The sequence below is a fragment of the Ambystoma mexicanum genome, chromosome 14 (assembly GCF_040938575.1).
Source record: "Ambystoma mexicanum isolate Mex_15411 chromosome 14, UKY_AmexF1_1, whole genome shotgun sequence".
Lineage (NCBI taxonomy): Eukaryota > Metazoa > Chordata > Amphibia > Caudata > Ambystomatidae > Ambystoma > Ambystoma mexicanum.
The window spans coordinates 355,596,845-356,704,923 of NC_090940.1; the positions used below are offsets into that span (position 1 = coordinate 355,596,845).

The 1,108,079-nt window shown below is 44.4% G+C and overlaps 1 protein-coding gene and 1 long non-coding RNA gene across 2 annotated transcripts; one reads left to right on the forward strand and one right to left on the reverse strand.

Annotated features, from left to right (window-relative positions):
- Nucleotides 1–84,929: 84,929 nt before the first annotated feature.
- On the reverse strand, nt 84,930–96,769 carry LOC138526788 (uncharacterized). The gene is made up of 2 exons (XM_069637477.1): nt 96,540–96,769; nt 84,930–86,947 (listed from the first exon to the last, which is right to left on the reverse strand). Exon 2 carries the CDS (start codon nt 86,893–86,895, stop codon nt 85,105–85,107), a length of 1,791 nt encoding a protein of 596 aa, XP_069493578.1. The 5' UTR covers nt 86,896–86,947; nt 96,540–96,769; the 3' UTR covers nt 84,930–85,104.
- A 379,835-nt stretch (nt 96,770–476,604) lies between these two features.
- On the forward strand, nt 476,605–974,820 carry LOC138526789 (uncharacterized). The gene is made up of 6 exons (XR_011283731.1): nt 476,605–477,067; nt 791,088–791,213; nt 855,623–855,720; nt 958,129–958,210; nt 971,418–971,597; nt 974,357–974,820. It is a non-coding gene; the product is annotated as an uncharacterized lncRNA (long non-coding RNA).
- Nucleotides 974,821–1,108,079: the final 133,259 nt, after the last annotated feature.

Sequence of the window (1,108,079 nt, forward strand, 5' to 3'; positions counted from 1 at the left end):
ATTTGATATGATTAATTAAATTTGGTTTTGTGAGTTTTACTAAACTGCCTTCACAGTTTGTCACTTTGTATTTACGGTTTTGTTTATCAGGTTTTATATTATTTTTGTATGTGTAGTTTTGGGCTATGTGGTATAGACATATGGTTTGTACTCCTGTTTGGGTAGTATGTTTCCAATAAATTGTTTTTTAAAATGTCTTGGCTGTTGGGCTCATGTTTGGCTATTGTTTCTATATCTTCGTATGATTTTAGAACTCTTTTTCTAGATTTAGCTGGACCAAGACTTAGCCATACTATATTTGCAGATTCACCATACAATGCAGTACCAGTTAATCGATCAGCTGCTTCATAGGATCCACATTCTCTATGGGACAGCATTTTTATGCCCAAGCTGTATAATTTCTGAGACACTGTTTTATCTGATGACAGGTCATTCCAGACAGCTTGGAGCTCTGTCTTTTCTGATTTGGTTAAGTATGCTGTGACATATCGTGCAACTGCAGTAGAATTGTCTGCAATGTACTGCACATCTATGTTTGCGTTCCTTAAGTGGGCAATGATTGCATTGTAATCATTGATATATTTTTCTTCTTCTTTTCTTTTTATGCAATATGTATTTTTAGGTGCCTTACCTTTAACACTATGTCTAACTGAAGACATGAGGTTGTTCACTTGACCTGTATTTGTAACTGGTCTAGGGAAACCAAATCGGCATTTGGTGTAGTATTTCCCTTTGTTTTTGTATCTGCGACGACAATATTTGCCACATCTGTGTCTTTGGAATTGTAACATTTTTGCATGAAGATCACTATTTGTGGATTCTGATGGAATTTCACAAGTGACATATTTTTCAATAAACTGTAAAACAGTGGCATCACTGTCTTGACCAAATTTAGGAGCATCTTTAATCCATAAAAGCATGTGGACATGTGGTGCTCCTCTGGCTTGGTATTCTTTCCTCCAAAAGAAGTGTTGCACTTCTCCAAGGGGAGGAACAGTTTTATTACAAATAAAATGTAGCATAGCAATGAAGCGATGGTGAAAATATCTTGAAACATTAACAGGATCCTGAGAACAAAGTTCTCCAGGTGTTAGTATATCTATGTTTGTTTTGTTTTCGTTTGATATGCGTAGGAAAGCATGTAAATCTTCCCATGCATATTCTGCACAACTTAATGTAACAAACCAAGTGGGTGGGCCAAGGTTTCTGATCATACAACGTACATCTCCATGACGTTGAAATCAGTACTCTTTAGTACCACGCATATTTGCTAATAGATTTGTAAGATTTGCTTGTAAAACCTCATCTTTTTGTTGAACTTTTTGTAATAATTGTGTAGCTGTCATATTTTGAAAGTGTGATCCTGATTTTAATATGTGTGCAACTCTGTAACATAAAGTTGCTAGTTCACTTTCAAAGAGTAGGTGGAATATGTATTCCACATTTTGTCGAAATCTGGGATCTTCAGAATACATTCGTAATGAGCGATATTCTGATGTTGATATTTGAATAGGTCTATCATCGTATCTTCCTCCTCTGCCAGTAGGAAAGAGTAGAGGAAAAACACGTGCTTCTATACTTTTTTCCCATATGCTGATTGGTGATCCTTTTGTTTGACGCATTTGGTACGTTTCCAGTGCATCTTCTATGGTGTCATTAGAGTGCAATGGATGGATTGTATAATGGTCTAAAGTGTTTGATATTGTAGCAGGATCTAGGAGCTCCAATTGACCAGCTTCTTGTGTCTGTTCAATTATTTCACTTGTATCTTGCAAGTTTTCTTCAATATTAACTTCTTTGTAATATTCATTATTCTCTTTAAGATATTGCAGGGCTTCTCTAACTTTATGTAAATCTACCAGTTGTTGCCAATTTTTTTTGTCTTTTGTAGGTACTCCATTTACCAAGATAATTAAAGATTGTTGCATTGGACGTTGCACTCCTAGAGTGTGCACATTTTCCTTTAGATCTAATGGTAAACACACTACTTTTCCATGAATGCCTTTTACCAATTCAGAGGGAGGTAACTTTGCAGTTTTTGGTTGAAGGCGTATTATTGCTTGAAATGGGTGCACTGTGTGAATTATGATGCTCTCATATAAATTAAGATGTTGAAGGGGTTTTGGTAGTGGATATAATTCCAAGTTATTTGTGATAGCATGTGAAGGAGTTTGGTTGTTGTCTAGTTTTGTAGTGCAGTAACTGCAAAGTATTATGGGGTCAGTTATTTCGTATGTGTTTTCTGCTATAAGGTAGAGAGCTAATTCAAACCATTTAGATTCTTCATTGTCTTCTATTTTGTATGATAGGTCTACAGCTTTTGTGTACTTTTATAAAAAAGTTCTGTGGCAACATACACACACGTGGTTTGGTACTTCAGCTGAAGTACTTTCAAATTTTAGTATTTCTTTTTTGTATGTGTGTAGTGAAAGGTTGCCATGTGCAGAATTGTTACGAAGTTGGTTTACAGCTAATTCATCTTGTGAGTGGGTTTCACTTCCAAAATATTTTGTCTGGTTATAGTCGATCTCTTTTAGTAGGTCTTTTGCTGTACCATGTAGAAGAATGTTATTTAAATTGGCCTGTGCTAAAGCAGGACTTTTAGCATAGTACAGTTTATAAACTAGATTTCTTATACTTGCATGATGTGTTGATATCCATTTGATATCATGGAAGGTTGTTTTGCAAGTAGGTCCTTTAATGCAGGCCAATGAATGTCCTTGTAGCCCTGTGTACTTGCGTACTGGACAAGCATCCATATTTTGCAGTAGTTTAATTTTGATTTTGTCTTTGCTTTTCACATATTGATTGAGGAATTGGCGTAAAGACTTGAACATTTTTTTGTGAATGTTACACATTGACGTGCATGGCCATTTGTACACTAGATGTTCTGATTCAGTTGAATGGAGGGGTAAATCTACGTTTTCAGGGCATATTTTTGTAAGAAGTACTTCTTGTTCCATTGTGGTATTATTAACTTGTTCATAACCTCGACCACTGCTATGTATGGCATTTGTATTTGTTTGCTTTTGTTTGTACGCTTCTTCATTAAATTATGGTTCTGTGCTTGTAGTGTGACTCCATTCACCTCCACAGATATTTAGGAAGTTATTTCTGTTGACATTTTGTTTATTGAGAAGTCTTTTTTGTAATTTAGTTATTAGTTTTGTTAGTGGTTTTATTCTATTTAATACTAAAATAGATAACTTTCTTTTGAGAGGAATTGCACTGTCTATCAACGCTTCTAAGATTACTTTTCTACGATAGGTTTGAAGTGTTGAACCTGGTTTCTCTCCTGTTTTCATAAGATTTTGAAGGACTTTGTGATGGAACATTTTGGCTAAAATACTTTTCTTGGTATTCTTACTTTGTACTACATCAAGATTTATAGAAGAGGTTTTATTTATAGTGATAGTTGATTTTCTGTTGTTTTTTGGTTTGTTTTACTTTTTGATAGAGGAGGCACAGTTTTTGTACTAGAAAGTTCTTCTGTTTCACTACATGACTGTATTAGCTGTTGTGTTTCAACTTTTTTTTACAAATTCTGCTATAGATGGATATTTATGTTGGAGAGTTTTCTTTTCATTTGCTCTACTTCTGCGTTCCTTTCTACGGAGTTGCTTTTTGGTAGGCATTCTTTAGGGTCTGTTGAAAAAAATACAGAAGGTATGGGTTGGGGTGTTCTGGAATGCATGTGTGTTGTGTGCATGAGTGTTTGAGTAAGATGATAAAGATGTATGTAATGGTGTGTGATGGTGCTTTGGGAAGTACAACTACTAGGGATGGGTATTCTTGAATTAATGTGTTACTAAACTGGGGTTCAGATGACAGAAAAAATTAAGCCAGTGGTTTGGAGAAGTATAGATAGTATATATAAAGCTATACAATTAAAACAGTTGTTTGTTCTACAACATCTAAATTCTAGCGGCTGAGTTGGGTAATTTGTGTGTCGAAAAATAGGAAGTTGTGGGCCATTCTGCCAGTAAATCACTGTTTAAGACGGGGGGATTTTTGATCAGAAGGGTAAAGAATCTCTATTTTTAGGCACAGAAATAGCATGAATTAACCTTACAATGTGTTTGAGTAATAATTCAAATATTATGGTAACATTTTACTTACTTTTTTTCTACAATGAGCAGTTTGCTTCTTAGTTGTTCTTTGTACTTCAAATTCAACTGCTGCTTTTCTGGAGAATGGTCTTCACTGCAATTGTAAAAGAAAGAAATTAGTAATTTGGTTTTTATATAGCACTGTTTTTAATTTAGACATAGATTTTTTAAATTGAAATGCTCAGCACCTTCCTCAAAACCATTAAAACTATCTTATGACTAACTGTAGGAAAGAAAATAAATATCTTTACTATGGCTTGTGAAATTCATAATGTAGCACTGTATACCACTTTTCCTGTAACTAAGCTTTTCCACGTAATAGTGAGTCAATGTCATTGCCTGCTTTTCCACGTAATAGTGAGTCAATGTCATAGCCTGCTTGTCCTATATAAATGTAAGTAATTATATAAATTGAAAAAATTAAAACCAATTATGTGTTTATACAAATATTATTGTTTGAGATTTGATCATAGAGTGTGCATGTAATTTTGTTTCATTATATGTAGTCTATATATTTTATTTCAAAAATGTTGGTTTAACATTATTTGTGTATGTGTGTGTGTGTATGAAGAAATTAAATGGTATAAAGGTTTGTAAGTCACAGTTCATTTTAGGACAATGAAAACATGATCGTAGATTCATTTTACAGATTATACAAGGTAAAAGTCGGTTAAAATACGTGTTCATGTACTGTATAGAAAATATTCATATCTGTAGTTTGTGTTCATGCATATGGATATGGACGAAGCTGCAAGTAGAAATCTTGGAGACTTGTATAGTATTTCTCGTAGATCGTGCTTGCCAATGGTGTGAGACTTGTACTCCGAGAGATTCACCGTACATTTGCAGTGCTGATCTATGATGATGCAGTTACATGTAGAGGTCTTGGAATTGATTGGTGGATGGTCATGTGATTTCTTAGCTACATCCAATGAGGGAATGGTACAGAGAGTGAAGTGGAAATGGTAGAAGGGCTGTCAATGTTACGATATGTTCGCGAACATGGCGGTAGTTCTAGGACACCGCGTATTACATCCGGGGAATTTGGGGTGGGGAGGCATGCAAATGAGATTGAATGTAGGAAGGGATTGGTCAGTAAAATTTAGTGAGTGTGTTGTGCTAGGAGAGGTTTTCTCAGATATTCTTTTTGCTGAAAGAAGAACAGATAGCTATGGCTGAGTGTTTCAAAAAACAGATTGCGTGGATTTTGGGAGACTCGTGGACACATTGGTTGAAGGTGCATGCCGAAAGCTTTGGAGTATCTATAGATCTTGGATTCCCACATGTGGAGTGCACTGGCATGGAGTGCGTGGAATGAAGTGGTTGGACTTGCTACCTCTCTGTGCAACTTTGAAGATAGAGGAACATCCAGACATAATTGTAATTCATTGTGGAGGGAACAGTTTAGGACATGTCTCTGGAATTTCTTTGCAATTTGCAATGAAAGAAGGACTTCAGAAGATCATGGACATGTTTCCAAACTCCAAAGTAATTTTTTCACGGATTGCGCAGAGACAAATGTGGCTTCGTTCTTTCTCATGTGGTCCACAAATGGCGAAAGCAAGGCGTAAAGTCAATAAGGCTGTTTGTGCCTTCCTAAGAGATTTTGGCATGTCCTCTTTTCACAATGAAAATATTATGTTTCGTAGTACATACATTTTTCGCAGAGATGGAGTCCATCTTACTTATGCTGGCAATCAGATTTTTCTGCGAAATGTACAAAATGCATTGCGACCGTTATTAGAAATACAGCATCCATTTTGAAGTAGGTGTTAAATATTTATAATTTTTGACATACAACCCCTCCCAAAGGCTCTTTTCAGAGCCACCACTTGCTCCCAGAGAAAAATGCAATGGTTACAATAGGGTAGCACCCCAATTTGTTTAATGTTCGCAAACTGTCCGCAGACTTTTAAGATATACAAACGGCCCTGCTTTATTTATCTTCACTTCTATTTTTTAACTGTGAAAGGCGGCTCTGAGAAGAGCCTTATTTTTTTTTTTTTGATTTTTGTTATTTTGTATTTATTTTGTTTTTTTATACATGACACACTAGGAGAGGAGGGCAAAGGAGGGTTAAGGGGGGTACACCAACCACAGGGATAAGAAAGGGCGAGCTGAGAGAGGAAGATGTAGAGTGGGTTTTATTTGGGTAGTGAGCAGGTCTTCTCGTGCTCTGAGACGATAGTCTCAAAAGCACTCCGAAGTCGCTCCCCCCTGCAGAGTACTGTGTCACAGTACATACATACAACTGTGACCCTCAAAATGTAAGGGTCATCAGAATTCTGTATGGCCTGTGAGGCAGCTTGAGGAAGACGCTGTCCCACAGACATGTTCCTTGTGGTGACAGGATCAGAAATGGAAGATGAAGTAGAGGCAATCAACCTACTACGCTCTTCGCAAGGTACAACCTGGCGAATGGCCCCAGTGTGGAATGAGTTCAGGTGTCGCTTCATGGTCGTGGTCCCAAAGCTGTACGCACCATGTCTCCCTTGACTAAGTACCATTTTGCACTCATTGCAGGTGAGACGGTTCGCACGAGCCTTAGGAACATTCCCATGAACGGTAACCAACCGCCACACCCAAGAATCACGCCGAGGGCGGGTAGTAGGGATCTCCTCTACCTTATTCTCGTCATCCTCTTCTTCCTCCTCTGTATCCTCACTCCTGTTCCCCTCTTCATGCCCTTGGGGAGATGGTGGTGGTGGAGGGGATGGGGGTGGTGCTGAGGCAGATGTAGCACCAGGTGACAATAGTGGAGCCATGCATGTCATCGTCTTGGAGATGGAAATCTCAAAATCTGCAAAGTATGCAGCAAAATGCAGTGTGCTTTGTGGAATAGCCAGAAACACAATGAGAATGAGCTCTAGGGTGTGGTCTTTTATAGGGGTGCTTGTACGCGGTTCGCGGACATGCACGCCGTCCGCAAGACAGATCGAACACCAGAAAAGGTTCAAAAAGTCACACAAACTATGTGGAAACTTAGTATTAGTATGTGGGATTTGTGGTATGGTGAGTTTTTAATGAGAAATATTGTGGATTACTTGGAAATGTACTTTTAAACTGTTCTGGGATACGAACAGTGTCCGCATTCAGAACACGAGATCAGCGTGGGTGCGGTCACATGATTGCTTTGTGAGCATGTTCGCTAAGGAAGTGGCCGTCTGCAGGACACGGAATGTACGGACATTGTTTTGCGCATGCGTGTTGATGTTCTACGAACAGTGTTCGGGTCCTGAACTAATTAAAAGTGCGTCACACGTAAAACGAACAGTTACGGACAGCCGTTTGTTCTAGCACAGTTTAACTTACTTGCAAACAATACGGACAAACATAGCGTCCCCAGCACACCTCCATTTTCATTTATTTACAAACAATTCAGGACACCAGGAGTGTTCTTAGAACAGTTTCTATTTGCTAGCGAACACTACAAACAGGCATAGTGTTCTTAAGGACACCTCCATTTTCGTTCATTTACGGACATTTCAGGACAGTATGAGTGTTCTTAGAACAGTTTCAACTTGTATGAGAACATTACGGACAGATAAAGTGTCCTCAGGACACTTACATTTTCGTTTATTTATGAACATTTCTGAACAACCGCGCTGTCCGTGGACACCTAAATTGGTTTTAACACAAAGGGCCTCATTACACGGTAGGCGGTAAGGGTTTACCGGTACCGGTATTTTACTGGTACCGGTAAATCCTTACCGCCTTACTGCGAGGTCCCTTTGCGGGTTGGGGAATTTAACGCCTGCTTTTTGCAGGCGTTAAAAACCAACCCGCAAAGGGACCAGTGGAGCTAATTACGGTACCGCAATTTGCGGTACCGTAATTAGCACCTTCCCCATTCCCATTGAGCCCTATGGGGCAAAAATGGGAATGGAGAAGGGTAATGGTGGAAGGGGGAATTACCGCCCCGCCAACCTTGGAATGGGGCGGTAATTCCACTTTCCACCAAGGCGGTGCCGGTATTTTACCAGCATGAACCATGGCGCTAACAGCGCCATGGTTCACCGCCTTCCGTGTAATGAGCCCCAAAGAACTGAAAGTAATTACAACACAATATAAAAAAGTAACTTTATTTGACATATATAAACAATTTATGACTGAGAAGGTGGGGCAGAAACGGAAACAAAAACAGGAGAATTAGGGATTTCAACATAATTGGGATCAGGTGAAGAAGGGATGGAAATGTCATCAAAACGTTTTGGTCCATGGAGAGGGTTTGGGGTTAAATGAGTGGGAAATGGTGAGGGTGGAAAGTACAGATGGGACAATGGTATGTTGTTGGTAGTTTTAGGTGATCTTCCACAAAGTTCTTTAAATCGTTAAAATTTGCCATAAATTGGTCCATTTTTTGGTTAATGTGTTCCATCGTGTTATCCACCACTTCTTTTTCTGTTGTAGTGGCAATTTTTGTATGGTCTGTAAAAAGAAAAAAATTATACGTTAAATGTATACAAAATAATATTTATTAATTGGTTTATATAGTAATGTGTGTACCATTAGGTGCACTATCTTCTGAAATTTCGTCTTGTGGGAAATGCTCCTCTAGCCACTCCAGAGTAGTACACATTTCTGTGAGAAAACAAAAAAGTAATATATATATATATATATATATTATTTTTTTGTTTATTTGTTTGGTTGATAAAATCAACCTTTCAAATTTACACCATACAAAACAGCAATACATTTTTTTTAAGAATTACATTTCATAATTGTTTACCAGCGGAAATATACAAAAACAACAATTACAGTAAATACATTCAACAGTCTAAATTACTCAATGGCAAATTTCAATAAAATTTGGCTGATGCTTATAGCATTGATCAGGAAATACAGCATCCAAAAATTGAATCGTGGCTAGCTTTATAAATAGCTTAGGTAGGTGATATATTGCCATAGATCCTTATGTGTATACATATTTTGGTCTTCCAGATGATTTTTGAAATACAATTTACGAGTGGATTCCAATTGAGAACAGTGCACCATAAAATGTTCCAAAGTCTCTTTCTGATCTAAGGCTTTACAAAATCGGCAATAATTGTCAACCTTCGGGATTACATTTCTACGAGAAAGAACATCTCGAGTTGGCCACAGATTCAGGCGGAAACGAAGTAGCTTTTGTCATATTTTTGGACATGGAAATTTGACCAAATAGTCAGCCATAACACTATAACGCTTATGACCAAATAAGTTCCGTTTGAAGTCTCTATAAATTAAACATTTATTTTGGTTGGTGCACCAGTCATACTGTTGAATTTTCTTTTTTGCACTGCCTTCATTTGATAAAAAAAGCTCTAGCGAGATTGATGCATCAGCTAGTGCATTTAGAGTTGACTTGCACCATTTTTGGGAGAACATTCGATCTCTACTTAGTAGATGGACAGCCACTTTGCCCAAAATATCTGGACGATCAAGAGAGAGAAGGCATTTTCGGAAAAATGCACAGTAATTACAAATAACAAAAGAAGACATAGAAAGAGAGCCCAATTCAAACCTGATCAATGGTAACGGGGTGCATGCCGGTAAATGTAGTACTTGCTTCCAGAAGGATGATTCCAATCTGTCCCACCAAAGATCATTTTTAGGGGATTGGGCTTCAGACCCATAGGTTAAGATTGGAAGGACTTTCTGCATATAGAAAGTTAACACGTGTTTTGTTGTGAATTTTCCGAATTTACCCATTAATACTTTAGCCTGAGCAACTAAAGACTGTAATTTGCCCTTAATTTCTATCTCTTGACAAGGGTTTGCGAGAGTATCAGTGATCAATATGCCCAGATATTTGTAGGTGGATACCTTTGTCGGGGGGAAATTCTGCCAGGGTCAGCCGAGCCGTCCGCAGACCTCCGGGCAGGGAGGCCCCAACTCCTCCCGTATATCCCAAACGAGATAGAGTATGCGACACACACAAGAAGCAAGGTGACTCTGCTGTTTATTAAACACAAACGGCAGGGATGGGTCAAGGAGCGTACGCGTCCGTCCTGACACACACACAATCGTGGGCTCGCAGGCCCTTTTTACTTTAGTGTGACGCGCTACTCGCGTCATCTCAAAAGTTTAGCAAAAAACCTATCTCCACTCAGGATTGGTTGCTCGAGTGGTAGGGTTAGTATAGCATACGTATAGAGAACAATATTAGTGGGTAAGGTGAGTCAGGTGATATATCTGGGTTGTCCCTACAATTAGATACATGAGAATTGTTACATGAAGACTACTAATGATTGGTCAATGTTAATGGCGTCAGTGATAAGAGCCCCATGTTCTGATTGGTGCGTTCGCGAGCCTCCCAGTCTGGGACCATCGCTGTTCCCAGCTCGCGGTGCACCTGTCATTTGCAACAATGTTTCACTATGAGTACGTGCAGACAATGTGAAGACTTATTCATGAGCTGGAAGGCCGACTACTCCCACTGTCGCAGATGCCCATTGAGTCTTTCAAGTGTATCTGCCTATGTCTCGTACTGAGGGACCCAGACGCCTTCTTTCTCCTGGACTTGGCATCCTGTCAGGTTCGGCTTGGTCACGTGAGGTGGGACCGTGTTTGAGGCAGACTTTACACCATTAATATTGTTTTTCTACTGTGCGCCTGGTTTGATTTTGCAGGTGTGACCTTAACGTTGGTGTGCGGCGTGCGAGGTTGCAACATCGTGCCCTTGATGGTCTGCTTTCGGAATGTGGGTTTGCAACATTACGACCTTGGCTGTCTGCTCTCACCGGGCTCATTTTGCAGGATCAGCAACCTGACTCTTGTTCTTTTCACGTCCATGGGAGCTCTTGCTTGTGGCCTACTTAGGCCTGGTGTATAGGTAGAACCATTTGGTGCACAGGCGTTTTAGGTTATAGTAACATATTGTCTTATGACCAGTATCATGTCTTCGTTATATTTCTCATTTTGGCACCTGGGTTTAGGAAAAGCGTAAGCAAGCTCTTTAGATGAGTTCATGATGCGTCTTGCGTTTCTGCATTTTAAGAGCCTATATGAAAAATAATAAAGATGCACGTCCGTGAGTATGTCTGTCGCCTACGTCATAGCACTGAGTATATTCTTCGTGTAGATTGGTGCGGGAGTGTCCAGCGTGTATATTTGCACAGGTACGCTGATCGTTGACTAGGTCGTCATGGCATCTCTAACGACGTGTTGGCTTTAGCCTAGTTGATCCATGCCGCAGGTGTCAGCATGGGCAGGTCGTGCTGTCGGGCAGGCAGATGGACACATCCGTATGTTCCTGTACCAGGGTATTTGGTCGTCTGGTAGATGGGCAAACTCTTCTCGTGGCGGGTGCCTGGGCTGTGATCCTTTAGGCCAGGCGCAAGAGGGCAGGGACGGGAGTCTGTTTTTCCATTCTCCCACTTCAGTCCCCCCTCTGGTCGACTTGTCGACCACAAACATATCTTTTTCGTTATCACCTCTCACTCTCCATATTTTAGTTATCCCTCCTAGATGTCCATAGTGGTTAACATGATCTTCAAATGACCAGTACATATATTCACAGGTTCCTCCAGGAGTACAGTATACCCATTTCCCTATGTAGCTCCTGGGGTTTCTTGGGTTTTCGATCTTCACTGAGGGTGGGTCCAGATGGTTAGTGATGATCTGGTTTCACAGCTTCTCCCTTTCTTGTATTATTATGCCTGCGTGTTGGCCGTCATCTGCTGGCATCAAGGGGTGCATACCAACCATTTCAAGCAACTCGTCAGTGGTGCGTGCCTTTCGAGCCTTCCAAAATCTTATGATCAGTGTAGCTCCAGCCAAAATAGTACAACCAACTATAATTTTCAGTCCATCTGACAGCCAAGATGGCATCCATGACCATAATAGTGAAAACCAGCTCTCATCCTTTTTTACACCGTTGCTCTCATCCATCATTTTGGGGTGCATCTGGGCCAATTGTGAAACTGCTTCTGTCAGTGTGCCGTTGTCAGCATCGTTGGCAGGAATGAACGTGCAGCATGATTGTCCTATCTTTGCGCATACTCCTCCTTCCATGGCTGTGAGGAGGTCCAATACATATCTGTTCTGGAGTGCTACCATTCTTACAGCTCGCAACTCCTCTTTTATTGTGTTGAATCCATTTACTGTAGAATTGATGGTCATCATTAATTCCCATCTAGTTATCTGGAGCCATTTTGCGTTTGCGTAAGCCTGCAGTCCTGGATGGATTATTGAGGAGAAGAACATTGCTGCTCTGCTGAATAGTCTGTGTTCTGGCGGAATTGAAGTGAGGGCTGTTTCCGACCTTCCCCATAGGTAATTTCCAGTCAGAGGTTCTCCTTGTCTTTTCCTTCTATTCAGGACGGTTTTGTTACCGTTGGTCCTGTTCCCTTGCTCCTCCTGAGGTGGTGCGGATCTCTTCTTTCTCCTGTCCCCTTCATCCATGTTGGGAAAGCTTGCCACATTCACATGCTTCTTGGGTACCACTAGTGACGGTACATTGACGTGTACCATCGTGCATACACCATTCCACAGGGGGGGGCAGTGTGTGGTATGCTTTTTCTCCGCAGGCCCAGTAATGGTCCATTATTACTGCTGTTCCTGCTCCCCCCTCAGGCAACTCCATCACGCTGGCACAATTGGTGTTGTATCCTACGTCCACTTCCCCTTTATGTTGGTAGCATACCTTAGGCGCAGTCAGCGGCAGAATTGTTATTGGGTCTTCATCCGTCTCTACCCATGTGAGCATTGGTACGTACTTGATCCAAGTCGTCCAACATCTGTGGTTGTGTGCCTCGATAGTTGAGATAGTTTCCTTTGTCACCATGTTGCTTCCAATCACTCCTATCTCCCAATTGTTATCCAAGTACACCTTCCCCGTTATCGTCACCAGTGGCCTCTCCCAGCATCCTAGTTTACCAGGAACTTCAGTTGCATACCAATCACATGGCAAATACTGCAATGTCACTTTCTTTGTTTCCCCTTTTGCAGGACCACTTGTTATGTATCTGAATGCTTCAGCATGTAAACTGCTCTTGTGGTAACTCAAATAGGTCTTGAGGAAGTTGTTTTCGTATGGGTATGAATCTCGTGTTTTCCACACCATGTGCACCACTGTCCCTTGAAACCTTCCTTACGTTTGGAACAGTGCCAAGTATATAATGCATCGTGCTGTCTTTTCATCTATTTCTGTGGCAACAAATGTTCGGGACGCGCTCATGGCGTATGGTATTAATGAGCAAACGTAGCAGCTGTCTTCTGTTGTCTGCTTACCAATGCGGGTCATGTGTTGATACCATATGTTGTTTGAGACATGTGCTGAATCTTGGATATAATTATCAATACCTTTATTATCTGAGTATGTGCTGCGTTTAACTCTATTTTGTTTGTGTATAGTTTTACTACTATCACCTGACGTAACACCTGTTGCAGCTGGGGATGGGGGTATATTAGGTTTGGGTACAGCAGTAATATTGATAGCACAGCTGTACTGCCATACAGAGGCAGCCAAGAACCCGGTGATCATCAAAATCCCTATTATTTTTATTACATATGCTAATTTCACCGGCATTTTGCTCTTACCTTTGCTGCGGTCCGGCAGCGTATTCTTGCGACGTTAAAGTTGCCCACCTGAAAATTCTCAATATGCTTATTATTAAATGTTAGTTGTTGTTAATTAAGCTCTCCCTATCAGGTAGTCATTCAGTGCCCAGGCGAAGAGCTGTTCCCACGCCAATCTAAGCGACCTATCTCTTAGGGCAGGCAGGTATGGGTGAAGGTGGGGCATTGAGTGTTCTATGGCCAAGAGGAATGCTGTGTAGTACACACGTACCCTTCTCTTTTTCAGGTACGTTGGCCTTTTTATTTCATATACAAATTGGTGCGACAATTCTTCTGGGTAGTAATCGTCTGGGGGTACCATCTACTCCTGGGCAATGAATTTGTTAGTTATCTATTTTCTTAACAGTACAATAATACGCAGTTCCTGCATGAGCGAGAGAAAAGAAGAGAAAGCATTCACGTGTTTACATGTGTACTTGTGCAATACAATGTCCTTTAGTACAGTTATTACTCGTAGTGGGGGTAGGGGCCAATGGGCAGGGGGTTTGGGTTCAATTGGCGGAAGTAGTTTTACTCTTTGAGCATGTGACCATGGGGTGGGCAGTATGGGGATCACCCCTTTCTTCTTCAGTTATTGGCCCTCATTACAACTGAGGTGCTAAGTGCACCAACTTTACCACCATGGTGTAAACTACGTTTACACCATGGTGGATGGCATTTACCGCCCCATTACAAGGTGAGTGGGGCGGTAAATCCCCATTTCCCATTTTCCCTTCCCCATTCCCATTTTTGCCCCATAGGGCATAATGGGAGTGGGGAAGGCGCTAATTACGGCACCGTAAATTATGGTGCCGTAATTAGCACCAAGGTGCCTTAGCACCATGGAACTTAACGCCTGCAAAAAGCAGGCATTAAGGTGGGAATCAGGCGTTAAGGGTTAACGGTGGCGTTAACCCTTAACGCCTGAGTTGTAATGAGGGCCATTGTCTCTGGGGAATCTGGGGAGTGACAGGGTATGGGAACACTTAGGCCGTTAGCTGTGGTAGAACTCTCTTCCTCCGTTGGTGATGTTGTTGTTGTTCTCCCAATGGACCTGTCGGTGGCGCTGGGGCGGGTCTGGAGTTTATAGATCTTTACATCGTGTAGGTGGTTCCAGGCACGCTTGTCCTGTAGCTTTACTGCTCTCGTTGATACCTCCTCTACCAGATGGGGGCCAGTGAATCGTGGACTGTTCCACATCCTGTTGAAATTACGAAGTAGTACGTGGTCACCTTTAGCAACTTTACAAAGTCTTTCCTTTTCCAATTCTTTATCCACGTCTTCTTGTTGATTGCTGTTAGACCCGCCCCGCGTGCGCTCGAGCTGTTGAGACACAAACACTACACTAGTAATCAAAGAAGACATATATTGGTACATTTCATCACCAAGAACACTCGCAGTACTCTCGTGGTCGGTAAATGCTCTTGATGTTGGCGTTAGGGGAAGGCGCATTTGACGTCCGGTAACCACCTCGTGAGGGGTGAGGTGGTGGTCGGACCCTGGTCTATTCCTTAGCTCAAATAGGGCTAATGGAAGGCAATATAACCAACTCTTCTTTGTTGTTTGCTGTATCTTTGCGATTGCCTCCTTTAATAAGCCATTCAGGCGTTCACATATACCGTTGGCCTGTGGGTGGTATGCACATGCAAATTTATGTTTTATGTTCAGCAAAGATGTAATGTGCTGGAACATTTCGTTTGCGAAATGTGGGCCATTGTCTGACCTTAATACCTCGCACACTCCCCATCTTGGGAAGACCTCCCTCACTAGGAATTTAGCTGCTCTAAATGCATCTGGGTGTGAACAGGGCCCTGCTTCAATCCACCTAGAGAATGGGCATACTACTACGATCATATACCTATTTCCTTGACATATATTGATCATATCAACATAATCAATATGGAGATGCCGGAAAGGTCCCTCTGGCCGGGGTATAGTACCTCTTACCACCTTTAGAGTATGGCCGGCCGTAAACTGTTGACATGTGAGACAATTACTGATAAAATTAGACACATGAGAATTTAGCTCGGGGCAGAACCAGTCTTCCCTAATTCGTGCTGCAATTACTTCCTTGCCTGTGTGGGCTGGATGATGTAGCTGGCTTAGGGCAGTGTCCAAAAGTGCCTATGGTATTACAACTTTTCCAGTGCCACCCTGGCGACATAGTGCGTCAGTTGGTGACATTATACATCCTCTTTTTACCCATATTTCTTTTTCGGCCATTCGTGCGGCCGCTTGTAGCTCCATAATCTGCGTGGCTGGGAGATGGGTGTACCCTTCTCTTATCAACATCTCCTTAGCTATTCCCCTCCCTCTCCCTCTCTGTGACTCTGGGGGGTTCCATATCTCACCAAAGTATGCAGAATACTTTGCATGTGCGTCTGCTGCTGCATTCCCCTTTGAGACGGGATCTTCACCATTGGTGTGTGCGGTGCATTTTACTAAAGCTAATTCTTGGGGGTTGTTTATTACTTCAATTAGTTCAGCCAATAAGAGAGCATGTTGCACTGGAGTGCCATCAGCTCTTCTAAACCCTCTTCTTCTCCCTTTTGACAGCCCTGAGTGGACAGTAGATGTAACATATGCGCTGTCGGAGTATATGGTTACTCGTTTGTGAAGGCTTTCCTTCAACGCCAAGATCAGTGCAACCAGCTCCGCTGCTTGGGCGGAGAAATGCTGTGGTAATTGTACACATTTTATTGCTACACACACCGGTACCTCCATCATTTTTACCACTGCTGCCCCAGTTCTCCTAATACCATCCCCTTGATCGATAGTTGATGACCCATCAATAAATAAGAGCTCACCACCCTCCAGTGCGTTTTCTTCCACCTTTCTAGTACATGAGTACATTTCAGTTATTTCCGTACAGTCATGGGCATAATCTCCCTCCTGAATTACTTCTGCTATGAACCTTGCAGGGTTGACCGTGCTACATCTAACAATTGATAGTTCAGTTCTTGATAAAATGATCTCATAACCTGATGCTCTCTGCGTGGTTAGGGTGGACTTAGGTTTATTCAATATCGCAAATAGTGCATGCTCCACAAACAAAGTAGTTGGGCATCCCATGGTGATTGCTGATGCCTTTTCCACTGCAAAAGCAGCTGCGGCGAGACCTTGTTCGCAAGGGAAGTGACCCAACATTACAGGATCTAAGTGACCGCTGTAAAATGCTACTGGTTTGCAGCCCATGCTTGTTTTTTGAGCCAACACTGCTTTCATTACTGCTGAGTCGCAGTGTGAGAATATAAAAAATCGTCTCTCATAATCTGGGGATGCCAGCACTGGAGCAGTAGATATCGCATCTTTCAATTCACCAAAAGCCTCTTTCATCTCCATTGTCCACCCCAGCTTTTTCTCCCCTTTATTAGCTTCCCTCAACGCCTCAAGCAGGGGTCCTATGTACGAGCTGTAATCAAACACCCATGCTCTACAATAGTTGTACAGCCCCAGAAACTGCTGCAGTTCCCTCACAGTTTGTGGCAGTGGAGTGTTTGAAATGGCTTGTGCTCTTTGTGGTGCAATCTTTCTTCCATATTGGGATATGAGTTGACCAATGTAAAGTACCTGTTCTTGACAGTACTGTATCTTTTCCATGTCTACCTTGTAACCTTTTTCAGCCAATATTGTCAGCATCTTTAAAGAGTCCTCTCTGCTCTGCATGTTCTTTCATTCGTGCTGCAGATTATTATGTCATCCACATACTGCAACACCGTGCTTTCCACTTCAATATTACCCAAATCCATCTGTATCACTCTATTGAAAATTGAGGGCGATTCGCAATACCCTTGTGGCAATCTAGTGTGTTTCCACTTTGTGTTTCTGTAAGTGAAGCTCGTCAGATCTTGTGAGTCGGGGTGCAATGGTATTGAGAAAAAAGCATTTTTAAGGTCGATCACTGTAAATCGTGACGCCTCTGCTGGAATGCCACACAATATCGTGGCCGGGTTTGCTGCTACGGGATATTCCGCTTCTACTATGTTGTTCAAGGGCCTGAGGTCCTGTATGAAGCGCCAAGACCCCCCTTTAGCCTTGCGCACTGGGTACACAGCCGTGTTGCAAGGTGATTCCGAGGGGACCAATATGCCATTATTTACAAGGGCCGTTATGGTTTCATATATACCCTCATCCGCCTCTTTTGATAGTGGGTACTGTTTCACTCTGGGAAGTATTGCACCTTTTTTCAATTTTATCATTACTCCCCCTATACTTTTTATACACCCCACGTCATAGGGGCCGGTAGTCCACAATGATTTGGGTACTTTTGACATATCCTCCTTAAATAAGGGGACTGGGGTGCATGCGGGTGCCTCAAGTGCCATTGCAATTTTCTGTGCTACTTGTTTGTACGCCACTCTTAGCCATATTTCCACACTCATCATAAACACCATTTCACCTTCTTCCTTTTCATCTGAGAACAGCTCCTCATCTGACACCTGGGTGAGCCTACATCCTTCTGCTAATGCTATCACGGCCCTCCATGCTCTTCCTTCTTTGTCTTGGGCATGTACAGCAATGTAGTCAGCTGTTGCAATAATACTCTCAATGTCCATTAAGAACACCTTCCCTTCTGGCTCATTAGCAGGTGTTTCTGGTCTGAACAGATAGGTTGCTGGCCTCCTCCATATTTTCCCTTCTATCCCTGGCATCCATGCAATTGCCATATCTGTTCCATACTGGAATAGTTCGCCATCTATTGGCTCCGCCCTAATCGCGGTCTGTCCGCAGTATGCTTGCATAATTTTCACGCTGTGAGCATGTTAATCCCTGGAGTAGAGCAAATTATGCCGTCCTCAGTAAAGGAGATCGTCATATTCAACCTGTTCATTATGTCTCTCCCCAATATATTTACTGGTGAGGCACTATAATATAAAAGTGGAACTGACAGATCATAATCTCCAATAGATAAGGGAATGTTATCAGTAAAGGGAACCAACCATCTAGCCCCAGAGAATCCTTGGGTGTTCATGGCTTCGCCTGACATCTTAAACTTACCTTCCCTTATGCAAGACCGGGTTGCCCCGGTGTCAACAAGGAATGATAATTTTTTGTCACCTATCGTTACCTCTATGCGTGGCTCCTCCGCACTATTAGGTGTTACTGACAGGATGGGACACACCAAGGCCGTCTGTGGGCTGTCCTATTGAGGGTACACTGATTGGCTATTTCCTGTGTAAGGGTTGTGTCCCTTCCTTCCCTAAGGGTTGTGTACCGTCACCCTACCCAGTTGTGTTTGTTGTGCTTGGGGCTGCTGTGTCATCGCTACCTGTTGTTGTGACAGCGAACACGTCTGTGGCTGTTGTTGTGTCAGTTGTGGTTGTTGTTCACTTCCCTGTTGCAATGTCTGCTGTTGCTGTATGCCCTGCTGTTCCTGTGAGGGCCTTTGTTGTCCCTGTTCACTCCATGATGGTATACCAGGTCTAACTCTACACGTGCGGGACATGTGTCCTAATAGTCCACAACTCCAACACACCGGCGGTTCCCTACTTTGCCATGGAAAGCTCCCTGTGTTGTCCTGGTATACTGGTTGCCCTGTGGGGTAGGGGTTTCTAAATCCCCCCACCTGTTGTTGGGTGTTATATCCGTATCCTCTCCCTCTCATAAATCCTCCTCTCCCCCTGTTATAATTATAATAACCAGCTCCTGCCATCGTATGTCCACCTCCCATGCTGGTCGTGTATGGTTGTATTTGCGGCGCCTGTTGTGTTACAGTCTGTGAAGGTGGTATTTGAGCACAATCTTGCGCAGCCACTACTTGTGTGGGGCTTTGGGTCATTGTTGTGGGCGTAGTTATTAGTGCCCCTTCCATCGTATACTTGGTAAGTTTTTTCTGTACTAGTTTAGCCTCTTCTGTTTTCCTGTCCTCTTCCTTTTGTTTCATTTTACCTTGCCATGTTCTGCAATGATGCACTATAGTAAGTTGTATTTCTGGCCATGGTTTTGCTTCCATTCCCACTACTTTCTTTAGTTGTTTCTGAAATCCTTCTGGGAGCCCTTGTACTAGTATATGATAGAATATTGCTGGTGTTTTATCCCATTGTTCCCTCGTTTCCATACGCCACTTCTCTTGGATCTCCTGGATATAATCAACAGGATCTTCATTTTCACGCATCTTACAAGAGGTAATTGCACCTATGTCTGATGTGTCTGGGTACTGTACCCTCAATGCCTGCCATAGTGCATGTCTGCAGTTTACGAATGGTGCCCCATCGTGCGATGTGTTTGTTATTGTTACCCCGTGGAATCCCGCTCTCTTCCAAATGTCATCCGCTCTATCCCCTAATATTGATATTAACAGGCCCTTTACGTCTCCTATTGCTAGTTTCTGTCCTGCGGTGTGTTTTTCCATTTCATATATCCACTTACCCGCACCTCCACTCAATGATGGGAGCCTGCATTTTATATTTTCTTTATCGGTATGCTTCCAAGGGACGTACTGTGGTCTAACCCCTCCTCTCTCTAAAAGTGGCATCAAGTTATGTCTTGTTTCACCCATTGTGTTCCATAATACCAAGTCCTCACACCCTTCCTCCTTCTCCCTTTCTTTTACATCTTCAATTTCGTCCGTATTTCCCCTGCTCGCAACTTTTTCTTCTACATTTTTTCCTGCGTTTAATGTGGGCATGTTTATTCGACTTTCTTGCCTGCGACTAGGGAGGTTTCTAAGCCGATATGCATAGGGTGTCAATTCTTCTGTGAATGGTGCGAGTTTTATTTTGCGTAACGAGCGTGAGGTGGTTGAGCATGTAGGGTGTAATGGGGGAGGGTGTGATGGTGATGGGGATGGTGCTGCTTCATGTTTTTGTCTTCTCACTATTCTTCGCTCTTTCTCCTCACTTCTTTCCAGTTCATCCATTCTCCTACTTATCCATGGTGAGTCTACGTTGGTTCGGGTGATGTATAGTTTATCTAGACTTTCCCTTCCACTGCTACTTCCTTCTTTCTCCACTCCTTCTTCTTCCCCACTGCAAAAGTCAGTCATAAACGGTAACCCCCACTCGGTCTTTTTCCCCTTGATCGTTACTGTTTCTAAATCTATTAGGTCCAGTTCTCTTGTTTCTCCTTTATCAACCACTCGCCTTTGTGCTGATGTTGTGGCTACTTCTGTGTTTCTATATACATTCCCCCATTCTCCACTCTCCCTACTCCTATCTACTCTTTCTCCTTCATCTCTCTCCTCCATTTCCCTACTATTTTCCTCCCTTTTCCTTTTTAACTCCTCCATTACTTCACTTCTCATCTTTTCTAATATTCTTTCAACCTCCTTCTTCCTTTCCCATTTCATCCTTTCTCTTTCTACTATTCTCTCTATCACCCTCCCTTCTTCGTATTTCTTAGTAGTTTCTGATAGTACTCTCCTCTTCCACATTGCCATTTCTTTTTCTTTTTCTTCCTCTTCCCTTTTCTTTTCTCGCAGTACTACTCTTGACACCCTTTCTGCTGCTGCTTTTACCCTTTCAGCTTCTCTCTTTTGCTCCTCCGTTCGTTCCCGTATTTTTTCCAATTCGTTCTTACCATCTTTTCTTTTCCTCGCTCTCTCTTTCTCCTCCCTTTCAAGCTGCTTAATCAATTAATTCTGCTCATCCCTTAATTTTGCTAGTCGTTCCTCCAAAATCTCTTCCTGTTGTCGTAACAGCTCTTCTCCCCTTATTTCACTATCTCTGGCATTATCCTCATCTGTTTTCTTTACTACCTCCTTCTCTTCTCCTGTTAATGAACCCCGTAGTTTTAATAATATCTGTGCAGCCACCCACTCATCGTTTCCTATTTCCACAGTCTGGTTTTCTCCAGTTCCCCCTTCCCCCGCTGGCATCTTCCTATGAGCCACATATGGTGGAGGGCTGTATTCCGGGTTCGAGTATCCCTCAGCCGCCCTTAACTGTCCTCTTTCTATTTCCCCTAGTTCTCTTAAAGGGTACAACCCCCCTTCCTCTGTTTTTTCCCCCTTTGCTATGGGTATCTCGTTGCTCTGTTCCTTTTTTATCTCATCTGTTTTATTATTCTCTTCTCCTCCCTCTCTTCGGTTCCCCGTGTTCTTTGGGTCCTCACTCCCCTTTTTCCCATCCTTTCCTTCCTCCTTAATCTCTTTTTCTTCCGGTATTTCCCCCATAGTGAACATTTCATTTGATCCTGGTCTGGACCCCTGGAACATCCTCCATAAGTTAAACACCTCCACATGGTTTGTCAACTTCTTCCCTTTATATGTATTGTGCAGATGGTTTAATAATGAATGTTGGACATATCGATCGAAGCTACCATTAGGTGGCCACGGTGTTAGCATCTTGTTATCCGTCCCCTGGGTCCATTCTATGCTATATTTAATCAGTTTCTCGCTATGGGGTAGCAGTGTTGCGCAGATGTGTTGTAGTGGGGTAGTGAGTGTGTTCCCCCACCCTCCCGATCCTGCCCCGTATGACATAGTAGCGCTCCACTTGTTACCCTTCCCCTATCTGGTAGCAGTTTATCTCACTAGCAGATTACAATATACAGCCTTATATCGCTTACCTGGCCCCGTAAGTTTGGGGACTTACGATAGTCCGCTAAGAAAAATTATAGAAAATATGGTACGTTACATTTATATATATTTCCTTCTGTCACCCTTACGGCCCCCTGCGGCCGAGGCGCACGTAGCCCCCTGCGGCTGCGTACCCCTTAAGACGTGCTTCCACGTGCTCCTCCCTCTTCTACACTGGCCGTGGCCGGCGTTCTTCGTGCGCGGCCACGTTCCCCCTGTTCACCTTTCCCCGATCAACTCATTGCCGTTTATCCCCGTTTCCACTTCCTTACCACAATCCTCTCCCCCACCAACCTCAGGATTGAATATGCCTTGTAGTCGGGATATCCTATGAAAACCCTACTGGTGACGTCACCGATTTCTTCGAGCTACTGATAAGTTCTTCATATACTCTTTAAGTTCAAAATACACTTCCAATCTACCCCCGTTACCCCTACAGCTGTCTTCCTGTCACTCCTGGAACAAGGTAATCAAATCAATCATATAATCGGACTGCGCACACTGCGTCGCCTCGCGTGTGATACGCCCCTCGACAGGAGGGCTTAACCAGCCAATTATCTTCCGTATTAGGCAACTACCTAGCTACCGCCTACAGGGAAACGTCATCTACCTATCGAGTTTCTTGCTCGAACAATAGGGATCCTCATCTACTCATTGATCAATAAATGCCAAATCGTAGGAAACCACGCACACCCATACCCTTACACGTAGTCGCGACCTAGGCCAATCAGTCTCTACGAGCGGCCGCACGTGATGTTTTCGTGCTCCGCCTCCTCCCTTCGCGTAACGTAGCCGTCTGCTCTCGCACTTGTTCGGCTACCATTCATTCCATTTTCAACACTAAATTCTCACACCTTTGCCGCACACCTGTGTAACACCTCCCGCCTCCCTTATTTAACTCCTCCCCCCTCCCTCACAATTTCACATTTCTTGTTGTGCGTGGCATGCTCACCAAGTTCTCTTGATGCGGGGCCGCTCGACTGCGTGCACCCCTCCAAGCGGCTCGCCACCTCCCCTCGTCTGGACCACGTCTGGACACTCACCAACCGTGGGCGGGATACTTCTCAACCGGCTCCCGAGGGCCAATATCCGGATTGCGCTGTCCGGTCTTCTCGCAGCTCCGCGATGGTCCTGTAGTCCTCAGAAGGGGGCGACGGCAGAGGGGGCCGCGCCGCCGGGCCTCCTCGCAATCAGAGTGCCTGGAAAAAGTAAAAAATAAAAAGGCGGATCTTAAACAGATCTCAGCAGTGCCTCCAACTTGTCGGGGGGGAAATTCTGCCGGGGTCGGCCGGGCCGTCCGCAGACCTCCAGGCAGGGAGGCACCAACTCCTCCCGTATATCCCAAACGAGATAGAGTATGCGACACACACAAGAAGCAAGGTGACTCTGCTGTTTATTAAACACAAACTGCAGGGATGGGTCAAGGAGCGTACACGTCCGTCCTGACACACACGCAATCGTGGGCTCGCAGGCCCTTTTTACTTTAGTGTGACGCGCTACTCGCGTCATCTCAAAAGTTTAGCAAAAAACCTATCTCCACTCAGGATTGGTTGCTCGAGTGGTAGGGTTAGTATAGCATACGTATAGAGAACAATATTAGTGGGTAAGGTGAGTCAGGTGATATATCTGGGTTGTCCCTACAATTAGATACATGAGAATTGTTACATGAAGACTACTAATGATTGGTCAATGTTAATGGCGTCAGTGATAAGAGCCCCATGTTCTGATTGGTGCGTTCGCGAGCCTCCCAGTCTGGGACCATCGCTGTTCCCAGCTCGCGGTGCACCTGTCATTTGCAACAATGTTTCACTATGAGTACGTGCAGACAATGTGAAGACTTATTCATGAGCTGGAAGGCCGACTACTCCCACTGTCGCAGATGCCCATTGAGTCTTTCAAGTGTATCTGCCTATGTCTCGTACTGAGGGACCCAGACGCCTTCTTTCTCCTGGACTTGGCATCCTGTCAGGTTCGGCTTGGTCACGTGAGGTGGGACCGTGTTTGAGGCAGACTTTACACCATTAATATTGTTTTTCTACTGTGCGCCTGGTTTGATTTTGCAGGTGTGACCTTAACGTTGGTGTGCGGCGTGCGAGGTTGCAACATCGTGCCCTTGATGGTCTGCTTTCGGAATGTGGGTTTGCAACATTACGACCTTGGCTGTCTGCTCTCGCCGGGCTCATTTTGTAGGATCAGCAAACTGACTCTTCTTCTTTTCACGTCCATGGGAGCTCTTGCTTGCGGCCTACTTAGGCCTGGTGTATAGGTAGAACCATTTGGTGCACAGGCGTTTTAGGTTATAGTAACATATTGTCTTATGACCAGTATCATGTCTTCGTTATATTTCTCATTATGGCACCTGGGTTTAGGAAAAGCGTAAGCAAGCTCTTTAGATGAGTTCATGATGCGTCTTGCGTTTCTGCATTTTAAGAGCCTATATGAAAAATAATAAAGATGCACGTCCGTGAGTATGTCTGTCGCCTACATCATAGCACTGAGTATATTCTTCGTGTAGATTGGTGCGGGAGTGTCCAGCGTGTATATTTGCACAGGTACGCTGATCGTTGACTAGGTCGTCATGGCATCTCTAACGACGTGTTGGCTTTAGTCTAGTTGATCCGTGCCGCAGGTGTCAGCATGGGCAGGTCGTGCTGTCGGGCAGGCAGATGGACACATCCGTATGTTCCTGTACCAGGGTATTTGGTCGTCTGGTAGATGGGCAAACTCTTCTCGTGGCGGGTGCCTGGGCCGTGATCCTTTAGGCCAGGCGCGAGAGGGCAGGGACGGGAGTCTGTTTTTCCATTCTCCCACTTCACCTTAACAAGGGCAGAGTTATGCAATCTCCATATAAAAGGTTTAACTTTAGCTCTTGAGTGCCATTTGCAGACCATTATTTGTGTTTTGTTTGTATTTATATTTAGATGATTTGTGTCTACATAAAATTCCAGACCATTTAGAAGATTTTGTAGACCACTTTGAGTTTTCGAAATAAGAATCAGATCGTCTGCATAAAGGAGATATTGGATTTTGGTCAAGCCCATAGTCGGAGAATCACTGCTTATCTGTTTTAGAGCAATACCCAAATCAAAAATAAAGAAATTAAATACGGAAGAGGCCAAGCTGCACCCTTGTTTCAGTTCTCTGTGTGTTTTAAATTTAGCTGTCAAGTCGCCCCCCAGAGCAAGTCTCACATGCAGGGTGGTATTTGTATGAAGGAGAACTATTAAAGATGTCAGAGAAGATGGACAATTATATTTGATTAGTTTCGAATGTAGAAGAGATCTGTCGACTGAATCGAAAGCGACTTTGAAGTCAACAAAGGCTAGAAACAAAGTCTGTCTCTTAGCAGCGTACTCAGAAAGGAGAGTATTTAAAGTGAACATATTAGGAATACTGCCTACTTGTGCCACAAAACCTACTTGAAAGGGCTCATTAAGTCCAGCCTGCATAGTCCATTTTTGAAACTCTCTTAGTATTATACGAGAGAACATTTTACCGGGAGCGTCCAGTAACGCTATGGGTCTATAACAGGTGGGATCTTTCCTGTTCCCTTTTTTGAATATGGGAACGATTATTGAGTGAGTCCAAGAAGGGGGGAGAGTTTACGTTCTGATAATGATGGAAAACATTTGAAATAATATTTTTGACCAGATCTCTGGATGCTCTTTCAACATTTTATTAGATAAACCATCAGGGCCACATGCACCAGATCGACTGGCCTTCTTGATAAACAGGCGAATATCATCCAAATCAAAATTTAGATGAAAATTTGTCGTGCACTTGGCAGATGTTAGAGCAGAACCCCCTTCTGGAATACTGTATAGGGCTGAAAAAATGGAGATCCAGTCAGCCTCAGAGACTTCTTTGGCCTGTACTATTGCCTGTGGCCCAGTAATGGCTTCATTAAGAAGTGACCAGGTATTAGCAATGTTCTGATTTTGAATAGTGGCCAATAACAGTTGACTGTCGATGTGAAATAATTTGGCACGTCTGGCTTTAGTCCAGTTTCTATAGCTGGTTTTAATTTTTGTTAACTGACTGTATTGAATACTAAGAGGTAGTTTCACAACTTCCCTCTTTTGGAGTCTAAATAATATCTTTCGATTTCTGACTTCGGGATCATAACTATGAAGAGAGGGAGGCCGGATCTTGAAATTAGATGAGACACTCGACAGTAAAGGCCGAAAAACGTGAATCATGTCAGAATAGCAAATGTTGGAATTAGCTAAGTTAAGTTGGGTTTTGTTAACTTCATGATTCAGTTTTGTGTGAAAGCTATCTAAAGCTCTCTCCGTCCATCTCAATTTATTACCTGCATTGTTAGAAATCAATTGGGAGTATCGATATTTATCTCTCTGCATATTTGGGTCACCATTAAACAACAGTTTAGCCGTCAATTGATTGTGATCACTCACATTAGAGCTTACAATTTCAAAGTCTATCATATCAGAAAAAAAACTAAGATTCATGTACATATAATCAATGATGGAGGAAGACTTCCCTCTATGCCACGTTGGGCCCGGGGGGATATCGGATTTGAATGCACCATTAAGTCTGTATGATATTTTACAAATTGTGTCCATTTCTTAATTCGAGTTTGAGTGTTTGAGATTTTACTAGCTATACAATCCAGATTTAAGTCACCAGCAATCAAAATTTTGTATACTGTGTTGTCTAGGAAAATGGTGCTAATCATATCGCTCAGCGTTTTGAGAAAGCATTCATCCGTTATCCCCGCCGGGTTCCAATATACATTTATAATGGCATACGATGTAGCAACCAATTTGAGACGTGACATTTGAATAAAGGGGTTGGGTGATGACCAGGGAGTGAGGCTAGTATTAATATTCGCTTGGATGGCTGTTAGTAGTCCACCAAATGGTCTACCACAAGATCTCTTGCTTGCTGCATTAATTAGAACCTCATGTGCGTCCCAGATTGGCGTACAAGTTAGCCAAGTTTCCTGTATCAAAATCAGATTATATTTACTTAGTGAACTAAGATCGTTGTTCAAAAGATGAGTGAAGCCCCTAGAGTTCCAACTTAAGAATATAAATTCACTTGGTGACAGAGCTTGGTCTAGTTACTGCTGGTGTTCAGATTCAATGGGGGCTCTAGGCTCAATAGACCCATACAACTGACTTTCATAGGTAACATATTTTGGCTGACTAAAAGGATGTTGCTGTTGGGAAATCTGTGAGTTAGAGTTGGGTTCAGAATGTACTTCAAAGCCAAGGTCAAACAGATCCTTTCTTGCTAACCATATTGTGTTTTGGATTACACGAGATTGCATCCAGAGTCTCACAATGTGTAGGTTGGGTTTATCAAAAAAATCTACCAATTTTAAGTCACCCGAACTAATATCCTCAAGTGCCGCTACATCTGAAAAGATGTTCAACACCTTAGTACTAGACAGAAATTGGCTAAACAGTTTTGAGTAAATGGAGTGATAATAGGTTTTTTGTTGGTACCCAGGGGGACCGAATGACTAGACGTAAGTTTATTATTACTAGTCAACGGTGTGGAAGGTGAAATTTTGAGATCCTTGGAAATGGCGGCTTTAAGTAGGACAAATAGTTTGGGGACCATTTCAGCCAAAGTGATTGCCTATTATTATCAGGTAAGTGCTTGGGAAAATTGATAGTTTCAGGACAGCACTTGATGGATGAAGCCTTAGGCTCACTTACCGCAGACAGTGGTTTACTCAAAGGTTGAGGATCTTGTTCAACCGCGGTCATTGCATGTTTATTCTGGGTTATTTGCGTTACAGGAAAAGGCTCATGATTGCGGAAACCCTGACCTGACATATAGGCATCAACAGCCCATCGAAGTTCCATTCGATGAAGCTCGGATGAAGGACTACTTATTTTAGCAGATGAGGGATTCGAGGTGATTACTTGTTTCTTTGACGTAAAGGATTTGAAGACTTAGAAGCATCAATTGCTACCACCAGATCATAAGGCGGCAAAACATTTTTGATGTCATCTTTGATGTCCTGGGTGTTAGTGTTAGCAGTGCACAGTGGCGCGAGTTATGGTTGCTTATCTTACCATAACTGCCAAATTTAACAGGGTTTTTTCGGTTTAACTTTGAACCATAACGGCCCTTTAACAAAGTTTTTTTTACTGAATTTGATAGGTTTTTAGTAGCACAATTTAACCATAACGTCCCTTTTAACAAAGTTTTTTTATTGAAAAAAAAAAAAAAAATATATATATATATATATATATATATATATATATATATATATGTTTTGCTTGAGGAAGCAGCAGATGGCTTACTTCAAACACAGAGGGCAACTTCATGTAAATTGATTATCTCACCTTGTGTCTATTTACAGTGTGCCTGCGATGCAGGTCTGGTAGTTTTGGGTCAGGTCAGACAGTGCCCAGGTAGGATTGGTGGCCTAAACCACTGGGGTACACCCATCTCATCACAGGCCCAGCGGCTCACTGGATGTGCAAAGCAGACAAGAATAAACACTGATGAGATTTGCGTTTATGCTGTGCTGTCACTGAGTATTGCAGGCTGCTCTTACCTATTCCCAGCTAGCTAGAGCTAGTCCCCATACCCTTCCTATTTCTACAGTATTAGGTATGAGCTGTTCAGACAGCCCGCCCTCAGAACCCAACCATTCAGGCATTCTTCGATAATGGACTGCCAACCTATTAGAAATGCCACACCATTGACGGCCTATCGAAAATATAAATGGACTGGTTGCAATGGAAATGCACTTGTACATGTAAAAGATAGCATTTCAATGCATTTTATTGTAACGTTAAAATGTTACGTGGAGCTGTCCAGTACTGAAATTTCAGCACTTGCCAGCTCCTTGTAATGCTTTAATTTTTTTTGTATATTGGGGGGGTCCTCCTCCCAGCCCCCCCAAACTCCACGCCCACTCCCTCCCGACCCTAACCGTAACCCCAACCCCTAACCCTATTCTAACCCTTAATCTAACCCCAGACCCAACACTAACCCTAACCCAAACCCTAATCCTAACCCTAACCCTAATCTAACCCTTAATCTAGCCCTAACCCTAAACCTAATCTAACCCTAAATCTAACCCTAGCCCCAAACCTAGCCCTAATCTAACACTTAATCTAACCCTAGCCCCAATCATAACCCTAATCCTAACCCTAATCTAACCCTTAATCTAACCCTAGCCCCAACCCTAACCCTCACCCCTAACTCTAACCCTAGTTTCGAAAATATACCATCAAATTATAGTCAATGGAAAGGCATTTAGATGGAAATGCTTTCCGATGCTTATAATTCGATGGTATAGCATTCAATGGAATGCTTGATTGACTAGATACCCTTTGTAGCCTCTACTGTTGTTTAGCTTTATCAAAAGGCCCACCATTGGCCTACAATTAGGGTCTTTTTCTGCGTGATGAAAGCATATAATAAACCCATCCAGGAGAGGGTGGGGGGGCCTGAGTCACATCTCCTGCAAGCAGATAATATGAAGGCTCAGCACATTTGGGACTGCCTCCCCAAATATATATGGGCAAAACCTCTTGTAGTCCAACAGCATAAATGCGTTGGAGCATCTGCTTGTGACCCCAGAACCCCTCCCTTATTCTACTGAGCTACGGCCTAGCATTTCCTGCTGCCAATGCCCCTGACAGCCATCCCCAGTCATCTTCATCCTGCTTGTGGCTTTTGGTGTCGGTCTTGATGATTCTTTTTGTTGTCTTGATGCTTGTAGTTATTTTTCCCTGCAGAGCCGGTTAGCTGAATAGTTGAAGGCAGGCTTTTTGTCATTGGGGGGACTCTTTCGTTTGACTTAAATCTTTGTTTAATAGGGGTTGATCTAGATGACTGTTTTCAGTGCATACTCTTGGTTGCCCCTCCCTATCGACTCCCTTGTTTCCTTCGAATTTGTCAGAGTTTTTGGTGTTGTAATCACTTAGCGCACAGCACAGGGCTAGCAGTTTCTCCCTGTACCTTAACAAAGTGGCTTTCTTTTTTAGCTAAGGATAAGTACATGATTATTTTGTCCAGTCAATCCTCCTCGGGAAACTCCACTAAGTGCAGGTTGTTGGATTGAATTTGTTTGAACACTGGTATGCTGTATAGGAGGCGCAGGACATTGGCTCTGATCAAAATCAGATTCTTTCTAAGGATAGTCTGAATGCCTCATTGTAAGAACATGTATTGGCATTAGAACCACATTTTCTCTCAGTATTTACGCTGGAGGGTTTGGGTTCTGTCTGTCAGAATTTATCTTTACAGGTTTCTTAGCGACTTCACCTTTAGAGCTCTTACCATCGTTAAAAGTTTTTTTTGCAGGTTTTTCTTCTGTCTTCCAGTGTCAGGAAGAGAGCGCCACGTTCTATCACAGTGAGTCCCTTTACCACTTCCTTAACACTTCCCACCATCAACTCCTCAGTGTCTGTAACCTCAATTACACTGTGATCGCTAAGCCCCTCTGGGCCAAGATGAGTTCTAATTATGCCTCTCCTCAGTTGACGTTTGGTGCGAAAGTGGAATGGGCCGCACTGCTGGTTTACTTCCTCCCGTTCATCCTCGCTAGAAATGGTTCCATTGTTTTGGATAGCCAGGCAAGGCAAACTACGAGGCGGAGGTGGCTCAGTGTGGAGCCTCATCTCTTCTTCGTTCAGAGACGTATACATAGATAGATGAATTAGATTCTTCATGTATTCGTCCTCTATCGAGACTTCCTATTGCCTTTTTGGTTTAACCCCTGTCTCATCCCTTTGGTTAGCCAGAGAATGTCTGCCCCCCCTGGGGGCCGGGTCCCATTTGTGTAATCTCTACTCTGTTGAATTTACAGGCAGTACATTTCTTATCATCTGTCTCATCATTTTAGATGGTATAAATAGGGGGTGCATTGAGTCGAAAGAGCCCTTGCCACTTTCCTTTTCAGGGTACCCTCTTGCTTTGTGGCGACATGTTATTAGTGGCAGTAGAGGGTTGAGGCAGCACACCGTCCTCGGCTGTGCCCTCTAGCTTGAGGATATTCCTGGAGGAAACGGTTGAAGAGCCAATGTGGACCTGAATGTCAAAGGGATAAAATTCAGGACTAGGGGTGGCCTGATCATTAACGTCTGAAGCTGGACCTTCAACAGTGGTGGTGGACCCCAGACCCCCTCTTCCAAGATCACATCGAGAGGAGGGATGGCCAGTGTTAAAAGCGTCTCTATGGGCAGGTGCCAGCCATAGACACACTCAAACCTAGACAAAGCACAGTGTACAACTACCCTCTGGGTCAGGTGCATTTTCTGTCAAAGCAAACAGTTTAGAGTCAGTCACAGGGTGATTGCGGCAAAGCCCCAGCGGCTGAAAAGGGTGACACAATAACAGTGTTAGGGAAGTTGTACTTACAGAACACAAGTTGCTTCAAAGGAGCTCTCACAGGTTGAAGCTTGAAGTGGTAATTGTGGCTGTGGCAGCACTATGGACTGCAGACTGCCACTTTCCGACCACTTCGCGTATGCTGCAATATTTTGAACTATAGGGGGGTGGAGCTCATCTGCTCACACAGCGTCCCTGGCCCGGCCACGGACTTAAAGGTTTATTGCCTTAATTCACTACGACTCACAGCAGAAGGAATTACTGAGTCCAAAAGCGACACGTTTTGCAGACTGAGTAGAGACACCACACACAAGCAATCAGACCAGCACAGCACAACTGCAGACTGCCACTTTCCGACCACATTGTGTCCACTTCGCGGATGCCGCAATGTTTTGAACTGTAAGGGGTGGAGCTCGTCCATTCACACAGCATCCCTGGCCTGGCCACAGCCTTAAATGTATATCGCATTAATTCACTACGACACGTAGCAAAAGGAGAGACTGAGTCCAAAAGATACTTGTTTTGCAGAATGAGTGGAGAAACCACACGCAAGCAGTCAGACCAGCACAGCACAACTGCAGACTGCCAGATGACAACCACTTCACCACCAATGCCTTCAAAATACTCAAAGGACAGCCAAGAAAGTTATTGGCATGAAGATAATGATTGGCATAGATGCTGGAACTGGTGAGCAGATGCAAAATGATGAAAGTACCCATTATGGTATCAAAAAAGCATGCTTGCACCTCCAGAAACGAAGTACTACTATCTCAAGCATCATAAAACATATGTAGGACACTGGATATCCTGGCCACCATCAGGTGAATACAGTCAAATTATCTAGAGTGTGGATGAGCATATAAAGAATACACATCATCTGATGGGGGCGACAAAGATCTGGGCCTCAAAGAAACAACAGAATGAAGAGAAGGGAAAGGTGATTGAAGGGGGGAATGTGGTCGAGGACCCGACCAGAGGAAGGGGGGGGTGTAGAGGAGCAGGAGCAGTTGGACGCATTTTCCCTAACTCCCACCCCATCACCGCTGTCATAGTGGAAAGGTATGAGAAGAGCCTTATATGTGACTCCATGTGTTATGCCTGTGCTACATCAAGTGTACGGTATGCATTCAAACAACCGTATCAAATATATCCTTGCACTGAGAGAGTGGAAGGAAATCAGCACATACCACTGGACATCATGTAGTGCTGAGTGAAATCTGATGAGAGCAGATTGATGTCATGAAGAAGATATCTGAGAACATACTGAAGCGATAAGACCATACTTAAGAGTGAAGATGTAACTGAAGTGACATGTATGAAAGATAAAGTAATCATATATGCAAAAGAAGATAAAGTAACTTGCTGACCAATAAGTGTAAATTTGTAGCAACGCAAGACAGATGAGACATGTAGGGGTTTGCCAGAGAGGAAAATATAACATGGCAAGGACGGCCATGATAGGGAAATGTACATCGGCTTGTGTAAAGATTCAATCCAGCTATCTCAGAAACAGACGAGGGATGCAGAGTCAGGAGACATTGGAGAATTAGATTTGTTTGCAAAGCGAAGAGGAGTCTGTGTTGGCCTGGGATAAAGGATGCTGCTTGAGGAATAGCTGCAAAGCAGAAATGGAGGAAGACAGATAAGCCATGGATGTGAGACAAATTTCTCTTATAGTGAAGAAGAATATATTTGCAAGAGCCAAGTATTGGTCAATTAACAATGGATAAGGCTCCTGCTAAATGGAGTGAGCAAGTCTCTAGAGGCCAAGAGGAGCAATGACACCCAGGCTAATTGAATCAAATAGCAGTGACTCAGTTCAGATTTGACAGTTTATTCGTATCAAAAGTCCATAAACCAAAACTCACATATGAATATGCACAGTCCAACCTAAAAGCACAATGCAATATACATAAATAAACTTGTGATGCACAAATTTAAAATACACAGTCCAAACTGATGCCACGCAATATCCGAAGATGTAAAACAAGCATCCATGTGACCTCTGTATTAGAAGGACATCATTAGCTTGGAGAGTTGGCAATTTCTTTTAGAGTGTTTACAATATGCTTCCTTCTATTCCATGCCTCCCTCAGATATTCTGACATGCCCCAGGCAACAGTTGATTGTTCTGCACGCAGCAGGAACAAAAGTGCAGTAGGGCACTTTGTAAAATTTGCTTCCCTCAGGAGTGGGGTAATGGTTTGTTTCCTGATGTCATGGTATCGAGCGTAACCCAGACAGGCTACATTCTGCTCCTGCACCTGCGATTTCTGTGTAATGTCCCTCAGCAGGAGCAGGTTTAGGCGCGCCCTAGTAAGTGCCCAACTGTCGGTCTGTGTATCGCTATACAAGTATGGTTGAATAATGACAAATTTTGAAATGGATGAATGGAGCCTGTTGGATTGCAGCGCAAGTCCAATGGATTTGCGTTTTGTTGTAATTATCGAGCGGAATGCCCTCTTCTACGCACTCCCCTCTGATAGGGTCACATTTTGGATCGGGCATTGTAGAGACACTGCATTGACCATAGACACACATTCAGATATCCGTTTCAACTAAGGTGTTTTTTCCAATGGGGGCCTTGCAACATAGATCTAATGTCATGTGTTAGAGTGGCTCTCGGATTTGACCAAATCCCCAGCCAATGCAAAAAGTGTGCTTCATACCAACCGTCACCTAAGTGGCTGATACCCATTTCAATGTGCACAGCATAGTTAGGGGCTGAACTGCGAGGCCCGACAGTTTTTTCAGAAAATAATTCTCTGTGACTTCAATGAACATTGCATTTTCAGCCCCCCACAAGGTAGTCCCATAGTTGGTCACAGCCTTTTTTTGTGCACGATACACTTCCATAATAAGACTTAATGGTTTATCCTGGCACATTTTCATAAATCTTGCAATACCCCCAATGCCTGTTTCATTGTTGTACCTTGTCTCTGAACATGGGCCATCACCTTCCAGTTGTCTGAAAAACAGATGCCTAGATAATCGACCTGTCTTACCCTGGGGATAACAGAACCATTGCTCAACATGTGGGGCATTTGAACTGTTTTCCCTCTCCCAGCACTGCTTGGGTTCACTGCAGATATGCTTGTATTTATGGTGAGTTTTTAATCTGTCATAAAATCAGTGCAAGCATTAATCAGCTTGCATAGGGCTATTGGCATCCCGGCAATAAGCATGGTATCAACAGCATATGCAATCAAGGGGAATGCTTTTTTGCCAACCCACAGGAAGTCTGCTTTTGTGTTCACTAGTGATATAAACAGGCCATTTATGTAGAGAGTGAACAGGACTGGTGCTAGCACACAGCCCCAACAAACTCCACTGGCCACCTCAAACTAGTTAGTGCATTCACCCTATTCCCTAAAGTGGATACAGGCCATGGTATCTTCATGGAGCAATTGAAGGATCTGCAACAGCTATGGTGGACCACCCATGGACCTGAGCACCCACCAGAGAGAAGCTCTGTCCACCTTATCAAATATGGTGCTAGGTCCATGAAGGCTGAATACATCGGCTCTCCCTACCATAGACAGAGGAAGCACCTACCAAACAGAGGTTCAAGGCCTGGTCCCAAGTGCCCAAGCCAGGTCTAAAGCCACATTGGACCTCAGAGAGAACCTGACTGGTTAGAATCCAGTCTTTGACGTGCTGCAGTATGACCCGGCCAAAAACTTTGAAGGAAGTATCCAGCAGTGAAATTAGCCTGTAAGCAAGAGAACTTCCATTATCACCCTTTTTAAAGATAGGTTGAATTAAAGACTGTGGAGAGGCACCTGATGCCAGATAAGAATTAAAGCAGGCTGTCAACAAAGGAACCCAAAGGTTCATCTCACCCTTATATAAATATGCATCCCGAACTGTATCCGGTCCATCCGGTCCAGAGGCTCAATTACGTGCCTGTTGGGTGACTGCCCTTTCCACCTCCTTCAGAGTTAGCCATAATGTTGAACAATGCTCCCTATCTCCATATCCACAGGGCTCTCCACTATATAGAGTAGAGCAATGATCAAGCCAAACTTTGGCTGCAACATTACTTTTTCTGTGGGTCTTGACTTGTTTGTATTGAGGGCCTCCTGCAACAAACTCACAACATTTCCTAGAGTCCATTGTGGAGACAGCCATCAGTAGGTCCTCTCATGCTTTATTTTCCAGTAGGACTTTTCTGTATGCTATGGACCCTTTAAAATCCATTATTTCCTTGACACTGTCCGCCCTAGAACTTTTCACATCTCTCAAAGTCCTTAATAGGTTCTTCTTTGCAGGCCTGCATTCCCCATCAAACCAGCTGACCAGCCTAAGGTGTCTTTGCTTGAGCTCATAATGAAACCAGTCTGATATGGCCTTCCAGAGATCCTTTGACCAGGTAATAATCTGATCAGAGGAAGCCTCTTCGCCAAGAACCCACAAAATTACACATAGGTTCAGTGATACAACTTTGCCTTGGACTACTATAGGATCACAACTTGCCCATTTTATTCATCATCTACAGTGTAGGTTTGTTGATGGGGAGAAGCTCCATGGACTGAAGACCCCTGTTTCAAGACCAATTCAAGCAGGAAGTGGTCACTGAAAATGTCATGCACAACTCTGAAATCCACTATGAGGTTCCAGTGTTGAACGTGCATGAGAAAATAGTCAATGGTCGTGGAGCCATTAGTATTAATGAATGTGAAATTGCCTGGTACATCTCAGTTGATGGGTCCATTTAGTGAACATATTCCACGTTCAGCTAAACATGAGCCTAGTTGCAGTCCCTTCGGGCAGACCCATTCATCCCTCATCTGTGGGGGCTTAATCCCATAAACATACTCCTCACAAGGATCAACAAGAACAGGTGGAATCCCATTTCCTAGTTTAACATTAAAGTCCCCTGCCAGTACCAACATGGATATTCACAAAATTGAGCCTTCCAACATGTTTTTAAGTGCCCCAAGACAGTTAGCATCCGAGGAAGGAGGACTGTTGTAAACGTTGACCAGTTCCAGAGTTTTTACTGGATCCGATATCACCGAAAGATGTTGTGTACAGTTATTGTGAGTGCCCCTTACCCTAAAGTGATGATTTAAAGATAACTTCAGAAGGATTGATAGGCAGCTATAGCAACAACCTCTATTATTTGTACGTGTTGGGATGGAGAAAGACACAAACCCATCCATCACAATGGGTTCCATTGCCCAGGTTTCCTGCAATAAAATAAAGTCATGTTGTTTCATGTGGGCCACAACGTCCAATCTTGAAAGTTTAGAAGTGGCCCTTGATATGTTCCAACTAAGCAGCGTGACTGCATTCCCTGCAGGTTTAATAATCCCTTCGCTAGTATGCAGGGTGGGTAAAACTAACCTTGCAAGGGTCGGGGAACCCTCATTTGGGGCTCCTAGTCATTGAAGTTCTTCTATTCCTGACAAGGACTCAAATTGATTTGATGTAATTATTGTATCACACTCCTTCCAGGCCACCCTCCCCCTTGTATTCACCCCAAGCTGGCGCACCCCCTTTGCCTGCCTCTCAACTGTCTCCCAGTTTACCCGTCGGATATCCAACTTGTGTTGGACCATATTTACGGGAGCACTATGTGGTGGGTAAAAAAAACTCAGAGGGACAAATGTACTGGCCTGCCGGAGTAGTGTCCATCATGTCTGCTGTGATCCAAAGACGTCACCAAGTAATTTAATATGGCCGGTGTTGCGGCTGTGACAATAACACAGTCTTCCTCCCCCACTTTGGCTGTTTTTCTGACCCAGAATGCTCTTCTGGCCATCAAAATATCACATGGGTTAATTTTTTTCACAGGGTAGATGGGTATTAATCCAATGATTTGTTTTATTCTTTAAGGAAGCAGTTGACTCCTCCCCTCCTGCTAGTAAAACTGGAACCCCAATGATGACCCCCATCAAAGAGGCTTATTTGAGCATCAAGTCAATGGTTGCCTGGTGTTATGCTTGAGCTAAAACATGGCGCTGGTGCGCAGTGCATTCTGGGAGCGCTCGGAGCCATGATGGATATTTACTTCATGCCGCAGTGAAAAGCTGCACTCATTTTGCTGAGAGTTAGATTCAAGATGTTGAAGAAAACATGCTTTTCAAATCTGGTATGCAGTCAAGGACATTTCTGCTGGGAAAGCTAACTTTGGTATGTCTTGTTATGAGCTATGGGACTGTTTTCCATGGTGCTTGTTTTTAGAGGAGGGAGGCACTTTGCTCCTTGAGGGTACTGTCGGTTGACCCAGCTGGCAACCAAAGGCTGCTCATCAATGCACAAGTGCGTTGCCAGAAGGTTCGAGAAATCGCCACCCCTTTTGAAGGGTGCATATATGCAGAACCCCTGAGCGGTCAGGTGAGACTTCAGCCGGAGGGGGGACGCTTCTGTCCGGCATACCTGTGGGCTGTTGTGCTCTCGGCCTGGCTGTTATCGGGGTCTTCCAGCCGCTTCTGGTGAGATGAGGAATCCAGTTACGACACGGTGATGTATTTTCTTCTGAATTCTCTGTTTCTTCTGTGATTTATTTCTATGTTATCACTGGTTGTTTCTAAGCTTTGTATAAATAGCCGTATAAGGGCTCATTATTTTCCAAGAGTGTGTGGTTGCAAGTTATTGCATCTTCCTGCATTCAAGGTATTGGCTCCGTAATTGTACTGGTGATTTATGACTGTCCGTGCATTTTGGGAGAGCAATACATTTTTGGCTTCACGAACAGGATGTTTGTGATGAATTGTTCCAAATATTCAAGAATCTGTTTGAACTTAGATATGCTTCGGTTACTTTGCAAGCGAAAGTGAGTTGGCAGTGAGTGTTGAACTGTGTTAAGCTGTTTTTTTTTTCCTTTGCCGGTGTGTGCGTGCTTGTGGGAGTGATTGCAGTGTGGAAAATAAATATAGATATAAAGAGGTTTTGTTTTGTTTGCAGTAATGCGTAGTTTGTTCAGGATAAAGAGTGCTACCGCTGGCGGTGAATGTTCTGATGTTATCATTCCAGGCTGGACTAAGAGTCCATATGATAAATTGGCCCAGGCGTGGGCTTGCGACGCAGGGCTAAGTGAAACATGGGATCAGGGATTGGGAGATGCTGATCCATCTGATGTAATGGTGTGATTGCAACAAGTTCCAGTGGAACGTAGCAGAGAATGCACTGCATTAGGTAGGCGAGGTTGGGTTCTTTTGCAAGCTTATAGGAAAATACATCAAAGGAATTTGGAAATGAAAAATGAGGTTTTGCGATTAGAAAGAGAGCTGGCTGCAGAAAGGCAGACTGCGTTAATGCAGCAGATTCAAATGAAATGTTTTAAAGATAAAGCTGACACATATCAGGCTGTGGTAGAGAGGGCAGCAGTCAGAGTAGCCTGGTATAAGTATAGGAAAAGACGAGGAGAGATCAACAAAAGAAAGGTGGCTGCGTAATCGCTACCGCCGGTGTGGACTGGGACCCGGATAAGTGGGATGGTGATGTTTTTGACTCCACCGGTCTAGAGAGTAGTTCCGCAAATGAGTCCGACCCCACGATGAAAGATAAGCAGAAAACAGTGGCGGCTAAGCCTGATAGAAGACGGCGAGCCAGACCCCAGCAGCAGAATCCAGCAAGCGGAGTGGTAGATTTAACCCCACTGGAGGATTACACCCAGCAGGAGGTTGGGGAAATTATATCCCGTTTGAGGCAAAAATCAGGGGAACCTTTATTGACATGGATGGTGAGATTGCTAGAAGGGGGTGCTGCAGGATTGTTGGTAGATTCCACAGACTCACCGCATTTCCTACCCTTGTCAACTGACACCAATGTACAGGAGGTCTTAAGGGCAGGACCGCCCTCTGATGACAATGGTCAAGATGCACAGGTGACTTTGTTGCACCTAGCAGCCCAAGCATGTAACCGTAAATACCCCATTACCACAGATTGGCCTAGTGAAGAAACAAAGTGGTATACTTTGAGAGAGGCAATTCTAAAAGTCAGAGAGCACGCTATGAAAGAGGCAATTCAAGTAGATGCTCCAGGACATATGGGGGCCATGCCGCTCTTAGTTTCAACTCGAAACATGGTGATTAGAACTGTGCCACCCGCATACAAAAGTATCATTATGACTTTTCTCGTAGGTAGACGGGCAAACTAATGGATGAGGTAGTGGATGCCATTCGGCAACTGGCAGATTTAGGGGAGTGGGACAAGAGTGATGACAAGCAACGGGAGAGAGAGGGGCATAGTGAGAGAAGAACTGAAGACAGGAGCAAGATAGTAGAGACTCCCGAGTGTCCCGAAAGGACATGTTTCTAGCATTGTTAAAAGATGGTGTGCCACACGAAGAAATCGATGGCATTGAAACCAGAGTAATGTATGAATTATACATAAAAAGAGGACTTGCAGCCAAAGAGCACTATAAACAGGTTGAGAAACAGGTAGTAACCAAGCCACAGGGGGACACCTCACCTTCCGCTCCTCCTGCGGAAGAACAAGAAGAAGGGTCTATGGGGACACCTTCCCCGTACCAGCCAACATACGCTGATTTAAGGAAGGTGGTGAGTGCAATGTTAGAGGCGGAGTCAAGTCACACTCATTCGAAATTTGACTAGGGCTACGGCCAAGCTTCGGCAGCATCTGCTTGCATAAAAGTTGATAGGCGGCCCCATGTTGATGTTAAGATTTTCTGGGGGCCAGGAAATATGCAAGGGGTGCGAGCATTGATAGACACCGGGGCGGAGGCTTCTCTGATTCATGGCAATCCAGCACGATTTAAAGGCAAACAATTTACTATTACAGGTCTTGGGGGAAAGGAGACCCCCGCAGTACAAACAAAAGTGGAGATGAAAATCGGCAATTTGAATAGGCAGAAATACCAAGTGTTGATGTCCCGATACCTGAATATATAATTGGCTTTGACATTCTGGAAGGTTTGACTTTGGGACTTGGAGGTAAAACGTACCAGTTTTGGGTGAGTGCATTGACCTGTACTCCCATTACCGTAGGCAAAGTGAAGATGCCCCCAGTGCAAGTGCCTGCGGCAACCAAGCAGGTAGCAATGAAGCAATACCGCATTCCAGGGGGGCACAAGGAAATTTCAGACACCATCAAAGAGTATGTGGAGGCGGGTGTGTTACGCCCTATTACCACCGCATGGAACAATCCTCTCTGGCCTATTAAAAAGGGGGATGGGTCGTGGAGGATGACGGTGGATTACCGTGAGTTGAATAAACACGCTCCTCCCTTAGTGCCCGCAGTCCCAGATGCCATTACCTTGATTGAGAATGTCGAAATGTTTGAGGGGACGTGGTATGCAGTGATCAATTTAGCCAATGCATTTTTCTCTGTGCCAATTGCTGAAGAGTGTCAAGAGCAGTTTGCATTTTCTTGGAGAGGCCGTCAGTACACCTTTACAAGGTTACCTATGGGGTACATACATAGCCCTACTATCTGTCACCGGCTGGTGGCAGAGCACTTAGACAAGATACCGTGTAAACCTGACATACATATCTCTCACTACATTGATGATATTTTGATTCAGGGCAAGGATAAGCACAGTGTGCAAAGTCAGTTAAATGTCATAATGGAAGGATTGAAGAAGGAAGGGTGGGAGATTAACCCGAATAAAATTCAAGGCCCAGCTGAAACAGTGATATTCCTTGGGATTCAGTGGCATCATGGGCATCGAGAAATGGTGCCAAAAGCCCGAAAGAAAATACTTGAATTCACCACTCCAATGAACAAGAAGCAAGCTCAGCAGTTTATAGGGCTGTTTGGGTTTTGGAGACAGCACATTACCCATTTAGGGCAGATATTGGCCCCCCTCTACAAAGTGACACGCAAGAAATATGAGTTTCAGGTGGGGGGAAGAGCAGCAGAAAGCATTTGAATTGGCAAAAGACACCGTGCAGCAGGTGCTTGATTTATGGCCATTGAAGGAAGGCGAAGTGGAATTGAATGTATCTGTACAATTAGGCTAACTGGTGTGTGTGGCAGAAACAGGACAGGAAACGTGTGCCATTGGGGTTTTGGAGTCGTAAGTTGCCCGATGCTGGTAACTCATACACTCCGTTTGAGAAGCAGTTGCTGGCATGTTATTGGGCCCCTGTTGATACCGAGCAAATGACGGTGGGCCATGATGTATTGATGGGGCCAGAAATACCAATCATGCAATGGGTACTGAGCTCTCCTGAAACGCATAGAATAGGACATGCTCAAGAAGCCAGCATAATTAAATGGAAATGGTACATTCAAGACAGAGCCAAATCAGGGAAGGGTGGAGTTGCGAAATTACATGAGCAAGTAGCCAACATACCACCCTCAGATTACATACCACCGGAAGTGCCTGAAAAATGTGAGTCTCCCGTGAAATGGGGAGTACCTTAAAGAGATTTGACCGTGGAGCAAACAGAGCATGCCTGGTTCACAGATTGCTCAGCCCGATATGTGGGAACTGAGCGATACTGGAAAGCAGTGTCGTACAATCCCAAAACAACAAAGATGTTGACAACGTCAGGGAAAGGGAAGAGCAGTCAGTTTGCAGAGCTTTACACAGTTTATCAAGCATTGAAACAAGAGACCCCTGGTCGATGTCATGTGTGCACGGATTCATGGTCAGTGGCGAATGGATTGGCGGTGTGGTTGCCAACCTGGCAAAAGAATGGGTGGAAGATTCATTCAAAAGAGTTGTGGGGAAAAGAACTGTGGCAAGATATTGCAGAAATGTTATCACAAAGTGAAGTCACTGTGTATCATGTGGACGCGCATTGTGCCACAGACTCATTAGAACGTTGGTTTAATTCTGTTGCAGACGAACACACCAAGATTTCATCTGTGGATGCGGAGGCTCAGGAAGACGATTTGGAGGGTTTGGCGAAGTGGGCTCACCAGAAATGTGGGCACCTTGGAGAAAAGGCTACTATCAGGTGGGCACAACCTCAAAGAATTAGTATTCCTTTAGAGGTAGTGAAAACAATCATTTTGCAGTGTCCAGTGTGCCAACACCAACAGCATAGACCTATCCCTCAGATTGTTCGGAGTACATTGCGAAGAGGAAAACTACCAGGTCAAATTTGGCAGATTGATTATATCGGTCCCCTGCCGATCAGTAAAGGTTGTCAGTATGCATGCACTATTGTGGATGCATATTCAGGATATCTGATGGTTTTGCCGTGCAAGCGTGCAACACAACTGAACACCATCAGGTTGTTAGATCAGATCATATTACATTACGGAGTGCCTTTGCATATTCAAAGTGACAATGGGTCACATTTCAAAGGCAAACTAATACAGGAGTATTGTCAGGAAAAGAGCATTGAGTGGCTTTACCATGTTCCATATTACCCTGCCGCTTCAGGGCTGATTGAACGAATGAATGGGTTGTTGAAAGAACAGCTGCGCAAATCTGGAGATGGCAGTTTGGCAGGCTGGCGTGATCGTGTGTTTGATGCGGTGCAAGTATTAAACAATAGGCCTGTGAATGAGCATGAAACTCCTTTGATGCGGCTAATGACTCCTACGTTACAGATTCAACCCAATTCAGTCAGAAAAACTCTATTGTACTGGGAAATTACCCCAGGTTTTTTAGCTCCTTATCGGGCAACTCCAGAGTCAGCAGGGGTAGACTTGCATTCCTATGAAGAAATCAGATTAGACCTAAGAGGGATTGTTGTAATTGAAACAGGGATTGGAGTACAAATTCCTCCAGAGCATATGGGATGGATTGCCCCTAGATCTAGCTTATCATTGAAGGGAGTTCAAGTGTTGGGAGGGGTAATTGATGCTGATTACGAAGGCAAGATCAAAGTCATCCTGATGAATAGTGGGGACCAATTGTTACCGATCCACAAGGGTGATCGGGTGGCCCAATTGATTATCATTCCCGTTAAGTTGTCCATGATTTAGAAGGGGGAGCCTCCTTCAGTATAACTACCTGTGGGGATCGTGGTTTTGGCTCTTCAGAAAGTATGGTACCGGGTGCGAAGGTGTGGGTGGAAAGGCCAAGTGGCCCACCAGTGCCCGCAGATGTCATTGCATCAGGCAAAGACCAAGTAGTTTTAGTAATGGAGCCCGGTAGAAAGAAATGGCAATATGTGCCCGCAGACAAATGTTACCTGAGAGAGTGATGTACAACACTGATATCTCTTTTCTGGGTTTGCCTTGTAGATCCTGTGTCTGGCTGGTGTAATTGTGGTACTAAATGGACTCCATTTGGGAGAGTTAAACGACATGCTGCTCCCCATGAAAAATGTCACATCTGTGCCAGTGATCAAGGGGATGCTGATAATGATGAGTAATACTGTCCAAAAGCAGCCTTATGCCGATGCCAAAAAGCCAGCCAGACCGAAGACTTGGATTCGTGAAATGCAGCAGACACGTCAGGAGCAAGTGAAAACAACCTTGATGCCAGTCATGCGAGAGGCATCTTCAGGACGATGAAAACATTCTCTCATGATTACACAAACGGAGAATATGTGGATATACCTGGCAAAACAGGTGCTCAACATTACGCACTTTTGCCTTAGTGATGTGCCCAATGCTGAAGCCTTATTTACTACGTGCTTAGTAGCAGTGCCGACGCCAGTTCCGGTGTTAAAGCATATTTTCGGCGTCACACACAATGAATCTTTGGTTCAAGATTTCGATATTAGACAATCTTTTTCCGTCTATGAGTACTGCAGATTTTGCCAGGAAACTGATCGCAAATGGAGAAATTTGACACGTGTTATAACCTATAGTATAACCCAAGGCGATGTGTGCTACCTTATGACATGCAATCCAAAAGAAATTGGCAAATGCCAACAGCTCGATTTAACCAAACAGCAAAAATCATACGATGTTTGAGCAACGATTATGTTTGCGAGTGCCACGCACATGTACCAGCATGAATAACACTATGTCTTGTAATCATACAGTGATAGCTGCCAGTCATTTAAATCATGTGAAACTTCCAACAGGATGACTCTTTTCATGTGGCAACATCACATACACTTATATTCCAGCTAACATTTCCGGAGGTCCATGTGCCTTAACTCGATTAGGACTAATGATGTTTCCTTTACACCCAGCGATAACTCGAGGCAAAAGGTCAACTTTCGAGTCTGTGGGTCTATCTCCCGATTGCGATTCATATGTGCATTTGTTATCAGAAGCTGAGGTTCCAGCATTAACCCTTTCATTAGTGGGAGTTTGGGGTTTAGCTGCTGGGGGTTACAAATCTTTGATTAAATTAGCATGTTTAGTAGTCAAGGGACTTAATCATACTTCTCAGGCATTAGAAGAATTACTCCTTGATAGTCAAGTTATTAGAAAAGCAACTTTGCAAAACAGTGCTGCTGTTGATTATCTATTGCTAAAGCATAATTTAGGCTGTAACACAGTTGAGGGTATGTGTTGTTTCAATCTAAGTGACCATTCACGATCCATTGAAAGTCATATTCGAGGTTTGAGGGATCTCATTTCTCAAGTGTCCCAAGATCATACTGGGAATTGGTGGGATTGGTTATTTTCATGGATTCCTGATGTTAGGGGTACACTACGTTATGCTTTTGCTTGCATTTGCATTATATTAGCTATTATAATAGCTTGTTGTTGTTGTATTCAATGTATTCCTAATTTAGTTTTAATATTTCGTCGGTTTCAGAGACCGGCTCCTCTGCCACTGGGCCATGGAAGATAAATATCCAAGGGTGGAATTGTTATGCTTGAGCTAAAACATGGCTCTGGTGCGCAGTGCATTCTGGGAGCGTTCGGAGCCATGATGGATATTGACTTCATGCCGCAGTGAAAAGCTGCACTCATTTTGCTGAGAGTTAGATTCACGATGCTGAAGAAAACATGCTTTCCAAACCTGGTATGCAGTCAAGGACATTTCTGCTTGGAAAGCTAACTTTGTTATGTCTTGTTATGAGCTATGGGACTGTTTTCCGTGGTGCTTGTTTTTAGAGGAGGGAGGCACTTTGCTCCTTGAGGGTACTGTCGGTTGACCCAGCTGGCAACTAACGGCTGCTCATCAATGCGCAAGTGCGTTGCCAGAAGGTTCGAGAAATCGCCACCCCTTTTGAAGGGTGCATATATGCAGAACCCCTGAGCGGTCAGTTGAGACTTCAGCCGGAGGGGGGACGCTTCTGTCCGGCATACCTGTGGACTGTTGTGCTCTCGGCCTGGCTGTTATCGGGATCTTCCAGCCGCTTCTGGCGAGATGAGGAATCGAGTTACGCTCACGGTGATGTATTTTCTTTTGAATTCTCTGTTTCTTCTGTGATTTATTTCTTTGTTATTACTGGTTGTTTCTAAGCTTTGAATAAATAGCCGTATAAGTGCTCATTATTTTCTAAGAGTGTGTGGTTGCAAGTTATTGCGTCTTCCTGCGTTCAAAGTATTGGCTCTGTAATTGCACTGGTGATTTATGACTGTCCGTTCATTCTGGGAGAGCAATACACCTGGTTTCCCTGCAATCTAACCTGCCCTGCGGCTGGTGGCGTGTACTAGGAATATTGGTTATATGAGGCTCTAGCGCTTTTCTCCGTGACCTTCCAGGGCTGGGTACTTGTTAGGCAGAATCCTGTGCATTTCCCTTAGGGAGCACTACAGAAGATTAAAACTACAAGCATGAGCAATAAATACCCTTTGGTATAATTCTGTACCACAAAGATTTAGTTGGTAGATGTGGCTAAGCAGTCAGACTTATCTCAAGAGGGAGATGAGCAGTATTCAGGGTTTACACCATAGGACTACAATACAGTGGTACAAGGAAACACTGACCAAAGCTATGTATTAAAAAGAATATATATATATATTTAATTTACACACTTCTAGTACAACACATAAATCACAGTTATTAAAGCAAGTTAAAATCAGTCAAGAAAAGTATACACAACTCCCTAGTTAAATTGTAGACAAGTTTGAGCAGGAGTGAAAACTGAGCAAAACGGCACAGTGAAAACCAAACACCAAATGGCACTCTAGCAATTTCTCACAAGGGAGGAAAAGAACAATTTATACAGGAATATACTCTTAGGCACCCTAGCAACACTTCCCAATCAGTTTGTGAACAAGTTTAGGCAAGGCAATACTTTAGAATGTATGATACTGAGGTGAAAACTGAGCAAAATGGCACTTCACAAGTTTAAAAAGGGGAAGGAAAAGGCGGTTATAAGAGTTAGGTGCACCAACACATTTCTAGGAGAGACGCAATCTAGAGAAAGCAGTTGTAACAAATTCAGCCAGAGTCTATAGGCCTGTGCCAGAGTCAGTGGTACAGGGCAAAGAGCCCAGGAGCAAAATGTTCTTGTAGCTGCAGTTAAGTCTTTGTTAAACGATTCGAAAAGGTGGTTGCAGAAGATGAAAGACAATGTTAGAGGATAAGGGTGGCCAACCCAACAGGTAGGTAAAGGATTTAAAACACTTGTAGCGCTACCAAAACGAAAAGGGCGGCCTGGCGGAATAAAGTACCTTAAAATGTAGAATAGGCTCCTGCGGTGGTGGTTGTTCTTGGCAGTTCCTGCAGTTCGGGGGATCCAGCAGAGGAAGAGATACTCTCGTCGTGGAGGAAGGTTCAAGTTACTGCACTGCCCAGGGATGAAACCTGCGCGGTGCTGCCAAACGAAATAAAGGTATGCTCCATTAAATCACGGTGACGGTGGACGGGTGCCTGGCTATCCGGTCTCCAGGTGCAGGGCACTGGTGATTCGACCAAGGCAGGTACGGGAAGGCGATTGGCAAACTGGTTGGCCCCACCACTTAAAGGGAAGAAGGCTCTTGCAGATGAAGATCTTCTCTCATCATGTGGAGAAAGTGGCGAGGCGCTGCAGCAGGGCTTCACCGGTGGTTCAGTTTATGCAGGTGTCTTTTGCTTCTCTCCTCGGCGTCTTAGTTCCAGTGGCAACGTCTTACTCTTCCAGTCCTCAGGACCCTGCTTTTATGCAAAAAGATTCCCATTCATACAGCCTTGCTGTCACTCACACAATGGAGTGGTCATCCTGATGGGAGACCCTCCAGACTATCAGGGCAGAGTGCGACATGGGTTGCTGAGGCACCCCTGTCCAGGGGTCCTAATCCTCCTCCCACACAATGGATCCACCCCAGACTCAGTGGCGCTGAAAGGAGGGCTTCTTGGCAGAAGCCCGCCAAAAAGACAATCAAATGATCCCCCACCTGGGTTAGGATTTTAGAGAAAGACACGAGAAAGAATGTATATAAAAGTTCTGGCAAATAAAACCTACCGGAGTAAAGTTAATTAAAAAATAAACCGGGGATGGGAGGAGGCCACCAGGGGGCGCGCAGGTGATGGCAGCCTGAGCGTTGCTCTCCCACCGACTTGGGCCGTTGAAGGGGATTGAGCTCCCACGGACCCCTCCGGCGGCAATGCAGTGTCCAATCGGTTGCCGGACCCCCCGAGCTGCATTTGCTTGAAAACTTCGGGGGCAACGGGAAGCCGGAGAACGGGCTTCACGTCCCAAGGAGACGGAGCGAAGGGAGGGCCTGGAAGGGTGATCCCCGCGGCTGCGGACCTGCGAGCGTGGACGTTGCCCGGCAGGGCGGGGCACTCTCATCGGAGTGGTGGGCCCACGCAGAGAGCCGTCCGCCCGCCACCGCGGGAAGACACAGAGACCTGGGACATCGGTCCCGAAGCAGGACGAAGACGTGCTTCCGGGCGGGCCCGTGACCGGACAGAAGCACAGCGGACGGAGCTCCCGTAGCGGTAGGGCCTGGGCGCATGTCCCACAAACCCCCCCCGGTGAGGAGAACTTGTGGTGGCGGGACGAGCCTGGGGTGGACCCCGCCACCCAGTGGAGGGGAATCCAGAGCAGCCCAGTGACAGCGACCCCCGTACCGTGGGAGGCCCGCCCTGGGCTGGTGCAGCGCGGCAAGGCCTGTGCAAGAGAAGGAGACAGACGACGGTGACAAAGGTCGAAGACCCGGAGGGCTTCCACCCCATGACCCCTCCTCCCGAGAAACCGGGGAGTAACGCCGCCAAGCTAACAGAATCAACTGGCGCTCACATCTTGCAGGTGGAGGCCCCTGCGTTAGTTCGCAGGGCGTGTGCACGCCTGCAGTCCCCCAGGATTTAACAGGACAAGAAGATAGACCCGGGTGTGAGGCAAGCAGATACGTGAAATGCCTGTATGAACTGGCGGGAGACCCTGCAAACCTTTCGCTACGAGGGGGCTGGTGACAACAACGAGGACCCTTTAAACCACGGAAGCATGGCCCATTCGGAAGCCCCGACGCATTCCTCAGCAGCCATGGAAAGGGGATTTGCAACCATACTCCAGGAGATCCGGGATATGTGATCAGAAATTGCACAGAAACTGGAAAAAATGGACAACATGGTGGACAAGGTGGAGGACAGACTCTTGCAGGTGGAGACCAATCAGTCGAACTCAGCTACGCAGGAAGTGCTAATGGATATGCGGCTGGCGGCCCTAGAAAAGAGGGATGAGGAAAAGGCCAGACAAATGGACGACTACGAAAATAGAGAAAGAAGGAACAATATTAGACTTTTTGGGGTCCCCGAGGTGGAGGGGGAAATGGAGAGAGACTTAATCCGTGTGGTGCGAGACATAATCACCCTCCTTTTCGCTGAAGAGATGACCACGGAGCTGACATTTGATCGTGTGCACAGAGCGGGCGGAAAGGCGGGGGGCCCCCACTCGATCCTTGCGCGATTTCACTATTATACAGATAAGGCAAAGGTTTTGGAGATGATTTCCTACAACAACGCAGAGATCTCAATATTTCAAGACCTCTCCGCCTACACCTTGGCGAAGCGGAGAATGCGCCGCCCCCTCACGCAACTGTTGAAGGATAAAAGGGTGCCCTACAGATGGGGGTACCCATTCTCCTTGACCTTTGAATACATGGGCCAACGGACGTCGTTAACTACAGAAGAGGACATAAAAGGGGCCATTCAGGATTATATGACGGAGCCTACCCCCAGAAGAGGGCCGGTGGGCCTGGCTGCGATCGGAGAGGGGCCTCGGACCGTCCTGGGTCCAGGAGGAGGAAAACCGGCTCGAGAAAATACAGGAAGCTAAATACCCCACAGTCTGTGAGGGAGGGGGAGCGCAAAGACTCAGAGGTGTGGATCGGGGTGACTCGTCCACTTGAGGGGCGGGATCCGAAGCAATGATGGTCCGGATGAATAAAGATTCCCCCAGAGCAGCAAGTAAGATGGGGGCGACGGCGGGGAAGAAACAGAGGGGGGCTCATAACAAAGATCTTGGACACGAGTGCCCGACCGGGAAGGGCAGTCTGATGGTCCGGCCTAATGCCAGGAATGGCGGAACTAATTGGCTGGATGCCAGGGAGGGAGGAGGGGGTTACGAAGTTAGTTGGGGGTTTATTGTTGGGGAAGGGGTTTGGGGAAGAGTTGGGGGAAGGTCCAAATAATGTCCAAACAGTGAGACTAAGGGAGCGAAAAGGGAACAGTGATGCTAAGCAGGTGCCCAAAAGATCTGGTGACCTAGATTGTGGCTGATTGCCAACCAGCCCTGGGAGTGGGCACCCTGAATGTGCGGGGCTTGAACACCCCTACCAAGAGGTCCCTGGTTTGCCGAGAATTCAGGAGGGCAAAGTTAGACCTGCTGTTTTTGCAAGAGACACACTGGGCACGGGGGAAGGAACCCAAAATGAGAGGGGGGCATAGGGGAGGTTTTCCATGCATCCCACAAGGGGAAGAAAAGAGGGGTGGCTATCCTGGTCGCCAGGGGTGTCCGCTTCACTAGTGAAGCCACCCTGCAGGACCCTGAGGGCCGTTTTCTATTGGTGAGGGGCACCTTGCAAGGATCCCCCCTGACCCTGGCAGTGGTGTATGGTCTAAATGATGGCCAGACCCAATTCTGGGAGGAGGTAAAGGAGAAGCTTAAGCTATTTGTACGGGGCATGTTGCTGGTAGGAGGGGATTTCAATATGGTGCTGGACCCATCTTTGGATAGGAAGTTGGTGGGCCCCCAGGCCCCCATTCCTGCGGATGAGTCCACGGCGCGAACCTTCCGGAGGGTGAATGAAGAGCTGGGCCTGGTAGACTCAATTCCATCCTCCAGAACAGGAATCCTCTCTTTTACATATTACTCGGCCATCCATGCCTCGTTTTCAAGGATAGATTATATTTTGGTGGACGAAGCCCTTCGCCCGTATGTTGCAGGCTACAGGGTCGATCCCTTACCCTGGTCGGACCATGACATGGTGGGGGTTACAATATCAGGGGGATGGCGTAAATAATGCAGAGGGTGTTGGAAATGCACAATACCTTATTAAAGGACGAGGTTCACGCCCAAGAGATTGCTGACGCCATAACAGAATTCTTTGAGCTAAACAACAATGGGGAAGTGGGCACACACACGCTTTGGGACGCCTTTAAGGCGACTCTACGGGGTGTTCTTATCCAAAAGGGTGCATCGGTAAAAAGGAGGAGAGAGGCACAGGAGAAGACCCTGTGGGATAAAATCGCCCGACTCCAGCCAGGGGGGCTCCCCGGACCGGGAGCCGGAGCGCGACCGTGTGGCCGCCCTGGAGGATTACAGGCTCCAGCTAAAGGGCTTACTTCTCCACAAAACGGAGAGAAGTCTTCAGATGGTCAAGCAAAAGTATTACGAAAAAGGGGACAAAGCGGACAGGATCCTGGCCTGGAAGCTGAGGGAGGTCCAGAGGAGCAGAATGGTGAGGGAAGTGAGAGACGCTCAGGGAACCCTGGGTTGCGAGTTTTCCCATATTGGAGAGGCCTTTCACCGATATTATGAGACCCTGTATTCACCCGAATACGACGGGGGAACTGCACTGATAGAAGAATTCTTGAACTCAATACAACTCCCTGCTTTGTCTAGGGAGATGTTCGAGGGTCTGGAGGGGCCAGTAACCGAGGAAGAGGTGGACAAGGCGATAGGTGGGATGAAAGTGGGAACCTCCACCGGGGATGACGGGTTTTCCGTTTACTTTTACAAAAGATTCCGGTCCTCCTTAATCCCCTACTTGGTGAGGGTTTTCAACTCCGTGCTAGTAGGGGGAAGCTCTCCCTGAATTCATGATGGGGGCTATCATTGCGGTGTTACCTAAGGCGGGGAGGGACCCCGCAGAGTGTGCATCTTACCGCCCCATATCATTGCTAAATATCAACGTTAAGATTCTGGCCAAGGTGGTGGGGACGCGGATGGAGGGAATACTGCCGAAGTTAGTCCATGTGGATCAGGTAGGCTTCATCAGGGGGAGGCAGGGTTCGGATAACATACGTAAGACCATAGATCTATTCCACTTCGCGCAACAGTCAGAGCTTAACGCAAGTGTCCTCTCCTTAGACTCGGGGAAAGCGTTCGACAGGGTCGAATGGCGGTATATGGATCTCCTCCTGAGGAGGATGGGTTTCGGGGCCCATATTATGAGCTGGGTATCGGCCCTTTACAGAGCTCCCACGGCAAGGGTCCAAGTGAATGGGGAGTTGTCCGATGCCTTCCCCCTCTCTCAAGGGACAAAACAGGGGTGTCCCCTCTCCCCTCTGATATACGTCCTCACGATAGACGCCTTGGCTATAGCTATCAGATCACATCCAGGAATTAAGGGGATCAACAGGGGGGAGGTGGAATTTAAATTCTCCCTATTTGCAGATGACATTCTGGTCTACCTGGTAGACCCTAGCTCCTCTCTCCCCCCTCTGCTGGGCCTGGTGACTGAGTTGGACGCTTCTCAGGCCTGAAAGTCAACGCCTCGAAATCGGTCCTTCTCCCTATGAGACCCCGGGACCCGGTGCTAGACCCCCTAGGCAGGCTTCACGGGATTGAAATAGGGAAGGCTGAAATACGATACCTGGGCGTTCTCTTCACACGGGATCTAACTAAACTGGCCACTGCGAACTACGACCCCATAATAACAGGGATCACATCAGATCTCAGGAGGTGGGGGAGGATGATCCTCTCTTGGTATGGCAGGATGAACGTACTGCCACGACTCTTATACCTTTTTACAGCCCTTCCGGCCAACGTCCCAGAGCAGGCTTTCAGGGATGTGCAGAACGCTACCCAGGACTTCATATGGCAGGGGAAAACCCTGAGGACCAGGAAGACCACGCTGTCGCTGCCAAGGGAGGAGGGAGGATTTGGGTTGCCGGACTTCCACCTGTACTTCCGTGCTGCCCAGCTGCAGGTACTCTTGGAACACATGAAGGAAGGAATGGGGACGTACTGGTCGTACCTGGAGGATATGGACACCCACCCCCTGAAGGTCCGTGACCTTTTGTGGGCTCCACGAAGAACAATCCCGAGTCATTTGAAAACCCACCCGACCTTGGGGGTTCTCTGGGACCTTTGGAAGGAAGGGCCTCAGACAGCGCACCTCACTACATGGCCGTCCCCGATGTCCTCCCTCTGGGGCCACCCCCTCAACCTGGGTAGTAAAGGCTTTAGGTCCTCCCAAGCCTGGTCGGATAAGGGATTGGAGTGGGTGGGGCAGATGTTCAGGGAGGGTGAATTCCTGCCTTATGAGGAACTAAGGGACGCGCTTGGCCAGGGATCCCTATCCATCTTTGAGTACCTCCGCCTAAAGGGCATTCTATGTGACCAGTCATGGGCTCCCAACCTGAGTAGACAGTTAACGCCTTTTGAGAAGCTCATAGATACGGCTACCTCGAGGAAGGGGGCGGTATCTTGCATGTATAAAATCCTCAACACGTATGACCTCCAGGGAAGGAGAAACTTTCGTAAGTTCTGGAATGATCTGGCGGGAGAGGAGATTTCAGAGGACTCCTGGTCCAGAATATTCAAAATTGCCTTCCACAGGAACCTATTCACCGCCGATATGGAGCACAATTTCAAGGTACTGCAAGGGTGGCATAGGGACCCAGTGAAATGATCTTAGATGTTCCCGGCGGTGTCCCCGTTGTGCCTGAGGGGATGTGGTCAAGTAGGCTCCAGGAGCCATATGCGGTGGCACTGTCCAAAGGCTCAAGTGTACTGGGGGTCAGTGAGGGACTGGATGGCGGAAGTGATAGAGGAACTCTTACCTCTAAATCCCCTGACGATGCTACTGGGCCTCCCCCTGGAGGAAACGGAAGTTCACTGATACCCAAGGATGTGGGAGACAATGTTGCGGGTGGGTAGAGTAGCCCTCGCACAAAAATGGAAAAGCCTGGAGCCCTCTTCCAAGGAATATTGGATGAAGAAGGTAAAAAACATGTTTGTGATGGACAAACTGACTGCCATGGTGAACAATGACACTGGCTCGTTCCTCACAAACTGGTTTGGAGTACAACAATCCTGGGGTTGGGAGGTCCATTGAATCCTGGATGGGGAACTCAGACTCAACGGGGCGAACCAGACCGAGAGTCGTGCTACAAAGGACAGGGATGCCCCGGCACCCGGGGCAAGGCGGCTTCAGGCCTAAAGGAGTTACGGGCACTAGCTGCATCACATTTGTAGTGAGGGAGAGGACGTTAAGAGTCTCCCGGATCAACAGACTTGGTTTGGACACAGGGTTGGGGGGGTTGGCACAAGTTGGGGTTGTGGGTTATGGGTATGGGGGGGTTTGGGAACGTTTAAATACTTTTTTGTAAACCTGAATAAAAATGGAAGTTTAAAAAAAATCAAATAAACCGGCGGTATGTTAGAGGCTGTCAGTAAACGTGGTAGCCTCGAACAATGGGAAAATCCCATAGGGAAATATTTACGGTTGAATATTTTTGCTTGTAACCACTGCCACCAGCCAGAAACTTTTGAGAGAGGGTCTGTACGGTACCCTCTCACAAATGAACATAAGGGAAAAGCTATTAACCCTTGCCAGTACCTCCATAGTAGGATGGGTTGTACTGGTTTTGTTCATAAAGATTGACTAGTAAAGTCAATGGGGACTTTACAAGCGCTGGGAGACAGTAGTCAGTCCCAGGGTATGGAGTATATGTTTGGGGGTTGCTACGACACCCCTGTGTCACTGCACGGAGGGTGCTGTGAAACACATGTGGATAAATATGGTTTCTATGGGGGGGGAGATAAACCCCATAGACATTAAACACAGAGAAATAGCCTAGAACACAAATAGCAAATATGCCTAAGAGTGGGAAAAGAGTCTCACTCTTAGCAGGAGAAAAAAAACAAACCCTTCAAATCCGGCAAAGCTGCTGGGGGACTCTATAGGTAAGGGAAATTAGCCATAGAATGAGAATTCTCCCTAACGGTACTTGGGTGGGCATAGGATCTGCTGCCCTTGGATGCAAAGGACTGCCCTGTGATCTTACCTGCACCTCAATGACTGTGTCTGTGCCCACTCCCCTACTGATGGCCGGTATACTACCTACGACCCCCTACTTGAGTTCCACAAGGTCATTCTTAATCCCTCTTATAAGGTCATTTTAAATGGAGAGTGAGGCATTTAGAGAGTGCTTAAACTGGTAGATACAATCCAGTACTGGAGCCAATTTCCTGCACAGGACCTCTTCCTGGGTTTGAAATCTCTTGATACTGAATCCAGACTTTCCTCCCCACATGAATGCAATAAACCACTGCTCTCAGGGTCCACTTGTGTAGGGACTGCACTGCTGGCTCTACCATGTGCCATAGAAGGCAAAGGCAGATCTGGCAGCAGTTTTTCATGCATCGGGCTGGTTAATACCATATTAATTGCACCTGGGGCCCCTTTGAGATTACCAGAATTGTGTCTCAAGGGGACTATCAGTTGGCCCTCCAAGTACCCTGTGTGATTGGATGCTTGTTTGGTGTGCCTTTCAGTATTGAGGATGCACTCATCAATTTTCCATGCCATCTGTTTTAAGTATTCATTTAGGGTAGGCTGTTGGGCGATATTAAGTCCCCAAACTTTGAAACCTTTCGAGCCATTTAGTCCCTGCTTGCCTTTTGTATTTATATTCTCTGCAGGCAGTTGGTCTCTGGCCTCACGTTAGGGACTGACAGTGAGGTAGTCAACCAATTAGTAATATTTTACAAAAACACCCAATTGTACCATATAATACAACCATGTGCAAAGGAGCAGTGCGTGGAATATATGCAATATGTGCAAAGTATGCTATAATGTACAGTACAACTAAAAATCAGATACAACAGGCACTAACAACAATGATTAGACAGCTATGGACTGTGAACTCAAAAATACACTTAAAATCAACAGAGGCAGTCCTGACGACCAAAGTGACGGTGGAAATGTGAGCTAAAATACAAGCTAAAAATGTTGGGAGCAAGCAAATAGCAGTAAACAAGAAGTTAAAAAGGACACATTTGTGGTCTCTTCACATGTGATTCAGAAGTCGAAAACAAGTGCTTTTCATTAAGCTGTGGGTGAAGCTAGTGCTGTGCTTACACCTTTGCTCATGGTCAGACTGATGAGAGATGATGGACTGATTAGTAAAGTGGGGAGTAATCTGATGTGACTCAAGCACCTGGGTTTCATTTTGCTTCTGTGCTGATAGCCATGCCAAAAGTCCAAGGTTGGGAGAGAACGCCAACCAATCTGTGGGACTATGGGGCAATCTGCTATGCAATGTTGCATAGACTAATCCACTGCTGTTTTTGTGTCCCCTATAATCTGTATTATATGTATTTAGAGGTAGTTCAAGGCGTGCCTTCCAGATAAGAGACAGCCAATTGAGTACTAACCCATATGTATTCTATAAGTAGATATGTTCCCCTAAACAATGCCTCCCATTTATAAGTTTTACAGTTTAACACATAGGATGAAGTCATAGATGACACATGTTGGGGTATAAAACCTCTGATAATTCTTTGTAATCAAGTTTGTGTGTGAGTGTGCAAGCATCAGTCTGATGTCTGTCAGTTTGCCCTGTTTTATTAAATTGAGAATAAAGCTGTACTTTGCCATATTCTTTGAATCTGTCCAGAGTTTTGGTCTGAGATATTTATTGATAATCCCATCTAGCACAAGAAACACATCAAGGTGCTAAAGCACACAGAGCTATTACTGCTCTCCATCCTCTTCTCTCATCATCTGTCCCATGGACAACCACCCTTTTCTTTCTTAACACTGCTGCTTTGAACTCTAAACAGATAACCTGCCCTTCTTTGTCATCCATAGGTATTTCTGGCCTAAACAAACATTCTTCAGGTATTCTCAACTCTTTACCTACCAGTCTAGGAAGCCATGTCAATATAATATGACTCCACATAAAAATAATTCTGGGTTTAAAGGAGCTCCTCATAATGTTTTTTTGGCCTGCACGTGCCATACCCTGGGGTGGGACACACTATCCCTTTGTCAGTAAATATATCGTCATGTTAAATTTTGTCATCAAATCACGTCCTAACATGTTAACTGGTGTCTGCTAAGAATACAATAGTGGCATAGATACATCATGTTCTGCTATAGAAATTGGTAGTTCGTCAGTGAAAGGAACTAAGTTCTAAGCCCCAGAAAATCCCAGCACATTCATGGCAATGACAAACGTCGGGTACTTTCCCTCTTGAACACAGGAGCGAGTTTTACCAGTGTCTACATCAAACAAAAATGTATTGCCTCCTATGGCTACTCAGACTCTTGGTTCCTCTTGGGGGTCTGGTGTCACAGATAGTACTGAATACATCAGGTCACTCTGTGGGCTTTCCGGTTGTGGATATAAATTCATCCTTGTACCCGTGAAAGGATTTCCTCCTACCACGGTCACACTCCCTATCCTTGGTGTGGATGCTTGTTGGACTCATGTATTTGCATTCCATTGTGGCACCATTGCTTGGTGTGTCTGTACCTGCTGGGTCTGTACCTGTTGCGCCTGCAAAGGCACTTGCTGTAGTTACCCTTGTGATGACTGTGCTTGCAATGGAACTTGCTGTGCAGGCTGTATTTGCGGCGCACATGTCTGATTATGGGTGTGATCTTGGGGATAATATTCTTGTGGTTCTGTATTGCACTATGGAGAATAGTCTATGCCCCCTCTTTGGGCTTGCCAGTTCTGCTGCATGTTCCCTCTGCTTCTACACATGTTTGTGATATGTCCTAGCCTTCCACAATTCCAGCATTGCTGCAGGTGTACCACATTAAATCTTCCTCCTCCTTCAGGATTTTGAAATCCACCTCGTCCTCCTCTAGGTCCGCTCCCCGTTCCTCATAGCCAAAAATGATACCCACTTTTATCTATAGGATACCCTATATTCCTTGGTAATACTGACTGTACGTCTTGGGTTGCCACACCATCACCACTCGTCAATACTGTTCTTTCTATGGCAAATTTTCACAACTGTTTCTGAACAAACTTTGCCCCCTCCTGCTTTCTTCTCTCTACCTTCTTCTTATTCTTTTCTTGTAGCAATTGACAATGATGTACAATAGTCAACTGTATTTCTGGCCTTGGCTTTGCTTCCATCTCTACCAGTTTCTTCATGTCCTGTTGAACTGGCTCAGGCAGTCCCTGACATAAAATATAATATAATAGTGCTTCTGTTTTATCGCACGACTCTCTCGTCTCAAGTCGCAAGCCTTCTTGAATCTCTTCAAAAAAGGCAGCAGGATCTTCATCCTCATCCATTTCCCTTGTCATAATCACACCCATGTCTATTGTATCAAGATATTGTACTCTAAGTGCCCTCCATACGTCTGCCCTGCAATTATTAAATGGCGCTCCATCATGTGCCGCGTTTTGTGCTGTTACACCCGCATACCGTGCTCGTCTCCAAATCTCTTCAGCTCTCTCCCCTAGACTGGCTGCTACCAGGTCTTTTATGTCGACCACTGCTAACGTCATTCCCGCTGTCATTCTTGCTAACTCATGAATCCATTTCCCGCACCTGCAGTCAAACTAGGTTAATTTACATTTAAAGTTGTCTTTATCCATTTGTGGCCAAAGTATATATTGAGGTTGTCCTCCCCCCTTTCTCTAAAAATGGCAATTGTGTAAATCCTGGTCCACAATCATACCCACCTACACTTTTTGTCTTCCAGGTACAGCTTGTTTTGCCCATTCATCTCCGTCCTGGCACTGACCTTAATCTGCTTGAACATGGGGCGATATCTTCCCTGCACTGTGCGACCATGCTTGTGGTTGTTCAGAATGTGGTGTTCATTCTGGTGTTTTTTCTTTGGGATCTTCTAAATCTGACCACTTTATCCCTCTTTCTATGCTTGGGTCTATAAAAAAAAACACATGCGCCTTCTCATCGCGCTCTTTCATTTTCCTCCCTTTCTTCATCTGGTATCATTATGCCCCAGATGACCCCCAGGAATGCACTAAACACACCACTAGACTTAAGTGGCAGGAAGCATAGGAACACGGACAAGGAATGGACAGTCAGTTTTACTGGCTGGTGCAGGCACGTTATGGCAATGGCAGAATATCAGGAAATCAGCCCCTACCTAGAAGACTACCAGGTTGGGACTCAACCTGTAACTCAAGATGGCCCCCAAGTAACCCATTGCCACAGTAGGCCTACTGGCCTAGTCTCACATGGTGCAGCCCAGGTCTATACAACTACACCCTGGGCCACACCCTGTGCTTACTGTTTCTTCTGCTGTCCTCAGCAGCAGTGTAAGATTTACACAGTCTCCTTATTTCCTTGCAGGAATACTTACCACACTTCCTCACAGCAAATACTTACTGGACTTGTGTACTTACCAGACTACTGCCTCCTGCTCCACCCATCACAACATCTGGCTTCTGCAAGAAAGGCAGTGAAGTATGGAGAATCTAATCCACCCTCATTTTGGTCCCAATGGAATCCGGCTTACCTGACATTGCTGCTCAGCATCCCTACAGCCCAGCAGTCCATCCGGTGCAGTTGCTCCGTCATTGGGGGGGCTTTCCACCGGATCCTCCCATCAGCCCCAACAGCCAGGGCATGACATATGTAGAAAAGACAAGAGACGAGAGAACCATTGCTTGCGCAATCTGCGTGCCATGTAGCACAGCCAGAAAGACACATTACACGCTGTTTCACGCTGCCCAGCGCAAACATAGACACTGAACAGACTTTTGCAGACTATTGCAAGAAGCATCATGTGTGTCGCAGCTGGACCGGACTACATCCTGCCAGTGACGGAACTGGACCTGGTGCCTTCCTTGCACACTTGGGTGCACAGCCATAATAGAGAGGTGAACCAGACTCCTTACCAGCCAGCAGATCCAGGGTGCAAAGGAGGAGGTGCGGGGGTGTGGGTGTTGGGACACCTAATAATCTTCAATGAGAAACGAGACCTTGGCCGTGAGGCCAGCAGTGTGGGCTGCACACCCGGAAACCACAATTGTGTGGTATTATTTCATAATATTTTGTTCAATAAATGAAACAGTACCAATGTTTTCATTTGAATGATGTAATCTTGATTTAATCTTTCAATAGGTATGTAGGTAAAGAATGTCTGGTATTAGCAGATGCATCAGAAGTGGGCCTATTCATTTTGGACTAATTTGTCCTTCCTCAGGGCCAGTAACTATTGTGCCAACATCATAATAATCAACATGTAAAGTATAAGTTCCAAAAAATGTTCAGCACCATAAGTTCAAAAGAAATAATCAGGCGTATATAGCCATTTTATACCATGATGTTCACCAACATATTATATGAAACACATTCATTGGTGTATAGTGTCCCATTGTGAGTATCCCAAGGTAATTGTGTTATCCATTATCAAATAATATGAGGGTAAATATTAATGAATCCAAGGTATCTGCAATATAGAATCATAAAGTCACATTTCACACATGTCTTGTTTCGTGCAAGCACAGCTGTAAAATATAATGCAAAACCAAAAACAAAAAGAAAGAAAAATGATAGAAACTTAGTCAATTAATTATTTTCATGTGAAATCTACTTTATATTGCTTCAAAAAATAATAAGTCCGCAACTGACCTGATGCTAATTTTCAGACTTCAGATCTGTTAAGGCAATACAAGTAAAAAAATATGTGGAATTTGATTCACTGTTAACTCATACAAAGACGGCAAAGAAAAACAGCAAGCAAATGCTATTCTCACCTACTTTGCACGTGGTGTATGCAATCGCATGGGGAGCTTGGCGCTCGGAGTGCCGAACTACACTTCATACATAGATTCATTATCTGTGGACAAGAGATTATCTATGTTGAGATTCATAAACTTAAAATCCATATTAACCGCGACGTGATCAAAAGTCTTCAAGCTGCAATTAACCTGATCAAATCTATGATACAGAGCAATGTAACGCCGCGTGAACGCGCATCTTGCTCTGACGATTATATTTGTTAGAATCATTGTCATGGATACCTTGGAGAGTGGATTGTTTAATGGGCGGCCATCTTGTGGGGGTCAGTCCTCACATAGGTAAATAATAGCAATCAAAGATTCTTAGTACCATAAGGCACCTATCTACAAACGCTCAATGTCAGAGTCACTCATAAGTAATACATCTCACATTTTAACCTAAAGTACACTGATATTCGCGTGTTAGGTGATATTCCCCCTGAATTTTGACCCGCATCCTCAATATAATAGATGTGAGAAACTCAATCCAAATGCCACCTTCTGTTGTCTGATACATTCCAGGTAGCAGTTCTATTGTTTTCTCAACTCAATAATGTAATTGTGAAGTGGACATTCAATCTAAGATTATTGTGTTGATGCTGATGTTATGAACCCTCCTACTCGATTCTATGGATGGTCTTACTCGAGATTTGTAAGCGTGTTTTACTGGTTCGCTCATATCCCTAGAGATAAATAGTGAAACTACCTCAGAGTTACATCCGAAGTGTAGTACTTAACTGGGCTCTATAATTGACTATATATTTGTAGTATACATACGTGATGAACACAGCCAATTACATAGTTTTCATAATTCATGATAATAATAGACTATGCAAGTTCTTCTATTGACAGTCATTTCATCCAGAGATGATACGTTATACACTAAACAAATTTAATAAACAGGAAAGATAGACACACAACACTATGCAGGGTAATTAATGATATCTCAATCATCAGTCATTCTACTGTGATGAGTTCATAAACAACAACTCAGATCCCACTCTTCATTAATTCCATCTGGGGACAACAAATCAAGTCTCCCTATTCAAAACGCTTCTTGCTGCACTGTGAATTTTTTAATATTCTTGCTGTAGCCTTTGGTTTGTACAGCTTCCAACAATGAAAAGCGTAATTATGTTATTGAATGTCCATGTTCTTTGAAATGCCTAGCTACTGCCGATGTCTGGTTATTTTTTCGAAAGCATGATTTATGTTCATTAATACACACTCAAACTTTTCTTGCTGTCTCACCCACATAGTATTTCCCGCATGGGCATTTAATTGCAAAGATTACATTTTACGATAGGCATGTTGCATGATGTTTGAGATTTATTTTTTCTCCTGTCCTGGCATGTGACACGGTATTCCCTTTGATGACATTGTTGCAATTGCCACAACCCATACATGGGTAGGTGCCAGGATGCTTGTCGCCAGGATACGTGTCTGGTGCCTTCTGTAAAGTTCTGTCTCTTGTATTCACTTACATGGTATGTAGGTTCTTAATTTTTTGATATGCAAATACTGGTGGATGCGGAAATAACTCTTTAATCCTGTTGTCACTTGTTAGAATGCTCCATTGGTTCAAAATACTTTCCTTGATTCTTCTACTTTGAATTGAATATCCCATCAGAACGACTAAATCTGGGCTAACTCGTGATGGCTTCTTCTGTAGTAATTGATTTCTCTCTTGTGTATTGGTTTTGGATCGAGCTGCTGTCAAGTCTGTTTCAGGATAACCTCTCACTTGTAGTTTTTCACGTAGTTTCTGTAATTGGACCTCACTTTCTTCGGGTCACTTAAGATCCACTTTATCCTCAATATTTTTCCATAGAGAAGGGTTATTAAGATGTTTGGAGGATGAAAACTCATTAGTTTCTCTGGTATGTAAAGTTGTGGTAACTCTGGAACCTTTAATGATCATCTGTACATCAAGATAGTGTATGTTGGGGTTTCCAATTTCCATCGTAACTTGAATTTGTGACTCTATGTTATTTAAATAGATCAAAAATGTGTTCAAGTCTTCCTTTCACATACCAAGGAAGTCATCTATGTAACAGATCATTTTTTAAAAATACTTTTGCCATCATTGGTTTTCAATCACATGTCTGGTTTCAAAGCAGTACATGAAGCTGTTTGCATAAAGAGGCGCCATAGAGGCACCCATTGCTGTTCCCGACGTTTGCAAATAATAGGTTTTATTGTACTAAAAACATGAATTCTTAGAGATGAAGTTCAGCAATATCATCAAGAACTCCTAGTTTGCCCCTACTGGTCCCGCGTGTAGAAGTAATCTTTCCACTGCTTTTTGTCCCAAGTCATAAGGGATGCTAGTGTAGAGACTATTCACGTCTATAGTGAACAGTATGTCTTCTTCTGATAATTCAGTTTCATTAAGAATTTGAAGGAAATGTGTTGTGTCTTTGACATAGGTGGAAGTTTGCTGCACTATTGGTTGTAGAAAATAGTCTTTATAGGTCCCTAGAGGCTTCAGGATACTCTCTGTGGTGGCTACAATGGGCCTTCCTGGTTGAATATTCAATCTGTTGTGTATCTTGGATAGGGTATATAGATGTGGCATTTGGGGATGCAGTGTGAGTAGATAGGATCTTGTGTTTGCTGTGATCCATTCATTATCCAAAGCTGCATCAATTATTACTTCCAGATCATTTTTATTTTCATAGTTGGATCATAGGTGGTAATAACGAATAAGTATCTTGGTCTGATAGTTGGCGTAGACATTCTTGATGATATTGTTCAGTGTCTTGTATTACTATCGTGTCACCTTTGTCTGCTGGTCGAATTGTTATTGAATTGTCTGTAAATAGATTTTTGATTTCTGAGAGTTCTCCTCTGTTGAGGTTGTGTTTCTTGGGTGACTTAAAATGTATTTTATCCAAATCACTCAAAACCATTTTATGAAAAATCTCAATTGTTGGTATATTGATTGGTGGACAGAAAGTACTTTTTGGCTTAAATTCAATATACTCTTCCGGTTCTTAATTTCTGTATTTGGTGTTCACTCTGCAAAACATGTCTTTAGCTTCAACTTACAAACCTTCTTGTATAATTCTACTTGAGTGTTGAACTTATTTGTACTATATGTAGGTACATATGTTAGGCCCTTTTCAAGTGTTTTAATTTCAAGCATGGATAATAACCTTTTTGACAAATTCACCACTAATTTGGATACGGGTCTGTAGGCGAGTCAACATCCTTTGATGTTTTCTTTTTCCCTCTCCTTGACATTTTCCTCTTTGTTGTACTTCTAAAAAAAGAACTGATGTTGAAGTGGACGATGGAATAATCTTCCGCACTTTCTTGCCAATAGGTCCTTATCCCGATTACACCTCAACATATCCAGTCATCGCTAGGGAATCTTTTCAAACCACTCCCTACTGCACCGAACACAGGGTTTTTCTTGCTATACTGTGATACTGTTGGGTAGGAGTGGTCTGGACCACGCACCCAACACCAGAAAGCCACACACCCGAAGGCCAGGTGCTCCTGCAGGGCATCAGGTAAGCGTTACACTTGTATGGCTGTCATCCCTTTCCTCATCAACAAGATCTAGTCTACTTAAGGACAGCGTTCTATGCTGGTCTCTTATTACGTCATCCAATTTTCCTTCTGTTTCTTTTGGTCGAGATTCTGTGATGCTCCCTTTGGTTTTATAACCATCTTTATCCCCCATTTGACTATATAAATCCCAAATCCTTTTCCCCATGTCTTCTGCCTCATGCTCATCAGCTCAAGTCTGTATTCTCTGTATACCTTGCAGCTCCCTGTGGGCCCGTTGTGACCATCTCTCTTCATCCCAACGTTCTCATGCTTCGAATGGCACTATACATCTATTAACCAAGTGATCTATTTCATCATCCCTGTGTTCCCTACTCCTTCTCATTTCTTCTTTCCTTCTTCTCATCTCCCTTTTCTATTCTTTCTCTCGCCTTCTTTGCAACCTACATTCTTTCAATCTGTGTTTCTATTTCATCATGTTTTGTCTCCTCTAATCTCTCTTTGATATGATAGGATATGATAGGTTATTATAACACGCTTAATAACGAGAGTTTTCTAAGCGTGGACCTGGGGATTGAACCTGTGGTGCTCCGTGTCTTCTTGCTTCCAAGGCGAGAACTTTGCAACTGAGCTATCCTGCCTCTCTTTCTTGTGTTCCTGGTAGCTTCTTCGTTCTTCCTTTTGCTTCCTCTCTCATTTCTTTTCCTCTTTGTATGCTCCCTCTCGTTCCCTTTCCTTCTTGCCCTGTTCCGCCTGTTCTTCTCTTTCTCTAAAGCCATTGATGCCCTTTCCATCTAACTTGCGTAATATCTGTCCTCCCATCCACTCGTTCTTCACTATTGTTACTTCCTTGGCTTTACCATTCCCTTCTTTATGTCTCTTAGCTTATTCGTCTATATCTATCTGTCTGTCCCTTCTTTCATAACGCACTTTATATTAATTAGTTGTTGACATATATTTGCTTTTTTAATCTAGCTTTTTTCCACGGTGTCCTCTCTTTTATAAGTGTGTGTGGGGGGGGGGAAATGTCGGATTAACCTTCCACCGCTGCTGCCTTTAACTCCTTTAAAGGATAGAATCCATGTTTCTTGGTGGATGTACTCTTGTTTTCAGAAAGAGGCAGAAGAGCTGAGGGAGTTTCGTCCTCCCCTCAGTAGTGTATCCCAGTAGTGTCTTACACAGGTGTAGCAGGGGTGTGTCCCCCATGATGACAAGTCATTTCTGACTGCCAATACTTACCAGATGTTTTATTCTTGTATTACGTTAATGAAATCCCTCACAATAATCGGGTAAGCACCATCATTCACCACCCATTTCCAAAACACAATTATTTAACCAATTTTAAAAACAATGATGTTCTCTTTATTCCTTCGTTTATAATTGTAATGATTCTTGTTGTCCTGCTGTTCTATTATTAGCACTCTAAAAATCTTCTTTTATGTATTATTTTTCTCAACTTTCATACTTCTCTGATTGATATCAATCACTTGATTGTAGAATCTGATAACCATCTAGGTTATTTCAATTGTTTTAGTCCTCCTAGTTTAAACACAATAAAAGTTTTAAGCTGACATATTTATAACCGCAAACAAATGCAATCGCCTTCATTTACTGTCTCTTGTAAATGTAGGTCCTCTCAATTTTGCCCCATTTTAGAGTTTCCCACACATTCTTCATCCCTGCCTTGCATCAGGAATCCCCCAAAAAATAACCCACTTTGGAGTTCAATGCTTGTCCTTCCGTCCCCTTGGAACCATTTGCCACTTTCGATGCTCTACTTACATCCATTGCTCGAGCCCCTCGGTATCGACTCTTCCTAAATCAACCAATTTGCCTCCTGTCGGCGGGGTGCCTGGGGGAACCGGACAGGTATTTCATCAAAGGTGCCCCTGCTTACCGGCACTTTTCCACAGGAAACTCTGCGATCTTCAGCCTATTGGTGGAAGACTTCAAAAATCTGAGAGTCTGGATCTGGGCCCAGGAAACTGGATCAGAACCATCCACACTCCTACATAAATGTGCTGTCACAAATGGAGCATTACAAGTGTCAGATGGAATTACCAATAAACTATCTCAGACCCAAATAACCAGACATAATCAAATAATATGGCAAAATACTACTTTATTATCAGCTCAAATAAAGTAAGGAAACCTGGGGAGCAAACAGATCGCAGCTCACTCACTCTCATCTACATTTCGATTACACAAAGGCTTTATACCTCGATGTACGTCAGCTATTACGTCATCCTACGTGGAAAACAGTAAAAACGTATCGAAAGGAGGTATAAAGGGAACATATATACCTACACTTCATTTAGGTATTAGTAACATAATTGACTGCTCTCTATCAGGTAGGCCAACCTTGAACAACCTCTTACTACCTATAATACAGATTAAGAGCAGAATAACAGCAACAGATTGGCCTCTGCAACAATGTATGGTACACTGCTATATAGGCCCACGTGATTGGTTGGAATTCTCTCCCAACCTTGGACATTCGGCTCGTTAACAGCTGATAAGCAAAACAAAACGCTGGTGCGGGGAACAATGTCAGACCACTGCCACTTGGTCAATTAGCCTACCATCCCACGTCAGTGAGGCCTTAAGCCAAGGCTTCTTCTCTGTAGTTGACCTTGCTGACTGTTGCCTTCCTTGGGACTTTTAAGGGAGTGTAAGTACATTGCTATCTTCAGTTGGAGCTTAATGAATAGGCCTTGATTTTGAGTCTTGCACCATGTGTGAGGAGGCCGTGATTTTGTACATTTCAACCTTTTATTTAATGCTTTTTAATTCAATTAAGCTGAGTGCTAATACTCCTCAAGGCCTCTGGAGACTTGGCTGCTCCATCTTGCATATGCTTTCTGGATTTTTAATTGTTCAACACTTGGCACTTGCAAATGTTTTCTCCTTCACTTAAAAGTAATATGTCATGCGTATGTAGCTTATCCTCTTTGACTCCCCTTGTGCCTTGCAGTTGCCTCTTGACATGGCATCCTTTATTTTTATTTACTTTGCATTTTTAAAGCACTCACACATCCCGCGGGCATTGAGGCACTGTTACAGTTTTTTTTTTCAGTTGCGTAGTTGATTTTTATTTTAGTTTCGTATTTATAACAATCTTCAATGCCTGAGGTTTCTAAGCATGGACCCGGAGATCGAACCCGCGCTGCTTCGTGTCATCTTGCTTCCAAGGCAAACACGTTGCCACTGAGCTATACTCCCGGGACAACCCAAGCAAAAAAGATATTCTTTGTTCTTCGCACAAAGCTGTTTTTCCAGTGCCTGTCAGCACTGCAATTCTGATCTTTCCCCTCAAGGCTTCTTGCTTATTGTTTACAAAGAGTCGACGTCCATCTTTCCATCATGGCCACTTTACTCGTGTTATATTTTCTCCTGCAGCACGATTCTTTATTTTTATGTTTTTTTTATTGTGCATTTAGTCTCACAAAATAACTTTTTACACATTGTATCAAATACATATTATAAAGAAGAAAGAAAATACAAAGTTTACCTTGAATTCATATTCTAAAATCATTTAAACCATACATAACTAAAATAAAGAAAAAAGGAGCATAATTAAAATTAATGCCTTACTACATCAATCAAAATAAACAATTGACATGCAAAATGGTGCGCATTAACAGATATATTTTCAATAGTGTGATCATTAAGTTTCAATTAAATTCTTTGCAAAACTTTGTATTAGTAAAATATAATGGCAATGTTACGAAGTTCAGTTTATTCAACAATTTTAACAAAGCAATTGATAATGGAATCACTTTTCCGGCCGATAATCTATGCCAAAAGTCTTGGGTCGAGATCCAAGCAAAGACATGCGCACATTTTGCAAAATGTTTATATCTGAGTGATAAAGTAGATGGACAAACAATTAGCACATGACGCATGTCTTGTATGAGTCCTTGTCCACAAAAATTACATTCCCCTTTGGAGGCGTCTAATTTATTCCAGATTCGGTTAGTCTCATTGGTCTTTGTCAGACCCAACCAAAACCGTAATCATTCTTTACGTCACAGAGGGTTGGGAAACCTTGTAATGTAAGGTAACAGATAGGAACTTGGTTTTTCACATAGTGGGAAGTTTTTGATATTTTTTAAATTGCTTTGTACCCTCGTTATTATCCAATCTGTTCACATGAGCACCTTTTTGACTTAATCAGGATTTTCAATGAGAGGCTGGAAGGAACATTCACACTGCATCAGAATCTTTAGAGCATCATCCTGAAAGTTAGTGTATTCATTTATATCTTCATATAGCGTTCGTTCAGGTGGATTAAGAATCTGCCTAAATAGAGTTAATACCTTCCACTGATAGTGAGATTGAATGTAAGCTGAGCTCATATCTTGATCTAGCAATTGGCAACGATTGGGGGAGTAATAATGTTTTCTTCCATATACAACCTTCCAATTGGTCTCAAATAATGTTGCACAATTATGGAGTAAATTCCATTCCAAATAATAGCGCTGGAACAATGTTACCTTTGTATAGTTTTATTACAGTTACCAGCGAGAATCGGCAATATGTGGCGAGAAGCTTTTTGAACTGGCACATATATTGCTGTACTTTCCTTTCTATCTCTTAAATTAAATCCTTTAAGGACGGACTGGCACTGAGATTGAATCCCAAGTACTTTACTTTCAAGACTATTGGAATGGTTTGCTGAGCCAAGTACCATTGTGATTTGTGAGACTTGTTACTTGGTTTTCCAAAAATATTGACATGACTTTATTGAATTAATTTTTAGATCATTGGTCGTGGCATATGCTTCTAAGGCTGAAAGTAAATGTTTTAATCCCAAAGGGGTGTAATTTTGCAAGAATAAGATCAAATCTGTGAGACTCAAGTTGAATAATAGTGCCGCTAAACGGCACCCTTGCCTTACACCATTATCGATTAAGATGTTTGAGGATAAGTCACCCTGTATGTTTAATCTGACTCTAAAGGTGGTTTGGTCATGCAAAGCAATGATTATTTGCAGTAACCCGTCTGGTATACTCCAAGCCTTAAGTTTCTGCCATAGTTTTGACCTATTCACCAAGTCAAAAGCCTTTGAAAGATCTATGTAGGCAATATACGTAGGGAGAGAATGTCTTTTTTGGTTTTGTGCTTGTAAGATGTTTGTTTAAAATAGTTCAGAGCCCTTTTCTGAATCCTATTTGGTAATTCGATAAAATATGATGACTTTTGGCCCATATTTGCAACTCTTGGAGAAAGATGCTAGAGAATATCTTGCTATCACAGTCCATTAGAGCGATCAGCCTATTCTTTACGTCTCCTCTTCCTTGCTTTTCTGCGTATATACATTTGCTGAATCTCCTCTTAATTATTTTCCTAGTGTATATGATTTCTTCACATTTGCACAAGTTTCTCTTGTTACTTCAGTTACATCTTCATTCTTTAAGTATTTGTATATCGTCTCAGTGCATCCTAGTGTCTTCTCTTCATGATGTCACTTTACTCTGGTCTGATTTTACTTGTAGCTCTTCTATGTGCAGTGGTGTATGCAGATATCCTTCCACCATGTCAGTGTGAGGGTACATTCGATACGGTTGTCTGCATAAAGTCTCTCACATCTTCAATGCAGTATTGGGACGATATCTGGTGTCACACACAGTGCTCTCATGCAGTTCTTCCAGTATGACGGAGGTGAGGGGGTGGGCACTAGAGATGATAAGTACATCTGCCTCTCTACATTCCTGCTTTCAGCAAGTGGAACCATCAGATGGATTAAATGTGACTTCATTGGCTTTGTGGCACTATTAAAATACCATGCAGGAAAACCAAGTTGTTCCTGAAGGAGAAGGGTAAGGAGTAGGAAACGGTACTTCAAATAGATGCCCCACTCTTCCTCCAAAAATGTTGAAGATAACCCCAGGGCATAGAAAAGTGCAAAGACAGACGGAAAGGTGTTAGCTCCCAGGACCCCATTGTTAATTAGCATAACTTAAGTAACCGTGGGTCTCACTCTAAGTTTCTAAGGGAATCCAGATGTGGACCCCTTGCTCACTATTCTTAGAGAGGCACAGCTCCAGCCTACTGATGAGGTCCAACCAGACTGAAACACGTATCTGGGGTTGCTGTTGGTACTCTTGCTCAGTGGAGAATTGCCTAGCATTTTGGTACTAGACTGCCCCAGGGCAGGACATAGACTGATATGTTTTGGATATTTTCTCTCCGTGAAAGATAGTGAGCTAAAGAATCTGGATAAGGTTCTTGTAACCAGGACTAACGTCTGGCAGAGGGGCTTCCAGGACCTCCCCCTTGTTAATTTGCATAATTCATGTAACTTTGGGTCTCACCCTTGGTTACTAGGGGAATCCATATGTGGACACCTTGCTCACTATTCTTAGAGAGGCACAGCTCCGCCATACTGATGAGGTCCAACAAAACTGAAATACGTGTCTGGGGTTGCTGTTGGTGCCCTTTTTCAAAGTAGAATTGCCTAGCATTTCAGTGCTGGACTGCCCCAGGGCAGGACAAAGACTGATATTTTTGGGATATTTCAACCTCTGTGAAAGATAGTGAGCTAAAGAGTCTGGGTAAGGCTAATCTCTGGCAGAGGGACTCCCAGGACTCCCCCTTGTTAATTGTCAGCCCTGTCCTAAGCACATTATTCTTTGCAGTAGGCAATCACATGCCATGCAATATCCCCTCCCTGCAGTTCACATAATGGCACACAGCATTTACAATGGATTCCTATGCAGTCAGCCTGTTTTAACAGTGTAAAATGTAGGAAATTCAATGGAAATCATTTGGTTTCCAGCACAATTTAAATATCATACTGGAGTAAAACCAAGTTGTGCCCGGAGGCAAAGGAGAAATGGGAGCCAGAAGTGGCAAACTTCCATTAGGTGACCGATCTTCCTCCAACAAAATGTAAAATACTCTAATGGTATCATGACAGACATAAAGGCATTAGCCCTGTCTTTAGCAACGTATTCTATGCTACAAGAACTTAGAAAATAACCACCAATCTGTTACACCATATATTGACAGCACTGAAACATTTCCAGGTGATGGCATTTGCCTTATTGAACTGTTTCAAAGTGTTGAATGGTGTCTTTTGTTGTTAATTAGTGTAAAATTCAAAAATTCTGCTATTTACACAGTTTTGCAATGCCGGTAAAACCCTTTGATGAACCATGATTCAGTAGACACCTTAAGTATATGGGCAAATAGAATGTTTGCCAAGCCAGCCACACACAATGTCACATTTAGTTTCAGTTTTGAGAAGTGTTCAGCTGGAAAACTCCACCAGAACAGCAACTACATGTGTTTGACTTTACTGATGTTTTTAAGCGATCAGGGAACAACTACCTCCCCCTTTACTGGGCAAACCACACCACAATCCAATCACACACAAGGCTTCCCCTCAAAGGTCAGGCCAAATGCCGTTATTGAGCATTGATTCTTCAAAAATATTCTGCTGGACAGACTAGAGGCAATTTTCACAACATTCCCCACCAAAGGGAATCATTCACCCTTCTGGATACATGTAGCAACTTTACCTATGGGCCTCTAAAATCTAGTCACACCAAAGTCAAAGCGTCAGCACCCTGGTACATGCCCAACCTCACCAAAGGTAAGCACTCTATAATATCCCTTAAAAATCAGAGGAACAAGGACTGCAAACTAGGATATATCATCCCTTAAATTCCTTGAATCCTTGCATACCCAACTCAGACATATGATTTCTTAGTCTAAGCTGGTTTACTGCACCTCCAGCATTGAGGCAGCCTCTAACAAGAACAAAGCCTTACTTGAAAGTAGCCAAGCACTGCTCCAAAACCACACATTTCCCAGATGTGCCAGCTTCACAAGAAAAATGCAACAGAATAAACACCTTCTTTACAAAACTGATAAAATCAGAAGTCACATCAATGCCTCAAAACAAGGCAGAGCCCTGTTATCCATCCAGCGCCCGTGGCACTGCCCTTCTTGGACCAACTTTACCCTCCTCTCTCCTATGGATTTCTCAGGCACACTTTATTCACCTAATCTCACTATGTACATGGATCACTTCCACCCACCCTCCCTCATTAGAAAAGCCCACTGGTCCAGCGCTTAACACACTCCTCAGTATTGTGATTGCCTCTCTCAGCGAAGGTGCATTTCCAGATATGTTGAAGACTGGTCTCATACGGCCCCTTCTCAAAATGACCTTGCTTGATGCAGAGGAGTTAGCCAACTAAAGGCCCATCACAAGACTTATCGAGAGAGCAGTTGCGACCAAACTACTTGCCAAAATCAATCAGGCTGTCCTCCTCCGCAATTACTAGTCTGGCGTGCACCCCAAATGCAGAACTGCGACAGCAACCATCTAAGTGGTGGACAATGTTTATTTATTTATGTATAAAGTGCACCTAATCCAAAGGTATCTGGGTGCATTCTTGCTAAAACAGTTAGTTGCAGTAAGGAAGGACATTACATTACATTCTTAAATACAGAAGCATGAGACATTACAATACAGTGAGGCACAAAGAGATACATAGTAAGCAGGGCGTTACATGGCAGTGCAGTTGTCATAGTAGGCAGGGAACATAAATGGGTTATTGCTCCTGTACGAAGAGCCAGGTTTTCAAGTTTTTTCTAAATGTCCAATGGGACGGTTCTGCTCTTAATGTCAGGGGCATGGAGTTCCAGAGTTTCACAGCTTGTACTTCGAAGCTGTTGCATCCTGCTTTTTGTTGTTTTAATCTAGGTATGTTTAATAGGTCAGCATGTGTGGACCAGATGGGTCTATTGGTGAGATTTTTTGTAAATGTGTTGGTTAGGTATTTTGGAGCTACGTTCGAGAGGCACATATTTGTTAGAGATAATTTTTTTAAAACAATCCTATACTGCACTGGGAGCCAGTGGGCATTGCGTCTTATGGCTGATATGTGGTATGACTTTGGGATGTTAACAGCCACTCTCAATGCATTATTTTGTAGTACCTGGAGTTTTTTAGGTTACGACTGTTAGTCCCAACATACAAGGCACTGCAGTAGTCAAGTCTGGATATCGTGAGGGCCATAGCCAGGGTAACACAGCTGTCTGAAGAAAGGAAGTGTCTGCAAGCATTGATAAGTTTAGCTGTGTAGGCGCCGCAGAAGCAGTAGCATTTTCTTGTCTTATTAGTGTGAGGGCCGAATCAAGGTAGATCCCTAGAGTTTTAACTTCTTTCGAGACATTGATGGTAATGTTGTCAATGTCACATGATTTAAATTGATCATTAATTTCTTTAGTTGGTTCTGTGAGCCAATAAGGAGTAACTCAGTGTTGTCATCAAGGCATAGGCCGTGGATATCCATGTGTTCAGAATCACAGACACTGGTGACTCGTGTCTCCTAGTTCTCTTTGACCTCTCAGCTGCCTTCATCACAGTTGATCACCAAATAATCATCTCCCTTCTCACAGACAGGATGGGCTCTCTGGAACAATTATAAAATGGTTTGCATCTTATTTGTCCGGTAAGCACAAGGTCATACGGTTACCAGACATTTGGTTGAAAAAAATTGGTCGACCAGACAAATGGTCGAACCAATTTGGTCGAAAACCAAATGGTCGAATTTTTAATTTTTTTATTTTCACCCTTTTTTTTTCTAAAAAACCCTTTTTTTAAAAAACGAAAACCCGAAAAATAAATATATAATTAAAAAAAAATGTGACCATTTGGTTTTTGACCAAATTGCGTCGACCAAATGTCATTCGACCAGTTTTCAGTCGACCAAATGTCTGGACACCAGGTCATACACATGGGCTCATTCAGATCCAACCAACTTCTAGTCACGTGTGGAGTCCTCCAAGGCTTCATTCTAGACCCGATCATCTTCAATCTACACAAGGAACCCTTGGGAATGCTCCTAAATGACTGCAGTATGGTCATCCATCAGTACTCTGATGACGCTCAAATGTACTTCAAGGTCAGTGGCCACCAGACATTGCTCACCTCTGCGAATACCTGATTACTATCAAAACATGGATGCCAAATGCTCCCCTCAAACTAAAACTGACCAAGACCAAATTTGCTCTCATTGGTCCCGTCACCAAACAACAACTTGTGCAACAATGGATGGGTGACAAGTGCCTGGAAGGATTCACCCCACAGCGGTCAAATTCTGAAAAATCCCTGGGCTTCATTGTTGACAGTAGTCTTTCCTTCCAAAAGCCCATAATCAAAAAGGCACAAACCACATGGCTACAGAGCAACACTCTGCAATATGAAACCCTTCATTCCCCCCAACAAACACCATACATTGTTCCAAGTTCTCATCATCTCACACATTGATGGGGGAAATGCCCTCCTCAATGGGCTTCCAGCCACACACCTGGCCTCGTCAAAGCATCCCACCATGCTGCAACCTGCCTCATATTACACTCTTAAACAATTGTGTATGAGCAAAATACAAATAAAATATCAAATTATGTCATTGCAGGTTTCTGCAATCTCTCCAACACTGCATACACTTAACTGACTCCCCCTCCACTCCAGAATCGTATTGAAAACTGCACTCAAATGGTACACTGTAAGGATATTTGGCGTGTTACAGCACAGAGTACAGCACTACTGCACAGGTAGCAATTTTTTTTTATGCAGCACCACCACAAGGGTGCGGTGCATTGCTATATGTGTTACCAGATTAACAAGGAAAGACAGGCTATTCACTCAAAAACGATTTTAACATATAAGATGCAAATCTATTTTTACAGTTAAAAGCACACGTGCACATTCAAAAATGCACACTATTTTTTCACCTGAAATGCCTATGGTGCGAGAGACACATTTGAAAATTAATAACTAACATTACTCATAACTAACCTGACTAATGAAACTGAAGTTAACATAATCCACTAATAAAAATGTGTCTCCACTGCAGAATTAGGCCTATTCTGAAAGTGAACTTTTAAACGCACATCCATTTTTTTTTTTTTCGTTTTCTCTGCTGCCCTGTCCACATAACTACAGGAAGCAAAAGGGCTCGAAAAAACAGAATCAGTTGGTTACAAAGTATTACTATAAAAATGAGCCATTGTGTAGAGAAGGAGGAGATGGCATGATTGATTCTGATTGGAGCAGCGCCATAGCAAGTATCATGCTAGAGGGAGTGATCAGAGTTTTGCTGGGGTGAGTTTGAGGAGGAAGGAGGACAGTGGAGATTTGGAGAGCTAGGAGGAGGACCTGTTTTTTTCCCGGTTGGAGCATTTCTGCTGAAAAAGCTGAGAGTTCCAGGCAATGACCCCGGTTTGAGAAGGAAAGGCGCTCCTTTTCACTGGGGTTAATCTTCAAGGGAGCCACATTCAGAAAGAGAACAGCTGAAGAAAACTCGGGCTGAACAGATAAGGTAATTACATAAGTGTGGGAGTTGGGTGTGTACGAGAATATTCAGTCAGAGTAGGAAAGGAGATTCCAGTGCCTTAATCACATGTTAATGTTGCAAATTGGGTTCTGTTCTCCGCCACTCTTTTTTCAGTGTATCACAGACAATGCTGTTACTGTGCTATTTTATTTATTTCTGTAAAGAGTGAGATCGTGTTTAAATGCAACTTTTATAATACAGAAAAATATTTGAAAGCAGACGGGTGGTGTGTCTTCTATTTACCAATACAGTGCTGATGATGAGGGGAGATTTTAAACAATGCAATTGTCATTTTAAGACAGATGTGTACATGATCATATTCAGTATGGACAGTTGAGAGTGATTGTTTGTAGCATAGCTCGTTGGAGGTACATGAGCCAACGGGAAGAGGGACTCTCTGAACATAGTTCCCTACCGTATATAAGGTAGTGGAAATTACCACAAAATTACCACATATAGCTCTCTGTCGTAAATAAGTCAGTGAGATCGCCCATGGTGGCACACTAACACTGAAAATGTGGTATTCCTAAAATGTAGGTCTGAGGTCTCTCTAGTGATTACACGAAAAGTATAAGCAAAGATAAGGGATTCTGGACATTGGGGCCACAAATAAAACAAGGGAATTATGCTCACCAAAATACCACCAACCACGCATACCAACCACGCATACCAAATATGCATGTCTGGGTGCTGAAATAATGCATGTCCACTGTATTATTGTTGCACATGGCCCAATCTGAATACAATGAGTGATTATTGCTAAGTTATTTTTCGGCGGTAATAAAATACCGTCAGGCCCCAAATCTCCACAAAATACCCTACATATTTATGGTGCGTTGCAGCCCGGGAAAGTGATCATAGAGTACCTACTGGGCGTGGCAAGCGTGTCTCACACTGCCATTTGCACATTAAAGGGAACCCATTTTATAATAGCAGTGTGCCACTAAAAACGAATTTCAGAATGTCACAAAGGGAAACCCCATTCTCAGATCTAGTGCAATATTTAGAGGCAAAGTTGTTTGCACATGGGAATTGGTCGTCGAATAGCACGTTAGAATGGAGTAACCGCATTCAGGGTGAGGTGCAGAAAGAAAAACTAGACAATATTTTTGCAGAAGGCAGCATAATTCAGGTCTGCCTTACAAGATTATTGAATGCAGCCGATAAAAGTGCAGAGAAAGACTGTTTAAAACGGCTATGCGGCAAAATATGGTTTATTTTAAACAAGTCCCTGCGAATGCAAGAGAATGATGCTCAGCTAATTAATAGGTTAAAGACTGAATTAGATGGGGCAAGTAAAAATCAGGAAATGTTGAGAGCAGAATTGGATGTATGCCAAAAAGACATGCAATTAAAATGCAGAGACTTTGATACTCAGTTATCCAAAAGCAAGAAACAATTTGAAGATAGTGAGCAAGAATTGGCACACTTAAAAGCCTTAGTGGATCACATTAGAGGGGATAAAGATGAGGTTGTTTCAGAGATGCAGATTTTACAAAAAAAACATTGTGAAAAAGAAGGTGATCTCCAGAGTGCAGAACAAGAAATGATTAAAATGATTCAAGAAAGAGACAAGAGAAATAAAGAGTTCAATGAATGCCAAATGCAAATGTGCGACATGCAGGAGGTGATTAATAAGATGAATGGTGAAAACAACTATTTGCAAGATGAAGCCAACAGACTCCTTAAAAAGTGTAAGGACTTAGAACAGCAAATGTGCATTCCCAGGTCCCAGGAGAGGCGGCAGGGTACCACATTCAATGGAGTGGAGGTGAATTCTAGCTCTGCCCAAAGAGCTAGTGATCCAGTGACTGGGCCGGTGACTGAACTTGGTTGCAGCGCCCTTGAGGGATTTGATACTCCCATTGGGGGCAGCCACCAATCTCATACACCTGAAAACAGGAGTGAATCCCAAAATAGCGCAATTCCATGCATTGCAACAAGTAGCCCCATAAAAATAATGAAATCCATTAAAGCCCTGATCAAACCATTTAAAAAGGGAGGTGAATGCTGCATTGAGGATCACTTAGAAGCGGTGCATGACATTTTTAAAGCACTCCAGATACCTAAGGAACAGTACAGACAATATTTTCATTTAACTTTAGATGCCCCGACGGCCAGCATCATAAGGGGATTAAATGAACAGCAGAATATGACATGGCTGGAGTTTGAAAAAGAAATTAGGCGTCATTTTTCTCCTTTTCAGTCATTGCAGGAGGCAAAGAAAGTCGCGTACACAATTACTGCTGGACCTAATACATCTCCTCGCCAATTTTTACAAGACTTAAAAAGAGCATTTTCTCGCTTTGATGTATCTTTTGACTCAAATTCCAATGAGTTTAAAACTGCATACTTCTATGGGCTACAGAAAGACTTCAAATCCCAGTTGGTCCGTGAATTTGACCGTGACAAGTCCCTTGAATGGATTGTACATCAAAGCACAAAACTATATGAGGTACTCTATTGTCAGGGTAGAGAAAGTGATAAAATGAAAGATACTAGACCTAAATCTAAAGAACCCTCAGCCACAGTAATGGAAATCAGGTCAGCCAAAATGTCCCTTGAGTCTGCTCAAAGCCAAGGTAAAAATAATGTGACACCTGAACAAAGGGGTAATCAACAAAGATCGCCATTTCCTGTACCAATGTTCCAATCACATGATCCTAGTAATAGAGAGAGCTACATCAGCCCTAGGTATTTAGGGGACAGACCCCCGGGTAGGATACCGGCCTGATATGGCAGGTATGAACAATAACCAGAGACAAAATCAAGATCAAAGAAATGATGGTCCCTACCAGTCATTGGGGACACAGAGTAGATTTGATCCCAACACCATGATATATGGTAATTAGGATAGGCCCCGATATGTGGATCGATTTACTGATAATGGAAATCAACATAGGGGCCAGCACCCACAATCTGAGAGACAGGACATGAGGCAAAACGTGAACTACAATCCACGCCAGTACAATGATTCCCCACCAGGGGACTATAATCAAAGGATGGGTGCAACCCGCTCCCCTCCACAAATGAATCAAGAGTTCAGAAACCATCCCAACCGACATCAATCACCTGAGAGGTATCAGAATAGATCCAATCAGGGGGAAAACAACCAATATCGACCTAGGCCACAGAAAGAGGATCCTAGAGAGATGGAAAGGTTCCAGTGCCTTGAGGCCCAAGTGAAAATGTTAGCTGAGCAAATAGGAAAGCTCTATACAGCGCAAAAACAACCTTCCAAAGAGGGGGCTGATGGCCATAGCAATGACCGGGGGGCTTCCGAAAAGTGAGTAAGTACTCATGATAACTGCAGTGCCAAAATGACAGATTGCTCTGATATAATTTTGCATAACGACTCTGAGATGCCTAATGGATTAAAAATGAAAGTACCAGTAAATGAAATTGTGACAGAAAGTGCAAATACTTCTAAAAAAGAGGTACGGTTTAACTTAGAGCTAAATAAAACAGTAAAGATTTGCACAAATGAAAAAGAAACATTAGGAATTCCAAAAGAACAAAGGGACAGATTTAAGAAAAATGACTCATGCATGGGGAATACCAGTGAACAGGGAGTAAGTGGGGATGCTATAGCTCCTTCCCTGGGCAAGCAAAACAATGACCAAACACAGACAGAAAAAGGAAATACTCACAAGGAGGGTACAAGTCAATCACCTGAAGAATTCTTTGAGCCACATATTTTTGAAGAGGCTGAAAGGGCTGGTATCACACTAAATGATCACAAATGCACAGAATTAAAAAATGACAAATTGCTGAATGATGTTGTTACACATGTTCAGTTGGAGGATTGTAATGTGGTCTCTGATGTTACCCAGATGGATGGGCGAACAGTGGCCACACTCCAAAAAACCTCTGATCATGGAGAAATGAATAAAATCTCTCGCGCAGAAATGGGTAAAAAGGAGGGAAAAATGTCTTTTCATTTACCAATGTGCTTAGCCAAAAGTGAAAAAGATCTGAGAAAGGTGAGCCCTGAACTCAGTAAGAATTCACACTTTTTATGTGTATTAGAGAAAGTTGAGGACAGATATTATGCACCCATCACTGTAAAAGAAAAATGCCACACCTTTGCTATGATTGACACTGGCGCACAGGCCACAATTATGTCCAAGGAGCTGGTAAAGAGTATCAATGAAGGGAGACCTTCACAGAGTCAGATCACAGTGAAGAAAAATCAAGGCCCAGTGCATAACTTTAATGGGGAGGAGGTGCCCATCATAGGTGTAACTGAGGTTGACATAAAAATAGGAAAGCACAGAATGAAACAAGAGGTATTGATCACATCTATTTTTGAAATTCCATTTCTGATGGGGACAGATTGCCTGAAAAGATTGTCTCCTCTCATAGATGGGGTGAATGGAGTGCTGTGGTCCTTAACCAAAAAACCATTGAGGCCTAAGAAACTAAAATCACAAAACAGCAATATAAATGAATGTCACACCGTTGCCAAAACAAATGATGCTGTGGAGGTATATCTCCAGAATAGCTGCATACCTAGTGTCACTGTTTTATTAATGTGTCAAGACAAAATGCAGAGCGACAATGAAAAACTACCTGTACAAATATACTTGGACCCAAGGAAAAATTGGCAGACTGCCATAGATGAGCACACATTACGTTTTTATTTAAAAGAGAAAACGTGCAAACAGAATATTGCTCCTAAAACAGATTCAGAAAAACACATTACCACTCTGGCAGAAATACACATGGAAGATGAGCAACCATGGGTTCATGTTGGTATAAATGACTATTTTAAAACAATAAAAGCCACTTTAGCGCTTGGACATGAAAGGAGTTTCATTAATGAGAAATTGTTGCAAAAAATAATGGAGAGGGAAGAAATCCTGAAATTTAGGATTAAAAACCAATATGTTTCTGGGTTGGACAGTCCAGACTTTGAAAACCGAATTGCAGGCAGATGCATGCTTAAAATTAGCATTGGGCAGAAAACAATTTACCATAATGTCTGGATAGTGAGTGGAGCACAAAATGAATTTTACATGGGCAATGACATCATGCACAGAATGTGTATGGTGTTAGATTTCCTTAATCAAAAAGTATGGTCACGCCTAGGTGGTCCGGCACCTGAATTTGAAGACAAAAGAAGGGCTTATCATTGTGCACAACTGGTTCCTTATGCAATCGAATTACAAATGAGGAAAGATACTATTATTCCTGAATTTACAAAACAGTTTGCAATAACACTGAAATGCAAAAATGGACAGCAGATGAAAGGCTCTGATGCATTTGTATGCCTGAATGAATCCATAAAACAGCAAGGCCTGTATTATGAATACATTCCATTGGTAGACATTGGTGAAGGATCTGTAAAAATCATGGTAAATAATAAAGGTTGTCAGGATATTCATTTAGAGCAAAACTCCCCATTAGGAATGGCCATACAAAAATCACATTATACGGCAGATTTAAATAACATGGTGATTGGGAATATTCCTGAAAAATATGTAGATGCCAAGGGCGAGTTGCCAGAACACCTGGACTCTCAGCCCAAAGGAATATTTAAAATTAATTCTGTGTATCCTTATGATTCAAATGAGACAGTGTGCTGCCATCAAGAGGATTGCATAATATTTAATTTAAATGAAAATGAAACAGAAAATCAGCCCATTGAAGTGGAAGCTGATATGCCAAAATATTTAAAAGTGGCAGCTTTACAAAAAGACACAGCCACACAGTTAGAGGAAAGCGCTGAGATTCCCTTACCAGAAGATTTTCCAGAATTTTCCAGAATGGTAGAAGAGCAGATCTCCTTAGCGGATGCATGTGAAAGCAATAAGGATAGGGACAATCTGAGGGAGATATTTATGGAGTTTAAGGATGTATTTGCAAAAGATGCTTATGATTGTGGTTTAACTGATTTACATGTGGCCACACTACCAGAAGGTTGTAGCAGAAATCCTGTGTTTGTACGCCAGTATAGACTACCACTGGCATGTTTAGAATCATTGGCAGAGATTATTAAAAATTTGGAATCGCGGGGAATCATCAGGACCATTCATAGCACATCCAATACACCTATTTTAGGTGTGTTAAAGCCAAATGGTCAATGGCGGCTGTGTGCAGACTTGAGAGAGTTAAATAAAAGAGTACCAATATCTAGATGGCCACTGCCATTCATTGATCAGGGCCTAGCTCAGGTACATGGTTCAAATGTATTTACCACATTAGATCTCACCTCTGGATATTGGTGCGTGCCATTGGCAGAGGAGATACAACATTTATTTTCCTTTACATTTGACAGGACTCAATATGCCTGGCTTAGAGCTCCGTTCGGGTACATCAATAGTGGGAGTGAATTTGGCATATTTTTGAGAAAGGCCATGCCGGATGCAGCGGAAAGAGGAACAATAGTTTATGTGGACGATGTCCTGATAAAAAATGAAAGCCTGAAAAGCCATTTTGATGAAATAAGACATGTACTTGGCCAATTGCAGAAAGCAGGCGCCAAAGTATCTTTGCAAAAAGCACAATGGTGCAAGAAAAAAGTGAACTTTCTAGGGCATGAAGTGACTGAACATGGGCTAAATCCACAAAAGAAGAAAATAGAGGCCATACAAAGATTAAAAGATCCTAAAAATGTGAAAGGAGTAAAAAGTGTATTAGGGATGACAGGCTATAACAGAAAGTTCATTGAAAATTATGCAGAAATTACTCAACCATTGACTAAACGCTTAAACTGAATACTCCCTGGAAATGGGAAAAAGGGCAGTCTGATGCAGTGGCTAAATTAAAGGAATGTCTTGTAAAGGCACCATGTTTAGCATACCCCATAAAGGACAGGGATTTCTTTATAGAAATAGGTTTTTCTGAACATTGTATGTCAGCCGTGTTATCACAAAAACACGATTTGAATCACAAAACCATTGCATATGCAAGTAAGGCATTTTCCCAAGTTGAAATGAAATTTAATGAATGTGAAAAGGCCCTATTAACCACTGTGTGGGCGCTACAACATTTCCGCCCCATTGTTCAGGGAGAAAAGGTAATTATTGAAACAAATCATCAACCTTTGCAATTTTTAGAGAGTAAAAGAATTAGATCAGGTAATCTAGCGCAATCCAGAATCACTTCATGGACGCTAGCATTACAAGGTTTTCCCGTAGAAGTGAGATATGGACAAAATAAAAAGAACCCAATTGCTCAAGGGTTAGCTGATTTACATGACTGTGCAGCTGAACAAATACCAAATGAAATGGAAGTAGAAATTAGTTTGCAGGAATTTGAACAATCACCACACAAAGCTTTTGATGAAAAAACATGCAAGGATTTGCCAACCGTATATGTGGATGGTTGTGCTTTTCACATTGAAAATGACAGTAATAAACAGTTAGTGGCAGGAATAGGAAATGTCTGGTTGAAATGTGAAGGTGTCCCCAGTATAGGGATGAGGATTGGAGATAGGAGCAGTCAGGTGGCGGAATTGGCAGCCATTTATAAAGCAATTGCTACTGCAGTTGATAAAAAGTTCAGTGAAATTGTCCTGGTGACTGATTCTGACTATGCATGGAATAGCTTTGTGGAATATTTGCCTGGTTGGAAAGCAAGAGGCATGGTTACATATAACAAAAAGCCACTTAAGCATGGAAAAATGATACAAGCCATAGACAAATTGGTGTCAGAGAATAAGTTAACAATATACTGGAGAAAAATTCGTGGGCATTTAAAAACACCAGGAGAGGATAAGGAGGGAAATGATAAGGCAGACCACTTGGCTAAAATTGGGGCTGTGATGGGAGAATTGCTACCTATTGATTATTTAATGGGTGAAATACAAATTGATGCAGTCACACGTTCTAAAGCACCAAAGGAGGTAGATCAACCGGTGGTGCAGTGGAGTCATGACACGCCAGACCAAGATTTGATTGAGGCACAAAAGAATGATCAAATTTTGGGAAACTATTATAATCATTTGATAGATCCCGAACCAAATCCTTTAACAGAAAATGATTGTATGGGAAAAGAAGAGTTGAGAGTGCTATTAAAGAACAAAACACGAATTAGATTTGTAGGGTATTTTGTGGAGATTTGGGGCCTGACGGTATTTTATTACCGCTGAGAAATAACTTAGCAATAATCACTCTTTGTATTCAGATTTGGCCATGTGCAACAATAATACAATGGACATGCATTATTTCAGCACCCAGACCTGCATATTTGGTATACGTGGTTGGTGGTATTTTGGTGAGCATAATTCCCTTGTTTTATTTGTGGCCCCAATGTCCAGAATCCCTTATCTTCGCTTAGATTTTTCGTGTGATCACTAGAGAGACCTCAGACCTGCATTCTAGGGAAACCACAATTTCCAGGGATAGTGTTGGTGCGCCACCATGGGCAAACTCACTGACTTATTTACGACAGAGAGCTATATGTGGTAGTCTTGTGGTAATTTCCACTACCTTATATACGGTAGGGAGCTATGTTCAGAGAGTCTCTCTTCCCGTTGGCTCATGTACCTCCAACAAGTTATACTACAGTCACTCACAATTATTCATACTGATTCTGACATACACACATCTGTCTTAAAATGACCATTGCACTGTTTAAAAATCTCCCCACATCATTGGCATTGTAATGGTAAATAGAAAATAAACCACCCGTCTGTTTTCAAATATTTTCTGTATTATAAAATTTGCATTTAGACATAATCTCATTCTTTACAGCAATAAAAGGGAACAATCAAAGCATTTTCAATGACACACTGCAATTATAGTGGCGGAGAACAGAACTTAAATTGCAACATTAGCACTTGATTAAGACACGCACGGGACTTTCATTTTTCTACACTGACTGCATACTTTCGTGCACACACACAGCTCCCCCAGTTAGGTAATTACCTTATCTGTTTAGAGGATTCTCTCTGTGAATGTGGCTCTCTTGGCTTAACTCCAACGAAAAGGGACGCTTGCCTTCTCAAGCCGGGGTCATTGCCTGGAATTCTCAGCTTTTTCAGATAGGACAGCCTCTGCCAGTGGAAATGTAATTCTTTCAGCTTTCCCCAGTCTCGACTGCAGCAGGACACCCCCACAGCCAGGTCTTCTCCCCAGTAGTGCAGAAAGATGTCTGCCTGTCTTTTTCCCTGCTACTGCCCACTAAAACTTTCCTCTCAGCCCTCTTTATGACGTGTTCCAATGAAATCCATCATCTCTCATCCTCCTACTTTTAAACAATAGCTTCGCTTATACATTTGCAATTGTTGCAAATCTGACTTCCTTCCTCCTGCAGTTACTGTGCACAACAACACGGATAATCATGCAGAGAAGAGAGGAAAAATCTGCACACTCATTTAACTGGTTTTCAAAATATGCCTAATTCTGCAGTAGAGAACACATTTTATTAGTGAGTTATAATAAAATAAGGTTTTATTAGTCAGGTTAATGGTTAATATGTTAGCTGTTAATTTTCAAATGTGTCTCTAGCAATATAGGCATTTCAGGTGAAAAATAGTGTGCATATTTTTAAATGAACACGTGTGCTTTTAACTGTAAAAATAGCTTTGCATCTTATATGTTAAAATCGTTTTTTGACTGAATAGTCTGTATTTCCTTGTTAATCTGTTAACCCATATAGCAATGCACCGCACCCTTGTGGTGGTGCTGCAAAAAAAAATGTTACTTGTGCAGTAGTGCTGTAATGCTACTTGTGCAGTAGCGCTGTAATGCTACTTGTGCAGTAACATGCCAAATATCCTTACATATACCCTCCTTTTGTTTTTAGAACTTGGCTATAATCCAAGCCAATCTCTAAAAACAACTTGTTTTTAGAACTTGGCTATAATCCAAGCCAATCTCCAAAAACAACTTGTTCTTTCTTTTTCTCTTAAAATGCATGTGTATTGGGATATCTTTCTCTTCCTGACGTAGTCAGTAAAATCAGTAACATTTTCATTTTTACTGATATCACAATCAACCATCCACCCATGATTAGCACCAGGATAGCCAAACCCACTATTGAGCGTTCCCCCCAGGTTCCCCAATTAAATCTTTCCACTTCTATTATGCCCAGATTACTAATTGTAATATTGTTTTTTCGCAAATTCATTTTCATAACATGTCTTTCTTTGTGATTCAATAAATATTCCACATCTGGATCTATTGGAAAAGTATCCCTTTGAAAAAAATCGATATTTTCCACTTGGCTTTCCCAAACATCATTTGTTACATGGAACAATGTTAATCCCCCAATTGACACAATTGCATCCTTTGGAACCTGTAAATAAAAAACATTATATTTTACCTGTTTAACCACGTATGTTCCATGGTTTAAATGTACTACCGTCATGTTCTTTAAACAGGTACTGACCAACCATTTACCTCTGACCATCTTAGCCTGTGCCATTTCTTCACTCCCCATATTACTAATAATCACTTCACATCCCTCTGATATACTTGGGTCAGATTTCAATCCACAAATAGCATCTGTGGCATCAGGAACAAACGGTTTACCTGGACACATATAATTTTGTTCTTTAAATGTTACACATGTTTCCAGGTTTGGTATTAAATAAACTTCAGGTTCCCATGACTGAAATGCCACCACTTCTGGAGTCTTAATCTTAATGAATTTGTCCTCTTGCCAAAATCCCACGTTGTGTACCCACTTCGTTTGATAAATAAGTTCAGGGGCTACAAATGGGATGCATAGCAAAAATCCGATCTCTAGTCTTTCCAAGTCCACATATAACGGCATTGCATTCCCCATTTCGAATGCAATTCTTATCTGTATAAGGTCAATTTCCCTCCTGGTCAATCTTTCTATCATTTGCCGAATGATATCCTGCGAAACAAAATACAAGGGAATATGTCCTTGAATCAATTGTGAAACTGCAGTTTGAACTTCTCTCATATAATTCGTTAATAGTCTATCAACAGGACTCATTATGTTCAATATTTCATTTAAAGTTCTGTCATGCTTAAGTATTATTTTAGTCGCCCGTTGCATCACATCCGCTTGTTCATTTAGAATGATTGCAGTTTCATTTATGAATCTTACTTGTTCATCCAGTCCCCCTCTAATTCCATCTAATGTCTTTTGTATTATTTCTAGGTCAATACTCAGTTGTTGTGCTTTAGTACTCAGTGTTCCTACCGAAATAGAATTGGCTGTTGATATTGTAGTACCTATTATTGCCCCAATTATAGACATTACCATTGATATCGCGAGCATCACCGCACCTCTCTTTCCTCTCTTCTTCTTAATGTCTGCTGAATTCACGAATGTTTTTTCCAATTGCATTAATATATCTCTTATTGACTGCTTAGCGTCCTCTTTTCTTATTTCCAGCCACTCTTTAGTCTGTTCAATCTTAATTCCGGTATTGTTCAAATGTTTTTCAATCAAAATCTCAGGATTCAATGGTATGTAGATATTTTGGAAAATCATCCTTCTATCACTCATGATGAATCCTGGTGCTTCTTCTACCGCGATACCAGATGCTGGTCCAGGTTCAATGACAACCTGTGCTTCTGAATTCTTGAAGATCCCTCCAAATATCACTATCGTTAAACATGTCATCGGTATCATCTTCAATGCTGATCGCTTTGTAGCCTTGGTCTTCACCCCTCTTTGGGGCTTTCCCGGAATCCGTCCTCGAGGTCTCCAGGACTCCATCGTCTCCCGTGGCCTCTGGTCCCGGAACCTCCGATCAAATAATGTTAATCGTCTAAATCAAAATAGAAAATAAACAGATTAAGTACATAGCACAATACTAACTTCATCCTTTTGCCAAAAATAAAACATGCTTGGTAAAAATACTTCGTTTTTTTTTCTTTTTTCTGAAATTAAACACAAGTTAAAAGAAAACAAACACATATAAAACAACATTCAATATTTAATACACTTTCTCTCTGCACACCAACCACGAGCTTCCGTTATATGTGCATTTATCTATTTATTTATTTATTTATTTATTTATATTATATATTTTCACATATATTACAGTGTTTATGTGCCATCATAACAATCAACTTTTTTTTTTTTTTTAACTTCTTTGTCACTGCCTCCTGAACACACCCATTTATATTCTCAAGGGACTCTATCCGTTTCCACATGCTCAAGCTGCCTGATCTCATGTCTGGGATGGCATGGTTTGATTTGATTTACATGGACAAACTGCTCTATTGCTGTTTCACCTTCATTTTTCAAAATTTTATACACTACAGGAGAGACTTTATCTATAATTCGGAATGGCCCCTGCCAGGCTGTCAGAAATTTAGAATTTTTCTGTTTACTTTTTCCAAAATGAAACTTGTACACCTGATCCCCTACATTGTATTCCTTTACTGATGTCTTTTTGTCATAATATGACTTAGCACTGTCAGCAGCTCTTTCCAGATTTCTCTGCACAAAAGCAAATGCATGTTGCAAATGCCTCCTCAGTTCATCAATATATTCATGAACTGTGGATGCACTCACTAGAGTTTGCTCATGTGTTCTGTATAGTAGGTGTTGTGGTAACACCATTTTCCTACCTGTTAAGACCTCATGGGGGCTAACACCTGTTGCTTTGGCAGGAGTCGCCCTGATTGCCATCAAAACCAATGGTAAACGCAAATCCCAGCTGGAACCTGCTTCTGCCACAAATTTCTTTAAAATGTCCACAACAGACCTATTGCTTCTTTCAACTGTACCTGAAGACGCCGCCCGATATGCGATATGTAGTTTCCTTTTCACACCTAGTATTTGCCATACCTTACTCATTAGATTACTTGTGAAATGACTTCCTCTGTCTGACTCAATTCTTTGTGGCAACCCAAACCTTGAGAACACATGGTTCACCAGCAATGTGGCTGCTGTTTGCGCACTACAATCTGGTGCGGGAATGCACTCAATCCATTTTGACATCAAACATACCACACTCAAAATATAGCGGTGTCCCCTGCTCGACCTTTTTAAAGGACCTACATAGTCTATTTGCAAATCTGACCATGGGAGAGTTAGGCCTCTTTTCATCAATGGTGCTCTATGCATTGGTGAAGCAGGTTTAAATTGGGCGCATACTAGACATCCTCTAGTATATAATTCCACATCTTGGGACATATGTGGCCAGTAAGCATAATCTTTTAGTATTTCTAATGTCTTTTGTGAACCTCTATGGCCTGCAGTTATGGCATCGTGTGCATGGTGTAGCATTAGTCCTCTGAATGAAAGGGGTACTACCCACTGTATTTGCCCTGTTATGGACTCTCTAATCATGAGCCCATCCTGTAATCTAATTCGTGTTTTGTTCTTTAATAACACCCTCAACTCTTCTTTTCCCATACAATCATTTTCTGTTAAAGGATTTTTTTCAGGATCTATCAAATGATTATAATAGATTCCCAAAATTTGATCATTCTTTTGTGCCTCAATCAAATCTTGGTCTGGCGTGTCATGACTCCACTGCACCACCGGTTGATCTACCTCCTTTGGTGCTTTAGAACGTGTGACTGCATCAATTTGTATTTCACCCATTAAATAATCAATAGGTAGCAATTCTCCCATCACAGCCCCAATCTTAGCCAGATGGTCTGCCTTATCATTTCCCTCCTTATCCTCTCCTGGTGTTTTTAAATGCCCACGAATTTTTCTCCAGTATATTGTTAAATTATTTTCTGACACCAATTTGTCTATGGCTTGTATCATTTTTCCATGTTTAAGTGGCTTTTTGTTGTATGTAACCATGCCTCTTGCTTTCCAACCAGGCAAATACTCCACAAAGCTATTCCGTGCATAGTCAGAATCAGTCACCAGGACAATTTCACTGAACTTTTTATCAACTGCAGTAGCAATTGCTTTATAGATGGCTGCCAATTCCGCTACCTGACTGCTCCTATCTCCAATCCTCATCCCTATACTAGGAACGCCTTCACATTTCAACCAGACATTTCCTATTCCTGCCACTAATTGTTTATTACTGTCATTTTCAATGTGAAAAGCACAACCATCCACATATACAGTTGGCAAATCCTTGCATGTTTTTTCATCAAAAGCTTTGTGTGGTGATTGTTCAAACTCCTGCAAACTAGCTTCCACATCCATTTCATTTGTTATTTGTTCAGCTGCACAGTCATGTAAGTCAGCTAACCCTTGAGCAATTGGGCTCTTTTTATTTTGTCCATATCTTACTTCTACGGGAAAACCTTGTAATGCCAGCGTCCATGAAGTGATTCTGGATTGCGCTAGATTGCCTGATCTAATTCTTTTACTCTCTAAAAATTGCAAAGGTTGATGATTTGTTTCAATAATCACCTTTTCTCCCTGAACAATGGGGCGGAAATGTTGTAGCGCCCACACAGTGGTTAATAGGGCCTTTTCGCATTCATTAAATTTCATTTCAACTTGGGAAAATGCCTTACTTGCATATGCAATGGTTTTGTGATTCAAATCGTGTTTTTGTGATAACACTGCTGACATACAATGTTCAGAAAAGCCTATTTCTATAAAGAAATCCCTGTCCTTTATGGGGTATGCTAAACATGGTGCCTTTACAAGACATTCCTTCAATCTAGCCACTGCATCAGACTGCTCTCTTCCCCATTTCCAGGGAGTATTTAGTTTAAGCAGTTTAGTCAATGGTTGAGTGATTTCTGCATAATTCTCAATGAACTTTCTGTTATAGCCTGTCATCCCTAATAAACTTTTTACTCCTTTCACATTTTTAGGATCTTTTAATCTTTGTATGGCCTCTATTTTCTTCCTTTGTGGATTTAGCCCATGTTCAGTCACTTCATGCCCTAGAAAGTTCACTTTTTTCTTGCACCATTGTGCTTTTTGCAAAGATACTTTGGCGCCTGCTTTCTGCAATTGGCCAAGCACATGTCTTATTTCATCAAAATGGCTTTTAAGGTTTTCATTTTTTATCAAGACATCATCCACATAAACTATTGTCCCTCTTTCCGCTGCATCCGGCATGGCCTTTCTCAAAAATATGCCAAATTCACTCCCACTATTGATGTACCCGAACGGAGCTCTAAGCCAGGCATATTGAGTCCTGTCAAATGTAAAGGAAAATAGGTGTTGTATCTCCTCTGCCAATGGCACACACCAATATCCAGATGTGAGATCTAACGTGGTAAATACATTTGAACCATGTATCTGAGCTAGGCCCTGATCAATGAATGGTAGTGGCCATCTAGATACTGGTACTCTTTTATTTAACTCTCTTAAGTCTGCACACAGCCGCCATTGACCATTTGGCTTTAACACACCTAAAATAGGCGTATTGGATGTGCTATGAATGGGCCTAATTATTCCCCGTGATTCCAAATTTTTAATAATCTCTGCCAATGATTCTAAACATGCCAGCGGTAGTCTATACTGGCGTACAAACACTGGATTTCTGCTATAACCTTCTGGTAGTGTGGCCACATGTAAATCAGTTAAACCACAATCATAAGCATCTTTTGCAAATACATCCTTAAACTCCATAAATATTTCCCTCAGATTGCGTCGATCCTCATCGCTGTTACATGCATCCGCTAAGGAGATCTGCTCTTCTACCATTCTGGAAAATTCTGGAAACTCTTCTGGTAAAGGAATCTCAGCGCTTTCCTCTAACTGTGTGGCTGTGTCTTTTTGTAGAGCTGCCACTTTCAAATATTTTGGCAGATCAGCTTCCACTTCAATGGGCTGATTTCCTGTTTCATTTTCATTTAAATTAAATATTATGCAATCCTCTTGATGGCAGCACACTGTCTCATTTGCATCATAAGGATACACAGAATGAATTTTAAATATTCCTTTGGGCTGAGAGTCCAGGTGTTCTGGTAACTCGCCCCTGGCATCTACATATTTTTCAGGAATATTCCCAATCACCATGTTATTTAAATCTGCCGTATAATGTGATTTTTGTATGGCCATTCCTAATGGGGAGTTTTCCTCTAAATGAACGTCCTGACAACCTTTATTATTTACCATGATTTTTACAGATCCCTCACCAATGTCTACCAATGGAATGTATTCATAATCCAGGCCTTGCTGTTTTATGGATTCATTCAGGCATACAAATGCATCAGAGCCTTTCATCTGCTGTCCATTTTTGCATTTCAGTGTTATTGCAAACTGTTTTGTAAATGCAGGAACAATAGTATTTTTCCTCATCTGTAATTCGACTGCATAAGGAACTAGTTGTGCACAATGATAAGCCCTTCTTTTGTCTTCAAATTCAGGCGCCGGCCCACCTAGGCGTGACCATATTTTTTGATTAAGGAAATCTAACACCATACACATTCTGTGCATGATGTCATTGCCCATGTAAAATTCATTTTGTGCTCCACTCACTATCCATACATTATGGTAAATTGCTTTCTGCCCAATGCTAATTTTAAGCATGCATCTGCCTGTAATTCGGTTTTCAAAGTCTGGACTGTCCAACCCAGAAACATATTGGTTTTTAATCCTAAATTTCGGGATTTCTTCCCTCTCCATAATTTTTTGCAACAATTTCTCATTAATGAAACTCCTTTCATGTTCAAGCGCTAAAGTGGCTTTTATTGTTTTAAGATAATCATTTATACCAGCGTGAACCCATGGTTGCTCATCTTCCATGTGTATCTCTGCCAGAGTGGTAATGTGTTTTTCTGAATCTGTTTTAGGAACAATATTCTGTTTGCATGTATTCTCTTTTAAATAGAAACGTAATGTGTGTTCGTCTATGGCAGTCTGCCAATCTTTCCTTGGGTCCAAGTATATTTGTACAGGTAGTTTTTCATTGTCGCTCTGATCTTTGTCTTGACACCTTAATATAACAGTGACACTAGGTATGCAGCTATTCTGGAGATATACCTCCACAGCATCATTTGTTTTGGCAACGGTGTGACATTCTTTTATATTGCTGTTTTGTGATTTTAGTTTCTTAGGCCTCAATGGTTTTTTGGTTAAGGACCACAGCACTCCATTCACCCCATCTATGAGAGGAGACAATCTTTTCAGGCAATCTGTCCCCATCAGAAATGGAATTTCACAAATAGATGTGATCAATACCTCTTGTTTCATTCTGTGCTTTCCTATTTTTATGTCAACCTCAGTTACACCTATGATGGGCACCTCCTCCCCATTAAAGTTATGCACTGGGCCTTGATTTGCCTTCACTGTGATCTGACTCTGTGGAGGCCTCCCTTCATTGATACTCTTTACCAGCTCCTTGGACATAATTGTGGCCTGTGCGCCAGTGTCAATCATAGCAAAGGTGTGGCATTTTTCTTCTACAGTGATGGGTGCATAATATCTGTCCTCAACTTCCTCTAATACACATAAGAAATGTGAATTCTTACTGATTTCAGGGCTCACCTTTCTCAGGTCTTTTTCACTTTTGGCTAAGCACATTGGTAAATGAAAAGACATTTTTCCCTCCTTTTTACCCATTTCTGTGCGAGATATTTTATTCATTTCTCCATGTTCAGAGGTTTTTTGGAGTGTGGCCACCGTTCGCCCATCCATCTGGGTAACATCAGAGACCACATTACAACCTTCCAACTGAACATGTGTCACAACATCATTCAGCAATTTGTCATTTTTTAATTCTGTGCATTTGTGATCATTTAGTGTAATACCAGCCCTTTCAGCCTCTTCAAAAATATGTGGCTCAAAGAATTTTTCAGGTGATTGACTTGTACCCTCCTTGTGAGTATTTCCTTTTTCTGTCTGTGTTTGGTAATTGTTTTGCTTGCCCAGGGAAGGAGCTATGGCATCCCCACTTACTCCCTGTTCACTGGTATTCCCCATGCATGAGTCATTTTTCTTAAATCTGTCCCTTTGTTCTTTTGGAATTCCTAATGTTTCTTTTTCATTTGTGCAAATCTTTACTGTTTTATTTAGCTCTAAGTTAAACCGTACCTCTTTTTTAGAAGTATTTGCACTTTCTGTCACAATTTCATTTACTGGTACTTTCATTTTTAATCCATTAGACATCTCAGAGTCGTTATGCAAAATTATATCAGAGCAATCTGTCATTTTGGCACTGCAGTTATCATGAGTACTTAGTCACTTTTCGGAAGCCCCCCGGTCATTGCTATGGCCATCAGCCCCCTCTTTGGAAGGTTGTTTTTGCGCTGTATAGAGCTTTCCTATTTGCTCAGCTAACATTTTCACTTGGGCCTCAAGGCATTGGAACCTTTCCACCTCTCTAGGATCCTCTTTCTGTGGCCTAGGTCGATATTGGTTGTTTTCCCCCTGATTGGATCTATTCTGATACCTCTCAGGTGATTGATACCGGTTGGGATGGTTTCTGAACTCTTGATTCATTTGTGGAGGGGAGCGGGTTGCACCCATCCTTTGATTATAGTCCCCTGGTGGGGAATCATTGTACTGGCGTGGACTGTAGTTCACGTTTTGCTTCATGTCCTGTCTCTCAGATTGTGGGTACTGGCCCCTATATTGATTTCCATTATCAGTAAATCGATCCACATATCGGGGCCTATCCTGATTACCATATATCATGGTGCTGGGATCAAATCTGCTCTGTGTCCCCAATGACTGGTAGGGACCATCATTTCTTTGATCTTGATTTTGTCTCTGGTTATTGTTCATACCTGCCATATCAGACCGGTATCTTACCCGGGGTCTATCTCCTAAATATCTAGGGCTGATGTAGCTCTCTCTATTACTAGGATCATGTGATTGGAATATTGGTGCAGTAAATGGCGATCTTTGTTGATTACCCCTTTGTTCAGGTGTCACATTATTTTTACCTTGGCTTTGAGCAGACTCAAGGGACATTTTGGCTGACCTGATTTCCATTACTGTGGCTGAGGGTTCTTTAGATTTAGGCCTAGTATCTTTCATTTTATCACTTTCTCTACCCTGACAATAGAGTACCTCATATAGCTTGGTGCTTTGATGTACAATCCATTCAAGGGACTTGTCACGGTCAAATTCACGGACCAATTGGGATATGATGTCTTTCTGTAGCCCATAGAAGTATGCGGTTTTAAACTCATTGGAATTTGAGTCAAAAGATACATCAAAGCGAGAGAATGCTCTTTTTAAGTCTTGTAAAAATTGGCGAGGTGATGTATTAGGTCCAGCAGTAATAGTGTACGCAACTTTCTTTGCCTCCTGCAATGACTGAAAAGGAGAAAAATGGCGCCTAATTTCTTTTTCAAACTCCAGCCATGTCATATTCTGCTGTTCATTTAATCCCCTTATGATGCTGGCCGTCGGGGCATCTAAAGTTAAATGAAAATATTGTCTGTACTGTTCCTTAGGTATCTGGAGCGCTTTAAAAATGTCATGCACCGCTTCTAAGTGATCCTCAATGCAGCATTCACCTCCCTTTTTAAATGGTTTGATCAGGGCTTTAATGGATTTCATTATTTTTATGGGGCTACTTGTTGCAATGCATGGAATTGCACTATTTTGTGATTCAATCCTGTTTTCAGGTGTATGAGATTGGTGGCTGCCCCCAATGGGAGTATCAAATCCCCCAAGGGCGCTGCAACCAAGTTCAGTCACCGGCCCTGTCACTGGGGCACTAGCTCTTTGGGCAGAGCTAGAATTCACCTCCACTCCATTGAATGTGGTACCCTGCCGCCTCTCCTGGGACCTGGGAATGCACATTTGCTGTTCTAAGTCCTTACACTTTTTAAGGAGTCTGTTGGCTTCATCATGCAAATAATTATTTTCATCACTCATTTTATTAATTGCCTCCTGCATATCGCACATTTGCATTTGGCACTCATTGAACTCTTTATTTCTCTTGTCTCTTTCTTGAATCATTTTAATCATTTCTTGTTCTACACTCTGGAGATCACCTTCTTTTTCGCAATGTTCTTTTTGTAAAATCTGCATTTCTGAAACAACCTCATCTTTATCCTGCCTAATGTGATCCACTAAGGCTTTTAAGTGTGTCAATTCTTGCTCACTATCTTCAAATTGTTTCTTGCTTTTGGATAACTGAGTATCAAAGTCTCTGCATTTTAATTGCATGTCTTTTTGGCATACATCCAATTCTGCTCTCAACATTTCCTGATTTTTACTTGCCCCATCTAATTCAGTCTTTAACCTGTTAATTAGCTGAGTATCATTCTCTTGCATTCGCAGTGACTTGTTTAAAATAAACCATATTTTGCCGCATAGCCGTATTAAACAGTCTTTCTCTGCACTTTTATCGGCTGCATTCAATAATCTTGTAAGGCAGACCTGAATTATGCTGCCTTCTGCAAAAATATTGTCTAGTTTTTCTTTCTGCACCTCACCCTGAATGCGGTTACTCCATTCTAAGGTACTGTTCGAAGACCAATTCCCATGTGCAAATAACTTTGCCTCTAAATATTGCACTAGATCTGAGAATGTGGTTTCCCTTTGTGACATTCTGAAATTCGTTTTTAGTGGCACACTGCTATTATAAAATGGGTTCCCTTTAATGTGCAAATGGCAGTGTGAGACACGCTTGCCACGCCCAGTAGGTACTCTATGATCACTTTCCCGGCCAACGCACCATAAATATGTAGGGTATTTTGTGGAGATTTGGGGCCTGACGGTATTTTATTACCGCTGAGAAATAACTTAGCAATAATCACTCTTTGTATTCAGATTTGGCCATGTGCAACAATAATACAATGGACATGCATTATTTCAGCACCCAGACCTGCATATTTGGTATACGTGGTTGGTGGTATTTTGGTGAGCATAATTCCCTTGTTTTATTTGTGGCCCCAATGTCCAGAATCCCTTATCTTCGCTTAGATTTTTCGTGTGATCACTAGAGAGACCTCAGACCTGCATTCTAGGGAAACCACAATTTCCAGGGATAGTGTTGGTGCGCCACCATGGGCAAACTCACTGACTTATTTACGACAGAGAGCTATATGTGGTAGTCTTGTGGTAATTTCCACTACCTTATATACGGTAGGGAGCTATGTTCAGAGAGTCTCTCTTCCCGTTGGCTCATGTACCTCCAACAAGTTATACTACAGTCACTCACAATTATTCATACTGATTCTGACATACACACATCTGTCTTAAAATGACCATTGCACTGTTTAAAAATCTCCCCACATCATTGGCATTGTAATGGTAAATAGAAAATAAACCACCCGTCTGTTTTCAAATATTTTCTGTATTATAAAATTTGCATTTAGACATAATCTCATTCTTTACAGCAATAAAAGGGAACAATCAAAGCATTTTCAATGACACACTGCAATTATAGTGGCGGAGAACAGAACTTAAATTGCAACATTAGCACTTGATTAAGACACGCACGGGACTTTCATTTTTCTACACTGACTGCATACTTTCGTGCACACACACAGCTCCCCCAGTTAGGTAATTACCTTATCTGTTTAGAGGATTCTCTCTGTGAATGTGGCTCTCTTGGCTTAACTCCAACGAAAAGGGACGCTTGCCTTCTCAAGCCGGGGTCATTGCCTGGAATTCTCAGCTTTTTCAGATAGGACAGCCTCTGCCAGTGGAAATGTAATTCTTTCAGCTTTCCCCAGTCTCGACTGCAGCAGGACACCCCCACAGCCAGGTCTTCTCCCCAGTAGTGCAGAAAGATGTCTGCCTGTCTTTTTCCCTGCTACTGCCCACTAAAACTTTCCTCTCAGCCCTCTTTATGACGTGTTCCAATGAAATCCATCATCTCTCATCCTCCTACTTTTAAACAATAGCTTCGCTTATACATTTGCAATTGTTGCAAATCTGACTTCCTTCCTCCTGCAGTTACTGTGCACAACAACACGGATAATCATGCAGAGAAGAGAGGAAAAATCTGCACACTCATTTAACTGGTTTTCAAAATATGCCTAATTCTGCAGTAGAGAACACATTTTATTAGTGAGTTATAATAAAATAAGGTTTTATTAGTCAGGTTAATGGTTAATATGTTAGCTGTTAATTTTCAAATGTGTCTCTAGCAATATAGGCATTTCAGGTGAAAAATAGTGTGCATATTTTTAAATGAACACGTGTGCTTTTAACTGTAAAAATAGCTTTGCATCTTATATGTTAAAATCGTTTTTTGACTGAATAGTCTGTATTTCCTTGTTAATCTGTTAACCCATATAGCAATGCACCGCACCCTTGTGGTGGTGCTGCAAAAAAAAATGTTACTTGTGCAGTAGTGCTGTAATGCTACTTGTGCAGTAGCGCTGTAATGCTACTTGTGCAGTAACATGCCAAATATCCTTACAGATTACAGGATGGACTCATGATTAGAGAGTCCATAACAGGACAAATACAGTGGGTAGTACCCCTTTCATTCAGAGGACTAATGCTACACCATGCACATGATGCCATAACTGCAGGCCATAGAGGTTCACAAAAAACATTAGAAATACTAAAAGATTATGCTTACTGGCCACATATGTCCCAAGATGTGGAATTATATACTAGAGGATGTCTAGTATGTACCCAATTTAAACCTGCTTCACCAATGCATAGAGCACCATTGATGAAAAGAGGCCTAACTCTCCCATGGTCAGAGTTGCAAATAGACTATGTAGGTCCTTTAAAAAGGTCGAGCAGGGGACACCGTTATATTTTGAGTGTGGTATGTTTGATGTCGAAGTGGATTGAATGCATTCCTGCACCAGATTGTAGTGCGCAAACAGCAGCCACATTGCTGGTGAACCATGTGTTCTCAAGGTTTGGGTTGCCACAAAGAATTGAGTCAGACAGAGGAAGTCATTTCACAAGTACTCTAATGAGTAAGGTATGGCAAATACTAGGTGTGAAAAGGAAACTACATATCGCATATCGGGCGGCGTCTTCAGGTACAGTTGAAAGAAGCAATAGGTCTGTTGTGGATATTTTAAAGAAATTTGTGGCAGAAGCAGGTTCCAGCTGGGATTTACGTTTACCATTGGTTTTGATGGCAATCAGGTCGACTCCTGCCAAAGCAACAGGTGTTAGCCTGCATGAGGTCTTGACAGGTAGGAAAATGGTGTTACCACAACACCTACTATACAGAACACATGAGCAAACCCTTGTGAGTGCATCCACAGTTCATGAATATATTGATGAACTGAGGAGGCATTTGCAACATGCATTTGCTTTTGTGCAGAGAAATCTGGAAAGAGCTGCTGACAGTGCAAAATCTTATTTTGATAAAAAGACATCAGTAAAGGAATACAGTGTAGGGGATCAGGTGTACAAGTTTCATTTTGGAAAAAGTAAACAGAAAAATACTAAATTTCTAGCAGCCTGGCAGGGGCCATTTCGAATTATAGATAAGGTCTCTCCTGTGGTTTATAAAATTTTGAAAAACGAAGGTGAGACGGCGATAGAGCAGTTTGTCCATGTAAATCAAATCAAACCATGCCATCCCAGACATGAGATCAGGCAGCTTGAGCATGTAGAAACAGAAAAAGTCCCTTGAACACAAAAAGAGAAAATAAATGGGTACAATCAGGAGGCAGTGACAAAGGAGTTAAAAAGTTGATTGTTATGATGGCACATAAACACTGTAGTATATGTAAAAATATATAATATAAAATAAATAAATAAATAAATAAATAAATAAATGCACATATAACGGAAGCTCATGGTTGGTGTGCAGAGAGAAAATGTGTTAAATATTGAATACTGTTTTATATCTGCTTGTTTGTTTTTAACTTGTTTTTAATTTCAAAAAAAAAAAAATAGAAAAAAAAAATGAAATATTTTTACCAAGCATGTTTTATTTTTGGCAAAAGGGTGAAGTTAACATTGTGCTATGTACTTAATTTGTTTATTTTTTATTTTGATTTAGAAAATTAACATTATTTGGTCGGAGGTTCCGGGATCAGAGCCCACGGGAGACGATGGAGTCCTGGAGCCCATGTGGACGGATTCCGAGAAAGCCCCAAAGAGGGGTGAAGACCAAGGCTGCAAAGCGATCAGCATTGAAGATGATACCGATGATATGGTTAATGATGATGATATTTGGAGGGATCTTCAAGAATTCAGAAGCACAGGTTGTCATTGAACCTGGACCAGCATCTGGTATTGCGGTGGAAGAGGCACCAGGATTCATCATGAGTGATAGAAGGATGATTTTCCAAAATATATACATACCATTAAATCCTGAGATTTTGATTGAAAAACACTTGAACAATACCGGAATTAAGATTGAACAGACTAAAGAGTGGCTGGAAATAAGAAAAGAGGACACTAAGCAGTCAATAAGAGATATATTAATGCAATTGGAAAAAACATTCGTGAATTCAGCAGACATTAAGAAGAAGAGAGGAAAGAGAGGTGCGGTGATGCTCGCGATATCAATGGTAATGTCTATAGTTGGAGCAATAATAGGTACCACAATATCAACAGCCAATTCTATTTCGGTAGGAACACTGAGTACTAAAGCACAACAACTGAGTATTGACCTAGAAATAATACAAAAAACATTAGATGGAATTAGAGGGGGACTGGATGAACAAGTAAGATTCATAAATGAAACTGCAATCATTCTAAATGAACAAGCGGATGTAATGCAACGGGCGACTAAAATAATACTTAAGCATGACAGAACTTTAAATGAAATATTGAACATAATGAGTCCTGTTGATAGACTATTGACGAATTATATGAGAGAAGTTCAAACTGCAGTTTCACAATTGATTCAAGGACATATTCCATTGTATTTTGTTTCGCAGGATATCATTCGTCAAATGATAGAAAGATTGACCAGGAGGGAAATTGACATAATACAGGTAAAAATTGCATTCGAAATGGGGAATGCAATGCCGTTATATGTGGACTTGGAAAGACTAGAGATCGGATTTTTGCTATGCATCCCATATGTAGCCCCTGAACTTATTTATCAAACGAAGTGGGTACACAACGTGGGATTTTGGCAAGAGGACAAATTCATTAAGATTACGACTCCAGAAGTGGTGGCATTTCAGTCATGGGAACCTGAAGTTTATTTAATACCAAACCTGGAAACATGTGTAACATTTAAAGAACAAAATTATATGTGTCCAGGTAAACCGTTTGTTCCTGATGCCACAGATGCTATTTGTGGTTTGAAATCTGACTCAAGTATATCAGAGGGATGTGAAGTGATTATTAGTAATATGGGGAGTGAAGAAATGGCACAGGCTAAGATGGTCAGAGGTAAATGGTTGGTCAGCACCTGCTTAAAGAACATGACGGTAGTACATTTAAACCATGGAACATACGTGGTTAAAAAGGTGAAATATAATGTTTTTTATTTACAGGTTCCAAAGGATGCAATTGTGTCAATTGGGGGATTAACATTGTTTCATGTAACAAATGATGTTTGGGAAAGCCAAGTGGAAAATATCGATTTTTTTCAAAGGGATACTTTTCCAATAGATCCGGATGTGGAATATTTATTGAATCACAAAGAAAGACATGTTATAAAAATGAATTTGAGAAAAAACAATATTACAATTAGTAATCTGGGCATAATAGAAGTGGAAAGATTTAATTGGGGAACCTGGGGGGAACGCTCAATAGTGGGTTTGGCTATCCTGGTGCTAATCATGGGTGGATGGTTGATTGTGCTATTAGTAAAAATGAAAATGTTACTGATTTTACTAGCTACATCAGGAAGAGAAAGATATCCCAATACATATGCATTTTAAAAGAAAAAAGAAAGAACAAGTTGTTTTTAGGAATTGGCTTGGATTGTAGCCAAGTTCTAAAAACAAAAGGAGGGTATGTAAGGATATTTGGCGTGTTACAGCACAGAGTACAGCACTACTGCACAGGTAGCAATTTTTTTTATGCAGCACCACCACAAGGGTGCGGTGCGTTGCTATATGTTTTACCAGATTAACAAGGAAAGACAGGCTATTCAGTCAAAAACGATTTTAACATATAAGATGCAAATCTATTTTTACAGTTAAAAGCACACGTGCACATTCAAAAATGCACACTATTTTTTCACCTGAAATGCCTATGGTGCGAGAGACACATTTGAAAATTAATAACTTAATAACTAACATTACTCATAACTAACCTGACTAATGAAACTGAAGTTAACATAATCCACTAATAAAAATGTGTCTCCACTGCAGAATTAGGCCTATTCTGAAAGTGAACTTTTAAACGCACATCCATTTTTTTTTTTTTTTCGTTTTCTCTGCTGCCCTGTCCACATAACTACAGGAAGCAAAAGGGCTCGAAAAAACAGGAAATCAGTTGGTTACAAAGTATTACTATAAAAATGAGCCATTGTGTAGAGAAGGATGAGATGGCATGATTGATTCTGATTGGAGCAGCGTCATAGCAAGTATCATGCTAGAGGGAGTGATCAGAGTTTTGCTGGGGGGAGTTTGAGGAGGAAGGAGGACAGTGGAGATTTGGAGAGCTAGGAGAAGGACCTGTTTTTTTCCCGGTTGGAGCATTTCTGCTGAAAAAGCTGAGAGTTCCAGGCAATGACCCCGGTTTGAGAAGGAAAGGTGCTCCTTTTCACTGGGGTTAATCTTCAAGGGAGCCACATTCAGAAAGAGAACAGCTGAAGAAAACTCGGGCTGAACAGATAAGGTAATTACATAAGTGTGGGAGCTGAGTGTGTACGAGAATATTCAGTCAGAGTAGGAAGGGAGATTCCGGTGCCTTAATCACATGTTAATGTTGCAAATTGGGTTCTGTTCTCCGCCACTCTTTTTTCAGTGTATCACAGACAATGCTGTTACTGTGCTATTTTATTTATTTCTGTAAAGAGTGAGATCGTGTTTAAATGCAACTTTTATAATACAGAAAAATATTTGAAAGCAGACGGGTGGTGTGTCCTATATTTACCAATACAGTGCTGATGATGAGGGGAGATTTTAAACAATGCAATTGTCATTTTAAGACAGATGTGTGCATGATCATATTCAGTATGGACAGTTGAGAGTGATTGTTTGTAGCATAGCTCGTTGGAGGTACATGAGCCAACGGGAAGAGGGACTCTCTGAACATAGTTCCCTACCATATATAAGGTAGTGGAAATTACCACAAAATTACCACATATAGCTCTCTGTCGTAAATAAGTCAGTGAGATCGCCCATGGTGGCACACTAACACTGAAAATGTGGTATTCCTAAAATGTAGGTCTGAGGTCTCTCTAGTGATTACACAAAAAATGTAAGCAAAGATAAGGGATTCTGGACATTGGGGCCACAAATAAAACAAGGGAATTATGCTCACCAAAATACCACCAACCACGCATACCAACCACGCATACCAAATATGCATGTCTGGGTGCTGAAATAATGCATGTCCATTGTATTATTGTTGCACATGGCCCAATCTGAATACAAGGAGTGATTATTGCTAAGTTATTTTTCGGCGGTAATAAAATACCGTCAGGCCCCAAATCTCCACAAAATACCCTACAACACCAAAATACTTGGCTCTAGCACCTCACATGGCAAAACCATCAAATGTTTGCAGTCAAAGCTAGCCTTCAAAGAGAAGACTCACAAGCAGTCCATCTCCTGCCATGACCCGACCATCTGGAGTTTAATCCTGGTAGAGATTCAAAATGCCCCCACCATCCTCCAGTTCTGCAAAACACTAAAAATGTGGCTCTTTCAATGATACCTGCTGGATAAGAAAAAAAGTCTTCTCTCCCTCCACCAACAGAACTGTGCTACTGCATAAAATGCCAAGGCCAATTCTGGGCTGCTGCGGTTGTAATGAAAAACACTGCTGTTGAGCTAGGTTTGCGCTATAAGCAATAAAATAAACACCAGGGCAGGACCTAATTTATATACAGTCCAATCCCCCTAATTCACTTACATTCCTTAAATTAGGGGGCATGCAGAGGAAGCCATGGACAAAATGTGGAATTATCACAGAAGCACATAAGCATCTGCAAAGGAGAGGAATGCTTCATTTTCATCGCTCTCTAATACTAATATTACCAGAAGGAGTTATGGCATTGAAAACCGCAACTTAAAGTGAATTGTAAAGAGACTCCTAATAGAAAAGAAGATACAGAACATACTGGTTATTAAAGCAGCCACTCAGGCAGGGTCACACTGGAACAAGAAACAGGCACGGACACACAAAAAAAGTGGCCCACCCATCGCCTCAAAAAGTGGCCTACCCCTCGCCTCACGACCCTATACCTCTGATGACATCACCGGAAGTGATGTCATTTGATCCCACCACAAACTAACATCCTGGAAAGTGATGAAACACGACCTTTCACCCCTTGACAAAACAGAAAGTAGCATTGTTCCTAAGTACACTACGAGAAATTTGGTTATGATTTCACTAATGTTTTATTCATTTCATACGAGAATGGATTACCACATGTGTCATTAATATCTGTGTGTATAGATCCATATTGTCAAATTACTGTGAATGCAAGCAGACGTCCAAGGCCAAATGATATTATGTTATTGTATAGCACTTACGCTTAAGCTCTTTTATAGAACAAATATGAATACAATGTCACCCAACCTGTGTTGGTACTCATTTATCGACCTAAGAAGGATGAAAGGCTGAGATGGCCTATCTGGGATTCGAACCTGCAGATCACACACACATCACAGCATTGAGCACTCAACCCAGTGAGCTATCATATCGGCTATAGTAAACTAAGCAATTATTCTGTAGTGGATACCATTAAACTGGTAACTGAGATTTAACAGCAGACCAGTTAAGTTAATCTGCAGGTCTGGTGCAAAATTGTCCGCATGTCAAGCCTGCATGCATCTACTTTCAGGCTTCAGAGGTTGGCAAAATCGGGAAAGCAGCGCACTCACCGGACATCCCATACTCTGAGCAATCGTTACCTCATACATGCAAACAAACATCCTGAACAGCATGCCAGAGAGATGGGAAAGATTGACACATTACCACAAAGCATTCATTGCGGCACAACAAAGTCAATGGCCACTTGATGTGCTATGGTCAAATATTTCTACACTGTAAAGAAGCTTTAAGGCACACCGACTTTGTCAAGTGACAGAGGACACCGAGATGGAATGTCTTGTGATGATAGTAACAGAGACAACGGCAAAAAAAAACAACAGCACAGCCACTCCTGTGCCCCCTGGAGTGGCAGCACAGGGACAGCCGCTGGCCCGGCAGTGGCCCCGGCCCCTCAATTGTGCAGCATGTGAATGATGAATGCATCATAATTTATGATGCACATATCATGCATGCAAATCAATCATCAACGCAAGGTAACACATGTTGCAATTTTTTTGTTATTATTATTATTATTATTTTTGCTGGCCTAGTAGTGCGCAGCAACCAGCCACCAGGGAAGATTTCCAGAAAAAGTGTGAAATTTATGTTCGAGAGATGACCATTAAAATAATTATAAGTTATTTATTCATTTATTTATTATGTTTTAGTTCAATTCAGAACTTTTCATAAAATACATTAACATTAATTTCCATGCACAATACGTATACATAATCACAGTATAATACATAGATATATAACACTGTTTAATTTTTCATCTTATTAATTTGTTCTTGCAGGCCTGTGCTGCTGAAAATCAATGGCCACCCACTGTCTCCATCTATGCAGGTTTTGTTATCTTATCTCTACTCTGTGCCCCCGACAGAAACATTTTCACCTGTATATAACACATCCAGCCTGGTTCTGCTATAGGATCGATCCTAAGCTGTTCTTTTGTGCATTTTGCCAGCGTCTGTGTTTGCCACATTGTGCACATGTTTTTACTGCAAACTACCATCATCATGTTTTGCCAGGCCCTGATTATGCCCATGCACCTGTAGTGCTTGAGCCAATTTCTATAGCAATTTTTGTTTTTTTTTTATTCTTTCAGGGTGATTTCCATCGGTGTGTCTATGATTTTAATTTGACACAATTGTTTTCTTAAATATGCTTTGGGTCTCCTAATTGCAGGGTCAAAGCTGTGGGCTTTTGAGTTACTGGAGCAGCCATTCAGCTGTCTCATGACCACTCCCACTGCGGAAGTCATCCCAAAGATCCAATCTTCTATATTATTGGCAGAAGCACAACACAATTAATACGAGGCTGCACTAACTTCCCCTCTCAGGGCCAGACAGAGACTTTGGATGTTTGGCTAGGACCAACTAATATGCTTGCCTCCACGTTTCACTTCCACCTCCCACAGGCTTTGTGTGTTTCTGTCATCGTGAGTCCCCCCAGCTCCAAACTCAACAGGTCATGCTCAATGCAGAGGCCATGGACTACTGTTAAATCAAGTGTAGCCTCTAGCAGGGTGTTGTTACCCTTGAGACCATTTGCCAGGTTGGTTTCCCCAGGCAATCGCCAGCTGTTCTTCCATTCAGGAATACTAGTTCCCATTCTGTAATAAATTCCAACCACTTTCATCCCTTTCGATTTTGTTTTGTCCTGCATATTATTAATAGAGGTAACACTGGTAAATAGGAGCTGGGGTGGGCTCCTCACAACAAGCATTTAGATCTTCTCCAAGCAGAATGATCTCACTCATAGACAAGAATCCTCAAGTGTCAATGATCATATCAATGTACTCAAAGATTGTGTCCTTTGTGCTACTGTCTGGGGGGTCAAATATGTTCAGGTCCAGCATTTGCTTGTATGCCCCACCCCTCTGGTATGCACAATTGTACTGCCAACACATTACCCTTTTCATCCGCCCAAACCCTGATCAGCAGACTGCCCCTGGGACATACCTATGCCCCTTATATGTTAGAGATTGAAAGATTTGGTACCCAGCTAAATAGAAGGGGTCACATAACCACGTTTCCTGTAACAAAAAACACTGAGAAGCTTGTTAATAATGGAGTGGAGGGGCCACGAGGGCAGAAGTGTGAGTAACCCCTAGTGTTCCAGAAACCCACTTTCCCACTTCATACTGGTGCTGGACCCATGCTTTGGAAGACACTTTTCAACCATCTGAGGCCGGCCTCATTGTTAAACCCCTCATTTTTATAGGGCTCTTGGGTGGGATCTGCCCCACCACCACACTAGGAGTTTGACCCCTGATTGTGCATTGCACTCTTGGTGCTAGTTCACAGATTTATCTGTCAAGTTCAAATCCTACAAAAAGCCAGTGATGTTTGTGGGGCCCTTATCATTGTGGTGCTTTAAGGGAGCATACAATGCAAACAGGTTGTCAAAGCTTTTATAGGACCTAAGGGTTGTAAAGTCAAAATCAGATGAGTTCATGATTCTTAAAGATGGTATCTTTGTGAACAGTTTCAGTAAAAACAGAGCAGTTCAGATTGGGGGCTTTTCCGTCCCTTGTTTTGGGAATTATAGTTAAATGTGAGAGTCATAGGAGGCTATAGCAGGGTACGCATGATTACTGGGCACTTCTTGTTCCTCCGCCTTCCTCATTGTATCTACTACTTTCAACAAATCCATTACCGAATTCTGTGACTGTGACATGTTTACTTCTTGACCCCCGACCTGAGGCCTTCGTCAGGAGTGTCCACAGCTGTCAAATACCTGCTACTTTTCTCTTTGAGTAGCCAGCTTGTGAGTGTGCCCACCGACTGTAGTTGGCATTTTGTCCTTCTGGCAATTTTCTTCCTAGCACGCTGCGATTGGACCATGGGGACAATCGTTGAATTCAGCAGTGGACTGGGTTGATCCAGAGGAACCATATGAGAATTAGTTGCGGCAGTCGCATGGTTGTGTTGCATTCTTTTCTTCCTGTGCCCTTCCTTCCTGGTTGGGTAAGACAGAGATGAGATGGGAACGGATCTAAGATTTCCAGTTCAGCCTGGGAGGCGATCTTATTAGATAAGGATTTCTGGGTGTCACTCTCATTATTGTTTGTCTGTGCCTGGTCTTTGGAAAAGTCTGAGCAAAGTAATATTGAACTGCAAAGATGACTGTACGCTGACTTTGCACTGACGTTGCACATCAAAACTACACTTTGCACGATTCCATGAACCAGGGTTTGTATCGGAAGGCAAGGTCACTTTTCAGAACTGCAAATTCACTTTGAACAGGGCAAATATTCCATGAATCAGGCCCTATGGGTCTATAGCAAATTCTCTTAGCTCTCTTGGTTGGTCTCACTGCCTTTTATCGTTCTGCCCTTTACACTGTCTCCTCAGACTTTAAGTACTCCTTCCCCTGGATCATCCTCTCTTCTTTCTTTTGCTTAATGTCTTATTTTCACTTTCTCTGTTTTGTATATAAATGCATTCATAGTTTGGTACCATCTTACCTCACGTATGTCATCTCCCTATAGTCCCTTTCTATCCCTCTTTGTTCCCAACATACCCACCTTCTTACTTTTCCAACACTGCGCAAGCCTGCGCATAGAATACAAAATGTATGCCCTGTGTATTCATGGAATTTTCTGCGCAAAGTAACTATATAGGCAAGTCATGGTCGGAACTCCCCCGGCAAGCCCCCATGCAAATCAAAAACAGCCAGTACAGCTATCTTTGCATGCTTCCCCGGGTGCAAATACACGCATCCTTCAAACAGTGCATGGGGTCTGCCGCAATCAGGCCTGTATGTCGAAAAACCAGTGCGCGGGTTCCCCGTTACTGTTACCGGCATCCCGAAAAATGCGTACAATGTATCTGCGTGCGAACCCCCATAAACCGTTCCTGCTCTACACTGCACTGTGTACGACGCACCCCTATATTTGACATGCAAACCCACCTTTACGCTGCAATTGCTATGCACAAGTGTACTTACGCCTGCCTTCGGGTGGCGGGGACATGGAGGGATTTGCATGGGCATTTCACAGTTACATGGACACCTCCATGAATCCGCTTTGTTCTGCGCATTTGTGCGTGTGCTATGGACTGTTGGGTATTTTGTGGAGATTTGGGGCCTGACGGTATTTTATTACCGCCGAAAAATAACTTAGCAATAATCACTCCTTGTATTCAGATTGGGCCATGTGCAACAATAATACAGTGGACATGCATTATTTCAGCACCCAGACATGCATATTTGGTATGCGTGGTTGGTATGCGTGGTTGGTGGTATATTGGTGAGCATAATTCCCTTGTTTTATTTGTGGCCCCAATGTCCAGAATCCCTTATCTTTGCTTATATTTTTCGTGTAATCACTAGAGAGACCTCAGACCTACATTTTAGGAATACCACATTTTCAGTGTTAGTGTTAGTGTGCCACCATGGGCGATCTCACTGACTTATTTACGACAGGAAAAATAGGTCCTTCTCCCAGCTCTCCAAATCTCCACTGTCCTCCCTCTCTCCTCAAACTCCCCCCAGCAAAACCCTAATCACTGCCTCTAGCATGATACTTGCTATGACGCTGCTCCAATCAGAATCAATCATGCCATCTCCTCCCTCTCTACACAATGGCTCATTTTTATAGTAATACTTTGTAACCAACTGATTTCCTGTTCTTTCGAGCCCTTTTGCTTCCTGTAGTTATGTGGACAGAGCAACAGAGAAAACAAAAAAAAAAATGAATGTGCGTTTAAAAGTTCACTTTCAGAGTAGGCCTATTTCTGCAGTGGAGACACATTTTTACTAGTGGGTTATGTTAAATTCAATTTTTATTAGTCAGGTTATTTATGAGTAATGTTAGTTATTAATTTTCAAATGTGTCTCTTGCACCATAGGCATTTCAGGTGAAAAATAGTGTGCATTTTTGAAGGTGCACGTGTGCTTTTAACTGTAAAAATAGATTTGCATCTTATATGTTAAAATCGTGTTTTGACTGAATAGCCTGTCTTTCCTTGTTAATCTGGTAACACATATAGCAATGCACCGCACCCTTGTGGTGGTGCTGCATAAAAAAAATTGCTACCTGTGCAGTAGTGCTGTACTCTGTGCTGTAACACGCCAAATATCCTTACATATGCTACCTGTGCAGTAGTGCTGTACTCTGTGCTGTAACACGCCAAATATCCTTACATACCCTCCTTTTGTTTTTAGAATTTGGCTACGATCCAAGCCAATTCCTAAAAACAAATTTGCTCTTTTTCTTCTTTTCACAATATAGCAATCCAACAAAATGAATATTCATGTGCATCAATGAAAAAGTTGCAATCAACACAGTATTCATGTGAGTTCATTAGTTTACAAAATGTTCTACATTTGCCTTCTCAGTGGAAGTGGCATTACTCTAAGTTTAGATTTTACAAGTCAATTAAAAACAATGAAATAAAACAACTAACCAAAACAAATAATTAATATAACAAATTAAAATAAATAATTAAAATAATAAATACGTGGAACTCCATATGTCAGGACTCTTGTCTGCCTCTGATATGTCCCGACCAGCAATGTTATTTGGTTCATTCGAGTACACTTTCATCTTGGCAATCTTAGATCCATAGGAGTCATCTTTTTTAGCATTCTGGTTATCTTGTCTTCACCTCCACCTGGAGGCAGGCATCTTTTGGTCTTCATCCAGGGGACTCCAGGACTCCATCGTCTCCCGTGGCCTCTGTTCCCGGAACCTCCGACCAAATAATGTTAATTTTCTAAATCAAATAGAAAATAAACAAATTAAGTACATACCACAATACTAACTTCACGCTTTTGCCAAAAATAAAACATGCTAGGTAAAAATATTTCGTTTTTTTTTTTTCTGAAATTAAACACAAGTTAAAAGAAAACAAGCACATATAAACAGCATTCAATATTTAATACATTTTCTCTCCGCACACCAACCATGAGCTTCCATTATATATTTTTATTTATTTATTTATTTATGTTATATTATATATTTTTACTTATATTACAGTGTTTATGTGCCATTATAACAATCAACTTTTTAACTTCTTTGTCACTGCCTCCTGATTGTACCTATTTATTTTCTCTTTTTGTGTTCAAGGGACTTTATCTGTTTCTACATGCTCAAGCTGCCTGATCTCATGTCTGGGATGGCATGGTTTGATTTGATTTACATGGACAAACTGCTCTATTGCTGTTTCACCTTTATTTTTCAAAATTTTATAAACTACAGGAGAGACCTTATCTATAATTCGAAATGGCCCCTGCCAGGCTGCTAGAAATTTAGAATTTTTCTGTTTACTTTTTCCAAAATGAAACTTGTACACCTGATCCCCTACACTGTATTCCTTTACTGATGTCTTTTTGTCATAATAAGATTTTTCACTGTCAGCAGCTCTTTCCAGATTTCTCTGCACAAAAGCAAATGCATGTTGCAAATGCCTCCTCAGTTCATCAATATATTCATGAACTGTGGATGCACTCACAAGTGTCTGCTCCTGTGTTCTATATAGTAGGTGTTGTGGTAACACCATTTTCCTACCTGTCAAGACCTCATGGGGGCTAACACCTGTTGCTTTGGCAGGGGTTGACCTGATTGCCATCAAAACCAACGGTAAACGTAAATCCCAGCTGGAACCTGCTTCTGCCACAAATTTCTTTAAAATATCCACAACAGACCTATTGCTTCTTTCAACTGTACCTGAAGACGCCGCCCGATATGCGATATGTAGTTTCCTTTTCACACCTAGTATTTGCCATACCTTACTCATTAGAGTACTTGTGAAATGACTTCCTCTGTCTGACTCAATTCTTTGTGGCAACCCAAACCTTGAGAACACATGGTTCACCAGCAATGTGGCTGCTGTTTGCGCACTACAATCTGGTGCAGGAATGCATTCAATCCACTTCGACATTAAACATACCACACTCAAAATATAACGGTGTCCCCTACTCGACCTTTTTAAAGGACCTACATAGTCTATTTGCAAATCTGACCATGGGAGAGTTAGGCCTCTTTTCATCAATGGTGCTCTATGCATTGGTGAAGCAGGTTTAAACTGGGCACATACTAGACATCCTCTAGTATATAATTCCACATCTTGGGACATATGTGGCCAGTAAGCATAATCTTTTAGTATTTCTAATGTTTTTTGTGAACCTCTATGGCCTGCAGTTATGGCATCATGTGCATGGTGTAGCATTAGTCCTCTGAATGAAAGGGGTACTACCCACTGTATTTGTCCTGTTATGGACTCTCTAATCATGAGTCCATCCTGTAATCTAATTCGTGTTTTGTTCTTTAATAGCACCCTCAACTCTTCTTTTCCCATACAATCATATTCTGTTAAAGGATTTTGTTCGGGATCTATCAAATGATTATAATAGTTTCCCAAAATTTGATCATTCTTTTGTGCCTCAATCAAATCTTGGTCTGGCCTGTCATGACTCCACTGCACCACCGGTTGATCTACCTCCTTTGGTGCTTTAGAACGTGTGACTGCATCAATTTGTATTTCACCCATTAAATAATCAATAGGTAGCAATTCTCCCATCACAGCCCCAATCTTAGCCAGGTGGTCTGCCTTATCATTTCCCTCCTTATCCTCTCCTGGTGTTTTTAAATGCCCACAAATTTTTCTCCAGTATATTGTTAACTTATTCTCTGACAACAATTTGTCTATGGCTTGTATCATTTTTCCATGCTTAAGTGGCTTTTTGTTATATGTAACCATGCCTCTTGCTTTCCAACCAGGCAAATACTCCACAAAGCTATTCCGTGCATAGTCAGAATCAGTCACCAGGACAATTTCACTGAACTTTTTATCAACTGCAGTAGCAATTGTTTTATAAATGGCTGCCAATTCCGCCACCTGACTGCTCCTATCTCCAATCCTCATCCCTATACTGGAGACACCTTCACATTTCAACCAGACATTTCCTATTCCTGCCACTAACTGTTTATTACTGTCATTTTCAATGTGAAAAGCACAACCATCCACATATACAGTTGGCAAATCCTTGCATGTTTTTTCATCAAAAGCTTTGTGTGGTGATTGTTCAAATTCCTGCAAACTAGTTTCTACTTCCATTTCATTTGGTATTTGTTCAGCTGCACAGTCATGTAAGTCAGCTAACCCTTGAGCAATTGGGTTCTTTTTATTTTGTCCATATCTCACTTCTACGGGAAAACCTTGTAATGCCAGCGTCCATGAAGTGATTCTGGATTGCGCTAGATTACCTGATCTAATTCTTTTACTCTCTAAAAATTGCAAAGGTTGATGATTTGTTTCAATAATTACCTTTTCTCCCTGAACAATGGGGCGGAAATGTTGTAGCGCCCACACAGTGGTTAATAGGGCCTTTTCACATTCATTAAATTTCATTTCAACTTGGGAAAATGCCTTACTTGCATATGCAATGGTTTTGTGATTCAAATCGTGTTTTTGTGATAACGCTGCTGACATACAATGTTCAGAAAAACCTATTTCTATAAAGAAATCCCTGTCCTTTATGGGGTATGCTAAACTTGGTGCCTTTACAAGACATTCCTTTAATCTAGCCACTGCATCAGACTGCCCTTTTTCCCATTTCCAGGGAGTATTCAGTTTAAGCAGTTTAGTTAATGGTTGAGTGATTTCTGCATAATTTTCAATGAACTTTCTGTTATAGCCTGTCATCCCTAATAAACTTTTTACTCCTTTCACATTTTTAGGATCTTTTAATCTTTGTATGGCCTCTATTTTCTTCTTTTGTGGATTTAGCCCATGTTCAGTCACTTCATGCCCTAGAAAGTTCACTTTTTTCTTGCACCATTGTGCTTTTTGCAAAGATACTTTGGCGCCTGCTTTCTGCAATTGGCCAAGTACATGTCTTATTTCATCAAAATGGCTTTTCAGGCTTTCATTTTTTATCAGGACATCGTCCACATAAACTATTGTTCCTCTTTCCGCTGCATCCGGCATGGCCTTTCTCAAAAATATGCCAAATTCACTCCCACTATTGATGTACCCGAACGGAGCTCTAAGCCAGGCATATTGAGTCCTGTCAAATGTAAAGGAAAATAAATGTTGTATCTCCTCTGCCAATGGCACGCACCAATATCCAGAGGTGAGATCTAATGTGGTAAATACATTTGAACCATGTACCTGAGATAGGCCATGATCAATGAATGGGAGTGGCCATCTAGATACTGGTAGTCTTTTATTTAACTCTCTCAAGTCTGCACACAGCCGCCATTGACCATTTGGCTTTAACACACCTAAAATAGGTGTATTGGATGTGCTATGAATGGGCCTGATGATTCCCCGTGATTCCAAATTTTTAATAATCTCTGCCAATGATTCTAAACATGCCAGCGGTAGTCTATACTGGCGTACAAACACTGCATTTCTGCTACACCCTTCTGGTAGTGTGGCCACATGTAAATCAGTTAAACCACAATCATAAGCATCTTTTGCAAATACATCCTTAAACTCCATAAATATCTCCCTCAGATTGTCCCTCTCTTCATTGCTTTCACATGCATCCGCTAAGGAGATCTGCTCTTCTACCATTTTGGAAAATTCTGGTAAGGGAATCTCAGCGCTTTCCTCTAACTGTGTGGCTGTGTCTTTTTGTAAAGCTGCCACTTTTAAATATTTTGGCATATCAGCTTCCACTTCAATGGGGTGATTTTCTGTTTCATTTTCATTTAAATTAAATATTATGCAATCCTCTTGATGGCAGCACACCGTCTCATTTGAATCATAAGGATACACAGAATGAATTTTAAATATTCCTTTGGGCTGAGAGTCCAGGTGTTCTGGTAACTCACCCTTGGCATCTACATACTTTTCAGGAATATTTCCAATCACCATGTTATTTAAATCTGCCGTATAATGTGATTTTTGTATGGCCATTCCTAATGGGGAGTTTTCCTCTAAATGAATATCCTGACAACCTTCATTATTTACCATAATTTTTACAGATCCTTCACCAATATCTAACAATGGAATGTATTCATAATCCAGGCCTTGCTGTTTTATGGATTCATTCAGGCATACAAATGCATCAGAGCCTTTCATCTGCTGTCCATTTTTGCATTTCAGTGTTATTGCAAACTGTTTTGTAAATGCAGGAATAATAGTATCTTTCCTCATTTGTAATTCGATTGCATAAGGAACCAGTTGTGCACAATGATAAGCCCTTCTTTTGTCTTCAAATTCAGGTGCCGGACCACCTAGGTGTGACCATATTTTTTGATTAAGGAAATCTAACACCATACACATTCTTGCATGATGTCATTTCCCATGTATAATTCATTTTGTGCTCCACTCACTATCCATACATTATGGTAAATTGTTGTCTGCCCAATGCTAATTTTAAGCATGCATCTGCCTGCAATTCGGTTTTCAAAGTCTGGACTGTCCAACCCAGAAACATATTGGTTTTTAATCCTAAATCTCGGGATTTCTTCCCTTTCCATTATTTTTTGCAACAATTTCTCATTAATGAAACTCCTTTCATGTTTAAGCGCTAAAGTGGCTTTTATTGTTTTAAAATAGTCATTTATACCAACATGAACCCATGGTTGCTCATCTTCCATGTGTATTTCTGCCAGAGTGGTAATGTGTTTTTCTGAATCTGTTTTAGGAGCAATATTCTGTTTGTATGTTTTCTCTTTTAAATAAAAACGTAATGTGTGCTCATCTATGGCAGTCTGCCAATTTTTCCTTGGGTCCAAGTATATTTGTACAGGTAGTTTTTTATTGTCGCTCTGCATTTTGTCTTGACACATTAATATAACAGTGACACTAGGTGTGCAGCTATTCTGGAGATATACCTCCACAGCATCATTTGTTTTGGCAACGGTGTGACATTCATTTATATTGCTGTTTTGTGATTTTAGTTTCTTAGGCCTCAATGGATTTTTGTTTAAGGACCACAGCACTCCATTCACCCCATCTATTAGAGGAGACAATCTTTTCAGACAATCTGTCCCCATCAGAAATGGAATTTCACAAATAGATGTGATCAATACCTCTTGTTTCATTCTGTGCTTTCCTATTTTTATGTCAACCTCAGTTACACCTATGATGGGCACCTCCTCCCCATTACAGTTATGCACTGGGCCTTGATTTTCCTTCACTGTGATCTGACTCTGTGGGGGTCTCCCTTCATTGATACTCTTTACCAGCTCCTTGGACATAATTGTGGCCTGTGCGCCAGTGTCAATCATAGCAAAGGTGTGGCATTTTTCTTCTACAGTAATGGGTGCATAATATCTGTCCTCAACTTCCTCTAATACACATAAGAAATGTGAATTCTTACTGATTTCAGGGCTCACCTTTCTCAGGTCTTTTTCACTTTTGGCTTAACACATTGGTAAATGGAAAGACATTTTTCCCTCCTTTTTACCCATTTCTGCGCGAGAGATTTTATTCATTTCTCCATGATCAGAGGTTTTTTTGAGTGTGGCCACTGTTCGCCCATCCATCTGGGTAACATCAGAGACCGCATTACAATCCTCCAACTGAACATGTGTAACAACATCATTCAGCAATTTGTCATTTTTTAATTCTGTGTATTTGTGATCATTTAGTGTGATACCAGCCCTTTCAGCCTCTTCAAAAATATGTGGCTCAAAGAATTCTTCAGGTGATTGACTTGTACCCTCCTTGTGAGTATTTCCTTTTTCTGTCTGTGTTTGGTCATTGTTTTGCTTGCCCAGGGAAGGAGCTATAGCATCCCCACTTACTCCCTGTTCACTGGTATTCCCCATGCATGAGTCATCTTTCTTAAATCTGTCCCTTTGTTCTTTTGAAATTCCTAATGTTTCTTTTTCATTTGTGCAAATCTTTACTGTTTTATTTAGCTCTAGGTTAAATCGTACCTCTTTTTTAGAAGTATTTGCACTTTCTGTCACAAGTTCATTTAATGGCACTTTCATTTTTAATCCATTAGGCATCTCAGAGTCGTTATGCAAAATTATATCAGAGCAATCTGTCATTTTGGCACTGCAGTTATCATGAGTACTTAGTCACTTTTCGGAAGCCCCCCGGTCAATGCTATGGCCATCAGCCCCCTCTTTGGAAGGTTGTTTTTGCGCTGTACAGAGCTTTCCTATTTGCTAGGCTAACATTTTCACTTGGGCCTCAAGGCATTGGAACCTTTCCATCTCTCTAGGATCGTCTTTCTGTGGCCTAGGTCGATATTGGTTGTTTTCCCCCTGATTGGATCTATTCTGATACCTCTCAGGTGATTGATGTCGGTTGGGATGGTTTCTGAACTCTTGATTCATTTGTGGAGGGCAGCGGGTTTGCACCCATCCTTTGATTATAGTCCCCTGGTGGGGAATCATTGTACTGGCGTGGACTGTAGTTCACGTTTTGCCTCATGTCCTGTCTCTCAGATTGTGAGTACTGGCCCCTAGGTTGATTTCCATTATCAGTAAATCGATCCACATATCGGGGCCTATCCTGATTACCATATATCATGGTGCTGGGATCAAATCTGCTCTGTGTCCCCAATGACTGGTAGGGACCATCATTTCTTTGATCTTGATTTTGTCTCTGGTTATTGTTCATACCTGCCATATCAGGCCGGTATCCTACCCGGGGTCTGTCCCCTAAATACCTAGGGCTGATGTAGTTCTCTCTATTACTAGGATCATGTGATTGGAACATTGGTCCAGGAAATGGCGATCTTTGTTGATTACCCCTTTGTTCAGGTGTCACATTATTTTTACCTTGGCTTTGTGCAGACTCAAGGGACATTTTGGCTGACCTTATTTCCATTACTGTGGCTGAGGGTTCTTTATATTTAGGTCTAGTATCTTTTATTTTATCACTTTCTCTACCCTGACAATAGAGTACCTCATATAGTTTTGTGCTTTGATGTACAATCCATTCAAGGGACTTGTCACGGTCAAATTCACGGACCAATTGGGATATGATGTCTTTCTGTAGCCCATAGAAGTATGCAGTTTTAAACTCATTGGAATTTGAGTCAAAAGATACATCAAAGCGAGAAAATGCTCTTTTTAAGTCTTGTAAACATTGGCGAGGGGATGTATCAGGTCCAGCAGTAATTGTGTAATCCACTTTCTTTGCCTCCTGCAATGACTGAAAAGGAGAAAAATGACGCCTAATTTCTTTTTCAAACTCCAACCGTGTCATATTCTGCTGTTCATTCAATCCCCTTATGATGCTGGCCGTCGGGGCATCTAAAGTTAAATGAAAATATTGTCTGTACTGTTCCTTAGGTATCTGGAGTGCTTTAAAAATGTCATGCACCGCTTCTAAGTGATCCTCAATGCAGCATTCACCTCCCTTTTTAAATGGTTTGATCAGGGCTTTAATGGATTTCATTATTTTTATGGGGCTACTTGTTGCAATGCATGGAATTGCACTAGTTTGTGATTCAATCCTGTTTTCAGGTGTATGAGATTGGTGGCTGCCCCCAATGGGAGTATCAAATCCCCCAAGGGCGCTGCAACCAAGTTCAGTCACCGGCCCAATCACTGGAGCACTAGCTCTTTGGGCAGAGCTAGAATTCACCTCCACTCCATTGAATGTGGTACCCTGCCGCCTCTCCTGGGACCTGGGAATGCACATTTGCTGTTCTAAGTCCTTACACTTTTTAAGGAGTCTGTTGGCTTCATCTTGCAAATAGTTGTTTTCACCATTCATCTTATTAATCACCTCCTGCATGTCGCACATTTGCATTTGGCATTCATTGAACTCTTTATTTCTCTTGTCTCTTTCTTGAATCATTTTAATCATTTCTTGTTCTGCACTCTGGAGATCACATTCTTTTTCACAATGTTCTTTTTGTAAAATCTGCATTTCTGAAACAACCTCATCTTTATTCTGTCTAATGTGATCCACTAATGCTTTTAAGTGTGCCAATTCTTGCTCACTATCTTCAAACTGTTTCTTGCTTTTGGATAACTGAGTATCAAAGTCTCTGCATTTTAATTGCATGTCTTTTTGGCATACATCCAATTCTGCTCTCAACATTTCCTGATTTTTACTTGCCCCCTCTAATTCAGTCTTTAACCTGTTAATTAGCTGAGTATCATTCTCTTGCATTCGCAGGGACTTGTTTAAAATAAACCATATTTTGCCGCATAGCCGTATTAAACAGTCTTTCTCTGCACTTTTATCGGCTGCATTCAATAATCTTATAAGGCAGACCTGAATTATGCTGCCTTCTGCAAAAATATTGTCTAGTTTTTCTTTCTGCACCTCACCCTGAATGCGGTTACTCCATTCTAACGTGCTATTCGACGACCAATTCCCATGTGCAAACAACTTTGCCTCTAAATATTGCACTAGATCTGAGAATGTGGTTTCCCTTTGTGACATTCTGAAATTCGTTTTTAGTGGCACACTGCTATTATAAAATGGGCTCCCTTTAATGTGCAAATGGCAGTGTGAGACACGCTTGCCACGCCCAGTAGGTACTCTATGATCACTTTCCTGGCCTGCAACGCACCATAAATATGTTGGGTATTTTGTGGAGATTTGGGGCCTGAGGGTATTTTATTACCGCCGAAAAATAACTTAACAATAATCACTCCTTGTATTCAGATTGGGCCATGTGCAACAATAATACAGTGGACATGCATTATTTCAGCACCTAGACATGCATATTTGGTATGCGTGGTTGGTATGCGTGGTTGGTGGTATTTTGGTGAGCATAATTCCCTTGTTTTATTTGTGGCCCCAATGTCCAGAATCCCTTATCTTTGCTTATATTTTTCGTGTAATCACTAGAGAGACCTCAGACCTACATTTTAGGAATACCACATTTTCAGTGTTAGTGTTAGTGTGCCACCATGGGCGATCTCACTGACTTATTTACGACAGAGAGCTATATGTGGTAATTTTGTGGTAATTTCCACTACCTTATATACGATAGGGAACTATGTTCAGAGAGTCCCTCTTCCCGTTGGCTCATGTACCTCCAACGAGCTATGCTACAAACAATCACTCTCAACTGTCCATACTGAATATGATCATGCACACAACTGTCTTAAAATGACAATTGCATTGTTTAAAAATCTCCCCTCATCATCAGCACTGTATTGGTAAATATAAGACACCACCCGTCTGCTTTCAAATATTTTTCTGTATTATAAAAGTTGCATTTAAACATGATCTCACTCTTTACAGAAATAAATAAAATAGCACAGTAACAGCATTGTCTGTGATACACTGAAAAGAGAGTGGCGGAGAAAAGAACTCGATTTGCAACATTAACATGTGATTAAGGCACCGGAATCTCCTTTCCTACTCTGACTGAATATTCTCGTACACACTCAGCTCCCACACTTATGTAATTACCTCATCTGTTCAGCCCGAGTTTTCTTCAGCTGTTCTCTTTCTGAATGTGGCTCCCTTGAAGATTAACCCCAGTGAAAAGGAGCGCCTTTCATTCTCAAACCGGGGTCATTGCCTGGAACTCTCAGCTTTTTCAGCAGAAATGCTCCAACCAGGAAAAATAGGTCCTTCTCCCAGCTCTCCAAATCTCCACTGTCCTCACTCTCTCCTCAAACTCCCCCCAGCAAAACCCTAATCACTGCCTCTAGCATGATACTTGCTATGACGCTGCTCCAATCAGAATCAATCATGCCATCTCCTCCCTCTCTACACAATGGCTCATTTTTATATTAATACTTTGTAACCAACTGATTACCTGTTCTTTCGAGCCCTTTTTCTTCCTGTAGTTATGTGGACAGAGCAACAGAGAAAACAAAAAAAAAAATGAATGTGCGTTTAAAAGTTCACTTTCAGAGTAGGCCTATTTCTGCAGTGGAGACACATTTATATTAGTGGGTTATGTTAAATTCAATTTTTATTAGTCAGGTTATTTATGAGTAATGTTAGTTATTAATTTTCAAATGTGTCTCTTGCACCATAGGCATTTCAGGTGAAAAATAGTGTGCATTTTTGAATGTGCACGTGTGCTTTTAACTGTAAAAATAGATTTGCATCTTATATGTTAAAATCGTTTTTTGACTGAATAGCCTGTCTTTCCTTATTAATCTGGTAACACATATAGCAATGCACCGCACCCTTGTGGTGGTGCTGCATAAAAAAAATTGCTACCTGTGCAGTAGTGCTGTACTCTGTGCTGTAACACGCCAAATATCCTTACAGGACTGCCTGGGGATGGTCCCTCGTAATGCCCACTTTTTCCCTTGTTCTTCCTCTTTTTCTGAGTTCTGCCTCCTACTCTGCCCTCTGCGTAGGCCTCACTCACAGTTTGTGTGGTGTCTCGTGCAAGGCACTCAACCGCTCTTAGAGCAGTGGCGAGCCTGCACGAGGTCCATTCAAGTCAGGAAAAAGTGCTGCTCAGTCGATTCCATGAATCGACAAACAGGGTTTCGCACACGCAGAATGGCGCGCAAATCCCTGACATTCCATGCAAACAATACCATGAATCAGCTTGTAAGAACACTGCCTCCTGATGTACAAAAAAAGACAAAACTCACACCTCCAGAATAGCACCACACTGGAACTCAAATGGTTAAGACTAGCATTCTATTCAATTGAATTCCAAGTTCCAAATCTGCTCCCCCACCCCAGCCAACTCACCCTTATATCTCTTACCACTTTACACTACACACAGACCCACCCCACCTTAGTAGACAATCATCTGCATATTGATATCACAATTAGCAGCAAACCAGTTTATTTTTATTTTTTATTTCAATTAATCTTGGGTTTTTCTACCCAGAAAATAACTCATACACAAGTGTCAACATCAAATTACATAGAAACAAACCAGCGTGCAAGACGCTGGTATTTCCACCCTGCACACATCAATACACCAGGGTTTTCATAGGCCTCACCCACTACACCCGAAACACCACAAGTAGTCTTAATGTGTTGCAGAGCCACTCACACTGAGGTCTCCTGTAATGCCAAACGTGTGCTATGCAAGAAAAAAAAAACACTTTACTTAATTTCTTTGCAGCATAATCATCATGGGTGATTTTGTATTTGGATAATTTTAGCTGTCCAGTTCCCAAACTCCCCCCTTTAAAAATGAAGCTGACAAAGTTGTTTAAGGATACTTTTATTGTGGATCCATCTCCAAAGCGTACTTAAAACTAGGCAATCTAGACCTGTGACAAAAAGAATAGCTATCTGGGAACAATCCCATGCAATATATATGAAGTACTACTTCTTGCTAGCTCCAGTAGTTGGTTGGTTCTATTAGTTCTTAGTGCCATAATGTGTGGGTCATTGCTCTTTTGTGCAAACGAGGGATGTAAAACCAAGATGGAAACAGTTCATGCCTCATTTGAACACTCCTGTGGATTTTCATTTATTTGCATGAAGTTTAGGCGTATGAAGCTGAAGTAACATGTCCGCTGTGAACTCCTCCTCCATCTCACAAGACCACATTACATTGCCATGCAGGCATAAAATAAATAGATGCATTCCTGTGAAACCCACCTGTTTTAGCAGCAGCTAAAAGCAGGTGGATTCAGTAGAGTGAATCTGCCAAGCGGTAATGTATCATGTTACTCTTTGCTTATGCACCTAAATCTTCTAATCCACAATGAATTCTCTTTGCAGATTCGACAGTGTGGGAGTGGAGGAGGGTATAAAGAGAGATGGCACACGCATACTCCTCTGTGCCAAACCCTCCAGGGGAAATCCATAAAACATAGAAGCTGAGATTGGCATCTGCTCTATGTCATGGGAAACCGTGCCCATTCCATCCTGATTCTCCTGGCATGGCTGTTCTCGGTAGTCTTTTAGTTTCCTAAGTATGTTGTGCTTCTCAATTTGGATTGCTTTCTTACATCCTTAGCATTTGTTTATATTTAAAGGATAGTTCCGGTACTTTTTTTTTATTGTCCCTACGGTTCGGCCATGTGTTTTTAAGCATAAATCGGTAGATCGTAGAAAACTTTCCTATGGACCTTACCCGACTTTTCGTCCATTAACGCACTCGAAATCAGCCGCCATTTTCTGATAATCCTATCATTTCCCCCCATCGCCCTGGCTCACCTGCGTTTGCGGCACTAAATCAAATCCCCCGCCCCTGAAACAGACTTTATCAAAACATTCATATTCCCCGCCTCTCTCTGTGAAGTTTCTGTGCTGCGTAGGCAAACGCGCCCAGGCGTCTTCTACGCGACTCCACACAGATCCCGGAAACCAACACAGATTAGCTCACAACACAGCGCGCCACAATTCGGAATATGAAAGTGTACTTTTAAATCAAACCGCAAGATTGTAAATTTGGTAAAGTACATTTATTTGACATCAAATGTTTAGAGAATATTCAGCGATTTGCATTTTTATTTGCTCACGTTCCAAAAAGTTAGTTTTGAGGCACGCGATGTTCCCTTGCTGTACACAGGGTCTTAGATCATCTCACAATACAGCGCCACAATTCGGAATTTGAAACTGTGGTTTAAAAGCAAACGGCAAGATTGTAAATTTGGCAAAGTACATTTGTTGGACATCAAATGTTTAGAGAATATTCAGCGATTTGCATTTTTATTTGCTCACGTTCCAAAAAGTTCGTTTTGAGGCACGCGATGTTCCTTTGCTGTACACAGGGTCTTAGATCATCTCACAATACAGCGCCACAATTCGGAATATGAAACTGTGGTTTAAAAGCAAACGGCAAGATTGTCCATTTGGCAAAGTACATTTATTGGACATCAAATGTTTAGAGAATATTCTGCGATTTGCATTTTTCTTTGTTCTCGATCCAAAATAGTTCGTCTTGAGGCAAGCGATGTTCGTGTGCAGTAAACAGGGTGTTGGTTTACGATAAAATAAGCTCTTCGGTCGCACTGATAATCGCATGGCTGTTCCAACAACGAGGCACTAGGCCACCACAACGGTCTGTATGTTGCATCTAGCCGTTAGTACCGCGTAAGGGCATACTTGTACATGGTGATCGTCCCATAAAATGGTCAGGGTGCTAACGTTGTTCACGCGGAGAAGCAACTGGCGGTTGTAGAAGTCATCCGCCGGTGTCTGGTACTCGTGACACAGACAATAATGAAGGATGTACCTGTTTTAAAAACATAAAAAATGAAATTAGTCTCACCATCAGATCTTTATTAAAATTATTCATTTTATACATTAGGTCGGGACATTATTTCATAGCTAGGACAGTGCAACTGGGTATTATACGTCAAGGGGGGGCTGTAGGATACTGAGACAGTCCCCCAGTGCAGGGGTTGACAGGGAGGCAGTGCAGGTGGAGAGTGGAAGGACCCAGGACCGAGGTCGCAGACAGCGGACCAGTTGTAGCAGGGGAGAGGGAGAGAGAAAGCAGAAGCAAAGAGGAAGGTTTTGAGGTGCTTCCGTAAAAGGAGATGGTTCTCCTCAAGATAGTGCGCGGTACAAAACAATATGCCACATAGAATGAACAAGTACAACTTAACCCGTCTTTAAAGCTACTGTATAGTAATTAAATTGCGGTATAAACTCATCTAAAGAGTTACTTACATTATATTTGCATTTTCCATTGTGTCTGTGCGTAGGGCAGCCCCGAAATACCACTCCTTCTATGCCGACGTTATTTCTTCTAATGAACGAACATTAAATGGCTATCGTTTCTGAAATTTTATTCATTATCGTTTCTTACGTTATTGCACCAGACCCCCAAAAAGAAGTCTTTCGGGATGGTCCCGGCCTGTCAAGGTCAAATAACAATAGAACCTTATACTGAGTCGTGGGCCATTCCGGCACCCGAGCAAAAAATCAAAGCAGCTGACCTTCACTTTGAACGAGCACACATTCCTAGTTAGCTACATTCAGTGTAAGGCCATCTCACAGCACTTGAAATTTACACTCCATCTTTGCATTTTGTCTGCGTGCTTTGCAGCCCCAGAGAACCATAAATATGGAGACATTCTATATTTTTTGAAAAATGATTTATATTACTGTTTGGTTTAATTTAATGCGCAAATGAACAAGGTTGGATAGACACATTGCATGTACACTGAGCAATCACTTTTATTTACACAATACATAGCTACACATATTCAATGGGCCTGCGACATGAGGAGACTCGAGAGCAAAGTCACAGGTGACACCCGGGTGGTTCGCACTACTGCACGGTGAAGGGAGGGGCAAGGGTGGAGAGACACATTGCATGTACACTGAGCAATCACTTTTATTTACACATTACATAGCTACACATATTCAATGGGCCTGCGACATGAGGAGACTCGAGAGAACAGACAATCAAATTACAATCATTTAAACCGTGATGTGTATTTCTCAATGAGCTCTTCTTTAGGTGGACATGGAACAGAGGCAATGTTGGGTGGCAATGCAGTTGTCCCCTGCACAGGTTCGTTCACAACTCCATGTATGTGCCTATCTAGGACATCAACAATAAGCCTCTCAATAAAGTCATGTTGCATATCCTCAAACACTGGTTTGATAACCTATTGTTTACTTCTTTTTGTGAAGGCCTTATTGTAGCGAAGCGTCCCTAAAGTTCCGGTCGTCCTACTTTGTTGACGGCCAACATTATGGTTATGTGCCAAGACCGCTAGAAGAGTCCGATTTATCATGCCCTCCATGCCAAAATGCAATCGTTTTGGCCTGTACTTTAGGCACATATTGTGGAACACCTCCAAATCTCCTGTGTGGCAGAATTTCGTGAGTCCCCTCAAATCTCTTGTTATAGTTTTATCAAATACAATCTTTTCAATCGCTTTGTGAGTGGGTGATGAAGGAATCAACCACTTCTTCTTCCGTGCCTCCTCTGTGGACAAATGGCCATGTTCACAATTGTGGAAATGTTGGTTTGTGGTCCAGCGGTGAACGTTGCTACAGTGTAACATTACTGACCGCCATTTTTCCAGTAGAATTTCCAACGACCCTCCACATGTTTTTGAGCTCCACCAAAGATGGTTGCTGATTGACTTGGACCACTGTGAAATACCTTGCATATCTTTTTTTTTACCTGCAGCCGACATTTTTTATTGATTGTTTTTGCAAGATGCCAAACGTCAAATTGGTGATTTATATTTTTGTACTCTTCTCTCATTGTCTTGGCAATTGAAACGTGTCTGTCCGTGGCTATCAGGTCGATCACCATTCCCCGCGATTGTAGTTCTTGCAATGATGCTACAAAGCCAACTTTCTCCATGGCCACTGAGGATGTACTTTATGACACCTGCACGACCACCGAACTCACAATTTTCTTACTTTCCATGTCCTGAAAGTGGTAGGTGCAGTACTTGGCGGAAAATCCTGGGCTGTTGCACTGTCCATCACCGGCTAGCCTGAACCGTTTGCCCGCGAATGTACTATCAATAGACATTTTTTCCATTCTCCAAGCTTCGCTAATGGCTGGAAATAGATAATCGGTTTGGTATTTGTAGAACTGAGTTTTCGCAATGAAATGGATTCCCACAAACTGAAAGAAAGACTCTAACTTTTTAAAACTTGAACCACTAAAAAGTGCAGCCACTGCACAAAGTAGATTGCCTGCTGGCAGTTGCCCCAGCATGGGTTGTGCAGACCATGAGAAAGGATGATATTTTGTACAGGTGGCATGTATTTTAAGGTTAGTGCCTCGAATTGCACGAGTCACATTAATCAATGGCTCCCCACATACTTCCCCACCAACCGAATGCCCACATTTCATCCGAATAATAATATCAATCAAACAACTATCGAATACAATGAATTTGGCCTCTTTCCTTATACTGTCACTCTGCATCCCAGCTGGTTCGGCCTGTAACGTTGAGGACATGTCACTCACATGAAAGGTAGAATCTCTGATATCGTCTTCCGCTATGTTCAGTGATATTGATGGTGTTTCATTGTCGTCCACTTCATTCTCTTCCATTGCAACATCTGTTCCTTCTCCGGCGATAGGTGAATAAAACAATTTCTTCAACTTTCTCGCGGTCTTAGTTTTTGCGGGTGTGGATTCTGTGAATTGATCTCCGACTGCATCCGAACTACCAGGAGGACATTCACTATCAATGGCTGGATGTGGTATAGCTCCGTTGTCAATCACTTCATATTCTTCCCATTGGCACGATGCATCTCCAGTCTCAAGTCCCTGCCAAAAGGTTTGACAAGCAACATCTCTGGTTCGCTTCACTGTCTGTGTAGATCTAGTTCGTACACCCACTCTCAACTAGAGGACAGATTGGAAAAGGGATGTTCAGTTTAAACACAACTTACAGTATTGAACTATTAACAGTGAAAAACAACATAATATAGTGACCAGGACACTAACCTTCTTTTGCTTTCTTTTCTTTGAAACTTTCTTGCCTCGAACTTCAACATCGGGACGCTGTTGCTCCGACTCGTGTGTGCATGTCTCCACTTCCTCTTGCGCTGCAACGACTATATTTTCATGATAAGCACATTCATCACGCACTGACGCTCCATCGACTCCCTGAAACATAGAACTTTCATTAGTATGTATAATAATATTGAAAACACAAAATGTACTTGGGGACCAATACCCACGTACATCTCAATAGCAAAACACGAATGAACACTTTGTGTAGAACATTCAAACGACAATTATTCACGCATTGTTAATCTAGTTAGATGGAACTGTCAAGATTCATACCTTGGGCTCCTCGTAGACTTCCATTGATGATATTATTGAAGATGATGCTTCAGTAACTCCCTGAAACACAGTAATTGCATTAGTATGGTTTTCTATTTTGTTAAAAAGAACATAAACTTTGTGCAGGCGTCAACGGCTCATCTAAATAGACCTGCACAAATGATCAGTTGTCTAAAATAAATAATGGATATCTAAATATGATTCGATTTGCTCGATCGTTGGAAGTGTCACCACCCAGAGATCTGCATCAACTACTAGGGGTGATGTTCTTGTAGAAGAAGCTCTGTCATCTCCCTGAAACATAGTACTTGCGTTAATAAAGAAGGAAATATAGCGGATGTAATCACGTCATATGATTTTGCTTGATCGAACTGTCAGTATCCATACCTCGAAATGCATAAGAACATCAAGGGACGATGTAACTGTGGTGCACACTTCTGCAAGCTGTTGCGCCGACCCGTAACTGCATGCTCCCCCTTCTTCTTGGACTAATGCTCCATCGACTCCCAGAAACATAGGACTTTCATTAGTAATGAACACAATATTGAAAAAAGAAGGCACATAGGAGGGCGACGACAGAAGGACATATCAATGGCTAAAAACGAAAGAAACATTGTGTGTAACAATCACGCTACAAGAATGCAAGATCTGATGATCTCCATCGATGGAACTGTCTGGAAACGTACCTCGAGCATCTGAGTGACATCAACGGTTGTCGTCAATGCGTTGGACTCCTCAGCATCTCCCTGAAAGACAGTACTTGCATTATTTTGGATAACAATAATTATAACTGAAAACAAAGACTAGAGGACGAGTACAAGGGTGTACCATTAGGTAAAATAATCACACGATAAATTAAAACTATTGATTTACATGCCTAAAACAAGTCAGTGGCAGAATAGCTAAGTAAGATTACCCGATAGGCGCTTGAAGTGGCTGATGACTGCAATAACGACACGGATGGAGAATCTTCCGGCTTCATATTGAGTGGATACATAAATGGGGAAATTATTGTTAGCTAATGCTACACACTACCGCAAGGCCGAGAGATAAATACGTAAACTTGACTCACCAGTGGAGGGATGTGGACGAATAGAGTGGGAATAGCGGTTGAGAGCAATTTTCGCTTTGCTCGCGGTGTGTTCTTCTTTATTAGCAATGATGTGGAGTACATGTCTGAGCTAAAGTGCCTGCTGCAGATGCGGTATCGATCACCCCTCTTGTCCGCAAAGACTTCTAGGACTCTACTTTCAAGCTCAGACGGTGGATATCCGCAATATCGGACCCATTCTCTTATCTGATCTATTGTTTTAGGGAAAACATGCTTTATAGTACCTTCAGATTTACTATGAGTCTTCGAAGGGCAACGCCAATGGAACAGGCAGGCATTGTGGAAAGTTCTGAAAAGTAAAGATCAACAATTCTCTATGAATACCAATGTGTTAAAAAATTAAATGACACATAAAAGGTCCAATGCAAGGTTCGTTTTGGTTCTTGGAACTATACACGTTATTCACATGCGGATAAGTATTTGAATAACTTTAAAAAAATAGAAAAATAATTTGGCTAAACTCAGAACATGTGACTAGTTCCTTGCATGTACTGTCTTGAACGAAAAGAAATTAGACGCAAAATGATTATGGTACATGGCCTTACCTTGACGAACAAACAGTTAGATGCAGGTATCAGAGTAGTTTCTTGTCGTAGAACAGGGAGCAGTTCACAGGTTGCAAACTGACGAGTTTCCTCGAAGTGGTCACGGAAGTTCACAGAGACGAAGAGCAGATAACCAGCACCTTCACGGGTTGACTAGCAAAGCGTAAAGAAGTTCTCATTAGAAATATGAAGTGGGTTATAAAGAATTCGAAACAGGGGTGTGTTTGTGAATGAATGACGTGTATATGTCGTGGCATTATGCGGTTTGCAGGGGGCGTCCAGCGTGAGGGGGGATGCTTGGCAGGAGACACGGGGTCTGGAGGTAGACATGGGAACAACAACCCATGCTCTATAGACCACTTTGAAGTGTACATGCTATTTGGCACCTCTTGGCCTTTATCGCTCCCTGACAGCTCCACTTGCCAGCACAAGTACCCCGGTGCGAAGTGCCTTTGATAGGGCGGGGGGTGGATTGGGGCGGTGGTCGTGCAGACAAGACACAGGAAGACTTGTGAATGGAGACACACTTATGTGGATTGCAGGGGGGCGTTCAGCGTGAGGGGGGATGCTTGGCAGGAGACACGGGGTCTGGAGGTAGACATGGGAACAACAACCAATGCTCTATTGACCACTTTGAAGTGTACATGCTATTTGGCACCTCTTGGCCTTTATCGCTCCCTGACAGCTCCACTTGCCAGCGCAAGTACCCCGGTGCGAACTGCCTTTGATAGGGCGGGGGGGTGGATTGGGGCGGTGGTCGTGCAGACAAGACTCGTTTGCCGCAGGGCCTCACCAAGGAGAGGCCATCTAACTGCATATAAGAGGCAGGCTGCAGGATCTAGTACATGGAAGGCAGGGGGGTGAGTTTATAAATACCTCAGCCTCCCAGGAGAATATATGGGTGCAGTTCACCCTGGAGACCCTGGATGCCTAGGCAGTTCGTCAGCAGCAGGCTGGCCTGTGGTGGCAAGGCGGCACGGGCCAGAGGGGGTCATCTCTGTACCCGGTGCCCAAAAGGATGATTTATTATGATCAACCATATTGATTATTTACCTATAACCATGTTTTGTATCAATAAAATCCAACGGCCTTTTATTGCCAACGCTTGAACAAAGTGGTGTGGTACGTATTTTTGGGGGAGGAGGCAAGGCCGGGAGGCTTGATGCCAACCCGCAAAATAACATATGTATGTCTGCTGCATATGGGTTCAACGGTTATGTGGATTGAAGGTGGGCGGCCAGCGTGAGGGAGGATGCTGGCCGGAGACATGTGGTGTGACAAGACAAGGCACAGGAAGACTATTCAATGGAGACACACTAGATTCATTTAAAAAATCAAAACAACCATTGTTAAAATACATGTTGGGTTTTATTTTAGATCTTATTTTCAATTGAACATAAATAATAAACATTACACATTGTAAAGTTCCGGTTGCAGCACATCCAGGGAAAATCCGCGGTATTGTCCACTGTCGCTGGGGAAATGTTGTCTAATGGCAAGTACCGCACAGGCAGGTATTACTCTCCGAACGCGGTGTCCGAGCCTCCCGTGAAGCCACCAAGTGAAGCAACGATAGGCCACCAGCCTGTACCACCTGTGAAAAAGAAAGATGCAATGGAACCAATTTACATGCGTTCGAATGATATGTAGATGTAATTTTATATGTGGGAGACGACCATGAAATAGTAGTGGCATCACTGACATCACAACCAGAGTATACTGACTCGTTACTCGGATTACGTGGACGAACAGTGCCGCGAAGTTCGTTCATAAGCACCATCATCATCCTCAACACGGTCCGTGAGAGGCAGGCTTCCCTGAACTCTGGCAGCTCGGTGATGCATTGCGGACTTGGCTCGCCTTCCGAAATGTAGGCCAAGCACCCGGAATTTTCACGGCAGCAGCAGTTCTCCTCCTCAGTTGGCATTAGCTAGCACCGATTGCACGTGCACCAGGTGGAGACGCCGTCCATGCGACATGGTCCAGGCTCTTCATCCGTTGACTGGTCCTCCGAACTGCCGTCCGAATCCCCATCGTTTTCGCCTGCTTGCCTTTCCAGTAGTTCCTCCTCGGTGTACTCGGGCTCGTACATATACGGCATTATTGTAGCCATTGTGTGGTAAAGAAAGTAAAATAATTTACAGAGATGGTACAGGTGTTCACAAGGCCTAGAAGCGGCGAAGGTAGCTGACCAGAGCACAGAAACGAGGATTATCAGAAAATGGCGGCTGATTTCGAGTGCGTTAATGGACGAAAAGTCGGGTAAGGTCCATAGGAAAGTTTTCTACGATCTACCGATTTATGCTTAAAAACACATGGCCGAACCGTAGGGACAATTAAAAAAAAGTCCCGGAACTATCCTTTAAGTAGTGATGCATTTCAGAAGCCACGATGATTTGAATGTTTAAGAAAGGAGAATAAATCCCATGTTTGAGAAATGGATAGTTATTTCTTTCTTGCAGTACCATGTTATTCTCCTGCTCCGTCCACAATAATTCTTGCCTCTTTGGAGAAACTGGTGGAAGAACTACCTTAAATGAATAGCAGGGTTGTCCCGATGCTATGCAGGGACGTCATTTCACCAAAATGCCAGGGGTAGCGGAAGTGACATCACACGACCCTTGACCTCTGATAACATCACAGGAAATGATGTCATTTGACCCCATCCCGAACTGACATCACGGGAAGCGATGAAACACAACCTTTCACCCCTCGACAAAACAGGAAGTGGCATCACATAGAATTGTTTCTAAGTACACTACGAACAATATGGTTACAAGATCACTGTAAAGTGATATACATTTCATGCAAGAATGGATCACCATATGTATCATTAATATCAGTGCGTGTAGGGCCATATTACCAAATCACTGTGAATCCAACAGACGTCCAAAGCCAAACTATAATGATGTGTTATATAGCACTTACGCTTAAGGGCTTCATATAGAACAACTATAAATACATTATCACCCAACCTGTGCTGGTACTCATTTATCATCCTCAGCAGGATGAAAGGCTGAGTTGAACTTGCTGGGAGTCAAACCTGCAACCTGCAGATCACACACACATTGCAGCAGCCAGCGCTCAACCCACTGAGCTATATTACCGGCTATAGCTATCAGAAAAGCAGCCATTCCAGATACAAAGAGCCACATGCTGCTAGCCACTACCCATGAGCCTCAATCTAATAAAATGTAGGGATAGCAAGGGAGACGACAGGAGTAGCAAGGGAGACAACAGGGGTTGCAGCCGCGACCCCTGGTGACCACTAAATGACGTCCATTATGCTCTGTTATCTATCTCTTCTGCCCCGAACAATTTCAGGTCAATAAAGGCCCCGTTTGCCCGAAAAAGTGGCCTGATTTTAAAGGGGAGGCCCAGGGCATTTGAGCAGGCAGGAAGACAATAGTGTCATTCTATGTAATAGGTCCGTGTAATATGTGTATGTTTTACACGGCTAGACTGAATCGCTGAACTGTACATATGTGCTATACTGCAATCATTGTATGTGGAATTCGCAAATTCTTATGTTTCACTATAATGTATAATTTTCTGTAAGCATTGGCAGTTTTCTCTGCGGCTGGTTCATTTATCTGCTTGTGGGCAGTAAGGTTCCTGCCCTGTGATTTGCGCTTGTTAATTACAATGGGATGTGCAAGTTGGAAATTGTTTGTGGCCGCCAATTTCCAAGTTTGTCAGCCTATATCAGGTCAAACATGTTTATAGTTATTATTTAGCAAATGTTTGTTAAGTGTGGCTTCATGTGCTCCCTGGGTCAGTTTTGCTGTTGTGTCTTATATGTTCGTGCATTGAGAAACTGTCATTTTACATTTCTCATTATTTCAGTGACCTTTTCCTTAATCAGCTTGTGCACATACAGATCGGTATTGTGTAGTGTATACATGCAACTGTTTGTCTTTTTTGCATTATCTGTGCATAAAATTGAATAATTTGCTCTGCTTTTTTTTGTAAACATTGCGTTCGTTAAATGCGGCTGTGGAAAGCATAAAGGTGCAAAAATGATCATAACATTTGTTGATTTTTCAAACTAGGGTGAGCATATATCAACATTAAGGAGCTCATTTAGGGTATGGAAGAAAGTTCATTTCAGCCACTCATCTGGCGTAAACTATCAGAATATTGGCAGTAGCGCAATTGCCACATTTCCACCAATCAAGAGTACAGTGAAACTGGTGTAATGTACGCCGATGCAACTAACGCCAATCCACCATTGGTGCTGCAACCACACTGGTGGAACAATGGTGGTCCGCCGTCGGAAAATTACTTGTTCGGCGTATCTGCAGTAAGCAATAACGAGCAGAAATTGCACTATTAAATCATCATAAATAACACCTGAAATGTACAATGGCCAGAGCGGAAATGGCGAAAAGCAATGAGGAAGTCCTGCCCATCCACGAATGGCAAGATGACGATTGCAAGGGTACACCTAGCTTTAGTGAAAACCGAGGCATATTGCATGCCACGATAGCGGAGCAGGTAGAACATGTAAGCAACAGTACACCCATCCATGTGCAGAGCCAAGGACAGCAGGGCCGACATTGCATTGAACCAGGGGAAATGGCAGAAATGGGGTGTGCATGACTAGCATGTAATTCACATAAACATGCACAGTGGTACATTGAAATTGACATCCAATATTGTGCATCTTATATGGCACATTGCACATGCACTGAAGGCCACATACTCATCTTTCAAGGGGAAGCCTCTGAGTGACGTCAGCAGAACACACATTCTGATTACAGACTTGACCAAAGGACCATCATGGACCTGACAGATAGTTTATCTGCTGACTTAGAGGCACATATCAAAATGATCAGATCCATTCCTCCTATTCTGAAGGAGAGGAGTGTACTGCATTTTTGTGCCAGTGAAGTAGTTTTCCAAACCTCTGTGGGAAGTATAGCTGCCATTTCACAGCCAAAATTCAGTGGCCTTCTCTCCCAGGTGCTGGACAGTATCATTGAAGTGTGGGGGAGAACATCAAATTACTATCAAATGTCCTCACCATCAACAACATGAAGACAGAATTGTACAGTGTTGCAGGCCTACACAACCTGGTAGGTGTAATAGATGGGACTCATGTAGCCTTCATATGCCCTAAGGCACATTAATGCATATATTGGGATAGAAAGGTTTCAATAGCATCAATGTCTAGGCTGTCTGTGATGGAAACATGACATTCACTCCCATAGGTGCAAAATTCCCAGGATACACACATGACTCCTGGCAATGCAGAACAGTAGTGTGCAACCTATAATGGGCCTCATTACGACCCAGGCGGTAAGTTACCGCCTGGGTCGTACCCTTACCACCATGGTGTAAACTACGTTTACACCATTGTGGATGGCGGATTTACCGCCCCATTCCAGGGTGAGTGGGGCGGTAAATCCCCATTTCCCATTTTACCCTTCCCCATTCCCATTTTTGCCCCATAGGGCAAAATGGGAGTGGGGAAGGCGCTAATTACGCCACCGGAAATTACGGTGGCGTAATTAGCACCATGGTCCCTTAGCGCCATGGATTTTAACGCCTGCAAAAAGCAGGCGTTAAACTCACTATGGCACAAAGGGACCTCGGAATCAGGCGTTAAGGGTCGGCGCCGTTTATGGCGCCGTTAACCCCTTAACGCCTGATTCGTAATGAGGCCCAATGTGTGTTATGGCCAACAGGAAGACATTGTTGATAAATAACTGTTGAAACACAAGCAGGGGTCAGATTATCAAAGCTTTGCACTGGTGCAAAAAAGTGGAGAAAATTAATTTACCACCAGTTTTACTGCTGAGATAATTGGGAATGGAGCAAACAGATTTAGGCCCAATTTGTATTATCTAATCATGTTTTTTACAAGGGCAAAAAGGAAACAGCCTTTTTTATTTGCTAGGCCTCATGAGTAACATGAAAAGAAATGTAGCAAACATATTTCTTTTTATGTTATGCAGCAAACATAGTACAAAAACAGTATGATTTATTTTTGCCCCTGTGCAAATGTTATTAGATAATACCGAATGTGACACAACCTGTTTTCTCCATTCTTTATTATCAAAGCATTTGCTCACTTGTTAGAAATCGAGCAAATGTTAGATAATCTGGCCCCAGGGCATACCTGTACTGAACCTTCAATGGGCATGCTACAAATCCAACATAACCATTCTAGTATGCCTCCCAATTAACCCACAGGTGATGCAGCCAATCCCTGGAGACCATGGCTACTGACACCTGTGTGCAATCTACAAAGTGCTGCAGACCTACGCTGCAATCGAGCACACACCAGGACACACAATGTCATAGAACATGCATGTTCAGTGCTGAAGAACTGATGGCGCTGCCTACATAGTAACTGATGCCCGCTCATGTATGTCCCTTTGAAAGGTGTGGAGTATCATACTGGTATGCTGCATCTTACACAACATTTCAGTGCAAATGTGTGCCATTGCCAGCGGATGCAAAAAGTGAGGAAGAAGCAGATGACAGTGGAGAGCCAGCAGAGAAGGGCTCACCAACACACTCTGGTGAATGCAGAGCCGTGCCACAGACCCTCATTCATGATTACCTCTAGAGGGTGTAGAGTGGCAGAGAAATCAGTTCAAACCTGTAACTTTTCCATCCCCCAAATTGACACATCAATCTATGACAGCATGGGGCGTTATGGCATAGCACACATTCATGCACTGGTGCACTGCCACTGATCATGTGTACATTGCAACATTGTCATCCCATCCCAAGGCACCCGTCAAGTAGGCAGTGAAGTGTGTACTGTTTTTATTTCATTTTAACACGCTTAGCTCAAATGAACCTTTCACATATGAAACATTTACAACAAGCTGTGGACAATTTCAGAATATAAAATGTATGCAAATGCACATCACAACATTTGCTTTCATATAAAACAACATTTAGTTAGTAAAATATAAATATACACAGAGTTAAAATGGCTATTTCTATAGATTTTCAAGATTCTCAGATTTCAGGAGACTAGCAACGGTTGTTCAAATCCAATGAAGTGTGACATGCAGCGACACTAAGCTTGAGTTTAGGCAGTACTTCTAGATCGGGCATTCCATTAAGTAGCATGGGGGGTGTGTATTTATGGGACAACCACAACACTGTCTGGTAGGATTTTAATTTCTTTAGATGGGCCTAACTGAGTTTTCAATACCACAACATGAATTTTTCACTGAAGATTTTCTTTAATTTAAAGTATTCCTCGCTGTGACCAGTATCATGGGACCATTGCCTGAGCTCAAATAGCCTTTTGTTTAGAACCTTGAAATTGACAGCCTTTACTCTGGGCTGCTTCTCGAAGTGCACTGCCAGTTTGCCTAGAAGGGGACATTTAGGGACATTAGTTGCTTTCAAGTATAACTTCCATCTCCGTCTCAGTACGAGAGCTCAGCTCTAGTCGCAAGAATTCCATTGGTACTGCCTGGGAGAGGTTGAGGATTGTCTCCCAGAATCTAGCTTGTAGAACATTGAGCCAGTGTAGCGCTACCATAGTTAACGCCTGCGGACCATAAGGAATTGATGGACAGAAGCTTTGCAGGTCCAACCTTCTCAAACCAGCCCAGCTATAGCCCGCCATTTGCTTAGAAACGTTGTAAAATAGCCCCATAATTTGACCTGCTTTTCGACTTTCGACTGAACTTAATTCAGAATACCTTGTGGGTTTTCCTATCTCCATACCCAGATATGTATAGCTTTCTACATATTTGATGGTGCTCTGGCCCAACACTAATGGGTGTGTTTTGACTGGTCTATTTGCGAATAATATGGACTTTGTTTTTTTCCAAATACCTCTCCAGGTCATTTCCCCTCGCATACATATCCTGTACCTTACTTGACCTCAGCGTACCAGTGAAAGAAGGTCCAAGTCGTCAGCGTACAGCAAAGATGCAACGTGCATCCTCCCCATTTTAGGGGGGCAATGCGAGGCACTCCTCCATCTTCCAGGCAGGTTGGCCATGAATAGATTAAATAACAAGGGGCAACCAGGCAACACTTCTTGACCCTTTTATTTATATCTATCCAGTCTGTGAAATGTCCGACTCCTTCACGCCGGATCTGCATCTTAGTAAATCTGCAAAAGGTATGGAGGGCAGCCCATCGCATCTAGTTTGCTCCATAGTCTCTTATAATTTACCATGGCGAAGCCAGCACAGATGACCAAAAAAAGTGGCAAATAGACCTGGGCTACCTTCGACATTGGCTCTGCCTATCAGGCTATTTACTAACCGCAGCTTATGTGTGGTAGAGCATCCAGGTCTGAAACGGGTCTGGAAGTAGTTTAATATGTGAGTTGCCACTACCCACTCCTTTAGCTTATGAAGAACAAAGGAAGCAAACATCTTACCTGCCACGTCTAACATAGATAACAATCTGTAATTCAAAGGTAGAATGCGTGGGCCCGTTTTAAAAACTGGAATCAAGAATGCATGTCTCCAGGAATCTGGAATGACATGAGACTCACAGATCTTGTTAAACAATATCTCCACGACTTGTGCCCGATGTCAGGATCTTTTTTTAACACCATACTAGCCAACCCATTAAGGTCCGGTTCTCTAGAGTATTTACATTTTCCGATGGCCGCTAGAATACTATCACGGTCCCTATCCAGATTCCACTCCATGCCGGAGGTGACCTCTTCAAAATTACAAGCTTCAGATGTAAACATGTTTAAATGAATACATTCAGACCAGCTCTTAGCACTGATAGGGTTGGTAACCAAATAGTGTTTCTGGCACTTCGCGTCTCCCAATGCCTGCCACGTGGTTCTAGTGAAGACGCTCTTCACAACCCTGAACATGCGCTGCCATGGCGCATTCCTTACAGAGCAGCTCCAGCATTTCACCCAGTTTCTGTTTTACATTTCATATTAATGATAGCTTTGGCCATCAAGTTCTGAGCCCTTCTACTTTCCCTGCGCCTCCATATTTTGGCATCCCTAATATTTTTTGACAAAGGTCTTACCCTTTGCATTTGCTTGGTAAGTAATGTAATGGCCTGGAATCGAGCCAACATTTGCTGTTAGACTTTGTATCCAGTTTTCGATTTCATTAACTGTTACATTTCTCATTCCCAGCAAATACTTAACATGTGCCTTTGACCAAAAGAGGGAAAAGTTTAGCTCAGACCAGGAGACGCGATTGCCTGCTTGATTTATGTCTACATCTACAATTTTAGGTACCACCCCACTCATGACTGGAAGGCTGAGATTGAGTGAGACCATAGCATGATCCCTCCATTCTATTCCATCTACATCCAAATTCTGAACTTCACACAGCAGTTTCCGATACAAAGATCTAAAGTGGCAGTAGATGTGGTGCCATTACTTCAGGTGCAGCCCCCGGTATGTCCTAGGATTTTTGTCCAGTCAGCAGAGTGAGCTCCCAGTCTGTACAGAAATCCAACCAATATTGCCCCTGTTTGTTGGACATTTTATGGCGCATTTTACTGCTTTCAAGCACATGTAGGTGTGCTGGAGCCCTACGTTTAATCATGCATCTAGCATCAATGTCTCCATCCAATGATATCATATCCGTGCAGTCACCCTCAGAGCAATTCATAAGCAATTTAGAGATCTGAGCAAATGTCTCTTTCCGTCTGGCATTTCCTTCCACAGTCGGGGGCACAATAGTGGGTCGTTTGGTGGTATGTAATTTTGCGGCTACCTCACATTGGAGGTAGTGGGAGGCAGGCTTTGTGCAATAGTTAGCATCTCAGTCAAAGCCCAATTTCTTGAGGTTATTCTTATGGGAGCGCATAAGGGCTGCTGTTTCAGCCATGTGTCAATGTATTCAAGATATACAGCCCTCACTGCCTTGTTCCAGTGGTTCCACAAATTCAAAGTCTCCCACGGTCAGCACTCTTAACTGCAGTATTTGCTGAATGAGGTGAAGGAGATCTGAGCGATTTATCCATTGCAGCGTCTTGTTTGATGACTTCTGTGCAATTGTAAAACGCGTATTGTCCAAATCTGCTAACTTCCTTGAGCTCGTACCCCCATGTGGGAATAAACCACTGCCTTTGGTTTCCCTTTCTGTCTGTTTGCCCTGGGGCATGCTTTCTATTGAGGTGTCTTCATTCTCTGCCTCAATGAGTGAATGATCTTCGCAGGCGTTGTTGACTGGCTTCACAGGTTCCCTGTCCTTGATCAGCCAGCTTGTAAGAGTCCCCGTCGATTTTGTGAGGAGTTTTTTTGTGATGGGCTTCTCTTTGATGCTTTTTCTTAGGGGCTTTGCACGGCTCAGAAATACCTGTGGAATTTAGCAGATCCACCTGTATCACTGGTTTTTAGGTTTTTTTTGTTGTTGTCTCAAGTATCCTTTTTCTCTTAGCCATCCTGTGGTGCTTCCTGGCTTGATTTAGTTCTCAAACGTTTATTGAATAAGAGTCACTGTTGCTCAGGATAGTAGCATCCTTACGTTCCAGAGGATGGTTCTCAGAAAGGGCATTTGCAATTGGTACTGCTAGGACTGTTTCTTTTCACCGGGCGACTTCTCAATTCATTGCATTATGTCGCCATGTTCTTTCTGCATCTCCTTTGTCCTACCACATAGTTGAACCGCAATGTTGCCAATTTTGAGGTGATATCAAAAGGTTCAATACATGTCGAGCTGGTCCCTTCTGTCATTGGTTATTTTGTGTAGTGTTCGTTTGTACTGGTTCTGTTGCCAGCTGCTCATTAGGATTGCTCTTGCTTGGAGCACTTTCTGCCCTAGTTGCTGCTGAATTCTACAGATAATGACACAGTTCAAGCAGTGAGTTGTTATTAATAGTTGGAGTGTTCTCTCTGCTTCTCATGCTGGTCGCATTACTATCAGGGTAGCTGCCTCTTCTGGTGCTGATGGGAAAGAATGCACTGCTGCAGCAACAGCTACAGAGTGCAAGAAAGAGGTAATTATCCCTTGCTGGTCGTTTATTACAGCCAGCTGTACAGGTTGCCCCTTGTCAAGACAATGTGTGAGATGTTCAAAGCGATTTGAGGGCAGGCATTTAATTTTAGAGGCTTTGTGGTGCCGCTTTAGGGTTTGTTTTGCCAAAGATTGTAAGATTTGGTTTTTGCTGTAACTTTACCTGGCATTTTTAGATCAAGGACAACTCCCCAAACCAGTGTCTCGCTATTTTAAAGTGAGAGTGAAAGTTCTGTCTGCTTACCAGTCTGATTTCCTCGGCTCCCCTGCAGGGTCTGAGACCTCACCCTCCAAACTGCCGAACTGCGTGTAAATTGACCATGATCTGCTCTGAGATATCCTCTCACAAGTATGATGCTGTAGGGTTTTATACAGTTCAATAGGAGCAGGTGTGTTCCAGTAGGCTTGGCTCTCCACAACATGAGAAAAGGAAATGCAGTCAGGCTCCTCCCGAACTGTGTGTGACTTGATCTTGACTTGCTCCGAGCGCACACGCACAAGTGCGATGCCTTAGGGTTTATACAGTTCACAAGGAGCAGGTGTGTTCCAGCCGGCTGGGCTCTCCACAACACGAGAAATGGAAAAGCAGTCAGGCTCCTGCTGAGCTGCATGTGACTTGACTGTGACCTGCTGCGAGCTTACATTTTCTGCACATTAGTGACCACATAGAATGACACAATGAATTACAGTGGACAAACAGTTATGAAGACTTACCACTTGTACTCTCAAGTTCCCCTCCATGAGTGTCATCTATGTACATCTCACAGGACATAGTAAGGTCAAATGCACCCCACACATGTTGCGTGCAAAATGTTTTCAGTACCTGGGCATCTATTGAAGTGCCTGGCAAATGCCTAATACCTATACACAAGCCAAAACTGTTGGCTTTGCCAATGCTTGTTTAAGGCGAATTTGGGCTTGTGTTACACATATGTTTGTTATAGGATTTGCATGAATTTAGGCAATTATGAGAACATGACATATTGCATATCTCGTGTAAATTAGTTCATTAAAAGTGTGATTATGTTACTCAACATGTGGTATATTGTTTGTGTACTTTACCTTTGGGGCGAAATTGATTTCAAAGAGGCAAGTTGAACTGTTTTACATTTTATTTATACATGTTTTGGAATGTTTGAATGTATATTTGCATATATTTATTTGGTGTTTTGCATTGATCGGTTGCAAGCACGATGATCCAGAGTGCTGAGTTGAACAGAAGTGTAGAATGGAAGAGAAAGAGGAAGGGTAAACCGTAGCGATCCAAGCCCTTGGGTTTGTTAACAACAGATAAATTAAAAATGCAGTCATGGATGGTCCATTCTAACCTCTGAAGGCACACATTATATATTGTGATGCTCATCATGTAAGCAATGCATGGCGATTAGAGAAGAGCCCTTCACTATCAGGACCAACTGCTGGTATATATCAAGAACTTGATGTAGTGTCCATGGGGAGACGACTGCTCCATGATGCGAACTCAGGATGTGGTACATAGAGGGTTCCCCCACCACCTTCTTCCTTTCACTAACCTGGTGTGTCCGTCGCTGCCTCACAACCATCCACCAAAAACATGGTATACAGGGAGTACACTGATCTCTCCTCTGGATCTGATGTACATAGCAGCAGTAGAAACACACAGAACACTGTGCAGCATGAGCGAGCGGATCATGAGCCTGCTGGCATGGGAGAACAATGGACTGTTGCAATGACAGATTGGAGGAATTACTGCAGAGCTTGCTAGCCATGCATAGACACTGATTGCATAAACATGTTACCAGTCCAAATGGAGATTGAGGGACAGAGCTGCAGAGGTGCCATCAGAGTTCTGTGTTACATTAAAATGGTGGTTACCTTATTTAAGCCCAGAGCCTATAACCCAGAGAACATTAAGAAATTAGGTTTTCAAGCGGAAGTGGGTATGAAACATCTGAAATGAACAAGAAAGAAACGAGAAACACATGGCAGAGAAGTGGTACAATCGGACACCAGCAAATTGTATGTGACACAAGGTCAGATTTCGGTCACGCCCCCGTCTCCTTCATCAGCTGCAGCTCCGGCCCGCCAGGGTGAAGCCTGCAGGACAAGGACAGGACAAGGGCAGCACGGGTTGTTGGCGTACTGCTCCTCACTCACTGCATTGGCCTGAGAGGGCCTCCATTCCAGTGCAGATTTTGGCCATGCCCCCTTCTCCTTCATCAGCTGGGGTGAAGCCTGCAGGACAAAGGTGCGGGGTGTCAGCTTCCTGGGGGGGTGTTAGCAGACTAGGAGGGGGTCTGGCGGGCTCACCCCACTCTATCCATCTCCACTCCAGTAAAGACCTTCACATCAAGTTGAGAACACGAAAGAGCCACACTAAGAGGTACAGGGGGGGACCTCCACAGCTCATTGTGCTACTGCAGAGGGGGCAGGGGTAAGCAATAAACTTTGGGTGACCCTTGGCTGAGCTGCTTGACACCCTGGATAAATGGGAGTTATCGGGAGACATTTGGAGAAAGGAGGGATATCTCCTTAGCATGAACAGAGGAGTCCAAGTTGTTTTAGGGAACCTGGATATTCTGCCCACGACTACCAATCACAGGATTGAAATAAAGGGGGCCTGTGATCCATCTGCTCCCAGTCTGATTTCCTCTGCGGTTGCTTTTCCCACTTGCAGCTCTCCCAGCTCATGTCTGGTCCCTGTCTCTTTGTTCTCAGCAGATCCCATCCCTGTCCAATCTCTGCCAGCCTCTGTACTGTCTGCTCCACCTCTATTGGCGTTGGTCGTAATAATCATGGAATCTGACATGGATATTGATGGAATAATCGTAGACAAATCCTCGCTTAGCCCCAGTGGGAGCACTTGGAGTGAGAGTATTCCTTCATCACTCTTGGGGGCCTGTTCTTTCCTTTGCTTAACCCCCCTCAGGGCTCCAAAGCCCTTAATTCACAACAGCCACCCCCATCCCGCTCCAATGCCCAAAGAGGCTGATTTACTTGGGGGTTGTCCTTCTTGTATGTGAGTGCTCTCCAAAATGGGAGTAATTACAAAACTGCTACTGGATCTAATCAAGGCCCAGCAGAGGGGTTTGGGGAGGAACAGAGGTGGAGGCCAGTTGGGGGAGAAAGCTGGCATTTCTTCTTCTGTTGATGAGGGGCCTCAACCCAAGATTCACCTTTTGCAATCCGCCTCTGGCGATACTGATGCCCCTATACCAACAAGGTACCCCGGGCTGAACAATTACCAAGTCTGCTAGGGAACTGTCCACCCTGGGTATCAAGCCCATCTTGCCTGTAACTTGTCCCCCAAATGTATTGATAATTAATTGTCCCAGGGAAAGAGGATCCAGACTGTATAACGCACAGAACCATTCTCCAAGGGTGTGTATGCCCAAGAGGTATGCGCATGAAGATCAAGAAAGCACCTCCATTTTCCTCCACGGGGTTCCAAAGTCCCCACCAAATCGCTGGGAGCCGAGGGATGCCCTTCTAAATAAGAGCCTGCATTGGCTCCATACTGTGGGGAATTGTGACTTTGTGAAGAGGGAGGACATGGTGGGGTGCTCTAGGACATATAACTAAGGTAATAACTCTGCTGACTCTGTTAGAGTTGTTTTTAGGGAAGACAATTTGGCTAGAGAGTTCCTGGGAAGATCTGGGACCAAAGCTGGGCTCATAACATCAGAAATGCAACCAGTATGCAACCCTACCTGGGTCTTGTAGGCCCCCCCTGGAACTGTCTGACACAAACCATCCCAACGGGGCCGAACCTTATACCCCTGGGAAAAAGGTACATTGAGTATTAATGTTGGTTTTGGTATGCCAGGTGGGGTATGGTGTCCGATGTTTTTTCTTAAATTCAACCTTCACATGGCGAAAATGATGCACTGTACATTTTAGAAAATGTTTTGTCAGGATGTACTTTGATGGCTCTACTCCGAATTAAGTTATTTGATGATGAAATTATTGTACCAAACCTAATCATTATTAGGCTATGTTACAGTGGCAGCAGAGTATAGAAAAGGGCCACAAAGGTCAGAGAGTGAGAGAGTTGCGATGGTGGTCCAGAAAATTGCAGCACTGGGTGGAGGAGGGGAGGTGCATGCCAGGCAGCAGAGCTTACAGTGGCCTATAACTCAGTTTATACAAATAAGAACCGGGCTGCATAAGGATTCGTGAGAACATTGTCACCAGCCTGCTGCGGCTATAGTCCAAACCCTGGTCAGACAGAGGGTGACGTTGTTGATAGCCACCTGGTTGTTATAATCCAGACCCTGGCAAAGGCCAGAGATTAAAAGAAGCAGTCTGCCAGAGCCTGTAATGCGATCCATCCCAGGAAGGTAACCCTTCAATGTTGGGTGAGAATAACTTCAGATAAATCAAGTCTGACATGTATCAAAGTGGGGGGTGGGAAATGTTCACTGATAATTGTCTTGGCTATACTCTAAAACAAGGCAGTATAATATGTTTTGATTATATAACTATATGTGGGATAAAGTACCTCCTAGTATTATTTAGAAGGATATTTCAAGTCACTAACCAGTCTATTGACCAGATAGAGGAACAAGGGTGACACCTCAGTTCCTTTATAAGGTCATGGAGCTCCGAGGCGACTTGCAATATACTTTTTACTCACAGTAGAGGGTATTTTATTATTTATAATAAATGGTCAGACACTGTAATCCCCTTATGCACATGGGATCTTATTTATTGTTATTTAAGAGACCTTCCACTTGCTGATACAAATATTTAAATTATAACCATGATAAAAAAAAGCTGATTTGCAGATTCAAATGTGTTGCACACAAATAGATTAATAAGTTTAATAAAATGCATCTAAACATCTTTCATTGTGTGCTTTAAAATGAATAATTCCATGCAGATGTTTGCTCTCATGTGTTATACTTCAGCAGTGCACACGAACATGTATAGCGAAGAAGAAGAAGAAGAAGAAGAAGAAGAAGAAGAAGAAGAAGAAGAAGAAGGAGGAGGAGGAGGAAAAGAAGAAGAAGAAGAAGAAGAAGAAGAAGAAGAAGAAGAAGAAGAAGAAGAAGAAGAAGAAGAAGAAGAAGAAGAAGGAGGAGGAGGAAAAGAAGAAGAAGAAGAAGACGCAGAAGAAGAAGAAGAAGAAGAAGAAGAAGAAGAAGAAGAAGAAGAAGGAGGAGGAGGAGGAAAAGAAGAAGAAGAAGAAGAAGAAGAAGAAGAAGAAGAAGAAGAAGAAGAAGAAGAAGAAGAAGAAGAAGGAGGAGGAAGAAAAGAAGAAGAAGAAGAAGAAGAAGAAGAAGAAGAAGAAGAAGAAGAAGAAGAAGAAGAAGAAGAAGAAGAAGAAGAAGAAGAAGAAGAAGAAGGAGAAGAAGGAGGAGGAAAAGAAGAAGAAGAAGAAGAAGAAGAAGAAGAAGAAGAAGAAGAAGAAGAAGAAGAAGAAGGAGGAGGAAAAGAAGAAGAAGAATCAATTTGACTGGCACTAGCCCATCCTCGAGTTCTAGCCATGGTGTTGTTTGTAGTGTTTTCATTAATGTACCACTATTGTAGTGGTACATTAATGAAAACAGAGACCAGCTGAATTCGATTGTGACGTGCTGAGGAATGGTGTGTTACTATGTGCACAAAATGGTACTTTTCTCCCAATTCCAAAAATGAAATGCAAAGTTGTGAAATGCAAACACACACTATGTTAAATAAAATAGGCTACTCTATAGAAATGGTGCAGATTCCACCAGGAACTTTCTAGGAAGACTTATTATTTAATTTGAGCATTTAAAACATGATGTGAAATCCAATCAAGAACGCATGCCTGTGTGTACATTCACTTGGATATTGTTGATAAGCACATGCAGAAAACCCAAAGTGTACCATTACAATGTCTATTTTAAAAAGACAAACATATACCTATCTATGCAAATTCACCTTCAATTCTCTAAACCAGCATTACATGTGTCTTGTTCACTTCCAATATGACATTATCGAATTGTTTGATGTATTTCACAAACTGGCATTGCACCTTAAACATACCATGGATACATGAACATATTACAGATTGTACGAGTTATGCATATATTCTGTTTCAGCTGTATTGCCAATAGCATGGTCCTAAATTTGGCATTGCTTTAATGGAATATAGTACAAGGTAACTTCAATATAAATTATATAGGAAGATTAACTACACAGGAGGCACAGAACTGATCACGAGGGGCTATCTGGAAAACCACCCATCCTTATCCACCCATCAAAGAAACACATTAGACCAACCCAATCAAGAGAATCAATTGTTCAGGGTTTTGACGACATCCTTAGAAATACATCTTTAGATTCCAAAGGGGCATGATTCATGGTTTCCTAGCATTTTATGATGTGCAGATTATCATGAGACTGAAGCCTGGCTTTATGCTTAACATATCTATACTTAATAATAATAATTTGATAATAATTTGGCATTTATATAGCGCAACGAACCCTCAGGTATCTTATTATTACCAACAGTGTGTGGTGCTCATTTATCGACCTCGGAAGGATGAAAGGCTGAGTTTGGCCCCGCTGGGATTAGAACCTGCGTTAGCAGGCTCTGCACGGATGTCAAAGCGCTGTGCCACTTGACTGGCTTAAGGATAAAAGGTTAATTGCTCCACATGCATTTCAACCTTTGACACTAGCCTGGCCATCAAGATCATCTATTCGGATCAAATGGGAATGTTCACAAAAATGCCCTTTGAGCTATTCAGATGAGTCATTATGGTAACACAAAACTCTCATGTGCAGAATACAAACAAACACGAAACTGGTCACTTTGTTTTACATTCACAATACAAAGCACATTTTTGACAGCATCTTTACAATGATTAGCTCGTTTTATAAAAGGGAAACATTTTCTCAGGCCATGAGAGTATGCCCCACAAACTGAGACCAAACATGACATTTTAACTTGTCTCCAATATTAATAAAGTTTTAGAATTCAATACGTTTGGAAAATTTAATCTCACAGACTCATTCCACATGTCCACTTAGGGATACATTCCTGTCAGGGCTCACGGTAGAGAACATGATCCAAATATTTGACACCTATCTAATTAAGGGGTATTTCATCTGGGAGTGTCAGCCAGTTAAGAAAACCTATGGTAAGCGTCACCCAATCAGAAACTGTCATGTTGTATGACACTTTTTGGGAGAAATAAGAGCCCACAGGAACTAGGGAAAGAGCCCTGGGAGACTGGGAGTCTGTAGGTTGGGAATTGTAAATGTTTGCCTGAATGCATGAGTGTTGTAGGGGGTAATATATTGAGAGAAGAAAATGACCGTGGGCCTCGTTCAATGGACAGTCTGAAGCATGTTTTACCTGATGTGGACCTGATGCCCTGAGACAGATAAACCAGAGAAAGGCTGGGCCTAGCTGATTGGACAGATTATCTGGAGGCTGTTAGGGGACATGCTGGCTATGTGTCTTAAAAGAATAATACAACAGTAAGTATGCTGGTTATGTGTCTTAAAAGAATAATATAACAGTGAGTAACAGTGAGTATAAAAAGCCCCAGAAATATATGTCCTGTGCCATAATGTTTTGCTAATTACCTGTAAGTGCAATTGGGAGGGGAATCACGAGGAGGACTATTTCCAAATAAATTGCTGTTGCATTTCATTGTGATATTCACCTTGATTTCTCACTAAGTTCGAAGCCAACTGAGATTTGATTTCAGTTATATGTGTGCCATGTTTTTGTTGCCAGTTTTCTAAACGTCTGCATTTTCAATGTGTAGTTTTCAGCACAATCGTTTCCGTCAAATGGTGTCTTTTAAAATTCAACTGTGTTGTATGTTTTGGTTAGGGGCTTGGGGGAGGAGGTGGTAGGTGGCAGGGTAAGGTTGTGAGGTAGGTTAGACGGGGAGTTGTAGGGAAAAACCTCCATTTAAAAAAGAAACAATGTAAACACCCATACAAAAACTGCACCTTGAAAGTACAGGCATGTAGATTATTGGCAGTGAAAACCCATGGCTCCAAATTAGAACAAATAGAATGTTTTCTGCATGGCAGACAGTATCTTAGAAACCATAGCAAAGTACATTCAGCCCATGTTTTTTCACAGGTATAGTCAAACATGAGGATATGCATTGGTGGGAAACATTTCATAGCTTGACCGAGGATTATTAAACCAACCCATGTGAAGACGATGCTCATTAAAGAAATACATGTTGGGAAATCTCACATCATTCTTAAGGGGTGAAAGAGAGTTTAGCTGGCCTGCTCCCATTCCCTAGAAAATTATGCAATTTTAAATGGGCAGCCAAACCCCACTCGTCACATTGTGAGAAAAGGGGTTGGCCCTGCACTAGATAGTTCCATTCTGCAAAGTGAGGTTGTGGATACTTAATATACTCTCAGAAAATCATGAAACGTTATCCCTGTGCTGGGTAGATAAGCCAATAGTCTATGTGTTCTAAAATGAAAACACAACTTCCTTAAAAACGAGCATGTTGATTGTGATGCAGCCTATCATACCTTATATTTTGCTTACATGCATATACTAGCAACCAGCAGCACCACATCTGCACAAAGGGATACAATATCAATGGTGGAATACACCCTAAATGTAAACCATGTTGATGTTTATGTGTGTTGTGCTGGTTAGAAATTGCATTGTGCTGTTAAGAAATAGATGCCTAGATGTAGTGTTTAATTGATTAAAATAAGTGCATGTGTGCCAAAGTAGCAATATATTTACTGGTAGGTGAAATTGTCCACTTTTTATGCACAAGCTGCCTATATTTGTATAAGACTGTAGGGGACTTACCAAGCGTAAATTCAGGGGACCTCTTCTGGCTTTCATTTTTCTGTAAATAAAATAGAGTTTGAACTTCAAATACAGCCTGCCTCTTGCCCCAAAATTGAGGGGTGGCCTGGGTACTAATGGGTGTTCAATCAGTGGTTATGTGTAATCCGAACTCAAAAAGAATTCATTAAATATCCAATGCTATGCTTTGCTCCATTGTTTCCCTGTACATTGTTTGATATTTATCAATGTGCTTTACTTTACTGTTATTTCTTTTAAAATTGCACACCTGAAATGAACATTGTCTGTCAACTCTTGGAGCAAGTGGAGGCTGGGCCTTTTTGGATAACTGGGTTTGGACGTTTCTAATGTAAAGAAATCTGCATCTTTTTAGTGTTGGGGGGTTCATTTACACTTTTCACTTTGTCTAATGTTTTGCAGGATTTGTTCTATATTTCTAAACATCCCCATAGCTTCTTGTCATATTTTCAGTTTCACTGTTGTGAATGGTTACATCCTTCACTTGCCCTCTGTGTGTGCTTTTTTAAAAGGCATGCCCACTTTTTCATTGCTCCGTGGTTAACATGTGCTCACATTGTTATCATGTTGCATAACCACCAGAGGTCTGATGGGGTTCGGTGATAATAGTCCTCTGGCCTAAACCTTTGCAGGCCTGAGCGAAAGTACGGCTCAGGGGTGCTTCCACCAAAGCCTGCCTGGGTCATAGGTGGTTAACACTATCATCACACTAAGATATCATCAGGTGCGCTATATCATTCTTTTAAAAGAAAATCGGGACCACGTTTACCATATGTGCCCAATTTGCTATAAAAGAAGAAGACATGATAGCCGCAGAGGAAATAGAAATGGGTTGTTGCTCATGTTCTATTTCCTGTGCAGTACAGCAGGCAGCGGAGATGCTGCTCGGGAGCGGGAAAATGTGGGTGGGGGGGCAGTAAGTAGGGAACAGGGATGGCCAGGAGGGAAAGAGCATGGCAAGGGGCATACAAGTGGCTTGGTGACTGGACTGACATGTGGGTTTGTACCGTTGTAGCAAGCCCACATATGATATATTGCATAAGTGCTGTTGAGTAACCAGAGTATATTGTAGCCCAAGATTGATCAGAGGCATAATTTATCAGTTCATATTTCATATTAAGATAACCCTTCATAGACATGTCACCCAATTAACACGCCCAGTTAATAGGCAGTTAGGAGGTGTCTGGTATCCTCAATCCTAATACTTCACGATCTGCATAAGCTTTGGGGATAAGGAATACCGCTCCAGGCTCCGATTCGTGAGTAGGTGGGGAGCAACTCCAATCTAAGCATCACTATACACCTTCTTACATTTGGTGAGATAAGTGCACAGAGATTCTGGCTGAAAACTTTTTTTTTTAACATGGAGGGCATATTTTTTCAACTTTCCCAGTTTGGTAATGTTGCCATCCCGATCCCACACACTGGCCAGATTTTTTCTTTTATGTTCCATTACTAACACAGGAATCGCTGCCTCAAACTTAAAACCAATCTCATAAAAAAGTAGAACATAATTTTTCCATTCTTTCTTTCATACTATTGTCCCTTAGTACACTAAATATAGATTCCTTATCATAGATCTTGGATAACATTCGGACATAGAATATTCCCATCCTTATTATTATTGTGTAGGAAGGGATAACAAACCATGTTCACAATCATTCCCCTCAACTGGTGTATTTTTTGGTAAGCCTAGATCTCTGAGACACAATTTTCCTTCCAATTTTCAAATCCGATCTCTTTCCTTTACAGTAAATATATTGCTATATGTATTATGATAGTGTTAATATTATTTATATTTGTTCTAGAAGTAGGAGAAGGAGCATTAGTGGTGATAGCATTAGCAACTGTAGTGTTCATTGTGATATTAGTAATGTATGTTTGATTCATTTTATTTATTGAGATTGTATTAAAAAGAACAAGAGCAACTAATGCATCACTAGTGATGGGGAAGAAACTGTGGCAAAATGGCAAAAGGAGAAGGGTTTTAAACATGTGATATGTTTGCACTTTCTCTACCGTGCCACGCTGGTGTCTGTCCCTTAGGTCTGTCCCTTAGCCACGCTGATTTCTCTGGATCGGTTAATTCTGAATGGGGGTTTAGTGGGAGGGCAGGGATTGCATCCATGTACTCCATCAGATGTAGTCAGACTACCCGATGCATTTGCCCCACATGGCAAGGAACAGATATTTTGGAGCCCGATTTACTGCACAAAAATTCCAGACTTGTTTAAAGTGGAAAAGGTTGCTTTAATGTGACAGGCCACAACGTATAAAAACATGCTAACCTGGCTCCCTTGCCTTACAGACTAACAGATCAATTAACATTTGCCAAAACAAATAAATAGATAAACAATTTAATTTCATCACTTCCTGTGCTTTGCTCCCTCCCCTTCAATTCCTCTCAACCTTCATTCACACTTTCTCCCATCTTCTCCCCGAGGCCACGCCCCTCCTTCATCAATACCTCTTACCCTTCTTTGTACCCCCGGGGTAGCCTGTTTCTGCAAATAGCACAATCCCCCACCTTTAATGGGCTAGTACCCCATTGTGCTTCACCCAACCCTCCTCCAAAGGGCCATGTCCCCGGCAACACCATCATCCCTATTACCTCCACCATGCTCCCCTCAACACCAATCTTCCTCCAACCTATTCCATGACCTGCAGCCAGGCCGACCTGCCACATCAGCAACAATATGAACCCTTTAATATAACATTGTCCCTTCCTCCGGACTCAGCCTGTCACACAAAACCACCATCACACTCTAATAGATCACCCCTCCCCCTCTCAGACCCGAAAACCTAAAATCGAGGGGACCAAAATGGAACCAGGCCCACCAAAATTTAAAAAGGCAGCGGGAGGGTGGCGACAAATGCTATGGGCTTCGACGACTTTGGCGGTAACCCTTAAATCCGGATTTAAGGGTCTGCCAAATCAGGACTTCGGCGGATTTCGCCCCAGCTCTTGGCTGGGGGGAAATCCGCCAAAAATTTGCGCTATTACCGCCGGCGGTAAATCTGACGGCGGTAAGAGCGCACATTTTCGCCATTGAGCCCAATGGGGAATGGGGCATTCCCGAATGGGCTCAATGGGGAATGGGGAATTACATTACCGCCGAATTTGTGATCTGGCGCTATAAGCGCCGGGGAGTTCGGTGGTAGGGCTAATACCGCCGGCGGTAATACTGCCGGCGTTACCGCTAAAGTCGTGATCAGGCCCTATGTCTCCAAACGTCGCTTGCTCCCGAACCTTTCCTGCCCCCATTTATATCCCTGCAAAATGGTGCTCTATGCAAAGACCAGTTCCCTGGCCTGTGCAGCTCCCAAAACATCCTGGGGTGAAACGCTTGCGCACCCCCCGGGTCCACCTTTGGGCTTACTGCACAAAAATTCCAGACACACTTAAAGTGAAAAAGGTCGCTTTAGTGCGACAGGCCACAACTTACAAAAAACATGTTAACCTGGCTCCCTGTACAGACTAACAGATCAATTAACAACAAATAAATAAATAAACAATTTAAATTCACCACTTCCTGTCACTTGCTCAACTCCCCTCCCCTTCAATTCCTCTCAACCTACATTCCTGCATCCTCCCATCTTCTCCCTGAGGCCACACCTGTCCTTCTTCAATATGTCTTACCCCTCTTTGTAGCCCTAGGGTAGCCTGTTTGTCCAAACAACACCACCACCTCCTTTAACACACTAGTACCCCATTGTTCATCCCCCAACCCTCCTACAAAGGGCCATGTCTCAGGCACCAGCAAAAATCCTTGTCATCGGTGTTCTCTCTGACCCGCACCCACTTCTTATCTATCTGTAACTCTTTATGACAGCCTCCACAACCATCCTAACATCACACAAGTAGTATATGTTTCCCATGAGTGACAAGTTCACCCCATCCTCCCAAAATAATTCAGAATCCTCATAAAATGATCTCCTGGTGCCCCATTGTTAGCATCCCCCAGGACCTGCAAAACTTCACCATCACCATCTTCCTGTTGATCTTTATCCTTGCTCATTCTACCACCCCTTCCTTCACAGCCCCCCTCCATACCCATCTCAGCATCAACCTGATCCAAAACAACTCCACCGTGGGCTATATCTCCCTCAACCAACTCAGATTCTTCTTCATCTTTTTTAACAGTGCCACCCTTGTATCCCTAAACAAATCGTCCTCCACTTCGAGTAAAATGAGAGCCACTGGAACCCCATGAATCTCCTCCAGCATGGGCAACAGTTAGTCCCACCTGAGCCCCCCACCCCAGACAATCTCAACAGTGCAATCTTATAACTACACCCCAACCCTTTTCACTGCATCTTTTCCCGCTCACTTCACTATGGAGTGTCCACATATCAAGATCTGAGGCAACTCACCACTCCTACATGCCACATCTGAAAAAGTAAAGATTTTGTGAGCCTTCTCTCCAACAACCCCATCGCCCCCGGCCCATATTCCTTTTTATTAACTAACAACCCCCATTTCCCAGCTCTCTAATGTATCCCTTGTACTTTGCCGATTGCCAGCGCCCCAAACTCTTAGCATTTTCCTCAGACAGACCCATCCTACTACATTCAGATGCTGCCCTCATCCTAGAAGAATGAGTCCCAAAATCCTCAGCTTTCTCATCCAAAGCCAACAAGGCTCTCCTCATTGCACTCAAAACCTGAGGTGCTGTCAGCTTGGACTGGCTTTCATGCAGGAAAACCAAACCCTCTCTTCCTTTACATCTCTCTCGCCACAATGTTCCCACCCTCACTGGACACAAATCCTTACTACCTCTATCAAGTGGCACCCAAAAACCCCTTCGCTTCTGATCTGTTTTTGATCTACAAATTTGTATATCCACGCTATTTGCTGACAGCTGGACAGCCCACCACAGAAGAACTCCTTCACCTCTCCTACCAGAGCTGACACCTGAAATGCCCCAAAAAACAACCAAATAAAACATGTCAAAAATATGTAACTTTCCCATGATGACCAGCATGCGCCCTCAAGAACCTTGGACAACTTCAATAACAGGGCAGCTGAAACTGGTCTCCTGCTGTCCTTACCCTTTCTTTTTTCCCTTATCCATCCTTCCAACATCCTACATGCCATTTCACCCGCACTGAGCAGAAGCTCCAAAACCATTTCCCATTAAAAGCAATGCCCGCCAATTTCCCTGCTATCGTTGCCCTAGTCTAATACTTGTCCAGACACCCCAATATAAATTCAATCACATCATTGAAAACGCCAAGGGGAAATGAGGGACCGACCGCTGAAGGAGCCCCGCTAGAAAACGAGGGCCAACTCACCCAGGTCAATGGTAAGATAGGGGAGGTGCTTTATCTACAACACTTCCCTAAATAATTTCCTTTGAACGTAAATATGTTTTATTTTGTTTTATTTTCCCTCACCCAACCTAGTCACAGTCCAACCCCCCCAATACCTCAGCCCACAAACCGCCACACCAATGAGGCCCAAGACAGCAAAGGCTCGGGAGCAGCTGCTTCACAAACGCTATGTACCCAACCGTCACTTGCTCCCAAACCTTCACTGTCCCCATTTATATAACGTCAAAACAGCACTCTATGTGCATGCCAGCTCGCTGCCCATTGCAGCGCCCAAAACCACCTGGGGGGAAATGCTTGCACTCAACTTGGCTTGAGTTAGTAACCCTCAAGCCAACGTTCATGAAATCTACACACACACATCTCGTCTGTTGTCACCACAGCTTGGGTTGTATTGTGTTTGTCATTAGTTTGTTAGTTCTGGGAACCATTATCACCTGATATGACAATGGTGCCTTTAGCTTCACCGACCCCTCAAAGTAACAAAAATGGGTTTACATCCCTGCAAATGCAATGCCAAACAACGAGTGCCTCCGGAACCACAAAAACAAATATAAACATAAACTGCTCACCTGCACATTGCTCGAACGATACTCCAAGTCAATCCAGCAAACACACACTTGCAGTCACATCGATAAGTAGTGAGGCTGCACAGTTATCAACTGTTCAGCCAGTAGATGTACCAGGCGTGAGAACGCAAGCGGCGAGGGGCGTGCTAACTACCTCACACACCAACGACAAGATTCAACGCCTTTCGACATTAGTGATTGCCCGTATAAACAACTGGGCACTTGCTAAAATAGCAATTGATTCAAATGACCAGAATGGCCATAGGCTTGTCCCAGACAAACTGACAACATATGATGGAAAAAACATGCCCTCACAGCAGAGGCCACCAAAATCGATGCAAACAGCTTTAGCATCAGCGCAAAATAAAAACATTTATTGCAGCGCTGCGTGTGTTGACATGTCAAGAAACCAAGACATGCCCGCCCTGCACCAAAGTGTACTTGTTGCGCGCCCCTCATTAGACGAATCTGATAGTGATTTGGCTGAAGTGTCAGCTGCCTTGTCTCCCACGAGACTTATAAATATGAACTTTCCGATGGTAGAGAAAACCGTTGAATTGGCGGCTGCAGAAAGTGAGGTTAATCAAACACAATATGCTTCCGATTCTAATATAGCCTATATGAAGAAACTCGACTTCTCTAATTTAGAAAATGGCGAAATGATTGCTTCCTTGAACACAACAACAACGACGTCGAAATCGGCATCTAGCATAAGCACGACGGAGCGGCTTGCCAAGATGTCCTTAGCAAAATTGAAATGGAAAAAAGACTATGAAAGCAAGTTCGCCTCTCCAGCAAATACAACATACGATAATGTGGTTGACCTTACCGACAAAATAGATCCGGTGCAAACTGCGCTGCTCGTGACAACTCCGAGCCCCTTACACGCAGTTGATTCTAGTCTTCACGTGTTAAAACCCGGACTTGCTCCCAGACAAGAATGCACGTATGATTTGTCTTACGCAGAAGCCGAACGAGAAACGCGTTTAATGAGCAAAATGAAAGAAGATTTCGAGTTAATGAAAGATAAACTATCGGAAGCATATCGGAAGTTAAATAAAAAGGAAAAACGCACCAGCCTAGGCGACTGGGCCTCAGACATTCCAGTAAGTCTAGAAAACAGTACTTCAACACTTTGTGATAGACGAAGTTCATCGTCCCTTTGCCAAAAAAGCAAGGGCCCGCCTCTGCACGCTACAAAGCCCATCACAAAAACAAAGCAAGGCACAAGTGCATTAGAGAAGTCCCTAAATGGTGACACACCTGTAAAAAAAATAGATCAATGTGGCACAGCCTCCCTTGATGGCAAACCAAAGGAATCCTCCAACCCAAACATATCGACAGCAGCAGCGATACAAATCCATAACAACGTCTTAGCTGCTACTTCCTTGGCTCTTATCCCATTTACAAAGTTATATGAAACACTTAGTGATGGTATAACGACACAAAGTTCCATTTTATCTAATCTAACTGAAAAAATAAACAAAATGGAAAGCGCTTATACTCAACTTGCAACACGCATGGAAAAGGAAGCAGAACACACAATTGCGTGGCAATCAAGGTTATGTGACCTTACAATGAGAGAGAACCACGAGAAAGTAGTATTGATGGAGGCAGTAATGGAATGTATGAAATGGTTGCGGCACAGAGAAAAGATTGAAATTTCAAGTCCTAAAGGAGCAAAACCACCCACTTCGCAATTCAATACTGTGCCGCCTTCACAAAACCGAGGCTCAAAAAAGGAAAAATTGGCAAACAAAACAACTGAAACACTGTCTAAAATTGACCTCCCAGCAGACTTGAACTGCGATGTGATAGGCAAAAGAGACAATGATCCAAAGCAAGCAACAGAGGACCAAAACGAGCCCATTTTGCCGAGTATGTCCGAGATCAACGCTCCATCTTTATCATCTCATCACACAACGAGCCAAATTCAACAAAGGCCAGCATCGGCGGCCCTAGCGACTCCACCAACTGGCGATTCTGCTGTGGAGGGAAACAGCCAAAAACTGCTCTCAACATTTGACATATTCAAAGGCCCAGCAAAAACGATTCAATTTCTATCTAGTAATGAAACAAAAGCAAATAAAGCTAAAACTGGAATGAAGAATTCAAACAACAAAAAGGCAGATGCTAAAAAGCAAACTACCAGCTCTAGAAAATTTATAAGAAACTTAACTACACCTACTAGACCTGGCTTATTTGATCGTGAGACTCAAAAATTAACATTTAAGGCAAAGAAAAAGCAACAACCATCAAACGATACGAACGATCGGCCTGTGCCTGAAAAAGGCAATCCAAAAAAACGAGCCCGGAGAGAATCAGGATGCAGCTCAACTCATGCTGCAGAAGCATCAATTGATCTTGAAGATCTATCTACGTATTCAGTCAGTTCAGTTGATGATCTAAATCAAACGTTGTCATTCAATAACGACCCAAACAAGAGTGAAAATACAGCTGAATCGTTTGAGCGTGTTATCCAACCATCAAAAATAAATTGGAAAAGAAAACAAGACGAGTCCTCAAGCACGGTTCAGGCTTCGAGATCACAAATAAAGGGCGATCAGAAGTATATCGAGTTGGCAAAGCCTATAAGATGTAAAAGTAATGATGGCATCGATCACCGAGCTAAGCAAAAACCATTGGCTAATACCGCCGTCATGTCAGTACATAATAGCGCGAATTTAAATCCAAAATATACAGCTGCGCAAAGAGCTAAAACTGACAAAATCAGGAGTACAGAAACAACAAAAGTGGAGCACGGTACCCTGGGCAAACTGCGAGTTGAAAATGTGCTTGCAGACAATGACTCAATAAATTTGAACCGGAAAAATATCTTGATGCTACTACAGAGTGTTCCAGCGCTGCGGACTATAACCACAGACGACATCAAAATAGTCGAATATGTCTCGGAGACTAGTACTGATATAGTACTATTACATATTAAATCTCACGCAGTACGACAGGCTGTACTTGCGGCTACTGAAGAACTGTTATTCTTCGGTTTTGAGGTAAAATCGGAAGAACTCGCATCAAAAAGTCCTACAAACGACATGTATAACTCGCATTCGAAGAAACGGGACAAAGACCTTGCAAGAAAAAAACTCAGAGCAACAATGAAATCTTTCACAAATATCAGCGACCAAATAGGCAAAGATGTTTCCACAAGAAGAGTGGGTACTCCCGAACGTCGATCAAATAGAATGTCAGCCTAGCAATGAATTGATACCAAGAAGGATTTGACAACAGTAATATCTTGGAACACTAGGGGGTTCGTTCACCTTTTTAACGAGTTTTCCCTCGATTTGGATGCAAATTTGATCATATGTTTACAAGAAACGTGGCTGCGAGAGGCACCTATGAGAGACGGCTATCTGATCCTAGTAAACAAGGCAGTTAAAAACAGCCTAGGGAGACCGTTCTCAGGGCTAATCACTATGATCAAACAAGGAAAGGGCTGGGAGTGGATTCAATCAACAAATCCAAACCCCTTTGTCCAAGGCACACTACTACTATTGAAGAACCACGCAGTAAGGAAACCAAAATACATGCTAATCATTAATGTATACTGGAATCCAGCTAAGATCTCCACAAAAAACTTTATTAAATCAGTAACAACCTTAATTGATCAAGGTCAGCTGGCACATACTGATTTTAAGTTTATAATCTGTGGTGACTTAAATCTCGCCGAATTAATTGATACAACAACGCAATCAAATGAAAGCTGGAAAACAAAGCAAACTGTTTCGACGAGATGCAAAAGCTGGACTCAAGCAATGGAAGAGCGCAACTGTGTCTTGACAAATGGTAATGTTATTAGTGACTTTCCACCTCGTTCTACCTGGCACAATACAGGTCTCCATAAAACCCTGGACTATATTTGGGTTTCCTCGAATCTGTGGGACCAAGTCAAAGACTTAGTTATAACCCCCATGACTAGAAGCGACCACGACGCACTAGTGTTTGACTGTTTAATGGAACAAAACAACGCAAAAAAGATGTCGGGGGAGATTCTGGCAATAAACAAAGCTGGAAATCGTTTAAGAATAAATAAAAAACAGATTACAAGTATTACAAACTTAATACGAATTAATGATGTCGACTCAGACTCACAGGTCAATTACACTCCTTTGCTGATGCAATTTCATTCTCCTCAGGGTGGCTTAAAAAACAATAATGTAGAACATAGACATACGTGGAGTGCCACGATTTGTAACGAAAAAAAGTTACTACAGAAAGACCTGAGAAAGTTGAAGAAAAACCCTGATGCATCAATGACTTCAAAAATAAAAAAAAGGAAACAAAGATTTCGAAACTGGAAAAAAACCTTTGCATCAATGAGAGACCAAGAACGAGGTGCCCTGATGCTAAAATTAATTTTGACCCAAAACTCAAGAAGAACTTGGGAAATTTTAAATAACGAAATTCCATCACAGAAGGCAATGCTATCAAATGGGATAGCTGAGGCTACTTGGAAAAAACACTTTGCCAAGCTTTTTTTCGTCAAAGAAGAAAGCAGCCGAATTGGCAATCTTGTTTCACAAGCGAAATGGGATACAACCGAAGAATTTGACGACATAGCCACAAAAATCGGAAAGTTGAAAAATTCAAGAGCAGCAGGCCCGGATGGCATTAGTAATATAATGTTAAAAAAGAATAGGCTAGAATGGTCATCTTTCATCGAGATTCTATTCAAGCAAATTACTAAAAGAAGAATCTTGCCACAATCGTGGACCACGGCAATTATAGTGCCGATCTACAAAAAAGGCCTTCGTGAAGATCCAAATAACTATCGGCCAATCGCGTTGATGGACACGATTGGCAAAATAATGGCTTCCTTTTTACAACAGAAGCTAGCAAACTGGGCGGTACAATCAAACTGTCTAGACCACCGACAAACTGGATTTACTAAAGGAGTCGGGACAGAAGTAAATCTCGTGATCCTGAATATACTAAAGCTCGATGCACTAAAACAAAAAAAGAATCTACATCTGGCATTTGTTGATATGCGTCAAGCATTTGATTCCATTAATCGAGACCTATTATGGAAGAAATTAAGGAGCTGGTCCTGTCCAGAAGAAATTCTACAACCCATAATTGCCCTTCACACAAATACCTCAATTAGAGTACGGTTGAATCAGCAAGGCGACTTAACAACTCCCATAGAGACAAATACAGGTGTGAAACAGGGTTGCCCACTTGCTGCGCTCTTATTCAAGTTGTTTATTGCTGATATCCCACTCACTCTAAATCAAGTAAACTGTTTTCCTCCGAAAATAAACGGCAATGAAATAAGAGGAGTCACCTATGCCGATGACATAGCCCTTGCCGACCAAACCCAGATCGGTCTTTTAAGGCTCCTAGCAGCGTTAAATAAGTACATGATCAAAAATAAATTGTGCATTAATGCTACAAAGACCAAAGTCATGTCTTTTGGCTCAATATCAGGACAAAGAAACAGAAACTTTACCTGGTCAATTGGAGCCGAAAAGCTGGAAATCACTAATGAAATACGATACCTGGGAATTCCATTTAACACTTCTATAAGAGAATGGGAGTGGTCTAAAGATTTAATTCATAGAACAATAACATTTGCTCATCAAGCAACAAAATTGCATAGACTATATGGCAAATTCACGATGCAACCAGTGTGGGAATTTTACCAACTGAAAGTCATACCAGCTTTAACTTACGGCGTTGAAGCAGCTTGGAACTTAAACCATAGAATATGGCCGTACGTGGAAGCCAAATTCTGGAGAAAGGTTTTAAGGCTACCCAAATATGTATCAATTATTAAGATCAGAAATGAACTTGCTCTAAATTCCCTGCAAGGAATTGTTATATGGAAATCTTTGTCTTTACTTAGGAAAATGAAGCTAAGTTCCCCGGAACCGGCGTACAACATCTTTCAAAATAATGACAAAAAATGTTCGAATTCCCTGATAAACGAATGGCAAGTAAAACTCGTTGAGATTATGTCTCACGCAAACACATCCTTGGAAATGCTAATACATCAGCCGCAAAATGCAAAAAAGAAGATAAAACAATGGCAATGGATTTTAAACCTAGAACAATATAACAACTTGGACTCTGCACTATACTTGGGCCCAGTTGCAAATTGTCTTGACTTACTATCCAGGTACCTAAAACAATTTCCATCAAGATATCATCGAGACTCATTCATGAGATTGCGGCTAAACATTTTGAGGACAAAAGAACTGCTATTCAGGATACACGACAACGAAACGACCGACAATCTATGCAGATTTTGTAAGGGCGAAGTTGAGTCCATTAAACATCTTATAATTGAATGCGTGAACATAAATCGACAAAGATCCACTCACTTAGGAAATTATGCCCCAAGAAATCTAAACATGGAAGACTGGTGGTTTCGTATGCTTGGTGGAAAAAATGTGATGTTGACTTGTCGAGTCATTGACTTTCTAGATGAACTTCTAAAGAATTGTAATGAAATTGCTGTTTGAAAATACAAAAAAAAAATAAGAAACTACAACGAGAAAGCTACTGTTTTAAAAAGTTTGTAAATCAAACTATAAAAAAAAAAAAAATAAAAAAAAAATAAAAAAAAAATTATCACATACACTTCTGTGTGGATCAAAGCTGTTACCCCCTACTTTACACATACTGGGCCTCATTACAACCCAGGCGTTAAGGGGTTAACGGCGCCGTAAAAGGTGTCGGCGCCGTTAAACCCTTAACAACTGATTACGAGGTCCCTTTGCGGGTTGCACTTTAACGCCTGCTTTTAGCAGCCGTTAAAAAACCAACCCGCAAAGGGACCTAGGAGCTAATTACGGCACTGTAATTTACGGTGCTGTAATTAGAGCCTTCCCCATTCCCATTGAGCCCTATGGGCCAGAAAATGGGAATGGGGAAGGGGCCATGGTGAATGGGGAATTACCGCCCCGCCAACCTTGGAATGGGGCGGTAATTCCGCCATTCACCATGGCGGATTCCGGCATGGACCATGGTGCTAATAGCACCATGGTCCACCGCCTGGGTTGTAATGAGGCCCACTGTAACACCTTTTTGGACAACATGTTTTTTTTTTCCCTTTAAGGCCCCACCTGCAATGCAGCATTATCTGTGAAGGATGATGATGCTGACTGCCCTGGATAGTGTAGCTATATTTGGCCCTGTGTCGAAGAGGTAATCATATCGATTTATTTTCACTGCAGTAGCAAATGCTCTGTGTCCAGCTGCTAACATTGTGGGCTGATAAATAAAGCCTCAACAGTGAGGGAGCGCTCAAAGAACAGATCCGGCATGCAGCCAAAACACAGGCACTGCGTTCCAGCTGGAGGCATGGCTGTCACGGGAGCAGCACCAAGCCTCAGCGCACTATCCCGGGGAAGACTCCCTTTCTGGGAAACTAAGCCATGATATCCGTGTGTTGCGTGGTGCATCGGTGGGACGACGTACGAACAGCGTCAAATGCTTCACCTCCAACGACGTATCAGATATTAGTAGCAAGAATGCTTTACTGATGTGCTGTTCTTTCCCGTTCAGGGGACTGATCAATGTCGTTGGTGTGCGTCTGTCTTAGTATAGAGGAAATGCAGTGCGCCATATTAGAGCAAACAATAACACGTGTGTCTGTGTGCTCGTGTGTGTGTGTGTGACTGTCGGATTTGAAGAGAGACAAAAGAGAGAGAGAGAAAGAGAGTGGAAGATAGCTAGCCCACTAAGTATTTCTTTAAAAAATAAAATGCTTAAATACTGTACAGGCAAAACAGCAGAAAGTGATTTTCACAGTCACTCTTCCGCCTGCATCGACAGTACACGTGGACATTGCGAATTAAATGCTGCAACCCTCCTGTGGTTAAAAACGCCCTCAAATGTCGACGTGAAACGGCTACTAATGAATACGAAAAGTAAACCCATCATAATGACATGTCATATCGAGGCACCAAGGCAGCAACACGCTCTGCAGTAGAAGTACTTTGAAGAGGATTGTTTGTGTGTAGTTTTTATCGCAAGGAAAACTCGGAATTGTGTGCATTTACAGAAAATGCATAATCGTCTTCCCTGCAGACAAAATAGATGTTCAGCAAAGTTACCATCGGCGATAAGAATCTTTAAGAGCTGTCATGATTCAGTTTGTCTGACAGATAAGGCTATGGAGGCAAATCAGTAGATGGCAGAGCTCGACTACACCTTTGTGCCTTTCACATATTTTAGAAACCACCTAACAATGGAAACTCACTGGTGCTTAAAGAAAACGTGTACAGCCTCTGTACTTAAATTGCATTAATTATGACTTATATTTGACATCTTCTGTATATGTTCCTCATTTAGAAAATGTTGCTGGTGGTGAAAAATGACAGCATCGCTAAACAAAAAACTCTACCAGCAGGAAGTAGGCAGTAATTCAGTATTCCTGTGCACCTCTGGTGGCCTGCCCCTGATGTCCGACATAGAACATTGAGTGCCGCCAGTAAGTATATGGCTGCAGAAAAAATCCAGTTGTAGTTCATGGGTAAATAACGTGTCTGCTGCACCAGAGACATTTTGAAAAAGAAAAAAAGGGCATCATTACAACTTTGCCGGTCCGGCAACAACGGTACCGGTAAACTTGCCGGTACTGTTGTTACCAGACCCGCAAACTACGAGTTCTGCTCCCGCGTGCCTTTCAGCCCGCCAGGTCTGACCTGGCGGGTGGACCGGCACCCGCGAGCAGACCATGTATCGGAACCAAAGGGTATGAAATGACTGCAGATAGTTCATTAGATGGACCAGCTATAGTGGAATAAGAGGTTACTGCGTCTTTATATGTTAAGATTAGCTCAGCGTCCATTTGTGTCGAGTCAGGAAGAAACTGATTTGTTACCATATTTGATGGGTTTGCTTTGCATGGGCGTACCCACTTATCAAGGAGCCCCTGCAACATCACCTAGGCCTAGGTCTAATTGTTGCATCTCCCTGGGCCTTGGTAACAACTGTTTGTCGAGGAGCAGGTGAAGACACCTTATGTTTGGAGTGATTCAAAATACTGCGTGTGGTGATCATATTCGAAAAAACCACAGGCTTATTAGTTTGCCGGGGTTTGTGAACTGATTGTCGTTTCTGACATTTTTTCTATACAATAGGAGGGCTGTCAACCATAGATTCAAATTAAACGGTTATTTTGATACAATAAATGGAGCATCTCAAGTATATAAATGAATCACCTTGGTAATAGGACACATTATCGCAGGAGACAACAAACATTGACAATTTCATAAGACCACACAGATATACTGTTTAAGCGTTCTAAGGTTTCACGGAATTAAACTAGAGACTATCTGTGATTTCCAATAATTAGTCTTCATTAATCTTCTTTTTCCAAAGACAAAGGCTTTTTCTCATAGGGGTAGCTTGTTTAAAAAGACTACTCTTACGTCAAAGTGTAAGAACACACGTGCAGGGGCTTTTGGGGGAAAAGCAGTTACCCACTTTTGGTAACAGAGCTATCCCCAAATCTTCCAAGCTCTGTAAACAAAAAGCCCGAAGCAGGCTCTGTTCTCTGTCATTCCTCCTTCACAAGGGCACATTATTGATAGCTGAGATGGCCGTTCCTAACTTCACACATTCTGAGACAAGCAAAGATGGCAATTTAGCAAGGCCTTGCCACTAGCCAGATCTTTTGCCATTTGTAAAGCCACAGTGCTCACATTGATGTCTCCAATTAAAATTCTATCACTGTGCTTGCAGATCTGGATGGGACTTTGGGCCTCATTACACGGATGGCGGTAAGGGTTTACCGGTACCGGTATTTTACCGGTACCGGTAAATCCTTACCGCCTTACTACGAGGTCCCTTTGCGGGTTGGGGAATTTAATGCCTGCTTTTTGCAGGCATTAAAAACCAACCCGCAAAGGGACCAGTGGAGCTAATTACGGTACCGCAATTTGCGGTACCGTAATTAACGCCTTCCCCATTCCCATAGAGCCCTATGGGGCAAAAATGGGAATGGGGAAGGGCAATGGTGGAAGGGGGAATTACCGCCCCGCCAACCTTGGAATGGGGCGGTAATTCCCCTTTCCACCAAGGCGGTGCCAGTATTTTACCGGCATGAACCATGGCGCTAATAGTGCCATGGTTCACCGCTATCCGTGTAATGAGGCCCATTGACTTCATCAACTCACATCACTATGTCAAGGACCAGCAGGGTGCCAGGGTCTAGGTAGGGCTCTGTACAAACCAGATACCGTTTTGTCATGTTCAGCTGCAAGCAAGTTTGTTTGTTTATTTGTTTATTCACTTTTTATGCACACCAGACCCGTAGGTAACAGGGCGCAGCAATACGAAAATGCAAGGCTTACATGGTTACACAATATACAAAATATATAATATAAAGGCTTGTGTGGTTACAACAATATACAATGTACAAATATACAAGTTACAAAGTGTTACACTGAGTATATCACTGAAACTCACAAATAGATTGGATTACACATGAGCTTCAAAACAGTGAGGCAAGGTTAGATGAGAATATTGGGTGAGTAGGAATAGGTTGATCCAGCTGCGGAAACAGCCTAAAGGGAAGGAGACTAGGGGTCAGTAGAGATAATGTTTTATAGCATTTTTTCAGAAGTGTAGGTAAGGTTGTTCAAATCTCAGGTCTTGTGGCAGTAGGTTCCCTAATTTAGCAGCCTTCACTGGGAAGTTATTACCACCTATAGTGGTAAGCCTGTATCTGGGTATAGCCAGGCAGTTGACATTGCCTGCTCTAGTTGTTCTGAGAGAGATTCTTCTATGGAGTTTATCTATAAGGTAGCTAGGGGCAGTGTTATTTAGAGCTTTGTGTGTCAGTGATAACGTCTTTAGCTGTATTTTACTGCCAGTATACAGCCATTTCTGTTGGCGTCTAAAGGAGGAGATAGGAGTTCTTTTGTTTATGTCAAGTGCTGCTCTCAGGGCGATATTTTGTAGTGTCTGAAGCCTCCGGATGGTAATTTTATTAGCACCACTATATAGGGCATTACAGTAGTCAATTCTAGAGAGTATTAAGGCTCTGGCCAGGATCAAGCAACTAAAGTTAGAAAGGAATGGCTTGCCAGCTCTTATCAGCTTGCAAGTGTAGGCCGTGGTGGAGGCCAGTGATTTTATCTGCTAATCAAAGGACAGTGTGGAATCCAGGTAGAAACCAAGGGTTTTTACTTCCTTGGGAACTTTGATGGTATTCCCGTTGATATTGAATGAAGAAAATTCCTGGCCTAGTTTTTTGATGTTGGCCTTGTACTCATGATTATCAACTCAGTCTTATCATCGTTCAAGCATAGGACATGAGTGGCCATCCATCCCTGGATAATAAGATACACCCTGTTCACCAACTCTGTGTCCTTACTGTGATCCCCAGAAAGCGGGAGGAGAATCTGTGTATCATCTGCGTAGTTAGTGTAGGTGATACCCAGATGGTCCAGATCATCAAACAGGGGTTTGGTGAAGATGTTTTATAGAGTTGGAGAGACACAAGAACCTTGAGGAACACTGCACAGGATGGGAGTGGGGTCTGCAGCTGCCGATGGAGAGAATACTCTCATGGTTCTCTCGCTCAGGAAAGATTCAATCCATCTGATAGCCTCAGGGGAGAAGTGAGCGGCAGAGTCAAGGTGTCTACAGAGGACCTTATGGTCCACTAGACCAAATGCGGCTGAGAGATCAAGTAGGAGCAGAAGTACTTTCTTCCCTTTGTCTTTCAGCTCATCAATTTGGGATTTTAAATCAATTAAGGCTGTTTCCGTTCCATGTAGTGGGCGGAAACCGGATTGTCTGTCTCCTAAGAGTTTATGCAGTTCGAGGTGTTTTTGAATTTGGTTATAGGCAGCTTTGTCCAATATTTTGAGTAAAAATGGTACCGTGGTGATGAGACGGTAGTTAGTAGGGATGAGATGATCTAAAGTCTGTTTCTTGAGGAGAGGGAGCACCCAAGACTGTTTAAGGTTAGCAGGGATGGTACCTGAAGCAAAGAAGGCATTAATGAATTTGGCGATGAACGGAGATAGTTCTCTGGCAGCATCTTTTATTAGTTGTGCTGGGATGATGTCGCCTTTGCAATTGGAAGGCTTCAGTGAGAGGATGATTTTTTCTACTTCCAGGGTAGTCATTTTAGTAAAGTGGAATATATTGTTGTGTGCCGCAGGTGGATCACTAGGCACAGGGTTTTTAGGCGAATGCTGTAGATTCAGCGTTTTTTTTTTTCCTGACTTTTATTTTGGAGCATATTCATTTTGTTTGCTAGTGCATGTTGGATGTCTGCGCACCAAGATTTATCCTTGGTACAGATATCAGGTATAGCTATTGGTGACTCTAGTTCTTTTAGTAAGGAGAAGAGTTCTTTCTTACTAGAATTGGATTTGGGAATGCGCTCGTCATAAGAGTTACATTTTGCCCGACAGACTTCATTCTTATAATGCGAGGAGTGTGAGGTTAATTTGGCTTTATTATCATTGGAAGGGCAAAGTTTCCAATTGGTTTCACTTTTTCTTTTCAAGAGGCGTAAGTCTCTGAGTTGTGGTGTAAACCAGTTATTTAAATGTGCTTTTGGTTTGCTAGATCTTAGTTTAAGAGGGGCAATTTTATCCAGTTTAGTGAGCATAATATTGTTGAATTCATGGACTAGAATACTGGGATCAAGATTTTCTGGCAATGCATTTAGAGTGGGAAGGATCGCAGGGATTACTTTATCTACTGTGATACTTTGTTTCTGGTTAGACAAGGTGGCGCTAATGGATGGGCCATGGGAGTAGGTCTGGTGGTGGATAAGTAAAAGGACACCAGTGAGTGGTCTGTCCAGGACAGGGCAAGATGGATGAGATAATAGCTGTGCAATTATAGTCCGCTATCCAATACAATGTTCTCCCCTTTAAGTGGGTAGGTTTATTAACTTTATGAGGCAGACCTAGTGAATTGATTGTGTTAGCTATATCTGTATCATTTTTATCCTTGGGGCATTAAAGACTATGTTAAAGTCCCCTAATAGGAGTAATTGAGAGGATGGTTTAAGGTTGTTGGTGAGTATGTTGTGCAGATCCTCCTCGAAGGTGCCAAAAGGACCAGCGGTCTATATATTAGATGAATGGTGAGTGATTGTGAATTGTTTATCTGAAATTTAGCAGATAGAATTTCACACGATTGTGACAGTTGGGTGGGGGCTAGTCTGAGGGAAAGACATATTTTAGAGATGATGGCGATACCACCTCCTTGGGCGCCATCTTGGTCTTGTCTGGCTATTGTGTAGCCATCTGGGATAGCTAACATGAGCAACGGTCCTGCCTCATTATGTAGCCATGTCTCAGTAATAGCAAGGAAGTCCAGATTGCCTTCTGTGATTAGGTCAGCAATGTCGGTGGCGTGGGTGACGAGCGATCTCACATTGAGAAGTGCTCCTTTGAGGGGGGAGGCCTCAATTACAGCTTTGACTTGGATAGGTTTGGCTGTAATATTATCAATTAGCTTGCGCCTGTGATTATTGGTCTCGGGGGCATTTGTATTGGAAATAGAATGTGGAGGTGACAAATTGATATTACTAGATTTCAAATGTTGCTGATAGTTTTCAGGTTGTTAGGCGGTAGGGATCTTCTCAGGGGTTCATGTAATTTTGTTAATCTGGCACGTAGTCTAAGGTTTCTGTTAGACGTGGCACAAGGTAGAGAAGCATAGGTTACTGTCCCTGAGGCACTGTTGTGTATAAGTTAGATGGGAGTGGCATTATTCATATCTGTATTTGTCAATTTAGGTTGGCTGGGAACTAGGATAGGTGCTAGAGGGAGCTGAGTGAGGTACACTTGGCTTCTAGTACCAACGTGTATGGTAGCAGCCATTGTGCAGAGCAAAATTGTTAGAATTAACATCTTTCCCAATTGAATAGCAGGAGTATGGCGCTGCATGTAGAGGCACCTAGACAGGGTAACAATTAAACATCATAAATATGGCAGTACCTGTGAGGCAACTAGCCACCTGGGCCTGATCACAGTTAAGCAGCAGGAAAAGGACAATGCCAATGAGGCATCTGGGCGATAGTGCAATTAGCAATTAACAAGTAAACAGCACAAATACGATAGCACATGTAATGCAACTGGGCGCCTGGGCAATAATAAACACAAATAGGGCAGTACAAGTGAGGCACCTGGGCCGAATCACAGTATGAGCAGCAGTAGTAATCAAAAGAGGGCAATACGAGTTTGGTACATAGGCCAGTTCACCACCAAGCAGAAGGAGTAGGGCAGTGCCAGTGAGGCATCTGGGCAAGATTACAATTAGCAATTAGCAACTAAGCAACACAAGTACACCAGTACAATTATCAGTTAGCAATTAGGCAGCACAAGTACGCCAGTGCAAGAGGGCAACTAGACGTTTGGGCCAGATCACAGTTGAGCAACAGTAGTAAACATGATATGTCAATACGAGAGAGGCACCTTGGCCAATTCACATTATGAGGAGCAGTAATAAACAAAGTAGGGCAGTATGCGTTAGGCACCTAGGCAAGTTAGCCACCAAGGAGCAAGAATAGGGCAATGCTAGTGAGGCATCTGGGCAAAATTACAACTAGGAGTTAGCAGTATAAGCAACACCAATATGGTAATGCATGTGAAGCAGCAGGGTGAGATAGCAATTAGACAGCTAGAGTAGGCAATGTATATATATAACGCTAGGTAATTTAAACAACAAGAGTGAGGCAGTACACGTGAAACAAATATGAAGGGTGTACCAAAGTAGCAAGTGTCCCATGTAATAGTGTATAGCCGGTAGGTGTGGGATGCTCAAGATTAAGAGTATGTGTGCAGGAATAAGTCATAGTTCAGTGCAGCAATAGTATGTACAGATCAAGGTATGTACTCGGCTACATATATCAAATTCTATGCATTTCCACTTGCGACTTCCCTTTGCATATTATCCATGAGTGCCAAATAATTGTCTCCACACTTGATTGTTCTTTCAAAAATCTTTTATACTTTATTTCTTTTTTACATTTTTTTCTTTTTTTCTTCAAATATAATTTTGCCTCTCTACACGTGTTTCACCTTTGTTTAAATCACAAAGGATCTTCAGGAGAGATGTGGTAATAGTTTTATCTTTTAAAAAAACAAAAACTCGGCTACAGGTTAGAGTAGATTAGATGAGTGTGCAGGTCACTGAGCACAAATGAGATGCAAGGCAAGTTTCAAGAAAGCAGTCACAGGTTCGGGAGCCACTAGGGCTATAGTGTTATCTTAGCGGTGCACAGTTGATGGACGAGTCAAGCAGGGGTTCTGGCAGAGGCAGATGGCTGGTGACAGGCTGAGGACAGGCACTAGCCTTGTCTCCTTGGGGCTTGCTGACATGGGCCGACTTCCGCCGGCCGGCTCATGGGATAGGCTCTTAAGGGTAGCCAGGGAGCCAATCGGTGGGATGCTGGGGAGCCTGACTCTGGAATAGGCAGAATAGGCAGGATGTGGCTGTGCCTCTCGGTGGGCGGCCATCTTGGAGGCACCTTCCTCCTCGTGTCGGGCAATGGAGTCACCTGGACACTGGATGATGTACCCAGCAAATGCAGGCCAACGGAGCCTCGATCAGGGTGACAAAGTGCTGTTAAGCACAGTGGGGCATTTGTAGGGCAAGATCGTCGGGAATACGGTGCGGATTGCAAAGTGCGCTGTTATTCAAAATTGCGGGTGCATTCTTCCAAGCGCTTACCACGGCTTTGGATGTCGTCACGGTTACCCACGGCCCCTGCAGCGGTCTGGGGATCTCCTGCTCCATAGAAGGCTGCTCACAGGATTCTGTGTGGAACGTGACTATTATGTGAAACATCCCGTAATCAGTCTATCAGGTGCCTAAATGGAAACCCGCTACAAACGAACGTGCATCTTGAAACTTCAATGTTAGCAGATATGCATCATCATCTTGGTGTTCTCAATGAGCACCTTTTCCCCACTGATACATTGTGAAAAGCAATGTTGAAAAGCAAATCTAGAAAATTGTAGACAACTGAAATAAGATTTCGGCCCTCCATTGTGTGCTTAATGTCACGTGTGGTGCATGTTATGCTATTGGACAAGTCGTCCCACCATTCCGGTTTAATCTCTATACTCGCAATTGTCATTTTTCTGGAAGGGCATACTGCTTATTTAATTTATTTTTATTTCATTGTTTTTTTTTTTATAACGTGCCTAATACCATACCTGAGCTCGATTTCTAAGTGCAGATTGCTTCCAAGACCAGCGTTTTGCCCCTGTGCTATCCTCCGTTATCTACTAACACTTGTAGGAGGAAGGTGTGAATAATGTATAAGTGAATGTTTTGCTGTTTGAATGTCTTCAACTATGTGAACATATTTCAATTTTGAACTTTCTCAAGAGCCAAGAGTTGCCATAGTGTCCTGCTTTCAACTGAACCTGTACAACTGACGTGTGAAAAAAATATGCTTCCTGTGCTGTGCATGGCATCACGATGCTCGCGTTTGTGATTACGCCAACGGAATTGCATATTATTTGTGTACTGACAGAATGGCAACCTCTGGGATTGATACATACATATGCATTCTCATCAGGAACACATATGCCTATGCTTGTGCAATCCATATGGCTATAGAATTAGACATGCCACACACACCAAAGAAGGCCTCTAGTGAGGCATTGTCCATGCCCCGTGTGGGGAGCTGTTAACTGTGCCCTCTGTCTGGAATGTATTGCCTGTGCAATTCCATGGGGTACCTTGCAGCGTGTTGGTTGTACGATGCCTGCACATTGTGCTGCTGTGCTCTGGAATGCCCCAGCGTCCAGGAAATTAATGTGGTTGTGTGTTACATATATAGTTCTACACAATAACCATTTGTTTTTGTCTGGTGATGTCCTCTTCTATTTCTCCTAGATGTAATGTATAACATTAGGGATAGATCTGAAGAATTAGTATGCCTGCTAGAGACCCATTCAGCTTATGATGACCCTCTGTCTAGGTATCCTGCTACACATTTGCCTTCTAGATCACAGTTCTGCAACATGTGGCTCCCCAGATGTTTTGTACTACAACCATCATGTTCTATCAGTATTGACTTTGCTGTCTAGGGTTCAAGGGAGGTTTAATCCCAAACAACTTGAGAGTCAAAGTTTGCATGTTCTGTTGGGAGGAACGTCCATCGTCCCACACGTGAGAGAAAATGTAAACTAAGAAAACCCATAAAACATGTGTCTGAAGACCCACTGAAGGCAAGGAGCCTAAACAGCATGCACAATATACCGGCATTCTCAAGTTCTCCCTTCAATGTGATATAGACAGTAGCCAACAAGACACATATACACACACATACATTTAGAATTTAGTTCAAGCAAGATGAAGGCAATGATAACTGAAGTGTTGGCAAACATCAGGCTTAACCAGACATGAAGACACAAGTAAGCAAGACAAAGACATGAGGAGTGATTCAAGTAGTTATATAAGTATTAATTAAGCAATATCCCCTGAGCAGCGGGGGCATTACCGAGTCAGGTAATGCCCCGGGGCCCATAGTTATAGGCTCGCTTCAAGCCTCCTTATTGGCTGAGGGGCTGCCACGCCCCCCTGCCGTGGACAAAGCGGCTGGAATTCCGGCCGAGAATCGAGGGATTCTTGGGCTGGTAACGGCCCGGCAAGAGCCAGGCAGAATGTGTGCTACATTCTGCTTGCCTCTTGCCAGGTACTAATTAGGAACACTAGAAGGTAGCAAATAGAAGACACGATAGACATATATTCAACATCCCTTAGGTGTGTAACACAGAGTAGGCCATAGAATAGAGATGAGTTCATAGGCCTCAGAATTCCACACAGGAAAATGTATCCAGCTCCAGCTCATCTTAGAGAGACACAAAGACAAGATCAACAGCCCGAACAGGTTGTAAAGCTGTGCTACGAGTGATCAGAACAGAGAGGCAACATTCATTCCCAAGCTCTGGATGAGTAGCATTGACTTAATTAGGTGTTCCAACTTTGTGAAAAGCATATGAGGAAGAGTTCAATAGATTCGCTGGGGATGGGCAAGAAGCAGAAGGGCAGCAGGTTCCCAGGCCCAGAGTAAATGCAACATGTAATATACCTATCCTGTGCTTTAGAAACTAGCAAGATGAACGTCACAGCTGCTGCAAATAATAAGAACTGAGCAGACAAGTTGATCAGTGAGAAGATACATTATTCACCCTGTAGAAAAACCTCCACCTACGAGATGAATTAGAAATACAGAACAACGTGAGCCCTAGCCCCGGAAGAGATCGACCAAGAGAAGCTAAGAGGTCCTTTTACATAATAGAGAATATATCAAAGATTATACATTGACTCCTGAAAGCCCTCAAATTATAGATATGTACAAATAATAGGGCCATACACTTGCATGCATTTAGACATGCATATAGTCCCAGAGCAAGAAGCCAAGAAGCACCCCCATGAAGTCATGCATATACATCATGAGAAAGGAAGAAGAAAGAGAAAAGCAACATGTTTCCAATGAGAAGTCGCAGTATAAACTGTTAGTTGAACAGTCACAAGGGTGAGAACAGTAAGTTGGTGCTAACCTTTGAGTCTCATGGGAAGCGATGTGAAGTGTACTTTTTTGTTGCAAAACTGTACATACTTCACAATTCTATTGGCTAATTATGATGCATGCGACCCTCCCCAGGACATCCAAAACCATCAATTTGTATGTGAAATATTTTAACCTGTCAATTGTCCAATCAAAACTGTGTGAAACTCGATGACCCCATAATGAGATAATTGTCAACAAGTAGTTATTAGACTGGTTACGAGGGATAGGCTATGCCAATAGGGGAAGGTATTGTATATAATTACCTATAGAGCAACCAAGACTGTCCAATCAGCAAATATGAATGTACATGTATCTTGAAACAATGTGTACAACTTCACTCCACTTCTCATTATGAAAGCTGCCACTTAATGATTTAAAGTTGAATTATGCATGGATCATTCCCAGATGCAGTTGCATGTAATAAACTTCAGTGCACTTTTATTGGCTCTTTCGATTACTTTTATAATAATTATTTTTGGCCTTTACCCTACATTTGGTGACCCTGACGTGATTCCATGATTTTCCAGAGGCCCGGAGCTCCTCTGCTGCATTCCCTCGGTAAGAAGCTGATACCTGCAGGGAGCAGGAAACTGTGCAGACCATGAGGAGGCCAGTAAGTGCCAGGATTTCTCAGAGGCTTGCCTGATCACTGAGACTGTGGCGCTGCCCCTAGGTGTGCAGGACTTCTTGAGGAGGAGAGTCGTCATTGGAGGACTTCGGAAGAACATAGAGAGTGAAGTCCACCTGATAAAGGAACAACAGAGGGAAGAGTGAGTATTAGGATGGGAGTGGAGTGTGTGAAGAGTGAACGATGTGGAATAAACTTTTAGTGTTAAGATTTTGATTTTAGTAGAAATAGAAGAGGGCTCCCAAAGGAAGGAGCGATAATGTCACAGTAGTAGCAGTTGTGGATATTGAAGTTTACTGTCCCTCGAAGAGGAGGGAGGGCAGCGCTGCTTAAATAAGAGTGTGAAAACCCACACTTGCAAGGACTGTATCCTTCCATTCCAAAAGTGATGGAACAAGCAGAGGAAAAATAAAACATTGTGTATAGAAGTGTTGATTATTTGACCATGTTGTATAAAGTGTAGATAAATAAAGGTGGTCATTGATCAGAGGTGAGAGTAGTTTGGTGTGAGTATGAAGAGTGGGCATTGAGTGTGAATAAAATAACATATTGGGGAAACAAGATGTTTTGTGGGTTGTTGTCATGCAGAGATGCACAGTGAGTTGTCTTTTTTGTGGCAACTCGGGTGTGTGCCATAGTGGGCGACTTCAGGAGATTGGTTTTGTTATATTTGTTGTTCTGTTTTATTGTGGTAGCTAGTTTGTCACTGTGACATTGTTATTGTTCAAAATGTCTACGCCGGTTGAAGATATATGTAAGGAGCTCACGACGTATAGGGAGAAAATCATAAATGATCATTATGAGTGGGCAACAGGGACCAAGGGGAGAATATTTACAGCATGGCCAACAGAGGTCACACACGATAAGGGGATTACAGAACACACGTACATGCACTTGTTATCAACTTACAAAGGTAAAATGCTGAAAAGAAGGCAGAGCATATTAGAACTATGGAAGCTGTATGACGAGGTAGAGGGGTAGTCAGAAGGAGGGGATGGAGCAGATGGCAAAACACTGGTTGTAGCCTCCGCCCCACAATTACCCAGAAACAGAACAAGCACAACACAGACTGTGATGTCTGCACAGTCACCAGTCCTGCCGCCACTCAGAGAAAGCACCAATTTGGCACAGGCTCCAGCATCTGCGCAGTTGACAGACCCACCCACAATTGGAACGTATCCTATAGAACCTACCACAGGATATACAAATCCCCAGTACAAACCCAGAACAGAATCAGAACCGACAGCATCATGGGGTGCTGTCGAGAATTATAAAGGTTGAGATCCAAGCATAACAAAGCTAGCAAACCAAGCACATTGGAATTTAGAAGCAGCAATTCAGAAAACTGAGGAAGAGGTTCAAAAAGTAATGAACGAATGAGATAGACCATGTCCCGTAATAAATGCTGATACATAGACAGCAGGGGAAGTAGTTTTGAAAATGAATAGAGCAATGATCAAGGATGTGAAGAAAGAAACAGATGAGGACACAAAGACAGAAGGGAAACATGAAGTGAGAAGTTCACCTAAAGGACAGAATAAACAAAACTTTCACTATGATTCAGAAGCAACAGAAAATGACAAAGATCAGTAGTGAGACGATGAAGACTGGGAAACAGAGGGAGAACACAGGGAAAGCACTCCATGGGTGGAGAGGCTTAGACCATGCCCCTTATCAATAGCAGTGGCAAGAGGGAAGAAAAGGGAAACCATGTGCAAAAAAAGGCAAGAAGGGGACCCAGTTCCCATTAATTCAGAAGGGAATAAGAAGATCACAATATGTGCCTTTGTCGCATATGGACAAATATGACCTGATATAGACACTTCTCACTCTTCCAGCGGGAGCAGGTGTCACAAGTCTCTCCCCGTCTCACCTGTTTTTGTTGAGTACTTGCAGCCTTCTGGGATTTCTTCTTTTTTACAGTCCGGGATTTGTATGGACCCGAACGCTGATCATCGGCGTCCAGCGTGAGGATAGCGGTTCAGTTTCCAGGAGCATTCAGAAAGTCCAGGGTAACACCAAGAAGCAAACAAGTTACGCTCGGAGGCACGGAGGACCGTGACTTGAGCGCAGAAGGTTTTCCAGGAGTTTGGAGAGGGTAGGAATAGGACGGGGAATCAAGGAGCTGGGAACAAGGAATCAAGCGAGAGCCCTGATCAAACTCCGACAAAGCACGTCCGACTACAGGTAGCGGTAGCGTTGAGACGCGCAGAGCCACGGGGGCGTGTCTCTCTTGTAGGATGAGCAGCGTGGAACGCATAGGCTGATCCGGAGCGTTCCGTTCCGAGCGGCCATGTTGGAAGGAATGCTGCATGCAATCCTCTGCGAGTCAGGGACCAGGAGGACCAGAAAGGACGTAGACGACGGTTCATGACAGCAGGAAAGTGGATCTATGCAGTTGAAAAACAGACAGCGAGTGTCACATTAGCAGTGGGAGACATGAATAGCTTACTTGCCACGAAATTAGAGGAACAGATGAACACCATTTGGGAAAAATCAGGTGCAGGCCTCCTACTTATATGTGGACAACCACCATCTCTTCGTACTGAGAGGCTACCACATGGTGGAATGTAATGGTATTTGAATCCCTAAATTCATATACAAATATTGTGCATTTGGCTATGGATTTGCACTGCCGATCGCCATTACACGTCCTTGCAGGACAAGTCTGTGGGCATTTAAAGTCCTGCAACATGGCCACCCTTTTCCTCGGCACCAGAGTGTCTCAGAGGGTTAGCCTGGCAATGTGGTCTCATTGTGTGTGATTGGCTGTACACAGCTATATCCTGCCCAATAGCTCGTCGGCAGGTGGGGACACCGGCTGGGCTGGGAGGGCTTGGAGGACCCCCACTCTTTCACCTCCACCACAAACTATGCTTCAGCCTGCAGTGTACATCCTGATCGCCCATGAACTCCGACCTCAGTACCCCTATGAACAGTTGAGCCTCTATTGAGTGATGGCTGAATCTATTCATCTGCTTCCTCCACTAACACCCTGATCTATCTCTTTGCCTATCCCACATTCCTTATCCTCATCATCTCCTCTACTCTTTCTCTGCTTGTGTCCATTGCACAAAACCGATTGTAGCTACATCCTGCACTCTAATTTCACTGCATGTGTGCCTTTTCATTGAACACCGAATTTAGCTGTGTGTTTTTTACATCCTGCACCCTAATTTCACTGCATCTGTGCCTTTTTATTGAAAACCGATTTTAGCTTTGTTTATTTTTATATCCTACACACTAATTTCACTCAATTTGTTCCTTTTCATTGAAAAATGAATTTAGCTTTGTGTATTCTACATCCTGCACCCTTATTTCACTGCATTTGTGCCTCTTCCATTATGCACACTAATTTGCATTGCTATTTGTTATGTCTTTTTTCCTTGAAACCTCTAATCCAGTTTTACTTAATGCAAGTAGAACCAACTATACTATATGGATTAGATATTACTCTAAATGACCTGGGAGTAAAGGTGAACATCACACAGGGTATGCTATGGAAAAAGACAATAGGCTTGGCAAACTCCGTTCCCAACTCAGTGGGAGGAATGAGTTCGGGCTTGTCTCATTGGCCACAAGAGCCAAATGGAGGAAATTGTGCGACTACGCCAATCTTCTATATCCACCCGCTCTAGCACTCTATGAAGGATAGGGAACTGAACAATCAAGTACCTCAGGCTACACAATTTCCAAATTTAAGGAAACGCTGAACATTCTCTTGGAGTTGATAGGGTCCTCCAAAGAAGAACTGATTATTAACCCAGCCAGTGCGAAAAAAGAAACTATTTCAGCAAGACTGACCTATAACCAATGAGGAGCTGGATATCTACAATCTTTACTAAGAGTATGCAAAGTTGAATTACAAAAGGGATTACTTGTCAAAATATCTGCTTATTTTTCCCTTCTCAAAAAAAAGAAATATGTATTTGTGTTTTCGCCTAAATCAGTTCCCAACCCTGGAGAGGGTGAGCGGTTGGACAAATATGTGAGGGAACATGAATTGTAGGTTTTGTGATAACAGTGACCTGAGAGAAACTATCAAACATCTGGTGATGGGGTTCACTGCTTTAAGGAAGGATATCAAACATCTTGGCATAGCTACAGGCAATGAAGCTCTGTGGGCTAGCCTGATTGGGGGTGATCTACAAAGCTTGATACTGGCTCCATGTGGGTTCCTCGGTACTGTATCGAAAAAGTTACAGTTGCTTAATTCAGAAGATGAAACGGAAAAAACACAACTGTAGTTCCAACCTCCCATTTTATCTCTCTTCTTCTTTCATCGCTACTAATGTGGATTAAGCTTGCAACTGTAGTTGATTCATATGTTTTTATCATGTATTCCATGTGCTACTCCACGGTAATTACTTTTCTTTCCTCTTAGCGTATTTTTTTATCTATGAAGAAATGTATCACTGTGCTCATTTATGAAAAAATGTATTGTTTTTTTAATGTTTTCTTAATTTTCTCTGTTTCTTTTGTGAAAGGTTTCCACTTGTTTGTTTGTGGGCACCAAAACACTTGTTTGCCTATCTTCTATAATTGCTACTCTATCTCCTATCCCCCCACTCTCACTAAGTCTGAAATGAAAAGGAAAAAAAAAATAATCTTGCATACAAATGCTTATCCTTCCCATTGCAGACATCCATGTCAGTGCAACCTCCAGAGAGGTCTTCACAGATATCCTCTTCTCTGCCCCCTCGCTAGATATTTGGACTCCTCATCTCATCTCTACTCTCCCTTTCGTTTCCTCTCCCATTAATGGTGGCACCAAGTGGGAAGCATTCTTGGCTGGCTTCTCATTCTCATGTTGAATCGTTGACATTTACCACACTGGCACTATCCTGGTTCAGGGCCTTCAACCCAACCGCTTTCTCTTTGACCCAATCCTGCCTTCCCTCATTAACTTCCTTCCTTGTGCTGCCTCTCCCCTCACCACTCTCACTGCCCCCCCCTGACCGGAGTACCACGCCCCTATACTCCTCCTCAGAAAACCTTCAAAGGCAGAAACCTCCTCCACCTGGTGACTCTTAACGCCCGCTCAGCCAATAAACACTCTGTTGACATCTGCCTCCTTCCTGAAGACACTGACCTGGACATTCTTGCTCTTACCGAGCTTTGGTTCAATACCAGCTCAGTCACTGCTTTTGACTCCCACCTCCCTGATGGCTTCAAGAGCATTTCCAAGTCTCGACCTCACTCGACCTCACTGTTGTGGCAGTGGGGTCACCTTAATCTATCCTGAGTGGGTTCCTTCTTCCGTCGTACCGACCCAACTCTATTCTTCCTTCGAGAGCCTGGTTTGCAAGTTGGTCATCTCTCCCTCCTCCACTCTGAACATTGCTACTACCTACTAGCCTCCAGGCCATACCACCCTGTTCCTCTCTGAATGGGCTGATTTCTGCTCCTCTTTACTTTCAACCACCTCCAACTTCCTCTTCATGGGTGACTTCAACATCCAGTTGGATGCCCTGCCTCATCATCCACTCTTTTCATTGACCTCTTCACCTCTCTTTTCCTCTCCATTCTCACCTCCGGTCCAACCCACTCGGCTGGACACATCATGGACGCCATCATCTACTCTGACCTGGTATGACTCTGAACTCGCAGCCCTGAAACGAAAGTGCAGAGCAGCGCAACGGAAGTGGCAAATCTCAGGTTCACACTATGACCAACAGGCATGCTGCCTGCTCCAAAGCAAATACAGACTCTCCATCCATGCCAAGAAAAGGGCCCACATTCAGGCACGGGTATCAGGTGCATCCAATAATACAGCTGAACTTTTAAAAATCTGCAGGGAGTTAGCCAACCCTCCCCTCTTCCTGCCCTGGCCCTCTGCAATGCATTGGCCACTCACTTTGCCACCAAAACTCAGGACATCCTCGACATCATTGTTATTCACCCACCAAACTCATCCCACACCCTTTGCCTCCCTTGTCCACTCACCCTCCTCCTTCACCCATGTCACAACTGAAGAAGTTACCAGAATATCTGCTTTATGAAGGCTTCTTCCAAACAGGTTCCGCCAAGCTCGTCCAGAACCGTCAAGGAAAACATTGGCTCTCTCGCCCCTGAACTCGTTGATTTCTGAAAAACCTCTTTTGCTGCTGGTTCCTTCCCCTTGTCTCTCAAGCACTCCCACCCCTGAAAAAACCTTCAGCATACCCTACCAGTCCATCCAGTTACTGCCCTATTCCCTATTCCTGGGGAAACTGCTGGAGAAGTTGGCCTTGCCCCAACTCAACTCGAACACTGAACATGTCGGTGCTCTCCATGGTCATCAATCTGGATTTCCAGCATCCAAAGGCATGGAAATTGCTCTTCTGAACACCCACGAAGAACTGCTTTCAACCCTGGACTCCAACTCACCAGCTGTCCTCAGCCCACTTGATCTCTATTCTGCCTTTGACACTGTCAACCATTCCATCCTCATGCATAGGCTCCACAATACCCTTGGCATCTCTGAACAGGCACTGGAATGGCTGACCTCTTTCCTAACGGAACCACTCTTCCTATGTCATCTTGGGCACCTTCACCTCTCCTACTTCCTTCTCCACCTGTGGTGTCTTCCAGGGATCTATCCTCTCCTCATGGCTCTTTAGTGTTTACCTTGCTCAGCTGGCACTCCTCCTTCTCCCCCAACTTCCAGTATTATGCAGGCATCATGCAACTCTTTTTCAGACTTCCTGCTGACTCACTCGCACCTTCCTTCATCCCTGAATGCCTATGTGCCTTCTAGGCCTGGTGCACTTTCAATAATCTCTGCCTCAATGCCAGCAAAACTAAGATCCTTTCTGATTGGGACCCCGGCTCCATCTTTCTTCCCTTCTCTCTGGCCCCCCACCTTGGTCTCTCACCCTTCTCATTCTTCTGAAGCCAGAAACCTAGGAGTCATCTTTGACACCTCTCTCTCCTTCCTCACACTCAGGACATTGCTAAGAAGGCCCACTTTCAACTCTTCCTTATCAAGGGATTTCTCCAATTTCTCACTTTCCCTCAGAAGCTCAATGTTTCCAGATCCCTGGTTCTTTCCAGGCTTTACTATTGCAAGAGCCTCCTTCCTCCTCAATCTACCTTCTTCCCCCTAACCCAGAATAGGGCAGCAAGACTTATCCATGGCCCAGGGACTGCATCTCTCCTGCCCTAAGAATTCTCCACTCGCTCCTGGTTGCTGCACGGATCAAAATCAAAACCCTCTGCATCATCCACAAGGCTGCCTGGGGCCACAGACCACCTTATCTGCAACTCTCTCTTATCAGATACTCTGCTTCTAGACCTCTATGTTTCTCTGGGACCAACTCCCTGTGTGTAAAGCGATTCACTAAACAGAGAGCAGGAGGTTGTTCGCTTTCCTCAGCTGGATCCCTCCTTTGGAAAAGCCTCCCCCTTTCTCTGCATCTTTAGCAGGACCTCCTTAAGTTCTGAAAGCACCTCAAGACCCTCCTCTTTTCCTCCACCTTCCCTTCTTCAGTCCTCTGCTGAATTTCACAGTTGCTGTGATTGGTGTCTCAGACCCCTATGCATCCTCGGAGCCCCTGACCATTCACACCCAATCCCCCAAGCTTCTGTCTTCCTTCAGCACTTGCCTCGGGACACCCCCGCACTGGAAAATCACACTTTTCCACCCAACGCAAAGCTCCTGGCCGCATAACTCTTCCCATACCTTGCACTTCATCTGTGGCTCACCCTTGAGCATGGACACCCCAGCACCTACTCCACTGCCCTCTCCCTTGCTACACTTGCACATTCTGAATACTCACAAAGCATAGCAGGTTCGTCTGTCTCTTTACACACTGTTTTTTCATATTTTTAATTGTACTGCAATCCCATGTTCCCTCCCTGTTGCCCTGTTGTCGAACGGGAAACCATATCATGCCAACTTTTGTTGTATATATTGGCCTAAGCCCAGTCGCTCTGCGAAGAAGTCCGCATTGCAATGTCCTGACCTTAGATCTGTATTAGCCGCCATTTTAGGTTCACCCGCCATTTTAGATTCTCTCTCTAAAGTCACCCTGTGTTCTAAGATGGTGGACAGTGTCGTTTTGAATGTTACATGGCCGTCTTGACCTCTGTGTACAAGTTAATGTGTAAACTGCCTGCAGGCCAAATGTTAGGGTCATGTACTGAGACCTTGTCCTTCGTTGACCTGTGTATAGAGGATTACCGTTGCCAACAAAGCTAATCCATGGACATATATCGTGCACAATACTGTTTGAACATCTTATGTGAACACTTGTTTTACTATATTGTATAAAGATATGTGCAAAGGCTCAACGTGAAATACAAAGACACACTGTTGCTATTGTAACTTGCTGGAGAATGTATTAAGGATAACCCCTAAATGTATAGATGCATAAATTAGGAACAAACTCGGCACGAACCCTAGATCCGAGATTCATTAATTTACAAGTGGATTGGACATCATGTTGTATTGTATAAAAGGTGCGATTATTTTACTGTACAGTCCCACTCACTGAGCACACCAAACAGGGCTGGTATTTGCTGTGTTGTACTGAGGGCCTGATAGCTATCTGTTGCTTTGTCCTTTGAAACTGTTCAGTTGTAGAATAAAGATCTGTGTATCTTTTGAACCCCCGTTTGTTGTATTTCCTTTTGGGGTACTCAGCCTCGATATCTTCTTTTTGCTTTCACAGATGGTGCCCAAATAGGGACCCTCAAGATTGATGCCTGTTCGTTGAAGGTTGACGCGGCTATCGGACCGAGATCAGACGGTGTAAAAGGGGCCCCTTTCCTGAATGAGAAGCGACACCTTAGCAGCGCTGCACGGCCCAATCCCTGGACGGTGAGCACGCGGTCTGAGTCGGCATCTTGACGAGGGTCCACTTATCGAGGCAGGCAGATTTGCCAAAATCACCAAACACGAGGTAAAATTTGTTAGAGAAAACTTTGAAATCCAATCGGACCTCTTTAGGCTTGATCAGGTGAGTCGTGACCCAATTCTTAAGTATCCTGATAATTTTTTTGGTGCATTGCACTCATGAGTTCAATTACTGACCAGGTAACAACAGTATTCTGATATGCCTGGGAAATTGTCTGCCTGCTTCAGGGCTTTATTCCGCAGCGATAGACAATCTTTGGAATTTAGCCGTCCGGCGCCACGGGAGGGGTCGCCGGCTTGTACTATGTACTGTAAGCATGGCATTGGTAGTATAGTGTTTAATGATATTTGGCACAGACAAACTAGAAATGCTTCCGAACCTCAGAGCCCAATCAATGGTAATTTTGAAATTCCTCGTATTGAGTATTTAGAATCTATATTATTAAAGAAAAAGGGTAGAACTGCAGCATTTGACGTGTTACAGAATTGGAAGAAAGAAGCTTTACAGCAGCTTAAGAGTAGAGAAAAACATGCGCGGTGTCATAAGACGAACGTCTGGTGCCACTGAGCCATCTCTGTATGTTCCTCTTCCTGCTGGGAAGCGTTCTCTAGAAACACTGCGGAGAAAGTACAAGAGCATGTTGAGAGGGTATTTCAGTGTAGAAAGGAGTTGGAAAGGTTACAGAATAAGGATGAAGATGGAGATAGTTTGGACATTATGTATGTGCAGAAACGGTTCCTTCCTTGTTGCAAATCGATATCTGAGGAAATGTGAATTTGCACGAAAGGTACGGTTAGATGCATCTCAGACATTTCGATAACTCCAGTTTAAGTATATGACACGTATACACTAGAAATGCAGATGAAAGTGATACAGGTAATGGTAGAATACCTACAGGATGAGTGCGTAAAAAGAAAGATTTGTTGTCCCGCAGAGTTATTGAGTATTTACAAGAGAGCTTTTTCACTTGACACTTCTTCGGCTGCTTTAGCGCTCGATTTGGCTCTGTTGCTTAGTAAGCATTCGGAGTTGCCTACTTCTCAGTTGCCTATGAGAGAGGTTCCTCCGACATTTGTCCCAAAAGTTGAGAATCCGGCTAATCGTGCAACAGGTGCAGCTGCTCAGGATATTCCTGCACATTAAGTGTCTTAGTTTGTTCACGTCCCGTTCTCAAGACAGGAAGTGAACACCATTAGGCAATCAATTCCTGACATTAGGAAAAATCCAACGGGGTACTATAAAGAAATAGAGTCTGTTTTGCAATCCTCAGTATTCACTTTAAGTGATATTGATCTGTTATTTCCCTTACTCCTGCACGTAGATTTGTGGAAACAGGTTAGAACAATAGACGATGTAGCAGGGTTAGGAGATACATGGGCTAACATAATTAGACTCGATGGAGAAAGGCCAGCTGGTAAAAGACCGCCTCAGGTGATGCTAACTTTGCCTGACAAAATAGTTGCGAAATTGAAAACTATAATTCCCGAAAAGAGAATTATTTGGGACAAGCTTACCGCCTGTGTCCAAAGGAAGTCTGAGGGTGCTACCGAGTTCTTTAATCGGTTCAAACAGGTAATCTCAGATTTCAGTGGACAAGACTTAGGCACAGAGTCTGGGAAAAGATTATTCATAGACAAATTTGTGCGTGGATTGCTGCCTGACAGCCAGTCACAAATCATGTCTTCCGAGAGCGCTTGGCAATCGAAATCTCAATCAGAAGTACTGCACATGGTTCAGTACTATGAGAATCGTGTCAATAATGAAAAAGAAAGAGTCGAAAAGAGAAAAGGTGATTTAAAGACAGAAGTATTGTTACAGCAAATTGTTAGTGGCCCTAGAGGGGGTAATTCACAAATTAGAGGTCAGTATGTTCCACAAGGAAATTTGCCCATGGGTCCTGTAAACATTAACCAGTGTGCCTATTGTAGGCAAGAGGGTCATTGGCGTGCACAATGCCTGATCCTCCGACAGAGGTCAAATAACACATTTGGGAATATGGATAGACGATCCAGAGGTTGCCTGGGTGTAGGGGGCCCTGGTAGAGGTACGTTTAGACAAGATTCACATCAACCTTTTGCACAGGATAATCAGGCACCAAGTGTGGATACTAGAAACATTTTTGACCATCCTTCTGCCGCTTACCTCTCTAAAGAACTTCCTTTTGAGGAAATTCTGTTTCGTTAGGATTGCCCGAAGCAGGGTTTGGAACCGACGCCTATTCCTGTTAATCAGAAAAGTCCCTACATTGAAATGATAGTGGGAAATAGGAAACATCTATTCTTGATAGATGCAGGGGCACAGAAGTGCTCCATTGATCATTCTCGGTTTCCAAACATTCCACTGTCAGAGCAAACTAACGTTTCTGTAGGGTTTTCTGGCACACCAGTTGTCTGTCCAGTTTCTTCGCCAGTACCTGTTTCTTTGGGTCCCTTTACGGACCATTGTCCATTCCTTTTGACTTCGAATTGTGGAGAGATTTTGCTGGGGTTGAATCTGTTGAAGGAATTAAATGCAGTAATTCATTGTTCTTCTGATGGACTGCATTTGACGATTTCACCACAGCAACTTTCTGTCTCTCAATTCTTGACTAGACCTTTGCCACCGGAATTTAGTGATGTCCCGGAGTGTTTGTGGGCAATTGATGACAATGATGTCGGTGTTATGCAAATTGAGCCTCTTAAAATGGTCTTGAAACATGGAGTAAAGCTGCCACATATTCCACAGAATAAGATCTCAATCGATGGTGAGCAAGCTTTGGAATGCATTGTCTCTGATTTTGTGCATCGAGGGGTGATTGAGGAAATTGCGGGTAGTTTATGCAATAGTCCGATTTTGCCCGTGTACAAGAAAGGCGATAATGCAATTCCCTTTCGTTTCATAATTGATTTACATGCCATCAATAAGATCGTCGCTCCACAATTTCCAATTGTTCCTGATGTGACGACGATATTAACTATGATCCCGGCTTCAGCTACTCACTTTAGTGTTGTAGATCCAAAGAAAGTTTTCTTTAGTATTCCTATACACAAGGATAGTAGATACTTGTTTGCGTTCACCTCAGGGGCACGCTCCTTCACATTTGCCTGTGCACAGCAAGGTTACACAGAAAGTCCGAGCATCTATAGTAGGGCTTTGAAAGAACAGCTTGATACCCTTGAGTTGCCCTCTACTTGTACAATGCTTCAATATGTTGATGACCTGCTTTTAGCTGCTGATTAAGAAAGCGCTTGTAAGGAGGGCACTGTGTTGTTACTTATTCACCTGGCTAAACATTGACATAACGATTTGCTTAAAAAATGTCAATATTGTTGCCAGGAGGTCGCCTACTTAGGCTATATCCTGTCAAAGGAGGGAAGAAGATTGACGCCTGAACCGATAAAACTCATGTCTAGCATTTCTGTCCCAAATACACAGAAAGAAGTTAGAGCCTTGATAGGAACAGCTTCTTACTGTAGGCAGTGGATCCCCAACTTTTCGTTAACGATTAAGCCGATGTTGGCTCTGACGAAGAAGGGCATTTCTTCGCCATTGCCGTGGAACATGGAGTACCAGCACGCATTTGATTTGCTCAAGACTGCATTGTGCTTGGCACCGGTTTTGGGCACAACAAATTATGAAAAGGCCTTTGTGTTGTCTGTGCATGAATGTGATGGATGTGCTTTGGCTCTATTAACGCAGGAACATGGAGGGAAGAATAGGCCATGCGGTTACTTTTCTTCCGCCCTTGATCCTGTAGCATGTGCTTTGTCAAGATGTTTGCGAGCTGTCGCTGCTGCTGCTGCGTCTGTAAAACAGAGTGAGGGAATGGTCCTAGGCCGTGCTTTAACCCTGATGGTACCTCACTCTGTGGATGTTCTACTGAAAAGAACTCAAACGCAAAACTTCACTTCCGCACGGTTGACGAGATATGAATTGATCTTGTTTGCACCACACATTCAAATTAAGAGGTGTTGTGTTCTTAATCCGGCTGAATTCTTACCTTTTCCGCAAGGTACTGCTTGCAGTGACGAAGAGTCACACGACTGCCTTTACACTACCGAACAAGAGACAAAGGGTAGAATTGATCTAAAAGATACTCCTTTCAACGGAACACAAGGGGAGATGTTTTGCGATGGTTCCTGCTTCAAACTTCCGGATGGTACATCCACAGCTGCTTATGCAATCACTACATTGAGCACGGTCGTGGAAACCAAGAGAATCACGCAAAACTCCACGCAGGCCGCAGAGATTATAGCATTGACCCAAGATTGCGAACTTTCCGAAGGGCTTACCGTGAATATATACACTGACAGTCAGTATGCCTTTGGGGTGGTTCACAACTTTGGGAGACTTTGGTCCGAAAGAGGGTTCTTAACTTCACATGGTACATAGATCCAACATGGCTCCCTGATAGTACGGCTACTCTCAGCGCTTGCACTCCCTACTCAGCTGGCTATCGTAAAATGCGCAGCGCATCAAACGATTGTAGATGATGTAGGAAAAGGGAACGCTTTTGCTGATCAGGTAGCTAAACAGACTGCCACTGATCTCTCTTCAGACATGTATACTTTGAGGGAAGCCACAAATGCCTGTACAATGGATGAGGGTGTTGATTCTGTAAGGGATATCCAAGCCAATGCCACATCAGAAGAGTCTAAGAATTGGGCTGAGGGCTTGGGGAAACTCAATGATGATGGGTGTTGGGTGGACAGAGTTGAAGGGAAATGGCTACTTCCTGACGCATACATTATGGTGATGGTTGTTATGGCTCATGGTCCCACACATATATGTGCCCGCAAGATCACAAAGATGTTGGTAAAAGTATGGGTAAACGATAAAATCTCCAAAGTAGATGAACGTTTTGTTCAAGAATGCATGATCTGTCTACAGCATAATGTGGGAAAGTGAACATCAACTCCTAGGGGAAGTTTTGGTCCACCTTCTGTCCCCTTCAAGGTCATACACTTTGATTTTATTGAGATGGAACAATGTAACAACCTGAAGTACGTGTTAGTTGTCATCTGTGATTTTAGCAAATGGGTTGAGGCTTTTCCTGTTAAAGACGCTACAGCCATGACTACTGCAAAAATTATGTTAAAAGTGTACTTCCCAAGGTTCGGGCTACCAAGAGTCATCTGGTCGTACAATGTTACACATTTAATCGCGGCTGTAATTCTGCAGATATGCGCTGGATACTTATTCACCTGGCTAAACATTGACATAACGATTTGCTTAAAAAATCGATAAACGGTTCCATTCGGCCAGACACGCTCAGAGTGCCGGACTAGTGGAAAGACCCAATGCATCATAAAAAACAAGTTTGATAAGACGTGTGCCGGCACAAAACTAAAATGGCCGGATGCCTTACCGATCATGTTGTTGTCAATGCGTACAACCCCTCAAACTAAGACTGGGCTCTCTCCCTTTGAGGTGATAATGGGGAGACCTGCTAATATCTGGAACATTCCAAAATGTCGTTCCTTGAGAAATGTTGAAAATGTACTTTGTTCAGATTACTGTAGCCAGTTGACTAAAAACTTGTATTTGATTTATCACCAGGTACGAGAGGCTTTACCTGTACGATACGAGGGGCACGGTCACAGCATACGACCTGGGGAGTGGGTGCTTGTAAAGTACTTCGAGCGTTCGTCTTGCCTTGCACCTTGTTGGTGGGGCCCCTTCCAGGTCCTACTGGTCACACAGACGGCGGTTCGAGTGTCAGGCTGGAAAAATTGGATCCACGCGACACACACCAAGAAAATTCCACACCCAGTGCCGTACGATACAGAAGAAACAGAACCCCCTCACCTGTACTGCAACCAATGAACTCGAAGCAGTAATTGGCATCGAAAGTGTGTCGAGGATTCTCCCTGATCCTGTGAGGTCTGGGGAAACAGTCATTTCACCCCCACACTCTCCAACCATTTTGTTTCCTGAGGCGATCCCCAATTGCGTCTCGAACCTTGCTTCCGCTCATTTGCCGCTTCCAGTGGGAAGTGACGACACGTTGTTCGCGGATCAATCATTACCAGGGATCGCAAGGTACGATCTGAGTCCAAGGAGACAGATTTACGGCACGGTTCGGCTGTGTGCTCAGAGAAGAAGAAAGTCATCAAGGGCTTGCTTTTTTGCATGATCAATTGTCTGAAAAAGGGGATTCTGTTGGCTAGGGTTTTTGGAAGGACTAAGAAAACACTCGGCCTGGAGGTCGCCAGCTAAAAACATAGGTGTTTTTTCATTTGAAGACTACAATGCCTGCAACCGCTCACGCTCGTATGGAAAAGGGAAAAGACTGTCTGACCAGCTACGGGAATTAACATTTAGCTGTGTGGGCCCCGAAAACGTACTGCTGCTTTGTAATAATGTTAATTGGTTTTATAATAGTCATTGTTCTAGGATTCTGGTATCTAGAAGAAGTACATCCGCTTGAGAATTTGTTGCCGACTGAAAATGTACCTACTGTTTCTACTCCTTTCGTGCATTTGCACAATCTATCTCCTAGGGATTCTCAGCATAGACAGAGATATCATAACAATACGCTATTACTCATCATGAATGCTGCACATGCCATTTTTAATAAGTCCAACTGTTGGGTCTGCTCACATTTACCGCAACACAGGGATAAGGGGCTAGGTTGATATATTCATCCTCTACCTTTGACAACTGCATGCTATGCTTCTCTTAGAGCACTATTCTTTGGTCGCTGGAATGATAGCATCTGAAGGAACTTTGATGGGACTAATTTGAATCAGTTTGAAAAACGTGTTCTAACTCCCTTAGGATGCTGGCTCTTCGCAAATAGGAGTAAGCCTAATGTTGCTTCTATTAGGCCTTCTGATAGACTGTCTCTTCCATTTCAATCCTTGATTTCTTGTTAAATTGCTCCTATAGGCAATAAGGATGCCACACCTCCTTACACTGTTCACCATAGCCCCGATTCAATTTCTTTCTGCATACAGAGGAATGGGTGATTTTAAAGGTTGCGCCAACGTTGCGAATTTGACTGGCGAGGACAGACCTTTGTATGTAGGCAAACCTGTCTACTTTGTTTGAGGTAATGTAGCATTTCCATGGTTACCCAGGGATTGGAAGGGAACTTGTTATTTATGGATCCTGTTACCCGAGGTATTCATAGCCAGTACTGTTGAGGTATCAAAAGCTCGCCCACGGTGGGACGAGGATGGTGACACTTCAGTGCAAATTCTGGGCAATGTAGCTAAGTCCTTTGTGCCATTTTGGGGACAAATAATGAACTCTGAAGATATCAGGAGTCTAGCAAGAGTACTGGAGAGAACCATCAACCGGACCACTGACATACTCTATAATATGACTCTAGAACAGAAAGCAATAAGGTTGGTAGGACTTCAGAACCGGATGGCATTAGATGTCATCCTGGCTGAACGTGGAGGGGTATGTAAATTAGTGGGGTCCGCTTGCTGTGTTTTCGTGCCAGATTCCTCCCCAACTATCTTCAAGGCAATACAGAATCTGCATGTCCTAAGTTCAGAAGTGCATGTTCCCGAGGGAAACTGGGATCTTAGCGCTTGGTTCTGGGACTTCTTGCGATCTTGTGGTTGGAAGGTACTTTCGGTCTTGCTGATCATTTTGGGAATTCTGTTGTTCCTTTGTTGCTGTATACAGTGTCTTCCTGGTATATAGTCGATGTTGGGAGGATGTTGCGCACAGGCAAGGGGTACATTAGGACACAAGATATATGCCCCAGACAAGAACTCCAATGAATATGTGCTGAAGGAAATCCTAGTAACTGATCTAATGGCAATTAATTTCTCCGATGGTGATTCAGGGTGTATGGACGTTGAGACGTGGAGTTGTTCGTAAAGTGACTAGACATAGTTTAGTGATTGGCTTAGGCCAAAAGGAGGGTTTGTCGAACGGGAAACCATATCATGCAACCTTTATTGTATATATTGGCCTAAGCCCAGTCGCTCTGCGAAGAAGTCCACGTTGCAAGGTCCTGACCTTAGATCAGTATTAGCCGCCATTTTTGGTTCACCCACCATTTCAGATTCTCTCTCTAAAGTCACCCTGTGTTCTAAGATGGTGGACAGTGTCGTTTTGAATGTAACATGGTCGTCTTGACCTCTGTGTACAAGTTAATGTGTAAACTGCCTGCAGGCCAAATGTTAGGATCATGTACTGAGACCTTGTCCTTCGTTGACCTGTGTATAGAGGATTACCGTTGCCAAAGAAGCTAATCCATGGACATATATCATGCACAATACTGTTTGAGCATTTTATGTGAAAACTTGTTTTACTATATTGTATAAAGATATGTGCAAAGGCTCAACGTGAAATCCGAAGACACACTGTTGCTATTGTAACTTGTTGGAGAATGTATTAAGGATAACCCCTAAATGTATAGATGCATAATTTAGGAACAAACTTGGCACGAACCCTAGATCCGAGATTCATTAACTTACAAGTGGGTTGGACATCATGTTTTGGATTGTATAAAAGGTGCGACTATTTTACTGTACAGTCACACTCACTGAGCACACCGAACAGTGCTGGTATTCGCTGTGTTGTACTGAGGGCCTGATTGCTATCTGTTGCTTTGTCCTTTGAAACGGTTCAGTTTTAGAATAAAGATCTGTATATCTTTTGAACCTGCATTTGGTGTATTTCCTTTTGGGGTACTCAGCCTCGACATCTTCTTTTTGCTTTCACACTGTGAGCATTTTGAAACAGAATGTATTTGCTGTATAAGCGCCTAACAAGAAAACACTAAAATAAAAAATAAGGCAAGAACTGTCATGTGCTAATATGCATAGGTTTCTCAACACTGATCTCACTCGCTGAACTAGAACGTAAACACTGCAAATGGAGCACAACTGCAATGCCACATCAAAGAGGCTTCACTCTTCCCAAATGAAGGCCTGACTCCAAAATGGAATGTATGATTACATTAGTTTATCTGATAACATTTTATTATACATCACATTTGATGTGAGATAATTTGCAATATGAACACTTTAGAAATGTCCAAAATAAAATAAAATATGAATGCTTTCGATATTCCTTCCTACCAGAAATCACTGATTAGCCAAACAATTCTGTAAACAATCCCTGACGACATGTATCACTCCTGTAGAAGTGGGAGCCTGACCAGGTGACTCTGATCAGTTATAACTTCTAGGTCATGAATTTGACAATAATCTGCTCCTGTACCATGCAAGCCGAGCCTGCAGCTGGCACTCTTAAAAACATCCATAGGGCACTGCTCTCAAGACTGGGATTTCAGAAATACTAGTCAGCTGGCCAAGTCTTGGCTTGAAGTATTCCTTTTGGGATCAATCAGACTGATTATCAGTCGGTCACGCCAGGTGCTAATGAACCTCTTATCCATTCATAATCTGTAAAAGCAATGCTTTAAAATGGCCTGCTTTAATATGTAGTAACTTTAGATGGCATGTGTTTCATGGCCTGGTGTACTCCATGTTAGTTCATGCATAACAAACATTAAGGGGCCAATTCATAGAATTCGGCGCACAAGTGGCGCACGCGGCTGGCGCACAGTGTGCGCGTGCGGTAGTCTGCGCCAGCCGCGTGCGCCGAAACACATTCAGGCGCACAGCGTATTCATGGATTCCAACATCCACAACCAGCCATGGCGCAGAGTGGCGCAGTGACCCTGCAGCAGCATCAGTTACGCCCCAAAGAACGCCCCTCGCGCAGGGAAAAGCCATCAAAATCCCCAATCCAGCGCAAAGGGCAGCAGCAAACGCAGAGCGGGGAGCGTGTATTTCAGGGGTGTGCGGGTGCCCCACACGCGATAGGCCTGGGTACGTGTATTACAGGGGTGCGAGAGAAAATCTACACGCGATTGGGCTGGGTACGTGGATTTCAGGGGTGCGCGAGAAATTCTACACGCGATTGGCCTGGGTACGTGGATTTCAGAGGTGCGCGAGAAAATCTACACGCGATTGGGCTGGGTACGTGGATTTCAGGGGTGCGCGAGAAATTCTACACGCGATTGGCCTGGGTACGTGGATTTCAGGGGTGCGCGAGAAATTCTACACGCGATTGGCCTGGGTATGTGGATTTCAGGGGTGCGCGAGAAAATCTACACGCGATTGGGCTGGGTACGTGGATTTCAGGGGTGCGCGAGAAATTCTACACGCGATTGGCCTGGGTACGTGGATTTCAGGGGTGCGCGAGAAAATCTACACGCGATTGGCCTGGGTACGTGTATTACAGGGGTGCGAGAGAAATCCTACACGCGATTGGGCCTGTGCGAGTGGGGCAGTGTATTACGTAGGTGTGCGGGAAGTTGAAGAGGTGAATTGCCAGTGTGGGTCCTCCCAGGTCTCCCCTCTACCCCCTCCACGACCTCTGCAGGCAGCCCACACCACAGGGGACTACCATGCACCCCTGGTCATGTCCCGCAGGCAGCCCATCCACCATGGGCATGCCCCCCAGCCAAGCCACATGTCCCCTTGCACCCCCACCCTCCAGCACCGTGGGGCACCTGACAGCAGGCCCCCAACCATGTCCCACTCATGTCCCCTTGCACCCCCACCCCCCAGCACTGTGGGGCACCTGCCAGCAGGCCCCCAACCATGTCCCACTCATGTCCCCTTGCACCCCCACCCCTCCAGTCACCAGGGGCAGCCTCCACCAGGCCCCCACCCATTTCTCCCACCACCCCCACCCCTCCAGTCACCAGGGGCAGCCTCCACAAGGCCCCCACCCATGTCTCCCACCACCCCCACCCCCAAGCACTGTGGGGCACCTGCCAGCAGGCCCCCAACCATGTCTCCCAGCACCCCCACCCCCAGTCACCAGGGGCAGCCTCCACCAGTCCCCCACCCATGTCTCCCACCACCCCCACTCCTCCAGTCACCAGGGGCAGCCTCCACAAGGCCCCCACCCATGTCTCCCACCACCCCCACCCCCCAGTCACCAGGGGCAGCCTCCACAAGGCCCCCACCCATGTCTCACACCACCCCCACCCCCCAGTCACCAGGGGCAGACTCCACAAGGCCCCCACCCATGTCTCCCACCACCCCACCCCCCAGACACCAGGGGCAGCCTCCACCAGGCCCCCACCCATGTCTCCCACAACCCCCACCCCTCCAGTCACCAGGGGCAGCCTCCACAAGGCCCCCACCCATGTCTCCCACCACCCCCACCCCTCCAGTCACCAGGGGCAGCCTCCACAAGGCCCCCACCCATGTCTCCCACCACCCCCACCCCCCAGTCACCAGGGGCAGCCTCCACAAGGCCCCCACCCATGTCTCCCACCACCCCCACCCCCCAGTCACCAGGGGCAGCCTCCACAAGGCCCCCACCCATGTCTCCCACCACCCCACCCCCCAGTCACCAGGGGCAGCCTCCACAAGGCCCCCACCCATGTCTCCCACCACCCCCACCCCCCAGTCACCAGGGGCAGCCTCCACAAGGCCCCCACCCATGTCTCCCACCACCCCCACCCCCCAGTCACCAGGGGCAGCCTCCACAAGGCCCCCACCCATGTCTCCCACCACCCCCACCCCTCCAGTCACCAGGGGCAGCCTCCACAAGGCCCCCACCCATGTCTCCCACCACCCCCACCCCCCAGTCACCAGGGGAAGCCTCCACAAGGCCCCCACCCATGTCTCCCACCACCCCCACCCCCCAGTCACCAGGGGCAGCCTCCACAAGGCCCCCACCCATGTCTCCCACCACCCCCACCTCCCAGTCACCAGGGGCAGCCTCCACAAGGCCCCCACCCATGTCTCCCACCACCCCCACCCCCCAGTCACCAGGGGCAGCCTCCACAAGGCCCCCACCCATGTCTCCCACCACCCCCACCCCTCCAGTCACCAGGGGCAGCCTCCACAAGGCCCCCAACCATGTCCCCTTGCACCCCCACCCCCCAGCAGGCCCCCACTCATGTCCCCCTGCACCCCCACCCCCCAGCACTGTGGGGCACCTGCCAGCAGGCCCCCAACCATGTCCCACTCATGTCCCCTTGCACCCCCACCCCCCAGCAGGCCCCCACTCATGTCCCCTTGCACCCCCACCCCCCAGCACTGTGGGGCTCCTGCCAGCAGGCCCCCAACCATGTCCCCTTGCACCCCCACCCCCCAGCAGGCCCCCACTCATGTCCCCCTGCACCCCCACCCCCCAGCACTGTGGGGCACCTGCCAGCAGGCCCCCAACCATGTCCCACTCATGTCCCCTTGCACCCCCACCCCCCAGCAGGCCCCCACCCATGTCCCCTTGCACCCCCACCCCCCAGCACTGTGGGGCTCCTGCCAGCAGGCCCCCAACCATGTCCGCTTGCACCCCCACCCCCCAGCAGGCCCCCACTCATGTCCCCCTGCACCCCCACCCCCCAGCACTGTGGGGCCCCTGCCAGCAGGCCCCCAACCATGTCCCCTTGCACCCCCACCCCCCAGCAGGCCCCCACTCATGTCCCCCTGCACCCCCACCCCCCAGCACTGTGGGGCACCTGCCAGCAGGCCCCCAACCATGTCCCACTCATGTCCCCTTGCACCCCCACCCCCCAGCAGGCCCCCACTCATGTCCCCTTGCACCCCCACCCCCCAGCACTGTGGGGCTCCTGCCAGCAGGCCCCCAACCATGTCCCCTTGCACCCCCACCCCCCAGCAGGCCCCCACTCATGTCCCCTTGCACCCCCACCCCCCAGCACTGTGGGGCTCCTGCCAGCAGGCCCCCAACCATGTCCCCTTGCACCCCCACCCCCCAGCAGGCCCCCACTCATGTCCCCCTGCACCCCCACCCCCCAGCACTGTGGGGCACCTGCCAGCAGGCCCCCAACCATGTCCCCTTGCACCCCCACCCCCCAGCAGGCCCCCACTCATGTCCCCCTGCACCCCCACCCCCCAGCACTGTGGGGCACCTGCCAGCAGGCCCCCAACCATGTCCCACTCATGTCCCCTTGCACCCCCACCCCCCAGCAGGCCCCCACTCATGTCCCCTTGCACCCCCACCCCCCAGCACTGTGGGGCTCCTGCCAGCAGGCCCCCAACCATGTCCCCTTGCACCCCCACCCCCCAGCAGGCCCCCACTCATGTCCCGCTGCACCCCCACCCCCCAGCACTGTGTGGCACCTGCCAGCAGGCCCCCAACCATGTCCCACTCATGTCCCCTTGCACCCCCACCCCCCAGCAGGCCCCCAACCATGTCCCCTTGCACCCCCACCCCCCAGCAGGCCCCCACTCATGTCCCCCTGCACCCCCACCCCCCAGCACTGTGGGGCACCTGCCAGCAGGCCCCCAACCATATCCCACTCATGTCCCCTTGCACCCCCACCCCCCAGCAGGCCCCCACTCATGTCCCCTTGCACCCCCACCCCCCTGCAGGCCCCCACTCATGTCCCCCTGCCCCCAGGTCCTGACGAAACGCAATCATGGCAGTAATGGGCAGCATACCCAGCACAAACACCCAGCCAAGGATTGCATCCACCCACATAGTAGATGCAATTACATGATACAACCCCAATGGCAAGTATGTAAATGAACACATGTCCGTCACACACACATACACAATGGGTGCAAGTGAATGTCAAAACCCATATCATGACATGCATGAAACCAATGAGAAAATACCACAAATGTAAGTAATAAATATATGTATTAAAGATGAAAATGAAGTAAAGAAATAAAACACACAACAATGGGGATGACAAAACAAATGGTCCATGTCCGAGAACTAATAGAAAAAATCAAAAAACAAAGGAATCCAAAAACTAATGTAGTCCAAAGCAAAATAATGGGGGAAAAAATAAGGAAAAACCATTGCCTCATGGTGAACACAAATATAAATCCAACAAATGTTTTCCAAACATCAAACTATGTACAAGAATATCCCAGGGTCCATGAGCCCAACACCATAAATGTAACCTACTACTACTAACTAATAATAAAAATATATACAGAAAAGTGGCCATTGTCTGAGCGGTCCAAAAAAAACTTAAAAATAAAGGAAACCTAACACTAACTAACTAAAGAACTATATACAATGGCAGCGGGCAAGTCCTGCGGCTCACTCTGTGATGTTGCCGGCCAGGGCATCCTCGAACTCCATGTCGATGTCCCGGAGGCGGGACTCTGTCCTGGCCCCGAGGTCTCGCAGGGACAACCCCGTGTCCACCTCAAACTCACTGCGAGCTTCCTCGAGGCACTCAGCCCGCCTCAACGCCCGACGCATGGAGAACTCCGCCCTGACCATGGTGAGCCGCTCCTCTTCCGCCCGCTGCCGCTCCGGACCTATCCGCTGGACCAACTGCTCCCACACGGAAGACACTGCCATCCCAGGGTTCTCCTGCCCTCCGGCCGATGCCTGCCCCTCTGATCTTGATGGCCCCGAGCCATGATGCCTCCCACGTCGAGCCTGCTGCTGCCTCCGACGCCACTGCCTCTGCCAGCACGACAGCATCCAGGCTGATGGAATCCACCGATGCCGTCGTGCACGTGCCCTGCCAGATGATGCCGGCACATCCTCCATCTGCAGGGGGACAGTTGCTGGTGTGTCCACCCCTGCTGGACCTTCGACTCCCGACTGTGGCAGGGATGGGGTCCCCACCGAGCTGGCTGCGTTGGTCGGGGCAGGTCCGCAGGGGGCCCTGGTGGCATCTGGGCCGGAAGACGGCATGGAGCACGACTGGCGCATAGCCTCCACAGAGGAGGAGAGGGTCGCCAGAAGGCCACACATATGTAGGAAACCCCCGACCATGACGGTTTCCAAATGGTTCACGTACGCACGGTGCTCTTCGTGATGATGTGCATGCTCCTCCCGGGAAGCATGCACCTCATCACGAATGCCAGCCGTGCGCAACGCGACACCAATCAGGACCCTCTCCACATGGCCAGGGGTCCCCTCGTCCGCAGGTAGAGGAGTGTCAGATGACATGGACATCTCCCCTACCTGCGGACGGGCCTGGGATGGGGCATCCCTGCTGGTGCATGGTGGTGCAGTCACAGTGTCAGGGACAGTGACATGCACAGGCACCTCCACGGCGTCCTGTGCTGCCTCCTGCCCCTGGACTGCACCACTTGCACCAGCGGGGATGCCCCCACCAGGCCCCATGTGTGGCTCAGTAGCAGCCTCCTCCCCCTCTGTGGAAACCACCAACCTGGATGTCTCCACGCCGTCTTCCGCCGGTGCAAGCCCCTGTGGGGGCTCACCCACCCCTTCCGCTGCAGCCGTGGTGGCATCCCCGCCGCTCTGCCCCACAGCGCCTTCTCTGCCCTCTTCTTCACTTGCCACTGTGTAGAGGGAGACATAGAGCACAAGCATCAGGGTACTGTACAATGGTCCCCTAGACAGGAAGCAACAGCAGATGAGTGGCACTGTCATACATCACTTCCATCATGTCCCTCCACAACACATGGGTCAGTGCAGGCAAAACACATACAGTAACAGGCATGGCGCATGCCATGGACATTGCCATACATGACCAAGGGACTCATGATTCATACAATGTTGGTTTTAAACTCACATGCATCATGGGTCTTGCCATCACATGCACACACCTCACCGTAGTTCCATCCATCTGGCCTCGTACACCACAGATGCAGTGGATACAAGGATGACTAGGCTGCATCAGTGAATCTGAACATTGTCACAGACATGTGTCATGCATCCATGGCAGTTACAAGTCACAGACACGCAGGTCAGACACACACACATGGACACCATACGTGTACATGGGACCAGCACCCATCCCTCACCCCCACCCATGTCCAGGAACAGAGACTGCCATGCTTCCATGTGTCCATTCCGCACAGAGCCCCCCATGTTGCAATAGAACACATGCACCAACCATGTGGTTCACACATCACTGTACTCACATGCCTGACCATGATGTCCCTGCACACACACATACGTACATGGCCTATGTCACACATACAGGCAGGTATCAGACAACCAGCACACTGCAACATGACCTGTCTCACACAGTAATGCTTGGCCACTTACCGGCCAACTCCAGATGGGTCTGCCTCCGAATGATCTGGGCGTGGAGCGCTGGGTCTACGCGTTCCAGGACCCTCATCTGGATGTCACTCAGGCGTGCCCGGCCCCCCTCCGTGAGGCGCCGGGCCTTATTGAGGGTCCTGCACCTCAAGTCCTCCCAGCGCTTCTTGATGTGCTTGCTGTCGCGGGTTGCCACCCCCTCCGCGTTGATGGCAACCACTACATCGTCCCAGATCCTCTCCCGTCCTTCCTTGTTGGCGCGTGGTCTTCCGAAGAGGGCATCATAATGCCCCAGGACATGCTCCACCAGGACACCAACTTCCTTCTCACTGAAGCTGGTGGCCCTCTGCCTCTCTGGCTGGGGGTCGCCACTGGTCTCAGATGGTGCTTGCCCCGACATGGCGACCCCCGAGGCAGGCGTGGGTGGGCAACTGGGTCCTGGGGCTGGGCTGTGGAGCGATGGTATCCCAGTCGGGAGTCTACTGTTCCAGCAGGGGTCGACACAGCAACTGGACCCCTGCAGATGGCTGATGTGCAGGCACCAAATGGCAGGGCACGGTGGCAGCAGGCAGGCAGGCAGGCAGGCAGCAGCAGATGGTACGTGGGAGGCTGCTCGGGGCACTGGGGGGCAGTGATTCGGCCTTCTGGGCAGGAGCGTGGTCTTCCGTGTGTATTCGCGTGGCCAGCTTGATACGGAGTGATTTGGCACGTGAAAAATCTGCACGTCAGCGTGTAATTCGAGGAAAGGCCCTTAGCGCGTAAGCGCGTCTGCACGCATACGCATTTTCATTGGACCAAAGGCCCTCAGCGCCTGAGCGCGTCTGTGACGTGTCGTGCGAGGGTGTATCCCTCATTGCACCTGATGACAGAACACACGTGGATTTCAACCAATCGCGTGTGAAAGTTCACGGCACCCCGGAACACACGTACCCAGGCTAATCGTGTGTGGAACTACCCGCGCACCCGGAAACACACGTACCCAGGCTTTGTGCAGCAGCTTCCCTTAGGTGAGTGTGCCCCCATTTGTGTCCGAATCTACTGAAATCAGGGTGCACCTGCACCAAAAAGCGCAATCCAACAGCCCCAGGCCCCGATTTCCTTCCCTACGAGCCTCGCTAGCTCCCGCTTCCTGGTGCTCAAAATCCCGCCTCCCGACCCGCCTCTGGGCCCTGATTGGTCCCACTGCCCCCGAGTGCTAACCTAGTCCCTCGCCACAACACCCGCGTCCCCTTTGTGCAGCAGCTTCCCTTAGGTGAGTGTGCCCCCATTTGTGTCCGAATCTACTGAAATCAGGGTGCACCTGCACCAAAAAGCGCAATCCAACAGCCCCAGGCCCCGATTTCCTTCCCTACGAGCCTCGCTAGCTCCCGCTTCCTGGTGCTCAAAATCCCGCCTCCCGACCCGCCTCTGGGCCCTGATTGGTCCCACTGCCCCCGAGTGCTAACCTAGTCCCTCGCCACAACACCCGCGTCCCCTTTGTGCAGCAGCTTCCCTTAGGTGAGTGTGCCCCCATTTGTGTCCGAATCTACTGAAATCAGGGTGCACCTGCACCAAAAAGCGCAATCCAACAGCCCCAGGCCCCGATTTCCTTCCCTACGAGCCTCGCTAGCTCCCTCTTCCTGGTGCTCAAAATCCCGCCTCCCGACCCGCCTCTGGGCCCTGATTGGTCCCACTGCCCCCGAGTGCTAACCTAGTCCCCCAGGCCCTTAGAGCGTCCCTCTCCCACCCCGCACCCTCTTCCTGTTCCCCGCTCCCCTCCCGCCCACCCCCGCTCTCATTGGGCCCTGAGCCCTTCAACACAGGTCCTCCCAGGGCAGCCCTCTGCCCGGCAGCCCATCGGCGAAGGACCTGAGGCAAAGGACGGCTCCTACAGAGACGACTCCAGGCTGTATCTGCAGGTATCAGCAGGAGAAGCAAGAAGCCAACATCAAGTAAGTGTGGAAAGGGCGGGGCCAGAAGCAATTACCTCAGGCCAAACTACCCTACCACTCAACTAACAAAGCATCGCCACTGTAAATCCACTAGACTTGCATTCTGAAACTCTGCCCTCTGTATGTGAAACTTGCATTTGGACGCTGTACCCAATAACCTATAAGTGTATTTAGAATTGTGCCCATTAGCCTCTTTGAAGAAAGTTGCATCTAGAAGTGTTCCCAATTGCATTTAGGTGTTGCGCCCAATAGCCTCTTTGAAGAAAGTTGCATCTAGAAGTGTTCCCAATTGCATTTAGGTGTTGCGCCCAATAACCTCTTTGAAGAAAGTTGCATCTAGAAGTGTTCCCAATTGCATTTAGGTGTTGCGCCTAATAGCCTCTTTGAAGAAAGTTGCATCTAGAAGTGTTCCCAATTGCATTTAGGTGTTGCGCCCAATAGCCTCTTTGAAGAAAGTTGCATCTAGAAGTGTTCCCAATTGCATTTAGGTGTTGCGCCCATTAGCCTCTTTGAAGAAAATTGCATCTAGAAGTGTTCCCAATTGCATCTAGGTGTTGCGCCCAATAGCCTCTTTGAAGAAAGTTGCATCTAGAAGTGTTCCCAATTGCATTTAGGTGTTGCGCCCATTAGCCTCTTTGAAGAAAGTTGCATCTAGAAGTGTTCCCAATTGCATTTAGGTGTTGCGCCCAATAGCCTCTTTGAAGAAAGTTGCATCTAGAAGTGTTCCCAATTGCATTTAGGTGTTGCGCCCATTAGCCTCTTTGAAGAAAATTGCATCTAGAAGTGTTCCCAATTGCATCTAGGTGTTGCGCCCAATAGCCTCTTTGAAGAAAGTTGCATCTAGAAGTGTTCCCAATTGCATTTAGGTGTTGCGCCTAATAGCCTCTTTGAAGAAAGTTGCATCTAGAAGTGTTCCCAATTGCATTTAGGTGTTGCGCCCATTAGCCTCTTTGAAGAAAGTTACATCTAGAAGTGTCCCCAATTGCATTTAGGTGTTGCGCCCAATAGCCTCTTTGAAGAAAGTTGCATCTAGAAGTGTTCCCAATTGCATTTAGGTGTTGCGCCTAATAGCCTCTTTGAAGAAAGTTGCATCTTGAAGTGTTCCCAATTGCATTTAGGTGTTGCGCCCAATAGCCTCTTTGAAGAAAGTTGCATCTAGAAGTGTTCCCAATTGCATTTAGGTGTTGCGCCCATCAGCCTCTTTGAAGAAAATTGCATCTAGAAGTGTTCCCAATTGCATTTAGGTGTTGCGCCCAATAGCCTCTTTGAAGAAAGTTGCATCTAGAAGTGTTCCCAATTGCATTTAGGTGTTGCGCCCATTAGCCTCTTTGAAGAAAATTGCATCTAGAAGTGTTCCCAATTGCATTTAGGTGTTGCGCCCAACAGCCTCTTTGAAGAAAGTTGCATCTAGAAGTGTTCCCAATTGCATTTAGGTGTTGCGCCCATCAGCCTCTTTGAAGAAAATTGCATCTAGAAGTGTTCCCAATTGCATCTAGGTGTTGCGCCCAATAGCCTCTTTGAAGAAAGTTGCATCTAGAAGTGTTCCCAATTACATTCAAGCGCTGCGCCCAATAGCCTCTCTGAGGAAATTACATTTAGAAATGTTCCCAATTGCATTTAGGTGTTGCGCCCAATAGCCTCTTTGAAGAAAGTTGCTTCTAGAAGTGTTCCCAATTACATTCAAGCGCTGCGCCCAATAGCCTCTCTGAGGAAATTACATTTAGAAATGTTCCCAATTGCATTTAGGTGTTGCGCCCAATAGCCTCTTTGAAGAAAGTTGCTTCTAGAAGTGTTCCCAATTGCATTTAGGTGTTGCGCCCAATAGCCTCTCTGAGGAAATTACATTTAGAAGTGTTCCCAATTGCTTTTAGGTGTTGCGCCCAATAGCCTCTTTGAAGAAAGTTGCATCCAGAAGTGTTCCCAATTACATCTAGGTGTTGCGCCCAATAGCCTCTTTGAAGAAAGTTGCATCTAGAAGTGCTGCTCCCAATTGCATTTAGGTGCTGTGCCCACTAGCCTCTCTGAGGAGAATTGCATTTAGAAGTGTTCACAATTGCATTCAGGAATCGCGCCCAATAGCCTCTCTGAGGCAAACTGCACTTAGAAGTGATCCCAATTGCATCTAATATTGTGCCCATCAGCATTTATATTGTACCCATTAGCCTCTCCAAGAAAATTGCATTTTGAACCGCTCCCAATTGCATTTAGGTGTCACGCCCAATAGCCTCTCTGAAGAAAGTTGCATCTAGAATTGTTCCCAATTGCATTTAGGTGTTACGCCCAATAGCCTCTCTGAAGAAAGGTGCATCTAGAAGGGCTCCCAATTGCATTCAGGAGTTCCACCCAATAGCCTCTCTGAAGCAAATTGCATTTAAAAGCATTCCCAATTACATTTTGATATTATACCCATTAGCATTTGATATTTATACCCATCAGCCTCTCTAAGGAAAATTGCATTTTGAACCGTTCCCAATTGCATTCAGGAGTGGCGCACAATAGCCTCTCTGTGGAAAATTACATTTAGAAGTGTTCCCAATTGCATTTAGGTGCTGTGCCCTTTAGCCTCTCCGAGGAAAGTCGCATGTAGAATTATTCACAATTGCATCTAGCTGTGTTCCCACATTTAGGTATTGTGCCCACTAGCCTGAGGAAAGTTGCATGCAGAAGTTACACCAATCATGAGCGCTCCCACTCAACCAGAATCAGTCAGAAACACCACCCATGGACCACCCCCACTCTCCGATCTGCCCCTCGTCCCCTCCCGCCGCACCCAAACCCTCCCACCCTATCTCGCACCCCCTGCTCTTCCCCTCTCCAAACACCAAGCAAGGGGGGCACGATGGCGAGCCACCCACCCCAAGTCCACTCATCCTCTGAACCCCACCCCTGACCCACCAGCATTACCCATACCCGCTCCCCCCTCTATCATACCTGTCACACCCCACCCTGCACCCACCCAACTCCCGCCCTCCCCTTATACCCCTGCCACCATCCCCACTCGACATCACCCCTTCCCCTCCCTAAAAACTGCACGGCTAGCCCTAGCAAGAACCGAAGCTACCTCTCACTCACCCTCCGACCCCCCCACTCTCTCCCACACACCAGCCACAGCAAGTAAACTGAAGAGGAAACGTTCCTGGTCCCCCTCAATCTCACAGCACTCCTCGCCCCCCCTATCTCGACCAACCACATCTATCCCGCAATCCCCCCTATCCCCCGCGGCCTCCCCCCACCTGAAACCCCTCTCCCTCGACTTCTCATCAGCTGCAACTGAAACCCCTTACCGTCCACACCCCTCTTTTAAATCCCCCTTCCAAAACCTGATCATCCTACCACACTCACCCTCCCAACCCCTCCCGAAGCCTGCCAATCTCTCTGCTCGCCCACTATTCCCATCCACCATCACCCAACCCACCCTCCCCCACCCAAACCCTCCACCTCTGCACCCTCACCCCCCACCACCAAGATCATCCCCGACTGCCGATGTGAACTGCATCCTATTTAACGCCCGATCAATAGCAAAAAACAGACACTCCATCTTTGACCTCCTCACCTCTGACAAACCAGACCTAGTTTTCATCACTGAAACCTGGCTCTCTGACGACTTCGGCCCAATCGCCCACGAAGCCTTTCCCCCCAACTACTCCCTCATCCCACTGAACCGTCCGTCCAGGGGAGGAGGGCTAGCATTCGTCTTCAAATCTCTCTTTCGCGCCTCAATCATCAATAACCAACCCTCCATTCCATCCTGCGAATCTCTCCTCATTAAACTATCCCTATCACCATCGCTCTCACACAGCTTCCTAATAATCTACAGGCCCCCAGGCTACGATAGACACTTCGCAAATAACCTGTGCGACTCTATCACCACCCTCCAAATAAACCATCCCAACCTCACCCTTCTTGGAGACTTCAACATATGGCTCGACATCCCCACCAACCCTATGACATACTCCCTGGTTGACGGATTAGACGCAATTAACCTCCAACCCCACATAAACGGACCGACCCACTATAAAGGACACACTCTCGATGCCATCTTTAGCTCCAACAACCTGATCCAGCTAATGCCGCCTACCCCTATCATCTGGTCAGATCACTACATTCTCTCTTTCACCATCCACTCACCCGAACCCCTCCCCCTACTCGTATCCGAACCTCCGAACATAGGCAAATGCTGGAAGAAACTAATAATCACCCCAGACCTAGCCGAGGCTCTCCTCCAGTCCCCACCACCATCCTGCCCTCTCAACAACCATCTCACCCCTGAAGCCCTTGATTCATGGCTTAGCGCATCTCTGACGCGCCTCACCCCCCCCTGCAAACCATCAATCCGCCGTGGCCCTTTCCCCAAATGGTTCACTCCTGAGCTGAAGACCACTAAACAACTATACAAACACCTAGAACGCAAATGGCATAAAGCGAAAACCCATGAGAGCAGGACCACCTTAGCCCGACACCTGTATCGGTACAAAGCCGAAATCCGGAAAGCAAAAAAGGCCCACTACAACTCCCGAATCCTAAACTGCAAAAACCCAAGCAAAGAACTCCACAAAATTATCTCCGAATTCACCGACCCAGCTTGTAACACAACCATCCCGACCGCATCGCAATCACTCTGTGACTCACTCTCCCTCCACTTCTACTCCACTGCTATAGAAAGGACAAATACTCTAACCTCCAAACTAGCACTCTTACAGCCACTAGACAATCCTCAGCCCTTACCACCCAACCCATCAGCTACACCCTCCACGCAACCAACGTTCGACTCCTTCAGTCCATTAACAACAGAACAGTTTCTCAAACTCCTATCTGCCTGCAAACCATCCGGATCACCATTGGACCCATGCCCTGCCACTACCCTTAAAGAAATCTTTGCCTCCACCTGTGCAGGAGAACACGCAAGATCCATCATAAATGCTTCCCTCTCCTCCGGTACTTTTCCAGACGCATTCAAACTGGCGCACGTCAAACCCCTGATTAAAAAACCCTCGCTGGACCCGCTTGAGCCCAAAAATTACCGCCCCATATCAAACACCAGGTTCCTCGCCAAACTCATTGACCGAACCGCCTACTCTCAACTTAATGCCTTTGTTGAAGCCAACAAACTCCTAGACCCCGCCCAATCAGGTTTCAGAACTTGTCACGGAACTGAAACCACCCTAACCTCTATCTGGGACGACCTTAAAATGACTGCTGACTCCGCGGGATGCGCCGCACTAATCCTTCTCGACCTATCAGCCGCCTTTGACACGATCAATCACTCAATACTCCTTGATCGCCTCCACTCCCTAGGAATACGTGGAACCGCCCTCAAATGGATAGCCTCATTCCTCAAGGACAGGCACCAAATAACGACACTCTCCAACTTTACCTCCCAAGCCCGACCAGTTGACACAGGAGTCCCACAAGGAGCGTGTCTATCCGCCCTCCTCTTCAATCTCTACATGACCACCCTCCCACCGATAATCCGTGCACACAACATCCTATGTTACAATTACGCCGATGACACACAACTGATTCTAAAATTCTTGAACACAAATCCCAACTCACAACCTGACCTGGCTTCCTGCCTCCTTAACATTGAACGCTGGATGACCCAAAACCACCTCCTGCTAAACCCCTCCAAAACAGAAATCATGGTGTGCGGCAACCCAGATCTTCTCCCGCATCCTCTACCCTGGCCAACCGCCATGGGCAACCCACCGATACCCTCCAACACAGTAAAAAATCTTGGATGCACCCTAGACTCTGACCTAACACTCTCGCGCCAAGTCAACAATGTCTCAAAGTCCTGCCACTACCACCTCAAAAACCTTAGGCGCATCTTTCCATATCTATCATTTCCTAACAGAGTCTCTGCGGTACAATCAATCATTATCTCACGGCTGGACTACGGCAACCCCCTATACCTCGGAATCCATGCCTACCAAATGAACAAACTTCAAAGAGCACAAAACGCGGCAGCCAAAGTGCTACTTGCGCTTGGTCCAAGAGACCACGTATCCCCAGCCCTCAAGACACTCCACTGGCTACCAGTAGCCCGTAGGGTAGCTTTCAAAACCTTATGCCTCACCCATCGAGCAGTACATAAAACAGGACCACAATATCTTCAAGAAAAACTAATAGCTTATCACCCCACTCGCACCCTCAGATCAAGCACAGCCGGCCTCCTAGTAATTCCTAAGACAAACTCAGTCAGGTTAGGCGGAGCATCATTCTCAGCCCTAGCCCCAACCCTGTGGAACTCTCTCCCACCCCACATCAGGCTAACCGAGGAGCTAACAGCTTTCCGCAAACTTCTGAAAACCTGGCTCTTTCCCTAAAACCTACCGGTTCCGTTCTAGCATCATCAAAATAACACCGACCCAGCGAAGCACCCAAAGCAAAACCAAATGCAAAAAAAAAAAAAAAAAAAAAAAAAAAAAAAAAAAAAAAAACGTATTGTATCTAATATTCAGAAAAGAAATTAAAGCGAGTAATAAAGATGCAAACAGTGAAGTCAATAACACAAATTGACCACTGATAAAAGAATAATAGAGCATGGACGAGCTTGGAAAGACGATGAGTGTGATGAACAGATGATTGAGAAGGACGAACGATTAAAGATGATTCTAGACAAATATAAATGAATGTGTAGGATGAAAACGGTTGACTTGTACGTCTGGCAGACGGTTGGGTCTGGAGACCCGATAAATAATACAAGCAAAATCGATGGGGGTGACGAATGAGTATGTAAACCAATTGACCGTAGAAAGCGGTCCAAGTATGAAGAGCGGCTATGTGTAGAAAGTGGAGGAAGGTGGAGAATTGGAAGAGCATACAGAGCGAAAGAGCTTGTTGATCGAAGAGAGCATACAGAGCAGAAGAACGTCTAGAGCAGATGCGCATAATGAATAGAGAAAAGTATCGGCGACTAAATGAGGGAGCGACAGGGTGTGGAAGAGCGGAAGAACGCCGAAGCACAGGATGACTGTGCAAGGCGGATGTCTGTGATGGGCGGTTGTCTGTGGTGGGCGGTTGTCTGTGGAGGGCGGATAACTGTGGAGGGCGGATACCTTTTGGAAGATGAGTCTGGATGGCGGCTGACCGTGAAAGGCGGACGACTATGGAGGGCGGACGACTATGGAGGGCGGACTACTGTAGAGGGCGGACGGCTGTGGAGGGCGGATGGCTGCAGAGGGCGGATGGCTGCGGAGGGCGGATGGCTGCGGAGGACGGATGGCTGCGGAGGGCGGATGGCTGCGGAGGGCGGATGGCTGCGGAGGGCGGATGGCTGCGGAGGGCGGATGGCTGCGGATTCGAGCCCAATACCCTCTCTAACGAAATGATTTTAGAACTGTTCCCAATAGACTCTGCATGGAAAATTGTACTTAGAAGTTCGCCCAGTCCCTCTCTGGGAAAGTTGCTTTTAGAAGTTTGCACTCTGAAAGAGCATATAACCCATCACACCACACCCCACGCTTACTCTCTCCTTACATCACCACTCAACTAGAACACAGAGATACTATGACACCATTCGGTATAACTGTTCTCGTACGAACATCCACCGCTTACTCCACATCACTCTATGTAAACACTGCTGGTCCCACACCCCCAGCCAGGCGTTTTCCTCAGGCCTAACGCAGCCACATCCGTTCCGGATAAATCCCGCCAGAACGAACACATTCTCCTGATCTCTCAACCACCACACCTACCGATAAGAAGCAGCTATCACACGTGTACCGCACAAGCTGCACACATATCCGGTGCTCACACGCACCTTTTGACTATCCCTACTCTCTCTACTGATCTGAACTTCGGTTCCCAAGGGCGTTCAACCTACCAGCGCCTTCAGACCATACCAATGGTATATAAGGCGCTATATAAGTGCAAAATAACAATAACAATAACAATAACTAATCGTGTGTGGAAAACTGCACGTCCGCGTGTAATGCGCGTAATCGCGCGTGAAAAACTGCACGTCCGCATGTAATGCGCGTAATCGCGCGTGAAAAACTGCACGTCCGCATGTGACGTGACGCGCGCGTGCGTTTCCCTCAGCACGGGTTAAAGGTGAGCGGGCCCAGCAGTTCGCTGTACGTGCCTTCCGTGGAGCCCGACGTGTGTTGCTGCTTCCAGTTGTTTCGCGCGCCATCTACTTCACAGCTCTCAAGGACGTATCTCTTCTTTTGGCGGGGGTATTGGCTACGCGTGTTTTTCTGCATCGCGCTAGTCAGACGGTGAGTCGCAAACGCTCCTTTTCCCACTGCGGGTGCCCCTGTGTATTGCACCCATTTTCGATGTCATCGTAGCCTGCGTGTCCCACGCGTACGCGTTATTCGTGTTACTGGGTGCCACCGCGTACTGCGGGAGGTCAAATCCACGCACGTAGGCTGCAGGGTTGCGTGCACGGTTTTACTGCAGTTTTGGGGTGCCTGAGCGTCACCGGGGTCACATACAGCCTTGCAGGTGCAGGGGGGCTGTTAACATCTTGCTTCCCACCCCCTTCACCCCAATTGCCCAGGTCAATTGTGCTGTACACCTCCCATTGGCACCACTCCATCTGTGCCAGCACTATTACATCTGTGCCATGGTTGGGAGGCCACCAAAGGTGAGGGGCGCCTCAGCTGGGTGTACTCCTCGTGGTGGGCGTGGTCGGGGACGTGGCCGTGGTGACCAGGGAGTAGGGGGACTCCAGGGTGTCCAGGGCAGCCACAGAGGGGGAAGAGGCAGGGGTGCGCCACTTGAGCACAATGTTGTGCCATGTGTTGGTGCAGCCATGCCACCACCCCCTGTGGTTCCGGGGGATGCAGCTCCTGCATCTGGCACTGGCACCCGTATGACCCAGCAGTCCGTTCCATCGACTGCCAAGGGCCCAAGGGTAGCGGTAGCTGCAGGTGCAGCTGTGGACACCGCCACCCAGGCTCAGGGTCTGCCAGCGCAGGCTGCGTTGGCACTTGAAGAGCCCTTGGTAGATCTCCAACAGGACAGGGGGGAAACCATAGGGGCACGCCGGGCTGCTCAGACCAAGACACGTGTCCCTGGGGCAGTCATGTCATCTGCTGCCCCGAACAGCCGGGTGTTGGCAAGTGCAGGGGCAGATGCACCCAACAGCACCCCGGTTGTGAGTCTGCCAACCAGGACCGTTGCGGTCAATGACCCTGCCACAGCTGATGTTGCTGCGCAGGGTCCATTAGTGGGCACCCAGCTGCCACTGACACAAGTCAGGCCTTTGGTCATCCCTCCACCTGCCACTCCCTCGGCTCAATCCACCAAACCCACTGGCCATACTGGTCAGGGCGGCATTAGCCAGCCAGGGTCTGCGCCACAGTCCAAGAGGAGGAAGGTTGCACCTGCAGCACAGGTTGGGACCCCACACACAGCCACGACCTCCTGCACGTCGAGGAAGAAGCCTTTCTGTAAGCAGGAACTGGACTTCCTCGTGGACTACGTGCGGGGACACAGCCGTGACATGCTAGTGGGTGCCAATAGTCAGACTACGGCTGCCCAACGTGACACCCACTGGAAGCATGTTGCGGAACATGTCAGTTCATTCGGCCATGAGGTGTGCACGGCGCAGGAGTGCAAAAAGCGCTGGAATGACATCAAGCGCAGCACTAAGGCTAAGCGTGCCTCAAATTACAACTTGACTCTGGTGACTGGCGGTGGGCCTGCACCAGAGGAGGAAGAACTCACTCCGCATGAGGCTCTCGTTGCGGAGTTCATACCACCAGAATTGGTCGAAGGTGTGGGAGAGATGCTGGACTTTGATGCCCAGTCCAGTGAGTGTTGATGCATAGTTGTTGAGGACGTGTGTGTTTCACTTGTGGGATGTGTTGTGCATGATTGCTGCTACATGTGACGTGTACATGGTTCTGATGTGTAAGTAATGCAATGCTACCGTCATGCATGTCTCCTCTGCCTGCATGCGGGACTCCATGTGGGCATGCTCCCTTGCCCCTCCTCCTCCACTCTGCACCCCAGTTCCACCTTTGCACTGGTCTGCTACATTCTTGCCAATGTGTAGTTTCTTGTTCATGTGTCCTGTGTAGATGCTAACTTCCAGCTTAGAAACTGCCAGACATATGCCGTGTGGTACAGCCTTAGTACTCGATGCAGGGTATCCCACTTGTACTGTGCATGGGTCAGATGTCCCGCAGGGACATGAGTGCCCATTCATGCTCCATGTGCATTGCACGCATGCCCCTATGTGTCCTTGACTGGATGATCACTGTAATATGAGTCCTTGGTTACATACATTGCCTGCCATATTATCGGCCTCCCCATGTCAACTGTGGCTCAGTCCTGCGTTGCACACATGTTTAGGCTCTGACAATCTGTGTGGCTCACAGGCCTCAGCCTGTTCAATGGCCAATGACTCTGTCCAACTCTTGTCGTGTCTTCTTCACACGTGGCTGGCCTCCGGATCTTCCATCATGTGTCCTGCCCACTGTCCCAGCATCATTTGCAGTGTTGTAATTTGAATCACATTAAGCTGTTGATGCCAGTCAACACTGCTTGTCAATACACAGGTGTATGGGCAGCCTTTTGATACCATGCTAGGCATCCCTCCTTTGGTACTGGGGTGGAGGGGTGCTTGGCTGCTAGACATGGTACACAATGAATACACAATGCACATGATGTCTGAATTTGACATTGCACTGCCTTCACATTTCCTGGCACACACCATGGAGTGCTTGTACATGTAGGTAGTGAGTGGCGTACACATTTTCAGCACTGCATAGACCCACTTCCATGCAAACTGCCACCTTTCAACAGGTCTGATCACAGTGGCTATTCAAAGTAGACCCAGCATGCATGCCACATGTTGTGTGTCACATGTCTGCCGGATGCCTTTGCTGTCGGTGTGTGTGTGTGTTGTGTGCTTCTGACATGTGTAGTGACCTTTTCCTCTCTATTTTTCAGGTGATGACGCAATGGATGCAGAGGATGGTGTTGTCATGCCAGACACAGGGTTGGTAAGACCACATCAACCCGGCACTAGTGGGGGTCGTGGGGTGGTAGGCCACGAAAACCCCCAAGTGCTGCAGTCCATCCTGTCTCTGGCTGCCTATGAGTCCAGCCTTGATGACGACTCTGACGTCCATGTTGAGTTGGATGAGCATCAAGTCCATGTGTCAGGGGTGAGTGATTCTGATGTGGACACTCCTCTGTCTGCGACACCTGCACTGAGGGATCAGACAGTCTTGGTTCCTCCGCCCGTGGTGGATCGGGACGCAGGGTCACCCTCCACACCAGTCACTGATGTGCCTGGGACATCACGTCGACGGGGGCATGTAGTCGTGCAGCCGCAGGCGGTGCCAACACAGCGAGGACCTCCGGTCCTTGGGTCCCGCAGGGGTCAAGCCCGGCAACGCGGTCGCCGCGCGCAACCGCTGTATACTGAGTGGGAGCAAGACATGACTGCCAATTCCGAACGGCAGGGGGCAGCAATGGAGAACATCGCTGACAGCATGGAGCGTGTGGCCCGATCTGTGCTCCCCCCTGCTAGGCAGGTGCTTCTCCAGCAGCAGGCGGCACGGTCCACGGCCCGCTCGCTCAGGCTGGGCATGGCGGCCTCAGACAGGGCACGCCAGGCTGAAATGTCGTCTCTGCGTCAAGCAATTGCTGCTCATGCAGAGGTGCACATGGATGCCCTGAGGGAGGAGTATGCCTCCCTCAGATCCACTCTGGGTGTCCTTATGATGTTCCAGAGGCAGCAGGCAGAGGAGAGGTTTGCACAGCTTGAGCGCACCATCTCGGCTGAGCTACAGGCTTGCCGGGAGGTGCAGCGGTTGTCCAGCCAGGCCTTGCAGGAGGAACTCCGTGTTACACGTGCTACCTTGCAAGAGGAAGCACGTGTATCACGTGAGGTTCTGCATGCAGACCTATGTAACATCGCCACACAGAACCAGGCTCACCTGTCCGGCAGACTTGCTGCCGGCGAGGGGCAAGCTGCGGCTAGGCGTGGCCAGGCTACTGTGCCACGTCCTCCTTTCCAGGATGAGCCAGACTCGGACGACCATCTATCTCCCACATAGGTCGTGCTGTGCAGGCGTTGAGCCCATGGAGGTATTTTTTTTTGGCTCAGATTCATCGCATGTGGATGTTGAGCAGCACCCTGTACCTCCCCCCTCCTGGGTGCCTCCCCTCCCCCCCGGGTCGTATGTGGCCATTTTTGATTTTTCTTTTAGTTTAGTTAGTTAAGTTTCTGTTTGATAGTTAGTTTAAATAGGTAATGTAGGTTTTCCATAGTTAGTGTAATTAGTTAATAGTTGAGTTAGTTTAAAATTTGTAGTCTATTGTGCTTTCATGTGACAGTGCGGTGCCTTGTGGTTTTTGAAGGCATCCACTGTCTGTTCCAGCTGGCCCCTTCATGGTTGTCTTGTGTATGTGTTTGCTGCTTGGGTTCCTTGACTCACATATGCCACTCCTGCCTCCCTTATCCATGGGCTCGCAAGGATGGTTCGGTGTTACAGAATTTTACACAAGGGCTTTGAACTGTCATATCTGTGGCATGTCTGGTGCTTTGTGACTTGTGTTGACACCCCTAGTGGGGATGATTTAGGTGTAATTGTCCACTGTTCAGCTTTTGCTAGATGGGGTGTGTCATGATTAATGTGGACATTGATTGCTATGCATTGTGTATTATGTCTCATATCTTTCCTGTACACGTGCCTGTTGCAATTCATGCTGTAGATAGTGTTCCACACTTTGGAAGTCAAAGACGGACTGATGGTGTGATTTGTGATGTGACTCTCTGACATGGTCAAGTAATGAGATGCCTGATGAGACACACACAGATCACTTTGATGCATTAATCATTTTTTTCATGCACTTTCTGCAGGGGGATGAGGCACCAGAGCACCTTTGCCAGCAGACATGGCCCAATGGACGACGGAATTCCTGACCCGTTTGTTGGTGCCCACATGCACATGTGTGCACGAGCAGAGCCACAGTGATTGCAGACCCACATCCTAGAACTGCTGACATGTTCCAAGGAACTCCAGGCAAGGTGAGCATCACAGGGGGGCCACGACACAGCAAAGCTTGCACCAGGCGAGTTGCACATGCAGGCTTAGTCACAGCACTGAGGGTGAGCTTAGACGAATATTGGTGTTGAAGCACACAATGCAGCTCAGATGTGTTTGTGGACTGATGGCTGTTGATAGTAGGGTTGTCTGGGACACATGCAGGGGCAGTGGCACATACCCTGCGGTACACCAAGGTTCATTGAGGCACTTGTATCAACCATGTAGCCTTCCGAGACATGGAAAGGGGCAGCTCACAGGGACATACAGCAAGGGACATACTTGGGTGCAGTGCATGTCTATTCCAAGTACTTCATGATAAATGCACTGCCAACTTTGTTTTGGTCATGGTGGTACGCAACTTGCTCTGTAGTCATGGCTTGCCATATGGGTCTGTCTGCTTACCCAGGGAACATTGCATGTTGTGTGAATTGTGACACATTGGTGTTCCATTTGCCACGCACCCACCAGCGCCTGACTTACTGCATTGACTGTGTATGACCTGTCACAGGGGTGATGTTATATATGGGTACGAAGCATCGAGCACTGATTGTCTGTTTGTAGAGTAGTTTGTTGCTATGGGGCATGTTTTGTGTTGTGTTTTCGTGTAATTGGCACATACAGGTTGTTGACTGTGTCTCTCTTTGCAGCATTGCAGTGCTCCTGTAACCGGCCCTGAGAGTGCGCAGGCAGGAGGCCAGCACTCAAAACCAGAGCTAAGTGTCTTGTTGTTTTCCTTACAAACTGCCCTGCATAGGCTTGCTGGGGAGTGTACTGATGCACGGATGTATGTGTGGTCCTATTTGGTATGTTTTTTTCCCTAATCACCCGTGATCCTATGCAATTATGAAACCTGTACCCTCTACCCGGTGTTCCTGCTTCCCGTGCCTATCCAAGCAACGTTCCCTGACCCTCTTTCCCCACTGGGGTTGCGGATGCCTGTGTAAGCCCCGAACTTGCAGGCGCCAAAACCCTAGAGGGGGTGGTTGGTTCGTACCACTCCTGAGACTGGACTACAGAAGGCCATGACAATGATGTCCAAGTTTGTTTGGATTGTGTATGTGTTCATGCAGGTTGTACATTTTCGTGCATTCCCTAGTTTCATGTGTCATTCCTCCTCCCCTCACCTGCCACTCATTCCAGTCATCCAGTGTGTCTACACCTGTCCCGACTGCATATCCCTGAACCTCATTCCCCACCATGATCTCAGGGGCCTGTGTGAGTTTGACCTTGCAGGCACCCGGGACATGGTGTGGGTGGTTGTTTCATGAGACTCCCGCGCCTGTACAGGGGACCTGTGACAGTACACATCCATTCATGGTGCATCATCCTATGTCATGTACCACACATGTCTCACATCCTGTCGTGACATTGTTCTGCTGTGCTACCTTGGTTGTTGCATCATTGTGGTAGTACTTGGCATTTGTGAGGTACTGCTACGTCAAGTCATCTACTGGAGGGTGTTTGGGTTCGTTTTCATGCCTTGGATTTTGTGATTTTGGAAATGAGTGTGGATTCTGAGGGTTCAGGCATCTTTTTACACACAAGGTGGGAGATGGACACGAAGGGTAAAGGTGATCCTGTGGCCAGGTGGAAATGAGGGTTGGAGGCTCCATGACCCAGGTGCAGTTGTTCAGTGGGTCATGGTCATTTGCGCGGGAGGGGGGGTTGTTGTTGATAGTTGCATTGCCCTGCAGTGTGATGGGAACTCTGACATTGTAATGTTGTTGTCCTATGTACATGTTGTGTTCTGCTGATCAATGCCTGTTCATGTGTTGTGTTTTCCTTTCAGGTGCGAGGGGATAGTTGTGGTTTGACATGCTGGGGTGTACACATGGTGGATGTTCACATGTGATGTGTAGGGAACACTGATGGTCACTTGAGTGCACATGCATATGTGGAGTGCATGTCCCTGCAGAACCACACACTTGCACTCGGATGCACTCCATGTACTCCCACCCTTGCATATCCATGTGTACACTGTTTGCCTTCTGGTGCCCACTGTGTCCCGGCAGCACATGTTCTGTGACCGATTATGGTTCCAGTACATGCCTAATTTGATGTTTGATGTAGTCTGTCACTTAGATGTGATGCTCAGGGTGTGCATCACACGCAATGGCTGTTCACTGTGCTGTGCGCTGAGCAGTGTGATGCAGGAGTGGGACACTGCACACATGAGCTGCAGTGTTGATTTTGCAATGCATAATGTGCATATAGACAGGCATTCATTGTGATGTTACGTCTACGACTGTTGCAATGCATTTGGAAACGACTTATTTTGTGTGGGACATTTTGTTGGTCTGTCATTTCATCTGATTCCGGGTCAGGCATCATTGTCCGATGCCACTGTACATTTAGGACATGGCAATGTGTACCTTATTGTTACTGCGTCAGTGTATGGGTATTGCTTGCCATGTCATGTTGATGTTTGGGAGGGTTTGACTGACATGACAGTGATGGCCATGGCCTGTTTTGCAGGTGTGTGTGATGCACACCTTGCATGTCCAGGTCATCCGCTTCTCAGAGCAACTAGCTGGGGGTAGGTTTCTCTCCGCAGCAGGGCCCTCCCCCTGGAACAGACTTCCTGCCTGACTTGAACTTGAGGGGAACCATCTCCAGTTCTGGAAGCACCTCAAGACCTTCCTCTTTGCTTCTGCTTACTCTCTGCCTCTCCCTTGCAGAATTCTTCACTGGAACTGCACAGGAGCTGCTACTGGGACACTCTCACCAACCTCGGTCCCTGGCCCAGCCACTGTCCACTTGCACTGCCACCCTGGCAACCCCTGCACTGCAGTACTGTCTCTCTATCCCTACAGCCCTCCCTTCCCAGCACTTGTCTGCACTTACCTTTGCAGTTGCCACCAGGCGACCTATGTATTATTTTTTTGGCCTACTTCCCCTGTACTGGACTCCCCCCCACCCTTCCCCTTGCACTTTTCCCTTCCCCCTACCCCTGCACTTGCACAATCTCAATGACACCTGGCCTAGTAGTACCGTTCTCTGTGTTCCCTTGTTCCCCCCCCCTGCCTCATTGCGCCTTGGAATATTTGTGTATGGCCCATGTCATGTCACATGTCATATGTGTGCATTTTGGTTGCACAGGATAGCTTGTGTTTAAGTAGCTAGGGATGCAGACGATGTGGCACTTCCATGGCAACTATCTCAGGGTGGTAGGGTTGTGACAGTTGACTGTCACTTTGTCATCATCGATTGTCACCTGGTATGTGCCAGGCCTGTGTGCACTCCGCAGGGGTGGGAGTTTAGGTGAAAAATGTGGCCACAAGCTGGGTCCGGGCTTCCTCGCCACGTGCCCTGTCCCCTCCCATGGGCAGCGCCTGTGCCTGTGGTTGGGGATGTGGGGGCACCACCATGTCCACCGGGATGCCCTGCCGTGTTGCAACATTGTGCAGGACACATGCTGCCACAATGATCCTGCACACTACTGGTGGTGTATAGAGTAGTTGCCCACCAGAGCGGTCAAGGGAGCGGAAACGTGACTTGAGCACTCCGAATGTGCGCTCCACTATGCCCCTGGTTGCAATATGGGCGGCGTTGTATTTTACCCGGGGTGGTGGGGTTCCGGATTGGCGTCATCATGTGGTTGCTCAGAGGGTAGGCACTGTCCCCTGGGGAGGTGATAATAATTGAGATTATTAGGGTTGGGATATTTGTCTGTGTGTGACTTGCATGCATGTGCAAGGGCATTTGTACTGACCTAGGAGCCATGTGTCGCCATGCTGCCCAGCTTCCAGGGCCCGGCTCAGGGCGGACATTCTGTATATGAAACTGTCATGGGTGGAGCCAGGGTAGTTTGCATAGACAGAGGTGATGATTCCCTTTGCATCGCATACCCCCTGTACATTGATGGAATGCCAGTGCTTGCGGTTTCGGTAGATGTGCTCAGTGGCCCTAGGTGGACGTAGGGCCACATGGGTGCAATCTATGGCACCGAGCACTTTGGGGAAGTGTGCCACCCTGAAAAAATCCAGGACAACGGCCTGCCTTTCTGCGGGTGTTCTGGGCATGTATATGTGCCTGCGGACTGAGGGGCGCGCTGTCATGATTGCCAGTACCTGATGTAGGCAGCGTGACTGCGTGGCCTGTGAGACCCCCCCCACTATGGCAGTGGTCCGCTGAAACGACCCAGTGGCCAAAAAATGCAAGACATTGAGCAGCTTCTCCAAGGGGCTTAATGCTTGGGAGCAAAGGGTGGGGGATGTGAGGTCATCTTCCCACTCCCTGACCAGGTCTAGGATGATATGGGGTGGAAACCTATACCTGCCGTAGACCTGGTTGTCAGGCATCCCAAAAAGGCTTGTCCGTGGTGCAAAAATGCGTGCCCTGGCTATTCTCCTCCTCCTGCGGTGTCCCACGATCAGTGCAGCAACAAATGGGGCATTCATCGTCGCTGTATATACACGTTTGTTGTTTGCGCGCACTTTTATGCTGTCCGCGGGACGCCTCCGTGTGGGCGGACTCGTTGACGCCTGTGCACGTCTTTTGCCGTGCACGTGTTTCCCGTATTCGGGTGTCATCGCGTGTGATCGGAGCGGAGCGAGCGTACACGCGATTGGCCTGGGTACGTGTGTTTCCGGGTGCGCGGGTAGTTCCACACGCGATTGGCCTGGGTACGTGTGTTTCCGGATGCGCGGGTAGTTCCACACGCGATTAGCCTGGGTACGTGTGTTTCCGGGTGTGCGGGTAGTTCCACACGCGATTAGCCTGGGTACGTGTGTTTCCGGGTGCGCGGGTAGTTCCACATGCGATTAGCCTGGGTACGTGTGTTCCGGGGTGCCGTGAACTTTCACACGCGATTGGTTGAAATCCACGTGTGTTCTGCCATCACGTGCAATGAGGGATACACCCTCGCACGACACGTCACAGACGCGCTCACGAGCTGAGGGCCTTTGGTCCAATGAAAATGCGTATGCGTGCAGACGCGCTTACGCGCTAAGGGCCTTTCCTCGAATTACACGCTGACGTGCAGATTTTTCACGTGCCAAATCACTCCGTATCAAGCTGGCCACGCGAATACACACGGAAGACCACGCTCCTGCCCAGAAGGCCGAATCACTGCCCCCCAGTGCCCCGAGCAGCCTCCCACGTGCCATCTGCTGCTGCCTGCCTGCCTGCCTGCTGCCACCGTGCCCTGCCATTTGGTGCCTGCACATCAGCCATCTGCAGGGGTCCAGTTGCTGTGTCGACCCATGCTGGAACAGTAGACTCCCGACTGGGATACCATCGCTCCACAGCCCAGCCCCAGGACCCAGTTGCCCACCCACGCCTGCCTCGGGGGTCGCCATGTCGGGGCAAGCACCATCTGAGACCAGTGGCGACCCCCAGCCAGAGAGGCAGAGGGCCACCAGCTTCAGTGAGAAGGAAGTTGGTGTCCTGGTGGAGCATGTCCTGGGGCATTATGATGCCCTCTTCGGAAGACCACGCGCCAACAAGGAAGGACGGGAGAGGATCTGGGACGATGTAGTGGTTGCCATCAACGCGGAGGGGGTGGCAACCCGCGACATCAAGCACATCAAGAAGCGCTGGGAGGACTTGAGGTCCAGGACCCTCAATAAGGCCCGGCGCCTCGCGGAGGGGGGCCGGGCACGCCTGAGTGACATCCAGAGGAGGGTCCTGGAACGCGTAGACCCAGCGCTCCACGCCCAGATCCTTCGGAGGCAGACCCATCTGGAGTTGGCCGGTAAGTGGCCAAGCATTACTGTGTGAGACATGGCATGTTGCAGTGTGCTGGTTGTCTGATACCTGCCTGTATGTGTGACATAGGCCATGTACGTATGTGTGTGTGCAGGGACATCATGGTCAGGCATGTGAGTACAGTGATGTGTGAACCACATGGTTGGTGCATGTGTTCTATTGCAACATGGGGGGCTCTGTGCGGAATAGACACATGGAAGCATGGCAGTCTCTGTTCCTTGACATGGGTGGGGGTGAGGGATGGGTGCTGGTCCCATGTACACGTATGGTGTCCATGTGTGTGTGTCTGACCTGCGTGTCTGTGACTTGTAACTGCCATGGATGAATGACACATGTCTGTGACAATGTTCAGATTCACTGATGCAGCCTAGTCATCCTTGTATCCACTGCGTCTGTGGTGTACGAGGCCAGATGGATGGAACTACGGTGAGGTGTGTGCATGTGATGGCAAGACCCATGATGCATGTGAGTTTAAAACCAACATTGTATGAATCATGAGTCCCTTGGTCATGTATGCCAATGTCCATGGCATGCGCCATGCCTGTTACTGTATGTGTTTTGCCTGCACTGACCCATGTGTTGTGGAGGGACATGATGGAAGTGATGTATGACAGTGCCACTCATCTGCTGTTGCTTCCTGTCTAGGGGACCATTGTACAGTACCCTGATGCTTGTGTTCTATGTCTCCCTCTACACAGTGGCAAGTGAAGAAGAGGGCGGAGAAGGCGCTGTGGGGCAGAGCGGCGGGGATGCCACCACGGCTGCAGCGGAAGGGGTGGGTGAGCCCCCACAGGGGCTTGCACCGGCGGAAGACGGCGTGGAGACATCCAGGTTGGTGGTTTCCACAGAGGGGGAGGAGGCCGCTACTGAGCCACACATGGGGCCTGGTGGGGGCATCCCCGCAGGTGCAAGTGGTGCAGTCCAGGGCCAGGGGCAGGAGGCAGCACAGGTCGCTGTGGAGGTGCCTGTGCATGTCACTGTCCCTGACACTGTGACTGCACCACCATGCACCAGCAGGGATGCCCCATCCCAGGCCCGTCCGCAGGTAGGGGAGATGTCCATGTCATCTGACACTCCTCTACCTGCGGACGAGGGGACCCCTGGCCGTGTGGAGAGGGTCCTGATTGGTGTTGCGTTGCACACGGCTGGCATTCGTGATGAGGTGCATGCTTCCCGGGAGGAGCATGCACATCATCACGAAGAGCACCGTGCGTACGTGAACCATTTGGGAGCCGCCATGGTCGGGGGTTTCCTACATGTGTGTGGCCTTCTGGCGACCCTCTCCTCCTCTGTGGAGGCTATGCGCCAGTCGTGCTCCATGCCGTCTTCCGGCCCAGATGCCACCAGGGCCCCCTGTGGACCTGCCCCGACCAACGCAGCCAGCTCGGTGGGGACCCCATCCCTGCCACAGTCGGGAGTCGAAGGTCCAGCAGGGGTGGACACACCAGCAACTGTCCCCCTGCAAATGGAGGATGTGCCGGCATCATCTGGCAGGGCACGTGCACGACGGCATCGGTGGATTCCATCAGCCTGGATGCCGTCATGCTGGCAGAGGCAGTGGCGTCGGAGGCAGCAGCAGGCTCGACGTGGGAGGCATCATGGCTCGGGGCCATCAAGATCAGAGGGGCAGGCATCGGCCGGAGGGCAGGAGAACCCTGGGATGGCAGTGTCTTCCGTGTGGGAGCAGTTGCTCCAGCGGATAGGTGCGGAGCGGCAGCGGGCGGAAGAGGAGCGGCGCACCATGGTCAGGGCAGAGTTCTCCATGCGTCGGGCGTTGAGGCGGGCTGAGTGCCTCGAGGAAGCTCGCAGGGAGTTTGAGGTGGACACGGGGTTGTCCCTGCGAGACCTCGGGGCCAGGACAGAGACCCGCCTCCGGGACATGGACATGGAGTTCGAGGATGCCCTGGCCGGCAACATCACAGAGTGAGCCGCAGGACTTGCCCGCTGCCATTGTATATAGTTCTTTAGTTAGTTAGTGTTAGGTTTCCTTTATTTTTTAAGTTTTTTTTGGACCGCTCGGACAATGGCCACTTTTCTGTATATATTTTTATTATTAGTTAGTAGTAGTAGGTTTCATTTATGGTGTTGGGCTCATGGACCCTGGGATATTCTTGTACATAGTTTGATGTTTGGAAAACATTTGTTGGATTTATATTTGTGTTCACCATGAGGCAATGGTTTTTCCTTATTTTTTCCCCCATTATTTTGCTTTGGACTACATTAGTTTTTGGATTCCTTTGTTTTTTGATTTTTTCTATTAGTTCTCGGACATGGACCATTTGTTTTGTCATCCCCATTGTTGTGTGTTTTATTTCTTTACTTCATTTTCATCTTTAATACATATCTTTATTACTTACATTTGTGGTATTTTCTCATTGGTTTCATGCATGTCATGATATGGGTTTTGACATTCACTTGCACCCATTGTGTATGTGTGTGTGACGGACATGTGTTCATTTACATACTTGCCATTGGGGTTGTATCATGTAATTGCATCTACTATGTGGGTGGATGCAATCCTTGGCTGGGTGTTTGTGCTGGGTATGCTGCCCATTACTGCCATGATTGCGTTTCGTCAGGACCTGGGGGCAGGGGGACATGAGTGGGGGCCTGCAGGGGGGTGCGGGTGCAAGGGGACATGAGTGGGGGCCTGCTGGGGGGTGGGGGTGCAAGGGGACATGAGTGGGACATGGTTTGGGGCCTGCTGGCAGGTGCCCCACAGTGCTGGGGGGTGGGGGTGCAGGGGGACATGAGTGGGGGCCTGCTGGGGGGTGGGGGTGCAAGGGGACATGGTTGGGGGCCTGCTGGCAGGAGCCCCACAGTGCTGGGGGGTGGGGGTGCAAGGGGACATGAGTGGGGGCCTGCTGGGGGGTGGGGGTGCAAGGGGACATGAGTGGGACATGGTTGGGGGCCTGCTGGCAGGTGCCCCACAGTGCTGGGGGGTGGGGGTGCAGCGGGACATGAGTGGGGGCTTGCTGGGGGGTGGGGGTGCAAGGGGACATGAGTGGGACATGGTTGGGGGCCTGCTGGCAGGTGCCCCACAGTGCTGGGGGGTGGGGGTGCAGGGGGACATGAGTGGGGGCCTGCTGGGGGGTGGGGGTGCAAGGGGACATGGTTGGGGGCCTGCTGGCAGGTGCCCCACAGTGCTGGGGGGTGGGGGTGCAGGGGGACATGAGTGGGGGCCTGTTGGGGGGTGGGGGTGCAAGGGGACATGGTTGGGGGCCTGCTGGCAAGAGCCCCACGGTGCTGGGGGGTGGGGGTGCAAGGGGACATGAGTGGGGGCCTGCTGGGGGGTGGGGGTGCAAGGGGACATGAGTGGGACATGGTTGGGGGCCTGCTGGCAGGTGCCCCACAGTGCTGGGGGGTGGGGGTGCAGGGGGACATGAGTGGGGGCCTGCTGGGGGGTGGGGGTGCAAGGGGACATGGTTGGGGGCCTGCTGGCAGGAGCCCCACAGTGCTGGGGGGTGGGGGTGCAAGGGGACATGAGTGGGGGCCTGTTGGGGGGTGGGGGTGCAAGGGGACATGAGTGGGACATGGTTGGGGGCCTGCTGGCAGGTGCCCCACAGTGCTGGGGGGTGGGGGTGCAGGGGGACATGAGTGGGGGCCTGCTGGGGGGTGGGGGTGCAAGGGGACATGGTTGGGGGCCTTGTGGAGGCTGCCCCTGGTGACTGGGGGGTGGTGGTGGTGGGAGACATGGGTGGGGGCCTTGTGGAGGCTGCCCCTGGTGACTGGGGGGTGGGGGTGGTGGGAGACATGGGTGGGGGCCTTGTGGAGGCTGCCCCTGGTGACTGGGGGGTGGGGGTGGTGGGAGACATGGGTGGGGGCCTTGTGGAGGCTGCCCCTGGTGACTGGGGGGTGGGGGTGCAGGGGGACATGAGTGGGGGCCTGCTGGGGGGTGGGGGTGCAAGGGGACATGGTTGGGGGCCTTGTGCAGGTGCCCCACAGTGCTGGGGGGTGGGGGTGAAAGGGGACATGAGTGGGGGCCTGCTGGGGGGTGGGGGTGGTGGGAGACATGGTTGGGGGCCTGGTGGAGGCTGCCCCTGGTGACTGGAGGGGTGGGGGTGGTGGGAGACATGGGTGGGGGGCTTGTGGAGGCTGCCCCTGGTGACTGGGGGGTGGGGGTGGTGGGAGACATGGGTGGGGGCCTTGTGGAGGCTGCCCCTGGTGACTGGGGGGTGGGGGTGGTGGGAGACATGGGTGGGGGCCTTGTGGAGGCTGCCCCTGGTGACTGGGGGGTGGGGGTGCAGGGGGACATGAGTGGGGGCCTGCTGGGGGGTGGGGGTGCGAGGGGACATGGTTGGGGGCCTGCTGGCAGGTGCCCCACAGTGCTGGGGGGTGGGGGTGCAGGGGGACAAGAGTGGGGGCCTGCTGGGGGGTGGGGGTGCAAGGGGACATGGTTGGGGGCCTGCTGGCAGGTGCCCCACAGTGCTGGGGGGTGGGGGTGCAGGGGGACATGAGTGGGACATGGTTGGGGGCCTGCTGGCAGGTGCCCCACAGTGCTGGGGGGTGGGGGTGCAGGGGGACATGAGTGGGGGCCTGCTGGGCGGTGGGGGTGCAAGGGGACATGGTTGGGGGCCTGCTGGCATGTGCCCCACAGTGCTGGGGGTGGGGGTGCAAGGGGACATGGTTGGGGGCCTGCTGGCAGGTGCCCCACAGTGCTGGGGGGTGGGGGTGCAAGGGGACATGAGTGGGGGCCTGCTGGGGGGTGGGGGTGGTGGGAGACATGGTTGGGGGCCTGGTGGAGGCTGCCCCTGGTGACTGGAGGGGTGGGGGTGGTGGGAGACATGGGTGGGGGCCTTGTGGAGGCTGCCCCTGGTGACTGGGGGGTGGGGGTGGTGGGAGACATGGGTGGGGGCCTTGTGGAGGCTGCCCCTGGTGACTGGGGGGTGGGGGTGGTGGGAGACATGGGTGGGGGCCTTGTTGAGGCTGCCCCTGGTGACTGGAGGGGTGGGGGTGGTGGGAGACATGGTTGGGGGCCTGCTGGCAGGTGCCCCACAGTGCTGGGGGATGGGGGTGCAGGGGGACATGAGTGGGGGCCTGCTGGGGGGTGGGGGTGCAAGGGGACATGGTTGAGGGCCTGCTGGCAGGTGCCCCACAGTGCTGGGGGGTGGGGGTGCAGGGGGACATGAGTGGGGGCCTGCTGGGGGTGGGGGTGCAAGGGGACATGGTTGGGGGCCTGCTGGCAGGTGCCCCACAGTGCTGGGGGGTGGGGGTGCAAGGGGACATGAGTGGGACATGGTTGGGGGCCTGCTGGCAGGTGCCCCATGGTGCTGGGGGGTGGGGGTGCAAGGGGACATGTGGCTTGGCTGGGGGCATGCCCATGGTGGATGGGCTGCCTGCGGGACATGACCAGGGGTGCAGGGTAGTCCCCTGTGGTGTGGGCTGCCTGCAGAGGTCGTGGACGGGGGTAGAGGGGAGACCTGGGAGGACCCACACTGGCAATTCACCTCTTCAACTTCCCGCACACCCACGTAATACACTGCCCCACTCGCACAGGCCCAATCGCGTGTAGGATTTCTCGCGCACCCCTGTAATACACGTACCCAGGCCAATCGCGTGTAGAATTTCTCGCGCACCCCCGGAATACACGTACCCAGGCCAATCGCGTGTAGCATTTCTCGCGCACCCCTGAAATCCACGTACCCAGCCACCCAGCCAATCGCGTGTAGATGTTCTCGCGCACCCCTGAAATCCACGTACCCAGGCCAATCGCGTGTAGATTTTCTCGCGCACCCCTGTAATACACGTACCCAGGCCAATCGCGTGTAGCATTTCTCGCGCACCCCTGAAATCCACGTACCCAGGCCAATCGCGTGTAGATTTTCTCGCGCACCCCTGTAATACACGTACCCAGGCCAATCGCGTGTAGAATTTCTCGCGCACCCCTGAAATCCACGTACCCCGCTCAATCGCGTATTTAACTTCCCGCGCGCCACTTTTTTGATGCTCTGGGACTCTACCGCCTGCCTTCGTGTGGCGGCCGTGTTTCAGCTTGTGCGTGTCTTTGGCTGTGCGTGGCTTTGCCCTATTCGATTCCATGAATACGTGTGGATCGAGTGCGTGTGGGCGTTCCGTCTGCTTCCCTGCAGTACATCCCCAGTTACGCCCTTATTTTCGCGTGTTGTTCCCCATTCCGCGCGTTACGCCCCATGTCCCGCCCACTTTCTGGTGTGTGCGCTGAGGTTGCGCGCTTTCACTGTGCGCGTCGCGCACGCCTTTCGCGATGTTGCAGTGACTTGTGCGCCATGCACGGGTTTGGCGCACATCCCGCGGTGAACACGCGCAGGGACTTCCATGAATCGCACGCGTGCGCGTGCGCCTGTTTTTTTCCGCTTGCGCATGCTTGCGCATGCTTGCTCGAAGATTTTCGGCGCACGTTTGTTCCATGAATCGGCCCCTAAATCTGTGAGCAGAAACAGCCAGAGTAACTCAAAAATAGTTTTAATTCTATTTAGAAAGCATTACTGATAATTTAGATAGGATTTATATTAAGGTTATGGTTACAGTAAGTCGCAACCTTAAGTCGCAATGTAACAGAATAGGGATATGTATGTTGGCATCATGTTAATCATGTTAAACACATTTCTTTTTCGATTCTGTCCCTGATGTTGCTTTACATTCCCTCTGAAGCCAATCTCATTCAAGCAATCAATAACAGCTTGTTTTACACCAAACCCACTTCAGCCGTATACTATAAACAATTGATCTTATCCAACAAGGCACAGGGCTCAGACTGCAAATTACGCCTCTCCGATCTTATAAAGCACAACAGACACGTGGTGGAAAAGTAACATGGAATTACACTCTGCATCTACTTCGTTTTAGTTAGAATGCAGTAATATCTGTATACAACGTTTCTTTCTTACAGTACAATTTGACATGCGCCATTAACTCACATTTAAAGAGGAAAGTAGGTTCGACGTAAATACCTTCCACCATTAAGCTAACATGTTATGTAAGCTGATCAGAAACAACATTTTAGTGATACTATTTGCTAACAACGGAAAACAAAGGCAATGTTCAGCTGAGCAGAAAATTTGCTTTTTGCTTTTTTTTCATGGGGTGCTTTTTGCTGGCAGGGAAGGAAGGAGGTAATTCCGGTGTCCGTAACCCTTCTTTTCAGATAATCTTCATTCATACAAGAATCACACACACACAAAATAACTGCAGACACAAGAAAAAGACCCGGGCAATAAAGAAATCACACAATAGTTTGGGCTTAAAAAGGCTGAAAACGTATACATGTTTATGGAGCGACAAATAATAGAGGCAAAGTCTTCTTATATGGCATGCTGCTTCACTTTAACACCAAAGTAATATCCTCTAGTCTCCGGAGCAGATGTGTTGCTGGGGGGGGGGGCTAAAGGGCTATAGCACTGCGTCTTTTGGTTGTAGACCCGGAGAGAAGCTCATGGGTCGCGACCAACATTGCAGAAATAAATAAATCAATCGGGTCCACAGACCCGACATACATTGTCCAAATACATCAATAATCCATGCCGGGACGTGGGCAGCACTGTTACTGCCTCAGGTGCTAGAGGCAGTTACAGGCCTCTGCCATGGCCCAGTTTATTTATTTATTTGTCCAATGTTTCTCGGGTCCACGGACCCGACAAACATTGGACAAATAAATAAATAAACAGGGCTGTGGCAGAGCAGCAGGACGTGGCGAGGACTGTTACTGCCTCCGCCACAGCCCTGTTTATTTATTTATTTGGCCAATGTTTGAATAGAATAGCGCGATGAATTAAACCCTGCTTTCAATGGGCATGCATTTCAGAGGCCTTTTCCAAATAAACCATCATGAGCATGCATATTTGAATGTATGCCTTTTCTGATGCATATTTGCATATTATGTACTGCCAAAATAGTTATACTGAATTCTCCATTTTCCCTTTATATCCCTGAAATTATTTAAACATAAATGTTACAACAGTGACCTGACATGGATCCCGAAAGATGTTCTGTTACTGACAATCTAGACCCGAAGAGACTTTAAAAAGGAGAGCGTGTGATGGACAATTACACCACATTTTCATGTATCATTGCTTGATACAGTAGGGATAAGGTTTCCTGGGCCCAGCTGGTCAAACAAAACATGATCTAAATAAATCTAACATGAAGTGGTTATAACATCTTGTGCTGAGAAAAACCCTACCTATACATGCAATTAAACAATAAAATAAAATCTGTGTTTACACTGGAAAAAAAGTTATCCACATTTTTTAAAGGGGTGACCGGGAAAACACTGACAAACACTGAATGTGAACATTTTTGAAAACACTGGAAAAACACCAACGAAATTAAAAAAATCTGTGCACTGAAGTGCTCCTGTGCTGGCTTAAACTGTGTTTCCCTTTGTATATTCTGTTCCCCAGTGTGCATGCCCAATGGCAGGGTGCTTTGCTTTTGCCCACTGGACACACAGGCTGGGGAACTGCACCTCTTAATGCGGGTTGTGGGTGCTCCTGCATCTACCAGCTCATTTAGACTGCCTCGGGTGCTGACCTTGGCGCATTCGGGCTCCTGTGTTCATGTGCAGGAACCAGGACACCCTTTGTGACAGCGCTCTTGCTATTGGGATTATATTCATGAGTTGCAGTGGTCATGTCATCACTGCCTGATATAGTTGCACTGTCATTGCGTGTACAGGAAAACTGTGCTGTGTCGTGCATAGTTATGTTTTCCTTGTGCATTGTGGTCCGAATTTCACTCTTAGTAAATTATTTTGCATATTTTGTATCATGAATTTCTGTCAATCTCTGACATCCTGCAGGGTGCGTACCCAGTCAGATGGTGCTTCTTATGTGCTCTGGCAGAGGACAGCTCCTTCATAAACACAGGGCTGTGACTGGGCATGCATTACATTGACATCAAATAGGTGCTGCACATCCCCATCCATGGCACCATGTTCACTAGAAAAGCCTGTATGTATTGTTTCATGGTAATTGTACGTACCCAGGTTCCAGGTCTTTGCCCTCTGTGGGTCTTCATATATGCTGGCAGTGTACTGTTTCACAGGACCATGGAATCATGGATGGAACCTGGTAAGCAGGCACAGTGATGTGCTGCAGTGAGGTTTGCATCACAAGTTACCTGTAGATTAAGGGAATGTTTTCATTTTCTGTTCCTGAACACCTCTTTGAATGACTGAAGGACCACCAATGGCACGTGTGCAGTCCAGAGCTGTGATGTTGTTAGGGAAGTGTGCAGCTGTCTTTATTGCATTTGATGTGCACAGGTGGTGGCAGGGAGGTTTTCTGTGGTGTATGTTGCATGGGCGCACCCAGCACCAGGGCAAGCACAATAGAAAATGTGTACTATGACATGCAATTCAGCATGCCCACAGGTGGAATGAATCTTTACCTCTGGCATTGCTCTGGGCAACCTTTCACACCATAATTCTTCGCCTGCCAAGCCATTTAGAGAAGGGGGAAGACTATATGTAAATTAGGCTTGGTCACACCCCAAAATGGGCAGTCAAGGCCGAATTGATAGGTCACATCCCTTCTGCACAAGACCACAAGCATCCTCAAACATGTTTCAGGCTTGCTGGGCCTCATCAATCAGGAGTAGCTAGAAGTATGCACTAGTGAAAGATACCAAAATAACTATTCCAGCATCAGAAAATCCAGAGAGACTAGTCATCAATTTAGAAAGACTACTGAGAAAGTAAATCTCACAGAACTTAAATGCATCCACTCTTGCAAAATATTCTAAGGCACAATGCATACCTAGAGGATTAAGAATTTATTTGCGACCTACTCTTTGTAAAGAAAACAATGATTTTGTAAAAAGATGGGAGCAAACATCAAACAAATGCTCCTTATGTCTAATCTTATTAAAAATTGAAGAATTGGCCAAATCCCTGTTGAAAATAGATTCTGAGATTACAGAACTGAAAGACCAACTAAGTGCATTTCTAACACAAGAAAATTAAAGAAGGTTATTAGAAAACACCAACAGTAAATTAGATTCCTACCAAAAGGATATTGAACAAAGGAAAATATATACATTCAGAAGGGATACCTTGGATTATTCAAAAGACATTGGGCCTAATTATGGGTTTGGAGCTAGCCATGCTGTTAATCAGGGCATGACTGCCTCCAAACTCGGGTCCGGGTTCCTTGAATGAGGAATTACCTGGTCATTCCAGCCTTGGAGGACCCAGTAATTCCTTATTCAAAAAACACATCCCCCATTCCCATTTGAGCCCCCACAGGGCTCAATGGGAATGGGGAGGGAGCTAATATCGGGACCGTTATTAGCTCCCTGGTCCCCTTGCGGTACCCACAAAGGACGTCTTGTCTGACCAGACGTTCAGAGCGGGTCCCGCAAGGGAACCTCATAATAGGGTGGAATGGGTTTACCGGCACCATTACTGGCGCCGTTAAACCCATTCCGCCCACCTCGTAATGAAGCCCATTGTCTATACTTGGCAAGAATATTATCAACAATATAGACCATATAGAGGACCCCAACCAGACAGGACCCCTGGATCTAACACAACAGGGAGGGATCCCTCGCAGTCGTAGGAAGATAACGACAACACTCACAACAACCACTACCCGCCTTACACCGCCAAATAGACGAGATCGTTTACAGAAAGATACACTCTGTACAGAAGCAGCAGCCACTTTATCTAATGACCGTCCTTTTTTAGGACAATGAAAAAAAGGCAAGGAATCAAGAAGACTGAGAGCAAAAAAGAAACCTGCAAATTAGTTGTTAATATTTTGAATCACTCCCTTACAAACCAGCAACTAGATCTGCTCAGCCTCGGACTCTCCTTTTTCCCCAGGAACAATACAACCCTTTTTTAATTTATTTTTTATTTATTTTATTGTTTGATTGTTAGGTGCTTCTACAGCAAGTAAAATACTGTTTCAAAGCACCCACAGGGCAAAGGGAGGGAACAAGGGAGTGGAACACATTAAAAAACACAATATTTAAAAGCAGTGGAGGGAAAAAGGAAACAAGTACAAACCCAGTATGCCTTGTGTGTATTCAGAAGGTGCTGTAATGCCCAAGCTAGAACCATGTGATTAGCCTGCCTGCTTAGAATGGCAGCAAACAGATGAATGTCTCACATTAGTTTGTGCTGTTCTCTCCTGTTCTGCAAATGAACAATGAGGCTAGTTTGAGTAAAAAGCACTATATTCTGTTACTCGAATTCCTCACTGCAAAACAACTTTATTCTGCATGTTTTATTCTTCTGTGTTCTCAGATACATTGCAGAGCCTGTTTTTGCTATCTCATTTAGTGCATCACAATTTGCAACAAAGAGCCATGGACTGAGTTGCCTTTAACATTCGTAATAGGATAGGTTAGTGTGTTCAAGGGTATTAATAAAATGAGTGTTGGTCTTTATGTTTCATTGAAATTCAGTCCATGACTAGGGTGGTGTGGTGCAAAATTATAACACCAGCTTTTATGGTAACAAATTCAACACTCCCTTTTTGCAGAAATGCGCTCTGTGCATTCACAACAATGACATACACTAGATTCAACCCAGAATCTCACAGGTGAGTCTCACAATCTTGCTCACTAATGGGATACATGTTCATTGCTGTTGAAATGTGGAGCCTTAGCTAAAATTCAGAGCCCTAGCTAAAATTCAGAGCCCCATCTCGCTACAACTACTACCAAATACATCTGATTTCACCAGCCTTGGAAAATACATTGGTTGGGAAAAATTACACAATGGTCCACTGGATAATGTTGTGTTTACTACTCCCCAAATAACAGCAATCTGAACCCATAGAAACTAGCATAGGCTATTGAATTTGTAGGCAAAGTAATGACAAGAATAGACATCTATATATGGAATTAAGGGAACTGATGTTTCTTCAAAGTTTACAGTACTTTTTCAAGTAAGATTATGGATACTTATGTTTCTATGGAAGCGTTTTCCAGGACGCAGTATAAAGAAGGACCAGTCAATTTCTCATGCCAGGAATAGCTTGATATTCAGGGAGCTAGCCTGGTAGACTGGCTTCACAAAATGCCAGCGACCAAGTATCTGGACAGTTTTAGTACAAATAACAACATATTAAGAACATCAGTCATTGAAAGCCTGTTGGAAAAGCCCTGGAGCGTCAATCCCTCTGACAGTGCTAGAAGGTTACAGCATGCAGGTGAGTGTAGGGGGCAAGGGCCCATGGGAAAGTTGAGATAGTTGTAGGTCGATTTCAGGGTCCACGCTATTAACCGGCCAAGGGGAAGAAGGTGAAGGGAATAATACCTAGAGATTAAAAGGCCAGCCCAACAGGCACACAGAGAGAGTTGCAAGAATCATTTAACTGAAAAAGAACTGTCAACCTTGAAAGGATGAAAGGCCGAGTCAGACCTGGACGGATTCACGTGTATGTTGTGCAGAGATCTCAGCAGTGAGTGGTGTGTTCACTGAGCTGTAAAGCCATCTGCTTAAAGCACACCGCAAATATATGTCAGGACAGATTCTGTTGTCATTTTTTAAAATATACATTCCCTAATCTGTGTTGCTAATGGAGCTATTTAGAATGTGTACTCCTCATTTGCCTCACAGTGTCAATATTTCACGTATTAGCTAAAACTTTAAAATGCCCAAACCTTTACCGAGAACAATTTAATAGTCGTTTTACCTTTTATGATTTATTTTAAAGAAACATAGTTCTAAAACAAACCAATACATTTGCTGCATGTGCCCTGTGATCGTTATAAATGATGAGCAGTATAACTAAATCATGCCTACTACCAATCATGTTAATGACAATTGCAGCCATGTATGATGCTGGGGATGCTCATGTCGTATGATTATGGGAGGGAATAACTGGGATCCGGACTATAGCAACTATCTCGTGGAGTACAATAGCTGCAGCTTTGAAGCATACGTTGCCGAGTGCTGAAGGGAATTCGCACAGTAGCAGTTATTGAGTAATCACCCCCTCACTGTTGTTAGCTCTTTCTATCGCACCTAAAGTCGAAAAAGCTCAAATAGAGTCAAAGAGTGAGCTTCGGGATTGTAGAAAGAAATGTGTTTCCACAATATATTTTACAGAGCTTATCGCCATGGAAACAGGCTGGTGAAACCGGCCTGGTTTCTGTGCTGCTGGATTCAGCCTTTAAAATGTGCGTGGATTTAGCTTGTCTAGAATGTGATTCAAAGTCCAGGCTGCGAGTTTACAAGTGATAACCGCAAGCACAGGCGGAATGCCAATGCAGTAAGTAAAACATTTCTGTTTAATGGGTAAAGATAATGCACGATGATAATCAGGTTTCAGACCAGGACCTGTACTCGGTACGGGTTCTGTAGACAGTCATGATAGCACTGTCATCAGTTTTTGAAAATCAATGATCCTGTAGGTTGCTGTTCCGAGTCACTTACCGCTTGATGTTCTTTGGACCCTCAAGTAAACTGCACTGAGAATGGACGCATGTGGCTGGCTGACATACGCTGGAGCAGATGTAAAGAGGAGTCGAGGGTTGGTGTGCTGCAGCATACCGGGACCTTCTGTGCGCTCTGCCCACCTGTCGCCTCACCCTGGCACAGTTCAGTGCATTGTGGTGCAAATATCTTGGAAACGGTGCGTCCTAGCGCCTTCGAACCTGGATTGTGAATGTTTTTCCTCCTGTTGAGATGCTTAAAATGAGCTTTGTCCTGTCCTTCTACGACCACATTGATGTTTAGCTGATTTCAGGCAACAGTCTCATGTGTGAATGGGCTGAAATCCGGGGAAAGGGGCGGGGTGTACCAATGTCATGTAGCCAGTAATGTAGGCTCCTTACAGGTAACTGTGTAAAATGTGATGCCGATTTGCGGAACAGTGTTGAATTGCATATGGAATGAACTAACAGAGTTTCTGCTTTATATATATATAAGAGATTACCTACAATAGTTTAAGAGGAATTATGTGTGTGTGTCAGATTGGATTCAATAGTGCCCACCTCATGGGTTATGGGATAAGCAAGAGCCTTTTTGTAGATAATTGGTAAATATATGTTGGCTGCCTAAAATTAGCTCTGTATGGCCACTTGATGGGTTGAGTTGTTTGAATGGCTCTTTGTGCCACAGTTCCCATCCAGTCTCTGACACCTCACACTTGCTGCAGCCATTTGAACTACCCTCTGCCACCAGTCTAGTTCGCTCACCCCCACTGACTCCTTTCTTCAGCCCTGGCACCTAGCTCCAGGTTAGTATAGGCTTTTAGGTGGAGCTAAGCCGAAATTATTGCATTAGAGTACAGCTAGAGAGAAATGGGATGTGAGGAGGGACACAGACCTTGTAGGTGTTGTTTGGTTGTTTACCTGCCCAATAAATGCCCATGGCCATGCTAATATCTACAGCCATTCCTCCCCACTTCCTGCCCCTCCCTGCCCAAAACTCAACCTCAAGGGATTTCTTTAACCTTGCATTTTCAAGACTCAGCATCAAATGTTGAGATGGAAGTGCCTGCCAGTGTTATTTTTTTTATTGTAAAGCAATCTTCTGAGAGTTAATGAGTTAATTGGAGCTGGAAACGTGTTACTGGTGTGATACAAATGTCTTAACTAGGTCTGCTTTCAAGCACTCGATTTATAAGGATCATGTGTGTCCTTCAATTAAGTCATGTTAAAAATAAACTCTGGCAAAGCCAACAGTTTGGCCGTGTTTATAAGTATTAGGCATTTGCTAGCCACTGCTAATATATGCCCAGGTATTTTCACCATGTTGCAGCTGCTACCATAGATAGGCAATTAACATTTCTATGGCCATGCCTGGCAAATGCCTTTCCCATGCCTACACAAAAGCCAAAACTGTTGTCGTTGCCAATACTTGTTTTGTTTTTGTTAGTCCCTCTGTTGCTCGGCTTAGCCACCATGCCTCTGCCATCCACAGACTGTTTTTTATGCACTATAGGGGAGGCGTCAAGGCCACCTTTCCCTTTCTTGCCTCTCTGTTCCAAAGGAAACCCACCCAGTATCCCTTTTTACCTTGAAGGGCCTTGATGTGACCCCTTTTATTTAGGGGCCTGATGCCAACACCTCTGTTTTCCACTCACTCTACCTCTTGCTGCCCTCACTGCAGTCTTGTGAGTGAAAAGGCCAAAGGGTTCTGCGGCAAAACAATTGCAATTACTTGACCCACTGTCGCTTGCTAGTGCAAGGATTTGGAGTTGTTTAGCCAGTCGGTGACTGCATCCATTGGGCTGCAGCCTCCAACTCAATATTTCCCTGGCCTATGTTAAGGGGTACTCACCTGCTGCATTGTGGCATTTTCGTGCTACATGTGCATTGCATCAAAATGCTATATGGCATCCCCAACATGCCACCTAATTTGATGAAACGTGGTATAATAAGTGGCCTCACACCAGGTGATCTAGCTGATAGATTGCTTATATTCACGACTTGAGTAAGTATTACAATTTGAGCCAGCTACTGATGATGAAACAGGTTCAAATACAAAACTAATGCCATGCAAATTCAGCTGCATGTTTCATATTTCACAAACCTAAGAAGTGGGTCCAGGCCCAGAGTTACCTGAAGTGCTCAAAATATTGATTTTGCTCTCAGCAAATTATTAGTCATTTTTGTTTGGTGAATTTTGACCCATGGGTATTGATTTAGCAAGCATTTTTCAACGGGGTTTCCTCATGCAAAAACACTTTTGGAAATCAGGCCTGTGGTATCGGTTCATGTTATAAAACTTAACGTGCCCCTACTGACTCAGAGACTAGGACAATAGGCAGGCATATTTGGGACCAGATACTGAAACATTGCACAGGTGTAATTTTGCATGGTATTACCACTAGGGCAAAGTTTGCCCTATTGCAAAAAAGCATTGGGGCTTCACCAGAAAAAACTTTGCAACATTAATAGTACATTTTTTTAATAGTATTAGCACTAGGGCAGAAACTACAAGAGTGAAAAAAACGTTTCCTTTCAATGCATTTTTTTGCACCAGGGCAAACAATACCCTTTTACTGATACCATTCGGTATTAACACTACGGGAAAGTTTGCCATTATTCTAAAATCTATTAAAATAAGAGGTTTGTGGACAAGGGCAAACTTTACCCTAGTGCTAATACCATGCATCATTGCACTTGCAACGGTGCAAAGAATTTCTAATGTGGCCCCACTGTTTTTTTTGCACTATGGCAAACTTTGTCCTAGTGCTTAGTGCTAAAACCTTGCATAATTGCACTGGCACTGATGCAACATTTCTGTAATCTGGCCCTTGATGTCCTACTTCTGCTTTCTGCAAATTGTTTTTTTTAGTCATAGCAAACATATATTTGCAGTTTCCGCACACCGATCAATCTATGATATTTGCAGAACATGTACATGTCTTGCAAATGATTAACTATGAATTGGCTTTTGATGGTCTTCTTCCAAGGCAATATGCAAAATGTTACATATGTGTCACAGTTCAGTTTCCACCTGCTGACATGATAAATGTTAAACATGTTAGTAATCATTTTTCAAAGTTATTTGAACTGTGTTTTGCTCAGTTTTAGCCTACTGCTTATGCTCACAAACTGCCCAGTTATGGAAAGGGATATTCGAACATGGCCAGTCGATGATCTGAAAGAGGCTGCTCCTCTCTGCGTTGAAGACAGCATGTTATGAGAAGGGTTTAAGAAAGTATCACTGAGTTCCCATTGACTTCAGTGTCAAGCTGAAAGCGGGAAATTGGTGTGGGCCCCTCAACTGTTATACTTACATGTTACCCATGTGCGTGATATTCTGGGATTGCTATCTTATTTATTCTGAAACAAAGGGCCTCATTACCACCCTGGCGGTACGGAGTGAACAGCGCCGTAAAAGGTGCCGGCGCCGTTCACTCCGTACCGCCGCTTTACGCGTTCCCCTCGCGGGACACGGTGAGCACGCCTGGGAAAACCAGGCGTGCTTACCGGGTCCCGCGAGGGGAAAAGGGAGCAAACAACGGGCCATCTCGTAATGGCCCGTTGTTTGCTCCCTCTCCCATTCCCATTCTGCCCTATGGGGGCTGAAATGGGGAAGGACCGTGTCCGGGTCCTTGGAGGGAGGAATTACCGGGCCTTCCGAACTTGTAATGGCCCGGTAAGTCCTCATTCCGAGGACCCGGACCCCGACGCGATTTCGGCGGCAGCCATGCCAATAGCGGCATGGTTACCGCCGAACTCGTAATGAGGCCCAAAGTCTCCTTGGGAGAATTCTTTCTGAAATTAAATCTCCCCCTGTGAAATACTTTCTCCCCCACGACAAGGAATGTATTTTAAACACACCACTATCTGGAATGTATTTAATACCAGTCTCCTCACTTCTAAGGAAGGTGTTGTAAACGACAATTCAGGAAAGCAAAGTCTCTGTTTGAAATATTGTTGAGATGCCCCAATGAAGGGAAAGACTGGGTAAAATAATAAACTCTCACCACTTTATTTAGGACTCTCTACAGTAGAATACACTCTCCCCCTACATGAGGAAGACGCTGTAGCATAATAAACATTCCCCCTTAAAGAGGAGATTCTGAAGCAGATTAAACTCTCCCCTTTGATGGTGGTGACTCTGTAGCAGAATAAACTCCCCCACTTGTTGGGGGTGACTGTATGACAGAATAAACTCTCCCCTTGAAGGAGGAGACTCTATCAGAATAAACTCTAACCTTTGATGGGGGAGAATCTGTATCAGAATAAACTCTCATCCATGATGATGGGGGAAACTCTGTAACAGTATACATAATCCCCCTTAATGGTGGAGACTCTGTCGCAGAATAAATGCTCCCCCCTCGAAGGGATGACTCTGTAGGTGAACAAACTCTACCTCTTGATGGGGAGACTCTGTAGAAGAATGAGCACTCCCACTTGAAGGGGAGATTCTGTAGCAGAATAAACTCTACCCCTTTGTGATGGAGACCCTGTAGCAGAATAAACTCTCCTCCTCGAAGGAGAGACTATGTAGCAGAAAAAAACTCTCGCCCTTTATGGGGGAGATTCTGTAGAATAAAATCTCCCCCTTGATTTTGAGAATGCTGCAGAATAAACTCTCCCCTTGAAGGGGGAGACTGTGTCAAAATGAACTCACCCCTTTGATGAGGGAGACTCTGAGGCAGAATAAGCTCTCCTCCTTGATGGGGGAATACACACTCTGATTGAAGGGGGGACTCTGTAGCACAATAAACGCCACCTTTGATGGAGGAATCTCTGTAGTAGAATAAACTCTATCCTTGAAGGGGGGAGACTTGTACCAGAATAAACTCTCCCTCTCGAAGGGGAGACTCTGTGGCAGAATAAAATCTCCCCTTGAAGGGGAGAATCTGTCAAAGAATTAACTCTCCTCCTTGATGGGGGAGACTCTGTGGCAGAATAAACTCTCCACCTTGATGGGGAGACTGTGTAGCAGAATACACTCTTTCTTCAAAGGGGAGACTCTGCAGGAGAGCACACTCTCCCCTTTGATGGGGTAGACTCTGTAGCATAATAAACTCTCCGACTATAGGGGTGACTCTTCATTAGAATAAACTCTACCCTTGAAGAGGGAGACTCTGTATCAGAATAAACTTCCCCCCTGCCTGGGGAGAGGCTATAGCAGAATACACTCTACGCTATAAGGGGAGGACTCACTATCAGATTAAACTCTCCCATTTAATGAAGAGACTCAGTAGCAGAATAAGGTCTCCCCCTTTAAGGGAAGAACGTGTATCAAAATAAACTCTGCCCCATTATGGGAGAGACTCTGTAGCAGACAATATTCTCCCCTCAAAGGGTAGACTCTGCAGTAGAATAATCTCTCCCCCTTCATGAGGAGGACTGGTTAGCAGAATAAACTCTCCCCTTGAAGAGGAGACTCTGCTGCAGAATACTCCCCGCTCAAAATGGAGGCTCGACAGCAGAATGCACTCTTCCATGGGTTAGAATGTGTAGCAGAATAATCTTTGCCCCCTAGAAGGGGGAGACTATGTATCAGAATACATACCTCACCCTTGATGGGTTAGATTCTGTAGCAGAATAGATTCTCCCCCTGAAAGGGGACACTCTGCAGCAGAATAAACTCTCCCCCTTCATGAAGGAGACTCTATAGCAGAATTAACTCTCCTCTCGAGGGGGATAATCTGTAACAGATTAAACTCTCTGTAACGCTCACCTGATTCCCACGGAGGCGCAGGTCTGGCTTCGGGACTCTGAAGATGGACAGGAAGGGCCCTCTACTCTGGCTTCTCCGGCTCGCAGGAATATTCCCCTGTGCGTGAAAAGGGAGTATTACCTACTGACTGAGTTATGCTCAAGCCTCACACTCTGTTCCAACCCTCCACGATACCCTTCCACGATTCCCCGTGAAGTCTCACCTTAGGGTCTGAAAGGACGAGCTCTCCATCCTGCTTCTGACGCAGGGGCGCGTTGAACCCAGTTACTTCACTGGATTGAGGTTGGATGGGAGTTCAGGTAAGCTTGATTATACTGGTAAGGCGCTGTAAAAGTTCTGTTGCAAGTTCAAAAGTTCAAGCTTTAAATAATAATGTTCATTGTCTTTTTTCAGGTGATGAATGAAGATTCCTTTGGAAACTTCTTGCAATAAAGCGCTGATGTTGATATCTTTTCCCCATAGGGGCCGGGGTTCGGAATGCCGGAGATATGGCGCCGACCCGAAGTGAAACGTGCAGTTCCAGTAAATATCTTGTAAGTCATAGATGAGCGCTCAGGTAATGTTTTTGCATTCGCTCATCTATTGTCTTTGTCTTTTTTCCCCATAGGGGCCGGGGTCCTGCTTGGAAGCAGCAAGACCCGAAATGAAATGGGAATGACCCAACAGGTAAGTCTTAGAAGGAAACTGAGCTTTTCCTATTCCCTTCCTTCTCTCACCTCTTATTCTTGTCTTTTTCTCTAGGCTCTGGGAAGTGGCTGTGTATCCGGATGGTCGCTGCTGAAGATGGAGGAACCCAGGAAAGGTGAGTGAAATGCAGCGCTGCAGCGATCGTAACGAAATGCTTTTAAAAATGATGTCTTCCCTTTCAGGATCGTCGGTGATGTCTCCGTGGTGCAGATTAGCTGGTAGGTCTCTTGTCTCCCTTTGCAGGTGACCCAGGACGCTGACAGGCGTGGCTGAAGTCCAGATGCAGGAGCTGACACAGTGAGCGCTCAGTTGCGAGGAGCAGAACAACGTGAAGCGTGAGTTGCTGATCGGGTGTGGTTTAAATAGCTTTGGAAGAAGTCCCAAGTATGTATCCTTCCTCCGATCAGGTATGTATCCTTCCCCGACCACACCCGGGTGGAAAGTAGTCCCACAGGTAAAGTAGTTCCATTCAGGCCTCAAGAGGGCCTGGATGTGGCAGCATGGTCTGCATCAGGTAAGTGCACATTAAAACATTTGAACACATGTCTAGCTTTATGAGCCTGGCGCCTAAGGCGCCAGGACAGAGGTCCAACATGATCCTGGCGCCTAAGGCGCCAGGATTGCGTCCAAAGGGCCCCAGCTTGGGCCCGCTGGCACTCCCCTGGGGGAAATGATGCCTGCCTCTGGGGTCGCTGGGTCGGACCTGGCTCCTTGGAGGTAGGCATAATGACACTCTCCTCCTTTATGGGGGAGACTATGTAGCAGAATAAACTTTGACCCTTGATGCGGAAGCTCTGTGGCATAATACAATCTCCCCCTCAAAGGGGAGACTATGTAGAATAATAAATATTCCCTTTGAAGGGGGAGACTATGTATCAGAATAAAATCTCTACTTTGATGGGGAGAATCTAAAGCAGAATAAACAGTCCCCCTTTAATGCGGAGACTCTGTATCAAAATAAACTCTCCCTTCGATGGGGGACACTCAGAAGCAGAATAAACTCTCCCCTTGAAGGGCGGACTCTGTAAACTCTCCCTGTTGATGGGGTAGACAACTTTGTAGTAGAATTAACTCTGCTCCTTGAAGCAGAGACTCTGTGGCATAATAAACCCCCCCCTGAAAGGGGAGACTATGTAGCATAATAAATACTTCCCTTGAAGGGGGAGCCTTCGTATCACAATAAAATCTCCACTTTGATGGGGAGAATCTGTAGCAGTATCAACACTCTCCCTTTAAGGGGGAGACACTGTGGCAAAATAAACTCTCTGCTGTGAATGGTAGACTGTGTAGCAGAATAAATTCTCCCCCTTGATGGAGGAGACTCTGTGGCAAAATAAACTCCCCATCTCGAAGGGGAGACTCTGTAGTACATAAACTCTCCCCTTGATTGGTAGACTGTGTAGAAGAATACACTCTCCCCGTTGATGGGGGAGACTCTGTAGAAAAGTAAACTCTCCCCCTTGAAGGGGACACTCTGTGGTACAATAAACTCTCCCCCTGGATGGGGGAGACTTTGTAGCCAAATAAACTCTCCGACTTGAAGTGGGGACTCAGTTGCAGAATAAACTCTCCCCCTTGATGGGGGAGACTTTGTAGCCGAATAAACTCTCCCCCTCAAAGTGGAGATTCTCTTGCAGAATGAACTCTGCCCCTTCATGAGGAGGACTGGGTAGCAGAATAAACTCTACCCTAAAAGGGATGAATCTGTAGCAGAATAAACTCTCCCCTTGATGAGGAGACTCTGTTGCAGAATACTCCCCACTCAAAATGGAGGCTCGACAGCAGAATGCACTCTTCTACGGGATAGAATGTGTAGCAGAATAATCTTTTCCCCCTTGAAGGGGGAGACTATGTATCAGAATACATAACTCACCCTTGATGGGTTAGAGTCTGTAGCAGAATATATTCTCCCTCTGAAAGGGGACACTCTGCAGCAGAATAAACTCTTCCCCTTCATGAAGCAGACTCTATAGCGGAATTAACTCTCCTCTCGAGGGGGATAATCTGTAACAGATTAAACTCTCCTCCTTTATGGGGTAGACTATGTAGCAGAATAAACTTTGGCCCTTGATGTGGAAACTCTGTGGCATAATATAATCTCCCCCTCAAAGGGGAGACTATGTAGTATAATAAATATTCCCTTTGAAGGGGGAGACTGTGTATCAGAATAAAATCTCTACTTTGATGGGGAGAATCTAAAGCAGAATAAACACTCCCCCTTTAATGGGGAGACTCTGTATCAAAATAAACTCTCCCTTCGATGGGGGACACTCTGAAACAGAATAAACTCTCCCCTTGAAGGGCGGACTCTGTAAACTCTCCCTGTTGATGGGGTAGACAACGTTGTAGTAGAATTAACTCTGCCCCTTGAAGCAGAGACTCTGTGGCATAATAAACCCCCCCCTGAAAGGGGAGACTATGTAGCATAATAAATACTTCCCTTGAAGGGGGAGCCTGTGTATCACAATAAAATCTCCACTTTGATGGGGAGAATCTGTAGCAGAATCAACACTCTCCCTTTAAGGGGGAGACACTGTGGCAAAATAAACTCTCTGCTGTGAATGGTAGACTGTGTAGCAGAATAAATTCTCCCCCTTGATGGAGGAGACTCTGTGGCAAAATAAACTCCCCCATCTCGAAGGGGAGACTCTGTAGTACATAAACTCTCCCCTTGATTTGTAGACTGTGTAGAAGAATACACTCTCCCCGTTGATGGGGGAGACTCTGTAGAAAAATAAACTCTCCCCCTTGAAGGGGACACTCTGTGGTACAATAAACTCTCCCCCTGGATGGGGGAACCTTATAGCCAAATAAACTCTCCGACTTGAAGTGGGGACTCTGTTGCAGAATAAACTCTCCCCCTTGATGGGGAAGTCTCTGCAGCAGAATAAAGCCTCCCCTCAAAGGGAGAATCTGTAGCAGTATAAACATTCTCCCTTGATGGGAGAGACTTTGTAGCCGAATAAACTCTCCCCCTCAAAGTGGAGATTCTGTTGCAGAATGAACTCTGCCCCTTCATGAGGAGGACTGGGTAGCAGAATAAACTCTCCCCTAAACGGGACGAATCTGTAGCAGAATAAACTCTCCCCTTGAAGAGGAGACTCTGTTGCAGAATACTCCCCGCTCAAAATGGAGGCTCAGCAGCAGAATGCACTCTTATATGGGTTAGAATATGTAGCAGAATAATCTTTGACCCATTGAAGGGGGAACTATGTATCAGAATACATACCTCACCCTTGATGGGTTACATTCTGTAGCAGAATAGATTCTCCCCCTGAAAGGGGACACTCTGAAGCAAAATAAACTCTCCCCCTTCATGAAGGAGACTCCATAGCAGAATTAACTCTCCTCTCGAAGGGGATAATCTGTAACAGATTAAACTCTCCTTCTTTCGGAGTGAGTATGTAGCAGAATAAACTTTGGCCCTTGATGCGAAAACTCTGTGGCATAATACAATCTCCCCCTCAAAGGGGAGACTATGTAGCATAATAAATACTCTCCTTGAAGGGGGAGACTGTGTATCAGTATAAAATCTCTACTTTGATGGGTAGAATCTAAAGCAGAATAAACACTCCCCCTTTAATGGGGAGACTCTGTATCAAAATAAACTCTCCCCTCGATGGGGGACACTCTGAAGCAGAATAAACTCTGACCTTGAAGGGCGGACTCTATAAACTCTCCCTGTTGACGATGTAGACAACTTTGCAGTAGAATTAACTCTGCCCCTTGAAGCGGAGACTCTGTGGCATAATAAAACCTTCCCCTGAAAGGGAGAGTATGTAGCATAATAAATACTCCCCTTGGAGGGGAGCCTGTGTATCAGAATAAAATCTCCACTTTGATGGGGAGAATCTGTAGCAGAATCAATACTCTCCCGTTAAGGGAGTGGCAAAATAAATACTCTCCCTTTAAGGGAGTGGCAAAATAAACTCTTTGCTGTGAATGGTAGACTGTGTAGCAGAATAAACTCTCCCCCTGATGGAGGAGACTCTGTAGCAAAATAAACTCCCCCATCTCGAAGTGGAGACTCTGTAGTACATAAACTCTCCCCCTTGATTGGTAGACTGTGTAGAAGAATACACTCTCCCTGTTGATGGGGGATACTCGGTAGAACAATAAACTCTCCCCCTCGAAGGGGACACTCTGTGGTACAATAAACTCTCCCCCTGGATGGGGGAGACTTTGTAGCCGAATTAACTCTCCAACTTGAAGTGGGGACTCAGTTGCAGAATAAACTCTCCCCCTTGATGGGGAAGACTCTGCAGCAGAATAAAGCCTCCCCTCAAAGGGAGAATCTGTAGCAGTATAAACTTTCCCTCTTGATGGTAGAGACTTTGTAGCCGAATACACTCTCCCCCTCAAAGTGGAGATTCTGTTGCAGAATGAACTCTCCCCCTTGATGGGGGGACTCTGTAGCAGAATAATGTATCCCTTCAAAGGGGAGAATCTGTAACAGAATAAACTTTACCCTTCATGGGGACACTCTATAGCAGAATAAACTCTCCCACTCAAGGGAAGAATCTATAGCAGAATAAACTCTCTCCTTGAAGAGGAGACTCTCTAGCAGAATAACCCCTCCCACCATAGGGGAGATTCTACAGCAGAATACACTCCTTGATGGAGTAGAATGTGTAGCAGAATCATCTCTCCCATTGAAGGGGGAGACTAAGTATCAGAAAACCCATTTCCCCCCTGATGGGTTAGACTCTTTAGCAGAATATATTCTCCCCCTCAAAGGGGAGACTCTGCAACATAATACAATCTCCCCCTTCATGGGTGAGACTATGTCGCAGAATACACTCTCTCTCCTTGATGCAGAGACTCTAAGGCATAATAAAGTTTCCCCCTCAAAGGGGAGACTCTGTAGCATACTACATATTGCCCTTGAAGGGGGAGACTATGTATCAGAATATAATCTCCCCTTTGATGGGGGGAAATCTATAGCAGAATAAACACTCACACTTTAAGGGGGAGACTCTGTATCAGAATAAACTATCCCGCCTTGATGGGGGAGAATTCATAGAAGAATTAACTCTCCCCCATGAATGGTAGACTGTGTAGGGGAATACACTCTCCCCCTTGGTGGGGGAGACTCTGTAGCTGAATAAATTATCCTCTTCGAAGGGGAGAATCTGTAACAGAATAAACGGTCCCACATCATGGGGGAGACTATGGGCCTCATTACACGGTAGGCGGTAAGGGTTAACGGTCAACGGTAATGGTACCGGTGACTGTTAACCCTTACCGCCTTACTACGAGGTCCCTTACAGGTAGGTACTTTAACGCCTGCTTTTAGCAGGCGTTAAAAACCAACCCGCTAAGGGACCTTGGTGCTAATTACGGTACCGCAAATTTGCGGTACCGTAATTAGCACCTTCCCCATTCCCATTATGCCCTATGGGACAAACATGGGAATGGGGAAGGGCAATGGCGGAAGGGGGAATTACCGCCCCGCCAACCTTGGAATAGGGCGGTAATTCCCTTTTCCACCAAGGCGGTGCCGGTATTTTACCGGCATGGACCAAGGTGCTATTAGCACCTTGGTCCACCACCTACCGTGTAATGAGGCCCTATGTAGCAGAATTAACTCTCCCCTTGATGGGTGGACTCTGTAGCAGGATAAAGTCTCCACTCAAAGGGGAGAATCTGTACCAGAATAAACATTACTGTTGATGGGGGATGCTGCATAGCAGAATAAACTCTTCCCATTAAAGGGGAGATGCTACAGCAGAATAAACTCTCTCTTGATATGGGAGACTCTGAAGCATAATAAACTCTCCCCTTGAAGGTGGAAACTCTGTATCAGAATAAACTCTTCCCCTTGATGTAGGAGACTCTTTAGCCAAATAACTGATCCTCCTCGAAGGGGAGAATCTGTAAAAGAATAAATGGTCCCGCTTCATGGGGGAGACTATGTAGCAGAATTAACTCTCCCCCCCTTGATGAGACTCTGTGGCATTTTAAAATCTCCCCCTCAAAGGAGAGACTATGCAGCATTATAAATACGCTCCTTGAAGGGGGATACTGTGTATCAGAATAAAATATCCCCTTTGATGGGGAGAATCTATAGCAGAATAAACACCCCCCCTTAAGAGGGAGACTCTGTATTAGAATAAACTCTCCCTGCAAAAGGTAGACTGTGAGGCAGAATAAACTTTCCTCTCGAAGGAGAGAATCTGTAACAGAATAAACCTTCACCCTTTTCCCTACTTAAGGAGCTCTCCAGCCTCTTTTCCTTTGCAGCTGGGAAGCAGGTGCAAGTGATTCTAGGTCACCTGGCCTAAACACCACCCACCTTCTTAGCCCTGACTCTTCCTGCGTGCTCTTAACCCTTACATCAAGGGTGTCTCTCGCCCGAGCGTTCGATGCGAAGGGCAAACAAAGAAAAGGGCAATTCCTGTTTGGACCTGTTCGGACCAGGAGGAACCAGGGGCCGACCCCCTGCTCAGACAGCAGGTTAGCATGCACCAACATGTGTTTACACCCTCTCTCCCCATAGACCATCCCCATCCCCTCTGGTCCCCCGTGATGTTCCCTTGTGCCCCCCCTTCTCACACACAGGTTTTGCCTGTTTTGCTTGATTCTTCTACCCGGCTCCCCCCCTGACTGCCTCCAGCCTACTTCTGCAGGAGTCTGTCCTGATACATTCTGGTTTCGCAATCACCGTCTTGTGGCTAATGTTGGATTTGACTTTTATGGACTTCATTGATTCATGGTGCGTCACCCAATCTCAACTCTCCTACTGGACTTCCTTTGCATCTTGTACTCATGGTAGGCCTGAATCATGCTGTTCCCGTCTTTATCTTGTATTCTGGCTTGCAACATGATGTGTTACTACTGACTTCTGCAATTGTATTCACTCTCCCCTCTTGCTTCTCCACTCTTTTGACTGCTTACTCTCTGTTCTCCCCTCCTCTCCCTTCTCCTATTTCCTTCCCTCTTCCCCTTACTTTCTTCTATGCACTTACTCCATCAGCATTGTCCCTGGACCTAGTATGATAGCAACCTCGTATGTCTCCTCCCACCTCTCCTTACTGTCCCCCCAGCACCGATCCAGCACTATCTGAAATATTGTGGCCTAGTACAATAGTCGCTTGTTTTGTTCCTCTCCTCCTTTTCTGTACCCCTCTCCTGTCTGTTTCCATTTCCTTCCCGCTCTCCCACTCCCTTTCATATCTATGTCTTAGCACTTGCACTATCTGAAATGTCAGGCCGAGTACGATAGTTAATTTCACATCCTTACTGTTCATGGCCTGTAAGAATGTCATTGTATTTTCCTTTGTTCCCTTCCCTTGCCTTGAAGCCCTTTGAAAGATATTGGGCCTCATTCCGAGTATGGCGGTAAGGGATAGCGGCCACCGCTAACGAGAGCGGTGGCGGTAATCCCTTACCGCCATACTCCGAGTTCCCTTAGCGCCATGGTGCTTTTAACACCTGCTTTTAGCAGGCGTTAAATACCATGGCGCTAAGGGACCTTGATGTTAATTACACCACCGTAATTTACGGTGGCGTAATTGACACCTTCCCCACTCCCATTATGCCCTATGGGGCAGGAATGGGAATGGGGAAGGGTAAATGGGGATTGGGGAATTACCGCCCCGCCAACCTTGGAATGGGGCGGTAATTCCGCCAACCACCAAGGCGCTGCCGGTCCGGGTACGGCGTCAACCAAGGCGTTAATAGCGCCATTGGTTAGCGCCGTACTCGGAATGAGGCCCATTGTGTATATGCGCTATACAAATAAACTATCATATCATATCACTATGTCGCAGTATGAACTCTCCCCATTGATGCAGAGACGTTGTGGCATAATAAAATCTCACACTCAAAGGGGAGACTATGCAGCAAAATAAATACTCCCCTTGAAGGAGGACTCTGTGTATCAGAATAAAATATCTCCTTTGATGGGGAGAATCTATAGCAGAATGAACACTCCCCTTCTAAGGGGGAGACTCTGTAGCAGAATAGACTCTCCCCTGCAAAAGGTAGACACTGTAGCCAAATACACTCTCCCATCTTGAAGGGCAGACTCTGTAGTAGAATAAACTCTCCCTGTTGACGGGGCGACTCTGTAGCAAAATAGACTCTCTCCCTCAAAGGGGGGACTCTGTAGCTGACAAAACTCTCCCCCTTGAAGTGGAGACTCGGTTGCAGAATAAACTCTCCTCCTTGATGGGGAAGACTCTGCAGCAGAATAAAGTCTCCCCTCAAAGGGGAGAATCTGTAGCAGTATAAACTCTCTCCTCGAAGTCGAGATTCAGTTGCAGAATGAACCCTCCCTCTTGATGGGGGAACTCTGTAGCAGAAAAAACTTTCCCATCAAAGGGAAGAATATGCAGCAGAATAAACTCTCCTTGAAGCAGAGACTCAGTAGCAGAATAAACTCACCCACTCAAATATGGGAAACTCTTCAGCAGAATGCACTCACTTGGGGTAGACTGTTTAGAGAATAATCTCTCCTCTTGAAGGGGTTGACTATGTATCAGAAAACACTTTCCCCTTTGATGAGTTAGACCCTGTAGCAGAACAGATTCTCCCCCTCAAAGGGAAGCCTCTGCAGCAGAATAAAATATCCCCCTCATGTGGAGACTCTAAAGCCCAATAAGCTCTCCTCTCAAAGTGGGAAATCTGTAGCAGAATAAAATGTCCCCTGTCATGGCAAAGATTCTGCAGAAGAATAAAGTCTATCCTCAAAGGGGAGAATCTGTAGCAGTGTAAACTCTCTCCTCGAAGTGGAAATTCAGTTGCAAAATGAACCTTCACTCTTGATTGGGGGAACTATGTAGCAGAATAAACTCTCCCATTGAAGGGAAGAATCTGTAGCAGAATAAACTCTCTCCTTGAAGAGGAGACTCTGCAGCAGAATAAACACCACCCCCCCAAAAGGGGAGACTCCACAGCAGAATACACTCCTTGATGGAGAAGCATGTGTAGCAGAATAATCTCTCCCCTTGAAGAGGGTGACTATGTATCAGAAAACACTTTCCCCCTTTATGGGTTAGATTCTGTGGCAGAATAGATTCTGCCCCTCAACGGGGAGACTGTACAACAGAATAAAATCTTCCTGTTAATTGGGGAGACTCTAAAGCAGAGTAGACTCTCCTCTCGAAGGGGAGAATCTGTAGCAGAATAACATCTCTCCTCGTCATCTGGGAGACTATGTAGCAGAATAAACTCTCACCCTTGATGCAGAGACTCTGTGGAATACTACAATCTCCCCCTCAAAGGGCATACTATATAGCATAATCCATAGACCCCTTGAAGGGAGACACTGCGTATCAGAATAAAATAAACCCTTTTGATGAGGAGAATCTATAGCAGAATAGATACTCCTCCTGTGAGGGGGAGACTCTTTATTAGAATAAACTCTCCCCATTGATGGGGAGACTTTGTAACAGAATAAAATCTGCCCCGTGAATGGTAGATTGTGAGGCAGAATAATCTCTACCCCTTGATGGAGGAGAGTCTGTAGCAAGATAAACTCTCCCATCTTGAAGGGGAGACTCTGTAGTACAATACACTCTCCCCCTTAATGGAGGCGACTCTGTAGCAGAATAAACCCTCTCTCTCAAATGGCAGACTGTGTAGCAAAGTGAACTCTCCCCGTTGATGGTGGAGACTCTGTGGAAAAAGAAATGCTCCCCCTCGAAGTAGGGACTCAGTTGAAGAATAAACTCTTTCCCTGGATGGAGAAGACTCTACAGCTAAATAAACCTCCCATCAAAGGGGAGAATCTGTAGCAGTATAAACTTCCCCCTTCATGGGGGAGACTCTAGCAGATTAACTCCACCCCCTAGAATGGCAAACTGTATAGCAGAATAAACTCTCCCCCTTGATGGTGGAGACTCTGTTGCAAAAATAAACTCTCCCCCCTCGATGGGGAGACTCTGTCGTACAATAAACTCTCCCCTTGATGGGGGAGACTCTAGCAGAATAAACTCTCCCCCTTGAATGGCAAACTGTTTAGCAGAATACACTCTCCCCCTTGATAGAGGACACTCAGTAGCAAAATAAACTCTCCCATCTCGAAGGCGAGATTCTGTAGTACTATAAACTCTGCCCCTTAATGGAGGAGACTGTGTAGCAGGATAAAGTATCCCCTCAAAGGGGAGAATCTGTACCAGAATAAACATTACCGTTGATGGGGGAGGCTCTGTAGCAGAATGTACTGAATAAACTCTCCCCCTCGAAGGGAAGATCCTGTCTCAGAATGAAGTCTCCCCCTTGATGGGGGAGACTCTATAGCAAAATAAACTCCCCCTTTAAATGGGAGAATATGTAGCAGAGTAAACTCTCCCCTTGATGGGGTAGACTCTGTAGCAGAATAAACTCTCCCAATTGAAGTGGGAGACTCTGTATCTAAATGCAGTCTGTGCTATGATGGGGTAGACAACTCTATAGCATAAAATGTCCCGTTCAAAGGAAATGTCCTGCATCAGAATACACTCTCCCTCTTTAAGCGGGAGATTCTGTGTCAGAATAAACTCTCCTCATTGATAGGGAAGACTCTTTAGCAGAATCAACTCCCTCCTTGAAGGTGGGACTGTGTATCACGATAAACTCTACCACTTGACGGGGAAGACTCTGTAGCATTAAACACCCTCATCCTTCATGGGGGTGTCGATGCAGCAGAATACTCTCTGCCTCTTGATGGGGGAGAATCTGTATCTGAATAAACTCTCCCCCTTGATGGGGTAGGCTCTTTAGCAGAATAAGCCCCCGTCCCCCTGAAGGGGAGACGCTTTAGCAGAATTAACTCTCCAAATTGAAGAGGAGAGTCTGTATCAGAATACATTCTCCCCCTTGATGGGGGAGACGCTGTATCAGAATAAACTCTCTGTTTGAAGGGGAGATTCTGTAGTAGAAAAAACAGTCCCATTCAAAGGAAAGATTCTGCAGCAGAATACTCTTTCCTCCTTGATGGGGAGGCTCTGTATCACAAAAAACTCCACCCTTGATGGGGGAAACTCAACAGAAGAATAATCTCCCTCTTGATGGCTGAGACTCTGTAGCAGAAAGAAATGTCTCCCTTGAATGGAGTGTCTCTGTACCAGAATAAACTCTCCCCTTGAACGGGGGGATTCTGCATCAGAATAAAGTCTCCCTTGAAGCAAAGAATCTGTAGCAGAATAAACATTCCCCCTTGATGGGGAGACTCTGTAGCAGAATAAACTCCCCCCCTCAAAAGGGAGACAATGCAGCAGACTAAACTCTCCCCTCAAAGGAGAGACTCTGTAGCAAAATACCCCCCCCCCGATGTGGAAGGTCTATGTAGAAGAATAAACTCTCCCCTTGAAGGTGGACAATCTGTACCAAAATAAACTCTCCCCCTTGATGGAGGAGACAATTTAGCCAAATAAAATATCAACCTTGAAGGGGAGATTCTCTTGCAGAATAAACTCTCCCCCTTGATAGGAGTTACTCTAAAGCAGAGATTACCAGCTAATCTTACAAACACGTATTTAATGTTCTTAAAACCAAAATTTGATTACTGAACTGTACTTAAACCTTAAGTACACTTGTAGTAAAAAAATATAAACTGTCACAATATTTCAAAACCTATCTAACTGCTCAAAGTTTCTACAACAACTAATCAGATAAATTAATACCACTCAAATAGAACAAAAAATTGACAGTTAGAATGGCCCAATTGGTATCTAACTGTACCTAAAATTTACAAATATGCAAACAGATAAATCAATACCACGAAATTATATCAAAACATAAACAGTTAGAATACGCCTACTGGTATCTAACTGGGCTAAAATTTTACAATATCCAAACAAATACCTAATATTTTACTGCTCACAAAAACTGAAACAATCCAATGCATAAAGCATTAGGAAGAAAAGAACAAGTAAACGCGGAAAACAAACAAATAAATAAACTGTAGCATAACGGAAAAAGGGGTATTTTTTTTAATCCAACATGGATTTTTTTTCTCCCACAGACCCAATGATTTAGGCAACAAACACAGAAACTTTGCAAATTGCACAGTACTCTAGTTTGTAATTTACTAAATATGAGGGTCAATAAAAAGAAGAAAATGTTGATTGTACAATGTAATAAGTCATTATAAAATACTAATACTAACATGCTATTTTCTTTTATTACAGAAGTGAACAAGAAAAACATGGACTCCCGTTACTAAACCAAATAGTATGTATAACAAGATAAATACAACCATTGCACCATATCACACCCATACAAGCTTATAACATTGTTCCTTATAAATTAGTTTTTGACCCAAAGTTAAAATCCACTATGAGTGTGATATGCTGCGGTGGTTGTGGCCAGGGCATACACTCTTGGGTGCATGGCCAAATGGCCATGCACCCAACATTCTATACCCTGGCCACAACCACCGCAGCATATCACACCCATAGATGCAAGCATTGCAACCATTTTTATGTCCGCGGACAGGGGGAAGGTCCTAGGACACATTCAACTTGCCAGAGGACAATACAAACAGCGTCCTCAGGAAACCCCCATTTTCTTCATGTACGAATATTTCAGGACACCGCGATTGTTCTTAAAACATTTTCACCTTGCCAACGAACAATACAGACAACGTCTCCAGGACACCCCATGCAAACATTCCAAGACCCCACGAGTGTTCTTAGAACACTTTCAAGTTGACACCGAATCCATTCTGTTTATTTACGAACATTCCAGAACAGCCGTGTTGTCCGCAGACAAATCGAACACAACAAAAGCGTCTAGCCCATAAATATAATACAACTTTGAACCTATCTCATACTCCCCCATCCTCCCCAAAGACTTCTACACACCAACACACTCTACTAAATACATGCAAGATGGCGGGCGCGACAGAAAATCTGACGTGCATCACGCACCACGCCACCCAATCAGCGAACACTTTGCATGTCCGCCGACATGACGCAAGCCGCTGGGCCAATCGGGGTGCTGTCCGCGGAGAGAACAGGGAAGTCCGTCCGCGAAGCGAACACAGATATCACTAATTTTTTTGCCTTACATTTTGGTCTTTTTTTTAAAAACTACTGGATGGATTTACACCAAATTTGCAAAAGCACGCTTTCGGGACCAGGCCGCCGCTCCTGCCGCACATTTGGTGTAAATCCGTCCAGCGGTTCGGGCTGTAGCCGTGCGCAAAGTTTTTTCCCATTCAGTCTACGGGAAAAAAAAAAGTTTTGGGACCCCCCTATAACTTTCCCCCCCCTCGATGAATCCTCACCAAACTTTGCAAAAAATTCAGAGTGGGCCATATACTTTTTTTGCAAAGTTTGGTGAGGATTCGTCCAGGGGGAGCGAAGTTATAAGCCACCCAAAAAGTGCTCTTCCTATGGAAACACCAACTTAACCATAACTACATGGCCACTACCATGGCCATGTAATAACACATCAACCATTCATTTAAATACAATATGTTCTAAAATGGAATATACCAAAAGAAGGATAGGCTTCCAACATTATTACCTCACAGAAACTCCACAACTAAGACCAACAGCAGATCTACAGAACAGTAAGAACACATCTTAAGCTAGTAAGTATACTTCATTTTACTCATATATTTCAAAAATTTCTGTATTAGATACAGAAAAAGTGATATTTTTTTTTTTCTCACAGAAATGTCTAGTACTGTGGAGTGGCTAGAGGAGCATTTCCCATGTGAGGAAATGTCTGAAGATAGTGAACCTAATGGTAGACACTTTTTTATATGAACCAATTAATAAATATTATTTTATATACATTTAACATATACATTCTTTTTGTACAGACCATACAAACATTGAAAATAGTAAACAAAAAGAAATAATGGATAAGACTCTCCAGCACATGGAAGAAAAAATGGACCTACTCATGGAAAATTTCAACAATTTAAAAACCTTTGTGGAGGATCACTTGAAACAAAAAACTAGATACCATTGTCCCACATGTACCTGCCCCCCTCACCATATCCCAGTCAATTATCCCCAAACCCTCTCCATGAACAAAAACGTTTTGATGAGACTTCCATCCCTTCTTCGCCTCATTTGAATCCTCTTGAAACCCCCAATTTACCTGTGTGTGTCTCAGTTTCTGCTTCACCTTCTCTGTCATAAATTTAACATCCATATATAATAAAGTAAAATTATTATATTGTGTCCTAATTCATTTCTTTTTTTTTTTTAAAAAGCAGTTGAGGTGTCCGCGGACAGCGTGGGTGTCCGGAATGTCCGTGAAGAAACGAAAATGGAGGTGTCCTAAGAACACTATACCTGTCCGTACTGTTCGCTAGCAAGTTGAAACTGTTCTAAGAACACACGAGATGTCCGGGATATCCGCAATTAACCAAAATGGAGATGTTCTAAGAACATTATGCCTGTCTGTAATGTTTGCAAACAAGTCCAAACTGTTCTAAGAAAACATTTGCTGTCCGGGATGTCCGTAATCAAACTACGGTGTCCTGAAAAGTTTGTAAATAAACAAAATGGGGGTGTCCAGAGGATGCTAGACCTGTCCGTGCTGTTCGTAGGCAGGTTGAAACTGTTCTAAGAACACATCAAGTGTTCCGGGATGTTCGTAAATAAACACAATGGGGGAGTCCTCAGGATACTATGTCTGTCCGTACTGTTCGCAGGCGAGTTGAAACTGTCAAGAACACAGGCAATATCCTGAAATATTCGTAAATAATCAAAATGGGGGTGTCCTGAGGACACTGTCCGTATTGTTCGCAGGCGAGTTGAAACTGTTCTAAGAACCCAGGAATATCCTGAAATGTTCGTAAATAATCAAAATGGGGGTGTCCTGAGGACGCTGTCCGTATTGTTCGCAAGCGAGCTGAAACTATTCTAAGAACACACACGGTGTCCTGACATGTTCGTAAATAAACAAAATGGGGGTGTCCTGAGGACGCTATGCCTGTCCGTATTGTTCGCAAGAGGATTGAAACTGTTCTAGGAACAAACGCCTGTTTGTAACTGTTCGTTTCGCTTGTGTCGCACTTTTAATTAGTTTCAGGACCCGAACAGTGTCCGTAGAACACCAACGCTAACGCACAAAACAGTTTCCGTGCATTTGGTGTCCTGCGGACACCCGTTCCCTTCACGGATATGTTCGCGAAGCTATCATGTGACCGCGTCCACGCTGAGCGTGTGTTCTGACTGCGGACACTGTTCTTGTCCCTGAACAATTTAAAACTACCTTTTTAGGCAATCCACAATATTTTTCAATAATAAATCACCATAGCATAAGTCCGCGACAGTAATCCTGACTTTCTACATACTTTTTGGGACTTTTTGATCCTTTTCTTAGTGTTCGATCTGTCCGCGGACAGCGCGGGTGACCCCGAACCGCGCACAAGCACCCCTATAAAAGGCCACACCCCAGAGCTCATCCTCATTGTGTTTCTGGCTATCTTACAGAACACAGTGCATTCCTGCTGCCAATTTTACAGATTTATTTTTGAAACCTGATGGCATCCATGCCTCCACTACTGCCACCTGGTGCTACACCTGCTCAGCACCACCCCCAGCCCCTCCACCACCACCACCTCCCCAAGGGCCTGAAGAGGGGAACAGGAGTGAGGATGCAGAGGAGGATGAAGAGGATGACGAGACTGAGGTAGTGGAAGTCCCTACTACCAGCACTCACCGTGAGTCTTGGGTGTGGCAGTAATTTACCATTCATGGTAACGGACCTAAGGCACGAGTGAATCAAGTCCCCTGCAAAGAGTGCAAAATGGTGCTCAGTCGGGGGTTGCTTGGTTCATTAAGCTTTGGTACGACTACTATGAAGCGACACCTAAGGTCGTTCCACACCGGGGCCATTCGCAAGTTTGTACCTTGCGAAGAGCGTAGTAGGTTGACTTCCTCTACTACATCCTCTGTTTCCAATCCTGTCACCACAAGGAACACTCCTGTGGGACAGCATATTCCTCCAGCTGCCTCACAGTCCATTCGCAAAGCTGATGACCCTTACCTTGCGAGGGTCACAGTTGTGTGTATGTACTGTGACACAGTTCTCTGCAGGGGGGACAGACTTTGAAGTGCTTTTGAGACTCTGGTCTCAGAGCACGAGAAGACCTGCTCACTACCTAAGTAAGGCCCACCCTACATCTTCCTCTCTCCACCCACCCTTTCTTATCCCCATGGTTGGTGTCCTACCCTTACCCTCCTTTTCCCTCCTCTCCTAGTGTGTCGTGTGTAAAAAAAAAAGAAAAAAAAGGCTCTTTTCAGAGCCGCCTTTCATAGTTTAAAAATAGAAGTGGAAAATAAATGGAGCAGGGCCTTGTGTATTTTTTAGAAGTCTGCGGACAGTTCACGAACATCTAAAATTTTGGGGAGCTGCCCTTTCATAACCATTGCAGTTTTGTCTGGGAGGAAGTGGTGGCTCTGAAAACAGCCTTTTGGTGGTTGTGTTTGAAAAACTTGAAATGGTCAACACCTACTACAAAATGGATGCTGTAATTCCAAAAAAGGTTGCAATGCATTTTGTGATTTCTCAAAAAAAACCTCATTGCCAGCATAAGTAAGATCGACTCCATCTAGGTGAAAAATGTATGTGCTACGAAACATAATATTTTCATTGTGAAAAGAGGACATGCCAACATCTCTTAGAAAGGCACAAACAGCCTTATTGACATTGCGCCTTGCTATCTCCATTTGTGGACCAAATGAAGAAGAATGCAGCCAAATTTGTCTCTGCGCAATCCGAGAAAAAATTACTTGAGAATTTGGAAACATGTCCATGACCTTCCCAAGTCCTTCTTTCATTAAAAATTGCAAAGAAATTCCAGACACATGTCCTAAACTGTTCCCTCCACAATGAATTACAATTATGTCTGGATGATGCTCTGTCTCCAAAGTAGCACAGAGAGGTAGCAAGTCCAACCACTTCATTTCATGTACTCCATGCCAGTGCACTTCCACATGTGGGAATCCAAGATCTACAGCTACTCCACAGCTTTCTCCATGCACCTTCAACCAATGTATCCACAAGTCTCCCAAAATCCAAACAATCTGTTTTCTGAAACACACAGCCATAGCTATCTGTTCTTCTCTCAGGAAAAAGAGTATCTGACAAACTCTCCTCTGGCACAACACACCCACTAAACTTTACTGATCAATCCCTTGCTCTGCTCATTCTCATTTGCATGCCTCCCCACCCCAAAATCCCTGGATGTAACAAGCGATGTCCGCGGACTACCGCCATGTCCGCGGACATATCGTTAACATGGACAGTCCTTGTACCATTTCCATTTCACTCTCTGTGCCATTCCCTCATTGGATGTAGCTAAGCAGTCACACGACCATCCACCAATCACATCCAAGATCTCTACATCTAACTCCATCATCTTAGATCAGCACTTCAAATGTACTGTTAATCACTCTGAGTACAACTGTCATATCAATGGAAAGCACCTTCTACAATAAATACTGTACAAGTCTCCAAGATTTCTTCTTGCAGCTGCATGCATATCCATATGCATGAACACAAACTACAGGTATGCATATTTTCTGTATAGTACATGTACAATTCTTATACATTCATATAAACAGATTAACTGACCTTTAGCTTGTGTAACCTATGAAATGAACTTACTGTCATTTTTCACATCTGCTATAATCAACTGTCACTTCCAAACCTATCTGCTATTTAATTTCTTTTTACACACACATTTGCAAAGCATGTTGAACTAACATATTTAAAGTAAAATATAAAGAGTGCACATAGTCAAACAAAATTGCATGCACACACTATGTTCAAATATCAAACAACAATACTTGTACAAAAACATAAAAATCAATGTCTAAATTAACATCAGTGCTATATACAAACAGAATTACTAATTTGTTTCCTTTACAATTGCAGTGAGGACCACTCTCCTGAAAAGCAGCAGCAGAATTTGAAGTACAAACAACAACTAAGAAGAAACCTGCTAATTCCACAAAAAAAGTAGGTTAAATACCACCATAATATTTGTACTATTACTCAAACACACTGTAGGGTTAATTCATGCTATTTCTGTGCCTAAAAACAGTGATTGTGCACCATTCTGTCCACAAATCCCCATTTGTTAAACAGAGATTTACAGGCAGAATGGCACACAAATTCCCATTTTTCGGCGCACAAATGACATAACTCAGCCCCTAGAATTTTAATATTATAGAACAAACAACCATTAGATTTACTATTTGTGCTTCGCCTCACCACTAGCTTACTTTCTACTGTCATCTGAACCCCAGTTTAGTAACACATACATTCAAGAATACCCATCCAAACTAGTTGTAGTTGCTCAATGCACAATCACACACCATCACATACATCTTTATCATCATACTCAGACACTCATGCACACAGCACATATACATTGCAGAACACCCCAACCCATACCTTCTTTATTTTTTTCAACAGATCCTAAAGAATGCCTACCAAAAATCATGTCCGTAGAAAGCAACGCAGAAGTAGAGCAAATGAAAATAGAAGTGTCTAAAATAAGCATCCATCTCTAGCAGAATTTGTAAAAAAAAAGTCCAAACAAAACAGCCAATACAGTCATCTAGCGAAAGAAAATAAGCTTCAAGTGCAGAAACTTTGCCTCCTCTATCAAAATGTAAAATGAAACAGAAAACAATTAACAAGAATTCAGCTACCACTACTGATAAAACTGCTCCTATAAATGTTGATATAGTGCCAAGTAAGCATACCAAAAAAAGTATTTTAGCAAAAATGTTCCGCCACAGAGTCCTTCAAAATCTTATAAAAACACGAGAGAAATCATGCACAACCCTTAAAACCTACTGTTGGAAATTAATCTTAGAAGCTTTGATAGACAGTGCAATCCTTCTCAAAAGAAAGTTATTTATTTTAGTGTTAAACAAAATGAAACCACTAACAAAACTAATGACTAAATTACAAAAAAGACTTCTCAATAAACGAAATGTCAACAAAAATAACTTCTTAAATATCTGTGAAGGTGTCATGATCTCTGCTTCCAAAAGGTCAGGGTTTTCCCAACTCCCTTGGAAGCAGATCCATAACCCAGGTTCCGAGTGCCAACCAGTCCCAATTGGGACCTTTTGGACCTAGTCCTGGCGCCAGTGGCACCAGGCTCATAAATATGCCCAGTCCCAGCGCTGGAAGCGCCGGGCTCATAATGCTTGGGTGGACTTACCTGCAGCTGCTTACTTGCCTGCCAGTTGAGCCTCTGATCCTCTTCTGTTTGGAACTACTTTTCCTGTTGGGTGGGGCAGGAGCCACTCCCTAGATTCAGAACACTGGAACTCTTCTGGAAAGCAGGAACTCTTTTCTTACCTAGGCGTGGCTGTGGAAGGAGACACCTAAGCACTACAGGAGGCTATTTAAACCACATCCGATGGATGAATCTTGCTTTGCGTTATTCTGCATCCTCTGCAGCAGAACGCTCATCGTGTCTTCTGCATCTGATCCTGGGCCTAAGGAAAAAGGCTTACCATCCTGAATCCAGTCTTCAGCAACACCTATAAAGACAAGAAAGAACAGGTTAGCATTACGGTCTTCAGTGACAGCTCTTCACTTACCTGGTCCATCGGCTGTCACCAACGCCTCGCGCTGCATTCCGGCATCTGAAAGACAAAAGCTTACCAACTCTTTGCACGCTCCGGAGGCCTTCGGCGCTGCATCCCGCATCTGAAAGACAAAACAAGGTGTGTTTAAAGACATTGGAGAACTTTAATACTCACGTGCCATTACTCCTTTCCACATCTAACCCAGTGGGTATTCCGGCACCCTGCAGCCGCTCCGAACTTGTACCTGCAAAATAAAAAGACAGTTAGAGCGCATTGTGAAGCAGGCAACAAGCGCTTACTTATGTGCTTCCAGGCGCTTCTATTCATCACACAGGCTCCATCTTCAACTCACTTCAGCCCGTCATCCGCCATCGCCGGAACCCTGCAAAACAAGAGACATCATTACTAAAGACTTTAAAGACATTAGAATTACTCGAAACTTACCGTTTGTGCAGTAAACGACGGACAGCAGTCCTCTGAAGTCAAGAGGCCTGCTCCCCTTATCCAGTGAAGAAACTGGTTACAGCACCCTGCCCCGAGGCAGATGGAGAGCACAGCGTTCACTTACCTAAGGTGAGAGCGTTAACCTTTGGGGTTCTACAGGAGAAGAGAAAGGGAAGAAGAGAGAGACATTCAATAACCCAGTTCCTTAATCCCATATTTTCTATCTGCAGACATCTTACCCTTCGAGTCAGACATACAGTGCACAGAGGTCCAGCCCAAAGAGCCAGCTGTGTGTTACATATCACCTTTGAAGATACGGTATACGCCCAGTCAAGACCGGCGCCTCTACGGGAATCAGGTGAGCGTTACAGAACGCAAAGCCTACCACAAAACTCCCGTCCAGGCGCTATGGAAACCTCGGATACCGACCAGCTAGCCCAGTTACTTGGGGAACTAAGGGCAGAAGTGCATGCAGCCCGTCAGGAAACAAACGTTCTAAGAAGGGAACTGATTATTTCCAAGGAGCGAACAGATGATCTCGCTAGACAATTGCTACAGTCACAAGCCGGACAGACCCCGTTACCCGCATCTGGGGGAAATCTTCCTTCTACATCCTCTATGAATCCAGTGCAGATCAACCTACCTGGGAATGTACCTCTGGCTCCGCCCGAACGATTTTCTGGTGACCCAAAGAGGTTTGCAGTATTTATCAATCAGTGCTGGTTGCATTTCTTATGCCGGCCAGCAGCCTTTCCAACTGATCAAGCTAAAGTAGCTTTCGTGCTTTCGTACCTTAGTGGCAATGCGGCAGACTGGTCGATCCCTCTAGTAAATCAAGATGATCCGGTCCTCCATGATTTTCAAGCTTTTCAGCTCAGTATGGAAAAACTGTTCGCAAGACATTCACAGGGGCAGGCCTTGGACAATGAGCTTCTTTCGTTGCGACAAGGTAATCAAGACCTTTTGGCTTATATTGTGTCTTTCAACAGACTGATAGTGGAAACTCAATGGCCTGAGGACAAAAGGATTACGCTGTTTTATAGAGGTCTACGTGGAGAGCTCAAAGATGTGTTAGCCCAAGTAGTGAATCCCCCACAAGATTGTTCGCACTATATAGACTTAGTCGTTCAAATAGATCACAGACTGCAGAACAGGAAGGCCGATCGTTCCAAGTTTGATGCTCGAGTATTTTCCAAACCGCCGACTCCTTCCAAAGGAGTAGACTCCGGGGAACCCATGCAAATAGGGGGTCTGAAAGGTCCTCTAACACAAAAGGAGCGGGAAAGGAGAAAACAGTTGCAATTATGCCTCTATTGCGGAAACTCAGGGCACTTTCTTCGAGACTGTCCGGTGAAACCTGCCAAGAAGGCAGTAGGAGCTGCAGTTACCAAAGTTACAAACTCTGAGCAGGGAAACGACCTCGCCCGACAAGAATAGAGGTCCTCTTGCCGAGCGTGAAAACCAGTTCCGTGACCTCGCATTTCGTGATACCTATGGTCCTCATTAGCCCTGATAATCCGGATCGATTACATGCAATTGAAGCTTACGTCGACAGCGGTGCCATTGGCAATTATGTGGATCATGAAATGGTTTTGAGGATGAATCTAACTCTTTGTCCCAAGGCTGTAAAGGACGTCATTACTACGGTGGATGGTACGGAGATAGCCTCCGGGCCAGTAACGCATACCACTCAAGAGGTGACGCTAGTAAGTCAAGATGGACACCATGAGAAGATCGTGTTCGATGTGATCAAGGCCCCTCAGTTTCAGATTATTCTAGGAATACCTGGGTTAGAGAAACACAATCCTCTGATCGATTGGCGAGCAAGAACGGTCCAGTTTCCAGAATGTGTCTCTACTTGTCACCCTCCACCTGGTGTTGCACTGGCAGCAATTTCTTCAGAGACTCCCCAGTTACCTCCCGAATACCTAGAATACCAAGATGTTTTCCGGAAGGATCAGGCTAACTCTCTACCTCCTCATAGGTCTTATGACTGCCAGATAGACCTGATACCTGGATCTACTCCTCCTTGTAGTAGAATTTATGCCCTCACCGAGCCTGAGAACCTTCACCTTCGACAATACCTGGATCAATACCTGGCAAATGGGTTTATTCGTCCTTCCAAGTCCCCTGCTTCTTCAGCTTTGTTCTTCGTTCCAAAAAAGGAAGGAGACCTTAGAACTTGTATAGATTATCGCTCCCTGAACCAGATCACCGTTAAGAATAGATATCCGTTACCTTTGATCCCTGAACTCCTGGACCAAGTCAGAAAAGCATGCATATATACAAAGCTGGATCTTAGAGGAGCTTATCACTTGGCACGAGTAAAAGAGGGCGATGAATGGAAGACGGCCTTCCGCACCAAGTATGGGCTATTTGAATATCAGGTCATGCCCTTCGGACTTTGCAATGCCCCGGCCTCCTTTCAATATTTTATGAACGATGTCCTCAGAGAGCTCATAGATGTGTGTGTTGTTGTTTACATTGACGACATCCTCGTTTATTTTTCATCGGAATCTGAACATCGGAAACACGTGAAAATGGTCCTCGAAAGATTGCGTCAACACAAACTTTTCGCTAAGTTGGAAAAATGTGTTTTCAACGTGACTGAAGTTGAATTCTTGGGATTCATAATATCACCTGGCGGAGTGCGTATGGATTCAAAGAAGGTCGATGCAGTTCTCAAATGGCCATCACCATCCTCCGTAAAAGGTGTGCAAAGCATGTTAGGCTTCGCTAACTTTTACCGCAGGTTTATCCCCGAATTCTCTCGAATAGTCCAGCCCATCACTGCCTTGTTAAAGAAAAACAAACGTTTTGAATGGTCTACCGAGGCGGAACAAGCTTTCCAGGATTTGAAGACTACATTTATCTCTGCACCAATCTTAAAACACCCTCGCCCCGAACTCCCCTACATCGTGGAAACTGATGCTTCAAGCCTTGCCATGGGGGCAGTTCTATCACAAAAGGACCCGGTAACCAATCAGTTGCATCCCGTGGCATTTTGGTCCCGCAAATTCTCGCCTCCTGAAATCAATTACACGATTACTGACAAGGAACTTCTGGCTATCAAGTCTGCCTTTAAGGCTTGGCGACATTATCTGCTGGGGGCCCGACACACCGTTACTGTGATTACGGATCACCGAAACCTGCAATATTTGAAAACCGCAAAAGCCCAATCCTCTAGACAACTCCGTTGGGCATTATTCTTTGCCGAATTTGACTTCATAATTACCTATCGACCTGGTACAAAGAACGGTAAAGCTGATGCCCTTTCTAGGATGGGAGTGGAAGAACACTTGATCAACCCTAAACCTGTACCAATCATTCCCAACAAAGAATTCTGGGTGTAATCGCCACAGAATCCATAGAGGAAGTTAAGGATAAAGCCAGGCAACTTGTAACTCCAGCAGACATACAGAATTGGCATCTGCAGGGAAAGGACTTTGCAGTAAAGGACAACTTATTGTATTTCCAAGAACGATTATACCTACCCAGCACAGATTTACAGAAAAAAGTAATCTCTTGTTATCACGATTCTTTAATGGAAGGACATCCCGGTATGGCCAAGACCTCAGAAAAGATCAAGCGCTACTTCTGGTGGCCGTCTTGGAAAAAAGATATCAGAGACTTTATAATGTCCTGTGGAGTATGCGCCCAAAACAAGAGTCAAAAGGAAAGACCAGCAGGCCTCTTACGCCCTATTGACATCCCACCTCGCCCTTGGCATACGCTTTCTATGGACTTCATCACCGATCTACCTCCATGCTCCGGATACAATACGATTCTAGTAATCGTGGACTTATTCTCCAAGATGGCGCATTTCATTCCGCTCAAAGGCTTGCCAACAGCAGCAACTCTGGCCCGAGAATTTCTCGAAAACATCGTCCGACTGCACGGTTTTCCTTCGGTTCTAATTTCGGATCGAGGTAGTCAATTTATTTCTCATTTTTGGCGAAGTTGCTGTCGGTCGGCTCAAATTGATGTGAGACTATCGACCAGTCACCACCCTCAGACCGACGGACAAACCGAGAGGACCAATCAAACTCTGGAACAGTATTTACGCTGCATGCTGCAACAAACTGAAAAAACTTGGAAAGACATCCTTTGGATAGCCGAATATGCCTACAATAACTCTGTCCATTCGGGAACTGGGAAAACCCCATTTTTTCTTTTGTACGGCAGTCACCCTCGAACCTCGGAGTTGGATCCCCTCCAAGATCTTGAAACACCAGCAGTAGACTACCTGCATTCTACAATCACCCAAGCCTTTAAGGAAGCTGTTTCTCACCTTCAAAGGGCTAAAGAACAATACAAGAAAGGAGCAGATCAACATCGGAAGGAAGCCCCTCAATATCAAGTAGGGGATCAAGTCTGGTTATCCACCAAATATCTACCTCTAAAAGGGCCACGCACATTCAACCCAAGATACCTTGGTCCCTATTCCATCACTACCATAGTAAACCCAGTAGCGGTCAAGTTGGACTTGCCCCCGCACATGAAGATACATCCGGTCTTCCACGTATCTCTATTAAAACCCGTGCAACCTCAAACCCGACTAACTAAATCTCCAAAACCTATCCTAGTTGATGGAGAACTCGAGTTTGAAGTCAAAAGCATTCTGGACTCCAAGATCTCCAAATCTAAACAATTTTACCTAATTGACTGGAAAGGCTACGGCCCCCAAGAGAGATCCTGGGAACCTGCTGAATATGTCCACGCTCCTCGCCTAATCAAAAGATTTCACCGAACATTTCCTGACAAGCCAAAACCCCTGGAGAAGCCCGGTTTGGGAGGGGCCTTGAGGGGGGGTACTGTCATGATCTCTGCTTCCAAAAGGTCAGGGTTTTCCCAACTCCCTTGGAAGCAGATCCATAACCCAGGTTCCGAGTGCCAACCAGTCCCAATTGGGACCTTTTGGACCCAGTCCTGGCGCCAGTGGCACCAGGCTCATAAATATGCCCAGTCCCAGCACTGGAAGCGCCGGGCTCATAATGCTTGGGCGGACTTACCTGCAGCAGACCATGCTGCTCACTTGCCTGCCAGTTGAGCCTCTGATCCTCTTCTGTTTGGAACTACTTTTCCTGTTGCGTGGGGCAGGAGCCACTCCCTAGATTCAGAACACTGGAACTCTTCTGGAAAGCAGGAACTCTTTTCTTACCTAGGCGTGGCTGTGGAAGGAGACACCTAAGCACTACAGGAGGCTATTTAAACCACACCCGATGGATGAATCTTGCTTTGCGTTATTCTGCATCCTCTGCAGCAGAACGCTCATCGTGTCTTCTGCATCTGATCCTGGGCCTAAGGAAAAAGGCTTACCATCCTGAATCCAGTCTTCAGCAACACCTGTAAAGACAAGAAAGAACAGGTTAGCATTACGGTCTTCAGTGACAGCTCTTCACTTACCTGGTCCATCGGCTGTCACCAACGCCTCGCGCTGCATTCCGGCATCTGAAAGACAAAGGCTTACCTACTCTTCGTGCGCTCCGGAGGTCTTCACACTGCATTCCGGCATCTGAAAGACAAAAGCTTACCAACTCTTCGCACGCTCCGGAGGCCTTCGGCGCTGCATCCCGCATCTGAAAGACAAAACAAGGTGTGTTTAAAGACATTGGGGAACTTTAATACTCACGTGCCATTACTCCTTTCCACATCTAACCCAGTGGGTATTCCGGCACCCTGCAGCCGCTCCGAACTTGTACCTGCAAAATAAAAAGACAGTTAGAGCGCATCGTGAAGCAGGCAACAAGCGCTTACTTACGTGCTTCCAGGCGCTTCTATTCATCACACGGGCTCCATCTTCAACTCACTTCAGCCCGTCATCCGCCATCGCCGGAACCCTGCAAAACAAGAGACATCATTACTAAAGACTTTAAAGACATTAGAATTACTCGAAACTTACCGTTTGTGCAGTAAACGACGGACAGCAGTCCTCTGAAGTCAAGAGGCCTGCTCCCCTTATCCAGTGAAGAAACTGGTTACAGCACCCTGCCTCGAGGCAGATGGAGAGCACAGCGTTCACTTACCTAAGGTGAGAGCGTTAACCTTTGGGGTTCTACAGGAGAAGAGAAAGGGAAGAAGAGAGAGACATTCAATAACCCAGTTCCTTAATCCCATATTTTCTATCTGCAGACATCTTACCCTTCGAGTCAGACATACAGTGCACAGAGGTCCAGCCCAAAGAGCCAGCTGTGTGTTACACATCACCTTTGAAGATACGGTATACGCCCAGTCAAGACCGGCGCCTCTACGGGAATCAGGTGAGCGTTACAGAAGGTGAGTGGAGTCACACTACAAGCACAGAACCATATTTTAATGAAGAAGCACACAAACAAAAGCAAACAAATACAATTGCCATACATAGCAGTGGACGAGGTTATGAAAAAGTTAATAATACCATAATGGAACAAGAAATACTGCTTGCAAAAATATCCCCAGAAAACATAGAATTACTTGACCATTCAACTGAATCAGAACGTCTAGTATATAAATGGCCATGCACGTCAATGTGTAACATTCCCAAAAAATCTTTCAAGTCTTTACGCCAATTCCTCAATCAGTATGTGAAAGGCAAAGACAAAAGCAAAATTAAACTACTGCAAAATATGGATACCTGTCCAGTGTGCAAGTACACGGGACTACAAGGACATTCATTGGCCTGCATTTCAGGACCTACTTGCAAAACCACCTTCCATCATATCAAAAAGACATCAACACATCATTCAACTATAAGAAATCTAGTCTATAAACTGTACTATGCTAAAAGTCCTGCTTTAGCACGAGCCAATTTAAATAACTTTCTTCTACATGGTACAGCAAAAGACCTACTTGAAGAAATCGACTATATCCAGAAAAAATATTTTGGAAGTGAAAGCCGCTTATAGAATGAAATAGCTTTAAAACAAATTAGCAAGAATTCTATGCATGTCTACCTTCTACTACACACATACAAAAAAGAAATATTGAAATTTAAAATTACATCTGCTGAAGTACCAAACCATGTGTGTGTAGAACTTTTTTATAAAAGTAACACAAAAACTGTAGACCTAACATACAAAATAGAAGACAATGCAGATTCTAAATCGTTTGAATTAGCTCTCTACCTTATAGCATAAAACAAATACAAAATAACTGACCCTTTAATACTTTGCAGTTACTGCACTACAAAACTTGACAACAACCAAACTCCTTCACGTGCTATCACAAATAATTTGGAATTATTCCCACTACCAAAATCCCTACAACAACTCAATTTATATGGGAACATCATAATTCACATAGTGCACCCATTTCAAGCAATAATACAACTTCAAACAAAAACAGCAAAATTACCTCCCTCTGAATTGATGAAAGGCATTCATGGAAAAGTAGTGTATTTACCCTTAGATCTAAACAAAATGTGCACACTCTGGGAGTGCAACGTCCAATGGAGCAATCTTTAATTATCTTAGAAAATGGTGTACCTACAAAAGACAAAAGAATTTGGCAACAACTGGAAGATTTACATAAAGTTAGACAAGCCTTGCAACATCTAAAAGACAATAATGAATACCACAAAGAAATTAATATTGAAGAAAACTTGAAGGAAACCACTGAAATAATTCAAGAGTCACCAGAAGCTGGTCAATTTGAGCTTCTAGATCCTGCTACAGTATCCAATACTTTAGACCATTATACAATTCATCCATTGCACTCTAATGACACCGTAGAAGATGCACTAGAAACGTACCAAATACGACAAACAAAAGGATCACCAATCAGCATATGGGAAAAAAGTATAGAAGCACGGTCATTTCCTCTACTCTTTTCACTGGCACAGGAGGAAGGTACGATGATAGACCTATTCAAATAACATCATCAGAATACTGCTTGTTACGGATGTATTCTGAAGATCCCAGATTTAGACAAAATGTGAAATACATATTCCACCTACTCTTTGAAAGTGAACTACCAATTCTATGTTACGGAGTTGCACACACATTAAAATCAGGAACCCACTTTCAAAATATGTCAGCTACACAATTATTACAAAAAGTGCAACAAAAAAGATGAGGTTTTACAATCAAGTATTACAAATCTATTAGCAAACATGCAGGGTACTAAAGAGTACTTGTTCCAACCTCATGGAGATGTACGTTGTATGATAAGAAACCTTGGCCCACCCACTTGGTTTGTTACATTAAGTTGTGCAGAATATGCACAGGAAGATTTAGATGATTTCCTAAGCATATCAAACAAAAACAAAACAAACATATATATACTAACACCTGGAGAACTTTGTTCTCTAGATCCTGTTAATGTTTCAAGATATTTTCACCATCGCTTCATTGCTATGCTACACTTTATTTGTAATAAAACTGTTCCTCCCCTCGGAGAAGTGCAATACTTCCTTTGGAGAAAAGAATACCAAGCAAGAGGAGCACCACATATCCACATGCTTTTATGGATTAAAGATGCTCCTAAATTTGGTCAAGACAATGATGCCACTGTGTTACAGTTTATCAAAAAATATGTCACTTGTGAAATTCCATCAGAAGCAACAAATTTTGATCTTCATGCACACATTTTACAATTTCAAAGACACAAATGTGGCAAATATTGTCATTGCAAATACAAAAACAAAGGGAAATAATACACAAAATGCTACTTTGGTTTCCCTAGACCAGTTACAAAAACAGGTCAAGTAAACAACTTCATGTCTTCAGTTAGACATAGTGTTAAAGGTAAATCACATAAAAATACATATTACATGAAAAGAACAGTAGAAAAAAAATATATCAATGATTACAATGCAATCAATGCCCACTTCTGGAATGCAAACATAGATGTGCGGTACATTGCAGACAATGCCACTGCAGTTGCACGATATGTTAAAGCATACTTAACCAAAGCAGAAAAAACAGAGCTCCAAGACCTCTGGAATGACCTGTCATCAGACAAAACACTGTCTCAGAAATTATACAGCTTGGGCATAAAAATGCTCTCCCATAGAGAATGTGGCTCTTATGAAGCAGCAGATCATTTAACCGGTACTGCTTTGTATGGAAAATCTGAAAATATAGTATGGCTAAGTCTTGATCCTGCTAAATCTAGAAAAAGAGTTCTGAAATCATACAACAACATAGAAACAATAGCCAAACATGATCCCAACAGCCAAGACATTTTAAAAAACAATTTGATGGACACATACTACCCAAACAGAAGTACCACTTTGGAAACCATGTGTCTATACCACATAGCCCAAAACTTCACATACAAAAATAATATAAAACCTGAAGAAAAAAAAGGTAGATACAGAGTGTCGAATTGTGAAGGCAGTTTAGCAAAACTCACCAAACCAAATTTAATTAATCATAACAAATTGTCATTAAAGACTCCTCAACATAAAGAACTATATTACATGTCCCTGCTACAACTCTTTAAACCATGGAGAAAAGAAGAAGAAATACTAGATAACTATGACTCCTACGAAGACGCTTTCAAAGCAAATGAAAGCACTATAACTGATGTAAACTTTACACACTACAAAACAATGTTGCACAATGAACAGCAACACGAAGATGAACTCCAAGCCAACTAGATAAGGACACTCCTGACAGTAGTCAACCTTCTGTAACAGGAAGCCAAGAACCACTGGGACAGCCACTAATAACAAATGAGGCAGAGTTAGCTATGACGGAAGTTGAAACACCGTGTGTCAGTATGACGATAAAGAACACTTAACTATACTACAATCAAAACTAAACAATACGCAACGTAGCATTTTTCAAGAAGTAACAAAAGAAATTGCACATGGTGTACAACATGAAACCAAAGAATGCACCTGCCAAAATGACAAAACTATACTACTGGTACGTCAGTGGTGAAGCTGGTTTTGGAAAAACATTCTTAATCAAAATCATCAGCAATTTCCTTCAACAATTGACAAACAACAAACTGTCAGATGTTGTCACTGCCCCCACAGGTTTAGCTGCCTACAACATAGGTGGTGTCACTTTACGCCGACTACTACTCCTGCCAGTAGAACACCAAAACAAATTAGTCTATTACAAACTTTCTACAGAAGCTGCAATGGAGCTACGCAGTGTATTAAAACAAATGAAAATGCTACTAATAGATGAAGTGAGCATGGTCTCCAACCTAATGTTGGCTTTGATTCACCTCAGATTACAAGAATTACTCAAAACAAACTACGAAGAGCTCTTTGGAGGAAAACACATTATTGTTTTCAGAGATCTTCTTCAATTGACACCAGTGAAAGGTGAGCCAATTTTTAAAACCTTAGGACACAAACTCTGCCGTAAAACTGTTGGCAGCATAGGAAATGTCAACCTTTGGCAACATTTCCAATACAGAGAATTAACAAAAAACATGTGGCAACCTGCAGATCTCACTTATGCCAACATCTTAAAAAGTATTAGAGTTGGTATACTATCTCAAGAAGCACAAGCAATATTGAAAACCCGGCACATTCATGCACTTTATGGCGATAATGCATGTGCTACGGATGTTATGGAACAATTAGCCCACAACAATGTCAATTGTATGGTCTTGATGCCAACTCTTGCAAGCTGTTTCAAATTCAATGAAACAATGTTAAAAAAAGAAATGCAACCAATAATTGAAATTAGCGCCACAGACAAACTAGACATACATGGTATGACATATACCACTAAATTATATAAAAAAATAGACAGTTAGAATATGCCAACTGGTATCTAACTGCCCCAAGATTTTCAATAACCAAACAGATAAATCAATACCACTACATTATAACAAAAAATAGACAGTAGGAATACGCCAACTAGTATCTACCTGCCCCAAGATTTTACAATATCCAAACAGAAAAATCAATACCACTTCATTATAACAAAACATAGACAGTTACAATATGTCAACAGGTATGTAACTGCTCCAGAAATCTGAAACAAGCCAACATATAGAACATTAGCCAGAAACAAGTGAACACTGAAAACAAACAAACATATAGACTGTAGCATAAAAAAAAGTTTTTTTTAATCCAACATGGATTTTTTTTTCCACAGACCCAATGATTTTAGCAACAAACACAGAAACTGAGCAAATTGCACAGTATACTGGTTTGTAATCTACTAAATATGAGGGTAAAAAATGTTGATTATTCAATGTTATAAGTCGTTACAAAATACCAATACTAACATGATCTCTTCTTTTATCACAGAAATGACCAAGGAAACATGTACTCCAGTTACTAAACCAAACAGTAGGTATATTATAATAAATATACACATCACAGCAAATCACACCCATAGTGACTTATAGCTTCAGTGTTTATAAATTTGGTCTTGACCATGCACCAAAGACTCTAGGCCCTGGCCACAACCACCGCAGCATACCACACCCATAATAGCTTATAACTTTGGTGCTTATAAATTTGGTCTTGTCCATGCACCCAAGACTGGATAAGCCACTATGGGTGTGATATGCTGCGGTGGTTGTGGCCAGGGCATAGAGTTTTGGGTGCATGGCCATACAGCCATGCTCCCAAGACTCTATGCCCTGGCCACAACCACCACAGCATATCACACCCATAGAGTAAAACATTTTAACTATGCCATATGGGCACTTTTAATGTCCGCGAACATGATGAGTGTTCTCAAAACAGTTTCAACTTGCCCACGAACAGTATGGACAGGTATAGCATCCTCAGGACACCCCCATTTGTTTTTTTACAAACATTTCAGAACACTGCACGTGTTCTTAGAACAGTTTCAACTTGCCTGCGAAGAATACGGACAGGCATAGCGTCCTCAGGACACACCTATTTCATTTATTTATGAACATTTCAGGATGCTTGATGTGTTCTTACAACAATTTCAACTTGCCTACGATCAATACGAACAGGCATAGCATCCTCAGGACACCCCCATTTTATTTATTGACGAACATCCCAGGACACTTGATGTGTTCTTAGAACAGTTTCAACTTGCCTACGAACAGTACGGACAGGTATAGCGTCCTCAGGACACCCCCATTTTGTTTATTTACGAACATCCCAGGGCACATAACGTGTTCTTAGAACAATTTCAACTTGCCTAGGACAATACGGACAGCGTCCTCAGGACAACCCCATTTCATTTATTTACAAACATTTCGGGGCACTGCGTGTGTTCTTAAAACAGTTTCAACTTGCCTGCGAACAAAACGGACAGGCATACCATCCTCAGGACACACCCATTTCGTTCATTTACGAACATTTCAGGACACCGCGTGTGTTCTTAGGACAGTTTCAGCTTGCTTGCGAACATTTCAGACAGGTCTAGCGTCCTCAGAACACCCCCATTTTGTTTATTTACAAACATCCCAGGACAATTGATGTGTTCTTAGACCAATTTCAACTTGCCTACGAACAGTACGGACAGCTATAGCGTACTTAGGACACCCCCATTTTGTTTATTTATAAACATCCTAGGACACATGTTCTTAGAACACTTTCAACTTGCCTACGAACAATACAGACAGCGTCCTCAGGACACCCCATTTCGTTTATTTACGAACATTTCAGGACATCGTCTGTATTCTTAGAACAGTTTCAACTTGAATGTGAACAATACGGACAGTCATAGCATCCTCAGGACACACCCATTTAGTTTATTTACGAACATTTCAGGACACCGCGTGTGTTCTTAGGACAGTTTCAGCTTGCTTGCAAACAATTCGGACAGGTCTAGCGTCCTCAGAACACCCCCATTTTGTTTATTTACAAACATCCCAGGACACTTGATGTGTTCTTAGAACAATTTCAACTTGCCTACGAACAGTACGGACAGCTATAGCGTACTCAGGACACCCCCATTTTGTTTATTTACAAACATCCCAGGACACATGTTCTTAGAACAATTTCAACTTGCCTACGAACAGTACGGACAGATAGAGCATCCTCAGGACACCCCCATTTCATTTATTTAGAACATCCTAGGACACTTGATGTGTTCTTAGAACAGTTTCAACTTGCCTACGAACCATACGGACAGGCGTAGTGTCCTCAGGACACCCCCATTTCGTTTATTTACGAACATTTCAGGACACCTGTATTGTCCGCGGTCAGAACGAACAAAACAGGGGTGCCTGCCACCTAAATAAATACAACATTTAACCCACCTCTTACTCCCCCACCCTCTCCAAACAGTCTTACACACCACAACACTTTACTAAGTAGTATTTTTCCACCAAGTTTCAGAGCGCTGTCCGCAGACGTCCGCGAATCCAAGATTTGAAAAAAAACTGACGCACTTCACACTCTTCACAGTCCAATCAGCGAACACGTTGCATGTCCGCGGACATGACGCAAGCTGATTGGCCAATCAGGACACTGTCCGCGGACCGAACATAGATATCACTATTTTTTTGTGACCTACTTTTTGGTAATTCTTTTAAAACTACTAGACGGATTTTCACCAAATTTGCAAAAGCATGCTTTCGGGACCAAACCGCTGCTCCTGGTCCAAATTTGGTGAAAATCCGTCCAGCGGTTTGGGCTGTAGGCGTGAGCAAAGTTTTTTCCCCATTCAGGCTATGGGAAAAAATAAGTTTTGGGACCCCCCCTATAACTTTGCCCCCCCTGGACCAAACCTCACCAAACTTTGCAAATTCAGAGTGACCCACATACTTTCTTTGCAAAGTTTGGTGAGAAATTCTTCCAGGGAGAGCGGAGTTATCAGCCGCCCAAAAAGGGCTCTTCCTATGGACACAGCAACTTAACCATAACTACACAGCCACTACTGTGGCTGTGTAATATATATGTATATATATATATATATATATATATTCAGTGAAAAAACTTTGTTAAAGGGACGTTATGCTTCCAAGTAAAACCGAAAAACCCTTGAAATTCGCCAGTTATGGTAAGCTAGGCAACCATAAATCGCGCCACCACCGTGCACTGCTAAGACTAACACCCACGACATCAAAGATGACATCACAAATGTCATTGATGACATCACTGATGACATCACATGTGCATGTACTTTTCATGAAATATGTGTACAAGGGATTCTTATTATAATGTTGCGAAAAATGTGTCAAGGATCATTGCAATAAATATCATACCCTAATTAGTGCATTGAACGATGCATTGATATAAATAACATTCTATTATGGGGTTCTATCTAGTATACTAAGCTACTAATGCCGAAACATAGCATTGTGTGCAGCGTACAAGATGAATGTATAATATTCGTAATGTTAATATGTTGAATAATGAAATGATAATTGTTTTCTTAATAGATTTTTGGGTACTATGAAATATGTAATAAGTAGCTAATAAAACCCATATATTACATAATTGCATTACTATAGACAAAACACAAAGAGACAAGAACACATGCAATATACATATACATAGGGTAAATAGCAGCTTTGAAACAGAGCAATCATTTATTTGCATGAAAATAATGCTGTCTTTAAATCTTGTGTCTTCCCCTATGTTTATGTTTCATATGATGTGACTGGACTCTAAGGTAATTACTATAAGAACCTACTTGTAGGATACGTCTACAAATAAAATACAATTTTTAGTTTCTGACTGTTAATGAAGAAAACCATGTGGCCTAGATATGTCAGCAAAAGAAAAAAGAGTGAGCCAGACATGTGATGTCATCAGTGATGTCATCAATGACATTTGTGATGTCATCTTTGTGTCGTGGGTGTTAGTCTTAGCAGTGCACGGTGGTGGCGCGAGTTATGGTTGCTTAGCTTACCATAACTGGCAAATTTCAAGGGTTTTTCGGTTTTACCTGGAACCATAACGTCCCTTTAACAAAGTTTTTTCACTGAATTTCATAGGTTTTTAGTAGTGCAACTTAACCATAATGTCCCTTTAACAAAGTTTTTTACTGAATTTTATAGGTTTTTAGTAGCGCAACTTAACCATAACGTCCCTTTAGCAAAGTTTTTTTTACTGAATTTCATAGGTTTTTAGTAGCACAACTTATCCATAATGTCCCTTTAACAAAGTTTTTTTACTGAATTTCATAGGTTTTTATTAGTGCTACTTAACCATAAAGTCACTTTAACACATTTTTTTTTACTGAATTTCATAGTTTTTTATTAGTGCAACGTAACCATAACATCCTTTTCAATGGAGGAAGAACACTAGCATCCTAGGTTCTCAAAGTTGGAACCTGGGGTGGTAAGAAAGAGATTTTTCTTCCCAAACCAGGATGCCGCAGGCAGGCGTCCCGGTGTAGGAAGGAAAATCTTTTACCAAGATGGACACCAGGGAAAGGGAAGGCAGGGTGTATAAAGAGAACACAACAGGGCATCGGCGGGGGGTCGGGAAGACCAGGAGAGAGACACGGGGCATGAGCAGGGGGTGGAAAGAAGGGAGACACGGGGCATGAGCGGGAACGAAGGGAGATACGGGGCATGAGCGAGGGCTGGGGGGGAGAAGGGAGACACGGGGCATGAGCGGGAAAGAAGGGAGACACGGGGCATGAGCGGGCGGTGGGGTGGGGAAGAAGGGAGACACGGGGCATGAGCGGGGGGTGGGGGTGAACAGGGGAGAAAGGAGCCATGAGCGGGGGGAAAGGGAGGGAGACAGACACGGAGCATGAGCGGGGATGGGGGTGAACAGGAGAGACACGGGGCATGAGCGGGGGGTGGAGGGGGAAGAAGGGAGACACGGGGCATGAGCAGGGAGTGGGGGGGAAGGAAGACACGGGGCATGAGTGGGGGGAAAGAAGGGAGACACGGGGCATGAGCGGGGGGTGCGGGGAACAAGAAGTCAACAAGGGGCATCATCAGAGGGGGGAGAAGAGGAAGACACGGGGCATGAGCAGGGGGTGGGAGGGAACAGGAGGAAGAAACAGGACATCAACGAGGAGTGGGGGAACAGGAGGAAGACACGGGGCATGAGCGGGGGGTGGGGGGAACAAGAGGTCAACAAGGGGCATCATAGGAGGGGGGGACAAGAGGAAGACACAGGGCATGAGCGGGGGGTGGGGGCAACAGGAGAGAGACACGGGGCATGAGCGGGGGGTGGGGGGAACAACAGAGAGACACGGGGCATGAGCGGGGGGGTGGGGACAACAGGAGACAGACCCGGGGCATGAGTGGAGGGAGGGGCCAACAGGAGAGAGACACGGGGCATGAGCGGGGGATGGGGAGAACAGGAGACAGACACAGGGCATGAGCGGGGGGGTGGGGAGAACAGGAGAAAGACACGGGGCATGAGCGGGGGTGGGGGGAACAGGAGACAGATACGGGGCATGAGCGGGGGGTGGGGAGAACAGGAGACAGACACGGGGCATGAGCGGGGGGGTGGGGGGCAACAGGAGAGAGACACGGGGCATGAGCGGGGGGTGGTGGGATACAGGAGACAGACACGGGGCATGAGCAGGGGGTGGGGGGCAACAGGAGAGAGACACAGGCATGAGTAGGGAGGTGTGGGGGGTACAGGAGACAGACACGGGGCATGAGCGGGGGGTGGGGGGCAACAGGAGAGAGACACGGGGCATGAGCGGGTGGGGGGAACAGCAGATAGACACAGGGCATGAGCGGGGGGCAACAGGAGAGAAACACGGGGCATGAGCAGGTGGGGGGAACAGGAGACAGACACGAGGCATGAGCGGGGAGTGGGGGCGTAGAGGAGACAGACACAGGGCATGTGCGGGGGGTGGGGGGACACAGGAGAGAGATACGGGGCATGAGCGGGGGGTGGGGGGAACAGGAGGCAGACACGGGGCATGAGCAGGGGGTGGGGGAACAACAGAGACAGACACGGGCATGAGCGGGGGGTGGGGAGCAACAGGAGACAGACACGGGGCATGAGTGGGGGGTGGAGAGCAACAGGAGACAGACACAGGGCATGAGCGGGGGTGGGGGGCAACAGGAGAAAGACACGGGGCATTAGCGGGGGTGGGGGGAACAGGAGACAGACACGGGGCATGAACGGGAGGTGGGGTGAACAGGAGACAGGCACGGGGCATGGACGGGAGGTGGGGTGAACAGGAGACAGACACGGGGCATGAGCGGGGGGTGGGGGGCAACAGGAGACAGACACGGGGCATGAGTGGGGGGTGGGGGGCAACAGGAGAGACACAGGGCATGAGTGGGGGGGTGGGGGGAACAGGAGACAGACACGGGGCATGAGCTGTGAGTGGGGGGAACAACAGACACGTGGCATGAGCGGGGGGTGGGGAGAACAGACACGGGGCATGAGAGTAGGGGGTGGGGGGCAACAGGAGACAGACACGGGGCATGAGCGGGGGGTGGGAGGAACAGGAGACAGACACGGGGCATGAGCGGGGGGTGGGGGGCATCAAGAGAGAGACACGGGGCATGAGTGGGGGGTGGGGGAACAGGAGACAGACACGGGGCATGAGCTGGGAGTGGGGGGAACAACAGACACGGGGCATGAGCGGGGTCTCCTCTGCCTTTCATTCTGCTTGTTGGCAGATGGAGTATTTTTAGTCCCCCCCTGTCACCAGATCCAATCGAGGGGTAGTTTCTACCTCTGCCCCCTTCTCAACGGCAGGTGTAGTAGATGGTTATGGGGTTTTTGGCTTGTTCTTACTCTCTGTGGGCTTCTGGACCTCGTAGATCCTGGCGGCCTATTTAATTACCCAATCCATGGTCCTGTGCTCATGAAAGTCCTGCACCAGCTGGGTCAAGATGTATTTGGGGAGTGCATTGAAGTAGGTGGTCAAAAACGCCCTACTATTGGTGTTCACACATCAGGAATTCTGCACAAATGCCTGTTTTAAATTTCGCATAAACTCCCTAGCCGCCTGGTCTTCCCCACATTGCAAGTTATATGCTGCCTTACCGGCCTCCTGTGGGTACCAGTGGGTGGAAAAATGTTTCAATAGGGCCCCCCTATAGGTGAACCATATGTAGTGATCCTGATCCTCATGCCCTGCAAATAAGCTGAATTATTTAGGAGAGAATGTTTACTTGACAAACATTTGGTCATACAGCTCTAAGTGCTCCCATACTGACTCATGAAGCTCTTTATGGCATTTATCTGTCTAATTGGATGGTCAACAAGACACTTCTTCTTCTATTTGGCAGCCTCCCTTTTGCACTCACCTCTGACTCAGAGCTGCTACTGTTTGTATTTCATTCCCTGCCTTATATGCGCTCCCGATCTCAGTGATATTGCAAATGCCTCCCAAAGTCCCAAGGTCTGGACTCCTCTCTCCTATGGCACCATGAACTCTCAGGGTTATTTACCCTGCAGTCTGCTTTTGGCACAGGAGTGCACCCATTTCTTCATCGCCCCTTTCCAGGTAAGCCATGAAAAACCCTTATCCCCTCGAATATGCAGAGGTTTTCAGAATGCTTTTCATAGGTGAAGCTTTGGATCTTCTCTTTCAGCCAAGCGGACTAAGTTTTCCCTTTGTAAATTAATTTTCTGCCATTCCAACTCCCAGATTTTCTCATCATAGGAGTCTTTATGGTCAGAAGTACTCTGAGTGGCGTTTTTGATGCCCCAGGATGGCCGGCCAACTTTCCTTCTGCTTGGTAAAGATGTATATTCATCAACATCTAATAAGGTTTGACCTTCTGGCTCAGTAGGGCTAGGCCTGGGTAAATCCAACTACCTCATGTTTCCCTGTTCTTGGTAAGTGGTGTGTAGGAGGTCAGTTGCTGTCAGGACATATGAAGTTGTGGTTAACTGACAATAGGTCCCTGGAAGAGAGGGTAACACCCCTTTATCAGTGGGTGCTTTTCCATAGCCTGACTCGTCAGGGTGCCTCAATGCATGTTTGTATTTTTGAATTTCACTGTCAAACTCTTATACCTGCTTCTTTGTCTTCATTTTCTGATGGTATTTAGAGAGCTGTCTTTTTAACTCTGAGATCAAGGTCTGTGTATTCTCGAGCACCCTCCTCTGATCCATGACTCAGCCTTTCATTTGCTGTAATTCCTCCTGAAATGCGTCATGTTCTTTCTCGGAGTCCAGTATGATGTGTGCATATTCCAGGCACATGTCTTTCAAGAGACAGATCTCTTTCTCCAATGTACCCCTATAATGTGCTGCCTGTGATAGGTCAGCCTCTACTTGCTTCACACGCACCACAAGTTCCCTGTTTTCCTCTCTAATTCTGGACAGCTCCTGAGAGTCTGAGGATTCCTTTCTGCATCAAGGTCTTTTACCAGCTGCAAATTCTGTTGCTTCAGAATATTTACATTCTGAAGCATTTAATCAAACTCCTGTTGAGAGGCCATATGTTTGATGATAAACTGGTTATTTTCCTTCTCTAACTGCCTGATTTTTTTATTTGAGGGACATAATGTCACCTAAAAGTCCTCTATTGTAAGTAATATTATATGTATGATATGATATCGTCATTTATAATGTGCCGATACACAAGTGTTTCAAGGTGCGATGAGGCAAGGGAGGGGGAACAGAGGGAGGACAGAGACAACAATCTTACTAGGCCAGGTGACATTGAGATCGCACAAGTGCAGGGGAAGGGGAGGGGAAAAGTGCCGCCAGGGGAAAGGGGCTGGGGCAGTGCAGTACATGGAATCAAAACAATAACAATAAGTGCAGCCAGCAGGTGGCAGGTGCAAGGGTAAGTGGAGACAGCAGGTGTCCAAAAGTGCAAGTAGAGGGACTGTAGGGTTACAGATACAGACCCAAGTGCAAGGGTTGCTGGGAGGCAGTGTAGTTTTGCAACTGGGAAGGCAGGGACCTGGACTCGAAATATGAGGCTAGCCAGGTGACCAGTCCAGTATCAGACATGAAATCAGCAAGGGAGAGGAAGAGAAAAGGCAGAAGCAAAGGGGAAGGTCTTGATGTGCTTCCAGAATCATAGATGGTTCTCCTCAGAGAGGCAGAGAGGCTGTTCCATAGGGAGGCCCCAGCTGAAGAAAGAGATCTACTACCAACTTGTTGCTTGGAGAAGAAACTGACCCTTAGGGAGTTGAAGGTGGAGGAAAGAAGAGCTCAAGTAGGAAGGTATTTACGAAGAGAGAGTTGGAGGTATTTAGGATCCAGGCCCCAGAAGGCCTTGTGGACAATGCAGGGGGGTGGGGAGAACAGACATGGGGCATGAGCGGAGGGGGTGGGGGGCAACAGGAGACAGACACGGGGCATGAGCGGAGGGTGGGAGGAACAGGAGACAGACACGGGGCATGAGCGGGGGGTGGGGAGAACAGGAGACAGACACGGGGCATGAGCGGGGGGTGGGGCATCAAGAGAGAGACACAGGGAATGAGCGGGTGGGGGGAACATGAGACAGACACGGGGCATGAGCGGGTGGGGGGAACAGGAGACAGACACGGGGCATGAGTGGGGGGCAACAGGAGATAGACACGGGGCATGAGCGGGGGGTGGGGGGAACAGGACACAGACACAGGGCATGAGCAGGGGGTGGGGAGAACAGGAGACAGACACGGAGCATGAGTGGGGAGGGTGGGGGGCAACAGGAGACAGACACGGGGCATGAGGGGAACAGGAGACAGATACGGGGCATGAGCAGGGGGAACAGAAGACAGACACGGAGCATGAGCGGGGGGTGGGGGAGACAGACACGGGCCATGAGCGGGGGTTGGGAGGCCACAGGAGACAGACAGGGGGCATGAGCAGAGGGTGGGGAGAACAGGAGACAGACACGGGGCATGAGCGGGGGTAGGAGGCAACAGGAGACAGACACGGGGCATGAGCGGGGGACAACAGGAGAGACACAGGGCATAAGCGGGGGGTGGGGGGAAGGGGAGAGACACACGGGGCATGAGCGGGGGTGGGGGGGAAGGGGAGAGACACACAGGACATGAGCGGGGGGTGGGAGGGAGGGGAGAGACACACAGGGCATGAGCCGGGGTGGGGGGAGGGGAGAGACACACGGGGCATGAGCGGGGGTGGGGGGGAGGGAGAGAGAGACACACGAGGCATGAGCGGGGGGTGGGCAGGAGGGGAAGACACATGGGGCATGAGTGGGGGGTGGGCAGGAGGGAGAGACACACGGGGCTTGAGCAGGGGGTGGGCGGGAGGGAGAGACACACGGGGCATAAGCGGGGGTGGGCGGGAGGGAGAGACACACAGGGCATGAGCGGGGGGTGGGCGGGAGGGAGAGACACACGGGGCATGAGCGGGGGGTGGGCGGGAGGGCGAGACACACGGGGCATGAGCGGGGGGTGGGCGGGAGGGAGAGACACACGGGACAGGAGCGGGGGTGGGGGGCAACAGGAGAGACACGGGGCATGAATGGGGGGTTGGGGGAACAGGAGACAGACACGGGGCATGAGCTGGGGTGGGGGAACAACAGACATGGGGCATGAGCGGGGGGTGGGGAGAACAGACACGGGGCATGAGCGGAGGGTGTGGGGGGCAACAGGAGACAGACACGGGGCATGAGCGGGGGTTGGGAGGAACAGGAGACATACACTGGGCATGAGCGGGGGGTGGGGAGAACACGAGACAGACACGGGGCATGAGCGGGGGGTGGCGGGCAACAAAAGAGAGACACGGGGCATGAGCGGGTGGGGGGAACAGGAGACAGACACAGGGCATGAGCGGGTGGGGGGAACAGGAGACAGACACGGGGCATGAGCGGGGGCGTGGGGGGCAACAGGAGATAGACACGGGGCATGAGCGGGGGGTGGGGGGAACAGGACACAGACACGGGGCATGAGCGGGGGGTGGGGAGAACAGGAGACAGACACGGACATGAGCGGGGGACAACAGGAGAGACACGGGGCATGAGCGGGGGGTGGGGGGAAGGGGAGAGACACACAGGGCATGATCAGGGGGTGGGGGGAAGGGGAGAGACACACGGGGCATGAGCGGGGGGTGGGAGGGAGGGGAGAGACACACAGGGCATGAGCCGGGATGGGGGGAGGGGAGAGACACATGGGGCATGAGCGGGGGTTAGGGGGAGGGAGAGAGAGACACACGAGGCATGAGCGGGGGGTGGGCGGGAGGGTGAGACACATGGGGCATGAGTGGGGGGTGGGCGGGAGGGAGAGACACACGGGGCTTGACCAGGGGGTGGGCGGGAGGGAGAGACACACGGGGCATAAGCGGGGGTGGGCAGGAGGGAGAGACACACAGGGCATGAGACGGGGTGGATGGGAGGGAGAGACACACGAGGCATGAGCGGGGGGTGGGCGGGAGGGGTAGACACACGGGGCATGAGTGGGGGGTGGGGGGGAGGGGGAGACACACGGGGCAAGAGCGGGGGGTTGGCGGGAGGGGTAGACACACGGGGCATGAGCGGGGGGTAGGCAGGAGGGGTAGACACACGGGGCATGAGTGGGGGGTGGGGGTGAGGGGGAGACACACGGGGCATGAGCGGGGGGTGGGCGGGAGGGAGAGACACACAGGGCATGAGCAGGGGATGGGCGGGAGGGAGAGACACACGGGGCATGAGCGTGGGGTGGGTGGGAGAGCGAGACACACAGGGCGCGAGCGGGGGGTGGGCGGGAGGGAGAGACACACGGGACAGGAGCGGGGGTGGGCAGGAGGGAGAGACACACGGGGCATGAGCGGGGGGGTGGGCGGGAGGGTTAGACACACAGGGCATGAGCGGGGGGTGGGCGGGAGGGGTGGGCATGAGCGGTGGGTGGGCAGGAGGGGTGGACACAAGGGGCATGATCGGGGGGTGGTCGGGAGGGGTAGACACACGGGGCATGAGTGGGGGTGGACAGGAGGGGCAGGCACACGGGGCATGAGCGGGGGGTGTACGGGAGGGGCTGTAGCAGGGGGTGGGCGGGAGGGGTAGACACATGGGGCATGAGCGGGGGGTGGGCAGGAGGGATAGACACACAGGGCATGAGCGGGGGGGTGGGCGGGAGGGGTAGACACATGGGGCATGAGCTGGTGGTCGGCGGGAGGGGTAGACACACGGGGCTTGAGTTGGGGGTGGGCGGTTCTCAGAGAGACAGACGGGGCATGAGCGGGGGTGAGGGGAGAGGCACATGGGGCATGAGAGGGGGGTGGGCGGGAGGGGTAGACACACGGGGCATGAGCGGGGGGTGGGCAGGAGGGAGAGAGACACACGGGGCATGAGCGGGGCGTGGGCGGGAGGGAGATAGACACACGGGGCATGAGCGGGGGGTGGGCGGGAGGGAGAGAGACACACGGGGCATGAGTGGGGGTGGGGGGAGGGGATAGATTCACGGGGCATGAGCGGGGTGTGAGCAGGAGGGAGAGACACACGGGGCATGAGCGGGGGTGGGCGGGAGGGCAAGACACACGGGGCATGAGTGGGGGGTGGGCGCGAGGGAGAGACACACGGGGCAAGAGCGGGGGGTGGGCAGGAGGGAGAGACACACAGGGCATGAGCGGGGGGTGGGCGGGAGGGAGAGACACATGGGGCATGAGCGGGGGGTGGGCAGAAGGGAGAGACACACGGGGTGGGTGGGAGGGAGAGACACGGGGCATGAGCGGGTGTGGGCAGGAATGAGAGACACATGGGGCATGAGCGGGGGGTGGGCGGGAGGAAGAGACACACAGGGCATGAGCGGGGGGTGGGCGGGAGGGAGAGACACACGGGGCATGAGTGGGGGGGTGGGCAGGAGGGAGAGACACACAGGGCATGAGCGGGGGGTGGGGGAGGGGAGACACACAGGGGTGAGTGGGAGGGAGAGACACACGGGGGTGGGCGGGAGGGAGAGACAAGGGGCATGAGCGGGGGGTGGGCAGGAGGGAGAGACACGCGGGGCATGAGCAGGGGGTGGGCGGGAGGGAGAGACACACGGGGCATGAGCGGGGGTGGGCGGGAGGGAGAGACACACGGGGCAGGAGCGGGCAGGAGGGAGAGACACACGGGACATGGGCAGGGGGGTGGGCGGGAGGGGTGGGCATGTGCGGGGGGTGGGCGGAAGGGATAGACGCACGGGGCATGAGCGGGTGGTGGGCATGAGCAGGTTTAAACACACGGGGCATGAGCGGGGGGTGGGCGGGAGGGATAGACACACGGGGCATGAACGGAGAGAGGCGGGAGGGATAGACACACGGGGCATGAGCGGGGGGTGGGCAGGAGGGATAGACACACAGGGCATGAGCGGAGGGTGGGCCGGAAGGGTAGCCACACGGGCATGAGCGGGGGTGGGAGGGAGGGATAGACACACAGGGCATGAGTGGGGGGTGGGCGGGAGGGATAGACACACGGGGCATGAGCGGGGGGTGGGCAGGAGGGATAGACACACGGGGCATGAGCGGGGGTGGGCGGGAGGGGAGAGACACATGGGGCATGAGAGGGAGGTGGGCAGGAGGGGAGAGACACATGATGGGGCATGAGCGGGGGTGGGCGGGAGGGGAGAGACACACAGGGCATGAGCGGAGGTGGGCGGGAGGGGAGAGACACACGGGGCATGAGCGGGGGGTGGGCGGGAGGGGAGAGACACAAGGGGCATGAGCGGGGGTAGGGAGAGGGAAGAGACACACAGGGCATGAGCGGGGGTGGGGGGGAGAGAGACATACGGGGCATGAGCGGACATGAGTTGTGTGCAAGCGGCAGATCCCGCTCCTCGGCCCTCCGCTGGCCACCGTGTGCCGATGGCTTGAGAGGGGGGCTGGAAGAACAGGGGAGACACGGAGCATGAGTGGGGGTGGGGGGACAAGAAGGACACACGGGGCATGAGCTTGGGGTGGGAGGAATAGGAGACAGACACAGGCATGAGCGGGGGTGGGGGACTTACTGTGCAGGCGGCAGATCCCGCTCCTGCTGACCTGACAAAGCCTCTCATGCGAGGAACAAAGATGGCGGGCATCTCTGAAGCCACAATGCACTGCACGCTTTCACCGCATCCAATGAGAGAGCACGTCAGATGTCCGCAGACATCACGCAAGCTGCTTGCCCAATCACCGTCCTGTCCGCGGACTGAACAGGGAAGTGTGTCCGCAAAGCGGACACAGATATCACTAATTGTTTTACCTACTTTTTGGTCATTTTTTTAAAAACTACTGGATGGATTTTCACCAAATTTGCAAAAGCACGTTTTGGGACCAAGCCGCTGCTCCTGGTACAAATTTGGTGAAAATCCGCCCAGCGGTTTGGGCTGTAGACGCGAGCACAATTCTTTTCCCATTCAGTCTATGGGAACAAAAAAAGTTTTGGGACCCCCCCTATAAATTTGCCCCTACTGAACGAAAAAATTCAGAGTGACCCAAATACTTTTTTTTGCAAAGTTTGGTGAGGGTTCGTCCAGGGAGAGCGAAGTTATAAGCCGCCCAAAACGTGCTCTTCCTATGAAAACACCAACTTAACCATAACTACATGGCCACGGTATGTATGTATATATATATATATATATATATATATATATATATATATATATATATTCAGTAAAAAACTTTGTTAAAGGGACGTTATGGTTAAGTTGCACTACTAAAAACCTATGAAATTCAGTGAAAAAACTTTGTTAAAGGGACGTTATGGTTCAAAGTAAAAATGAAAAACCCCTGAAATTCGGCAGTTATGGTAACATAAGCAACCATAACTCATGTCACCGTGCACTGCTAACACTAACACCCAGGACATCAAAGATGACATCACAAATGTCATTGATGACATCACTGATGACATCACATGTGCATTTACTTTTCATAAAAACTCTGTACAAGGGATTCTTATAATGCTGACCAAAAACTGTCAAGGATCATTGGGATAAATATCATGAGCTAATTAGTGCATTAAGCAATGCATTGATATAAATAGCATTCTATTATGAAGTTCTATCCAGTATACTAAGCTACTCATGCAGAAACATAGGCAGTGTGTGCAGCATACATGATGAAGGTGCCATATTCATAATCTTGCCATGTTGAATACTGAAATGATAACTGCTTTCTTATTAGAGTTTTGCGTACTGTGAAACATGTAATAAGTAGATAATAAAACCCACTTAATACATAATTATTACAGACAAAACACAAAGAGACAACAAACCATACAAATATGAGTATATACAGGGACAGTGAAGTAAACAAAAAAGCAGAAGTAGTAGCAGAAAGAGTTCATAACCTAACTGATTGTCTTTATGCAGAGAAACTATTGCTCTGTTTCAAAGCTGCTACTTACCATATGTATGTGTATCACATGATGTGACTGCACCCAAAGGAAAGGAGAGTGAGTATAATGCATACAAATATGAGCATATACAGGGAAGGTAGAGTAATAAAAATAAAACTATGAGAAAGTGCTGATAACCCTAATGATTATCTTCATGCACAGAAAGGATTGCTCTCTTTCAAGCCTGTGTCTTCCACTATGTATATGTTTCATATGATGTGACTTGACCCTAAGTCTACAAATATAGTACCTTTTCAATTTTTACTTCCCGACTGTTACTGAAGAAAACTATGTGGCTTTGATATGTCAGTAAAGGATAAAAAGGGAGAGCCAGCAATGTGATGTCATCAGTGATGTCATCAATGACATTTGTGATGTCATCTTTGATGTCCTGGGTGTTAGTGTTAGCAGTGCACCATGGCGCGAGTTATGGTTGCTTATGTTACCATAACTGCCGAATTTCAGGGGTTTTTCGGTTTTACTTTGAACCATAACGTCCCTTTAACAAAGTTTTTTCACTGAATTTCATAGGTTTTTAGTAGCGCAACTTAACCATAACGTCCCTTTAACAACGTTTTTTTACTGAATTTCATAGGTTTTTAGTAGCGCAACTTAACCATAACGTCCCTTTAACAAAGTTTTTTCACTGAATTTCATAGGTTTTTAGTAGCACAACTTAACCATAATATCCCTGACTTCATATACATGTAACATAGAACCTACTAACCCCCTTGTAGTGATTTTCATGTCCGCGGACTACCGCCATGTCCGCGGACATATCGAAAATCTGAGCGTGGTGAATGTAAATTTAAATAGTGTGCCCCATTTCCCCTTTGAAGTTGGCTCTGAAAAGAGACGTTTTTTTTTGTTTTTTTTACAGATGCTTGACAAACACCTGTTATTTTGTATTTTTTTTCTTGTTTTACTCCTAAAATCTTCACATAACCTTCTCCAAAGCAACCCTTACATTCCAAAATAGAAAGGCATTTCCCGTAAAAGATAAAGAAATGCCATCTTCTTTAAAATTAACAGTATTACTGGCATCAATATTCTCATTATTACAGAAGAACATACCAGCTCTAAGCATCTAAGCATGAAGGCACACATGCCTCGGTTGATGACACACCTAGCAATGTTTTGCTGAGGACAAAAAACTGAACTATTGTCCCATATTGCCCTAGGTAGTAATCCAGAAAAAAGTACTTTCGCATTTGGAAGGATCTTCATTATGGCTTGAACCAAGCGTTCCAAATCAGCCAACAAAGTAGGGGCACTGACGTTGCCCAAATAGAAAGCACCATAGTGCAAAACTACCACATGCGGACTGTTCATCGTGGCCATATCCTCACAAACTTGTACAATTCCCTGTACATTGCAATCAGGCACAGTGCTCCACACCACCTCCACTCCTTTCACATCAAAGTTCTTTGCAACATGCCTGCATTGAGCATACTGTTGTAAACCATACACAAAAATATCTCCAAGCACCAACACCCTGACTTTCTCTACTTCTTCCATCTTCACCACACACAGTCTCTTTCAAAACAAATCCACAACCTCGACATCTGATTGGCTGATCCGTACAGTCTTCTTTCCATGTTGGATTTCCTGGAAAAACCCGGATGTAGCACGCCCTGTCCACGAACAGCCGCGGTGTCCGCGGACGGCGTCCACTTTACTCTCTGTGCCATTCCCTCATTGCATACAGCTAAGCAATCACACAATACGAATAACGTCCTCAGAACACCCCCATTTTGTGAATTTTCGAACATTTCAGGACAATTATCATTTCATTATTCAACATATTAACATTACAAATATTATACTTTCATCTTGTACTCTGCACACAATGCTATGTTTCTCCATTAGTAGCTCAGTATACTAGATAGAATACCATAATACAATGCTATTTATATCAATGCATCGTTCAAAGCACTAATAACGGTATGATATTTATTGCAATATCCTTGACACTTTTTTCGCAACATTATAATAAAAATCCCTAGTACACAAATTCCATGAAAAGTACATACACATGTGATGTCATCAGTGATTTCATCAATGACATTTGCAATGTCATCTTTGATATCCTGGGTGTTAGTTTTAGCAGTGCACGGTGGTGGCGCGAGTTATTTTTCATAGCTTACCATAACTTGCGATTTTCAGGGGTCTTTCGGCTGTACTTAGAACCATAACGTCCCTTAAACAAACTTTTTTTAATATCACGCAAACAATATACAAACATGGCGTGCAAAAACCAACTTCTCACAGATGGCTTTACACAGAATGTTGCAAAGTAAGAATTTATGCTCGTTCACAGTGAAGGTCAGCTGGTTCCATTTTTTTCTCGGGCCCCGGAGAGGCTCACGAAGCGGACTATAAGGTTGTATTGTGTTTTGACCTTGACAGACAGGGATTGTGATGAAAGGCTTCTCTTGAAGGAGTGTTGCTAAAACGTAAGAGAAGATAAGGATGAAATTTCTGAAACAAAACCACTTTTATATATTATATCACTATGCGAAAGATCATTCGCACACGCAGAGTCGTATTTTGGGACTGCACTACTCGTAGACAATGGAAATTGCAATTGTACTGTAAGTAACCCTTTAGATTATTTTATACCAAATATAATTACAATAGCGTAGCATTAAAGACCGCTCAAGTTGAACTTGTTCGTTGAAAGTGGCATAATGTTTTCTACCGCGCACTCTCACCGCCAAATTGATCCCCTGTCGTTTAGAGGGCTCTGAAAAAGGCAGACGACACAGGGTGGGTTAATAGAAATAATTTAACCGGTCTATAGGCGGTCAAGTGCTCTACTCGCTGTGCCACTTCACTGTAGCCTGACAAGTGGCACAGCGAGTACAACGCTCGCTTTTACATCCGTGCACAGATTGCTAACGCAAGTTCGAATCCAGGCAAGGCCAAACTCAGCCTTTCATCCTTCCGTGGTCAATAAATGAGCACCACACACCGTGGTTAATAATAAGCACCGCTTAGATACCTCACGGTTCTTAGCGCTATATGAATGGGAAAATATTATTATTTTATTATTAACATACTCCGTTGCACTATCTTCGATGGCAAATAGTTTCACGCCCTAATAAATAAAATGATGATTTTTAATGAAGATCGGCTGGTGAGACTAATTTATGTTTTTTAAAACAGGTATGTGGCCCCATTTTGCCTATGTCACGATTTACAGACTCCAGCAGATGGGGTCTTCAACTGGCAGGTGCAGGTCCAAATATGCAACTTCATGACCCTCACCATTTTATGGGACAATCGCCAAGGACCAATATGCCCTTACGCAGTACTAGCGGCTACAAACAACATACCAACCAATAGGGTGGTTTAATGGCTCGTTGTTGGACAACCTTCCGATTATCAGAGCGACCATTTACTGCTTTTATCATAAACCAACAGCCTATCTACCGCAAAGGAACAACGCGTGGCTCAAAATAAACTTTTTCTGATCGACAGCAGAGACAATAGCAAATCGCTGAATATTCACTAAACATTTCATGTGAAATAAATGTACTTTACCAAATGTACAATCCTGCAGTTTACTTTTAAACCACAGTTTCATATTCTGGATTGTGGCGCACTGAGTTGTAAGCTGATCTAACACCCTCTGTACCGCAAAGGAACATCGCGTGCCTCAACATGAACTTTTGCGGATCAACAACAAAGGCAAATGCAAATTGCTGAATATTCCCTAAACATTTGATGTCAAATAAATGTACTTTATAAAATGTACAATCTTGCTGTTTGCTTTTAAATCACTGTTTCATATTCTGAATTGTGGCGCGCTGTGTTGTGACATAATATGTGTTGTCTTCCGGGTTCTGTGTAAAGTCACTTAGGACTGCAGAGGACTGGGCGCGTTTGATGACGCACCCTGTAACGTCACGGAGAGAGGTGGGGAATATGAATGCTTTGATAATATCAGGCTTAGAGGTGGGAGATATGATTACGTGTCGCAAAAGCAAGTCAGCCAGGTCAATAGCGCCAGTCATAGGATTATCACATAATGTCGGCGCACACCAGCCGGATTTATAGTTTCTTTAGTGGACAAAAAGTCGGCTGACGCCCATAGGAAATTGTACTATTAGCGGACAAAAGGAGTCGTCTTAAAACACTTTCACCCTGACAACGAACAATACAAACAACGTTCTCAGAACACCCCCATTTTGTGTAATTGCAACCATTTCGGGACACCGCAAGTGTTCTTTGAACACATTCAACTAGACAGATTACAATACAGAGAGCGTCCTGAGGACACCCCCAGTTTGTGTATTTACGAACAATTAAGTACACCGCAAGCTTTCATAGCTCATTTTTACCTTCCTTGCGAACAAAAATGACACATACTCCGTCCTCTAACCACCCCATTTAGTTTATTTACAAAATGTCAGAATAGCCGTGTTCTCCGCGGACAAATCGAACACACCAAAAACTTCTAGCACATAAAAAAACAAAACATTGAACCTATCTCATACTCCCCCACCCTCCCCAAACACTCTTACACACCAACACACGGCACTAAATACAATATTTTATCCACGTTTCACCGCGCTGTACGCGGTCAGCGGCGAATATAAGATGGCGGGCGCCACAGAAAATCTGACACGCTCCACGCCCCTCGCCGTCCAATCAGCGAAAACGTCGCATGTCCGCGGACATGACGCAAGGCCATGGGCCAATCGGGTTGCTGTCCGCGGAGCGAACACGGATATCACAAATTTGTTTGCCTTACGTTTTGGTCATTTTACAAAAAACTACTGGACGGATTTACACCAAATTTGCAAAAGCACGCTTCCGGGACCAAGCCCCCGCTCCTGCCGCAAATTTGGTGTAAATCCGTCCAGCGGTTTGGCCTCTGGCCATGCGCAAAGTTTTTTCCCATTATGTCTATAGGAAAAAACACAAGTTTTGGGACCCCCCTATAACTTTGCCCCCCTTGGACGAATCCTCACCAAACCTTGGATAAACATTCAGAGTGGGCCATATACTCTTTTAGCAAAGTTTGGTGAGGATTCGTCCAGGGGGAGTGAAGTTATAAGCCGCCCACACAGTGCTCTTCCTATGGAAACTGCAATTTAACCATAACTACCGTGGCCATGTAATATATATATATAGTGCATTGCTAATTAAGGTCCACAATGCTCAGATGTAATAAAATTAGGTTACATGGGATAGCGTGCATCCTCTTATAAACAATCGCACTCTCCTCAATAAATCATTATGACAATATAGATAGAGCGGGATGGACAAACGTTCTCCTTTCCTTGTGTCTAATACACATATTAATAACATTATAGTTAACACACATGACCATCATAATGTTAATATGCATGTGTTTTACAAAAAGCTGTGCGTCATTAAAGTGCTTGTTATACACACCATGAATTAGTGCACACGATCATATATGTGTACACATATTAATAACATTATAGTTAACACACATGACCATCATAATGTTAATATGCATGTGTTTTACAAAAAGCTGTGCGTCATTAAAGTGCTTGTTATACACACCATGAATTAGTGCACACGATCATATATGTGTAAAATTCCAAAGTGCATAACGCATAATTGGAATAAAGTGCATGATGGCTCGGCAAAGATTCCTAAATATAGCAGCATGGTTGTTATTCAGATCACTGGCTGCCCATTGAAGTGCATAGTGATGATCAAAGTGCATTTTCGTGCTTTACAAAAAATGACAGGGATTATTGTCCTATCATTCTGCATATAATCTTCCATATAAAAGATTATTTTTGTATATATATATATATATATATGGTCCTATGTGCATAAAATCCAAACTAATCATAACAACGACACGCTTAATGCATATCAAATGTTACGTAAAGTGCATAGTGCATAACCAGAAGAACAGATAGCAGCATAGCTGTCAACCAAATGATGATCAGAGTATTTAAGTGCATAGTGCTAGTTGCCAGCGTTCTCGTGCTTTACTAGAACTGACAGCCATTATCCTGTCATTCTACGTTGTTAGCTACTGTGTAAGAGGTACATTGGAAACTACCAGTGTCGCTCTGTGCCTTCCGTTCACCCTGAATATATTATCATATTGAGCTACAGTGCCCATTATACCCGTATTCTTTTTTTAAATAATAAAATGTAAGGTGGGGACTAGTTTCTAACATTAAGCTATCTATTAATCAAAATGTCTGCTATAAGGAACACAAAGCAAAATGCAATTGTTAAAAAGGAGGAGAAGTGGGAAAGTCCAACCCTCCGTAGGATGCATATTTCCTCCTCAGCCCAATTTTGCTAACACTGTAGTCTTGAAGATAATGTAGTGTTATTCTGATGGCTATACAGAGTGAGTATCCCAGGAACATAGTTATTTCTTCATCCACATGATGTCCTTTAGGGAGCTTTGCATCAAGGTCTATTACATATCCACCCACCTGCCTCGGGAGGATAGGTCAGGGGCAACGTGCTTACCTTAGAAGCAAGTTGACATAGAGCACCACGAGTTCAAGCCCCGGGATTAAGCGCGTTATAAATAACATATCCTATTGGGACTCATTCGGATGTACTATTTTTTTCTCTGTTCCCTGCTCTAGGATGTATGTGCATATTATCTATAACAAAGTACCTGCATGGTGTTAGTTCTCCATGATATGCATCATGAAACTATTTGGCCAATGTTTACGCCAGATCCTTATTGGTTATTGCGCGCATGTGTTGTAGAATGCACATGTTGGCCATATGTTTGGTTCACATTCCATTTACAGCAGCTACATTGAATTATATGGATTGCAAAGGTACTTTCACATGTTAGACATTTACTTATCGCTATTTTTCTCCGTGAGTGTGGGTGAGTGTACTTTTCAATATTCATACCATACTTGTAGGCCTTGCTTTTGCTGCAATACAAACCATTTATTGGTTCCGATAACCAGGTAGTAGATTTTACTTATTACCTGTTCTGAAAGAACGAAGGTACCAGTTGTGTTCTAATAGAAGCTGGTTTTCTGAATGTTATTTGGACCCTTTCCCCTATATGGGATTTAAAAACTGGGTCTGACCTGAACATTTTCCAATGTGAATCCAGATCATTCTAATTCTATAAGCCTGGCCATTATAGGTAGTAATACATCTGAGCTGATTCTTTTTGTGTTCTGGTGCTGTTTTTTCACCAGCTGCTCTTCCCTATTGCGGTTTTAGCCCTGTAATATGCTCGATTTATGATTGCTTTGGGATATCTATGTGCATTGAATCTCCATGCAATTGTTCGCACATGGTTAATACATTCTGATTCAATGGAACAATTTCTATTTATTCTGATAAACTCTGCATATGGGATGTTATATATTAGATTCTTGGTCTGATATGATATAATATGGAATTTGTAACACGCCTATACACTAGTGTTTCAAGGCGTGACGAGGCTAGGAAGGGGGAACAGAGGGAGGACAGAGACAACAATCTTACTAGGCCAAGTGACATTGAGATAGCACAAGTGCAGGGAAGGGGAGAGGGGAAAGTGCCAGGGGAAAAGGGAGGGTGCAGTGCTGTACTTGGGACAAAACAATAACAAGAAGTGCGACCAGCATGTGGCAGGTGCAAGGGTAGGTGCAGACAGCAGGTGTCCAAAAGTGCAGGTAAGGGGACTGTATGGTTACAGATACAGACCCAAGTTCAAGCGTTGCCAGGAGGCAGTGCGGGTGTGCAACTGGGCAGGCAGGGATCTGGGCCCGAAATCAGAGGGTAGCCAGATGACCAGTGCAATATCAAACAGGAAATCAGCAGGGGGGAGGAAGACAGATGGCAGAAGCAAAGATGAAGGTCTTGGGGTGCTTCCGGAACCGGAGATGGTTCTCATCAAGTTTCAGAGGGGCAGGGAGGCTGTTCCAGAGGGAGGCCCCAGCAGAAGAAAGAGATCTACTACCAACTCGTTGCTTGGAGAAGCGACTGACCCTGAGGGAGTTGGAGGTGGAGGAGCGAGTAGGAAGGTATTTACGAAGAGAGAGTTGGAGGTATTGAGGCCGCAGGCCCCAGAAGCCTTGTGGACAATGCAGAGGGTCTTCAACGTAATCCTTGCAGCCACTGGGAGCCACTGCAGAGATTTCAGTGCTGTAGAGATACAATCCCTATGCTTGAGGCCAGTCCTGTTCTGGATGAGTTGCAGAGGGCGGAGTGTAGAAGCAGGCAGATTAAGAAAGAGGCAGTTGCAGTAGTTAAGCCTAGAGAGAACCAGAGCTCTAGAGACAGTGAGATTCTGGGGGAAGGAGAGGAAAGGAAGAAAACTCTTATGAGGTGCAGCTGGTTGTTTGACTTCTTAGAGATGCCAGAGATGTGTGGAGAAAAGGAGCGTGTGGAGTCGAAGATGACCCGGAGGTTCTTAGCCTCACAGGTGGGAGCAGGAATAGGGCCAATGGAGGCTGACCAGAGAGTGACAGGAAATCCATCACTGACCAGCAAGGGCATAGCAGCCCCCTTTGTGCCATCTAGTTGACTCCCCAGTGCTCCAAATCACAGTGCCCACAACTACAAACCCAAGACGTGACTTCACCATATTCGTATGCTCTGACCAGGCAAGCCCACCGCCACACAACCAGACATGCCCCACACTCTAAGACCAAGAGATGCCTGTCTGCATATATCAACCTGGAAACTAGAACTCAACAACACCCACAACCAAGCATTCTCACCAGTTTCCCATAAGGAAGCATAGCGCAATCACTCCAGGAGATGCCAACCACTATCATACAAACCTATCCACAGACCCTACGCACACCCACATTTCCAGAGCGTAATGCGACTGGACCCCCTCTTGCCAAATTTTACCCGTCTGGGAACTAACACACAAAGACACTATCGCAGGCCCACACCAGCCAACTACATCTGGCCCTGTTCCCTGTTAACCCATGCAAGCCCTACCCATCTGGGTGTCAACTCACAGAGCCACCACTCCAGAGACACATGGCATTAATGCTTTAAACATTAAGGTTGGGTCATATCATGCCACCTGTCAGGCACACATGGTGGCATATGATCAAATGAGGCAACACTGATCTATCTAGACATAAGGCTAAGAACTCCTGCACTAGAGGCGCAATAGCGACAATGCTTGGTTGGACTCTCCGGAGAAGCATACGATAACCACAAACATGTCAGGAACTACCCAGCCTCTTGCCATAATCTATGACCAGGGACCTGGAATATGGGCCCTCTGACACTTACAACAGAGCCTCGGGAAAAGGATCATCCAACCGGACTAATATAACATACTCCGCACCAGCCAGAGTATCTCTCTTGGAAATTCACTACCGTGAACTACCAGGACAGACACAGCCTGCTCATCGAGCTCCGAAAGTAAACAGGAATGAGAGCCTCCTACAGATAATCACAGACACTAATTCTTACCAATATGCACTCTCCACTTTACACCAACAAACAATAGAATGCAGCTATACCCCTTGATCAATTTCAGCCTAACTGCACACATACCTACAGTACTCCTTGAACACCTCAACATTCTGTTAGAACGCTGATATATCCCATGAAATAAATTGGCCTAGCTGCACACATAATCTCTTACACAGGCCCCACGGCAGCCACAATGCAGACTCAGAGACCGCCAACTTTGCTGTACACATTACACTGATCTCTCAAATCCACTGCACCACACCTAGCGTTAGAATGCAGCCAACCCTGCACAAACTGCTCTGGGTGCACACATACCAAGTTCTTCCAAGCACTTTATGCTACCCTACTCTCCCCACTGACCTGCACTACGGTCCCCAAGGGTGTTCAGCCCATAGCGCTTTGAGATCATACCAATGGTATTTAGGGAAGTATAGAAATGCACCTTAACATAACATAACAATTGAATGGCATTAGCCTCAGGAATTTAGCTTTTGTTGCATATTCCATCTAGTGTGCACACGGGCCATATCTATAATCTAAGATATAACTTTTTGTACCATTTATTTTCAGGTGGAAGGTCTGCACACGTGAAGGATTCATGATTTACATCCTGCTACATTTATTGTTTATTTAAGGTATGTTCATTTGTCCTCATATATTGCTCTGTGAGATGCACCATTTCGCTCATGTGCCTTTCGTTCAGTTATATTACTATTTCAATTTAGTTTCCACTCCTTGGTTTTGGAAAATACATTCTTGCATGTACCAATTGTGTTTATCCTGTGGTGTTTGAGATCAGGGGCACCTGGGGAACACTATATTAATTATATTTTCCATTATGAATTTCTTTGGCCGCTGTCTATTGTGCGCATTTAAAGACATTTGGCATGAGCGGGGGGTGGGCGGGAGGGATAGACACACGGGGCATGAACGGAGAGAGGCGGGAGGGATAGACACACGGGGCATGAGCGGGGGGTGGGCAGGAGGGATAGACACACAGGGCATGAGCGGAGGGTGGGCCAGAAGGGTAGCCACACGGGCATGAGCGGGGGTGGGAGGGAGGGATAGACACACAGGGCATGAGTGGGGGGTGGGCGGGAGGGATAGACACACGGGGCATGAGCGGGGGGTGGGCAGGAGGGATAGACACACGGGGCATGAGCGGGGGTGGGCGGGAGGGGAGAGACACATGGGGCATGAGAGGGAGGTGGGCAGGAGGGGAGAGACACATGATGGGGCATGAGCGGGGGTGGGCGGGAGGGGAGAGACACACAGGGCATGAGCGGAGGTGGGCGGGAGGGGAGAGACACACGGGGCATGAGCGGGGGTGGGCGGGAGGGGAGAGACACAAGGGGCATGAGCGGGGGTAGGGAGAGGGAAGAGACACACAGGGCATGAGCGGGGGTGGGGGGGAGAGAGACATACGGGGCATGAGCGGACATGAGTTGTGTGCAAGCGGCAGATCCCGCTCCTCGGCCCTCCGCTGGCCACCGTGTGCCGATGGCTTGAGAGGGGGGCTGGAAGAACAGGGGAGACACGGAGCATGAGTGGGGGTGGGGGGACAAGAAGGACACACGGGGCATGAGCTTGGGGTGGGAGGAATAGGAGACAGACACAGGCATGAGCGGGGGTGGGGGACTTACTGTGCAGGCGGCAGATCCCGCTCCTGCTGACCTGACAAAGCCTCTCATGCGAGGAACAAAGATGGCGGGCATCTCTGAAGCCACGATGCACTGCACGCTTTCACCGCATCCAATGAGAGAGCACGTCAGATGTCCGCAGACATCACGCAAGCTGCTTGCCCAATCACCGTCCTGTCCGCGGACTGAACAGGGAAGTGTGTCCGCAAAGCGGACACAGATATCACTAATTGTTTTTACCTCCTTTTTTGTCATTTTTTTAAAAACTCCTGGATCGATTTTCACCAAATTTGCAAAAGCACGTTTTGGGACCAAGCCGCTGCTCCTGGTACAAATTTGGTGAAAATCCGCCCAGCGGTTTGGGCTGTAGACGCGAGCACAATTCTTTTCCCATTCAGTCTATGGGAACAAAAAAAGTTTTGGGACCCCCCCTATAAATTTGCCCCTACTGAACGAAAAAATTCAGAGTGACCCAAATACTTTTTTTTGCAAAGTTTGGTGAGGATTCGTCCAGGGAGAGCGAAGTTATAAGCCGCCCAAAAAGTGCTCTTCCTATGAAAACACCAACTTAACCATAACTACATGGCCACGGTATGTATGTATATATATATATATATATATATATATATATATATATTCAGTAAAAAACTTTGTTAAAGGGACGTTATGGTTAAGTTGCACTACTAAAAACCTATGAAATTCAGTGAAAAAACTTTGTTAAAGGGACGTTATGGTTCAAAGTAAAAATGAAAAACCCCTGAAATTCGGCAGTTATGGTAACATAAGCAACCATAACTCATGTCACCGTGCACTGCTAACACTAACACCCAGGACATCAAAGATGACATCACAAATGTCATTGATGACATCACTGATGACATCACATGTGCATTTACTTTTCATAAAAACTCTGTACAAGGGATTCTTATAATGCTGACCAAAAACTGTCAAGGATCATTGGGATAAATATCATGAGCTAATTAGTGCATTAAGCAATGCATTGATATAAATAGCATTCTATTATGAAGTTCTATCCAGTATACTAAGCTACTCATGCAGAAACATAGGCAGTGTGTGCAGCATACATGATGAAGGTGCCATATTCATAATCTTGCCATGTTGAATACTGAAATGATAACTGCTTTCTTATTAGAGTTTTGCGTACTGTGAAACATGTAATAAGTAGATAATAAAACCCACTTAATACATAATTATTACAGACAAAACACAAAGAGACAACAAACCATACAAATATGAGTATATACAGGGACAGTGAAGTAAACAAAAAAGCAGAAGTAGTAGCAGAAAGAGTTCATAACCTAACTGATTGTCTTTATGCAGAGAAACTATTGCTCTGTTTCAAAGCTGCTACTTACCATATGTATGTGTATCACATGATGTGACTGCACCCAAAGGAAAGGAGAGTGAGTATAATGCATACAAATATGAGCATATACAGGGAAGGTAGAGTAATAAAAATAAAACTATGAGAAAGTGCTGATAACCCTAATGATTATCTTCATGCACAGAAAGGATTGCTCTCTTTCAAGCCTGTGTCTTCCACTATGTATATGTTTCATATGATGTGACTTGACCCTAAGTCTACAAATATAGTACCTTTTCAATTTTTACTTCCCGACTGTTACTGAAGAAAACTATGTGGCTTTGATATGTCAGTAAAGGATAAAAAGGGAGAGCCAGCAATGTGATGTCATCAGTGATGTCATCAATGACATTTGTGATGTCATCTTTGATGTCCTGGGTGTTAGTGTTAGCAGTGCACCGTGGCGCGAGTTATGGTTGCTTATGTTACCATAACTGCCGAATTTCAGGGGTTTTTCGGTTTTACTTTGAACCATAACGTCCCTTTAACAAAGTTTTTTCACTGAATTTCATAGGTTTTTAGTAGCGCAACTTAACCATAACGTCCCTTTAACAACGTTTTTTTACTGAATTTCATAGGTTTTTAGTAGCGCAACTTAACCATAACGTCCCTTTAACAAAGTTTTTTCACTGAATTTCATAGGTTTTTAGTAGCACAACTTAACCATAATATCCCTGACTTCATATACATGTAACATAGAACCTACTAACCCCCTCGTAGTGATTTTCATGTCCGCGGACTACCGCCATGTCCGCGGACATATCGAAAATCTGAGCGTGGTGAATGTAAATTTAAATAGTGTGCCCCATTTCCCCTTTGAAGTTGGCTCTGAAAAGAGACGTTTTTTTTGTTTTTTTTACAGATGCTTGACAAACACCTGTTATTTTGTATTTTTTTTCTTGTTTTACTCCTAAAATCTTCACATAACCTTCTCCAAAGCAACCCTTACATTCCAAAATAGAAAGGCATTTCCCGTAAAAGATAAAGAAATGCCATCTTCTTTAAAATTAGCAGCATTACTGGCATCAATATTCTCATTATTACAGAAGAACATACCAGCTCTAAGCATCTAAGCATGAAGGCACACATGCCTCGGTTGATGACACACCTAGCAATGTTTTGCTGAGGACAAAAAACTGAACTATTGTCCCATATTGCCCTAGGTAGTAATCCAGAAAAAAGTACTTTCGCATTTGGAAGGATCTTCATTATGGCTTGAACCAAGCGTTCCAAATCAGCCAACAAAGTAGGGGCACTGACGTTGCCCAAATAGAAAGCACCATAGTGCAAAACTACCACATGCGGACTGTTCATCGTGGCCATATCCTCACAAACTTGTACAATTCCCTGTACATTGCAATCAGGCACAGTGCTCCACACCACCTCCACTCCTTTCACATCAAAGTTCTTTGCAACATGCCTGCATTGAGCGTACTGTTGTAAACCATACACAAAAATATCTCCAAGCACCAACACCCTGACTTTCTCTACTTCTTCCATCTTCACCACACACAGTCTCTTTCAAAACAAATCCACAACCTCGAAATCTGATTGGCTGATCCGTACAGTCTTCTTTCCATGTTGGATTTCCTGGAAAAACCCGGATGTAGCACGTCCTGTCCACGAACAGCCGCGGTGTCCGCGGACGGCGTCCACTTTACTCTCTGTGCCATTCCCTCATTGCATACAGCTAAGCAATCACACAATACGAATAACGTCCTCAGAACACCCCCATTTTGTGAATTTTCGAACATTTCAGGACAATTATCATTTCATTATTCAACATATTAACATTACAAATATTATACTTTCATCTTGTACTCTGCACACAATGCTATGTTTCTCCATTAGTAGCTCAGTATACTAGATAGAATACCATAATACAATGCTATTTATATCAATGCATCGTTCAAAGCACTAATAACGGTATGATATTTATTGCAATATCCTTGACACTTTTTTCGCAACATTATAATAAAAATCCCTAGTACACAAATTCCATGAAAAGTACATACACATGTGATGTCATCAATGATTTCATCAATGACATTTGCAATGTCATCTTTGATATCCTGGGTGTTAGTTTTAGCAGTGCACGGTGGTGGCGCGAGTTATTTTTCATAGCTTACCATAACTTGCGATTTTCAGGGGTCTTTCGGCTGTACTTAGAACCATAACGTCCCTTAAACAAACTTTTTTTAATATCACGCAAACAATATACAAACATGGCGTGCAAAAACCAACTTCTCACAGATGGCTTTACACAGAATGTTGCAAAGTAAGAATTTATGCTCGTTCACAGTGAAGGTCAGCTGGTTCCATTTTTTTCTCGGGCCCCGGAGAGGCTCACGAAGCGGACTATAAAGTTGTATTGTGTTTTGACCTTGACAGACAGGGATTGTGATGAAAGGCTTCTCTTGAAGGAGTGTTGCTAAAACGTAAGAGAAGATAAGGATGAAATTTCTGAAACAAAACCACTTTTATATATTATATCACTATGCGAAAGATCATTCGCACACGCAGAGTCGTATTTTGGGACTGCACTACTCGTAGACAATGGAAATTGCAATTGTACTGTAAGTAACCCTTTAGATTATTTTATACCAAATATAATTACAATAGCGTAGCATTAAAGACCGCTCAAGTTGAACTTGTTCGTTGAAAGTGGCATAATGTTTTCTACCGCGCACTCTCACCGCCGAATTGATCCCCTGTCGTTTAGAGGGCTCTGAAAAAGGCAGACGACACAGGGTGGGTTAATAGAAATAATTTAACCGGTCTATAGGCGGTCAAGTGCTCTACTCGCTGTGCCACTTCACTGTAGCCTGACAAGTGGCACAGCGAGTACAACGCTCGCTTTTACATCCGTGCACAGATTGCTAACGCAAGTTCGAATCCAGGCAAGGCCAAACTCAGCCTTTCATCCTTCCGTGGTCAATAAATGAGCACCACACACCGTGGTTAATAATAAGCACCGCTTAGATACCTCACGGTTCTTAGCGCTATATGAATGGGAAAATATTATTATTTTATTATTAACATACTCCGTTGCACTATCTTCGATGGCAAATAGTTTCACGTCCTAATAAATAAAATGATGATTTTTAATGAAGATCGGCTGGTGAGACTAATTTATGTTTTTTAAAACAGGTATGTGTCCCCATTTTGCCTATGTCACGATTTACAGACTCCAGCGGCTGGGGCCTTCAACTGGCAGGTGCAGGTCCAAATATGCAACTTCATGACCCTCACCATTTTATGGGACAATCGCCAAGGACCAATATGCCCTTACGCAGTACTAGCGGCTACAAACAACATACCAACCAATAGGGTGGTCTAATGGCTCGTTGTTGGACAACCTTCCGATTATCAGAGCGACCATTTACTGCTTTTATCATAAACCAACAGCCTATCTACCGCAAAGGAACAACGCGTGGCTCAAAATAAACTTTTTCTGATCGACAGCAGAGACAATAGCAAATCGCTGAATATTCACTAAACATTTCATGTGAAATAAATGTACTTTACCAAATGTACAATCCTGCAGTTTACTTTTAAACCACAGTTTCATATTCTGAATTGTGGCGCACTGAGTTGTAAGCTGATCTAACACCCTCTGTACCGCAAAGGAACATCGCGTGCCTCAACATGAACTTTTGCGGATCAACAACAAAGGCAAATGCAAATTGCTGAATATTCCCTAAACATTTGATGTCAAATAAATGTACTTTATAAAATGTACAATCTTGCTGTTTGCTTTTAAATCACTGTTTCATATTCCGAATTGTGGCGCGCTGTGTTGTGACATAATATGTGTTGTCTTCCGGGTTCTGTGTAAAGTCACTTAGGACTGCAGAGGACTGGGCGCGTTTGATGACGCACCCTGTAACGTCACGGAGAGAGGTGGGGAATATGAATGCTTTGATAATATCAGGCTTAGAGGTGGCAGATATGATTACGTGTCGCAAAAGCAAGTCAGCCAGGTCAATAGCGCCAGTCATAGGATTATCACATAATGTCGGCGCACACCAGCCGGATTTATAGTTTCTTTAGTGGACAAAAAGTCAGCTGACGCCCATAGGAAATTGTACTATTAGCGGACAAAAGGAGTCGTCTTAAAACACTTTCACCCTGACAACGAACAATACAAACAACGTTCTCAGAACACCCCCATTTTGTGTAATTGCAACCATTTCGGGACACCGCAAGTGTTCTTTGAACACATTCAACTAGACAGATTACAATACAGAGAGCGTCCTGAGGACACCCCCAGTTTGTGTATTTACGAACAATTAAGTACACCGCAAGCTTTCATAGCTCATTTTTACCTTCCTTGCGAACAAAAATGACACATACTCCGTCCTCTAAACACCCCACCATTTAGTTTATTTACAAAATGTCAGAATAGCCGTGTTCTCCGCGGACAAATCGAACACACCAAAAACTTCTAGCACATAAAAAAACAAAACATTGAACCTATCTCATACTCCCCCACCCTCCCCAAACACTCTTACACACGGCACTAAATACAATATTTTATCCACGTTTCACCGCGCTGTACGCGGTCAGCGGCGAATATAAGATGGCGGGCGCCACAGAAAATCTGACACGCTCCACGCCCCTCGCCGTCCAATCAGCGAAAACGTTGCATGTCCGCGGACATGACGCAAGGCCATGGGCCAATCGGGGTGCTGTCCGCGGAGCGAACATGGATATCACAAATTTGTTTGCCTTACGTTTTGGTCATTTTACAAAAAACTACTGGACGGATTTACACCAAATTTGCAAAAGCACGCTTCCGGGACCAAGCCCCCGCTCCTGCCGCAAATTTGGTGTAAATCCGTCCAGCGGTTTGGCCTCTGGCCATGCGCAAAGTTTTTTCCCATTATGTCTATAGGAAAAAACACAAGTTTTGGGACCCCCCTATAACTTTGCCCCCCTTGGACGAATCCTCACCAAACCTTGGATAAACATTCAGAGTGGGCCATATACTCTTTTAGCAAAGTTTGGTGAGGATTCGTCCAGGGGGAGTGAAGTTATAAGCCGCCCACACAGTGCTCTTCCTATGGAAACTGCAATTTAACCATAACTACATGGCCACTACCGTGGCCATGTAATATATATATATAGTGCATTGCTAATTAAGGTCCACAATGCTCAGATGTAATAAAATTAGGTTACATGGGATAGCGTGCATCCTCTTATAAACAATCGCACTCTCCTCAATAAATCATTATGACAATATAGATAGAGCGGGATGGACAAACGTTCTCCTTTCCTTGTGTCTAATACACATATTAATAACATTATAGTTAACACACATGACCATCATAATGTTAATATGCATGTGTTTTACAAAAAGCTGTGCGTCATTAAAGTGCTTGTTATACACACCATGAATTAGTGCACACGATCATATATGTGTACACATATTAATAACATTATAGTTAACACACATGACCATCATAATGTTAATATGCATGTGTTTTACAAAAAGCTGTGCGTCATTAAAGTGCTTGTTATACACACCATGAATTAGTGCACACGATCATATATGTGTAAAATTCCAAAGTGCATAACGCATAATGGGAATAAAGTGCATGATGGCTCGGCAAAGATTCCTAAATATAGCAGCATGGTTGTTATTCAGATCACTGGCTGCCCATTGAAGTGCATAGTGATGATCAAAGTGCATTTTCGTGCTTTACAAAAAATGACAGGGATTATTGTCCTATCATTCTGCATATAAAAGATTATTTTTGTATATATATATATATATATGGTCCTATGTGCATAAAATCCAAACTAATCATAACAACGACACGCTTAATGCATATCAAATGTTACGTAAAGTGCATAGTGCATAACCAGAAGAACAGATAGCAGCATAGCTGTCAACCAAATGATGATCAGAGTATTTAAGTGCATAGTGCTAGTTGCCAGCGTTCTCGTGCTTTACTAGAACTGACAGCCATTATCCTGTCATTCTACGTTGTTAGCTACTGTGTAAGAGGTACATTGGAAACTACCAGTGTCGCTCTGTGCCTTCCGTTTACCCTGAATATATTATCATATTGAGCTACAGTGCCCATTATACCCGTATTCTTTTTTTAAATAATAAAATGTAAGGTGGGGACTAGTTTCTAACATTAAGCTATCTATTAATCAAAATGTCTGCTATAAGGAACAAAAAGCAAAATGCAATTGTTAAAAAGGAGGAGAAGTGGGAAAGTCCAACCCTCCGTAGGATGCATATATCCTCCTCAGCCCAATTTTGCTAACACTGTAGTCTTGAAGATAATGTAGTGTTATTCTGATGGCTATACAGAGTGAGTATCCCAGGAACATAGTTATTTCTTCATCCACATGATGTCCTTTAGGGAGCTTTTCATCAAGGTCTATTACATATCCACCCACCTGCCTCGGGAGGATAGGTCAGGGGCAACGTGCTTACCTTAAAAGCAAGTTGACATAGAGCACCACGAGTTCAAGCCCCGGGATTAAGCGCGTTATAAATAACATATCCTATTGGGACTCATTCGGATGTACTATTTTTTTCTCTGTTCCCTGCTCTAGGATGTATGTGCATATTATCTATAACAAAGTACCTGCATGGTGTTAGTTCTCCATGATATGCATCATGAAACTATTTGGCCAATGTTTACGCCAGATCCTTATTGGTTATTGCGCGCATGTGTTGTAGAATGCACATGTTGGCCATATGTTTGGTTCACATTCCATTTACAGCAGCTACATTGAATTATATGGATTGCAAAGGTACTTTCACATGTTAGACATTTACTTATCGCTATTTTTCTCCGTGAGTGTGGGTGAGTGTACTTTTCAATATTCATACCATACTTGTAGGCCTTGCTTTTGCTGCAATACAAACCATTTATTGGTTCCGATAACCAGGTAGTAGATTTTACTTATTACCTGTTCTGAAAGAACGAAGGTACCAGTTGTGTTCTAATAGAAGCTGGTTTTCTGAATGTTATTTGGACCCTTTCCCCTATATGGGATTTAAAAACTGGGTCTGACCTGAACATTTTCCAATGTGAATCCAGATCATTCTAATTCTATAAGCCTGGCCATTATAGGTAGTAATACATCTGAGCTGATTCTTTTTGTGTTCTGGTGCTGTTTTTTCACCAGCTGCTCTTCCCTATTGCGGTTTTAGCCCTGTAATATGCTCGATTTATGATTGCTTTGGGATATCTATGTGCATTGAATCTCCATGCAATTGTTCGCACATGGTTAATACATTCTGATTCAATGAAACAATTTCTATTTATTCTGATAAACTCTGCATATGGGATGTTATATATTAGATTCTTGGTCTGATATGATATAATATGGAATTTGTAACACGCCTATACACTAGTGTTTCAAGGCGTGATGAGGCTAGGAAGGGGGAACAGACCAGTGCAATATCAAACAGGAAATCAGCAGGGGGGAGGAAGACAGATGGCAGAAGCAAAGATGAAGGTCTTGGGGTGCTTCCGGAACCGGAGATGGTTCTCATCAAGTTTCAGAGGGGCAGGGAGGCTGTTCCAGAGGGAGGCCCCAGCAGAAGAAAGAGATCTACTACCAACTCGTTGCTTGGAGAAGCGACTGACCCTGAGGGAGTTGGAGGTGGAGGAGCGAGTAGGAAGGTATTTACGAAGAGAGAGTTGGAGGTATTGAGGCCGCAGGCCCCAGAAGCCTTGTGGACAATGCAGAGGGTCTTCAACGTAATCCTTGCAGCCACTGGGAGCCACTGCAGAGATTTCAGTGCTGTAGAGATACAATCCCTATGCTTGAGGCCAGTCCTGTTCTGGATGAGTTGCAGAGGGCGGAGTGTAGAAGCAGGCAGATTAAGAAAGAGGCAGTTGCAGTAGTTAAGCCTAGAGAGAACCAGAGCTCTAGAGACAGTGAGATTCTGGGGGAAGGAGAGGAAAGGAAGAAAACTCTTATGAGGTGCAGCTGGTTGTTTGACTTCTTAGAGATGCCAGAGATGTGTGGAGAAAAGGAGCGTGTGGAGTCGAAGATGACCCGGAGGTTCTTAGCCTCACAGGTGGGAGCAGGAATAGGGCCAATGGAGGCTGACCAGAGAGTGACAGGAAATCCATCACTGACCAGCAAGGGCATAGCAGCCCCCTTTGTGCCATCTAGTTGACTCCCCAGTGCTCCAAATCACAGTGCCCACAACTACAAACCCAAGACGTGACTTCACCATATTCGTATGCTCTGACCAGGCAAGCCCACCGCCACACAACCAGACATGCCCCACACTCTAAGACCAAGAGATGCCTGTCTGCATATATCAACCTGGAAACTAGAACTCAACAACACCCACAACCAAGCATTCTCACCAGTTTCCCATAAGGAAGCATAGCGCAATCACTCCAGGAGATGCCAACCACTATCATACAAACCTATCCACAGACCCTACGCACACCCACATTTCCAGAGCGTAATGCGACTGGACCCCCTCTTGCCAAATTTTACCCGTCTGGGAACTAACACACAAAGACACTATCGCAGGCCCACACCAGCCAACTACATCTGGCCCTGTTCCCTGTTAACCCATGCAAGCCCTACCCATCTGGGTGTCAACTCACAGAGCCACCACTCCAGAGACACATGGCATTAATGCTTTAAACATTAAGGTTGGGTCATATCATGCCACCTGTCAGGCACACATGGTGGCATATGATCAAATGAGGCAACACTGATCTATCTAGACATAAGGCTAAGAACTCCTGCACTAGAGGCGCAATAGCGACAATGCTTGGTTGGACTCTCCGGAGAAGCATACGATAACCACAAACATGTCAGGAACTACCCAGCCTCTTGCCATAATATATGACCAGGGACCTGGAATATGGGCCCTCTGACACTTACAACAGAGCCTCGGGAAAAGGATCATCCAACCGGACTAATATAACATACTCCGCACCAGCCAGAGTATCTCTCTTGGAAATTCACTACCGTGAACTACCAGGACAGACACAGCCTGCTCATCGAGCTCCGAAAGTAAACAGGAATGAGAGCCTCCTACAGATAATCACAGACACTAATTCTTACCAATATGCACTCTCCACTTTACACCAACAAACAATAGAATGCAGCTATACCCCTTGATCAATTTCAGCCTAACTGCACACATACCTACAGTACTCCTTGAACACCTCAACATTCTGTTAGAACGCTGATATATCCCATGAAATAAATTGGCCTAGCTGCACACATAATCTCTTACACAGGCCCCACGGCAGCCACAATGCAGACTCAGAGACCGCCAACTTTGCTGTACACATTACACTGATCTCTCAAATCCACTGCACCACACCTAGCGTTAGAATGCAGCCAACCCTGCACAAACTGCTCTGGGTGCACACATACCAAGTTCTTCCAAGCACTTTATGCTACCCTACTCTCCCCACTGACCTGCACTATGGTCCCCAAGCGTGTTCAGCCCATAGCGCTTTGAGATCATACCAATGGTATATAGGGAAGTATATAAATGCACCTTAACATAACATAACAATTGAATGGCATTAGCCTCAGGAATTTAGCTTTTGTTGCATATTCCATCTAGTGTGCACACGGGCCATATCTATAATCTAAGATACAACTTTTTGTATCATTTATTTTCAGGTGGAAGGTCTGCACACGTGAAGGATTCATGATTTACATCCTGCTACATTTATTGTTTATTTAAGGTATGTTCATTTGTCCTCATATATTGCTCTGTGAGATGCACCATTTCGCTCATGTGCCTTTCGTTCAGTTATATTACTATTTCAATTTAGTTTCCACTCCTTGGTTTTGGAAAAGACATTCTTGCATGTACCAATTGTGTTTATCCTGTGGTGGTTGCGATCAGGGGCACCTGGGGAACACTATATTAATTATATTTTCCATTATGAATTTCTTTGGCCGCTGTCTATTGTGCGCATTTAAAGACATTTGGCCTCATTACATGTGTGCCAGTCTGGGAAAAAACTATGCTGGTAAGCCTATCGGCACTGCTGTTTCCGGACCTGCACACTTATGACTGTATCGCCACATTACGAGTTAGAGCAGGCGTGCAGAGTGGAACCTGCGAGCAGAACAGGATGGTAGCAACGGTACCATTATGAAAAGTACCGCTGCTACCATCCTCCCCACTCCCTACTTGGGCTCAAATGGGAATGGGGACCTACCGGCTCCGGGTCCCGTGCAAGGGGAATTACCGGGTCCGCCAAAGTCAGAATGGCCTGGTAATTCCCCTTTCGCGGGACCCGGAGCCGGAACCTAGTTTGTGGTTAAGGGCATGGCTACCTCCAAACTAGTAATGAGGCCCATAGGGTGGGAAGTGGTGTCTTCCATGCACCTCCTTGTCTGGCATCACATAATGTAGGTCATGGATGGAATATTCTGGCCCTCCTCCTCCTTATCCCCCTCCTCCTTCCATGTAATAATATCAGTGCTAGCAATGCAGCATCCACCATGTTCATTGGGGCTGCATTGTGCTTTTATGCATGAGCCTTCATTGTGGCTTGTGCTTTGCGACAGGTAATGGGTGACGGTAAGATCACAAGATGAGCCTTCTCCTTTGGACTCCAGGCGATTGCTCAATAACTTCTGTGAATGGGGTTTCCTTGGGGCTTGATGGGGCATGTTTGTTGTTTGTGTTGTTCTTCCCTCCCCACGCCCATGTTCTTCCTCATTTTCTTCCCTGAATGGGGATTTTGCATGTTCCATCCCCTATTAAATTGTTTGTGCTGGCCCTTCCCATGCGTTGCGCTCTTTCTCACACAAGGGGCTCCTGCACAGCGCAAAGTAAGAATGCCCAGCGCAAAATCAGAACTGCGACCCCTGGCGGCCACATTTGTAAATCCTGAGGACACCCTTGCAATCCCAACTTTAAAATTGTTTTAAAAAAACATTTCACCCCCAAAAAACTGGTGCTTCTGGTGTGGTGGGCCCTCCCGTGGCATGGGGGGCCCTTGCTATACCAGGTCTGGTGGGTTCCAGTCCTCACCCAAAAATGTGTGTTTTGCAAGTGTGAAGTGCGTGTCAAACGTATGTATGTGAATGGTGGGTGAAAGATAAGTGATGTGATGTGAGATTTTACAATGGTCTGGGTGGGTGGCTGTGTGAATGTGCGCAGAGAATGTAATGAGTGGATGTAAGAGAAAGTGTGAGTGACTGGTTGGTGAATGAGAAGTGATGTGATGTGTGTTTTTGAATGTTCTGGGTGGGTGGGTCTGTGTCTGTTTAGAGAATACAATGAGTGCACGTAAGAGAAGGTGTGAGTGAGTGACTAGTGGGTGAATGAGCAAACATGTGTTAGTATGTGTTTTAATGTTCTGGGAGGGGTTTGGTGTGCGCTTGTGTGGTGAATCCAGTGTGAGTGAGTGTGAGAGGAGATATATGGGTGAGTGACCTGTGGGTGGAAGGGGATGCATGTGTGTGTAAGGCCCTGGGAGAATTTGGGATCACTGGAGCATTTTTGCCACATCCTTTATTGACTTTACATGTTTTACTGGTTCATGAGTGCCATTCCCTGGCTAGTCCGCCATTGTGGTGCAGTCAGTATAGCCATTGCTTCCTGTGGCATGACATGTATTACTCGACATCTTTAAAAAAGCAAGCATGATAAGCAGTGTTACCTCGCTAGACTGATGTTTTGGTGTAGCGGGCTGTATATTCTTTACTGTAGCATGAATTTTTATTAACTGGGCATCTATGATGAATCAAGCAAGGGAAACATTCTTATGGGTTTAGACTGGCTTACATTTGCACCGGTTTGGACCGGTTTTCCTATTGTGACATGTCACTTTTAATAGCCAAACCAACACATAGGAGTAAAGGCATATATTGTCAGAGCCAGTTTTGTGCCCAGCGCCAGTAATGGTACAATAGAAAAACATCTTAAAGCAAACATAAGTATGGTTTTATATGGGAATAGTAGCATATGTTGGTAGAGCCAGCATGGAAATGTATGGGCAACGCCAGCATACAAATGTTTTGTTATATTGGCATATATTGCAGGGACAGGAATGACATTGCATTGGGAAATGCCCTATGCACTTTTGGTGACTTGCATCTATTGTATTTTTTTTCATGATTTACCCTACACCCTACAAAACCGATTGTTGGACTTTTACCCACACTGTTAAACTTTTACCTAAATGTTCCCGGAAAGTCTGCTATGTAATGCACCATTTTAACCCATTATTCAAAACATTTACTCTGGGGAGGGAGAAGAATTCCCTCACATCTCCCCCCCAAACTCGTTGTTAGTTCGGTCTCCCTCACTATGCTTAGTTACAATCACATACTTGTGACAAATATTTACACCCTCCAAAAGAACAACTCACCAGCCACCACTGATGGCTGGTATATTTGTGGACCAGGCCTCACCCCGTCTCTCTAGTTACGTTAAAGATTTTAGGTTTGATTGAAAAACATATTTACTTCACTTGCAATAGTGCATAATCATCATGGACGTTGTACACATGGGGTGGTCCGGACCAGCCCGGGGTTTGGCGTGACCTATGCTTTGTTAAGGAGCTTGGGGGGGTGGTGGCTCACGGGTGAGCTGCCAAATTGTATGCTGCGCAGTTGGGCACCACTGGGTCTGACAAAGGGGTAGAGTGCAGTGCACGCCTTGAAGTCTGCCAGTGAGTACCCGGGTGAGAAGCAACTCGTGGGTGTTTTCAATTTTAAATAACTATCTGATGCAAGGAATGTATGTGTGCAGCAATGATATTACATTGAATGGTGTTTTTTTCTTAGATAATAAAAACATTATCATATGCACTCCCCTCTGTGCACATAGACCAGTCTAATAGTTTCTTCTATCGTAGTGGTAGCTGAACCATATATACATTTATAACCAGGGAATTTTGTTGATACTAAATCCTGGTCAATGATTTAATTTTCAGGCCTTGCTCATGCAGCATGTTTCTCCTGGTTAAACAGCAGCCCACGCCTCCCCAGTTCAGTGCTTTTTTTGGCATGTTTAACACAGCAACGCCACAGATAACACATACTTCTGAGTCCATTGATCTATAGATGTTTCATTCACTAGCTGCAGTCTGCGTTACAGATTTCGGTGACCCTGTTTGAAATACTGCATTATATAGGTTTTACATATAGACCCCATGTCGAATCTGAAAAGTGGCATTCCCCAAATGTGTAATCGTGGACCAATCATGCCTATGTGCCTCTGTTCTTATATCTGGATGAAATGAGAGCACCTGGAAACACGGGTGCTAGATACATCTAAACAATCTAAATGTTGTTTGCCATCAGTTCATGTGATGTCACTTTGGGGTGGGGTCAAGTTACATCACTTCCTATGATGTCATCAGGGGGTCAAGGGTCGTGTGATGTCACTTCTGCTATCCCTGGCATCTTGGTGAAATGACATCCGTGTTTCTAGTAAACGGCCATTGTAGGAAGAGAGCTCCATTCAAATGTAGCACTCTTGCTTCAGGCTCACACAACTGGCAATGCATGTGGGATAAAGACATTTGGCGGAGGCAACAGTGTCTTGTATCTTTAGGAATGTATTCCACAAAAATATGTGTACATTATGACAGACTCAACGATACAAAAAAAAAAAAAAACGAGTAGTTTCATGAAATGAGCAATTCGTATTTTCAAAATACTATTTATTGTACCAGGAAGCCTCTTAGTTTGTGATTGAAGACTGCAACTCTCTTGGAGTGGGCCTAATTCCTGAGACCAGAACATTCTCTGTGTCATACCATTTTCTTTCTCAGCATGAAACATTATTTAAAAAAAAGATAGTAAAGACTTCTTAGCTCTCATTTCAAGCATGCAATCTGGTTTAACAAAAGACAGTTCACAGGTTTCTGAACTCACTTTCCAAATCCTACAGCATTGTTTGACAAACTGCACTTCTTAAACTTTGCGACTCTTTTTTCCGGCCTGCAACATTATTTGGCGAATGGCAGATCCTAGACTTTGGATCGCTCTTTCCAAAAGCAGCATTGTGGTTGGCATGCACCAAATAGGAAAACAACATTTCAGTGTGGGGTGCTTCTTAAAGCTGCCAGTTCTGAAAGCCAATGCTCTGCATATATAGCTTGCTATCATCGAACTTGTGTTTTGTAGGTTCAATGTGCTTAGCTGCTCCTCAAACCATCGCCCAAAAGTATTTATTTGGCACCAGGGGGTCCTTCCTCCTTCCCTCCCTCCCTCCGTCTCCTTCCTTCCTTCCTTTCTTCCTTCCTTCCCTCCCTCCCTCCCTCCTTCCTTCCTTCCTTCCTTCCTTCCTTTTTCTCCGACTTTCCTTCCTACTTCCCACACTCCACCCAATTTCCCTAACCTCCCTCCCTCCCTCAATCCCTCCCTCTATCCCTCCCTTCCATTCCCATCCCTCCATCCTTCTCTCCCGCCCTCCTTCCCTCCCTTTCGCTCTCCCTTCCTTCCTTCCTTCCTTCCTTCCTTCCTTCCTTCCTTCCTTCCTTCCTTCCTTCCTTCCTTCCTTCCTTCCTTCCTTCCTTCCTTTTTCTTCGACTTTCCTTCCTACTTCCCACACTCCACCCAATTTCCCTAACGTCCCTCACTTCCTCAATCCCTCACTCCCTCCCTCTATCCCTCCCTTCCCATCCCTCCCTCCTTCTCTCCCTCCCTCCCTTCTGCCCTCCCTCCCTCCCCCTCCCCCCTCCCTCCCTCCCTCCCTCCCTCCCTCCCTTCCTTCCTTCCTTCCTTCCTTCCTTCCTTCCTTCCTTCCTTCCTTCCTTCCTTCCTTCCTTCCTTCCTTCCTTCCTTCCTTCCTTCTTTCTTTCTTTCTCCCCCTCTCTCTTGCTGTTTCAACTTTTTACAACTCACATTTCCAGCAGCCTGCGCTCCATGCACACAGTTTAGTCAATGCCATTGAGGGATCATCCAAGGACAAAAGACAGTTCTGAGATTGTGAGGCTCTCTTTCCCAGCATACAGCAGTGGTTGGCATGCACCAAATAGGAAAACAATATTTCAATGTGGGATGTTTCTTAAAGCTGCCAGTTCTGAAAGCCAATGCTCTGCATATATAGCTTGCTATCATCGAACTTGTGTTTTGTAGGTTCAATGTGCTTAGCTGCTCCTCAAACCATCGCCCAAAAGTATTTATTTGGCACCAGGGGGTCCTTCCTCCTTCCCTCCCTCCCTCCGTCTCCTTCCTTCCTTCCTTTCTTCCTTCCTTCCCTCCCTCCCTCCCTCCTTCCTTCCTTCCTTCCTTCCTTCCTTCCTTCCTTCCTTCCTTCCTTCCTTCCTTCCTTCCTTCCTTCCTTCCTTCCTTTTTCTTCGACTTTCCTTCCTACTTCCCACACTCCACCCAATTTCCCTAACCTCCCTCCCTCCCTCAATCCCTCCCTCTATCCCTCCCTGCCATTCCCATCCCTCCATCCTTCTCTCCCGCCCTCCTTCCCTCCCTCCCTTCCTTCCTTCCTTCCTTCCTTCCTTCCTTCCTTCCTTCCTTCCTTCCTTCCTTTTTCTTCGACTTTCCTTCCTACTTCCCACACTCCACCCAATTTCCCTAACCTCCCTCACTTCCTCAATCCCTCACTCCCTCCCTCTATCCCTCCCTTCCCATCCCTCCCTCCTTCTCTCCCTCCCTCCCTCCCTCCCTCCCTCCCTCCCTCCCTCCCTTCCTTCCTTCCTTCCTTCCTTCCTTCCTTCCTTCCTTCCTTCCTTCCTTCCTTCCTTCCTTCCTTCCTTCCTTCCTTCCTTCCTTCCTTCCTTCCTTCCTTCCTTCTTTCTTTCTTTCTCCCCCTCTCTCTTGCTGTTTCAACTTTTTACAACTCACATTTCCAGCAGCCTGCGCTCCATGCACACAGTTTAGTCAATGCCATTGCGGGATCATCCAAGGTTCTTTTAGTCTCCACAAACCCACTGATCACCTGTATCTCCTTGCCATTGATCGCTTGTACCTCACTATCCCCTTTCTGGCATTCTTTGGGACTCCCTTTCTCAACATTCATGATTCCATGAAGACATAACTCTACCGAAACTTCACTGGATCATAGTGCTTCAGGATCCCCGCTATCCTTCGTCTTCTTTACTTAATTGAACCTGGAGATATTCCCTCACTCCCCATTTCCTCTGAGCTTTCCAACGTTCACTGTGTGTTCATGTGTGTACTTTTCAGTCTCAGCAGTGGTGGTCTGGACTACAGGGCCATTTCCCGGTGCTCCTTTGTACCATGGGTTTCTTTTGTGAGGGTGCCCAGGTGTGCTTCTCCTCTTACCCTCTCTTCCACTGTCCCAGCCACTTCCTCCCATCTCTCCTCATCCCTCGCATCCCGTTGAAGCACATATTTGTTATACATCTTCCAGTATGTTATTCATCACTTTAAAAAAACTTTTTGTCAACATTTTGTTATATATAAATGCATTTTAATTACTAAATAGTTGCAAATGTGTTCTAAAATTCCTTATTCGGAACCAACACTATTCCGAGTTGTTGGGCTTTCTCGCTCCATTTACCAAGGTGTAATATGGGTCTACTTTGAAAAACATTCCCATGGCAACCTTTGTTTCCCAGTCCACCCCTGAGTCTCAGTCCTGGGTGATTCTGTTGGCTCCACATTACAGTGGGGTGGCCTAAATTCTCGTTGAGGTTTGACTCCCCTTCTGGAGTCAGCAAAGTGGTTCCTCAGTAGACCAACACACAAGGCTGAATCCTGTGGTCTCTGCTACTCTCAGACACGTTGCACACAATGCTACACATGCTGTGCACAACGCTGTCTGACTGCCCTCCATGCCACATGGTAAGCTAACCCATCATCATAACCTTGTCCACCAGAGTATCTCTGCCACCCTCCTACACTCCAACATATGGGTCCTTCACTTATAGTGCGCGTCGCACATCTGTGCCCCAAACCTTTTCTCATGCCGGCAGGACTTAAATCCATACAAAACCCCAGCCGGACGCTCTCCGGCACAAGAAATTTGCACATCAATCCAGCTCACCCTCCATACAAGCCCACCACTTATATAGAGCCACCTGATCGCCTGCCCTTGTCTTTATGGCTGCTACCGGTACTGAAATCTGGCTGTTCTGAGTCTCTACGCCTCCGAGCATCAGACTGCGTTAATCACCACCCACGTATAGCAGCCCGATCCAAGTTTGTGTCACACGCAACCACTGCAGACAGAGCCGCGCAGTAAATGGCTGCATTTTCGCTGTGGCCGCACCTCTGCCTCCAAGGTTCAGAGGCTAAACCACATCTACTTCACCCCATGCTTCACGACACAAAGAGACCTACATCTCTGGCACAAAACTATCAGTGAACTATGCCACTCCCGCTCACCACCGCTCTCATCTCAGAATGCGCACCTCATGTTCCCCAAACGACTGCCTTGCAAATGTGCTCCACACACTGACTACCACCAAAAACGCCACGCTCTACTTGGACCACACACTTCTTCCTACCACAAGGGTAAGCCGCATACCCTAGCAACTGCTGCTACAAACACTTCTTTGCCTACTTACTACCCATCACCAGAAGCAAGCTGCCTTGTTAAGGACGCATCTCGTCCTACATTTCTGGCAGCCAGCCTGCTGAGAGCAGCACCCCATTCCACTAACACTGTATCTGCCACTCCTGCATATGACACTGTTATGCTGCCAAATATCCCCAATGTACATTCAGTATGTCCCCTAGATGGTACTGCCTGTGCCCCTAATTCTGCTAGCCATGATTTTCCTCTGTGTGACACTGTTATGCTGCCAAATAGCCTTTATGTTAATTCAGTATGTCCTGCATGTTACTACCTGCACCACTTCAATGACAGACAGCTCTTTATCAAATACAAACAACTTTGCTAGGCAGTTTTCACACCTTGTATTGCTATTATACCATGTCCAAGGAAAGATATCCAACACTAAAAACAACCTGTTCTGCCCACTAGAAAATTACTAGCACCTGACACCATCAGCCCCATTGACGTCCATAACAACTTGAATTTAAAGGCACCTGCATTTGACTGCTCACTAGTTAATGGATGCACCCTAACTGTCAACGCCCTAGACATCCATAACCTTCTAACGTCTCATGACTTACACGCCTTGGCCATCACAGAAACCTGACTTCATGAAGTCTTGGGCCCAGCACTATCTGTGGCCAACCCCCACCCCGGCTATACTATGTATCGAAATGACAGACTCAATGTTAGAGGAGGAGGGGTTGTTTTACTAGACAACGATTCCCTCTCCATAAGGGCCTTCGATACCTTCTTAGAGGAGAATGGGGACATCCTCTCACTCAAAATGACCAGCTCACCCATCAGCACTATCTCTATCCACATTATCTACCACCCACTGGGCATAAATTTAACCTTCTAAGAAAATGTTCTCCACTTCACAGGAAACAATATCAAGACTGCATTGCAAATCATCATCCTCGGCAACCTTATCATAGACTTCAATAATCTTTCAGACCTCCAGGCTGCCTCAATCTCAAACTCCCTGAAGATTCTAAGCTTCAAATCACCACATCTGTGACCCCACCCACACTAAAGCTGGACTACATTGTAGACCTCAATTGCCAAATCACCACTGACTTGAATGCCTCATGCCCATGGACAGACTACCACATCATTGCCTTTATCATTCAACACCCCAAGAAGACCAAAGTCACTACCCTAACGCTACCTCCTTACTTAACCTGCAGTTACGCAAGCTCACCAAAGACCACATCCTGCCCCTGTTGGCTGTGCCAAAACTAGAACCGCTACACATATGTTACCTGAACCTTTTCGCAGAACTCTACACCACTATCACTAGACACTGTCGCCCCAGACACATCGAAAAATGCCAAACCTGTCAGACGCCTGAACTCCTGGTCCTCTGACCTACAAGAGCTGAAACACAAATAAAGATTATCAAAATCATATTTGAAAAAAAAAACTCAGACTCCTCCAAACTGGAGTTATCCAAGGCATCTAAAATTTACAAACAATCCATTATCTCTGATAAATCTAGGACTTTTAAATCCAGAATAACCAACTTGAATCCCCCACTACTTTGCTCTCCTCCATTAAGAAGGACGAAGCTTGGTGCATCAATAGCCAAAGTGCCACGCTAAAACAACTAGACAGATTATAAAACCAATCCATGCCAAACTAGCCACTCTACAACCACAATGATGTGCCACTGCCCCTTTCGTCAATCCAACCGTCCCACAGTATCGTTTCCAGCCAATCACAAATGTATTTATTTATTTATTTATTTAAATTTGTATAGCGCGCAAGCAGCCCAGGGGCATTGAGGCGCTGTTACTTGCATGAGCTTATTTACAGGTATGGTATCAGTAAGAGGCATATTACAGATAGGAACAAGCAAGGTTATCATTACAGCGTATGCGGTTGGTCAATACAACTTAAGCAGTGGGTCCTATGGTTGGTATTATGCTGCTGCGAGGGACCTTATGAGAAGAGGGTGGTTTTCAGTGCTTTGCGGAAGGCTAGGAGGGAGGGCTCACTGCGGATGGTGGGAGGTAGGGCATTCCAGTGAGTGGGTGCGAGATAGGGGAAGCTGGATCCACCTGCTCTGGATCTTTTTACTAGTGGCACAGAGAGCATGTTGGTGTAGGGTGATCTTGTTGGTCTTGTAGAGGCGACGGAGTGGATTCTTTGTGAGAGGTAATCGGGGGCAGTGAGATGGATGCATTTTTGTGTCAGTGTGAGCGCTTTGAAAATTATTCTCTCCTTTATTGGGAGCCAGTGGGCTAGTTTTCTGGCTTCCGAGATGTGGTCCCTTTTGGCAATACCTTGGGCTGCTCGGAGAGCACTATTCTGGATGACTTGTAGCCTCTCCAAGTTTCTTTTTGAGGTTCCTAGGAAGAGTATGTTGCAGTAGTCTAGCCTGGAGCCGGTGATGGCTCTGGCTATGTTTGTGCAGTTCTCTTTGGAGAGGAAAGGCCTGATTGCGTTGATCAGTTTAGCATGATATGCGGCTGAGGAGGCAATGGCGTTGACTTGTCTGTCCATGGAGAGGTTAGAGTCTAGATAGACTCCAAGAGTTTTGACTGAGTCAGAAACAGGTATTTTGATGGTGTCGATGGTGAAGTGACTGAATTGGGAGTCAAGTTTTTTTAGCGTTTCGGGGGAACCTACCAGTAGGAGTTCTGTCTTGTCAGAGTTGAGGCATAGTCCATTGTCTGCCATCCAGGCTTGGATGGTGTTGTAGAGTTTGTTAACGGTCATGGAGTCAGTGTCGTAGTTGCCTGTGAGGGTAAGGAGGATCTGGGTATCGTCCGCGTAGTTAGTGTAGGATATGCCCATAGCGTCGAGGATGAGGAAGAGGGGTCGTGTGAAGATGTTGTAGAGTGTGGGGGAGAGGCATGAGCCTTGGGACACGCCAAAGAGGATGGTAGTGGGTGAGGCAGAGGCTAGGTCGGAGAATACTTGCATGGTTCTGTCTTGTAGGAAGGATTTGATCCATGCTGTGGCGTCAGGGGAGAACTTGGCAGTGGAGGAGAGATGATGGCAAAGGACGCCATGATCTACGAGATCGAACGCTGCAGATAAGTCAAGGAGTAGGAGAAGAGCTGATTTGCCCATGTCTCTGGCATCGTCCATTTGGTTTTTCAGGTCAAGTAGGGTGGTTTCAGTCCCATGTCTAGGGCGGAAGCCAGATTGGCGGAGTCCCAGGAGTTTGTTTTCTTCGATGTAGTGCTGAACCTGCAGATAGGCTGCTTTGTCGAGTATTTTGAGGAGGAAAGGGACAGTGGTGATGGGTCTATAGTTGTTGGGGGAGGTGGGATCGAGAGTTGGTTTTTTTAAGAGGGGGCGGACCCATGCTTCCTTGAGGGAGGTGGGGAATTTCCCTGTTGCGAAGGAGGCATTAACAAATGCTGTCAGGAAGGGAGCAAGTGCTTCAGTGCAGTCCTTGATGAGAGTGGCTGGGCAGGCATCACCTTTACAGTTGGATGCTTTGATGTTTTTCATTATGTTAATGATGTCCTTTTCCTGTATGGATTTGAAGGAGAAGGGTTGGGGAGGGTCTTGGGCTGGTGGTGGGACAGGGATATGAGTATGGGCAGGGCTTGTTTGGTAGCTAGTATTTTGCTTTGGAGGCGGCTCAGTTTTGTTAGCATTGCCGTTTGAATTTCGTCGCACCAGGCTTTGTCTTTGGTGAAGTTCTGGGGGATGGGAGTAGGAGTCTCTAGCTCCCTAAAAATTGCAAAGATTTCTTTTGTGCTGGATTGGGCTTCCGAAATTCTGGATTCAAAAGATTTGGATTTTGCCCGGGTGATAGCTTTTTTGTACTCCGTGGAGCAGGCTTTAAAGATCAGCTTGTCTTTGTCAGTGTGGGACGTTTGCCACTGAGTAAGTGATGCCTTTTTCTCGTTTCGGAGTGCGAGCAAGTCTGGGGTGAACCAGGAGTTAGAGTGGGTGGTGGGTTTGTATTTACGGGGTTTTAGTGGGGCAATGGAGTTGATAGCTGCTTTAATGGCAGCATCTTAGGTTGATGCAAGAGTTTCTGGGTCTGTGGAAAAAGGTGGTCTGAAGGCTGGGCCTTGGAGGAAGGGCAGTAGTCTTTCCTTAGTGAGCTGGAGGGAGCTTCTTGTGAGGCAAGGTGGTAGGGGTTGGGGTGGCGGGGTAGAGGAGCTGGTGGTGAGGATGCTAAATGTGATGATATGGTGGTCAGACCATGGGGTAGGAGTGTTTCCAGTGATGATGAGTGGGCAGTTGTGCTGAGCAATCCAGTCGAGTGTTCTGCCCTGAGTGTGCGTTGGGCTAAAGATGGTGTTCTTATAGCCTAGTGTTGTTAGGGCTGAGTCAAAGGATTTGGCTGCTGGGTCCTTTTTATCCTGGAGGCCTAGGTTGACGTCCCCAAGGAGAATGGCTTTCGAATGTTTTTTGAGGTTGTCAGATAGGAGATGGATGAGGGCGGCTTGGAAGTCTTCTAATGGGCCAGGAGGGCGATAGACAATATGAGCGGTAATGGTACAGTTGGGGGAGAGGATAATTTTGACTTGGAGGTAGTCATTGTTGCTGTGTAGGGATTTTTCTACCTTTCTAATACTATAGCAGTCCTTAGCGATGATTGGGACACCTCCACCTTTAGAGGGGCGATCTTGTCTGGTGATGGAGTAGCCAGAAGGGAGTGCCAGGGAGAGCGCAGGGCCAGAGGCATCGTGTAGCCATGTTTCTGATATCATGAGCAGGTCAAGGTCATGGGTGGTTATGAGGTCGTGAATGTCTAGAGCGTGGGTGCTCATGGATCTAGCATTGATCATGGCGCATTTGAGGTGGGGTTCTGTGACGACTAGGGAGGGGTCTGTGGGAGGAGAGGGTGTGGTGATGGGCATGGTCGGTGTGGAGCTGGGGGCTCCAGTGGTGTTGTGGTGGACGGCAGTAGAGGAATTGGATATCATATATTTAGCACTGGGGGCGCAGTTTTAGAAGTGGTGGGCACAGGTGAGATCACATTTGGCACAATAGCATTCACAATGGGGGTAGAAGAATTGCATATCACACATTTTGCACTGGGGGGCGCAGTTTCAGTGGTGGTGGGCACAGGTGAGATCACATTTGGCACAATAGCATTCACAATGGGGGTAGAAGAATTGCATATCACACATTTTGCACTGGGGGGCGCAGTTTCAGTGGTGGTGGGCACAGGTGAGATCACATTTGGCACAATAGCATTCACAATGGGGGTAGAAGAATTGCATATCACACATTTTGCACTGGGGGGCGCAGTTTCAGTGGTGGTGGGCACAGGTGAGATCACATTAGGCACAATAGCATTCACAATGGGGGTAGAAGAATTGCATATCACACATTTTGCACTGGGGGGCGCAGTTTCAGTGGTGGTGGGTACAGGTGAGATCACATTTGGCACAATAGCATTCACAATGGGGGTAGAAGAATTGCATATCACACATTTTGCCCTGGGGGGCGCAGTTTCAGTGGTGGAGGGCACAGGTGAGATCACATTTGGCACAATAGCATTCACAATGGGGGTAGAAGAATTGCATATCACACATTTTGCACTGGGGGCGCAGTTTCAGTGGTGGTGGGCACAGGTGAGATCACATTTGGCACAATAGCATTCACAATGGGGGTAGAAGAATTGCATATCACACATTTTGCCCTGGGGGGCGCAGTTTCAGTGGTGGAGGGCACAGGTGAGATCACATTTGGCACAATAGCATTCACAATGGGGGTAGAAGAATTGCATATCACACATTTTGCACTGGGGGGCGCAGTTTCAGTGGTGGTGGGCACGGATGGGGAGAAATTGCGGGTAGAGGTGGTACAATTAGGGGTGGGGTGGAGTGTATCCTTTGCTACTGTATAGGGGGTAATTGAGAAGGCTTTAGGCTTTGTGGTTAACCGCCTGAGTGTGGCCATGTAAGTGGGTGGGTTGGGTTGCGAGATACGGGAGCATAGCCGCGCATTGCGGATGTTAGTGGGAAGGGGATTGGAGCTGATGGTGGGCTCTATAGTGCGAGCACGTAGTCTGGAGCTCCTGGTGGCCAAGTCTTGGTGTAGGAGGAGGCAGTGGACAAGCTCCTTACCTCTGTGATGTTGCATAGTATCGTGGCAAATGGCAGACGAGCAGCGACGAGCTGCAAAGAGGAGTGCAGGCCTTGTCCTCTGGCCTTCTCCTCGCGGCTTCGCCTGGCGGTGAGCCCCGTCTCCCTTTATGGTGCGGGATGTGGAGCCGGCAGGGCGGGAAGCCGTATCAGGCTGCGGGCTGCGGGCGGGAAGCGGCGTCGATTCGGCGGGAGATTTGAAAGATGCTTTTTTAAAAGCATTGTCGCCGGTGATCATGCCTTCCATGGTGGAGGCCTTTGCAATGTGCGCGAGACGCGCTGGATCAGCTGGAGCTCCGTAAAGAAGATGAAATTCAGCAGACAGCTGATCGAGCACAGCTGATGCAGGCACTCGCAGCGGAGCTGCAAAGAGGAGTGCAGGCCTTGTCCTCTGGCCTTCTCCTCGCGGCTTCGCCTGGCGGTGAGCCCCGTCTCCCTTTATGGTGGGGGGGGTGGAGCCGGCAGGGCGGGAAGCCGTATCAGGCTGCGGTCTGCGGGCGGGAAGCGGCGTCGATTCGGCGGGAGATTTGAAAGATGCTTTTTTAAAAGCATTGTCGGCGGTGATCATGCCTTCCATGGTGGAGGCCTTTGCAATGTGCGCGAGACGCGCTGGATCAGCTGGAGCTCCGTAAAGAAGATGAAATTCAGCAGACAGCTGATCGAGCACAGCTGATGCAGGCACTCGCAGCGGAGCTGCAAAGAGGAGTGCAGGCCTTGTCCTCTGGCCTTCTCCTCGTGGCTTCGCCTGGCGGTGAGCCCCGTCTCCCTTTATGGTGGGGGGGGTGGAGCCGGCAGGGCGGGAAGCCGTATCAGGCTGCGGGCTGCGGGCAGGAAGCGGCGTCGATTCGGCGGGAGATTTGAAAGATGCTTTTTTAAAAGCATTGTCGACGGTGATCATGCCTTCCATGGTGGAGGCCTTTGCTTTGTGCGCGAGACGCGCTGGATCAGCTGGAGCTCCGTAAAGAACATGAAACTCAGCAGACAGCTGATCAAGCACAGCTGAGGCAGGCACTCGCAGCGGAGCTGCAAAGAAGAGTGCAGGCCTTGTCCTCTGGCCTTCTCCTCGCGGCTTCGGCTTTGGACTTGGCTTTGTCCTATCCATCCCTCGCGGCTAGGATGGATAGGAAAAAGCCAAGTCCTATCCATCCTAAAAAGTCTGAAACCATCCAGGTGCAAAGGTGATGTATACCCAGCTGTCATCATCAAGGACTGTTCTGAAGCCATAGTGCCCCTCATCACCACCTTCATCAATGCCTCCATTTCCAAAGGTATAATGCCCTCCAGCCTCAATAATTACCTGTCTATCACAACGGTCCTGTTGGGTATTTTGTGGATATTTGGGGCTTTGCATTATTTTCTTTCCGCCAAAATACCTTTAGCAATAATCACTCTCTGTATTCATATTGGGTCACACATAACAATAATACATTGCATTATTTCAGAATTCAGACCTATTTAGATGATGTGCGCGGTACTTTGCGTGGTTGGTTGGTATAGTGGTTGGTTTATTTGTGGCCCCAATATCCAACATCCCTTGTTTTTTATCTAGATTGTTCTTGATCACTAGAGAGACCTCAGGCCTACATTTTAGAGATACCACATTTTCAGTGTTAGTGTTGTGTGCCACCATGGGATATTGTGGTATTTTTGTGGTAATTTCCACTACCTTATATACGGTATGGAACTATGTCCAGAGAGTCTCTCTTCCCGTTGGCTCATGTACCTCCAATAAGCTATGCTACAAACAGTCACTCACAACTGTCCATACTGAATAGAATCATGCACACATCTGTTTTAAAATGACAATTGCACTGTGTAAAAATCTACCCACGTTTAAACCTTTTCCCATGCAAAATGAAAGAGAGAAATAATACACACTAGCTATCTGTTTTCTTTTAAACACAGTTTAACTTTTTTTTACAGAAATAAATGAAATGGTACAACATTATTTGTGATAAAATGAACAGAGAGCTGCGAGAATATATTCAATTGGTAACATTAAATATGCTAATAAGAGACTGGGACTCCCTCGAATACACTGACTGAACAGTTTCGCACACTTTTGCACAGCTCCCACACACTTCTGTAATTACCTTATCTGTTCAGCATGAGTTTTCTCCGGCTATTCTCTTTCTGAATTTGGCTCCCTTGAAGATTAACCCCAGTGAAAACAAGCGTCTGCCGTTCTCAAACCGGGGTTATTGCCTGGAACTCTCAGCTTTTGCAGCAGGAATGCCTCAGCCAGGAAACAGGTCCTTCTCCCAGCTCTGCAAGATCTCAATTGATCTACCCCTCTCCTCAAGCTTCTCCAGCAAAACTCTAATCACAGCCTCTAGCATGACACTTGCTATGACGCTGCTCCAATCAGAATCAATCATGTCATCTCCTCCCTCACTACACAATGGCTCGCTTATACAGTGGCAATTGTAACAAACTGATTTCCTGTTCCTTCGAGCTCTTTGCTTCCTGTAGTTATGTGGACAGAGCAGCAGAGAAAAAAAAAATGAATGTGCGTTTAAAAGTTCACTTTCAGCGTAAGCCTAATTCTGCAGTGGAGACACATTTTTATTAGTGGGTTATGTTTAATGAAGTTTTATTAGTCAGGTTAGTTATTAATAAGGTTAGTTATTAATTTTCAAATGTGTCTCTTGCAACATAGGCATTTCAGGTGAAAAATAGTGTGCATTTTGTTGTGCACATGTGTGCTTTTAACTGTAAAAATAGCTTTGCATCTTATATGTAAAAATCGTTTTTGACTGAATATCCTGTTTTTACTTATATGTCCATGTTACTCTGGCAACACATATAGCAATGCACCACACCCATGTGGTGGTGCTGCATCAAAAAAAAAAGCTACCTGTGCAGTAGTTCTGTACTCTGTGCTGTAACACGCCAAATATCCTTACAGTCCCATTCCTTCTTGAAATCTCAGACGGGGCAGTATACCTGCAAATCCCACATTACCTGGAAACCAACCATATCCTAGGAATGCCCCAATCCGGTTTCCGCCCACGCCATGCTACAGAGTCAGCACTGTTGGACTGTGTGGGAGTGAGGGGCCAGTAGGCCCCCCGTCCCTCCTTTCCTTAGTACAAACTTGGTCCATGTGTCTACAATTGTGGGTGGTGCCCCTGTTGCCCTTATGCAATGTCAGCATTGGTTGGTAACTAGGTCTCACTGCGATAATACGAAAAGGCTTCTCTCCCCTTTGCAGCGCCACACACACAGCACACATGGCCCCCACCTTTTTCTCTCACCATGACTGGAAAACTCTACAGCCCCATTCTCAGGCTGAATCCGGAGGTAATTGCAACAAAGAACAAATGTAACAACTCACTCTTCCTCTGAGATCACTGCCCTGCGTTTGAACCGGCTTGAGTCAAGAATCCATCTCCACAAATCTTTCCATGCCCCCTCACCCTCGCCATTGGAAAATTACTGCCAGTGTAACCCTGTGTCCCTGCGAGATATTCTCTTGATGTACCAAATATGTGAACCCACCATGATGCCTGCCAAGCAGACCCCCGACTAACATTAGACCCCTGTCGCAATATATCGTCTCCCAATTCTAACAAATGCCAATGTGCTTCGGATTCTTTACAAGTTCAGACCCTCGTTTCAACCAATGCTATCATGATGGTCAAAGCCCTTTAACCTGATGCTCTATATAAACCACTGTTATTGACGATGTAAATACATGTAAGGCGTTTTTAGGTTAACAATGATTCGTTCAAACGAATTGCAAAGTAATTATTTAGTGCATGCTTCACAAAGGTGTATTATGTTAGCTTATTTAGTGATTACCCCAGCTCACAGAAACCTGACCTTCACCCCTCCTTGACACTGACAACGGGATCACATGAAGTCCACCCTGCCGGCAAAGGAGCGACCAATCCAGATGGAACCGTGACGTTGTCGCTATATGGCCCTATACTGACTGACCAATCCTGCACCACCTCGACACCCTATAATAATTGCGTCATTTATGATGAGTTGTGCCTTTATAATGAGATGTAAATGTGATATTTGTCAGAGTGCTCTCAGGCAGCAGAGTTCTTTGGATGCCAATTATATGAACTATTTTTTGAACTCTCGCAACCTGTCCTCTTAACTTTATTCCCCGTCTGGGGAGTGTCACATTTATTCTTTTTGCACATCTAAAGAAGGGGAGGGTGCCTACATTTTGGTGACCACCGTAATGTGATTTGGGAGAGGTGCCTCGAGGCCCATGCAGTGCGGCAAGATCCGGGACGCCCCCCAGCAAAACCATTGCCTCCGCGGCCAACCAGCCTGTGCGCACAACAAGAAGGGGTCAAGGGTTCCCGGTTAACAAATACCCAACTGTAAAAGCTGCTCGCAGAGGCGGGCCACGGCTTGGTTGGGGTGCAGACCAGATTGTGGATAAACCGTGAGCGGTGACACTCGGACCACCCGACTGAACACGTGAGTACCGGTTGCGAAAGTTCCCAAGAGGTAAGGGAAGGGTTAAGGAAGAAGGGAAACAGGTGACAGTGAGCAAAAAGAAAGTTAGGGTCTGTGTATATGATATTGAGGCTTTTCTGATCTATCCTCTATATGGCCATTAGGTTTTGTGGAGATAAAGAAGTAAGAGAAGAGTGAGGAAACCTAGCCCGAACGGGGTAGAAAGCAGTGCTGCGTAGCATTGTCTGGTCCAGTGCAGATAAATAAGTGAAGATAAAGAGAAAATAGGAGACTCATATATTTAGTAAATTCAGAGTAGTAATTTATAATTTTCTTTTTCCATGTGAGCAAGATTCTTGGTAAGGTAGTAAGAGGGAGTAAGAGGTGGGGAGTGCTTGAGAAAGCTAGAACAGGGGGGTAACAAACTAAAATAATCAAAAAATGGGAGTAAATGCACGCAGGTAGTACATGTTACATGTTATATGTCTTCATGTTATATGTTCTCGCGTATGTCAAGGTGTTACATGTTGATATGTTAATAACTGTCTATGTGCATACAAGGTGAAAAAAGATAATTAAGGTTGATCAAGGGAATTGAAAATGCAATACATGTGAAAATGTTTTAAGTAATGGTGAATAATGGATATTGATAGCAAAATAATTTATGGTATCAGTAAGCAGTGAAGGGGGAAAGGTTGTTAAAAAGGTGTTAGTAAAACAAGGTAAGAAGAAGGCGGCATAAGAAATCGAGGTGAAAAAAGTGTTAACCAAGTGTCTGGGTCTCTACACGCAGGAAATTGTATAACTATGGGGGGAGTACCACCATTAGCGCACATCTGTCAACATCTCCCGTTGTATAGTGAAAAGATACAGAAATACCATAACCAATGGCTGACAGAGATAAAAGGAGACAGCATAACCCCCATATGGCCAGAGGGAGGATCCATTGATATGAGGGTATTGGATCTAGTATCGACGCATTTGTTGGCAAGATATAAGGGAAAACAGTGCAGAACAGAAGAGAAGTGTTAGATTTGTGGCGGATGTTTAAGGAAATAACGCCCAGGGTGAGGTATGTACAGACAAAGAGGCCAGAGAAAGAGAAAGCGCCAAAAGAAGTAGGTGGGTCAGCGAGAGGAGAGTGTACAACAACCACAACTGAGAGTGATACCACCAAAATATACCCGTTGTTGACAAGGCCCGCGGTAGGATACAGCGAACCCTGATATGTGCCCACATGCCCTACCCCGACCACCTCAGCGGAGGCAGTAGCCACCGCACCAGCCCCTGTATGACAAAGGGGGGCTGTACGGCCCAACTAGTATCCCAACAGTAAACCTAGCACGGTTAACTGGGTATTTAAACAGACAGCTTGCACACCCACAGATGGAAATAACACAATTAAGAGTGTTATGCGATAGGGGCCAGATGTTACCAGGGGGAGGGGAAGTTCCACCATTAGCAGCAGCAGATCTCACGCCCCCACCAAGTGTCACAGGAGAATTGGCACCAGCAACGCCAGCACCATCACAATCAGTACCATCAGAATCAGTACCCATACCAAGAGGGCAAGAACAAGAGTGATAATCGGGAGAGTTCCTGTTCCACTTAAATGGTAAGCCAGTAAGAATAATACACCCAGCAACCCCAGATAGTCAGCATGGGGAAAGACAAGAAGGAGACAGGGAGCAAGCAGAGGAAGTAGAAGAGGTGTGGAGTGATCTCGATGAATATGAAGAAGGGGTAGTGGCGGTGGGATTCCCACTGCCATTCCACTTCGATGATGTAGATAAAAGGTTGCCACCAAAATGCCAGGGCAGGGTAAGACAGCGAGTAGGGAACATGCTAGTGAGTAAGACAAAGAAGGGGATGGTAAGTAAGACAGGAAGAAAGCAGAAACTACAAATGCCACTGATCCACAAAGGGACAGGAAGGCTGCACTACATTCCGTGGGCCCAAATGGATAAGAACAATTTGCTGAAACCTCTCCCCCCACTTTTGGGCGGGGCAGGGAAATGGCTACATGCATTCGAAAAAAGCACGGCAGGAGTCCCATTATCAATAGGGGACGTGAACATTTTTTTGGTGTCCGCTGTTGGTGATCAAGCAGACGCTGTATCGGTGAAGGCGGGGTTCCCAGGAGTAACAATGAGTTGTGACCGCCATGATGGATCACCAACAACGTTAGAGCACAAGTATGGGATGCATTGCGGCGCACATTTCCAGACATTACAGATTTACACTTAGTGATGCAGTGCACAATGGGAGAGGAGGAGGAGCCTACACAATTCATCCTCCGGGTGCAAGACCTGTGGATAAGTGAAACGGGTACGGCGTGGGATCAATCCACCACCCTGTTTTATTTCATAATCAAAAAGAGGCTTCCGAAGGAGGTACAGAAGGCCTTGGATAAAATAGCTGGGATAGAAGCCAAGGGTTGGCCTGAGATCCAAAGTATAATTTTACACCATTGTAGGAGGATCAAAGAAAGAGAGAAGGATATAGCTCAGAAAAGACTGGCAGGCGAAATAAAATGTGTACAGAATAAGCTACTGAAGGTTGCAGCGCTGAATGCAACCACATCAACTGATAAAAACAGCAAAGGGGATGACGGAGCAGGAAATGCACCAGTGAGAATGGCTGCAGCATGGGCTGCAGGAGGACAAGAACAGTGGGATGGAGAAGAACAATATGGAGGGCACCAGTGGCAAGGGAGACCAATAAGAGGATGAGGTGGATACGGGGGGCCACAAGTGGGATTCGGAGGAATGGGAAATAGAGTTTTTGGCTGGCCGGGGATGAGAGGAGGACGATGGGACGCTATTCAAGAGATTGTAGAATGCGACCTATGGGGTACTTTCAAGGACAGCCCCCTATGGCAGTGGTCTTCAACCTTTTTTGGCCTGGGCCCACCCTGTGCAAAGTTTGGGCAGGCCGGGCCCCCCCCAAAAAATGTCAAATGGACAGTATGTACAAATCGCTATGAAATATTGCGTGCCGTCACCGAACCCTACTCCCAGTATAGTCCCTGGGCTGCCCCAAATGCTCCCATCGCGGTCGCTGGGCTCCCTCATCCCACTCCTACCAAGTCCCTGGGCTCTTCCCACCCTGCTACCACCACTATCCCAGTGCTCATGCCCACCCTGCTCCCACCACAGTCCCTGAGCTACCCCCCCAACATTCCCAACACAGTCTGGGGGCCAGTGGGATCTGTTTTTTTTTTTAAGTGGAGAGCCATAAATATTTCCCATACAAATGCCATAGGTGCCGAGCGCAGTGAGGGAGTCCGAACCAATCAAGGGAGGTTCGGGGGGTTTCCCCCCGTGAATTTCTTATAAATAATGGGTTAAAATGTTGCATTTTAGAGCATAGTTTAAAAGAAATGGGTAAAAAGCCAAACGGTTTGCAATTGGTGCTGGGGGGCCAAGGGGGAAAGCATGGTATTTTTGACTGGACATCTGTGATATATATCCAGTAAAATAAATACCATCCCTGTCCCCTGGGCTCCACAGCGCCTCAGAAGGAGAGCTGATTTTGGCAGGTGTGTAGGGGGATTGTGCATCAAAGGCATTTTTAAAATGCCTTTGTTGTACAACCCTCCTTCCCCACTCTACCCCCAATCCCCAAAATCAGCACTTCGGACCAAAACAAACTCACACAGTTTAGCCAGCCCAGGAGCACTCCCTCAGCTGGAAAAAGCAGCTGAGGGAGTGCTCAGTGTTTCAATGGGCTGGCTCCTCGGATCCTCCATAATGGGTGAGGGGGGCACTGGGTGGATACCCCTTCTGCCATTATGGATAAGCTGCTAGGCTCAGACTGGCCTATAGGGCAATAGGACAATGCCCGTAATAAAAATGCAAAATGCTAGTGTAGGCCAATCAAAATGGCCCACTTTTTTGGCCAATGTGGGCCAGTTTGATGAGTTACTTCACTATGCAGCTAGTAGTTTTGACCATCGTTGCTGAATAAATATTCTTTAAATATCACAATTTTCTTACATGTTGACACAAAACACCCCCTTGGGTACTATTCAAATGGTCTGTGACAAAAGGAAAGAATATCCATTTGCAATTGCGGGCCACTTTTTCATTGGTGTCTGAGTCAGTTTTATAGTCCAGTCCGACCATGTGAGCCGCCCCTGGACATTTCCTCCAACCTAAAAAAAATAAAATATATATATATTTTTTTTTACATTTCATGCTGCTGGGCTCTCGCGTCCCCCCCTGGGATGCGGCCACACCCCCCTGTTTAAAGACCTCTGCCCTATGGGAAATCAGCAGCAATACGGAGATCCACACCCAGGAAGCCCCTATGGGTCACCTATGGGAGGTGGCAGGCAAGGTGATCAATATTATTGTGAGCCCCAAATGCAACAAAGACAACAGCCACAGCAGAGGGGAGCACAACACCTCATGGCCAGAGAGAATACAGTAGGAAACGCGAACAACAACATTTTCAAAACATCAGCTAATGGTGCGCCTGTGCCTTTTCGCGGCACAGCAGTGGTAGGAGATAATGATTTCTCGGTGCCAGGAACTGAGACGTATGCAGATTAAGACAGTCCACAGAGAGAGCGTGCGTGTCCAGTCCTATCCACTACCCTACGTGCAGAAGACGAAAAACTAGTGGGAGCAGAGATAGGAAACAAGCAGTTTATCTTTATGGTAGACTCAGGAGCAGAAAAATCATGTCTCATGGAAGGGCGGTTTCCACTCTCGGGAAGAAATTTAGAAACGCAGGGGTTCTCTGGGGCTATTTTAAAAGTTCCTTACACAAAAGATCTTGATATAACAGTGGGGGGAAAAACAGTGTGCTCACCCTTACTTTATCATGAAGATGCGCCAATCAATTTACTGGGAAGAGATTTGTTGAGTAAATTAAATGTGACCATCTCCTTTACTGAGCGGGGAATAGTGTGTTCAACTCCAGGAGTCTGCCCCGTACGAGCAATGCTAATGATCAGTACTATGACAAATGAAGTTGCAGTAAGAAGGGTGCCCATTGACATGGAAATGTTCATTTACAGCATCAGAGAGTTGGCCGACCTGGTGCCAGAAATAACAAGAAAGGAGTGGAGGGTGCCCGCAGATTTAATTTTCCGCCCAATTGTGAATACAGATGTTGTAACAGGAACCATCTTGTCCATTGATTTAGAGGGGGTTCAGGTCTCAAGCAAACGTATCGCAGTGATAGGACTGGACACACATGGCTGCGAATGGAGAACAGTACTATGCATAGACCCAAATATAATGTGCGCGATTTAACTGAAGAAGAACTGTTTACAGGTAATGAGAGTGATGGGGAGATAATAATGGAAATAAGCATACCATGCGACATCTTGATTCAATACAGGGAAATACACAACCGACTCATGGCCAGTTTAACATACTCCCTACAATTTTTGAGGAAGATATGGAAAGAGTACTGTCAGAGATCTGGACCACAGGTCCCCATGATGTAGGTTTATTGCATGATATAACACCCAGGAAGATAACATTGAAGCCAGGTGCCAACCCCCAAGAGTCAAGCAGTACCCACTATCGAAAGAAGCAGAGGAATAATAAAAGAAACAATAAGTGCTCTGTTGAAACAAGGGATTATAATACCATCCAACTCCCCATGTAATACAGCAATTGTTCCGATCAAAAAAGCAAAAGGAGGGGCATGGAGAATGATACAAGATTTACGCCCACTCAACGACGTCATTCAGAAAGAGTTCCCATTGGTCCCCAACCCGGCATCAATACTGTGCAGCATTCCCAAGGAAGCAACATGTTTCACCGTGGTGGTTTTGTAAAATGCTTTCTTCTCTATACCACTCGATCCAAGCTCCCGTTACCTCATGACGTTCACGCTAGGAGGAAACAGGTACGAATACTGCAGATTACCATTGGGATATTGTGAAAGCCCAAGCATTTTCAATAGGATCTTGCACGAAGATCTTGGATATATTGATGTAGAGAGCACGATAATACAATATGTGGATGATCTACTCATCTGCAGAAAAACTGAAGAAAAGTGCAGAGAATACTCTGTAACATTGTTGAATCTACTACTACGAAAGGATATAAAGTAGAAAAAGGAAAATTGCAATACTGCCTAGCCGAGGTCCTATACCTAGGACAACTGATATTCAAAGACGGCAAGAGAATACTTCCCGCCAGGGCAGCAGCCATACGCCACATGAGAATACCAAAAACTGTAAAAGATATGCAGAAATTTCTCAGCATCTGCAATTATTGCCTAGCCTGGATACTTGATTATGCAGCCTATACACGCCCATTGCTACAGGCATTGAAAGAGTCCCAAAAGAATAATGTCCCAATAAAATGGACAAATGAAATGATGACACAATACTTCAAGCTACATGACCTGATTGCACATGCACATGTTCTCACAAACCCAGATTATGACAGGGAGTTTTACCTATTCTCACACTGTAATGGCACACTGATGACTGCAGTACTAACACAGAAAACGTCCATAGGCCACAAGCCATTGGCCTATAATAGCGGAACGCTGGACGCGGTAATGCAAGGTCACTTTGCGTGCGAACAAGATCTCACTGAAGCGGCCTTCACCATTGAAAAGAGCGCCACAATTGTAATGGGCTGCGCAGTAACGTTGTACGCAGAGCATTCACTCTTTGCAATTTTAGAGCAATCTACATTGACACTGACAACACAGAGAGCAACAGTTTATGAGATAATAATCTCCAGCCCAAATGTGCATGTAGTGAGATGCAAAACAGTAAATCCCGCCACATTCATTACAGAGTCATGTACTGTAGAAGACATGCAGCAGCATGACTGTGCAACATATGAGAGACAGGAAGATTATATCTCCAAAACAACTGAGAACGCATTACAGGAAGGAGAAATATACTTCATAGATGGGTCAGCATCCATAGACACTGAAACAGGGGAAAACATGTAGGGATGGCTGTGATAAGAATGGAAGAAGACAATTATGAAACGATTGTCCGAAAATGCCTCCCTGCTAATTTTTCCGAACAAGGTGCTGAACTCATGGCATTAATTGAAGCACTGCACACAGCAAAAGAATGTGCAGTAGCCATATACTGAGATTCAGCCTATGCCACAACAACAGTAATTCAGGATTATCAAGATGGCGACGGAGAGGGTTCCGACGGGCAGATGGGTCGCCAGTTCAACATGCTACATTATTAAATTAACTATTAGACGCATTAGCAGAACCATCAGTAGTGGCAGTGGTGAAATGCCAGGCCCATACTAACAACACAGATGCAATCTCATTGGGGAACGCGGTGGCAAACACAGCAGCGAAAGACGCCTTGTATTTCAATGTACCCCCAACAATTGAATGCATTGCCAAGAAACCTACTACACAACCATTAGAGGAGGGGTATAGCAATAGACCAGTAACACAGATAATAGAGTTACAGAGGAGAGCACCAATAGAAGGGCAATAATTATGGGCTAAACAAGGATGTAAGCAATCACCTACAGATCTGATCTGGAGACAGGAGGTGACTGGGAAGGTAGTGATGCCAGTGGAATTATTGGAGGTAGCATTCCAGCAGTTGCATTTCCCGGCCCATGTGACAAAACAACATATCGCAGCAGACATACAGGAGCACTGGTTTGTTCCCAACCTACAGGAGCACTTGTCAAAATTCATCATAGAATGCACCACATGTCAGACATACAGTTCAGGAATAACTCTAAGAACATTGCGAGGGACTTTACCGCATCCTGTGGGGCCCTTTAGCGAGCTCCACATCGATTATGCGTACATGGAGGAAAGGTGTAATGGGGCAAGATACTTGATTGTGATTGTATGCCCCTTTTCAAAATGGGTGAAGGCAGGACCATGCCCCGACCCAGACGCAAAGTGTGCTGCTAGGTTTTTGGTGCGGGAGGTGTTCTCCAGGTGGGGAATTTGTGATGTTATAAAATCAGACAACGCACACTTTTTGTGAATGACCTCTTCAAGGAAGTGACATCGCTTCTAGGAGTCAAGCACAAACTGTGTTCTATTTATCATTCACTGGCTAATGGAGTGGTGGAGAAGACCAACGGTTTGCTAAAAAGTAAATTGTCAAAATTGTGCAAAGAATTGGGTGTATTGCCTGCCCCTAGCACTGTTCCAACTCAGAAACGCAATCAAGCAAAGACCACCACTTAAGCCCCCATGAAATTGTAACTGGAAGGCATGTTCATACGCCACTCTCCCCGATAAGGAAGCATCGGATACGCACGGGGCTGCCACAGTGTTGGGGGAAGAATTGAAAGAATACCGTACCCAGTTGTCGCGCACAATGCGTAGTATAGCGCGACAAATTGCACCACCTTTTACTGAGAATGCTACGACAGACATTGTAACTCCAGCCCCAAATAGCCCAAGTGGCCCATTAATGCCAGGAGATAATGTATACGTGAGGAGTTTTGTTCGGAGGTGGAACTCGCCAAGGTTTCATGGACCCTATGAGGTCGTCTACTGCACACCCACTGCAGTCAAGGTGAAGGGACTGAAGTATTGGGTGCATCTCTCAGATGTGAGGAAGCCACACGATACAGCACTCCCTCAGTGTAAACAACCGAGCACCACTGAAATGGTGAATAAAGATGAAACGTAATTACAAGGAATATAAAAGAAACAATGCATAGGAATATGCTTGCATGACTCTTTCTCTATCTTTCTCTCATTCTTTATCTCTATCTCTTGCTTGCATGTCCTGTACTCTCTATCAAAGTGGATGACAAGAAATGTAAGGTGTATATATGCAGAAATTATGTTAGTAGCTCAATAAAAGTAAAGTGCACAATCAGTAGAAAAAGTTAGTATAAAAGATTTATAGCAATATGTGAGTAACTAATAAGAAGAATATCACAAACGGTAATAAACTGTGCAATGTGAACAATGAATATATGCTTGTCACTTAACCATTTTATATCGCCCTTCCAGGTAACACAATGGCCGAAAGGGGCGAGCTCCCAGAAAATTACTTAATATTAGATAGCGATAGGAATGCCAATAGAGACAATAAGTATAGTACTGTTGAGTGTTCATTAAAGTATTCTGCAGTTTTGCTATCTGTGATGCTATTCTTCATGGCGTGGTACTATACGCTCTTATGTCCTGTCCATGATATGAATAGAGGGGGGAGTGGGGCACAACTAATACGAGAAGGGTCAGTACTAATTTGGAAGGGGGTAAAAACAATGTGGAAAGAAAACTATTCTGCTGATGATAATGATGCTAATGTTACCTACACTACGATGCACATTAATGACATAACAACTGTCCCTCTCCTACCAATTGCTGCTTTTAGCATATATGATAACAATGAAACAAACGAATATGATGGCGATTATTTTTAGTCAAATGAATTAACCGAAAAGAACATTAATGTACAGACAACCAGAGACCCTACCTCATTTTATGTTGCTGCTGCTCACGAACCTCCAGGACCGCCAACTGAACACATAGTAAATAATGCTAACGATACAGCATGGTCTGGGGTGTTCCCAATACATTACAGAAAAGTTAGAAGTTACTGCAAGGGGAGGGGAAAAAGGGGGGGCGGATGGGAAAACATATGACGTCTATCATGGCCTGGGATTAGATTAAATAGAAGACCCCCGCCACCCGACCAGTCAAATAAATGGTATTCAGACATGAGCACTACAGCAAAGCAAGCCACAAATGAGAGCTGTTATGTTTTCTCTCTCAAACCACACGCATCAGGGACACCCAAAATACTGGTGCCACAAGAGGTGCCCTTGCCAGACGCCCAATGTTTAATTCATCTCGTATTGTGTAGGATTTGGAGCACCTTCAAGGCACACACAGTTACAATAGAGATGCTTCAGAACGAGAGGACATGCACAAGCAGACACCAAGGAGTGATTTGCATCAAGGAACCATTCTTCATCATAAAAGGAATGAGATTCACAGAAAACAAATGGCATGACAAAATGATTGAGTGCAAAGCTGAGGCACTCAGAGGACTGACTGAAGAGAACTTTCAATGGGTAAAAGAAACATGCACCCCATCTGGTCCCAGCACATTGCCAAACTCACGTGGGTCACAGCACTAGAAAAGCTGATCAAAACGCAGAAAGAAATACCACATGAAGTATGCTTCCACGGAGAAGTAAATGTGCCCATGGGTGCCAACAAGCAATGCAATAAGACAATCATAATTCTCGACATGAAGAAAGGCACAGCAGCCTTCATGGACATGTATTGGGTCTGTGGCAAACAAGCATACCTGCATCTCCCGGTGTCGTGGAAGGGCACTTGCTCCCTAGCCACCCTACATTTGGCTCTGATGGTAATCCCAGAAAGTCACATTAAAGGTTGAAAAGGAGAATCGGCTGGCATATGGGAGAAGGAGAACCGGCTGGCATATCGGCAGCAGGGCAATCGGCTGACACATCGGCAGCGCCCCGACTAGAAGTAATAGAGCATCCAGCATATGAACTGTTGTCAGAAAACAACTTAAAAGACAAACTCTCTCGCAAGAGGAGATCATCCAATTACATCTCCTCTGAATCATCTGCTCTTCTTGCTGCAATGCTGCCGAAGTATAAACTCTCTAACTCCGCAGAGACATTCTTTGCTTCGCTCCTAACACCAGGTCTCCAGGCCCGAACTAACGCCAAGTGGTTGCAGATAGTGCGCTGGGAGCTGATCCAACTCGCCAACAACACTAAAGAAGGATACAACATGATAAAAGTAGAGCTCTATGCGTAGCGCCTAATGACAATGCAGAATGGGTACGTCTTAGATCTCCTCACTGTGATGGATGGCGGTGTTTGCTGAAAAATCGGGAGCGCATGTTGCACATTCGTGCCATCTGAAGATGCAGATAATGGAACACTTTCCCATGTCATATCAGCGGTACACAGCCTGGGAGAGAGAATGTCGAAATAAGGGGGGGTAGAACCAACTACCTGGTTTGACAACATGTTCAGCTGGATACCGTCCCGGTTCAACACCATGATGAAAATTTTCGTTCCTATCATTTTCATAATGCTATTTTTCTGTGTGTGCCAATTAGTTGTCACGACCCTCGCCCAAAGCCCCCTCTGTCAAACCCATTGGCCAGGTGGCGTCAGGACTTGGGCCTCTAGAGCCTGGCATCCTCTTCAAAAGCCCTCATGGGGCCAGTCCTGGCGCCAGGCTCATACACCATGAAAAACAATGTGCTTTGTAAATACTTTATTTTATTGTCAGCCAACATGGAGGCATCCACATAGCTTGGTTCATAAGAACCAAGCTATGTGGTCTAGTGTTTTCGGTGTGGTAGGGACTACTTTACCTGGACTATTTTGTTGGGGCTATTGAAACCACACCCGAGCAAGACAACAAGCTTTGCGTTAATTTGAATCTTGCAACATGCCACTCACCGTGTCCAGCTATTCCCTCGAACCACGGAGAAACAGAACATGCAAGGAGACAAAAGGAACATCATTAGCAGCAGCATCTTACCTGCAGTCTTCATCTTTAAACACTCACAGCTATTGAGAACAGCTTCTTCGAATCTGCACGCCTCCTGGACAGAACGACCTGAAAGAGGAAGACAGAGGAAACATTAAAGAAAGCAGTAGAGACATTTACAAATTACGAACTGCTCAAAAGGCTTACCTGGCTGGTTGCCTCTCGGCTGGCACCACTCCGGACATTCCACTCGTGCTGATGAACATCGCAACCTACAAGGAAGGAAAACACAGGTTAGCAAAGGCAAGACTTTGCAGCACTGCGCATTAGGCTTACTTACCGCATCATAGCGCTCTTAATGTGCCATCATTTACCGGCAGGGCTCAACCAAGCCAGTTCGCCGTGCTGAAGCTCCGCATACCTAAAGGAGAAAAAAGAGACATTTTAAAGAAAGAAAGGCATGCAGGATAGCAACAAAACTAAAGAACAGCAATAAGACCTATTTGAACAATATCAAACGGGCCGGCGTCAGTGAAGTAACTGGACTGCATTCGCCCATGAAAGAAAACGCGCCCCTGCAAAGAAGGCAGGACGGAGAGCAGGCTTAATTCTACCACAAGGTGAGGAGAGGGTGCCAGAGGGACTGAAATCATATGGGGGTGGAGGGAGGATACTTACCTCAGTCGGTCAGTCTTGAACACAGTCCTCCTGTATTTTCAAGCAGAACCTTTCCCGCAGACCACATCAGGGCAAAGGTGAGAAGCATACCAGCGAGTAACCCGGCTGGGTGGCGTCCCTGTGGATACCAGGTGAGCGTAACAGAACACAAAGCCTACCATAACAAATCCACCTAGGCGCCATGGAGACATCAGAAATGGACCAATTGGCCCAATTACTAGGAGAGCTTCATACTGAGGTTCATTCTGCCTGACAAGAGACTAATGCCCTCCGGAGAGACCTAATAGTGACCAAAGAACGCACTGAAGAGATTAGCAGGCAATACTTGCAATCACAGGCAGGACAGACGCTTCTACCTGGAAGCAATCCAACGATGCAAAACCCTGCCATACCACCCACTCCGGTACAGATCACGTTACCTGGAACTGTGCCCCTGGCACCACCAGAAAGTTTCTCAGGTGACCCACGGAAGTATGCGGCATTCATCAATCAGTGCCGCCTTCATTTGTTTTGTAGGCCTGGAGCATTAACAAATGACCAAGCTCGGTAGCTTTTGTTTTATCATACCTGAGTGGTAGTGCAGCAGATTGGTTGGTGCCGTTGGTAACCCATGACGATCCTCTATTACATGACATTGGGGGGTTCCAGAGAGAAATGGAAAAACTTTTTGCTCGCCATACCCAGGAACAAGCAGTAGACATTGAACTCTTGTCCCTTCGACAGGGGAATCAGGACTTGTTAACGTACATTGCTACCTTCAACAGACTGGTTGCCGAAGCTAGGTGACCAGAAAACAAAAGAACCACGTTATTCCATCAATGCTTACGAGGCGGATTAAAGGACGTCTTAGCCTAGGTAGTTGATCCACCCAGGGACTGTGCAGAATTCATAAATCTGGTTGTGCAGCTAGACCACCGTTTGCAGGACCGAAAGGCAGACCGTTCTAAAATGGACCCTCGGACGGTGAATGTTTGGCCAAGGGAAAACACACCCCGTGTACCTGAAAATGCTGTAGAACCCATGCAGATTGGAGGGATACAGCCTCCATTAACAAAACAAGAATGGGACAAAAAAAGACAACAACAGCTTTGTTTGTATTGTAGGAAACCAGGACATTTCCTGAAGGACTGTCCAGTAAAACCCCCAAGAAGAACAGTCGGGGCCACAGAGAAGGATGAAGCTAAGGAATTGGAAAATTACCAAGCTCGACAAACGTAGAGGTCAGTTTTTCGAGTAAGAAGAAAGAGTTGCTGACCTCACACTTTGCAATACCAGTGATCTTAATTAACCACCAACAGTCGTCAAGAATGCATGCCACTTAAGCATACATCGATAGCGGAGCAGTTGGAAATTATACTGATCAAGAACTGGCAGCAGAGATGGGGCTTCCTTTGTGTCCTAAGCCAACTATGGACAAGGTAACCACCGTGGATGGGACAGAAATCGCTTCCGGACCAGTAACCCAGTGCACAGACAGGGCAACCTTGCTGTGCCAGGACGGACATCGGGAGTCTATTTCATTCGATCTCATCAAGGCACCTTAGTTCAGGCTAATATTAGGAATGCCATGGTTGGTTACTCACAACCCTTTGATAGACTGGCGGGCACGAAAATTAACCTTCCCCGGTGACTGCTCCCCTGCCTGCTGTTACCAAGAGGAGAAACCCGACATCTTATCCCCATGACTCCCGGAGCGAAAGTATCAACCCTGGGAGCAAGTAATACCTTGCAAAGTGAATACTATGATTTCCAGGATGTTTTCCGAAAAGGACCAAGCCAATACATTGCCACCGCACAGGCCCTATGACTGTCAGATCGACCTTGTTCCTGGTGCACAAATCCCTTGCGGCAGGATCTACGCTCTCACAGAACCAGAAAACCTTCATTTGAAATCCTATTAAGACCAGTACCTTGCAAACGGATTTATCTGTCCTTCGAAGTCCCCCACAGCCAGTCCTTTGTTCTTCGTACCAAAAAAGGAAGGAGACTTGAGAACCTGTATTGACTACCGCGCATTGAACCAGATCACTGTGAAGAACCGCTACCCCTTGCCACTTGTCCCTGAGATGCTAGACCAAGTTAAAGATGCCCAGATTTATACCAAATTGGACCTTTGAGGAGCGTACCACCTGGTTCGAGTCAGAAAAGGAGATGAATGAAAAACCACCTTCCGAACTAAGTACAGCTTGTTTGAAAATCAAGTCATGCCCTTCGGGTTATGCAACGCTCCAGTGGCATTCCAGTATTTCATGAATGAGGTCTTAAGGGAGTTAATTGATGTGTGCGCCTTAGTGTACATAGACAACCTCTTAGTTTACTCATCCTCGGAACAAGATCATGTCAGTCACGTTCGTTCAGTCCTCACCAAGCTCTGTCAACATCGCTTGTTTGCAAAGCTTGAAAAATGCTTTTTTCACATCACCGAAGTAGAATTTCTTGATTTTATCCTTACTCCAGGAGGCATCAGAATGGACGTGCACAAGGTAGATGCCATTCTGAAATGGCCTTCACCGACGTCTCTGAAAGGGGTACAAAGCATGCTGGCCTTTGCGAACTTCTACCGCCGGTTCATCCCAGACTTCTCTTAGGCTGTGCACCCAATCACAGTACTATTACGAAAAAACAATAAAAAGTTTGCTTGAACCGAAGAATCAGAAGAAGCCTTTAAGGAACTTAAACAAAGGTTTACCTCTGCTCCAATCCTGCGACATCCTTGTCCAGACCTCCCTTATGCCGTTGAAACTGATGCGTCCAGTCTCGCAATGGGAGCTTTCCTTTCACAGAGAGACCCGGAAACCGGCCAGCTACATCCTGTGGCCTTCTGGTCAAAAAAGTTTTCACCTCCAGAGATTAATTATGCCATCACGGACAAGGAACTCCTGGCTATCAAATCCACCTTTAAAGCCTGGAGGCACTACCTTCTGGGGGCCAGACACACCATTACAGTTATCACAGACCACTGAAACCTGCAGTATCTCAAAACAGCCAAGGCCCAGTCCTCGCTCCAATTACGGTGGGCCCTTTTCTTCGTCAAATATGATTATGTAATCACATTTCGACCAGGAGTCAGAAACGGAAAGGCGGATGCCTTATCTCGCATGGGCATAGATGAAATAGTATATACAACTCCAGACCCAGTACCTATTATACCTGAAGACAAACTCTTGGATATCACGACAGCCTTAACACAAGCAGAACTACGAAAGGAAATCCAATGGACAATGAATCCTGATGCCTATGTCGCATGGCAAACTCAAGGAGAACAATATACCATCAAGGACCATCTACCCTTTTTTAGGGATCTCCTATATGGAACCAAGAAGGAATTACAACAGCATATTATTTCAAACTATCATGAATCACTGATCGAAAGGCATCCTGAGATCGCCAAAACCCTAGCTAAGGTGAAAGAGAACTTTTGGTGGCCTACCGGGTGTAAGGACATCATTCAGTATATTCAGTCCTGTGGTGTCTGCGCACAAAATAAATCACAGAAACAAAAACCATCTGGTCTCCTACAACCATTGGACATTCCTCCAGTTCCATGGCACACTCTTTCCCTTGACTTCATCACTGATCTACCTCCAAGCCAAGGGTTCAACACCATCCTTGTAGTTGTGGACTTATTCTCAAAGATGGCCCATTTTATTCCTCTCAAAGGCCTCCCAGAAATAGCCACTTTAGCAAAAGTGTTCCTGGAGGGCATGGTTAAGCTACATGGCTTCCCTTCAGTTCTGTTCTCTGATCGAGACAGCCAGTTTGTTTCAAACTTCTGGAAAAAATGTTGTGCAATGGGGCAGATCGACGTTCGGCTATCTACCAGTCACCATCCCCAAACGGACGGCCAAACCGAGAGAACCAATCAGACACTCGAGCAATATTTACAGTGCATGCTGCACCACGAACAAAGAAATTGGAACGACCTACCATGGATAGCCAAATAAGCATATAACAATTCTTTGCATTCAAGCACGGACAAACGCCCTTCTATACCCTTTATGACAGACATCCACGTACCTCTGAACTAGACCTTCCAGCCAGCTTGGAAATGCCAGCGGTAAAGACTCTACACACAACCATTACTCAGGCTTTCAAAAGGGCAAAGGAACACCTTATTAATGCCAAAGAAAATCAAAAGAGATTCGCCGACCAACACTGGAAAAAAATCCCTGATTCTCAAGTAGGAGACAAAGTTTGGTTAGCCGCTAAATTCGTACCCATCAAGGAACCCGGACCTTTCATCCCAGATTCTTAGGACCCTATACCATTAAGGCAATTATCAACCCAGCAGCCTTGAAACTGGAAATACCACCTAATCTACACATCCACCCGGTATTCCATGTGTCCCACCTGAAACCAATGCAACCCAGCACACGGATTGGGACACCACCTAAGCTCATACTTGTTGAAGGAGAACCAGAATTCGAAGTCAAAGATATTTTGGACTCTAAATACTCTAGGACCAAGCTATATTATCTCATCGATTGGAAAGGATTTGGACCACAAGATAGATCCCGGGAGCCCAGTGAGAATATCCATGCACCACGTCTAATCAGGAAATTCCATCAGAACTTCCCAACCAAAGCTGGGCCAGATAGAAGGAACACCATGGGAGGGGCCTTAGGGGGCAGTGCTGCCACGACCCTCGCCCAAAACCCCCTCTGGCAAACCCATTGGTCAGGTTGAGTCAGGATTCGGGCCTCTAGAGCCTGGCATCCTCTTCAAAAGCACTCATGGGGCCAGTCCTGGCCACTATGGCGCCAGGCTCATACACCATGAAACATAATGTGCTTGGGAACTACTTTATTGTATTGTCAGCCAACATGGAGGCATCCACATAGCTTGGTTCCTAAGAACCAAGCTATGCGGTCTAGTGTTTTGGGTGTGGTAGCATAGGGACTACTTTACCTGGACTATTTTGTTTGGGATATTTAAACCACACCCAAGCAAGACAACACGATTTGTGTTACTTTGCAGCTTTCAACGTGACGCTCACCGTGTCCAGCTATTCCCTCGAACCTAGGAGAAGCAGAACCTGCAAGGAGACAAAAGGAACATCATTAGCAGCAGCATCTTACCTGCAGTCTTCATCTTTAAACACCTGCAGCTACTGAGAACAGCTTCCTTGAATCTGCACGCCTCCCGGACAGAACGACCTGAAAGAGGAAGAAAGAGGCAACATTAAAGAGAGCAGTAGAGACATTTACAAATTACGAACTGCTCAAAAGGCTTACCTGGCTGGTCGCCTCTCGGCTGGCACCACTCCGGACATTCCACTCGCGCTGAAGAACATCGCAACCTACAAGGAAGGAAAACACAGGTTAGCAAAGGCAAGACTTTGTAGCGCTGCCCATGGTGCTTACTTACCGCATCATAGCGCTCTTAATGCGTCATCATTTACCAGAGGGGCTCAGCCAAGCCAGTTTGCCGCGCTGAAGCTCCGCATACCTAAGGGAGAAAAAAGAGACATTTTAAACAAAGAAAGGCATGCAGGATAGCAACAAAACTAAAGAACAGCAATAAGACCGACCTGAACAATATCAAACGGGCCGGCGTCAGTGAAGTAACTGGACCGCACTCGCCCATGAAAGACAACGTGCCCCCGCAAAGAAGGCAGGACGGTGAGCACGCCTAATTCTACCACAAGGTGAGAAGAGGGCGCCAGAGGGACTGAAATCATACGGGGGTGGAGGGAGGATACTTACCCCAGTCAGTCATTCTTGAACACAGTCCTCCTGTATTTTCAGGCAGAACCTTCCCCGCAGACCACATCAGGGCAAAGCTGAGAATCATACCAGCGAGTAACCCAGCTGGGTGGCGTCCCTGTGGATACCAGGTGAGCGTAACATTAGGAATCCGATGTTGTGCAAAATCTATGCCTAATTCAGATATGATGATGGTAACGATGGGCCGACAGGCAACGGTAACAACCATGATAGATGCCCAAATGCAAACTGGGGAACTTAACCCACCAAAATATGGCATGACAGCAGTATACCACCAGAATGGGGACAGGGTTGACAATCGATATCATACCACAATAAAAGAACCCAGAGAGCTGCAGTGGTACAATGAAGTATGGGTGGACCTGGATGGGGATGCAGGATATATATGACATGTACCCCTGATGAATATGCAAGGAAAGGGCACAGCCTGAAATGCATATGTAGAGCATGGATGCCCATAAAAGGTACACCAGCCTGGGATGAAGCAATAGCTGAAGCTGAGTATTATCGGAGGGAGAAAAATAGTAACTAATAGTTTGTTAGCTTAGATGTAACAAAAGGGGTGAATGTGTGGGAGTGAGGGCCAGTAGCCCCCCGTCCCTCCTTTCCTTAGTACAAACTTGGACCATGTGCCTCCAATGGTGGGGGGTGCCCCCATTGCCCTTATGCAATGTCACCATCCGTTTGCACTTGCGTAGATGGGCCATCGCGCAGGACACAAGGCATACATTTTTGTGCCCTTTGACTCCATCTTGGTAACTAGGCCTCACTGCGATAATACGAAAAGGCTTCTCTCCCCTTTGCAGCACCACGCACACAGCAGACATGGCCACCATCTTTTTCTCTCACCGTGTCTGGAAAAATCTGAAGCCCCATTCTCACACTGAAGCTGGAGGTAATTGCAAGAAAGAACAAATGTAACAACTCACTCTTCCTCTGATATCACTGCCCTGCGTGTGAACTGGCTTGAGCCAAGCATCCATCTCCACAAATCTGTCCATGCCCCCTCACCCTCGTCATTGGAAAATTACTGCCATTGTAACCCTGTGCCCCTGTGAGATATTCTCTTGATGTACCAAATATGTGACCCCACCATGGTGCCCGCCAAGCAGACCCCCGACTAACATTAGACCCTTGTCGCAATATATTGTCTCCCAATACTGACAAATGCCAATGTGCCTCAGATTCTTTACGAGTTCAGACCCTCGCTTCAACCAATGCTTCCATGATGGTCAAAGTCCTGTAACCTGATGCTCTATATAAGTCACTGTTATTGAAGATGTAAATACATGTAAGGTGTTTTTAGGTTTACAGTGATTTGTTCAAACAAATTGCAAAGTAATTTTTTAGTTGCATGCTTCACAAATATGTATTATGTTAGCTTAGTTAGTGATCACCCCACCTCACAGCAACCTGACCTTCACCCCTCCTGGAAACTGACAACGGGATCACGTGAAGTCCACCCTCCCGGCAAAGGAGAGACCAAGCCAGCTGGAACCGTGACGTTGTTGCTATATGGCCCTATACTGACTGGCCCATCCTGCACCACCTCGACACCCTATACTAATTGCGTCATCTATGAAGAGTTCTGCCTTTATAATGTGATGTGAATGTGATATTTGTCAGAGTGCTCTCAGGCAGCAGAGTTCTTTGATGCCAGTTATATAAACTATTTTTTGAACTCTCGCAACCTGTCCTCTTAGCCTTATTTCCCATCTGGGGAGTGTCACATTTATTCCTTTTGCACATCTAAAGATGGGGAGGGCGCCTACAGGACCGAAGAAAAACTGATGGACACAGTTATAGACAAGGGGAAGCCTGCTCTCCTCCTCCTTCTTGATCTTTCAGCAGCTTTCGACATGGTAGACCACACAATCCTCTGCCATCACCTCACCCAACTTCTCTACCGAAGCCACAGCCTGGATTACCTCCTTTCTAGAGAGGAGAGTCATGAGAGTGTTTGCCGAAAATTCTATCTCCCCACCAGCACCTATCCCTTGCGGGGTACCACAAGGCTCCGATATATCCCCCACACTCTACATTTTCACCAGACCCCTCTTTGATGTTCTTGACTACCTCAGCACAGCATTTACCAACTATGCCGATGACACACAAATTCTCCTCCCTCTCTCTGGTCTACACAGATTCACAGATGACTCGAATACCCTTGATTCCGCCTACACAACCATCCAGGCCTGGGTGACAGCCAGCCACCTCTGCCTTAATGGGGATGAGACAGAGATCTTGCTGACAGGACCTCCAGTGGTGCTCCATAAGCTCAATACCAAATAAGCAGCCTTCAAAATTGACGGTATCATGATCCCTATCTCCTCATCAGTGAAGACGTTAGGTGTCCTTCTAGATGGCACCCTCTCAATGACCCACCAGTGAAATCAATCGCTTCATCTGCAGCCTACACGACTACAATGATAAATGTTTCTAGACACTATCTACACCTTGAGAGTTGCTTAACCGAAGAACGGGCAGTCATTGACACCAGGCTTCATTAATGCAATGTCCTATTTGATGGGACCTCTTCTCAAAAATAAAGGACGAAAGCTACAAATCAATCTGAATAACGTGCTCCGAGCAGCACCAAACATCCCAAATAAGAACACATGTCTGCTGCCAGGAAAGCAGTATACTGGCTGTTAATCAGCAAACAGATAATTTTCAAAACCATGTCCATTACTCACAAATGCCTTTTCAACACAATGCCCCCCTACATATATCAGAAAATCAATAAAGTTCAGTTTTCAAGACCAACAGGACCCCTTATGCACACCGCCTCCTCCAGCTGAAAGCCAGACGCATGAAAGTTGGAGGCTGAAGCTTCCCATCCATTGCAGCCAAACAGTGCAACTCTCTTCCTTCCACCCTGAGGGCTGAACCACCATACTGGGTAGTCTGAAGATGCCTCAAAACGTGGTTGTTCACCTAATACAGTCATCCCACCCAGTGCTTTTCGACAAATTGTTCTGCTTGAACTTTCACCTGAATCACCTCTATGTTTTTGATCTCCTCTGCAAGTTACTTGATCACTGTAAAGCGTATTGATGCCTACAGCTAGCTGTGCGCTTTATAAATTAATAAATAACATATTGGGCTTCACTGTAGTGCAGAGTTCATTATCCATTGACACCTGTGATCAGCGGGTAGTCTTGGATTCCTTCTCCAATTAATATGGTCTACTCTTGTCCTCACTGGAGGGCAGCCCATATGCACCTGTTGGGTAGTGTGCACTCCTGGAGTGGGCGCTTGCAGACTAACTTTACTTGCCTCGTTCAACTATGTTGTTGGTGCCACTGCTCCCTCCACCTCGAAGAGCTTCAGTACAGCAGGTAAACATCTAAAAATCCTTTCCACTCTGCAGCTGACTGTGTTGTATCACATTTTATTATAAAATACAAAGGGCCTCATTACGGGTCTGGTGATAGCCATGCCTGTAAAGAAGGCACTGCTGCTGCCTGACCCGTGATTTTACTGGCACCCGTGAATGGCCAATTACCGGGTCATGCCGAGGTCGGCGGCCTCGATAATGAAGATTCCCCCTGCTAATAGCGCAGGGAGCTCTTGGTTTTATTAAAGACAAGGAGGCGAGCATTAAGCTTTCTCTTCTCTTTAATTCACTCTCCAGCACTTTCAACAAATACATCATATTTTGTGAAAACATTTTTTTTTTCAAAAAACAAGTCCCATCATTCTCTGTAGTTCTAGTCTCTAGTCTATGTGCCTTAGCCCTTCCTGTTCCTGTGTTCCTCCTCTTCTTTGACTGCTTTAAACTGAAATCCTCTGTAACATTAACTTGCCAACAGGCCCAACAACTTCGCCTTTCCTGCTTTCAGCGGATTTGATCTCTTGCTTCGGAACTTGCAATCTGATCGGAACAATCCAACCTCTTCGAATAGAATTCACCCGTTCTTTTGGTCATCTCCTAGTGTCAGAAAGTAAACAATAGAGATATGTTAGGGCTGGGAATACACACCCTATTCTGGGAAGAAACGGTCATCATGGTTACTCACAATTCATATTTCCTTGATTACAATACTTTTCCCATTTTCGGTGTATCTGGGTCAGGAATTTAATGCTCGCCTCCTTGTCTTTAATCGAATCAAGAGCTCCCTGCGCTATTAGCAGGGAGAATCTTCATTCTGCGTCAAGACTGAGGCGAGCATTAGGCTTGTTCAAAGCTTCTTGTTACTGCTCCTGCTATCGTGTTGATTGGTCTAAAATAAAATGTCCTAAACGTTTTATCACTAGCCCAATCTGCTGCTTTCATGATATCTTGTAAGGCTGCGCCTTGCCTCAATGCCTTTGACGCCATCGCTCCTCTAACTGAGTGTGCTCCAAATGTAGATACATCAATGCACGCTAGGCCCATGATATCTCTGACCCATCTCGCTATCGTAGCTGATGCTACGCCTTTGCATGGTTTTCTCCGCGCTATAAGAAGTTGGGTTGTTCCTACTGGTCTCATTTCCGCTGTCCTACTCTCATACTCTTTAATACATGAGGCCACGCACCATTTCATATAGTCCTGCATTTATGGGTATGTGATTGTAGATGAGTCTGTTTTAGTTCTCTTTGCCAGATAAAAGTTACTCCTTTCGGTCCATATGTCTTTCTATCTATCTCCAGTGCCTTCACGTCTGCCACTCTCCTGCATGATACCATACACCGTAACATGGCTAGTTTCCCTGATAGCTGTTCTAGCGATAGGTATCTGTTACTAGGCCAGTCTGTTAGCAGTTTCAGCACCACCGATACGTCCCATAATACTTTGTACTTAGATTGAGGTGGCTTCATAAATCTTATTCCTTTCAGGAGTCTAATCACTGCTATGTTCTCTCCCACTGGTGTACCATCAAGTGGTATATGACCTGCTGAAATCGCAGATCTGTAGACTCCTATGGTTCTATATGCTTTGCCATCCTGCAGAAGTTCTGCCAGAAAATTCAGTATTTCGACTAAAGGTGCAGAAACGGGATGAAAATCTCTCCTTCTGCACCATGATGACCACTTATTCCAAGCTGCGTCGTAGCTCCTTCTGGTTGAGGGTGCCCATGACTCGGCGATGAGACTTGCAGCCTGCGCCGAAATGCCTGGGAGGTTCCAGTGTCTCCTGCTATCCTGCACGCCATCAATGGCAGCGTCCCCCTCACTCTCAGAGGGTGAAATGACCCAACTGGGTCTGTGAGCAGGTTCACTCCTTGTGGTAACATTCTCGGATAATCTACTAACATTTCTATGAGTGCTGGGAACCAAACTTGTGATTTCCATATTGGAGCTATTAGTATCAGACTTGCTGCCTCTCTGCGAGCTTTCGCTAGAACTCTGCTCAGCATTAGGAAAGGTGGGAAGGCGTATAGAATCTGTTCTCTCCAGTCCTGCAGGAAGGCATCCACTCCAGCTGCTGCTGGGTCTAATCTCCAACTGAAGAACCTCTTCTTCTGTGCGTTCAGTCTGGACGCAAACAGATCTGTACGGACCGGCCCCCAACGTTCTTCCAGCTGTCGGAAAACTTCCCGGTCCAGCTTCCAGTCGCTGGAGTCCGAGAGGTACCTGGAGTTCCAGTCTGCTATCACATTCTGTGATCCTGGCAGGTATTCTGCTACTACCGAAATCCCTGATTCTAGGCAGGAGTGCCAGAAATCCTTGGCTATCTCCGCCAGAAGTTTGGATCTCGTTCCTCCTAGATGATTGATATATTTCACTGCTGAAATGTTGTCCATTTTCAACAGAATACAGGTTTCACTTTACCTTTCGTAAATGCCTTGATCGCAAATGATCCAGCTAGTAATTCTATACAGTTGATGTGAAGTTTGAGTTCTTCCGAACTCCACTTCCCTTCTGTCTGAAGGTCACCGCAACGGGCTCCCCAGCCTGGTCTGCTGGCGTCCGACTCCATAATCAGGTCTGGACGATCGCCAAAAATGGCTCTCCCGTTCCATGCTTCCATGTTTGCTAGCCACCACTCCAGTTCTGTTCTGGCTTCCTGGTCGATGTGGACTAGCTGCTGATATTGCAGACCCTGCAGAAGGTGTCTTATCTTTAGTCTCTGTAGGGCTCGATAGTGTAGGGGCCCTGGGAATATTGCTTGTATGGAGGCTGCTAGGAGGTCCACCACTCGAGCTATTGTGCATAGAGATATGACTGCTCTGCTGAGACATGTTCTTATCTCCCTTTTTATGTCTCTTATTTTTCTGTTTGGAAGTTCTAGTGTCGCTGATCTGGTGTCTATAACGAAACCTAGAAATTCTATTCTCTTGGCTGGTTTCATTTCTGATTTTTCTCGGTTCACTAGGAAACCCAGCGACGTCAAGAGATTCACTACCCAGCTGGCCTGGTAGCGGAGCGTCTCCCTGCAGCTGGCCATCAGAAGGATATCGTCCAGGTATATAATCATACGAATCCCCTTCTCCCTGATCGCTGCTGCTACTGGTTTAATCATTTTTGTGAAAGCCCATGGCGCTGATGCCAGGCCAAATGGCATGGTAGCAAACTGCCATAATTGCTCGCCCCAGTAGAATGCTAGGAATGGACGGAAATCTTTTCGAACTGGTATTGTTAAATAAGCATCTTTGAGGTCTGTCCTCACTAACCAATCGTCTTGTCTGAGTGTGTCTCTGAGATGGTGAGTTCCTTCCATTTTGAAATGGTTGTACGTTACCCATCTGTTCATGTCTTTTAGGTTTATTACGGGTCTCACTTTGTCCTTTCGATGGACTAAGAACATGTTGCTCACAAATAAGGGAGGGGTCACGCAAGGCTCTATCGCCTGTTTTTCCGCTAACTGCTGTAGTTCTGTGTGCAAAAGATCTATCTCTTTTCGTGTTTTTGTTAGAGGACGTGGCGCCTGACTTTGAGTGGGAATCTCTATAAAATCTATGTGCATGCCTTTTGCTGTCTGCAACACCCAGGCATCGCTGGAAAGCGCATGCCAGTTCTCCCAGAATATTGCTGTTCTCCCCCCAACTGGTGGATAATTTGGGACTCTCACCTGTGGGGAAATTGTGTCCTCTCCCTTGTCCTCTGCTACGTCTTCCTCTCGGGAAGCGACCCCTGGGTGGGAAGAATGCGTCTGGCTGTCTGTTTTCCCAGTAATTACCTCTGTTTCCTTGAGGCCTCCTGAATGCTTGGTAGCGACTGGCCGCTCGGCCTCTAGACCGACCGGTCCCTCCAAAAATTTGTGCCGGGAAAATCTTTTTCATGGATGCTTGGGCCTTTTCTAGGGAGGTGTATGTTCCAACAAACCTCCCCATTTCTTTGCCGAAGGTTTCACCGAATAGAAGGCCCTGCGCAGCTTCGCCCGCTTTATAGGATGACAAGTCTCCTAACTTCTGATCAATTTTAAGCAGAAGCCCTTTCCTGCGCTCAGAAGAAATTGTGCAGTTCGCATTGCCTAAAAGGGCATACTGCTCTCTGGGCCCAGTTTGCCAGGACTCCTGGGTCCACTTCTACCCCCGTGTCCTTCGCACGTTCGGCCAGAACCATGATCTTCGCTAATGGTCCCGCAATGTCAAGAAGCTTCTCCTGACAGCTTTTCCAAGAGCTATCAATGCCTTTTCTTGGGTCCTTGTTCCCTTTTGAGACAAATGGCAACATTTTCGGATCAAGCTCTGGAGCCTCTGCTACCTTCCCTGGTAACTCCGGTTTCGGGCACTCTGCCCTCATCCTCTGCCTGACTTCTTTTTCTAAAGCCTTTCGCAATCTCTGTGTCATGTATTTCGCCACTCTTGGCGATGGTACCCATTCTGATAATCTTGGGTTTCTGATATCCTCGGGGTTAAACATATCGGAGGTCTCATCCTCCTCTAAATTGTTGAGCTTTCTGAGCCTCTTCCTCGGTGGAGGTTGGCTTCTCTCGTCCCCTTCGTTGTCTGCCTCTTCTTGTGAAGAGGTAGGGGATTCTGGGATTTCCTCTTCGGGGAAACCTCCCTCTATGTTGCCCATATTATCATCCCCTGTGTAGGGGGTCTCGAGGCTCCGCACCAGTATTTTCTTTATGAACGCTTCTCTTAGCTTACTAAAAGCGTCTAAAGCCTCCGGGCCTCAGTATTTGCCCCCTCAGTTTGGTCCGGTGGGTCAGAAGAGTCCTTGCTCTTCCGGGCCTTGTTACACCCCTTGGGGTCCTTTGCAGCGACCCTGGTGGACGTGCTGTCTTCGGTGCATTTACCTTGAGTACTCAGGTATAATTCTATGGTATGTAGCCTGTCTTGCAGGGGTCTCACACCCTGCGCTACTGCCTCTGTGAGCGAGTCTCCCAGCACTTCTTTAAAGCTGTAGGCTAAATCCTCTGGATAGGTTGCCTCTTGCTCCTCATCACTCCACTCAATGTTAGACATTATTGTGCTGTTTAGGTGCCTGTCAACTACCTTTCCAGGTGTAGGGGCACGTCCACTGCTCCACTCTATGAGGCTGCACCTGTCTGACCTCTTTCCTGCTGAGCAGGCTTCTTCAGAGCTACGCTCTATGTGTTATGCGTGAAAGTATATGCTTTGAAGCTATATTCGAGTGAAATCTCTTCACGTTAAATCACTGAGCTTATTAACGCTCCGAAGCACGCAACGCGGTGAAATCCCTTCAAACCAGAATCTCTCTGTGTCGTGTGCTTTGCTCCTCCTCCCCAAGGGTGGGGGGCTCTCTGAGCCGAGCGCTCGCGCTCTTATTGGCTCACGCGCTTGTAAGCAGTGCTCCACCCTCTCTGGGAGCGCGAGCTTCCGTGTGTGCTCGCGCTCCGCTCCGCCCCCACAAGGGTGGGGGCTAACTAACTCCTTAGCGCAAGCGGAAAGGGAAGGCTTCCCGCTCGCGTCGCTTGCTCCGCCCCCCCAAGGGTGGGGGCCCCTCGCCCTCGGTCGCGCTAGGGAGCGCTGCGGGCTTAAATGAGGAGATCGGCAGGCCCCTGATGTGTCGGGTAATGCGGCACCGGGCCGCGGATTTTCCTCAGTAAATACCAAAACTGTTACACCGCACGCGGCGCTGCGCTCCCGCTGGGTCCCACTATGAATCCCATAACCTTATCTCGTTATAAGCATTAAACACTACACGATCCCACTTCATATAAATATACAATTCCCGCAGCTCTGAAATAACGTGTTACTTATCTGGAGAGCAGGAAAAGAAGAGGAGGAACACAGGAACAGGAAGGGCTAAGGCACAGAGACTAGAGACTAGAACTACAGAGAATGATGGGACTTGAAGTTTTTTGAAAAATAAAAATATATATATGTTTTCGCGAAATATGATGTATTTGTTGAAACTGCTGGAGAGTGAATTAAAGAGAAGAGAAAGCTTAATGCTCGCCTCCGTCTTGACATAGAATTGCCCATTGGCGGGTGCTGGCAATAAGGGACTCCCCATCCCCATTTGGCCCCATAGGGCTGAATGGGAATAGGGAGCTCGGATGCACCAGCACCATTCATAACGGTGCCGGTGCATCCACGAGTTGTGTTTGCGGGTGCCACACTGCCCCCCAGGTCGGATCTGGCAGGCAGAGCGAGACCCACGGGCACAACTCGTAGTATGACGGTACGGTAGCAATGGTGCCAGTAGCGATACTGCCACCGTTGTTGCTTTACCGCCATAAATGTAATGAGGCCCAATGATTGTTTATGTTTAGTGAGTCAAACTCAGGGCTTAATTGGTAAATGATATTTGATTAATGTGCATGAGAAATCCGGGTAATGCTTTTCACCTTTGACATCTGGAATCATCTATGCATATAAACACAGGTGATTAAATCTCAATCCACAATATTTAAAACGAATGTGGCTTTTGTTGCTATTTGAATATGATGTCTCAAAGTGAGCTACTGTGGCACTGTATCATGCACCATTTCTGGCGATACAAAAACATTTCACTATTGTGCATCTAGAGGATCTATCAGACACACACTTTTCTGATGGGCACACACATTGTTTGGTCTGCAGAAATGCGTAAACATGGCATTACATGTATTGAAATATGGCATGTGTTCTACTTCAGAACTGTATGCACAGCAGATGGCTTAGGTTAAAAAATAAAAAATTAACTATTTTGACACATTACTGAGAAAAAACACTCTTTGGGGTAGATTCAGGTCCTCTCCCATCTCTGGTCTGTTTCTCATTCTGCTGGGTATTTATGCTTCTCTTTACCATTGTGTCCGACATTTAATACAGCTGTAAACATCAGCCTCAACCTCACTCTTCGGTGCTGCTGTTCTCCCTGTTCTTGTCTTCCATCGCTAAGTGCATCATTGTCTTATGGGATGACTAATTGGCAGAAGTCTGAATGATTACATACAGACAAGTCTGTCAAGGACTTTACATTACGCGATTGTAATTGCATTATAGGATTCTGTAACTTTGTAATAAACCACAGGAGTAAAACAAAACTCCAGGATTTTAATTGCACTGTTTATTTTGTCTCCTTCATCAACAAATCGATATGGACCACAAACAAACGAAGGTGTCAATTCTTGGAATTGCGTCCTCCCTCATTGCACTTTAGCAGTTAAAACACAATCACTGACAAATCCAATAGTATGGGCTTTATGTAGGCACAGGATATTCATTTTTTTGGACCTGTCAAAAAGGCACCGCCTGGCCAAACAGTGGCAACATTCGGAAAATGGTATCAACATCTGTCCATATTATGATACTATCTGAAAAAGGCTAATCTGATGACTGTACAACAGCCAAAATGGCTGACTTTGCCAATGCTTGTTTCTAAACAGGAAATATGTGCAAGGTACAGATACAAAGACATATATATTGCTTATAAATCATGTGGAAAAAGGCACAACATTCATTTTGTTACATCAGGTGCCAGATTAGCTACCTTTTGCACTAGTGGTAAAAAATGAGCAAATGTTTAGATTATGTGGAATGGAGCAAAGAGGTTTTTTCCACAATCTGCATTATCTATAAACGTTTGCCCTAGGGAAATATAGAATCACTCCTTTTGGAAATACATTTGCTGCACACATTTTAAAAAAAAATGTGTTTCCAATATTCATTTCTTGTTATGTTGCAACAAGTAAATACTGATTTCTGCTTATTTTTCGAACTTTCTTTTTATAGATAATCTGGATTGGGGAAAACCCTGTTTATTCTGTATTATCTAAGCGGCAAAATAGGTGACACTTTAATTTGCTACATTTTCATGTACACTGGCAAAGATTTAGTAATCAGATCGTAGCAGCTTATCGAATGCTGCAATTAAAGCATTACCTTTCAGAAGACTACTTAGAAATAACGACACATCCCTTCTAAGGCATAGTGCTAGATACAGTATATTCCTAGGTGTCTGCAGTGGGCGGTGGGGGGTGGTGGATGTTGCCAGATAGGGACAGGTAGTGGTTGGTGATGGCCTAAAGCAGTAGAATGGGCCTAGGTAGTTAATGGGTGGGAAAAAAGCAGAACACCAGCAACAGGTTGGTTGCTCTTCACCTTTCGTCTCTCTCCAATAGCTAAATTAAGATGATTTACAAACTCCACCTACCCAATATGGTGAGTAGATATTGCCCTCAAAGCTGGCACCTTTTTTTCAGAGGAAATCGGTCCATCTTATGGAAAATTGCCTCTACCAAATCATTGAATCCTGAAAACCCCACTTAATCGGTTCAACAGAGCATACTGTTTTTCATCTCCTCTTTGATGAGGAGCACAGCCTCCCCCATAGGATGCTTTACAGGTCTATGTTTGAGGGCCGAGGGTTGACAGTTATAAGAAAAAATTGCCTGTGTCTTCGACATGTTCTATAACAGTATGAGTATTGTATCAGGTCCTGTCCACAGTTGGAGGCACAGGTCACCATAATTAGATTGCTAAGTAGAGGTCATGATCATCTTTTCACACTTGACATTCTTTCATTCGAATTAGCACCTGTCAGTGGGGGGAGGGGCAGGGGGAATGTGTCCTCCAAGTCAATCAAGAAGCTTGGAAGGTGGACTGCACTTGATGGTTTGCCCACGCACCCTAAGATCAAGCTCAGCCGGCCTCCTAGTCATACCGAAGACAAACGCAGTCAGGTTAGGCGGATCATCATTCTCCGACTTGGCCGCCACGCTATGGAACTCACTCCCACCCCACATCCGCCTAACTGAGGACTTATCGTCTTTCCGCAAACTGCTGAAAACCTGGCTCTTCCCCTAAAACCTACCCGTCCCAAACTAACCCAAAGAGACTAACAGCAACTCAACGACACCAATCCAACAAACTACCTGATGCAAGAAATTGGCAGCTAATAACCCCTAATATAAACTAGAAGGACAAACAGAATTAAACGAACAAACTAGATCAAAGCAATAAAAATGGTTAAACGGAAGTATACCATACGGAAACAGTAAGAAGATTTAAACTCCTGAAATGGACATAACGCATGAGGAATGAACGAAGTGAATGGCGTGGACCAAATAGTTAGAATGAATGAAGCAGATGGAACAGATAATTGCGCTTTGTGGAAGAAGAGATAACTATATAGTTCGAATGAGTGTGGAAATCGAAAGAATATCTAAATCGGATGAGTGCATAGAATGGACGAACATGTCAAGCGGATGAGTGTGTAGAGCGGCCGGTATATAGAGCGGACGAGCGTGTAGCACGAATGAGTGCATAAATACGGAGAAGCGAGTAGTACACAGGACTGCGTAAACCAGATGATAGTGCAGAACGGATGAGCGTAAACCAGATGAGTGTGTAGAACAGACTAGTATGTGCAGCGGATGAGTATGTGGAGCGCATGAGTGTGGCTAGCGAATGAATACGGAAGTGCGGTGAATGTGTAGATTGCCAGAGCAGATGAATGTACAGACCTGGTGAATGTATAGAGCGGATGTGTGTATAGAGCGGATGTGTGTATAGAGCAGATGAGTGTATGGAGCGGGTGAGTGTATGGAGCGGGTGAGTGTATGGAGCAGGTGAATGTATGGAGCGGGTGAGTGTATGGAGCGGGGTGAGTGTATGGAGCGGGGTGAGTGTATGGAGGGGGTGAGCGCGCAGAGGGGGTGAGCGCGCAGAGGGGGTGAGCGCGGAGAGGGGGAAAGGCGTGGACCAAATAGTCAGAATGAATGAAGCAGATGGAACAGATGAATGCGCTGGGTGGAAGAATGAATGAGTGGAAGAACAGATAACTATATAGTTCGAATGAGTGTGGAAATCAAATCAATATCTAGATCGGACGAGTGTATAGAATGGACGAACATGTTAAGCGGATGAGTGTGTAGAGCGGCTGGTGTATAGAGCGGATGAGCATGTAGCGCGAATGAGTGTATAAATACGGAGAAACGAGTAGAACACAGGACTGCATAAACCAGATGAATGTGCAGAAAGGATGAGCGTAAACCGGATGAGTGTGTAGAACAGACTAGTATGTGGAGCGGATGAGTATGTAGAGCGTATGAGCATGGCTAGCGAATAAATACGGAAGTCTTGTGAATGTGTAGATCGCCGAAGCAGATGATTGTACAGACCTGGTGAATGTATGGAGCGGATGAGTGTATGGAGCGGCTGAGTGGGTGGAGCGGCTGAGTGTGTGCAGGGGGTGACTGCACGGAGGGGGTGACTGCATAGAGGAGGTGAGTGCGCAAAACAGATGAATGCATAGTACGCGTGTGGGCATAAAGCAGAAGAGTACCTGGAGCAAACGAGTGCCTGGAGCGCATAGAATTGCATGACATATATAGTCCAGTTTGGAATGCAGAGAATGTTTGAAAGAGCATATAACCCATCATATCACACCACCACGCTTACTCTCTCCTTTACATCACCACTCAACTAGAACGCAGAGATACGATGACACCATTCGGTATAACTGTTCTCATACCGACATCCGCCGCTTACTCCACATCATTAACACTGCTGGTTTTACACCTCCAGTCAGGCGTTCTCCTCAGGTCTAATGCAGCCACATCCGTTCCGGATAAATCCTGCCAGAAGGAACACATTCTCATGATCTCTCCACCACCACACCTACCGCTAAGAAGCAGCTATTACACGAATACCGCACGAGCTGCACACATACCCGGTGCTCACATGCACCTTTTGACTCTCCCTACTCTCTCTACTGATCTGAACTTTGGTTCCCAAGGGCGTTCAACCTACCAGTGCCTTCAGACCATACCAATGGTATATAAGGCGCTATATAAGTGCAAAATAACATAACATAACATCATGTGATGCGATGAAATTGTAAGGAAAGTAGTGCAAGAACATGTGAGAATAGCAATATCTATAAATGTAATATCTTTTGAAGGTTAAGTTTCTGACTGTCAGTAAATAAATCCACCTGGCCTAGATATGGCAGTGAACAAAAAGAAGGGGCTAGACATGCGATGTCATCAGTGACATCATCAATGATATTTGTCATGTCATCATTGATGTCCTGGTTGTTAGTATTAGCAGGGCACGGTGGTGGCGCAAGTTATGGTTGCATAGTTTACCATAACTGGCGAATTTCAGGGGTTTTTAGATTTTACTTGGAACCATAACATCCTTTTAACAACGTTTTTTGACTGAATGTCATAGGTTTTTATTAGTGCAACTTAACCATAACGTCCCTTTAACAAAGTTTGTTTTATTGAATATTGTCTAAACATAGCTGCATTAGCTCTTGCACTTGTTTAGAATTAGCGAACTACTACAGTAATGGAACATCATACAGTTTTATTAATCACAGCAAAACCAATTGCAATGGCCCAAATGAGGAGGAGCAGGAGTTTCAAAGTTAGAAGGGAATTTATGCTGTGTTTTCAAAGAGGACAACGGGATGGTATTCAACACAATAGAAGAATGGGACTGGTTTAGCCTAGTGCACTACTCCACTAACTTCTTGCATTGTCGAGCTAATGAGTGAGATAGTCGTCATTTGCGCTTCATTACGGGCATCCCTCCCAAAAGCTAATGCAAACTTTGAAAATATCTGTATCAATATCTGAATGGGTAAAGGTTTAGCGGGGACACATATTAGGGGGTTAAGATAAAGAATAGCTAACTCATCATAGTGAATCATAAGCCAGTGTCTCATCCTACACTTCAATGATATCTAAGACTAATAGCAGAAAGCTCTTTTTCATCTTGCTGCGCAGGTCAATTTCCTTTATGGATGGCAATTGTGCACAAACAGGAACTCCAGATCAAATATAAAAAATGAATACACAGCCGACTGAGATATACTTGTATAAAGCTATTTCGAGCTGCTCTTGCAGATTTCTTAGTTACCCGCTAGCCACACAGCCTGCACCGACAGAAAAGACTGAAGTGACCCTAGGCTGAACAATTTCTCCTGCTGTTGGGCTATTGTTATAGCTGCCCCTTTGTTCACCCTCTCAGGATCGCGTCACTCCAGTGGAAACAGAGAGAGGGCTATATCATACCACTAGTTCACCACTTTCTCTGCTCCTAAAAGCACGCTTCCGGGATGAGACACTATCTGGACACTTCACATAGGTGCTGTATGTCACCGTTCCCTTGTTATAGCAGTCCCCTGGTTTCCATCAGCGTTCTCAGGATCACATCACTGTGAGGGAAAGCGAGAGAAGGCAATCGCTCTCCCCCAGTTCACCGCTGTCTCTGTTCCTCTGAACACTGTGCATACACTTCAGAGACACTCAGCTGGATACTTTACGCTGGAACTTTTTGCCAGCACATAGTTGTTATAGCAGTCCCCATGTTTAAATATGCCCTCTCAAGATTATCTCACTCCAATGTAAACAGACAGAGGGCTGTCTCTCATTACTAGTTCACGCTGTCTTCTTTTCCCAACACATTCTGTGCAGACTGCAGAGACACAGGACTGGACACTTCACGGATTTTGGTGCATTGTAGATAGAGTTGTATGTTACATGCAAGAGAAAAAATAACAACCAACGGAAAACGTCTTAGTTGTGTCTGGGTGATTCCAAGTTTTTAGACTCCCTTCTTCTTTCTACGATTTACTGATTGCTTTCAGGGCGGCAGTTCCTGTGGAAAAACATGGATTTAGGATGACTGACATGCTATTACTTTCCAGAGCCTGATTATTTAACTTGTATGGCTAGAAGTCCCCCCTGTTGTTACAAATTCACCCGGAACTTATTTATCAAATTTTAAACGCATATTACAGTCTTTTTAACAATAACCATGTTTTTTTCTTTCTTGAATTTGGGATGATTCCAGATTGATTTTGAGTGCTGAAATTACAAAAATGTTTGGGGAATGAACTAGTGGGCCTCATTACCATGGCGGTAGCCGTGTCTATATGGCAGACAGGGCTACCGCCATGCTCGCATCCGGCACCGCCTCCCACGATTGGGCAATAACCGTCCCAACACGAGATGAGTGAGCCGGGAATTGCCCATTCAGGGAGGCGGTAATGCCGGGCTCCCGATCCCCATGATGCGCCAGCACCGTTAATAACAGTGCCGGCGGCATTACGAGTTCTGCTCACGGGTGCCGCACAGCCCGCCAGGTAAGACCTGGTGGTCTGTCAGGAACCCACGAGCAGAACTCGTAATGCGGTGGCCCGGTATGAACGGTGTCGGGGCCTTACCTTCACCGTTCATACCGTGGCCTCGAGCCTCATAATGAGGCCTGATGTCTTTCAAAAAATCCTTTTGGTACGTTATATGAGTTTGGTATGATGCTATTGTCCCCAAATATCAGTGCCTTATCGCAGAATCATAGCATAAGCTTTGAGAAGTGGGTTGACATTACTTCCATGTGGCAGTTGTTGGCTGGTCAAGGCCTTAGATGCAAAGGCAGCATCTTCCTGGTTCTTAAACAATGAGTCAAGCCTCAATCAAGTAAGCTCTGCCGCACTAAACAAGAAGTACGCACTGCAACCATTGTGAAGTAATCTCGTGTATACCCACAAGAAGTAGAAGAATCACACGCTTGCTCTTCACAATAAGCACATACAGCAAAATGGCACCCTTTGCGGCACTTTAACCCGTGCGGAAAGCAACGCCTACACGCGTCACGTCACTTATGTGCTTACACGGTAAGGGCCTTTCCTCGAATTACACGCTCACATGCTGTTTTCTCACGTGCTGACTCACTCTGCATCAAGCTGGCCATGGGACAACACATGGAAGACCATGCTCCTGCCCAGAATGCCATTTACCTGCCACCCAGAGCCCCAAGCAGCCTCCTACAAGCCATATGCAACTGCCAGTCTGACTACTGCAACATGCCCTGCTATTTGGTGCCTGCGCAGAAGCCATTACCAGGGATCCTGTACTTGAAACCACCTCTGCAGACACAGAGGACTCCCGACAGGTGTACTATTGCTCCACAGCCCAGCCTCAGGACCCAGTTTCCTACCCACACCTGCCTCGGGGTTGCCATGTCGGACCAAACACCATGCAGGGCCAGTGGCAACCCCCCAACAGACAGGCAGAGTGCTGTCAGCTTCACAACAAATGAACTTGGCATCCTGGTGAAGGAAGTCCTGGGGCATTACGATTCCCTCTTCTCACCAAAATCGTGCCTCAACAAGGATGGACGGAGGAGGATCTGGTTGGACATCGTGGATGCCATCAACACAGAGAGGGTGACATCCCGCGACTACCAACGCCTCCTGAAGCGCTGGGAGGACTTCAGGTCCAGGACCCAGAGCAAGACCCGGCACCTCATAGCAGTTCGTGGAGATGTGAGGCACTGGGACCAGTTGTCCAACATTTAAATGCGGGTCCTGCAGCGCACACGCCCAGTGCTTCACCACCAGGTCCTCGAGCTGCAGACCTGTCTGGAGTCGAGTGGAAAGTGTCCATGTGTTCTTGTCCAGCGTAATGCATGTTGAGGTTTGGCAGGAGTGCGCACCTTGGCCTCATGCCTAGCATGCCCCATGTATGTATGTCTGGGTGCAGGGCCATGACAGTGCTGCATGTGAGTCCACTGAAGCCTGTTCCACGTCAATGGTGTCTGTGCTGTAATGCATGATGTGCACCAGTATGTGATGATGCAGAAATGTTTGCATGCCTGTGTCTGGACTTGGCCATGTTTGGGGTGTGAGACATGGATGCTGATGTCACTGTCATGGTCATGCATGGTGCACATGCGTGTGTCTGAGTAGTGTGTGTGACTGGGAAATGCCATGGATGCAACACACATGACCATCGCGATGTGTGAATTCACTGATGCCGCCTAGTTGTCCATGAATCCACTGTGTCGGGAGGTAGACATGGCCAGATGCAAGACTGTCCGGTGGTGTGTGTGTATATGATCAGCATGTCCCATGATGCCTGTGACGTTCAGCCTGCCATTGAATGTTCCAATGGTGCCTTGGACATGGATGCACATGTCTGTTGCATGTGCCATGCCTGTTTTTGCATGTGGGTTGATTGCACTGACCCATGTGTTGTGGAGCGTGATGATGGAAGTGACGTTTCACATTGCCACTCATGTGCAATTGCTTTGTGTCTAGCAGTTTATTGTTCAGTACCCTGATGCTTGTGTTCAATCTCTCCCTATCTACAGCGGTGACTGAGGAAGAGCGAGGAGAGGGCGCAGTGGAGCAGAGCGGCGGGCATGCCTCCACCAGGCGGGGACGCAAGGCCCGGTCACCCTCCCAGGACATGTCATCTTCCGGGAGTGAGGGGACTGGTGCCGCGTCCAAGGCTGGGCCTGCCGAGGAGATGCCCAAGAGGCAGAGGTCGGAATTGGGCTCCTCGGTAGCAGTACGGGCAGGTGGGCCCCCACAGGGGCTGTCCAGAGCGGAAGACGGTGTGGAGCCATCCAGGTTGGTGAGGGGTGAGGAGGAGGCCGCATTAGACCCACACATGGGGGCTGGTGGGGGTCATTCCACTGGTGCAAGTGGTGCAGTCCACGGGCAGGAGTCAGCACAGGTCACATCGGAGGGGCCTGTGCTTAATCCTGTCCCTGATACTGAGACTGCATCACCCAGCAGGGATGCCCGGTCCCAGGCCCGTTCTCAGGTAGGTGGGAGGTCCACGTCATCTGACTCTCCTCTACCTGTGGATGTGGTGATCCGTTTCAGGGTTGAGCCCGTCCTAATCGGTATCCTGTTGCACACATGCTTGATTCGTGATGATGTGCATGCTTCCTGGGGGGACCATGCACGTCATCACAAACAGGTGTGTGCCAGCATGAACTGGTTAGGAGGGTTCATTGTCGGGGGTTTCCACCATGTGCTGGGCGCTATTGGGACCCTCTCCTCCTCTTTACACACTATGCGCCAGTTGTACTCCATGCCTTCTTCTGGCCCACATGTCACCAGGGCCCCCTGTGGACCTGCCCAAGCCACCACATCCAGGCTGGTGGATATACCATCCCTGCCACAGTCAGGAGTCGGAGGTCCTGCAGAGGTGGTCACCCAAGCAACTGGACCCCTGGCAATGGAGGTTGTGCAGGCACCATCAAGCAGGGCACATGCATGACGGCCCCAGGTGTTGCCATCTTCCCAGAGGCAGTACAGGTGTCGGCAGTGACGGGCGCGACGGTTGGGGAGTGGAACCCTCCTCCACAAGCCCCTCGTCTGCACCCCTGTCGCTTTCTTCGTCCACCTCGTCGGGATCCCTCCCGTGGGACCGGACCTCCTCGAACTCTGTTCAGGATCTTCGTGACTCCAGCCAGCTCCTCAGAGGTTGTGTCTGTGATGGCAACCGCCCCCCCCCCCCGCCCTTTTTCTCCACCAGAGGGTTCATGGGGGTCTTATCAATGGGCTGAAAAGAGGATTCCCTCTGCGGTGGCAGGGACAATCTGGGCCCTGGGGTAGCCTCCACAGGCTTTGCCAGGGCCGCCACGACTCCCTGAATAGAAGCCTTTGCCGGGTGAATCAAGGCCTTCACAACTTTGGACGTGCTTGAGGTCTTTACCTCGCTCCCCCTCGGCTGTCTGTCGGGCTCGACTGGGACTTCTCCCAAAGCTTAACCGGGTTATCTGATTTCCTCTTCCCCGAGCCAGAGCGTTGGCTCGTGGTTGATTGCGTCGGTGAAAGTGCGCCCAGCCTGGCAGCCGAGGAGCTCAACCGATCGGCACTCATGGTGCCCGCAGACTCGGTGCTTTGCCTTTTGTTGGGCCTCCGTCTCCGGAGCGCCCTCAAAGGACTTAGAATCTGACCGCTCTGGCTTCTCCTCACCTACCGCTGGGCCCCTTCCAGCCAGTTGGTGAGGTGGATACACCCATCCTTCATAGTCCAGTCTGACATGTTCTTGCAAAACGCGCAGTCCTTCTCCATGTGCTTTTTGTCTTCGCGAAGACAGTAGAGGCATCTAGAATGCTCGTTCTCCTTGAAGACATTCTGCAATCCGCATCTAGGGAAGCTCCTGAACAGCTTGGATCCGGATGTCACGTTTCCTTTGTCCTGGGCCATGTCCACGCGGGGTAGGCCTCAAAGATCTTCTGGAATCCCCCAAGAAGCGAAACTCGACCAAAACTTTGCCCTTGAGTGTAGAAAATTACCTGACATGGTAACTGTTGCCTGGGGCATACAGTACCTGCACTGCTTTGAGGTGCCTGCAGACCCACCACTTCCTGCGGGTGTGCTGGTGCCTGGGTAGGCACAGTGAACACCTCATCTGACGTTGATGGGACTCACACCTCGGGCAGGGACATTAGCTCCACCAGAAAGGGTGTCTGTCGGTGGAGGGACTTGTGCACATGGGCCCATGCTGGAATGTGTCCTGTAAGGCACCCTGGAGGATGACTGGTGCACAAAGGAGAAAGTGGAGGAGGGGGGTGCAACAGAGAACAGCCCACAGATCCCACATGAAAAGACTGCTGTTACCATGGGCCAGCACAGCTCATTGTGATAATGCACAATCATACCATGTGTAGCCCGTGCATCATCACAGATGACTGTGGCCTGCCTCATGAGACCAGCCAGCAGGGGCAACACATGATCTCGGATGGACACCTCAGATGGTATGGGGATGCTGGGCTGGGTGGTGGCATTCATGACGGTGGATACTGCTGCATTCGATGACCCAGGGACAGGATTTGGAGCAGGCACCTCCACGGTGGCCTGCACAGCCTCATGCTCCTTGGACAGGGTTGCAGCATGACCCCATGGCGTGAGGCTAAAATGGCCACCTCCTCCACCCCCATCAACCTGGATGACTCCAGGGTGTCTTCCACCTGGATGCCCCCTGTGTAGCATCATCCTGTCCCACTGCTGCTGAGGAGTTCCCTGCCTAATTCACCTCCTGGGACTTACCCCTAGCAGCCACGCCCAATCATCCAGGTGCTCCCTCAGCCACATCACTCCCTGAAGATGAGCTGTCATATGGGAGTTGCTGAGGTCAGCGTCTTGGTCTGGAGGCTTGGTCCCTGGGTCCATGCTTCACAACATCGCTTCCACCCTCTTCTCCAGCTGCAAGAACTGTGGGAAAGGAGATATGGAACATTGACATCAGTCTACAGTGTCAAAGCATCTGTGGCATACACAACATTCACAGTAAGATAAAGTCACCATGGGTCAACCATCAATAGCCACACACACAGAACTGCCTGTTCAATTCCCATGACACACAAATCCAGGGCCAATGATGACCACAATCATGACACATTCACGTGCAAATATAGCACAATGATGGCGGTCCACAGACACATACCAAGAAATATGTCATGGCACAATGGCAAAGTCAAGGTGACCCAACTGTAACCTACTACATTGCTACGGAAGTCATGGCACAGAGGTGGACAGGGAGTCAAGTGGTAGGTTGTCCAAACACAGGATGCATGGAAGCACAGATGGACCAGGGAACTACTGGGTATGCAATGGTGGCAAGACATGCAGTGGAATGTGGAATGTTGGCTCTCAGTGGACACTCATGAATGCACTATGGACAGCATGGTCATGTAAACACCTGCTTGAGCATCTGCCCACACAATTACATCAGACAACATTTCTCCATGACAGCCTGGCCTGTGAGCATTAAACACATACATGCACAAGTTGCAGAAACACACGTGAGTATTCTGTAGCCCCAAACACATATACATGGCATGACCACACATCAACTCAGAATATCTAAGTACATCAAACCATCAAGTGACATTGCATGTGCATGATTGGCACAATGGTACAACTACACACACTGCAAATATTAGCGCATGTCAAATCAACAGATGTCAGACTTCACACATGGTGAGCATTGTCGGGGGCTGTATGCTGGTGTGGATAACTGAAACACACATGCCGCACACATAAGGTAGTTACTACAAACATGCAGGCCTGTGCACAACAAACATACAATGTAGAGCAGTGCACCACATGGCTCCTCACCAGTGGAATCCAAACACTGTTTCTACTCACAGATCTGGGGATAAAGCTCCAGGTAAAACCTTGACAGGACCCACATGTTAGTGCTGGAAAACTTGCACCTGCCCACACAGTGCACCTCCACAGTGGCATCAACCTTCAGGGCATGCAATGCCTTGGTATGGGTCCTGCACACTCTTGGGGCAGCGGACTGCCACCCCCTCTGCATTAATGGCAGCCGTGATGTTCATCTAGATCTGCTTGTGTGTTCAGTCCCCCGATTCTTGGCTAGGTCGAAGAGGGTATCATAGTTATCCAGGACCTGATCCACCAGGATGCCAACTTCCCTGGGGGTGAAGTTGGCAGACCTATGTCTCGCTGCCATGGGGGTGCTGAGTGGTGAAGATGCAGATGGCACAGACTTAGCAACCCCAGAGGCAGTTGTGGGTGGCTAAACTGGTCCTGGAAATGGGCTGTGGAGCAGTGGTGGGGGAATGGAGGGGTGTGAGTCCAACACAGCAGATGAGGTGGTCGCAGGGCCAGACACAAAAGCACAGTCAACGGCGGGTCAACAGGCACTCCCAACGCAATCCCCCTTCAGCCTTCTTGATTTCAAAATAGGAGAAGAGGCTTTGTCTCTATGCAGTGCTCACTGCTGCGTATCTTTATTGTGATGAGCAAGGCTGCTTGATGGGTATACACTCATTGGTAGCATAGGAGAACATACATATTTGAGACATCAGCAAACCATGCTTCCCTTACATGCCATAAATTGCAGCTGTGTGTTTGCCCTTATTAAAAGATTCATGCATTGCTTTCTCATCCTGTATGGTGGCTTACCTGAGAACTTGCAGCAGGAGTTTACCCAAGATCGGGGATCAAAGAACAGTGTGCAGGGCTCCCCCATATGGTCCCCTAACAAACTAAAAATCAGTTCTCAGATACATGCTGCTTCTACTTCTCATATTAAACTTCTCAACATTTTGAAAATGTGCCAATGTCTTAGTAACCACTCAAGGAAAACTCTCATCTCCACCCTTGTACTCGGCAATCTTGACCACTGCTAAAATCTACTCCTTGACCTTCCTCTCTCCTTCTTCTAGACAACGTTCTCAACTTTGCTACACACACTATCTACAAGATACCCGGATATTCACCATTTCTTTTGCCTGGCAACATGCTGATTTTCTCTCCATGCACAACCACCCCCTTTTTCAAGTTCCTTCATGTCTGCAAAGCTATCAATGGTCTTGTTTCTCAGCACCTGTCTGATTGCAGTTCTGTACTACTCACTATCTTGTTCCTTCCTCTCTTACTCTGCAGTTAACTTTATTGTCCCATGGACTGCCTGTGGCTCATCTCCCCTCTTCACTTTCTGCATACACAACCCACTCCACTGCAAGCCACTGCCCCTCACAATCAAAACCAGCCCTACTGTGGAACGGTCCAATGCTTAGCTTTAACTTCATTAACTTGTTCAAGAGGGAGCTTCACCTGCCCTCTCCCACGCCCTCCCTAAATGACCACATGACTCTCCATTGAAATATTTTTCTGTTTGTTTTGTTTTGTCTCTGGTCTATGCCTCAATCCTTTTTACACTGTCATAAACTGACTAATCATTTTGTCTGGTCCATGCGCAAGTGTACAGGGATCCTTTGAGGTGGTATGGGGGTTTCTTCCACAATGTCAAAATGTTTTATTGTAATACATTTCAGACCAAAATTGATATCCCTGCTCTTCAAATAAATATAAAAATTACAGATGAAAATATAATCCAGACCACTCTTAACCACCTTCCACATCCTACAGCGATTCAAAGGGGGTACTGGGCGAATTGGCAGGAAGAGGCCAAGATAACAGAAGTCAACTGGATTCTAACTACCACACGTGTAAAATACCTTGCATGACATTTCGATGTCTCTACTGCAACGTTCAAAAACACTTTTCACATAAGAAAATACATTCAGGAAGCATGTGGAGAATGCAAATGAAAACAAATTCCAAAAGATGAAAATGCATTTTTTAAACATAAAACGATTTCATGTAGATGTGTTCAGGAACTGGACCTTCCTGGATCTCCTATTAGAAAATATTTACATTACATGGACGCGGTAGCGTCCATGTAGTTATGGTTAAGTTGGTGTTTCCATAGGAAGAGCATTTTTTGGGTGGCTTATAACTTCGCTCCCTTTGGACGAATCCTCACCAAACTTTGCAAAAAAAAGTATATGGCCCAGTCTGAATTCTTTTGCAAAGTTTGGAGAGGTTTGGTCCAGGGGGGTGCAAAGTTATAGGGGGGTCCCAAAACCTTTGTTTTTTCCCATAGACATAATGGGAAAAAACTTTGCGCACGCCTACAGCCCAAACCGCTGGACGGATTTACACCAAATTTGCGGCAGGAGCGGGGCCTGATTGGGGGAATTGTACAAGTTTGTGAAGATATGGGTAGGATCAACAGTCCCCATGTGGTAGTTTTGCACTATGGTGCTTTCCGTTTGGGTTATGTCAGTGCCCTTACTTTGTTGGCAGATCTGGAACACTTGGTTCAAGCAGTAATGAACATCCTTCCAAATGTCAAAGTATTTTTTCTGGATTACTACCTAGGGCAATATGGGACAATAGTTCAGTTTTTTGTCCTCAGCAAAACAATGCTAGGTGTGTAATCAACCGAGGCATGTGTGCCTTCATGCTTAGAGCTGGTATGTTCTTCTGTAATAATAAGAATATTGATTCCAGTAATGCTATTTATTTTAAAGAAGATGGCAGTTCCTTATCTTTTTATGGGAAATGCCATGCTGTTTTGCAATGTAAGGGTTGCTTTGGAGAAGGTTATGTGAAGATTTTAGGAGTAAAGTAAGAAAAAAAGAAGAAAAAAAATACAAAATAACAGGTGTCTGCCAAGCATCTGCAAAAAACCCCAAAAAATAACGGCTCTTTTCAGAGCCAACCTCAAAGGGTAAATGGGGCACACTATTTAAATTTACATTCACCACGCTCAGATTTTCGATATATCCACGGACATGGTGGTAGTCCGCGGACATCGAAATCACTAGCTAGGGGTTCAGTATGTTCTATGTTACATGTATTTAAAGTCAGGGACATTATGGTTAAGTTGTGCTACTAAAAACCTATGAAATTCAGTAAAAAAAACTTTGTTAAAGGGACGTTATGGTTAAGTTTCGCTACTAAAAACCTATGAAATTCAGTAAAAACACTTTGTTAAAGGGACGTTATGGTTAAGTTGCGCTACTAAAAACCTTTGAAATTCAGTGAAAAAACTTTGTTAAAGGGATGTTATGGTTCAAAGTAAAACCGAAAACCCACTGAAATTCGGCAGTTATGGTAAAATAAGCAACCATAACTCGTACCACCGTGCACTGCTAACACTAACACCCAGGACATCAAAGATGACATCACAAATGTCATTGATGACATCACTGATGACATCACATGTCTGGCTCTCCCTTTTTTCCCTTTGCTGACATATCCAGGCCACATAGATTTCTTCAGTAACAGTCAGGAAGTAAAAATTGAAAAGGTACTATATTTGTAGAGTTAGGGTCAAGTCACATCATATGAAACATATACATAGCGGAAGACACAGCCTTGAAAGAGAGCAATCCTTTCTGTGCAAGACGATAATCATTAGATAATCATTAGGGTTATCAGCACTTTCTCATAGTTTTATTACTCTACCTTCCCTGTATATGCTCATATTTGTATACATTATACTCCCTCTCCTTTCCTTTGGGTGCAGTCACATCATGTGATACACATACATATGGTAAGTAGCAGCTTTGAAACAGAGCAATAGTTTGGCTGCATAAAGACAATCAGTTAGGTTATGAACTCTTTCTTCTACTACTTCTGCTTTTTTGGTTACTTCACTGTCCCTGTATATACTCATATTTGTAAGTGTTGTTGTCTCTTTGTGTTTTGTCTGTAATAATCATGTATTAAGTGGGTTTTATTATCTACTTATTACATGTTTCACAGTACGCAAAACTCTAATAAGAAAGCAGTTATCATTTCACTATTCAACATGGCAAGATTATGAATATGGCACTTTCATCATGTATGCTGCACACACTGCCTATGTTTCTGCATGAGTAGCTTAGTATACTGGATAGAACTTCATAATAGAATGCTATTTATATCAATGCATTGCTTAATGCACTAATTAGGTCATGATATTTATCCGAATGATCCTTGACAGTTTTTGGTCAGCATTATAAGAATCCCTTGTACAGAGTTTTCATGAAAAGTAAATGCACATGTGATGTCATCAGTGATGTCATCAATGACATTTGTGATGTCATATTTGATGTCCTGGGTGTTAGTGTTAGCGGTGCACGGTGGCACGAGTTATGGTTGCTTATCTTACCATAACTGCCAAATTTCAGGGGTTTTTCAGTTTTACTTTGAACCATAATGTCCCTTTAACAAAGTATTTTTCACTGAATTTCATAGGTTTTTAGTAGCGCAACTTAACCATAACGTCCCTTTAACAAAGTTTTTTTACTGAATATATATAATAATAATTATAATTATCACTATTATTTTTATTGTTATTATTGTCATAATTACTATTAGTAGGATGATGATTAATACTAATAATAACAATATTGGGTTTGTATTTTTCAAACCAAGCCATGAGGCAATGGAAGCTATGAAAAAAGGGGTTATGTTAATATGAAGAGAAGGAATGAATATGAATGGGACAGTAAATAGACATGTGGAGAGAATATACACTGGAATGTAGGCATGGAATGAAGGTCAGAGGCTGCAAACAGAACACGTCTGAGTTCATGGTGTCGCACAGATTATCTTCATACTGCCAGTCACCTCAGGAAGAAACTCTTCCAACAACATTAAGGAATTAAACATGTTATGTCAGGCAGGGAGGCTGTTACACTCATGCCATGATTCATTAGAGTTGAACATGTCAAACAAATCACTGTATGTCAAGAGCACACATGCAGTTTAATGACTTCCCAAGGGTTGTTTATTGCTGAAACCTATGGATTAACATTCTGCATATGGTACACAAATGGATATAGGCATATAAGGAGTTGCATTACAATTAATGCTAGTGTGTCTTGTGTCCTTACCATAATACCATTGTAATGTTGGAAACAATTGTGTACCAATACGATTTTAACGAATGTGTACAATTATATATGCATTTTAACAGCTCGTATTGAGGTTCAGTGTAGAATAGACCATGTGTGGCCGTGTAGTCCACCGATGGTCAGTCCATGGCATGGCTTTGAAGAGATGTGCCCTTGGCTCTATTCTGAATCTTAGGAGAGAGTGGGTGAATATGATGTTAGAAGGAATGCTGTTCTACATTCTTATTGGGTGTTGGAGGAGGCTTGCTTCATGGCTATGCGTGTTTGCAGTTCTGTGTTTGCAATGTGGCCATTTCCAATCTTCTTTTTGTGCTTGGCCTTCAGAGATGATCATTGTGTCGGCAAAGTAAGTGAGCGTTGATTCTTAGTTGCTTGTAGGTGACGCAGGATGTATTGAAAGTGATGCAGGCTTGTAGACACACCCAGTGTAAAGTCCTCATAAACATGTTGATATGGGAGTTATTTATTATTATTATTATTATTATTATTACTAGAATCGGAGTTACCTAGCTCGTTGGAAATTTTGATATAATTCAGATGTTCCCTGAATAAACTAAAGAAAAATGTATTATTATTATTATCATCTTCATGGTGCAGCTGCTATGCGCACTCCTCAACCTGCAGTTTTCCAAATGTTTCCAATTAGTGACTGATGTTTCTGAACGTTACAGACTTTTATTTCTGAATTTTACAGACTTTAGAAACGCCTTAAACTTGTCAGATCAAATAGTTAAACCTTGCTTACAGACCATAAATGCTTACGGTTTAAAAGCCCTGCTTTAATTGGGTTGAGCAAAATTAAACACTCCCAAATCCACTTAACTTCGACCATGTAGATATCTAAACATATGTGCAATTGAGATTAAATGAGTTTCGAGAACTGTAACCTCTTACTTTATACAGGACACATGCTTTGAGGTCAGCAGCCTTTGGGGGTAACACATAGGAAGTCTCAGGTTAGTGCTTGGGGCTCGTATAGGAAGGGCGAGTATTTTAAAATAGGGGTAGATTAACATTAGAATGCAAGTGGATTATGTAAGAATTAATAATTAGATTAGGGCTCTAGATTTCGGATTTCTCTTATAAGAGACATGTTGTTTTCTCTGAGGGAGTTTAAAATCCAAGGATAATCAATTACCAGACCTGCAGAGTAATAAGGGATTCTTTGCAGGTGAGGACACACATACATCTAGAGAACAGGAGGCGATAACTTGCAGAGGGGCAACACAACATGACAATGGTTCCCGCTATGGGTCTCCTTTGAGCTGAACTTGCTCCTAAAAAGCTGGACAACAGCACAGGGAGTTCGTATTTTCAAAAAGGGAGACAGATCATTACCAGGCAACTACAGACCTACTTCCCTTAACAACAGTCTAGCAAAGGTTTTTGGAAACATTTTGCTATCCAAACTCGAAGACTGGGTGGAAAAAAATAATGTAATCTCGTTCTCATGGGTGGGTTTGGGAAAGATAGGGCATGTGTTGATCAATGTTTCTTAGAATGTGGTCTCATGCAGGAAATAGTTGTACAAAGTAACGCCTACTTAATTTTGTTTTTTTATTGACTTCAGAATGGCATCCATAAAAGTAAACTGACCGAAATGGTGGGACATTTTAACTGATAAGGGCATCTTGCCGACCCTCTGATCGTGATTCAATTACTTTATAATAACAATTCAGCTTGTATCCAGATTGGTGAAGGAAGTGAATTCCCTGGACATTTTCAGGGGAAACAGGGTGTGCGGGAGGGTTGCGTCCTCGGCTTTGCCTCTTATATATTAGCAACTCGGCCTTATTCATCAAATAATTACTCTGAAGCCCCTGTGATAGGGAACAAGATAGGAATTTTTCACGCGTTTGGCGTTGTTTTAATCTCTAAATTGATCTGTGCTATCATGGAGCAGTTAGACATTTTAGGGGGACATTTCAAGGGTTGTTAACGAAATGTAACAGGTCCTCCACCGAGGAATCACGAGGAACTAGAAAATGAGCCCCAATATCATCACCCATGACCTCATAATGTGGGAGCATGGCATTCCATAGACTGAATTCCCCTTAACTCTGAGGGAAGCCATGATGGGAGATCTCCATGTGATCGCCTGTGCTGTTAAATGGCTTTCGATGGCATGCTGGCCCATTTCAGAACAATAATGCAAATGCATGAACAGTCTGTGAAAGGCATGCATTTACATGGTGGTGTATTATACATTTATTTCAACATACTGACCTGCAGTATGGTTTTTCCATGCATACTAACCACCTGCTACAATGAAAAAGACTACACGTTCTGCTAAGAGATTGTTTTCCAATTGCACGTCCTGCCTCACTATCCAAAAGGACACATTCGGCTGCCATATGGTTTTCAGAGGATTAAGCGATTTAAACACAGTGAAAGCCACTTGCAGTAATGCATTACCAAGTACTCTTGCATGAGCTTGCCACTTGTAAACATCCGCCATGCTTTTAAATCTAGTTTAATTGTACGCTCTAATCTACACTGGCATTAGCCACTGCGATCTCAGCCTCTCGAACGCAGGTGCCAAGCAGCTTGAGACCAGTTTAACCTCTGCAGGGAAGTCATTATTCCCACGGCGGACATAATCATCCTCATCAAGACAGGCATCCAAAACCACTGAAAAACGCACGCCATTTTACTGTCACGCTCTTTAAAAACTGTAACAGATTTCCAGCATCACTTAAATATATAAAACGTAACGTAAGTCCCCAACAGTTGAACACAACAACGAAGAAATTAATAGATGGAAACAGTTATGAAGTGATATTCTATACAAACGTAAGACCAGGAACATATAACCAATAACATCTGCTGAAACCTAAAAAATTATACGAAATACCAGAAGGTCTCCCTTGCTTACAGCCTGCTCTTGCATAAGAGGCTCTCACGTTCACCGAGTGCATTTTTCCACTTTAATTGATGAATGGATCTTTAACGTGATGCCAAAAAGACATGGTTTAATATGGGTTTTTTATTATTAGTGCATGGAAAGGGGGTTGTGGCGGCCTCCCAGCCAATGGGAAAGCTCAGGATGCAGGCATTACCACATGGGCTCCTCAGGGCTGGCGACTACCATCTCCTCTGGCCGGGGAATCAGGTAAGTCTTTCCCGCCACCCTGCCCTCATCCAAAGAATTTCATCCCCGTCCTCCCACTTCCATTTACCTTCTTTACTGTCCATTTTGAGAGCGGGCGCACTGGGAACACTTCTGTTCCCAGTGTGTCCGCTCCCGATCTGTAACAGGCCGTCCTGGAAAGGAAGAAGGGACTACACGTAGTCCCTTCTCCCCTTTCCATGGCAGCCATTTTTTGAAAAAACATTTTTTTCATATATTTTGAATGCCCTTTATTGAAAATGAAGAAGGGACTACAAGGAGTCCCTTCTCCCTTTCCATGGTGACCATTTTATTTGTTTACTTTTTTCACATATTGTCAATGACTGCAATGGAAAGGGAAAAGAGACTTGTCCTCAGAGTGTTACGACTGTGCTTTCAATTCAAACACTAAAGAAACTGTATGATAAGGGTAAAGAATATGTCACTTATTGTGTGTGCTGTGATAACACATTTTAAGTGCTACAAAAAAGAAAGCATGATATTTTGTGATTCATTTGTTGTTTAAGAATATTAAATTGCTTTATTATTATTATTAGTGTTATTATTATTATTATTATTATTGTATTTATTGAGCAACCTACCTTCTAGAAGCAATGGAGCGCTTTACAGAGGTATATATCAATACAGATACATAATGGTGCGCTTTTCAGTTGTAACAACAGAACTGATAAACTGTGGGTTGTGTGAAGGCTCTGAAATCAGTTGCTCCTATTGCAGTATGAATGATTAAGACATTCAGACTAAGCTGATGGAATTGTGACAGGCAAAGGAGTGATGGTCACTGCAACACAGTGACTACTGGAAGCTTTATAACATTATACATATTATTAATCTAATAAACAGTAGTCATTAAATTGACTGTGTAAATATAAAATAAATATTTGGCTCTGGTAGAATTCAAGGATATGTATGTTTCATCTTCTGATGCAAAACAGCATAATGAATGTGAAGTAAATGCTGAATATGAACAATCATAAACCTGCTAAAGTTAAAATTGCAGAAAAAGCATAATTTCTCACTTAACATAGTTCCTTCAAGCACACTTCTCGTTCTTAAAAATATGTTGAAACAAAGCTCTCAAACATGTTCAAATTCTGGCATTTGTATCACATGCAATTTTATATTCCTATACATATTATAACTGCAGAACTAAATGTGCCAAAAGGTAAAAGGAATGTCACCTAAAAGCTAGAACTGGTTGATTATTTCACACTTGACATTGGCTGCACTATCTGTGTGACACTATCTGTGTGATATCCACCTGTTGTAGTCATTGTTTGACACATGCAAGCATTTTGGAATTATGCATAACATGCAAGCCATTTGTAAATCAGCAGTTACATGTGTTAAGTCCCTTCAAACGGATGGACAGTCAAAGCCTCCTGCTTTAGTCAAAGGTAGGAGTGGCATTAATATTATATATGACACAAAACTTTAAACTGTGAGCATGGGCATTTTGAAGAGTGTACCCTGAGAACTGAACTACTTTTAGAGGCTGACAATTTTGAAATATTAGGGAATGGCAAAATTGAATGGTCAGGCTGCGGAGCATGACAAGAAATGCCCACTACCCGATTAAGGCCTACCCAACATCTTCCTCTCTCTACCTGACCTTTCTTATCCCCGTGGTTGGTGCCCCTTCCTTACCCTCCTTTCCCTTCCTTTCCTTGTGTGTCATGTTTAAAAAACAAAAAAAATATAAAACAACAAAACCAACAAAAAGAAAAAAGGCTCTTTTCAGAGCTGCCTTTCACAGTTCAAACTTAGAACTGCCAATGAAATGCTGCAGGGCCCTGTGCATTTTTAAAAGTCAGCGGACAGTCCGTGGTGCTCTAACATGTTTGGGGTGCTGCCCTGTCAGAACCATTGCACTTTTCTCAGGGAGGAAGTGGTTGCTCTAAAAAGAGCCTTTTTGTGATTTTTGTGTGTTTCGAAAACTTCAAATGGTCAACGCCTACTGCAAAATGGATTGCTGTAATTCCAAAATAGGTCACAATGCATTTTGTATATTTCACAGAAAAATCTGATTTGAGAAAGTAAGATGTACTCCATCTCTGCGATAGATGTGTGTACTCCGAAACATAATATTTTCATTGTGAAAAGAGGACATGCCAACATCTCTCAAAAAGGCACAAACAGCCTTGTTGACATTGTGCCTCGCTTTCTCCATTTGTGGACCAAATGAAGAAGAACGCATCCACATTTATCTCTGCGCAATACGAGAAAAAATTACTCGGGACTTTGGAAACATGTCCATGACTTTCCCAAGTCCTTCTTTCATTGCAAATTGCAAAGAGATTACAGAGACATGTAAACTGTTCCCTCCACAATGAATAATAATAATGTCTGGATGACACTGTGTCACCAAAGTAGCACAAGGAGGTACCAAATCCAGCCACTTCATTCCACGCACTCCATGCCAGTGCACTTCCACATGAGGGAATCCAAGATGGGCAGCCACTCCACAGCGATCTGCATGTACCTCCACCCAATTTATCCACAAATCTCCCAAAATCCCAAAGTAAACAACATTACCGGAATCAATGTTGTCATCGTTGCAAAAGAACAAAAGTAAACATGCCTCGGTATATTAAAAACCTAGCAACATTTTGCTGAGGACAAAAAACAGAACTATTGTCCCATATTGCCCTAGGTACCAAACTAGAAAGAATACCCTTGGCATTTGGAAGTACTTTAATTACTGCCTGAACCAAGTTTTCCAGATCTTCCAACAAAATAGGGGCACTGACATAGCCCAAATGCAAAGCACCACAGTGCAGGACAACCACATGTGGACTGTTAACCCTAGCCATATCTTGACAAACTTCTAGCATTTCCTGCAAATTGAAACCAAGCACAGTGCTCCACACCACCTCCACTCCTTTTACATCAAAATTGTTAGCCACATTCCAACATTTAGCATACTGCTAAAAACCCTTCACAAGATTGGCTAATCCCTACAGTCCCCTTTCCATGCTGGATTTGCTGAGAAACCCAGGATGTGGCACGCCTGCCCGCGAACAGCCGTGGTGTCCACAGAGCGCGTAACACTGGGGCATCCCTTCTACTCTTTCCACTTCCCTCATTGGCTACTGTTAAGCAGTCACACAACCATCCACCAATCACATCCAAAAACTCTACATCTAACTCCATCATCACAGTTCAGCACTTTAGATGTGCTGTTGATCACTCTGAGTACAATTGGGCTGTGATTGCAAAGCACCTACAGCAACTACTACAAAACTCTCCAACTTTATACTTGCAGATTCATGCACATCCACATGCATGAAGACAAACTACAAGTATGATTATATTCTGCACAACACATGTACAGCTCTTGTATAAATGCATATACACAGAGTAACTGCCACTTACCCTGTATAACCTGTAAAAAAAAGTTTACTGTCATTTCTCCCATCTGCTATGATCAAGTGTAACTTGCAAACCTGTCTGCTCTCCACATTTTTATTTACCCATTTTACTAAATGTGATGTGCAAACTATTATTGTGTTAATTCATTCCATCATTTCTGTTACTGCTGCCACCTATTTATCCACATTTCAACCATAATAGCATTTAATGCATTATAGTGCATAGGATGTGCATACAATTTCCTTTCCATACATTCTGCATATTTAACATACATTCTATCATTTGTACTTCCTTTAGAAATGATTATAATAGTAATCAAACACAAAACACACAGCTATCTAACAAAGTGTAATTTCACGTTAAAAGATGGGACAAATAACAGTATAATTATAGGAGAAGGCTTTCTAGTGTGTTAAAAAATGACACGCAGCCAGGATGAGTACATGCATCTTTGTTCATGCACACATATAGCCAATATCATTTTAAAGGCTTCCAGCTGAAACAACACCACTGCCTCTACAACTATTCTTCCAATCTAGACAGCTCTCTCATTCCAGCTGGTTGCCCATTCCATTCCAGAATTTACAACAGCATTCAACTATTCACGGGTGCAGTCATGTCTATTACATCATGTAAAACTATGTATATTTACTAACTTCTTTCTTTCATAATTGCATTAAAGACCACTCTCCTGAAAAGCAGCAGTGTCTGAAGTACAAACCAGAACTCTCCTCTTTACAGCCAAAAAAGTAAGTGCAACACTGACATAATGTTCTAACTGTTACTCAAACACTGTAGAATTCTAGCATTGTAGAACAAACAATTGTATTAACCCTGCAACATTAGATTCAGTATTAATGCTTCCCCTCACCAGCTGCACACTTTGTATTGTCATCTGAACACTAGTATAGTAACAGAAAAACACAAGAATAGCCTTCCCAACATGAAGTAGCAGCACATTGCACAATCACACACCTCTACATACATCCTTACAATCAGACTCAGACACTCATGCTCAAAGCACACATACACTGCACTAGATCCCAACCCACACTTTCTTTTTTTTCTCCAATAGACCCCAAAGAATGGCTATCAAAAATTAACTCCGTAGAAAGCAATGCAAAAGTAAACAAAAATGAAATTCTCCAAAATAAGCATCCACCTCTAGCAGAATGTGTGCAAAAAGTTAAAACAAAACAGCTAATACAGTCATTAAGCGAAACAAAACAAGCTTCCAGTACAGAAACTTTGCCTCCTCTTTCAAAATGTAAAATGAAACAGAAAGTGATTAACAAGACTGCAGCTACCACTAGTGCTAACACTGCAGCTATAAATCTTGATGTAGCCACAAGTAAGCATACCAAAAAAAATATTTTACAAAAAATATTCCGCCAAAGAATCCTTCAGAACCTTATAAAAACAGGAGAGAAATCATACACAACCCATAAAACCTACTGTAGAAAATTAATCCTAGAAGCTCTCATACAAAGTGCAATCCTTCTCAAAAGGAAATTATTTATTTTAGTTTTAAACAGAATGGAACCACTAACAAAACTAAGTACTAAACTACAGAAAAGACTTCTAAATAAATGGAATATTAACAAAGATAGCTTCACAAACATCTGTGCAGGTGAATAGAGTCACACCACAAGCACAGAACCATATTTCAATGAAGAAGCATAGAAACAAAAGCAAATAAACCCAATTGCCATACATAACAGTGGACAAGGGTATGAAAAATGTAATAATACCATTATGGAACAAGAAACGCTGCTCACAAAAATATCCCCAGAAAACTCTATTCCACTGAACCAATACGTCCAGTCTACAAATGGCCGTGCACATCAATGTGTAACATAGTAAAACAATTGTTCAAGTCTTTACGCCAGTTCCTCAATCAGTATGTGAAAGGCAAAGACAAATTCAAAATGAAACTACTACAAAATATGGACTCCTGTCCAGTGCGCAATACAATACTACAAGGACATTCATTAGCCTGCATTTCTGGACCTATTTGCAAAAGCACCTTCCACCATATCAAAATGATATCAACACCCCATTCAACTATAAGAAATCTGGTTCATAAACTGTACTATGCCAAAAGTCCTGCTTTAGCACTAGCCAATTTAAATAACAATCTTCTACATGGTACAGTCAAAGAACTACTCAAAGAAATAGAGAATATCGAGAGAAAATATTTTGGAAGTGAAAGCCACTTACAAAATGCAATAGCTTTACAAACGACTAGCAACAACTTTACAGATAGCAACCTTCTACTACACACTTTTAAAAAAGAAATACTAAAGTTTAAAAGTACATCTGCTGAAGTACCAAACCAAGTGTGTGTGTGTTGTCACAGGACTTTTTTTGATAAAAATAGCACAAAAACTGTAGACATTATGTACAAAATAGAAGTCAATGAAGTTTCCAAGTGGTTCCAATGAGCTCTCTATCTTATAGCAGAAAACAAATACGAAATTACTGACCCCTTAATACTTTGCAGTTACTGCACTGCAAAACTTAACAACAACCAAAGTCCTTAACGTGCCATCACAAATAACTTGGAATTATTCCAACTACCAAAACCCTTGCAACAACTTAACTTATATGAAAGCATCATAATTCAAACAGTGCACCCATTCCAAGCAATAATACGCCTTCAACCAAAAACAGCAAAATTACCTCCCTCTGAACTAGTAAAAGGCATTAATTGCAAAGTAGTTTATTTGCCGTTGAATCTCAAAGAAAATGTACACACTCTGGGAGTGCAACGTCCAATAGATCAATCTTTAATTATCTTAGTAAATTGCGTATCTACAAAAGACAAAAAAAAATGGTAACAATTCGTGGACTAACATAAAGTTAGACAAGCCCTGCAATATCTAAAAGGCAACAATGAATACTACAAATAAATTGATATTGAAGAAAACCTGAGGGAAACACTGAAATAAATCAAGACTCATCAGAAACTGGTCAATTTCAACTTGCTACAGAATCCAATATTTTAGACCATTATACGATTCACCCATTACACTCTAAAGACACCATACAAGATGCACTGGAAACGTACCAAATGTGACAAGCCAAAGGATCTCCAATCAGCATAAGAGGAAAAAGTATAGAAGCATGTGCCTTTCCTCTACTCTTTGCAACTGGAAAATGAGGAAGGTATGATGATAGACCAACACAAATAACAGAATCAGAAGACCGCTCTTTACGAATGTATTCGGAAGACCCCAGATTCAGACAAAACATGGAATACATATTCCACCTTCTCTTTGAAAGTGAACTAGCAACTCTATGCTATGGAGTTGCATATACATTGAAATCAGGTACCCATTTTTAAAATATGTCAGCTACACAATTACTACAAAAAGTGCAAGAAAAATATGAGGTTTTACAGTCAAGCATTACAAATCCTTTAGCAAATATGCGTGGTACAAAGGAATACTGGTTCCATTGTCACACAGATGTACGCTGTATGATAAGAAACTTGGCCCACCTACTTGGTTTGTGACATTAAGTTGTGCAGAATATACATGGGAAGATTTACACAAATTCCTACGCATAGCAAACGAAAACAAAACAAACATAGATATAAAAACACAAGGAGAACTCTAGATCCTGTAAATGTATCAAGATATTTCCATCATCGCTTCATTGCTATGCTACATTTCATCTGTAATAAAACTGTTCCTCCCCTCGAAGAAGTGAAACACATCCACATGCTTTTGTGGATTAAAGATGCTCCTAAATCTGGTCAAGACAGTGATGCCACTGTTTTACAGTTCATCCACAAATATGGCACTTGTGAAATCCCTTCACAAACAAGACATAGTGACCTTTATGCACACATTTCACAATTTCAAAGACACAAATGTGGGAAGTATTGTTGTCGTAAATATAAAAACAAAGTGAAATACTGCACCAAATGCCGCTTTGATTTCCCTAGACCAGTTTCAACAACAGTCAAGTAAACAACCTGATGTCTTCAGTTAGACATAGTGTCAAAGATAAATCACGTAAGACCAAATATTACATAAAAAGAAGAGAAGAATCAAAATACATCAATGATTACAATGCAATCATTGCCCTCCTATGGAATGCAAATATAGAAGTGCAGTACATTGCAGAGAATTCCACTGCAGATGCATGATATGTCACAGCCTACTTAACCAAAGCAGAAAAAACAGAGCTTCAAGACCTCTGGGATGACATATCATCTGACAAAACACTATCTCAGAAATTGTACAGCGTAGGCATAAGAATGCTCTCCCATAGATAATGTGGCTGCTATGAAGCTGCAGACCGTTTAACCGCTACTGCCTTGTAAGAAAATCTGAAAATATAGTATGGCTAAGTCTTGGTCCAGCTTAATCTAGAAAAAGAGTTCTCAAATCACTTTGAAAAACAATTTACTAGACACATACCACCCAAACAGAAGAACCACTTTGGAAACCATAACCATGTGTCTATATCATGTAGCCCAAAACTTAAAATACAAAAATAATATTAAACCAGATGAAAAAAAAAAAGGTAGATACAGAGTGGACAAAGGAAGCTTAGTGAAACTTACACAATGAAGCTTACTTAATCATATCAAATTGTCATTAAAAATTCCTCAACATAAAGAACTGTATTACATGTCCCTGATACAACTTTTTAAACCATGGAGAAAAGAAGAAGATTTACTAGATACCTATGACTCCTATGATGACGCTTTCAAAGCAAATGAAAGTACTATAACAGACGTAAACTTTACACAGTACAAACAATGTTGCACAATGAACAGCAACACGAGGAAGAACTCCAGGCCCAACTATATGTGAACACTAATGATAGTAGTCAACCTTCTGTAACAGGAAGCCAATAACCACTTGGGGAGCCACTAATAGCAAATGAGGCAGAATTAGCCATGACAGAAGTAGAAAACACCATGTGTCAGTATGAGCAATCTACAGAAGACTTTGCTATACTAAAATCACAACTAAACAATGAGCAGTGTAGCATTTTCCAAGAAGTAACAAAACAAACTGATCATGGTGTGCAACATGAAATTAAACATTTTATCTGCCAAGACTATAAACGGATACTGCTATATGTGAGTGGTCAAGCTAGTTCAGGCAACACATTCTTAATCAAAATCAGCAAGTTCCTCAAACAATTGACAAACAACAAACTGTCGGCTGTTGTAACTGCCCCCACAGGTTTAGCTGCCTACAACATAGGCAGTGTCACTTTACACCGATTAATACTCCTTCCAGTATAACACCAAAACAAACTTTCTCCAGAAGCTGCAATGGAACTACGCAGAGTTTTCTAACAAATGAAAATGCTTCTTATAGATGAGGCAAGCATGGTTTCCAATCTAATGTTAGCCTTCATTTCATTCGCCTCAGATTACAAGCGGTACTGAAAACAGACTATGAACTCTTTGGAGGAAAACATATTATAGTTTTCGGAGATCTTCTTCAATTAACACCAGTTAAAGGTGAACCTATTTTTAAAACCTTAGGGAACAAACTATGCCGTAAAACTCTTGGCAGCATAGGAAATGTCAACCTTTGGCAACATTTCCAATACAGAGAATTACATGAAAATATGTGTCAGTCTGCAGACCTCACATACACCAACATTTAAAAAAAGTATTAGAGTTGGTGTACTATCTAAAGAAGCACAATTTATATTAAAGACCAGGCACATCCATGCAGTCTATGGCCATAGCTTATGTGCTACTGATGTAATGAAACAATTAGAACACAAAAATGTCATTTGTATGTCCTTGATACAAACTCTTGCAAGCTGTTCAAAATGTAATGAAACAATGTTAAAAAAAGAAAAGCAACCAATAGTTAAAATTTGCTCCACAGACAAACTGGACATACATGGTATGCCACTACACATGTGTCAACAAGCCACAACAAGGCTAAATGCCTTGGAAAACTCTATCTCTAACACAGCTGGTTGGGGAAAATATTAAAATTATCTTTAAACTGTAATGCTTAAATGTAACCTTGACGTGGACCAAGGACTAGTTAATGGAGCACTTGGTACGGTAGTTGGCTTTCAAACATACCCACCTGACAACAACGTTCAGTTTGTCCATATTCTCTTTGACAAACTATCAGGAGTTGAAAGAATAGGACGCTCAACAGCCTGCTTCCTTCTTTTCAAAGACATGTATGTATGCAGAGAACAATTTTCTCTAACTCTAGCATACGCAGTCACCATTCACAAATCACAAGGTCTTACCCTAAATAAAACATTGATAGATATTGGTAGCACAGTCTTTAAAGAAGGCATGAGCTATGTAGCACTATCACGCTTAAGTACACTTGACAGACTATTTCTAATGAACTTTGATGCAAGTAAAGTAAATGCTGATATTCCTTGCATTCCAGAATACAATAGACTGCGTTCACTCTACACCCCATCTAAAAACCTATCCTGTTCTGTAAAAAGCAAAACATTGTAAAAGAAAACTACTTCAGACTCAAACTATGCAGGATCTCACAGCAATTCCCCCAAAGAAAGTACAAGAAGCTAATACTTCATCAAGGACCACAACGGAAGAAAAATCTACTGCTCAAATTAACTCAACTACCTCTTTAAAGAAACAGCGCACACTCTGAACAAATGACTTGGACACAGAACTGTCAGGTCCATTCAAATTTTCAAATACAACTGGTGTACATTGCTATGCAAATGTAGCAATCAATATTATATATAATGCTTTTCTGTTACAATGCAGATGTACCAAAAACAACTGCAAGCTGACTGGATTCACACATGGTCAAATATCACTTGGTAAGAAAACCTTCACAACAATAGGTATAATCTACCACGCATGAGCCACAACCAATGCAGGTCACCACACTGCATATATAAAAAAGAATTGTGGATGGTTCAAATGTAATGTTACTACCATTAATCTAAAACAAAGATTACCAGCAAATCTTGTAAACGCTTACTTAATATTCTTAAAACCAAAATTCAATAACGAATTTGTGTATGAACATGAATAAAACTTCAACTTCAAAACTATGAACAGTTAGAATACGCCAAAAGGTATCTAACTGCCCCAAGATTCTGCAACAAGCAAACAGATAAATGGATACCACTAATATGAAACAAGAAATAAACAGTTAGAATACCCCAACAGGTATCTAACTGCCCCAAAAATCTGCAACAAGCCAACAGATAAATGAATACCGCTAAAATGGAAAAAGAAATAAGCAAATAGAATACACCAACTGCTATCTAATTGCAACAATACTACCACCAAATCAAAAACCATACACCTATTTAATTCCTCCTATTTAATTCAATGAAAGAAATATATTGTACCACAACGTAGAACGTTTTTTTTAAATCCAGCATGGATTTTTTTCCCACAGACCCAATGATTTAATGAACAAACACAGGAACTGAACAAATTGCACAGTATACTGGTTTGAATAATAGTACTTCTGAAGTACTAACTATGAGGGTCGACAAAATACAGAAATGTCTACTATGCAATGCAATACTGAATATAAACTACCTACACTAACATGTCATTTTTTCTTTTATCACAGTGATTGAAAACAAAATGTCTGCTCCAACTACCCATGTCATGAAAAAACTGCATACAACCACAAAAAGTCAAACAGTAAGTATACAATGATTGGACTCACAAACACCACAGCATAACACACCCATTCAAGCAAACAGCTGACCATAGACCACAATCCAAAATGTTTGCTTCCATGGGTATCTTATGCTGCAGTGCTTGTTGCCAAATACTACAATCTTGACTGCAACATAACACAGCCATGCAAACAAACACCTCAACAATAAATACAACCCAAAATGCCTAGCGTTGTTAATACCAACATTCTGAACACAATCCAACAAACAAACACACATCATCTCACTATCCTATAAACACTATTACACTACTGCCAATCAGTACACACATTTTTTAAAACATATCCCCTAAGCAGCCCACATACCACAGTCAAAATATTTGGTAGCATGGGTGTGTTATGCTGTGGTGGTTATAGTCAGGGCCTAGAGTCTTGGGTGCATGGCCGAAGGCAGCCCTTCAGCCATGCACCCAAGACTCTAGGCCCAGGCCACAACCACCGCAGCATAACACACGCATAGAAGCAAGCACCTACCAAATGACCACAACCCAAAAACATAATAAATCCACTTCAAAACCTATCCACTTCAATTAACATTCTAAAAAATAATTACAACCAACGTACAAACTTTTCAATACATACCCTCTTCACCCAATGCTCTACTAACTTCCCAAAACCAACATCATACTAAAGTAAAAAAACCAACATCATACTAAAGTAAAAAAAGCCAGTAGTGCGCCCAGTGTTTAGTATGTCTGCAGACAACCGCGTTGACCGCAAACACATCAAGGCCTTCTCCCACCTAAACAAATACAGCATTTTACCCATTTCATAATCCCCACCCTCTCCAAGCACGTTTACACACCAAAGCACTCCCCAAAATTGGATTTATGCTCACTTCCACGCCGCGCTGCCAACGCCAATATGGTGGGCTCATCGAAACAATGTGACGCACCTCACGCTTTACCCCAACCAAGCCTGCGAACACATCATGTGTCTGTGGACATGACACAAGCCGATTAGCCAATCAATGTCCTGTCCACGGAGCGAACATGAAAGTGTGTCCGCGGAGTGGACATAGATATCACTAAATTGTTTAGACCCACTTTTTGGTCATTTATAAGAAAAAAGTACTGGATGGATTTTCACCAAATTTACAAAAACTCGCTTTCAGGACCAAGCCACTGCTCCTGCTGCAAATTTGGTAAAAATCTGTCCAGCGGTTTGGGCTGTAGGCATGATGGAAATGTTTTCTCCATTCAGTCTATGGGAAAAAAATAAATGTTGGGACCCTCCCTATAACTTTGCCCCCCCGGACCAAACCTCACCAACCTTTGCAAAAGAATTCAGAGTGGGCCATATACTTTTTTGCAAAGTTTTCATGAGGATTCATCCAGGGAGAGCAAAGTTATAAGACGCCAAAAAAGTGCTTGTCCTATGGGTTTAGCAACTTAACCATAACTACATGTCCGCTACTGCAGGCCGTGTAATATATACATATATGTAGTTATGGCTAAGTTGCTGTTTCCAAAGGAAGATCACTTTTTGGGCGGCCTATAACTCTGCTCCCCCTGGACGAATCCTCACCAAACTTTGCAATACAAGTATAGGGGGCACTCTGAATGTATTATTGAAGTTTGGTGAGAAATCGTCCAGTGGGAGAGGAGTTATAGGGGTGGTCCCAAAACATCTTTTTTTCCCATAGACTGAATGAGGGAAAAACTTTGCGCACGGCTACAGGTGAAACCGCTGAACGGATTTTTGACGAAATCTGCGGCAGGTACAGGGGCTTGGTCCAGAAAGCGTGCTTTTGTAAATTTTGTCACCATACATGCAGTACGTTCATTTATAATTATGAAAAAATAGGTCTGAAAAAAATAGTGATATCTATCTCCGCGGTCACACTTCCCTTTTCGTCCACGAACAAGAAACCGATTGGCTAAGGGGCTGCCATCATGACCGCGTACACGTGACGTCTCTTTCCATTGGCAGCTGCCAGACGTCTTTTGCGTCAGATGGTTTGGATGTGCCCAACATCTTGGATCCACAGAAAGCATAGTAACAAACAGCGTACACATGCTTTTTTCATTACCCTATTTTGCTGTGGCACAGAGCATTGGGAAAGGTTCACACAGTAAGAAATGGGTGATCTATGCATTTGTTCCTCGGGCGTCATGATGTAATTTCTATGGACACCTTGTACGTACAGTAAACGTGGGGGATAATAACGATAGCACTTCAGTCCATATAGTGGGCAGGCAATTTGTAACACTTGACTGCATGTAGTGGATAGGAAATTTGTAACTCTTGAAAGCACACGGGTATATGTAGGCAACATTGAAATTGACAACATGCCATGACCGTATTATTTTTCGTAATGCCTATTATTACAATCATTAGTACGCTGCGATGGGTGGCACGTGCTACGGTGGTAGTGGCCAGGGGCTACAGTCTTCACATATGGGTGATTAATGCACTTGTTCTGGGGGTCGGTCGTCATGATCTAATGTGTATGGACTTCTTGCACGCACAGTACACTTATACCTACTTACTGACGTATGTTCTACGGCCTCCTTGTACGCACAGAAAAGGAGGGGTCCAATAAGGGCAGTATTTCAGGCCGTGTATTTCACAGGGGAGTTGTTACATTTGTAGGACACGTCTGGTTTAGGGAACATTGAAATTGCCTACATGGTGTGAATACATTACTGTTTCCAATGGCTATTATTATATTCATTAGTACGCTGCCATGGTTGGCACATGCTACGGTGGTTGTGGCCAGGGCCTAGAGTCTTAGATGCATCGCCGTCGGCCGAAGGACCAAGGCCTTACTTCCAAGACTCTAGGCCCTGGCCACAACCACTGTAGCATGTGCCAACCATGCATACACCCCTTGTGTTGCATTTTCATTGGCAAGTTGTGGCGAGTGTGTGCAGTGTTGGGTGCCTGGCCGAAGGCCATGTACCCAAAAACAAAGAGGTGGTTGTGGGGACATCCTGCTCTCTTGGGTGCAAGGCCGAAGGCCATGCACCCAATAATACACTTATACATACTTTATGATGTATGTTCTGTGGCCTCCTTGTACGCACAGAAAATGAGGGGTCCAATAGGGTCAGTATTTCAGCCCGTGCAGTGCACGGGGGAGTTGTTAGATTTGTAGGGACACATGCATTAGTGTTTCCAAAGGCTATTATTATCTTCATTAGTATGCTGCCTTGGTTGGCACATGCTACGGTGGTTGTGGCCAGGGCCTAGAGTCTTGGATGCATGGCCATCGGCCGAAGGCCTTACTTCCAAGACTCTAAGCCCTGGTCACAACCACCGCCGCATGTGGCAACCATGCATAAACCCCTTGTGTTGCATTTTCATTGGCAAGTTCTGAGGAGTGCGTGCAGTGTTGGGTCCATGGCCGAAGCCCATGCCCCCAACAAGAAAGTGGTAAGTAGGACACTTGGAAGACACAGAGGTGGTTGTGGGGAGACCCTGCAGTCTTGGGTGCATGGCTAAAGTCCATGCATGCAATGCTGAAGTCATAAGCAGTGGAGTTCCAAGTTAATATGAGTGTGGTGGATTCTGGTCGTTGTTTTGATGCCCTAGTTTCTTCACTTCATGGCTGCAGACCATGGTCCAAAAAGTAAATTTATAAGCAGCTACTTTACAAGGACCATGTTTCACATATGCAGTGATGGTTGTGGATAGGACCTGTACTCCTTGCAACTTGATTGTAAGGCGTAGGTGGCAGGTTACTCACCGCAGACGAAAGGCCAGCCTACAGGCACTGCAGCATATTAATACCACACATTAGGCGAGTACATTCCCATGTGTAGAAAATGCCTGCCAATATACTTACTCCTTACTTTGTTTAGAATCCAGAAACATTTTTTTGTGTTTGGTTTTCGTACTTGGCGGAAGTATCACTTTTTCCATTTCTGTGATGAAAGAAAAAGGTGTGTTAATGTTTGCAGATTTTCCACATTTACCACATTGCCTAATAGCCAGTTAATAATTTTTTTTTAGACCATCATTTTTACTTTACAAACCAGTGTACTGTGCATTGCGCCCCGTTTCTGTGTTTTCTTTTGTAATAATTGGGTCTGGGGAAAAAAATCCTTCATTTCTTATGCAACTAAGTACTTCATTTTATCCTTTCAGTGCGTTCTTCATTTTTCTGATCAATGTTATGTTTGTTGCCTTCCTGCCCATTTTTATCAACAGTTAGATACCTGTAGGCGTATTCAAACTGTGCATTTGTTCCTGCAGATTATCGATACTCATTCATTTGTGTCGTTGACATATCCTGTTTCCTGTATATTTCCCATTAATGTTTTCTTTGTTGCATTCCTGCCCATTTTCAACTACAGTTGGATACGTAAAGGCGTATTCTGCCTGTACATTGGTTTCCAACAATCTCTGATAATCATTTATTTGTGTCATTCTTCCATCCTCTTGGGTAGTGAGATGGGCGTATTCTAACTGTCTGTAGTCTTTCACTTACTTTGTTCACAATTTATTTTGAAGTGCACATTATTTCGTAAATTTTGGCTTCAAGAACATTAAATACGCATTTGTTAGGTTAGCTGGCAACCTCTGCTTTAGAGTAATGGTTCTATCATTACTTTCAAACCATCCACAATTCTTTTTAATGTATGCAGTGTAGTGATTTGCATTGGTTGTAGCTCCTGCATGGTAGATTATTCCTACTGTTGTAGAGGTTTTCTTTCCTAGTGACACTTGACCGTGTGTAAATCCAGTTAGTTTGCAGTTGTTTTTGGTGCCATCTGCATTATAAAGTAGAAGCATAAGTATTATGTAGGCACTATTTGATTGTATCAGTAAGGTAGAGCGATTGTCTGAATTGCAAATACTACATACATGCCATGGTTTGCATTTTGTACAAGTTGCTGAAAAGGAATGCTCTCACAATTTGGTATGGGAATATGCACAAATCGCTCATTTGGGATTTCTTCCTGTATCACTTTGTTACAGAGAGTGCATGTATGTTTCCACATGTATGAAATTTGGAAGATTTCATTTACAGGTATAGTTTTGTTTTCCAATACTAATAGTATATACATTAGAAATTCTTGTGGATCTTCTTGTGAGTTCATAGTGAATCTCACCATTCCAGCACAGTCGTCCAATTGTTGCCTTACTCCGTAAACACTGTATGTGTTGTCAGGATTGCTTGTTGCATTTCTATGCAGTACTAACATTTGCAAGCACAATTGGTCTGTGCTGTGCAGGTAAATATTGTTAACAATTGGTGGCAATTGAAATAGAATATTCATTGCAACATTTACATAGCAACTTACCCTACTTTCATTTGTAAATTTGAATGGGCCAGCAAGTTCTGTACCCGAGTGCATTTTTCAGTTTTTCTGTTGCTTCTTTGCCGACGTGCCTGGTTCACATTCCCTAATAGGTTCTTGTATGTTTGCGGCAATTGATCAAACTTACGCTTCTTTTCATTTTTTTGCAGAATTTCCTGTTGCATTCTCTTGCATTTCTGTTTCATTTACTTTTTTTTTACCACGTTTTACTTCATCTGGAACAGGGTATTGTTTCAGATGTGGGGTGTACAGTGAACACAATCTATTGTATTCTAGAATGCAAGGAATATCAGCTTTGACTTTACTTGAAGCAAAGTGAATTAACAAAAGACCGTCAAGTGCACGTAAGCGTGATAATGCTATGTAGCTCATGCCTTGCTTAAACACTGTCTTTCCTATATCTAACAATGCTTTATCTAGGGTAAGACCTTGGGATTTATGAATGGTAACTGCATAATCAAGAGTTGGAGAAAATTGCTCTCTACCTACATACATGTCTTTGAAGAGAAGGAATCGAGCATTTGAGCGCCCAATCCGTTTTACTTCTGAAACTTTATCAAAGCCAATATTTACAAACTGAATGCTGTTATCATGTGGGTATGATTGAAAACCAACAACTGTGCCCATTGCTCCATTAACTAGCCCTTGCTCTATGTCAAGGTTATGTTTAAGCATTACTCTACAATTTAATGATAATTCCAATGCTTTTTCCAACCCAGCTGTGTTGGAGATTGATGGTCTAAACTATTTAGTCTTGTTGTGGCTTGCTCACACATGGGTACTGTCAAACCATGTACGTCTAGTTTGTCTGTGGTGCTAATTTCTATTATTGCATGCATTTCTTTCTTTAGCATTGTTTCATTGAATTTGAAACAGCTTGCAAGAGTTGGCATTAAGACCTTACAATTCACATTTTTGTGTGCTGTTTGTTCCATAACATCAGTTGCGCATGCATTCTCGCCATAAAGTGCATGTATATGCCGCTTTTTCAATACAGCTTGTGCTTCTTGCGATACTACAATACACCAACTCTAATACTTTTTAAGATGTTGGCATAAGTGAGATCTGCAGATTGCCGCATGTTCTCAGTTAATTCTCTGTATTGGAAATGTTACCAAAGGTTAACATTACCTATGCTACCAACAGTTTTCCGGCAGAGTTTGTGGCCTAAGGTTTTAAAAATCGGTTGACCTTTTATTGGTGTCAATTGTAGAGGATCTCCGAAAACGATAGTGTGTTTCCCAACAAAGAGTTCTTCCTTATTACTTTTAAGTACTTCTTGCAATCTGAGATGAATCAAAGCCAACATTAGATTGGAGACCATGCACACTTCATCTATTAGTAGCATTTTCATTTGCTTCAATACTCTCCGTAATTCCATTGCGGCTTCTTCAGAAAGTTTGTAGTAGTCTAACTTATTTTGATGCTCTACTGGAAGCAGTAGTAATCGGTGTAAAGTCACACTGCCTATGTTGTAGGCCGCTAAACCTGTGGGGGCTGTTACAACAGCTGACAGTTTGTTGTTTGTCAATTGTTGCAGGAACTTGCTAATAATTTTGATTAAGAATATTTTCCCTGATCCAGCTTCCCCACTGACGTACAGCAGTATAGGTTTGTAATTTTGGCGGGTACATTCTTTATTTTCGTGCTGTTCGCCATGCACAATTTGTTGTGTTACCCCTTCAAAAATGGTGCGCTGATCGGTGTTAAGTTTTCCTTGTTGTACAGTTAAGTCCTCTGTATCTTCTTGATACTGATACATGGTGTTCTCCACTTCTGCCATAGCAACTTCAGCCTCATGTGCTATCAGTGGTTATCCTAATGGCTCTTGACTTCCTGTTACAGATGGTTGACTACTGTCGGAAGAATCTTTATCTAGTTGGGCCTGAATTTCTTCTTCTTGTTGCTGCTCATTGTGTAACATTGTTTTGTACTGCGTAAAGTTAACATCGGTGATAGTGCTTTCATTTGGTTTGAAAGCATCTTCATAGCACTCATAATTATCTAGTAAGTCTTCCACTTTTCTCCATGGTTTGAAAAGTTGTAAAAGAGACGTAATCTGTTGAGGAGTTTTTAATGACAACTTCACGTGATTAATTAAGCTTCGTTTGTCCCTTCACAATAGGTCACTCTATATCTACGTTTACTTTCATCAGGTTTTACATTATTTTTGTATACAAAGTTTTGAGCTATGTGGTACAGACACATGCTTTCCAGAGTGGTACTCCTGTTCGGATAGTATGTGTCCAGTAAATTGTTTTTCAGAATGTCTTGGCTGTTGGGATCATTTATGGCAATAGTTTCTATGTCCTCATATGATTTTAGCACTCTTTTTCTAGATTTGGCAGGACCAAGACTGAGCCATACTATGTTGTCTGATTTTCCATACAAAGCAATGCCGGTTAAACGATTTGCTGCTTCATAGGCCCCACATTCTCTATGAGAGAGCATTTGTATGCATAGGCTGTACAATTTCTGTGATAATGTTTTGTCTAATGCTAGGTCATCTCAGAGGTCTTGAAGCTCTGTTTTTTCTGCTTTTGTAAAGTAGGCTGTAACATATCGTGCAACGGCAGTTGAATTGTCTGCAATGTACTGCACATCTATGTTTGCATTCCATAATAGGGCAATGATTGCATTATAATCATTGATATATTTTGATTCTTTGCTTCTTTTTATGTAACACATGTTTTTAGGTGATTTACCTTTAACACTATGTCGAACTGAAGACATGAAGTTGTTTACTTCACCCGTTTCTGTAACTGGTCTGGGGAAACCAAAGCGGCATTTGGTGTAGTATTTATCTTTGTTTTTGTATTTACGGCGACAATATTTGCCACATTTGAAATTGTAAAATCTGCCCATGCAGCTCACTATGTGTCTGTTGTGAAGGGATTTCACATGTGACATATTTTTGGATAAACTGCAAAACAGTGCTATCTCTGTCGTGGCCAAATTTCGGTGCACCTTTGATCCATAACAGCATGTGAATATGTGGTGCTCCTCTCGCTTGATATTCTTTTCTCCAAAAGAAGTGTTGCACTTCTCCAAGGGGAGGAACATCTTTATTGCAAATAAAGTGTAGCATTGCAATGAAACGATGATGGAAATATCTTGAGACATTAACTGGATCTAGAGAGCAAATTTCTCCAGGTGTTAATATATGTATGTTGTTTTTGTTGCTGTTTGCTATGCCAAGAAACTCATGCAAATCTTCCCATGCGTATTCTGCACAACTTACCGTAACAAACCAAGTTTGTGGTCCAGGGTTTCTGATCATGCAACGCACGTCTCTGTGCCGTCTAAACCAGTATTCCTTTGTACCGCACATGTTTGCAAACAAATTTGTTATACTTGATTGTAAAACCTCATCTTTTTCTTGTACTTTTTGTATTAACTGCGTAGCTGACATATTTTGAAAGTGTGTTCCAGATTTAAGAATGTGTGCAACTCCATAACATAGTGTTGCTAATTCACTTTCGTACAGTAGGAGGAATATGTATTCCACATTTTGTCTAAATCTGGGATCTTGGGAATACATTAGTAATGAGCAGAATTCTAATGCCACAATCTGAGTGGGTCTATCATCATACCTCCCACCTTTGCCAGTAGGAAATAGCAGTGTAAAAGCACGTGCTTTTATACTTTTTTCCCAAATACTCATTGGTGACCCTTTGGTTTGTTACATTTGGTAAGTTTCTAGTGCATCATCTATACTTTCATTGGAATACAATGGATAAATTGTGTAATGGTCTAACAGAGTGGATAGTGTAGCTGGATCCAGAAGTTCGAATTGTCCAGTTTCTGATGGCTCTTGAATTATTTCAGTTGTTTGCCTTAAGCTTTCATCAATGTTTATTTCCTTGTAGTACTTATTGTTGTCTTTTAGATATTGCAAAGCTTGTGTAACTTTGTGTAAGTCTACTAATTGTTGCCACATTTTTTTGTCCTTTGTTGGTACTCCATTTACCAAGACTATTAAAGAATGCTCTATTGAACGTTCCACTCCTAGAGTGTGTACATTTTCCGTTAGATCTAATGGCAATTACACTACTTTGCCACAAATGCCTTTCACCGATTCAGAGGGAGGTAAATTTGATGTTTTTGGATGAAGGCGTATAATTGCTTGAAATTGGGTCAACTGTTTGAATTATTATGATCTCATACAAATCGAGCTGTTGCAGGATTTTTGGTAATGGAAACAATTACAAATTATTTGTAATTGCACGTGAAGGAGTGTGGTTGTTGTCTAATGTTGCAGTACAGTAACTGCAACATATTAGATGTTCATTTACTTCATATTTGCTTTCAGCTAAAAGGTACAAAGCTAATTCAAACCATTTAGAGTCTTCATTGTTTTCTATTTTGTATGCTATGTCCACATTTTGTGTGTTCCTTTTGTAAAACGTTCTGCGGCAACATATACACACATGGTTTGGTACTTTAGCCGATGACCTTTTAAATGTTAGTATTTCTTTTCTGTATGTGTGTAATAGAAGGTTGCTATGTGCAGAATTGTCGCTACTATGCTCTAAAACTGTTGCATTTTCTATGTGGCTCTCACTTCCAAAATACTTTTTCTGAATACGGTCCATTTCTTCTTGTAAGTATTTGGGTGTACCATGCAGAAGAGTGGTATTTAAATTGCCTAATTCTGAAGCTGGACTTTTTGCACAATATATTTTATACACTAAATTTCTTACTTTAGAATGATGTACTGATATTCTTTTGATATCATGGAAGGTACTTTTGCAAATAGGCCCAGAAATGCAGGCTAGTGAATGTCCTTTTAGTCCTGTGTGTTTTCGCACTACACAAATATCCATATTTTGCAGCACTTTGATTTTACTTTTGTCTTTACCTTTTACATATTGATTGAGGAACACATGTAAAGATTTGAAAGCTTTATTTGGACTGGCACACATTGATGTGCATGACCATTTGTATACTGGATGGTGTGGTTCTGTTGAATCGAGAGATAATTCTGAGTTTTCAGAAGACAGTATTGTAAGCAGTGTTTCTTGTTCCATGATGGTAGTATTGATTTTCTCACACCCACGTCCACTGCTATGGATGGCAATTGTGTTTGTTTGATTTTGTTTGTATGCTTCTTCATTGAAGTATGGCTCTGTGGTTGTTGTGTGACTCCATTCACCACCACAAACATGCAAACAATTTTTTTTTTTTCACATTCCGTTTATTGCTGAGTTTCATTTGTAGTTTGGTACTTATTTTTGTTAGTGTTTTCATTCTTTTTAACAGCAATATGAACAACTTCCTTTTGAGAAGGATAGCACTGTCCACGAGTACTTGCAGAATTAACTTTCTATGGTAGGTTTTAAGGGGTGAGGATGACTTTGGTCCTCTTCTTAGCTAGGGGGGGCTAAGGGGGCTATAGCCCCTGATCTTTTGGTTGTAGCCCCGGATAGAATCTCAGGAGCAACAGCCAAAAAACTAGCTAGCCCCCAGTCCCAACAGTTCCAACATCAACGTAGCCCCGGGTCTTTTCCAGACCTAGCAAATCCCCTGATCAGGATTTTTAGGAACATTGTTAGCTGTACTGGCAGCCATTTCTTTGACATCATTTCTGTGTTTTTTGATACTTTTTGATGGAGGACGTACAGTTTCGGTAGTTGAGACTTCTTTTATTATGTTACCCAATTGCATTAGGTGGTTTGTAGCAAGATTCTCCCCTAACTCTACAACAGGTGGATGCTTGCATTGGGTACCTTTATTTTTATTTGCTCTAATTCTGCGTTCCTTTCTACAGAGATGCTTTTTGGTAGGCATTCTTTGGTGTCTGCTGAGAAAAAAAATATTCTTTGGTCTCTTGTCCAATGTATGTGTGCTGTGTGCATGTGTGCCTAAGTGTGATGGGGAAACTCTTTGGCACGGTGGGTCAAAGCACAGTGACCTCTAACTATCATTTGGTAAGGCTACTTTACTGTTTGCATAGTAGTAAAATGTGCTTTAGATGAGAGTACACAGTGCCCTGCTTGTGCCGAGAACCATTATTAATAACCAAAATGGCAAAAACTTGCTACCGCCACCTATTTTGACAATCTAACCTTCTACGGATTTCCTATGTCATTTCAGTACCAAGCACACAGCCATTTGTCAGCCATTCCACCTGTTAATCTTTGTTCTATAATTGGATATTTGTAGGCAGAATGGTTTACAAATGAATGCTTCCTTTGGTGCCCAAAGTAAACAAATAACCCATGCAGCCTCTTTAAGGTTAAGTTATAATATGAAGGTTGTACTGTACTTACTTTTTTGTGGAAGATGCCAAGGTTTCTTCGGATATGTCGTCTGCAGTGTAGATGTTGTTGATTCTCAGGAGAGTAGGCTTCACTCTGAATTAAAAAAATGATATCAATTACTTTGTGTGTTTGCAGCCGTCATGATACTGCAGCCTTTACTTGTACTTCTTTCGTCATACGATTCAACTTTCATGTTTCAACCCAATCCACGTGCACATTTCACTTCTCTCTGCGCACTCTTCGTATACTACTTTCAATATAGTACTTCAAAGTCCTTCAAAATATCTATCTTTTTTTTAGGGGTTTGGAAATGCCTTGTTCTTTAGAAAGTGTACTAAGCATGGGAGAGAGGTTTGTAAGTGATAGGGCAACGTAGTAGATGGCCAAACTTTTTGTACTTCTTACTGCAAAGCACTATGTCCAAAAATCGGGACACCCTCCGAAGGACATGCCAGCACCACAATCGGGAGCGATTACTATTGTCATACGGTCACATTGCAAGTAGCATTACTGTTGCCAGTACACAGGACAGAACTGCGCCATTTTTACATACAAAATTAAGGTCTGCCCTAAATTATACTTCTCAACTCAAACGCTTTTGGCGGGTGTCACCCGCCTTGTAAAGGGCAGACTCACCCGCCAAGCCTCCTGCACGGCCATTTATTCCAATGGGCGTGTCACCCGCCAAAAACAAAATCAGCGCATTTTACCCGAACCTAAAAAAAAATGGTTGAGAGCTATGCCTAAATAGGCATGCTTGCAACGTATGTACAGGTTATGCAGAAGAAAGTAAGCAGTCATGCAAATTGTTAATGGCAAATCGGCATTCTAGCACTTTACAAGGGGGAGTGTTGTTGTGTGCTTCCTATGGAAATTTACCGGCATTATTTTGTGTATTTTAAATGATAAGGCTTCCACATGTACTCTGATTAGAATGAACATACCTGCACTCTATACTGATGCATGTGGTCATGCAATGAGCTGTACGTAGAAATTTGCAATCCTTGCACAATAGCTTGTGAAGTAGGTGCTTGCAATGCAATGGTATGCGATTTCCATTAAGAATCAACAACAGTAATTTCGAAGTGCGCAATGATGATGACGGAGTTAAAATTAGCGAGGGTCTATGTGATTGGTGGCTGATTGTGCGCCCGCTTAGTTGTGTCCAATGATGGACTCGCTTTGGTACAGCTGTAGAAAGGGTGGAAGGACTGGGTAAGAGTTACGTGCCGCACGTAGGCAACGCTTGTCCGCTGGTAGGGCGTGTCACATATGGGTTTCTACAGCTAATCCTGCATGGAAAGACGGCTGAAGCCATCAGCCAATCAGATGTTTACATTACTCTTTTGTGTCGAAAGACGGTGCACACACTGAAAATGGCAGAGGTGCAGAGGGTCCGTGTTTTGCTGCTTGGAGACATTTTTGTGCAAGGTTTACAACACTATGCCGAGAGTAGGCATGTGGCACACCATTTCGATGTGCGAGGAGTGGAGGTGGTCTGGAGCGCTGACAGATGCTGCGGCAATTCTGCAAGTTTGCAGAGACATGCGTAGAATGACCACTCCTCATGTGGTAATTTTGCACTACGGTGCTTGCCACTTGGGATACCTGACTTTCCGTACTTTGTTGGCAGATTTGGCACAGTTGGTTGAAGCAATCATGACCATCTTCCCAACATCCAAAGTTATTTTTTCTGGTTTACTCCCCAGACTACAATGGCCCAACACTTCTGTTTTCTGTCCAGATCAAAGCATCGGGAGGTGCATCATCAATCGCGGCATGCGTGCAATCATGCTGCAAGTTGGTACGTTTTTTTGTACCCACTTTAATATTGCTCCCAGCAATGCGCATTACTTTGAAGGAGATGGCGTTGCACTATCCTCTTTAGGAAATGCGATGTTCTTTTGGAACATAAGGCTTGCTTTATAGAAGGTACTGTAATGTTTGCAAGAGTAAAGCAAGGACAAAAACTACAAATAAATGCATAAAATACCACATGTCTGTACGATATGTGGCCAAAAATAAAGAAAACGGCTCTTCACAGAGCCTACCTTTAAGGGGAAAAAAGGGATTAGTACTTTAATGTACCATCGTCACATCTGCTCCTCTACATGGCCGCGAACATGGCGGTAGTTAACTGCCAGCACATATCACCACTGGGGACTGAAGGGTGAAGCCGCCTGTAAATGAGAATGAGCAGCGCTAGGGATTGGTCCATAAAGTTCAATAGGTGTGTTCTGACCAACGTACTTTAGTAAGACTGTCTTCTCCCTCACAGGACACCACACAGCCATGGCTTTCCATGCTCGAAAACAGATTGTCTGGATTGTGGGAGACTCATGGATACATTGGTTGAAGGTGCATGCCGAAAGCTGCAGTTTATCTACAAATCTCGGATTTCCACATTCGGAAGTGCACTGGCATGGCATGCGCGGCATGAGGTGGCTGGACGTGGTGCCTCTTTGTGTTACTTTACAGAGAGAGCGTCCTCCAGATATACTCATCATTCATTGTGGCAGAAACAGTTTAGGCCATGTATCTGGAATTTCTTTACAATTTGCCATGAAGGAAGGACTCGCGAAGCTCATGGACATGTTTCCAAATTGTCAAATACTTTTTTCCAGTATTGCCCATAGACAAATATGGTTGTGTTCTTCTGCATTTGGTCCACAAATGGATAAAGCGAGACGCAATGTGAGTAAGGCTTTGTGTGCCTTTTTAAGAGATGTTGGTATGTCCTTTTTCCATAATGAAAACATTTTGTTTCGTAGCAGTTTCATTTTCCACAGAGATGGATTCCACCTCACATATCAGATGTTTCTTCACAATATACAAAATGCATTGCGCCCTATTTTGCAATCACACTAACCTATCTGACAATCCGTTTCATCCAAACCACTCCTTTTCAACCCACACAACACACCACCAAAAGGCTCTTTTCAGAGCCGCCACTTACTCCCAACGTACACTTTATTGCATTTGCTCTGCTTGCACCCTCCCTTTTTGCCCTATACGACTGTCTGTGAACTTTTGCTGAACTCTGCAGGGCTCTACAGCCTTCACTTTATAGTTCTATTGTTACACTGAGAAAGGCGGCTCTGAAAAGAGCCTTTTCTGTCATTTTTGTTGTTTTTACGTTCATTGATTAACAGCACTCCACACACTAGGAGAAGAGGTGAGAGGAGGGTAAGGAAGGAACACCAGCCACGGGGATAAGAAAGGGCATATTAAGGGTGATTTTTATTTAGGTAAGGAGCAAATCTTCTTGTGCTCGCTGACTGCAGCCTCAAAAGCACTTTGAAGACTCTCCCCCCTGCAGAGTACTGAGTCACAATATGTGCACACTACTGTCACCTTCGAAAGGTAAGGGTCCACAGCATTGCGAATGGCTTGTGAAGCAGCTGGAGGGAGGCGCTCCCCCACAGGAGTATCTCTTGTGGTGGGAGGATCGGGTTCCGAGGATGCTGTGGAGGAACTCAAACGACTACGCTCTTCACATGGCACCACCTTGTGAATGTCCGCAGTGTGGAACGAAGTGAGGTAGAGCTTCATGGTGGTCTTACCAAAACTGTACGCTCCAAATCTCCTGCGACTCAAAACCACATCGCACTGATTACACTTCACCAGGTTCGCACATGCTTTTGGTACGTTCTCATAAATGGAAAACAACCGCCACACCCACGACTCCCGGCGAGTGCTCCTAGTGCGGAGTTCCTCCACTTCAATCTCTTCCTCCTCTTCTTCCTCAATCTCTACATCCTCACCCAAATATCTCTCTGCAGGCCCTTGGTGAGGTGGTGATGGTGGCGGGTTTGGGGGAGGTACAGAGGCTAATAACCCAACAGCAGCCATGGAAGCCATAGTCATTTGTTTCCTTTTCGTCACTACAGCAGTAAAGGCAATGCATCTATCTGCTATAGCTAGAAGGACAATGAAGATGCGCTCTGGGGGTGTGGCCTTTTGAAGGGGCGCAGGGGTTGCCTCATGACCATCTTCATCCTTACAAAGCGGTACACTCAATTTTACACAGCAACTCCTGAGGTGGCCTATTGTTTGAGATGTGTGAAATTAAATTTTTCCACTCCACAATACTTTGCCTTGTGTCTACAAGTTCATTTTTAGTGTTGCGGAAGCACACAAACCGCGGAAACTAATCCCCACACTCAGTGTAGGTGCAGTCACAAGATGACGTCCTGAACAGATCTGCCCCCTTCATGAAAGTCCCCTGGACAGCAAATGCAAAGAATCACACATGCGCATGCGCACAAGTGTCCTACGGACAGTGTTCGGGTTTTCAAAGTACTTCAAAGTGAATGCGACAGAAGTGAGATGGACAGTTAGGAACTGGTGCAATGTTGCCAATCCTTTCGTTTATACAGCGCATGTGCTTGCATGCTATGTTCACTGTATGGACAGTTCCAGTGTCCCTAGGACAACTCCATTTTGTTTGCCTACGACCTTACCGCCCACCGTGCCTGTTCTATGGACAGCACCCTTTTGACTGCGCCCAATACGAACCGCTATACTGTCCTTCACACACTCCCTTTCTTCTCATTTACACCCATTCCAGACATGTGTGTGTTCTACCATCATGTATTATCTCGTTCCCAAGCGGTATGTCGAGTTAGTTTATCCTTTGGAGACTCCTTTCTGTTTATTTACGCACATTGTGAAAAGATGGTGCTGTCACACATCACATCCATCTTACTTGGCATTGGACAGCACCCACATTCCATTGCTTGCAGACAGGTCGAACAGGCGTGCTGTTCGCAAACATTTTACGTCTTTTTAAAACAAAAATTTTAAACACATACTATCTCTACAACTATTGTACAAAACCATTTACTATGTACACAAAAACACACATCAATCTAAAGAAACAGCAGGGGAAGCGGACACTGAAACAAATATGGGGGAATTTGGATTTAACATGGGCTGGTTATGAGGGGAAGATTTGTGAGGGGAAGAAGGGATGGATACTTTGTTGAAACGTCTATTTTCCTGTTGCAGGTTTGGGGATGGGTCACTAGGGAATGGAGAAGCAAGGCAGGTGCAGGTGGGGCATTGGTACTGAACTTTCCCTTTCACAACGTCCTCCACAAACTCCCGAAAACCTTGAAAATTGTGGTTCAAAACATCAATTTTCGACTCTATCCTTTCAATTCTGTCTTCTTCTATCTTGTCTGTTGCCCTTTCCTCTTTTTTTTCCCGGTCTGTTGAAAAAAAAAAATACCACACGTTAAATGCCTATACAATACTGCTCACTATTCTCCATATGCAGACCAATGTGTACCATTGTTGTCATTGTCTTCAGACATTTCCTCATTAGGGAAATACTCCTCCAGCCACTCCAAAGTACTAGCCATTTCTGAGTCAAAACAACAGAAAGAAATTATTATTTCTGCACCACATACCAAAAAAAAACACACCCACTTCAAAAACATGACCTGCACTCACTCTTTTGCTGTAATCTCCCTTCTTCCAAATGCGTCCGTCCACTATCGTTCCAGGCTGACGAGTTTCTGTGAAGTGACTACAGTGGTGGAATCCTTTCTTTTTTTTTTTGGTACCATCCACTTCATTCTACATGATTATTAAATGTGTCGTTTCCATTTCCTACCTTCAAGTTTCCATATTTACTTACTACTACTTACAATATCTTTATGCCCTTCTTCACCATTTGACACTTTTTGTGTAAGACAATAGTACATTTTCAGATACCCCCTGCCTCTTTGGGTAATGTTGATCCTGTCCACCCCCATCCTCAAACAGGCGCTCAGTCCGTCCCTTTCAAAAGTCAATAGGGAGGGGGTTCTCAATGTTCTATGTTAAATGTATGGCAAGTACATAGATTATACTACATATCTCTCAAAATCACATGATTACAGTGCATATTCTGCTCACTAACTTCATTGCTACAATTTCATGCTTAAGTTCCACCTTCCAAAAACCTGTACATTTCCCTACAAAACACACTTTGATAAGGGGACGTTAGGGTTCAGTTGCCCTCCCAAAAACCAATGCAATTCACTACAAAAAAAACTTTGTTGAGGGGACGTTATGGTTAAGTTGCCCCAACAAAAACCTGTACACTTCACTAAAAAAACTTTCCACCTCCCCTTTATGCTTCAAATTAAAACCAAAAACAACCTGAAATTCGACAGTTATGGTAAATTAAGCCCCAACCCTGCCACCACCCCTGTGCAAAGCTAACACTAACGCCAAGACAAAAGATGTCATCTCAAATGTCAATGATGAACATCACTTGTTTAGCCCCTTTCTTTACCTTCTCTGCCATTCATATATATGTACGTTCAGTAAAAAAAAATCACTAAAGGCATGTTATACTTCACAGTGCAACCAAACACCACTGCACATTCCCCCATTATAGTAAGCTGAGCAACTATAACTCGCACCATCTGGTTGTGGCCTTTCCCTAGATTCTTGGGTGCAAGGCCGGAGGCACAAGCGTTGCACTAATATGTGTACAGAAATGCAATATGGCCATTGAAAAGAAGCATGCCAATCATATGTGTATACTCATTATACATACTTTCTACGCACTGCATAGATTTTGGAACACAGTGACACAATAACATTGAAGTGGAAATAGTACTTTTCATTGATGTCCCATTGTGGGCACACATTCAGTTTCTTGCACATGGTAATGCAGGATACATCTTTGCTTCTTTCTCTGTGACAAAAACAGCATAATATGTTAGGTAAGGTACCTCACAATGTCACATTGTACACAATGTCACATATTCATGTACTTTGTAGACCCTCATAATTAGTACATTACAAGTTCTATGCTTCAAACAACATTACTATGCAATGTGCACAGTTGCTGTGTTCAGTTGCATAATCATTGGGTGTGTGGGAAAAAAACATATATGCAAGATAAAAAAACAAGCACATTTATTTGACTTTATGTTTGATTGAAGTGTGCAGTACTTACAGGAATGTTTAAGGTGCACAAATACATGCTTATGCTGTTACAAGCACTGTTGCAGTAGGAGGAATTGAAATGGTGCATGTGTTTTGCTTTTCAGAAGTGGTGGTGGTATGGTTGTTGTTAGATACCAGTTAGCATATTCTGTTTATCATTTTTCACTTTTTAAGACTATCCTTCGATGCAGTTTGATTCGTGTTGGTACATTCAAGTACTTTACTATTGAAAACTAATATTGTAGTACTGTGGGGCAGTTGATACCAGTTGGCGTATTCTAACTGTTGCTAGTTTTACAGTTCTCAAGGGTATGTTTTGAAGCACTTTCATTTCTGAAGGTGGATTTTAGCAGTTTCACTACTGGAAGTAATATTGCAGCACAATGGGTGTACTCAGATACCAGTTGGCATATTCAATCTGTTCAGTTTCACAGTTTTGCAGGGTATGTTTTGAAGCACTTTCATTCCTGTTTGGTAGACTTCAAGTCTTTCACTATTGGCAAGTGATATTGCAGTACTATGGGTGCAGTTAGATGCCAGTTGGTGTATTAATTGCAATGGTATGGGCACAGTTAGACAGCAGTTGACATATTCTAAAAGTTTATTGCTTTACAGGTTACTGACTACCATTTGTGGACCCTCATAATCAGTGTATTTTAAGTACAATGGGTGAAACAATATCACTGCCTGTTTTGCACAATTGTTGTTTCTGTGTGTATAATCATTGGGAAAAAACTCTACAGCTTTATCAAAAATGTACAACATGCACATCTGTTTCTATATTGAAACTGTTTGCCATTTCTGAAACAGTATTGTAGCGCTATGTATGCACTCACGTACGAGTTGGTTTATGCTAAATTGTTATACTTTTACAGGTCCAAAGGGTATTTTTGTTTTGCACTTACATACCTGTTGGTGTCTATCGGGCAGTAGCTTATGCTACATTTACAGGTCAGTAAGTAAATTTAGGTTTCAGGTATATTAAGTAGGCATTTGTTAGATTTGCTGGTAATCTCTGTTTCAAAGTAACGGAAGTATCATTGCATTCAAACCACCCACAATTATTTTTGATGTAAGCAGTATAATGACCTGCACTGGTTGTAGCACCCGTGTGGTAGATTATTACTACTGTTGTGAAGGTTTTCTTGGCAAGCAATACTTGCCCTTGTCTGAAGCTAGTTACCTTGCAGTTGTTTTTGGTACCATCTGCTTTGTATCTTAAAAGCATTACAATTACATATTGGCTATGTGAGTTTATGTGTAAGGTGGAACGATTGTCTGAATTGCAAACAGTACATAATATGCCATGATTTGAATTTTGCACCAGCTGCTGAAACGGAATGGATTCACAATTAGGTATAGATACATACACAAAGCGCTCATTAGGGACTTGCTCCTGCACAACATGGATGCAGAGAGTGTATGTATGTTTCCACATATATGAAAGATTTCATTTAAAGTTATATTTTTCCTTTCTAGCACTTGCAGTAAGTACATTAGAAATTCTTGTGGATCTTCTTGTGTGTTTATGGTGAATCCTACCATTCGTGCACAGCAGTAACATTCCTGCCTTATCCCTGAGACACTGTAAGTGTTGCCAGGATTGTTTGTTGCATTTCTATGAAGGAGGAACATTTGCAAACACAACTGGCCTGCACTGTTCAAGTAAATGTTTTGAACAATTGGTGGCAATTGGAACAGAACATTGATTGATACATGTATATAGCAATTCAAACCAGTTGTTTTGGAAAATTTAAATGGACATGAGAGTTCTGTGTGTGTATCATTTGCTGGAGGTCAACTTGCTTTTTTAGTAGACATATTTCTCTTTGTACTGTTGGATGTGCACTACATAATTTTGTGGTTGTGCTACTTGATGGAGTAGCAGCTGCTTTCACTTTCTTTGGTGGTACGGTTGGGAGATCACTTATAAGTTCTGTTTGCATTACCTTTCTTTTAAAAAGTTTTCCTTTTTGAGGAACAGGGTACATATCGAGATGGGTTGTGTAGAGTGTATATAGTCTGTTGTACTCCACGATGCAAGAAATGTCAGCCAAGACTTTGTTTGCATCCAAATTGACTAGAAATAGTCCTTCGCGTGTACGTAGATGTGACAGTGCTACGTAACTCATATCTTCCATAAAGACTGTGCTGCCAATGTCAGTTAATGCCTGATCAGGGATAGGCTTTGCGAATTATGAAAAGTCACTGAATATGCAAGAGACAGACAGAACTGTTCTCTGCGTACATACATGTCTTTGAAAAGAAGGAATTGTGCTGTTGAGCATCCTATCCTTTTAACTTCTGAAAGTTTGTCAAAGTGGATGTTGACAAACTGAATGTTGTCATGTGGATATGTCTGGAAGCCAACAACTGTACCAAATGCTCCATTAACTAAATCTTGCTCCACGTCAAGGTTACGTTTCAGAATTACTCTACAGTTTAAACACAATGTTAACATTTTCTCCAAACAAGCTATGTTGGAGATACAGTTTTCTAAGCTATCGAGTCATGCTGTTACTTGTTGACACATAGGGAGTGTCATGCCATGCACTTCATGTTTGTCTGTGGAGTTAAGTTGCATTATAGGTTGCATTTATTTTTTTAACATTGTCTCATTGAATTGTGTAAGCTTGCTAGGGTTGGCATTTAGGACATACATTTCACATTTCTGTGTGCTAATTGTTCTATGGCATCAGGAGCAGATGTGTTATGTCCATATAGATCATGGATGAGTCTACTATTTAAGAGAGATTGTGCATCCTTAGAAAGAAGACCAATCTGAATGCTTTTTAAAATGTTAGCATAGGCGAGGTCTGCAGACTGATGCCTGTTTTGAGTTAGTTCTCTGTATTGGAAATGTTGCCAGAGATTTACATTTCCTATGCTGCCAAGTGTGTTACGGGACAGTTTGTGTCCTAATGTTTTAAAAATAGGTTAAAAATAGGTTCACCTTTCACTGGTGTTAATTGTAGGAGATCTCTGAAAACAATAACGTGTAGTGCTTTGTAGTTGGTTTTAAGGACCTCTTGCAATCCGAGGTGAATCAAAGCCAACATTAGGTTGGAGACCATGCTCACCTCATCTATTAGGAGCATTTTCCTTAGTTTCAGAATTCTGCGTAGCTCCATAGCAGCTTCTGCTGAAAGGGTGTTGTACTCTAATTTGTTTTGGTGGACTACTGGAAGGAGCAGCAGTCGGTGTAAAGTAACACCTCCTATGTTGTAGGCAGCTAAACCTATTGCGGATGTTACAACAGCTGAAAGCTTGTTGTTTGTAAATATTTGGAGGAACTTGCTGATGATTTTTTTTAGAATGTTTTGCCTGACCCACCTTCACCACTTACATACAGGAGTACAGGTTTATGTGACCGCTACAAGTTTTACTTTCGTGCTGCAAACTATGTTCAATTTCTTTAGAACCTTCTAGGAAAATGCTCTGTTGATCATCATTGAGTTGTGATTTCAGCTGATCAAAGTTTCCTTCAGATTCCTCATATTGGCATGTAGTTTTCAACCTCAATCATGGCTAATTCTGCTTCATTTACTATGATTGGCTCTCCAAGTGGTTCTTGGCTTCGTGTAAGAGGACGTTGACTGTCCTCTTGTTGGTGTTCATTGTCCAACATGTTTTTGTACTGCTTGAAATTGATATTTGTTATGCTGCTTTCGTTTGCATTGAAAGCATCTTTATAGGAGTCATCAATGCCTAATACATCTTTTTCTTTTTTCCATGGTGTAAAAAGTTCGGGTAGCGACATGTAGTAAAGTTCTCTATGTTGAGAAGTTTTAAATGATAGCTTTATATGATTAATTAGGCTGAGTTTGGTAAGTTTAACGAGGCTGCCATCACAAGTTTTGACTATGGGCCTCATCACGACTTCGGCGGTAACCCTTAAATCTGGCGGTAGCGCTATTACCGCCGGATTTAAGGGTCCGCCAAAGCAGGACTTCGGCGGATTTCTCCCCAGCTCTGAGCTGGGGGGAAATGCGCCGGAAATTCACGCTATTACCGCTGGCGGGAAATCCGCCGGCGGTATTAGCGCGAAATTTCCCCATTGAGCCCAATGGGGAATGGGGCATTACGAATGGGCTCAATGGGGAATGGGGATTGACATTACCGCCGAACTGGTGATCCGGCGCTATTAGCGCCGGGGAGTTCGGCGGTAGGGCTAATACCGCCCACGCTAATAGCGTTACCGTTACCGCCCAAGTCGTGATGAGGCCCTATGTATTTACCTTTTTTCATATATTTTAATATTATTCTTGCATGAGAAATGTTGGGCTATGTGGTATAGGCGCATGTTTTACAAGGCATTTCTTCTGTTTGGGTAGTATGTGTCCAATACATTGTTTTTAAAAAAATGTCCTGGCTGTTGGGATAGTTTTTGGCAATTGTTTCCATGTCTTGGTACAATTTGAGCACTCTTTTTCAGGATGCGGCAGGAACAAGGCTTAGCCAGACTATGTCTTCAGATTTGCCATATAAGGTTGTGCCTGTTAAACGGTCTGCAGCTTTGTAGTATCCACATTCTCTATGGGAGAGCATTTTTTTGCCAAAGCTGTACAATTTTTGTGACAGTATTTTGTCAGATGATATGTCAACCCAGAGGTCTTTCAGCTCTCTTTTCTCTGCTTTTGTTAGGCTATGGCATATTGTGCGACAGCAGTGGATTTGTCTACAATGTACTGTATATCTATGTTTGCATTCCACAAGAGGGCAATGATTGTTTTGTAATCATTGATGCACTTTGAAGCTTTGCTTCTTTTAATGCAGTATGTGTTTTAGGCAATCTGCCTTTTACACTGTGTCTAACAGAAGGCATGAAGGTGCTTACTTGTCCTTTTGCTGAAACTGGTCTAGGGAACCCAAAGCAGCATTTGGTGCAGTATTTGCCATTGTTTTTATATCTGTGTCGACAATATTTGCCACATTTATGTCTTTGGAACCATAATATGTGTGTAAGTAGCTCACTATGTGTGCTTTCTGAAGGGATGTTGCAAGTTACATATTTGTGAATGAACTGCATCACTGTCCTGACCAAATTTAGGAGCATATTCTAACCAAAAAAGCATCTTGGATATGTGGTGCTCCTCTGGATTGATAATCTTTTCTCCAAAAGAAGTGTTGCTCTTCTCAGAGGGGAGACATTCTTTTATTACAGATGAAGTTTAGCATAGCAATAAAGTGACAGTGGAGCAGAGGTCTCCTGGTGATTTTATGTCTATCCCTTCTTTGTTTTGGTTTGCTATGCGTAGGAAGTCGTGCTTGTCTTCCCATGCATACTCTGTAAAATGCAAAGTGACAAACCATGTGAGTGGGTCAAGGTTCCGTAGCATACACCGTGCATCTGCGTGACATCAGAACCAGTATTCCCTTGTATCATGCATGTTTGCCAAGGGATTTGTGATACTTGAATGCAAAACTTCATCTTTGTATTGCATCTTTTGAAGTTGCTAGTTCACTTTCAAACGGGAGTTGGAATATGTATTCAATGTTTTTTCTGAATCTGGGGTCTGCAGAATACATTCGTAAAGAGCGGTATTCAGATGCTGTTATTTGTGTGAATTTTTCATCATACCTTCCCCCTTTTCCAGTAGGAAAGAGCAGAGGAAAGGCTTGTGCGTCTACACATTTTTCGTATATCCTGATTGGAGAACCTTTGGCTTGCCGCATTTGATATGGTTCTAGTGCATTGTCTATGCTGTCTTTGGAGTGCAGTGGGTGAATAGTATACTGGTCTAAAATATTGGATACAGTAATATGATCTATAAGTTCAAATTGGCCAGTTGATGAGGACTCCTGAATTATTTTGGTGGTTTCCCTTAAGGTTTTCTTCAATGTTTATTTCTTTGTAGTATTCATTGTTTTCTTTAAGATATTGTAGGGCTTCTCTAACTTTGTTTAAGTCTACTAGTTGCTGCCACATTTGTTTGTCTTTTGTAGGTACACCATTCACTCGGATAATCAAAGATTGATCTATTGGCCGTTGCACTCCCAGAGTGTCTACATTTTCTTTAAGATCTAATGGCATATAAACTACTTTGCCACAAATACCTTTCAGGAATTCAGAAGGAGACAACTTGGCTGTTTTAGGTTGACGGCGTATTATAGCTTGAAATGGGTGTACTGTTTTGATTATAATGCTCTCATACAAATTAAGCAGTTGGAGATGTTTTGAAAGTGGGACTATTTCCAGGTTATTAGTGGTATCCTGTGAAGGCATTTGGTTATTATCAAGCTTTGTAGTGCAGTATATACAAAGTATTGAGGGGTTAATAATTTCGTATTTGTTTTCTGCTATAAGATAGAGAGCTAATTGGCGCCGTTGGGATTTCTCATTGTCTTCTATTTCGTATGCTATATCGACAGTTTTGGTACTCTTTGTATAAAAGCTTGATTTGGTACTTCAGCAGATGTGCTTTTAAACTTTGCTATTTCTTTTTTGTACGTGTGTATTAGAAGTTTGACATCTGTAAGGTTTTCACTACTCTTCTCTAAAGTTACTGGATTTTCTAAGTGATCTTTCAATTCCAAAATATTTGCTTTGGATGTGGTCTATTTTTTCAATGAGTTTTTTTCGCTGTGCCATGTAGGAGAATGTGATTCAAATGTTCTAGTTCTAAAGCAGGACTTTTTGCATAGTACAGTCTCTGGGCAAGATTACATATAGTGGAACGGTGTGTTGCTAACATTTTGATGTGGTGGAAGGTGCTTTTGCAAGCAGGTCCGAAAATGCAGGTTAATCAATGTCCTCACAGTCCTGTGTATTTATGCACTGGACAGGAGTCCATGGTTTGCAAAGTTTGTATTCTTGTTTTCTCTTTCACTTTCACATAGTGATTGAGGAATTGCCATGAAGATTTGAAGGATTGCTTTTGTACATTACACATTGTAGTGCAGGGCCATTTGTAGACGGGCCGGATTGGTTTGGGCGAATGGAGAGTTGATTGTAAGTTTGTTGGGGACATTCTTTCAATGAGGGCTTCTTCTGCCATAATGGTGTTGTCTACCATTTCATACCCTCGGCTAATGCTATGTAGGGCAATTGGGCTTCTCTGTTCTTGTTTGTATGCCTCTTCATTGAAATATGGTTCTGTGCTGGTTGAGTAGATCCACTCACCTGCACAGTGTGTTGGAAATGTATCTATGTGGACATTGCGCATGTTGCAAAGTACTTTTTTTAGTTTGCTGATTAATTTTGTTAGTGGCTTCATTCTGGTTAAAATCCATAAATATTTTTTTTAATTCAATTTTATTAATTTTTATGAGTACACGTCACAAAACAGTTACAAGCAAGGAAGTACAGAACAGAGTTGAAGAATCTATGAATTAACATTTGAATTAAGGTAACCTGAAATCGAGCACCTTCGCACTGTAAGTTTTTCAAAGTGACTTTTCCCACGTCCCACCCGCCACAGCCCTTGAGTCAGAAAGTTTGTATAAGAGACATGTGCAAATGAGTCTTTAGGCGGTCACGGTGCAGACTTCGGGAAAGTCCCTTGGCGGGGGGATCTCTTTTCACATTACTCCTTATCCCTTCAGGCCAAATGTAATACATCACCATAGAGTATACAGTATACAGGTTGGTTCAGGTCAGGTCATAAGGGGGGGCAGACTCCTGTCGGTACTTCCACCCATCAGCTTAATACACCTGACATATGTTTTTTTATGAAATCCATCCACGTCGCCTCACAACCCACAGCTCTCCCATGTAGGGATGCCATTATTTTTTCCATAATGCATATATTTGAGGCTACATTCATCCATTCACTCATACTCGGGATAATGGTGGATTTCCATTTCATCACAAATAGGGCACGGGCTGCCAGTAGTAGCTGAGGGGCCACACCTTTGATCCTTATCTATTCATCATACCTCTCAAATCCAAACAAGGTTACAATTAATATAAACAATTTTCTTTTGAGGAGCATTACACTGTCAATGAGAGATTCCAGGATTAGTCTTAGTAAGTTTTAAGGGTTGAGAGTGATTTCTCTGCTGTTTATATAAGATTCTGAAGTACTCTATGGTGGATTCTTTTTTGTAAAATTCATTTTTTGTAATGCGTGACTGTGGCTACGTTAACATTGGTAGATGCAGTGCTAGCGCTATTGGTACTTTTATTCTTCTTAATACATTTTTTTTATCTTTACTTTTTGATAGAGGGTCCATACTTTGTTTCCTGCTAGCTGCTTCTGTTCTGTTGAGCGACTGTATTAGTTGTTTTGTTTGAACATTTGCTCCAAACTCTGCTAGAGGTGGATGACTATTTTGCATGCTTTTAATTGTATCTGCTCTATTTCTTCATTGTTTCCTACAAAGTTGCTTTTTGGTAGGCATTCTCTTCTGTCTGTTGGAGAAAAAAGGAAAGTGTGGGTTTGACAGTTGTGCAATGTATTTGCGTGCACTGTGCATGAGTGCCTGAATATCAGGGCAGGCATAAATAGAGGGCTCTGTGATTGTGCAATGGTCTGTAAATTGTGGTTGGAAAGGTTGTAATAGTAGCTGTGTGTGTTGATTTGTGAAGGGTTTGCTGCAGTGTGTATTATGGTGTACTGGGCATGAATAAGTAAGGACATTAAGATGTTTTCACAATACTAGTGGGTGTTATGATACTGGTGTTCAGATAAGAATGCAAAGAGTGTGCCTGCTGAGGTGCAATGAGTAAGAATGAAGCAAATACTGTTCAAATGGATAGAATCTTGTAGTCTACTATGTGGCTACCCTGCACTGTATAAGTAACAGAAATAATGCAAGTACACTACTGCACTTAATTTGTTTGATGTGAAGGGTAGTTTTCTTCCGCCTTTTATCTTTTAGTAGAGATGTTTCTGTCTTTCAGGAGGCTCTTTTTCACTGCAGTTGGGAAAGAAGAAAATGAGTGGGTATGTGTGGTAATGGGAAAATAATTGTACTGGAAGAACACATTATTTTACACTGCAGGAGGATTTGTTGGGAAGAAGAAGAGTTAGTAACAATGCACATGATTATGAGTATGGTTTAACACTGCTGTTGGTGCCGACGGGTTTGCACTAGATTCCTAATACTTGTTTGGCAGGTAGCTTCCCAGTGTCACTAGGATATTAAAGGTCCTGTTGGCCTGGAAAGTCAGGTGTTGGAAAATGTCACTCTCCATGTGTGCAATTGTACAGCACTGTATGGGAATGGGGACTTGAAAGCACCAGCATTGTTGGTATTGGGGCCGGTGGTCCTCCTATACGTGTGCTGTATGGGGATGAAGTTTTCAAAGTGTGTGAATTGTTGTCCTATTTGTATTGGCAATGGAGTACTGCAAGTCCTAGTAGGCTGAGAGAAATGGAGAAGCCAAGACAGATGTACAGATTACAAAGGAAAATGTTAATGTGTGCAATTGCATTAACTGTCCCACACATGGATGGTTGGTACATGTGTGCTATTGCAGTATGTTGGAGAAATACTTCACGTTTCCTTTCATTTATTTACTAAAAATTGCAGATATCATTGCTGTAAATATGCACATGCATTCATTTGGTTTCCTTCAAATGATGGTAAAATGACTAGTAACAAATGCAGTGTGTTCTGTTATTTTGCAATCTATGTACATGGCAAGCTTTGGTAACATGATAAGAAGAACAATTTCCCAAAAAAACAAGCTACCTATTGGTATCACACATTTAGACTCAGGGTCTAGACGAAGATTTGGCACATTTCAAACATAATCTTGTGTTGGAACAAATATCACAAGATATACACAAAAGCTAGTATTTGGCCCATAATATATATGGTTTTATTTAACTTCATAAAACATTGAGCCCAATGGGTCCAATTCTTAAAAGAACACACGGAACAGCAAAGATAAATCACAGTCCTGTTGGACAAAAAGACAAATCTGTGTAAAGATGATTGTGTGAGTCAACTTGCTTCATTCTAATCGTATATCGAACCTCTATTATTTTTAAAGGTGATGTTAGTAATTCTATAGGTGACTTTACGACACAGATATTTACATAATGAAACTATTGCAAAGGCCCCAGTTGGTACAGTGTGTGGGCATGAGCCCATCTATAAACCGTGTCAAAAAGCCGGGGTGACAGGATATTTGTTCACCAAAAAAAGTTTTTCATCGTCATTTATCCACCCTTGGTCAGCCGCATGTGTCATGAGGTTGACAATTTCTTCCATAATTTTGGTGGTAGGGTCTGATGGAATAGATTTATAAACCATTGGGTCGGATAGTTGTCTGTTAACCTCTGAATCATAAAGATCAGATCCCCATAATACAATACCTCCGCCTTTGTCAGCCGGTTTTATTATAAATGAAGGATTAGATTCCAAATTTTTCAAAGCCAGTTGTTCTGCTTTTGAGAGATTGTGTATGTGTCTATTTTTATTAGTACACAGAAATTTCATGTCTCTTAGTATTCTGTTTTCAAAGGCCAAGATTTCAGGAGATACCATGGATTGTAGGGGGGTAAAGTTAGAAGGTGGTTTTTTTCCCGATTTATTGTCACTGTCTGGAACTGGATCGTTTTTGTCATGAAAGAAAAAGCGCAATCTGACGGCACGAAAGAAATTTCTCATTTCAATTTCTGTTTGGAAGGGGTCTGCGCGTGATACCGGGACAAAAGATAGGCCTTTGGACAAAAGTTTTATTTCATCGGGCAGTAGTGTATGTTTACTTAAATTGAAAATCGGTGTTACCAAGTTGGTGGGGGGATCCATTGGCGGGTCCGCATACCATGGTTGCCCCATTGTCTGTTTCTTCCCCGATTTCCCCGCCGTTGAAAAAACGGCTGTTGTTGTCCTCTTTGAGGTTGAGAGATGCCACTTGGATTCGGGGCATTTGTGGAGCTGTCTGAATCACTACTGTTTGAGGAGTTAGAGAAGGTTACCCACTTTGTGTTTCTTTGGGATCTTGTTTGTGGCTGTCCATTCCAATTGGACTGATTTAGGTTGTGTTGTTGGAAAAAACCGGGAACTAGGTATGGATATGTAATTTCCTCTTTGTAAATAGCAATGTCCTTTTTCAATTTCCAGATTTTTTTGTCTAATGTCAGTGTTTGGAATTTAGACATTTCTATATTCATTTTTTCCAGAGCAGATTTTGCCTCAGGGATGCCTAAGTCAGCTATGATCTTTTTTTCTAAGGTATCAATCTCAACTTGTTTTTTTTTGCTCTCTTCTTCTGCTGTTTCTATAATCAGAATTATCCAGTCACGGGAACATTTGTTGCCTACACCACTGAATCCTTTCATGAATTTGGGATTATCTAGGAAAACTCTAGGAATGTTTTTAACCTGTAGGCCCTCAGGTATCACTCCGGCTTTTAGGTACTCTATCGTTAGTTGTCCATGGGATTGGGTACGTATCTGTTTTTTTGTTTTTTGCGCAAAAAGATCCAAATCATTTGTATTATTTGGTGAGGCAACAGAGGGTCCCGCGACAGGAGTATCTAAAATAGAGGGCAATCCAATGCATTTTCTGATCATATCTTCTGTAAATGAAAGAATATGTACATTTTCCATTTTTGCTAACGCAAAATACTCAACCAACCACACGGGTTGTCCTAAAACTGGGTATATATGTTGAGCTACGGGGGACCACTTTTTTGATAGGGGCTTGTGGGATGTGGTCAGAACATGATAAGAAGAACAATTTCCCAAAAAAACAAGCTACCTATTGGTATCACACATTTAGACTCAGGGTCTAGACGAAGATTTGGCACATTTCAAACATAATCTTGTGTTGGAACAAATATCACAAGATATACACAAAAGCTAGTATTTGGCCCATAATATATATGGTTTTATTTAACTTCATAAAACATTGAGCCCAATGGGTCCAATTCTTAAAAGAACACACGGAACAGCAAAGATAAATCACAGTCCTGTTGGACAAAAAGACAAATCTGTGTAAAGATGATTGTGTGAGTCAACTTGCTTCATTCTAATCGTATATCGAACCTCTATTATTTTTAAAGGTGATGTTAGTAATTCTATAGGTGACTTTACGACACAGATATTTACATAATGAAACTATTGCAAAGGCCCCAGTTGGTACAGTGTGTGGGCATGAGCCCATCTATAAACCGTGTCAAAAAGCCGGGGTGACAGGATATTTGTTCACCAAAAAAAGTTTTTCATCGTCATTTATCCACCCTTGGTCAGCCGCATGTGTCATGAGGTTGACAATTTCTTCCATAATTTTGGTGGTAGGGTCTGATGGAATAGATTTATAAACCATTGGGTCGGATAGTTGTCTGTTAACCTCTGAATCATAAAGATCAGATCCCCATAATACAATACCTCCGCCTTTGTCAGCCGGTTTTATTATAAATGAAGGATTAGATTCCAAATTTTTCAAAGCCAGTTGTTCTGCTTTTGAGAGATTGTGTATGTGTCTATTTTTATTAGTACACAGACATTTCATGTCTCTTAGTATTCTGTTTTCAAAGGCCAAGATTTCAGGAGATACCATGGATTGTAGGGGGGTAAAGTTAGAAGGTGGTTTTTTTCCCGATTTATTGTCACTGTCTGGAACTGGATCGTTTTTGTCATGAAAGAAAAAGCGCAATCTGACGGCACGAAAGAAATTTCTCATTTCAATTTCTGTTTGGAAGGGGTCTGCGCGTGATACCGGGACAAAAGATAGGCCTTTGGACAAAAGTTTTATTTCATCGGGCAGTAGTGTATGTTTACTTAAATTGAAAATCGGTGTTACCAAGTTGGTGGGGGGATCCATTGGCGGGTCCGCATACCATGGTTGCCCCATTGTCTGTTTCTTCCCCGATTTCCCCGCCGTTGAAAAAACGGCTGTTGTTGTCCTCTTTGAGGTTGAGAGATGCCACTTGGATTCGGGGCATTTGTGGAGCTGTCTGAATCACTACTGTTTGAGGAGTTAGAGAAGGTTACCCACTTTGTGTTTCTTTGGGATCTTGTTTGTGGCTGTCCATTCCAATTGGACTGATTTAGGTTGTGTTGTTGGAAAAAACCGGGAACTAGGTATGGATATGTAATGTCCTCTTTGTAAATAGCAATGTCCTTTTTCAATTTCCAGATTTTTTTGTCTAATGTCAGTGTTTGGAATTTAGACATTTCTATATTCATTTTTTCCAGAGCAGATTTTGCCTCAGGGATGCCTAAGTCAGCTATGATCTTTTTTTCTAAGGTATCAATCTCAACTTGTTGTTTTTTGCTCTCTTCTTCTGCTGTTTCTATAATCAGAATTATCCAGTCACGGGAACATTTGTTGCCTACACCACTGAATCCTTTCATGAATTTGGGATTATCTAGGAAAACTCTAGGAATGTTTTTAACCTGTAGGCCCTCAGGTATCACTCCGGCTTTTAGGTACTCTATCATTAGTTGTCCATGGGATTGGGTACGTATCTGTTTTTTTGTTTTTTGCGCAAAAAGATCCAAATCATTTGTATTATTTGGTGAGGCAACAGAGGGTCCCGCGACAGGAGTATCTAAAATAGAGGGCAATCCAATGCATTTTCTGAACATATCTTCTGTAAATGAAAGAATATGTACATTTTCCATTTTTGCTAACGCAAAATACTCAACCAACCACACGGGTTGTCCTAAAACTGGGTATATATGTTGAGCTACGGGGGACCACTTTTTTGATAGGGGCTTGTGGGATGTGGTCAGAACATGATAAGAAGAACAATTTCCCAAAAAAACAAGCTACCTATTGGTATCACACATTTAGACTCAGGGTCTAGACGAAGATTTGGCACATTTCAAACATAATCTTGTGTTGGAACAAATATCACAAGATATACACAAAAGCTAGTATTTGGCCCATAATATATATGGTTTTATTTAACTTCATAAAACATTGAGCCCAATGGGTCCAATTCTTAAAAGAACACACGGAACAGCAAAGATAAATCACAGTCCTGTTGGACAAAAAGACAAATCTGTGTAAAGATGATTGTGTGAGTCAACTTGCTTCATTCTAATCGTATATCGAACCTCTATTATTTTTAAAGGTGATGTTAGTAATTCTATAGGTGACTTTACGACACAGATATTTACATAATGAAACTATTGCAAAGGCCCCAGTTGGTACAGTGTGTGGGCATGAGCCCATCTATAAACCGTGTCAAAAAGCCGGGGTGACAGGATATTTGTTCACCAAAAAAAGTTTTTCATCGTCATTTATCCACCCTTGGTCAGCCGCATGTGTCATGAGGTTGACAATTTCTTCCATAATTTTGGTGGTAGGGTCTGATGGAATAGATTTATAAACCATTGGGTCGGATAGTTGTCTGTTAACCTCTGAATCATAAAGATCAGATCCCCATAATACAATACCTCCGCCTTTGTCAGCCGGTTTTATTATAAATGAAGGATTAGATTCCAAATTTTTCAAAGCCAGTTGTTCTGCTTTTGAGAGATTGTGTATGTGTCTATTTTTATTAGTACACAGAAATTTCATGTCTCTTAGTATTCTGTTTTCAAAGGCCAAGATTTCAGGAGATACCATGGATTGTAGGGGGGTAAAGTTAGAAGGTGGTTTTTTTCCCGATTTATTGTCACTGTCTGGAACTGGATCGTTTTTGTCATGAAAGAAAAAGCGCAATCTGACGGCACGAAAGAAATTTCTCATTTCAATTTCTGTTTGGAAGGGGTCTGCGCGTGATACCGGGACAAAAGATAGGCCTTTGGACAAAAGTTTTATTTCATCGGGCAGTAGTGTATGTTTACTTAAATTGAAAATCGGTGTTACCAAGTTGGTGGGGGGATCCATTGGCGGGTCCGCATACCATGGTTGCCCCATTGTCTGTTTCTTCCCCGATTTCCCCGCCGTTGAAAAAACGGCTGTTGTTGTCTTCTTTGAGGTTGAGAGATGCCACTTGGATTCGGGGCATTTGTGGAGCTGTCTGAATCACTACTGTTTGAGGAGTTAGAGAAGGTTACCCACTTTGTGTTTCTTTGGGATCTTGTTTGTGGCTGTCCATTCCAATTGGACTGATTTAGGTTGTGTTGTTGGAAAAAACCGGGAACTAGGTATGGATATGTAATATCCTCTTTGTAAATAGCAATGTCCTTTTTCAATTTCCAGATTTTTTTGTCTAATGTCAGTGTTTGGAATTTAGACATTTCTATATTCATTTTTTCCAGAGCAGATTTTGCCTCAGGGATGCCTAAGTCAGCTATGATCTTTTTTTCTAAGGTATCAATCTCAACTTGTTGTTTTTTGCTCTCTTCTTCTGCTGTTTCTATAATCAGAATTATCCAGTCACGGGAACATTTGTTGCCTACACCACTGAATCCTTTCATGAATTTGGGATTATCTAGGAAAACTCTAGGAATGTTTTTAACCTGTAGGCCCTCAGGTATCACTCCGGCTTTTAGGTACTCTATCATTAGTTGTCCATGGGATTGGGTACGTATCTGTTTTTTTGTTTTTTGCGCAAAAAGATCCAAATCATTTGTATTATTTGGTGAGGCAACAGAGGGTCCCGCGACAGGAGTATCTAAAATAGAGGGAAATCCAATGCATTTTCTGAACATATCTTCTGTAAATGAAAGAATATGTACATTTTCCATTTTTGCTAACGCAAAATACTCAACCAACCACACGGGTTGTCCTAAAACTGGGTATATGTGTTGAGCTACGGGGGACCACTTTTTTGATAGGGGCTTGTGGGATGTGGTCAGAACATGATAAGAAGAACAATTTCCCAAAAAAACAAGCTACCTATTGGTATCACACATTTAGACTCAGGGTCTAGATGAAGATTTGGCACATTTCAAACATAATCTTGTGTTGGAACAAATATCACAAGATATACACAAAAGCTAGTATTTGGCCCATAATATATATGGTTTTATTTAACTTCATAAAACATTGAGCCCAATGGGTCCAATTCTTAAAAGAACACACGGAACAGCAAAGATAAATCACAGTCCTGTTGGACAAAAAGACAAATCTGTGTAAAGATGATTGTGTGAGTCAACTTGCTTCATTCTAATCGTATATCGAACCTCTATTATTTTTAAAGGTGATGTTAGTAATTCTATAGGTGACTTTACGACACAGATATTTACATAATGAAACTATTGCAAAGGCCCCAGTTGGTACAGTGTGTGGGCATGAGCCCATCTATAAACCGTGTCAAAAAGCCGGGGTGACAGGATATTTGTTCACCAAAAAAAGTTTTTCATCGTCATTTATCCACCCTTGGTCAGCCGCATGTGTCATGAGGTTGACAATTTCTTCCATAATTTTGGTGGTAGGGTCTGATGGAATAGATTTATAAACCATTGGGTCGGATAGTTGTCTGTTAACTTCTGAATCATAAAGATCAGATCCCCATAATACAATACCTCCGCCTTTGTCAGCCGGTTTTATTATAAATGAAGGATTAGATTCCAAATTTTTCAAAGCCAGTTGTTCTGCTTTTGAGAGATTGTGTATGTGTCTATTTTTATTAGTACACAGAAATTTCATGTCTCTTAGTATTCTGTTTTCAAAGGCCAAGATTTCAGGAGATACCATGGATTGTAGGGGGGTAAAGTTAGAAGGTGGTTTTTTTCCCGATTTATTGTCACTGTCTGGAACTGGATCGTTTTTGTCATGAAAGAAAAAGCGCAATCTGACGGCACAAAAGAAATTTCTCATTTCAATTTCTGTTTGGAAGGGGTCTGCGCGTGATACCGGGACAAAAGATAGGCCTTTGGACAAAAGTTTTATTTCATCGGGCAGTAGTGTATGTTTACTTAAATTGAAAATCGGTGTTACCAAGTTGGTGGGGGGATCCATTGGCGGGTCCGCATACCATGGTTGCCCCATTGTCTGTTTCTTCCCCGATTTCCCCGCCGTTGAAAAAACGGCTGTTGTTGTCCTCTTTGAGGTTGAGAGATGCCACTTGGATTCGGGGCATTTGTGGAGCTGTCTGAATCACTACTGTTTGAGGAGTTAGAGAAGGTTACCCACTTTGTGTTTCTTTGGGATCTTGTTTGTGGCTGTCCATTCCAATTGGACTGATTTAGGTTGTGTTGTTGGAAAAAACCGGGAACTAGGTATGGATATGTAATTTCCTCTTTGTAAATAGCAATGTCCTTTTTCAATTTCCAGATTTTTTTGTCTAATGTCAGTGTTTGGAATTTAGACATTTCTATATTCATTTTTTCCAGAGCAGATTTTGCCTCAGGGATGCCTAAGTCAGCTATGATCTTTTTTTCTAAGGTATCAATCTCAACTTGTTGTTTTTTGCTCTCTTCTTCTGCTGTTTCTATAATCAGAATTATCCAGTCACGGGAACATTTGTTGCCTACACCACTGAATCCTTTCATGAATTTGGGATTATCTAGGAAAACTCTAGGAATGTTTTTAACCTGTAGGCCCTCGGGGAAGAAACAGACAATGGGGCAACCATGGTATGTGGACCCGCCAATGGATCCCCCCACCAACTTGGTAACACCGATTTTCAATTTAAGTAAACATACACTACTGCCCGATGAAATAAAACTTTTGTCCAAAGGCCTATCTTTTGTCCCGGTATCACGCGCAGACCCCTTCCAAACAGAAATTGAAATGAGAAATTTCTTTCGTGCCGTCAGATTGCGCTTTTTCTTTCATGACAAAAACGATCCAGTTCCAGACAGTGACAATAAATCGGGAAAAAAACCACCTTCTAACTTTACCCCCCTAAAATCCATGGTATCTCCTGAAATCTTGGCCTTTGAAAACAGAATACTAAGAGACATGAAATTTCTGTGTACTAATAAAAATAGACACATACACAATCTCTCAAAAGCAGAACAACTGGCTTTGAAAAATGTGGAATCTAATCCTTCATTTATAATAAAACCGGCTGACAAAGGCGGAGGTATAGTATTATGGGGATCTGATCTTTATGATTCAGAGGTTAACAGACAACTATCCGACCCAATGGTTTATAAATCTATTCCATCAGACCCTACCACCAAAATTATGGAAGAAATTGTCAACCTCATGACACATGCGGCTGACCAAGGGTGGATAAATGACGATGAAAAACTTTTTTTGGGGAACAAATATCCTGTCACCCCGGCTTTTTGACACGGTTTATAGATGGGCTCATGCCCACACACTGTACCAACTGGGGCCTTTGCAATAGTTTCATTATGTAAATATCTGTATCGTAAAGTCACCTATAGAATTACTAACATCACCTTTAAAAATAATAGAGGTTCGATATACGATTAGAATGAAGCAAGTTGACTCACACAATCATCTTTACACAGATTTGTCTTTTTGTCCAACAGGACTGTGATTTATCTTTGCTGTTCCATGTGTTCTTTTAAGAATTGGACCCATTGGGCTCAATGTTTTATGAAGTTAAATAAAACCATATATATTATGGGCCAAATACTAGCTTTTGTGTATATCTTGTGATATTTGTTCCAACACAAGATTATGTTTGAAATGTGCCAAATCTTCGTCTAGACCCTGAGTCTAAATGTGTGATACCAATAGGTAGCTTGTTTTTTTGGGAAATTGTTCTTCTTATCATGTTCTGACCACATCCCACAAGCCCCTATCAAAAAAGTGGTCCCCCGTAGCTCAACATATATACCCAGTTCTAGGACAACCCGTGTGTTTGGTTGAGTATTTTGTGTTAGCAAAAATGGAAAATGTACATATTCTTTCATTTACAGAAGATATGTTCAGAAAATGCATTGGATTGCCCTCTATTTTAGATACTCCTGTCGCGGGACCCTCTGTTGCCTCACCAAATAATACAAATGATTTGGATCTTTTTGCGCAAAAAACAAAAAAACAGATACGTACCCAATCCCATGGACAACTAATGATAGAGTACCTAAAAGCCGGAGTGATACCTGAGGGCCTACAGGTTAAAAACATTCCTAGAGTTTTCCTAGATAATCCCAAATTCATGAAAGGATTCAGTGGTGTAGGCAACAAATGTTCCCGTGACTGGATAATTCTGATTATAGAAACAGCAGAAGAAGAGAGCAAAAAACAACAAGTTGAGATTGATACCTTAGAAAAAAAGATCATAGCTGACTTAGGCATCCCTGAGGCAAAATCTGCTCTGGAAAAAATGAATATAGAAATGTCTAAATTCCAAACACTGACATTAGACAAAAAAATCTGGAAATTGAAAAAGGACATTGCTATTTACAAAGAGGAAATTACATATCCATACCTAGTTCCCGGTTTTTTCCAACAACACAACCTAAATCAGTCCAATTGGAATGGACAGCCACAAACAAGATCCCAAAGAAACACAAAGTGGGTAACCTTCTCTAACTCCTCAAACAGTAGTGATTCAGACAGCTCCACAAATGCCCCGAATCCAAGTGGCATCTCTCAACCTCAAAGAGGACAACAACAGCCGTTTTTTCAACGGCGGGGAAATCGGGGAAGAAACAGACAATGGGGCAACCATGGTATGCGGACCCGCCAATGGATCCCCCCACCAACTTGGTAACACCGATTTTCAATTTAACTAAACATACACTACTGCCCGATGAAATAAAACTTTTGTCCAAAGGCCTATCTTTTGTCCCGGTATCACGCGCAGACCCCTTCCAAACAGAAATTGAAATGAGAAATTTCTTTCGTGCCGTCAGATTGCGCTTTTTCTTTCATGACAAAAACGATCCAGTTCCAGACAGTGACAATAAATCGGGAAAAAAACCACCTTCTAACTTTACCCCCCCACAATCCATGGTATCTCCTGAAATCTTGGCCTTTGAAAACAGAATACTAAGAGACATGAAATTTCTGTGTACTAATAAAAATAGACACATACACAATCTCTCAAAAGCAGAACAACTGGCTTTGAAAAATTTGGAATCTAATCCTTCATTTATAATAAAACCGGCTGACAAAGGCGGAGGTATTGTATTATGGGGATCTGATCTTTATGATTCAGAGGTTAACAGACAACTATCCGACCCAATGGTTTATAAATCTATTCCATCAGACCCTACCACCAAAATTATGGAAGAAATTGTCAACCTCATGACACATGCGGCTGACCAAGGGTGGATAAATGACGATGAAAAACTTTTTTTGGTGAACAAATATCCTGTCACCCCGGCTTTTTGACACGGTTTATAGATGGGCTCATGCCCACACACTGTACCAACTGGGGCCTTTGCAATAGTTTCATTATGTAAATATCTGTGTCGTAAAGTCACCTATAGAATTACTAACATCACCTTTAAAAATAATAGAGGTTCGATATACGATTAGAATGAAGCAAGTTGACTCACACAATCATCTTTACACAGATTTGTCTTTTTGTCCAACAGGACTGTGATTTATCTTTGCTGTTCCGTGTGTTCTTTTAAGAATTGGACCCATTGGGCTCAATGTTTTATGAAGTTAAATAAAACCATATATATTATGGGCCAAATACTAGCTTTTGTGTATATCTTGTGATATTTGTTCCAACACAAGATTATGTTTGAAATGTGCCAAATCTTCGTCTAGACCCTGAGTCTAAATGTGTGATACCAATAGGTAGCTTGTTTTTTTGGGAAATTGTTCTTCTTATCATGTTCTGACCACATCCCACAAGCCCCTATCAAAAAAGTGGTCCCCCGTAGCTCAACATATATACCCAGTTTTAGGACAACCCGTGTGGTTGGTTGAGTATTTTGCGTTAGCAAAAATGGAAAATGTACATATTCTTTCATTTACAGAAGATATGTTCAGAAAATGCATTGGATTGCCCTCTATTTTAGATACTCCTGTCGCGGGACCCTCTGTTGCCTCACCAAATAATACAAATGATTTGGATCTTTTTGCGCAAAAAACAAAAAAACAGATACGTACCCAATCCCATGGACAACTAATGATAGAGTACCTAAAAGCCGGAGTGATACCTGAGGGCCTACAGGTTAAAAACATTCCTAGAGTTTTCCTAGATAATCCCAAATTCATGAAAGGATTCAGTGGTGTAGGCAACAAATGTTCCCGTGACTGGATAATTCTGATTATAGAAACAGCAGAAGAAGAGAGCAAAAAACAACAAGTTGAGATTGATACCTTAGAAAAAAAGATCATAGCTGACTTAGGCATCCCTGAGGCAAAATCTGCTCTGGAAAAAATGAATATAGAAATGTCTAAATTCCAAACACTGACATTAGACAAAAAAATCTGGAAATTGAAAAAGGACATTGCTATTTACAAAGAGGACATTACATATCCATACCTAGTTCCCGGTTTTTTCCAACAACACAACCTAAATCAGTCCAATTGGAATGGACAGCCACAAACAAGATCCCAAAGAAACACAAAGTGGGTAACCTTCTCTAACTCCTCAAACAGTAGTGATTCAGACAGCTCCACAAATGCCCCGAATCCAAGTGGCATCTCTCAACCTCAAAGAGGACAACAACAGCCGTTTTTTCAACGGCGGGGAAATCGGGGAAGAAACAGACAATGGGGCAACCATGGTATGCGGACCCGCCAATGGATCCCCCCACCAACTTGGTAACACCGATTTTCAATTTAAGTAAACATACACTACTGCCCGATGAAATAAAACTTTTGTCCAAAGGCCTATCTTTTGTCCCGGTATCACGCGCAGACCCCTTCCAAACAGAAATTGAAATGAGAAATTTCTTTCGTGCCGTCAGATTGCGCTTTTTCTTTCATGACAAAAACGATCCAGTTCCAGACAGTGACAATAAATCGGGAAAAAAACCACCTTCTAACTTTACCCCCCTACAATCCATGGTATCTCCTGAAATCTTGGCCTTTGAAAACAGAATACTAAGAGACATGAAATTTCTGTGTACTAATAAAAATAGACACATACACAATCTCTCAAAAGCAGAACAACTGGCTTTGAAAAATTTGGAATCTAATCCTTCATTTATAATAAAACCGGCTGACAAAGGCGGAGGTATTGTATTATGGGGATCTGATCTTTATGATTCAGAGGTTAACAGACAACTATCCGACCCAATGGTTTATAAATCTATTCCATCAGACCCTACCACCAAAATTATGGAAGAAATTGTCAACCACATGACACATGCGGCTGACCAAGGGTGGATAAATGACGATGAAAAACTTTTTTTGGTGAACAAATATCCTGTCACCCCGGCTTTTTGACACGGTTTATAGATGGGCTCATGCCCACACACTGTACCAACTGGGGCCTTTGCAATAGTTTCATTATGTAAATATCTGTGTCGTAAAGTCACCTATAGAATTACTAACATCACCTTTAAAAATAATAGAGGTTCGATATACGATTAGAATGAAGCAAGTTGACTCACACAATCATCTTTACACAGATTTGTCTTTTTGTCCAACAGGACTGTGATTTATCTTTGCTGTTCCGTGTGTTCTTTTAAGAATTGGACCCATTGGGCTCAATGTTTTATGAAGTTAAATAAAACCATATATATTATGGGCCAAATACTAGCTTTTGTGTATATCTTGTGATATTTGTTCCAACACAAGATTATGTTTGAAATGTGCCAAATCTTCGTCTAGACCCTGAGTCTAAATGTGTGATACCAATAGGTAGCTTGTTTTTTTGGGAAATTGTTCTTCTTATCATGTTCTGACCACATCCCACAAGCCCCTATCAAAAAAGTGGTCCCCCGTAGCTCAACATATATACCCAGTTTTAGGACAACCCGTGTGGTTGGTTGAGTATTTTGCGTTAGCAAAAATGGAAAATGTACATATTCTTTCATTTACAGAAGATATGTTCAGAAAATGCATTGGATTGCCCTCTATTTTAGATACTCCTGTCGCGGGACCCTCTGTTGCCTCACCAAATAATACAAATGATTTGGATCTTTTTGCGCAAAAAACAAAAAAACAGATACGTACCCAATCCCATGGACAACTAATGATAGAGTAAATAAAAGCCGGAGTGATACCTGAGGGCCTACAGGTTAAAAACATTCCTAGAGTTTTCCTAGATAATCCCAAATTCATGAAAGGATTCAGTGGTGTAGGCAACAAATGTTCCCGTGACTGGATAATTCTGATTATAGAAACAGCAGAAGAAGAGAGCAAAAAACAACAAGTTGAGATTGATACCTTAGAAAAAAAGATCATAGCTGACTTAGGCATCCCTGAGGCAAAATCTGCTCTGGAAAAAATGAATATAGAAATGTCTAAATTCCAAACACTGACATTAGACAAAAAAATCTGGAAATTGAAAAAGGACATTGCTATTTACAAAGAGGAAATTACATATCCATACCTAGTTCCCGGTTTTTTCCAACAACACAACCTAAATCAGTCCAATTGGAATGGACAGCCACAAACAAGATCCCAAAGAAACACAAAGTGGGTAACCTTCTCTAACTCCTCAAACAGTAGTGATTCAGACAGCTCCACAAATGCCCCGAATCCAAGTGGCATCTCTCAACCTCAAAGAGGACAACAACAGCCGTTTTTTCAACGGCGGGGAAATCGGGGAAGAAACAGACAATGGGGCAACCATGGTATGCGGACCCGCCAATGGATCCCCCCACCAACTTGGTAACACCGATTTTCAATTTAAGTAAACATACACTACTGCCCGATGAAATAAAACTTTTGTCCAAAGGCCTATCTTTTGTCCCGGTATCACGCGCAGACCCCTTCCAAACAGAAATTGAAATGAGAAATTTCTTTCGTGCCGTCAGATTGCGCTTTTTCTTTCATGACAAAAACGATCCAGTTCCAGACAGTGACAATAAATCGGGAAAAAAACCACCTTCTAACTTTACCCCCCTACAATCCATGGTATCTCCTGAAATCTTGGCCTTTGAAAACAGAATACTAAGAGACATGAAATTTCTGTGTACTAATAAAAATAGACACATACACAATCTCTCAAAAGCAGAACAACTGGCTTTGAAAAATTTGGAATCTAATCCTTCATTTATAATAAAACCGGCTGACAAAGGCGGAGGTATTGTATTATGGGGAACTGATCTTTATGATTCAGAGGTTAACAGACAACTATCCGACCCAATGGTTTATAAATCTATTCCATCAGACCCTACCACCAAAATTATGGAAGAAATTGTCAACCTCATGACACATGCGGCTGACCAAGGGTGGATAAATGACGATGAAAAACTTTTTTTGGTGAACAAATATCCTGTCACCCCGGCTTTTTGACACGGTTTATAGATGGGCTCATGCCCACACACTGTACCAACTGGGGCCTTTGCAATAGTTTCATTATGTAAATATCTGTGTCGTAAAGTCACCTATAGAATTACTAACATCACCTTTAAAAATAATAGAGGTTCGATATACGATTAGAATGAAGCAAGTTGACTCACACAATCATCTTTACACAGATTTGTCTTTTTGTCCAACAGGACTGTGATTTATCTTTGCTGTTCCGTGTGTTCTTTTAAGAATTGGACCCATTGGGCTCAATGTTTTATGAAGTTAAATAAAACCATATATATTATGGGCCAAATACTAGCTTTTGTGTATATCTTGTGATATTTGTTCCAACACAAGATTATGTTTGAAATGTGCCAAATCTTCGTCTAGACCCTGAGTCTAAATGTGTGATACCAATAGGTAGCTTGTTTTTTTGGGAAATTGTTCTTCTTATCATGTTCTGACCACATCCCACAAGCCCCTATCAAAAAAGTGGTCCCCCGTAGCTCAACATATATACCCAAGCTTTGGTAACATACATTAATTTCTGCTTTTCAGTGTGCATTGTGGAAGTTGTACTGCAGGTGTGTTAGTGGGAGAAGTGGTTTTAAAAGTGTCAGAAGGAAAGAAGAAAATAACAGTTTTCACATTAGAATGGGTGTTTTGGGCAAGCGTGCATGGTATGGTAATTTATTGCACTTCTGCATAGAATGTGCCACTTTAACATGCTGTGGAAATGTTTGAAATGTGCATTTCCTTTCTGCTACAAAAAAGTCACACAAGGTGATGCTGAAATTGAAATATCTGTTTTGAAACTGTTAGATGTGCTCATTAAAAGAAACCTTTCCAAGCAGCCAACATTGCAAGTAACTGCCACTTGATGTCAGGAGATGGGACACATGAGAGTATGATTATTGAGTAGGTTATGTAGTCTAAGTGACAGGAACCCTGTTTACATGCATTTTTGATTGAGTTGGCAATTTACATTTTAAAATATATGCATACCTGCACTTTGTGTTGCTAGATGCAGATGTGGCTGAATCTGGAAGTAGAAATCTTGGAGGGTTTTACAGTACTTGTTGATGCAGGTGCTTGGGAATCACAGGAGACCTGTACTCTAAGTGTTGAACAGTACATCTGCAGTATTGAACTGAAATGAGTTAGATGTAGAGTTATTGGCTGTGATTGGTGGATGGGTGTGTGACTGCTTGACAGTAACCAATGAGGGAGTGCTGCAAAAAGGGAAAAGGAAAGGGAAGAAGGGCTGCCCTGTGTTATGGAGTCCGCAGACACTGCAGTAGTCCACGGACAGGGCATGCCACATTCGGGTCTTCTCAGCCTGCCTGGCATGTAAATGGGTCTGTGGGGATTAGCCAATCAGATGTTCAGGTTATGCTTTATAGGAAGAGAGGGTAATACTTTTTTCATTGCTGTGTGTGCTTAAGATGGCTGTTGTTGGATAGATGGAGAGAGTTAGTGTGTGGATGGTGGGATATTCCTTTGTGAGTGATCTGCAGAGTTATGCAGAGGGAAGGGGCATTTCTGCCAATCTTGGATTTCAGGGAGTGGAGGCTATGTGGTGCAGTGTGCTTGGCTGCAATTTGCAAGGAGTGTTTGCACTTTGCAGAGATATGGCCACTTTCAGTACTCCTCATGTTCGTGCGGTGCACTGTGTGGGAGTACATTTGGGTTACATCAGTGCTGCAAGTTTTCTCAGTGCACTGAAGGACTTGGTGAAGGCACTGATGCTGCTGTTTCCCACTTAAAAGGTGGTTTTCTCACACATACCACCTAGAGCAGTATGGAACAATCCCAATGTCTTAAGTCCTCAGCAAGATGCAGGAAGGTGTCTTGTGAACAGAGGCATGTCTTTATTTTTGTGTAGTGCTGGAATGTTCTCTTTTCAGAATGAGAACATTAATTCTGTGAGTGTGAACTTTTTCACTGCAGATGGCATTTCTTTGGAAATGCCATTTTCCTTTACAATATAAGGGATGCTTTGAAGAGGTTCATGTAAGCCTGTAAGGAAGAGAAGAAGAGAAAAGGCCCAAAAAACATTGAAAAAAGGTGTTGGTTTACAAGCACCTAAAAATAATAATAATACAAAAGCTCTTTTCAGAGCCACCACAAAAGAGGAAATTGACTACGCTCGGTTACATTTCTCTCCCGACCTCCTTGCATTGGGTGATTTTTCTGCAGACACCCTGGTAGTCCACGGACAGCACGTGCCACATCCAGCCTTTTCAGGATGACAGACATGGAAATGGGACTGTAGAGCCCAGGGCATTGGTCCATGCGGTTTCCTGGGAGTGGTATGCAAGGAGAGAGTGTGGCAGAAGGGCTGTTTGCTGACAGGAGTGCAGATGTCTATGGCTATGGCTGTGTCTTCCAGGAGGCAGTGTGTGTGGATTTTGGGAGACTTGTGGATCCACTGGTTGCAGGTGTATGCAGAGCACTGTTGAGTGGCTGCACATCTTGGATTTGATCATGTTGATGTGCAGTGGTATGGGGTGCATGGCATGAATGGGGGAACTTGCTGCCCCTTTGTTCCACTTTGGTGACATGCCATCACCCCGTCATTATTATCAATCATTTTGCAGGGAACAGTTTAGGCCATGTTACAGGAATTTCACTGCAGTTTGCAATGAAGGAGACATTTGTGAAAATTATGGAATTGTTGCCAAATTCCCAAGTAATTTTTTCTCGCACTGCCCAGAGACAGATGTGACTACGCTCCAGTTCATTTGGCCCACAAATGGAGAAAGCGAGGCGCAATATCAACAAGGCTGTTTGTGCATTTTTGAGAGATGTTGGTATGACCACTTTCCATAATGGAAACATAAAATTTCACAGCTCCTACATTTTTCGCAGAGATGGAGTAAATCTTCCTGGTGCTGGTAATCAGCCTTTTTGTGAAATATCCTACATGCTTTGCAGCCCTTTTTGCAAATATATCAAGCACTTGAAAAAAACCTTCCAAAACAACAAAAAAGGCTCTTTTCAAAGCCACCACTTTCTCCCGCAAAAGAGTGCAATGGTTCACATGCTGCACCAACTACATTTTTTAGATATCCACGGAATACCACGCTGTGCGCTGACTTCGGAGTCTGCACGGAGGCCTGCACCATTTTTTTGGTACTTCTATTTTTCAACTGTGAAAGGTGGCTCTGAAAAGAGTCCTTTTTTTTCATTTTTGTTGTTTTATAAATTTTGGGGTATTTCTATACAGAACACACAAGGAAGGGAAGGGAGGGTAGAGAAGGGGCACCAACCACAGGGATGAAGTGGCAGGTGAAGCGAGGAAGATGTTGGGTGGGCCTCAGTAAGGTAGGGGGCAATATTTCTCATGCTCCAAGACTGTAGCCTTGAAAGCACTTTGAGACTGTTGCCCCCTGCAGAGTACTGTGTCACAGTAAATAAAAAGTACAGTGACCCTCGAAAGTCAAGGGTCCACTGAGTTGTATATGGCCTGTGAGGCATGTTCGGGGATCCGCTGCCCCACAGGAGTGTCTCTTGTAGTGACAGGAGTAGATGTCGAGGATGCGACAGAGGAACTCAACCTTCTTCCGCCTTCGAAGGGGAAGACCCTCCAAACTGCTGCTTTGTGGTTCAACCTTAGGTGTCGCTGCACGGAGGTGGTCCCGTAGCTGTACAGCCCAGGTTTTCCGTGACTGCATACCATATTGAACTCAGTGGATCATACCTTGGCCGGAGATGCCTTGGGTATCCCAGTAAACAGTGGTACAAATGGCCTCCACATCCAAGACTCACAATGGCAGCTGGTAGTAGGGACTTCCACTACCTCATCCTCTTCTTGATCCCCCTCTGCATCACCACACCTGTTCCCCTCTCCAGGCCCTCCAAAGGTTGGTGATGGTGGTAGTGGGGGAATGGTGCTGATGAGGCAGCAGCAGCCATGGATGCCATAATGAGGATCAGCAGGAATCCAGCAACACCAATCCCAATCTCGGCCAACTATTCTTTCCAGGGTAGCTAAAAACAGAATGAGGAGCAGCAGTGGGGTGTGGCCTTTTAAAGGGGTGCGCTTCGTAGACAGTGGTGCAATCCGTGGAAGGGCTCAGAACGTTGCAAAAAGTCTCTAGATCAACCAGGGCATTATCTGGGACCTCTGCAGGGGTGAAGTTTCAGCTTAAAACACCCTGGATTGGCCAAAAATGCACTTTCAAATTGTCCGGGGGTAAGGACAGAGTCCGTGGTTAGGCCTGATGCTCAGCGCGGGTGCGGTCACATGGTGACATGCCCGGACATCAGCGGATAGAACAGCTGTCCATAGAACACTTATTGTGCAGAATGGACAGGGTCAGGATCCCTGAACTAATTAAAAGTGCAACACGTGCAGTGGACAGTTCTGGACAGGCGCAGTGTTCGGAGGGCACAGGGGATCAGATGCGCATGCGCTCACGTGTCCATAGGGCATGGATGGGACCCTCCAATTAAATGAAATTAGTCCACAGCTTTATGGACTTCTGTGGACAGGCTCAGTGTTCAGAGGGCACAGGGGATCGGATGTGCATGTGCCCAGGTGTCAGCAGGACAGGGCCTGAGTCCCTGACCCAAATAAAGGTGCGTCATGCTTTTTCAGACATATCTGTTCAGGTGCACTGTTCAGGGGTACCTCCATTTTGATTACGGACAGGCTGGACAGTCACGCTGTACACGGAATCCAAACAGGGCTTTAAAAAAATACCCACACACACAGCAACAGTAAACACATAGAAATGTATTAACACATACAAATACACTCAATTAGGAAAGGGAAGGGGGTAGCAAAGTGGAAACATATATAGATAATATGGAGGAATTGGGGTGTTGCACAGGCTGTTCATCAGGGGAGGAAAGGACTGTGGTCTCATCATAGCATCTTTGACTAAAGGGATTTGGTGGGGATTATTGGCTGGGACAGGGGGAAGGGACACAGGTACAAGTGGGGCAGTGGCATTTAATATTGTCCATCATATGACTTTCTACAAATGTCTTTAACTGTAAACATTGGTGTTAAGCTGATCCATTTTTGCACATTCTTATCAGTTAATTTCCTACATTTGCATTTTGGATCTGTCTGTGCCCATCTTCTATCACATTTGCTGGTACTTCCGGCCCATTTACTTCATTTGCAGTATGCGCTGTTATTTAAGCATGTTTCAATGACATGTGAAGCAATGTGTATTACTTTTCCGACTTTAACAATTGTACTGTCTACCATTAGAGTTACTTTTGTCACTCATTTCATCATGGGGGATATTTTCCTCTAGCCACTCCAGGGTGCTTGCCATTTCTGTGTAAAAAAAATGCAACAAGATCCACTGTTACAGGAAGAAATATACACTCTGATTCATGGAAGTGTTTAATAATGGCGCAATCCCATAGGAAATTGTTCCATGAATCAGGCCCAATATGTACTTGCTATTTGTTGCATGGCTCTCTTCTTAGTAGGTTGGAGTTGCTTGTGACAGTTGCTTCTGACTGTGTAAGCAAAGCAGCTCTGAGGTAATATTGTTAGATGCACAGGTTACGTTTATGCTTGGTGCATTCCACTATGTTGCACAACCTATGTAATTGCACTTCTGTTTTCATAAGTAAAGAGTTTGTAGACTTACTTAATTTTTAATTGTATTATATATATGTGTTGCCCTTTAAACATCTTCTGTTTGTTCGCTGCACGGTACAACAATGTAAGAAAACCCCTGTGCTTTTGGGCAGTGTGAATGCTGCCTGAGGTCCGTGGACAGTCGGACAGTCCGTGAACTCTATGGCTGTGATGTTGGGCCACGGGAGTCAGTATGCTGTAAGGGACATGTACACAAATTAAGGGCATCCTGGTAAAACCTATGAAATTCAGTGAAAAAACTGGTAAAACCTATGAAATTCAGTGAAAAAACTTTGTTAAAGTGACGGTATGGTTAAGTCAAGCTAATAAAAACCTGTGAAATTCAGTGAAAAACTTTGTTAAAGGGACCTTATGGTTAAGTTGCGCTAATAAAAACCTATCAAATTTAGTGAAAAAACATTGTTAAAGGAGCGCTATGGTTACATTGCACTAATAAAAACCTATCAAACACAGTGGAAAAACTGTGTTAAAGGGATATTATGGTTTCGAGTAAAATAAAATAAAACCAGAAATGTGCCAGTTATGATAAGCTAAACAATCATAACTCGTGCCACAACTGTGCACTGCTAAGACTAACACTCATGACATCAAAGATTACATCACAAATGTCATTGTTCTTGAGGCAGGGATGTGCACTAGTGGCATGTAAAACAGCGTTTGTGCTTGTACTTTTCCTGAATAGTTCTGTGGTGATGATGTAATTCACTATTTTGATTTTAATATCTAAATAGACTACTTCGGAGCTAGGTTGATGTTCAGTGAACTTGAGGTTTGGATGTTTTTGGTTTAGCATATGGAAAAAAGTTATCCATTCCACCTCGTTATCGTTCCATATAATGAACAGGTCGTTGATGTACATTGGCCACAATATGACCTTATCGGAATGCCTCTTTTTTTCTTCATTGTAGAATATGTTTTTTTCCCATGCCTCCATGAACAAGTTGGCAAAAGTGGGGGCTACTACTGTACCCATCACGGTTCCACAAATTTGATTGTAGAAAGTCTGGTTGAACATGAATGTATTGTGGGTCAAGATGAAAAGTAACATTTTGAGAAGCATCTGCAAGTGAATGCTGTAGCTAAGGAATCTTGTTGACAGGTATCTTTTCACCACTGCAAGGCCTTGAGGGTGTGAAATGCACATGTACAATGATACTACATCTAGGGTTACTAGGAGAAAGTCATGCTGCCAGGGAATGTGAGCAATTTGGTTGAGGAAGGCCATTGTATCCTTCATATAAGATGGGAGTGTCTCAACGAAAGGGAACAAGAACAAGTCCACAAACTTGGATGTGTTTTCCAGAAGTGAATCGAATGAGGTGACTATTGGCCGTCCTGGTGGTTTGGAAATGGATGTATTGATTTTGGGGATAAAATGAATAATCTGAGTAATTGGATGGTCTTTAGTCAGGTATGTTTTCTCTTTGAAAGGGATAAGGCCTTGTTCATACCACAACGATAATTTGTCACTGTATTCTGCCTTGTATTGAGGGTATGGGTCATTTGGTAGTTTAGCCTAGCTGTTAATATCTCTCAGTTGTCTCATGACTTCCCTTTGGTAGTCTACAGTGTTTAAAATACCACCATTATCAGATGATTTTAACACACTGGACTTATCAGTCCATACATTTTCGATGGCCGCCTGTTGTGCCATGGTTAAATTGAACCTTGGTTTGGTGGTGTTGGGTTTCATTGCTAAAGTCTTCAAGTCATCTACAATTAGATCCTCGAATAAGATGGATTGACCTTGGACTTCTTTCTCACATTGCTACATGCTTCCAAGTTTGTATTAATGCTGGCAGATAACATTATTGACCATTCATCTTGTTCTCCTGGAGTTGTATTGGATATTGGCTTGTCTCTAGCCAATGCATTCAAGTCATTGACTGCCGGCATATCTTGAATACTAAGTTCAGATGGAATTAGAACTCGAGCAGGTTTACCTGCATAATCGTTATTGGCATAACATTTTGCTAGTCTCAGTTTTCTAAAGAAACAATAGAGATCGATTCTTGATTGAGGATAGTCAAATTCTGCAGTTGGGCATAAAGATAGCCCTTTATCCAAAGCTCCACATTCCATTTTTGGTAAAACTCTATTTGATAAGTTTATCACTTACATGGCATTATCGATTATTGGCTCTTCTTGTTCTTGCCAGAGCGAGTTAGACGGCCTGCTGACTGTTCCCAACACTTTTTTCCTTTATCCCCTGCTGCCCCTTGTGGCCTTCCTCTTGCTGGGGTTTGGTTTGAAGTTAGTTTGTTTTTGTTTCGGTTTCTTCCTTGTATCATTTTTGCCCGCCTGTTGCAGGAGTCTCATCTCTTCTAAAAAATTAAATGTAATGGGGTGTCTTCATTACTGGTGATGGAAATATCTGTGGAACTGCTCGCAGTTTCATCTGTATCCGATTCTATTTTGGGATGCTCAGTGCTTTTTGCTCAGTAGTTGTCTGCATGCCCTTGCGGATGCTGTCGTATTTCCTTGCAAAAGTGTAAATACAGCCGGTGGCATAATCTTCTTTATCCCTTAGGAATTTGCATTGTTTCCGGTCCTTGATTTCATCTTCGTATTTGCTTAGATTTTTCTGCATTTGCGGTTACATATCGTTTGCTTTTTCTGCATCAGACCCTGCAAACACTTCCTTTTCCAATTCATCAATATCTTTAAGTTCTTTAGCTCTATCATTTTTGGCGTATTTGACTAGAATGGTCAACATCTTGAATGAACACTCGTTTGTTGCTTCACCCCATTCATTTAACATTGGTAGATCTGGGTCTTCATATGTATGTATGGTAAAAATCCTTAGATCCGTTGGTATTCTTTGGTTATCCAGGTAATTTTGCAGAGATTTGATTTCCCACCATTTGTTTGTCTCTTTTCTGTGTAGTTTTTCAAGTTTGAACATCTTCTGTTGTATAGACTTAGTTGGTTGTTTGTTTTCCATGGGTTTAGGATTGTAATTAAGAGTCTCACAAAATAAAATCGATGCCTCTGCATCTCGCTGCCCTCTTTGCCCGTCATTTCGTGTGCTGGGACTTAGTATCTAATGCAGCATGGGTCCAAAAAATATATATATGTCCATATATGTCTTAAGTGAGGTACCCACTGTATAATTTCCAGATTCAATGTGGATAACTTGGCAAGTTATCACATAACGTAGTTGGATATCTGATATTGGAACCCACTGAAATGCCTTGTGTCTTAATATGCCTTGGCGTTCGGACATATGCAGTTATAATACAGCTATTACCTTTGAATGGGAAATCTTATACAGCCATCAGAGGGAGTCATGTGTCTTGTACGGATCCTCTGACTCGTGCCGCGCGGTTGACAACAGGCTCTGTATCCTTGGTTCAGGCTGTTTGCACGACGTCCTCCAAGACTAGTTGGAATTAATTTGCTTGGTTAAGCTTACAGGGCTGCTTGCGCTGAAAGTTCTCCTTTCTATTTGTCGGAACTGGTTGGTTCGTGTCACGCTCCCGCTGCGTTAGTGAAAGTTTAAAAATGAAACTGACATGGGAGTCTGCTGCTGCCTGCGGCGGGAGAGCGTCATAAACATTGAGGAACAGGAACGGACTGTCTCACAGTGCAGGGTGCAACTGCACTCAGGCAGGAGTGTAGAATAGTAAACAAATTAAATCCCACGTGGTCTTGCTGTCTTAAAAAAAATGTCCTTTATTTGGGCATTAAGAAGAGGACATGAGGGCAGCAGCATATACAGACAGAAACAACGCGTTTCACCCTAAGTGTAAAGGAGAGAGGACTAGTGTTTTGTAGCAGACATGCAGTCTTTCTTTACTGTTGATAGCTATATTTACTGATAGGTGATAAATTATGTCAAAAAGTGCAACCATCTTGGAACACCTTGGAGTGGTACATGCATATGCATATTGTTTAGCATTACAAGCCGGTAGTGCATACAATTTATGTGACATAAATACATTAATATATAGTGCACGATTCAAGTAAGAATACAAATAAAGTACCAAAATAAGAGCAAGTAAAACGATAACAGCATTAAACCATATGAAGCTGTCAGCCCAAGTGGGCTTATACCTGGTATGTTATGTTTGGGAAAAATGCCCATGGTGCATAATGTTGCACTGTCTTAATAAGTATGGCAGTCTGATGGCATTGTATGCTATGATACACAGTATGCTATCAACCATGTAGCCCAATGACATGGATTGCCAGACTAATAGCATCCATCACTTGTATATCACCTAATGGTTTCTCTGGATGGAAGTGCACAAGGGTCTGGTAGGAGATGTATAATAGAGCAGGTGCTAATGCGGGTACCTACTAGCAGCATGGTCAATCCAATATGGGACGATTAACAAGATGTTGTGCAAATAACAAATATAGAAGCCTGACTTAGCATCATGGTCATTCCAATATGGGACGATTAACAAGATGTTGTGCAAATAGAAAATCTAGAAGACTGACTTAGCATCATTGTCAATCCAACAAAGGATGATTAACAAGATGTTGTGCAAATAGCACGTCTAAAAACTTAACTCATGGATTGTGACACCATGTAGGTTTATAAAGTGCAAAGTGCTGGCATAGAGATGAGATAAAGATAATAGATAAAGAGATGCGGGTAAGCACTGGCTGCAGGAACAGTCCTGAGTAGGATCATTTACAGGACATTGTGCAAATAGCAAAACTAGAAACCTGACGTGTAGATTCTAGCACCATGTGGATTAGTAAAGTGCAACGTGCTAGCACAGCTACGAGGGGGTATCACAAACATAGAGCCTCAGCTCTCTGGCAGTTGACCGTTGCTGGCGCCAGTGCCCTGCTTCTGCTGAAGAAGTACTCCCTAGTGGGTTCCTCGGTTTGCTGGCAGTTAACCCTTGCGGGTGCAAGTGCCCTGCTACTACTGGACAGGTATATAAATATATATATATTCAGTAAAAAAATGTTGTTAAAGGGACGTTATGGTTAAGTTGCGCTACTAAAAACCTATGAAATTCAGTAAAAAAACGTTGTTAAAAGGACGTTATGGTTCCAAGTAAAACCGAAAACCCCCTGAAATTTGCCAGTTATGGTAAGCTAAGCAACCATAACTCACGCCACCACCATGCACTGCTAAGACTAACACCCAGGACATCAAAGATGACATCAGAAATCAGTATGAAGATGATTAGTAAGGTTATCAACACTGTCTTATAGTTCTGTTGTTTTTTTATTACTGTACTTTCCCTGGATATGCTCATATTTGTACACATTGCACTTACACTACTTTCCTTAGGGCCTAGTCACAATATGTGATAGTTATACATAGGGAAGTAGTAGCTTTGAAGCAGAGCAATCATTTCTGTGCATGAAAATAATCAGTAAGGTTACTTCACTTTCCCTGTATATGCTCATATTTGTATGTGTTGTTGTCTGTGTTTTGTGTGCAGTAATGCAACAATGTAGTAAGTGGGTTTTATTAGGTACTTATTAAATGTTTCACAGTATGCAAAACTCTAATAAGAAAACATTTATAATTTTAGTATTTAACATGGCAAGATTATTAATATTGCATCTCCATCATGTCTGCTGCACACTATGCCTATGTTACTACATGTGTACCTTAGTATATTGGAAAAAACTTTAATGCTATTTGGATTAATGCGTTGCTTAATGCACTACGTACCTCATGATATTTATTCCAATGATCCTTGACACTTTTTTTATTAACATTACAATAAGAATCCCTTACACAGACTTTTCATGAAAGGTAAGTGCACATGTGATGTCATCAGTGATGTCATCAATGACATTTGTGATATCATCTTTGATGTCCTGGGTGTTAGTCTTAGCAGTGCACGGTGGTGGTGTGAGTTATGGTTGCTTAGCTTACCATAAATGGCAAAGTTCAGGGGTTTTTCAGTTTGACTTGGAACAATAACGTCCTTTTAACAACGTGTTTTTACTGAATTTCATAGTAGTGCAACTTAACCATAACGTCCCTTTATCACATTTTATTTTACTGAATATACATATTCCTAGTGTGAATTTGATAGATGTTTACTACGATTCCCTTACTTTATATACATGTAACATATAACATACCGAACACCCCGCTAATGATTTTTATATCTGTGGACGGTCACGGACAACATCAAAACTACCCAAACACTCAGGGGGTATCTAAAATTGTTCTATCATACCATATAAACACTGCAAAAGTTCAAAAAGCAGCACATAAACACATTATATATAAAATAAATAAGCAGTGGAACCTACATATTTAACACATCAACCATCCATTTAAATACCATATGTAATAAAATAGATTATACCATAACTAGTAAGTAAACTTCATGTTTCTTATATATTTCTAATTTTTTTTTATGATGTACACTACAATTAATATATTTTTGATTTTCACACAGAAATATGCAGTACTTTGGAGTGGCTTGAGGACAATTTTCCACGTGAGGAAATGTCTGAAGACAGTGATAATAATGTTAGACACTTCTCTATATAAGCAAATTAATAATCATTACTTTATGTGTACTTAACATATATATATTTTTAACAGAACAAACAAACATTGAAAATATTACACCAAAAGACACATTGGAAAAGACTCTGCAACGCATGGAACAGAAAATAGACATGCTCAAGGAAAATAAACAGTTAGTGGATGACCACATAAAAGAAAAAAATAAGTACCATTGTCCCACCTGTACCTGTGCCCGTCTCCATGTCCCAGTGAACTATCCCCAAACCCTCAACACCAAGATATACGTTTTGATGAGACTTCCATCCCTTCATCCCTTACCATCCATCCTCTCCAAACCCCTAATTCCCCTGTATTTGTATCAGTTTCTGATTCCCCCTCTCTTTCATAAGTTGTGTATATGTATATAATAGAGAAATGTTATGTTTGTTTTAATAAAATTCTCTGTGTCTTATTTTTCTTTTAAAAAGCAGTCAAAATGTCTGTGTACAACGTGCCTGTCTGGCCTGTCCATAATTAACAAAATAGGGGTGTCCTAAGGACACTATACCTCTCCGTATCGTTCGCAACCAAGATGGAACTGTTCTTAGAACACACCAGGTGTCCGGATGTCCACAGTCAAACAAAATTGAGGTGTCCTAAGGACACTATACCTGGCCGTACAGTCTGCAGAACATCTACGCACATGCGCACCACACCCGTAAGTCCTGCGAACATCGCGCCTGTCTGTAACTGTCCCTCAACCTTGTGTCACACTTTTAATTAGTTTCAGGACCTGAACACTGTCCGTAGAACACCTGCGCACATGACCGTTTCTGTGCATTTGGTGTCCTGCGGACACCCGTTCCCTTCGCGGACGTGTTCCTGACGTCATCATGTGACCACACCCACACTGAGCATGTGTACTAATTTGCGGACTCTGTCCGGTTCCCCAATATTTTAACTTATTCAGACAATCAAAATTATTTTACAGCAAAAATTCACCATTTCACATGTCCCAGACAATGGCCCTGGATTTCCACATACTTTTTGTAACTTTTTGAACGCTTTTGAGTGTTCGATATGTACTCGAGGCACGCCCCAGAGCTGATCTTCATTGTACTTCTGGCTATTGCAGATTGACTTTTGCTGCCTTTCCTGCTCTGACTGTGATTACCTCATCAAACCTAATGGCATCCATGGCTGCTGTTGCTACATCTGCCTCAGCACCACTCCCAAACCCTCCACCACCACAATCTCTCCAAGGGCCTGCAGAGGGGACACGCGTGAGGATGTAGAGAACGAGGATGAAGAGGATGAAGAGAATGAGGTCGAGGAACTCCCTACTACCCGCACTCGCCGGCACTCTTGGGTGTCGTGGTTGTTTACCATTTATGGTAACGTACCAAAAACACGTGCAGACAAAGTCACCTGTAACCAGTGCAAATTAGTGCTGAGTCGTGGGAGATGTGGTGCGTACAGCTTTGGTACGACATCCATGAAGTGACACCTAACTTCGTTCCACGGTGCGGACATTCGCAAGTTTGTACCTTGTGATGAACGTAGTAGGTTGAGTTCCTCTACATCATCCTTTGTTTCTTCTCCTCTCACCACAAGAGACACTCCTGTGGGAGAGCGCATCCCTGCAGCTGCTTCACAGGCCATTTGCGATGCTGTTGACCCTTACCTTTCGAGGGTCACAATATTGTGTATGTACTGCGATGTAGAGCTCTGCAGGGGGGAGAGTCTTTGAAGTGCTTTCGAGACAGCGGTCAAGGAGCATGAGAAGGTCTGTGACCTACCTGAATATGGCCCACCCTGCATCTTCCTCTCTCCATCTGCCCTTTCTTATCCCCGTGGTTGATGTCCCTTCCTTAACCTCCTTTCCGCTCCTCTCCTAGTGTGTCGTGTATAAAAAAGGAAAAAAAATATAAAACAACAAAAATGAAAAAAAAGGCTCTTTTCAGAGCCACCTTCCACAGTTTAAAAATAGAAGTATCAAATAAAAAGTGCAGGGCCCCGTGCATTTTTTAAAATTCTACAGACAGTCCTAGGACAGATACAATTTTGGGGTGCTGCCCTAGCAAAACCAATGCACTTTTATCTGGGAGTAAGTGGTGGCTCTGAAAAGAGCCTTTTGGTGGTGTGTTTGTGTGTTTGAAAAACTTGGATTCGTCAACATCAAATGCAAAATAGATGACTGTAATTCCAAAAAAGGTTGCAATGCATTTTGTACATTTTTCAGAAAAGATCTGATTGCCAGCATGTGTAAGATGGACTCCACCTCTGCGAAACATGTATGTGCTATGAAACATAATATTTTCATTGTGAAAAGAGGACATGCCAACATCTCTTAGAAAGGCACAAACAGCCTTATTGACATTGTGCCTCGGTATCTCCATTTGTGGACCAAATGAAGAAGAACGCAGCCACATTTGTCTTTGCACAATTCGAGAAAAAATTACTTGGGAATTTGGAAACATGTCCATGACCTTCTCAAGTCCTTCTTTCATTGCAAATAGCAAAGAAATTCCAGATACATGTCCTAAACTGTTCCCTCCACAATGGATTATAATCATATATGGATGATGCTCTGTCTGTAAAGTAGCACAGAGAGGTACCAAGTCTAGCCACTTCATTCCACGCACTCCATGCGAGTACACTTCCACATGAGTGAATCCAAGATCTGCAGATACACCACAACGTTCTGCATGCACCTCCAACCAATGTATCCATGAGTCTCCCAAAATCCAGATAATCTGTTTTCGAAAACACACAGTCATAGCTATCTGTATTTCTCTCAGGAAAAAGACGTTCTCACAAAATCTCTCCTTACACAACACACCCACTAAACTTTACTGACCAATCCCTAGCTCCGCTCATTCTCACTTGCATGCCTCTCCACCCCAGAATCCCTGTATCTAATACATACTGTCCACAGACTACCGCCATGTCCGCGCACATATAGAAGATCTGAGAGTGATGAATGTACATATAAATAGTGTGCCCCATTTCCCCTTTGAGGTGGGCTCTGAAAAGAGCAATTTTTTTTGTTTTTTTTGCAGACGCCTGACAGACACCTGTTATTTTGTATTTTTTTGGGGGGGGTTCTCTTCTTATTTTACAACTAAAATCTTTACATAACCTGTTCCAAAGCAACCGTTACATTTCAAAACAGCATGGCATTTCCCAAAAAAGATAAAGAAACACCATTTGCTTCAAAATAAGGAGCATTACTCGAAACAATATTCTTGTTGTTACAGAAAAACATACCAGCTCTAAGCATGAAAGGACGCATGCCTCGATTGATTGCACACCTAGCAATGTTTTGCTGAGGACTAAAAGCAGAACTATTGTCCCATATTGCCCTAGTTAGTAATTCACAAAAAAATACTTTCGCATTTGGAAGGATGTTGATTACTGCTTGAACTAACTGTTCCAAATCTGCCAACTAAGTAGGGGCACTTACGTAGCCCAAATGGAAAGCACCATAGTGCAAAACTACCAGATGGGGACTGTTCATCCTACGCATATCTTCACAAACTTGGAGAATTGCCTCTACATTGCAATCAGGTACAGTGCTCCACACCACCTCCATTCCTCCAATATCGAAATTGTTTGCCACATGCCTGCATTGAGAATACTGCTGTAAACCATGGACAAACATATCTACGAGCACCAACACCCTGACTTTCTCCACCTCTGCCGTCTTCACTACACACTCTCTCTTTCTACACAAATCCACAACGTCAACATCTGATTGGCTGATCCCTACAGTCCCCTTTGCTAGAAAACCCTGTATGTGGCATGCCCTACTCGCGGACAGCCGCAGTGTCCGTGTGTTACGTAACTTTTAGCCAGCCCTTCTACCCTTTCCACATCATTCTCAGTGCCATTCCCTCATTGGATACAGCTAAGCAGTCACACAACCATCCAGCAATCACATCCAAGACCTCTACATCTAACTCCATCATCAGAGTTCCGCACTTCAAATGTGCTGTTGATCACTCTGAATACAAGTCTCATATCATTGGAAAGCACCTACTACAAAACTACTGTACAAGTCTCCAACATTTCTACTTACAGCTCCATGAATATCCACATGCATGATTACAAAGTAAAGGTATGCATATTTTATTCAGAGTACATGTACAACTCTTATACATCTATATAAACAGAGTAATGCCACTAAATCTGCATAGCCCATACATACATTGCAATGCTCCCGATTTAAGCGGCAGACTCCCGATATTTCATTGAAAAATCAAACTATTTTTTACGGTCTCCCGCATAACCTATACATACATGCCAACCCTCCCGATTAACGCGCGAGACTCTCGATTTTTCATTGAAAAATTGCACCATATTTTACTGTCTCCCGCCTAAATTAATGCTAATCCTGATGCAATCCTATGAGAAAAATAAATGTTCCCGATTGCTGTGGTGAAATCTCCCTCTGATGTGCTCCTGATGGTTGGCATGTCTAGCTATAAGATGAAAATATTAATAATGTTCCCATCTACTATAATGAACTATCATTTCCAAACCTGTCTGCTATCTACAACACAGCTGTAAAAAAACACGTGATATACATAGTCAAATGAAATGCATGCATACACTATGTTCAGATAGCAAATAAGAATAGTACCACAAAAACATAAAAATCAACATGTAAATTAACATCAGTGCTATAAACACACAAAATTACTAACTTCTTTCTTTTACAATTGCAGTGAAGACCACTCTCCTGAAAATCAGCAGCATCTAAACTACAAACAACATATCCGAATAAACCTGCTCATTCCACAAAAAAATAGTAAGTACAATACTACCTGTATATTCTTACTGTTCCTCAAAGACACTGTGTGGTTCATTCATGTAATTTGCGCACCAAAAAAACATCGATTTCTGAACCATTCTGCCCACAAATCCCCATTTATTAAACAGAGATTAGCAGGCAGAATGCACACAAATCCCCGTTTTTTTTTTAACACAAATAACATACTCAACCCTTTGAATGTTAGTACTACAAAACACAGAACTGTATTAATTTTTTACCATTATGTTTACTATTAATGCTTCTCCTCACCACTAGCTCACTTTCTACTCTCATCTGAACCGCAGTGTAGTAACAGACAAACAGAAGAATAGCCTTCCCAACTCATTCTAACTGCCCATTGCACAATCGCACACCACCACATACATCTTTCCCATCAAACTCATACACTCATGCACACAGCACACATACATTGCAAAACAGACCAACCCATACCTTCTTTTTTTCAACAGACCCCAAAGAATGCTTACCAAAAAGCAAGTCTGTAGAAAGCAACGCAGAAATAGAGCAAATGAAAATAAAAGTATCCAAAATAAGTATCCATCTCTACCAGATGTTGTACAAAACGTTCAAACAAAAAAACAAATGCAGTCATTTAGCGAAAAAAAAACAAGCTTCTAGTACGGAAACTTTGCCTCAAAATGTAAAATGAAACAAAAAATACTTAACAAGAATTTGGCTACCACTACTGCTAAAACTGCACCTATAAATCTTCATATACTAGTAAGTAACCATAGCAAAAAAAGTATTTTAGCAAAAATGTTCCGCCACAGAGTCCTTCAGAATCTTATAAAAACAGCAGCGAAATCATGCACAACCCTTAAAACCTACCGTAGAAAATTAATCCTAGAAGCTCTCCTGGACAGTGCAATCCTTCTCAAAAGGAAGTTATTTATTTTAGTTTTAAACAGGATGAAACCACTAACAGAACTAAGTAGTAAACTACAAAAAAACTTCTCAATAAACAGAATGCCAACAAAAATAATTTCTTAAATATCTGTGGTGGTGAATGGAGCCACACCACGACCACAGAACCATATTTTAATGAGGATGCATACAAACAAAACCAAACAAACACAATTGCCATCCATAGCAGTGGACGAGGTAATGAAAACAAGAAAAACTGCTTACAAAAATATGCCCAGAAAACTCAGAATTACCTCCCCATTTGACTGAACCAGAACATTCAGTATACAAATTGCCATGCACGTCAATGTGTAACATTCCCAACAAATCTTTCAAATCTTTACGCCAGTTCCTCAATCAGTATGTGAAACGTAAAGACAAAATCAAAATGAAAGTGCTGCAAAATATGGATACCTGTCCAGTGCGCAAATACACAGGACTACAAGGACATTCATTAGCCTGCATTTCAGGACCTATTTGCAAAAGCACCTTCCATGATATCAAACTGATATCAACACATCATTCAACTATAAGAAATCTAGTCTATAAACTGTACTATGCTAAAAGTCCTGCTTTAGAACTAGACAATTTAAATAACACTATTCTACACGGTACACCCAAAGACCTATAAGAAGAAATCAACCGTATGCAGGGAAAATATTTTGGAAGTGAAAGCGACTTACAAAATGCAATACCTTTACAACAGACTAGCAACAATTCTGCACATGGCAACCTTCTACTACACACATACAAAAAAGAAATACTAAAATTTAAAAGTACATCCGCTGAAGTACCAAACCATGTGTGTGTGTGTTGCTGCAGATCTTTTTACAAAAGTAACACAAAAACTATAGACATAACATACAAAATAGAAGACAATGAAGATTCCAAATGGTTTGAATTAGCTCTCTACCTTTTAGCAGAAAACAAATACGAAATAAGTGACCCCTTAATACTTTGAAGTTACTGCACTACAAAACTTGACAACAACCAAACTCCTTCACGTGCTATCACAAATAACTTGGAATTATTCCCACTACCAAAACCCCTGCAACAACTCAATTTATATGAGAGCATCATAATTCAAACAGTACACCCATTTCAAGCAATAATACGCCTTCAACCAAAAACAGCAAAATGACCTCCCTCTGAATTTGTGAAAGGCATTTGTGGCAAAGTAGTTTATTTACCATTAGATCTGACAGAAAATGTGCACACTCGAGGAGTGCAAAGTCCAATAGAGCAATCTTTAATTGTCTTAGTAAATGGTGTACCAACAAAAGACAGAAAATTGTGGCAACAACTTTGTTGTTAGCTATTGTTAGACAAGCCTTGCAATAGCTAAAAGACAATAATGAATACTACAAATAAATAAATATTGAAGAAAACTTAAGGGAAACAACCGAAATAATTCAAGAGTCACCAGAAACTGTTCAATTTGAACTTGTAGATCCCACTGCAGTATCCAATATTTTAGACCATTATACAATTCATCCACTAGACTATAATGACAGCATATACGATACACTAGTAACGTACCAAAAGTGACAAACCAAAGGATCACCAATGAGCATATGGGAAAAAAGTATAGACGCACGTGCTTTTCCTCTACTGTTTCCTACTGGCAAAGGAGGAAGGTACGATGATAGACCCACTCAGATAACAGCATCAGAATACCGCTCATTACGAATGTATTCTGAAGATCCCAGATTTAGACAAAGGGCCTCATCACGAGTTGAGCGGTAATGCAGGCACTATTAGTGCCGGCGCTAATACCCTTACCGCCAAACCCCCTGCCGCTATTAGTGCCGGATCACGGGTTTGGCGTAAGGGGTATTGCCCATTCCCCATTGGGTCCATTCGGGAATTCCTCATTCCCCATTGGGCCCAATGGGGAAAATTTGCACTATTACCGCTGGCGGATTTCCCACCGGCGGTAATCGCGCCGAAAATCGCAATTTTGCCGCTCACAGCTGGGGGAAATACGCCAAAGCCATGATCTGGCAGAACCTTAAATGTGGCAGTAATAGCACTCCCGCCGCATTTAAGGGTTACCGCCAGACTCGTGATGAGGCCCAAAATGTGGAATACATATTCCACCTACTCTGTGAAAATGAACTAGCAACTCTATGTTACGGAGTTGCACACATATTAAAATCAGAAACCCACTTTCAAAATATGTCAGCTACACAATTTATACAAAAAGTGCAAGAATAAGATGAGGTTTTACAATCAAGCATTACAAATATGCTTGCAAACATGCGTGGTACGAAAGAATACTGGTTCAGACGTCACGGAGATGTGCATTGCATGATCAGAAACCTTGGACCACCCACTTGGTTTGTTACATTAAGTTGTGCAGAATATGCATGGGAAGATTTACATGATTTCCTACGCATATCAAACAAAAACAAAACAAACATAGATATACTAACACCTGGAGAACTTTGCTCTCTAGATCCTTTTAATGTTTCAAGATATTTCCACCATCGTTTCATTGCAATGCTACACGTTATTTGTAATAAAACTGTTCCTCCCCTCGGAGAAGTACAACACTTTTTTGGGAGAAAAGAATACCAAGCCAGAGGAGCACCACATATCCACATGCTTTTATGGATTAAAGATGCTCCTAAATTTGGTCAGGACAGTGATGCCACTGTTTTGCAGTTCATCCAAAAATGTGTCACTTGTGAAATCCCTTCACAAACAAGACATAGTGACTTTCATGCCCAAATTGTACAATTTCAAAGACACAAATGTGGCAAATATTGTCGTAGCAAATACAAAAACAAAGGGAAATACTACACCAAATGCCGCTTTTGTTTCACTAGACCAGTTAGAGAAACAGGTGAAGTGAACAACTTCATGTCTTCAGTTAGACATAGTGTTAAAGGTAAATCACCTAAGAACATGTATTACATAAAAAGAACAGAAGAATCAAAATATATCAATGATTACAATGCAATCATTGCCCTCTTATGGAATGCAAACAGATCTGCAGTACATTGCAGACAATTCCACTGCAGTTGCACAATATGTTACAGCCTACTTAACAAAAGCAGAAAAAACAGAGCTTCAAGACCTCTGGAATGACCTATCATCAGACAAAACACTATCTCAGAAAGTGTTTGTTTGTTTGTTTGTTTGTTTTATTATTTATAATGCGTGACATACCCTCAGGTAACAAGGCGCAGCAGTTACAAGTATAAGCAAAGCTTAGTTACAACAACATAAAGTTTGCAGACAGTTATTAAGTACAGTACAGTACAAGGTATATACAGATGAAGCTTATTTACAGGTGGCTAGTGCAGGAGCGAGAATGCAAATGAAACATACAACTTGCTTGCAACCGTAGTATATACAGGTAAAGGTAATGGTGGGTATAGGTAAGCAGGTATAGATCTGGGTGAGGGGTAGTATAGGTTCCTGGCAGAGGATACTAGCTACTTGCTGTTATTGTATCGCTTAGGCATAAAAATGCTCTCTCATAGAGAATTTGGCTCCGATGAAGCTGCAGATCGTTTAACCGGTACTGCGTTGTATGGAAAATCTGAAAATATAGTATGGCTAAGTCTTGCTCCTGCTAAATCTAGAAAAAGAGTTCTCAAATCATGTGAAGACATAGAAACAATAGCCAAAAATGATCCCAACAGCCAAGACATTTTGAAAAACAATTTACAAGACACATACTACCCAAACAGGACTACCACTTCGGAGACCATGGGCCTCATTACGAGTAGCCCGGTAAAAACGGGTTCATTACCTGCATGCCGGTAAGAGCGGGTCTGTGCTCGTATGAACACTCTAATAGCGGGTGATCACGAGTGCGCGAGCACGCGCAAACCCCCATGCCGGTAATGGTAATACCGGCATGCCGCTAAAGGCCCTCCAACACCCCCGATGGCGGCATCACAGGACCCGCCGATACTTGCACCGCCTCAGAGCAACCCCTAAATGCCGGCCTGGCAGTACCACCATGCTAATACCGGGTTCGCAAAACCGGACCCGGAAATTGCGTCATCGCGCAGGAACGGGAAATGGGCCGGCGGCCATCTTTAAAAACACAATCCATTGCCATCCTCCCTAACCACCAGTCTTTTTGTATCATGCTGTGCTGGAAAACCCTGAGGATGTCCAAGGCCACCCGGAAGACGACCACCCGGCAGCGGAAGAAGCGTTTTTCAGACGCAGAGCTCAATATGCTTGCTGAAATTCTGGCTGCACATGCAGCCATAATGAAAAGCAATGATATGAAGCGAGAAGCCAAGATGAGGAGAAAGGAAATATGGCAGGAGGTTGCCCGGAAGGTGTCGGCGTGACTGCCGCACCGTGCGTGACTGCCGCAAGAGGTGGGACGACATCCGCTTGAGGGTGCGAAACATCCTATCAAGCAAAAGGGGGCGACAATGGAGACAGGTGGGGGTCCACATTCACGTGCTAAGCTGATGCCCTGGGAGGAGACTGCCAGCCTTTTATTGACCCTGAGTCAATAGAGGGATTCAGAGAGATGGAGATGGGTGCAGCATCATCCACAAAAAGAGGTGAGTGACCCTGCACATCCCTGTAGGGGCAAACATGACATAGCACTAGTGACGTGGATGTGAGTTTAGGCAAGGCAATGCATGTCCCTACACCCACATCAACATATCCAAGTCAAGATTGCGCCCCAAACCCTGCCACACAGAAATGCATGCTGAGTGCCAATCCCATAACCTACACATGAGCAACATACCAGGACCGTGCCCATGTAACCCAACACACAAACCCCATATCAATGGCATGCCACCTGCCATGCAGTGAATGCTAATATGCCCCCTCTGAATACCCTGCGTGACACACCTGTAAGACATGAATGCATGATCAAATTAATAATGAACAGCACCATCGTATGCCTCTGCCATGTCACACCATCACTGATGCCCTGCATCTCTTCTACCCCACAGGCACTGATGAGGAAGAAGCAACCCAGGAGACCACTGCGAGGGCATCCACCTCACACCCATAAGAAGAGGGCTACCACCACCACCACCACCTCCGCTGGAGGCAAGCTGACCACAGCCACTGCCAGTGTGCCTGTGCAAGCTGGGACACAACCAGCAACACCTGCTGTCAGTGTGCCTGACACACTACTGACCCAGCAGGCCACACCCACACATGTCAAAGGGGCATCCCTGGAAGCACCTGCCTCCACTGGGGAAGAACTTGATGCCAGTGTGGAGCCTGAGGGAGACACTGAGGTGACATGCCCGGCCACCCCGAGCCCCATGCCCACCCCCTTGCCCCAACATCTGCAGTCACCAACCTGCAGTGAAGCTGATCCCTGCCTCCGTGACTGTGACCTACCCACCTCTGATGAGTACAGTCCAGAAAATGCCGTCCACGTGACTGCACAACTCACCACTCCAGCCCCCTCCAAAACCCTGGAGACACGATTGTCGACGGTGAAGGCCCGACAGGAGGCCATGTTAGACCTACTCCATCAGTACATAGCAGACGGGGAGGAAACCAGGCGAGGTATTGCCATAGCAATTGTGGGGACCACAGCGGCCATCGCAGCCAACACAGCCGCTGTTAATGCATCGGCTCGGCTAATGAGGGACTGCCTGGGGGCTGTGACACAGGTGCTGACTTCAATGCTGCTCCATATGCAGTGGCCACGGCTTGCAGGAGGAGTGGAACCAGCCAGCGACTCACCTACTACCTCCACACCAGCTTCATCTGTCCCCACCAGCCCAGTGCGCCAGAAACGTAGGAGTGCAAGGCACACTGAAATGCCGCCTCCGGACAGGAAGAAGTCCCAGAAGTAGTGTGGGCAGACAATGGGAGTGGGACACAAGGTTGGGGGTGAAGGGGTGCATCTTGTGGAGTCTATTGGGGGTATTGGTGTTGGTTGGGGGGGGGTTGGAGTTTGTCGGGGGGGTTTGGGAGTTTGTTGGGGGGGTCTGGGAGTTTGTTGGGGCGGTTAGGGAGGGGGGAGTGGGCACATTTTTGCTGTTGTAAATAATACACACGTTGTGATCAGAAAAATCCATGACTGGACATTGTTATTTTCATGTGCATCCATTTAATGTGTTACGGTGTTCAGTGCCCAACTCCCAACATTCCCTGTGTGCATGTCCACATTGGCCCAGTTGCCATCCTGTACAGTCATGCATTGCTTGCCATCACCATGGTGGCCTGGTTGTGCCTCTTACTTGTTGACATCGATATGCATTATTTGTTTAATTTGTGCCAGTGATGTGTCATGTTCCGTTTGTGAGGTTCAGGTCTGGAGTGTTTAGCTCTGCATGCATTCTCCAATCACCGACAATTGCCACCCAGGTGGGGTATGCATCCCTTCACCCCTTTCCCAACAAGGTGGAATATGCATCCCTGCACATCAGTACCCCAGAGCACTGCCATGGCCCAGTTGTGCAACTCACCAAGCAGCCAGGCACGTGGTCCAGCATGTAGCTCCATGTGACGGGGTAGGGTGGAGTTGCGCAGTACCATGGCATCATGTGTTGATCCGGGATATCAGGCGCAGCAAAGAGTGATGATCTTGCTGGAGTCACATGCCATCTGCACATTGATGGAGTGGTATTGCTTGTGATTGTGGTACACCGCCTCTATGGCATGGGGGATTACCAATTCAACATGGGTGCAGTCCAGGGCACCAACACAATTGGGCATGCCTGCCAGTGCATGGAAGGCTATCTCCTGCCCAGTCCGTGTTAGAGATATGTGGGTGCTTGCGTGCTTCAGGAGGGCATCCAGCACTTGGTTCAACATGCGTGAAAAAAGTGGTTGGGAAATGCCATGCAGCTGCCCCACTGTGTGTTGATAAGTGCCTGTGGCCAGGAAGTGGAGCACGGACACCACCTTTAGTAGAGGGGGGATGGCAGTGCGTATTTCTATGAGGCTGCGTATGTCATTGTGTATCATGTCCACTATGGTGGTGATGGTGTCCCGGTCCAACCGGTACAGGGTGTGGATCTGCTCAGGGTTTAGGTTGAATGGGCTGGGTCTGGTGCGAGGGATTGGAGGCTTCCTATGAGGCACTGCTGGCTGCGCTGGTGGTATTTGCTGGGCCTGTCTCACCCTCCTTCTCCTCCTGCATCTCCTCTGTGCTGCCTGTTGTTGCTGCTGTAGTTGTTGTAGTTGGTGTTGTTGCTGTAGTTGTAGCAGTATTGGCATGTCCTCCAGCGCCATGATTGCAACAGCTAGTAGTGGCATTTTGGTGTTGGAAGGGGTGTGGTGTGTGGGTGTGCTCATTTTATACTGGCCCAGCCTCCATTGCCTCCACCTGTGGGGATTGTGTGCACCTGTGGCAGTTGGCTTGTTTCCTGATTGCTGTTTGCGGGTGGTCCGTGATGCCTGTATGGCCGGCATCGTGCAGCCCGTAACTACCGGCTTTGCGATGCCGGTATTTGCATGTCTGCGTGGGTTGGGATGTCCCCCTATTACTGGCATGCCGGTATTTGCTCCTTGAAGGGGCGCGTGTATGCGCCCATGTCGCTATTGTTGGCACCGTTATTTAGGGTGCTGCTAATATCGGGTTGTCGGGTCAGAGTACACCGGAATGGTAAACGATGCCGGTATTACCATACCAGCATCGTTTTTGCCTTACCGCCAACCTTGTAATGAGGCCCCATGTGTCTATATCACATAGCCCAAAACCTTGCATACAAAAATTATATAAAACCCGATGCAAAAAAAGGTAGATATAGAGTGACAGATTGTGAAGGCAGCTTAGTGAAACTTACCAAACAAAGATGAAATAATCATATCAAATTGTCATTAAAAACTCCTCAACAGAAAGAACTATATTACATGTCCCTAATACAACTTTTTAAACCATGATATGTTATTTACAACACGCTTAATACCCATAGGTTTTTAAGCACGGACCCCGGGATCGAACCGTTGTTGCTTCATGTCGTCTTGCTTCCGAGCACGTTGCCGCTGAGCTATCCTCCGGGGACAGAACACATGGAGAAAAGAAGAAGAGATACTAGATAACTATGACTCCTATGAAGATGCTTTCAAAGCAAATGAAAGCACTATCACCGATGTAAACTTTACGCAGTACAAAACAATGTTCGACAATGAACAGCAACACGAAGAAGAACTCCAGGCCCACTAAGTTAAGGACACTCTGAACAGTAGTCAACCGTCTTTAACAGGAAGCCAAGAACCACTGGGACAGCCACTAGTAGCAAATGAGGCAGAATTATCTAGGACAGAAGTAGAAAACACCACGTTTCACTATGACAAAGATACAGAAGACTAAACTGTACTACAATCAAAACTTAACATAGACCAGCGCACCATTTTTGAAGAAGTTACAAATTGCACATGGTGTACAACACGAAAATAAAGAATGTACTTGCCAAAATTACAAACCTATACTGCTATAGACAGTGGTGAAGCTGGTTCAGCAAAACATTCTTAATCAAAATCATCAGCAAGTTCCTTCAACAATTGACAAACAACAAACTGTCAGCTGTTGTAACTGCCCCCACAGGTTTAGCTGCCTACAATATTGGTGGTGTCACTTTACACCGATTACAACTCCTTCCAGTAGAACACCAAAACAAATTAGACTATTACAAACTTTCTACAGAAGCTGCAATGGAACTATGCAGAGTATTAAAATAAATGAAAATGCTACTAATAGATGAAGTGAGCATGGTCTCCAACCTAATGTTGGCTTTGATTCACCTCAGATTGCAACAAAACTACAGATAAAACAAACTATGAAGAGCTCTTTGGAGGAAAACACATTATTGTTTTCGGAGATCTTCTTCAATTGACACCAGTGAAAGGTGAACCTATTTTTAAAACCTTAGGACACAACCTCTGCTGTAAAACTCTGGGCAGCATGGGAAATGTCAACCTTTGGCAACATTTCCAATACAGAGAATTAACAGAAAACATGCGCCAAACTGCAGACCTCACTTACGCCAACATTTTAAAAAGTATTAGAGCTGATGTTATGGAACAATTAGCGCACAAAAATGTCAATTGTATGTCCTCAATGCCAACCTTAGAAAATTCTATCTCCAACACAGCTGGTTTGGAGAAAGTATTTAAATTATCCTTCAACTGTAGAGTAATGCTTAAACGTAACCTTGACATGGAGCAAGGACTAGTTAATGGAGCACTGGGTACAGTTGTTGGCTTTCAAACATACCCACGTGACAAAAATATTCAGTTTGTCAATATTCTCTTTGACAAACTTTCAGAAGTAAAAAGGATAGGGCGCTCAACGGCCCGATTCCTTCTCTTCAAAGACATGTATGTACGCAGAGAACAATTTTCTCTAACTGTAACATATGCAGTCACCATTCATAAATCCCAAGGTCTTACCCTAGACAAAGCATTGATAGATATTGGTAACACCGTCTTTAAAGAAGGCATGAGCTACGTAGCACTATCACGCTTACGTACACTTGAGGGTCTTTTTCTAATCAACTTTGATGCAAGTAAAGTAAACGCTGATATTCCTTGCATTTTAGAATACAATAGACTACGTTCACTATACACCCCCGCCTAAAAACATATCCTTTTCCACAAAAAGGAAAACGTTGTAAATGAAAACTAATTCAAACAGAAATGCAACAGGATCTGACTGCAAATCCTCCAAAGAGAGTAAAAGAAGCTAATACATCATCAATTACCACAACCAAAGAAGAACCTATTACTCAAAGTAACTCAGGTACTTCTTCAAAGAAGCAACACACACTCCAAGAAATTGACTTGGACACAGAACTATCTGGTCCATTCAAATTTTCAAATGAATATTCTATTTCAATAGCCACCAACTGTTGACAAAATTTACTTACACAATGCAGACCAATTGTGCTTGCAAATGTTAGTCCTTCATAGAAATGCAACAAACAAGCCTGACAACACGTATAGTGTTCACGGAATAAGACAAGAATTGGACTACTGTGCTGGAATGGTGAAATTCACTATACACTCACAAGAAGATCCACAATAATGTCTAATGTACTTCGTACAAGTACTGGAAAACAAAAACATACCTATAAATGACATTTTCCAGATTTCATACATGTGGAAACATACATGCACTCTCTGCAACAATGTGACACAGGAACAAATCCCTAATGAGTGCTTCTTGTATGTGGCCATACCTAATTTTGAATCTGTTCCATTTCAGCAACTTGTACAAAATGCAAACCATGGTAGATTATGTACTACCTGCAATTCAGATAATCGCTCCACCTTACTAATACAAACACATAGTAACTACATAATACTAATGCTTCTACGTTACAATGCAGATGGTACCAAAAACAACTGCAAGCTGACTGGATTCTCACACGGTCAGAAAACCTTCACAACAAAAGGTATAATCTACCACGCAGGAGCCACAACCAATGCAGGTCACTACACTGCATATATAAAAAAAGAAATGTTGATGGTTCGAATGTAATGATAGTACCATTACTCTAAAGCAGAGATTACCAGCAAATCTTACAAACTCTTATTTATTCAACATTAACAAAAATTTGATTAAAAAACTATAAACAGTTAGAATACGCCAACAGGTATCTAAGTGCTTCAAAAATCTGAAACAAGCCAACAGATAGAACATTAGCCAGAAACAACAAGTGAACACTGAAAACAAACAACAGATAGACTGTAGCATACAAAAAAGTTTTTTTTTAATCCGTCATGGATTTTTTTTTCACAGACCTAATGATTTGAAAAACAAACACAGAAACTGAGCAAAATGCACAGTACACTGGTTTGTAAACTAAATATGAGGTTAAAAAAAGCTGAAATGTCTATTATGCAATGTAATAAGTCTTTATAAAATAAATACACTCACATGCTCTTTTCTTTTATCACAGAAATTGAAAAAGAATATTTCCTCCAGTTACCAAACTCATGTAAAAAATATATCAAATCTCAACAAATCAAACAGTAAGTATAATTTCAAACATTTGATAGATATTCGATTTTATGGGTGTGATCTATGGCTGTGATATGCTGCACTGGTTGAGGCCACAACCTAGTCTTGGGTGTATGGTTGTGTGGGAGCGAGGGTCCAGCAGGCCCCTCTAATCCTTCACTTCTCAGTACAAGACTCGGACCAAGTGCCTCCAGTAGTGGGCTTGCCCCTTGCCCTTATGCGATTTTAACTTTGGGTTACATTCGTGTAGATGGGACCACTGGGCATCCATTTTTGTACCCCCTTTTGACTCCATCTTGGTGACCTGGCCTCACTGCTATAGTACGAAACGCTTCTCTCCCTTTCCTCGCGGCGCCCAGGCGAAGGGCACATGGCCCCCACCCTTGTTCCCACTCTGACTGGAAAACGCCACGGCTCCATTCTCACGCTGAAGCCGGAGGTATTTGCAACAACTAATAAATGTAACACATCACTCTTCCTCTGAGATCACTGTCCTGCATGTGAACCGGCATGAGCTAAACCCATAGATCGTTCATCTCCATAAATGTGTCCTCACCCCCACACCCTCGCCAGTGGAAACTTACTGCCATTCTGACCCTGTGTCCCTGCAAGGTATTCCTTTCATGTACCAGGCCACTGACCACGCCATGATGCCCACCCAGCAGACCCCCAACTAACATTAGACCCCTGCTGCAGTATATCATGCCCAGTACTAACAAACGCCACATACCTAAGATTCTTGTAAGCATAAACATTCACTCTGGTTATTGTATTATAGTGATAAAGATGCTTAACCTATGACTTGTATAATCCAAAGGTTACAGATGATATAAATACCTGTGTGACTTTTATAGAGACATGACAAATTATTGAGAGTCTTTGAATCACTATTATTTAGTGCATTCATTATAGAGAATGTATTATGTTAGCTTAGATAGTGACCACCCTGCTTCACAGCGACCTGACCTTCACCCATCCGGAGCACAGATGTCTGACATCCATCCTCCCGCCAACCGAGCAACCAACCAAGAGGACGAGATGATGCCCACACCTAAGACACCACCCTGGCTGACCAATCCGGGTCCAACGTAGTATCATATGTTAGACGCATCATTGTACCTATAAAATATACCGTAACATTAATTTTGCCAGAGCGCTCTCAGAGATCTAGATAAACTTTTCCTTGAACTCTCGCAGCCTGCTCTCTTTTACCTTATTCCCTCTCTGGGGAGTGTCTGTTTTATTTTTTTGCACGTGTAAGACAGGGAGGGCACAAACATTTGGTGACCCCTGCGACGTGATTTGGAGAGGTGCCTCGAGGCCGCGCCGTGCGGAGAGATTCCGGGACGCCCCCCAGCAAAACCATCGCCTCCGCGGCCGACCAGCCTGTGCGCAACACAAGAAAGGGTCAAGGGTTCCCAGTTGACGAATACCCGACTAAAAAGCTGCTCGCCGTGGCGGACCACGGCTTGGTTGAGGTGCAGACCTAACTGGAATTACTGTGAGAACATACTTGAAGGATAAGTCTACAAATATAATACCTTTTGAATTTTTAGTTCCTGACTATTCCTGAAGAAAACCATGTGGCCTAGATATGTCGGTAAAGGAAAAAAAGGGGGAGCCAGACATGTGATGTCATCAGTGATGTCATCAATGACATTTGTGATGTCATCTTTGATGTCCTGGGTGTTAGTCTTAGCAGTGCACAGTGGTGGCCCGAGTAATGGTTGCTTAGCTTACCATAACTTGCGAATTTCTGGGGGGTTTCGGTTTTACTTCGAACCATAACATCCCTTTAACACAGTTTTTTTCACAGAATTTCATAGGTTTTTAGTAGCGCAACTTAACCATAACGTCCATTTAACAAAGTTTTGTTCACTGAATATAAATATAGATAATGGAAATGTGACAAATGTTTACTAAGACTCCATTACCTTACATTTATATAACATAGAAAATACTAAACCCCTTGCCCCGCTAGTGATGTTGATGTCTGCGGACCGTGCGCATGTCGGCAGGCGCACGTGGTCACCATCAGCACTATCCAAAAACTTAGAGGCTATCTTCCATTATTGTATCATACAATAAAAACACACAAACATATTCAAAAAGCACCACATAAATACATTACATTTATAAATAAATAAGAAGTGGAAACTGTATATGTAAGACACCAACCATCCACTGAAGTTGCTTTTCCAATATAATGGAATATACCAAACAAAATAAATATGCCTCCAACTGAATTACCTCACAGAAACTGCACAGCAAGAAGCAAGAACATACTTACACACCAGTAACAGCAACAGGTTGTAAAAATGTAGTAAGAACACTACATTTATTTCATATACTTATACATTTTCTGTATTATGTACACTAAAACTAAGATTTATTTTTTTAACACAGAAATGTCCAGTACTTTGGATTGGCTGGAAGAGAATTTCCCACGAGATGAAATAAGTGAAGAGAGTGATAATAATGGTATACACAACATTTCTCTATATAAGCCAATTAATAACCATTACTTTAAATGTACTTAACACATTTATTTTTTTAACACACCAGACAATCAATAAAACTAATATAGCAAAAGAGATAACAGAAGATCCTCACAAATGAATGGAACTGAAAATGGATTTATTACTACAACACATCAATCAACTAAAAGAGGTTATTGTGGACCACATTTAAGAAAACATTAAATACCAATGTCCCACATGTACCTGCTCCCCCTCTCCATGTCCCAGCCAACTATCCCCAAACCCTCCCCACCAAGAAAAACGGTACAATGAAACTTCCTTCCCTTCCTCCCCTCCCATACATCATGTTCAAACCCCTAATTCCCCTGTATTTGTATCAGTTTCTGCTTCCCGCCCTCTTTCCTAATTCTTCTACTGTTAAACAATAACAACATTTTAAATGTGTTCTTAGTATATGCCTGTGTCTTATTATTTTTTTTTAAAGGCAATCAGGGTGTTCGCGGACAGTGTGGCAGTCCGGGTTGTTCTCAATTAACCAACATGAGAGTGTCCTAAGGACATAGTACCTGTTCGTACTGTCCGTAATTGAAATGGAGGTGTCCTTAGAACACACAAGATGTACGCCTGTCCATAATTAACCAAAATGGGGGTGTCCTAAGGACAATATACCTGTTCGTACTGTTCGTAATTGAAATGCTGATGTCCTCAGCACACACAAGAGGTCTGAATGTCCACAATTAACCCAAATGAGGGTGTCCTAAGGACAACATACCTGTTCGTACTGTTCTTAATTAAAATGGAGATGTCCTTAGAACACACAAGATGTCCGCCTGTCCAGAATCACCCGAAAAAGGGGTGTCCTAATAACAACCCCGATGTCCGTAATGTCCGCAACCAGAATGAATATATCCGTAGAACACATATCCCGTCCGCCTGTCCGGCAAGTTTTGAAACACATTTATTTTATTCGGGGAGTTCAACATAGTTCGTAGAACACCTGCGCACATGTGCATCACACACTTGGGTCCTACGAACATCACGCCTCTCTGCAAACTGTCTGCCGCACATGTGTCACACTTTTAATTAGTATGGGGACCCGAACACTGTCTGTAGAACACCCGCGTGCATGCGCACAACCTGCACTGCGCATTTTGTGTCCTGCGGACAGCCGTCCCATTTGCGAACATGTCCGCAACGTCATCATGTGACCGCACCCACGCTGAGCGTCTGTCCTTATTTCCGAACACTGTCCGGGTCCCCGGACATTTAAAAAAGTGCTTTTTGAGCAATCCAAGGTATTTTACAGTAAAAGTTCACCATTGCACATGACCCAGACAATGTCCCAACCGATCTATATACTTTTTGGAACTTTTTGAGCCCGTTCTTAGTGTCCGAAGTGTTCAGGGACGGCACAGGTTTAGCTGCCTACAACATAGGTGGTGTCCCTTTACATCGATTACTACTCCTTCCAGAAGAACACCAAAACAAATTAGACTATTACAAATTTTCCACAGAAGCCACAATGGAACTGTGCAGAGTTTAAAAAAAATGAAAATGCTGCTAATAGATGGGGTGAGCATGGTCTCCAACGTAATGTTGGCTTTGATTCATCTCAGATTACAAGAGGTTCTCAAAACAGACTACGACCAGCTCTTTGGAGGAAAACACATTATTGTTTTCGGAGATCTTCTTCAATTGACACCACTGAAAGCTGAACCTATTTTTAAAAGCTTAGGGCACAAACTGTGCCGTAAAACCCTTGGCAGCATAGGAAATGTCAATGTTGAAAAAAGAAATGCAACCAATAATTAAAATGTGCTCCGCAGATAAACTGGACGTACATGGTTTGATACTACCCATGTGTCAACAAACCACAACAAGACTAAACACCCTGGAAAACTCTATCTCTAACACAGCTGGTTTGGAGAAAATATTAAAATTATCTTTAAACTGTAGAGTAATGCTTAAATTTAACCTTGACATGGAGCAAGGACTAGTTAATGGAGCACTTGGTACATTTGTTGGCTTTCAAACATACCCATGTGACAACAACATTCAATTTGTCAATATTCTCTTTGACAAACTATCAGAAGTTAAAAGAATTGCACGCTCAACAGCCCGCTTCCTTCTTTTCAAAGACATGTATCTATGCAGAGAACAATTTTCACTAACTCTAGCATACGCAGTGACCATTCACAAATCACAAGGTCTTACCCTAGATAAAGCATTAATAGATATTGGTAGCACAGTCTTTAAAAAGGCATGAGCTATGTAGCACTATCACGTTTACGTACACTTAACGGGCTATTTCTAATCAACTTTGTTGCAAGTAAAGTACATGCTGATATTCCTTGCATTCTAGAATACAATATGCTGCATCCACTCTACACCCCCATCTGAAAACCTATCCTGTTCCACAACAAGCAAAACGTTGTAAAAGAAAACTACTTCAAACTGAAACGATACAGGATATCACTGCAATTCCTCCAAAGAAAATAAAGAAACTAATACTTCATCAAGAACCACAATTGAACACGAATCTAGTTGTCAAAGTAACTCAACTACTTCTTCAAAGAAGCAACAGACACTCCAAACAAATGACTTCCACACAGAACTATCAGGTCCATTCAAATTTTCAAATATAACTGCTGTAAATTGCTACCCAAATGTAGAATTAAATATTCTATTCCAATTGCCACCAATTATTGAGAACATTGACTTACACAATACAGACCAATTGTGTTTGCAAATGTTAGACCTTCATAGAAATGCAACCAACAATTCTGACAACACCTACAGTGTTCATGGAATAAGACAAAAATTGGACTACTGTGCTGGAATGGTCAAATTCGCTATAAACTCACAAGAAGATCCACAATAATTTCTAATGTACTTACTACAAGTACTGGAAAACAAAAAACATACCTATAAATGAAATCTTTCATATTTCATACATGTGGAAACATACATGCACTCTCTGCAACCATGTGGCACAGGAAGAAGTCTCTAATGAACGCTTTGTGTATGTATCCATACCTAACTGTGAATCCATTCCATTTCAGCAACTTGTACAAAATGCAAACCTTTGCAGATTATGTACTACCTGCAATTCAGATAATCGCTCCACCTTACAAATACAGACACATAGTAAATACGTAATAGTAATGCTTTTACGTTACAATGCAGATGGTACCAAAAATAACTGTCAGCTGACTGGACTATCACTTGGTAAGAAAACCTTCACAACAATAGGTATAATCTACCATGCAGGAGCCACAACCAATACAGGTCACTATACTGCATATATAAAAAAGAATTGTGGATGGTTCTAATGTAATGATAGTACCATTACCCTAAAGCAGAGAATGCCATCAAATCTTGTAAACTCTTACTTAATATTCTTAAAACCAAAATGTAATATGTAATCTGTGTATGAACATAAGCAAAACTTCAACTTCAAAACTGTGCACAGTAACAGTACACCATCATGTATCTAACTGCCCCAAGATTCTGCAACAAGCAAACACATAAATAAATACCACTAAAATCAAACAAGGAATATACAGTTAGAATACGCCAACAGGTATCTAATTGCCCCACACATCTACTACAAGCCAAAGACAGAGGATTAGCAAGAAACAAGAAATGAACATTAAAACAATGAAAGAAATGTATTGTACCACACCATAGAAGTTTTTTTTTTTAATCCAGCATGGATTTTTTTTTCCCACAGACCCAATGATTAACAAAACAAACACAGAAACTGAGCAAATTGTGCAGTACCCTGGTTTGAACTATAGTACTTGTAAAGTACTAAATGTGAGGGTAAAAAAATACAGAAATGTCTATTATGCAATGCAATAACTCATTATGAACTACTTGCTCTAACATATGATCTTTTATTTTATCACAGAGATCGAAAAAGTATGTCTGGTCCACAAAAAACACAACCAGTAAGTATACAATAAATAAACTCAGAAACACTGCACTCCTTGTTACAAACTCTACAATCTTAACTGCATAACTTAGCCAAAACATCACATACAAACTCTACAAATGAAAAAGTACACACACTTTTGGGTTGTGGATATTTGATGGCTGTTTGATTCTATGGGTGTGTTATGCTGTGGTGGTTGTGGCCAGGGCCTAGAGTCTTGGGTGCATGGCCGGCCTTCGGCCATGCACCCAAGACTCTAGGCCCTGGCCACAACCACCGCAGCATAACACACCTATAATACCAAACATTTTGACTGTGGTATGTGGGATGCTTATAGATCATAATAATTATAATCAATGCTATACTAACAACCCAAAACCAACATCATACTAAAGTAAAATTGCTAGTAGTGCATTCATTATGTCTGCGGACAGCCGCGGACAGCCGCTACGACCGCAGGCATGGCAAACACATCAAGAACACCTGCCACCTAAACAAATACAGTATTTGACCATTTGACCCATCTCTTACTGCTCAACCCTCCCCAAGCACTCCTGAACACCAACACACTCCCCAAAATTGTATTATGCCTCTGTTCGCTGCCGCACTGTCGGCGGATCCAAGATGGCGGGTGCAATGAAACAATGTGATGCCCCTCACGCATCACCCCAGCCAATCGGCAAACACGTTGCATGTCCGCAGACATGACGCAAGCCGACTAGCAAGTTGGTGTCCTATCCGCGAAGTGAACAGGGATATGTGTCCGGTGAGCGGACATAGATATCACTCATTTTTTTGCCCTACGTTTTGGCAATTCAAAAAAAAAATACTGGATTTACATCAAATTAACAAAAGCACGCTTTAGGGATTAAGCCGCCGCTCCTGCCGCAAATTTGGTGGAAATCCGTCCAGTGGTTTGAGCTGCAGGCGTGCCCAAAGTTTTTTTCCATTATGTCTATGGGAAAAAAAGAAAGTTGCCCCCCCTCCCTGACAACTTTGCCCCCCTGGACGAAACCTCACTAAAATTTGCAAAAGAATTCAGAGTGGGCCATATACTCACACTCCACTATACCACACTATACCACACTCACTCCAAGTTGCTGTGCAAGTTTCTAGTTAGAGAGACCACCACCCGAAAGAATTAAGTAAATTCAGCAGCATTGGGGTTGGTTCCCCAAATAGTTTAAGTGCGCAACAGCACATACACAACTTGGAAGACTGCAGGTTTCTCTCTGCACTCTCACTCGCGAATAAACTTTGATGATAATGTCAGTGTTAGAAAGAGCAGTCATCCATGTTCTTGATATTAATATATTCCACACAGTTTAATCCTGGCACTTCTGAAGTGAGAATGTCTTGGGACCCCTGCCATAATGTAAGGATTGGTGTGTTAACGTGTCTGGTTCTAGTATGAGTTTCCCTTAAAGAAGTAGTGATATATTTGTTGTAACTGTGATGAGCACCTGCCACAAAACTAGGGCACAATGGGCAGTAGTTTCCGGTTCCCTTTGCATCCGCAGCATGTACCCAGGAGTCAGACAGGCACGGTCCTTCCTCACAGAATGGTACCCTAGTTCATGGGTCATTTATGAAGGGCAGTTGTAAGGTAGGGATGCCAGACACAGAAGGTGATGTATTCTGTCCTCACACCTTTTGGGTAACCGTGCAAGAACAGAGAAGCTGCAGTGGGGCCTACTACAACAACTTTGCTTAGAGTGAAGCACTGCAAAGGACAGCAACAGCCAGTTGTAAGGCATAAACGCCGGAACACTGGCTATAATGTGCGCTTTGCACTGTACCTTTTAGGAACATTTTAGCATGGAGGAGCAGGAGGCAGCCTCTACTTAAAAACCCCTAGTGCAAATTGCAAGAAAGTACAGCTAAGGGCGGTAAAAGGCAGTTGTAAGGCAATATGAGAGACGTTTTAAGAGGTCGTGTGCTTTGACAGACTGGATATAATCTGGAAAATAGAAGAAACAGATTGCAAGAACAGTCATTCTCCATGAGTACAATGTGCTAATTCTCCATTTGCACGATCCCATATGCATGCTGAGACAGACACACTTGCACAGGCATTTCTTAGCTGTTTGTAACTCCTCGAGTGTTACAGACATCTGATGTATCATGTTGCTTATTTGATAGCTGTTGATAGTATAATAACAAACTGGAAATTCTGTAATCCTTCAGACATTAAATGTACTTAAATGGCATTGTTCAGATTAGTTATATTTTGCATTGGCAGAATAAGTCTGTAAAGGTTGCAAGGCTGCTAACTGGGCTAATTGGGCATTAGGGAATTGACTTTGGCTTCCCATCAATTATTTTGTTCCACTGTGTAAGGATTTTCATTTGCACACAGCATTGTGTTGAGTATTATTTCTCAGCTTGTGCACGTTAGTTCCTGAAATATTACCAATGATTTAAAGAGGATTACTGTGATCCCACATGCGGCAAGACTCATATCCCTGCATCATCCGATTTAAATACTTTGATCATTCTGACGATCTGATCATTGAGTCACGTTGAGACATTGCAGTATTTAGTACTGTTGGAAAGGGCTGCATTGTTGAACATTCATGATCTTAAGTTCCTACTTGTATTTTACCCAGTTGTAATGATCTGAGGTCCACGTGGATTATAATGCCTCTGTCCCCAAGTACCAGTCAGAGAAGAGCTGTCTACACGCTGACCGGTTATTGTGGCCTCAGGAGATAGGCAGGAACAGGAGGCACCGGGTGCCGGATGGCTGTAAAGAAAGGCACGGTAAGAATATAGGTATAGGTAACTACAAAAATCAGGGTGAACAGGACAGAAGGAAACACCTACCCAGGAGAACTGGTGCCAGCTTGGAACCTAACTGTTCCTACCTGAAGGAGAGGAGAGCAGGATTCTGGCAGGCAAGGGGTTCCCACCTAAAGGAGAGGAGAGCAGGATTCTGGCAGGCAAGGGTTTTTGCAGTAAGGCTGAGTACTTGAGTCTGAGGGGCAGAAGAAAGCAAGGCAGTCCGGGAGGCGTTCCAGGAGTTTTGAGCAGGTCAAACAATTTGTCCAAAAGGCAAACAAATCCAGGGGCAAATCCAGGTAGCAGTCCAGTAAGACAATCCAAGGGTCAATTCAGTTCCAGAGGACAAGATTCAATGGGCTAGTCCAAAAGACAATCCAGTATAGCAAAAGCAGGGTAAAAAATCCAAGAAGTCCAGTAGCAAGACACGAGGAGCACCAGAAATGCTACTCGCCGAAGAAAACAGCTGAGAAGCACTGAGGAAGAGGACCGGAGCTCTTTTCAAGCTTTCTTCTGGGTCACATGACTGCCCACCTGGTCACGTGACCGACTCTTGAGTTGTTTCCGGGTCACGTGACCGCTAGTTGGTTCATGTGACCCTTTGTTGTGGAGCGCCGTGATCCCCAAGTGTCTGCAAAGGTGGAGCACACTCCTGTGTGCCTGCAAGCGCCAGGGCAAGCCCCAAGGCAGTTGGGGGCACAGGCGCCAAGGACACCACGATGCGCAACGCACCGCTGAGGACCGGGTGAGAGGAACCTGCGGTCTGTGCGGGTGCCGAGGCCTCAGCAGGGCAGGTAAGGAGGCGGAGGCTTGCGGTGGCAGGGAGGAATGCATGACAGTGCCCCCCCAAGGGCACACGTCCTCATGGGCTAAGAGGGTTATCCTTGTGAAAACGAGCAACCAACAATGGGGCGTGAACTTGACTAGTGGGCTCCCAGGACCTTTCCTCTGGACCATACCCCAACCAATCTACCAGGTAGTAGAGACGATCCCGAATGATACGAGACCCAAGGATAGCGCTGACCTCGTATTCTACAGAGGTGCCTCTCACGACAGGGGAAGGAGGCAGGACAACCCGCATAGTATCCGGACATGGTTTAAGGAGGGAAGTGTGAAATACTGGGTGGATACGTCAGGAGGCAGGTAGCGAAAGCCGGTAGGCTACAGGATTGATGGCTTGGGTCACTCGGTACAGACCGACAAAATGGGGCAGGAGCTTGCGGCCGCCTGGTAATGGAAGGTGTCTAGTGGAGAGCCACACTTTGTCCCCTAGGGCGTAGACAGGAGCAATGGCACGTCTCTTGTCAGCCGCTTTACACATTTGGACCTGTGATTCCCGAAGGTGTAGCAGGGTCTGTGTGTGAATTTTCCTTAAATTGTTGACACAGGAAGAAACAGAGGGTTGTAGTGTGGGTGGAAGATCAGGAATAGAAAGGATGCGAGGGTGTTGGCCGTAAAGGGAATAGAAGGGCGAGTAGCCTGTGGATGAATGAGGTGCATTGTTATATGCAAATTCGGCCACATGGAGTACCTGGTACCAAGATTGCTGATGTTGTAAGGAAAGGCAACGCAGGTACTGCTCCATGGATTGGTTAACGCGTTCGGTCTGCCCGTCTGTCTCAGGGTGATAAGTGGATGAGAAGCGCATGTCGACTCCTAGTAGCTTGGTGAGGGATTGCCAAATTTGGGATGTGAACTGAGACCCCCGGTCAGAAATCAGAATGGAAGGTAACCCAAAGTAACAAAAGATGTGTCAAAAGAAGAGGTCAGCCAGGGCGGGAGCAGTAGGCATTCCGTCGCAGGGAATGAAATGTGCCATTTTCGTGAAGGAATCGATTACCACCCATATAGTGTCATATCCTTTTACTCTGTGCATGTCAGTTACAAAGTCCATGGTGACAGTGTGCCAAGGTCTCAATGGAAGGGGAAATGGTTGCAATAGTCCTAGGGGGCAACCCTTTCTATTCTTGCACTTGGCGCAGACCGAACAAGAGGCCATGTAAGACACTGCATCTCTGCGCATAGAGGGCCATCAGCACCAACGCTGGAGCAAGACCAGAGTATGTTTTTGGCCTGGATGTCCATTGACGGCTGCATCATGGGATCACTCTAATGCTAATATGCATGTGTCAGTTGTAGGCAAATATAGCAGATTTCCCTGTATGAATGGCAACCCGTATTGTATTTCGATCGCCGTGATCTAGGTGTGCAGTAACCCTTCGGCGGATTAGAGTTAATAAATCCGCTGGTGGTGTGCATACACAGATAACGTGTTTTCTTTCCAAGAGAGTTCAGGAAAGATGGGGAGTGACATGCCCCCGGGAATGAGTGAAAGGGCATCCGCTTTCCTGTGTGCAGTGCCCAGATGGTTCTTTATGACAAAGTCGTAAGCGGAAAAAAACAAATGTCGATGGACTTGCCAGCTGTTGGTGCATTTAAATGTGGCCAAGTCTTGGAGGTTGCAGTGATCAGTGTAAACTGTAACCTGGTGTTTAGCCCCCAGTAAATGGTGTCACCACACGTGAAAAGCATCCTTAACAGCCAAGATCTCTTTTTCTGTGACGGTATAATGGCTTTCGAGTGAATTTTCGTGAATGGAAGGCGACGGGGTGTAATAAACCAGTGGTAAGGCATGTTTGAGATAAGACGGCATCCCAAGGCATAAGAGGAGGCATCGGCTTCCAGGACATAGGGAAGTCCGGATTGGGGTGTTGTAGGACGGGGGCAGTGGTGAAGGCCGTCTTGAGTGTCGTGAATGCGTTCTGATGCAAGGAGGTCCATATAAATGTAGTGTGTGGGCTTGTAAATTGGGTCAGTGGTGCAACAATAGACGGAAATCCCACAATAAAGCGTCTGTAGAAGTTGGCGAAACCAAGAAATGACTGTAGTTCTTTCACAGTTTTTGGAACGAGCCAATCAACAACTGCTTGGACCTTGGTAGTGTTCATGGCTAGGCCACCGGGCCTGATATGGAATCCCAAAAACTCTACTTCGTGGACATGGAACTGGCATTTTTCTGGTTTGGCGTAGAGGTGGTGAGTACGGAGTCAGTTTAGGACCTCCCAGACGTGCAATATGTGTTCCTGTTGGGACTGTGAAAAAACCAGAATGTCATCCAGGTAAACTACCATAAAGGTATCAATGTCGTGGAAGATGGCATTCATGTATCTTTGGAAGGTTGCTGGTGCATTGCAGAGCCCCAAGAGCATAACGGTATATTCGAAAAGACCGTACCTAGTGCAAAAAGCCATCTTCCATTCATCACCCTTCCGGACACGTACAAGGTTGTACGCCCCACGTAGGTCGAGTTTGGTAAAGACTGTGGCGTTTGCTAGGCGGTCCAGTAAAGGGGTGATGAGGGGAATAGGATAGCGATCCTTAACTGTGACATGGTTGAGACGACGATAATCAATACATGGGTGGAGATCGCCTTCTTTCTTAGGGACGAAGAAGATCGGGCTTGAAGCGGTGGACTGAGATGGTTGAATATGCCCTAATTGAAGAGAATGGTGTATGTACTCTCTCAGAATGCCATCCTCTGATGGAGAGAGAGAGTATATCCGTCCGCGAGGTACAGCAGCTCCGGGAACCAAATCTGTGGGGCAGTCGTATGACCGGTGAGGGACCGGTGAGGGGCCAAGTATTCTGAGGCCTTTTTTTCAAAAACCTCCAGGTAATCATGGTACTCGGGGGTATGTGGGTAGTAACGAGGCCGACTACATGTTCCGAGATGTCCACCTCCATTCGTTGTGGTTCATGAACGGACAACTGGGCCATGGCCCCAGTACTTGGGCGGGTGTAGTTGCTGGTTCCGAAGGGGTAAGGCAATGCTCCTGGTTGCATTGAATGCATTGATTCGAAAAACATTAAACCTTGGGACCAATTGATGACAGGATTGTGAGTGCGTAGCCAGGGAATGGCAAGGATCAAACTGCATTGTGGGTTGGTAATCACATCAAAAGTAAGGACTTGTTGATGTGTGTCCTGCATGAGGAGGTTCACTGGTGCTGTTTGTTGTCTAATGGGACTCGAAAGCAAAGGGGACCCGTCCACAGCTTGTATCGGTTCAGGATTTCTTTTATTCTGTAAGGGCAGATTTAGTGAAGCGGCCAGTGAAATGTCAACATAGTTACTCGTGGCTCCGGAGTCTATGACCAAGTGTACCTGATGTTTGATGTTATCAGCAGAAAACAGAAGAGCCGAGTGTTAAGACGGATTTCTGAACTCTGTCCTGGTGGCGCAGAAGTTCAGAAGGCCAACCTAATTACTTGGAACAGGGTAACCTCTGGACAAGCCAGACCAATCAAGGTAGCGATCGCGGCGGTCAAGACTAGGTCTCAAGAGGGGTGAGGGTGACTGAAAGCCCGCAATGAGCACACAAAGCAAGAGCGCTTACAAACTACTCCAAACAGTTGTTATATCAAAAATATATACACATTTATTTTAAGGCCTTTAAAACAATGACTGTAGCGAGAAAATCACAATATCACAATATTAAACCAACACATACCATATCAACACAATATATATACAAATACAACAGTCGCTAGCGTTATAAGCACGAAATGTGTAGTCCACCTGAAAGGGAAGGAAAACAGGCAGTGCGATAACGCTTTAGACTCAGTTCGCCTTCAGAGGCACCTAACTAGATGGAAGTCCGAGCCCTGCGAAGAGTGGAGCCTTGTGCTCAAAGTACCTGCCACGCCGGTGCCAACGGGCAAAAGGAGAAGCTCTTCGGAGGAAGTCAGGCAGTTCGGGTTAGTGCACAGCAGAAGGAGAACAGGTTCCGCAACTCAAGCGCAGCCTCCACAGCGAGCAGAAGCAGAGCGCGAGTACGGACAAAAGGGTGCTGTTTTTACACAGCGGGGAAAAGCAATGGGCTACTGCAGGAGGGCGACCAGATCCTAGCTAAACTACTCACCGGTCCCCGAAGCAAGCAGACCCAGGCTTCTCCACGTTAGTTTCAGCAGCTGGCAGGTTCAGAAGAGCAGGGAACGCCTCGTAGTCGTGTAGAGCAAAAAGACGTCCCAATCGACGAAACCAGCACAGTTTGTTGCCGCAGCAGGACAACGGAGCGGCCGTGTGTATTCGAGCCAAATGTACACTCCTCCCTTCAGACTTGGGAACGCAAAGTGTACGAAGCGTGGGAGAGTGACAAGGACTCGGAATACAACACAACCTGGCGGCGGTTACAGAGCAGGACTCCCTTGTAAGCTGGTCAGTCAACTGGATGGCCCAGAGACACTTCCGAAGGCTTACTTGGCAGGAGTTGATGAAGTCGCCAGGAATAGCTGTTCCTGCTATTCCAAAGGTCGAAGCACCAGTACAGGCCTTCTGGTTCGATCCAAGGAGGAAAGGGTTTCACAGGACGACAGCAGTGCAAAGGAGGATTCCTTCAGCGGGTCACCAGCGATTCCTCGGTCCAGCCTCGTGGTTGCAGGATACTTGGCTCCTGTATTCCTTTGTTCGTGAGAACTCAGGAGATCGACATGGTAGTGGTGTTTCCAACCCCCTCTTATCCACGGTTCCCTTCGCGCCAAAACGGAGGGGAGCCAATGGGAGATCCGCTCATCAACACACATACCATACGTGGACCAATCACGGACCACGGTGGTCCCAGGTATTCACACCACCCTAGACTCTCTGGCACCCAGGATGTGTATTGGGACCAGACATCCCAGCCCACACCCTGGAGGCACACAAACGACATGTAGAAGCCCGCGAAAGCAACCACGTTTCGCGGGAAAGTACATGCCCAAATAAGGAAGGCCCCGGGTCGCTCGACCTGGGGAAGGTGAAGGGAGCAAGACGGTCAGTGGACAGGACAAAGGAGCCTCGTGGTCTGGCCATTTTGGGAGCCAGGCCACCATTTTGGGTTCAGTGCGAAAAACGTGCTCAGAACGCCAAAAGGAGCTCAAAATAAACAAAACGATCGCTGCCACCATTCCAGTCCCTGAATGACTTGCACCGATCAAAATACCATCCTAAACGAGTATCTAGGGCCTGTAGAAGGCTAGAGACCCAAGAGAGCTGTAACTTAGCTTACAGTGCCCTCTTGTGTCATGTTGCACTAAAGCCGCAACACGATAAAAGAAACTACGGGAAACAGCGTTCCCCGGTACTGACTGTCTTAAGGGCATGTCAGTTTCCCCGTAAGAAAGGAGCGAAAGCCCAGAGGAGTGCGGCAGAAGGCTGCACTTCTCTGGCAAAGTCAAGAACAAGGTGAAAAACAGCAGCAAAAAGTTTAGGGGTTGCCACATGGAAGGAAAATTACCTACAATTACGAAATCTTTCCTAACACCGAGAGAGACAAAGGCTGTGTGGCTTCTGACAATTTGTCCAAAAGGCAAACAAATCCAGGGGCAAATCCAGGTAGCAGTCCAGTAAGACAATCCAAGGGTCAATTCAGTTCCAGAGGACAAGATTCAATGGGCTAGTCCAAAAGGCAATCCAGTATAGCAAAAGCAGGGTAAAAAATCCAAGAAGTCCAGTAGCAAGACACGAGGAGCACCAGAAATGCTACTCGCCAAAGAAAACAGCTGAGAAGCACTGAGGAAGAGGTCCGGAGCTCTTTTCAAGCATTCTTCCGGGTCACGTGACTGCCCACCTGGTCACGTGACCGACTCTTGAGTTGTTTCCGGGTCATGTGACTGCTAGTCGGTTCATGTGACCCTTTGTTGTGGAGCGACGTGATCCCCAAGTGTCAGCAAAGGCAGATGGCACTCCTGTGTGCCTGCAAGACCCAGGGCAAGCCCCAACGCAGTCGGGGGCACAGGCACCAAGGACACCATGATGCGCAACACGCCGCCGAGGACTGGGTGAGAGGAACAGCGGTCCATGCGGGCGCCGAGGCCTCACCAGGGCAGGTAAGGAGGTGGAGGCTTGCGGTGGCGGGGAGGAATGCATGACACCAGTGAACGAGGCGACCAAGGTTCTTTAGGCTTGGAGCATGCACATTGGTTTATTTATTAATTCCAGTTGGTGTGGCTGTTTCCTTTTTGTGGGGAGTGGGGAGTTGGATATTTAGCAAATTGCTAGCAGTAAGCCCTATTCACTCTGATTATCTGCAATTACCTGCCATTGATATTAGGCAGCTGGCCTTATGGTTTGCAGCCTGATCCCTCTTAAATTGTTACTATATATAAAACCTCTTATTTCTGCAACTGATATCATGTGACCAGGGGACCTGGGACTTGCACCCTGGTATTATTGCATTATGTTTATTTTGACAAGTGGGGCTGTGACACTGACCTCAACTGAGGGCCCTCAGTTTAGCTTGCTTTTAGTAAGCATAATTGAGAGTTTATATACATGTTATATTTATAGTCTGATCTTAAGAAGTCATTCTAATTGGTGTATTGTATTTCAGCTTATAGTTTCTTTTTGCAGTTTTTTTTACATCTGCCAAAGGGGAAATGTAAGGCTTTAACAGTCCACACAACAAAAGGTGTGGAACAAATGCATGAAACCACAAAGGTATAATAAAATGCTCCAAATGCTTTGGCAAACAAAATAACTTGAGTGACCTCACCATATTGAACAGTGGGGCAACAGTAGCTAGAAATATACACCACACACCACTCGTCATAATAACATCACCACATATTAGACTTGTGTGGCCGTTTATAACTCACAGGATGATTTCCAGATCATTGAGCACACTAGAGATAATACCATTCGGGAATATAAGGCCAATATACCTAAGGAGAAGTGTTCAGCAAGCACTTCATTTATTGAGGATAGGGTTGACAGAACCGGATCTAACACAGTTGGTTAATGAAGAAGTGGAAGGAAGTTGGAGAATTGAGGTTGACATCACAAAATAGTAAGGAAAAAGGAAAAATGTTGTCTAAGCAGACAACTACATAATCTTTACGAAAGGATTCCACATAATCGTCTGAGTTAGTGGAATTTTAAATCAAATTTATTGTAGGAAACAGACCCAATAGTTGGGGAGTACATCCAACGCCCCAAACGTGCACAAAAATACAAGCTTGGAAAGTCTCTGTTGCAAAGCACCAGCATAAAGAAAGCTTGAGACCAGTTCTTAATTTCTACACAGCAAAAGCAGTGCCTGCTATTTCCCATGGGGCAGAGGCGATGCCTATGATACCCGAGAGAATCTGGATAAAACTGGAAGGCCTATTCTGGAGGAAACTTCTGATGCTCCCACAATCAACGCCAATGGCGTCGATTCGCAGAGAAATCAATGTCCTTTCTCTAAAGGGAAGAGTCAATTTAAACACTCTGATGCTACATCGGAAAATCAGATTATCCTCTGAGAAGATCTTTAAGCTATTAAACAAAGAGCTAAACAAAGGCTCAAACACCATCCTCTCCACTTGGGTGCAAAGAAACACGGAAACACTTGCCGAAATAGGAAGCTCATGGGAAGAATTGGAATGTAATCCAAACAAAACTGTCAAAAAATTCAAAGAAATGGACTGGATCAAAACACTAGAAGACGCCGCGAAATACAAATCGGCCTGGGACCTACCGGTCAACCTTCAAAAACAAAACGAGCCTATGAGCTACTTGCTAAAAGGTCCCAGCAAGCAAATTAGAAAGACATACCTAAGGGCCAGGCTGAACCTTCTACACACCAAAGAAATTCTATTCATCAGAGGCTCTGCCTCCAACAACCTTTGCAGATTCTGTAATAAAACAGACACAGTGGAAACCCTGAGGCATCTTTTGCTGTCATGCCCTAAACTGGCCTCAAAAAGAATGACCCATATGGGACACTTGTTCAAAAACAGATGGTGTATGGAAGAAGATTACTGGTGGAACATTCTGATGTCGGGTGAAAACACCAAAACAGTAACTGCGGTCGGACAGTTCTTTCAGAACATAAACTTGACGAGAGAAGAAACAACCTGACAACAACCTGAAAAACAAACCGCACCAATGGAAACAAAGGATCAAATGAAGAAGCATTTGTTTAGGATAAAATGAAGAATCATTTTGTAAAAACTGTGATAAACAGTTCAATCAAAAAAAAAAAAAAAAATAAAGAAAGCTACCCCACACATATGCAATTCCCAGCGTAGGCCTGCAAATGCAGTAGTGGATATACTGCAACAAGCGGTAACTCTGGGATGCAAATACATCATAATCTGAATGCCTTATATATGAGTATAACCACATATCCTTAACAAGTGTAATAGAATTCAACATTAGTCAGGGAACCCAGTAGGACACTCATAGTGATAGCAGATAACCATTAATTCATACACTAATTGAATGGGCAAACCAAGTAGGCCTCGAGACACATTGAGCCATCTCTAAAGCATACAAATCCCCAGTTCCTTAACAGATAAAGTCAGCTAGACCCTTGCAAGGAAGTACACATACTCCAGCCTCTTTTCCTTTGCAGATGGGGAGCAGGTGCAAGTGGATCTAGATCACCTGGCCTAAGCCCCGCCCACCTGGTTCTTTCCAGCCTGCCGCTCTTTTTCACCACTTAGCAAGCCATGCCCACCTTCTTAGCCCTGCCTCTTCCTTCCTGCTCTTAACTATTAGATCAAGGGCGTCTCTCACCCAGTAGTCCTAAGGGAAGGGCAGACGAAGAAAAGGGCAAATTCCTGTTTGGACCTGTTGGGACCAGGAGGACCCAGGGCCCAAACCCCTGCTCAGACAGCAGGTAAGCATGCACCACCATGTGTTACTCCCTCTGGTCCCCCTGTGATGTTCCCTTGTGTCCCCCCATTCTCGCACACAGGTGTTGCCTGTTTTGCTTGATTCTTCTACCCTGCTTCTCCCTCACCCCACTCAAGCCTGCTTCTGTAGGAATCTGTCCTGATACATTCTGGTTTCACAATCACCGTCTTGTGCCCAATGCTGGATTTGACTTTTATGGACTTCATTCATTCACGGTGCGTCACCCTTTCTCAACTCTCATGCTGGACTTCATTTGCATCTTGTGTTCATGATGGCCCTGAATCATGCTGTTCCCATCTTCATCTTGTATACTGGCTTGCAAGATTATGTGTTACTACTGACTTCTGCAATTGTATTCACTCTCTCCTCTTGCTTCCCCACTCTATTTGACTGCTAAATCTCTATTCTCCCCTCCTTTCCCTTCTCCCTTTTCCTATACCCTCCCCTTACTTTCTTCTATGCACTTACTCTATCAGAATTGTCCCTGGACCTGGTATGATAGCAACCTCTTCTGTCTCCTCCTCCCTCTCCTTACTGTGTTTTTCCTCCCCACCCCACCTCCAGCACTATCTGAAATGTTGTCAGGCCTAGTATGATAGTCACTTGTTTTGTTCCTCCCCTACCTTTCTGCTCCCCTCTCCCTCACATCTTGTTTTTTTCCAGCTCTTCCAGAAATGTCATCAGGCCTAGTACGGTAGTCGCCTGTCTGTTTCCATTTCCTTCCCACTCTCCCCCTCCCTTCCTTATCTATGTCTTAGCTCGTGCACTATCTGAAATGTTGTCAGGCCGAGTACGATAGTTAATTTCACATCCTTACTGTTCATGGCCTGTAAGAATGTCTTTGCCTCCCTTGCCTTGAAGCGCTTTGAAACACATTGTGGATAGGCGCTATATAAATAAACTATCATATCATATCATATTATATCATATCCACTAATTAAGAGGGAATATCGTGCCTAACTGTGGTGTGCGGCACAATTGAAGCCGTGTCTATGCAGAAGAATCAAGTTGCAGTCTTACAAAATTGTTGCATAGCTTTCTCATTAGCAAAGCCCTTTCCTGACTTCTTGATTGTGTACGTGGCTGCTGGGATTGGCTACAAGTGGTTCAAAAGAAACCAATCAGGAGCTGGCAGGTGGACGCAGGCACACAACCTAAGGCCCGCACTGAGGCACAACTACCATCATCCCTCATCTGCTTCCTGCGCCTGCTTCAGCCAAGTGTGTACTGGACCTGCTGCAGGTCCAAGGAGCTCCTCGGAAGGACCTATGAACCTGCCGCACATGAGTTAAGCCCATCGGGGCTATACACACGGTAAAGTGTGTGGGATGCTCGAACATCTTGTTTTCATCTTGTGCATCCGAAATTGTCTTGAAGGCTTCCCATTGATTGTGCCTTCCTATGCATCTACTAATTAATAGGAAATATCCTGCATAACTGAGGTTTGCGGCACAATTTTGTCTGCGTCTATGCTGCAGAACCAAGTTGCCGTTTTACAAAATGGTTGAATAGCTTCCTTGTGAGCAAAGCCCATGCCTGACTTCCTGATTGTGTATGTGGCTACTGGGATTGGCTACACATGGTTCAAAAGGAACTAATTGGGAGCCGGCAGGCGGATGCAGGCACTCCACCTAAGGCCCACACTGAGGCCCGACTACCATCATCCCTCATCTGCTTCCTGCTCCTGCTTTAACCAAGTGTGCACCGCACTGGCTCAGGGCCCAAGGAGCACCTCGAAAGGACCTATGAACTTGCCGCACACGAGTTAAGCCCATCAGGGCTTTTGCACAAGGTAAAGTGTGTGGGATGCTCAAAAATCTTTTTTTCATCTTGTACATCCGAAATTGTCTTGAAGGCTTCCCACTTATTGTGCCTTCCTATGCATATACTAATTAAGAGGAAATATCGTGCCTAACTGTGGTTTGCGGCACAATTTCAGCCATGTTTGTGCTGCAGAATCAAGTTGCAGTCTTAAAAAATGGTCGCATAGCTTCCTCGTTAGTAAAGCCCCTGCCTGACTTCCTAATTGTGTATGTGGCTGCTGGGAGTGTCTACATGTGGTTCAAAAGGAACCAATCTGGAGCTGGCAGGTGGACGCCGGTACCCCAGCTAAGGCCCGCACCGAGGCCCGACCATCATTATCCCTCATCTGCTTCCTGCTCCTGATTTAACCAAGTATGCACCGCACCGGCTCCAAGCCCAAGGAGCTCCTCGGAAGGACCTATGAACCTGCCGCACATGAGGTAAGCCCATCGGGACTTTACACACTGTTAAGTGTGTGGGAGGCTCGAAAATCTTTTTTTCATGTTGTACATCTGAAATTGTCTTGAAGGCTTCCCACTGATTGTGCCTTCCTATGAATGTACCAATTAAGAGGAAATATTGTGCCTAACTGCGATTTGCGGCACAATTTCAGCTGTGTCTATGCTGCAGAATCAAGTGGCAGTCTTACAAAATGGTCGCATAGATTCCTCGTTAGCAAAGACCCTGCCTGACTTCCTGATTGTGTATGTGGTTGCTGGGATTGGCTACATGTGGTTCAAAAGGAACCAGTCTGGAGCTGACAGGTGAACGCCGGCACCCCAGCTAAGTCCCGCACCGAGGCCCGACACCATCATCTGCTTCCTGCTCCTGCTTTAACCAAGTGTGCACCGCACCGGCTCCGGGCCCAAGGAGCTCCTCGGAAGGACCTATGAACCTGCCGCACACGAGATAAGCCCATCAGGGCTTTACACATGGTAAAGTGTGTGGGGTGCTCGAAAATCTTTTTTTCATCTTGTACATCTGAAATTGTCTTGAAGTCTTCCCACTGATTGTGCCTTCCTACACATCTACTAATTAATAGGAAATATCCTGCATAACTGAGGTTTGCAGCAGAATTTCGTCTGTCTATTGTGCAGAACCAAGTTGCCGTCTTACAAAATGGTCGCATAGCTTCCTAATTAGCAAAGCCCATGCCTGACTTCCTGATTGTGTCAATGGGTACTGTGATTGTCTACACGTGGTTCCAAAGGAACCAATCAGGAGCCGGCAGGTGGACACCGGCACCCGACCTAAGGCCCACACTGAGACCCGACCACCATCATCCCTCATCTGCTTCCTGCTCCTGCTTCAACCAAGTGTGCACTGCACCGGCTCCGGGCCCAAGGAGCTCCTCGGAAGGACCTATGAACCTGCCGCACACGAGGTAAGCACATTGGGGCTTTTGCACAAGGGAAAGTGTGTGGGATGCTCGAAAATCTTTTTTCATCTTGTACATCCGAAATTGTCTTGAAGGCTTCCCACTGATTGTGCCTTCCTATGCATATACTAATTAAGAGGAAATATTGTGCCTAACTGCAGTTTGCGGCACAATTTTAGTCATGTCTATGCTGCAGAATCAAGTTGGAGTGTTACAAAATGGTTGCATAGCTTCCTCGCAAGCAAAGCCCCTGCCTGACTTCCTGATTGTGTACGTGGCTGCTGGGATTGGCTACACGTGGTTCAAAAGGAACCAATCTGTAGCCGGCAGGTGGACTCCGGCACCCCAGCTAAGACCCGCACTCAAGGCCCTGTTTGCCCCTGTTTGCATTTTGTGCGCATCGCCAGAGCCGCTAAACGCTGCAGGGTGAGTGCCCATATTGGCACACTTCACTCCCAATCCTCAAATGCCCCTGATATCGACGTTCCAATGCTCTGCTGCTTTACTCACCTGAACTTACCCTAATTGGCCCTTTGCTTCATGTGTACCTTATTTACTGTCACCCACAGTCCTTATTACCACACAGATGTGCAGTTCCTATGTTACGATATGATCCGATCTTCACCGCCTACAATCAGACAGTGTACACGCAGCATTTTATTGTCTATGCATGCCCTCTGCACTTCTGCCTACAGTGAATCAATTTCTGTTTTACCTATGTAAGCGGCAGTGCCAGACCATTGTGGTTTTTATATTTCCACAGCTAGCCCATTATGATTTTTATATTACCACTGCTTGCCCATTGAAATGTTTATATTACCACTGCTAGCCCATTGTGATTTTTATATTGCCACTGTTAGCCCATTTTGATAATAATATTGCCATTACCTTTCCAAGTGCACTACTTTTCATTGCCTACTGCGAAACGTGCATTGCTTTTTTATCCCGCACCTCACTGAGGCCTCCTTATTTGTATCCACATGGGCACCCTACATAGACTAACGTTCACCATGGCTACCATCTTACTGTTGGTCCACACAATTGCACCTACTAACTTCCTACTCCCCCTTCACCCATGATCACAGCTTACGGATTTCAACTCAAACCCTGAGAACATTAACCTTTGTTCCTTCAGCCCTGAAGAATGTATACAGCACTTAGACTCCTCACCTACACCACTGATACCATACCCTGTAAGCTCAAGGAATGAGAGATTAGGTTCTTGCTTCCTCAGCTTAACGCCGGTAGCAGTAAGCCTAAGGAACGAGAGATTGGACTCCCGCTTCCTGAGCATTAATTCTATAATCTGGCCCTATGATCCACATTCCCTAAATAATCAGACTTCCTTCCAGCCTTCTGCCCGACCCTTAGTGCCACCTGCACCCAGCAAAAATGCTAGCCTTTTTGTATCTACAACTCCCTTCAACTTGGAGCTCCAGACTTAAACACTCCAGCAATCAAAGGAACTCTCATCAACGCACGCTCTGTGCTTGCACATGTACTTGACATTTCCAATCTCATCTCCACCAACAACTTGATTTCCTTGCCATTACCGAAACGTGGATTCACCATGCAGCTGGTCCCACCCTTTCCCTAGCCCTCCCAGATGATTATTTTATCATCCAAGCTGATAGAGACACTGGCAAAGGTGGGGAGTGGCTTTCATAGCTAGAACTCACCTTGACCTCAGAGCAGTTCCCAATCCCGGCCTCCCATCCGCTGAACTATTGTCAGTTAAACTTCCTCTCTCAACCACCCATACCATTTTACTTCAATTAATATACAGGCCTCCCTGCTCTAGCTCCTCCTTCGAGGAAGACATTACTTTCCACCTGACCCAAAACACCAAATCTGGTTCCAAAATAATTTTGCTGGGAGATCTCATTCTAGGACATCATGACCCAAAGGACACTAATGCTATCTCTAATGAAAATTCTATCTCCCAGCTATGCTTCAAACACTGCATCAATGAGCCTACCCACAACCAGGGTAGAACTCTGGATTGGTTGCCTCACCTTAATTGTACCAGCACGATCCTCAATAATCAGACTTGTGCCTGGTCAGACCACCACTGCCTCTCCTTCACTGTACAGGAGAGCGCTCACTCTAATACAAGCACTGCCTTTGCCCCATAAACCCTATCTAGAAATAACCACAACAAAACATCAGATAACTTACAACCCCTTCTCCACCCTGTCATGAACCTACCAAACAACCTCACTCTTGCCCCAACTAAATCGGTTGACTTGTACAACGGTACTCTAGAACAAGCCCTAAACAACATTGCCCCCCCAATTAAGAAAGGCTAAACCTATAGCTCACTTAAATAAATGGTTCACTGCTAACCTAAAAACTCTCCACAATGCCAAAAGAGCCGCTCAAGTCACCCTCAACTTCCAATAATTATATGTTTTTATTTGCTGCCTCTACATATAAATCAGCCATCCTCAACTCAAAAAAAGAGACTTACAACGACAGAATTCTAAACACAAAATCTGTCACGAAAGAACTTTTTAATATACTAAGGGAACTAGAGTCACCAGCGCCACCAACAGAATCCTGCACTAAAGACACAGCTTGGTTTGACAATATACAAAAGACCTTATCTGAAAAAAATAGCCTTGCCACAAACCAAAATAGAGACTAAAAAGTCCAGCCTTGTCTCAAGCTCCAGTCTTGGTAACTCTTCCTACCTCCAATCTCCATCGTGCCACCCTTTTCCCTTCTCGCCGGTCACTCCCAAAGAAGTGGAAAACAACATCCTCAGCCTTAAACCGTCAAGGTGCCAGGGTGATAGCTGTCCCGCTTCAGTCATCAAGGAAAGTTCAAAAGACCTAGCACCATTATTTATCACTCTGATTAATTCCTCATTCAACAGCAGTTGGGTCCCTAACAATTTGAAGGAGGCCTGAGTCATGCCCCTCCTTAAAAAACCTAATCTAGATCCTAACATACCTACCAATTACAGACCTATTACAAGATTCCCATTCCTCCTAAAAATTCTAGATAGAGCACCCTATCTCCATATTCAAAAACACTTGGAGGATAACAACCTTCTAGGTCTGTGCAAATCTGGCTTCAGACCTAGGCACGGTACTGAAATGGCCCTATTGGACCTTAAAATCCAAATGGATAAAGTGAAAGATAAAAGCAATCTGGCCATCATTCTTTTATTGGACCTCTCCACAGCGTTCGATCTTGTTGACCACCAGATCCTCACCAAACACTTGACCGCTGCGGCGGCTTTGTCTACGAATGCTGCTAGCTGGAGTCAATCCTTTCTCTCAAACCGAACAGCAAGGGTCTTCGTATCTTCAGCCTCTGCAGATCCAATCCCCATCTACTGTGGAGTACCACAGCGTTCTTGCGTCTCACCATCGCTTTATAATATTTTCACAAAGCTCCTCTTTGATGGTCTTGATAACATGGCTGTCACCTACACTAATTATGCCGATGACACCCAGGTCCTCATCACGCTCACTGGCTGCTACGACAAAGATTCCATATTGTTAAATGAAATCTACCTTGAAATACAGGCATGGATGGCAGCCCATGGACTTTGCCAAAACGACGATAAGACTGAGCTTCTGATCATTGGATCCCAAGTACGTCTAAACAAACTAGACTCTCACTACAAGACTTTCAACATGGATGGGAACATCATTAAAGTCACCAACAAGGTCAAAACCTTAGGGGTCTATTAGATTCTACGCCCTCCCTCAAGAAACAAGTTAATGCCACTGCCTCATCTACAGAATATACCAATAAAGTGATTAACGCCTGCAAATCTTATCTTTCCACCAACAGCTGAATCATGCTATCCAGGGCTCTGATACTATACAAACTGCACTATTGTAATACTCTATTCCTAGGCTCTACTGAACATAACATTAACCGATTACAATTGCTTCAGAATAATGCCCTTAAATCAGCATTAAATATTCCCCGGTCTAACCACATTTCGGCCATCAGACATGATACTCAGTGGCTATCAGTGCGAGACAGAATCTTGCTTCCTACTCTAGTTATCACTCACAAATGCCTGTCTAATGCAGCCGCTACATACCTGGCTGATAAATTCTTCAGGAACCAACCTTCCAGAGCCACTAGATCGACCTACTCTCACTGTCTCAACATCCCAAACTACAAATTAAAGACTGTGGTAGCTGCCATACGCTGGAATTCTCTACCACTAACCATTCGAGCCGAACCATCCTCCTGGTCCTTTAGAGCTAAAGTGAAAGACTGGGTCTTCACCAAGCAACAGTAATAGGCCTCAGGAAAACTGTGAGCTGCCCTCAGCACTCATGTACTATGTATTCTGTATTTTGCATCCTCTGTCTTTTTCTCCTTCTCTATCCTGGCTTTTTGACTAACTTGTAACCCTTGTCAACAAGCATCGCCTCTATTGTTATATATGGATGTACCTGTAACAAACACTTACATCAAGCCATCAGCTACCTCAGGGTTAGGTGTGCTCTACAAATAATAATAAACTAAACTAGTACCAAAGGCAGGAACTAAGGAGCTTAGATTCTATGTGCACTGCAGGGCTTTGAATGCATTAACCAAGACTGATGCACATCTATTGCCCAGAACATATGAGCTGGTGGATAAGCTGAGTTCAGCAAAATTCCTCAGCACATTTGATCTAACTTCAGGCAATTGGCAAATAGCCCTTACAAACCATGCTAAGCGAATCATGTCCTGAGTGGGCTAGAGAACGTCTGCATGGCATATACTTGGATGCCATTGAAGCGTTCAGCCCTACGTGGGAAGAACACCTTTTCCCACCTTGGACAAGTGTTGCATGCTCTTCAGCAAGCTAATCTGGCCAACAAAACAAGCAAGTGTCAAGTTGGTCAGAGCTCTGTGGTTTACCTTGAGCATGCAGTAGAATGAGGGGGTGAGATAAAGCCCTTACCTAGTAAAGTACAGCAGTACAAGACTGGGAGACCCCCACTATTCAAACTCAGGTGAGAGCCTACCTATGCCTCACTGTCTTCTATAGGAATTTCAGAGCTGACTATGGAACTATAGCAGCACCAATGAATACAATCACCTCTCTAAAGTACCCTAAGAAGGTGAAATGGAATGAGGTGTGCCAGAAAGCTTTCCAGCGTCTGAAAGATGCCATGTGCCAAGCTCCAGTGCTGAGAGCTCCAGATTATGGACAACCCTTCCTTATACAGAGAGATGCATCTAATAGAGGTATTGGGGCAGTCTTGAGTAAAATGGCTGACAAAGGGAGGCAGCACCCAATCGGCTTCATCAGCAAGACATAGGTAAAAGATAGGTACACGAGGTGAGCAACAAAAGAACGTGAATGTTTTTCCCTTGTGTGGTCAAAGACATTTTTTAGGCCAAACTGACCACCAACCTTTGTGATGGATGATGCAGATGTGAGGAGAAAATCCTAAACTGCTTAGGTGGTTAATAGGCGTAGACATGTTTGACTGCCCCATAGAACATAGGTCAGGAACCCAACATAAGAATGATGATGGACTCTCCAGGAATTATGAATGACTGGAACAATAGATCTATCCAGGAGTAGATCAAATCCTCCAGTCCCCCAGTCTGGTGGGGGGAGGGGGGATTGTTAGAATACATTTCCTTTTTGACTGAAATTCTCGCCACCTTTGAGTCCCCAAGCACTTTTTGCTAGACTCTTGTTTTTTATCTGATTACAGAGCATTGATTGTAAATTGGATATATGCTTACAACATACAAGGGTATGCAGTGATTATATGGAATCACAAAATAATGTGAGAAACCTGAGGGTATTCTCCCAAGTAAACCTCGGGAAACCTTTATTCAGGTGGCCAGGGGAGGGCTGGCACTCTCAGATCCCAACCCTGGGGGTGAACGAGACAGGGAGAATCATCTGAGTAAAGGAGTCTGGGGTTGTGCTCGGTGGAATGCCCCCGGTAAGATGCTGTACTATACCGGAGTAAGGGACGAGGAAGACGAGGGCTGGATCAACTCGACCTCCCTTCCATCTGATAAACTTCCTTTTCACAAATCCACCATCCCCTCATCTTCTGGGGAATCCATTACACACCCCGTTGTATTCAGAAACCATCTTTCTTAGAATCCTTGTTTTCCCGTTCACTATACGGATACTCCCAATCATTCTTCTTCCTATCCCTCTGATTATTATTTCCTGCACTCCCAACCGGCTGAGGTAAAATATTACAGTTCTCATAGACCATCCTACTAATTTCGAACACCCTCCAAAAGCCACCCTTCCGCGATCACCAACACAAGGGTTATAATTCCATGTAACACCGCTTTCCCTTCATATCCTGCTAAATACACTGAAACTCTACTCCTCCCCTTTTCAGACACAAACACTTTCTCCCACCATAACCGGCAAAGGACGTGTAATAAAACTGTTTACCTGACCAGTCCCGACATCAGGGTCAGGCAAAGTCATGCAATTGACCTATATCACACACACCTGACAACCCTTCCTTTTTCCCACAGGGATATAAGGTGGAGCAAGAAAGCACAGTAGGAACAAGGCTGACCACACGATGAGACAGCTATCCAGACCCAACAGTTCATGAGGAGGAGAAGTTGGCAAATATCGAGAGGCTGATGAGGAGAGACACAACCTTGCCCTTTTTGACAAAACAATGTCACCCTCTACTGAAAGTAATGTAAGACCGAGGACAATAGCCCAAGGGTGCTGCAACAGATGTCAACGGTACACGGAGTGTATTGACACCAATAAACCGGAGCGAGGGAGATTCCTGCTTCTATGGCCCCGGCCTTGACTCCAACGAAGAGGAAAGCCAAGCAATTCATCACAGCCGTTGACTCGAGGGGAGAGCTGATTTGAACCGGGCTGTGGTGAATGAAAGTGGCAAAGTGAGAAAAGCTCTAATAACTGTAAAATTGTAAAGGGAACACCAGCTCCAGAAGGGGACCGGCACTATGTGGGTGCTGCTTCGGAGAAACTCTGGTCGATACCGATCTGAGTAAAACTATAGATACCAGAAAGCTGTAGGAGAGCCGCCAAGATAGGTCAAAGTGGTCATACAGGAGGTCAATAAGAATCCTTGTACAGTCAAAAGCCTTTGATCTACAAACTATAAAGAAAGCAATGGAAGTGAATCCCATAAACATTGAAAGTTAATGTGAAGGTGAAGTGGGCAAGTGTGAACTCGGAAGTGGGATGCTGACGAGAAGGGGACAAAGTCTAAAGTCCCAAAAAACAGTGTGTTGACAAGAATGTACCCCGGCCAAGGGATGTCCACTAGGACTGTTTAAAAAGACATTGAGAGTTGTGAAAGAAGGAAAAGTCATAGTGAACCCGGTGGAGGGAAGCTAACAGTCGAGAGGGGTCAGAGCCCGAATGAGGGAGACCCAGGGCTGAAGCCATCACCCAAAGTCCATTAAGAGAAGGAAGAGTTAATTTGTGAAGGGTCAGCGCCTGGAAGAGGGGAACCCAGGGGTGGATCCATCACCCGAGACATATGTAGAACAGAACTTTGTGTTTGTTTGCTGTTTTCTTGGTAAACCATTCAGGACTGCGGGACCAGGAAACCATAACCCCAGAGACTTTGATATCGATAAGAACTGTTTTAGGATCCAAACCCAGAAGAGGGAGATATGAGAGGTGAAAATGATCACCCAAGACAACGAGGAACAAGGGTCAGCGCCCAGAAGAGGGGGACACAAGGGTGAAGAATCTTCACCCTAAGTAAAACCAGGAACCAAACTTTAATTTTGCTGAAGGAACTTTTGTTTTCTTGTTGAATACGTCAGGCCCTCGAAGGGAAGAGACTTTTAAGAGAAATAAAACTTGGCCATCAACAGTCCTGATAGCTGCATGTGGAACTGTCAACTTCTGCTTGGAATTCCATCTTGGCCCGTGCTCAAAACGTGGGGAAGTGAGACCTAAGCCACTTCCTCCTGACATAATATTCGTGAACACTTCTTTCATTTCTTGAAAACCATACCAAACCGTTTTTGTATTAGTTGTAAGATTTGGCAATAGGTTTCTTAGTATAGGCCCTTTTTATTTGACACAACGCCACAAGGACTGCCTTATTTTAATTTGATGGTCGACGCTTGCTCCCATCTTAGATTTAGATTAGGCATTTTCCCAACCTGCAAACAGTTTAATAAACACCCTTGATCTGTGATCACTTGCGTCTGTCTTTACTGTTGCCAACATGTGCTCCTTACATATGGTGTTAGAGTGGGATTTGATCCAACTGATGAGGTTACCCATAGAGAATCCAAATAGTGAGCTCCATACCCCTTCGTAATCCTTAGAAATCTTAGAAACCCTATCAAAAACCTCTTGCCTTCAATGGTGAGAAATCAATGGAAAGCATGACACCTTGCATCCCGTCCTTAGAACAGAGAATAGGAGTCCAATTCTTCCCCTTAATATCTCAAACCATTTTTCATAACCAGAATATGATAGAAGAAATAGCTATTGCCTCCGATGTCCCTACACCTATCACATCCCAGCGAGAGATAACATTGTGATTTCTCTGGGCTTACAGATGAGCTATTCTACCACCTCTGCCATGTATGTTATACCCCATAAAAGGCATAGTATAGAGATCTTTCCCATAATATTTTATGGAAATGTGCCATGATTTGCTGTGCTCAACTTTTCTCTTCTTCCCAGCCAGAACTATTCAGCGGGGTGAAACACTAGGAACGCTCATATATGAGAACCTATGGAGCCCCCCACCTGAGAACCCCACTAAAACCCAGATGGGGCTATTAAGCATCCAGTAAGACCCCCTTCCTCTTCCCAGAAAATCTCCATCTTTCAAAACACAAGAGATGTAAAGCCCCATCGTACGAACATTTCCTCTCAAACTCATTTCAGTGGAAAGACAAATTACACAAGAGACATCAAACTCCCAAAAGTTGAGGGCAGGAGAAGATGGACATTTGGGCGATGAAACGACTAGGGAACCCGATCTGAGGAAAACACCCAAATAAAACCTAATGCATGAAATCCTGGGAAAACTACCATCACGTGAAACAACAGGAGGACATTTAAAAAAATCCTTCTATCAAGAATGACATTCAGGAACCCCATTATTACTACTCAGAGGGAAAAATAAAGGTAGAACAAATAAGAGTAGAGCAAACTCCAAAGAACCCTAAGACCTGCAAATTTTCTTTATTTTTTTAGTCCAAGAATAAGAACAAAGGAGGATCAACATCCACCATATCCCTAAATGAGTCTGAAACCTCTCATTTTGAACTGTGCCTGTTCTGTGGATAGTGGGGCCACACTATGGAGATTTTCCTGGAAAATCTAGAGTAGGAGCTAATGGAAGCTCAAGAGAGAGAAAGAGAGATGAAGGAACCCTTAAACCCATCTTCCGAACAATCCCTGATAGATCAAGACAGGGTTAAAAGTTGTGGTGGTGACGATACCAGTTACATGCTGAAAAGCTTGGACCAAGTCTGGGTGTTACATGGTGGAGTGTCCACATACAACACTGCAGTCCAACCAGCATGGTAGAAGGGCATGTGAGAAACCTGAGGGTATTCTCCCAAGTAAACCTCGGGAAACACTTATTCAGGTGGCTTGGGGAGGGCTTGCGCTCTAAGATCCCAATCTTGGGGGTGGACGAGCAAGGGAGGATCCCCTGGGTAAGGGAGCCTGATGTTGTGCTCAGGGAATGCCCCAGTTGAGACGTGGTACTATACCAGAGAAAGGGACGAGGAATACGAGGTCCTTGTCACTTTTATGTTCTGTATCAACTCGCCCTCCCTTCCATCCGATAAACTTCCTTTTCTGAGAATCCACCATCCCCTCCCCTTCTGGTGAATCCATTACATACCCTGTTGCATTCAGAAACCATCTTTCTCAGAATCCTTGCTTTCACCTTCACTATATGAATACTCCCAAACATTCTTCTTCCTGTCCCTCTGATTATTATTTCCTGCACTCCCAACCTGCTCAGGTAAAATATTACAGTTCCCAGAAGCCCTCCTACTTATTTCAAAAACCCTCCAAAATCCACCCTTCTGAGATCACCAATAAGAGGGTTCTAATTCCATGTAACACCTCTTTCCCTTCCTATCCCGCAGAACACCATGAAATGCTAATCCTCCCCTTTAAAGACACAAACACTTTCTCCCACCACAACCAACAATGGACTTGTAATAAAACAGTTAACTTGACCTGTCCCCGACATCAGGGTCATGCAAAGTCAGGCAATTGATTTAAATCACACACACCTGAAGGCCCTTCCTTTTCCCCCACAGCTATAAAAGGTGGAGCAAGAGAGCACAGTACGAGCAAGGCGTACTACACAACGAGACAGCTATCCCGACCTGGCAGTTCAAGGTGGCAAATATTGAGAGGCTGACGTGGAGAGAGACAACCTTGCCTTTTTCAACAAAACCCCATGAACACTCGGCTGAAACAAATGTAAGACCAGGGACAATAGCCCAAGTGTTCTGCAACAGATATCAATGGTACATGGAGTGTAACAATGCTGATAAGCCGGAGTGAGGGAAACTTGTTCTTCCGTGGTACCGGCCTTGACTCCAGTAAAGGGGAAAGGCAAGTGGTTCATCACAGCCGGTGTGTCGAGGGGAGAGCCGATAAGAACCGGGCTGTGGTAAATTAAATTTGTAAAGTGGCAAAGTGAGAAAAGTTCAATGAACCGTAAAATTGTAAAGAAAAGACCAGCTGCAGAAGGGGACCAGCACCATACGGGTGCTGCTCCGGAGAAACTCTGGTCGATACCCATCTGAGTAAAACTATTGATACCAGAAGGCTGTAGGAGAGCCACCAAGATAGGTCAAAGTGGTCATACAGGAGGTCAATCAAAATCCCTGTACAGTCAAAGCCTTTGATCTATGAACTATAAAGAAAGCAAGGGAAGTAAATCCTGTAAGCATTGAAAGTGAATGTGAAGTTGGCAATTGTGAACCTGGAAGAGGGATGCTGACGAGAAGGGGGCAACGTCTAAAGTCCCAAGAAACAGTGTGTTGACAAGAGTGAACCCGGCTGAGGGATGCCCACTAAAACTGTTTAAATAGACATTAAGATTTGTGAAGGAAAGAAAAGCCATACTGAACCCAGTGGAGGGAGGCTAACAGTCGAGAGCGGTCCAAGTCTGAATGAGGGAGATCCAGGGGTGAAGCCACCACCCAAAGTCCATTAAGAGAAGGAACTGTTATTTTATTTGTGGAGTACAATTTGTGAAGAGTCAGCGCCCGGAAGAGGGGGACCCAGGTGTGAAACCATCATTGAGGAATACATAGAACAGAACTTTGTGGTTGTTTGCTTTTTTCTTGGTAAACCTATCAGGCACGTGGTACCAGAAAACCGTAACCCCCTAGGCCTTGATATCGATAAGAACTGTTTTAGGATCCAAACCCGGAAGAGGGAAATCTAAGGGGTGAAAACCAATCACCCTAGACCATGAGGAACAATGGTCAGCACCCAGAAGAGGGGAACCCAGGGGTGAAGAATCTTCACCCTAAGTAAAACCAGGAACCAAACTTTCATTTTGTTGAAGGTAGTTTTCTTTTGTTGTTGAATATGTCAGGCCCTCGAAGGCAAGAGACTTTTAAGAGAAACAAGACTTGGCCATCGACAGTCCTGATAGCTGCAAATGGAACTGTCGACTTGTGCTCGGAAAGCTCGAGTGTATGCTGTGCTCCAAGATTCCAACTTGCCCCATGCTTAAAATGTGGGGAAGGGAGATCCAAGCCACCGCCTCCTGCCATCCTTTTTGTGAACACTTCTTTATTTTCTTGAAAACCATGCCACACCCTCTTACTATAGGTCCTTTTTATTTGACACAATTCCACAAGACTGTCTTATTTTCATTTGATGGTCAACACTTGCTCCCATCTTAGATTAAGGTTTAGATTAGGCATTTTTCTAACCTGCATACAGTTTAATAAACACCCTTGAACTGTGATCACTTCTGTCTGTTTTTACTGTTGCCATCATGAGTTCCTTACAATAACTAATCCAATTACAACAAATCCAAAATAACTAATTCCAAAATAACTTAAAAAAGGGATTGGGTGTGGGGATAGTGTTTTTGGGAATGGGAAAAGCATTAGGAAAACCAAAAATGGCAGGTTTGGGGGGGAAACCCCAAAAAACAATGCAAAAGGAATTTGCTATGTTGGAATTCATTATTGTGGTATTAGTTGCAATTGGTTTGTCATTTTGGATTAGATGAAATCACATGTAGTGCATACAAGGGAATGTAAATGTAACTGTTAGAGTAGATTTCCTTTTTGAGTGACTCTTGGTTTTTATCTGATTCTCCTGAGTAAGTGGGAATCTTTCTCCACACTAATTGATTCTTTTACTCTGAACTTGGAAACTTTTATCTCTTTTTGAAACTCTTTAACAGTTATGCTTTCCTCAATTTTTTTGGGCATCTACATTTGACTATTTCAGCACACAGCACTTTCTGTGAGGTGTTGCTGAAAGCTCCTTCAGCTTTCCTTTTTATTTCACCTGGGTTAACTGCTTTTGCCAGGGTGCGGGGACACCCTTCTGTCCCTTCTGTGTTTTATTTTGTGAGTTCAGCACACCCCACTTTATGTGGAGTGCTGAGGGGAACAATTGGCCGTCATTACGGGTCTGGCGGTAACCGTGGCGGTAAAACCGCCAGGCAGTCACCGGACCCGTTAACAGTTACTGGTGCCAGACTTGCCAGTAACACCCGGGTATTACAACTCTGGCGGCCGGTAAGTCAGGCGCCAGTAACATGTGGTTGTCCATTCCCATTTGAGTCCCACAGACTTGTACTTTGCCGTTCCAGAAACAACAGTGCCGGTAAGCTTTCGGTCACCGTTGTTTCCAGACGGGCAAAGTTGTAAAGAGGGCCATTGTCTCCCTTATCTCACTGTTATAGTAATTTTTAGTTACTGTTACAAGTACATCTGACAGGTTGGTTGCAGTGTACCTTTTTGCACAACTATTTGTGGACTTCTACTGCAGGCTGTCTTTGCAGCTGCAGTAGGGGACACAAGGGTCACCATGTGCCTAAAATGGTGGCTGTACTTTTTTAAATTCTGTCCATGATGACTTATTCTTACTTGAGCTTTCTTCTACCTTCCTGGGTGGGGGAGGTCTTGATGGGCCTTTTGTCTTTGATGGGCTTCCATTGTAAAGCCTGCCAGGGTTCTCTGAGTGCCTGAGAGGACAGGACGTAGGGGAGGTAGCCGAAACTCCCCTGTTCATTGTCCTGCAGTGTGCCTGCCTGGAACCAGTTTTAACTGGGAGGTTGTGTGTACCTCTGGCACAGCCACCCCCCAGATTTACATGAAAAGCTTGAATGATGATTAGTGGGCTCAGCCAGTTTTCATGCATAAAAGGAGAGGGTAGTGGAGCTGAATCTCAGAGTCGACCACTGGACTGAAGATCCAAATAAGAATTCAAAGAAGGATGTCCCAGCAACTTCCAAGTGACCGAAAGAGCCATTCAGTGACAGTTGAAGACTTGACCTAGAATTCTGAGCAACAAGGAAGATCTATTAAATATGGCTTCCTCCTCTGGACTGTTGGGCGAGAATTTGCACCATCCCACGAAGATTTGTGACACTACCGCGTTGAAAACTCCCAATAACCTGGAATCTTACCATTTTGCAATGCAATGCCAAGTGAAGTGCAGTTCCAGCTGAAGCCTTGTGGACATCCTTCTGTACCTGCAGTGACACTTTTCCACTCCTAGACGTCCGTTCAGCTGAGTCATGCACTGAGAACCAAATAGAAATCTACCGGACGACAACCGTACCTGACCTGAAGTCTGTGAAGGTCTCCAACACACCAGTCACATGAGGATCCACTGCTGGGCAACCCACTGCTCAAGTGCATCCATCAGTTTCCTCCAACATTCCTTCTTCAGCCGGCCAGGCCAAGAAACCTGAAAATGGGATAACTGCTGGTTCACCTTGGGGACCAACCTGCTGCACCAAGTTCTTCATTGAAAATGTAATGTCTGAAGCCTAGGTATTTACCTTGTTTTTGCTGCATTGTTTTTTGGTTCTTGGAGGGCTGCAGTTAAGCTATTACCTGCACCCCCTGCCAGGGCACCCTGAGACCCATTGGGGTGAATGACTCATTGGGCTTTAAATGACCAAACTAACTGTTACTTACCTGCAAACATAAAGAAAACCTTCATAGACTCTACTCTGTCTGCTGCTTATCTGCCTCTTTCCTCATCTGCCCTTGGTCACTGGACCCACTGTGCCCCTTTCCTCTGTGAGACTCACTTAGTATAAGGATGGACTTTTTAAAATTGGTCATCCAGGCATTAATTGAAGTTACAGGAGTTGTTCCAAAGTTTGCTTATTTGTTTCAATAGATGTTCTCACTTTTGTGCATCTCTGAGCCACTAGCAACATGGCCTCCCGTTTCTCATCTAAAACTCAGGACATCCAGTCCTCACTCTGCTGTACCCCATCCTCATTCCTGCTCCCCTGCCTCCCTTGGCAATACTCCTTCCACCTCTGCACTCTCCTCCCTTCTGCCATAGGACCGGATCTATGAAGATCTCCTCCAAACAGGTGCTCCCATGCTCTTCTAGGACTATTAAGGACAATATCTCCACCGTCGCCCCGACTCTTGCCGACTTCTGTAACCAGTCCTTCGCCACTGGCTCTTTCCCTCTATCCCCCAACCATTCTATCCTCATAAAATGTCCCTGTGATACCCTAAGCATCACAGAACGGGCACTGGAATGCCTGACCTCTTTCCTCACCAATCGCCCTCCCCAGTTGCAACTGGGCCCTTTTTCTTCCACCACCACACTTTCAACCTGCGTTGTCCCCCAGAGATCTATCCTATCACTGTGGCTCTTCAATATCTATCTTGCCCCTCTTGCTCACCTGATCTCCTCATTCTCTCCTCATATCGAGTGCTATGCAGATGACACACAGCTTACCTTAAAACGTCCCTCTACTACCTCTTCTTCCAGCTCTCTCATCCCTGACTGTCTGACCGCCATCGAGGCATGGTGTGCATCTACCGAGCTCTGTCTTAATTCCAGTAAGATGGAGATCCTTCTCATTGGGACACATGCACCCTATTTCCCCCCTACGCTCTAGCCGCCCTCCTTGGGCCCTCTACGCTCACCATCCTGTGAGGCCAAAAACCTTGCGATCATCTTCAACTCTGATCTCCTTCGCCCCTCACATCTTGGACTTTGCAAAGAAGGCCCAATTCCAGCTCCACCTCCACAGAGACATTCTCCATTTCCTCACCTTTCCTCACCTTCCCCCATAAGCTTAATGTCGCCAGAGCTCTGGTCCACTCTAGTCTGGACTACTGCAACAGCCACTTCCTAAATCTCCCCCTCTCCTCCCTATGCCTCATTCAGCTAATCGAGAATATGTCTTCAAGACTTAACCTTGGCCTCAAGCCCATGGACCTTATATCTCCAGCCCTAAACTCTCTCCACTGGCTCCCTGTGGCTGAGAGGATCAAATACAAGACCCTCAGCATCATCCACAAGGCTTTCTGTGGTTCTCCAACTTTCCCTCCCTAAGTACTAAAATTCACTGTCTAATCCCCAGCGCCTGCCCCCTCCTGCCTGTGGTCTGTCAGCATGTAGTGCCCGGGTCTTGATCGGGGGTCCTCCGTACCATTTTAATCTTTCTGCAAGGGTTGCACAGATGACAGATCTCCTCCTCTCCTGTCTTCCATCAAGTTGCAGACCAGGCCAGCCTTTTTCCTCACTGGGCTTTAGTCGAGGGGGCTGCCAGCATCGCTCCACTATCTCTTAGCAGGGGTCTTCTCTCTTAGACAACTTCTTCGGTTCACCCTCCGATGAGCAACGCCTTCCTGTCATGGCGCCACATTGTGCTTTGTCCAGTCTGATGTAGGCTCACTGTTCGCCGGGACCCCCCGTTTCGAGCCTCTGCTTCTTTCAAAACCGCTGAGGACATGCTTGGCATTCTTCTGCTCGCCGTTTTCCTTGTCACCAGAATTCTGTTTGTGGTCTTCCGTAACACTTTGCTTCTTTATTGTCCTCCTTTTTAGGGCCCATCCGGGAGCAGACTGGAGTGCACCTTAACTCCTCGGTGGCCATCTTGGAATCCCAAATGTGTTTGTTTTAAAAAGATTTTTCTTCTTTTGCTGGTGTGGTGTGATATTTAGTGTTCCCATAGTTAAAGGTTCTGACTACTGGGAGGGCTTCAATAAAGACATTGGGGGCAGTATCACACGCAGGAATCCTCCCTTGGCTTTGGGCCTATTGCTATGTAAACTCCTATTATGTAAAACGCAGTATGTGTTAGGAAGTGCTATTTTAGTACAGAAATTAGAGGTTGTACAATGTTGACATGGTTTATTTGACGTTTACATGTGAAACAGTTTTACATAGGAAACACTAGTTTTGTTTTAATGTTCTTGTACTGTTATTTGCTGCAGCCTCTCTTGTCCCTCTTCCTGCTCCCATCTGCGAAGCTAACAACCTCAGGGTCATCTTCGACTCCACACTCTCCTCTCATCACATCTCTGGCATCTCTAAGAAGTCGCATTACCAGCTGCACCTCCCCAGAGATATTATTCCTTTCCTCTCCTCTCCTTCCCCCAGAAGCTCACTGTCTCCAGAGCTCTGGTTCTATCTAGGCTGGACTATTGCAACAGCCTCTTTCTAAATCTGCCTGCTTGAACTCTCCGCCTTCTGCAACTCATCCAGAACAAGACTGCGAGACTTGTCCTTGGCCTCAAGCCCAGGGATCGTTTCTCTAAAGGACTCAAAACCTGGCACTAGCTCCCAGTGGCTGTGAGGATTAAGTTAAAAACCGTCTATATTGTCCACAAGGCCTTCTGACGTTTGGGACTGCAATACCTTCAACTCTCTCTTCCTAAATATCTTCCTTCTCAAGCTCTTTGCTCATCCGCCTCCAACTCCCTCAGGGTCAGTCGCTTCTCCAAGCAACGAGTTGGTGGTAGATCTCTTTCTTCGGCTGGGGCCTCCCTCTGGAACAGCCTCCCTGCCTCCCTAAAACTTGAGGAGAATCATTTCCAGTTCCGGAAGCACCTCAAAACCTTCCTCTTTGCTTCTGCTTTCTCTCCTCTTCTCCCCTGCTGAACTCCTAGCTGAAACTGCACTGATTACCTGGCCACCCTCTGATCTCAGGCCCAGGTCCCTTCCTCTGCCAGTTGCACACCTGCACTGCCTCCCTGGCAACCACTGCACTTGGTGGCTGTATTCTGTATCCCTACAGTCCCTTACCAGCACTTGACTCCTGTTGTCTGCACTTACCCTTGCACTTACCACCAGCTGGCCGCACTTATCGCTTTATGTATTTATTCTATTTATCCCATGTACGGCACTGTCCCCTCTCCCTTCAACCCCCGCACTTTTTCCCTTCCCCTTTCTCCTGGACTTGCACGATCTGAATGACACCTGGCCTAGTAAGATCGTTGTCTCTGTCTTCCCTCCGTGCCCCTCCCTTGCTTCGTCGTGCGTTGAACCACTTGTGAATAGGCGCATTATAAATGCCATATCATATCATACCATACAGACATACTGGCAGCTGTCAATGACAGTTTACTGGGGACACAGTCCTGGACAGTCCTGTGATGTCCACGAACATCTTAGATGTTCAGGGGCATGTATATTTATTTGTGTATTACAGGGTTGGTGAAAAGCAGTTTTTGGATGGCTTACAACTTTGGTGCCACTCAATGAAACTTCAAAATTCAGGAATTTCATTCTAGACCTGGTTCTGAATGGTTTTGCATAGTGTGGTGCCATTTTATCAAGAAGAAACACAATTAGAGGGGCTGCCAAAATATTGTAAAGGCTAATAGATCTAGATATAAATGTTTGGTGGGATTCTGTGAAGAGTGGGCAAAATTAGTGGAGGTTCTCAACATTTTTAGATGGCTTATAAAATGTTTGCCACTAGACAAACGTGGACAAAAGTTTTCAGAATGATTTTAGACACAACCTTGAATGTTTGTACAAAGTCTGAATTCATTTTGTGAAGTGGGGGCTAGGTTATATGACTATTGTATGTATGTAAATTTTGACAGTTTTGAAAAAATAATTTCTTGCAAAGTGTAAGGAGAATTGACAAGGACCTGAAAGCATGATTATTCTTTGACTAGTGTCATAATGTAGGTACCAAAAATAGTGATATATCGGTGGTGATTGAGATATAACCTGTGGCCATGGGCAGTGGCCAGATTGTCCGGGTCATGGCATAAGGTCATGACCTGGACAATCTGGATAATGGACATGACCACGAGGGACAACCAATGGGGTTAAAGTGGCCATGCGCATCAGGTAAGGTTTTTTTAAAATTGCGATAGGTTTGAAAGGGAAAAACATATGCTTGTGGGTACAGGTTGAAGTGCTGGATGGTATTGCAAAACATGTGCTCGTGGGTACAGGTTGAAGTGCTAGATGAGATTGCAGCAAATATGTATGAGGAGGGTCAGCAAGAATTGGAAAGCATGGTTTTGCAAATATGTCCAGTGTTTTTTTCTTTTTTAAGTATACATATTAACTATAATTTGCTTATTGTGGCATGCGGCTTGGCCAAAGCGGTAAATTTTGAATGGGAACCAATATTTAGCTTGGGGTTACAGCCTGAATTGGTGGACTAGATTACAACAAACGTTTGAGGCATGTTTTTGGAAATATGTGTTGTGTTTTATTTATCCAAAATGTAAGAATGTGAGTAGAAAAACTTGTGATATACATTTGGTGTCTGGGTAGTGGGCCTGACCCCTCAGCAAATGCAAATGTTTACTCTGATTTGCTTATTGGGGAATGTGGCATGGCTGATGCCTATGCTCCATGGATTTGGAGACTTACCATGGTTGCAAGGCATGAGCAGTGGCCATTGGTTACTTTATTATGGTATAGTGGACAGTGAACTAGGATGCATGGTGGAGCATTATTGCATAGGCAATTGATTTCCATCCCCGGCATGCACTGCTGATAACAACAGACATACGTATGTGTTGCAAATAATATGTTTTTTAAAGGAACTTGCCATGTTCTGTTTTAAAGCGGGGCATCATTAATTATGATCAATAATGTGGTGCAAGTTTCCTGCAATGATGTGAATGATGCGGATTGGGAATTGCATGGGCACTACACAAAATAAAATGCTTGGGGCTTATGTGTTATGTGTATTGAAATTCACGTAGGTGATTCCCCCAGTGCGATGCAACTGATAGTTAATGATTGGTTGATTTTGACAAGAGTGTCAACTTTACATGTTCCAGTACAGTTTTCACTGTCTGGTAATGTCTAATAATTTTGAACAATAAAAATCCTCTCTTTCAAAAATGGCCTGCATGTTTGCAATATCTAATGCAAGAATACATGTATCCTAAAAATAGCACATTCTCCTAAAACTGCATGTAACTCTTATGTATATGTAAAATACTAGTCACCAAACACATATAGATTCTCTGTCTACTATAAATTGTTTATACAATCAACACAATTATTTTTAAGGTGTATTATATCTTCAAGTGTTTCAAAATATTTGAAATATTTTCAAACAGGTGTAGAAGTTATTGTAGTATGACGAAGAATCAAAGAAGATGCACGACAACAACTATTCACAAAATGAATCCTGGATTAATTAAAACAATTTAAATGACAATTAATGTTGGAAAAGAAGTAAACTCAATTAAAAAGGATATTGAATATGTGAGAGAAATTATGGACAGTTAAAATCACACTGAGGTAGAAAACATGAAGAGGTGGCTTTTTTAATGTTCCGTCTCAAAAATTGGAAACATGAATTATGATGAATTGTCTGGTGCAAGTGTGCTGCGATGATGTGGATGATGTTTATTGGAAATTGGACGAGATGGTGTGGTCCATATTGGCCTGCAGTCTTTTTTGACTTTTAAGTGGTCTTATTTTTTTATTGTAGTTATGAGCTGTGGTTGTGTATAATCAACCTCCACCTATTAAAGGTGCTGCCAGCAACAGGCAGGGTCTTCAAACACTGGCAACACTGGAACACTATATTTGAAGAGTTATTAGACATGCTAGAGAGGTTTAGAGAGGAGGCTTCTCATTAAGTGTTTACAGATGTGGTGCTCCTATCTGCAGTGGTAGCATTTGGATGCGTGAGAGGCCTTCCTAGGACCTTTTCTTTTTGAAGCCATGCATCTGTCGGATCTTTTCATGCACTTCATCCCCGAGTACTAATAGTGTATTTATTCGGTTGAGGATACCCCAGCATTTCAGAACTGAGAAAAGAAAAAAAAAGATGTTGGATGAAGCTTGGGAATGGTAGATGTTAATTGCTGATTATCTGATTACCTGTAATTTTTATTTCTTGTTTTAAGTGGCAGTGCCCCCTTTGTTCTAAAAATAAAATACAGCAATATATATGTTTTGTTTTATTTTAATTCCCTGTGTTAGATGTTTTATTCTTATGTGTTTTCCTCCCCTATTCCATCGCCCTCTTTCTGTCTCCCGAAATGGCCCTTTTAAGGGTCGCCTTTTAGTTACAAAAATAGATAAAATTGTACACAGACTGCAAAAATAGATTACAATATCTATTCCAATTTATTTTATGCAGTTTCAGTAATTCAAATCTCCCAATTGTTTGTTTGTTTCCATGGTTACACTGTTAACAAGGGCAGTAGTTTGGCTGCAAATAAAAGCACTCCAGTCATTGCTCGTGTTAGCTTTGCTCGTAAAATCCTGCAATTCATTGGTTGATGCTGTAGCTGCAGCTACAAATAATAATCTTTAAAAATATGAAACTTTGAGTATGGAATGACAAAAGTCTTGACATTCAAGGAATACACTTAGCTGCAGGGACATTAAGGTGAGAATGTAGTGCTACAAAACCCCTTAAAGCCACCTTAACGTCATGCACCCTGCTGCACAGCCTATGACCACAATGATTACATCACAGATCATATCACTGGTGACATCACTAATTATATGTTGTATGAGAACACTAATGACATTATAAATCACATCACTGGGTGAATTTACTATAATTTTGTAAGTCTATGACTCACTTTCAATGTCCAGATATTATTGTTGTGCATTGTGGAAGAAATCGTTTGGGCTACGTTACTCCACTATCTTTGCAGGTTGCATTAAAGAATATGTTGCAAGGGTTAATGGAACTATTTCTATGTGGAAATATTATTTTTTGACAAATGCATCCAAGAGAAGTATGGAGATGCCCAAATGTGTTTTGTGCACAACTAGTAGCAGGCAGGCACCATGTAAATACAGGTTTATGAGCTTTTTTGAATGGTGCAGGCATGGCATCTTTTGAAAATGAAAATATCAAGTTGGATGGCGCAATTTTTGGAGTGATGGAGTGAATTTGACTGATTTTGGGAATCAGATGTTTCACGCAAATATTCAAAATTCATTGATAAATTTGATGTGAAAAAGAAGATGTACAGTGCATATGAAAATGTGTGTAAGTAGTTCTAGGAACTAAAAATCAGAAAAGCAAAAAAAAAAAGAAACTGAAATAAACAGCTCTTTTAAGAGCCATCATTGTACAATAAAATGTTTAAACTAAGTGCAAACCTCCCCACCCCCTTCAATTGCACATGCTGTCCATGGACACTGCAGTAGTCCACAGATGGCACGTGCATCTTCCAGGTCCATTGAGAAAGAGAGGGTAGCAGGAGTTTGGTTTGGTCAGAGCACTGAAGATGGCTATTGCTAGGTCTTTGACGAGGCAGAGCATATGGATTGTGGAGGACTTGTGGATCAATTGGCTGAAGGTCTATTCTAAGCACTGTGGACTGACTGAAAATCTTGGACTCCATGAATTTGAAGTTTCATTGTAGGGAGTGTGAGAAATGAAGTGGGTGGACTTCCTGCCATTTTGTAAAAATATGGTTCGCTTGAAACATCTGGATATAATTGTTGTTCATTATGGAGGGAACCGTTTGGGCTACATCACATGAATGTCATTGCAGTTTGCAATAAAGGATACATTTGGAAAGTTGATAGACATGTTTACAAATTAGAAAATAATGTTTTCTCGGATTGCTCAGTGACAAAAATGGATGTGTTTGCATTTATTTTGTCCACAAATGGAAAATGCAAGGCGCAATGTGAATAAAGCTGTATTTGCTTTTTTCGAGATGTTGGCATGACATATTTTCATAATGAAAACATTATATTTGATATTGATAAGTTGGTGCTGGCAATTTGCACTTAGCCTTAAAGTAATCAATTTGTGTGTGTCATAAAGTTGATTACAAAGTCCATATGTTAAAATTGTGGTTTATTTTGCTTGTAACTCTGAGCCGACATGTGTCTTGACACTTGCCCTGCACCATAAAGCCCACAACCAAGCCACTCGCCGCCATTGTAACCCACGAGGCTCTCTGCCACTGCAAAATGGCTGCCCCCTGAATCCAGCATCTGCATCTGCCGAATCCAGGCCTCCAGCAGCCAGCTGATTAGCTGCCGGGCCTACTCTTGGCCCATTGGCCGCCGGCAGGCGAAGCCGGCCCCCTCCCACGAGAGTCAAGGCCAGCACCTGTTTTGTGCCTGTTCGGTGCCGTGACTGCCATTTGCAAGACCCCCTGGCCCTCTTCATATAAGGTGCTCTTGTATCCCTCGACAGCCACCAAACTGCCACAGTGGTCCAAATCTGCCTCAATGTACTTATGTGTGATCACGTTTTTTCCACATGAACTATTGGTCCTGCCTATGCCTATGCATCCTGACCGCTATGACCATGCCCCTACACTGAACCACCTGCACTGCCAGAATTGCATTTAGCCTATCTATGATTGCATTGACTAGCCTAGAGGTGCCTTTCACCCAGAATTGCATTTAGCCTATCTATGATTGCATTGACTAGCCTAGAGATGCCTTGCGCCCAGAATTGCATTTAGCCTATCTATGATTGCATTGACCAGACTAGAGGTGCCCTATGCCCAGAATTGCATTTAGCCTATCTATGATTGCATTGACTAGCCTAGAGGTGCCTTGCACCCAGAATTGCATTTAGCCTATCTATGATTGCATTTAGCCTATCTATGACTGCATTGACTAGCCTAGAGGTGCCTTGCGTCCAGAATTGCATTTAGCCTATCTATGATTACATTGACTAGTCTAGAGGTGCCTTGCGCCCAGAATTGCATTTAGCCTATCTATGATTGCATTGACTAGCCTAGAGGTGCCTTGAGCCCAGAATTGCATTTAGCCTATCTATGATTGCATTGACTAGCCTAGAGGTGCCCTACGCCCAGAATTGCATTTAGCCTATCTATGATTGCATTGACTAGCCTAGAGGTGCCTTGCACCCAGAATTGCATTTAGCCTATCTATGATTGCATTGACTAGCCTAGAGGTGCCCTATGCCCAGAATTGCATTTAGCCTATCTATGATTGCATTTAGCCTATCAATGACTGCATTTACTAGCCTAGAGGTGCCTTGCGCCAAGAATTGCATTTAGCCTATCTATGATTGCATTGACTAGCCTAGAGGTGCCTTGCGCCCAGAATTGCATTTAGCCTATCTATGATTGCATTGACTAGCCTAGAGGTGCCTGCGCCCAGAATTGCATTTAGCCTATCTATGATTGCATTGACTAGCCTAGAGGTACCCTACGCCCAGAATTGCATTTAGCCTATCTATGATTGCATTGACTAGCCTAAAGGTGCCTTGCGCCCAGAATTGCATTTAGCCTATCTATGATTGCATTGACTAGCCTAGAGGTGCCATGCGCGCAGAATTGCATTTAGCCTATCTATGATTGCATTGACTAGCCTAGAGGTGCCCTATGCCCAGAAATGCATTTAGCCTATCTATGATTGCATTCACTAGCCTAGAGGTGCCTACGCCCAGAATTGCATTTAGCCTATCTATGACTGCATTGACTACCCTAGAGGTGCCTTGCGCCCAGAATTGCATTTAGCCTATCTATGATTGCATTGACTAGCCTAGAGGTGCCTTGCGCCAAGAATTGCATTTAGCCTATCTATGATTGCATTGACTAGCCTAGAGGTGCCCTACGCCCAGAATTGCATTTAGCCTATCTATGATTGCATTGACTAGCCTAAAGGTGCCTTGCGCCCAGAATTGCATTTAGCCTATCTATGATTGCATTGACTAGCCTAGAGGTGCCATGCGCGCAGAATTGCATTTAGCCTATCTATGATTGCATTGACTAGCCTAGAGGTGCCCTATGCCCAGAATTGCATTTAGCCTATCTATGATTGCATTCACTAGCCTAGAGGTGCCTACGCCCAGAATTGCATTTAGCCTATCTATGACTGCATTGACTAGCCTAGAGGTGCCTTGCGCCCAGAATTGCATTTAGCCTATCTATGATTGCATCGACTAGCCTAGAGGTGCCTTGCGCCCAGAATTGCATTTAGCCTATCTATGATTGCATTTAGCCTATCTACGACTGCATTGACTAGCCTAGAGGTGGCTTGCGCCCCGAATTGCATTTAGCCTATCTATGATTGCATTGACTAGCCTAGAGGTGCCTTGCGCCCAGAATTGCATCTAGCCTATCTATGATTGCATTGACTAGCCTAGAGGTGCCTACGCCCAGAATTGCATTTAGCCTGTCTATGATTGCATTGACTAGCCTAGAGGTGCCTTGCGCCCAGAATTGCATTTAGCCTATCCATGATTGCATTTAGCCTAACTATGACTGCATTGACTAGCCTAGAGGTGCCTTGCACCCAGAATTGCCTTTAGCCTACCTATGATTGCATTGACTAGCCTAGAGGTGCCTAGGCACAGAATTGCATTTAGCCTATCTATGATTGCATTGACTAGCCTAGAGGTGCCTTGCGCCCAGAATTGCATTTAGCCTATCTATGATTGCATTGACTAGCCTAGATGTGCCTACGCCCAGAATTGCATTTAGCCTATCTATGATTGCATTGACTAGCCTAGAGGTGCCTTGCGCCCAGAATTGCATTTAGCCTATCAATGATTGCATTTAGCCTATCTATGACTGCATTGACTAGCCTAGAGGTGCCTTGCGCCCAGAATTGCATTTAGCCTATCTATGATTGCATTGACTAGCCTAGAGGTGCCTACGCCCAGAATTGCATTTAGCCTATCTATGACTGCATTGACTAGCCTAGAGGTGCCTTGCGCCCAGAATTGCATTTAGCCTATCTATGATTGCATTGACTAGCCTAGAGGTGCCTTGCGCCCAGAATTGCATTTAGCCTATCTATGATTGTATTGACTAGCCTAGAGGTGCCCTACGCCCAGAATTGCATTTAGCCTATCTATGATTGCATTGACTAGCCTAGAGGTGCCTTGCGCCCAGAATTGCATTTAGCCTATCTATGATTGCATTGACTAGCCTAGAGGTGCCTTGCACCCAGAATTGCATTTAGCCTATCTATGATTGCATTTAGCCTATCTATGACTGCATTGACCTGCCTAGAGGTGCCTTGCACCCCGAATTGCATTTAGCCTATCTATGATTGCATTGACTAGCCTAGAGGTGCCTTGCGCCCAGAATTGCATTTAGCCTATCTATGATTGCATTGACTAGCCTAGAGGTGCCTACGCCCAGAATTGCATTTAGCCTGTCTATGATTGCATTGACTAGCCTAGAGGTGCCTTGCGCCCAGAATTGCATTTAGCCTATCCATGATTGCATTTAGCCTAACTATGACTGCTTTGACTAGCCTAGAGGTGCCTTGCGCCCAGAATTGCCTTTAGCCTACCTATGATTGCATTGACTAGCCTAGAGGTGCCTAGGCCCAGAATTGCATTTAGCCTATCTATGATTGCATTGACTAGCCTAGAGTTGCCTTGCGCCCAGAATTGCATTTAGCCTATCTATGATTGCATTGACTAGCCTAGATGTGCCTACGCCCAGAATTGCATTTAGCCTATCTATGATTGCATTGACTAGCCTAGAGGTGCCTTGCGCCCAGAATTGCATTTAGCCTATCAATGATTGCATTTAGCCTATCTATGACTGCATTTACTAGCCTAGAGGTGCCTTGCGCCCAGAATTGCATTTAGCCTATCTATGATTGCATTGACTAGCCTAGAGGTGCCTTGCGCCCAGAATTGCATTTAGCCTATCTATGATTGCATTGACTAGCCTAGAGGTGCCATGCGCGCAGAATTGCATTTAGCCTATCTATGATTGCATTGACTAGCCTAGAGGTGCCCTATGCCCAGAATTGCATTTAGCCTATCTATGACTGCATTGACTAGCCTAGAGGTGCCTTGCGCCCAGAATTGCATTTAGCCTATCTATGATTGCATTGACTAGCCTAGAGGTGCATTGCGCCCAGAATTGCATTTAGCCTATCTATGATTGCATTGACTAGCCTAGAGGTGCCTTGCGCCCAGAATTGCATTTAGCCTATCTATGATTGCATTTAGTCTATCTATGACTGCATTGACTAGCCTAGAGGTGCCTTGCACCCAGAATTGCATTTAACCCATCTGTGGTGTGCTACTGCCCATGTACTCATACTACTGTTCTCTCATACTCAGGTGCTTCACGATTGCATGCTAACTGCCAACAACCACCTTGAAACTTTCCTATCCAGCCTACGCACACAATGTATCTCCATACGCTCTATACTGTGCTACTTAGATCACTTCTTTATATTATGAATACCCAATACCCGACCATGATACCTAACTCACTTTCACACGAGTCCCTACCGAATTCTCAAAAACCAACTGATATGATCTCTGTACCCTGCACTGTCCTCCAGAGAAACCTCAAACTACGTGCCAGGCTCCCAAGGCTTTATGATCCTTTAACCAAATCAGCCCATAGCAAGGCTACTACCAGCCTTCACAGCCCCTCCCAGCACCCTCTTCAACTAAACAGTAGACTCTATCGTGAACCAATCCACGCCCAGAAAGACACGAATAAACCCTCACTAACACTTCTAAAACCAATGCAATCTGAGACCAAGGGAGCACTGATAAACGCCCGCTCCATGGTAGCCCACGCTACAGACATTGCCGACCTACTCCACAATGAAGACTTGGACTTCTTAGCCGTCACTGAATCCTGGCTACATCCAACAGTAGGCCCCGCAATTATGTTAGCCTTACCAGATGACTAGACGCTACTAAGACTCAATCGTACCACCTCTCGAGGCGGAGGTCTTGCCATTATAGCAAAAACTAAATTCCCTCTGACCATTGAGTCACCAGCCACCATAGGATCTTGTGAATCCTTAACTGCAAAGCTATCCTTATCTAATACACAATCCATCTCCAGTCACCTCATTTACCGACCACCTTGCCCCTTAGGATCTTTTGAAGAAGACCTCACAAACATCCTATCAAATAAACTTAAGACCTCCTCACAAATTTTCGTATTAGGTGACTTTAACCTTGGTTTTAGCGACCCCACAGATGCTAACGCCACAATAATTAATAATACTTTAGAGGAACTAGGCTTTACCGAAAAAATCACAGAGCCCACTCATACCAAAGGTAGAATCCTGGACTGGCTAGCTGTGCCCAATTGCCCAGTCTTGATCTCTTCTATACTCCCACAGCCCTGGACAGACCACTACTTCATCTCGTTCACCCTAGAGGCGACACCAGCGCAAATTGACAGTATAGCTCCAGCTGTTCAGACTAGAAATAAAAAGAACATCACCCCTGAAAATGTGATCCCTTTAATCGCACCGACCTTGAATGCCATTCCGGACCACACAGACCCCTCAATGATGGTAGACATATATAATAGAGTCATGCTCTCTTCTCTTGATGCCATAGCCCCACTGAAGCTAAAAAAAAGCAAACCCAGAAAACATATCAGCGCCTGGTTTTCTCCTCATCTTAAAGCCCTCAGAGAAGAAAAGCGACGCTGTGAAAAAATTTGGAGATCACTTCCCTCAGAAAAAATAAGAAAAATTTGAGTAAACTAGCCTCTCACTACAAACATCCTGGCCAAACAAACGTCCTACAGTACTCGAATCTCACAATCCTAATCCAACACTAGAGAGCTCTTTACAATACTAAAAGAGGTTGAATCTCCCATCCAAGCTCCTGACTTGTGCCTCAAGGACAAAAGTTGGTGCTCGGGTATACAAAATGCCTTAGCCAACAAAATCTCCTCTCTCAAGACTAAGATAAACATTAAAAAAAGATTCCATTCTCTCTTCTACCAAACCCAGTATCCCCACCCCTAAAAAGAGACACCGGACTCAGACACACCCCCCTGTGCATATTCCCCACTTTAACTTCCACAGAGTATCTACTAAAGAGGTAGAAAAGGTCATCCTCACCCTCAAACCTTCGAATTGCCATGGGGACCTAAGTTAACAGTAGATATAAATTGAGCATGCAACCATAATCCCTGTCTGTTTCTAAAATTCTAATTAGTAGACTCCATTTTCATTCAAGATGAATCACTTACCCCTGTTATTTGCAAAGTCTTATTGTCAATGTGCCAGACGGGCGCAGACGTCCATCTGGTATTGTCAAAAAAGTATCTTGTTCCTTGGAAGTGCTGTAATAAAATACATTAGGTAATGTACCTGATCCCCGAGCTTCACTTCACAATATTATGTTGGATAGGCCAAATCAATTATTGCATGAAGTATAGCACTTACCTACAGGCGTCTCAAAGTTACAGCACAAGTACGTTGGGTAGAGTCTGATCTCTAAGTAGTCTCTTAGGCCTGTAACGTATAATGTCCTATTTAGGATCTTTCTCAATTTGATGTAGTCACACGTGTAGTATTGTATTGCTCTGTGTCCAGTATCCTAAAAGATTATTTGTCTCATTCTACTCTTCTTAACATTATTATATATTATCTTAATCCTACTCTCTTCTCTTAATCCTCTTACCTTATTACCATTCACCGGGTTTGTTCCCGGGCCCCACCGGAATAGTAGCGTGAACCGGCACCATTTTGATTAATTGTTTTTATTCTGTGTGCTGCATGTGATGTCACGCGCATGAGTGCGTGACTTCACTGAGCTCTGCCACACTTTATTTATATTGTGGCGTTTTCATCTTTACCATGTGGTTACATTAAATCAATGTGGTTCGGTGCATATCAATTGACCCTCATTGGGGATAATATCAATATGCCTCATTGTTTGGTTCAATCTATCCTGCTGATCAGGCCTTATCGGGGATAGTGTGACATTTTGTTTATTTGTTTTTATTCCATGTGCTGCATGTACCGTCACACATGTGAAGATTGGGGATAATGTGTTTCACTGCATATCATTTGACCCTCATTGGGGATAATATTAATATGCCTCATTGTTTGGATCAATCTATCCTGCTGAGCGGACCTTGTCACACAGCATATTATTGTAATATGAATGCGCATTCAAAAAAATATATAACTTAGAAACTAGCTGTTTTAACAGATGTGTGGTGATGCCTCTTATTATCCCTTACCAGTTAGTCATATCCTATTTTGCGTAGTATAAATATAGATATAACGTCCAGGTCTGTTGGGTGGGGTGTATTAACTTGTCTGCTATTGATTCCATGGTACACAATTTGGTTATACCACCTGAAGCATGCCTGGTAAAACTAATGGGGCCCCTTTGCCCGCAAACCTCAGAACAATAATCAGCCATTAGCATCCAAATACATACCATGTTTCACAGGGATGAGTTGATTTCATGGTCGGATTTGAGTCTGAACTTCACACATCGCAAATAGCATATGCATTTTGATTCCATTTGTCACAGTTTTAGTTTGCAATCTCGTCCTCTTTTGTTAAGCTTGGCCTGCATAAGGCCTATGAATCTTAGATCTTTTTAATCTGCCAACTGGTGGCATTCCTGCCAATGGTTAGCCAGCGGCAGTTGATGATCCTGACTGCTTTAACCGGTCATCTGTTCCCTGATTCTTATCCACAACTGTCCAATAGTGCTGCCTATATATAACTTCTTGCATACACAGATGATAGCATAAACTACAAAATTTGTTCTGCAATTAATTATTATGTTGTGTAGAATCTTTGTTAGTTTAGTATAAAAAAAAATAATCAAAATATATTAAATATTGAAAAAGACAAAAAAGTTATTTTAAGAGCCACCATTTTTGCATGAAAAATAACTAAAAGGATTTCCATTTCACCAGTCCATGCTTGGAATTTTTAGGATGATATCAGACTACTGCGCTGTCCGTGGACTATGCACACTGCAAAGGGGCCTGTGAGTTTTTTTTGTTCTATCTTTTAACTGTAAAAGGTGTCTCCTAAAAGGTTTTTCTTTGTATTTTTTAGATTTTGTATTTTTTGGTATTTTTTTGTTTTTTTAGGAAAGGAAAGGTATGGTGAGGGAGGGCAGGGGCAACAACCACAGAGATGGAAGAGCATGTGGACAGAGGAAGATGTAGATTTAAGATAGGTGGCAGTGTTTCTCATGCTCCTTGACCGCACCTTCAAAATTACTACGAAACTGCTCCCACCTACATATCGGTTTTTCGCAGTACAAACATAGCACTGTGACCCTCGAAAGGCAAGGGTCAGCAGCATTCTGTATGGCCTGCAAGGCAGCCACTGGGATCCTCTGTCTGAAAGGAGTATCCTATATGGTAACAGGAGCTGTTGAGGAAGATAGGGTAGAGGGTAAAAACATACTACTCCCTGAGAAAGTTACTGCCTTTCTCAGAACAACTGGGTGGTTGGATTTGGTGTGGCGCTGCTTGGAGGTGGTCCTGTAGGAGTACAGTCCAGGTGTTCCACGACTGAGTACGATGTGGCATTCAGTGCATCTTACCTTGGCTGCCTCAGCCTTTGGTACATCCCCAACGGTGGTGAAAAACTGCCACACCCAGGACTCACTCTGGGTGTTGGAGAAAGAGACTTCTTCTACCTCATCTTCCTCTTCCTCTTGGTCCTCATCTGTATATCTGCATCTGTTCCCCTCTCCAGGCCCTCCAAGTTGTTGTGGTGGTGGGGATGGCTGGGGAGGAGGAATGGCCACAACAGATGTCATTAGAGCAAATAAGAAGCTTAATGAAAGAGTTATCTCCTGGATAGCCAGATTGAGAATGAGAAAAAGTAATGGGTAGGTCCCATCAAAGGAGCTGTTCGTGGGCAGTTGCACAGACTGCGCATTACTAAGTCACAAATAGACTTTGAAAAGTTGTAAAAAGTTGCCAGATCAGCCAAGAATGGGTCTAGGAGCACTGGAAGGGTACAGTTTCAACTTGAAACATCCTAGATAGCCAGAAAATTAAGTTTGAAACTGTCCGCGGTTGGGCAGGAGACACAGGGTGCATGTGAGTAAGTGTCCATAGAACAGGTGCGCTGTCTGTGGACTAATTAAAAGTGTGTTATGCGAAACTAGACATGTAAGGACACCTTCATTTTGTGTGCGGACAGTCATAGTATCCACAGACTATCATTGGGCATTTAAAAAAAATAAAGACAGAACAATATACAAAGACATTTATGGTATAATAGATACATTTATTCAGGAAAGGGATGGGGTATCAGAATGGGAAACACAAAATGGAGAATTAGAAATGTCTGTACAATAATGATCAGGGGAGGCAGGGGGTGAGGTTTCATCAAAGCGTCTTTCGTTTCAGTTTTGGGAATTTGATGTGGATGGTTGTTGTGGACAAGGGGGCAGGTGCAAGAAGGACAGTGAAAATCACATGATTTTTGACATCATTTAAAAGTTTCTTAAAGTCATTTTTGAAAAGACATAGGGGGTCATTATAAGGTGAGTGGTAAGGGATACCGGGCACTAGTAAGGAGACTGGTGCCGGTAATCCCTTACCACCCTACTGCAAGGTCCCTTAGCGGGTCCTGCCAGTAACGGCAAGTCTGACCTGCCGTTATGGACGGTACCCGCTAAGGGACCAGGGCGCAAATAACAGGCTTGACATGTGCGAGCACGTTATTTGCTCCCTCCCCATTCCCATTGAGTCCTATGGGGGCTCAAATGGGAATGGGGAATGACATTTTCAATGGGGACATACCGGTCCCGCAAAGGTCGGACTACACTGGTAAGTCCCCATTGAACTAGACCGGTGCCGGACACATTATTGGTGGCAGTCATGGCGCAAATAGCGCCATGACTACCACCAATCTCGGAATGAGGCCCATAGCATTTATGGAATTATTGTTCTCCTTACAATCTACTTTTTTTCCACAAGCCAACATGTGTTTGTCTTTTTGCAAAATCCAAAACTTCCTCCCAACTCGGATTAGCCCTTGACCAGATATCCTCACTTATTTTTGCCTTCACTCACTTTGAACATAAATTGGGTTTTTTTGAGGCATTTATCATAGGATGATCCGAAATTACATTTATTGGCAAGTTCCCTTAGAACAGTAATGAGGTTCTCAATAGATTCATCCTTGGCATGCTCACTAATACTAAAATGATATTGTTGCAGAATAATGCTTAACTTGTTCTCATAATAGTTGTCCAGTATTCTTATAATTTTGGCATAAGCATTTGGTACATCCACACCTTTCTCTTAGCCTTGCATGGTGCTGACCAGGTCAGGCAGACTTTTAAGTATTCACCTGACATCATACCCTAAGCAGTGCATGAGGAGTGCTCTGCACCGTTTCATGTTAAAATTCAGGCCATGGATGGCTGTAACTTAATCCAAGAAGTCATCGCTCCATGTGTTCCAAAGAATAATGGGCTCTCCAGGGGGAGGCAAGACACTGGGGAGGCAGATGACTCATGTTCTGCAAAGTGGTACCAGGGGAAACACAGGTGAGAACAATGAGCAAGTGAAGTTGTGCACAGTAAATACAACAGAAGAAATACCAAATCAATAAAGATGAACGTTCTAGAAGAATTTCAGTCAGAGTCATGCAGTAATCAGGGCAAATCTTACTACAAATAAAGTAGTGCAGGCATCACCAGACCAAGTTAGGTAGGCTATTTTATCACCTCCAAACTAAGTGTGCAAGTTGCAGCTCAGAGAAAAAATCATAAGAACAGAGCAGAAGAGTCAACGCAAGTTAGTGTGCTATGAGTGCCTTAGGCAATGCAGGTATGCCTATAGTGTTATTACAAGAGTTATGTTATGAACTCCAGTGTAGGTGCTAGAGGAACGAGGGTTGTGTAAGTGCCTAATACACTATGGTTATGTTAGCAACTCCAGAACAGGTGCTAGCTTAAGCTAGCGCCCAGGCTCCTAGCACAGCAGCAATGCAGCTATGCCAATGCCATAGTAGTCTGAAAAACAATAGCAATGGTAGCCAACATCCAAGAATGAATAAAGACTTGCAGGGTAGGAGATGGCATATTGCAACTTTGCTTAAGGCACGATCAGGTGATTGCAAGCCAGTAGACAGTTCCTTACTCTCCACTAGCCCCGGAGCAGCACACAAAGCAGTCAGCGACTTGAACTTAGGAAATAAACCATGGTCGCAAGTGAAGCAGTAATCCGAGCGTCCGAGGTGCAGGCCAGAGAGAGGCGCCACAGCTGGATATGCAGAGCAACAACAACACTAGAAAATGCAGGAAAATAGGTACAGTGGGGTAAAACAACCAGGAGGCACTCCCAGGGGTTCAGATTGTAGGCATTATGAAGTCATGAAAACCATCTTGAGTCCAGGTAAGCTTGAAGTATTAAGTGTTTATTTACTTAAAGACACCCTCATGTCGAGACTGCAACTGCTGACCTGAAGGAACAATCACTAAGCCTTATATGCAGATTGACTTGAAAACCTAGATGATTCACTGTTTTCCAGCTAACACCATAACTTGTTGTTCTGATATTAGCCACATAGGTAGCAACAACGTAGCCAAATAAACACATGAAAAGTACCTCCTTGCAATATCTACACACCCTAGACAACATTCAAACACTCTCGACAGAGGACCTGGTAAAACCCTGGCTGCCGTCAAAGTCACATCGTATACCAATGACATCCTCCTAGCATCCATCCCCAAGACCCTCCCAAAACCCTCACTATAGAAGCTCTCCTTCCCTACCTGGAGATCATGAATAGCTCCCTAACTCAAGGAACCTTCCCATTGACCCTAAAACACCTTCCTCTACTAAAAAGAAACCCACTCTAGATCCTGATAAGCTGGGTATCTATCACCCGATCACCCATATTCTCTCTTAGGGAAGATCATCAAGAAAGCATTAGCCACACGACTGCACCCACACATCGACACCAACAATCTCCTCCAAACCTACCAATCTGGATTCAGTCCCAGATGCAGCACGGAGACATCAACCATACAGGTGGTCGACAATGCCCTCAACATCCTTGATGACGGCCACCCCTGCCTCTGGTTCTACTCAACCTCCTTCCCGCTTTTGACACAGTAGACCAGAGAGGTGCTTATGTACACCCTACATCAGTGTATGGGTATCAGCAACCCATGTCTTACCCTAGTTCAAGTCCTAACTCACCAACTGCAAGCTGTTTGTTCAGATGGATTCCTCTAGATTGCCAATGCAGGGTTCCATCTTCTCCCCAGTGATCTTCAATCTATACATGGAGTTGTAGGTAGCCCTCCTAGCCACACACAAAATCCACATCCACCAATACAATAACGACACACAGATATACCTCAATGTCAACTCCATCGAGGACATCCATAGGCTCAAAACCCGCCTCTCGCTGATTCAGTCTTGGATGTCCAGTTTATACTTGAAGCTCAACCCCTTCAAGACTGAATTCCTACTCCTCACCAACAACACTGAACACTCAGGCATTCAGACATGATTATCAACCATGAACACTGAGGGTTTCACACCCGAGCTCCACTCCTGTGCCAGGTCCATCAGGTTCCAAACTCTCCTTCAAGACACACATAGCTAAGAAAACTCAGACAGCTTAGTATAAGCTCTCCTTCCTGTGAGAAGTCAAGCTCTTCCAACCACATCATGCCGTCCCTCATTGACCATGATTGACTCCCACTGCACACACAAATCACCTTCAAGTCTTGTAGCATCATCTATAAGGCAGTCGCCCTCAAGTAACCCAGCTACCTTGTAGAGAAACTCTCTATCTCCGGCGGACAGTGCAACACCAGAAGCAAGGCCTGTGCAGACTTGAAATATGCCGCTGCAAAAGGAAAGGACCAGAAAACAAGCCTTCTCTGCCTAGCCCCCAAGACTATGGAACTTCCTACCCATTGGCATCAGACTTGCCCCCACATTCCTACAACTGAGAAAAGAAATCAAGATCAACCTCTTCAAGGAGTCTCTCTTCCTCAACACCTAGGCCATTATGTTACCCCCTCTCCCCCTGCCATCCGGTACAGCTGTACCCCTCCTTTGTCCCCCTCTGTATCCTAGCCCAACTGTAGATCTGTTCTGTTGTTACCACTGAAAAGTGCTCCGTTATGCATCTGTAATTTTGTACACCTCTGTAAAGTTCTCTGTTTTATATCTGCATTGATGTATACCTCTAAAAAGTGCTCTGTTGCTTCTCAAAGTTAGGTCCGCGCTCAATAAATACAATAATAATAATAATAATAATAATAATAATAATAATAATAATAATAATAATAATAATAGAAAAGCTGTACCTGCAAAACATGTGCATCCTTACAGTTAACTGCAAACTAAACATGCTTATCACACCAGTTAACTGTAACCTATTTGACAGCACACTGTGACCCACTGTTATTTATAACCGTATTCGATTTCCAAATGGTATCAATAAATACACATATAAATAAAACACTAGCTGCATTTGATTTGCAAGTAGTATATCAATTAATACATATGCATATACAACACACCATATTTGAAAACTGACTTTACTCTCACACTACACACTGTTAGCATCTCACTGGGCTGGGCTTTAAAGCTCTTGGCAAATCTTTTGGTATGACCTAGTGCCTGTTTCATGTTCAATGATTGTTTTCTAATGTGACAGTCACCATTTAACTTAGAGGAGACTCGTACGCCTGGATAATCAAACTCAGTAACCACCGTTATGTGTCTGTCATTGTAATAAAACAGGGTAATATACTCCTTTTATTCCCCAATTTACAAAGCATCATGGCTGATTTGTCAGCATTCACCATAGGATCCATATCAGTAATAAAGGCAGTGTAGGCATTCATTTGAAATGCGCAGGGAGTAAGCGCTATGAGCACTGTATCATTTGCATATACCATGCCCCGAAGAGTCATGGCACCAGTTTTTGGATCTTCCACGCAGATCTTAACTAGAGCATTGTATAGGCCATTAATTTATAATGAAAGAAAATGGCACCAAAACACATGGATGGCAAAATCACGTTTTTACTTTTTTTTAAAGCTGCACAATACCCATCCCTTCCACTTGTTACACTGCCAATTTTTCTGTGAATTTGCATCAGAACACTTAATATTTCCACAGGGCATTTCAGACTGTATACATTCTGCCATAGTTTAAGCATGCTGTGAAGGTATGGATGCATGTGATCAACACAAAGTTGGCAAGAGGGTTGCTACAACATTTTATTATAACATAATTGAAAAAGAAAAATCCTATCTTGCCCTATATAAATGAGGGGTTTCCCTGCCTCAAATAATACACTCAGGAGCATGTCAGAATGTCCCAAATAACAAATGTCCATCATTTTAACAAATCCTACTACTTTCCCTAACACTTATAGATAACTAATGATAAAGTCTCTGTTGGGTCCAGAAGAATACCTCCTTTCTTCTTAACAGAAGGTTTGAACGTTTTGTAAATATGTTCCAGGCAGGCTACTTCCCTTCACCTGTTTTCTCTTAAGGTTTCAGTTTCCCAGAGTCCCAGAGGGAATTACTCCCTTAACTTGGTTTCTCTGCTGCACAATACCAGAAGGAAATGCCTCTCTTTCCACTGGCCTTGTTCTTAGAGTCCAACAACACCAGAGGGGATGACATCCTCCCCTCTTTCCTATGTTTTACAATGCCTCCCTTTCCCCTAGCTTTCTTCTCAGGTAGGCATCGGTCCCAGACAATGGGTGGCGAAACCAGGATCTCTTCTTCACCAGGTACTGCGATAAAGAAGAGAGATGGATCTTCTCTTACTTCTTGAGCCACCTGGTTCACTATTCTGCCAGGTATTTCCATGGTTTCTTTTCTCTTCCTGCTGCTTGTAGGATACACCTGGTTCACTATCCTACCAGGTACTATCTAACACCTCAGTCAATGATTTGTGATTTCTATGGGTCTCTGGATCCCAGATCCTCCTTTCTTGGTTTTCTTTAAAGAATTCTGCTTGTGACCATCTTCCTGGCTCCCCTCCACCTGTATGGTCACCCACCCGTGTACCTTTTGGCCTGTTCCAGATGGGTCTTGACCTCTCCAGGGCTTTTGCGGTTGAGCAGGAGTACCTTACAACCTTCTCAGATGGTTTGTTGTATGCAGCGGTAATGCACTTTCCCAGTTTCTCTGGGTGGCACAGTTCTTGCTCCACACCCTTTTCCTACTTCAAGGACCCTGGATGCTGTCCTGAGCCTGATTGCTAAGTGATCTTTTCTCCAAACGACTTTATCTACCGAGTGTCATGCTAACAGTTCAATGTCCCGGTCTCTGCTTCTTCTTTGTGTCTCATTAGGTCTCTTGTGGTTCATCCTCAGAGGACTCAATGGCATGTTTAGTCTAGCTTATCTTTTTTGTAGCGCCCATAATTGCAGATTGTCCATATTCACTAGTCTGCACTTGTTGGTTCCATGGGGGGCTCTTCAGTAATATGTGCTTCTTCATCGTCTCAGTCAATCATGTTTGTTCTCTACTGGGTAACTGATGATCATCCTCGTCCCAGTTTTAAGATAGGATTCACCTGGGTAGTCCTTACTCTTCCTTGTCTCAGTATAACGTAGTGAGATGGAATGATCTACCTTACACATGCAGATGCAAACTTGTGGGACTGAGCTAATCTGTCTGGGGTAAGAGGGTGAGGGAGGATGTAAGCGGGTAGATGGATACCGCATTCTCCCTGAAATGTTGTCCCTCATCTCATAAGGGGTTCCCCTCCCCATGTGTTCCTCCACTTTGTACTGCCCCAAGGGGGATTATTGGACTGTGGCCACAATGCCCTGGCCCCTTGAGTAGGGCCTCCCCCATGGGAGAAGGGATGACATCCATGGATTTGTCACAATGCTCACCTCGCCAAATGCTGTACTCTGATCCATGAAGGCCAGGTAGACATGCTCATGCTTAATGTACACAGAATGTGCAATAAACAGGTAAAGAGTAGGCGTCTGATCATTCATCCCCTGATTGTCTCAAAATTCCAATTGAATGGGGGATAATATATTATTCTCCCTAGCCCAATATTCCAATTTAGCCAAATAGGGTCTAACAAGCATTTTAAACTGTGAATCTAAAAGATAAATATGCATATAAACTACAAGGTTACAGTTAAGGCCTTTTGTAAATATTGGAAAAATAACTGCTTGTTTCCACATCAAGGAATACTTATTTGTAGCCATCATGGCAGTAGTGGATTTTTAGTAATGGCACCCAAAGGGTAGCTAGATACGTAATAAGATAAATATGTAAAAAAAAAATGAGTAGGAATAGCATCAGGACCCAGAGAGGGAGTAGGTGCATGAGCTGCTAAAGCACAGTTAGTTACTTCTGCTGAGAATATGGGAGTCTGCAAGTCTTTACTACAAGTACCACTGATTCTGACTGATTAGTTCCTTGAGAAAAAGTAAATGTTTTACCATCCTCCAAAATACCTGGGTCATAGAGTGTTCAACAATGCTCAACCCAAGCCCGGTCCTCAAAATGTGATACTACGTTTAACGCTAAGCTCATGTACCCTGGGCCTTAGTACCCATTTTCAAAATGTCCTTGAATTGGTCTCTTTTGACTACAGCTAAATCATACCAGTCTTTGCTGGCTAGCTCTGTTTGTGTGTTTCTACTCTCTGCTTATAATTGAACCTAGCCTTGGGTTATCTGCTTATTAGGTGTAGTTAGGTTGTTTAAAGAATGTAAAAGCCCTTGTTTCACCTTAGTATAGTTATTAATAAACCAACCCAGCTCTTTGCTTGGCCCTGAATGAGAACATTTAATAATTAATGATTCCGAGATCTTGGCCACCATCTTTTCGTACATTAACAGGGCTCCATTAGAGTCACCCAAACAATCAATTCAATTCATAAAATGTTCAGCATTCGGTTATACAAAGTTTTCTTGAATAAAAATGTCATTTGTACCCAGCGTACTCACTTTCATGTGTAGTTGGTGGATGGCAGTACTAAGGTGGAAAACATTACTGTTTAATTCCTTATCTTGCTAGCTGGACCTTAAGGCAATATGGTGATTATCACTGCATAACTGAACAAACACATAGGGCCTCATTACACGGATGGCGGTGGATCAAGGTGCTATTAGCACCTTGGTCCATGCCAGTAAAATACTGGCACCGCCTTGGTGGAAAGGGGAATTACCGCCCTATTCCAAGGTTGGTGGGGCGGTAATTCCCCCTTCCCCCATTGCCCGTCCCCATTCCCATTTTTGCCCCATAGGGCATAATGGGAATGGGGAAGGTGCTAATTACGGCACCGCAAATTGCGGTACCGTAATTAGCTCCCTGGTCCCTTTGCGGGTTGGTTTTTAACGCCTGCAAAAAGCAGGCGTTAAATTCCCCAACCCGCAAAGGGACCTCGTAGTAAGGCGGTAAGAGTTTACCGGTACCGGTAAAATACCGGTACCGGTAAACCCTTACCGCCTACCGTGTAATGAGGCCCATAGTCAATGGTTATATTGCCCCAAGAAACCGACAAGTTAAGTTACCAGGAATTCGATAAGTTACAAAATGGTTCACACTTGAAGACACCATTCGATTAACAATGCATATAACACAAGACCTTTCACACAGTATGAAAATCTAGCATTGAAAAGGTCACACTCCCCATAACGGAGCCTTCACATGGGTCAAGGAGATATGCTGATGTCCCACTAACAATTTCTGTTTTCTTGTTTTTTTCTTTTATTGTGCATTGTAGGATTGTTTAGCCCTATCCACCCTCTGCACACAATGGCTTGGCTTATACAGTTGCAACTGTAACCAAACTGATTTCCTGCTTATTCGAGTCTTTGCTTCCTGCAAATACTGTGGACAGAGCGCAGATAGAAGCAAAGAAAAAAAATCTGAATATAGTCTGAAATTAGTTTCAGCCTGCCTCATTTTGCAGTGTAGAAAACATTATATTATTAATGAGTTAGCGTGTTAGTTTTTTGTTAATGAGGTTAGTTCATTAATCCTCAAATGTGTCTCCTGCAACAGAGGAATTTCAGGTAAAAAGAAAAACAAATAGTGTGCATTTTGAATATGAAAAATAAAATGAGCTTTTAAATGAGAAAATGGTTTGTTTTTAACCTGTGTAGCCTGTCTTCATTTACATCTCCATATGTTGCACTGGCAACACATAGCTTGAAACAATTGCATTAAACCCATGCAGTGGTGCTGCATAAAAAAAAATGCTCAATAACACATGTCTTGCTGTACCACATTATATCAATGCATCAAACCCATGCAGTGGCGCTGCACTTCAAAAAACATGCTATAGATTGATCCTGTGCAGTGGTGCTGCGCTCTCTGCTTCCAAAACACGCTAAACAATCCTACATATACCCTCCTTTTTTTTTAGAACTTGGCTACAATCCAAGCCAATTAAAAAAAAAAAAACCTGCTTCTTTTCTTCGTTTCAAAATGTAACAATCCAATACAATTAACATTCTTGTTGTGAAGATGAAAATTGAAAAATCACTGTCCAATCAACATAATATCAAAATTCATCTGACTTCATCAATTCTTATAAAATGTTCTACATTTGCCTTCCCAATGGAAGTGTCCATAGTCCAGTGTTTCAATTTTATACTTGAAGTCAATTGAAAATAATAAAATAAAACAACTAACTAAAACAAATAATTAACATAACAGATTAAAACAATTAATTAAAATAATAAATACGTGGAACTCCATATGCCAGTGCCAGGACACTTGTCTGCCTCTTTTGGTTCATTCGGGTACTCTTTCATCTTGGTACTCTTGGATCCTTTTCTATAGAAGTCATCTTTTCTTTGGCATTCCGGTTATTTTGTCTTCACCTCCACCCGGAGGCAGGCATCTTTTGGTCTTCATCCAGGGGACTCCAGGACTCCATCGTCTCCCGTGACCTCCGGTACAAATATGTTAATATTCTAAATCAAATAGAAAAGAAACAGATTAAGTATATAGCACAATACTAATTTCACCCTTTTGCCAAAATAAAACACGTCTTCTAAAATATTTCGCCCTTTTTCTTTCGCCTTCTGAAATTAAACACAGGTTATAGAGAACAAGCATACATAAAACAACATTCAATGTTTAATGCATTTTCATTCTGCACACCGACTCCATGAGCTTCCATTATTATTTTTTTATTTATTTACTTTTTATATTATTTATGTTTTATATATAATATATTACAGTGTTTATGTACCATTTCAACCATCTTTTTTTTAACTTCTCTGTCACTGCCTCCTGACCAGACATAGTCACTCCACCTTTTTATGTTCAAGGGACTTTATCTGTTTCTACATGCTCAAGCTGCCTGATCTCGTGTCTGGGATGGCATGGCTTAATCTGATTTACATGCACAAACTGCTCTATTGTTGTTTCACCTTCAGTCTTTAAAACTTTATAAACTACAGGAGAAACCTTATCTATAATTCGAAATGGCCCCTGCCAGGCTGCTAGAAATTTAGAATTTTTCTGTTTACTTTTTCCAAAATGAAACTTATACACCTGATCCCCTACACTGTATTCTCTCACTGATGTTCCTTTATCATAGTATGACTTTGCACTGTCAGCAGCTCTTTCTAGATTTCTATGCACAAAAGCAAATGCATGTTGCAAATGCTTCCTCAATTCATCAATGTACTCATGAACTGTGGATGCACTCACAAGGGTCTGCTCATGCGTTATGTATAGGTGTTGTGGTAACACCATTTTCCTACCTGTTAAGACTTCATGTGGACTAATACCTGTTGCTTTGGCAGGAGTTGATCTAATTGCCATCAAAACCAACGGTAAACGTAAATCCCAGCTGGAACCTGCTTCTGCCACAAATTTCTTTAATATGTCCACAACAGACCTATTGCTCCATTCAACTCCACCTGAAGAGGCTGCCCGATATGCGATATGTAGTTTCCTTTTCACACCCAGTATTTGCCATACCTTACTCATTAGAGTACTTGTGAAATGACTTCCTCTGTCTGACTCAATTCTTTGTGGCAACCCAAACCTTGAGAACACATGGTTCACCAGCAATGTGGCTGCTGTTTGCGCACTACAATCTGGTGCAGGAATACATTCAATCCACTTCGACATCAAACATATCACACTTAAAATGTAACGGTTTCCTTTGCTCGACCTTTTTAAAGGGCCTACATAGTCTATTTGCAAATCTGACCATGGAAGAGTTAGGCCTCTTTTCATCAATGGTGCTCTATGCATTGGTGAAGCAGGTTTAAATTGGGCACATACTAGACATCCTCTAGTATATAATTCCACATCTTGGGACATATCTGGCCATTAAGCATAATCTTTTAGTATTTCCAATGTTTTTGTGAACCTCTGTGGCCTGCAGTTATTGCATCATGTGCATGTTGTAGCATTAGCCCTCTGAATGAAAGGGGTACCACCCACTGTATTTGTCCTGTTATGGACTCTCTAATCATGGGTCCATCCTGCAGTCTAACTCGTTTTTTATTCTTTAATAGCACCCTCAACTCTTCTTTTCCCATATAATCATTTTCTGTTAAAGGGTTTTGTTCAGGATCCATCAAATGATTATAATAGATTCCCGAAATTTGATCATTCTTTTGTGCCTCAATCAAATCTTGGTCTGGGGTATTGTAACTCCATTGTACCACTGGTTGCTCTGTCTACTTTGGTGTTTTAGAACGTGTTACTGCATCAATCTGTATTTCACACAGTAAATTTTCAATAGGTAGGAATTCTCCCATCACAGCCCCAATTTTAGCCAGGTGGTCTGCCTTATCATTTCCCTCCTTATCCTCTCCGGGTGAATGCCCACGAAATTTTTCTCCAGTATATTGTCAAATCATTTTCTGACACCAATTTGTCTATGGCTTGTATCATTTTTCCATGTTTAAGTGGCTTTTTGTTGTGTGTGACCATGCCTCTCGCTTTCCAGTCAGGTAAATACTCCACAAAGCTATTTCGTGCATAGTCAGAATCAGTCACCAGGACAATTTCACTGAATTTATTATCAACTGCAGTAGCAATTGCTTTATAAATGGCCGCCAATTCCGCCACTTGACTGCTTCTAGCTCCAATCCTCATCCCTACACTAGGGACGCCTTCACATTTCAACCAGACATTCCCTATTCCTGACACTAATTGTTTATTACTGTCATTTTCAATGTGAAAAGCACAACCATCCACGTATACAGTTGGCAGATCCTTGCATGTTTTTTCATCAAAAGCTTTGTGTGGTGATTGTTCAAATTCCTGCAAACTAGGTTCCACTTCCATTTCGTTTGATACTTGTTCAGCTGCACAGTCATGTAAGTCAGCTAACCCTTGAGCAATTGGGCTCTTTTTATTTTGTCCATATCTCACTTCTACAGGAAAACCTTGTAATGCCAGCATCCATGAAGTGATTCTGGACTGCGCTAGATTACCTGACCTAATTCTTTTACTCTCTAAAAACTGCAAAGGTTGATGATTTGTTTCAATAATCACCTTTTCTCCCTGAACAATAGGGCGGAAATGTTGTAGCGCCCACACAGTGGTTAATAGGGCCTTTTCGCATTCATTGAATTTCATTTCAACTTGGGAAAATGCTCTACTTGCATATGCAATAGTTTTGTGATTCACATCATGTTTTTGTGATAACACTGCTGACATACAATGTTCAGAGAACCCTAATTCTACAAAGAAATCCCTACCCTTTATGGGATATGCTAAACATGGTGCCTTTACAAGACATTCCTTCAATTTAGCTACTGCCTCAGACTGCTCTTTTTCCCATATCCAGGGTGTATTCAGTTTAAGCAGTTTAGTCAATGGTTGAGTGATTTCAGCATAATTTTCAATGACATATCTGTTATAGCCTGTCATCCCTAATAAACTTTTTACCCCTTTCACATTTTTAGGGTCCTTTAGTTTTTGTATGGCCTCTATTTTCTTCTTTTGTTGATTTAGCCATGTTCAGTCACTTCATGGCCTAGAAAGTTCACTTTTTTCTTGCACCATTGTGCTTTTTGTAAAGACACTTTGGCGCTTGCTTTCTGCAATTGGCCAAGCACATGTCTTATTTCATCAAAATGGCTTTTCAGGCTTTCATTTTTTATCAGGACATCATCCACATAAACTATGGTTCCTCTTTCCGCTGCATCTGGCATGGCCTTTCTCAAAAATATGCCAAATTCTCTCCCACTATTGATGTACCCGAACGGCGTTCTAAGCCAGGCGTATTGAGTCCTGTCAAATGTAAAGGAAAATAAATTCTGTATCTCCTCTGCCAATGGCACGCACCAATATCCAGAGGTGAGATCTAATGTGGTAAACACTTTTGAACCATGTACCTGAGCTAGGCCCTGATCAATGAATGGCAGTGGCCATCTGGATACTGGCACTCTTTTATTTAACTCCCTCAAGTCTGCACATAGCCGCCACTGACCATTTGGCATTAACACACCTAAAATAGGTGTATTGGATGTGCTATGAATGTTCCTGATGATTCCCTGAGCTTCCAAACTCTTTATAATCTCTGCTAATGATTCTAAACATGCCAGTGGTAATCTATACTGGCGTACAAATACTGGACTTCTGATACACCCTTCTGGTAGTGTGGCCAGATGTAAATCAGTTAAACCGCAATCATAAGCATCTTTTGCAAATACATCCTTAAACTCCATAAATATCTCCCTCAGATTGTTTCTATCCTCATCGCTGTCACATGCATCCGCTAAGGAGATCTGCCCTTCTACCGTTTTGGAAAATTCTGGAAAATCTTCTGGTAAGGGAATCTCGGCGCTTTCCTCTAACTGTGTGGCTGTGTCTTTTTGTAAAGCTGCCACTTTTAAATATTTTGGCATATCAGCTTCCACTTCAATGGGCTGATTTTCTGTTTCATTTTCATTTAAATTAAATGTTATGCAATCCTCTTAAATGTTATGCAATGTGATTTTTGTATGGCCATTCCTAATGGGGAGTTTTCCTCTAAAAGAATATCTTGACAACCTTTATTATTCAACATAATTTTTACAGACCCTTCACCAATATCTACCAATGGAATGCATTCATAATCCAGACCTTGCTGTTTTATGGATTCATTCAGACACACAAATGCATAAGAATCTTTCATCTGCTGTCCATTTTTACACCTCAGTGCTATTGCAACCTGTTTAGTGAGTGCAGGAATAATAGTATCCTTCCTCATCTGTAATTCAACTGCATATGGGACCAGCTGCGCGCAATGAAAAGCTCTCCTTTTGTCTTCAAATTCAGGTGCAGGCCCACCTAGGCGTGACCATATTTTTTGATTAAGGAAATCTAACACCATGCACATCCTATGCATGATGTCGTTGCCCATGTAAAAATGATTTTGTGCTCCACTCACTATCCACACATTATGGTGAATTGTTTTTTGTCCAATGTTAATTTTCAGCATGCATCTGCCTGCAATTCGATTTTGAAAATCTGGACTGTCCAAACCAGAGACATATTAGTACTTAATTCTAAATTTCGGGATCTCCTCCCTATCCATTATTTTTTGCAGTAATGTCTCATTAATGAAACTTCTTTCCTGTTCAAGTGCTAAAGTGGCTTTTATTGTTTTAAAACAGTCATTTATACCAACATGAACCCATGGTTGCTCATCTTCCATGTGTATTTCAGCCAGAGTGGTAATGTGTTTTTCTGAATCTGTTTTAGGAGCAATATTCTGTTTGCATGTTTTCTCTTTTAAATAAAAACGTAATGTGTTCTCATTTGTGGCAGTCTGCCAATTTTTCCTTGGGTCCAAGTATATTTGTACAGGTAGTCTTTCATTGTCGCTCTGCATTTTGTCTTGACACATTAATATAACAGTGACAATAGGTATGCAACTATTCTGGAGATATACCTCCACAGCATCATTTGTTTTGGCAACGGCGTGACATTCATTTATGTTGCTGTTTTGTGATTTTAGTTTCTTAGGTATCAATGTTTTTTTGGTTAAGGACTACAGCACTCCATTCACCCCATCTATGAGAGGAGACAATCTTTTCAGGCAATCTGTCCCCATCAGAAATGGAATTTCACAGATAGATGTGATCAATACCTCTTGTTTCATTCTGTGCTTTCCTATTTTTATGTCAACCTCAGTTACACCTATGATGGGCACCTCCTCCCCATTAAAGGTATGCACTGGACCTTGATTTTCCTTCACTGTGATCTGATTCTGTGGGGGTCTCCCTTCATTGATACTCTTTACCAGCTCCTTGGACATAATTGTGGCCTGTGCGCCAGTGTCAATCATAGCAAATGTTTGGCATTTTTCTTCTACAGTGATGGGTGCATAATATCTGTCCTCAACTTCCTCTAATACACATAAGAAGTGTGAATTCTTACTGATTTCAGGGCTCACCTTTCTCAGGCCTTTTTCACTTTTGGCTAAGCACATTGGTAAATGGAAAGACATTTTTCCCTCCTTTTTACCCATTTCTGCGCGAGAGACTTTATTAATTTCTCCATGTTCAGAGGTTTTTTGGAGTGTGGCCACTTATCGCCCACTCATCTGGGTATCATCAGGGACCACATTACAACCTTCCAACTGAACATGTGTAACAACATCATTTAGTAATTTGTAATTGTTTAATTCCGTGCCTTTGTGATCATTTAGTGTGTTACCAGCCCTTTCAGCCTCTTCAAAAATACGTGGCTTAAAGAATTCTTCAGGTGAGTGATTTGTACCCTCCTTTTGAGTATTCCCTTTTTCTGTCTGTGTTTGTTCACCATTTTGACTGTCCAGGGAAGGAGCTATAGCATCCCCACTTACTCCCTGTTCACTGGTATTCCCCATGCATGAGTTATTTTTCTTAAATCTGTCCCTTTGTTCTTTTGGAATTTCAGGTGTTTCTTCTTCATTTGCACAAATCTTCAATGTTTGATTTAGCTCTAGGTTAAACCCTACCTCTTTTTTAGAAGTGTTTGCACTTTCTGTTACATGTTCATTTACTGGCGTTTCCACTTTTGAATCATTAGGCATCTCAGAGTCATTATGCGAAATTACATCAGGGCAATCTGTCTTTTTGGCACCGCAGGTATCATGAGTACTTAGTCACTTTTCAGACGCCCTCCGGTCCTCGCTATGGCCATCAGCTCCCTCTTTGGATGGGTGTTTTTGCACTGTACAGAGCTTTCCTATTTGCTCAGCTAACATTTTCACTTGGGCCTCAAGGCACTGGAATCTTTCCATCTCTCTAGAATCCTCTCTGTGTGGCCTAGATCGATATTGATTGCTTTCCCCCTGATTGGACCTATTCTGATACCTCTCAGGTGAGTGATTTCTATTGGGATGGTTCCTGAACTCTTGATTCATTTGTGGAGGGGAGCGGGGTGCGCCCATCCTTTGATTATAGTCCCCTGATGGGGAATCAGTGTACTGACGTGGAGTGTAGTTCATATTCTGCCTCATGTCCTGTCTCTCAGGTTGTGAGTACTGGCCCCTATGTTGATTCCCATTATCAGCAAATCGATCCACATATCGGAACCTATCCTGATTACCATATATCATGGTATTGGGGTCAAATCTGCTCTGTGTCCCCAATGTCTGGTAGGGACCATCATTTCTTTGATCCTGGCTTTGTCTCTGATTATTATTCATACCTGACATATCAGGCCGATATCCTGTCCGGGGTCTGTCTCCATAGTACCTAGGGCTAATGTAACTCTCCCTATTACTAGGATCATGTGATTGAAACATTGGTGCAGGGTGTGGTGACCTTTGTTGATTACCCCTTTGTTCAGGTGCCAAATTATTTTTACCTGGACTTTGGGCAGACTCAAGGGACATCTTGGCTGACCTGATTTCCATCACTGTTGCTGAGGGTTCTTTAGATTTAGGTCTAGTATCTTTCATTTTATCACTTTCTCTACCCTGACAATAGAGTACCTCATATAGTTTTGTGCTTTGATGTACAATCCATTCAAGGGACTTGTCACGATCAAATACACAGACCAATTGTGATATGATTTCTTTTGTAGCCCATAGAAGTAGGCAGTTTTAAACTCATTGGAATTGGGGTCAAAAGATACATCAAAGCGAGAAAATGCCCTTTTTAAGTCCTGTAAAAATTGGCGAGGGGATGTGTTAGGCCCAGCAGTGATTGTGTAAGCGACTTGCTTTGCCTCCTGCAATGACTGAAAAGGAGAAAAATGACGCCTAATTTCTTTTTCAAACTCCACCCATGTCATATTCTGCTGTTTATTTAATCCCCTTATGATGCTGGCTGTCGGAGCATCTAAAGTTAAATGAAAATATTGTCTGTACTGTTCCTTAGGTATCTGGAGTGCTTTAAAAATGTCATGAACCGCTTCTAAGTGATCCTCAATGCAGCATTCACCTCCCTTTTTAAATGGTTTGATCAGGGCTTTAATGGATTTCATTATTTTTATGGGGCTACTTGTTGCAATACATGGAATTTCACCATTTTGTCATTCAATCCTGGTTTCAGTTGTATGGGATTGGTGGCTGCCCCAATGGGAGTATCAAATCCCCCAAGGGCGCTGCAACTAAGTTCAGTCACCGGCCCAGTCACTGGAGCACTAGCTCTTTGGGTAGAACTAGAATTCACCTCCACTCCATTGAATGTAGTACCCTGCCGCCTCTCCTGGGACCTGGGAATGCACATTTGTTGTTCTAAGTCTTTGCACTTTTTAAGGAGCCTGTTTGCTTCATTTTGCAGATAGTTGTTTTCATCACTCATTTTATTTATTACCTCCTGCATGTCGCACATTTGCATTTGGCATTCATTGAATTCTTTGTTTCTCTTGTCTTTTTATTGAATCATTTTAACCATTTCTTGCTCTGCACCTTGGGGAACATTTTCTTTTTCAAAATGTTCTTTTTGTAAAATCTGCATTTCTGAAACAATCTCATCTTTATCCTGTCTAATGTGGTCCACTAAGGCTTTTAAGTGTACCAATTCTTGCTCACTATCCTCAAATTGTTTCTTCCTTTTGGACAACTGAGCATCAAAATCTCTGCATTTTAATTGCATGTCTTTTTGGCATACATCCAATTCTGTTCTTAACATTTCCTGATTTTTACTTACCCCATCTAATTCAGTCTTTAACCTGTTAATTAGCTGGGTATCATTTTCCTGCATTCGCAGGGACCTATTCAAAATAAACCATATTTTGGCGCATAGCCGTATTAAACAGTCTTTCTCTGCACTTTTATCAGCTGCATTCAATAATCTTGTAAGGCAGACCTGAATTATGCTGTCTTCTGCAAAAATATTGTCTAGTTTTTCTTTCTGCACCTCACCCTGAACGCGGTCATGCCATTCTAAGGTACTGTTCGACGACCACGTCCCATGTGCAAACAACTTTGCCTCTAAATATTGCACTAGGTCTGAGAATGTGGTTTCCCTTTGTGACATTCTGAAATTCGTTTTAGTAACACACTGCTATTATGAAATGGGTTCCTTTTAATGTACAGATGGCAGTGCGAGACACACTTGGCACGCCCAGTAGGTGCTCTGTGATCACTTTCCCGGCCTGCAACGCACCATAAAAATGCTCAATAACACATGTCTTGCTGTACCACATTATATCAATGCATCAAACCCATGCAGTGGCGCTGCACTTCAAAAAACATGCTATACATTGATCCTGTGCAGTGGTGCTGCGCTCTGTGCTCCCAAAACACGCTAAACAATCCTACAGCATTTGGTTAACTAGAACCTTAAGTATGATTACACCAAATACAATTTTTCATATTTTAAAAACAAGACAGAATAAAAAACAATAGTACCATGCTATTGTCACTTGTTTAAGTGAATTTGAAAAGAAAAAGCATTTGAGTTCAATTAAGTCTATCTAAAAGTATTCCAGATTACACTGCAGATACGATTTGAGACTTTTCACACGTCAAAATGTGCTCTACTTCTAAAATAATCTATAAATAAAATCAGGTAGGTTTGAGAATATTAAAAAAACGTGTTCCATAGATTATGTGCAGCTGTAGTAATAACTATATATTCCACTCGATAAAGGTTGTTCCAAATTTGGTCTGTTTCGATTACGTGAATATGCTCTACGAAATTGCCATAACCCCTTACATAAAAGGGTCACAATTGTGGGCAGCCGATGAGGATATGCCAATCAGACTCTATCTCCAAATTAATTTTTGTTGTTAAAATCTCCATTCAGATTTACCCAATCATTTAGAAATATAGTAGATAGCATAGGTGTATTAATTATTTATTTTGTCATGTGTATAGCACACTAAACCCGTGGGCATCAAGGCAGTGGTTACAGTCACAGAAGTTACAGTAAGACAGCAAACAAAGCTGTGCTTGGAGACTGCCTTTTATTTACAGATCCTTCCTGAGAGAATAGCCATGTTTTAAGGTGCTTGCAGAAAGCCCAGTAAGAGTGCTCTGATCTTAATGTTACTGGGAGAGCATTCCAATTCTTAGCAGCAATAACTGGGAAACTGAGACCTCCCAATCTTTGAAGTCTGAATCAAGGGGTGGTGAAGCAGTCTCTGTGAATAGATTGGGTAGGTCTCACAGACGGACCTTTGTTAAACTTTAGAGATAGGTATCTAGAGTCATTGTTTGAGAGACATGCAATGTGGTGGCTAGCATTTTAAACAGTATGCGCTCATGAATCGGCAACCAGTGCGCATTTCTTCTAGCTGAGGAAATATGATCTTGTTTGGGATGTTCGGGGTGGATCTTGTTTGGTATGATCTGCAACTTATTCATGTTGCTGGTGGAAGTGCCAGTGAATAAGGAGTTGCAATAATCAAGCATGGACCCAAAGAGCACTCTTGCAATTGTAATGCAACTGTTATGCAACTGTCAGAGCAGAAGAATGGCCTGCAGGCATTAAATAACTTAGTGGTGTAGGGTTTCGCATTTACTTACCTCATTAATGACAGGTTGGAGTCAAGGTAGACCCTTAGGGTTTAGACTTCATTTGAGACTGGCATGGTGGTGCCCTCAATAATGAAAGATGTGTAGGCTGTGTAAAGTTCATTTTGTAGGGGTTGCGATACGACCAGGAGCAGCTCAGTCTTGTGGTCGTTAAGTCATAATGAATGAAGTGGCATCCAAGCCTGGATAGTTTGGTAGACTGCACCCAGTGTATTAGAGTTAGTGGTGTAGTCTCCTGTGATGGGTAGGAGGATCTGGGTATCATCTGCAGAGTTGGTGTAGGATATACCCTGGGTGTTGAGGAGGTTGAAGGGAGGTTTTGTGAGGATATTGTACAGGATAGGTGAGACTCAAGAACCCTGAGGGATGCCTAATTTGGCAGGGGCTGGTGGGGCCAAAGCAGATGAGGAGAAAACTATGATAGTTCTGTTAGAAAGGAAGGATGAAATCCAAGCAGTTGCAACCATAGAGAAGTGAACTGTCATAAAAAGGTGTTGGCAGAGAATTTGGTGATCAATCCACTCGAAGGCAGTTGAGAGTTCGAGCAGGAGTTTAGTTTAGTTTAGTTTTATTATTTATAGAGAGCACCTAACCCTTGGGTAGCTGGGCACTAGAGCTTGTGACAGAGTTACAGAAGTATACATGACAAAGTTACAAAGTATATATATAAGGTACATAGAAGAACCGTGCTTGTTGACAATGGGTTACAGGATAGTTGATTTGCATAAATATACATATAAGAGCATATCATTGTTGCTGGCAGTTACATTATGGTCAACAATACAATAAATACATTCAAACAATGTGAAATGTGTTGGGGTGTATAGGTTACAGCAGAGGTGGAACAGGATTTCCCTGCAGCCTGGGCATGCCAGCTTCTTTGAACGTGTCCATTTGGTTCTTTATATCAAGTAGCACCGATTCAGTGCCACTTCCAGGCTGTAAAACTGTTTGGTGCAAGTCCAAAAGGTTGTTAGATTCCAGGTGCATCTGGTTCTGTAGGTACGCTGCTCTGGCCAAGATTTTTATGATGAATGGGACAGTCGTGATAGGGCGATAGTTAGTAGGGATGTTGGGATCTAGTGTCATTTTTCTTATTAGGGTAAGTCCCATGCGTCTTTTAATTTGGATGGTACTAAACTGAAGGATAATGAGAAATTGATGAGTGAAGAAATTAATGGTGCGAGTGTTTCCGCAGAAACCTTGATGGATGTAGCAGGACAGATGTCCCCTTGGCATGTAGAGGGCTTGAGAGCTTTCATGATTTTGATTACATAAATTTCTGGGACAGGTTTGAAATCAAAAAAGGTGAATGTTGTGTTTGGGGTAAAGATTTCTGGTCAGATAAGGTATCTGGTGTGATCGGTTTGCTTTTCTTTAGCAGGATCTTTTTTTTAAGGGATATTATGTCAAGTAAAGCATTTTGTATGGTTGTGCACCAAAAGTCATCTTTGGTACTGTTAGTAGAGGGAGAACTTTGAATTCTAGTTCCCGTAGTATGACAAAGAGCTCTCGGGTGCAGGAGTTGCCTTTGGCGATTCAAGCATCATTGGTGAAGCTTTTAGCTTGTAGTATAGCCTGTTTGTAGTCTTTTGATAAGGTGGGGAGGTGTGCTTTGTTTGACGCAGTCAGGTCATTCCTCCAGGAGGTTTCTGCCACCCGTTTATTTGTGCAGAATACGTTGAGGTCAGCAATTAACCATGTTTTGAGTTGGGCAACAGGTTTGGCTTTGCGTTTCCCGCACAAGTGCCACAATATCACTGGCGCGCAATAGAGATAGATTGTATGTATCTGGCCATGACTTTATAGGCAGTGAGTGCATTTATCAGGTGCAAGTGATTTTCCAAGGGTTTCTAGTAAGGGTGACAGACAAAGGCATTGGAAAGACAGGTGATTGGTTGCAGGTAGGAATATTAAAAGATATGATTTTGTGATCTGACCAAGGGCACGGCACGTTGGATACAATCAAGATGTTACAGTTGAAGTCTGCCAGCCAGTCTAGGATGTAGCCTTTATCATGGCTAGCACTTGTGATACGTTGTTTGAAGCCTATAGCATCGATGGGATTTGCTAAGGCAACTGTGTTGGTGTCAGTGCTGCCATAATAGCCTAGGTTTACGTGGCCCAGGAGGACGGTTCTAAAGGACAGGTTATCCTCCAATGAGAGATGCCTGATGTTGTTTTTAAATTATATAGTCGAGGCCTGATAGCTGATAGATCAAATGCAGGGTTATAATGGCAGTGTACGATAGGGTCCTTTTAATAGTCAGTAGCTGCCCTGATCGGATGGCCAGGTTATTGATTTCTCTGATATCCAGGGAGTCTTTGCTGATAATGGCCATCCCGCCCCTTGTATCCAATCAGTCTTTTTGAAAGATTAAGTCATTGTTAGGGACAGCAAGGGATAGGGTAGGGCCTGAGGCAGCATACAGCCATGTTTCTGTTATGGCTAATAAGTCAAGGTTGTTGGTTGTGACCAGGTCAATGATGTCAAGTGCATGAGCCATGAGAGATCTAGAATTGATCAATGCTCCTTTGATAGTAGTAACTGAGTTCTGGCTAGGTTTGGTCAATTGGCTACAGTGCAGTATCAGATGTGGGTCTCCAATTAGTGTGGAAAGGGCTAACACTAGGATAGATGTAATAGGCTTGTGGACGGTACTGGGTGTTTTTTTTTTTATTATTTTTTATTGATTTAGTTGAATCTCAACTTTTCAATAAACAACAACATTTTAAGTAATAAAAGAATTTTTACAATATTAAAAGTAATTGTCCTCTTTTCTTAATTACATGAGAAAAATAAAATATAAAAGTAAAAATATAAAAAATAATTTTTGTCTTAGTAGTATGTACCAAAATTGAAAGAGAAAGTATACTTCTTTCTAGTTCATATACAAAGATTAAGAAGACAATGGATTATCATATAAGCGTATATAATAATTCAAATTGTCACTAATAACTGATAGCTATCAGCTGCTATTAAAAGAACTAGATGAAGAAGAAAAAAAATTGTGAAAACATTCACCACATTTATGTTATGTCTCAATTCCAATATGGTTAATAAATTTCACAGTCGCTATCTGAACCTTAATGAGGCGAGTATGATAAAGCTTTGTCCATAGTTCATTAGATGTCAATGATCTATAATGTTCAAAGTACGGTTTGAAATACAATATCCGTTTCAACGTTAAAGCAGAGCATTCCGTACATAAATGTTCCATAGTCTCTTTCTGGTTTTGAACGCAGCAGAATCGACAATAGTTCTCAACATTTGATATGAGCCTTCTTCGGGCCTGTATTTGTTTGGTGTTAGATAAATTTAGACGAAAGCGTAAATATGTTCGTCTTAGTTTGACATCAGGGAATTTTAGTAAGTAAGACTCGGTCCTACCCATCTTTTTATATTCAAATGGGATTTCCTTAAATGATGTGTACCGCTTGCGCTGTTCTATCCTATTAATCCAATCAGTTTCCCATATCTTAGTCTTTGCTTTAGTAGGGTTAGATACAAGGAGCTCAATTGTGATGCTTGCTGCGTCCATTACATGTTGAACAAATTCTCTCCATGTACTTGGAAAAGAGTGATTCGATAATAGCATATACATGGCTATTTTCTTTATTAGCAACTCTGTATGTGAAGCCATGACCAGCTTTCTGTAAAGGTTTATTACACGCCAAGTATACATTCCAAATAGTGACAGCCGACCTAATTCATGTCGTAATATCGACATAGGCAAGCTATTCGGCAGACCAAGGATACTTTTCCAGTAAAAGCCTTCAATTTTAGACCAAAATTTCTCAGATCTGGGTGCTTTAGTATCAGATCCATAGAGTGTAATTGCCGTAGCCTTTTGTAAGTAAAATGTAATAGCAGCAGATAAAGTAAACTTTCCCATTTTCGCTTGTATAATCTTAGCTTGGGCAGCTGCTGTTTTCATCTTTGTTTCTACAGATCTAACATATGGTAGATCTGTGACATTATTGTTAACATTTATGCCCAAATATGTATACTGGTCAACAACCTCAAGTGATTTACCATTTAGGTGCCATTTAAATTTTTGTATTTTAGTCCGAGATTTAGGAAGGCAGCATAAGATCTTAGTTTTTTCAATGTTAATTTCTAAATGATTTTTGGTGGCGTATTCTTGCAGAGTGGTTAGTAGTCTCTGTAATCCAACCGGAGTTTTAGACAATAATAACAAATCATCTGCATAGAAAAGCCACGGAAGTGGGGCAGCACCAAGTTTCGGAGGGTTTGACTGTACAAATGCAAATTCTACTCCCAAATCAGCAATAAAAAAATTGAAGATGGTAGAGGCAAGGACACATCCTTGTTTCAGTCCACGATATGTCGGGACAGGTAGTGACAACTTGCCATCTGTTGTAAGTCTGATCTGTATGGTCGTATCTGTATGTAACTGTGTTATGAAGGAAAGTAAGACATCTGGACATCCGGCAGCTGTTAACTTTTGCAACATTAGAGATCGGCTAATAGAGTCAAAAGCAGACTTGAAGTCGACAAACGCCAAGTATATTGGTTGTTTTGATTTAATTATTTGTTGTTGAATTGCTGTTATGGATATGAGATTAATGGAAGTGCCCATTCCTGGGACAAAACCCGTCTGATGTGGGTCAAACAAAGTATGATTGTTAATCCACAGGGTGAGTTGTCTCAATATAATTCGCGAGAATATTTTTGCTGGAATGTCCAATAAAGCAATCGGTCTATAACTAGAGGGTAACTGTCTATTGCCTTTTTTGAAAATAGGCACAATTATAGACTTCCTCCAGTTCGATGGAATTCGATTTGTGTCACAAACTTCGCGATATATTAAGAACAATATTTGTGCCCATATATCAGGGTATGTCTTCAGGGTAACATTGGAAAGACCATCAGGGCCCGGGGCCCTCGAAGAACTCAACTTTGCTATAAAGAATTTTATATCATCTATATCAAAAACCAACAAATCTTTGGGCAAACTGCCATAAGATGGTATGTATGGACTTTCATCTTTGGCAGCATATAATTCTAAGAAATGATTCATCCATACCAGCTCCGGGACAGCATTTATCTGTAAGGATGATTGAGATGTTAAAGATGTTCTATGCAGCAAGTGCCAGATTGCTTGAGAGTTCTTGGAAGCCACCGCACAAAGAAGCATTTCGCTGTCCTGTTGTAGCAAAAGAGCTTTGTGAGCCCTAATCCAATGTTGGTACTTACTTTTAAGAGTTTTTATTAATGTTAAATGATTATGTGATTTATTAATTGTAAGATTCCTTATTTCTTTTCTTAAAAGAGTTTTTCTTATTCTGACCTCAGGATCATATTGATGTTTGTGACAAAAAACAGGTTTATTGCTTTGTGTTTTCACCTCGACAAATAGATGTAGTATAGATGTATAATCACAGTTTCTCGGTCCGCACCTGTTTTTACCAGACCAGTGTGTTGATAGGTTGTCATAGAAACTTTGTAATTTATCGTGATTCCAAATCAAACGATTTCGTCCACTATTAATATGGATTTGGCCACTCATATTATCTGATGTTGATAAGGTGTGAGGTAGGTTCCAACACCAAGACATAATAAGCTGCTCATGGTCACTTTGATTTTGCTTCCGAATGTTGAAGCTCTTTACGCATGTAAACATGTTATGATCCACATATATATAGTCCAAAATTGCATGTTGGGTTTGCCTTCGCCAAGTTGGCTGAGCGGGTACATCACCCTCTACTGAACCATTGAGCAGTAACATTTGCCTATCTTCCATGAATTCAACCCATCTACGTTCTGTCTTATTATACAAAGACTTTGTGTTAGACAGATCATCTAAGTTGAGATCACCCACAATAATAACAGATGTAATAGACATATCAGCCACAATCATGTCCATAGTTGCATACATTAGTTCAAAAAAAGTATCCTCATTCTTTGCCATATGATTCCAATATATATTCACCAGTGCCATGGTATAAAATGACACCACGATTTTGACCACTTGAATATATGGACTTGGAGTTACCCAATTCGTCAAAGTTAAACCACTAGAATTTTTGACAGCCACAAGTAGGCCCGCCATTGGTCGACCTTTGGCAGGACTTATGGCTGGATTAATAACAATCGAGTGGTTATTCCATACGGGAGGCATGCCTAACCATGTTTCCTGTAATGCAATTATATCAAAATCATCCAAACCACTCGAAGTGTCATTAAACAGATGGCTGTGACCTCGGGTATTCCAAGATAAAAGAGATAAGGGTGTGATGGAATCAGTTCTTAATGGCTATGAGTTCTCAATACATCATTGATGTTGTAGATTCACACGGCTTTGGTAAGCTCTACTTGATGTCTGTAAGTTATCTCTGTTGTTGGAATTTCTGGTCGAAAGTTGCAGGTTCGGTGTCAAAGTTCCTGCGAACTTATCCACTAAGCTGCTATAGTTTGCATAGGATTCATAGGTCAATGTGAAGCCCAAGTTATAGATGTCATCCTTTGCCTGCCATATAAGATTCAGAATGGCTCCTGATCGTATCCATAATCTAGCACTCGTAAGATCATTTTCATGGAGAAAGTCAACCCTGTCTATGTCTGTGGTTGATACAGCCTCCAAAGATATGACATCAGTTAGAATGTTCAAGACAGAGGTCCTGTTGAGATCGTATCTCTGGTTTATATCGGATCTGCACTGTATTATTATGTGTGGGAAGGAGGAGGTTTTGAAAATTGCCAGCTATTTTGAATTGTTTTGATGTTATACTCAGAATGACTTTTAGCGTTCTCACTTATGATGGGTGTAAGTAAATTTCTCTCCGACCCCTTAACATCTTGAGGATGTGTACCAGATTGCTTTTGTGAACCAGATGTGATTGCATTGTCTTTTGTTTGATTAGCAGTTCCTGGACCAGAGAAAAAGTGCAGCATTAACCTTTCCATGTCAGCAAGCCTTTTTTCCTGCATATTAGACATGTCAATGGCACACTGGTTGAGTGGCACTAGTGATTGATTTGGAGCAAAAGTAGCCCCTTTTTCAATAAGATATTTGCTTGTCGGGATCTCATTTGTTTTTATTGCCTCTAGAATTTCATCCAAAGGCTCTCGGGGTGCCAAGTCAGTGACTGGAGGCAAGGTATCATTTTTGGTTGTATTTACTTTTTTCCTACTAATGTTCACATATTTCTTGCTGATGGCAGCACTTACATCTAGAATTTGTTTATTAGGTCGAGTTAAACTTTTAATAAATGATTTGGATGCGGTGCTAGTGGGCAATGAAGGATTCTTGTGATTCTTCGTCTTTTTGACGGGTATTACGTCCTTAATTTGTTTCCGTGATGCGCTAGCAGTTTTAGAAAAAATACCAAAATCCACAACTGTACCTGCTCGATTTAAAGGCGTAAAGGTTGATTCTTTGCTAGTAGACATACTAACACTTGCATTATCATCCGAAGTCAGATTGTCATTTACAGTTTGAGTACAGACACAAATCATTGAAGAGTCCGAGATCTCAACATGGGAGACTCGGGGGCTCTCAGATTTCAGTGAATTCAGCTCTTTTCCTTTCAATTTAGGGCTTACCAAAGTTGCGGGTGTCGATATCAATTTTTGGCTGTCTTCAAAGGTTTTTTGCAATGTCTGACGTTGTGTAAAGAGCTTATGTAGGGTTATGTTAGTCTCTAATTGTTCTTTAGCTATAGTGTGGAGTGTGGCTGTCTGTGAGTGTAACTTCGCATCAATGTGCTCATACAATTTGAACATCGTAGTAAGGGCCAGATTCATGGCCACTAATGTGGGCTGTAATGTAGCTTCCATTACTGACTTTATCACAGGGGATTTTTTTTTATCAGAGCCTCTCAGCGGTGAATGTTCGGAAAATGAGATTGACAATGGTGAAGTGATAGGAGCTGTGGCAGAGAATAAAGTAGGAGATTGTGAGAGAGAGGAATAGTGAGATACGTTAATATCCCCAGTCCCTTCTTTAGGGATTCTCGCATTCACTGGGGTGTGATTAGGGATGGCTTCATTTTGTGATGCTGAAATGTTTTTTATAGGACTGCTAGCCTCACTGTCAAGTAACATAATGGAACTTTTGTTGTGCTGAGGAATTATTCTCAGCTGAACAGTTCGTAACCAAATCAATGAGATTTGTAACCGAACTAGTGTTAGCGGTTTTTAGCGGCAGTGCACTAGAACCTAGGCTTGCAGCCATCACCAATTGATCCGGTCGGGTATGAATGAGACTGGGGCTAAGTCTTTCCAACAAAGGGATGGAAGTCACTAATGCCTCCATTGTGGGTGCAGGAGTAACTCCCTTCATTGGACTACTTACATCTGTAGCAGCCACAGTTTCAATATTTGCATCGGCTGTAAGGACTGTTCCTGCGCTCACTGGGTAGAAGGAGCGGATATCTGAGGACACTGCGGTCAAAGCTCCTCCCGCCAAACTTTTCAGTCTGGCACTATTTTGTTTCTCCTTAGGTGGCGTGTACTTTAGCCGCTGTACCAGTCTAAGGGTTTCCAATTTTGACGGCATATTAGACTTTAAAGTATATAGGTGATGCAACATAGAATATTTATTGCGTTAGACACAAGACAATAAGTTAACCCTCCAGTCCCCTCTGCACTTACTTCAAAGAATAAGTCAGTGTTGGAGATATATTACCATGCACACTTTTAGCACTCACGCTAATCGATCTAGGAAGCACTGTTAGTTTTAATACTTTGAATTCAACCCTATGTAAGCATAAGCATAAACTGCGCTACACCACCCAAGCAAGCTTTATCTCAAAAACCTCTTTAAGATGCACTATCTAATTGAAACTAGAATACATGCTCACCGTTCTCCGTTCTCAGTTAACAGCGAACAGCGTACTTTAAAGTACTTAAAGGTGCGCGCGCAGGTGCGCTGCACCCTGGGTATTTGTAGTTGCTGGGAGGGACTGTCAGGGGGCGGGTTCAATAACTCCACACCAATCACTGACTCTCTAGGAATCAAAGAGAAAGGAAGTCCGTGTTAGCACGGCAGCGCACGTTACCAATAAAGTGTGCTAATTCAAGCTAATTAACACAGCGTGATGGCGTGATGGCATTTTACATTTAAGGCAGCTTGAACAGAGCCAAAAGCAATCACCTAAGTCAGGCAACTTGTGTGTCCCAGAAAAGTACGTCCTCCACCAGACAGCAGTCCTCTGCAGCAAGCAATGTCCGTGGAACTTCAAAAAGTCTTCCCAGGAAACAAAACGATTTTCGATTTTCAAACGTGTGCCACAGCGAACAGCGTACTTTAAAGTACTTAAGTACTGGGGTTAAATTCAACCATGTTAAGGTGTAGTCTGTATGCTCTGAGGCCAAAGAAGGTGAGGCTGGCTTGATGCAAGTGGGTGGAGACCTAAAGGGCAATGGTGACCCTGGGTGGCCAGGAGTGCTTCCACTATTCAGCGTGGCAAGTGCCTTGGCATTAACTGACACTTCTGGTTTCTATGCAATACGGTTGTGCGAAGTGTACTTTTTGGTCTGCTGGGCACAGACTAAGATACATAGTCATTCTGGTGGCATTTCCTGTGGAGCCCTATAATAGTGGGAGGTAGGCGTACTTGCTTGAAGCCGGTTATTACACGTTTTGGTGGGAATTGGGTTGCAATGGAGGTAGGGGTGTTGTCCATTATGTCTTTAAAGATAGCTAAGCTAGTCAAATCCATTGACATCTGAGGACTATAATAAAAATGTATTAAATCCAATATTCTCTATCTACAAAGACCAAGTGGAAGATTTGGATAACACAGATGTGAAGGGTTTCTATCATGGGCCTGGTTGTGCTAAAGCATATGTACATTTATGTGGGCTTCATAGTGACAGAACTGGTAGTTAAGTGGGATTCCGGCTTGTATCGAAAAAATGAGCTGGCATGAGAGATAGGTTTGAATTGCATGACAAAAATTTGGTTTGAAGATATGTTGAGCAGTGTAACTACCCATTTCAAAACGATGCTAACGGTGGGCATCAAAAAGAATGTGATGTGTGCATTTGTATATGTTGTATACATTTGATCATGTTTTTGGGCCTTCAAAGTTTATCCAATAATCCAATTGTTTGAAACTGCAGCTGAGCAATACATTCACATATATTGGATCCATGTTGGTTTGAAGGGGAAGATTCAGGGTGGGCGTGGTGTAGAGGCCACACGGGATCTTTTGGTCACGCAATGTGTTCCTCGGCTGTCATGGTGGCAAGTGGATGGAAAGGAGTAGGTCAAGTCTACAAGTTGCAAAAGTTGAGTTCTCCCTGAAATATGTAAGTGCTAAAAAAACATAAACAGAGAACCAGTCTCAGTTACAAAACGTTCATTGCTTCTTAGACAATGCAGATGATGCTTCTGGCTATACAGTCCATTGAAAATGATCCTGGTGCATGGAAGCAGTGGAGACCCGTCAGGTTCCAGTCTCTTTTTCCAGCGCTTTATGGTTCTTGTCACCAGTGTCTTGATGCTAGAGAAAGCAAACGTACAGCATGCTAATTCCATCAAACAATGCAAATGGGGTTTCACAGGAACACAATGTAACACTCAGAAATGTAACCCCATTTCAAAGTTGTCCAATATCAATGGAAAAAATATGACAGGCAAATGGAAAGAACCCAATACACCACCTCTCATAAAAACCCTTGCATTAATTATATTATAGAAAAGGCGATGGACATTCCTCTTGGTCTTCGCCTTTGTGCAGGGAGTATTCTCCTCTTTGGGTAATTGATAGGCATTCAGAGATTGGATTGGGCCATGTGCCAAAGGAAAGTCATATGTGTATAATTTAATTCCTGCAACAATCATAACATAAAATAAAAATGTGTGCTGGTATCTGAATGGTAAATGTCGTCCTCATCTTGGAGTTGTTTTATGGGGAAGCCTCTGTGGGTAGATGTTAGGGCAGTGTGTAGCGGGACCTTCAGCCATGCAACCATTTCCTCAGCCATGAGTATGGCATGAGCTATTGTATGGATCGAACAGGAAAGTTCACTCTAAAATAAGTCTTGGTAAAAATATGAAAAACAGTCTCAGCTAAAACGTGCCTATTGTTTCTTAAAAAGCACAGATGTTACTTTTGGCAGCACCATTTACTGAATGCATCCCATAGAATGTGGTCTGGGGGCAGCACAACAGCACAACACACCCATGAAATATGCTCTAAATATAGCTCTCACAATCAGCCTGGTGAGTACTATTAGGACAGGGGGTTAAAGGAGCATAAGGTGGGCTTTCAGATGTGGGTAGAGAGGTTCTCTGAGATAGGCAATTTTTTAACAAAAGTGTGTTTCAAATAGCAAATAAGATAAATAGATAAATTGAACAGTCAACAGTACAAACAGTGCATGACATTTATGTGAAATTGTTTTACTTCCTTTGTTGTCAAATACACTATATACTGAAGTAATCCACTGGAAGTGAGGGGCATGCTAATATATAGCGATTGTTTCCTTAAGAAGGGTAACGTCCCTGCAGATTATGAGTGATATGGACAAGATTTGTCTTTGAGTCTTTGACGCAGAGCCCATAATTTTGTTTTACAGTGACACTGGAGATACATGGAAAACATGACTTTACACCATCTCCCTGAGAACAGCCTTTAGACCTGGTCTGCAGTACTGATATGGTTGCATTTCGTTATGCTGGCACACTGTCCTGCTGCCGTCTATGTATGCATCAGCATACATATATCATCGCATTAACATTGTTAGGGTTATTACATTAATGCGTGAGCTTTTAGTGGACCTACCACTCACAATGTCTCACCCCTGCTGATTTCTCCTGCCAAGGAGGGTGCCCTTCCAGCTTCACTCATCTACTATACCATGCAAACCAACTACACCCAGGACATCCCCTTGTTACCCTCCCATTAATGCAGACCTTCCATGACTCCCACAGACACACTTACCCCAAATTGCCTGCATGCTGTTGGGTGTCTCTGTCTCCTCACCCCTGGTTTGTCTTGCTGCCTGCCAGACAGAAAAACAGAAGGACAGGGATCACCAGTTGGAACTTGCCAAGCTTCAAGTTTCCAATGGATCTAAGGGTCCTGGACATGGGGTCTGGGTCCTCCTCTCATCCTCGGTTTCCTAAAGATCTGCTCAGTGTGTATGGCTTTTGTGTCTTCCATTTATGTTTCGTCTCATTGGACATGAGCTTGAATATGTCTAGTAGTGAACACTATACCATGACAAAATACTGTTGATGGAGTTGATCAAACACTGATTCAAGCTCATTGTAGAATTCCCCCCATTTAATGATTGCCAGTACAACAACTGAATGCTCAACCTCATGTCTAGAAAAGTTAGGTGATGACATGCTTTGTCCAACTCATTATAGATATAGATATTGATCCAGGAACATCACTATCACATTATATCAGTTGATTTCAGAAGACTAATGTGTCATTTACAGCTTGTACACACCAATGCTATATCTAACTATACAAGGACTGGGTAAAATGCTTTCAAATGTGAGTTTAAGGAGTGGGTGACTGAAGAAGGCAAGGTAGACAACTTAACAGACTAGTCAGTCTATGCTGTGACATACAGTGATCCATAGGCATGACTCCTTAGATAATCATAGATATCACCCACTAATTCTCAAATCCATTCATGGTTAACACATCTGTTCCAAACACTGTCACGAGAAGAATGAATATCTACTCGACATTTCTAATGATGGGCCTCACAATGAAGTCAATGTAAAGGGATAAGATGTAAACCTTAACCCTTTTCTACCCGATCAACACTGAGGGATGTACATCATTTTTCAAAAGCTGCTTCAGAGGCCCATAAGTCATGTCTTCCTAGGTTTTCTGTGGAAGGTTTCTGTGTTGTGGTGAATCTAAAGACTCTGACATGACCGACTATGTTCCACTATACTAACTTAGCTGATACTGCAAATGCTTTTCAGGGGTATAGATATGCCCTTTACCCTCATGGCCATTAGAATACTAAACACTATGAGTGTGGCCAAGACCCGACTTCAGGTTATCACATGGCTCCTGCTGACACAATCTGCCAAGTGAGCAGGCCAATTCTAAATGGGTACACACACTGTCCCGACTGCACAACAACACATCTGGAGTAAACCCACTTTCATATAACACGTGTTTCCAAAGAACCAGTTTCATTGCAGCAAAGCCAACACTTGTGAATTGTTTTTGATAATTTCGCTTTCATTTATAGGCGTCAATAATGATTGGTACAGAAATAGAACATTGACTGCTTTAGGGCCACTGATTGGTAGTTGATAGCCATCCATCCCAGAGTTTTCAAATGTTGGGGCTCTCTTGAGTTCTCTTATTCTGCCTCCACAACGCCTCTGCCCTTAATCGGGGTGCAGGCAGGTAGGTTCCCAGGGTATGGTGTCAATGAGAGGAGCGCAGTTTGACCAAATATTCTTCTGGAGTTAGATTGAATGTTGTCAGTATAAACATTTTAGGGAAACCCCCTTTGCACAATACCTCCTCCAAAAATGTTCACAACTGTGGACCATCATTGTGGACAGAAGCTCTCCTCAAGACCACACGCTCTTAATGTTTGCATCTGAAGCATATACGTGCATGGAGACAGCATCTGTTCATTCAGGTGTGTCATTTTAATTGTCTACCAGAAACCACTATATTTATATGTTCATGGATGGACTACAGAGGTGCGGCAGGACCCCTTTCATCCATGACCTGACATGCATGGACGCCTTCACAGAGATACCACGTGCTCACAGAGCTACTGCCATCACCTCACTGTACCAATCCATACACTGTGGCTCCTGCTGTCTTCATAGCTGTACGCTTCACTTTTGGATCCTCCTACTGGCCAATCAGCCACACGCCATAGACCCCCAAATGTAACCTGCATAGCAAGTCTTCATGAGGGCCAGCATGAAAGTGTTTTAGGGTAATGCTGGAAAATGTTGGACAAACAGGCACCATAAACATGTATATACTTTACACGTGCGGTTCTGGAAAATATTGCCAATAATCACTCTGGGCAAGACATGTTTAAAACAAGCATTGGCAAAGCTATGTTCTGTGGCCTTTCGTGTTTACATTAATTACAAAGGAAAAGGTAGACTATTGACTTTGCCAATGCTTGTAGAGGTTAGGGCTCACTTTTCATGTCAAATACGCTAGTCGGTAGGTTATCATGTTTATGGGTGTATTTAGATGTGAGTCGGAGTCATTTCACTGATGCCTGTTTGTATTATATATCGCCCAGGAAGGGTGACGTAAACAATGTTCACAGGGCGAGATAATTGAGGACACTATCATTTGCCGGTCAAGTGGCACAGCGAGTAGCACGCTCGCTTTGATATCCGTGCAGAGCCTGCTAATGCAGGCGCAGGTTCGAATCCCGGCGGGGCCCAACTCAGCCTTTCATCCTTATTATTATTGTGTACGTTTTGCTAGTGTAAATGACGAAGAACCACACTAACATGTCTGCTATTGTGACAATGGTGATGAAGGGCGGAGGCTACCCACGCAGACTTTTTCTTCCGCGGTTTATTTTCTGTGAGTCCAGTTTCAGGCTCCTTGCTTTTGGGTTTCTGTAGCATGCAATGGTGCTGTTCCCTTCACTGTTGCCGCGTGTGGTCCGTGTTATGTGGAGCACATGGCGCAACACTGCTAGCTCAGCACAGCGCATGTGGCACGTGGATGCAGTGATCGAGGTGGACGGGAGCGGTTGGGCCAGGTGCTCCTATACTTAAAAAAAAATTAAACATGTTGTTCTGTTCCTTTACTGTTATTAAAAAAAAACAATTCAAAACGGTTTAGTTTTAAAATGAAAGTGTAGGAAGAAGTTGAAACTTGCACTGCAATGCACTGTGCTGAACATTCCCTTAAATTGCGGGTGTGTTTGGGGATTTAGATTGCACATGGGAGGGGGCGTGGTGATGGGGTCTGTGGGCCACTACTGCACTGCCCATAGATAAGTGTGCAGCTTTGTCGGATACATACATAGACACATACTATGTGTAACACCTTTTGGGCCTCATATACCATAACGTTTTCAATGGTGCAATCCCATTGAAAAAACCTGTTGTAAATCAGACCCTCTACGTCATCTCCCTATTGGCGCTGCCATTAAAATGGCGCCATATTACCCAACCGTATGATTCACTATGATTTACAATAGGAGTACTGGCCACTGCTCAAGCGAATTTTCAAGGCAAGACTTATTTTTGAACTTGTCATGAAGTAGTTGGTAAATATTCGCTTCTCACATTTTCTTAAAGGACTTCATAACACAGGAGTATTTATTAATAATGAGGCACTGCCTCTATAAAGTGCGCATCGTACTTTCCAAATCCCATCGTCGCTGTGATCTTCTGGGAAACAGGACAAGAGATTAATCGTTCTGCAAAAAATAATAGGCGAAAGGATTAAAGTCAGCCCTGTAAATGTACAGCTGTAATCCGCATTCACAAACTAATTGCCAAGAGGCAATTCACTTTGCAGTGCAGCCTGTATAAATGATCCCACTCACTCATAATGAAAGGCTTAATAAAAGGGTTTATAATCCTGATTTTAATTTAACACACCGAGGGAGATGGCGATAGAGAAAGAGGCACATTCTGAAGTTCAGTTCAGATTTGCTTAGAAATATAAAGACAGGCTCTCTGGTTCGTTTCATCATATGAAGCACAGCCGATTAAGATACTAGTTTTTTGTCCACAATCTCCTAATTTTTGTTTTAATGAAAACATCATCAACGTTAGCAGAAGACAATTTAACATTGCATGTAGCAAAAAGATGCAAGTTAAAGAAAACAAAATATCTACTAACATTGATGCTAAAATGTGAACAGCTATTTACTGCAGAATATAGTGTACTTCGTGTCGATGAGATGTTCAGTGTAGCTGGTGCTTTTCTCTAAAACTAACTTCATACAGGGAATACATTTCAATATTAGTTAACCCAGGCTGCATTGACACAACATGCGTTCCCTCTGTGATGTCATCGTGTGTGTTGACTCTCCAAAATGTTTTCCATCTTTTGCTATAGCAATGAACTCAATTACTTGTTCTTTCCAATAGAATGCATAAATGGAGCGTATAGTCTGTTTAATTGTTCTTAGACACCAGATGAGCAAACTGGCCCAATGCAGTTATCAAAGCTGAAACAAGCAACACAATGATCAAGTAATCAAAGCAGAGAGGCACTTGTTGACCATGCTGTCATTTTTCACCACCTTTCAGCCATATCATTGACGATCAGAAACATGACAAACCCTTCCTTGAGAATACTCACCAGTGCTACACAGCCTGTAGACTAACAACTCTTCCTTTACAAGGGAAGCACCTACATGAAGCAGAAAATAATGTACAATGATCTCCACACCAAGAAAAAGAACAACCAGCATACAACTAGTACAAATGAGTTTTCAATGTTTGACAGAATAGAAGATGGGAAGAAATAGCACATATAGAACATGGAAGAGAATTCCATAAAGTGGCAGCTGGGACTGAAAAGGAACGTGCACCAACCCGGCTAAGATTAAACCCAGGACTGGAAACCAAAAAAGCATTATCTGAGCGGAGAATACATCTAGGGACATTGGGGCGGAATCTTTCCTGAAGATATTCGGCCCCTTGCCCATAGAAGGCCCGATGGACAAGGAAAAAAGTCTTGAAATGGATATGCTATGCTACAGGGAGCCAATGAAGCTTCCGTAGCACAGGTGTAATGTGGGCGCAACGAGGAGTACACGTAGCCACACGGGCAGCCGAATTTTGAAGAACTTACAGCCAGTAAAGAAGGTAAGCTGACTTTGACAGATACAAAGAATTGCAATAGTCTCGGGAGGATAGCTCAGGGGCAAAGTGCTCGCCTTGGAAGCAAGACGACACAGAGCAACACAGGTTCGATCCCCAGATCCACGCTTAGAAACCTCTGGGTATTAAGTGTGTTATAAATAACCTATCATATCAAGAGACAACCATTGCTAAAACCAGCGGGGCCCAGAAATGGTGTGGTTCGATATCATATGTCTCTGTGGTCTAGAGAATTTTGGAAAAACCATTAGAAAGATAAAACAATTGGTGCCAGAATAGGACAGCGTGTAAGAAACAACAACTCACTGCTATGCTTGCAACTCATTGCCTTGGCAAAGACATTCCTGAAACTGGCACACTTGTATTAACATGTGCATTCTACAGTCAATGGTTCTTATGAAATAAGAAGACTTAAAACAGCACTTATATGAATTCACAAGAACAATGATTAATATTCTCTACAAAAAAGGAGGAAAGAAACCACACCACCAAAAAATTACCGTGGCATTAGACTTTATAATGAAGTACAAAAATTAATTGTGTGTTTGAGGTTTGGTTATTTTCCCATGTATGTGCACCATGAACGGAGACCAAATGCTTAGGAAGGTGGCGGGAGTTATGGTTGCGTAGCATACCATAACTGGCAAATTTTAAGGATTTTTCAGTTTTACTTGCAATCATAGCGTCTCTTTAACCATGTTTTTTACATTGAATTTCATGGGTTTTTGTTAGCGCGACTTAACCACCATAACGTCCCTTTAACAACATCTTGTCAGTGAATTTCATGGGTTTTTGTTAGTGCAACTTAACCATACCGTCCATTTAACAACGTTTTTTCTGTAAATGTAATAGGTTTTTATGAGTGAAAATGTCTCGTATATAAGTTCCTAATAATTCCTCTTTTAACATATATTAAAGAACTGTAAACCTTTAAAAAACATGAGCAATGACTATTGCTCATGGCTTACAGCTATGGCCAGTTTCCACAATCCATGGGGCATGGGATTCAGCCTTGTCGCATTCCCCAATAGGCAAATTAGAGTAGACATTTGTCCTTACCGAGAGACAGGCCCACTGTACAGGCAGAAAAGTTATATCACAATTTTCTGTACTTACTTTTTGAAAAAAGTAAAATACAGGTCAGGCTTACAAAAGCAAGCTTTCAGATCCTTGCCGATGCTCCTCGCGAATGTTTGCTGCAATCCCGTCCAGCACTTCGGGCTGGAGCCGCAAGCAGAATCTTTTTTCCCATTCAAACCTAGGGCTTTGGCCATGCCGCATGCCCCAATAAACAAATCAGAGTACACATTTGTCCATGCTCAGGGCCAGGCCCATTGCCCATGCCCCAAAGTTATATCACCATTTTTAGTACTTACATTTTGACTCTTTAGAAAAAATAAAATACAGGACAGATTTGCAAAACCATACTTTGAGGTCCTTGCTGATGAGCATCGCGAATGTTTGCTGCAATCCTGTCCAGAATTTCAGGCTGTATCCACAAGCAGAATTTATTTTCCCATTCAAAAATTTTACCACATAGCCGGTCCCTGGTGGCCATGCCCCCTTTAGCCCCAATGCTGGTGCATTGTGGTCATGCCCAGTCCAGTAGCGAGATTCTCCAGGTCATGACCATGACACAGACAATCTGGCCACTGCCCGTGGTCACAAGCTATACCTCAGTCATGAAAGGTATATCACTATTTTTTGTACCTACATAGACTTTTCAAAAAATAAAACACGGACACATTTGCAAAATCATGCTTTCAGGTCCTTGTCAATGCTCCTTGCACACGTTTGCTGCAAATCCTTCCATGTTTTATTTTTTGAAAAGTGTCAAAATGTACGTACATAAAATAGTCATATAACTTAGCCCCCATTTGACAACATCCATTCAGACTTTGCACGTACATTCAAGGTTCGGTCTACAATCTTTCTGCAAACTTGTGTGCACATTCGTCAAATGGCAACAAAGTTATGCACCGTCTAAAAATGTTAAAACGCCCCTCTAATTTTGACCCCTCTTGACAAAATCCCACCCAATTTAAATTCTGGGTCTAAAATCGTTTTGCAAACTTTTGTGTAGATTTGTCAAATGGCACCACATTTATAAGCCTTTCAAATATTTTGGGACCCCCCGTACTGTTGCTCTCTCTTGGCAAAGATTTGCAGGACCATTCAGGGTCAGGTCTAGAGTGATATTGCAAAATTTCATGCAGTTTCATTGAATGGCGCTAAAGGTATAAGCCATCCAAAAACTGCTTTTCACCAACCTTGTAATTGAAAGATAGGCATGGATGTCCTTGATCATCTGATATGTTTGCGAACATCACAGGACGTCAAAGTGCTCACTCCCCACATTACCAATGTAAACTCAGAATAAAAGACATGTCCAAGTAGGGAATGAGACCAGGAGAACAGATTGTGAGGTTGCCAAAGATTTATATAAGATTCAGCATCCAGAGAACTCTGCTGCCCTGTGAACCTGTGAACGCTCTGGCAAAATGTATACTTACAATGGATTATAAGGCAAAAAGGCGTCATCTATAAGGGTTACAAAGTACAATTTTATTGGTTGCGAGGCAACAATGCATAAGTGCCTGTAGGTGCTGCTTCGTCAGGATTGGTTGCTCCTTTGGCGGGAGGGTGAGCCTCACGTGGTTCAGCAGGACTTGTCCGGGCGGGGTGAGTGTTGGGTCAAGCTGGAGATGCGGTTGAAACTAGCTAAACTGGCATGAACACTTATTCTAGACATGTAATAAACAACAAGCATCAATATTCTTTTGACTAAATCTTAGAGGCTCATAAATTGTACATACATAGCTACATCATTTCACATTGGGTCATTCATAACGTGAAGGGTGCGGGGGTCTTGCTTTCTGAGATAACCTGGGGACTGGGCTGGTCTGGCACATCAGTGTGAGATGGGGGTGGAGTGACACAGGTTAGTTTAGGACAGGATATACTGTGACAGATGTCGGGTTTATTGGGGGCACTCTGGGGTGATCAGCACAGTGGGGGCACACTTATGTTACATCAAGAGAATACCATAGGAGGGCACAGGGTTACACAAGCAGTAATTTTCCAACAGTGAGAGTGAGGGGTGCAGGAGCAGGTTTGTGGAGATGGATGAGCTACAAGTCATGGTTCGGGCCGGTTCACACACAAGACAGTGATCTCAGAGGAAGAATGATACGATACATAGTGTTCATTGTTGCAGTTAGCTTCAGCACATCCATGAGAAAGGGACTTGGGCCGCTCAGATAAGGTGGGGGCGGTTGGTGCTTGCTGTGTGCAGCTCTGCAGAGGGGAGAGGAGACTTCGTAGTGCCAAATTGCGGCCTAGTCCAAAGATGGAGTCGAGGGCTCACAAAATGGAGTCCAAGTGTGTCTTGCAGTAGCCCCACCTCTACCCCAGCTGAGGCCTTGTTCCTCATGGCAGCAGAAGGGCGGTGGAGGCGCCCCCACTAGTGCAAGAGCAAGAGGTCCATTTTGCGTAGAATGCGTGGGGGCTAATTCGCCCCTTCCTTCCTTACAAAATGTAACTGATTTCATTGCCGGTGGAGAAACAGGGGGAGAAATGCGCTGCTGTAAAACATACATCAATTGTATATAACATATTGGATGTCTCTGCCAATATCCTAATGCATTATGTATTCATTTTGCATTGGGCATTCATTAATGTCTTTTTCTTTTAATTGTGCATAGGGTTCCTTGTACCTTCTCTATAGGGGCACCACATAGGGTATATGTGTTTGTCCACTACTAATATAAATACCTATTCTTTTAAGATGGAATATAACTTTGAAATTACAGTATTGTTTGTACTCTTAACTGTTTAAAGGATGGTCATTTAAGGGCAGTGCCATACTGTTTTGGAATTTGTAGTATGTAAGAACCTTATCAGAACGTTACCCATTCAAGTGAACGCTGTTCTTAATTAACCCTTAGAAGAGTATACCAGACTGATGAATTACATCTTAAACTTTATTTGACCATTTATTTGATCATTCAGTAGCAGATGGGATCCTAAAATACTTGTACGGAAATGGGGGCTTCACAGGCTCCTCAGCTACAGAGTGGCATGAGTTAAACTTTGTATCGAAACATATGTATTGTGAACCGATCGTGCATTCTGATGGACATACACTGCAGTGCATGCATGATATCAGTGGGACGGAAGAACTGCCAACCCAAACATACACTAAATGGCAGGAGTTTGCTAAATTCACCAATAGTGATATGAGATAATTACAAAGGCTAGACACTACTTGGAAATATGGGGACACGGAAAGGTCAGACAGATCTCTGGCTTGATTTGGGCAGGAGCATGGGCAAAACATTGATTTGAAAGTGCTAGATGATGCTGGTGACAGGGTAAGTAACTGACTCCCAATTAATAATGTTATTTACTTAATGATTTGTATACATGCCTATGGAGAAATCGATTATATAGTGGCAAGTAGGAGCTGATGTGAAATTTCAGTGATGTCCCTATACCACACATAAGTGACACAGTGTGTGTGACCGTCGATAAACTCGTGAATAGGGTATGATTGAAAAAGGCCATCAAGGGTGTTGAAGTGGTACATTCTCTGAGCCATGGTTTGGAGTCCAAGCTAAACATTATTGGTGACAAATATAATAAGACCTTGGGCTGAGAGCTTCTGCCGCCATTAATGACGGTCAATGCTGAACATAGATAATACAATACTTTGATTCCTGGCCTTGATACACAGTAGGATATCAAGACATCGTTTGATGTTATGCTCTGTTGAATCCTGAGCAGAATTTGGAAGTTGTCTTTTTTTATATGGACAAAGGGATTCAAATCTCTGAAGTAAGTTATCTTTTGTATGTGTATTCCGTGTTTGTATCAATTGGACCAGGGTGTGGCTGCTTTGATGAGACATTGTGTACAATAGGACAACAGAAATCAGAGAAATCCATTCCAGGGTGTTTTGCAAAAAGTGAACTAAAAGATGATACCCTTGGTGATGTGAAAGAGAAAAGGGGGAAGAGGGGTGTCATACAAGTGAGAACATTGAATTGATTGCGGAAACCACAAAGTCTTGATGTATGGATAATTTATTAAATGAGTAACAGTATATGCATTTAGGTACAATGCAGGAATACAATGTAGGCAGAAACTGTAATATAAATCCGTTGAGGGATCTGGATGCTCCTTTCTTGGATCACATAATTGTTTTGAGTTTGGTTTTAAAGTTGGAGAGTGAAGCCATGTTATTTTTTTTTTTATTTTTTTTATATGGTTTATAATAAACCTTTAAAAACAGAAAAGGAAAGTAGAAACCATCAGACAAACACAAGCCATGTTATTGATTTCTGTGGGGAGGAGTTCCAGCAGTGGGATACAAGGGTGAAGTCGTGGAAGCAAGAGGAAGTACAGGTTGTGGGACAATGAGAGATTGATTAGTGTTTAATATTGCATGATACAGAGTAAAGGGAGATATAATTGACCAGGTAATGTCACCTATAGAAAATAAACTTGAAATCCAGGAAGAGGAATGTGAAGAGGGATCTGTATTGTATAAAGAGCCACCCTGTGTGGAGTTGGCGGGACGGAGTAGGAGCCACTCATTGGAGGTTGTAAAAACACAAGAATGGAGAAGAAGGAAGACCATGAGAGGCTAGATCAGCATGTAAGGTGGCTGAGCTTCTGGATGGAGATCACGGTTTTAGTACTGCAATACACAAGGTGAGGGCAACATTTGTGAATATTGAGATGGTATAATTTGCCTGCCGAATCACTTGAGGTAATGAGTAGCTGGGCATTTGATTTGCTGTTAGAGAGGCCCGAAGGGTGCAACCCTTGGGAGCTCAAGAGGGAATTTCAGAGTGAAAGGATTGCCGGAAGATAAGGTGGAAACTGGTATGGGATGACAAGGGTAGAGAAGAAATTAAGTAAAATTGAATGATATCAGAAGTCAGCATGGTGAGAGTGGTGGCCAACAAGAGTGAATGTCAAAAATGAAAGGGGATAATAGTGAGATACCTAAATATTTTTCAGTCTTATACTTTTGAAGTGCCTGTTTTTTTTTTTCTTCAGCATCTCACATAGAGCTATGGTTGTTATGACTTTTATCTTCTCTCAGATGGACCTTGGAAAGTGACATATTTGTAGGAATTTCGTTACCAAACTCCAAAGGGTACATATCTTACTTGTTAGGACTTTGATTACACTCTGCAAATTCCACTACATTTCATCTGGTCTGACAGTTATTCAGCTATGGTCAAACATCAAGTGACTTTTAAGATTCTGTACCTGACTGACAAGGCCTGGATCTTAATCATTTCTCAATACTTTCACATAACTATAGAGGTAAATTCCCTCTAGAACATTTAGCTACTCATTATTGAAAGCCCTCATCATTCCTACATTTAGGAAAACTAATGTTGGTGGCAAAGCCATTTCTGTGATGTCTATCAAAATTTTCTAATCCCTGCCTTAATTTCTTTGTGATGAAGACCAACCCTTACTTTAGAAAGAAACCTTACTTTAGTCTCAACTCTTAGTTATACACTCTACCAATAGTTTTATTTCGACTCAAGTTTACTGGAAACCTCTGATACGTCAGTCAATTCTCGAAAGTGCAATGACGCTCTTCTGGGTGACTACTATTGCTTTATGACATTCCTAATCTAGACTTGTGTCTGGAGCAGGACAGAAGTGGTTCTGAGGACTTGAGGGATGGTAATTCTTTGGTGGTGAAAGATGTTTATCTGGAGTTGGAAGGGGAATATCAGTTGATGGAATATTAACATTAGGAACTGATGGAATATCAGGAGGAAGACACAGGTGGTTTTGAGGATATGAAAGAGTATGAATATCTGGAGGCATAAGGTGCTATCAAGAGTTGGAAGGGGAGTATCAGGAGGTAGAAGGTGAAAATCAGAGTGTGATAGGAAAATATCAGGGGGGAGACTAATGTGATTTTTAGGACTTGAGAGTGCATGATTCTCTGGAGGCAGAAGGTGTTTTTCAAGTGGGACTAGGTGATTATCAGGAGGAGAAAAGGAGAGTATCAGGAGAGAGATGGCCACTATCAATAGTTTGAAGACATTGGGCCTCATTACGAGGTTGCCAGTAACCAGCCCGGTGCTCCCGGCATGTTGCCGCCAACGCTGTACTACCGTTTTCACCACCTGATATACCAGTGGTACCGGGATATCATGAGCAGTGGCAGAACAGTAAATTCCCATTCCTGTGGAGTCCCATAGTAATCCATGGGAATGGGAACACTGAAACACCGGCACCTTTGTTAACAGTGGCAGAGCTTCAATGAAGACACTGCCCATAGGGGCCTGAAATTCTAGAAGGTCAGGCCTGCCGGGAGTTCTGTGCCCGTTTCGGCAAACTTACAGTTTGGCTGTCTGGAAAGGGTGCTGGTATGTTGATACCGGCACCTTTATTTCCGTGTTGACAAACTTGTAATGGTTGACTGTCATCAGAGGGTACTGAGGAAGACATATACCGTAAACCCCAAAAACGAGGAGATTGGGTTATAGGAGGTGCCCCAACGGAGAAAGAGGATGGCCCTCAGAGGTAATGAAGGAGGAATTGACCCAATAGCATTGGGGCTCTGTTCTGAAAAGGGATGGGTTCCCATAGTGATGAAACAAGAGAGGTCAAAAAAGCATCAAAGGAGATATAAACCCAAGAAAAATCAGGGGCCTTATTCTGGCCAAAGGTAGGTACCCTCAGAGGTGAAACAGGAAGGGCCTAAAGATGCAAAGAAGGAAATGTTGACATGAGAATGTTGAGGGGCATTATCTAGCTGGAGATAGGTGTTCACAGATGTTAAAATGGAGGGGCTCAAACAGGCAGAGAAGAAGGGATCCATTTATGAAATGTTGAGAAGATGTAGGAGAGCCAGACGAGGGGTTCCCCCAGAGCATGACCATAGAGGTTTCAAAGTCCAGGAGGAGAGGAGAGATGACAGTCGGATATGGGAAGCCAAAGGCCTGGTCTCTGGGCATGGTTGAGCGTAGTCAACTGCAGCTTGAGTTCATCTGGCTCGTCACTTACCCTGCCATGCTTTTCATGCCCATGTCAGAGGCAATAAAGGTCTCACCATGCATCATTGTGCGATTTGCCTGGAAACTGGTGCACTTCAGTGATTGACTACCTCTGAGTCAAAAGGCAAAAGAATAATTAAGCTACTTGACCATATCTCACCATGTTAGAGACATTCCTAAAATAGAGAGTTTGGCAGTACAGCAAAAAAGTTGTGGTAATTCCATTACCACCACTTGCTCTGGCATTAAAGGAATTACCTCAATTTTTACTGCAACTCTGAGTTTCGAGTTTGACCTTGAAGTACAGGATTTACCCACAGCATGACGCTAGAAATAAATCCTCTACTTCAAGACCAAACATTGGCAGACTTACCGTGTAGAATTGCCGCTCACGCTAAATCTGCCAGAAAACCAGATAGAGTACTATGGAGTCCAAAAATGTGGATTTACAGTGCCTTGCCCCCACTCATAATCCTATGGAAAGCTCATGTGACAGGTGATTGTAAAGGTACATCTTTTTGGAGGTAAATCAGTCGATGTCCTGTTAATTTATCATCAAACCCATAATGAAGACGTTTGAATTTAAGTTGCTGTGTGAGTCTAGTTTGTCAATCCCATGGCCGCCATGTGACAATACCCACTGGCAGAGAGGAGGATGCAGAGATCTCAGTATTCCCAGTAATGAAAAAGGCCTATCAGACAGGCAGGATGTAATTTATTCTGTGGACAAATCATGATTGATTGCCAATGTTAAAGAGTGTAAGGAGAATATAGGAATGGTCAACATCGCCAAACACAGCAGAGATATCCAGAAGTAATAGCAGAGATTGGTGGGCAGAGGAAAGCCTGTTGGAGACATGAGTGAGTGCTAGTTCATGGTGATCCCACTTTGGAATCCTGATTAGAGGCTACAGGAAGCTATATGTTTGAACACTATGTGCTGAAGTTTTTGGAGCAGTGCGGAAGGAGAAAGACAGGCACATATTTATCAGTTTTCTCTTGACTGGGGCAGGGTTTTTTGAAGAAGGGAAGCACTTTACAAAACAGTGTTTTGAATACAAGGACGATCCCTGATTCAAGAGAAAAGCTGAAGAGAGGGGAGAAGTAAGATCAAGTCAGGGTTGCTAGTTCCTTGATGATCTGTGTGATCTGTGGGCCACACAATGATAGGATGGCTTGGAAACCAGGAAACATGGTGGCAGATTGCTGTGGATAGTGGGACAGGATGGCAAATGAGGGGAAGTAGTAAAAATAAGTGTTAGTGTGGAGAAAGAGAGAGAAAAGATACAAGGTGTGATGTAAGCAGCAGCCTTTCACCAAATAGTTCAAATAGGATGCATGACAGAAAAGATGTAAACAGGTTTATTTCCATACAGCTGTGTAGAACCAGGTTGGAAACCAGCTTAGTATGCCTGGCCCAAAACTGTGGTCACATGAGCAGAGAAATCTCAGGGTTTTTATAAGGTTTTCATAATTAACCTAGTACAGAAAAATCAGTTAAGACACATTTAATTGGTTTAATTAACAATGAACTTCAAAAAGTAACACCCTCTGGCCTTGAAGGGCAACTTTTTACAGCACTTCTCAAGTCCCGTACAATTCCACTTGCATACCAACATTCTACACATTACATTCTTTCTTCATAACTTAATGATAGCTGACTCAGCAAATCCCTGACCACTTGCTTCCCCATTCCAGATCTCAGGCTGTCTGTCCAACCTACACCGGTAATGTGTACACCCGTAACAGGGTGGTGCATATGTGGGTGGTACTCCCTAATCATGCTTCTGGCTTATCCAAGGCTCCAAATTATGGTTGCTGCTTAGCTTTGTCCATGGCTCATGTACTACAGGAACCTATAAAGTAAAATACTGTCAGTTTCGACAGTTCCTTTTTTTTTTTATATTTAGCGCAATTTCCTCATGTATTTTATTTCCTGTACCCGGTTTCTGTGACACTTAATTGCCAACACGTGTGTATTGTTGATACTTTCCACCTGGGTCTCACACATACCCCTACACTATCAATCCAATGTCATTTAGTGCATCGTTTATTGTAAGAGGAGAAAGCAGCAAAAATATACAAGCACTTTGTAATAGTAAAACAACACCAACATTCAATTATGATCTATCCCCGCCAACCTGTGTATTTCTTCTCTCGTGACGTCATCTCCTTAATCTTTGCCTTCTGAATCCACACACATTAGCTTTGCACCATGTACAATGAGGGGCATCATTTGAGCATGACAGACCTGATTAGGTCTGTCTCGAGAACTTATATGGCAGTCCCGGAAACAGACTCAAAAAACAATGATGGTGACCATAAAGAAGACGGGCGGAATTGCCCATTTGTACATGGCAATTCATTTTTGTGTTACAAAAAACATCTATAGTTGAACATGATGTGAATGTGCAGTGGGCACATTTACATATTTTCTTTTCTTGCTCATATTACATTTCGATTAGGTGAAGTTTCTCATTGCAGTCAATGCTCGTACCTGCAGCATCAGTTGATTTAAAATGTCTAATTGGTAATGGATTATGACAGTTCATGCATCGTCAGTTTTACAATGAATTTGCATATTATCGTTTTCAGCTGCATGCTAATCAATATAATGTAGTTCATTTTTGGTATGAGTCCTTTAGTAAGTCCTTCTCAACATCCACTAAAAGCGACAGTCAAAATATGTCAAAATCTACCCCATACACTGGATTTCCTGAGGTTCTCGGCCTTTAGAGTCCAATAGGTGCTCATGGCGATTCGCACGTCCTATATCATGCCAGACACCAGGCAGACATGACCAGAATCTCCTGGTACCTATATTTCCCAAACATCACTGTGGAAAATCCAGTTCCACAAACAGTAGGCCCAGATTCCACACATCAGTCAGTAGGTAGAGGCTCATGTTCCTTGCACAGTCCCATTGGTATTGAATTAAGATCCTGCCTCCTCAACATTGCAGTGCGTCTTTGTTAATTCCACATCTGTCTCCTTAGCCACTGTGATTTTGGTACTCCAGCATCTTCCTTTGGTGGACGATGCCATCGCAGATTTGTCTCAGCTGGTCATTCAGGTAGTCTTGCACTTCTTCAAATGTGACAATCCACTAGATTGCCTTTCCCAAATCTGTAAAGTAGTAAATTACTGTAGATCAATACATTTTGCATTATACCATTCACATCTTCAATGACCCTCATCTCAATCATGTAACTTCATTTTTGAGCTGTGATCGTGTAATCAACCCTAGAATCTGTGTTAGCTTAATAAGGTGCACTTCATTCTTGGTTCCCTTATGTACTGCCCCTGCTGAGGCTGTATAATAAAGATTGCCCATGCGACTAGCGCAGGAAGTCTTGATTCTATTAAAGACACTGAGGCGAGCATTATGCTTAACTTCTTTAATTACTGCTAACCACGGCTTTTTAAATCTTTCTTTTGTTTCAATGTATTTTTATTTTTATTTTTATAACTCGTATAAACAACAGAAAAAATGAAACATCTTAGCCTTAACTCGGTTAGTCCAATAGCCTCTCTCTCACTGTCCAATCAGGCAATCCCTTCTACTATAAGTCACTGCCTCTCTGGGTCCCTTCCTCTTCTTTTGTAGCTCGCTTTTACTGAACAAATGTCTAAAATCCAACTGCCTCTCGTATAATCCAACTGAGTCTGTCCTTTCTATTCTTGGTAGGAACTCCGTACTCTAACTCCGCAGCTCTGCTGCTTTCGTACATTCTAATCTCGGTGATTCATTTGCTCCTCTCCTATGTAAAAAGAGAAATGTGCATGTTAGGGAGGGGAATACGATTTATCACATGTTATAATCAAGCATTTGCATAGATTTGCTGCGATATGTCTTACAGTTCATACCATGCCCCTTACAGCTGTATTCCCTTAGGGTGGGATAATGCTCGCCTGCATGTCTTTAATAGAATCAAGACTTCCTGCGCTGGTCGCATGGGCAATCTTTATTCTATGACAAGACCGGAGGCGAGCATTATGCTTGTTCAAAGCTTTCAACAACAGCAGCTGCTATATTAGATACTGGTTTGAAGTAAAATGTCTTAAATACTGAACGCTCGACCAGTCTGCTGCTTTCATGATCTCCTGCAGTGGACTCCGACTGCAAAAGCCCGTGAAGCCATGGCACCCCTGGTAGAGTGCGCTCCAAATTTAGACGTGTCTATATATGCCAAATCCATCACTTCCTTCACCCATCTAGCAAAAGTAGCTGACGTAACTGCTTTGTATGGTTTAATACGCGCTAAAAGCAATTGGGTAACCCCTTTCGGTCTAACCGCTGCTGTCGCTGCTTCATAACACTTTATACAATTCGCCACACACAATTTCTTGTTTTTCGGCCAGTATGGGTATGAGATCACTTTAGAATTGGTTTTTGTACGCTGCGCTATAGTAAAGGCTATCCATTCCGGGTAGTACATCTTCCTGTCTATCTCTAGGGCTTTAACGTCTGAAACTCTTCTACAGGACACTAAGCACAGGAGTGTAGCTAGCTTGCCTGAAAGCTGTTTATCTGATAGAAAGTTGTTACTCGGCCACTGCTCAAATAGATGTAGGACTTTTTGGACATCCCATAATGATGAGTACTTGGGCGTAGGAGGTTTGCTCATCTTTACACCCTTTAGCAATCGGGACACTGCTGGGTGTTCCCCTACCGGTGCTGCGTCCACCAGCTCATGTCCAGCAGAGATCGCTGACCTATATACTCCTACAGTTCTGAATGCCCTCCCTGTAGACGGGAGGCTGGCTAGAAAATTCACCACTTGGACTACAGGTGCTGAAATGGGAGATATACTCCTCCCCCTGCACCATAAGTCCCAGGCTTGCTACGCGGAATTATAGCTCCTGATTGTAGATGGAGCCCATGATAGATTGATAAGTCTTGTAGCGTCTTCTGAAAGGCCTGGCAAGCGCCATCTATGCCTGAAATTCTGCACGCTATCAGTGTTAAGGATTGATCCACTATCAGAGGGTGAGGGGCTCCTGCTGGATCGGTCAGCAGGTCTTGTCTGTATGCAATCTTCTGTGGAAAATCCGTAGAAAGTTCCATCAGAACTGGAAACAAGGCTTGCGACTTCCACTCTGGCGTCACTATCACTATCTGAGCTTCGTCTCTGCGCACTTTTGCTAGTCGCCTCGCCAGCATCGCAAAGGGGGGAAAGGCATAGTGTCTCTGCGACCCCCAATGATGCATGAATGCATCCGTCCCCTGGGCTTCCGGGTCCAGATTCCAGCTGAGGTAATCCGGCAGCTGTGTGTTTAGCCTCGAGGCGAACAGGTCCATGTGTAATGGCCCCCATCTTGCTTCTAACTTCTTGAATATGTCTCTGTGTAGTTTCCAGTCGCTGTAATCTACTAGGTGTCGGGAGTTCCAGTCTGCCACTGAGTTCAGGGCCCCTGGTAGATACTCTGCTTCGACTGTAATCTTCTTCTGTAGGCAGTCGTGCCAGAAATCCTTTGCCAATTCCGCTAACATCCTGGACCTGGTACCTCCCAGCTTGTTTATATACCTTACTGCGGATATATTGTCCATCTTGAGAAGGATGCTGCAGTGCGCTTTGTCTCTGGTAAACGCTTTTACTGCGAAAGACCCCGCTAGTAATTCTAGGTAATTGATATGTAGTTCCAATTCTTCTTTTGACCATTTCCCGCCTGTTTCTATGTCGCCGCATCGCGCTCCCCAGCCGGACCTGCTGGCGTCTGACTCTATAACCAACCCTGGTATGTCTCCGAAGATGGCGCGACCGTTCCAGGCTTCCATATTGTGGAGCCACCAGGTGAGTTCTGATCTGCTTTCTTCGTCTAGGGGAACTAGTCGATGGTATCTCCAGCCTTTCCTTAGGTACTTCATCTTCAGCCTCTGAAGAGCTCGATAATGTAACGGGCCAGGAAATATTGCTTGTATGGATGCTGCTAAAAGACCCACTATCCTGGCTAGATAACGAAGAGAGATCAGCGGTTTCTTGAGTGCTGTTCTCAGATCTTTCTTGATAGCCCTCATTTTGTGAGTTGGTAACTCCAAGGTAGCTTTCTTTGTATCTATAGTGAAACCCAAGAACTCTAGCCACTTGGTCGGCGTAAGCTCTGACTTGTCTTTGTTCACTAGGAATCCTAGGCTGGAAATTAGTTCTATAGCCCATTGAATCTGCTTCTGTAAGCGATCTTTGTTTCCGGCCATAAATAGGATGTCGTCCAGGTAGACAATCATCCGACACCCTTGTTCCCGAAGTGCTGTCGCGATGGGCCTCATAAACTTGGTGAACGCCCATGGTGCTGACGCTAGACCGAACGGCAGGCATCTGAACTGCCAGAGTTTGTCTCTCCACCTGAATCTTAGAAAGGGTCAACAGTGGGGAGCTATCGAAACTGTGAGGTAAGCGTCTTTCAGGTCAAGGCGCGCAAGCCAGTCCCCCTTTCTGAGAAAGTGCTTGTACACTAACCAGCTGTTTAGTCCTTTCAGATTGATTACTGGACGAACTTTGTCCTTGCGACGGACTAGGAACATATTGCTCAGGAAAGATTGGCCGCTCCCTGTAGCCCTCTCTATCGCGTTTTTCCACGCAAGATCCTGGATCTCTGCGTCTAGTAAATCTTCTTCAGCCTGTGTCATTTGAATTCTGTGAGGGGGGCGATCTTGCACCGGATGGCCTAGGAACTCTAGAATGAAGCCTTGTACGGTCTGAATAACCCATGCATCTGATGATAGATCGCGCCAGTTGTGCAAAAAAAGCAATGTCCTGCCCCCCACAGGGGGATAGGTCGCTGCGCGTTCTCTCACCTGAGTTATTGTTCTGGTGTCGGTAATATCCGCGTCCCCAACGTCCCCGAGAACCTCGTCCTCTGTTCGGGAAAAAGGTGTCTTGTTGTCGGGTCTCCCAATACTGGGCTCTGGGGCCTTGTACTCTTCTGTTATTGAATCGGCCGGTCGAGCGGCCTCTATATCGACCGGCCCCTGAAAAAACTCTCCCTGGGAATACCTTCCTAATGGAAGCCTGCGCTTTCTCCAGCGCTGTGTATGTCCCAACGAATCTGTTCATTTCTTTCACAAAAGTGTCACCGAACAGGAGCCCTTGGGCGCCTTCCCCGGCTTCGTAAGACGGCAGGTCTCCTAGTTTGTTATCGATCTTCAGTAAAGCCGATCTGCGTCGCTCTGAAGATATTGTGCAGTTTGCGTTGGCCAGCATGCAGACTGCTCTTTGCGCCCATCCTGCTAATGTAAGAGGGTCGACTGGCCCCCCAGTGTCTCTAGCTCTCTCGGCTAAATCCATTATCTTCGCTATGGGACCGGCTAGGTCTAACAGTTCATCCTGGCATGTCTTCCATGCCCTATCCATGCCTTTTCTGCCTTCCTTTCCTGCCTTCGTTATGAAGGTTAGCATTTTTGTGTCGAGTTCGGGAGTCTCTGCTACTTACCCTGTCAGCTCTGGTCTCGGACACTCGGCTTTAAGTCTGAATCTAATGTCTTTTTCCATAGGTTTTCTCATTTTCTGGGACATATACAGGGCTACTCTTGGTGATGGGGTCCAGTCCGTTGATCTGGGGTGCCTTATTGTGTCAGGTTCAAACATGTCTGACATGTCTTCTTCATCCAGAGGGGCCTCCACACTGCTGGCTTTAGACTTGCTTGTATTTTTCTGCGAGACTACGCTCACTTTGCTTATGCTCTGATCGTCATTCTCTCCCCTTTCCTGGTCCGAATGCTCTGAGGATGATGCGGTATCCCCTATATTTGTCGCCCCTGGGGTAGGGGGTACGAGGTTGGGCACGGCTGTCTTAGTAAGAAAGGCGCTTTTCAGCCTATTGAAAGCATCAGCCACCTCTAGGGACTTATCCATCCCTGTATCTGTGCCCGGGGGAGTAGAAGAGTGTTTCCTCTTCCGGGCCACTTTCTTCCCCTTCTCAACTAGTCTCAGGGGCTCTTATGTGGAGGTTCCCTCACCGGGGTCATCGAGCGTGCCAGCTTTCTTGCCCAGTATTTCTTCCAGGAATAATAACCTGTCTTGTAGAGGCTTGACTCCTAGTGCCACGGCTTGAACCAATGAGTCGCCTAGCACTTTCTTGAAGCTGTAGGAGAGGTCTACATCTTCTCCTATGTATTCCACCTCTTGCTCTGGTTCTCTGTCGCTCCCTTCACTCCAAGCCTTGTTATCCATGCTGTACGCCATGGTAGTGTGTGTGCCTCACAGAGGATGGCTATCAGGTTGAGAACTGTAGCTCCTTTTTTTTTTTTTTTTTTTTTGTTGTTGCTGGCAACAAAAATATATTTTCATTTTCTTTTTTTATTTATTTTTTTAAAATATTCTCTTTGCCTTGAATGCCTCTGATGTGCGCAGCCGACCTGCTAGCAAAATAACGAGTTTCGCGCGTTCGGGAGCGAAGAACAGGAGCGTAGAATTGCCGTTGGCTTTCTCCGTGCGAGAACAAAACTCTGTGAGAGGAATACAGTAATGCGCATGCGCACGCTTCCCTTATTTCTAAAGGGAGTGGGGTTTGCTGCGTACTACGCATTGCCCACGATACTCTTTACTTCCGTCTGTGTTCGTTTGCGGCTGACTGGCTGAGCCCTAGAGCGAGTGAGACCACTCGCGGGCTCAGCAGTCAGCCATCCTGAAAGTCTAACTTTTCCGCGAAATGAACGCGTGCGTTTCGAACTCGAATGCTAATACGTTCACGCAAATGGTATGCACGCGCTTTACAAATATATAAACTTAATGTTTCGACGATTAAGTATCATAAAAACACAGCATAGCAAGGTGCTGCTAGAATAGATGTCACTTATCTGTGGTGCAGCAAAAAAGAAGAGGAAGGGACCCAGAGAGGCAGTGACTTATAGTAGAAGGGATTGCCTGATTGGACAGTGAAAGAGAGGCTATTGGACTACCATATTGAAGAGCCTGATGGGGGATGTAGTTTAGCCGAGTTAAGGCTAAGATGTTTCATTTTTTCTGTTGTTTATACGAGTTATAAAAAATAAAAAAAAATACATTGAAACAAAAGAAAGATTTAAAAAGCTGTGGTTAGCAGTAATTAAAGAAGTTAAGCATAATGCTCGCCTCCGGTCTTGTCATAGAATTGGCTGCATCCTAAATACTGTCCTCCAGGTTTCTTAAAATAAATCTTTCCTTAGTCAGCATGTCTTTTTTCTGAGCAGGAACATTAGCTGCTCCCATTGAGGGACTGGGAACTTGAGATGTTACTTCAGCGTTAAGCATTGGCAGAACAAACTGCTAAGAATCAAAGTTCCACTTTTGAGGACTAGTGCCATTTTTTCAAATGTTTGTACCAAAGTATCTGTGGCTGCAAAGTTAGTTCTTTAAGTTTCTGGATCTGGGGGCATAGTTTAACATTTGCTGAACTAATGTGCAAAATACATTTTTCTTAAACAGCACACTGCTCTAGCACTGTAGTCTGGTATTTTCGATACAATGTCGTTGCAGAAACAGTTCAGCATACACTCAATTTCAAAATTATAACTGTGTCTCTGTGAAGTTTCTCCCTCATGCAAATGACTGGTGTGCTAGGCTCTCAAGCTTTTCAGGTAGTCATGATAAAATGCAACTCACCCCCAAAGTGTTAAATGGATCATACTGGCTATCTGCCAATCCTTCTTTCTACAACTGTCAACCACTTCAAAATTCTGCTTTGCAACCGTCCTGCTGTAGCCACAACATACATGTACTTAAAGCAGTATTCAGTCAGGTTAGTTATCGATGTTGGTCTTCGTACTGTGCCCTCCTGTTTATGTTTTTGTTAATTACTGGGTGTTTTTTCTAATTTTGGTATAGATTGTCCCTTATTGACCCATTCGGAACCAGATGGTTTCTTATCAAGTAATTATCAAATTCAATATTCTGTGACTCATTGTGACTGCCACAGCATATTGCTCTGAAGCGATCATCCTGTTTGGCTCCATTTTTTTTTCTGAACATGGTGCTTGCTCATGTAACTGAGCCAGCTCTTCCTTTGTTTCCCAAGGTGGTTTATCTGACTGCACTTGCCTCTGTGAAAAATATTTGTATGGCAGTATGTAAAGGGAAAGTGCAGTCTATGGGCCTCATTATGAGATGGGCGGTAGCCATGGTGCTATTAGCACCATGGCTGCCTCCCATACCGTGACCGAGTCCGGTCTTGTTCAATGGGGACTTACCGGTGTAGTCCGGTGTAGTTCGACCCTGGCGGGACCAGTAAGTTCCCATTGAACAAACCATTCCCCATTCCCATTTGAGCCCCCATAGGGCTCAATGGGAATGGGAGGGCGCTAATAACGGGCTCATGACTTGCAAGGCCGTTATTAGCACCCTGGTCCCTTAGCAGTCAGACCACACGTTCCTTATGGTCCCCGCCAAGGGACCTGGGAATAGGGCGGTAAGGGATTACCTGCACCGGTCTCCTTACCGGTGCCCGCTATCCCTTACCGGCCACCTCGTAATGAGGCCCTATCTCTCCCCTTGGTCTGTGAGGGAACTCCCTCGATTGACATTATTTAGAGGGGCGAGGCCTGCAGTAAAATGCACAACTGATATTTCTCAAATGGACAAAAATGGATTCTAAGAGTTCATTCACATATCCATCATTTTTAGAAAGAGTTTAAAATGCTGTTAAATAACCTCTCTCTTTCAACAAGCTGCGTAATCCTGTACTATTCCAAAGGCATATCGAGAATGCATATAAACATTGACCTGCCTACCCTTTACAAAATGACATGCTTGTGCCATAGCTATTATGTTTGCTACCTGTGTAGAGCAGACCCTTGGGAACTGTTTGCTTTTCAGTACTCTGAAGACAGCCCATACTGCACAGCAGCCTTCAAATAACATTTTTCATTTCTCTCACAAGACCCATCTGTAAAAACATTGTGTAACAACATTTCTTACGTACCATTTCTTGGCTTAGTGAGTAAGTTTGCGATTAAAATACAATCGCGTAGCTCCCGCTCTGTGGTGTATTGAAATGGAGATGTAAGTTTTAACACTGAACATTGTGTATGGGTTATGGTTGCTGAATGTGTTATTATTATTATTATTATTATTATTATTATCACCATTATTACACGGCCTGCAGTAGCAGCCGTGTAGTTATGGTTAAGTTTCTCAACTCATAGGAAGAGCACTTTTTCAGCAGCCTATAACTTTGCCCCCGATGGAAAAATCCTTACCAAACATTGAAAATAAAGTATATGGCCTGCTCTGAGTTTTTTTTTGGTAAGATTTGTGAGGTTTTGTCAAGGGGGGACAAAGTTAAAGGGGGGGTCCCCAAAAAATGTTTTTTTTTTCCATAGACTCAATGGAAAAATGTTTTGCTCACGCCTGCAGCCGAAACCGCTGGATGGATTTTCACCAGATTTGCGGCAGGAGCAGCGACTTGGTCCCGAAAGCATGCTTTTGTAAATTCAGTGTAAATCCTTCCATTCAGTTTTTTAAAAACAGGCAAATTGTAGGTGCCAAATAATTTGTGCTATCTGGGGCCGCCTTGCGGATCCATTTCCCTGTTCACTCTGCGAACAGAATGCTGATTGGGCCACGTGATGTCTGTGGACATACAACGCGCCCGCTGATTGGCTGGATGGAAGCGTGATGTGCGTCACATTTTTCCAAAACACACGCCATGTTGTATCCGCGGATATCCTTGGCTAGCGCGGTGGCGAACAGGGCTGGTAAACATGTTTTGGGGCATTCAGTGTTGGGCAGAGAGGCTAGGAAGGGTGGAGGAGTAAAAGATGGTGCATATGATGTATTTAGTTAGGTGGAAGAAGACTGTGTTGTGTCCGCAGCAATTTTGCAGACACCGCAGCAGTTTGCGGACAGGTCCTCGGGCGAGCACCTTGTGTGTTGACTGCAGGCAGGCTTCATTAGGGTAATGGAGTGGAATGTAGTTGATATGAGGATGTTTGTATAGGCTGTGTTATGCTGTGTTGGTTGTGGCAAGCCCCTAGAGTCTTGGGTGCATGAGTCGGACCATTGGTTGCAAAGTATGTGTACCCAAGGGGACAGGGTCTCAGGCGGCTGGTTTATGTGTATGGGTTGTGGCCACTGGCCATATTCTTGGGTGCATGGCTTTATTATGCCGTGGCGATTGTGGCCAGCCAGTACACTCTTGGGTGCATGGCAGGAGGGCATGCACCCAAGAGTCTTCCCATTGGCTTCAAGTACTGTATTAGTATGTGTACAGAAGTGCATACGGCCTCGGGCGGCTGTTTTATGTGTGTGGGTTGTGGTCACTGGCCAAATCGTGGGTGCATGGCTGTATTTTGCTGTGGTGGTTGTGGCCAGGTGCTACATTCTTGAGTGCAAGAGTCCGCCCACTGGTTGCAAGTACTGCAATAGTATGTGTACAGAAGTGGACAGGGCATCTGGCAGAGGCCTTAATGGACTGCCTCAAGATTCTTGGGTGTGTGTGAGTCTGCCCACTGGGTGCAAGAATTGTAATATTATGTGTACAAAATTGGACAGGGCCTTGGGCGCCTGGCTTATTTGTATGAGTTCTGGCCACTGGCCAGATTCTTGGGTGCATGACTGTATTATGCTGTGGTGGTTGTGGCCTGCCCCTAGATTCGTGGGTGCATTAGAGTCTGCCCATTGGGTGCAAGCACTGTAATCGTATGTGTAGAGAAGTGGACTGGGCCTCGGGTGCCTGGATTATGTGTGTGGGTTGTGGTGACTGGCCAGATTCTTGGATGCATGGCTGCATTATGCTGTGGTGGTTGTGGCCTGCCCCTAGACTTTGGGTTCATTAGAGTCTGCCTACTGGGTGCAAGCACTGTAATCGTATGTGTACAGAAGTTGACAGGACCTCGGGCGACTGGATTATGTGTGTCAGTTGTGGTGACTGGCCAGATTCTTGGATGCATGGCAGTATTATGCTGTGATAGTTGTGGCTTGCCCCTAGAGTGTTGGGTGTGGAGGCTATGGGCTCAAGAGTCTGCCCACTGGTTGCAAGTACTGTAATAGTACGGGTACAGAAGTGGATAGGGCCTTGGGTGTCTGTTTTATGTGTGTGGGATGTGGGCACTGGGTGCAGGTACTGCAAAAGTATGTTCCCAGAAGTGGAAAAGGGCTTTGGCACCAGTGTTACACTCACCTGGTCTTTGTGGAGGCGTTGGGGCACGGTTGCACCCCTCCCTGAACTTGAATCACCCCCTCCAGTCCTCCCCCTTAGTAGAAAAGCTGTGAGCGGTGGTACGTGGTGATACTGCTCCTGTGAATTATGGAAGATAGGCTCTCTGTCCTGCTACTTCTGGCAGGGGAGCATCGAATGGGATCTAGTTCCTTCACTGATACCTGATAAGGATTAGTCCAGTCCAGCTGTGACTATGCTTCTCCTTATGATTGGTAAGTCTTTCTTGAGCTCTTGCGATGCTGTTCGTTCTGTTTAATGTCTTTATATGCTGCTCCTATTTATGTCCGCAATAATGTCTCTCTTCTGTTTTCTTCTCTTAGATGAAAATGCAGCCTCAATGCAGCTGTGAGACGCGAGACCCGGCCGGATGGAAGATGGATGCTACTGCAATGTTCGACAGCAGGTAAGTGATGGTTTAAGGAAAGCACGAAGTATGGCGAAGCGCAACCTAAAACTGTTTTTTCAATGTCTAACCTTGTCTTCTGTTTTTCCTTGCAGGCGCTGCTGTCGACAATGGAGCATGTTGTGCTGCGGTGCTAAGATGAATATTTCGACATTCCGGAAAGCGTAAAGTTGAATACTTGGTTCGCCGAAGAGATGTACAGGTAAGAACAGCTTCCCCCAGTTGATAAGTATGCTGTCAGGAAGCAGGATGTCCAGGAAGCAGGATCTTCAAAGGTATGTCTGACCTCAGGCGACGGTGAGCATTACGCTGCTTGCAAGTGCAGAATAACACAAAGCGTATGTTTTGAGGATCGGGGCAGTTTATATGGCTGAGATCGTGGGCACGCCCATTAGGGCCGGCTTACCAGCCACACCCTGCCACTCCTAGAGAGTGAGCATGTGCAAAGGCAATCCATTTGCAGCCACACCGAAGAATACACTTGGGGCTGCTTAATGGATGGAATGTTCAAGGTTAATGCATCCTGCTTAATGGATGGAATGTTCAAGGGTAATGCATCTGAAGTGCTATGTCCATAATAAAAGCTTTTTGGTTTTAAATGGGTGTGCTTGTTTACTTTTGTTCTTGAGCCTGGTGCCAAAGGCACCAGGACAGTGTCCACCCAGGTCTCCTGTGCATGCAACCCCTGCATGCCTGTGCCCCTGACTTCATGACCATAACAACCTGGCTTATGTGTGTGGGTTGTGGCTAGCCGCCAGATTCTTGGGTGGATGGCTATGTTATGCTGTGGTGTTTGAGGTGAGCAAGTAGGCTTTTGGGTGCATGGCCAGTGGCCATTCACCCCGTAGTCTGGCCACTGGCTGCAAGGACTGTAATGGTTTGTATACGGAAGTGGACAGGCCCTTGGGCAGCTGGATTATGTTTGTGGGTTGTGGGCATTGGCCAGATTCTTGGGTGCTTGGCTGCTTTATGCTGTGATGGTTGTGGCATGCCCCTACCTAGAGTATTGGATGTGGAGGCCATGCACCCAGGAGTCTGCCAACTGGTTGCAAGTACTGCAATAGTATTTGTACAGAAGTGGATGGGGCCTCGGGTGGCTGCCTTATGTGTGAGGGGTGTGGGCACTGGTTGCAAATACTGCAACAGTATGTGTACAGAAATGGATAGGGCCTTTGGCGTTTGGCTTATGTTTGTGGGTTGTGGACAGTGGCCAGATTCTTGGGTTCATGGCTGTATTATGCTGTGGTGTTTGTGGCCAGCCACTACATTCTTGGGAGGCCTTGCACCCAAGAGTCTGCGCACTGGCTGCAAGTAGTGCAATAGTATGTGTACAGAAGTGGACAGGGCCTCGGGTGGCGGTTTTATGTGTGTGGGGTGTGGCCACTTGCCATGGTCTTGGGTGCATGGCTGTGTTATGCTGAGATTGTTGTGGCTTGCCCCTCGATTGTTGGGTGTATGACAGTGTGCCCACTTGGTGCAAGCACTGTAATAGTATGTGTACAGAAGTGGACAGGTCCTCAGGCAGCTGGCCTTTGTGTGTGGGTTGTAGACACTGGCCAGATTGTTTGGTGCATGGCTGTATTATGCTACAATGGTGGTGGGCTGCTCCTAGACTTTTGGGTGCATGAGAGTCTGCCCACTGGTTGCACGAAGAGTAATAGTATGTGTGCAGAAGTAGAAAGGGGATCGGGTGTCTGGATTATGTGTGTGAGTTGTGGCCACTGGTCGGATTCTTGGGTGCATGGTCGTATTATGTTGTGGTGGTTGTGGCCAGGCCCTAGACTGTTGGGTGCATGGCCGCAAGCCATAGGCCATATTTATGTCTTTGAAACCGCAAAATGTGTGCATGTCGCACACTATATGCGCTTTCAGAAGGGATTTCTCAAGTGACATATTTGTAAATGAATCTGCAAAACAGTTTCATCACTGTCCTGACCAAATTTAGGAGCACCTAGCCACAAAAGCATATTGATATCTGGTGCTCCTCTGGATTGACATTTTTTTCTCCAAAAGAAGTGTTTCATTTCTCCGAGGGGAGGAATTGTTTTATTAAAGATTGAAGGACAGCATGGTGATACCGCGATGATGGAAGTATCTTGACACATTTACAGGGTCAAGAGAGTAGAGTTCTCCTGGTGTTTTCATGTCTATCCCTGCTTTCTTTTCGTTTGCTATGTGCAGGGAGTCATGCAAATCTTCCCATGCATACTCTTCACAACGATAAGTGACAAACCAGGCGGTTGGGCCAAGGTTGCGTAGTATACACCATACATCTGCATTCCGTCAGAACCTGTATTCTTTCGTACCACGCATGTTTGCCAAGAGATTTGTGATACTTGACTGCAAAACGTCAGCTTTGTCGTGCAACTTTTGAAGTAGTTGCATAGCAGACATTGGAACCTGTTTTCAATGTGTGTGTAACTCCGTAACATAGAGTTGCTAGTTCACTTTCAAACAAGAGGTGGAATCTGTATTCAACATTTTGTCTGAATCTGGGATCTTCAGAATACATTTGTAATGAGTGGCATTCTGATGCTGTTATTTGTGTTCATCTTTCATCATACTTTAACCCTTTTCCGGTAGGAAAGAGGAGAGGAAAGGCTTGTGCTTCTACACATTTTTCCAATATGCTGATTGGAGATCCTTTGGCTTGCCACATTTGATATGTTTCTAGTGCATCGTCTATACTGTGTTTGGAGTGTAGTGGGTGAAGTTTTTACTGTTCTACAATATTGGAAGTTGCAGTAGGATCTAAAAGTTCAAATTGTCCAGTTGATTAGGAATCCTGAATTATTTCGCTGTTTTCTCTCAGGTTTTCTTCAATTTTTATTTCTTTGTAGTATTGATTGTTCTATTTAAGATATTGTAGGTCCTCTCTAACTTTGTTTAAGTCTACTAGTTGCTACCAAATTGTTTTGTCTTTTGTAGGTACACCATTCACTAGGCTAATCAAACATTGATCTATTAGCCGTTGCACTCCCAGAGTATGCACATTTTCTTTAAGATCCAAAGGAAATAAACTACTTTGCCACAAATGCCTTTTAGTAAATCAGAAGGAGGAGGTAACTTGGCTTTTTTAGGTTGAAGGAGTATTATAGCTTGAAATGGGTGTACTGTTTGGATTATAATGCTCTCATACAAATGTAGCTGTTGAAGTGGTATTGGAAGTGGAAATATTTCCAAGTTAGTACTGGTAGATCCGTGAAGGCATTTGGTTATTATCAAGCTTTGTAGTGCAGTATGTGCAAAGTATTGAGGGGTTAGTAATGTCATATTTGTTTTCTGCTGTAAGGTAGAGAGCTAATTGGAACCATTGGGATTCCTCATTTTCTTCTATTTTGTATGCTATATCTACCGTTTTGGTGCTCTTTGTATCAAAAGTTCTGCGAAAACACACGCGTACCTGGTTTGGTTCTTCAGCGGATGTGCTTTTAAACTTAGCTATTTCTTTTTTGAACGTGTGTAAAAGAAGGTTGGCATCTGCAAGTTTGTCGCTACTCTTTTCTAAAGTTACTGGATTTTGTAAGTGCTCTTCATATGATTTAAATGTTCCAGTTATAATGCAGGACTTTTTACATAGTACAGTCTCTGGGTGAGATTTCGTACAGTGGAATGGTGTGTTGCTAACATTTTGATGTGGTGGAAGGTGCTTCTGAAAGCAGGCCCAGAAACACAGGCTAATGAATGCCCTTGCAGTCCTGTGTATTTGCGCACTGGACAGCAGTCCATGGTTTGCAACATTTTCATTTTCACTTTTGCTTTCACATACTGTTTGAGGAATTGCCGTAAAGATTTGAAGGATTGTTTTCGTAAGTTACACATTGAGGTGTACGGCCAATTGTAGACGGGACGGATTGGTTTGGTGCAATGGAGAGCTGATTGTAAGTTTGTTGGGGATATTCTTTCAATTATTGTTTCCTCTGCCATAATGGTGTTGTCTACCATTTCATACCATTGGCCACTGCTATGTATGGCAATTGTGTGTATGCTTCTTCTTTGAAATATGGCTCTGTGCTGGTTGTGTAAATCCACTCACCTGCACAGAATTTTGCAAAGTTATCTATGTTGATATTGCATATGTTGCGTACTTGAGACACACTTTTTGTAGTTTACTGATGAGTGTTAGTGGTTTCATTCTGTTTAATATAAACAACTTCCTTTTGAGGAGCATTCCACTGTCTATGAGAGCTTCAACGATCAGTTTTCTATGGTAAGTTTTATGGGTTGAGCGTGATTTCTCCCATTTTTATAAGGTTCTGAAGGACTCTATGGTGTAAAAAATGTTGTAAAAGTAATTTTTTGGAATGCTTACCTGTGGGGCGACATTAACATTGGCAGATGCTGGTAGTTGCATTCTTCTTAATACATTTCTTTTTAGTTTTTAGTTTTACATTTTGGAAGAGAGGTCACACTTTTTTCCTACTACCTGATTCAGTTTTGCTCTGTGACTTTATTAGCTGTTTTGTTTGACTTTTTCATACAAACTCTGATAGAGGCAGATGGTGATTTTGCATGCTTTTAGTTTTATCTGCTCTATTCCTGCGTTATTTTCTATGGAGTTGCTTTTTGATAGGCATTCTCTTGTATCCTTTGCAGAAAAAAAGGATGGAGTTGCTTTTTGATAGGCATTCTCTTGTATCCTTTGCAGAAAAAAAGGAAAGTCTGGGTTTGGAAGTTGTGCAATGTATTTGTGTGCACTGTGCATGAGTGTCTGAATATAAGAGTAGAGCTACATAGAGGGGTGTGCGATTGCGGAAAGGGCTGTTACTTTTGGTTAGGAAGGTTGTACTGGTACGTATGTGTGTGTTGCTGTGTGAAAGGTTTGTTTCAGTGTGTATGACAGTGTACTGTACCTGAATAAGCAAAGACATTACAATGTTTTCACAAAACTAGTGGGTGTTATCATACTGATGTTCAGATGACAAGAGTGCTAAGGTGCAGTGAGTAATATTGAAGCAAGTTCTATTGGGTAGGATAGAATTTTCTAGGCTACAATACAACAACAATGCACTGTATGAGTAACAGGCAGAACACTACTACAGTACTGCACTTACTTTGTTGGATGTGAAGAGTAGGTTTCTTCTGGGTGTTATCTTTCAGGAGAGATGTCACTGGTTTTCAGGAGGCTGTTCTTCACTGCAATTGAGAAAAATGGAAGTTAGTGGGTGTGTGTGTTAATGTCCCAGTAATTGCACAAGGAGATCACATTATTTAAAATTGTATGAGGATTTGTTGGCAGAAAGAGTTAGGGCCTCATTACACGGACGGCGGTAAGGGTTAACGGTCACCGTTAATGGCAACGGTGACCGTTAACCCTTACTGCCGTACTACGAGGTCCCTTTGCGGGTTGGAGGATTTAACGCCTGCTTCTTGCAGGCGTTAAAATCCAACCCTCTAAGGGACTTCGGAGCTAATTACGGCAACCGTAATTTACGGTGCCGTAATTAGTGCCTTCCCCATCCCCATTATGCCCTATAGGGCAAAAATGGGAATGGGGAAGGGCAATGGCGGAAAGGGGATTTACCGCCCCTCCAACCTTGGAATGGGGCGGTAAATCCCCTTTCCGCCAAGGCGGTGCCGGTATTTTACCGGCATGAGCCATGGCGCTAATAGCGCCATGGCTCACCGCCTACCGTGTAATGAGGCCCTTAGTGTGGGTGTCGAATTGTACAGCACTGCATAGGAGTGGTGACTTGGGAATATCAGCATTGTTGCGACGGGGGCCAGTGGTGTAGTGATAAGTGTGTCCTATGGGGCTGCACTGTTGCAAGTGTGTGAGATGCGGTTGCACTACTTGCTTTGGAAATAGATTAGTGCAAGTCCTAGTAGTGTGAGAAAACGGGCCAGAAAGAAGTACAGATTAGAAATGATAATCTTAACGTGTGTGGAATTTTATTAACTTTTCCACACATAGATGCTTGCTAAATGCACACAGAAATCCTTTCCTGTTCTTGCATTTATTTATTCAAATGTACAGATAGCACTGTTCCTAATGTACACATGGATTTCTTTGCTTTCCTTCCAATGGTGCATTTTGGTAATTTTGCAATGTATGTACTTGCCATGCTTTGCTAAAATACATGCAGTTTCCCTTTTCTGTGTGCATTCTGGGCATTTAACATAGGATCTGCAACTTGAATTTGCTGTGCAAATGTTCCCAATGTGGTGTTTTTGTGTGTTTTACAACAACAACAGAGAGAGTGCTGATCACATTGAAATATGTGGTTTGCAGCTGTTATCCAAGTGTGCATGAAAACAAAACTTTGAAAGCACACAGCATTGTAAGTAACTGCCCCTTGATGTCAGGACATGGGACAAGTGAGAGTAGAATGATTCAGTAGGTTATCCGGGGTAAGTGGCATGCAGCCTGTTCATATGCATTTATGACAGAGTTGCAAATATACTCTGCAAAATATATGCATACCTGTAGTTTGTGTTGATGGATACAGAGGTGGATGAATCTGGAAGCAGAAATCTTGGAGAGTGTTGCAGTACTTTTCCGTGGAGGTGCTTTCGAATTACAGGAGATCTGTTCTCTGAGTGTTCAACAGTACATCTAAAGTGTTGAACTGTGATGACAGAGTTAGATGTAGAATTATTGCCTGTGATTGGTGGATAGTTGTGTGACTGCTTAGTAGTAGCCAATGAGGGAGTGCTGCAAAGAGTGAAGTGGAAAGGGAAGAAGGGCTGCCCCTGTGTTACAGGCTTCGCGGACACCACTGTAGTTTGTGGACAGGGCGTGCCACATCCAGGGCTGCTCAGCATGCCTCGCATAGAAATGGGACTGTGGGGATAGCCAATCAGGTGTTCAGGTTGTGCTTTAAAGGAAGGGATGGTAATACTTTTTCTCATTGCTGTGTTGGTTGTGTAGTGAAGATGGCTGGTGTTGGAGAGAGGGAGTGACTTAGTTTATTGATAGTTGGAGATTCATTTGTGTATTATCTGGGGAGGTATGCTGAGACAAGAGGTGTTTATGGTGATCTTGGGTTTCCAGGCCTGTAGGCTTTGTGGTACAGTGTGCCTGACCGCAATTTGCAGGCATTGCTTGCTCTTTGCAGAGACATGGGTACTTTTGGTAGTCCTGATGTTTTGGTGGTGCACTGTGGAGGAGAGCATTTTGGCTACATCAGTGCTCCAAGTTTGGTTTCTGCACTGAAGTTGTTGGTTGAAGAACTGATCTTGCTTTTCCCTACTGCAAAGGTGTTATTTTCCGAAATACCACCTAGTGTCATGAATCAATGCTACTGCCCCCTCTGGATGTCCTGGTGGTTCGACAATGAACCAGGATAACCTCTCCTACCTCCAAATATGGCGGAAAGGGGATCCGCGATCTAGTTCCTGGGAAACACAACAATGCTAGATAAGTGCCCCGCCCCTGCAGTATGGCGCGTGTCAACACTTTCAGTTCCGAAGTTCCGGTTGCTGTTCCTAGCATTCACTCTCCTGCAATTCCTGTCTGGCGATTCCCTCTGTGTTCCTCCCTGGATTGTTTTCCTATGTGACCGCTCTGTGTGCTAAAGCGGATCCTCTTTCCTGGACTTCTTTTTCGCGGTCCTCGCGGATCGTACCACCTTTCCTTCCTGGGTATTCTGCTTCCGCGGTTCTTCCGGACCGCTTCCATTCCTTCCTGGGCTCACTGTTACGCACTCCTGTGCTGACTACTACCTTCTCCTCTACTCCCTGGGAAAAGACTGTCGACACTGTGAACTCAAAAGAATACGCCGACAAAGTGGCGTTGGAAGAAGATCGTCCTTACCTTCACGATTCCCACACTTCCAGGAAACGCGGGCAGAAGGAGCTGACAAAAAAGAAACTACCCAAGCACTCACAGGTGAGCCCATCAACAGATCAAGACAGCCTAAACAAGAAAAGTAGTGATAATTGTGACAGTTTGACACGCCAACCAATTAATAAAGGGCCAAGGCCAGAGATGGATCCAACCATGCAGGATCTTACAAAACCCGAAGACTGAAAATTCTGCCCTGAAACAATTAGTCTTATCCAGGGATTCTCGATATCCGGACAGCGCCTCAACTGGTGGTGTAGTGGACAAATATGATGACTCTCCTAAGTTGCTACGTTCCTTTATGCATTCAGGTTTGGTTAATTTCACCTTCAAACCCTGTTATTTTTCCACCCCCAGAGCCAAGGTGGGGTTTGTTATAGCCCATTTTACTGGCAATGCTCTCGCTTGGGCCACACAACTAGTTTCCTCAGGGGATCCCTTACTGGACGATTGTGATGGGTTCATTAAGGCATTTAAGGAAATGTTTGACCGTCCAGACCAGGTTTACACTGCTCAAGAAAGACTGCTGGAATTCCAAAAAGGTTCACAGGATATGTTGTCTTACGTAACCAGATTCAAACAACTTGCAAAGGAAGCAGATTGGTCAGCGGAAGCTTGCTTTACTTTGTTCCGTCGTGGTCTGAATGAGGAAGTAAAGGATGATCTGGCCCGGATAGCACGTCCCGGATCCTTCCAGGCTCTCATGGACCTATCCTTGCAAATCGACTTCCGAATACAGGAGAGAAAGGCTGAAAAGAAAAGAACCCGAGGCTCTCCTCCTAAAACTTCATTTTTTGCTCCTATTTCCAGGGAAAACCCCCCACCGGCTGAGCCAGAACCAATGCAATTGGGAACTCTGAGAGGACCCTTGCCCGCCCATGAGAGAAACCGAAGATTTGACAATGGTCTATGTATGCACTGTGCCTCGGACAAACATTTAGTCCGGAATTGTCCCATATCTCCTCCTAGGTGTTCGGGAAATGCCAGCTTCCGATCCTGGATGGAGCCCAGTTTCGGGAGACCAGAGGCCGCTCCACCCCTCAAATTCTTGATCCAACATCAAGGTGTAACTTGGCAGTCCTACAAGTAACCCTGACCCCTTCAATCGGAGCAACACACTCAGTTTTAGCCTTGGTGGACTGTGGAGCCATGGGCATGCTCATGGATGATGAATGGGCAGCAAAACACGAAATTCCCAGAGAATCCAAGAGGGTTATAGAGACAGTTGAAGGGATAGATGGTTCTCCCTTGTCTTCTGGACCCATCACACAACAAACCCTGGACATTGTGCTTTCCATTCACAACCATCAAGAAACCATTTTATTCGACATCATAAAGGCTGCTCACTATCCAGTGGTCCTGGGCATGCCGTGGTTAAAAACACACAATCCATACATTAACTCGACCACCAGTTCCTTGTTTCTGGGCTCAGAATTCTATGCAGAGCATTGCCTTACAAAGGAAACCAGAACCACTGTATCCTCGGAAAACCAAAACAGTGCTTGTCCCCTTACCGTCTCCAATGTCAATCAAGTGCCAGATGTCTATCAACCATTTTCAGATGTCTTTTCATCAGCTATTGTTCAGTCTCTACCTCCACATAGACCAGAAGACTGCACCATTGACACTGAGGAGAATGCTATAATACTCTTTGGTAGGATGTTTATCCTATCTGAACCTGAAAAAAGGGCCCTTCGAGAATACTTGGACATCAACTTAGCTAATGGAACTATCTGCCCATCCAGATCCCCTGCAGGGGCTTCCCTGTTTTTTGTGCCCAAAAAGGACACCAAGGAATTATGGCCATGCTTGGATTATAGGGGCCTGAATCAATGTACCCAGAAAGAGAGATATCATTTACCTTTGATATCAGACATCCTGGAAGCTCTTCGAGGTGCTGTTATATTCACCAAATTGGACCTAAGAGAAGCATACCATTTAGTCTGAATGAAAGAAGACGGCAAATGGAAGACAGCCTTCCGAACACCCTTTGGGCACTTCGAGTTTTTAGTCATGCCCTTTGGTCTTGCCAATGCCCCAGCTGTTTTTCAAGGTTTTATGGATCGGGTTTTCTCAGACATGCTATTCATCTTTGTAATTGTATATCTAGCTGACATATTGATATATTGCAGTGACCCAGAATTGCACCAGGAACACGTCTCTGCAGTGTTGCAAAGACTAAGGGAATACCACTTACTAGCTAAACCCAAAAAGTGTATATTCAATGTCTCTACGGTGCGTTACCTGGGCTTTGTCTTAAGCCCTCAAGGATTGGCTATGGATCCAAACAAGGTTGAAGCCATCACCTCTTGGCCCACTCCTGGTTCTGTTAAACAGATACAATCCTTCCTGGGCCTTGCAGACTTCTACAGAAAATTCATTCCATCCTTCTCTGCAATAGTTCGGCCGATTGTGTCATTGCTCAAAAAGGATGTTCCATTTGTTTGGACTTCATCTCAAGAGGCCGCCTTTCAGAAACTGAAAGAATTGTTCACTCAAGGACCCATCTTGATCCAACCTGATGTTTCAAGGCCCCTCTTTGTGGAAACAGACGCATCTCAATATGCCAATTAGTGTGGTCTTAAAACAAGAAGCTGAAGATGGACAAGAACATCCGATAGCTTATCTGTCCCGAACCCTGCTCCCTTGTGAGAGTAACTATTCAGTCCTGGAAAAATAACTACTAGCAATTCGTCAAGCCTTCAAGAAATGGCGTCATCTCCTCCTGGGTTCCACTCACCCTGTTCAAGTGCGGACAGACCACAGAAACCTTTTCAAGTTCTCCAGTCCATGGAATGCAGAAATAGTCAACAAGCACGATGGGCCTTCTTTTTTGCCCAATACCAATTTCACATCTTACACATCCCAGGGAATTCAAACATTATTGCAGATGCCTTATCCAGATGCCCTGACTATTCAACACAAGAATTTCACGAACTGCCCAATATAATCCCAAACATCGTGTTCATCGCACAGGCCACTGACATCCTGGAGACTATTAAAAGAGAAACCATAGACTCAGACCTGTGGACGGATTATCGGGAACGTAATTCCTGGGCCCTGAATTATAAAGATGGGTTTCTTTTTCGAGGCTCCCAGCTAGTGATTCCCACCATGACCTTGAAGGAATGAATAATTCATCTGTGTCATGATACCTTCCACTTTGGTCATCGTGGAGTCAATAGCACCCTGAATTCCATTCAAAGAAACTTTTGGTGGCCTAAGATGGCTAAGGACGTTCAAGTGTATATTCGGACATGTGCCGTATGCAATCAGATCAAGACGGATAGCAGGAAACCAGCAGGACTACTCTTCCAACCAGATTCGCCTTCTCGACCCTGGGAAGCCATAGCTACAGATTTCATAGTTGATTTACCCCCCTCCAGGGGACACACAGTATGGTAACCATAGATCTGTTCTCACACATGTCCCATTTCACACTGTTACAAAAGTTACCCTCTGCCCCTGAGATGGCAGGGGTTTTTGTGAAACACATTTTTTGTCTGCATGGACTCCCGTCCAAGATCATCTCTGACCGTGGACCTCATATTTTGGAAACATCTTTGTAAGGCTCTAGGCATCCAATGTGCCTTGTCATCAGGATATCATCCCCACACCAATGGCATTACTGAAAGAGTCAATCAAGCCCTTTAACATTATCTATGGTTTTTCACCACCAAGGTACAGGACGACTGGTCTATTTTGATTCCAGTTGCTGAATTTGCCTAAAACAATTCTGAACATTCAGCTATAGGGACTAGTCCCTTTTTCTGTAACCAAGGTTTCCACCTTTCAGTGCTTCCTTCGGTGTTGCCTTCACCTAGTCCGGTCCTCTCTGTTGATTCCTAGACTGCACAGTTAGTTTCAATCCATCAGGAAACAAAGAATCAATTATTCAAGGCCAGGGATGACGTGAAGAGGTATGCAGATGCCAAAAGACGTTCAGCCCCGTCTTACGTCATGGGTGATAAAGTCTGGTTGTCCTCCCGCTACTTGCCAGGACATTTGAGACCTAACAAATTGGCGCCTCAATATTACGGACCCTTCCAGGTTTCCAAGATTATCAACCCAGTGGCTTCCAACTACGACTTCCTACAACATGTAAAAGGATACACCCCGTTTTCCATACTTCATTGCTAAAACCCTATCACCACTCCACCAAGGATGCACCTCATCCTCCTCCTCTGCTGATTCAAGGACAAGTTGAATATGAAGTCTCCCGGATCTGCGATTCCAGATACAAAAGAGGACGTTTGCAATACTTGGTGGAATGTGAAAGGATACCCACCAAGTGATCGTACCTGGGAACCAGTCTCTAATCTAAATGCTCCGAGACTGGTTCAGCAATTTCATTGGTTACATCCTGGCAAACCAGGTGGTTCAAGGTTTCGAAGGGGGTATACTGTCATGAATTAACGCTACTGCCCACTCTGGACGCCCTGGTCGGTGCGACGACGAACCAGGATAACCTCTCCTACCTCCAAATATGGCGAAAAGCAGATCCGCAGTCTAGTTCCTGGGAAACACAACAATGCTAGATAAGCGCCCAGCCCCTGCGGTACGGCGCTTGTCAATGCTTTCACTTCCAAACTTCTGGTTGCTGTTCCTAGCGTTCGCTCTCCCGGAATCCCTGTCTGGCGATCCCTTTGTGTTCCTGCCTGGATTGTTTTCCTACTCAACTGCTCTGCGTGCTACAGCGGATCCTCTTTCCTGGACTTCTTGCTTCGGGGTCCTCGTGGATTGCACCACCTTTCCTTCCTGGGTATTCTGCTTCCGGACTGCTTTCATTCCTTCCTGGGCTCACTGTTACGCGCTCCTATGCTGACTACTACCTTCTCCTCTCCTCCCTGGGAAAAGACTGTCGACAGTGTGAACTCAAAAGAAATACGCTGGCGAAGTGGCGTCAGAAGAAGATCGTCCTTACCTTCACGATTCCCGCACTTCCAGGAAACACGGGCAGAAGGAGCTGACGAAAAATAAACTACCCAAGCACTCACAGGTGAGCCCATCAACAGATCGAGACAGCCTAAACAAGAAAAGTAGTGATAATTGTGACACCTAGAGCACAATGGAACAACCCCAATGTCCTTAATCCCCAGCAAAATGCTCATTAATAGAGACATGAGTGTTGTTTTGCGACGTGCGGAGATGTCTGTTTTCTCTAATGACAGCATTGACTCCCTTAGTGTGCACTATTTTACCCCAGGCAGCATTTCTTTGTCTATTCTTGGAAATGCTTGGTTTTTTCGCAATCTAAGGGATGCTTTCAAGAGGTTGATGTGAGGCAGTAAGGAGGAAAAGAAGAGAACGCCCCCATAAAAAATAGAAAAAAAAATGTGTTTGTTTACTAGCACCTGAAAAAAGGCTCCTTTCAGAGCCACCACAATAGAGGAAAAATCTCCTACACTGGGTTAAATTTCTCCCCCCACGGCCTTGATTTGGCCAATTTATCTGTGAACACTACAGTAGTTTGCAGATCGCACGTGCCACATCCGGGATTTTTAAGGATGGTATGCATGGAAATGGGACTGTGGAGGCCAGGGGATTGGCCAATAATGTTCCATGAGTATGGTGTGCAAGGGGAGAGGGTGGCAGAGGCTCTGTTTGCTGAGATGAGTGCAGATGGTTATGGCTGTGTGTTTTAGGAGGCAGAGTGTCTGGATTTTGGGGGACTCATGGATACATTGGTTGCAGTTGTATGCAGAGCACTGTGGAGTGGCTGCACATTTTGGATTCCCTCATGTGGATGTGCACTTTGGTGACACATCCATTATTATTGTTCATTGTGGAGGGAACAGTTTAGGCCACATTATTGGAATCTCTCTGCTGTTTGCGATGAAGGAGGCATTTGGGAAAGTCATGGATGTGTTTCCAAACTCCCGAGTAATTTTTTCACGCATTTCCGAGAGACAGATGTGACTGCGCTCTTCTTCATTTGGTCCGCAAATGGAGAAAGCCAGGCGCAATGTCAACAAGGCTGTTTGCACATTTTTGTAGTTCATGATCTGTTTCCTCACCACCCCTGACAGTTTTCTGCCAACATTATAAACACAAACCCTTGTAGGGACTTTTCATGAAAAGTAAATGCATATGTGATGTCATCACTGATGTCATCAATGACATTTGTGATCTCATCATAGATGTCATAGGTGTTAGGCTTAGCAGTGCACTGTGGTGGTGTGAGTTATGTTTGCTTAGCTTACCATAACTGGCAAATTTCTGTTTTTTATCTGATTTTACTTGTAACCATAATATCCTTTTTAACACACTTTTTCCACTGGTTGTGATAGGTTTGTATTAGTGCAATGTAACCATAATGTCCCTCTAAGAATTTTTTTTACTGAATTCGATAGGTTTGTATTAGCGCAACTTAACCATAATGTCCCTTTAACAATGTTTGTTCACTGAATTATTATGCATTTTTGTATCATGAACCCAGCTCAGGTGCAAGAGAGTACCATAAGGGTCATAGAGCTGAACATTGGTAGCAAGAATGTAGTCTCTCAAGTGTACATTTGTACTAGTTATTACAGTACTATTTATGGGTCAGTGGTTATAAGATAGCCAGAATCCATGTTATACCAAATTATTTTAGGAAAAGCAAGTTCCTCAGTTCTTTCCAAAACTGAAGGAGGCTTGGAGCAGTCAAAATTAACACCACGATGGAGTGCCAGAGAATGAAGATTTGCATGAGAAGGACAGTTTTCTACTTTTCTCCTTGCAAGATGGTCTAGTTTTCATTCTTCTGATGGTTTTACTGCAAGATGACTGTGTGCTGCTCAATATTTTAGCTTGTCTGTCATGTAGGCCAGTTTACCAAGTGGGTTCCTTGTAGGTATGGCATGCAGGTTTGAACAAGACCCTATCCAGAATGTTGTGTTAGTCTAATTCATGCAATATGGGTGTAATATTGCCACATATCCTAGAACCGGTGATGAGTCGGGTCAAGGTATGGTTGGCTGCATTGAAGGGGGCCAGATGAGCAGCCAGGAGCCTGGAGAGGAAAGCGTTACCCCATAAATATGCAAGATCACTAAGGCCTACACCACCATTCAAAAGTCATGGAGTGAGAGCAGGGGCTTGATCTTGCATAGTAGATCGATCGGTTAAGCAATTTGAGCCTTTTCCTCAATGTATTGTTGGAAGGATTGGCTGGATACAATACACACTAGGTATGCAATACATAAATCCCTAGAAAGCAAATGGCGAAAAGACAAAACCCCCCTGAGCAGATCGACTTTGGCCCGGCACCTTCATCAGTACAAGGCAGAAATCTCTAATCCTAAACTGTAAAAACCCCAGCAAAGAACTTCACAAAATCATCACCGAATTCACCAAACCATCATGCATCACCATCCTTCCGACCCCCTCATAATCGCTGTGCGACTCACTCTCTCTCCACTTTTACACCACAGCCCTCGAAAGAACAAACGCTCTAACCAACAAACTAGCTCTCTTACACCCACCAGGCAATCTACCCTCCATACCAGCCAACCCACCACCTGTGACCACTACCCAACCAACGTTTGACTCATTCAATCCAATATCACCCGACCAATTTCTAAAACTTATCTCTGCCCGCAAACCATCCGGCTCTCTGCTGGACCCTTGCCCAGCCACAACCCTCAAACAAATCTTTGCATCTACCTGCGCAGGAGATCATGCAAGAAACATCATATATGGTTCCCTTTCCTTGGGAATTTTTCCCGACGCATTCAAGACAGTTCATGTCAAACCTCTTATAAAAAAAGCTTCCCTTGACCCTCTCGAGTCCAAAAACTACCGCCCCATTTCAAACACCAGATTCCTTGCCAAACTTATTGACCGAACCGCCTACTCCCAACTAAATACCTTTGTCGAAGCCAACAATCTCCTAGACCCCGCTCAATCATGTATCAGAGCCCGACACAGAACCAAAACCACCCTAACCTCAATCTGGGATGACCTTAAAAACACGGCAGATTCTGCGGGATGTGCTGCATTAATCCTTCTTGACCTATCCGCCGCCTTCAACACAATCAACCACTCAATCCTCCTTGACCGCCTCCACTCCCTGGGAATTCGTGGAACCGCCTTCAAATGGAAAGCATCCTTCCTCAATAATAAGGACCAAATTACCCTACTCTCCACCTATTCTCCCAAGCCCGACCATTCGACACTGGAGTTCCACAAGAAGCATGCCTATCAGTCCTCCTGTTTAACCTCTACATGGCCACCCTCCCATGAATAATTAGTTCGCACAACATCCTACACCGATGACACTCAACTAATTCTAAAACTCCTGAAATCAAAACCCAACTGCCGACCTGACCTCGCTTCCTGCCTCCTCGACATAGATCTCTGGATGACCACAAACCACCTCTTGCTAAACCCCTCCAAAACCGAAATCATGATATGTGGCAACACCAAACTTCTTCCACACCCACTACCCTGGGCAACTCACCGGCACCCTCTAATTCAGTAAAAAAACTTGGATGCACCCTAGACTCAGACCTAACCCTCTCGGGCCAAGTCAACAACATCTCAAAGTCCTGTCACTACCACCTTAAAACTCTTAGGCACATTTTTCCATACCTCTCCTTTCCCAACAGTCTCTCCGCGGTCCAATCAATTGTTATATCAAGACTCACTATGCTGACCCCCTCTAATTCGGAGTGCACGCATACCAACTGATTAAACTAGAAAGAGCACAAAACGCTGCTGCCAACATGCTACTAGCGCTTGTCCTAAGAGACCACATCTCCCCAGTCCTCAAAACTCTACACTGGCTTCGGGTTGCCCGAAGGGTGACCTTCAAAACCTTATGCGTTTCTCACCGAGCACTGCTTAAAACCGGACCTCAATATCTTCAAGACAAACTAAAACCCTATCACCCTGCTCATACTCTAAGCTCAAGCTCAGCCGGCCTCCTAGTCATACCAAAAACATACTCAGTCAAGTTAGGTGGATCATCATTCTCAGCCTTGGCCCCCACTCTGTGTATAGACTCCCACCCCACACTCGACTCACCGAGGACCTCATGTCTTTCCGCAAATTACTGAAAACATGGCTCTTCCCCTAAAACCGACCCCTAACTCAAACTAGATAACAGCAACTCAATGACATTAGCCCAAAATGCTAGATCATAAATAACAATCCAGCATCAAGATCTGAGCAAGGAATTAAAAACTAATAACCTCTACGGTAAACTAAAATGGACAAACAAAATAGAATGAGTAAAAAGGATAAAAGCAGTGAAGTGGATAAAATGAATAAGTTATATGAGAGCAATAAAGTGGTTGAAATTAATGAAATCGATGAAATAAATGTAATGGACACGAGGATCAAAGTGGACGAGAGAAATAAAGTGGATAACAGCAATTCAACTAGCCCAAACTACCAGATCATAAATAACAATAACATAAATGACAATCCAACATCAAGATCCAAGCGAGAATTTGAAACTAATAACTACTAATGTAAACTAAAAAGGACAAAAAGAATAGAATGAGTAAAGTGGATCAAAGCAGTGAAGTGGATAAAAAGAATACATTGTATGAATGCAGTAAAGTGGATGAAATTAATGTAATGGATGAAATAGATGTAATGGACGAGGCGAAAAAAATAGAGGAAAGGAATAAAGTGGAGAGGATGGAAAGATGATTACATGATACGGATGAGTGCACCGAGTACAAGGAACTGGTAGAGTGCATAAAACAGATAGATGGCATGGAATGTAAGGGTGCATGACATAAATGGAACTAATAGAATAGACGATTCATGTGCATGAGACAGGCGTAGTGCATAGGACAGATGGAGAACATGGGACGGATTGAGTGCTTGCAACAAATGACATGAGTTGAACCGATAATGCATGATGAATGGATGAAGTCAGTGGAGCAAATTATGTTGGTGGAGCGGTTGAAGTCGGTGGAGTGGATGAAAGTAGGTGGAGAGGATGAAGAACGTGGAGCGGGTGCGAGGGTAGAGTGGATGAGAGCATAGAGCGGATGAGAGCGTAAAGCGGATGAGAGTGCAGAATGATTGAGAGCGTGGAGCGGATGAGAGCGTGGAGGAGATGAGAGCATAGAGCAGATGTAGGGTGTAATGCAGATGTAGGGTGTGGAGTGGATGATAGCATGGAGCGGATGTAGGGTGTTAAGCAGATGTAGGGTTTTGAGCAGTTGTAGGGTGCAGAGCGGATGTAGAGTGTGGAATGGGTGATGTTGGTAGAAGGAACAGGTGATGTAGGTAGACGGAACCGCTCAAGTACGTTGAATGGAATGGATGTAGAGTGTGGAGTGAACATGTGATATATGTGGATGGAACGGGTGAAGTATGTGGACGGAACGGGTCAAGTATGTTGAATTGAACGGGTGAAGTATGTGGACGGAACGGGTCAAGTATGTTGAATTGAACGGGTGAAATATGTGGATGGAACGGGTGAAGTGGATGGAACAAGTGAAGTATGTGCTTGGAATGGACAAAGTATGGGGTTGGAACGGGTGAAGTATGTGTCCGATTTGGCCGATTCCGCTAACTCCCGTTCCTCCCCACTCTCCTCACCTGATTCAAAGTCCTCCGGTTGCAGTTGCCTGTGAGAGAGATAGTCCTTCTCCTTTTTGTGTTGAAAGTATCTGTCTCGAGAGGAAGCCACAGTGAGTGCACAAGTATAGCAAACCTGGGGCCCCCTTCCCGAGGCGAGACAGTACGAAGGGAAAAAGCCTGTTCAGGCGGAAAAAACCCTCCGAGGAGTGCAGCGGTTTGAGAGGATCTGGAGCAAGCAGTTGTAGTGGAGTTCTTGAGGCAGTTAGCTGATGGGAGCAGGCAAAGCCGGACATCCGAAGCAAAGAAGGTTCCGGAGAGAAAGATAGCCGCCGGAAAGGGGACCAGCAGAGAAAACAACTCCGGAGCAACAGGCACCAGGGCGGCTGAATGACAGTGCAGCCGAAAGGTAAGGCAGAGGAGGCGGGCGTGGAGAACAGCGCACCGTAGAGCTGAGGGAAGGAAGAGAGAGAGAGATAGTCCGGAGAGGGCGGACCGAAAGTACAAAAAGTGACCAAGGAGGTCAAGGCTGGAAAACTAGCGTGTAAACCCAAAGCAGCGAGCTAGCGCAGTGAAGGGGGTTGCAACGCCGCGATCGCTGGGAGAGGAGGAAAGAAATACTACCAGCGACGCCATGTTGGAAAACCACTAGAGCGTAGGGTGAGTAACAGGGAAATCACGTAGTGGAACCTCCGCACGCCCTTCCAGCGCGTAACCGCCAACGCGGATACAAACGCCAAACAGGACGGCGAATGACAGTATGCCCCCTCCTAGAGCGTAGGACCCCCGGCTTAAAGGGGAAGCGGGCATGAAACTGAGCCAACAACCGAGGGGCATGAATGTTGGAAACCGGTTCCCACGAGTCCTCCGACCTAGGGTAACCCTTCCAAGACACCAAATACTCCAACCTACCACGGTAGTGGCGGGAGTCACGTAAAGCAGAGACCTCATATTCCCTAGAGGAATCCACCTGAGGAAAAGGCTGGTCGGGAACAGCTCTCTGGTGGACGTCCGGGATGAAAGGTTTGAGAAGAGAGGCATGGAAGACAGGATGAATGCGGCGGAGGTAAGGAGGCAGTTTCAGTCGAAAGGCAACAGGATTTATTTTGGAAAGAATGGGAAAAGGACCCAAAAAGCGAGGAGAGAGTTTAGAAGGGTGAACCCATCGCGGCAAGAACCTGGTGGACAACCAGACCTTGTCCCCTTCCTTCCATTCAGGGCAAGGCCTACGATGTTTGTCCGCTTGGGTTTTGTTGTATTGACGACTCTTCTCCAAACACCTTCTGGCAGTGACGTGTGTATCAGAAATAGACTGCAGTACTTCTTCAGCCGTCGGGGAATTGGTGGGTGACGGAATGTAGGGAAGAAGAGATCTTGGGTGTACCCCATAGGTGCAAAAGAAAGGAGAGAGTCCAATGGCTGTATGAATTGAGTTATTATAAGTAAACTCTGCCGTAGGAAGCAAAGAAACCCAATTGTCCTGAAGACGATTGCTGTAGCATCTAAGGTACTGTTCCAATGTGGCGTTAAGGCGCTCAGTTTGACCGTTGGTCTGAGGGTGGAAGCCAGACGACAGAGCACGTTCCATACCAAGGCGAGAACAAAGAGCCTTCCAAAACTTCGAAACGAATTGGCTGCCACGATCCGAGATGATCTTGTCAGGGAGACCATGAAGACGGAAGATATCCTGGGCGAAAACCTCAGCCATCTCGGTAGCAGTAGGAAGACCATGCAATGGGGAAAAATGAGCCAGTTTGGTCAAGGTGTCAACTGTAACCATAATACAGGAGCAGGAGTTAGAAACAGGAAGTTCTACAATGAAATCCGTAGAAAGCAAACACCAAGGGCGAGAGGGTACCTCAGGTTGGGTGAGAAGACTCAAGGGTTTGCCGGTAATGGACTTAGTCATGGCACAAACCGGGCAACTGAGTATGTATTCCTCCACATCCTTTTTGAGTTCCGGCCAAAAAAAAGAACGAGTGATAGTTTCTGTGGTACTTAGCTTCCCACGATGACCTGCAGTGAGTGAATCATGACACCAATGTATGATCTCCAGACGTAGTGGACCGGAAGGTATGTATAGACGATGGTTGAGGAATAGCAAACCCTCTTTGTTGGTGTAGGAAGTCTCTCCTCTGAGTAGCGGAACAGTACCTTCCGAAGCAACACCGCTCGAACCTCTTCCAAAAAGGTATTAGCAACCGTCAAGATCCTATTCCTGTGGAACATCGGCTCTGGGGTATGTCTTTTCTCCTCACATTTGGGACCCTTCCGAGAGAGAGCATCCGCAAGAGTATTGCTGGTACCAGGCAAGTAGGTAATTCGCAAATCATATTGGGCAAAGAAATATGCCCAGCGAGCCTGCCTGGAGTTGACACACTCCATATTCTGAAGGACCTTGAGATTCTTATGGTCCGTTCTGATGATAACGGTCTGCCTTGCTCCCATCAATAGATGTCGCCAGGTCTCACATGCGTGTTTTATAGCCAGCAATTCTTTTTCAAGTACGGAGTAGTTGAGTTGGCTGGGAGACAACGTCTTGGAAAGGTAACAAATGGGGTGTTCTCGTTCCTCGAACACTTGTAGCAGAACAGCTCCAATGGCCAAGGCCGAGGCGTCCGTTTCGACGATGAACTGTCTATTCTGGTCAGGATGGCGCAAAATGGGAGCAGTACAAAAAAGATTCTTGAGATTGTGAAAACTCTGTTCTGCTTCGGAAGTCCAGCTAAAGGGATTGTTGACCTTCTTGAGTAAAGAAGTAATAGGGAGAACTGCTTTAGAGAAGTTTGGGATGAATGAGCGATAGAAATTAGAGAGCCCAAGAAACCTTTGGACCTCTTTGATCGAAGCCGGAGAAGGCCAGTCCAGAATAGCAGAAACTTTGCTGGGATCCATGGCGATGCCTCTTTCAGAAAGATGATACCCTAGATAGGGCACTGAAGTAGCAGCAAAAACACACTTCTCTGGTTTGACAAGAAGTTGGTTGTTTTTAAGTCTTTCCAAAACTTTTTGGACATGGGTTTCGTGGTCCTCTAGGGTGCTGGAATATATAAGGATGTCGTCCAGGTATATGATCATGGAGACAGACAATAAGTCTGAAAACATCCGATCCATAAACCGTTGAAATACAGCAGGAGCATTCACCAAACCAAAGGGCATTACTCGGTACTCAAATAGACCGAAAGGAGTGCGAAAAGCGGTCTTCCATTCATCTCCTTTGGCGATGCGTAACAAATGGTAGGCATTTCTGAGGTCTAATTTGGTGAACCAACGTGCACCTTGAACAGCTTCAATGATCTCATGTATTAATGGCATAGGATACCGATCCCGGATAGTCACCTTGTTGAGGCCTCGGTAATCAATACATGGGCGCAATTCAGTTGAGTCTCTCTTCTTGATAAAGAACAAAGAAGCTCCGGGAGGAGACTTGGAAGGTTGAATGAGCCCATTCTGAACATTGGCATCAAGATAATCTTTAAGAACCTTTCTTTCCGCTTGAGTTAAAGAGAACATCCTACAGAATGGAACCAAAGCATTGGGTTCTAAGTCAATGTTACAATCTTCTGGCCTATGGGGAGGTAAGGTCGCTGGCTTTCTTTCGATGAAAACCTCTGAGTAAGGGGAACAGTACAGAGGTAGAGCATGAACCCCAGCCAGTTGTGTGGTGGACCCTGTAACAATCTGAGGAATACCGTCGTCAGAAAAACAGTTGAGCTTGCAGTAGGAGGAACTAAATTGTAGTTGATTGTCCGCCCAATTGACATGAGGGTTATGTTTTCTGAGCCATGTGATGCCAAGAATAACCGGAAAATGGGCAGCTCGAATAATGTCAAACCGGATTGTCTCAGAATGTTGAAATATGGTAACTGATAGATCCTCGGTGGTATGAGTAATAGGCCCTGAAGAGAGAGGAGAACCGTCGACCCCTTCTACCTTTTGATCTTCTTTGCGAGGCAAGGTACGGAGACCGATCCTTTTGGTCCAGATGACATCGACAAAGTTTCCGGCGGCTCCGCAGTCCAGGAGTGCGAGACACTCAACTGTTCTGCCGTTGACCTTTATTATAACAGGTAGAACCATAAGCCTGGAATCCTCAGGAATGTATGGAGCCGAAATAGAGAGAGAGACATAGGGACTGGTGGATGAATCAGAAGCCCCTCGGAACCAGGTCCCTACTGGCGCCGAGGGAAACCGTTTCCCTGACGTTTCTGAGGAAGTTCAGTACATTCCTTGAGGAGATGTTGATCTGATCCACAATAGGCACATAGACCTTTCTCTTTCCTTCTTCTTCTTTCAGCCGCGGTAAGAGGTCCTCTAGTTGCTCCAATCTGCATGGGTTCGTCTGTAGTATGGGAAGGAGAGGAGGAGACGGTGGAATCGGAAAAATGAACGGTTGTTCGTTGTTTTCGGCGTTCTGACCTTCGTTCCTGCAGTCTGTATTCAATTTGTAAAGCTGCGGAAAGCAGGTCCGAAAAAGATGGTGGCCTGGAAGCCCTGGCGAGTTCGTCCTTAATTTCCTCCTTAAGGCCTCGCCGAAATATGGCAAATTGTGCCTGTTCAGACCACCCAGCACCCGAAGCCAATCTCTTGAATTCTGATATGTACGATAGAACATCCGATGACCCTTGTCGGATATCCAACAGGTCCTCGCAGGCGGTGAAAGTCAGTTCGGGTCTCTCAAAGGTCTGCTTCAACAGGGTCTGAAAACCAGCAAAATCGTGTAAGATGGGATTAGCCCCGGTAACCAGCGGAGTGACCCATGCCAGGGCATTGCCGGTCATGTTCGAAACCATGAACCCGATCTTTGTCTGGTCGGTGGCAAACAGCCGGGGCCTGAAAGTAAAATATACTAAGCAGGCCTCCAAAAACTCTTTGACCTTTTTAGGAGTTCCATCGAACTTCCCTGCCGAAAGAGTCATGACAGGAAGTTCTGGGGATTGTGGTTCGCGGGCAGTAATCATTTGTTTCAAGACCACATTCTCTGCCTTAACAGTTTGTAACTCTTGGGGGAGATTCCCTGAATGGCCTTCCATAATTCTTGTATCTGCTCTTCTGCCGACATCTTTTGGCGTTGCAATCTGTCCGATTTGGCCGATTCCGCTAACTCCCGTTCCTCCCCACTCTCCTCACCTGATTCAAAGTCCTCCGGTTGCAGTTGCCTGTGAGAGAGATAGTCCTTCTCCTTTTTGTGTTGAAAGTATCTGTCTCGAGAGGAAGCCACAGTGAGTGCTAAAGTATAGCAAACCTGGGGCCCCCTTCCCGAGGCGAGACAGTACGAAGGGAAAAAGCCTGTTCAGGCGGAAAAAACCCTCCGAGGAGTGCAGCGGTTTGAGAGGATCTGGAGCAAGCAGTTGTAGTGGAGTTCCTGAGGCAGTTAGCTGATGGGAGCAGGCAAAGCCGGACATCCGAAGCAAAGAAGGTTCCGGAGAGAAAGATAGCCGCCGGAAAGGGGACCAGCAGAGAAAACAACTCCGGAGCAACAGGCACCAGGGCGGCTGAATGACAGTGCAGCCGAAAGGTAAGGCAGAGGAGGCGGGCGTGGAGAACAGCGCACCGTAGAGCTGAGGGAAGGAAGAGAGAGAGAGATAGTCCGGAGATGGCGGACCGAAAGTACAGAAAGTGACCAAGGAGGTCAAGGCTGGAAAACTAGCGTGTAAACCCAAAGCAGCGAGCTAGCGCAGTGAAGGGGGTTGCAACGCCGCGATCGCTGGGAGAGGAGGAAAGAAATACTACCAGCGACGCCATGTTGGAAAACCACTAGAGCGTAGGGTGAGTAACAGGGAAATCACGTAGTGGAACCTCCGCACGCCCTTCCAGCGCGTAACCGCCAACGCGGATACAAACGCCAAACAGGACGGCGAATGACAGTATGTGAGTAGAATGGATGAACAGGGTGGAACAAATGAACTGGGTGGAACGGATAAACTGGGTGGAACGGATGAAGTATGTGGATGGAATGGATGAAGTATGTGGATGGAACGGGTCAAGTATGTGGATGGAACAGGACAAGTATGTGGATGGAACGGATGAAGTGGTTGGATATAACGGGTGAAGTATGTGGATGGAACGGGTGAAGTGTGTGGCCGGAACGGGTGAAGTATGTGGTTGGAACGGGTGAAGTATGTGGATGGAACAGACGAAGTATGGGGTTGGAACCGGGAAGTATGGGGTTGGAACCTTGAAGTATGTGGGTGGAATGGGTGGAGTGGGTGGAACGGGTGGAGTGGGTAGAATGGGTGGAGTGGGTGGAACAAGTGAAGTGGATGAAACAAATGAAGTGTGTGGACGAAACAGGTGAAGTGGGTATAAAGGTCGGAATGAATGGAACGGTCAGAGTACATTGAACAGTTGGAATGCATGGAACTATTGGAGTGTGCTCGATCTCAAGCACCTAAGGTAAAACACCATATGTTATCTCCACGCTTACTCTCTTCCTTACACCACCACTCAACTAGAACACAGCTGTACTGTTAGGGAGAATTCTCTGTTTAGGCTGAAATTCCTAACCTAGTGAGTCCCCCAGCAGCTTTGCTGGATTTTTGGGGTTTATTTTTTTTCTCCTGCCAAGAGTGAGACTCTTTTACCCTCACTCTTGGGCATGATTTGAGTGTGTTTCTTTGAATCTAGATGTGTTTAATGGGCTATGGGGTCTTTTACTCCATTGGGCTTCATGTGTTTTTGTGATGTGTGTTACACAGCACCATCAGTGCAGTAACACTGGGGTGTCATAGTGACCCCCCCCAGTATAGACTCCATACCCTGGGACTGACTACTGTCTCCCAGGGCATGTAAAGTCACCATTGACTTTACTAGTCTTAAATACTGAACAGAACCAGTACAAACCATCATATTGTGGACATACTGGCTGGGGCAATTCGATTGCCCCAGGGTCTGTTAGTCGAGGGGGCACGTCTCCGTCCCCCCTGATCGAGTTTTGGCTGGTGGAAGTGGATACTACTTTTTATATTCAACCGCAAATATTTTCCTATGGGATGCCACTTTGTCTGGGGTACTTAGGAGGGGTGGAGGGAAATTTAGGCACTCTGGACTGAGTTGCCTAGGCAACTCAAGTCGCACTCCATCCTGATTGGCCCAAGTGGTGAGCCGGCCGGCTCACCACTTAGCATGTTTGAGTGACAGCTAGGCTGAGTGAATGGGGGTTTGCTGCATAAAAGCAGGGCTTTGGGGACTGGAACTTCAGAAGTCGCCACAGGACCTAAGAATCTGACGAGTGAGTAGCTGAGCCGACCTGCCATGACACAACCACCTGTGGAGCCCTGCTTGACTGCCTCACCACTTTTCCCAACGACAGAGGAGATCTCCCGCCGGAGAGTCTTCTTCCTTTGACTGGTGGGGATAATCAGTTTCACCGTCTTTTCGCTTTCCCGACGTACCTCGTGGCCGCCTTGCCTGTGCCAAGCACCCCAGCAACCGGGATACCACGTTTTACCACAACCCCGAAACAAAGGTACCACCTTTAACCGGAAGACTCCGCGGCTGGTTTCTTCCCTGGTAGTGCAACGACCTTCATCTTTCCTCCAAGTCGAGATCTTCTCTTCCCCTGGACAAAGACGCAACTTGCACCCACTACCAGGAACAACTGCCACCGCTGGAGGATCCTTCCCACTTAAGGTACCGGGTCCCGCCTGGCTTCCCTTGCTACCGACTGTACGGGGTAGATTTAGCCCCCGGCTTTCGAACCTGGGTTAGCCTGGGACACCCTGGCTAAACTCTCTTAAGCCTCTCTAAACTCTTTTTGAACCCTCTGCAAGACTTTCTAAGCCTAGTGTAACTGTGTGATCTTGGGCGCATTTGTGCTCTGCTCCCTCTAAGAGTGGGCCCAGCCTTTGGACTTTGGCTCACCAGTGACTTTTTGCTCTCTGCCTTGCTAACAGTGTTCCTGAATCATAGAGTGGTGTACCTCTTCATATTCTGTCTTTTTCCCTCCCTTTCTCACAAACTTATTAGAGTGCAATCTAGTTAAGCGCTCACCTCTGTATGAAAATAAGTGGTGTTTTACTGTGATTTATCTGATAGGGAAAAAGGGGTGTATATATCACAATAGTAACTGTGTTTAGAATATTTTACAATAAGATTGCTGGAGTGTTTCAACTGTGTGTTTTTAAATAAATAATTATATACTTTGATACCAAAGCTCTGGTCAGCGTTTGCTTGTAGTATTGTATCTGAGTGCCTATTGAGTATACTTTGCATACTGCCTAACTCTTCTTGAGGGAAGTCTGACTGCTCAGCCACAGCTACCAGGTAAATCTGGGTGGTGCAGACTGCTACCAAGTGGGTTTACTGCCAACACCTGTAGTCTTAAATCTTTTGCAGTGGTCCCTAAGGGAACTGCACAGGTTTCTGCCTAACAGGTACCATGACACCAATCGGTATGGCTGTTCTCATACCATGACTTGTCTCATACTCCCCATCATCCTACCTAAACACAGCTGGTTACACACCCTCCAGCCTAGGTGTTCTCCTCAGGCCTAACACAGCCAGAATCGGTCTGGATAACAACCTGCTAGAATGAACATATACTCCTGATCTCCCAACCACCACGCCTACCACTAAGAAGCAGCTATCATACACATGCCACACCTGCTGCACGCATATCCGGTGCTCACACGCACCTTATAACTCTCTCTCTACTGACTTGAACTTCGGTTCCCGAGGATGTTCAACCTACCAGCGCCTTGAGATTATACCAGTGGTACATAAGGTGCTATATAAATGCAAAATAACATAACATAACATGTTGAAGGGGTGAGATGATTGATTAACCTGTACATACAGATGTCATCCATCCACCTTTTAGCGGGTTCCTGCTTAGAGGGGTGGCCCAGGAGTATGAATCTGTTCTTGGTGGGGTAAAACTACAAATAGGCACTTATCATCCATGGCAGAAGGTTGGTGGGCATGAGGGAAGGAGCAATATATTGTGGGGTCTTTACATGTATGTACAATTGTATATAAACTGTATACTAGTGTATTGCAATGTTTGGGGAATCCAGGAGTGATCCAAGAATTTCCATTCCATTAAAAATGGCAAGCAAGAGAATAAAACCCTGAGGGACTCCACATTGAGGTGATGGGGCAGCGTTTGGGCATGAGGGATTCCATTTGGCCATCCTGTATGCCAGATAGGGAGCATGTGAACCATTTCAGGGGTGGGGCAGCAGAGAAGCCAACCCTGTGTGGAAGGAGGACAAGTAATTTGTGATGATGGACCATGTATAACACAGCCGAGAAGTTAAGGAGGTCTTGCAGGCACTATTTCCCCTGGATAATCTGAAAGGTGTCATCAACCACATGGATGGTGCTGTTGCAGTCCTACATTTGGGGCAGAACCCAGATTGGTAATCCTGGAGTAGACTGAGTGTGTCAATTTGTGTAAGTAGTTGGTAAACAGCTGCCTTCTTGATCACTTTGCGAGTAAACAAGAGGCTCATGGTCAACCAGTAGTTAGGTACTTCTTCCGGGTCCCGGATTACTTTTTTTCAGGAGTGAGCATATAAGTTCAGTTTTTAGGATGTTTAGGAATGTACCCTCAATGACTGAGGAATTGGCTATGCTAAGAATAGTGGTTAGAGCAGGACCAGTAGGTCTTTTTCAGAATGGTGGCTCAGAGGATGGTGTCAGTGTAAAAGGTCAGTTTTAAAGATGCAAGCATGTACAAGATGTCTGCTGGAAGAGGGGATATAAGTCAATTCAAAATGTAGCAGTCCATGCGGAGGTACAGGGTATGGGGTCAGGGAATTAGCATCCCTCAATGTGGAGGCTGATGATAATTATCTTGTTGGTAAAGAACATATTTATAGCCTCAGACTCCTCATAGGTTTCTTGTAATGATGTGTCCCATGTGGGACTCAAGCACTGTTTAACTGCTAATAAAAGATATTTGCTCCTGTTAGAGGTGGATTTAAGGGTGGTGGCATGATAAGTAGACTTGGTTTTGAATATCAGGATCCTCCATTTGAAATGTAAGGCCTTGAGGGATAGAAGGTCCTCTGGCTTGTGAACCTCCTACCAACATTTCTCAAGTGCTCCTATGGACGTTTGTTGATAGAGAGATACTTGATTATCATAGGAATGGATGGCTTGGTTCTGGCATGGCCCTTCATTTTTAATAGGGAAGGTATCTAGCACATCCTTTGAAGTTCATATAAATATTTCTAACCATGACATGATGTTGACAGTGGTGGGAAAGTTGGAGAAACTATTAACCACACCCTCTACTGAAACATTTTTTTAAGAACTGACGTGCCATCATTTGTCATATATCCTGTCCTTGTGGGTGGTTGTCAGGAAAGATGTTCTATTTGCTCCTTTCCCTCCACAGATTTTCTCTTTGCTTGTTTTTCAATCCTGTCCTGACTTTTTGGAGATCAGTTAAGACGTCTGATTTACTCCCATCACCTGCTTTGCTAATTCTTGTGGGGAAACAGACTATTCCCTGATTGTAATAGTTTTTCTATAATGTGTTAATATAGAGCACTCGTTTCTAAGTACGAGCCCGGGATTCAAACCTGTGTTGCTATGCATTGTCTTTCTTCTAAGACAAATGCTTTGCCCCTGAGATATCCTCCCGGCCCTTACACTGATAGTACAGAGAGACTAAGGGCCTCATCACAAATCTGGCTGTAATCCAATGCAATTACCGCAAGGCAGTAATATTGTTCCCGCTTGGTCATGCAGCGGAATTAGCACCACATCACAGCCTGGCATGAATGCGCCCCTAACTCCAGCGGTAATGCTAAAAGCACTGGAGGAAATTGCATCACTACTGGAATAGGAAGCATGTCAGAGTCCATTTTGAAAAACACAACCCATTAAATATCTCTGCTTCCTGCAGCCATCCGATCCTCGTACGCAGCAAAAATGTCTCAGCAGAGGATAAGAGACAAGGTGGCCGAAAAATCACAACTGAAGACTCAAATTCAGTGAGGGGGAGTTTGTTGTCCTCGCAGATAAGGTAATCTCACACTGTGATGAACTCTATGGCAGTCGCCAATGCAAAACCACAGGACAGCCACCGGGACTTCCATCTTCCAGAAGGAAACAGCAGCATCCAGCGTGCCCCGTGATGGAGAGGACTGCTGCAAGTGGTGGAACGACTTGAGAATCATGGTTCAGGGACTGCTTTCCAAACACTGCCAGTGACTGGAGGGGGCACTGTAGAGCCACTGGTCTCACCGCCTGGGAGGAGAAATGTAGCATGGTGCTGGACCTTGAAAGGATAGAGCGATACAGCAGTGCGTAGTGTGAGAAACCTGGAAGTGTCTCACTCACTATTCCCAAGGGATCTGTCATCCAGGGGGCCAGGACACGGCCATCACTATTTGATCCAGTTCCTGTAGGTGGACCAGTGCAGGTGGATCACCTGGGTGAGGGGTCGTCAGGGAGTGGAAGTGGGACACTGAAGGGCGAGAAGCGGTGCTTCCTTCCTTATGACACATCTTCCCCATCCTACCCAGTAGGATATTTAAAATCTCCCCCACCCCTTTCTCGGCACAATCACTTTCCTACCTTACTGTGAAAGACAACAGACTTACACCAGAGCTGTATACCTGACATGTCCCAACACAAGGGTCAGGCAGAGTCAGGCAATTGCCGATAACTACACACAACTGACTTCCCTTTCGCTTCCCCATAGGGATAAAAGGCGGAGCATGAAAACACACTCCGAGCAAGGCCAAATGCATGAGGAAGCAGCTATTCCAGGATGGCAGTTAAAACAGAGGAGAAAGGCAGCAAGACCTGAAAGGACGGCAAGGAGGGAATTGCTCTTACCCTTTTCAACCTAGACCTGCAGAGACTCTGAGAAGGGAAACATAAGACCATGAATCGCAACAGGGGAATGGTTCGAAGGATGTCAGCGGTACAAGAGACCCTCCCTCACTGATAGCCAGGGCAGGGAGACGTGGTTGCCAACATGGTACCATCCTTGACTCGAGAGACAACAGACACCAACAGAGTTTGGCACAGCCAGTGAGTTGCAAAGAGCTGATAATAGACAGGACTGTGTTGGTCTCAAGGTTGCAAAGAGCAATATGGTATGAAGAAAGAAGACTAAGGTACAAAGGTCTTTTGTGAACCAAACTGGTATCAGATCTAGAGTGGTCTGGTACCACGTGGGTGCTCATTCGAAGGACTCTGACTGATACCGTGCTCCTGAACAAGGAGACTATGTTGAACTGGGATATGTTGAATCCTGTGCATAGTCGAAAGTCTGTTATTGTTGTAGAAACTATAAGTACCAAGAGGCCTTAGGGAAGGCCAGTGTGAGGTGTCAAAGTGGTCATACGAGGGTCAAGCCAAACCCCTTGTACAGCCAAAAGTCTTTGGAAAATGTGGAACCAACTGAGGTATGCAAAGAACAAGCTAAGCCAAGTGACTGTGTATGTGGGTGAATGTGTCCCAGGCTGAGGGATGCCTGCAAACTTGGTTGAGCAGTAATACACCTGTGAACATTGTGACGACAATTGTGAACCCAACTAAGGGATGTCCACAGCGAGTGGTTGGTCTGAGCCTGACTGAGGGATGCTAACGTTGAGAGAAGGATCGGAGGCCTGCTGAGGCGGATCCAAGGGTGAAGAGTAATTGCCTGATGTGAAAAGAAATAGAAGGAACTTTAGTTTTGTTGTTAAGAACACATCAGGTCCTCTGTAGCAAGAGACTTTGCATGAAAGAGACTTGGGCACAGAAGCCCTGATATTGGGAAAAGGAACTGTAATCTTGTGTACCAGAAGCCCAGGAATGTGCTGTTCTCAAGAATCCCACATTGTCCCGTGCTAGAAACATGAAGAAGGAAGACCAGGGCCATACCATCCTGACTTATCATTTTGTGAACACTTCTTTTTTTTCTTGTGAACATTATCCCACACTATTTTGTAGCATAGCAGTAATGATTGCCAATAGTTTTTATTTTTAGTATAGGCCCTTTTTATTTGACTAGACTCCACTAGGACTATATTATTATTATTTCATGGAAGTAGCTTGCTCCCATCTTAGATTTAGGTTTAGATTAAGTATTTATCTCACCCATTGCGTAACCCTAAAATTTAAAAAAACGTAGTCATAGAGCTTCTAGCACCTCTGTTGCCATGAAAGAATTGATAGATTTTGATATCTGTAGCAGCAGGGAAGATGTTATCCCAACTGGGAAAAGAGGAATGATTCCTACAGACTTGGGGCCTCATTACGAGTAGGGCGGTAGGGATACCGGGCACCGTTAAGGAGACCAGTGCCAGTAATCCCTTACCACCATACTACGAGTTCCCTAAGCGGGTCCTTCCTTCAACGCCTGGTTTTACCAGGCGTTATGGACAGGACCCGCTAAGGGACTTCAGAGCTAATAACTGTACTGCAAATTGCAGTACCGTTATTAGCTACTTCCCCATTCCATTGAGGCCTATTGGGGCTCAAATGGGAGTGGAGAATGTTTTTTTCAATGGGGATTTACCGGTCTCGCAAAGGTCGGACTACACCGGTAAGTCCCCATTGAACGAAACCGGTGCCTGTATGGTTATTGGAGGCAGTCATGGCGCAAATTGCGCCATGACTACCTCCAATCTCGGAATGAGGCCCTTTGTTTTGATACACCCTCTGGGCTGTTACATAAGCTTGGCCCCAAAATCTGGCCTAGCATGGAAGCTTGGTATAGACATTTTAGCAGGCATCATCAATCATACTTCCAGGGAGACGTAAAGGTTCTCTTACAGAATCCTGGTGAAATCCCATTTGAAGTACATTGTGGGGATCAAATTGCTCAAGGTATTCTAGAAACGGCTCTATTGACTCATTTTAAAGAAAGTGAACCAGACGAAACAGAAAGAGGTACGTTAGGCTTTGGGAAAGCTGATAAACCTTTTAACATCAAAGAATGGAAGGGAGAAGAGCCTACCATCTATCCCGAATTAGCCTTCACCCAGCAAAATTATCCATCTGTCTCTGAAGCTTTTCTACAAGCTATTCCGGAAGGAGAATGTATAGAGAAAGGGAGCCCCTTTTTCTTCTTAAATCAGGGGTTGCTATATAGAAGATAAACATCTACAGAATGCTTAGTAAAGATGCAATTAGTAATCCCCAAGACCCCCCGAAAGGTTGTACTGGAGATTGTGCATTTCCATCTTATCGGGTGACACTTAGGACAACCCAAAACCCAGGAACATATCAGTGGCAAGTTTTACTGGGCAGGTATCCACGCTGATATAAAGACCTTTATTCATACGTGTGAAATATGTCATAAAACCAGCATGCATATCCCATTACCTGCCCCTCTGAATCCTTTACCAATTATAGAGGTCCCTTTTTCAAGAATCGGGATGGACATCATTGGACCTCTAGAAACATCTAGACTAGGCAACAAATATGCCCTTGTGATTGCTGACTCTGCAACTAGATACCCCGAAAAGTTCCCAATGCGAAATAATTTTTTTTTAGTTTTTTTTTAATTTGTTTTAATCTATACGATTTTTACAGAAAGAAGACATTTGATTTTCAGTCTATGCTGTTGCAGTGTGAAGAAAAAAGCCAAAAAGAAGACTGCAAAAAGAGGGAGGTAGAAGACGCAGCCGATGATGAAGGATGGATGTGAGAGGCCAGGGAGCGTCGAGGGTCATTTTGGGCAATATTAGACAGGCGTTGGCCTGCTGAGAAGTTCAGTATTTATATAGTCCAACATTTTATAGGCGGCCAATTGCCACGAGGGTCTATCACCGGCGATCAATCTAGACCAACATACGTCTTGGTCACTTAATATGTGATCCGAAAAGATCCTTGTCAGATAAACTGTTCTGATTCTAGCAGTACTGGAACATGTCAGAAGCAGGTACTGGATTGACTCTGTTAATGCAGGTGCTTTGCAGAATCGGCACTTGTTCGATGGAGAGAGCCCTCTGATTGCCAAGATTTCATTAGTTCGAAGCAGGTTCAGTCGTGCTCTCATAATTAGGTCTCGGGCGTGTCTCGAAGGAAACTTTTTGGTATATGGTTGTAGCTCATTAAATCTTCTAGTGTTGGGCGGTAGGTGCTGTGTTAGTTTGTTCTTTGAAGCTGCTTCACTGGTTTGAATCCAGTCAATTTATTTCAGTTTTTTTTGGATTTTTGTTGGTTTTATGTAGAGTGTCTCTTCGTCGCATTCTGTGGTCGCCAGTAGAGCCAAATTTGCTTTTGTCCAGCGGTTTAGTATTTTACTTTGGCCGTTGTCCCATTCTTTCTTGATTAAGTTGAAAATGGAAACGTCCGACGCCATTCTGGACTTGCGATAGAGCATAAGCATGCTAGATTTCACTGATCCCCCAAGAGATAGGAGGCTGAGTTCTTTCTTTATTATGGTGATCGAGGTGGAATTGGGCAGTCCCAATGTCCCTCTCCAAAACAACGCTTCCAAGCTCGGTCACAGGGTGATGGGTAGGTTCGGGAGTGCGTCAGCACCGTAAGTCAAGGTGGGAATTACCTTTTTTTTGTAGAAATCTACCACAGGAATTAGCAAAAAACGTCCAAATTTCCTGATGATTGGTTTGGCTTGAGCAATCAGCTTTTTTGTTGTAACTTTAAGATGAGCTTGCATTGCCAGGTCGTTTCTAGAACAGTCAAGAATCACTCCAAGGTATCTGAATTCGGAGACTTTTTCGACCCGCTGCTTTCCCAAAAACAAAGCGTTTTTTTCTAGCTTCTTTGGTTTTATGGACAAGATCATGAATTTAGTCTTTTTTTTATTTTCTCTAGTTTGTTATCAATCATGTATTCCGAAAGTTTCTGCACTTGACGTTGCAGACCCATAAGGGTGTGGTCCAGGAGAACCAGGTCATCCGCATATAGGATTCTGTTGACATGAGTGTTTCCCAACTTCGGTGGGAAACAGTGGACGTCTTGGAACGAGGTTTGCAAGTCCCCCATGAAAGAGATGAATAGGGCCGGGGCAAGTGGACACCCCTGTTTCAGCCCTCTATCCATTGGAATTGCTGGGGATAAGAGGCCTTGTTGGTTGAGTCTCACTCGCATGGTAGTGCCAGTGTACAGGGCTTTAATCGGCTCCAAAATCGGGGTGGGACATCCCCAGGCTTCGAGTTTCTGCCAGAGCCGTGGGCGCTCTACTTTATCGAACGCCTGGGTTAAATCGATGAAGATGAGGTAGAGTCGAGGTCCACCCTCCAACACACTCCCTTTGAGCGCGCTAAGCAACAGTATGTTGGCTGCGGTACCCAATCCTTTTTTGAAGCCTGTTTGTAGGTAGTCGTGACAGCCTGCCGTTTTGACCCAGTTGTTAAATTCTCTCAACACGAGAGATCCGAACACTTTTCCAATACAATCGAGGAGGGCGATGGGCCTGTAGTTTTTTGGGTCTTCGTTATCGCCCTTCTTGTAGATTGGCACTACTGTGGCCGTTTTCCAAGATGGTGGAATGGTTTGCAAATGGGCACATCTTTGGAAGATGTTACTGAGGAGAGGTGCCCACTCTTACTTGCAGGACTTCGGGTCGACGTTCGTAATGCCATCTGGCCCTGGAGCTTGGGAGTTTTTGAGTCTCTCAATTTGTTTTATAATGTCCTTGATGTCATCAACTCTGACCCATGGTACCGGTGCTTCTACCACCTTCTCTGTTTGCTCTTTTTCTGACTTTTGGAATAGGGAGCTGAAGAAGTTCACCTAGGTGGATTCGCCGATGTTTGAGATGAATGCAGGTTTGCCCAGAGAATTTGTTGAATTCAGGAGGCTCCAGAACTCTCTACTGTTATTGGTTGTTATTGTTTTCAGGATTGCCTCTGAGTCCTGCTGATATAAGGTCAAGCGGTAGTTTTTGAGCCAGTTTTTATATTGTCGGCACCCCTCGACTGCATCCGCTATTGCTGCTTGGGTTCCTCTGACTTTCGCTTGCCGTTTTAGTCTTCTCATCTCCTTTCGTTTGGACGTCACAACCTTGTCGTATCTATGGAGCGAGCTGTTGTAGCTGACTCTGTTTTTGACCTTTACTTTGTATGTTGCCAGCAAGGGTAAGTAGTCAATCTCCTGACTTGGTCCCAGCAGTGTTTGGGCTTGGTATTTGGCTCCTAGTTCCTTTATGGAATTTGCCGATATTTTCAGACTTGTTCGCTGGTTGTTCGGACTAAGCTGGGGCACGGCGTATTCTCTTTCCACCTGTATTGTCGACCAAACTGTCTCCAACAAGTTATGGTCACTCGCTGGCGCGTTGATCACTTTGAAGGAACTTATCACGGACAGCAACGGTGTGGACACAAATATATAGTCTATAGTGGCGCTCGCTTCTCTCCTTGTCCATGTCGGCAGCCGTTTAGGGTCTACAAAGGCTGCGTCCAGGTTATGAAGTTCGCGAGAGTTCATTAATTTCAGCCACTCGGCACCTCTCTTTGCGCCTGGGGCATTCTTGGCCACTCTGGTGGTGAATTTTTTCTGGTGACTGGCATGTGGCATTGATGTCTCCACAAATCAATAGGAAAGGAGTTGACTGGACCACCAAAGCCTCGTCGATCGCTCTTTCCATTTGCTCCAGGTAAGATGTGTCGCTGATGCCTGCTGGGTTCCAGTACGTATTTATGATTATCAGTGACTCTGATGGTTGATTGGCTGGATGATATTCGCTCTTTGTCTGGACTACTTTAGTCATCAGGATTGATGGGCTGCTCACTAGCGTGGAATCTAGTGAGAATCCGCAGCCTTGGCGACATGCTGTCAATATTCCTGAGGACGGCCGCCCTGTCTGACATTTTGTTGCCGGGGCGAGGATGATTTTGTATCCCTCTAATGTCGGGGCCTCTGTGAGCCAGGTTTCCTGGAGGCAGAGAAAGTCATAGGGCCTCATTACAAGTACTCCGGTCCGGAATTAACACTGCCAGTAAAACCATACCGGCACCGTTTCCATGTCCGCCCAATCATGACCCGCGGCCCCGGTAATAGCACCACCCTCAACCACGGAAATAGGGGTCCCGTTAAGTCCATCTGCACGGAAACACCTCCGTTACCGTCAACGAAACACTGTGAGCATCACAACTAGCGCGGACACGGAAATACCGGGAAAAAAATGGCGTAAATACCGTGATCACGGTGGCAGAACCGCAGCCACCGCGAACATGGCGTTATACACTGCCTGCTGAACTGAATCAGGGCACAGGTGCACCAAATCAGCCCAGCAGGACCTAGCAGGCCACTGGGAGCCCACAAAAGGGCCACACCCAGCCCAACACAACATAGAACCATGCAGGCAGCAGGTCTAGTAGCACTGGGACTGGGCCTACTCAACCAACAGGCAGCACTGCACATGGTGGCAGTAATGGCGCAGAGGAGGAGGCGTAGGCGGAGGAGGCGCAGGCGGCAACCAGCCAACTCTGCAGCTATGGCAAACCCCATTGCCCAGCCAGCCCGACCCCGCCGCCAGCCACCAAAACCACGCATCAGGGCCTCACCCTGGAACCTCACCCCAGGACAGATCCACACACTATACCGGCTGGACCGTGCAACAATCCTGCACATCACCGCCATGAATGAGGACAACATCAGCAGCCAAATTGATACCCCCACCGCCACCCCCCATCCTGAAGGTTGTCTCAGTACTGCATTTCCTTGGCACTGGCACCTATCAACACACGGTTGGTGAGATGCACGGCATATCACAACCATGTTTCTCAAAAATCCTGGTACAGGTTCTGGATGCCCTGTTGCGACATGTGTCGGAACACATAGCCCTACCCCGCACCCTCCCCGAGGTCATTGCCACCAAGTTGGCCTTCCATGCCATAGCAGGCATGCCAAATTGCATAGGCGCAGTTGACTGCACCCACGTTGAGCTGACAGTACCACGTGCAATTGAGGCGGTGTTCCGCAATAGGAAACAGTATCACTCTTTGAATGTCCAGATGGTTTGTGATGCCATGCAACTGATTACACACTGCTGCGCACGTTTCCCAGGAACATCACATGACTCAATGGTACTGCGGAATTCCACGTTGCCACGGTACATGGAACGATATGCCGGACAAAGCACATGGCTATTGGGTGAGTACAGCTGACGATGCTACAACCCTGTCGAAGTGGTGTGTGTGTGTCCAGCCCAATGAGCATTGTGAGTGTGCCGCTGTGACCACACATGCATCACCCCCCTTCCATCTACCAAATACACAGCGGATGCCAAACATCATGAAGGAAGACATGACAGGGCACCACAATGTGCCCATGCACACGCTGGCACAGCCAATCCCGTCACTGTCCCATGAACCTTGTGCCACTGCAGACACCCACCCTCAATTGAAACACTGCCTCAAAAGGCACGAGAGGCGTGTAAATGAGACAACATGTATTTACTACTTCCGTACAGTGAAGTCACTCTGCCATGTGTGAACAGCACTGCACCGTGACATGCACACAAACAAATGTCAGCCGCAGGGCACAGTAAACATGCAAGTTAATGTGTAGGCCCATATCCAGTTAGCGACATACATCATGATGCCCAAAACATACCTCCATACACTGCATGGTACATATGCATGAATGAATGATGACACAAGAATGCACAGCAGCAGATGAGGACATGATGCCACAAACACTGACATGTTCCCCCATCTACATCCCATGTAGGTGATGCGGGATATGCACTCACGCCATGGATGATGACACCTGTACGGAGAACAAGGAACAGGCATGAAGAGGCATACAATAGGGCACATATCCGCACACGTGGAATGATTGAGAGGACATTTGGACTGCTGAAGGCCCGTTTTGGCTGTCTGAGCAGATCTGGCGGATCACTGCTGTACAGCCCAGTGAAGACGGGTAAAATGACGCTCGTATGTGCCATGCTGCACAATATATGCCTGCGCAGGAACATCCCAATGCCACCAGACGCAGATGAGGAAGATGGGGATGGGGATGGGGATGGAGATGGGGATGGAGATGGGGATGGGGATGGGGATGGGATGGCACCACCTCCCCCTGGGGGTCCACATGTTGGCCAGAGAGCACGGGATGCCCTGATTCGCATTTACTTTTGAGTCACAGCACATTCACAGAAATGCACGAACATGGTGAAATAATGAATCAATAGTTGCACTGCAAAATAAATGATCAATGTCCACACATGTATGTCTTGATTGGAAATGGTGATGTATTGATGTAATAACAACAGGGAAGGAGGTGCATTGGTTAGGGAAGCTGTACACCCGGGGCCACCCACCACCCAAACGTGCCCACCCCCACCCAGGACCCATTGTTCAAACCCCCAAAACTACCTACCCCACCACCCAAACGTGCCCAGCCCTCTCACACCCTTGTAGTCCACATGTGTCCTGCACTGCCCCACACACATGCCATCACTTCCGTGTGCGCTTCTGTGCCTGGGCAACCTTGCCCGAGGGACCCGTTAGCCTACTCGAGCGCCTCCTTGGACTGGCAGTAGTGGAGCTGGATGGGGTGGTTGTGTTTGATTGCGCATAATCTGGGATTGAGGGCATCTGTGCCAGATTTGCCTGTTGGCCAACCAACATGGCCTCTACAAGCCTGGAGGTGTGGCCGTTGCCCTCCCGCACATGGCGTGCAAGGGTTACTATAGTGCTCGCAAAGCATCCGATGGACCTCGACAGGCGACGCACTGAGGCGCTGTAGCTCTCCCTCTGCAGCCTCGATTCCTCTAGCTGCCTCTCCACCAGCTTGGTGAGGGTAGCCTGCTGGTCCTCCATCTGCTGCATGCGGGCATTCAGTTCGGCCATGCATGGGGTGGGCGACCTCATGGGACTCCCCAGTGATGTGGGGCTGAACCCCAGCTCATGGAAGGAGCCCAGGTCTTCAAATGTGGGCATCTCCCCCTGTGGCCCCGTTTCCGAGTGCTCTTGCGGGGCACTGTTATCACTGCAGGCCACCCCCTCTGCAGTGCTGCTGCCTTCGGTGTTGTGTTGGGTGGCCAGGATAGGTCCCCGTGGCACCTGTCTAGACTCAGGCAGTGTGGAGACGGTGGGGACGTCGGTGGTGGTGGTGGGCGGCACATCTGTAGTGGCTGGTAATGTGGCCAGAGGTGCAGAACTGCCGGCAGCATCCTCCTGTGTGGTGGCGGTGGCTTGTGTACTTAACGGTGCAGATTGGCTGGCCTGTTGTGCAGTATCACTGTCACTTGAAACGGCTGTGGGGACACAAAGGGCATGAATTAGTGTTGTTGTGTTGGCAGATGGGTGCATCACATGCGTCATTAAGATTGTACATTGAATAGTGTAAGTCACATGCATCTGATTGCTGGTGTATGCATTCTGTGATATTGGTTGCCATGCGGATCATGATGGGTCCTTTGGCCCACACATGCACTGCTTGGGGGGGGTTGTTAATGGGTCCTTTGGCCCACACATGCACTGCCTGGGGGTGGTGGTGTTAATGGGTCCTTTGGCCCACACATGCACTGCCTGGGGGGGGTGTTAATGGGTCATTTGGCCCACACATGCACTGCCTGGGGGGGTGTTAATGGGTCCTTTGGCCCAGTACTCACAACTGCATATTTACATGTGGCATTCAGGTTTGGGCACTTACCGGCATCTGCAGGTGGGCTCACTCCTGCCTCAGCCTCCCCGATCCCATGGATTCCCTCTAGGTGGAGGACGCTGCTGAAACGCTCCTCCCATGCTTGCAGCCTCAGTGGGGAAGGGGGTCCTCCGCCTGTCCCACTGCTGCATTGGCAGTGCGTGGAAATGAGGTTGCGCACCCTCAGCCTCAGGTCGTCCCACCGTTTGTGGCAGTCCTTCACGCTCCTCACTGCCACGCCCACAGCGGTGCACTTGCGTGCAGCTTCGGCCCACACCTCCTTCCTCCGCTGCTGTGTGGCACGCCGTTGGTCGGCGCTGAACAGCATCTCTACATTGTCCATAATGTGCTCCACCAAGACGGTTAGCTCCGCCTCGCTGAAGCGCTGTTTGGCTGCCTCTGAGCAGGAATCCTGGCAGACATGCTGGTGGTCCCTTTTGGCTTCTCAGAGTTAAGATTGTGCTGGCTCTGGATGGCAATGGATTGTGCTTTTATATGATGGCCGCCTCTCTGTTTCCTGTTTTGGCGATCATGGTATTTCCTTTCCGTGTACGTGGCGGCGGAGGCGGAAACGGGTTTTGCGCCACTTGCGGCTGCGTTATTTCCATTTCCGTGGGGTTTTCCATGACGGCGGTAACAACGTTTCCGAGTCCGTGTGGTGCGCGCCACCGACAGCGTGTAGTCGGACGGTTTTTTCGCAACCTTGCGGACACGGAAACGTTTTTACCGCCGTCACGGATTTTGCACGGTCCCGGACTGGCAGGTTGTAATGAGGCCCATAGTCTCTTAATACAATTTTCCCAATGCAAAATAATACCACACAGAAAATCCTCAAACACGTCCTATCTATCGTATTTTTCCAGGGTTAGTTTTCCCAAGGAAATACTAACTGATCAAGGTTCACATGTTATGAGCGAACTTATGGCAGAAGGCAAAGAGCTAATCCATATTGCCATCTTACAAACTTCTGTGTACCATCCCCAAATGTATGGCTTGGTGGAAAGATTCAATAAATCTCTGAAATGAATCCTACGAAAACTGGTAGATAAGGACAGGAAAGACTGGGGCCAAATGATCCCTTGGGCACTATTTGCTGTAAGCAAAACCCTTCAGGCCTCTAAAGGATTCTCTAATTTTGAACTGTTTTATGGCAGAGAGCCTAGAGATGTCCTGGGCATGCTTTGGTAAACCTGGGAAGAATGGGAAGAGTCACCTATTCTCATCTCGCAAACCGCTACTAGAATGCAAGACCATATGAGACTTATTTGAGATCTGGTCAGGGCCCATATGTAAAAACCCAGAGCCAACAAAAATCCACTCATGACAGAAAGGTGAGCGTAAGATCATTCTCCATAGGACAGAAAGTACTGGTCTTCTTAGCCTCCTCAGAAAACAAACTTGTCTCTAAGTGGAATGGGCCCTATGAAATATTAGAACAAACGTGACCCTGTACTTATAAAGAAGCCCAACCGGACAAGAAACAAAAGTTCCATTTGTATCATGTAAACCTCTTAAAGGAGTGGAAAGAGAACCTGTCAGGCACTCTTGCCAAAGTATTATCCTGTCTGGTTCTAGAAGAAATAAACAGCTTTGAATTAATTCCGCCAGAGATATCTATTCAACAACAAGAAGATCTAAAAGTTGTAGTTACATCGTTTCCCGATGTATTTTCAGAAAAACAATGAAGAATAAAATGCACATACCACTATATTAGAAGACCTAAGGGGAAAGTGGTTCATCTAAAACTGTATAGAATCCCAGAAGTCAGTGTACATATACTAGTTGAGAAGTAAATAAAATGTTGAAAACAAATATCAACAAGTTTTCTTCAAGGCCAATATTCCAATTTCCTCCCAGATCGTATTGGTCACTAAACCCTTCCTCGAGTTGTTCCATAGATTTCCGTCAAGTTAATGCAATTTCCAACTTCGATATCTATCCCATGCCATGCACCGGTGACCTATTTGATAAACTCGGAACTGACACCTTTCTATCAACCCTAGACCAAACAAAAGAGTACTGGCAATTCCCAGTACATGAGCCTGATAAGAAAAAGAAAGCTTTTTCAACACCCCTAAAATTGTTTCAATACAAAATCTTCCATTTTGGCTTACACAGCATGCCAGCCACTTTTCAAACACCTCATGGATAACATATTGCAACCCTATTCTGATTTCTGTGGCGCTTATATTGACAATATCGTCATTAAAAGTAAAAACTGTGAGGATCCTCTTTTCCATCGCTATACTATAATGAAAGTCATCAGAGAGGCCGGCCTAACTGCTAATCCATCCAAATGCAGACTGGCCCACTCAACCATGAAATATCTTGGCTTCTTTGTAGGCAATGGGAATGTACAGCCCCAATATGAGAAAGTGAAAGCTGTCCTAGATACACCTACACCTAAAACTAAAAGAGATCTCAGAGCCTTTCTAGGGTTAATAGAATAGTACCATAGGTCTATCCCAAACCTTTTGTACAAAACAGCAAGGCTGAACCCCAGAAACTCCATTGGACTGACGAGGTTGATATATGTTATAACACCTTAAAGCAACCCTATCCTAAAAGTAGTTGATTTCTCTAAAGATTTCATATTGAAAATGGATGCCTCCTTTAAAGGGTTAGGAGCAGTCCTATCACATGTTTGCGATGCACTAGAACATTCCATCTTATTTATAAGTCACAAACTTTTCCATGTGAAAACAATTACTCTGTGCTGGAATTAGAGGCCCTGACCATCAAGTGGGCCATTAACCACCTCAGATAATAACTCTTAGGAAGGAAATTCACACTTGTCACAGTCCATTTGCCCCTAGTTTGGATTATCCAAAGGAAGGACTCCAACCCTTGTGTCATGCAATGGTTCCTAGACCTGCAACCCTACTGTTTCACTGTAGAGCACTGAAGCGGTAAAGACCAGGGCCATATAGATTTCCTTTGCCGGTTCCCCTGTGAAACAGATGCATCTAGATCGCATGGAGGAAGGGTATGTGAGAAACCTGAAGGTGTCTCACTCGCTAATCCCCAAGGATCTGTCATCCAGGTGGTCAGGATATGGCCATCGCTATTGTATCCAGTTCCGGGTGGTGGACCACTGCGGGATGATCACCTGGGTGAGGGGTGGTCGGGGAGTGGAAGTGGTAGTGGACGTGGAACACCGAAGGGTGAGATGTGGTACCCCTTCCTTATGACAACTTTTCCCCATCCTATCAACTACGATATCTAGAAACCCCACTCTTTCTTGGCATAAACTCTTCTCACAGACAGATTTCCATGCAAGACAACAGACTAACACCAGAGTTGTATACCTGACATGTCCCAATAGAAGGGTCAGGCAGAGTCAGGCCATTGCAGATAACTGCACACACCTGACTTCCCTTTCGCTTCCCCATAGGGATAAAAGGCAGAGCACGAAAGCACACTCTGAGCACGGTCACACTCATGAGGAAGCAGCTATTCCAGGAAAGCAGTTCAAACGCAGGAGAAAGGCTGCAAGACCTGAAAGGATGACCAGGAGGGAGTTGCCCTTGCCCTATCCGACCCAGACCCGGTGAGCTTTTGAGAAGGAAACGTAAGACCGGGAATCGCAGCTGGCAATTGTTGCAATGGATGTCAGCGGTATATGGGACCGTCCTGCACTGATAGCCAGGGTGGGGAGAAGCGGTTACCAATGTGTTACCGTCCTTGACTCAAGAGGTAAGAGACCCAACAGAGTTCGGCACAGCCGGTGAGTTAGAAAGAGCAAATAATAGACTGAACTGTGTTGGGCTCAAGGTTGTGAAGTGGTCCTGCAGCGGGTTATGTTGAATGCTCTGCTTGGTCGAAAGTCTTCTATTGTTCTAGAAACTACAAGTACCAAGAGGCCTTAGGTGAGGTCGGTGCGAGGTTTCAAAGTGGTCATATGAGGGTCAAGCCAAACCCCTTGTACAGTTGAAAGTCTTTGGCAAAGCTAAGTGAACTGTGTATGTGGGCAAATGTGAAAACAGCTGAGGGATGCCTGTATACTCGGGTAATAGTAATAATACACATTAATACACAATAATACACCTGTGAACATTGTAATGACAAGTGTGAACCCGACTGATGAGTGGGTGGTCTGAGCCTGACTAAGGGAGGATTGAAATTGAATTGAAAGAAGGATCGGAGCTTGGCTGAGGGCTATCCAAGGGTGAAGAGTAATCACCTGACATGAAGAAAAATAGAAAGAACTTTCATTTTCTTGTTTAGAACACATCAGGCCCTCTGAAGCACGAGACCTTTGGCCTCATCACGAGTTGGGCGGACCCAATGGGGAATACCCATTACTGGCCAACCCTTGATCTGCTGCTAATAGCGCCAGACGGTTGGCAGTAACGTTATTATCCCGGGCGGTATCTCACCCATTTTGCAGTTTAATAAACACCTGTGAACTGTGATCAGTTGTGTCTGTTTTACTTTGATCCCATGCCTTCCTTCGAGGAGGCAGGTGCCAGCAGCCAGGAGGCAGGAGGTGAGTCAACCCCCCCAAATGCATGCACAAATGGCATCTCAGCATAAGAAGCTGGGCAAGCCAACAGGGCAGAGTGAGAGGGTGGCACATCAGCCACCCTCCACATCAGACATGGGGCAGGTCTTTAAGGGCACCCCTGAGCCTCACAGCAGCAGGAAGGTCAGGCAAGTGAACCAAACTAATGCCATGGGCACCACACCCCTACTGGTGCACCCTGTGCCAGCGGGCTCGAGGTGCGTGAGCGAGCACAACACTGTGTAACAGTCACACTAGCATGTTGTGACCCCAATAGGCCTGCCCTGTCGACATGGCAGACAAGACACAGGGAAGTAGACATCCAACAAACTGACATGTGCGCAGCCTGCCAATCACTGTGCACCACAGTGCATCTCTGCTGACTACACAGCAGTGCCCCATAGAGCCATGACAGTGCCATGGACTAAGCCATCCCTGATATGTGAGTGCCACTAGGTGAGGCCATGAAGGAAGACAAGCATGCATGCCAGACGTAAGCTTCCCCAGCATGGACACCCTGGCATACCCACACATACCCATACCCTGACACTGGCCCCACATGCATCCTCCCATGGTCAAGCCAGCTCATTTACCCATATGTGTGGGGTCACACGCTATACCATAGCAATGGGGCTTTGCATGCCAACAAACTTGGGTGAACATTATCTGACAACATTGCCTATGTCCCCTACATGCACTCACACATCGCCAGAGGCATCAGAGGAGGAGGAGCATCCAGGCACATCAGGGAGTGCTGCTACCAGGCCCTCAAGGTCTGCCCCCAATACCCTGCGAAGGCCCACACAGGCCAAACAAAGGCAGATGTCCCGGTGTGTAACACTGCACTTGAGCAAGGCCAAGGCAACAACCACACCACAGGCCACCAGGATCAGTGCAGGGCACACTGCACCCACACCCGCAGCCATGGCCCTGACACTGAGGCTACAACTGCTGCTCGAGCGACTGATGAGCTACAGGGGGACACCAGTCCCATGCCATCACCTGCCCGAGGGCCACATTCCCCAGAGAGCCCTCCACACAGAGAGCACCAGCACTCCCCTGAGAGCCCTCAGTGCTGCCAGTGGCTTTCACTCCCCAGAGAGCCTTCCATGCTGCGAGCACACACGGACACCATAGGCCGACATGGATACTCCCACTTATGTCTCTACTGCATACAGCCCTGTGTCAGTACAGAACCCGTCACTCAAACATCACACTTCAACATGCAGCGTACTGTTGTGGAGGCTGGAGGACATGGTGCGCAGACAGCGGGAGATGGAGGAGATTGGCCACACCCACACCACACACCTGAAGGCCATCAAGGACACCATACAGGTGGCTACCCGCAGGGTTGTGCATGCCATGCACGGAACAAGGCCGAGATGACAGCCAACACGTCTGCCCTTACACTCTACGCCCAACATGTCAGGGAAATGACAGAAGGTGTCTCTGCACTGGCAGAAGCCATACACTAGAGCACAGAGGTGCAACAGCAGCAACACCTGGGGACCGGCTCCTTTGCAACCACATCTTCCACACCCACAGAGGGGTGACAGCAGGGTACCCTGTGGTGAAGGTCAGAGCACCTTCTGCACCCAAGATCACCAGGGTCCGGCAGGGGGGGTGAAGGGGCCACAGCTGTGAAAGTCTCTGGGTCACTGATTTCCTTAAGTGGCCATGTTGGGTAGTTGGTGGTGGGAGGGGGGAGAGGGGATAGTGTGATGGGGAGTTGGTGGTGGGAGGAGGATAGTGTGATGGGGAGTTGGTGGTCGGAGTGGGGAAGTGTGATGGGGAGTTGGTGTTGGGAGGGGCTCCTCATTCAATAAAAACTGTTAAATATCATCAATGCAAGAATATTCCTGATTGTGTCATTGTCGTGTTTATTGATTGGGGTGGTGTCACACAGTGGCGCATGGCTTGTGCCATGAGAACGTGTCAAAATACATTGTCTATCAGTCCCTGGCATGCCATTCTCCCATCCCTCAAGTCATCTCTGGCAATGCATGCTTTTGCCTCTGCCACAGGCGCTGCACCCTCATCCTCTGGGGGGGCATGTCCATGTCAGCGGGTATTGGAACATTTCTCGTCAGGCAGCTATTGTGCAACATTGCACACACTAGCACAATTTTTCCAGCTTTCTCTGGCGTGTAAAGCAGTGCTCCACCGATACCATCAAGGCAGCGTAAATGTGCCCTCAGGAGGCCAAAGGTATGCTTGATGCACACACGGGTCCTGCTTTGAGCATGGTTGCAGGTGTTCTCTTGCAATGTTTGTGAATCACACACAGGGGTCATTAACCAGGGCAGCTGTGCATATCTGGAGTCACCTGCATGGGGGAGGCACAGGTATTAGTCACGGTGTAGGGTGTCGGTTTGGACTTATACAATATCAGGTCAATGGACTACTTGTGCATGCAGATGGGTCATCATTTCATAGCATCTGTCTATTATATGTCTGTGCATGCAGTGTCACTCGTGCGATATATTGTTTGGGCTTCACATGCACCCTGTTCCCATGCAGCATATGCTACATAAGGTGTCTGTCAGTGACATGTCCAGCGGACATGGTGGCTGTCATGTGACTGTGTATTCACACCGCGCATGGGGCATGATGCTGGGTTCCCCAGGGAGTGGTAGTGCTTGCAGTTTTGGTGCACTTCTTTGTGGGCGTGGGGGCCACCAGGGCAACATGGATACAGTCCATGGCAACAATGACATTAAGCATTTTGGCAATGCCATAAAAATATGCATTCATGCTGTTAACCTGGGCTGGGGTGGTAGGCAATATGATGTGGCATTGCACTTGCTGCAGGAGGGCTTCAAGAACCTGGACCAGCACTGCACAGAATATGAGGTTTGCTATGTTATGCATCATGAACATGGAGTGCAAGAAGGTGCCAGTTCCGAGGAATTGTAGGACGAACACTAGCTTCAGCAGTGGGGGCAGAGCTGTCTGGATGTTAATGATTCTCCCTATGCCATCCTATATTGTGGTGAGTGGCTCAGTTATGGTTTAGTTTGGTATCGTCTTGAGGCAATACAGGGTCACCCATTGGCTGTCAGTGAGGGTCCAAGGTGAGGGCAAGATGCTGGGGATCGAGGCATGCTTTGTATGGGCTTTTCTCCTCCTTCTCCTCCTGCCCAACCACCCCCCCCCCTTCACTCCCTGTGTCCTGGTTTGGTTGTCCAGCCTCTCAACTTCCAAGTGCAGCATAAGCAGCTGCCTGTCCCAGTTAAAAGTGGTTAGTGGCAGCATGGTGTAGGAAAAAGTGTTTGGGGAGGGGTGTGCCATATGTATTCCACAGAGGTGGATTGGGATCACATGTGGCTAAATGTAATGCACCTGAGTTCATGTAACTGTACCCTATTTTCGGCAGTGTTAGTGCCGGCTTTCTGCGCTAATACCACCATACATGGACTTGTGATGGTGCTGTGTTTGTACCTCATGTGGCCTGCTGTAAAAGTGCTGGCTGGAATTGCGCTGGATGGAATTGCGCCTGCTGAATTAGTGCAGGCTTCTTTTACAGTCAGCAGTATTTAAGCTGACTCATGATCCGGCGGAGCGGCATTGGCGGCGCTAATTCCATTACCGCCACTTTTAAGGGTTACCGCCAGACTTGTGATGAGACCCTAAATCGCTCTTTATGTATGTTTACAAATGGACACATCACCTCACAGTGAAGTGCAGTAAGGATAATTTGTATCCTTATAACATTTCATCTAGTGGCTTTTTGGTTACTCTGACAATGTACCTACTACAAGCTGGTGGCAGCTTTGTAATTTTTACTGATTTTATGTGATTTCATATGTATACATTTGCATTAAACACACTTGGCTACTAAAGGTTGCTTGCACTGTAGGATGGCCGCACCACGAGATGTATTTCTTCTTCTTTGGCCATATTGTTCTTTGGTCTTCTTCCTGCCTTCTCAGATCAGGAAATACCTTATTTGAAAATTCCCTCCCAAGGTAAAGCTGTGGCTTTTTCAGGCAATGGGACTTTGTGTGTGTGAGGCAGGGCATGGGACTGTTTGTACCCGGTCACCATCCTCTGGTGCCCAAAAGTCTGTTGCTGGATGGATGTGATGACCAGTGGTTGTCCGGGATTGGACAACCCTAGGCTGTTTGAATGGTTCAGATCCTTATCATTGGTTGGCTTAGGCTTGCTCCCAGCATGAATCTTGGATAAAAGGGGGACTCCTGAAACTGTTCATCCAATCATCTTTGGAACCAAGATTCAACAAAGAAGAGCAACCCATTGATAACCCACTGATGACCCAAGGATTGCCCCTGCAGTTAACCAGCATCAACTCCAGTGATTGACACTGTGAAGCCCTGCTCCTCTGCTTGATCCCAGAAGACCTTCATTGGTGCTTTGACTCTTGGACCAGTGGCAACTGTCTCAACCCCTGCTTGAAGATCAGACCTTCTGAGCTTTGTAGGTGTCCCTGGACCACTCACTGGACTGACCAGCTCTCTCCTGGGCACCTTGCTGTGTCGTCATTCAGAGCAGAGTCTTGTAACTTGGTGAGCCCTGCTTATGTTACAAGTCACCTGCTTCTGCATTTACAACCATCTAACAAGTGAAGTTGTGCTGCAACTGTTCAATGTTCACCGCTGTACGATCGCCTGTCCCTGCCTTACCATGGAAGACCTGCAATTTGATCTGGAAGATTCAGAGTAAGGGGGTAAGTTAACATAGCTTTTTAGGTCCACCCTGTCCTCCATAGAGTAAAATTGTGTGCTTTCTGGTAATTTAGGTGTCCGGCCAACTACTGCCCTATCTCTACTATGCCCTTTCTTGGGAAACACCTGGAGACATTGTTTATCCCCCAGCTGGCCCAACACACTGAGGTCATTGGTTGATTACATGACCATCAATCTGGATTCTGAGCATCCAGAGGCATGGAAACTGTTCTCCTGAACACCTGTAAAGAACTGCTTGAAAATCCTGACTCTAAATCTCCTGCTGTTCTCATTCTCCCTGACCTCTCTTCCACCTTTGACATGGTCAACCATTCTATCCTCATAAATCTGCTCCAATATACTCTTGGCATCTAAGGCCGGACACTGGATTAGTTGATCTCCATCCTCACTGACCACCCTTCCCAGGTGCTCCTGGGATCATTCTCCTCCTCCACCACTCTCTCTACAAGCGGTGTTTCCCAGGGCTCTATCCTCTCGCCTTGGCTTTTCAACATCTACCTTGGACCTTTTGCTCACCTGATCTCTGCCTTCACTCCTCATTTCCAGAGTTATGCAGATGATACATAACTCATCTTTAATCTTCCCTCTTCCTCTTCCTCCTCTGTCACCCCAGACTTTGTCTCTGCTATTCAGTCTTGGTGCACCTCCAATAATGCCAGTAAAGCTGAGATATTTCCTATCAGGACACCTGCTCTCTGTTTCTCTCCTGCACTCTGACTGTCCTCCATGGGCTCACCTCCTTCTCCTTCCACTCAGGCCAGAAAACCTGGGGTCATCTACGACTTCTTCCTCTCCTTTGCTCCTCAAATCTTGGACCTTGACAAGAAAGCCCACTTTCAAATGAACCTCCTTAGGGGCATTCTCCCTTTCCCCACCTTCCCCCAGAAGCTCAATGTCTCTAGAGCTCTGGTCCTCTCCAGGCTAGACTACTGTAACAGCCACTTCCTCATTCTGCCCCTTTCTTCACTCCGTCCTCTTCCACTAATCCAGAATAGGGCTGCAAGACTTATCCTTGGCCTCAAGCCCTGGACCTGTATCTCTCCAGCTCTAAAATCGATCCACTTGCTCCCGGTTGCTGCAAGGATCACATTCAAGACCCTTTGCCTCATCCACAAGGCTGTCTGGGGCCTGGGACCATGCTACCTGCAACTCTCTCTCACTAAATAATTTCCTTCCAGATCCCTTTGATCTTCTGGCTCCAACTCTCTGCTGATGACACACTTCTCTAAGCAGAGAGCTGGGGGCAGATGTCTCTCCTCAGCTGGCTCCCTCACAACTTGTATAACATGGTCAGGACTCCCTAGCAGATGCCCCAATTATTAGCAGGAAACCCTCGGGCCCATGAACGACTCTCAGCCACAAGAACGGGAGACTCAGCCATGGAGCAACGTTTACTGTCTTTTATTAGCCAAAGAACATTGATAGGGATCACACCATGAAAACAGATACTCTCCATAGCTCTCATCTTCTAAGCATGTGTCACCGTTTTTTCCCCAGTGTTACGTCACAATTTCAAGTTCCAACTCAAAAAACCTATGAGCTGATTACATTGGTCAGTTTGAACAGGTTACATATAGAGAATATATATGTAAATCATACGGTTAGATAGCCATGTCTAGGATCCCCGCCAAAGACCACTCCTACTAGTATCAAGCTATAATGTTGCAAGGCGCAGAGAAACCATTGGCCCTTGCAACAAAATATTCCACGTGAAAGATGAATCTGGATTGGTCAGAGTGTGTCCTCCCATCCCTGGGACGCTGGACGGTTACCAGACTGAGTTTACCGTTTCAAGGCAATGGGAATGAACATAGAGGTGCAAACTGTTCTCTTATGTTGCCATTCTCTAATCACCTAAGCCTGTGAGAGTGCATTCAGCTAAACACCCAGATACAACACGTGTAGCTTCTTCTCCCTTAGTTCGATGGGAATGGGCTTCCTCGTCTACCTTGGTTGAATGGGCATTGTCCTGCTCAGCTAGCTCACGTGTGTTGAGACCATGAAATGAAGCCCACTTCCCTGTACTTATGAGTATTTTAGCCTGATTTTATGCAGGTGACTTGTTGTCTCGGTAAATGGAACTTTTCCTTCTTCACTTGTCCTTGGATGAGTGCCTTGTTTCTGTTTGCCTCCAGCAGCATTGATTGTGTCAGCCTTCAAATGTGCTTGAAGCATTTCCCCCTTTGCCATCCATTCTCAGAGACCTATAGCTTCTATATCACTCCCTATAGCTTCTCCATGTTAATAGCAGCCAAGCATGTGCAAGCTAAATATATGAACTCTTTGGATCTTGGGGTTCAGCTGTGGTGAAAGATATGAACGCAAAGATATGTACGTGTATCTGTCCTCTTCCCTACATGGATCATAAGCATGTGCTTCGTGCCTATATGCAATAAACTAGCACATGTTCGGATAACTTCATTAATGGATGAATATATACTTCATGTATAATGCTGCTACGTTGTGATGTCAGTGATGATGTCATTGATTTCTGGCTTTGCAGTCAGTCAACCTGCTTGATCAATGTCATTTCCATATCATCCAAGTCATTGAATGGGTATGGTCTGAATGGTTGTCTGAGCGAATTGCACTTCTCACACCTGTGATACATTGAGGTTTGTAGTGATGGGCCTAGAAGTGAGGCACATCTGTCGTTTCTCTGCCTTCGTGCTGAGGATTGTGTGACTGTCATGAGAGTTAGATTTGGCCCCCCGTCTACAAACTCAAGACCTTTTGGTTCTCCTCCTTCCCTCTCCCCATCCTGTGCTAACCATCCCCTTTATCACTGAGATTGGCGGCCTGGTCCCTCACGAGTGCAATAGTGTCCTGGCCTTCTTCCCAATTGCCCCAGCACCCTCCTGCATTGCCCTCTGGGCCCACACCGGCCTGTTGGGGGTTTTGCCCCCACTCTGTACTTACATGTTGGGTGGTAGACCTCCCTCTCTGCCTGGGATATTTCTGTGCATGCACTTACCTGTTGCCTCCCTAACGGGCACCTCTGACACTTACTCCCCCTTGAGCACCCTAATAGCACTTACCCTCACCCCATCTCCCCTTTTTTTCCTTTTTCTTTCACTACACTTGCATGCTATGAATGTCACAAGGCCTAGTAGGATGACTGTCCGTTTCTATGTATTCATTACCAATGTCATTGTTTATTTGCTCCCTTGTTCCCTACATTTGTGCCTTGTGGCGATTTGAAACACTGGGCTTTGTTATGAGTCCGCTGGTCTGGAAACAAGGCTACCACTAGCAACGTACCAGCACCCTTTCTTGACCGGCAGACTACAACTCTGCCTGCCGGTTCAGATGTGCCCGGCAGGACTGGCTTGTCGGGCTCATTGCCCCCGGTAGACACAGTCATCACAGATGCACCAGCACTGTTACTAACGGTGCTGGTGCTTCTGAGTGTCCATTCCTAGTGGACTCCACAGGAATGGGGACTAACATTTTCAGTCCATGATATCCCGGGCCGCCGGGACTTGTAATGTCCCAGTGGCACCGGGATCTCAGGCGGCGGAAACATTGTTAAAGTTCGGTGGCAACGCACTGAATGAGGCCCACTATCTTGTTGTATAGGTGCCTTATAAATATCCAATAAAAAAACAAATAAATGTAAATTTACAATACAGCGATTGTTGAATCTAGGTGAACTATTAGAGTATATCCACAGTTGAATCCATGTAAACTCTACAATATAGCCAATGATTAACCTAAGCTAACTATTAGAGTATAGCCACTTTTGAAGATATTTACATTTTACAAGACAGACACTGTTGAACCTAGGTACACTGTTAGAGTGTAGTCACTGTTGAATCCATGTGAATTCCAGTAAATAGCCACTTTTGAATCTAGGTGAATGGCCAGAGCATTACTACTTTGGTAATATATGGGCTAGAACACTGAAGTTGGACACTTGTTGACCCAACTGTTGCTGTCCTCTAAAGTTAGCAATTGTGCCTGTCACTGCTTCATAAGTCACTACAGTCTGAAGTTAGCCTACTGCTGAATAAAGGCGGCAGTGAAATTTCCCACTTCTCCAAAGGTTGCTGAGCTCTCAAATTAGCCACTGTGTCTGCTACGGCCCAATGTCACTGCACTCTGAAATTAGTCTTTGTTGAACCAGGTGCATTGTGACACTGGCCACTGCTTTAGAAGTTGCAGTGTGCTGAGAATAATGTTTGGGTTGGATCCAGGTGCCTAAAGAGCTACAGCCTGTACCTTTTGGCACTCTGAAGTTTGCCATTATATCTACAAATGTCTGAAAGTTGATGGGCTGTGAGGTTGGCCATCTTATCAGAGATCAACTGTGCTCAGAAAACTGCTACTTCTTTAAAATTAACCATTATCAATGGTGTACACCACTGCTTTGAACCTTGCTGTGCTTAGACCTTGGACGCTGTCTGATTCTGTCTGAATCTGGGTACTCTCTGAAATGTGCCACCGTCTTAAATTCTGCCATGCCCTGAACCTGGGGCAATCACAAAAGGCACCTCACTGCACCAGGGCACATCCATCACCTGTACACTGGTTCGCCATGGAGTCCCCCCTACACAAGGGATAATTGTTGCATTGTTCAAAATCAAACAGGTAAGGGACTTCGGTACAATGTTATAATTCCATTATGAAACTAAATAATATTGGGTGCCACCACAGCACACTCTGCATCCACAATAACTCCCTAAAAAAGGCTTGAGTACCACTGACTCTAGTAGTGGTGGGCTACACCACCATGCATTGCTATTCCTCCCACTACATTTCCTCCCACTTCACAGCGCAGATGTAAGATTGGTTACATCTTGCAACTACTAAACATCTGGCCACCACAGGGAGACTTCCCCCTCTGTGAACCTGATACAACTAAACAACTGCAGGGCCCCACAAAGAGAGACAGCTACTCTGGATCCCCCAATTGAAGATCTAACCACAGGTCAGCACAGGGAGGCTATTGCCGCCATCAAACCTGATACAACTTCACCCACAAAACTAAAAGAACCCACACAGTGAGACAAATATAAAGGATGCCACGAGGAAAGATCAAACCACCAGTCACCACAGGTAGGCTTCGGCCTTTGTGAACCCCATGCAACTAAAAAGCTGTGGACCTAACAAAGAGAGGCATCTATTCAGAACCCCATAAGGGAAGATCAAATCACAGATCACCACAGGTCATCAAAGGGATGCTTTCACCACTTTGAACCTGATACAAGTACAAAAATACAGGGCCCCACAATGGCAGATCAAATCAAAGGGCATCTCAGGGAGACATTCACAACTGTGAACCCAGCACAACTATGAAACTGCAGGTACCCACAAGCAGAGACAGCCACACATGACCTCAAATGGGAAGATAAAACCACAGGTTGCCATGGGGAAACTCTCACTGCTGTGAAACTGACACAACAACAAAAACAACCACAAAACTGCTAGAGCCCACAAAAGGGGACAACTATACAGGATCCCAAATGGAAAGGTCAAAGGTTGCCACAGGCCACCACAGGAAGGCTTTTTCCATGGTCAACCATTACAACGCCAAATACAAAACTACAAGAGCCCACAAAGAGGGACAACTATACATGACCCCACAAGGGGAACATCAAAATGGGTCAGCACTGGCAGGCTGTCGCTACTGTGAACCCGATACAATTATCAATACAAAAATTGCAGGATCCCAAAAGGAGAGACAGCCACACAGGAATATTCAAGTGAAGACCTAACCACAGACCACAACAGGTCACTTCAGGGAGGCTCTCACCATTGTAAACCAGACACAACTAACCTCTTAAATGTAGTCGCCGACTGCCAGGGTTAGTCCCTAATGGATCTATGTGATTACTGTGAGAAAAAAAACATGCAGAATACAAAAATGTAAAATTTTATTTTTGTTGTTGTTGACCTTTTCAATGTATTTATATGTTAGGGCACACTCCCTGGGTCCTCCCCATACTCCTCCTACATTAATTATTACACTAACCCACCACCACATATAATTATGTTGAAATGCATAGTTACAAATTCAGTATTTTTCTCTTTGGTATTTTATAATGCACAGTACTGGGCTGATACCACCCCCAAATGCCAGGGTTAGTCCCAAATAGTCAGGGTACATCTTAGTGATGGGTAATCCCTGACTGATAGGGTTAGTCACCGACTGCTAGGGCTAGCTCACAGACCCTGCGATACCCTCAACTTCTGGGACAACCTCCTCTCATGGATCAGCCCGACCCGTCATAGGCCTCCCCCAGGGATAGAGCCACTACTGGAACAGACCCCATCATAAAATGCCCCACACCAGGACGATTGAAGCACAAGGAACAACCAAAACAAAACAAAGTGGAACAATCTCAAAACAACAAACCCAGGAACAGACACACACCAAGGGAAAACACACCTAAACGTTCAATGGAAACATTACATCCACCAGAATAAGCCCAAAATCGCTCTACCTAACACCCTACCTGTCAACCTACTACCCACTTGGACAACCATCTGTCCCCAAGAACCATAAGCACAATAGCAGGATAACTGGAAACCCAGGTGAAAGATGGGAAACACACAGAATAAAACTACAAATGACAACAAACACGCAATTTATCACATAGAATTGGTGTGATAAATTGTACCATGAACGTCATTTGGGAGATGACCACGAAGAAGACATGTATCCTGTTGGAAATCTGTCTGAACTACTCAATGAAGAAACAACAGCAACAGACCCGAACACACAATTGGCTGGAAAAATTGTCAATGTCAACATAACCACCAGAATACACAGCCAAATACCAAACAAACCACAATAAATGCACTGCAACCTTGCCAATGACAGATCAATGTACAAGCACAGAACAGACATGTACAAACTGCTGTACAATGGAGGGATAAACATCCTATTCCTCACAGAAACCTGGCAAACTGAAAACTACAAGGTAATAGTGCACAACTGCCTACCCAACAACTTCAAACGTAAGCAAGTCAACAGAGAAGGAAAACGAGGGGGAGTACACGCCATAGCATACAAGGAACAGCTAAAAATAACATCATCATCATGTTTTATTTGGTTTTGACCATTAAAGCCGCAATACATAGTTACAATTCAAACAACAATGACACATGTATTACATAAAACCAATAAGAACTTCATAAATCCATTAAAATACATAAAAATAAATATTGCATCACATGCGCCAAACACAATATAATTACAGCCATAAACCAATTTGTAAGCATTTCATCAGTCTCGAAAGTGGTGGCACATCAATGCTGCAGCTTAAGTAGTCTCAGTCTCCTTGGCCAAAACCTATGAATGTATTTGGACACAATGTATAACATATTTAGTCCTGAGTTTACTTGGCTTGGGCATCTACCAAACATTGAATGCCAGAATCTCTTAATAGGGTTTAATATGGATATTAATTAGGATGCCCTAAATGGTTTATAGCCTTCATTCATGAACATAAAATGCTTATTGGTTTCTTCACCCTTGCCACACACTGGGCAAGTGTCAGGGTTAGATCCCTGCCATTTCATAACAAACTTTGCCATCTTTAACATATTCATCCTATATTGGCTGTATAGAGCCCTAGCAAATGGGGGCGGGGTGATCCTATCAAGGTAGATCTTGAAGCCAACATCCTGCTTGGTGCTCAGATATGACATACCTGAACACAAAAAAGTTCATGTGCTCTCCATATTTTTCTTTGCTTGGATGATGGCACCTTTTTTTATTAGTCCCTTTCCCTCATTAACAATTTCTAGGGGACTTTGCCACAGGGGTTCTAGATTTAATATCTCTAGCCCGTGTTTCAACACAGGTAATACACTTGATCCATTCAATGACATTATATGTCTGAGTGTGTCTCTATACTTAGTTAGCCCCGAAGTTGACCAGATTCTGGCACAAAATGTCATGAGTATTAGGTTCACACTATCAGCAATGGGTCTAAGATTGCATTCCATACGCAACAGAGCATTCATTTGGCATTCACGAGGGGAGATGAAGTAGTGCTTTCAAGAACATTTTTTCTACTATAGTCATATCCCATGTGCAGTTGATCCCCCGTAACTCTGCACTCTATAGAGTGGATGCTACTGCTTGCAATTTATATACCTCAAGAGCTGGTGAGATGGATCCTCCTACATGACGGGCAGCAAAATTCCTAATTCGCCACACAAGCTCTTATGTAGTGGTCGGACCAGGACCCATTTTCCGTGATGCTAAAGCCCAAATAATTGTAAAACAGGACCTTCTCTAAACAATAAGCATCTATTTCTACTATGATGCTAACTGCTTTATCGAACCTCTGTTTGAATGCCATCATCTTGGTCTTTTCTTTGTTCATCTCTAGACTCAACTGGTTGCATTTAGTGGAAAAACAATTGAATATGCGCCTTAACCCCATGTGTGACGTTGCTAAAAGGCAGCAGCGTCTTTTGCAAAGAAGATTGAAGGTATTCTGTCTCCACCCATATTTGGGGGATCCTGGCAATAAATTGCTAGTTCTTCAATATTCTCATATAGATATATATATATATATATATATATATATATATATATATATATATATATATATATATATATATATATATATATATATATATTCAGTGAAAAAAACTTTGTTAAAGGGACATTATGGTTAAGTTGTGCTACTAAAAACCTATGAAATTCAGTGAAAAAAAGTTTGTTAAAGGGACATTATGGTTCCAAGTAAAACCGAAAAGCCATTGAAATTCGCTTGTTATGGTAAGCTAAGACTAACACCCAGGACATCAAAGATGACATCACAAATGTCATTGTTGACATCACTGATGCCATCACATGTCTGGCTCCTTCTTTTTTCCTTTACTGACATATGTAGGTCAGTAACAGTCATGAACAAAAAATTCAAAAAGTACTACATTTGTAGACTTATACTTCAAATAAGTTCTTACAGTAAGTCACTTGGGGTTCACTCACAGAATATGAAACATATACATAGGTTAAAGCATAGACTTGGAAGACAGCAATGCTTTCTATGTATGAGGATGATCAGTAAGGATATCAACAGTCTTTTATAGTTCTGCTGTTTTTTTTTATTACTGTACTTTCCCTGGATATGGCTCATACTTGTATACATTGTACTCACACTACTTTCCTTAGAGTCTACTCACATTATGTGTTAGTTATACATAGTGAAGTAGTAGTTTTGAAGAGAGCAATCATTTCTATGCATGAAGATAATCAGTTAAGTTATGAAGATTGTCTGATAATACTGCTGTTTTTTTTGTTTACTTCATTCCCCCTGTATATGCTCGTATTTGTATGTGTTGTTGTCTGTTTGTGTTTTGTTTGCAATAATGCAATTCTGTAGTAAATGGGTTTTATAAGGTACTTATTGAATGTTTCTCAGTACGCTAAACTCTAATAAGAAAGCTTTTATCATTTCACTATTCCACATGCCAAGATTATTAATATTACACCTCCATCATGTATGCTGCACACAATGCCTATGGTTCTACATGAGTAGCTTAGTATACTGTAAAGAACTTCATAATAAAATGCTATTTATATCAATGCATTGCTTAATGCACTATGTACCTCATGACATTTATTCTAATGATACTTGACAATTTTTTATCAACATTACAATAAGAATCCCTTGAACAGACTTTTCATGAAAAGTAAATGCACATGTGATGTCATCAGTGATGTAATCAATGACTTGTGTGATGTCATCTTTAATGTCCTGGGTGTTAGTTTTAGCAGTGCATGGTGGTAGCGCGAGTTATGGTTGCTTAGCTTACCATAACTGGCGAATTTCAAGGGTTTTTCAGTTTTACTTGGAACCATAACGTCCCTTTAACAAAGTTTTTTTCACAGAATTTCATAGGTTTTTAGTAGCACAACTTGACCATAACGTTGTTTTAACAAAAGTTTTTTTCGCTGAATTTCATAGGTTTTTAGTAGCACAACTTAACCATAACATCCCTTTAACTAAGTTTTTGTTCACTGAATATAAATATAGATCATGCAAATGTGATACATGTTTACTAAGACTCCATTACCTTGCATTTATATAACATAGAATATACTAAACCCCCTGTCCCAGCTAGTGATTTTGATTTCCGCGGACCATGCGCATGTCCGTGGGCAGACGCTGTCACCATCAGCACTATCCAAAAACTCAGGGGGTATCATTACATTATTGTATCATACAATGAAAACACCAAACATATTAAAACAGCATCACATAAATACATTACATTTAATAATAAATAAGAAGTGGAAACTGTATATGTAAAACACCAACCATCCACTGAAGTAGCATTTCTAATATAATGGAATATACCAAAACAAATAAAATATGCCTCCAACTGAATTACCTCACAGAAACTGCACAGCAAGAAGCAAGAGCATACTTACACAGCAGTAACAGCAAAAGTTTGTAAAAAAAAGTATTAAGTACACTACATGTATTTAATATACTTAGACATTTTCTGTATTATGTACACTAAAACTAATATATATTTTTTTAAATGTCCAGTATTTTGGTATGCCCAGACGTGGGTCCCGTGCCTGCTAGGCCTAGAGACCCAAGCTACTCCTCATTGATGAGCCCCAACAAGGGTGAAACATGTTTGGGGATGCTTGTGGTCTCGTGCAGAAGGGATGTGACCTAGCAGTTCGGGCTGGACTTCCCCTTTTGGGGTGGGGCCAAGCCTGATTTGCATATGGTCTTTCCCCTTCTGTAATGGCTTGGCAGGCAAAGAACGATGGTCTGGAGGGTTGCCCCGAGCAATGCCAGTGGTTAAGATTCAGTCTAAACCTTCCAGCCATCACCTCTTTGTTTTTGCTTAGTCACCCTGAGTGGGACGGGTATGCCCAGACGTGGGTCCCGTGCCTGCTAGGCCTAGAGACCCAAGCTACTCCTCATTGATGAGCCCCAACAAGGGTGAAACATGTTTGGGGATGCTTGTGGTCTCGTGCAGAAGGGATGTGACCTAGCAGTTCGGGCTGGACTTCCCCTTTTGGGGTGGGGCCAAGCCTGATTTGCATATGGTCTTTCCCCTTCTGTAATGGCTTGGCAGGCAAAGAACGATGGTCTGGAGGGTTGCCCCGAGCAATGCCAGTGGTTAAGATTCAGTCTAAACCTTCCAGCCATCACCTCTTTGTTTTTGCTTAGTCACCCTGAGTGGGACGGGTATGCCCAGACGTGGGTCCCGTGCCTGCTAGGCCTAGAGACCCAAGCTACTCCTCATTGATGAGCCCCAACAAGGGTGAAACATGTTTGGGGATGCTTGTGGTCTCGTGCAGAAGGGATGTGACCTAGCAGTTCGGGCTGGACTTCCCCTTTTGGGGTGGGGCCAAGCCTGATTTGCATATGGTCTTTCCCCTTCTGTAATGGCTTGGCAGGCAAAGAACGATGGTCTGGAGGGTTGCCCCGAGCAATGCCAGTGGTTAAGATTCAGTCTAAACCTTCCAGCCATCACCTCTTTGTTTTTGCTTAGTCACCCTGAGTGGGACGGGTATGCCCAGACGTGGGTCCCGTGCCTGCTAGGCCTAGAGACCCAAGCTACTCCTCATTGATGAGCCCCAACAAGGGTGAAACATGTTTGGGGATGCTTGTGGTCTCGTGCAGAAGGGATGTGACCTAGCAGTTCGGGCTGGACTTCCCCTTTTGGGGTGGGGCCAAGCCTGATTTGCATATGGTCTTTCCCCTTCTGTAATGGCTTGGCAGGCAAAGAACGATGGTCTGGAGGGTTGCCCCGAGCAATGCAAGTGGTTAAGATTCAGTCTAAACCTTCCAGCCATCACCTCTTTGTTTTTGCTTAGTCACCCTGAGTGGGACGGGTATGCCCAGACGTGGGTCCCGTGCCTGCTAGGCCTAGAGACCCAAGCTACTCCTCATTGATGAGCCCCAACAAGGGTGAAACATGTTTGGGGATGCTTGTGGTCTCGTGCAGAAGGGATGTGACCTAGCAGTTCGGGCTGGACTTCCCCTTTTGGGGTGGGGCCAAGCCTGATTTGCATATGGTCTTTCCCCTTCTGTAATGGCTTGGCAGGCAAAGAACGATGGTCTGGAGGGTTGCCCCGAGCAATGCCAGTGGTTAAGATTCAGTCTAAACCTTCCAGCCATCACCTCTTTGTTTTTGCTTAGTCACCCTGAGTGGGACGGGTATGCCCAGACGTGGGTCCCGTGCCTGCTAGGCCTAGAGACCCAAGCTACTCCTCATTGATGAGCCCCAACAAGGGTGAAACATGTTTGGGGATTCTTGTGGTCTCGTGCAGAAGGGATGTGACCTAGCAGTTCGGGCTGGACTTCCCCTTTTGGGGTGGGGCCAAGCCTGATTTGCATATGGTCTTTCCCCTTCTGTAATGGCTTGGCAGGCAAAGAACGATGGTCTGGAGGGTTGCCCCGAGCAATGCCAGTGGTTAAGATTCAGTCTAAACCTTCCAGCCATCACCTCTTTGTTTTTGCTTAGTCACCCTGAGTGGGACGGGTATGCCCAGACGTGGGTCCCGTGCCTGCTAGGCCTAGAGACCCAAGCTACTCCTCATTGATGAGCCCCAACAAGGGTGAAACATGTTTGGGGATGCTTGTGGTCTCGTGCAGAAGGGATGTGACCTAGCAGTTCGGGCTGGACTTCCCCTTTTGGGGTGGGGCCAAGCCTGATTTGCATATGGTCTTTCCCCTTCTGTAATGGCTTGGCAGGCAAAGAACGATGGTCTGGAGGGTTGCCCCGAGCAATGCCAGTGGTTAAGATTCAGTCTAAACCTTCCAGCCATCACCTCTTTGTTTTTGCTTAGTCACCCTGAGTGGGACGGGTATGCCCAGACATGGGTCCCGTGCCTGCTAGGCCTAGAGACCCAAGCTACTCCTCATTGATGAGCCCCAACAAGGGTGAAACATGTTTGGGGATGCTTGTGGTCTCGTGCAGAAGGGATGTGACCTAGCAGTTCGGGCTGGACTTCCCCTTTTGGGGTGGGGCCAAGCCTGATTTGCATATGGTCTTTCCCCTTCTGTAATGGCTTGGCAGGCAAAGAACGATGGTCTGGAGGGTTGCCCCGAGCAATGCCAGTGGTTAAGATTCAGTCTAAACCTTCCTATGAGAGGAAATGAGTGAAGACAGTGATAATACTGGTAGACAAAACATTTCTCGATATAAGCGAATTAAAAACCATTGCTTTATGTGTACTTAACACATTTTTTTAACATACCAAACAACCAATAAAAATAATGTACCAAAAGAGATATTAGAAGATCCTCTGAAACAAATGGAACTAAAATTTGATTTGTTAATGCAACACTTCAATCAACTAAAAGAGTGTATTGTGGACCACATTAAAGAAACATTAAATACCACTGTCCCACATGTACCTGTTCCCCCTCTCCATGTCCCAGCCAACTATCCCCAAATCCTCCCCACCAAGATAAACGGCACAATGAGACTTCCATCCCTTCCTCCCCTCCCATACATCATATCCAAACCCCTAATTCCCCTGTATATGTTTCCGTTTCTGCTTCCCCCTCTCTTTCCTAATGTTTCTACAGTTAAACAATAATAACATTTTAAGTGTGTTCTTAGTATATGCTTGTGTCTTCTTTTTCTTTTTTAAAAAGCAGTCAGGGTGTCCGCGGACAGTGTGGTCGTCCGGGGTGTCCTCAATTAACCAACATGGGGGTGTCCTAAGGACAATATATCTGTTCGTACTGTCCGTAATTAAAATGGATGTGTTTAGAACACACAAGATGTCTGCCTCTCACAATCACCCAAAATGGGGGTGTCCTAATAACAACCCCACTGTTCGTAATGTTAGCAACCAGAATTAATATATCCGTAGAACACAAATCTCGTCCGCCTGTCCGTAAAGTTCTGACGCACATTTATTTTATTCGGGGACTCCAACATTGTTCGTAGAACACCCGCTCACATGCGCATCACACACTTAGGTCCTACGAACATTGTGCCTCTCCGCAACTGTCCGTCGCACGTGTGTCACACTTTTAATTGGTTCAGGGACCCGAACAATGTCCGTAGAACACCCGCGTGCATGTGCACAACTGTCACTGCGCATTTGGTGTCTTGAGGACAGCCGTCCCATTTGCGAACATGTCCGCAATGTCATCATGTGACCCCTCCCAGCTGAGCGTGTGTCTTTATTTGCAGACACTGTCAAGGCCCCTGAACATTTAAAAACTGCTTTTTTGAGAAATCCAAGGTATTTTACAGTAAAGGTTCACCATTGCACATGTCCCAGACAATGTCCCTGCCTATCTATATACTTTTTGAACTTTTTGAGCCTGTGCTTGGTGTTTGAAGTGTTTGTGGATGGAGCAGGTGTCCGCGAAGCACGCCCCAGCACCCCTATAAAAGGCCACACCCCAGAGCTGATCCTCTTTCTGCTTTTGGATTTCCAAGATTTACAACTGGACAATCGTGCAGGTTGCTGTTCTTGGTTCCTCGTTCCTGGTTATTAACCTTCCAGATGGCATACCAAATTGCTTCTGCTGCTACTGCCTCAGCATCAACACCCCCACCCCCTACACCTCCACCACGTACCCAAGGGCCTGTAGAGGGGAACAGGCGTGCAGATGCAGAGGAGACGGATGAAGAGGATGAGGTAGTGGAAGTCCCTCCTACTAGCACTCATCTTGGGTGTGGCAGGAATTTAACACCGTTGAGTCAAAAGCTTCAAGCGAACAAGGAGATCTGCACTCAGTGCCACATGGTGCTGAGTCGTGGCAAGGCTAGTTTGAATAGCCTTGGTACTACATCAATGAAGCAACACCTAAAGTAATTCCACGGTGGGGATATTCGTAAGGCTGTACCTTGCGATAAACGTAGTAGGCTGAGTTCCTCTGCAGCATCCTCCATTTTCACTCCTGTCACCACAAAAGACACTCCCTCCAGCTGCCTCACAGGCCATTCATGATGCTGTTGACCCTTACCTTTTGAGGGTCACAATATTGTGCATGTACTGCGATGCAGTTCTCTGCATGCAGGAGAACCTTCCGACTGGTTTCAAGACTGCGGTCAAGGGGCATCAGAAGGTCTGTGACCTACCTAAATAAGGCCCATCCTACATCTTCCTCTCTCGATCTGGCCTTTCTTATCCCCATGGTTGGTGTCCCTTCCTTACCCTCCTTTCCCCTCCTCTCCGTGTGTGTCGTGTTTAAAAAAAACAAACAAATATAAAACAACAAAAACCAAAAAAAACAAAGGCTCTTTTCAAAGCCGCCTTTCACAGTTTAAAAACAGAAGTGACAAATAAATAGTGTAGGGCCATGTGTATTTTTCAGAAGTCCACGGACATCTACAAACTGTGCAGCGCTGCCCTGTCACAACCATTGCACTTTTCTCTGGGAGGAAGTGGTGGCTCTGAAAAGAACCTTTTTGTGGGTTTTTTTGTGTTTCAAAAACTTTAAATGGTCAACACCTACTGCAAAATGGATTGCTGTATTTCCAAAAAAGATTGCAATGCATTTTGTATATTTCGCAGAAAAATATGATTGCCGTTGTAAGTAAGATGTACTCCATCTCTGCGAAAAATGTGTGCGCTACAAAAAATTATATTTTCATTCTGAAAAGAGGACATACCAACATCTCTCAAAAAGGCACAAACAGCCTTGTTAACATTGCGCCTTGCTATCTCCATTTGTGGACCAAATGAAAAAGAACGCGGCCACATTTGTCTCTGTGCAATATGGGAAAAAATTACTCTGGAGTTTGGATACATGTCCATGACTTTCCCAAGTCCTTCTTTCATTGCAAATTGAAAAGAGATTCCAGACACATGTCCTAAACTGTTCCCTCCACAATGAATGTCTGGATGACGTTGTGTCACCACAGAAGCACAGAGAGGTACCAAATCCACCCACTTCATTTCACGCACTCCATGCCAGTGCACTTCCACACGAGAGAATCCAAGATGTGCAGCCACTCCACAGCGATCTGCATGCACCTCCAACCGATTTATCCACGAATACTCCAAAATCCAAACAATCTGCTTTCTGAAACACACAGCCATAGCTATCTGCTCTTCTCTGCGGAAAAACACCTACTGACAAACTCTCTCCATACACAACACAGCCAGTAAACCTTATTGACCAATCCCTTCTCTGCTCAGTCTCATTTGCATACCTCGCAACCCCAAATCCCTGTATGTAATACACGCTGCCTGCGAACAACTTCGCTGTCTGCGGACAAATCGAAAAATCTGACCGTGGGGAATGAAAATGTAAATAGAGTGTCCCAGTTCCCATTGAGGTTGGCTCTGAAAAGAGCCTTTCTTTTGGGTTTTTTTGCAGATGCTTCAGAAACACCTTTTATTTTGTATTTTTTTTTCTTATTATTCTCAAAGAAACTTCACATTAGCTTCTCCAAAGCAACCCTTATGTTCTAAAACAGCATGGCATTTCCCATAAAGATAAAGAAATGTCATCTTCTTTAAAATAAACAACATTACCAGAATCAATGTTCTCATTATTACAAAAGAACATACCAGCTCTAAGCATGAAAGCAAACATGCCTCGATTGATTGCACGCCTAGCAATATTTTGCTGAGTACAAAAAAAAACAACTATTGTCCCATACTGCTCTAAGTAACAAAGTAGAAAAAATAACCTTGGCATTTGGAAGGACTTTTGTGATTGCCTGAACCAAGTTTTGCAGATCTTGCAACAAAGTAGGGGCACTGACATAGCCCAAAAGCACACAAATGAGGCACAGTGCTCCACACCACATCCACTCCTTTTGTGTCAAAATGGTTCGCCACATTCCTAGATTCAGCATACTGCTCCAAACCATTCACAAACATATCTCCAACCAACCAACACTCTGACTTTGTGCATCTCCACCATCTTCACTACACACTGCCCCTCTCAATATGAAACAGAACCTCAACACCTGATTGGCTAATCCTCAAAATACACTCTCACTTCATGCTTGGAAACCCTGGATGTGGCATGTCCTGTCTGCGAACAACCGTGCTGTCCACGGAGCGTGTAAGTAACACTGCGGCAGCCCTTCTACCCTTTCCACTACACTCCCTGCACCACTTCCTTATTGGCTACTGTTAAGCAGGCACACAATCATCCACCAATCACATCCAAGAACTCTACATCTAGCTCTTTCATCACAGATCAGCACTTTAGATGTACTATTGATCACTCTCAGTACAATTAAGCTGTGACTGCAAATGATCTACAGCAGCAACTACTATAAAACTCCCCAAGATTTCTACTTGCAGATTCATGCACATCCACATGCATGAACACAGACTACAAGGATGAATATTTCCTACACAGTACATGTACTCCTCTTCTAGTAATACAATACATCCAGAGAGCATAGCTCAGTGGCAACATTTGTCCATTGAAAGCAAAATGACATGAAGCAACACAGATTCGATCCCCGGGTCCGTGCTTAGAAACCTCTGGGTGTTTAAGTTTGTTATAAATATGCAACTAAGAGACAATAATTACGCAACTAAAAAGCAAACAATTCCTGTATCAACGTCTCGATGCCTGCAGGCTGCGTAAGCACTTTAAAAATGTAAAATTAAATAAATAAAAATATGAAAAGAGTAACTGCCACTTACCCTGTATAAACTGTAAAATGACCTTATTGTCATTTCTCCCATCTGCTATGATGAAGTGTAAATTGCAAACCTTTCAGCTCTCCAAATTTATGTTTACACTCACACCTATCTAAAAAAATATTGTTTCATATTATAAGATGGGAAAAATAACAGTATAATTATGAAAAAGTCTGTCCAGTGTATTATAAAATTACATGCAGCCAGGATGAGTACATACATCTTTATTCAAGCACACACGCAGACAATATCATTAGAAAGGCTCCCAGATCAAACAACACCAATGCCTCTATATGAAATCCTTCGGCTTTATTTCCCACACCTTCACAAAGCCATACATTGAATGCTTTTATGTACAATCTCTGCCATTTACCCTGTAAAAATAGCAAAAAATGCATATGATTATTTCTTCTATCTCTTAACATCCATTAACATAACTTTAAAAAAACAAGTGTGTGCTATACGTTTACTATTATACTCATTTGAAAAACATATTCAACTAACAGATTCTAAATAAAATACACAGGATGCACATAGACAAAGGAAAGTGCAAAACAATGTGTACATTAACCAAAGTGCTATAAACACACATATTCACTAACTTGTTTCTTTTACAATTTCAGTGAAGACCACTCTCCTGAAAAGCAGCAGCATCTGAAGTACGAACAAGTACTTAGAAGAACCCCACTCTTTCCATATAAAAAGTAAGTACAAAATTAACATAATGTTTTAACTGTTACTCAAATACACTAGCATTTTAGTATTGTAGAAGAAACAAATATATTAACCCTTTACGATTAGATGTAGTATTAGTGCTTCCCCTTACCAGTAGCATACTTTATATTTTCAACTGAAGCCCAGTACAGCAACACACAAATTCAAGAATAGCCTTCCCAACTGGATGTAGCTGCCCATTGCACAATCACACACCTCCACAATCATACTTACCATCATAATCAGACACTCATGCACAAAGCATGCATACACTGCGCAGCAGCCCAACCCACAATTTCTTTTTTTTCTCCAACAGACCCCAAAGAATGCCTACCAAAAAGCAACTCCGTAGAAAGCAACGCTGAAGTAGAGCAAATCAAAATAAAAGTGTCCAAAATAAGCACCCATCTCTCGCAGATTTTGTACAAATATTTCAAACAAAACAGCTAATACAGTCATTAAGCGAAACAAAACAAGCTTCCAGTACAGAAACTTTCCCTCCTCTATCAAAATCGAAAACCAAACTGGAAGTGATTAACAAGAGTTCAGCTACCACTACTGCTAACGCTGCACCTATAAATCTTGATGTAGTGGCAAGTAAGCATACCAAAAAAAAAGGTTTACAAAAACCACAGAGTCCTTCAGAACCTTATAAAAAAAGGAGAGAAATCATGCACAACCCTTAAAACCTACTGTAGAAAATGAATCCTAGAAGCTCTCGAAGACAGTGCAATCCTTCTCAAAAGGAAGTTATTTATTTTAGTTTTAAACAGGATGAAACCACTAACAAAACAACTACTAAACTACAAAAAATATTTCTCAATAAACGGAATATCAACAAAAATTGCTTCTTAAAGATCTGTGGAGGTGAATGGAGTCACACCATGACCACAGAACCATATTTTAATGAAGAAGCATATAAACAAAATCAAACAAACACAATTGTTATACATAGCAGTGGACGAGGGTATGAAAAAACTAATAACACTATTATGAAACAAGAAACGCTGCTCACAAAAATATCCCCAGAAAACTCAGTATCACCTCCCCATTCTACTCAACCAAAATGTCCAGTCTACAAATGGCCGTGCACATCAATGTGTAACATTGCCAAAAAATCTTTCAAATCTTTATGCCAGTTCCTCAATCAGTAGTAAAAAGCAAAGACAAAATCAAAATGAAACTACTACAAAATATGGATGCCTGTCCAGTGCGCAAATGCACAGGACTACAAGGACATTCATTAGCCTGCATTTGAAGACCTATCTGCAAAAGCACCTTCCATCATATCAAAATTATATCAACACATCATTCAACTACAAGCAATCTAGTCCAAAAACTCTACTTTGCTAAAAGTCCTGCTTTAGCACTAGCCAATTTAATTAACAATCTTCTACATGGTACAGCCAAGAACCTACTCAAAGAAATAGAGCATATCCAGAGAAAATATTTTGGAATTGAAAGCCGCTTACAATATGAAACTAGCAACTAATGTACAAATAGCAACCTTCTATTAAACACATACAAAAAAGAAATACTAAAGTTTAAAAGTACCTCCGCTGAAGTAGCAAACCATGTGTGTGTGTGTTGCTGCAGGACTTCTTGTAAAAGTACCACAAAAACTATAGACATAACGTACAAAATAGAAGGCAATGAAGATTCAAAATAGTTCCAATTAGCTTTCTACCTTATAGCAGAAAACAAATTAAAAATTACTGACCCCTTAATACTTTGCAATTACTGCACTGCAAAACTTGACAACAACCAAACACCTTCACTTGCTATTAAAAATAACTTGGAATTATTCCCACTGCCAAAACCCGGCAACAACTAAATTTATATGAGAGCATCATAATTCAAACAGTTCACCCATTTCAAGCAATAATACGTCTCCAACCAAAACAGCAAAATTACCTCCCTCTGATTAGTCAAAGGCATTCGTGACAACATAGTTTATTTACCATTAGATCTCAAAGAAAATGTACACACTCTAGGAGTGCAACGGCCAATAGATCAATCTTTAATTGTCTTAGTAAATGGCGTACCTACAAAAGTCACAAAAATTTGCCAACAGCTCATGGACTTATATAAAGTTAGACAAGCCCTGCAATATCTAAAAAACAACAATGAATACTACAAAGAAGTTAATATTGAAGAAAACCTGAGAGAAACCATTGAAATAATTAAAGAGTCACCAGAAACTGGTCAATTTGAACTTCTAAATCCTGCTACAGAATCCAATATTTTCGACCATTATACAATTCATTATTTAAACTCTAAAGACACTATAGATGATGCACTGGAAACGTACCAAATGCGACAAGCCAATGGATCTCCAATAAGCATATGGGAAAAAAGTATAGAAGCACGGGCCTTTCCTCTATTCTTTCCTACTGGAAAAGGAGGAAGGTATGATGATAGACCCACACAGATAACAGCATCAGAATATCGCTCTCTACGAATGTATTCTGACGACCCCAGATTCAGACAAAACGTGGAATACATATTCCACCTTCTTTTGAATGTAAACCAGCAACTCTATGTTACAGAGTTGCACACACATTAAAATCAGGAACCCATTTTCAAAATATGTCTGCTACGCAATTATTACAAAAAGTGCAAGAAAAAGATAAGGTTTTACTGTCAAATATTACAAATCTTTTAGCAAACATGCGTGGTACAAAAGAATAATGGTTATGCTGTCACGGAGATGTACGCTGTATGATAAGAAACCTTGGCCCACCCACTTGGTTTGTTACATTAAGTTCTGCAGAATATGCATGGGAAGATTTACACAATTTCCTACACATAGCAAACAAAAATAAAACAAAAATAGATATAAAACACCAGGAGAACTCTGCTCTCTAGATGCTGTTAATGTATAAAGATATTGCCATCTTTACTTCATTGCTATGCTACACTTTATTTGTAATAAGACTGTTCCTCCCCTCAGAGAAGTTCAACACTTCTTTTGGAGAAAAGAATACCAAGCCAGAGGAGCACCACACATCCACATGCTTTTATAGATTAAAGATGCTCCTAAATCTGGTCAGGACAGTGATGCCACTGTTTTGCAGTTCATCAAAAAATATGTCACTTGTGAAATCCATTCACAAACAAAACATAGTGACCCTCATGCACAAATTTTATTATTTCAAAGACACAAATGTGGGAAATATTGCCTGCAAAAATTTAAAAAAAGAGAAATACTACACCGAATGGCACTTTGGTTTCCCTAGACCAGTTTCAGCAATAGGTCAAGTGAACAACTTCATGTCTTCAGTCAGACATAGTGTCAAAGGTAAATCACTTAAGAACACATATTACATAAAAAGAACAGAAGAATCTAAACACATCAATGATTACAATGCAATCATTGCCCTCCTATGAATGCAAACATAGATGTGCAGTACATTGCAGACAATTCCACTGCAGTTACACAATATTTCACAGCCTACTTAACCAAAGCAGAGAAAACAGAGCTTCAGGACCACTGGGATGACATATCATAAGACAAAACACTATCACAGAAATTGTACAGTTTAGGCATAAAAATGCTCTATCCTGGAGAATGTGGCTGCTATGAAGCTGCAGACCGTTTAACTGCAACTGCCTTGTATAGAAAATCTGACAATATAGTATGGCTAAGTCAAGGTCCTGCTAAATCTAGAAAAAGAGTTCTCAAATCATATGATGACAAAGAAACAATATCCAAAAATGATCCCAACAGCCAAAACATTTTGAAAAATCATTTACTAGACACTTATTAACCAAACAGGAGTACCACTTTGGAAACCATGTGTCTCTACCACATAGCCAAAAACTTCACATACAAAAATAATGTTAAACCAGATGAAAAGAAAGGTAGATACAGAGTGGTAAATTGTGAAGGCAGCTTAGTGAAACCTACCAAATGAAGTGTAATTAATCATATAAAATTGTCATTAAAAACTCCTCAACATAAAGAACTGTATTACATGTCCCTGCTACAACCTTTTAAGCCATGGAGAAAAGAAGAAGAGTTACTGGATACATATGATTGCTATGAAGACGCTTTCAAAGCAAATGAAAGCACCATAACAGACGTAAACTTTACACAGTACCAACAATGTTGCACAATGACAGCAACATGAAGAAAAACTCCAGGTCCAACTACAAGTGGACACGCCCAACAGTAGTCAACCTTCTGTAACAGGAAGCCAAATACCATTTAGACAGCCACTAATAGCAAATGAGGCAGAATTAGCCATGTTAGAAGTAGAAAACACCATGTGTCAGTATCAACAAGCTACAGAAGACATCACTTTACTAAAATCACAACAGTACAATGAGCAGCGTAGCATTTTCCAAGAAATAACATAACAAATTGAACATGGTGTGGAACATGAAAATAAAAACTGTATCTGCTAAGACTACAAACCTATACTGCTATATGTCAGTGGTGAAGCTCGTTCAGGTAAAACATTCTTAATCCAAATAATCAGCAAGTTCCTTCAACAATGGACAAACAACAAACTGTCAGCTGTTGTAACTGCCCCACAGGTTTAGCTGCCTACAACATAGGCGGTGGCACTTTACACCGATTACTAATCCTTCCAGTAGAACACCAAAACAAATTAGACTATTACAAACTTTCCACAGAATCAGCAATGGAACTACGCAGAGTTTTCAAACAAATGAAAATGCTGCTAATAGATGAGGTGAGCATGGTCTCCAACCTAATGTTGGCTTTGATTCTCCTCAGATTACAAGAGGTCCTCAAAACAGACTACAAACACCTCTTTGGAGGAAAACACATTATTGTTTTCGGAGATCTTCTTCAATTGACACAAGTGAAAGCTGAGCCTATTTTTAAAACCTTAGGGCAGGAACTGTGCCGTAAAACTCTTGGCAGCATAGGAAATGTCAACCTTTAGCAACATTTCCAATACAGAGAAATAACAGAAAACATGCGCCAGTCTGCAGACCTCACATACTCCAACATTTTAAAAAGTATTAAAGTTGGTGTACTATCTCAAGAAGCACAAGCAATATTAAAAACCAGGCACATCCATGCACTCTAATGCCAATACTCATGTGCTACTGATGTCATGGAACAATTAGCACACAAAAATGTCAAGTGTATGTCCTTGATGTCAACACTTGCAAGCTGTTCAAAATTCAATTAAATAATGTTGAAAAAAGAAATGCAACCAATAATTGAAATTTGCTCCACAGATAAACTGGACGTATATGGTATGACACTACCCATGTGTCAACAAGCCACAACAAGACTAAATACCTGAGAAAACTCTATCTCCAACACGGCTAGTTTGGAAAAAATATTAAAATTATCTTTAAACTGTAGAGTAATGCTTAAATGTAACCTTGACATGGAGCAAGGACAAGTTAATGGAGCACTTGGTACAGTTGTTGGCTTTCAAACATACCCACGTGAAAACAACATTCAATTTGTCAATATTCTCTTTGACAAACTATCAGAAGTTAAAAGAATAGGACGCTCAACAGCCAGCTTCTTTTCAAAGGCATGTATGTACGCAGAGAACAATTTTCACTAACTCTAGCATACGCAGTTATCATTCACATATCACAAGGTATTACCCTAGTTAAAGCATTAATAGATATTGTAGCACAGGCTTTAAAGAAGGCATGAGCAATGTAGCACTATACAGCTTACGTACACTTGACAGGCTATTTCTAATCAACTTTGATGCAAGTAAAGTAAATGCAGATATTCCTTGCATTCTAGAATAAAATAGGCTGTGTTCACTCCACACCCCATCTAAAAATCTATCCTGTTCCAAGAAAGAAAAAAACGTTGTAAAAGAAATCTACTTCAAACTGAAATGATACAGGATATCACTACATTTTGCTCCAAAGAAAAAAAAAAAGAAACTAATACTTCATCAAGTACCACAATGAAAGAAGAATCTACTGGTCAAAGTAACTCAACTACTTCTTCAAAGAAGCAGCACACACTCCAAACAAATGACTTTGACACAAAACTGTCAGGTCCATTCAAATTTTCAAATATAACTGCTGTAAATTGCTACGCAAATGTAGCAATACATATTCTATTCCAATTGCCACCAATTATTGAGAACATTTACTTACACAGTACAGACCAATTGTGTTTACAAATGTTAGTCCTTCATAGAAATGCAACCAACAATCCTGACAACACTTACAGTGTTCATGGAATAAGACAAGAATTGGACTACTGTGCTGGAATTGTAAAATTCACTATAACAAGAAGATCCACAATAATTTCTAATGTACTTAATACAAGCACTGGAAAACAAAAACATACCTATAAATGAAATCTTTCAGTGAACACATACATAAATACCACTAAAATCAAACAAGGAATATACAGTTAGAATATGCCAACAGGTACCTAACTGCCCCAAAAAATCTGCAAAGACCCAACAGATAGATGCATAGCATAAAAGTAGAAATAAACAATTAGAATACGCATACAGGTATCTAATTTCCCCAAAAATGTACAACAAGCCAAAGATAGAAGATAAGCAAGAAACATGAAATAAACAGTAAAACAATGAAATAAATATATTCTACCTCGACATAGATTTTGTTTTTTAATCCAGCATGGATTTTTTTTCCCACAGACCCAATGATTTAGAAAACAAACACAGAAACTGAGCAAAATGCGCGGTACACTGGTTTGAACTATAGTACTTGTAAAGTACTAAATATGAGGGTCAAAAAAATACAGACATGTCTATTATGCAATGCAATAACTCATTATGAACTACCTGCTCTAACATATGATCTTTTCTTTTATCATAGAGATCAAAAAATTATGTCTGGTCCAGTTACCCATGCAATGAAAAAACTACAGCCACAAAAACTCAATCAGTAAGTATACAAAAAATAAACTCACAAACACTGCAATCTTAACTGCATAGCCTAGCAAAAACTTGACATACAAACTCTACAAATGAAACAGTACACAAACTTTTGGGTTCTGGATATTTGATGGGTGTTTGATTCTATGGGTGTGTTATGCTGCGGTGGTTGTGGCCTTTGGCCATGCACCCAAGACTCTAGGCCCTGGCACAACCACCACAGCATAACACCCTATAATACCAAACATTTTGACTGTGGTATGTAAGCTACTAATATGGGATATTAATTACAATCAATCCTCTAATAACAACCCAAAACCAACATCATACTAAAGTAAAATAGGCAGTAGTGCATTTATTATGTCCGCGGACAACCGCGATTGACCACGGACATGGCGATCACATCAGGGCCACTTGCCACCTAAACAAATACAGTATTTGGCCCATCTCTTAATCCCCAACCCTCCCCAAGCACTTCTGCACACCAACACACTCCCAAAAATTGCACTTTGCCTCTTGTTTCATATTATAAGATGGGAAAAATAACAGTATAATTATGAAAAAGTCTGTCCAGTGTATTATAAAATTACATGCAGCCAGGATGAGTACATACATCTTCATTCAAGCACACACTAAGACAATGTCATTAGAAAGGCTCCCAGATCAAACAACACCAATGCCTCTATATGAAATCCTTCGGCTTTATTTCCCACACCTTCACAAAGCCATACATTGAATGCTTTTATGTACAATCTCTGCCGTTTACCCTGTAAAAATAGCAAAAAATGCATATGATTATTTCTTCTATCTCTTAACATCCATTAACATAACTTTAAAAAAACAAGTGTGTGCTATACGTTTACTATTATACTCATTTGAAAAACATATTCAACTAACAGATTCTAAATAAAATACACAGGATGCACATAGACAAAGGAAAGTGCAAAACAATGTGTACATTAACCAAAGTGCTATAAACACACATATTCACTAACTTGTTTCTTTTACAATTTCAGTGAAGACCACTCTCCTGAAAAGCAGCAGCATCTGAAGTACGAACAAGTACTTAGAAGAACCCCACTCTTTCCATATAAAAAGTAAGTACAAAATTAACATAATGTTTTAACTGTTACTCAAATACACTAGCATTTTAGTATTGTAGAAGAAACAAATATATTAACCCTTTACGATTAGATGTAGTATTAGTGCTTCCCCTTACCAGTAGCATACTTTATATTTTCAACTGAAGCCCAGTACAGCAACACACAAATTCAAGAATAGCCTTCCCAACTTGATGTAGCTGCCCATTGCACAATCACACACCTCCACAATCATACTTACCATCATATTCAGACACTCATGCACAAAGCATGCATACACTGCGCAGCAGCCCAACCCACAATTTCTTTTTTTTCTCCAACAGACCCCAAAGAATGCCTACCAAAAAGCAACTCCGTAGAAAGCAACGCTGAAGTAGAGCAAATCAAAATAAAAGTGTCCAAAATAAGCACCCATCTCTCGCAGATTTTGTACAAATATTTCAAACAAAACAGCTAATACAGTCATTAAGCGAAACAAAACAAGCTTCCAGTACAGAAACTTTCCCTCCTCTATCAAAATCGAAAACCAAACAGGAAGTGATTAACAAGAGTTCAGCTACCACTACTGCTAACGCTGCACCTATAAATCTTGATGTAGTGGCAAGTAAGCATACCAAAAAAAAAGCTTTACAAAAACCACAGAGTCCTTCAGAACCTTATAAAAAAAAGAGAGAAATCATGCACAACCCTTAAAACCTACTGTAGAAAATGAATCCTAGAAGCTCTCGAAGACAGTGCAATCCTTCTTAAAAGGAAGTTATTTATTTTAGTTTTAAAAAGGATGAAACCACTAACAAAACAACTACTAAACTACAAAAAATATTTCTCAATAAACGGAATATCAACAAAAATTGCTTCTTAAAGATCTGTGGAGGTGAATGGAGTCACACCATGACCACAGAACCATATTTTAATGAAGAAGCATATAAACAAAATCAAACAAACACAATTGTTATACATAGCAGTGGACGAGGGTATGAAAAAACTAATAACACTATTATGAAACAAGAAACTCTGCTCACAAAAATATCCCCAGAAAACTCAGTATCACCTCCCCATTCTACTCAACCAAAATGTCCAGTCTACAAATGGCCGTACACATCAATGTGTAACATTGCCAAAAAATCTTTCAAATCTTTATGCCAGTTCCTCAATCAGTAGTAAAAAGCAAAGACAAAATCAAAATGAAACTACTACAAAATATGGATGCCTGTCCAGTGCGCAAATGCACAGGACTACAAGGACATTCATTAGCCTGCATTTCAAGACCTATCTGCAAAAGCACCTTCCATCATATCAAAATTATATCAACACATCATTCAACTACAAGCAATCTAGTCCAAAAACTCTACTTTGCTAAAAGTCCTGCTTTAGCACTAGCCAATTTAATTAACAATCTTCTACATGGTGCAGCCAAGCACCTACTCAAAGAAATAGAGCATATCCAGAGAAAATATTTTGGAATTGAAAGCCGCTTACAATATGAAACTAGCAACTAATGTACAAATAGCAACCTTCTATTAAACACATACAAAAAAGAAATACTAAAGTTTAAAAGTACCTCCGCTGAAGTAGCAAACCATGTGTGTGTGTGTTGCTGCAGGACTTCTTGTAAAAGTACCACAAAAACTATAGAAATAACGTACAAAATAGAAGGCAATGAAGATTCAAAATAGTTCCAATTAGCTTTCTACCTTATAGCAGAAAACAAATTCAAAATTACTGACCCCTTAATACTTTGCAATTACTGCACTGCAAAACTTGACAACAACCAAACACCTTCACTTGCTATTAAAAATAACTTGGAATTATTCCCACTGCCAAAACCCGGCAACAACTAAATTTATATGAGAGCATCATAATTCAAACAGTTCACCCATTTCAAGCAATAATACGTCTCCAACCAAAACAGCAAAATTACCTCCCTCTGATTAGTCAAAGGCATTCGTGACAACATAGTTTATTTACCATTAGAGCTCAAAGAAAATGTACACACTCTAGGAGTGCAACGGCCAATAGATCAATCTTTAATTGTCTTAGTAAATGGCGTACCTACAAAAGTCACAAAAATTTGCCAACAACTCATGGACTTATATAAAGTTAGACAAGCCCTGCAATATCTAAAAAACAACAATGAATACTACAAAGAAGTTAATATTGAAGAAAACCTGAGAGAAACCATTGAAATAATTAAAGAGTCACCAGAAACTGGTCAATTTGAACTTCTAAATCCTGCTACAGAATCCAATATTTTCGACCATTATACAATTCATTATTTAAACTCTAAAGACACTATAGATGATGCACTGGAAACGTACCAAATGCGACAAGCCAATGGATCTCCAATAAGCATATGGGAAAAAAGTATAGAAGCACGGGCCTTTCCTCTATTCTTTCCTACTGGAAAAGGAGGAAGGTATGATGATAGACCCACACAGATAACAGCATCAGAATATCGCTCTCTACGAATGTATTCTGACGACCCCAGATTCAGACAAAACGTGGAATACATATTCCACCTTCTCTTTGAATGTGAACCAGCAACTCTATGTTACAGAGTTGAACACACATTAAAATCAAGAACCCATTTTCAAAATATGTCTGCTACACAATTATTACAAAAAGTGCAAGAAAAAGATAAGGTTTTACTGTCAAATATTACAAATCTTTTAGCAAACATGCGTGGTACAAAAGAATAATGGTTATGCTGTCACGGAGATGTACGCTGTATGATAAGAAACCTTGGCCCACCCACTTAGTTTGTTACATTAAGTTCTGCAGAATATGCATGGGAAGATTTACACAATTTCCTACACATAGCAAACAAAAATAAAACAAAAATAGATATAAAACACCAGGAGAACTCTGCTCTCTAGATGCTGTTAATGTATAAAGATATTGGGCCTCATTCCGAGGCTGGAGGTAAGGGTTAACGGTCACCGTTAATGGCAACGGTGACCGTTAACACTTAACTCCGTATTCCGAGTTCCCTTTGCGGGTCCCTCTTTACCTCCTGCTTTTAGCAGGAGTAAATAACGGGACCCGCAAAGTGACCTTGGAGTAAATTACAGCACCGTAATTTACGGTGCCGTAATTTACTCCTTCCCCATTCCCATTGAGCCCTATGGGGGCAGGAATGGGGATGGGGAACCGGTATGGTGAATGGGGACTTACCGGTCCCTCCAACCTTGGAATGGACCGGTAATTACTCCATTCACCATGCCGGATATCCATGGAGTAAATAGCTCCATGGTTGCTTAACATGGTGCTCTTTACTCCATGGATAGCTCCAGCCTCGGAATGAGGCCCATTGCCATCTTTACTTCATTGCTATGCTACACTTTATTTGTAATAAGACTGTTCCTCCCCTCAGAGAAGTTCAACACTTCTTTTGGAGAAAAGAATACCAAGCGAGAGGAGCACCACACATCCACATGCTTTTATAGATTAAAGATGCTCCTAAATCTGGTCAGGACAGTGATGCCACTGTTTTGCAGTTCATCAAAAAATATGTCACTTGTGAAATCCATTCACAAACAAAACATAGTGACCCTCATGCACAAATTTTATTATTTCAAAGACACAAATGTGGGAAATATTGCCTGCAAAAATTTTAAAAAAAGAGAAATACTACACCAAATAGCACTTTGGTTTCCCTAGACCAGTTTCAGCAATAGGTCAAGTGAACAACTTCATGTCTTCAGTCAGACATAGTGTCAAAGGTAAATCACTTAAGAACACATATTACATAAAAAGAACAGAAGAATCTAAACACATCAATGATTACAATGCAATCATTACCCTCCTATGAATGCAAACATAGATGTGCAGTACATTGCAGACAATTCCACTGCAGTTACACAATATTTCACAGCCTACTTAACCAAAGCAGAGAAAACAGAGCTTCAGGACCGCTGGGATGACATATCATAAGACAAAACACTATCACAGAAATTGTACAGTTTAGGCATAAAAATGCTCTATCATGGAGAATGTGGCTGCTATGAAGCTGCAGACCGTTTAACTGCAACTGCCTTGTATAGAAAATCTGACAATATAGTATGGCTAAGTCAAGGTCCTGCTAAATCTAGAAAAAGAGTTCTCAAATCATATGATGACAAAGAAACAATATCCAAAAATGATCCCAACAGCCAAAACATTTTGAAAAATCATTTACTAGACACTTATTAACCAAACAGGAGTACCACTTTGGAAACCATGTGTCTCTACCACATAGCCAAAAACTTCACATACAAAAATAATGTTAAACCAGATGAAAAGAAAGGTAGATACAGAGTGGTAAATTGTGAAGGCAGCTTAGTGAAACCTACCAAATGAAGCGTAATTAATCATATAAAATTGTCATTAAAAACTCCTCAACATAAAGAACTGTATTACATGTCCCTGCTACAACCTTTTAAGCCATGGAGAAAAGAAGAAGAGTTACTGGATACATATGATTGCTATGAAGACGCTTTCAAAGCAAATGAAAGCACCATAACAGACGTAAACTTTACACAGTACCAACAATGTTGCACAATGACAGCAACATTAAGAAAAACTCCAGGCCGAACTACAAGTGGACACGCCCAACAGTAGTCAACCTTCTGTAACAGGAAGCCAAATACCATTTAGACAGCCACTAATAGCAAATGAGGCAGAATTAGCCATGTTAGAAGTAGAAAACACTATGTGTCAGTATCAACAAGCTACAGAAGACATCACTTTACTAAAATCACAACAGAACAATGAGCAGCGTAGCATTTTCCAAGAAATAACATAACAAATTGAACATGGTGTGGAACATGAAAATAAAAACTGTATCTGCTAAGACTACAAACCTATACTGCTATATGTCAGTGGTGAAGCTGGTTCAGGCAAAACATTCTTAATCCAAATAATCAGCAAGTTTCTTCAACAATGGACAAACAACAAACTGTCAGCTGTTGTAACTGCCCCACAGGTTTAGCTGCCTACAACATAGGCGGTGGCACTTTACACCGATTACTAATCCTTCCAGTAGAACACCAAAAACAAATTAGACTAGTACAAACTTTCCACAGAATCAGCAATGGAACTATGCAGAGTTTTCAAACAAATGAAAATGCTGCTAATAGATGAGGTGAGCATGGTCTCCAACCTAATGTTGGCTTTGATTCTCCTCAGATTACAAGAGGTCCTCAAAACAGACTACAAACACCTCTTTGGAGGAAAACACATTATTGTTTTCGGAGATCTTCTTCAATTGACACAAGTGAAAGCTGAGCCTATTTTTAAAACCTTAGGGCAGGAACTGTGCCGTAAAACTCTTGGCAGCATAGGAAATGTCAACCTTTAGCAACATTTCCAATACAGAGAAATAACAGAAAACATGCGCCAGTCTGCAGACCTCACATACTCCAACATTTTAAAAAGTATTAAAGTTGGTGTACTATCTCAAGAAGCACAAGCAATATTAAAAACCAGGCACATCCTTGCACTCTAATGCCAATACTCATGTGCTACTGATGTCATGGAACAATTAGCACACAAAAATGTCAAGTGTATGTCCTTGATGCCAACACTTGCAAGCTGTTCAAAATTCAATTAAATAATGTTGAAAAAAGAAATGCAACCAATAATTGAAATTTGCTCCACAGATAAACTGGACGTATATGGTATAACACTACCTAAGTGTCAACAAGCCACAACAAGACTAAATACCTGAGAAAACTCTATCTCCAACACGGCTAGTTTGGAAAAAATATTAAAATTATCTTTAAACTGTAGAGTAATGCTTAAATGTAACCTTGACATGGAGCAAGGACAGGTTAATGGAGCACTTGGTACAGTTGTTGGCTTTCAAACATACCCACGTGAAAACAACATTCAATTTGTCAATATTCTCTTTGACAAACTATCAGAAGTTAAAAGAATAGGACGCTCAACAGCCAGCTTCTTTTCAAAGGCATGTATGTACGCAGAGAACAATTTTCACTAACTCTAGCATACGCAGTTATCATTCACATATCACAAGGTATTACTCTAGTTAAAGCATTAATAGATATTGTAGCACATGTTTTAAAGAAGGCATGAGCAATGTAGCACTATACAGCTTACCTACACTTGACAGGCTATTTCTAATCAACTTTGATGCAAGTAAAGTAAATGCAGATATTCCTTGCATTCTAGAATAAAATAGGCTGTGTTCACTCCACACCCCATCTAAAAATCTATCCTGTTCCAAGAAAGAAAAAAACGTTGTAAAAGAAATCTACTTCAAACTGAAATGATACAGGATATCACTACATTTTGCTCCAAAGAAAAAAAAAAGAAACTAATACTTCATCAAGTACCACAATGAAAGAAGAATCTACTGGTCAAAGTAACTCAACTACTTCTTCAAAGAAGCAGCACACACTCCAAACAAATGACTTTGACACAAAACTGTCAGGTCCATTCAAATTTTCAAATATAACTGCTGTAAATTGCTACGCAAATGTAGCAATACATATTCTATTCCAATTGCCACCAATTATTGAGAACATTTACTTACACAGTACAGACCAATTGTGTTTACAAATGTTAGTCCTTCATAGAAATGCAACCAACAATCCTGACAACACTTACAGTGTTCATGGAATAAGACAAGAATTGGACTACTGTGCTGGAATTGTAAAATTCACTATAACAGGAAGATCCACAAGAATTTCTAATGTACTTAATACAAGCACTGGAAAACAAAAACATACCTATAAATGAAATCTTTCAGTGAACACATACATAAATACCACTAAAATCAAACAAGGAATATACAGTTAGAATATGCCAACAGGTACCTAACTGCCCCAAAAAATCTGCAAAGACCCAACAGATAGATGCATAGCATAAAAGTAGAAATAAACAATTAGAATACGCATACAGGTATCTAATTTCCCCAAAAATGTACAACAAGCCAAAGATAGAAGATAAGCAAGAAACATGAAATAAACAGTAAAACAATGAAATAAATATATTCTACCTCGACATAGATTTTGTTTTTTAATCCAGCATGGATTTGTTTTCCCACAGACCCAATGATTTAGAAAACAAACACAGAAACTGAGCAAAATGCGCGGTACACTGGTTTGAACTATAGTACTTGTAAAGTACTAAATATGAGGGTCAAAAAAATACAGACATGTCTATTATGCAATGCAATAACTCATTATGAACTACCTGCTCTAACATATGATGTTTTCTTTTATCATAGAGATCAAAAAATTATGTCTGGTCCAGTTACCCATGCAATGAAAAAACTACATACAGCCACAAAAACTCAATCAGTAAGTATACAAAAAATAAACTCACAAACACTGCAATCTTAACTGCATAGCCTAGCAGAAACTTGACATACAAACTCTACAAATGAAACAGTACACAAACTTTTGGGTTCTGGATATTTGATGGGTGTTTGATTCTATGGGTGTGTTATGCTGCGGTGGTTGTGGCCTTTGGCCATGCACCCAAGACTCTAGGCCCTGGCACAACCACCACAGCATAACACCCTATAATACCAAACATTTTGACTGTGGTATGTAAGCTACTAATATGGGATATTAATTACAATCAATCCTCTAATAACAACCCAAAACCAACATCATACTAAAGTAAAATAGGCAGTAGTGCATTTATTATGTCCGCGGACAACCGCGATTGACCACGGACATGGCGATCACATCAGGGCCACTTGCCACCTAAACAAATACAGTATTTGGCCCATCTCTTAATCCCCAACCCTCCCCAAGCACTTCTGCACACCAACACACTCCCAAAAATTGCACTTTGCCTCTTGTTTCATATTATAAGATGGGAAAAATAACAGTATAATTATGAAAAAGTCTGTCCAGTGTATTATAAAATTACATGCAGCCAGGATGAGTACATACATCTTCATTCAAGCACACACTAAGACAATGTCATTAGAAAGGCTCCCAGATCAAACAACACCAATGCCTCTATATGAAATCCTTCGGCTTTATTTCCCACACCTTCACAAAGCCATACATTGAATGCTTTTATGTACAATCTCTGCCGTTTACCCTGTAAAAATAGCAAAAAATGCATATGATTATTTCTTCTATCTCTTAACATCCATTAACATAACTTTAAAAAAACAAGTGTGTGGTATACGTTTACTATTATACTCATTTGAAAAACATATTCAACTAACAGATTCTAAATAAAATACACAGGATGCACATAGACAAAGGAAAGTGCAAAACAATGTGTACATTAACCAAAGTGCTATAAACACACATATTCAGTAACTTGTTTCTTTTACAATTTCAGTGAAGCCCACTCTCCTGAAAAGCAGCAGCATCTGAAGTACGAACAAGTACTTAGAAGAACCCCACTCTTTCCATATAAAAAGTAAGTACAAAATTAACATAATGTTTTAACTGTTACTCAAATACACTAGCATTTTAGTATTGTAGAAGAAACAAATATATTAACCCTTTACGATTAGATGTAGTATTAGTGCTTCCCCTTACCAGTAGCATACTTTATATTTTCAACTGAAGCCCAGTACAGCAACACACAAATTCAAGAATAGCCTTCCCAACTTGATGTAGCTGCCCATTGCACAATCACACACCTCCACAATCATACTTACCATCATACTCAGACACTCATGCACAAAGCATGCATACACTGCGCAGCAGCCCAACCCACAATTTCTTTTTTTTCTCCAACAGACCCCAAAGAATGCCTACCAAAAAGCAACTCCGTAGAAAGCAACGCTGAAGTAGAGCAAATCAAAATAAAAGTGTCCAAAATAAGCACCCATCTCTCGCAGATTTTGTACAAATATTTCAAACAAAACAGCTAATACAGTCATTAAGGGAAACAAAACAAGCTTCCAGTACAGAAACTTTCCCTCCTCTATCAAAATCGAAAACCAAACAGGAAGTGATTAACAAGAGTTCAGCTACCACTACTGCTAACGCTGCACCTATAAATCTTGATGTAGTGGCAAGTAAGCATACCAAAAAAAAAGCTTTACAAAAACCACAGAGTCCTTCAGAACCTTATAAAAAAAAGAGAGAAATCATGCACAACCCTTAAAACCTACTGTAGAAAATGAATCCTAGAAGCTCTCGAAGACAGTGCAATCCTTCTTAAAAGGAAGTTATTTATTTTAGTTTTAAACAGGATGAAACCACTAACAAAACAACTACTAAACTACAAAAAATATTTCTCAATAAACGGAATATCAACAAAAATTGCTTCTTAAAGATCTGTGGAGGTGAATGGAGTCACACCATGACCACAGAACCATATTTTAATGAAGAAGCATATAAACAAAATCAAACAAACACAATTGTTATACATAGCAGTGGACGAGGGTATGAAAAAACTAATAACACTATTATGAAACAAGAAACTCTGCTCACAAAAATATCCCCAGAAAACTCAGTATCACCTCCCCATTCTACTCAACCAAAATGTCCAGTCTACAAATGGCCGTACACATCAATGTGTAACATTGCCAAAAAATCTTTCAAATCTTTATGCCAGTTCCTCAATCAGTAGTAAAAAGCAAAGACAAAATCAAAATGAAACTACTACAAAATATGGATGCCTGTCCAGTGCGCAAATGCACAGGACTACAAGGACATTCATTAGCCTGCATTTCAAGACCTATCTGCAAAAGCACCTTCCATCATATCAAAATTATATCAACACATCATTCAACTACAAGCAATCTAGTCCAAAAACTCTACTTTGCTAAAAGTCCTGCTTTAGCACTAGCCAATTTAATTAACAATCTTCTACATGGTACAGCCAAGCACCTACTCAAAGAAATAGAGCATATCCAGAGAAAATATTTTGGAATTGAAAGCCGCTTACAATATGAAACTAGCAACTAATGTACAAATAGCAACCTTCTATTAAACACATACAAAAAAGAAATACTAAAGTTTAAAAGTACCTCCGCTGAAGTAGCAAACCATGTGTGTGTGTGTTGCTGCAGGACTTCTTGTAAAAGTACCACAAAAACTATAGAAATAACGTACAAAATAGAAGGCAACGAAGATTCAAAATAGTTCCAATTAGCTTTCTACCTTATAGCAGAAAACAAATTCAAAATTACTGACCCCTTAATACTTTGCAATTACTGCACTGCAAAACTTGACAACAACCAAACACCTTCACTTGCTATTAAAAATAACTTGGAATTATTCCCACTGCCAAAACCCGGCAACAACTAAATTTATATGAGAGCATCATAATTCAAACAGTTCACCCATTTCAAGCAATAATACGTCTCCAACCAAAACAGCAAAATTACCTCCCTCTGATTAGTCAAAGGCATTCGTGACAACATAGTTTATTTACCATTAGAGCTCAAAGAAAATGTACACACTCTAGGAGTGCAACGGCCAATAGATCAATCTTTAATTGTCTTAGTAAATGGCGTACCTACAAAAGTCACAAAAATTTGCCAACAACTCATGGACTTATATAAAGTTAGACAAGCCCTGCAATATCTAAAAAACAACAATGAATACTACAAAGAAGTTAATATTGAAGAAAACCTGAGAGAAACCATTGAAATAATTAAAGAGTCACCAGAAACTGGTCAATTTGAACTTCTAAATCCTGCTACAGAATCCAATATTTTCGACCATTATACAATTCATTATTTAAACTCTAAAGACACTATAGATGATGCACTGGAAACGTACCAAATGCGACAAGCCAATGGATCTCCAATAAGCATATGGGAAAAAAGTATAGAAGCACAGGCCTTTCCTCTATTCTTTCCTACTGGAAAAGGAGGAAGGTATGATGATAGACCCACACAGATAACAGCATCAGAATATCGCTCTCTACGAATGTATTCTGACGACCCCAGATTCAGAAAAAACTTGGAATACATATTCCACCTTCTCTTTGAATGTGAACCAGCAACTCTATGTTACAGAGTTGAACACACATTAAAATCAAGAACCCATTTTCAAAATATGTCTGCTACACAATTATTACAAAAAGTGCAAGAAAAAGATAAGGTTTTACTATCAAATATTACAAATCTTTTAGCAAACATGCGTGGTACAAAAGAATAATGGTTATGCTGTCACGGAGATGTACGCTGTATGATAAGAAACCTTGGCCCACCCACTTAGTTTGTTACATTAAGTTCTGCAGAATATGCATGGGAAGATTTACACAATTTCCTACACATAGCAAACAAAAATAAAACAAAAATAGATATAAAACACCAGGAGAACTCTGCTCTCTAGATGCTGTTAATGTATAAAGATATTGGGCCTCATTCCGAGGCTGGAGGTAAGGGTTAACGGTCACCGTTAATGGCAACGGTGACCGTTAACACTTACCTCCGTATTACGAGTTCCCTTTGCGGGTCCCTCTTTACCTCCTGCTTTTAGCAGGAGTAAATAACGGGACCCGCAAAGTGACCTTGGAGTAAATTACAGCACCGTAATTTACGGTGCCGTAATTTACTCCTTCCCCATTCCCATTGAGCCCTATGGGGGCAGGAATGGGGATGGGGAACCGGTATGGTGAATGGGGACTTACCGGTCCCTCCAACCTTGGAATGGACCGGTAATTACTCCATTCACCATGCCGGATATCCATGGAGTAAATAGCTCCATGGTTGCTTACCATGGTGCTCTTTACTCCATGGATAGCTCCAGCCTCGGAATGAGGCCCATTGCCATCTTTACTTCATTGCTATGCTACACTTTATTTGTAATAAGACTGTTCCTCCCCTCAGAGAAGTTCAACACTTCTTTTGGAGAAAAGAATACCAAGCCAGAGGAGCACCACACATCCACATGCTTTTATAGATTAAAGATGCTCCTAAATCTGGTCAGGACAGTGATGCCACTGTTTTGCAGTTCATCAAAAAATATGTCACTTGTGAAATCCATTCACAAACAAAACATAGTGACCCTCATGCACAAATTTTATTATTTCAAAGACACAAATGTGGGAAATATTGCCTGCAAAAATTTAAAAAAAAGAGAAATACTACACCAAATAGCACTTTGGTTTCCCTAGACCAGTTTCAGCAATAGGTCAAGTGAACAACTTCATGTCTTCAGTCAGACATAGTGTCAAAGGTAAATCACTTAAGAACACATATTACATAAAAAGAACAGAAGAATCTAAACACATCAATGATTACAATGCAATCATTACCCTCCTATGAATGCACACATAGATGTGCAGTACATTGCAGACAATTCCACTGCAGTTACACAATATTTCACAGCCTACTTAACCAAAGCAGAGAAAACAGAGCTTCAGGACCGCTGGGATGACATATCATAAGACAAAACACTATCACAGAAATTGTACAGTTTAGGCATAAAAATGCTCTATCATGGAGAATGTGGCTGCTATGAAGCTGCAGACCGTTTAACTGCAACTGCCTTGTATAGAAAATCTGACAATATAGTATGGCTAAGTCAAGGTCCTGCTAAATCTAGAAAAAGAGTTCTCAAATCATATGATGACAAAGAAACAATATCCAAAAATGATCCCAACAGCCAAAACATTTTGAAAAATCATTTACTAGACACTTATTAACCAAACAGGAGTACCACTTTGGAAACCATGTGTCTCTACCACATAGCCAAAAACTTCACATACAAAAATAATGTTAAACCAGATGAAAAGAAAGGTAGATACAGAGTGGTAAATTGTGAAGGCAGCTTAGTGAAACCTACCAAATGAAGCGTAATTAATCATATAAAATTGTCATTAAAAACTCCTCAACATAAAGAACTGTATAACATGTCCCTGCTACAACCTTTTAAGCCATGGAGAAAAGAAGAAGAGTTACTGGATACATATGATTGCTATGAAGACGCTTTCAAAGCAAATGAAAGCACCATAACAGACATAAACTTTACACAGTACCAACAATGTTGCACAATGACAGCAACATTAAGAAAAACTCCAGGCCCAACTACAAGTGGACACGCCCAACAGTAGTCAACCTTCTGTAACAGGAAGCCAAATACCATTTAGACAGCCACTAATAGCAAATGAGGCAGAATTAGCCATGTTAGAAGTAGAAAACACCATGTGTCAGTATCAACAAGCTACAGAAGACATCACTTTACTAAAATCACAACAGAACAATGAGCAGCATAGCATTTTCCAAGAAATAACATAACAAATTGAACATGGTGTGGAACATGAAAATAAAAACTTTATCTGCTAAGACTACAAACCTATACTGCTATATGTCAGTGGTGAAGCTGGTTCAGGCAAAACATTCTTAATCAAAATAATCAGCAAGTTCCTTCAACAATGGACAAACAACAAACTGTCAGCTGTTGTAACTGCCCCACAGGTTTAGCTGCCTACAACATAGGCGGTGGCACTTTACACCGATTACTAATCCTTCCAGTAGAACACCAAAAACAAATTAGACTAGTACAAACTTTCCACAGAATCAGCAATGGAACTATGCAGAGTTTTCAAACAAATGAAAATGCTGCTAATAGATGAGGTGAGCATGGTCTCCAACCTAATGTTGGCTTTGATTCTCCTCAGATTACAAGAGGTCCTCAAAACAGACTACAAACACCTCTTTGGAGGAAAACACATTATTGTTTTCGGAGATCTTCTTCAATTGACACAAGTGAAAGCTGAGCCTATTTTTAAAACCTTAGGGCAGGAACTGTGCCGTAAAACTCTTGGCAGCATAGGAAATGTCAACCTTTAGCAACATTTCCAATACAGAGAAATAACAGAAAACATGCGCCAGTCTGCAGACCTCACATACTCCAACATTTTAAAAAGTATTAAAGTTGGTGTACTATCTCAAGAAGCACAAGCAATATTAAAAACCAGGCACATCCATGCACTCTAATGCCAATACTCATGTGCTACTGATGTCATGGAACAATTAGCACACAAAAATGTCAATTGTATGTCCTTGATGCCAACACTTGCAAGCTGTTCAAAATTCAATTAAATAATGTTGAAAAAAGAAATGCAACCAATAATTGAAATTTGCTCCACAGATAAACTGGACGTATATGGTATAACACTACCTAAGTGTCAACAAGCCACAACAAGACTAAATACCTGAGAAAACTCTATCTCCAACACGGCTAGTTTGGAAAATATATTAAAATTATCTTTAAACTGTAGAGTAATGCTTAAATGTAACCTTGACATGGAGCAAGGACAAGTTAATGGAGCACTTGGTACAGTTGTTGGCTTTCAAACATACCCACGTGAAAACAACATTCAATTTGTCAATATTCTCTTTGACAAACTATCAGAAGTTAAAAGAATAGGACGCTCAACAGCCAGCTTCTTTTCAAAGGCATGTATGTACGCAGAGAACAATTTTCACTAACTCTAGCATACGCAGTTATCATTCACATATCACAAGGTATTACTCTAGTTAAAGCATTAATAGATATTGTAGCACATGTTTTAAAGAAGGCATGAGCAATGTAGCACTATACAGCTTACCTACACTTGACAGGCTATTTCTAATCAACTTTGATGCAAGTAAAGTAAATGCAGATATTCCTTGCATTCTAGAATAAAATAGGCTGTGTTCACTCCACACCCCATCTAAAAATCTATCCTGTTCCAAGAAAGAAAAAAACGTTGTAAAAGAAATCTACTTCAAACTGAAATGATACAGGATATCACTACATTTTGCTCCAAAGAAAAAAAAAAGAAACTAATACTTCATCAAGTACCACAATGAAAGAAGAATCTACTGGTCAAAGTAACTCAACTACTTCTTCAAAGAAGCAGCACACACTCCAAACAAATGACTTTGACACAAAACTGTCAGGTCCATTCAAATTTTCAAATATAACTGCTGTAAATTGCTACGCAAATGTAGCAATATATATTCTATTCCAATTGCCACCAATTATTGAGAACATTTACTTACACAGTACAGACCAATTGTGTTTACAAATGTTAGTCCTTCATAGAAATGCAACCAACAATCCTGACAACACTTACAGTGTTCATGGAATAAGACAAGAATTGGACTACTGTGCTGGAATTGTAAAATTCACTATAACAAGAAGATCCACAAGAATTTCTAATGTACTTAATACAAGCACTGGAAAACAAAAACATACCTATAAATGAAATCTTTCAGTGAACACATACATAAATACCACTAAAATCAAACAAGGAATATACAGTTAGAATATGCCAACAGGTACCTAACTGCCCCAAAAAATCTGCAAAGACCCAACAGATAGATGCATAGCATAAAAGTAGAAATAAACAATTAGAATACGCATACAGGTATCTAATTTCCCCAAAAATGTACAACAAGCCAAAGATAGAAGATAAGCAAGAAACATGAAATAAACAGTAAAACAATGAAATAAATATATTCTACCTCGACATAGATTTTGTTTTTTAATCCAGCATGGATTTGTTTTCCCACAGACCCAATGATTTAGAAAACAAACACAGAAACTGAGCAAAATGCGCGGTACACTGGTTTGAACTATAGTACTTGTAAAGTACTAAATATGAGGGTAAAAAAAATACAGACATGTCTATTATGCAATGCAATAACTCATTATGAACTACCTGCTCTAACATATGATCTTTTCTTTTATCATAGAGATCAAAAAATTATGTTTGGTCCAGTTACCCATGCAATGAAAAAACTACATACAGCCACAAAAACTCAATCAGTAAGTATACAAAAAATAAACTCACAAACACTGCAATCTTAACTGCATAGCCTAGCAAAAACATGACATACAAACTCTACAAATGAAACAGTACACAAACTTTTGGGTTCTGGATATTTGATGGGTGTTTGATTCTATGGGTGTGTTATGCTGCGGTGGTTGTGGCCTTTGGCCATGCACCCAAGACTCTAGGCCCTGGCACAACCACCACAGCATAACACCCTATAATACCAAACATTTTGACTGTGGTATGTAAGCTACTAATATGGGATATCAATTACAATCAATCCTCTAATAACAACCCAAAACCAACATCATACTAAAGTAAAATAGGCAGTAGTGCATTTATTATGTCCGCGGACAACCGCGATTGACCACGGACATGGCGATCACATCAGGGCCACTTGCCACCTAAACAAATACAGTATTTGGCCCATCTCTTAATCCCCAACCCTCCCCAAGCACTTCTGCACACCAACACACTCCCAAAAATTGCACTTTGCCTCTTGTTTCATATTATAAGATGGGAAAAATAACAGTATAATTATGAAAAAGTCTGTCCAGTGTATTATAAAATTACATGCAGCCAGGATGAGTACATACATCTTCATTCAAGCACACACTAAGACAATGTCATTAGAGAGGCTCCCAGATCAAACAACACCAATGCCTCTATATGAAATCCTTCGGCTTTATTTCCCACACCTTCACAAAGCCATACATTGAATGCTTTTATGTACAATCTCTGCCGTTTACCCTGTAAAAATAGCAAAAAATGCATATGATTATTTCTTCTATCTCTTAACATCCATTAACATAACTTTAAAAAAACAAGTGTGTGCTATACGTTTACTATTATACTCATTTGAAAAACATATTCAACTAACAGATTCTAAATAAAATACACAGGATGCACATAGACAAAGGAAAGTGCAAAACAATGTGTACATTAACCAAAGTGCTATAAACACACATATTCACTAACTTGTTTCTTTTACAATTTCAGTGAAGACCACTCTCCTGAAAAGCAGCAGCATCTGAAGTACGAACAAGTACTTAGAAGAACCCCACTCTTTCCATATAAAAAGTAAGTACAAAATTAACATAATGTTTTAACTGTTACTCAAATACACTAGCATTTTAGTATTGTAGAAGAAACAAATATATTAACCCTTTACGATTAGATGGAGTATTAGTGCTTCCCCTTACCAGTAGCATACTTTATATTTTCAACTGAAGCCCAGTACAGCAACACACAAATTCAAGAATAGCCTTCCCAACTTGATGTAGCTGCCCATTGCACAATCACACACCTCCACAATCATACTTACCATCATACTCAGACACTCATGCACAAAGCATGCATACACTGCGCAGCAGCCCAACCCACAATTTCTTTTTTTTCTCCAACAGACCCCAAAGAATGCCTACCAAAAAGCAACTCCGTAGAAAGCAACGCTGAAGTAGAGCAAATCAAAATAAAAGTGTCCAAAATAAGCACCCATCTCTCGCAGATTTTGTACAAATATTTCAATCAAAACAGCTAATACAGTCATTAAGCGAAACAAAACAAGCTTCCAGTACAGAAACTTTCCCTCCTCTATCAAAATCGAAAACCAAACAGGAAGTGATTAACAAGAGTTCAGCTACCACTACTGCTAACGCTGCACCTATAAATCTTGATGTAGTGGCAAGTAAGCATACCAAAAAAAAAGCTTTACAAAAACCACAGAGTCCTTCAGAACCTTATAAAAAAAAGAGAGAAATCATGCACAACCCTTAAAACCTACTGTAGAAAATGAATCCTAGAAGCTCTCGAAGACAGTGCAATCCTTCTCAAAAGGAAGTTATTTATTTTAGTTTTAAACAGGATGAAACCACTAACAAAACAACTACTAAACTACAAAAAATATTTCTCAATAAACGGAATATCAACAAAAATTGCTTCTTAAAGATCTGTGGAGGTGAATGGAGTCACACCATGACCACAGAACCATATTTTAATGAAGAAGCATATAAACAAAGTCAAACAAACACAATTGTTATACATAGCAGTGGACGAGGGTATGAAAAAACTAATAACACTATTATGAAACAAGAAACTCTGCTCGCAAAAATATCCCCAGAAAACTCAGTATCACCTCCCCATTCTACTCAACCAAAATGTCCAGTCTACAAATGGCCGTACACATCAATGTGTAACATTGCCAAAAAATCTTTCAAATCTTTATGCCAGTTCCTCAATCAGTAGTAAAAAGCAAAGACAAAATCAAAATGAAACTACTACAAAATATGGATGCCTGTCCAGTGCGCAAATGCACAGGACTACAAGGACATTCATTAGCCTGCATTTCAAGACCTATCTGCAAAAGCACCTTCCATCATATCAAAATTATATCAACACATCATTCAACTACAAGCAATCTAGTCCAAAAACTCTACTTTGCTAAAAGTCCTGCTTTAGCACTAGCCAATTTAATTAACAATCTTCTACATGGTACAGCCAAGCACCTACTCAAAGGAATAGAGCATATCCAGAGAAAATATTTTGGAATTGAAAGCCGCTTACAATATGAAACTAGCAACTAATGTACAAATAGCAACCTTCTATTAAACACATACAAAAAAGAAATACTAAAGTTTAAAAGTACCTCCGCTGAAGTAGCAAAACATGTGTGTGTGTGTTGCTGCAGGACTTCTTGTAAAAGTACCACAAAAACTATAGAAATAACGTACAAAATAGAAGGCAATGAAGATTCAAAATAGTTCCTATTAGCTTTCTACCTTATAGCAGAAAACAAATTCAAAATTACTGACCCCTTAATACTTTGCAATTACTGCACTGCAAAACTTGACAACAACCAAACACCTTCACTTGCTATTAAAAATAACTTGGAATTATTCCCACTGCCAAAACCTGGCAACAACTAAATTTATATGAGAGCATCATAATTCAAACAGTTCACCCATTTCAAGCAATAATACGTCTCCAACCAAAACAGCAAAATTACCTCCCTCTGATTAGTCAAAGGCATTCGTGACAACATAGTTTATTTACCATTAGATCTCAAAGAAAATGTACACACTCTAGGAGTGCAACGGCCAATAGATCAATCTTTAATTGTCTTAGTAAATGGCGTACCTACAAAAGTCACAAAAATTTGCCAACAACTCATGGACTTATATAAAGTTAGACAAGCCCTGCAATATCTAAAAAACAACAATGAATACTACAAAGAAGTTAATATTGAAGAAAACCTGAGAGAAACCATTGAAATAATTAAAGAGTCACCAGAAACTGGTCAATTTGAACTTCTAAATCCTGCTACAGAATCCAATATTTTCGACCTTTATACAATTCATTATTTAAACTCTAAAGACACTATAGATGATGCACTGGAAACGTACCAAATGCGACAAGCCAATGGATCTCCAATAAGCATATGGGAAAAAAGTATAGAAGCACGGGGCTTTCCTCTATTCTTTCCTACTGGAAAAGGAGGAAGGTATGATGATAGACCCACACAGATAACAGCATCAGAATATCGCTCTCTACGAATGTATTCTGACGACCCCAGATTCAGACAAAACGTGGAATACATATTCCACCTTCTCTTTGAATGTGAACCAGCAACTCTATGTTACAGAGTTGAACACACATTACAATCAAGAACCCATTTTCAAAATATGTCTGCTACACAATTATTACAAAAAGTGCAAGAAAAAGATAAGGTTTTACTGTCAAATATTACAAATCTTTTAGCAAACATGCGTGGTACAAAAGAATAATGGTTATGCTGTCACGGAGATGTACGCTGTATGATAAGAAACCTTGGCCCACCCACTTGGTTTGTTACATTAAGTTCTGCAGAATATGCATGGGAAGATTTACACAATTTCCTACACATAGCAAACAAAAATAAAACAAAAATAGATATAAAACACCAGGAGAACTCTGCTCTCTAGATGCTGTTAATGTATAAAGATATTGCCATCTTTACTTCATTGCTATGCTACACTTTATTTGTAATAAGACTGTTCCTCCCATCAGAGAAGTTCAACACTTCTTTTGGAGAAAAGAATACCAAGCCAGAGGAGCACCACACATCCACATGCTTTTATAGATTAAAGATGCTCCTAAATCTGGTCAGGACAGTGATGCCACTGTTTTGCAGTTCATCAAAAAATATGTCACTTGTGAAATCCATTCACAAACAAAACATAGTGACCCTCATGCACACATTTTATTATTTCAAAGACACAAATGTGGGAAATATTGCCTGCAAAAATTAAAAAAAAGAGAAATACTACACCAAATAGCACTTTGGTTTCCCTAGACCAGTTTCAGCAATAGGTCAAGTGAACAACTTCATGTCTTCAGTCAGACATAGTGTCAAAGGTAAATCACTTAAGAACACATATTACATAAAAAGAACAGAAGAATCTAAACACATCAATGATTACAATGCAATCATTACCCTCCTATGAATGCAAACATAGATGTGCAGTACATTGCAGACAATTCCACTGCAGTTACACAATATTTCACAGCCTACTTAACCAAAGCAGAGAAAACAGAGCTTCAGGACCGCTGGGATGACATATCATAAGACAAAACACTATCACAGAAATTGTACAGTTTAGGCATAAAAATGCTCTATCATGGAGAATGTGGCTGCTATGAAGCTGCAGACCGTTTAACTGCAACTGCCTTGTATAGAAAATCTGACAATATAGTATGGCTAAGTCAAGGTCCTGCTAAATCTAGAAAAAGAGTTCTCAAATCATATGATGACAAAGAAACAATATACAAAAATGATCCCAACAGCCAAAACATTTTGAAAAATCATTTACTGGACACTTATTAACCAAACAGGAGTACCACTTTGGAAACCATGTGTCTCTACCACATAGCCAAAAACTTCACATACAAAAATAATGTTAAACCAGATGAAAAGAAAGGTAGATACAGAGTGGTAAATTGTGAAGGCAGCTTAGTGAAACCTACCAAATGAAGCGTAATTAATCATATAAAATTGTCATTAAAAACTCCTCAACATAAAGAACTGTATTACATGTCCCTGCTACAACCTTTTAAGCAATGGAGAAAAGAAGAAGAGTTACTGGATACATATGATTGCTATGAAGACGCTTTCAAAGCAAATGAAAGCACCATAACAGACGTAAACTTTACACAGTACCAACAATGTTGCACAATGACAGCAACATGAAGAAAAACTCCTGGCCCAACTACAAGTGGACACGCCCAACAGTAGTCAACCTTCTGTAACAGGAAGCCAAATACCATTTAGACAGCCACTAATAGCAAATGAGGCAGAATTAGCCATGTTAGAAGTAGAAAACACCATGTGTCAGTATCAACAAGCTACAGAAGACATCACTTTACTAAAATCACAACAGAACAATGAGCAGCGTAGCATTTTCCAAGAAATAACATAACAAATTGAACATGGTGTGGAACATGAAAATAAAAACTGTATCTGCTAAGACTACAAACCTATACTGCTATATGTCAGTGGTGAAGCTGGTTCAGGCAAAACATTCTTAATCCAAATAATCAGCAAGTTCCTTCAACAATGGGCAAACAACAAACTGTCAGCTGTTGTAACTGCCCCACAGGTTTAGCTGCCTACAACATAGGCGGTGGCACTTTACACCGATTACTAATCCTTCCAGTAGAACACCAAAAACAAATTAGACTAGTACAAACTTTCCACAGAATCAGCAATGGAACTATGCAGAGTTTTCAAACAAATGAAAATGCTGCTAATAGATGAGGTGAGCATGGTCTCCAACCTAATGTTGGCTTTGATTCTCCTCAGATTACAAGAGGTCGTCAAAACAGACTGCAAACACCTCTTTGGAGGAAAACACATTATTGTTTTCGGAGATCTTCTTCAATTGACACAAGTGAAAGCTGAGCCTATTTTTAAAACCTTAGGGCAGGAACTGTGCCGTAAAACTCTTGGCAGCATAGGAAATGTCAACCTTTAGCAACATTTCCAATACAGAGAAATAACAGAAAACATGCGCCAGTCTGCAGACCTCACATACTCCAACATTTTAAAAAGTATTAAAGTTGGTGTACTATCTCAAGAAGCACAAGCAATATTAAAAACCAGGCACATCCATGCACTCTAATGCCAATACTCATGTGCTACTGATGTCATGGAACAATTAGCACACAAAAATGTCAAGTGTATGTCCTTGATGCCAACACTTGCAAGCTGTTCAAAATTCAATTAAATAATGTTGAAAAAAGAAATGCAACCAATAATTGAAATTTGCTCCACAGATAAACTGGACGTATATGGTATGACACTACCCATGTGTCAACAAGCCACAACAAGACTAAATACCTGAGAAAACTCTATCTCCAACACGGCTAGTTTGGAAAAAATATTAAAATTATCTTTAAACTGTAGAGTAATGCTTAAATGTAACCTTGACATGGAGCAAGGACAAGTTAATGGAGCACTTGGTACAGTTGTTGGCTTTCAAACATACCCACGTGAAAACAACATTCAATTTGTCAATATTCTCTTTGACAAACTATCAGAAGTTAAAAGAATAGGACGCTCAACAGCCAGCTTCTTTTCAAAGGCATGTATGTACGCAGAGAACAATTTTCACTAACTCTAGCATACGCAGTTATCATTCACATATCACAAGGTATTACCCTAGTTAAAGCATTAATAGATATTGTAGCACAGGCTTTAAAGAAGGCATGAGCAATGTAGCACTATACAGCTTACGTACACTTGACAGGCTTTTTCTAATCAACTTTGATGCAAGTAAAGTAAATGCAGATACTCCTTGCATTCTAGAATAAAATAGGCTGTGTTCACTCCACACCCCATCTAAAAATCTATCCTGTTCCAAGAAAGAAAAAAACGTTGTAAAAGAAATCTACTTCAAACTGAAATGATACAGGATATCACTACATTTTGCTCCAAAGAAAAAAAAAAAGAAACTAATACTTCATCAAGAACCACAATGAAAGAAGAATCTACTGGTCAAAGTAACTCAACTACTTCTTCAAAGAAGCAGCACACACTCCAAACAAATGACTTTGACACAAAACTGTCAGGTCCATTCAAATTTTCAAATATAACTGCTGTAAATTGCTACGCAAATGTAGCAATACATATTCTATTCCAATTGCCACCAATTATTGAGAACATTTACTTACACAGTACAGACCAATTGTGTTTACAAATGTTAGTCCTTCATAGAAATGCAACCAACAATCCTGACAACACTTACAGTGTTCATGGAATAAGACAAGAATTGGACTACTGTGCTGGAATTGTAAAATTCACTATAACAAGAAGATCCACAAGAATTTCTAATGTACTTAATACAAGCACTGGAAAACAAAAACATACCTATAAATGAAATCTTTCAGTGAACACATACATAAATACCACTAAAATCAAACAAGGAATATACAGTTAGAATATGCCAACAGGTACCTAACTGCCCCAAAAAATCTGCAAAGACCCAACAGATAGATGCATAGCATAAAAGTAGAAATAAACAATTAGAATACGCATACAGGTATCTAATTTTCCCAAAAATGTACAACAAGCCAAAGATAGAAGATAAGCAAGAAACATGAAATAAACAGTAAAACAATGAAATAAATATATTCTACCTCGACATAGATTTTGTTTTTTAATCCAGCATGGATTTGTTTTCCCACAGACCCAATGATTTAGAAAACAAACACAGAAACTGAGCAAAATGCGCGGTACACTGGTTTGAACTATAGTACTTCTAAAGTACTAAATATGAGGGTAAAAAAAATACAGACATGTCTATTATGCAATGCAATAACTCATTATGAACTACCTGCTCTAACATATGATCTTTTCTTTTATCATAGAGATCGAAAAATTATGTCTGGTCCAGTTACCCATGCAATGAAAAAACTACATACAGCCACAAAAACTCAATCAGTAAGTATACAAAAAATAAACTCACAAACACTGCAATCTTAACTGCATAGCCTAGCAAAAACGTGACATACAAACTCTACAAATGAAACAGTACACAAACTTTTGGTCTGGATATTTGATGGGTGTTTGATTCTATGGGTGTGTTATGCTGTGGTGGTTGTGGCCTTTGGCCATGCACCCAAGACTCTAGGCCCTGGCACAACCACCACAGCATAACATCCTATAATACCAAACATTTTGACTGTAGTATGTAAGCTACTAATATGGGATATTAATTACAATCAATCCTCTAATAACAACCCAAAACCAACATCATACTAAAGTAAAATAGGCAGTAGTGCATTTATTATGTCCGCGGACAACCGCGATTGACCACGGACATGGCGATCACATCAGGGCCACTTGCCACCTAAACAAATACAGTATTTGGCCCATCTCTTAATCACCAACCCTCCCCAAGCACTTCTGCACACCAACACACTCCCAAAAATTGCATTTTGCCTCTTGTTTCATATTATAAGATGGGAAAAATAACAGTATAATTATGAAAAAGTCTGTCCAGTGTATTATAAAATTACATGCAGCCAGGATGAGTACATACATCTTCATTCAAGCACACACTAAGACAATGTCATTAGAAAGGCTCCCAGATCAAACAACACCAATGCCTCTATGTGAAATCCTTCGGCTTTATTTCCCACACCTTCACAAAGCCATACATTGAATGCTTTTATGTACAATCTCTGCCATTTACCCTGTAAAAATAGCAAAAAATGCATATGATTATTTCTTCTATCTCTTAACATCCATTAACATAACTTTAAAAAAACAAGTGTGTGCTATACGTTTACTATTATACTCATTTGAAAAACATATTCAACTAACAGATTCTAAATAAAATACACAGGATGCACATAGACAAAGGAAAGTGCAAAACAATGTGTACATTAACCAAAGTGCTATAAACACACATATTCACTAACTTGTTTCTTTTACAATTTCAGTGAAGACCACTCTCCTGAAAAGCAGCAGCATCTGAAGTACGAACAAGTACTTAGAAGAAACCCACTCTTTCCATATAAAAAGTAAGTACAAAATTAACATAATGTTTTAACTGTTACTCAAATACACTAGCATTTTAGTATTGTAGAAGAAACAAATATATTAACCCTTTACGATTAGATGTAGTATTAGTGCTTCCCCTTACCAGTAGCATACTTTATATTTTCAACTGAAGCCCAGTACAGCAACACACAAATTCAAGAATAGCCTTCCCAACTTGATGTAGCTGCCCATTGCACAATCACACACCTCCACAATCATACTTACCATCATACTCAGACACTCATGCACAAAGCATGCATACACTGCGCAGCAGCCCAACCCACAATTTCTTTTTTTTCTCCAACAGACCCCAAAGAATGCCTACCAAAAAGCAACTCCGTAGAAAGCAACGCTGAAGTAGAGCAAATCAAAATAAAAGTGTCCAAAATAAGCACCCATCTCTCGCAGATTTTGTACAAAAATTTCAAACAAAACAGCTAATACAGTCATTAAGCGAAACAAAACAAGCTTCCAGTACAGAAACTTTCCCTCTATCAAAATCAAAAACCAAACAGGAAGTGATTAACAAGAGTTCAGCTACCACTACTGCTAACGCTGCACCTATAAATCTTGATGTAGTGGCAAGTAAGCATACCAAAAAAAAAGCTTTACAAAAACCACAGAGTCCTTCAGAACCTTATAAAAAAAGGAGAGAAATCATGCACAACCCTTAAAACCTACTGTAGAAAATGAATCCTAGAAGCTCTCGAAGACAGTGCAATCCTTCTCAAAAGGAAGTTATTTATTTTAGTTTTAAACAGGATGTAACCACTAACAAAACAACTACTAAACTACAAAAAATATTTCTCAATAAACGGAATATCAACAAAAATTGCTTCTTAAACATCTGTGGAGGTGAATGGAGTCACACCATGACCACAGAACCATATTTTAATGAAGAAGCATATAAACAAAATCAAACAAACACAATTGTTATACATAGCAGTGGACGAGGGTATGAAAAAACTAATAACACTATTATGAAACAAGAAACTCTGCTCACAAAAATATCCCCAGAAAACTCAGTATCACCTCCCCATTCTACTCAACCAAAATGTCCAGTCTACAAATGGCCGTGCACATCAATGTGTAACATTGCCAAAAAATCTTTCAAATCTTTATGCCAGTTCCTCAATCAGTAGTAAAAAGCAAAGACAAAATCAAAATGAAACTACTACAAAATATGGATGCCTGTCCAGTGCGCAAATACACAGGACTACATGGACATTCATTAGCCTGCATTTCAAGACCTATCTGCAAAAGCACCTTCCATCATATCAAAATTATATCAACACATCATTCAACTACAAGCAATCTAGTCCAAATACTCTACTTTGCTAAAAGTCCTGCTTTAGCACTAGCCAATTTAATTAACAATCTTCTACATGGTACAGCCAAGCACCTACTCAAAGAAATAGAGCATATCCAGAGAAAATATTTTGGAATTGAAAGCCGCTTACAATATGAAACTAGCAACTAATGTACAAATAGCAACCTTCTATTAAACACATACAAAAAAGAAATACTAAAGTTTAAAAGTACCTCCGCTGAAGTAGCAAACCATGTGTGTGTGTGTGTTGCTGCAGGACGTCTTGTAAAAGTACCACAAAAACTATAGACATAACGTACAAAATAGAAAGCAATGAAGATTCAAAATAGTTCCAATTACCTTTCTACCTTATAGCAGAAAACAAATTCAAAATTACTGACCCCTTAATACTTTGCAATTACTGCACTGCAAAACTTGACAACAACCAAACACCTTCACTTGCTATTAAAAATAACTTGGAATTATTCCCACTGCCAAAACCCGGCAACAACTAAATTTATATGAGAGCATCATAATTCAAACAGTTCACCCATTTCAAGCAATAATACGCCTCCAACCAAAACAGCAAAATTGCCTCCCTCTGATTAGTCAAAGGCATTCGTGACAACATAGTTTATTTACCATTAGATCTCAAAGAAAATGTACACACTCTAGGAGTGCAACGGCCAATAGATCAATCTTTAATTGTCTTAGTAAATGGCGTACCTACAAAAGTCACAAAAATTTGCCAACAACTCATGGACTTATATAAAGTTAGACAAGCCCTGCAATATCTAAAAAACAACAATGAATACTACAAAGAAGTTAATATTGAAGAAAACCTGAGAGAAACCATTGAAATAATTAAAGAGTCACCAGAAACTGGTCAATTTGCACTTCTAAATCCTGCTACAGAATCCAATATTTTCGACCATTATACAATTCATTATTTAAACTCTAAAGACACTATAGATGATGCACTGGAAACGTACCAAATGCGACAAGCCAATGGATCTCCAATAAGCATATGGGAAAAAAGTATGGAAGCACGGGCCTTTCCTCTATTCTTTCCTAGTGGAAAAGGAGGAAGGTATGATGATAGACCCACACAGATAACAGCATCAGAATATCGCTCTCTACGAATGTATTCTGACGACCCCAGATTCAGACAAAACGTGGAATACATATTCCACCTTCTCTTTGAATGTGAACCAGCAACTCTATGTTACAGAGTTGAGCACACATTAAAATCAAGAACCCATTTTCAAAATATGTCTGCTACACAATTATTACAAAAAGTGCAAGAAAAAGATAAGGTTTTACTGTCAAATATTACAAATCATTTAGCAAACATGCGTGGTACAAAAGAATAATGGTTATGCTGTCACGGAGATGTACGCTGTATGATAAGAAACCTTGGCCCACCCACTTGGTTTGTTACATTAAGTTCTGCAGAATATGCATGGGAAGATTTACACAATTTCCTACACATAGCAAACAAAAATAAAACAAAAATAGATATAAAACACCAGGAGAACTCTGCTCTCTAGATGCTGTTAATGTATAAAGATATTGCCATCTTTACTTCATTGCTACGCTACACTTTATTTGTAATAAGACTGTTCCTCCCCTCAGAGAAGTTCAACACTTCTTTTGGAGAAAAGAATACCAAGCCAGAAGAGCACCACACATCCACATGCTTTTATAGATTAAAGATGCTCCTAAATCTGGTCAGGACAGTGATGCCACTGTTTTGCAGTTCATCAAAAAATATGTCACTTGTGAAATCCATTCACAAACAAAACATAGTGACCCTCATGCACAAAGTTTATTATTTCAAAGACACAAATGTGGGAAATATTGCCTGCGAAAATTTTAAAAAAAGAGAAATACTACACCAAATGGCACTTTGGTTTCCCTAGACCAGTTTCAGCAATAGGTCAAGTGAACAACTTCATGTCTTCAGTCAGACATAGTGTCAAAGGTAAATCACTTAAGAACACATATTACATAAAAAGAACAGAAGAATCTAAACACATCAATGATTACAATGCAATCATTGCCCTCCTATGAATGCAAACATAGATGTGCAGTACATTGCAGACAATTCCACTGTAGTTACACAATATTTCACAGCCTACTTAACCAAAGCAGAGAAAACAGAGCTTCAGGACCACTGGGATGACATATCATAAGACAAAACACTATCACAGAAATTGTACAGTTTAGGCATAAAAATGCTCTATCATGGAGAATATGGCTGCTATGAAGCTGCAGACCGTTTAACTGCAACTGCCTTGTATAGAAAATCTGACAATATAGTATGGCTAAGTCAAGGTCCTGCTAAATCTAGAAAAAGAGTTCTCAAATCATATGATGACAAACAATATCCAAAAATGATCCCAACAGCCAAAACATTTTGAAAAATCATTTACTAGACACTTATTAACCAAACAGGAGTACCACTTTGGAAACCATGTGTCTCTACCACATAGCCAAAAACTTCACATACAAAAATAATGTTAAACCAGATGAAAAGAAAGGTAGATACAGAGTGGTAAATTGTGAAGGCAGCTTAGTGAAACCTACCAAATGAAGCGTAATTAATCATATACAATTGTCATTAAAAACTCCTCAACATAAAGAACTGTATTACATGTCCCTGCTACAACCTTTTAAGCCATGGAGAAAAGAAGAAGAGTTACTGGATACGTATGATTGCTATGAAGACGCTTTCAAAGCAAATGAAAGCACCATAACAGACATAAACTTTACACAGTACCAACAATGTTGCACAATGACAGCAACATGAAGAAAAACTCCAGGCCCAACTACAAGTGGACACGCCCAACAGTAGTCAACCTTCTGTAACGGGAAGCCAAATACCATTTAGACAGCCACTAATAGCAAATGAGGCAGAATTAGCCATGTTAGAAGTAGAAAACACCATGTGTCAGTATCAACAAGCTACAGAAGACATCACTTTACTAAAATCACAACAGAACAATGAGCAGCGTAGCATTTTCCAAGTAATAACATAACAAATTGAACATGGTGTGGAACATGAAAATAAAAACTGTATCTGCTAAGACTACAAACCTATACTGCTATACGTCAGTGGTGAAGCTGGTTCAGGCAAAACATTCTTAATCCAAATAATCAGCAAGTTCCTTCAACAATGGACAAACAACAAACTGTCAGCTGTTGTAACTGCCCCACAGGTTTAGCTGCCTACAACATAGGCGGTGGCACTTTACACCGATTACTAATCCTTCCAGTAGAACACCAAAACAAATTAGACTAGTACAAACTCTCCACAGAATCAGCAATGGAACTACGCAGAGTTTTCAAACAAATGAAAATGCTGCTAATAGATGAGGTGAGCATGGTCTCCAACCTAATGTTGGCTTTGATTCTCCTCAGATTACAAGAGGTCCTCAAAACAGACTACAAACACCTCTTTGGAGGAAAACACATTATTGTTTTCGGAGATCTTCTTCAATTGACACAAGTGAAAGCTGAGCCTATTTTTAAAACCTTAGGGCAGGAACTGTGCCGTAAAACTCTTGGCAGCATAGGAAATGTCAACCTTTAGCAACATTTCCAATACAGAGAAATAACAGAAAACATGCGCCAGTCTGCAGACCTCACATACTCCAACATTTTAAAAAGTATTAAAGTTGGTGTACTATCTCAAGAAGCACAAGCAATATTAAAAACCAGGCACATCCATGCACTCTAATGCCAATACTCATGTGCTACTGATGTCATGGAACAATTAGCACACAAAAATGTCAATTGTATGTCCTTGATGCCAACACTTGCAAGCTGTTCAAAATTCAATTAAATAATGTTGAAAAAAGAAATGCAACCAATAATTGAAATTTGCTCCACAGATAAACTGGACGTATATGGTATGACACTACCTAAGTGTCAACAAGCCACAACAAGACTAAATACCTGAGAAAACTCTATCTCCAACACGGCTAGTTTGGAAAAAATATTAAAATTATCTTTAAACTGTAGAGTAATGCTTAAATGTAACCTTGACATGGAGCAAGGACAAGTTAATGGAGAACTTGGTACAGTTGTTGGCTTTCAAACATACCCACGTGAAAACAACATTCAATTTGTCAATATTCTCTTTGACAAACTATCAGAAGTTAAAAGAATAGGACGCTCAACAGCCAGCTTCTTTTCAAAGGCATGTATGTACGCAGAGAACAATTTTCACTAACTCTAGCATACGCAGTTATCATTCACATATCACAAGGTATTACTCTAGTTAAAGCATTAATAGATATTGTAGCACATGTTTTAAAGAAGGCATGAGCAATGTAGCACTATACAGCTTACCTACACTTGACAGGCTATTTCTAATCAACTTTGATGCAAGTAAAGTAAATGCAGATATTCCTTGCATTCTAGAATAAAATAGGCTGTGTTCACTCCACACCCCATCTAAAAATCTATCCTGTTCCAAGAAAGAAAAAAACGTTGTAAAAGAAATCTACTTCAAACTGAAATGATACAGGATATCACTACATTTTGCTCCAAAGAAAAAAAAAAGAAACTAATACTTCATCAAGTACCACAATGAAAGAAGAATCTACTTGTCAAAGTAACTCGACTACTTCTTCAAAGAAGCAGCACACACTCCAAACAAATGACTTTGACACAAAACTGTCAGGTCCATTCAAATTTTCAAATATAACTGCTGTAAATTGCTACGCAAATGTAGCAATACATATTCTATTCCAATTGCCACCAATTATTGAGAACATTTACTTACACAGTACAGACCAATTGTGTTTACAAATGTTAGTCCTTCATAGAAATGCAACCAACAATCCTGACAACACTTACAGTGTTCATGGAATAAGACAAGAATTGGACTACTGTGCTGGAATTGTAAAATTCACTATAACAAGAAGATCCACAAGAATTTCTAATGTACTTAATACAAGCACTGGAAAACAAAAGCATACCTATAAATGAAATCTTTCAGTGAACACATACATAAATACCACTAAAATCAAACAAGGAATATACAGTTAGAATATGCCAACAGGTACCTAACTGCCCCAAAAAATCTGCAAAGACCCAACAGATAGATGAATAGCATAAAAGTAGAAATAAACAATTAGAATACGCATACAGGTATCTAATTTCCCCAAAAATGTACAACAAGCCAAAGATAGAAGATAAGCAAGAAACATGAAATAAACAGTAAAACAATGAAATAAATATATTCTACCACGACATAGATTTTGTTTTTTAATCCAGCATGGATTTGTTTTCCCACAGACCCAATGATTTAGAAAACAAACACAGAAACTGAGCAAAATGCGCAGTACACTGGTTTGAACTATAGTACTTGTAAAGTACTAAATATGAGGGTCAAAAAAATACAGACATGTCTATTATGCAATGCAATAACTCATTATGAACTACCTGCTCTAACATATGATCTTTTCTTTTATCATAGAGATCAAAAAATTATGTCTGGTCCAGTTACCCATGCAATGAAAAAGCTACATACAGCCACAAAAACTCAATCAGTAAGTATACAAAAAATAAACTCACAAACACTGCAATCTTAACTGCATAGCCTAGAAAAAACTTGACATACAAACTCTACAAATGAAACAGTACACAAACTTTTGGGTTCTGGATATTTGATGGGTGTTTGATTCTATGGGTGTGTTATGCTGCGGTGGTTGTGGCCTTTGGCCATGCACCCAAGACTCTAGGCCCTGGCACAACCACCGCAGCATAACACCCTATAATACCAAACATTTTGACTGTGGTATGTAAGCTACTAATATGGGATATTAATTACAATCAATCCTCTAATAACAACCCAAAACCAACATCATACTAAAGTAAAATAGGCAGTAGTGCATTTATTATGTCCGCGGACAACCGCGATTGACCACGGACATGGCGATCACATCAGGGCCACTTGTCACCTAAACAAATACAGTATTTGGCCCATCTCTTAATCCCCAACCCTCGCCAAGCACTTCTGCACACCAACACACTCCCAAAAATTGCATTTTGCCTCGGTTCGCCACCGCGCTGTTGGCGGATCCAAGATGGCGGGCGCATCGAAACAATGTGACATACCTCACCTCACGCCTCATCCCAGCCAATCAGAGAACACGTTGCATGTTTGCGGACATGACGCAAGCTGGTTAGCCAATCAGTGTCCTGTCCGCAGAATGAACAGGGAAGTGTGTCCTCGGAGCGGAAATAGATATCACACATTGTTTTGCCTTATGTTTTGGCCATTTAAAAAAAAAAACTAATGGAATGATTTACACCAAATTAAGCACACTTTTGGGATTAAGCCGCCGCTACTGCCACAAATTTGGTGGAAATCAGTCCATCGGTTTGACCTGTAGGCGTGCAAAAAATGTTTTCCCATTATGTCTATAGGAAAAAAAGAAATTTTGGCACCCCCTATAACGTTGCCCCCCCCCTGGACCAAACCTCACAAAAATGTGCACAGAAATTCAGAGTGGGCCATATACTTTTGTTCCAAAGTTTGGTGAAAATTCATCCAGGGGGAGCAAAGTTATAAGCCACCCAAAAAGTGCTCTTCCTTTGGGATTAGCAACTTAATCATAACTACAAAGCCACTACCATGGGCTGTGTAATACCAAAGAGGAGCAGGGCAAAGATGCAACTTTGTCTTACACCTTTACCCATTTTTGTGGTTTTGCCAATTCCCCATTTGTCTCCAGCGAACTACTACCCTATTATTTGCATAAAGATTGTGTACTATTTCCAACAAGTGTGCCGAATTCCCCGCTGAGTTATTACTTTCCACAGCAAATAACTTGGTATGCTGTCAAATGCAGTCTCTAAATCTAAAAAGATTGCTTAAATGTAGGGACAAATATTTTTGTAAAATTAAATATAGAAAGAAGCGCCTGAAAATGACTGATGATGTTACACAACTCTACCCCGTCCTGTAGATGTCTTAAAATCACTTTCGCAAAACTTTCCCTGATGCATCAAGAAGGAAAATTGGTTGGTAATTCTGCAGTCACCCCCTATCACCCTTCTTGAAAATAGATACAATTTCAGCCCCTTGACAGAAATCAGGTATTAACGTAGTTTTCATTATTGCATTGAGCAGACAGCATTACGGTGGTGACCAAATAGCTATTCCGTCCTTGTATAGATCAATCAGTAATTAGTCGGGCCCAGGCCTTATGACAATTTAGGAAATCTATTGCTCATCTGACTCCTTTAGTGCAATACAGAGGTTATCCCCTCCGTCTACCCCTAAATTAGTGGAGAGAGTGTCCTTAGCTCTATCTTCTCGGTCGGCTGACAGTAAGGGTTTGTATAATTCAGATAAATGCTTCCTCCATATAATGGGTGCAATATTACAGAATATCTCTTTTATTTATGTATTTATTTTACATTTTTAAACTGCTCACACAGCCTGCAGGCATCAAGGCGCTGTTACAGGAATTATATTTGCTTCCAAGAATGACACCAGCACCACTGTTAAACACCCCAAACTGTGAATTGTAAAATTAAATATAGAAAGAAGCGCCTGAAAATGACTGATGATGTTACACAACTCTACCCCGTCCTGTAGATGTCTTAAAATCACTTTCGCAAAACTTTCCCTGATGCATCAAGAAGGAAAATTGGTTGGTAATTCTGCAGTCACCCCCTATCACCCTTCTTGAAAATAGATACAATTTCAGCCCCTTGACAGAAATCAGGTATTAACGTAGTTTTCATTATTGCATTGAGCAGACAGCATTACGGTGGTGACCAAATAGCTATTCCGTCCTTGTATAGATCAATCAGTAATTAGTCGGGCCCAGGCCTTATGACAATTTAGGAAATCTATTGCTCATCTGACTCCTTTAGTGCAATACAGAGGTTATCCCCTCCGTCTACCCCTAAATTAGCGGAGAGAGTGTCCTTAGCTCTATCTTCTCGGTCGGCTGACAGTAAGGGTTTGTATAATTCAGATAAATGCTTCCTCCATATAATGGGTGCAATATTACAGAATATCTCTTTTATTTATGTATTTATTTTACATTTTTAAACTGCTCACACAGCCTGCAGGCATCAAGGCGCTGTTACAGGAATTATATTTGCTTCCAAGAATGACACCAGCACCACTGTTAAACACCCCAAACTGTGAATCACTCATCCTAAACCTAACCTTCGACTTTCAAACTAACTTAACGATTCTACTTGTCTACAGGCCACCAAACTATGACCCGACTTCATAGACAACTTTCTGTATGCCATTGGCAGCATCGCCATTAAACATGATCACCTGATCATACTTGGGGACTTCAACATCTGGATCGAAGAAGAGAACATCAACTCACCCAAAACAAGAAACATTTTGAAAAACGTTATAGTTATATTTATACTTTATTGTTTATTTTTTCTCGATCAGCAGTGTCTTTTCCATGAAAAGCGAATGATCTTTGACTTGGTGGGGTTGCAAATAAGGTCATTAGTTTTAAAATCCAGTCCAAATGCATCTATATATTTTTGCAACCCCCTGGCAGTCTGGTCGAATAGTAGGATATCATCTGCATATGAAACACAGAATAAACGCTGGTGGTTTAACATCAGTGAGGCAAAATTACTATCCTTCAAAGCCTCTCTGAAATCTGGGTTATACAAATTAAACAAACAAGCTGCCAGGATGCATGCTTGCCTAACTCCACTAAATGTTTAAATAGCACATGATGCATCTCTTTGTCGATTTAGTCTAACTTTAATATTGGGGTTATCATGCAGAGCAATTATAAGTTTCAATAGTCCCCCTGGTGTATTCCAATAAGCAAGCTTCTGCCAAAACCTATTCCTTTTAACAGTGTCAAATGCACCTGTAAGTTCAATGCTAGTAAAATACATGTCAGGATATCTACCCACAATTGCTTGCACTTGCACATGTCTCAACAATAGACCATTCAAATTGGTGCTCAAATTCTTGCGAAGGCCTTTCTGCCACTTTTGGATGTGGCCATTTTTCAATGAGCACGGATCCAGGTTTTTCAAAGATTAGATTTGCTAAAACCTTACTGTCCTCATCCAAAATTGAGATTGGCCTATTATTCATAGGGCCTGTCCGATCTTGTCTCTTAAGGATTGGTATTACATAAGCAGTTGTCCCACTATCAGGCAGAACCTGTATTTCAAGAATGTGTTGAAAATAAATCATCAGGATAGATGCCCACAATGAAGGGCCATCGTTAAACAGGACATTATCCAATCCATTTGGACCTGGGGCTCTGGAATTACTAATGACATTGGAGGCAGAAAAAACCTTCTCAAATTTTATTACAAGGGGCCCTTCATCAGCAGTATTTTCAGGCCTAAACTGTACACTTTCCTGAGCCAAGCAAAACCTTCCCTTATAATAGTCCACCCACTGTTTTTCCCCAATGGGGTGTAATTGGAGGTCAGCTTGATTCCTCCCCATGTTATTTATAAGTTGCCAGAATGAGGAGCTGTTGGTCTTAAAGAGTGCACCCATCATCAGCTCTGCATCGTTTTGGAGAAGCTATTGTTTATAAATCGCATACAATTGTGGTACTTTTGCTTAGCACTCCAGATTTCACTTCACAACAATGAGATATCCTCCCAATGTTTACATCTAATGTTTTTAATGGACTTTCTCAAATCTCTTTTTCTCTTTGTGACCCAGGGATTGAATTGATGGGAATGATTTGCTTGCCATACATTTAATTTCACTCTCGCTATCGGTGTAGTCTTACTCAAAAAGCCATAAAAATGGTTCAAATTGATGCAGTTCAATTTCCACTCCATAGAAGTGGATTCCGCAATCTGAGCAATGTTTTTATTTGTGAAAGCTATTTTGTGTGGATTCCAAATCACGCTATACCCTCCCTGATTTACAAGGCCAGAGGGAAGGAGCTGCCTAGTCGCTCTATACACTTTAGTCTGAAACTCGGCTACGATCATGTCATGATAACTCATTTCTGTCGTAAGCACATTTAAGCCGATACACAACTTGAATAGAGATTCATCGACAAATAAATAATCTAGAATTAATCTCTTGTTGGATCTTCTCCAAGTAGTTTGACTCAGTATATCTCCCATTACACACCCATTTAGTCTATGTAAAACCAAGGACTCCAGGGTCTCAAGCCACCTCTTCCCTTGTTTCCTTTTAATCAAAGAGTAATATTGGCCTCCCAAGACACACTTAATCGGATCTGCAAATACATTATTCTTGATGCTATTGACCATAATTGATGATTGAATAGCTACAATGTTCTTAGACCTTAAGTCTATCGAAAATGAGCAGGCCTCCGAAGGAACGACCTGTATCACCCTTATTTGCAGCCTGAAAGGCTATCTTATAACCATCCACCACAGGGGCATTGGTCAACCATGTTTCCTGTATGAGTATGATTGGGTATGACTGTAGAAGCACTCCTAGACTAGAATTTGAAAAAAATAGAAGGCAGTTGCAAAGACTGGCATGTGAACCTGGGACCTGTGAGGCTCTGAGTGTGAGCCAGGTGACCAGTCAGCAAAAGCTGAGCAGAGTTAGGTGAGAGATGGAGAGGTGAGGCAGGAGAGAAAGTGAAAGGAGGTTATCAGGGTATATGGTGAGAGAAAAAGGAAGAGAAGATGAAGGTCTGGAGGAGTTTCCAGAGATTAAGGAGCTCTGGCTCAAGGCAGAGAGAGGCAGGAAGGCTGTTCCAGAGGGAGGCACCAGCAGAGGATAAAAATCTACCCCCAAATCTCTGCTTGGAAAAACGACTCACACACAGAGTTGGAGGAGGCCTAGCGGAGGTCTCTAGAAGGAGAGTATTTAGGCAGAGTGTGTTATAGATAGTGGAGACCATGGCCCCAGAATGCTTTGTGGACTATGCAGAGGGTCATGAACTTGATCCTAGCAGCCACAGGGAGCTAGTGGAGGAATTACAGCGCCACGGAAATGCGGTCCCTGGGCTTGTGGCAAAGGACAAGTCTTGCGGTTCTGTTCTGGATGAGATGTAGCGGACAGAGACTTGAAGTAGAAAGATTGTGAAAGAGGTTGTTGTAGATGTTCAGCCTAGAGAGTACCACATCTCTGGAGGTCCTGGTTCCATCTACCAGAGATAGATAAAGATTTCTCAACTTCAATCTGATTTTCTAAATCCAATGCAGCTTGTGCCGAGAAATCTTTGGGTACTTGCTTTTGCACACTGCTGCCAACTATTATCTCTGTCATCAGTCTCTGGTGCTCAATCACCATGTGTTTACCCTCCCCCTTCCCTATTTGTGACTCAGGAGCAATTAGGTTATTCCTGATTGGGATGGTAAAAGATTTTAAGAAAGACTTTGCAATGGCATTTGATATCTTTGGCTGTTTTTTTTCTGAATTCCTATAGACTTTTCCTTACATTTGAAGGGGAGAGGACGATTAGAGGGACCACTTTTTCCCTCTTGAGTATGTTCTTCAAAAAGAACTACATCAGGAAGAATGGCTTTCACATTCAAATCTTGATTAATTGATTCAACTCTAGGGCAACCGCCCCCCAAATCCATAATACTGTTGTCAGCCATTCTTTGATCCATAATTGGAACCCCCATCGTGGTTTCTTGCCCCATATCAGATTCAATAAGGAACTATGTGATTACGACATTTGATTTAAATTCTCCGCCGAATCTCATCTTTTGAGGTTTTAAGGGCTGAGGCGAGTGATCACAATATTTTGCAAATCGAATGGCCCAAGGGAGGAGAAGACAAAACGATAATGCCAGAAAGCATTGAATCAAACATTCAAGGAAATCGCTTAAGACTCACTGCTAACCGAATAGAGGAACTGTCCAGAAGCTACAAAAGCCATTGTCTAAGGGGTAATAACGAGTCATTAAAATATACTGACTACCAGCCCTAATAGAAATAAACAATTAGAATACGCATACAGGTATCTAATTTCCCCAAAAATGTACAACAAGCCAAAGATAGAAGATAAGCAAGAAACATGAAATAAACAGTAAAACAATGAAATAAATATATTCTACCTCGACATAGATTTTGTTTTTTAATCCAGCATGGATTTGTTTTCCCACAGACCCAATGATTTAGAAAACAAACACAGAAACTGAGCAAAATGCGCGGTACACTGGTTTGAACTATAGTACTTGTAAAGTACTAAATATGAGGGTAAAAAAAATACAGACATGTCTATTATGCAATGCAATAACTCATTATGAACTACCTGCTCTAACATATGATCTTTTCTTTTATCATAGAGATCGAAAAATTATGTCTGGTCCAGTTACCCATGCAATGAAAAAACTACATACAGCCACAAAAACTCAATCAGTAAGTATACAAAAAATAAACTCACAAACACTGCAATCTTAACTGCATAGCCTAGCAAAAACGTGACATACAAACTCTACAAATGAAACAGTACACAAACTTTTGGGTTCTGGATATTTGATGGGTGTTTGATTCTATGGGTGTGTTATGCTGTGGTGGTTGTGGCCTTTGGCCATGCACCCAAGACTCTAGGCCCTGGCACAACCACCACAGCATAACATCCTATAATACCAAACATTTTGACTGTAGTATGTAAGCTACTAATATGGGATATTAATTACAATCAATCCTCTAATAACAACCCAAAACCAACATCATACTAAAGTAAAATAGGCAGTAGTGCATTTATTATGTCCGCGGACAACCGCAATTGACCACGGTCATGGCGATCACATCAGGGCCACTTGCCACCTAAACAAATACAGTATTTGGCCCATCTCTTAATCACCAACCCTCCCCAAGCACTTCTGCACACCAACACACTCCCAAAAATTGCATTTTGCCTCTTGTTTCATATTATAAGATGGGAAAAATAACAGTATAATTATGAAAAAGTCTGTCCAGTGTATTATAAAATTACATGCAGCCAGGATGAGTACATACATCTTCATTCAAGCACACACTAAGACAATGTCATTAGAAAGGCTCCCAGATCAAACAACACCAATGCCTCTATGTGAAATCCTTCGGCTTTATTTCCCACACCTTCACAAAGCCATACATTGAATGCTTTTATGTACAATCTCTGCCATTTACCCTGTAAAAATAGCAAAAAATGCATATGATTATTTCTTCTATCTCTTAACATCCATTAACATAACTTTAAAAAAACAAGTGTGTGCTATACGTTTACTATTATACTCATTTGAAAAACATATTCAACTAACAGATTCTAAATAAAATACACAGGATGCACATAGACAAAGGAAAGTGCAAAACAATGTGTACATTAACCAAAGTGCTATAAACACACATATTCACTAACTTGTTTCTTTTACAATTTCAGTGAAGACCACTCTCCTGAAAAGCAGCAGCATCTGAAGTACGAACAAGTACTTAGAAGAAACCCACTCTTTCCATATAAAAAGTAAGTACAAAATTAACATAATGTTTTAACTGTTACTCAAATACACTAGCATTTTAGTATTGTAGAAGAAACAAATATATTAACCCTTTACGATTAGATGTAGTATTAGTGCTTCCCCTTACCAGTAGCATACTTTATATTTTCAACTGAAGCCCAGTACAGCAACACACAAATTCAAGAATAGCCTTCCCAACTTGATGTAGCTGCCCATTGCACAATCACACACCTCCACAATCATACTTACCATCATACTCAGACACTCATGCACAAAGCATGCATACACTGCGCAGCAGCCCAACCCACAATTTCTTTTTTTTCTCCAACAGACCCCAAAGAATGCCTACCAAAAAGCAACTCCGTAGAAAGCAACGCTGAAGTAGAGCAAATCAAAATAAAAGTGTCCAAAATAAGCACCCCTCTCTCGCAGATTTTGTACAAAAATTTCAAACAAAACAGCTAATACAGTCATTAAGCGAAACAAAACAAGCTTCCAGTACAGAAACTTTCCCTCTATCAAAATCAAAAACCAAACAGGAAGTGATTAACAAGAGTTCAGCTACCACTACTGCTAACGCTGCACCTATAAATCTTGATGTAGTGGCAAGTAAGCATACCAAAAAAAAAGCTTTACAAAAACCACAGAGTCCTTCAGAACCTTATAAAAAAAGGAGAGAAATCATGCAAAACCCTTAAAACCTACTGTAGAAAATGAATCCTAGAAGCTCTCGAAGACAGTGCAATCCTTCTCAAAAGGAAGTTATTTATTTTAGTTTTAAACAGGATGTAACCACTAACAAAACAACTACTAAACTACAAAAAATATTTCTCAATAAACGGAATATCAACAAAAATTGCTTCTTAAACATCTGTGGAGGTGAATGGAGTCACACCATGACCACAGAACCATATTTTAATGAAGAAGCATATAAACAAAATCAAACAAACACAATTGTTATACATAGCAGTGGACGAGGGTATGAAAAAACTAATAACACTATTATGAAACAAGAAACTCTGCTCACAAAAATATCCCCAGAAAACTCAGTATCACCTCCCCATTCTACTCAACCAAAATGTCCAGTCTACAAATGGCCGTGCACATCAATGTGTAACATTGCCAAAAAATCTTTCAAATCTTTATGCCAGTTCCTCAATCAGTAGTAAAAAGCAAAGACAAAATCAAAATGAAACTACTACAAAATATGGATGCCTGTCCAGTGCGCAAATACACAGGACTACAAGGACATTCATTAGCCTGCATTTCAAGACCTATCTGCAAAAGCACCTTCCATCATATCAAAATTATATCAACACATCATTCAACTACAAGCAATCTAGTCCAAAAACTCTACTTTGTTAAAAGTCCTGCTTTAGCACTAGCCAATTTAATTAACAATCTTCTACATGGTACAGCCAAGCACCTACTCAAAGAAATAGAGCATATCCAGAGAAAATATTTTGGAATTGAAAGCCGCTTACAATATGAAACTAGCAACTAATGTACAAATAGCAACCTTCTATTAAACAGATACAAAAAAGAAATACTAAAGTTTAAAAGTACCTCCGCTGAAGTAGCAAACCATGTGTGTGTGTGTGTTGCTGCAGGACGTCTTGTAAAAGTACCACAAAAACTATAGACATAACGTACAAAATAGAAGGCAATGAAGATTCAAAATAGTTCCAATTACCTTTCTACCTTATAGCAGAAAACAAATTCAAAATTACTGACCCCTTAATACTTTGCAATTACTGCACTGCAAAACTTGACAACAACCAAACACCTTCACTTGCTATTAAAAATAACTTGGAATTATTCCCACTGCCAAAACCCGGCAACAACTAAATTTATATGAGAGCATCATAATTCAAACAGTTCACCCATTTCAAGCAATAATACGCCTCCAACCAAAACAGCAAAATTGCCTCCCTCTGATTAGTCAAAGGCATTCGTGACAACATAGTTTATTTACCATTAGATCTCAAAGAAAATGTACACACTCTAGGAGTGCAACGGCCAATAGATCAATCTTTAATTGTCTTAGTAAATGGCGTACCTACAAAAGTCACAAAAATTTGCCAACAACTCATGGACTTATATAAAGTTAGACAAGCCCTGCAATATCTAAAAAACAACAATGAATACTACAAAGAAGTTAATATTGAAGAAAACCTGAGAGAAACCATTGAAATAATTAAAGAGTCACCAGAAACTGGTCAATTTGAACTTCTAAATCCTGCTACAGAATCCAATATTTTCGACCATTATACAATTCATTATTTAAACTCTAAAGACACTATAGATGATGCACTGGAAACGTACCAAATGCGACAAGCCAATGGATCTCCAATAAGCATATGGGAAAAAAGTATAGAAGCACGGGCCTTTCCTCTATTCTTTCCTAGTGGAAAAGGAGGAAGGTATGATGATAGACCCACACAGATAACAGCATCAGAATATCGCTCTCTACGAATGTATTCTGACGACCCCAGATTCAGACAAAACGTGGAATACATATTCCACCTTCTCTTTGAATGTGAACCAGCAACTCTATGTTACAGAGTTGAACACACATTAAAATCAAGAACCCATTTTCAAAATATGTCTGCTACACAATTATTACAAAAAGTGCAAGAAAAAGATAAGGTTTTACTGTCAAATATTACAAATCTTTTAGCAAACATGCGTGGTACAAAAGAATAATGGTTATGCTGTCACGGAGATGTACGCTGTATGATAAGAAACCTTGGCCCACCCACTTGGTTTGTTACATTACGTTCTGCAGAATATGCATGGGAAGATTTACACAATTTCCTACACATAGCAAACAAAAATAAAACAAAAATAGATATAAAACACCAGGAGAACTCTGCTCTCTAGATGCTGTTAATGTATAAAGATATTGCCATCTTTACTTCATTGCTACGCTACACTTTATTTGTAATAAGACTGTTCCTCCCCTCAGAGAAGTTCAACACTTCTTTTGGAGAAAAGAATACCAAGCCAGAAGAGCACCACACATCCACATGCTTTTATAGATTAAAGATGCTCCTAAATCTGGTCAGGACAGTGATGCCACTGTTTTGCAGTTCATCAAAAAATATGTCACTTGTGAAATCCATTCACAAACAAAACATAGTGACCCTCATGCACAAAGTTTATTATTTCAAAGACACAAATGTGGGAAATATTGCCTGCAAAAATTTTAAAAAAAGAGAAATACTACACCAAATGGCACTTTGGTTTCCCTAGACCAGTTTCAGCAATAGGTCAAGTGAACAACTTCATGTCTTCAGTCAGACATAGTGTCAAAGGTAAATCACTTAAGAACACATATTACATAAAAAGAACAGAAGAATCTAAACACATCAATGATTACAATGCAATCATTGCCCTCCTATGAATGCAAACATAGATGTGCAGTACATTGCAGACAATTCCACTGTAGTTACACAATATTTCACAGCCTACTTAACCAAAGCAGAGAAAACAGAGCTTCAGGACCACTGGGATGACATATCATAAGACAAAACACTATCACAGAAATTGTACAGTTTAGGCATAAAAATGCTCTATCATGGAGAATGTGGCTGCTATGAAGCTGCAGACCGTTTAACTGCAACTGCCTTGTATAGAAAATCTGACAATATAGTATGGCTAAGTCAAGGTCCTGCTAAATCTAGAAAAAGAGTTCTCAAATCATATGATGACAAACAATATCCAAAAATGATCCCAACAGCCAAAACATTTTGAAAAATCATTTACTAGACACTTATTAACCAAACAGGAGTACCACTTTGGAAACCATGTGTCTCTACCACATAGCCAAAAACTTCACATACAAAAATAATGTTAAACCAGATGAAAAGAAAGGTAGATACAGAGTGGTAAATTGTGAAGGCAGCTTAGTGAAACCTACCAAATGAAGCATAATTAATCATATACAATTGTCATTAAAAACTCCTCAACATAAAGAATTGTATTACATGTCCCTGCTACAACCTTTTAAGCCATGGAGAAAAGAAGAAGAGTTACTGGATACGTATGATTGCTATGAAGACGCTTTCAAAGCAAATGAAAGCACCATAACAGACATAAACTTTACACAGTACCAACAATGTTGCACAATGACAGCAACATGAAGAAAAACTCCAGGCCCAACTACAAGTGGACACGCCCAACAGTAGTCAACCTTCTGTAACGGGAAGCCAAATACCATTTAGACAGCCACTAATAGCAAATGAGGCAGAATTAGCCATGTTAGAAGTAGAAAACACCATGTGTCAGTATCAACAAGCTACAGAAGACATCACTTTACTAAAATCACAACAGAACAATGAGCAGCGTAGCATTTTCCAAGAAATAACATAACAAATTGAACATGGTGTGGAACATGAAAATAAAAACTGTATCTGCTAAGACTACAAACCTATACTGCTATATGTCAGTGGTGAAGCTGGTTCAGGCAAAACATTCTTAATCCAAATAATCAGCAAGTTCCTTCAACAATGGACAAACAACAAACTGTCAGCTGTTGTAACTGCCCCACAGGTTTAGCTGCCTACAACATAGGCGGTGGCACTTTACACCGATTACTAATCCTTCCAGTAGAACACCAAAACAAATTAGACTAGTACAAACTCTCCACAGAATCAGCAATGGAACTACGCAGAGTTTTCAAACAAATGAAAATGCTGCTAATAGATGAGGTGAGCATGGTCTCCAACCTAATGTTGGCTTTGATTCTCCTCAGATTACAAGAGGTCCTCAAAACAGACTACAAACACCTCTTTGGAGGAAAACACATTATTGTTTTCGGAGATCTTCTTCAATTGACACAAGTCAAAGCTGAGCCTATTTTTAAAACCTTAGGGCAGGAACTGTGCCGTAAAACTCTTGGCAGCATAGGAAATGTCAACCTTTAGCAACATTTCCAATAGAGAGAAATAACAGAAAACATGCGCCAGTCTGCAGACCTCACATACTCCAACATTTTAAAAAGTATTAAAGTTGGTGTACTATCTCAAGAAGCACAAGCAATATTAAAAACCAGGCACATCCATGCACTCTAATGCCAATACTCATGTGCTACTGATGTCATGGAACAATTAGCACACAAAAATGTCAATTGTATGTCCTTGATGCCAACACTTGCAAGCTGTTCAAAATTCAATTAAATAATGTTGAAAAAAGAAATGCAACCAATAATTGAAATTTGCTCCACAGATAAACTGGACGTATATGGTATGACACTACCTAAGTGTCAACAAGCCACAACAAGACTAAATACCTGAGAAAACTCTATCTCCAACACGGCTAGTTTGGAAAAAATATTAAAATTATCTTTAAACTGTAGAGTAATGCTTAAATGTAACCTTGACATGGAGCAAGGACAAGTTAATGGAGCACTTGGTACAGTTGTTGGCTTTCAAACATACCCACGTGAAAACAACATTCAATTTGTCAATATTCTCTTTGACAAACTATCAGAAGTTAAAAGAATAGGACGCTCAACAGCCAGCTTCTTTTCAAAGGCATGTATGTACGCAGAGAACAATTTTCACTAACTCTAGCATACGCAGTTATCATTCACATATCACAAGGTATTACTCTAGTTAAAGCATTAATAGATATTGTAGCACATGTTTTAAAGAAGGCATGAGCAATGTAGCACTATACAGCTTACCTACACTTGACAGGCTATTTCTAATCAACTTTGATGCAAGTAAAGTAAATGCAGATATTCCTTGCATTCTAGAATAAAATAGGCTGTGTTCACTCCACACCCCATCTAAAAATCTATCCTGTTCCAAGAAAGAAAAAAACGTTGTAAAAGAAATCTACTTCAAACTGAAATGATACAGGATATCACTACATTTTGCTCCAAAGAAAAAAAAAAGAAACTAATACTTCATCAAGTACCACAATGAAAGAAGAATCTACTGGTCAAAGTAACTCAACTACTTCTTCAAAGAAGCAGCACACACTCCAAACAAATGACTTTGACACAAAACTGTCAGGTCCATTCAAATTTTCAAATATAACTGCTGTAAATTGCTACGCAAATGTAGCAATACATATTCTATTCCAATTGCCACCAATTATTGAGAACATTTACTTACACAGTACAGACCAATTGTGTTTACAAATGTTAGTCCTTCATAGAAATGCAACCAACAATCCTGACAACACTTACAGTGTTCATGGAATAAGACAAGAATTGGACTACTGTGCTGGAATTGTAAAATTCACTATAACAAGAAGATCCACAAGAATTTCTAATGTACTTAATACAAGCACTGGAAAACAAAAGCATACCTATAAATGAAATCTTTCAGTGAACACATACATAAATACCACTAAAATCAAACAAGGAATATACAGTTAGAATATGCCAACAGGTACCTAACTGCCCCAAAAAATCTGCAAAGACCCAACAGATAGATGAATAGCATAAAAGTAGAAATAAACAATTAGAATACGCATACAGGTATCTAATTTCCCCAAAAATGTACAACAAGCCAAAGATAGAAGATAAGCAAGAAACATGAAATAAACAGTAAAACAATGAAATAAATATATTCTACCACGACATAGATTTTGTTTTTTAATCCAGCATGGATTTGTTTTCCCACAGACCCAATGATTTAGAAAACAAACACAGAAACTGAGCAAAATGCGCAGTACACTGGTTTGAACTATAGTACTTGTAAAGTACTAAATATGAGGGTCAAAAAAATACAGACATGTCTATTATGCAATGCAATAACTCATTATGAACTACCTGCTCTAACATATGATCTTTTCTTTTATCATAGAGATCAAAAAATTATGTCTGGTCCAGTTACCCATGCAATGAAAAAGCTACATACAGCCACAAAAACTCAATCAGTAAGTATACAAAAAATAAACTCACAAACACTGCAATCTTAACTGCATAGCCTAGAAAAAACTTGACATACAAACTCTACAAATGAAACAGTACACAAACTTTTGGGTTCTGGATATTTGATGGGTGTTTGATTCTATGGGTGTGTTATGCTGCGGTGGTTGTGGCCTTTGGCCATGCACCCAAGACTCTAGGCCCTGGCACAACCACCGCAGCATAACACCCTATAATACCAAACATTTTGACTGTGGTATGTAAGCTACTAATATGGGATATTAATTACAATCAATCCTCTAATAACAACCCAAAACCAACATCATACTAAAGTAAAATAGGCAGTAGTGCATTTATTATGTCCGCGGACAACCGCGATTGACCACGGACATGGCGATCACATCAGGGCCACTTGCCACCTAAACAAATACAGTATTTGGCCCATCTCTTAATCCCCAACCCTCGCCAAGCACTTCTGCACACCAACACACTCCCAAAAATTGCATTTTGCCTCGGTTCGCCACCGCGCTGTTGGCGGATCCAAGATGGCGGGCGCATCGAAACAATGTGACATACCTCACCTCACGCCTCATCCCAGCCAATCAGAGAACACGTTGCATGTTTGCGGACATGACGCAAGCTGGTTAGCCAATCAGTGTCCTGTCCGCAGAATGAACAGGGAAGTGTGTCCTCGGAGCGGAAATAGATATCACACATTGTTTTGCCTTATGTTTTGGCCATTTAAAAAAAAAAACTAATGGAATGATTTACACCAAATTAACAAAAGCACACTTTTGGGATTAAGCCGCCGCTACTGCCACAAATTTGGTGGAAATCAGTCCATCGGTTTGACCTGTAGGCGTGCAAAAAATGTTTTCCCATTATGTCTATAGGAAAAAAAGAAATTTTGGCACCCCCTATAACGTTGCCCCCCCCCTGGACCAAACCTCACAAAAATGTGCACAGAAATTCAGAGTGGGCCATATACTTTTGTTCCAAAGTTTGGTGAAAATTCATCCAGGGGGAGCAAAGTTATAAGCCACCCAAAAAGTGCTCTTCCTTTGGGATTAGCAACTTAATCATAACTACAAAGCCACTACCATGGGCTGTGTAATACCAAAGAGGAGCAGGGCAAAGATGCAACTTTGTCTTACACCTTTACCCATTTTTGTGGTTTTGCCAATTCCCCATTTGTCTCCAGCGAACTACTACCCTATTATTTGCATAAAGATTGTGTACTATTTCCAACAAGTGTGCCGAATTCCCCGCTGAGTTATTACTTTCCACAGCAAATAACTTGGTATGCTGTCAAATGCAGTCTCTAAATCTAAAAAGATTGCTTAAATGTAGGGACAAATATTTTTGTAAAATTAAATATAGAAAGAAGCGCCTGAAAATGACTGATGATGTTACACAACTCTACCCCATCCTGTAGATGTCTTAAAATCACTTTCGCAAAACTTTCCCTGATGCATCAAGAAGGAAAATTGGTTGGTAATTCTGCAGTCACCCCCTATCACCCTTCTTGAAAATAGATACAATTTCAGCCCCTTGACAGAAATCAGGTATTAACGTAGTTTTCATTATTGCATTGAGCAGACAGCATTACGGTGGTGACCAAATAGCTATTCCGTCCTTGTATAGATCAATCAGTAATTAGTCGGGCCCAGGCCTTATGACAATTTAGGAAATCTATTGCTCATCTGACTCCTTTAGTGCAATACAGAGGTTATCCCCTCCGTCTACCCCTAAATTAGCGGAGAGAGTGTCCTTAGCTCTATCTTCTCGGTCGGCTGACAGTAAGGGTTTGTATAATTCAGATAAATGCTTCCTCCATATAATGGGTGCAATATTACAGAATATCTCTTTTATTTATGTATTTATTTTACATTTTTAAACTGCTCACACAGCCTGCAGGCATCAAGGCGCTGTTACAGGAATTATATTTGCTTCCAAGAATGACACCAGCACCACTGTTAAACACCCCAAACTGTGAATTGTAAAATTAAATATAGAAAGAAGCGCCTGAAAATGACTGATGATGTTACACAACTCTACCCCGTCCTGTAGATGTCTTAAAATCACTTTCGCAAAACTTTCCCTGATGCATCAAGAAGGAAAATTGGTTGGTAATTCTGCAGTCACCCCCTATCACCCTTCTTGAAAATAGATACAATTTCAGCCCCTTGACAGAAATCAGGTATTAACGTAGTTTTCATTATTGCATTGAGCAGACAGCATTACGGTGGTGACCAAATAGCTATTCCGTCCTTGTATAGATCAATCAGTAATTAGTCGGGCCCAGGCCTTATGACAATTTAGGAAATCTATTGCTCATCTGACTCCTTTAGTGCAATACAGAGGTTATCCCCTCCGTCTACCCCTAAATTAGCGGAGAGAGTGTCCTTAGCTCTATCTTCTCGGTCGGCTGACAGTAAGGGTTTGTATAATTCAGATAAATGCTTCCTCCATATAATGGGTGCAATATTACAGAATATCTCTTTTATTTATGTATTTATTTTACATTTTTAAACTGCTCACACAGCCTGCAGGCATCAAGGCGCTGTTACAGGAATTATATTTGCTTCCAAGAATGACACCAGCACCACTGTTAAACACCCCAAACTGTGAATCACTCATCCTAAACCTAACCTTCGACTTTCAAACTAACTTAACGATTCTACTTGTCTACAGGCCACCAAACTATGACCCGACTTCATAGACAACTTTCTGTATGCCATCGGCAGCATCGCCATTAAACATGATCACCTGATCATACTTGGGGACTTCAACATCTGGATCGAAGAAGAGAACATCAACTCACCCAAAACAAGAAACATTTTGAAAAACGTTATAGTTATATTTATACTTTATTGTTTATTTTTTCTCGATCAGCAGTGTCTTTTCCATGAAAAGCGAATGATCTTTGACTTGGTGGGGTTGCAAATAAGGTCATTAGTTTTAAAATCCAGTCCAAATGCATCTATATATTTTTGCAACCCCCTGGCAGTCTGGTCGAATAGTAGGATATCATCTGCATATGAAACACAGAATAAACGCTGGTGGTTTAACATCAGTGAGGCAAAATTACTATCCTTCAAAGCCTCTCTGAAATCTGGGGTATACAAATTAAACAAACAAGCTGCCAGGATGCATGCTTGCCTAACTCCACTAAATGTTTAAATAGCACATGATGCATCTCTTTGTCGATTTAGTCTAACTTTAATATTGGGGTTATCATGCAGAGCAATTATAAGTTTCAATAGTCCCCCTGGTGTATTCCAATAAGCAAGCTTCTGCCAAAACCTATTCCTTTTAACAGTGTCAAATGCACCTGTAAGTTCAATGCTAGTAAAATACATGTCAGGATATCTACCCACAATTGCTTGCACTTGCACATGTCTCAACAATAGACCATTCAAATTGGTGCTCAAATTCTTGCGAAGGCCTTTCTGCCACTTTTGGATGTGGCCATTTTTCAATGAGCACGGATCCAGGTTTTTCAAAGATTAGATTTGCTAAAACCTTACTGTCCTCATCCAAAATTGAGATTGGCCTATTATTCATAGGGCCTGTCCGATCTTGTCTCTTAAGGATTGGTATTACATAAGCAGTTGTCCCACTATCAGGCAGAACCTGTATTTCAAGAATGTGTTGAAAATAAATCATCAGGATAGATGCCCACAATGAAGGGCCATCGTTAAACAGGACATTATCCAATCCATTTGGACCTGGGGCTCTGGAATTACTAATGACATTGGAGGCAGAAAAAACCTTCTCAAATTTTATTACAAGGGGCCCTTCATCAGCAGTATTTTCAGGCCTAAACTGTACACTTTCCTGAGCCAAGCAAAACCTTCCCTTATAATAGTCCACCCACTGTTTTTCCCCAATGGGGTGTAATTGGAGGTCAGCTTGATTCCTCCCCATGTTATTTATAAGTTGCCAGAATGAGGAGCTGTTGGTCTTAAAGAGTGCACCCATCATCAGCTCTGCATCGTTTTGGAGAAGCTATTGTTTATAAATCGCATACAATTGTGGTACTTTTGCTTAGCACTCCAGATTTCACTTCACAACAATGAGATATCCTCCCAATGTTTACATCTAATGTTTTTAATGGACTTTCTCAAATCTCTTTTTCTCTTTGTGACCCAGGGATTGAATTGATGGGAATGATTTGCTTGCCATACATTTAATTTCACTCTCGCTATCGGTGTAGTCTTACTCAAAAAGCCATAAAAATGGTTCAAATTGATGCAGTTCAATTTCCACTCCATAGAAGTGGATTCCGCAATCTGAGCAATGTTTTTATTTGTGAAAGCTATTTTGTGTGGATTCCAAATCACGCTATACCCTCCCTGATTTACAAGGCCAGAGGGAAGGAGCTGCCTAGTCGCTCTATACACTTTAGTCTGAAACTCGGCTACGATCATGTCATGATAACTCATTTCTGTCGTAAGCACATTTAAGCCGATACACAACTTGAATAGAGATTCATCGACAAATAAATAATCTAGAATTAATCTCTTGTTGGATCTTCTCCAAGTAGTTTGACTCAGTATATCTCCCATTACACACCCATTTAGTCTATGTAAAACCAAGGACTCCAGGGTCTCAAGCCACCTCTTCCCTTGTTTCCTTTTAATCAAAGAGTAATATTGGCCTCCCAAGACACACTTAATCGGATCTGCAAATACATTATTCTTGATGCTATTGACCATAATTGATGATTGAATAGCTACAATGTTCTTAGACCTTAAGTCTATCGAAAATGAGCAGGCCTCCGAAGGAACGACCTGTATCACCCTTATTTGCAGCCTGAAAGGCTATCTTATAACCATCCACCACAGGGGCATTGGTCAACCATGTTTCCTGTATGAGTATGATTGGGTATGACTGTAGAAGCACTCCTAGACTAGAATTTGAAAAAATAGAAGGCAGTTGCAAAGACTGGCATGTGAACCTGGGACCTGTGAGGCTCTGAGTGTGAGCCAGGTGACCAGTCAGCAAAAGCTGAGCAGAGTTAGGTGAGAGATGGAGAGGTGAGGCAGGAGAGAAAGTGAAAGGAGGTTATCAGGGTATATGGTGAGAGAAAAAGGAAGAGAAGATGAAGGTCTGGAGGAGTTTCCAGAGATTAAGGAGCTCTGGCTCAAGGCAGAGAGAGGCAGGAAGGCTGTTCCAGAGGGAGGCACCAGCAGAGGATAAAAATCTACCCCCAAATCTCTGCTTGGAAAAACGACTCACACACAGAGTTGGAGGAGGCCTAGCGGAGGTCTCTAGAAGGAGAGTATTTAGGCAGAGTGTGTTATAGATAGTGGAGACCATGGCCCCAGAATGCTTTGTGGACTATGCAGAGGGTCATGAACTTGATCCTAGCAGCCACAGGGAGCTAGTGGAGGAATTACAGCGCCACGGAAATGCGGTCCCTGGGCTTGTGGCAAAGGACAAGTCTTGCGGTTCTGTTCTGGATGAGATGTAGCGGACAGAGACTTGAAGTAGAAAGATTGTGAAAGAGGTTGTTGTAGATGTTCAGCCTAGAGAGTACCACATCTCTGGAGGTCCTGGTTCCATCTACCAGAGATAGATAAAGATTTCTCAACTTCAATCTGATTTTCTAAATCCAATGCAGCTTGTGCCGAGAAATCTTTGGGTACTTGCTTTTGCACACTGCTGCCAACTATTATCTCTGTCATCAGTCTCTGGTGCTCAATCACCATGTGTTTACCCTCCCCCTTCCCTATTTGTGACTCAGGAGCAATTAGGTTATTCCTGATTGGGATGGTAAAAGATTTTAAGAAAGACTTTGCAATGGCATTTGATATCTTTGGCTGTTTTTTTTCTGAATTCCTATAGACTTTTCCTTACATTTGAAGGGGAGAGGACGATTAGAGGGACCACTTTTTCCCTCTTGAGTATGTTCTTCAAAAAGAACTACATCAGGAAGAATGGCTTTCACATTCAAATCTTGATTAATTGATTCAACTCTAGGGCAACCGCCCCCCAAATCCATAATACTGTTGTCAGCCATTCTTTGATCCATAATTGGAACCCCCATCGTGGTTTCTTGCCCCATATCAGATTCAATAAGGAACTATGTGATTACGACATTTGATTTAAATTCTCCGCCGAATCTCATCTTTTGAGGTTTTAAGGGCTGAGGCGAGTGATCACAATATTTTGCAAATCGAATGGCCCACGGGAGGAGAAGACAAAACGATAATGCCAGAACGCATTGAATCAAACATTCAAGGAAATCGCTTAAGACTCACTGCTAACCGAATAGAGGAACTGTCCAGAAGCTACAAAAGCCATTGTCTAAGGGGTAATAACGAGTCATTAAAATATACTGACTACCAGCCCTAATAGAAATAAACAATTAGAATACGCATACAGGTATCTAATTTCCCCAAAAATGTACAACAAGCCAAAGATAGAAGATAAGCAAGAAACATGAAATAAACAGTAAAACAATGAAATAAATATATTCTACCTCGACATAGATTTTGTTTTTTAATCCAGCATGGATTTGTTTTCCCACAGACCCAATGATTTAGAAAACAAACACAGAAACTGAGCAAAATGCGCGGTACACTGGTTTGAACTATAGTACTTGTAAAGTACTAAATATGAGGGTAAAAAAAATACAGACATGTCTATTATGCAATGCAATAACTCATTATGAACTACCTGCTCTAACATATGATCTTTTCTTTTATCATAGAGATCGAAAAATTATGTCTGGTCCAGTTACCCATGCAATGAAAAAACTACATACAGCCACAAAAACTCAATCAGTAAGTATACAAAAAATAAACTCACAAACACTGCAATCTTAACTGCATAGCCTAGCAAAAACGTGACATACAAACTCTACAAATGAAACAGTACACAAACTTTTGGGTTCTGGATATTTGATGGGTGTTTGATTCTATGGGTGTGTTATGCTGTGGTGGTTGTGGCCTTTGGCCATGCACCCAAGACTCTAGGCCCTGGCACAACCACCACAGCATAACATCCTATAATACCAAACATTTTGACTGTAGTATGTAAGCTACTAATATGGGATATTAATTACAATCAATCCTCTAATAACAACCCAAAACCAACATCATACTAAAGTAAAATAGGCAGTAGTGCATTTATTATGTCCGCGGACAACCGCGATTGACCATGGTCATGGCGATCACATCAGGGCCACTTGCCACCTAAACAAATACAGTATTTGGCCCATCTCTTAATCACCAACCCTCCCCAAGCACTTCTGCACACCAACACACTCCCAAAAATTGCATTTTGCCTCTTGTTTCATATTATAAGATGGGAAAAATAACAGTATAATTATGAAAAAGTCTGTCCAGTGTATTATAAAATTACATGCAGCCAGGATGAGTACATACATCTTCATTCAAGCACACACTAAGACAATGTCATTAGAAAGGCTCCCAGATCAAACAACACCAATGCCTCTATGTGAAATCCTTCGGCTTTATTTCCCACACCTTCACAAAGCCATACATTGAATGCTTTTATGTACAATCTCTGCCATTTACCCTGTAAAAATAGCAAAAAATGCATATGATTATTTCTTCTATCTCTTAACATCCATTAACATAACTTTAAAAAAACAAGTGTGTGCTATACGTTTACTATTATACTCATTTGAAAAACATATTCAACTAACAGATTCTAAATAAAATACACAGGATGCACATAGACAAAGGAAAGTGCAAAACAATGTGTACATTAACCAAAGTGCTATAAACACACATATTCACTAACTTGTTTCTTTTACAATTTCAGTGAAGACCACTCTCCTGAAAAGCAGCAGCATCTGAAGTACGAACAAGTACTTAGAAGAAACCCACTCTTTCCATATAAAAAGTAAGTACAAAATTAACATAATGTTTTAACTGTTACTCAAATACACTAGCATTTTAGTATTGTAGAAGAAACAAATATATTAACCCTTTACGATTAGATGTAGTATTAGTGCTTCCCCTTACCAGTAGCATACTTTATATTTTCAACTGAAGCCCAGTACAGCAACACACAAATTCAAGAATAGCCTTCCCAACTTGATGTAGCTGCCCATTGCACAATCACACACCTCCACAATCATACTTACCATCATACTCAGACACTCATGCACAAAGCATGCATACACTGCGCAGCAGCCCAACCCACAATTTCTTTTTTTTCTCCAACAGACCCCAAAGAATGCCTACCAAAAAGCAACTCTGTAGAAAGCAACGCTGAAGTAGAGCAAATCAAAATAAATGTGTCCAAAATAAGCACCCATCTCTCGCAGATTTTGTACAAAAATTTCAAACAAAACAGCTAATACAGTCATTAAGCGAAACAAAACAAGCTTCCAGTACAGAAACTTTCCCTCTATCAAAATCAAAAACCAAACAGGAAGTGATTAACAAGAGTTCAGCTACCACTACTGCTAACGCTGCACCTATAAATCTTGATGTAGTGGCAAGTAAGCATACCAAAAAAAAAGCTTTACAAAAACCACAGAGTCCTTCAGAACCTTATAAAAAAAGGAGAGAAATCATGCACAACCCTTAAAACCTACTGTAGAAAATGAATCCTAGAAGCTCTCGAAGACAGTGCAATCCTTCTCAAAAGGAAGTTATTTATTTTAGTTTTAAACAGGATGTAACCACTAACAAAACAACTACTAAACTACAAAAAATATTTCTCAATAAACGGAATATCAACAAAAATTGCTTCTTAAACATCTGTGGAGGTGAATGGAGTCACACCATGACCACAGAACCATATTTTAATGAAGAAGCATATAAACAAAATCAAACAAACACAATTGTTATACATAGCAGTGGACGAGGGTATGAAAAAACTAATAACACTATTATGAAACAAGAATCTCTGCTCACAAAAATATCCCCAGAAAACTCAGTATCACCTCCCCATTCTACTCAACCAAAATGTCCAGTCTACAAATGGCCGTGCACATCAATGTGTAACATTGCCAAAAAATCTTTCAAATCTTTATGCCAGTTCCTCAATCAGTAGTAAAAAGCAAAGACAAAATCAAAATGAAACTACTACAAAATATGGATGCCTGTCCAGTGCGCAAATACACAGGACTACAAGGACATTCATTAGCCTGCATTTCAAGACCTATCTGCAAAAGCACCTTCCATCATATCAAAATTATATCAACACATCATTCAACTACAAGCAATCTAGTCCAAAAACTCTACTTTGCTAAAAGTCCTGCTTTAGCACTAGCCAATTTAATTAACAATCTTCTACATGGTACAGCCAAGCACCTACTCAAAGAAATAGAGCATATCCAGAGAAAATATTTTGGAATTGAAAGCCGCTTACAATATGAAACTAGCAACTAATGTACAAATAGCAACCTTCTATTAAACACATACAAAAAAGAAATACTAAAGTTTAAAAGTACCTCCGCTGAAGTAGCAAACCATGTGTGTGTGTGTGTTGCTGCAGGACGTCTTGTAAAAGTACTACAAAAACTATAGACATAACGTACAAAATAGAAGGCAATGAAGATTCAAAATAGTTCCAATTACCTTTCTACCTTATAGCAGAAAACAAATTCAAAATTACTGACCCCTTAATACTTTGCAATTACTGCACTGCAAAACTTGACAACAACCAAACACCTTCACTTGCTATTAAAAATAACTTGGAATTATTCCCACTGCCAAAACCCGGCAACAACTAAATTTATATGAGAGCATCATAATTCAAACAGTTCACCCATTTCAAGCAATAATACGCCTCCAACCAAAACAGCAAAATTGCCTCCCTCTGATTAGTCAAAGGCATTCGTGACAACATAGTTTATTTACCATTAGATCTCAAAGAAAATGTACACACTCTAGGAGTGCAACGGCCAATAGATCAATCTTTAATTGTCTTAGTAAATGGCGTACCTACAAAAGTCACAAAAATTTGCCAACAACTCATGGACTTATATAAAGTTAGACAAGCCCTGCAATATCTAAAAAACAACAATGAATACTACAAAGAAGTTAATATTGAAGAAAACCTGAGAGAAACCATTGAAATAATTAAAGAGTCACCAGAAACTGGTCAATTTGAACTTCTAAATCCTGCTACAGAATCCAATATTTTCGACCATTATACAATTCATTATTTAAACTCTAAAGACACTATAGATGATGCACTGGAAACGTACCAAATGCGACAAGCCAATGGATCTCCAATAAGCATATGGGAAAAAAGTATAGAAGCACGGGCCTTTCCTCTATTCTTTCCTAGTGGAAAAGGAGGAAGGTATGATGATAGACCCACACAGATAACAGCATCAGAATATCGCTCTCTACGAATGTATTCTGACGACCCCAGATTCAGACAAAACGTGGAATACATATTCCACCTTCTCTTTGAATGTGAACCAGCAACTCTATGTTACAGAGTTGAACACACATTAAAATCAAGAACCCATTTTCAAAATATGTCTGCTACACAATTATTACAAAAAGTGCAAGAAAAAGATAAGGTTTTACTGTCAAATATTACAAATCTTTTAGCAAACATGCGTGGTACAAAAGAATAATGGTTATGCTGTCACGGAGATGTACGCTGTATGATAAGAAACCTTGGCCCACCCACTTGGTTTGTTACATTACGTTCTGCAGAATATGCATGGGAAGATTTACACAATTTCCTACACATAGCAAACAAAAATAAAACAAAAATAGATATAAAACACCAGGAGAACTCTGCTCTCTAGATGCTGTTAATGTATAAAGATATTGCCATCTTTACTTCATTGCTACGCTACACTTTATTTGTAATAAGACTGTTCCTCCCCTCAGAGAAGTTCAACACTTCTTTTGGAGAAAAGAATACCAAGCCAGAAGAGCACCACACATCCACATGCTTTTATAGATTAAAGATGCTCCTAAATCTGGTCAGGACAGTGATGCCACTGTTTTGCAGTTCATCAAAAAATATGTCACTTGTGAAATCCATTCACAAACAAAACATAGTGACCCTCATGCACAAAGTTTATTATTTCAAAGACACAAATGTGGGAAATATTGCCTGCAAAAATTTTAAAAAAAGAGAAATACTACACCAAATGGCACTTTGGTTTCCCTAGACCAGTTTCAGCAATAGGTCAAGTGAACAACTTCATGTCTTCAGTCAGACATAGTGTCAAAGGTAAATCACTTAAGAACACATATTACATAAAAAGAACAGAAGAATCTAAACACATCAATGATTACAATGCAATCATTGCCCTCCTATGAATGCAAACATAGATGTGCAGTACATTGCAGACAATTCCACTGTAGTTACACAATATTTCACAGCCTACTTAACCAAAGCAGAGAAAACAGAGCTTCAGGACCACTGGGATGACATATCATAAGACAAAACACTATCACAGAAATTGTACAGTTTAGGCATAAAAATGCTCTATCATGGAGAATGTGGCTGCTATGAAGCTGCAGACCGTTTAACTGCAACTGCCTTGTATAGAAAATCTGACAATATAGTATGGCTAAGTCAAGGTCCTGCTAAATCTAGAAAAAGAGTTCTCAAATCATATGATGACAAACAATATCCAAAAATGATCCCAACAGCCAAAACATTTTGAAAAATCATTTACTAGACACTTATTAACCAAAAAGGAGTACCACTTTGGAAACCATGTGTCTCTACCACATAGCCAAAAACTTCACATACAAAAATAATGTTAAACCAGATGAAAAGAAAGGTAGATACAGAGTGGTAAATTGTGAAGGCAGCTTAGTGAAACCTACCAAATGAAGCGTAATTAATCATATACAATTGTCATTAAAAACTCCTCAACATAAAGAATTGTATTACATGTCCCTGCTACAACCTTTTAAGCCATGGAGAAAAGAAGAAGAGTTACTGGATACGTATGATTGCTATGAAGACGCTTTCAAAGCAAATGAAAGCACCATAACAGACATAAACTTTACACAGTACCAACAATGTTGCACAATGACAGCAACATGAAGAAAAACTCCAGGCCCAACTACAAGTGGACACGCCCAACAGTAGTCAACCTTCTGTAACGGGAAGCCAAATACCATTTAGACAGCCACTAATAGCAAATGAGGCAGAATTAGCCATGTTAGAAGTAGAAAACACCATGTGTCAGTATCAACAAGCTACAGAAGACATCACTTTACTAAAATCACAACAGAACAATGAGCAGCGTAGCATTTTCCAAGAAATAACATAACAAATTGAACATGGTGTGGAACATGAAAATAAAAACTGTATCTGCTAAGACTACAAACCTATACTGCTATATGTCAGTGGTGAAGCTGGTTCAGGCAAAACATTCTTAATCCAAATAATCAGCAAGTTCCTTCAACAATGGACAAACAACAAACTGTCAGCTGTTGTAACTGACCCACAGGTTTAGCTGCCTACAACATAGGCGGTGGCACTTTACACCGATTACTAATCCTTCCAGTAGAACACCAAAACAAATTAGAATAGTACAAACTCTCCACAGAATCAGCAATGGAACTACGCAGAGTTTTCAAACAAATGAAAATGCTGCTAATAGATGAGGTGAGCATGGTCTCCAACCTAATGTTGGCTTTGATTCTCCTCAGATTACAAGAGGTCCTCAAAACAGACTACAAACACCTCTTTGGAGGAAAACACATTATTGTTTTCGGAGATCTTCTTCAATTGACACAAGTGAAAGCTGAGCCTATTTTTAAAACCTTAGGGCAGGAACTGTGCCGTAAAACTCTTGGCAGCATAGGAAATGTCAACCTTTAGCAACATTTCCAATACAGAGAAATAACAGAAAACATGCGCCAGTCTGCAGACCTCACATACTCCAACATTTTAAAAAGTATTAAAGTTGGTGTACTATCTCAAGAAGCACAAGCAATATTAAAAACCAGGCACATCCATGCACTCTAATGCCAATACTCATGTGCTACTGATGTCATGGAACAATTAGCACACAAAAATGTCAATTGTATGTCCTTGATGCCAACACTTGCAAGCTGTTCAAAATTCAATTAAATAATGTTGAAAAAAGAAATGCAACCAATAATTGAAATTTGCTCCACAGATAAACTGGACGTATATGGTATGACACTACCTAAGTGTCAACAAGCCACAACAAGACTAAATACCTGAGAAAACTCTATCTCCAACACGGCTAGTTTGGAAAAAATATTAAAATTATCTTTAAACTGTAGAGTAATGCTTAAATGTAACCTTGACATGGAGCAAGGACAAGTTAATGGAGCACTTGGTACAGTTGTTGGCTTTCAAACATACCCACGTGAAAACAACATTCAATTTGTCAATATTCTCTTTGACAAACTATCAGAAGTTAAAAGAATAGGACGCTCAACAGCCAGCTTCTTTTCAAAGGCATGTATGTACGCAGAGAACAATTTTCACTAACTCTAGCATACGCAGTTATCATTCACATATCACAAGGTATTACTCTAGTTAAAGCATTAATAGATATTGTAGCACATGTTTTAAAGAAGGCATGAGCAATGTAGCACTATACAGCTTACCTACACTTGACAGGCTATTTCTAATCAACTTTGATGCAAGTAAAGTAAATGCAGATATTCCTTGCATTCTAGAATAAAATAGGCTGTGTTCACTCCACACCCCATCTAAAAATCTATCCTGTTCCAAGAAAGAAAAAAACGTTGTAAAAGAAATCTACTTCAAACTGAAATGATACAGGATATCACTACATTTTGCTCCAAAGAAAAAAAAAGAAACTAATACTTCATCAAGTACCACAATGAAAGAAGAATCTACTGGTCAAAGTAACTCAACTACTTCTTCAAAGAAGCAGCACACACTCCAAACAAATGACTTTGACACAAAACTGTCAGGTCCATTCAAATTTTCAAATATAACTGCTGTAAATTGCTACGCAAATGTAGCAATACATATTCTATTCCAATTGCCACCAATTATTGAGAACATTTACTTACACAGTACAGACCAATTGTGTTTACAAATGTTAGTCCTTCATAGAAATGCAACCAACAATCCTGACAACACTTACAGTGTTCATGGAATAAGACAAGAATTGGACTACTGTGCTGGAATTGTAAAATTCACTATAACAAGAAGATCCACAAGAATTTCTAATGTACTTAATACAAGCACTGGAAAACAAAAACATACCTATAAATGAAATCTTTCAGTGAACACATACATAAATACCACTAAAATCAAACAAGGAATATACAGTTAGAATATGCCAACAGGTACCTAACTGCCCCAAAAAATCTGCAAAGACCCAACAGATAGATGAATAGCATAAAAGTAGAAATAAACAATTAGAATACGCATACAGGTATCTAATTTCCCCAAAAATGTACAACAAGCCAAAGATAGAAGATAAGCAAGAAACATGAAATAAACAGTAAAACAATGAAATAAATATATTCTACCACGACATAGATTTTGTTTTTTAATCCAGCATGGATTTGTTTTCCCACAGACCCAATGATTTAGAAAACAAACACAGAAACTGAGCAAAATGCGCAGTACACTGGTTTGAACTATAGTACTTGTAAAGTACTAAATATGAGGGTCAAAAAAATACAGACATGTCTATTATGCAATGCAATAACTCATTATGAACTACCTGCTCTAACATATGATCTTTTCTTTTATCATAGAGATCAAAAAATTATGTCTGGTCCAGTTACCCATGCAATGAAAAAGCTACATACAGCCACAAAAACTCAATCAGTAAGTATACAAAAAATAAACTCACAAACACTGCAATCTTAACTGCATAGCCTAGAAAAAACTTGACATACAAACTCTACAAATGAAACAGTACACAAACTTTTGGGTTCTGGATATTTGATGGGTGTTTGATTCTATGGGTGTGTTATGCTGCGGTGGTTGTGGCCTTTGGCCATGCACCCAAGACTCTAGGCCCTGGCACAACCACCACAGCATAACACCCTATAATACCAAACATTTTGACTGTGGTATGTAAGCTACTAATATGGGATATTAATTACAATCAATCCTCTAATAACAACCCAAAACCAACATCATACTAAAGTAAAATAGGCAGTAGTGCATTTATTATGTCCGCGGACAACCGCGATTGACCACGGACATGGCGATCACATCAGGGCCACTTGCCACCTAAACAAATACAGTATTTGGCCCATCTCTTAATCCCCAACCCTCGCCAAGCACTTCTGCACACCAACACACTCCCAAAAATTGCATTTTGCCTCGGTTCGCCACCGCGCTGTTGGCGGATCCAAGATGGCGGGCGCATCGAAACAATGTGACATACCTCACCTCACGCCTCATCCCAGCCAATCAGAGAACACGTTGCATGTTTGCGGACATGACGCAAGCTGGTTAGCCAATCAGTGTCCTGTCCGCAGAATGAACAGGGAAGTGTGTCCTCGGAGCGGAAATAGATATCACACATTGTTTTGCCTTATGTTTTGGCCATTTAAAAAAAAAAACTAATGGAATGATTTACACCAAATTAACAAAAGCACACTTTTGGGATTAAGCCGCCGCTACTGCCACAAATTTGGTGGAAATCAGTCCAGCGGTTTGACCTGTAGGCGTGCAAAAAATGTTTTCCCATTATGTCTATAGGAAAAAAAGAAATTTTGGCACCCCCTATAACGTTGCCCCCCCCCCCTGGACCAAACCTCACAAAAATGTGCACAGAAATTCAGAGTGGGCCATATACTTTTGTTCCAAAGTTTGGTGAAAATTCATCCAGGGGGAGCAAAGTTATAAGCCACCCAAAAAGTGCTCTTCCTTTGGGATTAGCAACTTAATCATAACTACAAAGCCACTACCATGGGCTGTGTAATACCAAAGAGGAGCAGGGCAAAGATGCAACTTTGTCTTACACCTTTACCCATTTTTGTGGTTTTGCCAATTCCCCATTTGTCTCCAGCGAACTACTACCCTATTATTTGCATAAAGATTGTGTACTATTTCCAACAAGTGTGCCGAATTCCCCGCTGAGTTATTACTTTCCACAGCAAATAACTTGGTATGCTGTCAAATGCAGTCTCTAAATCTAAAAAGATTGCTTAAATGTAGGGACAAATATTTTTGTAAAATTAAATATAGAAAGAAGCGCCTGAAAATGACTGATGATGTTACACAACTCTACCCCGTCCTGTAGATGTCTTAAAATCACTTTCGCAAAACTTTCCCTGATGCATCAAGAAGGAAAATTGGTTGGTAATTCTGCAGTCACCCCCTATCACCCTTCTTGAAAATAGATACAATTTCAGCCCCTTGACAGAAATCAGGTATTAACGTAGTTTTCATTATTGCATTGAGCAGACAGCATTACGGTGGTGACCAAATAGCTATTCCGTCCTTGTATAGATCAATCAGTAATTAGTCGGGCCCAGGCCTTATGACAATTTAGGAAATCTATTGCTCATCTGACTCCTTTAGTGCAATACAGAGGTTATCCCCTCCGTCTACCCCTAAATTAGCGGAGAGAGTGTCCTTAGCTCTATCTTCTCGGTCGGCTGACAGTAAGGGTTTGTATAATTCAGATAAATGCTTCCTCCATATAATGGGTGCAATATTACAGAATATCTCTTTTATTTATGTATTTATTTTACATTTTTAAACTGCTCACACAGCCTGCAGGCATCAAGGCGCTGTTACAGGAATTATATTTGCTTCCAAGAATGACACCAGCACCACTGTTAAACACCCCAAACTGTGAATCACTCATCCTAAACCTAACCTTCGACTTTCAAACTAACTTAACGATTCTACTTGTCTACAGGCCACCAAACTATGACCCGACTTCATAGACAACTTTCTGTATGCCATCGGCAGCATCGCCATTAAACATGATCACCTGATCATACTTGGGGACTTCAACATCTGGATCGAAGAAGAGAACATCAACTCACCCAAAACAAGAAACATTTTGAAAAACGTTATAGTTATATTTATACTTTATTGTTTATTTTTTCTCGATCAGCAGTGTCTTTTCCATGAAAAGCGAATGATCTTTGACTTGGTGGGGTTGCAAATAAGGTCATTAGTTTTAAAATCCAGTCCAAATGCATCTATATATTTTTGCAACCCCCTGGCAGTCTGGTCGAATAGTAGGATATCATCTGCATATGAAACACAGAATAAACGCTGGTGGTTTAACATCAGTGAGGCAAAATTACTATCCTTCAAAGCCTCTCTGAAATCTGGGTTATACAAATTAAACAAACAAGCTGCCAGGATGCATGCTTGCCTAACTCCACTAAATGTTTAAATAGCACATGATGCATCTCTTTGTCGATTTAGTCTAACTTTAATATTGGGGTTATCATGCAGAGCAATTATAAGTTTCAATAGTCCCCCTGGTGTATTCCAATAAGCAAGCTTCTGCCAAAACCTATTCCTTTTAACAGTGTCAAATGCACCTGTAAGTTCAATGCTAGTAAAATACATGTCAGGATATCTACCCACAATTGCTTGCACTTGCACATGTCTCAACAATAGACCATTCAAATTGGTGCTCAAATTCTTGCGAAGGCCTTTCTGCCACTTTTGGATGTGGCCATTTTTCAATGAGCACGGATCCAGGTTTTTCAAAGATTAGATTTGCTAAAACCTTACTGTCCTCATCCAAAATTGAGATTGGCCTATTATTCATAGGGCCTGTCCGATCTTGTCTCTTAAGGATTGGTATTACATAAGCAGTTGTCCCACTATCAGGCAGAACCTGTATTTCAAGAATGTGTTGAAAATAAATCATCAGGATAGATGCCCACAATGAAGGGCCATCGTTAAACAGGACATTATCCAATCCATTTGGACCTGGGGCTCTGGAATTACTAATGACATTGGAGGCAGAAAAAACCTTCTCAAATTTTATTACAAGGGGCCCTTCATCAGCAGTATTTTCAGGCCTAATCTGTACACTTTCCTGAGCCAAGCAAAACCTTCCCTTATAATAGTCCACCCACTGTTTTTCCCCAATGGGGTGTAATTGGAGGTCAGCTTGATTCCTCCCCATGTTATTTATAAGTTGCCAGAATGAGGAGCTGTTGGTCTTAAAGAGTGCACCCATCATCAGCTCTGCATCGTTTTGGAGAAGCTATTGTTTATAAATCGCATACAATTGTGGTACTTTTGCTTAGCACTCCAGATTTCACTTCACAACAATGAGATATCCTCCCAATGTTTACATCTAATGTTTTTAATGGACTTTCTCAAATCTCTTTTTCTCTTTGTGACCCAGGGATTGAATTGATGGGAATGATTTGCTTGCCATACATTTAATTTCACTCTCGCTATCGGTGTAGTCTTACTCAAAAAGCCATAAAAATGGTTCAAATTGATGCAGTTCAATTTCCACTCCATAGAAGTGGATTCCGCAATCTGAGCAATGTTTTTATTTGTGAAAGCTATTTTGTGTGGATTCCAAATCACGCTATACCCTCCCTGATTTACAAGGCCAGAGGGAAGGAGCTGCCTAGTCGCTCTATACACTTTAGTCTGAAACTCGGCTACGATCATGTCATGATCACTCATTTCTGTCGTAAGCACATTTAAGCCGATACACAACTTGAATAGAGATTCATCGACAAATAAATAATCTAGAATTAATCTCTTGTTGGATCTTCTCCAAGTAGTTTGACTCAGTATATCTCCCATTACACACCCATTTAGTCTATGTAAAACCAAGGACTCCAGGGTCTCAAGCCACCTCTTCCCTTGTTTCCTTTTAATCAAAGAGTAATATTGGCCTCCCAAGACACACTTAATCGGATCTGCAAATACATTATTCTTGATGCTATTGACCATAATTGATGATTGAATAGCTACAATGTTCTTAGACCTTAAGTCTATCGAAAATGAGCAGGCCTCCGAAGGAACGACCTGTATCACCCTTATTTGCAGCCTGAAAGGCTATCTTATAACCATCCACCACAGGGGCATTGGTCAACCATGTTTCCTGTATGAGTATGATTGGGTATGACTGTAGAAGCACTCCTAGACTAGAATTTGAAAAAATAGAAGGCAGTTGCAAAGACTGGCATGTGAACCTGGGACCTGTGAGGCTCTGAGTGTGAGCCAGGTGACCAGTCAGCAAAAGCTGAGCAGAGTTAGGTGAGAGATGGAGAGGTGAGGCAGGAGAGAAAGTGAAAGGAGGTTATCAGGGTATATGGTGAGAGAAAAAGGAAGAGAAGATGAAGGTCTGGAGGAGTTTCCAGAGATTAAGGAGCTCTGGCTCAAGGCAGAGAGAGGCAGGAAGGCTGTTCCAGAGGGAGGCACCAGCAGAGGATAAAAATCTACCCCCAAATCTCTGCTTGGAAAAACGACTCACACACAGAGTTGGAGGAGGCCTAGCGGAGGTCTCTAGAAGGAGAGTATTTAGGCAGAGTGTGTTATAGATAGTGGAGACCATGGCCCCAGAATGCTTTGTGGACTATGCAGAGGGTCATGAACTTGATCCTAGCAGCCACAGGGAGCTAGTGGAGGAATTACAGCGCCACGGAAATGCGGTCCCTGGGCTTGTGGCAAAGGACAAGTCTTGCGGTTCTGTTCTGGATGAGATGTAGCGGACAGAGACTTGAAGTAGAAAGATTGTGAAAGAGGTTGTTGTAGATGTTCAGCCTAGAGAGTACCACATCTCTGGAGGTCCTGGTTCCATCTACCAGAGATAGATAAAGATTTCTCAACTTCAATCTGATTTTCTAAATCCAATGCAGCTTGTGCCGAGAAATCTTTGGGTACTTGCTTTTGCACACTGCTGCCAACTATTATCTCTGTCATCAGTCTCTGGTGCTCAATCACCATGTGTTTACCCTCCCCCTTCCCTATTTGTGACTCAGGAGCAATTAGGTTATTCCTGATTGGGATGGTAAAAGATTTTAAGAAAGACTTTGCAATGGCATTTGATATCTTTGGCTGTTTTTTTCTGAATTCCTATAGACTTTTCCTTACATTTGAAGGGGAGAGGACGATTAGAGGGACCACTTTTTCCCTCTTGAGTATGTTCTTCAAAAAGAACTACATCAGGAAGAATGGCTTTCACATTCAAATCTTGATTAATTGATTCAACTCTAGGGCAACCGCCCCCCAAATCCATAATACTGTTGTCAGCCATTCTTTGATCCATAATTGGAACCCCCATCGTGGTTTCTTGCCCCATATCAGATTCAATAAGGAACTATGTGATTACGACATTTGATTTAAATTCTCCGCCGAATCTCATCTTTTGAGGTTTTAAGGGCTGAGGCGAGTGATCACAATATTTTGCAAATCGAATGGCCCACGGGAGGAGAAGACAAAACGATAATGCCAGAACGCATTGAATCAAACATTCAAGGAAATCGCCTAAGACTCACTGCTAACCGAATAGAGGAACTGTCCAGAAGCTACAAAAGCCATTGTCTAAGGGGTAATAACGAGTCATTAAAATATACTGACTACCAGCCCTTATTGATTCCCTTCATGATTCCCAGAAGGCCAACCCAAAAGTCTACTCAGAATCCTTTTCACACCTATGACAAGGAATTAGTATCAAGACGTTCTACCTTGAGAAAGGTAAAGAAACTGGCAGCACAATCAATCTCAGAAGATTCTAGACACCTCTACTTGAAGGAACAAAAAAAGTACAAATCTTGGTTACGCTTCCGTAGAATTTTCCTATACCAACAGGACTCTGAAGACATGCCTAGAAAACTGGCTAACAAAAATTCGGGAGCCTTCTGGCAGTTAATAAGAAACTCTAATGTAGGAAAAACTGCAAAAGGTTTAAATAATGTCCCAGAAGAACAATGGAAAGCACATTTTGCCAACATTTTCCAAATTCCTAGCCAAGTCACAGAAGATCCGATGACGGAGACTGACCATACCGCGTGGGAAGATTTTTCGGATAAAGATGACATCATACTGGCAATTAAGTGTCTGAAATCGTCCAGAGCTCCAGGGCCAGACGGAATAACCAACATCGACCTAAAAAATCATCCAGAGAAATGGGCAAACTTTGTAGAGCAGTTATTCAAAAACTGCAGTGCTACCAGATCGATTCCTAATTCTTGGCGCACTGCAGTGATCGCACCAATCTATAAAAAAGGAGACAGAACCTTCCCGAGAAATGATCGTCCAATAGCACTCCTGGACACAATCGGGAAACTTTATGGGTCATTTCTTCTAAGGAGCTTCCAATCATGGGCAAAAACAGCACCGTGCAGAGACCCATTTCAAACAGGGTTCTTGAAGAATTCGGGGACCACAGCGAACATCATGGCCCTGAGCATTATAAAAGAAAGATCTACGCAAAGACTAGGAAAGGTATATGTTGCCTTTATAGATCTAAACCAAGCGTTTGATCAAATTGACAGAAATCTGCTTTGGTCAAAATTAGGCAAATGGAAGTGCCCACTTAACATCCTTGACCCAATAAAGGCTTTCCACGATAAGACATCGATCAGGGTAAAGCTGGATCAAGCAGGAAGGCTTTCTGACGAAATCTCGACCCTTACAGGCGTGAAACAGGGCTGCCCACTGGCCCCAGTTCTATTCATTTTCTTTTTGGACGACCTTAAAGACAATTCGGATGCGATAAAATCTTTTCCTCCGAAAATTGGAACTACATCTGTGACTCGCCTATTATATGCCGACGACATCATCCTTTTAGATCAAACCGAAATTGGGCTTCAAAGGCAACTTGACAACTTGGGCAACTACATATCGAACAACAACTTAGAAATTAACAAGGAAAAAACAAAAATTCTGATTTTAGGCCAACCATCAAAGAAGAACATAAAATCCTTCAAATGGCACATCGAAAATTCGCCTGTTGAAGAGGTAAAACTCTTTAAATACTTGGGGGTGTGGCTGGACAACTCGAAAACAGAAGCCTCAATGCAACAACACCTATGGGACAAGACCCGAAAACTAACCACAGGCCAGAATAATTGATCGAAAATACGGGCGGTTTTCACTTCTCCCTGTTATTAAATTCAACAAGGGTAAAGTAATACCAAGTTTGACGTATGGTTGCGAAGCAATGCTAGCGATTCCTCCGACAATTTGGCCTAAACTGGAAGCATATTTTTGGCGCAAAGTCCTTCAACTCCCAAATTCCACAGGAATCTCGATCATCAGAAGATAATTGGGAACTCTCTCCTTAAAAGCAACAATCGAAGCTGGAGAAATGGTGCTTTTCAGAAAAATAATAATGCTAGAATCTCCGCCGCTATACAAAATAATAAACTCTGAAATCACTGAAGGACGAAGCAAGGCCATTTCCTGCTGGGCAGAAAAACAGTGAGTATCTCTGGCCAATAATGGTTGCAGCGAAGAAGACCTACTTCAAAATCCTACGAGAATAAAAGGCAAGATGGACCAACTTGATTGGCTAGAGACTTTAACACTCGCTGTAAAAAACAAACTCCTCTGTCACGTGAACTTTGAACCAAAAAAATTACATACACCGAACGAAGTTCTGAAGAGATTTCCAGACAAGTCGTTAAGATCCGTCTTCTTGCGTTCTCGCCTCAATTTACTGCTGACAAATGAAATAAGGGCTATTAGAGGCCAATCTCAAACAAACCTCTGTCGATTGTGTGGAACGACACGTGAGCCAGAAACCATAAAACATCTTCTTCTGCATTGCCCCGAAACAATAAAGTGGAGAAGAGCCTACTTGAGACCACTAATAGACAGTGACTCCTTGTATGAAGAAAAAACCTGGTGGAATCAACTGATGAGTGGATCGAGGACAACTTGGGCTTTGGCAACTTCCAAAATATTAAAGAATGCTTTAGAGTCTTGTCTACGCAAATCAGAGGGGCCAGAAGGAGCAAATTCCAGTTCACCGAAAGGTACAAGCTGAGCGAGAAATTCAATCAGACTTTTAAGTTCAAAAGGGTAACTGCAAAGCCCAAACTCTAACTTCAAGTCGAAATTAAGCTTGCGAAGAAAGAACAGAAAATAAATTTTGATTGACTTGTTCGTCCTGTTTTTGCAAAATCATTGAATTGATAGAAGCAATAAAAAAAAAAAGATAATTCTCATATAAACCTAGTGTGGAGCTGAACACCTGATTCATTTCCAAAAGAATCGGGTCTTTAGGTACTTTCACAGTTTAGTCAAGTCTATCTATTATCATTGTTAACCTACAATGTTGTACTGATGCCAGAGTGGAGGCATAAGAAGTTCTTGATGAATCAGTTTATGTTTTTTCTGAAAAAATATGCAGGGTGTTTTAAAAAAAAAGTCTACTTCATCTTCCGACCCTGATTCTTCCTTAGATTGCACAAGTTGAATAGTTTGAGCCATTTTCAGTCCAACGTCCACATCCTTACTTTGCGCAGGACAAATTTGAACTGGAGGAATAGCCACACCTGACGTTGATGGCATCTGATGTTCCATCTTATCACTTTTGTTTGGAAACTGTATTGCTGAAATAATGCTGCTGTCGATTTCAATGCCCCCTTGAAGCCCCTATTCCGCAAGTCCTTATTAGCCATTTTTGTTCTAATTATTCTGGCTGGACTAGGTGAAGGTGGCAGAGGTAGCTGCATTGCCAATTGAATGAACTCTGTTACATCCGTTATTTACACCCCAGGCCACTCTCCCCTCGCAGACACTTCACCTGCAAATGCTAGTGCCACAGATGTGTCCAATTCCACATGATGTGACTTTGGCCTGCTTTTTGAACCACTCCTAAAATTATATTTCTTTTTATCCTCCTGTTCACCCGTAACAGTAGTTTATATCAAACCTTCCTTCTGATGAACACAGGCTAGAAATTGTTCGGAATTTCTCAGACAAGCCCCCGAGCCATCAAAGTTGTCCGGACTACTGGTTAGATAATGGGTTACTCACCCCCGCTAAAAGGTTACACAGTGAAAATGCAGGAAACTAAATGAACAGTCTTTGAGAGTCTCTCTGTTTTGGAAAGCCGACTCAAAGGCCGTTGCTCGCAGTCAACGGCTTGAATTAGACGTTTACGTTTAAAGGGTGGTTGTAACTATTATCTCAGCCTCGCCTCCGTGTCTAGTAGTACTGGGTTGTGAACAGGATTACAGCTGGTACTAAACCGCGGGACCCAGCAGGATAACGCAATAATTCTAAAGACACAGCGCCATCACCATCATCTTTGTAACAACTCTCTCCAAACAAAAACACTTTGCTTCCTCACTACAAAAGATACTACAGCTGCTCTCCGAGTCAGCTGATAGTCAAGAGCTTCAGAAGGAGGGAGGGCAGGGTGTGTATTTCCCATCACAGATTTTGTCTTGAAGAACACAAAGAGCAATGTTTTGAGGAGCCCAGTTTAAGGCTTAGAAGAGCCCAGCCAGACCTCTACTCCTCGCATGAACTGCAGGAACTGCCAATATCACAGTAAGCGCTACGCTAGCACTTAGGATCCAGTTTATTACATCCTCACTTCCTTCACAGACAAACAGCAAGAACAAACTGCAGGAACTGCAAACGGCACACAAGAACTAATCAACTGCCAACAATACATCTACAAAAACTGGCAAAAGGAGCAACACACACAGCTGGCCACACACTAGATGCAATCTTCTGCAACAAAGACCTTGTCACAACTGCACCTCCAATTCAGATCTTCTGGAGTAACCACCTCATTATACCCTTTGTGATACAACAGCCAACAAGGATACCTGACACCCTCCCTAGAAATCTGAAAAGAAACCGGAGAGCCATTAACAGTATGGACCTAAACATGAGACTGGAATTTAAAAAAACACCCATCACCATCCTAGACCCAGCCAACATTGAAGAAAGAACAGACACTATCCAAAAATGGATCCTAAAAACACTAGATGACATTGCACCAGAAAACCCATTCACCCCCTTACTAAAGAATACAATGGCAAGATGGTTCATGCACCAAGCACTGAAAAAAAGCTATAAAAAACTAGAACACAAATGGAGGAAAAACTACGACCAACAAACAAATCATCAAACCAAAGACAGATTCAAAATTCACAAAGCAAAAAATACATACTATAACAAATTGATCACAAAATCAAGCAGAAAAAGATATTCTACATCATAAACGAAATAAGAAACCCATAAATGTGCAACAACGCACTAACCCACATGCACAAATTATTCGACAGCCTTGCTGACGACTTCAAGAATATCACTAGCATCCAGCAAATCATAGAAAGCAAGCAAAAAGCATCATCGACCAACTCAACCAGCCAACACCAGAACCACACACTAGACTAAACCACTTTCAGCTGATCAGACAGATAAATTCAACTGCCTGGTGAGCAAAAGCAACAAAGCGGACTCTCTAGCAGACCCAAGGCCACCTAACATCTACAAGATCATCTGTACCCAGAGAACACTGGTAGAATATTACCTCAACCTCTTGCTATCAAATTTTAAAGTATCATTTTCAGTGGGTCCAGGAGACTGCATGTCAGTGTTTCCATGCGAGGTCCGGAGATGGAACATTTGATAGTAGAATAATAGAAAATATGTTTGCGTATTTGTTAACAAAATACAAGGGCTCAAAGTTAAATAGTAGGACAAATATACTGGGGCTCTGGAAACTGTATGAGGAAACAAAAGGGGAGCAGACAAAGAAGGAGGGAGAGGGAACAAAGGCGGGGGATTGGCTAAGTTCACCGATCACGCCCTATGGTATCGATCTGACATTATGGCCCGCGGTGGTGTATCCAAACCAGCAGAGGGAAAACCCAGAGGGGCAAAAAGAGATGACAAAGAAAGCGAAGCATAAAGTCTCCCGAAGGGATGAGACACACAAAAGGGGGGAGAGGAAATACTAGCAGAGCTTGAGAAGAACACACCACAACAGTGGATGCATTATTCAACAAAGCAGAAAGGGTGATAGAAAAGGAGGTGCAGAGGAAAAATAGAGGGAACAAGGAGGAATGGTCATTGAGGAGAATAAAATACAGATTGGATGACGAGGAACAGGAAGAGGGAGAGAAATAGACAGAATGAGGGGTGAGAATAGTGCAGTCTTCCGATGAGAAATGAATAGAGAGAGACTGTAGTGATGGAAAAGTGGACAAGTGGACCCCCGACAAAGATAAGAGAATGGGAAGAAAGCAAAGAAGATGACAGGACAGCAGTGAATCCTAGAGGGACTGGTCAACCTCCCTTCATAGTAGGAAGGGGAGATACAAGTATGGGAGGCTCTGGACATAAAATGGGGAGAGGGGACAGGGCCCAGGGTGAAGCAGATGCCGCTGCTACAAAAATGGAAAAGGGAAGCTCATTACGTACCATGGAAGTCAATGGACTGGGACAATATAATATGCAGCCTGCCCTCCCTTGTGGCACTTGCAAGCAAATGGAAATAGGTGCTCTAGAAAAAGACAGCTGGGGTTACATTGGCAATAGGTGATATATAACGTGTATTTGTATCCATAATAGGACAGCAAGGGGAGAAAATATGGGAGCAGGCGGAGTACAAGGGGGTGAAACTAAGCTCTAACGCACATGATGGGGCTCCGTTCAACAACTGTTGAGCACACGCGTGGGAGGTTCTGAGAAGCATACCCATATAGCTATGACTTAGGAATAGTAATGGCACACAAGATGAAGCTGGACGAGTACCCTGCATGATATATAAAACAGGTCCAGGATCCCTAGACGCAGGAAACCCGACAGTGCTGGGACAAGTGCATAGCCTTGTTTTATCACATACTGGTCAAGGGATAGCCGGCGGATTGTCAGGCATCGTTAGACAGGATTGTGGGAATCGAAGCAAAGGGATGGCCAGTTATACAGTCAACAATAGTACATTAGTGTAAAAGGAAGCCGGAGAGCGAGAGGCAGCAGAAAACACTGCAAAGGCAGAAAATACATGAGTACAAAAGAAACTGGAAACTGGCACGATACACAAAGGAAGGGGCAATGCTTGTACCTGACACTACCACTTTGGCACCCACCCAACAGGGAGTGTTTCCTGTTGGGAACGCACTGCAGCAGGCGGGTTATGTGCAGCTGCAGTATATGCCACAGTGGGGAGCACCACAGCAGGGGAATTACATGTAGGGAGTTTCTTTCCAATGGGGAGAGGATACTTGCAATGAGGAAGAGAAGGAGGATACAGGGGGCACGGTACAGAGTCTTTGGACCATGCTTTATATATGGGGGACATGGGGTATTTTGCTTGTACATGCCCTTTTGGGTAACAAACTCAGGCACAAGCAATACAAAAAGTTCAAAATTGAGGGTGTGTCATAGCACAGCCACAGTGGCAGCTGGTGCAGCACCTCCCAGCCCAGCTGCAGCAGGTACAGGTGCCCTTGACACAGGGAGAGCAGCAGGTCCAAGGGAGACCAACGGATGGTGGAATGGCACCTCCAAATGTGACGCAACCACCAGCACTAGCTGCGGGAAGTACAGATCGTGGTACCTGCCCCTCCTTAACATAGAGTTCCTAGTTCACTTTCAAACAGGAGGTGGAAAATTAATTCTACATTTTGTCTGAATCTGGGGTCTTCAGAATACATTTGTAAAGAGCATTATTCTGATGCACTAAATTGTGTGGACCTTTGATCAAATCTTCCTCCTTTTCCTGTAGGAAAGAGTAGAGGAAAAGAATGTGCTTCTACACTTTTTTCCCGTATGCTTATTGGGGATCCTTTGGCTTGACACATTTGATATATTTCTAAAGCATCTCCAATGGTTTCTTTGGTGTTTAGTGGGTGAATTGTATACTGGTCCAAAAAGTTTTCTGCAGTAACAGGATCTACACATTCAAAATGGCCAGTTGCTGATGAATCGTGAATTATTTGGGTTGTTTATTTGATGTTATCCTCTATGTTTATATCTTTGTAGTATTTATTGTTTTTTTATAGATATTGTAGAGCTTGTCTAACTTTGTTCAAGAAACTAGTTGCTGCCAAAAGTTTTTGTCTTTTGTTGGTACACCATTAACTAGTACAATGTGTACCACAGAACCAAGTCAGTGGGCTATATAACTGTGCAGGGCACAGAACAAGCTAGGGATGCCTGCAGCAATAGGGAGGCATTGGAGTAGGTGGACAGGATGTGAAGTTTTCCTATATGATATGCCTAAACATTGGGAGGATAACTACGAAGAGCAATCAGCGCTGGTCATTAAATGTATTCATTGGTTGCGCATTGTAAATCTGTGATTCGTGAAGATATTATGCATGCTGTATTGGGTAGAATGCTGGAAACAGCTAGAAATTTTATCCAAATTACACTTACGGACTCTGAATTGGTGGAGGGCTTACTGTCAATAGAGATGAGAACATACTCACCTGTTAACAGTAATGTTTCAATTAGCCCTGTGGACCGACACAGAGCTAATTGTTAAGGGAGCACATATAACAGGGGTAGGGCGCCCTTCCGATCAGCCAGGTTGAATGGGGGTGGATGAGGTTGAATGACACAGTGGCTGCTTGAGGGATTCCTTAGCTCCTTCGGATGGTGATGCCACTCAGACTAAGGGCAGAAGGAGACATACCAATCTAAAAATCCTTTCCTGGAATGTTGCCAGAACTGGGTATGTTTTCTCCTTTGTTATCCATTATGCCTCCAAGAAGCATGGGCAACAGAACCATTTGAGGTGTAGGTTTTTTTTTCCCATAGCATTAACGCAACTAAAGGCCTGAAAGGTAGGCCCAAATGAGGATTGGCCATTCTAGTTGTGCCTGATCTCGATGTTCGATCTGAGAGGATTCCCACTGGGAAGGGGATCTTATGTACCTAAATTTGTCCAGCAGTAGAGGGCAATGCTTGATGGTATTTAACAACTATAATAGAGTAAGCAGTAAAGATCATCTTGCAGGCCTGAAGGCTATGAGCCAGTTGGGAAAGGGATCTGAGATATCAACCATAGTGGGATTTTAATGTTCAATATGAGCCTGTGGAGGCTCTCAATGGCGTTTGGGACAATCAAGATGTATCGTATGGGATCCCATTATTGGAGACTGCTAGACTGGATAGATTCCACCCAGCTGCTGTTGAAGTAGCTAGGATAATGTTTGCGCTTAGGATATTTACCTTTGTAAGTCACCACGGAAGCTCTTGTTTTGATTACATTGCAATTAGTATGCTAGTTTCGTCCAGGGTGGTAAGAATGAAGGTGATAGTTCACAGTGAAAGCGATCATTACCCGCTATGCTGTACTCTTTGGATAAACCCGGGAGTAATAATCAGCAGGGTTTGAGGGTTGGGAGTCCCAATATGGTTTCAGGCTTGACTAGGAGGGCAACAAAGTGGGCCTCTCTTGATCTCTACCTGACTAAACCTAGAATATATGAATGTATAGATGAGCATATTGCAGGAATATGCTTGAGACATGAAACACTTAGCGAAGTAGCAGAGCTGTATAGGAATATGACAAAGGTCCTGAATCTTTTTTTTTTATCAAACAAACTGGGAATGAACTCTTAAAATATCTAAAAAAGGGAGCAAATATTGACAGACATTTAATGTCCCTGTGAGCTGCCTATATGGCAGTGCTGGAAAAGAAAAAGGCTGCATTCAATCAGAGTAAATGGGATGATCTCTTAACCTGCTGTGGAAATGGAGAAGTGTCTAGAGTTGTCTATGTCACTTAATCTCGAGAAGACCAAGGTACGCAAACTAACCATCTCTGTAGGTGACTATGTGCTGGAGCAGGTGCAGCACTGTGACAATTTGGGAGTCAGATTTGCTGAGGATCTCACATGGACAGCTCATCTTGTTAAAGCTGCAATTACACTGGAAAAATATAGTGAGGGTAAATGCTGCCTTTATAATAAAAGGGGGAAGGAGTGCAGTGACCCTACTATTAAATTGTGTCAGGAACAGGGGAGGGCAGTGGCTTTGTATGGAGCAGAAATCTGGGGTCACTTCCCCTCACTGGAGCTGAGGCGGGTGGACAATGTCTTCCTAGAGAGTCTTCACATGCATCACAAGGGAGCCCTGGTGGCAAGTATAAGGTGGGAGTGTGCCCTAAAACGCACTGGGGAAGTTATAGCCATGAAGCCACTGATATGCTCGGCAAAGCTCTGGAGCTCCCTGGGACTTGCCAAATACTGTGAAGCAATGCTTAATTATTTGACAGGCACCGTTGGCACGACCCCCATGCCTTGGCCGCAATTTATTAAATGTGGCTTAGAAAAGTTGGGTATGGGTCTTTTTTAGACTAGTACGGAGAGCTTAACCCTGAGGGCTAAGGCTGGTTAAAGGATTAAGTGTAATGATGCCATAATTAATCAGATGAGAACCTCATGTGAGGTCTTACGCATTGGAACACTGTATATGTTATTGAAACAGGTCTTTGCTTTTGAACCTTATCTGAATTTGGTAACTCCTGTTTATGCCCGGTGCTTATATATCCAACTACATACCAACACTCTCAAACTGGCAAGCTACACGGCAAGGTGTTCTCTGACCCCTGAGTTGAGCTGTAAGGTCTGTGGCAATTCTGAGGAGTCCATTATGCATTTGTTGTTATTTTGCCCCGGATACTTATGGCTGAGAAAGTGCTATCTGCTCCCAGTATTTCGCATAAAGGGTGTAAGATCATCTACTGAGGCTGTGACCTGTAGGGTATTTTGTGGAGATTTGGGGCCTGACGGTATTTTATTACCGCCGAAAAATAACTTAGCAATAATCACTCTTTGTATTCAGATTTGGCCATGTGCAACATAATACAATGGACATGCATTATTTCAGCACCCAGACCTGCATATTTGGTATACGTGGTTGGTGGTATTTTGGTGAGCATAATTCCCTTGTTTTATTTGTGGCCCCAATGTCCAGAATCCCTTATCTTTGCTTAGATTTTTCGTGTGATCACTAGAGAGACCTCAGACCTGCATTCTAGGAATACCACATTTTCCTGTGATAGTGTTGGTGTGCCACCATGGGCGAACTCACTGACTTATTTACGACAGAGAGCTATATGTGGTAGTCTTGTGGTAATTTCCACTACCTTATATACGGTAGGGAGCTATGTTCAGAGAGTCTCTCTTCCCGTTGGCTCATGTACCTCCAACAAGCTATGCTACAGTCACTCACAATTATTCATACTGATTTTGACATGCACACATCTGTCTTAAAATGACCATTGCACTGTTTAAAAATCTCCCCACATCATCAGCATTGTAATGGTAAACAATAAACATCACCCGTCTGTTTTCAAATATTTTTCTGTATTATAAAAGTTGTATTTAAAAACGATCTCATTCTTTACAGAAATAAAATGGTACAGTCAAAGCATTGTCTGTGACACTCTGCAAAGAGAGTGGCGGAGAACAGAACTCAAATTGCAACATTAGCACTTGATTAAGACACGCACAGGAATCCTACACTGACTGCATATTACCATACACACTCAGCTCCCACACTTCTCATTACCTTATCTTTTTAGTTGTTCTCTTTGTGAATGTGGCTCTCTTGGATTAACTCCAGCAAAAAGGAACGCTTGCCTTCTCAAACCGGAGTCATTGCCTGGAATTCTCAGCTTTTGCAGATAGGAATGCCTCAGCCAGTGGAAAGGTCCTTCTTTCAGCTCTCCCCAATCTCGACTGCAGCAGGACACAGGAATCTGCATTCAGTCAGGAGCCCCACAGCCAGGTCTTCTCCCCAATAATGCAGAAAGATGTCTGCCTGTCTTTTTTCCTGATACTGCCCACTAAAACTTTCCTCTCAGCCCTCTGTATGACGTGTCCCAATGAAATCCATCATCTCTCATCCTCCTACTCTTCAACAATAGCTTCGCTTATACATTTGCAATTGTTGCAAATCTGACTTCCTTCTTCCTGCAGTTACTGTGCACAAAAACACGGAGAATCAGGCAGAGAAGAGAAGAAAAAAATCTGCACACGCATTTAAATGGTTTTCAGAGTATGCCTAATTCTGCAGTGGAGAACACATTTTATTAGTGGGTTATGTTAAATAAGGTTTTATTAGTCAGGTTAATTGTTAATAGGTTAGCTGTTAATTTTCAAATGTGTCTCTAGCAATATAGGCATTTCAGGTGAAAAATAGTGTGCATTTTTAAATGAGCACGTGTGCTTTTAACTGTAAAAATAGATTTGCATCTTATATGTTAAAATCGTTTTTGACTGAATAGCCTGTCTTTCCTTGTTAATCTTGTAACCCATATAGCAATGCACCGCACCCTTGTGGTGGTGCTGCAAAAAAAATGTGCTACTTGTGCAGTATTACTGTACTCTGTACTGTAACACGCCAAATATCCTTACATATACCCTCCTTTTGTTTTTAGAACTTGGCTATAATCCAAGCCAATTCTTAAAAACAACTTGTTCTATTTTTTTTACAATATAGCAATCCAACAAAATGAATATTCATGTGCATCAATGAAAATTTGCAATCAACATTTCATCTGAGTCCATCAGTTCATAAAATGTTCCACATTTGCCTTCTCAGTGGAAGTGGCATTACTTTAAGTTTAAATTTTCCAAGTCAATTAAAAACAATGAAATAAAACAACTAACTAAAACAAATAAGTAATATAACAAGTTAAAATAAATAATTAAAATAATAAATACGTGGAACTTCATATGCCGGAACTTTTGTTTTGTCTCTTTTGGTATGTCCCGACCAACGATGTTATTCGGTTCATTCGAGTACTCTTTCATCTTGGCAATCTTGAATCCACAGTAGTCATCTCTTTTGGCATTCCGGTTATTTTGTCTTCACCTCCACCTGGAGGCAGGCATCTTTTGGTCTTCATCCAGGGGACTCCAGGACTCCATCGTCTCCCGTGGCCTCTGATCCCGGAACCTCCGACCAAATAATGTTAATTGTCTAAATCAAAATAGAAAATAAACAGATTAAGTACATAGCACAATACTAACTTCATCCTTTTGCCAAAAATAAAACATGCTTGGTAAAAATATTTCGTTTTTTTTTTTTTCTTCTGAAATTAAACACAAGTTAAAAGAAAACAAACACATATAAAACAGCATTCAATATTTAATACACTTTCTCTCTGCACACCAACCATGAGCTTCCATTATATGTGCATTTATTTATTTATTTATTTATTTATATTTATTTTATATTATATTTTACATATACTACAGTGTTTATGTGCCATCATAACAATCAACTTTTTAACTTCTTTGTCACTGCCTCCTGATTGTACCCATTTCTGTGCGAGATATTTTATTCATTTCTCCATGTTCAGAGGTTTTTTGGAGTGTGGCCACTGTTCGCCCATCCATCTGGGTAACATCAGAGACCCCATTACAACCTTCCAACTGAACATGTGTAACAACATCATTCAGCAATTTGTCATTTTTTAATTCTGTGCATTCGTGATCATTTAGTGTAATACCAGCCCTTGCAGCCTCGTCAAGAATATGTGGCTCAAAGAATTCTTCAGGTGATTGACTTGTACCCTCCTTGTGAGTATTTCCTTTTTCTGTCTGTGTTTGGTCATTGTTTTGCTTGCCCAGGGAAGGAGCTATGGCATCCCCACTTACTCCCTGTTCACTGGTATTCCCCATGCATGAGTCATTTTTCTTAAATCTGTTCCTTTGTTCTTTTGGAATTCCTAATGTTTCTTTTTCATTTGTGCAAATCTTTACTGTTTTATTTAGCTCTAAGCTAAACCGTACCTCTTTTTTAGAAATATTTGCACTTTCTGTCACAATTTCATTTACTGGTACTTTCATTTTTAATCCATTAGGCATCTCAGAGTCGTTATGCAAAATTATATCAGAGTAATCTGTCATTTTGGCACTGCAATTATCATGAGTACTTAGTCACTTTTCGGAAGCCCCCCGGTCATTGCTATGGCCATCAGCCCCCTCTTTGGAAGGTTGTTTTTGCGCTGTATAGAGCTTTCCTATTTGCTCAGCTAACATTTTCACTTGGGCCTCAAGGCACTGGAACCTTTCCATCTCTCTAGGATCCTCTTTCTGTGGCCTAGGTCGATATTGGTTGTTTTCCCCCTGATTGGATCTATTCTGATACCTCTCAGGTGATTGATGTCGGTTGGGATGGTTTCTGAACTCTTGATTCATTTGTGGAGGGGAGCGGGTTGCACCCATCCTTTGATTATAGTCCCCTGGTGGGGAATCATTGTACTGGCGTGGACTGTAGTTCACGTTTTGCCTCATGTCCTGTCTCTCAGATTGTGGGTACTGGCCCCTATGTTGATTTCCATTATCAGTAAATCGATCCACATATCGGGGCCTATCCTGATTACCATATATCATGGTGTTGGGATCAAATCTGCTCTGTGTCCCCAATGACTGGTAGGGACCATCATTTCTTTGATCTTGATTTTGTCTCTGGTTATTGTTCATACCTGCCATATCAGACCGGTATCTTACCCGGGGTCTATCCCCTAAATATCTAGGGCTGATGTAGCTCTCTCTATTACTAGGATCATGTGATTGGAACATTGGTACAGGAAATGGCGATCTTTGTTGATTACCCCTTTGTTCAGGTGTCACATTTTTACCTTGACTTTGAGCAGACTCAAGGGACATTTTGGCTGACCTGATTTCCATTACTGTGGCTGAGGGTTCTTTAGATTTAGGCCTAGTATCTTTCATTTTATCACTTTCTCTACCCTGACAATAGAGTACCTCATATAGCTTTGTGCTTTGATGTACAATCCATTCAAGGGACTTGTCACGGTCAAATTCACGGAGCAATTGGGATATGATGTCTTTCTGTAGCCCATAGAAGTATGCAGTTTTAAACTCATTGGAATTTGAGTCAAAAGATACATCAAAACGAGAGAATGCTCTTCTTAAGTCTTGTAAAAATTGGCGAGGGGATGTATTAGGTCCAGCAGTAATTGTGTACGCGACTTTCTTTGCCTCCTGCAATGACTGAAAAGGAGAAAAATGACGCCTAATTTCTTTTTCAAACTCCAGCCATGTCATATTCTGCTGTTCATTTAATCCCCTTATGATGCTGGCCGTCGGGGCATCTAAAGTTAAATGAAAATATTGTCTGTACTGTTCCTTAGGTATCTGGAGTGCTTTAAAAATGTCATGCACCGCTTCTAAGTGATCCTCAATGCAGCATTCACCTCCCTTTTTAAATGGTTTGATCAGGGCTTTAATGGATTTCATTATTTTTATGGGGCTACTTGTTGCAATACATGGAATTGCACTATTTTGTGAGTCAATCCTGTTTTCAGGTGTATGAGATTGGTGACTGCCCCCAATGGGAGTATCAAATCCCCCAAGGGCGCTGCAACCAAGTTCAGTCACCGGCCCAGTCACTGGGGCACTAGCTCTTTGGGCAGAGCTAGAATTCACCTCCACTCCATTGAATGTGGTACCCTGCCGCCTCTCTTGGGACCTGGGAATGCACATTTGCTGTTCTAAGTCCTTACACTTTTTAAGGAGTCTGGTTGCTTCATTCTGCAAATAATTATTTTCATCGCTCATTTTATTAATCGCCTCCTGCATGTCGCACATTTGCATTTGGCATTCATTGAACTCTTTATTTCTTTTGTCTCTTTCTTGAATCATTTTAATCATTTCTTGTTCTGCACTCTGGAGATCACCTTCTTTTTCACAATGTTCTTTTTGTAAAATCTGCATTTCTGAAACAACCTCATCTTTATCCTGCCTAATGTGATCCACTAAGGCTTTTAAGTGTGTCAATTCTTGCTCACTATCTTCAAATTGTTTCTTGCTTTTGGATAACTGAGTATCAAAGTCTCTGCATTTTAATTGCATGTCTTTTTGGCATACATCCAATTCTGCTCTCAACATTTCCTGATTTTTACTTGCCCCCTCTAATTCAGTCTTTAACCTGTTAATTAGCTGAGTATCATTCTCTTGCATTCGCAGGGATTTGTTTAAAATAAACCATATTTTGCCGCATAGCCGTATTAAACAGTCTTTCTCTGCACTTTTATCGGCTGCATTCAATAATCTTGTAAGGCAGACCTGGATTATGCTGCCTTCTGCAAAAATATTGTCTAGTTTTTCTTTCTGCACCTCACCCTGAATGCGGTTACTCCATTCTAACGTGCTATTCGAAGACCAATTCCCATGTGCAAATAACTTTGCCTCTAAATATTGTACTAGATCTGAGAATGTGGTTTCCCTTTGTGACATTCTGAAATTCGTTTTTAGTGGCACACTGCTATTATAAAATGGGTTCCCTTTAATGTGCAAATGGCAGTGTGAGACACACTTGCCACGCCCAGTAGGTACTCTATGATCACTTTCCCGGCCTGCAACGCACCATAAATATGTAGGGTATTTTGTGGAGATTTGGGGCCTGACGGTATTTTATTACCGCCGAAAAATAACTTAGCAATAATCACTCTTTGTATTCAGATTTGGCCATGTGCAACAATAATACAATGGACATGCATTATTTCAGCACCCAGACCTGCATATTTGGTATACGTGGTTGGTGGTATTTTGGTGAGCATAATTCCCTTGTTTTATTTGTGGCCCCAATGTCCAGAATCCCTTATCTTTGCTTAGATTTTTCGTGTGATCACTAGAGAGACCTCAGACCTGCATTCTAGGAATACCACATTTTCCTGTGATAGTGTTGGTGTGCCACCATGGGCGAACTCACTGACTTATTTACGACAGAGAGCTATATGTGGTAGTCTTGTGGTAATTTCCACTACCTTATATACGGTAGGGAGCTATGTTCAGAGAGTCTCTCTTCCCGTTGGCTCATGTACCTCCAACAAGCTATGCTACAGTCACTCACAATTATTCATACTGATTTTGACATGCACACATCTGTCTTAAAATGACCATTGCACTGTTTAAAAATCTCCCCACATCATCAGCATTGTAATGGTAAACAATAAACATCACCCGTCTGTTTTCAAATATTTTTCTGTATTATAAAAGTTGTATTTAAAAAACGATCTCATTCTTTACAGAAATAAAATGGTACAGTCAAAGCATTGTCTGTGACACTCTGCAAAGAGAGTGGCGGAGAACAGAACTCAAATTGCAACATTAGCACTTGATTAAGACACGCACAGGAATCCTACACTGACTGCATATTACCGTACACACTCAGCTCCCACACTTCTCATTACCTTATCTTTTTAGTTGTTCTCTTTGTGAATGTGGCTCTCTTGGATTAACTCCAGCAAAAAGGAACGCTTGCCTTCTCAAACCGGAGTCATTGCCTGGAATTCTCAGCTTTTGCAGATAGGAATGCCTCAGCCAGTGGAAAGGTCCTTCTTTCAGCTCTCCCCAATCTCGACTGCAGCAGGACACAGGAATCTGCATTCAGTCAGGAGCCCCACAGCCAGGTCTTCTCCCCAATAATGCAGAAAGATGTCTGCCTGTCTTTTTTCCTGATACTGCCCACTAAAACTTTCCTCTCAGCCCTCTGTATGACGTGTCCCAATGAAATCCATCATCTCTCATCCTCCTACTCTTCAACAATAGCTTTGCTTATACATTTGCAATTGTTGCAAATCTGACTTCCTTCTTCCTGCAGTTACTGTGCACAAAAACACGGAGAATCAGGCAGAGAAGAGAAGAAAAAAATCTGCACACGCATTTAAATGGTTTTCAGAGTATGCCTAATTCTGCAGTGGAGAACACATTTTATTAGTGGGTTATGTTAAATAAGGTTTTATTAGTCAGGTTAATTGTTAATAGGTTAGCTGTTAATTTTCAAATGTGTCTCTAGCAATATAGGCATTTCAGGTGAAAAATAGTGTGCATTTTTAAATGAGCACGTGTGCTTTTAACTGTAAAAATAGATTTGCATCTTATATGTTAAAATCGTTTTTGACTGAATAGCCTGTCTTTCCTTGTTAATCTGGTAACCCATATAGCAATGCACCGCACCCTTGTGGTGGTGCTGCAAAAAAAATGTGCTACTTGTGCAGTATTACTGTACTCTGTACTGTAACACGCCAAATATCCTTACATATGACCTTGTGTAAATACTCTACAGACCTGAATTGTGTGTATTATATTGAGAAATGCATACACAGATGTTATGTTATGTTATTTTGCACTTATATAGCGCCTTATATACCATTGGTATGGTCTGAAGGCGCTGGTAGGTTGAACGCCCTTGGGAACCGAAGTTCAGATCAGTAGAGAGAGTAGAGAGAGTCAAAAGGTGTGTGAGCACCGGATATGTGTGCAGCTCGTGCGGTATTCGTGTGATAGCTGCTTCTTAGCGATATGTGTGGTGGTTCAGAGATCAGGAGAATGTGTTAGTTCTGGCAGGATTTATCCAGAACGGATGTGGCTGCGTTAGGCCTGAGGAGAACGCCTGGCTGGGGGGGGGGTGAAACCAGCAGTGTTTACTTAGAGTGATGTGGAGTAAGCGACGGATGTTGGTATGAGAACAGTTATACCGAATGGTGTCATAGTATCTCTGCGTTCTAGTTGAGTGGTGATGTAAAGGAGAGAGTAAGCGTGGTGGTGTGATATGATGGGTTATATGCTCTTTCAAACGTTCTCTGCATTCCAGACTGTACTATATATGTCATGCAATTCTATGCGCTCCAGTCCATTCCGTGCGCTCCTATCTGCTCCATGCACCCCCGTCTGGTCTATACACTCTGGCCTGCTCCACGCACTCATGCATTCCGACCCGCCCCGTGCACTCTAGTCCACCCCACACGTTCCGGTTCGCCCTGCGCGTTCCAGTCTGCCCCACGCATGCACTCTTTTCCGCCCCATGCTTGCACACTTGTCCGCTTCATGCATGCAATCTTGTCTGCCCCACGCATGCACTCTTGTCTGCCCCACGCATGCATGCTCGTTCGTTCTACGTACTCGTTCACTCTACGCAACACGTCCGTTCACTCTGGGCACTCGTTCTCTCCAGGCACTCGTTCACTCCAGGTACTCGTCTGCTTTATGCCCCCTCTACGCACTCATCCCCGTCTATGCACTCATCCCCGTCTACGCACTCATCCCCCTCTACGCACTCATGCGCTCTACGCACTCATGCGCTCCATACACTCATGCGCTCCACACACTCATGAGCTCCACACACTCATCCACTCCATACACTCATCCGCTATTACATCAAGACACTACCCACGATAAACAACTACTGGCAGCTCATTGAAGAACTGGGAGCTCGTCCAATTATGTGATGTCAGCCGGCAGTGTGTTACAAAGCTGGATTGCAAGCCAGCCCCGGGGGAGACAGAGCCTGAATTTTCGCTGTGCAACACGCTCTCTGTGTGTTTGTTTTTGCTGCCCAGAAATAAATGCAGATCATGGATATATAGGGCTAATTACTGAACATTGGCTATGCAAAGGGACTGGCTGGAGACAATCTTTGTCTCTGCAATTGATGAATTTTATACTACCTTTGGTGCATGGTTTTAATTATCTGTAAGTTTATCGATTTTTGACTTTATGAATTTGTGCAGAATGCAATGGGCTGGGTTGGTGATAACCTCTGTCCCCTTAATTGATGAATTTTTAATCCCCTGGACCGCGGCTTTTACCAATTGTAATTGTAACTACTTTTAAGAAACACGACTCAATGAATAAGCCCATGATGTTATGTATGTGTTCATTCTTCTGCTTTTATGTCTTTCAGCCGAATAAAGTTGCCACGGATGCCCATTAGTAACTCAGATGGCTGTAATTTGGCAGTTTTCGGCAGAAGACGTATTATAGCTTGAAATTGGAGTACTGTTTGGATTATAATGCTCTCATACAAGCTTAGCTGTTGGAGAGCCTTTGGAAGTAGGAATATTTATTAGTGATAGCACGTGATAGCATTTGGTTATTGTCAAGCTTTGTGTTGCAGTATGTGCAAAGTATTGAGGGGTGAGTTATTTTGTATTTATTTTCTGCTGTTTGATATAAAGCTAATTGGAACCATTGTGATTCTTCTTTGTCCTCTGTTTCATAGGACATATCTACTGTTTTTATGCTCTTTTTATAAAAGGTTCTCTGACAACAGACACATACTTGGTCTGGTATTTCTGCAGATGTGTTTTACAACTTAACTATTTCTTTTTGTATGTGTTTGTTAGGAGGTTGGTGTGTGTGAGGTTTTCAGTATTTTTTTCTGATGTTAATGAATTGTCTAAGTCAACTTAAGGTCCAAAATACTTATTTGGAATGTGCTCTATGTTTTTAAGGAGTTCTTTGGCTGTTCAATGTAGGAGAATGTTATTTAAATGTTATGGTGCTGGAGCCGGGGTTTTTGCATAGTATAGTCTATGCACAAGATTCTGTATAGCGGAAAGGTGTGTTGCTAACATTTTGATATGGTGGAAGGTGCGTTTGCAAACAGTTCCCGAAATGCAGGCTGATGAATGTCAACAGAGACCAGGGTGGCTGCGCACTGGACAAGAGTCCATGGTTTGTAAAGTTTTTATTCTACTTATGTCTTTTAGTTTGATGTACTGATTGAGGAATTGTCGTAAACATTAATTCGAAGAGTTGATGCTTTATGTTGCACATTGGGCTGCATGTCCATTTGTACACTGGACTTTTTGTTTGAACAAAAGGAATATTTGGTTGAAAGTTTGTTGGGGATGTTTTTTCTAAAAGGGTGTCTTTTGCCATTATAGTGTCTCCTTATATTTCAGACCCTCACCATCACTGTCTATGGCAATTATTTGTTTTTGTTCTTGTTTATAAGTTTCTTCATGAACATATGGTTCTGTGCTGCTTGTGTGAATCCATTCACCTTTACAGAAGTTTGAAAAGGTACCTATATTGACATTGTGCATGTCTCGACATACTTTTTGAAATGTATTAATACATTATGTTAGTGGTTTCATTGTGTTGAAAATCAATATAACAATGTTCTCTTTAGTAGAGATGCGCTGTCAATTAGAGCTTGAAGGATTAGTCTCCTGCTGCAATTTTTAACGGTAGACCAGGAATTTTCAGCTTTTGTGATAAAACTCTGAAGATTTCTACAGTGGAAAAAGTTTAATGACATTTATTTTTTGGATTGCTTTATAGTGGTTATGTTAAGACTGGCACACATAGCATTAGGTTCATTACTAGGTTTGCATTCCTTTCTAGATTTTTTTTTACTTTACATTTTTGCAAGAGGGGCTTCACCTTTTTTAGTCGTTGCTGGTTTCGTTTTTTGAGTGAGGTTACTAGTTCTTTTGTTATAATGTTTTCTATAAATTGTTTTAGAGGTGGACGAGTATATGGCTTGCATTTATTTATATCTGCTCTATTTATTGTTCTTTTATACAGAGTTTCTTTTAGTAGGCAATGTCTGTTGGAAAAAATAAAATTTGGGTTTGAAAGTTGTGGAATGTATATGGATGTATTGTTTATGGTTGTGTTAGTGTGATTGTAGAGATGCATAGCGTTTTGTGTGATTGTGTATTGGGATGATAGTTGTGCTTGGCAAGGCTGTAAGAGTAACAGTGTTTACAGGTGTGATGGTTTGGGTTAGTAAGTAAGAGAGTGATGGTGTGAATGAATAAGTAGGGACAATTTGATGTTTTGAGGAAAACAGTGCATGTTATACCGGTGGTGTTGAGATGGGAATAGAATAAGTGTGCATGTTACAATATAATGAGTAAGAGTGAAATAAAGGTTGTTGATTTGAAAAGAATACTTTAGGCTAATATATAGTGACACTACATTGTTACAATAGTAGAGCGATGAATCCAGTATTAATGTACTTACTTTATAGGATGTAAAGAGTTTTCTGTTTTGGTAGCTGTGTTATGTAATGTTCTTCTTTCCTGTAATTGTAAAAGACAGTTAATAGGTATATATGGTAATGGTCAAGTACTTTTAGTAAGAGAGGTCATTGTTTATGAAGGTAGGAGGAGTTTTGGGCAAAAATAGTTAATACAGTTGTGTTGTGGATGGTGTACTAAAGTATGTTAAGTATGTTCTTAGAACAATTAGAATATGAGTAGTGGTGTTTGGGGTATTAGAGAGAACGGGTCCGAAATTGGTGTAAGAAAAAAGTGCATGTTTAGGTTACTTTAGTTCTGCTGATTTTTATGAAAAAAGTGCTGTGTTTGTGGAGCAATATATTTGTAATGTGTTGCTCTGTTTTTTAAGACTAGGAAAGTGTTGCCTAGTGGTAATGCAATGGTGGATTCTTGTCGTAGCACTGTTTGGTGTATTATAGTAGAGTTTCCAAAAGAAGAGTACTTTATATGTAAGGTTAAGTGTTGGCTGTATACACATATGTGTGAGCAGGTGGGCAATGGTGGCAGTGTAAGGGGTGTAATGAGTGAGGTGGGAAAGTGTGACATGTTTATGGAATGGAAATGAAAAATGCTGAGCATTTATACATGTTTCTTTTTAGGAGAATTTCCATGAAAGTAAAAAAAAATGCATATGTGCATTTGTAGCAGCACTGTGTGCAACTGTTTTGTAAAAGAAAAGAAAAAGCAGAAGGAAAATATTTGTAGCATTTTGTGGGTGTAAGTTTAATATGTAGCAGTACATGCATACTTTCCCACATAATCCATTCCATTCTGTAGGTGGTTATGTAGTCCGATTTCATTTGTATGCTTTGTGGAACTTGTATTTCCACTTTTTATGTTGTACAACTTGGACTACAAGTTCCAGACTGCACAGAAAAAAACAAGACTGGATGAGCACCTGCAGATTGGAATGGGGTATTTTACCAAGTATGCATGCACTGCCAACATATTATACTTCCAAATACCAAGTGACACTTAAAAATGTTGTAGGCATGTTTTGCATCTGCTTTTTCTTTCTTTCAGGAAAATGTTACAGGTAGTGCTGCTATAAATGCACATGTGCCTTTTTTTTATCTTCATGAAAATTCTCCTAAAAAGAACATTTTTTAAACACAACATTTTCTATTTTCCATTCGAGCTAAATGTCACACTTTCGAATATTCCATTCCCGTCCTGGTTTTTTTGGCATTGGGTGACTTGTAGTCTGAGTTGTATAATGGGAGGAGTGGAATTACCAGCCATAGAATGCAAAGAAAACAATGAAGACTTGATAAGCACCTACAGAATGGAATGGCTCATGTCGGCAGGTATGTATGTACTGCCAACATATTAACCTTGCACCCACCTAGTGGGACTTAAACATTTTTTACAAATGATTTGCATCTGCTGTTTCTTTCTGTTAGAAAAAGTTACAGACAGTGCTGCTATACATGGACATACATTTGTTTAAATAGTTATCAAATTGCGCTTTAAAAGAATGTTTTTTAAATGGCAGCATAGTAAGCATTTGCAACTTGATGTGAGCAGATGCTGAATGCTGCAATGCATTTATTTCGCTGGAGTGGTTAAAGAAGAGAATATGCTTACTGAGAAGCTTTTTACAGGGTAAGTAGCTGAAACCCTATATATATATATATATATATATATATATATATATATATATATATATATCAAGGAGAGTGCTCCTCCACCAACTGTGGAAACGACAGCTGAAATATATATATATATATATATATATATATTTCAGCTGTCATTTCCACAGTTGGTGGAGGAGCACTCTCCTTGGTCCCAAAAGAATTTACAGAATCAGGAAACCAAAATGCAAAATTGTTCCACTTTATTTAGGTATCACAAAAAGGAAAATCCATAAAATCATTGCACATCCTCATGGCAAGAAAAAGTTTTCACAAGCCACTCACATTGTGGCCCTCCCAACGTAGCTGGTGCATAGTAGATGGAGGCTACGCGTTTCACGGTCCACTGACCGCTTGTTCTCACAACTAATGACCCAAACATTGTAAAGGGTTAAAATACCCCATGTGACATGTGGACAGACATAGAGAGAGGACTACCTAATCGCTCTGTCGAAAAAACCATGTCGGCCATTTTGGAACGGGTCTGTTCTATCATATGGGTTTGCCAAACCCAGGCTGCTAGTCCGTATTATATATATCTTTACCCTCCTTTGGGTAGCATATCGTAAAGCTCATTTGGTGAAGGTACCAGTAATTTACATAAGGTCTGTGTGTCCCAGCATAGTGCTTGTCGTTGCCTCTTCATTATGTGATGGAGATCAAATGACCTGCTGCATAACCCTGTACAGATGATACTCTTCAGTAATTCCAATGGTGGTAGGAATACAATGCTGTTATAAATAATGAAATACATTTCATATTACTCGCAACATAGCTAAAATGTGCATAGTGCTATCAGCGTAGCCGTAAGGTGCATAGTGCACATATTGCTTAGTCCAAAAAAGTATTGCAGGTTACTCGCAGCATAGCTGCAAAGTGCATAATGTCAGCAACATAGCCATAAAGTGCATAGTGCACCTATTTGCTAAGTCCAAATGGTCCTTCACAAAGCCTGCCATACTTAATATTAAAAGTTGGCGGTTATTTAGCTACACCGTCACCGAATGGCCTTCGGTTTATATATATGCATGGTACTTGTACCTTGGTCCAAAGTGCAATGTGCTAGCAGCAATTTTGAAAAAAGTGCTATTTGTCTCTCCCTACAGAAAGTGCAAGTGCCTATAGTTCTACCAAGGACAGGTACCAATCTCTATATATAGATTAAAATCATAAAAAGGTTTAAAATCTCAATATGAACGGCCACATGTCACATCCAATCAAAACCCTACAAATATCATTGTGAATTGCATCACCCAAACCCATCAAACCCCAAAAGTGAATTAAAATTACACAGTCTCTACTGTTCCCCCGATATTGGAAAAGAGAGAAGGTGGTAAACAAAAGACCAACACGACAGACACAATCTCCAAAAGGGCAAAAGGACTTATTACAACACAGGAAATCCTTTCTTCTCATACTGGATATAATCTACTCGGGAGAGCAAGTTCGCTTGCACATCATGGTCCGCATCAGTACTCCGGCTAAAATTATATCGGTCTCATTGCATCGTAACAATTCAAATATTAACTCAGGAACGTGTATAGTTCTTCATCTGTATTGTGCTCACTGGGTGTTTTGCTTTCAAAATCTAGGATGCAACAAGTTTCTTTTTGTCGAAGTTTCTTCTCCCTATTACCTCCTCTGGGATCAATCTCTATCTTGTGTATCCCAAAGAAGTAAAAACTGTCCATCTTAGCCTCATGATAATCACTAAAGTGTTTGGCCATGGGGTAATTCAGATCTTGGTGTTGAATGGCCCTCACATGCTGTTGAATCCGAATTTTTAATTTACACTTAGTACTCTCGATGTACCATTTCTTACATGCACATGCCAGTACATAAACTACAAAATCTGTTTCGCATGTGATCTTCTCCTGAATGGTGATGGAATTGCCTAGCACCTGATGTTCATAGGACACACAGTTTCTTGCAAATTTACAAATGTTGCATCGAGTGCACTTTCGGAAGCCTGGCTTCTGTGTTTTTAGCCATGTTTCTTTTGTGGATGGACCATCCATGAAACTTTGTACCAAACTGTCTTTCAGGGATCGATTCCGTCTGTAGCTTATTTGGGGATTCATTTTCAGATTTGCAGCCAAATCCTTAGTAAGATCCTCCAATGTCTACGGAATATTTGTTTTACTTCTGTTACCTCATTATCGAAGGTTAGAATCATTCTCGTAGTTTTTTTTTCATTTATTGGTTCAGCTGGCTTGTGTGATCCCATGAGGAGTTCCGATCTTTCTTGTTTTCTTGCTTTTATGTATGCCTTCTCTATGACTTTTTGGGGGTAGCATTGTTCAAGGAAGCCGAATGCTGCACTTTTACTGTCCTGATCATATGCTGCAAGGGTGGAGCTGTTACGCCTAATTCTTATAAACTCCCCAAACGGGATGCTCCACAACAAGTTCTTGGAATGTCCACTTGTTGCATGCAGAGGAGTATTGGTTCCAGTAGGTTTCCTGGGCAGATCAGTTGTTAGGGTCTGGTTCACAATCCTTAAATTCACATCTAGGAAGGTTAGAAAGGTACGAATATGTGTCTCTATGAACCTTAAATTATGTTCATTCTTGTTGAGAGTTTTCACAAAGTCTACCCAGGCTTTTTATGACCCTTTCAAAATGATAAAAAGGTAATCAATGTATCTTAGCCATAATACAACATCTTCCGTGGATATTTGGTTCTTGTCCGACCATACATCTTTTGCTTCCCAAGCCCCCATTGTCAGGTTTGCATACGATGGGGCAAATGTTGTGCCCATTGTGGTGCCTTACACCTGTCTGAAATATTCGTTGTTGAATAAGAAAACATTATTTGTGATTCACATAGTGATCATTTCAAGAATCATTTCTGTGTGTTCCAGGTAATTTAATGATCTGGTGTTTAAAAAGCTTTCACAAATGCGGTGATGCCATAGTCGTGTCCTATGCATGTGTATAAAGAAACGACATCCATTGTAGCCAGTATATAGTTTGTGTCCCAAGGTATATTATCAATGCGTGTGAGAAAGTCTGTTGTGTCTTTTAAGTAGGATGGAATAGATGACACGAAGGGAAAGAGGGTCTCGTCTATGTATCTTGACATATTTTCAAACGTTGAACCTATAGATGAGACTATGGGCCTCCCTGGAGGTTTTTTCATATCCTTATATATCTTCAGGAGAAAATATATTGTAGGAATAGTTGCATTCGGGGTTGAAAGGAATTTACAATTTTCATCTGTTAAGATGCCCTTCTCTTTCCATTTCTTAAGGAAATTATTTAGTGTGTTTTCCAATTCATGACTCAGGTTATTTGGCACTCTCTCATAACACTTTTTATCGTTAAATTGCTTATATGCCCCCTTAATGTAATCTTCTTTGTCCATGAGGACAATATTACGTCCTTTTATCTGAGGGCTTTATAATGCAGGTCTCGAAGTTCTGTAGTTCTTTCAGAGCCACCCTGTTCGCAACTTATAAATTGTCTTTATATCTCGATCTTTTCTGTATATATATATATGTATATATATGTATTACATGGACGCGGTAGCGTGCATGTAGTTATGGTTAAGTTGGTGTTTCCATAGGAAGAGCATTTTTTGGGTGGCTTATAACTTCGCTCCCTCTGGACGAATCCTTACCAAACTTTGCAAAAAAAGTATATGGCCCACTCTGAGTTTGGAGAGGTTTGGTCCAGGGGGGGCAAAGTTATAGGGGGGGTCCCAAAACTTTTGTTTTATCCCATAGACATAATGGGAAAATACTTTGCGCACGCCTACAACCCAAACCGCTGGACGGATTTACACCTAATTTGCGGCAGGAGCGGGGGCTTGGTCCCGAAAGCGTGCTTTTGCAAATTTGGTGTAAATCCATCCAGTAGTTTTTTTAAAATGACCAAAATGTAAGGCAAAAAATGTAGTGATATCTCGGTTCGCTTTGCGGACGGACTTCCCGGTTCGCTCCGTGGACAGTGCCCTGATTGGCCGAGCGGCTTGTGCGATGTCCGCGGACATCTGACGTGTTCGCTGATTGGACAGCGTGGGGCATAGAGAGCGTCAGATTTTTGGTGGCGCCCGCCATCTTGCATTCGCGGACGACCGCAGACAGCGAGGTGAAATTGTATTTAGTGGGGTGTGTTGGTGTGTAAGAGTGTTTGGGGAGGGTGGGGGAGTATGAGATAGGTGCAATGTTGCATTTTATTTATGTGCTAGATGCTTTTGTTGTGTTCGATTTGTCTGTGGACAACACGGCTGTTCTGAAATGTTCGTAAATAAACAGAATGGATTCGGTGTCAAGTATAAAGTGTTCTAAGAAGACGCGTGGGGTCCTGGAATGTTCGCAGGGGGTGTCCTGAAGACATTGCCTGTATTGTTCGTTGTCAAGCTGAAAGTGTTCTAAGAACACTCGCGGTGTCCTGAAATGTTCGTACATAAAGAAAATGGGGGTGTCCTGATGACGCTGTCCGTACCATCCTCTGGCAAGTTGAATGTATTCTAGGAACTTCCTTGTGTCCGCGGACATTGAAATGGTTGAAATGCTTGAATCTATGGGTGTGATATGCTGCGGTGGTTGTGGCCAGGGTATAGAATGTTGGGTGCATGGCCATTTGGCCATGCACCCAAGACTCTATGCCCTGGCCACAACCACCGCAGCATATCACACTCATAGTGGCTTATAACTTTGGGTCAAAAACAAATTCATAAGGAACAATGTTATAAGCCAGTATGGGTGTGATATGCTGCGATGGTTGTATTTATAATGTTATACTTACTATTTGGTTTAGTAACGGGAGTCCATGTTTTTCTTGTTCATTTCTGTGATAAAAGAAAATAGCATGTTAGTATTAGTATTTTATAAAGACTTATTACATTGTACAATCACATTTTTTTCTTTTTTTTTGACCCTCATATTTAGTAGATGACAAACCAGAGTACTGTGCAATTTGCTCAGTTTCTGTGTTTGTTGCTAAAATCATTGGGTCTGTGGGAGAAAAAAAATACATGTTGGATTAAAAAAAAACATTTTTCTCTTATGCTACAGTTTATTTGTTTGTTTGTTTTCAGTGTTTACTTGTTGTTTCTGGCTAATGCTTTATACATTGGATTGTTCCAGTTTTTGGGAGCAGTGAGATATTAGGTATTTGTTTGGATATTGTAAAATGTTGGAGCAGTTAGATACCAGTAGGCGTATTCTAACTGTTTATTGTTTTATATAATTTCGTGGTATTGCTTTATCTATTTGGATATTTCTAAATTTTGGGACAGTTAGATAACAATTGGCGTATTCTAACTGTCTATTTCTTGCTCTTATTTGGATATTTCTAAATTTTGGGACAGTTAGATACCAATTGGCGTATTCTAACTGTCTATTTTTTGCTCTATTTGAGTGGTATTAATTTATCTGATTAGTTGTAGCATCTTTGGGCAGTTAGATAGCTTTTGGAATATTGTGACAGTTTATATTTTATTACTACAAGTGTACTTAAGGTTTAAGTACAGTTTAGTTATCAAATTTTGGTTTTAAGAACATTAAATAAGCATTTGAAAGATGTGCTGGTAATCTCTGCTTTAGAGTAACGGTACTATTATTACATTCAAACCATCCACATTTCTTTTTTATATATGCAGTGTAGTGCCCTGAGTTGGTTGTGGCTCCTGCGTGGTAGATTATACCTATTGTTGTGAAGGTTTTCCTACCAAGTGACATTTGACCATGTGTGAATCCAGTCAGCTTGCAGTTCTTTTTGGTACCATCTGCATTGTAACGTAGAAGCATTAGTATTACGTATTTACTATGTGTTTGCATTACTAACGTGGAGCGATTATCTGAATTGCAGGTCGGACATAATCTACTGTGGTTTGCATTTTGTACAAGTTGCTGAAATGGAACGGATTCACAATTAGGTATTGATATATACACAAAGCGCTCATTGGGGATTTGTTCTTGTGTCACATTGTGCAGAGAGTGCATGTATGTTTCCACATGTATGAAATCTGAAAGATTTCATTTATAGGTATGTTTTTGTTTTCCAGTACTTGTAGTAAGTACATTAGAAATGCTTGTGTATCTTCCTGTGAGTTTATAGTAAATTTCACCATTCCAGCACAGTAGTCCAATTGTTGTCTTATCCCATAAACACTATACGTGTTGTCAGGATTGTTTGCTGCATTTCTGTGAAGTACTAACATTTGAAAACACAATGGGTCTCTACTGTGTAAGTAAATGTTCTCAACAATTGGTGGTAAATGAAACAGAATATTAATTGCTACATTTGCGTACCAACTTACACCAACTATATTTGAGAGTTTAAATGGACCAGGTAGTTCTGTATCTGACTGCTTTTTTTTGGAGTTTGTCTTCCTTCTTTGAAGAAGTTTACTTTCCCTAATTGATTCTTTTTTGCTTGTGGCACTTGATGAAGTATTACTTTCTTTTACTCTCTTTGGAGGATTTGCAGTGACATCCTGTTGCTTTTCTGTTTGATTTATTTTTCTTTTATAATGTTTTACTTTTTGTGGAACAGAATATGTGTTTAGATGGGGAGTGTATAGTGAACGAAGTCTATTGTATTCTAAAATGCAAGGAATATCAGTGTTTATTTTACTTGCATCAAAGTTGATTAGAAATAGATCGTCAAGTGTACGTAAGCGTGATAGTGCTATGTAGTTCATGCCTTTTTTAAAGACTGTGTTACCAATGTCTATCATTGCTTTGTCTAGGGTAAGACCTTGTGATTTATGAATAGTGACTGCATATGCAAGAGTTAGAGAAAATTGTTCTCTGCGTACATACATGTCTTTGACGAGAAGGATCGAGCTGTTGTGCGTCCTATTCTTTTTACTTCTGAAAGTTTGTCAAAGAGAATATTGACAATCTGAATTTTGTTGTCACGTGGGTATGTTTGAAAGCCAACAACTGTACCCAGTGCTCCATTAACTATTCCTTGGTCCACCTCAAGGTTACGTTTCAGCATTACTCTGCAATTTAAGGATAATTTTAATATCTTTTCCAAGCCTGCTGTGTTTGAGATTGATTTTTCTAAATTATTTAGTCTTGTTGTGGCTTGGTCACACATGGGTAGTGTCATTCCATGTACATCTAGTTTGTCTGTGGCGCTAATTTCCATTATTGGTTGCATTTCTTTATTTAACATTATTTCACTGAATTTGAAACAGCTTGCAAGAGTTGGCATTAAGGCCATACAATTGACATTTTTGTGGGCTAATTGTTCCATAACATCTGTAGCACATGCATTATCACCATAAAGTGCATGAATGTGCCGGGTTTTCAATATTTCTTCTGCTGCTTCAGAAAGTATACCAACTCTGATACTTTTAAAGATGTTGGCATAAGTGAGATCTGCAGATTGGCACATTTTTTCTGTTAATTCTCTGCATTGAAATGTTGCCAAAGGTTGACATTTCCAATGCTGCCAACAGTTTTACGGCAGAGTTTGTGTCCTAATGTTTTAAAAATAGGCTCACCTTTTACTGGTGTCAATTGAAGAAGATCTCCAAAAACAATAATGTGTTTTCGTGCAAAGAGCTCTTCATACTTTGTTTTGAGTACTTCTTGTAATCTGATGTGAATCAAAGCCAACATTAGGTTGGACACCATGCTCACTTCGTCTATTCGTAACATTTTCATTTGTTTCAATACTCTGCGTAGTTCCATTGCAGCTTCTGCAGAAAGTTTGTAATAATCTAATTTGTTTTGGTGTTCTACTGGCAGGAGTAGTAATCAGTATAAAGTGACACAACCTATGTTATAGGCAGCTAAACCTGTGGGGGCAGTGACAACAGCGGACAGTTTGTTGTTTGTCAATTGTTGAAGGAACTTACTGATGATTTTGATTAGGAATGTTTTGCCAGAACCAGCTTCACCACTGACATACAATAGTATAGGTTTGTAATTTTTTCAGGTGCATTCTTCGTTTTCATGTTGTACACCATGTGCAATTTTTTTTGTTACTTCTTGAAAAATGCTACGTTGCTCATTGTTTAGCTTTGATTGTGGTATAGTTAAGTCTTCTTTTTCTTCATACTTCTATCATAGCTAATTCTGCCTCATTTGTTATAAGTGGGTCTCCCAGTGGTTTTTGGCTTCCTGTGACAGAAGGTTGACTACTGTCAGGAGTGTCCTTATCTAGTTGGGCCTGGAGTTCTTCTTCGTGTTGCTATTCATTGTGCAACATTGTTTTGTACTGTACAAAGTTTACATCAGTTATAGTGCTTTCATTTGCTTTGAAAGAGTCTTCATGTGAGTCATAGTTATCTAGTATTGCTTCTTCTTTTCTCCATGGTTTAAAGAGTTGTAGCAGGGACATGTAATATACTTCTTTATGTTGAGGAGTCTTTAATGACAATTTGACATGATTAATTAAATTTGGTTTAGTGAGTTTTACTAAGCTGCCTTCACAGTTTGTCACTTTGTATTTACGGTTTTGTTCATCAGGTTTTATATTAGTTTTGTATGTGTAGTTTTGGGCTATGTGGTATAGACACATGGTTACCAAAGTGGTACTCCTGTTTGGGTAGTATGTGTCCAATACATTGTTTTTTAAAATGTCTTGGCTGTTGGGATCATGTTTGGCTATTGTTTCTATATCTTGGTATGATTTTAGAACTCTTTTTCTAGATTTAGCTGGACCAAGATTTAGCCATACTATATTTGCAGATTTACCATACAATGCAGTACCAGTTAATCGATCAGCCGCTTCATAGGATCCCCATTCTCTATGGGACAGCATTTTTATGCCCAAGCTGTATAATTTCTGAGACACTGTTTTATCTGATGACAGGTCATTCCAGAGGTCTTGGAGCTCTGTCTTTTCGGATTTGGTTAAGTATGCTGTGGTGACATATCGTGCAACTGCAGTAGAATTGTCTGCAATGTACTGCACGTCTATGTTTGCATTCCATAAGTGGGCAATGATTGCATTGTAATCATTGATATATTTTTCTTCTTCTTTTCTTTTTATGCAATATGTATTTTTAGGTGACTTACCTTTAACACTATGTCTAACTGAAGACATGAGGTTGTTCACTTGACCTGTATTTGTAACTGGTCTAGGGAAACCAAATTGGCATTACGTGTAGTATTTCCCTTTGTTTTTGTATTTGCGACGACAATATTTGCCACATTTGTGTCTTTGGAATTGTAAAATATTTGCATGAAGATCACTATTTGCAGATTCTGATGGAATTTCACAAGTGACATATTTTTCAATAAACTGTAAAACAGTGGCATCACTGTCTTGACCAAATTTAGGAGCATCTTTAATCCATAAAAGCATGTGGACATGCGGTTCTCCTCTGGCTTGGTATTTTCTTCTCCAAAAGAAGTGTTGCACTTCTTCAAGGGGAGGAACAGTTTTGTTACAAATAAAATGTAGCATAGCAATGAAGCGATGGTGAAAATATCTTGAAACCTTAACAGGATCCTGTGAACCAAGTTCTTCAGGTGTTAGTATATCTATGTTTGTTTTGTTTTCGTTTGATATGCGTAGGAAAGCATGTAAATCTTCCCATGCATATTCTGCACAACTTAATGTAACAAACCAAGTGGGTGGGCCAAGGTTTCTGATCATACAACATACATCTCCATGACGTCGAAACCAGTACTTTTTAGTACCACGCATATTTGCTAATAGATTTGTAAGATTTGCTTGTAAAACCTCATCTTTTTGTTGAACTTTTTGTAATAATTGTGTAGCTGTCATATTTTGAAAGTGTGATCCTGATTTTAATATGTGTGCAACTCCGTAACATAAAGTTGCTAGTTCACTTTCAAAGAGTAGGTGGAATATGTATTCCACATTTTGCCGAAATCTGGTATCTTCAGAATACATTCGTAATGAGCGATATTCTGATGCTGATATTTGAATAGGTCTATCATCGTATCTTCCTCCTTTGGCAGTAGGAAAGAGTAGAGGAAAAGCATGTGCTTCTATACTTTTTTCCCTTATGCTGATTGGTGATCCTTTTGTTTGACGCATTTGGTACGTTTCCAGTGCATCTTCTATGGTGTCATTAGAGTGCAATGGTTGAATTGTAGAAAGGTCTAAAGTGTTTGATATTGTTGAAGGATCTAGGAGCTCAAATTGACCAGCTTCTTGTGCCTCTTGAATTATTTCAGTTGTATCTTTCAAGTTTTCTTCAATATTAATTTCTTTGTAATATTCATTATTCTCTTTAAGATATTGCAGGGCTTCTCTAACTTTATGTAAATCTACCAGTTGTTGGCAATTTTTTTTGTCTTTTGTAGGTGCTCCATTTACCAAGATGATTAAAGATTGCTGCATTGGACGGTGCACTCCTAGAGTGTGCACATTTTCTTTTAGATCTAATGGTAAATACACTACTTTTCCACAAATACCTTTCACTAATTCAGAGGGAGGTAATTTCGCAGTTTTTGGTTGAAGGCGTATTATTGCTTGAAATGGGTGCACTGTTTGAATTATGATGCTCTAATATAGGGGTTTTGGTAGTGGATATAATTCCAAGTTATTTGTGATAGCACGTGAAGGAGTTTGGTTGTTGTCAAGTTTTGTAGAGCAGTAACTGCAAAGTGTTATAGGGTCAGTTATTTCGTATTTGTTTTCTGCTATAAGGTAGAGAGCCAATTCAAACCATTTAGAATCTTCATTGTCTTCTATTTTGTATGATAGGTCTACAGTTTTTGTGTTATTTTTATAAAAAGGTCTGTGGCAACATACACACACGTGGTTTGTTACTTCAGCTGAAGTACTTTTAAATTTTAGTATTTCTTTTTTGTATGTGTGTAGTGAAAGGTTGCCATGTGCAGATTTGTTTCAAAGTTGGTTTACAGCTAATTCATCTTGTAAATGGGTTTCACTTCCAAAATATTTTGAATGGATATAGTCGATTTCTTCTAGTAGGTCTTTTGCTGTACCATGTAGAAGAATGTTATTTAAATTGGCTAGTGCTAAAGCAGGACTTTTAGCATAGTACAGTTTATAAACTAGATTTCTTATACTTGCATGATGTGTTGATGTCCTTTTGATATCATGGAAGGGTGTTTTGCAAGTAGGTCCTGTAATGCAGGCCAATGAATGTCCTTGTAGTCCTGTGTACTTGCGTACTGGACAAGCATCCATATTTTGCAGTAGTTTAATTTTGATTTTGTCTTTGCTTTTCACATATTGATTGAGGAATTGGCGTAAAGACTTGAACATTTTTTTGGGAATGTTACACATTTACGTGCATGGCCATTTGTCCACTAGATGTTCTGATTCAGTTGAATGGAGGGGTACATCTATGTTTTCAGGGCATATTTTTGTAAGGAGTGCTTCTTGTTCCATTATGGTATTATTAACTTTTTCATAACCTCGACCACTGCTATGTATGGCAATTGTATTTGTTTGCTTTTGTTTGTAGGCTTCTTCATTAAAGTATGGTTCTGTGCTTGTAGTGTGACTCCATTCACCTCCACAGATATTTAAGAAGTTATTTCTGTTGACATTTCATTTATTGAGAAGTCTTTTTTGTAATTTAGTTATTAGTTTTGTTAGTGGTTTCATTCTGTTTAACACTAAAATAAATAACTTTCTTATGAGAAGAAGTACACTGTCTATCAACGCTTCTAAGATTACTTTCCTACGATAGGTTTGAAGTGTTGAACCTGGTTTCTCTCCTGTTTTTATAAGATTTTGAAGGATTTTGTGACTGAACATTTTGGCTAAAATACTTTTCTTGGTATGCTTACTTTGTACTATATCAAGATTTATAGAAGAAGTTTTTTTGTAGTGATAGTTGATTTTCTGTTCATTGTTTTTTGGGTTGTTTTACTTTTTGATAGAGGAGGCAAAGTTTTTGTACTAGAAACTTCTTCTGTTTCACTACATGACTGTATTAGCTGTTGTGTTTCAACTTTTTTTTTACAAATTCTGCTATAGATGGATGTTTATGTTGGAGAATTTTCTTTTCATTTGCTCTACTTCTGCGTTCCTTTCTACGGAGTTGCTTTGTGGTAGGCATGCTTTAGGGTCTGTTGAAAAAAATACAGAAGGTATGGGTTGGCGTGTTCTGCAATGCATGTGTGTTGTGTGCATGAGTGTTTGAGTGAGATGATAAAGATGTATGTAATGGTGTGTGACAATGCATTGGGAAGTACAACTACTAGGGATGGGTATTCTTGAATTAATGTGTTAATAAACTGGGGTTCAGATGACAGAAAAAAGTAAGCCGGTGGTGTGGAGAAGTATAAATAGTATATATAAAGCTATACAATTAAAACAGTTGTTTCTTCTACAACATCTAAATTCTAGCGGCTGAGTTGGGTAATTTGTGTGGCGAAAAATAGGAATTTGTGGGCCATTCTGCCAGTAAATCACTGTTTAAGACGGGAGGATTTTTGGTCAGAATGGTGCAGAATCTCTATTTTTAGGCACAGAAGTAGCATGAATTAACCTTAGAGTGTGTTTGAGTAATAATTCAAATATTATGGTAACAATCTACTTACTTTTTTTCTAAAATGAGCAGTTTGCTTCTTAGTTGTTCTTTGTAATTCAAATTTGGCTCCTTATTTTCAGGAGAATGGTTTTCACTGCAATTGTAAAAGAAAGACATTAGTAATCCAGTTTGTATATAGCACTGTTTTTCATTTAGACATAGATTTTTCAAATTGAAATGCTCAGCGCCTTCCTCAAAACCATTAAAACTATCTTATGACTAACTGTAGGAAAGAAAATATCTTTACTACGGCTTGTCAAAATCATAATGTACCACTGTATACCACTATTCCTGTAACTAAGCTTTTCCACGTAATAGTGAGTCCATGTGATAGCCTGCTTTTCCACGTAAGATGGAGTCAATGTCATAACCTGCTTGTCCTATGTAAATGTAAGTAATTATATAAACTAAAAAAATTAAAACCAAGTATGTTTTTGTACAAATATTATTCTTTGAGAATTTATGATAGAGTGTGCATGTAATTTTGTTTGATCATATGTAGTTTGATCATATGTTAGTTTAACATTATTTGTGTGTGTGTGTGTACGAAGAAATTAAACGGTATAAATGTTTGTAAGTCACAGTTCATTTTAGGAGAATGAAAAAATTATCGTAGATTCTTTTTACAGATTATACAAGGTAAAAGTCGGTTAGAAAATGTGTTCATGTACTGTATAGAAGATATGCATACCTGTAGTTTGTGTTCATGCATATGGATATGGACAAAGCTGCAAGTAGAAATCTTGGAGACTTGTCTAGTATTTCTCGTAGATCGTGCTTGCCAATGGTATGAGACTTGTAGTCTGAGAGATTCACCGTACATTTGCAGTGCTGATTGATGATGATGCAGTTACATGTAGAGGTCTTGGATTTGATTGGTGGATGGTCATGTGATTTCTTAGCTACATCCAATGAGGGAATGGCACAGAGAGTGAAGTGGAAATGGTAGAAGGGCTGTCCATGTTACGATATGTTCGCGAACATGGCGGTAGTTCTAGGACACCGCGTATTACATCCGGGGAATTTGGGGTGGGGAGGCATGTAAATGAGATTGAATGTAGCAAGGGATTGGTCAATAAAGTTTAGTGAGTGTGTTGTGCTAGGAGAGGTTTTCTCAGATATTCTTTTTGCTGAGAGAAGAACAGATAGCTATGGCTGAGTGTTTTAAAAAACAGATTGTGTGGATTTTGGGAGACTCGTGGATACATTGGTTGAAGGTGCATGCAGAATGCTGTGGAGTATCTATAGATCTTGGATTCCCACATGTGGAAGTGCACTGGCATGGAGTCAGTGGAATGAAGTGGCTGGACCTGCTACCTCTCTGTGCAACTTTGAAGATAGAGGAACATCCAGACATAATTGTCATTCATTGTGGAGGGAACAGTTTAGGACATGTGTCTGGAATTTCTTTGCAATTTGCAATGAAAGAAGGACTTCAGAAGATCATGGACATGTTTCCAAACTCCAAAGTAATTTTTTCACGGATTGCGCAGAGACAAATGTGGCTTCGTTCTTTCTCACGTGTCCACAAATGGAAAAAGCAAGCCGTAATGTCAATAAGGCTGTTTGTGCCTTCCTAAGAGATTTTGGCATGTCCTCTTTTCACAATGAAAATATTATGTTTCGTAGTACATACATTTTTCGCAGAGATGGTGTCCATCTTACCTATGCTGGCAATCAGATTTTTCTGAGAAATGTACAACATGCATTGTGACCTTTTTTAGAAATGCAGCATGCATTTCGAAGTAGGCGTTAAATATTTATCATTTTTGACATACAAACACCTCCCAAAGGCTCTTTTCAGAGCCACCACTTCCTCCCAGAGAAAAATGCAATGGTTAAAATAGGGTAGCATCCCAATTTTTTTTATGTTCGCGAACTGTCCACGGACTTTCAAGAAATAGAAAGGGCCCTGCCTTATTTATCTTTACTTCTGTTTTTTAACCGTGAAAGGCGGCTCTGAAAAGAGCCTTATTTTTTATTTTATTTTTGTTATTTTGTATTTTTTTGGTTTTTTACACACGACACACTAGGCGAGGAGGGGAAAGGAAGGTAAAGGGGGGGACACCAACCACAGGGATAAGAAAGGGCGAGCTGAGAGAGGAAGATGAAGAGTGGGTTTTATTTGGGTAGTGAGCAGGTCTTCTCGTGCTCTGAGACGATAGTCTCAAAAGCACTGCAAAGTCGCTCCCCACTCCAGAAAACTGTGTCACAGTACATACATACAACTGTGACCCTCGAAAGGTAAGGGTCATCAGAATTCTGTATGGCCTGTGAGGCAGTATGAGGAAGACGCTGTGCCAGAGAGGTGTTCCTTGTGGTGACAGGATCAGAAACGGAGGATGAAGTAAATGCAATCAACCTACTACGCTCTTCGCAAGGTACTACCTTGCGAATGGCCCCAGTGTGGAATGAGTTCAGGTGTCGCTTCAAGGTCGTGGTCCCAAAGCTATACAAACCATGCCTCCCACGACTGAGTACCATTTTGCACTCATTGCAGGTGACACGGTTCGCACAAGCCTTAGGACCATTCCCATGAACGTAAACAACCGACACACCCAAGAATCACGCCGAGGGCAGGTAATAGGGTTTTCATCTACCTCATTCTCGTCATCCTCTTCTTCCTCCTCTGTATCCTCACTCCTGTTCCCCTCTTCAGGCCCTTGGGAAGGTGGTGGTGGTGGAGGGGGTGGGTGAGGTGCTGAGGCAGATACAGCACCAGGTGGCAGCAGTGGAGCCACAGATGCCATCAGGTTGAAGATGGAAATCTGCAGGTTGCAGCAAAAATCTCTGTGCTCTGTAGAATAGCCAGAAACACAATGAGAATGAGCTCTAGGGCGTGGTCTTTTATAGGGGTGCTTGTGCGCGGTTCGCGGACATGCACGCCGTCCGCAAGACAGATCGAACACCAAAAAAGGTTCAAAAAGTCACAAAACTATGTGGAAACTTAGGATTAGTATGTGGGATTTGTGATATGTTGAGTTTTTAATGAGAAATATTGTGGATTACTTGGAAATGTACTTTTAAAGTGTTCGGGGACACGAACAGTGTCCGCATTCAGAACACTTGATCAGCGTGGGCGCGGTCAAATGATTGTTTCATGAGCATTTTCGCTAAGGTAGCAGCCGTCCGCAGGACACCCAATGTAAGGACATTGTTTTGCGCATGCGTGTTGATGTTCTACGGACAGTTTAGGGTCCTGAACTAATTCAAAGTGCGTCACACGTAAAACGAACAGTTACGGACAGCCGTTTGTTCTTAGCACAGTTTAATTTACTTGTGCACAATACGGACAGACATAGCGTCTCAAGCACACCTCCATTTTCGTTTATTTACGAACAATTCAGGACACCACCAGTGTTCTTAGAACATTTTCAACTTGCTAGCGAACACTACGAACAGGCATAGTGTTCTTAAGGACACCTCCATTTTCATTTATTTACAAACATTTCAGGACACTACGAGTGTTCTTAGAACATTTTCAACTTGCATGAGAACATTACGGACATATATAGTGTCCTCAGGACACTTATATTTTCGTTTATTTATGAACATTTCCGAACAACCGCGCTGTCCGTGGACACCTAAATTGGTTTTACCACAAAGAACTGAAAGTAATTACAACACAATATAAAAAAAGTAACTTTATTTAACATATATAAACAATTTATGACTGAGAAGGTGGGGCAGAAACGGAAACAAAAAAAGGAGAATTAGGGTTTTCAATATAAGTGGGATCAGGTGAAGAAGCAATGGAAATCTCAAACAAATGTTGTGGTCCATGGAGAGAGTTTGTGTTTAAATTAATGGGATATGGTGAGGGGGGACAAGTACAGGTGGGACAATGGTATGTTGTTGGTGGTTTTAGTTGATCGTCCACAAAGTTCTTTAAATCCGTATAATTTGCCATAAATTGGTCCATTTTGTGGGTAATGTGTTCAAGAGTGTTATCCAACACTTCTTTTTCTTTGGAAGTTGCAATTTGTGTAGGGTCTGTAAAAAGAAATATGTATATGTTGAATGTATACAAAATAATATTTATTAATTGGTTTACATAGTTAAGTGTGTACCATTAGGTGGACTATCTTCTAACATTTCTTCTTGTGGGAAATGCTCCTCTAGCCAGTCCAGAGTACTACACATTTCTGTGAGAAAACAAAAAAGTAATATGTTTTTTTTTTCTAGTATAGAAAGTTTATAAATATATGGGTAAAATGAAGTGCACTTACTATTTCTGGTAAGATATGTAACCAGTAGTCTATACGTCTGGTCTTGCTGTTAGTTGTGGAGTGTCTGTGAGGTAATTATGTTGGAAGCCACTTTATCTTCTTTTGGTATATTCCATTTTAGAACATATTGTATTTAAATGAATGGTTAGTGTGTTACATATATGGGTTACATTTCTTAAGTATTACTACATATACTTTGTATGTGTGCTGCTTTGTGAATTTGTTAAATGTTCCTATGTTATGATATAACAATTACACATACCCCTCCAGAGTTTTTAGGTGGTGGTACTGTTGTCCAAACATGTCCGCGGACCATCAAATTCAGTAGAAAGGGTTCAGTATGTTCCATATTACATGTACATAAAGTCAAAGTTATTATTGTTAAGTTGTGCTAATAAAAAATGATGAAATTCAGTAAAAAAACTTTGTTAAAGGGACGTTATGGTTAAGTTGCACTACTGAAAACCTATGAAATTCAGTGAAAAAACGTTGTTAAAAGGACGTTATGGTTCAAAGTAAAACCGAAAAACCCCTGAAATTCAGCAGTTATGGTAAGATAAGCAACCATAACTCGCGCCACCGTGCACTGCTAACACTAACACCCAGGACATCAAAGTTTTTTCACTGAATTTCATAGGTTTTTAGCAGCGCAACTTAACCCTAACGTCCCTTTAACAAAGTTTTTTTACTGAATATATATATATATATATATATATATATATATATATATAATTTTTTTGGGAAATAAGTTGCAGAAAATACTTAAAAGAATATAAGCATACCTGTACTATGTATTGTTAGATGCAGATGTTGAATCTGGAAATAGAAATGTTGGGGAGTTTCACAGTATTTCTTGATTAAGATGGCTGTGATTAACATCAGATATCTACTCTCAGAGTTCAAGTGTACCCCTGAAGTGTTGAACTGAGATGACAGGGTTAGTTGTTGAGTTTTTGGATGTGATTGGTTGATGGATGTATGACTCCTTGAAATCAGCCAATGAGGCGGTGTTGCGTTCATGAAAGTGGAAATGGTAGAAGCTCTGTCTCTGTGTTACGGGGTCTGTAGACAGTGCTTTTTTCGTGGATGGGATGTGCAACATCTGGGTCTTTCAAGGATGCCTGACATGGTAAGGGGACTGTGGGGATTAGTCACTGAGGTATTATAGTTGTGGTTTATAGAAATCGAGGGTAGTAGGTGTTTTGATTGTTGTGTGTAGGGGAGATTGATAAGGCTATTGCTAGGAAAAAATCACTGTGTGGATATTGGGAGATTGTTGGATGAATAATTTGAAATGGTACACTGAGTTCTGTGGCATCTCTGGTACTATTTATTTGGAGGGAGTGGGGATTTGGTGATATACAGAGTCTGGTCTAAACTGGGTAAGTTTACTATAATTTTGTAAGACTATGGCACAATTTCAATACCCAGATATTATTGTTGTTCATTGTAGAGGAAATATTTTAGGCCACGGTATTCCTCTATATTTGCAGGTTGAATTAAAGGATATGTTCTGAGGCTTAAGGAACTATTTCCATGTGGTTATGAAAAGATCATTTTTGTAAAAATACATTAGAGGTAAGTATGGATATGCCCAAATGTGTTTTGTGCACAACTAGAATAAAGGTAGGCAACTTGAAAATAAAGGTGTATGTGTTTTTTTGAATGGTGTAAGCATGGCATCTTTTGAACATGAACACATCAAGTTGGATGGTGCAAACAATTTTTGGAGTTATGGAGTACATTTTATTGATTTACGAATCAGATGTTTCTCATAAATATTCAAAATACATTGAGAAAGTGTATGTGAAAAAGATGTACAGTGCAGATGAAAACATTTGTAAGTAGTTCTAGGAAATAAATATCAGAAAAGCAAAAAAAAAACAAAAAACTGTAAAAGCATCTCTTTTAAGAGCCACCACTGTACAAAATATTATTTAAATTAAGTGTACACCTCCCCAACCTCTTAGATTGGACATTCTGTCCGTGGACACTGTGGTGTTCCGTGGATGGCATGTGCCACATTCAGCTCTTTTCAGGGGTTCTTCTGAGGATGTCTGTCACAGAAAAGGGGACTGTGGAGACCGCAGACAGTCATGGATGCCTGCGAACATTGGGGGATCAGCCAATCAGGTTTCTTGGGTATGGTGCACAGGACGAGAGGGTACCAGGAGTTTTGTCTGAATGAGTTTTGAGAGCACTGACAGTGGTTATGGCTATGTCTTTGAGGAGGCAGAATAAATGGATTTTGGGGGACTCTGGGATTCATTGGCTGCAGGTCTGTGTTGAGCACTGTGGATTGGGTGAAAATCTTGGATTCCATGAATTTGAAGTGTCATATCATGGAGTGCAACAGATGAAGTGGGCAGACCTGCTCCCATTTTGTGAGAATATGGGCCACTTAAAACATTTGGACATCATTGTTCTTCATTGTTGAGGGAACAGTTTGGGTTACGTAACTGGAATCGCATTGCAGTTTGCAATTAAGGATACATTTGGAAAGTTGATGGAAATGTTTCAAATTTCCAAAATGATTTTTTCTCGGATTGCTCAGAAACAAATGTGGATGCATTCAAATGTATTTTGTCGCACATGGAAGATGCAAGTTGGGAGATGTTGGCATGACATCTTTTCTTAATGAGAACATTAACAGGCCGATTCATGGAAATAATGTGCAAGCGTGCGAAAGCATGCGAATCGCAGTGCCAGTGCGGAAATCGCAGCGAAACCCGCGCACAGCGATTCATGGAAGTCCGTGCGCGTGGAAATCCCAGGATGTGCGGCAAATGTCTGCGTGGCGCACAGTGGCGCACACGTGTCCAAACAGCGTGCGCTAAGCGCACAGCAAAATCACACATAGCGCGGCGCACACAACAAAAGTAGGAGGAACAGGGGGCGTGACACACGGGATGGGGAACAACTCGTGAAAATGTGGGCATCACGGGGGAAGTACAGGAGGCAAGTGCGCGGAACGCCCACACGCACGTTCAAAACACGTATTCATGGAATCGAACAGGGCTAAGGTGTGTGCCAAAAAAGACGCGCTAATCAGGAAACACGTACGCCAGCAGGAAGCAGGCATACGTGGACCCGTGCAGCATAAAAGTGCGCGCAAACAACAAACAAGCACAGATGCCAGGATGAATATACCGTTCCTAGCAGCAGTGGTCGTGGGATACCGCAGGAGGAGGAGGATAGTCAGGCCCAGAATTTTTACACCCAGAGCCAGCCTTTTTGGGATGCCTGATGACCAGGTGTATGGGAGGTACAGGTTTCCACCTCACATAATACTCGACCTGGTCAGTGAGTGGGAGGATGACCTCACATCACCCACCCTGTGCTCCCAAGCACTCAGCCCCCTGCATAAGGTCCTCAATGTACTGCATTTCTTGGCCACTGGATCATTTCAACGGACAACTGCTATAGTGTGGGGTGTCAGAGGTCACGCAGTCACGCTGCCTACACCAGGTCTTGGCCATCATGACTGCACGCCCATCAGTCCGCAGGCACATATACCTGCCCAGAACACCTGCAGAAAGGCAGGCTGTCGTCCAGGATTTTTACGGGGTGGCACACTTCCCCAAAGTGCTAGGTGCCATTGATTGCACCCATGTGGCTCTACGTCCCCCCAGGGCATCAGAGCACATCTTTAGGAACCGCAAGCACTGGCATTCCATCAACGTCCAGGTAGTATGTGATGCCAAGGGAATCATCACCTCAGTATATGCCAACTATCCAGGGTCCACCCATGACAGTTTAATTTACAGAATGTCAACCCTAAACCGGGACCTAGAAGCTGGGCGGCATGGCAATACATGGCTGCTCGGTGAGTATAAATGCCACAGCACATGCATGCATGTCAGATACTGAGCAATGTCACAACCCCACTAATGATACCCATCACCACCTCCCCAGGGGACAGTGCCTACCCTCTGAGCACCCACATGATGACGCAAATTCAGAACCCCACCACGCCACCCGAGGTAAGATACAACACAGCCCACATTGCAACCCGGGGCATAGTGGAGCGCACATTCAGAGTGCTCAAGTCACGCTTTCACTCCCTTGACCTTTCTGGCGGGCAGCTGTTATACGTTCCCCCAGTAGTGTGCAGGATCATAGTGGCAGCATGTGTCCTCCACAATGTTGCAACATGCCAGGGCCTGCCCGTGGACATGGTGGTGCCCCCACATCCCCAACCACATGCACGCCCGCTGCGCATGGGAGGGGAAAGGGCACGGGGTGAGGCAGCCGGTACACAGATGGTGGCTAATTACTTCACCTAAAATCACACCCCTGTGGAGTGCACACAGCCCTGGCACATACAAGCTGACAATCAATGATGATGACATAAGAGACAGTCAACTGTCACAACCATACCAGCCTGAGATTGGTCACCTGGAAGTGTTACATTGTGTGCATCCCTACCAACACAAACACCACCAATGCTGTGTCATCAAAAGACACACTTCTATGCTGCAATAATCATTACCCCCTTGCAAAATACAACATGACAACAGTGCCATGTAACCCAACCCCTCCCCAGCACCGCCACCCAACACACCATGGCATGTCATGCTATGTGAGAACAAACAAAGCAATCCCCAAAACATGACACAAGTGTCAAAGTACAGTGTCCTTAATGGAAACTGCCCACACACAATATGCTCCCAGTAATGTAGAACTAACAACACACATGACCAAATACTTAACAACAATACAATGCAGCTACACAACCTCAAACATAGCATAAACATGACAGTACTAAGTTAAAGTAGTGGTAGTCTTACAACCTGATCATGCCAACACATCGGCCACTTCCAACTGTACAGTGCTGCTGCCACACAAATGTCCAAGTGCACTGCTTACAACATGAACTCCATCTCCAAAGTAGACGGCCTTGTGAAGACATGAGGAATTAACCTGCAAATTAGGCAAAAGACATGGATGCACAAGCACATAGCAATACACCATGCAGTGTACAATTCAACAACAATATCCACTAGGAATGTATACACAGTATTGACTACACACTGCCTACACAGCCCATGGGAGTCCTTCATCATCATGTAAGTCAATGTCACTTGGGCACACCCTTTGCAAGACCATGGAAACGGGAAGCAGGAGGGGTGTGTGTCTCACGAACCCAAGCATCTAACCCAAACTCAGAACAAGCCTGCATGTGCCCAGCCGGAATACAGTGGATGCCCACGGGAGCCACACAAGGCAACACACTGCAAAAAAAAAAATCAAAAATCAAAAATCAAAAATGGCCATGTGGGGGCCAGGGGGAAGGCGGGAGGCCACCCAGGAGGTCCGAGGACAGGGTGCACACCAACACCCACCTGTGTGGATGTTGGGAAAAAAAACACCTCCATGGGCTCATGGCCTGCACGGCTATGCCAATGTGAGAGAACTGCTGCTGTCGCTATCATCACCCTCTGCTGCTGCCACAGGAGGTGGTGCTGCCACAGGAGGTGGTGGTGCTATGGGAGGCCGCCCACGCAAAGCCCTGGTATGGTCCTCCCTGGCAGCAAGCATGCGGGTGTGGAAGGTCTCGTTTTGGAGGATTATAGTGTGGAGATCCCCATGCAGCACCTGACGTGATGCACGGATCTCCTCCCGAGTTGCCTGCATCTCAGCTGAGAGTGAATGTGTGAGCCGCTCCAGCTGCTGTTCTGTCCTCAAGTTAGTGGAAGCCTCAAGGTCAACAAGAGTCTCCCTGAGGTGATGGAGTTCTACCCTCAGGGCTTCCCTCTGGCCCTGGGACTCTATTGATATCGATTGGCGTAGAGTCTCCAGTGCTGCCCATCTGTCCCTGTTGGACGCCAACATGTCCTCCCTGTGTGATTGGCAAATGGAGTCTGTTGCCTGCTGTAGTAGCTCCATCTGCCTTTCATGGGGGACAATGGAAGTGGCCACCCTCTCCATTGCTTGAGCCATCATCTCAACTGATGCTGCCTGTTGGGTTGCCATACCGTAAATGGATTGTTCCCATGCGGTATTGCCAGGTGGCGTACGGCCACCGCGTCGGCGGGCACCACACCTGTTTGGGGCAAGGCGATCTGCGCCTTGCTGTGCCGGCACTGCCTGAGGCTGCAGGACTGCATTCCCCCTCTGATCTGCTGGCCCAGGATCAGGATCAGATGTTGTGGGGTGTGATCCTGCATCCGTAACCGCCAAAGGCGGACTTACCAACACTGACATCCCCAAAGAGGGTTCTACCCCTGGTGCAGGTGGGTTGGACAGAACAGAATCCCTGCCAAAACACTTACCTGCAACGACACATAGGTCTCATCATCCGAAATCAGCACCTGAATAGAGGTCTGGGGAGGTGCACCCAGAGGCACCCCTCAGCAGAATGTTCTGCAGCAAGATTGAGTTCTCACCCACCACCACACCACGTCCCCCACTGGTGCCCGGTCGTGCCTGTGATTCCTCCGGGGGCTGCACCATCTCCTCAACCTCAACAGCATGAAGTGGCCTGACAAGCTACATAACCAGTACATTATTTACACATGTCCCACATGACTATAACCCTCCCATGCATGTACTGTCACTGAGTTTGAAGGGGAGCCAAAAGGCAGACACTGATGACACCTACATGGAAGAGCAACACATTTGCTGCATGCTGGGTAGCACTGCCATCACACATTGAGCTGTGAGTGGCATGTCCAATACACATACATGACAAATGCCATCACACAGAGGGCATGTACCATATCCATGGTATATTCCACAAGTACATCCATATGTCAGTGAATGAATACTGTCAGCCATCCATGTGAGATGGACATGATGAGATGAAAAATGCTACATAGTGTGACGAAATAGGCATGTGCCACACACTGCAACACATCCAGTGTACGAAAATACAGTGATTGCAGGCGGATGTACACATCAATGGTTTGTCACTTCAACATGACAGGAAACAACTATCATGTTCCAGATTCAAACAGGCCCCAAAAATTCCTGTGATCAGGCCAATACTCAATTAGCCTGAATGGTCAAATCATTCATCTAACAATGTAACACTTGTGGTCCAATGTGGGGTTCATCAATGACAGAAACATGTCACAAATGTGACAATAGGGCTGAGGAATGCGTAGTAAAAGTGGGAGAATTGAAACAATCAGCCTGAACGAACACTGAAAAATACAAACAATGTTGTTGCAAGATGCCACTTCAAGGGCAACTGCCGTAATGTTGAGCCAAATTACTAATGTGGGCAGAAGGGATACTGTCACACCCAAATCCAAGGCCACTGAATGTTTTGGATGAAGCACATGGGTGACCCATACTACTCAGGCACACACACCCTCACCTGGCATTCAATCAGAACCTGTCACCCAAACAACATACACATGCATTACACACACATGCATGGGCACTCACCGGACAATGCATCATAATCAGGTAGTCCTTCCACACCTTGGATCTGTTCCTCTGTGATGAAGGCCCCAGCAACAGACTCATGTTCAGTGACTTTGTTGTCCTCTTGTGGAGACCCACCGCCAGTCACCAGAGTAGTGGCATGATTTGAGGCCAGCTTGTTCTTTGCTCTGCGTTTCAGGTCATTCCACCGCTTGTAGCAATCATCAGCTGAGCGCCTCACAAATCCAAGGGCACTTATGCGGTCGGCGATGGTCTGCCAGTGTGCCTTATGTTGACCAGGTGTGGTCTTGCACCCTGCAGTCACCACCATTTCGTGGCTATGTGCTGACACATAGGCCACAAGTGAATCATTGAAGCAAGGCTTCCTTGAGGTACCGGAGTGTGTAGCCGTGTCTGGGGTCTCAGCCTGTCATGCCAGAGCACCCTTCTTACTCTTCCTTAAAGGTGGAGCAGAGCCAGAGTGGCTTACGCCGCTCTGGTCAGTAGGGGCAGAATCACCGGTGGACTGGGTAGTAGGAGTGTGGTAATGCACCATGACCATATGTCTTGATGCAGCATTTGTTGCAGGGTAATGTTGGCAGGGGGAACGTCAGTTTGATGGACTGGGACTGACACTGTCCTGGCTGAGAGAGTCAGAGCTGGGGCAGATGGAGCTGCAGCTGCCCCTGCAGCCTCCCCATCCTGCATACTTGGGGCAGGAGATGACATAGCTGCCCCAGATCCATGTGGATTGGTGACAACTTGCACTGCCACACGTGGCCTAGACTTGCTGACCTGGAAGTCAGCCAGGGAGTCATCCTGTGCCAGGTCATGTGCCACAATGGGCTGGTCCAACAGGGATTGAGCTTGGATGGTGTCAGCCATGTTTCCCTCAACCATGGGGGGGGGCATGGGTGTCCCTGATTGTTCCTCCACACATGGGGGCATAGGGGCACCCTGCAAATCCCAGCCATGTCCCCTACCGCGCCCACCACCCACCTTTTGAGGGTCGGCCACCTTTGCCTCCCTTACCGCTTGGTCGCCTCCCAGCCATGGCACTGATGTTGTTGTGCGTATGGGAGTTGCAGTAAACTATTGTCCTGGGCAATTGGGGGTCAAAGGGGTAACATACCAGATGGAATTTGTACCCTAGTGCTAGGCTGTCTGTGACCCCTGGGGGAAGATGACGGGTCACGCACGGCACAGGCAGCCCAAAATCAAAAATAAACGTGCACGCAACCCCTCGCAGACCATGTGCATGAAAAAATGAACCCGCACTATGCTGTGGCACCCAGAAACAAAAAAATAAGCGTCCGCGTAATACACGCAGCCTTCAATGACCTCTGAAGGGGAACGCGACACACGGGGCAAGCACAGTTGCTAAGTACGTGCGGAACTCACCGTCTGCCTGGAAAAACAACGTGAAAAATATGCGCGTGTGTGCGTTGGCAACACCCCCGCCAAAAGAAGACTTGTACGCTGTCTGAGGAGACAGGACAAAAGGAGAAGTGAACTCTGTTGGAGGAAACAGGCCCAACAAAAAATCAGAAAAGAGCTGTCAGAGGTAACAGGGAGTACGAACTAGAAACGCTGTGAAGTAATCGCGTGTGAACTGACAATAAGTACAGATTTCACCCACTCTCTCTCCACGAAAAGCACGTACAAGGAAATGGCGTGCTACACGGAGCTTTTAAACCGGCCCACATGTACATGTCAGAGACGCGTGTACACGGGCGCTTTCATCCAATTACACGCGATGACACTCGTACGTGCAGTTTTTCCACGTGTGCTCTGTCATCACTTGCTATGAGGGACATGCCCGCGCGCGTAATGTAACTTACGCGCCTACGCGCTAAGGGCCTTCGGTCCAATGGAATTGCGTGCGTGTGCTGACGCACTTACGCGCTAAGGCTCTTTCCTCGAATTACACGCTGACGTGCAAGATTTTCATGTGCCAAATCACTCCGTATCAAGCTGGCCACGCAAAAACACTTGGAAGACCACGCTCCTGCCCTGAAAGCCATTTTCCTGCCCCCCAGAGCCCCGAGCACGCTCCCACCTGCCATCTGCTGCTGCCTGACTGACTGCCTGACTGCCTGCTGCCCACGTGCCCTGCTATTTGGTGCCTGCACCTGAGCCATCTGCATGGGTCCAGTTGCTGTGTGGAACAGAAGACTCCCGACTGGGATACCATCGCTCCACAGCCCAGCCCCAGGACACAGTTGCATACCCACGCCTGCCTCGGGGGTCGCCATGTCGGGGAAAACACCATCTGAGACCACTGGAGACACCCAGCCAGAGGGGCAGAGGGCCACCAGCTTCAGTCAGAAGGAAGTTGGTGTCCTGGTGGAGCATGTCTTGGGGCATTATGATGCCCTCTTCGGAACAACACGCGCCAACAAGGAAGGACGGGATAGGATCTGGGACGACTTTGTGGTTGCCATCAACGCAGAGGGGGTGGCAACCCGCAACATCAATCAAGTCAAGAAGTGCTGGGAGGACTTGAGGTCCAGGACCCTCATAAAGGCCCGGCGCCTCGTGGAGGGGGGCCGGGGCAGCATGAATACCATCCAGATGAGGGTCCTGGAACGTGTAGGCCCAGTGCTCCACGGCCAGATCCTTCGGAGGCAGACCCGTCTGGAGTTGAGCGGTAAGTGGCCAAGCATTGCTGTGTGGCCATGTTGCAGGGTGCTGGTTGTCTGATACTTGCCTGTATGTGTGACATAGGCCATGTATGGATGTGTGTGAGCAGGGACATCATGGTCATGCATGTGAGACCAGTAATGTGTGAACCACATGGTTGGTGCATGTGTTTTAATGCAACATGGGGAGCTCTATGCGGAATGCACACATGAAAGCATGGCTGTCTCTGTTCCTGGACATGAAGGGGGGTGAGGAATGGGTGCTGATATCATGTACCTGTATGGTGCACATGTGCGTGTGTGCCAGAGAAGTGTGTGTGTGACTTTGTAACGCCATGGCTGCATGTGACTTCGAAGGCAACATCTTGGTTTACAGGGGCCCTTCTACATGGATGTTGATGTTGATTGCAGGCGCCGGGACTGTTTCTGCATGTGTGTTGTGTGCATTGACCCATGGGTTGTGGAATGACAGGGTGGAAGTGACATTTGACAGTGCCACTCATGTGTTATTATTTTATGTCTAGGGTATTTTGACCTGTACCCTGATGCTTGTGTTCTATGTCTCCCTCTATGCAGCGTCAAGTGAAGAAGAGGGCGGAGACGACGCTGTGGAGCCAAGCGGCGGGGATGCCTCCACTGGGCGGCGACGCAAGGCCCAGCCACCCTCCCAGGAATTACCATCATCCGGGACCGAGGGGCTGGTGCTGCGTCTGCCACCACGTCTGTGGCGGAAGGGCCGGGTGAGCCCCCACAGGGGCTTCCAATGACGGAAGACGGTGTGGAGACATCCAGGTTGCTGATCTCCACAGAGGAGGAGGAGCCTGCTACTGAGCTGCACATGGGGCCTGGTGGGGGTAGTACCACTGGTGCAAGTGGTGCAGTCCTGGGCCAGGGGCAGGAGGCAGCACAGGTCACCACAGAGGGGCCTGTGCATGTCGCTGTCCCTGACCCTGTGACTGCACCACCATGCACCAGCAGGGAGGCCCCATCCCAGGCCCGTCTGCAGGTAGGGGAGAGTGCCATGTCATCTGCCTCTCCACTACCTGCAGATGAGGGGTCCCACGAACCTATGGTCTCCGACCTGTTTGGTGGGTCCCTACATGTGTTGCGCACTCTGGCGGACCTCTCCTCCTCTGTGGAGACTATGCGCCAGGCGTTCTCCACACCGTCTTCCGGCCCAGATTCCACCAGGGCCCCCTGTGGACCTGGCCCGACAAACACAGCCAGCTTGCTGGAGGCCACATCCCTGCCACAGTGGGGAGTCGTTGGCCCAGCAGGGGTGGACACAACATCTGGAGACCAGCTGATGGAGGATGTGCAGGCACCATCAGACACGGCACATGGACAGCAGCAGCAGGAGCAGGCTCTAAGTGGGAGCAGTGATGGCTCGGGGCCTTAAACATCGGAGGGGCAGGCATTGGCCAGAGGGCAGGAGGACCCAGGACTGGAAGTGTCTTCCGTGTGGCAGCTGTTAGGCCATGCTATAGATGCGGAGCGGCAGCGGGCAGAAGAGGCACGGCTCACGATGGTTAAGGCGGAGAACTCCATGCGGAGGGCCCTGAGGCGGGCCGAGTGCCTCAAGGCAATTCGCAGGGAGTTGGAGGAGAACATACCGTCGTCCCTGCGAACCCTCGGGCCATGGAAGAGGACCGCCTCCAGGACATTGAGCAGGAGTTCGATGATGCCCTGGCCCGGGACATCCAAAAGTGAGCTGTCAGACTAGCCCCCTGCCTTTTAAATAGTTTTTAGAGTTAGGTTTCCTTCATGTTTTCCTTTTATTTGTGGTCAATGGACAATGCCACCCAAATTTGTATATAGTCATATTTTTAGGGAGGTAGTTAGGTAGGTTTCATTTGTTTGGTTGGGATCATGGACCCTTTACATCCTTGGACAATGGATTGTATATAGTTTCATCATATATCCTTTTTTTTTGTTTTGCATTATGGACATGGAGCAATGGATTGTAAATAGTTTGACAATGGATTGATTTTTCTCTTTTTTTTGGTTATGAATATGAAGCAATGGATTTCTTTTTTTTTACATTTCCTTTGGATTTGTGTTGTTGGAGGCTGACTTTGGACTGCTTTTCATTCAAATGCATATGGATTGGTTGTCATTTTCATTCAATCATCATTTTCACATGCTTTTCATTTCATGTTTCATATTTTGGTATGCTTTCATTTCATTTTTGATTTCATGTACATAATACATTTTCATTTTTTAGTTCCATGTGTGGTATTCGCTCATTGGCTTGCTGCATGTGAAAATGTGGGTTTATACAAGCAATGCCAACCAGTGTATGTGTGTGACGGACATGCGTTGATGTACATAGTTTTGACTTTCGGTTTGTGTCATGAGATCAGCATTTCACTGCTGGGGGGTGGGGGTGCAAGGGGACATCAGTGGGACAAGAGTGGGGGCCTGCTGGCAGGTACCCTGCACTGCTGGGGGGTGGGGGTGCAAGGGGACATGAGTGGAGGCCTGCTGGCAGGTGCCTCCGACTGCTGGGGGGTGGGGGTCCAAGGGGACATGAGTGGGACATGAGTGGGGGCCTGCTGGCAGGTGCCCTGCACTGCTGGGGAGTGGGGGTGCAAGGGGACATGATTGGGGGCCTGCTGGCAGGTGCCCTACACTGCTGGGGGTGGGGGTGCAAAGGGACATGAATGGGGGCCTGCTGGCAGGTGCCCCTAACTGCTGTTGGTGGGGGTGCAAGGGGACATGAGTAGGACATGAGTGGGGGCCTGCTGGCAGGTGCCCCTGGCTGCTGGGGGTGGGGGTGCAAGGGGACATGAGTGGGACATGAGTGGGGGCCTGCTGGCAGGTGCCCTGCACTGCTGGGGGGTGGGGGTACAAGGGGACATGTGTCGGGCCCAGATTCCACCAGGGCCCCCTGTAGACCTGGCCCGACAAACACAGCCAGCTTGCTGGAGGCCACATCCCTGCCACAGTCGGGAGTCGTTGGCCCAGCAGGGGTGGACACAACATCTGGAGACCAGCTGATGGAGGATGTGCAGGCACCATCAGACACGGCACATGGACAGCAGCAGCAGGAGCAGGCTCTAAGTGGGAGCAGTGATGGCTCGGGGCCTTAAACATCGGAGGGGCAGGCATTGGCCAGAGGGCAGGAGGACCCAGGACTGGAAGTGTCTTCCGTGTGGCAGCTGTTAGGCCATGCTATAGATGCGGAGCGGCAGCGGGCAGAAGAGGCACGGCTCACGATGGTTAAGGCGGAGAACTCCATGCGGAGGGCCCTGAGGCGGGCCGAGTGCCTCAAGGCAATTCGCAGGGAGTTGGAGGAGAACATACCGTCGTCCCTGCGAACCCTCGGGCCATGGAAGAGGACCGCCTTCAGGACATTGAGCAGGAGTTCGATGATGCCCTGGCCCGGGACATCCAAAAGTGAGCTGTCAGACTAGCCCGCTGCCTTTTAAATAGTTTTTAGAGTTAGGTTTCCTTTATGTTTTCCTTTTATTTGTGGTCAATGGACAATGCCACCCAAATTTGTATATAGTCATATTTTTAGGGAGGTAGTTAGGTAGGTTTCATTTGTTTGGTTGGGATCATGGACCCTTTACATCCTTGGACAATGGATTGTATATAGTTTCATCATATATCCTTTTTTTTTGTTTTGCATTATGGACATGGAGCAATGGATTGTAAATAGTTTGACAATGGATTGATTTTTCTCTTTTTTTTGGTTATGAATATGAAGCAATGGATTTCTTTTTTTTACATTTCCTTTGGATTTGTGTTGTTGGAGGCTGACTTTGGACTGTTTTTCTTTCAAATGCATATGGATTGGTTGTCATTTTCATTCAATCATCATTTTCACATGCTTTTCATTTCATGTTTCATATTTTGGTATGCTTTCATTTCATTTTTGATTTCATGTACATAATACATTTTCATTTTTTAGTTCCATGTGTGGTATTCGCTCATTGGCTTGCTGCATGTGAAAATGGGGGTTTATACAAGCAATGCCAACCAGTGTATGTGTGTGACGGACATGCGTTGATGTACATAGTTTTGACTTTCGGTTTGTGTCATGAGATCAGCATTTCACTGCTGGGGGGTGGGGGTGCAAGGGGACATCAGTGGGACAAGAGTGGGGGCCTGCTGGCAGGTACCCTGCACTGCTGGGGGGTGGGGGTGCAAGGGGACATGAGTGGAGGCCTGCTGGCAGGTGCCTCCGACTGCTGGGGGGTGGGGGTGCAAGGGGACATGAGTGGGACATGAGTGGGGGCCTGCTGGCAGGTGCCCTGCACTGCTGGGGAGTGGGGGTGCAAGGGGACATGAGTGGGACATGATTGGGGGCCTGCTGGCAGGTGCCCTGCACTGCTGGGGGTGGGGGTGCAAGGGGACATGAGTGGGGGCCTGCTGGCAGGTGCCCCTAACTGCTGTGGGTGGGGGTTCAAGGGGACATGAGTAGGACATGAGTGGGGGCCTGCTGGCAGGTGCCCCTGGCTGCTGGGGGTGGGGGTGCAAGGGGACATGAGTGGGACATGAGTGGGGGCCTGCTGGCAGGTGCCCTGCACTACTGGGGGGTGGGGGTGCAAGGGGACATGAGTGGGACATGAGTGGGGGCCTGCTGGCAGGTGCCCTGCACTGCTGGGGGGTGGGGGTACAAGGGGACATGTGTCAGGCCTGCTGGCAGGTGCCTGTCAATGAGGGGGGGCTGGGGAGCTGGGGGGCTGGGGGACATGAGTGGGGGCCTGCTGGAAGGTGCCCCTGACTGCTGGGGGGTGGGGGTGCAAGGGGACATGAGTGGCACATAAGTGGGGCCTGCTGGCAGGTGCCCTGCACTGCTGGGGGGTGGGGGTGCAAGAGGACATGAGTGGGGGCCTGCTGGCAGGTGCCCCTGACGGCTGGGGGGTGGGGGTGCAAGGGGACATGAGTGGGACATGAGTGGGGGCCTGCTGGCAGGTACCCCTGATTGCGGGGGGGTGCACGGGGACATGAGTGGGACATGAGTGGGGGCCTGCTGCCAGGTACCCTGCACTGCTGGGGGGTGGGGGTGCAAGGGGACATGAGTGGGGGCCTGCTGGCAGGTGCCCTGCACTGCTGGGGGGTGGGGGTGCAAGGGGACATGAGTGGGACATGAGTGGGGGCCTGCTGGCAGGTGCCCTGCACTGCTGGGGGTGGGGGTGCAAGGGGACATGATTGGGGGCCTGCTGGCAGGTGCCTCTGACTGATGTGGGTGGGGTTGCAAGGGGACATGAGTGGGACATGAGTGGGGGCCTGCTGGCAGGTGCCCCTGACTGCTGGGGTTTGGCAGTTGCAAGGGGACATGAGTGGGACATGAGTGGGGGCCTGCTGGCAGGTGCCCTGTACTACTGAGGGGTGGGGGTGCAAGGGGACATAAATGGGACATGAGTGGGGGCCTGCTGGCAGGTGCCCTGCACTGCTGGGGGGTGGGGGTGCAAGGGGACATGTGTCGGGGCCTGCTGGCAGGTGCCTGTCAATGATGGGGGGCTGGGGGACATGAGTGGGGGCCTGCATGGCAGGTGCACCTGACTGCTGGGGGTGGGGGTGCAAGGGGACATTCCCCCAGCCAACATGTCATCACAATCCAGATCCCTGGCTCTTATGGCCACCCAAATCCCACCCCACGCCACCCCAGTCGAAACACCCACCAAGCTTTACATCCACTCCAAATTGAAATCCCCATTACATGATAGATCACAAATAAGCAGTATGCGCATGAGTACAATTATGTCAGACCCACACAATGGCAACACATGACTGAGAAAACCCACATTGTGACATGTATGAAACCAATGAGAGAAGACCACACATTGAAGTAAGAAACAAAAATGTATTCAAGTCAAAATGAAGGGAATGAAATCAAAACACACAATAATCCCAATAATAATCAAAATGCAGCATGTCCCAAAAAATGATAAATACATAAAATGAGAATCCAAATTTATCCAAATGAAAATGTGTCCAAAGTCACCATCCAACAAAGCAAATCCAAATGGAAAGAAAAGCGTAATATCCATTGCTCCATGGTGAAAAAAAAAAAAAAGATGAAGGAGAAAAATCCACTGTAAAACTTTCTGGAGCGATGGAAGCCATCTTACTGATCTGGGCAACCAGATTTTTCTGGAAAACTTAAAAAATGCATTGAAGCAATTTTTGGGAACACCTAATTACATTGTGTAGAATCTTTGTTAGTTTAGTATATAAAACAAAATAATAAAACAAATATTTTAAAGTCAAAAAGACAAAAACATTTTAAGAACCACGATTTTTGCATGAAAAACTATTCAAATGATTTCCATGGCCTCACTCCACTCCTGTTTTTTTTTAGGTGTCCACGGACTACCGCCCCGTGTGCGGTCTACGCAGGCTGCAAATGGCCTGTGACTTTTCTTCTCACTTCTATTTTTTTGCTGGGAAAGTAGGCTCCTTAAAATAACTGCTTAATTGTGGTTTGTTTTGTTTTGTATTTTTGTATGTTTTTTTGTGTTTTTTTCTAGGAGGGAAAAGGTAAAGTGGGGAAAGGAAGGGAGGTAAGGGGCTCCAACCACAGAAACGAAGCGGCAGGTGGACAAAGGAAGATATTGATCAGGCATAACCATGGTATGTGGCAGTGTTTCTCGTGTTCCTTGACAGGGCCTCGAAAGCACCACAAAACTGCTCTCCCTACAGATCGGTCTTCACAGTAGAAACATAGTACTGTAACCCTCAAAACGTATGGGTCAACAGTGTTCTGTATCCTCTGACCCAAAGGAGTTTCCTTTATGGTAACAGGAGCACTTGAAGAAGATGGGGTAGAGGATGTCAACCTACTTGTTCCTGAGAAAGGTACCTCCTTCCTGAGAGCACCCGAATGCTTGGACTTGGTGTGGTGGTACATGGAGGCGGTGCTGTAGGAATACAGCCCTGTTTTTCTGTGACTCAGTACAACTTTGCACTTGGTGCATTGGACCTTGGATGCACAAGCCTTCAGCACATTTCCAACAGTGGTTAAAAATCAAAACACCCAGGACTCACTTGGGGTACTGGAGATAGGGACTTCCTCCACCTCATCTTCATTTTCCTCTTGATACTCATTATCTGTATTACCGCACCTGTTCCCCTGTCCAGGCTCTCTAGATGGTGATGGTGGTGGTTGTGGAGGAGGAATGGCCATAGTAGATGCCTTTGATGCAGTATTGAAAGTATTCTACAAAGCAGGGGCTGCAAGATGCTTTCTCCTGAATAGCCATGTTGTGAATGACTGAAAGTAATGGGTAGGTCCCTCCAGCGGAACCGTCCATGGACAGTTGTGATGTCTGTGGACAACCAGTTCTCAAATAGTCCTTGAAAAGTTATAAAAAGTTGCCAGATGAACCAAAAATGTGTCTGGGAGTTGTGGAAGGGTAGAGTTTCAGCTTGAAACACCTTAGATTGGTGGAAAATGCATTTTTAAACTGTCAGCGGCTGCACACACCGTTCACGAACATGCTGTCATGCTGCACGGGTGCAGTCACATGATTATATCCTGCGACATCCATCGCCCCGACGGCCGTCTATGGGCACCCATTGGGCAGAAATCACAGTGTGCATGCATGTGGGTGTCCACAGAACAGGAGCGGTGTGCGTAGACTATTTGAAAGCGTGTTATGTGAAACCAGACCGAACATCGGGCATGTCTGGGGTACCTCCATTTTGAGTTCAGACACCCCAGACCGTCAAAGTGTCCACTGACTCATAATAGGGCTTTAAAACAATGTGACAAATAAATAGGAGGGTTAGGAATTGCTGTGCAATAATGATCAGGGGAGGAAAGGAGTGAGGTTTCATCAAAGCGTCTTTGATTGAAATTTTGGGAATTTGATGGGGTGATTGCTTTACACAAGGGAGACAAGTGCAAGAAGGACAGTGATAGGAAACATTTTTAATGACATGATTTTTGAAATATTATAAAAGTTCCTTAAAATCTTTACTTCAATTTTGTAGACAAGTTCATGATTTGATTATGTACATTTGCGGCTAGTGCTTCTCTGAATCTTATGATTGTGTACAATTACATTGGGGCATGGTTTCTTTGTGAAAACTATGTACTCTAAGACAAAAATAAAATATTATTTTAGTGAGGTCTGTATACATTTCATTGTTTATATTAAAAGATGTGTTGTATGACATTAGAGATGGTGTTGTCACTAATTTCTGGGAAGGTCTCCTCTAACTTCTCAAGTGTGTTTGCTATTTCTGTCAAAAAGAAAAAATAGTGCATTTCCGTATAATACATGTTTACATAATGAATGCTAATAATAAAGAAATAAATACAGCATACTTACTGTTTGGTGAGAGATTGTTTTAAATCAAGTGCTTGGTGTATTCTGATGAAAGGTCAGTAGAAGGGGTTGTGTCTTCATTGTTGGTAACAACATATTAGGGATGATCTGTGAACCTCTTATGTACTATTTAATGTATTAAAAATGTACTCATTTAAATACAATGTTATATTGGAGTGTTCTAATAATACAATTGAATAATACACATAGGAAATGGGTGCAGCATACACCACAGAAGTACAATATTTTTCATCTGGTCATATTGGTCAGTAAAATAATGATTGCAAGGCTATCATAATTTTGTCTACTGTTAAACTTGAAATGAATAGCTAACTATACAAGACCTACCTCATACTTAAGTAAGTACAAAGAATACATATAAAGCGACCCAATGCATTGGAATTTGAGGCACATACAGTGAAACTCCAGTAAGAATGAGAGAAAGAGTATCACTAGAAAATGGGAATAATTGTACAGTTTTTTTAACATGTATACAAATTAATTGTTTGTTTGAGGTGTGCTTATATATATGAAAAAACATTGTTAAAGGGACATTATGGTTCAGTTGCACTAATAAAAAGCCATGAAATTCACTGAAAAAATGTTGTTAAGGGGACGTTATGGTTACAAGTGATGCCGAAAACCCCCAGTAATTCACCAGTATGATAAGGTAAGTAACCATAACTTGCACCACCACCATGCACTGATAAGACAAACACCCAGTACATGAAAGATGACATCACAAATGTCAGTGATGACATCACAGATAACATCACATATCTGGGTCACTTGCTTTTGTTCTAGGCTAGTATTTATTTTTATGTCAATGAAAATTTAAAAAATTTAAAGGTACTATATATACATTAACCTTCTTATATCTTCTTGAAGTACTTTCCATACAATTTAATTTGACCTCATAGTGCACATACATGGGCAATAAGCATGCAATGCACGTTTGCACATGATAATCAACTGTAATGTTATTGTCATTTTTAGTGCTGTTTTTTTTCTTCCTTACTTTAGTTTGCCTGTTTGTGGCTCTAATTTGTATGCATTCTGTGTTTTTATGTCTACTCTTTGTACTAACACAAGTATGTCATAAGTTTGAAATTGTTAGCTATTTATTCTATGTTTAACATTACTCAAAACCTTGATAAGGTAGCGTTTATTGTTTTACTATCAAATGTTACCAGATGAAAAAATATTGTACTTTTTTGGTATTCTACAGCCATTGTCTATGTTTATGTATTATTAGGTACCTGTATTAACAGCAACACTCAAATGTAATGTTTTCTTTAGATGAGAACTTTCTTTAATACATTAAGTAGTTTACGATAGATCTCCTGATCCCCCCGGACATCTTGTTACCAACATTATAAACACTAACAAAGCAGGGGCTGTTCGTGAAATTATTTTAATATATGATATTATCAGTGATGTCATCAATGATATTTGTGGGGACATCTTTCATAAACTGGGTGTTTGTCTGAGCAGTGCATGGTGATTGGTTGCTTAGCTTACCATTATTGGCAAATTTCTGGGGTTTTCTGGTTTTACCATAACATCCCTTAAACATGTTTTTTTATTGAATTTGAAAGCTTTTTATTAGTGCAAAGCAACCATAATGCCCCTTCAACAAAGTATTTTTCAGTGAATTTCACAAGTTTTTACCAGTGCACCCTAATTTGCTACAACTTACTAATATCATACTTACCCCAATAAAGCAACATTGTTCTCCAATTTAGAAACCTTTTCTGCTGTTTTGGTGTTCGCTGATGTTCGCGAATGTCTGACATTATTGCAGACTTTTCAGACAGTGTCACATGACCATGTCCATGCCCACGCCATGATGATGTGTTTGCGAACTCAACCAAATTTCACAAATGGATCCTTGATTCACAAACAGTTTTGGAACTGAATTTTCAGCTCAGCTAGGAACTTTGAAGCTCAAATGGACCATTGCCCAGTTCCTACTCCTATTCTTACACATTATCCATTAATAATCAGGCACACAGTACATACTTGGAAGAATATTAGGAAAACTGTTATTTATCTTAAATATGCCATTAGATATTGACATCCCACCTCCCCAAGAGCCACCAACACCAGCAGGAGAACCTACACAACAAAAGAAGCACAATACTTAAAAAGACAATCAGTAAGATGTGATAGAAGAAGTGCCTACCTCTAGCACCTAGAGAGAATCACTTTTGGAAATGTACCAAAGGCTAAAGCTACCAAAGTGAAATGTACTGATTGAACTCACTCAAAATTAACTGGCCAGTACTCTTACCATGCACCACCACACCAAATCCAACCATCGCAACACTCTCAGAGAGGTTGTTCCTTTCTAGTAGTATTTTGTCTTCCTCTATGTCATCTTCCTCAACCAATTCTGTATCCACACAGCCTAATTCTGTGGGACACAAAATCCCACCAGCTACCTTGCAGCAATAAAAGAGGCTGTTGATCCATATCTTTCTAAAACAACAGTACACTGTATATACTTCAACACTCTACTCTGCAGAAGGGGAGTAATTTTGAAGTTCATTTGAAGCTGTAATCAAAGAGCATGAAAAACACTGCCCTCTACCTTAGATTTAACACATGTGCAACATCTTCCGCTGTCCACCTGCCCCTCCATATGTGTGGTTGGGGTCCTTTCCTCATTTCCTTCCCTACCTTGCTTTCTGGCCTCTCCTAAAAAAAAAAATAAAGAAACATAAAACTGGTTCCTTTAGGAACCACTGTTCACAATTTAAAAACTGAACTAACAAAATGAGCTCATAGACTCCATCTACTTTACATTTTTCAGTAAAGTAGTTAGATTCACTAAGATTCTCCAAGATTGCCATTAGAATTTTCGACTATGCAAATGGACATAATGCATAATGTATAATTGTATGCTAGAGAAAAAGAAAAAAAAACAACACATTTCTGTCTGAAATTCCTCTCTCTGGTATACAATAAACACCATAAACCATTGCCATTTATAACTATCCATAGTCTCCACATTCCCCTGCCCACCTCATGCGTTATTAGAAAACCCGGATTGCACATGCAAGTCATCACACAAAACAGCCCTTCTACTGTTTTTACTGTTATGTTTGTAACACTCCCTCATTGCCTGTTTTAAACCATCCACACGTATATCCACCATAACTTAAAAAAACCTCTAAATACAGCCTATCAACATAGTAAACATCCACCCACTAATTGCCACTTAACAATGTTCTGCAAATTGTTTTCATCTACATTTACCATACTTATACCAAACAATGTTACAAAGTGCTCCTTTAAACGGACATATACATTTTCTAGTGATAGTAGTGCATAAATGCATAAATAAAAGGGGCAGTACAGATGGGCAGGTGCTCATGGGAGCCCAGGAGGGAAGTGCCAAAGGATCCTAATATGGGGGGCCACTAGCTAACTGCTGGGGGCAGAGGAGTTCCAAGGGTGGGGTACTTCTTAACAGCAATGTCTGTTTAACAAAGTTTTTTCTCTCAATTGAATATATTTGTAAAAGGGAAAATGTTTCATAATGTTACATCACTTTATATAAATTATTAATAATTGCTCTTTTAACATATATGAAACAAATATAAACCTCATTTAAGAAACATATTTTTTGCAACAGATATTTATGTGAGTAGTTATCAACAGCACATGCCCCAATAGGCAAGTCAGAGTAGACATTTGACCTTGCTCAAGGCCAGTCCCTCTGCCCATGGTAGAAAGGTTATATCACTACTTATGTTTCAACAATTTCAAAACAGTACAACACAGGACATATTTCCCAAAGCTTCCTTTCAGGTCCTTGCTGATGTTCCTTGCACATCTTTGCTGCAATCTTGTCCAGCATTCTGGGATACAGCAGCAAGCAGATTTTTGTTTCCAATTTAAAGCTACAGCTTCAGCCATGCTGCATGCCCCAATAAGTAAATCAAAGTAGGCATTCATCCTTGCCGAGGGCCAGGCAGATTGTCCATGCACCAAACATATATCACTATTTGGTGTGCCAGTGCCCACAGCACAAAAGTTATATTACTATTTGTTGTCCTTATGTAAAATAAAGCACAAGACAGATTTGCAAAAGAATCCTTTCACGGCTTTGCTGATGCTCCTCGTTCAAGTTTGCTGCAATCCTGTCGAGCACTCCGGACTCGAGCTACAAGCAGACATTTTTTCTCCATTTCAACCTAGAGCTTCAGCCGTGCTGCGTGCCTCAATAAGTAACTCAGAGTAGACATTTGTCCTTGCTGAGGGCCAGGACCTTTGCCCATGCACCAAACATATATCACTATTTTGTGTGCTTACATTTGGACACTTTGGAAGCAGTCTTCAAAAAATATTCTTGATGCTATATTTATTGTTAGAACTCAGCCAACACGTAATTCAACTCACTAGAATCTTTCTCAAAACATGTAGATTGTGGGCCAGTCATTGCTGCAAGGTTGTGGCAATTAGTCCAGCATTCAATCCCAATATCTTGTCCTTCCATGGTCGCAAATAGAGGTGGGTAATGATGTCAAGGGGTGTCTTGGTGACCACGTGGGTACCTGGTTCGACATGCTTTGTAATTATCTGCTCATTAGCACTGTCTTGGAGTGTATGCAGCGATTATCACACAATTTGTGCAGCACTTTGGGCTGTAGCCATGGGCAGAATTTATTTTTCCATTCAAACCTATCCTGATTTTGAAAATTATCCGAGTCATGGCCTTTGGCCGTGACTCAGACAATATGGCCACTGCGCAGTGTCCCCGGCTATACCTCAGTTACCAATGGTATATCAGTATTTTTTGTAACTATATTATGACACTTTCCAAAAAATTGAAACACAGACACATTTTGCAATGCTCCTTTAACAACTTTCCTGCAAATCCAGCCATGTTTTATTTTTGAAAAATTTAGAAATCTACGTACGTAAAATAGTCATATAACTTTGCTCCCAGTTGACAAAATCCATTCAGACTTTGCAGAAAGATTCATGGTTTGGTCTATATCTTTTTAAAGTCTTTTGTACACATTGGTCAAACAGCAAAAAAGTTGTAACTCATCTAAAAATGTCAAACCCCCCATCTAATTTTGCCCCCCTTCACAAAATCCCACCACACTTTGTAAAAATAAATCTTAAATCCTTTGCAAACTTTTCTGCAGATTCATGAAACAGCACTGCATTTATAAGCCTTTCAAATATTTTGAGACCCCCCCTCTAATTTGGTTCCCTCTTGGCAAAACAGCAGCAACATTTGGAGAACCATTGAAGGTCACATCTAGAATAATATCACATAATTTCATACAGTATCATTGAGTGTCCCCAAAGTTATACGCCATCCAAAAACTTATTTTCAGCAACCCTGTGTTGCAAAAACATGTATGGATGCCCCTGAACATACAAGATGTTTGTAAATGTTACAGGTAAGTCCCAAACTGTTCACAAACTTGGAAGGTGGAAAACCACAAGTTTTTTGGCTTTTTATGGCCATATCTCATCCCATCTTCATCTCCCCTCACCTCACCAGAGATTGTTTCATTAGTTTGAGAAGTTCAATATTGTGTTTTTATTATGTTCTACCGCAATGTTTGTGGAAAACCGGCGCTGTCTGTGAATCGAATAAGGCGGGCAATTCCCAAAAATATGACACACCTCGCGCTTTTCATCAGCGTGCGCGTCCGATATCGGCAGACATCACGCTCGCCCCTGTACCAATTGTATGAAAATCCACATAGGCGCAATGGAAAAGAAATGTTGCTTATGCTTATACCCCAAACCCCTGGACAGATTTTCACCAAATTAGCGCCAGGAGCAATGGCTTGGTCCCAAACGTGTGCTTTTGTAAATTTTAAAAACCACCAAAAGTAAGTAAAAGAAAATTAGTAATATCTGGGTCCGGCCTGATTCAGGGTATGCTGACTCACAACCTGATTCAGGGTACGCTGACACATCTGGACCAATCAGGGAGCTGCGTGATGTCCACAGACATTATACATGCCTGCTGGTTGGATGGTGAAAAATTTGAGGTGCGTCATATTTTCTGAAACGGTCACCATTTTAGATCCACGGACAGTTACTGGTGACCGAGAATAGCGCAGTGGAGGAAAAGTCTAGAAAACACATTTGTGGTCATTTGATGGCCAAAAGAGGGCCTGAAAAGGGTAGGGAAATGAAACAAAGATGATAATGAGCTGTTTTTATAGATGAAAAAGGGGTGTGCAGGTGCCGCTGAGTCAGCAGTCAATTTTGGTGTCCACAAGTTTTGTTATTTGAAGGTGTATTGTATGTACTTGTTACATGGTTTAATTATATTTTGTTGGCCAGCTGTCAGATTCTTGAGGGCATGTCCTTGGGCCATGCCCCAAGAATCGAGACACTGGGTAAACATACAATAATAATATGTGTATAGTAATTATAGGTAGTGTAGAGTGAGTATACAGTATTTGCAATATGGTGGAATGATATCATTGAAGTGTATATGGTATTTATGATTGTAGTTCAATTGAGGAAAGTGCTCATTGATGCATCCTCCACCTTTCACACGGTCAGCCATTGTATCCTCATTAAACGGTTACATGGTACCTTTAGCATAATGGACCGGGCACTGGAATGGCTGACTTGTTTTCCTCACTCACCACCCTTCCCAGCTGCAACTGGGCTGTTTGTGCTCCACCACCTCACTGTCTACCTATAGAGTACTCTAGGGTTCTATCATATGGTTGTGGCTTTTAAATATGTATTTCGTCCCTCTGGCTCATCTGATGTCCTTTTCATTTTCTCATTTCCAGTGTTTTGTTAATGACACAAACCTTTCCTTACAGTTCCCTCAACTAATTTCTCCTCCTCATTTTTGATCACTGATTGTTTGACTACCATTGAGGCACTGTGTGCGGCTAACAATCTGTGTCTCAATGCCATAAAATGAAGATCTTTCTTATTGTGACACTTGTGCTCTGTTTTTCTCCTACCCTCTGGTCGCCCTTTTTGGACCCATTACTCTCACCATCTTGTGAGACTAAAAATCTTGGGGTTATCTTTACGTTCTATCCTTCCTTTAGTCATTACATTTTGGAGCTTATAAAGAAATCCCACTTTCAAGTTAAACTCCTTATATGCATTCTACCGTTCATCACTTTCCCCTAGAAGCTTAATGTCCTGGTACTATGCTGGACTACTGCAGCAGCCTCTTCCTTAACCTCCCCCTTTGTTATCTTAGTCCCCTTCAGTTAAAGTAAAATAGGGCTACAAAATGTATCCTTGGCCTGAAGCCCAGGGATCATATTGCTGCAATCCTGAAATGTGTACATTGGATCCTGGTGGTTGCAAGGATGAAATGTAAGATCTTCTGTGTCATTGACAAAGCATTCTGTGTCCAGGGATGGTGTCCAGTCATAATATCGAATACAAAATTTCAAATGTCAAAAAAGTCGAATCAAAAATGTCGAAAAAAAAATGTCGAATTATTTTTTTTTCGATATTTTTTTTTTGGCTCTAGTTTATATAAAAAAATAGGTAAAAAAAAAGGGGGGGTTTGGGGCGACCCCCCCATTTCGAAAAAAACATCATAAAAAATAAATTCGACATTATTTTTTCCGACATTTTTTTTTCGACTTTTTGACTTTCGAAATTTGTTTTTTTAAAAATTATGTCTATAAACCTCCAGGGACTACAATATTGCCAACTTTTTCTCCTTAAATACTCCCCTTCTACAGTCCTGCGCTCCTATAACTCCATTCTCTGATTGTCAAATGCTTTTTGAAACACAGAGCGGCAGGCATTGGTCTGTATTTGGCCGGTGCCTCTGTTTGGAACAGCATTCCTGCTTCTCTTATCCTTTAGCTGGACTACCTTAAGTTCTGGATACTTTAAAGAACTCTGCTTACTTTTCCCTGTTTTACTTTGTCCTTTCCCTGATAACTTATACCAGTGTCACTGATACTGGTGGACTGGTCCCTCATGAACATGACAGGTTCCAGGCCTTATTTCTAGTCGGCACTATTACACCCCCCTTTAGCACTGCCCTTCTGGGTGTACAACCTGGCGGCTGTGTATTTTACCTTTGGGACTACTCTGCCCCAGCCATTAGGCAGTGGCCTCCCACTTTGGTATCTTTTGGCACTTTCAGTCTGGGCTCCTATCAGCATTTGGCAATCCCTACTCCTTTTTCCATGCACTTTTTTGAATAAGCAAGGCAAATGCAGATGGAAAAGATTTCTAGAACATAATTAAGTGGCAGTTGGTGTGTGGAAGTTTAATGTGTTGATAGTGTTATATGTGTCGTTTTCTGAACTAATTGGTGGATAGATGTGTGACTCTTTAAAAGCATGCAATGAGGAAGTGTTAAAAGCATAACAGTAAAAAGTGTAGAAAGGTTGTCTTGTGCAATGGTGTAATGCAGGTTTTTTAATGAGTCATGGCCTGGAAAAGGGACTGTGGAGGGAGACCTCAGATAGTTATGAAGGTCCACGGCTTATGTTTGTTATTGCATACTAAAGAAAAGTATTTGGGAAAATTGTTTCTGTGTTTCTTTTCTGTAGTATACAATTGTCCATTATTTGCATTAGCATAGTAGAACATGCTAATGGGAATGTTGGAGAATCTTATTGATCCTAACTACTTTACTGAAAAATGTAAAGTAGATGGAGTCTACAAGCTTATTTTTTTGTACTTCTATTTTTTTACTGTGAAAGGTGGCTCCAAAAGGAACCTGTTTATGTTTTTTTTAATTTTTAATTCTGTTTTGTTTTGCAGGCGAGGCCAGGAATTATGGTGGGGAGGGAAATGAGGAAATGGGAATCAACCACAGGTATGGAGGTGCAGGTGGACAGGTGAAGATGTTCAATGTGTGTTAACTCTAAGGTAGGGGGCAGTGTTTCTCATGCTCCTTGATTACAGCCTCGAAAGCACTTCAAAACTGCTCACCTCTGCAGAGTGGTGTGTTGTAGTATATACAGATTACTGTTGTCTTGCAAAGATATGGATCAACTGCTTCTTGTATTGCTTGCAAGGTAGCTGGTGAGATTTTGTGCCCCACAGGAGTAGCCTGTGTGGTGGCTGTATTGGTGGAGGAAGGTGAGGTAGACAAAGACAGCCTACTACTTCCTGAGAAAGGAACGGCCTTTCTCAGAGCAAACCGATGGTTGGATTTGATGTGGCTGTGAAAGGAGGTGGTCTAGGAGGAGTACTGCCCTGGTTGTCCACGACTGAGTACAATGTTGCACTTGGTAGCCTTAACCTTTGGTACACCCTTGACAGTGGTACAAAACCACCACACCCATGATTCTCTCTGGGTGATGGAGGCAAGCATTTCTTCTATGTCATTTTCCTGTTCCTCTTGATTCTTTTCTGCTTCATTGCACGTTTTCCATTGTCTAGGTTCTCCAGCTGGTGGCAATGGTGGTGTTGGTGGTGGTGGCTCCTGGGGAGGAGTAATGGCCATGGCTGATGCCATTTTGGAGTTAAATAGCAGTTATGGTAATATTCTTCCAAGTATATATTCTCTCCTGAATAGTAGATGGAAAATCAGTAAGAATAGGTCTAGGAGTTGCGCTCGCTAGGGTGCATTTTCAGCTTGAGACTTCCTAGAACAACTGAAAATATAGTTTTGAACTGTTTGTGAAGCACAGACTCATTCGTGAAGCATGGCCCCGTTGCAAACACGTCATGTGGCATCATCCGGAAAGTCTGCGATGACGTCAGAGGTTCACGAACATCGGTGAACAAAAAACTGTGTAAAAATTACAGAAAGCTCATAAAAGTGTCAAAAGTGTTGCTAGAAGGTGGGGAATGGCACAACTTTAAGGTGAAACTTTCTAGATTGGCCAAAAATGCTGCTATATTGGGGTAAGTATAATAGGAATGTGTAGAAAATTAGGGTGCACTGGTAAAAACAAATGCAATTTAGTGTAAGAACTTAGTTAAAGGGACAATATGGTTAAGTTGCACTAATAAAAACTGAAGAAATTCAGTGAAAAAGCTTGTTAAAGGGACATTATTATTACACGTAAAAACGAAAACACCCAGTTATGGTAACCTTAGCAACAATTACTCACAACACCACTGTACACTGCTAAGACATCAAAGATGACATCACAAATATCATTGATGACATTACTGATGACATCACATATGAAATCAATTTACTGATGACATCACATGTGAAATAAATTCTGATGAAAAGTCCCTACAAGGGGTTGTGAGTATAATGTTGGCAACAAGATGTCAGGGGTGATCGGTAGACCTATCATGAACTACTTAATGTATTAAAGAATGTAATCATCTAAACAAAACATTATATTGGAGTGTTATTGTTAGTGTTATTGTTAATACAGGTAAAAACACATATAGACAGCCAAGTAATGAAAAGTAAAAAATATCCCTTTTATTAGGGTTAAAAGCATATGCTAGAAAACTTGAGAATACTACACACTTGAAATCATGCATTTCTACACACACGAACACACACATAAACACACACACACACACACACACACACTGTAATAAATCCCAAAATGAGACGTCACAGCACGTTTCCCTCCAACAGTTAAAAGCAATTCAACAACACACCGCACAAACTAGAAAAGTAAAATTTCTAGAGAACACAGTAAAATACAATATATCGGAGAGGCCATCAGGGGGCGCACAGGCAATGGCTGCCTGATCGCATCGCTCCCGTCGAGGCCAGGTGTCCAGAGGGGATTGAGCCCCCCCATGAGACTCCCCGGAGGCCCAACTGGGTGTATCGGCTGAGCGACCCCCCGGGTGCCCCCGGATCGAAAGAACGGAGTCCGGCGATCCCGGGGACCCCGAGATCGAGACCCACGCGGGAAGCGGGAAGTGGAGTGACGCGGCCTGGGCGGCCATAGAGCCAGGAAAGAGGCGAGGCCTTCCTGCACTCTATCTGGCTGCTGACCCCCCCCCCCGAGTTCGGCCCCCGTCTCCGGCGGGGAGGGGCGGTTCGGCTGTTAACCGGGCCCGAAGTGACTAGGAGGCCCGTTGCGGAGCGGGGGACGGGCTTCTTTCCTCCTTCTCCCCCGCCACCCGGTCCAAGGAGCAGCATGCCAGGAACAGAGGCTACGCTCACCACCCGGGGGAGCGCCCCTGGGCCCACGCAGACCAAGCTGCGCGTGTGGAGCGGGCCCAGGCCACGGAGAGGAACAGAGGTGAGAGGTTTTTCCATGCACTGGCCTTGGGCGGTGGGGGGGCCCTGCAGCAAATCGGTCCCCCCCGGACACAAACAGTGCCACCGGATTCGGGGGCTACCCGGGTGTGAGGCCCCCACTGGTGGATAGTGGGGCGAGTGCCTGCCCGGAAGGGATCCCCCCTCCCCCTCTTGGGGATCAGGACGCAGAGGTGTTCCTAGAGGACGGGGGCAAGGACCACAGCGCCCCTCCCCCCCTGTGCATCGTGAGAGATCCACAGACTTGGCCCCACGAAGACTGCCCTTCCCACGGCCCCCCCTGGGGGGAAGCCATGAAGGGACCCGGCCCGCCGCGAGGACTTTGGAATAGGGTGTGTGGCCTCCGCCAGGCGACGGTGGGGCATGTGCCCGCCCTCCGCAAGATACATCTACCCCTCCGAGGCAATAGGGGTCATATCATCCCACTAGGAGGAACCTTCGCTTCAGCTCCCCCTCCCCGCATGTGCCCCCTCTGGGCACCCCGGGGGGTTAACTACAGACCGAGCCGAGGGGGTCTCCCCTCCCTCTGATCGTCCGTCCACAGGAGAACACCAGATGAGCTGGCGGGAGTCCCTGCAGGGATATCGCTTCCAAGAGGTTGAAAGGGGCTACAACGGTTCGAGCCTCAAAAGAACCATGGCTCAGTCAGAAGACGCGGCCCCCTCCTCATCGGCCATGAAAAGGGGCTTTGCCTCGATCTTACAGGAAATCAGGGACATGCACTCTGACATAGCGCAGAAATTTGAAAAAATGGACCAGAGGGTGGACAAGGTCGAGGACAGACTGCTTCAGGTCGAGACTAACCAATCTACATCAGTGTCCCAAGACATACAATTAAGCATGAGGCTGGAGGCCCTGGAGAAGAGAGACAAGGAGAGGGCTCGGCAGATGGACGATTTTGAAAACAGGGAGAGGAAGAACAACCTCAGAATCTTTGAGGTTCCTGAAATGGAAGGAGAAACGGAGAGGGACGTCATCAGAGCAGTGTGAGACATCATTACTCTCCTGTTTGCTGAAGAAATGACAACAGAACTCACGTTCAACAGGGTACTTAGAGTGGTGGGCAGAGCGGAGGGCCCCCGGTCGATCTTGGTCCGGTTCCAATACTACTCGGAAAAGACGAAGGTGCTGGAGGAGGCCAGAAAGGCCTGAGAAAAGACCCTGGTGGTGATATACGGTCCAAATGAGGGCCAGGCCCAGTTCAAGCTCTTTGTCCGGGGAGGGCTGGTGGTGGGAGGGGATTTTAACATGGTCATGGATCCAACCCTGGACAGGAAACGCGTTGGCCCTCAGTTACTCAGGTCAACGGATGAGACTATGGCCCGGACCTTCCAGAGGGTTAACGTAGAGCTGGGCCTGGTGCCCCCTCCTTCACATATTACTCATCCACCCACTTTTCTTTCTCCAGAATTGATTACATCCTGGTGGACGAGACCCTGCACCCATTTGTCACTTGCCACGACCTGGTCCGAACCACCATTGCAAGGGGCTGGCTAAGCGACCGTAGAGGTAGATGGAGATGTAATGACTCCCTGTTGAAGGATGAGGTCCGTGCCCAAGAGGTGCTAGAGGCCATTACGGAATTCTTTGAGTTCAATGACAATGGGGAGGTGGGTCCGCACACCTGTGAGACGCCTTCAAGACTACTCTAAGGGGCCTCCTCATCAAAATGAGTGCTCAGTCTAAAAGAGTGAGGGATACCCAGGAGAAATCCCTGAGGGAGATAATAGCACGACTCCAGCCGGGGGGGTCCCCAGCAGATCCCTTGGATCAGGGTCAGCTCGCGACTCTGGCCGACTGTCAGCTCCAGTTAAGAGATCTTCTCTTGCACAAAACGGAACAAAGTCTCCAACTGGTCAAGCAGAAATATTATGAAAAGGGGGATAAAGCGGACAGGATCCTGGCCTGGAAACTAAGGGAGGTACAGAGAGGGAGAATGGTAAAGGCAGTGAGGAGTGAGGAGGGGACCCTGGGCCATGACACTCCCCATATAGGAGAGGTCTTCCGCAGATATTATGAAAAAATGTATTCGTCAGAATACAATGGGCGGGACGAGGAGATAGAGGGGTTCCTGAACTCGATACAAATACCGGCCCTGACTGGGGAGATGGCTGAGGGGTTGGAGGGCCCGGTGACCGAGGACGAGGTGGAACATGCAATTAGCGGAATGAAGGTGGGCACTTCCCCGGGAGAGGATGGCTTCACAGTCTACTTCTATAAAAGGTTTCGCTCCACCCTAGCCCCACACCTAGTGAAGGTCTTTAATGCGGTACTAGAGCGGGGGACCTTCCCGGACTCCATGATGGAGGCCATAATTGTTGTGTTGCCCAAAGATGGTAAGGACCCCACTGAGTGTTCCTCCTACCGCCCAATATCCCTGCTAAACATTGATGTTAAGGTCCTTGCCAAGGTAATTTGGAGACGGATGGAGAAGATTTTACCGAAAATGATCCACGGGGACCAGGTAGGGTTTGTAAGGGGAAGGCAGGGTTCGGATAACATCCGCAAAACCATAAAATTGATCCACCACGCCCAGGAATCGGACCTCAACGCGAATGTCCTCTCCCTGGACTCGGAGAAAGCGTTCGATAGGGTGCAATGGAGATACATGGAACTCCTCCTCCAGAAAATGGGCTTTGGCGCACATATCAGGGGTTGGGTGGCTGCATTATATAGAGCCCCGAAAGCCAGGGTACAAGTGAATGGCAAGTTGTCGGACCCCTTTCCCCTCTCACGGGGCATGAGACAGGGTTGCCCTCTGTCCCCCCTGATATATGTCCTTACAATGGAACCCTTGGCCATAGCAGTTAGGTCGCACCTGGATATCAGAGGGATTAAGAGGGGCGAGGTGGAATTTAAGCTCTCCCTGTTCGCCAATGGCATCCTGGCGTACCTGGTGGACCCCGGCTCCTCCCTCCCCACCTTTCTGTCCCTGGTGGGCACATTCTGGCACTTCTCGGGGCTGAAGATTAACGCTTCCAAATCTGTTCTACTCCCCATGCGAGTAAGGGACCCGGGTCTGGACCCTTTGGGTACACTTCATGGGATAGCAGTGGGAAAGGTTTCCATCCGCTATCTGGGCATCCTCCTCACTAGGGATCTATCCAAACTGGCCCCAGCCAATTATGACCCTGTCCTGGCTGGTATCACCGCAGACATCAGGAGGTGGGGCTCAATGATTTTATCTTGGTATGGCCGCATGACGGCAGTGAAGATGAACGTGCTGCCGCGTCTGCTGTATCTCTTCACCTCCGTCCCAACCAACATTTCCGATCACTTTTTTAGGACTCTACAGAATGCGGTTTGTGAGTTTATCTGGCAGGGCAGGACCCCGAGGACTGCGAAGGCGGTCTTGACCCTGCCGAGAGATGAGGGGGGGTTCGGCCTGCCTGACTTTCAACCTTATTTCCGCGCTGCCCAATTGCGGGCCCTCCTGGAACACATGAGGGAGGGGATGGGCACTTACTGGTCTTACCTGGAGGATATGGACGCTCCCCCTCTCAAGGTCCGGGACCTCCTCTGGGCCCCACGCAGGTTTATCCTGAATAGACTTAAATCCCACCCCACTCTGGGAGTTCTCTGGGCAGTCTGGAGGGAGGGCTCCCAAAAAGCGCACCTAACGTTGTGGCCATCTCCGATGTCCTCTCTCTGGGGACACCCCCTTAGATTAGGCAACAGAGGGTTTAGTAAGGCACAGACCTGGTCCGACTCGGGTCTGGAATGGGCGGGGCAGCTGTTCCGGGAGGGGGAATTCCTACCATATGAGGATCTGAGGGATGCGATTGGGCAGGGGTCTCTCTCCATATTCGAATATCTCCGCTTAAAGGGCATCCTCTGTGACCAGTCATGGGGGGAGAACCTGAAGAGGCAGCTGACTCCCTTTGAGAAATTCCTCGACACAGCGACATCTAGGAAGGGAGCTGTCTCTGGGATGTACAGAATCTTTAACTCCGCAAACTTAGTGGAACGGCGGGGTTTCCGCACATTTTGGAATGACCTGGATCTCGGAGGACACTTGGTCGCGGATATTCAGAATAGCTTTTCACGGGAACTTATTTACAGCAGATATGGAACACAACTTTAAGATTTTGCAGGGATAGCACAGAGACCCTGTGAAACTGTCTAAAATGTTTGCGGGAGTGTCACCTGAATGTCCGAGGGGTTGCGGCCAGAGGGGTTCAAGAGGTCACATGTGGTGGCATTGCCCAAAGGTGCAGGTGTACTGGGAGAAGGTAAGGGGTTGGATGGCCGAGGTCACCGAGGAACTGCTCCCCCAAGACCCTTTGATGGTGTTGTTGGGCCTCCCGCCAGAGGCCTCGGAAATCTACAGGTACCCCAGAATGTGGGAAACGATGCTGAGGGCAGGAAGGGTGGCATTGGCACAGAAATGGAAGAGCCGGGAGACCCCCTCAAAGGAGGACTGGCTAAAGAAGTTAAAAAACATGTTCTTAATGGACAAATTAACGGCTATGGTGAACTATGACTCTGGTTCATTCCTTTCAAACTGGTATGGGGTACAGCAGACCTGGGGATGGGACGTGCACTCATGCCAGGTGAAGGCCTAAGCGGGGCTCAGGGGGACAATACAGAAAGGTTCCAAGGACTTAACTGCCACCCACATCCCGGGTGTAGGTGGTCGACTCATAGCCATTAAAGATGGTCGACGTTCACACTCATTACCAAGCACTGGACGCAAAAGAAAAATCCAAGTCTCCCTATATCACGGATCAAGTTTGACTAATGCGGGGAGGGGGGTGGGGGTGCTCCGGGGGTGGGGGGAGGCAGGGAGGGAGGGATAGGGTTTGTTGGGCCAGTTTTATGTACAGCCTGGGAACACACATGTAGCCCATTTGTTATATTTCCAAAAAATGCCAATAAAACCAAAGTTTTAAAAATAAATACAATATATCACAGCCTGCCCTCTATTTATAAAGCAGAAACCTCACTTCTGCAGTGATTCTCTAGCAGGTAAGCACATATTCCATGTCTCAAAAAAGTCAGTATTTAGTGTGGACGGGTTGGAAGTCCAAGTTCCCCTGCACAGGTTTGGCCAAAGTCAAAGTAATTGAAATGTCTTTTAAACGCCTCTATTGTAGAAAACAGATAGTCAAAAGAAATTAGGAGTGCCTTGCTATCCCACCTATTTAGGGTTTACACGGTGGGGGTGATTAGCTATAAGTCAACCAATTACTGCCAGAAAAGCAAAGTGCTAGGGAGTGGACTTTTTATCTCAAAAATCCCTAAGGGGGGAGCAGGTCTCTTATAAAGGTAGGGTTTTTACACCTATCACATTCTTTCACTGTATGTATTGCGGGGGCTGCAGTCTTCGATTTGGTTTTGCAAATACATACATCAAACAGTGTTTATTTAATTGGCAAGACCAACTTGCAGATAGAGGTGTACAGGTTCACCCATACTCGAATTTTAAAGTATGTTTCCTGCAGGACTCTTTGGCTTGAATCCAAAGCTGCTCTGCCTGTGCCCCTTTGCCAGGCCAGTCTTGACACTCATAAAGGTGTCACATTTAGCACTGGTGGGTATAACTTGGAGGAAACGCATGGCATAGGCAATACGAGTGGGTGCAGCCACCGACTTATTTCTAGGCAAGCAAAAGAAAGTGCTTTTCAATATGTCTCTTGTGTACCCCCATAGTGTGTTTAGTGTATGGGAAGTGGGAAATTGCTTTCAGCTCACTTCTGCGGCCCCTGTACAAGCATTATAAAAATCATAAACTAGAATATTGCCAGCATAAAAAATATTTATTTTTTCAAAACACACCTAATACCATACCTGAGTTTGGTTTCTAAGCACCGATCTGGGATTCAAACCTATGTTGCTCTGCGTGGTCTTCGTGCAAGACCAGTGCGTTGCCCCTGTGCTATCCTCTGCTCACTGTACAATGTTGATTTGATATAGTGGCTGATCAAGTGTGCCCTGATATGTCTACAGGTGACACGATTTGCTCATGCTTTGTGCCTGGAAAAATATTTTCTCAATTTTAACATGTATCCTGTAAAACCAGTAAAATCAAAAATTGGGAGATTGCCTAGGGGCCTGGCAACAATGGAGAAGACGTCTTATAACTCATCACTAGTTATCTGTGTTACTGAAAAGCCTCTTTTGCTTGTAGTATCCATCGAAGAGAATAAAGATCCCAAGGTTCAGAATCTAACAGTGATAAATGTTTTATGTAGCTCTGAAATATAAACAGATTAGCAATCTTAAGGAATCATGTTTTCTCCATTTTCATCGACAGGGCACTGCATGGGAAAATGTTTTGCTGAGACAGAATAGAGAACCAATGCAAGATAAGCCAAGATAAGCACAGTGGAGGGCGGATCAAATCTGCAGAATCACAAGGAGATATATAAGTGGACTCTGCTTGGCCATGGGTCAGCTAATGGACTTATCTATGGACAAATATTTGTTTGCATAATTGCATGGCAGATGGGTGGGTGATATACCACCTAAGCCACAGTATAAAACGAGCTGAAGAAAAATCATTATTGATTATTGCATGGTTGACTGTTTCTCCTTTTGTAAAGTTAAAGGATTCAAAATATTTGATAGGGTAGAGAGTGACCATAACCGATTGGTTGTTGAATGGCAGTTAGGCATGACCCCCGATCCAAGGATTGTCCTAGTGAGAAGCTGATTCAGGTATTCCCAATGTGGAGAACTGGGAGACTGGATTTGTCATATCTTCTTCAAGATAGCGATATTAGTACAATCCGAGAGGGATTATTAGGAGCTCAGGACCAGCATCAACTGATCTGGCACTTTTTACAGGCCCGAATCCTTCATAGCGTACCCCATAGCTTGTTTTATGAAATGACTAGTAGGTCATCAAGAGCTGGTAACCTCTGGTTTGATAGTGAATGTAGACAAGCTAAATGGGCAATCCATCAAACACTGCAGCAGTCTTTAATATCTTCAGGTCACCTTAACTTCCTCATGAAATCCTATAAGAACCTCTTAAAATGTAAGAGGTGCCAATTCATTGAGGCCCAATATGATGTCCTTGATAGAACGGTCAGGGGAGGCAGCTGAAAATGTTTTGGAGGTTAGGGGTGAATGGGGTCAAGGATGTTAACAAGGCACATGCAGGACTAGTCTCCCCAGAATGTTGGATCTCCCATTTTAATAATTGTTTTCTGACTCAGATCATTGCATCTTTAAGTTCTACCATACAATTAAGGCTGGAGAAGTAATGATATTGCGACAGGCAGAAATCAGGACACAATCGACAACTCTAAAAAAGGGCATGGCTGCAGGCCCAGATAGGCTAGTCCCCAAAATATATGGTGACTCAAGTTAATTGTGGATGCCTGTGTTTTGTCAGGTTTTTAATTCATTAGCCGACACTAGTATACATCCATCATCCTGGAAAAAAGTCTCATAGTCCCTTCATTCAAAAAAGGAGACTTGACTGAGCTACTTTGTTACCAGCCAATCACCCCAATTGATGCCTCGAATTAGATTTTTGCAGGCTGTCTCGTGGTTCGACTAGAGCAATGAGAGTCAGAGTGTACAGTTCTCCCGGAGACACAGGCTGGATTCTGCAAAGGCGTCTCCACTATTGATCAGTGTTTTATTTTATCCTGAATTTTCTAATGGGGAAATACATAAAAAGCAGGAAGAACTGCCTGGTCACGGCCTTTTTGGATCTCTCTAAGGCATTTGATTCCCTATGGTGCATGCTCGTATGGGATAAGCTTAAACGAATTGGAGGCCCATCTGGGCTGTTGCAATTAATTATAGTTCTTTATGCAGATACTTCAGCAGTGGTCAGGTGTGTCAGGAACCTCCACTAATTAATGTATAAAGCAAAGCTGCCCCCTTTGCCCCACTCCTGTTTTTGTTATGTGTATGTCATTTTAACCCCACAAGGCCACATGAGGTTTGATCCCCCCTTTTTTAGATGCAGTTAAATTCAGCACACTTTTTGTACGCCGATGACACAGTCCTTATGGATCTGCCAGCTAGGGGATTAGAGCAATATCTAGAGTATGCAATTAACTACTTTCGGGTGCATGCCTTTAGGTTGAATTTGTCTAAAACAACAATTCTGGTATTTGGTAGTGGTAAGAAGAATTTCAAATGGGCTCTCACCAACTCGACAACAGAAATCGTAAACAAATGTAGGTATTTAGGCCTGCTTTTTTCAAATAGAGGTAAATGAAGACGAAGAACCAGGCAACTGAGGGTTTCAGAGGGCTGAATCATTTATTGAGCAGTAGTCTGGGGTGTGCAATCAGGCCAGCACCTGGAACGTCATTATAATTCAGGTTTATGCAGGCTTCTGGGGCTGATGCCCAGTGCCCCTGGAGATGCCTTTTGACATTAACTGGGGCTTGTTATTATCTGCCTGTTGGCCGAGCAGCACTTTTTAGAGTTCTTTCTGAAGCTCCAACTTACTAGTCCCACAAATACAAACCTTGTTGCTGTATTTAGGGACATAGTAAAGTAAAGATGGCAAAAGCTGAAATAATTGAGGGATTCATTTAATGAAATGCTGGAAGCTGGGAGATGTGGCAGCAAAGAACACTTTTTGGGCAGCATATAACTTTGGTGCCATTTGACGAAACCGCACCAAAGTTTGCTAATAAATTATATGCCCACGTTACAATGAAGTTGCAAGGTTTGGTGCAGTTTCGTCAAGGGGAGGGGGCACAGTTATAGGAGTGGTTCCAAAACTTTTGAAAACCTAATACACATAATGGAAAAAAGAATTTGCCCCCAAACCGCCGGACGGATTTGTACCAAACTTGCACGAGGAGCTGAAAGATTGGTCCTGAAAGAGTGCTTTTACAAATTTGGTTTAAATCTGTCCAGTTGGTTTTTTTAAAATTTTTTAAATGGGCAAAAGGTAGGTAATACAAAAGAATGATATCTGCGCCCGGTCTGTGGACTCATTTGCTGACACCCCTGGATCAATAAGAGAGATGCGGAAATCAAATGCGCCCTCTTAAATATGAGGCACATCAAAACTTTTGAAATGGACGCCATGTTGGATTTGCGGACTGCGCTCATAGTCGGCGAACATCGCAGTAAAAACATATTAAAAAACCACAACATTGCACTTGTCAAACTAATGAAACAATCTCTGGTGAGGTGAGGGGTGATGAGGATGGGATATTGCCATAAAAAGCCAGAAATTGGGTGTTTATCTTCACTGATGTCTGTAGGGACATTGCTGGGATGTTTGAGAACTTGACAAAAGATTGAGGACAACCATACATATTCCTGCTTAATGGGGTAGTTTGGCTTATAACTTTGGCGCCACTTAATGAAAAGCATGATTTTACAAATCTGTCTTGTGTTTTATTTTTTCCAAAGTATTAAAATGTAAGTACAACATATAGTGATATACCTTTGGTGTCTGGGCAGTGGGCCTGGTCCCCTGGCAAGGAGAAATGTGTACTCTGCTTATTGGGGCATATGACATGACTGAAGCCTAAGTTTTGAATGGGGAAAACAATCTGCTTGCGGCTAGAGACTGAAGTGCTGAACGGGATTTCAGCAAACTTGCGCAAAGGGCACCAGCAAGGATCTGAAAGCATGCCTTTTCAAACGCGTCCTGTGTTTTATTTTTTCCAAAATGTCAAGATGTAAGTACACCAAATAGTGATAGAACTTTGGTGCCTGGACACTGGGCCTGGCCCTGAGCAAGGACGAATGCCTATGCTGATTTACTTATTGGGGCATGTATTATGGCCAAAGCCCATGCCCCATGGATTCTGGAGACTGGCCATGGCTGCAAGACATGAGCACTGGCCATTGGTCCCATATTGAGGGTATAGCGAACACTGAATTAGGATGCAGGTTAGGTGCAGTGGGTAACAGAGGTGGTTTGGTGGGGCTGGGGTCATGGGTGAGCCTCATGCCCTAGGCAATTCAACCATGAGGTGCATCCCTAGCATGCCCTGATGATAAAGACACACATGAGTATGCATTGCAAAAAATATGTTGGTTAAATGAGGGTTACAGTTATTTCATATATGTTAAATGAGGAATTATTAATAACTCATACATAATGATGCAACATGAAAACTATGAAATTCACTGAAAAATCTTTGTCAAAGGTATGTTATGGTTAAGATACACTAATAAAAAACTATCAAATTCAGCGGAAAAAACTTGGTTAAAGGGATGTTATGGTTACAAGTAAAATCAACAAAAAAGGCCAGTTATGGTAAGCTATGCAACCATCTTTGTATGTGCATTATGACCTACGGGTAAACTGTAGGAAAAAGAACCAAAGATATACTGCAAGATTAAGCTGTACATGCACAGTACCTTTATAGTATGTGTATCATGTTTCCAATATAGTATAACCACATGAAGACCTCCGCTCAAAATGAATTCTTTCAATGTACAAAAACTACCACCACAGATCTGATGTCATCAGTGATGTCATTGATTATGTCATGTGTGATGTAATTTTTGATGTCCTAGGTGTTAGTGTTAGCGGTGCGTGGCCGTGGCATGAGTAATGGTTTCTTGTTTTACTTGTAACCATAACGTCCCTTTAAAAAAATGATTTCCCTGAATTTGGATGGTTTTACATTTACATTACTGACATTTACATTCTTTTTGTATACTTCTTTTATGTCTGGTCACAAGTTTAGCTCTAAATTCTGTTACATTTATGATATCAGTCTCATACTATTACGATATACATTTGTTTTTGTTACTCAAATCGCTAAAGTCTGAGTCGACCTCTCAGGCCCTAGCTTGCCCAAATGGTCGTACTCTCCTGAAGTAGGATCTCATAGTCTATTTCTTCTCAACTTTGGTTATTGGTACTGGTTCTAGCATCAGCCTCTCAATTTAGCTCTGTTGCAGTGCTGGTATCTTTTCTGCCGTCATAAAGGTGGACGCACGCCTTGCGATTGTTCAGGTTTAATGCAGTGGAAGTTGACTGGATATTATAAATGGTCTGGTAAACATGGGTTAGTGCAATTTGCAATTGTGCTGTTGCATGTAGACCTGCTCTTATGGACAAAGCTGTTTTGACTGTGCTGCTTCTGTTTTGCTTGATTTTACTGGGTGGCCGTGGATGTCTCTTTAAGGTTAGCTGATTAGACAAAGCATTTGTGCATGTTGACAGATTCCTAAAATATACATTAAATTCTGGACCAAGAACATCCCTACTGTGAGAGTTTTGTTTGCATTGGGGCAGCTAGCGTGTGCATCCATCTGCCTGTTACCACCTAATGCAGTGACACATGGTGGTCCTTGCTTGGCTGGTTGCACAAACTGAACAGTGCCAATGGTAGGCAATAAAGCCAGCTCTTTTTTAATGTGGCACAGATCTTGGCAAAATTATTTTTCAATAAACCATTCAGTCTGTCAATGATAGTGTTGACTTGGAGGTGGTACGCTGAGGATATCTTGTGCTTGTTACCCAGTAATTTGCTTTTCTGATTAAAGAACTCACTTGCAAAATTAGGGCTATTGTTGGACCTCTGGACACTGCATATTCTCCACCTTGGAAATACCTCTCTGACCATGAATGTGGCTGCAGATTATGCATCAGCATTCACACAAGGACCAACCTAAATCCATTGGGAAAGTGGGCATACACCAATGATTATGTACCTATAAGTACTGCACCTGTTCACCAGGTTGATAAAGTCAACATGCATTTCTTTGAAGGGTCCTGATGGGTGGGACAATGTTGCCCATAAAATCTTCCTGGTGTAAGCTGGGTGGTACATGTGGCAAATAGTGCAGTTGGCCACAGACCTATCCACTTGTTCTGAAAGGTCTGGTATGAACCAATCCACACTGATGTCAGCAACAATGTGCTGCTTAGATGCATGTTGAGGGTGACATTTCGCAATTTCAGGGGAATCACTACGATCCCGGTTTTGTTTTGTCTCAATGCCATGTCTGTGGTGATAATGTGCATCCTCTTTTCACCCATAGTGTGTTCTACTCTGCTGGTGCTTTCCCCTGTATCTCTACCATCTGAACCATGGTTACTGAACTGTATCACTCTGGTAACTGAAGAGAAACATTCTAAATAAAACTCCAGCCCCCCTCAACCCAGGCACACTAACCCAAAGAACAGCAGGAAGAATAATGAGTGCACTCATAATTTAGCACCAGGCCCCAGTGCACCCATGGGTGACAAATATGCTGAAAGACACCCATTTAACCAACACTGCAACATAAAAGTAACACAAACCTTGCCCGGAGTGGATGAAGAGTTTCTGGGTGCTATCAGAGACACTTTAAATGACATTATTGGCTAAAAGCGCTAAGAAGACATGCTACATTAGCCTCAATGCAGCAATACCGCCATGCAGAATGCACAAAAGACAACAATTCCTGTTTAAAGGCTTGCAGATGCTCACATGAATTAATCTAACAGCACTGTAACTCATCAATTCATGCATTATCAAATGGCACAGTGTGAAGCCATGCCCGGCATCAGGAAAATTACGGCCAAATACCCTTGTCTCACTGGCGATGGGACGGCACAGAGACTCAGCTCACCCAAGGTCGTCTCTAACCAGATAAACTCTGTTTTGTAACAAGATTAAATTACTTTGTTCTGAACAACAGTGAACAGAGCGCAGACAGCTCCAATAATTCTCATTAAATACAGCTAATTCAACCCAGAGTGTGGAGGCAATACACTTGATTCAGTGGCTTTTCTATGAGAACAAAAAGGCAAGATCAGGCAGTGGTGATTATGACGCACAACAGATAGTTACTTTTTTGAGCCGGGAGCAGAGTTGTCTTAGTCTTGGAGACCTCAGCTCTGGCCAATCACCACTCGAGAGCCCATATGCGAAAAGCCTTGCTCAGCTAAAACTGATGGGAACACATTCACAATGCAACAGGTTTAGAATTAGCTCACTGGGAGAACAGCCAAGCCAGTCCTCTGACAACGGAGGACCAATCATCCGCATTTCTATAAGGGAACTATATGGTACCAACCACTCACCAGCCAATCTCAGGATGAGTTATGTTTCTGTGAGCTGGCCCAATTTTGTGATGTCATCCTGCAGCGTGTTACAAAGCTGGCTTGCAAGCCAGTCCCTCTGAGATGGTGCCTGGATTTTCTCTTTGAACGGATCTGTGTGTTTTTTTTTGCTGCCCAGAAATAAACCACCATTTTTGGAACATGCTGCTTGCTTTGACTCTGCTACCTTCCTTTGGGCAAAATGGGAGGGGTTGGGGACTCCCATACCCTCGGGCCCCCAAAAGCCCTGGTGGGGAGGGGTCCAATTTCTCCCCAACATAACTGTTCCTGTTGTACTGCTATGACAGGCATGCTACTTTCAATTTGAAATGGCATACAGGCATCCTCTTTGGTTGCTGCATCTGCAGCTGTGTTTCCATATAAAGCAGTGCCTTTTCTTTGGTGTTTGCTGCACACTTCACAATGGCTACATGAAGAGGACATTTGAATGCATCTTTTAATCTAGCTAATATTCCTGCATGCTGAACTGGTGATGCATCTGATCTTCTGTAACCTCTTTTTATCCACCATGATAGAGCCTATTGGACTGTGGATGTTATATAAACTGAGTCTGGATATACGGTAATGGAATCATCACATGACGCTTCAAAACACTTCTATGAGTGCAATGAGTTCATCTGCATGTGCAGATATGTATGAAGGTAATCTTTTTTGTATCTTTTTTGCATCACTGTGTGGTGTTTTTCTTTCTGATTTCTTTCATATCTCATCTCTGAACATTATCCTAGTTTATCGTGGATAACCACTCTGCATAAAGCACTTCTCCTGTTTTGAGTGCATACTCACTCACCCTGTTCTTCTCTTCTGGCTCTCCGTCATACACTGCACAATTATTTACCTGATCTTGTGATTCAACAGATTTTGCTTCAAATTATGCTGGGTTTACAATGTAGCATCTTACTATGTTGATGGCTGAGTTAACCAATATGGTCCAATATGGTCTTGTCTCCAGATGTTCCCCTGTGTGGTAAGGATAGACTGGTTACTTTCTAATATGGTGAAAACTGCATGTTCAACCTACAATGTTATTGCGCATCCCAATGTGGTAGTGGCAGATTTCTGAATTGAACATGCATGACTGAATCCAAGAGCCCTAGGAGTCTGTGTTTCTGAGATAAGTTCTCTGTGAGGACTGCTGCCATTACTTGTCCATTTGAGAGTTAAGAAAATGGGTCTGTTTGTTGTAATCTGGTGTTGCTAACACTGGGCCATTGCAAATGGCTGCTTCTAGGTCCTGGAAACATTATCTCATTTTGTCTGTCCATTGAAGGAGTTCTTTCTTTTTCTGGCCATTATTGAGTGCAGTAAGAGCCTGATGTATGTGGAATTATCAAAAATCCATGTTGTGCAATAATTACATGGCCCTAATGATTGCTGCATTATTTTTACTGTTTTGGGCTGTGTTGTGTTTCTGACTGTGGTTGTTCTGTCTGTGTCATGCTTCTCCCTACCAAGGATAGTAACTGCCCTAAGTGCACTATTTCATTTTATCAGTACTGTCATTTCTCTTTGTCCACTTTGTCTGCAAGGAGTTGTAGGGGTTTGATAGTTTCCTTTCTACACTGCTCTTCTACATACTAGTAGATCATCACCATATTACAGTACTGTGCTTGGTATATTTTAGGTGTCGCTTCGTTGATGTAGTACCATAGCTATACGAACCAGGCTTGCCACGACTCAGCACCATGCGTCACTGAGTGCAGATCAGCTTGTTGGTATGAGCTTTTGCCTTTCCATCAACGGTGGTAAATAACCACCACACCCAAGACTCACGATGAGTGCTAGTAGTAGGGACTTCCACTACCTCAGCCTCTTCATCCTCTTCATCGCTCTCCTCTGCATCCTCATGCCTGTTCCCCTCTCCAGGCCCTTGGGGACGTGGTGGTGGTGGAGGGGGTGGGGGTGCTGATGCCAAGGCAGTAGCAGCAGAAGCAATTTGGGATGCCATCTGGAAGGTTAATTACCAGGAACCAGGAACCAAGAACAGCAACCTGCACAATTGTCCTGTTGTAAATCTTGGACGTCCAAAGCAGAATGAGGATCAGCTCAGGTGTGTGGCCTTTTATAGGGGTGCTGGGGTGTGCTTCACGGACACCCGCGCCCTCCCTGAATACTTCGAACACCAAGAAAGGGCTCAAAAAGTTCCAAAAAGTATGTAGATCAGCAGGGACATTGTCTGGGACATGTGCAATGGTGAACATTTACTGTAAAATACCTTGGATTGCTAAAAAAAAAAAACACTTTTTAAATGTTCTGGGCCCGGACAGTGTCCGCAAATAAGGACACACGCTCAGCATGGGTGAGGTCACATGATGACATCGCGGACACGTTCGCGAATGGGACGGCTGTCCGCAGGACATCAAATGTGCGGGGACAGTTGTGCGCATGCACGCGGGTGTTCTACGGACAGTGTTTGGGTCCCCAAACTAATTAAAAGTGTGATACAAATGCGATTAACAGTTGCAGACAGGCGCGATGTTCATAGGACCCAAGCGTGTGATGCGCAAGTGCGCGGGTTGTCTACGAACAGTGTTGAAGTCCCCGAATAAAATAAACGTCTGTCAAAACTTTGTGGACAGGTGGACGGGATGTCATGACCCATAGAACTTGCCCCTTCTGGACCTCCTGGTCCTTATCGCGCCGGGGCTTGTATTCTTTGTTACTCCCAACATGGCCGCAACAAGCGACTTGCCTCACGCCAGCTTTCACGTCGCACACGGCACGTCCTATAAATTGGCCACGCCCCCGCGGCCCCGCGCGTCTCAACACTATCATTAGGTAGTGACTTGACGTGTTTGTGCTGTTCGGCGAATCTTCTATCCAAGATCCTGGTTTCCTTCCTCCTTCCTTCTCCCTTTCCCTCTATTCGACTCCTGGAATCCCCATTCTTAGCGACCGCTACCTACTTTCCTGAACATCCTGGAACAGCGGCCTTCCCGGAACTCTGAACGCGCTCTGCAGCCGGACGAGACTCGAGCGAGTCTATACAAGACCCGATCCGTCCACAAGAGGAATCCTCCCGCGGAATAATGCAAGAAGCGGTCCCAGGTGCGACGGGGGAAGATTTACGACACTGGATATGTGTTCTATGGATATATTAATTCTGGTTGCGGACATTACGGACAGGCGGGTGTTCTTAGGACACCCCCATTTTGGGTGATTGCGGAAAGGCGGACATCTTGTGTGTTCTAAGGACACCTCCAGTTTAATTACGAACAGTACGAACAGGTATATTGTCCTTAGGAAACCCCCATTTGGGTTAATTGCAGACAAGCAGACATCTTGTGTGTTCTAAGGACACTGCCATTTTAATTACGAACAGTACGAACAGGAATATTGTCCTTAGGACACCCCCATTTTGGTTAATTACAGACAGGCGGACATCTTGTGTGTTCTAAGGACACCTCCATTTGAATTACGGACAGTATGGACAGGTATAGTGTCCTTAGGACACCCCCATTTTGATTAATTGCAGACATAACGGAAACCCGCGATGTCTGCGGATACCGTAACTGCCTTTTAAAAAAAAAAAGAAGACACAGGCATATATTAAGAACATACTTAAAATGTTATTATTGTACAACACTATAAAAATTATGAAAAAAAGGGGAAAGGAGAAACTGAAACAAATACAGGGGAATCAGGGGTTTGGACATGATGTATGGGAGGGGAGGAAGGGATGGAAGTCTCATCGTAACATTTGTCTTGCTATGGAGGGTTTGGGAATAGTTGACTGGGACATGGAGAGGGGAACAGCTACATGTGGGACAGTGATATTTATTTTTTTCTTTTATGTGGCCCGCTACAAAGTGTCTTAAAATAATGTCATTTTTCATTAACATATCCATTTGTTGTTCCATTCATTTCAGAGGATCTTCTAATGTCTCTCTTGGTATATAATACTTATTGTCTGTTAAGAAAATATGTTAACTACACATAAAGTAATGGTTATTAATTGGCTTATATAGAGAAATGTGTCTACCATTAGTATCACTGTCTTGACTCATTTCATCTCGTGGGAAATTTTTGTCCAGCCATTCCAAAGTACTGGACATTTCTGTGTAAAAAAAAATAATATATATATTAGTTTTAGTATACCTAATGCAGAAGATTTATAAATATATTAAATAAATATAGTGTACATACTAGTTTCTTACACACGTTTGGTGTTACTGCTGTGTAGGAATGCTCTTGCCTTTTGCTGCACAGTTTCTGTGAGGTCATATATATATATATATATATATATATATTTTTTTTGGTATATTCCATTATATTTGAAATGCTATTTCATGGGATGGTTGGTGTCTTACATATACAGTTTCATTTCTTATTTATTATTAAATGTAATGTATTTATCTGGTGCTTTTTGAACATGTTTGGTGTTTTTATTGTATGATACAATAATGTAAGATAACCCCTGAGTTTTTGGATAGTGTTTATGGTGATAGCGTCCGGTCCGCGGACATCAAAATCACTAGCGGGGGCAGGGGTTTCAGTATTTTCTATGTTGTATGTGTGTAAGATAAGAGAGTCTTAGTAAACATTTATCACATTTACATTATCTATATCTATATTCAGTGAGAAAACTTTGTTAATGGGGTATTATGGTTAGGTTGAGCTACCAAAAGCCTATGAAATTCAGTGAAAAAAACTTTGTTAAAGGGACGTTATGGTTTCAAGTAAAACCGAAAACCCCCTGAAATTCACCACTTGCACCACCACCATGCACTGCTAAGACTAACACCCAGGACATCAGAGATGACATCACAAATGACATGATGACATCACTGATGACATCACATGTCTGGCTCCCTCTTTTTTCCTTTACTGAAATATCTAGGCCAGTAACAGTCAGGAACTAAAAATTCATATACTCATAATTTATATACAAGTACTATATGTTTAGAGTTATACTTCAAATATCTTCTTACAGTAATTCACGTGGAGTTCACTCACAGCATATGAAACATATACATAGGGGAAAACATACATTTGGAAAACAGCAATGCTTTGTGTGTATAAAGATAATCAGTAAGGTTATCAACACTTTCTCATGGTTCTGTCTTTTTTATTACTTTACTTTCCTGGATATGCTCATATTTGTACACATTGAATACACAGTACTCTCCTTGGGGTCTAGTCACATATATGATAGTTACACATAGCGAAGTAGTAGCTTTGAAGCAGAGCGATCATTTCTGTGTATAAAGTTAATCAGTTGGGGTATGAAGATTGGCTGGTAATACTGTTGTTTACTTAATTTTCCCTGTGCATGCTCATATTTGTATGTGTTGTTGTTATTTGTGTTTTATTTCGAATAATGCAATTATGTAGTAATTGGGTTTTATACGCTAGTTATTAAATGTTGCACAGTAGACAAAACTGTAATAAAAAAACATTTATCATTTTACTATTCAACATGGTAAGATTAATAATATTGTACGTCCATCATGTATGTTGCCTTTTTTAATTACTTTACTTTCCTGGATATGCTCATATTTGTATACATTGAATACACACTACTCTCCTTAGGGTCCAGTCACATTATGTGATAGTTATACATGGCGAAGTAGTAGCTTTGAAGCAGAGCGATCATTTCTGTGTATAAAGTTAATCAGTTGGGGTATGAAGATTGGCTGGTAATACTGTTGTTTACTTAATTTTCCCTGTGTATGCTCATATTTGTATGTGTTGTTGTTATTTGTGTTTTGTTTCGAATAATGCAATTATGTAGTAAGTGGGTTTTATATGCTAGTTATTAAATGCTGCACAGTAGACAAAACTGTAATAAAAAAGCATTTATCATTTTACTATTCAACATGGTAAGATTAATAATTATTGTACGTCCATCATGTATGTTGCACACAATGCCTATGTTTCTACATGAGTAGCTTTGTATACTGGAAAGAACCTGATAATAGAATGGTATTTGTTTCAATGCCTTACTTAATGCATTACGTACCTCAGGATATTTTTTCCAATAATCCTTCACACTTTTTTATCAACATTACTATAAGAATCCCCTGTACAGACTTTTCATGAAAAGTAAATGCACATGTGATGTCATCAGTGATGTCGTCAATTAGATTTGTGATGTCATCTTTGGTGCCCTGGTTGTTAGTCTTAGCAATGCACGGTGGTGGTACAAGTTATGGTAGCTTAGCTTACCATAACTGGTGAATTTCAGGGGTTTTCTGTTTTACTTGGAACCATAATGTCACTTTAACAAAGTTTTTTTCACTGAATTTCATGGGTTTTTAGTAGCGCAACTTAACCATAACATCCCTTTAACAAAGTTTTTTTCAATGAATATATGTATATTCAGTAAAAAAACTTTGTTAAAGGGACGTTATGGTTAAGTTGCGCTACTAAAAACCTATGAAATTCAGTGAAAAAACGTTGTTAAAGGGACGTTATGGTTCAAAGTAAAACCGAAAAACCCCTGAAATTCGGCAGTTATGGTAAGATAAGCAACCATAACTCGCGCCGCCACCGTGCACTGCTAACACTAACACCCAGGACATCAAAGATGACATCACAAATGTCCTTGATGACATCACTGATGACATCACGTGGCTGGCTCTCCCTTTTTTCCTTTCCTGACATATCTAGGCCACATGATTTTCCTCAGTAACAGTCAGGAACTAAAAATTGTAAATTACTATATTCGTAGACTTATCCTTCAAGTATGTTCTTAGAATAATTCCCTTATGGTCCAGTCATATCATATGAAACATATACATAGGAGAAGTCACAACCTTGAAAGACAGCAATCCTTTTTGTGCATTAAAATTATCAGTAGATTTAACAGCACTTTCTGATACTTTTGATGTTTTTTTATTACTGTACTTTCCCTGTATATGCTCATATTTTTATATGTTGTACTCACACTATTTTCCTTAGGGTCCAGACACATCATGTGATATATATAGATAGGGTAAGTAACAGCTTTGAAACAGAGCAATCATTTCTCTGCATAAAGGTAATCAGTTAGGTTATGAACACGTTCTGCTACTATTGCTGTTTCTTTTTCCTACTTCAATTCCCTTGTATATATTCATATTTGTATGTGGTGTTGTCTCTTTGTGATTTGTGTATAATAATGCAATTATGTAGTAAGTGGGTTTTATTACCTACTTATCACAAGTTTCACTGTACGCAAAACTCTAATGTGAAAACAGTTATCATTTCAATATTCAACATGGCAAGCTTATGAATATTGCACCTCCATCATGTATGCTGCACACAATGCCTATGTTTCTACATGAGTACCTTAGTATACCGGATTGAAGTTAATAATAGAATGCTATTTATATCAATGCATACCTTAATGCACTGATTAGCACTTGATATTTATTCCAATAATCTTTGACACTTTTTTTATTAACATTACACTAAGAATCCCTTGTACAGACTTTTCATGAAAGGTAAATGCACATGTGATGTCATCAGTGATGTCATCAATGACATTTGTGATATCATCTTTGATGTCCTGGGTGTTAGTGTTAGCAGTGCACGGTGGCGGCGCGAGTTATGGTTGCTTATTTTACCATAACTGCCGAATTTCAGGGGTTTTTCGGTTTTACTTTGAAGCATAACGTCCCTTTAACAACGTTTTTTCACTGAATTTCATAGGTTTTTAGTAGCGCAACTTAACCATAACGTCCCTTTAACAAAGTTTTTTACTGAATTTCATAGGTTTTTAGTAGCGCAATTTAACCATAACGTCCCTTTAACAAAGTTTTTTTTACAGAATTTCATAGTTTTTTAGTAGCACAACTTAACAATAATAACTTTGACTTTATGTACATATAATATGGAACATACTGAACCCTTTCTACTGAATTTGACGGTCCGCAGACATGTTTGGACAACAGTACCACCACCTAAAAACTTTGGGGAGGTATATGTAATAGTTATATCATAACATAGGAACATTTAACAAATTCACAAAGCAGCACACATACAAAGTATATGTACTAATACTTAAACAATTTTACCCATATATGTAACACACTAACCATTCATGTAAATACAATATGTTTTAAAATGGAATATACCAAAAGAAGATAAAGTGGCTTCCACCATAATTACCTCACAGACGCTCCACAACCAACAGCAAGACCAGACGTATACACTACTGATTACATATTTCACCAGACATAGTAAGTGCACTTCTTTTTATTCATATATTTATAAACTTTCTATATTAGAAAAAAAAACATATTACTTTTTTGTTTTCTCACAGAAATGTATAGTACTCTCGACTGGCTAGAGGAGCATTTCCCACGAGAGGAAATGTTAGAAAATAGTCCATATAATGGTACACACTTTACTATATAAACCAATTAATAAATATTATTTTGTATACATTTAACATATACATTTTTTTTATTACAGACCACACAAAAATTCCAAGCATCTCACAACAACAATCAGAGGATATCACTCTACAGCAGATTAATCAAAAAATGGACGACCTTATGCAAAATTTTATGGATTTGAAAAACTTTGTGGAAAATTATGTGAAACCCCCAACAGCACACCATTGTCCAACCTGCACTTGTCCCCCCCACCCTATCCCACGCAGTTAACCCCAATCCCTGTCTATGGACCAAAGCGTTTCGATGAGATTTCCTTACCTTCTTCACCTGATCCCAGTCATCTAGAAATCCCTAATTCTCCTGTTTTTGTTTCCGTTTCTGCCCCACCTTCCCAGTCATAATTGTATATATATATGAAATAAAGTTACTTTTCTTATATTGTGTTGTAATTACTTTCATTTCCTTGTGATAAAACCAATTTAGGTGTCCACGGACACCGCGGTTGTTCGGAAATGTTCGGAAAGAAACGAAAATGTAACTCTCCTGAGGACAATACATCTGTCCGTAATGTTCTCATGCAAGTTGAAAATGTTCTAAGAACACTCGTAGTGTCCTGAAATGTTCCTAAATAAACGAAAATGGAGGTGTCCTTAAGAACACTATGCCTATTCGTAGTGTTCGATAGCAAGCTGAAACTGTTCTAAGAACACTCGTGGTGTCCTGAATTGTTCGTAAATAAACGAAAATGGAGGTGTGCTTGAAACGCTATGTCTGTCCGTATTGTTAGCAAATAAATTAAACTGTGCTAAGAACAAACGGCTGTCGTAAACTGTTCGTTTTACATGTGACGCACTTTTAATTAGTTCAGGACCTGAACACTGTCCGCAGAACATCAACACGCATGCGCAAAACAATGTCCGTACATTGGGTGTCCTGCGGACGACCGCTACCTTAGCGAACATGCTCACAAAACAATCATGTGACCGCGCCCACGCTCATCTCGTGCTCTAAATGCAGACACTGTTCGTGTCCCCGACCAGTTTAAAAGTACATTTCCAAGTAATCCACAATATTTCTCATTAAAATATCACCATACCACAAATCCCACATACTAATCCTAACTTTCCACATAGGTTTTGTGACTTTTTGAACCTTTTTTGATGTTCGATCTGTCTTGCGGACGGCGCACATGTCCGTGACCCGCGCACAAGCACCCCGATATAAGACCACGCCCTAGAGCACATTCTCATTGTGTTTCTGACTATTCCACAGAGCACACTGCATTTTGCTGCATACTTTGCAGATTTCGAGATTTCCATCTCCAAGCCTATGACATCCATGGCTCGACTATTACCACATATGCTACATCTGCCTCAGCACCACCCCCACCCCCTCCACCACCACCATTTCCCCAAGGGCCTGAAGAGCGGAACAGGAGTGAGGATACAGAGGAGGAAGAAGAGGATGACGAGAATGAGGTAGAGGAAATCCCTACTACCCGCCATCGCTGTGAATCTTGGGTGTGGCGGTTGTTTACCGTTCATGGAAACGGTCCTAAGTCTCATGCGGACCGTGTCACCTGTAATGAGTGCAAAATGGTACTCAGTCACGGGAAGCATGGTTTGTATAGCTTTGGGACCATTACCATGAAGCGACACCTGCGCTCATTCCACACTGGGGCCATTCGCACGGTTGTACCTTGCGAGAAGCGTAGTAGGTTGATTGCCTCTACTTCATCCTGATCCTGTGGGACAGCGTCTTCCTCAAGCTGCCTCACAGGCCATACAGAATTCTGATGACCCTTACCTTTCGAGGGTCACAGTTGTATGTGTGTACTGTGACACAGTACTCTGCAGGGGGGAGCGACTTCGGAGTGCTTTTGAGACGATCGACTCAGAGCACCAGAAGACCTGCTCACTACCCAAATAAAACCCACTCTACCTCTTCCTCTCTCAGCTTGCCCTTTCTTATCCTTTTGGTTGGTGTCCCCCTCCCTTTAACCTCCTTTCCCTCCTCTCCTAGTGTGTCGTGTATACAAAAGAACAAAAAAAAATACAAAATAACAAAAATAAAAAAAAAAAGGTTCTTTTCAGAGCCGCCTTTCACAGTTAAAAAATAGAAGTGAAGATACATAAAGCATAGCCATTTCCATTTCGTGAAAGTCAGCGGACGGTCCGCGAACAGAAAAACAATTGCATTGCTACCCTATTGAAACCAATGCATTTTTCTCTAACAGGAAGTGGTGGCTCTGAAAAGAGCCTTTGGGAGGTGTTTGAATGTAAAACATTTTAACTACGTAAGACGTACTTCAAAACGAATGCTGTATTTCTAAAAAAGGTCGCAATGCATTTTGTACATTTCTCAGAAAAATCTGATTGCCAGCATAAGTAAGATGGACTCCATCTTTGCGAAAAATGTATGTACTACGAAACAAAATATTTTCATTGTTAAAAGAGGACATGCCAAAATCTCTTAGGAAGGCACAAATAGCCTTATTAACATTACGCCTTGCTTTCTCCATTTGTGGACCACATGAGAAAGGACAAAGCCACACTTGTCTCTGCGCAATCCATGAAAAAATTATTTTACAGTTTGGAAACATGTCCATTATCTTCTGAAGTACTTCTTTCATTGCAAATTGCAAAGAAATTCCAGACACATGTCCTAAACTGTTCCCTCCACAATGAATTACAATTATGTCTGGAAGTTCCTCTATCTTCAAAGTTGCACAGAGAGGTAGCAAGTCCAACCACTTCATTCCACGCACTCCATGCCAGTGCACTTCCACATGTGGGAATCCAAGATCTATAGATACTCCACAGCTTTCTGCATGCACCTTCAACCAATGAATCCACGAGTCTCCCAAAATCCATACAATCTGTGTTTTGAAACACTCAGCCATAGCTATCTGTTCTTCTCTCTGCAAAAACAATATCTGAGAAAACCTCTCCTAGCACAACACACTCACTAAACTTTACTGACCAATCCCTTGCTTCATCCAATCTCATTTCCATACCTCCACTCCCCAAATTTCCCGGATGTAATACGCGGTGTCCTAGAACTACCGCCATATCCGAGAACGTATCGCAACATGTACAGCCCTTCTACCATTTCGATTTCACTCTCTGTGCCATTCCCTCATTGGATGTAGCTAAGCAATCACATGAACATCCACCAATCAAATCCAATAACTCTACATGTAACTGCATCACCATAGAGCAGCACTACAAATGTACGGTGTATCTCTCGGAGTACAAGTCTCATACCATTGACAACCACGATCTACGAGAAATACTATACAAATCTCCAATATTTCTACTTGCAGCTTGGTCCATATCCATATACATGAAAAGAAAGTACAAGTATGCATATTTTCTACACAGTACATGAACACATTTTCTAACCGACTTTTACCTTCTATAATCTGAAAAATGAATGGATGATCATTGTTTCATTGTCCTAAAATGACCTGTCACTTATAAAACTTTATATCGTTTAATTTCTTCATACACACACACATGCAAATACTATTAAACTAACAATTTTGAAATAAAATATATACACGACATATAATCACACAAAATAACATACACACTCTATGATCAAATCTCAAACAATAATATTTGTACAAACACATAATTGGTTTTAATTTTTTTTCGTTTATATAAGTACTTACATACATTTATATAGGACAAGCAGACTATGACATTCACTCACTGTTACGTGCAAAAGCAGGCTATGACACATAGCTCTCAACTCACATGCTTTTGGCGAGTGTCGCCTTGTAAAGGACTGACTCACCCGCCAAGCCTCCTGCACGCCCATTCATTCCAATGGGCGTCTCACCCGCCAAAAACAAAATCAGGTGATTTCACCCACCATTGCGACACACATGTTTGAGAGCTATGATGACAATGACTCACTATTACGTGGAAAAGCTTAGTTACAAGAACAGTGGTATACGTTGGTAGATTATGAATTCCACAAACCATAGTAAAGATATTTTCTTTCCTACTCTTAGTCATAATATAGTTTTAATGGTGTTGAGGAAGGCGCTGAGCTTTTCAATTTAAAAAAATCTATGTCTAAAATGAAAACAGTGCTATATAGCAACCAAATTACTAATTTCTTTCTTTTACAATTGCAGTAAAGCCCATTCTCCTGAATAGAAGCAGCCAATTTTGATTTACAAAAAACAACTAAGAAGCAAACTACTCATTTTTGAAAAAAAAGTAAGTAGATTGTTACCATAATATTTGATTTATAACTCACACACACTGTACGATGCATTCATGGTATTTCTGTCCCTAAAAATAGAGATTCTGCACCATTCTGACCAAAAATCCCCCCGTTTTAAACAGTGATCTCCTGTCAGAATGGCCCTCAAATTCCTATTTTACGGCACACAAATTACCCAACTCAGCCGCTAGAATGTAGATGTTGTAAAACAAACAACTGTTTTAATTATATAGCTTTTCCTATATTATTTACTCTTCTCCACACCACCGGCTTACTTTTTTCTGTCATCTGAACCCCAGTTTAGTAACATATTAATTGAAGAATACCCATCCCTAGTAGTTCAACTTCCCAATTCACAATCACACACCATTACATACATCTTTATCATCTTACTCAAACAATCATGCACACAACACACATGCATTGCAGAAAACCCCAACCCATACCTTCTGTAATTTTTTCAACAAAGAATGCCCACCAAAAAGCAACTCTGTAGAAAGGGACGGAGAAGTAGAGCAAATGAAAAGAAAAGTCTCCAACATAAACACCCATCTATAGCAGAATTTGTAAAAAACGTTGAAACACAACAGCTAATACAGTCATGTTGTGAAACAGAAGAAGTTTCTAGTGCAAAAACTTTGCCTCCTCTATCACAAAGTAAAACGACCCAAAAAACTATTCAGAGAAAATCAAAGATCACTACAAATAAAACATCTTCTATAAATCTTGATATAGTACAAAGTAAGCATACCAAGAAAAATATATTAGCCAAAATGTTCCGTCACAAAGTCCTTCAAAATCTGATAAAAAAAGGAGAGAAACCAGGTTCAACACTTCAAACCTATTCTAGCAAAGTAATCTTAGAAGCGTTGATAGACAGTGCAATTCTTGGCAAAAGAAACTTATTTATTGTTGTGTTAAACAGAATTAAACCACTAACAAAACTAATAACTAAATTTCAAAAAAGACTTCTCAATAAACGAAATGTGAACAGCAATAACTTCTTAAATATCTGTGGAGGTGAATAGAGTCACACTACAAGCACAGAAACATACTTTAATGAAGAAGCGTACAAACAAAAGCAAACAAATACAATTGCCATACATAGCAGTGGTCGAGGTTATGAAAAAGTTAATAATACCATAATGGAACAAGAAGTACTCCTTACAAAAATATGCCCTGAAAACTTAGATTTACCCCTCCATTCGACTGAATCAGAACATCTAATTTACACATGGCCATGCACGTCAATCTGTAACATTCCCAAAAAAATGTTCAAATCTGTACGCCTATTCCTCAATCAATATGTGAAAAGCAAAGACAAAATCAAAATTAAAATACTGCAAAGTATGGATGCTTGTCCAGTACGCAAGCACACAGGACTGCAAGGACATTCATTGGCCTGCATATCAGGAGCTACTTGCAAAACAACCTTCCATTATATCAAAAGGATATCAACACATCATGCAAGTATAAGAAATCTAGTTTATAAACTGTATTATGCAAAAAGTCCTGCTTTAGCCATAGCCAATTTAAATAACATTCTTCTACATGGTACACCAAAAGACCTACTAGAAGAAATCGAGTTTATACAGAAAAAATATTTTGGAAATGAAACCCACTTACAAGATGAATTAGCTGCCAACCAACTCCGTAACAAATCTGCACATGGCAACCTTTCACTACACACATACAAAAAAGAAATACTAAAATTTCAAAGCACTTCAGCTGAAGTACCAAACCACGTGTGTGTATGTTGCCGCAGAACGTGTTATAAAAGTAACACAAAAACTATAGACATTTCATACAAAATAGAAGACAATGAAGATTCTAAGGGGCCAATTCATAGAATTCGGCGCACAAGTGGCGCACGCGGCTGGCGCACAGTGTGCGCGTGCGGTAGTCTGCGCCAGCCGCGTGCGCCGAAACACATTCAGGCGCACAGCGTATTCATGGATTCCAACATCCACAACCAGCCGTGGCGCAGAGTGGCGCAGCGACCCTGCAGCAGCGTCAGTTACGCCCCCAAGAACGCCCCTTGCGCAGGGAAAAGCCATCAAAATCCCCAATCCAGCGCAAAGGGCAGCAGCAAACGCAGAGCGGGGAGCGTGTATTTCAGGGGTGTGCGGGTGTCCCCACACGCGATAGGCCTGGGTACGTGTATTACAGGGGTGCGCGAGAAAATCTACACGCGATTGGCCTGGGTACGTGGATTTCAGGGGTGCGCGAGAAATTCTACACGCGATTGGCCTGGGTACGTGTATTACAGGGGTGCGCAAGAAAATCTACACGCGATTGGGCTGGGTACGTGGATTTCAGGGGTGCGCGAGAAATTCTACACGCGATTGGCCTGGGTACGTGTATTACAGGGGTGCGCAAGAAAATCTACACGCGATTGGGCTGGGTACGTGGATTTCAGGGGTGCGCGAGAAATTCTACACGCGATTGGCCTGGGTACGTGGATTTCAGGGGTGCGCGAGAAAATCTACACGCGATTGGGCTGGGTACGTGGATTTCAGGGGTGCGCGAGAAATTCTACACGCGATTGGGCTGGGTACGTGGATTTCAGGGGTGCGCGAGAAATTCTACACGCGATTGGCCTGGGTACGTGGATTTCAGGGGTGCGCGAGAAAATCTACACGCGATTGGCCTGGGTACGTGGATTTCAGGGGTGCGCGAGAAATTCTACACGCGATTGGCCTGGGTACGTGGATTTCAGGGGTGCGCGAGAAAATCTACACGCGATTGGGCTGGGTACGTGGATTTCAGGGGTGCGCGAGAAAATCTACACGCGATTGGGCTGGGTACGTGGATTTCAGGGGTGCGCGAGAAATCCTACACGCGATTGGGCCTGTGCGAGTGGGGCAGTGTATTACGTAGGTGTGCGGGAAGTTGAAGAGGTGAATTGCCAGTGTGGGTCCTCCCAGGTCTCCCCTCTACCCCCTCCACGACCTCTGCAGGCAGCCCACACCACAGGGGACTACCCTGCACCCCTGGTCATGTCCCGCAGGCAGCCCATCCACCCTGGGCATGCCCCCCAGCCAAGCCACATGTCCCCTTGCACCCCCACCCCCCAGCACCGTGGGGCACCTGCCAGCAGGCCCCCAACCATGTCCCACTCATGTCCCCTTGCACCCCCACCCCTCCAGTCACCAGGGGCAGCCTCCACCAGGCCCCCACCCATGTCTCCCACCACCCCCACCCCTCCAGTCACCAGAGGCAGCCTCCACAAGGCCCCCACCCATGTCTCCCACCACCCCCACCCCCCAGCACTGTGGGGCACTTGCCAGCAGGCCCCCAACCATGTCTCCCAGCACCCCCACCCCCAGTCACCAGGGGCAGCCTCCACCAGGCCCCCACCCATGTCTCCCACCACCCCCACTCCTCCAGTCACCAGGGGCAGCCTCCACCAGGCCCCCAACCATGTCTCCCACCACCCCCACCCCCAGCAGGCCCCCACTCATGTCCCCTTGCACCCCCACCCCCCAGCACTGTGGGGCACCTGCCAGCAGGCCCCCAACCATGTCCCCTTGCACCCCCACCCCCCAGCACTGTGGGGCACCTGCCAGCAGGCCCCCAACCATGTCCCCTTGCACCCCCACCCCCCAGCAGGCCCCCACTCATGTCCCCCTGCACCCCCACCCCCCAGCACTGTGGGGCACCTGCCAGCAGGCCCCCACTCATGTCCCACTCATGTCCCCTTGCACCCCCACCCCCCAGCACTGTGGGGCACCTGCCAGCAGGCCCCCACTCATGTCCCCCTGCACCCCCACCCCCCAGCACTGTGGGGCACCTGCCAGCAGGCCCCCAACCATGTCCCACTCATGTCCCCTTGCACCCCCACCCCCCAGTAGGCCCTCACTCATGTACCCTTGCACCCCCACCCCCCAGCACTGTGGGGCACCTGCCAGCAGGCCCCCAACCATGTCCCACTCATGTCCCCTTGCACCCCCACCCCCCAGCAGGCCCCCACTCATGTCCCCCTGCACCCCCACCCCCCAGCACTGTGGGGCACCTGCCAGCAGGCCCCCAACCATGTCCCCTTGCACCCCCACCCACCAGCACTGTGGGGCACCTGCCAGCAGGCCCCCAACCATGTCCCCTTGCACCCCCACCCCCCAGCACTGTGGGGCACCTGCCAGCAGGCCCCCAACCATGTCCCCTTGCACCCCCACCCCCCAGCAGGCCCCCACTCATGTCCCCCTGCACCCCCACCCCCCAGCACTGTGGGGCACCTGCCAGCAGGCCCCCACTCATGTCCCACTCATGTCCCCTTGCACCCCCACCCCCCAGCACTGTGGGGCACCTGCCAGCAGGCCCCCACTCATGTCCCCCTGCACCCCCACCCCCCAGCACTGTGGGGCACCTGCCAGCAGGCCCCCAACCATGTCCCACTCATGTCCCCTTGCACCCCCACCACCCAGAAGGCCCCCACTCATGTCCCCTTGCACCCCCACCCCCCTGCAGGCCCCCACTCATGCCCCCCTGCACCCCCACCCCCCAGCACTGTGGGGCACCTGCCAGCAGGCCCCCAACCATGTCCCCTTGCACCCCCACCCCCCAGCAGGCCCCCACTCATGTCCCCCTGCACCCCCACCCCCCAGCACTGTGGGGCACCTGCCAGCAGGCCCCCAACCATGTCCCCTTGCACCCCCACCCCCCAGCAGGCCCCCACTCATGTCCCCCTGCACCCCCACCCCCCAGCACTGTGGGGCACCTGCCAGCAGGCCCCCAACCATGTCCCACTCATGTCCCCTTGCACCTCCACCCCCCTGCAGACCCCCACTCATGTCCCCCTGCACCCCCACCCCCCAGCACTGTGGGGCACCTGCCAGCAGGCCCCCAACCATGTCCCACTCATGTCCCCTTGCACCCCCACCCCCCAGCAGGCCCCCACTCATGTCCCCTTGCACCCCCACCCCCCAGCACTGTGGGGCACCTGCCAGCAGGCCCCCAACCATGTCCCCTTGCACCCCCACCCCCCAGCAGGCCCCCACTCATGTCCCCCTGCACCCCCACCCCCCAGCACTGTGGGGCACCTGCCAGCAGGCCCCCAACCATGTCCCACTCATGTCCCCTTGCACCCCCACCCCCCTGCAGGCCCCCACTCATGTCCCCCTGCCCCCAGGTCCTGACGAACCGCAATCATGGCAGTAATGGGCAGCATACCCAGCACAAACACCCAGCCAAGGATTGCATCCACCCACATAGTAGATGCAATTACATGATACAACCCCAATGGCAAGTATGTAAATGAACACATGTCCCTCACACACACATACACAATGGGTGCAAGTGAATGTCAAAACCCATATCATGACATGCATGAAACCAATGAGAAAATACCACAAATGTAAGTAATAAATATATGTATTAAAGATGAAAATGAAGTAAAGAAATAAAACACACAACAATGGGGATGACAAAACAAATGGTCCATGTCCGAGAACTAATAGAAAAAATCAAAAAACAAAGGAATCCAAAAACTAATGTAGTCCAAAGCAAAATAATGGGGGGAAAAATAAGGAAAAACCATTGCCTCATGGTGAACACAAATATAAATCCAACAAATGTTTTCCAAACATCAAACTATGTACAAGAATATCCCAGGGTCCATGCGCCCAACACCATAAATTAAACCTACTACTAATAACTAATAATAAAAATATATACAGAAAAGTGGCCATTGTCCGAGCGGTCCAAAAAAAACTTAAAAAATAAAGGAAACCTAACACTAACTAACTAAAGAACTATATACAATGGCAGCGGGCAAGTCCTGCGGCTCACTCTGTGATGTTGCCGGCCAGGGCATCCTCGAACTCCATGTCGATGTCCCGGAGGCGGGACTCTGTCCTGGCCCCGAGGTCTCGCAGGGACAACCCCGTGTCCACCTCAAACTCCCTGCGAGCTTCCTCGAGGCACTCAGCCCGCCTCAACGCCCGACGCATGGAGAACTCCGCCCTGACCATGGTGAGCCGCTCCTCTTCCGCCCGCTGCCGCTCCGCACCTATCCGCTGGACCAACTGCTCCCACACGGAAGACACTGCCATCCCAGGGTTCTCCTGCCCTCCGGCCGATGCCTGCCCCTCTGATCTTGATGGCCCCGAGCCATGATGCCTCCCACGTCGAGCCTGCTGCTGCCTCCGACGCCACTGCCTCTGCCAGCACGACGGCATCCAGGCTGATGGAATCCACCGATGCCGTTGTGCACCGGCCCTGCCAGATGATGCCGGCACATCCTCCATCTGCAGGGGGACAGTTGCTGGTGTGTCCACCCCTGCTGGACCTTCGACTCCCGACTGTGGCAGGGATGGGGTCCCCACCGAGCTGGCTGCGTTGGTCGGGGCAGGTCCACAGGGGGCCCTGGTGGCATCTGGGCCGGAAGACGGCATGGAGCACGACTGGCGCATAGCCACCACAGAGGAGGAGAGGGTCGCCAGAAGGCCACACACATGTAGGAAACCCCCGACCATGGCGGCTCCCAAATGGTTCACGTACGCACGGTGCTCTTCGTGATGATGTGCATGCTCCTCCCGGGAAGCATGCACCTCATCACGAATGCCAGTCGTGCGCAACGTGAAACCAATCAGGACCCTCTCCACACGGCCAGGGGTCCCCTCGTCCGCAGGTAGAGGAGTGTCAGATGACATGGACATCTCCCCTACCTGCGGACGGGCCTGGGATGGGGCATCCCTGCTGGTGCATGGTGGTGCAGTCACAGTGTCAGGGACAGTGACATGCACAGGCACCTCCACGGTGACCTGTGCTGCCTCCTGCCCCTGGCCCTGGACTGCACCACTTGCACCAGCGGGGATGCCCCCACCAGGCCCCATGTGTGGCTCAGTAGCGGCCTCCTCCCCCTCTGTGGAAACCACCAACCTGGATGTCTCCACGCCGTCTTCCGCCGGTGCAAGCCCCTGTGGGGGCTCACCCACCCCTTCCGCTGCAGCCGTGGTGGCATCCCCGCCGCTCTGCTCCACAGCGCCTTCTCCGCCCTCTTCTTCACTTGCCACTGTGTAGAGGGAGACATAGAACACAAGCATCAGGGTACTGTACAATGGTCCCCTAGACAGGAAGCAACAGCAGATGAGTGGCACTGTCATACATCACTTCCATCATGTCCCTCCACAACACATGGGTCAGTGCAGGCAAAACACATACAGTAACAGGCATGGCGCATGCCATGGACATTGGCATACATGACCAAGGGACTCATGATTCATACAATGTTGGTTTTAAACTCACATGCATCATGGGTCTTGCCATCACATGCACACACCTCACCGTAGTTCCATCCATCTGGCCTCGTACACCACAGACGCAGTGGATACAAGGATGACTAGGCTGCATCAGTGAATCTGAACATTGTCACAGACATGTGTCATGCATCCATGGCAGTTACAAGTCACAGACACGCAGGTCAGACACACACACATGGACACCATACATGTACATGGGACCAGCACCCATCCCTCACCCCCACCCATGTCCAGGAACAGAGACTGCCATGCTTCCATGTGTCCATTCCGCACAGAGCCCCCCATGTTGCAATAGAACACATGCACCAACCATGTGGTTCACACATCACTGTACTCACATGCCTGACCATGATGTCCCTGCACACACACATACGTACATGGCCTATGTCACACATACAGGCAGGTATCAGACAACCAGCACACTGCAACATGCCCTGTCTCACACAGTAATGCTTGGCCACTTACCGGCCAACTCCAGATGGGTCTGCCTCCGAAGGATCTGGGCGTGGAGCGCTGGGTCTACGCGTTCCAGGACCCTCATCTGGATGTCACTCAGGCGTGCCCGGCCCCCCTCCGCGAGGCGCCGGGCCTTATTGAGGGTCCTGGACCTCAAGTCCTCCCAGCGCTTCTTGATGTGCTTGATGTCGCGGGTTGCCACCCCCTCCGCGTTGATGGCAACCACTACATCGTCCCAGATCCTCTCCCGTCCTTCCTTGTTGGCGCGTGGTCTTCCGAAGAGGGCATCATAATGCCCCAGGACATGCTCCACCAGGACACCAACTTCCTTCTCACTGAAGCTGGTGGCCCTCTGCCTCTCTGGCTGGGGGTCGCCACTGGTCTCAGATGGTGCTTGCCCCGACATGGCGACCCCCGAGGCAGGCGTGGGTGGGCAACTGGGTCCTGGGGCTGGGCTGTGGAGCGATGGTATCCCAGTCGGGAGTCTACTGTTCCAGCAGGGGTCGACACAGCAACTGGACCCCTGCAGATGGCTGATGTGCAGGCACCAAATGGCAGGGCACGGTGGCAGCAGGCAGGCAGGCAGGCAGCAGCAGATGGCACGTGGGAGGCTGCTCGGGGCACTGGGGGGCAGTGATTCGGCCTTCTGGGCAGGAGCGTGGTCTTCCGTGTGTATTCGCGTGGCCAGCTTGATACTGAGTGATTTGGCACGTGAAAAATCTGCACGTCAGCGTGTAATTCGAGGAAAGGCCCTTAGCGCGTAAGCGCGTCTGCACGCATACGCATTTTCATTGGACCAAAGGCCCTCAGCGCGTGAGCGCGTCTGTGACGTGTCGTGCGAGGGTGTATCCCTCATTGCACGTGATGACAGAACACACGTGGATTTCAACCAATCGCGTGTGAAAGTTCACGCCACCCCGGAACACACGTACCCAGGCTAATCGCGTGTGGAACTACCCGCGCACCCGGAAACACACGTACCCAGGCTAATCGCGTGTGGAACTACCCGCGCACCCGGAAACACACGTACCCAGGCTAATCGCGTGTGGAACTACCCGCGCACCCGGAAACACACGTACCCAGGCCAATCGCGTGTGGAACTACCCGCGCACCCGGAAACACACGTACCCAGGCCAATCGCGTGTACGCTCGCTCCCCTCCGATCACACGCGATGACACCCGAATACGGGAAACACGTGCACGGCAAAAGACGTGCACAGGCGTCAACGAGTCCGCCCACACGGAGGCGTCCCGCGGACAGCATAAAAGTGCGCGCAAACAACAAACGCGTATATACAGCGACGATGAATGCCCCATTTGTTGCTGCACTGATCGTGGGACACCGCAGGAGGAGAATAGCCAGGGCACGCATTTCTGCACCACGGACAAGCCTTTTTGGGATGCCTGACGACCAGGTCTACGGCAGGTATAGGTTTCCACCCCATATCATCCTAGACCTGGTCAGGGAGTGGGAAGATGACCTCACATCCCCCACCCTTTGCTCCCAAGCATTGAGCCCCTTGGAGAAGCTGCTCAATGTCTTGCATTTTTTGGCCACTGGGTCGTTTCAGCGGACCACTGCCATAGTGGGGGGGGTCTCACAGGCCACGCAGTCACGCTGCCTACATCAGGTACTGGCAATCATGACAGCGCGCCCCTCAGTCCGCAGGCACATATACATGCCCAGAACACCCGCAGAAAGGCAGGCCGTTGTCCTGGATTTTTTCAGGGTGGCACACTTCCCCAAAGTGCTCGGTGCCATAGATTGCACCCATGTGGCCCTACGTCCACCTAGGGCCACTGAGCACATCTACCGAAACCGCAAGCACTGGCATTCCATCAATGTACAGGTGGTATGCGATGCAAAGGGAATCATCACCTCTGTCTATGCAAACTACCCTGGCTCCACCCATGACAGTTTCATATACAGAATGTCCGCCCTGAGCCGGGCCCTGGAAGCTGGGCAGCATGGCGACACATGGCTCCTAGGTCAGTACAAATGCCCTTGCACATGCATGCAAGTCACACACAGACAAATATCCCAACCCTAATAATCTCAATTATTATCACCTCCCCAGGGGACAGTGCCTACCCTCTGAGCAACCACATGATGACGCCAATCCAGAACCCCACCACACCACCCCAGGTAAGATACAACGCCGCCCATATTGCAACCAGGGGCATAGTGGAGCGCACATTCGGAGTGCTCAAGTCACGTTTCCACTCCCTTGACCGCTCTGGTGGGCAACTACTCTATGCACCACCAGTAGTGTGCAGGATCATTGAGGCAGCATGTGTCCTGCACAATGTTGCAACACGGCAGGGCGTCCCGGTGGATATGGTGGTGCCCCCACATCCCCAACCACAGGCACAGGCGCTGCCCATGGGAGGGGACAGGGCACGTGGCGAGGAAGCCCGGACCCAGCTTGTGGCCACATTTTTCACCTAAACTCCCACCCCTGCGGAGTGCACACAGGCCTGGCACATACCAGGTGACAATCGATGATGACAAATTGACAGTCAACTGTCACAACCCTACCACCCTGAGATAGTTGCCATGGAAGTGCCACATCGTCTGCATCCCTAGCTACTTAAACACAAGCTATCCTGTGCAACCAAAATGCACACATATGACATGTGACATGACATGGGCCATACACAAGTATTCCAAGGCGCAATGAGGCAGGGGGGGGGAACAAGGGAACACAGAGAACGGTACTACTAGGCCAGGTGTCATTGAGATTGTGCAAGTGCAGGGGTAGGGGGAAGGGAAAAGTGCAAGGGGAAGGGTGGGGGGGAGTCCAGTACAGGGGAAGTAGGCCAAAAAAATAATACATAGGTCGCCTGGTGGCAACTGCAAAGGTAAGTGCAGACAAGTGCTGGGAAGGGAGGGCTGTAGGGATAGAGAGACAGTACTGCAGTGCAGGGGTTGCCAGGTTGGCAGTGCAAGTAGACAGTGGCTGGGCCAGGGACCGAGGTTGGTGAGAGTGTCCCAGTAGCAGCTCCTGTGCAGTTCCAGTGAAGAATTCTGCAAGGGAGAGGCAGAGAGTAAGCAGAAGCAAAGAGGAAGGTCTTGAGGTGCTTCCAGAACTGGAGATGGTTCCCCTCAAGTTCAAGTCAGGCAGGAAGTCTGTTCCAGGGGGAGGGCCCTGCTGCGGAGAGAAACCTACCCCCAGCTAGTTGCTCTGAGAAGCGGATGACCTGGACATGCAAGGTGTGCATCACACACACCTGCAAAACAGGCCATGGCCATCACTGTCATGTCAGTCAAACCCTCCCAAACATCAACATGACATGGCAAGCAATACCCATACACTGACGCAGTAACAATAAGGTACACATTGCCATGTCCTAAATGTACAGTGGCATCGGACAATGATGCCTGACCCGGAATCAGATGAAATGACAGACCAACAAAATGTCCCACACAAAATAAGTCGTTTCCAAATGCATTGCAACAGTCGTAGACGTAACATCACAATGAATGCCTGTCTATATGCACATTATGCATTGCAAAATCAACACTGCAGCTCATGTGTGCAGTGTCCCACTCCTGCATCATACTGCTCAGTGCACAGCACAGTGAACAGCCATTGCGTGTGATGCACACCCTGAGCATCACATCTAAGTGACAGACTACATCAAACATCAAATTAGGCATGTACTGGAACCATAATCGGTCACAGAACATGTGCTGCCGGGACACAGTGGGCACCAGAAGGCAAACAGTGTACACGTGGATATGCAAGGGTGGGAGTACATGGAGTGCATCCGAGTGCAAGTGTGTGGTTCTGCAGGGACATGCACTCCACATATGCATGTGCACTCAAGTGACCATCAGTGTTCCCTACACATCACATGTGAACATCCACCATGTGTACACCCCAGCATGTCAAACCACAACTATCCCCTCGCACCTGAAAGGAAAACACAACACATGAACAGGCATTGATCAGCAGAACACAACATGTACATAGGACAACAACATTACAATGTCAGAGTTCCCATCACACTGCAGGGCAATGCAACTATCAACAACAACCCCCCCTCCTGCGCAAATGACCATGACCCACTGAACAACTGCACCTGGGTCATGGAGCCTCCAACCCTCATTTCCACCTGGCCACAGGATCACCTTTACCCTTCGTGTCCATCTCCCACCTTGTGTGTAAAAAGATGCCTGAACCCTCAGAATCCACACTCATTTCCAAAATCACAAAATCCAAGGCATGAAAACGAACCCAAACACCCTCCAGTAGATGACTTGACGTAGCAGTACCTCACAAATGCCAAGTACTACCACAATGATGCAACAACCAAGGTAGCACAGCAGAACAATGTCACGACAGGATGTGAGACATGTGTGGTACATTACATAGGATGATGCACCATGAATGGATGTGTACTGTCACAGGTCCCCTGTACAGGCGCGCGAGTCTCATGAAACAACCACCCACACCATGTCCCGGGTGCCTGCAAGGTCAAACTCACACAGGCCCCTGAGATCATGGTGGGGAATGAGGTTCAGGGATATGCAGTCGGGACAGGTGTAGACACACTGGATGACTGGAATGAGTGGCAGGTGAGGGGAGGAGGAATGACACATGAAACTAGGGAATGCACGAAAATGTACAACCTGCATGAACACATACACAATCCAAACAAACTTGGACATCATTGTCATAGCCTTCTGTAGTCCAGGCTCAGGAGTGGTACGAACCAACCACCCCCTCTAGGGTTTTGGCGCCTGCAAGTTCGGGGCTTACACAGGCATCCGCAACCCCAGTGGGGAAAGAGGGTCAGGGAACGTTGCTTGGATAGGCACGGGAAGCAGGAACACCGGGTAGAGGGTACAGGTTTCATAATTGCATAGGATCACGGGTGATTAGGGAAAAAAACATACCAAATAGGACCACACATACATCCGTGCATCAGTACACTCCCCAGCAAGCCTATGCAGGGCAGTTTGTAAGGAAAACAACAAGACACTTAGCTCTGGTTTTGAGTGCTGGCCTCCTGCCTGGGCACTCTCAGGGCCGGTTACAGGAGCACTGCAATGCTGCAAAGAGAGACACAGTCAACAACCTGTATGTGCCAATTACACGAAAACACAACACAAAACATGCCCCATAGCAACAAACTACTCTACAAACAGACAATCAGTGCTCGATGCTTCGTACCCATATATAACATCACCCCTGTGACAGGTCATACACAGTCAATGCAGTAAGTCAGGCGCTGGTGGGTGCGTGGCAAATGGAACACCAATGTGTCACAATTCACACAACATGCAATGTTCCCTGGGTAAGCAGACAGACCCATATGTCAAGCCATGACTACAGAGCAAGTTGCGTACCACCATGACCAAAACAAAGTTGGCAGTGCATTTATCATGAAGTACGTGGAATAGACATGCACTGCACCCAAGTATGTCCCTTGCTGTATGTCCCTGTGAGCTGCCCCTTTCCATGTCTCGGAAGGCTACATGGTTGATACAAGTGCCTCAATCAACCTTGGTGTACCGCAGGGTATGTGCCACTGCCCCTGCATGTGTCCCAGACAACCCTACTATCAACAGCCATCAGTCCACAAACACATCTGAGCTGCATTGTGTGCTTCAACACCAATATTCGTCTAAGCTCACCCTCAGTGCTGTGACTAAGCCTGCATGTGCAACTCGCCTGGTGCAAGCTTTGCTGTGTCGTGGCCCCCCTGTGATGCTCACCTTGCCTGGAGTTCCTTGGAACATGTCAGCAGTTCTAGGATGTGGGTCTGCAATCACTGTGGCTCTGCTCGTGCACACATGTGCATGTGGGCACCAACAAACGGGTCAGGAATTCCGTCGTCCAATGGGCCATGTCTGCTGGCAAAGGTGCTCTGGTGCCTCATCCCCCTGCAGAAAGTGCATGAAACAAATGATTAATGCATCAAAGTGATCTGTGTGTGTCTCATCAGGCATCTCATTACTTGACCATGTCAGAGAGTCACATCACAAATCACACCATCAGTCCGTCTTTGACTTCCAAAGTGTGGAACACTATCTACAGCATGAATTGCAACAGGCACGTGTACAGGAAAGATATGAGACATAATACACAATGCATAGCAATCAATGTCCACATTAATCATGACACACCCCATCTAGCAAAAGCTGAACAGTGGACAATTACACCTAGATCAGCCCCACTAGGGGTGTCAACACAAGTCACAAAGCACCAGACATGCCACAGATATGACAGTCCAAAGCCCTTGTTTAAAATTCTGTAACACCGAACCATCCTTGCGAGCCCATGGATAAGGGAAGGAGGAGTGGCATATGTGAGTCAAGGAACCCAAGCAGCAAACACATACACAAGACAACCATGAAGGGCCCAGCTGGAACAGACAGTGGATGCCTTCAAAAACCACAAGGCACCGCACTGACACATGAAAGCACAATAGACTACAAATTTTAAACTAACTCAACTATTAACTAATTACACTAACTATGGAAAACCTACATTACCTATTTAAACTAACTATCAAACAGAAACTTAACTAACTAAACTAAAAGAAAAATCAAAAATGGCCACATACGACCCGGGGGGGAGGGGAGGCACCCAGGAGGGGGGAGGTACAGGGTGCTGCTCAACATCCACATGCGATGATGCTGAGCCAAAAAAAAATACCTCCATGGGCTCAACGCCTGCACAGCACGACCTATGTGGGAGATAGATGGTCGTCCGAGTCTGGCTCATCCTGGAAAGGAGGACGTGGCACAGTAGCCTGGCCACGCCTAGCCGCAGCTTGCCCCTCGTCGGCAGCAAGTCTGCCGGACAGGTGAGCCTGGTTCTGTGTGGCGATGTTACATAGGTCTGCATGCAGAACCTCACGTGATACACGTGCTTCCTCTTGCAAGGTAGCACGTGTAACAAGGAGTTCCTCCTGCAAGGCCTGGCTGGACAACCGCTGCACCTCCCGGCAAGCCTGTAGCTCAGCCGAAATGGTGCACTCAAGCTGTGCAAACCTCTCCTCTGCCTGCTGCCTCTGGGACATCATAAGGACACCCAGAGTGGATCCGAGGGAGGCATACTCCTCCCTAAGGGCATCCATGTGCGCCTCTGCGTGAGCAGCAATTGCTTGACGCAGAGACGACATTTCAGCCTGGCGTGCCCTGTCTGAGGCCGCCATGCCCAGCCTGAGCGAGCGGGCCGTGGACCGTGCCGCCTGCTGCTGGAGAAGCACCTGCCTAGCAGGGGGGAGCACAGATCGGGCCACACGCTCCATGCTGTCAGCGATGTTCTCCATTGCTGCCCCCTGCCGTTCGGAATTGGCAGTCATGTCTTGCTCCCACTCAGTATACAGCGGTTGCGCGCGGCGACCGCGTTGCCGGGCTTGACCCCTGCGGGACCCAAGGACCGGAGGTCCTCGCTGTGTTGGCACCGCCTGCGGCTGCACGACTACATGCCCCCGTCGACGTGATGTCCCAGGCACATCAGTGACTGGTGTGGAGGGTGACCCTGCGTCCCGATCCACCACGGGCGGAGGAACCAAGACTGTCTGATCTCTCAGTGCAGGTGTCGCAGACAGAGGAGTGTCCACATCAGAATCACTCACCCCTGACACATGGACTTGATGCTCATCCAACTCAACATGGACGTCAGAGTCGTCATCAAGGCTGGACTCATAGGCAGCCAGAGACAGGATGGACTGCAGCACTTGGGGGGTTTTCGTGGCCTACCACCCCACGACCCCCACTAGTGCCGGGTTGATGTGGTCTTACCAACCCTGTGTCTGGCATGACAACACCATCCTCTGCATCCATTGCGTCATCACCTGAAAAATAGAGAGGAAAAGGTCACTACACATGTCAGAAGCACACAACACACACACACACCGACAGCAAAGGCATCCGGCAGACATGTGACACACAACATATGACCTGGCATGCATGCTGGGTCTACTTTGAATAGCCACTGTGATCAGACCTGTTGAAAGGTGGCAGTTTGCATGGAAGTGGGTCTATGCAGTGCTGAAAATGCGTACGCCACTCACTACCTACATGTACAAGCACTCCATGGTGTGTGCCAGGAAATGTGAAGGCAGTGCAATGTCAAATTCAGACATCACGTGCATTGTGTATTCAATGTGTACCATGTCTAGCAGCCAAGCACCCTCCACCCCAGTACCAAAGCAGGGATGCCTAGCATGGTATCAAAAGGCTGCCCATACACCTGTGTATTGACAAGCAGTGTTGACTGGCATCAACAGCTTAATGTGAATCAAATTACAACACTGCTAATGATGCTGGGACAGTGGGCAGGACACATGATGGAAGATCCGGAGGCCAGCCACGTGTGAAGAAGACACGACAAGAGTTGGACAGAGTCATTGGCCATTGAACAGGCTGAGGCCTGTGAGCCACACAGATTGTCATTTCCTAAACATGTGTGCAACGCAGGACTGAGCCACAGTTGACATGGGGAGGCCGATAATATGGCAGGCAATGTATGTAACCAAAGACTCATATTACAGTGATCATCCAGTCAAGGACACATAGGGGCATGCGTGCAATGCACATGGAGCATGAATGGGCACTCATGTCCCTGCGGGACATCTGACCCATGCACAGTACAAGTGGGATACCCTGCATCGAGTACTAAGGCTGTAACACACGGCATATGTCTGGCAGTTTCTAAGCTGGAAGTTAGCATCTACACAGGACACATGAACAAGAAACTACACATTGGCAAGAAAGTAGCAGACCAGTGCAAAGGTGGAACTGGGGTGCAGAGTGGCGGAGGAGGGGCAAGGGAGCATGCCCACATGGAGTCCCGCATGCAGGCAGAGGAGACATGCATGACGGTAGCATTGCATTACTTACACATCAGAACCATGTACACGTCACATGTAGCAGCAATCATGCACAACACATCCCACAAGTGAAACACACACGTCCTCAACAACTACGCATCAACACTCACTGGACTGGGCATCAAAGTCCAGCATCTCTCCCACACCTTCGACCAATTCTGGTGGTATGAACTCCGCAACGAGAGCCTCATGCGGAGTGAGTTCTTCCTCCTCTGGTGCAGGCCCACCGCCAGTCACCAGAGTCAAGTTGTAATTTGAGGCACGCTTAGCCTTAGTGCTGCGCTTGATGTCATTCCAGCGCTTTTTGCACTCCTGCGCCGTGCGCACCTCATGGCCGAATGAACTGACATGTTCCGCAACATGCTTCCAGTGGGTGTCACGTTGGGCAACCATAGTCTGACTATTGGCACCCACTAGCATGTCACGGCTGTGTCCCCGCACGTAGTCCACGAGGAAGTCCATTTCCTGCTTACAGAAAGGCTTCTTCCTCGACGTGCAGGAGGTCGTGGCTGTGTGTGGGGTCCCAGCCTGTGCTGCAGGTGCAACCTTCCTCCTCTTGGACTGTGGCGCAGACCCTGGCTGGCTAATGCCGCCCTGACCAGTATGGCCAGTGGGTTCGGTGGATTGAGCCGAGGGAGTGGCAGGTGGAGGGATGACCAAAGGCCTGACTTGTGTCAGTGGCAGCTGGGTGCCCACTAATGGACCCTGCGCAGCAACATCAGCTGTGGCAGGGTCATTGACCGCAACGGTCCTGGTTGGCAGACTCACAACCGGGGTGCTGTTGGGTGCATCTGCCCCTGCACTTGCCAACACCCGGCTGTTCGGGGCAGCAGATGTCATGACTGCCCCAGGGACACGTGTCTTGGTCTGAGCAGCCCGGCGTGCCCCTATGGTTTCCCCCCTGGCCTGTTGGAGATCTACCAAGGGCTCTTCAAGTGCCAACGCAGCCTGTGCTGGCAGACCCTGAGCCTGGGTGGCGGTGTCCACAGCTGCACCTGCAGCTACCGCTACCCTTGGGCCCGTGGCAGTCGATGGAACGGACTGCTGGGTCATACGGGTGCCAGTGCCAGATGCAGGAGCTGCATCCCCCGGAACCACAGGGGGTGGTGGCATGGCTGCACCAACACATGGCACAACTTTGTGCTCAAGTGGCCCACCCCCTCTGTGGCTGCCCTGGACACCCTGGAGTCCCCCTACTCCCTGTCACCACGGCCACGTCCCCGACCACGCCCGCCACGAGGAGTACGCCCAGCTGAGGCGCCCCTCACCTTTGGTGGCCTCCCAACCATGGCACAGATGTAATAGTGCTGGCACAGATGGAGTGTGCCAATGGGAGGTGTACACCACAATTGACCTGGGCAATTGGGGTGAAGGGGGTGGGAAGCAAGATGTTAACAGCCCCCCTGCACCTGCAAGGCTGTATGTGACCCGGGTGATGTGGTGACGGGTCACGCAACGCTCAGGCACCCCAAAACTGCAGTAAAACCATGCACGCAACCCTGCAGCCTACGTGCGTGGATTTGACCTCCCGCAGTACGCGGTGGCACCCAGTAACACGAATAACGCGTACGCGTGGGACACGCAGGCTACGATGACATCGAAAATGGGTGCAATACACAGGGGCACCCGCAGTGGGAAAAGGAGCGTTTGCGACTCACCGTCTGACTAGCGCGATGCAGAAAAACACGCGTAGCCAATACCCCCGCCAAAAGAAGAGATACGTCCTTGAGAGCTGTGAAGTAGATGGCGCGCGAAACAACTGGAAGCAGCAACACACGTCGGTCTCCACGGAAGGCACGTACAGCGAACTGCTGGGCCCGCTCACCTTTAACCCGTGCTGAGGGAAACGCAAGCGCGCGTCACGTCACATGCGGACGTGCAGTTTTTCATGCGCGATTACGCGCATTACACGCGGACGTGCAGTTTTTCACGCGCGATTACGTGCATTACACGCGAACGTGCAGTTTTCCACACGCGATTAGCCTGGGTACGTGTTTTTCCGGGTGTGCGGGTAGTTCCACACGCGATTAGCCTGGGTACGTGTGTTCCGGGGTGGCGTGAACTTTCACACGCGATTGGTGTTCTGTCATCACGTGCAATGAGGGATACACCCTCGCACGACACGTCACAGACGCGCTCACGCGCTGAGGGCCTTTGGTCCAATGAAAATGCGTATGCGTGCAGACGCGCTTACGCGCTACGGGCCTTTCCTCGAATTACACGCTGACGTGCAGATTTTTCACGTGCCAAATCACTCCGTATCAAGCTGGCCACGCGAATACACACGGAAGACCACGCTCCTGCCCAGAAGGCCGAATCACTGCCCCCCAGTGCCCCGAGCAGCCTCCCACGTGCCATCTGCTGCTGCCTGCCTGCCTGCCTGCCTGCCTGCTACCACCGTGCCCTGCCATTTGGTGCCTGCACATCAGCCATCTGCAGGGGTCCAGTTGCTGTGTCGACCCCTGCTGGAACAGTAGACTCCCGACTGGGATACCATCGCTCCACAGCCCAGCCCCAGGACCCAGTTGCCCACCCACGCCTGCCTCGGGGGTCGCCATGTCGGGGCAAGCACCATCTGAGACCAGTGGCGACCCCCAGCCAGAGAGGCAGAGGGCCACCAGCTTCAGTGAGAAGGAAGTTGGTGTCCTGGTGGAGCATGTCCTGGGGCATTATGATGCCCTCTTCGGAAGACCACGCGCCAACAAGGAAGGACGGGAGAGGATCTTGGACGATGTAGTGGTTGCCATCAACGCGGAGGGGGTGGCAACCCGCGACATCAAGCACATCAAGAAGCGCTGGGAGGACTTGAGGTCCAGGACCCTCAATAAGGCCCGGCGCCTCGCGGAGGGGGGCCGGGCACGCCTGAGTGACATCCAGATGAGGGTCCTGGAACGCGTAGACCCAGCGCTCCACGCCCAGATCCTTCGGAGGCAGACCCATCTGGAGTTGGCCGGTAAGTGGCCAAGCATTACTGTGTGAGACAGGGCATGTTGCAGTGTGCTGGTTGTCTGATACCTGCCTGTATGTGTGACATAGGCCATATACGTATGTGTGTGTGCAGGGACATCATGGTCAGGCATGTGAGTACTGTTGCTTCCTGTCTAGGGGACCATTGTACAGTACCCTGATGCTTGTGTTCTATGTCTCCCTCTACACAGTGGCAAGTGAAGAAGAGGGCGGAGAAGGCGCTGTGGAGCAGAGCGGCGGGGATGCCACCACGGCTGCAGCGGAAGGGGTGGGTGAGCCCCCACAGGGGCTTGCACCGGCGGAAGACGGCGTGGAGACATCCAGGTTGGTGGTTTCCACAGAGGGGGAGGAGGCCGCTACTGAGCCACACATGGGGCCTGGTGGGGGCATCCCCGCTGGTGCAAGTGGTGCAGTCCAGGGCCAGGGGCAGGAGGCAGCACAGGTCGCCGTGGAGGTGCCTGTGCATGTCACTGTCCCTGACACTGTGACTGCACCACCATGCACCAGCAGGGATGCCCCATCCCAGGCCCGTCCGCAGGTAGGGGAGATAGCCATGTCATCTGACACTCCTCTACCTGCGGACGAGGGGACCCCTGGCCATGTGGAGAGGGTCCTGATTGGTGTCGCGTTGCGCACGGCTGGCGTTCGTGATGAGGTGCATGCTTCCCGGGAGGAGCATGCACATCATCACGAAGAGCACCGTGCGTACGTGAACCATTTGGGAGCCGCCATGGTCGGGGGTTTCCTACATGTGTGTGGCCTTCTGGCGACCCTCTCCTCCTCTGAGGAGGCTATGCGCCAGTCGTGCTCCATGCCGTCTTCCGGCCCAGATGCCACCAGGGCCCCCTGTGGACCTGCACCGACCAACGCAGCCAGCTCAGTGGGGACCCCATCCCTGCCACAGTCGGGAGTCGAAGGTCCAGCAGGGGTGGACACACCAGCAACTGTCCCCCTGCAGATGGAGGATGTGCCGGCATCATCTGGCAGGGCACGTGCACGACGGCATCGGTGGATTCCATCAGCCTGGATGCCGTCGTGCTGGCAGAGGCAGTGGCGTCGGAGGCAGCAGCAGGCTCGACGTGGGAGGCATCATGGCTCGGGGCCATCAAGATCAGAGGGGCAGGCATCGGCCGGAGGGCAGGAGAACCCTGGGATGGCAGTGTCTTCCGTGTGGGAGCAGTTGGTCCAGCGGATAGGTGCGGAGCGGCAGCGGGCGGAAGAGGAGCGGCTCACCATGGTCAGGGCGGAGTTCTCCATGCGTCGGGCGTTGAGGCGGGCTGAGTGCCTCGAGGAAGCTCGCAGGGAGTTTGAGGTGGACACGGGGTTGTCCCTGCGAGACCTCGGGGCCAGGACAGAGTCCCGCCTCCGGGACATCGACATGGAGTTCTAGGATGCCCTGGCCGGCAACATCACAGAGTGAGCCGCAGGACTTGCCCGCTGCCATTGTATATAGTTCTTTAGTTAGTTAGTGTTAGGTTTCCTTTATTTTTTAAGTTTTTTTTGGACCGCTCGGACAATGGCCACTTTTCTGTATATATTTTTATTATTAGTTAGTAGTAGTAGGTTTAATTTATGGTGTTGGGCTCATGGACCCTGGGATATTCTTGTACATAGTTTGATGTTTGGAAAACATTTGTTGGATTTATATTTGTGTTCACCATGAGGCAATGGTTTTTCCTTATTTTTCCCCCCATTATTTTGCTTTGGACTACATTAGTTTTTGGATTCCTTTGTTTTTTGATTTTTTCTATTAGTTCTCGGACATGGACCATTTGTTTTGTCATCCCCATTGTTGTGTGTTTTATTTCTTTACTTCATTTTCATCTTTAACACATATATTTATTACTTACATTTGTGGTATTTTCTCATTGGTTTCATGCATGTCATGATATGGGTTTTGACATTCACTTGCACCCATTGTGTATGTGTGTGTGAGGGACATGTGTTCATTTACATACTTGCCATTGGGGTTGTATCATGTAATTGCATCTACTATGTGGGTGGATGCAATCCTTGGCTGGGTGTTTGTGCTGGGTATGCTGCCCATTACTGCCATGATTGCGTTTCGTCAGGACCTGGGGGCAGGGGGACATGAGTGGGGGCCTGCTGGGGGGGGGGGGTGCAAGGGGACATGGTTGGGGGCCTGCTGGCAGGTGCCCCACAGTGCTGGGGGGTGGGGGTGCAAGGGGACATGAGTGGGACATGGTTGGGGGCCTGCTGGCAGGTGCCCCACAGTGCTGGGGGGTGAGGGTGCAGGGGGACATGAGTGGGGGCCTGCTGGGGGGTGGGGGTGCAAGGGGACATGGTTGGGGGCCTGCTGGCAGGTGCCCCACAGTGCTGGGGGGTGGGGGTGCAAGGGGACATGAGTGGGGGCCTGCTGGGGGTGCAAGGGGACATGAGTGGGACATGGTTGGGGGCCTGCTGGCAGGTGCCCCACAGTGCTGGGGGGTGGGGGTGCAGGGGGACATGAGTGGGGGCCTGCTGGGGGGTGGGGGTGCAAGGGGACATGAGTGGGGGCCTGCTGGGGGGTGGGGGTGCAAGGGCACATGAGTGTGACATGGTTGGGGGCCTGCTGGCAGGTTCCCCACAGTGCTGGGGGGTGGGGGTGCAGGGGGACATGAGTGGGGGCCTGCTGGGGGGTGGGGGTGCAAGGGGACATGAGTGGGACATGGTCGGGGGCCTGCTGGCAGGTGCCCCACAGTGCTGGTGGGTGGGGGTGCAGGGGGACATGAGTGGGGGCCTGCTGGGGGGTGGGGGTGCAAGGGGACATGGTTGGGGGCCTGCTGGCAGGTGCCCCACAGTGCTGGGGGGTGGGGGTGCAAGGGGACATGAGTGGGGGCCTGCTGGGGGGTGGGGGTGCAAGGGGACATGAGTGGGACATGGCTGGGGGCCTGCTGGCAGGTGCCCCACAGTGCTGGGGGGTGGGGGTGCAGGGGGACATGAGTGGGGGCCTGCTGGGGGGTGGGGGTGCAAGGGGACATGAGTGGGACATGGTTGGGGGCCTGCTGGCAGGTGCCCCACAGTGCTGGGGGGTGGGGGTGCAGGGGGACATGAGTGGGGGCCTGCAGGGGGGTGGGGGTGCAAGGGGACATGAGTGGGGGCCTGCTGGGGGGTGGGGGTGCAAGGGGACATGAGTGGGACATGGTTGGGGGCCTGCTGGCAGGTGCCCCACAGTGCTGGGGGGTGGGGGTGCAAGGGGACATGAGTGGGGGCCTGCTGGGGGGTGGGGGTGCAAGGGGACATGGTTGGGGGCCTGCTGGCAGGTGCCCCACAGTGCTGGGGGGTGGGGGTGCAAGGGGACATGAGTGGGGGCCTGCTGGGGGGTGGGGGTGCAAGGGGACATGAGTGGGACATGGTTGGGGGCCTGCTGGCAGGTGCCCCACAGTGCTGGGGGGTGGGGGTGCAAGGGGACATGTGGCTTGGCTGGGGGGCATGCCCATGGTGGATGGGCTGCCTGCGGGACATGACCAGGGGTGCAGGGTAGTCCCCTGTGGTGTGGGCTGCCTGCAGAGGTCGTGGAGGGGGTAGAGGGGAGACCTGGGAGGACCCACACTGGCAATTCACCTCTTCAACTTCCCGCACACCCACGTAATACACTGCCCCACTCGCACAGACCCAATCGCGTGTAGGATTTCTCGCGCACCCCTGTAATACACGTACCCAGGCCAATCGCGTGTAGATTTTCTCGCGCACCCCTGAAATCCACGTACCCAGGCCAATCGCGTGTAGATTTTCTCGCGCACCCCTGTAATACATGTACCTAGGCCAATCGCGTGTAGCATTTCTCGCGCACCCCTGAAATCCACGTACCCAGGCCAATCGCGTGTAGATTTTCTCGCGCACCCCTGTAATACACGTACCCAGGCCAATCACGTGTAGAATTTCTCGCGCACCCCTGAAATCCACGTACCCCGCTCAATCGCGTATTTAACTTCCCACGCGCCACTTTTTTGATGCGCTGGGACTCTACCGCCTGCCTTCGTGTGGCGGCCGTGTTTCAGCTTGTGCGTGTCTTTGGCTGTGCGTGGCTTTGCCCTATTCGATTCCATGAATACGTGTGGTTCGAGTGCATGTGGGCGTTCCGTCTGCTTCCCTGCAGTACATCCCCAGTTACGCCCTTATTTTCGCGTGTTGTTCCCCATTCCGTGCGTTACGCCCCATGTCCCGCCCACTTTCTGGTGTGTGCACTGAGGTTGTGCGCTTTCACTGTGCGCGTCGCGCATGCCTTTCGCGATGTTGCAGTGACTTGTGCGCCATGCACGGGTTTGGCGCACATCCCGCGGTGAACACGCGCAGGGACATCAATGAATCGCACGCATGCGCATGCGCCTGTTTTTTTCCGCTTGCGCATGCTTGCGCGAAGATTTTCGGCGCACGTTTGTTCCATGAATCGGCCCCTAAATGGTTTCAATTAGCTCTCTACCTTATAGCAGAAAACAAATACGAAATAACTGACCCCATAATACTTTGCAGTTACTGCACTACCAAACTTGACAACAACCAAACTCCTTCACGTGCTATCTCAAATAACTTGGAATTACATCCACTACCAAAACTCCTTCAACAACTTAATTTATATGAGAGCATCATAATTCAAACAGTTCATCCATTTCAAGCAATAATACGCCTTCAACGAAAAACTGCAAAGTTACCTCCCTCTGAATTAGTGAAAGGTATTCGTGGAAAAGTAGTGTATTTACCATTAGATCTAAAGTAAAATGTGCACACTCTAGGAGTGCAACGTCCAATGCAACAATCTTTAATGATCTTGGTAAATGGAGTACCTACAAAAGACAAAAAAAATGGCAACAACTGGTAGATTTACATAAAGTTAGAGAAGCCCTGCAATAACTCAAAGAGAATAATGATTATTACAAAGAAATTAATATCGAAGAAAACTTGAAAGATACAACTGAAATAATTCAAGAGACACAAGAAACTGGTCATTTTGAGCTCCTAGATCCTGCTACAATAGCAAACACTTTAGACCATTATACAATTCACCCATTGCACTCTAATGACACCATAGAAGATGCACTGGAAACGTACCAAATGCGTCAAACAAAAGGATCACCAATCAGCATATGGGAAAAAAGTATAGAAACACGTGCTTTTCCTCTACTCTTTCCTACTGGCAAAGGAGGAAGATACGATGATAGACCTGTTCAAATATCAGCATCAGAATATCGCTCATTATGAATGTATTCTGAAGATCCCAGATTTCAACAAAATGTGGAATACATATACCACCTACTCTTTGAAAGTGAACTAGCAACTTTATGTTACGGAGTTGCACACATATTAATATCAGGATCACTCTTTCAAAATATGACAGCCACACAATTATTACAAAAAGATGAGGTTTTACAGGCAAATCTTACAAATCTATTAGCAAACATGCGAGGTACTAAAGAGTACTGGTTTCGACTCAATGGAGATGTACGTTGTATGATCAGAAACCTTGGCCCACCCACTTGGTTTGTTACATTAAGTTGCGCAGAATATGCATGGGAAGATTTACATGCTTTCCTACGCATATCAAACGAAAACAAAACAAACATAGATATACTAACACCTGGAGAACTTTGTTCTCAGGATCCTGTTAATGTTTCTAGATATTTTCACCATCGCTTCATTGCTATGCTACATTTTATTTGTAATAAAACTGTTCCTCCCCTTGGAGAAGTGCAACACTTCTTTTGGAGAAAAGAATACCAAGCCAGAGGAGTGCCACATATCCACATGCTTTTATGGATTAAAGATGCTCCTAAATTTGGTCAAGACAGTGATGCCACTGTTTTACAGTTTATTGAAAAATATGTCACTTGTGAAATTCCGTCAGAATCCACAAATACTGATCTTCATGCAAAAATCTTACAATTCCAAAGACACAAATGTGGCAAATATTGTCACCACAAATACAAAAACAAAGGGAAATACTACACCAAATGCCGATTTGGTTTCCCTAGACCAGTTACAAATACAGGTCAAGTGAACAACCTCATGTCATCAGTTAGACATAGTGTTAAAGGTAAGTCACCTAAAAATACATATTGCATAAAAAGAAAAGAAGAAGAAAAATATATCAATGATTACAATGCAATCATTGCCCACTTGTGGAATGCAAACATAGATGTGCAGTACATTGCAGACAATTCTACTTCTGTTGCACGATATGTCACAGCATACTTAACAAAATCAGAAAAGACAGAGCTCCAAGACCTCTGGAATGACCTGTCATCAGATAAAACAGTGTCTCAGAAATTATACAGCTTGGGCATAAAAATGCTGTCCCATAGAGGATGTGGATCCTATGAAGCAGCTGATCGATTAACTGGTACTGCATTGTATGGTAAATCTGCAAATATAGTATGGCTAAGTCTTGGTCCAGCTAAATCTAGAAAAAGAGTACTAAAATCATACAAAGATATAGAAACAATAGCCAAACATGATCCCAACAGCCAAGACATTTTAAAAAACTATTTTTTGGACACATACTACCCAAACAGGAGTACCACTTTGGAAACCATGTGTCTATACCACATAGCCCAAAACTACACATACAAAAATAATATGAAACCTGATGAAAAAAAAGGTAAATATAGAGTGACAAACTGTGAAGGCAGCTTAGTAAAACTCACCAACCCAAATTTAATTAATCATATCAAATTGTCATTAAAGACTCCTCAACATAAAGAAATATATTACATGTCCCTGCTACAACTCTTCAAACCATGGAGAAAAGAAGAAGAAATACTAGATACCTATGACTCATATGAAGACGCTTTCAAAGCCAATGAAAGCAGTATAACTGATGTAAACTTTGCACAGTACAAAACAATGTTGCACAATGAACAGCAACACGAAGAGGAACTCCAGGCCCAACTAGATAAGGACACTCCTGACAGTAATCAACCTTCTGTCACAGGAAGCCAAGAACCACTGGGAGAACCACTAATAACAAATGTGGCAGAATTAGCTATGATAGAAGTAGAAAACACCATGTGTCACTATGAAGATGAAGACTTAACTACACTACAATCAAAACTAAACAAAGAGCAACGTAGCATTTTTCAAGAAATAACAAAAGAAATTGCACATGGTGTACGACATGAAAACAAAGAATGCACCTGCCAAAATTACAAACCTATACTATTGTATGTTAGTGGTGAAGCTGGTTCTGGCAAAACATTCCTAATCAAAATCATCAGTAAGTTCCTTCAACAATTGACAAACAACAAACTGTCAGCTGTTGTCACTGCCCCCACAGGTTTAGCTGCCTACAACATAGGTGGTGTCACTTTACACCGATTACTACTCCTGCCAGTAGAACACCAAAACAAGTTAGATTATTACAAACTTTCTGCAGAAGCTGCAATGGAAGTACGCAGAGTATTGAAACAAATGAAAATGCTACTAATAGATGAAGTGAGCATGGTGTCCAACCTAATGATGGCTTTGATTCACCTCAGATTACAAGAAGTACTCAAAACAAACTATGAAGAGCTCTTTGCAGGAAAACACATCATTGTTTTCGGAGATCTTCTTCAATTGACACCTTTAAAAGGTGAGCCTATTTTTAAAACATTAGGACACAAACTCTGCCGTAAAACTGTTGGCAGAATTGGAAATGTCAACCTTTGGCAACATTTCCAATACAGAGAATTAACAGAAAACATGCGCCAATCTGCAGATCTCACTTATGCCAACATCTTAAAAAGTATCAGAGTTGGTATACTTTCTAGAGAAGCAGAAGCAATATTGAAAACCCAGCACATTCATGCACTTTATGGTGATAATGCATGTGCTACAGATGTTATGGAACAATTAACCCACAAAAATGTCACTTGTATGGCCTTAATGCCAACTCTTGCAAGCTGTTTCAAATTCAATGAAATAATGTTAAGCAAAGAAATGCAACCAATTATGGAAATTAGCGCCACAGACAACTAGATGTACATGGAATGACACTACCCATGTGTGACCAAGCAACAGCAAGACTAAATAGTTTAGAAAAATCAATCTCAAACACAGCAGGCTTTGGAAAGATATTAAAATTATCCATAAATTGCAGAGTAATGCTTAAACGTAACCTTGATGTTGACCAAGGATTAGTTAATGGAGCACTGGGTACAGTTGTTGGCTTTCAAACATATCCATGTGACAACAAAATTCAGTTTGTCAATATTCTCTTTGACAAACTTTCAGAAGTAAAAAGAATATGACGCTCAGCAGCTCGATTCCTTCTCTTCAAAGACATGTATGTACGCAGAGAACAATTTTCTCTAACTCTTGCATACGCAGTCACCATTCATAAATCACAAGGTCTTACTCTAGACCAGGTGTCTCCAAACAGTCGATCGCGGGCGACCAGTAGCTCGTTTGAGCCTTTTCAGTCGCTCGCGGCTAAACAGACAAAAAAACAACACTGTCTGGAGCAAGGAAGTGCTTTGGCAAATCACAGTGCAGCATATGTCAGTGCCACATAGAATGAATGCTTTTCTTTCTGTCTTTCCTTGCTAAATGCTGCACTCCCATTGGCCCATAGTTTGCCACTGGGCGTGCTGTTGATGTCGGTGGCCCCTGCTGTAGAACTGTGCTGCAAGAAATGTGCGGGCGGACCTGCAAGAAATGTGCCCGTGGACCAGCGAAGAACTCTGAAAAGGAGGCAGAGGCATCCAGCTTTAGGCAATGACAGCGCCGTATTAGGAAACTGAGGCATCCCGATTTAGAAGGTACATTTTTGGGAGGGTCGAGGGTCAGGAGAGGTGGTTTGCTGCTCAGCTGCACGTTGAAAACGAGCCGAGGACGAAACCGAGACATTAAGCATGATAGATACATGTCTTCATTTCGTCCTGGGTTCGTTTTAAGTCACAGGAGCCAGATTATAAACGCCAGGCTCCAGCGAGCAAGCACTGGTCATTTCGGAAGTGTGCCAGGCTGAAACAATGTCCGTGTGAAATACTGTCATATGAACACCGTTTCAGCCTGGAACACTGGGGAAATGAGCAGGGATGGCTCACTGGAGCCCTGCCGTTTCTGTGCTTGTTTGTTCTGTGGGTGACAGGTGGGGGAGTCAAGATAAGGTGGTTGTTAGTTAAAACGGCTCTTCCTGCACTCCCCTTGCCCGCAACCACCTACTTCCATGGAGGTTCCTTTTAACGCGAAAAGCTCCGCAAATGTTGTGGCCCTCTGAAAGACGCCCCTACAGAGGGGTCCCGCTGAATGCATCCAGTGAAGGCCTTGATTTCCGGTTCTCAGTTTCCTCTCCCTCTCCCCTCCCCTCCTTAATAATCTCCCTTCCCCTCCTTTTTCTCCCTTCCCCTCCTTTCTCACCTCCTTTCTCACATGCTTTCCTTTCCTTCCTACCTTTCTTCCTTCCTTCCCCTCCGTTCCCACATCCTTTTCTTCCTTCCTCCTCTCCTTCCTTCCCCTCTGTTCCCACATCCTTTTCTTCCTTCCTCCTCTCCTTCCTTCCCCTGTTCTCACATCCTTATCTTCCTTCCCTTTCTCACAGCCTTTCCTTTCCTTCCTTTCTCCTCTCCTTCCTTCCCCTCTGGTCCCACATCCTTTCCTTTCCTACCTTTCACCTCTCCTTCCTTCCCCACATCCTTTTCTTCCTTCTCATCGTCCCACCACTCACGCCCTTTGCCTTTCTCACATCCTTCCCCTTGTCCCTCCTCTACTCCCTTCCCAAACAGCGAGGAAGTCACTCTGAAGGAGAGAAAACACATTGTACTTTGCAATGCTGAGAGAACAGAAACACACAAGATTATCTGAGGTGCGTTATGTGTGCTTTAAAGTTCATATCAGAGCTTATATTGAAAACAAAAGATTTAACAGAGGACACTCTGTACAATAAGCTGAGCTCCTGAGTTTTCCATCCCAGCGAATGTGTCAGGTTGGTGTATGACTCCTGCCACAGCGCATAGAAATAATGCCCTCGCTTGGTGCTGGTGTACTGGGTGACAGCCATGCTGAAAGAGGAGAGGACTGGAAAGGCCAAAGCTGTTTTGGCATGTGTAGAAGTAGTAAAGAGAGTGGGGACCAAAAGCAGAATGTGAGGAAAGATAGCTCAGCACGTTAGGCGACTGTTGCTGAATTGTTATGTTTTAGACCTGAATCCAAATCCATTGGCTATTTTCCCTATTCTAGCTGCACACAGTGCTCTAAAATGGCTTGTTTTGACCTGGGGTTGGGCACGGCCCCCTCGCTCAGTGTCAGAAATTCCGCCCATGAACAAAAACAAACTTGGTGCCCATGCATGGGAGGGCATGAGATGGCTCATTGTTAGCCACAGGAGACACACTTATAAACAGCAGGGCTCCAAAGAGCAAGCCCTGCTTATTTCCCATGTGTGCCAGGTTGAGACAGTGTTCATATGAAAGATTGCTATTCCCTCTATGTATAAGAGCAAATAAACTTCCCCAAAAATATGGGTACAAATTACTTGCTGCTTATGAACATCCCCACCGCCAATATCGCCCACTAGTAGCTCTCCACTATTGGCCCTCAACTACAAGTAGCTCCAGCTAGCGTAAAGGTTGGAGACCCCTGCTCTAGACAAAGCAATGATAGACATTGGTAATACAGTCTTTAAAGAAGGCATGAGCTACGTAGCACTGTCACGCCTACGTACAATTGACGGTCTATTTCTAATAAACTTTGATGCAAGTAAAGTAAACACTGATATTCCTTGCATTTTAGAATACAATAGACTTCGTTCACTATACACCCCCCATCTACAAACATATCCTGTTCCACAAAAAGCAAAATGTTCTAAAAGAAAACTAAATCAAACAGAAATGCAACAGGATGTCACTGCAAACCATCCAAAGAGAGTAAAAGAAACTAAAACTTCATCAAGTACCACAAGCAAAAAAGAACCAATTAGGGAAAGTAAACCAAGTACTTCGTCAAAGAAGGAAGACAAACTAAAAAACAATCACTCAGATACAGAACTACCTGGTCCATTTAAATTTATAAATGAAATAGGTGTAAGTTGCTACGCAAATGTAGCAATCAATATTCTATTTCAAATACCAGCAATTGTTGACAACATTTATTTACACTTTAGAGACCCATTGTGTATGCAAATGTTAGTACTTCATAGAAACGCAAAAAACAATCCTGACACCCCGTATACTGTTCATGGAATAAGACAAGAATTGGACTACTGTGCTGGAATGGTGAAATTCACTATAAACTCACAGGAAGATCCACAAGAATTTCTAATGTACTTACTATTAGTACTGGAAAACAAAAACCTACCTATAAATGAAATCTTCCAGATTTCATACATATGGAAACATACATGTACTCTCTGGAACAATGTGACACAAGAACACATCCCCAATGAGCGCTTTGTCTATATATCAATACCTAATTGTGAATCCGTTCAATTTCAGCAACTTGTACAAAATGCAAACCACGGTAGATTATGTTCTACCTGCAATTCGGATAATCGCTCCACATTACTAATACACACACATAGTAAATACATAATACTAATGCTTCTACGTTACAATGCAGATGGTACGAAAAACATCTGCAAGCTGACTGGATTCACACATGGTCAAATATCACTTGGTAGGAAAACCTTCACAACAATAGGTATAATCTACCACGCAGGAGCCACAACCAACTCAGGGCACTACACTGCATATATAAAAAAAAAATATGGATGGTTTGAATGTAATGATAGTACCGTTACTCTAAAGCAGAGATTACCAGCTAATCTTACAAACGCATATTTAATGTTCTCAAAACCTAAATTTGATAACTGAACTGTACTTAAACCTTAAGTACACTTGTAGTAAAAAAATATAAACTGTCACAATATTTCAAAACCTATCTAACTGCCCAAAGATTCTACAACAACTAATCAGATCAATTAATACCACTCAAATAGAGCAAAAAATAGACAGTTAGAATACGCCAATTGGTATCTAACTGTCCCAAAATTTACAAATATGCAAACAGATAAATCAATACCACGAAATGATATCAAAACATAAACAGTTAGAATACGCCTACTGGTATCTAACTGTGCCATTAATTAATAAAGCATTAGGCAGAAAGAACAAGTAAACGCGGAAAACAAACAAATAAATAAACTGTAGCATAACAGAAAAAGTTTTTTTTTTTAATCCAACATGGATTTTTTTTCTCCCACAGACCCAATGATTTTAGCAACAAACACAGAAACTTTGCAAATTGCACCGTACTCTGGTTTGCAATCTACTAAATATGAGGGTCAATAAAAAGAAGAAAATGTTGATTGTACAATGTAATAAGTCATTATAAAATACTAATACTAACATGCTATTTTCTTTTATTACAGAAATTAACAAGAAAAACATGGACTCCCGTTACTAAACCAAATAGTACGTATAACAAGATAAATACAACCATCGCACCATATCACACCCATACAAGCTTATAACATTGTTCCTTATACATTAGTTTTTGACCCAAAGTTAAAAGCCACTATGGGTGCGATATGCTGCGGTGGTTGTGGCCAGGGCATACACTCTTGGGTGCATGGCCAAATGGCCATGCACCCAACATTCTATACCCTGGCCACAACCACCGCAGCATATTACACCCATAGATGCAAGCATTGCAACCATTTTTATGTCTGCGGACAGGGGAAAGGTCCTAGGACACATTCAACTTGCCAGAGGACAAATCAAACAGCGTCCTCAGGACACCCCCATTTTCTTTATGTACGAACATTTCAGGACACCGCGATTGTTCTTAAAACATTTTCACCTTGCCAACGAACAATACAGACAACGTCTCCAGGACACCCCCTGCAAACATTCCAAGACCCCACGTGTGTTCTTAGAACACTTTCAAGTTGACACCGAATCCATTCTGTTTATTTACGAACATTCCAGAACAGCCGTGTTGTCCGCAGACAAATCAAACACAACAAAAGCGTCTAGCACATAAATAAAATACAACTTTGAACCTATCTCATACTCCCCCATTCTCCCCAAAGACTTCTACACACCAACACACTCTACTAAATACACATTTTGAACAAACTTTCACCGCGCTGTCTGCGGACGTCCGCAAATGCAAGATGGCGGGCGCGACAGAAATTCTGACGCACATCACGCACCACGCCCTCAATCAGCGAACACGTTGCATGTCTGCGGACATGACGCAAGCCGCTGGGCCAATCGGGGTGCTGTCCGTGGAGCGAACAGGGAAGTCCATCCACGAAGCGAACACAGATATCACACATTTTTTTGCCTTACATTTTGGTCATTTTTTAAAAAACTACTGGACGGATTTACACCAAATTTGCAAAAGCTTGCTTTTCGGGACCAGGGCGCCGCTCCTGCCGCAAATTTGGTGTAAATCCATCAGCGGTTCGGGCTCTAGCCGTGCGCAAAGTTTTTTCCCATTCAGTCTATGGGAAAAAAAAAAAGTTTTGGGACCCACCCTATAACTTTTCCCCCCCTGGACGAATCCTCACCAAACTTTGCAAAATTCAGAGTGGGCCATATACTTTTTTGCAAAGTTTGGTGAGGATTTGTCCAGGGGGAGCGAAGTTATAAGCCACCCAAAAAGTGCTCTTCCTATGGAAACACCAACTTAACCATAACTACATGGCCACTACCGTGGCCATGTAATATGATAGGGCAGTGGTTGTCGCCCTATAGTTAAGATGAGACAGAGTTACATAGGAAATAAAACAAATGAACTGCTAATAACTTTTTATTTGTATGATGAATTTGGCTGAAGTTTTCTCCTCCAGACTTGACATTTTGGGAAACGTTTGTTAAAAAAACATTAAGAAAACAGAAAGAAATGACTTTTGGCCTGCTCCCCATTCATTTTTCCAGAGACAAAAAAGGTAAATTTTAGCTCCACCCCACAGTCCAAACCACTGGTTGCATCTGGACCAGATCCAAAACAACTTGGGCACAAAGTGTTGACTCGCAAACCTTTTGTGGTTTGGGTTTATACCATCCAGTACTTTTTAAAATATTCGACAGTGAATGGGGTGCCCCTTTCTCCAAAATTAATAGCTATATCTAACAGGGTAGATTGAGAATCCAGATGTTTATAAATGAAACAGCCTCCATCTTTTTGTTTCTCATTGCGAGAAGTAGCTTTGGTTATACCCCATGTTATAGCCGATGGTATCAGAAAATTAAAATGCAGAAAAAAGCATTTGCAGGTCAACAAATATGCAAATGAATTCTGGCTAGAGGTAGGGGGCAAGAGGACAGCTAGTGACATTTGCCAGTTGTAGGGGTTCTAGGAACCACATTTGCAACACAATGCTCAAACATTTTTTACATACCCTCGGGTATAACCTGGGGTATAACTGTGGCTACCCAACATTTCAACTGAAACTGAATCACAGAAATGACAAGTGTTGTGGGGGGAATGGAAGAGTGCAGGGGAGGTGAGGAGGCAATCAGGAGAGTGGGGGAGCTGTTACAGATGTGCAGGCACTTGGTGAGGGATGGTGGGGGTATAAAAGCATTTTTTTTGTTTCACAATTTTCCCGATATTCATGGAAGTAGAACTACACATAGCGGCGGGTATCTGTAGCCCATACTATGTATACCATTGGCAATCTGTAGCACTTTACAATTATACCAGCAGCTATGGGAAAAAAGTAAAGGAAAAAAGTGTAATTTTATCAGATACAAGCTGATACCCTGTGCTTCGCTCGTGTGGATTTGGGGATTTGATTCAATAGTGGTTCTCCCTTTAGGTGCTAGGATTACCAGAGAGTGAGGTGAGCTCATTCTGGAACAGGCCCCCTAAAACTGCCCATGTGACAAGCAATCTTCTCTTAGGTCAATCCCTGCTACCTTTAAAGTCGGCCACTGAGATTTGTTGATGGTCATAGTGAAACAAACTTTCAAGGGGAACTGAAGTCTTTTGAATCTAAACAGATATTATGAAGGTATCACAGGTATTTGTGGTATGAACATGGACTCCCCTAGCTAGAACCGGTTAGCACCGTACCCTCAATCACATTACTCTGGAGAGCTTTCACTTGCAATGTAGTGCCATTACAGAGCTTAGGTGGGTTGAGGTTCCACAATAATATCACAGGTCCTCCCACTTTGAGAAGAAGTTTGTGTTCCGGAAGACCAGGAGAATTTAAAGTGTTCAAGAGCTCAACAGGGTTGTGGACTGCATCAACACTTTGTACCACTGAGTTAACAGATTTGCACTCCATTTGGACTCCCCCGAAAGAATAAATTAGCGTCTTATTGATCACGGCTGCCAAGCTGTTATTTGGCGTTACCATAGCACACTCACATAACCATTCTGTAGATTTCTACATTTTATTTTTATGTCAGATTATATTTTGGATGTGAGGTCTGCTAGGGAAATTGACGACTGTGCCTAGGTCTGGAGGGATGGCAATTTTGCTCTCAAATATAGGATACTCTCTGTTACCACTTTTAAGAAGCAGTTCAGAACATTGCTTTATAATGAAGATTTCAAATGTGAATTTTCACGTTTCTTAAATATTCTCCGCTGGGGTGTATAGTCAAGGGTATAGCCAAGCCTATAGCCATGACTATTGCTACTTTCCTTCAATTTATAATCATTTTGTAATGAACCTTGGGATCTTCAATTCTGCATACCATAGTTTTCCATCTCCCCACCTCTAGTCTGCTGTCATTTGAACATGTTCACCCGTGTAAAGTTGTGTTTTTGAAGTTCAGAAAAGTTGGGTTACCGTGGATTCAACACAGTATATTGGTTTCATGGTAAACCGTGGGTAAAATGGCATCCAATCATCTCCTATGTTTTTTGCACCTATTGTATCGATTATATGCCTACATAATGATCATTGTTGTAGCCATGACTATTTCCAGACATATGAGACATCATACATTTTGGTGGGTGTTTGTAGCCGCAACCATAATGGCTCCTCAGGCAGCCGTGGCTATCATGTTACACTTCTTGTAGCTGCTGCTATAAAGGTGATGATGTCAAGTCTGTGCCAATTATTATAGCAGTTTGAAATAAAGGTGTGATTAGTTGATTGAAGATATAACAGAATGCGCAGCCGAGTGCCCCACCCACAACCGGAACATATCCTCGGCAACCTGCCACTGGATATACAAATCCCAATTAACTGCCCCACACAGACCCGAAACCAAGAATTTTAGAAGAAAATGTAGACAATGATAAAGCACGAGATCCATACATAATAGAGATAGTGGGCCTCAATATATGTTTGCCGGTCCAGTAACAACTGTACCGGTAAGCTTTCTGGTAGCGTTGTTACCAGACAGGCAAACTACGAGTTCTGTTCGCGGGTGCCTTGTCGACTGCCAGGACTGGGATACGCAGGGGCACCCGCGAACAGAGCATGTCGGATGCAGCAGCACCATTCTGAATGGTGCTAGTGCATCCAACCTCCCCATACCCATTTCCATTGAGCCCTATAGGGCTCAATGGAAATGGGGAGCATTTTTTTTCTGGCACCCGCAAATGGGCAAATACTGGGTACGGCAGAGCCGTAATGACCCGATAATTGCCCATTCGCGGGTGCTAGAAAAAAATCGCAAATTCGGCAGCAGCCTGATGGTTTTACCGGCAAGGCAACTGCCAAACTTGTAATGAGGCCCAGTGAATAGAGTATGCAGGGACCTAGAAGCGATGAAACAGAAAACAGAGGAGGATCTGAGAAGAGCGATGCATAGAAATGAATGGGGAAAACAATGCCCAGCGATAGACACTGACACATGGAAGGCAGGGCAGATATTCCTCAAAATGGATACAACAGACATTAAATGTCAAAATAGAGACATATGAAGAAGACCCAACAGCGAAGGGAAACAAAGAGGGTAGATCACAGAGGGAGAAACATCACCATTGTGTAGACTATGACTCAGTGTTCTTCAATAGATAGGGAGAACTGGAGGCAGAGGAGCGGGAAATGGATGAAGAGCAAAGGGAGGTCATGCCATGGGATGCTCGGCTAAGACTGGGTCCTTGCTACATGACAGTGGCAAAAGGGATGAGAACTGGGAATTCCCTCAGAAGAAGAAGCAGATGGGGACACTGTTCCCCTTGTTACAGAAAGATGCAGGAAGATCACATTACATGCCCTGGCCACACATGGGCAGGAACAACGTAATGAAGACATTAACATTGATCACAGCAGGAGCAAGTAAAAGGATTTATGCCTTAGAAAAACAGACAACACGTATTATGTTAGCAGGGGGAGACATGAAGAGTTTGCTTTGAACCATAATAGGAGAGCAGAGTACCAATTTGGAAAGGGCCAGGTACCCAGGGGTACGGTTGGTGAGTGACACACATGACGATGGTGCTCCATTCAATAATTGTCAACCCCATGTGTGGAAGGCACTGAGGGGCGTATACCCAGTTAAGCCAGATATAGGGTCAATTATGGCATGCACAATGCCACCAGATGATGACCCATCTTTATATATTCACTTGATTTTGGAAATGTGGCAACAAGAGACAGGAGAGTCATGGGATAAGATCATACCTGTATGTTACCACATGCTGCCAGGGGACTCCCCACTGAAGGCTAACTGGGGTGTCTGTATAATAGCAAGGGTGTTAATGCTTCCTTCTCCCCCTACGGTTAAGGGTAAGTCTTCTGTGAATGGAACTGTGAGAACAGCCCCATTGAATCCCTGTGTTTCGATACTTTTGATGGTTAAAGGAAACCTCACTTCCCTTATACAGGAATTGGTAACTCATGTGTCTACCATTAAGGTAAGAATCCTATTTCCTATTCTCACTCAAGCCCTTGGTTCATCTTCTGGGTTGGGGGTGACTGACATGATTTGACATCTCAGCGCTCCCTTTGTGCTGTCCTATTGTGGGTATGTGCTTGTCCCCAGGAGCAGGAAATGATTGTTCCCTAAGACACGTACTCCTATATAATGTGTTACAGTACCTTGTGGCAGAGCATTCTGCTCCCATAGATGTGGCTCTGCTTGGGCAGGTGCTTGCTTTGTAAGGGGCTGCACTGTGTTGAGGGTTGTTTATTGTATGGATTTTTCCTAGCTTGAGGCAATGGCCTATGAGTTATGGAAAATCTGGGGCTGTCCTGGTCCAGGGGAATACATGGAGTTGGGGGCTGGTGTCATATTCAGGGCATAAGGGTCCCCTGGAATGTATGGTGATTATTTTTATGATGGTTAATCTATAAATGTCACAAGATGATGAGGTCACCATCAATACAGATTCAGGGTATGCTGCATCCACAGTGCGTTCAGGCTTACGCAAGTGGCAAAGGAGGGTCTTTAAGAGGTCCGATGGGTCCCCTGTACAACATGCAGCCCTACTTTCCAGACTAATTGATGCCCTAAAATGCCCCAGCTAAGTGGCCTTTGTAAAATGTGTCACCCATCCTAAGGGGAGAGACCCAATTTCCCAAGTCAATGCAGCCGCAGAATCAACTGCCAAACAGGCAGCATATTTGTCTTTTCCAAAAGGAAACAAGACCTTGATCATTGTCCTACAACGAGAGCAATTGTCATAGCCTGAGTGAGTTGGGGCGAGCCTGAGTGATCCCTCAATTTCAGGGATTTTGCCCACCTCAATAGAGCTAGAGCTGGCACCCCACACTGATGGGCATCCCTTTGAGCTTAGTTTAGTTGATGTGCAGGAAGCACCAAAACAGCAGCATGGGGGGAAGACACCCAGCCCAGACAACATCCCAATAGATTTGCATGGGGATGCAGTCATTATTTGGGCCCCTATCCTCTGGCAGTTATTCAATTCTTTCGTTCACCTGAATACTGTTCTCCCCTCTTGGAGGGATGCCACAATGGTACCATCTATAAAAAGGGTGGAAAAGAGTACCCGGTAACTACAGACCGATATCTGTGTTGGACAGCGCAGTTAAGACATGTGCTAAAGTGGTTCTCATGCATCTTCAAGCGTGGGCTGATGCCAACAAGATAATTGACCACCTTCACGCCAGTTTCTGAAGATGGGAGAACACAATCAACCAGAGGTTTCGGCTATGCTTAATAGTACAGAAATATGTGACAATGAGACATTTGAAATGCTATGCCATTTTCATCGACCTCAAAACAGCCCTTGATGGTGTACCCCGGAATACATGGTGGCATGTTTTAGAATGCAGTGGGATTCCAAGCTAAATATTGCTCATCATAGAGCAATTGTATTCCCAGAATAATGCTTCTGTCCATGAAATCTGGGAGGAGCCACCAAAGAATCTTTCTCTGTGAACAGAGAGGTGAGGCAGCGCTATGTCCTTGCCCCCTTCTGTTCTCTATTTACATTGATGAGGTAAATACAGCTTTGCCTGGACCAACTTAAGCATGTGGGTGAATCAGTACCAGCGGTATCCTTCGCCAACGACACAGTCATCCTATCAACTTCACCCATGGACCTGAGAGTTACCTTAAATAATTGTTTGAATAAATGCAAGGAACTTAATTTCAAGGGGAACAAAGGGAATATCAAAACCCAGGTACTCAAAGGCGCAAAAGCTTATTATAGGTGCATATAACTGCGTAATGGAACAAGTGAAGTTCTACAACTATCTAGGTGTGCTTCTCAGAAAATGTCCATTGGTTAGCCCAAATAGATATGGTGTGCATTCATTTCGGCAAATATAGCGGTGCAATTTTCAAATGTTTCAATACCTCAGAAAAGGGGCTATCTTGACGGTAGTTGCTCTATGTAGGGCTCAGGCAAAAGCTGTTGCCCTATATGGGGCCAACATTTGGTGCTTTGCAAACCACACTAAACTAAGTATTGCAGATAATATTTTTTGAAGAAATTGCTAATGCTTTCTATTGCATATCCAAATACATTGATTCACTTGGAGCTGGACCTGCACCACATAGTGGCAGCGGCCTTGTATTCTCCTGGATAAGGTTCTGGAGATGTGCTCATACATGTTATGAGTTTAGCAGGGTGAACATTGTTGCCATGGTTGAATCATATGAAAGCTGTTCTCTGTGACCTGAATGTAGACTCTTTATGGTGTTACCTGCATACCATTGATAAAACCGACAAGAACAGTGTAAAAATGGCAAAAATTGGCTACTCGCAGAGGTGTATGGTCGAGGCATCCAGTTTATTGCAATCAAGCACTGAATATCTTTCATGTAAAATGAATTTTAGGTTTTGAGAAATGTTTTGATGTGGTTAGACCACTCTTGGCTCAAATGCTTTTTGTGAAATTTAAATTTAATATACTGCAACCTTTACTAAATGCTGCAGTGCGAATAATGAAAGTGCCAGCCCAGTTTGTGGATTTGAATTTGAAACTCCAGTCCATTTTCTGCTATTTTGCAATACCGATAAGGATTTAAAGGCAAAATACTAGAAACCATTGTTTATCCTAGGAAACGCCTGAAGTGTCAAACAGGCAATGGCATTAATTAAGCCGACAACTGACATAAAGATGGTGTGTTTTGTTTTTTTCAATTAGGGATTTCATGCATGGCTTTATAGAGTCAGCACCCTGCAGAACTAGCCCTTTAGAAAGATCGCAAATTTCCTCCTTTTATCACAGGAGGTTTTAACCTGTTCACTGTTCACATGTAGCTTGATTGGATATTTTTAACATTCTTCAAATGTGAAGTTTTTATTCTTTGTGTATTGATCAGTTTATCAATTTTTTTATATGATTTTAGTCATTGTTAACAGCAATGTCCTTCCTAATTCATTGATCACACGCCAGTATAATTTTTATGTAGATGTCAATGAGTTAGATAGATGAATAATATATGTATTCTTATAATTGTATTTATAGTGATAGTGATTTAATTTATAATGTAGCTCATTATATTTTGTGTTTGCTTTTACAGCTTTACACCAAATAAAACGTGTTTTGACTGATTAAGTTATCAGAACTGTACAGTTCATTGTCTATGGCTCACATTGTAGAGGAAAGACCCTGCGGGTCAAGAGAAGATGTGCATTGTCATCCACAGATCTGGTATGGAGACAAAGTATTACAGGTAAAGTAGTGATGCCTTTCAAATTACTTGCCATCCCCATGGAACAGCTGCATTACCCCACCCATGCTTCTAAGCAGCGGATTGCTGCAGATATTAGCAAGGACTGAGTTGTCCTGAAATTATCAGAACATGCACAGACATTCATGGCCAACTGCACAACGTGTCACTTGGACCACACAGGTCACACTTTGAAGACTTTGAAAGCAACATTGACCCACCCTTCAGGACCTTTCAAGGAGCTCCATGTCAATTTGATTGACATGATTAACAGGTGCAGTACCTTTCATTATATGATTGTTTTTGTTTGTCTATTTTCGCAATAGTTTGAGACTGCCCCTGTGTCTATATGGAAACCAAATCGGCTGCAATATTTTTGTTTAGAGAAGGATTTTCAAGATGGGGAATGTGCAATACCTAGAGATCCGACAATGGACCTCACATTGCAAACAAACTCTTTTGAGAGATCACCAAACTACTGGGCATAAGGCACAAGCTCTGCACTGCATACCATCCACAAGTCAACAGAATTAACAGAGAGATAGAATGGTTTACTAAAGTTGAAAATGGCAAACGTATGTCATTCTCTGAAGAAAGGTCGGATGCACTTTTTGCCTCTGGCACTGTTCAGCTTGTGCAATGAGCCAAGCAAGGACCACCACCTAACTCCTCATGCAGTGGTGACAGGTTGGCAGATGCATATGCCAGTCCTTCCTACTCAGTGTCAGGTGCTCAGAAAAGTGTTGTGATTCTGGGTGAAGAGTTTGGGAGGTACCTGAGGGAGTTAACAACATTTGCAAGAATGATATCGCATCAGGTTACATCACAAGTGCACCAACAGGCTGCAGCGCACCCAAGCAACAAAAAAAACTCCTGCAACCACCACTCTATCCATGAGAAAAGGTGTACATCTGTCACACTCACCTGTGTCTCTGCAGGAGCGATGGACGAGCCTCCCTTGACCCTGAGTCTTCACTACCCCTGTTTCAACCGGAAGAATACCTTGATCTTTAGTAGGATGTGCACTCCATCCTGCATTTGCAGGGGCGCGATTCACTCATGTGATTGGTGCCAATGTCTGTAGGCTGAGTTCAGATGCCAAACGCTGTTGCATGCCTTCACAGAGAGGCCGAGAGTTCAAGGCGTCAGTTTCTTCACTGGCTAGAAAGTCCTTCCCACAAGTGAACGTTATGCAGAGAATGTTGAGTGTCCAAAATTGTCTGTATTGTCTTTGCCGGTATTTTTGTGGGTGAGTAGCGCTGCGTGTAGAAGCTAGCTTCTGGTAGGTGTGTGCAGCGCCTTGAATTCGAGCGCACCTGGTAATGTCTCTCCCTTTCCCTTGCAGGAGAAATGATGTGGTATTATCCCTCGAGTCCGGTTCAGCGCTACTGGATACTTGGTGGTTAGGTAAGTTTGCACGGAGGCTTTTGGTAAGTATGCACCGCATAGAGAGAGAGAGCGCAGTGAAATAAGAGTCTGCATTATTCAAGCAAGTACAATTAATAATGTCGCTTCTTTCTTACAGGGGTTTGTGCGCTCGTGCAACTAACCTGGATTCCAGCATAGCCGGAAGATTTGGTGAGTATGCGCAGCGTTACTGATGTGCTTGTGTTAACGCTGTTCTTCTTTGTTCTTACAGCAGCCGGTGTAAAAGTCCTCTCTTGACTGGAGGTAGCTCCGGCGTGGAGTAAGAACCAGGTAAGCAGAAGTAAGATGACCCGGAGCAGGTTAGCAGAAGCAGGATGATCCGGAGCAGGTAAGCAGAAGCAGGATGATCCGGAGCAGGTAAGCAGAAACAGGATTATCCGGAGCAGGTAAGCAGATGCTGGCTAATCCAGAGCATGGCAAGTGTGTTGCTCATACAGCTCACAGTAAGCAACACGAAGCACTGGAAGAATCTTGGGTGTGGCTTATATAGACAGCCACACCCAAACACTAGAGAGCTCATGAGTTATCATGCACTTCCTGTTTGGCAACAGGAAGTGGTAACCAGGAAGTTACTACAAATACTAGGAAGGAATGAAAGGAGGGATTGTTTATGGGTTCTTTGTGTGCCTATGCCAGGCCTGCCAAGCCTCCACCGAGCTTGCCCCAACTACCTGCCTGATACCCATGACAGTCTTCCCCCTCAAGACCCCTCCCAATGGTGTGTATGAGTGCTTTGGCTTCTCAGGATGTTCCCGATGGGGCATGCATGTGCGTGCTGGGTTCTCATGATCTTTCCTGGGGTCCATACCCCTTCCAGTCAATCAAATAATACAGGGTCTTTCATACTTGTTTGGAATCTAATATGTTCTTTACTTCATATTCTGGTGCTTCTTCACCCACTTGTATGGGTGTGGGGGGTGTGGAAGCTCAGGTTCCTGGGTGTGCTGGTTTTAATAGTGACATGTGAAATACGGGATGTAAATGCATATGTTGAAGTAACACCAGTCTCATGGCTGCTGGATTAATTACTTTTTCTATTTTATACGGGCCGATGTATCTAGGCTGAAATTTCTTGGGACCCTTTAAAGCAATGTGTCTAGTTGCCAGCCAGAGTCTCCCACTTGATAATCTGGGGCTTTTCGATGATGGCGATCAGCCTTTCTTTTCTGTGTTTCTTTGGCTTGCTGTAGGTTCCTGCTGGCTTCTCTGGCTGCTTTCATGATTCTGGCATGTAGATTCTTTACTGCAGGCATTTCAATTTTTTCTGGCGGATCGTAGACCGATGTTCTGGGATTTCAACCATATATAGTAAAGAAGGGTGTTGCTTGGGTTGATGACTGTGTTGAGTTGTTGTAGGCATACTCTGCCATCCATAGAATTTATGTCCAGCTTTAGCTTGTTTGGTGTAATAGACAGTGCAAATAATGTTCCATGGTCTGGTTCATGCGCTCGGTTTGGCCGTGCGTTTGAGGGTGGTGACTAGAAGACAGACAGACTTCTACACTTGCCAGGGCACAACATTTTTTCCAAAAACGAGATACACATTGGCTGCCTCTGTCAGAAACAATTATGGTAGGGAATCCATGTAACTTGACGATTCGGTCTAGAACAACCTGAGCCAGGGTGTGAGCTGAGGGAATACCCTTTAGAGCTATCAAATGAGCCATTTTGGAGAAGAGGTCCACTACTACGAGGATGGTATTATAACCTGAGTTGGGAGGTAGATCAGTGACGAAGTCCATTGATACTGTGTGCCAGGGCACTGGCGGAATGGTGATTGGCTGAAGGAGGCCGGCTGGTTTTTGCCTGGATGTTTTGTATTGTGCACACACCTCACAGGTGCCTATGTAGGTGGCAATATCTTTTCGCCAAGTTGGCCACCAATAAGATTTGCTTACTTTCTTCATGGTTTTGGCTATACCCGGGTGGGCTTCTAACAGCGAGTCGTGGTAGTCTGATATGATTGCTTGTTCCAGATCCTTAGTTGGAACGTAGAGGCGGTTTTGGTAGTATGGTAGTTTGTCTTGAATGGTGAACTGATCTCCCTTCTTCAGACTGATTTTATTTTATTGTTTCCTGCAGAGTATTTAACAGAGATGGGCCAATGCAGAGGCTGAGAATGTTATGGCGGGGTATGATCTCCATCGGGTTAGGGGCATTGTAGACTTCCTCTACTGTGCCAATGCGAGATAACGCATTCACTTTCCCGTTCTTAACTCCGGAGCGATAGGTGATTACAAAGTGGTATTCCATTAAGGATAGGGCCCAACTGAGCTGCCTAGAAGACTGAGCTTTTGCTGAGCGTAAGTATTGCAAGTTCCGATGATCTGTTATTATTGTGATGTTGTGTTTTGCTCCTAGTAAGTAATGTCACCATTCACACAGTGTGCTTTTGATTGCTAGGAGTTCTTTCTCAGAAATTGCATAGTTTAATTCTGCTGGGGAAAATGTCCTTGACCAAAAGGCAATGGGGTGAAGGCATCCAGTTTCAGGATTTTGTTGAGACAATACGGCCCCCATGGCAATGCTTGAAGCGTCCGTTTCCACGATGTACGGTAAATCGGGCTGTGGGTGTTGCAGAATCGGGGCTAAGGTGAATTTTTCCTTGAGATCTCGGAAAGCTTTTCCCCATTGGTTTCCATTCAAACTATCCGTGTTTGCACAGCAAGGACATTATTGGATGTACAATATGTGAGAATCCTAGTATAAAGCGTTGATAAAAGTTTCCAAACCCTAGGAAACTCTGTACTCCCTTTACAGACGTGGGTGAGGACTGTGAGGATTGCCTCCACTTTTCTATTGTCCATCTTGATCCCCTGTGGTGTCAGTACATATCCCAGAAACTCCACCTCAGTGACGCGAAACAAGCATTTTTCTAGCTTTGCATACAGTTGGTTTTCACGCAGTTTGCGGAGTACAGCTTGCACGTGGGTTTCGTGCTCTTGGGGAGTGGTGGAGTAGATCAGAATGTCATTGATGTAGACGACTGCGCAGGCATCGAGGAGTTCCCGTAACACATCATTCATAAAATGCTGGAACGCAGCTGGGGCATTGCAAAGCCCAAAGGGCATGACCTGGTATTGTCAGGAAAGGAAGCAAGCGATGGATATGGCAGGGGAAATGTGCACAAAATACACAGTAAACAACCTTGAATATAACAACGTGCATTCAATACCCAAGACTCGTGTATACCACTATATGAAAAGGAATGTAGGGTAAGCACTTAGAACCTCCTTATGACTGAAAGGAAAGTCGGCAAACTCCTTACCCACTATGCTATTACAGATACTGACAGCGCTAAGCCCACGTAAAGGGCAAGCAGGGACAGAATCTGTAAACTGACACTCTAGACGGTACTGAATAAAGAATTTGGAAACAGTACTCAGAAGGACCGGAATGACCACATGAATGCCAGTACTCACGAAGACCGGAAAGACCACTTGGATGTCCGTATTCACGAGGACCGGAAAGACCACTCAAAAGTCAGTACTAACCCACAACCCTGTAAATCAAACAAGAACCCAGAAGGCAGTAAAGGCAAAGAGTGAGGATAACTAAATACCTAAACCCAAGTCAAGGGGCAAGAAGGAATAGTACAGTGTGGAAAACAAAAGATAATCACACAGGAGCTAGTTACAACAGCTTCCCACACCTAATAATAAAATAGGAAATAAATGTAAAAGTGTAAAGGAAAACATGGCATGGATCCCAATAGAAGGCAAGGATCAGGAGCAGTGAAAACGATATCAAAAGGGAAACCTTCCCACCCATCCAAGGTGAAAAGGCAGGAAACTAAACCTGTAAAGGAAAGATTAATGCAACAAGTCTTTCAGTAGCAAAGGACAATTTCTAGGAAACAGTGAACACAGGCAATTGGGCTACAGCAAAAAGGAAAGCTCAGAGAAAGGCTGCCTGCAGACAGAGAAAGGGAGAAAGGGATTTCCAAAAGGCAGAAATCAATTAGGCATACAAATACGGATTCCAGGACAAGGAACAAGAAACACTAACTAGAAACCGGGCACAGGAACTAGGAACCAGGAACAAGGGACCAGTCAAGACAGGAACGCTGCAACAATGACCAGCGCGGGACTGAAGCAGACTGAGGCTTTTAAAGCTGCTTAACGAGCACACCCCTCAGGCGTGTCGCCTGCTGCACCTGCAGCCACAGGTGTTGCCTCTCCTCCACCCAGCCTTGTCCTGCAAGGGAGGAGGTGAGGCAGTGAGCCAGGCATTCTGGGAAGCATAGTCATTTGATTAAAGTAGCAGTAGCATGCTGGCTGCCAAAAACCTGGAATGGATCCGGAAGGGAAGTAATTTGGGAAATAAGGTTTTAGCGCTCCCAATTCATCAGGACACAGTAGCATAGGGTTCGGAGGAAATGTCCAGTAGGGAAGAAACCCCAAAACATGCCCCCAAGTGGCGGGAACAGGAGCGAAGGGAGCGAGCCGTGACAGGTATTCATATAAGCCATAGTGGGTAAGGAACGCAGTCTTCCACTTGTCCCCTTTCTTCATGCGTACCAGGTGATATGCGCCGCTTAAGTCTAGCTTGGTGAAAATCTTCACTTGTCTCACCTGGTCTATGAGTACTGGTATCAGAGGTAACAGGTACTTATTTTTTCTGGTGACTTGGTTTAGGGCCCAGTAATCAATACACATTCTTAAGTCCCCCTCTTTCTTCAGTACGAAGAAGAGTGGGGAGGAGGCTGGTGACTTAGATGGTCTAATGAAGCCATTGCCCAGGTATGGATCCAAGAAGGTCCGTAGATGAGTGTTTTCTTCCTGGGTTAATGCATAAATGTGGCTGCACGACACTTGTGCCCCTGGTTGCAGGTCGATCTGGCAGTCGTAAACTCGATGTGGTGGTAGTGTATTAGCTTGCTCCTTCGCAAACACATCCTGGAACTCCTGGTATTCCTCTGGTAAAGTGCCACCAAGCCTTAACCTCCTATCTTTTCCTGTGAAGCTAACAATGGGCTTCCTTTAATCCTGTTGATGTCGTAACAAGAGGCGCATTCCATGGAAAAGAGTAAGGTTTGAGCTCGCCAATCTATCTTTGGGTTGTGCGTCTCTAGCCACGGTATCCCAAGAATCAGCTGGAATTGGGGTGCAGCGATACGGTCGAATCTAATACTTTCTCTGTGGCCATCTTGGCAGATTAAGGTGATGGTGGAAGTATACTGTGTTACTGGTCCCAACACACGCTTTCTGCGGTGTCCTTACGGTGGAATGCTAATCCCAAGGTCTTTGCAGTGTTTATGTCCAGGTAGTTCCCAATAGCCCCACTGTCTCTGAAAGCCTTGGGGGCATGCATTCGGGTGGACTGTGAAGGGTCTACCAACACTACAGGAATACAATGTGAGATCTGAGTGCTCTGTTCCTGGCTCGACAGACCGACCTCTACATCTGCCGGGCGTTGGAGTTTTCCGCTAACACACCTGTGTCTTCCCCTATGTTATCTAGTACCCCCATTGTCTTCCGTGGGGGTTTAATCATGCAGTTCCAGAGGAAGTGACCAGATTTGCCGCAATATAAGCAAAGTTTTTCCTGACGCCTCCCTTCTCTCTCCGCCTTGGTGAGTGGTCCCCTGAGAACACCCAATTGCATGGGCTCTGAGTGTATTTCTGAGGCCTGTCGATGGGACGCTTCCTTTGGTCGGACATACACTGGTCTATGCTCTGATATGGTTCGGTCGGCCTTGCGATCCTGTAACCGGTAGTCTAGTTGCATAGTTAGGTCGATATATTCACTGCAATCTTTGGGAGGATTAACTACTTGCGCCAAGACATCTTTTAATTCTCCTCTCAGTCCTCAATAAAATAACGTTATTCGTTTCTCCTCTGGCCAACCTGATTTGGCTATTAAGCGAATGAATGTGGCAACATATGAGATTATATCCTGACCACTCTGTCGCAGAGAGAGAAGCTCATCATCCAGGGCCTGACCTCAAATCTGATGGGCAAATAGTTTTTTCCAGTTCACGCTGAAAACCTGAATCATTTCACAGTAAAGGGTCATCCCTAAGCACTAACGGGACAGACCAGTCCGCCGCATGCCCTCCTAAATAGGAGAGGACAAAAGCTACTTTAGCTTGGTCGTTCAGAAAGGTGTCTGGTTTGCATATGAAATGTAGCCGGCATTGATTCATGAACGCTCCAAATTTCTTGGGATACCCAGAGAAGCGTTCCGGGGGTGCTAAAGGGATGTTGCCTGGAAGTAATACCTGAACGGGTGTGGCTACAGGTGCCAAAGTAGGCTGCCCCTGTGGAACTCCACCTGGTAGGGGTGCTAGACCAGCTTGGGTCTGTAGGAGCTGTCTTGCCGAATCATCTGTTTTGTACCTGTTGACTACCAGTTTGCGCCTTAAGGCATTTGTCTCTGAGCGGGCTGCATGCACCTCGGCCTGTAGTTCACCTAACAATAGGGAAAGCTGGTCTACCTCAGAGGTTTCCATTGCTCGAACAGAGGTATTGAGGATGGCTTTGTGTTCTGTCACACTCACCTGTGTCTCTGCAGGAGCGATGGACGAGCCTCCCTTGACCCCAAGTCTTCACTTCCCCTGTTTCACGCGGAGGAATACCTTGATCTTTAGTAGGGTGTGCACTCCATCTTGCATTTGCAGGGGCATGAATCACTCATGTGATTTGTGCCAATGTCTGTAGGCTGAGTTCCGATGCCAAACGCTGTTTTATGCCTTCACAGCGAGGCCGAGAGTTCAAGGTGCCAGTTTCTTCACTGGCTAAAAAGTCCTTCCCACAAGTGAACGTTATGCAGAGAATGTTGAGTGTCCAAAATTGTCTGTATTGTCTTTGCTGGTATTTTTGTGGGTGAATAGCGCTGCGTGTAGAAGCTAGCTGCTGGTAGGTTTGCACAGCGCCTTCAATTCGAGTGCGCCTGGTAATGTCTCTCCCTTTCCCTTGCAGGAGAAATGATGTGGTATTAGCCCTCAAGTCTGGGTTCAGCGCTACTGGAGACTTGGTGGTTAGGTAAGTTTGCACAGAGGCTTTTGGTAAGTATGCACCGCGTAAAGAGAGAGAGCGCAGTGAAATAAGTGTCTGCGTTATTGGAGTGAGCGCAATGAATAATGTCTTTTCTTTCTTACAGGGGTTTGTGCGCTCGTGCAATTAACCTGGATTCCAGCGTCACAGGAAGATTCAGTGAGTATGCGCAGTGTTACTGATGTGCGCGTGTTAATGCTGTTCTTCTTTGTTCTTACAGGTGCCGGTGTAGAAGTTCCCTCTAGACCGGAGATAGCTGCGGCGTGGAATAAGAACCAGGTAAGCTGAAGCTGAATGGTCCAGAGCGGGTAAGCAGAAGTAGGATGATCCGGAGCAGGTAAGTAGAAGCAGGATGATCCAGAGCAGGTAAGTAAAGCAGGATGATCCGGAGCAGGTAAGCAGAAACAGGATTATCCGGAGCAGGTAAGCAGATGCTGGCTGATCCAGAGCACGGCAAGTGTGTTGCTGATACAGCTCACAGTAAGCAACACAAAGCACTGGAAGAATCTTGGGTGTGGCTTATATAGCCAGCCACACCCAAACACTATAGAGCTCATGAGCTATCATGCACTTCCTGTTTGGCAACAGGAAGTGGTAACCAGGAATTTACTACAAACACTAGGAAGGAATGAAAGGAGGGATTTGTTATGGGTTCTTTGTGTGCCTATGCCAGGCCTGCCAAGCCTCCACTCAGCGTGCCCCAACTACCTGCCTAATACCTAAGACAACATCCACACCTACAACAGGAAGTGGTGGAATCCCAAATTCTCAGGCCCACATGAAGTGATTTATTCAACCCCCACCGCTGAGTAAATAAGATGACTGTGATTTTGGATACACCTTTCTGACATTCACAGCAATAATAGAACCAATTCCAATCTGGAACACAAAGAGGACACTGAGGAAAAAACAAGCATTCAAAATTAAATGGAAAATATGAGCAAGGGTGCGGATGCAAAGTACCCTTTTGGCCGAACAAGAGCAGAACTGTCCTGGCAAATCTTAGAAGCATGAATATGGAAAAGCAGAAGAACTAAACAATGCATTATAGGAATTTTCTGTTTGTCTTTCTTTCTTTCTTTCTTTCTTTCTTTCTTTCTTTCTTTCTTTCTTTCTTTCTTTCTTTCTTTCTTTCTTTCTTTCTTTCTTTCTTTCTTTCTTTCTCTCTTTCTTTCTTTCTTTCTTCTAAGATTATGACTATGGATGTTGGGACTAGAGGAAGGTATGGAACTAATGAAGTTAATGTATCATGAACCAGTAGAGATGGCATGACCAGACAGGGATGTTCAGATGCAAGACAGTATATATACTAATATTGGAGGAGAATGTCACCATTAGAGGTGCAATGTTTAGCACACCTGGTTCTATGCAAAGCACAATGGCAATTCCAGGGACACACGGTTCAGGTAACACTGGAAAGAGTGGATAAGGCCACCTGTGAATGGAAGATGGGACAAAAGTATATAAAATGCACACCAAAACCGCAGATGCAAATAGAGGGAGAACATTTTTAGTACAACAAATGGGTGAAGTGGCGAGCTGTGTTCAAAGCAGAAGCATTGCCAAAGTATCCAGAACTCTCATGTAAAAAAGATTGACACGTTTGCAACATCATGAACAACTTGATAAGGCACAGAAACACACTTGATATTCATTCTGTTTCAGAGGCAAAGAAACAACACCAACAGCCAGAACAAGAATTGTCAGTGAACAGTGTCATGCCAGCCTTACAGGATGGAACTGCATCTCTCATGGTCCTGTTTTGGCAATGTGGGGATAAGGCCTACTTCCTCCTATCCGTATCCTGGAACGTTATCCATTCACCAGTGCTGCTAATTCCTAAAAAAAACACCTCACTGTCCCTACACAATGTCCCAAGCCAGCACCAGTACCCTTCAGCCTGTTATGAAGGAAAAGGTCAGTGACTTTGTCTTGCGGAAAGAGAGGCAATTTTTTCTCCCAAGAAGTAGAAAATGCCCTACAGGAAGTAGCCGTTCAACACAGTCTCTTTTCAAGAACTCAAATGTTTTGGTTAATCATATTTACTTCCCAGTATACAACCAGCCACTAATGCCATGTGGCTTCAGATAGTGCACTGGAACATTGTCCAGATAGCAAATGTAACTGAGCATAGCCCAATGATGTGTGGGAAGAGCTTAGGGCAATCAGAATAATGACATTACAAAATAGATTTTGATTGGCTGTCCTCACATCCATGGAAGGGGGGGTTTGTAAAAAAGATTGGCGCCACATGTTGCACATATGTGACACCTAACAATATGAACAATGGCTCATTAAGGACTGCAATACAAGCACTTCATAATTTGCAAACTGGTATGGAGAAGGAAGGTGGGATTGACAGAGAATAAGACCGGTTAGCTGAATTGTTTTCATGGATGCCCCCCTGGTTAACAGTGACATGTAACTTGCTCTCCCATGTCCTGGTCCTCATGATATTGATTTACTGCACATATCAAATAATAGTGGCCTGCTATCTGTCCCCTGGTAATTAAACAAGAGTGCTTACATTAAGAACAGGTAATGACACTTGGCATTTCACACATTAAAGCTTCCAGTCAGATAAATGGGTTACATGAACAATCCAAAAATGGTAAGGATTGATCATCTAATTGGCCCCCGAGGCACACTTTGGTCACCATCCCCAGATCCAGAAAACAACATTGAATGTTATGTAGATCCCACAAGAGGTGAAGATTGCAACTTCCTAGGATGTAGTCCTTGGAATTATGCAAAGGGGAAGGGAATTTTAGAAACATAAACCAGTATGGGTACCAAAAGATATAAATAATTGGGCAAGGGAGCAAGATTTGAGAGATATGGAATTAACGGGGGAGATTGTTAGAGAAGTAACACAGGGGGGGATGTTGGGATGCAGTTCCAATGCTCCAAATGTGAGACTACGTACAAATTAAGAAAGTGGATGGAAAAGAAGGAGTGGATGGAACAGAAGGAGTGGATGGAACATATGGAGTGGATTTAACAGAAAGAGTGGATAGAATAGAAGGAGTGGATGGAACAGATGGAGTGGATAGAACTGATGGAGTTGATCGAAAAATTGGAGTGAATAGACTGCTGCATAAGGATTTAAATGGGGTTGAAACTATGTCAAAACTATGGGCCTCGTTACATGATTGGTGGTATCCTGGTTGTAAATCCACCAGGATACCACCAAATGGAATGACTGTTACCGCCACTTGCTCTGCTGGATTTACCAGCAATTTGCAATTGGCGGTAAGTGGTATTAATCCCCATTCTATGGAGTCACATAGGACTCAACAGAGGTTTCGCCGGTATTACCAACAACAGTATTACTGGTGGTGGTAATACTGGAATTTTTTGGTGGTGTGGTGCCAGAATTACCAGCAGCTCGGAGCTGCAGGTATATCCGGTCACCACACCATGAGACTTGTTGTTTGCTGGTGCAGTAACCTGCTGGTAAACAGTATTACTGTATGTATTACATTTTTGTTATTCTTGTAAACTTGTGCACTTATTTTTGTCCCTCTGATTGATTTTTACTTGTTGCAGGTTTTGGGCCTTCCTAGCACCCCATTTATTTTCTCATAGAGCAGAAGTCAACATTTTGTTCCAGCGCATAGGCAAAACCACTGGACGAAATTGGACAGGTATGAAGCAACTTGGGCACAAAGCATTGATTCGATTTCCGGGGTGGGTCCGGGGTTATTCCGTCCACTAGATGTTGAAATGTTTGACGGAGAAGGGGGTGCCCACTTCTCCTGAAATTATAGCTATATCTCCCATGATGCTTTGCAACAGAGTGGCTTTTCAGAAATGAAAAATGTGTCTTTGTTCGATTCAAGAGATGTATGTGGACATTTTCTAAATATTTGCGTATATTTGAAAACAGAAAGTTGAAAAAATGCCTTTAGGAAGAGGAAAAACAACAAAATGGCACGAGGCTAGAGTGGGGAGGCGAAAGTGGACACCATGTGAAATTGGGGAGTTGGGGAGGGGTGGCTGGGAACCAGGTTCAGAGCTCAAACGATTTAGTATATTCAGGGTTATTATTTGCATATTCAGGGTTATGGCAGAAAGCAGTATCGGGAGCTATGTTGCATCACACATATAATAAATGCAAATATTATTGTTATTCATGTTTAGTCCTTCTTTGATATCAAGTTGCAGCTACCCCATCACATGATGTACCATCCTTGAGGAGTATAAATATCCCTCCCATCGTGTTGTCATTATTGCTCATTTGTCCATACTGAACATAAACAGTTTATACAGCCAGATGTGTCTGAAAGACTTTGACACGAGTTTCTGCAAGATAGCACCTTTTCTTATGTGGATGCTCGAAAGTCCAATATGAAAAACAACCATTACCTTACTTCAACTGGAGAAAACACATTATAACGTCAAACTGTCCACAGAAATAAATATATATATATATATATATTTTATTATTATTTTCATTTAGTTTATACAAACTTCTGAAAAAAAAGAAAAGAAAACCTTATCTTACATCATCTTAAAGAGGCAGAGAAGAGGATAACAACAGTGACACGAAGCACTCAACGGAGAAACACAAAGGGGGTCAAAACAATTATCTCAGTGACCGGCTGTATGCAAAAACCATCCCAGTTCTAATCAGCCTAACAGTTTTTAGATGGTTCTCATACTTTTAAGGTTTCCTCTGGGCGGTGTCCATTGATTTCATTTCTCCACTTGCTTGCTTATCGACTGCTCTGCCTCTCAGGTAGTTTCCATACCTTGGGTTAGGCTCACCGGATCTCGAATAGTCAGCTTCCGTTCAAGTGCTTGCAGAAAATCTGTCAAACCGTAGACATCTTTTTCTCTTGGATTGGCAAATTTAAGCCACATCTCTTCTGCAGATAAGGTGTCATATTGGTTGACTACTTGGCCCAAGTGCAAAGTTCTCAGGTCCTTTAGGCTGGGGCAAAACAACGTAAGATGTTTTATGGTTTCAGGATTTTGGTTACAGAATCAACAATTGTCTGTCTCATTTGTTCTTCGGAATCCCAGGGTTAAGCTTCTTTTAGTGTCAAACAAATTAAGTCTGAATTTTAGAAGCATCCTTCCGTGCCTGGCATTAGCTGTTTTCAGCAAGTATTGCATAATAGAGACAAAGAAATCCAATAAAATAAGATGAAGGGGGTTTTCTAAGGACATTTTTACATTCCACAACTCTTTTCTGAAAATTAAACTTGAAAAGTGGGGGGGTATACCAATGAGGAACCAAAAGTGCCCTGCAAAGGAGGGCAGGCTGTTGCAATCCTGAACATGTTTTGGGGTGTGTATGGAATAACTCCTGACTATTACGGAGTTGAAGTGTTATTCATTTTTGAAGGCTTGGTGCACATTACTTGGAAAACGTTATAGTCGAAGACTACATATGCACATTATGTCTGTCAAATTCCATTTCCGAAAATGTGTGGCGTATTGTACACCATCCTTTTTGCTATGATATATATATACAAAATAATGATAATATATAGGCCTGCATTAATCATCCACTCGAAGTGACCACAGATGCCTACCTAAAATCGCAACTTTACACTCATTTCTTTTTCATGTATTTGTTGCCATTATTCGTTTAATATCATCCTAGTGCTCTTTAAAGTGACCTTTAAAATATAAGCTCCGGGAGGAAAGTATTTTTATTGTGTTCTTGCTCGAGTGATTTCATACAGCTGAGCACATTTCTCTATTTCCACTTCTTACGGAGGGATATTAATTCATTTAGAACATTCCTCTGTGAAATACGAGCAGGCCTTCGAAAGGGTTACAGAGAACTCGCTTAATATTACACATCAGTTATTAAAATATTACTTGTCATTAAAGTGTGTTTTTGTTCTCATAGGAACAGAGACGAAAGTCAATGCTGCTTCCTACCACCTGCATTAGTCTGATAAAGCGTCAAACGCAAGCGATCCAGGAACAAATTTCAGCTAGAGCTTTCTCATCAAGCTCTTCAATGCTTTGCCTATTCTGTCCTGACCGGATGTATGTAGAACGTTTGCTTCAATAGAAATGTATTGCATTCGTTTTCTGGCACACAACTGCACAAGTGAGGTGTTAAAAAAAAACAATGAAAAGTAGAACACAAACAATGTACAGAGAATGTAGATTGAGCAGCAATGCCATATTTATATTTTCATTTAAAAAAATGTTAAGGTGCTGGTTGACTGGGAATGTCTACAGGTTGGCGCACGAAAATATATGCACCACCATTTTGAAAATGTTTTGCAATGATGCGCAGTTGTCACAACCAACAATGGGACATGAACCTAGTTTGCGTGAGCTGGTTACAATTCTAGAGCTGCACTGACTGCTCTACTTATAAATATGGAAGAGTCTTAGATCGGCTGTCTCCCGATTATTGATTGGTAAGTTTAGTGAGAAGGGTTTTTTCATAGCTGCTGCGCTCTTGATCGATCTGTTTGACCTACTGTTTCCCATCAGCCACAAAACTCAAACATGAAGCTGATAACCATTTCAAAATGAAACCGAGAACAGTATGATCTCCATTTCCCAATGAACAACATGTCACAACCTAAACTCTCAGTGACTGTAATGGTTCCATCTAACCACATCTGCCCTACTACCAGATGCACTCCCATGACCCCTATCCCTCGCCCCCCCGCCCGATACAATGAAAAACCTAGGCTGCACTATGGACTCAGACCTGACCCTCTCCCATCAGATCACAACATGTCAAAATGCTGTCACTAACACCTCAAACTTCTCTTACACATTTTCCCCTACCTCTCCTACCTGAACCGACTTTCCGCAGTTATCTCTATTGTGATGTCAAGACTGGGCTATGCCAACTCCCTATAACTAGGATCCCCGGCATACCAACTCAACAAACTCCAAAGAGCCCAAAACACTGCTGCAAAACTGCTCCTTGCCCTGGGTCAAAGAGACCACATCTCACCAGTTCTCTGAACCCTCCATTGACTCCCAGTTGGACGAAGGGCCACCTTCAAGACCCTATGCATCACTCACCGAGCAGTGCAAAAGACTGGCCCATTATACCAACAAGAAAATATAAAACCCTATTTCCCATCCCTCACCCTAAGATCAAGCACTGCCCCCCTTGAATGATTCCAACCTCTAACTCTGTTCAGATCAGAGGATCTGCCTTCTCAACCTTGGCCCCATCTCTGTGGAACTCAGTTCCCCCTCATATTCAACACACCCAAGACTATATGACGTTGGGCAAAGCTCTAAAAACATGATTCTTTCTGTAATACCAGCCATGACCTTCTGAAGCGATTGAACCCTAGCAACCCGATGACTAATGCTCAATGAGATCCCGAACATGTGATCACTGAACGTGCCTATTAGTTTGCTGCTAAGCAACTGCATGCCTGAAATGCAGAAGATCAAAACTCCATGCAAACACTCTCCTCCCATTTCACTATGCTTACTCTATACTCTACACCATCACTTAATTAGAGTGCAGCTACACCCCTCGATGAATTCAACCTAGCTGCTCATATACAAACATTACCCCATGAACACCTGATCATTCTAATAAAATGCACATATATCCCACGTCAAACCAGACTAGATGCACACATAAGCGTCCTAGAGGCCTAACAAAGCCAGAACCCAGTCTTGGTGTCCACCCGCCAGACTGCACACATTGTACCAACATCATTAACACACCACCTACTGCTAAAATGCAGCTGCCATCAGGCAATTACATCGGCTGCACACATAACTGGTGCATCCAAGCACTCTATGACACCCTACTCTCAACTGTTTGGACTACGTTCCCCGAGGGCGTTCAACCTACCAGCGCTTTTAGGTCATACCAATGATATATAGAGCGCTATACACATGCCAAATAACATAACATAACATAATATTAAACTCCAAGAACAGGAGCCTTCATCAATCCCACATCTCTTCTTCACACAACTAACTTGCCCACCCCTCCATCTACTAGCATTTCCACATTGTACAGACCACTCCTCAGGCAGCCTACAAATATCAATTTAACATTCAGACAGGAAATCTGCAGGGGAGAGGAAGCGAGAAGGCAGAAGCAAAGAGGAAGGTCTTGAGGTGCTTCCAGAACCGGAGATGGTTCTCCTCAAGTTTTCAGAGAGGCAGGGAGGCTGTTCCAGGGGGAAGCCCCAGCCGAAGTTAGAGATCTTCCACAAACTTGTTGCTTGGAGAAGCGACTGACTCTGAGGGAGTTGGAGGTGGAGGAGTGAAGAGCTTGAGTAGGAAGGAATTTACGAAGAGAGAGTTGTAGGTTTTGAGGACCCAGGCCTTTGAAGGCCTTGTGGACAATGCAGAGGGTCTTGAACTTAAACCTTGCAGCCGCTGGGAGCCAATGCAGAGATTTCAGTGCTGGAGAGATACGATCCCCGGGCTTGGGGCCAAGAACAAGTCTTGCAGTCCTGTTCTGGGTGAGTTGCAGAGAGCGGAGAGTAGACGCAGGCAGATTTAGAAAGAGGCTTTTGCAGTAGTCTAGCCTATAGGCAACCAGAGCTCTAGAGACAGTGAGCTTCTGGGGGAAGGAGAGGAAAGGAAGAATACCTCTGAGGAGGTGAAGTTGGTAGTTTGACTTCCTAGAGACATCAGAGATGTAAAGAGAAAAGTGTGGAGTCGAAGATGACCCAGAAGTTCTTAGCCTCACAGGTGGGAGCAGGAAGAGGGCCAAGGGAGGCCGGCGAGAGAGTGACAGGAAAGGAGGGTGCAGGTGTGCCAATGAGGAGAATTTCCGTCTTACTGGCACTAAGGCAAAGATCGTTGGCAGCACACCACTCCTGGATAGCAGACAGACAGTCAGAGATGAGAGAAGGAGAAGAGGTGGCAAAAGGGAGCCTGAAGACGGGCTGAGTGTCATCCGCATAGCACAGAAAGTTGGAGCAGAGAGCGGTAATGCGGTGGGCGAGGGATGCCAGGTATTGATTGAACAGCCACAGAGAGAGGTTAGACCCCTGGAGAACACCACAGGTAGAGAGTGGGATAGAGGAAAGGAAGGACCCAAGTTGGACCTGGGAGCGTCGATCAGAGAGGAATGAGGGCAGCCAGGACAGGGCCTGATCGGTGATACCCAGTTTATCACAGAGACGAGTGAGCAGGATGGCATGTTTGACCGTGTCAAAGGCAGAAGAGAGATCAAGTAAGATGAAGACAGAGGGGAGATTAGAGTCAAGTTTAGAGAGCAGGTATTCACGGATGTTCAGGTGAGCAGTTTCCATGCATCTGGCTGCTCTGAAGCCAGACTGATGGCCATGGAGAAAACCAACAGATTCAGTGTGAAGATTAAGCTGGGAGATGGCCAGCTTTTCCAGGATTTTGCCCAGGAAGGAGAGATGGAGATAGGGCGATATTTAGCTGGGTGGGAGGGGTCGGCAGAGGTTTTCTTGAGAAGATTGTGCACAAGACAGTGCTTTAGGGCAGAAGGTAAGGCTCCAGTGGTGAATAAGTGGTTGCAGAAGCCAGCTAGGGTAGGAGCAAAGGTTTCAATGTGGTCCTTGATGGTTTTGGAAGAACAGGGAAGAACCTGTTTTGGTGATACTTTCATAGACCAAACATTGTAATGGGGGAACAGAGGAAAAGAAGAGAAAGAGGGAGGAGAGGTGGCCACAGGGGGGGGCGGTGATAGAAGAGGGAGTAGAGGGAGGAGGAGGACAGGATGTCCTGGTTTTAGAGATTAAATGAGAAGCAGGGGATGTGCAGAGGGTCTGGGGGGACAGGAGAGGGAGAGACTGTAGCAGGATTGGCCAGCTCCTTGCAGATTTTAAAGAGTTCAGCCGAGTTGTTAGATGCCGCAGAGACATGGGCTTTGATGTGGGCTCTCTTCTTAGTGCGGAGAGAGAGCCGGTATTGCCTTTGGAACAGGTGGCAGGCCAGTTTTTCAGAGGATGCGCAAGAAGCTAGCCATTTCCTCTCAGCCACCCTGCACTTGCGTTTAAGGGTGACGAGGTCAGAATCATACCAGGTGTTGCACTTGGCTTTGGGCTTCAAGTGGATCCTCATGACAGGGGCAAGAACATCAAGAGTATCAGAGATATAATAGTGGAGCATGGAAAGGGCTATGTCAGGATGTGTGTCAGACAGAGGAGGAGGGGAGAGAAAGTAGAGGGGAAAGCCTCAACTGAAATACGCTTCATGAGTCGGATGACCGAGAAGGTTGCTGGCAGTGCTGGAGTTGGCTTGGCCTGAGCGGTAGAGAGGGAGGGATGGGAGGAAAGGAGAAAGTGGTTGCTCCAGGAGAGAGGAATGATGATGGAGATAGAGAGTGAGAGGTCTGAGGAGATTAGAACATCCAGAGTGTGCACTGCGGAGTGAGTCAGGCCAGAGGGGAGAATAGAAAGAGAGAGAGAGTCGCAGAGGACATGAAATAGTCCAGAGGAGGGATAGGAAGCATCCGGGTGGATGTTAAAGTCAACAAGAATGAGGAGTTGAGTGGTTGAGGCCAGGAGGGAGTAGGAGAGTTCTGCCCACTCAGATAGGAAGGAGGTGATATGACCAGGTGGCCAATAGATAGTAGCCACAGTAAGAGAGTGGCCAGGAGAGAGAGAGAGAGCCTGCAGATAATGAATACGAAAGAGGAGTCCACTCCAGCAAGATCAAGGCTACACCCCCTCCAGAATGGTTGGATCTGGGCATGGAGAGGATCTTATAGCCATTAGGGAGAGAGCTTGCTGTGAACCATGTCTCGTGAGACAGAGGACATCGAGATCAAGTTCTTCCAGGAGGCGGCAGATGTCAGAGGAGTGTTTGACAGCTGAGTGAGAGTGGCAATATGGAGAAGGTTGCCAACCTTGAAAACTTCTGGGGAGGGGTACAAATCAGAGGTATGCCCTGTGGAGGTGTAGAAGGAGCCCGAGGAGGGCAGAAGAGGAAGCAGGAGAGGGCAAGGTAGCCAAGGAGGAGGCGAGCGGGAGGCAAGGAAGCTGAAGAAGGGAGAGAAGGGACAGCAGGAGAAGAAATGAAATTTAAAAGGCATGGGAAGCGTCTATCAAAGAGGAGAAGGTTGGCCTGAGGGCCTTGAACCAAGATGGTGCCATTCAGGTAAACATTGATGATAACCTTAGAGGAGTGGAAGGGGGCCAGGAGGGCCTCCCACCGGGTGCCACCATTAATGGGAGAAGAAGAGAAAGGCGAGAGCACAGAGACCATATGAAGAGTCCATAGCCCTGGCGAGGGAATGACACAGAGGATGTCGGTGAGAGTTTGTCTAGAGTAAGCACTGGTATAGGTATCAGCGATACGGAGGCCTGGGCTAGAGACCTGGATACCCTTTTTTAACTTCTTCCTACCAGACTTAGTGAGGAGAGGTGGAGAGTCAATAGAGAAGCAGTTTGAAAAGATAGGAGAAACATAGAGCACCATCAAGTAGGTGCGGGAAGAGGAGAGAGGAAGAGGGGTGGAGGGGAAAGTTGGGGAGGGAGACACTAGAGGAGGATACATGGAAGGGTGCAAGCAGATGAGACAGAAAAGGACAAGACAATAGTGGACGATTGACTAAGTAGACAAGATCTCAGATGGAAGAGCAGGCAGAAAACAAGGCAGTCCGGTAAGCAAATCAGGCTACCAGGGCATCAGGAACAGAGCAGTCATTAAAAAGAGAACCTAGAGGAGGGTGCAGCACAGCAGAACACAGAACATTTTACAAAAGAAAAAAGCAGTCCACAAATGTAAACCTAGAAGAAGGAAGAATGCAGCAGAACACAAAGCAATACAATGCAAAACGGGGGAGTCAACGAGGAAGAGCAAAGGGAGTGCGTGTGTGTAGGAGGCTGGAGAAGTGAGGCACGAGGCACACATTATAGGGAGTTGCGAGGGACCACGCGGTCAGGGATGTGCGATGCACATGAACCTCACACACATGATGCGGTGCGAGAACAGAACTTCAACAAGTGCACAATTTACAGTGCCATGGAGCATCTGTCCTCAACCCAGCACTGGAGAAGTTGGTGTTGCCTGATGATGGTGGGTGTGGCCTGTGGTGATAGAGGGAGTAAACACATGTTGATGCATGCTTACCTGCTGTCTGAACAGGAGTTCGGGCCCTGGATCCTCCTGGACCAACAGGTCCAAACAGGAATTGCCGTTTTCTTCGTCTGCACTTCGCTTCGGACGCCAGGGCGAGAAACACCCTTGATCTAAGAGTTAAGAGCAGAAAAGAAGAGGCAGGGCTAAGAATGTGGATGGTGCTTAGGTCAGGTGACCTAGATCCACTTGCACCTGCTCCCTATCTGCAAAGGAAAAGGGGCTGGAGGGCTCCTTAAATAGGGAAAAAGAGTGGCAAACAGGAAGATACGAGGTGGGCAGAGCTTAGGCCAGGTGAGGCTGGAGGGCTCCTTTAAGTAGGAAAAAGAGCGGTAACCAGGAAGGCGGCAGGTAGGCAGGGCTTATGGCAGGAGACCTAGATCCACTTGCATCTGCTCCCCATCTGCAAAGGAAAAGAGGCTGGAGGGCTCTTTTAAGTAGGAAAAAGAGCAGCAACCGGGAAGGCACCAGGTGGGTGGGGCTTATGGCAGGAGACCTAGATGCATTTGCATCTGCTCCCCATCTGCAAAGGAAAAGAGGCTGGGGTGCTCCTTAAATAGGGAAAACGAGCGCCAACCAGGAAGGCACCAGGTGGGTGGGGCTTAGGCCAGGTTGGGCTGGAGGGCTCCTTTAAGTAGAGAAAACGAGCGTGAACCAGGAGGAAACAGGTGGGCGGGGCTTATGCCAGATGACCTATATCCACTTGTACCTGCTCCCCATCTGCAAAGGAAAAGAGGCTAGAGGCGTCCTTAAATTGGGAAATTGAGCAAAAACCAGGAAGGCACCAGGTCGGTGGGGCGTAGGCCAGGTGAAGCTGGAGGGCTCCTTTAAGTAGGGAAAAAGAGCGGCAACCAGGAAGGCACCAGGTGGGCGGTGCTTAGACCAGGTGAACAAACATCCACTTGCACTTGCTCCCCATCTGCAAAGGAAAAGAGGCTGGAGGGCTCCTTAAATAGGGAAAAAGAGCGGCAACTAGGAAGGCACCAGGTGGGCAGGATTAGGCCAGTGCAGTGTCACAGAGAAATCCTTTACATTCCTCCTAAGGTTTAAATACCTTTTCTTGTTTGATCTACTGTTCCCAAGAATAGTAAAGTGAAATTGACTTTACTTACCTTTTCTCTTTGTAGGTCCAGCACACACTATCTTATGTGGAGTGCTGGGGGGTTACTTAGTAGCCCCTTTTCCTACCTACTCATGTAACATTTTTTTTATGTTACCCTCAATACTTCAAATGGCTGGTGGCAGTGGTTTAATTTTGCTACCATTGTGCTTTTCTACCGCAGGCTGAATGCTCATCTGCTGTATAGCACCCATGGGTGACCATTTTGTCAAAATGGCTACAGTCTTCTTTTTTTCACCATTTTCTGTTTGTGAGGTCTTTCTTGTGGTTTACTATGAGTGACAAGCCAGGTTTGAGCCCTTTGTTCATTTTGCCTTTGGTGGGCTTCAGTACTGAAACCCGCCTCTGACTCCAGTGAGTCTGGAAGGGCAGGAACTGAGGGAGGTTCCTGAAACTCCCCTGTCCTTTGTCTTTAGGATTGCCTGGCTGGCTATTCATTCAGGACAACCACCCTGTTTGAGTGACAGCTGGGCTGTGCATGAATGGGAGAAACCTGTTTAAAAGGTGAGGGTTTTGGAACTGAAGACATAGTCGACCACTGGGAAGATCAGCCCAACAAGGAAACCATGAACAAAATTTGCTGCATCCTCCTGGACCTTTGGATTGCTCAGTGAAGCCCTGATGCTGTGATTAACTTATTTTTCTGATCGACAATAGAAGCTCCGGAAGGGATGACTTCTTCCCTTGGATTAATAGGACCAACTAACCCTGAGGCAAACTCCACTGGATCATCTTCCCCGACTGGCTGTACTTCTTTGCTGCTACAGAAATCCTTCGTCAATTGCAACATCTGTAAACTGGCCAGAAGTTCCAGGAGTCTCCCCAGGACGCTCCAGAAGCAGGACGACCAGAGGTTGAGTCCCTTCACTAGAGTGCATGACTCAAAGAGTGAAGGAAGCCAAACCTGTGTCTAAGATCAACAGTGGTGCTGTTTACCGAGCACTGAAACCGCGATGTGCTGTAGACCTGCAAAAAGCCTGTAGCTGCCACTGACCTGCGAATTGCTGCTGCAGGAGTCCTCCAGATGTCCGCCCTCTTGTCCCCAAGACTGAGGCTCTGGAACCCAGGATCTGCGTCACTGCAACCTGACAGATGCCAACTGGACCACTCTTCTTCTAACCAAAGGAAATGTTCTGACATGGGGTACTTACCACAGTGTCTTTAGCTTTGCTCTTCTCGGTTGAGACTTGCAATAGCTACTTTGCTAAGAGTTGATTTCAGCTCTACCCTGCACAAGTGTAACAGCTTGTGACCCTACAGTGATTTTTTATCAACAAACTCTCTAACTTTGTGCAAGACTTTGCTATCTAAGAAGTGCCACAGCTCCATAGACTGTGCTCCACTTCAATGTGGCTGTCCTGGCTCCCTGTAGACTCTTCTCGTCCATTTCACTTTGATATTTACTGTCCCTCAGAGGTGATAACTTGGTTTTTAACTATTATTGCTGAGAATGTTTTTTGTCTAGACTTCATTGGAAGGTTTAAGTGCTCATGTGCTCTGAGAACCTGTTTAACCTTTTTCCTTCCCTTAACCTTTCCTTTCTACCATCCACAGAATCTACAAGTGTACTAGTGATATATATATGCCATTACTGTCCTGGTTAGTGAAGTCACCTCAGAGTGTAGGAAGTGTGTAAAAAGCATCTTAAAGAGTATCTACTAGCTTTGTGTTGATTCTGGAAAAGTATTTTAAAGTATATTTAGTTGTTCCATACATTGCCCTTTTTAATGAATGCTTATTACAAACTGCTGATGAATAAATAAATAAATATAACTGCACACCTTGAGTATACGCGTTACTTGGCTACTTGTATTTGTGGATTTAATTGCTACAGCTCTACAGTTTACACCTCTTGATATAAGCCTGCCTTCTCAGTCGCACTACCACCTTGTGTAGTACAGGCCTATACCAAAAGATGGGTTACTTAATACCAAGAGGACAAGGGTTGTGTAGTCTCCCACCGGGTTACTACATCAATTCCTGCCTAACACACTGCAACCTCTTCCTCTTTTTTTGAAGGATGGAACACAATGAGGATGCCAACATGGCAGGGGGGCACAAAGCAATGCCACTTTATGTAACATTACATTACTCAGCCCTATCTATGTACAGAAGATGTCAAATGAATTGACCTCAGAGCGACTCTCCACAGGTTGTCTGATCCTGTCTGCATATTCTCTATTAAATGGCAGCATATCATGGAGGAATACTGAGTAGGTGAACATAGCCTATTGGTTTGCGCAGTCCCATTGTTTCATGTAAAACACTTGTGGGGGTTCTATCTGCAGACCTGCACTCGTAGAGGCGCTGCATAAATTAATAAAGGAGATACATTTTGCTTAGGTTTTAACCTGCACCTACCAGGCATGTTAAAAGATCAAGGGAACCTACTGCTTTCCGAATCTATCAGAAACATAACTTTTTGGAGTTAATATGTAAACTTTTACCAGAAACAAAAATTCTCCTTTTCTTGATGTTTTCCAATTTTGCTCTACACCATTCACCATTTGTACATGTTGTCTAAGTAATTGATAATATTAGTGTAGTGCTTGATTAAAATCAAAGAATATCAGCATATTGTATAAATCTAGAGTTGGAAAAGCAATCAGCCTCCTCATGTTACCTTAAGTTAATCTCCCATACACTATAACTTCAATAATTCATATCGGGACTTCCTCTCGCGTTCAGATTTATCATCAATCTTCTACCATCCCAGCTGCTCGTTTGCATTTGCTTGCAATGCTAAGATCTATCTGCTTAATGGAAAAGTTCACCCACGTGTTTAATTCGAATAATAATAATGGAGCCGCATCACACCACATATTGCTGCATTAAACTATTTTTACACAGCATAACTTCCATTTGGAACGATTGATATCGGTGAACGCCACATGTTCCCGACTGCCACCTTGTGATAATGTAATCTCTAGCACCATCAATCATCAACCTAAGTCAGGTGCCGTGGAGTCCAAAAATCATAGAACACTCCCCTGCGCGTGACTTCAGCTGCTGTATCCACAAAAAAAAACCCTGGGCATGACAGTGCATGACAGAGCTAAACGCATTAACCACACATTTACCTAATCATGTATTTCCACACATAATGGAGTACTCACTCATATCAGCACATTTATTTGGTTCCCTTGCTTCTCACTAATAAACAATGTTCACTATTAGCATAAGCCGAATGAATTAATATATCTATATAGTTTGTAGTCAAATTTAAATTGTGAAATACATCGATCATAGCAGATCAAAAGGTTCAACATTCTATTGCTATACTTTACTTTTGTTCAACAGCTGTGAGTACATATGTCAAATTATTTGCCTTTATTGTATTATGCTTCACTTTATTCTTTGTCCTCCATGAGAATTCCCTCCAAAAGCATTTAGGAATTCACAATTGTTCTCCAGCATGGTGTCTGGCAAAACAGTTTCACTTTAAAACTGTATTTTTCTTCTAAACCAAATACTGTCTTCTGGGCCATACTGCCCCATCCAGTGACAGTCCTGTCCCTAAGCCCCACTAAGTCTGGCAGCTATCTTCAGCTTTTTACTGCACACTTCAGTGTTTGGAGTCCTCGATTTGCTCTCCGAGCTATTTTGTACTTTTTTCCATTTTTTTCCAAGAAAAGTTCTATTTGTGTGCTCCTATCTTCATTATGGGTCAACAGGGATACATTGTTGGTGAAAGTTGAGCGCCCCTCAATGGTGATTGTTCGTTGAAGATTCTAGAAGGCCATCTTGGCCTGCTTTGCGGACTCCAACCATGTGAGGCAAACATCTAAAGTGGCTATACTCCCTGCATCCAGACCACAAAGAGAATGGGTGCGAGATATGTCTGGGCTTCTCGAAGGAGATGAAGAAATACTACAGATATAGCAGGCTTGGCTTAAATCGAGCAAGGCCTCTGGCCAGTGCTCCGAGCAGGGCCATGCCTCATCCAGGACCGGTCAGTCTGAGGAGCGTTCTCGCTCAGGGAGGAGGCCGGAGTCCTTGGAGGACACCCCAGCCATGAGGGTCCAAGACAAGGCCAAGAACAGCAAGACCGATTATGTCGGGTTTGGAGCTGATGCGGGTCTGGGGTCGGATAGACCCTGATCGCCGTCCACCTCCTCAGCCAGCCTACCATTGGGTTCCTGATCAAAGAGGAAGTTCTCCACCCGGCCAAGTTACGGGAGAAATCTGAGAAAAAAAGGCCGGAGGAAGAGAAGAAGGCCTCACAGGCTAATCAGGCGCAGCTGAAGATGCTGTCGACCGCTTCGGTGACATCCTCTGAGGGGACCACTGCAGTGGGTGGTACTGACCCGATGAGGGTGGTCTCTACAGTGCACAGAGTATCCCTGACTCCCAGGTGCAAAACGGCCACCAAGGAAGCAGCGAAAACTGCAGGCACCCCTGGGGGGAGGCACTGGTTCTGGTCCCGGTACACAGCCCTCAGGAGGTTAAAGGGGGGGTGAGGAGGCCCCAAAGCAGCCCTCCAATGTTTACATTCAGTCAATGGACATCTCCTCAACATACGACGACGACCAAGCATCCGTCCCCACAGTCCGATAAGTGGGTGGCGGCACAGGGACATATCCATGGACATCCTGTCAACTCTCCACACCTTAGTGACAGAATTCCAACTGGCACCTGTTGTTCCGCAAGCCCATGACCACCTTCCACGCAAGAAGAGGAATCATAACCCGATGCCGCCGCATTAGCCTCCTCCACCAAGCCAAGACCCAACACCACCAGCAGATCCGGATACCCACACGGACACTTGTAAGGAGATGGCCACAGAAACCGACAAGGAGGTGGACTTCGTCCCAGCAGACGGCGTATCGCGGCATGAGGATGCCCTCATTGAGGCTCCACATCAGACAAGGTAGGATGACTCCACTTGATGATCTCCAAGACCTCCAAGATATTCCAGCTGATGCCAGAGGAAACCAAAAAGGAGGGCATCCTATATCAGCGACGAGAGTACAAGAGGAAGACGATCATGGCTTTACCATTTTTGGTTGATATTTGGGAGAAAGGCCTGTCCCTCATGAAGAAACAATGCATGGATCCAACTAAATGGGACATGTTGGAGAAGAAATTCTGGGTGCCAGACTCTGCACCCAAGTGTTTGAGGTCACAACCGTTGCCGGACTCAGTAGTCTCGGCTGCCAAAAGAAAACATTCAGCCAACCCAGCACCAACATCATCAGCCCCTCTGGACAATAAGGCAAAGAAGATGGACGCCACAGGGAAGAGACTCATTTACATGGCTGCATCTACAATCAAATTGACTAATGCTCTGGCTATATTGTCCAGATATGACCAGGAGCTTTGATATATGCTGGGCCCTATTCTGGAATTCCTTCCTGACAAAAAGAAAGCCTTCCAGGAAGGGGAGGTAGCATCAGACCATGCCATTACGGTGGCACTAGACATCACCGATTCGGGCTTCCAGCAGATGGGAAACAGTGGGCCTCATTATGAGTCTGGTGGTAACTATGTGTTAATTACCAGCACGGTTGCCGCTGGAGTCATGAAATTACCGGCAGCCGGAAATGGGGATCTACCCGCGCATTCCAGCCCCGGCGTGCCGAGTAAATCCCCATTGTCGGGTGCCAGTAATTATTACTCCCCATTCCCATTTGAGTCCCGTTGGACTCAATGGGAATGGTGAGGCTGGATGCACCGGCACCATAGATGAATGGTGCCGGTGCATCCGTCGATGTCTGTTAGCGGGTGCCGGTATGCCCACCAGGTCAGTCCTGGTGGGCGGGAAGGCACACGCGAGCAGAACACGTAGTTTTCCGGTCCAGTAAGAATGGTACTGGCAAGCTTACCAGTACCATAGTTACCGGACCGGCAAACTTCTAATGAGGCCCAGTGTTTGCCTTCATCAGCAGGGATGGTTGAATGCCACTAACTTTAACCAAAGGTTCATGCAAAGGTGCTGGACATGACGTTCGATGGTGAAAATCTGATTGGGAAGGTGGTAGACAAATCCCTTGGAACTCTACAGTAGCATCGCTCGTCGTCTTTTCTCTCCCCCATGGGGTAATTGAGCAGATCATCCAAGGGATACTCCACATTGTACAGACAACCTCCCTGATCCTCCAAGCAGGAAATCTCCAGTGGTTGCTCTCAGGCCTACGGTAGCAAAGGTCAGCGTCGCCGTCATCCATAGGGCAGGGCAGGGTGCGCAAGCAAGCCTGAACCGGCCAAGATGTCCGGCCCCCACTCGTGAACCCCGGTGGGAGGTCGGCTGACGGGATTCATCAGCGAGTGGAAGAAGATCACCACTGACAGATGGCTGCTGGATGCTCTCGCCCAGGGACACACCTTGGAGTTCCAACACAGGAGCCCTCGTATTCCACCCATTCTGCATCAGGAGCAACAATCCCTCAGCTCCTGGAATAGGTGCGAGTTATGTACGGAAAGGGGCAATAGAGCTCATTCCCCAAATGGCTCTGTGGCTCCAGAGTCTATTCCAGATACTTTCTGGTCAGAAAGAAGACGGGAGGTTGGAGACTCATCCTAGATCTATGCCGTCTGAACAGGCACCTGAAGTCCCAGAAATTCAGGATAGTCACGTTGCAGCATGTGCTCAACCAACTGGGGGAAGGGGATTTATTGACATTGTTGTGTGAAAACAGAAACAAAATATCGAGGCTGAGTACCCAAAAAGGAAATACACCAAACACAGGTTACAAAGGAACATACAAAGTACTTTATTCTCTATCGAATTCAATTACAAAACAGTACAAAGTCAGATAGCTATCGGCCCTCAGTACAACACAACAAACTCCAGCGTGGTTCAGTGTGTTCAGTGAGAGACTGTACATTAGAATGCATTCGCTTTTTATACCTTTTGTGAGCACTATGTCCAACCCCTCTTTGGGTTAATGTTCTACTTTATACATTACCAATTCTAGGGTTCGTTGCCGAATCTCAAACAACCACATCTAACTGGTTTGTTCTTTATTGCATGTAACAATAAGCATATGCATTAACTGTGTATTCTAAGTTTCGTATTGCAGGTCTTCTTAAACATGAATACAATGTAATAAAACAGATGTTCTTTGTTCAATACAGAATACATTATCATAATATATACTTGTGGATTCGTTTCATTGCACAAGTAATCCTTTTACACATAGGTCAACGTAGGACGAGGTCTCAGTTCATGACCTCAACAAGTAGCCTGCAGGCAGATCACACATTAGCGATGTACAGAGGTCAAGACTGCCATGTTGTATTTTGCAATGACATCGTCCACCATTTTAGCTCACAGGGTGACTTTTCCACATAAATCCTAAAATGGCAGTTTGACCTAAAATGGCAGACTACATGGATTAAAGGTCAGGACCTTGTAACACAGATCTCGCAAGGGACTTTCGAGCAGCTTGACGTAAGCCAATATTAATATATCTTTTACAATGGGAGGCACGATACACTTTTTATTCCGACAAACCCTCATTTTGGCCTCTGCCAAGTGCTAAAAACTACTTTGGGTCTCCTTATGAATAACTCCATGCATCAGTATCCATGTACCCTGAATCACTATCTGAAATATCTATTGCCATTAGGTCTTTTACTAATATATCTTTTAACACATATTCTTTGGAAGTTTTATTTGAGGCATACACCCCATGTCCTATCGAATTTATCGCTTGTGCACAACATCCCCCTAGCATCGAACACATACCAGGCAGACACTGAATACAGCAACAAAGGAACAACAGAACTCCTAAAATAGTTAATAAAACCGAAAGTACCTTCCAACCTCAAGATCGCAAGAAGTCCCAGAACCAAGCACTTAGATCCCAGTTTCCCTCGGGAACATGCACTTCAGAACCAAGGACATGTAGATTTTGTATTGCCTTGAAGATAGTTGGGGAGGAATCTGGTACGAAAACACAGCAAGCGGACCCCACTAATTTGCCTACTCCACCACGCTCAGCTAGAATGACATCTAATGCCATTCGATTCTGGAGTGCTACTAATCTTATTGCTTTCTGCTCTAATGTCATATTGTAGTATATCTGTGGTCTGGTTGATGGTTCTCTCCAGTACTCTCGCTAGTTTTCTAATATCTTCCGAATTTGCTATCTGCCCCCAAAATGGCACAACTGATTTTGCTATGTCTCCCAATACTTGTGCCGGGGTATCACCATTCTCATCCCGCCGTGGACAAGCCTTCGAAACTTCTTTAGTACTCGCTATGAACACCCCAGGTAACAGGATCCCTAAATAACAGGTTCCCTGCCAATCCCTGGGCAACCATGGAAACGCTATATTACCGCAAACAAAATAGACAGGTTCACCTACATACAAAGGTCTGTCTTCCCCACTCAAATTTGCAATGTTGGCACAACCCTTAAAATCTCCCACTGACCGAATGCCATTCCTCTGTATGCAGAAAGAAACTGAATCAGGGCTATGGTTAACAGTGTAAGAAGGAGGCATGGCATCCTTATTGCCTATCGGAGCCATTTTTAAGGAAATCAAAGATTGAAAGGGACGAGACAATCTATCAGAAGGCCTAATAGAAGTAACATTCGGTCTACTCCTATTGGAAAAAAGAGAGCATCCCAGGGGAGTAAAAACACATTTCTCAAAACTATTGAAATTGGTGCCATCAAAGTTCCCTGAGACGCTATCATTCCATCGGCCAAAGAACAGTGCTCTAAGAGAAGCATAGCAAGCAGTTGTCAACGGTAAAGGATGAATATACCAACCTAGCCCCTTGTCCCCGTGTTGCGGTAAATGTGAACAGACCCAGCAATTGGACCTATTAAAAATGGCATGCGTAGCGTTCATGATAAGTAACAGAGTATTATTATGATACTTTTGTCTGTGCTGGGAATCTCTAGGGGACAAAGTATGCGAATGCACAAAAGGTGTATGAACAGTGGGTACATTTACAGTCGGTAGCGAAAACTCTAAAGGATAAGCTTCTTCTAAATACCAAAGGCCTACAACAGTGCCTATTATAAAACCAAATATTATTACGAAAATACAGCAGTCCGTTTTCGGGGCCCAGGCATTTTGTCCATTGTCCCGGTTGGTCACCCCCTTATTTACAAGTCCAATATGAGCGGCGGCGGTAGCACGCATTGCAGTCTTCTAATGGAAACCCCAATGTTCGTTGCTGGCGACCCCCTGGTCGAGCGATTTCTGTATCCTTCCAAAACCCTAGCCAACAGAATCCCCTTTCTCAAATTTGGGCAAAAGTAAGCCCTCGATGATTCTTTTCCTTCCTTGAATGCACAGTCAAACCGTGCCGTATGTCTATTTCCTTGGACGCAAGTGATATCTGGCTGTTCCTGGTACCGATTGATCCGGAAGCAATGTGTCGTCACTTCCGGTTGGAAGCAGCGTATCTGGGACAAACAAAGGGGCTGCGTTTGAAACAGCCGTTCCCAGGTGCAAAATCGGTGGAGAGTGTGGAAACAAAATGGCAGCTTCCCCAATCCTCTCGGGCTTAGAGATATTCTCCGACACACTCTCGGTGCTGTTTACTGCTTTGGGACCATTAGTTGCAGTATCAGCAAGGGGTTCTGCTTCTTCTGTAACGTGTGGCACAGGGTGAGGAAGTTTCTTGATGTGTGATGCGTGGATCCAATTCTTTCGGCCAGCTACCCGCACTGCTGTTTGGGTGACCAACAAGACCTGGAGCGGCCCATGCCAGCGCGGCACGAGGCAGGAGGTGCGCTCAAATGACTTAGTGAGCACCCAGCTCCCAGGTCGTATGCCGTGGCCCAGGCCTTCGTACCGAACAGGTAAGGCCTCTTGTACCTGGTGGTAAATCAAATACAGATTTTTGGTCAATTGGCTACAATAATCTGAAAGTAATACATTTTTGATATCTCTCAACCTTTGACATTTTGGCAGATTCCAGATATTGGCATGTCTCCCCATTACCACCTCAAATGGAGAGAGCCCAGTCTTAGTTTGAGGGGTTGTACGCATCGCCAATAACACAATCAGTAAGACATCCGGCCATTTTAGTTTGGTGCAGGCGCATGTCTTAGCGAGTTTGTTCTTGATGATACTGTTGTGTCTTTCTACTAGTCCGGCGCTCTGAGGATGTCTGGCCGAATGGAACCGTTTGTCAATTTGTAAGGCTGTACATATCTGTCGGATTACAGCGGCGACAAAGTGTGGACCATTGTCCGACCAGATAACTCTCGGCAAACCAAACTGGGGAAAGTACTCTTTTAAGATAGTTTTCGCAGCGGTCATAGCTGTGGCATCTTTAACAGGGAAAGCCTCAACCCACTTACTAAAGGCACAAATGACTACCAATACACATTTTAAATTACTGCATCGCTCCATTTCAATGAAATCAAAGTGAATTACTTCAAATGGGACAGAGGGTGGCCCAAAACTTCCCCTCGGGTTTGCTGTCCCCTTTCCCACATTATGTTGTAGGCAAATCATACAATTATGGACATAGTGCTGAGCAATTTTTGAAATGTTGTTTACCCACACTCTTTCTAACATATTCGTCATCTGTTCAGCACACACATGCGTAGGACCGTGTGCAATTACAACCATCATGATCACGTACGCATCGGGGAGCAACCATTTCCCATCCACCGTGTCCACCCAACACCCATCGTCATCAAGTTTTCCCAAGCCATCAGCCCACCTCTTGGCTTCTTCTACTGTGGCATCGGCTTGGATATCCCGTACAGACCCCACTCCCTCATCCATCACATTAGCATTTTCAATCTCCCTAGAAACATATATCTCCGTAAAGAGATCAGTGGCAGTTTGTCTAGCTATGTGATCAGCGAAAGCATTCCCTTTTCCAATGTTATCTACAATCTTGCGATATGCTGCACATTTTACAACTGCTATCTGGGTAGGGAGCACAAGTGCTGAGAGTAGTTGCACTATTACGGTGCCATGTTGGATCTTGGTACCATGAGAGGTTAGGAATCCTCTCTCTGACCAAAGTCTCCCAAAGTTAAGAACCATTCCAAAGGCATACTGACTATCAGTATATATATTTACTGCAAGCCCTTCGGAAAGTTCACACGCTCGGGTTAATGCTATAATCTCTGCGGCCTGCGCAGAATTATGCGTAATTCTCTTAGTTTCCAATACCGTGCTCAAGGTAGTGATTGCATAAGCGGCTGTGGATGTACCATCCGGAAGTTTAAAGCAAGAGCCGTCACAAAACAACTCTCCTTGTGGATTATCCAAAGGGGTATCTTTCAAATCAATCCTGCCCTTTGTTTCTTGCTCGGTCGTATACAAACAATCATGGGAGTCTTCATCGCCGCAAGTAATATCTTGCGGGAAAGGTAGGAGTTCAGCCGGGTTAAGAACACAACACCTCTTAATTTGAATGTGAGGGGCAAACAAGATCAATTCGTATCTCGTCAACCGTGCGGAAGTGAGGTGTTGCGTTTGAGTTCGGTTCAACAGAACATCTACAGAGTGAGGCACCATCAGGGTCAAATCATGGCCTAGGACCATTCCCTCACTCTGTTTTACAGACGCAGCAGCAGCAGCGACAGCGCGCAAACATCTTGGCAAAGCGCATGCTACAGGATCAAGGGCGGAGGAATAGTAACCGCACGGCCTATTGTTCCCTCCATGCTCCTGCATTAATGCAGCAAAAGCACATCCATCACGTTCATGCACAAACAATACGAAGGCCTTTTCATAGTTTGGTGGGCCCAAAACTGGTGCAGAGCATAATGCAGTCTTAAGCAAGTCAAACGATTGCTGGTGTTCCGAAGTCCATGGCAACGGCGAAGAAATGCCCTTCTTCGTCAAGTCCAACATCGGTTTTATCACTAGTGAAAAATGTGGGATCCACAACCTACAGTAAGAAGCCATACCTATCAAGGCCCTAACTTCCTTCTGCGTATTTGGGACAGAAATGCCAGAAATGTGTTTTATTCTTTCAGGTGTCAATCTTCTTCCCTCCTTTGACAGGAGATTGCCTAAATAGGCGACCTCCTGACAACAATATTGAAATTTCTTAAGCGAAGCTTTGTGACCATGCTTAGCTAGTTGAATAAGTAATAACACGGTGTCCTCCTTACAGGCACTCTCAGAGTCTGCAGCCAGAAGCAAATTGTCAACGTACTGAAGCAATGTACAAGTAGAGGGCAAGTCAAGGGCATCAAGTTGTTCTTTCAAAGCCCTACTATAAATACTAGGACTCTCTGTGTACCCTTGAGGTGCACGAGTAAATGTAAATGAGCGTACCCCTAAGGTGAACGCGAACAAATATCTACTATCCTTGTGTATAGGAATACTAAAGAACGCATTCTTTAGGTCCACAACATTAAAGTAAGTAGCTGTAGCTGGGATCATGATTAAGATCGTTGTCACATCAGGCACAATTGGAAATTGCGGTGCCACAACTTTATTAATGGCGCGTAAATCAATTATAAAACAAAATGGAATTGCATTATCACCTTTCTTGTACACGGGTAAAATCGGACAATTACACAAACTTCCAGAAATTTCTTCAATCACACCACGGTGCACAAAATCGGAAACAATACATTTCAAAGCTGGCTCGCCCTCAACCGAAATCTTATACTGGGGAATGCGTGGCAGCTCAATTCCATGTTTCAAAACAATCTTAACAGGCTCAATCTGCAAAACACCGACATCATTGTCATCAACCGCCCATAAGGTCTCTGGTCCATCAATGAATTCTGGAGGCAAAGGTCTAGTCAGAAATTGCGAGGCAGAAGATTGCTGCCGTGAAATTGTCAAGCGTACTCCATCAGAAGAACAATAAATCACTGCATTTAATTCTTTTAACAAGTTCAATCCCAGCAAGTTTTCCCCGCAATCCTAGGTCAATAGAAAAGGACACTGGTCCGTAAAGGGACCCAAAGAAATAGGTACTGGCATAGAGACTGGACAAACAACTGGGGTCCGGAAAACCCTACAGAAACATTGGTTTGCCCTGACAGTGGAATGTTTGGAACCCGTGAACGATCAATAGAACACTTCTGTTCTCCAGTGTCTATCAAAAACTGATTTTTCCTATTTCCCACTATCATTTCAACGTAGGGGCCTTTCTGATTGACGGGAATAGGTGTGGGTTCCAAACCCTGCTTTGGGCAATCCTAACGAAACAGAATATTGTCAAAAGGAAGCTCTTCAGATAAATATGCAGCGAAAGGATGATCGAATATGTTCCTAGTATCCACACTCGGAGTCTGATTGTCCTGTGAAAAAGGCTGTTGAGGGTCCTGTGTAAACTGACCTCTACCAGGGCCCCCTACGCCCTGGCGACCTCTAGATCGCCTACCCATATTATTATTCGACCTCTGTTGAAGGACGGGGCATTGTGCTTGCCAATGACCGTCTCGTCGACAATAAGCACATTGATTAATGTTCACAGGACCCAAGGGCACATTCCCCTGTGGGACATAGTGACCTCTAACCTGAGAGTTACCCCCTCTGGGGCCTCTAAGTATTTGCTGCAATAACACATTTGTTTTTAAATCACCCTTCCTTTTTTCAATCCTATCTTTTTCATTGTTGACACGATTCTCATAGTACTGAGCCATATGCAGTACTTCTGATTGTGATTTCGCCTGCCAAGCGCTCTCTGAGGACATAATCTGGGACTGGATGTCAGGCAGCAATCCACGTACAAATTTGTCCACAAATAACCTTTTCCCACACTCTGTGCCTAAGTCTTATCCACTGAAATCTGAAAATACCTGTTCAAACCGATTAAAGAACTCGGTAGCACCCTCAGACTTTCCTTGGACACAGGCCGTAAGCTTGTCCCAAATAATTCTTTTTTTGGGAATTATGGTTTTTAATTTAGCAATGATTCTATCAGGCAAGGTTAACATCACCTGTTGTGGTCTTTCACCAGCTGGCCTTTCCCCATCAAGCCTAGTTAAATTCGCCCATGTATCTCCCAACCCGGGTACATCGTCAATAGTTCTAACTTGTTTCCATAAATCTACGGGCAGGAGTACTGGAAACAACAAATCAATGTCACCTAAGGTGAACACTGAGGATTGCAAAACAGATTCCATCTCTTTATAGAACCCTGTCGGATTTTTCCTAATATCAGGAATAGACTGTCTAATGGTGTTCACTTCCTGTCGAGAAAACGGGACGTGAACAAACTGTGATACATAATGTGTGGGAATGTCCACAACAGGTGTACCTGCTGCAGCATTAGCGGGAATCTCAACCTTTGGGACAAATGTCGGAGGTACCTCTCTCATAAGCAACTGAGATATAGGCAACTCCGAATGCTAACTAAGCAACAGAGCCAAATCGAGCGCTAAAGCAGACGAAGAAGTGTCAAACGAAAAAGCTCTCTTATAAATATTCAATAACTCTGTGGGACAACTAATCTTCCTCTTTACACATTTATCTTGCAGGTACTCTACCATTACCTTTATCACTTTTCTCTGCACATCCAACGTATATTGACTATATGTGTCATATACCTCAACTGGAGTTATCAATATGTCTGAAATCCATCTAATCGCATCTTTCTTACAAGTTCGCAATTGCTCTGATATCGGTTTAAGACACGGAAGGTACCGTTTCTGTACATACATACTTTCCTCTTCATCATCCTCATTCCGTATCCTTTCTAACCCCTTTCTATACTCTAATAACCTCTCGACATGCTCATTTACCTTCTCCACAGTATCTCTGGAAAGTGCTAAAGTATTTAGATCCCTTAACTCTTGCGGAACATCCGCATTATTTAATCTTCCCCACATTATACATAACTGAATCCCCAAACCTTCAATAAAAACATTTTTCTCAGGAAAATTATCCATATTAAAAAGTGTGGAAAATACACTAGCCTGATCATCCTTCTCCATACAATGTTTAGCCCATGCAATTAACTCACGTTTCTTCTCCGATGGTACAGTACTGCGAGTGACAACCTTCGAGCCTGCACCATGATCAATTACAAGTGTCCCAAGACCACTTGGAAGAGAAGGGATAGGCAAATTCGATGGATGAGCTATAACTGGTGCGGCAGGAAGAGACGGAGGAGCAGGTGGAGGGACAACAGTCACAGGAATAGGAACAACAGGTTGAGCAGGAAGACTAGGAATAACAGCAGGAAAATGTACAGCAGCGGGAAGAGGAACATACAGAGGTGGCGCAGAGGCACCAGGCCTTTGTTCATTCAATATTTTCTCAAAAAACTCATCAGAATCATGAAGACCTTTGGAAGGATAGATTTTCTGAATACCAAGTGAAAAAGCCCTTCCCATATTTTTAGCCGACTGCTTATCCTGGTCATATAATAACGCTTTTTCGGCAACCATTTTATGACGGCGCACATGTTTCTCTCTACTCTTAAGCTGTTGTAACGCTTCTTTTTTCCAATTCTGTAAAACATCAAATGCTGCAGGTCTAGCCTTTTTTTTAACAATACTGACTCCAGATCTTCAATGCAAGGGATCTCAAAACTACCATTGATTGGCCACTGAAGTTCGGAGGCATGTCTGGTTTGTCTGTGCCAAATATCATTAAATACTATACTTCCAATGCCATGCTTACAGTACATAGTACATGCCGGCGACCCCTCCTGTGGTGCGGGACAGCTAAATTCCAAAGATTGTCTATCACTGCAGAATAATGCCCTAAAGCAGGTAGACAATTTCCCAGGCATATCTCAAATTCTTGGTGTTACCTGGTCCATAATTGTGTCTGCAGATACAATGCGACAAAATTCAAATTGCCAGGGTTAAATTAAGAATCGGGTCACAACTCACCTGGCCAAACCTAAGGAGGACCGATCGGTACTTCTAAGAATCTTACCTAACTAATCTTACCTCGTGTATGGTGATTTCGGCAAATCTGCCCTCCTCGATAAGTGGACCCTCATCAAGATGCCATCTCAGACCACAGGCTAGTGGTCCAGGGATCGGATCGTGCAGTGCTGCTGAGGTGTCGCGTCTCATCCAGGGGCCCCTTACTTTTTTACACCGTCCGATCCCGGTCCGATAGCAAGTGTCAACCTTCAACAATCCGGCATCAATCTTGAGGGTCCCTATTCGGGCGGCAACTGTGAAAACAGAAACAAAATATCGAGGCTGAGTACCCCAAAAGGAAATACACCAAACACAGGTTACAAAGGAACATACAAAGTACTTTATTCTCTATCAAATTCAATTACAAAACAGTGCAAAGTCAGATAGCTATCGGCCCTCAGTACAACACAACAAACTCCAGCTTGGTTCAGTGTGTTCAGTGAGAGACTGTACATTAGAATGCATTCACCTTTTATACCTTTTGTGAGCACTATGTCCAACCCCTCTTCGGGTTAATATTCTACTTTATACATCACCAATTCTAGGGTTCGTTGCCGAATCTCAAATAACCACATCTAACTGGCTTGTTCTTTATTACATGTAACAATAAGCGTATGCATTAACTGTGTATTCTAAGTTTCGTATTGCAGGTCTCTTAAACATTAATACAATGTAATAAAACAGATCTTCTTTGTTCAATACAGAATACATTATCATAATACATACTTGTGGATTTGTTTCATTGCGCGAGTAATCCTTTTACACATAGGCCCTCATTACAAGTCAGGCGTTAAGGGTTTAACGGCGCCGTCGGCGCCGTTAACCCTTAACGCCTGATTCACACTTTAACGCCTGCTTTTTGCAGGCGTTAAAGTCCAAGGCGCTAAGCGACCTTGGTGCTAATTACGGCACCGTAATTTACGGTGCCGTAATTAGCGCCTTCCCCATCCCCATTATGCCCTATGGGGCAAAAATGGGAATGGGGAAGGGCAAATGGTGAATGGGGAATTACCACCCCACTCACCTTGGAATGGGGCGGTAATTCCGCCATCCACCATGGCGGAATCCGGCATGGACCATGGTGCTAAGAGCACCATGGTCCACCGCCTGACTTGTAATGAGGGCCATAGGTCAATGTAGGACAAGGTCTCAGTTCATGACCTCAACAAGTAGCCTGCAGGCAGATTACACATTAGCAATGTACAGAGGTCAAGACGGCCATGTTGTATTTTGCAATGACATCGTCCACCATTTTAGCTCACAAGGTGACTTTTCCACATAAATCCTAAAGTGGCGGTTTGACCTAAAATGGCAGCCTACATGGATTAAAGGTCAGGACCTTGTAACACAGATCTCGCAAGGGACTTTCCAGCAGGTTGGCATAGGACAATATTAATATATCTATTACAATGGGAGGCACAAACACTTTTTATTCCGACAGTTGGACCTAGATGATGCGTACTTCCATGTCCCCATCCACAGGAACCATTGAACGCTCCTACAGTTTGTGGTATAAGTCCAACACTACCGGTTCCAGGCCCTTCCCTTCAGCTTAAAATCCGCCCCAAGAGTGTTCACAAAATGCCTGCACTGGTGGAGGCGCACCTGCATCTACAGAGCATACATGTATACCTGTACCTGGGTGATTGGCTGCTATGCACCCACTCCCGGGAACTCCCCGATGAGCACATGAGTAAGACTGTTTGGCTACTGATGGAGCTGGGGCTCTCTGTAAAGTATCCGAAGTCCTGCTTAACGCCATCGCAGAATGTGCTGTTCCTTGATGCCAGACTCAACCCAGTGGCCTGCATGGCATCACCCTCAGAGGAGAGGCTAGCAGTCATTAAAGAGAAGGTGCAGCGACTGTCGTCAATGAAGAGGACCGCGATTGGGGCCATCAAGTCATTGCTGGGAATGATGTTGTCCTGTATCTACCTTGTTCATCTCTGCAGGTTGCAGATGCCACCCCTACAGGAATTCTTCGATTCACATTGGATATACATGTCTGGGAGTTTTGTGGACAAGATCCTCCTCAAGGAGGACTTCCAGTGGGCAATAGAGTGGTGGGGGGCGCACTCCCACATTGCCCAGAGGAGGGAATTTTGAACCCCACCATACCAGGAGACTGTCAACATGGACACATCTCTGGAAGGTTGGGGGGCTCACACCAGAGGTCTACAAGCCAGAGCTCTGTGGCTTCCAGAAGTAAAGGATCTGCACATCAACATCCTGGAGCTACGGGCAGTATTCTGGACCCTCAAGTCTTTCCTACCATCTCTGAAGGGCAAGGTGGTGAGGACCTTCAAGAACAACACCACCACCATGTTCTACATCGGAAAGCAATGGGGCACTCGACCCCCAGTGCTCTCCAAGGAAGCTCAGGGATTGTGGTACTGGGCCATCAGACAGGGGATGTTCCTCATCCCACTCCACCTGGCAAGTGTCAAGAACACCATTGCAGACTTCCACAGAAGGGAACTGCGTGCCTGCATGAGTGTGAACTTTTTCAGGTGGATCATCTGTTCATCTAATGGGGCAGAGCCGATCAATATTTTTGCCATGGCAGTGAACTCCAAATGCCAGAAGATTGACAACAGAATCCACCAACCGAAGAGCTTGGGGACGCATTCTACTTCCCGCTGGATGATCTGTTTCTGTATGCCTTTCCCCCCATTTCCTCTCCTGCTACATGTGATCAACACACTCAGACAGTGACAGTGCAGGATGATACCCATCACCCCAGCATGGCCGAGGCAGATTTGGTATTCAGACCTACTCAGCCTGTCAGTGTCAGTGTCACCTCCAGTCAAGTTGCTGGTACTTCCGGATCTGCTCACCAGAGAGGGAGGCGCAATACTTTCTCACAACGTAGGATCCCTGAACCTGAAGGCATGGCTCTTGCATTCTTAGGGTTTGGGGGTTATGAGCTGCCAGCGATCTGCAGGGTGATCCTCGCCAAAGCCACAGCGTTGTCAACACTAAAGTGCTATGGCCATAAGTGGAAGCATATTTCTACGTGATGCTGGTCGCAGAAGATTAACCCCCACAGATTCCTCCAAACCTGCTTTCCTTGGCAAAAGCTGGTCTGGCTCACACCTCCATCAAGGCACACCTGGCGGCCATCTCACGCTATATTAGATCCCCAGAAAGATCCTCATCGTGGTCCCACAGACTCATAAAGGTGTTTCTCATCAGCCTTTTTCGATCTTTCCTGGCGGTGAAGGCGCCTGCCCATGTATGGGAACACAACTTAGCCCTGACAAGACTTTTTGGGGGCACCCTTCAAACCTATACATCAAGCTCCATTCAAGTTTCTCCTGTGGAAGACGGCATTCCTTGTGGCCATCATCTCAGCCAGGCAAGTGTGAGATACATGCTCTGTGCTGCAAGCAGCCATATTTGACTTTCCACAATTTGCGGGTGGTGCTGCAAATGCACCTCTCTTTCATGCCGAAGGTTCTGTCAGAATTTCACCTCAACAAGCCTTTGGTGTTACCTTATTTCTTCCCAAAACCTTTGTCGCCAGAGGACTTCTCAATTTTTTGTGAACTTTGGACCTGTGAATAATGGGAAGGCCTTGCCCGAGGCTTCCATCTCAAGATGGCTCTCCGGCTGCATCATGCACTGCCATCAGCTGGCTAACCAGCCCTCTACCGGGCCGCCGACAGCCCATTCCAGCAGAGGGATTAATGCGATGATGACATTCCTTTCTGGTGTATCCCTGCTCAACATCTGCAGGGCTGTGATGTGGAGGTCCATGCATACCTTCAGGATGTTCTACTGCATCAACAGGAATTCCAGGGAGGGGTCTAGAGTAAACCAGCTGGTGCAATGCAACCTGTTCGCTTGAGGTGCGTCTGTTCCAGGGGTAAGTGCCAACTCCCGTGGTTGTGTAATGAATACTGCTGTGTATTCGTTATTCATGAGCATCTGAATCTATGCCAGACCCCATGCTGGAGAAGGTTAACGTTACTTAACTGTAACTATTGTTCTCCAGCATGGGTCTGGCATGGATTCACATGCAAACTGTCCCTCTGGCTCCTCTGCTGCTCTTCTTGGTCATACGGCCACTTTAGTTGCTTACCAAATCTGAAGATGGCTGCCAGGGATGCGGCTTGGGGAGAGGACTATCATTGGAAGGGGGCAGTAGGACCCAGAGGGCAATGATTGGTTTAGAGGAGAAATACAGTTTTAAAGTCAAAGTGAAACTGTTTTTTCTTTATTCGCAGCCTGACGACGGGGAATAATCATGAACATGTGAATCCATGCCAGACCCATGCTGGAGAACAATAGTTACAGGTAAGTAACTTAAACCTTATGCCAAATGTCTCAATCCAAGGGCAATATGACACTATTTACTTGAAATATTTGGAGATGCCACATTCAAAGGATGTACTTGTAAACTGTATTACTTGATACACCCATAGCCAAATCTTCTATCTAGAGACTTTCAATATGTGCCTTTATTTTAAAAGCTAACGGTGACAACCGCCTTGCTGTGTTCTGACCTGTTATTGTAACAATCCATCCATTATGGAGCAATACTTTCACATGTTGGTGGTGAACGCCCATCTGGGGGAATATTTGTTCTGTGTCATTGGCAGGTTATGTAAATGTACCTGTTACTCGATAAAGAAAACTTCTTGTGTAACCATGAGAAGAGTTTGCTACCACCAATTCACTGGTAAAAGCTGTATAATTTGGAGACACAGGACCGAATGAGTTGGGAGAAAGGGCACGTGTGCTCTTTGGCTTTACAGAGTCAACATTCATGACTGATGTTAACACCTGTGACATGAGACTATTAAGGACAATTCATTATTTATACTCTACTGTAGTTTTCCTATGTGAGTGTCCCTCTTTTTAACCTATGTCTTGTCTCTTTGTTGTTGAAAAGTGTTATACTTTCCATTACAATGTTTACTCATATACTATGTACTGTATCTACCATATGTTTCCATAGTTTATGGACTGAAAAAACAAATGATGTATTTTCAAACTTCCATACTAGTAGATAGTGTAGATTCCAAAAAGGTTTACATGGTGCATTGACAAGTTTAAATAGTTATGAGGAGTTTAGTGTGCATTATAACTATGGCATCTTCTCAAATTGGAAAACATTGGTCCCTTCAAGGGCAGCATATTGGCTCTAGAATTCATTTGTAAACAACTAATGGTAGTGATAACTGTACACATTCATTAATGCTGCTGCAAATAGATGAACCATTACTAGTTGTAAGGACATTTAACACGAGACAAAGATTATACCGGGTAATTTATTATTCGACTATTATTTCTTCATCAATATTCATACACGCTATCGATAATCATTGAAATACCATAATTCTTGATTACAGATGAAATACCCACTTTATTATATACATTTTGCTTAATTGGCAATGCAGTTTTTAAACAGAACATTGTTACGATATAAAGGGCCTCATTACACGGATGGCGGAGAACCATGGCGCTATTAGCGCCATGGTTCATGCCGGTAAAATACCGGCACCGCCTTGGCGGAAAGGGGAATTACCGCCCGATTCCAAGGTTGGCGGGGTGGTAATTCCCCTTCCACCATTGCCCTTCCCCATTCCCATTTTTGCCCCATAGGGCATAATGGGAATGGGGAAGGCGCTAATTACTCTACCGCAAATTGCGGTACCGTAATTAGCTCCTTGGGTCCCTTTGCGGGTTGGTTTTTAACACCTGCAAAAAGCAGGCGTTAAATCCCCCAACCCGCAAAGGGACCTCGTAGTAAGGCGGTAAGTAAATCCTTACCGCCATCCGTGTAATGAGGCCCAAAGACATTTTAGAGAACCACACCACTAATGTATTTAAATCTAATCAGCTGATTAGTTTGTCTACAATGACATTTCACTGGAGCTATGCTCTTGGGCTTAGAGCATGCTGTGGAAGAACACCGGTTCTTAGACACTGGGGGCCTGATTCATAGAATCTAGTGCAGGATAGGTGCAAGTGCCGCGGGCCGAGAAGGAGCATGTGACATGCGTGTGGGAATCGTGGCGCAAACAAACAATTGCACTGCACGCATATTCCTGGATTCCCAGAGGCATAACTAGCTGCGGCGCAAGGAACATCAAGCAGCACCAGTAACGCCCCCAACACGCCCCCATGTGCATTAAAAATCCAGCAAAATGGCTAACACAGTGCAAGCCCCCATGCCATCCCTGGTCCAGCATACAGCCCCCCAGCCAAATACTGTGAAATCTTGGTGCATCCGGGTTATGCGCTGAGTTTCCACGCAATTTGGCTTGGGTGCGCCCGGGGTACATGCTGAGTTTGCACGCAATTTGGCCGGGGTGCGTCCGGTGTACGCGCTGAGTTTCCGCATGATTTGGCTGGGATTCATCCGGGGTATCCGCTGAGTTCCCAAGCGATTTGGCTGGGGTGAGTCCAGGGTACGCACTGAGTTCCCATGTGATTTGGCTGGGGTGCATCTGGGGTATGCGCTGAGTTTCCACGCAATTTGCATGTGGTGCATCCAGGGTACATTCTGAGTACCCACCCGATTTGGCTGGGGTGCGTCCGGGGTGGGCGCTGAGTTTCCATGCCATTTGGCTTGGGTGTGTCTGGCTTACGCGCCAAGTTTGCATGCAATTTGACTAGGGTGCGTCCAGGGTACGTGCTGAGTTTGCAGGCAACTTGATTTGGCTGGGGTTCATCCGTGGTATCAGCTGAGTTCCCAAGTGATTTGGCTGGGGTGCGTCCGGGGTACGCACTGAGTTCCCATGTGATTTGGCTGGGGTGCATCCGGGGTACGCGCTGAGTTTCCATGCAATTTGGCTGGGGTGCGTCCAGGGTACGCACTGAGTTCCCATGCGATTTGGCTGGGGTGCATCCAGGGTACGTTCTGAGTACCACCCAGATTTGGCTGGGGTGCGTCCGGGGTATGCGCTGAGTTTCCATGCCATTTGGCTGGGGTGTGTCTGGGTTACGTGCCAAGTTTGCATGCAATTTGACTGGGGTGCGGATGGATTGTTCGCATGAGAAGTTAGCGCGTACCCCGGACACACCCCAGCCAAATTGCGTGCAAACTCAGCACGTACTCCGGACGCACACCAGCCAAATCACATTGGAATCCCTGTGCATACCCCGCGAGACATGCACAAATCCACTGGAAGCAAACCCCTCTTCATGGGACAGCACATCCTTGCCCACACCCCACAGGCAACCCACACCACATGGTATCCCCCATCACCGATTAGCACACCCCACAGGCAGCACACACCACACGGGACCCCCCATGACCACACCCCACACGCAGCACACACCACATAGGACACCCCACAGACCAAATGACCACACCCCACAGGCAGCCCACACCACATGCTATCCCCCATCACCCATAAGCACACCCCTCAGGCAGCACACACCACATGGGACCCCCCCCATCACCCATGACCACACCCCACAGGCAGCATACACCACATTGTACCCCCCATAACCTATTACGGCACCCTGCAGGCAGGCCCCAACTCATGTACCCTCCACCCATCGCCTGTGATGGAAACCTGCTGGCAGGCCCTGCCTCATGCTCCCCCACCCCACCCATCACCCGTGATGGCAACCTGCAGGCAGGCCCCACCTCATGTTCCCCCCACACCACCTATCACTCGTGATGGCAACCTGCAGGCAGTCCCCGCCTCATGTTCCCCCCACCCATCACCTGTGACGGCAACCTGCAGGCAGGCCCCGCCTCATGTTCTCCCCACCCCACCCATCACCCATGACAGCAACCTGCAGGCAGGCCCTGCCTCATTTACCCCCACCCATCACCTGTGACGGAAACCTGTAGGCAGGCCCTGCCTCATGTTCCCCCACCCCACCCATCAACCGTGATGGCAACCTGTAGGCAGGCCCCCCATACTGGACACCACCTACATGATGGATGTTGATATAGTGGCATAGTTTCACTCCAATGATGGTGTGTGCATGAACCTGCTTGCTGTGCAGTGACCCCACCCTTAACCTCCTCTTCCTCAGCAAACATACAGCAAACAAAAAAAAACTCACAAGGCCCACAAGCTTCTGTGTCCCAGCAGACCACACGCCATTGCATACTACAACCATATCCCACAATTCACATCACAAAAGTGTGTGTCAAAATGAGGACCAGCATGAAATGTGACAAAATAATGTCATTAATCCACATGTACAAATACTCACACTGTGACAGAACACAAAGCACCCTAGATATGTATCACAGAAACAGACATTGCAATGTCGTGTCATGGCATGAGCATCAATGAGAACACATCACCTGAACCAATAACCCTCAAAACACACAAATGATTTCACATGCTGGTGAAGCTCAAAGCACCACTGTATCAACCGAATTCAGTGCCAAAATAGCAAACATATCACACTCTAATCACTCACCCAACCCACCACCCTCACAAACACACAGAGGCCCAATAAACATTCATGCTGCACATGTGAAATGAAATCCCAACACACAGTGTACACTCAAACCACACCCAAACACCCATACAGTGGTCATGCACACCAGACCATGCCCCATGCAAATGAATGTGAAACTTGACACATGCCGGCATGTTTGCACACACATCAACAACATAGATTATCATAATGGACACAGAACAGAGTAATGAACCCTCAATAGTGGAGAAAATGGGCAAACAAACAGTACTTGTGTGAAAGTTCCAAAAATATATTGAAAAGCAGTTTTCAAAAAACATTCATGTACATGAAATAAACAAATAAAGCATGAAAATAAATAAAATAACAATGTTCTCAAAAAGAAAAACCCTGTGTCCGCATTAAAAAAGGGCCAAATTCAAAATGAGGACCATGTCCTAAATGAATATCCATATGAAAATCACAAATAAAAAGAAATCCATTACGTCATGGGTAACACAAACGGAACAAAAAACAAATCCAAATAGGTCCTTTGTCCCAAATGTGTAGAAGAAAACCTTATAAAAACACTCCAACAAATGACTTCTCAAAAACCAACTATATACAAAAAGTGGAGCACAGTCCAAAAACTCCCAAAAAAAGGGAAAAACAAATGAAACCTATGCCTAAATAACCATATACAATGGCAGCGGGCTAGTCCTTCTGCTCACCTTGCTCTCTCTTAGTTTCTGCTAGGGCATTATCAAACACTGCGTCCACTTCCCCTAGGCGGGCCTCTGCTTCCCCCTCGAGGGCTTGCAGGGATTCCAACATGCTCCTATCAAACTCCCTACAAATCTCCTCGAGGACATCCACCCGCTTCTCTACCCAACTCAGTGAAATTTCCACCCTGGCCATGGTGAGTCTTGCCTCCTGTGCCCGCTGCTGCTCTGCCCCAATCTTCTGGCCCAAACACTCCAACACGGACAACATCCTTGTTGTAAGGTTCATGTTTTCCTCCTGCCTGATGGCCGATACCTGCCCCTCTGCTGTTGAAAGCCCTGAGTCCTGTAGCGTCCTAATCCGAGCCTGCTGCCGTCAAATTGCCTGGTGCCTGTGCCTCAAGGACATCCTCTGGGATGATGTCAACCCCCGGGGCCGTCGTGCACGTGCCCTGCTCCTTGGTGCCTATTCATTCTACATTGCCACAGTTCCTGTTGCCGGCTGTATCGGCATGGTGACCACATCTGATGATTCAACCTCGACCCCCGGGTATCTGGGCTGGAAGACAGCAGGGAGGACGACTGGTGCACAGAGGAGGAAGCCGAGGAGGGGGTCACACAAGTTGCCAGCCCACTGTCCCATTGTGAAACCAAGGCATGTGCTAGCCAGTTCAAGAGACAACAGACCTCATTGTGATGACGTGCAAGCCCCTGATTGGAAGCCTGCACCTCATCACAAATGGTGCCTGTACGCCTCATGGCACCGGCTAGCACAGGTTCCACCCTGTCCCGAATGGCGACATCCGCAGGTATTGGTGCTTCTGTTTGTGTGGAAACATCGCCACCTGTGGATGTGTCCAGCCTGGGGCATGCCCGCAGGTGCATAATGATGCAGTCGCAGACCCAGGGGCAGGATAAGTCATAGACCCCTCCACAGTGACCTGTACTGGCTCCTGACCCTTAGTCTGTACCCATGTCATCACCCCATGCTGCGCCCCGTGGGCTGGGCTGATGCGGCCTCCTCCTCCTCCTCCCCTTCCACCAACCTGGATGCCTCCCCACCATCCTCCACATTGGATTGCCCCTGTGCTACCTCATCTGTCCCTCCCACTGCTGAGGAGGCCACGACCAACTGCACCCTCTTGGGCCTCCCCTCAGTAGCTGTGGCCATTGCCTAGCACGCAGCACTAGTCCCCTTGCTCCCCGAAGAGGACATTTCCTGGGAGAGTGACTGGGCCTTGCGTCCACGCCTGATGGAGGCATCCCTGCTGCCTTGCTCCACAGTGCCTTCTCCGCCCTCTTCTTCCATCGTTGATGTGAATAGGGAGACATAGAACACAAACATCAGGGTACTGAACATATGTCTGTTTGCACAAAGGAAATGTACATGAGTCGCACTGTCAAAGGTCACAAGCAACATCACTGTCCACAACACACTGGTTAGTGCAATCCACACACATGCAGTGTGCGAAGCAGTGTGTCTGGTGTGAGTCGTGAGCACAGACCGCTGCTGAAAACACGCTTCACTCTGCAGTCCTCTTTCGATCCCTACTGATTTCTACTGAACCAGAAAGGACTTCCTACTTAAATACCGCTCAGGCGCAGAGCGCGGCGCGGTGTGCAAAGCAGTGTGTCTGGTGTCCGGTGTCAGGTGCCAGGTGACGAGGTAAGCAGCCCTTCGCGGCAAGGGCCGTGCGTTCAACCTCAAGAATCCACTCTGACTCTTACGGCAATTCCACTTACAGTCAAGCCACAGTTAAGCCTTTCCTCATGGCGCCTCTTTCACCAACCGGAGACGACATAAGCCGTTGTCTGCGGAGCAGCAAATCATCCCAAGAACAGCTAGAACCACAAGACATCCAGGATCCTAGGGAACTGAGGGAGGGGAAAAGTCGCAAAACAGGAAAAGATTCCTCCATGCCATCAACGTCGACCCTGACTGAAAACATCAAAAAACCCATCCCCTCCGCTCTCACAAAGTTACCGCAACTTCTGAAAGAGTTCTTCCAGCCCTTAAACCCACTCCCGCAAGTGGACGTTGAGGCCATTGTGGCCCTCGAGGGGGAGAGCTTAACCACCATCGAGCCCCCTCCATTGTTGCCTGTGGCTGAGGCAGTGGGGGTAGAAAACTTGCAAGAGGCCGTTACAAAGAAGCTCACCCCAGCGGTTGTATGTTAGAGTCCATTAGGATCACCTTCACGCAAAGCACCCGGCAGTCCCACCGTCTTGACGAGTGAGTCCTTGCCGGAGACTGTCAGAGAACGGTCGCGGCTGGGCTCTGAATGGTTGGGTGCGGCGCGCACGACTCGACCCACCGCTGATGCTACGCCTCTCAGGCCTCCCTTAGCAGCACTGCGCTTCCATGCAGTAACTCGGGAGAACATTTCAAGTAACATAAGCGCAAGCGCTCAGCCGCCAGCCCCGCCAGCCGAAGGGAAAGTGACTACAGCCCAAATTCACCAAAGTAAATTCACACCTGGAAAGCAGCAAAAGTGGCCAAAGCAAAGCAAGCAGTTAAATCCACAAGCTACCCCTAGGAGAAACATTTCCAACGACTCATGAGATACGCAAAACGAGGAGCAAACCCATTCACCAAACGACTCAGTGTTCGAAGTATCTCATGGGTCTTCCTCCTTCTATCAGATGGTGGCCGCTGAAGCAAATGAGCCGACAGGCCAAAATTCGCCTGGGAAAGTCCCAAAGTCCGGTGTGTGCCCACCGCACGCCACCTCTACACAAAGCCCAAACTCCGCCTTGGTTGTGGATCTCCCTCCAGCCTTAGGTGAGACTCAGTTGACGCTTCAGGGCTCCCAAACTAGAGCGCCAGGACACCCAAACCAGGCCTCAAAGACTTTGTTCACAAAAGTGACCACAAAAACAAGATCTACGTCCTAAAAAACATTTACCAAGAAACATCGGAAACTAGTCCCAAAAACTCAGGGGGCTCAAAATGTCTACCAGCTCCCCTGACATCTGCATCTCTAAAAGAATACTTCATAACACAACACAAAAGAAAACTAGACCAAGACCCTGAGTTGTCCGACGCAGAAATCCTTGAGGCTATCCAGGACTCGCTCCAAAGATTCAAATCACGAAAAATGGACCTGACCGCGCAGGGCTCGCGGTTAAGCCCAAAACCTCAACCACAACATGGCCCAACTACGGACAGGATCGTGGTGACTGATAGCTCAGCGCCACAAACAAACAGCAAACATAAAAAAAACAAGAGCGGCCAAAACAGAACAGATATTGGATCTCAAAACACCGAACCATCACACTACAACTCTGACACTGAACCCGCGCTGGAAGTCGAAAAAGAATCACACTCCAGATACCCTGACAAGAGACAGGTGTATTCCAGATCCTAGAAATCGCCAGACCGTGGACCACTATGCATGGACTCGGACACACATTCAGGGAAACCCTAGCAGACTCTAGGGAGAATTCCCTCTCATCACCCAAGGAGAAACGACACCAGCAGAAAAAAGATCCTCAGAAAGATTGTCCCAGCCTTCTATGGACAGAGGCCTAAAAACTCTAATAAAACCACGTCGCTCAAGTGAAATTCCACTTACAGCAGACAAGGAGACACCATAAAAAAAACAGATCTTCTATCCAACATGTCGGCATTCACGATATCCCTAAATCCATTTGGCAAGCTCTATGAATCAATACCCGAGGCCCTCACAGATAACACCACAATGATAAGCACCATGAAAGACAAACTGTCCTTCATAGAATGCTACCTAACTGCAGTTGAGCGAAATTCTAACAGTACAGAAAAAATCTTGGGCAAAGAAATAGACAAACTGGGCGAGGAACTGTGTAAGAACAGAATCTTGGGGCAAACCCCCAAACCATGTCAATCAAAATCTACCCAGACTTTAAACAGCGAGAAGTTCAAGGAACTGGCCCCTATTTTTACAAAAATCTTGACAAAGCACTCTTCACTAATATCACCAGCGGACCCCGCAGTCCAGTTGGCAAGAAGCGCAAATCAAATAAAGGAGAGGAACCTTTCAAACACTCTTCTATGCACACAAGTTAAGTTGACAGAAGAAAAGCCTCCACAGGGCCCCAACCCTAAAGTCTACACGCCTCATAATCAAAGGGGGAATAACAGTCCCAAAACAGCAAAAACCCAAATCAAGGTAGGCCCCGCGGTCGTCCTGATAACAAACGATGACCATGACCTTTCCTTGGACCTGGCGGAAACATACCAGCACCTAGATGCAGAAGAATCTACTCCTGCTCCATCGACAAATCCAGTGATAGTAACTAAGACAGTCCCTGATCTTGGCAAGGAACAAGTGGCACCTACCCCTCGGGACGAAGAAAAACGAACAGTCGAAAAATCGGTGGCTCGCACTCAAAGGCCGCGCTCAAACTCTCCAAGCGCTGCTTTAGAAGCCCTCAAAAACCTAAAGAAAACTGAAAATCACAGACCTGATCGGAAACTCGAACCGAGATTAGGAGAAAACCGTCAACACGATAGTCACCGAGTCCACTCTTTCAAGAAGTCCATGAGAACTAGTGAGGCGGAAGTCAAAATAAACTCCAAACTGGCTGACTCGTCGCTTTTCAAATTGGGACAAACCTCAGCTAAAGACAGCTACCTGGTACTAAATCGAAGAACAGTATTGAGAATACTGGGAAAAATCGACAAGCTCAAACACATAACTTCTGACAACTTCATACACATCGAGCTTTATCTTCGGGAGCACAAAGCAAAAGCATATCTCCACATAAGAAACAAGGCGTTAAGTGAAATCACCTCCGAAGTAACGAAAGACCTTCACTGCATAGGTCTAAAAATACAACAACTGCAGAAGCCCAAAACAGTCCAGGTGGGTGGCGACAGGGCAAGGAGGGGGCCCTCAAGCCATCGCCGCTCCCCATCAAGAGACTACAGATGGACAGACGCCAGAAAGAGACAGGAAGAGGAGGGGGTCAAACTCCATGACGATCGCAAAGTGGAATCATGAAAATTATGCATCGACACCTCCTTTCACAGACTCGCTGAGAGCACCCAGGAGAGACATCGGACAGAAGCAAAGGTGACCCCACCGAAGAGGGAGTCGACAGAAACACCTGCCTCAAATCCATGGAAGTGGATTGCTGACACTTTCTCACGAAGTCAAAGGAAATAGCAGCGACCGTTGTGTTCCACTGATACCAAGAGGCTGCCAGAGAACTAAACGACCCAGCTCAAAGAAAGTGCCCTCACAATGGCATCATGGAACACCAGAGGATACCGCCACCTAACCAGACCAATTGACATAAGTCTGGGCGCATTCGACTTGATCTGTTTGCAAGAAACTTTGAAATTGAAGTCTCACCAGCTACAAGTTCCACGGTGGGCCGACCATCAGCGGGCCTGCTGACTGCCATCTGTGTGGGTTCAGGGATCGCCCCAAAGGGTAAAATTGGAGAGGGCTACGGGTTGCTTGCTTCACTATCTACATAGCTTCACCACGACCATGGCTGAGACTCCTGGGTAAACACCGATTTAGCCATAATCAACTTATACTGGAACCCGGCGAGAACAACCACGAAAGATTTCTGCAACTCAACAGCACAATCTCCTGCAGATGTCTTGGGATGGAGCGTTACTGAAAAGACCTCAGTACTCACCCGACATAGAATCAAACAAGCAACAAAATCGACTCTGACTAACATCGGAAAACATAAGATCCTTCCAGGCCAACCTAAGCAAGAAACATGGTCAAAACAGCTCGGAAGAAGCGAGACCCGAGTACACGTCTCTATTAGCTGCCCACAAAGTGAGTTTTACTGGCAAAACACGAAACCATCCTACCCACATCCACACTTTCAACAATGCGGTCGTTGGAAAGCGATTAGAGGTGAGAAAGTTAAAAAAACTAGCAGTGAATACAGAAACCACAGATGCTTGGACTACATACTACATGTCAGTCAGGTCCTACAAAACTTGGCTAAAGCAACAACGGCAGACCATGTACCAGAATTACGCGGAAGCCATGCTACTTACCTGGGCATCAAGAAACATCAGAGACTTCTGGACGCTCCTTAAGAGCGTAAACGGCCAGACCGTTCCACTGATCTCAAACTCCGTATCTGAACAAAACTGGATCGCACACTTCACAGATCTTTACCATTCTCCTCAAACCTCAGCTAAAACGATCCCTCCCACGACCACGGAACCATGGATCAAATTGGATAATGTGAAAGACATCTCCAGAACAATTGCCATCTTAAAATCGTCCAGGGCTCCCGGACCTGACGGGCTAACTAACTTAGACCTCAAGGAGCACCCCAAAGACTGGGCACACGCAATTGGCGAGCTATTCAAACAGTGCCAACAACAGAAGCAAATTCCGAAAACCTAGACAGAAGCAGTCTTAGTCCCGATTTTCAAGAAAGGGGACAGGGGCTCCCCGGCGAACTATAGACCAATTGTCCTATTAGAAATTATCGGCAAGATCTTTGCATCCCTTCTACTGTTTCACTTCATAAAATGGGCCAGTAACTGACCCTCAGCTGACATTTTTCAAATTGGCTTCCAAAAGGGCGCTGGCACAACAATAAATCTGCTAATTCTCAACATCATCAAAGCGAAAGTAAAGAGAGGGGCGCCCAAGGTCTACATGGCGATGGTCGATCTATCTCAAGTCTTCGATATGGTGGATCGAAACAAAATATGGGCAAAGTTAACAGCTTGGAATTGCCCGGGTCCTGTGCTGGAGCCAATAATGGCCCTACATACATCAACATCGCTACGGGTGCGCCACAGTCGTTAAGGTACCCTCTCAGACCAGAACAACACAGAACGAGGGGTCAAAAAGGGCTGTCCACTGGCCCCTGCTGTGTTCATAGCTTTCATCTGTGATTTTCAAGAATCAGAAAAAAAGTGCAATCTATTCCACCCAAAGTTGGCACCTATATGATGTCAAGATTGTGGTGCACCGACGACCTGATTCTCATGGATCAGACTGCAATAGGCCTACAAAGGCAACTTACAAACCTAGCGGCATACATGGAAAGCAACAACCTAAAGATCAACAAATCCAAGACCAAAATTCTGATATTCTCAAAAACATCAAAGAAACAACAGGCAAACAGCTCCTGGCATCTCGAAAAGACCAAAATCGAACAGGTCAGCGAATACAAATATTTGGGAATTCAGACTGACAACACTCTTATAGAAAACTCTCTTCAAAACTCACGCCAACCTAACCCTCCCAGCGGAGTATTGGACCCAGTTGGAGGGATTCGTTTGGAAATCAGTGCTGGGCCTGCCCAAGTCAGCCCCTATACCAGCGATCTGCCGAGATGTGGGCTTGCCATCTTTAGCCGGGGTGGTGACGCAAAGCGCCACACAGCTCTACAGAAAAATCTTGATGCCCAGCTCACTTCCAATTTTCCAGGTGGTAGCATCTGAAATCAACAAGGGATCTTGCAATCCTTTAACTGATTGGGTTACCAAAATCCAAGCCAAACTGGAAGAAGTAGCGTGCAATGAAGAAACCCTGATTTCAAACCGAGTAAAGACCAAACTTGAGCAACAAGATTGGATTAACACAAACAAAAAAATTCAGCTTTACAAATCTTTAAAGCACCTCCCACCATCATACAACCATCTGAAGGTCCCTCTCAAATATTGTGAGAAATTTCCTGCAAAAGAACTAAAGAAAACATTTATGCGTGCTCGACTAAATCTCCTTCCGGCCAGGGAAATTTTGAATACTAGAGCTCTTTCTCCAGTTCCAGACTGCCGTCTGTGTGGAGTTCCAGATGAAGTAGAATCTGTGCGCCATCTGCTCATGTCCTGCCCAGCGTTATCACACGAAAGGCAAGCATACATGACACCACTCACTTCGCAGGCAACGACACTAGACGAATAAACTTGTTGGTCCCGTCTGATAGCAGGCGAATCCGTCAGATGGTCCAGGGCGCTGGCCAAATTTCTGTCAGTGGCCCTAAAAAAAGCAAACGCAAAGGCTGACATTTCACCTTTTGTTGTCTGTCTGCCTGACCGCACTACCACGACCGAAACTGTCACCTAACCCATAATCAAACTAACTGTGCGTCTAAGCTCGTTTTGAAAGTGGTGTCCTTACATAGCTTGTAAACGGCCAAAAACTGCCCCAACGCTGAAACTGCTCTTTTGTAAAAACCTAACAGGTTATAAACAAATAAATAAATCAACACACATGCACAATCATGTCTGCCATTCTCAGCAAACATTCACATCCTTGGACAAAGCACTGTCAGCACCTCTAAATTGTGCATTTGCCTCACATGCATCCGTGGGACATACACATAATAATTTAGCATTTATATAGCGCTACAAACCCTTAGGTATCTGAGCACTGCTTATTATTACCCACAGTGTGTGGTGCTCATTTTTTGACTTCGGAAGGATGAAAGGCTGAGTTTGGCCCTGCCGGGATTCAAACCTGCGTTAGCAAGCTCTGCACGGATGTCAAAGCGAGCGCTCTACTCGCTGTGCCACTTGACCGGCACATCTCAGCTGACAGTCTGATCTCATTCACACACATCAGCTGACAGTCATGAAGCAGGCCATGGAGCTATCACTTCCGAGTGCACTAGAAGTCAATTTTGCAGAATAAGTCAATCACACAATCTAATGCTCAAGTGACATCCATCCCGGAGTGTTGGCCAGTCACACACTCCCTCTTCAGACACATGCACATATGCACCATGCATGTCCATGATGTTGCCAAGAGCACACATGTGTGACAGCTCTCACATGGCTAAGTCCAGACACATGAAGCCAACCATGTGCACGTTGTTACATGCTGCTGTGCATCACACATTGCTACACAAACACTGTTGTTGTCACACATGCTTGAATGGACTCACATGCAGCAATCTCTGGGGTATGCACACAGACATCTGTACAAGAGACAGACCAGACAAAAGACCAAGGTGCACATTCCAGCCATACATCAACATGCATGTGCACTAGGGTGGACAAGTACACATGGACACTTACCAGTCGACTCCAGACGAAGTTCCAAATCCCTGACCTGGGCGTACAGCGCCGGGTAGAACCGCTGCAGCACCTGCTTGTTGCTGGTGGTCAACCTGCCCTGGCGCACCTCTTGCTCCATGCCAGCCTTGAGGAAGTGCTGGGCCTTGTTGCGGGTCCTGACTTTGAAGTCCTCCCAGTGCTTGTGGACATGGATGTAGTTGCAGGGTGCCGCCCTCTCCGCGTTGATGGCACCCACAATGTCCGCCCAGATCTTCCTCCGTCCTTCCTTGCTGACTTGCGATGGCCCATGGAAGAGGGCATCATAATGCACCAGGACTTGCTCCACCAGGCGGTCAACTTCCCTGGTTGAGAAGCTGACAGCCCTCTGCATCGCTGCCTCCGATGATGTTGCTTCAGACATGGCAACCCCCGACGCAGGTACCCTACAGCGAGAGTACATTTTGATTTTTGTTTTTGAGGCTGACCGCGAGTCGCGTACACATTTTGCATACACTGGGCTCACCCGTGTCATGCATACCACCATTTTGAAGGTCATACTACCCTACGTGTCCTTTGCTTACGCAATGTTTTGTGTTGGTGGGTGCCACAGCATACTGTGTTAGGTTTTTACTTTACACGTGGGTTAACGAGGGGTCACGTATACATATTTTTCATTTTCGGGGTGCCTGTGCTTTATGCGGCCTGTTTATTTTTCTCAAGAGGTTACATTGAGCCTTGCAGGAGCACACTGGTATGTTTAAAATCACGTACACTGCCCCTCACTGAAATTGCCCAGGACAATTTATATCTGCACCTCCCATTGCACAACTCCATCAGTGCCATGAGTGGGAGGGCAACAAGTGGGAAGGGTGGCCAAGGTGGCCAGGGACATGCAGGAAGAGCTGTGCCCCCCCACACAACAGGGCCAGGTAGAGGCAGCTGATGCTGACGTCCCCAGCACCGAGGGTCCCGGGGCAGCTGTGTCATCTGCTGTCCCTTCCAGCCAGGGTCAGGAAGCTGCAGGGGCAGCTGCAGCACCCGCCGGCCAGGCTCAGGGAAACACAGCCAGCCCTGTTGTGGTCCAGGCAAGGTCCACATGGACCCAGGTGCAGTAGCCCCTGTCTCCAAGGGGAAGGGACGTGTTGGGAAAGTGGTGGCCACCAGTATCAGGGGTACCAGAGCAGCAATTTCATCTGGTGTGCCTACCAGCCAGGGTCAGGAAGCTGCAGGGCCAGCTGCAGCACCCGCCACCCAGGCTCAGGGTCACACAGCCAGCCCTGTTGTGGTCCAGGCACAGGTCCACACGGACCCAGGTGCTGTAGTCCCTGTCTCTGAGGGGAAGGGACGTGTTAGGAAAGTGGCAGCCACCAGCACACAGGTATGGAACCTGCAAGTCAACCTCCTGTCCAGATATTGGTGGGTGATGCCATGACCTAGACCACCAGTGCTCCAGCCCCTACTGACCCAAATGGTCCCAGCCACTCAGAGTCTGCACCATCTCGCAAGAAGGCAAAGCATGTAGTAGGCAGACAGGCTCCAACCCAAGGCATGGCACAGGAGACCCAAACATTGAGAAAGAGGAGCTTTCGTGATGCAGTGCTCAAGATCCTTGTGGACTACATGTGAGAACAGGAACGTGACATGCTGGTGTGGGCGGGGGCACAAATATGCATGGTCAGCGTATAGCACACTGACAGTGCATCACTGATCTAATCAACGCGTTGGGCAATGAGAGGCACACAGCTTCTGAGGCATTGAAGAGTTGGAATGACCTCCGATACCGAGCCAAAGAGAAGCTGGGTAGCGTAGAACCTCTGCCTCTACTCTGGTGACTAGAGGTGGGACACCAGAAGAGGACGATGAGCTCACTCAACATGAAAAGCAAGTCAGTGATATGATTGATGTGCAGCAGATCCAAGGCGTGGGAGACCTGCCTAATTATGAGGACATGTTTAGTGGGTGGTAATGCATGTGCGTCCATGACATGTGTATGTTGCTTGGATGGATTGTTGTGATTGTCTGACTGTTCTGCCTGTATTTACATGACTGCCATGGGTGGCCATGTCATAGTGGACTGACACGTGCTTGTTGTCCTGTAGACAGCATGCATAAGATGTGGTGCACACTGTAACACTCGTCCTCACCACACATTATCATTCCTTCCATGTCTCTCTCTGTGCAGCCTCTCGTGGCCCTCTTCCTGCTCCAACTTGTGATGGCAGGTCACCTCTGTTCATCTTCCACTCCACACTCTCATTCTCTACTCACATCTGTGATGTCTCTGAGAGGTCACTCTCCTAGATGCACCTCCTCAGAGGTATTCTTCCTTTCCTCTCACTACCCCTGCAGCTCACTATCTACAGAGGACTGGTCTTACCTATGGTGGGCTACTGCAACGGAATCTTACTAGATTTAGGTGGTTGAACTCTCTTGGCTCTGCTACTCATCCAGACCAGGACTGTGGGAAGTGTCCTTTTGTGTTGGGGCCAGGGATTGTGTCTCCCTCAGACTGTGATGAGGCCACTGTCTCCCAGTGGCTACGACTGGTCTTTTCTGAACCCTGCACATTGCCCACAAGTCCTTAAGGGTCCTGGGGCCGTTATTACTTCAACACCATCTTCAAGATTTGCTTACCTGTCATAGTCTTCACTCATTCATTTCCCATTCACTCTTGGTCAGTAGCTCCTCATTGCAAGGAGTTGGTGGTTAATGTCTGTCTTTGGATGGGTCCTCCCTCTGGCACAGCCTTCCTGCCTCAATGGAACTGGAGGTTAACCTTCTATGGGTATGTAGGCACATCTGATGCTTCCTCGTGTGTGGGACTTACTCTCCTCATCTCCCCTGCTGGAGTCCAGGATGACTGAGATGATGCACTGGCAACAATCTGATCTCCGACACGGTCCTCTGAGACAACATTTTCAGACATGTACTGCATCCCGGGCATCCTCCTCACTTGATGCGTGTTTACTGTATCCCTACAACCCACTACCACCACTTTGCACCCGATGTGTGCATTTGCACTTCCACTGCCAACAGGCCAACAGGCCACAACATTTAATTTTACTGGTGACATATTTATGTTTTAAATTGAGGCTGTTCACATGTTCTCCTATGCTTCCTCTCACTTCAAAACGCAGGTATCTCCTTCAACATGCCTACACCCTGGCGTGATGTCAATGTGACCTCGCATCATGGTATCAGTGTGCTTGTCTTCACTCGATTCCGACACCCTAGCATCATTGCACATTGTGACACTTGTGCATTTTGTTTTTGTGAGTACAATGTAATGTAAGCTCACAACTATTGTACATGGCTCTGGCACTGTAGTCATCAGGTTCCACTCATGCTGTTTGCCAGTTCTTGCATGGCTATACACCATCTGTATATTGCAAGTCAGGTGCTTGAGTGTGAAGCAGGTGCTATGGACCATGCACTACATGTGTTGTTGAGCCCTTGATTAGACATCCATGGCTGCATTCATAGTTCACTTCCCTTGCATTTACACTGCACATGTGTGTGTGTTTTGGTGCCATGAGTGACATAGTAGCTAAATGTGTTCCATGTGAACATTGTGGTAGCTGTGTGTGTGGGCTATGCAGGCGATGAGGCACTTCATGCAGAGAATGAGGGGGATATGATGCAGGATACTGAGCGGCTACCAACCACCAGTGGACTGGTGGTGGTGAACCAGATATGGCTTCCTCAACACTGTTGCAGGTGAGTGGACCAACTGTGGGTGCTGTTGTGTCCCAAACATCTGCACGGAGTCAAGACCCCTCACAGGGCCAATCAGTGTTGGTAAGTCAGTCGGTACTGGTTACGGATGCAGGGTCACACTCTATAGTATTGGCTCCTGGTCCTCGGACAGCTGATCAAGGGAGGGATGCAGTCCTGCAGCCACAGACAGGCACATCACATCAAGGGCCAGGTTCCCTTGGGCCTGCCAGGTGTGGGGTCCGCCAACGCGGTGGCCATGTGTCAGCTGGAAATACTGTTTGGGAGCAGTCCATGTATGGTGTTGCACAGCAACAGGGGGCTTCCATTGAGATGTTGTCTCAGGACATGGAAAGAGTGGCCAATTCCATGATGCCCCCAGAAAGACAGGTGGATCTCCAGCTGCAGGCAATGTGGTCCACAAGCTGCTCACACAGGCTGCACATGGATGCCAGCAACACAAGCCTACGGACAGAACTCAGGGCCCTGCGTGCATCCCTGGTTGCAGAGGGTTGTGCACACAGGAACGCCCTGAGAGAAGAGTATAGGTCCCTCAGAATTACACTGACTGCACTTTAGGGAGCCTGCAGTAGACAGTCTGAACAGCAGATGCAACAGTTGACTCATACCATCGCAGAAGAACTCTGTGCATCCCGTGAGGCGTTGCATGTGGACCTCCGAGCCATCATGTTGCAGATGTGAGCATATCAGTCCCGCATGGCTGATGCCATGGAGGACCAGGCCAGGACTATGCGTGGTGATCCTCGCTTAACACTACCACCTTCTAATGCTACACCAGAGGGTGGTGACAACAGCAACAGCTCACCCAATCCATGATAGACATGCGACACATGAACACATGGAGGGATTTTATTTTTCTTCTCAACACCTGCACATGTGGGTGTTGACGTGCACCCTGCCCCTACACCCTCCTGGGTGCAAAGCCCCCCCACCACTCCCCCATGTCGACCACAGGCTTTTTTTGTCTATTGTACATTTATGTTACAGTGTGCTGCTTTGTTTGGCATCCAAGGGCATGCACTGTAGGTTCCAGATGGACCCATAGAGGCTTGTCTCGTGTTGGTGTTTGTGCCTTTGGTCCAGACACATATGCCACTCCTGCTTCCCCTTTCCATGGGCTTCGAAGGAGGGCAGCGTGTAAAAGTAACTTACACAGGTGCATTGGGCTTCCTTTCTATTTGTGGACAGTCTCAAGTCCGGCCTGTGTATATACCCATAGTGGGAATCATTATTGTATTTCCAGTGCATGGCTGCCATCCCTTTTTGTTTGTACATTGGGATCCATCCTTTGATCATTTTCCATCTTCATGTATTGGCTTGCCTATCTGTATTATGGTTGGTCTTCGGTTTGTATGTACTTCCCTGGCCACTTTAGTTATCAGGGCCACCCAAAATGATGGAAGGGTTGCATGTGCAAGTTATGACATGTCGAGGCGCTTGTGCAATTATGATTGGTCACTGTCAGACATATTCACTATTCTGGCTTGTGTATCTGGTATGTTGTACTGCCCAATTGGTGTCCCTGTGTACATTGATAGTTTGATGTGTGAGAGTGACTTCGTTATGAACTGGTTCCGTTGATGTTGAGCACTTTTTGACAGTGGAGTTGAATGATGGCCTTTGATTTACACATTTGACATTGCATGCCATGGCAAGGTGTGGCGACCAGGTGATATGGAGTGTGTGATGGTTTAGGTGGCATACCGGCATTTAGAGGTGTACTTTGACATGGTGTTAATGACATGCCCGATGTTCCATGAGCTACTTTTGTGCACACCAGGTTGAGTTGGTTTAAGTTCTAAGGGATGCACACAATGTGGCACTTCCAAGGACAGGTTCTCAGGGTGGTAAGGTTGGGACAGATGATTGTCCCTTGGTCATCATCGATTGTCACCTGGAATGTGCCAGGGCTGTATGCTCTCCACAGGGTTTGGATTTTAGGTGAAAAATTGTGCCAGCCTCGCCACGTGCCCTTCCCCTCACATGTGCAGCCGCAGTGCATGTGGTTGAGGATGAGGGGGCACCACCATTTCCAACGGTATTCCACTCCATGTTGCAAAGTTGTGCAGGACACATGCTGCCACGATGATCCTGCACACTACTGGTGGTGCATATAGTAGCTTACCACCAGAGTGGTCAAGGGAGTGGAAGTGTGACTTTAGCACTCCGAATGTGTGCTCCACTATGGCCCTAGTTGCAGTATGGGCTGTGTTGTATCTTACCTTGGGTGGTGTGGTGGGGTTCCGTATTGGCATCATCATGTAGGGGCTCAGAGGGTAGGCACTGTCCCCTGTGGATGTGAGAAGTGTTGTCAGTGGTGTGGTTTTGTCTGTGTGAGTCATGCATGCATTCGCAGGGCCATTTGTACTCACCAATGAGCCATGTGTTGCCCTGCCTCCCAGCTTCCAGGGCCCACTGTAGGGGTGACATTCTGAAAATGAAACTGTCATGGATGGACCCTGGGTAGTTTGCATATACTGAGGTAATGATTGCCTTGGCATCACATACAACCTGCACGTTGATGGAATGCCAGTTCTCGCGATTGCGATAGATGTGCTCTGTGGCCCTAGGTGGACGTAGGACCACATGGGTGCAATCAATGGCACCAAACACTTTGGGGAAGTGCGCAGCCCTGTAAAAGTCTTGGACCACGGCATGCCTTTCTGCAGGTGTTCTGGGCATGTATATGTGCCTGCGGACCGAGGGGTGTGCAGTCATGATAGCCAACACCTGGTGTGGGCAGCATGACAGCGTGGCCTGTGAGATACCCTCGACAATGGCAGTTGTCCACTGAAATGACCCAGTGTCCAAAAAATGCAGTACACTGAGTACCTTCTCCAAGGGGCTCAGTGCTTGGGAGCACAGGGTGGGTGATGTGAGATCATCTTCCCACTCCGTGACCCGGTCTAATATGATATGAGGTGGAAACATATACCTGGCATAGATCTGGTCATCAGGCATCCCAAAAAGGCTAGTCCTGGGTAAAACAAATATGCATGCCATGCCTATCCTCCTCCTCCTGCGGTGTCCCACGATTATGGCTGCGAAAAATGGTCCATTCATCGTAACTATATAAGCGTGTTGGCTTTTGCACGCAATATTTATGCATTGTTTTTAGTGCACAGTGACTCTTACGCCAGCTTTCGCGTGGCGGACCTGTTTCTAGATTACTGTGTCTTTTTCCGCTCGCCGGAGAGCCCTGTTCGATTCCATGAATGCATGTTGTTTGCGCACGTGTAGCGTTGCAAGTATTTTACTGTGGTACTTCCCATGTGTTGCGCCCCCTTTTTAGGTGACTGCGCTAGGCGGCATGCGCCTTCGCTGGGCGTCTCGCGCAAGGTGTTCGTGGTGTCGCAGTGACGTGTTGTACACGTGCCGATTCATCGCAAGTCGGTAAGCCACGCGTAATGTGTTCCATGAATCAACAAATGGGTGCTTGCGCGCATTTTGCACGCAAGTGCCCATTTTCGTGCGCTATTTAATACCATGAATCAGGGCCTGTGTTTCCAAGACTATCAACATGTGATCTTGCATGCACTACAATTACATCTGTTCTAAGACAGGCTTGACAGACCAGTCCTTTGTGTGAAGGACAACTTGTAACACAATTTGCCTGCAACACCAGCAGTTCTAGCCTCTTGCCTACCCACTGTGAATAAGCACAGCTATCTGCGCAAGAGCCTCTGTATCAGCTATGCTGGCATGCAATACTTTGTGCCTGTATTTGAGACAAATGTTGTGAACAAGCTCCAAATCCCTGTGTGCATAACTTCTGTGAGGCCCCTCCTATCTCTGGTGAATCATTTGTCATGCACAATCTTTAAAAGTGCTCTCTCAGCAGGATCCAACCACTTTTTCTTCCATTTCCCTTCCTCACACAAAGGTGGATGCGTGTGCACACACGATAATGCGTATTAGTGTTGATTGAATGTTTATTAGTGGTGTGATGTAGATGTGATTACCAATTGTTCACCATTGTATCAACAGAGCTTTCACAGTTTCTACTTCCACCAGAGATGATTTCTTTCGGACTGTGACCATTTCAACACTTCTTTGCAGACCTTATTTATTTTTATTTATTGTGCATTTGTTAGGCGCTTATACAACAAGTAAATTGTGTTTCAAAGCACCCACATGGCAACAGGGAGGGAACATGGGATTGAAAAACAATATATATGGGATGGGGTTGTTGGTTCGACAGATAATTGTTTGCTGCCAACTGTTCAAAATGAATCTGTTCGCAAGCAAACAATTATCTGTCCATGAAACAACCCCAATCCCTGGCCACTTTCCCACTTACCTGCTCGCTCAGCTCTAGGTCCACGGCAAACCGTGGGTCGGATCCAAAGCTGCAGGTTCCCCTTTTCTTCTTTTTTCCTTTGTTTTGTTCGGTTCCCCGCCTCCCATGCCGAGGAAGAAGGGGATACCCCTTCAACCTCCAAGGCCAAACATACAGAACATGGAGAGCAGGGGACCCCCCCACAACCCCTGCTGTTCGGTATGTTTTATAATCGATCGAATGATACTGGCCGAATTCGGCTAAATGTACCATTTGATCGATTATAATCAGTCAGTTAGGCTAATACCATATATACACTGGAGGATAAAGACAAACCTACTATGCATTGTGAGTACTTGGAACGTGCAAGTGCAAAGAGAGAAGAGGGGAAGAGTAATTGGGGTAAGTGCTGAAGTATCAGTGCTCATGGTTGAACAGCAGATGTAAAGTAAGTGCTATGGAGGGTTGAGCTTCCATATGCGACTAAGTGCAGGCCTACAATGGCACAGGCCAGTTGCTGCTGAGGCAAGTGCTGTGTGTGGGCAGAAGCTGAGGTGAATGGGTGCGTGAGAGGACACATAAGGACCCTGGTCACCAATCACGGCAACTGTGGAATTAGCAGAGGAAGGAAGAAGGGAAGGAGAAAATGAAAAGAAAAGTCTTGAGGAGCTTTCAGAATTTGAGGAGATCTGGCTCAAGATGAATAGGAGTAGGAGGTTGTTCCACAAGAGGGAGACAGCACAAGCTAGAGATTGGTCTCTGACCCCTCTGTTTAGCGAAACACTTCACACACAGAGAGTTAGTTCCAGAGGAATGTAGAGGTCTAGAGGGAGAATATGTGGTATTAGCAAGTTGCAGATAGCATGGTCCCCCAGCCGAGACAGCATTGTGGATGATGCAGAGGGATTTGAATTTAATCTGTGTAGCAACCGGGAGCCAGTGAAGAGTTTTTAGGGCAGGAGAGATGCGGTGCCTGAGCTTGAGGCCAAGGTATGTCTTGCTGCCCTATACTGTATTAGCTGGAGGGATTGTTGCGAGCTAAAGGGTAAATTCAAGAGAAGGCTGTAGAAGTAGTCAAGCCTTGAGAGAACCAGACCTCTTGTAATATTGAGGTACTGGGGCAAAGGGAGAAAAGGGAGAATTCCTTTGAGAAGGAAGAGTTGAAATTTGAACTTCTTGGCAATGTCCTGGATGTGAGGGAGGAAGGATAGAGAGGAGTCAAAGATGACTCCAAGGTTTCTGGCTTCAGATGAAGGAGAAGGGGGAGAACCCATAGTGGATGGCCAGAGTGAGGGGAAGAAAGAGGGAGCTGATGTCCCAAAAGGAAGGATACCAATCTTGCTGGCATTGAGTCAGAGATCATTAGAAGTGCGCCGGGACTGGATAGCAGATAGACAGTCCAGGATTATGGAAGAAGCAAGAGAGTCAGCAGGAAGTTTGAAGAAGAGTTGAGTGTCATCTGTGTATCACTGAAAATTGGGGGAGAATGAAGAAATGATGCATGCCAGAGGAGCAAGGTAAGTGTTAAAAAACCACGGGGAAAGGTTGGAGCCCTGCGGGACACCACAGATGGAGAAGGAGGAAGGTGAGGAGAAGGTACCCAGAATAACCTGGGACAGACAATCGGTTACGAAAGAGGTCAGCCAGTCCAGTGCCCACTCCGAGATACCCAGGGTATCATTGAGTCATTTTATGAGCACAGAGTGGTTGACTACGTCAAAGGCAGATGAGAGATCAAGTAGAATGAGAACAGCTGGAGAGTTGGAATCAGGGGATGCAAGCAGCTCTTCAAAGGTGTTCAGAAGAGCATTTTCCATGCCTCTGGATGCTCAGAATCAGGCTTGAGGGTCGTGGAGAACGCCGACAAGTTCAGTGAGTGAGGTAATTTTAGGGAAGGCCAGCTTCTCCAGGAGTTTCCCCAAGGAAGGGGGTGATGGAACTAGGGCAGTAGTTAGCTGGACAAGTAGGATCTGCTGAAGGTTTTTCAAGAGGGGCACACAAGGGAGTGCTTGAGGGGGGAAGGGAAGGATCCAGTAGCAAAGCAAAAGTGTGGTTGCAGAAATCAGAAAGAGCAGGGGCAAGAGAGCCAATGCTGTCCTTGATTGTTCTGAGGAGCAAGGGGATACGTGTTTGGAGGAGAATTTCAAAGAACAGACAACTGTGGTAACCTCATCGGGTGTGACAGGGGAGAAGGCAGAGAGAGAGGAAGAAGGAGGTTGAGAGGCCATAGGAGGCAGGGGGTGGGAGAGGGTTTGGGGGAGTGAGTAGCAAGGGTGCTCAGGTTGTCAACAATTTTATTGGTGAAGTGTGTGGCCAGTGCATTGCAGAGGACCTGGGAAGGAAGAGGGGAGGGGGAGACTGAGGAAGGGGCGACTAGTTCCCTGCACATTTTAAAGAGTTCAGATGTGTTGTTAGAAGCACATGATACCCAAGCTTGAATGTGGGCCCTTTTTTGGTATGGATGGTGAGTCTGCATTGACTTTGAAGCAGGCGGCAGGCCAGTTTATCAGAGGGTATGCCTGATGTTAGCTATTTCCATCTGCAGCTATGCACTTGCGCTTCAGGGCTGCAAGTTTGGAGTCATACCAGGAGTTATGCTTAGAGGCAGCTTCGGGTGGATCCTCATGACTGGGGCAAGAATGTCCAGAAAGTTAGTAATGGCCAGATGGAGGTTGCTGAGAGCAGAGTCAGAAGTAGAGTCGGGGTGGGGGTAGTGGGGGTATGAAGGTGGATGCAAAGGCAGCCGTTGACAGCCATTTCATCGGATGGACTTTTGTGAATGAGGTTTGCTGGGCTGGAGGATGTGCAGTCAGAGGGCCAAGGGGGACCAGGTAAGAAGAGAGGAGAAAGCGGTCAGACCAAGAGAGTGGTGTGACCATTGGGGTGGGGGTCAGAATGTATGAGGGCGTCCAGAGTGTGTCCATCCAAGTGGGTGGGACCAGAAGGGAGAATGGAGAGGGATAGAGAAGTGCAGAGGTCAAAGAAGAGAGTGGATGCTGTGACAGGAGAATCCAATTGGATGTTGAAATTGCCAAAGAGGAGGAGATTGGAAGTGGTTGAGAAGACAGAGGGGCAGAAGTCAGCCCATTCAGAGAGAAACATGGTGGTAGTGCCAGGGGGCCTGTAAATAGTGGCAATGGTCAGAGAGGAGGAAGGAGAGATGACTAACTTGCAGACCAGGTTCTCGAAGGAAGAGTAAGGGCATCATGCCGAGTAGGGCGCAAAGGGATAACGGGCACCGTTAAGGACATTGGTGCCGGTAATCCCTTTGCGCCCTACTACGAGGTCCCTTTGCGGGTCACACTAAGGCCGGCCAGGTTTTACCAGGCGGCCTTAGCGGGAGCCGCAAAAGGTCCAGGGAGCAAATAATGATACCGCAAATTGCGGTACCGTTATTTCCACCTTCCCCATTCCCATTGAGCCCTATAGAAGCTCAAATTGGAATGGGGAATGGTATTTTTAATGGGGACTTACCGGTCCCGCAAAGGTCCGACTAGAGCGGTAAATCCCCATTTAATGAGGGCGGACTCGGTACCGTTATTGGAGGCAGCCATGGCGCTATTAGTGCCATGGCTGCCTCCAATTTCGGAATGAGGCCGTAAGTCTGAGTGGGTATGAGAGAGGAAGGAAACCCAATCAGGGAAGATTAAGGCAACCCCACTGCCAGAGGTTAGGTCATGGCTTGGAAAAGATCTTGTAGCTATTGGGTAGAAGGGAGTCAAAAGCAGTAACTAAGCTGGTATTGAACCACGTCTCGGTAAGAGCGAGAACTTCGAGGTCATTGGGCCTCATTCCGAGATTGGAGGTAGCCATGGCGCTAATAGGAGGTCTCTGCCTTGAAGTTTTTCCAAGGAGGTGTACAGGGATGTGGTTCACCAGTTAGAGGGGGAGGGACAGAGAGAGCAGATGGGGGAGAGGGAGGTAAAGGAAGGAAGTTAATGAGAGATGGCAGGCGCTAGTCATAGAGAAGGAGGTTAGGTTGAGGACTCTGAACCAAGATAGTGCCAGTGTGGTAAACATTAAGGATGCAACGTGATGCTGACAAGCCCGCCAAGAGGACTTCACACTTGGTGCCACCATTAATGGGAGAGGATGTGAAAGGGGAGAGAGTAAAGATCAGATGATGAGTCCATAGTTCTGGGGATAGAACATAGAAGAGGACATTGGTGAAGACCTGTCTGGAAGTTGAGCTGACATAGGAATCTGCAATGGGTAGGCCAGGGTTGGCACTCAGGATGACTTTTTTGTGCTTTTCCCTTCCAGGCGTTGTGAGAGAGGGAAGGTAGGTGATAGTGTAGCAGTTAGAGAAGATGGGAGAGATTTTGAGCGTCATTGGGGAGGCAGAGGATAGTTGAAGAAAGGAGGGGGTCTGCACTGCACTTATTTCTTTCAGTCACAGATTTCCAAATCAACACACAGACATAAACAATACAAACAAATCACAGTTTTTCTTGGCAACATACTTTGGCAAATGGCAACTGTTGAATTGATTCCCTATGTGGCCACTGCACATTCATGTTTTTTGAACTCCATCAGAGATGATTACTTATGGACTGTGACCATTTCAGTAGTTCTTTGCTGTCACCATAATTTGACTTTTAGCATTCAATGTTTGTGGTGTGTTCTGAGTTTTCCTGTTCTTCATTTTCCTAGAACATTATTTCAAGGGCTAAACAAAATGTAAGCATGGTGCATCAATGCTAATTGTAAACATCAACAACATAGCAATGCAAAGATTTGATTCCAAGCACATCTCACAAATAGTGCACTACGGTTGTATATTTTCATCAATCCTATTTACCCACCCTTACTTTTTATTTTGACATACTGGGGAACAGTAACTGATCAGTGCCAGTAATCCTCATGCAGCAATGGACCTTGACAATAATGCAACAATTTACAAGCAGTATACATTGTTGATGGATAGTTTGTTTGTTTGTTTGTTTATCAGTTTTGTATGGCGCGCCAAACCCAAGGTTAACACGGCGCTGCAGAGAACAGAGAAATAAATTACTTAAAACTTGGTTACAGGCATAAACATACGCATTATAGCACAGTAAATCAGTTAAATAATATATACACATATATATACATATATACAGTCTGGTTGGTATAGATTAGTACATGGTTAATCTTGGGGGTCATTGGAGTGTAACCATGAGGGAATCTGAAGGCAGTAGGAATTGGCAGTTCTGGTGGGGTGAGTGGGTGTTTTTCTCACAATTCTTGCTGCAGGTAGGGGGGGGCTGTGTTGTTAAGGCATTTAAAGGTAAGTGATGCTGTCTTGAGTGAGATTCTATCGCAAATTGTGAGCCATTTGTGTTTTCTTCTATTGTTCGAGATGTGTTCCTTAGAGGGTAGATTGAGGGCAGTTCTAATGGCATTGTTTTGCAATGTTTGGAGTTTGTCAGTAACATATTTGTTGGCTCCCAGATACAGAGCATATCAATAGTCTAGTTTTTAAAGTATTAGGGCATTGACAAAGATGATACAGCTGGCTTGGGTGAGGAAGGCTCTACTTGCCCTAATAAGCTTACAAGTGTAGGCCGTAGCGGATGCCAGGGAGTTAACTTGTTTTTTTAGTGTTAAGGCTGAGTCAATGTGGAAACCTAGTGTTTTTACTGTTTTGGAGACTGTGATTATATTGCCATCGATGTCAAATGCTGAATAGTTAGGGCTACGTTTTTTAAAGTTGGCAGTGGAACCAAGGAGTAACATTTCGGTTTTGTCATCATTCAGGCATAGTCCATGTATGGCCATCCATGCCTGAATGATGAGATATATTTAGTTTACCAAGGCCGTATCTATGTTGAAATTGCCCGGAAGGGGAATGAGGATCTGGGTGTTGTCTGCGTAATTCGTGTAGGTGACACCCAGTCTGTCCAATTTGTCAAATAGGGGCTTGGTAAAGATATTGTACAGAGTTGGCGAGACGCAAGAACCTTGGGGTACACCGCAAGTTATTTTGATGGGGCCTGCTGATGCCAATGTGGAGAAGACTCTCATTGTGCAGTTGTCTAGGAAAGGTTGGATCCATGCTATGGCCTCATTTGAGAAGTGGGCAGCCGATGTCAGGTGATTGCAAAGGTCTGCATGATCCGCCAAGTCAAAGGCTGTCGACAGATCAAGGAGGAGAAGCATGGCGGTGTTTGCTTTGTCATTGAGTTCGTCAATCTGTACTTTAAGATCGATTAAGGCTGTTTCAGTACCATGCTGTGGTCTGAATTCTGACTGGTGGGTACCCAGGAGTTGGTTAGCTACTCTATTATTTTAAGGAGAAATGGTACTGTAGTAATTGGTCTATAGTTGGTGGGAATGGCAGGGTCTAGGGTTTGCTTCTTGAGAAGGGGTAGGATCCAGGACTCTTTTAGGTTGCTTGGGATGGTGTTGGAGGAGAAAGAGGCATTGATCAGTTTGGTTATGAAGGGGGTAGGTCTCTTGCGGCGTCCTTGATTATCTGGGCTGGACAGCTATCGCCCTTGCATTTGGAAGGTTTGAGGGATGCGATGATCTTTTCAGTTTCCGGGATAGTTATTTTTTTTAATTTGAAAGGGTCGAGGCCAGGTGGTGCGCTGGAGATAGTAGGGGTGGTATTGAATGATGTTTTATTAGGGGTTAGGGAGTCTTTTTTTAAGGTGATTTTAGTTTGGAGTGTTTTAATTTTATTTGCTAGGACTTTTTGGATGTTAGTGCACCATTGCTTGTCTTTAGTAATGTTATTGGGAGGAGGTACGGGGGATTCTAACTCCCTTAGGATGGTGAATAATTCTCTGGTGTTAGAACATGCGTTACATATTCTATCACTGAAGAGATTTTTTTTTGTGAGTAGGATTTCTTTTTTATATTTGGTGGCAAAGAGTTTAAGTTCCAGTTTATTTTCTGCAGAGGGGATATGGTGCCATTTGGACTCAAGCTTCCTTTTTTGCATTCTTATTTATTTTAGGTGTGGGGTGAACCAAGCATTAAGGTGGGCTTGTTGTTTACTTTTTTGGAGTTTCAGAGGAGCGATCATGTCTAATGCTATTTTCATAGCGTTATTGTAGCTTTCTACCAGGAGCTCGGGGTGCTGGTTGTTTGGGAGAGCATTGATGATGAGTAGTAGTAGTGGCAGGAGATTGTCTGTAGTTATGTTTTTTTGGCTCTGGTGGGTAGGGGGGGCACCATAGTTTTCTCTTTAGTAGTTTGTTTATTAAGAGTTGATGTGAAAGTGATAAGGTAGTGGTCTGTCCAATATTGAGGGGTCATTTTGGTAATAGTAGTATCGCAGTTCATGGTGGCCACCCAATCCAAGGTCATTCCTTTGTTGTGGGCTGGGGTGAGAACTTTTTGGTTTAAGCCATGTTCAACTAGCATGGTGGCTATAGATTGGGCTGGTTTGTCGTCTGGGTTGTTGAATCCTGGTTCTGTACACCATCCATGCTGTTATGATATAGATACAAAATAATAATCCATAGGCATGCATTAATCATCCACTCGAAGTAAACAATGATGCCTACCTATAATGACAAATTTACACAAACGTTTCTTTTACGTTTATTGCCATTTTTCGAACCACAGTTTAATATCATCCTAGTGCTCTTTAACGTGACCTTTACGATATAGGCTCAGGGAGTAAAGTATTTTTATTGTGTTCTTCCTCGAGTGATTTCCTACAGCTGAGCACATTTCTCTATTTCCACTTATTACAGAGGGATGTTAATACATTTAGAGCATTCCTCTGTGAAATACGACCAGGCCTTTGAAAGGGTTACAGAGAACTCGTTTAATATTACACATCAGTCATTAAAATATTACTTGTCATTAACATGTGTTTTTGTTCTCATAGGAACAGAGACGAAAGTCAATGCTGCTTCCTAACACCTGCATTAGTCTGATAAAGCGTCAAACGCAAGCGATCCAGGAACACATTTCAGCTAGAGCTTTCTCATCAAGCTCTTCGACGCTTTGCCTATTCTGTCCTGACCGGATGTATGTAGAACGTTTGCTTCGATAGAAATATATTGCATTACAATTGCACAAGTCAGATGGTAAAAAAAAACAAATGAAAAGTAGAAAACAAACAATGTACAGAGAATGTAGATTGAGCAACAATGCCATATTTATATTTTCATTGCATACATGTTAAGGTGCTGGTTCACTGGAAATGTTTACATGTTGGCACACGAAAAGATATGCAGCATCATTTTGAAAATGTTTGCATGATGCGCAGTTCAGGAAAAGAGATCTCGGCGCGAGGCCAGCAGTGTTGGCTGCACACACTGATCACCACAGTAAAGTGGTGTTACTTAATAGGTTTTATTACTAATGTAATGTTATCTTGTTTAAGTGTAAAGAAATCACTTCAGAATATCATGTAATATAATTCTTTCAATTCTATGTATTGCAAATAGTGTTTGCATTATTTTTAGGCAGATGTATCACATTGTAGGCCTATGCATTTCGGACTGTAATGTCCTTCCTCAGGGCCTGTGATAGTATATCTTTTTAGTATCGAACTTGAGTCACAATTGATGATACATGAGAGTATCCATACGAACATTCATATCATTAGAAAGAAAATAAGTGCAATCATAGTATTCCATCATGGTTATACATATTGACCAATGTATATTGTCAGTGTCGCAAAAATCAATTATTGTCATGAGTAAGCGGTTATGAGGTTCACCAGTGTGGCGCTGCCTGATGACGGGCACGCACGCGGCGGCGTGACGTTGCACGTCACCGCGTGCAACATAAATAAACGGGGCGTTTCCCGGCCGTGCAGAGTGACCGGGAAGCCCGAACAGTGAGGACGCGTGTGGAAGTGTCGTCCTTACTAGATGGGGGCTACGGGACCGCATGGGGGCATGGAGGAACCCTCAACAGTGGCGACGAGTGGGGGAAACGATGCCCGGGCCCGGCGGTGATTATTGATTATTTTTTTCACCGAAACGAGGTGGATGCAACTCTTCGTTTCTTTGCCGCGGGTAGTGCGTTACCCACGCGGCTGGCGGCCATTTTGGTAAACAAGCTGTGGGACTTCACGAGGCTCCGGTTTCGGCTCGGAAGCGGCCCCTGGTTTAATTTTTGGAACTCCTGACAACAGGAAGGCGTACCTGCAAGAATATATGCCTAATTTCAATTTTGGCTTTTCCTGGGGTTTCCTACGTCGAGTGAAAGCAAGAAAGAAGGTTTTGGGCCTAGGGTCTACATGACCCACGCATTTTCTTCTTCTAATTTTTGGGACATTTGAAAGCTGAACAGTTCATCCTCATCTCTTTCATCATCAGGCTGGTGGATACACTCTGTTTTCATCCTCTTCATCATCAAGGTGGTGCATCTTCGTCAACAGGTTGGTGGCCATGCTGATCTTCACCCTCTTCATCATCATAAGGTGTTGCAGTGACTGTGGAGTTTGAGTTGCGGCCCCTGTGTTCCATGCTGGGGTGCCTGTGCGCTCAGACTCATGAGTGACATTGAGGACCAAGGTGGTGCAGCGGCAGTACAGCGGCCTCCTCCGCCCCCGCCACGTGTGCTACCTCAGTGCAGCCTGTGCAGCAACCTCCACTTGTTCAGGCGGCTCCTCAAGGTCTTCCACCTCTCGTACAGCCAGTGGCAGGGCCGGCTGCTCCACAGATCCTTCCTGTCATGGCCCAGGTGCGTACCCAGGCGGCTCTGCAGCCCATCCCCAAGTTTGATGTGTCGGGCCCACCATCCAGTTTAGGGCCGAGATGGAGGAGGTGGGTGGACCGCCTGGACATGTATTTTCGAGCGGCCCAGGTGGTGGATGATGACACCAGGCTGGCAACCATGCTGTATTCGGCGGGACCGTCCGTTCAGGAGATCTTTGAATCACTGCCGCCTGGGGATGGATCATATGGTCAGGCGAAGGCCACCCTGCAAGCTTACTTTCTGCCTCTTGCCAACGCGGACTATGAGCGTTTTGTGATGTTAACGGCCAAACAGAAGGACGATGAAACACTGGACTCCTTCTATGGACGCCTGAGGCGTCTCTCCTTAGCCTGCGCCTGGGGAGATGCAGAGGACATGATTAGGATGATGCTTATCCAGGCGTGCTCATCGGGCAAGCTCAGGCACCAGGTGCTACGAGAACCAGGCATCACGCTTCAGCACATCTTTGAATTGGGGAGGTGCCATGAGGTGTCAGAGGCGAGAGCAACCAAAATGGAGGCAGGGTCGTGCTCCATCAAGACTGAGGAGGTATGTGCGATGTGGCGCGGCGGCAGGGGTGTCAGAAGGCCTGGAGGTGCTCCCCGAGAGAGGGCCTGAAGGGCAGGGGAAATTTGCATAAAGTGTGGATACGACCTGCCCCACCCAGCAGAGTACCCGGCGGCCGGAAAGACGTGTAGACGGTGTGGGTGGCCAGACCATTTCTCAAGGGTATGCAAGGCGGCCACACCCGTGCTGGTACCGATAGGCCCAGGGCGGCCAAGCTTCATCCGCCAGGGTCGGCCGCCCAACGTCGCTCAGGTGGATCAGAGCGAGGAGGATGCCCAGGTGGAGGAAGTGGAGGAGGACGAGGAAGAAAATGTGTTCTTTGTCTCGAGAGTGGGGGTCCTGAAGAGTAAGAACAGGAGACAGCCCAGGTGTGTGATCGAGGTGAATCAGTCTCCCGTTCCGGTCCTCGTGGACACTGGGGCATCGGTCAATGTAATGGCACGGGGACATTATGATGTCATGGACCAACCCCCCAAGTTGGCTGCGCCAAGGGCCCGCAGCTTTGCTTTTGGTGGTCTTGACCCTATCCCCCTGGATGGTGTGTTTGTGGCCAAAGTGGAGCATGATGGCTCTCAAATTAAAGCACGGTTCTATGTGACACCTGTGAGCACCAACACGTTGATGAGCTGTGCTGCAGCGGAGGCCCTTAGCATTGTCACTTTCGCGTATTCTGTCTACTTGGAGGACATAAATGACTTGTTGGAGAAATATGCGGCACTGTTTAAGGGGATCGGACAGATGGTTGGGGAACCGGTGAGACTACATATTGATGAGTCGGTGCAGCCCATTGCCCTGAAGCATCAGAGGGTGCCGTTTCACCTTCGAGAACATGTCAATAAGGAGCTGGACAGCCTGGTAGATCTGGACATAATAGAGAAGGTGTAGGGCCCCACCCCCTGGGTGTCCCCTGTAGTAGTGGCACGAAAACCCAAGCAGCCCGACGCTGTCAGGATCTGTGTTGACATGAGGCTCCCAAACAAGGCCATCAGGAGAGAAAGGCACCTCACTCCGACAATAGATGACATCATTGCAGAGGTACAAGGTGCTCGCTTCTTTTCGAAAGTGGACCTCAGGGCGGGGTATCACCAGGTTGTACTCCACCCCGAGTCGAGATATATCACCACTTTCACCACACATCGAGGGCTCTATCGTTACAAGAGACTCAGTTTTGGTGACTTCTCGGCGGTGGAGGTATTCCAGAATATCATCCGGGGTGCCCTAGCGGACTTGGAGGGAGTTTTGAATATAAGCAACGACATTCTGGTGTTCGCGAGAACGGAGGTCGATCATCTGCGGCGTTTGGCAAAGACATTTGAGAGACTGCAGTCCTTGGGCCTCACCCTACACAAAGAAAAGTGTGAATTCCTGCGACCATCAATAGAATTCTTTGGCTTTGTGCTCAAGGAGGGGGGAGTGTCTCCTGATACCAAGAAGGTGCAGGACATAAAGAAGGCGCAGCCTCCGGAGTCTGTGTCTGAGGTACGGAGCTTCCTGGGCATGGTTACGTACTGTGGACGGTTTATTAAAAATCTTGCCTCCAGGTCAGAACCGCTCGGGGCACTAACGAGGAAGGGCACGATCTGGAACTGGGGCCCACTGGAGCAGGCTGCGTTTGACGACATCAAGGGCGCCTTGGCAGCTGAGGACACCATGTCTTTCTTTGATCCCATGTTACTATCGGAGATTATTGTTGACGCCAGCCCGTTCGGACTGGGCGCCATCCTGACCCAGGTAGACCCTGATGGGGGCATCCGCCCGGTGGCATACGCGAGCAAGGCCCTGTCTGAGGCGGAACAACGATACTCACAAATTGAGCGGGAGGCACTGGCAGTTCTCTGGGGATGCCGGCACTTCCGACTCTATGTTCTCGGACACTCGTGACGGTCGTGACGGACCACAAACCGTTGCTGCCTATCCTGGCGGGGTCATCATCCAAGCCACCCGCGCGGATTGAAAGATGGATGCTTGCCCTGCTGGAGTATGGGGTCACTCTTGTCTATCGGCCGATTACCTCTCCAGACACCCGGGGGCACCCGACGGAGGAGACCCGGACACTTGCGCAGAGGAGGCAGAAGAACATGTCCGGGTGGTAGTGGAGGCGGCGACACCGAATGCCATGCCTCTTCAGGAGCTTGATGCGGCGGCAGCTGAGGATGAGTGCTTTAACATTCTGAAGCAGTCCATGCAGCAAGTCTCCTGGAAGTCAGTGCTGGAGGCCCTGGCGGGGCGCACTCAGGAGGCCAGGACTGTACTGGAGCAGCTATGGAAAGTCCGGGAGGAACTATCATTTTCAACGTCCGGGCTCCTGCTCAGGGGTGATCGGATTGTGGTGCCCCAGTCGAAGGTGGGCGACGTGATTGCGCTGGCACATCGTGGTCACCAGGGTGCCGCCAAGACCAAGGCCCGCCTAAGGCTGAAGGTGTGGTTTCCGGAACTCGAGCGTAAGGTGGATGACTTTGTGGCGGCCTGCGTGTGGTGTCAGGCGGCTTCTCCACTACAGCGGGAGCCGGAGATAGAGGCGATGCCTCGCGGGACGCGACCATGGGAGGTCGTCCATGCGGACTTCGGCTCCACCACGATGGGCACCCACTTCTTGGTACTAGTTGACGAGTATTCCAGATATCCAGAGGTGGAATTTGTGGACTCAGTAGCGTTCGAACACGTTGTGGTCGCTGTGGAGAAGGTATTTGCGGCCCATGGATTCTCACAGACGTTGTGCTCGGACAATGGGGCACCATTCCAGAGCGAACGTTTTTCGGAACTGATGGTGAGCTATGGGGTGGTGCACAGGAAGATCACTCCCCTGTGGCCAAGGGCCAATGGTGAAGCTGAACGGCTCATGAGGACTCTATATAAGACCTTTAGAATTGCCCAGGGGCAGGGACAGCCGCTGCAGAGAGCATTGTACCAATTTCTGAGGGTCTATCGCACCACGCCCCATGCATCCACGGGAATGGCCCCAGTGGAAGCACTGTTTAGGCGTTGCCCGCGTGGGTTGCTACCCGAAGTGGGGGAGAATGACATGGAGGAACCCTCAACAACCATCGACATTCACAACAATGGTTCATGAAAGCAAGAATGTGCGTGTAGATGTAAGCCATTAGAGCGCATATTCAGTATATATACATTACCATCATGTGTGTCCAGTAGAGGAGCATCTTGCAGAAAAACAGACTAACAAAAACAAAAGAGAGAGAATGTAGAAATAATGATGAAAATGAAAAAACGAACTGATTCTATGCCACACTTGTCAGACGGAGTAAAACGTGTGCTCGTACACCGGTGTTTATGAAAGTTACAACTCATCTACCTCACTACTCAGATTCAGAAAGCAGCATGTTCGGTGAATCGTTTAACATGCCTGGTAGTCGCAGGTGACCTTTTGACAACAGGTTAGTGAGGGAGATGAACTCCCTTTCCCAGTAGAAAACAACATGTTAAAACATGAACTCTCAGGAATTGTAATGGTTCCGTTCAACATTGAACTCCAAGAACTCCAGGAACAGGAACATCCATTATTCCCAAATCTCCTCTTCGTCACACAACTAACTTGCCAACTTCTCCATCTGCAAGAATCTTCACACTACACAGATATGGCACCCAAAAAACACATCACCTAAATGTTGTGGGGATCTCCCCACTGGATACAATATATACCAGAGTGTCAATGCCAGAAACCACATTACACCATGGATTACTTGTCAGGGCAGTGGGTAAGAGGAGCAAAACAGCATTTAAAAAGGGCGCAGTGCATATAATAGCCATGTCATAGACAATGCATCGATGGCCAAGACAAAACAAAAACCATGTTACGACTATAAAAGGGCAATCCTGCCTTATAAAAGGCTTCCCTGCACTTCCTGCTGGAGAAAAGCATACTGAACTACATTACCCAGCTGCACCTGGGCCCCACTCCTCAGAAAGGCCGCGTTGGGAGTGGCACACCAGCATGCGTGTGCAGAAACCAAAGCACAGGCCTTGTGCTCAAGTCCTCATGGTGTGTTGATATGTTTTCGAGCCGCTCCAGCCTCGAATGCTAACGCAAGGAGCCACAGCCCCACCGGACCTCATCCCGCTACCTTGCCAGACACAGATAAGTGCTGCAGCGCCTTGGGAACCAACAGGGAGCAGGGAGGTCACGCAGATGCCCAGCCCCACCAGACAACTGACCTCTACTTCACTCACAGCTAAGTTCGATGGCAAGAATGCTGTGTGCCGCGTAACAAAGCACATCACTAATCAGCAACTTCTAGCCTGTGATTTATGAGTCACGGACCCAATGCCCAATAGCCCGCGCAGCAACATAGACTAGCGGCTTACGGGTCACGGACCTCATGCATCCGAAACTCTATGGAATACATTACCATGGTATTTACTAATTGCGAATACTCCTGCATAGTCTAACCCATATCAGAGCCACATGTGCCCCCTACAGTGCATGCCTAACAGCCATGTGTGGCCCCATTAAAGAGCCTTCACGAGACAAGCATGTGAAACCCTCCTCCCCTGCTGGGATAGCAGAGCCCTGTGTAAGCACTGACTTGCAGGTCCCAAAACTGCAGTGGGGTGGTAGGTTTGAGCCACTTCTGCACCGCCGGTCTGTGGATCCTGTCACTACCATTCAGGGCATCATATCATGTAGGAATCCTGAGTGGGTGAACAAAGCCTGTTGGTTTGCTCAGTCTCATTGTTTCATGAAAAACACTGGTGGAGATCCATCTGCAGACCTCCACTCGCAGAGGCCCTGTATACGTTAAAAAGATATTCATTGTGCTTAGGTTTTCACCTGCGACTACCAGGCATGTTAAACGATGAACCGGACATGCTGCTTTCTGAATCTATCACAAAATAACATTTGGGAGTTAATATGCACACTTTTGCCAGAAACGATGGGCAAAAACTATCTTATTCTTGATGTTATCCAATTGTACTTTACATACATACATACATACATGACTTGTAACTACTGTGTATGCAACAGGTGATATTAGTGTAGTGCTTTGTTAACATCAAACAGTTTCTGCCTATTGCATAAATTCTGAGATGGCAAAGCATACACTCGAATTTCAATGATTGATATCACGACTTCCTCTCACTTTCAGTTTGATTAGGAATTCCCTACCTTCCCAGATGCTGCTTTGCATTTGCCTGCAATGCTAAGCAGCAGCAGTATTAAAGGAAAAGTTAACTCAACCAATCATAATGACATCCATATCACACCACATATTGATGTATTCAACTTAAATTTTTAACGATCGAAATCCGGGAACCACTCATGTTCCCAGTCGCCACCTTATGATAGCATTATGCACCAGCGCCATTAACCGAAAGTCAAGTGCCATGGAGTCAATACATCATAGAACACTCCCCCCGCTTGTGACATCAGCTACTGCATCCACAAAACACAGCCATGGGCATGACATTAGTGCATGACAGAGCTAAACGCACTATCCACACTTTTACTTAATCATGTACCATTACTATTCCACGGGCACAGCACTGAGGAGTCGGTGGGTGTGTGTTTTCTGTTGCTGCAGCTAGGTGCTGGAATTCTCTTCCTGTCCCTCTTCGGGCAACAGCTGATTATTTATCCTTCCGCCTGCTACTGAAGACATTTCTTTTCGTCTAAATCAACACAGTAGGTCTGAGCTGTTGAAAGTACCTTGCTTAGTGCAAAGATGCCCTAGGGTGGACGTGTGCTTTATAAATTCCTTTAAGATAAGATAATATGTATCGCCACACAAATATGAGAACACTCACTTGCAATACATTACCACATTTAGTTGGTTCACTTGTTTCTCACAAGTAAAGAATATTTACTATTATCATATGCAGAAGGCATTATATAGGTCAAGGCATACATTTATCTATATAGTGAGTAGTTACATTTTAATTGAGAAATACATTGACCATTGAACTCAAATGGTGCAACATCATCTTTAATAATACTTTGCATTTGTTCCATTTTCCAAACAGCTCCGAGAACAATTGTCCAATTATTATTATTTTTGTTTTTATTTTTTATAAATGTATAGACAGTTTTTACAAAAGAGGAGGTTCTTTTCTCGTGAACTTTGTTTTGTTTTGATTCTTTTGGTGTGCTTGTGAGGGTTAAATCCTTTGATGTTGAATCTTCTAAGGTAAAAAGTCTAGCTCAAGACTGTGCAGGAAGTTTCCCATTGCAATGACCGGTTTTCGATTTAACCCTTTCATCAGAACACATGCCAATAAGCTTCATCCAGCCTTGAAAAGTCTGAGTAGAGGTGGGCGAGGTGGAGTTTTCTGTTAGAGATTAAGGCTGGACAGGTAAGAATTAGATGCTTTAGGCTTTCAATTGTGTTAGGCATCACACAAAAACGTCAGATGTTGGCGTCTGTTTTTCTTTGGATTCCCAGGATCTCGTTTGCTTTCAGGATGTTTAATCTTGCTCTCAAGAATGTTGAACACATTTTCTTGTTTGGGAATTTCAATGAGTAGCTGATGGGTTTGTTTATTTTTTGCGTGAAAGGAGGCAGGTGACCTATGGACTTGTAGCTCAGCGCTTTTAACTGTGTATCACACCAGTCTGTTTCTTTTAATTTTTTTGCAGTTTTTATTGGATTGGTCAGGAGTTCCTCTTCGGTGCTTCCTTTCTCTTCTAGGATTGTCTGATTTTTGCTGATCCAAGCTTGAAGCAGTTTGTTAGTGCCTTTCTTCATTTCTTCATGGATGAGTGCGTAGATATTTTCTTTGGAGGATCTTGTTTTCCTGTAAAGCATCAGGCTGTTAAGAGACACTGTTCCTTTGAGCGAGATGAGACCAAGCTCTCTTCTTATCAGAGTCATTGGAGTAGAGGCTGGAAGGCGAAGTAGCTTCCTCCAGAGAAAGCCTCCAAGTTTTAGCCAGATGGTTTCAGGGATGGTGGGCATGGCTTCCACTCCATAAGTGAGGGCTGGGACCACCTTCACCTTATAGAAGGTGATTTCCGCTTTGAGTGAGAAACGACCACATTTTTTTGCCATCAGGATCATTTGGTTGGTCAAGGTTTTGTTTTTAAGAACAAAGGTTTCTTGCATCGGTAGTTCTCTATTTTTGTTGCTGAAGGTGATCCCCAGATATCTGAAGGTTTCGACTTCTTTCACTCATTCTCTCGCCAGGAACCATGCACCGTGGACTTTCCGTTTGGCTAATTTGTCTAGTTGCATCACTTTGGTCTTTGCAGTGCTGCTTTCTAGATCGTTGGTTTTGAGGTATTCGTGCAGGTTGTCCAGTTTTCTCTGCAGCCCTATCTTAGTTTGGTCGATTAGAATGACATTGTCAGCGTATAGCAACCTGCTGAACTTTTCAGTGCCCGAAGATGGTGGAAAGGCTTTGACGTCCTTTTCAGAGTGTTGGTAGTCTCCTGTGTAGGCGTTATACAATGCCAGAGCCGGTGGGCATCCTTGCTTCACTCCACGGCTCGTTGGAATAGATGTAGAAAGGAGACCTGTGCCGTCAAGCCGAACTCTCATGGATGTCTCTGAGTACAGTTTTTTTATTGGTTCTAACACTGAGTAAGGACAGTTCCAGCTAAGAAGTTTATTCCAAAGTTTGTCTCTGTTGACTTTGTCGAAAGCTTTGGAGAGATCGATAAAGGCCAGGAACAGAGGGGGGACGCCTTCCAGTACTCCTGCCTTTAAGATGGTAAGCGTAAATATGTTGGCTGTTGTTCCTAGATTTTTTGTGAAACCAGTCTGGAATGGGTCCCAACCTTCAAATGAAAAGACCCAGGCCTTGAAACTGTCCAAAAGAAACGATCCGAAGAGCTTTCTGAAACAATCGAGCAGTGCTATAGGGCAGTAGTTGTTGGGGTCGCCTCTTTCACCTGATTTATATATCGGCACCACATTTGCTGTCTTCCAGGACAAAGGAATTGATTTTTTTGAAGCACAGGATTCACAGATTTCGGTCACTAGGATAGACCAGAGCCCGGGGTTAGACGTTAGGTCCATGTTGAAGAGCTCATCTGGGTCGGGCGCGCGCAATGATGTGAGGTCTCTGATTTTCCCTTCGATGTTAGTTGGATTTAGTTCTATGTCCCATTTATTGGTAGCTCCATAAAGGGTTGTAGTTGGAAGGGGTGGGGGTCAAAGAGGGCTGAGAAGTGAGCGATCCATGAATCTTCTGGGACACTGGATGTTAAGTTGTCTTGTATTGGGAAGCCTTAGGTTAATATGAGTGACCAAAAAGCCTTTGTTTGTTTGCCACTGAGTGTTCTTAGCATTGATTCTGAGTCATCTTGGTATAGTTGAATTTTGTAGCCTTTTAGCAAGTTCTTGTATTGGTTGGTGGCTATCCGGGCTTCCTCACAGTTCATGGTGGAAGGGAATCGGAGAGCCTTTATTTTCACTCGTCTCATAGTGAGTCTTTTTTCTCTGAGAACCGGGTTGTTATTGTGCCGAGCCTTGGGCCGTATTTTGCCTCCATTTTTTTGCACTTCATAGGGTAGTAGTAGCGGGCAGTAGTTTGTAAGGGTTGTGGCATCGCTTTGTTTGTTCAGCATCTTTGCTTGGCGGTAAGTGTTAGTTAGATCATTGATCGCTGCAGCTTTCAATTGCAGACGTGTGCCCTTTGCATTGGTCTCGATGTTGGTGGACATTAATGAGCGCGGGCAGATCCTGGTGACTAAGGAGATTGTCCAAGTTGTTTTCAGGAGGATGTGGTTACTATGGAGGGTACAAATGATCTGAAAATCAATAACGTTTGTCAGAAGTTCTCTTGAGAGGTATACATGATCTAAGGTGGCATGCTGTCCTGCCAGTTCCCAGGTGGGAATGACCGGGTGGGTGTTTTTTTTCAGAGAGTGTGCATTGTGCAGATTGTGAGACGCCATCAAGTTGGCCCATTTCTTCCCTCTAAACGATGTGTCTCCTGGCGTTGGTGCTTTGTCTATTTTCTAGCTTCATCAAGTATTTCTTCAATCTTGGAGAGGAATAGCTCTGTCGGGAGTTCTCTCGCATTCCAATAAACGTTTATCAGTAGGTATGTTGTACCCATCTCTTGGTTTATGGCAGGTAGAAAAGAGCGTCGTTGGATCTCAGTAAGCAAGATATGGGGGTCTTTTTTACAGCTTTTATCAGTTGGAAGTTGGATCCTATACGGATTGCTGTTAGTAGTCCCACCCTTGGCCTACCCGCGGGTCCTCTCAGGGCGGGGGAGAAGGCAATCTCAAAATCGCGATCATAGGTTTCTTGAGCATCCATGTTTCTTGGAGACAGAGGATGTCGAATGATCCTAAATTTATATCGGTGGTGTTAGTCAGATGAGAGAAGCCTCGGGTATTCCATGAGCCCAAGGTCAGACAGGGAGGGTCCTCCATGTTGGAAGACATGATGGAGTTGACAGTCCTTCTCTGTCTTGTTACTGGTTGCTAGAATCGTGGTTTGGCTGTTAAGACTCCCGGGAGCCAAGCCCATTGGTTTAACTCTACTTTAGGGAGGTTTGGTTTCTGGTCAGTTGTTGGGTCCGTCTGTCTCTTCTTAGAGATGTCTTGGTCTATTGTGATCTTCCAATGTTTTTGCGGGCCCGGTGACACTCGTTCGGTTTCCAATGAGCTTGGGCGATGGACTTTGTTTTGAACCCTTGGTGAAGGAGATTGGTCATACCTATTAGACCGTGATGGAGTTCTGTGAACCGAAGTTTGGTTATTTCTAGAATGCCAATGTCTCATTTCGTTGACAAGAGTTCTTCTTTCTGTGGGGTCTTCGCCGTTATTGTTATACTTGCTTCACGAAAAGCTTCTTTTGTTTGTTTGCTTCTTAATTTGAGGGTGTGTCTTATCTTGGTTTCTCCTTCGATGACTAGAGGTAGATCTTGTGGTTGATGTGCTGCGACCTTGTCGTTTCGTTTTTTGATTGTCTTCGTATCTGTGAGACAAGGAGATCCTCGAGTCGCTTGACTCGTAGTTTCTTAGGTCATATCCCAAAGATCTTAGTTTGTTTTTTGCTTTGGTTAGTAGAGTCTTTGTACTAGACGATTGTATATGAAGATAGACACTGTCCACAGGCTTTTGGTCTAGGAATTCAATGATCGTAATGTCCTCTGATATAAGACGCTTTAGTGACGGGACAAGGTGAAGAATCATCAGGATGGTTTTTCTATTTAAAATAAACAAAGGGTCTTCTTTCCAGATACTTTTTAGTAGAAAAGTGCGGGTCTTTGTAGTTCTTTCGGAGCGTTGCAGCATTGCTCTATTGTGTCGACGATAATCTCCTTTCTCCCTGGTCGAGTGCTCGTATTTTGGTTTTCTAGACGGTCTTGGACTGGTATTGGCATGATTTCAAGTTTGGTTGGCCGGTCTTTCAGTGTGGTGATTTTTAGCTCGAGTTTCGCGGTTCGGGCTTCGTGTGGTCGGGCAACTGTTTGGGCTTCTGTTTTGGTGCACTCTGGAGCTCCAACACGTGGGGTTACCTTGCCAACCTGTCAGACTGCGAATTGTGATTAGCTTTCTCATCGGGGTCCCTCTGTTAATAGGGCCCTACTCGGGTTTAGATTGGTGAGTTTTTTTTTTTTTTTTGCCGCATTACCTGCTGCGGGGTATTGAGCCAGCCTTGTGTCTTTGTTCTTTGCAAGAAGTTTTAGTTTTTTTTTATCAAGAGTAAGGAAAATAGGGCTTGGAGAGTCCAAGGCTGAAATTTTCTGGCTTTGTTCACCAATGCTTTGAAGGGCAGTTTGTCGGTTAGCCTTTCTTTTGCCTCTAACCGGTTCTTTCAGCTCAAAGGCATCCATATCCTCAGGAGCAGTGTCCAGGTTTAAGGCTGCATCCATCAATTCACTTTCAGTAATTGATGGGGTGCTGCTTTCAGGGTCCTGGTCCTCGTCAGAAGGAGGTGGTAGTTCGCTGACTTTGGAGCGCTTGATGAGGTCGATGGATTTAGTCTCAAAAGTCAAGCGAGCTTGCTTTAGTGTGGATACCGAGGTAGGCTCGGTAGTTTTGATTCTGGTTGGTCATCTATTTAGAGTCATTTTAGGTGGCCTTACTGGTCTTTCAATATCTTTTTGGATCGATAGGTCAGCGGACCGTATGGCGCATCCGTTTTTGAGAGGTTTTCGACTCGGGATTTCCAGCTCGTTTGTCTTTGATGGCTCGTTGGCCAATAGGTGGTGCTTTCTAGTGTTCACTGTGCCATTCTCCTTTGGTTTTGTTAAAGGCACAGTAAGAGGGTCTGTGACCACGTGTTTTGCTTGATTCTAGCCCAAAGGTAAGCTGGTTGCTGTAGGGGCTGCCAAGGTTTTGAATTCTTTAGGGCTGCTTCCTGTAAATAGAAAGGTTTTGACAGTGGTCGCTTCTGTTTGGATGGCGAGCTGACATTTTGGTACAGTTGGCAGCTGCTCCGATTGTGATGAGGCCTCTTTCATGAGGGGTTTGTCCCTATCTTTTGCCGAGATATATCCTTCGATGTAGGAGAGTCTTGTTTGAATATATGCCATTAATGTCACTTGGTCTTTTGCTGTGTCATTAAGAGCTTCATAAAGCTTGGTGAAAGGGGCCAGTGCAATTGTTAGGGTCGACATGATGGAGAATAGGTCTGGCCTTTTTGACAGAGTAGATGGACCAGTATCACCCAAAAGGTCGCTCAATCTTGATGTTTTCCTCAAGTATTGGTCATACTTGGGGTTGTTTCGGAATCACGGCTGATCATAGTGTTGCCAGTTGTTGATCGATTAAGGTTAGTGGGCGTCGTACTCGCCGGGGTCTTAAGGAGAGAGGAGACGACTAGTCTGTCACATTCTAGTGCCTTGTGATTGGACAGGTTGGCAGAAGTCGAGTCAGAGGGATCCGCCGAGTTTATAGTCTTTTTGGGACTTTCTGGAGATCTCAGAGTAAGGTCTTCCGATGTGAGCGTCAGAACAAGACAGAAATGTGTGGTTAGTTTGTCTGGCAAGGTTTTTGTTGTTTAAATGTCGGTTTTAGCCCCTTCGCTTGTGGGGGGCTTCCTGTTTTCTTCAAACGCTCAGACTTCAAGTGCCATCTCTTCAAAAAGGCTATTTTTCCCAGCGAGTCATTGTCGGTCTCCTATATTGGCACCAAACCTGGATGGGATGGGGGTTCTTGGACCGGATCAATTGGCAGATCTTGGTACGTTCCTTCAAATAGGTCAGCGTCTGCCTTCAAGCCTTCAGCTTGGGGCTTCTTTTTTTTTACAGAAAAAAGTCAGCAAGAGATTCCGTTGTTGGAGTTTTTGATGACTTTGATGTAAGTGAGTGCTGTTTGTGGTTCGTTATATGTTTTTTTTGAGCTAGCCATTTGCCAAGTTTGGGGTCATGTTTTGAATAGGTCCGCGAGCAGTCCGTTCCGGGCAGGATTGATTTGAGGGGGCTCATGTGCATGCCTACCGTTGGCGTGGAGTGTTGTCCCTTGGAGTTGGATGGCCTTACAGGGGTAGTATGACAGTTGGGGTCAGCAATGGATAACTCAGTTTCATCCTCTGAGTATTCTATGGTAGAGTATGAGCAGTCATCGATTGTGGGGTCCATAGCACAGCTGTTAGGTGGGCTGGCTAGGTCCTCTTGAGTAGGAGTGTAGTGAATATCTGCCTTAATGGCCTCTTTGGCTGATGTTTGTACTTGCTGGGCTAAGGTGTCTGTTATCCATGGAGGGGGTGGGATTGTGGTTCCTTCCCGTATGTTGGAAGTCATTTTTTGATCAGCCGTCTCTTTGCATGGCTTGCTCGTATTATTGTTGTCTGGTGGATTGGAAGGGGTTAACTCCGACTCTCAATGTCGATCCAGGGAGGGCCTGGGAACCACCTCTGATGCAGGTTCTGGCTCTGGGTGCAGCAGTCGCGTGTGTATGGCCAGGCGTTCCTGTGCCTTGGCCGCTACCGACGCTTGCATGAGATTCTCCGGGCTGTTCCTCCCAGGCTCCTCCTTTCCCCCTCCTTCTCCTCCGTCGTCGGACCCTGATCAACCAAGCGGTCCACCACCTCAATGACGGGCAGCTGGGTGAGGGCATCGCGTCGGCCAGATGGAAGGGCGCACAATGCCAGGACAGACAGCTTGAGGAGACTGGATGGAGCAGATGCTCCATGGATGGGCTTCCTCGCTTGTAGTAGGGTGGTCAGGTATTTGGAGAGCCATGTTCTAGGCAGGCACTTCTTGAGGATTCGTTGGGTTTAGTGTGGCGCCGCAGGGAGGAAGTGGTGGGTGCGTGGATCCTTTTTCTTTGCCTCCAAATGGCTCGAACGTTGTTGGGTTTTTTAACAGAGATTCAATGCCTGATAGAGCCCGGTCGGGCTCCTTGCCATTTTTAACAGGCAGATCCTCCCTTGGCATTGGTGTTATTGGGGGGGATTCGTGTGAGGCACTAGTGCCGTTCATCTGGTACTTATTGCGCAAAGTAGAAGCCTTCGTTTCCATTGGCTTTGAGTCCCGTCATGTTATGGTTTCTGGGTTTGAGGGTGCTTTTCTCGGGCGAGACCGCGGTTTCAGCGGGCTTCAATGCTCCAGGCCGCTGTTCTCGCTCTGCATCCGCTGGCTTCTTAGCCAGTGCCCTTCATCACTATTCTGTCGGGCAGGCATTGTCATGGGCGGCGGGCCACGGGGCGGCCACAAACTGACTCAGACTGCAAACACCTCAGCGAGCAGCTCCGCGGCCGCTCCGCGGCTTGAATGAGGTTTTGTAGAGTGTTTGGTCACGCCTCTGACCAACAGGGAAATGAACAACAGACTGCTCACAGTGCTTCCCACAGACTGCGAGCACATCAGTGAGCAGCTCCGCAGCCGCTCCGTGGCTTGAATGAGGTTTTGTAGAGAGTTTGGTCACGCCTCTGACCAACAAGGAAATGAACAACAGACTGCTACGGTGCTTCCCACAGACTACCCTTCTGAATTTTCCCTCCTCTCCATCTCACCTTGTCTCCCACGCTTAGAGCTTGTGACTGCACTGTGTTTTCACCTATTGTTACCAATTTGAATGTAGCTGTGTTTCGAATTTTGCTTTGCCCTTGAGGTTGTATTGTGTGCTTTTTCTCTTGAACTTAGTTGGCTTATTGACTGCATTGTGCTATTCTGTCACGCTGTTCCTATCCTGACCCTCCCCCTCTGCTCCCCCTTTTCTCTCTACCTCACCCATGGCGCTCTCTGTTTCTCCTATTTTCTCTAACTGTTTCTTCATTGACTATCCTTCCCTTCTCATTAAGTCTGGCAGGAAGAAGTTCAAAAAGTATATATTGGTCGCTAACCCTGGTCTCCCTATCGCTGACACTTATATCAGTGCTTCCTCCAGACAGGCCCTCAAAGACATCATCTTTGTCGTTCCCTCGCCAGATCTATATGACTCTTCATACGGTTGCTGTGCTCCCTCCTTTCTCCTCTTCTCCCATTAATGGTGGCACCCGCTGGGAGGCCCACCTGACCCCCTTTGACTCCTCTATGATCATCATTAATGGGTTTATGGTCATAAGACCGAAAAAAAAAAAAATTAATAACGTTTTTTATTCGAAATGGGGGGGTTCCTCCCCAACCCCCCTTTTTTAAAATATATATTTTTTTTTACCATTTTTTTTTAATCCCGGACCCCAAAATAAATATATAATTAAAAAAAGAGAAATTCGACTTTTTTTTTCGGTCTTTTTTTTTCGACCTTATTGTTAGTCGAGATTTTTTTTTCGAGATTTTGACCGACCACCTCATTAATGTATAGCTGAATGGCACTTTCTTGGTCCAAAGCCCTCAGGCCAACCTCCTGCTCTTTGATAGATGCTTCCTGAACCTCAATTTCCTTTCGTCTCCCGCCTTCCCTTCTCTCCCTTCCTCGGCTCCCTTGCCTCCCCCTCTGCCTCCCTTTTGGCTGCCTTGCCCTCTCCTCCTTCCTCTCCTGCCCCACGGGCTCCTTCTTCACCTCTGCAGGGCCTACTGCTGACCTGTACCCCTCCCCAGAAGGACTTCAAAGATGACAACCTTCTCCACATTGCCACTCTCAAGTCTTGCTCAGCCGTCAAACACTCCTCTGACATCTGCCACCTCGTGGAAGAACTTGACCTCAATGTCCTCGGTCTCACCGAGACATGGTTAATGGACAGCTCTGTCACAGGCTTTGAGACTCTCCTCCCTGATGGCTACAAGTTCCTCTCCAAACCCAAATCACCTGGTCCAGAGGTGGTATATCCCTGATCTTCCCGAAGTGGATTCCTGCCTCTGTCATTCCTATGCAGACCTACTCCTCTTTCAAATGTCTTGCATACAGGCTGTCTCTCTCTCCTGGCCACTCTCTTACCATGAATACTATCTATCACCCACCTGGTTAGATCATCTCTTTCCTCTCTGAGTGAGGAGACCTCTCCTCCTCCCTCCTGGCCTTAACCACTCAACTCCTCCTTCTTGAGGACCTCAATATCCATCTGGATGCTCCCTGTTCCTCCTCCGGACTCTTTTGTGACCTCTGCATTCTCTCTCTCTTCAATTCTCCCCTCTGGCTCGACTCACTCTGCAGGGCCCACGCTGGATGTTCTGATCTCCTCTGACCTCCCCCCTCCATCCCTCTGACCACTCCTCTCTCCTGGAGTGATCACTTCCTCCTTTCCTGCCGTATCTCCCTGTCTACCTCCTAGGCCAAGCCAACTCCAGCACTGCCACCATGAAGCGTGTGTCAGTTGAGGCTTTTGCTGCACTTTCTCACCCCCCTCTCCTCTGGCTGATTCAGATCCTGACACAGCCCTTTCCATGCTCTACTCTTCTATCTCTAATACTCTGGATGTTCTTGCCCTTGTCATGAGGATCCACTTGAAACCTAAAGCCAAGTGCAACTCTTGGTACGACTCCAACCTAGCTACCCTTAAACGCTAGTGTAGGGTGGCTGAGAGGAAATGGCGGGCTTCTTGTACATCCTCTGACAGACTGGCCTGCCGCCTGCTCCAAAGGCAATACCAGCTCCTTGTCCGAACTAAGAATAGAGCCCAAATCCAAGCCCGCGTCTCTCTGGCATCTAACAACTCAGCCAAACTCTTTAAAATCTGCAAGGAACTGGCCAACCATGCTGCAGTCTAAACCTCTCCTGTCGCCTCACACGACCTTTGCACGGCCCTTGCCTCTCATTTAATCTAAAAAACCCAGGACATCCTGTCCACCCTCTTGTCTTCTCCTCCACTCCCCCCTACTCTTTCTGCTAACCCTGTCTTCCTGCTGCCACCCCCCCTCTTTCTCTTCCTTCCCTCTGTTCTCCGCTGACAAGGTTTCTAGACAAGTCTAGGACCACATTGACACCCTTTCTCCTGTTCTGGCCGACTTCTGCAACCTCTCATTCGCCTCTGGAGCCTTCCCCTCCCACTGAAGCACTCTCTTGTGCACCCTCTTCTAAAGAAATCCACAGCTGACCCCACAAGCTCGGCTAATTATCGCCCGATCTCCATCACTCCTTTCTGGTCAAACTCCTGGAAAAGCTGGCCATCTCCCAGCTTAATCTTCACACCAATTCAGTTGGTTGTCTCCAAGTCCATCCGTCTTTCTTAAGAGCAGCCAGAAGCACAGAAACTGTTCTCCTGAACATCCATGAAGACTTGCTCTCCAACCTTGACTCTAACATCCCTTTCATCCTCATCCTACTCGATCTGTCTTCTGCCTTTGACACAGTCAACCATGCCATCCTGTACAACCGTCTCCGTGATAACCTGGGTATCCTCTTTCCTCTCTGATCAACCCTCCCAGGTCCAACTTGGGTTCATCCTTTCCCCTATCTCACTCTGTAACTCTGGTGCTCCCCAGGGGTCTAACCTCTCTCACTGACGTTTCAAACAATACCTGACACCCCTTGCCCACGGCATTGCCGCTCTCTGCTCCAACATTCAGTGCTATGAGGATGACACATTTTCAGGTTTCCCTCAGCCACCTCTTCTCCTTCCCTCTTCTCTAACTGTCTGCTATCCAGGAGTGGTGTGCAGCCAATGATCTCTGCCTTAACCCCAGTAAGACAGAGATCCTCCTCATCAGCACATCTGCACCCTCCTTTCCTGTCACTCTCTGGCTGGCTTCTCTTGGCCCTCTTCCTGCTCCCACCTGTGAGGCTAAGAACCTATGGATTCTCTTCGACTCTACACTCTCCTTTTCTCCTCACATCTCTGATGTCTCTAAGAAGTCAAACTACGAACTGCACTCAGAGGTATTCTTCCTTTCCTCTCCTTCCCCCAGATGTCTACTGGCTCCAGAGCTCTGGTTCTCTCTAGGCTGGACTACTTTAACAGCCTCTTTCCAAATCTGCCTGCTTCTACTCTCCGCCCTCTTCAGCTCATCCAGAACAGGACTCCAAGACTTGTCCTTGGCCTCAAGCACTGGGATCATGTCTCACCAGCTCTGGAATCTTTTCATTGGCTCTGATTGGCTGAAAGAATTAAATTCAAGACTCTTTGCATTGTTCACAAGGCTTTCTTGGGCCTGGGTCTGAAATACCTTCAACTCTCCCTCTGTAAATACCTTCCTACTCGAGATCTTCTCTCCTACACCGCCAACTCCCGAAGGGTCAGTCGCTTCTCCAAGCAACAAGTTGGGGGGTAGATCTCTTTCCTCAACTAGAGCCTCCCTCTGGAATAGCCTCCCTGCCATTCTGAAAGTTGAGGAGAATCATCTCTGGTTCCGGAGGCACCGCAAGACCTCCCTCTTTGCTTCTGCCTTCGCTCTTCATCACCCCTGCTGATCTGTCTGCTTCGGCACTGTGCACCTGGTTACCCTCTGATTTCGGGCCCAGGTCCCTGCACACCCAGCCACACACCTGCACTGCCTCCTGGCATCCCTTGCACTTGGGTCTGTATCTGTAACCCTACAGTCCCCTTACCTGCACTTGTCAGATACCCCTTGTCTGCACTTTAAGCCTTGCACTTGCCACCTTGCTGGCTGCACTACCAGTTGTGTTTTTTTATCCCTTACTCAGCTCTTTCCACCTCTCCCCTCTTCCTGCACTTTCCCCCTTCCTTCTCCCCTGCACTTGCGAGTTCTAAATGTAACTGGGCCTAGTAAGATCATTGTTTTGTCCTCACTTGTTCCCCTCCCTTGCCTCGTTTTGCTCTGAAACACTTGTGTATGAGCGTGATACAAAGAAAATGTCATATCATATCATGATGATACCTTCCAATCTTCTTTCTAGAGACTTTGAATAGGTCAATTTCAGTAATTCTTTGCTGTCACCATCATTTGACTACTAGCATACAATCGGCCTCATTACAAGTTTGCCGGTATGGAAACAACGGTACTGGTAAGCTTGCCGGTACCGTTGTTTCCAGACTGGCAAACTACCAGCACTATGAGAACTGCGAGCGGGTGCCTTTCCCCCGCCAGGTCTGACCTGGCGGGGGGGGGAGGCACTCGCTCGCATACCTTGACGGATGCACTGGCACTGTTGGACACAGTACTGGTGCATCCGTCCTTCCCATTGCCATTGAGGCCAATGGGACTCGAATGGAATGGGGATATCCTTTTTCCGGCGCCCTGCCGTAGTGACCGCTGGTGGCCATAATGCCAGTATTTTCCTGGCACAGCTACCGTCAAAGTCATAATGACCCCAAATGTTTGTTGTGTGTCTGAGTTTTCCTGTTCCTCTTTTTCCAAGAACACAATTTCGAGGGATAAACAAAATGTAAGCATTGTATACATCAACAAGATAACAATGCAACGTCTTGATTCCAAGAACAGCTCACAAATAGTGAACTACAGATGTATATTACCATCAACCCTATTCACCCACCTATATTTTTTATTTTGATACACTGGGGAATAGTAACTGACCATGTGCTAGTAGGCCTCATGCTACAATGGACCTTGACAATAACGCAAAGTTTTACAAGCAGTATACATTTATTTAGCTAAGTAAATCAGCCCCATCCTAGTTGTCTCCTGTATCATAGACAAATGTACATATAAAAATAAAAACGTTTCCTTCAAGCTTAGTTTTAGGTTGAAATATTTTCAAGTTTGAACACACAATCAGAAGAGAGCTTTGCTTCAACTGACACAATGAAATAAGTTAAAGTGTAGTTCCTGTCAATCTATATATATAAAAGTGAACATTTATTTGTTTTTTGGTGGAATTTGTGGCAACGTTTTGTTCCTTAAACAAATCCACACCGTTTCACCAATCTGCACCAAATGTTGCATAGTTGCCTGTTAGAACCCTCTGGACATTACTGGCTACTTGACATTTGAACACCCTAACCTGTTCACTGGATTTCACCCCAGTCAACATTTATTTGTGGGGTTGTGGCTTGGCAAAGAGTTGTTCCTTATACGATTCCACACTGTTTCACTCATCTGCAGCAACATGTGCATAGTTTTACCTGTTAGGACCCACCAGACATTACTGGCTACATGACATTTGAACACCCCCACCCTAGGTGACATTGGGAAGCTGAAATGTGAGAAATACAACTAATGGGTTACAAATTATGTATAGAACATGAAACTTGGAACAGGTAATGATGATATTTCCTCAATCAGTTTAAACTAATATTAGAAGCTAATTTGTAAAAGGATTATTCACATGCATTCTTCAAGAAATAAGAGAGGACAGTAGATCAAGTAGAATTTGAAACATGTTATAGAATATTATAAAAATGGAGAAAGAAAAATACATTCAAAATTACTCACATCTTTTTATTTGAGACATTATGAAAAAGAAAACGTTGGGGACAGCCTCATTACAAGTTTGGTGGGATCTCTGCGATAAATCTGCCAAGATACCAACAAACAGAATTACTCTCACCATCACTTGGTCTGGTGGAATTACCACAGTATTAAAATTGGTGGTAGGCGGTGTTAGCCCCCATTAATTTAAGTCCATAGGACTCCATTGGGAATTCAGCAGAATAACCACCGGGCTAATTCTGCCATTAGTAATTGTGATGATTTTGCTGTTTTTTGAGCAGCAAAGTGGCGGATTTCACCCCAGTTCTTAGCTGGAGGTGAATCCTCTTCCTCTCTGCCAAACTTGTAGTTAGTTGGTGCAGTAATGAAGCAGTAACGTAATTACCGCCCCATTTTTGTAATGTAGCCTAAAGTACTGGATGCTTTTCAGGTTCAAAATAGATCAGAGGTCTTATCATGGATTAAAAATTGGCTTTTTAACCTAAAATCTGTGTAGTATTTGTGAAATGTGGGCAGATACAGGATGGAATGTCCTCTGAATAGTTGATACTTAGAGATTTGAGGTGGTATCAAGATGACATCAGTTGACCATTTGCTTGGGGCTTACTTTACTGTTCACATTTCATAGAAAATGTAATCCGTCTTCAATAAATCACCCAGAGAAATCTTATCTGTATGTGGAATGAGGTAGAAGCCTCTATTGCTTTCTTTACACAATTGCATGTCAGAGGTGGACAGCCTTGGCTTCCTTTCAAACTAGTGGAACACCCACCTCGTCAGATCCTTGTTAATTTATTAATCCCATTCAACATTTTGAATTTGGAGATGGTGTCAAAATTATGTAAGAAACATATCTTTTTTAGCCAGCAGGACCAATGACATATGCTTCTTTATTCTGACCATCTTGAAAGGCCTAGCTCTGGTTTAGCTTTAAAGAGACCAACAGGACTATTTTGGGGCACTGCGTCTGGGGTGGCCATTACAGGAATGGCATACACACCTTTATTCCTTTGTGTTGTCAATTTACAGTTGATATTGTTGTTTACATACCCCCTTGTCAGATTGTTTGAAATACAATAACCCCCTCTATAGTATTTAGGAGTAGATGGTCTCACAAGTATGTCAAGCAAACTTTTGATCATGGTGGACAGGTGTGTTGGACAATGTCTGAAGCGCACATTATTTAATGTGACTGTATGCATATCATTTGATGACTCAAAGCATTGTAGTCTATCAGATGTTGGGCTCTTCACTGGGGGTATTATATTGACAAGATTCGATAACAAGCCAATAGAAATCAGGGTGGAACTCAAGAACCAGATAGTTTTTACCTGCACCCATCCAAACTACAGGTTTTGCATCTGCATCTCTAACAGACACGTTAATGAACCCTACACTCCTTTTTTCTTACAGGATCACATGCAGTGAGGCAACCAATAGTGGAAGACGAGCCCTATACAATATCCATTACATTACATTTTCACAGCAAATTAAAGTTAATTTGAACCTGGAGATCAAGAAATATCTTCAAAAATATATTGAGGCGATATGTCCCAAGGTGGCAGTCCCACCCTGTAGGTAACATCCCACCGCCCAAGTTAAGGGCATGAGCACAGCAAGGGTCCCATAACGAGGGTAACGGCCATTATAGGGGAGACCCGCCACCTCGGGGCATATCGCCATAAGCACCCGTGTAGTTGTCTACACGGGTGCTAATGGTGCATATTTAAAATAAAAAATAAACTTATCTTAGAAGGTCTGCCCAATGCTGTGCAGTGCTATTGGACAAGGCGTCAATTTTCTATATTAATACCGTTGGACGTCATCAACATTGAAAACAGGCTTCCTGTCCAACAGGACTGCACCGCCTCAGGATGCACTTCTATGGTAAGTTTCTTTTTTATTTAAAAAGAAAAAGACTCTAAGCACCCACTTTGGAAAATACACAGGTACTAAGAGATCAAGTGGGAGGGGGAGCAGAGAAGGGAAGGTGGGCACCAGTTGCCCAGGCAGCTTGGAATTCGGGCTTGTTTGTTTGTGTGTTTGTTTTATTTATATAGCGCGCCTGACCCACGGGTATCTGGGCGCTAGTATAAGGATGATGGTTACATGACAACATTTTGTACAATAACGGTTACATGGTATATTTTCTGCAAGTGAAATACAATTCATACAATCAAAAATAAAGTTTTAACGTACATATAGCAAGACAATATGCAAGGGTAAGTGGACAGCCAAAGGTAAGAACAGTAAGAAAGTGGGGTAGAGAGGTGAAATTAGTTTTTGTTAAGTAGCCATGTGATAACGTGACTTCGGAATGAATCAAAAGCTTGGACAGTTTGATATTCTGTGGGAGTGAGTTCCATAGATGTGCCGCTATAACCGGGAAGCTGGTACCACCAGCTCTCTTAAGATTATACCTGGGCACCACTAGACAGGAGGTATTGGATGATCTTGTGATTTTAGGTGATGGTTTCCAGGTGAATTTGTCGGTGAGATATGGTGGGGCTTGGTGGTTGAGCACTTTGTGAGTGAGGCAGATGGTTTTTAGGTCGATTTTCTCTTTTATGGAAAGCCAATTGTGGTGCTTTCTTGTGACTGAAATATGCTCTCTTCTAGGGATGTTTAATGCTGCTCTAAGCACATTATTTTGCAGGATATGCATTTGTTAGTTATAGATTTGTTAGCGCCTAGGTATAGGCCATTACAATAGTCCAATTTGGATTGTATGAGAGCTCTGGCCAGTGTAAGGCCGCTGTTGGGTGACAGTATCGGTCTACATGCCCTGATCAGCTTGCCGGTATAGGCGGTGGCAGAGGCGGTCATGTTTACCTGTTTAGTTAGGTTAGAGTGGGCATCAAGATTAAAACCTAAGGTTTTTACATGTTTGGCGACAGGCATATTGTTCCCATCAATAGTAAAGTTGGTGTAGTTAGGGCTCAATTTTAGGAGGTTGTTGGGAGAGCCAACTAAGAGTAACTCAGTCTTATCATCATTCAGGCAAAGGCCATGTGTGGCTATCCATGCCTGAATGATGGTGTAGACTTAATTGAGCCGGCCAACATCGGTATTGTTATGTTCCTGATAGTGCTAGGAGTATCTGGGTGTCGTCTGCATAATTCGTGTAGGTGACACCCACACGGTCCAATTTTTCGAATAGTGGCTTTGTAAATATGTTGTACAAAGTGGGCGATACGCAGAATTCTTGGGAGACTCAGCAAGTGATAGGGATTGGGTCAGCTGCTGTAGTCGGTGAAAAGACACGCATTGTTCTATTCACAAGGAAAGATTGGATCCAGGTGACTGCAGAGACGGAAAAGTGAGCTGCCGATGATAAGTGATTACATAGTATTTTATTGTCTACCAGATCAAAGGCAGCTGATAAGTCAAGGAGGAGTAGGATAGCAACTTTGCCTTTGTCTTTTAGTTCATCAATCTGGCTTTTGAGGTCAACAAGGGCAGTTTCCGTTCCATGCTGAGGTCTGAAGCCGGATTGACAGGTTCCGAGTAGTTGGTTAGATTCTAGATAGTCTTGAATTTGCAAGTATGCAAATCTATCCAAGATTTCCAGTAAGAATGGGACTGTCGTGATCAGTCTATAATTTGTAGGTATAGCCATATCTAATGTTTGTTTTTTCAATATAGGGAGAACCCAGGATTGTTTCAGGTTAGTTGGGACGGTGTTGCTGGTGAACGAGGAGTGTACAAGTTTGGTGATAAAAGGGGCTAGATCTCTAGCTGCATCTTTTATAATCTGAGTGGGGCAGCTGTCACCTTTACAGTTAGAAGGTTTTAGAGATGCTATAATTATTTGGACTTCCCGGTATGGCGACATTCCTGAAATTGAATTCTGAATTGAGGCATGCAGTGGAAGGTGGCATAGGTGTGGTAGGGTTTCTAGTGGTGAGTTGGGTTCTTTTATCATCTATTTTAGTTTGGAGCCTGATGATTTTGTTGGAGAGGGCATTTTGTATGCTGGTGCACCATAATGTATCCTTGGTGCAAGTGTCTGCCGGTGGTTTAGGATTTTCTAGCTCTTTTAGGATGTTAAATAATTCTTTGGTACTGGATGCTGCGTGGCTTATTCTGTTATTAAAGGTTTCTTTTTAGTGCAGATTATCTCATTTTTGTGGGTCACAGTGATAATGCTGAGGTTGGTTTTGTTTTCTAGGGAGGGAGAAGATTTCCAAACAGTTTCTAATTTTCTCTTTTCTGTACGTAGTACTTTAAGTTCAGGAGTGAACCAAGAGTTCAAATGTGTTCTAGGTTTGCATTTGTGTAGTTTTAGTGGGGCAATAATGTCTATGGCTTAGTCACAGAGTCATTGTAAATGTCAACTAGTAGGTTAGGGTCATTTCTTGCCAGTGATGCATTAAGTGCGGGGATTATCAAAGGAATTAAAGTCTCCGCTCTGATATTGCGTTTGTTCCTGGTGAGACAGCGTGGTGCAATAGTGGGTTTGTTCATCTCTGAGTTGTTAACATTAAGTTCTATGGCGATGAGGTGATGGTTGGACCACACGAGTGGTGTAGTGTCCATTAAGGTAATGTTGCAATTATGATCGGCTACCCAGTCAAGTATCCTACATTTCTAATGGGTAGGTTTGGTACTTATTTGAATGAAGCCTTGTTCAACTAGTGCATTAGCTAGAGAAATGGCATGTGGGTCATTGGTGTCATTGTAGCCAAGGTTGAAGTCACCTAGGATAATGCATATCACCGTGGGTTTGGTAGAGTCGGCTGCTAGTAATGTTATTTCTTCTTCAAAGGACCCAGGTGGACCTGGGGGCATGTAGATAAGGTGGATAGAGATGGTATTTTTAGGCGAGGTTTGGAATTTAGCTGAAAGTAGTTTGCAAGATGCCAGAGGGGTAGAGGTGGCTAGTCTCATGTTGACGGTGGATTTGAAGATGATAGCTGTTCCTCCTCCTCAAGCATTAGGTCTGTCAGTTTTGATGATAGAATAGTTGTCAATGACAGCAAGGGTTAGAGACGGTCCTGCTGTGTCGTGCAACCAAGTTTCTGTCAATGCAAGGAAGTCAAAATTGTTGTTCAGTATGATGTCAGCGATCTCGGTTGTGTGGGCAACAAGGGACCTGGCATTGAGGAGTGCCTCTTTTATAGGCTGCTTCTGTGTGCCTTTCTAGGTCAAGCTGGAGCTAATAGGAACTGGGCAGTTAGTTGTGGTGGTGAGGGTTTTATTGCACATAGACTTGTCATTAGTGGGTTCTGTGCGTGGTGTGCAAGAGGTTTTATAGTTATGTTTGGTTGGTGAGTACAAGTTAGAGGGTAATCTACTACCTAGTCTGTTATTACGCTTGGTTATGTCGGGGTTAGTGGTGGGTGTAACTGTTCGTGGACATGGCTTCTTGACAGCTGTAGGAGTGTTGAGTATGCCATGCAAAATGGGAGTACCATGATTCGCGTTAGGAGTGGTGAGTGTGTATAACGTAGGTAGAAATGAGGTGGGCTTGATTCTGGAGTCCCAATTAGTGGGAGTGAGTCCTGGTAGAATAGTGTAGGCAGGATCGTACACATTGTAATGTGAGTGGCAATGGAGGGGCTTAGGTCCTATAGGTGCTCCATGTTGGAATGGTACAGTGGTCTGACATGAGGCCAAATGGCGGTAAGTGTGAATGGAAAGATACACACTAAGCTAGTCATGTGACCAAACTAATGTGGGTGTATAAAGTAGTGTATCGTAGGATCATTCCAGTATAGATAAATAGCAATAGGCTAGTTTATCTGTTCGTATTATGGGTGGATATCCAGGACAGTACATTGGCAATGTGGATAGGATCAATACAATGCAATGAGGATGACGTGATGGTCTGGTGCAGACTAGTGGGAATATCAAGTTAAAACTTGATTTCAGTGCAATAGGGCAAGTAAAATTAGCCTAATTCAATTAGAGTAAGGGTAGCAGGATAGGCTGGTTCAATCAATAGGGTAGTTCATAACATTATGGAGAAACAGAATAGGCCAGTTCAACAGCACAATAGGATGAATCAAACAGTATGCTTGATCAAAGACAATGGATGTATCAGAAATAGGCTAGTTAGAGGACAGTAAGGCTGGCAATAGGCAATTGGCTAGGTAGGCTGGTCCAGCGGGCAATGTTAGTGCTATCTAAATGCCGTGGGGACAGTAGAATAAGCTAACAGAGGCAGTAACAGGATAGCGTCATAGGCTTGTTCAGAACACAGTGCGATATACGATGGCCGTATAGGCTTGATCAAGTAATCACAGTTGAGGTGGTTAGAACAGTCAGGGTATCATAGTATAGCCGTAATTGTAACCAATATTGAGCATTGATAAGTAGAGAGCTAAAGAGCATGGTAACAGGTAGCGCAAATCAATTAAGATTAGTGTCAGTCAGTGGCAAAGTCGCGTTTGGCCACAATGCACAGAATTTATGTATAGCCAACTGAGAGTTTGTTCATGAAATAGCCAATCTTGGCAGTTCTTGGTTATGGCTGAAGAAATAGTCTCTGCAGCTAGATAGGGCGTGGAAATCTCGTGGTTATGGCTGGATGCGTACTTGATCGTGTTATGCTGAACGTTCTTAGATTTCTGTCGGTGTCCTGTCACGGACAGGCGCAGACAGGAAGATCACACTTATGGTGCTCCGGCCTTTGGGGGTGCACCGGCTTTCACCTTTCTGTTACAGGGTGCTGTGTATATAAAGCAAGTGAACCAATCCTGGCTGAGGGGGTCGACTAGCAACCGCAATGCTGGGCCACCATCTTAGGTCAGGGGGCCTTGTGGATAATGAGCAATAAAGGTAGATTGTAAATTGTGGGCATCGACGGCAGTGCAATGCAAAGATTATTACATATAGAGGACTGGGTAGCCGTGCTTACTGGCTCCAGATGGAACGCTGCGTGGGTTGGTTGGCTTCTCAACGCTCCGCGTTGTTATCAGGTCATGGGGAGGGCTACAGTCCCTGCGACGATGATGAGAGCGGGGTCATGCCCCTCTGAAATGGCTTCAGATTGTGAGAGGGCGCAGACAGGAAGATCACCCTTATGGTGCTCCGGCCCTTGATGGTGCACCGGCTTTCGCCTTCTGGTTACGGGCTACTGTGTATATAAAGCAAGTGAGCCAATCCTGGCTGAGGGGGTCGCCTAGCAACCACAATGCCGGGCCACCATCTTAGATCAGGGGGCCTCCTGGATAATGAGCAATAAAAGTAGATAATAAATTGTGGGCATCAACGGTTGTGCAATTCAAAGATTATTACATATAGCGGACTGGGAAGCCATGCTTACCGGCTCCAAATGGAACACTGCGTGCGTTGGCATTCTAACAGTCGCGTCGTCTTGTCATCATTGCAAAACCACCATGTTGAAGCCCCATATTCAAAATGTATCTACCATCTAACTAACAGCCTACAATTTGTGGAATGTGTATCGTTAGATGAGGGTGCACCGCAGAAAGACAATCTGGGTACTAACGGTGTAATGTCTCATAATGTCTCATAGTGTCGTGCGGACGTAATGAATTTAGAAAACTGGTGCCCACACTTGGGGAGCCTCCATTCAACCACCATGATGGTGTATGCCAAGTCGGAGCGATAGATGCATGTCTACCTGCGAGGAGGTGAGGCAGGCCTGTCCAAGTTATAGGATGTCTACGTAATAAGGACACCTAACGTGACGGTGAAAAGGTGGAGGAATTATTTGCGCAGGAAAAGATTCCATTCAATGTATAGATTTAATCAGTGCTTTACAGAGTGTAAGTTGTAAATCCACTTTAGCTCCAGCTTGTGGAGTCTCAAGTCTCTATCACCACCCCGTGCAGATATGAAAAAGAGACAAAAATTATTATGACTGGTCGGTAAAATATGAATGTTTTTCTGGCTTATTGTAGATATATTGGTACAGAATACAATAGGACCTCTAATATGACATCCTACACCCTCACCCTTGGGTTTTTGTGGCCTGAAGAAAGCCTTACACGGATGACCAAATGTTGTTTGAATAACTGATACAGTTTAAACGTGTGTTCAAGAATAAGGCTGGAAACAGACAAATTTCTGTCGACACAATAAATATGGGGACCTTTTCAAGATATAATAATGAATTGTACTGATTAAAGTCACCCATAGGCCACTAACATCACCCCAGCTTTTGTGTAGAATTGGATAGACCAACATAGTCAAAAGGATACTATTATCACACAACCAATTATTATTTTGTGATAAAATCATGTTTTATGTTGTGAATTGCAAATGTGACCAAGAGGACTAATTTTTATTATGTTTTATGGAATAAACTTTGATATATTTTTGTAATCCCGACCACTTCATCTTTTAATATATGTTGATAACGATGATTGCAAAATCTTGCCTGGGGTCAGGCTAAGTCTCCAACCTTTAGTGCTGAATCGAAGGGTAGCTTGTTGTGGAATCCTCCTTTCACATATGTTTCATAGTACTCTCGTAACAAGCCCCCAATAAAAAAGAAGACACCCTGGGCCTCATTAGGACCCAGGCGGTAAGGGGTTTACGGTGGCGTAAACAGCGCCGACCCTTACCGCCTGATTCCGAGGTCCCTTAGCGCAATGGAGGTTTTAACACCTGCTTTTAGCAGGTGTTAAAATCCATGGCGCTAAGGGACCTTGTTGTTAATTACGCCACCGTAATTTACGGTGGCGTAATTAACGCCTTCCCCACTCCCATTATGCCCTATGGGGCAAAAATGGGAATGGGGAAGGGTAAATGGGTTAATGGGGATTTACCGCCCCACTCACCTCGGAATGGGGCGGTAAGTCCGCCAACCACCATGGCGTAAACGTAGTTTACGCCATGGTGATAAAGGTACGACCCAGGCGGTAACTTATCGCCTGGGTCGTAATGAGGCCCCCTGTATTTTGCTCATAGAGTATTTACTGCCCATGAAAATATACATATAACATGTGAGCAGTGGCATTTATTTACATGCACTGTGTGTCCTGCTCCTTATTAAAGAGAAATGTATTTGTTTTGAAACCTAGTATGTGCTCTTGCCATGGAAGAAAGAGATTGAATGTCATGGCATTTATATGCATGCATCTTCTATGTAGCATTTTTGCAAATGTATATATGATAGTAAAAGGATGGAAGAAGGCTTAGTTAATATTTACTGAATGCTAACGCGTTTTAGCATTTACATGCTGACACCTGGAGGTATTGAATAGCTGCGCCGTCCGCTCACATCACAAACAGGGATGTGATTTTGTGGCTGTAGCAGCTGAACTTACAAGCAGGGGAGTGTCCTATTATTTATGGCCATCATGGCAACTTGACTTTAGCTTGATCGCGCTGGATATTATTTACCACAAGATGACTAATGAGAACAGGGGCAGTACATGGATTTTAATCATTCAAACTGTAAGTTATGCTCGGCAAAAACATTGATATGTTGATCGATGCAGATGTCATTACGATTGGGCAAATTAAAAATGTGGGTGAACCTTTCCTTTAATTAAAAACATGTAAAACAATCAACGTTATCTTGAATATTGCTTTGACAAAACTGGCAGTAGTGATGTAATCCAATAATTGATTCATTCATTTATTATTTTAGTAGCAACATATGTATGGACTATGTATGGAGGTGCTTTCATGACATACATCTTTGTATTTTATTGTTCGTAAGATTTTGTGAATTTGTGCATGCCAGAAACATATTTTAAAATATGAACTGTAAGCAAATAACCCCGGCTTGTCGTCATACATTCAATTTCTTAAATACAATTTGAACCAGAAAAGTAGTAAAAAAGGAAGTCATAATGTGAGGGCTGGCATCCCTCTAACATCTATAAATGAAGAAAAAAAACAAGGATAGAAGCAAGGGAAAGGGCAAAGGTAAGGGTTGTGTAAATAATTTTAAAAAAGTGAGGGAGGATGGCTATGTTACACAATACATACCAAGAGAACAATAAAGAATAAAGATCTACTGAGTAGAAATGATGACATTAGGGAAGACTATATAAAGGAATGTTATTTGGATTATCCTTTTCAGAAATTTCTCATTGGGATTACATAAAGAAATGGAACAATATCTGTGTACAACTAAAGTGGGTTTGAAACCCGAAATAGTAAATTAAGAGACAATATTTGATAAGGCAAATCCATTGCTGTTTTGACACATCAAGCAGTTAAGTGCTCTGAAACATAAGATAAGACAAGTGCTCCTTAGAAGGACCAAAGGGTGGGAACACATTCAATGGGTGAGCAAGAACAGAAGATGGTGGAATAGGCAGATAAGACTTTATCAGAGGTGATGGATTTGACTACCAAGCATGATTATGTTTAAAAGAGATTGACTACGGAGGTAGAGAGGTTAAATGATGTACCTTTAGACTATAACTAACACCACAATCCATCGCCTTGGTAGAGAACTTGGGAAGCTTACTGCTAGTAATGGAAAAGAGTAACTAAGATACCCTATCTTCAATTGGATAGAATAAAATGTGTGGTGCACAATTCAAACTGTAAACAGCCTTGTTAATGGCCAATCTTTGTGGATGGGTGCAACATTTCAAAAAGATGGGAGGAAGACAGTAGATGGTACTTGCTTTAAGAAAACCAACAATTGCAGAACATGTACTACAAACACCCACTGTCATATTAGATGGGCCACATGTGGAGATATTCCTATGCAGTTTCGTTTTAGTGTCCACCAGGGACAGATGTAAAAAATTGGTTGAAGCAGTCAGTTTATTTCCCGAACTACAGTCTGTACTCAGTGGTAAAAAGACAAATGAATTACCCTGATATCGGAATTATATATGTACCATTACACTGTAATAATGTTTCACTTTTAGGTTGGCTGAAAAACGTGGAATGACAATCCTTTGACACAAACCTGCTAGCCTCCGCACACACCGTTTTTGAAGTAAAGCTGGGTAAAGGGTCTGTCTATGACTACTTAGACAGTACACAGAAAGAGGTTGCTGAAACAGTTATATATGAAGTGCCAAGGGACACCATTGGCATGGACCAATGAGCTCTCTATACTAAATCGGTGTGCACCGAGGGAGAAAGCGAGGGCTGAATTATTAAAATACCATCATGGAATGCTGCTAGTTTGGTAAAAAATTGTGAAAACGGATGAGCAGACTACATTATCCAACAAGATTTTCTTTTTTTTATGTTTTTGGTCAATGTCTACAACAAAATGCGGCGTGGCTGTTATAATTGCAAAATTGAAATCTTTGCTGGGCAATGATCAGGAATAAGTAGAGTCAGGGGAGAAAGACAATTGAGGTCAGAATATTGTGATAACAGAGTTTTTTATTCTAAAACTGGGGGATGGATAATATCTCCCATTTAATTAGCTGGACGACCTAGTTAGCAATATCAACCTTGTATGATGCATGCAAAGGACTACATGCAATGGATGGTTACTATTGTGGTCACTACACTACGGATATGGGCTGATATCAGTTGTTGGAAGAATTCCTGCAGACATTCCTGCTGACTACACGTTTCAAAAAGTGAGGTCAAAAACTATAATAGTTCATTCATTTTAGATTCATGTTGGTAGAAGACTGGTAGAAGAAACAACCAGTTATTGCTAAAGACAGTGTGAAAAGTGACCACCAAGTGGGGATGCCTGTAGTAGCCCTAACTAATAATCACAAATGTATACCATTGACACACAGTTTGAATAACTATCTATGATAAACAAAAGTTTGCAGAAAAAAAACAAAATTACATTTTGTTTGTCACTGGGCTTGACAGAGACAATAATGGCATTTGTATTTGTATCATATTTTAATGAAGAAATGGGGTGTCAATTTCGATGAAAAATGACTTGCAATACCAAATGTACAGAGGGTGGAGGCATTTGTTTTAGGATTGTGTGTACATAGCGCAAAGATGAGAACAAGTGTTGAGTCAGATTATGAGGATGTAAAATAAAATAAATGTGGGCCTTAGACTGGGAACAAAATAAAACAACCAGCAAATATATTACACAGCCACAGTAGTGGCTATGTAGTTATGGTTAAATTGCTAATCCCATAGGAAGAGCACTTTTTGGGAAGCTTATAACATCGCTCCCCCTGGACGAATCCTCACCAAACTTTGCAAAAAAAGTATATGGGCCTCTCTGAATTTTAGTGAGGTTTGGCTCAGGGGGGGCAAAATTATAGGGGGTCCCACATTTTTTTTCTTCATAGACATCTTTGTATTTTGTTTTATTTATAACACGCAAACCATCAGGCCCAGAGGCATCAGGGCGCAATTTGTACAAGGTTACAGATCTGCATATAAACACAGATAAAATTACATTAATTTACATAAAAACAGGCGACTTAACATGGATTCTATCTACATATATTACAGTGGTTTCAGTGCCGCTAAATAATAACAGAGGTCAGCAGGTAAGGGTATGTAAGACAGAGGCGCTGAGATGACTTAAAGCTGGTCAAAAATCCAGGATTTGGTTTTGACTTTGAATGTGTTAAATACATAATGTGTAAAAACTTTGTGCATGCCTACTGCTCAAACCGCTCAACGGATTGCCACTAAACTTGTGGCAGGAGCGGTGGCTTTGTCCCGAAAGTGAGCTTTTGTTAGTGTTGGTGTAAATCCATCCAGTAGTTTTTCTTTTAAATGGGCAAAACGTAAGGCAAAACATTTTGTGATATCTATGTCCGCTCTGCGGACACACTTCCCTGTTCGCTCTGTGGACAGGACACTGATTGGCTAGTCGACTTGCGTTATGTTGGTGGACATGCAACATGTTCGCCGATTGGCTGCGGTGAGGCCTGAGGCACGTCACATTGTTTCGATGCGCCCGCCATCTTGGATCTGCCGACAGCACGGCAGAAATGCAATTTTGGGGAGTGTGTTGGTGTGCGGGAGTGCTTGGGGAGGGTTGAGGAGTAAGAGATGGGTAAAATACTGTATTTTTTTAGGTGGCAGGTGCCCTTGATGTGTTTGCCATTCCCGCGGTCGTAGCGGCTGTCCGCGGACATGATGAATGCACTACTAGGTATTTTACTTTAGTATGATGTTGGTTTTGGGTTGTTAGAACAGCATTGATTATAATTAATATGATCTATAAGCAGCCCACATACCACAGTCAAAATGTTTGGTATTATAGGTGTGTTATGCTGCGGTGGTTGTGGCCAGGGCCTAGAGTTTTGGGTGCATGGGTGAAGGCGGTAGGCAACAGGCCATGCACTCAAGACTCTGGCCACAACCACTGCAGCATAACACACCCATAGAATCAAACACCCATCAAATATTAACAACCCAAACGTGTGTGTACTGTTCCATTTGTAGAGTTTGTATGTGAAGTTTTGGCTAGGTTATGCAGTTAAGATTGTAGAGTTTGTAACAAGGAGTGCTGTGTTTCTGAGTTTATTTATTGGATACTTACTGGTTGAGTTTTTGTGGTTATATGCAGTTTTTTGATGACATGGACCAGACATACTTTTTTGATCTCTGTGATAAAAGAAAATATCATATGTTAGAGCAGGTAGTTCATAATGAGTTATTGCATTGCATAATAGACATTTCTGTATTTTGTTGACCCTCATATTTAGTACTTTACAAGTACTATAGTTCAAACCAGTGTACTGTGCAATTCGCTCAGTTTCTGTGGTTGTTTTCTAAATCATTGGGTCTGTGGGAAAAAAAAATCCATGCTGGATTAAAAAGAAAACCTTCTATGGTGTGGTACAACAAATTTGTTTCATTATTTTACTATTTATTTCTTGTTTCTTGCTAATCTTCTATATTTGGATTGTTGTAGAGTTGGGGGCAATTAGATACCTGTTGGCGTATTCTAACTGTGTATTTCTTGTTACATTTTAGTGGTATTTATTTATCTTTTTGCTTGTTGCAGAATCTTGGGGCAGTTAGATACATGTTAGTGTACTCTGTGCACAGATTTGAAGTTGAAGTTTTGCTTATGTCCATACACAGATTACGTATTAAATTTTGATTTTAAGAATATTAAGTAAGCATTTACAAGATTTACTGGCAATCTCTGCTTTAGAGTAATGGTACTATCATTACATTCGAACCATCCACAATTCTTTTTTATATATGCAGTGTAGTGACCTGCATTGGTTGTGGCTCTTGTGTGGTAGATTATACCTATTGTTGTGAAGGTTTTCTTACCAAGTGATACTTAACCATGTGTGAATCCAGTCAATTTACAGTTGTTTTTGGTACCATCTTCATTGTAACATAAAAGCATTACTATTACGTATTTACTATGTGTCTGTATTTGTAAGGTGGAGGGATTATCTGAATTGCAGGTAGTACATAATCTGCCATGGTTTGAATTTTGTACAAGTTGCTGAAATGGAATGGATTCACAGTTAGGTATGGATACATACACAAAGTGTTCATTAGGTACTTCTTCCTGTGCCACAAGTTTGCAGAGAGTGCATGTATGTTTCCACATGTATGAAATATGAAAGATTTTATCTATAGGTATGTTTTTGTTTTCCAGTACTTGTAGTAAGTACATTCGAAATTCTTGTGGATCTTCTAGTGAGTTTATAGTGAATTTGACAATTTGTCTTATTCCATGAACACTGTAATTGTTGTCAGGATTGTTGGTTACATTTCTATGAAAGACTAACATTTGCAAACACAACTGGTCTGTACTGTGTAAGTAAATGTTCTCAATAATTGGTGGCAATTGGAATGGATTATTTATTTCTACATTTGCGTATCAATTTACAACAGTTATATTTGAAAATTTGAATGACATGATAGTTCTGTGTGGAAGTCATTTGTTTGGAGTGTGTGTTGCTTCTTTGAAGAAGTAGTTGAGTTACTTTGACCACTAGAGTCTTGTTTGATTGTGGTACTTGATGAGGTATTAGTTTCTTTTTTTTTCTTTGGAGGAATTGTAGTGATATCCTGTATCGTTTCAGTTTGAAGTAGTTTTCTTTTACAACATTTTGCTTGTTGTGGAACAGGATCGGTGTTCAGATGGGGTGTGGAGTGAACGCAGCCTATTGCATTCTAGAATGCAAAGAATATCATCATTTACTTTACTTACATCAAAGTTGATTAGAAATAGCCCGTCAAGTGTATGTAAGCGTGATAGTGCTACGTAGCTCATGCCTTCTTTAAAGATTGTGCTACCAATATCTGTTAATGCTTTACCTAGGGTAAGACCTTGCGATTTGTGAATGGTCACTGCGTATGCTAGAGTTAGTGAAAATGTTTCTCTGCGTACATACATGTCTTTGAAAAGAAAGAAGCAGGCTTTTGAACTTCCTATCCTTTTAATGCCTGATAGTTTGTCAAACAGAATATTGACAAATTGAATGTTGTTGTCACGTGGGTATGTTTGAAAGCCAACAACTTTACCAAGTGCTCCATTAACTAGTCCTTGCTCCACGTCAAATTACATTTAAGCATTACTCTACAGTTTAAAGATAATTTTAATATCTTCTCCAAACCAGCCGTGTTGGATATAGAGTTTTCTAAGGTATTTAGTCTTGTTGTGGCTTGTTGACACATGGGTAGTGTCATACCATGTACGTCCAGTTTATCTGTGGAGCAAATTTCAATTATTGGTTGCATTTCTTTTTTCAACATTGTTTCATTGAATTTGGAACCGCTTGCAAGAGTTGGCATCAAGGACAGACAATTGACATTTTTGTGTGCTAATTGTTGCATCACATCAGTAGCACATGAGTTATAGCCATAGAGTGTATGAATGTGCCTGGTTTTTAATATTGATTGTGCTTCTTTAGATAGTACACCAACTCTAATGCTTTTTAAAATGTTGGTGTATGTGAGGTTGGCAGACCGGCACATGTTTTCAGTTAATTCTCTGTATTGGAAATGTTGCCAAAGGTTGACATTTCCTATGCTGCCAAGAGTTTTTCGGCACAGTTTTGAGCCCTAAGGTTTTAAAAATAGGTTCAGCTTTCACTGGTGTCAATTGGAGAAGATCTCCGAAAAAAATGTGTTTTCCTTCTAACAGCTGGTCGTAGTCTGTTTTGAGGACCTCTTGTAATCTGTGGTGAATCAAAGCCAACATTAGGTTGGAGCCCATACTCACCTCATCTATTAGCAGCATTTTCATTTGTTTGAAAACTCTGCGTAGTTCCATTGCAGATTCTTTGGAAAGTTTGTAAAAGTCTAACTTGTTTTGGTGTTCTTCTGGAAGGAGTAGTAATCGGTGTAAAGTGACACTGCCTATGTTGTTGGCAGCTAAACCTGTGGGGGCAGTTACAACAGCTGACAGTTTGTTGTTTGTTAATTGTTGAAGGAACTTGCTGAGGATTTTGATTAAGACTGTTTTGCCTGAACCAGCTTCACCACTCACATATAGCAGTATAGGTTTGTAGTCTTGGCAGGTAAAGTTTTTATTTTCATGTTCCACACCATGTTCAATTTGTTTTGGTATTCCTTAGAAAATGCTACGCTGCTCATTGTTCAGTTGTGATTTCAGTACAGCAAAGTCTTCTGTAGACTGTTCATACTGACAAATGGTATTTTCTACTTCTGTCATGGCTAATTCTGCCTCACTTGGTAATAGGGGCTGTCCAAGTGGTTCTTGGCTTCCTGTTACAGAAGGTTGACTACTGTCAGGAGTGTCCACTTGTAGTTGGGCCTGGAGTTCTTCTTCGTGCTGCTGTTCATTGTGCAACATTGTTGGGTACTGTGTAAAGTTTACGTCTGTTATAGGTCTTTCATTTGCTTTGAAAGCGTCTTCATAGGAGTCATATGTATTCAGTAACTCTTCTTCTTTTCTCCATGGTTTAAAAAGTTGTAGCAGGGACATGCAATACAGTTATTTATGTTGAGGAGTTTTTAATGACAATTTGACATGATTAATTAGGCTGTGTTTGGTAAGTTTCACTAAGCTGTCTTCACAATTTACCACTCTGTATCTACCTTTCTTTTCATCTGGTTTAACATTATTTTTGTATGTGAAGTTTTGGGCTATGTGATTGAGACACATGATTTCCAAAGTGGTACTCCTGTTTGGGTAATATGTGTCTAGTAAATTGTTATTCAAAATGTCTTGGCTGTTAGGATCACTTTTTGGCTATTGTTTCTATGTCCTCATATGATTTGAAAATTCTTTCTGTAGATTTAGTAGGACCAAAACGTAGCCATACTATATTGTCAGATTTTGCAAACAAGGCAGTACCGGTTAAACAGTCTGCAGCTTCATAGCAGCCACATTTTCTATGAGAGAGCATTTTTATGCCTAAAATGTACAATTTCTGTGATAGTGTTTTGTCAGATCATATGTCATCCCAGAGGTCCTGAAGCTCTGTTTTCTCTGCTTTGGTTAAGTAGGCTGTGACATATCGTGCAATTGCAGTGGAATTGTCTGAAATGTACTGCACATCTACATTTGCATTCCATAGGAGGGCAATGCATCTGTACCATATGATTGTAAACTTGTATTTGTAAACTTGCATCTGTAACTGGTAATTATCTGTAACATGTAACTGTAACCCGTAATTTATGCTCCAAGCTGTACATCTTCTTACTTTCTGCGCCCTTATACCCCAGGGTCCGGTGCGCATAATAAATGCCAAACAAACAAACAAACAAACAAACAATGATTGCATTGTACATATTGATGTATTTTGATTCTTCTGTTATTTTTATGTAATATGTGTTCTTAGGTGATTTACCTTTGACACTATGTCTGACTGAAAAAGTTGATTACTTGACCTGTTGTGAAATTGGTCTAGGGAAACCAAAGCGGCATTTGGTATAGTATTTCCCATTTTTTAAATATTTGCGACAACAATATTTCCCACATTTGTGTCTTTGAAATTGTAAAATTTGTGCATGCAAGTCACTATGTGTTGTTTGTGAAGGGATTTCACAAGTGACATATTTTTGGATGAACTGCAAACAGTGGCATCAGTGTCCTGACCAAATTTAGGAGCATCTTTAATCCATAATAGCATGTGGATGTGTGGTGCTCCTCTGGCTTGTTATTCTTTTCTCCCAAAAAAGTGTTGAACCTCTCTGAGGGGAGGAACAGTCTGATTACAAATAAAGTGTAGCATAGCAATGAAGCGATGATGGAAATAGCTTTATATATTTATAGGATTTAGAGAGCAGAGTTCTTTTATATATATGTTTGTTTTATTTTTGTTTGCTATGCATAGGAAATCGTGTAAATCTTCCCATGTATATTCTGCACAACTTAATGTTACAAACCAAGTGGGTGGGCTAAGGTTTCTTATCATACAGCGTATCATCTCCGTGACATCGGAACCAATATTCTTTTATACCATGCATGTTTGCTAAAAGATTTCTAATACTTGACTGTAAAACCTCATCTTTTTCTTGCACTTTTTTAAATAATTGCGTAGCTGACATATTTTGAAAATGGGTAGCTGATTTTAATGTGTGTGCAACTCCATAGCATAGAGTTGCTAGTTCAATTTCAAAGCATTTTGTCTGAATCTGGGGTCATCAGAATACATTCATAGAGATCTATAGTCTGATGCTGTTCTTTGTGTGGGTCTATCATCATACCTTCCTCCTTTTCCAGTAGGAAAGAGTAGCGGAAAGGCCTGTGCTTCTATATTTTTCCCCATATGCTGATTGGAGATCCTTTGGCTTGTCGCATTTGCTACATTTTAAGTGCATCATCTATAGTGTCTTTAGAGTGTAAAGGATGAATTGTATAATGGTCTAAAATATTTGATTCTGTAGCAGGATTAAGAAGTTCAAATTGACCAGTTACTGGTGACTCTTGAATTATTAATATGGTTTATCTCAGGTTTTCTTCAATATTCATTTCTTTGTAGTATTCATTGTTGTTTTTTATGTAAGTCCACAAGCTGTTGCCACACTTGTTTGTCTTTTGTAGCTACGCCATTTACTAAGACAATTAAAGATTGATCTATTGGCCATTGCACTCCTAGAGTGTGTACATTTTCTGTGAGATATAATGGTAAATAAACTACTTTGCCCCAAATGCCTTTGACTAATTCAGAGGGAGGTAATTTAGCTGTTTTTGATTGTCTATAATTTGTGTGGTACTTTTATAAGAAGTCCGGTGGCAACACACACACACATGGTTTGGTACTTCAGCTTAGTCCTTTTAAACTTTAGTATTTCTTTGTTGTATGTGTTTAATAGAAGGTTGCTATTTGTACAGTAGTTACTAGTTTGTTGTACATCTATTTCATTTTGTAAGTGGCTTTCAATTCCAAAATATTTTCTCGTATATGGTCTATTTCTTCGAGTAGTTGTTTGGCTGTACCATGTAGAAGATTGTTATTTAAATTGCCTAGTGCTAAAGCAGGACTTTTCGCATAGTGGAGACTAGATTTCTTATAGTTGAATGATGTGTTGATATAATTTTGATATGATGGAAGGTGTTTTTGTGTTTTTGCAAATAGGTCCTGGAATGCAGGCTAATGAATGTCCTTGTAGCCCTGTGTATTTGTGCACTGGACAGGCATCCATATTTTGTAGTAGTTTCATTTTGAATTTGACTTTGCTTTTTACATACTGATTGAGGAACTAGCGTAAAGATTTGAAAGATTTTTTGGCAATGTTACACATTGATGTGCACAGCCATTTGTAGACTGGACATTTTGCTTCAATAGATTGGGGAGGTGATACTGAGTTTTCTGGGGATATTTTTGTGAGCAGAGTTTCTTATTCCATAATGGTGTTAATAAGTTTTGCATACCCTCGTCCACTGCTATGTATGGCAATTGGGTTTGTTTTCTTTTGTTTATATGCTTCCTCATTAAAATATGTTTCTGTGTTCATGGTGTGACTCCATTCAACTCCACAGATGTTTAAGAAGCTATTTCTGGTGATATTCCGTTTATTGAGAAGTCTTTTTTGTAGTTTAGTAGTTAGTTTTGTTAGTGGTTTTATCCTGTTTAAAACTAAAACAAATAACTTCCTTTTGATAATGATTGCACTGTCTACGAGAGCTTCTAGGATTAATTTTCTATGGTAGGTTTTAAGCATTGTGCATGATTTCTCTCCTGTTTTTAAAAGGTTCTGAAGGACTCTCTAGAGGAACATTTTTTTGTAAAACATTTTTTTGGTATGCTTACTTGCCACTACATCAAGATTTATAGGTCCAGTGTTAGCAGTAGTGGTAGCTGAACTCTTGTTAATAACGTTCTCTTTAGTTTTATATTTTTAAAGAGGAGGCAACGTTTCTGTACTGGAAGCTAGTTTTGTTTTGCTTACTGACTGTATTTGCTGTTTTATTTGAACTTTTTGTACAAAATCTGCTAGAGATGGATGCTTATTTTAGACACTTTTATTTTGATTTGCTCTACTTCTGCATTGCTTTCGACAGAGTTGCTTTTTGGTAGGCATTCTTTGGGGTCTGTTGGAAAAAGAAAGAAAGTGTTTGTTGGGCTGTTGTGCAGTGTATGTGTGCTTTGTGCATGAGTGTCTGAGCATGATGGTAAGTATGATTGTGGAGGTGTGTGATTGTGCAATGGGCAGGTACATCAGGTTGGGAAGGCTATTCTTGTATGTGTGTGTTACTATACTGGGCTTCAGATGACAATATAAAGTGTGTAGCTAGCAAGGGGAAGCACTGATATTACATCTAATGGTAAAGGGTTAATATATTTGTTTCTTTTACAACACTAAAATGCTAGTGTGTTTGAGTGACAGTTAGAACATTATGTTAGTTTTGTACTTTCTTTTTTGTATGGAAAGAGTAGGTTTCTTCTAAGTCCTTGTTCATACTTCAGATGCTGCTGCTTTTCAGGAGAGTGGTGTTCACTGAAAGTGTAAAAGAAATAAGTTAGTGCATATATGTGTTTATAGTACTTTTGTTAATATAGACATTGTTTTGCACTTTTCTTTGCCTATGTGCATCCTGTATATTTTATTTAGAATCTGTTAGTTGAATATGTTTTTCGAATGGGTATAATAGTAAATGTATAGAGCACACTTGTTGTTCTAATGTTATGTTAATGGATGTTAAGAGATAGAAGAAATAATCATATGCATTTCGTGCTATTTTTACAGGGTAAATGGGAGAGATTGTACATAAAATCATTCAATGTATGCCTTTGTGAGAGTGTGGGTAATAAAGCAGATGGATTTGATATAGAGACAGTGGTGTTGTTTGATCTGGGAGCCTTTCTAATGATATTGTGTGTGTATGTGCTTGACTGAAGATGTATGTACTTATCCTGGCTGCGTGTACTTTTATAAAACACTGTACAGTCTTTTTCATAATTATACTGTTATTTTTCACATTTTATAATATGAAACCTTTTTTTTTTAGATAGGTGCATGTGTAAACAAACATTTGGAGAGCTGAAAGCTTTGCAAGTGACACTTCATCATAGCAGATGGGAGAAATGACAGTAAGTTCATTTTACAGTTTATACAGGGTCAGTGGCATTTACTCTATTCATATTTTATTTATTTTGTATTACATTTTTAAAGCACTTACACAGCCCGCAGTCATCGAGGCACTGATACAGGAATTGTTTGTTTTTGCATAATTATTTTGTCTTAGTTGGGTATTTAGAACACACTTAAACACCCAGAGGTTTCTAAGCACGGACCCGGGGATCGAATCTGTATTGCATTGTGTCGTCTTGCTTTCAAGGCATGCACGTTGCCACTGAGCTATGCTCCTGGGATGTATTGTATTTCTAGAAGCGGTGCACATGTACTGTGTTGAAAATATTCATACCTGCAGTCTGTGTTCATGCATGTGGATGTGCTTGAATCTGCAAGTGGAAATCTTGGGAAGTTTTATAGTTGTTGTTGCTGTAGGTCTTTTGCAGTGACAGCCAAATTGTACTGAGAGTGATCAATAGTACATCTAAAGTGCTCATCTGTGATAACAGAGTTAGATGTAGAGTTCTTGGATGTGATTGGTGGATGATTGTGTGACTGCTTAAAGTAGCCAGTGAGGAAATGGTTCAGAGAGTGCAGTGGAAAGGGTAGAAGGGCTGCCCTCAGTGTTACTTAAGTTCTCCATGGACATCGCAGCTGTTCGCAGACAGGACATGCTACATCCGGGGTTTCCGAGCATGAAGTGGGAGTGTATTTTGAGGATTAGTCAATCAGGTGTTGAGGTTCTGCTTTGTATTGAGAGAGGCTGTGTTTAGTGAAGATGGCAGAGGTGCAGAAAGTCAGGGTGTTGGTGATTGGAGATATGTTTGTGAACGGTTTCGAGCAGTATGCACAATCTAGGAATGTGGCTAACCATTTTGACACAAAAGGAGTGGATGTGGTGTGGAGTGCTGTGCCTTATTTGAATTTGCAGGCAATTCTAGTAGTCTGTCAGGATGTGGCTAGGTTTCATAGTCCTCATGTAGTTGTCCTTCACAGTGGTGCTGTGCATTTGGGCTGTGTTAATGGCACTACTTTGTTGCAAGATCTGCAAAATTTGGTTCAGGCAATCATGAAAGTCCTTCCAAATGCTAAGGTTATTTTTTCTGGGTTGACACCTAGGGCAATATGGGACAATAGTTCTGTTTTTTTGACCTGAGCAAAATGTTTCTAGGTGCTTAGTCAAATGAGGCATGTTTGGTTTTATGACTATATCGGGCATGTTGTTTTGCAACAATGACTACATTGACTCTGGTAATGTTGATTACTTAAGGAAGATGGCATTTCTTTATCTTTTATGGGAAATGCCATGTTGTTTTGGAATGTAAGGGTTGCTTTGGAGAAGCTAATGTGAAGATTTTTGGAGGAAAAAAGAAGAAAAAAGAAAAAAATAGAAAAATAAAAGGTGTTTCTGAAGCATTTGCCAAAAAAACAAAAAAAGGCTCTTTTCAGAGCCAACCTCAAATGGGAAATGGGGCACAATATTTAATTTTTCATCCCCCACTCTCACATTTACGATTTGTCTGCGGACAGTGCGGTTGTCTGCAGACAGCACGTATTACATACAGGGATTTTGGGGTAGAGTGCCATGCAAATGAAACTGAGCAGAGCAAGGGATTGGTCAATAAGGTTTACTGGGTGTGTTGTGTAAGGAGAGAGTTTGTCAGTAAGTCGTTTTCCTGATAGAAGAGCAGATAGCTATGGCTGTGTGTTTCAGAAAGCAGTATGTTTGGATTTTGGGAGATTTGTGGATACATTGGTTGGGGGGGGTTTGGACATGATGTATGGGAGGGGAGCAAGGGATGGAAGTTTCATTGTACCGTTTTTTTTGGTGTAGAGGGTTTGGGGATAGTTGGCTGGGACATGGAGAGGGAGAACTGGTACATGTGGGACAGTGGTATTTAATGTTTTCTTGAATGTGTTTTCTTTAATGTGGTCCACAATACACTCTTTTAGTTGATTGAAGGGTTGTAGTAATACATCTATTTTCAGTTCCATTTGTTTGAGAGGATCTTCTATTATCTCTTTTGGTAAATTAGTTCTATTGGTTGTCTGGTCTGTTAAAAAAAATGTGTTAAGTACATATAAAGTATTATTAAGTGGCTTATATAGAGAAATGTTGTGTCTACAATTATTATCACTCTCTTCATTCATTTTATCTCGTGAGAAATTCTCTTCCAGCCATTCCAAAGTACTGGGCATTTCTTTGTTAAAAAAAATAAATATTGGTTTTAGTGTACATAATACAGAAAAAGTATTAGTATATGAAATAAATGTAGTGTGTACTTACTACTTTTTTACAAACTTTTGCTGTTACTGGTGTGTAAGTATGCTCTTGCTTCTTGCCGTGCAGTTTCTGTGAGGTAATTCAGTCAATCAGTCAACAAGTTTATTCGGATTCAAAAAAATCATCAAACACAAAAAACAACATACAAAAACAATTGCAATCAATAATCCAAAACATTATAACAAAATGCACCACATCAAGAGTCACTGAGGAAGAAGATAGGTGAACCTGAAGGCCCCATTATCTTCAAGATGTCCCACACTGCAGGGGCATGTCCCCCAAACACGTCACAAAGGGAGAAGGTTTGCACCAGACAGGGGAGAAGGCCTCAAAGTTGACCTCGCAAGGCCCTCTGAGTCTATGTGGAAATGTGTGCTAAGTAGAATTCCACTCCTGGGCGACCACTTTTTCCCCAGAACCCCCTTTGCCACTCTCCAGTCCCAAAATGCCAGTTCCACAATGTCACTCGACTGGTTGCCCAATATTGACACTCTGCGACATCCCACCAAAGTTTCCCTGGACACAAAAGAACATCCTCTTACGGCTTGTTAAGCTTGTTTGTTTGTTTGTTTATTTATTTATTTGTATAGCGCTCCTGACTCAGGGGTATATGTGCACTTTGAACATCAAGTTACAGGCAACGTTAGGGAACAATAGTACAGTAGTGAGGCATATGTATAGTTGACAAGAAAGCAGTTAGCACATAAATAATAATAGGCAAACATAATAAAGGATACATTCGTACATTAGGGATGCATGCATACATGGTTGGTTATTTGTTGAGTAACCAGGTGACCTTAGTTCTGAAGGGTTGGAAGGTGGGTGTGGATTTGATATCCAGTGGAATGGTGTTCCATAGTTGTGAGGCTAGAGCTGGGAAGCTGGATCCACCCGCTCTTTTGAGGGACTATTTGGGCACCGTCAGTTGTAATGTATTAGAGGATCTAGTGGTTCTGGTATTCTGTCTTAATGTAAATTTGTTAGTGAGATAGGGCGGGGCTAGGTGGTTAACAGCTTTGTAGGTGAGGCATATGGTTTTTAGGTTTATTTTTTGTTCGATGGAAAGCCATTTGCATGAAATTCTTGTAGCGGAGATATGTTCTCTTCTGGGAATATTTAGGGCGGCACGGAGTGCGTTATTTTGTAGAACTTGCAATGTATTGATTACCGTTTTGTTGGCGCCTACATAAAGGCTATTACAGTAATCCAGTTTGGATTGAATGAGTGCTCTGGCTAGAGTGAGGCAGTTGTTGGGGGAGATCAGCGGTCTGGAGGCCCTAATTAGTTTACCAGTTTAGGCAGTGGCTGAGGCAGTCATATTGATTTGTTTGGCTAGGTTGGTATTCGTGTCTAGGTAGAAACCAAGGGTTTTTACACTCTTGGCGATGGGGATGGTGTTACCGTCAATGGTGATGCTGGTGTAGCTGGGACAGAGTTTCCGGATGGTGTTGGGTGAGCCGACAAGGAGCAGTTTGGTCTTGTCATCATTCAGGCAAAGGCCATGTGTGGCCATCCATGCCTGAATGATGGAGAAGACTTCATTGATCCAGTTGGCGTCCAAGTTGTAATTACCGGATAGGGTGAGGAGTATCTGGGTGTCATCTGCGTAATTCGTGTAGGTGACACCCAGATGGTCCAGCTTGTCGAATAGGGGCTTTGTAAATATATTATACAAAGTGGGTGAGACATAAGATCCTTGTGGGACACCGCAAGTAATGGGGATAGGGTCGGCCGCTGCTAGGGGTGAGAAGACCCGCATGGTCCTATTGTCCAGGAAGGACTGGATCCATGTGACCGCAGAGTGGGAGAAGTGTGCTGCCGATGACAAATGGTTGCACAGGATTTTATGGTCAACCAGGTCAAAGGCAGCGGAGAGGTCGAGGAGAAGAAGAATGGCAGCCTTAACTTTATCTTTGAGTTCGTCTATCTGGCACTTGAGATCAACAAGGGCCGTTTCTGTCCCGTGTTGTGGTTGAAAGCCAGATTGGCGAGTTCCTAGTAAATGGTTTGTCTCAAGGTAATCCTGGATTTGTAGATAGACCACTCTGTCAAGAATTTTTAGTAAAAATTGGACGGTGGTAATGGGTCTATAATTCGTGGGTATGTCTGGGTCGAGAGTTGTTTTTTTTAGTAGTGGTAGGACCCAGGATTGTTTCAGATTACTAGGGACCGAGTTATTGGAGAATGACAGGTTTATTAATTTGGTAATGAAGGGGGAGAGATCCCTGGCTGCATCTTTTACGATCTGTGCGGGGCAACTGTCCCCCTTGCAATTCGAGGGTTTCAAAGATGCTATATTTTTTTGTACCTCCGGTATGGATACCTTTTTAAAAGTAAAGCCTGAGCTAGTGGAGATAAGTGGAGGAGGGGTGGAACTGGAAGTAGGGCCATGAGTGAGTTGTTGTTGTTTGTTGTCAATTTTGGTTTGGAGCCCTGGAATTTTGTTAGCAAGAGCATTCTGGATCCCTGTGCACCAAGGTTTATCCTTAGTGCAAGAATCAGTGGGAGGAGTGAGGTTTTCTAATTCCTTTAGGATGTTAAAGAGCTCCTTTGTGCTAGAGCTTGCCTGAGAGATCCTCGAGTTCAGAGAATTTGTTTAGGAGGGCATCCCTTGATTCCTTCATATCCCTTGCCAGTGAACGTACACGGTAACACAACCAGTCCGACCTTGGGCACAGGGTGGAGATGACCTCTCCCTGCACCGCGAGCCATAGGCTCTCTTCTCTCCAGGAATAGGGCATGTTAGGCCCGATTTGCTTGGTACAGTATCCACCCGATATATAGGCATTGCCTTAGATTTGGCACCCCATTGGACACTCTGGACTCAGCACCGCATGTGCTGTTTTTTTTTACTTTGACTGCTTGTATATTCCCAAGCACCCTGCTAGGATGTGGTTCTGTGGACATGCTCTTTCCCCTGAGTTCTTATAAAGACTATGAGCAGATTTTTAATGACTGCCAACTCAGCCAACGCTTGGGTACATTCACATTTGCACCCCATGGGTGTATGATCACCCCCAATTAAGGAATCGATGGCTAGTCCTGCAGCATAGATGGGGTCATCACATTGTTGCTTAGGAGCCCTAAATAAAGATAGATGAAGATACGAACTAGCCGAAAGAGACTTCTGGAGCCAGAGGGGAGATTAAGCAGAGGGACATCGATATACAGACTGCCCTTGTTGAGTAAGCAGTCAGGGGTGGAGCAGGGTGGGGCCACCTCCGTACAGGAGCCACGGTTGGAGCCAAAGGCTGGGATGAAAACCATGCTGGGTATTTCAGAGGTATGGGTTGATGATGGGCAGCTGCTATCCGATACTACTGTCCCGGCAGATTCCCCCTCCGGATCGAGACAGAGATGACTAGAAGCGGGGATCCCATTTGAAGCACTGGGTGTCGGATAGGGAGAAGGGGCAGGGAACTTGACTTCATCAGTGTTCCGAATGGCCAGAGTAGGGGCTTTAGCTGGTTGACACTGCAGTCGCTGCCTCTTGACAGCCAGGACCTTACATTCCGGTTTGAGACCGTTAACATGGGGAGCAAGCTTGGCGCAGAAAGGATCCAGATGGAGGGGCAGAACAGGGGAAGCTTTCCTTTGTACAGCATGGGTCTTTAGGGACCTTAAAGACTTTAGGAGTGTCATGGCGGGCTGACCACGCTAACATTAACTACTCCCCCTTGGCAGAGCAGTTAAAGTTGCAGTTGTAGTTGCCGTCCCTCGTGCAGGCACTTACGTGATCTTCTATCTTCTTATGCACGGACCAGACCAGACAAGCCTCCCACCTCAGTCGCCAAACACCTGTGGCGCCAAACACTGCGCCCTTGCCCGGCCGCAGGCTTCATTGATGCTTGGCTGCGGTGAGGAAGTTATATCCGGGTGGCCGTGGTCAATGACAGGAGCAGCACCCGAGGATCCGGGGAGGCTAGCAAACACTGCACCCTTGCCCCGCCTTGTAATTCAGTTGGAGGCATATTTATTTTGTTTTGGTATGTTCCATTATATTGGAATAGCGACTTCAGTGGATGGTTGGTGTCTTACATATAGAGTTTCAACTTCTTATTTATTATTAAATGTAATGTATTTATGTGGTGCTTTTTGGATATGTTTGTGTGTTTTTATTGTGTGATACAATAATGGAAGATACCCTATAAGTTTTTGGATAGTGCTAATGGTGACCGCGTGTGCCTGCAGACATGCGCACGGTCCGCGGACATCAAAATCACTAGCGGCACAGGGGGTTTAGTATTTTCTATGTTATATAACTGTAAGGTAAGGGGGTCTTAGTAAACATTTGTCACATTTCCATTATCTATATATATATTCAGTTAAACCAACTTTGTTAAAGGGACGTTATGGTTAAGTTGCACTACTAAAAACCTATGAAATTCAGTGTAAAAAACGTTGTTAAAGGGACGTTATGGTTAAGTTGTGCTACTACAAACCTATGAAAATCAGTAAAAAATACTTTGATAAAGGATTCAAAGTAAAACCGAAAAACCCCTGAAATTCGCAAGTTATGGTAAGCTAAGCAACCATAACTCGTGCCACAACCGTGCACAGCTAAGACTAACACCCAGGACATCAAAGATGACATCACAAATCGCTGCCTTATACTTAAGGTGAGTCGGAGACACAAAGGAACCCCTCAAAAGTCTATCATAATAACATCTGATTTGAGTAGAGGTTTTGGCCAAAATTTCAAAAGTGATTGAAGACCTGTGGGCACCCTCAGACTGGAAAGTTTTGTAAAGATTTGTTAAAAAAATATATATATTAAGCACCAAATAAAAATAAAAAATAAAAATTGCTGCCTACTTCCCATTTATTTTCCCATAAACAAACAATGTACATTTTTGCCAAAGTGCTCTGACCAAACCACTGGGTGGATTAAGACCAGGTCTGACTCGCATTCCATGCATGGTTTGGGGTTATTCCATGTCCATAAAATAGATAGTGACATTTAGGGAATTTGAAATGACCAGCATCTTTTTTTTCTTTCAATGCGAGCGATATTCGTGGCTATAGCCGAGGATATGGGAAAATAAAACACAAGAAAAAAATCTATTTGCAGGTCAGAAAATATGGAAATGCCATCAGGCTAGAGGCAGGGGGAGGCTAGAGGACACCATTTGAAATTTTGTAGTTGAAGGGGGTCTCAGGATTGAGTTTGAAGCACAAACTTTCCATAGCCTCAGGTAAAGCCGACATCTGAAAGCAAACTGAGTCACAGAAACAGCGTGTGTTATGGGGGGAAAGCAAGAGGGCATGGGAGGTGAAGAGGCCATACGAGAAGTGGGGGGTGCTGGCACAGAGGAGGGGGGGCTCTTGGTGAGGTGCTGGGGGTGCAGGAAAGCATTTTCTTTTCTGGCCATTTTGCCGATATTTGCAGCTATATCCGAAGCTACAAAGTACTATAGATAACCACAGGTACGAGTAGTTCTGTTGCAGTGGCTTTATATGTGAGATGTTAGTGTTTCATTTCTGTTTGGAAGTTATTCGGATATGTGTATTGACATTGGGGGTGAAAAATCACTGGTCAAGGCCAAATGTCATGGAAAGTGACCTGGTAGGTATGTGGGACTCTTTTTTATGGTGGCTGCATGTTTTCAGTCATTTGCATATGTAAGACTTTGGAGAAAAAGAGGAGAAATCAGTTAAACAAAATGAATATTAAAAGGATCCATCGTATTCTATTTTTAGATGCCCTGTACAATGAATTTTAGGTTTTGTGTTCTTACTTAAGGCATTATGTTGTGTGGGTGTGGAATGTTTGTTTACCCAGCTTATTGTTATGTATTATTCTCTGCTTCCTTTATTTTCAGCTACTTTATATAAGTACATGAGTATTGTTGTACTGTATTGATCTTTTAAGTTGTATTGTAGTATAAAGCCTGAAGTCAGGCCACCTTTTAATCCAATTTATGTAACCGCGGATATGATGAAAGTCAATGAAATGTATAATAAAAACCTTATTTTGTCTATTTTATTGCACATGTGTATTTACACTGCATTTCCTTCATCAGTTAGGTGTTCTGAGTTCTGTTTATAAATATTTGCCATGTAGAACTGTATCCGCAGCTACTCAGTAGCTATCCACTGTGCAGCATTGCTATTTGTGGGTAGACGTGGTACCCCGTGCAGTCACAGCTCTTTTAGGGCAATTGGAATGTCGTTTGCTTGTGGAAGTGTGGTAGCAGCAGTTATGCAACATTTTGGGTTGAGTAGCATCATAGATGCATTGAGTGTTTTGGAGAATTGGGAGAGATCAGGGAGTGCAGGACCATCATAGGAAGTGAAGGGGAGCTGGTATGTGTGCTAGGGACTCTTGTTCTGGAGGTTGGGGGTGTGGAAGTACATGGTTTAATTCCTAGTTTTTGTCAATAACTGCAGGTAGAAGCAAATGTCCATATATAGGTCTTATTTTACGGTGTGTACAAAACGCACATGCGTAGGCGCCTCAAGGTCTTTTCATTGTTTTATTTGCTGTAGGTGCAGTTATATTTATAGCTGTGTGTATAAGTATACATTTTCTTTGCAATTATCATATTGTTATCTGGATAATATAGCACAGAACTGTATCTGTGTGTGATATAGTGTGTGTAGGTGTTGTCTTATTTTTGAAGGTTGGCTTAGGTTGGTTTTATTTTGCATAAAATGTACGTTTAGCAGAGGCTACAGGTAAGGTTTGTAGCCACATTGATTATTCTCGACTACCAGTGATGCTGGGTAGGGTTTTGTATGTGTTTCGGTGTTTCTAATTGGCTATTGTTCATGTTGTAAATGTGTACTTCATTGTGATAGGTTGCAGGGAATATGTCGGCCATTTTATTAGCTTTTTTACAGAGTAGTCCTCTTTTTCTGGTTTTGATTTTGAAAAGTATGAAACCCCCATTTTATCTACTTTTCTCATTTCAACTGCAGAACTCACACTGTGCAGTTCATGTTACCTGTGATAAAATATCATTGCATTAATCAGTTGTTAGTCATTGTTTTGTTGAGAGTTTGATTTGATAATATGTTGATAATGGGGCTATCCGGTTTTTTTTTTTTTTTTTACTGTATTTGGTAACAATGAAGTGGTCCTGTTGTATATGAAGAATATGGGTGGGAATAATTATATGAAGTTGTTTTTTAGGAAAGAAATTTAATTTTAGTGATGTACACGATATAAAATCATGAAGTATACTTGTATTCACAATAACAGAGCAGTAGAACTGTGGTGTTATCTACAATGCTTTTTTAATCATTATCATGTGTGTTAAAAGTGATTTGTGGGGTAATATGAAAATGTGTTTGTTTTAAAAACATTTTTTTGCTGTTGTGGTGTGATTTGAAAATGTGTGTTTTAAAAAAGATTTGGTTTGATGAAGTCTATTACTGTGTGTTTATGTATAAGAGAAAAAATATTATTTGTTTGTTGTTTTGTGAACCTTAATTTCATAAAAAATATGTTTGATTGGTTTTATTTTAAAATGTATATTCATAAAGAATATAATAATGGTATTAGTTGTGCAAACTGCTAGAATGTAAAAAAAGAATTGGAATGGATTTGTTGGTGCAAATTGCTGCAATAAATGCAGGCACAGAATGTGTTCAGCAATGCTGTTTTAGTACACCAATTAAAGGTTGTACAATGTTGAGATGGTTTATTGGAAGTGTACATGTGTGAAAGTTTAAAATAGGAAACACACTGATTTTTTTAATGTTCTTGTTACTGTACCGCTCATTGATACACAAATACTATCAGTTGTCAATGGCAGTTTGCTGGAGTTTGCTGGGCATACTGGTTCTTACATGGAGGTAAGGTGACTATTTAGCGTGGCCATAGTTAGAGGTTCTGACTAATGTGAGGGCTTTAATAAAGACCTTGTGGCATTATCTGATGCAGGAATGCCCCTTGGCTCTGGGCGTATTGCTAAGCAAACTCTTATTATGTAAAAAAGAAATGGAATGTTTTTTTTCGCTGCAAATTGCAACAATTAATGCAGACGCAGTATGTGTTATGTAGCGCTATTTTAATACACAAATTAGAGGTTGCAAAATGTTGGGATGGTTCATTAGAAGTTTACATGTGCAACAGGTTAAAATAGGAAACATTGTTTTTTAATGTTCTTGTTGCTGTACCTTTATTTGATACAGAGGTACAGGCAGCTTTTAATGGCAGTTTACTGGGCACACTGGTTCCTCTATGGAGTTTAGTTGAATATATAGCGTGCCCATAGTTACAGGTCTGACTAACATTGAGGCTTTAATAAATACCCTAGGCACTATCTGATGTAGAAATGCCCCCTGGCTGTCATTTTATTGTTATTAGGATTGTGTTCCTTGAGACTGGAGTAGTAATACTGTCTTTATGTGCTTGTAGGACAGACCAGAATTTTGCAACTGTGAACAATTTCTGCCATGGAATGGGATAGAAAGTCTGTTCACTCTTTTAATGGTTGCTATTTAATACAGGATGATTATGTCTCAAACTAGCACTTAATGCCTGTTTGTTTATTTATTTTTTACATTGATTTGAATGGTTGCTATGGAAAGGGAGACGGGACTATGTGTAGTCCCTTCTCCTGATCCCCGGTGGCCATTTTTGTTTAGTTTTATTTTAGTCAAGAAATGGTTGCTGTGCCATGTGTGAACATGTCTTTTCATGAGATTCGCAGCAGCAATGATAATACCATCTGGGTCACCAATCCATTAACAACAGGAAGAAAGTTATCCCAATAAAATATGTGTAGACAGTTGTAGATATTTAAGGTTCATGAATAGTGCTTTAAAATGGAGGCGGAGGATCTCAAGTGCACATTGTGGAACAATACACTAAGGTGTGGCCCTTCTAATGTTACAATTCAAAGCTTGAGAACATCAATTATCATAAATTATCTGGTGCGAGTTTCCTGGGATGATGTGGATGATGCATTTTGGAAATTGTATGAGCACTGCAAAATAAAAATACTTGGGATTCATGTGTTATGTTTATGGAAATTGGCAGCATGTCGAGTAGGTGATTCCACCAGTGCGATGCCACCAATAGTTAATGAACCCTCAACTTTGACAGTAGTGTGAAAATGTTCCAGTTTTACTTTCTGCCAATGTCTAAGTGTTCTGAACAACAAAAATCCACTCTTTCTAAAATTGGCTGAATGTTTGAAATATCTAATACAATAATAAATGTACCCTAAAAATAGCACAATCTCCTAAAACTACACCTCACTCTCATGTAATAAATATGTGCTATGTAGAAAAAATCTTAATATAGTAAAATAGTTTTCTTGGCATATATAAACATCACTCAGAAAATAGGTTCAATAATTCTACAGCATCTGAAGTACTTGACATGCTACTGGCAGCTACCCACGACATAGACAATGAGCACTGAATCAGAAGCTTAATATAAATATTAGATTATCTCTTCTCATATACTGTTTTTCTATTTGTAATTCCAATATTTGAAGTGACAAGCAGTATTTCTATCTATGACACTAAAGCAAAAAACGATATGCAATGGCTGAAGGGCAGTTATCCTACAGAAGAAATAAATATGTAAGAAGGTGTTGAACACAAAGAAACACAACAAATACACCACAAGCATCATTTTGTAAGTAGATTCTTTATATCTATGTAAAATAAGACTATCAACAATATTTTAAGGAAGAAATATCAGTCACCAAACACATATACTGTGTCTGCTTACTATAAATTGTTTATGCAACTAGCACAATTAAGTTTATTATATCTTTAATTGTTTCAAAATATTCTCAAATAGATGAATACGTTATTCAGTATGACGAAGAATCAAACAAGAAACACTGCAACAACTACTCATAAAACTAATCCTGGATTAATTAATATAATTTAAATGACTATTAATGGACAGTAAAAATCACATTGTGTAAGAAAACATGAAGACATGTCCCTTCTAGAGTCTTCAAACATCTGCAGCATTGGGAAACTCTATTTGAAGAGTTATTAGAAATGCTAGAGAGGTTCAGAGAGGCGGGTTAATTTTTTGTGGCATTGTCTTTTTAGAGTTGTCATTTTTGTTATTTTATATTTTTGTCAGCTGTTGGACATTGGAAAATGTCCAACATTGTGCAACAAAACACTAAGACATGGCCCTTCTAATGTTCTGTCAGAAATCTTGAGAACGTCAACTATGATAAATAATATAGTGTGTGTATCCTGGGATTCTGTGAATGATGTATATTGTAAATTGCACGAGATGGTCTGGTAAATGGGTCTAAAGTTGTGTTTTTGCGGCTATGTGGATTTGTGCCTCTTCTCACCATCCAATTGCATTGTTAGCTCCTTTCTTCCCATGCTGCATCAACAAAGGAGATATTGCACACAAGATGCATTTACGTGACTCCACCCATGGTGTTCCATGACATCTGCACGTGCAGAATTATGCAATAGCACTTTGAATTACATTGACACAGCTATGCATCACCCTCCAGCCAATTATATTAGGTGCTGCGGCTTCATGCCTATGTGCCATTTCTAGTCATGTCTACGGACAGTGCAATCGTACGTTTGAATGTATTGATGTGGCTACACCCATCCCATATCATGACATATCACCACATCCATGCGTACGACACCGTCCAATCAGTGAGCGCAGAAGTCTGTAGCCGCGAATACTCACCACACCCACAAAAGGGATTTTCAGTAACTGCATTACTTTTGCCACCTTGCCCCTTAAATGCTTTATTCTTTTTACCCAATTTTCCCCTAATCCCATTTTCCTTTGCCTTGTGATTTGTTCAGTTTGGCCATTTTTTTAAAAACGTTCTAACTTTTATAAAATTCTTTTTCATTTTTTGTGCCATTGTCTTTTTTGTGTTGTCGTTTTTATTGTTTTACATATTCATACCTGGTTGAACATTCCAATATGTCTGACAATGAAAGTACCAGCAGTGAAGACATTATTATTTGGGTTCCAGGAAGAAGAAAACTGGGATGAAAACCACTGATGACAGTTGGCGCTTTAAAGTTAAAGAACACTGTTTTAGAAAAGAGACAGAGGAGATACTTTGCACATTCTGCAACAACGCTATACACTGTGGGCCTTCCAATGTTCCATCTCAAAGCCTGGGAACATCTATTATGATTCAACATCTAGTGTGAGTCCACTGGGATAATGTTGATAATGACAATCAGAAAACACACAAACATAATAAAAGAAAAATGCATGGGTGCCATTTTTTGTGTAGACTGACATCAGCACCACCTGCAGCAGTTCAATCCACCAGTGCAACAACATTACAAACTGCAAATAAAGCCTCAAATTCAGCAGCGGTGTAAACTGCACAGACTCCTGTTTTAATGACTCCCGATCTTCCCATGATGCAAGTCATGTGTAGACGATGTCTCAAATGAGTAGTCAAGGGAGGTGCTACATTTGAGGAATTGCAGAAGTTAATTGCTGAATACCAGCTTACCCGTCATTCTTAGTTTTTTTTTAAGTGCAACATTTTCCCCCCTTTTCTTCTAAACTAAAATAAAAACAAAAAAACAAAAAACAAAATATATGTTGCTTTTTATTTTAATTCCCTTTGTTATATGTTTCACCCCTACTCCACCTCCCTCTTTCCATCCCCCAAAATGGCACTTTTAAAGGCCACCTTTTAAGATACAAAAATAGATCAAATTGAACACATACTGCAAAAATATATATCAATATCTATTGTAATACATTTTTTGCAGTTTCAGTAATAAAAATCTCCCAAATGTTTTTTTTATTGCAGTTACACTGTTAACATGAGCAGTAGTTTAGCCACAAATAAAAGCACTCTAGGCGTTCCTCGTCTTAGCCGCTTACACAAAATCTGCACTTCATAAGCTGATGCTGTAGCTGGCAATACAAATAATAAAATACAAAAATATACAACTCTGTGTATGTACATATGTGCATTTCACATATACATATTCATGGGAAAAACTTGATTTGCAGGGACGTTAATGTCAGAAAATAGTGAAACAAAACCTCTGAAATTCATGCTCTCTGTTTACAACAGATCACATCACTGATGACATCACTGGTGACAACATTAATTACATTGGGCCTGATCACAACTTTGGCGGTAACGCCGGCGGTAATACCGCCGCTGGTATTAGCCCTACCACCGAACTCCCCGGCGCTAATAGCCGGATCACGAGTACGGCGGTAATGTAATTCCCCATTCCCCATTGAGCCCATTCGGGAATGCCCCATTCCCCATTGGGCTCAATGGGGAAAATTTGCGCTCTTACGGCCGGCGAATTTACCGCCAGCGGTAATAGTGCGAATTCTCAGCGAATTTCCCCCCATCTCAGAGCTAGGGCGAATTCCGCCGAAGTCCTGATTTGGCGGACCCTTAAGTCTGGCGGTAATAGTGCGACCGCCGGATTTAAGGGTTACCGCCAAAGTCGTGATCAGGCCCATTGCATTTAACTGATAACATCAATAATGGAATTAGACATATCATTTAAATGTTAGCTCATGAAAGTTTTGATTACCGTAATAACAATTTAGGCCATGGACTTGGTCGTGACAAAGGCTGGGGTCACTGGCCAGCATCAAAGGCCAAAGCTAGTGGTCAGTTAGTGTCCAAAAATACCAATGTGTGTGGTTAAAAGCCATGCCAACTAGCCCACCACTGTTTTAAAATAGCGTGCAATGTTGAAAGGCCATAGCTAGTGCCCATTAATATGTTTGCATATACATTGGGCACAGCCAGAGGCCTTGGACACTGGCTAGTAATGTGTTGAAGACCATGGCTAGTGGCTGGTTAGTGTATATAATATACAGTGAGCACAGCCGAAGGCCATAGCTAGTGGCTGGTTAGTGTTGTATAATATGCAGTGGGCACGGCCGAAGGCCATGGCTTATTGCATTTTATTATTTTAAAATAGACAGAGTACATGGCCAAAAGATGTACAAAAGATGTACAAACTACTCAAGGTCAAAGGCCATCGCTAGAGGCCCATTTATATGTTAGAATATGTAGTGGGCACAGCCAAACGGTTGTATACTAATTGACCTTTTCACAATTGACCTCGGGAGAATTGACCTCAGGAGAATTGACCTAATTTAGAAGGTCAATTATGACAAATATGCAGGGGCAAACCCCCCATAACCCCACCCAATCCAAAAACCCCCGCAGCCCCCATCCAATACCCTTATATTATTTATAATCCAAAACCAACCCATTACATAAATAAAATAACTAAAATAATATAAAGGTCAATTGTGCAGAAGGTCAATTAGGGCCACTATAATTAGGTCAATTGTGCAAAAGGTCAATTGTAAAAGGTCAATTTGGGTAATACCCAGCCAAACATTGTGTCCTCTTCGCAGTATTGTGTGAAGTCAATGGCTAGTGCCTGACCAGTCCATAAAATATACAGTGGACACGGAGGAAAGTTGTATCCACTGGTAAATGGCAAAATCTATGGTTGGTAGACTGTTTTAAAATAGTCAGTGCACGTGGATGAAGGTTGTGACCACTGTCCATAACTGAAGGACATGACTAGTACCCATTCATGTGTTAAAAATGTTTGGCCATGTACACTGACCATGGCTAAAGGCCATGCTTAATGCCAGTTACTGAGATCTGTGATGCCATCATTGTGGTCATAGGATGCGCAACAGGGGGCATGAAGTTAAGGTGGCTTTAGCTGAATTTCAGAGGTTTTGTTGTGTTAAGTTCTCACCTTAACGTCACTGCAACTAATGTTTTTTCCTTTCATAGAGAGATAGATAGAAAGATAGATAGACATATTCATTTCCAGGTAATTAAAAGTCATGGGGAGTTTTAAATTAAAGTTTTGAATTGCTTGGTACTTAACCTGTCTGTCCCTCTCCTCTGGTTTATATTCTCTAACTCGTTTCCTTTATCAGCGTTCCCTGGAACCGGATGTCTGTGGAGGAGGCCACGGACAAAGAAAGGCAGACTCCACAAGACCAACAGTGGGGAAAGATGGAAAGGGACTTGAGATCCAAGAAGAGAGATCCAGGTGACAAGATGGACATCTACAGTGTTGTTGTGATTTACTTTGTGACATGGACACAGGCCTTCCCGGCAAACTAGACATACCAAAGCCGGGGCCGGCATTAGGCCTTGTGACAGATATGTCACCACCGTGCATCAACTACAAATGATGCTAGATACATTCATTTTGGTGTTTTTGTTCTCTTCCTTCACTATTATTGTTTCATGATATGCTTATTACCAACTTCTTTCCAGGTATGGATATGTGTTGCCAATTTCTTTCTCTATATTGACAATTGTTGTCAGTTTCTTTTAAGCTATGGTAAAAAGTACAATAAAAAAAGGACATTTGCTGATCCTTACATTGTTGCAAGACATAACAAAGAGTGAATTATGGCTTCTTTTCATCTATGGACAATTGTTGCTAATTTATTTTGAATTTATGATCAGTTCTTTTTTTTAAACTCATTTGCAAAATACATGTTCACATTGTTGCACGAATATCACATGGTTTGATGATGTGTAGCTAGTAGTCATGCTTATGCAAAGGCCTTCGTTTAACCACTAGTTTCAACAATTCCACCTATTTCAAAAGAGACAGTGTGCACAAGTTACAATGATGCTAACATTGCAGCACATGCATGAACTGTGTGTTCTCTAGGCTAAGTGTAGCAAGCTAACATTGCAGAACATGCTGTGTGTAGTGGAATTAATGTAGCATTAGGAACTAAGAAGGGGTACTAACAGCTAATATAGAAATCATTATGGGGGCTACATTTGTAGGCCTTATGCTCTGGGCGCACTAGTACCATCACAGGGCATGAACAAACACGCTGGCTGTGGGCTGCCAGTGTGCAGAAATTAAAGCGAAGAAGTGAAATTGTATTTGCAGGCGAGATTCAGGGCCATCTGAAAGGGCCTTGAGCATAAGCATTCATTGTCTGAACAGGGCAAGAGGAATGAAGAATAATTTCCATTACCGGGTGCTGTGTTCTTGGAGCTTTGCAAAGGCCAGAAGGTTGAACTGGAATATGCTAGAAGGCACTGGACGCTTCTTGAAGGATTTCTCACATGCTGGGACTAGGAGTGACATCCAAAATGGTTTGGAACTGAAGTGACATTGAGAGATAGGTAGGTAAAATGCACAAGATCCATATGTGATATAGGAGGGAAACATGGTTCTTGTCAAACGGTTGCAACAAGTGGCACAGTGTGCTTTGGCACTTGCACAAAGGCTTCTATATCTGTAGATAAATAAATTGGTTCATGTTCACTAACTATTTGGCTAATCTAGTATTGTATTATCCATCAGGTGTACTGTGCCTTGTGCAGCGTTTCTTGCAAATGCATCTATCAGTGAGAATCTCATTCAGGCCCAATCTCATTGTTCTTACAGATAGCATTTGGCCACTCCAGTCCAATTTCCACAGGCATCTTGGCTATTTTATTAATCAGAAGCTCTTTTTTTTTATTCTATCCACCCTGAAGACGTTGCATGATATGATGAAATATCAATTTCCCTGTTAAGTTAGTGCTTGTATAAGGGTTGATAGGCACTGTCACGCCCAATTTAGGGATAAAGTCACATATATGTGCTTTGGGAATTGACTGTCTTTCTGTCCTGCTGGTAGTGTATAACGCAATCCATTTTGAAAACACATTCATTACTATGTGCACGTAGTCCATTTTCAGCATTTGTCTAAAGTCACATTGAAGTTGTGTACATGGGGCAGTGTTAACATTAGTAGCTTTTCCTATGATCTGGCAGTCCTAGCATCAGCACTTCAATTGCTTCTCAATTTGTGAAAACCCTGGACCACAGCATGCCTTCTTTACCTGCATCAGCATGTCCTCTTTCGTCACACCTTCTACACCATGTAGAATTTGAATGACATAATCTTGAAGGGCCCTGGAAACCAATAAATTGCCTCCTCACAATTGCCTCAGCATATCACTGTGAAAGGAACATCCTGCACTGCTCCAAGCATTTTTCTTTGTGTTTAAGGTTTGTTCCTGAAACTCATTAAATAGTTAAAGCATTTCATATGGTGGTGTGTCTGACTGTACTTGCCTTTTTGGCATTGTGTTTTCTGCCACCATCTCTCGGGAAAGGATAGCCTCTGTTACACTGAGGACGTGTGCATGCATTCTCTCAGTTTACGTCATCTTGTGAGGTTTGGCAGGAGGAGCATTTTACAAAGGATATTTCTTTTGATAGTGTGATCAAGACTGAAAGCGCATTCTTAATCAGGATCCTTGCTGCAGATAAATAACCTTTCTCTTTCCATAATCTACCCTATTCATACATTTTTTCCAAAGCGTAGCAAGCATTTGTATTAATATTCACTGTCTTATTTCGTGCTTTGGCGGCTGCATGTGTTAATGCTACTAACTACACTACCTGTGCACAGTTTACATCTGCAATCTTCCCTCTTGTAATGACTGCAGAGGCAGTACACACCTTGTAAGATGATTTAAATTCCCCGAAACGTTTCTCAAATAAGACACATCTATGCACAATTCCTTGTCTCGATTTTGGGCAAGAGATTTCTTTTAGATCTGTTTATGGTTTAGTGATAATGGATGTGTTTAAAATAACATTACTTGATTCTCGTTATGTGGGGCACAGTATTAGGGAAGCTGGGTTTAATACTGAACGGTGTGTAAGAGTAACGTTCGTTGTGTTTAACTGTATCCACTCCTGTTTGGCAAGGGGTGACGGGGGCACATCAGGATCTTAGTTTTGAGCAGAAGGGCATTGACTGCATGAGGCACAGAATACACAAGGGAGCATTCTGGCACTATTGTATGTTCAATGTGGCTGCCACCACCGACCGGAGGCAAGGTGGTAACCCTACTGCCATGGGGTTGAATACTATGATATAGTACATTATTGAGCAGTGTTTGTCCCCCTGTTTTCGTGTCAACACTTATTGTGCATAACCTTTTTTCATGGAAGTAAAGGAGAAATAGCTTCTAATAGATGGGTCGCTCATTGTGCGTTTGATCTTGCCAAGGCTTCTTTTATTTCGATGAATGTGCTCTCCGTTTATTCTGTCCAAATCAAGGATTCTTTTGCATTTAATTGCGTCATATATTGTAGTGGTGTTTGGATAGCTGCATTACCTAGCATCAAATGGTGGCACTATCCAGTGGAGCCCAGAAAAGATCAAATATGACTGATGCTCGTTGGTTTTCAAAGCCTAGAAAAAAAAATGCCTCGTCCATACCTTGATAATGCTTCTACTGCCTACTGTCATTTTGTAACCTAAATAGTGCACATTTTCTTTGCACAATTGTAAATTGTTCTTAAATATGCTGTGTCCATTTTGGCCAGGGCAATCAGTAATTATGTTATATCTTGTTCACATGCATCATTTGACAGGATTCTATTAATACATCATCAACATATTGTACTAGCATTGTGCCTTTGCAAGACCTGACTGAACAGGGTTCGGCTTTAAGTATACCAATGCGGTAAATGGTTCCTTATTAACTGATTGCTTCAAAGAGAAAGCATGAAGTGATATTGACTATCGGAGTGGAATAAACATAGACCCACTACTCAAATATGTACATTCTCTGGATTAGGAATGACAGGCCAGATCAGTAATACTACTGCATTTACAGCCCTTGCATCTTGGGCAGATGTATAAACACCATGACCAGGTTTCTTTATGTGTACATTTGGTGTATTACATGGGCTGGTCACGACCACCAATAACCACATTCTGTATATGCATTTGATGGGTACTGTTCCTTCCTGGGTGAAGAGGATTTAGTGTCTAACATGGTGTGCACTGGTTCACTCTTAAGAATAAAACCCACATTGGTTTCAATTTGTGGCCACAACTCCAAACCACAAATTAATTTTAAGCCTCCTGCTCTATCCTACACTTTCATTCATCTGCTCTATCTGTAACATAGCCATCACCGTGTTTTCAGATTAATTTGGGGTTGTCTAGTAAGCTCCATCTGGAGTGAAATAAATGGTGTATTTTAATTTATGTAATGGAGAATTCCCTAACAAGCTTGATGGCGACACCATACACAACTAAAAAGCTCACATAATGGGTGAATAACTGGGTTATTAAAAGAGGACGCAGTAAGGATTATACCCGTGATTGAAGATTACATTTCTGGAAACTTTTGATTGAAAGGATCTCAATTGTTTGGGACCCAACACGGGACAGCGAGTGAACCTTAAAAACCACTCTAAGAACCAGCTAAATACAACGAGTGTGCCAGCCTATGACATCACTTATGGTGAAACTTCCCGTACTACCAAGATAAATCAGAAACTAACTTTTAAGGAAACGTTTGCTTACAGCAAGAACCTAAAATACTGATATTTGATCTATGCATGTTGATGAGGAGTGACAGAGAGTGACAGTCCTGCACCTGCTGGGAAGACTGCCATCTGTGCTCCAACCTGCTGCCTGAGTCTTTCTACCAGCTCTGTACTAGTGGGTGGACCCACAGTACAAATACTGCTTACAACCACAGAGCGGCTGCCGAGTGGCAGCCCTGCAGTCCTGGCAGGCAGGGCTGGCAGGGCGGCAATGCGCCTCACTCCCCCCTCCCCACCCCCCTCCAAAATGAGGATGAAGGACGCCGCCTGAGAAGCACCCGCACCCGAGCCACAACAGACAACATGATGCTGGAAGAGCGAACAGCTCCAAAACTGAAGAACGGTCATCAATCAACAATAACACCCAGAGGTAAAACATTGACTCCTGTAATGGAGCTTGAACCTAACTCGTCATTGCCACTAACCTGTGAAGATGTGTGTCCGAAAATAACGCTGGATGAGACCCTCATGGTGGAGGCAGCTTCAGAAGAGTCAGGAGTGCATTCAGCCTGTGGCCGCCTTCTCCCGCTTGTCTCGAGTTCCCCAACTCTGCGTTCTCTGCTGTCGATCCCCGAAGGGGGGCCACCATGTGAAGAAGGGGCAGGCGGGGCTCTCTCGAGTGAAGAGCTGGGACTGGGCCCTGGGCCCTGGTCACGCTGAGGCAGAGGCTGCGCCCCCAGGGGAGGTCTCCCCGGACAGACTATCCCTGGGGGGGCCCCAGTCCAGATGATTGTGGAATCTGGGCCAGTGAGCACCGTGAGGGACGTACCGTGGGCTGGATTGCCACGGGCGCTGACCCCGGAGCTTCTGCTGGATGAGCACTTGGCTACGCCTCCTACACAGACATTAACCATAAAGGCGCTGTTACACACAGAGCCCGTGGAAATGGTAGAACCTATTGGGCAGCTACTACAGCCTACACAATTACTGGGAAATTCAGACTAAATAGGGCCTGATGAAAACAAAAAAAGATTGCTTCAATCTACTAAAGGGTTGTGAAAGGGTTGTGCAGGAAAAACAAACCACAGAACCAGAGATTAAAAAAATTCTTTCAACCAGAGACAGAGAGCAAAAGACCAACCCCCAAACTGCAAAAAAGGGCAACAGAGCCCTAGACCGGCTGAATAGTCTAAAAGATGTCTTTAACATCAGACCTCACACAAAAAATCTTCGAAGAGAGGAACTTACTGACGCAGAATGCTTGCCTCTTACAAAACAAGGACGAATTGAGGGCGACTCAATACATAGCAACGTGTCACTCAATCAAGATAGCAAGAAAACAACGCAGACTCCCAATACATTGGACCAGCCCAGAGATAGAAGCAACCTTCCCAGTCTGCCCTCCACGAATACAGTGACTGATGAGATTTCAACAATGCAACCAGGGCAGCAATTATTGCTGCCTGATACAAACCCAGTTCCAAATGACTCAGCCGTCCTAAAGATCCTAAAAGATTTGGCTCTGACAACTGAGACATCGGCTAAAGTCACGAAGGAAACATCTCTGGAACAGGAGAAACCCACTACATTAGAGGCTCCACTAGTGCTGGATGAGGTCATGAAAGATCAAGCTGAGGTCACAAAAGATCAAGCTGAGGTCATGAAAGATCAAGCTGAGATCCCTCAGCCATGTAGAGAACATGGTACGTTTGGGGGAGTGGGAGTAAATGAGCCTCTGCAGAAAATGACACCACATACGATGGGAGCTTGTTGCATGAGAAAGTGAATCTTCAGAGACCACACTGTGAACAAGTCCCTTGGGACCCCTTAAACGTGGCCTCAAATCAAAGAAACTCGCTGAAACTCTTCTTCCACTCTGGATTGACTCTCCTTCGAAAGAAAGGAAGACACCACCTTCCTACAGACTCTACCCTAGGGGCCACTCCGACAAAGAAACCTGATATGTTATCGATAATGTCGGCAGTCATGATTGCGTTGTCACCGTTCATGAAGCTGTATGAAGCGGTGAGCGACACCTTGAAAGACCATACATCAATAGAGGCCATGATGCATGGCAAACTCATCTTCTTGGAGGCCTACATCATGGCATTGGACAAAAAAGAAAAGAGACAGCCTCTGATACAGGATCCTTCATTAAAGTCGGTACCAGCTTCACAGGTGAAAACTGTACCACCCATGACCACTAAAGAGGTAGGGTCTCAAATGACAACGATGATCGATCTAACAGTAGCCACCAAAGAAAAATCTCCCACTATAAGTGAAAAGAAGAAGAAAAACCTGGAAAAATCAGAGAGGCTGATCAAGAACAACGTGCTGGAGCCAGTCTTTATACTTAATCAGGCCCCGAAGGACCCTCATAAAGAAACACGAAAAAGGGCAAACCACATCAGTTCCTGGGGGATGACATCAGCTCGAGAAGAAACTATAACGGTGGAAACAACTATAGTTTCTCCAACCTCGTCTAAAACAATAGATGATTTTTTTAAGAACAACGACTTGATGAACATGAGCTTATACCCCGACGACAAATCGATTTTGGAAGAGAGGGCAATAAAGGAACCCAGGCCGTCCCAGGAACAAGTCAGGCAGACCAAAACTCCCGACCGAAATGAGGTGCGAGAAGAAGAAAAAGTAAATGACTCTCATGAGGATAAGGGGGGAGAAAACCAAAAGGGAGAGGAAGGTTGAACAACACTCTTGGGCATTCCACACAATGATCTTGGAAATCAAGTGCTTCGAGGAAAAATCAATCCACACAAAACCCTAGTGATGAGACACACTATCAATACGAGAGATCCTCAAGGTTATCCTCGTCGCACAAAGACAACAAAAAGACTACTACAATTCACAGAGCGGCACCTAACCGCCAGAATTTCCATAATAGCCCTGCAAAGATTCACTACATATCGTGAACAGAAATGTATAACAAGGTTACCAAGAAAAAGAACGCTACCAGATGGATTTTAAAGATGGAGTAAATCAAGGGAAATGACGATGAAGTTATCCTCAATCGAAGATCAGTGCTAACCCTATTTAACTACATTCCAAATCTGCAACGAATACAATCAGATGACTTACTCATAGTCCACCCAAGCCAAATAAACCAGAAATCCATAGCACATCTGTATATTGCCTCATCAACAGTAAAACGCCAGTTAAGAGAGGAAACAAAAGGACTACTAATAATGGGCTATGATCTCACCGAATCCATCAGAGTGGTGAGCACCAAGAAAAGGCCAAATCTTGTCAACTTTGCAGTTAAACGCTCAGCACATGCGCGACTGTAAGAGAACGCCTGAAGCCCAAATGCCTCATCCCATAGTGAACAAGAAAAACAGTGCTTCTTGGAAAACACAAGAACGTCGCAGGATGACGATGACATATTTAAAGTCCTTATCAAAAGAGCGAAACAGATATGTCACCTCAGTACATGATAAAAACAGGGTCAGTAGCGCGAAGAGCAACAAAGGAGCTCTTTCTCCAGTCCATCAAGAACTCAAAAGAAAAACTAATCAAGTTACACTTGAAAAACAAGACACTGGTGAAAATCTTGGCAATAAGTTTTCCACACAAAGCCTGTGGTCATGGCTACCGAAAGCTTTGTCTACTAAGAAAAAGAATAGCAACTCCTGAACATTGAGCATAGCAAAGAAGAGAATACAACATCAAACGATTCAACAAAGCAAATTAGGCTATGCTCATGGAACACAAGTGGCCACGAACATCTGACTGCTCCGGGTGACATAAACCTGGGTGATTACGACATCCTATGTCTACAAGAGACTTGACTGGTGGAGCCACCGTCATTAGACGGTTATGAAATCTTCTTATCAACAGCAAAAAAGGGTCATTTGGGCTACCCCTCATCAGGAATTGTGAAGGCTATCTGTCACGGATGTGGAATATCTTCAGTAGAAATGCTCATAAAAAATCAATACCTACTGATGGTTAAGGCAGCATGGACCTATACAGACAACAACAAAACAAAGGAAACAAAGACAATGATCATCATTATGAATATATATTGGAACCCATCAGTCATTGATACCTGCCAATTTCTCGGAATGATCGAAAATGCCATAGACGAGGCCACAGCAATCCATTTGTCTGCGTACTTGCTGATATGTGGCGATATTAACTCAACATGTAAACCACGAACTGCGGCAGACCCTTCAACTAAGAAGGTTTTGGCAGCAGACCTGAGGGGGGCGGCGTGGACAAACCTGATGAAATCACAGGAGTTACACTATATGGACGAGGTGCTACCAAATTAAAACATTCTGCCCACGTGGGAACGGGAATCATCAAGAGCAACTATTGATTACATATTTTCAACAGGCCAGTTAGCACAAGTCATAACAATGTTCGAGGTGATACGCACTACTGCAAGTTACCATAATCTTCTGAGTACCACGTGGCCAGTAATAATTACTGCATCCATGAAATCGACCCCACACTTGGAGGCAACCAACCAATGCTCAAGACTAAAAATGTCGGCCGCCGCAATAAGAGATCTGAAGGCCAAATACTCAGCTCAAGCTTATTCTGAAGCGTTAAAACAGATTGATTATTTACCTTTACTTTCGATCTACAAAAAGACAGCAGAAACAAATCCGTGCTGGACCAAAAAAACATGTGTACCACAAAACCCTGGTGGATAAAAGAAAAGAATTAAGAAAAGTAAAGAGGGAAGCCAATCTCTTAAGGCCAGCAAGGGCTAGACTGGTAGTGACAGAAGCCACGCGAAGATATAAAACATGGCTCAAAAACCACAGCATAGCGCTGTATCAAAAAGACACCGAAAGCATTCAAAGAGCCATAAGTGGCAATAAAAGTAGGGAATTTTGGTCCCTCTTGAACTCGACCAGACAAACAGAAGAAGCGTTGATAATTACCAGCATAGGAGAATCAACCTGGGTCAACTTCTTTAAAACTTTGTTCCAATATCTGACAAATAGCCAAAAGACAAAGACAAGTTTGGAGTCGCCCGAATGGGCCTGTTTAGACGACAAAGACGAGATAACTATGTTGATCAAGAAACTCAAGAACTCCAGAGCGCCATGGCCCAATGGAATCACAAACATTGACCTAAAGGCACATCTGGCGGAATGGGCAGATCTTCTGAGAAAAATATTCCGAAGATGTGCATAGCTGAAATTGGTCCCTCCATTATGGAAATCGCCAACAGTGGTGCCAATCTTTAAAAAAGCAAACAAGAGTGACCCGGCCAATTACCGAACAATTGCCCTACTGGACTGTATTGTAAAGGTGTTTGGGTCCATGCTCCTAAGAAAATTCGAGGTATGGGCAAAAAAGGCTCTGTGCGAAGACTATCTGCAAACAGGCTTTAAGAAAGACCTAGGAACAGCAGCCAATATCTTGACGATAAACGTCCTGAAGAACAAGGTCCTGGAAGGGGGCCCGCAGATATTTATTGCCTTCATTGAACTCACCCAGGTATTTGACCGTGTGGACAGGTCTTGCCTCTGGGTTAAACTAGCGGCCTGGAACTGCCCTACCTTGCTACTGGAACCAATCAAAGCATTGTACACTGATACAAATATGAGAGTGCGACTTAACCATGAAGGGCTCCTCTCACCAGAGATCCCAACTGAAAGAGGAGTGAAGCAGGGATGCCCGCTGGCACCGGCTTTATTCTTGGCCTTCATAGGAGACATCAAATACACATACACAGTGGTACATTGTTTCCCTCCAGAAATGGGTAAAACTCCCATAAATAGGCTTTTGTCCGTGGACGACTTGATTCTCCTCGTGTACACACCAATAGGTTTGCAACAGCAGCTTAGCAACCTTCAGAAATACATGACAAACATCAACTTGGAGATCAACGAAAAAAAAAAAAATCATGATTGTGTCCGCAGGAACAAAAAGGATAAGATCCACCTGTGGCTTCAAACAGACCCATAGAAAAAGTATGCAAGTTCAGGTACTTAGTGGTGATACTTGACAATTCAAAGCATGAGACAGCGATGCAAAACTTTTTGAAAGATAAAACAAAAAAGAAATTTGGTCGCTTCTCACTGATTCCCGTGCTGAACTTTTATAAAATGAAAGTGGTACCAGCGCTGACATATGGAGCAGGCGCAATGCCTAACATCCCAATGTCACTTTGGCCCAAATTGGAGGCTCTGTTCTGGAGGAAGGTGCTTGGTCTACCAAATTGCACTTGTATTGTTTGTATTAGAAAAGAACTCGGTCTGTTGTCCCTTGCAGCCACGGTAAAATGCAATACACTGATGCTTTTCCACAAATGCAGGATGTCAGAAAAACCTTCAATCGACAATCTGATCCTGCAAGAAAGTCTAGGGTCCAGCTGCAAGATGTTAAATGTCTGGACAAAACAGAACTTAGAAACACTACATGAAGTTGCCATGGATGAAGAGGAACTCTATACAAACCCGGTGAAAGTTTTGAACAGAGTAAAAGAGCTTGATTGGATCGCGACAGGCGAAGCAGCGGCCGCCAACAAATTGACTCAACACCTACCAAATAACCTCAGAAAACTGAATGAACTTCAGCCATTCATTGAGAAGTTTCCTTCAAAACAGGCTTGAAACCTTCTATTGAGAGCAAGATTCATTCTACTGTACACAAATGAAATCTTAGCTATTCGGGGGCTGTCAGCCACTAGTGGGTGTGGATTTTGTGAATCGCCAGACATGATAGTCTATTTGCCATCTGCTGCATTCCTGTACTGGTACATCATGCATAAGAGCGCACTATCTGAGACACACATTTTCTGATTTCACGCTGAGAGATTAGGATTTATGCTGGTCGAAAATGATGATGGGAGACAAAACCTTGTGGCTACTGGCGACATACAAAATTCTTCAATATATAGAAAATTCTCTCCTTTCAGCAAATGCTCAATTGTAAGAGACAAATGTGACTCAGCCTCAAGATACATCTTAAAGACTTACTTGCTACTTTTTGTAAAAATCTATTTGATTAAACACAAATAAATAAAAAAAAATTAAAAAAAAATAAAAGAACCAACCCTGCACTGTTTCTGAGGATAAGAGCACATTTTCAAAATCTGTTGTTTTTATTAAGGATTGATTTATCCTCATATTTATCAAACATAGCATACGTACTTGTCTGTAAATCCATAAAGAGGCCCTAATGGTCTATCAGTATTACTGTATCCAAAATGACACCATTTTCCTCTTGGCAAATCCTACCCATTGTCCAGTTGATTATTCTGTATCTGAAGAGGCTTAGTGCTTATGTTTGTAAAAGGAGGAGCAGATGTGATCACTACCTCTCCACCCGTGGTATAGGGATGAGGTAGGGTTGGGCACTCAATCATCCTTGGTTTCTCTTTTTGTAATAGTGACATTCACTGGGCATTACTGGTCACAAACCCATTCATTTTTCCCTGTGGCCATAGACACCACCTCCACAGCGTCTACCCCTTTCCCATTTGCCGACCAATGCAAAATATGTCCAATTGCTGCTTTACCTTAAACAGTAGTGCCTGAATAATCACACCTTGTATAGCTTCCTGTGCCACATAAACTGTCTTAATTATTTCTTAATGGCCTATACAAACGGCTTTCAATTAATCAAACAAACACTATCAATTCATCTTTCTTTTGCTTACATTTCACCATAATCTCTCTTTTAAAGTTATATTTTTCTAATCCTTTGCACTGATCGTCTCTGATCTGCATTAATTCAGTGCCATAGTCCATATTCTTCAAGGGCCAGCCACTTTCTTGACTCAAAAGCTGATGCACTTTAGCAGGTATACTCAGGCTCATGAGTGGATTCATATCAGCCCCTGAAGTATTATGACATTGTATCATAGTATACAATTATTCCACCTGTTTCTCAGGATCTTCCCTGTTTTTTGGAAACACTTCTTACAAATGCCCTTGTTTCCATGGGTCAGGTACTATTACCAGGTTACCATTTCCATCAGCAGCCATTCCTGCTGTTTCAATGAGGCTTCCAATTGCAACGTTTTTGCACTTTTAATTGTACCTAGCCCGGCAGGGGAGAAACCTATGGTGGATGTCCCAGATGCCTGCCAAGCTGCCGCTTGAGCTCTCATTCTTACGGGTTGGGGCTGCATTTGCTGAATGTTTAATTTAGTTTCTCATACTAGTCTTGCTGCCTATGGTGTGGGGTGGCAGTTTGACCCTGCATTCCCTAACCTCAATAATATCTTCTTCCTCTGTATCCATTTTCTTCCCTCCTATTCAGCCCACCGTGGGCATAGTTTGGTTATGGGAGCAGATGGAATACACCCCTCTCCTTCGTTTTGTCACTGTTACACATGTGTTATTGTATCTACTTTGTTTCGTAATTTTTTTATGTAATCCTTCTAAGTCTCTTAAACTACGACTGTATACTTTTGGATCCCTCTGCAAAACAATGTATGTTATGTTATGTTATGTTAATTGCCGGGGGCATAATGGTACTGGAGGAGGGGGAAAGCAGTATCCCAAAGAAGAATAGTTAACCAAACATTGATGTTTCCAACGATTTTCTAAAAATCCAATGATTTGATAGTTTTCATGGCCTATTCCACAAAGCTTGACCTCCGATCCGAGCGCAACGGAATGGGGGAACACCGAGAAGACCAGCAGTAGCTGGTTAGCTGCTTCAAAGAAGGTTCAATACATTTGTGTTTCTTTGCAAGTGCCTTTAGAGTCTTGGAATAGTATCAAAAAGAAGTATTATGTGAAATGTTTAATCTACATTAAACTGTTCCCTTTTGTCATGAGCTCCATGTCTCTAAAACAGATATATATACAATAGATTGTGGCATGACATACTTTGCGGTGTCACTGTATAGGTGTTCCGGATTTTTAAACGTGTTTCTTCCCATCATCTGTGTTGTTCATTTAATCAGCCTTTCATTAAATCTATTAACATTTTGTTTGCGCTGTTGATTAATGTTTCCCTCTTAACGCATCGTTTTATTTAGGCTATGTTATACTATTTTTGAGGTTTTCTGTCTCCAGGCCTCTGCTCCTTTTCTTCCCTGGCTCTGTCGTTGGCCACTAGTTCTACACCCACATCAATTGTCTAGCTTATTGTGTTGTGCTCATTGAAACCTTTCTACCTTTTTTCTTTCTTTGATCCTTTTTTTTATCCTGCTTCTACCCATCCAACCTTATAACGAAATAATCTGTTTTAAATTGCAAAGCTCACAGAGAAAGACTAAGCTTAAAGGACAGCACTCATCAACAGCCTCTTCAGATGTTCATTTAGTCCTCTTATCTATTATGGGTGTTCCAGGGCTTTGAAGGAAAGCAGTCTGTTACTTCTGTTACTGTCTAAACTTGACAAGCAAATCTGAGTCATACTGACTCCAAATGTTGAAATACAGAGCTCTTTACCAACAAATCCATTAGGAGGCTTACAGAAAATGTAGAAATCATTTCCTCCAAAATTATTTTTTGTTTATCATTTCCTACCTCACATTTTTTTTTCTTTCTTTTAGAAGCAATAAGCCTATCGTGGGTCCTTAGTTATCACTCGTTGAGGAGATGATCAAGTTAATCACCACGGCCAGATGATCACTCTCTGGCTGTGGAAATCAAATATATTTGACCAATATGGTGGGGAAATGGAGAAGCAGATAATAGTTACACTTCCTCTTGTTCCACAGAGGTTTGGCTTGCCTGGTATGTCAGGCTTGATTCGCCCGTTCAGCTATCAACCTCTAATTCGAGCAACAATGCACACTGCAATAAACCTGACTCATCTAATCCGGAATATTCCATCACAGTGTTACCCAAACCCTATGATACTGCGTTCTCAAGTGCTAACATTACCTGCCATTCTAGTTAATTAAATGTTACCTCACGTGAGAATTCACACCTCACTCTATAGAGTCGCTGTATGTTCTCTCCACAAAATAGCAGCTGTCATCAGTGTTGTTAAACTCACTCAGGCAATAAAATATCTCCTAATAAATCCCATATCACCATTCTAGAGCATTAATTCAAATTAGTTCTTCTATAACTTACTTTATTGCTAATGCCAACCTACCCCCTACTCTTCAACATTTCACTTTACTGTGCGAGACCTGACACTTGCCACAGCCGCTTGCCTCTCCAAACATACCCAAATATGATTGCATTATATAGGTGTGGGATCAATCTCACTCAACTCTTTACCCAAATGTCGAAAAAAGGTTGTGTTGTTCAACTTGGTCGAACTTACAGAAATTTAGGAGACTCGATTTTTGTGTAACCGGGTTGGACAAGTGTTATGGATATGTAAGAGTATATACATTAGCTAACGTTTGTATTGTTATCTGTACTTACTGCATATGTAAATACAGTATTGACACACCTGTGGAAGGCATCCACTGAGCAGAGCCATGCCAACGTTAGCAACACTCTACTTCCATTATTTCTTAAATCTTTGACACTTGGGCTTTTTGTCTCAATACATATCTTCTCATTGAATGGGAGTGTTGTTACAGATGTATATGCAAGCCAATGGAAGAGGATATTCAAATGTGGACCTACTGGTGCTGTTTTAAAGAATCGTTAGCCTGTGCTAGGCATATAAACAGAAATTAAGCTCAATGGGAAGTTTGGAAACGACCACTAGCCCAACGGGAATTCGAGCAAGTCCATTCCCGTTGTGGAGAAGCCCCTTCTCAAGTGGGTGAATATTAGAAGCATGTACAGATGCACTGGCTCTAGCAAATGTGCTATGGAATGCAGTGCGCACACAACCTTTGGAAACTGGCCCAGCTCCAATGCGTTGCTGCTTCTATGAAGAATCTGCCATTATGTATAATGATTGAACACAGAAATAGGTTGAACAGTGGAAATGAAATACTAAAACGTTTCTGTTCATGCAAAATAGTGCCTGTTGCAGAGTAATGCATTGGTTATAAAACATATACAATTGAACAGTTTTTTTATATAACTGCCTATGAGAAAGAGCAAACTATGGTTCACAGTTTGCAATTCAGAAAAAATATACCAAAGAATCAACACATTCAACAACTATAGTTGGGGGATTATCTGGTTTATTTAAGCAGTTAATTATTTATGCATATCTGTATAGAAAGTCACTACACATGGAACAAAGGGAAAAAGTTCCTGTTTCAAGGAATAATTTTTTAACAAGTAGAGTAAAAACATTTTTGCAGGTATGATCTTTGATAGTTTTGTTAATTCAACACTGAAATATATAACATAAACTAGTCCCTGTTGTACATTATAAGGATAATGCAAGTAAGTGCTTTAAATGAAAAAAAAAGAACTGCAGGTACTAGGCTTTGAGTTGGCTGGGGCTCAGACCTGATAAGGTGCAAACATTGCTTGTGTGCCAGGGTCTTGCTGAATCCCCCGGCCCAATTATATCAAATTCAGCCTCTCTCCCCACCCAGTCACACAGTTCACTATTTGTCTCAGTTTCGATGTGTCTTTTGCTCTTTGTATCTCACCCTTTGACTCTCACTATCCATTTATATCACTTTATATGTCTGTCTCTCCCCACTAACTCATGCTCCAATCATATTTATTTTCAAACTCTTTCTCTCTGTGTAATTCCCTTTTATCTGAGTTTGGGCCTTCGGTCCTTGGCACAGTGAAACATTACACCTGCCTTGGTGCCAATATTGATCTGGATACCATGTAAATGGCGGCGGTATGTGGTATACATCACAATAACATAACATATAAAAGAATGGAGGCTTTGAAGGTAAGGAGTGTCATAAAGACAAACTAATACTAGAAGACTAACTATGAATTATAGATAAACTTGGATGCTTAAAGAGAAAGTCAAAAATAAACTCTCAGAATACTCATTAAAACCTGCTGAGGGACACAGGGTGGCTGCATAAAAGAAACAGTGAGAAGATAGGTATTCAACTTAGCTTCAAATCTGATCACCCTGGTGAGTTGATCAGCAGACATTTAGATGTGTAACTTGGCTTCAAACCTGGTCATCTGAAAGTAGCTTTGCAGACTGTGTTGGGACAACCTATCATGCCTAATTCTTAGTTGGAAGGGGGTCATTTTCTTCTCTATGCTAACTGCAGAGAGAGGACCTCTCTCCTTAACAATGGGTATGTTAGCAGTCCCCCATGCAATTTTGATTGCATGCACCACGCAGCACAAATGCATGAAAATGAATGGGAACCTGAGCTTCAGTTCATTCTTTGCACTCCAAAGTGCAATAATTAAAAATGCCACCCGCTATGGATGTGCTATGCATGAGGCCGTTATATAAATTCCTATGAAATCCAATCCACCAGATTTTACTAGTTGCTTAGATATGGGGGCTAACATAGGAATCTAATGCATATAAGCCATTATCAGAATTGGATGCTGACAGATATGCATTCGTTTTTTGAAGGTGGAGTATGTGGGGTAGTTAGAACGTAGGTTTTGTTCCGGTACCCACCAGAGCCAATCAAAACCTTGAAAATCTTCTGCAGTGATAAACAAGGTAAAAAAACATATGTAACTCTTTGATGCATGTTTTTTACGATGGGAGATCGGAAAATGACGCCCTAAATCTGGCCCATTGTTAGGTCGGCATGGTAAAAACGTTTGGTGACACTCTGCTGGACTTCTATATCGTGGGTCACTTTACCAGTAATGATGGCTTCCTTGCCTGCATTCTAACATTTATTAGAATTCTAAACAGTTCTGAATGCTCAATATGTTTATCAGTTCTCATACGTTTCTAATTTTTTTAAGAAACAGAATTTACACAAATGTTATTCTTATTGATGTTGTTTTACAAAACATTTCAATTATTTAAATTTAAATTATTGTGTGATTCCGATCAGATCCCGTTAATTCTCACTCTAACTCTTTCATTTACTCTGCTATCCACAGCTGACTCATATTTTCGTTGCGTGGGCACTAGAAGCCTCATTATACTTAGCATCGGACTCCAAGGTCAGAATCAACTTTCCTAGAGATGTACTGCTAGAATAGGCATAATCCAGGGTGTTTAATGCTTAGGACGTAATGTGGACTTCGAGATCTTCATATTGTGAACACTATGTCAGATAAAACACAGAGGGCCTCATTACGAGTTTGGCAGTAGCCATGGAGATATTAGCTCCATGGCTGCTGCCAAACCGGGCTCCTTTACCGTGTTCCCAGAATGGGGAATTACCAGGCCATTCCGAGTTCGGAGGGCCCGGCAATTCCTCCCTCTGGGAACCCGGGCCCGGCCCTTCGCCATTCCCATCTGAGCCCTCATAGGGCTCAATGGGAATGGGAGCTAACAAAGGGCCGATTACAACCGGCCCGTTGTGAGCTCGCTATTCCCTTTGCGGGACCCGGTAAGGACGCCTGGTTTTACCAGGTCTCCATAGCCGGGTCCAGTGAGGGAACCTCGTAATTTTGCGGAACGGGTTTAAAAGGTCCGCCTCCATTAGCGCAGCCCGTTAATCCGTTCCGCGAAGGTTGTAAGGAGGCCCAGAGTGTCAATATTTTACCTCCACCCTTAGTCAAAGCTGTGTTCATGAATGCTAGATCTTCTCTTCTAAATGTGGATGAACTTTATGATCTAACAGAAGAACATGGTCTGGATTTATTATTCATTACGAGACATGGTTCAAAATCCATCTTCAGCCAACTATCATTGTATCGTACAATTAGAGCACCAAATTCAAACAATCAATTCTGTTTCAAAAAGAGGAGGAGGTATTGCAGTTAGCTATAGATCCAGCTTGAAGGTCTCCCATATGGAGTCTTTAGGTTGGGATGAGGCTTCTCAGGTTGACCACTTAACTGTATGACTTTCCCCTGACTCTTCCTTTGCATTTATATTAGCCTAACGACCCCCTGACCCTGCAAAGGCATTCTCACCAATTTTGATCGCTACCTCTCCAACACAGGATCAGAGATCAGCAGGCAGCATGCATTGGAGACTTCAACATAGGGCTAGAGGATCCCTCTTCATTGTACTTAGAGGATCTATGTGATATTTTTAATAGCCATGATATGAGACATGTGGATGTTCCTACCACCCACCCACCTTCATGGCATTGCCTAGACCCTATTCTAATTTGTGGACATCAAATTATTTTGTGCAATATTTTCCCAGCCTCCTGGACAGGGCATTTTGTTATTCTGTTCTCGTTTGTGCTTAGAAAACCATTTAACCCCACTAATAGGATGTCAACTCATACTTAATACAAAAGTATTTTGAGGCTTTCCTAATAATCTTTAAATGAATTCCTTATCCTCTATTAACACTTCACTTGATTGTGAGGGGTTATTTTCATAAGGGACACCGGTTTTAGTTTCTATCTGCAATGACCATGTATCTTTTGTACAAAAGAAACCTTCAAACCACTGGTATTCCCCTCAGTTAGCCTCAATGAAGAAAAATAGTGACAGATGGAAACGCTATGGAGAAAGCAGAGAAGCACACTTTCTGCAATAGATGTCAAAATGGCATTGAAAAATGATTAAGCTAAATTTTCTAAGTCAAATCAAATGATCTAAATAATAGAATTCCAATATCATACAACTGACCTTGGTAATTGTACTCTGCTGTCAACAACTTTTTTCATATCAGCTGTAGCTCATTTTCCTGCATGCATTCAACTCCCCAAGCCAATGCCAATCCATGTTTTTGTATTCATACAATTGAAACAATTCAGAACAAGATTGACCACAACTTGGCACAGGTCAAAGCTATCCCGAATACCCCTACTACTAACCTCTTCTAAATGAATACCTACATGCCCCCACATCTTGATTGTATGCCTGTCTCTTTGGACACAATCTGCACATTATTAAATGAACTGAAGCTAACCAATCACACACTTTCTGTTCTTCCTGCCAGTGCAGCAAAGCATAATGATATCAATTGTTGGGGTATTGTGTGGTGTGTTGTGTCGGCCCATAGACACAGGACTACCTGATGTTATTCTTATATTGGGGTCATGAGCTTCAAGCTAAAAACTGGTCCTGGTGTGCACTAGGACCCCAATTTTCTAATTTTGTGGTATTTCATTAGTGGTCCGCCTCTACCTCTATTGAGTTCTTGAGGCTGGAACTGATACTGATATCCCTAAAGGTGCAATTGATGATTCATGAAGGCCAGCTGCATATAAAGATTAATTCCAATCCGTAATGCCAGGTGTTGTCTAAATTGATAGAGAATGTGGCAACTGCCCAGAAAGGAAATAATTCAGAATATGGCCTACTTATTTCTGGATTGTATTATTAAATTGGCTGGAAACCTGACTTTGAAAGAAATACTAGGTACCGGTCCTATGCCAATTGCTAACAAAAAGAAGTAAGCCAATGGGACTGGAGCAATAATTATGCACATCTAGAGACACTCAAGAACTATAAATATGTATCTAATATAGTACAATCCTACTTGCAGACACAACGCTATTTGAGGCAATGCAAAAATCTCTATTGAAATTGCGATCTTCTTCTTGGGTGCAAGAACTAAGATCCCGGAATCGGATAGGAAATGTAGAATATGTGATGTGATTGGGGTATTAGAAACCCCTAGACATGTCCTTACTCAATGCACACACTAAGGTATCACCTACATGACATTACTGGGTGGGTTGGTACATGAATATGAGACAATAAAGCAACTGGAACTGCTTCCTGGAATTTCTGGAACTATTGTTTGAACACTGAATCAGAAAGAGTCCATATGCCATGGTTTTGTGTTTGGGGGATTTTGGAGAAGTCCTTGGTGGAAGCTAGTGCGTTAGCATGGGCTTGAGACTACCTTGCTCTAGTCAACTACATATAATTTTAAATATTTATTGTGAGAGGTCTATGACCGAAGGTTTTAATCTAATATACAAGGTGAAACATGGTTTTTGAACCTGGTACTGGGTATCTTGGTGAAAATACCTAATAAGTAGTAGTCTATCTTTCGTAGGCTGATGTAATGTATTCCTCCACTTATACTTTGGCATGCAACTTTGGTATTTGTTTTAGGGTTTTGTGGCTTAGAACCATGTTGGGATTTTAAAATACGTATAGTACATTGCACATGCACATTGTATTTAATTTTATATATATTTTAGAGGTTAGACTATGTGAACATGATGAATTGAATTGTACATTAACTCCATATATATTGATTCAAGTTGATTGGAAATATTGGTATGGTATGATATCATGTAATATATTTTGTGCTGTTTGTAAAGGTTCTTTGAACAAAAACAATAATATGCAGAATCAGCTCTTTATGATTAGCCGCAGTTCACAGTGTTTTGATGAATCTTGCTTTATACCGCACATGGTAAAACCTCCTTAGCATTATACCTTTCTATATGCTACCATGAGTAACCAGGACACACAGTGAATGGTCCAGACTGATCCAATTCCATTTATATGTTGTATAGGTAATTAGGATTCATGAGTTATACAACCAACATGTGCAATGTAATGCAATGAGTTCCTTTACATGACATTCCCTACAATTCCAAAAATTAACACACATTCCAATCTCTTGTTTCTCTTTTACAGTGATAACAAATTCTATTTTTAAGGCTAAAACATGACCACGAGCACATTTCATTGTAAATGTTTCACGTGATAAAGAGCTTTTTCCCCACAATGGACTTCAATTATACTTTTGGCGAAAGATGGAAAGAGCACTGCTATTTCTGACCTTAAAGCTTATCACTAATCTTGGAAGTTTATAAACCTTCTGTTATATTTCTACTTGGACGGTGAATGAAACACATGAGAATTTGCTGTCTACGTTTTTGCACCATTGGTAAGTACCATTGGGAAGTACCATCAGGAACTACCTCGGAAGTGCCTCCTTACTTGGTACTGTGGATGTGGACCGCTTTGCTGTCGATAATACCTGCTTAAGGACTCTATCACGGTACTTCAACTTTACCTCATTAACTTTAGTGTTAAAGTGGAGTGAAAACACCCAATACAAGTTAAGCCCCGCCATCCAAAGCGTGACACAATAAAATTGAGCCTGCACGGGCACCAGCGCGTGCGCACCATCGGGAAGTACCTCGGAAGTGCCTTTTTGCCTCTTTGCCTCGGCGCATCGGCGGGGCGGCACTACTGAGGTTGCTTTGGTGGGCGTGAGTGCAATGCAGGAAAATGACTCCTCCTACCATTCCCAATCTTAAATTGGGGATGCCGAATGGAAACTTGGCGAAACAAAAGCCAGTAATTCAAAAAGCGCAAACGGTAAATGTACGAAAGCGACATTTGAACCAAACCTGCTCAACACCAACTGACTCACGATCAAGTAAGTCTCCTAGGTTTGCACTTAAGGACATGGTAAAGTCTGACATTCGAAAATATTGCAAAGACATTCCTACAACTGCCCAAATTGATGATGGTTTAAACACAGAGCTGATATCAGATGCGTTATGTCCCAGAACTATTGTAAACAGTTTAAGGGCTCTCAGTGATGTAAACACGCATTTGAAAGCTAGTGCCTGTGCAGAAAACAAAATGTTGCCAGTACAAGCTGTGCCTCATGGGCGTTCTGGATTGGACTGTGGAAAACAGAACTCTATTTCGGATAGTATGTTGTTAGAAAATGTGCCGGCACAAGAAATTGAAAGTATTGGGGAAGCAATATCAATTGTATCTGATGTGGCGGTAATAGATTTAAATTCGAGTAATTCTCGATTCTCACCACAATTGTTATCTAACATTCTTTCTAAATCACCAATCATGTTTTTGGACACGGAGCAAAATTACTCGGTTGTTAATATGTCATATTGTGCTCCTCGAAGACCAAATACGCTGCAAGGGTCCCCTAGTGAACCCACTTTTCCGAATAAAACAGAAGTGGGTACTCACTTGATAGAAATCGCATTAAATACGATGCATTTGTCGCTCCATACATTGTCAACATTGTTTGAAACTATTAATGATAAACTTAATGAGCAAGCAAGACAAATTGAGAAATTATTAACATGGCAACATAATACAATGAGTATGCTACAGTGCAAGATGGGAAAATCGGAGGAAGAATCCAAAGCACACCCTGATTGTGTAGCAGCATATTCGCAAACATCTTTTGCTCTGAATTACAAGGGCTACCTGCAGCCCAAATACCTATGGAAGAAACACAAATAACAAAAGCAAAAAAAACTTTTTAAAAAAAACTGGCTAATTCCCTTTCGATGATTAAGAAAATCATTTCTGAACATGGATTTAGAGATACACCAGTATGCAGCAAAAATGGAGAGAGTGAAACTCAGGTCTCAGAGGGGAAAGCCCCTAAAATTGCCTATACTATTTTTAAGAACAAAAATAATAATAAAAATCATTCACATGTGCTCCCACTCGAGCTAAATTGCAAAAGAACCAAAAGGATCTGAAAAAAGATCAACACCACAAAATCAAAGCAGTTATTTAAGTGTATAAATATACCAAATAAAAGTGAAGTGATAGCGGCAAATGCCGCTGGCAAGAAATGCCAAATACAGACACTAAACAAAGGGTCGAATTCCTTGCCCGAAACAACTAAGCAAATAATTCCTTATGCTCCTTTTGGATGACCTAGTAAGGGTGGTTTATACTCAAAAGAATGCCAAAAACAGGATCATGATAAATTGAAGGTAGATAGGTTGAAATCACCCAAAGTAGCAAGCGGAGGTCACTTCGAACTGAATGACAAAGAATTCCACCGCCAAGAAATCAGGAGAGCGGTTGAAGCCTATATGGCTGGACAATCCCTGCTACCTATTTTGGGGAGGAGTAGAAAAAGTGCTAAGGTAGGAAAGAATAGCTGCTCAGATACATGTAATACAGGCTGCATGTTAGTCACACAAGCAGAATTAGCACATGTTAATTTAGAGCCGAACAATACACCAAATGACACCCAGGGAAAGCAGGCAAAAGCCTGCTATTTAACTGAGAAGAGTCAGCAATCACAGAGCACTCATCCAGTAGTGGGGCTTCATCATTGGCACAGGACAAGAACTGTGACTTATTGGCCGAAGTTGCTCTTGAGATTATGCAAATAATTCAATTAGCTTTGAATAAAGAGTCGAATTTAATAATCCCAAATACAAATGGTGGTCCAAAGTCATCAATTAATAGTAATGGGAGTAAGGCCTTGCAGAGTGCAAAGAGGCCGGCAACTTTTTCATTAAATTTGGCCTGCAGACCACAACCATATATGCAATATGATCTGAATCGTAGGTCGATTCTAGCTATATTCGCCGACATTTCCCAACTTGAGGACATAGCTTTGTCAGATCTAGCCCTGGTTGATTTAGTGGATACGTGGAATTTGAGCTCAGTAAATATCTGGATGCACCCAGAGTAATCCAGAACACAATATGGATGGCAAAAGACCAATTACATACACTGGGCTTTGAAATTAAGATAGATCCAGTGTTGATGAATGCATCTAGTAAGACCTTTCAAGCCCAAATAAGCAAAATCAGAGCTGATACATCTGCAATACAACAAAGAGCACTAGTGCATAGTCACAGAGATTGTAAATGCCAAAGCATATTAGAATTAGATTAACTAGTACAGAGAACAAGTGTTTTGAAGACCTCAATTGTGAGCTGGAATACAAGAGGTTTCAAACATTTCCTAAACAACAATGAGAGTTTAATAGTCAAATATAGCACTCACATGCTACAAGAGACTTGGATGACGTCTGTCCCTATTTGGGATAATTATGATATATTCTTGAACCCTGCAGTCAAAGGAAACAGTGGGAGGCTGACGTCAGGCCTCCTCTTGGCAATTTAGGTGGATCAAGGTATCATTGCAGAGGAGTGGGCATCCCCTAATAATTATATACAACTAATAAAAGTTAAAATATATGACACTACCTATGCACTGATAAACGTTTGTTGGAATCCGGTGGGAATATCTGCTAGCTGTTTCCTGAAAGATCTGGGTGAATTAATAAAAATGACAATAATGGACCCCATAGTTTCGCAAGCACTTATAGCCAGAGATCTTAATTTGGATTGTTTCTCTGAGAAAAATTCAACAAAAAACAGTAGACTGGCAAAATGGCAATGTTTTGTTAAAAATCACAATTTATATAGACTCAATGGAGCATTCAATTCGGATATCCCCCCCCACACCTATCCAACTTGGCGAAGACGACTGTGTGACTCTCCTATTGATTATATCTACGTTAATGTGGAGTTATTTTATGCAATATCTGATTTTTGTGTAATGGAAACCAGTACAAGTGATCATGATCAAGTCATTGTGCAATGGGGCTCTTTGAAAACAGATGTAAATGATAGACCAAGGTATCAACAAGTGGTCTTAACCTTGAATGCTGGTGGCAATAGATTATGATGGTCGGAGAAATCACTAGCTGAATTTAATAAACATCTAGATACTGGAATGAGAAAAATGGGAGTGGGAGACCAAAGAAATGAGATGCTATACATTTTCGATTAAACTTATAGCCCACAAGGGAGCTGATGGCCAGAAGTAGGATGATCCCAAAAGAAATTAACTATTGTCGCTTTTGTTTGGATAGATTGCAAAGCGAGACATTAAAACATTGCGTACTAGTTTGCCCAATACTAAATAGTATACGGAAAATCTATTTTAAGAAGCTGATTGTTAATAATTGTGAAATGGAACTAAAAGAAATTTGGCAATGTATTTTCAGTAGCACTAAACTGGTGGCAAGCATGGCAATTGTCCAATTATTTAATGCAATATAGCCTAAAAATGCAAAAGATGTACCATGGGATGGGATGCTTGATGATATGGTTAAAGAAAGATATTTGTTCTGTACTTCATAAATTGCTATACTTATTATTTTGAATTTGTTTTATGAGATGTAAATAACTGAAATGAAATCATGATGTATGAAAGTTTGATATTCATTTGAAACGTTTGATTTTATCAACCAACCAAATAAAAAATAAATAAATACATAAAAAAACTAAATTCTCCAGCCTTCAACTGTGTGTAAAATGCACTTGTATAACAAACTGACCACACACCTCAATTATACTGGGTCCACATCTAAATTATGCTTGGTTCAGCATGCCTTCCCACAGCAGGGCCAGGACTCCCTTAAGCTCAGCCATTGAAAATCTCTCCCACCACAGGCTGCCGGGACAGTGCTCACACAGAAACCTTTCTTATCTGCTTTTCTTGCCTTCTTGGCAGGACAGGTCAGTGCACACTCTTCCGAGACACAGCCCCCTCCTTTTCACAACAGTCCCCCTTTTAAGGCCTCTCCCGGATCTGCCCATAAAATGTTGGTTTGCCTACAAAAAGTGTAGGACATTGCCTGCCCCAGATTCTGATGTCATGTGCAGATCAAACAACAACCCCCAGTTGGCCAACCCTATAGAAGTTCCAGAGTGAATGTGCTTAGCCTGTTGTCTCTGCACAGAGATTCAGACAGCAAATTGATGTAAAAAAGTTACATATCTCTGCACTGGTTTCCTGCTCTGAAAGTTTTAAACAATAAGCTTTATTTTTGAGCAAAATGAAAATTTTGAAATTCCTCAGCTTAATATTGTCACGTCTTAACCACAAAACATTTATATTCTTCATGTTTCTTTCTTGCATTTTTCCAAGCACATTGGATAGCCTGTGCTGGTACAATTTCATAAACTGAGCAAACTTGTACCATTGTTCTGCACCAATATTTTTACACCAATGAGCTTTGGACTGAGTTGCCTTTAACATTAGTGTGGTGATAGATTAGTAATTTAGGGATGTTAGTGAGTAAGCAAATGGTTAGTCTTATATTTCATTGCAATTCATTTCATATTGAACCATGGTGTGGTGTCCAAAAGATAACACCAGCTTTAATGAAATGATGAATTCAAACTCCCCTTTTACCCTGTATGTTTCCCATGAATTTACACTACTGACTCACACCAAATTCACATCATAGTCTCACACCAGAGTCTCAGCTTGCTGAAATTCGGGGTTTCATTTTCCCTACATACTCCCCCCTTTTTGTTTCTGTCGTGAGGTGTCTAAGGGTCTTTAGAAACATACAACAATCCTGGCTACTGTTTCATCCAAAGGTGTGATCCTGTGCACATTGTAATAAAATAAGTAATTTTCATGCTTAACTTCAGGACTGCATAAACCAAAATATTGACACATGTTCATGTTATAAAAAATCATGTGATTAATGCCCAAAATGTTTAAATAGCATGTTTTGAATTTTTCGCTTTGTGTTTAGATGTTTCCTTTTAAGTGAGACAATGTTTTAGATTCTATATCTTCTGGTCTTTTCTACTGATCACATTTTTGGTTTTTGGTTTTTTTTGGTTTAATGATTTGGTGATTTTTCTTTTTTAACATATAAAAAATCATTGTGCATGTAATATCTAGTCCTTTTGCTAATAGAAAAATCAAAAAAACATTAAAACTTCTGATCTTTTCACATTACTTCCATGGTATTTAACTGCTGCCTATTCAGTAACTGAATGGCTGTAGTATAATTCAACATGTTGAAATCAATGTCTGTGTTAAAAATGACTTACTCATACTAAGATAAATAAGTTGTCTGTAAAAGCCAACTCCCTTGGAATGGTGGTGACACATCCATCACAACGCCTAAAGAGTGCCTGTGACCATGTCACAGCTACCTTTAACATAAAGCAAGCTTCCATCCGAACCAAGTGGGGCTTTCTTCAGATCCGCCAATCGCACATTTTTCCCCCCTTCTTCGGTCCGCAGGGTTTTTTGCTGGGTACACCTGTTAATCCAGCAGAGTCCATGGTCTTAAGATCTGGCAGTCAGCTCCGGAAGTGCTGGAGGGGCAATAAGATAATTTCTGAATCAAAAGAGAATGAGACAGATTACGAACCAAGTACACCAAACTCTGTTTCCCTTTTCCGTTGAGGTGTTCCTGAAATAAAACTGTGGACTAAGCAATATAACGAATACAAAATATACCAGGATGGTATTTTTCTCAAAAATATTGTCCACTATCACCGGTAAATAACACATGGATTAAGCACACAAATAATACAGCATATCTTTGTTCATTGACTGCAAATAATCATGTTGGTTAAATATAACAAAATTCAACAAAGCATTTTCAATCAAAAATAGAAACAAATGAATCTACAACGGTTCAGCATCCATTCAAAACACATGATTATCTAATCATACATAAGCGTGTTACAATTACCAAGCTAAACCAATGCCAATCGGGAACTCTTGACTCACTTATATTCATTTTTTTTTAATTTATACATATATGTATATATCCACTTTTTCAGTGCAGTGCACTGTATTTCGAGTTGCACTCTTGGAAACCTAAGTCCAATTACTCACAACCAGAGTCCAGAAATGTAAAAAATCAAATCTTTATTCTGTAAAGTGTAAAATGTCTTCATTGTCCCAAATTATGTACGGCAGAGAGTCTGGCAACTTGACACATTTTACTGCAATCCCATTTCTTGTTCACAATATCCACCCACACATGAATGACGTTAACATATACCCACATAGTAATGGAAAGTGAAAAGGGATTCAACAGACTTGTCAGCCATTTTGCATTGGGAGGTGAATGTCACAACAAAGCCCCCCATTGGTCAGCCATATATGGAACTGCTGTAATGTGTTTCCATCTCAGACTCTCTGCTTGTTATGTTAATTATGAACTTAATTGTGAGTCCAGATCCCACTATGATTCTAACATTACGGTAATAGCACCATAGATATCTCTGGATAAACTGCCCAATGCAGTTCTAGCAGCACAGTTAAGTAGCATAGATAATAATAGACACAATGTCCAATGCTGGGCAGGAAAACATCAATCCCAGTTTCCCTGCCTTAGCAACATATATATCCATAAATATATGTGCAGGTTTGACTGAATAAAGTGCCTAGTGCTTAACACAATGGTAGCAATCCTAACAGTGTGGTTGTAGCAGCAGTATATACAGTATCTAGTGCAATAAGTCAAGTGTCCAGTGCAGTTCCAGCAGCACAATAATAACAACATAAATGTTGGTAAGTAAGGTGCCTGGTGCAATTCTCGCAACCAAGTCATCGCAGCATGGGTGGTAAATGGGCAAAGTGCCCAATGCTACATAGATGACAATAACCCCAGCATCCGAACAATAGCAGATTGTATATCTGAATTAATATTTATAATACGTACATATGTGGCAATAATAAAAGTGCCTAATACAATCCTAGCAAGCCAACTATCACATCATGTATTTCAAACAATTAAAGTGCTCAGTGCTCGATTGGAAGTTATCAATCCCTATATTGCACCAAGATGGTGTGTATGGCAATAAATATTACATTTGTAATATCGTCAATCCAACATATAAAAAGCCTTGTGAAATATATACCACTTAATGCTATATGCAGACATGTGTCCATAGCGATCAATAACAACGTAGGACTGCCCATGTCGTTTGTTAGTGTGATCTAGAGCGGGTAAATTGGTATTACATTAATCTCACAGCAACTGCCTCAATGGAAAATTGTTGATCCCTATATTGCAATAAACATAATACAAATTGGCAATCCTGCATATCAAAATCACCATATGCAATGTTCATAGCTGAATGTTCTCTGCGGACACGTGTCCATAGCTGGCAGATACTAGACCTAGGATTATCCATATTGTGTGCAAATGTGATCCAAAGCTGTTAGGTTGGCATTACAATAAAATATCATAATGACTGACAGTCAATTCCACAATGTTCACCAAACATGCATCTGTTCATCTAATCACGATAAGGTAGAAATAAAGGCATACAATCAATATCTGACCCAACAATCACCTAAACCAGTGAAAATAAAAAAATACTATGCAAATGAGGAAAGAATATACAGAAAACGGGGCAAAAGATCAACATAAGAATTGTAAATCAGATAAGAAAGCTAAAGGGAAAAACATAAATATGGTGCAATTAAAATCCCAGTTAGAATAGAAATTACATTTTCCAAGAGTTTTGTTTGCATGATGCATGTGGAACCCAGACAAATGCTGTCTCAATTACATTACATGTAAGGCATGGACGTATGTTAAATGCAAAGAGTTGGTCAAAGATAATCTCAACTATTCTGTTCTTAAAAAAGTATACATTTCTTCATCAATGTTATGTCCTATGGGAGTTTTACTTTCAAAGTCTATGATATATTTTGTTTCTACTTGACGAAGTAAACATTCTCTGTCCCCCTCCGCTAGGTCCTACTTCGCCATGGGATAGGTCACGTCATTGTTATTGATGGCTCTTACATGTTGTAGAATGCAAACCTTTAGCTTACATTGTGCCCCCCATGTACCACTTGTTGCATGGACATCTTAGAATATAAATCACAAACTCCGACTCACACGTTATCTTGCTATTGATGTTGACAGAGTGACCTAGCATGGGATGACTGTAAGTAGCACAATTATATGCATATTTACAAATTTGACATCGGGTACATTTGAAAAAACCCTACCCACAATTTGTTAACCAGCTGCTGACTTTACATTTGTCATCTTGTTGCATGAAGCTACTGACCAAAGTGTCTAAGACAATGACTTTTCCAAAAGCTAATGTCAGCATGTTGATTTAGTGTGCTGAATAAGTCTTTGTCAGACCTTAAGATCTTCCAATATTTCTTAAGGATATACCAAATAGGTATAGCATGAGTACCAAATGTTAGGATGAGCCTTGTTCTGTCTTCATTGATGCTTTTAGTTTTGTCTTCTGGTTGTCCTAAAAGTAAGGTATGTCTATCCTGTAATTGTGCTTTAATATAGGCATGTTCAATGATCCTCTTAGGGTATTCCTGTTATAGGAAGCCCCACACAGTGGTTTTGCTTTTCTCATCAACTGCCTATAGAGTGGAGCAGTTTGTACATAATATAATTAAATCCCCATAGGGGATGCTCCATATAAGGTTTGTGGGATGGCCACTGGTGGCATGGGGTGGAGTGTTGGAATCTGTGGGTTTTCTGTATAGTTCACGTGTTAGTTGTTTATTGACTACCTTTGCAGTCACATCTAAGAAAACTATAGAATTAGGGCTGTGAGTCTCTGTGAATTTGAGATTCGATATGTTGTTATTAAGCAGTCTTACAAAGTCAACCCATTCTTTCTTACTGCCTTTCCAAATGGCAAAAAAGTCATTAACATAGCCATAGCACAATGTTGTCAGTGTGTGCTTCATTGTTTTCCGACCAGGCTCTCATTTTTTCCAACACTCCATTGTTAAATTTTCATAGGAAAGGGGCACATGTGCTGCCCATTGCTGTCCCTTGTACTCGTCTAAAAAATGTCCTGTTAAAGAGAAATTAATTGTTTTTGAGACATAAGTCAATCATACCAAGAACCATTTAGGTATGTCTAAGGTAGTTAAGTGACCTAGTGTTTAGGAAGTATCTGCACACTATTATCCCAAACTCATGCTGGATCGATGAATAGAGAGATACCACATCCATAGTTGCTAGGATGTAGGTTGCTTCCCAAGGGAGCTAATCTATTTTGGAAAGGAAGTCAGTAGTATCTCTAAGGTAGGATGGAAGTGAGGATAAAAAGGGAGAAAGTACTTTGTCCACATATTTCAACATATTCTCCAAGGGGAGCCAATTAGTGAATGGATTGGCCTTCTCGGTGGCCTGGTCAAGATTTTATGGACCTTATGGAGAAAATATATAGTGGGTATAGTAGAATGTCTGGTGAAATGGAACTTACTATTGTCTTCCTTTAGAATACCTTTATTCTCACATTCTTTTAGAAGAGTCTGTACTACCGTTTACATCTTTCTAATGGGGTTTGAAGCTAGTCTTTCAAAGCACTTGATATCCTTAAGTTGTCTGTAAGCTTCCCTGATGTAATCACTTCTGGTTATGACAACTATGTCCCTACCCGTAACATTTATATATGTTTGTGTACACCTTATGCTCATGTTTCCACTTATATACTCACCTGTTTCATCCGCCTTTTTACATACATCTTAAAAAATGTACCCACAGTTTGTGCCTGATGTACCCTCCTTTTACCCAGCTTTTTCCAATTAAGTTACATCCATACCTACTTACCTGTTATGGTAAATCTCTTCAAGGTAACACTAATAGATTTCCTGAATACAAATACACCTTTAACTCCCTATTAGCTTCTGCAACTTGTTCAAACCTTCTCACATCATGCTTTGGGTGAAATGGTTTGATTTGGGTAACATGAAAAAATTCTTCCACAGTCTTCAGCACTACTTCTTTTATACAATTCAGTAAACCACAGGTGAAACCTTATCCGCAATTTTAAATGGCCCACGGCAGGATGCAAGGAATTTGGCATTTTTATGTTTACCTTTCCCAAAGTCAAACTTACAGACTTGGTCACATATCTCATATTCCCTCACATTTGTCTTAATGTCAAAATATGACTTTGCACTGTCAGCAACTCTTTTCTAAATTCTGCTGTGCAAATGCAAATACACGTTGCAAGTGCTTTCTCAGCTCATCCATATGTTCGTGAATTGTGGCTGCATTCACCAAGACCTGTTCATTGGTTCAGTACGGTAAATGTTGTGGCAAAACCATCTTCCTGCCTTTTACAATCTTGTGCAGATGGAGGTCTGTGGATCTGGACAATGTCGACCTAATAGGCATTAGCACCAGAGTCACAGGACCTACAAAGTCGATTTGCACATCTGACAATGGAAGTTTCAGACCTATTTTCATTAATGGCACCCTGTGTGTTGGGGAAGTTGGTTCAAACTGGGCACACACCAAGCATCCCCTTGCATAGAGCTCTACGTCTTGGGACGGTACAACATCCTTTCACTGCAGGATGTTTTTTCGTGGGGGGTTTTACTGCAGATTTTTTAACAGACAAAACTCATTGAATTTTTAGGGGGGGTTAGAAAAATATATATAAAGGTTTAGGTGTTCAAGAATAGCCAAAACATTAAAGGGGATGGTGGGCTTGGGTGGGAACCCCCCAAAAACAAAAAAAATGAAAATGTGATTAGTTTTTTGGTTAAAAAATCTGCAGTGAAAACCCACGCGAAAAAACATCCTGCGATGAAATGACATGGAACCCTTGGGACATATGTGGCCAATAGGTGTACTCGTTTAAAATGTCCAGAGTTTTCTGGGAACCTCTTTGATCTGCAGTTATGGCATCATGGACATGATGTAACATCACTCCCCGAAATGACAAAGGTACCACCCATTTGATTTGGCCTGACACAGATTCCTGAAACATCAGTCCATCCCTCAAACTAATTCTCTTTTTGTTCTTTAGTAAAACCCTCAGTTATTCTTTCCCTTTACAGTCCTCCTCAGTCAGAGGGTTTTGTTCTGCATCAAACAAATGAGTATATAACGTACTTAAAATGGGGTCTTATTTTGTGCTTGACCAAGTGCAGATCAGGAGTATCAAAATTCCACTGAGCTACCGGCTGATCCACAGTTCTCTGATATTTGGAGCTTTTTAATGCATCCACCTTTATTTCACCCAGTAGGTTCTCAATAGGAAGCAACTCCTTTATCAGAGCCACATTTTGGCTAACTGATCTCTGCCTTGACCTTCACTTCCCTGGTGTTTTCAGATGGACCCATATTTTCCTCCAATGAATGATCATGTAATTTTCTGAGACCAGTTATCTATGGCTTGACTCATACTGCCATGTTTGAGAGGTTTTTTATTTTAAATGATTGTTTGTCTCAGTTTCAACACAGGCAAATATTCCACAAAATATTCTGGGCATAATCAGCATCAGTGACTAAAACTATTTCTTTGAATTTATTTTCCACTGCTGTGGATATTGCTTTATAAATGGCAGCCAATTCTGCAACTTGACTGCTTTTGGGGCCTAATCTCATGCTTACCCTTGGAATGCCATTACACTTAACCCACACATTTCCTATTCCTGCCACTAATTCTTTTTCAGAATCATCTCCCACGTGCTATTGACATCTATCTCAATTGACAATTGGGAGATCCTTGGACGTTTTTTCATTGAATACCTTGTGTGGGGATTGTTCAAATTCAGTTACATTTGTTTCTAGATTTGTGTTTTCAGCTGCACCGACAGCTGCACAATCATGGAAGTCTGCCAGTCACTGAGCAATTGGACTCTTTTTATTCTGTCCATATCTCATTTCCACTGGGATCCCTGCAATGCCAATGCCCATGATAAGATTCTTGACTGGGACAAATTCCAAGATCTGATTCTTTTGCTGTGTAATAATTATAAAGGCTTATGAATTGTTTCTATAATCACACGTTCCCTCTGAAAATGGGATGGAAATGTTATAATGCCCAGAGAGTGGTCAAAAGTGCTTTTTCACATTCACTGAATTTAGTTTCTGCCTGCGACAATGCCTTCTTGGCATATGCAATGGTTTTGTTACGTATATCGTGTTTTTGGTACAGGAACGCTGACATACATTGTTCTGTGAAAACTATCTCTATAAATAGATCCTGGTTCTTTATTGGATAAGGAAAACATTGGGCTTTCATCAAACATAATTTGGCCGCTGCCTCACTTTGTTTCTTTCCCCATATACAGGGTACTCCCTGCTTCAGTAACTTAGTCAAAGGTTTTTTGATTTCTGCATAATCTTCAATGAATTTCCTGTTGTAACTTGTCATTCTTAACACGCTTTTTAGGCCTTTCAATTTTTGGGATCTTTTAGTTGCTGAATAGCTTCCTCCTTTTTCTTTTTTGGATTTAATGCATGATCTGATACTTCATGACCTAGAAAGTGTAGCCTTTTTCTACAACACTGCGCTTCTTTAAAGATATTTTTGCTCCAGCCTTTTGCAACTGACCAAACACATGTCTAATTTCATTGAAGGGACATTTTAAGTCTTCATTTTTGATTAGTAAATCATCCACATAAATCACAGTTTCTCTCTCAGCTGCATCTGGGGGTGCTTTACTTAGAAATATCCCAAACTCACTTCCACTATTTATATAGCCAAATGGGTTCCGGGACCATGCATATTGTAATCAGTTAAAGGGGAAGGCAAATAAATATTGCATATATTTAGCTAATGGCACACACCAGTACCAGCTGTAAGATCCAGAGTGGTAAATATCTTTGACCTTTGAACTTGTGCAAGACCCTGTCTCGGGAGGATTGCTCAGGGGAAACGTGCTCGCCTCGGAGGCAAAACGACACAGAGCAACACTTGTTCGATCCCCGGTTCCCCACTTAGAAACATCTAGGTATTAAGAACGTTATAAATAACCAATCATAATAAATGGGAGAGGCCACCTTAAAACAGGTACCTTCTTACTTAGCACTCTCAAATCTGCACACATGTGCCATTGGGCTTTAACCCACCTAATATGGGAATATTAGAAGAACAATGACTAGGCCTAATAATGCTTTTATATTCCATATTTTGAATTATTCCCACCAGGGACTCCAGAAAGGACAGGGGTAGGCTATATTGTCTCACATATATTGTCTCCCTGCCATACCGTAGTGTTGCAACATGTAAATCGGTCAGCCCACTGTCATAGGCATCTTTAGCAAAAACCTCTTTGAAATCCATCAACATTTTCCTTAATTGTTCTCTCTCCTCTTTATTTGTGCAAGCATCTGCAGCTTGGATTTGTTCCTCTACCATTTTAGAAAATTCTGGGAAATCCTCCAAAGGAGGAACCTCTGTGTTTTCCTCTAACTATGCGGCAGTGTCTCTTTGGCGAGCAGCCACCCTCAGATATTTTGAAACTTTGACTTCCGTCTCAATTTGCTGAGTTTCACCTTGCTGCTTTTCCCTTTTCAGAATCACCTACTTGAAAGAGGATACAATTATCTTGATAACTGCAGATCGCTTATTTTGGTTCATAAGGATAAACAGACTGGATCCTGAAATTCCACTTTGGTTTAGAATCCAATGACTCAGGCAATTCACCATGTGAAGTTGCATAGCTTTCAGGGATATTCCCAGTCACGGTGCTGTTTAAATCAGCAGTGTAGTGGGATTCCTGAACTGCCATCCCTAATGCTGTTTTTTCTTTCAAATGAATGATCTGGCATTCCTTATTATCCACCAGTATTTGAATGGGGCCATCGCCAATCTCTACCAATGGTGTATATTCACATTCTAGGCCTTGCTGTCTCATGGATTCATTGAGGCACGGAAATGCATCAGGCTATTCCATCTGTTGTCCCTTTCTGAATTTTAATGCTATTACAAATTGTCTTGTGTAAGCAGGAATAATGACGCCCTTCTTTACCTAAAGCTCACTTGCATATGGCATCATTTGGGCACAATGGTAAGCTTGTCTTTTGTTTTCAACTGTAGGTGCTGCTCCACCCAACCTAGACCAAACCTTGTATTTCAAGAAATCCAATACCATACACATTCTGTGCATGCTGTCATTTCCCAAGCAGAACTTATTCTTGGTCCCACTTACAATCCAAACATTGTGATGAATGCTTTTCAAACGAATTATGATTTCCAACATGCACCTTCCCGCAATTATTTGCCCCAATTCAGGTTCATCCGACCCAAAGATATGTTGACTTTTTATTTTAAAACGTGGCATCTCTTCTTTGTGAAGTATTTGTTTAAACACATTATCATTAATGAAACAATGTTCTTGCTCTAGTGCCAACGCTGCCTCAATCATTTCTGCGTGCCCATTCCCATGCACCAGAATCCAGGCATGCCTTTCTTCCATGTGCGTCTCTGTAATTGTTGAAATACATTTTTCATGATCTGACTCTGCAGCAACGTTTCCTTTCCAATTGTCCTCATTTAGATAAAAACGCAATGTGGTTTCATCTATCTGTGTCTGCCAATTTTTCTTGGGTTCCAGAACAATCTCTATGGATTGCTTTTCCTTTTCTCCCTTGCATTTCACTCTGACGCAAAAGAATGACAGTGACACTAGGCACACAGACATTTTAGAGGTCCGCTTGCTCTGCACTTTCTGATCTAGCAATGGTGTGACATTCAACAATGTTGCTCTGTCTCATTACCTTTTTAGGTTTCAGAGGTTTTTTGGCTAATGACCCCAATGCCCCATCAATAAGAGGTTATAGCCTCCTAAGACAATTTGTTCTTATAAGGAATGGTATCTCATTGATGGGTGTGACAACAGCTTCCTGTCTCATTCCATGTCTCCCTATTTTGATGTAAACCTCAGTGCCATCCACCACTGGTATTTCTTCCCCATTGAAATTATACACTAGGCCTTCACTCTGCCTTAATATCAGCATTTCCTGTGATTTTCCTTCATTTATGCTTTGGACTAATTTCTGGGACATCATAGCTGCCTGTGCACCTGTGTCCATCATTGCCAATGCATTGCACCTCTCTACGATTGCAATAGGAGCATAATATTTGTCCTCACATTATTCTAGTATATTTTATTTATTCATTGTGTGGTTTAGTTTACAAAATGAAAACACAAGAAATGTGAATTGTTAATGATTTCAGAACTTACTTTCCTTAGCACTGCCTGACTTCTTGCTAGGCAAAGGGGCATATGAAACGACATGTACCCGCCTTTTTATCCATCTCCCTTTGTTTAACTTGTTGGACTCAGAACCCATTTGTAACACAGCCACGGACTGGCCTGCTGTCTTGGGCCACCAGTGTTCATCCGCCTTTCCTCTACTGCTTTTTCCTCATTGCCTGGGTCCTTTCCACTTACCTCCATTCTGGAACCTAGTGAATCTATATTCTTACAAATGCCCATTGGCAGTATACCAGTTTCTGGCGTGTGACATTTACCTACATTTCGTAAGGTACCTGCCATTTTTGCCAACTGAAAATCTGTGGCTCAACATATTCTTCAAGTGACTGACCTGCACCTGTCTCTTGGGGCATTTTCATTTCTGAGAAAGCATGAATATTATTTTGATTATCAGATAATTATAAATTGTCACTTGTTTCTCTCTTTTAATTTATTACTTGTGATTTACTCAGTGTATCATCAGCTGTGCAATGATTCATTTTATCACAAACCATCATTTGCTCGATGGCATGTGTTTCATTTTCATGTTGCACATTCTTTTTTAAATGTCCATCTATCATGCTGCTCCATAGGATTTTCATGTTATTTTGTTTTTCCTGTTCCTTATTTTCACACACCTGAATGGTTTGGTTCAAATCTAAGTTAAACCACACCCCCTTGTGTGTGTTACTGTTCCCTCTCTCACTTTCATTCATTTGTTTTTCTTGGTTTTAAATCGGTAAGCAACTCAGTGTTTTCATTCAAAGGTATTCATGGACATCTGTGTTCTCATCACGCCAAAATTGACTAACTAGTCACTTGGTGTTATCCCGTGCACGATTACTCATGTGACATTCTGCACTTTCAGTTGGCTCTTGCGTTTGTACTGCACACAATTTCCCTATTCATTCGGACAATATTTTAACCTGGGCCTCTACGCATTAGAACATGTCCATGTCCCTAAAGTCATTCCTCTGTGCGCTAGGCTGGTAGTTATTGAATTCACCCTGATTAGGCCTGTTCTGATACCTTTTAGGAGATTGATTTCTGTTTCTATGTCCCCTGAATTTCTGTGACACAGGAGGTGGGGAATCTGGGATGACTTTCCTTTGCCCATCTTCAACCTGTGGTGGGGACTGACTATATTGGCAAGGTGCATAATTAAAATTTTTTCTTTCATATGGTGGGAATTGTTCTCTGTGCTGATTTCAATTTTCAATGGGCCTCATTACAAGTCGGGCGGTCCGGAAATAACAGTGGCGGCAAACCCGCCGCCACTGTTAATTCCGAACCGCCCGATCCCGAGTCCTGCAGGCGGGAGATGGCGTTCCCACCAGGTCTGACCTGGCGGGTTTACCACCACCCACCTGCAGGTGGACTAGGAAACACTGGCAACATCACGAGATGGTGCTGGTGTTTCCATGATCCCCATTCCCATTGAGTCCCATGGGACTCAATGGGAATGGGGATTTACACCATTCCGCCTCCGGAATTCCCGGGACACCAGGGTTGTAATGCCCCGGTAATTCTGGGAATCATGGAGGCGGAATGGTAATACGAGTCCGGCAGTAACCAGGTGGTTTTATCGCCTCCATTACCGCCGGACTCGTAATGAGGGCCAATGAATCAATCCACATACTGTGGACTTTCCTGGTGGCCATACACCATTGCGTTTGGGTTAAACCTACTCTGGGCCCCTCATTTCTGGTACGCACTGTTGTAAATCTGATTCTGGGTGTTATCTAGCCCTGTCATATCATAGCGAAACCCCACCTTTGGAGCATTACCAAGTGTCATGATCCCAGTCAGTGAGCAAAGTCCTCATTTGGCATTCAGGCTAGGCAGGGAACATTATGTCAATCAGCAGGTCAAAGGTGGGTGCTAGCCTGGCACATATGGCACTCACACCACCCACAGCATCTACTTCCATAGACTCCTGTGATGTTCAACTGTAATTTCATACACTTAACATGGCCGCCGTCAAACCCATTTACAAGTAGCAGCACTGTTCTATTCATATTTGCAGAGGGAGCTACTGAAGCCCCGCCTCCGCTGGAACACATGTTTTGCGTCTTCTCTGCTGACAGCGGAGCATCCTCCATCAGAAGTTTCACTCAAAGCTGCAGCATCTACAGTCAGCAGTTTTTTGCTCACAGCCGCAGCATCTTCAGTCAGAAGTTTCTTCTGCAGCCACTGCATCTTCTAAAGGTTTTTTCTTCAGCTTTCCAAAAAACCTGCAGACAACACAAGAGATATTTAAGTTAAAAAATTAACTTAACCCCTTAAGTGCCAAGGGTGAGGTATCTCATCCTTGGCACTTAAGGGGTTAATGAAACAGAAAATGTCAGAAGGCATTGAATGACAAAATACCAAAATCACCAAAAAAGGCCTTGGCACTTGGGGGGGGGGACCCATGGCAGTTAAAAGGTTAACAGTTAAACTGCAGAGACATTTTATAAGCGTTTACGTACCTGATTGTTCCTCAAGTTTTCACCTCACAGTTGTTACAGCACTCCATTTTGAAGGCTCCAGGTACTCTGTATTGCCGAACTTATGTTTATTTTAAAACGTGTTCTCATTCTGAGTAACTCCGCAGCCATCCGCAGTCCTAATTCAGTTTCCGAATTCCTAGAACCTGCAAAAAAGAGAAAAATACAAAAGTAATATGAAAGACAGATCTCTCCAACGTAGGAATCATTTCAGCCTTTTAAGATTACAGTATCTTCTCCTCATCCACAGAATCATTCTTAAAAGAATAGACATTCCAAGGCAAGAAGCTTTCGGGTTCATCAGCAACCCAATATACATTTGTTTCTCCATCTCAATGCGCCCCTGTAGAAAAGCAGGATGGAGAGCTCCACAATAATAAAACACAGGTGAGATGGGAATTCAGTCCTAGAGTTAGAAGGGAGTGATTTAAGGCAATACTCATCTCATGTAGTATTATCTCAGTTAATAGATGTTATAGCATTTCTATTGTTGACATTTGTTTGTTCAAAACAGAAAAAAGAATCCTAAGGACTCCAGGTATCAGGTCCACAGGCTGGGAAGGTATTACGCTCCTGAGGAGTACAGGTAAGTGATACAGCAAGAGACTGAGGACTAATGTATGATCTTCTGTCACTTGGATCTATAGATTGGAACACAGGCGTTTGGGCAGTGCTCTCTGTGGATTTGCACTGCTTTGGTTGAGTGGTATGTCATTCTTTGCATGTGTTTGGGCTGTTTCTAGTGGCATCTTTACAGATTATACCTCTAGAAATGATGATGTGGATTATTTAGCTGTTGGCTTAGATTCGCTACTCTTAGTTTTCTCTTATTTCTCATTACATATCACCTCATAGATTGTAGCTTCTTGTTCAATGAACCATTCTAGTGGTTTTTCATGTCAAATTCATGGATAAAATGAGACAGAATATCTCGCTGATGCCCATGATAGTAAGCAGTCTTGAATGAGGGTTAAAGGTCACATCAACGCGTAGGAATGCCCTTTTTAAGTTTTGAAAAAAATTGGCAAGGCGAATCATTTGGCTGGGCTGTCATGCCATAAGCAGCCTTTTTGGCATGCTGAATAGAGTGATAGGGTGAGAATTGGTGTCTAATTTCTTTCTCAAACTCCTCCCAAGACAAGTTGTGTTGCTCATTTAGGCTTCGAATAACACTGGCAGAGACAGAGTCTAATGTGAGATGAATATACCGGCCATATTGGGCCCTAGGGATTTGAAGTATTTAGAAATATCAGCTACAACCTTGAAATGATCTTTGATACATCCATCTCCCCCTTTTTTGAATGGTTTGATCAACGTCTTGATAGACTTCATTATCTTTAATGCACTGAATGGTGCATAGTGAGATCTGTCTCCCCCCTGTTCTCTTGTCGGTCAACATGAGGGTGATCAGTTGTGGGTGGTTCAGCCTCGAACACTGAACCATAGCCAGGCCTTGCCGAGTGAACAGATGCTGGTAACTTTCCCTGACTTGAGCTGCGATTAAATTCAGCTTCAGTGAACGTGGTGCACTGTTGCTTTTCCTGGGATTCATCATTTTAGATTCATTGTTTCATTTCTCTGCAATGAGCATAGATCTGCTGTGCTTCATGATAAAGTACAGAATTCTCACCTCTCGCTTTAGTGATTACCCCTTGCAGTTCTTTAATGTGTGTCTGGTAACGATCACTGTTTTGGGTTTTCCTTCATTTTTTTCCAACAGCTTAAATATTTCATTTTCCATTGCTTGAGATTCCTTATTTTTCTCACGATCATCTTTCCTTTTCTGAAATTGCCACATCTCTATCTTTTCTGAGACTTTCTAAAACAGTTGCAAAGTGTATTAATTCTTCCTCACCCTCTGCAAACTGTTTTTCTTCCTGGATCAACTGTGCACTGAGATTGTTAAATTTGGGCTGAAACTGTGTGTCCAGCTCTCTACATTTCAAATCTGATTCCATCTGTATCAACCGTTCCTGTTCTGCATCTAAACTATACTGTAACTCAGCAATGACAACAGAATCATTTCCCCCGCAGCTTTATAAACTTATGTAACGAAAACCGCAACATGGCACAAAAACAAATAATACAGTCAATCTCCCATTTGCATTATTTTGCTGTAAATAGTCTGAGGAGACACGTTTGTACAACACCCCTTTTTTCAAAAATCTCTCTGGGTGTTTCTTCACTTTAGTGTTAATCCTACCTCGCCTGGAAAAGTAAAACATTTTGTCTCTAAGTAACTAGATAAATCAGAAAAATCTGCCTCTATTTACGAAATCTCAGAACTAAATGCCAATAACACAATAAAAGAAGCTCAGCATGCACACTGCGCGATCACTGCCACTTCCCTCACAATGCACTTCAGGATAGGGAAAGAGGACACAATATAACTATGCTAAACCACTCCCAGTAATTGCTTTACCACTTTCTGGCCAACACACAATAAATATGGTGGGGATCATGAGAGGCAAGCTAAAGACTGGACTGGGTGCGCAATAGGAACCAATTGTACTACTTTAGTGGCATTTCCATGGTGGTATTTTCTGGGTGGTATCTTAGTGGTAGTTTGGTGTAGAAACTCAGAATAGACTTACAAGGTCAAAAGAAAACTGTAATATGGGGAATCAGCTCTTTATGAGTTGCCCCAGTTCACAGTGTTTCGGTGAATCTTGCTTTATACTGCACACAATAAAAACAAATGATATGATATATGATATGATGTGGCATTTATAACGCACCTGTCCACAAGTGTTTCTAGGTGAGACAAGACAAGGAGAGGAAAATAAAGGGAGGACAACATAACGATCTCACTAGGTCTTGTGTCATTCAGATCATGCAAATGCAGGGAGGAGGGAAGGGGAGAGGTGCCAGAGAGGAGGGGAAGTGGGAAGTGCAGTTAACTCACAAGTGCAGCCAGCGGGTGGCTCATAAGTGAAGAGAGAAAGGACTGCAGGGTTGCACATACAGCCCCTTAAGTGCTGGGGAGCCCAGAGCCGAACCTCAGAGGGTGACCAGGTGACCTTTGCACGGAGCAGACAGGTACATCAGCAGGGGAGAGGAAGAGAGAAAATGGAAGCAAAAAGGAAGGTCTTGAGTTGCTTTCAGAACAGGTGGTGGTTCTGCTCAAGTGTGAGAGAGGCAGGGAGGCTGTTCCAGAGGGTGGCTGCAGCCAAGGAAATAGTTCTGCCCCCAACTCTCTGCTTGGAGAAGCGTCTGACCCTCAGAGAGTTGGAGGTGGATGAGTGGAGAGCTCGAGAAGGAAGATGTTTTGGAAGAGAAAGTTCTAGGTAGAGTGGTCCCAGGCCCACGAAATACCCCCTTAGCTTCATACCTGTCTAAATGCTACCATGAGTAACCAGGACACTGAGTGAATAGACCAGACTGATCCAATTTCATGTATATGTTTTACAGGTAATTAGGATTCATGAGTAATACAAACAACATGTGAAATGCAATGACATTCCCTGCAATTCCAAATATGAATGCACATCCCAATCTCTTGTCTTTTTTGCAGTGATAATGAATTCTATTATTCAGGTTAACACATGACTATGAGTACATATCATTGTAAATGCTTCCTCACGCTAAAGAGCTTTTCCCCACAATGGACTTCAATTAGCCTTTTGGCAATAGATGGCAAGAACACTGCTATTTCTAACCTTGAAGCTTACCACAAGTCTTGGCAGGTTATGAACCTTCTGTTATATTTGAAGCTTGCTATTTGGACAGTGAATAAAACACATGAGAAATTGCTGTCTATGTTTGTAAATGTATAACAAAAGTCTCCAGCCTGCAACTGCCTGTAAAATGCACTCGCAAAACAGACAGACAACACATCTCAATTATACTTGGTTCTCACCTAAATTATGCTTGGTTCAGCGTGCCCTCGCACAGCAGGGCCAGGACTCCCCCTCAGCTCAGCTGTTGAGAATAGAACCTCTCCCACTACAGGCTGCCCGGACAGTGATCCTGCTGAAACCTTTCTTATCTACTTTTCTCCCCTTCTCGGCAGGACAGCTCAGCACACACTCTTCAGAGAGACTGCCAGCCTGCTCACTATCAGCAAATGCAACACACTACAGGAGATAGCCCCCTGGTTTTCACTGCTTTTCCCTTTTAAAACCTCCCCGGGTCTGCCCATACAATGTATGTTTGCCTACAGAAAGTTTAAGACATGTGCTGGTCCCAGACTAGGATGTCATGTGCCAATCAAACACCCCCCCCAGTTGGCCAACCCTCTAAAAGTTACAGAAAGCACGTGTTTAGTCTATCACCTCTGCACAGAGATTAAAGCAGCAAATGGATATAAAAAATGTACATATCTCTGCACTGGTTTCGTGCTCTGGAAGTTTTAAACAATAAGCCTGCTTTGAGCAAACTGAACTTCACATTCCTCAGCTCACATCGTGTCACATCTTCACTGAAACTGAGCTGGCTTTTACCATTGTTCTGCACCAATATTTTACAACAAAGAGCTATGGACTAAGTTGCCTTTAACATTAGTGTGGGATTGATTACGAATTTAGGGGTGTTAGCAATAAAGTAAATTTTTAGTCTTGCATTTCATTGCAATTCAGCTGCTATTGAACCATGGTGTGGTGACCAATGATAACATCAGCTTTTATGTAGTGTCAAATTCAAACTCCACTTTTATCTTGTATGTTTTCCATGCATTCACAATACTGATTCACACCAGATTCACATCATAGTCTCACACCAGAGCCTCACACCAGAGTCTCAGCTTGCTAAAATTCAGAGTTTGCTGAAATTCAAGGTTCCATTTTCCCTACACAATCTAGCGCATTTTATGACCAACTTTATAAATCTTTCACTGCTACAAGGAGTAATCCCATCTGTACTTAAACTTGCCATAGTATCTCCCATTTCAGAAAAATCTAATCTTGATCACAGTCAACTCATAAATTATGGTCCGGTCGCTGGGCTTCCTTTGGCAAGAAAGATCCTGGAGAAAATATTTACTAATCAGCTCCAAGAACATATGGAGAAACATTCACTCCTTGACATTTCTCAGTCAGTTTCCAGCATGGTTGGGAAATGGCACTGGTGGCAGTGTGGAATGATCTTCTTGACTGGGCAGATAAGGGTGAACTCTCCCTCCTGGTCATGCTGGAACTTTCAGCAGCATTTGATATGGTAGACTAACGTATTTTACTTGTTCGCTTAAGGACTGTACATGGTGTATCAGAGAAGGCCTTGCTATGATTCAACTCCTTTTGTCTAACCAAAATGAACAAGTTAAATGCAATTAGTAAATATTGCCTACTTTCCCATTGAGCTGTAGTGTTCCCCAGGGCTCTTCACTTTCAACTCTACTCTTTAATCTTTATATGAAACTTGTATTGAGCATTGTTAGGACATGTAACTTAAGTTTCCTCTCATATACAGGTGATATTCAGATTTTTCTGAAAGTTGGCAAAAGTCTGGATTCATTCCAGAGATTGGATCAATGCATGAACAAAGTCAATATGTGGATGTCCCACAATTGGCTGCAACTGAAAGCCAACAAAATGAAAGTTGTCCTGTTTTGACTCAAACATCTATTAACAGATACCTCCAACCCTCTCTCCTCCCCCAACATTCTGGAAGTGAGTCTTGCTTATGCATCTAAAATAAAAAATCTTAAACTGTATCTGTCAAGCTAACCTTGGGATTGAAAACCAGGTTGGAGCCAAGGTTCAGTCTATTTTGTATTCTGTATGTCTTTTGTATCTTGCCCTCCGATTTATACAGAAAAACGATCATGCTACGGTAGCAGGAGCATTAATCAACTCCTGCTTGGACTATGGTGACAGTCAGCTCTCCGGTAGCCAGGAGAAACAACTGTCTAGACTCCTTAGAGCACAGAAGGTCTCAGTTCAGCTAATCTATAAAGCTCCTAAAACTGCAGCCATCTCAGCCCTACATATATCTCTACACTGGCTCCTGGTGAAGCAAAGAATCAACTTTAAGATTCTATGTTTGGTTTTCAGATGTCTGCACAGCTTTGCACCTCCATATCTTGCAGGCAAATTGAGCTGCTACCAACCAAACTGACCCGTTTGGTCATCAGATAAGTTGTTGCTGGTGGTACCACCCTCTCGGTGCTCTTCCAGAGCAGACTGGCAGTTCTCAGTCTACGGCGATAAACTGTGAAAACCCCTACATTGGCACCCACACAACATGACAGGTCTAACTTGTTTTCGAAAATCTCTTAAAACATTCTTGTTTAATCACAAAGTGCCTTTGAGATTTCCAGTTAAGAAATTGATTTTGAAGAAAGTACGTTTGGGGTAGTCACGGAGTCATGACTTTTGGGGACTTGAGCCGAAATGTACTGGTTAAAAGAAAAACATTCAACATGGCAAAAGAGAAGGCAAGAAACAAGAATCTCAAGTACCACATGGTTTATCTAGCTATCTTTCGTGTTGTAATGGATGGTCAATTATTTTTCTTCAATGATTGTAAGAGCACTGAGGCTTTCCAGAGTGATCTAGAGAGAGAAAAGAAGAAGATCATTGTGTCAATCCTATGTGGATAGCAATGTGTGATTGTATAAGGACAGTAGAAAACTGGAAGGTTGTTAGGCACACTTTGGAGGTATCGGCAGGAGGAATAATACTGAAAGAACTGGAGAAATGTGCATGCAATTAATTGTGAGGGGGATAATGATGGATGGTAGTGTGCCACCATTGATCTCTGCCTTAATGCCAGTAAGACTGAGATTCTCCTCATCAGCACACCTGCTCCCTCCTTTCCTGTCACTCCCTGGCCGGCCTCTCTTGGCCCTCTTCCTGCTCCCACCTGTGGGGCTAAAAACCTTGGGGTCATCTTTGATTCCACACTCTCCTTCTCTCCTCACATCTCTAACGTCTCTAAGAAGTCACACTACCACACTACCAGCTGCACCTCCTCAGAGGTATTCTTCCTTTCCTCCAGAGGCTCACTGTCTCCAGAGCTCTGATTCTATCTAGTCTGGACCACTGCAACACCCTCTTTCTAAATCTGCCTGCTCCTACTCTCCGCCCTCTGCAACTCATCCAGAACTGGACTGCGAGACTTGTCCTTGGTTCAAGCCCAGGGATTGTATCTCTTCAGGACTGAAATCTCTGCACTGGCTCCCAGTGGCTGCAAGGATTAAGTTCAAAACCCTCTGCATTGTCCACAAGGCCTTCTGGGGCCTGAGGGCCTCAATACCTTCAACTCTCTCTTCCTAAATATCTTCCTTCTCAAGCTCTTCACTCATCCGCCTCAAACTCCCTCAGGGTCAGTTGCTTCTCCAAGCAACGAGTTGGTGGAAAATCTCTTTCTTCGGCTCGGCCTTCCCGTGGAAAGGCCTCCCTGCCTCCCTGAAACTTGAGACAAACCATCTTTGGTTCTGGAAGCACCTCAAAACCTTCCTCTTTGCTTCTGCTTTCTCTCCTCCTTTCCCCTGCTGAACTCCTGATGGCTGAAACAGAAACTGTACTGGTCACCTGATCTCCCTCTGATCTCTGGCCCAGGTCCCCTCCCCCGCGAGTTGCACACCTGCATTGCCTCCCTGGCAACCTCCACACTTGGGGACCTACAGTTCCCTGGCAACACTTGACACTCGATGTCTGCACTTACCATTGCACTTGCCATCAGCTGGCCGCACGTTTTACTTATTGCTTTTATTTATTCTATATTTTTTACTGTTGGTCCCATGTACTTCACTCTTCCCTTCCCTTGCCACCCGCACTTTTCTTCTTCCCCTGCACTTGCCCAATCTCAATGTCACCTGTCCTATTAAGATCGCTGGTCCTCTGTCTTCCCTCTGGTCCCCCTCTCTTGCCTCGTCACGCCTTGAAACACTTGTGCCATATCATATCATTTGTCAAGGTTTGGGTTTGAAAATATTAAATAATATGTCAATAAAAATGCATTTAAAAGTACACAAATTACATAAAACACTAGCCTGACATTATATTAATAGTTTAAGAAACATATTCAGCAACAATACGATTATAACTTTATATTAGCCCATCCTGACTAGAAGATCACAGTAAAAGCATACAAAAGTGAGTACATTTTAAAAACTGTGAATGGACATTGGTTTTAAAATGGTATTGACAGTAAACGAAAATGCAACGCAATGTCAAGTCACCAGTTAGAATCTTTATTTCGCACAAGATGGAATGTGTTATGCTTCCCACCCATGTATTATCACCCCACGCACACCTCTTAATGGACATTAGCACCCGGCACGCGTGGCGCAACGGGAATACTGCGTGGTGATTGGCTCATTTGCAAGCCATACCACACTGTATTCCCATTTACGCCGTGCGTGCCGGCTACTCTGCTCCCGGCGAAGGGCGTGGCAGCCCCTCAGCCAATGAAGAGGCTCGAAACAGGGCGATCCCTGCTCCGAGCCTCCACATGGCTGGAGGCTTCCTTCGGCCCCCGCCGGGGACTCAGGTAAGAATGTTTTTTTCTTTCCTCCCTCCTCCCACCAACCCACCTCCCACCCCACCCGATTTACCTTCTATCCTGCGATCTCCAGCGGGGGACGATGGAAACCTCCAGCCGTGTGGAGACTCGGAGCGGGGCCATCCCCGCTTCATTAAGGCCCTCGCTATGCTCAGGCCTGTAACTACGGTAACAGTAGTAATAGGGCATTATCTGGGGCGGTATTGGCCCGCCCCCTCGGATCTTATTGCCACAATAGTGCTTCCCCAGGCACCCGCCTGGGCTATCAACCTCTAATCACCCTTATTATAATGCTTTGCAGACACAATGCGACATTTCAGGGCAAGCAGCTGTGCTCCCCTGCGCGTTAGCCTTTCACAGGAGAACGTCTGAACACCAATCTGTGACAAGGCAATATGGGACAGTGGCAACATTATTGAGTACTGGTAATTTCCTCAAGCTTAGAGACATCTCGCCCTCAATAGGGTCACAAATAAGAAGTGCGGGTACATGGAGCCTGATATAGCCAGTCCATTGCAAGCCCTGGGGGAGGAGGAGGAGAAACAGGGAAACTCGAGGAGATTCATAACTAAAGGAAGAATTAGCTGATTTCCTTTATAAGGTAATGAACTCTGGGGTGACTTTGAACACGTTTTTTTAGGAATGGTAAGGAGTGTTTTATTCCTTGTAATACATTACCACACACTGTCAAACCCTTTAATACCTGGCCTTTTGTTGTATCAATATAAGTGATCTTCGAATTACTAATACATGGAATTACTGTTGAGTCTGGATTACAACATAATAATAATACGCAGCTTCGGATGTGTTGCAGAAAAATACTTAAAGCAGTTTAGTAAAATGCATATAAAACGTTTTCAGTTTTAAAGTAAGTAATAACATACAGATAGAGTCTGGATGTGTTTAACTACATCACTAAACAAACTACCATAAACAATTCCTGGGAAAGGTTGTCATGGTTTCAATTAAGTACATCAGCACAGCTGGAAATCTGCTCTGCACAGGGTAGCTCCACTACCCAACCAGGTCTGAAGTCGAGGGTATACACGGGGGGACGGAGTCCACCCACTTTTTTCAGAGGGTGGACTCAGTCCCCCCCCAGCTAAAATGAGAAACATTGAATGTCCTCTTTGAATTTATGCATTAAAGGTCACCACTGGGATCGAACCAACAGTTGGTTTGTAGGCCGGACACTTCACCACTGTATTATATAACCTGCTGAAAAACAACAAACAACTAAAGGTGAAATGTCCCATTTCAGTACTGCAAGTCCCACGGAAAACATTTGTATTGGTTCTTGGAGTTTAAAACATGCACATCTTTTAACGTTTTCAAAAACACTATTAGAAGAAAATATCCACTCTTGGTTTTGTGCGTGTGTTGGTTGTATGAAAGGCAAATGCCATTCGTCCTGTGTGTTATGCCCAAAGCCCCTCCAGGGTGATGTGTCACAAGTTTAATAAAAGGGCTGAGCGGCTTCCTGCTCGACAGTTAATCACTACAGTAATTCTGGCTGTCTGCGTCTCCTTTCAGCGTGTGCTGGCACTGCCCACTATGCTGTGGGCCTCCCCTGCATAGCTCTTCTAACCAGGGGGGCCCGGCAACCCCCCAACACTTTGCAATGTAGGTGGTTATGCAAAGCCAATTCAATGAAATCTGCATTATTCAGCTTGATATGCTAATTTCTGGCGACGTCACATCCCATTGCATGTGTTGATGAGTCCCTCCACTTTAATTTTTAGGACTTGACCCCTGTATCCGACTGCAACTACTTATTACAGATCTAGTAGTGATGGCATTGTCTTATTACAGGTCAGAAGGGATGTCACGGCCAGCATGAAATAAGAACATTATTCACAGGCTTATACGTGTTTGTATTCGAGACTGTCATATGTTATAATATGATCTTTAAAAAAAAAAAATCCATCTTTAAGCATAGTAATAATACATGTACCCAGTGTGATGTTTCTAAATATATTGAGCTTGCACAGACGAAAGCATCGAGCAGGCCCCATGGGGTCCCAGCCAGTGATTTCAGGGTGGAAACCGGTTTCTGAGGTGGGCGCTTAACCCCAGCTGCTTCCTTGCCGGATATGCCTAATTCATGCCAAGCCATATTCATATGTCAAGAGCTGAACTCTGCCTCCTCATTAAGGATTGTGAGATGCATCATTAAGCTTACTGCTTCCAGGGTCATGCCACACTGCTGGTTTAGCACAGCACTGTAGCAAGCCCGCACAGATCCATTACAACATATTACCAAGTGGGATGTTTTAATGATCCAGGCTGCTAAAAACGTGGCCAATGACTGGGAAACAATGGGATTCCTATTGTACTTCGACCCTTCACACCATACGTAAACTAGTGCTGCACATACCTTCCGCATTTTGTGAAATATTTTCAGATTTCCAAGAATGTGAAGCCCATTCTTAATAGATGCTGGAGGACGCAGAAAGTTGAATTTGTTTCCCTCGCGCTCCTAGCGCGGTGTTTGGCCTGCTCCTGCTCCCCCCTCCCACTTCCTGGTCTTCCCCTCCCTCCCCGCCTCCCTGCCCGCCCACCCCCCCCTCTGATTGGCTGTGTGCCTGCCTCCCCTCTGGCCTACTCGACGGCCGTTCCCCACGCTCGCTTCTTTTCTCCAGCTGAGCGTGGAGAGCGGTCGCCGGTGGCCTGAGGGGATCAGCAGGCCTGGAAAGCCCTGCCTGGGCCTCCGTGAGTGTTGTTTCTGTGCTTTTTAAAAAAAAAGGAAAATAGAAAGTTGAATTTGTTTCCCTCGCGCTCCTAGCGCGGTGTTTGGCCTGCTCCTGCTCCCCCCCTCCCACTTCCTGGTCTTCCCCTCCCTCCCCGCCTCCCTGCCCGCCCACACCCCCCCCTTCCTCTCCCTCTGCCTATAACCTCCCCCCTCCTGGGCAGCCCTCTGCCCGGCAGCCCCCGCGGCTAAGGGCCCCAGGCCAAGGGTGACTCCTACAGTGCGGCTCCCTGTGTGTCTGCAGGTGTCCGCAGGGGACGTCAGGCGCCAGCTCCTCCGCTCTCTGGCCCACCCCTCCTCACCTTGCACACCTCATCCGCATGATGCCTCGCCCCCTTATTCCAATTGTTTGGTAAACTATGGTGCTTTTTCTCCCCTCGCAGGATTCTCAAACTTAGGTGGCCCTGACCTACTAAGCATTACTGTTTGCTCTGCATTGTGTTCAACTAGGGTGCTTTTTCTCCCCTCGCAGGATTCTCAAACTTAGGTGGCCCTGACCTACTAAGCATTACTGTTTGCTCTGCATTGTGCTCAACTAGGGTGCTTTTTCTCCCCTCGCAGGATTCTCAAACTTAGGTGGCCCTGACCTACTAAGCATTACTGTTTGCTCTGCATTGTGTTCAACTAGGGTGCTTTTTCTCCCCTCGCAGGATTCTCAAACTTAGGTGGCCCTGACTTACTAAGCATTACTGTTTGCTCTGCATTGTGTTCAACTAGGGTGCTTTTTCTCCCCTTGCAGGATTCTCAAACTTAGGTGGCCCTGACCTACTAAGCATTACTGTTTGCTCTGCATTGTGCTCAACTAGGGTGCTTTTTCTCCCCTCTCAGGATTCTCAAACTTAGGTGGCCCTGACCTACTAAGCATTACTGTTTGCTCTGCCTTGTGTTCAACTAGGGTGCTTTTTCTCCCCTCGCAGGATTCTCAAACTTAGGTGGCCCTGACCTACTAAGCATTACTGTCTGCTCTGCATTGTGTTCAACTAGGGTGCTTTTTCTCCCCTCGTAGGATTCTCAAACTTAGGTGGCCCTGACCTACTAAGCATTACTGTTTGCTCTGCGTTGTGCTCAACTAGGGTGCTTTTTCTCCCCTCGCAGGATTCTCAAACTTAGGTGGCCCTGACCTACTAAGCATTACTGTTTGCTCTGCATTGTGTTCAACTAGGGTGCTTTTTCTCCCCTCGCAGGATTCTCAAACTTAGGTGGCCCTGACCTACTAAGCATTACTGTTTGCTCTGCATTGTGTTCAACTAGGGTGCTTTTTCTCCCCTCGCAGGATTCTCAAACTTAGGTGGCCCTGACCTACTACGCATTACTGTTTGCTCTGCATTGTGGTAAACTAGTGCCCTCCACTCACTTCCTGTTCTGCATACTCGTGTCGTCCGCCTCCCCTCTTACTCCATGGTGCTCTCTATCTCGCCTATCTACTCTAACTGCTTCTCCATTGACTATCCTGCTCTCCTCACTAAATCCGGTAGGAAAAAGTTTAAAAAGGACATCCTGGTCTCCAACCCAGGCCTCCCTATCGCTGACACCTACACGAGCGCCTGCTCCAAGGAAACTCTCACTGACATTCTCTTTTTCGTGCCTTCACCTGAACTATGGACCCTTCACATGGTCGCTGTGCTCTCTCCTTTCTCCACCTCTCCCATTAATGGTGGCACCCGTTGGGATGTCCTCTTGGCCCCTTTCCACTCCTCTAAAGCCATCATTAATGTCTATGCTAACGGGACCGTCTTGGTCCAAGGCCCTCAGGCCAACCTTCACCTCTTTGATAGACGCTTCCCATGCCTCATCAACTTCCTCTCCGCTCCCGCTGTCCCCCCTCCTCTGTCCTCGGCTACCTTGCCTCTCCCCTCCCTCCCTGCCCCTTCTCTTGCTCCCTCTTCAACTCCTTCTCCAACACCTCCGCAGGGCGTACCTCTGATCTGTACCCCTCCCCGGAAGTTTTTCAAGGGTGGCAACCTTCTCCACATTGCCACTCTAAATTCTCGCTCTGCCATCAAGCACTCCTCTGATATCGGTCGCCTTCTTGAGGAACTGGACCTCGACGTCCTCGGTCTCACTGAGACTTGGTTCACTGCCAGCTCTGCCACCAGCTTCGACACACTCCTACCTGACGGCTACAAGATCCTCTCTGTGCCCAGGCCTAACCGTTCAGGGGGTGGTGTTGCCCTTATCTTCCCTGAGTGGATTCCTGCCACTGTCACTCCTACGCAGACCTACTCCTCTTTTGAATGTCTTGTCTGCCGACTCTCTCTCTCTCCTAGCCATTCCCTTACCGTGGCCACTATCTATCGGCCACCTGGTCAAATTTCCTCCTTCCTCTCTGAGTGGGCTGACCTCTCCTCCTCACTCCTGTCCTCAACCACCCAACTCCTCTTTCTCGGTGACTTCAACATCCACCTCGATGCCTCCTGTCCCCCCACTGGTCTCTTTCGCGAACTCTGCAACTCTCTCTCACTCTCTATTCTCCCGTCTGGGCCTACTCACTCTGCAGGGCACACTCTTGATGCTCTGATCTCTTCTGACCTTCCCCTCTCCCTCCCTCTCTCCACTCCTCTCTCCTGGAGTGATCACTTTCTCCTATCCTCCTACCTCTCCCTCCCTAACCCACAGGCAAAGCCACCCTCTTCACTGCCACCCACCTTCTCGGTCATCCGACCCATGAAGCGCGTGTCAGTTGAGGCTTTCGCTGCTACCTTCTCGCCCCCTTCTCCCCCCTCGGCTGACTCCCACCCTGACACAGCCCTCTCCATGCTCTATTCCTCTATATCTGATACTCTCGATATCCTTGCCCCCGTCATGAGAATCCGCCTGAAGCCCAAAGCCAAATGTAACTCCTGGTATGACTCGGATCTCGTCACCCTAAAACGCAAGTGCAGGGTGGCAGAGAGGAAATGGCGTGCTTCATGTTCATCCTCTGACAAACTGGCCTGCCGCCTGCTCCAAAGGCAATACCGGCTCTCCGTTCTCACCAAGAAGAGAGCCCTTATCCAAGCCCGCATCTCTGAGGCATCTAAAAACTCGGCCGAACTCTTTAAAATCTGCAAGGAGCTGGCCAACCCTGCTGCAGTCTCTACCTCTCCTGTCCCCTCCCAGGCCCTTTGCACTGCACTGGCCTCGCACTTCATCTCAAAAACTCAGGACATCCTGTCCTCGCTCTCCTCCTCTCACCTCCCTCCCTCTCTTCCCGGCTCTTCCTCTTGCTCTCTTGCAGCCGCCCCTCCGCCCCCCTTCTCTGCTTTTCCACCTTTTTCTGCTGATGAGGTTTCCAGACAAGTCTGATCTATGAAAGCCTCGTCTAAACAGGTTCACCCATGTTCCTCCAAAACCATCAAGGACCACATCGACTCCCTGGGTCCTGCCCTGGCTGACTTTTGCAACCACTCATTCGCCTCTGGAGTCTTCCCATCCCCCCTCAAGCACTCCCTTGTGCACCCCCTCCTCAAGAAACCCTCTTCCGACCCCTCCTGCCTGGCCAACTATCGCCCAATCTCCATTACTCCCTTCCTGGGCAAGCTCCTGGAGAAACTGGCCATCTCCCAGCTTAACCTCCATGCTGAATATGTTGGTAATCTTCATGACCATCAATCCGGCTTCAGAGCGGCCAGAAGCACGGAAACTGCTCTCCTGAACATCCGTGAGGACCTGCTCCTGAACCTCGATTCCAACACTCCCTGTGTTCTCATTCTGCTCGATCTCTCCTCTGCCTTTGACACTGTCAACCATGCCATCCTGCTCAACCGTCTCCGTGATAACCTGGGTATCACTGGTCAGGCTCTGGCATGGCTGACCTCTTTCCTTTCCGGTCGACCCTCCCAGGTCCAAATGGGCTCCTTCCTCTCCGACATCTTTTTCTCCACCTGTGGTGTCCCCCAGGGATCCAACCTCTCTCCCTGGCTTTTCAACCAGTATCTGGCACTCCTTGCCCACCGCATCGCCGCTCTCTGCCCCCACTTCCAGTGCTATGCGGACGATACCCAGCTCATTTTCAGGCTACCCTCGGCCTCCTCCTCTTCTTCCCTCATCTCCGACTGTCTGTCTGCTATCCAGGAATGGTGTGCCGCCAATGACCTCTGCCTTAACGCCAGTAAGACTGAGATTCTACTCATCGGCACACCCACTCCCTCCTTCCCTGCAGCTCTCTGGCCGGCCTCCCTTGGCCCCCTTCCTGCCCCTACCTGCAAGGCTAAAAACCTCGGGGTCATCTTCGACTCCACACTCTCCTTCTCTCCTCATATATCTGACGTCTCTAAGAAGTCACACTACCAGCTGCACCTCCTCAGAGGTATTCTTCCCTTCCTCTCCTTCCCCCAGAAGCTCACTGTCTCCCGAGCCCTGGTTCTCTCAAGGCTGGACTACTGTAACAGCCTCTATCTTAATCTGCCTGCCTCCACTCTCCGCCCTCTGCAACTTATCCAGAACAGAACTGCGAGACTTGTCCTTGGCCTCAAGCCCAGGGACCGTATCTCTCCAGGACTGAAATCTCTTCACTGGCTCCCAGTGGCTGCGAGGATTAAGTTCAAAACACTCTGCATTGTCCACAAGGCCTTCTGGGGCCTGGGGCCTAAATACCTTCAACTCTCTCTTCCTAAATATCTTCCTTCACGAGCCCTTCGCTCATCCGTCTCCAACTCCCTCATGGTCAGCCGCTTCTCGAAGCAACGAGCTGGGGGTAGATCTCTCTCCGCAGCAGGGGCCTCCCTCTGGAACAGCCTTCCTGCCTCCCTGAAACTTGAGGAGAACCATCTCCGGTCCCGGAAGCACCTCAAAACCTTCCTCTTCGCTTCTGCCTTTTCTCTCCCTCTCCCCTGCTAAACCTGCTTAACTCCCCACTGAAATTCTGCACTAAACCTGCATCTTGGCCACTCTCAGCGACCTCGGTTTAGGGCCCAGCCACTCTCCACTTGCACTGCCTCCCTGGCTCCCCCTGCACTGTGGGACTGTCACTGTATCCCTACAGCCCCCTTCCTAGCACTTGCTCTACACTTACCTCGCACTTGCCACCAGCTGGCCCTTTTATTTATTATTTATTATTTATTATTTTATTACGCTACTTACCGTGTACTGCACTTTCCCCCCCACCTCCTCCCCCTGCACTTTCTCCTTTTCCCCCTACCTCTGCACTTGCGCGATCTGAATGACACCTGGCCTAGTAGGATCGTTTGTCTGTCTTCCCCTTGTTTCCCTCCCTCCCTGCCTCGTCGCGCCTTGAATCACTTGTGTATAGGCGCGTTACAAATACCATATCATATCATATCATATCTTCCTACACATCATCTAGTCTACCTTCCAAATTAGCTAACGGCTCCTGGATCCACCATGACATTATAGGTTTTACCATCTAGGCAACTTCCTTTACTTTCTTTCCAATATTCATGGGTAAAGAAAAACAGATAGGAATTCTGGCAACATGAACTTGCATACTTACCACAACAAATATAAAAATATTCTTCATAACGATGCAAGTAATTTGTTATGTTCAGATGTGAAGGATATTGATTATCATCTAAATAAATAAAAAAATGCTAACTAACAATAAATACTATTTACACAGCAAAGACAAAACATATTTTCCCTTCTAGGTTCTGCTGTGTTTGGAGGAATGAGCCGCTGCCTGTCCAATAGAGGGCATGGAAAAATGTGACAGGGTTGCAAAGGGGAGAGAACCAGAAAGGTGCAAAGTCTCTGGGACAAGTTGTTTTGCAATATTGAGAAGATGATTGTCCGCCAGAAGCGATCTATTATGGACACTCCAGATCTAGGTTTGATGAGATGGCCAATGTTGTCATTGTGTTAATGATTCTGTTATTGCTGCTTCATGTAAGGCTGGTGGGGGTTCATTACCTCCTTAGCACAGTCAAATACTACTTTTAGTATTTAACTTGTCTTTTTATAGCGTTCAAAGACTCTAGGCAGTCTTGTTTAGTATTCCATAGTATTCTTTTTAAGCAGACTACTAATTGAAGAGTGTTCAGCTGGCCAATTGCTAACAGAATACTAAACATATATTTGTTTTCTAGTCTTTTAGTCTTCATTTAGTATTGAATACTACATTACCACTATTCAACACCACAAAGAAACAACAAACAAAAGATGAAAAGAAGATCTTCCATCTTTTTTCATCTCTTGCTTTTTCTTCCTGGTTGCTATTTATTTATTTTTTTAAATTCAATTTTATTGGTTTTTCAAGGCAACAAAGCATTAATACAAACAATGGCAACCGGGCACCGGCCCGAGCCAACTTCGATTAGACAAACTCTGCGTTTACACCCTACCTCCCCCCTCCCGCACAAGACCCCTAACGATGAGGCACACGATCCAAATCTCCATGAATAAACGTTTCGGGCAGCTCCAACTGGGCATACAAGGAATTAACATAAATGGACTTTACTTGAGGAAGTGCAAAGAGTCTCCTACCACAACCAGTTTTCGGGCCGGGTGGGGTACATCAGCTAGGCTCCCGTATCATCCTCAACATTGGCGAACGTTTCCATAAATTGCAGCCAATCAGTCTCAACCTGCGTGCAGGAGCCGTGTAATGCTGATGTTAGTCTCTCCATGAAATAAATGTCTTTGGCCACCAACACCCATTCCCTCTTCGAGCGGAGGGATGCTCTCTTCCAAGTCTTGGCCCGTACAGCTCTGGCTGCCAATAGCAAGAAGTGTGTCAGGCCGGGAGTTTCTCCCAGTGGTCATCCCTGTAGCGGAGGCCAAATATCAATAACAATGGGTCTGATGGGTAAACCCCCTCTCCCGCCTCCTTGAGCCAGCTGAGCACTTCAGACCAATAGACTTGTACTTTCCTGCAGGACCACCACATATGCCAGTAGTCGGTTCTTTCCCCACATCCGTGCCAACACAACGGGACAGTGTCTGGGAACATCCTAGAGAGGGAGATCGGGTCGTACTGCCATCTGTGGAGAAGCTTGATGGCGTGGGACTTGTCTTAAATGCCCTGCTACATAGCCTCCCCCAGAGCCCGTCCCCGATGGTGCAGCCCAAGTCCCTCTTCCATTTCCCTCTAAGGCTCTTAGTCATTCCCTCGCGGGAGGTCAACAGTGCTCTGTAAAGGAGGGAGGTGAAGCCTTTCATTTCTGTGTGGGAGTCTAAGATTTTTTCAACCGGGGTCAGCCCTCTTTGTAAGCATGATTTTAGTTTAGGTTTCATTAGGACGCCCTTAAGGGGCAGGTATAAGAGCAGGGAGAGCCTGCCGATTCCCAGAGCCGCTTCGAGTTCCTGGATACTTATGAAAGTGTCTTCCCTTACCAATTGGCCTACTCTACACAGGCCCGCGTCAAACCATGACTGATAGTGTTCGTGGCCCGGAATATCTTCGAGGACTGGCGTTGACCAGATGTGGCTCAGAGGGGAGGGCCATGTGGTGACTTTCTCGCTAGAGCCTTTCCCTGCTAGTGCTTTCCACATTGTGCCCAGTATTGGGTGGTCCCTAATTCTTTTGGGGAGCGTTATCAGTGGGACCCATAGCCATTCCCCCACCGTGACTGGGCGCAGGTAGACATTTTCAATGTATACCCATTGTTTATTTGTGTCCTCTCTAAGGTGGGGAGCCAGGGCCCTAAGTTGGGCTGCTCTATGGTAGGCATTAAGGTCCGGGGGGGCAACCCCTCCTCTATCCCTGGGGAGGGTGAGAGTCTCGTACCCAATCCTATGTCTCTGGCCCTGCCATATGAACTTCACTATGCGCCTCTTGGCTTCTCTAAGGTATGATTCAGGAGCCTCCAAGGGGAGCATTTGGAAGATGTACAACACCCTGGGGAGCAAATTCATTCTTATGGAGTTTATTCTTCCCATCCAGGAGATCTGCCCCTTCCCCCAAGCCTCCATGTCCCTGAATAGATTGTCAAAGAGCGGGGGGTAGTTTGCCTGGCCTAGATCCCCGTCGGGACGGACTATGTTGATCCCCAAGTATTTTATCTCCTCCGAGCAGATTCGGAGGCCCAGTGGGACGAGTTCCACAAGGTCTCCATCCGCATCAGGTGCGAAGGGAAAGATCATGGACTTGCTAACGTTTACCTTGAACCCGGAGAAGTGGCCAAACTGTTGAATCACCTGCAAAGCAGCTGGAGCAGGATGTCGTCTGCATAGAGGCCTAATTTGAAGGTGCATTCTCCCACCTCAATTCCTCTCACCATTGAGGCCCCCCTGAGGTACTCTGCCAGAATCTCCATTGTCATGGCGAAGAGGAGAGGGGAAAGGGGGCAACCCTGCCTCGTACCTCTCTGGAGATGAAAAACTCGTGACAGACGCCCGTTGACTGTAACTCTGGCGGTAGGTGACACATATAGGGCCTTGACGGCTTGTTTAATCCCCGCCCCGAAGCCCAGCTTCTCGAGTACCCCCTGAGGAATCCCCAGTCAACCTGATCGAACGCCTTCTCAGCATCAATGGACACCAGGACGGGGTTCCCACCCTTCGGTGCTGCCTCTCTCATCAGGTGCAACGTCTTGCGCAGGGTATCTGCGCCTTGCCTTCCCCGTATGAAACCCACCTGATCTGAGTGAGTTAGCCTCAGCATGTAGCTGTCCAATCTCGAGACGATAATCCTGGTAAATAGCTTTGCATCTACATTCAGGAGGGAGATGGGTCTGTAGGAGCGGCAATCCACAGGGTCTTTCCCCTCCTTCGGAATCACCGTGATCAGTGCTTTGCCAAAGGAAGGGGGTGCCCTCCCCGTTCTCATAATATTCGAAAAAAGGTCTGCAAGGAACCCCGCCAGAAGGCCCGAAAAAGCCTTATAGAAACCTGCCGAGAACCCGTCCTCCCCCGGGGCCCTGCCCAGTTTAAGTCCCGATATGGCTCTAAGGACCTCCTCCTCAGTTATGGTGGCATCTAGGGCCAACGCCTCTAAGGGATCGAGGGAGGGGAGGGTGACCCCCTTGAGATAAACCTCTCTCTCTTCCTTCTCTGTCTCCCCTTCCCTCCCGTAGAGCTTCTCATAGAAAGAAGCGAAACTCTCGACTATCCCTTCCGGATCCGATCTTTCCCCCTCTTCAGCGCTAACCACTCTTGCCACCCATCTATCAGCCCTTTGGCCTCGCAATTTTGCTGCCAGCATAGCATCAGCCTTGTCTCACTTCTCATAGTATTTGTGACGTAGATGTTGGAGCCCCGCTACAATTTTCCCCATCTCCATTTCTCTCAATTCTAGTCTCTTCTCCCTCGCTATGCTCAGATCCCTTTCTTTCTCTGTTTCCGCCTTCCCCTCCGAGCTTTCTAGGCGGATTATTTCAGATCTCAACCTGTGGGTCAGGAGGGTCCTAGTTCTTTTTTTGGATGCCCCTTCGCTGATCAACCTTCCCCTCCAAGTCGCTTTAGCCGCCTCCCACACCATATCCGGGCTCACCTCTCCTGTGTCATTTAGCTCAAAGAATTCTTTAATTGTGGCGGACATTTCTTCCTTGAAGACCGCGTCCCTCAACAGGAAGTCATTGCACTTCCAAAGAGACTCTCTGGGTTTCAGCCCCGCTATGCTGACATCTGACCAGACCATGTCGTGGTCTGTCCAGCTGACCGGGCGGATGTCACAGGCCTCTATTCTGCTCATGTGCTGACTACCCATGAAAAGGTAGTCTATCCTGGTCTTGGTGCCATGGACTGCGGAGTAGAAGGTGTATCCCCTGGGTCTAGGGTGCAGCTCCCTCCATATGTCTACCAATCCCTGCTCCCACATTAATTCCCGCAACCCGCCGCGAAGATCAGCTCCTCTGTTGCCTGATTTGCCCAAACTCCCACTATGGTCCAGCTCTCGATCTGCCCACATATTGAAGTCCCCGCCCAGGATCAAAAGCCCTTCCGTTTTAGCCATCACCTCCTCCAGGGTCACTTGAGCAAATTCCCTCTGGCCCACGTTAGGGCAGTATATCACTGCTAGGCTGACTCTGGAGTTATGTAGCTTTGCCGGACACTACCAAGGCTCTTCCATCCTCCCTCTCCCACCGGGACACCTCCGTCAGTTTCTGGTTCCTTTGGAGTAGGATGCCTACTCCGCCTTTCTTTACAAGGACTGATGCCCAAAAGGTCTGACCAAAGTGAGATCCTGGAATGGCCCTCTCCTCCCCACTCACTGTTCTGGTTTCTTGAACAAACAAGATATCCACCTTTCCATTTTTCATTTCCCTCCCGAGAAGGGAGCGCTTCGTCGGCGAGTTGAGCCCCTTGACGTTGAGCGAGCCCAACCTGAGTGACTCGACCCGGCCCCTTTTTTCATTGACTGCCATTGCTTCCCCTTCTTAAGTATCCCGTCTTCCCGGTCATGTCGGGGCAGCCCTGAGCCCATTTAAAGTGCGGTGGATATCGTGTCCCGAGCCCCTGAACATCAATTCCCCTCCCTCCCTCCTTCCTCCTCCCTGCTTTGTCCAAGACGCCTGCCAACGGGCAAGCCACCAGGGTGTGTGCATGTTCCTGCACCACAGTTCTCTTAGTAAGCTCTGTGTCCCCAGCCGGGGTCGCCTACGAGCCAGACTTAATTTTTCTGTTAAACTATCTTTACACTCCTAGTGCCTTTCAGCCTCTGACGTCGGCGTGTTAGGTTTCCTGAATTTTCTCCTGCCCTTTGTTTTCTTCTTCGTGGACCAGGGACCCACCGGTTCTCTCACAGTATCGCATGGTTCTTGGTTCTCCATCATATTTCCCCCTTCCGGGGCGTCCCCCTTGAGCACTTGTAGTACTTGTGAGGCTTCTTTGCCGCTGATCACTCGATAGTCTACCCCCGCCCGTTCAAAGGAAAGGGCGAAGGGGAAGGACCATCTGTATCTAATGTCTTGGCTTGTGAGCCACTGGGTGAGTGGACGACAATCTCTTCTGCGGGTGAGTGTGAGGGAGGATAGGTCCTGGAATATCTTAATTGTGTCGCCTTCAAAGATAAAGCTCCCCAGTCTTTTTGCCTTCTCCAAGACCTCCATTTTCTCTCTATAACGGAGGAACCGCAACACAATGGACCTCGGTCCCTTGCCCGAGCCCCCTCCACCTCGATGCGCTCTTTCCAGCTGGACTTTCTTGCCGCCCTCCAAAGTGAAAAGCTGATTTATCAGGTCCTGGACCTTCCTCCCCACATCCGCCGCAGTTTCACCTCTCTCTTGAGTCACACCCATGATGCGCAGGTTGTTTCGGCGTTCTCTATTTTCAAGACCGTCCATCTTCAAAATTATGTCCTCCTCTCTCATGTCCATGTCCATTAGCCTAGCCTCGTATTTCATGTCGAGCAGGTCTGCCTGGATGTGATTATTTTCCATGCCTTCCATTTTATCCTCCAGGGTCTCCACCTTCCCCTTGAGATCCACTATGGAGGCTTGAATGTCCGTGCAAATCACCTTAATCTCTTGGAGAATGTCCTTGAGATCCTCTTTGGTGAGTGCTGCGGGAGGGGGATCGCCACCCACTGGCATGGTGGTTATGGCATCCCTGGGGGCCGCACCCGTTGCCACGAGGGGTCGGCGGAAGCGCTGGAGGGATGAGATCGCCCTGGGTACTGGGGGTCACTCCAGGGTCTGAGCCTTCTGGCGCACCTCAGGGCGGTGCTGCTATACCCCTTATGAGGGCCGGTGTCGGGGTCAGGGTCGATGGTCCAGGGCCCCACAGTGACCGGGCCACTGGATACTCGGGCGGTGAGGGCACGTGGATCCGTGAGTAGCGCTGAGCCCTCGGTGGGGCTGTTGGTCTGAGAAGAGTCTCTGCGATACTGGGCCTAGTAGGATCCGTCGAATTTGGGCGCCCCGTGCTCTTTTTGTCGCGCCCCGACCGGGTGGAGTACCTGCATGCAACCAAGGAGAAGGCCCTGGGGGGGCTGCCCCCAGGTGGCTCGTCCATTCGTCCACTCGATTGTCCCTGCCCCCCCATATTTTCCTCACCTCCAACTGCTCCCTGTCACTGTGCTGGGCTCCGCTGAGTAGGCCAAGGCGCTTCCGGGGCGTCCACGGGGCCGATGCCGGTTGCAGGGGCCTCCGTTCGCTGGTTGTGGGCCAGGAACGAGCTCAAGGCCCTGGTGTGTTGGGGGGCGCCCCTCCGTGCTGCACCCGTTGCACTGTGCTGATAGCGGGCGGGAAGCCTGGGCCGTGTCCTCCTTGGTCCTCGGCTCTCGTAGGGTTCACCGTGTCCGTACACGCCCCACTGAAGGTCCCCCACGGTGCGGTGCGTCCCCCAGCACACCTCCGCAAAATATGCTTCTAGGACAGGGGGGGTGGGGCCTCTTCACGGGGCCGCGGGGGCGGCGGCGTCCGGTGTCGCTCATGTGCACTTTCTCAGGACTCCTCTATAGCCAGGGCCCCGGTCCACACCGCGGCGGGTCTCAGGTTGGGGCCCTCTGATCAGGAGACAGGTCTTCTCTGGCTCAGTCTCGTACTCCAGGCTGGGGACTAGGAAAGTCCACTAGCCCCTGCGGTGCTTTCAGCAGCGCGATGCTTACACGTCCTGCATGCTCCGCGCCCCCGGGTGGTCTCCCTGGTTGCTATTTTTAAGCATGTAGCATTGTGCATTTTCGTCATCTTACTCATTACTGTACTATTTTATTTGCATGTACAGAGCTCTGGTGAAAATGCAATACACATTTAAGGAACAGAACAGGGATAGAACTAGTGTACAGGGCACAATGTCAACAAAGCAGCAACCCAATTAAAGAGGCACTCTACAGAAGCATTAACGCAGAGTGCAGTTTCAGGACCCTAAGCCTTGCGGTCTTCATGTACAGGTGTCCTTAATGTACCCAAAGGTGTTGAATGGCAATGTCTGTCAATAACTCCAACCTGTTCTCTTGTGAGCTTAATAGCTGATTTACCAACCATGGACGTGCTGATGCCAATACCAAGCAATGCTCTCTTTTATTTGTAAGACCATTTCCGTCCTGACTGGCCACACTGACTATTTTATTCTTTTGAGGATCATCCTCTAGGCCATTTTCTAAGCACAATTCAAAACAATCTATAACACTGTGCGTTAAAGACGCTCTTGTATCAGACCTCAATGCTTGACCACAACATAGCCAATGCCAGTAAGGAACTTTCTTTAACAATTTAATGCCATATACACAATCTTTTTTGTGTGATTTAGTTTAATTCAATAAAACATTTTAAACACTTTAGATTCCATTCCATTCCTCTTACATTAAAACTATCTGAAAATGCAACTGATTGATGTAAGTAGGGCAGACCTTATTAAGGAATCACACCTTGCAGTAACTACTAGCCGGTCTGAGATAATCGTACATATGCACAAAGAGGGCACTAAACACCTGATTGCTAAAGACATTTGACAGATAAAAAGAGGACAATAAAGTGTTCCTTCGGACTGCGATGCTGCACCTCTCTGATGAAGTACATTTTGATTGCTAATATGGTGACATAAATAACACAGACAATGAACTTCAGGAAAGGGAAACAGCAACGCAGATGCCTAGGGTACGGTTTTATAGTATTTTTTCATTTGAATGTTTAATTTAAATAGAGCAATTATTTCCTGCATCTTAGGATCACGCGTGTTCGTGAGATTGCTGGCAGGTACAAGTGGGCATGTGCGGAGAACCGGTCCCTCCAAGCTCAGGATTATACTGGTGAATAAAGGTGATGTTTGTGGCAGCCTAACTTGTGTGCTCTTCGAAGGCTATTGATACCCAACGAACTACAAATCTAAAACTGCCCCCTATTCCAGCTTTCCAACACTCGCTCATATCCAAGCACATATTTTAAGGAAGAGCAAGAGCAACAGCTGAATAGAAGGAAAGGAAACACACATATTCAGACTCTTTTATTTTAATTTATTCCGACCCACAAAACCATCCATTTTGAACACAGTATCTTATGAATGAAATTGACAGGACAATTAAAGGAAGGAATAATTGATGAAAGAGCGACAAAAAATAAATGAGCGAGGTCAAAGCCTAGTTAAACACCATATAACAGAGGATAGGAAGAAGAGGATTGGCCAAGCCAGGATACAGCATTTCCCTGGCCAGAAGGTTATGAACAAAACCGGTGAAGGACAGTGCTAGAAAATCCTAGTGAGAAAAGAGTAGACAGAAGCAAAGTGTTTTCCACCATGCCAAATGCAGCAGGCACATCTAATAATCCAAGTAAAGATGAGCGCTCAGCATGGCGAGCAGATGGAATGCATTTTGTAACATGAAAAGCAGCAGTTCTAGTAGAAAGCACATGTTGAAATACTGATGCGACCATTGGCAGAAGAAAATTAGCCTCACTGAAGGATGGCTGTTGAGCATATGCTACTTGTTCTATCATTTTAGAAAGAAATGGTAGAAAAGATACAGGGTGGAAATTAGAAGCAATGGAATAATCAATGGAACACAGACATTTCTAGAAGAATGATACAAAGTCCAATTAATTGATATGAAACTAAAGAGGTCTATTCATATGGACACACTTTAGGAATGCAATACGCATTGTGTCTGATAGTAAAGGAAAGGCAGATAGATGCAAAGTAGAGAGTCACACAGGATTATCAATAGAAGCAGATGAAACAGAGGAGAACATGTTTTGACACAACACAACACTGGAACCAGATTGTACCAAATATGCACATAAAGAAGGGGGCCTACCCATCCTTACTTAGCTCATCCAATTCACAGGTTTACGTCCAAAACAGGGTGATACTGGGCAAACCTGCTGCAGATATGGAGAAGAAGCCTCTGGCGGAATATAGACAATGAGACCACAGGCCATGTGCCATCATTGGGTTTTGGAACATCTCATGCAATCTGGTGATAACTACTGCCATTTTGGAAAGGGGGCTATTTAAACCTCACCCTACAACACTTGTTATGTTATGTTAAACACATGGGTATAGGGCAGCATTCGCCAAAAAGGTATCTTGTGTAATTCAGGCGGGTTAGGACGAAAAATATCTAGAACAGGTACATTTTAGTCAGACGCCTGAAAGAGAGGTGGTTCTTAGAAGCCTGTAGTCTCCAGGCAGGAGAATTCCACACCTGAGCAACAGCTACAGGAAAACACTGTCGGCTGATACGGGTGGCTTTTAATCGAGGAACAGACTCAAGGCAGCTGTCAGCTGAACAAAGAGTCCATGCAGGGATGTAGGGGCGTGATTAGGTAGGGAGAAACTCTGCACGCAGGCCGTAAAAGTCATGGTGAACCAAACAAAGGGCCTTAAACTGGACACGCATATTCACAGGGAGCCAGTGGAGCTGGCACAAACTGTGGAGATATACTCATATCTAGGTGTGGAAGTGGCTATTCCAGCAGACGAGTTCTGCAAAACTTGAAGCGAGTGTAGGAGGGTTGTGTTCTTTTCTTGCAACACTTAGCTAGAGTGGAACACTGAAGGCAAAGACCTTGCCCGCAGCACTCACCTGAAGAAACCTGCTTTTGCCCGCTGCCTGTTGTAAGCTGGATCCTACTTACCAGACTTCAGCCCATCTGCGTCTCTTTTTTGCCAATACTCCTTCTTCTTCCTGTGTTTGAACATAATTATCAAGCAAAGTTCAGCCATGCAGAATCATTTGACACACTGTTTTGGCGCCTGGAAACACTTTCTGCTGTATAGGCACCATACGAATGTCCAATAAATAAATAAATAAATAAATAAAGACAGCAAAGATACAGGATTAAATCATCAAGGGAAGGCTCATTAATATGGGGATAATCATAACATGTACAACAACAAAGGAACAAATACCAGAAGAAAGAGAAATGTTAAAAAACTGCATACTTTCCCCTATGACATGTGAGGTGCTTAGTTGCTGAATAAATACCCTAATACTACCAAAAACAATATTAGTCATATATGGAGCAATAGATGGACCGACCACTGAAATAAGGAACAATGGAAAAGCATCAGAAGGACCAGCAGCCAGATAAGCACACTTTAGAAACGAAATAATTCTAGCTTCTGAAAGTAAAGTAAATTCATTACCCAAAGTAGAACAAGATTACCTCTGAGGGATTTTAGAGAAGTTGTACTGACTAAAGGGAGAACCCACCTAATGGAGCATCCTGAAGCAAGTCTGTCTTCTACCTGTCAGTGACCTTTAATAACAGCAGTATAAACAGCAGTAACCAAGCCCCAGATGATTTAGACATCATTTCTCAAGAATTAATGATAGCCCAGATAGCATTTAACCATATTCATGGAGTCCCGTGAAAAAGATCTATTATATCCTATGTGATTTACAATTAACATTGAATCTCCAGAGATATCACTGTAATAGGACTCTCTCCTGAAATACGGGATCTCTGGACGATTTAGACATCTCAAGCTGAAATGTGCAATTTAAAGTCATGTGATTGGTGTCTACCATAATGAATAAAGTAATTGAAATCTGTTTCAGAATAAACACCTGGAACTGGGGTGCTGTGAGGATGGACCTAATTGCTTGACAATTAATTGAGGGTTAGGTTCCTCTCTCCCAGCATTCCAACAGCAATAGTCATTCTAATGAATTTATGATGCTACACTTATTTGCAACCAACTAACATCATCAATTATGGCATCAAATGGGGTATATGCCTAAACTAACATCCAATAAATTGTCATATGCAGTGTCCAAAATGTTTATTTTATTTATGTATTTCTTTTATTTTATTGGGCATTTGTAAGGCACGTATACATCAAGAATCTGTGTTTCAACGCACCCACAGGGCAAAGGGAAGGGAACAAGGAAACAGCAAGACAATGTAACATGGTCATAGTGATGAATAAAAAACAAAAAAAAAATCAGTCCTACTAGGCCTTGTGAGAATTCAGATCGTGCAAGTGCAGAGCGAGAGATGGGTAAGGGGGTAAATGCTAGAGGTTCAACAGAGGGGGGAAGATCGAGAGAGTCAGTTGCAAAGGCAACAGGTAAGTGCCAGGCAGTGACCACTTGGTGAGGAGGGGTAGCCAGCTAATACAGTAAGTACAAGACCTGTGAGGCAACACAGGTCAGTGGTGCCCGAAGGCAAGTGTCGGGGGGAGGACAGATGCTGTGGGCGATTGGACAGAAGGCAAGGACCCAGGAGGACACATAAGGGGCTAGGCCACCAATCACAACGACTGGGCGGTACAGCACGGGAGGGAGCGAGAGAAGGAGGAGGAGAAGAGGAAAGTCTTGAGATGCTTGTGGAACTTGAGGAGATCCAGCTCAAGACGGAGGGAAAGGGGGAGGCTGTTCCAGAGGAGGGAGCCAGCTGAAGAAAGGGAATTGCTGCCCACTCTCTGCTTAGAGAAGCGTTTGACAAGCAGGGAGTTGGAGCCAGAGGATTAGAGGGATCTGGAAGGACAGCATTTGGTGAGAACAAGCTGCAGATATCACTTCCACTGCCTTATCTATGATGTAGAGGGATTTAAATTTGATCCTTGCAGCAACTGGGAGCCAGTGGAGAGATTTTAGGGCTGGAGAAATACGGTCCCTGGGCTTGAGGCCAAGGATAAGTCTTGCATCCCTATTCTGTATTAGCTGGAGGGGGCGAAGAGAAGAAGAGGGTACATTAAGGAAGAGGTTGTTAAAGTAGTCCAGCCTGGATAGAACCAGAGCTCTGGACACATTAAGCCTATTGGCAAAAGTGCGGAAAGGTAGGATGCCCCTGCAGAGGTAGAGTTGGAAATGTGCCTTCTTGGCAGGTTCCAAGATATTAGGAATGAAAGAGAGAGATGAGTCAAACATAACTCTCAGGTTTCTAGTTTCAGAGGAGGGGGAGAGGGGGAAGCCCATCAAGGGTGGCCAAAGTGAAGGGGGAAATGAGAGAATAGGAGTCTCAATAGGAAGAATCTCAGTCTTGCTGGCATTTAGACAGAGAAGAGTGGAAGTACACCAGGACCGGATGGCAGACAGGCATTTAGGAATGACAGAGGAAATCAGAAGAGATGCAGAGGTTGTCTGAAGAAGAGTTGGGTGTCATCTGCATACCACTGGATGTGCAGGGAGAAAGCAGAGATAAGGTGAGCAAGAGGGGCGGGATAGATGTTAAAGAGCCAAGGCGAAAGGGTAGAACCCTGGGGAACACCACAAGCGGTGATAGAAGGGGTGAGGAGAAAGAACCCAGGATAACTTGGGAGGGACTTTCAGTGAGGAAGGAGATCAGCCAGTCCAGAGCCCGCTTCGAGATACCCAGGGTATGCTGAAGCCGTTTAATGAGGATGGAGTGGTTGACCGTGTCAAAGGCAGAGGAGAGATCAAGTAGAATGAGGATAGCGAGTTAGTTGGAATCAATAGATGCAAGCAATTCTTCACATGTATTCAGGAGAGCAGTTTCCATGCCTCTGGATGCTCGGAATCCAAATGGTCAGTCATGCAGGCAACCAACAAGGTCAGTATGCTGGGTCAGTTTGGGGAAGACCAACTTCTCCAGAAGTTTCCCAAGGAAGGGAATGATGCAGATGGAGTGGTAGTCAGTCAGACATGAGGGATCAGTAGAAGGCTTTTTCAGGATGGGGCGCACAAGGGAATGCTTGAGGGAACAGGAGAAAAACCCAGTGGCGCGAGAGTGATTACAGAAGTCAGAGTGTGCAGGGGCAAGGGGGACAATATTGTCCTTAATAGTTCTGGAAGAACAAGGGAGACCTGTTTGGAAGAGATATTCATAGAGCAGGCAACTTAAGTGACCTCAGCTGATGTTATAGGAGAGAAGAAGGAAAGAGCGGATGAGAGTGGAAGAGGGGTCGATAGTGGTAGGGGGATGGGAGGTGGGAGACAGAGAGAGGACTCAGGATGTCCTGAGTTTTAAAAGTGAAGTAGGTTGCCAGTGCAGTGCAGAGGGCCTTTAAGGGAAGAGGCGACGTGGACACTGCAGATGGATTGGCTAGTTCCTTGCAGATTTTAACCCCTTAAGTGCCAAGGACGAGTATGCTCATCCTTTTTGCATAGACTTGCATAATAGTCTGCCACTTAGTGATAAAGGTTAGTGCTCACTATAAGGCATAGCTCCAGGAAGGTCTGGCAAAATTAGATTATGTAGGTCTATTAAGAGAGTTAAGTTGGAAAAGCGCCCCGGAATGTAAATCAAACTGGACACAGAAGCATGTATGTGATCCAGAGATTGTGAAAAGGTGAGGACTGATGAAAAAGACAGTTGAAAGAATCAGGAGTGATGAGCTAGACAATAAAATATACAATAAAATACAAAGGTTAGGGAAAGTCAGGCAAGCATATACAAATTGGTGTAAGAGTTCGAGAATGTTACGATCCTAGAAGGATGCAGAATGCATTCTTCGAGCAGTTTGTGTTAAAAACTCTAAGAATACCTGCAAGCTTATTAACAATGGTGCTGTATACTGCCAAGCTCATACACTGGCCATGGTAGCAGAGAATGATTGGATTCATCACTACTCTACCTTATTTGCTGATCCAGGATGGGTGTTAGATGAGGAAAGAGAAGCCAGCTCGTCTAGTTGGAACTTTGGTTTTGATGAACATGATGCCATCATGATGATTGGCAATTTAAGTGCCTCGCGTGCGGCCAAACCAGACGGCCTCTCCAATCAAGAACTTAAAAAAAACAGAGCTCATTGGGGCAAAATGTTGGTTATCATCGTTCGATCAAATTATGAAAAACAAGGCGATTCCACCATCATGGAAGGAGGCAAACATAGTTCCTATTTTCAAAAAGGGCGATAGGCCGGAACCTAAAAACTACCATCCTATTGCCCTTTTGTATTCAATTGGAAAGCTGTTTGCAATGGTTCTATTAAAGGACCTAAGAAATTGGGTGGAGGATAGTGGGATTTTGGATTCTAGACAATCGGGATTCGTAAAAGGGGTGGGAACAGCCTTGAACCTTTTTATCATAAACCACCTAAAGGAAAGGGCGTTCGAGGATGGCTATACCGTCTTCCTGGCCTTCATGGACCTTGAGCAGGCCTTTGTCATTTGAAAGAAACTATGGGCGAAACTACAGGCCTGAGGATGCCCATGGGACTTAGTTGAGGCTATGGAAGCTTTATATACTGACACATCGGTTAGAATCTGACTATCAGGAAAAGGAAACCTGTCTCAAAGGATTTATACATTCCGTGGTTTAAAGCAAGGATGTTCTTGGTGCCCTTACTTTTCTGTCTATGATTTGGTCGTGTCACAATGAGGGATTCAATCGTTTCCCCCAAAGTTTAATAGAGTAGAGGTGCCATGGATCTTCTTCGCAGATGATTTGGTTTTTCTGGACCTCACTCTGATTGGGTTACATAGGCGTTTAGGAGCCTTCAAAATCTATCTAAAAGAAAATGGCATGCAGATTAACATCTCTAAATCCAAAATTCTGCCTATGAAGGGCAAAAAGAAGGTGGAGAAGTTTAAGTCGAGGGTGGAGGGCATTCCTTTGGAGACTGTGGAATCCATGGTATATCCACGGTATATCTGGGGGTAACTATAAATAGTAGCAGAAATGAGGCAGTACAACTTCAATATATTTCAAAACTGATATCACTGGCAAACCAGGGTAGAGTTTTCCATCGTAGATTTGGGAAATTTACATTGGCTGCAACAATCTCCTTCTACAAGCAAAAGGTAGCCCAAATATTAACATATGGAGCTGAGACTACACTCCATCTATCTTGTTTATGGTGAAGAGAAATTGGAGGGCCAATTTTGGAGAAAGGTTTTGAAACTTCCTAATAGTTTGCATGCATGTGTGATTAGATTTGAACATAAATTACAGTCGTTGGAATCGATGGCTGTTTGGAAAACTGTCTCACTCTATAGGAAATGCGCTATGGACTGTGTGAAAGAGTTGTTTGTGATCCTGGCTTTGGACAATAACCGGCAAGATAGACATTTAGAACTTTGGAGACTTAAGGTGGAGGCATTCTTAAAGGAAAGGGACATTAAGGTAGAAATGCTGATGCAAAATCTGCTAATTGTAAAATATAAACTAATGCTGCGGGACTGGATTACTACTATTGATCAATGTGAGAGCCTTAAATCTAGAAAATCGCTAATGGTGGAGGGTGGTAGTGTGAATTCCCTGCCGAAATATCTTTTAACATGTCTCTTGCCCAGGTACAGAGATGTGTTACTCAGGTGTCATTTGAACATCTTAAATACAAGGGAGGTCCAGTGGATGCGAAAAACACAGGGGATGGAAAATGCTCAATGTCGCTACTGTGAGAATAGTAGGATGGTGTAAACCCCTCAGCACTTGGCAATGGCTTGTGAGTCCCTGGTACAGACCAGACGCTTCTTTCTTGATGAATTTAGATCTATGAGGGCAACCCTTAGCGGACTGGAGTGGTGGAAATGGGTGCTAAGAGGGGACCAGACTAAGATGGTAATTGCTGTTATGAAAATGTTGGAATTTGTACTATCTGCCAAACATAATTAGGAAAGATCGTTGGTGTCTTCGGTAGGGAATGAATGAAGAGGATGATCTGGATGAGTTGGGAATGAATGTTTATTAGGAGTCTGAGACGATACTTAGTTTTTCTTAATTATGATGTGGGAATGGTTCAAGGATGATTAGGATGGGATAATGTGAAAGGTTTCTTTGTGTCTTTATTAATGTTTTCTTTCGATTACGAAACCAATAAAACATTAAAAATATAACCTGGCCCTTAATCGTTCAGCCATGTTGTTGGATTAAACTCGCCCCAAGCATTGGAAGCTATATGTTAAAGCAAACATATTTCTCTGATGCCAATACTTGGTAATGGTTTCAGATAAATCTAAATAGAGTTATAATTCAGATATATTCAATTGATTATCAATTATTGATTAGTAGTTATTCATTTTAATTGATCAATGTCCATGGTTGTTGTGATTCGTTTGCCCATGTGGTTGGGACAAAGACTGATATGCAAATGATTATTTCCCATCTGTGAAAGGTACAGTGAGCAAAAGGCGTGTGGTGCAAACTCTCATCTCAGAACAGGTTATCATGCCATGTTCTTTCTGGAGAGGAGCGCCTGCTACCTTTTTTGAAATATTTGTAAGGAACTGGGGTTGGTCACCCTGAGTTACCTGGGGGCAACCAGGCGTGGACTCCTTTCTCACTGTGCCCAGAGAGGCACAGCTTCACCTCAATGATGAGACCTAACAAGGCTGAAACACGTTATGGGGTTGCTGTTGGTACTCTTGTTCAGAGAGGAATTGTCATAAAATTTTGGTGCCGGACTGGCCATGTGGGTGGGACAAAGACTGATATGCAAATGGATATTTCCCATCTGTGAAAGGTACAGTGAGCAAAAAGTGCATGCTGCAAACTCTCATCTCAGAACAGGTTATCATGCCATGTTCTTTCTGGAGAGGAGTGCCTGCTACCTTTTTTGAAATATTTGTAAGGAACTTGGGGTTGTTCACCTTGAGTTACCTGTGGGCGACCAGACGTGGACTACCTGCTCACTGTGCTCTGAGAGGCACAGCTTCACCTCACTGATGAGGCCCAACAAGGCTGAAACACGTGTATGGGGTTGCTGTTAGTACTCTTGTTCAGAGAGGATTTGCCATAATATTTTGGTGCTGGACTGCCCATGTGGGTGGGACAAAGACTGATATGCAAATGGATATTTCCCATCTGTGAAAGGTACAGTGAGCAAAAAGCGTGTGCTGCAAACTCTCATCTCAGAACAAACAGGTTATCATGCCATGTTCTTTCTGGAGAGGAGCGCCTGCTACCTTTTTTGAAGGATTCACAAAATGGGTTTGAGCAGTTACAATACAATAAAAAAAAATAGTTAAACTGCAGAGAACAAAGCTAGTCCAAAAAAGACACAGCCATCCAGAAAATACAACACAAGCACAGATGCAAGGTGATCAGAGTGAAACGTCTACACACAATCTAATGCAAAGGATAGAAGAAAATGTGACAGTGAGAGACAACCCATGAAAAACAATGAAGGCTCTTGCTGCTATAAATTTGCACATATATACCAATTGAAGAAACATTAATCTAACTGGCAGTCTACAAACCAAAAGACAATTAATGAAATACATGATTGTCAGTGTGTACAATATTGCGTACAAATTAATTACAAAGCACACAGGGATTCCTGGCTTCAAGGATTAGAGCATTCAAGTCTAGTCAGGTCAGTCTTGCTGAATCCATGTAAAAATGAGCACAATATAACAACAAATAATAATTGAAATGGATAATAATGTCAGACTAAGGCAAAAATGAATGAAAACAGGTAGCGTTGGTGCCCAGAGATTTCCTGTGAAATACTAGTGGTTCTCATATATTTTGCCCTAGCCAAGGCATTAGGGTACCAGATGTACCATTTCCCTCATACCAAACACAGCCATAGAGACAAGAACACATGATGTCCCCCTCCAATAGGGAAGAATAGCTACATATTGGCATGAGAGGAGTGGAGGTGAGTGGCCCTCTTAGTATTTCAGGAGTAGATTGGATAGGAAATAGGAGGACTCCTAATCAAGGAATCAGTATAGAATTGCACACTAATTTTGCCATTGACGATGCTTCACACTCTATGCATAGCAAAAATAAACAGAGCACACAATGACAGGCCATGCACTTTATTTTTACAATAGCGCTCTTTGGCTTTTATCTGAATTTGTCAAACATAGGACACAGTCCTAATGCGGTTTATCAAAATGCAGCTGGAACATCTAAGAACATCATCAAACTCTCATATACAGGAAAATAGACACTAGTAAAATGAAAACACAGATGTCTCTTTTGTAACGAGGAGAAAAATGTACCATTTCACATTCTATCTAGACAACTCAGTAATGCAAAGACACTCTGAAGCTCTTTTTAAAACTCCAAACCTCCCACAAGAGAAACTTGGCAGGCAAATATGAAATTATCTGTGCAACTTTGCAATACATTAGATACTTTCGCAATCCTGCAAGTGACTAAAGGCATTCAGAAATAAACCTTTATATTCTATTGCATGAAAAGAGCATGAAGACGTTCTCTTTAGATATATTTCTAATTGTGTTACTTATGCTTACCAAAAGATTAGGGGTGCCATCTCGGCATTGCAGAGAGTGATATCCCTTTCAGGAAGCAGATCAGCAAAGGCTACACAACATCCTCCTTCTGCTCACTCTCACTTTTGGCAGCAGCCTGGCTTTGCTCTGACACTGCAGATCCCAGCACACACACAGCTATCTACCAGCAATCCCCAAATCCTTCCAATGTTCATTGTTTTTCGTGAATCTCCCTCTTCTCCCTGTTCCTATCAGCAGCTGTCCCCCTTTTTTCTCCTCCTTTTCCTTTTAAAGTCTTTTTCCTCTGTCCCATTTTGCTTATACATGCATAAAGAAAGTATATGATTTCGCCACCCCTTGCCGTGAGGTCACTCATCAATCACACATGTCCTCAACTATGGCTAGTCCTTCAGTAAGTTTCCACAAGCCTTTCAGCTTCTGACAATCACCTTTGTGCAGCGTTGATTCTCCAGGCCTGGATGAACATGCAACATTGTTCCTCTGCTGTTTACTGTGCAAAAATAAAATGCTGTTCTTGCTACTGCATTTTTCTGCCCCCTTGCTCTAAACCTCACATTCAGCACACTGCAAAAAGCTTTTAATTCACGGGTATTTTCCTTGTCCAATAGCTAGGACCTATTCTAATGACTAATATTCTCGAACATTAGTTTTGTAAAAATTAGTGAGGTAAGAATCTTAGGTTGGTTAGTAAAAGTAATTGTTATTCCTGCACCACACTACACCGTCATGCCATGTTAGGCTATGCTATGCTCAACTCCTTTCTTTGGTTTGTATGATTCCCCAGTGTCTCACATCAGTGCTAAGCCACACACCGGCTGCAATCCCATCACTGTTTTTACACTGGCATACACGTTCTATAGGAGTCTGAGATGCCACTAAAATTCTTGCATGGTTGAAATGTGCACTACTTATTCCTACATTTATATAGTTACATAACTTCCACAACTATTGATTATATGCCAGTGTGTGTTAAAATGTCAAACCGCAAATTTCAGGTACAATGTACGCATATGCACAGGGGTCATCTCATCTAAATAAACCTCAAATCCGAGATTTTGTTTATATAACAACTGACAATGGTATATTTGTTGCTGTATAGGGTGACCCTATCACGCACAGAGATACAATATGCTGAATTAAGTGCATCCTTCATGTCATCTGTAATATTAGTGGGATTAACCATACCTACAATTTAGAAGTAGCAATATTAATATGCTCAACCTGACTGACCACTAGCCTTTACTGCGGATCCAGCCTCACAAAGGCTGTTCTAGACCATCCTTCCATCAGGCTGTAATCCTGATTTTTGCCTATGTATTCTTCCTGCTCATAACGTATTTAAATTGTAGATTTGTATATTCGTCCTGTGTACATACTTGTAACCTTATGCAACTTTATATGCCTTTTTGTAACCTCAGTTGTAAGCTTGAAAGCTTCACATTTTCTTACTGCTGCGCCCTTTTACCCTCAGGTCTGGTGCACATTATAAATAAACAAACACACAAACAAACATTATGCCATAAATGCACAAATCCAAGAACTCTAAGATGGTTTTTGACATGCATATACCAGGGTAGGTTGTGACCTCGATTCTGTGATCGGAAGTCACTTAAAGCTTCCTTATCATTTCTGAGAATTCGTGAAGACCACGATCAAACCCAGTAAAGGACAGGCATGTCACTTATTTGGTCTAACTCGAGCCGTACTATAGCATTGCCATACCCAATTATTTGCACAATCAGTATGATGCCAAAGGTTGGAGCTGTGAGTTGATGCAGCTTTAGCTTTCATATTTGAAATAGTCAATGCAAGAGTAAGTGCCAGATTGCTGTGCGAATTACACCATTTAATAAACACATTACTTTTTCTTTCGAGCATGAGGTTTGTTTTTTCCACCTGCTCTGACTAGTTAGTGTTATCTGTGAAACAAACACCTAGATATTCATACGTATGTACTTGTTCTAAGCTGCCATTGTCAAGGGTCAAGTCCAGTCATGGGGGTTGTTTATGGAAGAGATGGAACACCATGGTCTTTCTCGTCTCCATATTCATCTTTAGACTGCTATGTTTACATTCAATATCAAAAGCAATACCTTGTTTCTTGATGCCTGCTTAGGTCAGAGCTATCAATACGGTATCATCCCCAAAGAGCATGAGCAGTATTTTATCTTCCCCCAGTTTTGGGGCATCAAATTCCAGGTATGTTATACAGTCGATTATTCTATTGATGTAAATGCAGAACAAGGTTCATGCGAGCACACATCCCTGTCTAAACCTGTTTCAGTGTCAAAGCATTCAGTGGTATTACGAGAAAGACTCCATCTAACTGTGGCAGTGTTATTAAAATATAGAATTTGAATTGCCTTAAGGATGTTGGATGGGACACCTGCACCTATGAGTGATTCGCAAAGTTTAACTCTGGGAACGCTATTGTAGGCTGTCTTAAGGTTCATACAAGCCACATATAAGAAGGCATTTCTTAATACTGTATACTTTTCAACCAACACAAGAATTCTCAATGCCTGGTCGTCTGTGCTCTTAGCTGATTGAAATCCTGCCTGCAGATGACTCAAAGCCTGCACCTCCCTCCCATACCCGATCAGTCAAATGGGACAACACTGCATTTGCATAGATTTTCCCATCTGCTTCAAGCAGTGATATGGGCCGATATATTAAGGGGCCCTCTCCGCCTCCCTTTTTGTAGAGTACCATCATTTCTGCTCTGGTCCATTGTGTTTGGACCATGGACATAGCTACCAGAGCATTAAAAAGATGGAGAATGATCAATGCCCACACTTTAATATCTGCCATGAAGAGATCAATGGGTATTGTATCAGGTGCTGGGGTCTTCCCAGCTTTTTAGCTGGAAATGGGTGCCTTGACCTCGCTTAGAGTGAAAGTTAGTGGTACAAATTCTGCCACCTGTGGTTGTCTCTCAGTTGTGATGGTAAATATAATAAAAGGGGAGCTAATCTACTTGTATAGAACTTGATACTGCTGATACCTAGCATCTTACGTAATATTCCCCGGGATGTTATTATAACAAGCTTTGTTGCCTAAAATAACAAGTTTCCTAAAAATCGTGCTACCATTGCTACGGGTTGCTTCCAACAATGTCTGCCACTAATGTGAATATGCATGTACAACATCCTAAACGTTATAGAAAATATAGGCCTATGGAATATTACTGAGATGTGTATTTCTGTGATTCTATTGAATTGGTTTTCGTTTCTACCACATCCTAAAGAGTCTTTGGATAACAAATACATGGCAGTGTGGCCAGGAAGCACAAATATGTATGAGTTATTTTCCAAAGAATTGGGCCTTGATTATATTTTCTCATGCAACCTTCCCCAGAGAGTCAAACACACTATGAAACAATGGGTTATGCCCTTGCCATATGCAGACAGCTATGCAATAGTAACAAGGGCATGTTTTAACATGGGAGAACAACAGGGCTTTGGACTATTTTGGCCTGCCCAGATGTCTCATCCCACCGGAGGGAACATCAGTGTATCTAGTTGTTGCTATAGGGGGAAGGTCTTGCTCTCCTTACTGACTGCATGTGAGGACCTCTTTGAGGGGATGCACACAGAATGTTACATATTGCGCGGAGCGGGCTGCAGAGTGGTAGTGCAGACTGTGCAGACCGGAGTCTTTCCACAGTGGACACTGTTTACCCAGCTTTCCCAACTTTTTCAACCCTTCAAAAAGCCTCTCCAGCCGCGGAGCGGCCGCGGAGCGGGCTGCAGAGTGGTAGTGCAGACTGTGCAGACCGGAGTCTTTCCACAGTGGACACTGTTTACCCAGCTTTCCCAACTTTTTCAACCCTTCAAAAAGCCTCTCCAGCCGCGGAGCGGCCGCGGAGCGGGCTGCAGAGTGGTAGTGCAGACTGTGCAGACCGTGTCATGACCGTGGCACCGGTCTCCGCCACAGACTGCCTGGCCAACATGAGCAACTATAACGAGGAGGCGGATATCGCTGCCCTGAGGACTTCTCCACCCATGGAAAACTTACAACAGCGACCGCGGGCCTCGGCCTCAGCCATAGACTCAACTTCGTGGCCCGGAACGTCTCCATTGAACAGTCCTAGACCGGGCACAGGTACGGTACCTCCCCCACTTGTGTGTGTGTCTCCTATTACCCGACCCGCGTCCGTGTCTGAGTCTTTAACCCCTCCCTCTTGTTTTTCTGTTTTGCTCTCCCTTCCCCCCCCCTCCCTTTCCTCCGATCCTTCCCCTCCACTGCCATTTTCCTTACCCGTTCTTCTGCCCCCTCCCCTTCACATCCCCCGTACCTCTGTGCCGGCGACCTTGGAGGTAGAATCCACTCGTCGCGTTCTCCGTCCACTGAAGGAAACGCCAGTGGGGAGAACGAGTTCGAAGAAGAAGGGTGAAAAGCAACCAGTGCCGAAACGGGTGCCGAAAAGGACAATAACTTCATCCCAGCAGGATACGCTCGAGGAAAATAATGCAAAAAGTGCGAGACTGTCGCACAATCAGAACAACAGCAACATACTCGCCGATGCCGACATCGTTGTGACATCTCCTGCAACGGCACCGGCTCTAAGAGAGAATCCATTCCACCAGACGACAGATTCTCCCATTCGAGAAGAGGTCAGATTGCAAACAAACGAACGGCCATGCTGCGAAAGTACGCATTTGCAGGAATTGAACATGGTGACACAGGTGGATTGTGCCCACCAAAAAGAAAGCCCCTCCGAACCTGAAACATCTAAGCAAAAGTCCATCAAAAGAACGGGTCAATTGCCCGTAAGTACAGAAACATACAAGCCGAAATGTAAATCACCTTCAAAGATGGACGGCGAGGAATTAGTTTGTGCCGCCCAAATACATACGGCCAAAAACCTGGCAACGCGGGAACGTACCGTAGAGGATAATACTTTAAAACTACACGATGTAAACAGTATGACCAAAGAGCCTAAATGGAGAAGCCAGCCTCAAAATCCAGCTGTTCTGGACGCCACATCTTGCAAATTGAAAGAAGTGATTGAAGTCTTAACAGACTCAATCACCCCAAACGAGAACATCGAAATACCAGAGGTAATATGCCCTCAAATGGTAATTTTGCCGAAAAAGAGAAAAGAAAAGCAAGGATGTCAAAACGATGATCAACTTAAAATACCTTCACTGACGTCAATGAAAAGCCAGCGACATACTCACAACAAGGTCAGAAGGGGACAGACCTCCAGAACAAAGGTCCCCCTAAATAAGAAAATGGGCCCAATGAATGGACAAACTAAGCCTTGTACAATGTCACTGCTAAACGATTTCTTTAAGAAAAAAATGGAAAGGGGAATTCATCTCCAGCAAGATCTGTCGGACAACGAAATGTTAGAAAGCCTTACTTACTTAGAGACAGAAACAGCAAGGGTAAGAGCCACCCCCGAGGACCCACTGGAAAACTTAGGCCTCCTGGGAAACACTGCAACCAGGATTGAAACAATGGGTGTTTCACCCCTTAGATGGCACTACTCGAATAAAGCTACATCTTTAAATACAAATGACGTACAGCAAGACGGGCCAGGTGTTAAGCCCAGTCAAGAAAGACTGCTCGACAATATTGAAGAGGAAAACATAAGTTTCGAAGGCAGGGGACAGGCTCAACAGTTAAGTACTAATTTGATGGAGACCTCACTTAACCAAAGTTGTCACGCCATGGAGCAAAAAAACACTGTGATGAATAGTGGCGGAAGTCTTAAACAGCACCATGTCTCTTCACAACCACTTAGACTAAAAAACTCAGACCAGATCAACGTGACGAATTCAAGCACTCCCATCAAGGGAACGTCTCCTGAACCAACAGAAACAGTTCCAACGATTACTACGCCTACCGTAACGGGTAGTTCAAGTAAAATTGCGCACGTTTCTCTACAGTACCCGGACCACCAGAAGTTGGACTTACCTTCCATAATGTCAACAGTAACAGTGGCACTGGCCCCGTTCTCCAAGCTCTACGAGAGCATTAATGACACACTTCGAGACCAGGTGACCATGCTATCTATAATGCAATCGAAACTGCAATATTTAGAAGGGTTTATTTTGGGACGTCAAGGATCGAAAGATAGAGAAAGAACACACGGGAAAAGTCATCCCGAACGTGACCCTCCGAACCATTTGACAGAGGAATATCTGCTCGTCGAGGAAAGTACCAAACGACAGCTACAACATCCGAAGGGTACCGCAGCCACTTTGTTTACCACTCCAAACGAATCTGATAGAGCGTTAACCACACAAGATACTGAAATCAAGACCTCAGTCAGCAACTTGGCGAATGAACCTTTGGACGCCATCATAGCCATACTGGAGGAAGACGACGTCCGTTCAGCGCTCAGTCAATTCGTTGCTGCAGAATCAGGGGTGGAACAAGCTCCCAATCCCTTCTCTTACATAAAAAGAGTAGAAAGCACAACAAAAGCCAACAAAGGTTCGGGAAAGAACACTAAGAAATTCACGTATGGAATATTCAACCAGCAAAAATCTATAGTGAGTCAAACTCCTTCTAGGAATGCCAAGTCCCAAGTTCAAAACACACCTTCCACAGAGAGGGCGAAGAAAAAAGACGCTCCTCTTAAAACAAAAGAAACGAAAAATATACATCAGAAACATACGATGGAAAAGGGACCAACTTGTCCAAAAGAAACCGTGCCCGTTCTTATGGTTGAAGACGGGTCGGATTGGAGTATACAAACAATCGACGAACCTGGATATGAAAACCGCCCAAAAAAACAAGCAAAGAGAAAAGCAATCGAATCAACTCTTGAAACTTCAAATAACGAACCATCAAAGAAAGTCCTAATCGTTGACAATTCCGTCTCGTCGCCAAAGTCCTCGAGGAAAACCAACAACTCACAAAAATTGGAGTTAGAGAGGAATTCAAAGTCGAGGATAAACATTATGGCTGAGAAAAGATCGGACCCAAAACGCAGTGAAAGCCCAAACATTTGGAAAAGGAACAAACCCCGGAAGGCATCTCCCCCTCTGTGGAAACAGGAGATCAGACCTGACCTGAGAAAGAGCCCCAAATCCCTAAGAGAAAAAGAACAAAAAAAAATCTCAGACTCATACTTACGTTTCATTTCGGATGAAAACGAGAAGAGAAAAGAGGAGAGAAGATCCGCCATAGAAAGCACGCAGAAAAGCGCAGCAAAGCGTATTGTCAGCGATTTTACTGTCAGGTTGAAAAACATCAACCCAGAACATGACGACCTGATCATGAATAGAACGAACATTATCAGAATCCTAAGCAAAAACACCAATTTGAAAAACATTCAAAATAAAGACTTATGGATAGTCGAACCAAGTACATCAGGCCGAACAGACTATTCATATATACACCTTGATTCTGAGAGTATTAAGCTGCGCCTACTGAAAGAAGCGAATAACCTTCTGGCAGGGGGTTTCGAATTACTGGACATTGGGAATTCAAACACTGAAACAGAGAAAAAAGTTAAACCCCGTGGAGAAGTAAATAATGAGAAGGAACTTGCTCAATCGAACAGGGAAAACCGTGTCCGCTATATTAGCCGGATGCCTCATGCCTGCCCTGAGCAGAAAATACAACCAATAATTAAACAGAGAGCTCAGAGGTCTAACCGAGAGGAGTACGGAAAAACGGGGAGAAACTATGCAGCAGAAAACAACCAAGAACCGTCCCAGGGGCGAGGCCAAAGATATCATGATCGACCAAGAAATGACCCGATACTGAGGAGCCGTGAAACATCTAGGGAGAACAAAACCATGGCGTGGACCTGGCAAAAACCTGAGACCAACCGTAGGCAAAACCATTAGCAACGATGGTTGGGACAGAAACGTGACCCCGAAACACCCAAGAAGAAGATCTTAGATAAGACCTCGGATCTACTACAACCATTAAGATTGGGATGTTGGAACACAAGGGGTTTTACGCACCTTACTAAAAGGACTGACGTTAACCTGGGCACCTTTGATGTCCTTTGCCTCCAAGAGACGTGGCTGACTGCCAAGCCGCAATTGGATGGTTACGAACTTATCTTCAAGAGCGCTAGGAAAGGAGAAACAGGGCGCCCATCTGCGGGACTCATAATTGCAATCAAAACTGGAACAGGACTTGAAGTTCATGAAATTTCGTCGCCACTGCACTGGATCCAAGCTGTAATCTTGACAAGAAAGTTTTCAGCCAACGAACATCAAGGGATCACGCTGCTCTTAATAAACGTTTATTGGAACCCGGTGACGACAACAAATGAAGACTTTATTAAAGAACTTCATAGTCTTTGGGAAGAAACCCAAACAAACTGGCCGGACCATAGTAGTATCATCAATGGAGATTTCAACGCAACCTGCGACGGGATCGATATGTTTTCTAAGCAGTCGAGTCTAAAGACCCCAGCACGGGAAAGAGGGATTCTCCTCGATAAATTAATGGCTGACAGAGATATGCATAATCTCCACTGGACTCGCACAAAATTAAACTTGGAGATCCCGTCATGGCAAAGGGGTGACCAAAAAGGGACAATAGATCATATCTTTGTATCAAGAGAAATTCTGTCAAAGATCCACTCTTTCAAGGTAAGGCGCACAGAGTTCAGTGACCACAACCTCTTAATCCTAGAAGGTTGGTCATCAAGATCGAATCTAATTAAGAGCTCCTTGCCGCTTGAGCCTTCAGAGAGAGGTAAAAGAGTGAAGATCTCACAAAAGGGATTACAGCAACTTGAAGCGCAATACGTAAGACCCGGAACTAAAAGTCCGACGCAAGGGCTAAGGGATGAGAACGTTTTGGACTACACGCCCCTGTTAACTAGATTCCAGATGGATCCAACCAAAACAGCTAAACCACAGACTGGCCATCGACATTCTTATAACAAGGATCTGGTAACGAAAAGGTTGGAACATAGAAGATTGAAGAAACACTACCAGAAGTTTCCTTCAACTGATAATAAGGCACAATGGTTAAAGGCTGTGCAAGAATATAGAAGTTGGTTGCTTCACTACCGCCACAAACTGTATTCGAACGACTCAGAACAAATGCTGATGGCAGTCTGTGGAAACAAACCAAAAGAATTCTGGAACCTGATCAAGGGGACTCAAAGCAACGCCAACGATAACATCCAGAACAACGTGGGAGAAGCAAACTGGATTGAGCATTTTTCCAAATTATTTGCTCCAATTATAGACGAGAATGATCCCTACTCGCCGATTAGGAAAAGTCGCCCCAGGGACACAACGTGGAATATCCCTGTTGACAAAGAATTAATTCTGAACAAGCTCACAAAATTGAACAACTCCAGGGCGCCGGGGCCTGACGGCATTAGCAACCTAGAACTTAAAAAACATCCAGAGCTATGGGCAAGCTTTATGAGCAAGCTCTTCACAAACTGCAACCAGTCAAAAGATATCCCACCAACATGGAAAAAGGCGAACATTGTCCCAATCTTTAAGAGAGGCGCAACTGACGATCCGAACCATTACAGGCCGATCGCTCTTTTGGACGTAATGGGAAAAGTGTTTGCGTCCTTCGTATTGGATGACTTTCAACAATGGGTCCATTCCTCTAAATCTATGGATCCTTTCCAGAACGGCTTTGTTAGGAATTCAGGGACAACCACAAATATCCTGCTCATGAGCGCCCTGAAAGCGAAAGCGCTACAAGGAGACCTGCCGATCTTCGTCGTATTCATTGACCTGGTACAAGCATTTGACCAGGTCAATAGACAACGTCTTTGGTCGAAATTAGAGGCAAAAGGGTGCCCGGCCTCAATTTTAGACCCTATAAAGGCCCTGCATCAAGGAACATCTATCCAAGTTCGGCTCAGTGCCGAAGGAATTTTATCTGAAAAGATTGCGACAGCTAGAGGAGTGAAACAGGGCTGCCCTCTGGCACCCTCTCTATACAATGCATACATCGCAGACTATGGGGAATCAAGTCTGGCAACCAGACATTTCCCACCAGAACTGGGCGGAGAGAAGATCAACCGTCTACTATACGCTGACGATATTATCCTGATGGATATGACGCCCATTGGTCTTCAGCGTCAGTTAGACAACTTGGTAGTATATATGTCAAAAAACAATCTGCGGTTAAACAATGAAAAAACCAAAGTACTTGTTCTGGGGAAACCGTCTAAAAAGATCCAAAAATGTTCCTGGCACTGTGAAGGCAGGAAACTGGAAACAGTACATGCTTTCAAATACCTGGGAATCACAATTAGCAACGAGAAAAATGAAAAGACCATGCTAAATGCACTTTGGACAAAATTGAAGAATCTTACAGCCCAAGCAAAGGCAGTGGATAGAAGGCATGGCCGCTACTCGTTAATCCCCACTCTGAGGTTCTATAAGGCAAAGGTGGTACCAGCATTGATATACGGCACAGATGCTATGCCTTCGATCCCGAACCCAATTTGGGTGAAATACGAAGGCTACTTCTGGCGAAGTGTCCTGGGTTTAGCGTCATCAACCCCCATGGCATTAATAAGGAGGGAACTCTGTATTTCATCACTCCTGGCAGTCAAGATGAGAGCATCAATGTTGCTCTATCGTAAAGTTATTAACAACCCAGAAGCACGAGTGCTGGTCCTTATCCGCAAAGAATTGACAGAAGGAGACAACCGGATGCTTGCGGAATGGGAACAAGCAAATCTAGCCCTCCTGAAAGAACTAGACTTACCGTTGGAAACTTTAATTCAAAATCCAAACAGAGCGGTGGCAAAATTGTTCGAAGCGGATTGGATCCACACACAAGAACTGGCAACCGACCACTCATTAACAGGCAATCTGCCGAACGCTCCCATGAAGCTAAATGCAGTTCGAGGATATCTCCACAAATTCCCGGATAAGAATCTCAGTCGCCTATTTCTACGATTTAAATTGAACCAACTGAAAACCAATGAGATCTTGGCAATTCGTAAACAAGTGCAAACGAATCTATGTCGGTTCTGCAAATCAACTGAACACATAGAAACTTTAAAACATCTAATAATGGATTGCACAGGTTTGGTGACTGAAAGATTCTGCTTCCTGATGGACCCATTGAAGTACTATCAAACATTAGACCGGGAAAATCTCTGGTCATTATTGAACAATGGGAACAATAAAAGATGCGTGATAGGCGTAAGCTTGTTTCTCAAATCACTGAACTTACAATGAGGGAAAATTGTAAAGATGGGTATGCCGCACTCAAACGGAGAACCATGTTGGGATTCCTCGATCCCACATATGAACAGAGATTTATTATTATCATCACTATCAAACAAGAGACTTGGCGAAGGGAATTAGGATTTGGAATTAACACATAAAGATTAACGGAGTCGAGGCTCTCTCATAAACTGTAAACAGGAGTTTACTTACAGCTTTCTGTTTTGTAAAAATTGTAATACAATTAAATCAAAATAAAAAAAAAAAAAAAAAAAAAAAATTGTTGCACTAGCCAATTAGGATAGGCCAATTTTTGTTGTATTTAGTCTCTCTAGGTACGAGCCAAAAGGATGGTTAGAAAATGCCTACACTTATGTCTAAAATATATACAAATGCATTCTAATTTTGTGGTTTTCAACTTTAAATTCTACAGCCTGATGTGGGCAGATCGAGTTTTCCGTTTTCCACTCTCACAAGACTGGCTGACCTCCCGACTGTTAATTTGCATGTGCATTAGAACTGTTTTCTTGCAATTCTTGCATCTCTTTATTGTTACCTGAAGTTCACTAAGGGTCTAGTCTTATTAGCTTCAAATTCTCTTTTTTGTAGTTATTAAGGCCTTATATTGGCACATTAAGTAGCACAGGCTATCTCTTTGGACCCCTTGCAGGTCTACCAGATGTAGGCCCAAAAAGCTTTACAAACCCTTGTAATAAAAATAGCTAAGTACTATTGAGCTTGGTAATATTTAGAATTGTACAAACAGATGTTTGCATCTTTTGGATTGAAAAATGAGCAAACCCATTTTGAATACATATTCCTCTTGTTCTTTGCCGGACTGGAAGAATAAAATATCTATGAATGATCCATTTATAAAGCCGATATTATAAAAGATTTGTCAATACATACAAACCTGAAAGAAGCCCACAATGCAGCCTATAACTTAAAGGGTGCTTTATCAATCGTTTAGTGGGTTTGCTGAAGAACGTAAACGTGCATTTGAACAGATTTACAGTAGTGGGACTACATTCTTTCATGTGCTTCTGAAATAGATAACTGTAGACAGTTGGAGTTGAAATTCTGCTAATTTGTAAGTATATGTGAGGTACAGAAACCAGCAGTTCAAAAGAACAAAGAGACAAACTCCAAATAAACACCTGCACCCACTGTTATCAGTCATCATTAAGACAGTAATATATTGTAGAAAAGAAGGGCCAAAGACTTACTCCTCTACTGTTAAAGATAGAGATTCTGAATACCCACTGTCCAATGCCAACCAAACAGTCCTGCACTTGGCATACAAAATAACGATCCAATGAAACCAGAAATGTGCAATAATGCATGTAACTTACATTCCAGGCCTATCATAGGCTACCTATAGACTCACCCACCAGAATTAGAGGATCTAACCAAGCATTACATCGGAATACAAATGTCCCTCAGGAAAGAAAACAATCAGCCCCTTTTTATAAGAAACTGACAAGAAAAGTTATCCCTCCTCCTAAGGTCCAAGATAACAGAACACAGTATCATGTTGAGTGGAGGGCGAGCAATAGATGCAACCAAAGTTATCAGAATGATATGAATCAATCCTCTAGAAGAGATAATTATGTTATTATGTAGTAATTAATTTATACAGAAACCCACCCCACAACAAAGATGCAGAACAAATATTTCTCAAAAATAGAGACATGTCAAACTTTTTTTCCTGGAGAACATTTGTCAAATTGTGAAAACAAAATCAAAATATCCAGGCTGAGTACCCCAAAAGGAAATACACCGAACATGGGTTACAAAGGAACATACAAAGTTCTTTATTTTATACTGAATCCAGTTACAAAAATCAGAGCAAAATCAGATAGCTATCGGCCCTCAGTACAACACAACGAACTCCAGCGTGGTTCAGTGTGTTCAGTGAGAGACGCTGTACATTAGAATGCATCGGCTTTTTATTCACTTTGTGAGCACAATGTCCAGCCCCACTTCGGGTTAATATTCCACTTAATACATCACCGATTTAGGGTTCACGCCAAGTCTCAAGCAACCGCATATAACTGGTTCGCTTTTAATACATGCATCAACAAGCCTATACAGCAACTATGTTTTCAGGGATTTTCCATGTTAGTCTTCTTAAACTTTAATACAATGTGGCAAAACAAGTGTTCTATGCTCAGTATTTGAATACATTGTTTTCATAGTATACTCCCAGATTTGTTTCTTTACACGAGTAATCCCTTACACACAAGTCAACGAAGGACAAGGTCTCAGTTAACGACCTCACGAGGTGGCCTGCAGGCAAGTTACATATTAGCTATGTACAGAGGTCAAGACGGCCATGTTGTATTTTTGGAGTGACATCGTCCACCATTTTAACTCACAGGGTGACTTTACAAAGTGAATCCTAAAATGGCGGATTGGCCTAAAATGGCGGCTTACACTGATTTAAGGTCAGCACCTTGCAACACAGATTCTTTCACAAGTGACTTTCGAGCAGCCAAGCCAATATACATATATTTATTGCAATAGGAGGCACAATATAATTTCTATTTTGACAAAATGATGATATCCCAATAGTGGAACGCTAGTACTAATATTTCTATTAGGACTTTCCAAATGAAACCAATGAGTCAGAGTGGGCAATTAAAAAAGGAAAATATTCCAAACAAAAATGTACAAGTAAAAGAGGAAAAACGATGGATACACTAGAAAGATATTCCGACCCCCAGAGAAATAACTCTCAGTTTGCTGAAAAGCTGGTACAGAAAAATAGTGATGTCTCTTCATTCCTGGTTTCAAAATCAAGTAAAAGCAAGAAAGTGAAGTTCAGTGAAGAGAATCATATTCTGCACTCAGAGGAGATAGAGCTAGGAATTGCTTTTTTCAAATAATGATTACCTACTACAAAAAACACATTGAATTTAAAAGAATAGTTGCCTATAAATTGAAATAAAATGACGTGATTAGCAAAGAAATCCCTAGATAGGAGTGCCAAAAAGAAGAAAATAAACCAAATCTGGTCGAGTGACTGAAAAAAGAGGATAATCCATAATTTCCAATGTATTCTAGATACTGCACGACAAGCATAGGCAATGACTGGGAACATGAGGAGATGGGAGAAGCCAGTGTTCAATTGTGATTTTGAAATTTTTATTTTTATCTCTACAGAGTCCTTGATTATCATACCTGAAATGGATGTTTCTGAAGATGCAGATATGGTGGCAGCATAAGGTCAATGTTTATAAAACAAAGACTATGAGAAAGAAATGATCAGAACTGTCGCCAAACTCATGCTTTCTCTGTAAGACGTAGGTGAAAGATGAGAGTGTTTGTGTACCTCTTCAGGTTTAGCAACAGTGTGACATATTGGGTGTCATAAATACGGGGTCCCAGGTGACCTTGATCTCTCGAGAAGTACTTGACACTTTGAACCTGTGCACCCTGGGGCCTACGGGCACGTGCGCGCAATACAAAAATTAAAATAAAAAAATAGATAAAACCAAGGAAGAGGTGTACATCTTTGCATTATGGTCAATCCCCTACTTGGAGAACTACACAAGAAGAAATGGAAGTATGTTCATTCAACTCCCTAGTCACATAAAAGAAATGACCTCTCTGTTTTTATTATGGAAGGTTGTTACTGGGAGTCTTGCCTCTACTAGTCACAAAAAGATGTTCTGTACTATTTAATTTTCTAGCACACCTTCACTAATTCTTATTTTGACGTTGTAACATTCCCTCAACTAAAACATACTTTAATGTCCCCTTTCTCCCCTTTTCTCTATCTCCATCAAATAAATGATGTTGTTTCAATGTTCTTGCTCTCTCTTAATTCCCCAAATTGCTATATATATTTCACTGAGTAAGAATTTGTCTGAATAGGCTAGTCAGGGTGTAAGCTCCACCCATAATGAGACTGAGAATTTGGCATTGGTGTTGAACCATATTTTAGACTTATGATAAACCAAGAAGTGTTAGGGTCACTGACAGTTATTACCCAAGGACTTAAATAGTCTTTCTTCCATGACAGGAGAGGTTTTCAGTGCTTCCCTTTGGATGGAAAGATACTGATGTTCATTGGATATGTTATTGTCTTTCTCAATCTCATCCCCAGTTTTAGCTTTAAAAGGAATGTTGACCATTCATCCATCCATTAGGGTTAGCGTTGAGGGTACATCCTTTTTAGTAGTGGTGTAATAAGTTGACCCTTTAAAACCTATGGTAAATGACCGTTTCCGGAGAGGTATTTCAGAAGCCTGTCAAATGTTGTCCCAAGGTGAGCATCACGTCCTTCATCAAAGTTATCACTGTTGTTAGCAAGGATGTATTGTTCCAATTCTGCCTTAGGTGACACCGACTAATTGTGTCAGTAGTGCAGGGATTTTCTTGTATATGCTAAGAATGTCAATTGATCTTTCTTGCCTTGTAATATTGTCATAGAACGTGTTGTTTCTTTGTAAGGTCAAGGCTAGTTTGGTGGCCAACTTGAGTGATGCTTTAGGTTTGAGGTTCATTTGTTTTGGGTTACACATTTCTGGACACTTATTGTTTCAGTTTTTATTATGGAAAAGAAAAGCACTTTTGATAGAATTAGTCTGCCGTTCATTCCCTAGCCAGACACTAGCCTCTATTCTATATTTGTTGGTGCCATAATTCATTCTTCTCAAGTTATATTTATTTGTTTGTATTCTATATTAGAACATATATTTTCGTCACCTGTAGATTGGGAGCTGCACCATTTTCATTCTAAGATAATGCATTTGATATTTTTGACCAGCTAATATATTTTCAAACCATTTCTTTGCCTATTTATAGGAGATTTTATTTGTATGGACACTCTACATGCCAACATAGCCAGTATTCCCTAGATATCTCACATGAGATTTCAATGAAGAGACTGCAGGCAGTTAATATCAATATTTGGTTTTCAGGGTGGTTGAAAGTTTCTTCAAATGTTTCTCTTCTCATGGGTATTAAAATTAGTTGTATAATTTTCCATTTACTGTTGTCAATCCTGTTGATATTTTGTTGATCCCTTTTATTTATAATTAGATGGTGGTCTATCTAAGGTAAATCAATGTGCTTGGTAACTTTGAATGGAAGATTATTTGGCTGTATTATATGCTGTTTATCCATCTCAGTGGTTTGTTACAGAGATTTTCACTGGTGCAAATCTAGTTGTGTTAATATTTAAGTATCCATTATTTTTTTGCAAGATAAACAATGCTCTGGAGCTGCTGCATTTTTTCCTATCCACAGGTACCTATAATCAACATACAAATGTCACTAATGTGAACCTTCTGAAGAAAGAGGTTGCTGCAGAGAAATGTTCACGCAAAACAGAATGGCCCTCATTACAACACCGGTGCTAAACCATGGTGCTATTAGCACCATGGTTGGTGCTAGTGTTGTAACGGGTCTGCCATGGTTCAATGGAGAATTACCACCCCATTCTAAGGTTGGTGGGGCGGTAATTCCCCATTGAACCATGGCCCTTCCCCATTCCCATTTTCGCCCCATAGGGCTCTATGGGAATGGGGAAGGCGCTAAGTACGGTACTGCAAATTGCGGTACCGTACTTAGCACCAAGGTCCCTTTGCGGGTCCCTACTTTAACGGCTGGTGTAGACCAGCCGTTAAGGTCGGGTCCCGCAAAGGGACCTCGTAATCAGGCGCTAATGGGTTAACGGCGCTGCAGCCTTTTACGGCGCCGTTAACCCTTTAGCGCCAGGGTCGTAATGAGGCCCAATGGTTTCATTTGTTCTCACAGACCAATTTCTTCTAGGTCCAAACGTTGATAGAGATGATCATACATTATCGCTCCCACCTGCGCAGGAGAACATGCAAGACCCATCATAAACGACTCCCTTTCCTCGGGTATCTTTCCCGACGCATTCAAAACGGTTCATGTCAAACCCCTAATAAAAAAACCTTCCCTCGACCCTCTTGAGCCCAAATATTACCGCCCGATCTCAAACACCAGGTTCCTTGCCAAACTCATTGACCGAGCCGCCTACTCCCAACTAAATGCCTTTGTTGAAGTCAACAATCTCCTAGACCATGCACAATCAGGTTTCAGAGCCCGTCACGGAACTGAAACCACCCTAACCTGTCCTCGACCCTCTTGAGCCCAAAAATTACCACCACATCTCAAACACCAGGTTCCTTGCCAAACTCATTGACCGAGCCGCCTACTCCCAACTAAATGCCTTTGTCGAAGCCAACAATCTCCTAGACCACGCACAATCAGGTTTCAGAACCCGTCACGGAACTGAAACCACCTTAACCTCAATCTGGGATGACCTTAAAATAACAGCAGACTCCACGGGTTGCGCCGCATTAATCCTTCTTGACCTATCCGCCGCCTTCGACATGATCAATCACTCAATCCTCCTTGACCGCCTCCACTCCCTAGGAATTCGTGGAACTGCTCTTAAATGGATAGCTTCATTCCTCAAAGATAGATACCAAATAACGATACTCTCCACCTATTCCTCCCAAGCCCGACCAGTCGACATGGGAGTCCCACAAGGAGCATGCCTATCTGCCCTCCTGTTCAATCTCTACTTGATCACCCTCCCACCAATAATCCGTTCACACAACATCCTGTGTTACAACTACGCTGATGACACTCAACTAATTCTAAAACTCCTGAACTCAAAACCCAACTGGATGACCAAAGCCACCTCTTGTTAAATCCCTCCAAAACTGAAATCATGGTATGTGGCATCTCTGAACTTCTTCCACACCCACTACCCTGGCTATCCGCCATGGGCAACTCACCGACCCCCTCTAAATCAGTGAAAAACCTTGGATGCACCATTGACTCTCACCTAACACTCTCGCGCCGAGTCAAAAATGTCTCAAAGTCCTGCCACTACCACCTAAAAACCCTTAGGCGCATCTTTCCATATCTCTCCTTTCCCAACAGACTCTCTGCGGTCCAATCAATTGTTATATCAAGACTGGACTACGCAAACCCCCTCTACCTTGGAGTCCACGCTTTCCAACTGAATAAACTTCAAAGGGCACAAAACGCTGCAGCCAAACTGCTACTTGCGCTCGGCCCAAGAGACCACATCTCCCCAGCCCTTAAAACTCTGCACTGGCTTCCAGTGGCCCGAAGGGTGACTTTCAAAACCTTATGCATCTCCCATCGAGCATTGCATAAAACCGGACCTCAATATCTTCAAGACAACCTAAAACCCTATCACCATCAACGCACTCTAAGATCAAGCTCAGCCGGCCTCCTAGTCATACCTAAGACAAACTCAGTCAGGTTAGGCAGATCATCATTCTCAGCCTTGGGCCCCACGCTGTGGAACGCACTTCCACCCCACATCCGCCTAATTGAGGATCTCATGTCTTTCCTCAAACTACTGAAAACATGACTCTTCCCCTAAAACCAACCCGTACGCAAACTAACCCAAACAGAATAACAGCATCTCAATGACACCAATCCAGCAAACTACTTGATGCGAGAAATCAACATCTAATAACCGCTAATATAAACTAAAAAGACACACAGAATAGAACGAGCAAAGTAGACCAAAGCAATGAAGTGGATAATAAGAATAAATCGTACGAAAAACAGTAATGAGATTGAAATTAATGAAATGGATGTAATGCATGATGAATGAACGAAGTGAATGGAGTGGAAGAAATCGTTAGAATGGGTGAAGTGTATGGAATGGATGAATGCGCTGAGCGGATGAATGCGTTGAGCAGATCAGTGTGTAGATCAGATGAGCATGTAGATCGGAGAAGTGTATAGAACGGATGACGATGTTGAGCGGATGACTGTGTAGAGCGGCTGGGTGTGTAGAGCGGACAAGTGTGTAGAGCAGATGAGTGTGTAAGTACAGAGAAGTGTGTAGAACGCAGGAGTGCGTAGAGCAGATGAATGTGCAGAGCAGATGAGTGTGTAGAGCGATGAGTGTGTAGAGCAGATGAGTGTGTAGAGCAGATGAGGGTGTAGAGCGGATGAGGGTGTAGATCGGATGAGTGAGGAAGTGCGGAAGAGTGTGTAGAACGCTGGAGCAGATGAATGTGCAGACCGGATGAGTGCATAGAGCGGATGAGTGCATAGAGTGGATGAGTGCATAGAGCGTATGAGCAGATGAGTGCATAGAGTGGATGAGTGTATAGAGCGGATGAGTGTATAGAGCAGATGAGTGTATAGAGCGGATGAATGCATATGAGCAAATGACTTTGTAGAGCTGATGAGTGCATGTAGCAGATGAATGCGTGGAAAGAACGAGTGCAGAGAGCGGATGAGCACGTGGAGCGGATGAGCGCGTGGAGCAGATGAGCGCATGGAGCGGATTAGCACGTGGAGCGGATGAGCGCCAGGAACGCAAGAATTCACAGAGCCAATGGGTGAGCAGAGCGGATGGGTTAGCAGAGCGAAATAGTGCGCAGAGCGGAAGAGTGCACAGAGCGGAAGAGTGTGTAAAATGAAAGAGTGTGTAGAGCGGATGATTGCGTAGAACAGACTAGTGGGTAGAGCTGACGAGTGTATGTAACAGACGAGTGCGTATGAGCGAATGAGTGCGTAAGAAAGGAAGGGTGCGTAAGAGCGAGTGAGTGCATAGAGTGAGTGAGTGCGTAGAGCGGATGAGAGCATAGAGCAGATGAGAGCATAGAGCGGATGAGAGCGAAGAGGGGCTGAGTGCGTAGAGCAGGTATGTGCGTAGTGCGGGTAAGTGTGGAGAGTGGATGAGTGCGTAGAGTGGCTGAGTGCATAGAGCGAGTGAGTGCGTAGAGTGGATGAGAGCAAAGCGGATGAGAGCATAAAGCGGGTGAATGCGTAGAGTGGCTGCGGGAGTAGAGCAGGTGAATGCGTAGAGCGTGTGAGGGCATAAAGCGGACGAGTGCCTAGAGCAGACGAGTGCCTAGAGCAGACGAGTTGCATAGAACGGACGAGTTGCGTAGAGCGGATGAGTTGCGTAGAGCGGATGAGTTGCGTAGAACGGATTAGTTGCATAGAGCGGATGAGTGCGGAATGCATGTAGAGCGGATGCGTGCCTAAAGCTAAAGAATGCATAGAGCAGATGATTGCATAGAACGGATGAGTACGTAGAGCCACTGAATGCGTAGAGCGGACGGGAGGGGGGATGTATGTGGATGGAATGGGTGACATATGTGGATGGAAAGGATGACGGATGTGGATGGGTGACGTATGTGGTTGGAACGGGTGACATATGTGGATGGAACGGGTGACATATCTGGACGGGTGACGTATGTGGATGAACGGGCGGCAACGTATTTTAATGGAACGGTCGACGTATGTGGATGAAATGGATGACATAAGTAGATGGAACGTATCAAATATGTGGATGGAACGGATGAAGTATGAAGATGGTACAGATGAAATATGTGGATGAAGTGCATAAAACAACTTAGAATACAGGGAACGGATCAGAGTAAACGGGAACAGATTCGAATGCATGAAACGGATTAGAGTGCTTGGAATGGAATGAGTGTGTGCACCTTGTTGGAGTGCGGGGAGCAGATTGGAGCGCGTGGAGCAGACTGGAGTGCGTGGAGCGGACTGGAGGTTGTGGGGTGGACTGGAGTGCATGAGGTGGACTGGAGTGTGTGGGGCAGACTGGAGTGCGTGGGGCAGACTGGAGAGCGTGGGGCGGACTGGAGTGTGTGGAACGAGTGGACTGGAATTCGTGGAACGAGTGGACAGGAGTGCGTGGGGCGAGGCGACTGGATTGTGTGGAGCGTACTGGAGTGCATGGAGCGTACGGGAGCACATAGAATTGCGTGACTTCCATGGAATGGTTTGGAGTGCATGGAACATTTAAAAGTGCAAGTAACCCATCATATCACATCACCACGCTTACTCTCTTTTTTACAACACCATTCAACTAGAACACAGAGCTACTATGACACCATTTGTTATAAATGTTCTCATACCAACATCTGACGCATACACCCCATCACTCTAGTAAACACTGGTGGTTACACACCCCCACCAGGCGTTCTCCTCAGGCCTAACACAGCCACACTCGGTCTGGATAAATCAAGCCAGAACAAACACATACTCCTGATCTCCCAACCACCACACCTACCGCTAAGAAGCAGCTATTACACACATGCCACACCAGCTCCACACATATCTGGTGCTCACATGCACCTTTGACTCTCAGTTCTCTCTCTACTGACTTGAACTCTGGTTCCCAAGGGCGTTCAACCTACCAGCACCTTCAGACCATACCAATGGTACATAAGGTGTTATATAAATGCAAAGTAACATAACATAACATAACATTAACTTTCACTTCCGCTTCCTGTTTTCTATACATGACTGATGATTGGCTCGAACTTCATGACTGGTATAATGTGGAGGTCTGGGATACGAACCTGATCTCCAGAACATACCAAATGCTTGACAAAAGCTGCATGTGTCCCACTGTACCTTTTCACTATTGTGTTCAGCTGAAGTTCTCCCTCTGTGACATTTTGCTTCTTTGTACCCCACTATGATTCCCCCCTTTTTTTCCAATGCAATAAGTGGCTTCCTATGTTTTTTTCTATCTTATAGCCAATGTCACTTGTGTGACTGGCTGCTAGATACCACACCCTGACTTCTTAGCCTGCTTAATTGTTCTGAGCGGCCCCACCAGGACTCCACCCTGCCCTATCAAGAATATCTACTCTGAGCCTCACTCACACATTGTGTTCACCCACTGTCTACAGGGTACCAAGTGCTGAATATACCCTATGTCTTCCAATTCTCCCCATATTAGCCCACTCACATCGAGGGCCAGCCACTGCTTGAGATACACGCGCTCTCAAGTATACCTCAGGTTATATCCGGTCAAGTTCCTTACCTAAAAGGCACAATCACTGGAACATCACCCAACAGGCACCACTTCCATGATGTTGCCATGACCACACTGGATGGATGTTCTGAGTTACCTAGTTATCCTCTAACCTCCCTGCAATAAAATGCTCAACTTCTGTGCTGCAATACATTATACACATACCAACTAAGCCACTCACACATAACAATTGAATAATATGTATGTGTTTATAGAACATGTATAAGCAGTCACCTGTGAATCTTGTTCACTTTTTTGGCATTAGGATAACCTTCCCAACCGACATCAAATAACAGCATGCTACACCTGCACATCACATTCCCAGGAAAAGCATCCATGAGCATGCAAGGCTCCCCTCTGCACATAAATGCCTCTATGCTCTTGTCACATTACACCTGGAACGGAGCTGCATGCCAAGCTCTGATGCTTCAGATACTCACACAACAGCACAGCAGCAAAGATACCTAGCATTCTCCTCTACCCCCACTAATGCACCGCTCACCCATATTTATGTCTGGAAACCATGTAAATGGCAGTGGTGCACTATACAAATCCTAATATCATGATATAACATAACAACCACATCGGTGGATGGAAACAGGATTCCTGCCCAGATGATCTGGTCAAATATCCAACACCTTTGAACATTTTATAAAATCTGGGATTCCTAAAGGAGTGGAAGATTATGCTATGAGAGAGAGTTTACAGTGGTAACTATAAATCAGAAATGTGTGATAACAGTAATACAGTCTGCAAAATATGGCCTCATAATGCCATCTTTTGGCCTTCTTAGTGACCTTTTGGCTATGATATTAGAATTGAAGGCTCTGTGCGATGCTAATGGAGTGCTATTTTAAACAGAACCAGCACCTACCTGGGAAAGATCATGAAAATATTATTGCTCTATATCACTTCCTGTAAGAACCTCATGGTCTGCATTAACAAAGTTAATCAGCCTCTCCTATTTAAATAATATCTTGCCAATTTGGAGTACTATTATTTTTTGTTTCACGTTATTTTCCCCATGTAATTTAAAGAAAATGGACTCCATTGTTTTGAAGGTCTATTCTGTGATCATCAACCAAACATACTAGAGCAATTCCAATCGCTAGCGGGTACTACAATACATATTTTAAATATTAGCAACCAAAGGACTTTTTGTGGAAGGATGCAATTGACCCATACTAGTGTGGAGTAGACACAGCAATCATTCATCAACGACTTGACCAATGCTAGCACCAGTGTCTTCACTGAAAGAACTGGCTCAGAAGTGGTCAAATGCTCCTAATAAGAACATTTCATTTAAGTGATGGAGGACTCCTCTGTTATGGCCAAAACATCTGTGCATTGTGCAAACTTGAGAAAGTAGCACATCGTATTTTGCTATGTTTACACTACTCACAAACAAACTTAATGAAGATCGATGAGGGACTACTGTGGTAAAGTGGAAGAGAAAGATATTCACATGTGTGGTATGTTAAATGTGGCCACATTTTGGACATGTGAGAATGCTTTTGAAGAAATACCTTTTTACATTTATTTTGTTTTATGTTTTTTTGTGTATTTTTTACTTTATTTTGTGCAAAGCACAGACTTAGCTTGAGAGAAGCAGTCTGCTGTACAGGGCGTGGATAGCCATTATTTGGGCTGGTAACTTTAATAGCAGAGTACTGTGAGTTACAGTATCTGTGTTGCTCTGCGCATCCATTGAGATAAATCAGGTTGAAAAAGCAACAATTTCAGAGATTTCAAAAGCTGCAGAATTGCGGGGGCCTTCTGAGCCATTTCCTGGGACTAAGTTCCAGAGCATGGGTGCGTGACAAAAGAAGGATTGTTTATGGGTCCTCTTTTTGTGGACGAGTTGTGATTTGAGCATCTTTGTCAATTTGCTGCACAAGAAGCATGTTGCACCAGATATGAGGAGCATAGCCGGCAGGTACGCTGGTGCGCTACTCCTGACAGTTTTGTACATGATACATGCAGTGTTAAACAGTATCCTAGCCTCGGGAGGAACCCAATGTAGCTCACATAGGACAGGGGGGATTGGATCGAATTTCTGTGCTCCAGTAATAAAACATGCTGCAGCGTGGTGTACTGATTTTAGGGTAGTCGAGTGAATGGCTGAGAGCCTAATCCGGAGGGCATTTCTGACATCAATGTGCATTACCATAAGGGCCTGCACTACAATCCGGAAGTCCTGCAGAGGGATGAAGGGTTTGATTTCTAGCTCTGCCGATTGGGCCATTTTAGCTACGTGTTTCTAGAAGTCTGAGTTCCTTTATAAGGTCACCTAACTCTGAGGTAACTTGCAATATGTTTTTTATGTACTGTAGGAGGTATTTTATTCCGAATAATACATGTTCACACACTGTCATCTACTTTACTACCTAGCCTCTTGCTTTATCTAATGTAAGAGATCTTCCATTTGCTAATCCATATTATCAATGTAGAATGTTTTTGGATTTGCATTAAAGCAAGCAGGCAGCTTCTAATGTGTTCTAGAAACATAGTTTAAGCAGTTTGATAGAAATGCATTGAAACCGTGTGCTTTAAAATAAGTAATAACATGCAGATTCTTGATCACAAGCATTACACTCCATTAGTACCTGGCACGTGCCGCGCAATGGGAATACAGTGTGGTGATTGGCTCATTTGCGAGCCATACCACACAGTATTCCTTTTACGCCGTGCGTGCCGGGTTCTCTGTTCCCGGCGAGGCGAGTGACAGCCCCTCAGCCAATGAGGAGGCTCAAAACGGGGCAATCCCCTCTCTGAGCCTCCCCATGGCTGGAGGCTTCCTTCGTCCCCCGCCGGGGACTCAGGTAAGACATTTTTTTTTGTTTTACCTTTCCTCCTCCCACCCCACCCCACCCCACTTACCTTCTATCCCGCAGTCTCTGGCAGAGGACGATGGAAACCTCCAGCCGTGTGGAGACCAGGAGCGGGGCCATCCCCGCTCGAAGCCTCCACACGGCTGGAGGCTTCCATCATCCCCCGCCGGAGACCGCGGTACGTTTTTTTTTTTCTTCCCCACCCACTTACCTTCTTTTTTCTTCTTTTCTCGGGAGCGGATGCGCTGGGAACAGAGTGTTCCCAGCGCACCCGCTCTAATGGCCACCATGGAAAGGGAAAATGGACTACATTGTCCCTTTACCGGCGGGCATTTTTTTTAACATTTTTTTTCTCTTCCGATTTCATTATCTTATTACAGGTCAGCTGAGAAGACAATTATTTCCAGTCCTTAATACTGATACTGCAGGGTGTCATGTATTATACTAAGGTTATATTTGGTTATTTCTGTCTTGCACATACTAGTTGTAACTTTTTCTTTTCTTTTTTTTAACTCATCAAGAAATGTTTGTTTGGGAAATTATATAATAATAATATAATAATAGTTTTTTTCAGCATGTGTGCCATCAAAGCAAAATACATTCAACATGTGTATCAAAGTTGTAAAAACAGTACATTTCTTCAACAACACTGTTAAGATTACAAAGTTACATTCCATATTTAAAACAGTAAAAAGACCAATTAAACATATTCAATCCCTCAAATTGTAAAATTACATTTCACTTTTGAAACTATAAAAAAGGCCAATTAAACATATGCAATCCCTCCAGTTCAATAGCAGCTCATTCTTCTTAGCCCTGCCCAGTGCAAATATTTCGCTATGAAGTACAAGAGGTTAAGATCATTACTTTTCCTACATCAAGCCATTTCATCTGCTGTCATTCGAATACCTTTCAGTTTAAAAATTGGTTTTAGTTACACAATTCTAAGATCATTGTAACTGGGGCAGAGAAGTACGAAGTGAAGAGCAGACTCACATGGTGTCCCACACGCCAGGCGTTTGCCACTGTTTGGCCTATTCCAATTCCTCATAAACAGCACCACTGTTGGGTATTTTGTGTAGATTTGGGGCCTAGCGGTATTGTCTAACCGCCAAAAATAACAATAATTTAGCAATAATCACTCCTTACATTCAGATTCGGTTTGGTATTATAGTGATATAGTGGCTATGCATTATTTCAGTACACAGATACATTTAGATGGTGTGCATTTCGTTGGTGGTATTTTTAGGAAGCATCATTTCTTTCTTTTATTTGTGGCCCCAATATCCAGAACCCCTTTTTCCTTGCTTAGTCAGTTTGTGTGATCAAAAGAGAGACCTCAGGCCTACATCTTATGGATACCACAATTTTCACATATAGTATTCACAACCCCTGTGGTATTATCACTAATTTATGTACATTAGTGAAACTATTTCCAGAGGCCTCTCTCTCTGCTGATTCATGTACACACAGCAGACTATCGGATTGTGTTCCACTCAGAAGCCAGACACACACACATATACACTGAGTGGAACCATGCACACAGCTATTTATAATTGCTCATAACATAACTTTTTCCACATAGGATGCTTGGCATATATTACCTAATAACCTCCCCTTTTATCATGTGATATGGGTTAAATGCACCAGAGAAAAACAGAAGCAAGAAAGATTGTGGTTTATACCAGTTTCATTTCAAAAATCATACATTACCAGCTTTGTGAGGCAGTCTTTTCTAGAATAAACAGAAGAGAAACAATTGCAAAATACAAGGCATTTCATTAAATTCTTTGCAACAATAAAAAGAACAGTGCATCAGTGGGCTTGCATTTTGATGGCAATGTTAGAATGTGGCATTTAAACACAGTGATTCTTCAATAGTAGCTATCGCTACGCTGCCTGCCTGAAATAAATTTCATGCACACACTTCTCCTTCACTTTGTATGAGAAAATTACCAGCAATTTGTAGCTGTTCAGCACGCGAAATCTCCGGGCTGGTCGCTTTTGATAAGTGGCCCAGGGCTCTCTTTTAAGAGCACTTGGCGAGGACATGCAGTTCCAATCTGCAATCTTTTGTCCTTAAGCCGGTGCTAATTAACTGGAATCCCCAGTCCCCGAAGGTCAGCAGTGCACTGGAGCGACGCCTCTCAGCCAGGCAACCCAACAGCAACTCAAGCCAAGTCTTCCCTGAAGCTCTGCAAAATGTCCACTGCCTTTCTCTCTCCCCGAGATGCACCAGGAAACCTCTGTTACAGCCTCTAATGTGACGTACACCCAATAAAAGTCCATCATGTCATACCCTCCTTCTTCAAACAATAGCTCACTTTTACAGTAAGCAACTGTAACAAAATTGATTTCCTGATTATTTGAGTTTTGTCTCCTGAGCAAGCCCCTTGAAAAGCACAGAGAAAAAGAGAAAAAAAAAAATCTGAATGCATGTTTAAAGTGAGCCTCAGCCTGCCTCATTTTGCACTGGAGAACACATTATAGTGTTAATGAATTAAAATTGTGTTAGTACGTGTTAATTAGGTTAATTAATTAAATATCTAATGTGTCTCCATGAGTGAGGCATTTCAAGTGATAAGAAAAATGTGTGCTTTTAAATGTAAAAAAAAATGATGTGTTTTTTTTTTAACATGTGTAACCTGTCTTCATTTACATGTCCATATGTTACATTGGGAACACATGGCTTGCTTTACCACATATTAGCACAACATTAATCCCATGCAGTGGGGCTGAAGATTATAACAATACATTGATCCCATGCAATGGGGCTGCACACCAAAAACACGCTAAATAATACTACATATACCCTTCTTTTTCTGAGAATTTGGCTATGGTCCAAGCAACAATTGGAAGAAACCCCAACTTGCTCCTTTTCTTCTTTTAAAATGTATCAATTCAACAAAATGAATATTCATGTGTGGAAAATGAAAATTGAAAAATTACTGTTCAATCATCATAATATCAAAATTCATCTCTGAGTCCATCAGTTCTTATAAAATATTTTACATATTTCTTCCCAATGGAAGTGTCCATAGTCCAGCATTTTAATTTTATACTTGAAGTTAATCACAAAATAATAAAATAAAACAAAAATTTAAAATAAATAATTAACATAACAGATTAAAATAATTAATTAAAATAATAAATACGTGGAACTCCATACTCCAGGACACTTGTCTGCCTCTGATATGTCCCGACCAGCGATGTCACATCATTTGGTTCATTCGGGTACTCTTTCATCTTGGCATTCTTGGATCCTTTTCCATAGGAGTCATCTCTTTTGGCATTCCAGTTACTTTGTCTTCACCTCCACCCGGAGGCAGGCATCATTTGATCTTCATCCAAAGGACTCCAGGACTCCATCATCTCCCGTGTCCAGCAATTCAAAATATGTGTTAATATTCTAAATCAAAATAGAAAATAAACAAATTAAGCACATAGCACAATACTAACTTCACCCTTTTGCCAAAAATAAAACATGCTTTGAAAAACATTTCGCCCTTTTCCTCTCGCTTTCTGAAATTAAGCACATGTTAAAGAGAAAACAAACATACATAAAACAGCATTCAATATTTAATACATTTTCATTTTGCAAACCAATTCCATTAATTTCAGCTTCCATTTTTTATTTTTTTTATATATTTATATATATATATATATATATATATATATATATATATATATATATATATATATATATATATATATATATATATATTTTCAGTGAAAAAACTTTGTCAAAGGAACGTTATGGTTCCAAGTAAAACCGAAAAACCCTTGAAATTCGCCAGTTATGGTAAGCTAAGCAACCATAACTCACGCCACCACCGTGCACTGCTAAGACTAACACCCAGGACATCAAAGATGACATCACACAAATGTCATTGATGACATCACCGATGACATCACATGTGTATGTACTTTTCATGAAATATGTGTACAAGGGATTCTTATTATAATGTTGCGAAACAAGTGTCAAGGATCATTGCAATAAATATCATACCCTAATTAGTGCGTTGAACGATGCATTGATATAAATAGCATTCTATTATGGGGTTCTATCTAGTATACTAAGCGACTGATACAGAAACATAACATGGTGTGCAGTGTACAAGATGAAGGTATAATATTCGTAATGTTAATATGTTGAATAATGAAATGATAATTGTTTTCTTAATAGATTTGTGTGTACTGTGAAATATGTAATAGGTAGCTAATAAAACATTACTATAGACAAAAGACAAAGACACAAGAACACATACCAATATGGGTATATACAGGGAAAGTGAAGTTAGCAAAAAAGCACAAGTAGTAGCAGAAACAATTCATAACTTAACTGATTATTTTCATGCAAATAAATGATTGCTCTGTTTCAAAGCTGCTATTCACCCTATGTATATGTATCACTTGATGTGATTGGACCCACAGGGAAAGTACAGCCATAAAAAAAAACAACAGAACTATCAGAAAGTGCTCATAAGTCTATTGATTATCTTTATGCACAAAAAGGATTGCTGTCTTTCAAGCTTGTGTCCTCCCGTATGTATATGTTTCATATGATGTGACTGGACTCTAACAGAATTACTGTAAGAACCTACTTGAAGGATACATCTACAAATAAAATAAAATGTTTAGTTTCTGACTGTTACTGAAGAAAACCATGTGGCCTAGATATGTCAGCAAAAGAAAAAAGAGTGAGCCAGACATGTGATGTCATCAGTGATGTCATCAATGACATTTGTGATGTCATCTTTGATGTCCTGGGTGTTAGTCTTAGCAGTGCACGGTGGTGGCGCGAGTTATGGTTGCTTAGCTTACCATAACTGGCGAATTTCAAGGGTTTTTCGGTTTTACTTGGAACCATAACGTTCCTTTGACAAAGTTTTTTCACTGAATTTCATAGGTTTTTAGTAGCGCAACTTTACCATAACGTCCCTTTAACAAAGTTTTTTCCCTGAATATCATAGGTTTTTAGTAGCGCAACTTAACCATAACGTCCCTTTAACAACGTTTTTTCATTGAATTTCATAGGTTTTTATTAGTGCAACTTAACGATAACGTCCCTGTAACAAACATTTTTTTTTACTAAATTTTAAAGGTTTTTATTAGTACAACGTGACCATAACATCGTTTTCAATAGATGAAGACCACGAACATCTTATGTCCTCAAAGTGGGAATGGCGGGTGTTAAAAAAAACAAAAAGATTTTCCTCCCTACGCCGGGACGCCTGCGGCGACTCGGTGTAGGAAGGAAAATCTTTTACCAAGATGGCCACCATGGAAAGGGAAGGCGGGGTGTATAAAGAACACAACGGCGCATGAGCGGGGTTGGGGGGGCACAGGGGAGACACATGGGCATGAGCGGGGGGTGAGAGGGAACAGGGTACAAACGGGGCATGAGCAGGGGGTGGGGGGAAAAGGAAGGAAACACAGGGCATGAGCGGTGGTGGGGGGAACACGAGAGAGACACGGGGCATGAGCAGCGGGTGGGGAGGAACATGAGGGAGACACGGGGTATGAGCAGGGGGTGGGGAGGAACACGAGGGAGACACAGGGCATGAGCGGGGGGGTACAGGGCACATACGGGACATGAGCGGGGGTGGGGAGGAAAGGAGAGAGACAAGGGGCATGAGCAGGGGGTGGGGGGAACACGAGGGAGACACGGAGCATGAGCGGGGGGTAACACGAGGGAAACACGGGGCATGAGCGGGGGTGGGGGGAACACGAGGGAGACAAGGGGCATGAGCGGGGGTGGGGGGAAACAGGAGACAGACACGGGGCATGAGCAGGGGGTGGGGGGCAACAGGAGACAGACACGGGGCATGGGTGGGAGCAAGAGGAGACAGACACGGGGCATGAGCGGGGGTGGGGGGAACAGGAGACAGAAACGGGGCATGAGCGGGGGTGGGGGGTACAGAAGACATACACGGGGCATGAGCGTGGTAGTGGGGGGCAACAGGAGAGAGACATGGGGCATGAGCGGGGGGTGGGGGGTACAGGAAACAGACACGGGGCATGAGCAGGGGGTGGGGGGCAACAGAAGAGAGACACAGGGCATGAGCGGGGGGTGGGGGGGCACAGGAGACAGACACGGGGCATGAGTGGGGGTGGGGGGCAACAGGAGAGAGACATGGGACATGAGCGGTTGGGGGAACAGGAGACAGACACGGGGCATGAGCAGGGGGGCAACAGGAGACAGACATGGGGCATGTGCGGGGGAGTGGCGGGGTACAGGAGACAGACACGAGCATGAGCGGGGGGTGGGGGGGTACAGGAGACAGACACGGGGCATGAGCAGGGGGTGGGGGCAACAGGAGAGAGACACAGGGCATGAGCGGGGGGTGGGGGGAACAGGAGACAGACACAGGGCATGAGCGGGGGTTGGGGGAACAAAAGAGACAGACACGGGGCATGAGCGGGGGTGGGGGGCAACAGGAGAGAGACACAGGGCAGGAGCGGGGGGCAACAGGAGACAAACACGGGGCATGAGCGGGGGGTGAGGGCAACAGGAGACAGACACGGGCATGAGCAGGGGGTGGGGGGGAACAGGAGACAGACACGGAGCATGAGCGGGGGGTGGGGAGAACAGGAGACAGACACGGGGCATGAGAGGGGGGTGGGGGGCAACAGGAGACAGACACAGGGCATGAGCGGGGGGTGGGGGACAACAGGAGCGAGACACGGGACATGAGCGGGTGGGGGAACCAGAGACAGACCCGGGGCATGAGCGGGGGGGCAACAGGAGACAGACACAGGGCATGAGTGGGCGGTGGGGGGACAGGAGACAGACATGGGGCATGAGCGGGGGGTGGGGGGCAACAGGAGAGAGACACGGGGCATGAGCGGGGGGTGGGGGGAACAGGAGACAGACACGGGGCATGAGCGTGGGGTGGGGGGCAACAGGAGACAGACACGGGGCAGGAGCAGAGGGTGGAGGGCAACAGGAGACAGACACGGGGCATGAGCGGGGAGAGGGGGGCAACAGAAGACAGACACGGGGCATGAGCGGGGGTGAGGGGCAACAGGAGACAGACACAGGGCATGAGCAGGGGGTGGGGGGGCAACAGGAGATAGACACGGGGCATGAGCGGGGGTGGGGGGCAACAGGAGACAGACACGGGGCATGAGCGGCGGGTGGGGGCAACAGGAGAGACACAAGGCATGAGCGGGGGGTGAGGGGCAACAGGAGACAGACACGGGGCATGAGCGGGGGGTGGGGGGAACAGGAGACAGACACGGGGCATGAGCGAGGGGTGGGGGGAACAGGAGACAGACACGGGGCATGAGCGGGGGTGGGGAGAAAAGACACGGGGCATGAGCAGGGCGGTGGGGGGCAACAGGAGACAGACACGGGGCACGAGCGGGGGTGGGAGGAACAGGAAAAAGACACGGGGCATGAGCATGTGGGGGGAACAGGAGACAGACACGGGGCATGAGCGGGTGGGGGAACAGGAGACAGACACGGGGCATGAGCGGGAGGGTGGGGGGCAACAGGAGATAGACACAGGGCATGAGCGGGGGGTGGGGGGAACAGGACACAGACATGGGGCATGAGCGGGGTGTGGAGAGAACAGGAGACAGACACGGGGCATGAGCGGGGGGAACAGAAGACAGACATGGGGCATGAGCAGGGGGTGGGGGAAGGGGAGAGACACACGGGGCATGAGCGGTGGTGGGGGGAGGGAGAAAGACACACGGGGGGTGGGCAGGGTGGGTGGAAGGGAGAGAGACACACGGGGCATGAGCAGTGGGCGGGAGGGAGAGAGACACACGGGGCATGTGCGGGGGTGGGCGGGAGGGGGAGAGACACAAGGGGCAAGAGCGGGGGTGGGCGGGAGGGGGGAAGACACGGGGCAAGAGCGGGGGTGGGCGGGAGGGGGGAAGACACAGGGCAAGAGCGGGGGTGGGCGGGAGGGGGAAAGACACGGGGCAAGAGCGGGGGTGGGCGGGAGGGGGAAAGACACAGGGCAAGAGCGGGGGTGGGCGGGAGGGGGAAAGACACGGGGCAAGAGCAGGGGTGGGCGGGAGGGGGAAAGAGACACGGGGCAAGAGCAGGGGTGGGCGGGAGGGGGAAAGAGACAAAGGGCAAGAGCGGGGGTGGGCGGGAGGCGGAAGGAGACACGGGGCAAGAGCGGGGGTGGGCGGGAGGGGGAAAGAGACACGGGGCAAGAGCGGGGGTGGGCGGGAGGGGGAAAGAGACACGGGGCAAGAGCGGGGGTGGGCGGGAGGGGGAAAGAGACACGGGGCAAGAGCAGGGTTGGGCGGGAGGGGGAAAGTGACACGGGGCAAGAGCGGGGGTGGGCGGGAGGGGGAAAGAGACACATGGGAAAGAGACACGGGGCAAGAGCGGGGGCGGGCGGGAGGGGGAAAGAGACACGGGGCAAGAGCGGGGGTGGGCGGGAGGGAGAAAGATACACGGGGCAAGAGCGGGGGTGGGCGGGAGGGGGAAAGAGACACGGGGCAAGAGCGGGGATGGGCGGGAGGGGGAAAGAGACACGGGCAAGAGTGCGGGTGGGCAAGAGTGCTGGAAAGAGACACGGGGCAAGAGCGGGGGTGGGCGGGAGGGGGAAAGAGACACGGGGCAAGAGCAGGGGTGGGCGGGAGGGGAAAGAGACACGGGGCAAGAGCGGGGGTGGGCGGGAGGGGGAAGAGACACGGGGCAAGAGCGGGGGTGGGCGGGTGGGGGAAGAGACACGGGGCAAGAGTGGGGGTGGGAGGGGGAAAGAGACACGGGGCAAGAGCGGGGGTGGGCGGGAGGGGGAAAGAGACACAGGCCAAGAGCGGGGGTGGGCGGGAGGGGGAACGAGACACGGGGCAAGAGCGGGGGTGGGCGGGAGGGGGAGAGACACGGGGCAAGAGCAGGGGTGGGTGGGGGAAAGACACACGGGGAAGAGCGGGTGTGGGCGGGAGGGGGAAAGACACACGGGGCAAGAGCGGGGGTGGGCGGGAGGATGAAAGACACACGGGGCAAGAGCAGGGGTGGGCGGGAGGGAGAAAGACACACGGGGCAAGACGGGGGATGGGCAGGAGGGGGAAAGACACACAGGGCAAGAGCGGGGGTGGGCGGGAGGGGGAAAGAGACACGGGGCAAGAGCGGGGGTGGGCGGGAGGGGGAGAGACACGGGGCAAGAGCGGGGGTGGGTGGGGGAAAGACACACGGGGCAAGAGCGGGGGTGGGCGGGAGGGGGAAAGACACACGGGGCAAGAGCGGGGGTGGGCGGGAGGATGAAAGACACACGGGGCAAGAGCGGGGGTGGGCGGGAGGGGGAAAGACACACGGGGCAAGAGCGGGGGTGGGGAGGAGGGGGAAAGACACATGAGGCAAGAGCAGGGGTGGGCGGGAGGGGGAAAGACACACGGGGCAAGAGCGGGGGTGGGTGGGAGGGGGAAAGACACACAGGGCAAGAGCGGGGGTGGGCGGGAGGGGGCAAGAGCGGGGGTGGGCGGGAGGGGGAAAGACACACGGGGCAAGAGCGGGGGTGGGCGGGAGGGAGACAGACACACGGGGCAAGAGCGGGGGTGGGCGGGAGGGAGACAGACACACGGGGCAAGAGCGGGGGTGGGTGGGAGGGAGACAGACACACAGGGCAAGAGCAGGGGTGGGGGGGTACAGGAGACAGACACGGGGCATGAGCGGGGGGTGGGGGGCAACAGGAGAGAGACACAGGGCATGAGCGGGGGGTGGGGGGAACAGGAGACAGACACGGGGCATGAGCGGGGGTGGGGGAACAACAGAGACAGACAGGGGGCATGAGCAGGGGGTGGGGGGCAACAGGAGACAGACACAGGGCATGAGCGGGGGGTGGGGGGCAACAGGAGACAGACACGGGGCATGAGCGGGGGGTGGGGGGCAACAGGAGACAGACACGGGGCATGAGCGGGGGTTGGGGGACAACAGGAGACAGACACGGAGCATGAGCGGGGGGTTGAGGGGAACAGGAGACAGACACGGAGCATGAGCGGGGGGTGGGGAGAACAGGAGACAGACACGGGGCATGAGCGGGGGGTGGGGGCAACAAGAGACAGGCACAGGGCATGAGCGGGGGTGGGCGGAACAGGAGACAGACACGGGGCATGAGCGGGGGGTGGGGAGAGCAGGAGACAGACACGGGGCATGAGCGAGGGGGTGGGGGGCAACAGGAGACAGACACGGGGCATGAGCGGGGTTGTGGGGGGCAACAGGAGAGAGACACGGGCATGAGCACGGAGTGGGGGGGTACAGGAGAAAGACACGGCGCATGGGTGGGAGCAAGAGACAGACATGGGGCATGAGTGGGGGGTGGGGGGAACAGGAGACAGGCACGGGGCATGAGCGGGGGGTGGGGGGTACAGAAGACAGACACGGGGCATGAGCGGGGGTGGGGGGCAACAGGAGAGAGACACGGGACATGAGCGGTTGGGGGAACAGGAGACAGACACGGGGCATGAGCAGGGGGGCAACAGGAGACAGACATGGGGCATGTGCGGGGGAGTGGCGGAGTACAGGAGACAGACACGAGCATGAGCGGGGGGTGGGGGGGTACAGGAGACAGACACGGGGCATGAGCAGGGGATGGGGGCAACAGGAGAGAGACACAGGGCATGAGCGGGGGGTGGGGGGAACAGGAGACAGACACAGGGCATGAGCGGGGGTTGGGGGAACAAAAGAGACAGACACGGGGCATGAGCGGGGGTGGGGGGCAACAGGAGAGAGACACAGGGCAGGAGCGGGGGGCAACAGGAGACAAACACGGGGCATGAGCGGGGGGTGAGGGCAACAGGAGACAGACACGGGGCAAGAGCAGGGGGTGGGGGGGAACAGGAGACAGACACGGAGCATGAGCGGGGGGTGGGGAGAACAGGAGACAGACACGGGGCATGAGAGGGGGTGGGGGACAACAGGAGCGAGACACGGGACATGAGCGGGTGGGGGGAACCAGAGACAGACCCGGGGCATGGGCGGGGGGGCAACAGGAGACAGACACAGGGCATGAGCGGGCGGTGGGGGGACAGGAGACAGACATGGGGCATGAGCGGGGGGTGGGGGGCAACAGGAGAGAGACACGGGGCATGAGCGGGGGGTGGGGGGAACAGGAGACAGACACGAGGCATGAGCGTGGGGTGGGGGGCAACAGGAGACAGACACGGGGCACGAGCGGGGGGTGGGAGGAACAGGAAAAAGACACGGGGCATGAGCGTGTGGGGGGAACAGGAGCCAGACACGGGGCATGAGCGGGTGGGGGGAACAGGAGACAGACACGGGGCATGAGCGGGAGGGTGGGGGGCAACAGGAGATAGACACAGGGCACGAGCGGGGGGTGGGGGGAACAGGACACAGACATGGGGCATGAGCGGGGTGTGGAGAGAACAGGAGACAGACACGGGGCATGAGCGGGGGGAACAGAAGACAGACATGGGGCATGAGCAGGGGGTGGGGGAAGGGGAGAGACACACGGGGCATGAGCGGTGGTGGGGGGAGGGAGAAAGACACACGGGGGGTGGGCAGGGTGGGTGGGAGGGAGAGAGACACACGGGGCATGAGCAGTGGGCGGGAGGGAGAGAGACACACGGGGCATGTGCGGGGGTGGGCGGGAGGGGGGAAGACACGGGGCAAGAGCGAGGGTGGGCGGGAGGGGGGAAGACACAGGGCAAGAGCGGGGGTGGGCGGGAGGGGGAAAGACACGGGGCAAGAGCGGGGGAGGGCGGGAGGGGGGAAGACACAGGGCAAGAGCGGGGGTGGGCGGGAGGGGGAAAGACACGGGGCAAGAGCAGGGGTGGGCGGGAGGGGGAAAGAGACACGGGGCAAGAGCAGGGGTGGGCGGGAGGGGGAAAGAGACACAGGGCAAGAGCGGGGGTGGGCGGGAGGCGGAAGGAGACACGGGGCAAGAGCGGGGGTGGGCGGGAGGGGGAAAGAGACACGGGGCAAGAGCGGGGGTGGGCGGGAGGGGGAAAGAGACACGGGGCAAGAGCGGGGGTGGGCGGGAGGGGGAAAGAGACACGGGGCAAGAGCGGGGTTGGGCGGGAGGGGGAAAGTGACACGGGGCAAGAGCGGGGGTGGACGGGAGGGGGAAAGAGACACATGGGAAAGAAACACGGGGCAAGAGCGGGGGCGGGCGGGAGGGGGAAAGAGACACAGGGCAAGAGCGGGGGTTGGCGGGAGGGAGAAAGATACACGGGGCAAGAGCGGGGGTGGGCGGGAGGGGGAAAGAGACACGGGGCAAGAGTGCGGGTGGGCGGGAGGGGGAAAGAGACACGGGGCAAGAGCGGGGGTGGGCGGGAGGGGGCAAGAGCGGGGGTGGGCGGGAGGGGGAAAGAGACACGGGGCAAGAGCAGGGGTGGGCGGGAGGGGGAAAGAGACACGGGGCAAGAGCGGGGGTGGGCGGGAGGGGGAAGAGACACGGGGCAAGAGCGGGGGTGGGCGGGAGGGGGAAGAGACACGGGGCAAGAGCGGGGGTGGGAGGGGGAAAGAGACACGGGGCAAGAGCGGGGGTGGGCGGGAGGGGGAAAGAGACACGGGCCAAGAGCGGGGGTGGGCGGGAGGGGGAAAGAGACACGGGGCAAGAGCGGGGGTGGGCGGGAGGGGGAGAGACACGGGGCAAGAGCAGGGGTGGGTGGGGGAAAGACACATGGGGCAAGAGCGGGTGTGGGCGGGAGGGGGAAAGACACACGGGGCAAGAGCGGGGGTGGGCTGGAGGATGAAAGACACACGGGGCAAGAGCAGGGGTGGGCGGGAGGGAGAAAGACACACGGGGCAAGAGGGGGGATGGGCAGGAGGGGAAAAGACACACAGGGCAAGAGCGGGGGTGGGCGGGAGGGGGAAAGAGACACGGGGCAAGAGCGGGGTTGGGCGGGAGGGGGAAAGTGACACGGGGCAAGAGCGGGGGTGGACGGGAGGGGGAAAGAGACACATGGGAAAGAGACACGGGGCAAGAGCGGGGGCGGGCGGGAGGGGGAAAGAGACACGGGGCAAGAGCGGGGGTGGGCGGGAGGGAGAAAGATACACGGGGCAAGAGCGGGGGTGGGCGGGAGGGGGAAAGAGACACGGGGCAAGAGCGGGGATGGGCGGGAGGGGGAAAGAGACACGGGCAAGAGTGCGGGTGGGCGGGAGGGGGAAAGAGACACGGGGCAAGAGCGGGGGTGGGCGGGAGGGGGCAAGAGCGGGGGTGGGTGGGAGGGGGAAAGAGACACGGGGCAAGAGCAGGGGTGGGCGGGAGGGGGAAAGAGACACGGGGCAAGAGCGGGGGTGGGCGGGAGGGGGAAGAGACACGGGGCAAGAGCGGGGGTGGGCGGGAGGGGGAAGAGACACGGGGCAAGAGCGGGGGTGGGAGGGGGAAAGAGACACGGGGCAAGAGCGGGGGTGGGCGGGAGGGGGAAAGAGACACGGGCCAAGAGCGGGGGTGGGCGGGAGGGGGAAAGAGACACGGGGCAAGAGCGGGGGTGGGCGGGAGGGGGAGAGACACGGGGCAAGAGCAGGGGTGGGTGGGGGAAAGACACATGGGGCAAGAGCGGGTGTGGGCGGGAGGGGGAAAGACACACGGGGCAAGAGCGGGGGTGGGCGGGAGGATGAAAGACACACGGGGCAAGAGCAGGGGTGGGCGGGAGGGAGAAAGACACACGGGGCAAGAGGGGGGATGGGCAGGAGGGGAAAAGACACACAGGGCAAGAGCGGGGGTGGGCGGGAGGGGGAAAGAGACACGGGGCAAGAGCGGGGGTGGGCGGGAGGGGGAGAGACACGGGGCAAGAGCGGGGGTGGGTGGGGGAAAGACACACGGGGCAAGAGCGGGGGTGGGCGGGAGGGGGAAAGACACACGGGGCAAGAGCGGGGGTGGGCGGGAGGATGAAAGACACACGGGGCAAGAGCGGGGGTGGGCGGGAGGGGGAAAGACACACGGGGCAAGAGCTGGGGTGGGCAGGAGGGGGAAAGACACATGGGGCAAGAGCAGGGGTGGGCGGGAGGGGGAAAGACACACGGGGCAAGAGCAGGGGTGGGTGGGAGGGGGAAAGACACACAGGGCAAGAGCGGGGGTGGGCGGGAGGGGGCAAGAGCGGGGGTGGGCGGGAGGGGGAAAGACACACAGGGCAAGAGCGGGGGTGGGCGGGAGGGAGACAGACACACGGGGCAAGAGCGGGGGTGGGCGGGAGGGAGACAGACACACGGGGCAAGAGCGGGGGTGGGCGGGAGGGAGACAGACACACAGGGCAAGAGCAGGGGTGGGGGGGTACAGGAGACAGACACGGGGCATGAGCGGGGGGTGGGGGCAACAGGAGAGAGACACAGGGCATGAGCGGGGGTGGGGGGAACAGGAGACAAACATGGGGCATGAGCGGGGGTGGGGGAACAACAGAGACAGACAGGGGGCATGAGCAGGGGGTGGGGGGCAACAGGAGACAGACACAGGGCATGAGCGGGGGGTGGGGGGCAACAGGAGACAGACACGGGGCATGAGCGGGGGGTGGGGGGCAACAGGAGACAGACACGGGGCATGAGCGGGGGTTGGGGGACAACAGGAGACAGACACGGAGCATGAGCGGGGGGTTGAGGGGAACAGGAGACAGACACGGAGCATGAGCGGGGGGTGGGGAGAACAGGAGACAGACACGGGGCATGAGCGGGGGGTAGGGGCAACAAGAGACAGACACAGGGCATGAGCGGGGGTGGGAGGAACAGGAGACAGACACGGGGCATGAGCGGGGGGTGGGGAGAGCAGGAGACAGACACGGGGCATGAGCGAGGGGGTGGGGGGCAACAGGAGACAGACACGGGGCATGAGCGGGGTTGTGGGGGGCAACAGGAGAGAGACACGGGCATGAGCACGGAGTGGGGGGGTACAGGAGACAGACACGGAGCATGGGTGGGAGCAAGAGACAGACATGGGGCATGAGTGGGGGGTGGGGGGAACAGGAGACAGGCACGGGGCATGAGCGGGGGGTGGGGGGTACAGAAGACAGACACGGGGCATGAGCGGGGGTTGGGGGCAACAGGAGAGAGACACGGGACATGAGCGGTTGGGGGGAACAGGAGACAGACACGGGGCATGAGCAGGGGGGCAACAGGAGACAGACATGGGGCATGTGCGGGGGAGTGGCGGGGTACAGGAGACAGACACGAGCATGAGCGGGGGTTGGGGGGGTACAGGAGACAGACACGGGGCATGAGCAGGGGATGGGGGCAACAGGAGAGAGACACAGGGCATGAGCGGGGGGTGGGGGGAACAGGAGACAGACACAGGGCATGAGCGGGGGTTGGGGGAACAAAAGAGACAGACACGGGGCATGAGCGGGGGTGGGGGGCAACAGGAGAGAGACACAGGGCAGGAGCGGGGGGCAACAGGAGACAAGCACGGGGCATGAGTGGGGGGTGAGGGCAACAGGAGACAGACACGGGGCATGAGCAGGGGGTGGGGGCAACAGGAGAGAGACACAGGGCATGAGCGGGGGGTGGGGGGAACAGGAGACAGACACAGGGCATGAGCGGGGGTTGGGGGAACAAAAGAGTCAGACACGGGGCATGAGCGGGGGTGGGGGGCAACAGGAGAGAGACACAGGGCAGGAGCGGGGGGCAACAGGAGACAAGCACGGGGCATGAGCGGGGGGTGAGGGCAACAGGAGACAGACACGGAGCATGAGCGGGGGGTGGGGAGAACAGGAGACAGACACGGGGCATGAGAGGGGGTGGGGGACAACAGGAGCGAGACACGGGACATGAGCGGGTGGGGGGAACCAGAGACAGACCCGGGGCATGAGCGGGGAGGCAACAGGAGACAGACACAGGGCATGAGCGGGCGGTGGGGGGACAGGAGACAGACATGGGGCATGAGCGGGGGGTGGGGGGCAACAGGGGAGAGACACGGGGCATGAGCGGGGGGAACAGGAGACAGACACGGGGCATGAGCGTGGGGTGGGGGGCAACAGGAGACAGACACGGGGCAGGAGCAGAGGGTGGAGGGCAACAGGAGACAGACACGGGGCATGAGCGGGGAGTGGGGGGCAACAGAAGACAGACACGGGGCATGAGCGGGGGTGAGGGGCAACAGGAGACAGACACAGGGCATGAGCAGGGGGTGGGGGGCAACAGGAGATAGACACGGGGCATGAGCGGGGGTGGGGGGCAACAGGAGACAGACACGGGGCATGAGTGGCGGGTGGGGGCAACAGGAGAGACACAAGGCATGAGCGGGGGGTGAGGGGCAACAGGAGACAGACACGGGGCATGAGCGGGGGGTGGGGGGAACAGGAGACAGACACTGGGCATGAGCGAGGGGTGGGGGGAACAGGAGACAGACACGGGACATGAGCGGGGGGTGGGGAGAAAAGACACGGGGCATGAGCAGGGCGGTGGGGGGCAACAGGAGACAGACACGGGGCACGAGCGGGGGGTGGGAGGAACAGGAAAAAGACACGGGGCATGAGCGTGTGGGGGGAACAGGAGCCAGACACGGGGCATGAGCGGGTGGGGGGAACAGGAGACAGACACGGGGCATGAGCGGGAGGGTGGGGGGCAACAGGAGATAGACACAGGGCACGAGCGGGGGGTGGGGGGAACAGGACACAGACATGGGGCATGAGCGGGGTGTGGAGAGAACAGGAGACAGACACGGGGCATGAGCGGGGGGAACAGAAGACAGACATGGGGCATGAGCAGGGGGTGGGGGAAGGGGAGAGACACACGGGGCATGAGCGGTGGTGGGGGGAGGGAGAAAGACACACGGGGGGTGGGCAGGGTGGGTGGGAGGGAGAGAGACACACGGGGCATGAGCAGTGGGCGGGAGGGAGAGAGACACACGGGGCATGTGCGGGGGTGGGCGGGAGGGGGGAAGACACGGGGCAAGAGCGGGGGTGGGCGGGAGGGGGGAAGACACAGGGCAAGAGCGGGGGTGGGCGGGAGGGGGTAAGACACGGGGCAAGAGTGGGGGTAGGCGGGAGGGGGAAAGACACAGGGCAAGAGCGGGGGTGGGCGGGAGGGGGAAAGACACGGGGCAAGAGCAGGGGTGGGCGGGAGGGGGAAAGAGACACGGGGCAAGAGCAGGGGTGGGCGGGAGGGGGCAAGAGACACAGGGCAAGAGCGGGGGTGGGCGGGAGGGGGAAGGAGACACGGGGCAAGAGCGGGGGTGGGCGGGAGGGGGAAAGAGACACGGGGCAAGAGCGGGGGTGGGCGGGAGGGGGAAAGAGACACGGGGCAAGAGCGGGGGTGGGCGGGAGGGGGAAAGAGACACGGGGCAAGAGCGGGGTTGGGCGGGAGGGGGAAAGTGACACGGGGCAAGAGCAGGGGTGGGCGGGAGGGGGAAAGAGACACATGGGAAAGAGACACGGGGCAAGAGCGGGGGCGGGCGGGAGGGGGAAAGAGACACGGGGCAAGAGCGGGGGTGGGCGGGAGGGAGAAAGATACACGGGGCAAGAGCGGGGGTGGGCGGGAGGGGGAAAGAGACACGGGGCAAGAGCGGGGTTGGGCGGGAGGGGGAAAGTGACACGGGGCAAGAGCGGGGGTGGACGGGAGGGGGAAAGAGACACATGGGAAAGAAACACGGGGCAAGAGCGGGGGCGGGCGGGAGGGGGAAAGAGACACGGGGCAAGAGCGGGGGTGGGCGGGAGGGAGAAAGATACACAGGGCAAGAGCGGGGGTGGGCGGGAGGGGGAAAGAGACACGGGGCAAGAGCGGGGATGGGCGGGAGGGGGAAAGAGACACGGGCAAGAGTGCGGGTGGGCGGGAGGGGGAAAGAGACACGGGGCAAGAGCGGGGGCGGGCGGGAGGGGCAAGAGCGGGGGTGGGCGGGAGGGGGAAAGAGACACGGGGCAAGAGCAGGGGTGGGCGGGAGGGGGAAAGAGACACGGGGCAAGAGCGGGGGTGGGCGGGAGGGGGAAGAGACACGGGGCAAGAGCGGGGGTGGGCGGGAGGGGGAAGAGACACGGGGCAAGAGCGGGGGTGGGAGGGGGAAAGAGACACGGGGCAAGAGCGGGGGTGGGCGGGAGGGGGAAAGAGACATGGGCCAAGAGCAGGGGTGGGCGGGAGGGGGAAAGAGACACGGGGCAAGAGCGGGGGTGGGCGGGAGGGGGAGAGACACGGGGCAAGAGCAGGGGTGGGTGGGGGAAAGACACATGGGGCAAGAGCGGGTGTGGGCGGGAGGGGGAAAGACACACGGGGCAAGAGCGGGGGTGGGCGGGAGGATGAAAGACACACGGGGCAAGAGCAGGGGTGGGCGGGAGGGAGAAAGACACACGGGGCAAGAGGGGGGATGGGCAGGAGGGGAAAAGACACACAGGGCAAGAGCAGGGGTTGGGCGGGAGGGGGAAAGAGACACGGGGCAAGAGCGGGGTTGGGCGGGAGGGGGAAAGTGACACGGGGCAAGAGCGGGGGTGGACGGGAGGGGGAAAGAGACACATGGGAAAGAGACACGGGGCAAGAGCGGGGGCGGGCGGGAGGGGGAAAGAGACACGGGGCAAGAGCGGGGGCGGGCGGGAGGGAGAAAGAGACACGGGGCAAGAGCGGGGGTGGGCGGGAGGGAGAAAGATACACGGGGCAAGAGCGGGGGTGGGCGGGAGGGGGAAAGAGACACGGGGCAAGAGCGGGGATGGGCGGGAGGGGGAAAGAGACACGGGCAAGAGTGCGGGTGGGCGGGAGGGGGAAAGAGACACGGGGCAAGAGCGGGGGTGGGCGGGAGGGGGCAAGAGCGGGGGTGGGTGGGAGGGGGAAAGAGACACGGGGCAAGAGCAGGGGTGGGCGGGAGGGGGAAAGAGACACGGGGCAAGAGCGGGGGTGGGCGGGAGGGGGAAGAGACACGGGGCAAGAGCGGGGGTGGGCGGGAGGGGGAAGAGACACGGGGCAAGAGCGGGGGTGGGAGGGGGAAAGAGACACGGGGCAAGAGCGGGGGTGGGCGGGAGGGGGAAAGAGACACGGGCCAAGAGCGGGGGTGGGCGGGAGGGGGAAAGAGACACAGGGCAAGAGCGGGGGTGGGCGGGAGGGGGAGAGACACGGGGCAAGAGCAGGGGTGGGTGGGGGAAAGACACATGGGGCAAGAGCGGGTGTGGGCGGGAGGGGGAAAGACACACGGGGCAAGAGCGGGGGTGGGCGGGAGGATGAAAGACACACGGGGCAAGAGCAGGGGTGGGCGGGAGGGAGAAAGACACACGGGGCAAGAGGGGGGATGGGCAGGAGGGGAAAAGACACACAGGGCAAGAGCGGGGGTGGGCGGGAGGGGGAAAGAGACACGGGGCAAGAGCGGGGGTGGGCGGGAGGGGGAGAGACACGGGGCAAGAGCGGGGGTGGGTGGGGGAAAGACACACGGGGCAAGAGCGGGGGTGGGCGGGAGGGGGAAAGACACACGGGGCAAGAGCGGGGGTGGGCGGGAGGATGAAAGACACACGGGGCAAGAGCGGGGGTGGGCGGGAGGGGGAAAGACACACGGGGCAAGAGCTGGGGTGGGCAGGAGGGGGAAAGACACATGGGGCAAGAGCAGGGGTGGGCGGGAGGGGGAAAGACACACGGGGCAAGAGCAGGGGTGGGTGGGAGGGGGAAAGACACACAGGGCAAGAGCGGGGGTGGGCGGGAGGGGGCAAGAGCGGGGGTGGGCGGGAGGGGGAAAGACACACAGGGCAAGAGCGGGGGTGGGCGGGAGGGAGACAGACACACGGGGCAAGAGCGGGGGTGGGCGGGAGGGAGACAGACACACGGGGCAAGAGCGGGGGTGGGCGGGAGGGAGACAGACACACAGGGCAAGAGCAGGGTTGGGGGGTACAGGAGACAGACACGGGGCATGAGCGGGGGGTGGGGGGCAACAGGAGAGAGACACAGGGCATGAGCGGGGGGTGGGGGGAACAGGAGACAAACATGGGGCATGAGCGGGGGTGGGGGAACAACAGAGACAGACAGGGGGCATGAGCAGGGGGTGGGGGGCAACAGGAGACAGACACAGGGCATGAGCGGGGGTGGGGGGCAACAGGAGACAGACACGGGGCATGAGCGGGGGGTGGGGGGCAACAGGAGACAGACACGGGGCATGAGCGGGGGTTGGGGGACAACAGGAGACAGACACGGAGCATGAGCGGGGGGTTGAGGGGAACAGGAGACAGACACGGAGCATGAGCGGGGGGTGGGGAGAACAGGAGACAGACACGGGGCATGAGCGGGGGGTGGGGGCAACAAGAGACAGACACAGGGCATGAGCGGGGGTGGGAGGAACAGCAGACAGACACGGGGCATGAGCGGGGGGTGGGGAGAGCAGGAGACAGACACGGGGCATGAGCGAGGGGGTGGGGGGCAACAGGAGACAGACACGGGGCATGAGCGGGGTTGTGGGGGGCAACAGGAGAGAGACACGGGCATGAGCACGGAGTGGGGGGGTACAGGAGACAGACACGGAGCATGGGTGGGAGCAAGAGACAGACATGGGGCATGAGTGGGGGGTGGGGGGAACAGGAGACAGGCACGGGGCATGAGCGGGGGGTGGGGGGTACAGAAGACAGACACGGGGCATGAGCGGGGGTTGGGGGCAACAGGAGAGAGACACGGGACATGAGCGGTTGGGGGGAACAGGAGACAGACACGGGGCATGAGCAGGGGGGCAACAGGAGACAGACATGGGGCATGTGCGGGGGAGTGGCGGGGTACAGGAGACAGACACGAGCATGAGCGGGGGTTGGGGGGGTACAGGAGACAGACACGGGGCATGAGCAGGGGATGGGGGCAACAGGAGAGAGACACAGGGCATGAGCGGGGGGTGGGGGGAACAGGAGACAGACACAGGGCATGAGCGGGGGTTGGGGGAACAAAAGAGACAGACACGGGGCATGAGCGGGGGTGGGGGGCAACAGGAGAGAGACACAGGGCAGGAGCGGGGGGCAACAGGAGACAAGCACGGGGCATGAGCGGGGGGTGAGGGCAACAGGAGACAGACACGGGGCATGAGCAGGGGGTGGGGGCAACAGGAGAGAGACACAGGGCATGAGCGGGGGGTGGGGGGAACAGGAGACAGACACAGGGCATGAGCGGGGGTTGGGGGAACAAAAGAGACAGACACGGGGCATGAGCGGGGGTGGGGGGCAACAGGAGAGAGACACAGGGCAGGAGCGGGGGGCAACAGGAGACAAGCACGGGGCATGAGCGGGGGGTGAGGGCAACAGGAGACAGACACGGAGCATGAGCGGGGGGTGGGGAGAACAGGAGACAGACACGGGGCATGAGAGGGGGTGGGGGACAACAGGAGCGAGACACGGGACATGAGCGGGTGGGGGGAACCAGAGACAGACCCGGGGCATGAGCGGGGAGGCAACAGGAGACAGACACAGGGCATGAGCGGGCGGTGGGGGGACAGGAGACAGACATGGGGCATGAGCGGGGGGTGGGGGGCAACAGGAGAGAGACACGGGGCATGAGCGGGGGGTGGGGGGAACAGGAGACAGACACGGGGCATGAGCGTGGGGTGGGGGGCAACAGGAGACAGACACGGGGCAGGAGCAGAGGGTGGAGGGCAACAGGAGACAGACACGGGGCATGAGCGGGGAGTGGGGGGCAACAGAAGACAGACACGGGGCATGAGCGGGGGTGAGGGGCAACAGGAGACAGACACAGGGCATGAGCGGGGGTTGGGGGAACAAAAGAGACAGACACGGGGCATGAGCGGGGGTGGGGGGCAACAGGAGAGAGACACAGGGCAGGAGCGGGGGGCAACAGGAGACAAGCACGGGGCATGAGCGGGGGGTGAGGGCAACAGGAGACAGACACGGGGCATGAGCAGGGGGTGGGGGCAACAGGAGAGAGACACAGGGCATGAGCGGGGGGTGGGGGGAACAGGAGACAGACACAGGGCATGAGCGGGGGTTGGGGGAACAAAAGAGACAGACACGGGGCATGAGCGGGGGTGGGGGGCAACAGGAGAGAGACACAGGGCAGGAGCGGGGGGCAACAGGAGACAAGCACGGGGCATGAGCGGGGGGTGAGGGCAACAGGAGACAGACACGGAGCATGAGCGGGGGGTGGGGAGAACAGGAGACAGACACGGGGCATGAGAAGGGGTGGGGGACAACAGGAGCGAGACACGGGACATGAGCGGGTGGGGGGAACCAGAGACAGACCCGGGGCATGAGCGGGGAGGCAACAGGAGACAGACACAGGGCATGAGCGGGCGGTGGGGGGACAGGAGACAGACATGGGGCATGAGCGGGGGGTGGGGGGCAACAGGAGAGAGACACGGGGCATGAGCGGGGGGTGGGGGGAACAGGAGACAGACACGGGGCATGAGCGTGGGGTGGGGGGCAACAGGAGACAGACACGGGGCAGGAGCAGAGGGTGGAGGGCAACAGGAGACAGACACGGGGCATGAGCGGGGAGTGGGGGGCAACAGAAGACAGACACGGGGCATGAGCGGGGGTGAGGGGCAACAGGAGACAGACACAGGGCATGAGCAGGGGGTGGGGGGCAACAGGAGATAGACACGGGGCATGAGCGGGGGTGGGGGGCAACAGGAGACAGACACGGGGCATGAGTGGCGGGTGGGGGCAACAGGAGAGACACAAGGCATGAGCGGGGGGTGAGGGGCAACAGGAGACAGACACGGGGCATGAGCGGGGGGTGGGGGGAACAGGAGACAGACACTGGGCATGAGCGAGGGGTGGGGGGAACAGGAGACAGACACGGGGCATGAGCAGGGCGGTGGGGGGCAACAGGAGACAGACACGGGGCACGAGCGGGGGGTGGGAGGAACAGGAAAAAGACACGGGGCATGAGCGTGTGGGGGGAACAGGAGCCAGACACGGGGCATGAGCGGGTGGGGGTAACAGGAGACAGACACGGGGCATGAGCGGGAGGGTGGGGGGCAACAGGAGATAGACACAGGGCACGAGCGGGGGGTGGGGGGAACAGGACACAGACATGGGGCATGAGCGGGGTGTGGAGAGAACAGGAGACAGACACGGGGCATGAGCGGGGGGAACAGAAGACAGACATGGGGCATGAGCAGGGGGTGGGGGAAGGGGAGAGACACACGGGGCATGAGCGGTGGTGGGGGGAGGGAGAAAGACACACGGGGGGTGGGCAGGGTGGGTGGGAGGGAGAGAGACACACGGGGCATGAGCAGTGGGCGGGAGGGAGAGAGACACACGGGGCATGTGCGGGGGTGGGCGGGAGGGGGGAAGACACGGGGCAAGAGCGAGGGTGGGCGGGAGGGGGGAAGACACAGGGCAAGAGCGGGGGTGGGCGGGAGGGGGAAAGACACGGGGCAAGAGCGGGGGAGGGCGGGAGGGGGGAAGACACAGGGCAAGAGCGGGGGTGGGCGGGAGGGGGAAAGACACGGGGCAAGAGCAGGGGTGGGCGGGAGGGGGAAAGAGACACGGGGCAAGAGCAGGGGTGGGCGGGAGGGGGAAAGAGACACAGGGCAAGAGCGGGGGTGGGCGGGAGGCGGAAGGAGACACGGGGCAAGAGCGGGGGTGGGCGGGAGGGGGAAAGAGACACGGGGCAAGAGCGGGGGTGGGCGGGAGGGGGAAAGAGACACGGGGCAAGAGCGGGGGTGGGCGGGAGGGGGAAAGAGACACGGGGCAAGAGCGGGGTTGGGCGGGAGGGGGAAAGTGACACGGGGCAAGAGCGGGGGTGGACGGGAGGGGGAAAGAGACACATGGGAAAGAAACACGGGGCAAGAGCGGGGGCGGGCGGGAGGGGGAAAGAGACACAGGGCAAGAGCGGGGGTTGGCGGGAGGGAGAAAGATACACGGGGCAAGAGCGGGGGTGGGCGGGAGGGGGAAAGAGACACGGGGCAAGAGTGCGGGTGGGCGGGAGGGGGAAAGAGACACGGGGCAAGAGCGGGGGTGGGCGGGAGGGGGCAAGAGCGGGGGTGGGCGGGAGGGGGAAAGAGACACGGGGCAAGAGCAGGGGTGGGCGGGAGGGGGAAAGAGACACGGGGCAAGAGCGGGGGTGGGCGGGAGGGGGAAGAGACACGGGGCAAGAGCGGGGGTGGGCGGGAGGGGGAAGAGACACGGGGCAAGAGCGGGGGTGGGAGGGGGAAAGAGACACGGGGCAAGAGCGGGGGAGGGCGGGAGGGGGAAAGAGACACGGGCCAAGAGCGGGGGTGGGCGGGAGGGGGAAAGAGACACGGGGCAAGAGCGGGGGTGGGCGGGAGGGGGAGAGACACGGGGCAAGAGCAGGGGTGGGTGGGGGAAAGACACATGGGGCAAGAGCGGGTGTGGGCGGGAGGGGGAAAGACACACGGGGCAAGAGCGGGGGTGGGCTGGAGGATGAAAGACACACGGGGCAAGAGCAGGGGTGGGCGGGAGGGAGAAAGACACACGGGGCAAGAGGGGGGATGGGCAGGAGGGGAAAAGACACACAGGGCAAGAGCGGGGGTGGGCGGGAGGGGGAAAGAGACACGGGGCAAGAGCGGGGTTGGGCGGGAGGGGGAAAGTGACACGGGGCAAGAGCGGGGGTGGACGGGAGGGGGAAAGAGACACATGGGAAAGAGACACGGGGCAAGAGCGGGGGCGGGCGGGAGGGGGAAAGAGACACGGGGCAAGAGCGGGGGTGGGCGGGAGGGAGAAAGATACACGGGGCAAGAGCGGGGGTGGGCGGGAGGGGGAAAGAGACACGGGGCAAGAGCGGGGATGGGCGGGAGGGGGAAAGAGACACGGGCAAGAGTGCGGGTGGGCGGGAGGGGGAAAGAGACACGGGGCAAGAGCGGGGGTGGGCGGGAGGGGGCAAGAGCGGGGGTGGGTGGGAGGGGGAAAGAGACACGGGGCAAGAGCAGGGGTGGGCGGGAGGGGGAAAGAGACACGGGGCAAGAGCGGGGGTGGGCGGGAGGGGGAAGAGACACGGGGCAAGAGCGGGGGTGGGCGGGAGGGGGAAGAGACACGGGGCAAGAGCGGGGGTGGGAGGGGGAAAGAGACACGGGGCAAGAGCGGGGGTGGGCGGGAGGGGGAAAGAGACACGGGCCAAGAGCGGGGGTGGGCGGGAGGGGGAAAGAGACACGGGGCAAGAGCGGGGGTGGGCGGGAGGGGGAGAGACACGGGGCAAGAGCAGGGGTGGGTGGGGGAAAGACACATGGGGCAAGAGCGGGTGTGGGCGGGAGGGGGAAAGACACACGGGGCAAGAGCGGGGGTGGGCGGGAGGATGAAAGACACACGGGGCAAGAGCAGGGGTGGGCGGGAGGGAGAAAGACACACGGGGCAAGAGGGGGGATGGGCAGGAGGGGAAAAGACACACAGGGCAAGAGCGGGGGTGGGCGGGAGGGGGAAAGAGACACGGGGCAAGAGCGGGGGTGGGCGGGAGGGGGAGAGACACGGGGCAAGAGCGGGGGTGGGTGGGGGAAAGACACACGGGGCAAGAGCGGGGGTGGGCGGGAGGGGGAAAGACACACGGGGCAAGAGCGGGGGTGGGCGGGAGGATGAAAGACACACGGGGCAAGAGCGGGGGTGGGCGGGAGGGGGAAAGACACACGGGGCAAGAGCTGGGGTGGGCAGGAGGGGGAAAGACACATGGGGCAAGAGCAGGGGTGGGCGGGAGGGGGAAAGACACACGGGGCAAGAGCAGGGGTGGGTGGGAGGGGGAAAGACACACAGGGCAAGAGCGGGGGTGGGCGGGAGGGGGCAAGAGCGGGGGTGGGCGGGAGGGGGAAAGACACACAGGGCAAGAGCGGGGGTGGGCGGGAGGGAGACAGACACACGGGGCAAGAGCGGGGGTGGGCGGGAGGGAGACAGACACACGGGGCAAGAGCGGGGGTGGGCGGGAGGGAGACAGACACACAGGGCAAGAGCAGGGGTGGGGGGGTACAGGAGACAGACACGGGGCATGAGCGGGGGGTGGGGGCAACAGGAGAGAGACACAGGGCATGAGCGGGGGTGGGGGGAACAGGAGACAAACATGGGGCATGAGCGGGGGTGGGGGAACAACAGAGACAGACAGGGGGCATGAGCAGGGGGTGGGGGGCAACAGGAGACAGACACAGGGCATGAGCGGGGGGTGGGGGGCAACAGGAGACAGACACGGGGCATGAGCGGGGGGTGGGGGGCAACAGGAGACAGACACGGGGCATGAGCGGGGGTTGGGGGACAACAGGAGACAGACACGGAGCATGAGCGGGGGGTTGAGGGGAACAGGAGACAGACACGGAGCATGAGCGGGGGGTGGGGAGAACAGGAGACAGACACGGGGCATGAGCGGGGGGTAGGGGCAACAAGAGACAGACACAGGGCATGAGCGGGGGTGGGAGGAACAGGAGACAGACACGGGGCATGAGCGGGGGGTGGGGAGAGCAGGAGACAGACACGGGGCATGAGCGAGGGGGTGGGGGGCAACAGGAGACAGACACGGGGCATGAGCGGGGTTGTGGGGGGCAACAGGAGAGAGACACGGGCATGAGCACGGAGTGGGGGGGTACAGGAGACAGACACGGAGCATGGGTGGGAGCAAGAGACAGACATGGGGCATGAGTGGGGGGTGGGGGGAACAGGAGACAGGCACGGGGCATGAGCGGGGGGTGGGGGGTACAGAAGACAGACACGGGGCATGAGCGGGGGTTGGGGGCAACAGGAGAGAGACACGGGACATGAGCGGTTGGGGGGAACAGGAGACAGACACGGGGCATGAGCAGGGGGGCAACAGGAGACAGACATGGGGCATGTGCGGGGGAGTGGCGGGGTACAGGAGACAGACACGAGCATGAGCGGGGGTTGGGGGGGTACAGGAGACAGACACGGGGCATGAGCAGGGGATGGGGGCAACAGGAGAGAGACACAGGGCATGAGCGGGGGGTGGGGGGAACAGGAGACAGACACAGGGCATGAGCGGGGGTTGGGGGAACAAAAGAGACAGACACGGGGCATGAGCGGGGGTGGGGGGCAACAGGAGAGAGACACAGGGCAGGAGCGGGGGGCAACAGGAGACAAGCACGGGGCATGAGTGGGGGGTGAGGGCAACAGGAGACAGACACGGGGCATGAGCAGGGGGTGGGGGCAACAGGAGAGAGACACAGGGCATGAGCGGGGGGTGGGGGGAACAGGAGACAGACACAGGGCATGAGCGGGGGTTGGGGGAACAAAAGAGTCAGACACGGGGCATGAGCGGGGGTGGGGGGCAACAGGAGAGAGACACAGGGCAGGAGCGGGGGGCAACAGGAGACAAGCACGGGGCATGAGCGGGGGGTGAGGGCAACAGGAGACAGACACGGAGCATGAGCGGGGGGTGGGGAGAACAGGAGACAGACACGGGGCATGAGAGGGGGTGGGGGACAACAGGAGCGAGACACGGGACATGAGCGGGTGGGGGGAACCAGAGACAGACCCGGGGCATGAGCGGGGAGGCAACAGGAGACAGACACAGGGCATGAGCGGGCGGTGGGGGGACAGGAGACAGACATGGGGCATGAGCGGGGGGTGGGGGGCAACAGGGGAGAGACACGGGGCATGAGCGGGGGGAACAGGAGACAGACACGGGGCATGAGCGTGGGGTGGGGGGCAACAGGAGACAGACACGGGGCAGGAGCAGAGGGTGGAGGGCAACAGGAGACAGACACGGGGCATGAGCGGGGAGTGGGGGGCAACAGAAGACAGACACGGGGCATGAGCGGGGGTGAGGGGCAACAGGAGACAGACACAGGGCATGAGCAGGGGGTGGGGGGCAACAGGAGATAGACACGGGGCATGAGCGGGGGTGGGGGGCAACAGGAGACAGACACGGGGCATGAGTGGCGGGTGGGGGCAACAGGAGAGACACAAGGCATGAGCGGGGGGTGAGGGGCAACAGGAGACAGACACGGGGCATGAGCGGGGGGTGGGGGGAACAGGAGACAGACACTGGGCATGAGCGAGGGGTGGGGGGAACAGGAGACAGACACGGGGCATGAGCGGGGGGTGGGGAGAAAAGACACGGGGCATGAGCAGGGCGGTGGGGGGCAACAGGAGACAGACACGGGGCACGAGCGGGGGGTGGGAGGAACAGGAAAAAGACACGGGGCATGAGCGTGTGGGGGGAACAGGAGCCAGACACGGGGCATGAGCGGGTGGGGGGAACAGGAGACAGACACGGGGCATGAGCGGGAGGGTGGGGGGCAACAGGAGATAGACACAGGGCACGAGCGGGGGGTGGGGGGAACAGGACACAGACATGGGGCATGAGCGGGGTGTGGAGAGAACAGGAGACAGACACGGGGCATGAGCGGGGGGAACAGAAGACAGACATGGGGCATGAGCAGGGGGTGGGGGAAGGGGAGAGACACACGGGGCATGAGCGGTGGTGGGGGGAGGGAGAAAGACACACGGGGGGTGGGCAGGGTGGGTGGGAGGGAGAGAGACACACGGGGCATGAGCAGTGGGCGGGAGGGAGAGAGACACACGGGGCATGTGCGGGGGTGGGCGGGAGGGGGGAAGACACGGGGCAAGAGCGGGGGTGGGCGGGAGGGGGGAAGACACAGGGCAAGAGCGGGGGTGGGCGGGAGGGGGTAAGACACGGGGCAAGAGTGGGGGTAGGCGGGAGGGGGAAAGACACAGGGCAAGAGCGGGGGTGGGCGGGAGGGGGAAAGACACGGGGCAAGAGCAGGGGTGGGCGGGAGGGGGAAAGAGACACGGGGCAAGAGCAGGGGTGGGCGGGAGGGGGCAAGAGACACAGGGCAAGAGCGGGGGTGGGCGGGAGGGGGAAGGAGACACGGGGCAAGAGCGGGGGTGGGCGGGAGGGGGAAAGAGACACGGGGCAAGAGCGGGGGTGGGCGGGAGGGGGAAAGAGACACGGGGCAAGAGCGGGGGTGGGCGGGAGGGGGAAAGAGACACGGGGCAAGAGCGGGGTTGGGCGGGAGGGGGAAAGTGACACGGGGCAAGAGCAGGGGTGGGCGGGAGGGGGAAAGAGACACATGGGAAAGAGACACGGGGCAAGAGCGGGGGCGGGCGGGAGGGGGAAAGAGACACGGGGCAAGAGCGGGGGTGGGCGGGAGGGAGAAAGATACACGGGGCAAGAGCGGGGGTGGGCGGGAGGGGGAAAGAGACACGGGGCAAGAGCGGGGTTGGGCGGGAGGGGGAAAGTGACACGGGGCAAGAGCGGGGGTGGACGGGAGGGGGAAAGAGACACATGGGAAAGAAACACGGGGCAAGAGCGGGGGCGGGCGGGAGGGGGAAAGAGACACGGGGCAAGAGCGGGGGTGGGCGGGAGGGAGAAAGATACACAGGGCAAGAGCGGGGGTGGGCGGGAGGGGGAAAGAGACACGGGGCAAGAGCGGGGATGGGCGGGAGGGGGAAAGAGACACGGGCAAGAGTGCGGGTGGGCGGGAGGGGGAAAGAGACACGGGGCAAGAGCGGGGGCGGGCGGGAGGGGCAAGAGCGGGGGTGGGCGGGAGGGGGAAAGAGACACGGGGCAAGAGCAGGGGTGGGCGGGAGGGGGAAAGAGACACGGGGCAAGAGCGGGGGTGGGCGGGAGGGGGAAGAGACACGGGGCAAGAGCGGGGGTGGGCGGGAGGGGGAAGAGACACGGGGCAAGAGCGGGGGTGGGAGGGGGAAAGAGACACGGGGCAAGAGCGGGGGTGGGCGGGAGGGGGAAAGAGACATGGGCCAAGAGCAGGGGTGGGCGGGAGGGGGAAAGAGACACGGGGCAAGAGCGGGGGTGGGCGGGAGGGGGAGAGACACGGGGCAAGAGCAGGGGTGGGTGGGGGAAAGACACATGGGGCAAGAGCGGGTGTGGGCGGGAGGGGGAAAGACACACGGGGCAAGAGCGGGGGTGGGCGGGAGGATGAAAGACACACGGGGCAAGAGCAGGGGTGGGCGGGAGGGAGAAAGACACACGGGGCAAGAGGGGGGATGGGCAGGAGGGGAAAAGACACACAGGGCAAGAGCAGGGGTTGGGCGGGAGGGGGAAAGAGACACGGGGCAAGAGCGGGGTTGGGCGGGAGGGGGAAAGTGACACGGGGCAAGAGCGGGGGTGGACGGGAGGGGGAAAGAGACACATGGGAAAGAGACACGGGGCAAGAGCGGGGGCGGGCGGGAGGGGGAAAGAGACACGGGGCAAGAGCGGGGGCGGGCGGGAGGGAGAAAGAGACACGGGGCAAGAGCGGGGGTGGGCGGGAGGGAGAAAGATACACGGGGCAAGAGCGGGGGTGGGCGGGAGGGGGAAAGAGACACGGGGCAAGAGCGGGGATGGGCGGGAGGGGGAAAGAGACACGGGCAAGAGTGCGGGTGGGCGGGAGGGGGAAAGAGACACGGGGCAAGAGCGGGGGTGGGCGGGAGGGGGCAAGAGCGGGGGTGGGTGGGAGGGGGAAAGAGACACGGGGCAAGAGCAGGGGTGGGCGGGAGGGGGAAAGAGACACGGGGCAAGAGCGGGGGTGGGCGGGAGGGGGAAGAGACACGGGGCAAGAGCGGGGGTGGGCGGGAGGGGGAAGAGACACGGGGCAAGAGCGGGGGTGGGAGGGGGAAAGAGACACGGGGCAAGAGCGGGGGTGGGCGGGAGGGGGAAAGAGACACGGGCCAAGAGCGGGGGTGGGCGGGAGGGGGAAAGAGACACAGGGCAAGAGCGGGGGTGGGCGGGAGGGGGAGAGACACGGGGCAAGAGCAGGGGTGGGTGGGGGAAAGACACATGGGGCAAGAGCGGGTGTGGGCGGGAGGGGGAAAGACACACGGGGCAAGAGCGGGGGTGGGCGGGAGGATGAAAGACACACGGGGCAAGAGCAGGGGTGGGCGGGAGGGAGAAAGACACACGGGGCAAGAGGGGGGATGGGCAGGAGGGGAAAAGACACACAGGGCAAGAGCGGGGGTGGGCGGGAGGGGGAAAGAGACACGGGGCAAGAGCGGGGGTGGGCGGGAGGGGGAGAGACACGGGGCAAGAGCGGGGGTGGGTGGGGGAAAGACACACGGGGCAAGAGCGGGGGTGGGCGGGAGGGGGAAAGACACACGGGGCAAGAGCGGGGGTGGGCGGGAGGATGAAAGACACACGGGGCAAGAGCGGGGGTGGGCGGGAGGGGGAAAGACACACGGGGCAAGAGCTGGGGTGGGCAGGAGGGGGAAAGACACATGGGGCAAGAGCAGGGGTGGGCGGGAGGGGGAAAGACACACGGGGCAAGAGCAGGGGTGGGTGGGAGGGGGAAAGACACACAGGGCAAGAGCGGGGGTGGGCGGGAGGGGGCAAGAGCGGGGGTGGGCGGGAGGGGGAAAGACACACAGGGCAAGAGCGGGGGTGGGCGGGAGGGAGACAGACACACGGGGCAAGAGCGGGGGTGGGCGGGAGGGAGACAGACACACGGGGCAAGAGCGGGGGTGGGCGGGAGGGAGACAGACACACAGGGCAAGAGCAGGGTTGGGGGGTACAGGAGACAGACACGGGGCATGAGCGGGGGTGGGGGGCAACAGGAGAGAGACACAGGGCATGAGCGGGGGGTGGGGGGAACAGGAGACAAACATGGGGCATGAGCGGGGGTGGGGGAACAACAGAGACAGACAGGGGGCATGAGCAGGGGGTGGGGGGCAACAGGAGACAGACACAGGGCATGAGCGGGGGTGGGGGGCAACAGGAGACAGACACGGGGCATGAGCGGGGGGTGGGGGGCAACAGGAGACAGACACGGGGCATGAGCGGGGGTTGGGGGGACAACAGGAGACAGACACGGAGCATGAGCGGGGGGTTGAGGGGAACAGGAGACAGACACGGAGCATGAGCGGGGGGTGGGGAGAACAGGAGACAGACACGGGGCATGAGCGGGGGGTGGGGGCAACAAGAGACAGACACAGGGCATGAGCGGGGGTGGGAGGAACAGCAGACAGACACGGGGCATGAGCGGGGGGTGGGGAGAGCAGGAGACAGACACGGGGCATGAGCGAGGGGGTGGGGGGCAACAGGAGACAGACACGGGGCATGAGCGGGGTTGTGGGGGGCAACAGGAGAGAGACACGGGCATGAGCACGGAGTGGGGGGTACAGGAGACAGACACGGAGCATGGGTGGGAGCAAGAGACAGACATGGGGCATGAGTGGGGGTGGGGGGAACAGGAGACAGGCACGGGGCATGAGCGGGGGGTGGGGGGTACAGAAGACAGACACGGGGCATGAGCGGGGGTTGGGGGCAACAGGAGAGAGACACGGGACATGAGCGGTTGGGGGGAACAGGAGACAGACACGGGGCATGAGCAGGGGGCAACAGGAGACAGACATGGGCATGTGCGGGGGAGTGGCGGGGTACAGGAGACAGACACGAGCATGAGCGGGGGTTGGGGGGGTACAGGAGACAGACACGGGGCATGAGCAGGGGATGGGGGCAACAGGAGAGAGACACAGGGCATGAGCGGGGGGTGGGGGGAACAGGAGACAGACACAGGGCATGAGCGGGGGTTGGGGGAACAAAAGAGACAGACACGGGGCATGAGCGGGGGTGGGGGGCAACAGGAGAGAGACACAGGGCAGGAGCGGGGGGCAACAGGAGACAAGCACGGGGCATGAGCGGGGGGTGAGGGCAACAGGAGACAGACACGGGGCATGAGCAGGGGGTGGGGGCAACAGGAGAGAGACACAGGGCATGAGCGGGGGGTGGGGGGAACAGGAGACAGACACAGGGCATGAGCGGGGGTTGGGGGAACAAAAGAGACAGACACGGGGCATGAGCGGGGGTGGGGGGCAACAGGAGAGAGACACAGGGCAGGAGCGGGGGGCAACAGGAGACAAGCACGGGGCATGAGCGGGGGGTGAGGGCAACAGGAGACAGACACGGAGCATGAGCGGGGGGTGGGGAGAACAGGAGACAGACACGGGGCATGAGAGGGGGTGGGGGACAACAGGAGCGAGACACGGGACATGAGCGGGTGGGGGGAACCAGAGACAGACCCGGGGCATGAGCGGGGAGGCAACAGGAGACAGACACAGGGCATGAGCGGGCGGTGGGGGGACAGGAGACAGACATGGGGCATGAGCGGGGGGTGGGGGGCAACAGGAGAGAGACACGGGGCATGAGCGGGGGGTGGGGGGAACAGGAGACAGACACGGGGCATGAGCGTGGGGTGGGGGGCAACAGGAGACAGACACGGGGCAGGAGCAGAGGGTGGAGGGCAACAGGAGACAGACACGGGGCATGAGCGGGGAGTGGGGGGCAACAGAAGACAGACACGGGGCATGAGCGGGGGTGAGGGGCAACAGGAGACAGACACAGGGCATGAGCGGGGGTTGGGGGAACAAAAGAGACAGACACGGGGCATGAGCGGGGGTGGGGGGCAACAGGAGAGAGACACAGGGCAGGAGCGGGGGGCAACAGGAGACAAGCACGGGGCATGAGCGGGGGGTGAGGGCAACAGGAGACAGACACGGGGCATGAGCAGGGGGTGGGGGCAACAGGAGAGAGACACAGGGCATGAGCGGGGGGTGGGGGGAACAGGAGACAGACACAGGGCATGAGCGGGGGTTGGGGGAACAAAAGAGACAGACACGGGGCATGAGCGGGGGTGGGGGGCAACAGGAGAGAGACACAGGGCAGGAGCGGGGGGCAACAGGAGACAAGCACGGGGCATGAGCGGGGGGTGAGGGCAACAGGAGACAGACACGGAGCATGAGCGGGGGGTGGGGAGAACAGGAGACAGACACGGGGCATGAGAAGGGGTGGGGGACAACAGGAGCGAGACACGGGACATGAGCGGGTGGGGGGGAACCAGAGACAGACCCGGGGCATGAGCGGGGAGGCAACAGGAGACAGACACAGGGCATGAGCGGGCGGTGGGGGGACAGGAGACAGACATGGGGCATGAGCGGGGGGTGGGGGGCAACAGGAGAGAGACACGGGGCATGAGCGGGGGGTGGGGGGAACAGGAGACAGACACGGGGCATGAGCGTGGGGTGGGGGGCAACAGGAGACAGACACGGGGCAGGAGCAGAGGGTGGAGGGCAACAGGAGACAGACACGGGGCATGAGCGGGGAGTGGGGGGCAACAGAAGACAGACACGGGGCATGAGCGGGGGTGAGGGGCAACAGGAGACAGACACAGGGCATGAGCAGGGGGTGGGGGGCAACAGGAGATAGACACGGGGCATGAGCGGGGGTGGGGGCAACAGGAGACAGACACGGGGCATGAGTGGCGGGTGGGGGCAACAGGAGAGACACAAGGCATGAGCGGGGGGTGAGGGGCAACAGGAGACAGACACGGGGCATGAGCGGGGGGTGGGGGGAACAGGAGACAGACACTGGGCATGAGCGAGGGGTGGGGGGAACAGGAGACAGACACGGGGCATGAGCAGGGCGGTGGGGGGCAACAGGAGACAGACACGGGGCACGAGCGGGGGGTGGGAGGAACAGGAAAAAGACACGGGGCATGAGCGTGTGGGGGGAACAGGAGCCAGACACGGGGCATGAGCGGGTGGGGGTAACAGGAGACAGGACACGGGCATGAGCGGGAGGGTGGGGGGCAACAGGAGATAGACACAGGGCACGAGCGGGGGGTGGGGGGAACAGGACACAGACATGGGGCATGAGCGGGGTGTGGAGAGAACAGGAGACAGACACGGGGCATGAGCGGGGGGAACAGAAGACAGACATGGGGCATGAGCAGGGGGTGGGGGAAGGGGAGAGACACACGGGGCATGAGCGGTGGTGGGGGGAGGGAGAAAGACACACGGGGGGTGGGCAGGGTGGGTGGGAGGGAGAGAGACACACGGGGCATGAGCAGTGGGCGGGAGGGAGAGAGACACACGGGGCATGTGCGGGGGTGGGCAGGAGGG

Bases quoted from the DNA above. Each gene is read 5' to 3' on its own strand.
- LOC138526788 (XM_069637477.1), bottom strand. From the start codon at position 86,895: ATGGAGTCCTGGAGACCTCGAGGACGGATTCCGGGAAAGCCCCAAAGA.